This window comes from Acromyrmex echinatior, chromosome 17 (assembly GCF_024713525.1).
Source record: "Acromyrmex echinatior isolate Ae372 chromosome 17, ASM2471352v2, whole genome shotgun sequence".
NCBI classification, from domain to species: domain Eukaryota; kingdom Metazoa; phylum Arthropoda; class Insecta; order Hymenoptera; family Formicidae; genus Acromyrmex; species Acromyrmex echinatior.
The window spans coordinates 2,289,642-3,235,591 of record NC_141868.1 but is presented as its reverse complement, the minus strand read 5'-3'; the positions used below and the strand labels follow the sequence as shown (position 1 = coordinate 3,235,591).

At 32.2% G+C, this 945,950-nt stretch overlaps 26 protein-coding genes, 10 long non-coding RNA genes and 2 pseudogenes across 85 annotated transcripts; 20 read left to right on the top strand and 18 right to left on the bottom strand.

Moving 5' to 3' along the window:
• Positions 1-6,170: 6,170 nt before the first annotated feature.
• On the top strand, positions 6,171-55,532 carry LOC105149236 (uncharacterized). The gene is made up of 10 exons (XM_011061511.2): positions 6,171-6,559; positions 7,633-8,156; positions 9,248-9,472; positions 11,758-11,861; positions 16,187-16,360; positions 16,894-17,076; positions 18,601-18,783; positions 44,581-44,766; positions 48,392-48,476; positions 54,751-55,532. The coding sequence occupies exons 2-10, from the start codon at positions 7,954-7,956 to the stop codon at positions 54,818-54,820; spliced, it is 1,413 nt and encodes a 470-aa protein (XP_011059813.1). The 5' UTR covers positions 6,171-6,559; positions 7,633-7,953; the 3' UTR covers positions 54,821-55,532.
• Positions 25,614-30,866, top strand: LOC147906836 (uncharacterized). 2 transcript variants are annotated; one of them, XR_015548067.1, is made up of 2 exons: positions 25,614-28,448; positions 30,732-30,866. It is a non-coding gene; the product is annotated as an uncharacterized LOC147906836 (long non-coding RNA). The 2 variants fall into 2 exon arrangements; XR_015548068.1 differs by having other exon boundaries at positions 25,614-28,512.
• Positions 55,533-56,152: 620 nt separating the features above from the next.
• LOC147906835 (uncharacterized) lies at positions 56,153-58,513 on the bottom strand. The gene is made up of 2 exons (XR_015548069.1): positions 58,397-58,513; positions 56,153-57,735 (listed from the first exon to the last, which is right to left on the bottom strand). It is a non-coding gene; the product is annotated as an uncharacterized LOC147906835 (long non-coding RNA).
• A 46-nt stretch (positions 58,514-58,559) lies between these two features.
• Positions 58,560-67,171, bottom strand: LOC147906834 (uncharacterized). The gene is made up of 6 exons (XM_087415380.1): positions 62,432-67,171; positions 60,581-61,656; positions 59,971-60,229; positions 59,717-59,785; positions 58,822-58,908; positions 58,560-58,640 (listed from the first exon to the last, which is right to left on the bottom strand). Exons 2-6 carry the CDS (start codon positions 60,697-60,699, stop codon positions 58,575-58,577), a joined length of 600 nt encoding a protein of 199 aa, XP_087271506.1. The 5' UTR covers positions 60,700-61,656; positions 62,432-67,171; the 3' UTR covers positions 58,560-58,574.
• Positions 67,172-67,314: 143 nt separating this feature from the next.
• Positions 67,315-73,638, bottom strand: LOC105149235 (uncharacterized). 2 transcript variants are annotated; one of them, XM_087415379.1, is made up of 5 exons: positions 72,609-73,638; positions 71,771-72,095; positions 70,452-70,598; positions 69,435-69,560; positions 67,315-67,998 (listed from the first exon to the last, which is right to left on the bottom strand). In XM_087415379.1, the coding sequence occupies exons 1-5, from the start codon at positions 73,333-73,335 to the stop codon at positions 67,917-67,919; spliced, it is 1,407 nt and encodes a 468-aa protein (XP_087271505.1). In that variant the 5' UTR covers positions 73,336-73,638; the 3' UTR covers positions 67,315-67,916. The 2 variants fall into 2 exon arrangements, with proteins under 2 accessions (XP_087271505.1, XP_011059812.2); XM_011061510.2 differs by having other exon boundaries at positions 67,315-67,977; positions 72,609-73,637.
• A 2,170-nt stretch (positions 73,639-75,808) lies between these two features.
• l(2)k09022 (HEAT repeat containing 1 homolog l(2)k09022) lies at positions 75,809-85,888 on the bottom strand. 2 transcript variants are annotated; one of them, XM_011061508.2, is made up of 10 exons: positions 85,559-85,888; positions 85,331-85,479; positions 83,988-84,282; positions 83,061-83,424; positions 79,199-82,477; positions 78,360-79,037; positions 77,819-78,136; positions 77,265-77,707; positions 76,438-76,888; positions 75,809-76,058 (listed from the first exon to the last, which is right to left on the bottom strand). In XM_011061508.2, exons 2-10 carry the CDS (start codon positions 85,470-85,472, stop codon positions 75,888-75,890), a joined length of 6,141 nt encoding a protein of 2,046 aa, XP_011059810.1. In that variant the 5' UTR covers positions 85,473-85,479; positions 85,559-85,888; the 3' UTR covers positions 75,809-75,887. The 2 variants fall into 2 exon arrangements, with proteins under 2 accessions (XP_011059810.1, XP_087271504.1); XM_087415378.1 differs by lacking the exons at positions 85,331-85,479; positions 85,559-85,888 and adding an exon at positions 84,651-84,787.
• A 1,377-nt stretch (positions 85,889-87,265) lies between these two features.
• Positions 87,266-88,568, top strand: LOC147906833 (uncharacterized). The gene is made up of 5 exons (XR_015548042.1): positions 87,266-87,382; positions 87,589-87,630; positions 88,004-88,070; positions 88,248-88,318; positions 88,494-88,568. It is a non-coding gene; the product is annotated as an uncharacterized LOC147906833 (long non-coding RNA).
• A 3,275-nt stretch (positions 88,569-91,843) lies between these two features.
• On the top strand, positions 91,844-340,831 carry ush (Zinc finger protein ush). Its single transcript, XM_011061507.2, has 9 exons — positions 91,844-92,318; positions 329,933-330,180; positions 330,806-331,166; positions 331,741-332,272; positions 333,894-334,153; positions 334,505-334,904; positions 335,558-335,816; positions 336,430-336,663; positions 337,498-340,831. The coding sequence occupies exons 1-9, from the start codon at positions 92,279-92,281 to the stop codon at positions 337,942-337,944; spliced, it is 2,781 nt and encodes a 926-aa protein (XP_011059809.2). The 5' UTR covers positions 91,844-92,278; the 3' UTR covers positions 337,945-340,831.
• On the bottom strand, positions 155,136-174,633 carry LOC147906832 (uncharacterized). Its single transcript, XR_015547924.1, has 2 exons — positions 172,620-174,633; positions 155,136-155,522 (listed from the first exon to the last, which is right to left on the bottom strand). It is a non-coding gene; the product is annotated as an uncharacterized LOC147906832 (long non-coding RNA).
• A 453-nt stretch (positions 340,832-341,284) lies between the features above and the next one.
• On the bottom strand, positions 341,285-344,484 carry fs(2)ltoPP43 (female sterile (2) ltoPP43). 2 transcript variants are annotated; one of them, XM_011061504.2, is made up of 3 exons: positions 344,161-344,484; positions 342,790-343,068; positions 341,285-342,139 (listed from the first exon to the last, which is right to left on the bottom strand). In XM_011061504.2, the coding sequence occupies exons 1-3, from the start codon at positions 344,311-344,313 to the stop codon at positions 341,675-341,677; spliced, it is 897 nt and encodes a 298-aa protein (XP_011059806.2). In that variant the 5' UTR covers positions 344,314-344,484; the 3' UTR covers positions 341,285-341,674. The 2 variants fall into 2 exon arrangements, with proteins under 2 accessions (XP_011059806.2, XP_011059807.2); XM_011061505.2 differs by having other exon boundaries at positions 341,285-342,136; positions 344,161-344,482.
• A 2,901-nt stretch (positions 344,485-347,385) lies between these two features.
• Positions 347,386-355,915, bottom strand: LOC147906831 (uncharacterized). Of its 2 annotated transcripts, XM_087415316.1 has the most exons (7): positions 355,824-355,915; positions 353,876-354,037; positions 350,591-350,843; positions 350,366-350,434; positions 348,889-348,975; positions 347,891-347,935; positions 347,386-347,642 (listed from the first exon to the last, which is right to left on the bottom strand). In XM_087415316.1, exons 1-7 carry the CDS (start codon positions 355,910-355,912, stop codon positions 347,595-347,597), a joined length of 753 nt encoding a protein of 250 aa, XP_087271442.1. In that variant the 5' UTR covers positions 355,913-355,915; the 3' UTR covers positions 347,386-347,594. The 2 variants fall into 2 exon arrangements, with proteins under 2 accessions (XP_087271442.1, XP_087271441.1); XM_087415315.1 differs by lacking the exon at positions 347,386-347,642 and having other exon boundaries at positions 347,654-347,935.
• A 5,187-nt stretch (positions 355,916-361,102) lies between these two features.
• LOC105153313 (ATP-binding cassette sub-family C member 4-like) lies at positions 361,103-376,030 on the bottom strand (annotated as a pseudogene). The gene is made up of 18 exons (XR_015548062.1): positions 374,992-376,030; positions 374,819-374,928; positions 373,816-373,926; positions 373,316-373,481; positions 372,666-372,903; positions 369,627-369,752; positions 369,096-369,287; positions 368,653-368,961; positions 368,010-368,549; positions 367,381-367,682; positions 366,830-367,015; positions 365,930-366,419; positions 364,909-365,139; positions 364,498-364,737; positions 364,021-364,283; positions 363,515-363,951; positions 362,652-362,781; positions 361,103-362,225 (listed from the first exon to the last, which is right to left on the bottom strand). The product of XR_015548062.1 is annotated as an ATP-binding cassette sub-family C member 4-like (transcript).
• Positions 376,031-378,174: 2,144 nt separating this feature from the next.
• LOC105153301 (ATP-binding cassette subfamily C member 4) lies at positions 378,175-395,567 on the bottom strand. The gene is made up of 17 exons (XM_087415333.1): positions 394,089-395,567; positions 393,019-393,129; positions 392,257-392,422; positions 391,517-391,747; positions 389,967-390,098; positions 388,401-388,592; positions 386,303-386,611; positions 385,660-386,196; positions 384,981-385,286; positions 383,672-383,860; positions 382,830-383,319; positions 382,022-382,252; positions 381,578-381,817; positions 380,858-381,120; positions 380,348-380,787; positions 379,823-379,952; positions 378,175-379,156 (listed from the first exon to the last, which is right to left on the bottom strand). Exons 1-17 carry the CDS (start codon positions 394,160-394,162, stop codon positions 378,944-378,946), a joined length of 4,254 nt encoding a protein of 1,417 aa, XP_087271459.1. The 5' UTR covers positions 394,163-395,567; the 3' UTR covers positions 378,175-378,943.
• Positions 395,568-395,703: 136 nt separating this feature from the next.
• On the bottom strand, positions 395,704-423,409 carry LOC105153302 (ATP-binding cassette sub-family C member 4). Of its 2 annotated transcripts, XM_087415335.1 has the most exons (18): positions 422,650-423,409; positions 410,921-411,096; positions 409,018-409,596; positions 407,812-407,922; positions 407,529-407,663; positions 406,152-406,356; positions 405,330-405,552; positions 404,302-404,940; positions 403,477-403,979; positions 402,841-403,125; positions 402,373-402,602; positions 401,448-401,971; positions 400,638-400,868; positions 399,692-400,026; positions 399,152-399,245; positions 399,000-399,070; positions 398,460-398,762; positions 395,704-397,956 (listed from the first exon to the last, which is right to left on the bottom strand). In XM_087415335.1, exons 3-18 carry the CDS (start codon positions 409,089-409,091, stop codon positions 397,816-397,818), a joined length of 4,104 nt encoding a protein of 1,367 aa, XP_087271461.1. In that variant the 5' UTR covers positions 409,092-409,596; positions 410,921-411,096; positions 422,650-423,409; the 3' UTR covers positions 395,704-397,815. The 2 variants fall into 2 exon arrangements, with proteins under 2 accessions (XP_087271461.1, XP_087271460.1); XM_087415334.1 differs by having other exon boundaries at positions 399,000-399,245.
• Positions 423,410-423,547: 138 nt separating this feature from the next.
• PNKP (Polynucleotide kinase 3'-phosphatase) lies at positions 423,548-427,807 on the bottom strand. The gene is made up of 8 exons (XM_087415336.1): positions 427,574-427,807; positions 426,170-426,663; positions 425,678-425,923; positions 425,538-425,609; positions 424,995-425,270; positions 424,565-424,846; positions 424,430-424,491; positions 423,548-423,730 (listed from the first exon to the last, which is right to left on the bottom strand). Exons 1-8 carry the CDS (start codon positions 427,713-427,715, stop codon positions 423,607-423,609), a joined length of 1,698 nt encoding a protein of 565 aa, XP_087271462.1. The 5' UTR covers positions 427,716-427,807; the 3' UTR covers positions 423,548-423,606.
• Positions 427,808-427,841: 34 nt separating this feature from the next.
• LOC105153305 (uncharacterized) lies at positions 427,842-435,202 on the top strand (annotated as a pseudogene). The gene is made up of 8 exons (XR_015548061.1): positions 427,842-427,978; positions 430,766-430,966; positions 432,067-432,315; positions 432,434-432,529; positions 432,829-432,909; positions 433,287-433,528; positions 433,644-433,803; positions 434,049-435,202. The product of XR_015548061.1 is annotated as an uncharacterized LOC105153305 (transcript).
• A 292-nt stretch (positions 435,203-435,494) lies between these two features.
• On the bottom strand, positions 435,495-448,601 carry LOC105153303 (uncharacterized). 14 transcript variants are annotated; one of them, XR_015548055.1, is made up of 13 exons: positions 448,446-448,601; positions 446,910-447,019; positions 445,972-446,106; positions 445,437-445,643; positions 444,503-444,691; positions 443,618-443,777; positions 443,251-443,359; positions 442,722-442,850; positions 441,357-441,398; positions 437,978-438,081; positions 436,798-437,841; positions 435,927-436,046; positions 435,495-435,602 (listed from the first exon to the last, which is right to left on the bottom strand). XR_015548055.1 is itself a non-coding variant. In XM_087415337.1 (11 exons), exons 2-10 carry the CDS (start codon positions 447,005-447,007, stop codon positions 437,984-437,986), a joined length of 1,167 nt encoding a protein of 388 aa, XP_087271463.1. In that variant the 5' UTR covers positions 447,008-447,019; positions 448,446-448,601; the 3' UTR covers positions 436,205-437,841; positions 437,978-437,983. The 14 variants fall into 14 exon arrangements, 8 of the variants coding, with proteins under 8 accessions (XP_087271463.1, XP_087271466.1, XP_087271467.1 ...); XR_015548056.1 differs by lacking the exons at positions 435,495-435,602; positions 435,927-436,046 and having other exon boundaries at positions 436,205-436,971; positions 437,200-437,841; XR_015548058.1 differs by lacking the exons at positions 436,798-437,841; positions 437,978-438,081.
• A 2,262-nt stretch (positions 448,602-450,863) lies between these two features.
• polo (Serine/threonine-protein kinase polo) lies at positions 450,864-461,530 on the top strand. Its single transcript, XM_011068064.2, has 7 exons — positions 450,864-451,436; positions 453,315-453,539; positions 453,618-453,835; positions 454,271-454,566; positions 455,483-455,776; positions 456,380-456,780; positions 457,415-461,530. The coding sequence occupies exons 1-7, from the start codon at positions 451,344-451,346 to the stop codon at positions 457,610-457,612; spliced, it is 1,725 nt and encodes a 574-aa protein (XP_011066366.1). The 5' UTR covers positions 450,864-451,343; the 3' UTR covers positions 457,613-461,530.
• A 3,688-nt stretch (positions 461,531-465,218) lies between these two features.
• Positions 465,219-501,853, top strand: LOC105153308 (putative multidrug resistance-associated protein lethal(2)03659). Of its 2 annotated transcripts, none has more exons than XM_011068067.2 (15): positions 465,219-465,360; positions 485,045-485,148; positions 487,405-487,686; positions 488,780-489,210; positions 489,817-489,973; positions 491,677-491,879; positions 492,265-492,692; positions 492,879-493,093; positions 493,637-493,855; positions 494,444-494,630; positions 494,975-495,151; positions 495,645-496,101; positions 496,267-496,642; positions 496,861-497,557; positions 498,125-501,853. In XM_011068067.2, exons 2-15 carry the CDS (start codon positions 485,072-485,074, stop codon positions 498,266-498,268), a joined length of 4,050 nt encoding a protein of 1,349 aa, XP_011066369.2. In that variant the 5' UTR covers positions 465,219-465,360; positions 485,045-485,071; the 3' UTR covers positions 498,269-501,853. The 2 variants fall into 2 exon arrangements, with proteins under 2 accessions (XP_011066369.2, XP_087271500.1); XM_087415374.1 differs by having other exon boundaries at positions 491,614-491,879.
• On the top strand, positions 465,272-478,740 carry LOC105153307 (juvenile hormone acid O-methyltransferase). Of its 2 annotated transcripts, XM_087415377.1 has the most exons (7): positions 465,272-465,360; positions 476,601-476,666; positions 477,141-477,374; positions 477,449-477,617; positions 477,893-478,028; positions 478,107-478,248; positions 478,449-478,740. In XM_087415377.1, the coding sequence occupies exons 3-7, from the start codon at positions 477,188-477,190 to the stop codon at positions 478,634-478,636; spliced, it is 822 nt and encodes a 273-aa protein (XP_087271503.1). In that variant the 5' UTR covers positions 465,272-465,360; positions 476,601-476,666; positions 477,141-477,187; the 3' UTR covers positions 478,637-478,740. The 2 variants fall into 2 exon arrangements, with proteins under 2 accessions (XP_087271503.1, XP_011066368.1); XM_011068066.2 differs by lacking the exon at positions 465,272-465,360 and having other exon boundaries at positions 476,546-476,666.
• A 139-nt stretch (positions 501,854-501,992) lies between the features above and the next one.
• LOC105153316 (putative multidrug resistance-associated protein lethal(2)03659) lies at positions 501,993-517,417 on the top strand. 2 transcript variants are annotated; one of them, XM_087415376.1, is made up of 15 exons: positions 501,993-502,848; positions 503,003-503,106; positions 505,437-505,718; positions 506,447-506,877; positions 508,170-508,326; positions 508,556-508,758; positions 509,175-509,611; positions 509,818-510,032; positions 510,606-510,824; positions 511,366-511,549; positions 512,251-512,427; positions 512,785-513,241; positions 513,400-513,775; positions 514,030-514,726; positions 515,177-517,417. In XM_087415376.1, exons 2-15 carry the CDS (start codon positions 503,030-503,032, stop codon positions 515,318-515,320), a joined length of 4,056 nt encoding a protein of 1,351 aa, XP_087271502.1. In that variant the 5' UTR covers positions 501,993-502,848; positions 503,003-503,029; the 3' UTR covers positions 515,321-517,417. The 2 variants fall into 2 exon arrangements, with proteins under 2 accessions (XP_087271502.1, XP_087271501.1); XM_087415375.1 differs by having other exon boundaries at positions 501,993-503,106.
• A 3,047-nt stretch (positions 517,418-520,464) lies between these two features.
• On the top strand, positions 520,465-536,074 carry LOC105153309 (putative multidrug resistance-associated protein lethal(2)03659). 15 transcript variants are annotated; one of them, XM_087415367.1, is made up of 16 exons: positions 520,465-520,721; positions 521,836-521,979; positions 523,500-523,616; positions 524,130-524,411; positions 524,801-525,231; positions 525,790-525,946; positions 526,255-526,457; positions 527,079-527,527; positions 527,799-528,013; positions 528,234-528,452; positions 528,627-528,813; positions 529,715-529,891; positions 530,463-530,925; positions 531,076-531,442; positions 531,996-532,692; positions 533,527-536,074. In XM_087415367.1, the coding sequence occupies exons 3-16, from the start codon at positions 523,537-523,539 to the stop codon at positions 533,674-533,676; spliced, it is 4,077 nt and encodes a 1,358-aa protein (XP_087271493.1). In that variant the 5' UTR covers positions 520,465-520,721; positions 521,836-521,979; positions 523,500-523,536; the 3' UTR covers positions 533,677-536,074. The 15 variants fall into 15 exon arrangements, with proteins under 15 accessions (XP_087271493.1, XP_087271491.1, XP_087271490.1 ...); XM_087415365.1 differs by having other exon boundaries at positions 520,465-520,824; XM_087415364.1 differs by having other exon boundaries at positions 520,465-520,847.
• A 141-nt stretch (positions 536,075-536,215) lies between these two features.
• Positions 536,216-549,975, top strand: LOC105153310 (putative multidrug resistance-associated protein lethal(2)03659). Its single transcript, XM_011068069.2, has 14 exons — positions 536,216-537,999; positions 538,637-538,918; positions 539,768-540,201; positions 540,785-540,941; positions 541,649-541,851; positions 542,311-542,759; positions 542,915-543,129; positions 543,800-544,018; positions 544,632-544,815; positions 545,637-545,813; positions 546,119-546,575; positions 546,737-547,112; positions 547,847-548,543; positions 549,039-549,975. Exons 1-14 carry the CDS (start codon positions 537,923-537,925, stop codon positions 549,177-549,179), a joined length of 4,068 nt encoding a protein of 1,355 aa, XP_011066371.2. The 5' UTR covers positions 536,216-537,922; the 3' UTR covers positions 549,180-549,975.
• Positions 549,976-554,783: 4,808 nt separating this feature from the next.
• Positions 554,784-557,397, bottom strand: LOC147906830 (uncharacterized). Its single transcript, XR_015547957.1, has 3 exons — positions 557,255-557,397; positions 555,686-556,109; positions 554,784-555,262 (listed from the first exon to the last, which is right to left on the bottom strand). It is a non-coding gene; the product is annotated as an uncharacterized LOC147906830 (long non-coding RNA).
• Positions 557,398-559,239: 1,842 nt separating this feature from the next.
• LOC147906829 (uncharacterized) lies at positions 559,240-561,819 on the top strand. Its single transcript, XR_015547973.1, has 3 exons — positions 559,240-559,382; positions 560,529-560,952; positions 561,376-561,819. It is a non-coding gene; the product is annotated as an uncharacterized LOC147906829 (long non-coding RNA).
• Positions 561,820-572,360: 10,541 nt separating this feature from the next.
• On the top strand, positions 572,361-574,050 carry LOC147906828 (uncharacterized). The gene is made up of 2 exons (XR_015547953.1): positions 572,361-573,724; positions 573,793-574,050. It is a non-coding gene; the product is annotated as an uncharacterized LOC147906828 (long non-coding RNA).
• A 2,613-nt stretch (positions 574,051-576,663) lies between these two features.
• Positions 576,664-818,879, bottom strand: LOC105152046 (interleukin-1 receptor accessory protein-like 1). Its single transcript, XM_011066072.2, has 7 exons — positions 817,592-818,879; positions 670,165-670,346; positions 634,966-635,179; positions 601,144-601,277; positions 598,635-598,799; positions 591,997-592,134; positions 576,664-581,135 (listed from the first exon to the last, which is right to left on the bottom strand). The coding sequence occupies exons 1-7, from the start codon at positions 817,825-817,827 to the stop codon at positions 580,666-580,668; spliced, it is 1,539 nt and encodes a 512-aa protein (XP_011064374.1). The 5' UTR covers positions 817,828-818,879; the 3' UTR covers positions 576,664-580,665.
• Positions 680,371-684,290, top strand: LOC105152045 (uncharacterized). Of its 3 annotated transcripts, XR_015547950.1 has the most exons (3): positions 680,376-682,564; positions 683,320-683,475; positions 684,066-684,290. It is a non-coding gene; the product is annotated as an uncharacterized LOC105152045 (long non-coding RNA). The 3 variants fall into 3 exon arrangements; XR_015547952.1 differs by having other exon boundaries at positions 680,371-682,564; positions 683,310-684,290; XR_015547951.1 differs by having other exon boundaries at positions 680,371-683,475; positions 683,948-684,290.
• A 5,942-nt stretch (positions 818,880-824,821) lies between the features above and the next one.
• LOC105152100 (uncharacterized) lies at positions 824,822-831,331 on the bottom strand. Its single transcript, XM_087415160.1, has 11 exons — positions 831,129-831,331; positions 830,274-830,434; positions 829,593-829,978; positions 829,231-829,387; positions 828,909-829,145; positions 828,476-828,602; positions 827,794-828,175; positions 827,582-827,694; positions 827,265-827,432; positions 826,108-826,242; positions 824,822-825,491 (listed from the first exon to the last, which is right to left on the bottom strand). Exons 1-11 carry the CDS (start codon positions 831,212-831,214, stop codon positions 825,263-825,265), a joined length of 2,181 nt encoding a protein of 726 aa, XP_087271286.1. The 5' UTR covers positions 831,215-831,331; the 3' UTR covers positions 824,822-825,262.
• Positions 831,332-832,035: 704 nt separating this feature from the next.
• Positions 832,036-838,577, bottom strand: LOC105152048 (uncharacterized). Of its 2 annotated transcripts, XM_087415161.1 has the most exons (8): positions 838,473-838,577; positions 837,380-838,290; positions 835,483-835,626; positions 835,084-835,344; positions 834,939-834,989; positions 834,604-834,806; positions 834,288-834,447; positions 832,036-834,204 (listed from the first exon to the last, which is right to left on the bottom strand). In XM_087415161.1, exons 2-8 carry the CDS (start codon positions 838,242-838,244, stop codon positions 834,059-834,061), a joined length of 1,830 nt encoding a protein of 609 aa, XP_087271287.1. In that variant the 5' UTR covers positions 838,245-838,290; positions 838,473-838,577; the 3' UTR covers positions 832,036-834,058. The 2 variants fall into 2 exon arrangements, with proteins under 2 accessions (XP_087271287.1, XP_011064377.2); XM_011066075.2 differs by having other exon boundaries at positions 837,380-838,552.
• Positions 838,578-840,278: 1,701 nt separating this feature from the next.
• Positions 840,279-846,898, top strand: LOC105152049 (uncharacterized). Its single transcript, XM_011066076.2, has 9 exons — positions 840,279-840,514; positions 841,984-842,058; positions 842,492-842,753; positions 842,902-843,250; positions 843,537-843,731; positions 844,033-844,596; positions 845,384-845,653; positions 845,739-845,951; positions 846,167-846,898. Exons 1-9 carry the CDS (start codon positions 840,484-840,486, stop codon positions 846,356-846,358), a joined length of 2,151 nt encoding a protein of 716 aa, XP_011064378.1. The 5' UTR covers positions 840,279-840,483; the 3' UTR covers positions 846,359-846,898.
• Positions 846,899-847,026: 128 nt separating this feature from the next.
• On the top strand, positions 847,027-855,029 carry LOC105152051 (neprilysin-2). The gene is made up of 16 exons (XM_011066080.2): positions 847,027-847,521; positions 847,760-848,740; positions 848,984-849,392; positions 849,660-849,770; positions 849,938-850,043; positions 850,097-850,292; positions 850,616-850,780; positions 850,854-850,946; positions 851,096-851,281; positions 851,672-851,803; positions 851,913-852,095; positions 852,392-852,498; positions 852,764-852,960; positions 853,223-853,389; positions 853,961-854,110; positions 854,350-855,029. The coding sequence occupies exons 1-16, from the start codon at positions 847,324-847,326 to the stop codon at positions 854,563-854,565; spliced, it is 3,597 nt and encodes a 1,198-aa protein (XP_011064382.2). The 5' UTR covers positions 847,027-847,323; the 3' UTR covers positions 854,566-855,029.
• On the bottom strand, positions 853,894-859,607 carry l(3)77CDf (phosphatidylserine synthase 1 homolog l(3)77CDf). The gene is made up of 6 exons (XM_011066078.2): positions 859,191-859,607; positions 857,794-858,348; positions 857,310-857,579; positions 856,756-856,978; positions 856,097-856,163; positions 853,894-855,317 (listed from the first exon to the last, which is right to left on the bottom strand). The coding sequence occupies exons 1-6, from the start codon at positions 859,421-859,423 to the stop codon at positions 855,262-855,264; spliced, it is 1,404 nt and encodes a 467-aa protein (XP_011064380.2). The 5' UTR covers positions 859,424-859,607; the 3' UTR covers positions 853,894-855,261.
• A 174-nt stretch (positions 859,608-859,781) lies between these two features.
• Positions 859,782-888,029, top strand: stai (stathmin). 6 transcript variants are annotated; one of them, XM_011066083.2, is made up of 9 exons: positions 859,782-859,923; positions 860,036-860,403; positions 861,910-861,982; positions 866,681-866,727; positions 877,727-878,082; positions 878,257-878,397; positions 878,740-878,880; positions 879,481-879,627; positions 883,517-888,029. In XM_011066083.2, the coding sequence occupies exons 4-9, from the start codon at positions 866,691-866,693 to the stop codon at positions 883,625-883,627; spliced, it is 933 nt and encodes a 310-aa protein (XP_011064385.1). In that variant the 5' UTR covers positions 859,782-859,923; positions 860,036-860,403; positions 861,910-861,982; positions 866,681-866,690; the 3' UTR covers positions 883,628-888,029. The 6 variants fall into 6 exon arrangements, with proteins under 6 accessions (XP_011064385.1, XP_011064384.1, XP_087271289.1 ...); XM_011066082.2 differs by lacking the exons at positions 859,782-859,923; positions 860,036-860,403; positions 861,910-861,982 and adding an exon at positions 863,839-864,057; XM_011066081.2 differs by lacking the exons at positions 859,782-859,923; positions 860,036-860,403; positions 861,910-861,982; positions 866,681-866,727 and adding exons at positions 872,466-872,751; positions 875,652-875,741.
• A 2,711-nt stretch (positions 888,030-890,740) lies between these two features.
• On the top strand, positions 890,741-905,868 carry LOC147906826 (uncharacterized). 3 transcript variants are annotated; one of them, XR_015547979.1, is made up of 6 exons: positions 890,742-891,055; positions 902,369-902,427; positions 903,650-903,760; positions 903,869-904,013; positions 904,114-905,435; positions 905,582-905,868. It is a non-coding gene; the product is annotated as an uncharacterized LOC147906826 (long non-coding RNA). The 3 variants fall into 3 exon arrangements; XR_015547977.1 differs by having other exon boundaries at positions 904,114-905,868; XR_015547978.1 differs by having other exon boundaries at positions 890,741-891,055; positions 903,869-905,868.
• LOC147906827 (uncharacterized) lies at positions 891,062-897,594 on the top strand. The gene is made up of 2 exons (XR_015547980.1): positions 891,062-891,949; positions 892,023-897,594. It is a non-coding gene; the product is annotated as an uncharacterized LOC147906827 (long non-coding RNA).
• A 5,870-nt stretch (positions 905,869-911,738) lies between the features above and the next one.
• Positions 911,739-936,148, top strand: NFAT (nuclear factor of activated T cells 3). Of its 2 annotated transcripts, XM_011066088.2 has the most exons (10): positions 911,739-912,498; positions 924,275-924,579; positions 925,676-925,979; positions 927,516-928,028; positions 928,384-928,845; positions 929,061-929,639; positions 929,798-930,175; positions 930,380-930,747; positions 930,936-931,310; positions 931,545-936,148. In XM_011066088.2, exons 1-10 carry the CDS (start codon positions 912,363-912,365, stop codon positions 932,145-932,147), a joined length of 4,023 nt encoding a protein of 1,340 aa, XP_011064390.2. In that variant the 5' UTR covers positions 911,739-912,362; the 3' UTR covers positions 932,148-936,148. The 2 variants fall into 2 exon arrangements, with proteins under 2 accessions (XP_011064390.2, XP_011064394.2); XM_011066092.2 differs by lacking the exons at positions 911,739-912,498; positions 924,275-924,579 and adding an exon at positions 924,590-925,175.
• Positions 936,149-936,283: 135 nt separating this feature from the next.
• Positions 936,284-940,147, bottom strand: LOC105152055 (endoribonuclease LACTB2). The gene is made up of 4 exons (XM_011066093.2): positions 940,065-940,147; positions 939,071-939,336; positions 936,995-937,634; positions 936,284-936,906 (listed from the first exon to the last, which is right to left on the bottom strand). Exons 2-4 carry the CDS (start codon positions 939,298-939,300, stop codon positions 936,781-936,783), a joined length of 996 nt encoding a protein of 331 aa, XP_011064395.1. The 5' UTR covers positions 939,301-939,336; positions 940,065-940,147; the 3' UTR covers positions 936,284-936,780.
• Positions 940,148-945,950: the final 5,803 nt, after the last annotated feature.

The following is a 945,950-nucleotide window of genomic DNA, read 5'->3' as shown; positions in this document are numbered from 1 at the left end:
TAATCATTTGTGTAAATAATAAAAGAAATAAGAATAGTAATTATAAATATTTATAAAATTTATAACGTTTCAGAATTTTAATAAAAATAATAAATATTTCACATAATTCATATATATTAGAAAATTAAATAAATAATTCTCTCAATATTTTCAAGATTGCTTATTTTTATGAGATTTGTATTTTCAAAAATTTTGAAATTACTATTGAAATAAATTTTATAATCATAACAATCACAGAAATAATTGTAATAAAAATACTGCTTAAAGATTTAAAAATACTAAAATCCACCACTATTCGTTAATAATTTTAAATACTGTCATTCACAAAACTTTTCCTAAATTTTAATTTTTAAAGCATCTCCGCTCGTAATTGATTTATTCTAATTATTCGAAAATATCTTTTACTTGTCATTTCTGTGGTAAATATTTTGAAACAACTTTATATAAGCTTATTTGCTAGAAATCTTTGGTACTATTCTCTCAATTGCTCAAAGACAGAGACAACAAATAAAAGGAGTTTCTGTTTTACATTAAAATTTTTTACTTTGTAAGTTTAGCGAAGCGAATCCGAAGCGTTTGCTTTATCTTGCAGACAAAAGCTACTAAGCTTGTTTTCGTTTGCGTCATTCGCCCGGCATGGGATTTCGACGTAGCGTTTGACGTAAGAAAGAAGAAATATACGAAAGCCGAAACGTTCTGTGCTATATTTTGAACGCGCTTTTGAAACAGCGACCAGTAAACCATCGATCGTACTAAAATTGTATCAAGAGTCGTTTCGCTCGAATTACTCTGTCGACTTCTTCAACAAGTGGCGATGTCTTGAAGAAGCAAAACATTTATTTTCACTCAGCTTCGCGCTTTTACCTCTGTCAAGACTGTAATAAAGAAGAAGAATGAAATATAAACTGACTAAAATAAAGCAATGATAATGAACAATATAATTGGATCGAAATTATGTGAACCATAAGTTTGTTTATTTTTGTGAGAATAACTTTTCATCATTTAACTGTTCAATTATTTAATAATATTTGATATTCAAATAAAGGTTTAATGGATGGTTCTAAATTTATATTGCTTGTCTGCTACAACTTAAAAAAAGAAAATTTCACAAAATGAGATTGAATTATTAAAATTTTGTAATATGAATTTTAAAATGCAATTTTAACGTAATAACTGATTGTAAAGATATTAAAGTATATCTATCGTTTTTAAACTACGTGTTTTTTCTTTATGTGTTCCCATCCTATTTTTACAATTTAAAAATTATAAGTTTCGAGTTATTATGAAAATCAGAAATATATAGAAATGTGAACACAAAGAAAATATTAGAAATTGATCACAATTAAACTACAAAAATGTAAATCAATTTTATCAAACATTCTAGATAACCAGAAATTCAATTGCGATACAACCAGAATTTTGATTAATATGTATTTTGTTAGAACTTGTTGATATAACTAAAACATTTTCTCAGTAAAGTTGTGTGATAAATGTTTTACATCACAATGATATATTCGTATTTATATCAACAATATATTTCTCGGCTTTAAAGTATATCGTTTAGAAAACGAATATCTGTGAAAAATAGAAATTGGTTTCACTGGAAATGATAAAAGCAGAATGCGCAGTGAAGAATGCGAGTTGGCTTATGAAGCTACACTAAGAATAGAAGTTTATACGAATAAATCTTTCTCTTTGCAGTTTACATGAACACAATACGTAACTCTCAGCTGATCGATCAGGAGGGACAGTCCCCTTAGAAAATGAATTTTCACGTGATGCTTAATTCTGTTAAGGATCGTGCGAGAGTTGTGGATTGTAAGATTTTACGATTCTACAAAAATGCGTTTCAGAAAAATATTTGTTTCAAATGCAAATTGAAACTTTTACACATTTTAAATAAATTTACATCAATTTAAAGATAAAGATAGAATTACGGTCTCTCTCTCTCTCTCTCTCTCTCTCTCTCTCTCTCTCTCTCTCTCTCTCTCTCTCTCTCTCTCTCTCTCTCTCTAAATTAAAATCATGCATAAACAAAACTATAAATTAAGTTAAATTATTTTTATTTTATTTCACAGGTTGCATAAAAAGTTTAAAGTTTTGCAGATAATTTTAAAATTCTGATCGTAACTCTCTTACGAGAATTATTATTATTAATTTGTGTGAAAAATAGAACACCACAATCGCGTTTGATCGATAAAATCCTTCTGGGGCGAACGGATGGAAGTGTCAGCGTTTCCTCAAGCGTGCAGCGAGAAATGCAACGAGGGAATTAGAAATGCAATTTGACTAAGCTTCCATTGAATTTGTGGATTAAACGAGCCGTAACCGGTTGCACATGTCGATCTAATTTTCAACAACACGTGCAAGAGTTTGCCGATCCGAGGGTGGATCAATTCTCATGTTATTTCGCGGTTTGGCATCTATTGAAATAGCTGCAAAAATGTGTCGCATAATTTATTATAAAAATTTATTATAAAGATCACTTTAAACAATCTATAATCCAGATCCTACGTACAATTAGATTTGTAATTTTATGTATATCAAAATAACTCGAAAATAAAAATAATTTAAAGAATATTAGATTATATATATATATATATACGTACAAAATCTCATTTTAATCAATCCAGTCAATTTTCTTCGAAATTATTGATTTGATACAAAAAATGTTTTATTCTGCTCATATATGTATGTGTACATATATATATATATAAAATAACAAAATGTATATATATTAGGTGTTGGAATTAATTCGTAGCGTTTTTAATGAAAGAATGTTATTTATTTCACATGAGCATTAAAAAATACATTAATGAAAGTACTTCCCATCACTTGTAAAACGCTACGAATTAATTCCAACACCTAATATATATATTTTTTTTTATTTATATATTACATTATTGCGTTAAAATTTAAATAAGTCCTTCTATGTAAGTATGATTTTAATTTATTTAGACATTTTTTCATGTCTTTACGATTGCTGAAATAATAGTTTCATTTATAAAATAATAAGTATTCCATATGTAAAATGTTAATTTTTAACTAATGATTTACAGATGATTTATGATAAATTTAAGTTTTTTTTACCTCTCTTAAAAGGATAGCACGTGTTCGCTAGCAGATGTAATTTCTTGCGTATCACGATCCTCGATTCTGTTCCTCGCTGAGAAAAATGATCTCAAGGCACTCCGGAGCGCCTTTCTCGATTCAGGGACAATAGGGATCGATGACAACCGGTGTACATCCGAAACGAGACGGAGCTCGACGATTTTCGTCACGTGGAGATGCAGATGCGCGTTTACGAGCACGCGCGTGCCGATCACAATAGATCGATGATGATCAGAATCTTTGTATCGAATAATAGAATTCGAATTGCAGGACGAAGAAAGACATTAACCAATAGAGAAGAGTGACTAATCTCTTCGAAAATGATCATTTCTTTCGATGATTGTGATTATTTAAGAGTTTGAAAGACGTTTCCCGTAAAATTGCCGCTGACAGTACAATATAGATTTATGAAAGTACAATATAAATTTTCTCTCGCTTTAACTAATCAAACTAGGAACTTTCTATCGTGAGTTAAATTAAATCATATTCAGCTTTCATTGCTTTATACGACACAAACTTAAGAATGTAATATAATTTTAAGCAAATGAGTGCAAGTGACTTTCAAATTATATAATTGAATTAAATTCGGTCACAAAATAAAGTTATACTATATATAAAGTTATACTATATATTAGTGGTATTTCATATTCCCCTCCATAATCGCAATCTTTTCCCTTCTTTAGTTTTTTATATAAATTACGTACACATATGAAAAATTCTACCTATAACATAACTAGTAATATTATTATTACTCTATGGCTAATAGACTTAAACTAAAAGTAGTTACGTCACATGAATATCTATCGAGATTTTAATAAAACAAAATGGAATACCAGGACTTCTTCTCTTCCTTAATTAAGTATTATATCAATATAATCTATATATATTGGATATTACACACTAAATAAAATACATTTGGCAGTTATTTCGCATTTTTTTCAGCGTGTAGCAATATAATATTTTCTTTTAAACTTGAAATAGTGATACAAAATAATAAAATTCTTCAAACAATAATCGACAGAATTAAATGAAATATCATGTGCAATCGCATCATTGTGTCTAGAGAATTATTTCTCAATATTTCTATTCCTCATTGATCTCACGTGGCACCTGCGCGATCCTTACGAAAACCCGAAAATCTTCAGCTGCCGACCTCAGCTGTCTGGGATCAACGTCGATGAAGAAGAAAGGGAACCGGCGTGGCATCGGAAGGCAAAGGGACGAGCGGATCGAACGAGGGGGCAGAGCGCGAAAACCAGCACGGGGGTACGAATCTACGGCATAAGGGTACGAAAGGCCCCCGAGTCCCTGCACGCGTGTAGTAGGGTAGCTTCCCCCCCGAAACTACCACCGACCGCTTCCGTGCTGCTCGCTCGTTCGCAGGCCGACTAGTTGGTAGCCGCTGAATTCACGGCTTAGGCTGCCTATCAATGCCTGTGGAGTAGCAGGCATCATCAGGCCGACTTGGTACGGCACATGCCAACGAATCGCCGACTCGAGCGGGTGTTCGCCGCGATTTACGCCACTCGTGCCGGTGGATATTGAAGCGGAGACCAGCAAAGTCCAGTGCAGTGTTGAAAGGAATACTTTTTCAGTTACGAAATCTAATACACCGAGCAATGCCAGGATAAACCAAGCCCTAATCAAACAAGTGTAACGTGACGATCTTGAAGATTTTTATAGTTTTCGGATTAATTATCAGCTACTAGTATATTTTTGTCGTCTGTTGAAGTGAAATGATTCAAATAGTGTCGTTCGAATGATATTAGAATATTTCTATTTTAAGTGAAACAATATTTTTTGAAGAATAGAGTCCTTCTTGCATTTGCAAGACTAAGTGACCAACAATTAAGTATAGTGTTAAAAAAAATGATATTTTTTCAATATATCAATATAGTATTCTCTGAGAAGGTGCTCGACTGAAAGATCTTTATGAGAACTTCTAAAACTCTTCAGCAAGGAAATTAATCAGAATATTACACATCACAAGCGATGTGATTTTACGAAACATTTCAAACAGTGCCTTCTTATGCTCTTAAAATTTTTGAAAATCGAACTTAAACATCATTTTTTAAAATCATATTTGATCATTTTTGAATATTTTTTAATAGTTATAAATTGCTATTAAAAAAAGAAAAAGATTCATTGACATTGTGTCATGTATATTTCTTGAAACACTTTTCTTTCAAGTTTTTAAATGGATCAATTAAAGTGAAAAATCTCGAACTAATTAAAGCGTAATTATTAATAAAAATGATATCAGGAGAACTGAAACTTGATATTAATGGCGGATGAAGTTTGCCTTCAAAATTCTCAATGTAATATCTATCAGAAATATATTATATATATATATATATATATATATATAATATATATACATATAATGTAATATATAAAATCGATACTAGATATATCTACCTAATTAGAATTCGCACGAATTTCGAGTGATTAACCGGCACGTAACGCGTTTAACCACAGTCAATTAAGTAGCAAACTGATTCGACACCTATTGGCCAGAATTAATCCACCAGAACGTAGCTGTGAATATAATAAACGTTAATTAGAATTAATCGATTGACTCATTTAGTATCTACTGAACAAAATTAATTTATCAGCATCTAATGTTCACGCACAAAGAATACACACAAAAATAACATTCTATTTCTAAAAAAATGATTACTTAATTTTCTTTCTTTCTTTTAAGTAATAATTATCTTTATTAAAAAAATATATATTTTCTTGATAATATATATAATCTTAAAATATATACTTACTACAAATTTTAGAAAAATTTATTATTATATATTCAGAACAAAAACTTTATTTTCTTTTAAGAATATTATAAAATTAATCAAAGAAATGGTATTATATAGTAAATAAATCAAATTTGCTTCAATTCAATAATCTTGATTGAAGTATTAAACTTATTAGGATTTTGAATAAATTTGATGACTTTAATAAATTTGTGAATATATAAACTTTTGAAATACTTGAAACTAATAATTATTACTTGCATATATTATTTTGTGTGTAGAACTGAACATCCATTTAAGTGGAATAGATTTGTGAATGTGCGATTGATCACCAATCATCCGGTGTGTTTGGCAACTCCTTCATGGCGAATTGAGAGCGCGTTTCGTCATCCGCGAGTGCCTAAATACGAAATCGTTTATCCGTACTATTCTAATCCTCGTCCTTGAGGCGCCACAGAAAACGTGTTGCCACTGTTGTCTTCCCGGTGGCTGCGCCTGGAACTTGGCCGTGATCGATTGATCGCGACAGAACCGCTTTTACAACAAACATCGTGGTGGAAGAGTTAAGGAGTCGGCGGCTAAAAATAAGAGAGAGAACGATCGAAAGAATTGTTAGATTGAAAAAGAATATCGTTTACAGAGCGCTCTCGAGACACACGACGTACTAGATCTCTGGCTGTTCTCAAGAATTAAGAGTGAGTTTTGATCAAGATTTGTGTTACTAAAATTCAAGCAAAACTCTGAAATTGAAAATTTTTAAATCAGTTTAAGATTATATTAATGTTAAAATATTAACAAAATTTTAATAATTTGCAGTTAAAAATTATGTTTATATATAAAAAGAATATTTTTATATATCTATTTTTATAAATCTGATTCAAAAAATTTATTATTACTATTGTCTTATTTAATTTGAATTATTATCATTTTAATGGATTTCTAATTCTTGGTACATAATCACGATATTTATAAAAATAATTTATATTTAAAAAATATCTTTATATATTTGTTTTTATATTAAAGATCTGATTCAAAAAGATTGTTATTAGTATCGTCATCTTTAATTTTAGTCATTAATTTTAACACAATTCTAAAAGAATTTTTAATCGTGAATTTAGAAAAATATCATAGTTTATACTTAAAAAGTTCAAAAGAATATATAAATCTGGCAAGGATTGAAAGTGGAATATGGAACGAAAGTACTAGATAACGCGCAGCTAATATTTAAAAATTCCTTCTATTTTTTCAGAACTGCTATGCGAGATAAATATAACTCGCGAGTATAGCAAGCTATTACATTGCAAAGCATATTCAATATTTTTTTTCGTGCTTGTGGCACAGAGTCAAAAGTCCTTATTTCTTTTTATATATATTTTACTGTCGCAATTTTTCTCGGTTCATTTTTCCTGATTTTACCGTCTTCTATTCATCCAGCTTCAATTCTTGACCTCGGTCTACCTCAAAGATTCAACGCACTCATTCAACGGAAAGTCTCGCAAAGTAATCTAGTTCTAATAACGTCGACGAATGCACTTTCTCTTCTTTTCGGTACATATTTTATCTTTCAAACAATCAGAGCCATTTTGCATTTAAACGAGTTTTCACAGGGCTATTCTAGGAATACAATCGCGATTAAATTATTTTCGCTCTTAATTTAGCAAATGAATTTCAATTATCTTGATAAAGAGCGCAATTATCTTTTATCTGCAAGAAAATTTAATATTAAAGTCAAAAGTGATATAAAAAGTATATAACTTTATGATTTCAGATATAAGTATCGAAAATATTCATGGCTATATAAAAGGCATTCGTATTTCCCCTTAAACCCCATTCGCGGTTATTTGGGACCTAAGAGGGTAATACTGAATAAGGGCCGAAGGGTCATTGACCTCCGGACAGCAGAACTGCGATTCGAGTGGCCGTGAGAGAATCTGAAGAGGCAAAAGGAAAGTGCACGTCTACCTTCTGAAGAGAGTGATTCCGTGACTTATCAGAACGCGGTGGTACTCGAGAACTAATTTTAGGAGCTCTTTCTAGAGACGAGGCTCGTGAGGAGACTTCCAGGTCACTGTGATGATCAACCATCATCATGGCTTGGCCGGCAGCGACGACCCTGACGAGTCTCCTGATGTTGCTGCTTATAATGATCACGGACAGTTTCTCGCCCAGGATCATCGCCACCACCCAAGCACCCTTTGGCAGGATCCTGAAGGCTGTGAAACTCCCCGGAGGATATATGGAAGTGGTCCAGGAACAAAGATGCTCCCACGGTCTGCTGAGATTGACATGCAGGTTTGTTAGCATTTTTTATCGCGTTTTGATAAAAATTTCTTAAAATGTACTCACATTTCTGATTCATTACGAAGACATTTTGTCGTAAAGAGATTAAATATGAATTAGTGTTTACAGAACGCGTCGTATTATTTATATAAAATATTTATTAATGCCTGAAAATTTATCAAATAATTGATAAATTAATATTGTGATAAATTATAATTATATTATAATTTATCAAAATATTATAATTCTATAAATTAATAGTCATAAATAATCTTATTTAAATTCTATGTGTATTTATATTTGCATTAAAAATATCGTATCTTTGCTTACTTATTATTGCATTTATTTTTTATTGTATTATTATGTCAAATTTCTGAGAGAAATTAATTAATAGTTTTTATACAAAATTTCTATTAAATGATGACTAAATAATATATTTAACCTTGATGTTATTAGAAAAATGGTAAGTTAAAGATTGCCTTTCCAAAAGAAACGCAAGAGAGAAAATCAAATATACACACAAAGAGCAAGTTTTGCTAAAGTATTTCAGCAAAACTTTATTGAATTTATAGCTCAAGATGTTTGCTAGAACGTTAAAATTGTTTAAAACATTGCTTCATCATGTTTGTCATACTTGCTTCAGCAGTACATAATACTAAAATTAGATTTTTAGTCATTATGCTTGCACTCTACATAATTATTTCGGTAGTCAAACAAAATTATTTTCAGATCTCTATCCAGCTAAATTTTTAGATACTCCAACACAAAATTGTTCTTTCCATATATTTGCTTTCTACTGTGAACTTATTAATAAATGCAATTTGTAATATTAATGCACATCAAAATTCTCAAAACCAATCCAATTAAGAAACTAAAATTTTAATTATTTAACTTCAACTTTTAATTTAACGTTTTAGTAACATCGTATAAAATATTCAGGCACAGGTTTTAACTTGATAGCAAAAGCTTTGATAGCAAAAGCTTTGAGCGATAATTAAAAAAAAATTATTAATTAAATTCTCGTTAACTAAATTTCTTTCTGATTTATTTATTGATTTATTTAGTTATATGCAGAGTTACATGGTTTAGTATCGCGTCCGCAGATCGTTGAGAGCTTTCATCTTTATTCTGGAGGCGGAATATCGCGCGAATCACACGGAATTCTGTCAGAAAGAATCGAAAAGTTTGAAAGAAGAGCTCAAAATGTGGACGAACAAAGGTAGCACGCGGAAACGGACGGACATGCAAGAGCTCAAAGGAAACTACATTCTCGACGATGAGGACATCCAGGCAGACATTGTCGATATCAGATCATCCTTGAATAAAAGGTAGATTCACTTTGCTCACCCAAATATAACAGTAAATTGAAACGTTCTGTGCATTGATCTAACATTTTTTTCTTAATTTTAGACAATTAATCTTAAAAGGTATAAAAATCTATAAAGTTTAACCTCATGTAAACTCGTTATATAAACCCATTTAATTAAAAACAAAAAATATTATCAAATTTTCTTATAAAATTAAATAAAATAATATTTCTATTTCCTATATATAAGTACGTATAGGAAATAGAAATATTATCATTTAATTTAATCTTATATAAAAATCATATTTGAATTTGTAGTTTTTTTTCTCGGATCTTTAAAAAAAATGATTTATATCAACATCGCATCAGAGTCTTCAATTTCAACTTAAGAATAATTTTATTGATGATCCATCAGCTAGAATTTCCCTCGTCGACGATATCGAGCTTTTTTGCTTCTGACAGAACAGAAGTGTTCGATAGCATAAGATAGTGTTTAGTTACGAACGAAGTCTAAGGTAAACCGCAACTCAAGGATGACTCTTATTGCAAACGTTTACTACCGACTACAAACATTGTAATAGACTCTTAGTAAAGCTGTAGCTGTGATAGAGTTCAACAAAGCAAAACTAGAACAAGCGATTAAATTCTCCTACAACTCTCTTTGCTGCCTGAAAATTTCTTGTAAAAATAACATTTTCTATAATAAATAGAATACTATTGAAATGACTAAAATAAATATCTAACAATAAATAATATAATATTAAAATAAAAACAGCACATTAAATGTCAAATTAAATATCTCCATAGGAGACAAAATTTGATGAAATCGAAATGAATATGAAAGTAAGATATAAAAAAATAGTTAAAGAAAACTGCAATATTTTAGAAATATAATCTCTGAAAAGTCATTATTACAAAATGCAGTTAAGTCACTTGATCGGAAAACACTCCCACCGTCTCCAATAACCCGCCATTTTTATCCGCCACTCATTGTGCACTCGAGACCCGTCGAGGGTCGAGAAATCTCGACGTTTGATGTGAAGGGTAAAAGCATTCCTGAAGCAATAATTGCCAACCCTCTCTCTTTTCCCTTGAAACGCACGTTAAATGATCACCGAAGGAGAAACGATCTCCGTTAAATGGTTTCTCCCCACGTTTACACAGCATCACGCTCCGGGAATTCCGCAAATAGGGGTTGGCAATGCGAGGGATGCAAATTTTGCATTACTGAAATTGCTCTTTGCAGAAAAATGGAATATCTCATTCATACTAAAAAATCCCAGAATTTTATCTCGCTCTTTTTCTCTCTCGCACAAAAGGCTAGAATATATGTATCAAAAATTGTTCGAATTATTATCGAATTAAAAACAGTAAGGTAATGAGTAACAAAATTATAATTCAATTATAATTTAATATACTAAAGAAAGAAGAATATAATTATGTTAATATAAAGAATGTATTTCCTTCAAAATTACAGTATAAATTTACATAATAAATTTATGTATTCATATTTCTTTTATAATTATTTTCAGAGCAAAATTAATTTTTGCTCTGTTAATTCTTAATTGCATCGTTTATTCTACATTTTCTTCAGTATTTCTCACAGTATTGCAATTTCCTCTTGGCAATATATAATCTCTATATAAAATTTTGTCGCTAAACAGGATGACTTATCTTTGATAAGTCGAAGATACTAACGAAGAGATACGATCGCGCATAACCACAAGTTTCAATTTAAGAATTCGCGGCTAGCAAGTATAAAAAATTCAAAGAGATTCTTCGCAAGAGCGAGCGTGGGTGAAACATTATTTCCCTTTTATTTCCGCCCAGGGACCGATAAAATCGACAGGAGGAGGTCGACATAGCAGGGTGAAGCATCGAGGCCTCTTAAAAGGGGTGAAAACCCACCCTCGTCCATTATTCACTCCTGCTTTCAAGCACGAGCAACAAAGATCGCACAGCAACAATCCCGGTTCCACCTCTAAATTCCATCCCCCCCGCCCCGAAAAAGCCTGGGGGCTGCTTTTGTCAGCGCGTTTCACAGCCCCTAATGACCAACGCCATTTATTTAATTGGAGGCTGTCGGACAATCGATAGTATCCGAAAGCGAAACCTTGCATAAATTGCAATTTATTACGCGGGAATAAAGGAAAGTATATCAGATGCATTTTTAGCAGTTTAGCATAAAAGATAGTAGAAGATTCAGTGTGAAAGAATTAAATTAATGTTGGTCTAACCGTATCAATATTCTTTTTTCGAATCAATTTACTCTGTTATTTATCGATTTTTAATACCTTTATGATTCAGGTGCTCTGGTCAAAAACACTGTCGCTACAACGTGACTATCGAACATCCAGGAGCACATTCATGGGTTCCAGGTGAAATTTTATTAAAATACGCGTGCATACCTGGTGAGTATATTCTCAATAATAATATGTCAAATATTTTATAATATCAAATATTTTATCATATTAAAATTAATGATTAATTATTGCTCGAGCTTAGTAAAAAAATTAAAATCCCAAAGATACTCTATATTTATCAAAAAGTCAATTATCAAAATACTTTATTAATATTAATTAATTATTTGGCTGAAGTCGAAAAATTTAGCAAAATAACAGATCTAAAAATAATCATGGACTGAATAATTACAACCATCGAACTGAATAATTATATCAGATTCAGTTAATTGTTAGAATATCAAACATATTTTTTGCAGCGTTATCATGATGCTCTCTCAACATAGACTCCAGATCATATAAATTCGGAAACTTTTTAAAAATTAACACCTTTGAGGTTAACTCCAATGTCCATAACAATGTTTTTTTAACAATAATTCTTCAAATTTTCAATAACAATTATTAAAGAATACGTTGTTATGGATATTTGAACAAGTAATCCCAAAATGGCAACCTTCAAAAAGTATTTCTAAACGTTTTGCCTGAAATTAATTATATTTTCAGATCTGTATCTGATTTAATCTTTTATATATTTTAATAAGTTATTGGATTAAAAAATTATTATTTAAAAAACACATTACTCTTTAAATTCTTTGGAATAAAATCTCAGTCTAAAGAAAATTGAGCCGGTCTTGAAAAAAAGTAGTTCAATTTTCAATCTTTAAGATTAAGATTTCACTCTTTAAAATGAAATTCATTTTAAAAGTTTTAAAGAGTATGATGGATATTTGAATAAGTAATCCCAAAAATGTTAATTTTCAAAAATGTTTCGTATTCAGTTAAATTTTTAAATACTAGCGAAACCATTCTTTCCGTGTACCAACATTCTCATGCAAATATAATACTTCGAATAATCTTTCAAGTGCCTCAAATCTCCTCTGAATTTTTTCGTAATTCTTCTCCAAATTAACTTTAATTCTCTGTTAATTGTTGTGAATTCCGAACAATAACATGATGTTCATATAAAACCAACTATATCCGGCTCATATGAGATATTTACGGTATTACGAATCTGTTTTATTTATCGGCGGAATGCTAGCCAGGTCTATTTCTCCGCTGTGTTCGCGATCGACATTCGGGCGTGCGCAATCAATGATCGACGAGCTCGATAAAGCAAACGTCCCGGGCACAGGTCACGCGGGGGCGGAGAAATGCACGGCACGTGACGTAGCGCGTGTCCGACGAAATCGGCTTCAGATTTCTATCTCGTCGTTGGTTGTTGTCCGCCAGCTGTCGGCGATGCATCGATCCTTATTGACCGTGGGATTGCTGGCATATGCGCTGAAATTCTCCCGGCAACAAGAAACGGTGTGTCCGATCGCGTATAATGCATCGCGCTCGAGCGCAACGCGCGGCGATGTCACGCGGAAAGGTCATGTAATCCCGTCATTCTGTAGAATCGCACGTTCTGTGGAAGCTCCCTTGCGAGGGAAGCGTAACGTTTCCTGGGGATTCTTCATTCGTCGATTTAGATTCCCATTTCTCGAAATGAATGAACCTTATGCGTCGTAGAAACGAGAAATCACGTAAGTGCATATTATGTCACAAAATTAATGATATACGAAAAAAACCATCATTGTGTTGAATTAACAAAATATGTTTAATTAAGCAAATTTTAGTGGGAGTAAACAGAGCTCAATTTCAAAGTAAAGAGAAATCAATTTCTGGTTATTATAATCAAATATTTTGATACATAATTAGAACATTTATGTATGATACCGATTAAAGTTTGATTAGTGAATGTATGTAGTTATAATAATCAAGTATTTAGATATTATATTATGATTACTCTGAGAGGGAAATTTTTTATATTTATGATAAACTGTAATTATGGTTATTACTGTACTATAAATGTTAGTAATAATAACTCTACATGTATAGTTCTATATCAACAAATATATAGTTGGCAACCCCAAAATAATTATAGTTATTATAATCATAAAAATAGTTGTAATTATTGTAATTTAACTATAATTTATAGTCTTTTCGGTTGTTCCAAAAATACCTATAAATTATAATTAAATTATAGTAATTGCAACCATTTTTATGATAATGATAACTACAATTATTTTCAGTTAATTATTTGTAGATAAAACTATACATATAGTTATTTTTACTAACATTCTATCAATAATCATCATAATTATGGTAACATAAATATCAAATTTTAATCATAAATATCAAATATTTTTCTCTCAGTGTATATTATAATACATATTAATATTGTATATTAAACTAATAGAATATTTTGTAGTAAAATAACATAATAATAAAGTTATTATTTATTTATTATATAAAATATATAATAATTCTATATACTACACTAATATACTATAAATTATTTAAAATTGTATTAAAATCACGTTTTTATAAACGTACTTATATAAATTTTAAACAGTATTATATTAATCAAGTTAAGAATTTCAAAAAATTGCATTTGTAAAAGTTCTCAGCGATTCAAATTTCCTAATATCGAATAAATTTTCACAACTAAGGTTATCAAATGAAATTGTCCCTTAATGAAACATCGGTATCAGAAATCATTCGTAACATTCAATATCTCGATTGAATGCAAAGCATTTCATTAGACAAGCGCTCGATAGATCGAATGGAAACCGTTCGCTATTCAGCAGGACAAAACATTCCTTGCGAAGGCCGTCACACTTGGCAGAATATCGGGAACGGTGCACATTGAGGGATGGTAGAGGGATAGAAGGGAGGACGGAGGACCAAAATTCCCCTCCATCGCCCTTATTACCGCCACCGGCGTATCTAAGCTCTCCCTCCATCCAGAAATGGCACCCCTATCCTTGAAACTGGGGCAAGGACACCCTCGTCTCCTGGCTTTCTACACGTTATAAGGGATTCGTGCAATCGTATCACATTGCGACAAATAGGCCGCAACAAATGCAGATGTTAATGGCAGCCTTATGGCAACAAAATTCATCCATCCCCTCGAAAATAATTCTTTTCACAACGATAGAATTGTGTCTCTGTCAGTATGATTTATTATTAATAATAAAAAAAATTTAATTAAAGGGCAGACATCAGAATAGCATTAATACGATTTATCAAACGCACGTGACACATCGAAAATTATTCAAATTTAAAACGTCGATACATGTATTATACATCATACATGTATGTAACTTTGGTACAGTCTAAAATATAAAGCATCCCCACAAATTGACGTAAACATTTTATATCTAACAAAAAATAAATTACATATAAAACTTATTATAAACAATTTTATTAAAAAGTAATGTTTATCTTTATAATAATATTTTGTTAATTTGCTTTTGATTTTTATTATCACCTTTTCCAAGAAAATGCAATAAATCAAAGATGCCTTATACTTATGGCTAAGACTGTATGTATGTGTGTTTATTAAACTATAATTTATGATTTTTCGTTAATTTTACAAATACGCATGAAAGATTATTTCATTTTGCGGAAAATACATAAATCTCTGTTTTCCAGATATTCTTCCTAAAACACTGAAACCCAATTTCGTGAAACAAAATTGCACTGTGAGTGCATTTGAGCAAACACTATTAGCGTTATTTGTGTCATACCATTTTTGTTTTATGTTTAATGAACGATAAAGATAAAATGACACAAATAACGCGCTAATAGCGTCTCTCCGAATGCACCTATATTATATAATCCATACAGCATAGATCATTCTAGTAAATATTGCAAGAACATTGTACAGTTTTAGCAATGTCGTAATAACATTGCAAATGTTGTTGCAAACTTCTACGCTACATGGATAAGTGGATTTATGAGCGTAGCCAGGGAGAAGGCAGGGAGGGTCCTAGCCTCTCTAGACCTTAAAGGAGAACAAAAACAATTAAAACGTCTTAACGAACTATACTTAATGAGTATTCATAAGAAATTTTGAGAAAGAAAGAAGTGACAGTTATAGAAACATGTTTCGAGAATCCAAGATGGTGTCATAAATTTAAGTTTTTTTTCAGTTCGAAGAATCAGTTCACAATTTTAATAAAAAAAAAGTAAAGTAAATTATTATTAATAAATTAAATTATGATTTTGTGATTTATCTGTATCTAATATACCAATAATTAATTGAAAATAATTATAAAACAAAAAAAATTCAATAATTCATACAACCCGACTATCTTCCCGACTTCTCTCCCCCTCCTCAAAAATTTCAACTCTAATTTGGCCTTTTCCCTAAATAAAATCCTGGCAATGCCCATAAGTGAATTGTTGTATCACCACATCATATATGAAGGAATAATGTTTCATTGTAGAAGTTGCAGTTAAACGATACTGCAATCAGCAGGTGAAAGTGATTAGTGAAGATGGCGGTTACCTCAACACCCCGGGTTACCCTCTATACTACATTGGAGAAACATGCGGGTGGACTTTCAGGACATTTAATGATCAGAGGATAATTTTAACATTTCACGACTTGAATATCCGTGGTAAGTTCACGTTTTAATCTCTCAACACCGAAATCCATCCGTCAGAGCGCGATCAGTTAAACTGATAAAAATTATATTGCTCACATTGGAACCAAAAACAGATTTAGCTTTATTTGGAAAACGAATCCGACGCGTTCAGTTCTTTCTCACTACGATGAAAATAACTTGTGGTTTAAATAGAGAGAGATTCACGAACTTGAATAAAGTCTTAAAACATGCATACGATGTTTGGGCAACATTCGATATGACATTGTATATTTTATCGAAAAATTTACGATCTTCATTTAAAACGTAGATTTCAACGATCCACTTTAGCTCTTACGAAGCTGCGAAATAAATAACGATTTGCTAACACATAACTAGTTCACTACACACAAACAGTGCATCGCAAGCGTAAATATGACACCAATCAGATTACGGTATCACGTTGATCGCCACGTCGATCGCCACGTCGAAAAAATAAACGTCCCTGTGCGTCTGATTTCACGCGGTTCACAAACAAACTAGAGGTAGAAATCACGAATAAATCGCAGGTCCAGATGCTGATGGAAACTGCATGGACATCGTGAGAGTGCGGGATAGCGGCAGCACTCTCTTCGAGTTCTGCGGCACCGCCGCGGGTGTGCGAGTTGTCTCGTATTCGAACGTGTTGACCCTCGACTTTGTCGCTTCAAAGAGGTTTTACAACGCTCGGGGCTTTTTGCTGCAGTATCAAGGTAAAAAAAAAAGAAAACATGGGAGAGAAATGTCACGAACACATGTATTGTTACGAAACGGTTAACTCGGGAATAATCTCAGCGAAGGTGCATATTTAAAAAACTTGTGTTAAAAGCTCATCCAAATTTTTGTGTTAATTTAAGATAATATTACACATACTTTTTAACAAAATGAAAAATTATGAAAGAATTAGAAACTTTTCTATATTGTATTTAAAACTAATACACAAATTTTGGCGATTTAGAATCTGTTTCAAAAATTGTTTCAATGAGAAATATTCATGTTTTTAAAAAATAATGAACATAAAATAAGAAAACTTTTATTTTCAATTCTAATCTTTTCTTCAGATACCTAATATACATTTTTAATATAAGATTGAATAAGTATATTAAAAAGTAACACAAATATTATGTCAAAAATTAATACAAAAGTATAACACCGATACAATTTATAAGCAAATTATGTGTGAAAGCATACTTTTTCAGTAAAATTAACATTTATAGTACGTTAAATTAAGATATTTTATTCATTTTTCTTAAAATTTACATTTTTTAATATATTTTAATTATTTATTTATTATTTTATATATTTATATTTATATATTTTATATATTTATTTATATATTTATTTATTATTTTAATGTTTTATTTATTCATAGATTCATAGACTGTTTTATTTTAACATTAAGAAAAGTTGAATATCAATTTAACACAAAATGTTCAAATAACACAATCACATTAAATTATCTTAACACATTGTATTAAATTAACACTCAAATATGTTAAAAATTTATTACAATTTTAATGAGAACTTTTTGTTTTAATACAAATACAAAATGTTTTTTACTGTATATTTTACCAATCAGACCCACGCAAAATTAAGACAATCAGATTATCCAGGCTAAATTAGCATTAACATTAATTAATAGTTTCAGCAATTATTGGATAAGTTCTGGAGTTTATAACAAAGTATGTCTAACCTATCGATATTTTCAATCTTTCTAAAAGTAAATTATACGTACTTCTTCTATGTTATTATATAATCAATACTTCAGTATTCTCGATAATATTAAACTTATCTTTCAAGAAGCTTCTTTGCATGATAATGGACTGTTATAAAATATTTATTTTTTCGAAAACGGTAGAATTTATAATCTTATTTCTTTCTGTGTGCGAACATTAATAAATTTCTTCTTCTCTTATCCTCGAGTGCGGACATCTCAAAAAATCAAAGATATTACCGAATGAACATAAAATTCAATTTTAAAATTTTCGCAACCGAGATCACTTTTCAAGTCTTTTACCAATTTAAAAGTTTCTTGAAATGCCATTAGCTACTTTAACTATTTCAGTGTTTCAAACTTTTAATAACTCGCTAACGTTTGTCGTTTAAATGTTCGGAAATTACGTAAAGAACCTAGGAAAATGCTGCAAATTCTGAAAGGCGACGCGATATCGCCCTTTAAAGTGGAGCAACGTGTTAACTACGAAGACAAGGTGGAAATGAACTTATACGTTTTGCAGTGCTCGGCTGTCCGGAGGTCTTGGCGCCGAACGGAAGTTACGTGTCGAACGGTACATTGACTTCACGGACATTCTTGTGCAAGTCGGGCAGCGTGTTTCCCGACAGCAAGGAGAGAAAAAGAACGCTCGAATGTAAGAATGGCAAGTGGAACGAGACCGCTACCAAGTTACCCAATTGCGTAGGTAAGAACTTGCCTATTCAATTCACGACATTACCGCGTTTTGTTCCATCAATATTTCTCCGTTATATTTTGCATATTTTATTTACCGGTATATTTTATGTATCGATCATTCTGTTATACTCGCGAGCACTATATTTTTTTATTATATTTGTTTATATTAAATTGTAGAACTATATACATTCATTACGCACAGTGAGTGAATTTCATTCTCTATCAGAGAATTAATTTAAATTTTTTCATAAAAGCAACGCGTGTAACGAGGAAATAATACACTTTATTGCGTACAATAATATATGCAATAAGTCCGTAGTTATACCGAAATATGTATTTTTTGTCTGCTTATTACGCAGAGAATTATTTATTAATACCATTAAATGTTTAAATACGCTTCATGAATACGAATCATTGAATTTTATCGTAGAAATTATCAAGCATTGCACTCACAATCAAGAAGTACAGGACATGCTATTACGTTATTGTTATTAATATAAATGTTATTACTAATTATACATACACATGCATTCTATTTCGTAATAATCATAACAATCTCACTTTATAATATCTTATATCTACTTTCATGTGCATGACATTAGCAATTATAGCAATGCTAAATCCGCGAATAATGAATATTATTAATTTTGTCTGCATTCATATTTTCACTCCTTCTGTCTGCAATCTGAATCTTTTTTATCCAATCAAAAATTTTTTTACTATTCTAGGTATTCAAAAAATGTAGAAAAATTCAGAATTATTTTTAATAACATCTCTCTTACATTACTAAATATAGCTTTTCAACTGAAATATTAAAACCTTATTTAATAAAAATTGAAAATTGAAAGAAATTAAAAGTGAAATTTTGCTTGTGCCAAAAGCAAGCTGACCCAGATTGCAGACGGAGGGTTAAAAGCAAATTTCAATATGATGGATAACGAAAGTCTGACTCATGCAAGCTCAGCAACGAAGCGTTGATGTAAATCCAAAAATAATTTATCTTCCTCCGTCTTTCGAATTTTTCAAATATTTATCAAATTTTTTTCCCTCTTTTTTCGTGATATATTTGGGAAATTTAAAACTCGTTTTCCTTCTTTTTTTTTTAATTTTTTGAACTTTTATCGAATTTTTATTCCTCCTCTTCCGTGAGATTATCTGCATTCTCTGTAACCGTCAATTAAGAAGCAAAATGCGTCGTTTCCTGTGATTAATTCGAAACTAACATGCGTACGTCAGTCATGCGCATAAATTCACGCAATATTCAGCGTAGGTAACGTGACGAGGTGCGAGAAATAATCGATACGGCCCTTCCGTGTCGGAAATCCCCCAATGGCTAGTGATGACATCGAAACCCTATAAAAATCCACATTATTCAAATTTTTTATCGCCCGATCTGCGGTGCAATATCGCTTAAATTTTCCGCGAAATTTTTTTTATTCAATAAAATGATTATGAATTTTGAATTTCGTGAAAATTTAATATTAATGACTAAAAATGACATTAAAAATTTGAGAATAAAAGGAATTAAGAATAGAACAGAAATATGTATAAAAAGATCTTAATTTGTAATGAGCAATAATAATAAAGGAAAGTCAAGAAAACGAACTGAGAGAGATATAGATATTAAATAATTATAATATGTAATTATTTATAAAAAAATATAAGAAAAAAGTATGTAATAAATTAAATTTCATTAATATGTGTGTAAAAAGTAACATAAATGCAAGTAAATACGTGAGAAGAGATAATGATGCATACAAAAATCTAATCTTATCAACAGCTATTTTAATTATTTTATTATTAAAGATTACTTCGTGTATTTATCGCGCGTTATACGTTTACTTATCTCAAAAAGGTAAAAATAAGTTAGAAATGTGTACATTTACTATTTATTAGGAACGAATAAAATAAATTAAATAACATACATTAAATAAAATAAATTAATAAAATTTTAATGAATTAAAATATAATAAAAAAAAACGAATATAACGTGCGGGAATGAATGCGGGATGAATTACGTCGGTCCAAATTAAAAGTTTGGTCAGAGTTTAGAAATAAAATATATTTCGAGTGTTGTTCATCAGTGTCTGAATAGGTTGAAGTGCCATCACTACCCATGGTTGCTCATCGAAGGGGCTTCATTCCCCTTCGGAGAAAATGGTGGGGGACCCTTTCTTGGGGAAGGGAGAAAGCAAGATACCGCTCTCTCGGTAGGGAAACGAAAGACGAGGATGAACTGAAAGCGAGTTTTAGGGCAAGAGGCGGAGGGGTTCTCAAAGGCAACCATACGTCGTCGTCGTCTTCGTGTCGTGTCGTTGTCGCGCGAAGTCAGTCGCCTAGACGTCACGTGCCTCTTTCGACGCGAAGAGAAAAAATACGTGTTACTTATATAAAGTAGCCTTGAAATTCGCGAAAGTACGTTGAAAATATATAACATATTTCGAGGAATCGCTAGTCAAATTCGAGAACTTGAAGAAATTCCCAACGTCCAACAGGTAATTGGCGATCATGTATTATAAATTTATTCATACCCTTGAAATTTATTTTGTAGATTGAAATTATTTGTAATAGTAGCTCAGTTTGTCGACCCCTCGGAGTTATTTGATCTTTAACATGAGATTCATAATTGTAGTACCGGTTAATATGACAGAACATACCATCGAATTAAGGAATCGAGTTCTGTGTGTAGATACATATTTTACTCCAGACTAAAAGTTTAGAAAAACTTTTTAAAAATTGATATTTTGAGAATTGCTCATTTAAATATCCATAACAATGTTTCTAATAATAATTTCTTACATTCAATAATGTTATTGAATCTGAAAGTTATTATTAAAAATCATTATGATGAATACATTTGAGTAATCCTAAAATTTCAAGAGTTGTTAAAATTTGAATATTTGAGTAAATATGTATATAAACTCCAGCTAAAAAAAACATAATGTCAATGTATAATTTCAAACATAACAATGTAATTTATGTAACATTACGTGTTATATTATATTACATTTATATTGAATGTGAAATTAATATTGATGTTATACACATATTACTATTAATTAGTGTTTATTGAGAATCACAGTAAAAATGTCAATTTTTTAAAAGTATTTCTCCAAACTTTTGACTTGGAATGTACCTGGAGTGTATCTACACACACTCATGTCTTTTTGCCAAATATAAAATAAAATAATGTATTTAGAGTAAACCTCATTCAAAAAAGATATGCGTCGCGAATTACAAGTTCCTGTAAACATAATTATTCCGAAAATAACTAAAGCTTAAAAATTGAATTGCATTTAATTAACAAATAAATTGAATCCAGATTTTCGAAGTAGATCTTGCGATCTATTAAATATTGATGAACTGTTTTTTTCAAAACCGACGATTTAAAAACAAAGCGCTCGATGATTCAAAATAAAGTGCGATTTATATACAAAGTATTTCTTCTAACTGGATTGAAGCAGTCAGTATCGAGCGCGAGGGCAACATAATGATCTTCCTATTGAACTTTCGCACCCGTTGCGATCTCCGAGCAAATTAATCTCGTATTCTGTTTCTCTCTCTTTAGCTAGACTATATAAATCGCTGTGAATGCCCTGATGGGAATTAATTATTAACGAGTCATTAGTCATCAATGAATGTGATTAAATTGTTGATGTAGTTTGAGTAACAACAAACATTTCACTCAATTCTTGAATTGAATATGTTCCTTCTGAAAGCTCTACTTTCTAAAAACGAATCAGTGACTTCAGTGCTACTTACAACTGATCATCGAATATTTATCGTTTTTTAGTATTTATATATATATATATATAATAAATTTTTAGTATGTAATACGCTGATTCATTTTTAAAGATTATGATTTCCTGTAGATCCACTATCGGATTCACTTGTAAAGAATCTTAATCTCTAAAAGTAAATCAGTGTATTATTATTGAAAAACAATTAAATATTCGCTGATTCAGTTATAAGTATGGCACTGAAGTCATTGATTCATTTTAAGAGAGTAATATTCTCAAATTAAATTAATTTAAGAATTTAAGAATTATGTTTAAAGCATAAAATACATCATTATAATATTTGATACAAGATTACTTCGATTAATTTTATATCTAGGAAAATTTCTTGGAATTGTTTTTTTCAAAATTTTTAATAGAGAATTTGATAATTTCTGTAAAAACTGTAAATTGATTAAACTATAAATTTAATCTTATTCAGTTATGTATTTATCTTCAAGTATTTTCTCTCATTGACATTTTAGATAAAAACATTTTCTTGTTTCTATTTTTGCAAGAGATTCTCGTCGAAACTATATTTTTTATCATCCATACTAGAAGTTATTTTCTATATTTGCAGAAGAATATTTGTTTACGGAACTTTTTGTTTATGTTACATTTGTTTATATCACCTATCCGCGCTCCAGTCTAGTCTGTCGTTTCTAAACGCAACTATTCGCACAAATCTCGTTCTCTATATGACATTTTCAAGCACGTTGAAGCATAGGCAATGGAAAAAGATACTTCTGGCAGCTGTGGCCCAAATTAAGGCTTGTAAAATATCATCCTGCAAAGCCTGAAACCGACGGACAAATAAAAGAGAGCAGAAAAACGAGAGGCCGAGAGAGAGAGAGAGAGAGAGAGAGAGAGAAAGAGAGAGAGAGAAAGAGGGAGGGGGCAGGGAAGAGAGAGAAATTGCTTTATACGAGACCATCTATTCTTTTTTTCGTTTTTCCACCGGCGAATTGTGCCTGGTTTCCCAGAAACAATCATTCGATTGCGATAGCTACAGATCCTCCACGAAGAAGGTTAAGGGATGAGTGCTTCTTCTTTGTACGCCTTAAATAAAAAGGCACGAGGTTAAACTTGAACTTGTCAAAGCAGCATTAATCTTGTTATACAGTGAAATAATTTCCAATAATTTAGTGGAAATAATGAAACTAGAAAAATTATCATAGAGATATTACCTTAGAAAAATAAGTATTACGTGTGCCTATTTAATGTATCTACTATTTAAATTTTATACAAATGAAATATTTAGTATAAAAAGAGTCAGAGAAGAAAAAAAAGAGAAAAAAAAACAGCAATATATAAATTAATTACATTTCGCAAAAAATACTTGCGATAAATTATATTAATAAAATATCCACATCCGTTAAAACGATGTGTGATTAAAGTTCGCCGAAACCAGTATTAATCTACTTCACAGTGATGATAAGATATCCTGAATACATTTCTGTTAACAGCAAATTTCAGCTTCATTTTTTTTTAACATTAATATTTGTGAATATTTAGAAACGTTTCCATTAAAAATAAACGATATCTAAATATCTAAATAGCTAACGAACTGAGTTACAAATTCTTTTTCCACGTATGTTTAATATCTTGCTACGCGAGCTTACGTTATTATTTTTTCCCTTTACAAACATCAGGCTAAGTGGAATAAAAAAAAATATAGCTGCGCTCTCCTCCGACGGAAAAAAAATAATAAAAAAACTGAATAATCTTCAATACAGTGCGCTTTTCCATTTCAATCGTTCTCGAAACAAAACCAATTTTGTACGCTCCGAGGAAATCCATTTCGACGCAAAACGATGGACGAACCCCCTCCCCAATTTCCGAATAAATAAAATCGGATTTTCCATTCATCACTTCGGGAAAAGAGCATTTCGGTCCGGCGCAATGCATTTGCCTGTGCAGTTGGGGCAGATGTACATAATTCGGAAATCGCGCAGCTGCAATGTCGTCTGTGCATGCCGTGCAGCGTTAAGGAACGCGAGCGAGCAAGAAAGAGAAAGACAGATTTGGTCCTGAGGGGAGTAAAGGGCGACAGGCGCAGGGTGGGGATATTTCCTGCCCTTTCTCCAAGTTATCCTGTCTGTCTTTCTTTTTCTTTTCAACACTCCCTCCTTCCCCCCTCTCTCTCTCTCTCTCTCTCTCTCTCTCTTTCTCACTCTCTGTCCTTCTCTTTCCTCAGTCTCTCTTCTCTGATAAATTTAGAGTTAGTAGAATAAAACAACAGAGCACACAGCTGCACCGCTCGAACTACTGGCTTCGTGAAAGTGTAGCCTCAATCTGTTGCTGAAAACGAGAACTTTGTTCACTTTGTTTAAATGTCCAGCAAAGTTAGCCGAAGTCAATCGAGCTTGTTAAAGATTACTTGCGATTACTTGTAGAAAATATCTCAATCTCTTTCAGGAAATTGAAGGATCCAGTTGGAATCATATGATATATTAAAAAGATATATTAATTAAAGTTTTTATAGAATAAAAAGTAAAATTATAGAGAGCAAGCGGTAGAAATATCGATTTTATAATCAGCTTATTATTAGTTTTTTATGTATTACAAAATTCTTGTAATTATTATGACTGAAATTATAAGAAAAATAAAATATTTTTTTTGAGTTTCAAATAAGCATTAAAGAAAGCATTAAAGAAAAAGGAAACTCTCTATAGATTTAAATTTTAATATATGATTATGTATCTTTTATTATAAAATTCAATAATAAAAGATATATTAATTAAAGTTTTAATAGAGTAAAAAGTAAATTTATAGAATATATCTTACATTTCTGACATTCAAATCATAATTAATAACGAAAAGCAAGTGGTATATCAAAATTTTATTATTAGTTTATTATTAGTTTCTTACGTATTACAAAATTATAATTATCATGCCTTCAAATAGAAGAAAAATAAAATAACTTTTACAGAAAAAAATTCATACAATATTTGTCTTTATTAAATTACATTCTTCATTATAAAATTTACGGGGCAAATTTATTATTAAATTCCGATGAAAAATTAATCTGCTGCTTTTGGCGCAGAATTATAAAATTTTATTGCTCCCCGTAGTGCAAGAGTGGCCTGCAGGGTCATTATTAATTTCTGACTTTGGAAACTCGTTACGTTTCACCATCAGCATTTTACAGAATTCTCTGTAATGCAGAATTAACGAAGTCCCGCACTCCGCACAGCTGTACGCGGCCGTTCAGCTGTTTGCCCACCACCAAAATCGATTCCATTCCCTGCATGCGTTGCGTTCTCCGCGAAAACGACGCGTTCGTATCTAGTCTAGAGTTCGACCTATCGCCAAGAGAGTGGCCAACTTGTTTTCGACGAGGCGCACCGAGACGTGGCGGAAGAGCGGGGATGGATCACCAACGGCGGTAGAAGGGATACAACGCTTGGCCCTGTTTACCCTTCCCTGCTGGCATACGTTTCCCCTCCCTTCACGCTCTCTCACCGTCGTTGCCCTCACCACCACGGCACTGAGGTCTCCCCTCACACCGGAGGAACAACGTGAATTGCCGATGCCAGCGGAAACCTCCTCCAGTCGCCATCGGCGTTCCTGATATATACCGAGTGGCTCCATCGCGTCTTCCTCATCACCGACCGCACTTTGTTTATCAATGGAGAGCTCGTGTTCAGGTTTACGTACGCACGCTTACCCGCGATCACGCATCACCGCCACGCACGCGCGGGGGTATCGTGAGACCGAAACACGCGACCTCGTAGAGGAGCCCTATCCGCCGCACCTCAGGTCGCCCCGTGAACATATCGCCAAGGTCATCGCGGGAAAGACGAGTCGAAAGATCGTCACCAAGTAGATTAACGAGAGAAAATCAAACCACTTTGTGGTGGAAGAATCCTCGCTCCGCAGAAACGCCGAGGGATCGACGAGTCTCTCGGTAAGATAGAGCTCTTGAGGAAAGAGACTGTTCCGAGGAGCATGTGATGTTACTTCGAAGAGAATGCTCTTAAAGAGTTTAATTCCATGAGAAGCGACTCCTGCGAGAATAGGAATTCTTGAAATAAGGATAGACTCTTTTTGAAAAGGGAGAGAATTGATGCATACAGAAGTGTCAGATTTCCCTTTAAATTCCTTGGTAGGAGTAAGAGTTCTTGAAGAGAATGCTCTCCAAGAGTAGATCCTCTTTTCAAAAAGATAATACTGAAGAAACCGGTGACCTAATCTAATAAGAGATAGTTCAATCATTGAACAAGATTTGCCAACTTTCCTTGGTCTAAAAGATTTGTTCTGAAGGAAAATAGAGTTTTCGAGGAAAAAGGTCGTTCTGAATAACATGTCATGATACTTCGAAGAGAACTCTCTAAGAATTTGATTCTCCAAGAAGTGACTTTTGCAAAAAGAGGAATTCTTGAGTTAAAAAAATGAGGAAAGGCATTTAAAAAGGCAGAGAATTGATACAGAAGGTCAACGATTTTCCTGTAAATTTCTTGGTAGGAATAAGAGTTCTTAAAGAGAATCGCTAGGAGTGTCCTTTAAAAAGATAATTAAAAAAGTATTGAACCATCTGATAAGAGATAGTTCAGTCTTGAACAAGGAGATTTGCCAACTTTCCATGTTCCAAAAGATTTATTCTGAAGAAAAATACAGCTGTCGAGGAAAGAGACCGTTTTGAAGAGCATGTCATGTTACTTCGAAAATAATGCTTTTAAAAGTTTGATTCTACAGGGAACGACTCCTGATAAGAGCTCTTTGAAAGAGGAATTTCTGGTTAAAATAAGGAGACATTTTGAAAAGGCAGAGAATTGACACAAGTTTGCCGAAGTGTCAAAGATTTTCTCCAAATTCCTTAGTAGGAATTCTTGAGAGAATGCTCATTAGAAACATACTTTCGAAAAAAAAAATACTGAAAAAGTCAGCGAGCCATCTCATAAGCGATAATCCAATCTTCAACAAGGAGATTTGCCTACTAGAATTCCATGTTCTGAAAGATTTATTCTGAAGACCGAGAAATCAAACTTTAAAAAAAGAAACTTTTAAACAGACATTTCCAAATATATTGACGTTAAAGATTCGACAATTTCTATCTCGCTACAGTTCAAACGGAATTATAAAACAAACGAAAATCAGACTTCTTGAAGAAATTTTTCTAAGAATTTTTCTGAATCCAATGATTCACAAGAAATATTTTTAGAGATACAAAAATACGAAAGATTATAAAATTCATGCAAAAATATTAATAGGTACTAAATTCTTGACTTTGAACCGAATAAACTCTTCACTTTTTCGTTTTTTGAGCCATTCCATCAGGTGATTTATCAATTTTTATTTTTTAAAAATCTCAAATAAGAAATGTAATATTGGAGTTCAAGTCCTGAAGAACTGTAATCTAGCTATAACAAAAAACTATAGTAAAGATCACGAAATCAAGATCGGAGATCGACTAAGCAGAGTCGGGAAGGTGTTAAGAGAATGCGTCGACTCTAGAAAGATATCTAAGAGAAACGGAACCTACGGACGGGTCCAATCAAGGTTGACAGCGAAATTCGCGATTCGCGGTGAACATGCGTGTGTTGCGTGGCGGGCAAAGTTCAGCCCAGAGAGGCTAAATGGCAATTGAGCCGTTAATTATGCCTTGTGACGAGCTATAACTGTACGGTGCAAAGTCGTAACCAATCGTGAAAGGGGAGGGGAAGAAAACGGATAGATACGTGATCGAGATTAAGGGAAATGCAGCGGTATCGCAAAGGCGCACCGGTTAATTGCGAGAAGGCATTTCTTAGGTAACCATTGGCGAGTCGAGGTGCCAGGAGAATAGCTCGAGAAGAGTAGCGGGGAGTCGCGGCCGCTCGGACGGACTTTGTACCCAGCTGTAATGACTCATCAGTGTGGTTAAGAAAGAAGGAGCGTGACGTTGAGAGAGAGATTGGTACGTGTGACGAAGACGAGGCACGAGGGAATGCGTTTGCGAAGGAGACGTGGGCGGCAACCAGGTATCTCCAACCGAGTGATTTTACGGTGAAAAATCTTACGTAAACGGATAAATAAAAAAACGTGCAATTACACAATGTAAAAAAGTTAGTCAATTTATACCACGCGCTCTGACTTTTTCAGTATTTTTTTTTTTTTGGGAGGACGTTTCTAGCGAGCATTCTCTCGTCGCAATTTATACGTCAGCTCGAAATACGTATTATGTTGTCGAAGTACGAAGTATTGCTTTTAAATACTGGTATAAATGCAGTATTTTTTCGAGTTTTTCAATCAAATATAGATCAAATATCGGTCCTATTTACGTCATGTGTATGGGTTTTATTAAAATTGATTGGTATTTGCAGGTACTTACAATTGCAGCAAGTTTCGTGCAATACGCGTGGCGATGTATAATATCAATGTATATTTCAAATTACAAACATGATACATAAAGAACGTTATTTTTTATAATAATAATAATCCGAATTGCAAAATGTATAACATTGTAACGAAACTAACAAAAGAATTGTGAGTAACAGAATAGTATACACATTTTAGTTATGAGTTTTGTTATTTTCGCTAAAAAATATAAATTTTTAATTTATTTGGAATTATGATTATTGTACAAAGTATATTAATTTTTATTTTTGATTTCGTTTTACAAAGATTTTACTTGACAAGTCTAAAAAGAAGTCGTTAGCAAGATTTATTTCTGATAAAGATTTTTTGATACCTTGCTGGTAAAAAAATTTAAATATTTTTAAATGAAGAGGAAACGAGCATCCTCTCGTCTCTGCAGTTTTATGTCATTAATATGAAATTGAGCTGACGGAAAAGTTTTATAAAGCTCTTTTCAGTCTACGCACTTCATGGAAAGCCACAATTAAGCAAAAAAATGGAGATATACTAGTTCTCGCTCTGCGTTCCTCGCTTCTGTGAAATGGAACAAAGTTTCATTTGTGATTCTTCTCTCTCTTTCTCTCTCTCTCTCTCTCTCTCTCTCTCTCTCTCTCTCGTTTTTTAGGGAGATTATATTTTTCCTTCAGTTTGTCTTTCTCATTTTGCTAAGTTCTGAAAAGACCTTGCCGAAGCACAACATGTTTGTCACACAACAAAATCACGAATCAACATTCCGCCAAGTTTCATTATGACAAACTTCGAATGGATCTAAGCGAGATGTTTCGGTCCAACGAATGCAATCTAAATATCTAAGGAAACAAATATGCTTCCAGATCGCATCATGATTAACAAGAAAGACAAACATCATTGAAATACAAAGATTATTGGAGCTTTCGTATTAAAATATAAAATAGTAAATAATTCGGAATTAAGAAGACTAATATATTCGCAGTCGAAAATTGTTAATAATTCTTCGAAATATATTTTTCGATTTTTTTAAATGCGTTAGTGGAGATGATTAATATATTTATTGACTACACAAAAATTTCTAAGAAATAATTAATACTCAACGAGTATTTTATTTTTTTATGTAATCATCATATTATTATGTATAGTGACAAATCTTAAAGTCATATGTCATCATGTAGTGACAAATCTTAAAATATTTGAAAGATCGAATATTTTAAGATTTTTCACTAATATGACAGCACAAATAAACATCTAATAAGAATTAGATCTTTAATATAAAGATTAAAATACCGAAAAAATATATTCGCAATGAAAAATTGTATAATTCTTTGAAATATTATAAATATTTCAAAAAATTATAATTAAAATACATTTTGAATCTTTAAACGCGTTAATGGAGACAATCAATGGAGAGATTAATGCCCATTTCTATCAATGTATATTAACTTTAATTTCGGTTCAACTTACTTTTTGTCTTTTTCTAATCTTTAGAATTAGAAAAAGACGAAGAGAAAGTTGAACTGAGATTAAAGTTAATTTACGTTGATGGAAATGGATATAATACGTTTATATTATTTAATATAGATACAAAAATGATTTAAGAAACAATTACAAATTCAATTATTTTATTTTATTTTATGTCTCATGAAAAACGTTAAGAACTTGAAGTATTCGGTTTTGTTAAATTTTAATGTGAAGATTATCTCTTCCCACAACTTCAAAAATCTACCAATCGATAACTTACTATAATTCGATAACATATATTATGTCATATCGCAGATTATATGCGCGTATATCAATTAAAAATCTCTTTTTATTTCTATCTTATTTTTCTGAAATATCGATCATTTAATTTAAGCTACGTGTATTCTAGAGTTAATTAACCAGCTTCCTATCCTACGACAGTCAACTCATTAACGTGTTTTAAATCCCCGTGCAAAGGACGTTAATTACAAGGAAGAAATTTCATCGTTCTTATCGCAGATAAGATAACAATAAAAATTGAAAAGAGAGGAGAGAAGAAACGATGCATCCGAAGCAGCTGATAAAAGATAACTTCTTTCGTTTCGTTCCTCCTCGCAGGGTCAAAGGTCGCGTAACACGGTGTCGTTTCATTTCGTTTATGCACTGCCGGCAGACAATAAAGCCGACGAAATAGCGTCGCATTCGTTCAGTCGATGCCACAACGACGTCGCGACGTCGGTGTCAAAGTACAGTTCGGCCGAAGCGAGGGAGGTGGAGAACGCGAGCGCGCGACGGCCGATGACGATGACGCGAGCGGCAGAGCGTTCCTGGCGGTGACAGCGTGCGCGTGTTTCCCTCGCGAAGTGGATCCAATTCCGCGATCAGGAATCAGGATCGAGACTAAAGACGGGATATTTATAGTTTCGAGCACAAGCGAGACCATCAGTGGACTTGTCCCTTGAAACAAGGAGACTTGATTGTCGTCAAGGACGAGAGAAGAAAATTTTGAAGGAAAAAAATCTCTTGGACTTTTCTTTGAGACGGGGACAAGTTAAAGGACTACTTCAAAGGGAAAGTTTCTCGTGCTGAGGAGGACACGAAAGAAATTTCGTTTAGGTGAAGATAAGCGAAAAATATTTCATGGCTTTCTAAGAAAGTTTCCTATGACAGGAAAACCATTCTAAATTGATTTTTTCGCAATTTGCAATTCGAGCTTCCTGCAATATCATTCCTTATGAAAGAGACATATTAGATTTTATACTGTATTCTATGCGAGAAGCATTTGAAGACCGGAGCACCTTCGAACGTTGAAGACGCGGGAGAGAAGTCTTGAGCTCCCAATTTCCTGCTACATCAAGAAAATTACACATTTCAAATATTGGATCCGCGACGTGCAGCGTGACAGACATTAAATTTCATCATCCTGTGATTGCTGGAGGAAGACAAAACTCATAAACAATTTTCGGGTCAGCACAAATTGCAAATTACCTGCGGTTGCATTTTCATCTCATTGCGATTTTTCCAACAAAGTTCTCCGACGATCTGTTTGCAAACTTTTCTCTCGCGAGAGGAATCTCAATCGTTGTTCTTTTTTCTTTTGTGAATGAACCACGCGCCAGTCTCGTACAAATAGAAAGAGAGAGAGAGAGAGAGAGAGAGAAAGGGGGAGGGAGAGATTAAGAAGAGAGGGAGAAAGTGGGAGAGTTCTCAAGAGATTTAACGCGAATCCCTCGGACCTTTAGTAGGATCTAGTGGAAGCAGCACAAGTGCGAGAGACTCGTACTGTTGCAACGTGCAGCAGGGATCGTGTGATGGTGGTGGTGACGCGCAGCAGCAGCTGACAGACAGCCGGGACACGACATAATAGATATTTAGTCGGATCTCGAGGTAGACAGACTCTTCACGATGATTCGAATATTCACCGATACCTTCAGGAACCTGATCAGTGAGTGTCACACACTTTTTACGCGTTTTTTTTCTGTCAGCAACTGAAATATCAGCTGCGATCAGCAGAAAAAGTAATTTTGCAGCTGGTGCGTGCGATTCCTTGATATGATTGATTTAGGCAACTAAACTAAAGGCAAGACCAATCATATTACAGAATTTTACTACAATTGCAAAGCTGCTTCTTCTGCTGAATGCAGCTATTATTTAGTTTAATCTGGACAAATGTGACCAGAGACAGTGTAAATACTAAAGTTTTATGTCCATTTCCACCGATGTAGATTAACCTTAATCTCGGTCCAACTTACATTTTCCACTGTTAAATTCATACTGTCAGATGATACCCAAATGAGCTATTTTTAATCATTCCCTATAGGTCACTACTGTTCTTACTCGATATTTCATCGATTTTATTAAAATTAAAAATACCAACGTTTCTACTATGAAGATAAAGAAAACTGTGAGAAATCAAGTATTCCATCGGTATAAAGAATATAATTATTGTAAAATAAAAAAATGTCAGAGTCTTATTTTTTACACAAGAAACACTATGTTAAAAAAATATAAATAATGATTCGATACTTTTAATGTTAAAACAATGGAATTAAATAGATTAAGTCCAAAAAATGTATTAATTCGATTCTCAAATATAATTTGTATACTCATTGCAAGTGTATTAATGTGCTATTTTCTTTGAAATTAAACAATTCAACACAAAAATGAATTGATTAGATATGATGGTTTTTTTAATTAACATATTAAAAATAACTTGGATGTTAAAAATAACATAATGTTATTTAATTTAAGGAATTGGAATTGGAAACCGATCCTTTTTAATAATTTAATATTTACTTTTTTCTGTTCTGAGAATTAGATCAAGATAAAAAGTAAGTTAAAACGAGATTGAAATTAATCTACATTGATAGTAACAAGGATTAGAAATCGCTCTTTTATTCTATAAATAGTTCTTCAAACATAAAACATCTTCTATACAAACAACTTTGACTCACTGATATAATGCGTTTTCAATGTTCAACTAAAATTGCAACTTTTTCATTTTTAAATGTACGCCAAACTTTCAAAGTCCAAGTTCTCTGACTAATACTTGATCGAATTGCATTAATTGCTTTCGCAAATTATTGAAGAAGAAATTACAATTGTTAATGTTTGAATGGATTATAATAATTTATTTCTAGACAATAAAAATTCATAGATAAAAATTCATGAACATTATTCTAAGATAATTAATGGATATTAGTTTCCAATAAGAAGAGCAAATTGAAATATTAATACAATCAAATGGAAATTGATATTCGTATTTCATATGAAATATTTAATTTTATTGAATTATTTGCAATATTCTGAACGTGATATCTCTTATTTTATCGTCATAAAGTTTTGAATTTTATTGCTATATACTTTACACTTTATAATCTGATACAATCACGTTTATTGAAGATTATACTGTGTATTTTACCCTTTTCAACGTTGTTCTCCATGTAATAATCTAACTTAAGCCCTTTGCATCAAAGGATAATGACAATCATCCCCGATATCAAATTGTTTGTCCTGATAGCGAATCGAATCCTCAACGGAATACGAAATCCTGTTAATTGGAATAAAATCGATTAGAATGCCGTTTCCCCACACTCGGAAAAAGTTGCACAAAGGAAATTAGTTGGTTTGCATGACAGTGGCGGAATTAAATTTCGCCCCGTCGTGAAGATGACGACGTTTGTTTGCATGGCTGACATTAAATTATATGTTGCTTCAGCGAGATATACGCTCCACCACGAAGCAACCAACCGCGCATCACGAAGAACGGCTTTCCGTAAAAAGTCCAGAATTCAAGATTATATTTCTAAGATTAGAACTGACTTTTTAGTCAGTTTCAACTTTAATAAGTATAATACCTAATAAGTTACGTTCGAGCAGTTTCATCTAGAAATTCTCTCTTCACGTCTAAACTTGATAAATGAGAAGATCTAATAACAAGTTTAACAGATTAAATTTACAAAGAATATCCGACGTAACTTCAACTTTTTTTTCGTCAAGGAATATTTCGCATGCAGAGTATTTCTGCACATTGCTAATAATAATCGCTGATGAAATTGATGTATCAAGCTTGTATAATTTTTCATCAAATGTCCATTCATTTTGTCTTTGACCCGTTTAACATATTATTACATCGCTATATATATATATATATATATAATATATAATAATGTAATAGTGTTATATGTGGCTGTAGCATTCAAAAATATTGTTCATAAATTATACTGTTACAAGTCATAACTATAAATACAATTATTTTTCCTAAGTGGATAATTTTCTGATAACCGTAGCCGACCTTGTATTTCGCTTTTTTTGCACGTGGTATACGTGACTGACGTAACGTATGAACGGCCGCATCTCGTACGCTCCGGATTTCTCCCTTCTTTTTCATTAAGCAGACACTTGGTGTAATTCAATAACGCAGCCTGACGTAAACGTGTGTGCGTGTTACGACTACAGTATAATTTTGCCATCCTGTATATAATTATACGAAAACTACACAAAGTGTCTTCTGATTTATCATTTATTCCAAATTGCTACCTTATAAAGAAAAATTACTCATCCTTTATATGCGACATATCGTAAAAACATTTCGTATTTGTGTTAGAAACGGTTCATTCAAGTCCTTCTTAAAATTTTGTGTTGAATTTTTAATATTTGAATGTTAATTTGACGTAAGGTGATTACGTTATTTAAATAGTTTTTGTTAAATTGATATTTTCAACATTCCTTAGTGTCAAAATAATATAATTTATGAGTAAATGAATAATGTATCATAAAATAGAAATTCTAAGATAAAATGTGTGTTAAATTAACATATAAATGTTAATTTTTTCTGAATAAAATACGCATCCACGGTTTGTTTACAATTCTTTTTATGTATTTATTTTGTTAAATAAAATTTGTTATGTTCGAAAAAAAATATTCATCGTATGTTAAATTAAAACATAAATTTGTGTGAACCGTTTGAGACACGTGAAATGTGTTAAATCTAACATAAATTTTCTAACGTAATCTTATAAAAGTATTTATTCTGCTTTTCTTTATTTCAACGGCAACAATGACAAATAGCACTGTTTAGAAAAAAAAATGCCGGAAAAAGACTAGTTATTTTCTGTAGTTTTTTCGACACTGAATATAAATCCGGCTTCCAAATTGTTCCAAATTGTTGTTAACAGTATAATTATGCAAAATTTGCATTTGAGATTTCAAAAAAAGCTATTTTTACATATTTTGTCATATTATAACTACAATATGTACCATGGAGGATATACTTAATTATGAATATCTCATTAACCGTAGCCGAAAAATACTAAAAAATCTTTTCGAGGTCTGAAAGTTGTAACAATATACTTAATTTTAATTGCAAAACTTGCTTAATATGTCATACATAATAGTTGTAATATGATAAAATATTTAAAAATAGTTCTTTTTTTTTACAAATTGAATAAATACTTGAAATTGTAACGTGATGGAAGAATTTTATGAAAACATTCGTATTCAGCATCCAAAAAATTATCAAAAATGACCGATCTTGTCTCAATATAGAAAAAATGTCATTTTTTTGTCGAACATTGTAGTCATTGAAATAATTAAGATCAAATGAGAAAATTTTCATTTATATTATAAAATTGTGTTGCTAAATATTGAAAATCGAACTGTTTCATACAACATTCATTTTTAAACGGAATAAATTTCCAATTCCAGTCACTTTTTGCAAAGACTATAAACTATGACTGGTGCATATTTAACTGCACGACTCTGTTCTTTCAAACGTGCTATTCGAAGAAATAGTTTTGTCCATCCATATTAATCGAATAGATTTCCGTTTATAAAAGTTTGCTTGCTCTAAAATTAATTCTTTCCAAGGAAGGATGACGCAATTCCGAATGGTATTCGCATTGGAATTGCTCAACTTGTCCAATTATACTAAAGCACTTGGACTTTGGACTATCACAGAATTATTGCAATAAACACGAATATATTAACTCACGAATTTATGCTGATTAAAAAAGATGCGAATAACAAATATTTTAATTTAATGTTTTAAATTCATATTATTATATAAATAGAACTTAATTGTATAATTAACCTAATTATATATATATAAATATGCAGACAAATTTAATAATATTAGTATGTGTCGGTTTATTAAATTGAAACATAAATTCATAGCGCTACGAATTTCAAAATTGGCTGTAATTTTGTAATTTTTTTCAAGAATAAAAAAAGACTTTTAAACCGTTAATTCCTTACTTTCGGAAGAAAATATGTCTTTTAATCACTATATGTTTTCTGAGTTTCTGTGAATTTGATAATTTTTACATAAAAAGACTATGAACTGTACAACAAATTTTCTTCTCATTTGTGGGTTTGTCCAAAAAAATTTTTGATTTATTAACTGAAAGCTTAATGTTTTCCATACAAAACCAGTTTTTAAAATGATTCCAAGATCTTTTGTTACTAAGTTATTGCGAATTAAATAACAAGAATATTTTTTTATTGCCCCGTTAAAAGCTATCGTATTGATTTAAAAAAACAGACTATTAAAGTTAAAACTTTGCACTATCGATAATTGTCAAACTTTAAAAAAAAAACATATGGACATAGTACAAATGAAGTAACGCTACAAATTTTGGTTTCAACTCAATACAAATGAACAAAATATATACTCCTTGCTGAATTCGCGAGATATGTATAATGTATTATAAACAATGGAACTTAAACCACCCAAGGCAAATCCATATTGAAAATTTCAGACGCGTAGATTCTCCGTAACCATTTCACGAATTCTGAATCGCGTTAGAGGCAAAGTCCCTAGTCCATCCCAGTTAATTCCCATCTATTCAGGAATTAATTGCATTATAGGGCAATCTAGAATTGGCGACGATTGGCAGGCAAGGAGCCTAACAGTAAAAAGCATCTCAGTTACGTTTCAACTGCAATACGACACGCGTCTTTCCCATGTTAGAGTAAACAGTTTGTGATACTTTTAATAAAAAGAAAGGATTCATTGTTTTGAAAAATTTATCTTCTTTCCATTGATTGAAATAGATTGTTGTTACATTTGTATATAAATTTATAAAATTTGGAACATTAACAAAATCCATTTTGAAAAATATATAAATCAACATAGTACATTTCCGTATCTGTGTGTATAAATTTACTTAAAAGATAAAAATTTATCTAAAAACCGGTCAGAAAATAATATTTACTGTTTTACATTCACATTTTCATCGAGAAAATTTATAGAACGCCACGCGTCCATCAGTTTATTTTCGACGAGAAAATTTTTGCTATACGCAGCTAATTCATTTAAAGATCATACATAATATCCGTTCGTCAGTAATCATCTTAATTTACCGCAATTTATCAGTTCTCATTCAGAATCCGCTATTACTCATCCGGGCAATTCCGTGCTTCATCTCGTGAGAGAGGCACGTCGCCGAAACATAATAAACCGTTTTGATCGTTATTGTGACGAGTCGTTCGCTCTATTCACTTCGCTTCAATTTAATGATACAGCATGATAAGCTCCATTACCTATCGTTCACGTGCTTATCGAACGATCTGAAGAAATCGTTTGTATTAGCATCGTGATCGACGCCTGCACCATACATAGAATGTGTGAAAAAAAAAGGAATGCACCGAGTTCACCGATACCAGATGACCTATGGCGAATCAGTAAGTTCCATCGAAATCTTCCTACATTAAGTCGCGATAACACATCGTACGATGACTCCCTCTCCCGCAAGCTTTCGCTGAACGAGCACTTCTCAGTTATTATTGACATACATGGCCCCTTTAATCTCTTCTTCCTTTTTTTCATTTACGATCATACGACGGAAATTACTCGTAGAAATCATATGATTGTCGCGTGCGCACTTACATCACGTGCTAAGATAACTAAAAACTTCCGAGAGGCAGCTATATATTGATTACATTAATTATTCTGAAAATAATCCACTTGAAGTGACTATCTTCAGTGAAAAAAATAGGAAGAAAACATGAGATTTATCGCGAGATTTTTATCTCCTTATTAGATATACATACATTGCAAATGAACATTTTCGAATACATAGTTAAACATACATGTATTATAATATACGTATATATTTGATATTTGTTGCATTTATGTAAATACATTTCTAATTTATTGGAAATATTGACTTTCATATTTCAAGTATAATGAATAAAATAAAATTTATATGATATATGTTGCAAGCTTCAAATTTATGATTGAATGTAGGTACATTAAAATATATATTTAAATATGTATTCTATATAAATATACCTATTTTTATTTTATTCGAATATTGATTTTCATTTGAAGTGTGATTAAAATTTTATATAGTATAGGTTGCAAATTAATAGTTTCGAATTTATAATTTAACATATGTATATTAAAATATACATTTAAATACGTACTGTATTATGTAAATATACTTTCAATATTTTATTTGAATATTGATTTATATTAAAAGTATAATAATTAAATTTAAATTTAAATTAGATCTTTTGCAAATCATCATATGCGCACTTTATGTTTCAGAAACAATGCAAATGTTTTTAAATAATCACGTAAACTAGACTTTAAGTATCTTTAAAATGAAAGACTTTAAATTCGTTTCAGTTGTTAATGGAGAAGTTTATATATAATCTTTATCGCAAAACATCAATATCTGACGATTGAATAATTTAGTTTCGTTAAAAGTTGAACTCTCTTTTTTTGCTCTGTCACGTTGGACGAACTTGAAATTGCCACAAACTAATTAAAATCGCAGTCACAGAGACGATAAAGTACATCCGTTACAAATTTAATTTAAATATCGATTGCGAAGAGACTCTTTTTTTATTCAAACAAAGATAATTTAAACATAATCCAATCGCAATACTAACTTCAAAATGTTTTTTTGAATTATTGGATATGATTCTGCTTATCTCAACGGGTTTCGTGCTAATTAACAATAATGTAAAAAGCAACTAATTTGTTTGTTCTACAAATGAAATTCATTATCGAGAAAATACAGACAATATTAAATAATATAAGAAACACGAATAATCTATACACGAATAATTACATTTTTTAATTTGTTTATTATCTTGAAAATTACGTAAAATAGGTTATAAGATCTCGACATGAATATCCGATTTCATATATCCGTTTATGATTCTTCATCTAATGAATAATAATTACATAATAATGGAAATAAAATAAAATGTTATTCAAGATGTAGAAATTAAAAAAAAATCGATATTATTTAAGAGTTGTTTTAGATTTCTAAATTTAGTGCATTAAAAAAATATAAAGATGCGATGAAATTTTTGCAAAGTTAAGTAATATTAGTTTTCGCAAATGTTTTGCGCTTCCTCGGAAATTATCTTCTCTTATCGAGGCACACCGGTCGTGTTATAATTACGCCGTAATTCAACATTCATTCGCGTTTGGATAAACACTCTTCGTATGAATGTACATGTCTTCAAACAATCTGTGTGTTAGATAGATTGTTAAGCTGAATTGAAAACAGCTATATCGGGTAAATTAATTTCCGTGTAATTAGAATTGAAAATAAGTAACGTTATTGTTACGCGAAGCTTCGTGATAAAGGATAAAACTTTTTAATTAATGAGAAATAGATTTTACTTAACAGAGAGAGAACTGCGTTTCAAAATTTATAATTATAACGTTATACAGTATTCAAAGTAAGGAAAATCTGATAAATAATGGATCTCTTTTGACATACTTGTCACGGAAAAATTATCCTCAAATTAATTAATTTTATTTCTATATCTAGAACGTTGAAACATTGTATAAGTGGCAGTACATATACTATTTATAGTCATCACGCAGCGTTTGCTCGCAGCTGAAGAAAACGCCGTTTCTTCGTCGAGTGAAAATTAGTTTCAAGGGAGAAGTAAGAGCAAGGTTTCCAACGTCTTCTGGTAAACGCAATCGCGCCTCGGTAAATATTAGCATGATTCGGTAGAATCGTCAGTTCCGCATTAGCAATTTGGACCAGCTGTGTCGGAAAAGTTGTTACGGGAGTTGAAGTTTGGGTGAAAGGAGAATAGTACGCTCCATAAATTTTGCATAGGGAAAATGGAACAAAATAGAATAAAATTGCGAGCTATAGTTTTTATGGAACAAAATAATGGTCAATAATACGAGACGATTAAGAAGAATAATAATAGGTAACAATACATATGTATAATTATCATTTTCAAAGAATTAATAATAAATTAATATGATATGATGACTACACTGTTTACTTTAGCATGAACGACTAAAAAGATAGAAATATCAAGATGAAATCATAAATAGATAAAAATAAAAACTAAAATTAAATTGACAACTTAATGTAGCGACATTCTAAAAAATATCAATATGTTCTCTGAAAGTGAATTAGTGACTTCAGAGCTACAATTATAACTTATGTAATCATCAGCGAATATTTATGGTTTTTCACTAATAATATATCGATTCTTTATCACTTCTAGAAGTTATGATTTTTTATAGATTGAAATGCATTTCAATATGCGAAATATAATCTCTAAAAGCGAATCAGTATATTATTACTGAAAAACAGTAAATTCGCTGATGATTACATCAGTTATAAATGTAGTACTGAAGTCAGTAATAATATACACATTCACTTTTAGAGAATGAATTTAACACTATGTGGTGTTTATATAATTCTCACTATGATTGTTAATATTAATACCAAAATGATTTGGATTTAACATCATGAATTTTAAATCCACACCAATGTTATAAAAATCAAGGGTCAATTTGGAATCCACACCATGTTGGTGTTAATATTAATAAATAACATCAACACGGTGAGAATTATATAAACACTATAGGATGTTAAATTCACAGCGATACTTTTTAGAGTGTCACACAGCAAATGAAATACTTTTTATACAAATTAATTCATGGAGTATGAAAAAAATGGATAACATCAGTTTTGACAGAAAAATAAATATTTCGTTCTAAACAGTCAGATAGTTTGTTGTAATCATTTTTTTCGTAAAGTGTTCTTAGATAAAATTTATATCAATATTAATTCAGTTGTGAATTACGAGATCTCAGAATCGACATAAAATTTGTAAACCTCAAGCAATAACAAATCCACGATAAAAACAAGTTATTTTCGTATACCTGACGAAATTGTTTCTGTTACTGTCAAAAATTGATATTCCTTCAATAATGAACCGTAATAAACTACAAAAGATAAAAGCTCTTTTTATCACTTTTATAGCTTCGTTGCCTTATCGCCCAAGTATGCGTAACGCTTTTAAGATACTTTATCGAAGCGTGGCTTGTGCAAGTGCTTTGTTCGCGATTCCGCTATCTGCCAAAGGAACGAAGCGATTTCATGAGCATTTTTCTTTTTGGCGGTGGCGGCGAGAAGACTAAAATTTCGCGTGTAATTCGCAATTTGCCGGAGAACGAAAAAGGAGGACAATTCAGGCGGAGTATGTTTCACGGTAACGGTAACACGATGTGTTAATATTTGGAAAAAAGCATCTCCCGGAAGTCCTCTTTTTGCGACTCCCAGGGATAACGACAGTCGCGTGTTGTCGTAAACATGTTTTATGGGCGGTTGTTCCGGATGTGGGTCGGCTTCTCTCGCGAGAGCGCGTCCCTCGAGAGATCAACGGAAAAACTAGTGCTCTGAAATCAGGAGACCTAACATTACGTAGGTATTCGCGAGTACGAGTTATCAACACGCTAATTCGCGGATTCCTACAGAATTATCTCGAACCTGCGATCCTGTTTAATTCGCCGGAGTTAAGTCAGGGAAGCCGTCGGGATTTCCGTTTAATAATATTAGGTTTGGCAGATTGCTTTAAGCCTTGGCAAAGTATGTGTCAGATAGAGTATGCGAAACATTGTATGTATTCCGAGAAGAGATACAGAAGGTTTAGACTTTGCATTAAGTGTATCAAGGGGATCTAATGACACAAATGTAGTTGCTTTAATTTAAAGTTGCATTTCCTGATAATTTTATTTAATATTATTCTTAGAATTAGAATCAAATCGGTTTTTTACGTTAAAATAACATGCATTATTTTAAAATAAATATATATTGTTTTAACATATAAAGCATAATATATATAAAAATAGAGAGCATAAATGTGATATTATTTTGGACGATCAATATTAAATATAGAACATATAAATCATATTTTGAGTATATAAAATATCAATATTCGTGTGTCTTCTAATTGATAAACTAAAATGTATATTTTCAGATACTGGAAACAAATGAGAATATGAGACATAAGATGTGTCACATATAATTTTAGAATTAAATTGTAATAGAAAATGTCTACGTATCATTCTTATACAATTTCTGTTTTTTTCTGAATTTATTAAAAGAGACTAAAAATACAAAAAAATTAATCTCTAATAAAGAATTCATATATAATATATTCCAATATCTATGAATCTTATATCGATATCATTTTGTAATTAAGATAAATGTATATCGAATAACGAATACTGGAATATTCAAATTTTAAAATAGTTTAGTAAAAATAAAAAGATCAATTCTTTCGTTATTATATGTGCCATCCATTGTGAAAAAATACTATTGGATTAATGAATAATATTGAAACAAATAGTTCATTTTAAGGATACAATATTCAATTTGAATAGTTTTCAATTTGAATAATTTTCAATAGATTCTTCATAAGTCTGATCGTATTTTTCCATAAAGGATATGATGTATAAATCCGTTTAAATAATAATGATATGCAATGATGCATTATGCATATAACAACATTTAAAATTTTGCATGTATTTTAAATACATATTTCTTAAATATAAATGTTTTAAAACTATAACGCGTCGATATTTAAAGTGCATCATCAGGAAATATTTTACTTGAATAAAAAAGGAAAAAGAAATAGAATAATTTTTAAGAGATAATTTTTTGCTGTTTTTCTGTTTATGATTGTTACACGAATATACGTTTAATAAAAGAAATAAAGAATTAAGTTAAATGTCTTTTATCAGATAAAAGACATTTAACAACTGATACAGCAATTGTTGCAAAGAAATCAAGATGCTCGAATGCGATTCGAGGATGACAATGTTCCACTTCCCCCACAGAAACCGCGACCCTATCGATCCACTAATAAAACACTCCTACGCAGGCCAATCGCTTATTCCTCCCCTTGACCGCAGGGAGAATCGTCAAGATCGATACACGAGGTTACCAAGGCTTTTTGGCGAATTGCCCGATTAACTTTTTTATCGACTATTATTTCGAGATATCGATAGCAGAATTTGTTGCAGCGCAAATTCGGATTACATTGTGCATATATTATCCCCAAAGTTATCAACAACATCGGTCGGGACTGTAGAATTTACATAGCATTGCACTGGGAGATTATTCGATAAAATGTAAAACTTGTTTATTCAACTTTTGCATTCGTTATCTTCTGTTGCAGATATTAAACTACAGTAATCGTATAGCAAACAAAAAGCTACATGCAGAATAATATTTGAAATTACGAAATTAAAAAAGAGATTAAATTCATAAAATTTTAGAAATATTGTGCACTGAAAAGTTTCTGTTTGAAAATGAACGAATCAAAAATTCTGATCATATCGATCAGAATCCTAGCTGATTATCTCAACTGCAATTATAATAGATTCAACTAGAAAATTCTAATTTATCTCTATTTTCAATCAGAATTCCAATTAATGTTAATTCTTGCGAAAAGATAATAGATTATTATTCATTGTTATACGATGTTCTCATTCCAACCTTGAAGATTATTAATTAAATAACCTTGACTAAAAATAATAGGCACTTATATTTTTTTCATCCATCTAAAATTTGTTTACCTGCATTGTTATCTATTGGTTACCGGCATTATAAATTTTTCAAAAGATAATTTACAGCAAAAGCTATAAATTAATTTTTGAGCTGAAACTTTAAATAGCAATTAATAAAATGCTTAATATTTTCAGTCAAGGTTGTAAAACTGGAAATTTCTAACTGCTAGATTTTAATTCAATCTGGATTTGAAATTATGATCAATTTACGTTTCAAATGCCGAAATGAAAATAACGCCAATTTAGATTTTATCATGTTAAAATTTGTGCTCAAAATTTTTATGAAGAATCATTCAACGAAACGTCAAGATACTACATTTTCTAAGCGAAGGAACTTTCGAGGAGTCTTATTTTGTCGATTTCACGATCAATTGCTATATCTCTGAAACTTTTATTCTGTTCACAGCCACGTCAGCGGTGATAGTGAAGTCAGAAAACGAGCACCATCATCTAGCAAGTATCTCCGGGGATAACATCCTTGGAACGGGGGTGAGAATAGGACGTGGCGAGGACGCAGTCGCGAGTGGTAGCGTCAGCCCCGTTATGGATTCGGCGCAATCGGCCATGATGAAGCAAGCGGACTACGTCGTAGGTCAGTGAACTAAATTCTCTCTCTTACGAATATAACGACAATTTCTTCAATTCAGTAATAAAGCATTCGGTTTTAGTCAACAAAGATTGAATATTCCGATAATCACAAATCATTATCGTGTTATCAGTATCTGTGTTGTCAAAGCGACAAGTGTTCCGTGAATTGGTGACGTTCAACTTAGATTCGCACGTGAAAATGGAGGTTTTAGTCTCACACAATATTTGGTGGTGTAATTGCAAGGAAATTTTTCGAAAAGAATATAATTTTCTAAATATTCACTCGTGTTTAAAGAACAGAAACGAAAGATATTAAGAATGTCTGTAGGTTGCACCAAAACATTATCGAAAATATAAATCTTTCATAGATTGGTCTGAATATCTATGTCAAAATTTGAGCACAATTCTCCTATTGATTTAAAAATTATTTAATTTTTGTGTTAATTTTATTTTTTCTTTATATAAAATTGTTTTGTAATAATTATTAGGTGTTGGAATTAATTCGTAGCGTTTTACAAGTGATGGGAAGTACTTTCATTAATGTATTTTTTAATGCTCATGTGAAATAAATAACATTCTTTCATTAAAAAACGCTACGAATTAATTCCAACACCTAATATTTGCAAATGTGATTTGTAGCAGTACAAATTAAATCAAATTTTTTATACATACTAATAAAGGTCTAATAAATATTCATGCGAAAGTTTAGAATCTATTTACATTTAAAAATTGTTTATTTAAAACTGCGGCAAAACATGATCATTTCGTTACATAAAGCCATTAAAAGTCAAATTATTCGTTATTTTGTTTTTTACAGTTTTAGAACATCTTTATGATACAAATTTGTTGGCTAGAATTAGCTGATATCGATTTGTTTACTTGATTGACTAATGTTTTAACTGATATTTTTGATGCAGTCAAAAACATCCTTAAAATCCATAAATTTGAAAGAATGTATAATAATGTAAATACGTGACATTTAAAAAAATGGAATCTTTATGGAAAATTATAATGGAAGATAATTTTAAATAGACTCTTTTCTATTTTGTAATAATAATTTCGTTTAATACGTAAAGAGAATTTTGAAGATTTTTTGCATTGAATCAATATTATGTTCAAAAAGTTCTGGATTTTTATTTTATTTATAATTTTGACTTCAGCCAACCATATTTCACGTGCAAAAGAAGTTAATGACCCGAGTTATCGACAACATCAAAAACATTATCTTACTCGGAAATGATTAAAATCAGTAGATACCACAATAAGATAAGATGTAGCGCAAAGGTTATCTAATTATAAATCATATCTAATCATGATAAATACGAGATTCCTTTTTCAATGCAAAGCGCTTGAATATAAGCTTCTGAAAGCTGTTAATTTAGGGCAATTAATTTTAAGAAGCTCAGTAGCTGATACCAATGACGCGATAAGCGATATGATTTCAAACATGATTACGAAATAATTCATAGTCACCCTCAGTAATGTTTGCACGATTTTCATAAATCATCAATAAAAATATATCATCAAAAAGATATCAATAAAAATTTTTCAGCTATATTTGTAACGAAATATCAGAGTGCGATTGCAATCGATTTAATCTGAAGCTTATGTCATTTATTACATGTGTATCGTGTTTTTGAGAGTAGAATTGAAAAGGTGATAAAAAAATTATTGCAGTTACGAGTTAACTTCTAAGAAAACTAAACTGTTTAATCTATTACTATGATGCACAAATAAGCTATACATATTAATGATTTTTTTGTAAAAATGATTATTTTTTCTTATAACTTTATTCAAATGTGTCAATAAAACTTGCTCAGTAAAACTACATATCTTTTAATTAACATAAAATTCATTTTATTAACATGCATTATATTACATTATTTTAAATTGTTTTAATAATTACTATCTTTACTTAATCATTTGAATAAAAGAATATATATATAAATATCTTATATTAGAATAGAGAACTTGTCCTTGTTTTTGCTTTTGATTTCTGATAATAATTATTCTTATCTGCAAAATTTAAATTTAAATATTATTTATTTATTAAAATATAGATTATATTACACGTAAAGGAATATATAAAATAAAGATATCATACTCTTTTCAAATAAATAAAATTTTATATAATTATTTCTATTTATTAATAATTATTTCTTTTCTTATCACCTTTTCAAAAATTTAACTTCGAAAGTACTTTAAACTATAAATAAAAGAGATAAAATATTTTGTCTATAAATAGAGGAGATAAAATATTGTAATCGTCTTTTCATTTTTTTTCTAAAGTGTTTCAATAAATTCTTAACGATATAATAAAATCGATATATCAAAAATCATTCATAAAATATACATATTAAAAAATCGATATTAAATGAAAATCGATGAGATTAATATAAAAAAAGAGATATTTCCTAAATGCAGCATATTCCAAGATTAATCGAATATTATAATACTATATACAGCACGAAAATATACTCTTTTCAAGAAGTTATTTTTAAATTTTGGAGAAATATACTCCACAATATGCTAAATTTATTTTAAAAATAAGAATATTACTAGGATTTATGGCCGAATTATTTAACATATTTATGAAATTTAAGCACTGTATGGTAATGATAAATATGAAATTATAAATGAATAGACAGAAAGAAAAAAATTTCATATAGAAAGAAATTTGTTGTAAAAAGAAACTTCAGTCACTCGCCGTAGCGGGTTCAATACGCCACAGTTGATGACGTTCAGCGAAAGATGACGTAAGATCGATGCGAATGGGCTCGCACGATCAATCTTGTATGAATTTTTTATGCTCTCGCGATACATATTTTTAAATCATTTCATTATTATATTATCGATCAAATATTAATATTTTAACATAAGATTTATTATTATTTCGAAACGATATATTTTAACGAATATTTTAACGCAACTGACTTGTGTGGATGACGTATGTATATTAAAAATATTATTTTAGTATTGCAAATTATTATTAACAAATAATGTTATATTATAGCAGAATCAATGTTTGCTTGAATAAAGATTTCCCTTTCAATTTTTTTCTGAAACGATAATTTCTCTTGACTGTACATTCAAGATAGTTAATCCCCATATATATTTATATTAAAATATTTTATTATTAAAAATTACTTCAAACATTATATTATGGCAGAATTCATTTTTTTTTATTTCTTTTGAATTTTTTTACAATTTTTATCTAAAATAATATTTGTACGACGGTACAGTTAATATAATCCATCACTTTGATATCAGAATATAAATATATCATATTCGTTATTATGTAAATGCTTCCGAATTTAAAAAAACTTTTCAATTCATTATCAAACTCTCTTTAAAATTAATCATTCATACTGTCAATATAATGATATTTTATTATTAGAACTATAAATATATATGAAAAACAACAAATAAATAGTAACTTTTCATATTGGTGTATTTGCCTGACGACAGTCAGGCAAACAATAATTTTATTAATTCATAAAATACTGACAGCAATTTGCGATGTGAGAGGTTCTGAACGCGAGCGATCAAAGTGTATCGCTAAATTGAATCAACACAATGACACAGCACGTTAGCCAATCAATATTAATAAAATCTGCATTATATTACAGATGTTGTGCTGCCAACGGTCCTAATTGCTTTGCTGTTCGTCGGCAATGCGATCATCGTTTATATCATCTTCCAGTTTAGAAAGAGGTAAGTGAACTCATTCATTGTATGTTGAAGTATTTACTAAATATATATAGAAAATAGTAAATAACGTGAATGATACAACTAAATTTATTCATTTTATACGAAATATTTAATCAGTAATATCTAATTAATATGACAAAATTTCTATCCAGATTTTAAGTAACCTGAATTTTTAGATATCACAAAAATTGTAAAAAAAATCCAAAAAAAATAAAAAAATGGATATTGAATTTAGATATCAAATTTATAAATAATAGACGAAAATTTTGCCTTTGCATTTGTTGTCACAAACGAAAATTTTTATATATATTTAAAATTGTTTCTTTTATATCAAATTAAACGTAATTAATTAAATCAATTTATCTTTTTCAAAAGAAATTGTCTTTCATTTTTAATTTTTCTTTATGTGATTGTTTTTCCATATATTTATAGTACAATATTTTATATACATTTAATTTCCACCAATTTTTTGGACAATAAAATAAAACATGATTTCAAACTCACGGATCTGATGCGCAGCAGCAGAGTTGTAATAATAATCTGTAAAATAAAATACGTTTCAATTATAACACTGCTTCAAATAATTAAATATTTAAAAAATAATTGATTACACTTCAAATTTTTCATTTTCAATTCTTTTAAACAGATATTTTGCCAAAATAATTATACAATTCCACAAAAAGATTTTTTAAGTTTATAAAAGATTTTTTTTAAATTTGACAATCCACAGATAATAACATGTATATTTAAAAGACATCATAAAGATACTACATAAAAAGATGCCTTTTGCGAGTTGTGTGAGAATCTAATTGTGATATAAATAATTAAATATAATTATAAATCTAAAAAATATTCAAAATACAGGCATTTCTAAATATTGAATCTTATTTCTAATATCTTTAATATATCTCAAAATAATCCAACGTATAATTTATGTGCACTATATAAAAAATTGAACTTTATTATTCATAGAAATTGAACAAATAAATAAGAAATAACATCAAGAAACGAACAAAGCATTAAATAAATCAATTAAATTAAAATAAATTAAATATAGATGTTTACCCAACGGTTGCTCTGCCGTTGCCCGATGCCTCCCTGGGCCTCCACCTCCTCTCTCTTTCATTCGTTTTGCACTTCTCCAACAAATCACACACACACACACACACACACACACAGGAACTCAGGAAAATAGGATTCCTCTGATCACACTGTAATATTTAACGATGTTTTATTTCAGTTTAATATACGCGTTTAATATATTATTCTTTCGCAACATTCCAATGATTTGCTACATATAACTTTCGCGTGCACTTTTCGCGATTAGAAACAAAATTGTACACGCTTGTGCTTTATAATTGTGAATACTATTTCGTAATATGATGAAAGGACAAATAAATACGAACAATAAAATTGAGGCTAAACGTCTGCGAAACGAAATACATACCTATATTAAATACTGCAAACGTAGCAATTGCTGTTCTTTGCTAGGCTTCTCTTCTTATAAAAATTTATTGTTAGAAGGTAATGATTAACTTATTTTGAATAACAAAAAATACTTGTTTGGTGCTTTTAATAATTAATTTTCAGTATTGAATTTCTGTAAGGTCAAGTCCCCACTACAAATGCTTTAAAGCATTTGATTCACTCAGAAGAATTTTACGAATTAACCAATTAAAGAATTAATGCAATAATCAAAGCACTCTGATCTCACAAAACACACATCTCAACTTATCGCATTGAAAGTGCACGCCCAGAAACGACGAATTGCTACTCTATTTACAGTTAGACACTAATTAAACGAGACTCGACCGCCAGATCCGTTTCTTACCCGCAGCTCGCAGCGTTCTCTCAGTAACCGAAAAATTCGAATGCGGTGCAACTTCACTCCGATGCCGCGCAACTTCACTCCGATGCCGCGGGAGACGACGCGACTATTGACTTATTTAGGTTAGAAATCAATCGGTACAAAGAATCGATTAAAAGTATGCGATCCAGATTCGGCGTCTTGCGTTACGATACGTGAAAACATGCTTGAAAACACTCGAAATGACCCGTGAAATGCACACGTACTCTCTAAAACTTTCAGAGTGAGTCTCACTCTTAAAGATCGGAAATAGAAGATTTTTCCAAGACTGGGTCACTTTTCGATCTCTTTGCAGTGAGTTTTCATTCCTAAATGTTTAAGAGAGTATTATTTAATGAACAATATCAACGTATATATATATATTTACACATAGCTCGGTGCACCGCATATCCACCACTCCACTCGCGTTACTGGTATTTAGTGGTCAAGTGGTGTCACCACTCCGCACTTTTGGCGCGAAATGATAAGCAAGTCCGAAATCTAGATCCGCCGAAAGATACAAATTAAGCGCGTTTGAAACTGGATAGAGAAAATAATCGACTGCATTCAGCAGAAAAAAACAGTTTTGCAATTGTAAGATTCTTCAATATGGTTTATATATTTCATATTGGTTTATATATTTTTTACATCCAATGAACAATTAATTAAGGGCAACGAATCATTGTTAAAGAATCTTATAACAATTGCAAAACTGCTTTTTCTGCTAAATGCTGAGCGCTCCTTGAAATTTTATCGAATGATTTTTTTGTCTTGTTCATCACTCCTTTTTGTTCTCTTTATTTATCTTTAATCATTTTTAACAATATTTAATATACGTTTTTTCGTATAGAAAGCTTTTCTATGTAAAAGTGTAAGCTTTTCTTTTTAAAATTCTTTTTAAAATTTTTTAACATTTTTCGTGATTCTCGCTTTGAGATTAAAATGTAGCAAGGCGATGATATGCAAAGTCGTGACATTACTTGCTCGAGAGAGTTTCATTGTACGAATGATAACAGTTGAGATTAGGACGCGCTGATAATCGCTCGCAGTATGTTACAAAAAAAGTAAACACTCGCCGCGTACTGATCGACGTCACCCATCATAAACATCACAGCTAACGTAAAAATAATCTTATTCTGTTACCATGAAAAATATTCAATTTAGTTTCTTTCTTTTAAATAACGGTTGTCTTTAATAAAAAAACATTTTCTTGATAATAATTTTAAAATATACTTGTTACAAAGTTTAGAAACACTCAGTATTATATATTTAAAATAAAAATTTGTTTTTCCTTGTAAATAGTAATATAAAATTAAATCAAAGAAACGATTTTATATAATTCTATAAAGCAAATCAAATTTGTTTTAACTTAATAATCTTGATTGAAGTATTAAACTTATTAGGATTTTCAGATTATATTTGGAATAAATTTGATGCTTGTGATAACTTGTGATATAGATTTGCAAATATATAAATCTTTTAAATATATAACATAATATAAAACAAGTAATTATTACTTGCATAAAGTATGTATTTTTGTGTGTAGTTGTAAGTGATTGTATTTGCAGAATTAATCAATTAACCAATTACAGTTCGAATATTGTCTTCATATCAATTCTTACAACTATAATTTATAAGTTACAATTACGCAATTGTAGACTGGGCTTAAAAGCTATAGTCCTCTTTATACTACAAATGCTTTAAAGCATTTTTTGATTGGACGATCAATAAAGTTCTTTTTTCCGATTGATTAATCAAATGCGAAGTATTTATTGTGCCAAGTGGATCGGAAGTTTACATACGGAATATTACGTTCCTTTGAAATTATTTTCATTTTAAATTCAGGCAAATAAATCAATCTAGAGAGAGATTCCTTTATTTCAAATGATCCGTAATTCAAGATTCAAAATGCAATTCTAATTATAATTATACATGCCATGCAATAAATGAAAATGTTTGAAAATGAGGAATCAGAATGATATATATGTATATAAAATAATGTATATGTAAAATGTGTTAAAATATACTTATACAATGACAGGGAAAAGTTTCCGATCAACATATAATTTTACGATAATTTTTGTCAGTCTGTTTCGTATTGTAAATTTATAAAATTCTTGTTACAATCAACTTAAGAATTACAATCAACTTACGATTTTAAATATTAGAATATACAAAATTAGATACTTGTATACTTTATTTATAAAGATTCTTTATATCTGAGCTTTATGCAACAAAATTATTCATGACTAGAAATTTTTGGCAGCTATTATATATTTACATTAGAATATAAAATTATAAATAGAATTCTACTCTAAATTCTTCCATAAATTAGGCAAGGCTGTTCCAGCCTACTGGAATCTCATTATGTAAATGATATAATGACGTTATGTAATAACTTTGTTTTCTAGCTTATAACTGAATTCGTATACACTTTTGGAATTTAAAGTGGAATATAATTTTATCCAATGTTAGTCGCCTTATTATTTAAAGTTTTAGTTCAAAAATTGATTTATGACATTTACTGTAAATTAACCTTTGTTTTAAGAACTCTTTAACTTACGCCGGTAACCAACAGATAAAAGAATTCTAAAAATAAATGAAAAAAATATAAATGCCCAATGGCGAATTTGATTGAATGCACTACACGCATCTAGTGCATATTAAAGTCATTGTACATTTATTCAAAATGTAAAAATAAAAATGTTTTTTAAATTATAAAATATATATTTTAACAACACAATAAAATGTATTAATATAAAGCCCATTTTAGGCGACTTTTTAATCCATTTCTATATTTATATTAAACACATATCTTCACAGCAATTTGTGTAAGTTTTAATATGCACCAGTGAGCCTCTCTTGAGTGCCTAATCAGATTTATATAATATTTTTACAGCCAAGCAAAAGCTGTATGTTTAATTTTTGACGAGAAAGCAAGAAAGTTACAGTACAGTGTCGAGCGCAGGATTAAAAAGAACGGATGCCTCTAAAATTAGAATCGTTCATAGCTGATAATAAGCATGCCGTACACTGCAAAAAATAAATACACACGCCGCGTGCCAGGCACCTCATCGCGTCGCGCTATGTAAACACGCTCGGCATACCGCAGAATTAACGAACGTACACCGATAACAGTCTCGGCAATACATTCGTATGAATATGTACATTTGGAATTAATTTCGACGAACGAATGATGTCCCGCGTTCTCAGCGTCGCATTAATTCGTATTAACGTTCATGCATTTTGAGAGCTTGAGAGAACTTTGCCCGAACGCTAATTCGACGTTGCGATTTGATTTATGTGAACATGGGCAGATTATATTAAAGTATTATGTGCTTTATTGATTGCACGAATATAGAAGCAATGCAACGCATGCAAATCTTCACCGATGCGTAAAAATAGAAGAAAGGAGGAAGTTATAATCGGAATATGTTATTTCGAATTTCTGTTGAGAATTATACGAAATTTCTTTAGATGTGTATCAGATAATGGCGACTAATTATGAATTCTTAACAACATTATATGTTACATTTAACTGTTAAAAAGTTTACTGAAAGAAAAGATTGACTGAATATGGCATAACGTTTTTAATTGGTTGCAGCAATTAATTTTTAGTTGCGTAGTTTAGTCTATTAAAATCACATTGATATTACGAATAAATTAATGCAACAAAAAATTGGCTGCTACAGCCAATTAAAAATACTATGCCATATTTTATCATCTAATTTGCTACAGCAAATTTTTCTTTCAGTGTAGCAATTAATATTTCTATGTATAAATAATGGATAGTGATATTTATGTGATTATTTATTTAATTGATCGCTTAAAGCCACAAACTTTAAATGACTCGATGACTTATAGTAATTATACTACACAAAAAAATGTGAAAGTAAAAAATAGGAAGATGCGGAAATTAATTGAAATTGATATTATTTAATTCCTTAAGTTTAATTTAAAAAAAATTAATATTGAATAATAATAAAATTTAATTTCTTAATAGAAATTCGATAGAATAAAAATTACACATTTAAAATCTTCTATAATAAGTATAAAATTTAGTAATTAGCTATTTTTATTGTACATCGTTTTTTACATTTATTTCTTTTATTTATGTATAACTTCCATATATATAACATATACGAATATATATAAGGCACGTAAATAAAAAGAAATAATATTAAATAAAATAATAGAAGTAAACTTACATTAAAAAACAAAACATTTTTTTACTATTAACTGTAAAAGTGTTAAAAATTTTACAAAAACCTGAAGAATTCATAAAATATTTAATACGTAAAGTTATTAAAAAAGATTTTAACAATTCCTTTATTATTTTTAATATTCTTATATTATTTTACCTTTAATTTGAACGAAATACAGCGGCATGAAAGACAACGCGTATAATAAGTCTTTTGTTTTCTGTTTCAGGAAACTCTCAGCCACTAATCAGGGCGAAGAGATGGCCCTTCGGGGTCCACCCGACGTACCCAATGTGTGATTCTAAGGATCCAGATTAATCATGCACGTGGTGAGCGGTACCGACAAGAAGTCACCGATGTCCACGTAGAGATTGGGAGCCATCATGAAAATCGCTGCAGGATTGATCCCCCGATTCTCGAAGGAAGACTTCGAAGTTCTCGCGATGATCCTTTGCAATTAATTGAAAAGCTGCGCCCAAAAAGGCGAAGAGATATGCGTCTATTCGCAACATTCGAAGTCGTGTGCGTGCATTCTGCCGTGCAAAACGTGGCTGCTCGAATTCCGAGATCCTTCGCTCATATCATCCGCATTAATTTGAAAAAATAATGTTTGGACGACGTTACGCTGGACACTAAAAATGCGTGAAGAATGTAGATTCAAAACTATAAATATTATATATTTTTTCTCGCACGTTTACTGCTAAGCGTATCCGATTGATTGCCATTTCACGTTGATAGCGAATCGTTGAACACATTGCATTTGCTAGAATTGATTTAAAAAAATCATATTCGAAAGTTGTTGCGTTTAGAGCAAATTAAGGCCCAGTGTCTCATAAAAGCATTTTAAATATAAACGGACTATACATTCATTGGTTCGACGCCATATTATTCGCCTATTATGTCTTACATACGTATATTTGCGTTACCCTGTATTATAATGTAAGGAAATAATATATTCTATATTTCGTCCAAGATTGTAGATAAGTTAAAAATAAATCAACGTTTTCGTAATAGCGTTGTCAAAATTTTTGTTTTAATCCTTGTTTCCAATGGATCAATTTTTAAGAAATGTGCTAATCATTCTTAAACAGTCATTCATAAATCTTTAAAGGACTTGAAAAAAGAAAAATTTCTCTATCAGATTATTATTCTGATTTTGTTTTAATATCGAAGTTTTCTATTCAATAATTATTTCCTTATTCCCCATATAAGAGTTATACAAATTTTACGTCATATAAAAATTAAAGTAAAATTAAAAATTTTAAGTATTATATTTCTTTAAAGTATCCCTTTTTTGTTGGAATACTTCGCACATTATTTATAAAAAAAGGTGCTATTAAAAAAGTGTCGTTAAATATAAATATATAACGAATAAATAAATTTAAATATTGATAAATATATTATTATTATTATTTATTATTTAAATATAAATATATAATTATCATAGTCTAGGCTTCGAAACTAATTTTATATTGTTTATACTTATAAAACGTATTCGCTGCCCATTTATATAGAGCTTATTGCACGCATGAATACAATCTATGGAGTTTATCGTACAGTGTAAATGTTATTTAGCACAACTTCAATAATAATGCCAATATTTTATTGATACTTTCGACTATGATAATATCTTATTAATGTAATCTGTGCATCTGTGAGTTGTTACTCATATTCTTTTACGAAATTAAAGAATTTATGGAAGGAGAAATTTTTCTATGAGATTGTCGATTTCTTTTAGTTCTATTAGAGTTACACAATAAAAAAAATCGGTTACACGCTCATCAATGGACACACTTTTTTCAGAGTTGGTAAAAATCATGTTTTAAACATGTTTTATATTTATATACATACTGAAAAAAGAAAATGAAGTAAGGAAGAAGCAAGTAAAGATATATTGTAGATAGATAAGATAAGAGTAACAAGGAAATATACATGTTTAAACCAGTACGTTAGATTTACAAAAAAATAGTCAACATAAAGAATGAATAGATCTGTGAAGATATGATAAAAAAGAACACGAGCCAAGCACATTTTTTAACTTATAAAGTTGAAGGTAATCTAGATTCTTCTTCTAACATATTTATTAATTAGCAATTATGATACTTACATTACTACAAAGACTTTTTAATTTAATTGAACCTTTTAATTATTTGGAAGTATACATACGCAGAATTTCAATTAGGAGAGGGACAAAATTATATTCACACAAGATTTATTAAAATATATTTATATTAAAGCCTGTCTTTGAGATTCTTGAGCGAACTTTCTTAATACTTCTTCCTCCATTATCTTTCTTCGCAAGTACTATTTTTTTGTGTACAATTAACAAAGTCCATTGAGACGATTTTTCTGACATTGTTAACCGCAATCAAATTTTTACTCTTCGCAACGTACTAAACGATCTTTCAATTGTGTACGGTTGAGCTGAAGAAATATGCAAGACATATTTTGTTACTGGGAAGAAAGTCTCAGCTTATTTTAATACCATATTAATTCTTTGAGTTTTTCTTTTTTAATTTTTTATTTCTCCTGAGAATGTACGAAAGTTCTTCTTCTTTGTTAAAATTATTCAAATTGTAATAATCAGAAAGACTATGTACTTATTTTTTTAAAACTTCTAATGTTATAGTCAATATAATAAAAGAATGTAGGACTAATAATGACCATCCAAGAACTATAATCAAAAAGAACAGATCTTATTATTCAAGACCGCAGAGCTGGACAAAATACATCATCAAAATATTTCAAATATAAAATACAAAATATTGACAATCTCGGTATTTGAATTATAAAATACAAAATACTTCTAATCTTTCAATTTTAAAATACAAAGTACGAAATACATTAAAAATTTATTTCAAATACAAAATAGCTTTTTTTAAATACAAAATATAAATTATTTCAAAATTTGTATTTCAAACATCAAAATATTCTTTTTTTGAATACAAAATACAAAATATTTTCAAATTTTTTTATTTTAAATATAAAATATTTTTTAAAATCGTCGATTTTCATTTTTTGACTCGAAAAATATTCGATAACAGTCGTATCAATCAAAACGCTTTCCTTCTAATTTCTTCTACCTGAATACATGCTCAGACAGCCAATATAATTCCTTTGGTAGATCGCCAAATGTAAACCGTTTTATCATTACATCGTACATTGAATGTTACAGCACCACATTGGGCTCTAAGCAGGATTCTATCAAATCCAACTGAAAAATATTTAAAAAAAACTTTATAATATGATGTAATATGATGTAATATAACATAATCTATACAATATAGTTGGGGGTGGGCAAAATACTCAAAAAATTATATTTAAATACAAAATATAAAATACTCTCAAAAAAGTATTCCAAAACGAAATACAAAATACTCTCAATAAAATAAAAATATGTTTAAATACGTATTTTAAGTACATATTGTATTTCAATTACCCATCCCTAGCTGATACACAACGCTAGAGATGTCCGTTTTATTCCGCATTATGTGCATGATGATCATTTATCTTTACCAAATGTAAGGATAAATAATACCTCATGCATGAAGTGGAACATATTTTAGGTCGAGTTAACAATGGCGATTTTGACTTTCATCACAAAAATATTTACATAATTTAAATGTATTTAGTACTTACAAATTTAAAATACAAAAATATGTACTAAAATAAAAGTATTTAAATGCAAAATACAAAATATTCTCAAAAAAGGTATTCAAATACGAAATACAAAATACAAAAATGTATTTAAATGTATGTAATTCAGAATATAGTAGAGTACCAAACATTGTAGTTGTAAAATCCTGAAATTGTTATAACAACTTGAAATTTTATTTAATTGAAATGTATTTAATCCATGTCAGGGCATTATGAACCTTGGGTTGAGTTCCATTTGTTTGACATTCGGCAAACGACAAGGATAAAATGCTATATCATGTGCATTATGCATGAAACGGAACGCAGCCTTGGACAGAAGAATAAAACGACACACTTTGAGATTGATCGGCGATGGACTCAAAAACCCATCTTATTAACTCTTCTCCTTTTTATGACTCATGATGCCCCGGTCTCTCTTACCTGTATTAAAGTAATAAGGAAAGCCAAAACTGTACTGTACATCTGAAAAAATATAATTTCATCACACTTAATAAAAATATTTGTGTTAAATTATTTATAAAATTAAAAAAAAATTTTTGTACATAAAACAACCATGAAAGGTAAACAAATGCAGTTAATTGAGAAGTGAATCCAATAAAATGTTACTACTTAGATATTTATTATTAATTTGCAGGATTTTTACCTGACAAATGAAATTATATCCATAGCTAAAATGTCCCACACCAAATTTTATCTTCTTAAGTCTTATTTGCAATATAAATTGTAAAATCTAATTGAAATTAAATAATTTAATGAAATGTTAGATATATATACTACCTTTCATAAAAGTTCAGATACATGCATAAACTCTATTAAACGACAATGTAAAAAATTGAGACACTGTTATAAAATATCAAATGTGCTACATTGATAGGTTGCTTAAAGAAACAACCTATCTCTTAAGTTAAAGAATATTTTCTTATTTTTACTTCAATATTATTCTCTTGAATTAAATCATTTAACTCTATTATTTTAGATAAGTTAACGGCATATTAAAAAAAATAAGTGGCGATGTATAGAAATGATTGAAAATATCTCAAATTGGATACAATTCAGCATTATGAATTTAATAGAAGATATATTCTTTTATATATTTTAGACTACTTGTATGCATAACGCTAATTGCAAAAGTTTCATAAAATGTTTTCAATTTTATGCGCTAAAATGCACTGTTTATTTCGTAGGACATTGATAGCATAATTATTAAATTACAAATATTCGCTTTTGTGTATAAAATAAAAAATTTTATAAAACTTCTAGCTTACCCTACCAATAGTGTTAATATGTACAAATAAATATCCTATCTTAACATGACGCTTAGATAACACAGTTGATATTTTAATTATCATGAACAAAAATGGACGCCTGACAAATCACATAACAAAAATGAATAATATAATTGCTGTTTTATAATGTCCCAACTTTTTTATATAATCATTCCATGAAATTTATGCATATGTCCGAACTTCTATGAGCGATAGTAAAATTATCCATAAAACAGTTAAAATTCTACATAAAATTTTGTTGTCATTATTTACCAGTTCACGTAACTCATCATCGAGGTTATAATTAAACAATTTGTGAAGAATTGCTTCTCTTTCATTTATCTGAAATTGTTTTTATACGATATAAAAATTTGTATATTATATAAAATTGAAAATTTTGCATCCAAAAGGTCACATCATTGGAAAGAAAACTTTGATATGTGTAATTTTAATGTTGCAAAATTGTTGCTCGTGCTTATATATATAATTCTAGTTAAATAATTAATTATGATTTAATTTTACTATACCTTATAGTAAATAGTTTGACATACATAGTTTAATATGAGAAATAAGATGCTGTCTCGAGTGAAAGTGGAATAATTATATAAAACATCACAAGTATATGTAATTGTCCATATTTCTTTATTTCTATCTGTAAGTATCAGATATGCATTGCCATAGATACTTAAACTTTTTATGAAATACCAAATCATTTGAATTAAAATTGATATTTTGAATATTTTGTTTAGTTTGCAAGATATAAGATATTGTTGTAGGTGGACATGCCTATAAAAAAATCGTAATTGTTATAATTAACCATAAAGACACGTAAAAGAAGTACTCACAATAATAAAATTATTATTATTATTATCATAAAATTGATTTAAAGGACAATATAATTGTAATTTGCGATTGGTTCAAAATGTGTGATTATTTTACAATTGATGCTAATCATTCTTTTGTATATGTGTGTGTGTGTTATGTGACTTCATGAATTTCAACATATGATATCTCGCATGAGTGCAACATGCGCGTGGAACGTTTCTGAGCTTTACGACTCTGAAACGTAGAGTTACTGTGCCATACAAATACTAATACATAGATGCGTGCGCATGTGTAATATTAAAAAAAAATTACATTATAATCCATATATATTGTTTGCGAGCCTCAGCCACTGTTATCCATTGACATAATAAAATGGATCTGATTTGTCTTCTATAGTCTGCATTATTTTCGAAAAGATCAGAATAGAACATATGTAAACGAACATTGACTTGATGAAAACTAAAGCTTACATATCTGAATTGAATAAAAGAAATTTAGTTATTTTTTTATTTAAAATTAAAATATATATATTATATATGTATATTATTATTATGTTAATAAATAATTAAAGTCAGGACTAAATTAAGACTTTGTTATTTGTTTATTATGTTTTATTACATTTTATATTTACTATATATCATAAAATAAACTTTTATCATTTTCTCGTTTAGGTTATTTTACATACATTCTTTATAATTTCAAAGTAAATACTGACAAAATGTATAAAATTATATTAGGTGTTGGAATTAATTCGTAGCGTTTTTAATGAAAGAATGTTATTTATTTCACATGAGCATTAAAAAATACATTAATGAAAGTACTTCCCATCACTTGTAAAACGCTACGAATTAATTCCAACACCTAATAGTAATTAAATAGTTTAAAAAATCTTTAAATGATTCACATAGATTGTAAACATTTTAACACACACTGTCAATAAAAAAATAGAGCATATGTAAACGAACATTGACTTGATGAAAACTAAAGCTTACGTATCTGAATTGAATAAAAGAAATTTAGTTATCTTTTTATACAAAATTAATATAATAATATATACATTATATACGTATATTATCATTATGTTAATAAATAAATGTTCACATATATACTAACCCAAGGATAATTCCGCAAATTAGTGCACTTGAGACATGAACAAATTCCGGATAAATACGCGCAAATATTATAGATATAAGATGGAAATTTATGTTGTGTTTATAAAAAAACTTCAATATCAAAGAAAATACTGCAAATTGATAAAACGCAAATACAATATATCCGATTATTATTCCAATTATCTATTTACGCAGGCGTTGATATTTCTTTGGCGAACCAATTACTTCCATTGTGTTATCCACTAAGGAAAGTCCATGCAAGCACATTTTCAATTCCTTTAAAAAATTATATTAATTATTGATTATGCGAAGTTATATTTGAAAAGAAAGTTATATTTGGAAAAAAATTGTTATTGCAATATGTATAGAAAATGTGATAGAAAAGTTATAAGAAAGATTAGTATTCGAAACATAAAATTTAAAAATGTTACATTGAAAGCTAATTTGCGGGAATAAACACAATATTAATTTTACTAAATAGTTTTTGATTACAGTAATTAATGATATAAACATAAAAATTAAATTATCCAAAAATTTTTCATAAAAAACTCCGCACTAATCTTATCTTATGAAAAACGGATTTCGGTCAAATTACTTTAAATTTTAATATTTAATTTATAGCTCACTTTAAGCAAATTAAAATTTGTCATGGGCACAAATCTTCAAATGTACTACATTGCTACAATGTTACTGAAATGTTCCAAAATGTTTCTTGCTTATTAGTATTCATAACTAATGTAATAAAAGATTTATTTTGACTATTTTTCCGTATAAGATGTGATGATCTTCCGAAGTTCTTGGAGCAAAATCTGAGGCATTTTGAGATTTTTACCTATGAGGACTTTTCGCAGCTTGACATAAGCTAAAAAATATTAAAATTTGAAGCAATTTGACCGAAATCTATTTTCCTTAATATTTGTATGGAGTTCTTTATATTTGCTCATAATTGTGAGATCAAAATGCCTTTAACACTCTTAATGGAAAAAAAAATTAGAAAAAACTTAAGAAATTTTAATAAAGTATTAGAGATGAGTACATACAAAACATTTACCTTGAAATAAAAGAAGTTAACAAGTATCGATGCAATTGCGGTCAATAATATTAAGAAAGGTATAAACCTTCCTTTAATTGATGGCTTATTGGAAAGGCAAAAGGAGTAGATAGGATAATAGATAGAGTACGATAGCTCCATATGGCCAAAACATACAAGCAAAAAAGATATGGCCTAGAATGTTCAAGAGGATATTCGAAACAACCCACACCGAAAAACGAAACAAAAATCAATAATGGTGCCAGTGCAGCCTGTAGCGTCTTCGTCATACTTTCCAGATCGTCGGCAAGTAGTTTAAATTAATTCTTGCTGCACGAGACAAATGTGTGTTAAGGGGAGATACTACCTTTGAGACTTAAAAATAATACTTAAATTTGGCAATTGTTTGCAGTAAATTAATAAAAGTGTATAAACGGTGTGCATGAAATTTTGTACGCCATTGGATCTGGATCTGCAACAAAAATCCAAAGAATTTTATTTTTTACATACTTAAAGCTATAGAAATATGAAGGATTTTTCCAAAACATTGATTTTTGTAAAATGATAAATATTTGAAAAAAATTTACGATTTTCGACCAAAAATTTCCATCTTTAAATATTAATAATAAAACAATTTTTCAATATATCGCAAAAATCCTACTTTTATAGCTTTAAATATGTAGAAAATAAATTTCTTTGGATTTTTATTCCAGATCCAATGGTGTACAAAATTTCGTGCACACCGTTTATATAATCACTGAAAAAGGAGGCTCAATGGTTCTACTATAACGCCGCCAGCTTGTGAAATAAAAATAAAAGAAATTTTTTTGTACTCTCAAAACTTTATATATTAAAGCCCTTCAAAACCATTTTTGATTGACTTTATTACTTTACTGCAAAAAATTGCCAACTTTAAGTATTATTTTTAAGCTTCAAAGGTGGTATCATATCTTAATACTTTTTATAAGAATTTCAGAAATAATTTTGCAAATCTTTTAGAAACTTTGTGAGAATTACTGTGTAAAATGCTTATATCGAAGAATGAAGTATTTACACATCAACTAACAAGTACTGAGTGACGGAATAAATACACAGATGCTCTAGCTTAGCTTGCTTACTTCTCGCAGAATTTTTTCTATTGTATTATTATAGATTATAAATGACGATAAACGTAACTATCCTCGCAATATTATATTTTTATACTAGGATCCAAGATATTTATTGATTTTATCTATATTCTTAACGACGTGTCATCTTAAGAGTTGAAGCTAATAATTTCGATAAAGTGCTTTATAAATAGTATGTAGAAATTAATGCGCACAATATATTTTTTGTAAATTGAAGCTACGTAAATTTATTTTTGTAATAATAAAATTTAATTTATTAAGAATTATTCATAATTAAGAATAATAGCTATTCAATCTCGAAACGCAAACTCTATTAAACTATTGTAGTAATATCACGAGTTAAATTAACTAGCAATATGACAATTTGCTTTTTTCGCAATTTAAAACAATCTTAATAGTGTTGAGTGACATAATAAAATCTGTAAGTAATTAATTCTTATTGCCTTAGTTAGAAGTCGAACCCGGATCTCTTAGGAGAGATGCAAGAGATGCGGGTTTGACTTATGACCGAGATAATATTTTTTGCAATAAAAATTAATTATTTACAGATTTTAATATGCCACGCAGCATTATTAAGATCATTCTAATATGAAAAAAAAAGCATCAATTTGTTAAATTGCTAGTCAATTTAAATCATCGTGATATTACGGCGTGATAGTTTGATAGATTTTGCATTTGAAGATCGAAAAATCATTTCGGCGCATATTTTAACAGACTATGTATATATAGTATATGAATACTTACGTAGTATATAAATACATAGTATATAAATTCACAGACTCACACAAACATTTAAGATTCAGTTAGACCATTTAAGGTATTGATTTATATAGATTGTGTTTCTTACGTATATATATGGTCCTATAAGATATAAATAATTATTTATTTATTAAGAATCTATTTATCAGAATTTGGTTTGCTTTCTGTCTTGTGACTCATTGTTAAAAGCATTCAATATATTGAATGAAAAACAAGAATGGCACAGGTACTGACTTACAGATTTAGAAACGAAAAGCATATGTATAATATAATATTACTATTCTAATGGGAGATCAAAATTGGTTGTCATTCGAAATTGGCTAACAAAAAGTTAATAATTCAATTATCATATGACAGAGCATTTATTTTTTTTTATTCTATATTTTATTGGATATAATATTAACTTAATACACAATAACAAAATTGTTGTTGTGTAATATTGTTTGCAATAAAAGCGTCGCGAATATTATTTACAATAATTTTTAAAAAATTAAAGATGATTAAATTTGTCTTCCCTTTCTTGCGTTTTTAGATTTTGGTATTAATCGCGATTTAACTATAATCGTGGGAAATATTATCCCTTAGATAATTTTTAGAATAGATAGTTAATTAATCATTATAATAAAATAAAGTTAATCATTATATAAAATTTGTAGTTGATCGAATAATCGTCAATCTAGTCGATCAAATTATTGAATATGTAATCAATTTTGGACAAAAACCGGCAGGAGTTTACTACCTAATTACATGTATATGTCACTTTTCCATTAAATCAGAATTTCATATTGAGATCAAATAAATATAGAATGGTCAATGGAATCAAGTTGAAACTAAAAAATGGTTATTACTTTGCAACATGTGGGCCGGATAAAATAAATCAAATACCAAATTTGAAGAGAAAATTTGTTATCGCCGATTTTATTATTATATATATATATATATAAACATGAACGATATGTAATTATTTAACAATAGAAACATTACAAAATAAAGGGCAAAATATATGCTTGCGTATGATATGACTCATGTCCTCCTTTTCCGCCAGGAAAAATTTCTGTTGACGTGTACGTTCACGGTCGTGGTTCACGCCTTGTAAGTATCCAGCATTATACTTATACTTACAGTTCCATTATTAACGTTCCTATTGTTAATAAGAGAGAAAGTTATTTCTGTTTACTTGAATAATGAATATGCGATCCGTATCGTCGGCCACTTGATCACGAGGCGCGCCCGAACGTGACGCTATTAACTCATATGCGTATTTTTGCCTCTCTTTTTGTAATGTTTCAATTGTCAAATAATTATACATTTTTTTTCCATATATGTGGTAATAATAAAATTGATAATTTTCTGCTCAAAGTCACGTTTAATTTATTTTGTTCGACTTACGTGTTGCGGAGTAATAATATAGCTTCAATTCATTCTCATTGGTCACTATGTACATCTGCAGAATTATCGAATAATGTTTTCTTCTTAATTATGGGTGCTTTCCGTTTAATGCATTTGTTATCATTGTTATTCATAAAATAAATAAATAAATATAAATAAATATAAATAAATATAAATGAAACATCATGCACGTCATGCGTGAAACAGAATGCGTCATCATTTATGTATATGTGCTATCAGATACTTATTACAAAGCAATATAACGTACAAAAATTCAAATATAACGTACAGAAATCCATTGTAATAACTTTTATACACTACTCAAAACTACGCAAAAATATTAAAGAATCACCTAGTCCTCAAGAATATTAAAGAATCATCCATCCTCAAAAATAGATAAATATTCAAAAGAATGTAACTTCGTAAAAAATGATCATAACGAGATTTACAAAAAAATTTTAAAGTTTGAAATCTTTACTTTCGAAATCGATAATTGATATTTCGATATGACTGACTTTTACGGAGCTGTACAAACAGAAATGGATATCTGTAAAAAATCTGAAAATTTTGTACAAAAGAGGGAGTATAAAATTGGCCAAAATTGGTCTTGAATGGACACCTTTGCAGTTGTCATTTTGGAAATCCGTGCATGAAAAAATACTTAATTATTCAGGAAAGCTTGAGAAACCTTCCAAAAATAATAAAATAGTTCATTTAAACGCTCTGCAAAGAAACTCATTTTATTTCTAATGAATGATAAATTTAAAAATTAATATACATCTAACACAAATAAATCGAACAGCTTGAATATTTCGCTTATTTTTGATGATACAAAAAAATGTTTCAAATGAAAGTGGACGGATTTCGAGGGGGATGTATTTTGATCATGTTGGTTTTTTTTTAGGTAGAAGTGCCAAAAAGATATGAAAGTTACCTCCACTTTTTTGAATGGAATTTATTTTATATGATTTTTTTTACACAATGATTTTTATGACTTTTTCGTGTATCAAATCTCATAGAGTAATGTCCACGTTTTTGTGATTCTTTTCCATACTATTACATGAATTAGACAAAGACGAATAATCAACTTTGATTGTATAAGTGGTAAAAAAAATAAGGTATGATAAATTTATGATTAATGTTACAATTAGACGATGTTAATAATGTAAAATTAAAAAACACAGAATATACAAAAATTAAACATTCGTGAAGTGCACTACAGATTTTCAGTATTTGCAATAAATAGCAAAACCCGCAGTAATAAAAATTTTTAAAGTCGTTTTCAGCCTCTTTGACGCTATTCTTTTAAAAATTGTGACGATAGTTAAATTTGGTCAACGAATTCATGTTCAGTACACAAAAATATATATTTATGTCTTTTACAATTAATGTACAAATCACGAAATAATTTTTGTCCATGAATAAAATATTTAGCATGGTATTTAGCATGGATTTATTTGGTATACATACACGTTTTATGAATAATGCGAGTTATATTAATATTTAAATTGATTTAAAAAAACGAATTTAATAAAAAAAATGCTTAATATTTAATATAATCATAGATACGTCAATAATTTTTATAAGCATTTTTATATGTACTTAATAAATAATGTAACTAATAAGAAATTATTTAATATATCTGTTTATTTGAAACATACTAATATTACAACAAACATTACAATAATTTATTTGAACTTAGTATAATTATTTGGTAATCAATTCATATATATTTATTTAATGTACGTAATTGAACTGTTTTTACTTATTTTTTACATAACGACCTTACATTTATAAATTTTAATTGATTTTAAAGAGAACTTATACATTGATTTTAAAGAGCAAAATATACTTAATGCATTTCGTTTTATAATTTTAAATTTTCTTAAATTATTATTCACTTGTATATATCTACTTGCAAATAAATGATAAAGTATTATCTAACTTAATGAATCAGTCTTTATAAAGTATTTCTGAAAATACAAGAGAAGCCGTAATAACATCTTAATATTACATAGTTAAATAAGATTTATAAAACTAAAAAAAAGTTTAAATCTCGCGTATGTCCAGCTAATTTAGAAATTACCAATGTGATAATTAATATACAAAATATAATAATAATTGTATATAACACAATTATTTTCGACTACGGACGTCAGGGTTTACTCTGTAAGATTCAAAGAAATCATAAACTTTAGATTTCTGCCACATCTGTATGAGTATTAGAACCATTAGGTGGAGTAGTCCATTTTGTCCATTTGTTCCAATGATCTTGAAGTGCTTGGCGGGGATCTATGTTCATATAAAATGTGACTTTAAAAAATAGAAAAAGTGATAGAGTTATTAGTATTTAATGTTACAATTATACCGGATTAATAAGCAAAACATGTAATTTTTTAATGAATTTAAATGATTAGTAAAATTTTGTCAATATTTAATATTTAAATTTTATATTTGTAGTTTATTAATGTATTGCATATGTAAAATCGTATTTATAGTTATTAATTGTATTTATAGTTGGGAAACTATTATGCTATGTCAGATAAATCGAATAACATTTAGCTTTAATTCAATTGTAAATATATAAATGTAAAAAACTTATTTTGTATATATATATATATATATATATATATATATATATATTAGGTGTTGGAATTAATTCGTAGCGTTTTACAAGTGATGGGAAGTACTTTCATTAATGTATTTTTTAATGCTCATGTGAAATAAATAACATTCTTTCATTAAAAACGCTACGAATTAATTCCAACACCTAATATATTAAAAGTGAAAAAAAGAAAAAAGCGTACATAGTAGAATATTCAATTTAATGCGCTTTTGTCATATGTAATATACAATGCACTTGATGATCAATTAGTGTAAAAGAAACACATAGTTTAAAAAAAAATACGTGTGCAAAATGGATAATTTTTTAAATAAGCAGTTATGTATTTTCTTTACACCGATCGATTTACCTTATTATTCTGTTCCTAAAAATAGAAGACTGTACTTTGACAATATTGTTTTTGCAAGTGAAGATCACCAAGGTCGCTTTCATTTTTTTCATAGAATTAACTTTTTTGTGAATAAGACCTCCACTTTTTTTTTATAAAATTATATAATTTTTACATAATATGATTCTTCTAATTATTCTGCACATAAAAGCACCAAAGGATATCGAAAAATCAATAGTTTACTAAATGTTTTGTATTTTATTCTGACAAATTTGACAAAAAAAATCTAGAATATATTTATTTTTTATAATTGTATCTTAATATTTGTATGTATAAAATAATAAGATAAATCAATTGATGTAAAGAAAATACATTGCTTTTTAAGTAAAAATATATATTGCATAATTTATTTTCTAAATCTATATATTTTTTCTTTACATTAGTTGATAGCTCATGCTAACACTTATGAAATTAATGAGTCTCAAATACTTGACCTTAATCAGAAAAATGATTGTTAAAGAGCAGGAAAAATATAACAATTTAATGTTTCAATCCTAATGATTACTCTGTAAGTTACTCTCTAAATTTTTTGGAACAGAATCTCACTCTAAAGAATGAAAAATGAATCAGTTTTCAAAAAAATGTGATTCAATTTTCAATCCTTTAATAGCGAGATTTTGTTCTTCAAAGTAATATTCATTCTAAAAGTTTTAGAGAATATATTTGAAAAAATAGAGATGTTTAATTCATAAGATTTATTTTCAGTTATTGTATGATAAATGTAAAGTGAATAATTACTCCTTAAAAACTCTTGTTTCTTCTGTGTTTTCAGATGAAGCTGTAGAGTCTTCTTCAGGTTTCATTCTAATTATAATTATGTTCTTGTTCGTATCGCTCATGTCCGTTTGCTTTGTAATGATTTTCCTATATTTATATATGAAAAGATATGAAGATCATCTCCACTATTTTAAATAGAATAGACTTACATAAATTTTTACATAAACTTTTTTAAAAAATATTTAAAATATCAAAAAATCAATAGTTTATGAGATATTTTATATAAAATATAAAACTTATTTTAGATAAATTTATATAAAATATAAAACATCTAGAATAAACTATTCATTTTTTAATAATTGTATTAATATTTTTACAGATAGGATAATAAAATGAATCAAATAAATAAAGAAAACACATTATTGCTTTTCAAAACAAAATGTGTAAATTGCATAACTTTTTTAAAATCAATTGTATATTTTCTTTGCATCGATTGATGATTAATGCTTACAATTCATGTTAACACTCAATTGACAAGTCTCAAATATCCGACTCTAATTGGAAAAATGATCATCAAAATGGAGAAAAAATATAATTTATTTTCAACACAATCCTAATGATTATCCTGTAGATTATACGAGGGCTATTCAGAAAGTAAATCTTGTTTTTAAATTTCGCCGCCGCGATGGTGCGCATGGACAAATTCGTTGGTAAAGGGTTGACGCAATTTTCAATTATTGGTTTAGTGCATACGCCTAGTATGTGTTTTAATGTTTAAACAAATAGGAAAAGACATAATACCCGGTGTCCCGATATAATAAGTGCATCATCAACAATGGCGATAACTATGTAGAAAAATAGTATAAGGTATGTGCTTTAAAAAGAAATAAAAATTTTCTGTAAGTATACATATATACTTGTTTTCTTTTAAGCCATCGGAACTTACTTTCTGGATAACCCTCGTATGAATTGAAAAAGGCAATGTTTACTTCATAAGACTCATTTATATGTATTGATAAATGCAAAACAAATAATTACTTGCTAAGAGAACATTCTGTTTCTTCCGTGTTTCCGTTCAAATTATTAGATGAAGCTGCTAAGTCTTCTTGAGATTCTATTTTTTTTGTAGTCGTATCCTTGTTTGTATCGTTGCTCATATCATCCGCAAACTTTGCAGCGATTTCCCTATATTTATGGAAGGATTAAAGAAATGCGACGGAGAAATGTAAATTAATTTTAATCATGTATACTATTCTGTTATAAGACAAAAATTATCGTTCTTATACGAAAAACTATTTATACAATTTAGACGGCTAAATTTTTAAAACCATTTTAAAAAATTTCTTTCAAAATAAAAACACTCAGAATATTTTATATATGTGTCTTTGTATTTATTATTTAAAAAAAAATAATTTATTATGTCTTAGGAATATAATAAAAAATATATTATTTATTAAATACAAGATTTTAGAAGAAAATCTTTTAGTTGTATCCCAAGATTTAATTTGCGCAAGTTATTAATTTGAAACAATCCAAAATTTAATTTCATGTTCATAGATGTAAATTATATATAATATATATATATATATGATTGTGAAGTTCGAAACAGATCAGAAATGAGACAAAAATTAATTATAAATAGAATATTGAAAACGTGAGTCATATCATTTGTAATTTCTAAATTAATTACGCTAGTAAACTAATTAATTTCATGTAAAATTTAGTTGAAATAAAAGTTAAAATAAAATTTTATATTTTTACTTAACAGTGCTCTTGTATAACGGAATAATTTCAATAATTAAAAAAAAAAACCTTTCAGATAAAATTTATATGGTTTAAAGAAGGACATAAGATGGTGTCATTGGAAATTTCAGAATATTTCAGAATTCACTTGTATGAAAAATTCTGAAAGCTGTAAACTTTCCGAATATTTCTGAGCATTTCTAAAAAATGTTCTAATTTATATAAAAATTATGAGAAAAATTTTCACCGGGGAAGGCTTGAAAGTTACACTATGGCCGACATTAGCATTACTTACAAAAAAAATTTAATAAAATTTTAATCGTTATCAGGTGTTAAATAAGATTTCGTTACTCACATCTTGTATTAATACCTGCTAATGATTAAAATTTTATCAGGCTTTTTTTTTTAAATTAAAGTATAAAATGTCACTGACCGGAAACTTTTGCACGCCATTATATGTGTCTTTTTATATCATATTTGCGAAAATCAATTTAATGCTTATGTTAAGTGCATTGTTAAACACATACATTTTCCTTAGCTATTGTTCTGTTACTATCAATTTTACATTCTTCAGTATTTTATTCAATTTTTGAATATACTGTATGAGAACTTACCTATGAACGCGTTTTAAGTGTAAATTTAAACACCTGGTTGTTGATACTATATTATATGTTTTATTACAAATGTTGCATATAGCAGTCATATTGTTTCCTGGTGTAAAGTAATCCCATATCCAACTGATTTTACGATCTTCCTTTTCCTTTTCTGTTAATTTGTCTGGATGGACCAACCTCAAGTGGCAAGGTAATTCAGGTACATATTTATAACTAAATACTTCAGAACAATGATTGCATTTTGCTTTATTTGTAGTTAATTTTGTATAATTTTTACGTATCCAACGTCGAACTGGAATCCGTTCGTCATCTTCTTCTTCCTCCTCTGTAATCATAAAAAAATGTTTTGTATTACAAAATATTAATTATTAACTTATAAAAGGTACATATAGATGTAATAAAATGATTGCGAGAGAGAATGCTGTTCACAAAAAGTCATGAACGAAAGTATGATTATTATTCAGAATAAATATAAATAATTGATATATTGTTTAAAACTATCTAATTAGCAAATAACTCAACTGTATTACTTACTAATTAATTATATTAAATTTATATAGTACGCAATGCTTACATATGAGAATTAGAAAACGAAAGTCAACTATGCATGTATTATAGCAAAAATTAATATCACTTTATAATTACTAACTTAAATTTAAAAAAAATGATTGTTATACTAACGTAAAATAATAAATTATATTAAATTTATCTTTTTCTTTTCAGAGCAAAATTATTAACGTTTGATTATAAGATTATGGATAATAGATTATACATATTTATGTATATTTTTATATAATTTTATATATTTAAATATTGTAATACGTAAAAAATTTTTTACCGGGTAAATAATTTAGTTTATTGCACTCCTGTTTTTTCCCTAAGTATTTGTTTGGGCCATGTTTTGTGTTACATACACTGCAGTCGGATTTTTGTGTCGCCTTCTTGTCTCTGACTCTATTGGATTTCTGTGTTATCTTCTTTCTTAGACTATATTTCTTTAGTTTGCCTTGTAGGTTTCTTTCTCTAGTCTCAGCTGCTCTACAGTAATTAATTGCCTTTTGCAAATTAAGATCTTTCATTTTTAGAAATTTATCCTGTAATGCTTTGTCTCTTATTCCAAACACAATTTTGTCTCGAATCATTCTGTTGGTCATTATATCAAATTCACACATTTGACTCAGCTTTTTTATATCTGTTAAAAAGCTGTCAAATGTTTCATCTTCTTGTTGTATTCTGTTAAAAAACTTGAATGTTTCATGTACAACATTTTTCTTAGGATTGCAATGCTCTTCAAAACATTGCAACACTTTTGCCAAGTCTTTCTTCTCTGCTTCTTGGAGATTAAATTTATTGTATAATTCAATACCATCTTTGCCGACAATATTTAATAATATAGCAATTTTAACTTCATCTGATTTTATAATATTGTTTGTCATTTTTAAAAATATGTCGAAACTTTGCCTAACCTCGTGCCAGTTCTCATTAAGATTTCCATTTGCACCTAATCCTTTTGGTAGCTTACAAAGTAGTTTCATTTTACATTCAATACCGTTTGTATTTTCCATGACTAATCCCTCTCAATAATTAAGGAACTTATATCTTTTCTTCCTTTTATTATTACAACCTACTGCAATATGACTTTTAATATATACTTAACAACACTTCAAGACTGTACTATATTATATATACAATACTTATCGGAATACAATTATTTGTACACATTGATACGCTAGTAACAATATATATTGTAATATCCTTGAAAGAATCATTTGTCTGCTCGTTAATCTTGGTTAGTTTTCGAGTGCGTTGGTTCTGCGTCTTATTTCACCAACGAGCGTGGGGGAATCATTTTATCCTTGTTGTTCACCGACATTAAAGAAGGATAAAATAATATACATGCGCATTAAACCGGTTCTACATCAGTTGCAAGACGATGGCAAGTTTGTTGCGACAGCCAATATGAAACGTTGATTTCAAAATGCAAGCTCAGATTGGCTGTCGCAACAAACTTGAGATCAGCTCGCAATTAATGTAGAACCGGCTTTATGTGTGAAACAGAATGTGCCCTTCAATCTGAATTCATGAATGTGTTCCTGCATGTGTTTTCAATACATATTAGTGGAGTTTCTTCTGATACTCGTAATCGCAATCCATTATTCAAATTCACTACAAAAATCTGTAATACCAATGGAAAGTTACTTTTTAAAAGTAACAAGTTACAGTTACTCGTTACCGAGTAAAAAAAATAACAAGTTATTGTTACTAGTTATCGATTTTTAAAAGTAACTCGTTAGTAACAGTTACTGTTACTTGAAACTTTTCGTTACTTTTTTAAAATCGACCAATCATAGCGGAAGGGCCTTAAAGGCTTTTTAGTCTCAACCGCTATGCATTATCAGAGAGAAACCTTTTAATAGCAATATACGAAAAATTATTTTGTTATATTATGTAATATTATTAAAATTTGGATAATTACAGAAAATATTCAAAATATCCTGTTGTTTACGTAATTTTCATATAAAATAAGATATAATATATTTACCATACACAATAAAAGCAAATTTACATTTTTTTTGTGGAATTATATAATTTCCGTAAAATTTTGGATGATTTTTTTTATATTTATAGACCTAATTAAGTAATTAATGTTTTTATATCTATATTATATGTATAAATTTATGAAATTTTTTTCTCACACTCACAGTGTGAATGGCTTGTGTCGTATCATGTCTAATCGTGTGTAAAGTAACGATAAAATTCGTTATCGTTACCAAAAAAAATGTAACTTCGTTATCGTTACAGTTACTAAAGAAAAAAATAACGCAGTTACCAGTAAAGTTACCAAAAAACTTGTAACTTAAACTTCGTACAAGTAACGAGTTACTTCCATTCCCTTGAATACAATTCCCTGTACATAAAATTATTGCCTTACTGAAAAAAGGTCATAAAATTACATAATGAAATCATATATAATTAAGCCAAGTAAATTAGGTAATGGATTGTTTCTAAATGAGTACGTAATTTTTTAAAATCACATAATTTGAAAAGTCACATAATATAATAATGTGTTTTTTCTTCTATTTCGTTTAATTCCTTAAAATTTGATAACTATAAGAAACTTGAATAAATTATTAACGTGCACTTTTTTTTTACAAATATCAATATTAAATAATCGATAAAGATGCTTAAAATAAATTTAAATTTTTATTTTTATTTACGTAAAATTGTTATGACAGTTGTGTACGAAATAACAAAATAATTATAAATAGAAAATACCATGAAAAATATCAAAATTAAGAAATATAAGAATAAACCTAAAAGGTACTGACAATAATAAAGAAATTTTCTTTGTTTTTAATCCTTTAAAGATTCATAAACGTTTGAGAGAGAAATAATTATAGAAAGAGAAATAATTTTTTTTTAAATTGAGGTATTGAAAGTCAGGTTTGAAAGGCTCGAGAGCTTTGACTATACTACTATAAATGCTGCTATAAAAATATTGATCTATTTTTAACTTCTATAATCTTGATCACAGAACATATTATTTTTTTACATTATAGTATACGGAATAATGAAAATATGCTTATGACGTAAGAAACGTAATAAGCTCAAGAATTATATGATCAATATTGTAGATATACATACTTGACCCAAAATATAAAAATTATTCTCAAAGATTTTTGATATTTAAAATAATATCCATGTAGTATAATAACTAACTGAGAGCACAATACAATTTTTTGTTAGCATATGTAATATATTATATAATACTTTGTGTTACATATAATTCTTCTTGAATTCAAATATACGAATGTTTCAGCTTAATTCAGGCCATCTTCAGTGAATTACTAAATTAAATGAAATTGATGACGAACTCGTGATAAATATTAGGTACAACTTAATATAAGATTGTAGATAAATTAAAAATAAAATGACGTAAAAGCGTTGCTGTTTTTGTTTCAAATCTTTCCAATAGATCAATTTCTAAACAAACTTATTAATCAAACATTTACGAATCTTTTAAAAGACTAAAAAAACTTTGTCAAATTGTGATTTATTCAGATTTACTCTGTACACATTTACATATTTACAGGCTAAAACATATTCACATTGGAGTTTAAAAATATTTCTGTAAAGGTTCTCCTAAAATTTCTTCTAAAGTTCGAACAGCATTTTGCGCACACTTCTCTGTAGCTTCGTCTTCGTCTTCCAACATCTCCGCCAGGAATGGTACAGTTTCTGGCAATAGTGGCATAAAATCCTCGCCGAGTTTTCTCGCGATTTCCACCTAGATCGCAATAGCAAGTAATTATTAAAAGATAAATAAAGATAATTTAAATAAGAAATATAATAAAAAAACAACAGTGGAACAGTTTAATTTCTGTGTAAATCATATGTACATATAAGCGGTATAAACAGTTTTTAATAAAAAAATAATTACCTTACTAAATTTTATTTGAATATATTGAATTTTTTATTATTTTATAACAATTTATTATCTAAATTCTTTATGAATTAGCGTAATTTATTTTAAATGGAATTTTAAAAAAAGATTCTAAACAAATAGATCTTACTAAATTTTAAAGCAATAAAAATAGGAACTTCACTGCGTAATAACTTTTATATTATACATATAAATTAAACTTATTCACTACATTTGATCTTACCAATGCATTCAAAGCTGTGCTTCTGACATAAGGCTTTGCATGCCTCGTCTTCAGTAACGTTTGATAGACCAGTTGTTTGTGCAATGAATCATCGGAAATGGCGCTAGCGAAAGAAGCTATACAAGGTACAATGAGCTGACTAGCTCGAATCTCATATTCTTCTCTCGTTCCCATTGTATTTTCCACTTGATCCACTATCGGTTGCATGAGAATCTCATATCGGTCCTCAACGACAACATTATGCACATCATAACTGAATACCCGATAAAGTGTCAACAGAATTGCCTCTACTAGCTCAATTCTGCTGGATTCATCGGGAAGCGTCAATTCCTGCGGAGTATCCGTTACGAACATGTTGTTGCTGCTCAGTAACGATGCCGCATGCTTCAAAAAAAGTCCAGCGAATAGAACGAATAGAGACTTCAAGCATTCTGCTATATTTGCTGATAATCTAAACAGAGAAATTAAAAGTCGCAAAGTTAGTAAGAATTAATGGATATAAGATGTACTATTTTTCGTTAATCTACTGCGTTAAACAAATTAAAATAAATTTCCAAATTCGTATTAAAGAAAAATCGTACATATTTTAAAGCATTTCCAGCTACTTGTAATTGATCTATAAAATTAAATTCATATTTATTTCAATTACGTAAAATCCATTTAATCTATTGATTAAAAGATAATATACAATAATAAGCGATATAAGTATTGATTAATTAAATGTTTAATGTCACGCGATTAGTATATTAATGTATAATTGCTTTAAAAAAGATCTACAATTATAATTTAATACGATTTAATTTTTATTGATTTTATATTGTTGATACCTATAGAATGTTATATTCCGTTGTTTATGCTGTGTATCATTCGCTGCCCATCCATAAAGTTTATCATAGAATGGTCTAAACGTTACTTCGCTCAATTTCAAGAGCAATGCTACCAATACTTTACTAGCGCTTTCTTCAACCGCGACGATGTCTTTTAATGTAATTTGTTGGTCGTTTTCCATATTATTTTCGATTCTTTCACGGAATTGAAGAACTTGGAGGAAGAAATTGGCGAGATTGTCGACTTCCACCTTCAATTCTGTTGGAGACACATTGTCAAAGGACTCTGCTAGCACACTCATCAAGGATGGTATACATATATAAGATTTTTTGTCTAATAGCAATTGGTAAGTTCCATTAACAGCTGGTAGCAGCACTCGCAGAGGTATGCAACTGGATAATTTCTGCGTTGTTGCCTTCAGACGCGAAATAACGATACCAGCCTGTCAAAACATTAATAAAAAAACAATTAAGTTTCAAAAAAACCAACGAAATTTCTGCAATAGATATCAAAATCTTGGTAGGCAAAACATTAAACATTTAACAATTAATACCTTAGGATGATCCGTGTTGGTATACTGAGAATTGAGCATTGTCAATTCGTACAAGAGTTGATCTAAGTAGAGCGACAGGAAATTTCCTAAAGATTCCACTATTTTTTGTAATGCACTCACGATGCTGATGACTATAACATCCGGCACATTTTGATAGCAATGAGTTTTTAGCAACTTCAAAATTGCAGGCACAAACTTATTCAGCGAATACAGAGCATGGGTTCGCATTGAACTGCATAATTCTGCTACACACAATGCTGCATTGGCTAATACTGGTCCATTTTTGGATTCCAACAATTCCGTCGTTATATCCAAAATCTATGAATAATCATTAGTATATATAATGTTAAATAATAATTATATAATTACATAATTATAATTATTATATTATGATATATATATATATATATATATAGCATTATAATAATTATACTAAACTTAATAATATTAATTTTTCTGAAGATTATTTTAATAATCAAATATTTTCTTAGAAATATTATGTAAAATATTAAATAAAAATTTATTATTCAAATATGCGTACTGGTCTAAAAACAGTAGGACGGTCAATGGCCAATAATTTCGTCAGCAATTTCAAAGATATCAATACAGTCTGTTGTACAATCTCTTGTTCCTGGTTTTCAATCTTTACTTCAACTTTGAAGAAGTCTGTCAAAGGTTTAACCAAACTCAGAAGTTCTTCGTGAGCATCCTCACCAAATTTCTTCTGAAGCAGTCTTGCATTTAACAATTCTAAAGCTTTCTTCTTTACTAGTAGGATTTCATGTTTTAGGAGGTTCTTGATACTCTGAAGGAACAGAGTATTTGGCAATAGATTGTTCACTAAATCCAACACATCATACAAATGATGTAATAATACTTTCCAATACTTAGCGCTTGGTCTGTTCTGATGTTGATCAGCTATCTTCGAGATGATCTGAATCAACATAATCAACTCGATCGCCAGATGATCGCAGTGCTTGTTTATATTATCTATCTCATCCTGGTTTAACACAGCTACACGATTGATAAAATCTTCGGACGACAAGAGATTACTGAGAAATTGCACGGCCGTTATCTTATAGTGCCGAAGGCTTTTTGGCGTGGACTTAGTCACGTCATAAATATTTTTGTATTGAAATTTCATTGCTTCCCTTCTGCCTTGTTCTTCTTCAATATCAGTTGGCAAAAGCTTGATGAATTGAACCACCTTTGTGCAAATCTGAAACGAAAATCAGGAAAGTTTTTGTTATATCTCTGGATAATAAAAAAACAGAATTATCTTTTTGAAAAAAAATCACATCACTAAAACAGTATTAAAACTTTATATAAAAAATTCTCATATGGCTAAATCCTAAATTGAAATGATTATCGAAAACTGACCTGAAGTAATCGATACGGTGGAAATTCTTGAGACACCTGAAGAGCAAAATCTAACCACTGTGTGGGATGTTCGACCTTCTGGCTTGCTATCTTCATAACGTAGCTCTCAAAAGTCAGCAGATAATACAAATGCAGATGATTGTCGAGAAGCTGCAACAACTTGACAAAGAGTGGCATCCGCCTATGCTCGGGAATGTGAGGCAACGAGACAATAAAGGTCCTCAGTAATTCGCAAGCATGTGTCGCATTGTCGGTTGCATTTATGATTGGTACTACTGTTTCCAGAGTCTTGGAGATGATTTGTATGGAATAAGCATCATCCTGACGCACCATCGTGCTGCCCATAAATGTGAAAATTGGCATGAGATTAAAAAGAGCATGATGGACATTCATATTCCTCAAAAATTCGACCAGCACCAACAATGCATGATGATGCGTCTGTGGATTGCGCGACGTTCTGATGCACTTGACAATAAGCGAAATCTGCAAGTCAGCGTCACGCACTGGCAGTTTCTTTTTCATCATCCAAAAGATTGTTGAGAGAAGCAGCTGATTCGTATATTCGATTGGGCTCTGCTCCTCCAGACTCAGACAAACGTTTAGCAAATCAAACAATACACTATAAAGCAGTTCCTCATTTTTAATATTGTCGGCATGCTCTACAAACTCCAACAGGATGACACCGCGCTTCCATGCCCGACTGTGAATCATCGCCGAATGCGCCAACTGAGTTTGACTCTGTCGTTTTTTCCGTTTTTTTTCGCTTGACTTTATCTCCGAACTCGCCTCCTTTTGAATTTGGTTGCTCATCATGGCCTTTAATTCTGAAATTAAGATCGTCGCATCCACGTGCAACCGGCGAAGTGTCTTTCCCGCGACAGAAACTACATTGTTAATCTCACAATCAATCATTACGTCCAGGATTTTGGACAGGATGCTCACCTTGACATCATGAGACATTGCATCGAAGAGTATATCAATTCGTTTTAGCACCATGATGCTCGGCGAAGTTCGATTATCATTTTCTAAAATTGCACAGGATTCGTGTATCTGAATGCATGTTGTGAAGAGTAACCAAACTTTGTCGTCCTTCAGGGCATCAATTGTGTTTATGGTAAAACGGTCCAATATATTTCGTAAAGCACTACCAGCCGATCGATTTTTTGGATCTTCCACTAGCTTTTGTACAAACTGAAGACCTATCGGAGCCAGTTGCTGGAGGATTTCGGTACTATTAACATTCACCAAAATATCAAGGAGTTGCGATCTTTGAGTTAGAGAAATTTTTGATTCTTCATTCTGCTGTGTCACCATGTCAAATAATAATTTCTGAGTCTGTTGCAACTTCTTATGTTCTTTTATTTGATGAGAAACATGTGGATCTGGAGAGAGGAAGAAATAGAAATTGAATGCAAGTTCATCAGGATCACTGCAGATTTCTGCACTTTTTGTTGCTAATTTCTGCAACAACACGAAGAATGGTTCCGTATTGAGACTAAAAGTCTGTGTTATCTTTTTTAAAATATCTATCGCCACTCTTCTGCATTCGTTGTTACGTCTTGCCAACGAAAGTAGCAAATTGGTAACAAAGTCTTGATCCTCAAATGCCCAGTGGACGGATTTACACTGATTTAATAGTAATAAGGAAATCTGTAAACAGTGATAGGATGTTTTTGTTTTTATGGGTTCTGCATAGAACTGCGCAAGAAAGCAGATAAGATCCCTCATTGTGGCAAAATGAAGCTGGAAGAAGATTTGTAAACATCTAGAATAGTGCTTTCGCCAACTTTTATTGTCCATGCCCTCAATGAACATCTCTAGAAGTCGCAGAATCAGATTGCTTCGTTCCGTGTTGTTGTCGAAATCAAGTTTTGATTCGGATTTAATATTTAACCGTCTATGCACCATTTCGAGAACGTAAGTGCCTGCTTGAAGCGGCAAAATTCCCTCAGATGTGAGCTTTAAAGCCATTTGAATGTTGTTGCCGGTAATATTGTTACAATTGCGAAGTAGTTTAACGTGTGAATATGTCTTAATCATCTCCGTGGCTATTTCAATCACGTCCCGTGCAGTTTTAGCCGGCATTGAGCCCACGGGTACTCTGCAGACTGATCCTAATAGTATCATATTGAAGAATAAAGATGCCGCATCGCCGTGCGATATTTGTTGCCGCATGGAATTCAATATATTCTCCGTAGGCGGTAGCAACGCATGGTTTAATATGTTGTGAAAAGCAGCAGAAGATATCGCTTCGGCATTCAAATTAGATTTATTAATGTCTTGCATCACGCTTTGCATATACATATTATTCTTAGCAAAGTTTGAATTGAGAACTTCCATAGCAATTTCTACATCTACATCCGTAGCTGGAAATAAATATGGTAAAGCTGTGATAAAAACGCTAGTATCGTCACTTTCATCGCAAAGTTCTAACAGCGTCTTCAGAGCTGACTTAGCTAAAACTTTCCTCGATGCTGTGTGACACGTTGATAACAAAACCAGTAACTCATCCATCAGAGTATCTGTGGGTAACAAACTAATCAATTTCTTCGTAGAAAAAGACAACAGAGTCTTTACAACGTTAATGTCGTCATCATAAAATCTAGCTTGAAGAGTACTCGTCATCATGTTGCGAAAATTCTCGGACACATTGATATTATTCTTAGCGAGAATTTCAAGAGCAATCACTCGTTGCGCAGCGCTGATGTGCGTCAGTTTGTTCAGAATCTCGACGGACTCGTGTGTATCCTTAGTACCAAAAGACCATGAAGTAAGGAAATGTAACGCCTGTTTAGATTTTTCATCAGATTCGCTCTGCTTCATTAACTTTTTTAGATATCTATCAAAATTCTCTGGGTAGCTGCGCTCAAAATTCTGGTAAAATCTCACTAGAAAACTTTTTATTTCGCTACTTAAAACTTTATCTTTAAAATCGCATGTTAATGTAGCTAAAATAGCGTCCGCTGTCTCATCATCGAGTTTAATGTGCTCTAGCATATTGCTGAGCATGTTTTGCACACTACTCTCGGAGATAAGTTGGCAAGCGGCTCGAAGAAAATGTAGAATAAATCTTGAAACATTAGTACCCAATTGAATTGTTGCAACAATTGTCGTAACAAACCAAGGTAGCTCAGATAATTGAAGAATCAAACTTTGCGGTATAACAATTAATTGAGATTGATAAAGATGGAGTAGAAAAATAGTAGCTTCCTGTTTCATATATGTATTCTTGAACGTCGTCAACAACAACTTCTCTATTGTATCATCATTCAATTTCGCCTATAAATTTAATATCAAAATATCAATACATAATTAAAACTTCAAATTTATATATTATTAATTTTAATTTACGAATATAAAATTGATTTATAATATATTAGGTGTTGGAATTAATTCGTAGCGTTTTTAAATAAAAGAATGTTATTTATTTCACATGAGCATTAAAAAATACATTAATGAAAGTACTTCCCATCACTTGTAAAACGCTACGAATTAATTCCAACACCTAATAGTATAGAAAAATATATTAAAAATTGTATTTTTATAATGTATTACAAAATTGAAATATTCATTTAATAAAAGGTAAAAAAGTTTGCATGCTTATTATCAATAAACATACAAAAGACTCAAAGCAAAATCAAAAACGTATGTACATAATTTACGTATACTTGTACACTTATATGTAATTATTTGTTATATTCACACTGTTAATTATGTTGCCTCTTACAGACCATCTTTCTACCTTTTATTTTATATCTCTCTTAGATTCTTATTTTAATACTGAATTTACTCATTTAAGTTTTATTTAAGATATAAATATTTGAAAAACAATAAAATATAATTAAAACAGAACAAACTTAACCTTTGTTATCAGTTTTGCAATAATCATATAGCTGCTGGCAGCAAAATCAAGAATGGGACTTCTCAAACCTTGAAGGAGAGTCGGTAATAAATAGTTTACTTCAACCTCAGTGATAGTTATTAGTTCAATCATTCCTAACACTGCCGTAGTGTAAAAGGAATACAAAGTGGTCAGACAAGATGCTTTGTCGGAATAAGTCTTCGTGGCAAATGTCACATGAGTACATAGCGTCTTTAGGAATCCTTTATCCGAGATCAAACGATTGACGAGAATTGCGGAAGATAGAGGTATACCGCGTTTTTGCATAGGCACTAACCAATGCCACTTATCGCTCTCATTTGACAGATCTATCAGTTGCAGGGCTCTTAAAGAACAGAATAATAAATTTTTAATCAATTTCTTAAAGATAGATATGCGTTAATGGAAATGCACATAAGAAAATATTATAAATATAATAAGTTAAAAAAATTATTCCATTTAAATTTATTGTTTCTAACATTTTAACTATAGCGAATTATTGTTCATATGTATACTAATTTTGTTATAAAAATTTGATTGGAGATTATAAAGGAATACAAAATTAAATTATAACTTGCATCGATAACCCATATTTCATATGAAAATAATTTTACAATATAATAATAAAAATTTGATAATCATATTCTTAAATTTACATATATAATAAATTATATTCTCCCCCCCCCCCCCCACACACATACACATAAATAAAATATTGATGTTTAAGTCAATTTTAAATATAAGAAATGTGGTGTTTTAACAAGTTCATTTTTTTTAACAGCTGAATTATGTAGTATACACTTTTCACATTTAAAGTGAAATAGATATATATTTGAAATTTCAAAAAAGTTAGATGAAAAGTTGTAGTGTAGTACAGTGTAGCAAAAGAACAAACTATCTAATACATACCTAACAAATATACGAGTTTCATGGTATGGTAGGATCAAAAGAATAAATTGCTCTTTATTATAATGATGAATGTGATATCTGAATACAAGCCACTCCAGAGCTTTGTGACAGGCATTCAGTAAGAAGTATGGAGTCGATAATAACAGAAATTTTGCAATTTCTGCATCAAGTTGCTTATTTAATGTAACATTCTGAACAGCTCTCTCGAAATTTACAGAACTTTGTGCAAATAGTGTGCCTTGAAATTCATCAAATACTGATGAAAGTTTCTGTAATTCCTCCAAACCACTCTGGCCTAAGAACAGATAAGAAAGTATGATCAGAAATAATACATTTTTTTTTACAAATATATACAGCCTTGGCAAAAAAATATTAAGATATTTATATTTGTTTTCATTGAATTTAAATTGTTTTACTTGCATTGTTACCTATTGGTTTTATTGGTATTATATATATATAAATTTAAAAAGTTCTTAAAACAAAGCATAATTTACAACTAATACCATCAATTTTTGCGTTAACACTTTAAATAGTTAATAAAAAACCTAATATGTTTAGCTAAATTGTATACCTTTCTTATAATTTAGAAACACATTTCTCTTAAACTTAGTAAGAAAGTTATAAAGACAAAAGATAGATAATAAAAGAAGAATAAGTTCTTACACACTGTTTCAATCAGCCTATTAAAAGAGATTCTTATGGTAAAAATACTTTCCATGATTTGATATATAATCCTATTTTTTTGACCAGGTTTGAATCTGGATCTTCAGCATAGAGACTCACATTTCTCTGCATCATGATCTTGATATTTGTTAAATCTTGAAATATGTTAAATATTTTTATTGAATTCTTAATATTTTTAACAAATTAATTGACATCCGACATAAAATTTCCCATCGCAAAAGTCTAAACTTTGTCGTAAATTTTCTCAAAAATTATCCAATAAAAAAATCTAAGTATATAAAGATTTGTATATTAACACACTGCTCGTAGATGACATTTTTTTGGATTTTAAGCAATTTTTAAAATTTATCATTCACTTTACAATATTGATTAAACTGATTCTTCTAAATCTGAAGATTTCGAAATAAATTGAAACTAAAGCACAAAGCTCATGTTCATTATAATACATAAATACATAATTGAATAACATAAAACGGAGTTATTGAAAAGATAGATTATTAAATAAAAATGAATACTACAAAGTAAAATAATATACAATACATATATAAGTTACAAATTTTACTAGAATAATATAAAATTTAATTTAGATACTTAATATTACTTAACATAAGTATGAGAAAGGAAGTTAACACAGATACAAAAGAAAGGAAAAAACTAACCTATACTCAGCACAGTGTCCCTATCCAAATTCGCAGCCTCCTTTGGGTCAAACAGCAAGCTAGGACGTTTTTTATCCTGTAGCAGTAAATTTGTCTGCGGAGTTCTCAATTTTTTAAGTTGTGCTGCTAATGACGTTGCCATTGTTAATCTATAAACAAGCCGCAAGTATAGACAATTTCTAACCTAACTTCTAAAAGAATTGTTTCCAATGATTTCTTTTGACTTACGAAGTTTATTTTTCTTCTCTGTCACAACAAAATTTATAAAAAATTAATATCAATTCAATACATAAAATTTTAAAAATAAAGTTGATACAAATTTATAAGATATATCGCATCCATAACCACGTGTTTCTTGATCTTCCTTGTTTGATCATCGGACTACTCTGGCGGGAGTTGTGCTCCGGGCCAACCGGTAACTGCCGCCAACATGTGTTGTCCATAGGTCTGTTCGCGTTGCATGAAATCCCCAAATATTTTGGACTTAAAATGAGATGGGTATATAAGATCTGTTTTTTATTGCTGCACTCTAAACCGGCTAAAGTAAAACAAATCTATATATGTTTCACTTCAACTTATTCATTCACTGGGTGTACTAGTTCAGAAAGTGCAGCAATAAAAAACAGACTTGTATTTGGCTTTAAAAAGAAGCGAATGTGTTGAGTGCAAAAAGTGCGAGCAACGCGAACAGATCTCATGCCGTTCATGATGCTTCTATGCTTCCATAAGTTATCTTTCTTTCTCTTCTTTCCTTTTGGAGAGAAAAGAAAAAAAGATAAATTGGTACAAAAGTTTAAATAAGAAGACTTCATGGTGCGTCTCTTATGGCAAGACTAGCAGGTGGAGCGGCCTTAGAAACAAATCTTTAGAATGAGCCTATTTTTGATTGGCTTGTTAAAAAAATAGCGGAACCAATCATATGATAATTGATACACTTGAGTTCATGCTAAATTACTTGTTAAATTGCTTTAAAAAGTATAAATATAAATTATAATTTGTGGATTATTTAAACATTTTGTAAATAAAAAATATACATATTAAAGTTCTACAACAAAATTTTTTTAATTAAGATATTAAGAGCAATATAACTTCGCTAAATTCTATTTATTGTTATAGATGTATCATAATAATAATTAAATGTATCATAATAAGCATTACGCTGATTCATTAATTTGCAAGATGCCGATATAATTTTATTCATTTTTCAACACCGCATATATATACAAAAAGATCTAGTTTTCTATTTCATTTACACATATATAAGCGTAATGATTATTATAATAATATGCTTTAGTATCTACTAAATAGAATAATAAATAGAACTTAGTGAAGTTGTCTGCTATATTAATATTTTAGTTCAAAAAATTGTGTTATGGAAGTTTAATAATAACAAGAATATCATTCGTCGTCAATATTTCTGTATTAGCGCGATGTATTTAAATGATCTACAATTTATAATTTATATTATATTTTTTATTCTTTTTGTCTTTCTAAAATCCCAATCGAAATAGAAAATCTATAAGCCAGATTTTTCGATTCGTTATCTATTATAAATAACGATTATTGATCATTTCGATGAACATATAAGTAGTTTTTTTTTATCAATTTATAATTTTCTTATAAATTTTTTATAAGATTGATAACATATTTATAAGTTCAATCTTTTATACAATTTTTCGATTTTTTGTGTGTTTTCCTAAAGATTGTATATCTAAAAAATAATTTAAATATTTAAATATAACTACGTTCTAAATCAATGTTACACCTCAAAATGTGATAACATTAATTCTGAATTTCCATAATATGAATTAACATGAGCGCAGCATAATGTAGATTCAGCATTAGAATACGATAATAATTCGTTCAAATTCGTATTTCGTAATACTCGGCCGAAAATTAAGACCAATTGCGTCGCGTCGCTTTTGACGCGTGAAGTTAATCGCGCACTGAAAGTTAAGTGCGCGATTAACTTCACGCGCCAAAAGTGACGCCAACGGCGAACAAAGAACGGACGACTCCGCGAGATGAGCGGCAACGCGATTCGATCAAATGGTAATATTATCTGTATTTATCGCTTACTGCAATACGAAAATTGCGTAATTATAGATTCGCTATTGCCAAGAGTAGGACACGCTATTTTGCCAAGAGTAGGACACGCATTATCGCCGCATCGACGTATTACTCTTGGCGCGTGAAGTTGACCGCGCGAAAGATGAGTTATTTCGCCATCTTAATTCCATTTTGCGTTTCATTTTCAGAATGCAGTTGCGAGATGAGTGGCAGCGCGATTTGATCAAATGGTAAATGGAATCTTTAAATTTGTATTTATCAAGCATTTTAATACTTAACTATCGCTTATATATAGATTCAACGTTCGCATTCTAGTATTGCATATTCGCATAACTTAATTGTTCGGTCGAAAGTGTATCGCGAATAGTCGACAATTGTGTACTTTCGGATTTTCATCTTGTGAATTGCATATATAATTTGCATTATAATACGGAATAACAATCGCCACAGAAAAGGCGGACATATATTATTTCTTGCTCGAAATGAAAATTCAGTAACGCGATGTCAAAAGCGATCGAGACGTGAATGTCTCTTTTGAATGTGTAAAGTTGATTCCACTAGAAACAAAAGGTTCTTCATCATCTTAATTATATTCACTTGCAGAGTTACAGAGATCGTGGTGGACACGGGATAGAGCAGCTCCGAGTGACAGCGAGTCTCACTTCAAATGGTAATTAAAACATTGTAAAATTTAACAATTGTGTAATAAATTCGATTTTAACGATGCCAAAAGCGGGACATACGGCTGTGTCGTCGTGTCGCTACATTGTTCTTGGCGTGCGAAGTTAACTGCGTATAGGAGACAAAGATCTTTGTTATCTTAATTATAATCAGGTTTTATTTGTAGATCGTTGCAAACATAGGACAGATTCAACAGATCGGCTCCGAAATGAAGGGCGTCACATTTACTTTAATTTGGTAAGCAAAACTTCTCCCTTTTTATTGTCATAACTTAAGTTAGCATTGCATGTGATTAATATCAAATAATAAAGTATAATAAACTACGATAAAGTATAATAAACTACGTGATTACTTTATTCTAATAATTAATTTTAAGCGCCCTTAATTTTAACAAATAATTTATTTGTTCTAGCAAAATTGTTATGTGAATGCCACAAAAGAACTAATAAGAGGAAAAGAAAGAAGGTAGCTAAAAATGACGATGGACATTGAGGTGAGCACTTTGTAATCTATAATTTTATTTTTTGTTACTAAAGTAATTATCGATATTTGTTTACGCAATAATACATTATTTTAAATCTCAGTATAATAAAATAATGTAATATACTGCACATTAATACATGGTATATATATATATAATAAAAACTTTTTTTTAAACAATAAAAACTTTTTACTATATATATATATATATATAGTAAGTAAAAAGTTTTTATTGTAATTAAATTTAAAACTTCAAAAATATATAATTAAATTTATTAAGTTTTATAACATAAACAGATATACATAAAACATTTCAAAATATTAAAAATTTATATTAGTTTAAATTATATAAAGATTAAATAGATCTTTTAATATCAGGGATGCACCGAATCGTAAAATTATCGGATATCCAGTAGGGCAATTATTCGATCGGATATCGGATATTTTTCCTATCAGATTTCTGGAAAATGGCTTTCAAAAAAAGCACAAGAGAAAAAGAGCGATAATAATTTTATTTATTTTTCCAACATGAAAAGAAAAAGAGCAAAGATGAACTATGCAAGAAATTTATTTTTTGAAAAGAATAAAACTCTACATGACGTAAAATCAATATAAAATTTGATTCGGATATATATTACCGAATGCTAATGATATTCGGCCGGATAATCAAAGGATTGCCGGATACCAAATATTTCTCGAGTATCCGGTGCATCTCTATTTATTATAATATATTTATTTTATTATTTAATTTTAATATTAATATATTTATACATTATCTTTATTCGGATATATTTGTATGTATTACAGATTAGTGTTACGTTTATTACAAGACTACAACTCTTCTGCACATTATAACGCAAATACAACCTAGAAATAATTTGGACTTATGAAAAACTGGACGAGAAGATGACAATTTGAGAGGAGGAGGAGGAGGCCTTAGGAGAAGTATCAGGCATCGACGGAGCAACCTTGGGGTGAGTATTATTTATCTGTATAAAATTAATACTCATTTCTCTCATTTATTTAGACTTTTATTTATCTGGATAAGTTAATAATTAGAAAAAGAAAAACTATCTACTAAAATTTTATAAAATATAACTAAAATTTTATAAAATTTTTATTTTTGTTTTTAAGATTTTTTTCTGTAAATATATTCTGTAAATATAGAATAGAATAATTATATTTTACACTCATGTCTCAATTTATGCGATACTTTTTCTATGCGGTGTTTTACACATATAAAATTTAATTGTGCAACTAATCTATTTGTTTAAGTGATATTTTTTCTAAACGAAAATAAAAAAACAAGAAGTTAAATAACGTTATAATATAAAGTAACAATTTTTGAAAAGTTTTTATTTGGATCTTTTTGTGAAGAATTTTATTTTTTTATTTTTCATAAACAAAAAACAAAAAAAAAGAGATATTGTGTAGATTATTAAAAAACAAAACAATTATAGATATGAAAAATTTACGAATTAGATATATTTCACTTATCCATTCTATTTATTATTTTCCACATACTTATTCAAGATTGAATATTACGTAATAATCGATGCAAGGAAGCAATATATATTCAGATAGTTTTTCAGTACGCATAATACAAGCATGAGTAAGAAATATTTAAAGAAATTTTATAGAAAACATACTAATTGTTATTATAATTTCTAATATTTTTTTTAACAAAGCGATTTAATTTTACTTTAAGTGATTTAATCAATTTTGATTATTTGTCCTTATCTGACTCACGTAATAACATATAAGAATATCACAAAAATGTGGACATTACTTTACGAGGTTTAGTACATAAAATAAACTGGGATGATCACTCAGGTTTCTCTTTGCTTGCAGCTAGTGTCACTCAGTATATGTAACAGCAAAAAAAAAATAGTCTGCTTCATTTTCCAGAATAAATATCTTTCTTGGAACATGAAATACTGCACTATTTTTTTCAGAAAGTGATATCTGTACAGTATAACATCGACGAGATATTATTAAAGACGGCCGATCTTAACAAAGTGACTGTTCGCGTGACTGTTAATAAAATTTAAGTGATTATAAGGAGCTTATTCTGTAATTCTTAACGACTGTAACTGAAGCGTTTAAGAGTTACAAAATAAATTTCTTAAAATAAGAACTGATAATATAGTACTAATTTTCTGATCTATCAGTTTCGTAAATATAATGTACATATATTTAAAATTTAATAATACTTGTTAAATTTTCTTAAATTAAAAATTGTGATTTTAATATTATCCAAATTTGATTATCAATAAAAGTGATAAAACTATAGAGAAAGAAAAGATAATTTTGCGACAATATGTAAGATATATTATAACATTACAAGTATGCTTATTTATGCAACATTTATGTAATAAGAAATCATAAATAATGCATCCAAGAATTTATTTAAAATAATCACAAATTTAAATCAATTGTTTAAATAATATAATTCTTCTTCAATTATCTCCGAACCCTCGGGTCTCATTATAATAATCACGAAAATTTACCTAGCCGTTTTTAATAATTTTAATCTCGTCGGTGAGTATAGCCATTAATCTTTATTTAAAAAATTAAAAACAAAAAAATCATGATTTTTAAAATAAAAAATCTATTTTTTTATTTTTACTGTCATGATTTTTTAATATACTAAAATCAAAATTTTCCATAAAGCCACATTCTCTATTCTACAATATTTAAAGTATATTCAGTAATTTTCTTTATTTCGCAAAATAAAAACAGTCAATAGTAATCTCGCTGTTTGACATCGGTGTGATTATTAGAAAGATGTGACCGCGAAGGATTAACTAATTACACGTGACATAATAAAACAACTTTAAAAACGTATTCACATTCGGTGTAAAAAAAAACAGATAAAATAACTAATCGTTCCGGTGTTTAACAAAGAGTCATTCTTGTCAAGCGAGCTTCGTGCAATCGTATCGTACTATTGCGTGCGCTTGAATAAATTATCAAACGAATTTCGTGCGATCGTATTTGCGCGCGTAGATAAGTTATCGTTCGTTTTTGTATAATCGATTTAACCTTCCTCCGCTACGTTCCACGAGATGGCGATAGCGTTCGATTTCTCGTCGCCGCGCGACTCGCACAGGCGCGGCGGCGTCGTTCGCAATCGCTCATGCGCGCATGTGCGCGCGACATTCAAACTTCGCCGCGCCGGTCGTCCGTTTCACCCAGCCTCCCCACCAGCGCGCTCACGCGGTCACGCCGCAGCGGCGCGAGTGAAGAGTGGGGGGAGTGTTTGGCGGCGCGTTTGTTTAGTTGCGCGCTGACAGCGGTCGCGTTCGAACGTGATTGGCGTGCGTGTCTGTGTTATCTGGAAACGCCGCATTGCCGGCATCGTCGGTCCGGTCAGTTGTCATCTCGTTGTACATCGTCGTTGTCGTCGTCGTCGTCGACGATTTCGCCATTACGCACCGCGAGATCATACATCACGCTAACGAACGAAAATCCCTCGTGTCGCCGGGAAGTGCGTTCCACGCTCCGTCGTGCTGTCTCGTCCCGCGCTGATCGTCAGCTTCTCGCTGCTCTTCTTTTTTGTCGCCACTCCTTCACCCTTCTTCCCTTCTGCTAACGCACGTGTATTGTGTCCGCGAGATTTGTTGACCGTCCGTCGTACCTGTGATCTTCGCCACCACGCTATACTTACGCAACGCAACATGTCCACGCTGAGCGGGTGATGGCAGAGCGCAGAGGATGTCACGTCGCAAGCAGAGCAACCCCAAACCGCTGAAACGTGAGTCCCGATTATGTGCTTTTCACTGGGCCGGCTTAGTCTCGCGTGCTTCTTTCGAACTAGAAATCCTTTAATCGAGTCTGTCACGAGTGATTTCGTCAAAACAATCCAAACAACACGCATTGTCTGGACAGCCTCTCTGTGACGTTTTTAAATCTCTTATAGCCGTTTCTATCAATGTAATTTAATTATATTATAATCTCGGTTTAACTAATTCGTCATCTTTTTCTAGTTCTAAGAACTATAGAAGATGAAGAGTAAGTTGAAAACTGAGATTAAAATTAATCTACGTTGATATATATATCAAATAAGCGAGCATTAGATATGTATGTCCCAAAAGACATCTTTGTGATATCTCTATGACGTCTTTTAGACATGCTGCGTGTTGTCTGGAAAGAGCGAGAAAGAAAGATATATATACACACACTGTTATTTTTTTATGCAATCTCACTCTAATTTGTAGCCATCTTACTCATTTTAACTTATTGACTAAAAACGGGTTAATCAAAAGCCATCTCGTGGCCAGACTCCGTTATAAGGTATCTGGTGTGCGAACACGTGCGATGTAGTGTCTGCCATGCCTACGTGCGTGCGTGCGTGCGTGCGTGCGTGTGCTTTTGACAGCCGCGCTTCCTTTCGTGCGAAAGATTCTTGTCGCCGCTATGCTTGTCATTCTAGATTTGAATCCGTTTGTCACGTGCGAGTTTCTCAGACTAGTCCAAGGCGGATATCCCGCAGCTTCGCTAAATTCAATCGCACACTGATTCGGATTTCGTTCGCTCGAATTCATAGAGAGGATCACGAGGTTCGTTCGCGTCGCTTGCACTTTTTGCTGCACTTAGAATCTTCGCTCTCTTTCTCTTTTCAATGAACACATACAGTTACATACTCTTGACTAGATTAGGCTTATTAACTATTATTTAAAGTTCTGACTGAAAAATTGGTTTATGGCATTTGCTGTAAACTATCTTTAGTTCAAGAACTCTTTAATTTATATATAGAGCATCTTAATTTCCTGAGCTAAATGTTTTGTTATTTTTAATTTCTGTGTGCGCCAAAATGTATATTAATCCATTTCTACAGTTGAATTGCTTAGTTTTAAAATAAAGAATTCATATTAATGTTTGCATTTATATAAATAATAAACTAAATTCGAGATAAGTTTTTAATACATTTTTTTAGTTAAATTGTTTTAGTCAAATTAACGGCATATTTAATATTAGTAGCGGCTTACAGAAATTATTAAAATAACTCAAATTGGATAGAATTTGGAATTATGAATTTAACAGTATAATTTAACTAATTAATAGGAGATAACAATGTAGGTAGAAGAATTGCCAGATGAATAAAAAAATATAAATACCTAATATATTTAGCTAAGGTAGATCTGTTTTTTGTTGCTAAATTATTGTATACACTCTTTGTATTTAAAGCGATATTTACAATGAGATTCTAAGTAAAACTAGATTCTAGAGATTCTAAGCTTTAAGCCTGCTATAAAAAATTGATTAATCACGGTCGAATGTAAAGAGAATAATTATTGGTCAGATTATGATTGGTCAATTTTTTACGGTTTAAGAATTGAAGCTTAGGTAACAGCTTATTGTAGAAAGCCTATTAGTTTGGATCTAGGTGTTTTAAGCTTTAAGTCATAAGAAATTGACCAATTACAGTCGAATGCGAGGAGAATAATTGATTATAATTCGTCCATTTCTTATGGTTTAAGGCTTAAAAACCTGTCATAGACCTGGACTTAGGCTTAGTCACAACCTTGCTTTAAGAAGCTGTAAGTCAGAAGAAATTGATCAGTCACAATCGATTATTTTTCCCATATCATTGTGATTGACCAATTTCTTACGGCTTTGTGACTTACGGTCCTTTAAAGCAAGATTGTAGACTTTGACTTAGGGATTTCAAACAACACGATAAACGTGCGGTTTGTATCGGACGACGGTTTAAATGTTCAGAGTATCGTACATTGGCGCGAGATTTCGAAGGGAGCACGTTGAAATTATTGAATTTGAAAACGTCGAGGAGCGATTGTAATATTAATTTGATAATTGCGAATTATGACTGCAAATAACATTTAAATTATGACTTTTAGTTGTATATATTATACGCATTTATAAACATTAAAATATAATATTTCAATTAGAAGATCGATTGTCTAACAAACTTTATCTTTTTTGCAAATTAAATTTTGGAAAAATTGGAAAAAATCGACAGAATTATTGACTCTCTATTATTCCTGATTTGATATAAATATTACGATGATATAATTATCAAAACTTTTAATGTACAAATAGCATGGTTAAAGAACTATTTGCAAAGTTTGTATTTTTTAAAAATATTTTCGGGTTCAATGGAAAATTTGCGAAGTTTGAGATACTGTTATTGATATCGAAGAAACACGCTTAGAAATTCGTTGCAATCTAAAAGTATCGTTATTTCTCTTTCTTTCTTTTTTCCTCTCCCTCTTTCTCTTTTTTTGCCAATGGAAGCAATAAATTCCTGCGAGAATAAATCAACGACCGAATAAATTAATTCGCGACGCCGAAGGAGAACGGGTTTCTCGTGACAAAACGGTTCATTCAACGTCTGTCTCTTTTGGAGTTGAAGAGTAAAAGATTAGGTAAAGGACATAATTCGGGACATAATTGTTTCGAAGATGGACCGAAAGTTTAATTAATTTTTGTATTATACATACATACTATATGGAACATTTATTGTTATTTATTAATTTTTTTCCCGACGTCAGTATCTTATTAATTAAGTTCATATAAATCTCACACTTGAAATGAATTTTTTGTTCCAATCTTGGAAAATTCGATAAAATTGATGATAAAATAAGAAAAAAATCTTTGTTAAGAAAATTATGTCGCTTACGTATTTATAAGATATTTCATTGGAATTATAAATTAATTCTTCAGTAAATGATAAATTAATAAAAAGATTTTATTTTGAAAAAGAGAGATTTGGATTGCTTATTTGTTTATATATTATATTTAATATTGAAGAATTAATTTATTAGAAAATAGATATCGATATACTTTAATATGATATCTTAATACATTATGGAACTATTTTATCTAATATGTGATACCTAAATAAATATAGCAGATGAGCAATCGATAAACAAATATTGGTAATCAAATGTCAAAACACAAAATGAATAAATATCATACTTGTTACATTATACTTATTATATTAATATGTAAAATAATATATTGATATTATAATTCAATTATTAATATTGTTGTAGTAATTATCTATACTGTATTCATACTACAATTAGAAATGTCATGATTTCTTATAGTCATTGTTATAAATTTTAATTGGCTGCCATAGAATTTTTAATATTAAATTCTCAAATTAATTTTACTATTAGAATACACCTATATTAATGTTCTTGTACGAAATATTTGCTGGCCTATAAATATGACACAGAAGAATTTATTAAATTGCCAAGAAAGTTCGTGCTATTTTATAAGAATGCAAAACAAATAACGAATGAAAACGAAGAAAACAGGAAAGTCGCACACATCCGAGAAATGTGAACGTTGAATTCAGTCGATTCGATCGCACTAATTCCGATAGTATCTTTTGCCGTCGAGAGCAGTACGAATTTTTTGCTTACCTGATAACGCGACGCGTCCAGTTGCCGCATCCTGTCAGCTGACCTTTCGATTCTAACGGATCTCGTAGTATGAGCACTCACGCACTCGATAGTTGACATGATAGATGTGACCATCGCGATTACGCGGATTTCGCGCGTTTGTATAATTAGCCCTTGGCAGTTGATTCTCGTCCTTTAACAGGATGTCCGATTTTTGTTGTCCCATCGCAGCTCGCAGATCGTACAAATATTTATCTATTCTATACAGGAATCTGAGATTTCTTAAAAATGTTGCACCTGATTTATCAAAGTATTATTTTATTAAATTTAATAATAAATAATTATTCAATTATCGATTAACTAATAATTATTTAATAATTAATAATCATTTATTTAATAAATGTATTAATTTATTTAATTTATGTGCTTAATAATTCTGCCACACGCACGTGAAGTTTTAATTAAAATACATTGGTCCAATTTGATAATTATCGCGATATTCAATTCCCATTTAACCGCGATTTAAAGAAACGATGCGCACAAATAAAATACTCTTTATAGAAAAGATTTCTAGATCTAATTAGTAAAAAATTCGATCTATCATAAAATCGATATAGGGGCAATCATCAACAGAGGAATACTTTACTCTTAAATAGAACATTTATAAATCTTGGACATCAGTTTTGTGCTAAATATTATAACATTAGCATTATGAGTTATAAACTTCAAATAAAGATTTCTAAACGTAAGAAAACTTAAATTTATATACGTTATCTTATTTTAAAATAATAAATCAATCTTCATACATCATAAAAACGTGGTTTATAATTCAAAACGTGAAAAGAAGAGCATAAAAAACCACTGCATAAGTTATAGTTTGTGATATTTAATTATCATTACATTAATAAAAACATTAGACGTTTCGGCCACAATCTGGCCATCCTCAGTAAATTCACAATATTCTTAAAACGCAGAGTTACACATAGCTGACATTAAATTCAACCGTATGATATAATTATATATAAACGTGTTCTTTCATATGTGAAGGTGCCTCGTACAATAATGTTACCGCCAATTGACATATCACGAAAAGTGTAGAACGAGAATTTCCAGATTCTAATTTAACAAATTTGCGTATCATTAATATCTTCTAATCGAAATGTGTGAGAATAGAATCGTTACCTGTTTTACAGCAAAAAAATGATGAATCTCAAGTACATCCTTTGCACAGATGGAAATTTGTCGTGATATTGTTTGTGTGTTATTATTTGTTATATCATATATGTTACCACTATTTATAAATCAAAAGTTTAGAAAGTTCTAGAATTATTTATTAAGTGTAAGAGAGATCTTTCTTAAGAAGAGACAGATAAACATCAGGCAAACCTTCAGTATCACTTTGCTTATTGATACACTTATTTGGCTTTTAATGTATATCATTTCAGAAATTCTGTCTCGGCCAGATTGTGGCCGAAACGTCTAATGTTTTCATTAATATAATGATAATTAAATATCACAAACTAGAACTTGTGCGGTGGTTTTTTTATGCTCTTCTTTTCATATGTTTTAAATCAATCTTATTTAATTCCAGGAAGGAATATCAATATAATATAGTGTATTATTTAATATTAATATTATTTTATGTTCATACTGCGTATTAAGTTACGATAAGATTAGTACCTGTTTCATTGTAGTTCAATTTTAATCTCGGTTCGACTAATTTTCATCTTTTTCTAGATCTAAGAATCAGACGAAAATTAAGTTGAACCGAGATTGTTAAAGTTAATCTACATTGAAAGAAACAGGCACGAATACGTTCAAAATCTTTTTTGTCTCTTTCTCAGAAAACCTTTCTGAGAACGAAATACAGGAAAAAAAACGTGAATGAAAAGTCGATCGATGCTCTCGGCTCGCGGTGTAATTTCTCCTCGGTTTTCCGCGAATCATCTCTCGCGTCCGTTCTTTTCTCGCGATCGCAAAACGATCGAGGCCAGACGAGATCCCGGGTCCAGATCCAGTGTGTCTGGATCTTTTTCGTCGCCCCCTTCGCCCTTGTCGCGGCGGGCATGCGATCTCGCGATCACGTGGCTCGATCACGAAAGTTGGAACCCACTTTCACGTGGCGGCGACTCGTCGGACCGGGTACCTCTTTTTCTCCTGCTGTCCCTCCTCTCTCCGGTACCCTGTTTCACGACGTTTCTTGCTTCGCGAATCTATTGATTTCGTTTTGAGGAAATCGCTCATTCTCTTGTGAGAATAATTCCACAGCAATCCCAAGAACAACAAGTCGCGAGAACGTCAAAGTGACATTAAAATGAATCTGAAAGGATTGAAAAATGACTTTCAATGATCATTTTCATTTGATAATGACTTGTTCTACTTGGGATGTTCTCTATTTTTTTTCTTTGCACTCGTTGAAAATATTTTCGGGAAAGAGAGATGATTTTTGGTCGAAAGTAAGATTGGTAGAAGATATTTTACATTGAAAAAATTTGATCGATTTCGTCTTGAAAAAATCATTTGCATTGAGAAAAATATCTGAGTGAAAATGGAACCAAAAGATTCTGATTATATTAGTCAGAATTCTGGTTTCAACTATAATTTTAGTACATTTAACTAGAAGGACTGGATTTGACAAATTCCTTGGGAGGGCTGAAGCAGCCAATTTGGTTCCAAGCACATTTTTTCGTAAATATTTAATGTTTTAACAATAATCCAATTTTAAGACATTTTTGCAAGACATGTTATGTGCCGATTTTTGTCGTATCATCTGAGAATTGTCTAGAGCTTTTAATATTATATTTAGAAAACAGTTAATGCAACTTTGTGAAAAAGCTGCTAATCTTTTAACTCGATTTTGCCTTGTCAATAGAAAACTCGGGAGAATTTATATTGTACGGTATTAAATATTGCCAAATAAAATCCAAAATCCGCAAATGAGAGTCAGCATGGTAATTAGTACGTAAAATGTAATTTTAAATCTTCATTCATAAATCATAGTACATTTCGGCACACTTTGGTGCCATCCTCAGCAATTACAAAAATTAAAATTTAATTCCTTGCATGTCTAAGGAAAATCCCTCAGATTTACAGATTTGATGTTGTACAATTTATCAAAAGATTAATGTATTTGGGTGGTACAGCAAACCTGTAACTTACTGCGCGAATTCAACATCTATAACTAAAAGAAGATTCGATGATTTAACAAACCGCTAATGTTATTCAGCTATCAACTTTGCTACTTTAACATAAAAAATTGACTGTCTATATATTACGTCTATATTTGACTATAGATTTGCTGAATCAGTAAAGTTTTCAGCTGTATTTTTTTTCTATGCAAGTCAAACAAATCAAGTTAAAAAACTGACTCTTATTTGCCCGGATTTTTGGATTCTATTTGGTTTTGAATTTGGGAGAGTCCGTAAGAAGATTACATTATTACTATTAAAATTGCTGCGTTAACGTTTGACGTTAGTGAGAAAATGGCGCGGATTTCTAGCATTCCTGAAAAATCCCTAGGATTTTTTCTGGAGGCCCCACATAGTGGGACAGGAAAATCATGCGTTTGCGACGTGCATTGGGGTCCTCTCGTGGGACACCGACGTTAATGGCCGAGTAATTATTGCGAAGCCGGCTCGTGCGCGTGACTGCTAATTGGGAGCGACCGTAATTGAGTTAATAACGCCATGTTAAAATAGCGGGCTCGTCCCCTCTTCCACCCGCTAATACGTCTTTCCTCCCCCTTTCACTTCGTCGCCATAGCTTTACCTTTCGCGTATCTCCGTTGCCTTTATTCGCGATTAAAATAAATCCGCAATATTATCGCATTTCATATAATCACCCTACTTATATCAATGTTATTATAATTTCCATTTTTTATTAATTTCATCTTATCTCTACTTCCTTATATACATTTTTTTATTTGAACAAGGATAATCAATATTAATTATTCCATATCGAATTAACATCCCTGATTGTAAAATAATTCTCTTTTTCTACTTTTTAATTAATTTTTTCAAAATAATACATTACACCTGGCCTTATAAGTAATTTTTGCACAAATTGTGACTTTTTTTTAACAAGGAAAACTTTCTTTTCGAAATTCGGTATCTCGCAAATTAATCCTCGGACTAAAATACTCTCAAGGTAAAGTTGCCTGGAGACTAATTAAAAATTAATTAAAAATTCAAGTTTCGCCGTTCATTCGCGAGCATTGCAATCTTTATTTGCCCCATCTTTATTTGAAAATTTTTACGGTTAATTCTTCACTGGAATTTCCAGCGGAGATCATCAATGTTACGGAGATTTTAGGAACGCCGAGAACTCGTTGAACATTCTTTTCTTTTCGTATTGTGACCCTCCCACCGCGCCGCGTTTCATCGAACCGCTTCTTTGACTAACCTCTGCCACGTAGGAACGATTCCGCAAGAATCGGCGGCACTTTTATAGCTCGCCGATACTTTTCATCGTGCATTGCACATGTGACGGCGATAACGATCGAAATCCGTGACTCTCGGAGAGCGCGGCACGACCGCCTTTACTTCCCTTCGTCTCTCTTTCTTCAGCTCTCGATGTTTCTGCCTTTTACGGCGAATTCCGATGGCGCATTCGTACGACTCGGAAATCGACGGACGAGGTTTCGTCGGAAAAAAAAAAAAAAAAAACGTGGAGCATTTCGGCCGCGCTAACCGATAAGGTCCCTCTGACGTTGTCGATATTTCGTAGTCACCCGGTGCTCCCTTATCTCATATCACTCGACGGCCAGTTGCAGCAACCTCCTCTTCTCGGTCACGTACATCTCCACCAGATATATTTTATAAATATAGCGATTAGTCGGTTTGGTCATCCTTGTTCGATTAAAATTTGTGCGCATTAATCGTCGTACAATTAATCATTATAAAATGATAACATTTAAAAAATATCAGTGTAGATTTAGGTTGTGATGTCTATAGGTGCTTTCCATTTGATGACGCAAGTCGATATAAGCGTCGTTTTATTCATTGAATGTCAAGAAAGATAGAATGAAGTTTATGTCGACTTGTGTCTCCAAATGGAAAGCATCCTGTCATCCTATATAATTTTTACTATGTTGATGTTAATATTAGCGCCATCTATAGGACTATAGATAACCTGAGATCGCTGATAATCGCAATGGCCAACCATGAGATTGATTCTTTGATATTACAAATGACTGCTGAATAAATGATGGATGGATTTCAATCCTTCTGCAAACAATGCTATTTTTAATACTTTTTCTAATATTTTTTGCGATATTGATATAAACCGTTCGCGTCTTTCTCTGATAATCTAAGACTCTTAACAACAATATAATTGTAAAACTTAACACCAGGTTTTAAATCCACACCACGATATAAACAGGAGTTAAAAATCACCATATTGATGTCAACAATATTAACTAAAAATCGTCTGAGATTAAACACAGAGAGAGTAAAAAAATGCCTTATTCGTCAAGGTTTTTTTTTTAGTCTAATAATATTTCTTGTGAATTTATGCAATTTTTAGTTCAAGCAAACTGTGCGCCAATTATTTGTCTTGAAACATAGTCCTAAACTGGAGAGTAATAATATCACAAATTAAATTGACAAACAATTTAATATTATTAATGCAATTAAGTGTCTTAGAAAGTTATTAATATTTTGTTATTTATTATTAATAATCTTAGAAAGTTGTTAATAATTTGATGCCAATAAGCGTCTTAAAAACTATGAATAATTTATTACGAAGAATATTATCTCACTCGATATTTATAAGTAAATTATTAGATACAGGAAATAAATATAAAGAAATGTCTTGACAGAATATGGCATTTTACACTCATAATGTGATTAATATTAATATCAACACGATGAGAATTATATAAACATCACATAATGTTAAATCCACTTCTTTTTTTAAAGTGAAGAGTTTTGATCGTTTCTTGTAATCCTTTTTCTACTAACTTTCTTTCCAACGAAAAATTAATTTTCTTTTCACTTTACATTAGACACGACTCTCGTATTTTATATACATCTTTGATATAAAGCGTAGACCGATAATAAAATAAGAAAGGAGATTTTCCCGTTTTTTGAAGATCTTACATTTGACAAAGAATTTTTCTTGAGTGTTTCACATGATGTGTAGATTTATCTGCCGGTCTCTCTGTAAATATTAATTTAATTTAGTCTCAAGTAATCTGAATTAAAATAGCGCGTGAGAGACGAGAAAGCGTGACGTCATCGTGACATACCTTTTCGCGGAAATTATTAGAAGATGAATTAAATTGCACATTGAGTTCACGCGACGCGATTCAATTTACGATTATAATGTAATTTGATCTTCGAGCGGTCGAGATATAAATATAGAAAAATTTTATGTGCCGGGTATCGGCTGATACGATAGGAGAGAATCTATTAATATCTATTTTCTATTACAAAGGCTCGTTCTCATTCCTTATATCACAAGGATCATCGGCCTTTCTGCGGCGATTTCCTCGATAAATTTCTTTTACTTTAAAAAAACTTTTATGTATTTTAAACATTTTGGTTTAAAATTTAGATCTTCCTTTGATTTCCGATCTTTCGTAATTTTTAAAGTTATGAAAGATCGAGATTCTGGGTATAAAAAATTCTAAATATTCAAATAACAAGAAACTTTAAGTTATAAGTACGACACTGATTGTGAGAGAAAAATGTTTGGTATTTGTAACTATATAATTGCATAAAATAAATTTAAATAAAATATAGTAAATAATTATGGTTACGAGCTTTATTTTTATTATTATTACTGTTAATAATAATAACCTTATATATATATATAATTTTTATATATTATATAATTTTCTGAAAAAATTGTATTATAAATTATAAATTATAACTTTAAATTATAGTGAATATAAATATTTTCTTAAATTGACTTACTATTCATGTGGTCATCATATAACTAATCAATAACTAAAAAATATGTTAAGAAGAAATTTAGATTGATACAGATCTGAAAATAATTTTGTTAGACTATCAAAATAATTATTAGAACAATCTAATTGCTAAAGTGTTAAAGTATTTTGCAGCACTACTCATAATACTTAAACGTCCTAAATAAAATTATTGCCTGCGTTCAACAGAAAGAGCAGTTTTGCAACTGTTATAAAATTCTTGACTATTGATTTATACATTTAGATCCAGTGAGGAACTAAGGATAAGACCAGTCATATTAAAGAATTTTACTATAGTTGCAAAACTGCTTTTTCTGCTGAACGTAGCCATTTTGATAGTTCAACAAAATTATTTTCAGATTTGTATCTAGCTAAATCTTCAGATAATTCATCAAAATCTTTTTTTTTCATAATAGTATCCAATTGCACCCACTCGAATGCGCTCTTCGTGCCTATAAATAATATAATAAATTCCTGCTCACGTAATGTTGTCACAATTTCAAAACGAGGCGCCCGGATTCCATCGCACGGCACCTGAGGGTGCCCAGTGTTACGTAGGGCCCGTGGGAGGGCCCGCATGTCTCTCTCTCCTTCGGGGCCCAACCAAGTATCTCGTCGGCGATCGACGATGCAGAACAGGATAAAGAAGGAGGCGCCCCGCGGGGGTCTCAACGGCGCCCCCCCGGCGAGCGCGAGCGTCAAATTAATAAGCGATGATTTTATAGAATGCTTTATTGAATCGTGTTCGCCGTATAAAAGAATATCTCCCATCGCCTCGCCGCCATCGATCGCGCAAAGTGACGGTTCTCATCGGCGAATCTCCCTTCCCCACCCCCCCTCCCCTTCACAGGCACATTTATGAAAAGTGGAAAATTAAGACATTGAAAAAAAAGTCTAGTTGTATTAATTAAAATTCTGGTTGAAAATGAACAAATCAGAATTTTCTACTTGCTTTCCTAAATTCTAGCCGATATCCAAAGTCCTGTTTGATGTAATCAGAATGTTCTGGTTCATTTATTTTCAACCAGAAATTTTTTTCAGTATAAATTTCGAGATTTAATAACTTTTAATTGTGTATGCGATTATACTTGCGTTGAATACACATTTCAATTAATAACGAACGTAAGAGAGATTAGAAAGGGAACACTAAGAGAAAAATGTTTGGTATTTATGCTATAATTGCATAGTAAAATAATTATGGCTAGGAACTACATTTTATAGCTTATTATCGCTATAATTTAGTAATAATAATTATATTTATAGTTTAGAAAACCATAAATGGTGGAAACATAAAACCGAAAATGATTGTAAATTATAGTTAAATTATAGTAATTTCAAATGCATATTAGACATTGAACGACGAACACACTTCTTAGTGCTTTCCATCTACATACATAATTAACATTACAACAGATGATTTTCTTTTTTGTCAACATGTTCCTCGTGCAGAATGACAATTTCTGTCACTATCTATAGTTAAACATTTTTCACTTTGGATCATGCAATCCAGCAGTGACTAACCGTTTAACTGTTTAGAAGACATAATTTATTTAGAAGATCACATGTCGCTGATGATAAGTGAGTCGAAACGTTTGAATTTGATGTATTACCGAACATTTAATTTATATATTAATTTCACGTTTGTCAAATTTATTACGCCATACTTTCTTAGTTTCTTCAGTTTTGTCAATTTCGAGAGTCTGTTAATTTATTTGTTAATTTAATAATACAATTACTTTTTTCTCTCAATGAAGGAGGATAAAATGGTTCCAGTGGACCCAGGATCGTCTGAGAGACACTGTCCGAGGGAGGTGCGTCTCCCCTTTCTTCTGTGCCGTTATTGTTGCTGTTGTTGCCGGTATATCGTTGTTAATATGACGAGCTGGCCGCGCCTCCCCTGAGATGTGATTCCCCTAGTAAGTTCTCGCGTATCATCGCACGGAGAGATCGCTCGATAACGACACCTCCGGAGTCTTTTGGTCCGCTTAATCGAACACACTCTCTTCGATTCAATGATCGAACGATCTCTCCGTCTTCTTCTCTCCCCGAGAGATGTAACGCGAGCCTCGTGTCGCTGATAGACACGATGCCGAACACATTGATGCATATACACTCGCCGTGTCGGATACTGGCGTCTTGTATGGTTAGCTGGTTGTATTGTGGCGGTATTGAGGTTCACACACACATGCACACACATATACACACGTGAGATGTATTTCGTGTCTGTTGGGCGAAGATACGACTTTAACGTTGTAGCTGATTGTTTTATCTTGTAAATTTGTCGGCGAGAACCACGGTTAACCCTGATAATCAATTTGACGACACATTTTGATAATAATTTGCTTTACTTAAAAAAAAATATACTCTTTTAAATATATTTAAGGAAATAATAAAATGATTTATTCCGATATTTTTTATGTTAGGTTAAATTTGATTAAGTATTTTTGTTTTAATTGATTTCCTCAAAGTATACCATGCGATTTTTTTTTCATATAGAGAAAAATTTATTATTTTATCATTTAATATAAACTCTAAATTTCTTGCAAATCTTTATTCCAGGAAAATGAAAATACAACCACCCATCACTTCTTAAAAAAGAATGACAATTTTCACTCTTATTAGAATGAATTTTCATTCTTTTTTAAGAAGTGAAATATTTTCACTTTTTTTTAAAGATTATATTTTCATTCTCTTGGAGTGAGATTTCACCGCAAGAAATTTAGTGTAAATCTTTTATTACAGATTTTTTTTATATTGCAATATACTCTGTGTTACTGAAATAACATGATATGAACTGTACATTTTTAATACATATTGAAACGTAATTTTTAATGCATGTTTACGATATTGGTTTCGTCATTTCAAATTTTGAACACAAAGGATTTAATTTTTCATGAAGGAGTAATTTTTTACATTAAGGAATTCAAACTCAGTTTAGGTTTATATGAGGTGTCCCGTAAATAAACTGCAAGATATAAATTGTTTATTTTCTTTTTAGAACTCTAACAAATTTTTTAGAATTATCAATTTTTTAGTACTGCATTTTCTTATTTTTACCATTATGAGAAAATATGGTATTAAAAAATTCTGAAAAAATTCTGAAAAAATTCTCAGAATTTTATAAGAAGAAAATAAACAATTTAAATTATTAAAAATTTAAACTAAAAAATTATTGAGAACCAATATTTAGCGATTTTTAGTAATTAATATCTCGTTATAACCATTGCGAAAATGGTAGAGGACTTTTCGAGTTAGTTTAGTCCGCTCTATTTACACAAAAGTGATTGGCCAAAACTTACGAAACATCTTGGTTTAGTTGCAAATTATAAAAAATTCATGACATTCGACATTTTCAAATATTCAAATATTATACATTGACACTCCAACGAATTAACTTTAAGATCAAAAGTCTCGAGTTTCTAGTGTCCAATTGCAGCCATTCGAATTCACTTTCGCATGTAGGAGAATCGCGACGTCTCCCACTTCGATAATATTCCAAAAGGCTTAAAAGAGATCCCGTCTGTTTCACTTGCAGCGGAACAGGCGGGTTATCGGTGTAAAGGCGCGTTTACACGCATGTAGGGAGCCCCTCCCGTCCTCGGCCCTTAGTCGACCAACACCACAAAGAGAGCGCAGAGAGAGAGGGGGCGAGCGAGGGGCAGAGGGGGGGGCGGCACGAAGGAAGGAGAGGAGAAACCGCGCGCGCGGACACCATTCCGGCGAGATGCCGGGGCCGTGTCGTAACAGGCCAGAGTGACACCACAATGCGGTGTAGCAATTTGTAGGCTCGCCCTTCCCTCTCCCTCTCTTACCCCCTCCTGTTTTACCCCGTTCCTTGTCGCCCTCTTCAGCTTCGGCTCCTCGGCTGTATTTATGAGGCGAGTTCTGATATCGGTTCCGCGCTCGCTGAAGAAAGGTGCACCAGCGAGAGGTACTGTACAGATGAGGGCACGAAGGACAAGGACGAGAGGGAGGAAGGGTGATGCGCGGGAGAGGATCGAGGGAAGAAAGGCTAACTAGGCGAGATCAGTGGCGCGATAGTTGTCTCTGGCGTTTCTCCGCGAAGACAGGAAGGGCCTTCCAGAAAGAGACAGAGAAAGGGGGGGGGATCGAAAGGGGGGATCGCGGGAGACATCCGCGGCGACGGTGGAATAAGGAACTCGGACGAAGGGAAGATAAGGACCGCTGATGGACTTTCCTCTTTTTTCCTTAACGTTTTATGCTGTATTCTGAATCACTCTGTATAGCTTCAAAAATGTGGATTTTGATCGACAATATTAGATTCTCGCAAACATTTTTAAAGATAAAGTTTTTGACAATAAAGGATTGTTGTAGCAAATTATGATTATACTTCAGTTATTTTGCATTAAAAACGGTTTTTTCTTATCAAATCTTTATGTATGTGACATTTATTTCTGTTTTACATTCTTAATAAATTTCGATTAATTATCTGAATTTTTTTAATTATCATATTTACAATTTTTTCTTACAAATATCTTTTTCACCAATAAATGTAGGAAGTCGAATTGAGTTTTGGTGCTTAATAATATTGTTGCGAATCTTACAATTTTCAGTTCGAGTAAACTGCCGATTATTTATTTTGAAACAGTTCTAAACTGAATCTGAAATATGTAATATTAAAATTAATCACTTAATATCACAATGAATTGACAATCAATTTAATGATACATCTGCTAACGAGCATCCTTAAAACTTTGTGAAGAATTTATTATAAAAAATATCATTTCAATTAGGACTCGAACTTTATAGAAAAATTGGAAAATTTATATTTTGCTGGTTACTTAATACACTTGTACTCCTAAATGATCTACTCAAATTTTTGTGTTAATTTAATACAAAGAATTAATACAAAAAAGATAATAGGTATATAATTTGTAAGCAAATTGTGAAAGTGTAATTTTCAGTAAACATTTATAACATGTATTTTATTTATTTAGTTTAAAATTTACATTTTAAAACATATTATTTTTATGTTATTTTTTTATGTTTTGTTTTACTCATAAATTGTATTATTTTGAAGTATTAAATTATAAAATCTAATAAATTTAACACATAATATTTAAATAACATACATTATGTGAAATATTACACTCGAATATATTCGAAATTCGAAATTTTAAAAAGAACTTGAGTGGAGACACAAATATAAAAGAAGAATCTTCCCTATTCTCTCTAACGCCTAATATCATTTCATCGATCATCGAGTGTCATAATATTTATAATTTATTAATCGGTATAGATATGCTGATGAATGTCTTTTTGATGACGTAAATAGGAATTAAATCTTGGAATTTCGTTTATTTTGTACTCATAAATCGCTTTCGAATTTCGTCATTATTAAGCGATAAAACCTCGATACGCTCCAATTGATACCGGCAACATCTGAACGCTCGCAGCCGCGAATCGCTCGTTTCCGCTAATCGGCACGATACTGTTCAATCTAATCCCGATTAGTGAATCTATCGCTCTTTACGAGCCGAGATTATCCACGCGCCGTAGTCACTCACGCGCGTCAGAGATCGCTCGATCGGCGTTCGATGTCGCGATGTACGTGACGTTCGCGGCAGACTAAAATCTGCGGTATCGTCAGCTATCAGCTCATTACGCTAATATTCGGCTCACGGCATGTCGCGGTATCGCGATACCGCGGTATATATCGCGATCGTGCCTTTTTGCACGGCTGCGTCTGTGTGTTCTCGCGTACACGTCGCGCATCGCCGTTTTTGGTCGTACGCCTCCTCTTCCCGTCGCCACCGTCGCCGATCGATCGCTGATCTTCGGTGTGTAGTGGAGAGAATCGCAAGAGAAATTCTCTGTTTCGAGTTACGAAGTCGCGGCCGAGATCCGGGATTCCGTTCGCGTATTCGCCGCGCGATTCAGTTCGATGAGAAAGCTTCGGGTTTCTGATTTCGTCATATTTGGAAAACGTGTCGACAATTATAGAACGAAATCTTCTTTATGATTATTAAACTTGTTAATTTTCTTTTATATTCTTTCCTTTTTCATACAGTAAAACATTTCGTATTTATGTTAATTGGAAATAGTCCACTCCAAGTCCTTATTAAAATTATGTGTTGAATTTTTTAACATATTTGAATGTTAATTTAACATAATGTGATTATGTTATTTAAATAGTTTATGTTAAATTGGTATTTAACATTTTTTAGTCTCAAAATAACATAAGTGATCAAATAATGTACAAATAATGTGTTTCAAAACATGAATTCTAAGATAAGTAAATAAAATACGTGTTAATTTAACATATTATGAATGTTAATTTTATTGAAAAAAATACTTGTCTCACAAAATTGTGTCAGTATTCTCTTGTTTATTTTCTTAAATGATATTTGTGTTACCTTTTTTATCATAAGTTATCTTAACACATGTTAAATTAACACATAAATTTGAGTGGATCGTTTGAGATACGTGAAATGTGTTAAATTTAACACAAATTTTCTGACAGTATGAGAAAAGAATTTGATTAGATTCATTGGAATTTTGATCGAAAATGGAATTAGAATTTTCTGATTAAATATATTATAATTCTAGTTGAGAATTCTGATTAACATGATCTGCAGAATCTTTTGGTTCGTTCATTTTCAACCAGAAATTTTTTTTAGTGCATCTTACAGAAATGTAATACCGGGAAATTTATAAATATTGAAAGACAGTACAATTAATTATTTATTTTAAATACTATTGTTCAGTGCTTTAATACTCTACGTAAGTAATTATTATATTTTAGTAATTAAGTATTAAAATAAAGGCTATGAGAGTTTAGCACAGTAATTATTGTATAAATTTAGACGTTGGGTTTACATAAATAAGTTACATTTAAGATGATGTACATCAGGAGAGTGAGGAGAATTTTTTTCTGTGTTCTTGATTTCTGAGGATGACTACAAATGCGGCCGAAACTTTTGAATTGTTTTCATTATTTGTATTAAGATAGAATACAGATAGAAAAATCAGAATAAGATTAAGATTTATCACGAGATTTTTTTTGTATGCAAACAGGAAAATGTGGAATAAGAATGAAGAAATACAAGTAGAAAATAGATTAAAGATTCCTGATTAAAGACTCCATAAATTTTTATCAACGAGAGATACACATTTTAGATATATATCTTTTTTTTCTTCCTATGTAGATATCATTTAGGAATTATATCTACTTTATCTGCTACGTAAACATAATTTTCTGATAATAAATGCTTTTGGAATCGTATATCCTTTTCGTTCTCTTTTTCTTTCTCAGTAAAATGAAAGCAGAAGATTATCAGCCAAAATTGTTATCAGGTAGAGATATAATATCACTTTAGATTTATCTTTTTTTTCTTATTTAGGTATCTTTTACTATCTTTTATTTTATTTTTTCATTGTATGAGATTTCTGAGAGATTGAGTATCTCTTACGCCACACATGTTCTTCCTTTCCTTCTTTTTCTGCTCTCCGTTCTATTAACGGTTGGTTTTAGGGATACGATATCATGTAGATTACCACGAAGCGTCTGCCTTTTCTCAAGTCCCGAGATAAGGCAATCGGGGCGGGGTGGTTACCTGATTCTCTTGCACTCTTTCGATTTCGACCGCATGATATGCGCGCCCACGTGTCCTGATCTTTCTCTTCGGTCGATCGTAAACGATTCGAGATTAATAACGCGCTTAATAACACGCTTACATTTTCATAGAATCGATGCTGTACACTGAAAATGCCGGAGCGTTACGAAGCAAATGTTACTTGAGATGTTTTCTTCGATATTTATATTATAATATTATAGTTAAAAACTGAAAAAATTGGATTGTGATGATGATACATTTTTGTGATACATATTTTACAATTGTAAAAAGAAAAATAAAGTATATGCCTTATACTTGCTAGGAATAAAATTTTTTATTTACATAAAGATTTATTTAAATGAAATAAACATATTTCTCACAGATAAATTTTTAAGTACCTTTTTCTCAGTGTAGGAATGGAAACACTACATCTCGTTGCGTTTTTGAAAGTTTTCGATCATATCATTTCTTTATTACTTGTATTTATTGTGTTTGCTTATAAGCAGTATAACTTATAATCATATTTGTATCTTGAATCGTGATGTAACTATCGCGAATTATAGTGAGAAATCTATATCTTTCCTTTTCTTTAAATGAATCATTTCGTAATCCGTATATGAGTGAATCAACTAATATGAATGCATTACAAACGAGTTTTTTTATTTAACCTTATCTCAACTGCAGTGATTAATTGACACAATCCAACACATCTATCATTCTGAAAAAACACATAATCTAAGATAATTTAAGATATCCAAACGAGTATGTAAAACTCCTTGTTTATTTATAATGTGCTTATTTATGGAGAAAATCTTGCGTACAATTTTAATCATAAAGGAAATGATAAAAGTGATGTCTAAAAGTAAAAATGCTATTATATTATTAAATCAATTATTAATTCTTTGATAAATAATTAGAATGAATTGCAATATGCTTAATCATTTAGACAATAATTTCACGTGATTTGTTTTCGATTGATTATAAATTCAGAATAGGATCAAAGAGCTCTTTAAAGATTGAAAAGATGACAAGCTAAAACTCGATGAATAGATATTTATCATGTATGCATCAGTTTTACAAAGCGCAAAGCGGGTGTTAATGCAAATTTTACCTCTGTTACACAGTCACTGCGAGTTATGTAAAGTTATTCGCGTTGATTGTCGCACACTGATAAATAAATGGATTTAAGCAATTGCAAATACAAACGGAAATGGCAAAAATGTAAGTTGTCCATTCCGCCATTGTATGGAGTATCTTAAGAAAATATAAAAAATAAGAATGTTAACAAGTGTTAAATCTGTCATATTAATTAAATTTCCTATTTTTTGTTGCTCTTTTTTACTTAAAAAAATATACAATTCAAAAATTAAGTTTATTTATTTTTTAACTTGAAATAGCAATGGAAAATTATTGACTATATACAAATATTGTAATATGGCAAAAAAAATATTCTTAGCATGCTCAAATGTTATTTTTATTAATTTTGTTTCATAATTCTTAAAAAATTATCCTTTTTGAATTATGATGATTTTTTTTAATCTTTTTGAGTTGTAACGATTTTTTTATGAAATTAGTTTTCACTTTACGTCTGTCTAGCTGCCTTTCCTGTCCCACTTTTGACCAAATTTTAATGAATAAATTATATAATAATAATGCGCTCTCAAAATCCGCAAAACAAAACATTGTTAATACGTTACTTTTTCCGCATATATAAAAAAGTATTTGAACATAAAGGCACATAAAATTAAAAATAAAACAAAATATCCATCCATCGATGACATATAAGATTAAAGTGCACCTCTTTACATTTTTTTCGGGATTATTGTTCCAACAATCCTTTCTTCGAGCAGCCCATCAAGACCGTTGAAGAAGCGAAGCGCATTTCACGGCATAACTCGTCTCGAAATTTAAGATGCTCGTAGTAACATCCTCATCCAAGATCACCGGACGATTTTCAGGTGCCTGCCATTTCACGGTATCGGCACAGAGATCGTCGTGCGTGTACCCCGATCGGGATGCTGCGTCCGATCCTCCCCCTCGTCCACCTCTTCTCGCCTCTTCTCTCGTCTCTTCTCCCGCGAGCAGCGCCAGTATGTATCTGAGTGCCCCTTTTCTCCTCAATCATCGGGCTTATCCGAGCCTCTTCAGATAAGCGTGGCGCCTCGGTCATTTCATAGCCGGGATACCACCAACTGCCGATCGCGATAGCGTCGAAATTAAGCACGACCTCTCGGTGGCAATTAAAGCTTCCCACGTTGAAATGTGTCTCGAGAAGAGTGCATCGCTCGCTCGAATGATTTTTTTAAATTGGCTGCTAAAACCGCGTTGACGATCGATTCGCCCGTTCACAATCGGATATTATACATCTGGAACGATTGTTATGGTGGTTTTTAGCACTTCCATTTGGCACTTGTAAATAAATTATTCTATTTAGTGGACATTTAATATTAATATTGGCAATCATGTATATTATTATTAATATATACAACGCAAAATTACAAAAAACTTTTTGGAGAGAAACAAACCAGAATAGGTGTTTATAGATTTAGGGTTGCTGAATTTAAGCTGTCATCATGTCAAAGTTTTTTTAATCAAACGGATAATGGAAAATTTATGAAAATTCAAATATTTGAAGAAAATGCAAAAATAAATATGATATTAAAATATGATCGCAGAACTATTTTAAATACATTTTGATAAGTTAAACAAAGAGTAAAAAACAAAAAAATTTTGCTTCACTAATGTTAGGTATTATAATTATAATTGTAGTATTTATAAATTAAAAAGTAAGATGTTAAAGGAGGATTTTTTTATAGTACAAAGAATTGATCGACTATCTAATTCTATTATGATGCTTTTTAATTACATTTTTATCACATTTGTACATGTGACAAAATCTATTATAAGTATTTCGTAGAAATTTTATGCACAAAAATTATTATTTAATATTTATCGTTTCGATTTTAGATATTATTTACGGAAGTAATCGATAATATTTGTAACATTTTAAATATCGTTATCTCATTAAATATTAGATTTTGCAATGTTCCATACAATTATACTTTCCTTTTAAAATCCTTTTTAAAAAAAGAAAAAATATACCAATACATAACAAAGTATTGAATACTATGGGATTCTTTCTAAATTAAAAAATGTTTATTTTTTAATAAACGATTTAAATATATAAGTTATTAAAAAATGAACTGTACCTATAATTGTATTGTTAACTGTGGCTTCATGCAATTGCAAAATTATCAGTATCTGTTACTACGGCAGAGCCAACGATATCTGAGTACTCGAATATGCGAGGAATAAGAGAAGCTGCACGAGACTCAAAGACGTCTGTTTCGTTATCGGGCCGCTGTCGAGGGAGACGGGGGGGGGGGGGTTTATACACTGCAGAAGGTGTTTATCGAGCAAATACGAGCGAGCAATTAGGTGTCTTCGGCTGCGCGCGCGTGCCGTTGTTTGTCTGGCTAAACAAGATATTATTGTACGAATAAACCGCGCGCTCACGAGAAAAGGGAACGAATGAGGAGAAGAAAAGGAAGGCTAGAGCGATTCTCGCTATCTTTCTATACATATACAAGGTTTACCGAAACCATTAAGTCATTTTTAAGCAGCTCCTATATATACGATCAATATTATTTTATAATTACTGTATTACACTGTTAATAATTATAATATTAAATCAACAATTTGAATTATTTTTTATTATTTCTATAAGTTGCCGCTGCTCCTGTTCAATTTTTCATTAATTTAATTAAAACAATGCATTTAAATAAATATATTAAATGTTTTAATATTTAACAGTACACTGAGAAAAAAATGCATGTAATTTTACATGGAAGTTACATATATAAGACCTGAAATATGATTGGAAATTTTCTGGAAAAGATGTATCAAGAATTTGATATAATTATTTATTTGTATAACTCTCAAATTATCCAATAATTTTCTTATTTTTTTAATTATGAATTGAACTTGATTTGACTTTGTTGTTACCTAATTGTTATTACTCATATAGGATTTTACAATTGGTTTAGTGTTAGGCCATTACTGATTGCCACGGTTCAGATACTGACGCAGTATTATTTAATCTAAATATTGGATAATAATTTGGACTCAATAGTAGACAATACAGGCTCAAGTTATTTTAGTCAGTGATTTATTAATGATAGCCTAGTAACTGGATAACAGAACTTTGGCCGTTAGTAAGTAGTTGATAATCATAGCGTTAGCTAAGCGTTGATAAAAATTTTTTTAGGGAAAGTTAATCTAATCCGAGCTAACAGATTTGGTGTGAAAATTCCAAATATTTCTTTAATATTTCTTAGATAGCACTTCCTGAGTGGAACAGCTACTGTTCTATGTGAGATAACAAACGAGAAGGGCGTACTTTTTTAGAGCTTAGTTTTTTAGAAGATATAGGTCATCAAATTCATCCTTTTTTTTGGATCAAAAATGATTATTCAAGTTTTATCTAGTGTTACTATTTAGTGTTTATTTTTATAATGTGGATCTAAGTATAAGAAACTAATAATACTTTCCTTTTCTCGTTCGTTATCACATATAAAATAGTAGTTGCTCTACTTAGGAAATGCTCTCTAAATTTAAAAAATGTATGGAATCTTTACCTCTGTTTGCTTGGTGATTAGATGCCAACTATAACACATTATGATGATTAAATTTTTAGAAGAGAGGTCCATGACAAGTCAAAATATGGACATGTGAAATATGTCTAAATGAAATATGAAGCTGAATGGTGAAACTTGAGTATTATCTTCGATTACGTAATTATTTAAGTTTTTCCTTTCAGTGTCCATTTATGATGGTATGGTTTATTGATAAAAATGAGAGCTGACTATCATAAATGAGCATCTTACTATGCAATGGTACTCACAGATAAACCAGTATTTCTGACTGTCGACATCACAAGACCTTTACGTTGAATCGCGAGAAAACGCTTACATCAAATCTGACAATCTGATAAGCGATGCTCTCTTAGTGACGCAATGTATATGACTTCGGTTTTACTTTATCTAATTTGGCATTTAGATAAAGAAGAACGAACTAAATTGTCGGAAATCATCAACTTGCGTTATTCAATTCCGATTTATATTTTATATTGATAAGGAATTCCGAATTGAAGGGTCGAAACGTATATTTTATTTGTTTTGTTACATTCACACGACAAGAATTTTCTGTGCATCCGAACAGCTGATATAGACTTTGATGGGTTTTTTTACATTTTTCACTGATAGTTTCTTTCGAGTCTCATTTTATATATTTGTTTATAAACCAGTATCTTATAAATTATACGATGTATTTCAAAAAATGTTTAATTGATTCAATATGCGCAATATTATCTCAATATTATCTCTAAGCAAGCAATAACATTATGAAATATTAAATATTATTCAATAATATTGATCGTTTAAGGATAGTTTTAAAAGAACTCTCAAAAGCCTTCTCAGATCCAATTGTTCATAGACACTCTGTATATCTCGCGTGACGAAAAATACACAATAGTAGTTTTTCTCAATGTCGCGCCCGAAAGCGTAAGTCATGATAAGAATCATTTGCAAAGCAAATCCAACTTACTTTGCACTTTAGACAAGAATTAGAAATCCACGACGTTTTTCTCATATAACAAATATTTGCTTCAATAATTATATCACGAGAAATCTTCAGTCTGTCTTTAATCATTGTCTTCTGTAATTCTGACATATATCGTTTTAGAAAATACATACATTATTTTGTTAAATCGAACAATCTGATCTATTGCAAAAATTTTCTATGAATTTTTACGAAGATTCTTTGAATAATTTACTTCTAATAATTTATTTCTGCTACTTACATGTTATATTACATTATTGAGTGTGAAATTATAACATTGATGTTATTTCTAGTTGGTATTTATTGAGATAGTATTTCAGATAAAGATAAAGATAAAGAAAGTTATTTGTTTATAAATATTGTATAATATCTTATTGTACAATATCTTATTTTTATAAATAATTTTTTTGAATACGAGCAAAGAAATATTTCTTTGAAATTAAGATCTTTTTTTTCAGTATATTAATAGTATGTATATAATTATACATGCAATATTGTATTTCTCAATAAGCACTAATTAAAACTATCTAACATAGCATCAATGTTACAATTTCACATCTAACAATGTAAATGTATAATGCATACATTTTTATAATATATACAATTATATATATATATATATATATATATATATGTATATATATATATATATATATAATTATATATACTTATAATTGTAATATAATAATAATAATTTAATGATTACACGAAATATGAAGCTTCTATTTGAATCTAGAAATATTCGTATCTCCAGAAATGTGGACTTTTATAAACAAGACATTTTCGGAGACTCACATGACATGGGCAACTGGGAATCTATTATTGTCATAAGTTTTACAAAATGTATGTCGAGCAACGTACGATCGATCGACAGTTTATCTCGCTGTAATCATCGCGGCGACATCGCGGAGCACTTTTCTGAGGACATGCTGATAAGCGTGGGAGGACCGGTTTCGCGGATAAGACCTTGAGACGGTTCTCTCTCTTTCTCTCTCTCCCCCCTCCCTCCCTCCTCCCCCTCTCTCTCTCTCTACACACACAACGCGAGGAAATACGGCGGATAAAATCGCCGGAGAGGGGCGGGGAAAGGGGCAGTAGGCGAGGCATGAGATTATCGCGAAAAGTCAGAAACAGTCGGGCGAGCGCTTTGCAGACGTTATCATTCGTAGTTTTATCAGCCCCTGCATCGTCTGGGGTTAGTTCCTCCCGCTACGCCTCCCGCTCTGTACTCTCCTCACCTCCCTCGGGAGGGGACCGCGCACCCCCTCACAGACTGACTGCCGCAACCCCTCCGAGGCGAGGGCAACCCGGGTTCTCCACATGGAGAAAAGTGTGCGCGCGCGTGTTTAGCGTGTTTAGCGTGTATATGTGCACGTGCATTTTATCAGGGACGGACGTGATCTTTGACCCCGTCATGGCGTCGGTTTGAAAAATTTATGGCGCCTGAATTAAAAAGAATAACTACGTACAACAGAGTTCTCTACTTTACCTCTTTACTGGATCCTTATCCTGTTTGTCTCTATTCCGTTAGCATTTTATCTTTCCCTGCTTTTTCATTATTCTTCGTAAATCTATTTTTGCCAAGGAGAAGGAAAAATTTCACTTCTTTAGTGAGAAGGATAAAATTATACATCCTATAATTTTTTATTTTTGTTAAACCTTGAACCTTTTTTTAATCTAAATAAGTAAATAGAAGCTCAATAAGTAAGCAAGAAATCTATTAACAGAAAGTCAGAAATATAATAGAAATAAAAAAGTTGATAAATGTTGCATAAATAGTACTAAATAATCTACTGCGATATTTTCGCGTTTGATATTTTTAGCGATTGTAATACTCACAATATGCGTACATACACATAAATACAATCATACGCCATTGCAGTTTTTATTTAAAATGTAAAGATATTAAGGACGTTTCGGTTATACGATATCAATTAAAAGTATCAGCAAAAAAAATCATCTAAAAACCAATATCGGTCAATATTAGCCAAAAAATTTTATTGTAAATACACTCTGAAATCGACTGCAAAAAAAAAACAAAATAACAAACTATTTGGTATTTAATTGAGCATTTAATGTAAAGCAATTACCATATATTTTCCTGCAGTTTTAGGTAAATAACTTTTAAATAAATCCAACTTTTGAATAAATCCAAATAAACTTTTGCACGAATATTTATCGGAGTTTTATTAGTATACATATATAAAAAATTTGATTTAATTCCTAATGCTGCTTTCTCATCAAATTTATAAATAAATATTACAAAACGCGATTTTGCATAAGTAAGAGAATCAAGGCATACTAAAAAATTAAATAATTTTTAAGTCAATAAGAGAATCGCTCAAATTTTACTCAAATACAACAATAAAACAATTTATGAAATTCGTATGTTTTTAGTAATATTTTGAGTTGAAACACATACATCCTTGGACAAAATCTCTCTTTTCGTTTGTCTCCATCTCTCTCATCTTTCTATTCATACAAAACGTTGATAAATAAATCTGAATAAATAAATCAGTCACTAAATTAATTTCTTTTTGCTTCTGCTATAATTGAAAATACTTGTCACTGTCCTCTTCGATTTTCGTCAAATAAGACCTTTTTCTATTTATGAAAGAGAAGAGAGGTACCTGATAAAAAACTTAACATCTTAAAATCTAGAGTCAATAACAGGTGACTCAGAAAAAAAAGAAGAGATGAGAGAAAGAAAAAACCTACGACCTACGCATCGAATCCGTTCCCGCTCACTTTCTTCTGCGCGTTTTATTTTATGCGGCTCGCGAACCGCCGCGTGTGCGTGCTCGTGGGAGTGTCAGAAAGAGTCCCATGTGGCTTGGTGTGCGCGGTGGAATCCTATCTGCTTAAAAATCGTCTGCGTGCCGCTCACTTGGTATCATTCACGAGGAGAGGACGACGTCCGGCTTAATGCATTCTGCGTGAGATGGAAGCGACGACGACGACGACGACGATGAGGACGGGAGCGATCAATCGATCGATCGATCTGACGAATGTTACCGTCCGTCCTCGTCCTCGTCGATTCTCACACGGTTCAACCCGATCCTTATCACCGAATGCGGGATACAAAGGCACGCAGGTGTGCTGCGTGATAAGCTCCCCTGCTGGAGGCAGCGCGTTCTCTCGCGAAATTTCGAGTTTTTGTAAAATAATCTATGGAAAGGACGGTTTTGCTGAAGTATTTAAAAATGTAACTGAATACAGATCTGAAAATTAATAATTTTGTTGGGTCATCAAAGTAATTATGTAAGTACATCTAATTAATTTTTTGCTTTTTTAATAAGTAAAGTCTTTTTAATAAGTAAAGTCTTTTTAGATTTTTTAAAAATCTTTTCTCTTGATTGACCAATTGATTGATAACTTTCGAGTTCTTTAAATTTTCATGGATTGAACACGGAAAGAATTATGATGCTAAAGTATCTAAAAATTTAGCTGAATACAGATTTGAAGATAATTGTGTTGGGTCATCAGAATAATTATGTAAGGATTCTCAAGCATGATGATTATATCAATGATCCAACAAAAATATTTTCAGATCTGTAGCTAAATTTTTAGATACTTTATAATCATTCTTTCCGTGTTTGATCCGTGAAAATTTAAAGAACTCGAGAGTCATCGATTAGCTGCTCGACCAAGAGAGAAGATTTAAAAAATAACTTAATTAAAAGGACTTGAAAGAAAGCAGAAAATTAATTGGGCGTTGCTTCTTTTAATGATGATTCGATTTCTAATACTTCGGTACTTAGGTTAAGAAGGTAATATGAAGTAATAAGTTATGAAACGAAGATTTAGATATTGTGAAAAACAATGTTCTAAAGAAATTGTAGAAAGAGAGAGCCAAGGAATTAAAGAGGAGCAAGGAGAATAGAGGACTTAAGTGTAGTTAAGTATAAAAAAATTATTAAGCGAGGATATGAAAATAAGAAGCAAAGCTAGACTTTGCGTGAAACTGATACAATAACAGAGTAAGTGCGATAAATAAGTATAAAGAGCGGATTAAAAAAATTAAATTAAAAATAGTTTCGTAGTTTTAAAACTAAAACAGATATAAATAAATCGCCTATAGGAGCCTTTTTGTTTATTAATGCGTAAATAATAATTATAAGGCGATAAGATAATAATTCGCAAATCGTTGGAAAGTATTTATTAATTCTGTAAATAAAAAAGAATATGGTATATATTGTAGTATAAGAAAGATATGGAAGATTAGGTTTAGAAAACAGTAACTGATATTTTTGCTAGAGGTTTTTAATTAATCATAAATAATATAAAAAGATTAGGATATGTGAATATATGTTAAGAGAGTGAAAGTGTAAACCAAATGACTTCTTCTAAGTTGGAGAATAAAATTTCTTCTAATTTGATAACTAAAATATAAAAATATAAATACTGTATAAAAGAGAAATTTTCTGCGTAAAATTTGAACACAATTCTTTTATCGGTTTAAAAGTTTTTACATTTTTTGTCAACTTTGATTCCTATGTAAAATTACATTTTGTAGTACTTATTTGCAAATTTAATAAGATCGTAGCATTACGAATGAAATCAAATTTTTTATATATACTAATGAAACTGAAATAAATATTCGTGCAAAAATTTATTTGGATTCATTCACTCGTTAAAAGTTATTTGCCTAAAATGCAGCAAAACACGATCATTTCGCTGCATAAAATTATTATAGCTAAATTATTTGTTTTATTTTTCGCAGTTTATTTTAGGATAATATAATATTTTAGGATAATAATTATAAAAAATTTTTGACTGACATCAGCTGATATTCGCTCTTTTACTGATTTATTCTTCAACACTTTTATCTAATATTGTACAGCCAAAAAAAAAAAAACATTCTTATAAGCTTCTGCCATTAGTGCTCCGGAGGAAACAATTCGAGAAACCTTCATTGCTTAATTTTTGTCGTCATAATTCTAAAATCACATCGTGTCACCGTACATTCGATGTGACAAGATAAAATTTACTCCAGATTAATCGAAGGTCCATCCCTGAACTGTCCATATATCCCATGCGATGCATCCAATGTGTACGCGAGTGTACGTACGTAGAAATCCGTGGACAGATCCGACGGTGCGGTACGTCGTCCTTATGCCGGTACGTCGCGTCCGGTACTGGCACGATGCAATATGCACGCGATCCGAGGCTCGATAATAAAGGGAGCCTTATGCCGGCGAATGTGTGTTTATGCGGGGCGCGAGAGGTTGAGTGAGGGCAAGACAGAGAGAGAAAGAGAGAGACTGAGAGGGGGTGGGAGAACGTTATCGGTATGCGCAACGCTGAAGAAGAAAAAGAAAAAGAAGAAGAAGAAGGAGAAGAAGAAGAGTGGCCTGGCGAGAGGAATGCTCACAATGCTGTAATTTCAGTGTTTGATCTTCCCATCTCTCTATGGGGATATTATGTGGGTACTCTCTCTTTCTCCTTCGACGTACGCGCGCGCACTTACGTGTGTGGGTGCGGGGAGGCTGGTTTGGTTTTATTTCACCCGCATTATTATTCCGTTGGAAGATCGCGCGCCGATTCCCTCCTCTCGCCGAGTCGAGTCGGAGCCGAGGCGAATCTCCGCGAGTCGCCGCTTATTTATGGATGGATTCTCTTTTAACTTTCGGCAGGGTATCTCGTTCGTCGTCCTTACCGGCCTTCACCAGATCCTTCCTCCCGACGAAGAGGTGTCCTTACGCGCCGACGGTACAAGCTGTGTGCTTTACCGTTTGACTGTTTAAAAAAGCATGAAGGGAAACAAGGGCTACTTTATCTGGTCTATCTGGCACTTCAAAAGCGTGATGCTTTTTTAACGGCTACTGGCGCGCCAGTATCTCACTTCTCTAATCGGGAAGTATCACATATTTTTAGAAATGCAGATAAAATGTTTCAGCAGTAAAGAGTAAGACGCTAGTAAATTGAGATAGTTCGAGTGCCACTGTTTTATAGCTGAGAATTTTTTCTTCTTTGAAACTTGTTTTTTGGAGCGAGATATCGCTTCCCTATTTTAAAAGTGACACAACTAAAAAAATGTAAATCTCGAGTTATCATCATGAATTGAGTGTGCACATCATTAATCATCAAAAGTGAACTAATTTATTACCTTAAAAAATCGTCACGACTCTTATTACTTTAAAAAAATTGTAAAAAGAGAGGCTTTTAAGAGCCGTGAAACGGAAATGACAAAAATGACATTTGGTCATATTAAGATTCTTTACCTTGATATTATTTGATTAGACAATAATTTTTTGTTAAATTGAGAAGTAATTAAAAATTTGATTCTTTTCTGAAAAACTTATTGTTAGTTTTTTGAGTTGTGTCACTTTTTGAAGTAAGGAAGCAATTCGAAGTATATGTATTTAAGTCAAACATATTATATTTGACTTACATTTTTACATTCTCCAAAGAAAGATGTAATTATAGTTTAGTTTTTAAAGGAATAAATTTTTTCTCAGTGTAGTAAATCCAAATACTTAATTAATACTTAAATATGTATAATATCTGGATCATTAAAACGGTTTAATGTAAACAATAATCTAAAGTGATTTTTATATCCCAATTAAAGTCACTTATTAATTACATATTTTACAATATTATTTTTTATTAAAAATCATTTTGTTGTTTATATATTAACTTAATATTTTCTAAAAAAACATAAGAAAGAATTAAAAAAAAATAGAAGTAAATTTTCAATTAATAAAGGAAATTATTATAAGAAATTGAGTTTTATTTTTTTGTTATTGGATATAAGAATCGACCCAGATGAATATTTCCGGTTAAAAAAAACTTGATATTGGCATTATTAATTTATTTTTATGGATTATTTTGATAAATTTCCATATTGATACACAATTAAAAATAACAAAATGTTATTTAACTCAAGGGATTAGGTTATTATTCTTTTGATATTTAACAGGGTAAGATAATTATGTATAGGACGCTCAAATTAGTTGCTAAAATTTTTCCAAATTTTTTGCAGCATTACGAAATTATTTTCAAATGCTTATCTAGCTAAATTTTAAGATACTTCGGCAAACTCGTTCTTTTCCTGCGAAGTTCGTCCGACATACAACATGATGACGGGCATTTGGAATTCCTAGAAGTCCAAGTATCAGGCAACTATCTCAGAACGCGTAATCAGTCCATCATCCGGTTGCCCTCTTGTCATCCTTCCTTCCCCTTCTTTTTCTTTCTCTTTCTTCTTCCCATTTCTCCTTAGCTCGGGGGAAGCCCCTTTTAATGGTTATTCGCTCGATGGAAACTTTCCTCCCATTGCACCCATTACTGCTATCTCTGTCTGGCTGACCATCATCATCAGCTATCTTATCGACGGTCCTCAGCGATACGCGATTTCTTCTTTTTGTTCCTTCTTAAAAAGCAACGAACGTCATTCATCTCTCTCGGCTGCTGTCGCTCCGCGTCTTAATTGTGTCGACCGCGACGATGAATAATCGTTGAACCCGTTGAGACAATCGCGAGGAATAATGGAGACTTTGGACGTATTAACGATAAACGCGCGATAAACGTGCGGGCCGTGCATTTTTATCCGTGATAGCGTGAGAGAGAGATGTGATTTAATATTTATAATTTAATTCGATTGGAATTAATTTACTGTGTGATTTAAAGAGCCACAGGCAAAAGGCGCAAATAGTGATATAATTGATAACTTGAATCGTGTATCAACGCGAAATGAGGCGACCACGTTTATTAACGTTGACCTTGAAGAGCGTAAGAGTGAATGACTAAACGTTTGCAATAAGAAACGTGTTGCACACACCTGAGATAATAAGGCTGCAACTTAAACGATGCGCACACAGAACGAATTAATCATGTTCTACAGTAGCGATAACGATCGTCCTTGAAGCTTCATTCGCGACAGAGTGACTCATTTTTCAACGTCTATTGTCTAAAACGTGTAATTTGGAGTTTTTGCTAAGAAAGAATCGACTTCAAGTCGCACGAGAAGGCGAAGTTTGCCAAGGTATCGAATTATTCAATTAGATTTCTATTGTGTTTTCTGGAAAACGAAATAATCCCGATCGAAATCCACTTGTTCCATAATAGGGGTTCAGGTGAACCTTTTGCAAGATTTCGGGGATTTTTTTGTACGGCGATAAGCGACTTTTGATGAGGTGGCTGGATCCTGTCGATGGATAATATTAGGAATGAGTTTCGCTGCTTCGCCATTATGTCGGTGGTTCGAGTATCAGCGGCGAATAAGTGCGCGTGAGCAGTTTGAAGAAACATATTATCGCTCAGATAACGATTATGAATCATGGAAATTACCTATTTACCTCGAGGTCAGTCGCGTTGCTTCACGCGTCTCTGGCGCGATGCACCACTAAAAGTTCCTTATCGCTCTCGAATCGCCGCGTGATCCCTCCTTATCGAAGCACGAGACTGGGGACCGCGTATACAATTTATGTCCCACCGTTAATTTGCATTTATTTGGATAAACGTTGAGGCTCCTCCTTGTCCGCAAGTCGTGCCGCAAGACATTTTTCTCAATAAATTCTTTAATTTTTTTAAGACCTCATTAGCATCTGTATTAAATTGCTCGTCAATTTAAATTTGTGATATTACGTATCCAGCTCTAATATAGGACTGTGCTTCGAGATCGACTAATAATCGGTTTCGGCACGTAGTTCGTTGGAATTGGAAATATTGTAAGATTCAGGCAAAAATAATGTTAGGCTTCAAGATCCGCTTTAACTGAATATAGCTTGTTTCGCTTAATTATGTGTTGATATAATTTTGTGCTCCTTACGTTTTTTACTTTTTATCATATTTATATTTTGTTAATTAACGGAAGCGTATATTGTTGGAATTACATTATCATTCATTCGCTAGATAATTGTTGGAATATTTGTGGAAGTGTAGCAGATAATATGATTGTTAGTATGAGTGTTGCTCAAGAAAAATGTATTTTAATATTCCTTTCAATTTATATTTTTTATCATATTTATATCTTATTAATTAATGAAACGATATACCTATAGAATTATACCATATTATATTGTTAAATTTATTATATGATATTGTTATAAATATTTTTAATTCATAATGTCAAATTATATCTATAATTTGAGTTATTTTTAATCCTTTTTATAGATCGCCACTACTTCTATTCAATATTATCGTTAATTAATTTAATTACACAATGGAGTTGAAAATTAAGAAATGTATAGATAATCAATATTATTGTATATTGTTCTGCTAAATTATAATATCAAATTATAACAATTTGAGTTATTTTTAATTACTTCTTTAGGTTGCCAATGCTCCTGTTCAATTTTTCGTTAATTTAACTAAAACTTGTTGAATTAAACAATTTAAGAAAATGTATTAAATTCGACTCAAATTTAGTTTATTATTTACTAAATGCGTACATTAATATTAACGTCGTTTACTTTAAAACTAATCCCAGAAATGGATTGATTTACATTTTAACACACATAAAAGTTAAAAATAATAAAATGTTATTTACAATTCAAGGAATTATTTTCAACTCAATGTGTATTGAATGAATGTATAGAATTATATATTGCGTTTATGCGCTAAATATCAGTGACGGTAATATATACGCTAATAAAATGACGTTCTAATAATGGTGTAATAATAATAATGCATTAATTAAGTAATACGTCATTCAAGCGATACCTATTAATTCCCATTAATGCGTTGCGGTATGTAAGCCAAAATTTCACGGCAGTTCACCGCTGGGCTAAAATCGATACACACCGTTTATACGCACGCCTCATTGAAATTCATAATGTTGCAAAACTGGGCTTACACCGCTTTCGGAACGGTAAGCAGCTCGCGTGCTGTAACAAAGGCGTATCTGTAACGTACACTGTAGATTGAACGTGTGATACGTCAGCTTTATAAAAATGACGGCGCAGTAAATATAAATATATAAAGGATGTCTTAAAATAATTTACGCCGCGCGATGAAATGCTTGATAAACGTACAATATCGGTGAATCGGATGTGATATGGATAAAAAAAAAAAGACTGATGAAAAAGAGAACATAGAAGGAACAATTTTGTTGACAGATCTAGAAATAATTGGGAACTCAAAAATTGGTTGCTAGGATATCAAATTTATTTTGCAGTGTATTTTTTTTGTAATTGTTTCTAATACAAATTATTTTGATGTCCAACAAAATTCTTTTTAGATCTGTATCCAGCTAAATTTTAGATACTATCTATAATACTTTGTTAGACGTCAAATTAAAGGAGCAAGAATAACTCAATTCTTCCAATTAGAAATACTTTGCTATTTTTAACAACTACAAAGTTGCTTTTTCTGCCTGACGCTAAGATTTGACACGTTCCGCGAGAGGGCGAGTGTCAACAACGCGTATTGTTCTGCCCCGATCTCGGCCGTCCTTATCCCGCGGAAAAGTCATCTCTCCTTCGCTCCATATCGGTTCTGCCGATATCGCCACGGGCTAAGGCCGATACCCTCGCGGTGATCTCTGGGACAAGACAACAATGCAATCTGCAAGTGCATACAGCGGCGAGAGCGATTGTTGGAAAACAGCGACCGCTTATCGTCGGTCCCGCCGATGAGAGAACGAACGAAAATCATGCGGCGGCAACGCAATCCAGAAAAAAAAAAAGCTACGTCCTGCAACGTGCGTCCCGATGCATCTACCTAAGCGAGATGCATTCGGTCGTTGACGTTTAAATGACGCGTTTCCGACAGCCGGGTGTCATGACGTTCGTCGTTGACGCTCCGATATTCTCGGAAAAATCGTGCCGCGATTCGAAATGCGACATTCGCGGTTCTCTTCAATGAGCGGAAGAACCTATTTGGCGATCTAGGGATATCGAGTCGCGCGAGTGCAATGCTATGATGCACACAATTTATCTGCAGCGATGCAGCGAGAGAAGCAGCGTGAAAACATCCATGAACGCTGATTCCTGCTGAAAAACATGTTATCGCCGTATTCACGATGCAATGTCTCTTTCACCTCTCTCTCTCTCTCTCTCTCTCCCCGAAACTGATAAAAAATTTGCAAACAATGCTCGGAAAAATGCATTCTTAATAAACATCGAGGCTTCTTACATGAAACTTTATAAATTTATGATTTTATTATGATATGGCTATCCAGAAATTTTATTAATAATAATTATCTCCAAAGTAAATGATTTATAATTAAATGGTATCTTCATGATAAAACTTTTTATTATTTACAATTATCATTTCTAAAATAAGTTATCCAAAATTATATTGTATTACATTATGATAAAAAGTTTTCAAGTAATAATATCCTGAGAAAAAAATGTTCTTGATTCCGAGGTTTTTATATGAAACTTTTTTTTACAAAATAATTTTATTGTAATATTATTATATCCAAGAACTTTTTATTTATAATAATCATCTCTATATATAATAAATTAAATAAATTGTATTACGTTATGATAACAAATTTGCATGCTTATGCAAAAAAATACCTTCTTAATAAACTGAGATAACTTCTTATATGAAATTTTATAAATTTATATAATAGCTTTATTGTAATACAATATTATTATCTATTAAAGAAACTTTTCATTTTCAAGAATCATGTTTAATAAATTACTTATCTAAAATTAAATCTTTTTTAAACATTGCAAAGTTAACCTAAAATAGTTACGTATCGCCATGAAGTTATTTATTTTTACAGGTATTATTAATATAAATTATTTGAGAAGTGTGCGTCCAAGAAAAGTAATAAAAATACTATTTCTTAATCTTTCAACTTTTCCACAAAAATAAAGAATTAAATTACGATCATCAGATTAAAAAAAAAAGGGGATTAAAAAATAATCTCTTCTTTTTGTATTATATTAAATCAAATATGGCCTAGAGAAATATTATTCCCTCAGTTTTCAAATCTTTAAAAGGATTAGGTATTCGAGCTTGTTCTGTCGCGAACGACGCGATAGTCGCTTCGATGGGATGGGCATAACGGGCAGTGTCGAGGATCATGAGGATGACGAGGACGATCGACGTGTCAGGTCCCAGGACGTGCCAGGTTGTGTCGGTGGCATCCGCGAGCGCCCACCTGTTGACATCGGGGGTGGAATCCGGAGGGGGTAGGTGGCGGCGGTCGTGGGAACGTGCGGCGCGGGCGGCACAGGGTAGGTAGGAAGTGTAACGGTTGTGGTGGTGCCCGGGCGCAAGGGTGCTCGTTCATTATCTGCCGCTCTCTGAAAGCCAACGGCTGAAAAGCCCGAACCGCCATATTCCGCCGCGCGCTGCGAAAAAGCAGCGTGACGTTTTTGCGCGCCTTCCTTTCACGAATAATTAGCACACCGCGCGGAATTATGTGGATAACGGTGTGATTTTTTTTTTTAATAAATAAATTATTATAACGGGATATTATATTTGTGAGAGTGTTTCCCTTTTCTGCGAACTATTTATTATTTATAATTTTTAATAATTTGTACTTTTTCGTATTTATCAATTTATGATGATTATCCGTTAATTTAATTATTGTTTGCGAATATTATAATTAGTTACTTATAAAAGTAAATTAGATTCATATTATTATGAGAGAGAGAGAGAGAGAGAGAGAGATTTCAAAAAATTTAATTCTCTAAACTTGCAACATTAATTTCTATAAGAATATTTCTTTGCTCTTTCTCTCCTTTTATTTATTTTTATTTTATATATTTCTCCATTTTATTCTCCATTATATTCCAAAGAAAGGAGAATTAAATTGATATATTTTTGAAAATGTTTCACTGCATTCTTCAGTTGTTTCATTCATTCTACATTGTCGGAAAAAATGTAATTCTATTATATAATGATATTCATTATTCTTTATGTCAATTTAGTATTGTTCCTTTTATTTAACTTGCACATATTGTTTTCGTATAATGCTACACGTTTATGTGCCATTACATTTTACATCACCACATTATTATTCGCTTACTCGTCGCAATCTGGTTTCCGCGTAAATCTGGTTTCTTGAATTCGAGTCGGGCTTATCGGGCGTCGCGACGCGCCGCGTATCGACGAGGTTTTGCGGCTCTCGGGCTCTCGCGCCCGTGGACGCGGCCGCATAATGGCGTCGCTCTATTGACAGCTTCGCTGTAAAGATCCGAAATCGCGATAGTGGCCGCGAACGTGACCGAGGCGCGTTTTCACGACGAACGCTTACGTTACCGTATCCCCGAAGAAACCCGACGGGCGAGATATCGCCCAGGTCTCGCACTGGCTGCTGATAACGACGACGTTAAAAGCTCCATCGCGAGCGAGTATATCGCGATGTCGATATATCGCCCTTCCACGGACCTCGCACATTAATCGAGGCTCGACAATAATTGTAGTCGCAATACACAGCTTAATAACATGAAATGATAATAATAATATAATATAAAACGATAGTTTTTTGTGATAATTAGACATGAAATGATGGAACGGTTATGTTATACAAGAATGTACACGTACGCTGTTAGCTGTGACAACAGAAATTAAAATTGCAGTAATGGATAAAACGCAAACATCCCAGCAAACATAGATATAACTATCAACAATAAAAGTTAAATATGGATATCAAATTCAACACAAATAGATATGACTGCTATATAACGTATGTATGTAAATATATTTTACATTCCTGTTATATTCGGTGCTTGCTGGGAATATTGAATCGAAATATGAAGGAGATGAATGTAAATCATGTTAGAATTCGAAAATGGACTTTTAATAAAAAATTAATACATTGTTAAATTCATAATTTCAAATTATGAATTTAACTGAATTTGAGTTATTTTTAATAGTTTCTATAGGTTTCTACTGCTCTCATTCAATATATCAAATTTAACTAAAACAATAGAGTTAAACAATATAAGAAAATTAAAGTATTAAATTTAACTCAAATTTAGTTTACTATAATATTAGGTGTTGGAATTAATTCGTAGCGTTTTACAAGTGATGGGAAGTACTTTCATTAATGTATTTTTTAATGCTCATGTGAAATAAATAACATTCTTTCATTAAAAAACGCTACGAATTAATTCCAACACCTAATAATTTATATTATAATTACTATAACATTTGTTATAATTACTATACATACGTTAATAGTTGTTTACTGTTGTTGTGAAATTATCTCAGAAATGAATTGATTTACGTTTTGACACATGAAAGTTAAAAATAATAAAACGTTATTTAACTTAAGAATTATTGTTTCTTTAATATCTAATAGTGTAGTACACACAATTGAATCATTTGTATTTTGCGCTTTTTTTTTAATATTAGGAGCATCAAATAAATTAGTTATATTTATATATAATTTTTATATTTTTGTTATAACATCTTTTATAATAGTTATAACATATTTAATTATATATATAAAGGTCTGTATACAATTTTTTTATTACACAATCTTACAAAAATATTTTCTAAAGATATTAAATATGCAAGTATCGCTTAATAATTTTTGTATACTTGTAAAAACGATGTAAATTGATCCATCATGTAGTGAGGGGGAGTTAACAACATTTTATTATTTTATTCTTTCATGTGTCAAAATGTAAATAAATCTATTTTTCTATAGTTAGTTTTAGCAACGTCTGTATTAACGTATATTATAATTACTAATTATTAATAAATAATAAACTAAATTAAATCAAATTTAACATTTTCTTGAGTTAAATTATTTAACTCAATGTTTCAATTAAATTAACAACATATAGTAATAGCGACTTATAGAAAAGATTAAAAATAATTCAAATTAGATATAATTTAACATTATGAATTTAACGTGTATATATCATCAATAATTTGCTATATAAATATCACGTGTCTTTCTGGTGTTACAATTTTAGGAGCCAGCCGTGTAATAAAAAATACGATCGTACAAACTGTAGCTGATTACATTCTGTAATTACACAAGGTAGTTCGTTAAATTTTGTTAGTTAAATTCCGTCAAAAATATATAAGATATCCCAAAAATCCGCTATAGACTTCACCTCCGAAAAATCTTCTTACATGGCTCTTTTCGAAAACGCTGGAATCTTTTTAGTGCAATAATAATTCTTACGTATAATTCTATGAGAGCTTAACAGCGCTCGGATTCACGGATTTACGGATGAATTTAAAGATACTTACAGTTTATTGAATTCTTTCTCGGGTGCGTACATTGAGCGTTGTAAATAACGCGATTAATCGGCAAACGTAATTATCCTGGGCGATACGGGCGCGTCATTTCTGCCGAACATGCACGTCTTATCATAACGCTGCCGCAGTTTAAATGCGCGCGAGTCCGATCGTGGAGTAATTTTCATCATTGCTCGGCGCACGAACGTGCCTAAATTGCGGAATATACGCGGCAAGCGTCCGTCGTGGAATAAATTTGTTGACAATCTGTTATCGCTTCGTCTTCGCATTCCTTGCCAGAATCCTTATCTGCCGCAACGAGAGATATCGGTAATTTCTTTTTCCTTCATCATTCCCGTTTTACGCGTGTTGCAATGAGCGTTTGTACAAAGAGCGTTCGCACGTTCAATTCCATCGCCAACGTTTATACGGGAAAAAATAATGTTGTATTTATAGCTTTAGCCAATGGCAGTCTAATTGAAAATAATTTCATTAATGGCAGTGTTAATGAAACAAATATTTTATCAAAACAAGAGCATTATATGGCATTAGTTATTTCATTGGCTGTATTTACGCGGCACCCTTAATCGGGTTTAATAACATCCGTAGTTATATGAAACTGATGGTCAGGCTGTTCTTCTGAAGAATGACTGTGATCGTCCAGTTTCATAACTGCGGATGTTATTTAATCCGATTAAGGATGCCGTATAAACATAGTAATTAATACATTGAATTAATGTTACTTTTAATTAGACTGTTGATTAATGCTGTTAATAATGTTTTTAATATAACATCTTTTTTCGTGTATATTGTTAAACATCAAGGAACAATGATAATTCAATGTCTTAAATTAAAAATAACTTTTTAATTTTAACTTTCATTAGTCAAAACGTAAATCAATTCACTTCTAGGGTTGCTTTCAAAGTAAATAACGTCCATAATAAACTAAATTTCAGTCAAATTTAATATATTTTCTTGAGTTAAATTGTTTATTATTGAAAAGAACAATAAAAATTGAGATATTACGTTGCAGTGTCAGAAATTCCTTACGCGATTACGTAAAAAAGTTACGCGAGTAAATAAATTATTACATTTATAGCGCAAATTGTTTTACAATAAAAAATTTTTTTGCATCTCAGAGATTGTATAGAATATTATCAACCTTACTTAATTGTATTATAAAACATCAGAGAGAACAATGAAAATTGAAATAATGAGATGTCGAAAACACGCGAGTAATTATTATAAAAAATTTTTTTTGCATTTGTATCTTTATCTAAAGATCGTGTAGAATATTTTTTATCAATTTTTTTTAATTGCAACTTATCAAACAGAATAATGAAAACTGAGATAATATGAGAAGCAATCCCACGCAAGTATACATATATATATATATATATATATAAATATAATTGTATTAAAAAACCCACACAAGTAAAGTTAATTTGTAGAATTTTAGATACATTGATGGTACTTTTTTCAACTTATCATCTTTTTATCTTCCTTTTCTGAAAATGCATCTCTTGCATCGTGACGCCCGTGCATCGTCATTGTCGTCGAGATCTGTAGCTCTCTTTCTCTCTCACGATGGCACGTCAATGGCGCGCGAACGGTGAAGGAGATGGAGGAGGAGAAGGAAACAGATGATGAAACGTCGTTCGAAACCGGCGATCTCCCGCGTCCGTCTCGACGGTCGTTCAAAGGATGAGCGTTATCGAACTGATAACTCGTGTGCGCGCGCGCGCGCGCGCGCCTCTTGTCGTTGCAGCTTCCGAGCGAATCTTCTTCTATCTCGTCCGAACATTTTACGAGAAGAGGAGGAGAAAGTAGAACTGCCTATAACACTCCTAAACGCGTAGTATCAAAAAATAACAAATAATCCAAATAATAAATTCATTAAATCGAGATTTAATTATTTAGAAAATTATATTAAAAATCAAATCTAAAAAATCAATTTAAAAACTAAAGAAAAAGGTTCTCATCAGACTCTCGACTTAATAAATTTATTATTGGTATTTAATATGTAAGGCACAATGTTTTAAAATTCTTCACTTCTGTGATATTTAAATTAAAATTAAACAATTTCTATAGATAATTTATATGTTTTATTGTTAACATAACTCTCCGAGGATTCATAATTCTAAGGTATATTGTTTCACCGAGCAGATGAACTCGGATGTCATGGACAGTCTAGTTGTTACACATCACCTCGATCGAGCGTCCGATAGGACGCGCTGCTGATCGTACATTCACGCTCGTAGGGGTCATGTGCGTTTTGCAGTTTGCGTAAAACATATACTCCGGAGATGTATTAGAACTGACAGAAACGAGGAACGTGGAGGTAACCACCTGCCGCATCAGTCATTGTTGTTATCGAAAAATCGATTCAGCGAAAACACTTGACGAGGTGGAAGATCAGGGCTGTTGGAACTGGAACTATGTTCTTATTGCATAAATGAGTGTACCCTTTAATTTCAAAATACCGATAAATGTGTAAAATATGTTATAGAAAGTAATCGAAGTACTATATTGTGTATTCTGATTTTTTGTCGTTCTGACGTTCCACAATTATAAATGTAAAGATTTATAATATTAACGTAAGAAAAGTGTTATTTTTATTCGTTGTAATTTGACGAATTTACACAATTGCGTTATATTATATATCGATCATTTGTTATAATAACGACACAACTAAAAAAACAGAGTTCCCAAAAAATGAGTTTGAACGTTTTGAATCAAAAAATCTTGTAATATTAATTTCGAAATGCAATTTCGAAAAAGACCTAAAATAATAAAGTTAAAATGATTTGGTTCACTAAAATGTAATAAATTCGATTCAAATTTAGTTTATTTACTAATTACAAGTACACACACATACGTTAATATAAATGTTGTTCGCTTCAAAAATAACTACAAAAAATGGATTAATTTTCATTTCAATAAACATGGAAGTTAAAAATTACAAAATATTACTTAATTAAAAAAAATTAGATTACCATTGCTTCTTTCAATCATAACAATGCACGAATGTTTTGACTTATATGGGCTTTTCTTTAATTTATAATTTAATTAAAAAAATTATACGTATAATAAATACTATTCACAATTAAAACGCATAACGTGAGATGTGCCGAAAAAATCTCGTTGGTTTTTCCTTGATATGCACCTGGTACCTCTTCGTAACGCATTTTGGACCCGGATAACCGGTTAATCGCGCCGTAACTCTCCAGTCGCATCATTCGCATCCCGATCCACGTGCGTGGGTCGTCGCATCGTGTCGTGTCGTGTCGCGTCGCATTGCGATGACTTTCTCCGACGCCGTCAAAAACGACGAGGCGAGCGACGCGCAACGCGGCGTCGCTTATCAGTGGTGCGCGCTATCGCATACGGGTCGCGCTAATGTCTCCTTATCAGAGAGGTGGTACCTACCTATTCGCCGGCTCGCTCTTTCTCTGCCCACACGAGCGGGCCGGATTTCCAGAGAGCCACCAGCACGCTCTCTAACCGTTTTCTCTTTCCCTTTCTTTCTCCCTCTCATTCTCTCTCTTTCACCTACACTAACCCGCTTGACCTAACTCTACGTGGCACCCAGACCTCGTACTATCACCGTATCATCGTCGTCGCCGTCGTCGTCGTCGCCGTCGTCGTCGTCGTCGTCGTCGTCATCGCTGCCCGTCGTCGTGGGACACACGACGAGGACTTTCCAGTTCCTCGTTTCTGTTTCCGCACGTTTCATGATAGCGGCCCGCAAAGCGATATAGTTAAAAGCGACGGTGCTGTGCGCCCAGCACCTGCCCTTTCTTTGCTATTGCTGCGTTGCGTTATCAGCCTTTAGTCGCTCGGCCGGCGATATCGCTTCCGTCGCGCGGAACGTCGCGCCGCGATTAACCGCTTCCCGCATTTGGAAGCGTGTCGAATAGATGCGATTATGTTTGAGTAACCGAGTAATTATTGGCGATCTACCGGAGTGTCTGATGGATCTGTTTTTATATACAGATAACTTTAGCATAAATTTTGTGGTAGTTATATATAACGACAAATTCTCGTTGCGTATTCCTCGTGAATTATGAAAAACGATTCTGAAAATTAGATATCAGAATTTGTAAAATTTTAATTATCATTTTTAATTAAATATTTCTTTTTCTTCAGGTTATACAAGCAAAAATTTGTTTTAATAAAATGGATTGATTTTATCTTTTTTTTTTTATAACGTATTGCATTTTATTATTAGAAACAATATTTTATCAATTTCAAATTTTTGTCTTAATTTAACAAAAAGACAAATATGTTATAGAAAGTAACATAAATATTACGTAAAAATCAATACAAAAAACAGAGACTGTAACAGAGATTGTAACAGAGACTTGTAAGCAAATTAGAAACATATTTTTTTTAGTTGACATTTGCAATGTGTTGAATTGATACGTTTCAATAAATTTATGATATGTTTCATTTGTTTATTTTGAAATACATTTCTTAATATCTTATTTCTTCATTTACTGATAAATTGTGTTATGTTAACGCTAAGAAAAACTGAATATCAATTTAACACATAATAAATTGATATTCATTTTTTATGAAATATTAATTTAACGTAATCACATTATGTTAAATTAATATTCGGATATTAATTAGTTAACAACATAAAATATTTTTTATTATACAATAATAATATAACGAAGACTTGCCTAATATTACGAAAACTTAGTTTCTTTAGATGAAGCGAAGGATAGACTGAGTTCAAAATCAAGTGACTTTCGTTTGCGAAAAATTAGTTTTGCTGACGAATTTTTGAGAAGCCCGACATTCGCTCGCGATGGCGTAAATTTCTATCGTTGCGATAGTTGATAAGAGGCCACGTTATCGTGCTGTTATCGGGTCTTATCGTAGCACAACGGCAAATCAGAGCCCGTTGACCGCTGATAACACATTTAATCAACGTAACATACGCCTATTTCGCGCGAGCAGGTCGCGATTGGTCGCTTTGTCGTGCGATCTCCGGCGAATCGAGAGCCCGCAAGTTCTTATCAGTGGCGCGATATCGTTGATATCACGTCCATGTTATATTTGTGCCTCGGAAATAAATCGACGTCGAGAATGCATCGTACTGATAACTCGCTCATTATCGAGTCCCAGATCGAGTGAGCACTTGTAAATTAATGAAGTCGCAATTTGAGTGACTCGAGTGGATTCGAGTACATTCAACTTCTATAAATCACCTCTCCGATTAGATATGACAAAGATTGTGTTAAAATCGCTTCCCTTCTGAAATCCCTTTCAATTTAGTCTTAAATTGTCTCAATTATGCTTTATAGTAACTGCTGTAATTATAAATCATTAGCATTGCATTTAAGAATGGTGCAAGTTGTTCAAACATTATATTTTACTCGCTTTTTCGAAGCGTATCTTTCTTTTTCCTCGATTTCTTGTCTTGATCTGTATTCAACTGATCAATTTTTAATCAATTTACATTTAGTGTGGATCATCTAAAATTTTAAATAATTATATTATATTGTGGACGTTTAATTTGATTGCTACAACGTCAAAACTTTTTACAGCATTATCACATTGAAAGAAAAGATTCTGATATTTGTGACTGTAATTATATATCATCATAATTATAGTTATTACTGCTGTAATGTTAGTATAATAATAACTATATGATTCTATCAACAATTATATATAATTATATATAATCGAAAATAACTATAAAATTAGTTATTATTACTACACACAATAAAAATGATTGCAATTACTACAATTTAACTATAAGTTTTAGTCATTTTCAGTGCTAATTATATATATTTGTTGATAAAACCATAGTTATTATTATCAACATTATAGCATAATAATCGTAATTATGATAACACATGATAAAATTATATAGTTATTATTACTAACATTATAGCAGTAATAATCATAATTATGATAACATGTGATGATTATAGGCACAAAAACTTTTTTCTCAGTGTATTTGGAAAAGCAGAGAAGAGAATAAAAAAATAATTCTTAAAAAACTTGCACCTTAAATGCAATACTAACGATTTAATTGCAATAATTATTAAAGAGCAATTGAAACAATTCAAAGACTGAATTTGGAAAAAAACTTAAAAAATCTATCAAGCGATTAATATTCTTCGAACGTGTCGCAATTCCACATCATCGTCTTTCATGTCTTCTGCAAGATTAAAAAATTATTAGAACACGGAGAGAAAAATATTTGTTTGAATTGACTGGAATTCTAATGGAAAATGAACGATTCAGAATTTTAGTTAAGAATTATTTAGATTCTAGATTTCTAGTTCAATTTACTAGAATTTATAAGGAAATTCTGAGTGTTGGTTATCTCAACTAAAATTCTAAATTTAACAAGATTTCTGGATTATTCATTTTCTACCAGAATGCCAGTTAATTTAAATATTTCAATTAATATCAAACATTTTTTTTGTAAACGTATATTATAAATTAGTAGAGAATTGTTGTGAATTACATTCCGTTATCGATATTTTTCCTATTTTTAAGTTTTATCCTTGTTCTTTTCTCTCATTTCTGCGCGAGCGATCGGTCTTGGCGGGTTGACGGAGAAGCAACACCTTCCTAGTTCCTTCTAACGGGGTTGAAGTGCTATCTGATGCTGTGGTGGAGGTGTTAATTCACGTTCTACTCCCCCACGCTCGCCTCTTCCGCCTTGCTTGCAGTTGCATCCCCTCCACGTGTTCTTCCCATCGTTCTCTCTCCTGCATACTTTGCAACCTCATCTTTTGCCCCCACCCTCTATGCCACGTTATGTCGCCCTTCTTCCTCGTGCATGACACGCACACGCATGTGGCACGCAGCGATAGCGACCACGTTTGGTATGAATTTAGAGAATGTATTTATTATTTGTCGTCACTTCGAGGTGGGATTTAGAGAATGCATTTATTATTTGTCGTCACTTTGGGGTGGAATTTAGAGAATGTGTTCATTTACTTGTCGTCATGCGTTATTTAATGAATAATTCTATATATTTCTGTTTATATTATGACAGAAAATGTATATGTGTTTGCTCATACATTTTTGATAACATTATTTTTTAGCAAATCATAGAAATAAAAATGCTAATCAACACTAAATATTATATTTTTTAATTCTTTTATTGTATTACATATATCTCTCAAAAATTGTTAAAACATTTCGACTTCACGCTTGTTATTATTTTTGTATAATTAGGAAAAATATAGCGAGAAATGTTTAAAGAATCATTTTATATCAAAGAGCATCTTCTTTTATTTTGTACAAAATATCATAAATAGCCATTTTATTTTTATCTTTTAAATCATGTATAAAAGATATCCTTTCTGTTTCCAATATTATTATAATTAGAATTTACATAATACAGTTAATTAAAGCAGTTTACAATTGTTTCTAAAAATTATAAAATACATATATATATTATACTATTTTATATTTTATGTTGTGTAAGTATAAAGAGAATATTATAATATACTTCAATAACAAATCTTGATTCTCTCTAATTATGAATTAAAAGCAAAATATCTATCTTTATTTTAACAAAATTTAATTAAAACGTTAATAGAAGAACGAGTCTGACTCAGTTAGTGTTGCGCAAATTCTTCAGAGTAAAATTATCTTTAATTAACATTCATAACAATACCAATAATGTAATAATTAAATATTTCGGCTCTGTTTTGAGCGTAGTATTATAAATTTTTTTTTTACAATAATAGAAAAGCGGTTAACTTTTCACGTTTTTAGGAAAGTTAGTCTCTTCAAATCATACTTTTAGATTTAATTCGATTATTTTTAATATTAACAATTAATATTAAAAATTAGATCATATCATTGTATGTTGCAAATGATGAAGAATTATCTAATATTTATTAATTAAATTCATTAACAGATACAATTTACAAGTCGTACAAGAAATTACTTATATGTATATATATATATATATATATATATATATATATATATAAAATAATAATAATATTCGCAAATCAAAGAACATACCTATTACTTTTGTAACACATGCAACAAAGCGACCGTGCACGTGCTCGCGCCGCGTCGAACCAATTTTCCCAGCTTCAAAAAAAAAGGACATCACACGTCACCACCGGGAAAAATCCCCCATCTCTTTACGAGGTGGTGGTATTCTTTTGCGCGAAGAGAGAACGTCGCGAGAAGAGCGTGGAAGCCATTTATCCCTCTCGGTGGGCACGCGTGCGTGGACCCACACACACAAAGACGCAAACACACACATACACACACGTACAAAGAAGATGAGACGGCAAGGGAGGCAGAGAGACAGTGAGAGGAAGAAAGAGAGAGAAAGAGAGAGAGAGAGAGAGTGGCAGTCCTCGTTGTCATGCAGGATGCGCGAAGGGGGATGAAGGCAGTGTGCCCGCCCCCTTCGTCGGAGCCATCCAGCCCATCCGACCGCCGGTACCCCGCTCCACCCCCGCGGATCCCTTTTCCCAGCTACCCAGATGGCAAGCCGGCGGGCGCACTTCATTTCCGCGTCTTACAGCCGGCCGGCATGGCGAAGGAAATGAAAACAATGAGATACAGCGGTCATCCGTTACCGTATGCTCGTCGCGTCTCTTAACTCGCATTTGTATTACTTAAGCGCCTCTAAAAGCGCTCGAGCGAGCTCTCGCACAACTCGTGCGAGCAGTTCTCTCCTCCTCCTTCTCCTCCTCTTCCTCTTCCTCCCCCTTCAACCCCCGCGGTATCGTGACGCCCTGCGCCCCCGTGCGTTACCGGGTGCATATAAAGAAGTGGCGTCTCTTCCGGTACAGAAGGAATGCGTCAAGAGACAATGCAGCTAGTGGTTATCTCTCTTAATGAGAATTTCTTCAGCCGAGAATGTTTTCTCACGAAATTTTTTAACTCGTAAAGTTGAGAGATGCTTCTTACGTTGGAAATTATTTGTTACTGTTTATCATCAACTGTATAATAAAATGTATTAATAAAATGTGTAGTAAAATTTTTAATGTTCAGGAAACGAAAAAATGTCAATTACATATATAGGGGAAAAATAATGCGTTAATCTCTAATTAGAAATAATCTTATTAATTCAACGTCATCCTTTCGCTTCAATAAAATAAATTTATTTTATTAATTTTATTATTGAATTGACAAGACTACTTTCAATTAGATCTAACGTTGTTAATACAATATTATTATTATTTTTTTATAGTTCATAAAGTATGATTTTATGATTGCTGATTCCTTTATTCTACAATTTTGCGGATAGTGAGAATTTATATTAATAAATAAAATGTAAAATTGACATAAATGAACAACTTATTTTTGATGGAATTAAGAGATGAGGAAATGTTAATATATTTTGAGGGTAAAATAATATGTTTTATTAATATTTTTATTGGTTAACAACAGTTCATAGATTGCTGATACTTCTTTTTGGATATTTAAAATTATGCACAGATAGAAAATTTATATTGATAAATAAATATACAAAATTGGTATTATATAACCGAAGAATTTCTCTTAGATAGAAATCTAATTTCTGTTAATGTGTGAGAATAAAATTTTTCAAAAAGGAGGAGGAATTCATGAAATTTTAAAATAAAAAAGAGATCTTCTAAAATTAATATTGAGAGATTCGTTATTATAGGTATGAAATTTCCGTTGAAATGATGAAGTGTTCCATACAATTTCGAAAAATTATTTAACGTTAATACCTAGACGAGGTCGAATGAGGTCATCTTGGCATTGTTTGGCAAAATCCTTATACAACAGATATATACAACCCCGCTTAATTCATTAGCCTTCTCGGGAGGCCTCGAGGTAACAACTTTCAGAGAAGATGATTCCGTGCGCCCGTCCAGAGAACTCCCGTTTTGCATTTTATCTGTGAGAAGTGTGGAATCACATAGGAAGCGAAGTCACGAAGAAGGACGATCGAGTTTCCTCCGTCGCGGATTCAGAGCTCCTTGCTGGCGAACTTGGTCCGTCTTCTTACGCAAGAGGCTGAGGATGAGAATGGGGGGGGGGGGCGGGAGAGGATGATTCTCGTTCTCGTTTATCCCGCGCCGGAATGCGTGGTATCCTCGTCGAATGTCGCCCCCCTTGCCAACACCCTTCCACCCTCTCGCCCGCATTAAATCCCTCTTCCGCGCGCGGGCGCGCTTTCGTCGGATGGCGCACGTTCCGCCGCACGGAAATTATGAAATCAGAGACACAGGGCACGTACTCTCGGTCTCCCTTTCTCTCTCCCCTCGCCGCCTCCTCCCTCCCCCCCAGTATGCAGGATCACCTTCGTCCTGCCGTCGTCGGAGCCCCGGGTGTCCTCGAGCGAGGAGATTGGCAAAAGTCCGGATGATGTATCGCGCCGCGACGATAATAGCGTCTCCCGCTGCTCTTTCTCTCTCAGAGAAACCTCTTCTCGATTGTCTTCTATCATTTTTAACGCTGATAAATACCACTCCCCGAAATTACTCCGAGACAACGCTGAATATCGTCGCAGAACATTCCGAACATTTCCTCGAGACAACTTGACGATTTGTAACTTGGAAATCGGATAGAGTAGTGTTTTTCTTTTTTTTTTTTCATAATTTTCCTTGACAGTTAATTTTTTAGCTCATCACACACAAAATGACGTAAGCTGTATAACACATTTTTTTAGTCGGTAAATGCGGTGTTTTTTCAAATCTTTTTTACATTTAAAACTCTCTTGCTACAGTATTTTGGAACATCCTGTACATTAAATATGCATATTTAATTATAAGTATATAAATGCAGAATTAAAAGAAATATTTATTAGATATGGAAAACTTTTTAATAAGCACAATATTGACAAACAGAAAAGAACGCTGTTATTTCAATTTATAAAAAGATTTCATTTTACTATAATATTTATCAATTAGAGAGTCTCATCAAATTAATTTTGTTCAATATATTAAAACAAAAATTAATGGATGCACAATTACATATATTCTTAAATTTATGTGTGATCCTAATGATTTAATATTGAACGAGAATCGATTTCCCTTTTTTGAAAGTTTGCCAAGCGAGATTTGCTTTGCCAGGGAAGATTTGCTTTTTATCGATAATGCCAAATATATCAAGCGAATATCATCTGTGACCGCATTTGTTCCCAAAAAAAAATTATCCAATATCTGTCTGCCTATCTACAGGCCTAAATATCTACGTGTTATTTTAGGAGAAGAATTGGCGCGAGGTTTCTATCGATTGTTCCAAGTGGCGAAACGTTTCGCGCGAATGAGCGGGATATCGCGCGAAATAGTTTTCCATCGCCGCTTTCGGACGTCGTAAAATCGACAGGTAAATCACGCGGCGGCACTTTTACCTCGTAATTACGGCATCTAATTGCGAGCGCTAACTGGTTCGATGCCAAGACGGGATGTCGAACGATGGGGCGAGGGGGTGGAAGGGAGGCCAGCGGGGGTGAGAGTTGTGGAACGTTATCGGAGAGGGTGCTTTCCTGTTATTTGTACGATAGGGGTTGGCAGGGAGGGACGGGGAGGGAGAGGAAAGAGTCGATCAGATAAAAGCCTCAAAAGCAGCGCCGTTTCTGTGGGGGAGGGAGAGGGGAAAAAAGAAGGAGACACGTGATTATATACGCCAACCTAGCCAGGGGCGCAGCTATTACGCTATTATTTTACACTCTTTATTGAATCTCGCGTTCTGAATGCTCCTTTAGTTCTGTCCCTATTTTTCTGATTCGTTGACACCAGATTTTCCGCGGTGTCCTTGATTAAAATAAACAAAGAAGATGAAGCAAAAGTTGAAATGGAGACCGACATGAAACTTGAAATTGGAAAAATAACATTCAATGTGACTCTGGAAAGTCAGTTCTAATTGAATAATTAATGATAAATTCTTGCATAATCCAGAGAAAAGACCCTTAACAAATTTTTAATTTTATTACATTTTGAAGGAAAAAGATTCAAGAAAGGAATAAAGATATAATTATTTTATTTAATAAATCAGAATTTCTAAATTCAATTGATAATTTTTGAATTACTTATTTAGGAATGTTTATTTAAATAGAACTGAATATTTTAATATACATGTATAAATAATTATATGTACAGAGACTACCAAAAGTTTCCGGCCAACACATAATACGATAATTTTACGGTAATTTTTGTCAATTTGTTTTTCAGCTTATTATAAATCAATAAATTGTATTCTTGTTGTAATTACAACTTAAGAGAATACGATATTTTAAATACTAGAATATATTTATAAATAATATTATTTATAAATAAAAATTTCTTATGTGAGTCAATATGATAAAATTATTCACTGGAAACTTTCGGCAGCCACTGTATAATTAATTAATATATATATATAACATGTAATATTAAACGCAACGTTTAGTTGTATATATTAATTTCATGATTATCACATTATTATGTAACTCTGAAAATTCAAATATCTGGTAATCATATATATGTGTGTGTGATTACCAGATATTTAAATTTTCAGAGTTACATAATAATGTGATAATCATGAAATTAATATATACAATTAAACGTTGTGTTATATCGCAATTAATAGTCACATGTATCTTTGTCCTTCTCTAACGAGGAAATTTCACATCATGGCAGGGTTAACAAAGTACCGCGAAAGGGAAAAAAATTCGCGCGCTCGCGAGATTCGCGGTGAATATCTGCAGCGGGTGAGATGCGGTTTCCGTCAGCTAACCGACGGAAACCGCGCTTTTTCAATCGGCGGCTTTGTCGCTTTTATTCTGGTGCGAAGGCACAAGCTTGCGTCGCGACGCGCTCGCGACGCTCCATTGTCTCTCTTTGCGCGAGAGCGTCGCTACTTTCAACCGGCACAGCGTCGCGACGCTCGCCGACGTTGCGGTGCCAACGGCCCTTTATCTGCACTTTTCACCGACGTCCATCGGGGACGATTCCGTTAATTTCCAGGTTAACGTCGTCGCCGGTATTTTTGTTGAAATTTAAATTAGACTCATGCTTGTTTATTAATTCTCTTAATTTACACCAATTAATAATATATAATAATACATATTATCTACATCACAAATATATTTTTCATTTGCTATAATAACAACGCAAAAGAACAATTATAAGAAAATAAGTTTGAATATTTGAATCATTGAAATTTGTATTAACTTTAAATTGTAATATTATAATAACTGATTATAGAAGAATAAATGTATCTTTCTTTTTTTCTTTATATATTTACTCTTTTTTTTACAAGCAAAAAGAGTAACAATTTATGTTGTAGCAAACAAGCGATATGAATTATTTCTATGTAATAATTAATACGCAACGTCAGTTCATAAATTAATTATCCTAAATATTTTTATATCTTATGTATATTAATCATTAAGTTGACTATATTCATCTACCGCCATGAATATTTATATTGCGATATTTATGATTGAAAATTAGAGAAGATAGAGAATAGCAGATAGAGAAGAGTAACTCGGGCTTGTGGAAGGGATGATTAATAAGGACGAAATAAGTGAGATAAGGAAAGTGTTTTATAGAGATCGAATATCCAGGAGTGAAACAGAGATGTTGGTCACGATCTCTGTTGTTCTGCTTATCCCGGAATAAGGGCGGGTTATCCTGTCGCTGAGAAGGATACGCTCCTCGCCAAACCGTAAAACAATTGGCGCGACTACGGTCTCGCGATACTTCCGATACCGACGACGATAAAGCACCCTGTAGATGGCAGGCGTGAAGGGAGGAGAGGAGGGGGAGGAAGGGATGGGGGACAGGGCGCTCTTGCTTGCCGATATTTACGGGCTGCAGCAACCCTTATCAGGGGCTGCTGTTAGAATAGGTGCGGGCTATAGGTGCATCGCTTGCGCGCAACGCTTGCACCTCGAATGCCACCCCTTTTCAGTCTGAGGGAGGAGGAACGCCCGTATTTAGGATATTGATACTTTTACCTTAGCGTCAAGAGGTAAAACGAATGGCTTTCTTGAAAATTGAAGTTACCTCTTGTTTTGTTTCCTACTTTTATATATTATTACAAGCCGACTATTTTGTTATAACTTATATTTCTATGTGAAAAAGGATCTTGCACTAATCGTACGGGAAAAGTTGCTTTGATCAAATTGACTGAAACTGTGATATTTTGTAGATTATGAGATGCTGTTCAAAAGTCTCTATAAATACGATCATAAGTGAACAGATTTGATTGTAGCATCATTTAAAAGTCGTTAAAAGTTTTGAGTCTAATCAGGCCGAAAAGTATATCTTTATCTACTAAACTATTCATATTTTGTACTTGAATACTTTTATATATACAGAATAATAAGATGAATCAACTGATGTAAAGAGAAAATATAAGTTGTTTTTCAAAAAAGATATTTATATTTACATTTGTACATAAATGCATAATTTTTCCCAATTTGGTAGACGTACATAAAATATGCACAGAAAATATATAATGTAAATAAATAAATTAAAAAATTAAATTAATAAATTAGTTAAGTAAATTAATAAATTAACATATATATATTAATGTAAATCAAATATATTATAATCTCATGTAGATTACAATCAGAATCTGATTCACACATAATTCATATTTGTATAATTTATATATATATATATATAACTTTTCATAAATGAGATTATAATATTGTTTGATTACAATTTTATTGTTTTTGTTCATTCAATTATTAAAAGGCTATCATTAACAGGTAGATATAACCCGCTCTTCATGGCTGATTTTCTACATTGTAGAAATATGATTTCGGTAATTAACTGGCATTAAAACTTGCTTCTCGCCGTTTGTTTCGCGCGGCAGAAATCATCCGGCGCGGCGATACGAAATCGCCCGCGATATCGAACGAATAGAAAGAGAGGGAGGGGTTCGCAGTCGGAAAAGCGTACACTTTCCCGCCGCTATCTGGAGAACTATTTCTCCGGTGTCTGGAAAAGCATTGCCGGCGGCGATAACGACCACCGTGAGGGTGGCCGGCGCGGAGAAAGGGCGAATTTATCGGATCGCCGATGCCCACATTCGCACGCTCTCTTTCTCCCTCTTTCCTTCTCGTTTTCGACTGCATTTTTCTCTTTTCCCTTGTTTATTTATCCGACCGATACCCTGACAGCGAGCAGAAACGCGAGAGGAAGGAGAAACGACTGCGGGAATAATTAATCTTGTTCGCCAACACATCCCTCGGTTCTCTGTCATTATCGAATAATATTAGGTGACTTATTTATATTGGAAACTGAGATACAACTTTTAAACTGAGGCGTAAATCAAGATGAGCGAATAATAAAATTTTATAAATTTATGAAGCGAATTTTGCGTAAATCGAAACTTTAATCAAAACTTGATTTCGGAAATATTATTTTGCGGTTAGTATCTAATCGTACGTAACACGAATGTTGCTGTTGAAGGAAAGTAAAAGAATTCATGAAAATATTTAAACAATTAAAATATTAAATGTATTTAATATTTTCAAATATATTTTATCGCGAGTTAATTAAAGATATCGATAGAAATTTCTATAATCTTTTTTGGTGATATTTTTTTAGTTTCACTTTTCTAAAATTTCCTTCATATATTATCAGATATTTTATATAATTAATTTAAATCATTTATGTAATTAAATCGAAAAATTCATGATCTAATTTAATTTAGGAGGATTATTATTATTTCAGTTGAATTGTATTGCAAGTTATCGGCTCACAGTCATATATCTGAAATAAATTTATTTAAATATCTTGTCTTACTTAGTTGATGTTTTATCTAATTAATTGTATACAATATTATAAGTATCTATTACACACACACACACACACACACACACACACACATGGTATATATATAGAGAAGGTAGATGCTTATAATATACTATATATGCGTATATTTCTCATTGTTCCTGTCGATTTTTACTCTCTACGTGTACGACTTGTGTTCGAGGCATTTGTAGCGTCATTTGTACCTGATCCCGGTTAAGCTCGGCCATGAGTGACGTCATTAATCATCCCGTGCTCGTCGTCGTCTCGACGAGCGAGAGGGCGGACAGGTGCCTTGCGCGGCTTTTGTGCGTGCGTGCGTGCGTGCGTATGCGTGCGTGCATGAAGAATGGAGGAAAGGGGGGGGAGGGAGTGCGTCGAGGGAGGCCGCCACGCCGCGCGGTGGAGATACCGATCTCGATAATTGAATCGCAGTCGATCGCGCGGACACCCCGCGGTGCAAAACACGTACCCCGATTGCGGGCACCCGGTTTTTTTTTTCCACCGCCTTTCGGGGCTTATTATCGCTTGTACTCGCGGCGTGGATGCGAGGAATCTTGATCCTACGGCGCGATACACGCGCGCGTGTTACCGGTATATTTGATCTCGGGATGCGATAATTGTGAGGCGAAGGAATCAAGGAATCGGAATAATTGTGTTTTTAATTGTAGAATCGTGTGTTCAATACGCGATAATTCCAGTTAATTAGCTATATGCATAGAATTATATAAAACAGAATATATGATTACACAGCAATAAAATGTTAAATAATAACTTATCGAATAAAAGTAAATAAATAAATAAATTTTAAATAGAGAGTTGATAAAGATAATAATAATAACTTCGTTGAAATATGAAAGAGTACACACATCTTTATGTACTTACGTTTTCTTTTATTCATATTGTATATGAATAAAAGAAAACCTGAATAAGTACATAAAGATGTGTGTGTGTGTGTGAAAATGTTCCTTCGCTAAGACAAAAAGAAGAAGTCATTCTAATCTAGTAGTTTTCGTTTAATTTCTTTAACAAAATTAAATCATTAAATATTCATCAATCAATAAAAATTGTGTAGATTTATATTTTATGCCAATAAACTCAATTTACTAGAAAAATTTTCCCACAAAAAGAAAACGTTTAAAAAAATTATGTATAAATTCAAAGTTTTGTAATTTATTTCCTAAAGATCTTGCGAAAAGAGAACGTTTAAAAAATTTTCTTAATGACTATGCCAATTTTAAATTATATGTTTAGTTACCTTTTAAAGTAAATAGCTTTTACTTTATAATTTAATTTAATTTAGTTTAGTTTATTGCAAAGCTATAATATATGAAAAAGACTACATGTTAACAGAGTAATAGACATAAAGTATGATACAATAGACAATAGTAGCTTGCAAATGATTAGGCGAATGAATAATTTCAAACTTGTATCTGCGAAAAGAAGATTGTTGAGGTAGAAAAGATCGATCTTTTTTTTTTTAACTTCCATTATACATTAAGCGAATAGCGTGCGATTAATTGACGTAGGTACTCGCTATTTCAATTTACAGTAGCGTCGTATTTCGCGTCTCGTATTGAGAGTCTCGTCACGAAGAATCTTGCGTGCGTGCGTGCGTGCGTTCGTTCGACCGCGAGAGTACCGTGCAAATCGTTCACGCGGTGACTTTTCCGACCTCGGTAATGGACGAGCCGTGTCTGCCCTTTTCCTCTGTCCTCGGCAATTGCCGTCGATCGCGGCTGTCGATACTCTCTTCGACACGCCTTCGCGTCTTCGCGAAATCGATGGTGATCGTCTCGCCGTAATGACGGCGTCAACGCTAATAGTCAACGTTAATAGTCGGGAGAGGAATTCTCGGAATATTTTATTGAATTGGACAAATAAATTGGATGATTCTTAAATATATATTTTTGGTCAAAAATATTAGGCATCTTATTAATTATTATTTAAATTTTAGCTCAAAAATTGATTTATGACATTCACTAAAAATTATCCTCTGTTTCAAGAACCCTTTAAATTTATAGATAAAATTATTTATAGGGAAAAATGCAAGTAAAAGAATTACAAGTAAAATGAAGAAAATATAAATGTCTGATATTTATAAATAAGTATGTTAACGATAAATTATTGTGGAAATTACGTACATATAATTTAATAAAAATTGAATTATAATAAATTTGAGTTATCTAAGAATTAATTTAAACCGGATGAATTGGACAGTCTGATGAAAGATTTATAAGAACGAAATTCTTTTGACCAAAAATCTGTACGTTCTTATAAACATTTATAAAACATTTTTTGTTATCTCTACTAATATAAGAATATTAATCACTCTCTGAATTCTTTGGAATGGAATCTTATTCTAAAGAATGAAAATTGAGTCAGTTTTGAAAAAAGTTGCTCAATTTTCAGTCTTTAAGAGTAAGATTTTACTATTTACGGTGACAATTTATTTCAAAAGCTTTAGAAAACAACATTAAAATATTTAATATTAATACTTTCATTTTCTATCCTTTTAAACCTCCCACACTATATGTTTTGTCACAAATGCAACACACTGCATTGTGTAAAAATATTACATAAAAATATACATATTATACTCTCTAAATTATTGAGAATGAAATCTTACTCTAAAGAGTGAAATCTTATTTTTAAAAAAGTAACAGAATGGAGTAGCAGAAATTTTCAATTTTTAAGAATAAGAGTTTACTCTTTAGAGTGAGATTTCTTCAAAGAACGTAAAGAAACAAACGTAATAGATATAACAACTTTTCTTTCAACACGCCAAAGAAATAACGTTCGCTTCTGTTACTAATAATTGATTGGTGTAGCTAGCAGCAATCACAACAACAAAATTTGTTGTCACATATTTACCAGTTAAAGGTCATATTCATCGGTTAAAGGTACTGGTGGCTTGTTAAATTAATAAAATCCTTTCTCTCAGTGTCGATTCATTACTCGTCCGCGACAAAAGAAAAGGTCCGCGCGCGAGAGAAAGCAACCTGCGACCATGCGAGAAGACCGCGACGAAAATGGCGGCCGAGTGCCTTGGGTTTCCTCCCTGTGGAACGGACGGCGAGCCCGTTATTGGCAAGAAGCATGCGATAGTCGCGAAACATGCATAAATGCATAGCCGTCTCCCAGATGCAGGCGGATACCGGCGCGCAGATCCCTCGGCCCGACAACACTAGCCACCCCTTTTTGCCACCCCCGTGCAACATTTTCTGCCTTCCCTGCTCTCTCTCTCTCTCTCTTCTTGCCTACCTGCCGTTCTCTCTGTATGTCTGTGTATTCCGTTTCCTGTAACACCCGGAACCGATCGGCGAAGAAGTGAAAAGGTTCGAAGGGACTCCTCGAGAAGTCGCGCGTTTACCTGATGACGCCTCGAAGTGCAGATGTCGTCATTTCGAGGGGGTGACTATTTTCAGAGGAGAATAATGGATCAAGATATATCGGAATTAATTTTACAGTCCGTGCTGTAATGTATCGGAATAAGCAGATGGATCGAATTCTTTGAAAGAAATTGGATTCGCTATTAATCGAAGTAAATATCTTTCTGTACGTTGAAAGAACTTTTTACTGAAGTATTTTACTAAAAATTTTGGTTTGATACAAATCTAAAAATAATTTTGTTTGGACCATCAAAATAATTGTGCAAGATGTTCAGATTGGTTGCTAGAATATTAAGATATCTCATACAACATAAAAGTTTGTATAGTAATCTTGTTACATTGTTTCGACATTGCATGTTACTGTGCAATGTTGCAGAGACATTGTAAACAAAATAAATATTTTTGCAATGTTACTTGACCATTATTGTAGCAACGTTTCAAAAATATTGCCATATTAGTTGGCTATGACAAAGTTCTACTTCTCATAATTAGAATATAAGTTTCATTTATATTCTAATAATGTGATTCCTTGAAAGGGCAAGTTTTCAAAATTGGATGAGAGTCTTTAGACAGTATTAGGTGTTGGAATTAATTCGTAGCGTTTTTAATGAAAGAATGTTATTTATTTCACATGAGCATTAAAAAATACATTAATGAAAGTACTTTCCATCACTTGTAAAACGCTACGAATTAATTCCAACACCTAATACAATTTTCGGTTTTTCCGCTCTTCTATTTATGCCGTTGTCACACTACGGAGACTGAGAATTGCGAGTTGAAAATTAGAATTCGACCAATCAGATAATTGTAGCTTTAATCCGTTTCGTTCTGACTGAATTCTAATCCTCAATTCGCAATCTCCAATGCGTAGCGTGACATGGGAATTACGCTCGTAAATAGGTGCGAAAAGAGACGCGAATTTAATTCGATTCGCCGTTTAATCGCGGAGGTTCCACGGTGAAACGGGCGGCAAAGGAGAAATCTCGCGCCTGGCGCGGCGAGAGGCATAATGAATTACCGCAAGAGGGGTGGAAGGGGCTGGGGTACGCAGGCAGATTAATCGCAGAGACGAAGAGAAGGAGAATTGGCAAGGCAATTAGCACACACTTGCCATGCCGACCGCGAGCCGATCGCGGTATTCCTGGCGCCTCGCTTGATTGGCAGCGAACGCGGCTCTTACGGGCGCGTCGCTTTTCTCAAGGCGGCCTCCGTCAAACGACCTCCTGAACTATTCTCGCGAGGTCGTCGTTGCGAACGAACTGTCTTCCACGTGAGGATACTCGCGATCGAGGCGGCGCGGCAGCGATGCCCCGAAGAGGACACTGCACGAGCAAAATAAAGAGAGAGGTTTAACTCGCGTATCTAATTATAACAGATCGCCGGCGCCGTGCGACGATCTGTTATATTGCGGCAATCGCCACTTGCAGGTGTAGCGAATTTACGATCGGATATGTAGGCATCTTAAATATTTGCTTATCTTTCTTGTATTCTCTGCCGGTTTTGTGTATTTGTTTTTTGTCTTGAGAACAATTTTAACGACGGATTTTATGATTTTGAACGACGACTCTCGCTTGAGAAAGATTTAACGAGACCTTATGATTCTTCAGAGAAAATTTCTGATATTTGTGAGTTAAAAATTGTATATAAAGTTTGTTATTTAAAATGTATTTCTCTTTCTTTTTCATTGTTTTAAATTTTAACGATAGATTTTTAATATTTTCATAATGTAAAAAAGTTATGAAAATCAAGAAAAATTGTGGACGTTTAATTGTGCAAGTAATTAGAGAGTTAGAGATTAGAGTCAATTTAAAATTCGTTTCTCAATTAATTGTAACAAGACTTTATTTATTTATTAAATCAATGAATTTTTGACGATTCCGTTTTATTTCAAAAGTGACAACACAAAAAAACATGTAATTTTTATTATCATGTACTGAAAGAAAAGTTTTTGATTCTTGTGGCTATAATTTATAATCATTTTTTGGCTCAATCATATTTTGTAAGATTACTAAAAGAGTGATTAAATTATAATTAAACACCAAAAACTTTTCTCTCACAATCAATGTGAATGAATTAGATTATTAGATGAACAATTCTATCAATTAAAAAAATGAACTAATTTAACTTCATAAAAAATCATTAAAATAAAAGAATGATTTTTAAAAAATCGTCAAAGTTACAACTAAAAAAGGATAGTTTTTTTAAAGTTATAAAATTAAAGTGACAAATCATGTTAAGAATGTTTTACTAAACGTAGAATATATTTTACGTAGAATATATTACTTAAATTAGTCTATAATTTGCTGTCAAGTTGAAAACTGGCTTTTTTCTTTTTGTGGAAAACTCAATTTTTAAAAATTGTGTCATTTTTGAAGTAAAAGAGCGATACATACAAAAGTACAACACAAAAGGATATCTACCATTCAAGAAGTGAATCTCATCAAGAATAATTTTAAGTAATAATTAATTAACGATCTTGCTTTTTGCTACTCTCTAAATCTGAATCAGTGGATAATCACTGATATCAGTTCCAACTGATACTGGTAATCAATGAATAAAATGTGAGATCCCTAAGCTAGCTGATCTTTATTATGATCTAACTAACCTTTTAATGCATAAATGAATATGGTATTGGAAAATTGAAATTAACATGCAAATATCAGTATTTTAGTTATCTAATGCTCAAACATTCTTCCTTTTTTAGTTGAACTTCTCTGATTAGCAATATCAAGTATGCCACTGTGTAATTAGTGATGACTATCCACTGATTCAGATTTAGAGAGTATAATTCCTCAGGATCTTTGTTTGTTCAAGATCAATTTCTCTTTCATTCCACGCGAAAACATACCTTCAATGTCGACGTATCTTCATTTCTCGGAAACCATCCGGGTTTTCTCGTCTTTCGATAGAGTTCTTCGAACTCTCGTCGAGGTTCCATCTTCTCGCAATCGTGCATTTTCCAATGACGTGGGACACCAGTACATGCAGTGTTACGCACTTCGTGGCATGACACGCATACGTACGCGCGTTACACGTAAATACGTGGCGCAGCCATAAGTGGGCCCGGCACGTTAATGGGTCGTGCTATGCGAGATAAAGGATTATTGATCGTAAATAATTTTGTAATGCACACGGCGATAACGTTGCAATCGCCGCCGCGGGCCGCTTATCGTCCTCCCGGCATTCCGTCGATCGTGCCGAAACTCGACGCTGGTCTCTCCTCGACGGCGGAAGCGAGAAGACGTTACAATTTCGCGGATTTGACTACGCATATATGGGGCATCGTGTCTCGCAAATACAACCATACAACCATTCCACGTTTTCATATTACATCCTCGGTTTCGCTCGAAGTTGCGTATCGCCGGAGATAGAATTCAGTATGGATCTTAATTTCGTTAAAATTCTGTTCATTCTATTTTTCCATATATTCAGCATACTTTCAAATGTTATACTATTATATTATTATAGATAATTTAATTTTGATTAAAAATTCTGTTTAGTACGTAGATTTTAATCTCAGTTTGATTTCATTTTAACTATGTTATTTTTCAAATAATAAAATCAATAACAGGCTACGAGCCAAGTTGAATATTTGACGCTAAACTGTATGTAACCACAATAAGTGTATCTAGATATAACGAAATATGCTATATTTTCTTTTTATTTGTCACATATCTGTATTTTTTTTTTTTTTACTTTGTGTTTGGACGATGCGATTCGCTATTTTCTACTTCAGCTAAGTATGGCGTGATGTTTCATTTGAATGTAGAATAGGGATGGGACGGAAACGCGTAGTGCATTTGGATGTGCGTGAAGGGGAGGGGCTACCTTTTAGTAGCTGTCAGGTTATTTTTCGTGGGTATTAACGCTTATCGGATCTATCCGGTGGCTATGCGGTGCCTGCATGTCGACACGCGAGTGCGAGTCGCTCGCTCACACTATATCGTAATTTTATGCACTTCGGGCCCGATGAATATGGATTCGTTGCCGTTGCACCTCGCCGGGTCGTCGTCGATTTATGCGGGCGCTTCGTCTCGCCGATCGACCGAGCCGTTCACCCGAGAATCGCGGAAAAATGCCTTATGACGCAGGGAGAAAGAAGGGATAAAGGCGAAGAGATTGGTATCTCTGGAAATCTGATTCGCCAGCGAGGCATTCTGCTACTGACAGGTATTTTGAAAAGGTACGATGCTTCGGAGTTTGTAAATCTAAGTAACTAAAAAAATATTATTAATATTGTATGTATACAAAAATGTTAAGTATTTAATGTTGGAACTTTAAATGAATATCATGTATTAAAAATGTTAGAGAAATGTGATAAAAGTAGAAATAGAAAAATATTTGTTCTCTAGGCATCAAAATGAATAAATAGCTGATATAAAAACCTAAATGGATATTCGATATAATATATTATAGGACCGTATATGTGATAACACAAACTATAGCAATCGAAGCCTTAAACGGCCTAGCTGGATCTTAAATGCTTCGTATGATGAGTTAAAATTGACTAGCAATTTTTGATGCCTAAATAGATATCTGATCTAATAAATATCTAAATAAATAGGCTCGATTCTCGAACTTCAGGAACAATCCTCGAAAATATTAAAATACTAAATAAAAGAAATTTGGAAAAAATATGGGAATAAAAAATACCTACTAAATAAATCAATATCCAATTTAATAAATAGCTACCGACTCTTGAGCGTTTCAGGAGAGCAAAATCCTCGAAAATTTCTAGATCGCTCGGAGGAAGGACAGAGGAAGACGCGAATCCTGACGCGAATTCGCCGACGTGTTACGCACACATATATACACTTATTTACACACACACACACACACACACACACACACACACACACACACACACACACACACACGTGTTATGTACCTACATCTATACATAAGTGCACAAATAACGTCCTACGAGCGGCGCAGAATCGTTTGATATCCATACAATGCTAAACGCACCGAACACTAACGCTCTCGCGAAGCAGATTCGCGACGATAAGACCTTGGCGTGTGTAACCGCACGCACGCACGCACGCATACACGCATACACGGGCACGATGCACGGGCCGAGCGCGGCAGCGGAGATAAGGCATGGCACACGTTGCTAGATATGTAGCAGATATCAAACGACGGGACCGGGCTCGCTATACCGAGTGTGCACGGGCGACGTACAAGTAAAGTCGGTTACTACCTGCCTAACCACCTACCTATCTACCTATCTACCTACCTACCGGCGGGGGTTGCTACACGTGTGTAGCTACAGGGAGTGCTACAAGCGATCGAGACGTCCTCCACGTGAGCGAAGCGACCCGCGGAATTCCGCGTCGCTTTCCAGTAGACGCGATAAACAGCACGATAGTGCGTAAAACGCTTGTTTTTATCGAGTATAATTGATTCCGCAGAATGTACAGGGTTGGCCATATTCGACGGAAAGATGTTTTTTTTTCAATCATGGGGAAAAAAACACATTTTTTGCTGTTCATTTAAAAAAAAAAGTGTTGCCAGATCTTTCCGTCGAATATGGCCAATCCTGTATTCTTCTGTGGAGGTTACAGCTGTAATTAGTCCTTATTGCCTTTGAGCGGATTTCGCGAGAACGATTTTGATTAACGACTAATTGCGTAGTTTGCGATGCCATATTTTGTTTTGATTATTTTACATAAATGAGGTTTTGGTGTGAAGTATATTTTGTTTGGTTTTTAACGCTTGGATAATCAAGCTGATTTTGAGGCTGCGACTCTGGAAGTTCGGAAAAACATATTGGCACGCGATATGTAGAATTAAAATATGAAGTCATATAAGAAATATGTGTTTAAGCACCAAGATCCGCTTCGATTGAGAATATAAGGATCTTGATTTATTCATATCGCTTTAAGTCGCTTTATATCGCTTAATATAATATTTTGAGAGTTATATTTATTTCACTCATAACTTTCATTGCGCACAAATATTTCACTAAACTTCCTTGAATTGTCATATCGTGCAATTCCTTTTAAAAAGTCTTTAACAAAAAAAAATTAACCATATATCTTATCTTTCAGTTATCATTTTTTAAACTGCGAATAACGGCTTAGAATTAGCCATTTTTATCGTCTGTGCAAAAAAAAGAGGAATTTTTTATTGGCTCTTTTTATTGAAGAGTGATAATTATTTCTATCGTCCTTGCGTTCGTTTGCCGTACGTTTAATTAATAGACGGACGGCACGTACTCTCGTTATCGGGAAACGATTATTCTGGAATATTTCGAATAACCGCCATCACCGTCGACGCCGTGATATCGCACGCCAGAAAGATGTCGATTCGCTATCCCGGACTCGATTAAAAAAAAACCTGTCCGATTTCCGGTCACGCGATCTGGGATCTGATCGTGATGATAACGATGTAAGATGATAATCATGAAGTGAACATAACGTAAAAGACGTAATAAAGTGATGTGAGAAAAATCTTGAGAAAAGAAATCGTCAAGGTGACGTCCTTCACTTTTTTACACGGAAAAAAGTGATTTTGCTGACATATCTAAAAATTTTGATTGATACAAAGCTGAAAATAATTTTGTTGGGCTATCCAAATAATATAGGACGCTTAAATTATTTGCTAGATTATTAAATTTTTTTGATAGATTTTTATTTGTTAGCAATACTAATTATTTTATTCCTTTTTTATTTCTATAACAATCATTTCTCTCAGTGTGAAAGGAAAATATTTTAAATGTTAATAAACATTTATTTGAATAGTGTCAGTTGAATTTTCTAAATGTAAACATATATTTATTTGGCACAAGAATCATTAATTTGATTTAACTATTATATTTTTTTATTATAAGCAAATATTTATTTATTTTAAATAAATGTTGTATTAGTATTATTCAAACAATTATTTATTAAAATAAGTACATTTCTCTTTCAATGTACACAAACATTTTGATGGTTCAATGAAATTATCAGACTCATCTGAATTTTTAAATTCTAAAAAATATCCATGTAGATTTAATGGTGCCTATACAATACTCACCGTGTTGGCATTAACAACATGACATGGATTTCATATTATATATTTTAAATTCATAGCTACTATGATGATGCTTACATAAACACTAAGAGTTTTAAATCCACATCATCTATGTTGGTGTTAATATTAAGTTACTAGTTAAACAAATTTTCAACAGTTTAATTCAAGGGCACTTTAATAAGTAATTCATAAAAAATTAATTACTTTAGTTTTGAACATTTTTCAATATACACATTTTACGTACATCTGATTTCAGATGTTGTCAACAAAATTAAATAAATCTCAGTTGATAATGTCTTTAAATTCGTTGTACATTGCAATGTAAGCAAGGTCTGAAGAGGTTAAATTTCGTCATCGTTATATTTATTTAGAATACAGATATTTCAACCAAGATATCGTTCTTCTCGCGTATTCGAATAAAAAAAAAAATTGATGAAGTAAGTCCCGCGAGTGGCTTATAAGTCTCGGCCGATTGGAGTGTAAAATGGCGTCGGGCTGAATTAAGATTTTTAGCGCAGAGGGGAAACTTCGGATAATGTACCCGCGGCGCGATGTGTGCCCGGTTGAGAATTATCTGCCGGGAAATCAGCTTAATATCCATACAATGTCACGCACTTCTCGCACACACGACACGCTGTTAGCGTCTGTCGTTTCGCTCGGCGCCGAAGTACCGCGTCGATTCCGCGGAAACCGTGCGATCTAAGATCCGCAAATTCCTACGTACGCGTTTATGAATCACGATATCTGCATCGCGCTGGTAGAAGCAATTTTATAAACACGAGCGTTTCCAAGTGATCCGATCGATCATACGGAATGGCGACCATATTAAATCGACCCTAAACCGCGAAATATATATTTTCACGCGAAAGCGAATGGAAGTATTGTATATATATTTTGATATAGAAGTTAAGAAGCAGAAGTCACGACATTTATATTCGTATGAATGATTGAATATTTCTGAAGGTGATGAATATGATAAAATTACGTTGAATTTAAAAAATAAATAAATAAGTCAGGAAGTGTATTAATATATGTTTTTTAAAATCGATTTTATCTGATGTAATTAAGATTGATGTTTTGTCGTAAATGTATTTAAATATATTGTATAATTCGTTTAATTCTAGATAGATACTTTGAAAAAGGAATTTCATTCATTTTTAAATTAATTTTTATTTGGCTAAATTTAATTGTCTTTATTTCTTTTGTTAAAGAATGTATGTATTTAATCAAATAATATGTTAGACTTAAATATACATACATCCTTCATGGAAAAAAGTAAAGACGGTCTAAATGTAATTAAATAAACTTTTTTTTTTAGTATAGTGAAGTAAAAAAAACTTATAAGTTATATTTTTAATAATTTTAATTGAAAAAATTATTAAAAACATAACTTATAAACTTTTTAAATTCTAGATGATATATAGCGAAAGAATTTGAATAAATAAGTATATTAATAAAAAAACACAGAAATATATTTTTTGAAATGAATTTTAACTCTGATTTGATTAAGATTGATATTTCAATAATTGAATTAAGAATATTAACTTGTAAGTCTTTCAATTCTAGATGATAAAGAACAAATTTGAATATTAAGAAATAAATAAAACCTTAATAAGAAAACATATATAAATATATTGTTTGAAATTAATTGTAGCTCTGATTAAGATTGACATTTCAATAACTGAATTAAAAATATTAATTCATAAGCTCTTCAATATTCTAGACGATAGTGCGAGGGAAAAGTGAATTTTTCTCTTCGTTCTACATTCGGCTCACATGCACGCGAAACGACGGGGGTTAACGGAGTGCCAATGCGAGAAGAAGGGCGAGGCTCAGAGGGGGCGGGCGACGATGTGTGTGCTAATGAACGCCATTAAAAGCAGCGTTAATTAGATCGCGCTAATCAGATCGCCGCGCGTCCCAACCGCGTATCTGGAACCCTTTTTTTTCGTACATGGCTGCTAACATTCGTACGCGATGGGGAGGAATGCGAGTAGACTCGCACGAAACACCCTTCCTCCCCCTACCCTTCCACGCCGTGGACGATTATTCAACTTTTTTTTTTCAACAGAACCGCCCTTCGACGTTCTGCCTCCCCGTCTTCTCTCTGACCTCCTCCTGCTTCGCACTTATTCAGACCTGTTCGGGCGGAACCGCGGCGAAAGGATTGAAGTGATCATTTATTAATCGTCGAGAGATTAGAATTAATTATATTATTACTATCTTAATATATTCCGTCCTGTAATAACGATATTACAACCTCAATATTTCATACTTACCTTTTTAAATTCATATTTATCGCGATTACCTAGTTGAAATCTTACGCTCCATAAATTCGAGATACGAATCTTTCACTCCTCGATAAGCGTTTTCTTCGATCGATTATCACCGCTTCCGTTCTGATTTCGCGCTCGAAGAGAACGCGCGAGATCATGCGAGGAAGAGGAAGAGGAGGAGGAGGAGGAGGAGGAGGAGGAGGAGGAACGCATCTCCTGGGTGAGATCGGCAAAATTGGCCGCGAGACGGACTGGCGTCGCCGATACATCATCGGATCGAACCGAATCTTCGTCTTCCACGATAGATAGATTCTCGTTTCGAGCGGGCGGAATTAAACGGACTATGATCCATAGATCACAGATAGGATAGCGGGGTTCCGGTGAACGAGCCAGGGGGTGGAACAGGGGGGGGGGTGGGGCGGGAAACGGGGGGGAGGCGATGAGACGGGCTCCCGCGACCGGAACGATCCTGGCCAGATCCTGCTGCTGCTGCAGTGTCTGGGGTAATGATGTGCGAACAGATATCGGATCCCTTGCCTCTCCTCACCGTCGTGTCCTCGGGGACGTCGGGGTGGGTGGGGGAGGGGGGTGGAAGGAGAGCGGGGGTGGGCTTACACCTATCTCTCCTGCTTAACGCGCTTCGCACGCATGGTTTCACGCACACGTACGACGATCACGCGGAGAGGTTCGCCGCAGAATATAAGAGGCGAATGGATAAACTCGAATGAGTCGCTGGCCGTTCCACGAAATCCCTTTTCAATTTTCGTCAAGGCGTAATCTCTAACGGCGAGGGCGGGCGAATAGTGAGCCCTGAGTTAAAGTCGACGATGTATCTGGTCGGAATATCAAGTTAAAGCATATGAAAGCATTTAATTAGAACGTATAAAGCGTTACGTTGACGTACATCAGTTAAGAAGTACAAGTTTTTGAATCGAGTTAAGATTAAGATTGAAGTTATATTCGAGCCATAATAATTATTACTAGATACTTACTTGGTAATAATAGATACTTATTACTTACTGTTATGTATTAAATATTACTAGATACTTATTACTATGTAATATTCCTTATTGCTGTTAGATACTTCTAGATACTATTTGCTAATAAATGCTTGCTACTTATTAAATATTAGATACTTACTAGATACTTATTGGATATATAATACTTTTTACTATTAGATACTTTGTTATGATTTTGTTGTTAGATGCTTCTAGATATTTACTACTTATCTACTTTTGAAGTAATAGATACTTATTACGTCTACAATTCGAATATTATTAATTTCAGGCTGAAAAACGTTATCTTAAGTTTGAATTTGAACATCGAGATAATTTAAAAGTCTACTCGATTTTGCTGAAATATCTAAAAGTTTAGCTAGATACGGATTTGAAACTAATTTCGTTGGCGTATTAAAATAAATATACAGAACGCTCGAGCATGACGAAAAACAGTGCAGAAAGTTTCGACATTCTAGCTTGAGTATCCTACATAATTATTTTGGTAGTTTGATACGAAATTATCTTCAAATCTACAATACGTATAGTTAAAGTTTTTGATGTATCAACAAAATTATTCTTGCCACGTCGGAGGTTAAAATCTGTAACATTAATATGTAAAAAAGAGAAGGTCATTTATTTTGGATGTTATTTCTTTTATGTTCATTGCATAAGATATAACTTAATTTTGTGTTTAATTAATGATTCGATTCGATTCTTCTATTTATTCTCTGATATCTTAAAAAACATCTACTATCAAATTAAACTTCTCCCCCTCTCCCATTAATTAAGAATTACTCTTGGGCGACCTGCGAGAGCATCTTCGGACCCAGTTCTCCGGGCCCAACGAAGACAAAGCCGGACGAAAGCGATAAGAGATAGAGGCTGAGGAAGGTCGGCATGAGGGGGGGAGGGGAGCGATTTAACGAGAAAAAATTGGCGAGACGGAGATAAATAGGGAGAGAGGTGGAGGCAGAATTTCGCGATGATCGTGCCGATGTCTGCTCGAGCAGCGAGACCTGGGCGACCATAATCGTCCCTCGTATCGGCCATGCACGGCCGTTATCGCGCTTATCACCGCGTCCGGTCTCTATCGGCCATCTATGCAAATCGCGGCTAATTATATTTAATTAGATTCGACCGCGGCGCTGCCGGCGATCGGCGCGATGCGATGCGATGCCTTCTAACTCCGGCTAGAGACCCGTGCTAATAATTACAGCTATGGTCTTTGCTATTACACACCAGTACGCAGTATACGCTTTTCGCGAATTGCTGCAGCGCACCTGAAATCTACTGATAGCTCCCTGTTACCTTCATTTGCACGTGTCGACATTTCTTTCGTGTCTAAATTAATAAATCATTTTTGACACATATTATCTTGAAATTATTTAACTTCATAAAACTTATAAATCTCAGAATTGTGATATATTCTAAAACATCTTTGTATTATTGAACTACCTTTCATTTCTTTTTTTTTTTATGAAAAGAATTTTAAGTTATTTAAATTTTTTTATTTCTTTTTTTCAAAAGTTTCGAAATTTTTTAGAATGTCTCTCATAATTGTTGGGTTTATGACATTCAATAAAAAGAAAAAATTTAAAATTAACTTACATAATTGTATATCAATCTTTGATACGTATTACATAAAATGATTTCAAGACTTATAAACTTAAGAGTTGTAAACAAAATTCTGAAAGAAATAAGAAATTTCCAGAAATTTTAAAATTTGAAGGAAAGAAAGAAATAAAAAATTTAATCACTCAAAATTCTCTTGAAAGAAAGAAAGAAAGAAAGAATTTCGGTATCATTTCAAAATAATCTGAATACAACAAGAAATAAACTGAGCATAGATTAGATTACAAGAAGAGAACAAAAATCACATTAATTAAATATTTAAAATTTAAATGTTATATTTGAAAAATTGAAAACTTTAATATTACATAAAAATAATTGATATTATATGACGATATTTATCTATCCTTTTCAATTCGATATCGGTCAGTTTTTCGTTCGTTTCCCCGAATTTTTTCTCCCCGAAATTCTTTCTTTTGATGACTACATAATTATATGGCGAGTCAGAAACGCGAAAGCTTAGAGTAAACTGTACACCGATGGTGTTCCTCGTAAAGATAAGTGCACCTGGACCCCCGCCAAAGGTTGTACCCCGTTTCACGTATCCGTGCCCCTCTTCTCCCTACTCTTGGGTTCCACTATCAGACCATTATATCGTACGCACACAAACTATTGTACATATACGACTCCGTTTCCAATTAAAATTAGGTCGGACATGGTTTAGAGCTCGTCGTCATGAAACGCTCATTGTTCGTGATTCGCGTTTTTGTTTCGCTCGCTTTGCTTTAATTATTAACTGTTTAATCAATTAAATGACCGATTAAGAGAAGGAGGGGGCAGATAACACGGCGTTTCAACTCGGAATCGCGGTTCTCCGTTTTTTTCTCTATCAAAACTTGTATATAAATATTGATGTTTGTATACAATTACTTTGTATAAGATATCGTAACTTAATCCTGCGTTTAATTATTTTAGAATCGATTCCTTCTGCCTTTTTATTCCTTCATATCTTAGAAAAGAACTTGTGTTACCAAATTAAACTTGTCTTCCTCCTTTATTAATTTGTAAAAGAATATTTTTTTTATAAAAAGATTGAGTAAATTGTGCAAAATAAGTAAGTAGATAAGATTTGCATAAAATAGAGAAAAATTGATTTTTTTAAAATAAAAAGTATGTAAATACGAGTAAATTGCTAAACAACTAAATAAATAAGTCTTGTATAAAGTAATCAACAAACGTGTGTAAATTATGTTAATGAGTTAACAATGTTAAGTTACAAATTAAAATGTAATTTAGACTAATTATAAGTGAAGGAAAAGTTCGAGGTTAAAGATTTCTAATGTAAACAACACACAGAAATGTAAGAGTGATTTTTGAGAAATCGAAAATCTTTTACAAAATTTTGATTTTTTAACAGAAATTAATTTTAAGTAAATTTATTTAAAAAGATAACACTGAAGATAATTAAATATTTCATTTAGAAAACGAAAGAAAAGTTTTAGGAAAAAATTTAAAGAATAATGGATTGAAATTCAGTAAAGAATTAATTTTATTACAATTAGAATTGAGATTTTTGGAATATATTTGCATGTGTCTTTCTTTTTTCGAGTGTAAAAGAATTGAGGAGCTGATTAATGCGGTGGAAATTAAATTCTATATAATCCGTATATAACAATAATATTTCTAATCATCGAGCCTGCTATCATAAAAAAATAACTCTCTTGTTGCGACGGAGTTTCTACCTACGAGCTGTCGCTGATTTTGCGATAGGACATTGTCTGGGTTTTAATTCCCGAAAATTTGACTAGTTAAATCTCTGACACACGGACAGCTATAGACACTCCAGAAATTTAATAGAAATTATTATGGACATCTCCATGATTTTGTCCCAGTTTCTTTCTAACGTTCTTGATTAAGTAAATATCTGATAATCGAATCTTGTATTAAGATTTAGTTAAAAAGATCTTCAAATTAAAAATTTAGGAAGACAAGATTTCATCAGGTTGCAACTTTGTAAAGTTTTTATTGCAATTTGGAATCGTTTGCAAAATAATAATGCACTGAAAGAAAAGTTTTTGGTGTTTGTGACTTTAATTATCATAATTATGGTTATTACTACTATAATATTGGTAATAATTATATGTATACATATACAGTTCTATCGACGAATATATAGTTGACACTAAAAATGACTATAAATTAGTCATAATTATGATAACATTTAATTATAGTTATAAATACATAAAATTTTTCCTGAATATATAATTAATATAGATAATAATAATAATAATAGCAATAATAATAAAGCATAATGATAATAATAAAAAATGAATCTATAATTTTAAAACACTACTAAATCTTTATAAATTATTTAGTAGTCGCTAATACGATTTCAGTAATAATAAAAATATCAATTATGCAGACAAATTACAAGCAATGTTAAATAGTACATTTTTATACGAAGAAAAAAACCATTATTTTTTGAACAATAGTAACAACCATTGATGTCTCCAGTCATTGAGTTGACCGCTGCGCTTCTTGATTCCCAGTACCTGCGGCTGAAAGGGACACCCTGTGTGAGAGTTGCATTAGTTATCTTTGCATTGCGGAGGTTGGGGGGGAGGATGATAGGGGAGGAATGCAACCGTTGCTTTATCGACGAAGCGTGGGTTTCGAAGTGCTGTCTTCTGCCCGAGAATGCAGGTGCTTTATCTGCTGCGGGCCCCGCGCGCAAAGAAAAAGGGCGAACGATATCGAAGACCTTAATATCGGGGACCGCTGGATCTGAGGAGGGAGGAGCAGAAAGGAAGAACCGATTACTCCAAATAAACTCGTGTCGAGATTCGTTTCAGTCGCATTTAACACTGATAAGGAAATCGAATGAATTTTATAACGTTCCTTGTCCACTTCGGCTCAAATAATTATCGGTTCCATCGAATCTTTGTCTCTGGAATGTCTACGGACTTTACTAGCAAGTAGGGAAGGATTCTCTAAGTTCTAAGTCATTTCTGTAGATTACTGAGATTACAATAGAGGAAGAAGTGAATGTCTATCTTTCTTGTAAAAAGAACGAAACAATCGTAAAAATATTTTGTGTAATATCTGTGATGCATTCCTATTTCAATTTATATAAACAAAAGTTATGAAAAAAATTATATTATATTATACTTTTAATAATATTATGAGTTATTTTATATAAAAAATTCTTTGTTTAAATGTAATTATATCTACACATAAACAATTAATTTATAATGGTTGTATATTAATTGATGAAAGAGATTGTCAATTGTCCATGATTTTTAAAAACTTTTCTATTTGTTTATGTTTTTTAATTATTTTCGATTTAATTATTGTCGATTTATTTATTATCGACAGTTTGGTGTTTCGGACAAGAAAATCTCTAGAAGGAAGGAAAGGTGAGAAGAAAGGAAATTTAACGAGCTGACGTTCAGTCAATGGCACTAATGACGCTATAATTAATTGCACAAAAGACTGGCTATTATGTCCGTTTCACACGCGAAACCTCGAGGAAGCTTCGTCGGTTGCATGCGTGACACGCAATTTATTAACTTGGTCAAATTACAGGACGCGTAATATCGGCAAGTTACAACGATAAGATTGAAATCGAATTGGAGGAAAATTTTAAAATCTATTATATTATGTATATTTATATCGCTCTTTTACTTCAAAAGGGACACAACTCAGAAACTATAATTTTCGAATTATTACCATAATTAATATTATTCCATTAATTATTAAAAATAAAGTAACTTGATCTTATTAAACAATCATCAAAATCATCATAAAAAAGAATGAATTTTTTAAAGATTATGAAATGCAAATGAAACAAATTGGTATTTGATCACTTTAAGGATGCATTATTTTTGCCGATGTTATTTGATTAGTTGATAATTTTCTGACAAGAAAAACAGTTGAAAAACAGTTTTTCCCATTTTTTGAAAAATTTAATTTTTTTAGTTGGGTCACTTTTTCAAGTAAAGGAATATACAGTAAAAAAAATTTCATATTTGTATTGGAAACGGTTTACTCAAATCTTTATTAAAATTTTGTGTTGAATTTTTTTAACTTATTAAGTGTTAATTTAACATAATGTGATTATGTTATTTAAATAGTTTATGTTAAATTAAAATGTAATATTTTTTTGTGTCAAAATAACATAATTTATGAATATTTATAAAAATAACATAAAAATAATGTGTTTTAAAAAATAAATGAAATAAGAAGATGAAATAAGTGAAATATACAATATGTTAATTTAACATATCATATAAACATTGTATTAAAAAAATATTTTCACAGTTTATAAACTATGCCAGTCTTATCTTTTTTATATTTATTTTTTTATTATTTGTCTTATCTAATTCTAATATATTCATCTTGTGTTAAATTAACACAAATTTTTCAACAGTGTATGTTCACTGAGAAAAAAATTATTTATCTGATTAAATTAATTTAATTATCTTTATTTCTTTTGTCCAGGGAATGATATTTAAGTCAAATGTAATATATTTAACTTAAATACATACATTCTTCATTGGGAGAAATAAAAACGAATTAAATTCATTTAATTAAATGAGAAAAATTTTGTTCTCAGTATTATAATTCAATAATTTATGACAAAATTGTTACATTAAAATAACTCACATTCAAATAGTTCACAACAAAATCGCAAAATAAAATTAGAAAACCAAAAATCTCAGGCACACAGATTAGAGGAACATCTCAGGTTTTAATAGAAAGAGATATCTTGTCAGTTATTGCGACGTTCGTGCAGAATCTACCGATACCAAGGAAGAACCCGGGTCACCTTCGACTTGATTTTTAAGCGACTCGCGCACGTTTGCAGGCTTTACATGCGCGGTATGAGGCACAAAAGCCAATGCGTCGTCACGTCCGAATAATTCTTCCACGAAGAGACCCATTCGGCAAAGTGAAATCGACGAAGAGAGAAATATTTCTACGGAATGGAATTTATTGCCGTACACTAAACTACGAAAGGTCTTTAATTGCAGAGGTTCCTAGAGAACCTATCGCATTTTTGCTAGAGGAGAAGCCATGAGAGCCAAGAATGATCTACCTACGCTCTTCTGTCTATCTCTCTTTTCCTCGCCTGGTCTGCTTATCATCTCGTGGCTGGTATTGGCTCGATATCGAATGAATGCCTGGCTTTATGATCCGATCGCGCGACCGATAACGGACCATGTATGCACACTCGTTGATTATGTATTCGCGGTGTATGCGCATCGCGGAACGTAAAAAGCGTTACCGGTTCCATTGTTGGATAATCGAAATCTCACTCCGTTCCTTAAATGACAAAAAACTTTAAAGGCACTTAAACTTGAAAGTTTAATTGAGATTGTTTAGTCAAGATTATTGCTAGAATTAAAATTGAAAATAAAATTGATATTCATTCCTTAAAATAATTGAAATAAAAATGTTGATTTAAGGGTTACACGTATTTTTAAATAAAATGAAAAAAATTACATGAAATGATATTACACATTTTTTAACAAAATCAAAAAATTACAGATTTTTATATTATATCTGAAACCATATCTACAAAAAGTTTAGCAGAGATTTAGAACCTGAATAAAAAAAAAAGTTCACATGTTTTTAAAAAATAATTAAAATAAAATGAGGAAAGTTTTATTTAAAACGTAAAATTTTATTATTAAATATACAATATTGAATTTCCTATATAACATTCATTTTTAATAACGAAAAGTATACATTTTCAATTCCAGTCCTTTTGCAAAGACTATACACTTGATTCTTAATAAAAATCTGGGAGAAAAATTTTCGAGAAGTTTTTCGAAATAAAGAAAAACTTTAAGAAATATTTCTTCACACACAGAAAACAATATTGAATATTCAAGGCGTGTTAAAATCATTGCTTTTAACTCTTTATCATCTCTTTTAATCTCATTATCATTGCTTTAACTATGACATATTATCTTTTAATTATATTTTTCTGTTTAATATTCCTTACATCTCTGAAGGGATATATTGTAATGAGATACCTTTCATGCAAGAATGCAATTTCGCTTAAGTGAATCTTCGATGCAGAAGAATGTGAGAAAAGGAAGGAGATCGGAGTGAAGTGGGCCTCAAGGCCCAACTGTAGGATTTGATATCGACGAATTATCGCGAAGGACGCCTCATACGCCGTGCGTGACTTTGTTCTTGATAAAATTATCCTCGCGCCTGGTAACGAAGTGATTCGCGCGTTAACAACTTGCTGGCTGATTGCGAATTATGAGCTTGAATCGTCCTCGCCATTTTTACCTTCTTATACACATTGCAACGTGTTTATCGTTAGATTTTTTTTTAGATAAACCTCAATGCTCGCAACAATCCTAATGAGAGCTTTACGCGACGTTATATAAGTATTAATTTAATTATAAACATCAGATTATTCCTTGACTCCATGACGTTTAACTGCATCAATAATAATGAATTCGTGATACATCGTCAAATTTATATAAAGCAAATTCAATTTACAGCTTTAATTAAATTTTTTATGTAGCATTTAATTTTATTTAACGTTTCTCGTTTGATTTTTATTTATTGCTTATTTGATTTTATAATGATTTTTTTATTTACGCAAGCGAGACAATACGGTTTCGATTCTACTGTAAAGTAGAGGCAGTTTTTGAGTAGATTTCATGAAAAAAGACAACTCTGATTCGAGTTCACATATCTTCACTCTTGAACAATTTCTTTCGTTGCCACTTCCCATTTATCGCTCTCGACTCGATTCTGCTCAGCTCGTTTCAGCTTTACTCCATCCCGCTTTCCTCGGGAAATCATCCGTGTATCTCTTCCGCGTCAGTTAGGATAACGCGCGACGTCCTAGAAGTCGATAGATGTTGGATAAGGAGCTGGTCCACGTCAGCGCGCAGCGCCCGCGACACGAAATTAATATTCGCAATTCAACTTGAAGATCTTCTCGCGAATCGAAATCATAACAGTACAAACAGACGCACGTACAAGAAAACTTCATTTAATCCTTCATTTAATTGAATTTCATCGAAACGAATCTTGTTGAATATTTAACTAGCAAAACATTTCATTGTGAAAAAATTGGTGATAATTTCAAAAGATTAGCAATTAAAGGATTATTTTAGAGAAAATTTTTTAGATTATTTTAAGTTTTGTAGCCGTTTCTTGTAGGATATTCCACTAATAAGAATTTTTTCACGTCTGAGTTCACAGAATGTTAATTAACTGCAATATGGAAACTTTAAAAACATCAATATTTTTGATTGTGAATTCTAGTAGAGACAAATTTAAATGAATAAAATACAATCCGACTTCTATATGATGGTGAAAACTTATTAAAGCTTTGTATATCAGAATTTTTTTTAATGTTTACATAATCTGGTGCAATAAAAAATTTGCTGCATTTTTTTAAGACTCCTATTGTTGACGAAAGAATTAAAACGTTTTAAATTAATGTTGTCGATGGATGCTTATTTATCAATGTAGATTAATTTTAATCTCAGTTCATCTTACTGTTCATCTCACTTCATCTTCTTTTTCTAATTTTTAGAATTAGGAAAAAATAAAAACTAAGTTAACTCCTTAATTGTAAGTTGAACATTATTTCAAAAAGATTTCAGAACGTTTAATATTACATGATTTATATTTTTGTTTACAGTTACAAATTGTATTTTATTCACGCATCTCTCAAATAACAATACTTTATTTATGTTTATGATTTTCCTCTTAATGTTTTAATACGAGTCATATATACATAAATATATAATTTATCAAGAAATATTTTTATCTCGCGATTAGATGCAAGAGAATATTGCTCTTTAATATAATATTTACCTCGTACATTTATTCCTCAAACTAAGCGACGTCACAGCAGTCGATGTCCAACAGATAAGGACGAGACAGTCCGGAGAGATCAGCGCGCAGCATCCGCGCGCCAAACTGAATATCCCGCCGTCCATTTTTCCGCGCGTGTCGCGTCACATTCTCTCTTTCTCCTCCTAGCACGACGACGGCGAAGAAAGAGGTGAAGCAAACCCGCGAGGGTCGACGAGAAGAGGACAGGGGAGTAGAAGGAGGGCGGGGGTGAGGGGCACAGGCGGTGGCTATCGGAAACCCCACGGCCCCACGACCAATGCCACGGCGCCTTTATCGTTTTACAACAGAAAGGCGCACATCAGTCAACCGGTATCTCCTCACGCTTGATTTCCCGTAGCCACCCCCTCGTACTCACCCGCCGCCCCTCCCTCTTTCCACCTCGCAACCGCAATCCCTATGGCGGCCCTTCTTTCACTCCCTTGCCGCATCTCTTTCTCTCGCATCCTGGCTCCGAGGTTCCGCGTCCTCCGCTTTCCTTCTTCCGACCTTCCACCCCTCCTCAGCGACCATCGCCACCCTTCTTCGTTGCGGTCGGTCGGCAAAGGGGGTGCGGGCGGCAGATAGCGGGACGACGTAGCGCGCGGTAGTTATGAAAACATATGAAATATATTCAATCTGGGCCGACGCGATAACACCGCTGGTCGACCGCGGCGGACAACCCCCCGACCAACCCCCGCGGATACACGGACAGGTGTATGTACGCGCGTATGCGTGTGTACATGTGTGTCTGTACGAGGTGTGGCACGTCGTCGTCCTGAAGATTGCGCGCTCGCTCTTTCGACGGATGCTGCTGCCGAGGGGGTTATCAAGATGGCGGAGGGTCCGGGGGATGAATGCGTCGCTCGAATCTGGCGGACAGCGTCCCTGGAATTTCACTTGGACGCTTGCTGGGTGGTACCATGAATTCTGTTAATTATTACACTGGAAAGAGTCTGATTGAATTAATTGAAATTAATAATTCTGATTGGAAATGAATAAATCACAGAATTTTTTAATTGAATTTATTATAATTTTAGTTGAGATAATTGAATTTTGAATATGTTTTTTTTGAGTCGTTCATTTTCAATTAGTCGTTCATTTAAATTTTTCTTCGTGTAGGATTATGAAGACAGAAACACTGAAAATGATTCGAAAGAAAAAATTTTTTGAAGGATTGTTTAATACTTTCTGCTTGAGCGAGTGAAAAACCTTAATAGGAAATAAAATAGTAACTTTTTTCTTGTTTCTCGAGGTAGAGATATTCTTCATTCTTCGAATTTTCATTATTATTGATGTCTGACAATTATTTGTCTGATCTACTTCCTTGTTTTGCTTTAGATTTAGATGATTCATCTGAATGAATCACTAGCCGCGTGAATTGCTAATAAACATGCACTCGTCATTTTTCTGCGTAAGATTGCGATAAAATAAACTAAATTTAATTTTAACCTTTCCGAGCTAACGTCATATTCTGTAACACAGTTGATGATGCTAGATCTATGAAACCTATTCAATATTAGCTAAAAAAACATTAATTAATTTTTATTAATCAAAAACTTAAAGAGGATATTTTATAAAGACTTTTAGATTCCTAAATTCGATTGTATCTTAAAATTCTAAAATTCTTATTTTAAAAAAGCAATTGGATTGAAACTTGATTTTAAAATTTTTGACTGAATTTGAATGTAGTGTAGCCTAAAAATCGAATTTCAGAAGATAGTAATCTTTGATAAAAGATATCTAGTATTACATAACAAGACTCATAGTCAAAGTTTGGAAATCAGTAATAATTATTTGCACAACACCGATGAACTTTAAATAAAGCGAAACTACAAACTTGATGTTAAACATTTCCTAAAATTAAATTTTATGTATGATAATCAAATATTTTTTTTTAAATTTTGTCCGCTATATTGAACCCACTATTTTTAACCTTTGTTTGAATCTCAACTCTAGAATAATAATAGATTTAATAAAAATTCAGATTTATCTATTTTCAACCAGAATTCCAATTAATGCAACTAGACTTTTTTTCGCATGTATTATATATTCACTTAAAGGTTACATAAAGATCGAGATAAATATTGAGATAAACAGTCAGCTCAGTAAATCACAAGCTATCGAAAGCGGTTAGAAAGCTCTGTACATACGCTCTGTCTCCTCAATCTCTCCACTCTCCTTCTTCGCCCTCGTTTCATTCATCTCAGCCAATCACGAAAACTATCGCGAATTCGAGACTTCGGCTACGAATTCGCTGTCGCCTTCGAGTCGGCGAAAACGGCGACGAAGCCGGCAAACAACGAGTTACCTCTCGCCCTCTCGGCACGTACAAATACAAACACATATACCCACACCCACACACACACCTATACACACACACACACACACACACACACACACACACACACACATACACTGAAACACCACACGGAGAACACGCTCCGTGCAACGGGGTGGGTCGCGGCAGCGACGGCGGGGGAGAAAGGGGAGAGGGAGTTTGTTATCGTTATCGCGCGACGTGGCCGCGCGGCGATCGCGATAACGCCTCGCCGCCGCTCTTATCAGCGCGCCGGTTTGCTTGCTTCGACCCCGTACCTACCTACCTACCTACCTACCTACCTACCTACCTACCTACCTACCTACCTACCTACCTACCTATCTACCTACCTACCTACCTACCTACCTACCTACCTACCTACCTACCTACCTACCTACCTACCTACCTACCTACCTAGCTACCTACCTACCTAGCTACCTACCTACCTAGCTACCTACCTACCTAGCTACCTACCTACCTACCTACCAACCTATCTATGTAACCCACGTTCGTATTCGCCGACGCCACCGATGCCGCGTCCGTCCATTCCGGCACGCTCTCCACCTCGCCCGACCGGCTCGTATTTTTTCGCCACTTCGCGACACTCGCTCTGTCTCTGGCGAAATCGAAAAACTGTATGCGGAAGGAGATAAGCGTAAGCGACAGATTACGTGATAACGGTGCGACTAATAGTAACGTAATAGTATATGTTAATTACAATAATGCGGCCTACTGAGAGCTATCGGAATATTTTTGTATATTTTTCTTTTGCGATAACATAAACACTGAGAAAACTGTTCTGATTAAACCAGCAAAAAGTTCAGAATGCCATTTTAGTGAGGCCAGAATTTCTAGTTATGAACTGTATATTACGCTGTTAAATCTAGAGTCAAATTTAATCTAATGCTAGTTGCCACTGCTAAATATATCGTTATTTTTTACCAAAACGATAATTAAATTTGACTATATCGTGATACTATATTGTCAAGTTGACACTATATAGTGTCAAATATAACCATTGTTTTAGTATAAAATGAGATAAGATTGAGTAGGAGCAATGGCGACTCACGTTAAGTTAAATTTACTTCTATAGATTTAACAGTGTAAAATATATGGGTGGCCTTTTGTTTTTTAAATAGTAATAATTTGGTATAATATTATGTTTTATGGAATTATTTTTCATAATTTTGAACTTGAAAAATTAAAAAAAATAAAACTAATAAACAAGCTTTAATGGATTCTCAGACATGTTTGGTCTCACAAAATGTTTTTCTTTTCTTGGGCCTTTTTGTTTAATCAAAATATTTTTCTTAATATTTTCTTTAAGAGAGGACTAATAATGATCGACATAATGATAATAAGAATAAAACTTCATTCTTCGATTGACTTATCAAGCAAAATGAATAAATATCGTTCTGATTGAAGAAAGTTTTGTTTTCAGTATAATTCTGCGAGTTTAATTTTCTCTTGAAAACTGTTCTTTAAAGCAATATTTTGGAGTTGTACACAGATAAAAATATTTTGTTTGTATCAACAAGAAGTATAAACAAAAATACATTCTGATCATATCTAATCAAAATTCTGGTTATCGTAATTAAATTTTTGATTATCTAGACTAGAATTTGTTGACAGATTTAGTTATAATACGTGTTTGCTAAATAAACTTGAAAAACTTAGAATTTTTGAAATTTTTTAACCTTTGAAAATCGGAAGATCTTTATGGAATTTTATTTTCAAATTGAATTTCTGTCTTTATCTGAAAACAATATTTCTTTCATCAGTTTCCCTTAATAATACAAAATGTCGACAATCAATTAATAATAATACCAATTAATATGCATACATATTCATTTGCAATCTGCATTCGTATGTCCTGCGAGTTTTTGTAAAAAAAATCAAAATGTGACAGTAGAAGATAATTCAAAACACAACAAAACAAAATAACTCATTGATACTATAGTGAACCTTTTTCTATATTTTTTTCTATCCTATAAATTTTGCAGCTGTAATTATAGAAAATGATAGATATAATTTTGTGGAATCCCTTTCTTCTACTAATTAATAATACATAATTTGCGTTATTTGCATTCCTCAATTTTCTCATAGTTGCATTTAAAAATTCTTTAATTTTACTTGAAATTTTAAATAAAAATATCAGAAAAATCTGAATATTTTGCACGAATTTCTGCGGGAATTTTTTTACAAGGTTTCATAAACATTCTTAAGTATCTAATTTGTACCTTTCATGCATTTGTACAATTTATGCAACTAAATTTTTTTCCCATGTAGTGCTACAAATGCTTATAATATAACAAATGCTGATAATATAGGAACAGAAATAATGTGTATAATAGAACACTAAATACACATGCGAAACGAATATCACACATGCATATTACAAATTATTTATTCAGTAATTCAATCTACATAGTTGAATTGTACAGGATATAATATTGAATGTATAATTAAAGTGCTGTATTACTGTTACTGATAAGTGGTAATTTTATATTCATGATAATTTAATCATAAATATGCGATCAATCCTGAATTTGCAATTCCGAAAGCAGAAGGCTTGGCGCCAAAAATTCGCTATTTTGCGAATAGCGAACTCGACAGGTGCACGTTGAACAGGGGAGAAGGAGGGTTGATCGACGGGCGGCCCGCTGGCGTAATGGGGTGGTAGAATCCTATAAACCTACGTCCACTGGAAGATGCGGGGCACGCGACTGTCGCTTCATTGACCCGCGTTAGTTTTCCAACCCCTACTTCCGCCGCTCGTTTCGGCATGCCCCTCTAACATCCCCTCTTCGTCCCGACGAGTCGACCCTTCGCCGACGAGTTGGCCGTTCGCCACCGGGTACGAGGAGCCACCGGGATCGCTTTTATATACCTTCCCCTTCTCCCTTCTGTGTGTCTTGGCACGTAACACGCTAGCCTCCACCTGACACTCCGCTGCAGAGGGTGACTGGCAACTTCATTCGACGAAATTAACCCTTCGCGCCCTCGGTAGCGTGAATTGCGACTGTATTACGAAGAGTCCGGACGCGAACCTGCGCGTTTTGCACTTTTCTCTCCTTAAGTATTTCATCAAAGAATTTCGGAGTTTTTTAAAAATTACCTTGTTATTAATTTAATTAATTTTATTAATTGAAATATAAATAATGTATATTTATGAACACATTTATTTTACTTTATTTTCTTTTTATCAAATTCAATTATAGTCCTTGAGCGAGAATAAACATTAAGTATTTTCCTCAAATATGCAGTCTGCTTGATATAATGATTTGACGATTGATATCTATATATAATTATCTTCTATCTTTTCTCAAAACGCAGTTGTGTATATTTTACATAGAATAGAATCACTGAATAATATATTCCATTAGATTATTTTAAAACAGAATTTTTTTTTTATCAGATTCGATTATAATTCTTGATATGAAAAAATATATTGTATCAAGTACCTTCCTCGAATGTGTCTGTGTAACAAAACACTTTTAACTATATAATATAATGACTTGGTATAATGTTAATGTATATCTATTAATATAATTTACAATTATCCTCTGTTTCCTCAAAACACAATTACATATATAAACATATTTTCTATAAAATAGAATCTTTTAAGAAATATATCCCGTTAGATATAATTTTAATTGTAGATTTCAACATTTAGTATCAGCAAATTATCCGAGTAACAAAAAACTTTTACCATTCACACGGTATAATATGATGTTGAAGCAAATGTGTTATTGTCGATTTAATTATGCAATAGGTTTTTTTAATTGAGTGCGATCGCGTAACTTCCTGATTGAGACGCAAAGATCGATAACGATAGCAAAAAAGGAAGAGAGAGAGAGAGAGGGGGGAGGGAGGGAGAGAGAGAGAGAAAGAGACTAGGCACAACATGTCACATCGCATTGCATGCACTTCCGTTCATCGATCGTGGCGATAACAACGACTGCGCGATAACCGGCGTACGCCGTGCAAGATATTGATCTCTGATCGATCACGCGCGATAACGCTTCGCTCGCGGGATAATCGCGCGGAATGTCGCGATAATAAACGCGAGCATCGCGTTACCGTTACCCCTCTGTCATTTTTCTTTCTGCCATTCTCTTTGTTCTTGCATCCTTTTTGTATCCTTTCCTTTTTTTTTCTTTTTTTCTTCGCTCTTTCTCTCTCATGTTTTTGCTTTTATTTATTTCATTTCCTTTTATATGTACTGCCTTCGTTATATGTTTCTCTTAATTTTCTTTTTTTTTTCTTATTTTTCATCTTTACAGTTCTTTCTTGTCTTATGCTATTATCGTTAATTTTATTATTTTAAATTTAATATTAAAAACTTCGAAGGATTTTTAATTTTTTATTTTATTATTATTAGGATATATTATTTTATAATTTATATATTTTTTTTATTTAAATTCGGTTTTATAAGGAACTTTATTTTTGTATCTATTATTTTTCTCATTCTGTTGTTCGCGCTTTCTGTGATCCTCTTTACTTTTTTTCTCTTTTATCTTTCTTTTCCTTTTTCCTTGATCTTTTTTCTCTTATTATTATTGTTAATTTTATTATATCATATTACTACTTTTATTTATGTAATGTAAAAAGTAATCTTGTTTTTAATGTAAATTTAATTATTTTAATTTTGATGTAGATACTAAAATATCGAGGATTTTCATTTCACCCTATTATTATGCTGTATTATTTTATAAAAATTTGTTTTTAATACTATTTTATTTGAAGAAGATCTTACAGTTTATTTTATTGTCATTTGTAAGCTATTATTTATAATTAATTACATTGATTATATCTTTTTAGAAATACAGTAAATATTTTTCTGTATCTTTTCATTTTTTTTTTCTATTCCGCTCGATCGAGATAAAAGAGGAAAGTTCACTCTATACGATAATACGATCTCGGTAGTACGCTTGATCATCGAAGCAGATTAATTGGGAACGATCGCACGCTTCGTCTAAAATGCAATCCGAGTGTGTTTACTAAAAAATAACAATATGAACGAAGTGTAGCGAATAGTTGAATTTCCGGCAATACATAATTCAATTATAGTTGCACTAGAAAAATAGTCGGATTGCATTAATTGGGATCTGATTGAAAATAGACAAATCAGAATATTTTTTGACTGAATAGTTCCTATAATAATTCTAATTGAGATGACCAGAATTCTGATTGATCAGAATCTTTTGATTCGTCCATTTTCAACTAAACATTTTTCTCAATGCAAGATTTCTTTTAAAGGATAATAAATAGTACCTTTGTTTAATCATTTAGCATTTAATCACACACATTAAGTCGCGTATATGGAAAGAACAATTTTGTTGAAGTATCTAAAAATTTAGCTATAGCTACAGATTTGAAAGGATTTGTTGGATCAATATTTGTCTGACAATAGTTATTACCTATTTAGGAATCTCAAGCATGATGAACAATGCTGCAAAAATTGACATTCTAGCAATCAGTTTGAGCATCCCAAAGACGCATGGACTGTGTCATACATGTATAAAATTAATCGACAAAAATGAAAGAGATAGAACGCGAAGGCGACCAGACTCTATCTCTTTCTATCTAATCAATCATGATATCTTAGAAAGAGAGGGAGATTAATCGTCTTCATTGCTCTCTTTCTCTCATTTTTGTTGGCCACATTTGATATATTATTTAGATACGAATAGCGCAGTCCACGCTCTACACTGAGAGAAAAATGTCATATGTGCAGTATTGCGAAGTAAATATTACGACGTTTTCTTCCATTTATTTAATTAATGATTATGCAAAAATTTAATTGTGATGACGAAATATACATTTCTATGAAGTCTATCTAATTAATTGCAAAAAATAAAATAAATAACTTATTTGCTAGGAATAAGATTTTATTTTGTCGTATTCAAATAAAGATTTATTTCAGTAAAATAAATATATTTTTTTACAAATAAATTTTTAAGTATCTCTTTCTCAGTTTATGTCTTTGCAACATTCTACATTCTACATTTTGATGTTCCAACAAAATTATGTTTAGATTTGTATCTAGCTAAATTTTTAGATACTTCAACAAAACCTTTCCATGTACCTTTCCATGTTATCGACTTAGCCTTTTTCTTTACTGATGTCCTGCGTCTCACAGGGAGGGAAGAAATATGTCTTTCTGCCGTCGTCCCATCGGGTGTAAATTACCAGTCATGCGGGCGTGTTCGCACTCGCGAGATCGCGCGTGCGATAGCGATCGCGCGAGATCAGTCGTGCACGCGCATCGCGATCGAGAGATCGCAAAGTCGCCGAGAAACCGGGGATCGAGGGTGGTCGACGAGAGACGAGGAGGAGAAGTGCCTCCACTCGATCCGGGAACTCGATCCTCGTCCTTGGCGTCGCGCCGGTCGCGATCGGGTTTCATCACGATCTCGCGAATGCGATCCAACGAAAATTCTGCGACGATGTCGATGCACTCGGCCTGACGAGATTCTTATAGATATGAAAATATTTCATATATCCGATATACGGTGTGTCTTATACAATTAATTTGTCATGAATTTGTCAAAGAATAATTGATAAGTGAAATTTATGTCATTACAATTAAGATTGCGAGGTATTTATTAGGTCTGAATTTATAATAATTATTATAGTATTTTTCTAGTTATATTATTATGTTATTGTATTTGTACAAATATAGTTTATCATTAATAACGTAATTCTCCATTTTCGGATGTTTAATCTTTGAATATATATATATATATATATATATTCTTTCTCAATCTTTTAAAGACGAGAAGATAAGAATAAATACAGAATGCGTATAAAACAAAAACGAGATCAGGAAAAATAAATGAAGTTATATTATTTGTATTTATAATAAAATTGCAGAAATGTTTTCATTTACAATTTTTTTATTTACGATTAAAGGATATGTTTGATAAGCTCAATTTATCAGAAATAGATGTTGGCAGTTAGAGAAGCAGAAGTTACAGATTTTATAGGGATTCTGAGAATTTGAATACAAATCTCTCCTTTCTCTTTCTCTTAATCTATATTTGTTTTCTTCTTCTTCTTCTATTTTTTTCTCCCGTGACGCAGAAAGTTTATCGCCTCGAAAAACCGAAGTTCACGTAGAGCGATGCCTCGATCGATAGCGGGATATCGAATGATTTTTTTCCTCTTACTCGGTTCCTTATCACGGCGAATGCAACTCCAGTCGGTCCAGAGTCTCGAAAACACGTCGCCGCGATTAAATGCGGAAACGAGACGATAAGCGCTGCACCGAGGTGCATTCGACGAAGATGCGGCTAATCGATAGAAATTATCAATTATTAATTGCAAAGCCCGCCATAATAAAGCAATTAATTCAGAGGACAAATTGAAACCGCACGATTATATAAAATTCAAAAATAAATTAAAGGTAGATAATATCAAAGGGAAAAGAATCCATAACGCGCATGAACAAAATTTTTAAAAAACAATAAAATGAAACGCGAGAAATAAATTTCAATCGGTCGAAGAGCAAGATTCAAAACTGATTGAGAAAGAGAAACTTTTATGGGCCGAAAATTTCATCAGTTTCACAGACGGACGGTGTGATGACTCGAGATAGCGATTTTTGATCACGATAATATTTTTAACGAATGACAGCCGCGTCTCGTAAGAAGAATAAATAATGAATAGCACGTTCTCTGGAGAATGCTGGTCGCAGAGCAGATAAACACTCGAGATGTGGAAGAGGGCCCTGGGTCAGATGAGATTACTGGCGTATCACTCGGCGGCCGCGTCTTATCGCCGTCATGATAACACTTGGACGCCCCCAGATCACTCGATAACCACGTTATCGACATCGGCCTCGTCCATCGGTCATCACAGTCGCGTAGCCTCATCATGGAAAAAGACTGGATGCAGGCCTTCTCCTTCGGTCATTATTCGTACCTCTCACATTTCTCGCCAAATTCCAGATAAAGTCCGTACGAGATTATCAGACAACGAAGGAGATTGCAGGAGATAAATTAGTTGAAATAACGATAATATTAAGGCCGGTAAAATTAAACGAAATTGTAAAAATTTAGACGTGAAAGTTGGTTGTTAGAACAGAAAAGGTTGAAATTAAAGGTAATTAATCACAAAATAAAATCGATTTGAAACCCGTCGTTAGGTTTGAATCACGTGAGGATGGAATTGCCGGTATCGGCGTGGTTTTTCTCTCAATTAAAGATATATGTATCCAGCAATTCCTCGACTTTCGATCGAGAAACGTGCACGAACATTCGCTTTCTCCTGGCGAGCGATCGATCGATCGTTGGTGCCGATTCGCAGGTTTTTCTCTCTCAAAGTAAAGTGAAGGAAGAGGGGGTGCGTGCAGACCGAGATGGCATTATGCATATAGTTAGGAGAAACTAATTTGCACTCTTCTTGGTATGGCCAATCTTTGAAATAACACTTCCTTTTTTGATCTTTTAATTAGAAATCATTATTTGGCGGTTATTATCGATTCAGTTCTTATTTTTCAAATTAACATTATATTTCTCGTGTAAAAGAAAAGATTTTCAAAATTTTAGCTCTTCCAATAATTGTGTTTTAGTTCGGAAAACATAATAGATGTAAGATTCAAGCCGAGAGATAGATAAGATATTGATAGCCAATCATAATCGAAATAAGAATAATAATCTATAATTGGTTATTTTTTTACAGCTTTGAAGATTACTACATCTATTATATTTTGGGACATGTATTAATGAAATATTTCGTTCTTCAGCATTTTTAATATTTTTATAGTAATTCATTGACTTGGTCTTTTTAGTGGGTAATAAACGTTGGCACTTCTAATATTGAATAAAGAAAAAAAGATGAAATATAGGGACGATAATAAGGTATAGATATATGAAGTATCTATATAAAGTATCTAAAAAAAAGTAAGAGCGAGGATAAAGAAGAAATTAAATTTACTTCGAGTTTACGTGCCAAAAGTAATGCAAGAAGAAGAACGAGGGAGAAAAGGGGTGCACAGAGAGTCGGTTTTCTTGGTCGGATCCTCCTGGCAGGAAGAAGATCCGGTCCCGCGCACCGAAAACTGGTTCGTGCGGCATCAGATTGCGAAGATAACCGTACAGTTTTATATGCCGGGCCTGGCGCGGATGGTATCGGATGGTATCGGATGGTCCCATCGGATACCGCCGGATGACTTTCCTGCAGATTCTTTCTTTCCCATGGATTTCCGATACACCCCGTTGCCGCCGCCAGCGCGAGGTTTCAGAATCGCACCGTGTTGTTTTAAGGAAAATGATCGATACATTATTACTTTTGAGCGAATTTGACGGTGCAGTCAGCAATAAATCAGTTGCCGATAAAGATCGGTAACGGCGATGATGAATCGCGAGAAGCGTGATGATCTTAAGCAATTAATTTGGAAAATATGCGGATGTATCAAGATTGATACGTCCAAATTGGAAGGGTGGAAATATCAATATGCCAGATTCGCCGAATAAACATTTTTTGTCGATTTATTTCATGAAATTGTTATGAAATTGCGAATTGTGTCTTTTCAATTTATTTTAAAAAGTAAAGTTTTATTTTTATAAGTAGGTACTAATTAATTTTCAAATTAATCTTCACTGAGAAAAATTTTTAATTAAAAATAAACAGAAAATTTTAATTATTTCAACTAAAACTATAATAGATTCAACTAGAAAATTCTCCATTTTCAATCGGAATTAAAGCAACCAAACTCTTTTTCCAGTGTACTGTTGATTTTATAACATTGACGATAACAAATCTCTGTGGTGATTTACACATCAAGGAATTTGATTTGCGTCATTACTTTACTTGCCATCCACTACATATCTAATTTATTCTAACATTTTATAATCCAACACTGTAAATAATCTAATCAAGATCGAAACGTTTGTCAATACTGTCATTATAATGTTTTTATTAAAATTGTAATCAGTTAAACATATGTAACTTATGATGTCATTATCTCATTGATTTCTAATCCGATCCTCGTTTCAATTTCGTAATTTTTAATTTATAATACTAATTTAATTAACAATTAATAATTTCATTTATATTTAATGTGGACTGAAATTCACATCTTTTCCGATTATTGTCGAAACGCAAAATTGTGTCTGTATCTTCTTTCTCTTCTTCTCAGCATGTTGGAAAGTACAACGTCTTGCATCTCGCTGTGCCGCAAAGGGTGCGAGGGTGCGTGTCCTTCGCGAGGGTGGAAGCGGTTGAGGGAAGGGGCACGAAATTATCGCGGACGAGCGTAAACAAGCGGGCGAAATTAACCTTCCAATTTCTGCGGCTTGTTGCTAAATAATCGATCGCCAAACTCCCCGACCGCCTCGCTCTCTGCAACAGGTGCGACTCGTCCAGTCGCGGTTACACGTTGCGAAAACCCCCCCAGGAGCTTCTCGTCACGCGCTGTTATGTTCAATACGTTTTTCAAATGTGATAATTGGGAAAATATGGGACACTTTACTTTTCGAGCCGAAGAATACGATTCTCCTTCGATGATATTAAAATTTGCTTCTTCGTATTTTTCATTAAATACTGTAAATATCGTTATATATTTTCAGGGTTGCCACTGACCTGGAAAACCGGGAAAACCGAGAAAAGTCAGAGGAAAATGTAAAAAAGTCTATAATTTTGCTCACAATTTCTGTTCTGACTGTTTCTATTCTAGATAATTGTTATAATTTTTTAATATTATATCTAACGTTTATATGAAATACGCATTCAAAACTCGCACTTTGAACGATTTTAAATTTATATTTTATTCAGTATTTTTATTTGATCGCCCCTTTTTAACTGCATTCTTTTTTTCAATACTAATTTATTTTTTGTTGGCTTGAATTTACACCCAAAATTTTAGTCCGCTACTAACTTTTTTTGCGTTGTTTTTAATAATATAGGCTAGCTTTCCTATAATTCTTTTGGATGATTTTAAATGTGTTAAAATTTACATATTTTATATTGGAAAATCTTCCACGTTCATTTAGAAAACCTGGAAAAATCAGGGAATTTTAGAATTTATTTTCTGTGGCAACCCTGATTTTATTTTTTATTACAAAGTTTATTAAATAATGTTGATTTCTGCAGTAATATTATTTACTACCTTTTATGATGTTGATGAAATATTTTTCGTGCTTGTAAAATTGTAAATTAAATGGGGACTTTGGATAATTTGAATTTTACGCAGCGACTTTGTTAAAATTAATGTTAATTTGCCTTGAAGTGATCGTGCCATCGTTTTCAGTGTCGCAACGTGTAACGACGACCGATCGTCGACGGATAAGCCACGCCAACTATTTCGAGTTATAGCCCGGCGAGTGAGTTACGAGTCGGTCGCTTGCGGGATTTATTAACCCTTTCTCCGTTAAAGACGCGTATCTGCACGCCCAGCTGGATTCGAGAATCTCACGACACCATATTTATATAATAAAAATTGTTTCAGTTAAGAACGTCTTGTATTTGTGTTAAAATTGATTCTCAAAATTTTTCGCATACATGTATTGAATTTTTAACATATCCAAGTAATTTATTTATTATAACATGATTGTGTTATTTGAATATTTTGTGTTAAATTAATATTCAAACTTTTCTAGTGTTAAAATAACGCAATTTAAGAGTAAGTTAATAATTGACATAAAAAAATAATGTATTTCAGAATTATCATAAATCCTGAGATAAATCAATAAAAAGTGTTAATTTATTATATTATAAACTTTAATTATTAGTTATGTTACTAATCGTGGCAGCTATAAATGCGATTGGAGAACATTGAATGACGCATACATTTAATCTAACTCTGTCCGAAACCGTACACATTCTGTTCCAATTGAGTCGTACAATGCTACACTTTGTGCACTCGATGTATTTACATTTGAAGATGTTAAGATGTATTAAGCAATTGAAAAAAAAGCATCCATTATCTCGTTAATAAGATAAAATAAGATTCCCTTACGTTGGAACTTCTTTAAAGGGCTAGTAATATGAAAAATATTACGCAGGACGCTTAAGCGAATTACGGTCACCTGGTGACCGCGAATTTCTCGCCTAAATTTCGATCGTATCGAGTACTCGCGAACACCAACGAGATTTCCCAGGAACAGTCTCTAACTCTTCGGGAACATCGTCGTCGGCGGAATCGATAACGATAACGAGAGCGCGGGTGCCCGCATGCCGCGATGCGACTTCCGATCGGCGGAATAAACAGGCGTAACGTAGTTAAAAATAATACTCGCGTAAATGCGTCGCCACCGTCGATGCTTATCGATGCTCGCCGAGTGATAATTAACGATCCTCTGGGTCAGCATGTATATCAGCCGCAGCGGCGGTGCTTTTATCGCTTCAGACTTCGCTTCGTTCCGCGCGCTGTGCTTGATAATCGGTTCCAAAATAATGGTAGAAATTCCAGATGATACGGCGATATTAAACTTTCAATTCGTCTCCTCTCTTTCTCCTCGCGATTCCGTGGAACGCTTTTAGAGCCTCGTGCGTAGTTTGCCTTTTTCTAGAGATTTTCTAGAGCCAGGTTTAACTCGTAACAGAAGCGCATATTTATTGTAACGCTAAAAGAACATATGGATCCTTGAAATCCACATTCAGAGAAAAAGGTTCATTGTTGTGGCAGCTATAAAAAAATCGTAACTACTCTATAAAACTTTTAGAATGAAATCTGAGTAAGTCACTCAGAGGAATGAAAGCTCATTTTTGAAGATTGAAAATGGAACCTCTCTTTTCCAAGACTGGCGCAATTTTCACGATAAGTATTTATATGTAGAATTAATGTACGCAATTGAATAAACTTTTGTAATTATTATTATAAAACAGTTTATTCAATCATAAACACACATTAATTTTACATATAAAACTCGTATAGTGGCTGTCACTTTATTTTTCTCTGAATGCATTATAGTTTGTTATTAATTAAAAAAAATTTTTTAATTTTTTGTCACATGGAAGAAACGATTTTGTTAAAGTATCTAAAACTTTAACTACATAAAGATCTGAAAATAATTTTATTAGACCATTAAAATAATTATACAGGATGCTCTCTGGATGTCGTATATAATTATTTTAATAGTTGCTAGAATGTCAAAACTGTTAATAACATTGCTCATTATGCTTGAGCGTCCTACATAATTATTTTGATAGTTCAACAAAACTATTTTTAGATTTTTATCTCGCTATGTATTTTTAGATTTTCAGCAAAATTGTTTCTTTCGTGTATAAAAAAATTGCAATACTTGAACTTGGCTGTAAATATAGTATGATAATTAACCAACATGAATAAAAAAAAAGCTTGAAACAAAAAATTATTTTGTCATTATACAGTTTAAAAATCTGAAAAATCTCTCAGAATAACCGATGCGCTTCATTTATGGATTACACACAAAAATGTGACTCTATTTCGATGCGATGTTACATATATTTCGTCCAAGAAATTTTATACTTGTATCACTTAAAATAATTATGAAGCGTGTTGTTTTATTATCGACTCATGTTAATTAAATTTGTATTTTTTATGTTACAGGTAAGTTTGAAATTGAAGTAAGACGTAGAGGAACGTAAAGTTTGTCGATAAGGATGGCTTTCGTAATTCGAACTAGTAAGTAGATATTTTTGTCGTTGATTATCAACGGCCAAACTTCATTATTTCACGGCTAGTCGACATCCGCTTTCGATGTCCGATCACCGGAAAGTAATTGCTATTCATTATGCGAGTGGCATAGATAAAAGTGCTAAACAATCGCCTGACGGTGACGGCGACTCTAACGAGCCATCCGTAAACGCGTCGGAAAGGATTAAAGTTATCGCTGAAACGCGAACTTTTAAGGAGAATAGTGGTCTTATCGGAACCTTAAAAAATCAGAGCAAGTAAATACAATAAATAACCTGATTAAATTAGAGACTAGATAAGCATTAAAGTTATAAGATTAATTTACTGAATTTGCGAATTTAGGTCACGTGAAGTACAGGTTTCTTCAATTTTTTAAAAATTATTTTAAGTATAACACAATTATTGTTAGTTTTCTTTTGCTTTAATTAAATAAACCGAAAGATTTATTTCAAATAATTTGGGACACAAGGATATCCAAATACATATATTTTCTAGCATTCTTAATTAAAAAAAACTTGCAATTATATTTTGAGTATACATAATATAACTATTGTTTTAATTAATTATATTTAAAAATAAACATCTATAAGTATATATATATTTTAAATTATATATGCATAATCTTAAGTAATTTTTAGAATTTTCATACCTTCAGGATTAATTGTGTATGACTTTTCCACACTTCTTATATAGTATTGTCTCCCGATTTTTTTCCTTTATTCTTCTTAATCTCTCCCGGTCATATTATCGTGCAGCGCCTTGTATATCGCTTGCATTTTGCTTTTATCTCCGTAATGTGTTTCAACGGGGCTTGCCCCAGAACAATAAACCGATTCCTCCCTTCTCCTCCCCCCCTCTCTCTCTCTTTGTTCCCCTTTTCTCTCTTTTGCATCTCTCTATCAGCGATACCAAGTCGGTATGCAGTGCAGATTACGATTTGTCGTTAGCCTTGCGATAAACTTTATGTCGCCGATGGTGATATCTGTCGATTTGCAATGCATTAAAACATCCGCGCGCGGGCGCTCGCCGATAGCGCGTCGCGAATTTTTGCAGAGTCGCTCGCCGTTGCGATTTTCATACGATAGCATCCGTGTCATTGATAGACACGTTAATGCACTCGCTCGGCGGTGCTCGAATAACAATTTGGCCGTCGCGAGATGTAGATTATTCGGAAAGATGACAGATGCCTTTTTTGACGAAATATTAGTGGAAATGATCATCTTTCCCGGGTAAATAATAATGAAAAAATTATATGCAAAGTGGACGGATGGATCAACCTGCACAAGATTTAAACAAATTGACAATAAACGTTATAAAATATCCATATTTGGATATATTTTTTTTTAGAGTGATATTCTTTAGAGCTGTTTAATACTTCTATTGAAAGAAAAATTTTTGACATTTGTAACCATAATCACATGTTATTATGATTATGATTGTTATAAAATATCGTTCTCTTAAAAAATGACTGTAAAGTGTAATTAAATTAATGTAGTAACCATTTTTATGCAGCCATTTTTATTGTAATAATAACTTTAATTATATTCATGTTTGATTGCCAACATATATCATATATTTGTTGATAGAATATATATATCGTTATTATTATTAATTTTACAGCGCAGTAATACTTAATCATAATAGTAATTATAGTTACAAATATCTACTAAAAATTTTTCTTATTGTAGCTTTTAAAATTTATAAAGTAATAATAAATATTGCATTTTTTGATAAATATAATAAATTATTATTTATTAATTTAATTTATTCTTGATAAATGATATATATTTTTTTCAAATACAAAAATATTAAATAAATATTCTGAGTAAATGGAATTCGAACAATCTAAAATGATAAGATTTTGCATAAAATGATAAGAGTTATAGGGAGAGAAAGGTTGATTTTTAATTTCAAAATCCCATTATAGTAATCAGTTAACAGTAGTTTGTTGTAATTAATATCGATTTACGCATCTTGTAATATCCAATCGTTCGTAGAGATGAAAAAGATTGTAGGCAATTAAATGTGGAATCAGAAGAGCTATCCGGGTCCGTTGTCGCACTTTACGGTACACATATAATATCACAGATACCACGCTCGCGTTCTCATGCAGTTCGCTCGGTTAAGTGGCGGGTCCGTTGTGGCTTCCTCCATTGTGCATACGCCCGATTGTTTCTATTCAGACACCCGTTAACGTCGCGCATCCTGGCGCTGGCTGCTAATTGCACCCCGCGCGTGCAATAATCGCGCGACCCCGAGAAACCACCCTTCGGAGAGACCTCCGTCTTTTCTCTTGATCCTCGAAACTGAAGGAGCCTCCTGCAGATTCCTTATGCAAAGTTAATGATGAGAAACGAATTTGGACAGTTTAGTTCTTGTCATTTGTAAAGAAATAGAAATTTTAAACGCTTTCCGGAAGTAGAATTTTATTATTTGTTTATTATTTGCAACGTTGCGTTTTATTATTTAGAACAGCAAAATTAGATTTATCTACTGTACAAGATAATGATCTGCATTATTTTGTGTGATATTTGAGATTCTTTTTGCTAACGTATGAATTTTCACGGGTATTAAATATTCTGAATATCAATTAAATAGAGCTGTCCAAGGTCGGTGTTTTTTGACTTGAAATATGTCGGTATTCATTGTTTCATCGTCTTCACTTTATTCCTGTTTTGTCATCACGCGGTAACGCTGACGCGAACATTAGATTCCATGTTTCATCTCATTATTTCTCAAGACGCGTCAAAATAAGGTACCAGAGGACAGAGCGATTATCTCTCCCGAATAGTCAATGATTATTGACTATTCCAACGAGATTACACACGCAGCTGTTCGCTAAAACAAATACTCTGTGTAACTTGCAGTATATATGAAAAAAAAAAGATATATTAATAGCATTGGCCAACAGTAATCTGATTAAAAATATAATCATTGTTAACTCAACAATATTAATGAAACAAATATATTATACTCTTGTTTTAATAAAATATTTGTTTCATTAATAGATAGTGTTATTAAATAAACAAGATTATGTATAATTAGACTGCTGTTGAATAAACTTTTGATATATCATTTTTTAATCATCAGGAATTGAAGTGATGGGGAACAGAAATTGTGAATCATATATTGCTTCGCTATATTTTTTAGGTCGAAATCATTTCCTGCATGTATGGAAACAATAGCTTTGCTGAAGTATATCTAAAAATTTAGTTATAGATACAGATCTGAAAATAATCATGTTGGAAGTAATTTTCGTAAATCATTAAATTAATTACGTAGGACATTCAAGCATAATAATAAAAAAAATGATGAAAGCAGTTCTATACATTAAAAAAAATTATTTTGCAGTTCTAATGAAAAATTATCTAGATACGAAAAAATTATCTAAAAATAGTATGGATAAATGACTAGCAAACATTGCGATGCAAACATTGGATATATTTTATATCTAATTAATAGAGACGACAGAATTTATATCTGAGCTATTTGTCAAATTTATAAGAAAGTTTCTCTGTAACGTTCAATTAGATGACTGTGACTGTGATTCATATTTAGCAGTGATTCATATTTGATTACGAGACCTAAAATTTTGTGTATAAATCGTTAAAATACTGTGCTATGAATTCTACGCGTACAATACATAATTTTCTACCAAATACAAAAAAATAGCGATAATTCTAGCTGGAGCAGCAAAATATTTTTTTGCGTGTAGTTTAGGTAAGGATTGGACAAATAGAACGCTGAGGAAAGCATTTTAGTACACGCATGAAAAGAAGATTTTGCTGAAGTATCTAAAAATTTAGATACAGATCGGAAAATAATTATGTTAAACACACAATCAGAATAATTACGTAGGACATTCAAACTGGTTGCTGAAATATCAAAACTTTTCGCAGCTTTGCTCATCGCGCTTGCATGTCTTACATAATGATTTATATAGTTCGACAAAATCATTTTCAGATCAGTATCTATCTAAATATACTTTATGTACTTCAGCAAAATTATTCTTTCCATGTAATTTGATACTCAGATTCGGATTGAGTTTCGCATCGCGTTCTCAACAATCTCAACATCTCGCTGATGTCACTAGTTATTTCCGCGTCGAGAACGCGTAGACCGTCTGTTAATAATTAATTCGATAAGCAAGAACTATTTAAAACAAGACGTGAACTTATTTTGCAGTACGTTAAATATCTTATGTGGCGAATTAATAAATATAATTTGAGCGTGTCGTCATCTTATTGTCTCTTAGAGGGTAATTGTAACAAATACCATGAGATGCCGAATGCGATTATTAGAACAGATAATTGTTAGTTTGCATGATTAACTAACTTCCGTAAATAACGATTCACGAGAGGGGACGGTTATTTACTGAAACATTATCTTTCCGTCGCGAGATCATTTCCGCTGGTACACAATGCTGCATAAGCGACTAGCCTATTGTGTTTACGAAAGATCACGAGAGTCAAGTCTGGGATTCCGGAGTCAGGAACTGACTTACATAAATAACATATGTAAACATTTCATATTATATAGTGATTTTATTATTTCAATATTTTATAGTGGAAATATATAAAATTGTGCTTTTTTTTTACAAAAAATTAATACTTTTATCTTTAATCGTATAAATATATTTTCATATTAGATGGAAAATTACATAACAATATAGTTTATTTTAAAGTTTTCATTATAAAGTATACATTTTTGTAATATTATATAACGTAATAATAATATATCACACATTATATTTGTATTTTTATGTTCGTACACATTAATAACATAATTTTAAAAAATTATAGGTACGCAATTCATCGACAAATTAATAGGTACTTATAAATATTTCTGTAAACTTAATTTTATAAGTAAATTTACTTTAAGATTGCGGAAGTTAATTTGATGATGGTCGCAATTATAATCGCTGCTTATTGATGCAATCTCTTCGCATTGCTCTTCCGTCGCGAAGGAGAATGCATATAATGTGCGTATAAAATGCGGCGCGATCGTCGTACTCTGGTGATTAACTAATGACGCGCATTTGCGATGATAATTAATCGTGCTTTCGCAAGTGTTGTGTTCTACTGTACGTGTATGTGTAATATATGCGACGAAAGAAGGAATCCGAAAGGAGGAGACATCAGGCGACGGCGGAGAACCTTGGGATGAGTATAATTCATTATTTATACATATATCATTCACTTCTCACTGAATTAATCGCTCATAATTTCACACGCGTAAGAATCGTTTCTTCGAATGTTGATTTCATGCGTTACTGTAATTCAGATCTTATTTATTTGTTTTATAGCTTAACGCGGTTGAACGTAGTTCAACTTTATTGTTTGGGATTTAATTTTGGATTGAATTATCTAGCAAGATTTTTGGAGTCGAACGAATCTAAAAATTAGAAAAAACCGAAGTTTGAAAGGAAATTCTCTAGTCTCACTTATACTGAGAAAAATTTCTAGTTGAAAATGAACGAACCAGTAGATAGATTTCGATTATATCAATTTAATTATAATTCTGGTTATCTCAACTAGAATTATAATATATTTAATCAGAAAGTTTTGATTTGTTTATTTTTCCAATTAATGCAACCAGACTCCTTCTCCATAATTATAATATTAATAGGTGTGGAAAGATGATTTCTACCTATCTCAAAATTATTCTAATGATTTTATATTGGAAACGTACACTGTTAAAAATGTTTTTAAAAATGTTTTCATTAACTTTCAAATTACACAATTTGAACTTAATTTCATTACATCACATTAATGTATTTATAACTAAAAAATATATTTGTGTACATGTACATAAAATTTAATGTATTTATGAAAATTTATGAAATTCAATGTACTTTTCATAAAATTTTATTAAAAGTACATCAAATCTCATAAATTTAATGTACACGTTCATTACATTTAAGTAACTTAATTTTTAGTTAAATCATTCATTACTTTTAATTCCGTTCATAACCACGAGCTTCATTTACATGTAAGGGAAGCTCGTGATTACATTTTTAACAGTGTAAGTTAATAGAAAATTTGCAGATGTCTTTCTTGAATCAAAATGTGATAATCGCAAACTCTATGCGATGCTATTGAACTAACTAACTTCGATCGCTTATAACTCAGATTATTGCAACTCTTTTATTTTCGCGTTTCACGACTAACTTAATTTTTTTAATTCAAACTCAATAATTTTTTACTGTAATAATTTTAATTAAATCTCCAAACATTTTTGCTAAATAGAGACTCTTGATCAATCTCCAGAATACGTACGTAGAATATATGTATATTATATATTGATTCTGGAAAAGTTGTTTTTCACATGTATGTTTTCCTTTTGGATTGTTTCATGTTGGATTTAAATGTTAAATCGGTGCTGAAACCGAATAATCTCAAGATCAGAGAGGATCTCGCCGTAGTCCTCCCGCCGGGCGAATTTCACAGTTCGAACTTTCCCCGCGTTCTCTCACGATTCCCGATGCATGATCGGGGCTGCATCGTTGCTGCGCTGCGATGCGCTGCACCGGTGCGGCTCGGTCGACGTTGCCGGTCGACGATGCGCCTCGCTCCGGGCTGTGTGCGTTGCGATCCCGTATCTCTCGTTACACTTATGCAACCCGAGATTTATTGCCGATGATTATGCGCGGATGGAAGTACGCGCTGCAGGAGGATGAGGAGGAGGAGATGGGGCCCTCGCCCACGGCTATCAAACGGCCGCTATCGATTGACGTGACCGCGACGTCGTCCTCGATATATCCCTCCTATCGATGCCGAACACGGTGCTCTACCTGCTCGTTGAAGAGAGGATAAGCTTCGTCATTTTTGTGTCCGTCGATCTCTCTCTCTCTCTCTCTCGCTTTCTCTCCCCCTTCCCCTCTCTCAATCTTACGTACGCATTTAACATACCTATATGAAAAGAATGATTTTGCTGAAAGATGTAAAATCTTCTGAAAATATTTTTGTTGAATCATTAAAAGAATTATATTGAAAGCTAAAAAGATGAGCAATGCTATAAAAAAATTTTGATACTCCAACAATCACTTTGAGTTTCCAACAAAATTATTTTTTTTTTGTATCCAGTAAAATTTTAGATCTTTCAACAAAGTTGTTCTTTTCGTATATAAGTGTACTATTTATTTATCTTTGCTTACTTTGTTATGTTCGAATTTTTTTCAGTATTTTTAGTTTCTGTGTCTTTTTTTCCTATACTTTACACTAATCAGTAAACTAAAAGTAATATCAATGTGATTTTACATTCAACAATATAATTTATACACATGTATTATTATGGAGTGAAATTATACAATAACATCTATGTTATATAAATTAATATTTACTAGGATATTAATTTTTTTAATTTTTAAATAACAGTTCTATATTTATCTTCAATTAGAGACCGCAAACTATATCAAGAAGCAAAGAAAGAGGAGGAATATCCATTCATTTTTAATGAATTTTTTAGTATTTTTAAAATACTTCATAAACATTTATACAAAAAGATATAATTGAAATATATTCTTATGATATTTAGAAAAATATGATTACTGAATAAATAATTTCTACAAGTTTGCATTTCTATGAACAAGTTTGCATTTCGGGAATATAATTGCACACGTAGGAAAGTTAATAACAACGTAACGAGCAATGTTTAATTACTATCGAGTTTCGAAAATCGAAATCATAACGAACGATATCATATCAATCAATCGATCGGTCAGATTAATCGATCACCGTCGAGCCGGTCGATCGGGCAATCGCCTGCGTACGCTAATTACTAATTAACCACTCGCGACTGACTGATTTGAGCGTACCTTGGCTGTCCGTACATGACCAGGGTTAATAAGGCCCCCGAGGGGGATCGAGTTTCGCTTCGTTTCCTCCACGAATCGACCTCCCGTTGCTAATTAATATACAGGCCCGTTAAAATTCCGCTTGATGAATACATTCTAATTTCTACGTCTTAGACGCGCCGGTGCTGAATCTGCCGTAACGATCGGCCGATTTCTCGACCGATAATGCGGTATCGTTAACGAGGATCTCCCTGAGCCCTGCCCCGGGTCCCCTGTCTCCCTGTTCCCCGCTGCCAACCTACTATATTTATCTCCCCCTCATTTCTTCATCCTGCTTCTATCCGCCTTCTTCCTCTTCTTCTCTAGTTCGTACCTCATTGATTGTAAAGTATCGTGTCTTCTACTGTTATCGTTGTTATTATCATTGTCGAGGCTAGCTTATTAATTGGGAGATTATTGATGATCTGACTTGTCTCAGCTGAGATCTGTATCGGCTGCAATCTTGTTAGTGCGTTCTTGTTTTCCTTGAGCTCGTAAAATCTAAATAAATTCTTCGTTTTTTCTTCATGGACGTGCTGTTCTCCCTACTGCACGTCCATTATTGTTCTGTCATTAGCCACGTTATTTTAATTATTAGAATTAATTCTTCGCGTCGGAACTGCAGATCTTCCGTGTTCTTGTTTGACTTTGCAATTTACCGTTAACGTTCCTGGAATTTCGCGAAATCTAAATAAATTTTAATTATTACTCTGCTGTAATGTTTTATGCGCTGTAAACTTATAAGATGACAGCTTAAGGATGTATTACACGTATTTTTTAACAAAATGAAAAATTGTAGATTTCTTAAAATAATGTAAAAAGTTGCAGGTGATTTAGAATCTGATAAGAAATTATTGCTGCAGTAAAAAATTGACATGTTTTTAAAACATAATTAAGATAAAATGAGAAAATGTTTATTTAATATATAAAATTGCTCAAATTTAAATATTAAATGGTTTCATACATTGTATATATAACTATAATGTTCATTTTTATACGAAAGGTATACATTTTTAATTCCAGTTATTTTTTACAAAAAAGATTATAAATCTGATATATTCTTAACGTTACTTATCACTATGTACAGACTTTCTAATTAAAATCTGGCTAAAGTGAATAAAAAATGATAAAAAGAAATAACCAGACATTCTTTTTCTTAAAGCTATTTTTTTTTCTTCTTATTTTTCCGAAAACGTGTACGAATAAAAATATACCGAAATGTAACGAATATAGTCCACTTTGGTCCAGACTTTGATTGGTGGATTAATCGTTACTATTATTTTTTATCAGAACAATAACTGCGTTCAGCAGACTGTGTATTTTGCAACTGTTGGAAGTTTTCTACGGGTTGATTGTATTATATTCTTAAATCCAAAAGTAGAACATTCGTAAAATAAACATCCTGCTGAATGCGGCCATTATTTTTGCAGTGTTTCAGTGTTTCGATACTATTTAATTTAATCAATTTCGGTTTTCACTTTTTACCTTTCATTCTTTTCACCAACTTTTTACCAACTCGTTGTCTGGAATTGTATTTAACTTATCGTGAAACGGAAGACACTTTAGCGCTGAACACAGCGACAATTGTCAGGAACGAGTTGTGCGAATTGGCTTTAACGATCGCTCGGCGCTATCGCATGCTTATTTATGCCTCGATCGCTCACTAATCATATCGTTATGTAAATTCGTCGGGTTCTCGGGAGCGATTCGCGCCGATACGATGCGATACGACGGCGATACCGGTGCAGTTCTGGCTTGCAGCGTCGTCGGTATCGATCGCGTCGCCTTGCCGATTCGATGCATCCGCGTGTTCCCGATATCGCGCTCATAAATTCGAGAAACGCAGAGAGCATCGCAACTCGATCGATTAAAGCATAGAAGATATTACGTTCGGATTGACAGTTTCGATCGTAACAGATATGTATTTTACTGTTTTAATTAAAGTCAAGTTATAGCAGCGCTTAGATCGAATTAAGATTTGAATTAAGGCTATTTTGACGTAAGATTCGAGTAAATAACAATTAATTCAATTAAAATTGAAGCCGAAAGTGATTGTACGAAAGTAACGATTTTGATGAAATTTCTAAAAATTGATAGATGATAGAGATGGAAATAATATTTGTTGAACCTCAAAATAATTATATAAGAAACTTAAGTATGATGAGCAATGTCGCAAGAAGTTTTGACGTTCTAGTAACCAATTTGTCTTCCATAATTATTTTGATAGTTGATAGCAAAGTTATACTGAAAGAAAAATTTTTGGTATTTTTAACTATAATTATTATGGCTGTAATGATAATAATAACTATATGTATGATTGGCAACCGTAAATAGCTATAATTATAGTTACTATTAATGTATAAAAATAGTTAAAATTACTATAATTTATAGTAATTAATTTTATAGTAATAATAACTATAATTATCATCATTTTCGGTTTCCATGTTTATGTATTTATTGATAAAACTAGATTGAAAAAAAAAAGTAAATTTTAACAAATATTTGTTTGAATAATTCTAAGCAAATATTTACTAAATATAAATATATAAATATTTATTTGATACAAAAACCATTAACTTGATTGAACTGTCATTTTTCTATTGAGTAAATATTTATTTACTATAAGTTTAAAGTAAATTTTTTTCAATTATTAACATCGCAGCAATAATAATCATAATTATAGCAACCAGTAATTACAGTTACAAAAAATTTACCAAAAAATTGTTCTCTCAATGTCTCTGAGAATCAAACCAAGTTTTTCGATACTCCAGCAAAACCGTTCTTTCCACGTCGTCAAAATCAAAATTCTGTGCAACATTTTTTTTTTAAATATGAAATAATCGTTCAGGAATTAAACACTTAATGCTCCGCACTTAATGCTAAAGTACGAAGAAAAATTTGTGCCTCCTCCCCTTTTCTTCTTGCTAAATTTTGTGTCGCTCGCGCGAGCGTTGCGCATGCATGCGTGTGCGTACGTGTGTATGTTGAATAATGTAGCCGGGCCTCTATCAGCATAGCCTCGTCGAGAGCAGACTGGGCTGTGCTCGCTCGCAGATACTTGGCTCATTCGCGATAGATCGCCGAAAGATTAGGGATATCCTCGTCCCCGTTCGAGTTTATCGGATCGCCACTCCGCTCGCCCCGCTCGCCATATATGTACTCTCTCCGTCCGTCTCGATTCGTCCGCTCCTCGTATAGGTGTGCGGTCGTCTATTTTCTGGCGATCGGGTGTAATCACCGAACTCGATCCGAGTTGAATTATTACTCATATTTATAGTGGTGTCGTTATGCTAATTAAGACCACGAATACGATTAATTTTATAATTGTCATGGATATAATAAAAGCAACAATAATAATAATAATTTTAATTATGTAGAATATAATACAGAGTATCCTATTTGACTGCTATTTCTAGGTCAGTCTGGATTTACAATTAAAAATAATTAATGCAATAAGTTCCAATAATGTATTTATTTTATTAATTGAAAAATTGTCGAAAAGGTCTATATGAAAAAATTTTATGCTACGTAGGTACTCTTTAGATTCTTTGGAGTGGAATCTCACTTTGAAGAGTGAAAATTAAGTCGGTCTTGAAAAAGAGTAGCTCAGTTTTTTCCATCTTTAAAAGTGAGATTTCGCTCTTCAGTGTGAGATTCATTCTAAAAGTTTTAGAGATTTCACTTTTACATGTTGGTCACAACACCATTTCCAGAACACCCTGTATCATCGTAATACAATAGTTACAATCGTGATATTTGTGATATTATTACAATGAATATTAAATATTTTCTCTTTCGATATTTAACTCCGCGCGCAGACTCGTGCGATAATAAATTACCACATATTTTAATATACGCAATGCAGAACAATTACAGGATATTTCGGAGCATAATGTATCGATTGCGCGGATGAAACGTTTTAGTCTTGTTCCAACGATACGCCGAGCGCAAATAATATGGATCATCGTGCATATTGCGACGTACTGCAACGATGTTTCGAATTTCCACTCTCTATCAGATATTCTCCTGCCGTCTCGTTCGATAATAAAATCTAGATAGAGCTGACAAAGCCGTGAGGGACCGCTGTTGTTGCTGCTCGGGAAGTCGTCCTTTCGATCGACAGGACAGCAGCAGCAACGGCAGCCAGCAACGGCAGCGGCTCCGCGCGGCGATCTTTCCTACTCGCTCATGTAAGTCGCCGGATGGAGACGGACGTGGCAGTCCGGCCCACTCGCCGCGACGCCATTGTAGCGAGATAAAACAGTGATAGGGAGATCAATGAAGGCGATAGGTGAAGTTATTACCGGATAGAGGGAGAGAGAGAGAGAGAGAGAGAGAGACGAAAAGTGCGCGAGGGCGCGATACGAAGAGAGAACGAGCTCCCGAGAACTCGTCGCCAGGAGGGAAGAAGACGGCGGGAGAGGAAGCGGTGAGGAACGCCGGGCGAGCGGGCCCCCGATAAGCAGAAACAGTTATCAAGAAATGGAAATGACTGATAAAGCCGCCGCGCCGCTCGTTTTTAATGTTACATTCAGCCCGCCCTCCGGATTGTACCGGGTGTCCTGCGGGACACGGACGCCCTGAACCTTCGCGATGATGCTCGGCAATGGAAAATGTGCCTCTCGTTTCCGCGTCGCTCGGCACTTTTCGTGGGCACTTCTTCATTCATGATTTTACGTCGCCTCGACGCCTAGGTTTATACCGGGTGTCGATATTCGACGTTGGATCGTTTCAAATTGTCTGCGAGTTTTTTTTTCACTTGTAATCCTCATTTAAATCCTTTTCTAAAGGAAACTTAGTTCCTACGAAATTGCCATAAAAATATTTATTTCAAATTAATTTATTAAAATATTCAGGCATTCAGATCCGCTTTAACTGAATATAACCTTCTCCGCTTATTTGTGTTAAATTAATTTAAAAGGTTAAATGAAATCAAATAATTTCTCAAAATTATTAAAAAGTTTTCTGTTCACGAATCTATAATCAATCGCATATAATATTAATTGTTGTCGTCGATAATTAATGAATGCAATATTAAAATACAGATTTGTTAAAAGAAAACTTTTAAAAAATTTTTTAAACTTTACTTATGTGGCCACAAAGGGTAGTTACATGTAATTTTGCGAAAACGATCGATTAATCGATGTCGAAGTAATCGGCGACTTTTATATTCCTGGGTATATTTCTCGGACATCCTTTGTGTTTGGCGAAGAGTTAATTCAGTAGAGAAGAGGCGGAATTTATATCGAGTCCGTGAGAAAGAAAGAGAAAACGAGATGAGATAGGGTACAAAAGGGTTGAAGGTTTTCAGCTTCGACAGTATGGCGGCAGCTTCGGTATCGACGGCGCGATCGAAACGTCACCGCTGTTTCTGGTTAAGCGCATTCGCGCGTTTATCGCCAGCGCATCGCCAGACATTATGCTAATCGCTTATCGATCGTCAATATTTATGCCTTCTCCTCCCGCCGGTGAGTGGAGGAGGACGCGGGAGGGAAAAGGGAGGAGACGACGAGGCTCGAAATCTCTGGCAACGACTGCGAGAGGAGCGGAAATATATATCGATCGCGTCCTCAAAAGACCCGAATTCGCAATCAGATTTTATCGACGTCGATATTTCGGTCCATACGAATGAATTAAACGCCGGCCTCATTTTTATCCCTTTCGTGTAATTAATCATTATTGTGAAAGAGCTCAAAGAAATAGAATCAGTTGTAATGAATCCATAAATCAAAATTATATATGCCGTCAAGAAATGCTGAAAAAAACTTGGCAAAAAGTTCGATAAGATTGATTCTGTGACTTTTTAAAATCTATTGATTTGCCATTAATTTATAAACTAATTAATAACAAATTTAAATTATCATTAAATTAAAAATGCAAATTGTAGCCTAGAATTGTTTTATTCTTAATCGAAATCCTTGTCAATTTTTCCCATTTTTTTACTTTTTAACCTGACAGTTGTTTTAAAAATTGATAATTTAAGTAAATAAGGTACGATGTTTCTACAACCGCGTAGTTAATAATTATTATTGTATTAATTGCATTTGTAAGAATGAAAAATTCATAAATATCACGTTTTCTTCGATAATCATTATTCTTCATTTTACAGATATATCCGCGTGTCTATAAAACCGCGTTCACAACGCTATCGAGAAACATCGCGAAAAATTGCACGCGACTGTTTACACAACAAGTGTCGACCTGTCATTTTTAATCGGCCGGCACAATTCGTGCACCACTCATGGCTCTCTTGCTCAACCGCCTCTCTCGCGCAGATTACGCCGCGAGATAAAATTATTTCCGAATCGACCTTCGTACCCGCTGACATGCGTCACGCACAACAGTGCTTGTAATCTCGGTGCTTGCAACAGCACACCGAATTTCGCCGAAACGCATCTCGCTCCTCCGTTCGTCCATTGCGCCGGTCGTCGGGATGTACCATTAATTCTTCGACGCATTCAGCCTTCGCGTTATCGGAAATGGGAAGGTGAATGTGCGAAGGGACATTCCCCTCGGAACACGAAAATCCGTGTTAAGGAAAGAGGGATTGACATTGGGAGTTTTTACTATTTTTTACTTTACATTTTTTACTACATGATAAAATATTATTTTATAGACATTACTGCTATGAATGTTAGTAATAATAATTATATTTAGTTGTGTACATCGAAAAGGATACTATATATATATACAAGGTGTCTCGTAAATTTTGGTCAATCACTTTTGTGTAGATAGAGCGAATTAAACTGAGATCGAAAAGTTCTCTACCATTTTGCAATTTTCGCAATAGTTAACAAGATATTAATTACTAAAAATTACCAAATATATTGGTCTTGAATAATTTTTTAAATACTATCAACTTTATAGAAAAAAATTGCAAGAGACAAAAATCATTAATTTTCTTTTCATAAAGTTTTGAGAATTTTTTAATACCGTATTTTCTCATGTTGGTAAAAATAAGAAAATGCAGTACTAAAAAGTTGATAAAAAATTCTGAAAAAATTCTTAGCTCTATGAGAAGAAAATAAACAATTTTTATCTCTTGCAGTTTTTCTATAAAATTTATAATATTTGAATAAAAATTATTGAATATCAATTTTCAGCAATTTTTAGTAATTAATATCTTGTTAACTATTGCGAAAATTGTAAAATGGTAGAGGACTTTTCTTCTCAGTTTAATCCATTCTTCCCCTATGCGAAAGATTTATTATTATTTTCCAAACACCCTATATATTGCTTCTGAAAATTGCTTCTATAAAATCATAGACGTTTCTAGAGACAGCCATATATTTTTTTATTGTACATATAGAACTATAAATATTATATAATTATAAGAAATATAATATATTATGGAGATATTAACATAAAATGGAGCTTTTACACTGAAAGAAAAGTATATGTGATTATAATTATACTGTAATTATAGCCATTATTGTAAATAATGTTAGAAATTAGTAATAATTATTATACATTTCTAATTATATTAGGTGTTGGAATTAATTCGTAGCGTTTTACAAGTGATGGGAAGTACTTTCATTAATGTATTTTTTAATGCTCATGTGAAATAAATAACATTCTTTCATTAAAAAACGCTACGAATTAATTCCAACACCTAATATATATAATAATTATATGTATAGATCTATCAATAAAAACGCAGTTGATATAAAAAATGACTATAAATTTAGTTATTATTAAAATGATTGCAATTATTAGTTATTTTTTATATGGTTATTCTCTAATTATTTTGTGTCTAGTCATCAAAAATAAAAAATTTTTTTCTGAGTGAACATGGATATATTTTAAAATTTAAGAGATTAAATTTAAAATATATATTTTCTCGGTAAAATCTAAATTATATTTCGTTATTTTTCACTATTTTACTATCCATAAGAGTTATTCAAAAATCAAAATTTACATTCTTAACTCAATCACGCAGCATGATTGAAGCCAAGTATCCCGAGAGTACTCTCGAAATGAAATTGAATTAAAATGTTAGCCTTAGAATGCACGTTAAAGTTGGGCGCTCTTATAAATCTCTTCGCGTTAAATTATGTATCCGAGTTTTATTTGCATATCGTTTGTAAGTTATTCAAATTTAATTTGCATTTCTAATCCCATCTGACGCGGCCGCGATTAAAGCCTCGATCCTCGAAGAGCGCCACACTTGAGTTAAGGGGTCTTAATGGTAGGACGGCCCCCAAAGGATGTCACGTGGGTGACGATCTGGTGCACTGTCACGCGGTCGTGCGAGGTGCACCCCCATTTGCGTACGCGCGCGCGTTCTTCTGGCGTCGCGACGGACGCGGAGCGAGTATCTGCTATCTTGTGACATTGAGGAGTCGGTATCTGTGCCAGCGAGTCTCCTCAGCAACCTGCTGCTGCGACCGAGATACGTCTCTGTCCGCCCCCGCCCCTCCCACCCCCTCCCCCCCCCTCTCTCTCTCCATCTTGTCGACCGACACAACTTTGCACCGTTTTGACGGCCGGAAGATAACTAACGTACTCGTCCTTCCCTATCTCTTATTCGCTCCTCCCCCTCTCTCCTTTTCCTGTAGCATGGACCAAAATTGCCTTGCAGGGTGCAAGAAGACAATGCTGTATCGTTTTGCTCCTCACAGCCTCGAAAGGAGATTTTAATTGGGAACTTTGAGTTCTTCCGGGTAACGCGGAAGAGATCGGGTTTTGGAAAAACTTGACGCGGAGTTTATAAAAGTGGCTTAATATTTCCTAGGGTAAAGTGGTACAATTTCGAATATGGTATAATTCAGAACGAAATAAATTTTGTGAAACTGCTTTTCAAGGTTCAAATTTGATTTTTTTCTATTTTTGATGGTACCCTTTAGTACCTTCTGACAATAAGATTAGGATTACCAAACTTGAACTTTGAATTGGAATTAAATCTTATTTTGTTCAAAAATTGTACCACTTTACCCTGTTCTAATTAGTTAGTATAGAGTAAGATAGTACAATTTTGAACATAGTACAATTTGAGTGAGATTTAAATCCAACTTCCAGGTTGAAGTTTGATAATTCTAATACCTAGTAATTCTAATAATAGATAATTATATACTAGCTATAGCTAGTGTAGTATAAGTTAGTACAATTTCGAACATGGTTAAGCAATTTTGATTAAAATAAAATTTAAATTGAATGTCGAAATTTAAGTTCGGTTAACTCTAATCTTATTACGTGGAAAGTACTAAAGGATACACACTCCAAAACAGATGTTTTGATAGCGCACTTCACTTAATTTAATAGCATTTTTTCTTCAACCAAAAGATTTTTTTTATTCCATAAGAATGTAAAAGACGTGTTATTTTTAATCTGATAAGCTCAGGTTATTTGTTTAAATTTACAAAGTATGTATTCCTAAATGGTTATTGATAGCACTCTACATAATCACGATATAAGCACGTCGCGGTATCAAACAAGTTTCTGCAGCGTTTACGAGTTCACTTTCAAAGTTTACGACTGCAAAGTCGAAAGAACGCGCCGATAATCTCCGGACTTGACCTCACCGCCGCGACGAACCGATACGATTGTCTGCGTTGTGATTACGTCCTTCTTCCCCACCACCCCCACGCGGTCTTCTTTCTTTCTTTCTTTCTTTCTTTCCTGTTTAGCGCAGCAAACCCGTCCGGAACTTAGCACGCCGCTGGATAACGCAAAATGGCCGACTGCAAGACGAGACTGCGGCGGCTTCGGCGAGGTTCGGCGACGGCCATGAATAATTCATGACCGGCGTTTCCTCATACAGCTCGAACGTGGCTCTTCTCAGAACGTGGCAGGACACAGGAAAGTGTCGATAACGATCTTCTCGTCTCCTCCGCCTCCTCCTCCTCCTCCTCCTCTTCTCCACCCCCGCGCTCTCTCCCCCTCCCACTCTCTCTCTCTCCTCCGTGTTCGCGCTATCGTCATTCTCTCGCACACTCTCATTCGGCGTGTGACTCACATACTATCTCGCACTGCCGCCGTCGCTGAACGTCATGGCTCGTCATGATGCGTCAGTGCGCCAGATAAAGTCACCTCGCTCCCTCTCCGTCTCGCCGGCTGGTCTCGTATCCTCGTCATCCTCATTGTGTCACTAGCCCGCGCCCGGTGACACCAGAGCGCCGTGTCCCACTTCCGCCGCTGCCTCCGCCCTCCTCTCTCTCTCTCTCTTTGCTCTATGCCGCTCATTGCCGCTCTCGAAAATCGAAAGCATCCACCCCAACCGGAAATTCGCGCCGGGAACCAGGTCGAACCAATTTCAGGCCGATTAAGAACTCATACTGGGCAAGGGAATTCTATGGCAGGCAGTTTTGGGAGCGATTAGAATTTTCAAGGTAATAGTCATGGAAAACAGGCAGGTGCAGAGCCGGCATCCTGATGAAGAAGGAGGTGGGAAATTATTCCGCGATAAGGTGCAATCAATCGGAGCCATAGTGATTTTAGTGATTATAGTCCAACTTGATGTTTCGAGGTGTAAATTTCGTAACGGATTATTTAACGCGAATTGTTACGTCTGAAAAGACGTATGACGTTAGTTTGGTCTTCTATCTGTAAAAAAAATTTGTATCAAATTGATAAAACCGGTTCTGGAGGCGATGAGTATGTTCGCCGTGATGGAAAGCAACGCGGGACCAGGTAGGATCAGTTGGTCTAATTCTAGGGACAATTAGAATTCGGTAGATAGAAATCTGTAATGTATAACTAAACACCGAAACGTATGCACTCGGTCGTCGTGAATTCATATGGTTGTAGGAATATATCTCTTGATGGAAATTAGCGCGGATTAGAATTCAGCGATACGGATCTATAATAGATAGCTCGGCCGCTGATTGTATGCTCGGTCTATGAATTCATATGTCCCTTCAGGAATGAATACCCATAATGGAAATTATAATGCCGAGAGTGGCCGGTTTAATTTTAGGTATAATTTGAATTCAAAGATGTAAATCTACAACCGGTTACTAATTATGTATCTGGTTTACATTAATCGACGATATAAGACGTCTTTACTCTTCGCGAGTCATCTCTCAAACTTATTTCTATGTAAATCGGAGATGTCAATAGCGACGATTATTAAAATGTTGATGTGACATTGTGTTATCGCAAGTACATTTCTTTAAATGCATGTAACACATTTAGAATGTAATAATTATTTTTCTATTTAGGATGTGAAATGTGAAAAATAATTATCAATATGGTACCCTTTGAAGTTAACGTGAATCTGTTGGATCTATTAAATTACTGTCAAAAATGCCAGCTTTTTAATTTTCTTTATGTTAACCTGCAAATTTGGATTATTTTTATTAAAATATCGAGTGATATTCTCAACAAAAAAAAAACTTGAATCCAAGTTTGGTAACCCTCTCTTTATGAAAAGGTATTGAAGGGTACAAAACAGGAAAACAAATTTGAAACTTCGAAAATTGGATTCCAATCCTATTTTATTCAGAATTATTCGAAATTGTATCATCTTACCTTAATTAGCATTCATTTTTTATTATATACGAATTATTATAATTATGTCATTTTGGTTCTGAAATTAATTAGTGCCTTTTAATTAATGTAAATGAGTCTTATGGACCCAGTATCAGTACTATCAGTATCACAGTACCTGTGTCACACATTTTGGCGTCAGCTTCGGAGGATTAAAACACAACATATCTAAATCCCGTATCACACTACGCAGATCGTGGATTGCAAATTAGAGATTAAAATTTGACCAATCAGATAACATTATTTTTAATCCGTTTCATTCTGATTGGCTGAATCCCAATCTCCGATTTACAATCCTCAATTTTCAATGCGTGTGACACGGGCTTAAGGCATTTTATGGCATCGACTGTACGTTTTCTGGCATTGACTAGATATTTAAATCGTGATCGCTTCTTCTGTGTACTAGCGAACGTAATAGCGCGACCACAAATACATGGAGTCTGCAAATATCCTGTTGGAAAGCCAGAGCAATAACCAGCAACCCCGGAAATCATCCCTCCGTATTGCCCCAAGATTAACCAGGCATTATCGCTGCAGGATCGCCGTCTCCTAATCAGAGGCGATATCGATAACGGATTTATCTCGACGACGGGTCTTATCTCTCCACGTTCTCCATTTCCGTTTCTCTTCCGTCCTCCGCGATAATTTTATCCCTTCATCTATCTCTGTGTCTCCCTTTCCCCTTCCTTCTCCCTTTCCTCCTCCGAGGGAGAGAAAGAGAGAGAGAGAGAGAGAGAGAGAGAGAGAGAGAGAGAGAGAGAGAGAGAGAGGGGCAGAGGACAATAACGTTCGCTCGCGAGACGTTCGGCAATTTGTTAGCGCGACAGAGAAGGAGAGAAACGGCGAAACGGAAAGAGTGGTGAACAAAAGGGGCAAGAGCGGAGGGAGGCGAGAGAAGCGAAGGGGGAGAAGGAAAAAGCGAACCGGATGAGTTGTACGCAGTCGAGGTAGCCTTTCTTATCTAACGGCTGCGATCTTATCTCTCGCAGGAATCTAGCATCCTATCCTCTTATCGCCCAGTGAATCTCTGTCTCCCTCCGCCTCGCCCATACCACCATCACCTCTTCCTCCTCCTTCTCCTTCTCCTCCTCCTCTTCTTCTTCTCGTCCCTTCGCGTCATTGTGTCGTATCAGCGAGCAGACGCGACGGTGTCCTAGTTTATACACACACTTCGATATCCTCGCGATAACACATCAAGTAGTGGCCTTTCTCCCCCCTCCTCCCCCTTCTCTCCCTCCCCCGATCACCTCTTCACCATTCTTCTTTATTTCCTTCTTTACGGCTTGCCATGGTGTTACGTCGACGACTTCACGAGCGATTCGATGGTTACTTTTCGAAACTGGTGGACCCACTGTGCTCGTCAGAGGGAGGCGTATCGATCGAAAGTATCGGTCTGATAAGAAATTATCGACAATCACACTGTTGTCACCTGGTACACGTCTCCGTTTATCGGAGTTCTCGTTTCGAAATTTACTTTTGGGGATAATTTCTTGATACGCACTTTCAGGATTGCCACAGATCTGGAAAATCGGGAAAACTGGGAAAAGTCAGGGAAAATATAAAAGAGACTGAAATTTTGAACTTTGCTCACAATTCCCTTAAACTGCTCTTACTTCAAATAATTTTTATACATTTTTTTAACATTATATCTGATATTTATAGTCAAATAGTTCAAAACTCGTACACTTTAAAAAAATTTTTTTTAAATTAAAATTTATATTTTATTCAGTAATTGTATTTAATAATATAATCGCTATTTTTAATATAAGCTTTCTTACAGTCGTTGATTTTAAAAGTGAAAATCTTTTACATTTTTTATTATGTTAAAATTTGTATATGTTTTATATTGGTTAAATTTCCCATTTTTATCTGGAAAACCTGGAAAAGTCAGGGAATTTTAAAATTCATTTTCTGTGGCAATCCTGAGTTTAGATAGTTTTTATATAACTGTTTTTAATATTCGAAAAGTTCATTTTGTGTTTGATTTATATGGATCTTTTTTTGGCACAAATGAAATATTCTCAAATGTCTCCGAAATAAAAAGGAGAGGGATTTGGTTTCACTTTCTAAAATAATGAAGGAAACTATTTAAAGATGTTGAAAAGTAAATAAATAATAAATAATAAATTTTTTCACATTTTTTCGAAAGCTTAGAACAGTAAAAAGATTTTGGATTAGACAAAAAAATATTTAAATTGCAGACGAAGAGTTAATTCGCTTTAAAATTAACACAATGGCTTATTTCGAGCTGTAATTAAATTAACTTAAAATTAATATAATTAACATTTGTTAATTATATTAATTTAATTATAGCTCGAAATAAGCCATGACATTGTGTTAATTTTTAAGAAAATATACGAGCATTTTTTACTCCATTTTTAATTCGCTTTGTTAGGCCAAAATTGGCCTATCACTTGCGCGAAAATGAAGCCACCATGTAAACTCTTATTCCTGCTTTTATTTTACATTGATTTAATTTTATAAATATCAAAAGATACTTCTAAATAATTTCGACGAAATCATTTCATCTTGCCAAAATGAACATAATAATATAATTCGTAGCAATAAATTCCTGATACGTGTTTCGTAGAATTCCTCAACAAAAGCATAGATCGAGCTTTGTTAAAATCGCTCTCATCTTCGATCGAAGTCAAAGATTCACTGCGAAGAACGCAAAGTTGGATTCAAGGCGAACATATAAATCCCACATCATGCGTGGCTCTCCATATTTTTCAAATGATCTTTTTCGAGGCGGAGGGAACGAAGTTAAAGAGCGAAACTGTAGACATAAAAGATCGCAATATCAGAATATCAGAAGGACTAAGCAGGGGGGGGGGAAGGAGGGAGGGAGAGGAAGAAGATAGGATGAGAATCGCGGGGAGATTCCGAGGAGACGAGACCGCGGAATATGTGCGAGAGCCTCGCTGGAGAGCCTTGGGAGTTGCGGCGCCACTGGATAGAGATAAGGGAGCGTTATCGGCCGCGCGCCGCGGCGGCTCTTATCAGCGATCGCGCTCTCGCGCGTCGCCCCCTTCCCCCGCGTCCTCTCCTCTTTCTCTCTCTCGCTCCCTCTTTCTGGCCCCTTCGCACCCTCCGCACTCGCCGTTCGTATATCCTCGCTTCGCGGCTCGCCGATGCTATCGTCTAACTAGCTCCAGCTACTGATTCTATCTCTCGCGTACCCACCCAGCGGGGCCGCGCCAGCCAGCCAGACCCAGGGACGTCGTGTGGAATCCTCAGTGCCCCAACCGGGACGACGTCTTCATCCTTCCACGAGCGGAAACGCGATCGCGAGACTCGAGGATGCCTCGAGGCGCCCCGTAGGTTTATCGCTTCATTCGGCGGCTAGAGCAGATAGATGATTCACGGTGCGCTATGAAACATGCGCTTGTTTAAGAAATACTCTTCCTTTCGCAAGTGGATTAGACATGTCGTCGATATCAGAGTTCGTAGGCATTTCTGTCGTTTCTATGTCTCTTTTTATCTTGATGTCACTTTATACAAAGAGCTCCTTACTTATCTTTGTAGCAAAATAATTTTTACTTTTCCCAGTATTAAGCACTTTGGAGTAACAAGCGAGAAACCTTTCGTTGCTCGCTGAATGTTTCCGGTAAATTATTTAACATATCGCTTGTTTGATAGAAAAGTAGTACAATTAAAAGTTAACACTTTTGAGCAGCAGATCAACTTTAAAGACGTATATTTTTCATTGGAAAAATGATACATTTGTACTTCTATCAATCGCTGGATGGCAGAAGTGTTCGTCTTTTCATTAAGTTTGCAGTGATTATTTATAGAAAAGAAATATTTTTTTAGTTAGATACCATAAAGAAATGTTGTTGATGTCAAAATAGTCATAGAAAAACGTCCTATTTAGAGTCATACCATTTTTCCTTAAAAAATTGTTTAAAACGTTTTTCCATTAAGAATTTTTTAAGTAGTCTTTTAAAAAAAGTCGCTAATTTTGAGATGTGTCACTTTTCAAACACGTATAATACTGTCAACTTGTAGAAATATCTTATTTACAATCGGTAGCTGCATGCAGATGGTCAAGTTGCATTTCTTATGATTTGAAACTTAGATTACGTTATGATCAATCAAAAAGCAATAGGTATGTGTCTGTTTTATCTTTATCGAGAGAACTGATCAGAACTGATTAACATAACTTCAAAACTGAACGATCTAATACGATTTATTCTGAATGCAAGTTTCTAGAGATTTATGACTTATCTTATAATTCTGATTTACTACTAGTGTGATATGAGTTGCGACTAACGGCTTATTGTAGAAACCTCATTAGAAATTGTTACATGTGACAGCTACACCAGGTACTAGCAATTTAATGTCCAGACTGAAGGAATTTCTGTTCCTGTTGCGACTTATTGCGTGTTTTTCATTTTTAATATTTACCTCTTTCGATTGGAAATATAGCAAACAACAAACGCAGGCATAAACATTAATAAACTGTCGACAAAGTTGGCAACTTTTTCAAGAAACATGAAATATCAAAAAGTTTTTTGTTGTTGTTCCAATAGGAATAATTTAAGGATATTGAATTATGTATTTATATTTTAACTCTTTAATTTACCGGGGTGACTTGTGGTTATATATGTTACAATTTAATGGATTATGAATATACCTTTCACTTTGTCCACAATTATTTCGCTTTTGTAAAAAGACTTCATCTTGATTATACCAATTTTATAGATATGAAATTAATAAATTTCGTTTATTTCAAATTCTTCAAAAACAGATATTAGACATCTTTTGTTATTATGATTTCTACATTATATTATATTTTTATTCATTATATTTGTATTATATTATTTTTATTATTATATTATACTTTTATTCATAAATGAGAATATTGGCTATATCTCTTAGGAATAACTACAAAAAAAATTTTTCTTAGTTAAATATTTCTTAATCAGTAATAAACACCGATGAAACTACCTTCTTAAAATATCACTGTAAATATCTTCATACAATTTTACGCACTTGTTTTCAATTCAAAATTAAGTACCTGTTGCGATTCTTTAATCAATATTTTATAAAACTAAAAAAGAACCACTCAAAATCAAAAAAGAATTTTTCCTATCTACATATTCAAGGTATTTATTGTTCGCTCAAATTATTCTCCTCGAACAATTTTAGCGAACAATAAATACGCACGTAAGGAGAGATTTCCCCGAGAAATTATTTTTTCGATCAATCTGTAGAAACGAAATGTATCAGAGACGCACCATGCATGCACCTCGCTTGCCCTGAAGTTGGCAAAGGAAACGACATCACGATAAATCACGAGCGTGCCTGACGATCAATTAAGGCGTTAACGCGTCGCGATTAACGCGCTTGCTGATCAATGCGGTCGCGACAGGCGTGGACGTCCGTTCGAGTCGTTGAAGGATGCACATTCCTCATCGTCCCTTTCCTTCTACGCGCCTTCGCCTGTTTCACGCATTAGCATTTACGCGTGAACACGTCTAAGCTACCCACGCGCGACTCGACGGCCGTCCTGATGAGCGCTTTCGTAATTACTACGAGAACCTCGGGCTTTCTTTTTTTCCACATCGGTCGAATTGAAAATGTCGCACCGCTTCGCCGTAGGAAACGCGATAGAAAACGCGTGCGATCTGGCAGTTATCTAAAACCGATGACGATAAATGTGATTACTTTTACACCTCCGCGAAGATACAGCCTGATACGAGACGTAATTACATCGCGTAATTATGTATTTATGAGGAGGCATAAATATGTAATTATACTTCTGCGTGTATAACTTTATTCCTGCGGGTGTAGTCACGTTCGTGTAAGTATATTGAAATAATTGCGAGTGTATATCGCAAATTGTATAATAAAAGTAATTTCGACACATTTGTGCGAGACGCGGCTTTATCTCCATGTAGAAGCACAATAGTTGCGTTCAGCAGAAAGAGCAGCTTCGCAACTGTTATAAAATTCTTGAATATGATCGGTTTATATTCGCGAGAGAATTTTCTTTTAAAATTAGTAGTTGTGATACAGTACAATAAATTTTAAAGTTTTTTTTTTTTACCATGCACTTCAGTAAAATTTAATCGAACTTATTTTATACTTTATTGTAGTTTTATTAATGAATGAGAGAGATTTACGTTAAAAAAAATTCTTCGAAATCCAACGTGTTGTCCCACGACTATCATATTTTCAGGGTAAACTCTGAGAAAAAATTCTCTCCATGTCAATTCTCTACATTTAGATCCAATGAGAAACTAAGGACACAAGATCAATCATATTAGAGAATTTTACAACAGTTGCAAAGCTACTTTTTCTGCTGAAATTCAGCCAAGTACAACGCAAACGTAATTACGTTTTTCTAAACATCCATTATGCGTTCTTTGTTTATGCGATCGCCGAAACGTAAATGTTAGGTCACCGATCATGTCCCTTATCACTGGATGCACGTCGATCTGTCGATTGATAATTCTCTTCTCATCATACGAACGAGAGTTTGCTAAAAGCGGGCAAGACAGAGAAAGAGAGATAGAAAGAGAGGATGAGTGGGGGAGAGGGAGAGAAACGGAGATCGGTTTTCGGATCGCACACGGATGCCATCCGAAATTGGTTCGCGAGATAAGAGCGTGCATCGCGAAGGCGAGCCGGGCGAGATATCGAGATGCGGAGCGAGATAGCGGATGCTGCATCTCCCGCACCTCCCTTCCCCTCTCTCCCCTGCCCCTCCCCCGCCGCTCGTCCGGGCTGGGTGCATTGTTTCTGCTATCGCAATAATAATACTCGCCGCTGCAGCTCTGGCTGCACCAATGCACATAGAGGGTCACACGTGTGTGCATTCGAGGGAGAGAGAAAGAGAGAGGAGGTGTGCGTGTATGTGTGTGTGCGTGTGAGAGAGAGAGAGAGAGAGAGCGCATCGTAAATATGAGCGAGTAATGCACACGTATGAGTGCGAGCTGCAGTCCGAACGTGCACCAGAAGAGCAGGAAGCGGAGGAGGAGGCGAGGATCGAGATATCTCGCGCGTATACGCGGTGGTAATCGATATCCGGACATCTACATCGTGCGAGAGCGTCGATCGCGGAGGCAGGTTGGTTGCCGCGCCTGCCCTCCGTTTTCCTTCGTACCTGCGAATCTCTCTCCGTCCGAGCGATATTACGTTTTGCCGGCGCGCGCGTTGCAGATTCGCCAAAAGTGCCTTTCGAGATGATTTATGTGCTTGGATTCTTACATAAACCGATTCACTTATGTAGTTCGCTTGAAATAGAAATAACTGATAGATGTCGATATTCAAACTTAAAACGCGATGCGTTGATGACTTTAAAACGAGCAATATTTTAAAATGTAAATCGCAGTAATTGAAAAATGTAAATACAAATATTTAGAAATTAATCTACTGTCGAAAAATATATCAATATTCGCTCGAAAATTTTCTTAACTGATATTTGCGATTTAAATTAATACGTATTTTGCTTAAATTTAATTTATGCTTGCTTGAACTTTTTTTTTCATTTTGAAAATCTGAAGAATGAGATTATGTAACTTAAAATTATGTAAGATTGTGAGAAACATTTGTTATTTTTTCACAACGTCCGAGTCCATTGAAATCACTTGCGAATACTTGTTAATTTAAATTGCATTGATATCAACATTCCATGCTTTGTTTATGAAATCGCTATGAGTATTCTGCTTTTCATAATTACAGGCCCTTTGAAAATTACGCTTTTAATATTTGGTATACTAATTATTGTCAGTTTCATGATATTCAACAACACAATAGCAGAGATTCGCAGCCTTTGCAAAATTAATTAACAAACCCTTCCTTTCCAGGAATCAATTATGAATTAATACTTTTTTTTTTATAAAGTGATGTACAATTAATTAATATCGCTCTTTTTCGCGAATGTATAATAACCAATTTTAATGCATTATATAGGTTTATATTGTAGGTTTATATAATATATTGTAGGTTTATATAATAACGCGACCTCAAATTAATTATTTTATGCAATTAATTAATTAGCGCGTTCCATTAAATAAATAATGAAATGAAATGCAATGGCTGTTAAAATGAAGGAGCGCCGTTTGCGTTCCTGTTGTGTTTCCTAACACAATAGCCCGCAAATATCTTTCTCCCCGCTCACGTTCCCATTCAAAAATACAGAAGATTATGTCCTGGACGACGTCCAAAAAAAAGCGGTCATCGTCGATTGAGACCGAGGCACTTTCTCTCTTCTTTTTCCTCTCGGTAGAAAAGCCACCCTCCTATAAGGATGGCCCGCGAGGAAATAGAGAAGGCAGGAGAATCCTCTCTTCCTCCTTCTCTCTCATTCTCCCTCTCTTTCTCTCTCTTTCTCTCTCTTTCTCTCTCTCTCTCTCTTCCTTTCTCGCCTTCGTAACGCGCGGTCTCGCGCTATCTCCCCGCAGATAGGGGTGGGAAAAACACTCATTTTTATACCGTCAAAATGTGTTATCTCGCCCGCGCGGCTCGAGACTCCGGTCATCCCCCGCTCACCCTCACCCTCTTCACACCCCCTTTCGTCCTCATCCCTTCTCCGTTCTCGTTCCTTCGTCTCTCGCGCGCGCACACATGTACACGCACACGCACACGCACACGCACACGCACACCTAGCGCACCCCCGTGCGCACCCATATACGCACACGGGGGCGGAATTAACTCGCTAGCACAGATATATCCACCCCCCGCCCCCGGTGCCGGCCTTCGTTTCCAAGCGTCCGCTCCGACACTCTCCCGCCCAACATTTATATTGTCTGCCGCTTGTCTAGGGGCGGAAAAAAGAGGGATGGGGACGCGTCACGCCGCGCGAACAATCCTCCTTCCGCGCCAACACCTTCCTTCGCGGAAAGACTCCTCGCTGCCTCCGATCGCGAAAGATTGACGCATAAATGTGAGGTCAGGATCGATACGGCAGCTTCACAAAAATCGGAGAAACGCGGAGGACTGAGATAAGCGGCCGCTTTGTTCGATTGACCATATTTATCTGCCGTGTTATGAGACGCAATATTAAATACAAAGCGTTACGTTTGTATGAGAAAATAAAAGAAAGAGATGCGTAATATCCTACGTATAGCGTATTTCATGCGAAAGATAATATGCTACTGTTTTTAATGAGGCAGCTGAAAATATCGGTAAAATGTGGGAAAAAATTGAGATAAGGGGTTGCCACATTCAATTAGCTATTTTTATTGTGGTTTCTGCATTATAGAATGCGATATAGACTACAAAATGTTACAGGAAGAATATAAAAATGTTAGACAGTTTTATTACTTTAATAAATCAATTGCAGAAGTTTGAAAAATAAGAATGAGAAATTAAAGATTGTTTCGTTTAAAAATATTTACCGTGGTTTTTATATTGACAGAAAGTCAATTCATTTATTTTAAAGATCCACAGATTTCATCTACATATTTTACAATAAAAATGTTAAACTTTATTTTTCTACTTTATTATAAATATTAAATTTAAAACAAAGTTGAAAAATCAGAAATATTTGGGAGAACCAGATAAGAAAGAACATTTTCTTTATTTAAGTTAATTAGATGTATCAAGTTTTCTGTATTTTTTCAGACTAACTTTATCATAATTTCTGAGAGAAAAGTGTTTGATATTTGTGACTATTGTACGATAAAATAATCTAGTTAGGAGCTAATTAGATTTATAGTTATTTTTATGTATATAATTATTATTACAACATTATAGCATAAAAAATGAAATTTCTAACCATGATTATTTTACCATGCAATTGTAATTATAAATATCAAACGCTCTTATTTTAGTATAGAAATTGTGTTTTAACTTAGTCTGATAAAATATAGAAAGCATAATAAATCTAATTATCTTAAATAGAAAAAAATTTTCCATTTTATTCTCTCAAATTTTTTAAATTATATAGTTACTTTATTATACAATTACACATATTTTGTATTAAATATCGCAAAAAACTATTTTTGAAAATATGGGGCTATTGAAACAAGAATTTTAGCAGATTTCTACGTAAACTTTTTCTTTCTTTCTCAAGTCTCCTCGACATGCCACCAGAAAATTTGATTACGTTTTATTTTTTTTTCGAGTATCCTATATATCTCGCCGTATGTTACCACCTTGGAAATAAAGCGCACGGGAACGCAAAAAAAAAAAAAAGAAAAAATTTAAATGATCCATCTCCATTCGAGGCGACACTCGACTCAATTTCCGCGACCGACGCGACTTCCGGCCGCGGTCCGTCGCGTGCCCGCGTCAATGGCGAAAGAAGAACGGCGGCTTTTGTGCCGCGACTTCCGGCCAGGATCTGCCTGGAATTCCGCCGAAACCTTAATCGAGAGCTCGAGGCGGCGCGGCGCGTCGGCGACGTTCATTTCGTTATTATCGCGCCTAATGAATCTCACTTTCCCGCTTCTCGTCGCTCGTAATGGATTTCTGTGCCAAGTTCCGAACATCCTTTCCCTCCCCCTCCCGCCCCGCTTCTCATCCCCTCGGCGTCCCCTTCTTCCCGGCCTGAGTGAAGCACCTTCCGCGAGCGCATTGTGCCGGTTCTCGTGGAAATGGAATATCGTCCCTCCGGTTACTCTCTTGCATCTGATATCCCCGCGAGACATCTGTACTTGGGTTAGAAAGCCGAACGGCTGAACAGAAGCGAGGAGCACAGGAAGATTCTTAAGGAGTATAAATTAATAGAAGCGTAAATTTTCTAGTTGCATCATAGAAAGTTGACTGACATTTTTATCTTGATTTTCGAATAATCTTGAGCAATGTCCCGTGAATTTATTAACATTACAAAATAATAACACAATCTTTGTGCTCACCACACACATCGGTATAAAGATAAAGCACCACCCCACATATTGATATAAATTCTATATTTATAACGAAAAATAAATTAAAAACAATTAAATATGTAAATTTGAAAAATTGTGAAATAATATTTAGTTTTATAACAATTTTAATATTTTATTAGTTCTCCTTTGGCTTTTATTATCGCCTTTTTTAAGAAAATGTAATAAATTGGAACTGCAAAATTAAATTAAAACTAGGCCAATAAGAGTCTGTCGCGGGTGATAGTTATATTGCATAAAATAATAAGTCAGTACATACATAAAAATAAATTATACACTTTGATTCCAATTTGAGCATTTCATCTTAGCAAACAGAGTAGTCATAATTGAACATATGTATTGAATCAGATTTCATTCTACGTTTCCATCATCCATTCATGATGTTCGAGATAGCAATGATAGTTTTGTTCTTTTAAAAATATTTTCTAAAGATTTTTTCACATAATATAAAGATTTAATCAAGTATTGAGAATAAGTGTGTAATTATATGTAGGCATTCCTGAATTTTTTCAGATTTTTTGACCGTATGATTTTCTTTAAATAATTTTCTAAAATACAATACTTTAAATTTTTATGAGGAGGAAGATTTTAAGTAATTTAATTGTAAATAATATATAAGAATTTTAAAGAGTTATATGGATATAAAAGAATGAAGTTTAAAGAACATTTTCGAGTTAAAAACACTTGATTTTCATGTAAGAATATAAATTGCTCAATTCTCTTTATCTCAATTTTCAATTCTGATATATAATATAACATTACTGGTGAAATGTCGTTTCGATCAGAATTATGACAATATCTAAATTAAATTTAAATAATTACTATAAATTTTTCTTCAATATTTTCCACATACATATTCATTTTTATTACAAAGAAAATATTTTTTAATAACAAATTATAGTTTCACTGCTTAAGTCTTATTCATTATTTATTTTTAGAAGCTGGCAATTGCATTTGCATCCTTTATTGCTCTCACATTAAGATAAGAAAAATCATATGACTCTTCTTCACTTTTTTAACTGGATAACCTCCTTAATGGAATTGGCTTTAATGAAATTTAAACGTTTCTCGTTGGTCGGAGGATCTCAATCGAGCGTCGATCGGGGCTCATCGTCGCAGATGAAATTCGCGCGGTTTTTCGTGAATTATTCCCACGACTGCCGTGGGCCCCGACGTGGCATGAAATACCACCCCGTATGAATCACGTCGGCCGAGACATTTGTACGATGCTATCGGCGAAGCTTAATCCCTCCCAATTATAAATCGCGCTGCTCGTCTGTAGGACGATATCTGCCTCTCACTTTCTCTCTTCTTCTTCTTCTCGCCTCGTCCCGTCCGTCTCTGTCCTCATTTCTCGTTGAAGAAGACAATGTTGCTGGCGTTAAGAAGCGTTACGGTGACGAGGGAAGAAGGGACGATTAAGTGGAGGACGTGGCCCGGGGGGGCCGGCGAACTTTTTAAATACTTTCGAAGTCTCTCGGAGGGATGACAAATTGGACGGAACTTTGGTGAGGTATCTCTCCCTCTCCCCCCGCCGCGCCCTTTTTTTACACCGATTAATTCGAGTCGCCCTCTTGTCCGCATTAGCTACTATCGACTCCCTTTTTTTGTTCCTCGATTCGCCCTCGTTGATAAGGATGAAACGAAGCGAATCGTATTCTTAGTTTTCTCAACTCTGTCTTCTTTTGTTGATGCTGAGAGTGGTGCTCGTAGGTAATATGATAAACGATAACACAGTTAAAAAGTAACACACTTATATCTTCTTTTAAGCAAAAATGAAATTACGATAAATAGTGATAGAAATGGTAGTTGAATAAAATTCGGTCAACGATTTGTTTGTAAATTAATAATAACTAAAATTAATGCATACGTTGTATTAATCAGGTCAATTATTTCAAATGATATGAAGTCGATATATTAAGAAAAGGAAGTTCTTCTAATAAGGAAGGCAATAAAGATGAGTAGAAAATTTATAAAAATCTGAAACTTTGTAAAAATAAAATAAATGTAAATCTTAAATTTTTAAATTTAAATTTTATTCATTTTTTATTATATTGTTATAAGCCATAAAAGACTAAATTTTTTTAATTTTTGTGATTAAATTTGCATGTATTTTATTTCTGCAGTTACAGCCTTTTAGAAATTTTCAGATTATCGACTTTCCTTGTAAATAAGCAAGAAAAAAGAACTTTATTGGACGAGGGACAACAATTTGTAATAAAGATGAATTGAAGAAACGTGAAAGATAAACAAAATAAATAAATAAATAATTTTCTCACGAATTGTATTTTTTTAAATAAATAAATTTTGTATAAACATAAAGGAAAAGAACAAGAAGGTCATTTAATTTGTACATTAATTTTTTTCGATATCGTGGCTAACTTAATTTATGTAATTTAACAATATGATATTATTTATTTTATTTAATCATCTATTTATACCTTATTAATAATAAAAAAAACTTTTTACATACAGTTATCTTGTATCAGCTTGTTCAAGAATTTATTTATTTTAGACCTTTTTATCTTACAGTTATTTTATTTATTTCTACATCGAAGATAATTTAATTTATACGTTTCTTTTGTCGATGTCGTGATTCTGAAACGTTCAGTACATCCTCCGGCTCTATCGGCGTTGATAATAAAATTAGCGGCGAGCGATGATGGAGCGAGCGTTCTCGCGCGAGTCATGCGCGAGATCTCGTGATTAGAGTTCGCGTGGGAGGAAGAGGTGGAGGAGGATCGAAAGAAGAAAGGGATGCGCGATTATGATTCACTGTGGCTGTTCTGTCATGGTGATAATGGATGAGGAAGGTGTCGGACCGCGATGCTGGCGAGCGGGAGAGAAAGCTGGCGATCGACCAGCAAGAGACGGATCTCGCGGTTGATCTCGCGAGGCGAGTACTCGAACGACGAGCGGATAAAATCGGTGACTCCTCGTGAAATCGACGTCGCGAGCTGTGAAATTTCCACAGGGCTGACAATAAGAGTCGCGATGACTCGTCGCCGTCCGTTAGGATGAAAGTGTCCTAATCTGACTGTAACTTATATCTACTTGGAAAATTACGCTAAATTGTCCGGTAATTTTGGAAAGTTGGTAAAATATAATTTAGAACAAATTATAGAAATTTTGATATATAGGACATTCAAGAGGAACATTTAGCCTCCAAAATCAGTTTAACTCATATTTTCCATGAAATATTTTGATACGGTATGATACATTTTAGCATATAGTAATTAGAAAACTTGGTACACTATAGTGAGAAGCTTCAAAAATTTTTGAACATGAATAGAAAGGATCCCGCACTAATAATTGAAAAAGTAATTTTAGTCAAATTGACTGAAATTACTTTTTCCATTATAATGAATGCAGGGTCCTTTCGATATATAGTACGTTCAACAAATTTTTCAAGTTTCTCTATAATGTACCCGAAACTATAATATTTTGTAGTTTATGAGATGCTGATAAAAGTCTCTATAAGCACAAAATAGCAACTTCCAAATGATTACATAAAATTACTCATTTTTTTGCCGTTATGGAGACTTTTGATCAGCATCTGATAAACTACAAAAAAAAATATCACAGTTTCAACTAATTTAACTGAAATCACTTTTCCAATATGATTAGTGCGGAATCCTTTAAGAAAAATAATATTAAGCTTTAACACTACGTACTTTTTAAAATGATTAAGTAGAATCCTCATTAAGGACAAGAAACCAGCAAGGTTTCAGTAATAATGAGACTTATTTTAGATGAAGTTGTATATATAGTCGACTTATGAGAATTTTCATTTGATGAGAATATCAGAAGAATGTTGTTTTATCTTATATGCATCAGAATGTTGTTTTATCTTATATGCATTAGTGCGGAAAACATGAATAGTTTATTTGTGCGTAAAACTATTAAAAACAACTAATTTGATTAAAATTACCAATAAATTACCGTCTTAATCGTAGTTTCACCGCAAATAATCGTCATTGAACCTGATAAATATTTTACAGCTCTTATTCTCGCGATCGCCGATCAACGATTCCGAAACATCCCACACTGTGAAAAAGATACGTGAAGTTACACGTCGCGGATACATTAATTTATACATTTCCGCTATGAATCGTGCGATCTTTATTCACAACTTAATCTCACATCACACATGCCTCTCTTACAGCATGCAACCACCAACTTTAGATATCTGATTAGGTGCATCCGTGCATTTATTATACGCGTCTATCTGCATATCTAAACGTTTGATAATGTTTTTAATGAGTCGTTTACCGGTGCACACCGACATCACCGACTCTCGTAACGCATCCTCTCGTAACGCGGAGGATCGAATCGTGTTCAGCCGACGTTTGCATTAAAAGGCTGACTCGCGATATATAAGGAACGAGCACAAAACAACCCCCGCGTGCTCGTCGGGTTCCACCTGTCTCCATAAACGTCGCGGCCGACGCGGAAAAAAGCGCGCTCGCGTGTGCACTTATCCGGAGTTACATCGCGGTCATTATTACCGCCGTAATATGGATACTTACATGCGTGCGTGCAACGTGAGATGCGTACTCGTTCGCGCGCGCGCGCGCGCATTTCCCGTATTTCTTACCGCGTGCATCGGGCGTAGCTGAGATTTTCACGGGGGATATGCGGTTTTTTTTGCACGCCCGCTGTAAAGAGGCAGGAAACTGAGAAAGATTCTTTGAATCGTTCTTTCTTGCTATTGTGCCCTATTTGGCACGAATATCCGCACGACTTTGAAAATCCGTTTGAAGGCTTTGTTGGTGCCAATTATTACCTAGACGGATAGATATTTTAGGAATTTTTATCCTTGTAAATGAGGAATGAAAACCAATTTTAATGGAACGACAATTTGTTTGAAATAAATGAATTGAAAAAGAAAAAGATAACAAGCAAAATAAATAAGTAGTCTTATTTTCTATATGTTATTTTTTTAATTTTTTATTTGCAAAACAGTAAATTAGATTTGTCTAAAGACCTATATTAAAAAATTATGCAATTGTGATTTGATAATAATATTTATTTTATATTTTAATGTCCAAGATAATATAATTTACGTTTTCTTTTTGACATGTGGTATTTGAAAAATTTGTTAAATATCCGGAAACATTAAATATTTGCATATACAAAGCAATGAAGACATCGAATAAAATTCCACAATTTAAATGAGCCCAAATTAGATTACTAAAAATATAATTTTATTTACATTAAAATTAATAAAAAACGCGCAATGTTGCATCAATCAAACTTAATCTAGTCCTCCACAGCTGTGAAAAATTACAATGTTAAATTATAAAAATGATTAAATGTATAACTAAACTCAAACTAACAGTTCATCATAGACTATCAAATGTCTATGATGGATTGTCAAATGTGATTTTTTTTAAATTTAATTATAAACTTATTTGTAATTTAACTTCATATTTTTTTACGACTGATATGAGGAGAATTAAAATAAAATTATTAGTCATCTAATTGGGCTCGTGAAATTTTTTATCTTCGTTCAATCTCTTTATAATATATTTTTTATATTATATTTTTACATTAACAATGCATCATAATATTACAAGTTTAAATTTTTAAATACTTTTAAAATGGCTTAAAATTCGTGATCTTTGTCTTCAGTTTTACAAAGAATAGAGATGTCTTAAAACGAGATTATAAATAAATGATGGATTGAGTTTAAATAAAGAAGTTAATCTTTCAAAGATACAATTAATGAGAAATGGGGAGAGAAGTTAATATATCAACAGCATAAAAATACAATTTGATTTACCAGATCAAAGACCGTTCTCAAAATTCATAGACCTTTCCACCTGCTTCACCGTCAGCGAAAGAAAGAAGACCGATCGCCCGAATGAATATGTACCCAGTGCCAACCGACCGACGACGCGGAAAACCGGCGGTCGTCGCATTCTCCCCCGTCGTATTTGTTCGTGCACCGCCTTCGCGTTTGAGACAAAAGCGTGAGAAATCGCATCGGGGAAAGCGGCGATCCGTTTCGGAGCGTGCTCGTCTTCACACACGCGGTGGCATCCCTATGTATTTACCGTGATCGCACAATCGCGTAGCTCGCACACGAGCGAGGCTCGGCGCGGCTAATCTCGAGCGCCGTTCCTGAAGTAACGGGATGAAAAGGAGGCATGCCGAGTGGATGTATCGGTAATAATCGAGTCGCGCGTTGAGAGAGCGAGAGAGCGAGAGAGAGAGAGAGAAAAGAAGGGGAAGAGGGGGTGAGTGCGGCGCGCCGTATTAAGGGAGTCGTCCCTGAATAGAGGTGGTCGCGCAACGCCACCGAGGGGATGTAGATACGCCATGCTCGGCGCGATTCGACGAACGGGATGCTCCTTTGTCTTTCGCTTCGTTTTCAAGCCCTCCCCCTCTCACCACCTCCGTCCTCCGGGCGCGACGGTGCGAGGGGGGAGGGAGGGCGGCCTCGACAAGCGCCTGATTCAGACAATTATTGTCGATTCGCGGCTGGAAATCCATCCAGCCGACGCCAGCAGCTTTTTCTGTTGAGCCTGTGCAGTCGAGCCGACGACTCGATTTCTCTCTTTTCACCCACCCCTCTCTCTTGGTTCTCCACGAGAACACCCCCCGGCCGTCGTTACCTTTCTCGCGCCGCCTATCGTCGTCGGGCCTCCTCGTCGTCCCGCCATTTTTAGAGTCGGAGAGACTCGATAGTGCTGGACTCGATCGTGCCGTCGCTGTATCCAGAGAATAAGCCGTGGGGGGGATGGAGAGGCTAAGGGTGGCTTTTTACGTGAGGTATAATTGATCCTTGGATGTATCGCGCGGTTCGTTTATAAAAGTAAAAACATTTTTTAATTATATTAAAGAAGAGAAAAGAAAAAAGTAAAGGAGAGCAGGGAGAATGAATATATATATATATATATATATGTAAAATAATGTAAAATAAGAAAAAATAAAAAGAGGAAAATAAGATTTGATACCATATAAATGTGATTTGCAAACTTATTCTATTGTAAATTCAGCGACTCATTTTTTAAGCTTTCAGGTTAATTAAATTATAGTTGTCAATTATATAGTAATTATTTGTAGCATATTTCAAAATTTAAAGACAAACGCAAATGGACTTTTTCCTTCAAAATGGTAAAATTACTTATTCTACTTTCTGAACTTATGTTATGAATATTATTAAACATTATGTTAGTCTTTTTATGTTTTCTCTCTCTCTCTCTCTCGCTCATATAAGTTTATATAAATTATACTTTTTAAAAGAAGGGGAACATTTTCAAATAAAAATAGGAAGGCTTAAGGCTTTCAAAAGCATGTACGAGGCTATTGTCTTCTACTTAAAAGAGTGCCATCTTGAAGAACCCTATCGAATCTCCTCGAGATGTCATCCGAGTTTAATTCTACAAGGGACAGAATGAGAGGAAGTGGTAGTGGGAAGGCAAGACGACGTCCTTAAAGCGATGCGAATTCGAGTCACGCATTCTATCGGAAATTAGAGCCTTACCGGCTACTACACCCCTTGCACGGTTCTAAAGTTACAGGGTGGCGAATGAGTGTTCTCGTTCTTGTCGAGAGTAGCTCCTTTCCTTTACGTTGTTATACGATCTGTTTCGCTGTCTCTTCGATCTTTCTCTCGAAAATGACCTATAGATTCTATAGATATTAATTCAGTAATGTTTAGTTGTAAAATATTAGATTAGAAACACGCATAGTTTTAATTATCATATATTTTGTCTAGAAAATTTTATATTTTTTGTTATGCATTAATCGTATTATTTAATATTAATTATTATATTAATGTAAGTATAACAGTTTGTGAATCAAATTTATGTACAGTTATGTTGTATATACATATGTTTTTACAAAAAAATCTTTATCTAATTCGCGAATTGTGAGAATTTCTCGTTGCTGTAAAACAGTTTATTTGCATTTTAGTAAAATATACATAATTAACCTGAATTGTTTTATATTACAGTTTGTGCTAATCAAATTTATTCTTTTTTTGTTACAGGTAAGTCGAAAACTAACGTCTCGTTAAGGTCGTAATCAAACTGATGCCGTTCTTGTCGCGTGATGTTATGGTAAGATTCTAAAGAGTTACATTAGCGCAAATTGGCTTCCTTTCTTCTCTGGTTACAATAATGTTATCAATATTTCTTGTGGATACTCATTCGACACTCGTGAGTACATTTCTAAAATTTATCAGTTATATATTTTATATATAGAAATTTCTAATTCTGTATTTAATATCTATTGACATTATTACATTTCATATGTTGATTAGCTATGTTAAAAATCACATTTTTCCAATTTTTGTTTAATTTTTTTCTTAATGAAAAAAATTAATTACTTAAATTAAATTACTGAAATGAAAGAAAAAGCACAAAACTGAAAAATGTTAAAATATATATCATTTAAGAGTATAATCTAACATATAAACTATTATTTTATTACATATATATTATGTAATAATTAATTCGTAGTTACATAAATTATTTATGAATATAATATAATGCATAAATGATTACTATAATAATTTATACCAACAATATATATACATAATAATTTATTGATTAATAATCTTCCAAAGAATTTTAAATTATTCACATAAATGTGGAACCTATGATAATTGAATACTATTATTACATTACATATCAATATCGCGATCCAGAAATTTCGTCGTTTTCTCGGGACGACTCATCAGTGCTCTCTCTCTCGCTCTTGTACCTTTTTTTTATCAAGACGAGGCGGGGCTCGTGATAGAGACTGACGGATGAATTTATGGCGTCGGTTCGCCGCCATTCACGCGGTTTCGCGCTTCTTCCCTCGCTCGCGTAACAGATCGCTCGAGCTGTCCGCCGCCTGTTCTCACCGGCGATGATCGAACGCGTCTGCAACGCCGAGATTCCCTGTTCCACGTTGATAAGAACCGGGCGATTTCTTAAGACGGATTCTTCCGCGCCGCGAAACTACGCCCTCCTCCCCTTCTTCACCCACTCCTTTCTATGAGCGACGATATCGCAGATTCCGGCACGTGTGCTGGAGAGATTGAAACACGATATCTGATCTTCCGGAAATAACGTAGTTTTTTACTAGAGATAGATAGAGATCCTTCGAGCATTTGAGATATTGTCAATTTTAATACCCTTTTATTTTATTGGATAAAGTATTTGCTTTTTTACTAATTTTTTTTTTTGCTAACTTTTAAACAATATTAATCTTATTTGCGAAGGATGGAATAACCTCGGAAATATCATCATATGTATTCTTGGTCAAAAATATTAAAGAGGGATGCCACCCCGAACTAGGTGTCTTTTGCTAACAACACCTAGCTCGGCTCGATTAGTTTTTGTTTACTTAATATTGAATTTATATTCATTAGAGCCTTAGAATATAAGAATTTGAATTGTTAAAATTTGTATTTAATACATATTAAAATTTCAGCAAAAATGAGGCTGCAATGAAATTTGAGAATGAAATTTCACTCATGTCAAAAAAGATTTAAATTGCACGGAGGGATTTCTTGCTTCATACATTTTAGATCACACTTTTTTCACGATAGATTAGCAATGTTTGATTTAAAACCTCGATTTTTGTCAGTCAGAAATTGATGTTTGCTGCACACAAAGGGAATTTTGTTATTTAAAAGAATCGAATTGTTCACTGCTGTTGCCTTAATTAGCTATTTGCACCTTTCCCACCAGTATTGTTGTCTTCTGCCACGGACTATCGATGCAATCGGACTTTGGATTCCAGACTGATCTATTTTAATAAGTGGGTTACCCGCTCGCTCGCGTATGCTTCGTATCGCTGCTTTTCAAGCGGAAAGGCAGAACTCGCGCCGCTTTGCGACGAGACGCGGCCGAGTTTCGATCCGGATCGTGTTCTCTCGCGAAAGTGCATTATCTATATAAAGCGCTGGTATATCTCGGCGAATCCATCGCGTACTCGTGATGCATTTCTCATCGCTGCGATCCTGTATTCGTGCAACCGAAGTCGCGCTGATATTTAATCGTTTCTCGAATTCGCTGCCCGAATATATATCAGGATATATATCAGTTGCACTTTTAAATCGTAAAGATATAATAAAGTGTAGATAAATACCTGTGAAAATATTTATGCGCGAAAAAATATATATTCAATCATTTGTAAAAAAAATATTTTAATTATTAAACTAAATTAAAAATACTGAAAAATATATTTTATTGAATACAGAAAAAGGAGATGAAAAAGAGAATCGATGATCAAAATACTGACAGGGAGATAGTTTGAGATTTATGAAGCAGGATTAAAAATCGACATCCTCGAATAAAATTACGAGAAATATTCGATGTGTTCTAAATTCCTAAAATTTCTCTTCGCGCGAAAATTCCGGAGGCGAAGAGCGAAGACGGACGATAAGAACGAGGCATTTGTGGCTTTTATTTCTCGACAGGCTTGGGCATCCTGGTGGGTTCACGATCTTCACCCACCCCCTACCACAATCGCGGTGGGGTTGGTCTCGCATCGCGCGACGACTTCCGGCGGACGAAAAGGCGAGCGGCGCTCACCGATATCACACCTCGTAGACACTTTCATACAAAACGCCCTGATAACGCCAAGTTCTACGCCTCCGGCGACCCCTTGCGTGTCCCCGCACTCCTCACCGTCGCCCCCCTTTCTACCCCGCTCGAGGCGCTCCGGAATCAATGAATTCGAACATGATAATGCGAACTTCTGCCGGCGAGAGCCAGAATCGTCGACGACTAATCGGCTCCTCGACGTGGTGGAAGGGTGGATATACGGAACGTCCCGGGCTACCCATTGATTCTTGGCCCGATTTGGGGATGTTTAAGGTCGGATTATGATTCCCGTTTCTCGCGATAGAGTCACTCTCAGTGAACATTATTCAGTACGACATATAATCAAATATATTAATAAGGATAATGATTTTAAATATTACCAAATATGAAATAAATGTACAAATAATATTAAGTATAGTAAATCAATTATAAAGATAATTGATTTTTTATGATATACGATTGCATTTAAAATTTATCTCTCTAGAGCTTTTTAACATTTCTCTAAAAACGGTTGATTCTGTAGAATTTTATCGAATAGTGGATACAATTTACAGTTGATTCTCGAACCAAAAATATTACCGAATAAAAATCGCTCAGGATTGAAAGCGCAGAGAAATGCAATGAAACTCCAGAAGACGTGTATCCGTCAGTTTTTTTTTCGTATGAAGAGGACAATTTTGCTGAAGTATCTGAAAATTTAACTAGATATAGATCTGAAAATAATTTTGTTAGACGGTCTATTAATTATGTAAGACGTTTAGGTTGATAAAACCTTTCGCAGCATTGCTCATCATGCTTAACTCTCGACTACAGCAACGAGTCATTTAGAAATGAAAATTTTAGATTTACAATTAGTTAATACAATCTATACGATTGATACTATGAGGTTCAAATATTATAGGTAAATTTTGAATTTTTCTTTATCACCATAAAGCGGAGATTCACCTGCATTCTGTGCTTCAAACAGGAGCTTTAGAACTTAGGCGTAGTTTTCACAACAATGAAATATTAAATTATCTAAAAATTACCTAAATAATTGTTCAAAAAAAATTATTTCCAGATTTGTATTAGATTAAATTTCAGATACTTCCGCAAAATCGTTCCTTCCCATATCTTTCTCTTCCTCTCCCACATCTCTTCTCTCCCTGCACTGCGGGCCGAGATAGTGCAGTTTGCGAGATGATGCATCGGTCGCATCGGGAATAGAAACGAGGAAAGACAACAATTGCGAGACTTCGTCCTCCAGATGCACGAATACGATCATTACACGAGGTCCGCGGCGACGGAACGACGGGGGCGGATAGAAGGGTGCAGGAACTGGGGGGAAGGGGGACAACGAAGGCTCCGTGGGGCAGAAAGGGGTGGGGAAGGGGTCGAGGGTGAGTTTGACAGATCTTCATAAAGGCACACACAACTGTGCCGCGGCGATAAGGGAATCGGGAGCAGGCATCTCGCCATCCACCCCTCCCTTCTCGTCGCCGCCACCCCCTCCGTCCCTGTCTCTCCAGGCAGCCCGCTCGTAGTACACCCCCGTCGTCCACCCTCGACCTCCCCCGCCCGCGGAGAGAGGGGATGGGAGCACGGGCACTCAGTCAGTGCGCTGCTATCATTTTTCCACACGAGTGGGCGGCGGTGTCGGTGGTTCCTGGCTTGGTACTACGCGTTGCTCCTGCTGTATTTTCTACCTTTCATCCTCCTGCTCTCCTCCCGTGATCTGTCTATCCGTTGCTCTCCTTCTCTCGCGGCGTTTCTCTGGATATGTTCGAGAGAAAAGGCCACTTTGTTGGACGCGAGTATTTCTCCTTTGATCCGAAGACGATCTTTTCAGGATGATTCCAAGAGGAGATATGTATTCAGTTTAATTGTGTGAGCAGCTATTTGTAATAGTCAAAAATTCACCTTTAATCGGTGTTAAAAAGGGTTCTTTTATTTTTCTGTTGTCTTCAATTTTTTTCGACTCGGAGAAAGTATTTTTTAATGAAATTTTAGGATAAGATAGTTATCTAGTTATACTTATTGTATCTGATTTAATTAGAAAGCTGTTTATATCAAAGATTAATTTTTAATTAAATTCAATCTTGTCTTTATATTATTTAATGTAATTTAAATGTTGGGTACAAAATTCAAATATTTTTACTCAACTTTAACCAACATAAAGGATGTTTTTTTACTTTCCTTTTTTTTCTAAACTTTTTTTTCTTCGATTTGAAGAAAATACTCTTTAATGAGATTTTAAGAGAAGACGGACTTATCTGTTTATATTTTCTACTCATTATATCTAGTTTAGGTTCATTTCTACTAAAATAAATTTATTTTGACTTTGATTCAATTTATTCTTTATTTTTTTCTAGTTCTAAAAATTATAAGTCTTAAAACTAGAAGAAGATAAAAAGTAAGTTAAACCGATTAAAATCATTAAGTTGTTTAATATCAAAGATTAATTCTTAACCAAGTAAAATCTAGTTTCTTCTCATTTAATGTAATTTACAAATATTGTGTAAAATATTCAAGCATTTTAATTCTTACATCATGGTTAATCGGTGTAAAAAGATGTTCTTTTATTTTTCAATTTTCTTCTACCCGAAGAAAATGCTTTTTAGTGAGACTTTATGAGAAGAGTTATCTAGTTATGCTTATCATATCTGATTTAATTATAAAGCCGTTTAATATCCGAGATTAATTCTTGATCAAGTTAAATTTTATTTTTTCTTATTTTATTTGATGTAATTTATAAATATTGCGAAGAAATTCGAGTACTTTTTTATTTAGAGGTGACTTTTCTTTTCTCTTCCTATGAAATATCTAGTTTTATTGTGAAAAACAATATTATCGATTAACCTTCGGAGATGTCGAAATGTGTCTGAGCGTCGATCAGATCTTCCTTTCTTCTACTTTTATCGCCTTATTTCTTCTACTTGAACGTTGTTTATGAGCTCTTATCAAACTTCAAGCTGATAACATTAGCCTTCGCCCGCACTCGTACAATATATTAATAAATTTTATAAATATTCATAATTTTACACGAGGCAACATTACGCGAGAGCATTTGTGTATTTATAAATATTCAGTCAGCTACACTCAGAGAAAAGGTTGCTTCGATTTAAAGAAATGTTTCTTTGTTATACGATTAAAGATAAAATTTCTTCGATTTGTGAAAAAATTTCTTTGATTTAAACATTATTTTTTAAAATCAAATACAATTTATTTGATTTAAAGAAATTATGTTCAAATTTAATTCATCATTTCTTGGATTTGAACATAATTTTTTTAAAGAAATGACGTTCGAAATAATTATGATTTGAACGTCATTTCCTAGATTTCAACATAATTTCTTTAAATAAAATAAATTTTATTTTATTTAAAAAAATAATATCTAAATCACAGAAATTTTTTCTTTAACCAATATACTTCGTATAGCAAAGAAACATTTTTTTAAATCAAAGAAACCTTTTCTCTGAGTGCAGTCAGCTACGGCTTTAAATATTTAACAAATAACGTCGATTAAATTTTGAAAGGTACCGATTGCGAGTGACAGATATCCGCAGTTTCCCCGAGAAAATAAAAAGTTCAGGGAATTTCCGGCGATTTTCCGCGGAGAAGACATCCAAGAGACATTGGCCTCCGAGTCGAACGGAAAGACCAGGCGGACGACCGGGTGGACTAAAAATAACGTCGGCTCTAGGTGGGAATGATTCGGTATCTCCACGACGTCACGGGGCTCTGAAATATGAGAGATACGATGAACCCCGTCTCTCCTACCCCGCTGTCGCTCTTCGGCTCCCGCTTCCCACCGTCATCTCGTTCCCCGATGGTGCATTAGCGCTAATCTCCGCTCTTTAGTCCTCCCTTTATCTTTTCTGCCCGCGTCTCCTCTCGTCTTCCCGTCTCCCTTTCTCTCCCATCCATCCCCTCCAGCCCTGTCTCTCTCGTCTCGAAGGATACCCTCCCGCTCCTCCCCTTTTCTCAGTCCCCCTCGTTTTGGAGGATACTTGGAACGGGAAGGAGGTGTAGCGAGAGGCACGGGGGAGCAAAGTATACCTGAGCCTTTTGGACGACCTTATCGACACGATCTAATCGGGCCGATCCGTTATTCGGTGGCCACGGTGTGTATATATACATGTATACGCGCTCGTGTATTTCTGTGTCCGTGTCGGAGTTTTGACACCCGGTATCTCATTAGGGATCGTGAGGCTCGCCGGTCTAAGACGGATTAACCCTTATCTGGCTGGTATGAGGGGCCGGCCACCAGATGCTTTCGTTCCGATTAAAAAGGAAATGGAAACAAGCGGATCTGGTTTTTGTCTGTCATATCTTTCCTACGTGGCGATATAATTTCGAGGTTATTTCGTTATGCTGTATATTTAGTTGGTGGTAATAATCGTGAAATAACAATATAAATTCGAGTCGCCCTTCCTTTCGCAGAAATAATGAAGGTAATAATGTGAGATGTAAGATGTACAAGATATTTTCTTATTCAGATAGAAAATTTGAGTCAAATTCAACTCATTTCGTGCGTCCTAAATGGGCCACCAAAATGTTTATGTTAACATAAAATGAATATGTTAGGAAATAACAAACATTATGTAAAAAATTAACTCAACAAATATGACACAATTTGTAAACAAATTGTGGAAGCATATTTCTTCAATGAAACAACTCAGATGATTTTTAAATTATTACTATGAGTTAAGTAAATATTACTTTATCAATCGTCAGAATTGAATTAAATTAACTTTAAATAAAAAATCATAAAAACTATTGTATTACAACTCAATAAGGGTAGTGAATCTTTTTAAGGGTTATGAAACAAAAATAATTTCGATCGTATTAAGAACATATTTTTTGCTAATATTATTTAGTAAGTAATTTTTTGAAGTTGAAAAATAGTTTTCCCTTTTTCTGTGAAATTTAATCTTTTAAATTGTGTCACTTTTGAAGCAAGGGAGCGATATTACCTGTAAATACAGGGTGGGCCATCTATTGGTACGTTTTTAAAAATGCGATCAAATGAGCATACATTGATATTTTTTATTAATTTTTTTTTTGTTGTGAAGCTAAAAGTATCCGCGTCAAGAATGAAAAACGATTTCGTTCATGTGGCTCCCTCTACTGGCCTTACAGTATGCCATTCGGTCACCCCAATTATTAATGACATTTTGGACTATTGTTTTTCAAAGCTGGAATTGTCTCACACTTTGCCACAGCCTCAATATTCTCGGGTGTGCGCACTGTCCGAGCTCTGGGACCACTTCTGTCATCCACTAACATCCCTTTCTCACGAACTTTCCTCACCAATTTGCGTATAGCTCCTTCGGTGCTCCATATTTCTTTTCAAAATTCGTACAGTTTCGGCGACACAGCACTGACTTTGAAAATAAGTTTTTAAAATTTCAAAACGCTCTTCAAGAGAAAACATGTTGTTTCGTGCCGCGGACGGTATGACTAATAAACTGTCAAAATTTCGGGTCTGTAGCTCGTTCGGTGTTGCCATACGACGAAATTCAAAAACGTACCAATAGATGGCCCACCCTATAATTTAATAATTACTTTGATTGATGAATAACCAAAATGAGACCTACTTCCATTAATTTTTATAATGAGCGTGACAATTAACGTCATTATTGGCCCGCCGGTTGACATCATCAGGAAAGGATGGAGAGCCCAATTTCGATCTCTTATCGAAACTCGACGACGTATTCACCTGAAACGCGATGAAACAATCGCTATCAACTCCAAACGACTGTCTCTTCCCATTTTTCACGCAGCGGAGATTAATTTGTACACAAAAACACAGCTGTGTGAACGGACAGGCGGGAATATAAATGTGCAGCACGCGGCGTTCGACCGCAAACGCAGGACGAGAGGGAGGGGAAGGACACAGAGAGGTGTTGGTGGACCGGTTACCCCTAGAGAGTGAGAGAGAGAGAGAGAGAGAGAGAGAGGGAGGAAAAGGGGGTGGAAAAGAGAGGGAAATCGGGTAACCAACGTCAGCAGCCAATTCGCGGTGTCGCGATAGCATCGTCGAGCATTTTTTCCAGTGAGCGTCGGCGAACAAATAAAAAAGAAAAAAATAGAAAGCGGCAATCGAAAGGGCGAGAGGGGCACCTCTGCTAAAAGGTCCGCCCCAAACTTTTCGACAATAACCGGAGGGTTATTGAATTTTTATTGGCGACCGACGAGTCAATTTGTGCGATCGCTGCCTCGCCATCTCTCTGATCGGCAGTTCGACAGTTCATTTAAAGGCGATTCTCGTTGATGCCCTGTCGCTGTCAAAGTCCTCGCTTCTGGTTTGCCACCCCTAGACGGAATTTTCTTAGGCGGAGACTAGCGATCGTCACTTCCAACCGAGCTGAAGGTTGGATGCGCGATCGGTTTCGACGATTGTCTCCTTGATAAAGTTTCCGGATGATGGTGAACCTCTCGTAGCGAAATCAAGCGCGTCGAATGCGCGTTTAGTACGAAAATCTATTCTTTTGATTTTTAAGATAGATCTCCTAATCGAATTAAGTTAAATTTTATTCTGATAAAGCATCTATCTAAACAAGATCTCATATCTTTTTATGTAATCTACTTAATATGTTTTTATTCTAGGACAAACAAAATTTCATCCTCATTTTATGTTCAAATTTCAATTTTCATTAAATAAAGATTTCACATTAAATTAAAAAATTATTGATGAAATAGAGATGTCGAAAAGTAATCCTGAACTTTTTTAAGTCTTAAAACATAAAAAAAAATTGGACTGGACGAAAAGAACTTGCAGACGGATTAAATAATATTGTATTATCTTACATAAACAATATAATTTCAATAAAAAATAAGAAATAAAGCATTACATTATATTGGAATGTTATATAAATTAAGGTGTAAAGTGTCATGTGACATTTAGGATATACAAGATACGAAAAGAATGTATGTTTAAGTTTAGATAAAAAGTGAGACATTTATCTAGTAGAGTTAGCATTTAGCTTTTAATAATAAGATATGAATAGATTGTAAAGTTTTAATTATAAGATACGTTGGTGTGAGGTTAAAAGATAACAAACTAAATCTCTTGATTGAATATAAGCTAAAGTGATAAATTTCTATTATCTATTCTATTATCAACATTCTATTCTATTACATTTATATTATTAAAAAAATAATTTTAAATATAAAAACGATTATTAATTATTAACAATTCAAACTTATTTAAAATATCTTTAAAAAAAAAACATAAAAAAACATATATATTTTATTGCGTGCTGTTAAACTGGACATGAAATATAACTTACGGTATATGATTGAACTTAAGATTAATTTTAATTAATAAGCAATTAAACGACGAAGGAAATTCGTGACGATCCCATTTTCATTTCTTTTTTTTTTGTCATCAGTGCTTGCCTGTCTCGGTCGTATTCTTTCAACCGGCTCGGAATCGCCGATCGCTGACGGTATGAATTGGCTTTATAACGCGAAATGTCCTAACGGGAGAAATCTCGACGGCGTCTGTCGATGGCTCGGTGTCTACGTCGCGCGAGACGGTCCTTCAATAAGTCTGAAAAAAATTAGTCGACTGTCAGTCAGGAATGGAAATAGGATTTTATTTCCACGCACCGGCGGCTCCTTCCGCCAATTGGCCGATCGATATCTCGCGGATTGAGTCGACTCGACGAGGCGAGGCTCGCTGCGAGATCGAGCTTACCGGCCCCGTAATTGATCACGAATTTATCAGCGTCTAACTCGAAAGAGAGATGTCTCTCTCTCTCTCTCTCTCTCTCTCTCTCTCTCTCTCTCTCTCTTTCTCTCTCTGTTTTTCTCCCTATCCGTTCGAAAGTCAATCGTTCGATTTTGACGCACAAGCGCCGCACGTGGCGCTCGCACTCGGGATAAAAATAAAAATCCTCGTCCCGATTTATGACGGCTGATATATAATAATGAATGCAGCAAGGGAGTAACTTTGCACAAAGCGCCTTTTTAAATCACGTTAGCACCGATTAAAGACTGCAATTGAGAAGAATGAAAATTGCATGCGTGAAACGCAAACGCCACGAATTATTCATAAAGCGTAACGATAATTACATTAAGTATATATTCACCGCAATAATTACAGGGGCTGAGAAAATTATTCAGTGGTGATTTAATAATTTATGTAGCAAATACTGCATTATGCGTGTGATAGAAGTTTATATTGGATTACAATAATATAATAATAATAAAACTTTCTGCCATCGATAGTAATTTATTCTACTTTTTATTAAATAATTTAATTATTCTTTATTAAGATTCAATTTTTCGACAAAATGAAAAAAATATTTTTTACAACTCTCAAAAAATCTCGCACTATTTACATGGAAAATTGAGTTCCGATAAAATGATTGGTTTTCACATGTAAACCTTGATCAAAATATTAGCACTTATTTATACTTTTTTCATACATTTTTCATATTTCTTCATCTGCATTGTTATCTATTGATTATCAGAATTATTGCATAAGTTTAAAAAGTTCTTGACATAAAAACCGATTTACAGCAAATGCCATAAATAAATTTCTTAGTGAAAATTTTAAATAATTAATAGGATATTTAATATTTTTGCTCAAGACTGGAATTTAACTTCTATAATATCTATTGAACAAAAGATGTCATAGACACAAGACTCAATAATGGATAGTTTTTACATTATGGTACGTGTAAGTTCTACTTTTAATACGACACAAATAAAAACCTATTTATTATTAAACCTTGATAATATCTTCTGTTTTTTTAGGCTATATTATATGTAGAAACTCATTTTACCCACTGGAACCCAATTTTCCGCATAATTAATACACGGAATCCTTTATATGTGTTTAATGAAACTGACAACCTACTGAAAGAAAATATTTATATCTACTCTTGGTACCAACAAGCCTATTTTAACAACACAGAAGTGCACCTCCTATAACATTACAAAGAAGAAGAAGAAGAAGAAGAAGAAGAATACATTTATATTTGTCTCTCAAATCACTAATTATCACAGCAGTGATGCAATAGCAGTGATGCAACATGCTAAAGTAATACATAGTCGAGACCTCGAGAAGATGCTATGCGGTAGTATTTATCAGTAATCAGATCCATGTGCGTGCCCCAGGTCATCTTGAGCAGCGATATCGATGTATCCTTGGTGTCAAGGTGGCCAGCGGATCTTGCGGAACTCTCTTTCAAGGCCCGCCTCTCGTCCACGACCTCAAGACGTCCTGCCACGTGTTCGAGGAGCCGGCCTTCGCTATATCCTTTCGGTGATGAAGAACGGGACCGGAAGGTGCGCACGTGTAACCCCGGATAAATGAGGGTCGCGTTACCTTCAGAGGCAGGCTTCGCACCTGTCGTCATCACCGCCGAACACGTGTCCGCAAGGAGTTCAACCCGCATTTAACACGCGGGATGCACGATCGATTGAACCGGCGTCTTCCGTCGCTCGCCATTGCACTTCCGGTTACTGTCTCAATTTCTCAGCCGAGCCCCCTTAACTTTATGCAATTTCACGAAGCGGGTTTTTTTGGACTGTAATTTCCTAAGAGAAATTAAAAGTGCTATTCTCTACCCTTCGATTATGGTTGAGGTACGCACAACAAAATACTGTACGCAAATTGTAATTACTTGTTTCAGGCATTTCAAAAGTTTACATCCGCAAATCTAGCATAAGTTCATTACAAGCATCAGTTTATTCATAATATATTCTGAGGCCTAGAAAGTTTAATGCTTCACACAGTCAAGATTATTAAATTAAGATAAATTTGATTTACTTACTATATAAAGTCGTTTCTTCTATAAAATTCTATGATACATTTTTTAAAAGAAAATAAATTCTTATTTTGAGTATATAATAACGAATTTCTAAAATGTGTAATAAATATATATTTTAAGATTATTATCAAGAAAATATTCTTTGTTAAAAATAATTGTTATTTAAAAGAAAAACGATAAATTGAGTAATTTAATTTAACTTTTTTTAGCAACAGAATGATATTTTTCTATTTGTAGTTCACAAAATTAGAAATAAAAAAAATATATGCAGCTATTATTAATAGAAGAATTATATTATTAAATAATTTTTTTAATTTATTTTGATTATCGATTTATTAATCTTATTAGAAGAAAAATGTGTTTTGCAAATACTTTCTATTGAAATAATAAGAGAAAAATGAGGGACAAATAACGAGCATAAAAATATTTTATAAATGTAATGTATTCACCCCTAAAAAGGAATGATAATGGTATGTTTCGAGAGACTATACTGAATAAACGTATTATAGGTTATTGTTTTCTTTTAAGAGTAAATGTATTACATTTGTATGCTCGTTATTTGACCCTTATATTCCTTTCTATTGCTTTGTGGGAATCGAACTTTGAATTTATTGAAATTCTATTAACTAATTCTTTTTTATTCTATTTTCTCTACAAATAATAGAACAATAATTCCATTGAATAGTTATGACAATTTAATAATTCATTCTATTTTGATATTCTAATTATTATGTTGCATAATTATTACACATTAATACGATATTATAACAGCAATATTAATGAATTGTATGAAATATCAGACATAATGCGTACATATACATATTGTATAAATATTAATAATGACGTTCAATATTATATTTACATATCAATATCTACCGTTTAAATTGACAAGACTCTCAATTGGGTTTGTTTCGTATACGGAAAGAATGAATAATTTTACTAAAATATCAAACAATTTAGGTCACGCACTGATCTGATCATATAAATTTTGTTAGACTTAATAATGTAGGACACTCAATCATAATGAGCAAAAAATTGATGACTAGCATCCAACATGAATGTGATCCTACATAATAATTTTGATAGTCCAACAAAATTATTTTCAAATCTATATCTAGCTAAATTTCTAGATGTTTCAGCAAAATCGATTTTTCGTGTAGTGATGTTGCTTGTTGCGCATCTATTTCTCGGATTTTTCTTTGTTTTGGTCCAACGCGACTTTTGAAGAAAGCTGTAACCAGGAAACGACCGAGCGGCGCGCGCTTGTCCACGTTAATGGCTTAATGGCGAATCGATGTTCGGGTCAAACCGGTCGTGTCGCGCGTCGCAAATACGCCGATTACACGGGTCTCTCGACTAGCCCCCAAGCTAGTATCGCGGAACAGCAACGATAAGGTAGCCTTATCTTATCACGCGGAAACGTTCCCTTCGCCTCTCTTCTCCTCGTCCATTGTTTTCTTCTTCTTCTTCGTTTCTTCTTCTTCTTCGTCTACGATGGGATCTAGCAAACGGGTGAACACTTGAACAGTGCGACCGTTTATTCGCAAATTCCAAGGCCGAATTATCTATAAGACTGGCGGAAGTAGCGTCAACTCATTTTTGAAATCTCTCCAATAGTTTCTTAATTTTTTTGTAATTTCTACAGTTTCTAATTTACGTAATTTTTTGGGAACTAAAACATCTGTGAGAGATTGATAATAAATTTAGTATCAATTTTTTTTCTATTTTATTATTTGAAAGTAATAAAAATCATTTATTTATTTTACATTTTATTGTATTATTGTTTGAAAATTAAAAATAATAAATATCAAAAAATAATAAAACACATCATATAAAGTACGAAATTTCATAACATAACATTTACACTAAATATAGGAACGTGAAATAAAATAGATTCCAGGATTAAAGGCGATTAAAATAGATAAATTCGAGGATGAGAGAAAGCATGACCGAGATGGAAAGCGATTCATCTAACGGAGATACGCGTTTGATCTTCGTCACTTTGCGGACTGGTCGACTTCGTAGTGCCGGATGCCCGGTTTGACGACGACATGACGGTGGAATCGTTAGATCGGTGAAGGGCGGGAAAAAACTGCGCTTCGAGGGTCTGGAAAGGTAGGAGGGAGAGGGATAGCTCAGTTTTGTCGCAGACCATTGTCCGGCCCGTCAGGGATGAAAAGCTCCGGAGATAGGAAGCACCAGCCCTCAAGGGGTGATCGACGATTTGTCAAAGTCCTCCGCCAAAGCGACGCTACACCATCGTGTCCAAGGACCCTCAGACCCGCAAAAAACCGACATGTCCTTCGCCACGGGTAATAAATACTTCCGGAAATGTTCTTACGAATTATCTAACATGCCGCTTTTTCCCCGATTCTACAGTGAACTCATCCATGGTGTCCAGTAGTCCTTGAATATCCTTGGATCCTGGAATTATAAGTATTGGAATTTTATGTATTCCAAAAAATTCATGGAAAACTTCTGAAATTTCAGGGCTGAAAATTATTTTTTCATTGTAAAAAGTGAGAACGTGAAAAAAAGAAATAATAAAAAGAAAAGTTGTATTTGGGCATGAATATTTTAGGGCACTGCGAGTTCTGCTTCCAGAAAAATTCAATTAAATTGAATTAAGATACATGTCAATTTTAAGATATAGTCATTTTTAAGATATAATAATTTTTTTTGAATAGTTTGAATGCGACAAGTGATAAGCAAAGTGTATGTTTTCGTCAGGATTTGATAATTGAGAAACGTTATCAGAAAAATATTGGAACGAAAATATATTAGACGATTCTCATATTGATAGACTATAATATGTGAAACCGATCTGAAGTCATAAAAATAAATTATTTTCTAATTTTAATCAAACTTCATTACACAGTGTGTCCCAAAATTCGCGACTCGAAATCCTATAAGATACTTGTCGAAGAATTAAATAAAAAAGTTATTTGTAAATTTTTATTTTAAACAGTAGTTTTTAAGGGATAAGAATCTAAATATAGTGATAGACTACTTTCAGACTTGTGAATCACATGCGATATTAGTGACTGTCTAAAAATAGTCTATAATTGGTCATACCCCTAATTGTCTCGAAAGCTACTGTTTAAAATAAAAAATAATTGTTTCATTTAATTTTTCAAGAATTTTCTTGGTATAGTATTTTAAGTCATAAATTTTGGACACTTCGTGTATTTAAAAAATGGCTTTTTTTGTATTTAAAAAATTAAGTCTAATGAAAATATTTTGACAAAATTCGGGCTTAGCCATGAAAATAATTTTGGAGGCAGTCTATGCTCTTACATAATATAAACTAGTATATAATAATAATAATTAAATTTTCCAAGAGAAGCCTAAGAAATGACTATTTGTATTCTACAACAAAACTGCAATATTTATTTAATAAGAATGATTAAAACTCTTTAATAAAAATGCTCATAAATCTTCATTAATAAATGGGCGCGAGATTTGTTCTCGGTAAGCATCCCCCGAAAACAGGTCATCTCGACGTTGAAGAGCCACCCTTGAAGGTCCCGCGGCAATATCACTCCCACGGCCCACAATTACGACCGTTTCCGGGTGGCTTTCGCGCGATGCACTCGCGTTACACTTCGTCGTTGTCCTTTCACGGAAGGGGGAGAAAAGCGGCAACTCGTCCTTCTCGTACCTCACCGGGCGGTGAAAAAGCGGCGGACACTTTTTATCGTCGCTCGCAATTACGATTAGCCCGCCAGGGATGGTTGGTGATGCCGGGGGGGGGGGGAGGGAGGGAGAGAAAGAGAGAGAGAGAGGAAACAATGAGGAGGGGAAGAGGATGGTGCGATTAGGGCGCCTCGTCAAAAACCGCCCCGCGGAACAAATGGTCGCTTATCCTCCCACCTCCGGCTGGTGCACATCCCTCCAAAAAGCGGCGGCTCTCGCGGACGAGAGGAGGCTCAAAAGGGGGAGGGAGTGAGAGGAGAAAGGCAGGAGATGGGCGACGTAGGGCGGGAGGGGGTGGTCAGGAGATAGAGAAAGCTCGGCTCGAGGGGTGGCGCAGATTACACAAATGAGAAATGACCATCAGGCTATCGGTGGAGGACTTCGGTGCCGTCGCTACTCCTGCTCGGGGTTTTGCGGCATCTGCGCGCGACGTGGATATATACACGCCCGCGCGCACACATACGTACATAGAGATACACTATACAATCGCACCGACGCCGGACGTCGACGTCGGAGAGAGCTGCGGGGAAGGTGAGAGAGGGTAAGAGAAAGAGAGGAGAAAGAGAGTCGAGCTTCCGGCGGCGCGCGAGCTTTTTAGATACGACGCCGATTGCGGCGGTATCTCGCTCGCGGTAGCACCACCGCCGCCGCGGTGCGTATAATTTATTTTCCCGATAACGTACACGACCAGGGTGAGCAGCGTCTCGTCGTAAGGTCCGCGTCGAACCTCCCCCGAGATGGCGAAATCCACCGAGCACCGCGGTCTTTCACGCGGCGAGAAGTTGGGAGATTCAAAAGAGAGCACTATGCGTTAAGTCGTAATCACACTAGCAATTGCCGACTGGATTGCGATTGGCGATTGGTGATTACTTTCAACCAATCTGAGCAAAGTAGTATCGGCGACTGCTTTGCTCTGATTGGAAAGTAATCACCAACCACAATTGCAATCCAATTGGTAATCGCTAGTGTGATTATAACTTTACGCGATTTACTGTTAATCCCGAAACACAATAGGTGTAATAAATATAAACTTTAAGCCACGAAAGATATTAGATATTCATAATCGTGAAGAGAATAATCGACTCTGATTGGTTGATTTCTTACGGCTTTAGGCTTACCATTATTTAGGCTAACATTGTTAGATCTAGGATAACAATAAATAATCGGCAATATGAAATTTTGTCAGGTCAAGAGAGTGATGAGTTGACACGGAAATAAGTAGGGATTAATAGGGAAAAATTGGAGTAGGGGAAGGTCAGTTCCTAAAAGAAGATATACAGAGTCTCAGATAAAAGAGAGAAAGAAAGAATCAAGACATAGAATGAAAATCGTAAAAGAGAAAGATAAGTGATATGAAGAGGCGAGATCGGAGGAACTCATTCGGTGGAGGAGTTAAGGCCTTTAAATAAATTTCTAAGAATTCGAATTACGAATTATATATGTATAATAAATGATTTAGTTCTTTGTTAAATAAACTTAGATACTTTGCTATTATTTTATAAAATCGCTCTTTTTATCGTGACATAACTACATAGAAAAGAGTTTGATAATAATTACTAAATGTGTTAAGTGAAATAACGTGAATGAAATGTTTGATTGGTGTAACAAAAAATCTGTAATTTTAATTTCTAAATATTTAATAATCATTATCAAACACTTGATTACATTATTACGTTTGGTACCTAATACTCATTAGACATTTAGAAAAATAAAATTATTCTTATATTAACTTTGATTGAAAATATTGTACCTTTGGTAGCTATTATTAGACCCTTTTTTCAATATAGAGCTTTTACATTTTATAGAATAGACGTAACTGGAGCTTTATAGAAAATGAAATTCAAGGTCAGTCGACTGCGTTTAACGCTAAATATAACGAGTACTGTGGCTGTATCCGCGACTGCCTTCACGCGGGCTACCGCAGCATCCGCTGTGGACCGAGTAATGCGTGCGATCCTAAAAAGTCAGTGCTGGTCACTGCGTAGGGCTTCCGAGTATCAAACCGCGAGTATCCGTCCATCTTCTCAGGCAGACGGAAGAGCAAGGCTGATAAAGGACGGAGGGAGGAAAGGGACGGAGAGAAGGGACCAGGCTATCTCTCGCGTCGTCTAGACTCGAAGAGCCATTCCTGGATTTTCTCCCCCGGGACCCTCACACTCCTAGTAGAGGGAGCGAGAGAGAGAGAGAGAGAGAGAGAGAGAGAGAGAGAGAGAGAGAGAGAGAGAGAGAGAGAGAGAAAGTGAGAGAATGGACGAGACAGTAAGACCACTGTATGTTGGATCTGTTTCCCCTCCCCCACTCTCACTCCCGTTGCCGGAGGATCTTAACGAATAAGATAACACGGCGCCAGGGAGTTTCTCTCTTCGTCTCTCCCTTGTTTCGTACCTCGTTTTCTCTCCTCTTCCTTCTTTCCCTTTATTAGGTACTCGAAGAGGCCAACGGTCACCGACACTACAGTGATGATCCATCGTGGCCGTCCTCTCGACGTCTCTCTTCCCCCCCTCTCTTTCTTTCTCTCTCTCTCTCTCTCTCTCTCTCTCTCTGTCTCTCTTTCTCTTCACGATTACACGAAATCTCACCGTCATCGTTTCCGCCTGCGCGCTTTTTCATGCCCATCCCCATCCTAGAGATCGCACGCGTCCTCCTCTCTGATCGATCTACTGGTTCGACCCCGTTTTATGGAGGAAGTTGGTGCCGTGCGAAATACTATAAAAAAAGTAGGATATTTAAATTAGTCGCCTAATGTTATTCACAGAAAACAAGCAGAACAATCTACAGTCGCGAAGAAGGTTGCTTGATCGAAATGCGATTGAATATTAAACCGTATAACATGTGGGTGACCTTGGGACATTTTCCTAATTTTTAAATAGTGTAATGATTTTAAATATCTTTACAATCTTATTTTTCCATATAATTTTCTATTTATGCAAAGGTCTGGTTATATTAATTGTGAAATTCTGACTGAAAATATAAGACAAGTAAGAATTTTCTGTTTGAATTTATTATATTTCTAGTGGAAATAACTACATAGAGTTCTGATTGATGATATCATCAGAATCTTCTGATTCGTTTATTTTCAACCAGAAATCTCTCACACTGTATAGATTAATTATCGTACTATATTTGTGCTAAGTTCAAGTATTGCAATTTTTGAGCTCCACTCATAATTTATAATAATTAAAAATCCTTTTGAATTTTTTTTTTAATTATATTGGAAGGCTGCAATCATTGTCAATGATCGACATACCTTTTTAAGTTTTAAAATTTACGTAACATAAAGACTAATAAATTTAATTATTAATACATACATTTTTTATTTTTTAAATTTAATTATTAATATTTAAAAATTCATAAATTCATCAATTAGAAGTGACTTATTTTTTCAGATGTGAAATTTACTAGAATTCTAAAATTAAAAAGCTCAAAGGAATCTAACTCAAAGATTTGACAGAGAATGAAATTACAAAGAAGAATTCAAGTCGTGAACTTCTCGCAGCGATTTCCTGGTGCGGCATGTACCCTAATTGAAACCGTTCGCACTTAGGGTTATTGATCCCCCACACATATCAACGGGATCGTTCTCCTCGCCCGGCGTCTCCGGGGGATTCCACGTAATCGACGTCGCGGCGTCGCGTCGGTCGCTCCTCGCCGGATAAACGATTCTGTTTATGATACGCAATTTGTCATTTTTCAAGATTAAATTTGATAGCGTGCTTATTTTTTCTGTCTTTTCAAGTTAATAATTAGGTTATTTATGTTTATATAGGTCTAGTAAATCTTGTTATAAAAAATGTGAAATGTAAAAAATCTTGTTATATCAATCTTGAGTAGCTTATTTCCTCGAACGTATAATTTATGTATGAATAGTAATAGCTCTTACAAAATTATTTCAGATCTATAACTAATATTATATTATATTTAGGTACTTAAATGTAACTATTCTTTTCATTTGATTCTAAACCAAAATCTCTCGCAGAGATAATAACCTTACAATAGATTCCGATATACCACGTGACGTTTATAAACGAGAACATCCGATGACGGTTCACGTGAGAGGAAAAAGAAGAGAAGAGAGTGAAGAAATTTAGTAGAGGAATTTTCCTCGCCTTCCAAGTCTCAATCAAATCTAGATCGAATCGAGTTCTTTTTTTTTTCGCTTTTTTTCACTTGCGATTGCCTTCAATCCAGCCTTTCTACTTAATAAAACGCCATTAATGATGATGATTTAAATGGCGACGTTTTTTTTTTAATACACTCTCAGGGACGACTTAATTCGAATAGCGCTCGTTTCATTCGACATTCGACGAATTAATTATGAATGGTTATGCGACGTAATCGCACTACTTAATTCGAATTGTTTTTATTAATTCGAATGCGGCTTGTCCTCGTGCCGTGATACGCGTCTCTCCTCTCCGCGCTCCGTCCTTTCTCCTCATGGCGGAACGTCGATGAACCGGACTTTCTGGTCGCTTTGCGATATGTCGCACGAAAACTCGTTTGCGCGAATCCCGATGTTAATCTGCGCATATTAATACGCGCCCAGCATCGATATCGTATAACGGTTAGATGGATCTGATAAGTGACTCAGAAAATACAAGTTCGACTGGTTCCCTTTTTTTTTCCCCTCTTTCTCTCTCTCTCTCTCTCTCTCTCTCTCTCTCTCTCTCTCTCTCTCTCTCTATCTATCTATCTATCTATCTATCTAGCTTGCTATCTCTCTGTCTTTTTCGTTGAATATCGCGTAAGTCCAATGCAAATAATTTATTAGCTAGTAATTACCGATCATGATGTCGATAACGGCCAGGCACGTTGTTTCGCAGTGGTTCCTCAGAGACGTGACGCAATTGACAGCCGAATAACATATATACACATATGTGTACATACGATTGTACGTACATACATGCGTCGTCTATAATATACAGAGTAAGGGCGATCACACACAAAATGACATAAGCTACATAATTATAATTGATTCTCTAGTAAATTGAGCCAATTTCGAAAAAAGAATGAGATTTTTCGCTCTTGAACGAGAATGATAGATTTTCACTCTTTTTTGGAGTGAGATTTCACTCCTTTGCAATGAATCTCGCTCCTTTTTATGAAGTATCTTCATTCCTTGGAGTGACTCTCGCTCCAAAAGAGTGAAAATCTGCCATTCTTGTTTAATAGTGAAAATATTTTCACTCTTTTTTCAAAACTGACCCAATTTTCAGTCTTTCGGAGTGAGATTTCACTCCTTCCGTGAAATAAAAGACTTTAGTTGGTCGATTTTCTTATGCTTCATGCATCTATGATCTTAAGCTTGGTGTAAGAATAAGAAAATTAATTAATCACAGTCGAATGTGAAAGAAATAATAAACTGTGATTGATTAATTTCTCACTCTTACTTCTTACACCAAGCTTACTCTGCACATTGTAGACACGCAACATACGCAACGTGAAACGTGCGTGAACCGGCGATAGCCGGCTTGCGAAACCTCACGAAAAATTCACTCGCGGGGATTGATAAAGCCCGTGGCACATATATAATAAAAAACGTAAGATAATAAAACGTAGGCAGTAAGCGAATTAGCCAATTATTACAGAGAAGTAAGATTATTGCCATACGTCCTCTATTATGATTGATCAATTCACTTACTACTCACATCTTACTGTCTTACGTTTTTCTATGTGTTTCAGACTTAAATGCGCGCGCGCAATAAATTGTAATTAATAATATGACTGAGAGAGGAGCATCTAAAATAATGCGAGTGATGTTGGAACGAAGTCCACTGCTGTTCTCAGAGTAATAAAAGCTTTTACGAGTTTGGCGCGGATTCACTGAGATGAATTGCAAACAAGGAAGCGCATTTCGACATGGGAAAAGACCGCGGAAAGTAAACATCTTAGGGATATATAATTAATATGGAATTAGGATGCGCACGTAAAAGCGTACAACCATATTAGTCGATGTTTAATTAACTACCTGAGTTGTTGCACACTAAACCTGCAAAAAAAGATCTGTTATCATCGCAAATTACGGTCGTAGATTATCACCAAGGTTGTACTTAAGATCGCGTATTGAATTAATGTAGAATAAACTACGCGTAGATGCATAATTATAGTTTTATTTTAATTTAGATGTTCGAATATCAGAGAGAATCTAGAAAAGAAAGAAATATATATATATATATATATATACATATATATATATGTTAACAATTATTATTAATTAACCAGCGTCATTATCATTGTTACTGCAGTTAATGTAATTTATATAACTTATATAATTATATTATAATCACATTATAATATTGCGATGAATATGTATATAATGATGTAATATGTTATATTATACAGGGTATTCCAAAGTTCAAAATACTATAGCAATAAAATGCTCGTAAAACTAAATAAAAAGTTACTTTAAATTTTTATTTTAAGTAGCACTTTTTAAAATAATAAGATTTTAAGTATGATTAAATATAGATTATATTTAGACGGTCATCTCTGTAAGTATTAGTGAGCACCAAGAATTGCGCTATAATAGACTTTTAATATTGGCGATGAATTTGTGATATGATTATAGCTCCAACGGTGTTAACTTTTTGTTAACTCTAGACACAGTCCTACATATTACATGGACATTTTTTCAGGTCCAGCAACTAAAAAAAAAAAGTAATTAAAATATATCTATTTTTGCTGGAATTGCAATAATAAATACGGATGGAGCTCACATTTGTTATCATAACTTCGGTAAAAGTGGACATATTTCAATTGATTTTTTTTTTTCAATCGATGAAGAATCGACGAAGGAACAGATCTATAACTTATTTTTAAGTAACAATAATAGTACCACTTCTTTCATTTCTTAATTTGGTACAAGTTCGAGTAACGTACAGCCTATACTTGACACTCTTTTTCTACTTCTTTTAGACAAGATAATTTTGTTATGTATATATACGTTCATGGGATTCCACAGATTTTTATTATTACTTTTCAAAATATTATCAACAAAACTTGTACTTCATCATCTTTCACACTTTATCTGATGCGTTAAAATGCATTTTTCTTATCGGTCTAAGACACTCGTAAACGGCTATTTCCATACCACGTTTCTTAAGACTACAGGTGGCCTACAAGCGGCCGCCTCGTTCCTTTCCCTCGGAAAGAAAAGCTAGAATGGATGCATTAATGTTCGAGTGGATTATACAAATGCACGTGTTACTTTTGCATTCGTAACACACGCAACGTCGCCGGAGTTCAGTAGTTAACGACGTGTGAATATTTATGGCACTGTCAGCACTCGTTTCCGTCACCGTACCTCGATTCGTGCGCGTCGTTGCTGCTTTTATCGAACGAACTGAGCTCTCTCTCTCTCTCTCTCTCTCTTTCTCTCTCTCTCTCTCTCTCTCTCTCTCGTTCCTATCCAGTGCGAATAAAGTCGAGCACGTTGCGTTGTGCATTGCGTTACGTTGCGTTCCGTTGTGTCGGCATCGGCCGTTGCACCTCGCGTATTTTCCGCCGGGAGGAACATAAACAATAATGCGTTATGGAATAATAGGTGGACTTAAAATAACGAGCGCGAGGTGGTAAATCCGATAAAATACGCACGGTACAATTAATCAGCATCCAAAGAAACTCTGCTGCATAGAATAATCATTTTACCGCATTAAGTATCAGGATTCAGATCGCATTACGCGCAATTGTTGATTGAAAACTAATACGAAAAGAATGATTTTGCTGAAGTATATGTAAAAATTTTGTTGGAAATTTTGTTTGGATCATCAAAATAATTATGTAGGACACTCGAAATGGTTGTCAAAAAATTGCTTAAAAATTTTTTTTGCAATAGTGTCATTAATCCGCAAATAAGCACAGATTTTTTTCACGTAAATGTTCGTGGAGGCCAATTTGATCTACATTTTGAGTAATTTGTTTTTTTATGTGTAAACCCAATTTTTTATTTTTATTTAAAAATAATTATAAACTCTGATTCATATTATAAACATAAAATAATAATTTTCAAACGGTAAAAATTAAAATTCTTATTATTAAAAATATTTTTTTATGGAGGTAATATTTCAGTAAATTTATAGTTTACAAGTTATGTAAATATAGACAGTAAAAATAATCGAATAAATTTTAATTGTTATTGAATTTAAACTTAAAGTAAATACATGAAATATATGAATATTACTCGAATAATATGACTATTTAAGCCAGCATTCTAAAACGTAATATTGTCACTTTATTTTCGTACATTGTTTATCTCTTTGCACATTAATTTTTTACAGTAAACTGTCAAAATAAAAGTAAATCAATAAACATTTTTATAAACATTATTAAAAAAATAGCAGATATATCATTATTTATATCAAAAATAACTAAAAATTATTAAGATATTATTTCAAAACTACAAACATATGTATTTGTATTTTAAAAATTAAAGAAGGAAAATTGAAATAGTCCGAACTAAACTTATTTTATACAAATACAAAATTTTTATATAAGACAATATTTACGATTCGATGCCAGAAGTTGATAACAAAAGTATAATTTTCTAATTTTTTTTCTTTTATATGAAATTATACAATTCGGACTATGTTATTGTCTATATTTTAATTGTAGAAAAAAATTTATAATTCTGTGTAATCAATTAAAAAATTACAATGTTAGAAAATAATCGGTGCTTTAGCACCCTCTTAACTATGGATTTTATTTAAAAATCTTAACTATATTATGTGTAAAAGTAACTCATACAACACAAGTAAAATATTAAACAATATTAATGAAATCATAGAAATTTTCGTACATACTCTTGTGAGGATCGAAGTGATCCAAAGAATAAAAGAACTACTACTTATAGTTAAAATTTTGAAGCGATGCTGCTTTGCTACATTCAAACAAATAGCAAGGAAGAAATAGTGAGAGGGGGGGGGGGGAAGATACTGAAAGCGTTAGGGCCATCACACACACAATTACATAAGCTGTATAACCATAACATTAAGTCCAGATCAGACCAATGACTCGCCAATGAGCATCTTATGTAAATCAACATGGCATCTTTCTTTATGTTGGATGCTTATTGTCAGCGACCTTATGGATCTTAATGTTATAAATAAAAATAGAACGCGCGGAGAAATATTCGTTTGTTCATGCATCTGGGTCAATTTGAGTTCTACGTGCGTTTCCCTTATGCGTCGTCTACAACAAGCGAAGTAAGCTTGGCGTAAGAAGTAAGAATAAGAAATTGATCAATCACAGTTGAATGTGAGAAGAATAATCGACTGAGATCAGTCAATTTCTTACTCTTATTTCTTACATTAAACTTATTCAGCATATTGTAGATGACGTATTACGAGTTAGCCGTTCTACATAATTATTTTGATGATCCAGCAAAGTTACTTTCAAATTTGTATCTAGTAAACAAATTCAGAGGATTCTTATTTTCTTTTAAATGAACCATTAAAATATTAATGAGAGTCTAAAAATTTGTTCTTATACTTATATAGTATATGGGAAAAAATTATTGTATTTATATAATGATCGTTTTTATTTATACCAGGAAGATGAGAAATTTATTTTTCCTTTTCACTTTTTTTACAAAGTATTTAATTCCTTTAAAAATTATTCTGAAGCATTATAATTACATGGAAAATTGGATTTCGGTGAAATAAATTAATTTTCACATTAAATGTGTTTATAATGTGAATAATATAAATATCACAAACATAATGCTTCTCTTAATAATGGATAATTTTTTAGCTATAGTGTATTAAAAATGCTCACAGAGCCCATTAAGTTTTACATCTTTGATGCACCATTATTCAAAAATTATTTAATATTGAGCATTATGTCTATGAGATCTTTTGTTCATTATATTATAAGCTACATTGTACATGAAAATTAATCATTTTTTAAAGGAGGACTCAATTTTCTCAATATATTATAGATAAATCAATAAAATATTGAATTAATAATATTTGAATTAATTAACGAATGAACGAATTATGAAGTAATGTTAATTCAAATATGTTTTATTGATTACTAATTTGTGAACTATTTATACGCGTTGTATTGTCATCAGCCCTTTCATAATTCTTAACTTCCTATACAAAAAAAAAATAGTTTTGCGGAAATATAATTACATAAAAAATTCTCATCAGCTCTTATTTATAATTTTTTATTTTTTACTTTTTTCGAAAGCTTCGTACATTTTTATATTTTATAACTTATAGAGTTGCCACTGACCTAGAAAATCGAAAAAAGTCAGGGAAAATATAAAAGAGACTGGAATTTTGGATTTTGCTTACAATTTCCTTAAACTGTTCTTGTTTCAAATAATTTTTATAATTCTTTAAATATTATATCTAACGTTTATAGTCACGTTCAAAACTCGTGCACTTTAAACGATTTAAAAAAAAAAATTCAAGTTTATATTTTATTCACTAATTTTATTTAATTTCTCTTTTTTTCGTCGTAACTGCATTCTTTTTTCCAATATTAATTAATTTTTTGTTGGCTTGGATTTGACCTCAAAATTTTATTACTAGCTTTAAGAAGCTACTTCTTTTGCGTTAATAATCTTTTAATAATATAAGCTTTCTCACAATCGTTGATTTTAAATGTTAAAATTTTTTATATATTTTATTATATTAAAATTTTCACGTATTTTCTATTGATCATGGAAAGTTCCCATTTTTACCTGGAAAAGTCAAGGAATTTTAAAATTCATTTTCTGGGGCAACCCTGAACATAAAAATATCTAACGAAGAAAAAAAATCGAAATAGGACACGAGATAAATACATATCGTTATCGCTGAAGTCCTTTACGAATTCTACGTGTATACACTTCTTATATCTCTCGAACGCGTATCGATAGCTTTCGTAAAAAGACGTTAACGTGTCTCGAGACGGTTCTCCAAGTTCCGAGATCGCAGATGCCTGAGTTAAGCTCGGAAACGGTATCTTGTCGACATGAACGGAGGCAGGAAAGAGAGAGACAGGATAAGCGGGGAAGAAAGAAAGAAAAAGAACGCGGCGCGCGATACCACATCGACGTGCAGAGACAAAGAACACGCTTATTAGATATAAACGGTTCCCTACGTGTCTCACGCCCGGGTCTTATCGTTATCGCTCCGTTACTCACGGAGAGCCGAAGTGCGCGCGCGCGCATTGCCACGAGAGTATCGCGAGCGGCCCGGCGGTATCGTTATTCGTTATCGCCGCGCGTTATCAGCGAAGTTCGAGCCTGGCACCGAGGAGGGGGGAGAGTGCGGCGTGACAGGGGTGCCGCTTCCACCGTCGGAAAACTAATGCGATATCGTGGTCTCGCCAAGGTCCGAGGAACAGTCGAATTTAGCTGAATCAATCTTTCAGAAACGTATATTCACGAAGAAAAGAAAAGGCTTTAATTGAAGGGGAGGGGGGGGGGGGGAGATAGTTATGGTTTTATGTATACACAGTGAGAAACATTTTGTAATTGTATGAAACTAATCCCTGTTAAAATTTTGTGCTGAATTTTTAACATATCCTAGTGTTAATTTATTGTAATACAATGTGATTAGTATTTTTATATGTAAGATTAATTGTTTAATGATTTAATACGGTAATAGTAGGTTTAAGTAACTTGTAAACATTAACTAGAATTGATTTATTTTCCAATTATTATTTTAGATATTTTTGCTCCTAACTCGAAGTGACATCAAGATGAGAATTAATTACAATAATAAGGGAATTGATTATTTTATTCAAAAAGGTACATTTTTATAATTATTTTTATTACATCTATAAAGATTTTAAAGACATAATCACACGGATTTTTATTTTGAGAGGAAAAAATAATTTGTATTATGATATTATTATGGTATTAGGAGAAATAAACTGATAAAATTCTCATTACTTCGCCTTTGAACTCTCGAATAAAGCGATCGTGCGATTCGCGTGAATCGAGAAATAACTTGATATTGATGTCAGCGATTATTCTTGAGAATAATTGATGATTCACCGGGTTTCTCTTTCACGAGAGAGAACCCAACGGTCCCCGGAATTGCCGTCTTCCGGTGTGTACCCGGTGGGTCAACAATGAAGAAGACGAAGTGAAGCGAAGAGGAGAAGATAGGACGAAGGTACGAGAGAGAGAGAGAGAGAGAGAGAGAGAGACTGGAACGACTGTCGAATGTTTACTTGGTACTTATCGTGCGGTAACAGAATGCAAAGGACGGAAAGAAGGATTGGCAGTGACACTGAGCGAGAAAATCGACGTAGAAGGGGAGGAAGGCGAGAAAGGTGAAGAGACTAAGAGAGAAAGGGAGAGAGAAAGAGCGTAGAGGAGGAGGAAGAGAGTGATAACAGGTAGCCATGGGTCCCTGGGTCGCTGGGAAACCAGTGATAGTACTTGCACCGCAAGAGCGAGCATCTCGTCGTGGTTCTCTAAGCGTTTTGAGAAAACCGGCGTAAAAGCCAGGAAATCGCGACGTGAAAAAGGAAACAGAAAAGTTAAAAAAAGATAAAAGTGTGCGGTATGGAAGCCAAAGTTGCGTGAAGATCGAAAAGACTACGTGAAGAGTGTGTTGATTTTTTTTTTATGCTACAATTTTGTTTTATATGTATTTATTATTTATGGTCACATTTCGACAGCGACGATTCGTCATAATACACGGAGTGATATCTAAGAATTGAAAGCGTAAAATTTTATTTGATTGCACTATGGATGGGCAAAGATAATCTTGGGCCAATAAAGGTGATGATTGGAGAAAGAAGTATTTTTATCGGATTTATAATTTTAAAAATAGAACCTACATAAGAAAATGCTATATAAGATATTTTTAAGCGTGATGATTTTGTTTGATTTTATGAGACGATTAAATTTTACAATTGAAAATAATACTATAATATTATTATAAAATATTTAAAATCTAAAGATTTTTAATACATACATTAAATATTATTTCTAATCATTTAATTTTTAATTTAAGATATTAACCTGTTGATAACTAATTAACTATCTTTTTCTATGTAAAAAAGAATATTACTGAATATCTAAATATTTTTATTTAATATATCAAATGTTTTTATATAATATATGAACGTTACATCATATATTATAATAAATAAATTAAATATCTTTATCTTTGCTCGAAAATATTTAATAAGATATTAACGTACATAACGGTAATATTACATTAATAAATAAATAATATAAAATAGATCGATAGTGCTACATACATGTATGATGATGATACATTATTAAGGGCTTACATCACATTTTATTTTGTATTATAACAATGCGCTTTTTACGCTGTTCTACATGTAAGATATCTTTTTTAGAGTGTATCCGAACATACTCGAATTACATCGCGAAATGAGGGACTCGTGAGATAGAGAAGGGAATTCTGAAACGAGATAAGATATTAACAACTCGCGCGTGTGTACGTAAAATCGCATAATTAAGAGCGAAGCCGCACGCGTCAATTAAAACTTGCGCATAGGGGGGTCCTCTTGCACTTATAGGCAGAAGCAAGTTATAATTAATCCAGAACGCTCCCCGTCAAAAACGCATGCACGGCTAAGCCGAGACAACAAAACTGTTCCGCCGTTCCGCGTGAAAAAAGAGACACTGAGTACATTAATCGGAAAGTTTCTGGTTTTCGTTACTTCCATCTTTCAATTTCATGCAAAGTCGGTCGTTTTTAATAATTATATCTCTATCGTGTTTAGATTTGTACATTTACTGTATATTTTTTTTTGTATCTTATTCTCTCACTCTATTATATTTTTTTACGTTTCTGTTATACCTTTGTATTCCTTACTTCAAAGTTGATACAACTCCAAAAATTTAAGTTTCCTAGAGGAAATTATTTTTGTACTTCACAGAAAATTATTGATTAGCGAAATAATATTGGCAGAAAGAACATATTAACACGATCAAATGTCATTTTATTATTTTTATTTTTTCATTCTTAAAAATCAATTTTTTATTTGACGATTTTTTAAAGTTAAATTACTCTACTTTTAACGGTATATGACGATTGATAGGTCAATATTTACCTAACTCATTCATAGTAATAACTCGAAAATCACGTTTTTCGAGTTGTGTTACTTTTAAAGTAAGGAAGCAATATGTTCTGTATTTTTATATTTATAAATTAAAATTATATTTCCAGACTCGTAAAATAAATAAAGGCTGATAAGTCTAGCAGGTTCTTCGTGCAATTAAAATTGTAGATTAAATGTATATTGAAAAATTCATAAACGATGTTCTGTTACAAAGTCATAGACGACATTTCGACTTTAACTAAAGGCATCTTCGGTATGTTAATCTTCAATAAATAAACCAAATAAATTAAACATTATACTTTCGTTTGTTTACTGAAGGACTCCAGTAAAAGCCGAAATGTCTGTGACTTCTTAACAGAACATTAATTTTTCAATGCACATATTTAATCTACAATTTTGTGATTAGCACAAAGAACCTACCAGACTTATCAATACCCCCCCCCCCTTCCCATTATTTATAAAATAATTTTATCAAATTAATTTTTTTGAAAATTTTGTATAAATTTCTAATCTCTGAAAAAAATAATTAATTTTCCAAATCTCATCAATCTCTAATTACTTTCGTCGATTTTTATATTCACGCTTTCATTTATATTCGTTATTTTTTTTGAAAGAGATTACATCCTATATACGTTTCTACAATTTCCTATTTCTACCTCCGTTTGCACTTAAAGAAATTTTTTTTCTCCTCTCAACGTGCATGATTTTTCAATCTGTAGACGCGCGCGCTCCTTCGGGATACATTTCTTAATAGCAGTCGCGTAGAATCGATGCAAGTTCCACGTTTCGTAGACGTGCGTGTGTGCGATCGATAAGATGACGATTGATAAGGGTACGCCGGCGCGGCTTATCGGCCAACGTGCGCGCGATAAGATCTCTGCTCCCTTGTGTACAAAGAGCGAGAAGAGGAAGGAGAGGGGAGGGGGAGGGGAAGGGGGGTAGAGGTATGGATAATCTACAGTATTCTCGCTCGAGCTCGTCCATGACCCGCGATACATAGAATATATGCAATATTTTAATAGAACGGTAAGCTCTATTACGGAGGAGGAGGGCTTCATTGAAGGTCTTCTCGAACTGATTGCATGTTTATATCGCGACCCGCGTTAACGTTCAACGATCGTATATCGACCTGATATTCGTGTCGCGAATGCGCGACCATATCACCGCATTGTTTAATCTGGTGTCAAATTTAACCTAATTTAAGTCGCCAACTCTACTCAACTTACTTCTACTCAATATAATTATTTTATACTAAAACGAAGGTTAAATTTGACGCTGTACGGTTTTAAATTCTGAGAGACGGAATTTCTGACCGGCATATTTGCAGTGAAATCATTTGAAAACTTAGTGAATGATAAATTCGATTTTATGGGCACACTTCTTTTTTTTTTAGCAAGAATTTTATAATTGTAGATAAAATTTTTATCGAAATTCTACATTAAATATTAACGAGTGATTTTGCTATAAAATTATAATTGGGCCAAAATTATAGGAAATAAAGAATAATTTTATATTATAATTATTTCAATGTGGATTATTTTACTCCAGATCTGAATAATATATAAAATCAAACAGTTGATTTCCGATTTATATTGTATTTTTCGAAAATTACGGTCGTAACTTATTATTAAAATTATGAAAAAGCTTAGAAATAAAAACTGACAGTTATTTAAAAAAGCGAAAACTTAAAGCATACGATATGAATTATATATGTGAGTGTCCTGAACATTGTATAAAATACTTTAATGGGTGAATTCGTGTTTGCATTCGTGTTTCTGATTGAATCTGACGTAAAGAAAACTCGCTTCGCCATTTGTGCTCTAACGAGAAGTGATTCGTGGATTATGCTGAGAAACGCGACAAGTGTGGGAACACTAAGTGTTTTCCCAGTTTGACAATTCATTCCCTGCCGTATGCATCATGAGCATATTGTTGTGGCGTCAACGTATAAAGGCGAGTCAGCTGCGAGCCGAAACTCCTGCTCTCTCCTTGCTGAGTAAGTAGCTCGTTTCTTGAAATTCTCTCATTCGTCTCGGACGAAAGTTATTGTACTCTGAAATCTTATTTGATATAATTAAGCTCTGACGTGATTATTATATACAAATGATAGCGCTAATTATATATTGTAACGTTGTTTTGTGAAAAAAAAAGAATTATTTTCCTTATTTTTAATTATAATATCCTAAAATTACATACATTTTACATATTTCATATATAAAATTTATTGCCGTATTTGTGATACAATATAAATTATATGTATATAATTGATATTGTGTATAATTTATCTATTAATATAAATTATATGCATATGTGTGTCGACATAACAAATTCAATTATTAATAAGAAATAATAACGAAATTATTACAGAAATTATATAATAATCATTGTGTGGGACTAATTATATACAATATATACTTTTTTTAAATTCTCGAAAATAGTAGAAAAATATCGATGTTATCGTTCTGAAAATATTGATTTTGTTAAATAAACATTACACACACGTACACATTACGTAATAAAACAGTTCTGTTCTCTAATTCTCTAAAGCGCGAAATAAATTATACGGAAGATATGTATGGAACACAATTATTATTACATTTCTAAAATTTTGTCCTGCATTTCTCCTTCCTCTCTTCTGTCTCCTTTTTTCGTAATTCTTTTCCTTCTTGTCTCTTTGTCCCTCTAGGAGAGAAGCAGTAAAGAAAGAATTCCGATGAGTACGAGTCGCGGCCTCGCAGAGCGCTAATGGGAGGAGTTCATTAAGATCGCGCGATTAGGACGCCTTATCGCGGCTAACCGAGGCTCGTTACTTTCGCGTGACGTCACTTCCTCTCTCTCTCTCTCTCCCCCTCCCCCCTCTCTCTCTCCCGTCCCTCCGGATCGCTCCTCTCCTCTTCTGTCTTCTCTCTCTCTCTCTCTCCGGATTTTTTACCGAGCACCGCACGCTTTGTTCTTCGAATTTCGCTTGTGATCCTTCCAATGAGTCGACTGCCGACGACGAGGAAATTTTCGTATCGTAGGATAAATGCCGGGAGGAATTCTCAGACTTTATCTCGTACAGGATGTCGTTTGTGGCCAGCGCATGTAAGTTCGAATGATGAATTTGAGCAATTTTTTTTCCTTTGAGACTGATTTATAATTTATAAATTAAAACTATCCAACGATGTTCTGCATTAAATATTAAAGAACTTTTCATGTTGTAAAAATAAATGATGCAGACTAAAAAATTTTGTATTAAAATAATAATTTTATATCATTAACGTTTTTTGATATATTGTTAAGTAAGAATCAAATTTGAACTAATTTCTTGAACTTATTTCTTTAAGCGCTTCAAGCGTTTCAAAATGTATTATTTTAATACAAAACATATAACTTAAAAAAAACGATGAATATAATTCATCCATTTCTGCAGTTGAATTACTTAGTTTGAAGTTAAACAGTGTTCAGCTTTATATTAACGTTTGCATTTATTAAACAATAAATTAAATTTGAATCATAATGATAAGATATAATTTACAAACAATTGGAGTATATTTATCAATCAAGTTAACTGTAAACTTTTGATTCTGAATTTGAGTTCTTCTCAGTGCTGAAGTTTCCATTTAGTTCCTATTTGACATTAGCAACCGTGGAGGTTGATATTAACATTTTATTTGCAATATTTTATTTATTTTTGAAGCCACAAAATTGTTTTTATTATTATAATAATTATTTCTATTAAATCGCCGATAATTTTAATATTATGGAATTTTTGAATTATTTCTTTTTTAATTATCTCTTTTTAGTGGTATAATTACTTACTAAACAGCATATTTTTTTCTTGTTACAGCTTCGAATATTGTTAATTGAGTTCTGTTAATTTTTTAATTTTTTTTCACTACCAGGTATTACATTTCTTTCTTTAATTAAATCGCTTCTATTCAAATGCTTAATAAACTATCTTATAATTAGCATCCTACCTTGATATTGAAACTTCACTTGAGTCATCTTTTAAGAGCCCCGCTCTTAATGCAATTGGTCAATTAAGAGGTGAAAATAAGTCCCTTTCGAATTGTACTCGTTCGTGAAAAAGTCACTGTATGATCTATAATAAAAATCTTACAGATTATAATCACGAATAGCAATCTTATCGAATACAGTGATAGCATCTCGAGGACATTTCTGTTGTCATTTGGCCGACCGATAGAGCGCGATAAATCGTTCAGATGACGATTAGCGAGAAGAACAGATATGATCGCAGATCATATCACGATTACACATCAATTGATCGTCGATCGAAAGATCACCGACCGTGATAATCGATACTCTGATCTTCATCTCTCCTTCTCTCTCTCTCTCTCTCTCTCTCTCTCTCTCTCTCTCTCTCTCTCTCTCTCTCTCTCTCATGAACTTTGCTTTTGCTCACGATTATCGATCGCCTGCCAGACAAACTCGACGCGAAAAGATTAATACAGCGGAGAAACGTCTAAACTTCTAACAATGAAGGCATTCTTTATGTTGACGATTAACATTGACATCTTATTGTCGAGTCAAAGGCGGTTTTGTGACATTGAAAAAAATGATGTTACATTAACAAGCATTAATTATGCTGCTTAGAAACAATATTTGTGTGTCATAACAGTTCTAGAAGAGATATAACTTTAATTTTTATTTAAATTATAATTAACAGGATAATCAAATAATGTATTAATATATATATAATAATATATCAGTATATTTATGTCAACATATTTAATATATATAATATTAATAATGATATTGTTGTTAATATTAGATATCACAGCAATATAGATCACAATATCATTTTATAAATGTAAAGCTTCGCCCAAACCGAGAAATATTGTTGTCGACGTTGTAGATAAAAAAAATGTAGGAAACAAATGTGGGTGATAGAATTTGAGTAACTACTATATATTTCCATTTCAAGATTTCTATCCGACATAATATATTCAAGAGTGTCTCTGACAATGATATCGACTATTTTTTTCATATGTATTCATACAATGACACTAATCGCCGACATTCTTTTGATCTCTATCATCTTAAAATCGTAAACATCAAATGTCTAAACAACATTATCGTCAATGTCATTCACAGTTTTAAGTTGTTTTCGATTTTTGTTGACACGTGTGCGACTCATTGAATCCAGTAAAATGTTATCTACTAATGTATCCCATATTTTTTTGGGACAAAGAAAATTAAATTTTGTTGAATAGGTACATTGATGACGACACATTATTTCCGACAGTATTTCGTTCGACGAGATTATTTTACATAGCCAACAAATTATTTTAGAATAGATAAAAGAGACTCTGTGATGTTTCTGTATTGAGATTATCTTTCAAAAACTGTCTCTAGTCTTTCGACTTTTTTTAGACGACATTAAAAGACGACATTAATGGGAAATTTTTGGTATAGCTGTTTGTACCAGCTGTTTACTCTCAACGTTGCTCTTCTCACTGGCAGATTGCTGCCCTTCAGTTACCCTGAGGCAGGTATCGCGAGAGACTGTATATCCTACCTGCGAAATCGCGCGAACGAGAGAAGCTCGCTCTCGCATGATCCCGGACGTCTTAATTAATTCCACAGGGCCGACAGGGATCGCGGGGGCTCTCAATCTCCGTCTATCACGTACCTTCCCTCCGTCGCCTCGCCGCTTCCCGCGATTTCATAAATAAAGATACGAACGAGAGACTGCGAATAAACCCATCGCGAGAGAGCAGAGAGAGAGAGAGAGAGAGAGAGAGAGAGAGAGCCCACGGCGATCTCTCGGTACCTCTCGTCCTCTTCCCCCACTCCCTGTAATCTCGATTGCGACGAGAGAGGTACGAAGAAGAAAGGGTTGTGGCGCAGCATACGAGAGGGGGAGGGGAAGAGGGAGAGGGTGGCATGAGGTGTAGGATACGGTAAAGATCGTCCGGCCGATCGATCCATCGATGGATACGTTCCGTCCATCGGTAACACGCCTCTACCGATCTCACCTTCTCATGAAGCCTCGTAAGGGTTCAAAGGAAGCAGAGAAGGGTAGAGAGGGAGGGAGGAAGAGAGAAGGAGAGCCCCGAGGGGGCCCTCGTTGCACAATTATCTCATTTACCGATCGGACCCTCCCACGTGTTAATTTGCTTGTTGGTTAACCCGCCCGTCCCTTCCCACCCTTCATCCCTTATCGATTATTTCGCTCTCTCGACTTTGGAACCCCTGTGTACTTCTCTCCCTCACTCCCCGTCTTCTTTCTTTCTTTCTTTTTTTTTAACTTTTTTCTCTCCGAAGGTTCGCTCCCTTTTCTCTTCCGTTTTTCTTCCTTCCGTTCCGCTCGGATGGAATCGCCGCCGTCGATCGCTCCAAAATGAATTCGACCGTCGCCGAGCGAACTGGCGATCGATATAATGTAGAGACCAATTATCTCTGGCACGCTGGGAGAAACATGGGCATGAATGTGTGCACGCACGTTTTCATCAAGTCGAACACTTGCTGATTGTATTTGGGTCGCTTATGATCCGATTAAATCTTTCGAAAATTTCTTCACACGTGTATAATATGCTCGCCGATATTAACATATAAAAATTGCTTAATATCACGTTTACCTTTTTAAGATGGTTTTTTATTTATTTATTTATTTTCTAAATTATGTTTAGTAGGTAACGATGCATTAAACATTTGTTTTTGTTTGATAAACTTCAAAACAATTAATTACTTAGAGCACGACGTCCTTTATATTCAAAATGTAAATTTTTCATTTGCTATTTTTTTATTCTTGTAATAGAAATGACTTATTTTTTTTGTCCTATTGGATGATTTGCACCTTTTTCGGTATAAGAAAAAAAGTCTAGCTGTCATGAAGCATCTCAATTTATTATATATTTTTGGAAGAAGCGCTAATAAAATAAAAAAATTTTTTTAATTAAATTTGTTATAAAAATAATTACTTTTTTCAATAAAACTGTTTTTAATTTTTTTTTTTGTTAGATGTAGAACGTTTACGTCAAATTATGCACGTTTTATATTTTTGGCGCCAAGGCTATAATCTAATTATTATATGTAAAAATTATATGTAATTACATATATTATTATATAATTATATATATTATTATATAAGAATTTTTAACATAAAATATGTACATATTTCAAAACAAATTATGAGCAGTAATATTCGTCAATAATAAATAATAACACTTATTCATATTCTTATTTTTCAAGACCGTATTTTCAGTCAAGATAGTAATACAGTTATATACGTATAATTGGTTTATGATATCTTAAGACTGTACTTAAGATAATTTTAAATATAAGACTGGATTATGAACACCAACCGTAGAGATATTTTATTTTGCACGTAATTGATATAAAATATTAAACAATAAAATATACATATAATAATAATATAAAGTAATAATAAAATGAAGATTATAACTATAATATTAAAATACGAATTGAAATTAAAATAAAATTATTTTTATGTAAAAATAAATTTTGAAATTTATACAAAAAAATGAGTGAAAAAATGATGAAATATAACCGTTATCAAGTGATCAGTCCGTCATGTCGATCCTAAAAATCTGGTTTTTTTCTGACACTTGAATTATGACAGCCAGTTATCGAGACTCCTGTTACAACAATCACGACCGTGTTTCGTCAAAGCGAATTATCGAGTATCTTGTTACGCGCGCGCGCATTAATCCGGCAGGAAAAAGAAGTTTCGTCTCTTTGCTTTGCCGACTATGGGAGAAAGAAAGAAGAGATGAAAGAGAAAAGAAGAATCGGGTTCGAGAGAAAAAACAGAGAAAAAAACGCTAGGAGAAGGTTGGGGGAAGGAACCGATAAGAACCAGCCGATAGAACGAATGGGGCCAAACATTTACCGCAGCTCCGCCGTAGATAAGATCCCGTATCTGCCTGAGAAACCGTGCTTTTTATACTCTCGACCAGCTCTCTCTCTTTCTTTCTCCTTCGTTCTCTCGTTCTTCCTTCGTTCTTGTCGTCGTCGACTGTAGTGGACGAGCGAGATGGACTTACGGTCTGCGCGTGCAAGTCCGACGAGGACGATAGATCGGGCCCCGCGCGCCGTTGCGAGCGCATGGGCCCCTCTCGCAGATAGAGATAACTATTTTTAATGAGAATTCCTTCGAGAGCGCTGTGCGCGGTTATCCGATAGCCGAGAGCGCGCGACTATCTACCGGTGGTGAATTTTTAGCATCAGAAACGACCGCGGCAGCGGGGCCCAAGGGGGCCCGGTGGGGGCCCGCCGCAGATAAGTCCCTCTCCGGTCGCGCGAGATACTCTGGCGGATCCATGGCTGCCGCCATGGCTGTCTATCTCCTTTCCATCCATTTTTATCCGTCAGCGCGTTCCTTCCCCTCCGCCTCTCTGACTCCTCTCTCTCTCTTTCTCGCTCTCTTAAGGCCCCTTTCGCGGGTCCCCTTGAATCGCGATCGTGATCTATTCGCGGTTCGTGGATTGCGCCTCGATCTCATATGCCAAAGAATGCTTTGTTGGCGACGAGGAAGATCGAGAAATCGCATGATCCATGAATCGAGGGGAGGATCGAGAAGAGGGAGAAAGGAATCTTGAAAGGGACCACAATCACCTGGTAAAATGAAATAGCATTATAAAATTTTATATTGAGATATTTTGGCGAGATATAAATCGGAAGAGCTATAATTTACTTTAAAAATGGAGAAAGAAAACGTAACTAACAATTAAATATTTATATTTTAATGTTAAATTAATTAGATGTTTATACTTCAAAATGACAAACGATTATTTATGAACTGGAAACGCTTGAATAGGAAATTTTAAAATTTACTCAAAAATATTATTAGCCATCAAAACCGAATGTAGATTTTTTTAGATTAAAAAGCTCTGTTGTTAATATTATGCTGCAATATTGAAATAATTCTTTATATATCTTTCCATGACATCTGAAATTGATTCAATTTTCATTAAACAGTTTTCCTTTAATTATTATTAATCATCTTAAGTTAATGATACTGAAAAACTATTTTTAATTATAAATTTTATCGAGGGATTGAATTCCGAAAAATTGCGGACGAAAAGAAATGTTTGCTTCGATATATACATCTGTAAAGTTAAATACTGTAATTTCTTTTTAGAATTGAACTTCTCAAAGAGAATATCATAAATTTTCGGAAAGATTCACAATCCAACTAACTCTTCAGCAACGAACCACATTACTAATAAATTATTTCTAGTATAGGCTAAATGTGCAATAATATAACGAGTTTATAATCAGATATATTATAAAGAGAGGGAAAGAAAAATTGGCAATATATAGAGATACAGTCGAACCGGAGGGAACGGTTGAAGACTCGCTATGACGTAATTGATATTTCACATTAAATTCCTGCAAGGCAACGATCCTGTCCTGTCGATATTTGCTAGAGAGAGAGAGAGAGAGAAAGAGAGAGGATCTCTCGCGGGCCCATATCAGCGATCTAGAGCCAACAACAATTAGCCGGGGGGTCAGGGTTCGTTGCTGACCCCGGGTACGCCGCATCGCATCGTATGGGCGGGTTCGCGCGCGCATCGCATCGAGGGCGATCCGAGTTAAACAAATCATCGCAGGCCTCCTCGGGAACAGAACGCGCGATCTCCTCTTCTCGCGAGTCCCGCCGGTTACGATCCTCCCGATCGGCCGCGTCGCCGGACAGCCCTGAGATAAGGAGCGGGAGAGAAACCTTTCGTGGATTTTTTTGAGGTCGTGTTATCGAATCGATCCCATCATTCATTTTTGAGGCTGTAATATTAGATTATTATGATTTATTGCTTATTATATGATATTATTGGTTTTATTATATAATACGTATTGTAGTATATTCGCGATATGTGATATTATTATGTATTAGTACATAATTGTATCTATTGTAATGTGTATTGTACTCAAATGCGTGCGTATTTTATCGCCAAAGTTGAATCTTGCACTTAGGACAATCAATTCTTTATATTCAAGTACTGAGAAAAGTTTGAAAAGGGACGAACCAGAAGATTCTGATTATATCAGAATTTTGGTTATCTTATTCAGAATTCTAGTCAATTTAATCAGAAAATTCTTATTTGTCCGTTTTCAATCAGAATTCCAATCAGATATTTTTTTCTCAGTGAGGCTATCAATTTTTTACATTTAAAAAGTAAGATGATACAATTTCAAATATGATACATTTCTAAACAGAATAAAAGATGAATCCAATTTTCAAAGTTTAAGTTTAGTTTTTCCTTGCTTAGTGGTTCCCTTTAATAACTTCCGCATGAGATTAAAGCTGTATAACTTGAACCTCGAATTTGGATTCATTCGTTCCGAAATATACGATATTCGAAATTGTATCACCTCATCCTGAGTGCCTATCATATAACAAGTTAGATTTCGATCGGAAATATTTATTAATTATTCCCTCTTTGAATTTCTGTGTTTTCTAGAGAAAACGGAATAATTCAGATCGGAATCCATTCCGATTTATTCCATGATAGATGGCCCTGTACATTACAAATTATTTATTAAAAATATATATTAAAAATTGACACACTTTTGTAAGATTTTGTAATTTTTATTAGGGGAGTTATGAAGATGCAAACACAATCTTTTACATAAACTAAATTCGAAATGACAGTAATGATAATATTGTAAGATAAAATGAAACGTGCTAAAACGCAAACCAACACTGAAAAAAATAGTTGGATTAAATAGTAATTCTGGTGGAAAATGGACGAAGAACTTTCTGGTTAAATCTACTAGAATTTTAGTTGAGATAACTAGAATTCTGATTGATACAATTTTCTGTGTTTGACAAAAATAAGAATTCTAGTAGATTTTACCAGAAATATTGTATCAACCAGAATTTCGCTTATCTCAACTAGAATTCTAATCAATTTAATCAAAAAATTCTGATTCGTCCATTTACAACTAGAAATTTTTTTCAGTAGAGAAATGAAGTAATACGAAAAAAAACTGCAGGGAGAGCAAAACAAGTTCACTTGTCGGAGTAAAGCGGTATCTCTCGCACGATCCCTTTCAAAAAAATGATGTTTGAAAAGGACGATTGGGCGAAAATGGGGCCTCATTCGGGGGTTGGCGCATTCCAATTTAGCGCTACGATCGGGAGGAAGGCTCGCGGCGAATAAAAGGTCGATAAATCGGTTTCCACGGCGCGCGCGTATCGGATATCCTCTCCGCACTTGCCGCACCAAGCTGGAGGGAGAAAACGGGGGGGAGGAGGGGAGGGGAGGGGGCCCGGCCCCCCGTACGCGGCGCACGTAGGGTGTGGGGCCCGATTAACACGTTGTTTGTATAGGGGAATGTATAATAACAGGTTACGCCGTTGGCATAGGTACCCATTTGTATCTGTAGGAGGGCATCTTGGGTTCCCATCCGCCGCGTATCGACGAAGGGGGCCCGAGAGGGAGTTGGGACCGCGGCAGCGAGAAGGGCGGGAGGGGGTAAAATGGCCGGGGCAAGACGGAGTGGATTGTATGGGAAAGGCGAAGGGATCGAGAGAGATAAACGAGAGAGAGAGAGAGAGAGAGAGAGAGAGAGAGAGAGAGAGAGAGAGAGAGAGAGAGAGAGAGAGAGAGAAAGAGCGCAAACTGTGCGAGGGGGCTTGAAAGGGGACCAGAAGATACAGAGAGGGGATTTACTCGTGTAGATAATGTAACGTATGCCAATACGAAAGAGAAAGACGTCATTATTTAGGAAAAAGGATGCATAAAACGTAAAGATTGTCGGAGCAAACATTTTGTAAATAATAATTGATAATATTCTGCGATATTTCTTTTTTAACTGCGTAAATTTTGAAACGGGATCTTTTATGAATTCAAAATCGATAGTTTGTAGATATTTATAATTGTCAACGTACGATGCTAAGTATTTCGAAGATTAAACTTATCCATGATAATTTATGTATTACAAATAATTCCAATATTTAGATTTAAAATTTCTCAGGTGCTGATTCTCAAAAATAACGAAAAGTGATTCTTTATTAATAAAAATAAAGGATTCTGATTGGTTCTCTAATGAGATTTCTACATTATCTAAACTTTAAGTCTTAAGTCGTAAGAAATTGACCCATCATAGATTATTTTTCTCACATTCGACTGTGATTGGTTGATTTCTTGCAACTTTAGACTTAAAGCTTACGTAATGGCTCACTATAGACAAACACATTTTTGTTTGTTACACTTATCTATCATTTACGAATGCAAAGATTGATTTAAAAAAAATTAATATTTTTAGTGTGGCGTCTATGTTTACTAAGCCGATAATTTTCGACACGACAGACGCATGTCCCAACACATATCGCGACAAGGAGAGAGAAGAGTGAGAGTAGCACGGAGAAGGTAATGGATGGGGGTGTGGAGGGGGGGGGGCGAACTGTGCAGCCTCATATCTGCATTGTATCGCGGCTGACCGTACCGAGCACTCTTCTTCGTGGTCCGGGCCCTCCCGATGCACCTGGTGTACATCGCGTCCCGATCTCGATGCAGCCCCAGGCCGCCCTCTTCTCTTCTCTTTCCTCCCACCCCCTGCGTCGAGCGGGACGAGCTGAAACGCCCTGAAAATTCACTACGAACCGCACGAGATCGATCCAGGACGCGCGATCGCGGGATCATGTATATGTTTGTACGGGGTGTGTCGAGAATTATTGTCGATTTCTCTTCGTTTGGAATTGTTTCTGAGAGGTTCATGAATCCTAGCGGCAACATCCGCTGCGCGTGAGGAATTTAGATAATAGTAATTATTGTGTAATTGGCGAAATTACATCAAATTGTTTTTGTTATATACACAGAAAAATGCATGCATAAGTAATAATTACTTGTTTATTGAGTAACGAAATACTTGGCTAATTGCATTCATTTTCAAAATATATTCTGAATTCTAAGTAAGTTTAATACTTCAATTTAAGATTATTAAATAAAAATATTCCAATTGATTTATTATGAAAAGTCTTTTTAGATCAATTTTATAATATTCTTTAAAAGAAAAAAACTTCTTTTGAGTATCTAATAATGAGTGTTTGTAAACTTTCTAATAAGTATATTTGAAGATTATCTTTGAAAAGAAATATTTCTTGTTGAAGATAAGATAAAGAGATTAAGGAAGACATAAATCGAGTAATCTCTTTTCTTAGCAATGCTATTGTTCTATGTGTAAGTGTAAAACACACATCTTCACAAACTAACAATAAACAAATAAATTTTCTGTCCAGCAGAAAATAAACACTTCTATTAGAAAATAATAATTATTTTTATAATAAGTTTCAATCTTTTCTTCGACTTCCTTTAGGTTTGATAGAAGCGTTTATATCTAAATTAAACACTTGTCTTTTTAATATAAAAACTAAACTGTCTCGATACTTGACGTCAAGAATCTGCCGAGGCTCAGACTCTCCTTATATGCTCGAGCCCGAAAAACAAATTTATCTTATCTTATGCCCGCATCCCGGAAGCCTCGATCGAATTGAATGTATCATCGATTACTTATGTTTCACGGGCATTTCTTATCTTACCTTTCTGTCGAGAGAATTTCACAACAGTCTAGATTGGAAGAAGCGAATTCCGAGACAGCCCGTGCACGGATCTCACGGTGCACATACCACGAGGCTTCGGCCATCGTAACTTTAACTAACTCGCGATGTGTACTGATCATCCGGCAAATACCTGCCCACCGTTGTAACCAGCGCAACCCATGAACCACGAAATCGACGTTCTGTCTTTCGAAAGGCTCGCCGAGTCGAGAAGTTCGTTCGATTACGAGTCTGATTACGAATGCACCCATGATGATTAACATTCTGCTTGTCTATCTTTACGTTCCAATTGATAACGATTTATTATCAGGCGAAGCGATGTAGATTATTTCTAGATGCCATAACAGTGATATTGATCTGGTATCTGATTATTTTTAACTTTAGATGCTTTACATTATACTTCTACAATAAAAATATATATCTATAATATTTATGAATATAACTTAAATATAATAATATTCATATATTTATCTATTTCATTTCAAACTTTTGATAGATATTTATATCAAATTCTTTATTTCAAATTTTATTTGTGTCGTTATATATTACTTATATTATTATAAATTTAGTTTGTTAAATATTATATTCTATATTATTTTGCTTTTATCGTACAAAATTTATATATTTTTCCCCATATTTATTTAAAAGAACTAATCTGATGTGTTAATTAAAGCGAGAATTTAATAAGCAGGAAATATTGTACGAAAGTTCTCCATTACAAGAATGACGAGCGTTTGCCGGAAGCTCAAATTACCCGACACGTTGCAGCAACGGACGGGACAGTCGTCGCGGGGTTACATCAGGGAGGGAAAGAGAAGGGGTGGAGGTGAAATTCATTTCATCCCCCCTCGGCGCTATCGAGGCCGGTGCGATGCTCGGTTCCCACCGGGAAAGAAATCCATCGCGATCAGAAAACTGGCACCGTCGAACGACGATATACATCCTCCTCCCCCGCCGCGTCATATCCTCCTCTTCGTCTCACCCCTCACGAATTCCTCGGAATTCCGCGGCTGGTGACTGGCGGTGGCGACCGCGTGCGCTTCGCGATAAGCCCCACCAACACACACCAGGGTGCACCAGCCAACCCCCACGAATATACCTCGTCATCGTCGAAGCCCAGAAACTTTCGGAGATACGGGCGAAAAGGTGGCAGGGTAGGAGGAGGGTGTATCAAGTGTATCAAGTACGGAAGCAACCCCCTCACGTCCCCTTCGAGCGATGGCTCGTCGAGTATCTAGATACGAGCACGACGTCCGCAAATACTCGAATAATCGAGATCCCGGGTTATCGTTGTAGGGTGAAATCATCCCCGTCGTGAGTTGATGTAATCAACTGACTCTTCGCTATTCTAATCGAGTCGCAGTGATTATGTAAGGGAGGTTGTAATAAAGATATACTGTACTTTGAGACATATTAATTATTTCTTTAACAATAACGAGATTTTTTTTACTCCTGTCTACAGAAATGAGTTATTTGGACCGTAAACGAAAATTTTTTGACGATTTTACAATCTGTACGGTTGATACGATGTAGAGATCTTATGTTAGAGTCTGCCCACAATTTTTTCAAAATTCTTATAGAGAGAGAAAGGTATATATATATATATATATACTTTTTCTCTGTATATGTACTATTTTAACTTACACTGTTATTTTATAGTCTTAATTAAAGTTATAGTATGAGACAGTATAAGTTACAGTGAAATAGTATTATTTAGAAGAGAAGTAATATACATATTTTTCTCTTAGAGAATTTTGACAAAATCAGTGGTGATAAACAAACTCTGTTATATGATTTTTACTATGAGATTCTAAATTCTAAGTAAAAAACTTTAAACCCTCTTCCATTAATTGCCACAAGACAGAGATTCACTTGCATTCTGTTCTTCAAACTTAGAACTTTTAGTTTTTACAGCTGTAGCTGAGAGTTAATGTTGGCTGATCAATTACATTACTTTATAAGAGTAGCCAATGTTAAAATTTTCAGTATTATTAAAAAGCTAATTAGGGGGTTTCTCAAGGTGCACGTCTTTACATAGAAAAAAAACGAATTGCTAAAAGATTTGAAAGGTTCCCATTGTAAAACTACCAGTCTATTAGTAATAATGAATGAAAAGTGAGGTCTAAACCACGAGTTAACCAGAAAATGAAGAATTTATCCTAAAGCGGTCACATGCGGGGCGCGAATAGATGCCACGAACTCGATGCCTGAAGCATCCCCCGGGATCTGAAGCATCCCGGGATGCGCGGAGTGGAGGAACCCAGGAGGAGAGGGACGAAGGGACCGAGGATGTAAAATATACCGGGCTATCTATTCATCTATTCGCCGGGTGCTTCGGAAAAAGATACGGAAGCGGCGATGCCGACGCCGACGCCGACGCCGACGTCGACGTCGACGCGACGTGTCGAAGGTACACACAACGGTGGAGATACCGTTGCCGGGCCATTACCCCTTTACTACGCGGGACGCCGCGCGACGTTGCGCCTCCGCCTCGCGTACTTTGTCAACTTTGCGTATCAATCAAGCGAGAAAGAGAGAAAGAGAAGGGCTGGCGGGGGAGGGGGAGGGGAGGGGAGGAGAGGAGCTTTCGCGTAATGCACGATGCGGGACATGGGATGATAAGGGACATCGATGCATGAAGGCGGAGAAAGCGATGAGCCGGAGTTCGCAGATAAACGCCGCTGCGCGCATCGGCGACGCTCCTCGCTCACGTCGCTTCTCATTTTTTGACACCAGGTACAGAATACGCGGCCTTAATATCGTACGCCACGTGGACCGATAAATCTCGTCCCGGCGCGCTGTGGAAATTGCACGTGGAAGCGCAAATCGAGCAGAGATTCGGATAAAATTCTCTCTCTCTCTCTCGCCACGTAATTTCGACTGCGGATTCGTTCCTGTCTAAGGAGAAAACGATTGTTCTTCTGTGAAGGTGGAAGTCATTTTTGACGATGTCGATAACCGATATTTTTCACTCGTGAATGGCATAACCACTGTACGGTAGAAAAGAAACGGGGAAGATGAAGGAAAGGAAACGCTAGAAACAGACGGCACTTCTTAATTAACAATTGCATCTTTTTTTTTAATTAAGGGAGGATTCAGCGTGTGATGTGGGTGCACATTATTTGGACATAATTTTAAAAATAATTTCCGATGATGTCAATAATCAGGTTTTTCCTCGCTTTCACTTCGCAACCGATAATCGGCACATTCTTTACATGCACGAGACAGCTCTCGTTTTTGTATTAATAACCAGATTTTCGATCGAATAGAACTCCGCTGCATAATTTATTAACACGAAGGAGAGAAACTACGAGTTTTCCAAGTCAAATATGAAGAAATTGTCGATGCGACGCCCCAGTGCATTTCGCGGTGCATTTCCCTTTGAACTGCCCGTAAAAATTTGATGGGAAAGGAATAGGTACGTGTGAAAATAGAAAAAAATCCGGAGTAACGTTTGCGTCCCTGATGAAGCGCGGCACTCGTTTTTATTAATAATCGCGGGACGAGATCGCTCGCGGCCGTCGATCATCCCGCGTAATTTGACGGCTGTCGGACACTTTCGTAACGAAAATTGTTGGAAATGCATTTAGCGTCGCGTCGCGTCGCGTCGCGTCGAGTATCTCGCCGGGTTTGATATTTTCCAGCCTTCCGAGAGGTAGGGGTTGGCTTATCAACCGGCACGGAGTGAAAATCTTTCCCTCAGTGAGCTACCCTCTTTGCGATTGTAGATCAACTGGCAGCAGATAGATCTCACGTTGCCACTCTGATTGCGCTCTTCCTCGATGGCGTATCGTCGTGTTGTCGCCGTCATAGTCAACGAAGAACCCACGCGTTCATGAAACTGTTGCCATCGACCTGTTCCCGAATTAAAAAATATCGGTATGGATTTAACCAAGCAATGTGTATATAATCTCTGTGTTGGTGTAAAAAAGTTTAGATAAAAATTTACAAATAACTTTTTTACTTAATTTTTTTGAAAACTCTTTGAATTTTCTTTTTTTTTTGCCTTCTCTAAAATTTTTACGGCACATTTCGAGACCCTTTGCAACCCTGATTGAAAAACTCTGCAATAAATGATTAAATTCGGTGTATCCCGATTAATGAAAAACCTAAATAATGAAAAACTGTTATTTTTTTTTATATATTTGATGAAAAATGTTTATAATTATTGATAAATATCATTTGTATGATTTTATAAATAAACCGCAATTAAAACTTCACAAAATCTCTCTCTTTGCGTGAATATTCTCATTACGCCCTAATAAGAAAAAAAATATGTTCACAATTTGAATATCAAAGAAAAAGGGATAATATATCGTAAACCTGAGTACGTAAAGTGTCCCGGCAAGTTCTTCTCGAGGAGGATCGTCGAGGAGAAGTTACCTTACAATCGCAATAAGAGAAAGAGAGAGAAAGAAAGAGAGGTTCTCGACTGTAATAAGCGGCGCAGTAGCGGCGACGGCCGTTAAATACGATCTTCGCATTAGAACACGAAGTGGAGGCGATAAGTTGTCGATAACTCGGGAAAGGAATGGCCCGCACGGTTGTCTGCGCGAAAGGAGTCTTGCCCGTTAACTTACGACTCGATGAAAAGCTCGTTGCCAGAGGTGGTAGAACGGTCTTGCCGGCAAAATTTATACCAAATTGCAGGAAAATTGTAAAACTACTCTCGTACCTGCATTTGTAATTGTCGCAGAAAGTGCACGTCGTTCGATCTAACCGATTTTCGACCAAATAATAATACAATTTTTTATGGATAATAGAATTTATTTGCGATGCAAGTATGAAAAAAAGTTTGATGTTATTAATTTTTATTTTTTTATAATTATTAATTTTCATGCTTAAAGGAAATTAACTTTATGCAATGTTCAAATGAATTATTCTGATTATCACCGTCTATTGCTAAATTGAACTTGAACATTTCTTATAGAATTTAAATTTAATAAAATATAAATAAATTAATAAGTTAATTAAGTAATATAAATTTCAGTTTAGTACTCATAAACTCCCCATAATATTTTATACATTATTAATTTTCCTAGTAGTTTACTTAATTAACATAGATTCATTTCAAATTTTTATTTGTTTTCTTATTTAGCGTTAATTTCTACAAATTTTTAGCTAGCTATAAAATCTCTACAAATTGACTTAAACATTATATATTTAAAATAAAAATACACAATTTTATTAAACTATTTTTATAACAATTTTAACACTTTATCCTCGTCGTTTGGCTTTTATTGCCGCCTTTTCCAAGAAAGTGCAATAAATTGAGAATGCTTTATATTTATTGCCAAAACTATAGAATCTTGGCCAAGACTGTATTTAATTTGTATTTTAGTTTATCATTAAACAGATCTCTTTCATTAAATCTGTTTATTCCCCTGAACAAAATACGCAAATCGTTTTTCATTTGCATAAAACATCCCTCAGAAAGAAATACAAAACGTGAGTCGTGAAAATCTGGAATCGAGAGTCGCGGGAATATATCTTAAACCGATTAAAATCGTGGATTGCACTTAAACGCAATTGTACGTCAACGTTAGGCCGACAATGGAAGACAACTCGCGACGATAACTCGTCGATAACTCTCTCCCCTCTTGAGAGGGTAGCAGCCTTTAAGAGGAAGCAGCCTCGTGCGACCGTTAACTAACGACTCGATGAAAAGCTCGTCGTGCTCAAGATAGGGCTAGATATTAGGGATGGAGAGCTCACCCCTACATGTAGGGCTCGCCGCTAAATTCTCCGTCTGATCGCTAAGAAATTACCTGGAAATATACGAGCCGCGAGAGGAGCGAGTTTTCCTCGCCATTATCATTCTCCTGACTACTATTATCGGGGTTGCCAGCATAGAATTCGGAAATATTCCGTATTTTTCCCTCCTCCGCGATTAATGAACTCTTCCTTCCGCGATTTTCGCGAAGTAAGACGTTATATATAATTATGTAGAGGAACGGGAAAAAAATTAATAAATAAGGAATGATAGATTGATGTGAATGAATGTGCGGAAGAATTTTATTTTTTGTTATCCTTTTTTTGTTTTTAACATTAAGTTATCTGATTTCTTTTGACTTAATTTTTATGTTTTTTTTTTTCACTTCAAATCGTAATTGTTATAATTTTTGTAATTTTTTTTTATTCTATTCTAGGCATTTTTTTATATTCTTAGCTAATCCAGCACTTCTTTATTATTATTTTCTTAAAACAAATCAATCTATTCTCTTTACTTTCAATTCTTTTTTAATATCGTCTAATTTATAAAAGTTTATAAAATTGAAAAATTTATTTAAACAATTTTTTAAAATTAATTTTTGTAATTTTTTTCAAATATTAAATGAGAGATTTATTAAATTATTTAATTGGAAATTATATATTCTATTGTAATTATTACAAAATACAATAATTATAATAATTATGATAAATTACAAAACTATAATAATAATGATATATAAGAATATTAAATGGGAAATGTAAAAAGACAAATAATACAAATGGTAATCTTTATTAACATAATTTGTGTAATGAGAATTCATCTATTTGGTAATAATCAGCATTCCAAGTTTGCTCCTCTCAGCTGTATTTCCTACACTTAGCGTGTTCATAAACTTGTTCCATCCTAAACGTAAAAAGACACAGTCACATGCGCGAAAGGAACAGAGCTATCTACCTGCCTCTCGGTGCATCCATCGCATCGACAGGAACGCCTGTTACTCGGCAGTTAGGAAGTCGGAACGGCCCGTCGTCGGCCCATTAGCGGGGGGCGCGAAATAGTGCCGCAGGGGGTGAAACGACGGCGGTAACTTCGCTGGGCCGAGCTGGGCCGGAAAACGATGGACGACGACACGCCGCTCCCGGTAGTTAGATCGATAACACTAAACTCGTTACGTATGTACTACGGACGTTCGCGAACGAGCTCGTTTCATTGGGATTTTCATCAGTCTGATTTTTAGACCGAATTGTTCGTAAACATTTCGAGGTGACTTTCATTTTATAATTACATTTATGATAGGAATCATATTAATGTAGATACTCTCTAAAATCTAATTCTAAAGCCAGTGGCTCAATTGTTAATTTTAAAGAGTGATATTTTATTCTTTAAGTATATACATATCTATTCTCTTTATTGCATCTTTGTAGGTATTAATCAGTAATATGTTTAATAATAATAATAATACATTTATTATTATAATAATAATAACAACTTATGTATTAATGATAATGATAATAATGTTGGAAATTCAATTTCTCATTTTTTTCAAGTCGATTATCTCTCGATTTATTTTTTTTAATTCTTAATCTTTGTGTGTGTCGTTCTTCACTACAATTCTAACAAAAATATTTTAAGTTTGTTACGCGTTTTTTATACTTATTTTTAAATATTATTTTGCTTTTATAATATTACAACGTATGTCTAAATAAAACCAAAGTCTTATTTTAAAATAAATACAAATTTCTTTCCCTTTGAGTTGACAAAAAAATTCAATAATAACGATACTGATAATTATTATTATTTTAATAATTTTTAAAAAGTAAGTAGAAATAATAATAGAATTTTTAAAGAAACTCTAAACTTTAATCTTTTTTTTTTTTCATCAAACTTGAAAAGATCGATTGTATTTAATATAAAAATACGACTAACCTAAAGAAGTTATATTGAGGATAATTAATTATAATTAATATAAATAGTAAACGTGTTAGTCTCAACTTCTAGCATTTTGCGTTCTCTTTCGACCTTTCATTTATTTGCTGTAATTATACGAACGCGCTTCGCGCTATGCCGCGCCGCCGGTTCAACGCGCCTTGCCGAAATTTCTATATGACGACAACCCCCGATAACTCCCGCCACCCCCCATCCACGACGACATTCCCACATAAATCGTGAGGAAACACCGCCGCCGCCGCGCCATTAAGCATCCTTACATTCGCGCCCGTATATACACACATTCGCAGCACCGGGTCGAATATACCGGGTGGAAAAATTGAAGTGAGTAGCTCATTACGGGTAATCAATAACCGATACATTATCGGTGGCGGTTGGGCGGCGGAGGCGCATGGAAAGGATGGCAGGGCGGCGGCGGGGGTTGAAAAGGGACGCCGCCGGGGATGCGAGAGGGCCCCGCAGCTCATCTCCGTCCCGCGGAAAGAGGGTGGAGAAAGAGGCGGCGAGGACGGGGGAGAGAGGAGGGGAACGGTCGCCGGGAAGGGGTGGAAGGGGTTCCGATTTACACAAGTATATTGAATTTATTGAGATGAGCCTAGGGATAGCGGCCAGGAGGATATTAGCTGCCTACCAACCGCCCCGACGTTTCATACCGTCCGCTCTTGCACCCCCGTCCCGCTCTCGCACCCTCACCTCGAGAACGGTCCTCTCTTCTCTCCGTCGCCGCCGCCATCGTCGTCGTCGTCGTCGTCGTCGTCGTCGTTGTCGTCGTCCTCTCTCGCATTTATTAAGATCGCGGGGCTGATTTATGCCGCCCGATAGAGCGACGGAAGGACGGGGGTGGAGGAGAGAGAGAGGCACTGAATGCGAATCCAGGCGAGTCTAATATCGACTCGTGCGCTCGTAGATTATCGTAAGTTAAGGCACACCCGGTATAAATCCTGTCGCGGACAGATGAATTGGCGGCCACGTTCGAAACGGTCATAATAGCGTGCTATGCGCGTTGTTGCGAATTCTCCTTTCAGAAAACGAGATCTGCGGTTCGCTGATTTAGAGATCGAATATAATACCGAAGCTTTCACTTTACAAGAATGATTAAATGATGATTGGAAGGACTTGTGCCTATTCAAATCTTAATAAATCTTTTATAATATAATTGTTCTTTAATTTTTTATATTTAATTTCTACATTATCATTCCAGTTTCCTATATTCAAATTTTATATTCTTATATAAATAATATATACCTATGTATTGAAGATTGAAGAATATAAAATTTAAATATAGAAAATTAAATATAAATAATTATAAATAATAAATAGTTATAAAATTAAATAGATATTCAAATCACACGTGATATTCAACAATTGCAATTAAATAAGGACTTGCAATTAAAAATTTCTATATATTGAAAATTCGCATCACAAAATTAATTCGCGATTTGACATTTAAATTTGACATTTAGATCTATTGACTCCTCTTTTATCTTCATCTCTGCTGAATAAAGATCAATTTCAAGAATTCTGATTGAATTACAATTATTAGATCGCCCTTTTATGATGAAATTCATTTTCTACAACAATAAATTATCATTTTTAGTTGATTGTAAAAAAAGAATTAAAATAGTAAGAAAAGAACACACTGTCATATCCAAATTTAATGTCCAAAATTTAATATCCAAAAATTTTAAGGACTTAAAACATTTATTATCTGGAAAACAGCATTGTTTTCTGAATTATATTATTATAACAAATGAACGATACATAACATCTTTCCCTTTTGCTTGGTGCAATCGATCTTCGAAAAATAACATCACCGAGTGGTGATCTCGCCTTCGTAGGATTAATCGTCCGAGAATCAGCCTTTCGCTCGTTCACTCGCTCGCAGGATCGGCAAGGATCCTTCGTAATCTCTCGTCTCCGTCTCGTTGTAATTTTATCAGTCTGTCTCGCGACGGGAGAGAGAAATCGTGTCCTCGCGCGCGCACTTCCCGAAATCTCCTCCGCGGATCCTCCCCCGGGGGATCCTTCGCGGCTGAAGGGTCCTGCGGATTCTGCGGCTCGACGAGAGGAGAGTGGTCCTTATCTTCGGCGGCCAGCCCCGACGTTCTACAACTTAACCCTTCCAAGGCAGCACGCTCGGTACAGAGATTACCTTTGCCACTCCTGCCTCTTTCCGCCTTGCCACCCTTCAGCTTCCCGGAGGACCCCTCCTTCCTGCGGATTTTAGCGTACGTGCGCCAGTCCTGCGAAACGTCGCGAAAACGTGCTCGCGCGCCGCTTATCTGCGGTAAAATCGTTGTCAAAGGATGAAGCTTTATATTTTGATAAATGTGTATATAATAATAGATGAAATAATAGTTGTATAATAATATAATAGACACAATGATATTTACATTTGCGTGAGTAAGATAGGTAATAATGATATTTTTGTATGAGCTAATACAGGTTTAATATTAATAATTATAATCGTAATAATCTCTGTGATGTTAACTTAATTTGCCAAGATGATTTTAAAATCTAGATATGTTAAAAAGAACAACGTCTTCAATCAAATCATGATATAATCAACGAATATATTTAGATTAAAGAAGTATTTGAGAGATTTCGAATAGTTATTTGTGTAATAGTTTTTTTTATAAAATATTTCAAAGAGGTCTTAAGTTTCCAGATTATTTTTTTATTTTTTTATTACATTATACATTTCCCTTTCTTATTTTTATGACAACTTTAATTATTTAGTATTTTAAATTATTGTAATCCCAGTTGAAAAACTTGTATTAATTTAACACATTTCACATGTTTATTTAAACTTTTGTATTAAATTAACACAAGATAACTATGTTAGGTAGCAATACAAATATTATGTGAGAATTGACATAAAAAATATAACACTGACACAATTCGTAAATAAATTGTGAAATTATATGTCTTTAATAAAATCATCATATTTATAATATGTTAAAACACATTTTGTCATTTATCTCTTATTGTTAGAATTTACGTTTTATAATACTTTATTTTTATATTAATTGTACACTTACATTAATACGCAATACGTATTAATTTAAATACAATACCTATTAATTATAAATGTTAATTTTACTGAGGAAATTATTGCTACAGTTTGCTTACAAATTGTTTCAATGTACATTTTTGTATACATCTACATATGTGTAGATAAATTGACCTTACGTCAGCGATCCTTTCTTTACGATAGTTTTGCCGCCCCGTTGCGTAAGAAGGAGAACGCTTGTAACTCGGACGCGGGGGTGGTATTTAGATATTCTAATGGCCATGCTGATAACGGGACGCGACGCAAGGCGTACGCGACGGCCGCGATAAAGACGACGACGTCCCCTGACGGGAGCGCGACGCTGCGCGTCGCTGATAACGGAACCTCGCTCTCACTCGTTGTTTACGTACACCCCTTCCCCCACTTCCTTCGGGTCGAAGTCTGCTGTGCAAGGTGAACCATCTTACATGCCGTTGTATGTGTGCGATTATTGGCCATCGATAGCGGTACGATTCCCGGGTGGTGCGATACCGGAAAACGATACTCTCTGTCACATTGACGCCCGCTATATTTTCCCGCGTTTCCTCCCTGAGCGGAAATAAAATTTCGATACATAATATATACGCGTGGTGTGCGTCCTACCGATAGTTTTTGCGGGACATCGTTAACAGAGGGATCTAACGAGATTCAGAGATCTAAAGTCTTTCACGTTAAAGCTCCTTGATGTAGCGATTATTTTTAAGCTGCAAAGTATAGGTATAAATTGTAAATATATTAATTAAATATATCTTGGGCCAATATTAATTGATAAATTATAAACTGCCTTGTCAATATAATTTTTAACATACTTAGTTTATAAATTAGAGAAATGAGATAATATAAATTGACTCTATACAGTAAAAATATTTTGTATTTATGTTAGAAATGCCCCCCTTAAATTCATGTTAAAATTTTGTGTTGAATTTTTAACATATTCGAGTGTTAATTTAATATGATTTTTCAACTATATAATTACTATTTGCGAATTCAATGGATAGTATGGATACGGACATTTTTTTTTAATTACACGCTAAAACTCCAGATAGCTTTGTTCATAGCAATGTTTTTCACGATCTTATATAATTTTAAGTTATATAAATTTATTCCTTAATTTTTGACTTTCAAATGGAAAAAGAAATGTTTATTTACGTTAACTTTAGTAAAGATACATTCATTTAAAGTTTTTTTTTTTTTTCGGAAATACTGGATCCTCGGATATCAAATAATGAAATTTCAGAGCAAATATCTAAAGTTAATGCTAAACAATTTATAGCTATTTTATAGTATATCTATCTGTAACTAAAATTATTAACTTACAATTTATAAATTAACGATATTAGTTGAAGACACAGTTAACGTAATTTTATTTGTAAATAGTATAATATGATGTCATGTAAATACTGTAATTATTGCCGCAACAATATAATTCATAAAAAAGCAGACGTTAATAATTTTACCCACTTAATTTCTAGATAAATGGCTGGTTTCATTCTTTTTACATTTTTTTTATAAAGTCCTGGAAAAAGTGCTTATTAAGAAGAGATTCCACGACGTGGAGCGATACAGAACGACGAGAGGATTAAGCTGAGATAATAGCTCGACAGATCGTGGAAAGTAAGGCCGAATGTTACGCATATACCGCGTTTGACAAAAAAGAGAAAATGGAGGTAGATTAGGAAGCACGAAAAGAAAGGCCACACCCGGTGCCGGATAAATGGCTCTCGCCTGATAGCCATTTTAATGGTCCGTTTAGAGTTCAAACGGTTGTTAAGTGTCGCCGTATATACGCCGTACTTATCTTCCCTAGGCGCAGGTAAATTTTCGCTTCGCCCCATTTACTTACGCGAGAATACGAGCTTGCGATGTGTGACGCACGCGAAAGCCCACGATTCGAATGAACAGCTTAATTTTTCCGATTGCAGAGAGGAACGAGATTTTTTAATTTGGTACACAAATTCCTGATATCACAAGTAGATAAATTAATTCAAGTATAAGGTAAAATAATTCAGGCTTTTTTATGCCGACGCTCGACGCTCATTTTCAGCGTCGAAATGTGGTCATTATTTAATGCCAGACAACGAAAAATGCAGTGTCATGAATATAGCGTTCAATTTTGAACCGAGTGATCTGAATAAATTCAACTTCCAGCGTCAAACAGATTCACTTGACGCTATAAGAGCGGCCCTGTTGAAATGGCTAAAATTTTAGCTAGATACAAATCTGAAAATAATTTTGTTTAATCATCAAAATAGTTATATAGGAATCTCAAGCAATGTTGCAAAAAATTTATTTTCAAATTGATTTAAATATCTATCTAAATTTTTATTTGCCTTAGTCATCCTTTCCGTATATAAATGCTTTGATTGATCAATTTAGAAGAAACAAATTTTACTAAGTGTGTCAATCAAAGAATTACACTTCGAAACTTTTTTGTAGCATAAAGTAAACTGTAATCTAAATTGAGATCACGTGGCCATACTAATGTTATTTATCAACGTTTTATGTGAAATAGTTTTGAGGGGAAGGAATATCCCTACTATTTTCTCTGTCTCGTGTGAATATTCGCTGAATAACTCGTCGATACTTTCTTGCGAATTTAGGTTTTCGTCTTTCGGAGAAGATAATCTTTGTACATGCGTGACAGGCTCGATTCTCCCATCGCCTTCGCACAATCGATAATCCTGCGCGAGGCGTTAATCTTAAAAGCGGCACGCGAGTCGGATAAGCGTGTATTCAATGTACGCTTATTATCATATAATCCCACGGAGGGACTCGGATCCTGTCGTGATCGCTAACTTCTTTTCGCCATTCGCGTGCGCCATTAAGGGGTTAATTGAGAACCGCGCACGTGCCGAAGGGATCTCGGACGGCCTCATTAGCATATTGGACGGGGAACGCGCTGATTTATAATTGCAGAGGATACGCGTTGGATTCCGGGCACGCAACAACCATCCGTGTGTCGTTCGCTCGCTTTGAGAGGATCGTTCTGTGCCGATTAACATATCTGCCGCGGTATCCGCGGTCGCTCCTCGTTAAACGCGTGCCCCGGTCGTGTTCGGACCCCCGCGTGTGGGTGTGCGTGCCTCTATAGGGGTACCATTGATTCTGCGTGTCCAGCCACTCGGGGCTGTCGCAAGAATGTGGCTGCGTCACCGCGATCGTCGTTGGTAGTATAATGATAAAATCCGCACGTCTCTTCGATGTCGCCGGCCTGCATTCGCATGTATAAAGATGCATGTGAAAGAAAAGATTGGCTGAGTGTGCATGAATATCAAATAAAATTTATTTGATTTTAAAAAAATTATGTTCAAATCCAAGAAATGATATTTAAATCATAATTTGAACGTCATTTCTTGGATTTGAAGGTAACGAATAAATTTTATTTGATTTAAAAAAAATTATGTTTGAATCAAAGAAACGACGTTCATAAATCAAAGAAATATTTTCTTCAATCGTATAGTAAAGAAATGTTTCTTTAAATTGAAGAAATCTTTAATTGGTTGTGGCAGCCAATTTTTGATCGCTTTAGTTTATCGAAAATTCTATACTGAAATTGCGGATTGGCTAATGCAACCAAAAATTGACTGCCACAGTCAATTAAAAATGCTGTGCCATATTTTGCCTCTAATTTGCTACAGCAATCAATCTTTTCTTTCGGTGTATATGTCGATTTCACAGATTAAGTGAAGAGAGACGTCATCGAATTATAGGATGTATTATGAAAATGAAAATAAATTTTTTGATAGTGTATTTTTTTTCTTCCAAACTTCCTTAGGCCAGATATTTTTATCTGACTTTAATTAGAATTCAGGAACTGAAGTTTAGCATTAATTAAAAAACATCTCATTTTAAAAATAATATTTTGAGATTATAGATTATCTTAATGATTTAATTTTAATTAAGATTTTAGCAGAAATTAAATTTTATTTGAAGTTAATTGAAGAACAACAGATCTCATTTTTAAGAGATAACGTTTTAGAGTTCAATGATCTGATTTTAATCAGAAATTTCGCAGGAATTGAAATTTACTTGTACTGATCGGAGATTAAGATTATTTGTGCCTTGAAAAATAATATTTTTAGATCAGGTATTTTAATAACGTTAATTAAAATTTTGGGAGAAATTAAAGTTTACTCGAAGTTACTTGAAAATCAAGATATCTTTCCTCTGATATACATGACGTTCAAATAAAATATTTTAATGATTTGATCTTAATAAGGATTTTGGTGTGAATGAATTAAAATTTGCTTGAAGTTAATTGAAGAACAAGATTTCTTTTGAAAGATAACGTTTAGATCAGGCATTTTAATAATTTGGTCTTAATGAAGATTTTGAAGAGAATCAAAGTTAGAAGTGTAGACTAAAGAACCAAATATCTAACTTTTAGCGAGATAACAAATCACTCATACTTTGATTATCTTGATATTAATCGGAATTTTGAGACAAGAATTGAAGTTTGCTTGAAATTAATTGAAGAACAAATATCTTTTGAAAGATAACATTCAGATCAGGTATTTTAATGATCCGATAAGTCCTCAATCAGAACTTTGACGGGAATGAAAATTTGCCTAAAGTTGATTGAAGAACAAGAGATCTCGCTTCGAGATCGGCAACGCATTTACGATCTTCTATCGAAAGCGTGATTAGCGAGCCATCGTTTTTATCTCATCGGCAGTCAATTTCTTTCATAAATCGAGGATCCACGAGTAGAGCAGTCTTTTAAGGGCTCGCATATCTGCGTGATCGTTGGTAAGCGCGGAAGGGTGGCTCGTGGCGGTTGGGGGCGGATGAGGTGGGCGAGAGAAAGGGGTCTCGAGAGTGCCGGGAGGACAGGAAGAGGAAGATGGTATCGGTGCCATATTAGAGGAAGTTATAAATCGCTGCGAATCTAAAATTGATCTTTTCTGCAGCGGTTCGAGGACGAAGTGTCCTCGTGTGCGCGTGCTCGTCTACATACGATCTCATCCTCCGTTGCCACCTCCCCCCATTGGCGGGGGTAGATATCGCGGGGGAGTTGGGCCGGGGGCACCTATCGAGAGGAGCCTTCGCGAGATATATCGATTGCGACGCGTCTGTGAGTTCGAGATAAGCCCGATCCGCATAGCACCGCCTGTCGCTTGCACCCCTCGCCAACCCCCGGGGTCTCCCCTGTCCCTCTCGCCCGACCCGCGGCAACCCCGCGGAGGAGAGAAGCTTCGAAACCTCCTCCGCATGAGGGAGGAGAAGGGTACGAGAGGGATAGAACGCCGAAGGGGAACCACGGCAATCCAGGCGACGAGTCGGCCGATGATTAAAACCCGCCGGATTACCGCCACCTCGCCGATATCACCTCGCCTTCCTTCCTTCCTTCCTTCCTTCCCCCGTTGATTGTCCTACGAGTCCTGCATCTCGCTCCCCCGTGACTTCTTTGGGTCCTACCTGATACGAGGATTCGATGCATTTCGTAAACGCTTGATAAATTCGTGTAGATTTCTTTGCGGTCGTGTGGTACTCGTAATATATGCATTTCAAGAAGGAATGTATAATTAAGTTAATAACTTGTCAATGTGTATTTAAGAGATAGTGGCGTCATTCTTGACGGAATATTATTGTATATTTTTTACTTCACGAATATATTTTTAATTTGTATAATATATGATTGTATCTTTGGAAGATTGCTTCTGAAGCTTCAATGCTTTTTTATTTAAAGAAATTGTCTCTGAAAAAAGATGATTTTAAGGGATGACTCCTTATATTAATTGTGTGTGTTTGAAGTTATATTAAAATAACCCGAGTGAAAATTTTGCAAAAAAATGAAATGTTTTCCTTCAACTTTAACATTCTATAACTTTGAAACTAAGCGGTTTTGGACATGTGGCTTTATAAAATTTTCGTCTTGAATTCGCCCTTAAACAACTTTTCAGTATGGTTTTAAGGATTAATGCGCAGAATTACTCCATAAAATTTTTTAGAATTAAGGACCACCCCGTATATTTATTTCTTTTTTTAACTTTTTGAATATTTTTATCCCACATAAAAATTAAAATTTTATTTAAAAAATATTTACCGTATAAAATCTTGCTACATACAGTTAAAATTCTGGATTGTAACGTTAAATAAATTATTTATATCTGAAATCTTGATATAAAGAAGCTTCTTCGCTCATAAATTATTTCTCTAAATTATCCATGTGATTTATTCATTATTCGTGAAGGCGCGAAAATCAACAATTAACATATTCATTTGAAATTCGAATGAGATCACGCGGGTTACTTCACGAGCAAGCTACTTAATTGGACCAAACTGGTCCTTTGGGACCTTAAAGGGCTATAATGGATTACCTTCACAACAAGATTTTAGAATTTGATGCTCGTGTTTACATCTCATCTGCGCGAACGAGAATTTTGATTGATCGTTGAACGACACGGTGTGACAGTTCGAGAACGAGTACTCGATTATTCGAAAGTGACCGACATTACTCGGAGACATCAATGCCACGACGGTTTGCCATTTTAATCGGTCGTCTTTAACCCTTTGTAGACTAGCCATCCCGTTTGAGGTTACCTCCTTTTATTTTATAAATTACTCATTCAATTTTTATATAAATTGATCTTTAGGATAATTTTATAGTAGTTTATTTTAATCTGGGGCCGAAAATTAAAAATATTAAAATAGTGAATTCAGTATATAGCAGAATTTTTTTTAAATAATTTGATTACAATAATTCGAAGAGATTTTAGAGAGCTTTTAATTGCGAAGTACATTAAATTTCTAGTTTTTACTTTATCTCTGTTACGTAAACAGTTCTAATTTCTGTGACACTAGATCTTCTTTTATGAAGTTACTTTACTACCTTTTTGAAATTCAATATTTCCAAGCTACATTCGCGAACTCAGAGATACTAAAAAGCCTCTAAAATCGAGTTTCACAATAACTAGATTATTTTTTTTAATTTAAATTTTATCATTCTGATATCAGAATTGAATTCAACGACTTTCAAAAAACAAGATTTTCCGTTTACTTCATAAGAAAACTCCAGTTCTTAAAGGGTTAAGAACATTTGGAAGATAAAAATTAAAAAAAAATTCCTAAATAATAAATTAAACATCTTGGATGATATTTTACACAATAAATTCTTTGTTTTAAGATGTTTAGCTGCATCATTATTAAATTGATGATTAATTTAATTTGTGATACTACTTCCAGCTTTAATTTATGATTGTGTTTTAAATCCGACAATAATTAACGCGCGGTTTATAAAACTGAAAATGTATTTAAAATTTACATAAAAATGTTATTAGTCACCGAGATCCAATCTCGACCATATTTCTCTGTTTACTGTATTATTCCATTATATATTCAAGTAGCAAGCTCTAATAGAACAAAAGTGACAATTGCAAAGTTAATTTTTAGCTTACACGGGAAAAAACAGAAAAGATTTTGCTGAGATATCTAAATATTTAGCTAGCTATAGCTAAATAAAGCTGAAAATAATTTTGTTGGATTATCAAAATAATTAGGACGTCCATTAGTTGCTAGAATATCAAAATTTTTCTCAACAGTGCTTATTTTTTAAGATTTCCACGAAATTATTTTAATGGTTCAACAAAATTATTTTTAGATCTGTATTTAGCTAAGTTTTTAGATACTTCAGCAAAATCTTTTCCACGTGACAATTTCTATCAATACTTTCCCTACAATCATGAAGATTTGAATTTTGAAAATCTTAGATGAAGCACGTTTTTAATCAAGCCATACATTTCCGAGCCTCGTAATTTCGAAGTTATTTCCGTACCTCCTTCGCCATGTTCCATGGAAAAGAGGCGGAAGAAATTCTCGCGAGTTCTCGTCGATGCGTGACGATAATACGATAGCAATCGCCATTATCGATCATTATATTCCACGGATGATGCGACGACTTCCACCTGAGGCTCTGTTACGAGGCTTAGATGATCCTTCACGTTTTCATGTCAATTTCACTGGTCCTACAATCAATATTCCCGTTCCCGGGATGATGTTCACCTCATAGCTGCCGGCAACATTTCGATCATCTTCGCCCAGAATTCGGAAACATTATAATTATTGTCGAGGCTGTAATAAACACCAGGAATTTTTTCTCGGAGAAAAGTTTCTGGAAACTAATTTGACAAACGCGAATAAGGTATATTAAAAGAGGTAAACATAGACGCGTACAGAATTTTATATGCATATCTGAAGTAAAAAAATAAGACATCGTGTATATCAGACATTTTATTTGCGCAAAAAATATATAATATATGTTAATGTAATATTCCGTTAAATCTTTCGGTGAATTTCTGACCCGTAAGAAAAAAATGACCATCCAGAGAAAGTAAAAAGTAAATTAGTTGAAGTAGTGAAGAATAAATATTCCTCGAATTATTGAATTTTTTCTAGTTAATTTTTATAAAAATAAGATACGTTTTGATTTTACAATTATACGACATTGTAATAAATCGATATAACATGCTCCCATGGCGAATCGGCGGAACGCGCGATTATCGAGCGAGATCGAATTTAATTGCTATCTCCTACAATTTGCTCATGCATGCATGCATGACGTGGTTTGCATTTACATCGTCGGCCTTCCGAAATTGATAATTAAATTGCGCTCTCCCACCAAAGTCGTCCTCATATAAATGTCGATTCCTGCAATTAAGAACAAATTCAGCACTACAGTTATTAATTTATTATCAATAAAAGGCGTTGACAAATCGCGTTATCGATTCTGCGAAGAATAACTAAAATAAAAAAAAAAGAAATATCTATTTTTTAAAAATACATATATAAACATATAAAAAATAATTCTAATAAATTGATGAATCTGTCCCTAATAAACTTTTCCTAATAAATCCCTAATAAATCCCTAATAAATTTACCAATGTTAATAGTGAAATATTTGACATTGATAGTAGATGATAAATAAAGATTAACCGATTATTGTTTAATATTTTAAACAAATTGACATCAGTCGTCGATCAGCCGTCCTATCAGGTGACATGGCAACTACTTGGGGATTTCTGAATGCGGCTCGCGTTTTATTGCCGATCACTCCGGTATTATCGCACGCAACGTGTGTCTCGACTACCGGTGTGATCGGTATTCATTACGTTAATATCACGTCATCTGTGGCATATCCTGTAATCGAGTGGCGGCGGCGGCGGTGGCTCCCGCCAAGACTGACTACCCCCTCGGGGCGAGTAGCGCTGTGTTATTAGAAGACCATCGGGTATATAACCGCGGGACCGACACACCGACCAGCCGTGTAATACGGTAGTAGGTCTCATTGAGATTTATGAAAGACGAAAGGCGACCACACCGATCCGCACCTGCTGCGCCGATTCGCTCGAGGCCGCCGCCTTGAGACGGGAAACTCCCTTGAAACTCTTATACCGACGATTAGCTTATTATCACGATCAATTCGGATTTATCGGTGAGAAGTGTAACGATTTAAAGGGGACAGAGTGACGCATATGGAGGAACAAAGAAAATGTTGATGAGGAAGAAATAAAAATTATTTCGCAGATTAAAGGTAAAAATGTTACATAGGATGTTTACTATTAAAAAAAAAAATCTGGAATTTTCAGAGGATTTCTTTTTTATTTTTAAAAACCAGGGACTTTTCATGGAATTTTATCACTCAAAGATATTTTCGGAAAGATATTTTACTTTTAAATTTAAATTCTGCCTCTTTCTGAAAATACTGTTTCTTTAGTCATTTTCATCTCGATAATGCAAAATGCTGATAATCGATTAGCAATAATTTGTCACATACACTTATCAGCTAAAAGGTGCAACATTTTTTAGATAGATTTGGAATGCAGCCTTATCACCGAGTAATTGATGCTTACTGTGAATAACCATTTATGTTCAATGTATGAGCAAAGCTGATTTCCAAAATCCATCGAAAAAATGCAACCTAGTTGATAAGAGTATATTCTCGTTTCTGTGTTTTTTTTTTTGTTTAAATCAGGGTAACAGTAGAAGATAATACTCAACAGAAGAGAATAGTGTAACGATTTAAAGGGGACAGAGTGACGCATATGGAGGAACAAAGAAAATGATGATGAGGAAGAAATAAAAATTATTTCGCAGATTAAAGGTAAAAATGTTACATAGGATGTGTAGAATAGTTCACGGACATTGTATAATAGTTTTTTTATATAAGTATTATCTTATAGGTTTCGCGGCTTTCAGTTATAGAAAATGATAGACGTGGAATCTCTTTTTTACCAATTTAAATGTAGTTTGTTTGCGTGACTTACACTCCAACTTATTTAAAAGTTGCACTAAAAACATTCTCTGATCTTTTACCTGAAATTTTGAATAAAACAGAAAGTCCCTGTTCTTGGAAAGTCTAAGAGTTTCTCAGGGAATTTTTTTACAAGATTTTAGCGAACAACCTGACAGAAATCAAAAAGACTTGCAATTACAAAAACAAAGAATAATTGTAGATGAAAGTATTTTTATGAAATTGGCACTTCATTTTCGAAATTTCCTTATAATTAATCATTCTAATTCTTTCCTAAAGAATTCTTGACACATTTCGAAAAGACTTCTACACTCTACAAAATATCACAATCTCAAAATATCACAAATATAAAGAGAAATAACAATTATCTGAGCAAAGATGAAAAAAATCGGCATTTTATCGATTTACATCATCATTTACCCGACTCGGTCTGACCACCATCAGCTCACACTACTGATACATCCCCTTTTTGTCGATTAACAAAAGGACATAATTCAATAATTCTTATGCAGTAGCTCGTGTACAGAATTACGCTGAAAAATCGCGATCTCGCTACGATCTCGCCATGTATTCTGCTCCGTGCATCCTGTCGAGGAAGATATTCAATTTCCCGAGCCATTCCGATCGTCCGAGAAAAAGAGAGAGAAAGAGAAAGAGAGAGAGAGAGGAATAAGGGTGTGTGAATGAGGGAGGTAAGGACAGTGCGCGTGCTGTAATAACTCGTCGATAAGTAATGGCCGGGGTGGCGAGCAGGGTGAGATCCTGCCGAGGAAGAAGAGAAATGCCAGAGTATCCTTGCCTCTACCTTGCGCTCGAAATCGAAGGAAAACGACGTGGACGGGGCGATCTTCCTCTTCCAAACATGGCGCGAGCCTTCTCTTCTTTTTCTTCTTCTTTGTCTTCTTCTTCTTCTTCTTCTTGATAAACGCGTACCACGTACCGATGCGTGCGTGCATGCGTGCGTGGGTACGTACGCATCGACGCGTACACATCAGGTCGTGTTACATACCATCCCTCTCATAAATAGTCGATCGAGCTGATCGCGCGCGCCGATTGATGGCGGCGGATTGATTTCTGAGAACGAGACGAGGTTTGATTCGTCGATCGAGTTGAATTGCCGATCGAATCGCTTCATCGATCGTCCGTTTTACGTGCACAAAGTACGCCGAGGAGAAACTCTCTAGGAGTTGTTTATTTAATTCTTCTGATATCGGCGAAATAAATCGAGGATCTTGTTGATTTGTCTGGGATGAAATGGTAGGTTTATTATTCTAATATACAGGTTGCAATTTCGATTTGTAAAGAGATCGAAATTTAATAGCGATTAAATTTAGAGAACATACAGTTGCTGTTTCCAGTCAATTTATAATTTTATGATTTTTGTGTTAATCTATTTTTTAAATACTAAAATATATTATAAGTACTTGTACACTAAATTTTTATTTTTTTGTGAAGATTCTAATTTAAGTGTAATACAATTAAATTATTTATTAGCCGAAAACCTTTGACAGCCAAGTTTGAAGATCAGTTAATTTAATTTTGTTTAATTTAATTAATTTCTCCTGTCTTTTAATCTCAAATTCCTCCAGAAATTTTATTAGAATTCATACAAAATAATAGAAAATACATATTTTTATTTACGCCTTTATTCGTCATTCATTATTATATTTTATTTTAATAAAAACACTATTCTTATTATTATTATTATTTAAAAAAATACATATTTTCATTACTTTTATTAAAAATAATTATGTACGAGAGAGGAAGAAAGAAAATTTTACACGAAAATCTTTATACATATTGCTAGCGCATTCAATTTCAATTTGTCCTTATTTGTATAAGAAAATCGGCTCGATCTGATCAACTTTTCCGTCCATCGACCACCTCCTTCCAGGAACACGATCTACCAGTGTGTATTCCGCGGGACCAAAGGTCTCCCCCTTCCTGCGTGAGAAATGCGTGCTGGTTCCAAGTGGCGCGTGGATAATTGGCCGATCGTTTGCGCGGCCGCCATGAACCGTGGCGTTTGCATACGACGTTTCGTGGGAAGGGGGACGACGAGTTCTGGGGGTAGGAGGCGAGAGCAGAGAAAGAGTGTATCGACAAGGATCTCTCGATTCTCTCGCGAGTCAGGCCCGCGAAGGCCCGGGGCCTGATCTATGAATGGGACCAGACCCCAGAGGTGGCCGACAGTACCGATTGGTCGAGTCCAGTTCCACTCTGGTACCCGGTTCGACCAATCGTCGGTTGGTTTCTCCTCCCTCATCCCATCTCTTTCTCTCTTCTTTCTTCTTTCTTCTCCTCGCAAGGCTTCCTATCTCGATACCGCACCACCTCTCTCCCTCCTCCTTCTTCAATTTCTTCCTTTTCGCTTGCTTGTCCTTGTTGCTGAAGACTCTCTGGCCCGCGTTGCTTGTGTTCTACTCGGAATCTACCTCTCGTCAATTATGCGCCGACGATTGTCCTCGGATTATTGCGAGCAAATTGGGCGAGTGTTGTTGTCAGTGTGATTTCTTCTTCTCGATTAAGTATATTGAATCTTGAAGCGTTATTGATTTGCTTTTGAATGACGCTATCTTTATTATAAAACCTCTATAATATATTATTGATTAATTGATAAATAATTTAATCAATACTTCTTATATATTATAAAAATGAAATTAAATTCAAATTAACAGTATATAAAAATACTATTTAAAATTTGCTTAAATTCTTATTAAAATTGGCTATTATAAGATTAAAATTAAATTAAAATTAAAATTGTATACAAAAGTTCAAATTATATATTCGAATTAAGTGGAAACGCTAGGATTGAATCAAAATTAAATTAATCCTGGACTGCCACTTATATATTTTTCCTAAATTAACACTAATCTGGATGAAAATTTATCCATACACTTAAAAATTCTTTTACATTTTTATTTATAGGTTTTGCGTGTAAGATGTTAGAATAACCGAACTAACACTATTTTAATATAAAAAAATAATTGTTAAATACTCTTATTAAATGTTATTTTAAGCTGTCAAAATTACATACTAAAAATATTAAAACTCGAAAAGTGCATGGGTGAAAATTCACTCACAGTAGCATTCATAGGGTTAAAAAATTCGCACACAACTCTGCATTCTTAATCGTTTTATTCTTGTCCACGTTCTCCTCGTATTTTCTTTCTCTTGCCTCGATACGTCGAGCCTCCTGGACGAGTTCTCCTCGCGAAACGCGATCGGTCCATGCGTTCGCTCGCCGCATTGTTTGGAAATCCGCGGCGGTCGCGATCGTCGCCGATATACGCTTCAACCCACCCCGACCCCTTCCCGCTTCTCCCTCGTTCCGATCATTTTTGCTCGTTCCGCGAGGCCTTTCTGGCCTCTACCGATCCTCCGCCTTTTCTTCTGCGTGCCTGTCTGCGTACGCACCACGTGCCATCCCGTTCCTGCCTTGTACGCAATTTGTTCTCTTCGAGCTGGAACGCGACGAGAGTTCCACATACCTTAATATCGTTCATGCTCTCATTCGACTTGCTTGCGCTTCTTCAGCCGTCGATATAAAGAATTGATTACATAGTAATTTTGACTTTACAACGACAAAGAGAAAATTTTCGGAAATTTTACGAATTCTTTTGGAATGCGGAAGTTAAAGATTTCAGGGTTATGAAATTCTGAGCCTTCTTGTAGCTCTTGGGTCTAAATCTTCTGTTTTCGAAGCTTTCAAGGCTGATCTTTTTCAATTTTTAGAGCTATAAAGTATTATAGTCTTATGATTCTTCTATTATTTTATTTGTTATTTAAATTATATTAAGATCTAGACTTAAAAGTAGCACTATTATTAATGCTGATGGTTCTAGTATGTAGATGGTATGTGATTTTCAATTTAAATGAATATTTAGACTTACTGAAGATGATCCAAAATTATGAGCTGAAATATTTAAATTTTATTATCTTTTAATATATGTATATCCAAAAAAAATTTCTGAAAATGGACGAATCGGAATTTTTTGATGAAATTTATTAGAATTCTAGTTAAGATAACCGGAATTCTACTTGATACAATATTTCTGGTAAAATTTACTAGAATTCTTATTTTTACCAGAATAATTATATCAATTAGAATTCTACTAGATTTAACTAGAAAATTCAGATTTGTCTATTTTCCATCAGAATTATTATTTAATCCAACCAGACCATTTTTCTCAATATTTCTAATGAAATTAGAATACAAATATCTATTATAAATTCTTACAGGCATTTACATTGCTGATTATTATTATTATTATTTAATAATACTTTTAAGACTATTATTATCTTGGATTCTCGAAACTTTGGCTGTTTCACATTTTCATTATTTTAAGCTGTGAAGCTTGAGAATCTGAATCTTTTGAATTAAACTTTTTTAGACTTTTCCATTTGTAAATGCTTCGATCTTCGTGGTATAATATCATAAAAGTTTTAAACAAAGACTGAAGAAAAAAAAGTTACAAGAGAGAATTAATGGTTTCAAGTTTTTTTAAACTTCCTTTAACATATATCAAGTGTCTTTCGATTCAAGTGTCTTTCCTGCATTTTTTTAAATTGGGAAGGTCTCTCGCGTGCAAGGCCCGCATCATTTTCTATCTCTTTCTCTGTTCTTACGGATGAAGTCATAAGTGCCTGTCGAATGGAGGTCCTCCTCTATCCTTTACCCTCGCTCGATGGAAGAAAGCGAGCCGACGATAACGACGAAGGTTGTGAGTAAATTTGCTGCCATTAGCCGCGCGAAAATAAAGGACGAGGGAGATATTAAATTAGTGGGGAATCGCCGTCGTCGGCTTCTTCCTCATCCTATGTCGTCAGGACCGCCTTCGGCAACGTTGTTGCCTCGTACAGCAAATTTTACTTCGCTCCTTCCAGCCCTTACGTTCCTCTTAATTAATATAACCAAATTTATGTCGAGGCTAGGGGATCCCGCAACGATTTTTACGTTTATCAGTTTAAAGATTTAATTAAAATAGAGGGTTCTTTAATTTTTTGATCAACGTTATTTCATGAAAAAAATATAACTTGAAAGATTCGAAATTTTGAACCTCTGCGACTTCCTAAAATTAGGAACTTGAATTTTTAGGGTTTCTAGTATTTGCATTGGGAATATTTCGCATCTTTGATTGAACAAACTTTAAAATTTTTCAACAATAAATTAATATTTAAATGGACTCTCAAGATTGAAACAAATATATATCTTTAAACGAGTAAATGAGAAATAATGAAAGAAATAGTATGATAATTAATGCACAATAATGAAGTATCGTAAAAATATGTCTATAATATCTTTAAGAAAATCGAAGTAGTTTACTTTAAGCCATTATCAGCGATAACATGTTTCTTGATTAATAATTTTTTTAATTTAAAACACTACACTGAAAGAAAAATGTGTACTAAATTTTAATAAATATTTGTTTGAATAGCCAGTTGAATATTTATTAAATGTAAATATATATTTATAAACATATATTTATTTGACAAGAACCATTAATTTGTTTTAACTGTTATTATTTTTTATTTAGCAAATATATTTCTTTTCCGTAATTATTACTATTTGATTATTTATTAAAATTTAGTACATTTTTCTCTCTAGTTTTCTTTTAATAAGTAATCTATCTAGTAATATGTAATAATAATAAATAAAAGTAGAAGACAATAAATGAGCAATATCTTAATCAAGATAGTAAAATCTAATTTATTATATAGTAAAAACAATAAAGTAGCTTACTTCAATCAAGTCGAAATTAGTTTCTCGAAATTTTAATGTATTTAATACATTAAATTTAATTACTATTATTATAATATCCTGCATTGTTAGAAATACTTCCTTTATATGAAGCTCGTGGTTGAACAAAATTAAAAGTAATGAATAATTAGTAATGAAAAACTTACAAGTTACAGTTATTTAAATATAATGACGTGTACATTAAATTTCATAAAATTTCATGTACACAAATATACTTTTCAGTTATAAATACATTAAATTTAATTAAACGTAATGTCATGAAATTAAATTCAAATTGTGTAATTTAAAAATACATTAAATTTCATAAAATTTTTAACAGTGTACATTAAATGTTAATGAAATTCAAGAACATTTCTAACAGTGTGTATGAGTCGTTTTTGGTCGTTTTTATTACTAGAATTTATATTGTAGTTTCTTTTTTCTTTTCAATAAAAACTGGCACCAAACTGCTTGATACAAGGTCTGTACGGTGATACTATTTCAGCAGTCCGATCAGGGAGCTGACGGACGCGTCGCAGGACGAAGGATACGCGAGAAGGACGAGGGAGATCCGCGGGTGGCTGGCCTCAAATCGCGCTTGCGATCGCCAAAAGATCTTTCTCTCTCTCTCTCTCTTTCTCTCCCATCGGCCTCGGCGCGCTTCGGGGACTAACGAGACGTTTTCCCTGCGGTGGATTTATCGAGTCCGCACGAGCGGAGTCCGCGTCGTCGATCGAGCGGTCGTCGGGCCGATTCCGCACGCTCGCGAACCCGTTTCCGCGCTAATCGTTCGCTGGTCTCGACACCGATCCTGCGATTGCACTCGGCTCCTTCGAGTCTCGTTGACACAGCCCTGTCACACAAGTCCTTCGCGATCGCGCGGTCCTTGGCATTTCCGTCCTGCTCACCTGCCGTCGAACGCGAAATCCGCTCCGAACGAGAGATCGCCTGATCGACGTTCACTCGCTCGAATGTCAATCGCGAAAAGTATTAACAAACGAAAATTGCATCGTGAACAGGCAATCGTCTGATTTTTTTCCTATAACTGAATTTTATTATAAGTTTATATTACCTTAATTTTCAAAATCTGTCAATCATATTAATTCAACGAATTTACAATTTTCAGGAAAATTAAGGATAATGAAAAGAGTAATAATTAATTAATAATGAGTTACGGTCGAGAGATTTAATAAAGTCATTGAATTACATATATAAGCGTGAAACAAATTAAAACTAACAATTATAGATAGAAATTAAAAATAACATCAATTGTATCAGTTGCACAAAAGAGAAACAAGTTATATAATGAACGCAAATGGAAGTTGCAATATTGTAATTCACACTGAGAAAAATATCTGGTTGAAAACGGACAAAGCAGAAGATTCTGATTATATCGATCAGAATTCCAACTAATCTCAATCAGATATTTTTTTCTCAGTGCACAATCAACGCATTGAAGCTAATATCTCTCGGCTAATTCATAAACATATCCATAGAAGAAAGCTCATAAATACTTAAACCCCATAGAAAAGCGGAGAAAGTGAAACGGAGTGGAATGAAGGGACGAAGGGGGTGAGAGGAAGGAGTGGGAGGGCGCGGAAGGAAACAATGCGGTCTTTGTATGCAACGCACATCGGGCCGCACGGGGGTGGGTGGAGGGCAGTAAAGTGGCCGAGTCAAAGGGATCGTAATCGGGGCCGGCGCGAAAAAGCGACCGCGTTCGCGCGGGCGAGTAAAAAGAATAATAATCTCCTCTTGGAAAGGCGGCTCGCCCGAGTAAAACGGCAGTCGGCCAGCGTGGCGTGATAACCCTTTCGTTATCGGGTCCTGTTGCGGGGCGGCGGGGTTGAATAGAGCGAGGAGGGTGTGGGAGGGGTAGGGGGACTCGCAGCAGCGAACCCAGGCCGATCCCAGACCGTGATAACGGCCCGATGTCGTGATAACTCACACTCTACATTATAATACACAGCGCCTCGAACGAACGTACCCGACGTTGCTGTTGTTACTGATGGCGATGGTAGCGATGGTAGAGAAAGAAAGAGAGAGAAATATCAGAGAGGAAAGGGAGAGGGAAACGTGGACGGGACCCTGTTGTTTGTGTTTGCGTTGGGTACAGGGCGATTAAAAAGTATCCAGGTCGACTTATCTCGTCGATAAATATTTTCTTGCTACGCTCCCACTTTTATTAGCAGGAATCAGTATGGAGTCCCTTCAAGATTTGATACTTCTGTAGAGATTTCTGTAGAGATTTTTTAAAGGGTTGCTGATCGGATGCTTGACAACTTGAACTTTGATTCGTAAAATTTTGTAACTTTTATCAACCTGCGAGTTTGAAGACTTGCGAACTTCGCAAAACTTGGATATCTGGTAGCTTGAACCCAGAATAAAAAACCCAGAATAAAAGGCGCAGCATTTCGAAATCATTTACCGACTCTAAAATTGGTTTGAAGACAAAAGTATAAATGAGATATGAGACTAGTATAATTTTTAGTATTAATTTCTGTATTAATTAATTTAAGAATCTTAATAATTCTTAGAAGTTATATGTGGAAAAATGTAATAATGGCAACTCATTTGTAAAAACGTAAATTTTACAAAGTGTGTCGTACATATTTTACATTAAAGCAATTTGCAATTTGCTTGGTAATTTTTATCATGTTATAAAATGTTTTTTATTTTCAATTTCAAAAATTCCTATCATTACAAACAATATTTAATAAATTTCCAATAATTGTTCCACGTTTATCATTAAACATGATAAAATTTGCGGCGAATTTTTGTGATAAAATGTAACTACAATTAACTACAAACAAATAATATAAATATAATAACTATAAATAAAAATTCTCTCTGTGTGAATTCTCTATCGACGAATTTCAAAGTAGAATTTCACGATGTTTCTGCAAACACGGCTTCGTCCAACATCTTGATGAGCCCCGCTGCAGCCTCGGTTTTCGCTTACAATTAAGTGATTCACACGGAACATTCATGGACTTTCGGGTCGCGACCCCGCAATTATCCCTCGGTTTCCGACAGCGAACGTATTGCCCGCTGCACCCGACTTTGCATCGCGAACCGAGACGAAATGGTGATTCTCTCATCCGTCGCAGATACCCCCGTGCAAACCGGGGGTCGTCGACGCGCGAATGTCGCGGGCGTTTCAACGGGGTGAGACGCGACGGAACGTTTAACCGGTGCCGTCGCCACAGAGAGAGAGCAGCACTTCAGCTTTCCGGAGCGAGGGTTTTGCGGCGAGGCACCGAACGTTGCTGGACCCGCTTGATAACGGCCGGCCGCGTATCTTGGAGCCTGCAGGCTTTATTATAAACCCCCGACTCCAGTGCCGTCCAACCGCACCCTCCTGCCCACCTTTCCACCTTCTTTGGTCCGCGGCAGCGAGACTGTCGCCGTTGCTGCTGCTGCTGCTGCTGCTGGCTCTTTCCTACGAGCGAATCTCACCAGCACGAAATACCAGCTTAATCCCGTTGATAGAAATATACCGCGAGAGTTATGGCCGCTTCCGAAGAATATCTCGCGCGCTCGTGAATGTTAGGAGCTGTCGCGTAGGTCATTTAACGTGAGTAGATTCGAAAACGCCAAAGATAACGCAAACGAAAATTGAGGAGTTGTGTATTTTGAAGATATATATATATATATATATATATATATATATATATATATATATCTAAGAACTTATTCAAATTATAGTCTATTTTTATGACTATATTTTTTCATTGAAACCTAATTTGCATTTATACATTTTTAATCATATATTTTTACCTAAGAATCTATACAAACTATTGTCTAATTTTTATGATTATATGTATATATATTTATTTATACATCTTCAATTATGTATCTTTACTTAAGAAACTATATAAATTGTTTTTATTAAAATTCTTGTTATTAATTTCATGCTGTTACTATATTTATGGTATTTTCCTAGAAAGAACAAAGTTTTCCATTCAATTTTATACTTATTTGGACGAAAATGAATTCACAGTTCGAATTTATCGAGTAATTTGGAATTTTATAGATTTATTACTTGCAGATATTTAAATTATGATGATCGTAAAGTTTCTAACAGTCGAAGACTGTTACAAAAACATTGTGAAGCTTGAAAGAATTTCAAAGTGATCAGTTTTGCTAATTTCAAGTTTAGAATTTTATTGAAATCTTATATTTTTATCATTATTTTATTTAATTATTTAATTAAATATTTTAACATTAATTGACAAATTGAAGAAACATTTATTTTTTTATTTGACAGGAAATCTATGTATCTATTGTATTTAAAAAAGGGAAATTATTTAAAGATATACTTGTAATATTTTCAAGAATATATAATTTCACTAATCACAAAATCAGAAAACTCTGAGATTTCGGAGTCTTGATAGATTTTTATGCCTTGCGTATTTTAAATAATTTTAAAATACACAAGGCATGAAAATCTACCAAGATAAAATTCAGTGGATTCTGTTATCAATCCTTCTCTGACGTAACAATCAAATCAGTCATTAAATTCAATAAAAAATCATCGCGTTGCGGGGAGAAGTTTATAAAGAGGCAGACGAGGAGGAAACCGCGGGACGAGGAAGGTGATCAGATAGAAAGAATCACTCGCAGAGAGAGAGTAGAAGCTCTGAGTGAGGGATGGAGTCGCGGAGGAGCAAGGAGAGCGAGGGAGGTGTCGGGGGAGAGAGAAGAGGGGGTTCTGTGTGCGCCTCTCGCGAGAGAGGGACTGTACGATGGTGGGACCTCTTTATCGTGATCCCCGTCCTGCAGCTCAGCTCCTCATTAGCTCGACCGCTCATCAATCACTCGTCCACGACCCACCGTCTCGCAAAGTCTCCCTTTCTCTCTCGCACCAGGCCCCCATATCGCAGCCGCAACCTGGTCGTACCCCTCGAGGGCTATCTCGAGACCGTCGATGGTCCACGAAGCGAGGAGAGAAGAAAGGGGAAAGCGAACGCGTTTATTTATGCTTTAGGATTCAAGCAATCCTCCAGGAGTAAAGTTGATGAAGACAGAAGAGGCGAGAAAAGGGATTTGATGTGCCGCTGACTTCTGGCGAGTACCACGTGCCAATGAAGTAAAATCGTTTTATTGTATTAAGTATTTGTGTACTTGTTTCAACTACTAGCAATCGAAATTGGAGAATTGGAAAAGGGCACCGTATCGTAAATCAGAGAAAAAAGAGGAGGAAGAGTTGTCTGTATGTGTCGCGCGGCAAACTGGGGTTCTCTTCTTTTCCATCTTGATTAGCCCTTTTTTTTTTCTTTCTGCTTCTTCCTCCTCAGAGGTATCGAAAGGAGAAGCGCGGAGAAAGAGTTCCAATGTCCCAATATTTGGACCGTCGATCGCAGCGACCTGTCCGTACTCTGAGATCCGACCGACAACCGGGACCCACTTTGGGTCTTGGGTCCGGGTCTCTCTGCCCGTTCCCCCCATCAGAAGATCGATCGAGATATCCTCTCGTGAAAGGACTCGCGCATACGGGGTGTTTCGTAAGCGTCAGTAACGTATTCGACGTATTCGGAGCTGTGAATTTATTTTCACCCAAGATGGAACTTCACTTAAGGCATAAGTATAAAAGTTAAGGAATAGGGAACCTTGTTCCTTCTAGAAAAATCATTACTACAAATATGTATAACGAGGCATAATAATGGCACAAAGTTAATCGTGAGATACGAAGATAAATAAAAAATAATAATTTATATAGGTTTTTAGGTGAAGATATATAATTGAAGATATAAATAGAGAGATGTATAATTCTAAAAATAGACAATAATTTGTATAGATTTTAAGGTAAAGATATATAAATGGAGCTAGTCATAAAAATAGAAAAAATAATTTGTATAAACTCTTAGATAAATATATATAATCAAAGATGATGTTTAATTAATAAAGATACATAAATGAAGATAGTAGAAATGTAGTCATCAATTGAAGATGTACGGTCATCAAAATATGAAATTTATGCAAATTCCTAGGTGAAAATAAATAGAAAATATATAAATGAAGATATATATATATATATTGTATATACCATAAAAATATAAAATAAATATCGACGAAACGTATTCAATAAAGAGGCACCTTCGTCGCGATAATGCTTGTGAAATTTAAACGAGCGGTTTTGCAGGCACACACAAAAAGGCGCCTCGCGCTCTCTCAACGATAATGTTGCACGGAAATTATCGCGTCTGGAATTATCATCGGTTTCGCCGTCCCGGGCGAGTCGATGCTCGTGCGATAATGAAGTATCTTCTTGGCGGGAGAGACGCGGTTAATCTTCAGCGACGGCGGCGGCAGCAGCAATGGTGATGGTGGTGGTGGTGCTCATGTAGCTCGATATTGTTTAACTTGCCTCGTTATCGCGAGATGCACTCTATAGCCATCTCTCCAGGGGTGGAAGATAGCGCGCACCTTCGAACCCTGTCCTTTCCCTGCCCGCCACCCCCTTCAACGTTCGCTCTCTCGTTCCAGCGAGTTGCCGAAGAAGGGGTTGGGGCGCTGGAAGGGAGCTGCATCCAGCTGATAACACCTCCTGGACTGATAACGAGCCGGCCAGGCTCTCGTCCTACCGTACAACCCACCCCCGTCCCGCGCCACCCTCCCGCGATTTCGCCGCGCAGTTGCTCTACCTTGGAATCCCCTGTGAGAATTTCTGCGGAAATTAGCGTGACGAATTTGTGATAATAATTGCAATAGCAGTCCTGGGGACTTATTCTGTCTTATCCTGCAGAATTTATTTTTACGCCTTCTTGTTATACTTTTCCTCTATCTATATCTCTTCTTGTTGTTATCATCTCTTCTTGTTTTATTTCTGGCATTGAAATTAAGTATACTAGTATTATATTTGTATTATTCGATTTATCAAACCGCGTTTTTTTTTTTTGAGGGGGAGGGAATCTTAGGATCTTAAACTGCGAAGGTTCACGTTGAAATTTAAGTCTCACAACACGATTCCTTTTTATTACAAATAGACAGATAAAATTATCTTACTATAAATTTTATCATGAATGATAAAATGTAACTCACACGTGCAGAAATCGTTTCAATTCTTCGCAGATCTTTGTAGATCCATCTAATCCTTCAAAGTAGTCGAAGTACATTTAATTATACCTAATTAGCAAACCATAAAATTTTCACATTGGATATCAATTTAAGATTAGATAACAGATAGACATTTACATTTTAATATTGAATTACGTCGGTAAAATCGAACAAATAAGGATGGAAATGCTTAGTACTGATTTATTTGCCTAAGTTTCGAGAATTCTGATTGCGATAGGTTAAATTCGTCGATTTATCATTTCGTCGCGATCCCTTCTCGGGAATGCATCCGGTCGATCCTCCGGAAAGCTTTTTTTTTTCCCTTCGCGCCTAATCGGCCGTCAAGCTTATCGTTGCATTGGAGGTTCCATCCTCTCTTCGAGTGAGAGGGAAAGAGGGAGATCGCTCTCGAGAGTGTCTGGACGCCTGTGAGTTGGCCGTCGCGTCGCCGCCGCCGCCGCCGTCGATAAGAGACGCGCCACGAGAGATATCTGGATCCCCGGCGATGCGTTACAATGCATCCGTTGTGCATCCACCTCGTGAGCGAGTGAGATTTCGAATGAACGAGTCGCGAGATGCGGCCGATACGGAAATGCTTTCCGCGAACGCGTCGGTCGGAACGGGAGGTTCTCCGACCGGGATTCTTCGGACGGCTCTCGTGGTTCCGCGACTCGCCGGAGCCGTTTCTGAAACGTCCATCAGCTCCAAGACTCTGGATGTATTATAACGATATCATATAAAAGGAAAGAGAAAGATTAGATAAATAGATATCGCTATTTATTGAGCGCTCTTATAGGATAGTATCCTCTCAAGCGCCTGAACAAATATATCAATATGTCTGTTCGCGAAAGTCAGAATTTCAGCTTCGAACTCTGGCTGAGATGATAGTTTTTGCACTGTTTTAAGATACGTCTTAACATCGTTATTATAATAAATTGGCAGTCAATGTGATTTGTGATGTTTCTAACTTCAGTTTATGATTACTGCTTCGATTCCGACGAATCGAATTAACGCGGTGTGTAGTTTATAGAACTGAGAAATGTATTTGTAAATGTAGATATGTACTATTATTTGTCAAGATTTTGACTAAAAAGTAGGATTTTTTGCTCTTATTTAATAACGATACATAATAATAATAGTTTTAATAATATTATTGATTAATAACGAATTGTAACAATAATGAATTTGTGAGAATAATACACAAGCGTATGTGTATATGTCTAAGGAAGAGAGAAAGGAAAAACTAAGTTCTACAGATACCGATTTCCGGTATTGAACTAACAATAAGTGCTGAAGCAAACGTTGAAGCAAATGGTGTCTGCATCGTAAGGAGCACAAACTTCGCCAAGTGAAAGCGAACTTCTGAGAATTCCAACTATTGAGAATCGGAAAAAATCAATGCTTTTATTAAAAGGAAAGTAGATCGTCTTAATGAAGACGGAAAATTCAGAATGTTTCTTGAGAGCTCTTACAGGAATGCATTGCCCTTTCGAAAATAATCTACGCGCTGATTTGACGATCATTTCCGCAGATACGCAACTGGCAATGCGATAAAAATCGGTAATGTAAAATTCAGATACGTCCAATAAAAGATTGATTAAATCTATGATGAATGTCTCAACGATTCCGAAGTAATTTTAGCGCTCAAACTCGCACAAATTTAATCCAATTTTACTGATAACGACTATTAACTTGTTCGCTAATTCGATAATCGTTATCAGTGGACAGATGACTCAACCGAAGCTTTAAAATAAATTAATTAAAATAAAATGCTGGTGTGCGCCTCAATTCAAATAAAAAAAAAAAAAAAATCGATAAACAATCGTCGATATCATTATGTAAATATTTTATTCCTTCTAAAATAATTTAAGCCAATAAATTCGATTATGGTTTAATGTGTTGCAATAATATAAGAATGGATAAAAATCTTACCGATATTACTTGCTTTTTTCTCAAGTAACTTTGGTAAATAAATTTGCGCAATTAGCTGCAATATGAATTCGATAATAAACGTTTACTTCAACGTTTCAGAAATTGTAAGAGAAAGTTTGATAATTATCACTATAATTATAGTTATTAGCTTTATTTTTTGTAATTTATTATTGTATTATATACTGCTATAATTCAGTCATTTTCAACTATACAGGTTTATTTTATATAGGATGAGTCTGATAAATTAAAAGATATTTTTATTATTGTATAATAAGTATTTAAAATGTTCACTGTATGAAAAAATTGTATCAAACATATAATTTGACTTCTTTCAGTTTATATTCCGAATAGTTAAACTAAACAAAAAATATTCTAAGATTATTTAGAGCTCATTGAGTAATATCGATAGAATAACTCAAAAATGCCCTTCCCGACATTTAAGACGTTTAAGATTATTCAAGATCATCAATATGTCCTCCCATTTATCCTACAATTTTGACAATAGATCTTTCCTCTATCTCTAATTCTTTTCGAAAAAAACGTAATGAACTTTTTCAAACACTTTTTTCTCAAATTGAAAGATCCTCTTGTCACGTAACTTAGACTTTTTGATGAAAATTTTTTTTAATCCAATACATAATTCAGGGAAAGAAGATTCTTGATCTTCTTCACATTATCGTTGAGAACCGATGGAGGAGCTTCGCTCCGATGAATCATCGCTCGACTATTCCTCGGCCGCGACCGCTCGTGCGCTGTGCATTTTAGATCTCTCGGTCGAGTCGATCAGAATCCTTCTTTTAGCTCCGGCGCTTCGGTGATATGGCCGAGGATATCGGCCGATTTATCGATCTATTTTTATGCCTGCAACGACAGCCTTGGACCATCGCCGTCGCTTTTCCGAGTTACGCTTCGCCACGCCGCGCCGCGCCGTGTCGTGTCGCGTTGCGCCGATACGTCGTGATCGAGTCGCGTATCTGTCTCGCAACCTCGTTTCAACACGAGAATAAATGTGATTGCGCGAGTGCGGGCACGTGGGGAAGAGACGGAAAAGAAAAAGAAAAGCGCCGGACAGCCTTGGTAAAGGCGCGACCGAGATGTATAAACGCCGAGATCCGACACGACACGCCACGTCCACGTTCCGGAGATTCCGATTGCGTGTCGTTAAACGGACGCGGGATACATTCTGAATGGACTTCGTTAAGTTACTCCCGATCCCGTGAAGCCGCGGGAGTAAAGTCAGACTTCGTCGACAAGTCGCGAGAGCTTTTACGTTCCAATATTCAAAGATTTCCACGACACTTACAGTGTGTAACTTGAGTTGATACATAATTCCGAATTCTTGGTTACAAATTAATTGCTTGGTATGTCCTAACTTCGAGAAGTTTTAGATTTTATCTTTAGAAATGCCAGTTTTCGAGAACCGAAACTATCGCATCGCAAAATCTTAAAGATTTGCTACGAACGTTAAAAATTACCTAGGTACACATTTATCTTTGCAGAGAAGAACATAATGACAATTATAAAAGTGACGTCTACAATATACGAGTTTTATATGTGTAGAATTAATGTGTATATAGTTGAATAAATTATTTTATAGTTATTGTAATTATTTTCAACTATATATACATTAATTCTACATATGAAACTCATATAGTTGTCTTTTAAGTAGTTGAATTAACTATTTTAGAATTGCAATAATTATAAAATATAGTTTATTCGACTATTATTCTGTATACTCGTATAAGTTATTGCCTTTATAATTGCCATCACTATATATTTCTCTAAATATGTACATATGTATTTATATACAGAATAAGTGTAAGTGGTTTATTTTATATACCTATTTTATTTAGTTGCAATACTTATAAAAGTTTACTGAATTATGCACGTTAATTCTATCTTGTATACAGTAAACTTATGTAATATAATATGTGTTGTAAGTTGTCATTTTTATAGAGAATTACAATTACTATGTCGTTTCCTCTAAATGTAGAGATAAATTTATAAGAAGAGGATAAGAGACAAGAATTGGATACAACGACGAATAAGAAAGAGAAAGGATAAATAAGACAAAATTATATTACATAAGAAAATAATATGACACAATTTCATAAAAGAGAAAAAGAAAAATAGCATCATTCAATGCAGATTTGCTCATTTTTCACCGTCTTAGATCACTCTTGCTCTTCTTTTGTTTTCAAAGCATTGAAGTCTACTGACGTCACTACGCATCATTATATTCTGCACGCATTGTGATTTCTACATACATCCGTAATTAATCTTTCTGTCTACTTGATCTTTCCTGAATACGTTTTACTTAATTAGATTGATGAATTTATCATTTCGATAGTCTAGCTAATTTCCTCAATTTCTGAAAGATTCTGAAGTTGTTTGATAGTAATTGCAATCTTCGATTGACGTCAACAGGGTATTGACGCGCGTCAGTACGATTCTTACACGGACGAGGATCTTTCCTTGTGTATGAAAAGTTGAACGACACCTCCGTCCAAGGGGTCAGCCCTCAGTCCGCTGCCTTCGGTTCTCCATTAGACTGACGGATGGTCCCCGATTAGGCTTTCACGGATAACGAACGAGCAGCGGCCACGAAGAGCTAAAAAAGCGCCTCGGAGAAAAAGGAGGGGCGATAGAGCAGCGGATATAAAGAGCCATCGAAAGGAAATGTTTATTATAGTCCCGCAAATCGTAAATCGCACCGAATGCATGCCCTTGATATATTCGCAATTTGAATGAAATTTCATGTACTTCGTACTACTAGCTAAAATCACTCGAAATGATTTATCGCGCGATTTTCGAACGTCTTCGAAGTTCGCTTTCACTAAGGATATTAATATTCCACGCTATTAATAGTTGAAGCGGAACTAATAGACGAGAATACCTTGGTTTTTTTCTTGTTTGTTGACATCCTTCTACTTCACGTATAGTCATTCTTATATGGAACGAACAGTTTTGTTGAAGTTTTTGATATGTATAATATTTTAGTTACTATCATCACATAAATATAGTAAATTAATTTAAGAAAATAGTTATATTCACAACTGCAGTCGCATTTACTGAATAAAAGTTTATTTCATTTATTATTTACATCTTGATATTTTACTGTATTAATATTTGAAAATATCATAATTTATAGTACAATTTTTTCATGCTTGAGAAAAAATTGTACCTACAATAATTCCAAATATTGATAAAATTATCATTACTAAACTAATATAGCAATAATAATTATACAAAATGAAGCTCCTAACTAAAAAATACTACATACTATCTAGTTAAATTTTTAGATACATTAGATATTTTAAACGTTCAAATAAAATAAAGGAGACATCATAATACAAACTTCCGAGTATCTTCAATATCTTCAATCCTTAAATTTGCGCTCGCATATCTGCGTTGACTCTCAGTAGCCTTATTTTTATTGTATTGCATTTATTGTATTATTAAATGTTTTAGATTTTGATACTCAAAAATTGTTCTTCCGTGTAAGATTTTCAATCGGTAGCGGTGAGAACAAAGATCCTCTCGAGGATGCAGGACGAAGGACCGCTTCGCGATTATAACGTATAAGGAGTAACGAGCCGGTATCTCTCAAGTATCGGAAATAATTACTTTCGCTGTATCGCTTCGCCGGGAAGAAGACGAAAGATCGGGGAAGGGGAGGAGGGAAGGGGGAGTATAAGTAAGTATAAGTGACTTCGCCACGCGGTCCCCTGATAATGCCCAGGGCCACCTTCCAGGGATCAGTATTTATTGTGACGCGATCGAGATAGCGGTCACGGTACGCCCCTGGGATACCTGAGGCCTGCCTCCACTCGCACGAATTATGGTTTTCAATATGACGACAGTTCCGTATCTCCCGGCGAAACTCGTCGCAACCCTTTCCTTCGTCCCCCTTTTCACCCTGCTTCTCTCCTGAGAGAGATACACCTCGCACGTCTTCGAGACCGTAAAGTCTCTTAAAAGGCTCCGTGATTTTTCGCAGGAGAGAAACCGCGAATTTAAAGTAACGCCGAATGAAAAATTGACGGATTCTCTGAAATACCTTTGTGCAGTAGATACTGAAAAAATATATTTAACAAAATATGATTCTTTTTTTAAGGAGGATGTATGTCTTCAATGACAGAAAACTCCAATATTTTTAATAAACTTTGTATCTTAAATTAATATTCTAAATCAAAACAGTAATAAGTAATACTTATGGAGAATTGAATCTATATTTATGCCTTTCCCTGAAATATATTTGTAAATATAGCCTTTAATTTTATCATAAATTTTCTGTCTTCTTTTAAAAGTCTTAGAAATTTCTAAATCTTAATCTTTAAATATTAATACGTTATATAAAAATAAGATTTAGTCATTTTTCCATATCTATATAGATGTACAAAATCTAAATACTAATTACACATTATAGAAAGTTATTCCAAGAAGTAATAAGTGTACAGAAATGTAAATACTGATCACATTTAGTGATCCCGTTGAAACGGGAAGTTATTCCGGTAACAAGAAATAAACGAGAGATTCATGGGAGTCGGTCGATCGAAAATTTGTCGAATTTCCCGACACTAACGGCGCGGCCGGAAGAGCAACGACGTCGAGCACACAGCAGGGAAATCGTAAACGTAATCGTGCTTTTTCAGGCGCAGCCACTAAACTTCACCTGGCACCTCTTCGGGAGCCGCTTAAAATATTTTTACAGCGCGCTCTCTCTCTATTTCGTGCTTACATAGCCGACGACAATCCTCCACTTGAAATCTATCAAAGCTGACCACATCGTGATATTGAGCTGTAATCTCTTTCTCTGTAATCTCTGAATTGTCTGCGGAGAATCTGAAGACGCGATGAAGCTATCTGTCTTCAACGTTTCTTCCGTTAAGTTCAAGACTTTTAAAACAGATCGAAATATACACAAAAGAAAAAAAATGGAAAAAAAAGACAAAATTTTGTTGCGGAATCTATTTTTTTATTTATTTGTTTCCTCTTTTCGTTCTATTTTAATCTTTCAAATTGTATTACTTTTTAGATCCAAACTAATCATGAAATGATCATCTCCGAATGTTTCTACAATTTTTAAAATTTAGAAACAAAGTCCTAAGTTTCATTGATAATTTTCCATTGCAATTTCACATCTTCATTCGTCAGTTTTTTTTCTCTGCATAATAAATTTCATCTTTACTTAATAATGTTCTAAATTTAATTAATTTTTTTTACACAGTCTCTGCACATCAGTTCTCCACTAATTCTTGAGATGTATTATTTATTTATCCAGAAAATTCAATGTTGGACAAATCTTTCTTCTTTTACTTATTCCTGTAATCTTTTTTACTTTCTATTCTTGTCACATATCCTCTCGCTTCATCTCTTTGTTAAATAAACTGCATCTCCCTCCCCTTCTCTCTCTCTCTCTCTTTTTCTCTCTGTGCACGAAGTTCTTTCTTTCGTGCGATCTTCGTTCCTCCGGGTCGGTTCAAAGTTTCGCGATAAAATCCACGATAACGCGTCAGAGGGCGATAGATGAGCAAAAGGGGAGATAGCCTTTGGTGCAGCAACGAGAGGAAGGAGAGAAGAAGAGAGCGCGAGCTTGCGAGAGGTGCAGATAAGCTCGATTATGATCCCCGGTGGTTAAAGTCGAAGTTTTTACGGTAGATAAGTCCGCACGAATGGGTTGCGCGAGATAAAGATGAGTCGCCCACCTTTCCGTCTCCTCCCCTGCCGACATCTCTCGCTCTTGTGTCACGAAGCGCGCCATTTTTCTTAATAAGGCCCTTCGACCGTCGCTGCGACCCGCGATACGGCTGTGCAAAATCACATCGCTGGAGCCGACTTTATTAAATTAATATTCATGAACATTTTCGAGAGCGTTTCTAGCAAAACAGACAGCGCACTGATCTTTTATGTTATACTGAAAGAAAAGATTGGTTGCTGCAGCAAATTAGATGGTTAAATGGCATAGTATTTTTAATTGGTTCCAACATCCAATTTTTGGTTGCTGCAGCCAATTAAAATGCTACCAATCTTTTCTTTCAGTGTAGAGATTCCGAGTTTGATTCCGGGTGGAACCAAAATATTTTCCATACGTGTTCCTTCTCGAAACGAAGCGAAAACTCACTGAGAGTTTGCTAAGAACACTTCTCTAACAAAATTTCGTCGTTCGGAATCGACGTTAAACTGTAGGTCCCATATGACTGTGTACAACGACAGGTATATGAGAGAAGTCATCACGTTTAGTCACGAGAAAAAGATATAAATACTTAAAAACATAATGGACAAGTAAGAGTAACTTCGCAGGATTTTTAATAGTAATTTTACAAAATATATTTATGTCTTTAAACGTTTAAACAGTTCGGCTCACTTCGAGCCATCATCCCGCGAAGTACAGAACAATGATGATGAGCCGAAACGTTTGAATTGAATGTAAGCAGTTTAATGAAAACATAAATATATTTTGTAAAATTATTTTGATGATTCAACAAAATTATTTCGGATCCGTATCTATAGCTAAATTTTTAATAAACTCGTTCTTTCCGTGAAAATATGATGATTTTACAGAGTCGAAGTATTTTATAGAAAATGGTAACCTATTTTTTTTTTAATTTATTTTGATGAGATATTATTAAAATTTTTATTTTATTGTTTGAATAATATAAACGTAGAAATTGAAATTTTACAGAAAATAAATTCACCGCGAGGAAATGTATGATAAGATCTCATGAAAATATTCGCATTGGGAATTGCACATCAAAATTTTTAATCCAGAAGCGAAAAGGGGTGAAATACTACACTGCTCTAAATATTTCATTTCCTCGAAGATCATCGAATTCATTAAGAATGTGGTGAATAAAATATTTTCGCTTTTCCTCTCGTATTTCTTTGGAATTGAGCGATTTCGCCTTCCTTCGCATCGGAACCAAGAAAAGTAAAGGGGTAGTTGTTGACGGGGGTATTTCTATTCCCTCGCAGTTACGATCGAGGATGCAAACGAACGTACGTGCCGGTTGCCGCAACCGCATACATAATGCAAGGTGCGCTGGAGATATAATTTTTACGACGCGGCAGCTACCCTTTCCTCACCCCCTCTTCGTACCCCCAGAGATGCCAGTGCGATGCGCCCTATAAGCGGCTGTAAATTGAATAACACCCTGACAGGATTTATGTAACGGCCGCTGGAACCGGCAGTGGTGGCTTTCATGCGGGGAGGACGGTGACCTCGCGGAAGGGTGCGGAACCACCCTCTTGGCGAACACCCTCTTGTTAACGCCCGCTCTCTTCCGCGTCTGTGATCTCGGGTGCTTCCTGGTCCGATCGTAAAAAGAAATCTCGGGACGCGAACGGTGGAATGAATGGAGTTCTTCTTGTGTTAACCCCTTTATTAATCTCTCTTTAAATCTTTGAGTAATCTAGGAAGAAGCGTTTGTGGATGACGAAGCATGATTTCTGATTCTTATCCTGATTGTTATCCGCACCCTCCGTTTAATTTACTTTATAACTTTAGGTTAAACGTAATCGATCCAAATTTTTCTATTTTTTTTGGATAGAAGAGGACAGCGTTTAACGTCGAGAAAAGATGAGTATCGGATGGCTGTTTTAATTAACTCGTTAGTGAACTTAAATATTAGAACATGGAAAGGACAGTTTTTCTGAAACATCTCAAAATTTAGCTAGATACTGATCTGAATTTAATTTTTTTGGATAAAATAATCATAAGATTTTCTTGGATTATCAAAATAATTCTAAGAAATTCAATGAGCAAAGCTGCTAAAACTTTTGCAGCTTGAGTGTAGTATATCTACACAATTATTTTGACAGTTTAACAAAATTATTTTAGTTTTACAGATCTTATGTATAGATCAATTTTTATATAATTCAGCAAAAACTATTTTTTGTACGTAGAAGAAATTTCAACAACAATCAACCATTATTGCACGATAAATCGATGTTTATTAATTATTACAAACACTCTGTAATCGTTATTTATAGTCTTCTTATATTTTATATAAGATTCTTATATTTAAAACTGTTTTAAATATAGTCTTAAGATGTCATAAATCAATTTAGAGAGCATATTAACACCTTAAGGAATTACTCTTAAGACGGTTTTAATATAAGGACGGATTGTGAATACTAATCTATGTAACAAATTAGTTCTGTATATTTTTATAATTTTAGATTGTGGATTCTTTTTTATACAGTTTGCTTCTTTTTTTTGTAATCCTAAGAGGAATTAGGACATAAACCATATCATACAAAAACTGTGATATGCAGACATGTTCGAGAGACATAAAATGAGATTTTCGGGGCACTCTGTAAAAATTTGGCAATTTAATAACGTTATATGGCGAATCGCGGACACAAATAAAACGAAAAGACGAAGAAATGGCGATCAGGTTTCGTGTCCATATTCGTGAACGCGCAAGAACAGGACGAAGAAGCGGTTATAAGCCTGTATACACGCGTTCAACCACGTCTTCTCGATATAACATCCCCTTCTTCCCCGCAACTCGCTTGATCTATACGAGAATATGTCATTTTTACCGTGGAAATTCACTAGCGTGAAACAAGCGCTTGATCACACTTAGTTACGCTCACGCAAGTGATCTCTGATAACAAGCGATATTCTCATTTTTTATATAAATATTTTTCTAATTTTTTTATCATCTATATACAATATTTCCATTATGCGATCACTGAGCTTTTTATTCATTTGCTTTTTATTCTACTCTGCTACGAAATTTTATAATTTTCTAATAATATTATCTAAAGCTTTGGCCAAAAATATAAAGCAATCTCATAACTTGACGTAAACGTTTTACATCTAACAAGAAAGTAAATTAAAAATAGTTTTATTGTAAAATAATATTTATTTTTATAATGTTTTTAATATTTGTTAGTTTTCTCTTAGATCCTATTATCACCTTTTCCAGAAAATGCATATATATACCTAATATTTATGTAACATTTACATGCAGCTAATGACTTTTAATTGAATTTTTCATCGTCCTTTACTAACGACAAGGAAATTTCTTTCCCTTGCCTTTACCTATTATTCTTGAAGAATTCCATAATCCTTTTAACGACAGATCTACGCATTTACGTCATATCCTTAACTCTCTATGACAGTAAATTGCTCTTTTTTATGTCCTCTTTTGTGCCTCTCCTCCATCGAGAAGAGTCGCCTCGTCTCTTTCTCTCCCTGCTCTCTCTCTCTCTCTCTCTCTCTCTCTCTTCCCTCCTTCTCTCTTTTCCCCGCCTCTCCTTCATTCCACGTGTCCGGCTGGTTTATGTTCCAGCCAGGTCCGTGCTTCATGTACTTACGACATTGTGATCTCTCCCCGAGGGGTAAGAGGGGGTGGAAGGGTCGCGCGCGTAAATGCGCTCTCGCGAGGCGCCTGGTTACACTGAGATATAACAGCGGCGCTTAACCGCGATCCTAACGTCGGGCCAACAACGGCGACGACGTGCATCGTTGCGACCTGCGCAAGATTGCCGCACGCTGGACACGCTCGTAAATAACGCCCTCCGTCACCCCACCGACCCTCCAGGCCTTTAACACCCCATTACGCCATTCGCGACTGAGAGACGAGGCTCCGAGGAAGGGAACCGGTGTTCTCCTCCTCTCGAAGCATCAATAAGTCTTGAGTCACGGAGGGACAGGAGGGTGTAACGTGCCGACGAATTGTGTTTCAGATGAGCGAACAGGTGCTAAAAGCTATTCTCTTCAGGGATATTTATATTTAAAAAATCCTCCTCTTTAATATGTTTTTACATCAAATTTTATTTTTTAAATATTCCTCAATTAATTTTACTTTCATCTGTTATTTCGTAATATTACTCTTTTATGATTAATTTTTTAATAAATTTTTATTGAACTACGTCTCAAGAGAATGAACAGGTGTTAAAAGTTCGTTCTTCAAGAATATATTTATATTTAAAAAATCTCTCTCATGATTAGATTTTTTTGTCAAATTTTATTTTTAAGATATTCTTCGATTAACTTTACTTTATAATATAATATTATTTTTTAATTAGTTTTCAATAAATTTTATTAAATTTTTTTAAGCTATATAACTAATTTTTCAAAAAGAAAAAGATATGATTGTTTATTTTTCAAAAAGAATTATTATTCTTTTATGCTTTAGTTTCTTCTAATTTTTTATATTTCTTCTTCTAATCCTAAAGGAGTTAAAATGTTCAAAACACATTATTGCTGCTTTAATTATCTTCAGTTTAACTGTGTGTTTCCATGATGTTTACTGCTGTTATTACTTGATACATTAATTTCCCTAATTATCATTTATTCGATTCATGTTCACTGTCACCTTTTTTAAATTTATCTTTAATCAATTCAGCTTTAAATTGATTTCTCCAATTCAGCTTTGTGTACGACACATAATTTCCCTTTTTTTCTCCAGTATGATTAATTAGCCACACAGGGTGATCTTGATCAGGAACACAAGGAAGTTCTCCTTCTCCTTTACCTAAAACGTTCTGTGTACCGGCGGATAATCTCTCACAGTTCATTCGCTGACCGGGAATACGAGATACAAAAGCCATCAGCAGAGATCAACAAGCGTTCCGTTCGGTGTTTGCGCGTCCTGTGAACGTGGCTTAAAAACATTGAGACGTGACCAGTGCTCGTTGCCACGAGGAGGAGGCAATGCCACATCGGGCAATTATCGCTCGGCGGGAGCTCCCGACGTGCATACATTAAGGCCTCCACTTCCTCCCCTCCATCCCCTTCGTTGTCGCTCTTCCTGAGCTGGCGGAGAGTGGACGACAACGAATGGCGAAACGACACCCGAGATTTCGTATCTCTTCGGGACGGGACACTTCTCGCCTGGTCTCTTCTCCGGCCGACGTTTTAAGATCGATATCTGGCCGCGCTGCGCGACTCGCCTGAATGAATAATTATCAATGGATGGCGGGGCCACTGTGCCACACCCTCCCCTTCCCCCCCCCCCGACCATCCCCCTCACTCCTGTAGACACCAGCCATCAGCATTTTCTTCGTCCTATCAGTCCGAGGTTGTTCGCCGTCCGATGGTCGGCTGTTCTCATGTCGATAATCCGCCATTGAAACTCTCGATGCTGTTTTAATTTCCATTGGATTATTCTATCTGCGAGGGATATTAATCGGGCCATCTTTATGAAAATAATTAAATGCGTTACAGATTTGAATCACTGTAATTTAAGGATCTAACAATAAGGATAATTGAATGATAGTACACTTTAGAAAATATCAGCGTAGTGTTTATATAAGCTGAGTTGGTGTTAATATTCATATCAACATGATGGTGTTGATATAAATACTAAGGATTACAAAGTAAATCTGTACTTATCATATATTTCAATAGAATTTACTTTATCGACGAGTATTTTTTGCCTTAGTGCTGACAAAATGTACTTTACTACGCGATAAAAGATACAAGTGTATATAAAATCTTGTTTGTTGCTTACAGTCTTGAAATACTTTGTTGAGTTACAATCATTTGAATGGATTTACTATAATTATAATGTACTTTTTACTTTGAATCTTTGGTATTTTTTTATTTTCAAGCAAGGTAAAGTTTGTCACAAAAATAATCAAAATATTTTTACTTGTAAAACTATTTTTTTCGTATCAGTATGTGAATTTAAAACTCATGGTTGATCATCTACATGTTGGTGTTAATATTAATACCAACAAAGTGAGAATTTTATCGACACATTAGACATCGTTAAATTTGCGCTAATACTTTTTATAGTGTATTATTAACACGCGACAAAGTTTAGGCAAGAGATGTTTGACAAGAGAATGCGATTTATCGGCAGATCTGACTGGCGATGTCAATGCTGCTACTTCTTAATGAATTCCTAACGAATATCTCCAGGTTTAATCATCGACACGCATAAACTATATCCCGCGCCTGCATATTTAACGTGCGTGCACACGTGCGTGAAGTCGTGAATACGCGCTCGTGCGGCGAGCATCGAAAGTCCGATCCAGTCGATTTGCTCGTTTTTGCATGACTTCGCGATTTCCGCCAGACAGCGTTAATAAGTATCCGGAATTAGACTGCTTTGATGTAATATAGTGAGTCTCAAGATAAAGGTAAACAAGTAAACTCAATTAGAACAGCGATCTAATGCAGTTAAAAAAAAATAGAAAATATAAATTATTCTGTAAGATAATCTTTAATTGATTTTACGATAATTAAATTTTATTTCAATTGATATTTAAAAAAACGTCTTTACATCGAAGGATATTTCTACCTTGATCCATTAACAAGAATATGTCATTTTTATCGCAGAACTTTATCAAAAACAAGCTGATCAGAAAATGAAAAAAAATGACGAGAAAAAACAAATTAGGAACATTTTATTTTATTTCAAAAATTAGGAACATTTTTTTCTGTAAATTCTTTTCAATTTTTCATATAGTTTATGAATTCTATAAATTTTGTGCTGTTCGATCTAATTTATTTTAAAAATTAGAAAGCCTATAAGAGTTCAATGCGTAAATTATTGTGTATTTTTACAATAATTAATCGATTTTATCATGTTTCAAATTATTAACGTAGAACAATAACAATAGTATGATGGTTGCAAAGTTAAAATTCATAAAATTTCATCACCGATATAAAAAAAAATCAAATTGTTTAAAAAAAAAAATGAAGTCATTGGAAATATCTGTTACCTAAAAATTCATTAAAATTAATTATAAATTTAAACGATATGTATATGAATTTAGACCGAGACGCAAGAAATAATACAAATTTTGATTAGAAGAAACTAGTAATATAACTGAAATTAGAAAATAGAAATAATGAAATTCAAGTTAATGATTAAAATAGGAAGGTATGAAAAAGTAATTAATTAATTAATTAAGAAACTTACTTGAACAAATAAAAAATTGAATTTCAGACGAGAGATGATGGCTTACTTAAACTTTGAATTCTAGTATTCTACTGTTTCTAGTTTATGGTCTGAAAAGTGTCATTTTAAACATGATAAATTTCGCTCATTTTTAACAGAAATCTCATCCCTTCTTAAAAAGCATCTTGCTTTAATAATCAAAACTGCAACAATCGTTCTCGCAGGCGATATTGCCTCGTCATCACTGAACACGTTAGATCTTCGCGATCTTCGCCCAGTCTCGAGACTCCTTCGCTCTAAATCTCGACGTTAATCTCGGTTCTCCGAATAGACACGTTCCAACGAGACAATTCTATCAGCCACCCACCCACGCGAACCATTAAAGTGTAAGTAATATCTGCACGTGAAGATCAGCATCCTTCAAATTTTCAATTAGTCTTACGAATTATTTGTGCTAAGCAACTTTCTCTCCCCCTTTTCCCTCCCCCGCCTTCTTCTTTCTCTCCCTGACGACTCCTGCATGCCATTCTAATTGCCTATCAAAAAGTACATAACAGTATCATGTGCCTTTTATTCTTTCATAGACAATTAGAATGGCGACCGAGAGGAGAGCGGATCTGAATCGGATCGCTCGGTCCTTCGCCGAATCCACGGACGGGCCGACGCGGGGGAGAGAATAAATCGGTGGAAGATGAGAGGAAGGGGTGAGGGAGAGGGAGGGACGATCAGGACTCGCCTCTCGTCTAGCTTCAGATCTAATCTCGCGTTCCCGCGCGCTGCGTGCCTAATTAAAGATCGATATCTCCCCGATATTATTGCCACCCCCTTCCCACACTTCCCCCTCTCGCGTTCTCCCCCTCTCCCCCGCGCGTCGCGTAGCAGGTTATTAAATTCTCCTATCTCGTGAGATCTGGACCGGCCGGTCCTGCCCGGCCTTATCTGATCCGGTCGATCTCCCGGTCTCGTTACCTTTCGGCCCTACGCCTCGTTCTCTCATTCCCGCTCGACCGGCCGGTCGGTGCGCCGCGTCGATCGCTGGATCGACACTTTCGACATTTCGAGGGATGACGAATGGACACGGGGATGCTCTGCCAAACGGCGGGCGACCGTCGCATCTGATACGCGGAAGCGACGAGTCCGATTGATTTTCCAAAAAAAGCGGAAGAAGAAAAGGAACGTTTATACTGATCGTAAACTGTCAACTTATGTCCGTAACCGGTAAATTCAATAGAATAAAATTTATGCAGATTTATGTGCTGCCACTTATTGTAAAAGTTACACCGAGAAAGAAGTCTCGTTGAACAAAATGAACGAATTAGAATTTTCTAGTTAAATTAGAATTTCGATTGAAATTCCAGTTGAGAGAGAGAAAATCAGAATTCTGATTGATATAATTAGTATCTTCTGGTTCGTTCGTTTTCAACTAGACATTCGTCTCAGTATAAATTTGTGTTAACTTTATGACATATAAGTTACATCTGGTAAGTCATTGTGAATGAAAACATTAAAATTTGTGTTAAACTTTACTGGTTATAACATAAGTTAATAGTTTACAATCAGTATAAACGCTCCAAAAGATTGCCAGGCCTTCGGGCTTCGTTAATCTGGCAACATTCATGCCTATTACATCTCATTAATTCTTAAATAATACAAAATCGCACAGCGATTGTTACAGAGTGACTGAAGCTTCCCTCCCCTGAGGAGATTAAACATTCGATTGTTGGATTCAATTTTTATTCATCGTACTGTAACCTTTTAAACGAGTTGAAAGCCCAGGGGAAAGAAAAAGAAAAAAAAAGTAGTCCAGACGCCTACTTAAGAATTAAGCATCTTGGAAGCGATGTGTCTGATTCGATTTTATTCGTGCGTCTTTTTTTGCGTCTGATTGATAATGTCTATTTCACTTATTTATTCATTTATTTTATTTATTACTGATCCAATTGTCTTCAATACATTGAAACAATGCCTGAATTAATTGAACAATGGTTGAAGTAATTGAAAAATAGATGACAGAATTTTCAAATTAAATCTGCTAAATTCTAATTGAAATACTCGGAATTTTGATATAATCAGAATTTTCTGATTCGCCTATTTTTAATCAGATATTTTTCTCAGCGTGTAATTCAATTATTTTTATTGTTGCCCTAAATTATTCCACCAAATATGCGGATTGATTATTTTATATATTTGTAAATCATTAGTTTCTTACATAAGTTTATTATTTTAGGTACAGAAAAATGAAATTTTCTTAATTCTTGGAAGAGTAAAAAATTACTCCTTAATCCTAATTAATATTTGTAGATCCAATAAACTGGGATATTTTTTTTAATTACATTGTGGAAAATTATTTATAACAAATGTTTCTTACAATCTTACTTATTTTAAGATACATAATCTTATTTTTCGAATATTTTGACTTTTAGAATAATAAAAAATCATTATGTTGACTTTAATCCTCCCAATCTAGAACTTATTTGGTACAAACTTTTTTGTTCTCAAACTCCTTTCTCATTTTTGTTTCAATTTAAATTTTTATTAAACAAAAATTTTAATATTTGAGTTGAACTTTGATAATATAGATAATAGAGATCTCGAAAAATAAGTCTGAATTTTTCTACATTTTTGAAAAAACCTAAAAATCTTGCAAAAAAAAAACTGAGTTGGATAAAAACGACCCTGTAGACGGAAGAAGTAAAAATATGATTAGAAATGAGAAGTTAAACGAAGACATTAATTTAAGGTACACTGAACCCACAAAGTTAAAAAACTTATCAATTACGAAAATTTCGGAGTAAATACCAATTAGGGATAATTTCCTATGACTATTATTTGATTAGGCTGCTAAATTGTCCAAACTTATCCCTTGAGAAAGTACCTTTCAGAAGAACCTTTTTTCGTTCAGGATTATACAAACGCAACAAAAGCGATGGCTTATAAATCGCCGAAGCTTTCTCCGCTACCAATTTGCGAGGTGGCGCGGCGACGTTACTCTTCGCCACCCCTATCGACAATCGGCCGTTCCCTCTGCTTTCTCTCTCTCTCTCTCTCTCTCCTCTCTCTTCCTTCACCTCCTTCGTTACCGGGTTTTAACGTGGAACAGAAAAAAATCGCCGGCCCGCAGCGCAGTGGAGGAAACCGAGACGGTGACAGATGGAGCGCGACGATAACGTCTCTCGAAGGTCCTGTTCGCGGGCGAAACGACCTGCGCGGATCCTGTTCCTGTCGCGAGATAAACGAAACAGCTGCGTCTCGGCGCCGATCAAAGATCTCTACTTCACCCTCCTCCTCCTCCGCCTCCTTTTCCTCCTCTTCCTCGCCGGGCTCTGCCCCAGGGTGCTTTCGACGTCCGGGGCGCGCGAAATAAATGAGGGGAAATGCACAACGTGCGTGATAACGACACGTGAACGCGAACACAGCCTTCTGCGCTCCGACTCCCGATGATCTCATTCGGATAGTGAGCCACGAGGGGATGACTCCATTCATCTAAAATCTTTCAATTAAAATCCGAGGTTCGTTCGAATCTGAATAATTTCGAGGAGAGTTTCTAGATATATTTTAACATTGGGATAATCAATATGGAATATCAATTTGGAATTATAACACGCGTAATGTTCGGAAATTGCGACTTTGTCCATCTAGGACACTTTTTCCAGAACGAACTAAAATGTGACGTTTTTGCACCGTGAGAAAAGTTTTTAGTAGATTATAATTACATTTTATCATAATTTTCTAATGTAGTTATAATTGTGTGTAGATTTCTGTAAACAAATATATATAGTTGGCACCGAAAATAACTATATGTATATTATAGTTATTATATTACTATAAAAATGCAATTACTATAATTTTTTGACTATAATTTATTCTATTTCAGATCTATTACATACAAAATGGGACAATAATTATGATAACCATATAAGATACAATTAATCTAAAAAATGACTGCAAATTAGTGTTTAATAGTTATATTATAAATTTATATTTGCATTATCCTTATAATTATATTAATTATAAGTAAATAATTGGAGGATTCTCGAAAACATAAAATAATAATTTAACTGTAATTTATAATAATATTGCTACCATTTTTATGATAATAATAACTATAATTTATAGTCATTTTTAATTATTATTACTAATATCTACAGTTATTATTGCTAATATTATAGCAGTAATAACCATAATTATAGCGCGTAATATATCATTATAGTCACAATAAAAATTTTTCTCTCAATGGATTTTCTCAGATTTTCTAATCTTTAATTCCGACATTTTTTAAACTTTGATTCCGAAAATTCATTAATCTGAAAATTCCTTAGCTTCGGTTTCTGGAGAATCGAGAAACTCAGGGATGTGACACAATTCGCTATTCAGGAATCAAGGTATTGTAAGTCCAGAAATTTAGACGTTCGAGAATTCATGGACGTGGATGAAACAATCGGTGATGAGTAGACAATTGAAAGGAATTTATACCGAGAATATCGATAAATGGCTTTGCCTTTGAGTGAAATCGCATTCCTGGAGCGGTTTGAGATATGGAAGGCCTCAAAATCAAAGAGAAAGAGAGACAGAGAGGATCCAGGGCTCTAATCCTAGGTGAGTCTAATCGTCTCTCTGCGATCGAATGCCAGGAGATTAGTGTCCATATTACAAGACCGGTAAGGGAAGAGAAAATAAAAAAATCCCGAGAGGAGCATGCAAGGTAAAAGATATCGCTGGATAGTGTTCATGATGGGCAAACAAATTAGAGAGATAGAGATGATGGCAGAAAAAGGGAGGAGTGTTCAATCAACGGACTGGATACATTATAGTGCCGGTATTTCGGATAAAGACAATGTTCACGTATATAGTCACGATATAGTCGTACGATTAGCATCGACAACGCTTCGGAGTCTCCGAAATTGATGACTACAAGATAATTGTTTGTTTTAAAATAGATGAAAGCTCAAAATAAATGAAAGAAATTTAAATATACGTTGTGATTACACAAGTCAAATTATCATGCAAAATTTTTGTTAGCTTAAAACTATATATATATAAGAAAAATAAAAACTGAAAATTCCATGTATTGGAGAATTTCAAACTTGATACATTAATGCTCGTATTGATATTCTTTGTGTTAAAATAAATACATGAAAATGATTTTTAAAAATTATCTTCCCTCTTCTTGAAATTTGAATAGACTTTGGCTTCTATAGTTAAGCAATTTTAATTTGACTAATCACAATTACAGTTTAATTAATCACTGTTGTAGATAATATATTGCGCGAACCGTAGTTATCTCAATATTTTAATTACCTAACGAGAGAAAAGCCATCGCTCCTAATATATATCTTTATTTAATACATGTTTAATACCGATACGACGTATGTGCTTCGCGGATCGCAACAGGCTGATCGTGATTAAGTGATAAAGGTGGAAAGTCGAAACGGCGACGTTATCAGCGGGGGATATCGGACTTATCGTCCTTTAGGATAATTACTATGATCGTTGTCCCTACGACCGAGTAGATGGAGGAAGAAGAGAAGGAGGCGTGAACGCCAAGTATACGAAGGCGGAGGTGGCGACGAAGCAGGCTCGTCCCGCATGAATAATGCGCTCCACGACGTGATCCGAACTTCCCAGAAGAGACGGCTGGCGACCATCGGTGGACGGATATACCTCGGGTACCTCGAGTACCGATTCGAAGTATCGATCGACACAATAAAGCTGTTACGTATCTGACTCGCGAGAAACTGCGAACTCGGGGACTGTTGGTTGAGAGTTTATAGCGTCCGCCTACGGGAAATATTTGTAGATTCCCGCAGCGAATCGTGAAATATAAGAATCTTAATTTGTGTGCACGGTAAGGACAGTTTTACTGAATTATTTCAAAATTTAGTTAGACTCAGATCTGAAAATAATTTTGATGTAAGATGAAAAGAACTGAGCTCAAGCTGGTTGCTAGAATATCAAAATTTTCTGCAGCATTGTATTTGATTGTACTTGAATTTCCCATAATTATCCCGAAATTTCATGTAATTGTTGGATTAGCAATTATTGAACAGTTGTATTAATTCTGTCTTATAATAACTGAAAGGTAAAATTATACTTAGGATCTCAACCTAAACGTAACTCTTTGCCTGCAGACACTGCATACAAAAAATGCGTAAAATTTAAATATATTTAGTGAATAAAAATGTGACAATAAATGGACTATGCAGTTATTATTTTAACTAATAATAATTTATTAATACTACACAGTAATTGGACAAGCGTCTACACAAATTCCACGTATTTTTATGTAGAAAATTTAGCTACTGAATGAAACTTTTCACATTTTTATCCATTTCCTATATGTATGTGTGCAGTATTGTTATATACAATATAATTAGATGGTGTTTAAGAAAATTATATTTCTACCAGGATTGTTTTGATGGTTTAACAAAATTATTTTCAGATCTGTATCGAGCTATATTTTTAGATACTTCAGCAAAATTTCTTTCCATGCAGAGTTAAATGCCAGAATTGTTAGAGTACATATATCAGAATTGTGCAAAAATTATTCCGATTTTCTAAGCACTGAATTATGAAAATCTTACGGAATATCCCAACTATAATAAAATTCAGAATGCAGTTCTGTAGATTTCTACAGAACCACTGAATACAAAAATATTCGAGTACTGTCCAGTTTTGATATTAGGATTATCGCCATTTTTTTAGAATATCGCTCGATTTAATCTCTTACGCGTGTACTTGAAGCTACGGAAAGGAATGGTATGACTTCAAGATAACCGAGGTCTGTTTTTTCTCAAGTCTTCGTTGTTTCTCATTTACGCCGTCCCGTTAAAAATACCTCGCAACGATACACGATCGATTGCCATTCCGCTCGTAATTAAAGTCCGCGACTGCACCGCGTTCGATCCGATATTCCACGAAGGACGGACACGTCGATCGCTTGATCGGCTGCGGAGAAGTGGAGGCCTCCTCCTCGATGCCTCTCCTCCGGAAGCTCAACACGGGGAGCTCCCTCCGCCACCTTTCCTGTAGGTTTGCAAGTTGAGCTCTCACTTAGCGGCCACGGTGTCACGATCGGGGACCGGGTGCATTAGCATATCTCTACGATGCAGCGTGTAAGGGGGTGCGAACGGCGGGGGAGGGTGACAGATGGAGGAAGAGAGACAAAGCGAATGGACGCAGAACGGGCGTTATACGAATGGGAAGCGATCGACCTCGTGGGTCGTGAAAAGGCGCACGATCCGTAATGTGAATCGGTGGGGGGTTCCTCCGGGGGGCAGAAGGTGGAGGAGGAAGAGAAGGTGCAGAGACGAGGAAAGGGCGGAGGGGGCAGAAGACTCACTCAGCCGGGCCCCGTTGCCTGTTACCTGTACGTCGCGTGTTTGCCTACCCGCGTCACGATCAGGATCCTATTTGCATAGCGCCGATGAAGCTGCTACCGTCCTGCGCCGCTTGCGAGTCCTCCTCCTCCTTCTCCTCCTTCTCCTCCTCCTCCCAGAGGACTCGCGTCGGCGGTATACCCGGTGAGTGTACACCGGGTGTCGTGCGAGTCGTGGACTGCCTTCCAGGACTGGATGTGCTGGGGAATTTTTAGGAGCCACGACGAGAATATCCCTGAGTAAAATAGGGTAATTTTGGCCCAAATTTGGGGTAACTTTGACTCAAAGAATCTCTTAAAGAACTAATTACTTTGGAAAATTGGATCTCTATGAAATGAATTAGGTTTTTTATAATGTAGCTTATAATGTGACAAATAAAAGAGATCCGGGTTCAAGTCTTAGCCGAGGTAATATTTTTTGCAATAAATTTATTAACAGTTTCAACATAGTATCAGATTATAGGTAGCATCAAATTATTAAAAGTGCTTGTCAATTTAATTCGTGATTACTAGAGATTTAAAGTTTTTTTACCTATGGTTTAAATCTCACGTACCAATCGTACACTTTTTATGTTCTTCTTTGGGTCCAAATGACCCATTGATATCAATCAAGGGTTAAAGACACTTTAAGACGTCTTATGTCCTAATTTGAATCTTAAAATTAAGGATTATTTTGGATCTCAAAGTCTATTTATCCAGATTGGCCCAAAGTTATTTCATTTTACGATATATTCTTACATGACTCAAAGGAAACGACTACGAGAAGAATCCTTTGTGGAATTGTTACACTGAGAGATCTCATAAAGGGATGAAATTCGACATTGGGATGCACTTAGGATCGATCAGGAAAGTGGCGCCTGGCTACAGTTTCTTGAAATTCCCGTTTATTAACACTCGAACGGGCAACGCCGAGGTCGACGTTGGCCGTGACTGAAGTGAGGAAGGAAGGAAGGAAGGAAGGAAGGGTTTGGAGCGCGGTATAATAAATGCCCCGCATACCTACTTATTACTCTAACGAGCGGACGCTTTTGCATCACGCGGCTTCGCGGCACGCGTGCCTTCGGTCACGGAACACTCGATGATTTATCGACGCATCACGTGCACTCGCGCGACTCCTCAAGAGGCTCAAGAGCTACGTCTAGTCTATGCGTCTTTGATTGTTTTATCGATTTGCTTCGTTAAATTAAATCGCTCGTACCTCGATCCTTAGACATGATTTAATGATTTAATCTCCTCGCTATAAGACGCGAAGAAAATGTCCTATACTTCTGCAAAGTTGAGAGATCCTTTCTTGATTGCTCTAGTTTGTTGGCGAATTATCTCTCTGAGAGAAAGCACCGGCTTTTGCGTAATACATAACGCAATCGTGAGAATCAGTCAATCCTTTATTTTCATCCCCACTTTTAGTGCGTTAAGTGTTATGCAAAATTCTGTGCTGCAGCCTTTATACTGCGACCAACATCCTTCCTATATTGAAGAAGACCTAAATCGAGGGTCAAAATATATGTACTATAATTTGATTTGTTTGTTTGATTAATTATCTCGATCAGACATTGATTTTCATCAACTCTGTCTTTGACTCTAAAAGGAATTTTATTTCTTTCTTGGTCAAAAAATTAATTGTCCTTTTCAAAGATTCGTAGCTCAAAAAATGTTTAATCTTCTACTTCTTAGAAAACAATAGGACATAAGACATAAATCAGTTCAACAATTTTTACTTTCCCATTTGCAGGGAAAATTGCATTAATTTTTCCCAAGGTAGCAAGAAGCTATACCTGTAAAGATATTGCATAAAATTATAAACACTTTAAGTTCTTATAAATCTTAGAAGAATATATTATAAGCCTCACGATTCTACTTAGAATTGACCCATAAGGATCTGAAGTAATAAGATATCTAAGCAACTTATCGTTGCGTGACGCATCAATCGCGTCGAAGCACCGGTAAATCGGCCGGAATTTGAGGCTCATTAACGGGCACAGAGTATATATATCGGAAGGACGTGGTAGAATGGCGGGATCGAAAGTACGAGCTTCCGGCTCCGTTCTTCAGCGCGACGCCGGAGTCGCTGCGATTGCTCGCTTCTTGCATAAAGCGGGGGCCGAAGGTGTACACGGGCGCGGCGGTATCGGTTCCAAGAAAGGCTTATCAGGCCGCGGATATGTTAATGGCGGCCGTGTTGCCTCCCTCCCTCGGTCCCCACCTCGCCACCTCTTCGAGATATATTGCACCCCAACCGTCGCACGACGGAGGTGGTTGGACGCTCGTAAAGGTGGTGGTCGTAAGTGCAGGCAAGCAGCCCTCTTTTCACGATCGGCAACGTATGCATGCACATGCAATTAAGAGTGCTCCGAGTCCATGACGGGAGTCAATGAAGATTAAATTTTCACTTGATCGTCAGGATTAGAAGATTAAAACAGTATACTATATTAGAATTTTAATTTTTTTTTTACATGGAATGGACGGATTTATTAAGATACCTAAAGTTTAGCTGGGTACAGACTTGAAAATAATTTTATCAGACTATCAAAGTAATTATGTAAAACGAAGATAGAAGTTGATAACAATGTTGCAACCTTTCGTTGAATCACATCTCTTTTTTCGATTGCTTTTTGACACACTGGGTGGCTCACACCCAGAGCAATGTTTAAACAATTGACATTCTTATTTAAATAATCCAATCAATATGAAAACAATTGTGGGTCAATTTCAAGGTCTGTAGAATACATTCAAATAATTTTTGATTGAAATTTCATTACAGTTTTTGTGAAAAAAATTCTTGAATTTTTCAATGAATAGAGAAAAAATCTTCGAAAAATTGTACTGTATTTGTAATTGTAACTTTTAAAAAATTCAATATTAAAAGTTAAAAATTTATCGAATTGTTGTTCAGATATGATACTTTGAAAAAATAATTAGTTTGTAAATTAGTTTTGGATAAAGGATATTTATTTTGCACATTGAATGTAGGCTACTTTGGCCATTTGGGAATTAAAAAAATAGAGATTTTTTTATAAACATTGTATTTTTGTTCTACAAAATAAAAGAAAATTGAATTTCAGAAAATAATTATGTGGATGATTCACACTCAGTCAACGATGAGTTAATATTCTAACAATTAGCATCGTGCATTTCTAATTATCCTACACCTAATTATTATCCTATTATATATCAGGTGTACAAGTATGAAATGCGGATTTTTTTCCAAAAAAATCACGTTAAATTCGGAGAATGATAAAAAGTAATTTATTCAAAGTATTTTAACGTGTTTTTTTTTGAAAAAAATCCGCATTTCATACTTGTACATCTGATATTATCCTAATAATATCCTATCCTACACAAAAATCTTAAACAGAATTCCCGAATTGCGAAATGGATCTTCAAATTTTCTTTCCATTTTTCCGCATTAGATTGTATTTTAAGATATTAGATTGTATTTTAAGATATCACTCGAAACGTTGCTTCTAGTTTGTGATCTTTATGATTAAGGATTTTCTTCGAGATCTTAGATCTCAAAATCTTAAACCTCTCTTGCCAGATTCTTTAAAATTTAGCACATTTAGAGTTGTGAATATTTGCGTATTCTCTTCTGAAGGACATAGAAGATTTTTCGAAACCTAAAATTTGGAACCTGTTTCAAAACCTTTTAAATCCTCGATACGACTATTGTATTCTTGAATTTTCAGACATGGTAGGATTATCAAACGCCCAGATCCTTGGATCTCGGAGCCGATCGCGAGTTCAATCCACAGTCGGAGATCATCTCGAAATCTCCCGCTCGATAATAGAACCCCGGGGGAGAGGGGAAGAGAAGGAAAGGAAACCAACCGTGCGAGATAAGAGGACTTATCTGCAACCTCCATCGTGCACACCTCTCGCTTCAATCATATAAGATAGAGAGATCTATCCGCGGCCTTCTCTCTACCGTACACCTCGCCTGTCCAATCGTACATCTAAGATCACGAGGTAGAGTTAGGAGGCAGAAGAAGAATAAGACGAAGGAGAGGATGAGGGTCGCGTATATGAACTCGCAGACGTCGTCGCTGGCGAACGTATGCATAGCTGCGCAATTAAGGCCCGCGATCGCGCTCGTTTCCCGAGAGAGACAGAAATAGATCGCAGGAGAGAAAAAGGAGACTGCCACGTCGTGCCGTGCCACGCCATGGCCGATCCATCGATGACCGCTTATTTACAGAGAAGCAGAGAGGAAGGAACACGACTCGAATGTAGATGCGAGCGCGGGATAGTCCACGAGGAGCGCTCTGCAACCCTTTGCCCAAGGCATCTCCCTAGGCATCTGTCTTTCTCTTTCTCTCTTTGAGTCCTCCCTCACGTCACAGCCTTCCTCCTTTCTCATTCTCGTTGCTCCTTCTCGTTCGAAGAGGCAATTAAAACATCTGGGTAATTCTTCTGATCTCGACGACGATCCACCTGGTAGATCATCCGGTCTGTTCTCGGGGTCTTTGACGATCGATTAAAAAAAGAATCATGAAGTGTTAAAATGTATCGGAAAAGTTTAGTGTTACGAACTTTGACATTGAAGCAGCTGTAACTTTGTAAAAAATGGACGAAATTTAAATTTAAAGAAAAAATTCTAAAGCTTAAAATTTTTTACTAACCGAAGGTCTCTTATATCTTTTGAGTTTCTGTGAGTTTAGTTATTTTTACATATAGAAAATTACGAACTAGACAAAATGAGAAATTTTCTTTTCACTTTGTGAGCCAAGTGTTCAAAACCAATTCTGTGAAAATTTTCGACTTTCTATTGTGAAAGTTTAAAATTTTCCATACAAAATATTGTTTTTAAAAAATAACAATATGACGATAAAAAAAGGCAAATAAGAGTCGATTTTTTTTAAATATAAACTGAGATATATTACATCTTTCGGTTCTTTGATTGAGTCATCTTCAAATATCTTTCTCTTCACACTTAAAATTAATTATCCTCGTTTTTTTTTATTTTTAAAATTAGTAACGTTTCAGTTTTCTATTATGTATATATTTAATTCATATTAATAATTTCTATACGTTTATATTTTAAAGAATCAACCATTATTTGCCTTTTTTATCGTCATATTGTTATTGAACTTTTAAGAGCCCTTGACTGGTTTATTTTTAAAAAATATTCTTAAGATTTTTTGTGACTTTTGAGTTATCCCAAATAGAACTTAAATTTTCTTAGCGTTGATATCAAATTTTTTCAAATATTTCTTTCTAAAAATAATTATATAATTAAGTTCTCTTTTCTTAATATTGATGATTAATTATTCAGATATTATTTCAAACGCATAATTTCTAGTTAAAAATTTTCCAAATCTTCCCCACAATTAGAATTAATTTTCTCAGAGGCTCGTTCGATTATCAATGGTGTTCCTTGACTTCGCCACGCAATCCTCAGAATTAAACTTGCTATCGATATTCTATCACACATGTTTGCCGGGACCAGCCCTTAGACACTGAACTATTCGACATACTGCGCGCGAGCAAGCTGAGTGCGATCCCTAAAGTGGGGGATGAGAGGCGGCGTGCGAAGGGTGCAATTGGTGGTTGTGTCGAACGGGGGTAGACCGAACCGACGAGAGAGTAGGGAACGTGGGGTACGCAAAGGACCGTTGTATACTAAAGCCCATTAGACACCCGGACAGCCGGAGAGCGGTTTCTCTCATCTCGACATCTCGCCCAGCATCTCTCTGGTCCAGCGTCGTTATGGTCGTTTCGCGGGCTACCTCCGACCGGCATCGACGATTTCCGAAGAAATGTACAGTCGCCTCACTGTGTTGTATCGTTTAACTTTGCAAGGCTGAATTTGAATGAAGGGCTTGGGATAATAGTGAGATAAATCTGTCATTTGTAGGATCCGTTTTTGAATTAAACAATCTAACGTCGACAAAACGTTGCAAATTATAGACGTGGTTTATCTCGGCGAGGAACGTCGCGAGTCTTGAATTTTCACAACGTTGCAGTTTCCCAGAAGATACCTCAAATCTTCGGACAATTAAAATTCAATTCGAAACATTTCAAATTATTATTTTATCATAATCTTGGTTTAAGATTTTTTATATTTCTTTGGAAATTCTCCTTGTTCTCTTACATTCTCTTAAAAGACTACAGAAGAATATTTTCATATTCTCTAGAATACAACTCTAATAATTTATTGTTATTTCACAGCGTTTGAAATAATATAGCGAGATAATCGAACTCGTAGAGATGAAAATTCTCATGGTGTGTTTTCTTATTGTTTCTCTGTAGATCGAGAATGTCGACTGATGTGTATCCATTTTTTGGTTTCAGGGGAGGATGAAGAATGGAGCGACTCGGAGAAGACCCCGTCGGTGAGCAGCGGCGTGGACGGCGGCGTCGGCGGATCGGCAGTGTCGAGTCCGGTAGCACCGGCCGTTGAGGAAGACTCGAGCTTACCGCCTCCTCCAAGACTCAACCCCGCGTCATCTTCGATCAGTGAGGAGGATATCAAGCTGCGCCTCAGCGTGCTTTCGGAGAACACGAGACTGCGCCTAGTCAATCTTAACGAGGACATCGAGGTGCGTCGATTTCGTTAACTTTCGAGTAACTCCTCAAACGGAACGATTTCAGGTCGTCTTAACGTCAAAATGAATCGTGACTGATCGAAAAGTGATTTTTAATAATCATTTCGGAATCACTTTGATTCATTTTGATGCAATGAAGATTTTATGTTTCTGCTAGGATTAACTTTGATTAGTTAAAGTTTTATTGAAATCTAATAAGCTTTCATTTATCGTGATTTTTAAAATTTGGAAATTTTAGAAGCGATTTCGATGTTTTTACTAAAAAATAAATATAGAGAATAATATCAATTTTTAATTCGGAATCGCAATGCAAATATAATAAAATTGATAAAAAGGTCAAACGAAGTAAGTAATTAAGTCAAAGGTTAAAACTAGTTTATTGAATCGTTTAAAAGGGATTAAAATTAGTTATTCATTAATATACTGTTCATGGAACGTTTCGATTATAAGTCTTCTTCAGCTAAATAATTACAACAGAAAATAATTAAGAGTTTGACAACAAATTGAATACATGAAATTCTTGATAATTAAAATATTGGAAAGAGTCGATATTAAAATATAAATAAAAATACAGTATAAATAAATATAAATAAACATAAATAAATATTTAAAAACGCAGGCTAGGGCCATAAGAGACCGCCATGCACCGTCCAGGAGCGTGCGGACGCGAGAGTCGAGTCCCAAGGACGTCGACGAGGAACAACATACGACGAAAGAGGATGAGTGCCAACCGAGGCCGTCGTCCACTTCCATCAAGAGGCGGGACTCCGTCTGCCGCAGGGATTCGGAGGACTCAATCGCCGCGGGGGAGACCAAGAGGATACGACTCGACGACGAGGCAACACCAAGACTGAGACTCAATACTAGTCTGGCGACGGATCCCGCTCTGCGACCCGCCACCGTCGCCGCCCTTACCGTGAAGCCCGAGAACACGTCGCCTCCGAATCCAACACCGCCGCTTCCGGCCGGATTGCAGAACGGTGAGTAGAATCTGCGGCATGCACGACGTCTTCGTTTAGGAATGTATAAAATAATGAAATTTTTAAAATTTTTTTGGTTTTATTTTTTTAAATCTTGGGTGAACTTCAAAATAGAACTTTACAAAATACAAAAGGAAAAGTTTTGATACTTATAGAGTCAAATAATGAAAGCTTTGAATCATAAGTAACTATTCAATTATAATATATATATAGTTATAAATACCAAGTATTTTTTCTTTCAGTTGAATAGGAATTTCAAAATCTAGGAGATCAAAGTCTTTAAAGATTTACAAAACCTAAAAATCGCATAGGGTAAAGTACAATTTTAAACATGGTACAATTCTGGAATGAAATAAAATTTAAATCCAATTTTCAAGGTTCAGTTTGATAATCCTCTCATTGTGAGGGATACTAAAGGGTATCAAGCAGGAAAAAATAAAACTTAATTGAATTTCAAAAATTAGATTCAAATCTTTTTGCATTCAGAATTGTACCATGTCGGAAATTGTATCACCTTACCCTATAGGATAAGAAATAATAACTTCAGGAACAATGACTGAATTGATTTCCTCAGCGATCGCATCAGGTCGCTTGTTCGTCCTGCCGACCGACGGCAAGGAGACGATCACGGTGGAGCCAGCTAGGCCTCCACCGACTGCCCTGATCTGCCCGCCGTGCGGTATTCGGTTCAGCTCGGCGAGCACCCTCGAGGCACATCGCACCTTCTACTGCGCCCATCGACCGCGCGTGGACGAAGATGCGGCGAACGACGAGGACGACGACGGCAGCAAGTCCGGCGGCAAGTTCGAGATACGGAAGGCGTACGCGTGTCCTCATTGTTCTTATAGTGCCGATAAGAAGGTGTCTCTAAATCGTCACATGCGGATGCACGCGTCATCGCCGGCACCATCGCCGATACCATCATCGTCAACAGCGGTGGCAGCGGCGGCAGCGGCGGCAGTGGCAGTGGTGACGAACCCGAACTCCTCGACGGGAAATCCGACAACGGCTGGTCAAACCACCGCGGCTAACGGTTCCTTGAACGAGGAAGCCGAGAGATACTGCAGGAACTGCGACATTCGATTCAGTTCCTTGAAGACGTATAGGTGAGTGGATAGAAGAGTAGAATATTGTGATTGTTATAAGCAGAGAATCATCTTCAGATTTTACACAAGAGATAATTTGTGAAATTAAAAAAAATGTATTGATCATAAATTATTATAAATTATATAGTAAGTGTGATTTATGAAAAGCAAATAGATGTCAGATTTTTAAGGTAACATTGAAATTGTCGAGAATTTTTTTAATAATAAGTGGGATCAATAAACAAAGCGATACTGAAGGTTTGCCTGATGTTTATCTTCCTCTTCTAAAGAAAGATCTCTCTCGCAATAAATATAATAATTCTAGAACTTTCTAAACTATTTGACTCATGGATATAAATAGCGGAAAAATATGATCAATAACAACACAATAATGTCACGACAAGTTTCTATCTGTGGAATAATTATACTGGAAATTCGATTTATTTTGTGGTAAACAGGTACTGTTTCTTTTGGTTTTATCCTCTGTTTTAAAAGATATTAATAATAAAATAAATTATTGTAAATTAGAATCTGGAAATTCTCGTTTTACATTTTTCATTATATGACTTCTGACATGCTAACATTATTATACGAAGCAGTGTCGCATTGATGCAAACATGATTTTTTACAATTATAACACACGACGGTTGAATTTTATTCCAACTTGATGTAACTCTGCGTTTTAAGAATATTATTAATTTTAATGAAGATGGCCAGATTGTAGCCGAAACGTTTAATAATTTTATTGTAATTCATAATGCAAGAATAAGTAAATATCACTAACTACATCTTGTGCTGTGGTTCTTTATGCTCTTTCTTTTCATAATTTTTTTAATGTTTAAAATTTTTGAAAGTTGCAATTGAGAGTGTGAAGAATTCGATATAGTATATAGAATTATAAATGAAAAATGTATATGTTTAAAAGAAAAGTCTATCAAATTTTATAAATATATTTACAACTATAGATTAAATTGCAAGAACAATTTATTTTTTAATAAATTAATTTTTTAAATAAGGCTTTTCTGATTTCTAAAACTTTAAGAATATGTGAATTTTTGTTATACATATAACAAAGATGATTCATGAAATGGAATTTTTTAATTCTTTAATATCTTGATATTAAAATTGTAAAGATATTTGAAATTGTTATGATTTATTTGATAAATTACTTAATTACTAAAATTGAGACTATAAAGAATTCTGTAGAATTATAAATACAAAAATGAAATAATTTATACATTTAAAAGAAAAGTCAATCGTATTAAAATATTTAACTATACTACAAAAAATTAACTATAAAAAATTACGAAGATAATTTTTTAAATAAAACGAAAAATTTTTTGATCTAAAAATTTAAAGATATGAATTCTTAAAGATATGAATTCTTAAAATTCTCCAATAAACGGAACTTAGATTTGTAATAATTTAAAATTTTTGAACCCTAAATCTTCAAAGCTGCAGATATTTCAGAAGTAAATATTAATTTGAATTATTTGAAAAATTATTCTAATTCAATGTAAAAAAAAAAGTTATAAATATTATCAAATTTTTTGAAGTGCTATAAAAATTATAATAATTCATTATGTTTGTATTTATAAATATTATACAAATGTCTTTTTAATTGCAATTTAATCTGTCGCAGGGCGCATAAAACGCATTACTGTAGCACGAGGCACGTGGTGAAGGACACGTTATCAACTCCAACGGCGACACCGACATCCTCAATGAAGGCGTCGCCGCCGACTAGTTCGAGTCCTGGTGATTCGCCACCTCCGCAGCCGTGCCTGGCGCTGCCCACTAACCCCATCCTCATCGTGCCGTATTCGTTGTTCCGTGGCGCGAGCGTCCTCGCCGCGCCAGCACTTCCGGCTCCCGATACAGCGTGCTTCCTTCTGCCAAATGGTATCTTGAGGCTTGAAAATTACGTTCATACATTAATAATATACACTAAAGAATTTCTTTTAAAACAATTTCTGGTTAAAATGAATTTACTTAATATTTGCCGATGTAACTTTTTAAAAACATTGTAAATATGTATCATTAGACCTGAAAAAGTTATTTTATTTTTGATATTTAATAAGGTAATATTTACTTGACTTATTCATATAATAAAATTCGAAAATCTTATTTTTTTAATTATGTCATCTTTGAAATAAAAGAGGGATATTTTTGAAATCAAATAAAATATAGATATTAAACGTTAATGAATGACATTATTAAGATATTTTCTGGAATACGATGTTACGTTATCAGGTTCCCTTCAGCCAATGACGAGAGGCCTCGCTTCCACGGCCCAGAACGCCATGGTGGAGCCGCCGGCTGTCCTGAGGGCGGCGAATAAACCCTCGACGCCAGCGTCGGTGGTCGCGGCGGCATCGACGTCGCCGTCCGCCTCGGCGCCCCTCGATCTCAGCGTACGCAGGTCACCGGTTCACCAGGACGAGAAAGAAAACAGGATGTCGCCGGCGCCATCATCCCTGCCGCCTCCGGGTAGTCCCAGATCCAGAGGTAGCGGCAGCCCCAGAACGAGATCCATCGGTCCGAACCAGACTGCCGCCGTCGCGGCACCCCCGCCCACGGAGCTCGCCCTGAGACTCGCTGAACTGCCGCCACCACCTGTTCCTGGGGTGCTCGTCAAGCAGGGCGTCTCTAGGTAAACAGCTGTTGTTTCTACCAATTTGGATTGGAATTGAATTTCTTACTTTTATTCATCTCTTATTAGTCTAGTCTATTTATTGTGTGAATAAAAATATTGTTTTTTTATTTTTTCAACATTTAGTTAATATTATTGATTATTTCTTTTATTAAATTTACATTTCGAACTTGGTTTAATGTTTGGAATTGAATTGAGTCTGTGGAATTCTGAGTCTTCAATTTCAATATCTCTTTGCATATAATTTATTTTTTTATAATTCTTCTTTATTTTGTAATTATAATTACAGCTTGTTAGAATTAATACTGAATTATTATTTGTATCATCTTTTTTTCTCAAATTCTTTATATAGTATATAATAATTATTAAATATAATTTATATTAATTAATTTATTAATTACTCTATAATAAGTGTATTACTATCATGTTAATTATAATATCCATATTAATTGTTACATTCAATAAGGTCATTGTTATTATTATCTTGAAAATATTACTTTAAACTTTAGGATTTAAAAACCTCTATAGGTCTTTAGAATATCTTCTTCTTTTTCCATTTATTCTTGAATAGCGAGAATTTAAAGAATTTCTCTCGATCTTTAAGATTTCATGAGATTAGATTCTTGGAACTGAAGTCGTCTGTTCTTATACAGGTGCAAGGAATGTAATATCGTGTTCTGCCGACACGAGAATTTCGTCGCTCACAAGAAGCACTACTGCCAAGCGAGGGAGACGACGGTGAGCAACAGTTCGCCGCCTCCTGACGCGACCTCACCACCCTTGGTCCAGCTCATCTGCGCCCAGTGTGGCATCAAGTTCGCTTCCATAGACAATCTGGTCGCCCATCAAGCATTCTATTGTCCCAAGAGGCCCGAACCCCAAGAGCACCACACACGGTGTTCTAAGTGCAAGGTAAACTTTAAAGTAAATAATGCAAAAAAATTTTAAGGAACTGAATTTTACAAGATACTTACAAAAAAATATGTGAAAAGTTTTAGGGCACCATGAAGAAGGCTATCGAAATTTATAAAAATTTTTTAATTCTTTTAAATTCATAACATTGAAACTTATTAAACGCTTTTTTAGAAGTGTTGATTTTTCTTTGAAATACACCTCTGGTGAAATTTTTTTTTTAAATTTTTATATGAATTAGAATATTTCAGAAATGAGTAAGTCTATATTTTTTTTAAAAGAATTTTTTATATGTATGAATTCTAAAATATTCTAAAATTTCTAAGATTTGTTCTATAAATTCTAAAAAAAATCTTGAACTTTTTTAGATTGTTTAAGAATTTATCAGAAATTATATATAATTAGAAATATTTCAGAATTCACATAAAGAATTTTAGAAAAAATGTGTAGACTCTTTCTGAAAAGTATCCTAATTTACGGACAATGAGAATTTTTTTAAAAAGTTATAGAATTTAATTCTGAAAAATTTTTTGTCGGGGACATCTCTGAATTTTCGATGATCCTGATTGCCGCTTCTTCGAAGGCTTTAACAAGATATAATGGCTTGTCACAGGCGATAATAGAACCCGGCAGCAGTCATACCTGCGCCAGCGGCACGACTGGCGGCTGGCGGTGTCCGGTTTGCGGCGCCGTCAGTCCCACAGCCGGTGCCGCTCAGCGTCACATGGACGCTCATCAGGGCGTCAAAGCCTTCCGGTGCACGATTTGTCGTTACAAAGGCAACACTCTACGCGGCATGAGGACCCACATTAGAATGCACTTCGAGAAGCGTGGTACAGATCTGCAGGTAGATTTCTTTTTCTTGCCTTTAAGCTTCATGTCGCATTCCTTATTTCTATCCTTATAATTAATTAATTCTTTCTCAGTCTAGGAACGAACTGAACTTTAACAAATTTTGCATTTTTTAATCATTGAACAAATTGGACAAATATATCAAATATGCTCATATTGCACAAAAAGATTGCAGAAACATTTCGTTGTAACATTACAGCAATGGTCCATCTTTAAAATATTATATTGCAACGCAATATTGTAGCAATATTGCAATACGTTGTGGTGTTTCTGATAATATTTTAGATGTTATTATATTAACATATGTTGTCACAACTTCCAAAAATATCATGTAATCAATACAATAAGTATCATACATTTAGTAATTAATTTTTATATAGAACAGAATTTGTATAATCAAAATCTCTTTTCGTCGTTTTTAAACTTTTTTTGAGGACTCGCCCTTTCAAGGAATCATTTTATTAGAACGTAGATGGAAAAACTCATGAAAAACTCATCGCTGCGTTTTTTATTTTATTCTGTGTGATTTTTTTATTTACGAGAAATAGAACTCCGCCCTGTCCACCTTGTGGCGGTGCCGAGTACTCACGACCAAAGCAAGAGAGATTATTTTTCACAATATTTTTGAAATATTTTTACAACACATTACTGAAGTAATTAAAAAAGAATCTATGAAATGTCTCTGCAACATTATATTGCAATGTGCTGCAAACTTCCATGTTGTAATGATCAGTATTTGTAGTAGACCAGATTAAATTTTTTCTTTTAGGAAATATTTTGAAGACGCGTTTTTGACTGAAAGATTCTTACGAAACATTCTTTATCCTAGGAGGAGAATTATATAACATGCGTGCTCGACGACGAGGCGACACTGCCGACGCCGGAACCTGCAGCCGCCACGACGCCAGAGGAGATCCCAGCTGAGATCCAAGTGAACGGCAAAACTGAAATAAGAAAGAGCCCGCAACCGCCACCGCTGCCGCCGCCTCCACCGACATTGCCACCGTCGCTCACCAGCAAGGTAAAACAAGAACGCGAGGATTCGCCGTCACCCGACGAAAGTCTGGACAGCAGCAAGAGTGGGCCACGCTACTGCCGCTCCTGTGACATCAGCTTTAACTACCTGAGCACCTTCATTGCTCACAAGAAGTTCTACTGCTCGAGTCACGCCGGTGAGGCGAGCAACAACAATAATAACAATAATAATAACAATAATAACGCCAGCGGTCACCCGACGACGCCGCCGACCGGCAGGACCGAGGCATCGGTGCTCTAAATCTCCGAAGTTCCAGAGACGTGACGACATGTCTTCCCCGTTCGTCTCTCTTCCCGGAAGATCTCCTATTCTTTTTTAGGACGCTTTGAAATAATATTTTGAAACTCTAATTTCTAAAACTTTCTATTCTTGCTTCAAGAATTAATTTTTGATTAAAAAAGAAGAAACATTATATTTTAAATAATTGTCGCGAATTTTTCGAATAAGTTTTGTTACTTATGTAAAACAATCATATTTTTGTAATCACTATGATCTAATAAATTTAATCCTGGGAAATATTTACAAAATCGATTTAGTGAAATTAGGCCTACTACGTTATATCTACTTCTGTATGTCGTATTTTTTAACAGAGATTCCAGAAAAAGAAAGAGAGATGAAACATGTCGAAAACGCGATGATTAATTAAACGGGGACTGTTTATTGTTGCCAGTTTATACATAATATAATGAGCGACTATCAGACTTCTTCAATTAGTTGAATATTACGTTGTGTGATTTTTGTTGACCCAGGGAATCGTTTGTACTTATAAGCCGAAGGTATCTATGTGTAAATATATATACACTCATATATACATATATGTACAATATATATTTGTTACAATTATATCATTTCGAATTGCACTATAGAATATTACCAAATATTTCAAAGTGTTTTCTGAATGTAATACATATAATTGTAATATCTATAATTGTAATATATATATAAAACATTGTATAATTAGACATCATCTTGCATCTGCAAGAATGGACGAGCTTGCAGGGAAGAGTTGCAAACAGAATCATGATTGGAGTAACACAATTAGACATGTTAATAAATATAATCTACAGTATATCTCAATAATGAAATAACATTTAACGAAACTAATTTGAAGAAGTTTCAATTTCGGTCTTTTGTGATAAGTTAGTATTGTTAATCTATTTCCTAATTACCTAATTTAATCTGTAAAATAATATATTGACATATTTATTTTCTGTTACGTCATTTTCTATTTTTCGTTTCTTATCATTGTCATTTATTGTTTGTTAATATATCAATTAAGAATTCGAAAATTAATCGATTGTTTTATAAATAAAAGCCTTTGACATAAATTAAGTTATATCTAAAAATATATATGTGTTTTATATATGCATGGCTCTGTTTGCAAGCAATTTTTTGAGCGATCGTCGCGTCATTTCGATGTTCTCGGGAGACAATTTTTGAGAGTGCTAAAAGAATCGGTGAGACGCCGCATCGTCCTGTACATATAAAAATTGGTGAAAAGCAAAATGGAGAATGAAAAAAAAAACGACTGGGCTCGACGCCAATATGATCGATCGATCCGGGCGTTGCTGTGCAATCTCATGACTCTCCAATAATCTCGTAGCATTAATAATCGACATTATCTTACGAATGAAATACGATGAGTGTAAAATGTTGTACAGTAGGCGAGTAGAGTAATACGGAACAGTAGTAAGCGATCCTGATGAATGATACCAATCTCAGCTTGTGAATCTGCTAAGTTACGTTGCGCAATGTATGACATTTAATATATATATTATATATAAATAAAAAAATGGTTACGCATGTTCGCGAAAATCGCGCCCACGTTTGCGATAATAACGTGAATGCGTCGATAAATATCCATTGGGAGAATTTAAAGTGCATGTAATAGAATACACCATAAAATATGAATTTACAGCGAGATTTATTCTTGATGAATTACCTTTAATAAAAATTCATTGCTGGCTATTATTTATTTGTCATGGTCTTTGAAGAAAAGGAAAGAGATAGCTGAAAGAGAAAAAGAAAAATTTAATATATTAAATTTAATTTTAGAATTCAAAATAATTAGAATATTTAATAATTACGTTCTATAATACAAAATATAATAAATGTTTTAAAAATATTTTATGGGTTATCAAAGTTTTTACTATAATATAGTTTGATATGTATATAACATGAATTTAAAAAAATCTTTATAGATCAAATTACAAAATTTTATTATAAAATTTTTTAAGTTACTAGGAATCAATCGGAAAAGATCTATTTATTTATCATGACAAATATGTATATATATAATTTTGTAAATTTAATATGCCTATTTAAATAATAATAAAAGAAGGATTGATTCCTCAAGTTTATCGAGAAAGAGACACTTACAATTTCGAGATATTAGAAATATTTTTTAAAAACCTGAGATGTCTTGTATATATATTGCAACAAACGTAATTTGGCGACAAAAAGGCTAACGATCTCCAAACGACTTCTTCGCTTAACGTTATCACCTTGGATTTTTATCGGCGCACTTGGATCCATGCACCCCAAAATCAAAAGCGTCATACGTGCTCGCGAAGCGGAACGAGCCATCCCTTCGTCGCAGGGCGCGTGTAAATGTAATATAAATTAGAATTAAGGCCAGTGTTACGTGTATACGCAATGTACTACTCATATCATACGACGAGCTCGTTAATTAATTAAAAAGGAAAAAAACATAATGAAAAAATACCGATAGTTGTCCGCGCAGCGAATTCCACGGCGCAAGAGAGAGAGAGAGAGAGAGAGAGAGAGAGAGAGAGAGAATGAGTGTGTAAAAGAGAGAGACTTCGAGAAGCGAAATCGTGAAGAGGATTTCTCGCAAGAGACAAATAATCTCGTCACATCGACTGGATTTATTCCCTTCTCCCCCCTCCCTCCCTCGATCATTATAGACTTTGAGATAATTTCCTTCGAGCCACGAAACTTTTTGTTGAACATTATGTTGTTAATCGCGTATCGTATGTGTGTGCGAATGCATGCGTGTGTATGAGAGTGACGAAAACGATTTGTAAATCCACGCAACTGGTACTTCCAACAACTTGTTATAATACGCTATAAATCTGGTGTATATCATTACATGCCATATCCACGACGAAGTACATTCTTTCTTCAAACACAGGCACATCCCCCGCAACATCCTCCCGGGGATCGATCGCTTAAGCTTCTTCTGGAAGCAGATCCTTCTGTGAGACAAAACTAGACAAAACCTCGTAGTTCCTTCTCAACTTTTAATCAATTGCGTTCAATCAATGATTTCTCTATCTTTTGATCCGTATTATAAAATAGATCGTGAAATTAGATTGAATTAAACTTCGACTTAAAACGACGAAAAGTATTTTCTTCATTCATTTTGCGTGATCGATCCCCTTGTCTCTAGGCTTACTTCTTTTTGCTGTTCTTATTTTGATAGACGGATTTTACACGCGAGATATATATCTATAGAGAAAAGTCTGTAATAAATATATATAAACATACAAATAAAACTTTATGCCATTTACAATTCACTTTTTTTTTGCAAAGAAAAACACAAAGGGAAACTAAAATGTAAGCTAAAAGGAATGTTTATTGGGAAATACATATTCAACAAGATATTTGATATATAAATTATCTAGAAATATGCGAAGGTACACGTTAACGATCATTCAACAGAATTCAGTCACATGCATTACATTAAATTAGTGCATATTATAAAAGCTACTATACATGGAATCAGCAAATGTAAAAGCACATAAATTTTTAAACGATTAAACATTTAATAATATTGTTATGTAAAAATATACATGTATTATTTCACTGTATAGATTATATTATACATTTAGATACTTTATATAAAGTAGTCTTTAATATGCATTATCCAATGTAGTGCGACTGACCGAATTCACCATGAATTCACTTCTGTTTTATTCCTAGTTTGAAATATTTTCAGATTACATAACTACATGTCTTCATCATTTATAGACAATGTATGGAATTTCTCTTCCGTTCTTTCGTCATCTGATGTTTCTTCATTACAAGATATTTCGTCTTCTATTTCTTCCTTATCTGACATGCTTTTGTCCAACCAATCGCTGTGTGAACTACTGCTCTCTTCGTTTCTTCTCTTGCGAATATGTCCATAATTATCTATAATTCTTCTAAATTCATCACATTCGTTTTCGTCGCCGGAAATATCGAGATAATCACTGAATGATGATTCAGATGTACGATCAGGATCCGTATCGGGATAATCATTTTTCCAATTTGATTCTGCATTAGAATCCGAAGATTCATCATCTTGTTCAAACTCTGCTGAGTCTGAGTAATCTGGTCGTCGTACCAATATATTATCTTCATCATTTTCAAACCATAGGTCGTTAGAAGTTTGTGCACAATACAAATCGTATACATAATTGTTAAGCTGCTGAAATATATATCTTATATTATATATCTGTTCATACATTTTATATACATATAAATTTTACTTAGTTCAAATAATGATTCTATTCTTAATTTACGTCATACACACATTGTAAAAAATGATTTATATATATATAATTTTTCTGTTTATTTCTATTTCCTATCTACTTTTCTATTTAAAGGACTATTTTATTTTTGTTGTCTCTTATTTATCTGCATTCATTTTTAACATATGAAGTACTTTTCTTTATTACAATATAAAATGGCTGCCAAAGTTAATAAATAATTTTATTGTATTGCTGAAATAAAGAACAAATAAAGATCTAAAGCCGGTTCTTCTTTGAAAAAAATTCTGATGCAATAAGTTGAAATAAAACAAACTACTTATTTCACTCCAATTTATTGTACCAGTGTATACTAATTGCTTCAAGAATAAATAGAAGTACTTAATATATTGTAGTATTTAAAACATTGTATTCTTAAGTTAAATATAATTAAGAATTTTATTAATTTATAACATAATCTGAAAAACACAAATTGATAAAAAACGATAACAAAATTATATTTGCTAGTTTGAAACTTTTAACCATTGCATATCGTAAATACTGTGAGCGAATTTTTTTACACAAAAAAATTTTGATTGTCACGACTTGCCTCTGAAACATTTAAATCCTTCACTTGTTCTTCTATTGTCTGATGATGAACACTAAAGAGGTCTTCCACATCTATGAGTACCATATTCATATCCTTAAACTCTGGATCATTCGACGTATCCAGTGATTGGTAATCGGTAACTTTGTATCTGTCATCTATCCATTTAGGTATTTTTCCAGAAATATTTGCTGGATAATCACTATCAGATACTCTCTTGACACCAGCTTTGAGATTTTCTATGTCCAGAAATTTACCCACATGCTTCGTGACATTTTCGGTCTAAAATATTCAATATATCTTTTAAATTCTTCAATAAACCTGTTTTTTTTCTTTTTCTTCCTTTTTTGCTGATATAAATTTCTTAAGAGTCGACAGACTAGAACTCTAGATTTAAAATAAATTTTTATAATGAGCCTAAATTCAATTTTATATATCTAAAATTTTATGACAGGATAGTATTTTTATAATAATAACAACAACAGTAGTATAATAATAATAATAGTAACAATAGTAATAATAATGTATATATATATAATCATATATACATATATTAATATAATACATTTATTATGTACAATATAATTATGTATTTTTATTATGCTTAAAGTTATAATTATAATAATTATTATAATACGACAAGAGAGACTTTAATGATCTCTGTCAAAGATAAATTTCTTTATGCTGAAATTATAATTAAAGTATATTAAGAAAGTTACTGTAATTACAATATTCATAATCAGGAAAATCATCTAAAAGCGCATTCACAGCATATTTTTTTAAAAGAGAGAAATAAAAATTTATATTCTAATATCTTATTTAATCTGCATTATAGCTGAGTAAATTATTTTATTATGTTTTATTAAAAATTAAAAATTGCAAAACCGATTCTGTACTCGCCTTTGTAGCTTCATAAACAAAGAAACTGAAAAAGGACGCAATGTTATTTCTAGGAAATAAAATAATAATATGAAGACATGTATCAAGATCCTATCATAAGAAACGGATCACTTTATTTATTATAACATTTTTAAAAGCAAAATTACGAAATTTTACTTTTTAATAGGCATCGTAGGTTCGTAAAATATAAGTAAATAAAAGAAGTTTCATGGCAGTGTTTCTTCTATGCGACAACATATGTATCTAGATTGCAAATGAGATGAATCTATGAATCAATTGACTCGTTTCTGCCGACCCTTAAGTAAATTCTAGAACGATCTTTTTAAGATCAATTTCACAATTAACTGCAAATAAATCAACCTAACCTAAAAGTTAATCTATTCTTTGCCAGTGAAGTACATTTTCAGAAGAAAATTTGCAATCAAATTGCAATTAATCGCATTAACAAATATATATAAATCATCAGATTCTCACCGGATCTGTGAGGGTGCCAGCAAACTGAACAACGGTTTCTACAGGTGAGGCGTCTGAAAAGGAGACCTCAGTTTTTGAGCGTTTACACGCAATTACTAATGCGTCCAGTGGAGAATCGGTATTCTTGCGTTTTACACGTAAAATTGCAGCCATTTTCAACGTGAAATGTAACGTCGAGTCACAATAATCCACATTAATCTATGAACAATGCAATTTAAAGTAAAAACTTTCGTAAACGTTCGTAATCTTCTCGGACTTGAGATGGCTTGCTTATGCTTTGCTTTAACCTAACCTAACCTTCGTTATAGTTTAAACACAATAGGCACAGATAATAGGCACTGGGAACAGGGAATAACGAACTGTCCAATCAAAGCTCTGGGATATAATGTCGATCTTAAGGCTTAAACGCAATGCGAAGGAATAGTGATAGCAATAGGAATAACACGATTTCAACTTATCAGAAATCAGATACACTGGAATATACACTTTCTGATAGGTTGAAATCGTGTTATTCCTATTGTTATCGCTATTCCTTCGCATTGTGTTTGAGGCTTTACGCACCAGAGCTCTGATTGGATGGTTTGTTATTCCCTGTTGCCTGTGCCTATTGCGTTTAAGCCTTAAGCCTTGTCGCGTTGCTCGAATCCCCCAAAATTATTACACTTAAAAGGAGATAAATATATGTACGGATATAGGAACAAAAGAAAGCAAAAATACTGAGTGTAAAAAGTACAAATAGAAAGAAACCTGAACCTGCTATGCCAGCTTTTTTCCTGTTACCGTCGAAATCATCTAAAATCACTAGATTTATAAAGTACCTCAATTAATTTTTCAGAAATGTTGCATCAAAATGACAGTAATGTACATGATACACGATATCAAGCAAGGTAGTTAGAAGTTCATCTTTTAAACTTACATGTCCCTTTGTGCACTTTCATGCACTAAACTTCCATAACAAAACTTCTACAACAAATAAATCCATATTAAACTAAAGAATACATAAATTAAGTATTTGTATATATTATTTGTTTATAAGTAAACTAATTACAGTTAAAAAACATCGATTTACATACTTCACGGTTTCATTTTCTCAAATAAAGTACGTATATACGAATGCATAAATTTGAAATGGTCGCATTTTGCGTCAAAATAGATGAGAGTTTGCGATACTTTATAAATCTAGTGACATAAAAATTGCCCGTACACTACCGCCAGTACATTCATTTTTGGTTTGAGAACTACTTGACTACGTACATTTTCAGATCTGTCGATAAAATCGTATCGTCAAAAATGGATGTGGTTCGTGTCTGTAATACATTCACAGAATAATTCATATACATTCATATTTTTTGTTTTTATTCTTAATCAATACAATAAAATTCAGAAAAGGACTAATGAGAGTCAAACACAGATGTAAGAGCGAATATTTAGGAAATGCAGATAATAATCAGATATTACGAAACATTCCACAAAATAAATAGAGATGGTTATTAATATGAGTATCATCTGATTATCTATTAATGTGATTATTATCTGATTATCATTTGCGTTTCCTAAATCTTCGCTCTTTACTCACTTTGTAGTCATTCTCAGCGAATACAGCAGCAAAAAAATCTTCCATTGAGAGCAAGTCACTTACAAATTGGCAGAGATGAAACAATCAATACACTAAATAAATTTAAATCTATCATTATTACATCACTTAGTCAAGACTTAAAACATCAAATAATAAATCGTAAAAAATCATTTTCATCTCTAGTTAATTCATATTAGTTAAAAATGTTTTAATATTTATTTCATCGCTTTCTTATCTTTATTAAATGTTCTCTTATTATAATAATGCAAGCCAATAACAGCACTGTCTTAATGACGATAAAACTTTAATATTATATCATAAAAGCAGAACTCGAATGCATTTTGTCAAAATTTCATTTTTTTAATTAGATACGACATAGTGTTCAAAAATATACGAAAGACTCATAATAGCTACTCCGAAATGTTCAGAAAGCAATTTTTCGTTTATATGCTGAAAAAACATAGACATTTCGAAATATGCGAAAGTATGTTATGTTTTTTAACTTATAGAGACGAACAAAAAGCATTTGTCTAAAATTTTTAGCAATTGTTTAGCAATTATATTCAATATTTCACATCTTACTGGTTGGCATATTGTTATTTTCCATAAAATGCGTCTTTTTCTTGCGGAGTTTCTTTCTTTCTTTCTCATTTTTTGTTTCTTTCTTTCTTTCTCAAAATTATAAAGGACAAAATTTGAAATCCTGCTCCTCAAATATAGATATGCATATATGAGATCGTATTTAATAAATTTTGATTTTTGTCGATTTAAATAATTTTGTCAAAAAAAAAGCTTTATATTCTTTTAACAATGTTATCGCAAATACATGAATTTAATTAAAAATATATGAATATAAAGATTCGAGGTAAGTCAAATAGGTATGTATATGTAGCGGAATTAATGATTAAAATTTCTGAAAAAAACTGAAAAATAGGAAATAGTTAAATTTTTAACATGTTATAAATTATTCAGTATAAAAATAATTCTTTAAAATATCACTATTCTCGGATTTGGATCATCTCGAGCGGTCAGTACCCGAACATTTTTGTACCTATACATATAAAAAATTATGATAATGCATGTATTTTATTATTATTGAAATAAGAAATGATCGTTAAATTTTGTGTATAAAATGAGTTTTCAAAATTCCTTTCTAGTACGATTACGACCTTTATCGGTTTTATCATTTTGTTATTTCAATTAAAAAAAACTTATTTTGTGACACACACGCCGCTGACAACAGTAATGACTGATCGAACTTTTTAGAAAATGCGAGCGCGCTCACTCACATTCGCGGTGCACTGTTATACATATTAAAATATATTTTTTTATACTCGAATTTTAATATTGTATTATATTAAAGATGCGATAAAAATGGTAACTGTAATTAACATCCTGTCAAATAACTATTATAATAAGCGGTCTAGAAGATTTGGAATTCACACCCTTCTGTAAATAAACTATTGGAATTTTACGGATAGTTTAACTTTTCTTGCGGATAGATCTTATGAATTTTACGTGGCATCAGTATTAAGTTCGCTTTCGATTATAAAGATTATTCTTCTTTGTATTGGATGCTAACCAGCGTATCACAAGGTAAATTTGTTTAATTTTATTATGTAAATTTTAATAAATTTCATAATCACAAGTTATCAATTAAAAGTAAATACAATTTATTTATTGTTAATATTTCATTCCGTTTATCGGTATTACAGTAATGATTGGTTTGATAAAATTTGTGTTACCATACATATATTTTCAACGCTTTCATATAATCCCGCATTTTTAATTTTTTGATTATGCTACGTAATAATATCATTTTTATTATATTTTGAACGGCATTTATAATTGTATCTTGTTAAATAGCATCTTGTTTAATTGTCTCATCAATAGTTCTCCAATTAAACTGAAAAATATTAAATAAATCCTTATAATGTAATAAATAATATAATACTTATAATATAGATCTCCTTCTAGTTGTAAAATCTCGAATCTTGTCATAAGAACCGGAAATTCTTTCTGATTGTTATGACGAAATTTTGATTTAAATAAAATGTATTTAATTATATATGCGCGAGCGTCTTGTTCATATCAAACCATAATTAAACAAAATTTTTCATGCATTACTGCGAGAATAGAAGGTCTGTTACATACCACCGTCCTAAGAATTATTGTAACGGACAAAACTGTAGAATACATCTGAAAGAAAGTACACTATCATTATATTTATTGAAAATAGATTTGTTAACCTTTTCGCTCAGAAAGCGGAATATCCATCAGAATATCACCATTGATCGGGACTCCACGCCAAAAATATATACGTGAATAGTCTTGGACGGATTTAAAATTATGTTTTACGCCTGAACAATGTCATCTTAACATTTAAAAAAAAAAAGAACTATTCCCAAAACAAAATGATTATAATTTCTTCGTAAACCGTTTTTTAATTATCCCCTTTATGCCAGTGGCATTATAGACATCAATATACTACCACTACTAATTATATTTAAATATATATTATTTGACAAAATTGGTTACGTTTGGCTGTATATTGTACAAGATGATTTGGCGTAACTCTTATTATAAGGGACATTATAAAATAATTTGTTCGCGAATAGCCAGCATTCGTCTATACGGATCGCTTCGTGGATGTCAGACATAGCTGGCGTTAGGAGCGAAAAGATTAAATTCAAAAGAATTAATTGTTAAGAAAATCTAGAATATGTTTTATTTTATATGTACGTATACATAAAATGGAGCAATTATATGTATATATAAAGTGAAGTAGTAATTCTATTCTTAAAATGTTTTCGCTGTTTTTAGAGATATGAAATGATATACTTATTGAAGTTGTGTAGCATCAAGAGAATATAATATACTACTAACGGTTTATCTATGGATGCAGCCGCTTCGAAGATTTCAAGATCACCTCCATTTCTTAAAATGGAATACAATGCAACTTTAATAAATATATTATTACATATTTAAAAATAGCGGAAATATTCTGAGAGGATAGAGTTACTGTCTCTCTCTATACACATACATATATATATATATATATATATATATATATATATATATACATACATATGTATATATGTATATACGTTTATTAGATATCTTTATATTTTTATTTAAAATAGGACATATACCCAGCAGATAAAACTATATCCAAAGCAGAAATGTCCCAAGCCAAATTTTACCTTTGTCTGTTTTATTTGCAATATAAACTGCAAAACCTAATTGAAATAAATAATTTAATAAGCGTTAAATATATACTACTATTCTTGACAGTTCGGACACGCATAAATTTTATCAAATAGATGAGTAAATTTTAAACATTATTTGAAAACATCAATTATGATACTTTGTCGCAAATATAGCAAACAGCAACCCTTTCCTATTCCTTACATTTATTGATATATTGTTACTTTTAACTTCAATATGTGTCAAAATCAATCCATTTATTAGTTTTAAAGTAAAATGTTCATATTAATGTATGTTCTTTGTAAATAATAAATTAAATTTCAGTCAAAATTTATTATCAAATTTAATACATTTTTAAGAGTTAAGTTATTTAACTCCCTCCGCGCGGGATGTGACCTTGTCGTGATGCGGGGACTCACCCTGGGCTGTCTCCGAGCTTGGGGCCGCCTTAGGCACTTGGCGGAGGGGGGATCGGATGTCGATCTGGAGTGCTGACCTATGCGGGCTCCCCTCGATAATCAGGACAGTGGGCGAAGATTCCATGCATGGTATTCCATAGAGAGAGGAACTTTGTCTCCGTGGACTAGGGAGGAAGGACAGTGGTGGTTAGCTTCTACTTCCCCCCTCCCCCCAATTTTGCGAACAATAGGTATGACGAGGGTTTTCGGGCATTGGAGGCCGACTGCCAGGATAAGCCGGTGTTGGGGGACTTCAATGTCCGAACACCATAACTCGGTGAAAAAAATTATACAGAGATCTATAAAAAAAACAAATTAAAGGTAAAAATTCATTCTTTCGAAAACTGTAAACTCCATTTGTGCGCAATTTTTAATTGGCGCCACGGAATTTCGCAAAGTTCATGAAAATTTTAAGAGTTTATGCATCTTTATTTATGTTTATGTAACTTTATGAAATATTAGTAGTACCATTTTTTAAAGTACCGATCTAAAAAGTAGAGATTTTAAGCTTTAAAATACTTTTTTAAAAATCTCGATACAACGATTTGTCACTGAATTGTTGTTATTCGAAAATATTAAAAATTTGTGAAAAAACTTAGAGAGTGGCCAGGTTTTTTTACGTGTGAGTGTATACAGTCGATAGTAAAATTGATAGTATAATAATAAAAGTATGATATTATAATAATAAAATCGTATTAATGGTACGAAATAACTTTCAAAAATTCGCTTTTGTTGAATATAAAATAAAAAATAATTGTTAAAACTTTTTCTAGCTTATCCTTTGTGGCGTTAGAATGTGTGTACAAGTACTTTAAAATATATATTATAAAAGAATAACACAATTATTATGTCTCAATTTTGTACATAATCATTCGATGAAATTTATGTAGGTGTCCGAATTTTGAGTGCTAGTAAAATTACACATAAAATAGTACTTAAATACAACTTTGTTGTAATTATTTACCTGTTTACGTAAGTCCTCATCGAGATTATAATTGGACAATTTGTAAAGAATTGCGACTGTTTCATTTATCTGAAATTATATTAACGTAAAATGAAAATTTGTAGTAAAACTGTAAACTTTGCATTTATTTCGCCATTTCAAACAAAATTTGGACATAATGTAATTTCATTGTTGCTTGTATTATTATTCTAATTGTAAATAATTATTAATCTACTGTAACTATACCTTATAGTAAACAGTTTGATATATGTAATTTAATGTGCAAAATAAAATGCTTTGCAAAACGAAAGAAAAATATATATTTAAATTCAAAATAATTTTATAAAATGTCCATATAATACGCTGTTCAATCAATTGATATATTGATATATAGAAAAATGAAACGTCACTAAAGTACCATATCATTTGTATTAACATTTGTATTTTGAAAACTATGTTTAATTTGCGTGATATATGGCATAATTGTAAATGGACGTGCCTGTAAATAAATTGTAATTGTTATAATTAATCAAACTGTGGGACATATACGAGAGACATATATATGAGAAGTACCAAGCAAAATATATTTTTAATGTACAATTCGATACAAGCTATAGTGTTACAACTTGCAATTCACAATGTGTGATTATTTCACATAACTGAAATTAATTATTCTTGTATACATATGTATATACATATATAAGGTATCTCGTTTTAACTGCTGCATCAAATTATTTAGAAACAATATGGAAAAATGTATAGATAAAAGTAAAACGATTTCGAGGGGGACATATTTTTTTAAATACTTTTGAACATATTTTTGTTATAATTGCTTTTTTTTAGGTGAAGGGGCAACTAAAAGATGTTAGTGTACAATTTAAGGATGTATTAGATCATAGTTAAATGTACAATTTAATGATGACGCACAATCCTTGCAAACAAAACTAAATTTGAAAGTATGTTTAATATTTCCATTTTCAAATAAAATATATACATATGAAAGTTATATGAATAAGATTATGTTTTTTTTAATAGCACATTTTTGTAGTTTATTTATTTTAACCGTTATTAGTTTTATTGTTAAAAATTAAAATTTTTTTAATGATAAAGGAATTTACATTTTATAAGTACTTTAAATATTCACATAAAATAATTTATGCAAAGTTTCATTGCGATTCACTGATAGTTACTTACTGATAGTTACTTACTAATAAGTTACTGAGTAAAAGTAACTTAGTTACAAAAAGAACAAATAAATATTTTGTTTATGTACTGGACAACTAGTCCATCGTAATGTAACTCTACATACATAATCATAAATACATAATGTACTTATATTAAAAAATTGATTTTTTATCATTCATTCTATATATCTATATCCATCACTTTTGTTGTATTATATTCAAACGTGATTTTTTTTTTTTGGTGGAAGAATATATCACACAAAAAGCTATTAACATGACTAATTCTAACATTTCCTCACCAATTTATTACACTGTATAAATATCATTTATAAATATTAATTATTGTTATTTACTAGAATACATAATCAGCGAAATAATTGTCAATGTAATCTGTATGTTCAAATAATCTGTTCACAAAAATGTATACGTTAGTGGAATTATTCATAATTAATACAAAATACATTTTATTAATAATTGAAAAATAAAATTAATTTTCAACTTCTTTAATGAATCATTGTAATGTATTCATTACATCAAAGTTAATTAGTAATTAATATAATACATTTCAAATAAATTAATATAAAATAATCAATTATTCAATATATAATATATTATAGGAAATGTGACAACACAAACTATAGAACTCATAGCCTTTAAACGGTCCAGCTGGATCTTAATACTTTTATGATTCTTGTGTGAATTTATATACTACGTATGTAGTCCCCAGAAACGCGTCAAAATGATTTTTCGGTCTTGAAGCACTAATTCTACTAAGCTATTGTAGTAATATCACGAGTTATTAGGTGTTGGAATTAATTCGTAGCGTTTTACAAGTGATGGGAAGTACTTTCATTAATGTATTTTTTAATGCTCACGTGAAATAAATAACATTCTTTCATTAAAAAACGCTACGAATTAATTCCAACACCTAATAAATTGACTAACAATTTAACAAATTTAACAATTTTTTATGCTTATTCGCATCTTCGAACCGATTTTAATATATTATTCAACATTATTAAGATCGTTTCGAAGATGCAAATAAGCATAAATAATTTAACTCGTGATATTACTGCGGTAGCTTAGTAGAGTTAGCTTTTATATGAAGCAAATATTATTACGATGTAACAGCTGGAGCATCATATTAGACAAAGAAATGATAAAGAAAATCTCAGTTTCGAAACTTTTTTGTCCTCAACATTGAGACTCTACTTTGCAGATACGTATTAATCCGTATTTTTTAATCCTGGAAAAGGATTTTCCAAAGAGTAAGAGAGAAAAAAGTAATTGTTATACAAAAATTATATGTGTTTCGATAATTTAGACTATAGAATTCACTTCCTTCTTAAGGGACCCACTCTCCCTCTGCTTAAGTGCAAAATATTTTTCTACATTATGAATCATGATCGTGTTTATTTATTTGCAATTTGTTGAATAATTTGTTAAAATTATTTATTTTATTTTTTCTATTTTATCATATTCTAGCTAAGCTTTCTTCTTATATTATTTTTATTTTGAAAGCAGAGCATATGTGTCTTTAAGGTAGAGAATTTTTATTATAAAACAAATAATATATATGTATTTTAAAGGAGAGAATTTGTGATTAAAAGCAGAGAATTTGTCTGCTTTACTCCACTTGGAAAAAAACAAAAATTTAAACATATGTATGTATTATCAAGTTTATTTGATAATAGTTTTTTAAAGAAGGACAAGCGATGATTAAAAAACTTGTAGAAAGTTACTTAGGGTCATGACCTTGATAATACATCAAGGTTATCGAAATTGACAAAAGATCGCCCATTTACTATAAAGTTTTATCAAAAAAATACGTAGGTACAATGAATAATTTTGTTAAACAAACAAATATATGTTTTCTTTACACCTGATTTATCTCATTATTCTATTCATAAAAGTATTAGAATATTACGATTATCAGAAATTAATAGTTTACGAGATATTTAATGTGTCATGTCAATTATATATGCGAGAAAAATGTACCTATAATATATCATAAATTATTAAATTTTTACAATAATTTCTGACTTAAAACTTGTACATGTAGAATGGTTATAGAGAAATCATATTGCGTAAAAAATCATATAATTCTATTTTAAAAAACTCAAATAAACATCTTTTTCATTGCCTTTCTCATAGTACCTCTATCTAGAAAAAAATAACGTGATTACAATAGGCTCCTCTCGAAACAATTGCACTTTTATAAAAAATATTTTTTATACTTTTTAAAATATGTTGATGTGAATGTTAATTTGAGACATTCTGTATACATATATATATATTGGCGTGCACATGTGTGTACATAATAATAATTTTATTAAGTAATTATTACATTATAATCCATATATATTGAATGTGATCTTTAGCTCCTGTTATCCGCTGATGCACAAAGATGGATCTATTGTGTCTTCTGTAATCTGCACTGTTTCCGGACAGGTCAGAACAGAGTACATGTAAGAGATCATTGACTCGATGAAATCTAGAGCTTGTGTATCTAAAATGAGTAAAAAAGACTTAGTGTCTTTCATTAATATTATGACGTATGCATTATGTATAAGCATATTCTAATTGCGTTAATAAATAATAAAAAGTCATACTAAATTAGAATTTTTTAATTTTTTTTTCATGTTTTAATATAATATTTTATATATGGAGTAGACTTTCAAAGTATGTTTTCTCCAAAATTTATAATTTAGTTTCAGTTTTAATTTATAATTTGTTTCCAGAAAATGAAAACAAAAGCCATTAGAAAAATACGCGTTTTACAGAAAATAACAATTTGTCAGTCAGTAAGCTAGGAAATGTTAAACAAAATTGTTAAACAATTGATAAACACATTAAACAAATTTATTCGGTTAAAATGGTCTTTACGTTTTAAGATTTAAAAAAAATCGATTCTTTTTGCTTTCTTTGAATCCTTATATCCCACAAAAACGTTTTTTGGGAGAAACAAAAATTGTCCAGGATATCTAAAGATAAAATGACGTCATGTTTGGGGTCGCTTGGTGAATTGAAATAGACCGTATCAACCAATTGCTAATCATTATTTATGTTCAACCTTTTGAAACCATTCTAGAACATTTCTCTCTAATAGAGCAAAGTTTCATTCATACCTGAGCGTCACTTTCGTTTCTAACGGAAAATGAAAAGGTTTCGTCTACGCGTGGTAGAGATTACTAAAGCCATCTATTGAAAAAATAATGGATTTCTTTTTACTACACCTAATATATAAATTAAATTAACTATGTTTTAATATCTGGACGTATAATATATGTCTGGTCATTGGGACGTTTACTTTAACATTTATTTTTATAGGAAAAGTGTAAATTTCGAATTCCAATCACTTTTTGCAAAAATTATATCTAATATTTCCTCAACCAACAAATGCGCAAAGATCGCTGAAACTCTTTAATAGTGAATTCCAAATATGACATTACGTCATTTTGTCATAATTCAATTTGAAAATTTGAAGTTATATTGTATATGCTTATCCCATCATAAGCGTTAATGCATCAAAAAAGAATCGCGGGGACATTTAGGAAGTTCGTAAAAATTTCACAGTAGAAACGAGTTTTATACAGTTGTGCTTCCGGGACCAAATAATAGCATACGCTCCAATCACAAAGATAAAACTTTTATACGGAACTTTTATAATTTTATTTTTTGAAACGCATTTACGTCTTTTGATGAAGTGCTTTGGATATGGAAGTCTGTTCTATTGCTGAGGCATAGCATCTGATTCAATCGTATCGTAACTACATGTCGACATGTGGTGCAGCTCTCTCTTACTGCCAAGGACGGAAAGTTACTTTTGCCATTAGTTTTATCGTTACTTTTTCATGACGATTTTATCGTTACTTTTTATGTTACAATTTTACTTTTATTGTTACTTTTTTGTGACGACATGTTTATGTCAAAATCAAGTTCATTGAAGATCAAAATTTTGATAGTATGTTTATTACTCAACATTACTTCCTTCACACAATGTTTTTTAAAGACATCTTTTACAAATATTTAATGATGAAAAGTAGTAATTAATTATTTATTTTAAGTAATTGTTGTTTAGTATATTTTTAAGACTCAAAATAAGTATTACATATGCATGTTGTGTACAGACAATACAGACAACATACAATACATATGTCGTCATGGTCAGTGATGGAGATTGCCCTTTTTTATATATTACCAAAAGGTCTTTAAGTGTTTCACATTGTAAACATTTTGACGCACAATGTCAATAAAAATAGCTTACAAAATGTGTACACATGTATAATACTAACCCAAAGAGAGCTGCAGAAATCAAAGCACTTAACATAGTGATGTATACCGGGTAAATATCCAGAAATGTTAACGTCAAATGCCAAATCATAGTTATGTAGTAAGGAAAATAATAAAAAGACAAAATATTAATATATGCTAATTCACAAAAAACGTATACAATCAATCCGATTATTATACGAATTATCCAGTTACGTAGTCTTTGGTATTCCTTTGGTGCTCCGAGAGCTTGCAACGTGTCGTCTACTATAGCAAGTTTACGTAAGCACATTTTCAAATCCTTCAAAAAAAATCATATTAATCGATTATGCGACACAGAATAAAATTATTTTAATTTTATATTTGAGTAAAAATTGTTGTTGCAATGTGTACAGGAAATGTGACAGATAAAGAGTTATATTATAATAATGAAAAGCATTAAAATTGATTATTAAAAAAATTAATTGTTTTAAAAAAAAATTTTTTTTAATTTAATTTAATTCATTACAAAACTCTATGAAAAAGATTACATGTTAACAAAGTAATAAACATAAAATATGATACAATATACTACTATAGTAGCTTGAAAATAGTTAGACATCAGCAAATTTCCTGTTACATAGCAACAAAAACTAGAACTAAGACAATGATGCAATGAGTGGTAAAGCAATAGTTAAAATCATGTACATATGCACGCACACACACAGGCGCAAGCACCTACACATATATACAGTTACAGTCTCTCTTTAATACTGTGAGTGGCGCAATGAAACACGAGACAGCAGAACGAAAGCAGGGAAACAAAGAGGGAGAGGTTTTTTATATAGGAACAGAATTAAAATATTTGACTGAGGAGAAAGCAAAACGAAACATAATGGAATGATAACCTTGGTGATAAGGGGATTAAAAGTAAATAGAATGAAATTCAGAGTTTAACTGAAAAAGGTGTTGAATAATATAGAGAATATAGAGGAGATATAGAGAAGCAAAAAAAAAGAAAAAACGAGAAACAATACAGATGTAGAATAAAATATTGCTACATACTAAAACAGCCAGATCTCTGATAATACACAGATATATGGTCGTATTTACGAACGTATTAAGAGAAGCGGAGGCAAGAATTTTGTATATGCTGTACATGATACAGGAGTTATTGATTAAGAGCCGAAACGTAGACAACATCCCGTAATCGTAAAATAACGAAATAACGAATAATTGAGAAGAGAGAAGTTTTTAAAAGCAGGAAAGAATAAAGGCGAATAAAGAAGATGTGGGATAAAGAAAACGTAGACGGGCGTAAGCAGCCCGACACTTGACAGGCACGTATGACTCGAATATCCATGAAGAATCAACATGGACACCAAGAATCTTTATAAAGGAGGAGCGTGGTCTTGGAACGAAATTAAGAGAAATATCGAAAGATTGAATATGGGATAATAATATTGAGAAACCAACAATTAACAAGGATGATTTAGAGGAATTTAGATGCAGTGAATTATTAGTAAACCATTCGACAATAAATTTTAGATTTTTATTTAAAGTAGAACAGATTGCAAAAGCATCAAATGGGTGAAAGAATTTGTAAAGAATTACGTCGTCTGCATACATGAAGAGCTCAGAGGATAGAGAAACATTAGACAAATCAGATAAAAATATTAAAAAGTAAAATTCCGTGAATGGAATCCTGAGGTACTCCAGAAAAAACGGCACGAGAAGAAGAAAAAAGAAGAAAAGAATTATATTTGAGGACTTTTTTGCTGCGTGCGATTTGTAAGAAATGAGCAGATTAGCGAGAGAGCCGAATGAGAGAGACTGCATAGCTTAAGTTTAAAAGTAGATCATGGTTAATAGTAAAGGCTTTTATAAAAACGTTTTATCATTTGGTATTTGCCTGTAATTGTGAATTAAGACTCTTTTAATGCTCTCAATTAAAAATATTATTAAACAAGAAAAAGTAATACTAAAAGATCAAGTATTATTATATTGAGACCAGGAATACATTTTAAAATTTGTTACCTTAAAACGACTGAAGCAAGTGAGAATTAATGTAATGTTTAACAACGGACAGAAATCGTTCATGTTTATGTAGATTTTTTGTTTCAAATTCAAGATGTATCTTGGATAGTAAAAGAAGTATATAAGAGAGCTCCATTTGGCCAAAGCATATAGGTAAGAAAGATATATCCTAGGATGTCCACAAGGATATTCGATTATGTACAAATCGCAAAACGATCCAATGATCAATAATGGCGCCAGCGCTCTTTCTAGCGTCTCTACCATAGTTTCCGAGTCGTCGACTAGAATTTTAACTGAATTAGTTCTTGCTGCACGAGGCACAATCACGTTTTAATATTTTATACAAGATTTTCAGAAATAGTTTTCGCAGTTCCTCTAAGAACTTTGTGGAACTACACTGTAGATATGTACACTGGGAGGTAACGTACGTAAATGCCGTTTAATCAACAAGTATTGGACAACAGACTATTGGACATACAGATAATCTAGATTAGATTGCTTTTCTTTTCACGGAATTTTTATTTATAGATACGTAGATTGAGGTCACTAGATATGGATCACTCATCTTCACTGAAAGAATAATTCATATTTCATATTTTATATTTTTATAAACGTTACATTATGAATTTTATTTCATTTCGGTGTTTTATACGTTTTAATGTTGATTAAATTACGTAATGACAATTATTCACAATTAGACTCCATGTATTATACTTATTGGGAATTAATTTACCAAATGTTTTATCTTTTTGAGATAATTTTTTCATCTAAACATGATAACACACTTTTTTCATTAAATCTATTGCTACTTACTCCTGTAAAAGCCATAAGGCAATCTTATGATATTACACTTTCTATAAATTTTTTATATATCCTACTTTATATCTCACGTTTTGTTAGTTAACGATATTAATAAAATGTACTATTGCTAATAAATAAAAAAATAATTGACACTTGAAAAAGACAAAGCAAATGCTAAAGAATCTTGTGATATGCATTATTTGATATATAAAAAATACTATAATTATTTAAATATAATGTATGATCTCGAACTAGTGCCTGATCCGCATTTAATGCTTTTACTCTATTATTACAAGGTACGAATAATTCTAACATTTGGTCTTTGTACTAAGTACAAACGTGCTTAATGGATGTTTTTTACTTACATGGCTTCTAACGATACATGGCGACTTAAGTTAAAGCTGACAATTTTAATAAAATATTTAATGTATTGAAGATATGTGAAATTATAATGCTCTTTGTAATGTAAAGATAAGTACAATTATTCTTATAATGATAATATAATTTATTAATGTAAACATTATAAATATGGTATTTATTTTCGTAAAGTAAAAGGTTTAAACTAAATATGCTGCAACTGTGTAAAATTTGATTTCGGTTAATTGTTTTGCCTTCTCTTTTTTATAATTCACTGTAATAATTTAGACATATTATTATAACAAACACGCACATGATATCATAGGAACCGTCTTACATCCTATATCTATACATATGGATGAATTGTCAAATGATAGAAAAGAAGCTAATATATAAAGATATGATGAACTTATTACGAAGATATAATGAACTTATTATGAGATATAATTAAATTACATTTTATGTAATGTAAATTAATGAAAGATGAAATGAATAATATAAATATAAAGGAAAATCGCCGATACTATTATAGGTTTTCTAAAGCGACACCTTCTTATTTCTCAGAAATTAACTACTGCACTCTTTATTTAATATTACTAACCAAAACATGATTTGTTAACCGTTTAATTAATTAAAAAATTGTAAAGGCATAGTTCGTATATTTTTGACTTGTTTTTATACAAAATCAGCTAAAAACGAATTCTATGGATACGAAAATAAAATTCTTACGATTTTCTTTTGCAAATAATGTAAATAATAGTGATTGTATTATTAATAATATTACATCGTTTGAAATTATAATTTCCTAAATTATTTTTATTTATGTTATTTTTTCTCTCTTAGTTTTTTTAATACGATTTAATAAATATAAAATCAGAGTGCAATGTAAACCGGCACATCTGTCTGTTAAACATGAGTTAACTTAATTTTCGTAATGTTGCTTTATAATGCCAAATAACTATTCCGGAACAATGGTACATATAGCATTTAGGAAACTATCGCGATGCATATTTACATCTGGCATAACAGCATAAAGTAATTACACATATAATTTAGCAAAAATGTTTTACATCGAAGTGAAAAGAATCTGGAAAATTTTATATACATTTACATGTAGGTATTTTATACAGATAGTTTCTATTAAAAAAAAGAATAGGAATATGTGGTATATATTATATTACTGTCTACTATATCAGTTTTGGAGATTATTTTATCGAATGCTTATTTTTGCTTATCTTACGAAAAAAATTGATTATTGCAAAATTACAAATAATATTATAAAAACTGCTTATATTATTTGATTGAAAACACTTTTTAGTTTATTTATGTATTTAAAGTTTATTGTTATCTTTTGTTTAATTAAGAAATATTGTCTAAAAACAAAATGGTATGGCGGTATCGACGATCTTTCCCTAAATGTATAAAATAATATTACCATTATATTAGAGGAAATCAAAGTTTTGGAATTTCTGGTTGTCACACGGGTTTAACTCTCAACAAGCTAAGAACTCAGCCAAGTATTCTCTTTTCACTAGATTGCTGATTAAATTGTGAAAAATGTTCTGCACCAAAAACGTATTTGTTACTTACAATGTTATAGTCTGTCCCTTTTTACCGAACATACTTATGGCAATAAAAAAGACGTTACTTTGTAATTCCATTTTTGCAGACGCGTACTTTAACACAAATTTCATTAAATTAACTTATTTGAATGTTTGGTTTCAAATGTCTTGAAATTTAGCAATTTTTATTTCTACATTAGAAGGTACAGAATTAAAGCATTTGTTCAATAATAAACATTGTATTATTGAAACATTTACTAAATGAAAATGTAATGATTCTTATTGTTGAGTCAGAATTCAGATTTTCTTGAATCATATACTAATTTTATGTTATTATTTGTATTTTGTAAGATATTTTTTCTAAACAAAATGTTATAAACATGTATAAGCAATTTATGTATTTTATATTTTATATATTAGGTGTTGGAATTAATTCGTAGCGTTTTTTAATGAAAGAATGTTATTTATTTCACATGAGCATTAAAAAATACATTAATGAAAGTACTTCCCATCACTTGTAAAACGCTACGAATTAATTCCAACACCTAATAAAAGGATTTAATTCTATTTTATGTTGTATTACATTTTATTATATTATTCTTTGTACATTATAATTCTTTTTTTGTATTCTATAATTCGGTATTAAAATACATTGCATAAAAAATAATAAATTGTATGTAAACATGAAAATATTCAAATCCAGCAAGAACTAAATTAAACATAAAGCCAATATGATATTTAAAATTTGAAAATGAAAGTTGATGAGGACAGAACTTTAGCACAATAGTAGGGAACAGAACTTTAGCACAATAGTAGGTCTGTTCGCGTTGCTTGCATTTTATGCGATCAGTATTATATATATATAAGAGATAAGTATTTATCATATTTTATTTTGTGGTACGCTGACAAGAATAATCGAAAAAATAACATATTTAATCCTAATCCGTCTTTACAGTAAATGCGACATATTTGCGTTATAATTATGGGGCAGTAAAGAAAAACTGAAGTTATTAGAAGTTAGCAAATAATACTAAACATAAAGTTATATCTTATCCTCGATTTATGTTTTTTTATGATTCTCTTTCTTGTTTTACTCTTCCTTTTTTTCGTAAATTTGATCATGTACTAATTGGCATAAGAGAACATGTATAAATATACATATATACTATAAAATTACATACAATGACTCATAGGAAAGAAACAAATATAATACATAATATAACTAACTGATTCAAAGAAGGCATAGACGAAAATGACTTTTTAATATTAATAATACATAATCAAACAAATATGATGTTAATTTGCTATAGATATTTTAATTCACGAATTTTTAAAATAAAATTTCTAATAGCACGGGTTGATCAGTTTTATGAATCGTTGTATATATATATATATATATATATATATATATATATAACTTTATATACAATATATAGTATATATATATTTAGTATAAGATTTTTAAAAGTAGAAAATCTATAAAGCGGTCTGTTCTGTAAGCGTGGAGTCGCTCTCACACTCAGTATTTTGCGCCGACAAGTTCAATTCACAATGATCATTATTCTTCTGGCAAGCCTTCTTCGCCTGTTCTAAAAGACTTTGCGCCATCTGATTGCCCGTCTTTTCCACCATTTGTGAAAAGTAACCATTTGGTTTGTCGTGTAACAGCTCATATGGACAACCAAATTCCTATTGACATGACAATTTTAATTATCAAATGCATATAAAAACTGTCCTCCAGGATATTACAAAATTTTCCAAAAAAAGCTTGATTATTCTTTGCATACGTAACATTGAATTTTCAAGAAAAAGTATATTGCTAAATCGATTTTAAACTCTCTGAATAATTTGAAATAAATTTTCTCTCTAAAGAGTAAAAATTAAGTTGGTCTTGAATAAGAACATCCCAATATTCAATCTTAAAGAATGAAATTTTTTAGAATGAGTTTTATTCTAAACATTTCGGAGATTGAACTGATCATGCTATTAATCAAAATTATTATAAGCAACCATTTTAGACAGTTATATAAAAAATTATATTTCTTAATTTTGTCTTACAAAATTAATATTCTTCTTAACCCATTCACACTTTAATTATTAAAACGAAAAACCTACCACGATAGAACCATTCTCCATCACGATGATCCGATTGCTATCTATAATCGTATTCAAACGATGTGCAATCGTGATAACGGTGCATTCTTTAAAACTGCTCCTTATTGTATCCTGAATTAAAGCATCCGTGCTAGAAATAGAATTTTAAATTGAGGGATGCAAATTTATAACATATAAAATTTAGAAATATCTCTCTCTCTCTCTCTCTCTCTCTCTCTCTCTCTCTCTCTCGTACATTGCAAATTATAGATACAAAATATATACGATTTTAATGGATATGTCTACCAATCTGATTTAATTTGAAAAGATTTGCTTTCTATTAATCTCGAATTTATTATAAAACGAATGTTTATCGTACCCGATTGTAACTTGATGTACCCTTGTAACATACTGTGAAAATATTTTATATTATTCGCAATCATTCGCAAAAAGTAGCAACTTAATAATAGAAAGTTGAATTATTTACGTATGGTAATTTATTGCTATACCTCATAACAAATAAAGTCACGTTCATATTATAATAAATTCTCAAAAGTCACATCATAACTTGTGATATTACTATAAAATCATCAAAAGCTACACCACATCATATCTTGATCTGTTTATGTCATAAATAAATAACTGTTAATTAATCTGTATGATATCACACCTACAAAGCGGATATTCGTACAGTACAATGATTTTACTGTCGTATCACACCCGTGACAAGGTAAATATTTGCATATCATCATGACTTTGTTGCGATTACTGTGACTTCATTTGCTGAAGAATTTATTGATATATAATTAATCAATCAAAAATTTATTGTCTTCTCTAAATAATATTTATATTAAATACAATCCTAAAGAATCGTAAAGACTCACTGCGAATCAATATTGGCTGTGGCTTCATCGAGAACGAGCAAGCGATTGTTTCTCAAGATGGCTCTGGCCAGGCATATAAGTTGCCTCTGACCGACGCTGAAGTTATGACCGCCAGAGAAGATATCGTGGTCCAGTGTGACATCACTCAGCTCGACTTGCCGCAACACCTCCCACAGCTTCAAGTCATCGTACTGATTAAACGGATCCAGATTGTAACGTAGACTCTCGGAAAAGAGCACAGGTTCCTGTGGTATAATGGAGTTGCAGCGCAGTTCACTGAGGCCCACCGTGCTTGTGTCCCGACCATCAATTTTGATCTCGCCTTCTAGACCTTCATTGAACAAGCGGAAAAGTGCCGAGATCAAGGAGGACTTGCCGGCGCCAGTTCGTCCAACCACCCCAACTTTCCAGCCAGGCTCGATGGATACGTTTAGATTCTGTAAAGCCCGATTACGTGATAAAACACAAATAATGTTTGTAAGAATGAACAGTCGTTTATTTGATACCTTCAAGACTGGTGGATCATCCATATGATATTTCATGTTGACATCCTTCAAGATCAATTGTCCTTGGGATGGCCATGTAGGTGGTGGTGGATTGTCCGAGGTAATAGGTTCTTCCTTAGGAATGTTCGTGTACTGAAGAATCCTTTCCACGGAGGTCATCAATGATAGTGACTCGCTAAACTGTTTTATGGTGTATTGTAGACAAACGATAAGGATCAATGACTGCGATATTGCTAGACCTGCTTTGCTGCCGGTTACATTGCCTGTAGTATAAAGAACAAAGAGAATTTGCAATAGTCTAATGATTGAGAAAAAGAATCACACGCTGAAATAAGAATTGAAACATAAAGTTTATTTAATTCTACTAATTAATTTTTTTAAGTTGTAGCCTTTTGCATTTTTATGAAATCTTTAGAAAAAAAATTTAACTCTCCTTAATTAAGAACCTATTAATTAATTAGATATAATATAATTTACCAGTCTCATTCATTGGTATTAGAGAAAAGCAAATGAAGGTGAGGAACAGGCACATTATTAAATCCGCAACGACAGCAAAGGTTACAGCGCATGTTAAAAAGAGATACCACGTGCCGCTGTGACGATCTTGCAACTCATCGAATCGTTTTCGCATTAATTTCTCGATTTCAATGCCGCTGCTTCTGATCGTCGGCAAACCATTCAAAGTGGCATTTATGTATGAGAATATGGGACTCTTCACTGAAAACGCAAAAACATATTCAAAAAAACTTCTGAAGAATTTATTAAATTCGGGGAAATGTAAGAACTTAAAAATACGAATTCTTTGGCAGGAGTCCACGAATTTAGACCTCAGGATGTAATATACACCGCACTTTTCTAATAACGTGTTACTTGCTCTAATATACTTACTTACGCCTTCGAGACGTTTGAGGTCTTGACCAATCTTCATATAGGATTTCGCACCGAAGAAAAACAAGACGGCTAGTATGGCTATCAATATCAACATCCACTGATTTATTATCGCTTCCATGATCATTATGCCACATACTACGCAAAACCCTTGGATTGCCTCCAACATCAGTTTGGGCAGCCACTCATCCATGATGCCCATATCCTTCGAAAATCTGTTTAAAATTCTTCCTGGAATACAAAAATCATTAATTGTCTGGAAGAATCGAGAAAAGAAATTACAAGTCTGGGAATCGAAATCGATGTAAGTTCGATAATTTATTAGAATGAAAATGCTCGTAAATTTTCTAAACAAATTAAGAGCCACATCGTGGCTTATTTCAAGCTTATAATTAGAATGGCTTTCAATTAATACAATTGGCATAAGTTACATAAATATATTATAATATTTCAAAATAAAATTAATCAATTTTAATCGATAATTTGTAATCTTTGGTAACATGAATATGTGCAAAAAAAGATTTACATCATCGTTATGCTTTACTTTTTTATGGATAGTGATCATTACAACTTAATAATATCACATTTGACAAAAATATTTGTTTTATGTATCCGGAATGAACGTTTTGAAAACTCTTCAAAAAGATTCTAATAATACTTTAACAATTCTTATATTTTAAATTTCTAAGAATTTCTTTAAAAGAAATATTTTAACTTCTTCATTTTTAAGTTTTTTTTTTGGAATAATAAAATAAGAAATCTTGTAAATTCTATTTCAGAATTTACATCTATCTATAAAGAAATTTAGAAAAGTTACAAACTTTCTCAACACTTCTAAAAAGTCTCAATTCATTTAAAAATTAAAAAAATCTTTCTAAAAAATTTTAAGATTATATAAAAATTATGAAATATTCTAAAAATTACCTGAAAAATATTTTTAAAAATTGTCATATAAAATAATTTTTATGAAGTCTCTATAAAGTAGTTAAGACGACTATCATATTTCGTAACTATTACTCACCGGAAAAATTGTTGTGGAAGAAGGACATACGCGCCTGCAGCAGTTTGAAGAACATGATGTTGTGAAGATTAATACTCGAGTTCATAGAGATCTTCATGTAAAGAAAGCTGCGAAACAGCGTGGTAGCGATGCAGGCGATGATGCAGAATGTGTATACATATATGTCCACAGTGCTCAGCAGGCCGTCCGGGTTCAACGTGAAGATCGATCCAAGAAAACTATCGTTGTACATGTTCGCAAATTGTTTGACATCACTAGTATTTTCAATACGTCTTACATCCTCCAAAGTACTCCAGTATGATAACCAGTAATCATTCCCGGTAGTGGCGACCTGACTGATAATGAAGATCATCAGCAGTACAAATAGGATGAAATTATTACCACCATTATGCAGATATTCTTTGTACACTCTGCCGGCTACTCGACCGTGCGCCGTCATCTCAGCTTCCGGGATGTTCTCCACATAATCCGAATCATCAATGTCTGAGTGCTGCACGATGGCAAAATAATATCTTATTACTTGAATTTATCTCTCATAATAGATGCAATCTGATGAAGTTAATTTAGTTTAAATTATTTAAAAATGAAGAAAATAATGCTAAGAAAATTTGTAAATATTTGAAAACTACTTAACTTTTTTTAATCTTAATTTAAAAACTTCCGCGCTTTATTAATTGATAATAATTAGTGAAGATATATTAGAAATCTTTAATGCGCGAAAATACTGATATTTTTTTAAATTATTTTGTATTATTATTTTTATTTATGTTTTTCTATTTTTATTTTACATTTCTTTTTGTGTTATCTATTTTTATTAAACAAAAATAATGTAAAATATTTTCTTTTTTCAGTTTCTATATTTTTTTATTATATTGTAATAATGAGTGATCATCTTATAGCGATGGAACTTGTAATCAATAATCTTGATATTCGTTTCGTTATTGTGATTCTCTTAGACATTTCCGAAGCTCTTCTCATGTTTTCTTCCTCTTTTCTCTGCGCTTGGTTCAAACTGTCCAACATCTCAATGAAATCTTTATTTGATTGTACTAATTCGTTATAATTTCCTTGCATTTTCACGAAACCCTTAGAAAACAAAATCATATTTAATTTAAAAGATATTTAAATTTCATCTTTTAATTAATTATAAGTAAATTACATATAAATTAAATGTAAAATTTAAAAGTTTCTTTTCATTTTTTATTAAAAAAAATCTTATTGTTTATCAATTTTAATTATAAAATTATCGAATTTTTATGTATTATTAATAAAATAATGTCTATCTTCATAACAATAAGAAAAAATATAAAAATTATTCATTCAGCAATAATTAAATTTGCTTTTGTCATTATTATATCTAAATTCTTTACTTTTAAAACAAATTAAAAAATAAACTTTTAAAATTAAAAATTTTTTAATTTAATAATGATAACTAAAGAATATTCTGTTACTCGATCCAGTACGATGATGTGGTCCGCCCTTTTAAGGAATTGCAGTTGATGTGTGACAAGTATCCTCGTCTTGCCGTGGAGATATTCGGTAATGCACTTCCCATAGAGATGCCTAGCAACACGAGTATCCACCGCGCTCAAGGGATCGTCGAGCAAATAGATATCCGCTTGTCTATAAACCGCCCTCGCGAGATTGATTCGTGCTCTTTGGCCTCCTGACATACACTTCTATCGCCGACCAAGGTCATGTCTCCCTGTGGAAACTGTCGGAAATCCTTCGTCAAGGCGCACACATTTGCTACCTGAAACATTTGCCAATTGATCAAAAAGAAACTTTAAAGAATGTTAAAAATTTCAAAATTAGGAAATATTAGACATTTTTCTTTTATCTGAATGGAATCACATATATAGATTAAAGATTCAGAAAAATTCATAACACTTGCTAAAATATATCTTCTTTTATATTCGGTCACAAAGATGTAATTCATGTTTAATAATTGATGCGTAAGATTCAAAAGATGTAATTATAAGAATTACTAATTACACATAAAAATTCTTGATACTAACGTGCAGGAATATATAAACACTGTACAATATTTTGGACAATTATTTTGGACCATGAAAATTACCTGCATATATCTAGCCTTGTCGTAGGACTGGCCAAACAATATATTGTCCCTTACAGTACCACCGAAAAGCCAGAGTTCTTGACTGGCATAGGAGATACGCAAATTCGGATTGTTCGTGAAGTATCCAGTGGATAAATTGTCCGAAAAATTATACTTCGAGGAGCCCTGAGTAAAGATTATGGAACCTGCGCCGGGATTTAATTTCTTCAATAGTAGATGTAATATAGACGATTTGCCAGAGCCTACTGCACCGACTACAGCACACAATTGACCTGGCTTGATAGTTAAGTTGATATTGCATAAAGTCGGCGGCAATTGGCCACTGATCCAATTGGCGGAAACCCGCTGAAGCTTTATGTATACCGGAAGATCAGATAATCTTTGATGTTCGGACGGAACGATACTCCCACTTCTCGAGATGTCTATTTGATTCTCTAGATTCTCATTAGATTCTTCCTTTGGTTTCTGAGATTTAAACTGCAACTGCGGCGTGATTTCTGAGAAGCGTCTCGTATTCACTTCGTCCATCAGCAAAAAATCCTGTAAAAATTAAGCTTACTTCAATAAGTACATGACAATAAAGATATAAGAATGATTGTAGATTTAAGTTCATCATAAATTAGAAAATAACATGATAATTTACCTCTAATCGATTGAATGACACTATTGATTCACCCAGCAGTATTAGCCCTTGCGGAAAATACGACGCGACGACTAATTAAAGTATGTTAAAGTATGTCGACATTTCATAGGTCACATCGGCAGTCAAATTATTTCCCATTAAGACGAACGTTATCAGGGTGAAATAGACGGTCAATCGTTCAGTGAATACTATGATGGCCAAATATGCGGCGCGCACATACGACGAGAATTTGATTTGCTTGATCTCCAACTTTCTGATTACTGACACAATCTGGCTGAATGGTTTCTCCCAGGCGTACATCTTCACCACCTGAACCGAGAATTATCATTTCATATATTAGTTTCATAAAATTTTTTTATAAATGGTACTTGGATGTTAATATTATATCTTTATTCATCTTCTATATCGTTTAAGAATAAAATAATTCAACTTCTTGAGGATACCTGTATCCCAGCTATAAGTTCGCTCATCAGTTGCATTCTTCGGTCGGTCAGTGGCGCAATCATAGTTCTGAGTTTGAAATTCAAGAAGCTCAAAGTCCCTTGTCCTGAAAGGACAATGATTAACAACGTCCTGATGCTGACAAAACTCGAGATACTGACTTTTTGCCACATTATTGTTCCTATGATCGCGGTCTGCAAATAAAAATAAAACCCGGTCAGCTTGAATAGACAATTATTTAAGAGCAAGTTCGAAACAAATGAAAAGAAAAGATCCTACGTTTTTATAGTTTAAACTAACTCACGAAGTTGTAAAATGTATAGAAATAGCTTATATGTATATATAATCGATAATAGCTTATATGTATATATAATCGATAATTTTCTACGAATTATACTACAAATATTAAAATTTATATTTATCAAGAATCTACAAAAGAGATTAATAAATTTAAGTAACTTTTTTCAAGAATATGATCAAAGTGCTGTTTAATTACCGCGGTATACGAATACTTTCACGAAATAAAGAATTACCATAAAAGGCATGATTCATATGTAATTCAGGTACATTGTTAATTGATCGAAGCGAATGACATCATTGCTGAGAAGATTCATGATCTGTCCCGGTACCGGTTTGGTTCATGGCTGCTGTGTTTAACCATAATAATACAATAGTGTTGAAAATAATAAATTGAGTAATAGATCTTTTCACTTTTTCTTTCGCTCCATCCATATATTCATCAATACATACAAGCAACATGAATTTTTCTTGATTGATTTTTATAAAAAAGATACGCAAAACTCTATGAAAATTAAAAAAAAACTGAATAAAGCAGTTTAATATATATTAGAATCATTCATTTTGTAATCAACCATTTATAACATCTCTGATTGTGAGACACGCGCGCGCGCGCACATTGTCACACGCATATATTATCATATACTTCTTTCATATACTTCTTTTATACTACCTTTTGTAAATTATATATAAATTAATCATGTATAACCGTTTATATATAATTATGTACAAGAATTTTTTTACCGAGCTGCTATATTTTAAAAGAGATAAGATCACTCGAAAGACACGTCATTCCGCGATGAATATTAGCAAACGTGTTATTGATAGTCATTGAAAGTCATGCCTATAATGAGGGAGATATTAGGATAAAGTAATGATACATTTGTCATTTTGAAATTAATATTACAATTACAAATAATATTGCGTATTATAATATAAATAATATAATAATATTACGAAAACAAATGTCTGGAAATTGCTATAGAAATTAAAACTTCAAAAATTTTAGATTGGAACAGTTTGAAGTTTAAAGATGAGAAATTACTTGCGAATAATTGGTTTGTTCACATTTTACCCTGCAATTTACAAAACAAATAAAAAGAACAGTGCTATTATGTATTATAAAAAGTATAATATGAATTTGTAGATCATTAATAATACTTGAGTATAAAAATTAAATATTTAATATATATATGTATGTATGTATATATACATTACAAATTTTGCTCCGAATGCTCTAAGCAATTATAGAAATAAAAAAATTCAAGTTATTTTTATGATGACTTGTTATTTTATATTTAGAATGTGTTAAATTCCACATTATTCTACATGAAATTCTAGAACAATAACTTTGTTCAGCAATACTTTCTGAAATATATTATAATATATATTCCGAAGATCTTTTGCGCTGAACACAATGTTGTTGATAGAATTTGCATAGTTTGTCAAGATTTTGTGTCAATGTGGGGATAAAATGAGCAAAAAATAACATTTTTTTTGTAATTTTAACATTTTTTATAGTAAACAATATTAAGTAAAATGAGCTGATAAGTGTTTTAACACAAACATTTATAAAATAGAAGCAAATTATTTTTAATCAAAGTGAGTCTTGATGTTAAATAATATTCATATATACAAGTGACTATACAAATACAATTATACAAATATAATTTTTTACAATAAAATAAAGAGTTGTTTTGAAATTATGTCTACGGAAACAATTATAACTTAATGAATAAATGATTCGTTCATATCCTAAAATTTATTTGAAAACTCTTGAATTGTACTTTTAGACCCGATAAACTTTATTTATTAGAAACAAGATTTTGTTTTGCTATAAAAGATAAACAGTAAAAAATGTCATATTTTGCCCATTTCATCTCAATTTACCCAAAATTCTAATTACACAAATTTTTGTGGCATTGTGTTCACCAAGAAAAAATTTTCGGGATATACATTGTACTTCAGAGAAAAAGAAAAGTGACTTTTTATCGAACGTGTAATAAGCGTATGCAAACAACTGATAATGATAAACGTGCAAGATAACAAACTCAATGCGATGCACTATTTCTTTAAGCACTAAATAAATTTTTTGCACTAAAGAAAACTTGTCAAATAATTTCTTAATTAATTACAATTAAAATCGAACATTAAAATTGATCACTTCATCAAATAATTTTAAAATTGAATCCGTAATTACACATCGATGTGAGTCCAATGTTATCTTAAATAAATATTGCATATTGATTCAACAATTCCTTTTAAAAGGAGTATACAATTATTACTTAATAAGTTAATACGAAGTAAACTTTTTCCAACTAGAAAGAAACTGTTTTCTCTTTCTAGGAAGGGTTTAATTGAACAAGTGCATGGATTCACAAACAGAGTTGGGAAGTAATACATTACTTGTAACGTTGTTTGTTTACTACGTTTTTGGTAACGATCGTTACTTTTTTCTGTCTGTAACGCTACTAACGGTAAGATTATATTTTTGCAGTAATGATAATGATTTTACTTTTATCGTTACTTTAATTTTTATTGGATGGGTTGGATTGGATTATATTTCGACCGCTGACGCTTAAAGATATTTTGCTTTTATATCTCTAGAAGTTTATATCTCTAGAAGTTTAGAATATTTCTAACCACCCAAGTTGTGTCGTTGTTATAACAATAAATGAAATATTAAAAAATTTTTTTAATGCTGGTAAGTATACAAATATATATTTACAATTTAACATTGTATTATCTATAAAGATTATTAGTTGCAAATACAATTACAAAATGTTCACTTTCTCATTTTTATTTCTTAAAAAATATTTTATATTTTATATTTTAGACTGCATTCTAATAATCACTATCAGTATTGAAAATCTGTAATTCACATTACATATATTATTTTATATATTATTTTTCGGTACTGGAAGTGAATCTTAAAATACATTTTTAATAATTAATGTTTAAGAGCCATATTTAATTTAAATTCGGTAATTAGTGAGTTTAGTTCCTAACGATGTTTGATTGTTTTTGCCAGATTCGGTCGTTGTGTAAAACCTCGTTGAATAAAATTAATTTTATATCGTATGTGAGGGAATTAAATTCAACAATTTCTCGAAAAGTAACTATTCGTTACTTTTTCAAGTAACGTTACTTTTTATAACGAATAACTAGTGATAAAGGTAACAAGTTATTTTTTTTAATAAAAAGTAACTACTGTAACGGTAACGCGTTATTTTTTTAGGGTAACGTTTCCAACTCTGTTCACTAGTTAATTCACATTATTACCTTCCGATAGAGAAGAGAACTGCAAGCGACACGTATCCTCATACCAACATGTAACGATTGCATGATTGTGTGGTGTAACAACATAATGCCGATGGCATTGGTAATGACCAGGAAGATGATGTAGACTATCACTTCGTTCGTTGAGATTTTATGTTCTGCGTTAGGATCACTAATGAAGTACTTGATGATCCAACTTTGCAAGATTGGTACCATTACGCGTACTACGCTACACTAAAAGGGAAAAGTTGAAATTTAATTCTCCCCTCTCCCTCCAAATAAATTTATAAATTTAATAAATCTGAGAAGAGCAAGCAAAAAGGAGAGAGAAAGGGAGAGATAGAGAAATCTCAGATTAATTCAGATCAATTTTTTTCTTCTTCATAAGTATTAACTAATCTAATCTAATTATATATAGGGATGCATCAGAAAAAGATTGCTGGATATCTAATTTCTGGCAATTCTTTCCGAATCTCTGATGCATCTCTAAATCCAACAAAGAATTAATGTCTAACAGAATAAATTTTTCTATTATTATTTCTTTCTCTTAGTGGAAATATCTTACACTTCTTTTCACATAAACACATTTAATCTAAATTTCGTAAATATTAATACCGCATGGTAGGTATCTCTTTTTAAAGTATACTTGGATAAATGAGCAGATTCCGATTATGAAATATGGCAACCAAAAGGTTTTGTAGACCGCCTTGTACAATTTTGGACGAGACTCCTTTTTCAGCGGCACCTTCTGCCCATTTTTTCCCACGACATATTCCAAATTCTTTAGTTTATCCAGCTCGAGATTCCAGTATCTGGACGAAAAAAATGCATTAGGATTTTAGAAAAGCGAGTATTAAATTATTAATTTTACTTTTTAATTTTTCTTTCTTCGTATTTTGCTGCGTTCTCATTTTAAAGGGTTCAAAGAATAGATAATGTAAAATAATGATGACGCAAAATAGAATAAGTATCAAAATTATACGATATATGCACATAATATAAATTGCACTTGTGTTTTTAAAACAATTGTTAAGATTCGTTTATTATTCCATTATAGCGAAAGTGAGAACTTTAATTATTACGAGCGTCACTATAATATGCATTTACTTATGTATGTTTGTTGACATCAACGTGAACAATACTCACTTCTCAAGATGATCGGTCAATTTTTCAGATTCGTCTGCCTTGATTGGTCGATAAATGTCGGATTCCTCCAAATTACGCTTGAAGCTTATCATAAATAGTTCTCGCATCCACCTGTACGCATTAAAAGTAATTTATATAGATTTTACATTGGTATACTTCTTTATATTACGATATAAAGTCTGTCCTGAAGCTATCTTTTTCCTTTTCTTTTTATTAATAATGAGAAATATATAATACTCGCAAACTCGAAGATTGCAGATATATATTTAAATATATATTTTGCATAAATTACATAAATTTTTAGCCGTGAATTGTAAGTACGTTAAAATATCACGAAATAATTATTTCTTCTTTTAGCATCAACATAATTATATATAATTCAAGAAAATCAAAGGCTAAGTAGATACTTTACGAACACCTTATAGATGTATTTTCCATTGTAAATTTATTTTAACAGTGAATGATTAGAAAAACCATGATTGTTTTTGTAGTCTAAGAAAAAATTAATAAATTTCCTCTTATATTTGATAATATACGTGCACGTACATATTAATAATATAAATAATAACTTAATGTGGCTCAGTTATACAAAGACATAGTTAATTTTTTAATTACTGCAAATGGCAACTGATATGTAAAAAAAAAATAGATAAGAGGATGACTCGACGTAAGTTACACGTTGTTTTTGAATAGCAAGAAAATGTGCTTTTTCATTTTCTTAAAGTAAACCGTAAAATGTATTGTACATTGTGATTAAAAATAGCTAACGTAATACAAGTGAAAGTCTTCTTCATTTATCATTTTTGGAGAAATATCATTTTGCTTATAAAAAAAATTTTTTTTAAAGAAATCTCACTTTTTAAGAAAAAAAAATTTCTAATTTTTCGGAATCTCTTCTGTTTTATAAAAATTTAGATTTTTTGTAAGAAACAATGTCTTGCATATTTTGTTCTTTCTTTCTTTTTTTCCTTTCTTTTATTGAATATATTGAATCTTGACGAACCAGAAGAATAGAACACTGAAGACATTTGCGGTCTCTTTGGGGTTTGGCTTCATGTCGCTCGTGTCTTTATCCATATTGTCGCACTATCTCACAGAAACTGATACTTCTAGCTAACAGAAAAAACGAAAACGATCAGCATTCTTATTTTCTTTCCCCTTTCTCTTTTTCTTTACCGTTTGTTCTCCTTCTCTTGCCTGCAATTTCTGGAGACAAGCTTTCCAATAGTTAATTCTTTACTGAAATCATGACTAACTGTACTGCTGCTTTTTATATTGACCTTAAACATTACAGGTAATATATGAGAAACATTAGCGATAACTGTCCCGTATGTTGTTTGTATAAATACAACTGCGTAATGCATTTGTTGTTTTTTTTCTCAAGCACGTGTTACATTTCACGCTATTTTTCCACGTAGTTTATTTCTTTTTTCTCTTCTTTCCTATTTGTATAGTAAAATTTTTTTTAAACTTGTTCTTAAACTTAGCCATTTAATAGCTATAATTAGATAGATAACTTTTTTATTAGTAACATTATTACTTTAAACAATATTTAAAAACACAAACTTGACGACACATAAGAGATAAATAAATTAATTGTATAATAGTTATTAACATCTTATATTGTAGTCAACTAAAAATTTTTTGGGAAGACAGATTAATTCTTTGACGATAATTTAATTTAATTTAATTTAAAAAGATATAATTTTATTAAATTTCATTGCAAACATTAATTTCATTTGTATATCATAATACTTACTAAACATGTATATCTAATGAATTTGCAATGAGTTTACACAAATGTCTATTGCACATATACTTAGAAATTTCATATTATGTAGTTCGAATAACTGTATCTACTACTTGAATTACTACTTGAATCATAAGCATTTTATCCTTTTAGCAGATAAAGTTATAGGGTCACTTAGATGATATAAATATTTAGATAATACGCGAATATCTATAACAGATGTCTTTGACATTTATCTACTTTGTGATATTTACATGGATAACATTCAATAAATATTTAAGTCAATTAGGTATTCGGCAGATTTTTGTCCATATTCATAGTCTTGTACTTAAGCTCATCAATCAATGAAATAATTCGTAGAGCATCTGAAGATAAATTTAAGGAAGCTTTAACGTGTGCGATGAAACTAATGCAGAACTAATAATATTCGAAAGATTATTCCCCAATTTATCCTTAATAGGTATTAATAATTTGTTTAAGTTCAGATTATCTAATATCTTTGATAAACTAAATGAAGAAAGTAAGTAATCTCTTTCTCTCTTTCTTAATGATAATATAATCTCTTAATATGTCTACACATAGTTTTCTTTTTGTTTTAGAAAATATTTAAAAGGAAAAATCTGAGGGATCTAAATTTTGCAAATTTGCAACTATATTTTTTATACTTATAATATTTGAAATGTAATCTGTGACGCATATTTAGTGATGAATCCTAAAATATATAAAAAATAAAGAAGCAAGTTGTGTAATTTATGATAATATTTATGTTGTATTTGTACTATATAAAGTCTCATAATCACCATACAATACTTTCATAGCATATTCTAAAGATAAAGTAAAGTAAAAAAAATCCTAATACAAAAATGTTCTGATTGCAATAATTTTTCAATGATAACTGATCAAAGATAATCAATCGACGTTTAATGCGAGGACGCTTGCTCAGAAAATTCAGGAAACGAAAAATTCAGGTTCGATCCTTGGGCTCCTATTATTGAAAAGAAACGCATACGAAAAACTAAAGTAACTCAAGAAATACTACCCCTATCGAGGGTGTCCGTTTAGCGCTACAAATTAGTGATTTCTTTTTCACGTATATCTAAATACACGTATCTAATTACATGTGTAATTAATATATTCGTGTTTTTTAGTCCGTGTAATTTTAAATACACGGATATTCGGTACTGACATACACGAGTATCGAAATATACAATTTGAAACATATAGCCATGTATTTCTATGGGGTACATGTGAAACGTATTCATATTTTATTTCATGTGATTATTAATGTATAACAAGATATCCGCATTTAAGTACAGCATAAATATGCGAATATTTTGTTATACATTAATAATCACACAAAACAAAATATGAATGTATTACACATGTACCAGTATATTTCAATGCATGTGTAATCGTATACTGAAATACACGAATATACATGCCTTTTAAACCATGTATTTCGATACACATATATTTGTATATTTCAGTATCAGTGTACCTGTGTATTAAAAATTACACCGATGAAATACGAATATATTAAGTACTTATATCTCCAATACACGTTCAAAACTATGATTTCTACTACAAATGCTTTAAAACTTTTGACTGACCAATCGGAAGAAAGAATTTTATTAATTAATCAATCAAAAAATGCTTAAAAGCATTTGTGACATCAAGTGGACCTTGAAAAGATCGCATATGTAAAACTAGGAAAATACTACAGTATATATATTATGTATACTATAGTATTTCCTTATACCCAATAAACATTTTGTTCCCTAATTCACTAAATTCTAATGGAATTAAATACCAAAACCAGAGTCTACTGTATCTACAATAGGCTTGCAATGTAAATCATATCTGAAAAACATATTCTTAGAAGTCAAATTTAAATCAATATCAAAGAGCAGATTTAGTAATAGCAACATAAAACAAATCTATTAGGTGTTGGAATTAATTCGTAGCGTTTTACAAGTGATGGGAAGTACTTTCATTAATGTATTTTTTAATGCTCATGTGAAATAAATAACATTCTTTCATTAAAAAACGCTACGAATTAATTCCAACACCTAATACATCAAACGCAGATCAGATCTATCGTCGAATATGCTTACAGAATGGTGTCAAATATATACAATCTAGATGTAGCTAGATATGCCAACAAAAGGATGCCAAATACATACAATTCAGTTTTACTGCCGAAATATTATTGATTAGCATCACATTCTAAAATACATATGACAAAGTTATAAAATAGTCAAAAAACATTCGGAGGCCCAGAAAACATATGTCGGAAGAGTTTGAGGATCTCCAGTGGACTTGCATATGTTTTCTTATAGAATTTCTGGATACTATCCTCATACAAGAAGCGAGTCTATCTCGTGGCGGGATTGGGTATGAAAATGACAGATCTTGTTTAATTTTTGCAGACAATTTGCTATTAGGTTTTATGTCAGCAAATTATCTTCGGCTTTTGTTGACAATTTATCGTTAAGTCAGATTAGCAAGATTTGCTCGGTTTTTATCATCAAAAGCTGTTAAATTTTCTAATTACTGATTACTTGTAAGCTCCGCTTGGCTTTAGTCGAATATGACACAACTTGGTCTCATGTTATACAATATATTGGTAGATTTTATTCCTTAATTATTTTGCCATCTCAATTTGCTGACAGCTTTGAGTACAACAAAATCTACATCAAATTTAGCGCTTTTATGTCTTCAAAGTTTGTAATAAGATTTTATAAGATTTCGACAGATTTGACTATCTGGATAGTAGACTGCATAGACCGAGCAGGATTTACATTTCCTACTCAATTTCTACTGCCAGTCTATTATCAAATTGCTCCATGCATGCAGATACTGCTCGGTTTCTGTTCTGCCAATCTGCTGGTTATACAAACAGATTCTGTCGAGAACAAAATGTGACCGCAGTTGATATCAATCTGTAATCAAATCTGCCAGTCTACCGACATTCTACATTTTGCTAACTGGATATATATACATATATTATAGATATAATAACAATCAATAGAGAAACTTGACGCTTTTATAATAATAATTTATAATAATAATACTTTCACTGACATTGATGAGGGATCACGTTCTCAAGCACATCCATTCTCTCAATCATGTTTAACTATATACATATATAGACGAAAATTTTAGTAATTATCAGGTTTCTGTAACTGTATATATATTTCTCATTGCTCCATATATGTATAGTTACTTTAAAATGAAAGTTATATATAAACTGTTGAATCCCCCCAGCAGTGAGAATGTGATCCCTATCACCATCGATTGAATACAGTTCTTATAAAAGCGACAGATTTTTCTGCTAGATTCTATACTTTTTATGTAAGATTTTCTTGGTAGAAAAAACTATAAAGCAGACTGCTCTGTGATTGTAGTATCGCTATCATTTATGAAAGTTTGTGCCAATAAGTTTAATTCATGATGATCATTATTCTTCTCGCAAGCCTTCTTCGCCTGTTCCAAAAGACTTTCCGCCATCTGATTGCCCGTCTTCTGTACCATTTGTGAAAAGTAGCCGTTCGGTTTGTCGTGCAACAGCTTGTACGGGCAACCAAATTCCTGTTGGTGTAACAATTCTGATTATCTTTCTAATTTAAATAGTAACTTCTCTCTAATTACAAAATTTTCTTAAAAATTTGTCTATATTTATTTACACACACACATACACACACACACACACACACACACACACACACACAAATAACTAAATTTGTATACATATATATTATATATAAAATATATAAAGAAAAATAAGCCAGTTTAAAAAAAGAGTGATTTAATTTTCAATTTTTAAAAATAAGATTTCACTCTTCAAAGTGAGAAAAGTTTTAGAGAAAAAAAGCCATGTTGTAAATTCTAAAAAAGAATTGTGACTTTGAAAACGTCAAATTGTTTACATGTATTTCATATTACATAAGATTATTGATTTAAATTTTAACTTCTTTAGAATTTTGATTATAAAAATTTGAGCATTTAATGTCCGATTTACGATGGCTATACTCTTCTTTCTTTTTATTCAAATATATATATATATATATATATATATATATATATATATATATATACATACATTTTTCTTTTTTAAAAGTCAAATTTATATTATACTATAATTAATCGGAATTATTATGAATAAATATTTTAAGACAGTTACATATAAAAAATTATATCTTTTCGCTATCAAAATCATTAACATATTTACATTTTTTATAAAAATGGGAAACTTACCACAATAGATCCGTTCTCCATTACGATAATCCGATCGCTGTCTATAATCGTATTCAAACGATGTGCTATTGTAATGACGGTGCATTCTTTAAAATTGCTTCTTATGGTATCCTGAATTAAGGCATCGGTGCTAAAAATAAAGATATTATCGAGCAAATTCGAAATTATGTTAAATTTTATGTTAAATAAGAAATCGTGCATTTATGACATCGTACATCTTACAAACACAAATGTTTGCTAGAAATCTGATCTTATTTAATTTGAAAAGTGTATTGTTCTTAAATTTGTTTTTCCTGAAATCTCAGATTTATTGCAAAAAAAATTTTATTGTACCCTAATGTATTATGGAAATACTTAATTATTCACAAAATTAATAATACAATGAATAATTAACAATTGAATATTTGAATTATTGATACAATAATTTATTACAGTTCATTAATGATCAATTAATCAAAATTGCTTCACAAACCCAAACAATCTTATTCAAACAATCTTACTACTAAAAAAAACGTCGAGACTCACTGCGAATCAATGTTGGCTGTAGCTTCATCAAGAACGAGCAAGCGATTGTTCCTCAGGATAGCCCTAGCCAAGCATATAAGTTGCCTCTGGCCGACGCTGAAGTTATGACCACCAGAGAAGATATCGTGGTCCAGTGCGACATCATTCAACTCGACTTGTCGCAATACCTCCCACAGCTTCATGTCATCGTACCGATTAAACGGATCCAGATTGTAACGTAGACTCTCGGAAAAGAGCACAGGTTCCTGTGGTATAATGGAGATTTTGCAGCGCAGTTCACTGAGGCCCACCGTGCTCGTGTCCCGACCATCGATCTTGATCTCGCCTTCAAGACCTTCATTGAATAAGCGGAAAAGCGCCGAGATCAAAGAAGACTTGCCGGCGCCAGTTCGTCCAACCACCCCAACTTTCCAGCCAGGCTCGATGGATACGTTTAGATTCTGTAAAGCCCGATTACGTGATAGAACACAAATAATGTTTGTAAGAATGAACAGTTGGTTTATTTTATACCTTCAAAACTGGTGGGTCATCCATATGATATTTCATGTTGACATCTTTCAAGATCAATTGTCCTTCGGATGGCCATGTAGATGGCGGTGGATTTTCCGAGGTAATAGGTTCTTCCTTGGGAAGATTTGTATATTGGAAAATCCTTTCCACGGAAGTCATCAGCGACATTGTCTCAGTGGTTTGTTTTATGCTATATTGCAAGCAACCGATCAGAATCAACGATTGCGATATTGCCAGACCTGCTTGGCTGTCAAGTATAGTACCTGTAGAATAAAGAAAACTTGAAATAGTTCGAAGATCTCTCGAGATTATCCAAATATATTTTTCAAAATATTAATCATACTAGAAATAAGGACAAACATACTGAAGCTTAAATATTAAAAGATTGTTTGATTCTATTAATTTGTTGTAATTTATTACATGTTTACGAAATTTAGTAAATTATGAAAAATAATTAAAAATAATCTCAATATATTAAAGAAATATAATATATGCATTGAAGAAATTCGGTATACATATATTAAAGATTTTATACATAATTTATAGCCAGTGATTGGCTATTAAACACAATAGTCAGTATTTTCTAGACAATTTTTGAACAAGTTCTATCTAATTAATTTTAGTCGAAAAAAAACCTATCTAATTTCTGGCTAATAACCAGTTTTTCTTTAGAATTTTTCTACATTTTCATAATTAATCTGTTAATTTAATATAACTTACCATTTTCATTTACCAGTATTAGAGAAAAGCAAAGACAAGCTAGGAACAGGCATATGATTAAATCTGTAAAAACACCAAAGGCCGTTGAGCATGTTAAGAAGAGGTACCACGTGCCACTGTGACGGTCTTGCAACATATCGAACTGTTTTTGCATCATCTTCTCGATTCCGACGCCGCTGCTTCTAATCGTCGGTAATCCATTCAATGTGGCGTTCACATGCGAGAACATCGGACTCTTCGCTGGAAACGCAAATGCAAATTTGAAAACTTCTAGAATTCACAGAATTTAGATTTCGAAAGAAGTAAGAATTTAAGAGTCTGAATTTAATGGTAACATTTAAATGAAGCAGAAATCTAGACGTCAAAGATTTAACATATATATATATATATATATATATATATATTCTTTTTTTCTACTGAAGAGTTACTCGCTCTAATACTTACTTACGCCTTCGAGACGTTTGACACTCTGAATGGTCTTCAAACAGAATTTCGTCATGAAAAAGAATAAGACTATCACTATTGTTATAAATATTAGCATCCATTGAATGAGTATCGCTTCCATGATCATTATACCACACACTACGCAACATCCCTGGAGAGCCTCCAACATCACTTTAGGTAGGAGCTCATCCATGATGCCTATATCCTTCGAAAATCTGTTTAAAATTCTCCCTGGAACATAAAAATCGCTAACTTTCAGTAAGTTCTAAGAAAAAATTAAAAAATTAAAGTCCAGAAATCGAAATCGATATAATTTCAATGATTCATATTTCTAATATTATGAATAACCATGAGAGCGACCATAAATGTCAATCGTCACGCTTTATTTCTTCATGGATAATAAATTTTTACAATTTAATAATATTGAACTCAATAAAAATAAACTCGTTTTCTGTATCTGGATTTAAAATTTTGTAAACTCTTAAAAGAATTTTCATAATAATTTTTAACAATTTTTTTATATCTTAAATTTATAAGAGAAAACAATTTTTTCTTGTTAGAATTGACGTATATAAAGAATTCTTCAAAAAATGTAGACTGTATTCTCAGCACTTCTGAAAAGTGTTTCAATTCATATAAAAAAATTTAAAAGATTTTCTAAAATTATACAGAAATTCTAAAAAAAATCAGACAAATTATATAAGAGTTTTAAAAAAAAATTATTATCAAAGAATTTTTCCAAATTTTCTCAGAGAGTAGTATTCACAACAATTATTGTTACCTATTAGATCTCACAATTTTTGCTCACCAGAAGAATTAGTATGGAAGAAAGACATGCGTGCTTGCAGCAGATTGGAAAACATGGTATTGTGGAGATTGCAACTCGAGTTCATGCAGATCTTCATGAAAAGAAAGCTGCGCAATAGCGTGGTAACGGTGCAAGCAACGATGCAGAATGTGTATACGTATATGGCATCCAAAGTGCCGAGGAGACCATCCGAGTTCAGCGTGAAGATCGATCCAAGGAAACTATTGTTGTACATGTTCGTGAATTGTGTGTCGCTAGTATTTCCAATACGTCTGACATCCTCCAAGGTGGTCCAGTATGAGAGCCAATAATCATTTCCAGTGGTGGCGATCTGACTGATGATGAAGAGCACCAGCAGTATGAATAGCATGAAATAATTGCCGCCATGATGCAGATATTCCTTGTATACTTTGCCCGATATTCGACCCTGTGCCGTCATCTCGGCTTCCGGGCTGATCTCCACATAATCCGAATCATCAATCTCCGAGCACTACACGATAGCACAAAAATAATTTATTTATTTAAATGTCTTTCGTAATAGACGCAATTTAATAAGATTAGTCTCGCTAAGAAGTTAAGAAAATAATATTAAAAAAAATAAGTTATTTAAGAGCCACTTAACTTCTCTCGGAATATTACTTATTTCATATTTGATATCCTTTTTTACTTAGTTTTATTAATTATTAATTAAAACATCTTAAAAAAAATACGAACATATGTCAATCAGATCTTTTTCATTTATTTTTTGTTGTATTGCGAGTCTATATTTTTATTAGATAAAAATAACATGTGAATAATTATTCTTCTACGATTTTTTTATTATAAATGAGCCATTAGCTTACAATAGTGGAACTTGCAATCGATAGTTTCGAGACCCGTCTCGTTATTGTGATTCTCCTAGACATTTCCGAAGCTCTTCTCATTTCATCTTCTTTTTTCTGCGCTTCGTAATTGAAATTGTCCATCATCCCAATGAAGTTTTTATTTGATTTTACTATTTCATTATAGTTTCCTTGCATCTTCACGAAACCCTTAAGTAAAAAAATCAAAATATTTAATCTGAAGGATATTTAACTCCCAAAGATCTTTTATCAATATAATTAACTTGTAATTTTTTGAACTATTGAATTAAAAATTTTATAAATTAAAAAAGTTCTTATAATTTTTCATTAAAAGAACTGTAACATTAATATTCAACTTTATAATTATTCAGTTAAAGAATTATTATAATTGTGAAACAATTATCATTATCTATGCTCAAAATATATTTTTACTTTTCCTAGATAACATCATGTTAAAAATTAAGATAAATATCTTAAAGACATTATTAAGGTATTTTTTATCACATCATCTTAAATTGGATATTTTTTAAATGCCTTTAAAACCTCTTTTGTTCTCATTTTGAATATACTGTTTGGATTGTCTTTTAAAAAGTTATGAAATTATCATAAATTCTCAAATTTGTTATAAAATATAGAAATTTTAGTAAATTACAAAAAATTATTTTAAAAATTTTCAAAATTGTGAATTAATAAGTCTCAATAAATTAAAATTAAAATTATACTATTATAAAATATAATAAATTTTAATTATAATATTACTATTATAATTAAAATTTAAATAAAATAAAAAAAGATACTCTGAGCTAAAATGAGGTTTTCGTAAAATTTAAAATTATATTAATTAAAGTTTATAGAATTGACAAACGATTCCAAAATTGGAACATCTTCAGTATAATTACAAGAAATCACATTAACTTCTTTACAAATATAGTTCAAATACACTGCTGATAAAACGTTATTATTTGAAGATTCCCACGCTTAAATAGCGTTTTACCAACGGCGTAATAATATTGTTTAACAAGTAGTTTAAATACACTATTGATAAAATTTTGTCGCTTATCTTCAAGCGACAGCATTTTATCAGCACTGTATTTGAACCATTTGTTAAACAAGTTAAAGTAAGTTTTTGCGATTACACTGAGGATATCCCATTGTTGAGGTCGAAAGGTTGAGGATGTCAATCTTAAGTTTAATTATGTTAATAATTTTTAATTTTACATGAACACGTCGTTTTGATTCATAGCTCCCTTTCTCTTTACTTAAAAATTTTCAAATTAAAGATGATTAAAGAATATTCTATGTGACTCACTCGATCCAACACGACGATGTGATCTGCCCGTTTGAGAAATTGCAACTGATGAGTGACGAGTATCCTCGTCTTATCGTGAAGATACTCAGTGATGCAGTTCCTGTAGAGATGCCTAGCAACGCGAGTATCCACCGCGCTCAAGGGATCGTCGAACAAATAGAGATCCGCCTGCCTGTAAACCGCCCTCGCGAGATTGATTCGTGCTCTTTGGCCTCCTGACAAAGATACACCTCTATCGCCGACCAATGTCATGTCTCCCTGTGGAAACTGTTGGAAATCCTTCGTCAAAGCGCACACATTTGCTACCTAAAACATTTTCCAATCGATTAAAACATGAAAAACGTTAGCTAATGAAAAGCTAGTAAGTTTGAAATTGGAAAATATTAGATACTTTTCTTTTATCTAAATGTAATCATAAAAAGATTAAAGATTCAGCAAAAAATGTATACACTTGCTAAGAGATATTTTCTTTTGTCCCGGTTACAATTAAAAATATAATTATAATGTTTAATTCGAAAGATAGGTTTGGAAGACTGAAGACACACACACACACACACACACACACACTTAGAGAATTGTTACAAGTTACATCCAAATATTATATTAATACTGTACAATAGCAGGAATACATATACACTGTAAGATATCCGCAACAATTACTTTGGATCACGACAATTACCTGCATGTATCTAGCCTTGTCATAGGGCTGGCCAAACAGTATGTTGTCCCTCACTGTACCCCCAAAAAGCCAGGGTTCCTGACTAGCATAGGAAATGCGCAGATTTGAATTGTTCGTGAAATAACCATTGGACAAATTGCCCTCAAAATTATTCTTCGAAGAGTCCTGGGTGAGGATCACTGAACCCGCTCCGGGATTCAGTTCCTTCAACAGCAGATGTAACACTGACGATTTTCCGGAACCTACGGCGCCAACCATAGCGCATAACTGACCTGGCTTAATGGTTAAGCTGATGTTGCATAAAGTCGGCGGCAACTGGCCATTGATCCAATTGGCGGAAACACGTTGAAGCTTCACGTACACCGGAAGGTCAGGTGATCCTTGAAGTTCGGAAAGACCAATACTCCCATTTCTCGATATGTATCTATCTATTTCATTCTCTGCATTAGTCGCTTCGTTTGATTTCTGAGATTTAAACTGTAACTGCGATGTTTTCTGCGAGCGATCCATGTTCACTTCGTCCATCAGCAGAAAGTCCTGTAAAAATTAAGCTGACTTTAGTTGGCAAGTATGTGACAATAGACATAGATCGGTAAGATCGTGGGTTTAAGAGTTTATCGCAAATTTGAAAATAATCATATACCTCCAATCGATTCAGAGACACCATCGATTCGCCCAACATTATCAGCGCTTGCGGAAAGTACAACGCGGTGGTGAGTTGAAGCATGTTGAAATACGTCGACATTTCGTAAGTCACGTCGGCAGTCAGATCATTTCCCATTAGGACAAACGTTATCAGGGCAAAATAAAGAGTTAATCGTTCGGTGAAGACTATGATGGCCAAATATGCTGCACGCACATACGACGAGAATTTGATCTTTTTAATTTCTAGCTCTCTGGTCACTGAAACAATCTTGCTGAACGGTTTCTCCCAGGCGTACATCTTTACTACCTGAAATAAAAGTTATAATCTCGTAAATTTGTTTCACAAAAATTTTACTGTGAAATTTAATTGACATTTAAATTAGTTTCTCATGCAGATCGTTTAAAAATAAAATGTACAGAAAAAAGAGTTTATGTTATCAAGTGCGGGAACAGTTAATTCAGTTTCTAGTAATGAACTGAATAGTTATTTTTACTAAATGATTCATTATTTCTGTTTTAAAATAAATTTAAACAGTTGTTTAAACAGTTATTACAGCTAAACGATTATTAATAACATGATAGAAAAAGTTTCGATCTTTTTATTTATTTCTCAATTTTGATATTTTTTGCAGGTTTTTTACACTGAAAGAAATTTTTAATTGTTAAAAATTCCGTTTCTTATGTAATAAAGCAAATTTGTAAGATACATTACGTAGATATAAGAAATTTAATATTTTTTAATGCAAAAATAAATTAATTAATCTACAAAAATAAATCTGACAGTATAAATCTTCTTTTATTGTTTATGTAATTTTGAATAATTAAAATAATAAAATTTTATTAAAATAATAAAATTTATTGATAATATTAGAATACCAAAAATTTATTTACACTGATAGGCGAGGTTTTCGTTTCTCAACATGAATAGTGTTTTTATGTATTTTATCCATATAAACACATAATGTAAAACAGTTGGAAATTTATAAAATTTTTTTAAATAAAGATTTTATTTTTTCTGCGTGTCATCATTTAGATGTTGAGAAACACAAACCTTTTAACACAATGCAATTTACCATAATATTGTAATAAAACATCTTAACTAATTATCGATCAGTTCGATTAATTAAACAATTATTATTCTTGTAAATAGTTATTCGGTCTTGAAATAGTGGTTGCATTCAATAAAAAAAGCATTTTTACAGTTATTGAAAAATTATCATCTGCAACTATAAAGTATTCTTTTAGATAGTTCCTATCCTTGATAGTTCAATATTGTAATAAGCCAGTTAGATTCAGAAAAATGTATTAAAAGCAATCAACACATTAAATTTAATAATTGCCGTAATTAGATTTATCAAAGATCTAAAAGTATACTTTCAGCACAGATAATCATAATTGTCTAACAATTATACTGTAACTCTAACAGTCTAAGAAAACAATTATAATTATCCGAGTCAGACATTTTATTTTTGAACAACGCTTGTAGCAAACAAATCAATTTGCAACCGATTAAATAGTTATCGATTAAGTTATTAGGATCTTAAACATTATTGCTCTTACAAAATTATAATTCGAAAAATGAACTAAAAATAAAAATGAACGTCTAGTCCATTATCATTATTCTCCAAATTTGATAATAGTTATTAAAATTATTTCTCTATAACGGTTGCACATTAACAAACACATTAACTAACACTTATTACAATTTATAACTAATGTTTATTTAAAACGTTAAAATAAACATTTCAAATCATCTTAAATAAAAAAAGTAAAAGCTTATGCAAATATTTTTATGTTTTTCACCACACATAACGTGCAATCAATCTTCATTCTGAAATCTCCGGTTGATAAACTAAGTGACATAAAAGTGATTTTTTGAGATTCTCAGAAATACTTTCAGAACAGAAATAGGACAGAATAGGAATTCATTTCGTAAGTCAGGAATTACAAAAGAATTCTTTTCGGACTTCCTGTGCTATCTGGGTGAATATCTGACTCTCATTAGTCCTATTTCCTATGTATTATTTAAATTTACGAATCCTATGTGCTTTTGTTTAAAAATAAATTAACTAATTACATATCCAGTTAATATATACCTGTATCCCAGCTACAAGTTCGCTCATCAACTGTACTCTTCGGTCAGTCAGTGGCGCAATCATGGCTCTGATTCTACGGCTTAGCAAACTGAAGGTTCCTTGTACTAGGAGAGCAATAATCAACAGTGATCCAATACCGACAAGAACCGAAATACCGATCTTTTGCCACATTATTGTTCCCATGATTATGATCTGTTAAAAAACCCAACAAACAGTTTTTGAAAAGCAACATCCAAATAAGGAAAGAGTAAAAGATCCTATATCTTTATTGTGGCAATAAAAAAACATAGATGTTTCAGATAACAAAATGTTATATTAATCTTCTAAAGTTTCATTAGTATATATTTCATACAAGTATAGTTTTGATAGTTTTAAGTCTTAAAATTTTGTTTAAAATCTGTACTTGAAGTAGAAATCTGTATTATTCAGATCACTTGTTATATTTCTGAATGTCCTTAATGTCTTGAAAATATTTATCTTTCATCATCCATGTTTTCGAATTTTGAGAACAGCATGAGTGTAAAAAAGTCAGATCTGGTTAATAACCCAAAGTTTAAAATTGAGACATAATACACATCTTAAAGATATGTTTTAGATATCTTTTTAAAAAAATGTCTGTAAAATGTTATTGAAAATTATTTTGAAAGATAAAATATAACCTTTTATTATTTAAGATGTCTATGTTTTTTATTTCTGCAGTTTGAAAACTTTATTGTCAGACCATGACATAATTTGACGACAGAAATCGAGCAGAATTTGAGTTTAAACAGATTCTGCTGGATTTATATTATCAATCTGTTGAGCCAAATTATGTGCAAATTCGGTTTTTATCGTCAATTTTTTGTTAAAAATCCTACAGTCGTCTTTTCTTGATTGAACGCAATAATTTTTATACTAATTTTTTCATATGTATTTTATAGATTTAAAGATTCTTCTCCAGAAGAATTAAAGTATAGGTATATAAGATAATAATTCCGGGTTGTGAGATTTAATATGAAAAACTAAAAAAAATTAGAAAATTGCTGCGATTTTGTTATCGATTTCTCTTGATTCATAATATAAAAATTTCATACTTTTACATATAAAACAATTAAACTTTAATAGAGGACTAGAAATTACATGAAAGAATAATACTGTGCTTTTAAAAACGAGCCTAAGAGTTTAGTATAATAGAAAATATTGTAGAAAAATTTATATGTAATAATATGTGTGCACATTGATGTGTAATACGTAATGATCGATGTTTTGTAAACTAGATGTGTCATAAATCGTATGCGTATACATAAAAACAGCGACTACGTCGAAATCTTCCATTTAGGATTTTCTTAAATAGCATGTACATAAACAAATTCTGTTATATGTTTTGTAGCATTTTGAAATAATACTACAATACTACAATACTACATCTGATATAACAGATTATATGAAAGCAATCATTCTACTGATAAAATTTATAAATAGACGTATATTTGATGCTTTGCAACTGTTCAAACAGAGTTAATGATCTGTCATCAACTTAAGCGATTTTAATTGAAAAAATAATTAAGATGTTTAATTATTTCCAACCTGAAAAGGCATAATCCATACGTAATTTAAGAATGACGTTAATTGATCGAAGCGATTGACATCATTGCTGAGAAGATTCATGATCTGTCCGGTACCGGTTTGATTCATAGATGCTCTATTCAATCGTAATAACTGCAACAGTTTTAATAAATAATTACAAGACTTACTTTTATATAATTAAAAAAAAACTATATTTGTGGTATATTAAAACAAAACTGTATTCTCTTTTTTTTAAATAAATTCTTCCTGAAAGAATTCCATTTTAAAAAGCTTTAACTTATTTTATATAAAATCATAAAATAATACAAGGAGGCAATTTTAAAAAAATGTATTAGGTGTTGGAATTAATTCGTAGCGTTTTTTAATGAAAGAATGTTATTTATTTCACATGAGCATTAAAAAATACATTAATGAAAGTACTTCCCATCACTTGTAAAACGCTACGAATTAATTCCAATACCTAATATTAAAACAAAAATTTATTTAATATTATAAATTTAGAACAAATTTTAAGACAGAATTTAATAAGAAAGAAATATTTTAAGTTACATGAAACATTCTACATGTTATTGCAACAAGTGAAAACTGTTATTTTCCATTTGACTAGGTTTTATTCTCTATTTACGTGGTAATAGTTTAATATATTTCGACAGAGATAAGTACAGGAAGACATGTGTCATTTTGCGATACATATTCGCGGGGTACCAGCAAACGTACTATCGGTTGGAGTCGAAGGACATGCATAATGAAGAAGATATCTGACTTGTACGATAAATTACCACGTATTCATTTGTCATATTTTTTTATCTATGATAAAATATATATGCGTGTATTATAAAAAAATTTTTTACTATAAAAAATATCTTTCAAAGGCAATATAAAAATTAAAATTAAAAAAATTTTAGATCAAATCATGCCTTCAAAGATCAAAAATAGGAAACTATTATACTAATAAATAACTGATGTATATTTTAACTTGTATTATTACACATTCAGAGAAAAACAGCGTTGTTGTTGCACGTAATCAATTTGATTTTTTCATTGATAGATCGTTCATATATAATAATTAAATGTGTAAAATGTATGTTACAAATTTAGCTCTAAATGCTCTGAATGATTATAGAAATACCTAGAAGAAAATGCATTCATAGTGATCTGTAATTTTAAACGTGTTAAATTTCACATTTTTTCACAAGAAACTCGAGAATAGTAGATAACAAGTGTACGCAAATTACTGACAACGAAAGACAATAAATATGCGAGATAATGAGCTCAATACGACCAGCCACTTCTTTAAAAAAAAAAAACTGATTTAAATTAATTTTTTGACATCAGTAATCAGTTTCCTCGTCAGATAACTCAAAGTTTTCAATATTGACAAATTTTACGTGTTAATCCAATTCAGTAAAAGTATTGCACAATTATTACTTAATTAATTAATTAAATCAAATACAGTACAGTCTTTCCGAATATAGAAAAAGCAGCTCTCTTCTCTTCCTAGGAAAAACTTTGATTAACGCATAGACTCACAAATTAATCCGCAACATTACCTTCCGGTAGAGGAGAGAGCTGCAGCAGACGCGGATCTTCATGCCGATGTGTAGCGATTGCAGTATCGTATGATGCATCATCAGAACGGAGATGAAACTGCAGAGGACCATAAAAACGACGTAGAGCAACACCTCATTTTTCTCTATTTTATACTTCAAGTTGGAATTTTTGGAGAAGTAGTTAACGATCCAACTTTGAATGATCGGTATTGCTACGCGTATTACACTGCACTAAAAATAGAAAAGTTGAAATTTATAACATTTTCTACTAGAAAAACTAGTGATTGCAAATTGATTTATATATTAATAAATCCTTTTAACGTATGAAGTTATTGTGATGACAAAGACTATGTAATTGAAGGGTTAAATTATTTATTAACACTAAAAATATGTTGATTTGCATTCAATTGCACTCAGCGTTGCACTAGTTTTCCCAATGGAAAACGCCATTAATCCCACAAATAAACTTGTAAAGCTAATGGATCTAACAATAAGAAAAGAGAGAAAAAGAGATTTTAGATTTATTTAGATTTATTAGATCAATTTTCTTTCTCATTGTTAACTAATTTGTAAATAGAAGATTGTCATCTAACGCAACAAATCGTTCAATTGTGTCTCTCTCTCTCTCTCTCTTCACGAGAATATTCTTTAATGTTTTTCTTTAATTATAAATACACTTGAATTAATTGTAAGTATCGCAAATAGTAATATGATATCTCTTCATAAATGTGTCAATGTACTTGGATAAATACGCAGATTCCGATTATCATATATGGCAACCAAAAAACTTTGAAGATCGCCTTGTACAATCTTGGACGAACATTCTTTTTTAGTGACACTTTCTGTCCGTCTTTGCCTAAGGTATATTCCAGATTCTTCAGTTTATCCAGCTCGCAATTCCAATACCTAGAAAAATACGCTAGAATTCTATAAAAACGACAAAACTGATTTATTGTTAAATAAATTAACTTTACTTTTTCCATATTTAACTGCATTCTTGCTTTAAAGAGTAGATATTTAATGTAAAATAATGACGCCGCACAATAGAATAATTATCAAAATTATATTATGTATAATGAGTCCAGGAAAATAAAAATGAAATAGTATAACACAGTGAAGTGTATCTTATCAAATGTGTTTTATCTTTGTTTAATATTGGCAAACAATAAGGATGCAATGATTTACTATATTAAACTGAATAATTCTGTGTTTCTTGCTAAAAAGCACTCAATATAAATTTGTATGAAATGTCATACCATTTAATCTCTGCGAAATACAGATAAATTTTTTGCTCAGATAAAAAAATCCAATATACCACAACTATATAATTTTAGTAAGGTAATTAAACGATACAACATTTTTGTGCGCCATTCTATGCAAAATTATTAAAATTCATTTAATTATTATTTCATATACAAAAGTGGAAACTATAATTTTTACAGGCATTATAATGTGCGTTTATTAATGTATATTCATTTGTCACCATCGCAGGTAATACTCACTTTTCAAGATGATCAGTTATTTTTTGGGATTCATCTTCTTTGATTGGTCGATAAATGTCAGATTCCTCTAAATCACGCTTGGAGCCTGTCATAAATAATTCTCGCATCCACCTGTGCGCATCAAACAATCTATATACTTTCGATATATTATTATATTACAGTACGAAGACTGTTTTAAATGTTTCTTTTTCTTCTTTTTATCAATTTGGCTTAGCGCCGAAATACTACGGTATCTCCGAAATGTACAACATCCAAGATCAAAGGCTTTAAATATGTATTCAAGTATATTATGATAAATAATAGCTGATACACACACACACACACACACACACACACACACACACACACACACACTATTAAATATTAAAGAAGCAAAACTAATCAAGCAAATGTTTGAGTTGAACTTTTTTATTTTTATTTTCCACGTATGTTAAAATCAATCTATTTCTGTATGGTTAAATTGCTTAGTTTTATAGCAAACAGCGTCTATATTATCGTACACACTTAGATTTAATAAACTAAATTTAATATAATTTAGTTTTAATAAGTTAAATTGTTTAACTTTGTCATAGCTAAATTAATTACGCAGTAGGAGCAAGTATTTTAAATAACTAAATATAAAAAAACAAACTAAGTTTAATTTAACATTCTAAATTTAACAGTGAAAAAGATAAGAGCTAATAAGTATCTATACCTAAATATAAATTGTACGTCGATCTTTAACAGATAAAATTTGCAGAATGCTTTTTTTTCTCAAAGTAAAATGTAAAATGTAAGATGTAAATGTTATAAGAAGAGTAATTAATGTAATAGAAGCAAAAATATTCTGCATTTTGAGAAGAAAATTTTATCTTAAAAAAATGAAAATTATCTTTCTTGAAAAATACAATTTCGCTTACAAAAAGAAAATTTTTTTTCTTTAAAGAAAACTTTTTTTCAAGAAAGTGAAAGTTTTTCGGTCTTTTTCGAATTGTTTTTTTTTTTGCAGAAATTAAAATTTTCTGCGAGAAGCAGAGATATTTTATTCTTTTTTTTTTTTTTTTGCTAAATTACTGAGAGTCTTGACGAACCAGAAGAATAGAACACTGAAGACATTTGCGTTTTCTTTGGGATTTGGTTTCATGTCGCTCGTGTTCTTATCCATGTTGTTGCACCGTTTCACAAAATCTAACGACACTTCAAACTAACGGGAAAAAATGAAAACGATTATTCTTATTTCCCTCTTTTTCTCTTTTCCCTCTCTCTTTTCTATTCTCCTTCTCTTGCCTGCCGTTTCTCGAGACACACTTTTCGATAGTTAATCCTTTACTGGGACCATCAGTAACTGTGTTGCTGCTTTTCATATCGGCTTTATGTATTACTGATAATGATGAACGAGAAACATTAGTGATAATTGTTCCATGCGTTATACAATCACATACATTTCTTGTTTCTTTTGTTTCTTTTCTCACTTACTACACTTCATGCATCTCAATTAATCCATGTGACGCATGTCTCTTAGCCTCTCACAAACTCAAAACAATTCGTATTGCACACTTTTATATTGTTCATTTAACTCAACTATGTTACCGTCATCTTATTATAAATGTAAATTTTTATTGCTCTGTATTAAAATATATTAAAATTATACAATACAAATCATTTAACATTACAGTTTTCTTTTAACTCATGATTAAGTAGTTTGCCAAATACTAAAAACGTTCGTTGACTTTTATTATACCTCTAGACTTTATATTTATAATGTCATATTGATGTTTGCGCTGTATCCAATATATGCGCAATAATTAATTTGGCAATTTACACTGAAGATAACTTCAATAAAGAACTGGACGTATGTATTTAATCTTGATTAATACATATTATTCTATATAATTTCCATTCAATTGGCTTTCATTTAATGTGATAATTTATTTTTATTATGAAATATTTGTATTTAATAGGATGAATTATTTTTATTTGAAGAATTTATATCTTTACACTTTATTTTTTAATTTTATTAAATTTAAGTAAATCTTAATTTTATTTGTTACTTCGTCACATAAAATTAATAATGTTATTTACTTTATAATTAATAAAAAATGACGTAAATGACTATAAGGAGTCAGCGCGGAAGACAATGGGCAAAAATTTTCTAAGTAAAGTCTCGATTAAGAATTGACGTGAATTGTGGAACTAAGCTTAAGACCTTCCTGCTGCAATGACGCAAGTAAATGTTAACATTCCACGCAGTGGAATGTTAAAATAATGTCTTTGCATTTGCATCCAAATAGTTTCTCGATCATATTACAAATTTTGTTATTTCTTAAAAACTTGATAAATTTTCTGTAATTTAATTTTTAAGAAAATAATTTTATTACATTTAACAGCACATTTTAATTATAATACATTTATTATTTTATAACATAAAATCAACGTTATTATTTTATAATTAACTTTATAATTATTTTATAATTAAATCTTAAGTTTAAAATGCAAAATTAATTAAAAAATAATAATATTATTGATTTTATGTTATAAAATAATAAATGTAATTAAAATTTCCTGTTAAATTTAATAAAAGTATCTTCTTAAATTAAATTACAGAAAATTTATCGTAAAAATGTGACAATATAATAGAATTAATACATAGAAAAAAGATAAAGCAGCAGTGTTACTTAGGAATTTAAAGATTTGATTAAAAAATAATTTATGTTTTATAATTTATTCCTTTTTATATATTTCGTTGTACTTTGGTTAATTGTTTACATATGACATTTCATACGGTGCAATCACGTGTGCGCATACTTTTTCATCTTAAAGTTACTATACATAATTTTTACAGTTTACTGTACAATTGTATCGTAAATGTTTTATAATACAGAGCAAGAATGTATATAATTGACCACAAAATGGTAGCGAAGATTCTAAGCATGAAGTTTGTAAAGATAATTCCAAAACTAATTCTATCGAAAATTCTATGTAAAAGTTATCGTTTACAAAAATATATATTCATAAATATTCACAAATATTCATGAAGCTTATCTCAAATATAATTCTATAGTTTCTATAGTTAGATATAATATATTGAGGTATATATGTATACCTATTCTAACATTATTCTATTAGATAATTAATATATAATGTATTTTACTGTTATATTATATAATGATAAAAATACCAATAATAATAAAATTAATTATTAGCAAGAAACGTGCTATATTATTAGGTGTTGGAATTAATTCGTAGCGTTTTTAATGAAAGAATGTTATTTATTTCACATGAGCATTAAAAAATACATTAATGAAAGTACTTCCCATCACTTGTAAAACGCTACGAATTAATTCCAACACCTAATACTTACATAATATATTTTATTATATGATAGTATATACTATACGTACACTATATATCACGTACTATATTTACGTACTATTCATAATACCTACTATGAGATATATATTTCTTATTTGCTACATATAGGGACACAACTAAAAAAAATGTTTCAATGTTTTAAATCATTGAAATTTTGAAATGCAATTTTGATAATTTTATTGTAGAGTAAGAGTATATATTTTTTAATAAATTTCTTTTTTTATATTTTCGTTTTTTTTCTGTAAGCAACTTCAAAATAACATTTTTTAAGTTATGTTGATGTAGCAAAATGGTGAGCGATATATATTCTATATACTTTCATCTTAACAAATATACATAGTTGCATCGATAAATGCAGTAGACAAAAGTATTGAATTCGTTTCTGCATTTACGCTAAACCTGCATTATACAAGAATCAAGTATAAGTAAAACTCAAATAATCATTTAAGTATTTGAGCTGAATTGGAGTATTTGTTCGAATATTGTCCATCATAATACAAATCTTAGAGCCATTATGAGATCTTCATTAAAAAAAGTTGAGAATAATTGTAATTGAAAACAATGTAATTCTGAAATCAGATCATTTAAAAATATACATATAAAATACTTAAGATAAACTGAAGAAGTTTATATATATAATACTTATAATTATATATATATATATATATATAATTAATAAATATATATATTATATATATAATTAATTAATATGTATATATATAATTTATATATTATAAATAAAAAATATAAATTGACGTTATATATATATATATATACTATACCTCTCTCAGATTCATATATAATTTTAATTTATTTTTTATAAAATTTACTCAATAAAGATTGTATTGCAATTCTAATTCTCCAAGATCGTCTATGATTCTTATAAGATCTTTTGCGGCTCAAAGCATATATGATGAATATTAGTAGAGATCACAGCAAGTTACTGTGTGTGCGTGAATATTATCTTATATACAATTTCATGTTTGTGCTAAATTACGGTTCATCTCACTGGCTCAGTTCATTCTTAATTGATGAAGTACGTGTTCGCTTTATCACAAGAATTAAGTATATTTGTAATTTCTGTAGCAGTAGGGTAGAAAAATATAACAATGTTACGAGACTTAACTCGTGGCAGAAACTTGCACTAGATATTACGGCAAGGGAATGCTTTCCCTGTAATCTTATTAAAAACGATATAAAAATATAATTTTGTAGACGCATGCCACGCTTTACATCACAACGTTATGATACTTAACAAAAGTATCGCAAAGAAAGATGTACAATATGCCCTTTGATCTTATAGAAATATACATTTGTATACATGCGCCATTCTATATGCTCTATATATCGCCTACATCATAAGTATATTGGGCACGTTAAGTAATTCGCTTTCATCTTGGAGAATTTAGCTAACAAAAGAATATATCAGAATTCATCAACACTTCGTCACGTTTCTCCATACTTGTCTACATAGGCCTGCTTCGCCACCTTGACCAGTTGATCGTACATACCTGGGCCAGTCTCCTTTACTAACGAAGTAAACTGATTATAAATGTTTTTCAGTAATATGTGAGGATGATCGTATTCCTGCAAAACAATAGAATTATAATTTGATAATTAAATTATTAAGATTTTTTTTAATATTCTTAAACTATTTTATATTTTATAAGTTTTCTTTGAAAATTATAGAATATTGTTAGACTATTTTAGAAATTTATACATATAAAGAATTTTAAAAAAGAGATGAGTATTTTTTTAATATATTTTTCTCGTAAAACTATTCTAATTCGTATAAAAAAAATCTAATTTTGTAAAAAATTATAATATTTATACAGCAAATTATATTAAAAATTTTTTAATCGTTTACTGGGATCAATAGATTTGTTCATTTTCTGAAATAAAATATTTTCAAGTTGTTAACAGAAAATAAAAAGAAAATAATATAAAGATTTTTTAAATGAAGGTTTCTTTAAATTCCAAAATATTATTCTCAAATGCTCAAATCTTAAAATTTGAAGATTTTAATACTTTGAGGATCCAAGCAAGCTTCCAAATTATCGTAAAAATTGGAGAAACAAAGCTGTACTTACAGCCATACGACCCTTATCCATCACCAAAACCTTATCGCTGTCCATTATAGTGTTCAGTCGATGTGCCACTGTGAGCATCGTACATGTTGCGAATTTTTTCCTAATAGTCCGTTGAATCAACGCGTCGGTATGTGGGTCTACGTTCGCAGTCGCCTCGTCCAGCATCAATATACGATTGTTTCTCAAGATAGCTCTCGCTAAGCATACCAACTGTCTCTGACCAACGCTATAATTGCTTCCTCTGTCAAACACGCGACTTTCCAAGCCGTTTCCGATACTAACAACCGCTTCTTTTAGCTCAACCTGAAATACATTACAAACGGAATTATAAGATAGTATAAAAAGTTTATAATTATTTAATAATTATAGAACCATGTGACTTAAAGTTTGATGATAGTTCGTCATTTTGGCACTCCCAGAATTTTCCAATCTTTGGAATTTAGGATTTCAAGATAGTCTTTGGAGTTAAAATGTCGAAACCTTTGAACGTTACGTTTCCGATTAAGCACAGGTCTATTTTTAAATTAGGATCATTCGAACCTCTTCAAGTGCCTCCCATAAATCCGTGTCGGGAAATTCGTCGAAAGGATCTAAATTACGCCTCAGAGTACCTGAGAACAAAACGGGATCCTGAGGGATGATGGATATTTTGCGGCGCAAGTCCTCCAAGGCTATCGAACCCGTGTCTATACCGTCAATTTCGATGATTCCTTCCACTTTTGCCAATCGGAACAATGCTGATATCAGTGACGATTTTCCGGCGCCTGTTCTTCCCACGATACCAATCTGTGTATAACAATTTTATTATTTTTAAAATATTTAAATTATTTTTCACAAACATCTTTATATTAACGTGTGTAATTTTCCAGCTTAGATCGTTGTACTTTAGTTACTCAGTTATGTATTCATATGTGTAGTCTTAAGACACTCTATTTATATATAATTTTTTTTCTTTACATCATTCTGTGATAAAACTACTCCAAATAAATTAAAATAAAATTTATTATTAATTTATTATTATTAAAGTGCTTTATTTTCTATTAATCTTTTTTTATACTTGTATAATTTTTTAATGTTTAATAAAATTTATCTTAAAAAAATCACAGCAACTTTTTCAAATATCTTCAGAGAGTCCTGTAAAATTTAAGATTCTTCTATCTTTTAAAATAAAGTTTTCCACTCTCTTTCTTCTTATTTATTTCTATAAAATTTTTTGCGTATAATTTCCATACCTTCTCTCCAGGATAAATTATTATATTCAGGCCCTTAAGGACAGGTGGGTCTTCGTCAGAGTAGCGCATATAGACATTCTTGAACTTGATGCAACCCTGATCGGGCCAGGTTTTGGGGACACTGGACGGCAACGCTAGATACTTATCCTTTTTCTTCACATACGCTCCCCGGTCTCTTAGATTCGGTTCTGCCGAAAGTTGAATGTACTCGAGTACGCGTTCTACTGCCATCATCTGATTTGCTACCTCTGCGCTCTGTCGCATCCCCCATTGAATCATTCCGGTCATTGCCATTACCTGTGTGATGGCCAAACCGACTTCGCCACCGGAAAATGCTGAAAGATATATATAACATCCAATATATATAACATCTCATTTAATTTCATTGATTCATTTTTTATATTATTAAAATATATATCTAAATTTATAATCTAAATATTTTTTCATTAATTAACTTTTTTTTTAATAAATTCTTATTTTACAAAATAAATGTTTTTACAAAAGAAATAATTTTTATAATAAATAAATTTTCCTCTAAAATCTTGTAAGATGCTAAATTATTTAATAATATAAATATTAATTTATTAAGTTTTTAGAAAGAATAATAATGTTTGTGTGTCAAGTAAAATTCTTTCTAAATTTTCTTAATAAATTAGTACATTTTTTATACATTATTTTTTTTATACGATTTATATTTTTTAATTTTTAAATAATTAAATTATTTAGTAATTTTAGTATTAATTTAGAAAATTTTTTAAAACTAATAATAATTCTGTTTTAAATGAAACTTTTATGTTGCAATTATTTATATACTATACGATTCTTAATAAATTAATATACTTTTCATAAAAAATACATTAAAAAATATTTTGTATTATTGTTTATATTTATATTTAAAATTACTCGAAAAAAATTGGGAGAAGTTCCTGAGAGAACTGATGCTTACATTGATCGAATAATAAGAAGCTAAAAGTGACGAGTGAAGTGAAAAAAAAACAGAACACGTCCAGAGAGAATCCAAATGCTGTGCTAGTCACGATATACATGTAAACGGTAGATGTGTGTATATCTTGCAACTTGTCGAATTCATGTTTCAGTATGTCCTGAGCGCAATATGCTCTGATGGTCGTCAAACCATTCAACGTGGCGTTCAAATGAGTGAATACCGGCGAGCGTGCTGAAACACAAAAGAATCATGTCTTCAAGAAATATCTTTATGTGAAATAAAAGCACCATACATTTGCTAATAAAAATAATAAAAAAACGACTCAAATGGCTCAAATCAAATAAGAAGAAATATTGTTATTTAATTTTTCATTTAATTAAGAAAGTCATCAATGGAAGGAAATAAAAATATAACTGAGAAAATAAAATTTAAAAATAAATAAGCAAGAGAAAATATACGAAAATAAAATGGATTTTTCATTTTAATAACATGTATATACATACAGGCATCTGAAGGTTTTCTCACAAAAAAGGTAATAAGTTCAAAAATTATATTGATGTCAAGCTTATATTAGCATGGGCACTTTGAAATACAAACTTAAAATGTAAAAATTGTTTTTTACATACTTTATATTTTTGCTATAACTTTTTAATAAAGCATTTTAGAATTTATATTTATATAACTTTTTTTCTTATTTTAACTCACAGAACATATCGTTAAAGTTTGTTCGAAAAATTCGGTGACATCCTGTATATAACTAACAGTTTGATAATGTTGAGGATTAAAATAAAATAAGAAAGGCAGACATACTTATTCCCTCTAATCGCTTAACGTTCTTGCTGGTCTTGAGATAAACTTTACGGATCCAATAAAATATCCCGCCGATAATAACGACAGGCACTACGAAGATAGGATTGACCACGCAGGTCATTATCAGCGATCCGAACATCAACATGTTCATCTGACCAGCATCCAGGATCGCTTTAGGTAATAATTCATCGATCGCGCCCATGTCTTTGGAGAATCGATTGAGAATCCTACCGCTTGGATTAGTATCAAAAAACCGCATTCCTGTACGGATTAATGCACTAAACATCATATCGTGTAGGCGCTGGCTGCACGTCATGCACGTCTTGTAAAAGACTAGCGATCTGGTGATCCCGAGAAAGAAGATAGTTAGCACAATGCCAGTGTAGATGTAGACATAATTAATCACTGTTTCATCCTCGATAGCATTGAGTTCATGTATGTTCGTCGTGTTTACGAAAATGTCTTCCGTTTGGTTCAAGATAAAGTGCTTGACTTCGTAGTTTCGCGTTTCCATAAAATTGGCTCTAAAGAAGTTAATCAAGAAGAAAAATTATATTATTGAACAAAATAAAGTGGCAAAAAATATGATTTATATGTCTTCGTTTCATATATTAAATATGCGAATATTTTTAGTTCTATATCTTTGAGCTTTTAGTTCTACATAAAAATTAATTCCAAAACCTGATAATTTCTGGAAGAAAGAAATTATTTTTCAAGTAAAGTATTCAAAAATTAAAATATTCTTAAGAAGTTTTACATTAAGTATTATTGAATACATTTGCATGCAAATCTTTTAAAAATATTTTCGTAAATTGTTTTTAAATACTTCAATCTACCTAAAAAATATATATATTATATATAATTGTTTATACAGTAAACAATTCCTTAATCAATTAAACAATTTTTCGATAATACAAATACTCACAAGAAAGGCACAAAATAGTCGTTGAGACTGACAATAAATTGCGTAACGATGAACAGAAGCAGAACGGTAAAAGCAATGTACAAATTGGCACCAGTTTGGAAGAACTTGATAAATATAGGACCCTTAACCAGGCCACGTGATGTTCCCTCAAGACCATCGTTCAATTTTTCAGGATCTTCGTCTTCCTCTTCGTCATCAGTGCCGCCGCTACTGGCTTCCGGAGTTCGACTCTATTTAAGAAATTTTATCTTCAGTAATATTAATGTACATTTCTTTTTGTTATCCAGATATTATTTATTACTATGAAGAATCAGTTTATCAATTCCAAATCTTTAAAAACAATATAAAAACAATATTAAAAAAATAAAAATTATATTTTGTCAAATCTCTCTCTCTCTCTCTCTCTCTCCCTCTCTCTCTCTTTTTCTCTCTCTTCTTCATAATTTTGTACATATTTGCAGCACTTACTCTATTACTCGAAGAAGAAAACTGTCGTCGTATGTTTATACTTTTTTCTAAAGATGAATCGTCAATCGCTTCATTTTCTGCTGCCAGGAGAACTCCATATTCGGGTCGATACTCTAATAAATCCTGATAATGCGAAAAGTACTTCATTTTTCCCTGCTCGAGCAATATAATGGCGTCCACTCCCTTTATATATTGCAATTGATGCGTCGCCAAGATTCTTGTTTTTCCAGCAAGATATCTCTGAATGCATTCTTGAAATAGATGCTTGCTAACATGTGCGTCAACCTGGAATTTCAAACAAAGTCTTTCATCAGAATTCATAATTAAAATCCTGCATCATTCTTAAACTCACATAATATTCCTAGAAAGTAGTATAAATATTATTTATCTTTTATAATATTCATATAACATTATAATATTCATATAACATTCTAGGAACATTATGCCTTATAAAAGAATCATTGTTCATTAAAAAAAAGAAAGATCCCGCACTAATTATACAGAAAATATAAAATTATTTGATTCTAGTAAAGTGTGTTGTTTTTCACGTACAGTGAAGCTTATAATGTAGTGAAGAATGATACAATACATTACGCCTGAAAGAGTAAATTATTAATTCGTTTGATAATCACTCACTGCACTCAAAGGATCATCCAGTAAGTAAATGTCCGACTGTCTGTACAGAGCTCTAGCCAAATTGATCCTAGCTTTTTGACCACCGGACAGCGAGGTGCCTCGTTCACCAACAACGGTCTGATCGCCCTGCAGAAACTGTTTGAAGTCGCGTACCAAGGCACAAGCCTTGATCACCTTCTGGTACCGTTGGCGCTCGTAGGACTGTCCGAAGAGTATGTTCTGTCGAACGGTAGCACCGAAAACCCAGGCCTCCTGACTGGCGTAGCTAACGCCGCCGTTGACCTTCACTTGACCTTCCGTCAGACTGATCTCTCCGAGAATCGCGGACAGGAAAGAGCTCTTGCCGCTACCCACCATGCCGATCACCGCGTACAGCTTGCCCTTTTCTATTTCCAGATTCAGATTCTCTAGAGTGCTCTCTGATTGTTTCTCCTCCCACTTGGCAGTAACGTTGATCATGTTGATGGCCCACTTGTTCATATTGTATATGGATTGTTTGTTTTCTAAATAGTAATAGTTTTATTTCAAGTTAGATTGTTTAAGAATATGTTAAAAGAGTGCTGGAAATATTCAAGCAATATAATATGTCTCATAAGATTTTTAAAAAATTTTAAATACATATCTCCAGAAAGACCTTCAAAAGATTGTCGTAAAAATTTGTAACTTTATTTAATATCTTAAAAATATTATTTTATTAAAATAAATAATTCCATTTTTTTAGCTTCTAAAAGATTTGAAATATTCTTTGAATATTTTTATATAATATCATTTATATATGTTATATTTATATAAAGTATAAATTATATGTTTTCTGAAATTCTTTACCTTCAACAAAATTAACAGTATTTTTCAACAAGTCGCTGGCAACAATCAATAGACCATTTTGCTTTCTGCGATCGTTGTTCTCGTTCAGATACTCTCCACGTGAATCCACATCATCGTCAATGTAGGGCAGATCCGGTTTGGAGAACCGCTTGAAATCTGAATTGGCGTGGCTGACAGATGCCTTGGAGACAACAATGTTGCTGCCCTGGAACTCGTCGAACATAAGGAAACTCTGGAGCCTACGTATAGCCACCATACACTCAGCCAATTCAGCGAAACCGCGCACGAACATGCCGGTCATAGTGTGTGCAAGAATATTGAAATAGGACGAAATGACGAAGACTTTATCGGCAGTCAGATTGTCGCCGAACATCAGCATGGCGATGAGGGTGCAGTAGAGTGCCATACGAGTTGTGAAGAGATTAAAGGTCATATAAATGCCGCGGATGTATGAGCTCTTGGTGACTACTCGAAGTTCGAGCTTACGCGCCAGCTCCACCATAGCGCAGAATGGCTTCTCCCACGCGTACATTTTGATCACCTGCACCCCGGAAATGATTTCGTCCATCAATCGGACCCGCTCGTCTGTCTTGATGGCAGTCTGGAGACGAAACTTTGACGACAGCTTGCCAGTATAAGCTAAAATCCCAAGAGTAAAAATTGGTGAACACCTGCGACAAAATAGCTTGCAAAATGACACAAAAAGTCTACCCGGATTTATAATGCAATATTTTACATTTATTTTCCATAAATTAAAAAAAAATAGAGTTTAAAAGGTTCTTTTAAAGGTTTCTCAAATCGATTATCGTATTTAATTTATGGGATTATTATTATTCAGTTTGATTGTGTTTTCAGTCCGAAAATAATCGGCAGTCATCTGAAGTAAAATGTATTTTAAATAAAATTACGTATAGAATTATTGTTCCTTCTTTCAACTTTGATTATAATTGCTTCTTCTTACTTACAATTAATGATGATTTAAAAATAGAGCTTTTATATAAATTTATTGATGGTGACGCGAAACTCACATTGGATTGGTACGACTACAAAGATTGCAGCGATGCCGATGAGGCCAGCATAGCCGACCTGCTGATAGAGAATATAAGCCACGATCAAGGCGGAGAGAGGTGCCGACCACATATGATGAATAAAGATGGAGACGAGATCGAATCGATTGACATCATTGGCTACTAGATTAACTACTTTTCCGGGTGCTGTCTCGCCTAATGCAGTTTTGCTCAGACGCAGAGCCTGCGAAACAAAAAAAGAATATCCGTTACATAATCTGGAAATCAATATGCTGATAAATTATATTGTAGAAGAAATTTAATATATTCGACATATTCAAATATTTATATCGATAAGAAATATTCATAAATATTTTGTACTGTAATATTTATAAAATATTTTCAAAGTATTTTATAAAAGAAAAATTAAAATATTTTAAAATAATTGACGAAAATGTTTTTAGAATGTTTCTATGTCCACCAAATAATGTTTTTTTTTTTCTTATAAATATACTGATTTGATAACACAGAACTTTATGATTAAATTTTTTTGTACGTAATGATTAAAATTTGTCATAATGTTCTTTTAATAGATTCAAAGAATTTTTTATTAGGAAATTTAAAGAATTTAAAAAACTGATTTATATAATCTTTTGTTGTATAGTTATTTCATTTCTTCTCCTCTTTCTTATGTGATGAAGAACCGTTTACTTTGAAGAGCTGGACGAAAACGTTCAAAGTAAGATTTACAGAGTTCTTTTTACATAACTTTTGCATTCACTTTTTGTTTCCTTTCACTTTACACATTACACTTTTTCAATTATATTGTTCTGAGTGACCAACCTTTCTATACACCACGGAACATACGGCCACGCGAACTTTGGCACCCACGTGGAAAGCGCCAAAGATCGTTTGATTGCCGCTTATCACATTCATGCCTGTTGCTATACAGATACCAGCTCCAAACCATAAGGCATTTTCATAAGGTTCAACTGAATCCTTCCGGAAGTAGCGCAAAAGACCACCCAGCAACAATGGCGTACCTAATCTAGGGAACGAGTTTCGCATGTTAATATTTATGTGTACATTCAATATTGGGCATAATCTTAAATTCCATATCTTGAATAATAATTATAATATCCAATAATTATATTATTATACATGAGTGTAGCCAGGAAAATAGACCGTGCCCCTCCTCCTTCTTACCAAATCTTAAAGAAGGAAAAAGGACAATGATATAAAAAAATTATACATACGAGGACTACATTTAAGTATTTATAAGAAATTAATTTTGAAAGAAAGAATTAGAGATCAATGTTATAGAAAGATTTTTTGATAATCCAAGACAACTAATGTTATTATAAATTTAAATTCTTTAGTTTAAAGAATCAGTTATTTAAAATTTAAAAAAATTAAGTAAGTAAATTAAATATTTATTGATGGTGACGCCAAATGTATATAATTCATTTGCTAGTAAATAATTAAAATAATTAAAATAATAATATAAAACAAAACAAGTCCAACAGTTTATAATCTATATCATTTGCCTACTCTCCCTTGTTTCCCAGGATTTAAAAGTCCTAACTTTAATTTTCTTCTTCTTTAAATACATTCCTGGTCACATCCGTGTTGTATTATTATATTAGCTATATTTTTATACTATTATATTAGCCTACTGTTATATTATTGCTATATTGTTATTTCTAATTTTATTATTATCTATTATTTATTATATATACAACATATTTATAATATGTTTATAGTATATTATTATTACATGCTTATGCAAGAACAACAAGATATAGTTATTCTTAATGTTTTAGATGTTTAACGTTAGGTCCTTCCTTTAAATATGTTTCCATTTTGTTTGAAATGTTATCGCTCCACGTAATATGTTTGCAAATGATAATACATTGAAAACAACGTATCCTACGTTTTTAGTCAAACTCAAATGTAAAAAATATTAAGAATTTTTTTGGATTATTTTCAATACAAAATTATTTCTTACATAAAAAAATTAAAGTTTAAAACATTGTGCTTGTATTCAATTTATCTTGAAAAATAGCTTCAATTACAAATTAAAAATCAATATTTTACTGCAATAATAAATTCGTATTACTGCAATAAAGTCAACGTTATTATATAAAAACTTCCTACGAATAAAAATGAAGTACGAAAGATTTATAAAAATGAGCAATAGCGGTCAGTGTTTAATCTTACCTTATCACGAATTCGTTGAGAATTTGTATTATTCCCAGCATAGTGTACTCCCACAAAAATGTGCGGAAAATAGTTTTTAACAAACTCGGACTGCGTTTCCATTTTTTCGAATTTTCCAGTTCGATATTCCATCGTCTGTAAGTACACCGATGCATTAATAATAATAATTCCTATATGCTTTTATAAGAGAGCAACGCAAAAGAAAGAGAATTAACTCTGAACATTTTCTTTCTTTCTTCTTCTTTTTCTCATTTTTTTTCTTATACATAATTTCTGTACTTACTTTTCTAATCGATCTCCGAGGAGAGTCGATCTGTCGACTTTCAGAGGATCAAATAAATCTTCTATTTCTAAAGCTTTCTTATATCCTGTCTTGAATAAACTAATGGTCCACCTAATTCATAGCAATTTATGTAAATTAGATATCAGTAGCTACTACTATCAGTACCTCTAGATTATAGAGTGACATAACGATAAAAATATGACAGAGTCGAAACGAAATTAAGGGATTAAAAATAATATCGTACACATAATTATTTTATAGTATGACAGCGTACTTTTATGTTAGTTTCACAAGATGCAATGTCACGTTAAAGACAAAGTAAATTTGCATGAAGACGAGGTAAATTTGCGTGAAGATAAGAAGTAATTTGAGATAAAAAATCAACCTTGAAGCATACATCATCCGTTATTTCAAGTGTTTTGTATTTAAATAATTATTAATAATTGTGATCCAGACATTGAATATGAATTGAAAAGTTGAAATAATATGTTAAATATAAAAATTTCAAATACGAGAATATTTAGATGCCCCTAAATATTTATTTAAATCACTAAACTTTTAAATATAGTATATTGTATAACTTCGAATGCATGCGAAAGATTGAAGTAAGATAATACAGAATGACAGGAGTAATTGTGATCAATTGCGAGCCTGCGCTTTAGTTAACTGATTTGATGTTTAATGTCCACGATACATATAAAAACAAGGCAATAAGACGTAAGCAGTAAGCGAATCAGCCAATCACAGTAGAGAACGTAAGGTTATTGCGTTTTTTATGTGTTTCTGACTTAATCCATGTAGAATGATTTTGTTGAAGTTATCTAAAAATTTAGCTAAAAACAATTCTGAAAATAATGTTGTTCAACATAAAAATAATCACATAGAAATCTTAAGCATGATGAGCAACGCTGCAAAAAATTTTGACATTCTAACAACCAGTTTGAATGTACTGCATAATTATTTTGATAAAAACAAAATTATTTTCAGATTTATATCTGCTCAATTTTTAAATGACTTTATCAAAAGTCAAAATGATAATTTTTTACAAAATTTGACTGTTTATTGATTGACTTAAGCATCAAAATAAATTGACATTTTGACATTTTATTGATTATTATGTGTTCTTTGGTCTCCTCCATATTCCACGGAAGAAAAAGAAGAATCTTAAAAGAAAACATGATGACTCAGAAAAATTGTACAACTTACCACCAAAGTAACACCGACACGATGTTTGCCTTCTCCCTCGGATTCGGCTTCGATTTGATTTTTGTTGAATCCATCGGTTCTTACACGTGGCATTAACTTGCCGCAAGTTGCCACTTCCACGGTTGAAAACGATCGATTTTGTTCAAATTAGATCAACGATTACCAACACTTCAAGGCTTTCGTTTGCTACTGAATAATGATTCTTTTTTTCACAAACAAACGAAAGAATTTCTTCACTAGTTTAATAATCTTCTCTTTGATTATATCATAAGATTATCGACAATATGAAGATTTTTCCCTTCTTAATCCTCATAGATTGTCATACATTTAGTATAATTAACAATTTCTTCACGCGATCGTAATTAGACTGAAATGAACACTTCACATATCTTGTTGTATCAGCTATTTATAAATATCACTATTTTCCACGATTAATCAATAGACTTAAATCTTATCACAAATTCTCAATAAAGTCTTTTTATTTAGGCAGAAAAGATATCAGTCATTGATACTCGTGTGAACATTTTTCACTTCTTGAGATCTATTTTCAAGTGCCTCCTTGAAATTTTCCAGATGAATCTAGAAATTGTTATAAATAATTATTATTATCTGTTAAAGACATCAGTTACATAATTGTAATTAGAAATATTAAAATCATTACTGTATGTACAGAGAAAAGTACCATATCAATTGACATAAGTCTCTTAAAAAAACACTTCCTTATTTTTTGGGAATTAACTATTGCGTTTTATTAATAATAAAAACATGATTGGATGTTTAGATAACTAAAGAGAGTAAAAACTCATAATTCATGCATCTTGACTTGTTATTATTTCTATACAGAAACAGCTAAAAGTAAATTTTACAAATGTGAAAATAAAATTTGTACGATTTTCTTTTACAAATCGTATAATTTAAATAATAGTGATTATATTATTGATAATATTACATCTATATTAATAATAGTGGCTATATTATTAATAATATTATAGTTTTATATGTTTGCAGTTTCATAAATCAATTTTATTTATATTCTTTCTTTTTTATGTTTTATGATACGATTTGGAATAAAAAAGTGCGGCATAAACCGGCACAACTGGTTTTTTTCTATAGAACAGACGCTTAATCTTTATAGTATTACGTAATATTTTGGAGCTGAAAAAAGGCACTCATATATTATATATGTAAAAATTCTCAAAAAAGAAACTCTTGCGTCTTACATCTTCCAAAATAACAAAGTAGATATGCATTATTTTAAACCAACAAAAAACATTTTGTCGAAGTGAACAGTTTTTAAGAAATCATATATACATTTACCTGTAATTATTTTGTATAGATTCCTATAAAAAAAAAGAATGGGAATATGTGACATTGTTATCTATTGCGTCACAGTTTTAGAACATGTTGATAGATACTCGTTTTTACTTATCTTATAAAAAAAGTTAATTATTGCACAACATTGTAAAAACTGTTATATTATCTAATTGAAAACATTTCTTAATTATTATCTTATTTATATTATTTAAGAAATATTATCCAAACAATATTGATATTGATAACCACTCTCTATTTAATGTTACAATTAATCATTATTATTATTGCATAACATTATACAATATTATTAACAATAATAGTTTATTAACAATAATTATTAACAATATTATTAACAATATTATTAACAATATTATTAACAATAATTAGTTTTATTATTTATAATAATAAAATAAATCTTAATAATAATTAATAATCATTATTTTTTATTAATAATAATTATTTTTATCATTGAATAATAATTATTTTGCATGTAAATAATAATGCTCAGGTAACAATTTGTTTCCATTGATTTTTTATTATTATACTTTGAAGATAAGTTTTTACAACTTTGAAAATAATTACGACTTACTGACTCTTTTTCTTCCTTTACCAGTGAAAAATGGTCTTGCAGTTCCGTCTGTTGCAGTTCCGTAGGAGGTAAAAAAACGTGTGCACATTGATAATTGACAAGGTTCGCTTTAATGAAACGAGAACGATTAACTTATCGATCCAGGATCCATGACTCTTCGGATACGTGTTTGGTATCTGCATTTGAAAAGAGAGTCTGTATCATTTGTGCCTCCACCGTCCCAGCCTTATCTGGCTACACGCAATTTATTTGCCTGCTGTGTCACTTTCTCAATAACACAGAAGGTCGTACAATTTCAACGTTATGCTGTAATTATCTAACATAATAACGAAGTTGATACTAGGCATTAATTAGCCACCAATGTCTTTTTTGTTTGTAAATTACACATAAAATTGAAGAAACTAAAATTAAGTTACTAAAAATTCAAAAATAGAAGAGAATCAAAATTAGAATAAAAAATAAGAATTTGGATATTGGCAACAGAAAATATTGAAGTAAAAAGTTCTTTGGAGAGAGAAGGGAAGAAAGAAAAAGAGAGAAACAAATATTGGGAAATTTCAATATCAAAGTCAATATCCTATTCAATATCATTCCACAATTCAAAATTCGAACAATATTTGAAAGGTTGATTAAATTATTAGAAAATTAAATTTAAGAAATAATATAGCATCTATAAAAAATGATATTCTCTCTCTCTCTCTCTCTCTCTCTCTCTCTCTCTCTCTCTCTCTCTCCCCCCTTTCTCTTTTACATATATATGTTATTTAAAACATGATACAGCAGACAAATAATATTTTACTATCAAAGTTATTAACGTGCTATTAAAGTTCAACTAGTTCATTAGTTAATTTTTTATATTAATTGACATTCAATATGACACGAAAATTATAATCTTTAATCATTGAAGATTGTAATTTTTCTATCATATTGCTTTTTAATTTAGTACCATTCGATTATATTATGCAAGTACGGAAGTACTTATCTTTTATCGTAATACAGTGTAAGAATAAAACGTTTTTTCCTTGTATTGCATTTTAAAACTAGAAATTAATGCTTTCGCGCGGCATTAACAAAATTAAGAAAAAAATTAATGTTGATATAAAACATCATACACTCTCAAAATCGAGATTTCTCAAAATTGTGTTGTCCAAATTTCGACGGATTTGTATTCAGCAGGCAAAAATACATTGGAAATGAATATTCGCAAAAAAAGTGAAAATTTATCAGACAGTGTAATTATTCAACTACTTCAATGAAGGCAATTTATTTAGTAGCACTGCACAAAAGCGTCATTATCAAAGTTCTTTCAGATATCTTGCTTCGTGCGGGAAAATCGACATTTTACTGACAAATCTCGCTCAGAGGAAAAACCATTTAACACTTTGACGCGTAAGGAAAATACAGAGTTTATCGGTCATTAACCGGACAATCTATGCTTCATCTATGCACGTAAGGAATAATAGCATTAATAAAATACGTATAATAGATAAAGATATAATAATGTGTGAAGTTCGTTATCTTTATGTTTAATTAAAATATTGTTGTTTAATTATCATAAATTAAACTAATCTTTTGAGAATTACGTTTCTGTTATGGTTTGAAAATATATTTAAAGCTGTATTATATATCACACGAAACTGTTTCGAAGTGCTTTTTTTTACGCGTAATTAAATGATTTAATTTGCATTTACGTAATACAATTTAATCCTTTTATGCTCGTTTCTATCAATATAAATTAACTTTAATTTCGGTTCATAAAAATGAATTTATTATCTCTGTCTAATTCTAAATATTCTAATTCTATAAATCAGAAAAAGCTAAAAAAATATTAAAGTTAATCTACATTAAACAAAGTGTCATAAGACTGCAAATGTACATTCGCAACCAAGTAACGAAAGTCTTAATGATCTGGATCTTAATGCTTAAATAATATTTTCAGTGATAATATTTAATGTGAATTTATACACATACGCAGTTCTGTAATCTATATTATAAAAAAACAAGCAATAATATTTTTACAGGAAAAAGATTAAAAGAGACAATTTTATTTCCTTCAAGACTAAGCTGTAGCGCAAATTCTTGCTCCTCTGAATTTATAATGAGTTTGTGTTATATAATATATAGCGAAGCGTTCAAGAATTCTAATCATCATTTTGGATTATATTAAACCTGAATTTACTGGATCTATTTTAAAATACTTGTGTATGAATATGTAAAATAAATCATGATACTTTCTTAAGAATTTCAGCGTCTAAAGCTACATCAACTTACAATTCTGCACAGACTTGCTGTGTAAATTCGCAGGTCTGAACTGAAAGGAAAGGCGAAGTAACGGTTGTTTCACCGAAGCGTCGGCAATCGCGAAAATATTTAATAATTAAAAAGCAAAATATTTATATATAAAATATATGCACGTACCTATATAAAAAAAAAGTACAATATGGTACCAATTGTAAAAATGCTGTATTTGGTACTGTGAGAATCTTGATGATCCAATTTACCAAATGATTTATTAGAATATTTCTAATATTTTTGCACAGTTCAGAAATGATTCTACTGATCAAAGGATTGAAGGAAGTAACTGATAAAAAATCTCTCGTTCACTGCCAAGAGTATCATAACGTGTGAAGCATGTTATCCTAAGGCATTTTCCAGAATGATATACATAGCGTGATAACGGAATGATAAGACTATTCGCATGACTGAAGATCATCGTAAAGAGTAATTAGATTCAATAATTAAAATTCCAATATAGGAAAGTGCAAAGTCGAAACATCGGTTTGCCGATCTATAGTTTGCGTCGGAATTTTGAAATAAAATTCTATTCTAATTTGAAACTTCTCATATTCTTCTTCCCTTGTATATATGTGCATGTATATACGTATATATTTCAGTATATATTCTATATATTGTACATTACTTATATATACATACATACGTACATTATTTAATATAACTTTAATTTACTTATATATGCTTATTTTTATATATTTGTATACATAATATAAATTTGATGTTCGAATCTAATTTTATGCATATTTATAACTAAAATAAAAATTAAATAAAAGTTTATTTTATATTTTGATTGTCCAAATACATTTTATATTATATATATATAGTTGCAAAATGATAAATAAAATTCTACGCGGAAAAATCAGTTTTTTAAAGTGTCTAAAAAATTAGCCAGCACAAAAATACAGTTTTAAAAATAAATTTTGGACTATCTGAAAACTATAAGTAGTAGTTCAAACTTGTTGCTAAAATGTTACAATTTTTTTTCAGTATTGCTTATTATGCTTGATTTTCGTACATTAATTATTTTAATGGTCTAATAAAATTTTCAGCTCTGTAAAGATCTTTTCTGTCTAAAAATAAATCCTCGAGTCTCTTATATTGTAATTATTTTTATCACAGACTTTGAGGCTTAGTTCACTTAAAGCAAACATTAATTACATTTGTAATTATTGCGATAAATGTTTCCTTCAACATGCAAATGATAATCAAAAATTCCTTCGTCACAAGCTATGTAATGAAGTATTTCACATTAAAAATTCTCCGCAAGGACAATAAAACAGGTGCAAGGCTGAACCATAGACTTTGTACGCTTTACATCGACACGATTACTTTGAATGACTTATGTCACAACATTTATCACACGTTATTATGAAATCATTGTTCGTGATGACACACCAAATAAACGTTTCGTCGATAAGAATTTACTTCAATATATTGACAAATCGGTTTGTATCAATGAGTTACAGTAAACTATGTATTGATAAAAAGTAATGAAGAGATAAAATAAAAGAAAGAAACTGTTAATTTTTAATCAACATATGAAGGAATATTGACAAATAATTGCGATTACAAAGAGACCATTGTCATTTTCTTAAACGCGTGAAATATTGCAACTTGTCATAAGAAACAATACGCTTTATGCAAATCCGATTAACGCGTGTGTCAAGGCGAAATGGTAAAAAGTTTCCTCGAGACATTTAATGGAGTCGCGTCGCGACTCTACTTACTGATAAGCGTTTGTGTCAATCGTGAGTAACGCAAAGCGTGAGCGGCATTTCCAACAAATTTTTAAGAGTGAGATCTAGATAGTAGGAATCATGCTGCTCATCATATCATGTAAATAGTGACATCAATGCACGGCGAGAATGTCTTTGAAAATAATATATACAGTGTAAGTGCAAAAAACATTTATATAGATTTTTTTTATAAGAAAACCTTGTTTATAGAAAATAAACATTAATTCGAAATTTTATATGATGAATATATTCTGATATAAACAAACAAACTTTGCTGTATTCCTGACTTTAGAAGCTAAATTTCTTGTACGAATACTTTTTGAGCATCCAAACAAATATAATTTTTAATTTTTGCTTATTTTTAAAATATGATGCATTTTCAATAATTAATAGACTTTTTTTGTATGGATATCATTTTGAGAAACATACAGCACTTTATTCTTTATGAACAAATTGTTAATTTCTCAGCAAGAAATAATCGTTAATTAAACATTGAACCGACGTTGAATTGGTGTCGAAATCATCGTATCGATATCGATTCGACATCAATTCAATGAATGGTGTCTCACTAGATAATATTTACTCTTCAAAAATATGGTATTTTTTAAATATTTTCTTTGTATAAATACTTTTTGCATCATAATAATTACATAATAATGTACATATATTTAAATGCATGTTACTAAAAAGATAGAATGTGCAATTTGAAATTTAATAATCTATAAACAATTCAGTAAAGATGAAAAAAATTCTCATATATTATCTCATATTTTTAAGAATTATTCATACTTTAAATTTATGAAAATTTTTGCAAAATACCTTAAATTTTTTCAGATTTTTTACAAGTTTCTCTTTACAAAATTATAAAATAAGAAATCTTAAAAATCTCAAATTATTTTAAAACTAACGTAAGTATGAAAAAATTTTATTAAAAATGCAATCTTTCATTTCTGAAAAATGTTTTAATTTTTATAAAAGATCTGAGAAATTTTTTGAAAATTATACAGAAAAAAGTTTTGAAAAATTATAATTTATATAACAATTCTAAAATCTAGAATATTTCAGAATTCACTTATATGAAATTTTTTTTAATGTAGATAGCAATTTTTATAAAAAAAAATTTCTAAAAATTATACAAAAATTCTAAGAAATTTTGAAATCTATATAAAAGTTATATAAAAAAATTAAAAAACAACTTAAGGGATCGAAATTATAAGAACACATAATTTCTATTTCTTTATTTCTTCATTGAAGGTTATTGAACGATACGGCTTATTTAGAGATTAATAAGATCATTATTATCTCAATCATTTTATCTACGTATGTGAAACATAGCTTTCATGGATTAATCCAGAAGCAAGTGCATTAACGTAATTGAGTCCGAATAAACTCCGCGGAAGAACAACAGCGAGAAAACGGCATGTCGAGCTTTGTTATGTGTTAGATCATTGGTTAAAGAAAGAGTAATTGGCGGGGTCGTGGACGAGGAGTTATATAATGTGACCGTTTCTTTAATAGAACCACGGCATGCAGAATCGTTCACACGGCATGTCGCAGAATTGTTCACCAGACAGAGCCATAATCAAGACTGTCGCGCCCCGGGAATCCCCGCAAATTCAGTAGTAATTAAACATTTCGCAAGTCGCGGCAATTATCATGATCTGAAATATAACTAAAAATAGGTATTTAGAATGTTCTTAAGATAAGAGATGCACCTAGCAAACATGCAATGTGTGCACAACACGCGAATTTAAGAATTTATTGAATTACACTTTAGTGAATTTTTTTCAGAATTTTTCTATATAATTTCTTAGAATTTTTATAAATATTTATAAATTTCAGAATTTATAAATAATTTTATAACTTTTTAAAAAAATTCTCCAGATTTTTTATATGTTTTATTATATTGGAACACTTTTAAAAAAGTCGAGAAAGTCTCACACATCTTTTCTAAAATTTTGCATATATGTATGTAAATTAATTCTAGAATTTTTAAGATTTCTCATCTTATAATTTATGAAATCTTATAAAATCTGAAAAAGTTAAAATATTTTTCAGAAATAGATAGAATAAGAAATTATAAAAATTTTAGAATATTTCAGATAAATCATATTAGGTGTTGGAATTAATTCGTAGCGTTTTACAAGTGATGGGAAGTACTTTCATTAATGTATTTTTTAATGCTCATGTGAAATAAATAACATTCTTTCATTAAAAAACGCTACGAATTAATTCCAACACCTAATATATATTAGAAATTCTAAGAAAACATGTAGACTTTCTTAGTAATTATTCTTGAAATACTTTTGAAAAGTATTTCAATTCGTATAAAAATTCTAAGGAAAATTTTTACCAGCATACCATAAATGTAACGAAATCGCAGCTTCCCGAATCTTAATAACGTTTTCATTAAAATTATTTCTTTTACTTTTTAATTTCAACATAGATTAACTGTAATTTTTTATGTTTCTATCAATGTAGATTAAATTTAATCTGTTTATACAATAATAAACAAGCTAAATTGAGATTAAAGTTCGTTATTGATGAGAAACAAATGATAGAAGAAGATAATTTTGGTAGAAATAGAAATAAATGTTATAGATTAATTTACTCTTTCTTTTTTCGATTCTAAGAATTAAAATTAAGAGCAAATGAAATATTATTCATATTTAGCTTGATTCCTTTTTGTCCTCTTTTTTGATTCTTTTTCTAAAATTCTTACGTACAAATGACTATAATATGTGTACGTATTTCTGAAATAGCAAAATTATTTTTGCACGCCTCTATTCCTGAATAGATTAAAATTTACAATCCTTTTCTCTCTCGAATCATGAATCAGTAATTCAAGAGAGGATCAATGAGATTCGCTAGTAAAACATCTCGAACAAAAAGGCTGTCGTATAAAGACAAGTCAAGAATGTGCATTTTTTTTTGACATTACAATAACATCAAAAACTGTATGTAAGAATAATATGGCAGAACGGTATCGGAAGTTGTTGACAAAATTGATTCAATATCCGAACATTGTTCAATCCGAACGAACCATTTATAATTTTGATTGTAATTTGAATAAGAATAATGAATAAAATAATATATTATTATAAATAAATAATGTAAACAAGAAACTCAATATCATTAGGAACAGAATAATTGATAAATTATTTAATTATGTAAATAAGAAGACTAAATATCTTTTTTTTTTAAATATAGAAAAAGGGGGGAGGCCTGCTATATGAAATAATATGAATAAAAATATTTGATTAAGATTAACATTAGTGTCAATTAACATTATTGTAATAGATGAATTTATAAATATTTTTAAACCGTTTATAAACCTAACCTAACCGTTTATAAACGTATAGATTTGACACTACTAAAACGGAATGTAAATAAACATGAGAAATGTCTTGAATACGTTGATGTTTTTCAGATTTAAAATACATCTTTCAATACTTAATATTTATCATCGGATATCATATCAAGCTAAATATTGTAAATTTAATTTCTGCTTCTTTCACAGAAACACGCTTTATACAATTTATACTTATATTTATATAAATAATTTAGGTTTATATTGTAAATCTAAAGTGTTAAAGAAACAAAAAATAAATTTGCAATTTCTAATTTATCGATATCCAGTTATCAATTTAATATTAAATATTAAAATGAAAATTTGTTTATTACAACAATAACCAAATTATTTTTACCCAAAAAAAATCGAATAAAATAATTTAAAAAAGATTTATTCGCGAATGCGTAAATCTTCCGAAAATCTAAATCCATTTCAATGCTTCATGCCTTTGTATTCATTTATAGGAATTGCATGAAACACGTATTTTCTATGTCTTTCGATCCAAAAATAAATTCAATTTTTAAAAATAAATACTGCTCAATTCAAAATTCTGGATAGGAAATGTAGTTTTTAAATTTGGATGGATTAAAAATATCAATCCATTTTAATCCATTCTCGTTTACTGAGAATATTTTTATATTTGTCAACTTCATCATTGTCGATTATTTTGAATTATTTCATTAATTTATTTGTAAACGTCTCAAAATCGCTTAAATATCACATTTCAGTATTACAGCAAAGATGATCTCTCGATTAACGTATCATTATCAGAATACGCTTCGAGTAAGCCAGCGTCGTTAAAAAGACAATAAAGAGAAAATTAAATACATCAAGACAAAGGCGTGTTGTGTGTTAATAACTCTCTATTGAAGTTTAACTCGTGAGACGTTGAGGTCAATTGTTCAGCGACGCACGATACGTAATCTTTACTGAAACACACAGAGTCCGATCATGACTCATTGTGTTTCATGCGAAACGAACGAGCTTCTACAGCAGCAAAAATATACATTCGCGATTTTTCTTGATATTTACAGAGAACAGTCTTCCCTTTTAGAAATTTTTTTCTCTTCTATATTTGAATATCCAACCAGTATTGAAATGCTGTTTATTAAACAAAAATAAATTATTAATTATTAATTCCAGAGTAAATAAAATTTCAAAGTAATAAAAAAAAATCTTAAAAAACTGCAAAATGTAACAAGAGCGATTTTACCAAGAAGAAGAATCGAGAAATATGAAAGTAAAAATATGAAGCTCTTGGAAGAATCAAGGATTTCAAAAATTTTTGTAATCTTATTCGCAATCGAGTTCTCACGACAGTTGTTCATGAATCAAGATAATTGTTCTCCTGAATGACTTTCCGCATCTAAAGAATTGCGAGGGAATCCAGGAAAGAGAACTAAAATCATAAAAGCATGGAAAAAAATTATAGCTGAATAACAAATGGATAGGCAACTCAGACGGGCGCGATATGCATAGCAAACAACTCTATATCAGCTTATCGACATTTAGAAGCGATCACATGCGATTCTAATGTGTGAAGGCCAATGGCGTTATAGTGGCTCATAGAATCGTTTCGAATATACATAGATTGTCACCTAAATCTGCGAATTGAAATAATAAAGTGAATTGAAATAATAAGATTGAACAATAAAGTGCTATAAAAGAAAAAAATTTTTCTAGGTAACGTCAAGACGATAGACTTTCGATTCCAAATTTAAAATTCTTAGAAACTTTAAAATAATTTAAGATTTCCATTGTACGAGAAGATTTTGCTGAGATATTTAAAAATTTAGCTAGATACAAATTTGTGAAAATAATTTTCTTGCACTATTAAAATAATTTTATAGGACGCTCAAGTAATAATCAATGCTAATTTAAGCGCACTACATAATTATTTTGATTTATAGTCTAAGAAAATTATTTTCAAATCTGTAGCTAGTTGAATTTTTAGATATTTTGTCCAAACCATTTTTTTTTTCGTGTACATATATACAATAATTTTGTTTCCAATCAAAACAAGTTTCTAAGCGCTTGGAATTTTTTGAACATTCCGAAAGTCTTGAGAGTTTTAAGACTATCTTAAAAATTTTTTTCCTTTCTACACTTCATTATTTCAATTTGCAGATTGACAAATTTTAAGAATTTTAAACTTATATATAACACCATCTTTCTTCCTTAATATCTTCTTTTATAAAAAAATAAAGATATAGAATAGAGGTGAATTAGAAAAAAATAAATATCTTTTCCTCGAGCTTTTTCTCGATTATATAACTTTCATAACTGTCAAATGGAAAATTGCAAAGAAAGCTTCGAATGTCGCGATCGTTTTTTTGCGAAGTATATTCATGGAAATTTTCGTGCAATTAGAAATATTTATCATAGATATAATAATCTGCAAAGCACATAATTTTGTTGAATAATTTTGTTAGATCTTTAAAATAATATAGCACATGCAAATTAGAACTGTTCATTATACTTGCGTCCTATATAATTATTTTAATAATTCAACAAAATTATTTTCCTTTTTTTAATCTAATTAAATTTTTAGATATATCACATATTTCAGCAAACTTTGTTTTTCTTTTCATGCTACATAATTTTCTAAATAATTTTTTCAGAAGCAGGACGCAGAAAAATTGTTATGCGTCAAAGATATTAAAACGTGCCAAAAATATTAAAATTTCATTAACGATTATTATTTTTAATTATTATTATGAAAACAAACTTACTTTATTTTTCGTGAGAGTTATTGATTGAAATATATATTTGAATTAATAGAATTATATCTTCAAGTATGTATACAAGTGTATTTCTTCAACTTAATTTATTCATTTCTAATTTATTTAATCATCTTTTTAATTTATTTAATCATCACGTCGAAGCCTTTTGCGATTCAGAAATGGTATATGAATTTAAATTAAAAAATTAAAAAATTAAAATAAAAATATCCAAGTGTTTTCATAATGTTAAGCATTTTAACATTAATGCCAAAGAAGCTCGATACCAATAAAATGTGAGCATTCCTCCTTCTGGTGTTGGCATGCATCATGCAGGATATTTTGAGACACTCGGTGGACGATGATGCGTTCAAGATACATCGTGACGAGCATGAACATCATTTGCAAAGTGACTTGACTCGTGACGTAATCTTGTCATGACGTAAAATACACGAGGAAAGGAAGATACCAAGCAGAAACGAGCTACGCTTGAACAATAACTATGCGTACGAGCGTAATATACTGGGTGTTCCAAACCAAGTGTTCCACATTTTCCAATCAATATAATAGCAATAACAATTAGTAACAATAACAATAGTAACAATAGTAGTAACGTTATACAACAAATCAGAAATAAAAGTAAATATAAGTCCTAAACGGTCAAATTAGATCTTTAAACAATTCCATAATTTGCATATAATTTCTGTACAATTTTAATAGTAATAGTAATAAGAGCAATAGTAAAATGATAATAATAGTAATATTAATTAATAATAAAAGAAATTATTGTAGTAATGCTAATCATTCTGACAATAATAATTGGTTACTTTATTTTTTGTAAAAAAAGAAGATAATTTTTTTAATATTTCTGTTAACTATAGATATTATTTATTATGTTGAAGATCAACAAATACAGATAGATAATATGTACTAAGCGCTTCCTTTCTTAAGAATACCATATAATTTCCTAAAAAAATTTGGAGTCAATTTCTCCAGAACTCTCCAAGTATAAAAAGTAAAGAAACAAGATGTTTTAAATTATCGATTCTATCCTCCCTTATTTATTTTTGCATCGTAATTAAAAGCGCATTGAGATTTAAGAGTACCGAAGAAGAAAGAAAAATTATTTATTTAGAAAAGAAAGATCGTCATATAATCTAACAGCGTCGTGAAACACTAACAAATTACAAACTCGGATCTTCTGGTGAATAAATATTTGTTTCTTATTAAAATTCGCTTTTAAAGTTTGATAATTTCATCTATAGACATAGATATAAATATGTTAAACTGCAGATTATAAAAATCAATAATAATTAAATTTATACACATTTTATGAAATTAAGATTTATAGTGCAATGGTTTAGAATGGTTTATATATTTTATTAAATTTATATCACGATTGGATATAATATACCGTGTATAATATAAACTACGCTCCGAACCATTACTCCGCGATTCATAGAAGAGAAATGTGCCATAGTAGTACGGCAAGAAATGATAGAACTATTTTTAGAAGACTCCACGAAAATTGAGAATTGATAGGGACTAATCCATCCCATCATTCTCAAGCACCGCAGATGTTGCTCGACCGGTTGAATTCCCCGTTTAAGCTTGTGTTGTACTCACTTTATTCTTCCTCGTCACACACGTGACTGGATTTTTCACCTTGCTCCTGCTCACAAATTCATCACGCACGAGATACGCACGCATACACACGTATAGGCAACGGAACAGCGAGGAAGACGACTCGTCGCGACGACGTCTGCGCGGGCACTGACTGAATCCGCATTGAGCGTCGCACTATTCTCGCTACATCACGTGGCGCAATCAACCGTTCTATCGAAAAACTAGGGGATGCCTAACAATTGTGATTGAAAAATAGGAGGGGAAAACCCTCTATTGGGGTCGCGGATTTAGCCCCGGTTCGAAGAAAGTCCTGTTGTTCACAGATAAAAAACAGTGACCTTCATCGAATATAAAATTTAAAATTGCTCCTTTCTCTTCTCTCTTCCTATAGTATTCTTATCAACAGCTTGTAACAACTTTTGACACTCCCTATGTTAGTTGATATTTTAAAAATTGCGAAGGTCATAGCCAGCAGCAGATATATTATGATAATTAAGCATCTGCTATATATCTGAGTTGATATCGAACGCAGTTGTATCAAATAAAAAGAAGTGTAATCATCAATAAATTAATATTTATACAGAAAAGTAAATTTAAACAAGATGTCTCAAACCTGATGAAAATAAAAAAAAATATGTTTTCCTTTAAAAATTATTCCTTTAAAATTTAAAAATTAATTATTTTTTCGCGAGCCATTAAAAATAAAGACTTATATACTATAAAGTTGTAGAGTCGTATAAAATAATAATTCATTTTCTGTGAATCTGTAGGTATTCTATATTAAATAAATAAATAATCAAATAAATAATTGATTAGATAGTTGAGATAAACTGCAATGAATAATGTAATAAATATTTTTATTGCTAGCGTTACTATATTAATTAAGAATAGATGCGGATTTCAATTTATATCATGCAAGATTTATTTGTTTAAGTACTTTTAAGTAATCTATAGGATTTAATTTTCGAGTAAATACATTTCATAGAGTCTTCGATCTTGCTCATTACGGAAATTAGGAACAAAATTGATTTCCACTATTTCCTTAAAACCTTCTTCCAAAGTTGGCGGCTCATAATTTTTCCTGCACACAGAATATGAAAGTTTTGATATTTTATCTAATAATTAGGCTCCTGACTAGCCGCAGCTATGTTGAATCGTGATATCATAAATGAGAAATAACACATTGAAGTTTCCTAACATCATTTATATAGACAGAGAATTTAGACAAAATAAAATAATAAGTTTGTTTTAAAACTTGCACAAATGGATCGAAACGATCCTTATCCCTTCCCTTCTGAAAATCAGAAAATAATCGTCAAAGTTTATTTATGCATATTTTTACTTCATGTACTTTTTATGATTATTTACCGATTGTCGAAAGGAGGAAGACAAGGATAATTTCGGTCCATGTTTGTTATAAGTGTTTTAAAGCAATTTTATTATTTTATTTTATCCAAATTCTCTCTTTTAGTTATAAATAGCATGTAAGAATGTCGTGATATCATTTCTCGCTTATGACATCATGATCCAATATGGCGCATTAACTGATTAAGAGCCCTAAACATGGTTATCAAGTGACAAATTTTTTCTTTATCAAAATCAAACTAGCTTATCCATGGATTACTTTTTTTATGTTCCCAATTAAGTTCTAATAGTTTGGTATAAATAGAAATAAATAGAAATAACTCTGCGTTCTGATAAAAGAAAACTCAAAACTATGATTATAATATAGAATTTTAGGAAAATGCATGAAAGTATTATATATCTAAATTTTACTTACATATAAGAGTGTATAATAATGTCGTTGATTGGAGTGTGGCTTGGATCAGTTAATTCGCGAAACTGCAATGCAATAATTCGACTAAAGCTTTCCGAATATTTCTTCGTATGATGATAATTGATTTCCAATTATTACCTTATTATTATGTTTAGCATGTTCTAGACTTGTCGTCATGACAAAACATCTGATCGGAACGTTGCACTTCTTGGCTACTTCCATATATCTCTCTCTCGAAGCTTTATCAGGATTAGTATTGTCTACAACTACACTGTTTCTCTCATTCAAGTATTGCTGGACCGCAGCAATACATTTCTGCCAGCTGCCTAAAGTATCTCTGTTGACGTATCCATATTCCTTTAGATGATTCTTTGTAAAATGTGATTTTCCGGAGCCCGGGCTGCCGACCATAAGTATCATCTGTTATTGAAAGAATAAAATATGTATAAAAAGAAATTTTATTGCGAATCAAATAATTTTAATTAAATAGTCTCCTTTTAAATCTCTCAATATTTAATCTTTAAAAAAATTTTAAATGTAAAAATTAACATCAAAAATGTATTATTACCTCTTGCTGTTTGAGTGTTAATTCCGCGTCCGCAGGATTGCATATGTCGGTTTGCGATAGATTTTTTGGATTGAACTTAGGTAACTCATAAGGCGGCGCTTTACGTTTTAAAAAGTGTTCTTCAGGCGTCTCGAATTTGACATCAACATTCAACGCCATTAATCGATCCACACTTGAGTGATCTTTCTTTTTCCCTGGGGCCCAGTTCTTCGGCCGACCAGCGGCATCACCGACGTAAAATGATTTAGCCTTATCAATTGTGATACCTCCATTTTTCTAGAGTTACATAAATGTGGAATTATTGTAAATAGAAATTAGATAATTAAGAAATGAAATAAAATATTTATAATTAACTAATAATAATAAAGAACTTATAGACTTAGAATTAGTTTTATCTTAATAATGTAAGAAATAAATTGACAATAAAAAAAAGAAAAAATTCCTTAAGAGACTTTTATATTTTAATTTTCTTCGTAAACATTCTAAAATATTCATATAATATTTAATATTATTTTATATATTTAAAATATTTATTTTATGTACCTCTTTTTCTAGAAATTCCCACATACCAATTGTTGGCTTTCTATAAATGCTCTTTCCCACAGCAATAAAAACCTACAAAGTATGATGCATAAGTGAAAACTATAATTTATGTGAAAATTATAATTATGATTATATCATACTTGAATGGGAACGCCGATTTTTTGTACGACTTTCTCGATCTTGCCTTTGAAATCACTGATTTTGAATTTTCCGGTGCTAAGACCTGCTTGGTTTGTAAAGATCACTATTTTGTATCTAGTCATATGAAGCTGCTTCAATTTTCCAGATACATCATGATAGAGCAACTGCCAATCGTTACAGTCCTTTGGAAACACCAAACCAGATTTAGTTCTTATTAAAGTACCATCCATATCATATGCAGCCACCTAAAAGCAAAATTCATTTTTAACATTAGTATTTATAAAAAATCTTATTAAAATATATATACATGTATATATATATATATATATATATATATATATATATATATATATATTAGGTGCGCAACTAAGTTCTCGCTGTTATTTTGATGCAAATGCCTATGTATATGTAACAAATTTAAAATTCACTGTATTTTTTAATTGATTATACTATTCAAGAATGTATTAAATTAATCTTGTAATTAAAATTACTTTTGGTCGGTTTTGAACAGATGATGCTGTATAAATTAATAATTTTCCATTATCCACACTATCCCACTTCGCAGATGTATTTGAGCTTTCAGTGCTCTGCTCAGAGGATGTGCTAGAACCAGAGGATGTGCTGAATGTTTTTTGATTAATATGTATACCATTCGAAGATGATCTCTGTTCCTCTTCTCTGTCATTCTCAGATTCTTCGGAGTAATTATCGGAGCAATTATCTGATTTCAACATTTTCGTTTTGCCCTCAGTTTCTTCTATTTCTGATTCATATAATCTCTTCCTCGATGTAAAATTATTCACACTTGGAGGTGGATTAAACTCTATTTCGAAAGCATGCTTGCCATAGAGCAATTCCAAGCGATCATTGTGTTTGGCTACAAATTTCACATCCTTCTGAGTTTTAAAGCCATTAAAACCACAGGCATGGGGGCCAATTTGTTGAACTGTGACGATAGTCTCCGTATAATTTGCACATAGTCGAACTGTTAAAAGCAGCTTAATGTAATTCATTTATGCTAACAACTTGCAAAATAAAGGGATAAAATTGCATTAAGCAATCTTCAAATTTCTTTAAATCCTTCTTTACTCTAACATCTTTTCATTTAAAACAAAATAAATTAAAGGTGTACAAGCCAAAGTTAAATATTTAATATTAAAATTAATAAACATTTTAAACAATAAAACTCATATATAATAATAAATGTTTCAACCTATATCGGGTTATTGCCAATATTAAATAAAGTGATAATTATTGCAATATAATATAAAAGTTAAACGACAGTTAAAGATGTGAAATTTAAAACAGTACTAAAACCTTCTTATCGATTCTAAACATCATGAAATAAGGTAAACGTCAGTTTAAAATTTTTCATTTTAAATCTTAATTAATAATTCATTTAAAAGCCTCTCATATAAAAATACTTATTTAAATTCTTTATGATATTAATTAAGGCAAGGCTTAAGCAAAATTATTTGCCATGTAAAAAAAATAATTATATTATTAATACTTTATCTACTTTATCACTATTTAATCAGTTGTTATAATTTTTATTTTTGTGTTAATTTAAAGACAAACTTCTTGATTTTATCCTGCAAGACAATGTGTTACAATATTCATATTTTGAATTGCTTTATTGAATATAAAAATTGAAACTTTGAAAAAATTGAACTTAACCTCTCTCTGCAGACTTATTGAACTCTTTTAAAAAATCAATCTAGCATCAAGAACAAGTCATTCAAAATTCTTGTACTATATTCATATTCTGTCAATAAAATTTTTACATAAACGAAAATAATTACATAAATTCAAACGTAAAGTCACGTGGAGCGAACTCTTATCTTTAATTTGTAAATAACGATGCGAATAAAAAGGGACTCAGAAAATTATGCGACCTTGTTGTCGCGAGCATTTCACATCTGTGATGCCGGTTTCTGGCGAACGTCCTACGAAAATTGGTGTATTGTCCGGCAGATAAACATTCGTCGGAGTTCCTTCCAAGGTACGTAAATAACAACTCTTAACAGGAGCGCTCATCGCGACACATCGCGAAATGAGAATGATCGCGAATTCACGAGAGCAACGATGACTGTCACCAACCGCTAGAGGGAGACTCGGTAGTCAATTGGCGCGAATTTGTACGCATGCGCGATTTTATCCCTATGAAAATACAATACAATACTTAGAATATAGAAATGAACATTATGTAAACTAATGCCATCTAGATACGTAATTCTAATTCCGATCCATGAGTTTATTCAGTGCAGTTACGAGAAAAACGCAACGTGATTTTGTCAAAGGTATTCTTTCTTTTTTACTTACATTCGATACTATATTATCTAAAAATATCGGAAATATTTGTATAAATAAATTATTTCATATTTGTTAAATATATTTATAAAACTTTATCGTATACAAATTTGAGGTTATAAAAATAATTTCTTCTTAAGAGGATGCCTAACTCTTTAACTAATATGAATAAAATAAGCTCGATGTATTTAACTTGCGGAATTTTTTTCTTCTTTTTCTTCTGAATTTTTTTGAATGGCTTCCAGTCCCTCAACCAGAAACCAAATTCAGCCAAACAGTATTCAGCAGTAGAACCGCTTGAAGTTCATCTAACACTTTTACAAAATCTAATATGAAATAGTAGGATAGGGACAGTTTTTTGAATTTAAAATTGAGAATGTGTATTTATGTGTGCTTGTCATGTAACTATGTGCAACTGTATGCTGCAGTGTGTTGAGCTCTGCACGTTTCTCTCTGATTATATTATACTCGAGATCAATTCTATTTGCAGGTAAATTTATATAGTAAATATAAGGTGTTAAATTCGGAAAATATTCCGAATTGTACAATTTACAAGAAATTGTAACTCTATTATTATTCTTTTTATATAATAATATAAGAGTTAAATTTTTCAGGCTATTAAACTTTTTAAATTTATTTTGCATCTTCCATCATGAAGAATAACTTCGAAATTGTAGATATAAATATAATATATAATTTTTATATAATAATATAAAAGGTGTTTTATTTAAGTGATACAATTAATTATCTTCAAAAAAAGCGTTTTCGAAAAAAAAGTATGGTCTAAAAAGGGATAAATATAAATGATAAAATTAATTTTCGAAAATCAATTTTTCAAGATAACATGATCATTTACATAATATTACATTATATCATTTTTTTAAAAATGAATTTTAATTATTTTTTTTTTACATAATTCTACGGAAATGTATTTTGTACCTTTTCTTCCATACAAAAAAGAATTAAATTTTATATAGATAATACTAACAGAACTGTTAACAAAAAAGTTAAGGAGAAGTTTTTCACAATCGTTTACGTAAAATCCATATCTGAGAAATTTTCTCCAATTATTAATATGTTCAACTGTAAATTAGCCTATTCTATTCCGAATTTGCTCAAAAATTTCATTAAAAAAGGAAAGGATGATTTGGATCCATTATGCAATCAAAACGTAGTCTCTTGTGATAATTTCGATGCTAGTTACATAGCCCAGCAAACGAGAATGGATTGAAATAGATTAAAATGTATTCAGATTTTCAGAAATACGAATTCATGAATGTTAAAATGAATCCTTTTCAATCCTGAATGCATTTTTATTCATTTATAGGAATGGCGTGGAGTATATTTCTATATATTTCTTTTCAATCTAAAAATAATATTATAATATTTTATGTGTGCATTGTGAATACTACTTAATTTAAAATTCTGAATAGTAAATGCAGTTTTTCAATCCAGTTAAATCTAGAAATAATATCAGTCATTTCTGTGCATGATGAATACTGCTAAATTTAAAATTTTGTTAAATGTTACATTTTAATAAATGTTATAAATTCCTTATTTTTAATTAATAAATTAATCGCTTATGGATTGGAAATTTTCAATCCATCCGAATCCATATTTTAAATTCATAAAAATGAATTGGATTCCATATAAAAAATTTTTATACATGTAAAAGTTTAAATAAATTAAAGTAGTAATTACATAAAATTCTATAATTATTATTTTAAAACTTTTATAATATTACAAAAAATATACGCTAGCTATATAATAAAGGAAACATTAAAATATACATAAAAGCGATTAATTTATTGATTAAAAATAAAAAATTTATATATGTAACATTTATTGTACATATTTACGTAGTTCTTTTTATGTTTCTTTTAACTATTAAATAAAATAGAATTCATGATAATTTTTACTTTTTTTAACTCAGTTGAATTAAAACGAAAAATCCTTCTTATTTATAATTCTAATAAAGTAGCATTCATGATGCATTTTTAAATGAAACAATGGATTTTCCACACACAATTTTGAATTGAATAGCATTCATGGTCCATTTTAAAAGAAAAACTTTTTTTTTATTCAATAGGATTAAAAAACTTTTCCTATTCAATTGGATTAAAAAACTTTTCCTATTCAGAATTTTGAATTGCGCAGTATTCACGACGTAGAAATGGCTGATATTATTTTTAGATTGAAAAGAAATATACTCTATGCCATTTTTTATTTATTTTTTATTTATTTCAATTGAGCCATTCAATTAATTTATATTATATTTTTTACATAATATAATTCTTCTAGTTTTGCATATAAAAGTATTAAATTATCAAAAAATCTATAATATAATTCACAAGATACATACGTTTACATTTTTATGTCTTATTGTGACACATTTTGAAATAAAAGTAATTATCGCATGGTTATAAATTCTTGGAAGAAAAAATCTATCCAGCGTTCTTTATCCATCTTCTTGAAATTTATATCATTTAAAATTCATAATTTTTACTTGTGTTACATGACGATGGTACATTTTCAGGGGGTATCAATCATATAATTTTTCCTTTAGAATGAAATAAGAAAAATAAAAAATTTCTCCATTAACTTCATTGATAAAAATGTTCACTTTTCACATTTCTGCCTCAGGGAAAAATCACATGGATCTGAAATCATAGTTATTAAAAAATGTTATTAGGAAATATTTCAAATTGCCATGTGACTGATATGCAATAATGTTTTCCAAAAATATCAAAATATAATTTATATATTTATTCAAACAGAATGACCGATGGAAAATTTTACGCAATCGTTGAATTTGAAGATGGTCTTCAAATGATTCCAAACAATTGGTTAAATTTAAGTGTAATGAAAGCCGTTTGGCCAAATTTTACAAATTACAAGCGATATGACAAAGCGGTGAAGTTAATGGAAGAGCCAGAATCTACCTGGACATCCCATTCGAAAAATATATGGAATATATAGTAAGTAATGTCACATTATATTCTCCTCTGAGATACTTTATCGTTACTTTTCGGTATACATATAATATCAAGTTATTAGATAAAATAGTTATTTTTAATAATTAAAATTTTCCGAATTTATTAGCTTTTTTTATATAATACAAGTATATAAGTAAGTACACTCATTATATGAGTGATTTATAAAGTATACGCCTTACACGTAATAGATTCACACATGCATAATCTTATTTTTATTACAGTATTTAAATCATTAAAAATCGCTGTTTCTTTGACGTGAAAAGTAAGAAAATGCGGATGATATTGTTGCGGATAATAAATTCAAACTTAGTCAGTGCGACCGGAAAAATATAAAGCATAAATTCTTTTGGGGAAGGTCTTGTAAATGATCAAACTATCAGATGTTGGTTCGAAAAGTTTCGATCTGGTGATATAAACTTCGACAATTTGCCTCGTGGCTTTAGGCCATCAGTAGTTGATGATAATGTTTTGAAAGATATGATTGAAACAGACACATTTATCAGTTCAAGATATTGCACGCAGCATCAATATTCACTATTTAACTGCTTTCCGACAAAGTAAATGAGGAAGGTGAACAAGCTTCATGCGACATGTTATTATTCCATGATAATGCTAGACATCTTCAAAACTGTAAAAAGAAATTGTTAGAATACAAACGCGAAGTTCCCCTCACCTTCTTTACTCTTCTTCAACACATTGTCACTTGTTTAAGCATCTGAATAGCTTTTTATGTGAAAAAATATTTCAATAGAAAGTCAACGTTTTGCTCTTTTAATATAAATTGCTTTAATATAAATTTGCTCTTTTAATATAAATTTCTACATAAAAGACATTTATTCACTTGTATTACATTCGAGAAAGAGTATTAGATGGAGATTATTTCAATTAACAAGATGTATATAAAGTATGTCGAATGAAAATTTAAATTTAAATTCAAAATTAAAAATAAATGGCCATTTCGTCTGCAACATTAACTTAATATATTTAATATATTTAATATATTTAATATATTAATATATTTGTATATTCTTTAATAATATATGAAAATAATACATGTTTTTATCGGGATTATATTGTTGTAGCTGATTATACAGTGGCACAGCAAAAATTAAAAGAAGCTGAAAAACTATTAAATTTGAGTTCCAATACGGAAAAAGAAGATTATCTTAAAAAACCAAGAAAAATTAGAGCTATTAAACTCTTGGACAGTGATAGTGATGAAGAACTGTCAGACAATTCTATTAAAAGCCTAAGCCCTTCTATAAAAAAACGTTGTTCCATGTATCTCTCTGTTGCAAAAAAACAAAAAATCACAAAAAATGCACAAGAAGGTAATAGTACAAAAACATTAATAGAAATAAAAAATAGAAAAGAGTATTAATTATAGAAATAATAAACTAAGAAAGGATAGAATGTTTTAATAATGAAGTATCATTTTATGCATTATAGATTTGAATCGCATTCATGATACAGAATGTCTAAGCACAGAGAATATTACAACGTTAAATGGTTGCAACATAAAAAAAGAAAAAGAAGATGAATTAGGTATGTATAATTTTTGTTGAAATAAATTTCAGTATTAAGACTAATTTGTATTATACATATACTTGAGGACAATGATTTATCCTCTCCTACATATTATAAGTAAAACAAGATAAAAGATGTGTCTATTTATTTCTATCTATAAGAGTCAAATACAATATGTCTGTATCATATGTAATTCTATATTTTTATTAAAAAGAGAAAGACAAATTATTATTCATTATACATATTTTATATGCTTTATATCATAAATACATACATAACATCCTTTTAGCTCTACAAAATATTTTTTGTCGATATAGAAGACATCCATTCTGGAAGTAATGATGATGACAATAACAAGGACCCACTCTCAAATTCAAACTTGAAATTTAAAAAACAAGGTTAATATGCAATCAATTTTTATTTTACCTTTCATTTTACGATTAACAATGAATTTATTTCTTGTACAATCATAATATTATTTATTCTAAAATAATTTTGCATTGTTTTTTTTACTATTTTTATTCATGTATAAAAGAATAGCTAAATATTAAATATAAAGGTGAAATAATTCATTACTTTAGACATACTCAGTCAGTGAATATATATATATATATATATATATATATATATATATATATATATATATTCACTGTATTATTTTTATTTAATTTTGCATAATATTTTTCTTAATCTATCAAAGATTATTTCAAGATTTAATATTTTGGATAAAAGTAAATATCAAATTTACGAATAAAATGTTTTTAATGTCTTACAGAATTGGACAATTTTCAATGTTTTGTCGTACAGAAACTAATAAATATAGACAAAATTTTAAAAATATTAGTAAATGATATGAACATATTTCAAATGACTGTTTTCCAAAAGCTTGCAATTTCGAAAAATGTGAAAAACGAAGAAAATATTGATGTTTTTGCTGATTTACCATTGAAAGACGAAAATGATTTAAAAATAATGGAGAGAAAATTAAAAGATGATCCAGAATATCGAAATCAGATGGTAGGTCTAATATTTATACTTCAATATTACAAAGTATCTTCGAAAAAATGAAGGATAACAATTTGTGATCTACTCAATAAATTAAAAAAATAATCTTAATTTTTAATAATTGTAGATTAAACAATTGAATCGTATAACATCTGAACATGTTAGATTATCTTGCATGCGATTGATAAAAGTCATATTATCAAACGAATTGGCAGTAGAATATAGTTGGTATGGAGCGAAAAAGAAACTAGTTTTCTCAACACTGGAGATATGCAAAGTAATGATGAGTAAGTAAAATTTTAAAAACAAAATTTATATTTATTAAATAATATTATTTCTTTACAAATTAAGATATTCGTAAATATCTAGTGTTTATTTCAATAAACGTTTATAATTATAAATATTTTTTAATTAACTCTCATATATATGTATTGCAAATAAAGTACACAATCACTTCTTAAAAATGACATAGAGATATTTCTTCTAATTTGTTAAGAAATAATGAATCTAATAAAAAAAATATTTTTTTCAGGTGTGTTACGAAATTCACATCCAAATGCAACAGACGACGAACTCACAAACCCTATTAAAATATGATTAGCCCATGCAAAAGAACGCTTAAAAAGAGTAAAAGAATTGCAAAAAGAACTAGATGATACTCATTGATATATGTATATTTATTTTTCTTTCTTTTTACAAGCAGAATGAGTGCTATTTTTTGCACTTCTATTCAAATTCTATATTATTTCCCGTAGAGCCTTTTGAGCGAAGAATAATTAAGTGCCTTCGATCTCCTTTACAAATATAATACACATATACAACATATATGTATATTATGGATGCTTTCCAATTGCAATATCCGTAAACATTTTCGTGCACACAGCGACACTGGTTGTATTCCAATTGTCTATTATCGTCTACACAATACTACACACATCTGTACTCAGCCGAGGGTTGTGTAAGCTTGTGTTTTCTAGTGACAATTACATGTTACTAACCGCGGCGTTGAGTGGCCAGCACTTTTATTTTTTTTTATTTAATACAAGCAGAAAAAGCTACATTTAATCTATCCGAAACGGATCTCAGTTATGTACAGCGAACACATTCTGTTCCAATTGAATCGTACACAATGCTACACTTTGTGCATTTCTATGTTGTGTTAAGATGTGTTAAGCAATTGGAAAGCACCTTATGCATATAAAATTCATTGTTTGACTGAACAATTGTTGTCTTTAATCTTTTCATCTCTGTACGTGTTAAATAATAAAATTATAATTTTAAGAATTCTATTTAAAAATAGTATAGTATTATATATATATATATATATTTTTATATAATATTATTATGTTAATCGAAGTTTAATTAAAGACCCTAAAACACATTTTAAATATCTTTTGATCAATAAAATACCTAATATTAATGTTTCTAAATTTTTATCAGAATACGTATTGGATATTTTATCGATCGAAATGCATATGTCACATACTTTTTTACACTTTAAACAGTATATAAAACGGTCTTTATAACAATGAATAATAAAATATTATGTTTATTTCTATCGACTATAAAAATAAACCTGAAAAAGGTTTATTTTTATTATGTAACTCGTTCTTGGTATTAAAATATTTAAAACCATGTGTAGTGTAACGATATAAAATAAACAGCTTTTATTTTTGCAAATATAAATGTTAACATTTTCATTCACAATTTAATATTAAGAACATATAAATTTATTTACAAAGTTAACGGATTAAAGTTAGGATCTATATATAAAAGATAAAAATTGGAAATTCAAATTTCTTTTTTTGAAAAAAGAAATAAAAAGAATGGTTACCCTTTAAATTTAAAGTTCTACGTAATAATAATTTTAAGAAAAAATATAAACTAGAAAATATAAACTAGAACCAGAATCGTTAAAATAATCGACAGCAAGATAAGACAAATGGGGAGGAATCATTCAAGAAGAAAAAGAGCAAAATTTCTCAGACAAATATAATTCGTATACCATTCTAAAATGCGATTCCTATTCGCCTGTACACGAAGCACATGATGTATGGAGTATATTATACCTGCGAGGTGTGCAACACTAGAATGGCAATAAGTATGTATAAGAAATATATATTAGTATATACTATAAATATATATATTATTGGTATATGGTACTATAAGTATATTATTCGTACATACACTCCAAATTTCTTGGAATGAAATTTCACTCAAAAAGAGTGAAATATTTTCATTCTTTAAAAGTGGCTGTATGTTCACTCTCTCTCTTTCTCTCTCTCTCTCTCTCTCTCTCGGAGTGAGATTTCACTCCAAGAAAAATTAGAGTGTACTGCTACAAATAGTAGAAATATACTATTAGTGTATATACGCAGCATTAATATATTCATAATTAATTCTAGCTCACCAGATTCGTGATTTTTCTGATTCTCATGATTGCGATACCGGTCATGCGGCGATTATAATCGATGATTCCATGTAGATGACGATCTCGTTGGACGTCACAGTTGTTGCCATTGTGATCAACCTAGAGAAAGCAACATCGATAAATCAGACAGGAGCCGAGTGGTCAAATTGTGAAATCAATTTCGCACTCATCTGAGATTTAAACTAATTGTCTATATCTTTACGAAGTGTCGTTTGCAACATTGCTCGTTTACTCAAAATCGTGCCTACTTGATTATCGAGTGAATCAGTTTCATTTCCTTTGGCGCCTTCCTAACTTTAGCGCTTTAAGTTATTATCTCTCGATTTAACATCCGCCGTGCGCGTTAAAACGGCAAGATAATTCATCTATAGGAGAGAATATTGTAACGGTAACGGTTGTTAACTGCGAATATACTTGTGAAAGGTGTGAATTTACGAATCTTTTCCACTCGTCTTTTTGATGTATCTTTATTCGGTCGTAGTGATTTTATCTCACTCCCTGTGCTACGTCTTTATAAGAGACATAAAAATAAAGAAACGCAATTGGGCTTGTTACAATCGAATGAAATCTACTTTTCAAGCAATTCGATCGCCTGTGATACATTAGGACGCCTTTCAAAGATTCGCTGTTATATTGCAATTAATTGTCACTACGTTTGTTATTTCGCTAAATTCACTTTTACACTCGATAAATGCAGTAGTTCGAAGTTCCGTCTAACTAATTAATTCGATTACTCTCTTATAAATTCTGATAAATATATATATGTATATATATATATAAATATATGTCCTCTTCGCAAATAGATAGCTGTTCACAAAGAATGGATAGATATTTATTTGTATTTACTCACCTGAGCTTTTGGGTTGAGGTATACTCGAGCATTTGACTTTCATTTCTAATATTTAGTGTTTCGCATTGCACGCGTTAATTTCATTACTTTTCTGGTTTGTTCTCTTTTCCATTCTCATTTTCTCATGTACGTCACATTAATATTTATCATTGATTGATAATCGTCTTTGATTGACTGTTATTTGATTCCAAGTGATACGCAATTTAAAAAAAAATGGTGTGCATAAAAAAATACTTTTTATAGCAAGTTGCTCTTTCTTTACTTATTTTCCATATAAAAATTGTACATTTTGCATATATATGATTAACAAGATGAATCTTAAGTAATTATAAACTCAAGGACTTTAGCTAATTTCTACTGCTTTCAAGTATATGTATAATTAACGAAAATAATTTTACTCACTTTGAATGCCGGTCTAGTTAGCGCAATTGGATTTCGATAGTACGACTCTTCTAATTTTATTTTAATTATTTTTAAACTATTTTGAATAGCGCTAACTGGACTGCACCCACTATTTACTCGATTTGTCTTTTCTTTTTTAAGTGAGGGTGGATGACTTAACAAATTTGACATGTTTCTTGCTGGAAGAACGATACTTTCTGTCTCTCACCCTCTGACTTTCATTGTTTCTTAAGTATCTCAGCTTGTTGCTACGCCTGTGAAATAAACTTGATTTTCATCAAACTTGGTGATTATTAGTACTTTTAAGTACCTTCCGCTTCTTAAACTCCATATGCTCTACAATGCACTCATGATATTACTCTGTAATTGTACTCAAATGATATTGCTATATAATTGAACTCATATGACTCTATAATAAACTCATTATATTACTCTATAATTGCATTCATATCATATTGTACTCATATTGCTCTATAAATATATTTATATTATATTTCTTAAGTAATAATATTCAAATATCATAATATTGTGTACTAATCATAATTGAACTTTTAGAAACTATAAGAGATGTCGGGCCTTATATCTGGGCTTGTCAATTATTTCCAACGCTACGTTTACGTATGACTCAGGGGTGAGATATTCCTGAAATAGTAACGTTATTTTGAAATTAATAGATATGTGAAATTTGTTTATGCTTTAGAATAAAATCTTTAAACTTACATACACTTTCACAAACTCACATAATTTTCTTCAAATGTTATCTAATTTTTACTTTTACCTTTTTCTAATTAAATATCTCTAACTGGACGTTATGATTTCTTAAATGAGTCTTCATCTTTCGTCCATGTATTTTTTTACCAGTTCGGAGTCGATTTTTCCTTACTGAAAACGTCGAAGAGATCATTATCGTAGTTTCACAATCTTTATATTATTCATTGAATATATCTCTAATTAATCTTCAACTCTTACAAAATAATTAAAATTTCGCTATCTATTCTTGCCATGTTCTCAAGCCTTACTCTTCCTAAGAAATGTTTTATTCTAGACTGCTTACAATCTAACAATGCTTTTGATACCTTTGTTAAAGAAAAAATCGACTGCAAACGATCGAAAAATTCATAGACGAAAGAATGGCTCGGTCGGAAATGGCATTTAATCTACCAATGTTTCCCAAAAATGTTCATATATATATATACCTACTTTTTGTTACTATATTACCGAGATAATCTTTCGTCTAATTATCATACTTATTCGCCCATATTCAGTCTTTTTGATTAGCTTGTCTTCCTAGGGCAGTTGCTGGTTTTTTGCGTGTTTCTCGTCCACTTTTTCTCTGTTTCTCGTGCTATAAGGTAAGGTGACAATAAGGGTAAGGGTATAAGTCTTTGATGTATTGATGTTCTCGATCTTCATTTTTTTTCAATGTTTCTTTCATTTTCATCGAGCGATCGTTTACAATAGATCGGGACATAACAACATGATGCGCTATATAGAATTATTCATAAAAGATGTATCATATACAATAAACGGTACAAATTATTTCAAGCGAGTTTCGTTAATTAATATAAAATAATGCACGACAGAGGATTAGACATTATATAACTGCATTGTTAAATTCGTTATACTATTCGACTCCTGGTCGGATTCTCTGTCGAGAAAAGAAATCTCATTCAAACAACCGAGACTCACATTTTTTTTCTGCAATCATAGCTAATCGTTAAAGAAGACAACAAAATTGCCAACTTCGTTAAATCTTATGAAAAATTAACTATTTCATAAGAATTTAATTAATTTAATTTTCAATTGATGATTATCTCCAGTATAACATTGATGCTGATGACTGATCATCGACAGTCGTGACGGTTATTTTGCCAAGTTATAGATTGCAGAATTATTTATGTAATTATAAATTATAAAATGGATGAATCTAATATTAACAAAAAATTACAATAAACAATAAAATTTTGGCAAACAATTATTACAATAAGTTATAAAACATTTTCAAGTAGTTTCAAAATAATCCTCGATATTTTCAATTAAATTTAATTGAACAGATATAAATTTAGATATCAGTTAATCAAAATGAATAAATATTAAGACATATTGAGAAGTGCTTATATCAGTGTTTAACGTTATTCTCCTTCTAAGCCTTCAGGGATAGAGTACACAGTTCCATATATCGCGTGCTTTGCCATCATTTTTCCTCTCCACAAAAAAAGGGTTTATTTATGATTTCTATTTACAAAACAGCCGACTTTACAGTGTCGTCGTTATCGCTTTTGTTATTGTTGGTTTCTCTTTAGTTATTACTCTGTTGTGATAAATTACGCTACGCAAATAGTGAAGAAAACGGTCGAGAAAATTAATCGCTCGACCGGGACTTAATTCTAGATTGTCGTACAGGCGACGTAGTGAAATAATGTGTGTATTAATTGCTAATTGTCAAGTATAAAATATGTATTCCCTATATCGTCAAGCAATATATATCGATCAAGTTCATTCAACGCGCACGAGACGAAGACAAAGCAAGCGGAAGTGAAAAAAATCTTGGGAGCAAAGTGACGCGGAGCCTTAAAAAAGCTGGGAGTCAATGAGATTAAATTTTTGAAAATTGTTTAAAGTAAAACAATTCTTCAAATATATACGTCAATTGAAAAAGTGCATTCAGCAAAAGACAAAGATATATTCATATACAAAATAATTATGACATATGTTATATGTCTAACAGTATTAATTTCCAACTTTTTCAACGTGTGTAATCAAGTCAGCTTTTACGAAAAGTGAGATAAATCCCTTGATATATAAGTGCATCCCGATTTTACATTTTTACGTCACCTTGCTTCAAGATTCCTCGATTGTCATCGTTCTTCTATCAACAAATATATTTCGCAGTTTTAAAAGGAGAAAGTTTATTCTCTTTAACGTGCGACGGAAGATGGATACGATCTGTTCTGTGTTTTTTTTTCTTTTCGCCTGGGAGAATTGTTGTCTACTTAGATACAAAATTAATGAGCGGATATTGATTAAGTGACGGATATCTTTAATAACGTCGCTGAGACTGGGCGTTTTGGTAACCAGCACTGCCACCTGGAAACAACCATAGCTCCTCCGTTCCATTACTCGAGAAATATAATTAGTGTTCTTGCTTCTCTACATATACATAAAACTGAACGACCTACTTATAGATCCTTGCACGATATCGCTACCAATTCTTTACCTGCCTATTATTTTTCGACGTTTTCGGCGTGTATATGTGTACGTGTACAATGAATATATATCATAATTTCATTTGCCTTTGATTCTTAAATACTTAAAAAAATGGACTTCTTGTAGATTAGCTCTGTGATGTAAATATCTTTGTGGACAGTCTTTTAATTTTGTTAACGCTCGAATATTGCAAAAATCTCATGTATGTTTAAGTGGATTAAGAATCTTTCTTTGCTATTATGTTCTTGTGATATCGCAAATGCTCTTGTAATAATATAAACGCTTTTTGTAGAACTGCAAATACTTTTAGTACTGCGAGTATTCTCATAAGACATTGCAATAAACATTTCGATGTATTAATAATAGCTATTGATAATGTCGATAAATATCTCTCGTAATATTACACTCGTACCTAACGCATAACTATTTAAATTAATATCGTTTATAATAGTCCTACAGGTTGTACATATATTTTTTGCGTTACAAGTCGTTACATTGTGTTCAGTACTGACTGTAATTTTCACTTGATTTTTAAATGACATGGTTTAATTAAATTTGACCTTATAATTTGGGAATCGCAATTCTCAAATTCATAAATCTCTCAGAATCATCTTTAATAATGTCTTTGATTATTGTTTTGTATATAATGAAATTTCACCGACTAATTATCTAAAAGTTTCCTAAATTTTATAGAATGTCCTACACTTTCATCGTTAAAAGTACGAAAATGTTCATATAAATCTTGCATATAAAATAATACATTAACATGTGTCGTTTATGATATATTTTTTTGTACCTTCCGGATGTTTCTTTGTATGTTCTATATTATTACTTATTTAGTATATTTCACGTATAGATTCTACATAAACACAATTTCCTTTCCCAATCGACTTAGCTAAATTTGTTTTCCTCTGATCAATGAACTTTTCTGAACTGCGAGTTGTACTTACCATAGTCCTGTTTCCCATAAACACCGTCCTGACTCGGATAATCTGCAATTACAAGAAAAACACATATTTATCAAACAACGCTTCATGAAAAATGCTGAAAATTTAGAAGCGAATGACTCAGACGAGAAATATTTGAAACGAGTCGAATGAAATAATGAAAAAAAAAGCTTTATTAATATAACGTAATATAACGAAATGACAAAGTAGTTATGGCAAAATACAAAAAAGGAGGAAGTGATAGTTAATCAATTAATATCGCTTAATTTCTTCAAACAATTTAAAACATTTACATTTCCTTACAAATTAAATAAATCTACGGAGAAATCTTTATAATAATATTGACTTATAGATTAAGAAATCCAAAATATATATTATAAATAAAATCAGATGATAGAGGATATATTGAAAAAGAATAATAAAAGGCTTAATGTGATAATTTATACACTTATATATATTTTTTGTTTTAGGTGAGAAAGAAATTGCACATATCACGGACCTTGTAATCCTGGAGTGAAAGATGGCAGGAGGCAGTGCTGCAGTGCTAGTGTCTCGATGAAAGGATCCGTATCCAATTTTTATGTGATTTCTTATTACGTTCAAAATGGGATTTGTGTAACTCTGCGCAACTCATTCGCATCGCTCGCGAATAGAATACAATTCAGAGAAAAAAAAACTGTTTAAAATTCTAGACAGAGATATCTAGCAATATAAAAATCCAAATATTCGAGAAGGAACGAGAATGTAAGAAAATTTCAAGAATTTAAAAAAAATTCCAATTCTAATTGCATTCGAGAAATTCAAGTATTTGAGTTTCCAGAAAATAAATCGATGATCTGACATATTGATTGCGCGTTTGCTCTCTTTTCTATCGTCTAAATCAGAACGTTTCTCGTCTGAATCGAATTGTGTTTTACGCTTTTATTGCGGAATCGTGTTAACTCGGATGTAACCCGGAAAACAAAAACATTAGGTAGCGATCTTCAAGAACTCACTTATCATCGGGATATAAAATTATTATTTGCCAGAAAAGAGTATCGCATCATATACAATATCTTAAATTCAATATTTTGCTAGAAATTTTATGTGGAGAACATAATAAACTATTTATTGTCATAATAATCTGATACTTTATTAACTTTTCTCGAGGAACATTTATAATTAACATTTCATCAAGATTACTAATTAAATTCCCTACCATGATTTTGTGACACAATTTAATATCGTGACACTTCTTTGCTGGAAATCTCTTCGAGCAAATAATTCAGTATTCCATCTCTACGATAAATGAGTCCTTAAGGATCGCTCCAACGGCCGTAGTTAATGAATTGTATAATGTGAACGATGACAGCGAACGAAACAACTAACCATAAGGTTGCGTCGAATAACCCCGGTTGATTATGTTGGCATTAGATCGGTCGTCATATGGGTTAGCTGAGACATAACCGGCCCCGCCCCCCGGTCCCGCGGATGACACTGCCTCCTGCTGGTAATCGGCTAGACATGCATTATGTAATATTAATAACTGTATATGGTGTCCCGCCGACCTATCAATTCAACGCTCGAGTACTCGATTAGTAGATTATCGCACGTTTTGAGTACTCACAATCAGTACTTGATTGTCGTAATAAATACTGTCAACGTTATAAAAATACGTTAAGCTTAATCAATCCTTCACAATCTGAATTTTTATTTCAAATTATTATTATAGGAAGGTCATGTTTGGAATTAAAATTTTAAAGATCTGGAAGTTTTTTGGAAAAAAAAAATAACTTCAAATTATTAGATCATGAGGAATTGATCAAAATTAATTAGCGAGAGACAAAGATACACAAATTATAATAGAAAAGTAACGACGCACGTCGCATACAACACTTCTTTAGTGTCTACAACTCACCTGACGGCGGAGCTTTGCCGTAACTGTACGGATCGTTAGCGCCGAATCCTGCAGCTGGAACCGATGACGCCCCGCCATATCTGCTATCTGCTGCGGACGGTGGATAACCCTAGAATCAAAGGAGACAAAATAATTATGGATTCTGATTGAAAACACAATTAACAATTTTTTAATTAACATCAATAGAAAATTCTATTAATTTCGAGAGATTAGAATTGTGTAATTATTTAAATTTATTTGGAATAATTTAATTAAATTTAATGCTCAAAAATCTAGAAATGTATTTTAACATTCAAATTATTAAAAATAATTCGTGGATTGTTTTCGGAATTGTCTCGGATATATGTATTGTATCAATTTCATTTACCGTTTGTCCGTAATCCTGAGGCTGCTGATAACTCTCATAGCCCTGATAAGACTGCGTGTAGCCTTGTTGTGAGCCATAGCCACCGCTACCGTATCCTACGGACTGTTGTTGCTGCGGTTGTTGGCTGCTGTAAGCGTTACTTGAACCTCCGTAACCTTGGCTATTATCATTCAAAAACAAAATGAGTTGTTAATACATTCATTTTCTTTATCTTATTAATATATACTTCATTGATTATTTTTGGATTTTTATATGTAAAATATAAATTGTAACTATTTATTAATTGTATATTGTATTATTATATCTTCAATATTTTTTAATTTGTTATTTGTTATAATGTCTATGTTGTTATAAATCTTATCGAACATTTTTTTATTATTTTCGTAAATTTATTATTCTAAAGAAGGTATGTTTTGAAAACAGAGATACATATGAGTTTTAGAAAATGCTTAACTTAAACAGTTTAAATTGTATCTTTTATAGTATGTCATAAAAAGTATATATAATAAATTAATTTATTCTTGACAAAAGATTAAACATATATAATAGTAGGTATCTTCAACATCAAGCTATAATTTCCAATATTAATTGAAAATTAGTACCAAAAGTGTGAGAAATATAAAATATCTTAAGTAATATAATTTTGATAATTTTCTTTTATATATATATAGCTCATTAAATATCCTAATAAACGCACTAATACATTTAAATAATTAAATATTATAAATATATAAAACTGGCATAAAAAATTAATTTCGATTAATGTTCGATATTTGGTAAGCATGACTGAAAAACACACATCAATTTAATTTTCAATCTTTAGTTTTCAAGAAAAAAAAATGCCTTTAAACGTTACGATAAAAAGAAAGTTCCTGTAACACTTACCTAGGAGGTTGAGTGGCGTAACCATTAGATGGTTGGGAAGACGGCTGATCAAAACGCGGCCTTTTGGAAGGTCCACTCGAGCTAGGTGGACCTCCTCCTCGTTTCGTAGGACCGCCACGTCCACCACCAGTCCCCCGACCACCACGATCAAAGCCACCACGGCTGGGTCCACCTCTGCTTGATCCTCCTCTGAAACAATAAATTGCATTTGAATAAAAATATAATTCTATCACATTAATAAAATTCTCGTTACAGGATGGGAACATTACAGTGTATTTTTCATATGGATTCCGTTTACACGGCTCGATTTCACGACCAATTTCATAACATCAATGTTACTTCGGCGTAAATCAAGTGAGTACGTGTAAACGTAGTTATTATAATTTCTATGCTTGCTCTTGTCATTTGCTTGTTTTACCTACTCCTAGTACTAAAATTAACTGTTAAGTAACTACCAATGACACTACGTATATTCGCAAATAAAAATTTGCGCCTCATCTTTATATACTAATAAACTTCATTGCTTCACCGCTTCTGTCTTAGTATATAATATAAATGTATGTAATATAAATGTCTTCTTCGATTCTCTTTATATATATTTTTTTATCACGATTTCTTGATGTTAAAAAATATCTTAGTTTAACAAAAATTTATTTTTCCGATTGTCAAGCCATCATATTAGATGTACTACTTTAAATTTTGAATTTCCGATATCAAATTTAAATTTAGCAAATTCAAAAATTTCTTACAAATATTTATTAAGTTATCGTAAATCATTCAATAAATTGCTAGAACTTAAGAATAAATTTGCGATATATTCACATGTATAAAAGATTTTTTTCAAGAAATTTTCAAAAGAGCAGTAACCATCATTACATAAATAATTTTACTCAGGCTCAAATAAATTATTTTGGAGCTAAGAATCAATTCTTACCTAGATCCTCCTCTACCTCTATCCATGCCGCGACCTCGGAAGTTGTTGCTACCTCCGCGGCTATCTCCCCTGCCGAAGTCGCCTCTGCCTCTGCTACGGAAGCTATTACTACCACCACCCCTACCGCCACCTCCTCGTGGAGGACCACCCATTCCTAAGGGTGGCGGACCACCTCCAGGTCCACTAGACATTCCTGCTTCTGGTGGTCTATGTGAATGATCAATAAAAAATTATATTAGCTTATAATACAAACTTCTAAACTTTATTATTAAAAATATATAAAAGAGATTTATAAGATCTTGTAATTCAGCAATTCTAAAAAGTCACATTTCGTGATAAATCTATCAACAGGCATTAGTAGAAAGTACAAAGTAATAATGTATTATTAATAATGTATATTTATTAAATATATTAATATTTTTCATAATATTGGAAAAAAATTAATACAATTTATAAATTAATGACAAATTTAAATATTTTGCAAAATATGAATAATTTTATTAGAATATAAAATATATAATAATAAAATGCTTACCCTGGAGGAAAATGTCCACCTCGTCCACCTCTGCCAGGAGGACCACCTCGGCCTCTCATTGGAGGACCTCCTCTCCCGCCAGGCCCGTTACCTCGTCCACCACGCATCATGCTACCACCTCGAGGAGGACCACCTCTGTTGCGAAATAAATATATCAGTTATTTCTTTCATACTTATATTACGTACAGCATCTCTATTTGTACAATTTGATTAAATTCTTTCTTTCATTATGCCATATTTTTAATTAAAAGAATGGAAACTAATTATAAAAGCAACGTAGTATTTAAGAATTTCTTTCTGAAACAAATTGTTTCTTGAGAATATTAAAGGTGTATGAGAATGTTAAAGGCAAGTGTGTCGAGCTAATTAATCTGCATTCATGATACAGATACGTATTTGTATTCCATTTTATCTTATGGACGAAATATTTTGCTTACAAACATTTTTATTTCTTTTTTACGAATCTACAAAGATTTTTACAAAGACAGCTTTTGTAATTTGGCTTTGAGTAACTATAATAAATGCATCTATTCATACATATATCTATTCATTATTCTTAATACAGATATATGTTTGTACAGCTTACAAACCTTTTATCTCCTGAAAATAATATTGTAATGAAACTTTTTCAATTTTTTTTTATAAAACTAATATCAAATTTGGTTCTTAAAACATTATAATAAATAAAATTATCTGCACTTCATTGAATTATAGTGCAGATCAAATGAAATATCAAAATTTTACCTCATCAAAAAATTGCTTTAAAACAACCCTAGGCGACTTTCTTGATTACAAATATCTCAATTATTTATTGCTATTTTATCAGTATTTTAGTCAAAAGAAATATTCGTATCCGATAAAGATCTCCATAGTATCTCCTGCTAACCCATAACGTAAAGTTCTTTTTTATGGCAAATTTGTTTCAATAAGTTCTTTACCTTCCTCTCTCTCCAAAACCGCCGCGTCCCCTCATTACTCCACCCGGGCCTCCACGGCCTCGAAAACTACCTCTACCACCTCCTGGTGCTCCCTCCATTATTCAAACTTCCTGAAGAAACATATTTTGATTCATATCAAATCTAGAAGTATAAAGCTAAAAAGCTATACGATATATTACAATAACATAAATATTTATAATAATCCTGAAATTTTTTTTATTTTCAACTTTATAGATCAATTAACTGTTCAAGATTTATAATTGTAGGCATTTGCTTGATATATAACAATAGACGTTTTCCAGCAATGACACAGTAGGCTTGTTTTTTTTAGTTGAACTTCTTGTAGAGTTCATCTTTTCTTCTTTTTTCTTTTCAAAAAACAAACTTAGTTTTATCAATGTAGATCAACTTTAATCTCAGTTTAATTTATTGTTTACATTTTTCTCATTTTTAGAATTAGAAAAAGATGAAAAGTTAGTTGAACCAAGATTAAGATTAATCTATATTGATACAAATGGACATTAGTGTAATACAGTGAAATATTATATTCTTCTTTGTCAATGTTAAACAAGGATAAAATATTTCACTGCGTTCTTGCTGATAAACGTCCAGTATCTATGACTTTCCATTTAGTAACACAAGTTGGCACATAGCGTTTTTGACTGTAGCAGGCTTTAAACTGACCTGAGTTGGATGATGCTTTGCTATTGATTGACGCTACATGTTCTATCAATAATGGAACTTGCAGTGTCATTAATCCAATAGGATTGGTTCAAAACTTACTATAATCTAAAACATTAACATCATTCTATTTTCTTTTTGCGATTTCAGTGAATAACAAAGATAAAACGACTTGTACTGATTTGTGTCACCAAATGGGAAGAACCTGATGAGGCTATTGCTTTCTTTTTTTCTTGATGAAGAGATAAAAAAAGAAGAGCAATAAATGCTGACACATGTCAAGTCAATACCTAGAATTACAAATCTTGAACAGCACTGATCTATAAAAGTTAAAACTAGAGGCAATGAAAAATTTCAGAATAAATCTTAAGAATTAAAAGATCAAGGAATCTTGAATTCAGAAATTTCTAAAACACATTAGATTCGCACAGTACCATGGATTGTAACGCATTTGTCTAATCTGAAAGCAATTCAGTGACATTTTCCACCAAATTCTTTCAACAAAAGATGCACGTTAGTTATCAGTGCCTTTGCAAATACAGAGAATATAAAAAATAATCTAAACCCTCTCTCCCTCACTCTTCCTCTCTACGCTGAAATACCGAACTGTGGCGTGCGTAATCTCTTTATTTGTTGCTCTTTTATTCAAGTCTCGGCGAGTTTTAACAAAATGCGGCAAGCGTCTCACCACAGCGTATCACCGACGCTACCTCAGAAAGTTCTATGAAAAATGTCCTCGCGGGAACGCGTTTCAGAGACACGACGTCAGATTTAATTGAAGCAAACTCTCGAGCAAAAATCCGAAATCCCGGATTCACGAAACAACACGATTTATAGAGACTAATATTTACTTACGATGAGCAGGCTATAAAGGTAGCTCATAAATCAGGGACGCTCGCACCAACAAACGAGCAAAATGGACGTCAGTGTATCGGCTACCGTAGCGGAAATAGTGTTGTGAAATTGCGAATTGGAAGGACAACTCGGCGCATGCGCGGTGAGGCGACGCTAGCAGACGCTGTTACTCATTTCAGGTGCGTACACATTTCGCAGGAACGGTGAGTATCATTAGGTCCCCTCGCGGGAACTAAACTTGAATGACACTTTTAGCCGTACAATTTATTGGCACACCCTGGTAGAAATTTTTTTAATACTTTTTCATATAATTCATCAAAAATTTTTATGTAATTTCAGAATTTTTCAAAATTTTTTCAGTTTCAAATTTTAGCAATTTATTACAATTTTTATGTTAATTCCAGAAATTTTCAGAACTTTTAAATACTCTCTTAAATACTCTCTCTTACTTTTTCGAAAATTTCTCTGATATTTTATACAAATTAAATTTAAATTTTTCAAAAGCGTCTAGAGATTCAAGTCTAATTTTTTTCTAAAATTTTTCATGTATGTAAATTCTGATCTATGATTTCTAAGATTTTTTATTCTATAATTTCTGGTGTAAAATTTTATAAAATCTGAAATAATTTAGATATTTTTTATTTATCATCAGTTAATAATAACATTTATATCTGTGAAGAACATGAGATGAAAACTATTAAATTTGTAATAATAACATTAAGATAAAATTTATTCTTTAATTTACCCGATTAATAAATTTCTTTACATATAATACACACACGTTGATTAAATTGAATAATTAACACATATAACACTTAATTATTGACATAAAAAATAACGTTAATAGTACGTGAATTATTGATGTAAACAGTATTAATAATTTATAGATATAGAGCGAGAGAAAGACATTCCACGTAACGTTAGTACGAGCCTGAGACTGATCACGTGTTCAATGACGTATCACGCACGCGCATGATAATCCGGAGCGATTTGTCCATCCAATTCGCAGCATTAAACGGAAAAAGAAGAATTGATTTGCAAGGACTGCATGAGTCAACTCACATCATTTACTCGCATCCGCTGCCAACCGCGGGCTCCAATCACCAGCAGCATTCTATATTTATTTATAGTAATTTATTTACTGAAGGCCCAGGGTATATATATGTATACATACGACACATCGAAAAATGTATAGCAAATTATAGTAAATCATCATGTTATTGTATCGTAATCTTTAATGGTGAAATTTATATAAGTCCATTGTATAATAAATTTTGTATTACGTACACGTATTATTATTATATACAATCAATCAATTTATTATTATATTATATTATCAATTTATTATAATAATAATGTCGAAGATACAATATTTTTGATGTAGGAAGGCTCATTTCTCGAGCCCGTTCTTTTTAATTAATGCCAGTATTAAGGTACTATGTATTATGCAAACTCAGTATTATGCAAACATCAAGTAACAGAAGCAGCAACTAATCAACGAGGCGATTTTTATAGTGGCGTAAAAAATATTGTTATGCAAGTTTGTATGGATATATCCTAATGCCTATTGCACACTGGACGCGATGAACGATGAGCGATGAGCAATGTCCAATGAGTGCTTTGCTTTGCATCATCGTTTCGCACCAATCAATTGGACAATCAAAATAATTAATGTAGAAATCTGAAGTACAATAAGCAATACTGCAAGAATTTTGATATTCTATAAGTAACTAGCTTAATTTAAGCATTTTATACATAATTATTTTGATAGTTCAACAAAATTAAAAATTAAGATCACTTTTAATTCTTGAGAAAGGAGCATGATGACATTGGCTACGTTCAGTTCCAGATCTAAAATGCTGATTGGATGATTTAAAAGAACCAATAGTAGCGCTCACTCAATTGTCCACTGTTGAGTCCACTGACCTAATTTCCATCGAAGGTTTGAACTGGATCAGAAAAATTTACGAATACCAAGCATCAATTTTGATCACGTGACCTGTTTTGCCGCTCGAATCGAGCGTCGAGTGTCAGCATGAAAATGCAGCCTAAGAATCACCCAACTACAGTCGAATTCCCCTGTTACAGTCGAACGACAGAGGAATGCTCAACTGTAATTGGTTCTTACATTCTGATCCATTTAAACTCTCGATGGAAATTAGGCCATTTCCATGTTCATTACACGTAAATTTTGATTTTGCTGCTAGCAGTCCAGATTTCTACAGTCAAAGTTTGAAAACCGAGAATGTCTGACGCGCTGCGCGCTAGTCTTTTTAACGCAGGCAGCTAAGCACAAAAATAAAGAAAAAACCCTAGCCTGCCTTCTCTGGGGAAAGATGGCTGGTAATGCTCCGCATCGCCGAGCCACGTGACTCAGCAGGCGCGCGCGGCGATTGGTCGGTTATGCGTCATTTAAACCGGCGAGCCGTTGGCGTTGCACGTCTTTCGTGACCGTGAGTGCTAGGCGGTTTGAATTGAACAGAAGTACGGTGAGCAGCGAATTCAGTGGGTGTTCCTACGGTACGGTAGCGTGTCGCGCTCACGGCTGTTCACTCTTCTTTTGCTCCTTCCCGTCACATCCTCACCGCGGTTCTTTTTCTCACGGACACGGAAGATCGAGAATAGAATTGAGAACCGATCGGGCATAACGTAAAGCAGTGCGCATCGGTCATTGAAGTATACGATAAACGCGCGAATCTCTGCCGGCCGGTATTGCCGATAACGTGATTTTGGGGGGACAAAAGCGCAGGTTGGGACCGACGACACGACAGCGGCCACGGCGTAGCAGCGACAAAACGTGTCTGTCTGATAACCACACACGGCATCATCGAATAATATCATCACGTTCGACGGTGATACGACAGCGGGTTTGTTCACCACTGTGATTACATCGGTTGCATGATGTCGAATGAGGAGGAGAACACTATACCGAACGTGATATATGACAAGAACACCGGCAAGAGTTACATTAAGGGCCGGTTCTTTGGGAAGGTAATGAACGATCGTTGCGTCCTTGAGCTGCCTTCGCCTTGACCTTTCTCAGTCATGATAGCATTACATTTGTGCGTTTTTGTTGTACGACTTCAAACCCGTTGATTGGCTGTAAGATGGAGATTGGAGGACCTCTCTGTCTTGCAGTTAACAGACTTTAAAAAATTTCTATTATAAAAAATGCACAAATGTTATCTTATCCATCGCGCTATCGCATTCCTCGCGATTTTCGCAATGCGTGTGTATATATATATGTATATATATATATATGTGTGTATATACACACACCATACACACATGCACACATATATGTATGTGTAAACACGATCCTCCGGCGTTCGACACTTGTTGCACTGATGCCGAGGATGCGAGACTTGAGATGATTCGTAATTGCAAGAGAAGCCATAACATTTGGGAAAGATTATTTCAGCTTCCCTTTAGGAACTCTATATTTGTATTGAAAGTGATACTCTAACTTGAGTTCATTTCTACCAATTCAGGTTACTTTTTAGAGGAGACATAGCTGACACAAACGTCGTTCTGTCTTTTTTGGCATTCAATAAATAACATAGATAAGATATATTTGTTTCCTAAAAGGAAAGCAGCTTCATGTTAGTCACTTTAATTTATCTATTTTTTTTTATCTCTTTCTAGTATTAGAAAAGAAATGAAGAGTATAAGTCTAGCTTTTAAACTAAGATTAATTATTATCTTTGTAGAGATTGACATCACAAAATTGAAGAAGTTCTATGGAAGAAGATTACTTAATTATATTTTTTTATCATGTGTACTTAAATATTTTCTATTTCTACCAATTTAGATTAATTTTAATCTTTTAGTTTAACTTATCTCTTTGTAATTCTTAGCAGGGAATGGAAAGTTATTTTTTAAAAATAACAAATTACAGTTATTTCCATTCCCTAATTCCTAGAACAGTAAAAAGTTAAACCCAAATTAAAATTAATTTACATTGATAAAAATGAATATTAGAGAACTGAGGAAATTTTATGAAGGATTACTTAAACACTTTTCTTATTAAAAATGTTATATATATATACATATATATATATATATATATTAGGTGTTGGAATTAATTCGTAGCGTTTTACAAGTGATGGGAAGTACTTTCATTAATGTATTTTTTAATGCTCATGTGAAATAAATAACATTCTTTCATTAAAAACGCTACGAATTAATTCCAACACCTAATATATATATATAATTTTATATATTGTACAAAATAAGATTAATGTCTGAAAGATAAAAAAATTAAAATGGGACTAGATTGTTATATATAGAGTAGATATAATGTTATAATTTATACATATTTATACATATATAGGGTATTTGAAAATTAGTGATAAGTCTTTCGCACAAGAGCAGAATGAACTAAACTTAGAAGAAAAGTCCTCTATTTTACAATTATTGCAATGATTAACGAGTTATTAACTCAAGAGTCGCAATCTCTTGTGTAATTTCTTTTTTTGATTTCATATTAGATATAGAATATACATATATATATATATATATATATGTTAAATTATACATGTATATTAAAATATGTGGCATAAGTGAATAAAATGTTATCTTATGAATTTCTTTGAGTTATAAATTTTTAAAAATAAACATTAAATATACATATATATGGATTACTCAGATCATTAAAATACAATTACGTGCAGAAAATTATTTTTATTAAAATATTAGTTAAATATTAAAATATTAGTTTAATTAAAATATTAGTTTTTTCTTTTAAAAAAGAAATTTGCTTTTTCCTTTTTTTATAATTTTTATAATTTTTTCTTTTTATTTTTCTTTCTTTTTGTAATTTTTATAATTTTTTTTTCTTTGTTTGATTTTATGTCTATTACTTTATAGGGTGGATTTGCAAAATGTTACGAAATCACAGAGTCAAAGTCTCACCAGGTATTCGCGGGGAAAATCGTGCCAATGTCACTGATGGCGAAACACAATCAAAGAGAGAAAATGACACAAGAGATTGCGATTCACCAGAGCTTGAATCACAGGCACATCGTTGGCTTTCACGGCTTCTTCGACGATAACAAAAATATTTACATCATCCTGGAACTCTGTCGCAAGAGGGTAATCATTTATAACAATATCTACTTTGCGAATATCAAGTGCCGATTATGACAGTCTTATAATTGTTTAATATTATAGTCGATGATGGAACTGCACAAGCGCAGGAAAGCGCTGTCGGAATGCGAAACACGATACTTTATGAAGCAAATTTTAGATGGAGTTTTTTATCTGCATCAGAACAAAATAATTCACAGGGATTTAAAATTAGGCAATTTGTTTTTGAATGACGATTTGCAAGTCAAGATTGGTGATTTCGGATTGGCGGCCAAATTAGTGCACGACGGTGAACGGAAAAAGTAATTATTATTTAAATACATCAGTTATGATAAATGTGTCATTTTCTCTATTCATCGCTATAAACAATTTTATTAATGCTAAATTTGAAGAAATTAAATTATATTTTATTTGTAAGTTTTATTTTATTATTTTTTATATGTTTAAATTCAATTATTTTGTTAATTAAATGAATATTAGTAAATTACTAATATTCTTACACTCAAACAGGTGTAGTAAAAAGAAATCCATTATTTTTCCAATAGATGACTTTAGTAATCTGTATCACGCGTAGACGAGATACAGATTACTAAAGTCTATTCTATTGGAAAAATAATGGATTTCTTTTTACTACACCTAATATTTTGATGAGATTTTTACTTTGCTAAAAATAAATTAATTTCGTCATAATTACACAAAATTTTATTATATGATTTGATTGGTGAATCTTTTAACAGAACTGTCTGTGGTACTCCGAATTACATTGCTCCAGAAGTGCTCACGAAAATTGGGCATTCTTACGAAGCTGACATATGGAGTATTGGTTGCATAATGTATACTCTACTTGTGGGCAAGCCACCTTTCGAGACGTCAAGCCTAAAGGAGACGTATTCAAGAATTAAACAAGTGCAGTACAAGACACCGCAACACATTAGTAAACCTGCCATGAATATGGTGGCGAACATGTTACAACTGAATCCTTCAAAACGTCCATCCGTCGCTAGACTAATGAGAGACACATTCTTTACTTCTGGTAAGACATCAGTGTTTCAATTAAAATATAATTATTTAATGTGTTTTTGTAATGTAATTTTGTCAATTATGTAACAGGCCTTAATGATGTGTTTGTGTGATAACATAAATTATATTATTTTTTATTGTAACGCTAATTTTCTGTAATTTAAGTTGTTAGTAATAATTAGACAGGAGCCATAAAAGCCAACGTAAAATATTTTTTACGTACATAACTTTACAATTTCATATTTTATAATAATAACATAGACTTAAGTATTTAAAAAAAGTCATCAATATTTAAAATTAAAATTTAAAAAAATACTTTATTTAAATATTGTTATTTCTGTTTGGTGTTTGTATTATTTCTGTTTTATTACTTGCTGACAAAGTAAATTTGAAGAATTTTTGATAATCATGATTATAATATATACAGGACTTATTTTGTGTTTCCTAAAAACATCATGGTTATCAATTTAAAAGAATTTCCGTTATTTGCGATTACAATATGGCTGACATTCAAATGAGATTTGATACGTATGTGATAGGAGTGCAATAATGACAAAAATTGAGATAATAATGATATGTGAAGATTTGTAATAGTCAATTTCTAAAGAATTAAATTGACAAGGATGTAAGCACATGTGTTAATATAGGATACAAAATTGTAAAATTGATTATGCAAAAAATATCTTTGTTGATTTTTTTATGCTCTAATTATTATTGATTTAATTATAAAGCTTTTGTCATTTCTATTAAGTCATTACTTTAAATTGATTTAAATTAGATTGGAGAAATTTAAGTTGATTTCTGTCAAATTTCTTTTAATTTCTCTCTTGTTAGAGCAAATTGCAATATTGAATAATTTTTTAATTTTCTTTCTTATTATTTGCCAATGAAAATAAAATAAAATAAATTTTCTTATTTAAAAATTGCAGGATACATGCCAACGAGTTTGCCGCTTTCATGCCTAACAATGGCACCACGTTTGGATATGCTCGAGTCACACTGCAATCGTAGACCACTTGGTGAGATGAACCTCAACGGTTACACGGAGCAAGAGATCCTTTCTTGCCGAGTGCCAAACAGTCCATCACGAAAAGCTAAGCTTAATGAAATCACTGAGCCACAGAGAGTCAATCTTGATATCAGGACGATGCTTCAGACGTTGAAAGAACAGATAGGCATCGTGTTGAAAAGTAAACCTGCTAGGGAGACAATTTCTTCAGCAGGTATGTTAAAAAATTTTATAGCTTGTTATATTATAGCTTAATATAATAATTTTTGACAAAATAGAAATAATAAATAATAAATAATAAATAAATTATTTTAAAATAATAAATATCTGTAATAATATTCAACGTGCATACTTTTCTCAACGTTTTTAATGGGAAAAATCATAAAAAATTTATATCTAAAAATCTTGTATATTTCGTAATTTTAACTATAGTTCGAAATTATTATAAAAAAGTAATTATTTTAATATTGTATTATTACATTTTGTCTATTTTGCTTTAACAATGTCTCATCTCAGTTGTTATTGAGCATTTCTAATGAAAAGACTTAATATACTTTTATTCCTGTACGATCAATTATTATGATTATGGATAAATTTATATTTAAAAATAATATTACAACGCACACTTTAATGATAGAAAATATTCAAACTTATTATATGCACAAATTACGGATATACATAAATATCTATAAACTTATTTTACATTTTTTAATGGAATATTACAATGCAAATAATGACTGAAATTGAATATAGTTCTCATATTCAGTTATTGTATTTAAAATATAAAATTATTATAAAAATCTTTGAAAATTTGCAGACGAATTGACTGATCCGGCAGCGCAACCTGTGATTTGGATCAGCAAGTGGGTGGACTACTCGGATAAGTATGGTTTCGGATATCAATTGTCTGATGATAGCGTCGGCGTGATGTACAACGACGGCACGCGGTTGATTATGATGGCGAATGGTTACAATATTCATTATATCAATCGCGAGGGCGATGAGTTGTACTACACGGTTAAGGATTGTCCCATCAATCTCGAAAAGAAAATGAAACTGATGAATTTCTTTATGAAATACATGAATGAGCACCTGATGAAGGCGGGTGGCTCTATCGCAGTGAAACAGAGTGACTCTCTCTCTAGAATACCTTATATACATCAGTGGTTTAGAACTCAGACAGCCGTGGTAATGCAACTGACTAATGGCACAGTGCAAGTAAGTGTTAATTAATCGATTATCTTTAAATATCTACATGTGTATGTATACATATACATGCAGATATTTAAAGATAATCGATTAAAAAAATAAAAAGATAAAATAAAAATAATTATCAAATTATGAACGCATCAGATAACAACTATTGAGAGGATGATGACTATGTATGTATATATGTTTATTGTTCTCGAAATGAATTATAATCTCAACACTTTTACTCTAAACCTTTACTTTTTTTAATTTTTTCTAAAGCATGTTAGAGACGAGGATCAAACTCAAAACTTTGCAGATTAATCTTAACATGGAGTCACTCTCTATATATAGTTATTATTATTATCTGATGCACTTATTAAAAGTAATATAATGTGATAATTTATTTTTATCTTATTTTTATGTTTTCTAAATTTTTCATAATTTTCATTTTTGTTTTAAAATAAAATGCATTATATTTTTCTTTATACAATTTAAAATAATTTATATATTTTTATCTATTTTAATATACTTTAAAATAAGAATGCTATTAAATGTAAATTATGTCTTCTTACCGAGAAGACTTGTTATTATTACCTTATAAATATTGTTATATGTATGTTGCTCTTGCTCCGAGATAAATAAAACTTCATTTACTTCTTAGATCAACTTCCTGGATCATGCAAAGATCATTATGTGTCCGTTGATGACGGCAGTTACCTATATCGATCACGACAAGAACTTCAAGACTTACAGATTCCAGACCATTCAGGAAAATGGTTGCTGTAAAGGATTGGCTGATAATCTATTGTACGCGTATGAGAAGATCAAATTGATGCTGCAGAATTCTCATGCCCGATAAAAATGATGATAAAAATCATCTATGCCACGGAAAAACGAGAAAGAAAGAAGAGAAATAGCAAGTGCCTTTCTTAGCACTATAAATTAAAGGAACGCGACATATATGTATTTATTTTCTGATAGCGCTGTTTTATAGCAAAAGAGAGAAAGAGACATTGATAAATAGAGAGAGAGAGAGAGAGAGAGAGAGAGAGAGAGAGAGAGAGAGAGAGAGAGAGAGAAACGGGCGAATGGAAGTCATGATCATGCATGATTTTTTGCCCAATTTTTATACAGACGTATAGAATTTTGCTAGGCGATCTTTTTTCTTTCTTTTTTTAATCATTTACGAAAGAGAGAGGACCAATCGCGCAACCAAGGCTAAACATTTCGCGAGAAGACATCCGACATCCTACCGTTTTATTAGGTATGTCGCACATATTACTTAAAGTCGATTGATTGGATGTCTTTAATCTTCTGTCTATTTTCAACGACTGAAATCGCGATTTCTAAAATCTTAGTTAACTTCTACTAATATTTAGGATTCCAAATTGAAACTCTCTTATTCATATATCCATCCGTATAGTAGAGTGCGGCCTATTGCCTTCAATTCATTAGGAATCTTTCGAGAGACTCATCGTTGATTCGCAACGACTGCCTAAAAAAATATTCTGCTCTGACTTTGCAAGTGAATTAAATTCAATCCAGAGATTTAGCACCGTATTTATCACAAAAGAAAGAAAAAAAAAAGGAACTGTGCGGTGCATGTAGGAATCGTGATTCAACTGTGAGTGGTGCAATCTAACGTCTGATTTCATTGTAATTGAGATGAGAGACCTGCAAAGGCTAGTCCTATGATTGATGCGGTGTTTATTCTTTACTTCCGAAGATTTGCTAAGAGCTTACATGCAGATTCGTTCGAAGCAGTGCGACTTGGATCATCGAGTAATTGATAATTTCTAAACAATAGTTAAATAATATATAAACGACGGTAAATTTAGGCGCGTTTATCAAAGATGTTCAAGATGAGACTTCCAAACGAATTTTGACTTGTTTATGGCTTTCAATGTTTCAGTTGTGATGTATCAATAATCGAAAGTATGTTAATCATTTCAAGGAATTTAGGAATGAATAACAAATGACAATTGAATAAATTACATCGTGATTATTTCCTTTTCATTATTTCATTTACAGACACTTCACATATTCAGTAAAATAATACATCGGTCAGTTTAGATCTATAAAAATATAGTTTTTATTACATATATAGAGAGATAATCGTTATTATTCATGCTCAATTCTCGCACGCAGTCGTATAAAGATAATTCCTATAAAATGAGTTTCGAAAATACTTTTTATGGAACATCTTCGATTCTTAATTTAAACTGCGTTGTTGCCAAAAAGGTAGAAATGCAATATTGTAATTTCTCAATATCTCTAAGCTGTTTTTTTTTCATATTTACTTTTCTTTTATTACAAAAAACAGAGATTCTGGGAAATTCTAACATTGTACCACTACCTTTTCGGCAACAACGCGTAGCTTAAATTAACAATTGAAGATGATCTATAAATAATTTTCGAAACTCATTTTGTAGGAATTACCTTTATACGAGTGTGTGCAAGAACATGAATAATAGATTATCTCTGTGTTTGTTAAAATTCGCTAAGATCAGATAACGTACTATAAATAGTGATTAATTCGTTTAGAAGTTTCGTAGAAGCGAAAAAGAAATGTGAAAAAAAAATGGATTAATTTACTATTTCTGTCAAAAAATTCATCGAGTGATTTGTGATTTTCCGCATTGCTTCGATCGGTTAGAGAACGTTTGGAAGAGTCAATTATATCGAGCCACTTTGTATATGAAGATTATTCTGTCTGATAAAAATAATTATACGAAGACTATATCTTTTTATAGACTTAAACTGACCAATGTATTAATTATCGTATATAAATCGATGCGCGCATAAATGCGATGTACTGTAAGATTTTCACTTGTAATATTAAGTTGTTATAGATGATAATTCCGTTTTTATAAGATTATTGTAACATTGAGTCAGCGCACGCGCGTTACGAGAGTTTCTGTATCTTTCTCAGCATTGCGCGATCTTGAATTTGATCTAAAATTAATTAATATAATTGAATGACAGGTTTAACGATTATAAAAGGTCTATATGAACGAGACTCCAAGGCGATTGAGGAATTAAAAAAAAATCCAGTTCCGAATATTTGCGGATCTTAAGGCATAAAGTGTTGATCGGAGTAGCCGGGATTTAAGGGTTTCCTAGATAATAAGTTGATAATTTAATGGCCAAGATTCAGTTTCACAATTCACCGTTAACTATTAACCAAATTCTAGAATTCGAAAGAGATGAGGAATAAAATTGTGAAACTGGACCTAAGGACGGAATCAATAGACGTTGCTCAAGCTTCGAGAGTTGGCTAGTGATCTCATGCTTAAGATGTTATCAGACAATCAGATAGTCGTATTAGCCTTCTAGACATTACTTGAGACGGTTTTGAAATTAAGAACGAACTGTGCGTGCCGGCCTAAGAGGTCAAAAGATCATTGAACGTGAGATCGTAGTCTATTTCGTATCAAGAAAGCGACAGAAACTTTCGTGAGAATTTCCAATTCTTAAAAAGGGACTGAACGAGAAGAGAGGAATACAGTTATCTTCGTGTAACGAAATTAATCCAAGTATAATAACGAAAACAACAATAATAATCATTAAGTGCCACTTGGAAAAAACAATGTTAACTTAGCAAATGACATTACGTTATGTTAAGTTCAGGTATACAAAAATGCGTCTTGGGCGAGGGACAATTATAGAGATAATTAAATAATACATTAACAAATTAAGATAAGTAGATGTACATAAAAAAGAGTCGATAGATAGCGTGGTGAATGATGTGCTCATGAGCACGAATCAGTTTACGTTTAGACAAAAATTGTTAGAATAATATTTTTACGATGCATTAATATACATATATAACGCTGTTTTGGAAAGAATACGGTATAGAAATAAAACTATTTTTTCTTTTTTAAATGCAAGTCATCTTTTATGTGTGATGCTCTTGCGGCTGTCATGTTTGGTTCGTCAATTGAATGAAATTTAACGATTTCTGAATATTTCGTATTGAAATATTTAAAAATGACCGGAATTATCTCATTCGTCTGATATAATGATATACTAATCGTCGATAATAGGAGTTCTCCAATTAATCATTATTTATGAAAAGTTAAAAAGGAATTATTAAATTTTTTGAAAAAGTTCATACAAATAGACAACAAATTTTTTTTTCTGAAAATTTTACAATTTTGAAAAAAATCATCTTGTAAAAATGAGTTTTTACATAAGAAATTCGATGTCATTGTAAAAAAAGTCTTCACATCAATTTAAAAAACATTTTTAATCTTAGAAGATCTAAGAAAGTCTCTTAGAAAGTTTTTCAAATACTCTTTCGTTAATTTTTGTTCAATGATATTTTATCAAACTAGCTATACAGCGCTATAAAATAAAACAAAAATATTAACAAAATATAAATTTTCAATTTTAAGTAAGGAAACGTAGGAAAGAATATTGTATAAAAATAAAATTTTTCATGAAATAAGCGAGATGAGAGTACCAAGTGGAAACGCGGAAAAGAGGTAACAATACTCTCTAAATTTCGTGAAGTGAAAAAAAGTGAAAATTTGCCACTCTTGAACAAGAATGATAGTATTTTCACTCCTTTTTCAAGATTGACTCAATTATCAGTCTCTTCAAGTGAGATTTCACTCCACGAGGTTTAAAGAGTAAATTTGATACTTTCAAGTTTTTAAGTGTCAGGTGATTTAAACCTGTAATCCTAGGAGACGCATTCAAATTTCCACCCAAGCGTTTCCAAGGTATCATGTTATCCTTGTTTAACATTTGTGAATAAAAAAATAAAATAATACCGGATGCCTTTCGTTTCATGCAGTACTCATTATATGTTGTGTCGTTCATGATGCATCTTTTATCCTTGTTCTCCGAATGTTAAACGAAGATAAATCATACGTTATATGTAACAGAATATACTTCTAGATCGCGCGATTTTTTTAACGAACGCATGTTCTTCACCTTCTTTTACGCATGTGTAGATGTCCACTAGTCATATGACTTCTTAAACAGATTCGCATTTAAACAAAATGTAAAATATATTATGATTTTGTTTTTATTTTTATCTGTCTGATAATGAAAATTTTTTTAAGTTGTAATGAATAATATAACGAAATATTACTAAATTACATAATGAAATTTGTATCAGAGTTAACTCATTTTTAGCATTTTATTTTATTAAGATTTCATTATGATCTTAATAATTCAATATGATACGTTTTAAGATTATAAAGAATTTAGTAAAATAAAAATCAATGAACGCAACTATGAATTTAATATTGAGTTATTCATATTGCAGGGACTATTTTTTTATTATAATCCAGAGACTATTTAGGGCAATCCCATGGATTATTAAATAAACGCCTCATTATGTCTTACATACCTCTATTGAAATCAAATACATCTATTCAAATCCGTAATGTTTGGAACAGTTCTATTATTTTGCAAGATTGAAGTATTTCACAAAATATTATATTTATTAGCTTCGTCCGTACAAAAAAAAATCTCTTATTAAACAACATGCAAAAATTCATGCATAATCATTTACAAATATAAAAATATGACATGCCTACTCGGCTGATGGTCTGAACTTTCCAGTAAATGAGAATAGATTGAAATGGATTGAAATGGATTCAGATTTTCAGAAATACGCATTCGCGAACGTTAAAATAAATCCTTTACAATTCGAATGTATTTTTATTCATTTATAGGAATTACATTTCTATGCCTTTTTCAATTCAAAATTCTGAGTAGGAAACGTAAAAATTTTTCAAACCGATTTAATCCAGTTGGATTGAAAAAATTGCATTGCTTATTCAGAATTTTTAATTCAATTAAATCCAATTGAATCTTTTTTAATCCATTCTCATTTACTGGATTGAACAGAACACGATGTATGCTTCTACGGTTATCACACTCCTGGTTTGAAAGAAGTGTAACGATAAGTTTTATATAGAAATATTAAAAATGACTGGGATTATCTCTTTTGTTTGACGCGATAATTTATCAACGTCGACAATGGAAGTGTTCCAGTAGGAGACATCGATATAGAAATTATTCTGTTTCCATTCGTTTTCACTGAAAGAGTTAAGAATATCTTTAGTATCGATATATATGCTTTTGCCGCAAAGCTCTTTATGCAAGGTCAAATCTATTCTAGAACGAATTTTCGTCATGCTTCGCAAATCGAAGCCATAGAGTTCCTCAAGATAAGAGTTTGGATACGATTAGACTCTTGCTGCATATGTTTCAAGCAATCTATAAAGGAATTTATTATATCTTTCATCGATTTATTTATTTTCGGTAAAAAATTTTTCATGCATGAATATATATAAATATACATAAACATGCACAAATATTCATAAACATATATAATTATATATGAAATACATGTTCATACTTATTTCTCTTTCTTTTGTAAAATTACTTTTTAGTAATAGAAATAATAATAGTAATGTGAAAACAAAAAATAATTAAAGGGATAATTTTTGCATAGTTTATTTTAGAAAAAAAATAAGTTTGGAAAAATGTAAAAAAAATTGCTCGTACATAATTATGCATAATTTTATATAGAATTGTACGTAAATAATTTTTTTACAGTTCTTCAAACTTAACTTTTTCTAAAATAAATAGTAACTTGATTTTTTCTAAAACAAATGTGAAAATTACTTTTTTAATTATTTTTTAATGTTTTCACATTACTATTATTATTTCTATTACACAAAAAAGTAATTTTACAAAAAAAAGGATATACGAACATGTATGGACATATTTCATATATAATCATACATGTTTATGAATATTTGTGTTATATATGTTTATACATATTTATACATATTCATGATAAATTTTTTACCGCTATAATAATTTATTTATACGTATTACTAATAAATTATATGGATATTATGCTATTTCTTTTAATTAATATAAACCTTTCGGGCAAAAATCGATCTATTTCATTCTTTATTTTTAGACTACGCAAATTATTACGATGAAATTTATTTTCAAGTATTAGGTCATTTAAAAAGTATCCGCGGTTTTTTGTTCAATTTTTTAATGAAAAAACCGCGGATACTTTTTAAATGACCCAATATTATCGCTATCTGAGCTTAATTAGTTAACTAGTTGCGCTAGTTTAAATAATTATATAAATAATATAAACAAGTTTTAAGAAATTAATTTTTTTTATGAACATATTGAGACGTATCAACTATATATATGTTGCATAAATCTTGCATAGGTCTTTTAGACATCTTTTAGATATAAAACATCTAAAAGACGTCTTTTAGATACCTTATGCAACATAAATGTCTGAATAATTACGTTAGAATCGCAATATGAGGATAACTTTTGAACAGACCTGGCAATATTGTTTGAATCGAGTTTTAGTATCTAGAAGATTATTAAGAATGTACATCTAAAAGCAATACAAAAATATAAAAATTTCATCGATTATTTTATTATATTATTACAACTGAATATTGCGTAAAATTTGAGCAGGATTTTCTTATTGGTTTAAAAATTAATTTTTTTTTGTTTTGTTTTTTTATATAAGATGTTTAATACTTAATTGCATGAATTAACGAGGAAATAATATTATAAAAAAAGAATTAAATAAAATTTTATACATATATTAATAAAGCAATAATAAATGTTTGTGCAAAAGTTTATTTGGATTCATGCACTTATACTCGTTTAAAAATTGTTGATCTAAAACTACAGCAAAAATATTGTTATTTTGTTGCATAAAACTATTACAATGTATAAGTCGAATTATTTTCTTTTTTTTGCAGTTGATATCAAGATGTATTCACAACGAATTAATATATTATTAAAATTTTTTAAATTTATTAGCTTGTTTTGACTGATTCTTTTAACGATATCGTATAGCCAAAAATATCCTTAAACTCGATTTAATTTATTCTTTATCTTTTTTTAGTTCTTGGAATTAAAAGAAAATAAAAGTAAATTAAACTAAAATTAATTTGCATTGATAGAATTAGGCCTATAAGAATTCGATCGCCATCGATCAATAAAACGTTCGAATGAAAGATTACTAAAAAAATTTTCATGAATATGTATAAATACGTATAAACATACATACACGCATAAATATGTTTATACATATGTTATACATATGTATATTTATACATATTCATGCATGAAAAATTTTTTACCGGAAATCTTCAAATTTAGAAGAAAATCCCCAATCTGGCGATAGTGGACTCGAAGGTTTTTGAAAAGCGCACCGTTATTATCTAGAAAATGGCGGATGGTGGTGTCCAAACTAACAAAGGACTCTACGAGGCCGACGGATGAAAACTGCAGGGGATCGTGTCAAGTTACGTGTCGCGTCGGGGACGTCGGGGTTAACCAATGAGAATAATAAGCATGCACAGTGCATTCCGACTTGTTCGACACTTGCGACTTTGTTCAGCACTACTGAATTACTCAGGTAGTCGATGAACGGCCTTTGGTTGGAGTGCATGTTATTTTATTCCGGGTTTGTTTTCGGGTCGTCGTTGTCGAATAGTCACGCGTGTTTAACGGACCGGGATACGTTATGGGATCCTGATAGTACACGTGAATACTCTCGTCCGAAGACAGCAAGTGGTTCTTAACTGCAAGGTAAGTTCTCTTGCGAATATGAGAAATCAGGTCTACTGTATCTCCATCGCGCGGCTCGAATTCCGGATTATGTAAAGGCGGGCGCGTGCACATCTTTCGATAATATATCTTTTTCGTAAAAGAAGAGACCGAAATGAAGGAGAAACCGGAATGCTAAAAAGTCGCATGAATGACGTATCGAATGATAATCCTTTGACCTTTTCGTGAGATGCAATACGTCAACTGATAATATTATCTCTTTGCTTCCTTGTTAGTATTAAATTCAGAAATATCTCTTCATTTTTATTTCGCATACATATAATAAATTTTATTTGTGTAAATGTGTACATCCAATATACGTATACTGTATATATATGATAGTCTGATTTAATATGCAAATATATCGATATTATTCATATGTGTATTTCATATTTGTATATACAAAGTGTTCAGTAAGTTTTGACAAAGTGCTTGTGTGTAAATAGAACGGACTAAATTGAATCGAAAAGTCCTCTATCACACTTTTTACAATTTTCGCAACAGTTAACAATTAAGATATTAATTTATTAATTACTAAAAATTGCTGAATATTAATTTTCAATAATTTTTTATTCAAATTTTTTACTATTAACTTTACCGAAGAATAACGAGAGACAAAAATTGTTTATCTTTTTCTCTTAAAATTCTGAGAATTTTTTCAGAATTTTTTAATATCATATTTTCTCATGTCATTAATAAAAATGGTTGCCAATATAAGAAAATGCAGTATTAAAAAGTTGAAAAAATTCTGAAAAAACTCTTGGAGTTCTATGAGAAGAAAATAAACAATTTTTGTCTCTTGCAGTTTTTCTGTAAAGTTAATAATATTTGAGAAAAAAAATTATTGAAGATCAATATTCGGCAATTTTTAATAATTAATATCTTATTAATTATTGCGAAAATTGTAAAATGGTAGAGAACTTTTCGACTCAGTTTAATCCGCTCTATCTACATAAAAGCGTTTGGCAAAAAATTTCGGAACCTTATATATGTATATGTACATATATGAATAATACGAGTATGAATAATATTATGTATAAATATTATACACATAAATATGAGAACAATATATTAGTAATATATTATATACATATTATATATATAATATTAGATATATATTGATATATATATTGTGTTACATTATATTACCCAGCAACACACAAAGAGAGTTAAAAAAAAATTTAAATAACATTGAGTCGTATTCTCGTTTGACCTTGATCGGTCTGGTCTAATGACTTAGGACGCTCGTATGGAACACAAAAGATTCGAATTCAAGTCCCGGCCAAGGTAATATTTTTCGCAATAAATTTATTTAAGTTATTAAAGTTTATATAAATTTATTAAAGTTTTTCAGCACATTAACATCCTTCTAATATGATACCAGATTGAACATCAAAATTTGCTTGTCAATTTAATTTAATTTGTGATATTATTCCTTGTTAGTATTAAATTCAGAAATATCTCTTCATTTTTATTTCGCATAAATATTAGGTGTTGGAATTAATTCGTAGCGTTTTTTAATGAAAGAATGTTATTTATTTCACATGAGCATTAAAAAATACATTAATGAAAGTACTTTCCATCACTTGTAAAACGCTACGAATTAATTCCAACGCCTAATATAATAAATTTTATTTGTGTAAATGTGTACATATATTTGTGATAGTAATTTAATTGCGTTTGTAAGTCCGTAAAAAATTCGGTGCACAATTTGAATAGCTACAAAATATGGTACATATGTATGTATGTATATAGTATACGTATAATTTACTTTTGAATTATTTAAGCATGAAGAGATCTAGCTTCGATCGTTATATTTGAATATGCTTAGTATTTAATTCAGTCGTATGTCATTATTTCTGAGTTCATTTTCAGATGCAAAAGAATTTTTCTGTAAAGTTCTAAAAACAATTCTTTTTGCAGCTGAAAAAGACCTAAAATTGATGACATACGACTGAATTAATTTTTTTGAAATTCTCTTTTAACTTTGTACTATCATACATGTTGTATAAATATATTTAATATTAATAAGTCACAAAAAAGTACGAAAAAATTAATTTTCAAGATGATACATTAAGAATAAAAGCACGATTTAAATTTACAAGACAACAGGTGAATCGTTTGAATTTATATATTGTGACCTTTTATAAAGTCTTGATGCTTCCATGTTGTATTTATTAATTTGATATGTACAAATATATTTATCTGTTCGATGATTTCTTAATATCTCTTAGTCTTTATTCTATTCTGCGCTTTACTTTGTCTTTTTATTGTTATTTTATTAACAATGTAAGTTTTTAATTAATTTTATATTTGACTATGACAGTTTCATAGCGAAATTCATATCTCAGTTTAATATTCGATTTATGATTTATGTATTTTTCCGAAATACGCTAAAGACTTTTGATGACATTGCGTCTGGACATTAGACTTACATTGTTTTCTATGTTACACAACGTTCTGTATGTATTCATTTTAACAATTCTACTAACCTTATTGTAAGTTTAAGTAAGCGGAGTAATTGTTTTGTTAATTTATCAATGAAAAGTTAACGGAAAAGGACCCAAATTAAATCCAAGCATCCTTCTGTATTTTTATTTTATTAATATATTTTATTTTATTTCATTAATAATTTTATACACGATTATTGTCGGCTTGCACAGGCTTTCGCAGGTGCGAATTTTGAAACACCCTGTATATATATGCATATACTGTGTATTCGATGTAGAATTGATCGAGAGACAATAGAAATCTCATATAAATATATTCGCACTTAATTAATATAAAAACAATTATATGATTAAACATTACAAAAATATCATATGCGATATGCGACTATTCATTAATATATCGACGTCGATTCGATCAATAGAGAATATATATGTTAATTTTTTATAATTAATTATAATATTATATTTTTTAATTATTATATTATATTAATATATATGTGTTAGAATTATCAATGTATATTCATTAATATTCAATAGTTATTTATCATTATAAAAATTTTACGAATGCAAGAGTGAAAAAATAACAGAGAGAATAAATATTTTTCCTTGAAAGTGAAATCTGTAAATAGTATAAATGATTCAATTTTTTCCTCGATTTGATTTGCGTAAGAATATTCATCCGGTTTAAGAAGCTGCGAAATTTGCAAGACACATTTACTTACTTTCAGGATTTTTAACTGCTATGGAGCTCACTTTTGCCGAATATCGCAAAATTAAATCGAATCGCCGAATTTTTAAGTCTGCACGATTTGGCACGTGTTCTAAAACAAGGAATTCTCGAAGATGTTGCTCGAAAAGAGACATATCCTTGAAGATAAAGATCGTCCCATCTCGATGCTTTTCATTGTGTTTTTCCATGACGATGGATTGTACTTTTATTACTGTTCTACAATAGGATCGCAAACTATAACCGTAAGAAATTAATCAATGGTTGCGTTCAACAGAGAAAGCAGCTCTACAACTGATGTCAAATTCTTCAATTGACCCTTGCTTTTAATTCCTTACATAGATTTAAATGTATAAACCAATTATATTGAAGAATTTTATAACAGTTAGATATCTATTGTCTCTGCTGAACGCAGCCAATCATAGTCGATTATTTTTTTTGTATTCAACTGTGGTTGGTCAATTTTTTACGGCTTACGACTTGCGATCTTATTGTAGAACAGGCAATAGGACAGACAAAATTTGTCGCAAACAAAATTTCTGTGACAATAACCGTAAGATGTATCACAAGAATCAACCAATCAGAGAAAAGAATTTTTGACAATTCTAGACTGTGATTGGCTAATTTTTAGGATACATCTCGAGATTACTGTTACAGAGAGTGTGTGCAGCTCTTATCAGTGACTACATTCCGCAGTATCACGTGTATGATATATCTCGTGTTACCGCATGAATCGCGAGAATCTCAGTGAGTCAGCGACTTTGTCATTAGCAACGTCCCGGTTAGTCACGGACTTGAACGAAGTTACAATGCCGAATGATAGAGCCGTTTCATCGTTAAAGCGAAAAAAGAATACGCGCATATATGTGCGTAGCAACAAAGTCCCGAAATTATTTGCTTTTCAAAGATACAAGCGAGCAATTTGGTTCCATTACGATGACACTTTATACATATACATATATCGAGATAGTGTAAGGTATTGAATTGGAGACAACTAAATTAAAATTTAACTTTAAATGCAAAATGCCACTATGGACTGAAGATGTTGAACTATTATATATTAGGTGTTGGAATTAATTCGTAGCGTTTTACAAGTGATGGGAAGTACTTTCATTAATGTATTTTTTAATGCTCATGTGAAATAAATAACATTCTTTCATTAAAAAACGCTACGAATTAATTCCAACACCTAATATATTCATATAAATGAATTATTTTCAGAAATGATAATTGCGTGCCGATATAGTCGTACAGAGGTATAAACGATTCTTTTTCGAATGCTGTTGGTCCCATTTCGATATCTTTTAAAATGGTCGACTTCCCCTCTTGGCGCATTTCCGAAGTTTTGTATCCCAAATCGCTGTATCTCCAAACTCTTTGAGGTACAAACGAAAGTAAGAGAGGTACAAACGAGTATAAACGATTCTCTTTCGAATGGCATAAATGAAATTAAAAAATCTTAAAGTTGCGCGCTGGTCATTTTTTATTTTTTACTTTTTGTTTAACTGTTTGAGATACAAACGAAATAATAATCGGTATAAACAAGTAAAGGATGTTTTTTTAAGAACTTGAAATTGTAAAAAATAAAACAAAAAATTAAATTAAACAGCCGCGGTGGCCATATGCCCGAAATCATTTTCAAATGTTAATGCCATGCATTGGTCTTTCGACTAAAAAAAATTTTTTGATTATAATTTAATTTTTGTGTTAGTTTTTACAATTTTAAGTTCTATCGGGCTTAAAAAAATCTATCGGGCTTAAAAAAACACCCTGTACAAACGAAGTACAAACACCCTATTAATTTTTATTTTTGATAAAGTTGGGCATCAGATTCACATTGGTAAAATGAGGATCAATTATTTTATCATTTCGACTCAGACGTTTATAAACCAAGGTCTCTGTCCACTTCTCTCATCCAATGTGGGTTTTCTACTGACCAATAGTGCATGTTGCGAAGATCTACTTGTCCATTATTTGTAAATGTAGCTTCGCCAGTAAATAAGATTTTAGCGACAAATATATCGTCTTCTTGTAGTCTTTGTAGTGGCCATTCACAGAATTGTACACGATTTTAAAAATCATTGCCATGTAACTCTTGAAGTGAGATATGGAAGGGATGAAATTTATTGGAATGGAGAATTCGCAGAACACTTCGTCGACTAATACCACTTTCACGTTCAAGCTGTCTCTATTGATATATGGATTTAATGCTACAGCGCATAAAATATTCGTTGAATTTCCGTCATATTTTCTTGATTCGTTTGCGTTTTTTATTATCCATACTTCTTGTTTCTTGAAAAGTTTGTACTATGTTTGAAAAAACAGAACGAGAAATGGATACGATTGGGAAATCTTTCAGCATACAAACGTACTGCTTCTTTCATAATTTGGCGATTCACCATAGCCGAAAATTATATCGACTTTTTTTCAAAGAGTGCCTTATAAATAATTTAATTTTATTATAAAAGAATGGATTTAGAATAATATTATTTTTAATTTTTATTGGTAGAAGAAATTAATAGATCAATTCTAAGCAGAATCGTAAGACTCGTAACTTGTTCTCGTAAAACTCGTAAGATCTTATATCAATATTCTCTAATTTTATCATAAGACGTAAGATTATTCGTAAATATTTACGATTTCTTGTAAATCTTATAGTTAGTGTAAAGCTTTGTAAAAATATCGTATAAAGGTATAAACACTTCAAAATTCTTATAAATCTTAAAATTTAAATACACATATATAATAAAGTATATAGAAAATTATAACTAAATTTTACAATACTTAAGACATCTTTTCAAGTTTTCATATATTTTACTGTTCCGATGACAATTACTTACATATAAGCATGGATTATAAGGGAAGCATTAATAATTAATTTTCCAAAAAGATATGTTGTAATATAACTTTATTACACATGGTTGAATTCGTAAATAAATAATCTTTAATTTGGAAAAAAAAATTTGAAAATTTTAGAAAATTATGGATGCTGGTGGTATTTTGTTAAACAAAAAATAAATAAATTTTTTTTATCTATAAACTTTAAAGTATTTTTTTGAAACCGTATAACTTTTGAAAAAATTTTTTTCTTTTATACTTCCGATATTCGTTGAAAGAAAAATAGCGTTTCATCCCTTAAACATGAGTTAGCGCACGTATAAAAAAACACGTCTCTTAGATTTTCAACAACATATCTCATGGAGAATCAAATCGATTCCGGACAGTTGTGAACCTTCTCTTGTTAGAAAATTTTCAACGATAGAGCTCAAATGTTGCCCGTTGGTCCAATCACTTTGTCATACTAACTTTGTCTAATATTAGGTCATTTAAAAAGTATCCGCGATTTTTTCATTCAAAAATTGAACAAAAAACCGTGGATACTTTTTAAATGACCCAATACTTTTCGATAAGGCTCATCGAGAACTACACAGAATTCTAATCAGAACTACTCTTAAAAAATTTTTCGGCATCGGACTTATTATTGTTCTCAATTGCTCGTCTATTTATTTTGTTAAATTCTTGATTGGTTTTATTATTATTTATAAGTACTATCGAGTACAATTTTACATTCTTACAAAAAGGAATAAATATATTATGTAATTTTTAAAAATCACAAATATACCCATTTTTAAAGATGTAAATTAATTTTAGTGTCGGTTATGCTAAATGAACATGCTTAATAGAAATTTTTGTTATATTTAAATGACCGGTCAAGTTTTTCAGTTGGTTTTGCCGCCGAAGTTTGCGTGCTTTGTCAAGTGGCACCTAACGAGAGACTTTCAGGTAGAGTCCTTACACCAGAATCTGGCCACTCAAACAGCTTTGTAATAATATGACGTCTCATACATGTATGAAGATGCGTACAGGGAAACGCTTTAGCATTATTTGTGTCATTCTATTTTTTTTATGTTTAAAGAACGTTGTAAATAAAATGACAGAAGCAGCGCTAACAGTGTCTCCGCAAACGCACCCTCATCTTAATGATAGTAATAGCAGATAATAAATTAGTACTTTCGTTAACTCTTATCGGTTTCGCCATGTTATTACAAAATAATTGATTAGCTTGAAGACAAATAAGCGATAAGTGGCCAGAGTAAACAAGGAAAATTTACGCAATATTATAGAATTCGCAGAAATCGGGCTACGCAGATCCTTCGCGAAACGAATCAAGAGCGTCAATCTTGAGAGATCACTTGGTTGGACGAGTTTACGTAGTATTTAGTTCAGATATTACATTACCTTTGTATATTTTTGGAAAAGCGTCATTGACATTTTATATTTTCGAAAAAGTCTTCGATTGATTATAAGCTTGCAATTCGTTAAACAAGGATTATTTTATTTTTATGGACGGTTGATTTGGTTTTGAAATGTAAATACAGTATTATTGTACTACATACGATCTCTTGAAAAGTATCAGGTGACAAAGCGATTGGACCAATAATTTTCAAGATACGCGAGATATAAAAAATGATCAAAAAATTTTTTTAAGAGTTCCAGTAGTTCTAATTAGAGTTCTATGTAGTTCTCAATGAGCCCTATTGAAAAGTTATTAGGTGACAAAGCGATTGGACCAACGGTTTTCAAGATACGTGATATTTGAGCTCAATAATTAAAAATTTTCCAAGTCCGACGTCGAAAAATTTTTTAAGAGTGCCAGTAGTTCTGATTAGAGTTCTGTGTAGTTCTCGATGAGTTCTGTCGAAAAGTATTATGCGATTGGTTGACTACATAAAGATATTTCTGCAACCGATTTTTTAAATTTCGTTTTAAGTATACATCTCTTTTATTTTTGAATCTGTGTTGGTTTTATTTGCTGAGGACTCTTTTTTTGAAATTGTTAGAATGATAATTAACGTATCACAGAATTATTTTATAGAAAAATTTTTTCAAAAAAAAATTTTTTTTTTATAAATTTTCTTGTGTGTCAAAATTGTTTTTTATGTATCAGAAACTCTAGATATTCACAAAATAGAACTATTAAGCTGCTTAGAATTACTCGATCTCTTTCGCTGAGAAGTTAGCATCCCATTTTTCTTAAATTATTTAAAAATTGTTATTAAACGAATCTCGTATTAAGAAATACAACGAACTTTCGTTAAAAAGAAATAGGAATTCTAATCAGACCTATTCTGAAAATTGATTTTTTAAAAAATTTTTAATTTTTTTTTATTTTTCAAAATTTTGCATCAGGAACTCTAGGTATTCACGAAATAAAGCTATTGAGCCGTTCAGAATTCAATTTCGAATTTCGATAAGAAGTTAGCACCCCATTTTTTAAAAATTATTTTAAAATATTTATTAAGCGAAACTCTGGTTATTAATTATAGAGAACTTTTTGTCTCGACAAAAGGAAACGGGAATTCTAATCAAAACTGTGGAATTTCAATATTGGGATGCTAATTTCACAGACGCAAAAAAAGATTGGCTGCTGCAGCAAATTGGATGGTAAAATATGACATACAAGTAGCATTTTTAACTGGCTGCTGCAAACAATTAAAAATGCTATGCCATATTCAACCAGCTTTTTTTTCAGTATGCTCTTATGCGAGAATTTTATCGTTAATTATCACCCTGTATATTTGTATAGATTAATAAGATTAATTTTAATAAGATTAATATCTTGCCGCCATATTGACTGCGGTATTGACAGTGCCAGTGCATTGCAACCGCATGTGACAGCTCTATAAAGTTGACCAAATAAGCAGAATCAAATCGGACCGACCGGAATTTTTAGTACTCATTTTGTATTAAATTGTACCATCAATAATAATTTTGTACTACGTGCCATTTCGAAGAAAATCGTAACGCTGCTAGCTTAATATTAAGCTGGCAGGATCAATTAAAAAAATAAATAAATAAATAAAAATAATATCAGAAATCAATAGGATTGAATTTGTATTATTTTGTACCATCAAAAAAAATTGTATATGTGTCATGTACATGTGTCATTACCAAGAAAACAGCGCTTTTCAATTTTTGCGCACAAGCCCATGTAACCAACTTACGAGAGAAAGTTCACAACTGTCCGGAACCGATTTGATTCTCCACGAGATATGTTGTTAAACACGAAAATCTAAGTAAGTATTTTTTTATATGTGCGCTAACTTATGTTTAAGGGGTGAAACACCCCTTTAAAACGGTATTTTTCTTTCAAGACGAATATTCATCGGAAGTAAAAGATAGAAAACAATTTTTTAAACAAAAAATACGGTTTAAGAGTACTTTAAAGTTATAGATAAAAAAAATTTTGTTTATTTTTTTGTTTAACAAAAAAAATACTCTTACCACCCATAACTTTCTTAAATTTTCAAATTTTTTTTAACCAAATTAAAGATTATTTTTTTACAAATTCAACCATGTGTAATAAAATTATATTACAACATATCATTTTCGAGAATTAATTATTAATGTTTGTATGTATTTAGATTTTATAAATATATATTTTTAAGATATATATATATATATATATATATATATATATATATATATATATACATAATAACTGCTATTATTTCTTTGACATTTATGCTTAATTCTAAAATTGTAAGATATTCGTAACATATTCTCGTAAGATTTATAAAAATTTTGAAGTGTTTATACGATATTTTTACAAACAGCTTCTTACTATCCAAAAAAATATCGACACATATAAAATTAAAATACTGGTTATAAGTTCTTACGAATTTTATGAGAACAAGTTACGAGTTTAAATATTAAAATAATTTTATTCCAAATCCATTCTTTTATAATAAAATTATTGTATAAGATTGAATCTTTAAAAAATAAATTTTTAAAAAATTGTTGCATTTAAAAATACACTGAATTGTTAGAAAATATATATTTAATAACTATATTTAATATAATATATATATATATATATATTATATATATCAATATATATGTATATATATATATATAAAGTATATTTAAATTGTTAGAAAATCTCGCGTCTGAATCGTCAAAATCGTGAAAAGCACTCCGAACCCTTCGAGGTACAAACGAAAATAAAAGTGATACAAATAGGTACAGATTATTTTCTTTTAAATATCGTTGGTCTCATTTCGATATCTTTTAAATTGACTAAATTAATTACATGGGGATTGCGCAAAAATTGAAAAGCGCTGTTTTCTTGGAAATGACACATGATATACAATTTTTTTTTTGGCGATACAAAATAGTACAAATTCATCTTATTGATTTCTGATATTATTTTTATTTATTTATTTACAATTTAGTACAAAATGGATACTAAAAATTCCGGTAGGTCCGATTTGATTCTGCTTATTTGGTCCTGCCAACTTTATAGAGCTGCATGCAGCGGCAAGATGCTAATCCAGCTAGCAAGAGGAAAAATATCATGTGACGCAACTCTTTACTCTTTTTTTAGAATTCAAAAAAAAATAAAAAGTAAATAAGATTAAAATTAATCTATATTGGTAAAAACAAGCATTAAGGTTTGTTTCACCAATATTTTCGGCGATTAACTCGCAGCAGTATCAATCAGTTTACATCTTTTCCTCTTTCTTCCTCTTCTAAGACAACTTTATATTATCGCGAGTTAAATTCATTTAAGGAATTCAAAAAAATAATAAAGAGTAAATTCAATCGAGATTGAAACTTATCTTATCTTATTTACTATTTACTATTTGTGTGTGGAACTGAACTAGTTTAGGAACCAAAAAACAGGAAATAGACATGATTACTGCACTTACTTATGCACTTAAGAAACACTGCCGCAGATTGCATAAAGTAGCACAATTTATTTTTGCAGCAGAACTTCTTGCGCGATTCCTCTTTCCCCTTTGTACTTTTCCTTTTTATGTCGAAAAAAAAGAAAACATAAATATACATAGAATTTATTACAAACAGATTTTTTTATTATTGCATCGCACATTATCTAATCATTGAAGTTCCTGTAAGTGATTAGATAATGTGCGATGCAATAATAAAAAAATCTGTCAGAGAGAGGGAATATCTCCTGATTCTTCATGAATATATAATACTGAGTGATAGGCTATTGGTCCATTACGCATGTATTTTTACAGAAAAATCTTTTGGTTTGTTCCGTGCAAATTTAATTAATAGAAGATAATTGCAGAGTTGATTGACAGGTATTTAAAACGAACTTTGTGATACTATAAAAATATAATATTAATGAAAATAATTATTAGTCTTTATTTCTATTAGACATACAATTTAGAAATTCATCAGATATAATTAAACTGAGAAACGTTATTTTGCAACACATGAGTGTGAATATTCATTTCCGACATATTTTTATGTATTGAATATGAATTCATTGACAAAAGTTGACTTCTACGTCATAATTTTGAGAAAAATAATGTCATAAAATGTGATTCCTTTTTTGCGCCATTTTTTTACAAAATTTTATACCTTACCTTATAGCTAACTTTTGCCAACGGATTCGTGTTCAGCAGGATCTATTCACACTCGTGTAGCCAAAAATAGATCAAATTTTCTTCCAATGTTATTTATATAATAAAAATGATAAACATATTAAATCCTTACTTTAATCAGAGTGTAGTAACTATTTATATAATACATTATTATTCATATTAATAAAGGCGCAGTGTAATAGTAGTATAGTACAGACAGTTAGTAGACAGTAAACATGGTGAATCCAGCAGAGTATACTTATTTTAATGAAGTACAAAAACGCAGCGTATCAATAGCAATAAAAGAGTTTACCAAATACTTAAAAAATATGTCTGGAATATGTATGGATATCGGTTGTGGTCCCGGAGACATAACAAATAATTTGCTTTTACCATCTCTGGATTCAAATGCTGTAATAATTGGTAAGACGCAAATTATATAAATATAACAATGTAATGCGGTGTAAAAATTATTCTTTAATTCAATGATCTTGTAGGTACGGATATTAACGTGAACATGATTAAATATGCGACGGAAACGTATTACAATACACGTCTCAAATTCGAAGTATTGGATATTCAAACTAAAAACTTGCCAGAAAAATTTATTTTTAAGTTTAATCATATATTTTCATTTCATACTTTGCACTGGTGCAATGATATCAGGTAAACAAATTTTTAAATGGGTGTAAATTTATCTCTTTTAAAATTATAATTTTATAAAAAAAGAATTAAAACATAATTTATATTATATATACACACATTTATATATAATATAAATAAAAGTCCAAATTAATTGGAAAAGAAGAACTGTCAGATGAGTAAAAAATGGCACAACTACGATTGTAATGTGTTAATAAAATATCAAACTTATTAATTTCACGAAAATATTATAATAAACATTTCATAAATTAATAATATTTCTCTTCGTTACATAACAGAAAAGCATTTGAGAATATTTACCGCATGCTTCAATCTGGTGGAACTATCTTCATATTTTTTCCAGCATCTCATAATACGATATTTGAAGTGTTTAAGAATATTGCGCAAGATTCTCGTTTTGCGTCTTATTTACAGGTCAATATTTACTGGTCATATTTATTTGTATTTGTTTATAATTTTTTAATTAAAATATTATTTATTATTTTTTCACAGAATCCAAATAAATTACCGTTTTATAATTCAGTCGCATCTGATGAAGAGCTAAAAGATTTACTTGAAAGTGTCGGCTTTAACATTCAACATTGCAGTATTCAGGAGACAGATTGTTCCGAGATAAATGAGGATAGTTTTCTATGTTAGTTTACTTAAGTAATGTGTAAAAATTTTATTTTTATTTTTTATTTGTAAGATCATATTACAATTTTTTGTAAATTTTGTTATTTACACATTTTATTTATTTTAATTTATTACTTTATAATATTTTATAATAATATTTATTACAGTCTATTATTTACAATAATGTATTAATACACATTTATGTTAATTTTCCGATAGCTTCGATTATGTCCATTTCTAACTTTTTGGACATGATGTCTCCTAAAGAAAAAGAAGAATTCATAGTTGAATTTCGACATGAATACAAGAATTGCAAATTGTACGGCAATAATAAACATGATGATAAGAAAGCATCAATATTAGACACACACAAATTTTTGGTAGCTTATGCACAAAAAGGTGAATAATAATTAACAGTATATTACATTTTATATCACATTTCATATTACATTTATAAATATTTGTAATTTACAAAAATTAAATAAAAAATCTTTCATTGAAATCTTAAAAATGAGAAGACTTATTTGAGCCAGAACGCTGAATATTATATGCAAGTATAAACGCAGTAGGAGAATAATAATAATCAGGGGGAGAAAGAAATCCGGGACTGGGAGATATGTATTAGATAGATATTCTATAATGCCTTGCTTATTGAGACCAATGTTCTGTTTTTTAATATATATCATCTCAAACATCGCTTTCCTGGGAAGGAGATCATTGTGTTTTGATATGAAGGAGAGCCACATTTTTTATTAATATTTTTCCTACTGAAAGAGAAGATTGGCTGAATATAGCATGATATTTTTAATTGGTCGCAGCAAATTTTTTGTTACGTTTATAGCCTATTGAAATCCTATACTGATATTAGGGATGTATAAAAATTGGCTGGTACAATCAAAAATTGCTGCTGCAGTTGATTAAAAATGCTATGCCATATTTTACCATCTAATTTGCTGCAATAGTCAAACTTTTCTTTCAGTATACTGCGTTTATACTTGGTATGTAATCAATACTTGTTTTGATTTTTATTATTGTATTGACTTTTAAGGAGAAAGGTTAATAGATTTTAATAGTTTAATATTTAATTTTGGTATTTCAATTTGCTGATTGGAATCTGCGAAAATTGATTTATTGTTATGTTGAGTGTGTTGGACGTGAGAATGCAGGAGAAGCACATGTCTTGATTATTACTTACATCAATGAGAAGTTCAATTTTGTATAACTTTTTCCATTTCTTTTCCCTTATTACATTTTTAAATATTAGGTGTTGGAATTAATTCGTAGCGTTTTACAAGAGATGGCACAAGCAGTACACTATTTCGTTGTTACCTATAGTTCTGTATACATTGTAAACATCTATCATAGGACGTCATTTGCCGTACATAACCTTTCTTGAAATCATAAATAACAATACTGTATAATTCATTGAATATGTCAAAATTTGTGCCAGATAAAGTGTTTTTGCGGGGAGTTTTGCTTCATTACTTTAATATGAACAAAAGTGCAGCTGAAGCTCATCGTATTTTAGTGGATGTGTATAGTGAACATGCTCTGGCTGAGCAAACGTGTAGGAAGTGGTTTGCACGTTTTAAAGCTGGTGATTTCGACTTGGATGACAAGGAGCGACCTGGTCAGCCGAAAAAATTTGAAGATAACGATTTGCAGGCACTGCTCAATGAAAACTCATGTCAAACACTTAAAGAATTATCTACGTCATTGGAAGTTGACTTCTCAACAATAGGAAAACGTCTTAAAAGTTTGGGCATGATCCAGAAGGAAGGACATTGGGTCCCATATGAATTGAAACCAAGGGATATTGAGAGACGTTTTCTCACGTGCGAACTGCTGCTTCAACGGCAGAAAAGAAAAGGTTTTTTGCATCGGATTGTTACCGGTGACGAAAAGTGGATCCATTATGACAATCCAAAGCGCAGAAAGTCATGGGTTAAGCCCGGCGACATCAGTGGCATCAACATCAGTGGCAAAGCCCAATATCCATGGCTCAAAGCTCCTGCTCTGTATTTGGTGGGATCAGAAGGGTGTCATATACTACGAACTGCTAAAACCGCATGAAACCGTTACTGGAGATCTCTACCGACGGCAACTGATGCGCTTGAGCCGTGCATTGAAGCAAAAACGGTCGGAATACTTCGAAAGACACGATAAAGTCATCTTGCTGCACGACAATGCTCGCCCACACGTTGCAAAACCGGTAAAAACATACCTGGAAACACTTAAATGGGAAGTGCTACCGCACCCGCCGTATTCTCCTGATATTGCACCTAGCGACTACCACTTGTTTCGATCATTAGCTCATAGCTTGTGCGAGCAGAAGTTCACATCTTACGAAGATTGTACAAAATGGTTCGATTCCTGGATTTCATCTAAAGATGAACAGTTCTTCCGACGCGGTATTCATTCACTGCCCGAAAGATGGTCAAAAGTAGTAGAAAGTGATGGGAAGTACTTTCATTAATGTATTTTTTAATGCTCATGTGAAATAAATAACATTCTTTCATTAAAAAAACGCTACGAATTAATTCCAACACCTAATACGTATTTTGAAATATTGTTGAACAGTACATGACTTTGCTCCCATAGAGTTCTCACGTCAGCATATTTAGTTACATATTTACACAGCTGTGTACGACGATTAATAGAATCGAATTTTTCTTTCGTAACGAATTATTGAAGCTATGATAGATATAGTTTTAGCTTATATTTTTTAATATTATTTACGAAGTTATCAAAACATTTTACTTCCATTTCTATTTATATTTTCTATTATATTTTACTATGTAATATATAATATTATTATAGTAAGTTGTTTATCATTTATTTAGAAAATGGATAAAGATGTTTTATATTTTGTTGGTTAAGTTAAGTCTGTCCTCGCATCATAAATGGTATTATAAATGATTATTTCATGGTATTATATCGTTTTGCATTTTGTACACTTAGAATGAAATCTTTTGTCATATCACATGTTTATATACATGCATTCAAATTTTTGTACACACGTGAAATCTTTTATTTGATCGTTAAATTTGTTTGAAGCACTCAATCGGCGATGTGTGCGATCTCTTATCACAGAATTTGTCACTTGAATAATTATCTACGAAATCTATTGCGTATTTCTTGATGCAAATCCAATATTAAACTATTCACAGTTCGTAATTCGTTATTCGCAAATTATGATTTGTTAATAATTTATCGTGGTAATTCGAAGATAATTTATTTCTTAACTACTTTTAGTTTATTTATTTTTAGTTTATTTCTATTTGTTGGAGATTCTTTGTAATCTTTGTTTCTTATGATTTTATGATTATCAATTTATTTAGATTCCATTTTGAAAAATTGTAAAGTTAAAATGATAAATGATAAATTAAAAATTATAAAGATCAATTAGAAGTAAAGTGTCGAGTAATTAATCTAATTAATTTTCCAATTGAATTACTATAAGCTTTCATGTATATGAGGATTGCGAGTCTTTAACGCGTGTTATACTTATAAATCAACACGAATCTGCTGCCTTTTGATTTCTTGTAAATATCGATTTATTGGACAAACGATACGCTTGATAAATAATGAATGCGATAATTTTGCGAAATTGCTCATTGATATTATTTTGGAATGACGTATTGCAATTAGCAAATTACCATCGCTCGTAAAAAATATTTACTAATGTCCATTAAGGACATTAAACCGATCCTAGTGATCGGACATGTACCTTTATATGTATATTTGAAATGTAAATAGCTCAACTCTGGCTATATGTACATATGACTTAAGGAGTCTCATCTGTTGAGTATGATCGAGAAATATGATCCACATCGTGAAAAAGAAGTGAGACTTGTGTTCTCCCTGCAAGTGATACTCATAGGATCTTTGGATCTCTATAAATTCAAGATCCTATGACTTGCCCATGTAAATCTATAGCCTTGGAGAGAAGAAAAAGAAGAAGAAGAAGGGTATGATCCTTAAAATGTTTGTAGGACTCGCAAGTTTTAGTCCTACAATCTTAAATAAAAAAGAGATCATAAACGAGTAGTGAAATTGGATAAAATAAATGACAGGATTAAGTTTTATATAAGACTGTCTAAACAAAATGTAATCGAAAATAAATGAACAATAGAAAACTTTTATGTTAGAAACATGTTATGGCAAATGTGTCGCGGCACGTAACAATGATTTCTTTCTGATGTAAAACTGCCGACCTCTTTCAGACAGACAAAAAGCTTATTTTTTTAAACCTCATTTGTCTTGGAAACCTGAAATTTTGCGGAAATTGTTTAGCTTGCGGCATCATTTTCAGTATTCAAAAACCTATAAAAGGCTTAATTTGTGGTTTAAGGTAAAATTTTTTATTGTAATATAGTATAATCGATTGCATAAGTAATCATGTCTTATGTATACTACATTCAGTTATATTTCTCGCATTAATTATATATATAATTTTCATAATACATCCCGAGGTGCTCAAACCTTGCGATAAAGATTGAGAATTAGACATTATAAATCTTGAAATTTTTTTCACGCTTCGGTATCTGAATGAAAATATATATCACTCTAATCTTATTTATGATAAACGTATATTATTTCTATTATTCGTGGAATATGTTCGTATTATTTGTAATTGGTTAAAGATCAGATAATATCTTTTTAATCGATTACTTAATACTTGATTACGAAAGCGCAATTGATTCATTATCGCTCAAGAGCAGATCAAAACACTGTTGATGATTCCCCGTCAAAAATTTCTATCTTGTGTAGATTAAATTTTTCATGGATATGCTTTGATTTCTTATCTCTATAAATATATGTACATATTCAGATTAGGATATATGTAAATAAAAAAAAATTTTGTATGTATCTGTGTTGACAAAATGCATATAAAATTTGTAAATGTTGGGAAAGAGACGTGTACAAATAAATTTCTTTGAAGAAATTTTTTTTATCTTGGCTTGCAAATTTATGATCATTATAATGAAGCCATTTAATTTATTATGAAAATTCTCATTTAACGAGAAACTTTTAATTAGATTTTTTAGAAAATTTATATTTTTTTTGTTAGCAAGCCGAAATCGTGATTATTGAATTATGATTGTTATAGCAATCTTAATGATTACTATGGATTAAGTAATTAATAGAAAGATAAGATGTGAGATGTCAAATAATTTAAAAATTACTATAGAGCCAGAATTTTTTGAAAATTATTTTATGCTCGCTTTTGAATATTTTTTCAGTGTTTGGTATATTTTTATCATGTATCATTGAATAATTTAGGAGACCTTGTTTCTTTGTAATTTCTTTAAATGATAATTTCATATGAAAAAGAGAAAATAAAAGAGAAAAAATCTTTAGTGCATTAATTGCTTGTAAATAGATAAATCACTTCAATTACAAAACCGAGTACAAATTATAAAGACTAGTATCTTATCTACTGACAGATACATACTAAGTAAATAACCGCAGATTCATATAGCTGTAAAGCATGATCACTTTGTTATTATTGTACATAAACTTTATAGCTAATAAATTAAAGAACTGAAAGTTGCGATTAAATTAGATTTTAAATTTGAGTTATAATTGCCTTGGAGAAAGTTGAAATTTATAATTGAATCGCCGTAGGTTAAACTAGAATTTCAATGCTTTATGGCCGCATACCAGAACGATACATGCGACAAATATCTTATAAGATATGTATTGCTTGGAGCGGTATGAGATACATTGTTTATTTTAAATACCCGCACTAGCCCGACTACATTTTTCTTACGATATTTATTGTAATATAAACATGTCTCATGTGATTAATATTGCATCGATAGCAAGATATAAGGAAGTAGTTAGAATTTAAACAGATGCGCCAATAAAGTCATGTATTTATAATTCTCTCTATAATTGGCTGAAGTAATTGTTGCTCAGAGTCACATGATTTGTTGGTGCCATATACTGCTTTATGAGTTCTTTGGCCATATGATTCACATTATGAAAGGTGTAGGAATGTATCCAATATCTTCTCTTTTTTTTTTCTTTTCTCAAAAACCAGGCAGAATATTCATATTAAATATTAAAGAAGCAATGGTATATCTTATTTCCTTAAGTAAAAATAACATTCTGTCAACTTTAACTTTTATGTGTGTCAAAATGTAAACAAATCAATTTCTATTATTCTATATTAGTTTCAATTAGTTTTAAAATGTACTTATTAGATAATAAATGAAATTTGAGTTATTTTCGACATTTAGTACGTTTTCTTGGATTAAATTGTTTAACTATTGTTTTAATTAAGTCACCGATATGTAGGAGCAGTGGCGATCTATAGAAATGATTAAAAATAACCCAAATTGGGGGTATAATTTCATATTATTATATGAATTTAACAGTTGTTTTTACTTTTCGAGTTCTATTAACAAATCGTGTAACAACGCGCAATAATGTAATACTCGAGTATCGAGTAGCAAAAAAGCTTTTTCAGGATCAATTTGGATCTTGGAAGCTCATAATCCGTAAACATAAGCATGTGCTGATAAGGTGATGTTAAAGATCAATCAACGTTATTCGATTCGTCATGCATAATATATAGATAAGATTTTAGATTTGATTAAATCGTAATTCCTCTCAGTAAAGGAAGGAAAGACAACGTGTTAGGATCGTGTGGCAGTTGCTTCACAATTGGTACACAGTGTAATTACTGCCGAGGTCTCTTCGTATTCTTTTTCTCTTTCGCTGCAAATAACGCTGGAATGTAATTGCGGCATATATGTGAGATTTATGTGTTACGTATCTATTGAAGGTTCATTGTACCTTTACAGAAGAGACTTCTGTGAGACGACTCCGTCATGGATGGAAAAGCGTACAACGAGAAAGTAAAGAATCCCAGAGCGGGCGCCAACATCTTCAGCATCTTGACGTTCTCGTGAGTATGAAAAGCAACAGTTATTTACGATATAAGTAGATTCAGTTAAGAAAGGATAAAATTGAGGAGGATAAAAGAAGGAGTACGATCCAGAAAGGAATCCACAGAATGCAATGACTTAATACGTATAGTAAAATTAAAACGTTTCTGATTGAAATCATTGGAATTTAATTTAAAATTTTACTTCTTTTTTCTCGAACATCTTAATTATTTTACTGGTATTCATTTGTTTGTGATGCTTATACTTAAATTTGTTAATTTAATTTGTGGTATGTTAATTATGCTTTATGAAACTGCGTAAATTTCCAATTCAAAAAGGATGATAAAACAAAACAATACTTTTATTTGTTATAATACAATTATCGTTTTATTTTTCAATATATTATATTTTTTTAGAATAATGAATTAATTAAAAGTCCAGATTATATTAAAATATAAAAATATTTGTTTTATATCATTTTTTTTTTACATTTGAACTGAAAGAAGGCCTTACTATATGTTATCAACATATCAAATCAAATTAACAAATCTCGATTAGACAAGAATGTAATCTTTTTTAAAGATAGAACGTAGTCTAGTAAATGGATATTTGAAAATTAATTAAAACTTAATTAACTAAAAATTAATTAATTAAAATTAATTAATCTTTAGAGAAGTGGAATCTAGAATCAAATTCCGATGAATTCAATTTGAATTAATCTGATCACATTTTTGTCGTTCTATTTGATTTTATACTTCGATAAGCTTTCGTATTTTTTGATTCATTAACCATCAAATTTTTTACTCTGTAAGTGTACAAAATGATCGGTTAAAGTGTGAAGGATCAATTAATGTTATTTTGCACTTCGATTACAATGCACTTTTCTAGAGTAATTATCTTCTGGAAAAATTACAATAGATAGACAGATATGGAATAAATGCATATTCAGTTGTGTCAGATATTAGATCAGATTATTCTTGGATGATAAATGGATTTTGTGGATGTGATTTATCGAAAGTCGCAGTTATGAGTCTATAAATAATGTCAGGATCTAAAGCTCGGATCGCTTTATAGATAAATAAATAATTCCTTAGTAATTATTTTGTAGATAAATAATTTCTCAATTTTATCTTCGAACACTTGACCTTTATTGCCCGATTTGCATATCGCTTGTTTTCTACAACATTTGTAAAAAATAAAATATAAAAAAAGAAACACAATCAATACTAGAAATTTAAAATACTAATCAAAGCTGGATCTTCATTGCTTTAAATAATTCAATCTTGAATTACTAATATATGTATTTGTATATTGTAGTCTTTTCAAATTGCACGCCGAATTGTTTTTCTGGACTTATAAACGCAATTAAAACTATTCTAATAATCGCGAAATAAATTGACAAACAATTTTAATAATTTGATTTGCTATCACCAAGCATCATATTATAAAGATATTAATATGTTGAATCTGTTAATAAATTAAAAAAAAAGAAAACATGCTTTGAAAATAATTTCCTCTCTATAATCAGTTATTATTTCAAAATTACATTTTAAATCAATATTATTAAATTTTATTGATATTATTAAAATTAAAATTTATTTTCTTTGTTTTTTGAATCATGTTGTTATAACGAATTATGTTAATATTTTATTTATATAACTGACATTAATATAACTGGCGGAAATCACACACGATTGAAATGATTTGCAAATTTTTTGCATTTTTATTCTCGGAAGAATGAATCATGATTTAAATCTGAATATTTTCGCTAGTTGCATTTTTTTGGTCAAACTAAACTGTAAAAGATTATTTTACAAAATTTAACAACTCCACATTTGCTCCACATTGCCACAACGTCACTATATATAAATTCAATACATATTAAGAGATATTTTGACATTAATTACAATTGTCTAACATTATCTGTCTAAATTAGTTACATTTAATGTCGTAACATTTTTTTATTTTAAACGTTGTCCGATAATCTGAAATTTTGTAAGCGAATTTTTATCTTGACGAGTTTTGCGAGAAGAAAAATATTTTCGAGTGTTAGCTTGGATTTTATTTGATTGCGTTAAATGTCGGCATCGCGTAGTTTTTATCTATTTGAAATTAGAAAGAGGGATGCAGATAAATTTTACGAAATAATACATAAAGCGATGTCTTGAAAAATAAAAGAAGAGAATAGTATCTCAATGAAAGAAGCGTAATTTCAAGAACTAGATGAATTGCGCATAGTTCTTGCGTAAAACGTGTTTTGCTTTTCTTCTTCGCAGTTGGATTCTACGCATTTTCTGGGTGGGTTATCGCCGAGATCTTGAAGTAACTGATTTGTACACACCGCTTAAAGAACATACAAGTGGTATTCTTGGTGTTAAAATAGCGAAGGCCTGGGAGGAAGAATGCGAGGCCTATCAGCGTCGACTGGAGCAGGTCGCGAAGAGCGGGTCACAGAAGAAAGTCAAGGAGCCCAGCTTGATGAGAGTCCTCATCAGGTGTTTTGGTTTGACGACTCTACTGTATGGCCTTTTTATGGCCGTTATGGAGATCTTGCTCAGGTACAATCTCCCTCACTTCTCACCTAGAAATCTTCTTGTAAAAGCTCATCCTAATTTTTTATATTCCCTACATTGGTGATGTCTTGACAAGTACAAAAAGCGATAGATAGCGATACACAAGTCATTGGAAACACTTTGAAGATTCCTGTGGAATTAAATCCTTCACAGATCAGTCTTTATCAACGAGTCTTTTCCATAATATTTTTTGAATTGACCAAGTAAGGATTATAATTATTTAATCGATTAAAAATGTTTGTAGAATTGTAAGTTCAGAATTTCACGAAGGGATGCAATTATGCATTTAAAAGCGAATTAGAATTTACAAATTTTTAATTTCCATTGAGATTTATATTTCAGCATCTAAATTATTAAACAAATTCTATTTTACGAATTTTTTAAATTATCTAATTTAACTTCATTATTTGCTTGAATGTTCAAATTAAATTAAATTAAATATTTAACAGAAATTATAATTATAACAAGTTCTTCCTTCTACAGAAACTTTTTTTTATGGTATCATTTATAAATTAAAATTCTTGATTTCATAAAAAATCAACTTGGAATTTATTAGGAATTATCAGAACACAAATTTCTCTTTTAGATGCTACATGTACGTAGAGTAATGTTGTGTTTATCGATCCGTTGATTCATTACTACTGTTGTCCTTGAAACTGTTGTCCACTAAAATCCCCTTATCATTGCGTAAAAATGGTGCTATTTATCTATGATAACTTTAACATAGAAAAGAGAAAAATATCGATAGAGATAAATATATATATATAATAAATATTTATTATTAAATTCCCGATTTAATAATTTATTTTTATTTTCTTGTTTATCTCTAATTAAGGACATTAATATGTCCTTAATCTAATTTCAAAAATACGAGTAATTGATCATTTGATCTAGTTTCCTATACAATCCCTTTCATAAAGTCTCCTCTAATTAATTATATTGAGTAATTCACATTATCTATAACATAATATGAATCAATTTCATAATAAATTTATTAATATCAATTTCTAAATAAGTGACAATCTCATTCAAATCTCTTGCATGAATCTAATTTGACGAATTTTCTTTTGCGATGCAGAGTGATGCAACCGTTGTTGGTGGGCCAAATGCTGCTCTACTTTAACACCATGGACATCGACAAGTCCTATGCGTATGGATGCGCCGTCGGTGTCATTTTATGCTCCGCTCTCAATGTGTTTGTCATACATCCGTACATGATGGGTATTTTACATATGGGCATGAAGGTCCGCGTGGCCTGCTGCTCATTGATTTACCGTAAGACATTAAAAATGACTAGAACCGCACTGGGTGAGACGACAATCGGCCAGGCAGTAAATTTGTTGTCCAATGACGTCAATAGATTTGACGTCAGTATTATATTTCTCCATTATCTATGGCTCGGGCCTTTGGAAACCATCATCATCACGTACGTCATGTACCATGTTCTCGATGTAGGAGTGTCGTCTATTATCGGTGTTGCTTCTCTGCTGATGTTCATCCCTTTACAAGGTAAGAAAGTAATTATTCTAATTATTTCTAATAATAGAAGTAATTGAGTGATCGAGTTGAAAGTAACTTGATATGTATATGTATGCCGTATTGAGGAACGTTTAATTTAGAAATAATTTTTCTAATGAAAATTGCGCGTCTTTTTACTTTAATTAAATTGCTAACGTTTGGAATCTTAATTTTCTTTTGTTTCTTTTAGAATTTTTAAAAAATTAATTTTGATAAATAATAATAATAATAATCAACCAATAATTCATTTTAAATAGTAATTAGTAAATAATTTTTAATGACTGATAATTAATAATTTTAATGAACAATATATAACAAATAATTCGTTTCAATAAACTTTAATCTGAAATCTTGAAATTCTGTTATTTCTGAATTGTCATTTAAAAAATTTTTTTTCCATAAATATCCAAATAGAAAAATTCTATTTTCAAATTTTTTAAATTTTATTACATTTCCAAATTTCTATATTTATTATTAAATTCCTAATTATCCTGAATCTTTTTTCTGTTCAATTAACAAATCTCGTTAGCGTATCATCGAAAATTAACCATGTTTTCTCCTAACTGCGTTTCACGTCTTGTTCCCGAAATTCCTCAGCATGGCTGGGCAAGAAGTCGTCGGAACTGAGATTAAGGACCGCCATTAGGACTGACGAGAGAGTGCGATTAACAAATGAAATTATCAGCGGAATCCAAGCAATCAAGATGTACACTTGGGAAAAACCATTCAGCGCGCTCATAGAAAAAGCAAGGAAGTAAGTACCGTCACTTACAGTGATTACGCAAACAACTTGTTGTTAATTGTACGTTGAGCAACATGACCGTTAAAGAAAAACATTAGTTGTGAAACGTATTTGTCAGCGCTTTTATAAATGAAAACAGACAGTAAATATTTTTTATGCTTATTGTTGACAAAATTATATCTCTTATTTAATTTCTGAAAGAATGATAAAAATTTCAATGTTAAAAAGTAAATAGTCATGTAACAAGACAATTAATGGTATTATGCGATATTTTTTTAAACGAATGACTTTATAGCTGTATAAACTCTCTAGAACATCCTGCGGATGTATTCTTTCGCCTTCGATTTATCACATTCGATATCGAGTTGAATCATTGTAGACAACGTATAGACGCAAATCAGCGTTACTTTGTTTGTATTTCAATTGTAGTCGCTGTTGAAACGATTAGATGAAATGATAATAGTCGACAGCGGTTTTATCGTACTTTATCGTTTGTATATATGTATTTCTCTGTATTATTTTTAAGTTGAGACGTAGTTTTTTAATAGAAAATTTTACGGTCAAGATATCTGTGAAAGATTTTCTTTTTTTAAATATCTTATATTTTTAAATATATATTAATTTGAATTATATCAAATATGTACGTATATGGTCTGTTCTGAAAATAATTTGAGATTGATTTTTTAAAATTTATGTTGAAAAAACTGGGTACGAAAATTAAATAACTAATTAATTTTAAGTACTTTTAAACAGTGAGATTATGTGTATTTTTGTTTATTAGTTGTGTAAGAAATAATTGCAAAATTAATAACAGTGTGCTTTGCATTACGAAAATGGGATAGAAACATATTGAACAATGTTATGCCATCAAATTTTGTGTCAAATTTAATGAAACTGCTATATAAATATTTGAAAATTAAAAAAGAAACTTCTAAAGTCTTTTCTTTCGTGCACAAGTTTTTTATTCTTCTGTACTTATTCCATAAACAGAAAATTTGTACACGAGATAGGTTTAATTTCCAAGATTAAATATTTGTACAACATTTTCGTTGGATTTAACGTAAAATTTGATAATGTATTGTTTAATAGTTTTCTTCATTTTCATTATAAACTTTTAAAATAAAATTGTTACTAGTTTTGCAATTAATTCTTTCATAACTAATAAACAAAAACATACAAAATCTTAATGTATTTGAGACAAAATCAAGCTTAAAAATAATCAATTATTTTTGTATCCAGTACTTTTCCAACATAAGTTTTAAAAAATCAGTATTATTTTTTAAACAATATATTTATTTTTGGGAATATGCTTAATTTATATATAATTTTTAATATTTTTATCATGATTAATCTGGAATAGAATAAAATTAATGATATATGTACTCAGAACGTCACAAATATCGATTCGTGTGTTATCACATTTATGTTGTTAATAAATATTTTATGACTATGAAGTATTACATTGAGGTATTCTATTGAGCTATTTCAATTAAATTTGAATGATCTAAAAAAACAATATATTATTTATTTGTAAAGTATATTATTTATTTTTAAAATTTGAAAGATTCTCTTTTATATATTCTCGATGTTAAATTACGAATTCAATAAACTATGAATTCAATAAATTATGTGTATTTGTGTTTTCGATTCAGAAAATATGAACACAGTTCGGAAAAAAAGAAAAACAGATTAACAAATACGGAATTCGTGTATAGGAAGGAAGTTAATGTCATCCGATGGGCATCGTATATCAGAGGTGTGACTTTATCGTTTATCATCTTTTCAACGAGGATGTCACTGTTCATCACAGTGCTGGCTTACGTGTTGTTCGGCTACAAAGTAACGGCCGAAAAGGTGTTCGTGATAACCGCCTATTACAATAGCTTACGTACAACCATGACTGTTTTCTTTCCGCAAGGTATATAATTGTGTTGTTGATATATATATGTATATATTAAGTTGATATGTATATATGAATGATAAATATCGACAGCGTGATGCTTGCAGCGTTCTTTGCTAATTTCTTTATTTTTCCTTTAGTTTTTATCTCTTTACATTTCTTATCTTTTTTTCTTTTTATTTCTTTCCATTTTTTCCTCTTTTTATCTTTATTTCTTTTTCTTTTTTCCTTTTAATCTTCTCTTCGTATTTTCTTGATTACAATGATTTTATACTAAAGTATTTTATCATCTTTATACCATAAATTAGAATTCTATTTAATAATTACATTCGTTAACTATGAGATTTATCCTGTCTTTATTCCTTTTTATTTATCTATTTTGTCTTTACGGTATAACACTCAGGGATAACACAAGTAGCGGAAGCGATGGTATCCATAAGACGTCTGCAAAAGTTCTTAATGTATGACGAATTAACACCTTCTAAAATTGAAACAAAGAAGAGCAACACGGAGAATAATGAAAAAGATGTAAAAGAGAATAACAAAACTGCGATGGAGAATAATCAAAACGACACGAAGGAAAATCTGATTGAGCAGAAGGAGGACGACGACACGATCGTACACCAGCCGAACTACGTCGAGCACAGCATCTGCATTGAGAACGGCACTGCCAAGTGGCTGGATTATGACAGAGAAGACACCCTACAAGGTATCAACATTAAGGTGCGTCCCGGCGAACTGATTGCTGTCGTCGGCCAGGTCGGCACGGGCAAGAGCAGTTTATTGAACGTCATCCTGAAAGAACTGCGTTTGCAAAAAGGTTCCATTCAAGTATGTTGGCAATTCCTCTTTAAGAAATTTAAATAGATAAATACGGAATAAACAATTTTATCTATAAAAATAAATTATTTTATCAATTTATTAAAACATTCATACATATGTATTTTTAATTAATCAAAATATTTAATTAATAAATATTTTAAACATATAATTATTCTTTTAAATATTTTTTTACAGGTTAATGGAAAGATTGCTTATGCGAGTCAAGAACCGTGGCTTTTCGCAGGATCGGTGAGACAAAATATTTTATTCGGAAGAAAGATGGATCAGCTTCGATATGATCGCGTGACTAAAGTGTGTCAGTTAAAGAAGGATTTCAGCCTGCTGCCTTATGGTGATAAGACGATTGTAGGCGAGAGGGGTATCAGTCTTTCCGGTGGTCAGCGTGCAAGGTTGGTTTTAGAGAACATCCTGATAAGATAAAATATGCAGAATATATTCATATTTTGAATTTTGATTCAATCTCAGAGATTCTTTTTTAATTTTTTTAATAATATTTTTTACATGATTTTTATTGGTTTTTTTTATTGATAAGTAACATTTAACTTGTTAATTTAATTAATTTTTTATTATAATTATTATCTTGTGATTATTTTAGTAAATATTTTTTGCGTATATAATCTCTAAAGTAAGTTTTCATATCATCTCAATAAATATTAAAAAATTTATGTTTTTTTCCATTTGATATATACGGAATAAGAATTTTGATATGTGTGTGTATCATTTTATAATTTTATTTTATATAATATTATTTTATATATTTAATATAATTAATACAATTTTTAATTTAAATTAAATTGATATACTTAATTTCATTAATTTTCGTTCAAATAAAATTAATTTTATGAAGTATTTTTTTTTAAGATTTTGCGTTGGATATATAGTTATGAAAGACATATTAGTTATATTGATGAAATACTTAAAATAATTGACAGAATAAATTTAGCGAGAGCCGTTTACGCTGATGCCGACATATATCTCATGGATGATCCTTTGAGCGCCGTAGACGCCCATGTGGGCAAACACATGTTTGATGAATGTGTCAATAAATACTTACGAGGCAAGACTCGGATTCTCGTCACTCATCAATTGCAATATCTTCGCGACGTCGGTAGAATTATCGTTCTCAAAGACGGAACTATTCAGGCTGAAGGGTATGAATGATTTTATTGCACTTTCTATCTTTTAAATGTGTGTCTTATTGTAATCTCATTACAATTTCTTTGTTGAAATAAGATTACAATGATATTGAAAATATAATAGATAAATATTTTATTTATTTATAAATAAGTTCTTATTTATTTATAAATAAGTTCTTAACTTCGTGATTGTATCTTTGGCTTTTTGAAGTGAAAACGAGAATGGGATTAAGAATATAATTAGTAGACTGGAAGAGAAAAATTATCTTAAGAGTTTTTTTTATCATTACATCACAACATGTATGACTCGATTATACTTTCGAGAACAATAGATTTGATTACTTTGGCTTATCTTCCTGATTATACGCAGCAAAATGATTCTATTTAAATCCTTACTTTAACTCCTCTTTTCTCCATCAACGTATCAAGAATCATTATCTTTCAACAATACAAATATCAATATTGACACGAAACGTTCAATGCCCTGTGGTCGAGTCAACACAAATCTTCCATTATTTTCAGACAATTTGCTCGCAAGTTCAAGCTAATATTTAAACTCACTTCCCTACTTGTTTTATATGAATTTTATTTCCTGTTTCTCAGCACTTATGATGAGCTGGGATCTATGGGAGTGGACTTCGGTCGATTGTTGGAAAATCAAACAAAAACGGATGAGAAATCTTCTCACCCCCCCTCGGCTCCCGTTAGTCGTAGTAATTCGCGCAATGCCAGCATCTCGTCATTGAGTTCTTTTATGACGAATGATACTTCGAAACAGGAACCTGATGAAGTAATTAGGACATATTTTTTAACTTATTTTTTGAAGTAATAATATGAATCTTATTAAACTAATATTGTAATTTAGGATAGTTGCAAAAGCATGTTTTAAGTTACAGCAAAATATTAGTTCAGATATTCTGTCTTTCCTTTAAGCTAGATTTTAACATATTAGAAAACATATCACTATTAATAATTAACAATTAAATAACGAGTTTCATGTCATTTTTATTTATAAGTATATATAGTACGCATGTATCTAAAAAAACCCAAGCATCTTACATTTTTATTATTAAAATAATTTTAGATTTTAACGCTAAATTAATTATTAATTAGTAACATAATCGTTAATTTTAGGTGGCTGAGATGCGAACTGTAGGCACTGTTTCTGGCGAAGTATATACGAGTTACTTACGCGCTGGCGGGAATTGGTGCGTTATATCCATAGTGACTATGCTTTGTATATTGACACAATTAGCGGCTAGCGGCGGTGACTTTTTTCTCGCGCAATGGGTTAATATAGAGGAACATTATGTAAGTGCTTCACTATGCTAAAATAATCTTTTAATTGAGATGTAATCATTTTGCTAAAAAACTCGAGAAATCTAAAAGTATATTTTAATATTTTTATTTTAAGTTCAAAATTAGTACATTTTTTATGTATACATATATGAAGCAAATACATTACTGTTATAATAGAAATATACTTATTATGTAATTATTACATCTCTCAATCCCAATTTTACTCAAAATTGATCTTAAAAAATGTGTCTTGACTTAAATAAAAAATTTAAATAAGTAATGATTATTGTTTAAAATATATTCAAATATTTTCTAGAATTTAATTTCAGAATGAAAGCAGAAGTTTGATGCTTTAAAATGAGAGATCTCATGAAAGTGATCTCCATAGAAGAATTAAATAGAAATATGAATTTTATATCAAACTTAAAATCGGAAAGAAAATTACATTTCTAATTACAATCATATCTTCAATTAATTATGTTTTATTTATTGTATAACATTATAGATGAACCAAACGGATGACGGTATTGTGGAAGATCCGAGAAGTCCCCTCACTCGCATGCAGTGTATCTACATTTTCAGCGGCCTAACTGTGCTCACAATTTGTATTACTCTGATTCGCTCATGGGCTTTCTTCTGGACGTGTATGCGGGCCTCAATGCGTTTGCACGATCGTATGTTCCGCAGCATCAGTCGCGCTACTATGCGATTCTTTAACACCAATACATCGGGACGTGTGCTTAATCGTTTTTCGAAGGATGTGGGAGCTGTTGACGAGATGCTTCCAACTGCGCTTATCGATTGTCTTCAGATCGGATTAACGCTTTTGGGCATCATTATCGTAGTAGCTATCGCGAACGTGTGGTTGTTAATACCCACAACGATAGTCGGTATTGTCTTTTATTACCTGAGAATCTTCTACCTGGCCACCAGTCGCAGTGTGAAGCGTCTCGAAGGCATCAGTGAGTATCTTAGACTTGTTTTTCGGTGGAATAATACAATTTCCTCGATAGAATAAGATTGCAGATTGAATTTAATCAATTATTAATCTCATTGAATTGATGATAGATTTAAATTCTTCGGTAAACTGAATAGTAAATAATATAAAAATTTCTAATTTTTCTCAGCCCGCTCGCCGGTTTTCGCTCATCTGAGCGCGACTCTTCAAGGGTTACCGACGATCCGCGCGTTTGAAGCAGAAGCGATCCTCACGAAGGAGTTTGATAATCACCAAGACCTCCATTCGTCCGCGTGGTACATCTTCATCGCGTCTTCGCGTGCTTTCGGTTTCTGGCTGGATGTTTTCTGTGTGTTATATATTATGTTAGTCACACTGAGCTTTCTCGTGTTAGACAACTACAGTCGAGGTTCAATGGATGGCGGATTTGTAGGCCTGGCGATTACACAGAGTATCGGTCTCACCGGCATGTTCCAATGGGGCATGCGCCAAAGTGCTGAGTTGGAAAACCAGATGACCTCGGTGGAGCGCATCCTTGAATATAGGTATTTGCTTATGGATATCTTATATCTCTGCTATAGTATTTGTATTACTTAGCATTATCTTAATTAATTGTTTTACCTTATTGAAATATCAATTATCTTTATTTCATATATTAGATTAAGATTCAGGAAAAATTAGGAATATAGAATTTTTCTAAATATTTTACTCTTCGATTGTTAAATAATCATCGTTAATATTTCTTGCTTTAATTCTCTTCCAGCAAAGTGGACAGTGAGCCTCCTCTCGAGAGTGTCCCTGATAAAAAGCCTAAATCCGAGTGGCCGCAGAAAGCCAAGATCGAGTTCAAGAATGTATTCCTGCGCTACGCGCCGCTGGAACCGCCAGTGCTCAGAAACCTCTGCTTTGTCGTTCTTCCTCGGGAAAAAATCGGCATCGTCGGTAGGACTGGCGCAGGCAAGTCGTCCCTGATCCAGGCACTCTTCCGCCTGGCTGACGTGGATGGTTTGATTGAGATCGACGCAATCGACACGAGTCAAATCGGTTTACATGATCTCCGTTGCAAGATCAGCATTATCCCGCAGGAACCATTCCTATTCTCCGGCAGTCTGAGACGGAATCTCGATCCGTTCGATTTGTATCCAGATGAACCCCTGTGGCGAGCCCTTGAGGAGGTCGAGTTGAAGGAAATAGGCTTGGAGGCCCACATCAATGAGGGCGGCTCCAATCTCAGCGTTGGCCAGCGGCAGTTGGTCTGTCTGGCGCGCGCAATTGTGAGGAATAATCCGATACTCGTGTTGGACGAAGCGACCGCGAATGTGGACCCGCGAACAGACGAACTCATTCAAACAACTATCAGGAAGAAATTCGAGAAATGTACGGTATTAACGATTGCCCATCGACTCAACACTGTTATGGACAGCGATCGCATACTAGTGATGGACGCTGGCAACGCTGTGGTGAGTTTTTTTTTAATGATCTTGCCTTTTCGTATATTTTTTGATTGAAATAGATCACCGAATGAATTTAAGTCGTAAAATCTTTCCTTGTTTTTGTGATTGTGGTGAATTATTGCAATTATGAATTTATTGGTCATTTTTGATTGGTACATTTTATACTACTTTTTTCTGATTAAAAAATTTATTTATGATCTTTGAGATCTTTTAAAATAATATAAATTATATATAAATGTTTGACTATTTTATTTTTTGACTTTTATGGTAAATTAATTTTTTTAATCATTTTTGTAGCGTTTTATTAAAATAAATTTGTTTGAATAAATCGCTTATCTTCTAAAATTATAACAAAATACTATAACTAGATAGTAATGATTATCTTTTTCAAAGTGCTCATAGCATCTACATTTGTGCGAGATAAACCATCGATAAGAGTGATAATTTTATAATCTCTGATACATGTTGCGTAAATATTTTATATTTGACATGAATCAAACTTATAGCTTTGTAACGAGAGCAGATCGTAAATTGCAAGCTTTCTCTTCAAATGCATACTTTTATGGTGTGCAGGAATTCGATCATCCCCATGTGCTGCTGCAGAAGGAGTCGGGCTACCTGAAAAGCATGGTACAGGAAACCGGCACGGCGATGGCGGAGGCTCTGGCCGGCGTCGCCCGCAACTGCTATCAGAGTCGCGAATTTACGGCGCTTTGATTCACGGTGTTAAGTAATTTCTCGTAATTGTGTCTAACGGACACCGTAATGGGCCTTTTACAATAAGCCATTAATCATAAATCAGAAGAATGGCAACTGTAATTGATCAATTTTTAGCTTTTAACTTCTGATTTATGACTAATGGCTTATTGTAGAAGGTCCACAATAGGTCGCTACGAAGGTTCCGTTTTTTGCAGGCAGTTCTTAGGCAAAATTCTTGGAATTTAAAAAATAAGAAGAGTGGAACGTAGATGAAATTCAATCCTAGAATTTAGAATTTACAGTCATCGATGTTTACTCTCTTATATTATCTCCGTCTTCTACATTCTGTTCGCATTTCATTCTTCCAATGTATCACAGTTTTCTAGATTCTTCAATTAGAATTATTAGCATCCCTGAATGGAAATGTAAAGAATTATAAATGATAATCTAAAGCAAGATATGAAGATATTATAGAGATAAGAAAAAATTTGGGATGTTAAGGATTTAGATTACCATAAAATGTAAATGCAATTTAAAATTAATTAAGTGTTAATTAAGAAATGTAAAAATCTAGGAATGTGTGTAGTCAAAATCGAATTTAAAATTGCAGGGAGCTAATTAGAAGAATTCGGAGATTTAAGGGAACCGAGAACTCGGGGAATGCCGAAAGAATACGCAGAAGTGGCAAAACTTTTGTCGGCGAAATAATTAATTAATAATATGTTGCAAGCTGCATAGTTCCGTCTAGCTGGTCTTTTCATTTTAATAATCGCAAATTTTCTGCCACCTTGATGTAATGATGCGCGATGTACAGGCCATTGCAGCGAGCAATTAGAAAATCAGTATAGTTCGTGGATCGCGACACAACCTTAGTTACCATAGTATTATTACGTAATTTTGTATGAGCCCGACTTAGATATTTCATCAGGATGAAGCTTAACCCGTTTGCTCACCGATATCTCTTATCATCAGCAAACTGCCATAAACGCTTTAGGAAAGAATTTTTTGTATATACATTTGTATATATATATATTTTTTAGAAGTAAATTTGTTACAGAAATACTATATACGAATGAAATATTAACGCATAGATGAAAGAGATAATAACAAAAATACGTGTGGGAAAAAATAGAATGTGAATGTGAAGAGAATAAATTGTTAGTATCATGCTTTTTCTCGAAGTACAAGGTTCTAAGAAATAAAAACTAAAGTTCTAGAAGAAATAAAAAACCGGATTATCTCCGATTCATAGCAATTTAAAGACTGCAAATTTTGATATCGCTTTGGTCTTGAGGCTCTAGACTTGATTCGAAAAAATTTGAGATGTGATTTAGTTAATTTAATTCGATCTTGAAGAAATTATTCTCAAGGATGTAACAGCTACAGGATCAGTCGGTGAATTAACGGGTCAAGAGATTTGTACTTAGCATATAGATAGAAGACTTTTTATACTTATAATATATTTTGATCAATACGTATAAAAAGTATTTGGAAAAAAAACCAATCACTACAGGTCCATAAGTCGTATATTTGTATATTTGTCTCACTTTATCGAGGCAGTTTGTATTTGCAAGAATTTTACAATGTTCCTCCTATCGTACTGGTGCTATAAGTACAAGGAAGACCAAAAAGTAAAAGGTGCCTTTAGAATTTAAAGCTGAAATACTTAAATGCGAAGCGTGCAACGACATTATTTTCTATTATTGTTCTCTTATTATTGTATCATGAATAAAATAAAGCGCAGTGTACTCAATTTTTGCGTAAATAATGCAGGATTATAAAGCAGTAAAATTAAAATATTTAACGCCTTTTTAAATGATCCTGTTATATATTCGAAAAATTTTGCCAGGCCTAAAAAGTAACAAGCGAGTGTCCCCGATCGATCGATTCCGTTACGAAAATATTTTCGGAACAAGAAATTATATTTTCAACTCTCCGCGAACCAAGTGGAAAATCAACATGGATCATCAACATGGCTCTTTAATTTTTAGCACTGATGCTTAAATATTAAGTAATTTCAACTTTCTAAGTTAATCTTTTATTTGGAGTCTTTTATTCATATATAATAATATATTATATTTTTAATCTTTAAATTATTTTTTTTATATCTTTATATTTTTTAATCCCTTAATGAATAAAAATCGCTGTTTGGAAATCTGAATTTGATGGGGAACCTTTTGTTTCTCCAAAAATAATATTACATTAATTATATCGAATCATTATATAATTTGTATATTATATCAAATAAGTGAAGGTAACTGGGTCGATCTGAGACACTCCATGTAGATCAAAATTGCCTCGTGCCCAGATTTTAATCTATTTTCTATTATTTGCAGTCACTTCAATAACTTTAAGTAATCATTTCAACTGTAGCATAATTTTTAAAAGTGCATATGATGTTTAAACTCATTCCCTTGATGGAAAAATTTTTTTGAAATTATTCCATGTTTTAGAACATTTTTTTAAGCAAAATTTCAGCAAAAATTTCAGCTAGTTTTCAGCAATTTCGCTGAAATGTCCAAAACGTGGAATAATTTCAGCAAAATTTTTTTCAACAGAATCATTGATGTACTACAATACACATATATATTGTACAATGCAGTATGATTATACGTATGTGTATTTATGAATTACACGACAGGGTACAAATATGTATTATTACTATGATATTATATATAATAAATTGTATACAATAAGTGTGATTACATATATTATTGTACTATATGCAGTGTATTTAAATTAAATGTATGGACTTAAATAATAGATAGTTTAAATAATAGATTTATTTAAGAATTTTTTCGATTAAAAATTATTTTGTTTAAGAAAATTTCATATTTAATTTTTTTATTTGAACAAAAATTTTAAATTATAAAAAAATATCTAGTTTTTTTTTGTAAAATATACTTTTTTAAAAATACTTTTTTATATAGAGTTTTTTCATTTTTTATAATTGAAATAATATATCTATTTTATACGGTTTTATGTGATGATAATCGAAAATTATACTTTATTATATATTATTTAATTAGTCATAAAGAATCTTATAAAATAATAAAATAAATATATTATTCCATTAAAAGAATAAACCTCATTAAAAAGAAGAAAAATAAATTTCATTGAAAAAATAATTTAAAACGTTTGTTTAAGTCATCATGAAATCTTTTTAAAGAAAAATAACTTAATCAAAAAAATTTTTTGTGACTATTATTCTAAAAATATCAAGTATACAATTGAATCTCACTATATATTGTGCTTCAATATTATTTCATTAGATATTAAAATATATTGTGCTTCAATATTTCATAGATATCAAAGATATTAAAATTTTTTTATGTGAAACTGATAATATATTAATAGTAGAAAAAAGATTAAAGAGGCACGAGCGCGATTTATGATGAACTCCAAGATACACATTTTGTATATTAACACGAAACGCAATCGTGTTGTAATCGTCATTGTCAATATTTATTATGTATGTAGATATGTAGGTATGTTGTACTTATAGATAAAAAAAACAAATTACAGTACCTTATATACAAGTGCCTATATTATGTAATGTAATCATTGTAAACAAATTGTAGATACAAATGATTATTTATATAATTACTACTCGTTATATATATATATTTTCCCTCTACTTTTCTTTTTTAAGACTCCTGTCTCCTGAGTACTCACTTCAGCCATATTGAATCGTAACATCATGCACGAGAAATGACACGTTGATTTTTCTTGCATGCTATTTGTAAATAAAGATAATTTGGATAAAACAGTATAATGAAAATAATCGAATAATAATTCGTGAAGTGAATAAATTAAGCATTGAGTAAAAATTAGTAAACGCACTTTACGTGTCTTTTATGATTATTTGTTATAATGATTATAATGTCGCAACACGTGTTCCATTATAAACAATTAAGATGTTTGCACATGTCATTATTATTCGCACCATCAAGTAATCGATACTGTCAATCAGACACGCATAATATATAAATATTTATCCCAGTTTTTAATGAAATTACTGATAAAAATATTTCAAAAACGAATATTAAAGTTCAACGGAACGTCAATATTTTATCAAAATTTCATTGAAATTACATTACAATTTTTTCACTAGGAATTTTTTTTTTAACTAATTGTACTATACGTCGATCACATGATCAATGTGTAATACACTGTATGTGCACGATACTACGATAATATACGAAAGAAAGAGACAAGCGTCGTAAGCCACAGTAAATTATCGCAGTCCAACCATTTTTTAAAATAGAGGGAATAGATTATTCCGGTATTTTCCAGTACGTATGAGTTCAATTGTGTTTTTCATCTTGCAGTTGTTTCTATTTTTTGTAACATAATAACAACGCTTAATAATGTATAACTTGTGTGTTGAGCAGGAAAATAGATTTTTTAGATTTGATCACAATTACCATCGGGCTACGTAGAAACATGGGTGCATTGATAAATGATATTAATGATTCGTTGCTTTATTCATCATACGTAACATAGATAAGATATTGCAATTTTATCATATCTAATCTTTCTCTACGAGGGAAGGAGAGACGAGAGCGAGAATTATGCGGCGGTCGGCTTTACGATTGGTACGCAATATTATAATAGTTCTCGCTGAGATCTCTTCGCTGTATCCTTAATTCTTTTTATCTCCGTAAAAAACGTCGTCGAATGTAATTGCGGCGTGTGTGCACGTATACGTGAGGTATATGTGTAAATTGAAGGTCTATTGTAACTTTGCAGAAAAGATTCCTGTGAAACAACACTGTCATGGATGGAAAAGTGTACACCGAAAAAGTCAAAAATCCCAGAGCGAAGGCAAACATCTTCAGCATCTTGACGTTCTCGTAAGTATTTTCAAAGCAAACAGTGAGTATCACTCGCGATAGAACCGATTAAAAGAGATAAAATTGAGAGAGAAGTGACTCATAAAAGAGTCCAATAAATAATATATAATGAATCCGGATTACAATGACTTGATATGTACTATGTAAAGTAAGATTTAATTTTTTTTCGATCTACGTATAAAAAGGACGATAAAATAAAACTATTCTTATTTTTTAAATAAAAATTCTTTATTTTAATATATTTAAAAAAAAGAAGATTAACGGAGATTAATTCTTCACCATTGATCGATTTTTTTCAATCGAACTTCAATTTTGAAAAGATATCTTCTATCGAACTTCAATTTTGAAAACAAAAATATATAACTAGAAGCCAAGTCGGTGATTAAATAAAAATAAGAACTTAAAATATTTTTAATGATATAAATATAAAAAATTAATTCATCTTTCTAAAAAATGCATTTGAAAATGTATTTCTTGGGATAGATTGATAATAGAAGTTAGAAATTAGAACTTCTTCAACGTGAAGAGTTAAATATACTTGCACACTGTCCAAAATATTTGCTACAACAATGAAGCAGAAGCATTTGCTTCTACTTGGCCTTGGCAAACAATTTTTCATAAATATTTATACATGTTTATGTATTCATGCATAACAAATTTTTTATCTGGGAATTGAGCTCAGGCTGTGAAGATAATTCGCAAAACTCGCTAATAATATATATATATATACACGTTTGATTTGATTTGAGTATATATTATAGAATTATTCTTTCTTGCTTAGAAAATACAATAAAAATCTAGGAGATAATAATTCCGATCGAAATTCATTCTCTCTAAACTTATAGAGTGAAATATCTCATTTTTATAGATTAAAAATTCAGCCATTTTTTTCAAGATTGGTTAAATTTCATTCTTTAGAATGAGATTCTACATTCGAATTTCCTACGGAATGCTTGATTATTCAAGTATGAAGGGATTATTTTGAGCTTTGATTACAATGCATTTTCCGGAAAAAACGGTAATAGACGACAAACAAACAGATAAGAAATAAATATATGCGTTCTATTTGTATTGTCTCATATATCACTTATATTAGTAAAGCAGATTAATTTTGGATAATGATAAACGAACAATGTCGATTTATTGGAAATCACTGATATGAGTCGATAAATAATGTCAATTATCTTGTATATCGCTTTATAAGTAGTATCTTAAGTTTCTTTTCACACTTGACGTTATTCTAATATTTACATGTCGTTTATTATAAAAATAATAGATACAATTAAAAACCTAAAAAAAAAGAACGAGAATATAAAAGAAAAAAAAATTTACTTTAAATTAAACGAAATACTTTTATTTCTCTTAATAAATTACCGAAATTGCATTTCAAAATTAATATTACAAAATTTTACTTGTTTAAAACATTGAAAGTTTGAACAACAATAATAATAGTAATAATAATAATAATATTAGGTGTTGGAATTAATTCGTAGCGTTTTACAAGTGATGGGAAGTACTTTCATTAATGTATTTTTTAATGCTCATGTGAAATAAATAACATTCTTTCATTAAAAACGCTACGAATTAATTCCAACACCTAATAGTTTTCCAGAAAAAGAGTTCAAACTTCGAATTCTTTTTCTGGAAAACTATTTTTTTTAAATTGTGTTGTAGCAAGTAAACGATATGTTTTATCTTTCTAATTTTATTTGGTATAGATATATAATTAACGTTGAAATCAAATATAGCTAATTGAAACGATTTTCATTAAGTTCTCCACGTCTTTTTATTCCCGAAGGAAAATTGTGATTTAAATTTATAGATGTTTTCGTTAGTCGCATCTCTTTCGTCAAATCACTTAGGATTATTTTTATGAAATCTAACAACTCAACGTTTTTATTATAGAATTTAATAAATATTAAGAAACATTTTCATATATTAATTGTATAATTGTATAATGTTATTTTGCATTCCTTATTAATCAATTATATTTAATAACGTACAATTTTTTGTGTATTGCCCGATTTTAATTTTTTAAATTTGTAGAAATTTATCTTCGTCGTTGAGTTTCCCAGAAAAAAATTCTTCTCGGTTATATTACCTTAAAATCTAATTGATTGTATTAATTTTAAACGTAATCGTGGTTTTTATAGATTTAGAAATAGAAAGAAGGATATAGATCAATTTTGCATAATAATATGTGATATAGTATCTTGAAAAATAGCGGAAAAAATTAAGTATTCCAGCGAAAGAAATTCAGAAATTAGAGAAATTGCGGAATAATTAATTCATATGAGTAAAACGTGTACACTTGTTTTTCTTCTTCGCAGTTGGGTCCTACGCATTTTCTGGGTGGGTTACCGTCGAGATCTTGAAGTAACTGATTTGTACACACCGCTTAAAGAACATACAAGTGGTATTCTTGGTGTTAAAATAGCGAAAGCCTGGGAGGAAGAATGCGAGGCATACCAGTGTCGGCTGGAGCAAGTCGCAAAGAGCGGATTGCAAAAAAAGGTCAAAGAGCCCAGCTTGTTGAAAGTCCTCATCAGGTGTTTTGGTTTGACGACTCTACTGTATGGCCTTTTTATGGCCGTTATGGATATCTTGCTTAGGTATAATCAAGCTTTGATACATTTTTTATGTCTTTAATGTTAAAATGACAGCTTGTTTGCTGGGAATCTCTCTCACCCAGAAATTCTCCTGAAGAATCTCTTTTCAGAGTTTTCAAATTTTTACATTTCTTGTATTGATAGTGTCTTGACTAGTATAAAAAGCTGGCAATTTAATCTGCGGAACTGAATTTACCACCAAACGACTTTTATCTATCAACATGATGTCTATCAACATGATTTTCATAGTATTTTTTTAATTGTGTGTGAATAAATATTTAACTAAAATAAAGATCTAACTAAATGAATGATATGTATTTATGGAATTAAAAGAAAATAAAAATTCATGTAAATTATAATTACAATTAGTAATTATGAGATTATTAAATTAAAAGCAAATTAAAATTCATTAATAAAATTCATTTTTAATTTCCATTGTGGTTTCTTCTTTATATAAATTTTTAAATCTTCTTCTATTTTACGTATTCTAAAGTTAAACGTTTCTAAAGTTATTCACAATCAATTTAACTTTCATTTATTATTTGTTCAGCTTAAATATATTTAATAAAAGTGGAGGTTCCCATTTTTGTAGTATTTGCCTGATGCATTTACATCAATCGAGAGAAAGAAACAACAGCTTGATCTCATCTATAAAAAAATCTTCAAAGTCTAATTATATTAAATAATTATCTAAATAAGTAATAATATTTCTGAAATCTCTTATATGACAGGGTGCTGCAACCATTACTGTTGGGTCAGATGTTACTTTACTTTAACTCCATGGACGTCGACAAATCCTACGCATACGGATATGCTGTTGGAGTCATTCTGTGCTCCGCTCTTAACGTGTTCGTTATCCATCCGTACACGATAAGTATGTTGCACATGGGCATGAAAGTCCGCGTAGCCTGCTGTTCACTAATCTATCGCAAGACGTTGAAGCTGAGCAAAACTGCGCTGGGCGAGACGACAATCGGCCAGGCAGTCAATTTGCTGTCTAATGATGTTAACAGATTCGATATCAGTATCATATTTCTCCATTATCTGTGGCTCGGGCCTTTGGAGACCATCATCATGACGTACGTAATGTACGACGTGATCGACGTCGGAGTATCGTCTGTCATCGGTGTCGCTTTTCTGCTGATGTTCATCCCTTTACAAGGTGGGAAAGTCTCTGCTCTAATTGTTTCTGATGATAAAAGTAATCAAACGATTGAGTTAAACGTGATATGTATGTGTGTTTTTTGTCGACAAAGTTCAGAAATGTTAGAAGTAATTTTAATTTAAGTTAGAAGTAATTTTAATTTAAGTTAGAAGTAATTTTGCTAACGAAAATTATCTTTTCGCTTTAGTCAAAAATTAAAAAAAAATTTATTTGAAAATAATTACTTTTAAAATATTGTTAATGTGAATAGAAATAATTCTATTGGCTGCAGATTTGAAAATAATTTATTAGACTATCAAAATAATTTTGTTGGAAATTCAAATTGATTGCTAAAATATCAACGTTTTTTGCAGGATTACTTATCACTTTTTAGTTTAATAACATTTAGTTTAGTAACATAATTATTTTAATGATCCAATAAAATTATTTTCAGATTTGTCTCCAGAAAAATTTTAAATTCTTCAGCAAATTGTTTCCGTGTGCTTACTGAAAATATTGTGACACTGCAATGCATTAAAAAAAAATTATTTTAATTTACGAAAATGACTATTTTTTAATTATTTAATATATTATAATATTATTGAACTTTCTAACTATGAAAAAAATAACAAATTAATCGATTTTTAAAAAATAAGTATATTTTTTTAAAAGCAATGAATTCTTATTAAATAAGACTTATTTATGTTATTATTGTTATAGCCATTGTTATTTATTTGTTATACATGGAACTAACGACAGAGAATAATAATTTTCAATGTTGCTTTTAGGAATCTAAAATTAAATCTAAAATTGATTTCAAATTGTTAGAAATTTCTATAGATTAAACGATTAATTACAGATAAAATTAAATATTATTATGATGTTTAAGTGTAAAGTAAATTTTTAATCTTGTAAAGGGGATTTCCTTTTTATGATTAATAATCATTTTAAAACTAATTTAGAAAGATAATGTTTAGTTTCTTTATCATTTTTAATTTATTCTTTATTTGAGCTTTTATTATATTCACAAAAATTCCAAAAATTTTTCCCGTCTTCAGTAGACTCTCTCTTACAAATACATATTAATACTTATTACTTTAATTCTGGAAAAAAATTTTCCAATCTGTATATAAAAAGAAGAAATTACTACATAAAAATTATTGCATTTAATCGGTAAAATAGACGATCATAGAATCTTCTTTTAGATCTTAGAATTTTTTTGTTCACTGAATCACAGTGAACACTTTTTATTCAGTAAATCACCAATAATATCTAACTGCATTTCATGTCTCGTTCCTGGAATTTTTTAGGATGGTTGGGCAAAAAATCATCAGAATTGAGATTAAAAACTGCCATCAGGACCGACGCAAGGGTGCGATTAACGAATGAGATCATAAGCGGAATTCAAGCTATCAAAATGTATACCTGGGAGAATCCGTTCAGCGCGCTCATACAAAAAGCAAGAAAGTAAGCACCGTTGTCTACATTAGTAATTTTACGTTGAACAACGTGATTTTTAAAACATTGCATTACTTTATTTATAATTCTAAAATTTCAATGAAAATTTTAATTGTCGATATTAAATTATAGATTTAATACAAATCTGGCCATATACGCGTTTCTTAGTCAGAAAAAATAAATACAATTCGGTAGGAAAAAGAAAAAATTGATTGATGCTACAGAATTTGTTTTCCAGGAAGGAAGTTAATGTCATCCGATGGGTTTCGTACATTAGAGGTGTCACCATGTCGTTCATCATGTTCACCACGAGGATGTCGCTGTTCATCACAGTGCTGGCTTACGTGTTGTTCGACTACAAGGTAACGGCCGAGAAAGTGTTCGTAGTAACTGCCTATTACAACAGCTTACGCACAACCATGACTGTTCTCTTTCCGCAAGGTATGGGCTAATTAGTGCTGTTGATACACAATAAGTATACGAATAATATCGTCAAAGTTGATGACGCTCGTAAATCTTTTTATCTCTTAATTTTTTAATTTCCTTTATTTTTCATTTCTTCAAACTTTTTTTTCTACTTTTTTCCTTTCCTTCTTTACGTTTCCTTTTTCTTCTTTTTTCTTCGTTTAATTTCATTTGTTTTTTTTTATCTTTTAATGTTCTATTTATTGCATTTTTTTTATTATGCTTTACGACTTTATACTTCATACACTTTTATTAGCCTTACAAATTCGAATCTCAATAATTGATGGTATAATATATATACCGTTAATAATTACATATACCCTTATTTTGGTGAACTACTCTACATTTTTATTTTCTTTTATTTATCAATTCTGTTCTTTTTGATAATTCAGGAATAACACAGGTAGCGGAAGCGAGAGTGTCCATAAAAAGATTGCAAAAGTTCTTGATGTATGACGAAATGACAACTTCTAAGATCGAAGCGAAGAAGTACAACAAAGAAAATAATAAGGAGGACACAAAAGATGACAAGAATGCAAAAGAGTCTAATCAACAGGACGTGAAAGAGAATAATATGGAAAATTTGAAGAAAAATTTCGCGCAGAAAAAAAATGATATGCACCTGCCAAACAATGTTGAGTATAGCATCTCCATCGAAAATGGAAACACTAAGTGGCTGGATTATGAACGAGAAGACACCTTGCAAAACATTAACATGAAAGTGCGTTCTGGTGAACTGATCGCTGTCGTCGGTCAAGTCGGCGCGGGCAAGAGCAGTTTATTGAACGTCATCCTGAAAGAATTACGTTTGCAAGAAGGTTCCATTAAAGTACGTTGACAATTCCTCTTTAGTTAATGTGAAATATTTAAGAAATTTCAATAGATATAAAATATCGAATAAATTATTTTGTCCATAAAAATAAATTATTTAATCAATTTATTTCAAAATTTATATATATTTCTAATTAATTAAAATATTTATAAATTAATTAAATTTTATAGATATTATTATTTTTTTAAATACTATTTTCTTAGATTAACGGCAAGATTGCTTATGCCAGTCAAGAACCGTGGCTTTTCGCAGGTTCGGTGAGACAAAATATTCTGTTCGGAAGAAAGATGGATCAAATCCGATACGATCGTGTAACTAAAGTGTGTCAGTTAAAGACAGACTTCAACCTGCTACCTTATGGTGATAAGACGATTGTAGGCGAGAGGGGTATTAGTCTTTCTGGTGGCCAACGTGCTAGGTCGGTTTATATTTATCCTAATTAAATATATTATATATATAAAGAATGCAAATTTATACAATTTCTATAATATTTAGATCTGTAATCTCAGATGATTCTCTTTTAATTTTTATAAAATTTTCTTTAATATATTAATTTTAATTAGTTTTCTCTTTTTGTTGTTAACGTTTTACCTGTTGTTAATTTAATTATGTAATTAATTTTTTTATTAATATAGTTAATTTTCCATTATAATTTAAATATTTTTTTGCGTATATATTTAATTCTTCAGAAAAATGAATTTTCATTTCTACTAAACAACTATTTAAAAATTTATGTTTAAATTTTTTACACTTGATACACGGAAGAGTTTTGATTTTTAACACTGAAGAATTAATTTATACATGCGTGTAATGTTTTAATTAAATTTCAATATATAATTGATATATGCAATTTAATAGTTTAACTTTGTCCAAATAAAATTAATTTTATGAAAAAATTGTACAAACTCCATTTAACTTTTTTGAAAAGTTTTGTATTGCATAGTTATAAAAAGTATATCAGTCATATTGATAAAGCGCTGATATTTTACAGAATAAATTTGGCGAGAGCAGTTTACGCTGATGCCGACATATATCTCATGGATGATCCTTTGAGCGCCGTGGACGCTCATGTGGGCAAACACATGTTTGAAGAATGCATTGACAAATATTTACGAGGAAAGACTCGGATTCTCGTCACTCATCAATTGCAATATCTTCGCGACGTCGGTAGAATTATCGTTCTAAAGGATGGAGCCATCCAGGCTGAAGGGTATGAATGATTTTACTACACTTTCTTTCTACCTTTTAATTAATATCTTATTGTAATCTCGTTACAATTTCATAACATGTTCAACAAAGATTCGTTTATTTGTGTATTTATTTTATTACTTTGTAGAATGTTATTATTAATTTCACGATTGGATCTTTGGATCCTTGAATTAAAAAAAAAAAGAACGTAGAGATGAATATAATTTATATATTGAATGAAAATAAAATGATATTTATTAAGAATTTATTAGTATACCACAATATATACAAACAATAATTTTTACGTGACAACTTTAACTTATCTACCCAATGATATGGCAAAATAATTTTATTTTAAGTTCTTTTAACACATCAAGAATTATTGCTTTTTTTAATAGAAAAAAACTAAATATCAATATTGAGACGAAATGTTCGAATGTCCGAGCCATACAAAATAAGTTTTAGAATTTTTAGAATATTTGGAAATTTTTAGAACATTTGCAAGTTTATGGAAATATTTAGAACGTCATCACTTCTATTGCTTCGTATTTTTTGTTTATCAGCACTTATGACGAGCTGGGATCTATGGGTGTGGATTTCGGTCGGTTGTTGGAAAATCAAGCAAAAACGGATGAAAAATCCTCTCGACCTCCCTCGACTACTGTTAGTCGCAGTAATTCTCGTACCAGCATCTCATCGTTGAGTACTGTTATGACGAATGATACATCGAAACAGGAGCCTCATGAGGTAATTCGGACTTATTTTGTGACGTTTTACTATTGTATTTTATTTAACTAGGATTTAGGATAATTATAAGGAAATGTGTTAAGTTATAGCCACACACAATAAATATTAGTTCAGATCCCTGTGAAAAAGTTTCGCTGAAATTATTCCACGTTTTGGAATATTTTAACGAAATTAATTAACTGAAAATTTGCTGAAATTTTATTGAAAGTGAATTTTTCAGCTAACGTATGAAAAATCGCTGAAATTGAATTGAAATTTCTCAAAAATTTTTGCTAACATATCAGAAATTTTTGCTGAAATTTCTCTGAAATTTTGCTGAAAATGAATTTTTCAGCTAAAAGTCACTGAAATGAAACTGAAATTTTTCTGTATTATTGAAATTTTGTTGAAAAGTATTCCAAAACATGGAATAATTTCAACGAATTTTTCCACTAGAAATATTTTATCCTTTTCTATAAATTAAATTTTAGTATATTAAAAAAATATTCTTATTGATAATTAATAATAAAGTAATGAATTTCTTGCGATTTTTTATTATGCATGTATAGAAACGATGAGCGTGCTTTTTTTTTATTATTGGAATAATTTTACAATGATGATGCAAAATATATACATAGAGTAATTTATATTGTAGAATAATATATGGAATAATTTTATATTTTGATGCCAAATTATCATAACATATTAATTGTTAATTTCAGGTGGCTGAAATGCGAACGGTAGGCAATGTTTCCGGTAAAGTATACACGGATTACTTTCGTGCTGGCGGCAATTGGTGCATTATATTCATAGTGGCTATGCTTTGTATAATAGCACAATTTGCGGCTAGCGGCAGCGACTTCTTTCTCGCTCAATGGATTAATATAGAGGAAAATTATGTAAGTGCTTCACTATGTGTACAATAAATAATATATTTATTATTTAGTTATTACATCACTTTCAATTCTAATTTTGCTCAAAATTATTTCTAAAAATTGTGTCAGTTTTAACTATAATATTATATATAAAGAATTTGAATGAGCAATTATTATTGCCGTGGAAAAAGTTCAAATTTGTAATTTAATTCTCATAAGTAAAAGCAAGAACTTTTCCTTAAAATTAAAATAAAAAAACGAAATTTTTAAGAAGTTTTATTTTTAAAAACGTGAATAAACAAAACAAAATTACCAAAAAAGTCTCTATAGATTCTTCTACATATTGATTATATAGGAATTATTAATTATATAATTTTATAGATGAACCAAACGGACGACGGTGTTGTAGAAAACCCGAATAGTCCTCTCACCCGCATGCAGTGCATCTACATCTACAGCGCGCTGATTGTGCTAACAATCATCATCACCCTTATCCGCTCATGGACATTTTTTTGGACATGCATGAGGGCTTCAATGCGCTTGCACGATCGCATGTTTCGCAGCATCAGTCGCGCCACTATGCGATTCTTCAATACTAATACATCGGGACGTGTACTCAATCGCTTTTCCAAAGACATGGGAGCGGTTGATGAGATGTTGCCCGCTGCGTTTATTGACTGTCTTCAGATCGGTATAGCGCTGCTGGGCATTATCATTGTGGTAGCCACCGCGAATGTGTGGCTGCTGATACCCACGGTGCTAATTGGTATTGTCTTTTATTACATGAGAATCTTCTATCTGGCTACCAGTCGTAGCGTCAAGCGTCTTGAAGGCATCAGTGAGTATCGCAAACTCATCTTTTGATAGAATAGACAGTGTCTTCGATAGAATAAGATAAATTCCATCACAGATAGAAACCAAATCATTAATCTTATGGAATTTACGATAAATTTTAATTCTTTGAGTAAACTGAATGGAATTTCTAATTTTTCTTAGCACGTTCGCCGGTCTTTGCTCATCTGAGCGCGACACTTCAAGGGTTATCGACGATTCGCGCGTTTGGGGCGGAAGAGATTCTCACGAAGGAGTTTGATAATTACCAGGATATTCATTCGTCCGCATGGTATATCTTTATCTCGACCTCGCGCGCTTTCGGTTTTTGGCTGGATGTTTTCTGCGTGGTGTACATCACGTTGGTCACGCTGAGCTTTCTCGTGCTAGACAACTACAGTCAAGGTTCAATGGATGGCGGATTTGTAGGACTGGCGATCACGCAGAGTATCGGTCTTACCGGCATGTTCCAGTGGGGCATGCGTCAGAGCGCAGAATTGGAGAATCAAATGACTTCGGTAGAACGCATCCTTGAGTACAAGTACTTAACTCATTTTTTAATATCTTTAATATTTATTACTCCATGCTGCGTACATATCTCTATACACTCGGATCGAATTACCACGAATATTTTGAAAAACATTAAATTCTAGATCATACATTAATTTAAACTTATTTTATGAAAGATAATACAAAATAATAGTGTGGTGTATGAGACTGAGTAAACATCTGTGCAGCAATCAAAATGTAAAATAACACCCAGTTAATATATTTTCTGTTTCAATCTTTTTCCAGCAAAGTGGACAGCGAGCCTCCTCTCGAAAGTGCTCCTGGTAAAAAGCCCAAGTCCGAATGGCCGCAGGAAGGCAAGATCGAGTTCAAGAACGTGTTTTTGCGCTACGCACCGCTGGAGCCGCCGGTACTTAAGAATCTCAACTTCGTTATCTTTTCGCGGGAGAAAATTGGTATCGTTGGTAGGACCGGCGCTGGCAAGTCATCCTTAATCCAGGCGCTCTTCCGCCTGTCCGACATGGACGGTCTGATTGAGATCGATAAAGTTGACACAAGCCAGATTGGTTTGCATGATTTACGCTCCAAGATCAGTATTATCCCTCAAGAACCGTTTTTGTTCTCTGGCAGCCTGAGACGGAATCTCGATCCGTTTGACTCATATATGGACGAATCACTATGGCGGGCTCTTGAGGAGGTCGAGTTGAAGGAGATGGGCTTGGAAGCCCATATCAATGAGGGCGGCTCCAATCTCAGCGTCGGCCAACGGCAATTGGTCTGCTTGGCGCGAGCTATTGTGAGGAATAATCCGATACTCGTGTTGGACGAAGCGACCGCGAATGTGGACCCGCGAACAGACGAACTCATTCAAACAACTATCAGGAAGAAATTCGAGAAATGTACGGTATTAACGATTGCCCATCGACTCAACACCGTTATGGATAGCGATCGTATCTTGGTGATGGACGCCGGTAACGTGGTGGTGAGTCAATTTTTCTTTATTTTGTCTTTTTATGAATTTTATGATTAGAGCGACTCATTGAATGAATTTAAACAGCACAAAAGCTTTCCTTCTTTCTGTGTTTGTGGAAAATCAATGTAATGAATTATCGATCATTTTTGTGACACATTTTATACTTATATTTCTCGTTTCAGATTATGAAATTTATTTACAATCTCTATAAGCAACATAAATTATACGTGGATTTATATAAATACTTTCTTGTATGAATCCTATAAATTTACCCTTCGATCATTTTTGTACTTTCGTTAGAGTTTTTGTTGAGTAAGCCACTTATTAGTTGATACAGAATTACAAAATCTTTGACTATATAGCTAATACTGATTACATTAAGAAAATGCTTCATTTCTTATTTATTTATAATAATCTCGATATAAACTATCTCTTAAACTGTGAATATATCGTACACAGGAATTCGATCATCCTCACGTGCTGTTACAAAAAGACACAGGCTACCTGAAGAGCATGGTGCAGGAGACTGGCAAAGCGATGGCAGAAGTTCTAGCTTCCATCGCCCATGACTGCTATCAGAATCGTGGATTTACAGCGTTTTGATGTATCCACGGAGTTAACTTTTTGCAATTGCATCTGAACACCATGATTAGGTCATAAAGATTCCGATAGTTTTTGCAATCATTAGGTCAAATTTTGTGATTTTAAAAACAAGAGGAAAAGTGGAACGCGCAGTCTGAGAATTTAAAATTCATAATCGTCTACTCTCTTACATGTTTATTGTATTCTACATTCTATTCGCATTGAAATTTTATTTTATTCTATAAAATTTTTTTCTATAAAATTTATTTTATTCTGTAAGATTATAGGACGTCACGGTTTAGGATATTATAATGCAAATGAAATTTAAAATTGTGTTAATTAAGCTAGATATGTATAGTAGATCTAGGAATGGTCAGAATTCAGAAAATCCGAAGCAAATTTGAAGATAAAAAAAAACATGTAAGTAAATAAGAAGGATAAAGATTATCAGATTCACGATCTCGAGAATGTCAATAGAATATTAGAGTATTCAGAAAATGCATTGGCGGCACATTAAATTAATAATCGTTCTACTGCAAGCTATACAGTACTATCTGTTTCATTTTAATAACCACGAATTCTCTGCTACTTTGATGCGCGATTATCGCCAGTTCAGCAAGCAATCAGTAAATTTATAAAATTCGCATGGATCACGGTGCAACTGTTGTTACAGTATTATTATATTGCATTATTTTTATATCAGTCTAGATATTTCAGACCTAGATATTTCATTAAAAAGTGTGAAACTTAGCCTGTTGGATTATTTACCTCATATCGTGAGTAAATTCCCATAAACGCGTTTAAGGAAAAATTTTTTTGATATACATATAGATACTTATAATATATGTGTATATATTATTACGCTTGCACGTTTCACATGGAGAACACATTAATCGCACTAAAATAAATATGCACAACAGTATACAACGGGAATGAGAAATGACAGAAGTGTTAAAAGCTCATAACTGTTGGATGTATTATAGAATTATTCAGAATGAATTTCGATCGGAATTAATTATTTCCTTTTTTAAATACAATAGAAATCTAGGGAATTATTGAATAACTCTATTGCATTTATAAAACACAATAGAAATCTAGGGAAAAAACGGAATAATTCCGATTCAAAATTCATTCTGATTTGTTCTATATGATAGGTGCCCTGAACACAAAACTACTATGTTGTAGATCCTCTTTTGTGATCTGATTTCTTGATGATCGATAACAGGTGGTACGGGAGAGACTTCAGCGCAATATATATACATATATTTTTTTTAGAGATAAGTTTGTCATAGAAATATGCGAGTTAAACATAAATGATTAGAGTGTAGATGAATGAAATATAATAATAAAAAAAGCGCAGAAGAGGAAAAATGGAGAATGTAAATGTGGAGAGAAAGCAGGCCTGATGTTTGTCGCTGAACTTTAAAATTTTCTGTCTTACTGTCTTCAAATTTTAAATATCTATTTTATTTTAAGTATGTATAATGTATTAGTTTAGCAACAAAAAAAAAACTTAAATTGTCGAATTCTTATGATCTTTTTTGAAGTTTAATTTCTGAGAACTTAAATTCTAAGAGATCTAAAAAACCGAATTTTTTTCTATTTATAGTAAATTTAAGAAAATTTTGATATCGCTATACATTTAGAATCTTGAAACTCTATACTTGAATTTAAAAAATTAACTAAATAATACCTCTCGAATTAAAAAAAATTACGATTTAGTTAATTTAATTTGATTTTGAAGAGATTATTCTCAAGGATATATGGATAATCGTTATAGATAGAATTAACGGGTCGAGAGAATTATATTTAGCATATAGTATAAAAGATAGATTTTTATACTCATTGTAAATATTCTGTTAAATACGTGTAAAAAGTGTAGAGGAAAGAACGAATCACTTCAACATTCATAATTATATATTCCATTTATATAGTCCATAATAATAATCGTACATTCTCCACAGTGCATATCCGTGGATTTGTATGTGCATAAAATGTAATATTTCATCAGCAACATCGAATCATTGTCGATAAATTATTTTTTAATAATTTATCCTTAAATTAAAATTATTCAAAATGTATACTTATAATTCATTAAAAATGTCTATAAATCCGTAAGTTTATTTCCTATAACACATACAACCTTACACATATATCTTAAAATTGTTCTTTTATTATGAAAGAAAGTTTGTTGGATATGTTGCCATATTTGTCAAAATATGCAATAAAAAACAAAATATGTAGATGCCTTGGTAGTTGCAAGAAGAAAAACATTTTGTATTATTCTATCTTTGCAATGGGAATTGAACACGGAAGTTCACCTCATTCTTATTAAATGTGTTATTATTATAGATTACGTTATAAATGTGTAAATGATATTTATTTGATAAGACCAATAATTCACTGTTTCTAATCTTTCATTCCTATAATTTCTAATTTTGGATCATATTCAATGAACTCCTTAAAACCAATAAATCATTTATACGATAATAAAAATGTAATGCTGAGCGTTATTGTTTACAATAATTGTAGAGTCATAAATAATTAGTAAAGTAATCCGGTATACAAAGAATAATTATATTCGGATTACTTTGTTTTTTGGAATTAATTAATTAAAACTTTATTTTCATGAAGTTTACAAAAATAATAATAGCTATCAGCTGTCAAAAGATCATTAAAAAAAATTTCTGTTTAAAAGCTGTCAAAAGATTGTTTTAAAAAAAATTTTTTTCTATCCGAATTTTAAATAGCGAATACTTTTTTTGGATTCAATTGGATTCAATTAGATTCAATTGGATGCAATTGGATTGAAAAACTGCATTTCAATTCAAAATTTTGAATTGAACAGTCACAATGTGTTTGTGTGTTGTTTGTGTTGCACAGAAAAAGCTAATATTATTTTTAGATTGAAAGGCGTAGAGATATGCTCCATGCAATTCCTATAAATGAATAAAAACCCATTTTTTCAGATGCTCATTTTTGCTTATCTTTACAAAAAAGTTAATTATTGCAAAATTTTAAACAATATTACACAAACTGTTATATCATCCTGTAAAAGACACTTTCTAGTTTGTATTTATATTTAAAAAATTTTATTTTTACTTTTTAGAAATATAATTTAAGAACAAAGTAATATATGATGATATCGATGACTTTCTTTTAAATTTTATTCCATTATGTATATTCGGAAATTAAAATAATATAGTAAATTGAAGCACCACAGTTCTGAAAATGTTCTAAAAGAAATATATACCACTAGTCGTTCTGAGCAATTTTTGACATACATAACTTTAAAACTAGCTAATTATAGATTACGGTTAAACGATTATCTGTCCGTGAGTCGCACGTCGATAATGTTAGTGATCGTGCACTTCACAGGCTTACAGACCTTAAACAAAAGATTGTATGGATAACGTTCACATAACATACTGTATGGTGCATATAACATTCGTTGTGAATTAATTGATATTGTTAATAAACGAACATAAAAAAAGGTAAATTTATATTTTATTGGAATTTTATCGCTATTATGTTATTAATTTATATATGATAATATCAATAGAATTAGATATGAATAAAATTTGAATAGTTATAATCAAGTGACATATATATGTGAGTTATTATAATAAAATTCTAATTTTTTAAATTTTGTTAATTAACTTTTATTTTTTAATTTTTAATTAAAAATTTATTGCTTACTTCTTTTGTATCATTTGCTCATTTATTTTTTTCAAGAATGTATCGATTATAATATTAATTGCATTGATATATTATTACGTATCTACTGCTTATATTACGAGTATAGTTATGTAAATACTGATTTATGACTATGCGCATTTTAAAATGAAATAATTCCATTTGTTATTACAATAACTTGCATTACAATAAATTATTTTTTTTATTAAAGACTAAACTTCGCGCAGTTACAATCTAAAAGTTTAATTCTTCACTCGCCTCTGCGTAACGTAACCAATCTTTTTTTCTAATATTGGTGTTTCTATAATTTTTAAAGTTAGTTATTATATTACGATGGATTAGAAAAAAACCGTTAATATTTGCTCTATTTGTGATGCAAAGTACATTTAAAATACTTTTATTTGAAAAATAAGAAAAAAAAATCTTAAATTTTAATAAATATTTAAATAATACTAACTAAATATTTATTAAATATAAAAATATATTTATTGGGTACAAAAAACATTAATTTGATTTGAACAATCACTTTTAAGTAAATTAAATAAATATTTATTTATTGTAAGTCAATGTTTAGTTGGCAGTATTCAAATAAATATTTATTAAAATTTAGGCTAATTTTTTTTTCAGTGTAAGACAATTGTTTTATATTTCAGCGGAATATACAAAAATATTTTGTATTTTGTATTTTGTATTTCAGCGGAGCGCATAAAAAATTTTGTATTCGTGTTTCAAATACTAAGATTGACAATTCATCTTATTATTTGAATTATAAAATACAAAAAATTTTCTATTTTTTAAATGCAAAATACGTAATACTTTTATGTACTTCGCTGAAATGCAAAACACACTTATATTGCAACAAAATATACTTACATTGCAAATACTATATATTTTAAATGAAAGTATTTTAAATTATGCTCTTCCTAGTTCTATGAAGATTAAAAAAGTATCGTGAATATCGTACCAAAGGTAATATTTATGTAATATTTTCGTCTATGTGATCTACATAAGAAATAATAAATTTTGTCTTATTGTAAGAATATTTTTACATACATATTTTTTGTTTTATCAAGTTCAACTCGCATAAAAACGAGGCATAAAATATAGAGCTCATAAATATTGAACACTTGACATTGCGCTCGTATTGTCCGATTACAATTTACTCATAACTCGCGCTATATCGATTACGCAATGCACACTTACGCGTGCCAATGACAGTAATGTTTCTGCACTCATGCAAACTCGTGCTGTCGTCGACTGACAATAGCATATGAGTTCAAAAGAGTCAATTGGCACGTGACAACAATTATCCTCTTTACAATATGCCCTTTAAATAAAGAGTGAAACAAATTTAATAACATCGTTGGCAGCTGTTGTGTTTCTGGATCATTCCTTTCATGACTGAACTTCTGCAAATCAAAGCTGTAAGAGCATCGAGAACAATCCAGAAATACAACGGTATAAAAGAGACGCACAGAAGTGACTCAACACAGTACACGAATTCGCTGTCGAGTCGAAACGCGAACAATCATTGAGAAGTCACTATTGCTTATTTTAAAGAAAAGAGATCCTCGCGGTCGCGAAAATCTTTACTACGGCTTGCAACACGTACGGAAAGTAAAATCGTTTCTATCATTTATAGTGCAAGGTCATGAATGATCGTAACACTCGCGATTGTGTATCTTAATATATGGAATCGCTTATTTCTAAAAACGAAATCGCAATTGTAAGACACTCATTGTAAATCGTATGCATAGTTGTAAAAAATTCAGTTTGAACAAATACATTTCACAGTTATTATCAAAGTGATTTTGTGAATTTGCATGTGTGTGCGTAATAGTCTTAATCCCAGGTTAAACTGCGATCCAAACAGAGTATATTTAACTTGAGTAAATATACAGTGCTTGTCAAAAATTCTAGAACGGCTAATTATCTAAGAAAATATGACTCTTATTGGAAAAATATTAGGTGTTGGAATTAATTCGTAACGTTTTACAAGTGATGGGAAGTACTTTCATTAATGTATTTTTTAATGCTCATGTGAAATAAATAACATTCTTTCATTAAAAAACGCTACGAATTAATTCCAACACCTAATATTTTTAATAAAAATTCTAGGGCTTAAAAGATCTATTAAGAGGTGATATTTATTTCAACTTTGGATAACCTTGGAAAGTCAATAAAAAAAGAGAAGTTAGTAAGGGTTTCCATTTAAGATTTTTTTTGTTGACCTTGACCGCGCTTTTCAAGATCATCTAAATGATCTTTAAATAAATACTACACCGCTTAATAGACTTTCTTAAGTCATGAAATTTTTATCTAAAACATTTTTCTCATAAACCAATGCTTTATGAGATAATTGGCTATTCCGGAACTTGGAACACGCAATACCAATATTAATTTTTTTTAATAGAAAGTATATATTTGTACAGATATAGAGATTAGAAATAAAATTAATAAAATCAAAAATAAAAATTGATATGTAAATCATTTTTTTATTAAACTAGTTAAATATAAAATGTTTTGAACATTTATTACAATTATTATTATCAGTCATACAATTATTTTTATTGATCAACAATTTACAAAAATAAAAATAAATAACATTTACGATAAAATAATTATATAATACGAGATGTTAACTGACAAAGATTAAAATGGTCTACACATTTAGAATTTAGAATATTTAATTGTTTAAATAGTATAGAATTGTTTGCATAATAACTTTGGTATATTGATATAAAATAAGTAAAAGAGTTTTTTAATTTTAAAAAATATATAAATTTAAAAAGATTAGAATTATTGTAATAAAATAATGACTTGTTCCTATGTCACTTAAGTTGACAAACTTCGGAAGAAACAAAAAATACGATGAAATGGTCAAAAATACGATGAACATAAGATCAAAAGCAGAAAACAGGAAGCAAAAAACACATGTAGATTAGGCTTTAATCATACATGACTCAACTAGCAAACTCTAGTTGGTAAGTTGCTTTTTACGAGTAAGAAACTGATGCTGATACGTTATTTTAAAATTAGAATTCACGTAAGTTCATTGTAATAGACTGTCTCAAAGTCAAAATTAGTTTTGATTGCAACTTTTTTTTCTTCTCTGTTGCAATTATCATAATTTATCTATAATTTATAGTCATTTTTTTAAATAACTATGTATTTATTGTTATAATCATGCAAATATATTAGGTGTTGGAATTAATTCGTAGCGTTTTTAATGAAAGAATGTTATTTATTTCACATGAGCATTAAAAAATACATTAATGAAAGTACTTCCCATCACTTGTAAAACGCTACGAATTAATTCCAACACCTAATAATAATTGTGTTATTAATAATATAATAGTTTCACACACACTGCTTAAAAATCCTTAGTTTTTAAATACATTTTTTATTGTTATAACGTAAATAGTAAATATTTTCTTACCATTATTTATTTTATTTTATTTATACTTTGATATTTTATTATATTAATTGAAATTAATTTGAAATTATAATAAGTAACAAATTTTTCGTGTTATATAAATAAGCAATCATGTTGTTTTTTTAATAATGTGTTCTATTTCAATTAGAAAATGCACAGGAAATATACATATATAACAACATATGCAACTGTTGTAGCCAACAATTATTAGGTGTTGGAATTAATTCGTAGCGTTTTTAATGAAAGAATGTTATTTATTTCACATGAGCATTAAAAAATACATTAATGAAAGTACTTCCCATCACTTGTAAAACGCTACGAATTAATTCCAACACCTAATACAATAAAATAATATATGGATATATGTTTATATACAAAAAAATATGTTTATATATATATATATATATATATATATATTAGTTTATATATATTAGCATTTTGAAATTATTGAAGAATATAGTAACAGCCTAGTAATTGCAGATTAACAATCTGAAGATTGGTTTCGAATAGTTAATAACCTGACAATTGCGAAAATGTTTCGGAGTTATTTTCTTCCGGAAGATTGCGAAAATGCAATGTTGCAGAAGTCAAATAAAAGTAAAACGTTTCACTAGTTGCAAAAACGCGAATGAATTGCAAAGGCTACGCTGAAATCAAGAAATTTATAAAATACGATCGGTCACCATCTGCATTTGATTGTATAGTACTCGATGTAGACTGACTAATTAATTTGACTGATTAATTAAAGTTCTTGTCAAAAAATCAGTAAAAGATCGATATAATATCCATACAGATATATAAAGATAATATACGAAATCCAGACATTTTTCTCTATATATGTGTGTGTCAATTGGATAACATATCCTTAAAAGTCTCAAGTCTTAACTGAAATATACATTATAAAATATGCAGATTAACACGCGAGTTTAATGATATTGAAGAAATTGTTTGACCAATTGTTACCTCTGTGCCCAGACATATCATGAGTACAACACAATGCATTAGTTTGTATATGTTACATCACGCTTGGTTATCTGAATATATGTAAAGTGTATGTGTGTATTGAAGATCTGTTTATAGAAAAGACTCATATGAGACAATCATCATGCATAGGAAAGCATATACCGAGAAAGTGAAGAATAATCCCAGAGCGGATGCCAACATTTTCAGCATCTTGACGTTTTCGTAAGTATAAATAGTAAACTACAAATACCATTCGTGATAGAGCCGATTAAGAGAAATAAAACTGAGAGTGAAAGTAATGCGATCCAGAGAAAAATTAAGAATGTAATAACTTGATATAAAAGATTCAAAAGTTTCCAGTCTAAGAATAAAAATATAAAATGGAATTTTATACATCGCATAGTGCTCTGGAAGATAGAATTTTATGCCAAAGGATTCTCTAATTGGACAGTTAATCGAGATATAAACAATTGATGTCAAGTTTTACGAGACGAAAATTATCCTGATTATTTTGCGCCATATTTGATTCTTAATGACGCAGTTTCTATTTTTTTAAAAGTGGAAAGAAGAATACAGATCACTTTTGCAAGATAAGTGAAATATAAGCGATAGTATCTTGAAAATTAGAAGACAAAAATTAGTATTCCAACGAGAAAAATAAAATTTAGGAGCCTCGACGAATTACGGATAGTTTATTCGAGTAAAACGTGTTTGATTTGCTTTTCTTCTTCGCAGTTGGATTCTACGCACTTTTTGGGTGGGTTATCGTCGAGATCTTGAAGTAACTGATTTGTACACACCGCTTAAAGAGCATACAAGTGACATTCTTGGTATTAAAATAGCGAAAGCCTGGGAGAAGGAATGGAAGGCGTATCAGTGTCGGCTGGAGCAGATAGCGAAATGCGGATCACAGAAGAAGGTCAAGGAACCCAGCCTGATGAGAGTCCTCATAAGGTGTTTCGGTTTCAAGACCCTACTGTGCGGAACTTTCATGGCCATTATAGAAACCTTGCTCAGGTACAACTTCCCTCTTTCATCTCTTATCTTATAGAAAATTTGTTATCTTAATATTTTACATTTCTTGCATTGGCGATAAAAAATAATAAAATTGCACGAATTTAATCCTGTGGAATTAAATCTTTCATTAAGCAGTTTTTATTAATGAAATTTCGGTATTTTTTGAATTAAGAATAAAGATCTAATTAAATGAATATATTTATGATAATTAAATGAATAATACAATTGTATGTTCCGAATTTTTATGAAAGAATACGATAATTATTATAATTTTGAAATTAAAACCAAATTAAAATTCACAGATTTTCAAGATTTAAAATATAAATTTTTTAACTAGTTTTTAATTTGTAAATTTCTCACATTCTGACGAATTTTCTCTTTTGATGCAGAATAGTGCAACCGTTATTGTTGGGTCAGATGTTGCTCTATTTTAACACCACAGACATCGACAAGTTCTACGCGTACAAATGCGCCATTGGCATTATTTTGTGCTCCGCTGTTAACGTGTTCGTAGTCCATCCTTACATGATGGATATGACTCATTTGGGTATGAAGATTCGCGTAGCTTGCTGTTCGCTGATTTACCGCAAGACGTTGAAACTGACTAGAACCGCGTTGGGCGAAACGACAATCGGCCAGGCAGTCAATCTGCTATCTAACGACGTCAACAGATTCGACGTCAGTATCATATTCCTCCATTATTTGTGGCTCGGACCTTTGGAAACCATCATCATCACATACATTACATTCCATTTGATCGACATCGGAATATCATCTATTTTCGGTATCGCATTTCTTCTGATGTTCATCCCTTTTCAAGGTGAGGCAGTCAATGCTTTGATCGTTTGTAACAAACATTTCTAAACTTTATAAAAGTCACACATACACACATATATATCAAGTCAATTTCAATTTAATCGGCTGAAATTAAATTGAAAATAACTTGATATGTATGTGTACATTTGCCTTTTCCAAAGTTTAAATATTTTTAATTATAAGTAACTTCGCTAATGAAAATCGTCTTTTTGTTTCGATTAAACTGTCTACTGGTAGAATCTTGACTTACGATTAGTTTTGATAAATAATAAATAACAAATAATAGATTTTTTATAAACGATAATTAATTTAAATTAACTTTAATTTGAAATCTTTCCATTGTAAATTGTTGCTTTTCAACTATGCCTTTTAAATTTTTTTAAATACGAAAAAGAAATTCTGTTTCCAAATTTTACATTTTCATTGCTATGTCTCCAAATTGTTGAGTTTCTTACTAAATTTTCCTAATTACTGAGCCATTTTTCTTCTCAATTAATAAATATCGCTTGCTAAATCACTAACAAGTGCTTCTAATCGTAATAATATTTCTAAAATTCTTCAGTGTGGCTAGGCAAGAAGTCATCAGAGCTGAGATTAAGAACCGCTATCAGGACAGACGAGAGGGTGCGATTAATGAACGAGATTATTAGTGGAATCCAAGCCATCAAGATGTATACCTGGGAGAATTTTTTCAGCTCGCTCATAGAAAAAGCAAGAAAGTAAATACTGCCACATAAACTGATTACGTAAAAAATATTTATCACGATTGTACAATACATTGCAACAAGGAAGATGATTTTTGCAACACCTGTTTGTGATAACGCTTTCGTAGTCCAAAAAATGAAAGCAGAGAGTATTTCTGTTTTTTAATGCTTGCATTGACAAAAATTAGAAATAAAATTCCAATATTAGAAATAGTCATATCCTGGGACGATTAATATTGTACGATATTTTTTATTTGAAACAAAAAAGAAAAAATATATAGATATTGTATAATATATGTAAACGCTACAAAATTTAATTTTAGGAAAGAAATTAATATCATCCAATGGGCGTCATGTGTCAGAGGTATCGTCAAGTCTTTCATCGTCTTTATGACAAGAATATCGTTGTTCATTACAATATTGTCCTATATTCTGTTTGGCTACAAGATAACAGCCGAGAAGGTGTACGTGATAACTGCCTATTATAACAGTTTAAGCTTAATCATGACTGCCTATTTTCCGCAAGGTATGTGATAATTAGTGTGATAATGTATACGATAATTACATATATATAAACATCGATCACAATACTGACGCTTGCAATGCTCCTTTTTTATTTCTTCGTTTTTACTTTTTCAAGTATTTTTTTTATCTGTCCTTCCTTCCTTTGCTGATTGAAGACATAATAGCTACAATCGGCAAATTATTATACATAATTAGTCGGTTACTCGAAACTATTAATTAAATCATCTATTGATAATTATAGAAGATAATTGCTTATTTATCTACGAAATGTTAAGTATATCACGACTATGATTCTCTGATGTATTTTGATTTACTAACAGAATAGACAAACTGATGTAATCAAATCAGACAGACTGTCTGCACGATTTATTAGTGCTATCCATTGAATTCACCATATAATTTCTCATAAACAAGCAGTAGGTCGTATACTATATAAGGAGTGGTTACTTTATTTCTTTTCAATTATTATATTTTGTACTTTATGCACTTTATTATCTTAATATCATAATAAATTAAAGTTTCGTTTAAGAATCATATCTAACGTTAAATATAAAGTAAATTATTTTATTCTACATTTTTATTTTTTTTTTATTTTTTGTTTTTTGTTTTTATGATAACCCAGGAATAACACAAGTAGCGGAAACGATTGTCTCCATAAAACGGCTGCAAAAGTTCCTCATGTATGACGAACTGACTCTTTCCGAGATTGAAGCAAAGAAGTACAATAAGGAGAACAATAAGGACACAAAAGAGAATAACAAGAATACGAAGGAGAATAACCAACAGGATGTGAAGGAGAATAATACGAAAAATTCGAAGGAAAATTTAATCGAGCAGAAGAAGAACGATAACGCAATCGTAGATCAGCTAAACAATGTCGAATATAGCATCTCCATCAAGAACGGAAATGCTAAGTGGTTGGATTATGAACAAGAAGACACCTTACTGAATATCAACATGAAGGTGCGTCCTGGTGAATTGATCGCTGTTGTCGGGCAGGTCGGAGCAGGAAAGAGTAGTCTGTTGAACGTCATCCTGAAAGAATTGCGTTTGCAAGAAGGCTCCATTCAAGTATGTTGACGATTCCTTTTTAGTTAATGTTAAATATTAAAAAATTTAAATATTTATACATATATCAAATTAAAATTTATGAATAATATTTGAATTGTTTATTTATATATCAAATAAACTATTTTGCCCATAAAAATAAATTATTTATCAATTTATTTTAAAAATATAGATGCAAGTATTTCTAATTAATTTAAATATTTACATAATTTACATAATTAATTTACATAGCTAATTAACATATATTATTGTTCTTTTAAATATTTTTTCATAGGTTAACGGCAGAATTGCCTACGCTAGTCAAGAATCGTGGCTTTTCGCTGATTCGGTGAGACAAAATATTCTATTCGGAAGAACAATGGATCAGATTCGATACGATCGCGTGACTAAAGTGTGTCAGTTAAAGAGAGATTTCAGCCTGCTGCCTTACGGTGATAAGACAATTGTAGGGGAGAGGGGTGTCAGTCTTTCCGGTGGCCAGCGTGCAAGGTTGGTTTCACAAAACATGTTAAATTTATTGAAATTTTCAATCTTTATTTATAATCTCAGAGACTCTCTTTTAATTCTTTTTATCTATATGATAAGATTGTTAAGAATCATAAAAAATTATATTTAATTTACTTAAAAATTTTTACATTATATATGTATGTATATATATATATATATATATATATATATATATATATATATATGTATATAATTGAAACAGAATAAACTTAGCGAGAGCCGTTTATGCCGATGCCGACATATATCTCATGGACGATCCTTTAAGTGCTGTGGACGCCCACGTGGGCAAGCATATATTTGAAAAATGCATCGATAAATATTTACGAGGAAAGACTCGGATTCTCGTCACTCATCAGTTGCAATATCTACGCAACGTCGGTAGAATTATCGTTTTGAAGGACGGAGCTATCCAAGCTGAAGGGTGATTCTACTGCACTTTCTATCTTTTCAATTCACCTTGTTATTTGCGTATGTTAATTACCTATTAACATGATAATATCATTGTCTTTTTGTAGAAAAAAATATACAAATATCAATGTTGATTCGTTTGTAAGCGCCACTTCTATTACTTTATATGAAATTATATGTTCATCAGCACTTACGACGAGCTGGGCTCTAAGGGAGTGGATTTTGGTCGACTGTTAAAAAATCAAATGGAGGCGGATGAGAAATCGTCTGTTCTCTCCTCGCCTCCCGTTAGCCGTAAAAATTCGCTTATCGCCAGTATTACATCGCTGAGTTCCTTAATGACGAATAATACTTCGAAACAGGATCCTGATGAGGTAAAAAATTTAGGGATTTATAAATTATTTTTTAACTGTTAATATGTATCTTGTTTAATTAATATTATTATTTAGAACAATTAAATTGATGAGTATAAAAGAAGGACGAGTCTAATTTAATTTAAAAATAATTTTTTTTTTATTAATCTTGAAATAGATATATAGATAGCCTTTTTTAGTATAAATAGAACTTTCCAGACTTTTAAGGGCCTCAGTATACTCATCTCCTTTGAAAAAACTGGAATTATCCTAGAATATCGAAGAATATTTTTTAATGAGGTTTTTGAATCAACAATTAAGTTTGAAAAACAATAGAAGAAATATTTTAATAGTCAGTGTTTTTAAAGTATTTTTTGTAAATTATCACGCAATTATTTAACATAAAGAGAAGTAATAGTTTAAGATAAACTAACGTATTTCAATAATATATTATCGAATTTTTTGTTTCCTTATTATCAACGTTGAGTGCAAAAAAAGTATATTAGTTAATTTGAAAGTCAAGTTTTTTTATCTAATGGATAAGATTTAAGAAATCAGCAATGTTTAAAAAGTATTATTAAATGTCATATAAATTCCCAATAGTAATTCTGTTAGTTTTTCCAGTAAAATTAAATAATTTTTTATTAAAATTGAAAAATTTGATAAATATGATTTATTTCCTTTCCGCATACACTGATTCAATTAGAAATATCTTAAATTATGGAAATATATTAGTTCTTAAAAATATTAGAAATTTTAAAATTATTAGATAATTTATATAAAATTAAATAACGAGTTTTATATAATTTTTTTTTAAAACGCGTGTCTTGAGACCGTCATATTTTTTTTTATCTTGGAATAATTTTAGATTTTAACAATAAATTATAATTAATAATTAATTTATGTTAATCATTAATTTTAGGTGACTGAGATGCAAACGGTAGGCAATGTTTCTGGCAAAGTATTCACTGGTTATCTCCGTGCTGGTGGCAATTGGTGCATTATATTCATAGTAGCCATGCTTAGCATAGCGACACAATTAACGGCTAGCGGCAGCGATTTCTTTCTTGCGAATTGGGTTAATAAAGAAAGACACCATGTAAGTGTATCGCTAGACACTAAGTTGTTAAAGTAATCGGCGAATTGAGGGTGTAATCGCTTTTGCAAAAGATTCGAGAAGTCTGGAATTTTACAACAGAGAGTACTTTAGTAATATTTTTTACGTTAGGTTTTCAAATACTTTTTAGTAGATGAAGCAAATAATATACTTATTAATATCAATTATTATATTAAAATAATAATATAGTTAACATTTAGTTTATTGCGTCATTTTTAATCCCACCTTTTCTCAACATTTTTTAATTTTGATTTAAATAAAGAGAATTATTGTTATTGTTATAAAGAATAAAGTTAATAATTTTAATAACTTAGTTCCATTAAATTAACTTATTACTAAATCAAAATTTCGATGCTTTAAAATTGAAACACGAAACGAAATCGAAGATAATTTTGTTCTTATAAGAAAGAACGTATGAGAAGAAAGATGTTCCCGATGTAAAAAGATTGCGGAACAACATGAATTTCATGTCGAATTAAAATTGAAAATAAGCTTGCAACTACAATTATTTTTCTTTCTACATTAAAAATATATCATTAATTACAATTCCTAGATGAATCAAACGGAAGATGGCATTGTGGGAGATATTCCCCCAAGAAGTTCCCTTACTCGCATGGAGTACATTTATATCTACAGTGGCCTAATCGTACTGACAATCGGCATCACCCTTATCCGCTCATGGGCTTTCTTCTGGATGTGCTTGCGGGCCTCAATGTGCTTGCACGATCGCATGTTTCGCAGCATTAGTCGCGCCACTATGCGATTCTTCAATGCCAACACGTCGGGACGTATACTCAATCGCTTCTCCAAGGATATAGGCGCGATAGACGAGATGCTGCCTATCGCGTTTATTGATTCTATCCAGATCGGTATGTCGCTGGTAACCGCCATCATCGTGATCACTATCGCAAACGTGTGGCTGCTGATACCTACGGTGATTGTCAGCATTGTCTTTTATTACCTGAGAATCTTTTATCTGGCCACTAGTTATAGCGTTAAGCGTCTCGAAAGCATCAGTAAGTATTTTCAGCTTGTCTTTCTAGAATAGAGACAGCTTTCTCGATAGATTAAGATAGATTCGATCGCAGATTGAAATCAAGTCTCTTGAATTGACGATGGATGTCAATTCTTCGATTAAAATGAGTGGAATTTCTAACTTTCTTTAGCCCGTTCGCCGATCTTCGCTCACCTGAGCGCGACTCTTCGAGGACTACCGACGATCCGTGCGTTTGGAATGGAAGCGACTCTTACGAAGGAGTTTGATAATTATCAGGATATCCATTCGTCCGCGTGGTACATCTTCATCGCATCCTCCCGCGCCTTTGCCTTCTGGGTGGACGCTTTTTGCATGCTATATATCACGCTGGTCACGCTGAGTTTCCTTGTGATGGACAATGGCTTTATGTATGGCGGATACGTAGGCCTAGCAATCACGCAGAGTATCAATCTTACTGGGAGATTGCACTGGTGCATGCGTCAGAGCACCGAGGTGGAAAACCAGATGGCCTCGGTGGAGCGTATCCTTGAATACAAGTACTCGCTTATCCTTTGTATATCTTCATATTGTGTTTGTATTAATTATGTATCAATTATCTTTATTAATTGTTTTACTTTTTATTGAAACATGAGTTATCACTTATTTTATACTATTTCAATTACAATTTTCAATGTTGTATTAAAATTTTTTTTAAGTAAACTCAGGATAAGATTAATAATTAATAATAATTTAATTATTTACCGATTTAGTAATCTACTTACATTATGAATCTTATATTCAAATATTATTCCATTACTGATTGCATATTACAAATTCTTAAATTTCTAAATTTCGTAAATTTCTTCAAATCTTGAAATCTTAGATCTTATAGCGTTGAATTTGTAAATTTTCTAATTCTTAATTTAATTTTTTTGAATATTTTAACTATCCGAGTTTCATAAATGTTTTATTATTAATATTTTTTCGTCTATCTAGATGAAACATTTGTAAGTTTTATTGCAAAATTGCAGATATTTCTAAAGCAATCTAATTTCTTTAGATTATTAAAATAACGATTAATTTATATTTTCTGCTTTGATCTTTTTCCAGCAAAGTGGACAGCGAGCCTCCTCTCGAAAGTATCCCCGATAAAAAGCCCAAATCCGATTGGCCACAAGAAGGTAAAATCAAGTTCAAGAACGTGTCTCTGCGTTATGCGTCTTTAGAGCCGGCAGTGCTCAAGAATCTCAGCTTCGTCATCTTTCCACGGGAAAAAATCGGCATTGTCGGCAGAACCGGTGCCGGAAAGTCATCCCTGATTCAGGCGCTCTTCCGCCTGGCCGATGTGAATGGTCTGATCGAGATCGATGAAGTCGACACAAGCCAGATAGGCCTGCACGATCTGCGCTCCAAGATCAGCATTATTCCGCAGGAACCGTTTCTGTTTTCTGGCAACCTAAGGCGAAATCTCGATCCATTCGACTTGTACGCGGATGAACCGCTGTGGCGGGCGCTAGAGGAGGTCGAGCTGAAGGAGATAGGTCTGGAGGCCCATATCAATGAAGGCGGCTCCAATCTTAGCGTCGGCCAGAGGCAATTGGTCTGCTTGGCGCGAGCCATTGTGAAAAATAATCCGATACTTGTGCTAGACGAGGCGACCGCGAATGTGGACCCTCGAATGGACGAGCTCATTCAGACGACGATTAGGAGGAAGTTCGAGAAGTGTACGGTGCTGACGATCGCTCATCGACTCAACACTGTCATGGACAGCGATCGCATTTTAGTGATGGACGCTGGTAACGCGGTGGTGAGTCAATTCTTTTTTGTAATCTTATTTTTTCGTGTATTTTTAATAATAACGTAAACTACCGTAAACCATTCAATCTAAGTAAGTTGAATTTGAATAGATTACGAAATTTTTCTTTTATTTATGATTATGGGAAGTCAATGCAACCATGATCGTAATTTATCGATCATTTTTGTTATACATTTTTAAATTTCTTTTTCTAATTATTATATTTATTTTTAATTTTTAAAAGCATATAAATATGTTTATTTTATGAGTTCTTCAAATTTTTCCTTAATCATTTTCGTGCTCTTTCTTGAAGTGAAATATCCTACTTCAAAAAAGAGTTCAAATACCTCGACTATTGAAAAAGAGTAAAAAATTTGCACTTTCGAATAAGATGGTAGATTTTCACTCTTTTGAAGTGAGATTCACTCCAAAGGAAAGAGTGGAAATCTGCCACTTTTATTCAATAGTGTGATTTTTTTACTCTTTTTTGAATAGTGGCTGTATTTTAATTCTTTTGGAGTGAGATTTTACTTAAAAAATTTAGAGAATGGTATTTTATTGAAATAAATTTGTTTAAATACATTATTTAACTGTTGGAAGATTGCAAAATAGTATATTTACAATGTTCAATAATGCTAATTTTGAATATGAAAATGCTGATAGTACCCATTTTATTGTTCTGCGATGTGATCCATCAGTAGAAATGATTATTTTCATTATTATGTTACGTAAGTGTTTATACGTTCCAGGTATCAAGTAAAAGATATATGTAGATAGTTTTTGTACACGAGAATGCATCGTAAATTGCGAGCTTTCTTTTCAAAATTGGACTTTTATCGTGTGCAGGAATTCGATCATCCCCACGTGCTGCTGCAGAAGGAGTCGGGCTATTTGAAGAGCATGGTGCAGGAAACCGGCACGGTGATGGCAGAGGCTCTGGCCAGTGTTGCCCGCAATTGCTACCAGAATCGAGTTTTGCTGCATCCGCTGTGTTAATCTTTCGCAATTGCATATGACAAACATCAGATCATTCCGTCGATTTTTTACGAATAATTCTTAGATAAATTGTTGAAATTTGAAAAATAAGAGGAAAAGTGCAATGTAGATGAAATTCAGTCCGAGAATAGATTAATTGTTTTGCTACGAGTTCTATCTGGATGTTCCTTTTATTTTAGTAATAAACGAATTCTTTGTCACTTCAACGTAAAACGCGATTATCGCCAATGTATTTCAATTAAGCCGTATATATACCTAGCGAACGACTGATTGAACAACAAATGCAAAGTATTTGTATTGTTATTTATTACATAAAAGTCGCATAAGTTTAATTGTTGTGCAACGAATATAAAATTTGATCGAATGCTAGTATTTGGTGAAATCAAGAAAAAGAATAAATTGCTCACAAATACGAATGTCTAAACATTCGCGTTCGGTGTTCGTTTTCTAAGTGTACACGCGGCTTTATGCAGCAAGCAATCAGTATAAAGATCGCGTAGATTGCAATCCAACTGTAATCACAGTATTACTATGTCATTTCAGTATCAGCTCGAAATATTTCATCAGAAAGAATAAAATTGAAACTGTTGGGTCAGTGATAGATCTTATCGTGATCTTATCTATAAATGGTATAAACATTTCTAGGAAGCAATTTCTTGTATATATTGTATTTACATCGCCATGGATAAAAATGTGACGCAAGTCAGAAATTATTATACTATTAAAATTACAGTGTTTGAATTTTAAAAACGTGACATTGTTTTAAAAAAGACATAATTGCATATCTAGTATAAATATGAAAAAAGAATTATGCATTAAGAAACATTTTGGAACATTTCAATAATATTGCAACAACGTTACAATGTTGCCGAAATGTTTCCAAATGTTTCTTACTTACTGGATATTCACTACTGTAATTAAAACATTGTCTCAATTAAAAATTTTAAAAGCTTTATTAAAGATTACTAGTTTTGAGATATCACTTTTTTTAACACAATAATATATATTATATATTTTCTGTTATTAAAACACAAATAAAAATTAAAATTTCGTGTAATATTTGTGATTATAAAATTTGATAAACATAACGTATATATTTATAACATGAAGAAAAAAAAAATATTTTAAAAACACACAAATATGCCTTCTTATACGAGTATCAATAAATGAATCGGCAATTGTCGGATGAGTTTATTAGTCCCTCCATCGCTACAGCGCACTATTCTTGATTTTAAACATTTACGTTTTAATATTCATTTTGAATAAATGATATAAAGTAAACGTTTACGTTTTAATATTCACTTTGAATAAATGATATAAAATACACACGAATAACCAGTATTAGCTCAATTGGCATTTTAATTTTTAATTTATAAATTTTTCTTTAGAGTCTATTGATTATCTTGTTTTTAATAAAATAAACTTGAAAAAATTTTTTTTTCAATCAAAAGTTATGTGATATTTGTGGTACTTGTGTATCGATAATAAATTAGAAATTATATTAGGTGTTGGAATTAATTCGTAGCGTTTTACAAGTGATGGGAAGTACTTTCATTAATGTATTTTTTAATGCTCATGTGAAATAAATAACATTCTTTCATTAAAAAACGCTACGAATTAATTCCAACACCTAATATGATTTTATAGAAAATTTGTTATATTAAAAAAATTATATTTAAATTTTTATATAACACAGTCGAAAAGTGAAATATTTTAAAAAATGTACTTTATAGAGGATGGGTTCATGATTATAATTAATTTAATTCTGATTAAAATTTCAAGATATCTTTAATATTCTTTACAAAAAAAATGTCAAATATTGCAAAAAAGTAAAAACGGACAAATGCAAGCACACGTGTGACTGACGAATCAGAAAATTTTGAAAAGTGATGGATTCAATTTCGAGATATCGCTAATAATAGTATCAATTTTTTCGAATTAGTTGCAATCGAAAGTTTGTATCGGCATTAAGTAAGAAAGTTAGATAAGGTAGAAAGTTAGATTTTTTTATTGCGGTTTAAATTTCTGAACAATTTCAATCGAATTTGTTGCCACAAAAATTTATTAACAAAAATTCCGGATAAAGCTATTGATAATGCTGTAAACTTGGTAGGGCACAAATGATAGTCAAATGACGGTCCATTTTGTTTCTATTGTATGTTTCATTTTATGTTCTTGTATCGTAATGTTATCGCACCGCTTGATAGGTTTAAAACTAGCTAAATATAGATTACGGTTAAGCGACACTTAAACGTGCACTTAACGCTTTTAGACATTAAATTGTATGTATAATGTCTGCATAATACTATGTGCATGTTGCATGCAATATTTGGTGTGAATTAGTTGATGCTGTTAATAAACAAACGTAATGAATAAAGCTTATTTTTGCTGAATTGTATATGACAATATTAATAGAAATTTCTCTCCTTCCTCCTCCTACGCAATAAAATCCAGACTGCGCCGTGCATCGATGGATATAAATTATTAATTGATTATAATAATAATTATAGTCTCTTTCAAATTTTATATATCTATATTTTTATTATCTTTTAATTTTAATTAAATAAAAAATTTATTAATCATTTTTTTATTATTTTTTGCATTTCATTATTTATTTTTTTATTTTTTCAAAAATGCACTAATCATATAATTTATGTAGTATTACTACTTTTTACTTACTATGTAAATGCACTTATATGCATACCGATTATGCGTATTTTAAGGTTAAATAATTTTATTTATTAAATAATATTGATTTATTTTAGAATTATTTGAACTTGAACAAATTTCGCGCAATTATGAACTAAAAGTTGAATCCTTCGCCGTATCTCTATAGACATGATATATCCGATACTTTTTCCAAGATAAGGTTCATATCATTAACTATAATTTTATTGTTATCTATAATTTTAAAAGTTTACTATTGGCAGGAAAAAAAAATACAAAAAAGTACCATTAAGGCTGATATTAGGAAGGATAATCATCGTCTTCGACCATTTTTACAAATGTAAACCATTTTTACAAATGTTTTAAAACGATCTCATCATTTCATTTTATCCAAATTGTTTTTTGTTTACACATAGCACGTAACAAAAATTAACATGTTATTTCTCGCCTTTGACGTCACGATTCAACATGACTGTAGTGGCTACTCAAGAGTCTTAAGGTTTGCTCTACTTGTGGCATAAAGTACGACGTCAGTCATACAAAGACTTCGAAATAGGAAGAGTTTAAAAAGTACAGATATCGCAGATATATATATCGCTCTACATTCTAAAGTGAATATCGTTCTATACTCTAAAATGTGTTAAAAAAATTTACATAATATTTCCATTACTGATTAACATAAGTATAACAATAATAAATTTTTTTTCTTCTTACTTATATTATAATATTGTGAGAGTAGTTTTATATCCATATATTTATTAGATGAGTAAATATGGTTTAACTTCTTTAAAGAAAATATTTATTTGTAGACATAAATAGAGATTAAAAACAAAGCAAAACGATCAAAAATAGAAACTAATATGTAAATAATTTTTTATTAAACTAATTAACTATAAAACATTTTAAGCACTTGTTATAGTTATTATTAGTCAATGCATTTATTCTTAATTGATAATTTACAAAAATAAAAACAAACGATAAAAATTTATATATGTACGATATCATACAGCTGATAAAGACTAAAATAAATGATTTCAACATCTATAATATTTAATTGTTTAAATAAAAGAACTGTTTACGTAATAACATCAATATATTGACATAAAATAATTTTTTTAAAAGAAGGCTAGCTTTTATTTTTTCAATGACCGTTTAAGATTATTATTTTATTTCTACTTTTTTTGTCTTTTTCTTCATGAAAACCAAAAATTATCATAATAATGACGCTACACTCAAAAATTGATTGAAATGAAGTATAAAATCCTTATTCACATTGTTAAGAAATTATTGTCAGTTATGCGTCAATCATTTCAAAATTAAAACTCAAAAAGAAAGAATTATCAATCATGTAATAGATGTATTATACTTAAGTGTGTTTGTACTTATTACCTCGCGAAATCTACACACTTCGCAATTTTATACGCCAAGAACACCTAGAAGTATATATAAATGTCTTCTGTCTATCTAGATACAGATTTTCTCCGATGATGCGTTGTTAAATGTAATCGCAGCGTGTGTACGTAAGTATTAAAGTTTAATTATACCTTTGCAGACAAGATTTCTGTGAGACAACGCCGTCATGGATGGAAAAGTGTACACTGAGAAAATGAAGAATCCCAGAGCGGATGCTAACATTTTCAGCGTCTTGACGTTCTCGTAAGTACGAACATTTTACATTTTTGTCGATCTATCCGATTTTATACTTTGAATAGTGTATTTCTTATTCGATAATATTAAATCTTTATATCGTGGATGTATAAAATGTTCAATTAAAGTGTAAAGGGATCAGTTATTTTGCGTTTCGCTTACAATACACTTTTATAGAGTTTAGATTTTTATAGAGAATTATTTTTCATAACAATCGTCATAATAAGTAGACAAATAGCAGATAAAAAAGAAATAGATACAGTTTGATTGTATTATATATATTAGTAGATCAAATCTCGGATGATGAGCGAGCTAGTCGAGCCCGAATTATGAATTATCAGATATGAATCTATAAATAATATAAATTAATTGATAGTAGCTTTTAACAAATAACATTACAGCAAATAATTTATCTTAATATAGATTTTAATGAATAACAATTTAGAAATAATTGATTTCAAATTAACTTTGATTGACAGAATTATCTTGGATCGATTCAGATCGAGGAATGCAAATCATTTATGCGAAATCCTACTTAAAGTATATCTTGGAAAATTAATATCTCAGCGAAACAAGCACAAATTAAGAATTGGATGAATTGTAAATGGTTCGTGCGAGTAAAATGTTTTGTTTTTCTTTTCTGCAGTTGGATCTTACGTACTTTCTGGGTGGGTTACCACCGAGATCTTGAAGTAACTGATTTGTACACACCTCTTAAGGAGCATACAAGTGATATTCTTGGTGATAAATTAGCAAAGGCCTGGCAGAAGGAATGCGAGGCATATCAGTGTCGACTGAAGCAGGTCGTGAAGAGCGGATCACAGAAGAAGATCAAGGAACCCAGTCTGATGAAAGTTCTTATGAAATGTTTCGGCCTCAAGATTATACTGTATGGGATTTGTGCGACCTTTGCAGAGATCGTGATCAGGTAAACTCTCATTTCTTATCTATAAATTTTCAGGCTTAGCAGTAACGCATTATTTGTAACGCCATTATTTTATTGATCGTTATCTTATAAGTAACGCGTTACAAATTAATAAAAAAAGAAATTTTCAATAACGAATGACTTTTTTAACTCGTTACAAGTAACAATTGATTTTTCTGACTCTGATTATCGTCATAAAAAATTCACAATATCAAATCGTTATTATAACAAGGTAACAATCAACAAAGTAACGTTATGCATTACTCGATACTTATTACTTTTTTTAATAAGTAACGCGTTTAATAAGTAACTGATGACAAATTACTTTTTAAAGTGACTTTTCTACCCTTAGCAACTTTCAACCTTAGCGTTTAGTTACCGTCATAAAAAATTGCAACATCGTCAAATTGTTTACTAGAAAGTAACGACAAAGTAACCGAAAAGTAACGTTTGCCAACACTGTAAATTCCCTTGTGGATTTTTATCCCAATTTTTGTCATTTTCTACATTGGATGGTGTCACTGACTTATAATGAGCTATAAAACACAAATTATTTTAGCAATATTATAGCAACATTGCACGCTCCTGCTATATATTGCAAACGTTGCGGCAATATTGCTTCTGTGCTATATGGGTTTTTGTGAAGTGTTTAGGAAACATTAATAGAAATAATTTTATTGAGAGAAGTGTAGATAACAGAAATGTTCCATGCATATTTTACGGAGTGTTCAGGGAGCGTATATGGATATTCGAAATTGGAATGAGTCAATAGAAATCAATGAAATTTCTAAGAAATATTAAATCTCTTTGTTTGCACTTTTTGGCTCTTCCAGAAATTTTTAATTTTTACAGGGGGGTGTTGCAGCCGTTATTGGTAGGCCAAATGTTGCACTACTTTAACTCTATGGACGTCGACAAGTTGCACGCGTATAGCTGTGCCGTCGGCATCATTCTCTGCTCCGCTTTTAATGTGTTCGTTACTCATTTGACTTTGATGGGTATTACACACATGAGCTTGAAGATTCGCGTCGCCTGCTATTCACTGATTTACCGCAAAACATTGAAGATGACCAGGACCGCACTGAGCGAGACGACAATCGGCCAGATAGTCAATTTGCTATCTAATGACATCAACAGATTCGAGGTCTATCTCATATTTCTCCATTCTCTGTGGTTCGGACCTTTGGAGACCATTATCCTCACGTACGTAATGTACTACGTAATCGACATCGGAGTATCGTCTATCATCGGTGTCGCTGCTCTGCTAATGTTCATCCCTTTACAAGGTAGAGAAAGTTACTGCTATGATCGTTTGTAGTAATGAAAGTAATCGGGGAACCAAGGTAAAAATAACTTGTCATATATGTATATATGTGTGCAAAGGTAAAAACATTTAAGTAAGAAGTAATTCTGACAATCATCATTTTGCTTCATTTCAGTTGTCAATTTTGAAATTTTGATTTTCAATTAACTTTGATAAATATAAATTAATTGATAATAAATTTTAATAAATAACATCTTGCAGCAAATAATTTATTTTAATTCATAATAATACAGATTAATGAATAATAATTTAGAGGTAATTGATTTCAAATTAACTTTGATCTGGAATATATTAAGACTTTATTATTTCTAAATTGTAAATTAAGTTTCTAAATTTAAACTCATCAAAGTTTAAAAATTCCGTTTTCAATTTTCTAAATTTTCATTACATGCTCAAATTTTTAAATTTATTGTTAAATTTATAATTAATAAATCTTTTTCCTCTAGTCAACAAATTGTGTACACTGTTTAATTAATATCCTATTTGGAGAACGATTGAAAATTTCTTCTAATCCTATTTCATGTTTCGTTTTCGAAATTCCTCAGTGTGGTTAGGCAAAAAATCATCAGAGTTAAGATCAAGGATCGCTATCAAAACTGATGAGAGAGTACGATTCACGAACGAGATCGTCAGTGGAATTCAAGCCATCAAGATGTATACCTGGGAAAATCCATTCAGCGCCCTTATAGAAAAAGCAAGGAAGTTAGTACCGCTGCATACACTGATTACGCATGCAATTCTCATATTATTGTATATTGAGTAATCATTAAGAAAAATCATCTAGATTAGGACAAAGTAATATTTTGAATTTAAAGTTTTTTATAACATAAATTAAAGTACAATATTTATCTTAATAGGATTTACCTTTAATTGTAAAATATTTTTAATTACAAAAATTTTCTTTGGTTCAATTTTGTAATAATTAAGAAAAAAATTATTAATTAAAAACTCTCTCTATGAATAAGAATTCTGCCGCGTCCCAAACGCTGAGATAATAATAACAGTAAAAGGGAATATTTATGAATAAAATAATAATTTTTATTAGATTTTATCAATAAAAATTTATAATAATATGTATTTATCATATATATCATAAATATTTAAAATAACGATAATAAAGTTTACAAATACAAATACAAATAAGAAAAGAATGCATTTTCGATTAAAATGAGTCTTAATGTTTAATAATCTTGATACATGATATTTGAGTTTATAACTACTTGATAGTTAAAATCTAATTTGTTTATAAAAAGTTATTTATTTTTTAATTTTGAAATTTAAGTAGCCAAAACTTATTAATTCTCAATATTGAGACACGAATTCAATAAACTCTGTTTATACGTTTTAGATCAGAAAAGATAAATACAATTTTGCAGAAAAAAAGTTAATACTATGGAATTCATTTGCAGAATGGAAATTAATATTATCCGGTGGGCGTCGTATATAAAGGGTATTAGCACATCTTTCATCATTTTCACCACAAGAATATCATTGTTCGTCACAGTGCTGGCTTACACACTATTCGGCTATGAAATAACAGCTGAGAAGGTGTTTATGATATCCGCATGTTACAACTGTTTATGCTTATCCATGGCTATGTTTCTTCCGCAAGGTATGTGATAATTTCAGAAAAAGATGATAATGTGTGATTCTTTTGTTTTATTTTTTTCTTATGTAATGTTTTACTTTATAGAATTAGTGATATTGTTATAATTGTTTAGATTGATCTAAGTTATTAAACACACGAGAAATGATTTTTTTTAAGCTAACACTTTTCGCCACAAAAAATAACACCATAATTAAATATATGCTCCAGTCCTAATATTTCTGTACTCGAAAAGATTTAGCAGAATAATGTAATTGAAAATGGAGATACTGGCTTAAACTTAAGTTAGCATTCTCTTCATTAAATTATATATAAAATTTAAAAGTTAGTACAGTAAAACTGAGTACTTTTTATGCCACATCCAGAAGGGTTTTTAAGGGTCAATAATCATGTCTGTCGTTAAATATGAGACAAAATTATTCTATATTCTTATTTTTATTTATTTATCTATTTTGTCCAACTTAGGGATAAGAGGAGCAGCGGAAATGATTGTAACCGTAAAACGGCTAAAGAAGTTCTTGATGTGTGACGAATTGATATCTTCTAAGATCGAAATGAAGAAGAACAAAGAGAACAACAAAAATACGAAGAAAAATAACAAGGAGAGCATAAAACAGAATAATAAAAAAAACGCAAAGCATCAGAAGCAGGAAAATGTAAAGGAAGATTTAACCGAACAAAATAAAAAGGACTACATCATCGTAGACCAGCCGAAGTGTTTCGAATACAGCATTTCAATCAAGAATGGCAGCGCCAAGTGGCAGGATTATGAAAAGGAAAACACCTTGCATAATATAAACATAGATGTGCGTCCTAATGAACTAATTGCTGTCGTCGGCCAGGTCGGTGCGGGCAAGAGCAGCCTGATAAACGTTATCTTGAAAGAACTTCGTTTGTACAAAGGTTTTATTCAAGTATGTTGATAATTCACCTTTAATAATTATACTCGATTTTCCATTTTCTGATTAACTTGTGATTAAGAGAGCTTTCCGATTTACATTATTCCGCAATTTTTTTTACCTCGACAGAAGCCCAAGTGATGATTATTTTATATACTTTTTTTTCACAGATTAACGGCAAAATTGCCTATGCCAGTCAAGAACCGTGGCTGTTCGCCGGATCGGTGAGACAGAATATTTTATTTGGACGAAAAATGGATCAGATTCGATACAATCATGTGATTGAAGTGTGTCAGTTAAAGAGAGATTTCAGTCTGCTGCCTTATGGTGATAAAACAATCATAGGCGAGAGAGGTATCAGTCTTTCCGGTGGCCAGCGGGCAAGGTTCGTTTTAAAGTCATCTTAATAAGACAAAACTTGCAAAATTTGTAAAATTTTTTAATCTGTATAATTGACAGAGATCTTTTAGAATTAATAAGTAATTAAAAATATCATTTTTAATCAGTATAGATAGATAGCTCAAACACGAGCATATATCTATACTAATTATTATTGTTATTGCAATTCCGAACTGTTAACAATTACATATGATTTTTATTTACTTTCTTCTTAACTTTCTATCGTAACATTTAAGTTAACATTATATTTTAATTTGTTAATTATTAATTTATTTAATTTTTTATTTCTTCTGATTATTATAAAAATATTTTCTTTGCTTATCTATTTAATCTTTGAAATAAGCTTTTCTCAATGAGATGAATATTTAAAAATGTATGTTTTATTAATGTTTACATTTAATGTACGTAATGTAAGAATTTTCATTTTTGACACTGAGAAAAATAAATTTATATGCTTTAATTAAATTAATATATACAATTAATGCAATTTAATTTTCCGTCTTAATAAAATTAATTTTGTTAAGAAAGCACAAATTTCAATTAATTTTTTTGAAAGTTTTCGTATTGCATATAAAATATAAATAGTTAGAAAAGACACATTGGTTATAATATTGTATATATTATAGTAATAATGATGAAATATTGATAAATGACAGAGTAAACTTAGCGAGAGCCGTTTATGCCGACGCTGACATATATCTCATGGACGATCCTTTAAGCGCCGTAGATGCCCATGTGGGCAAGTATATGTTTGAAAAATGCATCAGCAAATATCTAGGAAACAAGACTCGGATTCTTGTGACTCATCAATTGCAATACTTACACAACGTCGATAGAATTATTGTATTGAAAAACGGAACTATTCAGGCTGAAGGGTACGATTCTATTGCACTTTCTTTCTATTTCTCTTAATTTGTATCTTACATATTATAATCTTGCTACAATTTCTATAATGAAGTAAAACATTACTGACATCCATATATTTTACGTTTTTATTCATACATTTATTTTATTGCTTTGTTTTATCTTTACGATTAAAGCCTTAATTCTTTATCACAAAGAGAGGAATGAAGGACGAATGAGAATATTATTTGTAAACCAAAACGAAAAAGAACTTACTTTTATTAAAGTTCTTTATCAGTAGATAGTATCTATGACTCAGGTACATGTGCGAGAACATTTTAATGGCCTTTAACGGAACTAATTACTTTGGGCTTATCTATCTGGTGATAAAGCAAAACATTCTATTTTAAGTCTTTATATCAATAGTTTCTTAAACATCAGGAATCATTGTCTCTTTACAGAAAAAATACAAATAGCAATATTGACATGGAATATTTAAATGCACGTGTGCCTGTCTTGTAACGCCGTGTAACAAATCTTTTATTATTTTCAAAAAATTTGTTTGGAAAGTTGAAACGAATATTTATATTAATTTATATTAATCACTTCTATTGCTTTATAGTATAAAATTTTTTTGTTCATCAGGACTTATGACGAACTGAGCTCTATGAGATTGGATTTCGGTCAGTTATTGGAAAATCAATGGGAAGTGAATGAGAAATCCTCTCCGTCCCTTTTGGCTTCTATCAGCCGTAGAAATTCGCACACTAGTATCAAATCCTTGAATTCTTTTATGATTGATGACACTTCGAAACAAGGGCCTGCTGAAGTAATTTGGACTTATTTTCTAATTATTTATTTTCTGAAGTAACTACTATGTATCGTATTTAACTAACATTATGATATTGTGATTTAGAATAATCGTATCTTAAATATAGCGAAACATTAGTTCAAGTATTCTATCTTTCTTAAGTTTGATTTTAACATATTAAAAAAAATATTATCATTAACGTTTAATAAGTAGGCAGGAGTAACGAGCCAATTAACTCATATCTATATAATATTCTACTATTTATTCTACCATATTTTGTCTGATAGAAGAAATATGTAGCCATGAGACCATTTTGATTTTTTGTTTTACAAAGATATGAAACTTAAAAAAATGTCTTCGTCTGACATAATCAGATTTTGTGCAATTTGATTTTTTTATAATTATAATAAACGGAACCATGTTTTTTCGTGGTAAATATATATCTGCTCAATCATCATATTTTACTTCGTAGAAGTAACATTCAAATCGTCATGAGAGCTTATAGACCCCCTTTTTTAAAATAAAGTTTCGAAGGTCCGTATAAAATCAAATTTTGCAACTTTGTTCTTAAAACACTGTGATAAATAAAATTATCTGTATGTCGGCTATACTTTAGTGCAGATTGAGTGACATATCAGATTGAATTTTTATTTGTCTTTCTTCAGAAAAATTGTAGGGACTTGTTGATCCTTAATAATTAAACAATATTTGTGTGAGTTTACTTTTATTTAGAAGTACGCATATTAATTTCGAATCCGCGAATGTTCTTTTACCTATCATTGAAATAATTTTATATTTTAACACTAAATTATAAGTTAAATTTTAATCGTTAATTTCAGGTGGCTGAGATGCGAACAGTAGGCAATGTTTCCGGCAGAGTTTATACGAATTATTTACGCGCTGGCGGAAACTGGTGCGTGATATCTATAGTGGCTATGCTTTTTATATTAACACAACTAGCAGCCGGCAGCAGCGACTTCTTTCTTGCCCAATGGATTGAAATAGAAGAACATTTTGTAAGTGTCTATGTACAAGTTGCTAAAATAATTCGCGAATTGAGGCATAATCGCTTTTCCAGAAAATTATAACAGTTATCCCTTCTTGCTCAGTCGGATTGGCTCGTTGGAAATTAAAGAAGAGAGAAATACCAATTTGGAAAAAAACAATAATCCCTTATCTATTAGCTAATAAGAGTTAGTCTCGCTTGGCACATTTTAAAAAGTGTAATTTTTTTTAAACGTAAGCAGAAAGAAGTTTTTGTAGAAAGATCGTAGATCTCATTTTACATTAATCATATTTTGTTAATTGTATAATTTTATAGATGAATCAAACGGAAAACGGCGTCATAGAGGACCTGAGGAGTCCCCTCACCCGCATGCAGTGCGTCTACATCTACAGCGGGTTAATCGTGCTGACGATCTGCATCACCTTAATTCGTTCGTTGATCTTCTTCTGGACGTGCATGCGGTCCTCAGTGCGCTTGCACGATCACATGTTCCGTAGCATCAGCCGCGCCACTATGCGATTCTTCAACACCAACACGTCGGGACGTATACTCAATCGCTTCTCCAAAGATATGGGCGGAGTAGATGAGATGCTGCCCACTTTGTTTATGGACAGTGTCCAGATCAGTCTATGGATGCTGAGCATCACCGTTCTGGTCGCCATCTCGAACGTGTGGCTGCTGATACCCACAGCTTTTGTCGGTATTGTCTTTTATTACCTGAGAACCTTCTACCTGGCCACTAGTCGTAGTGTTAAGCGTCTCGAAGGCACCAGTGAGTATCTTAGGCTCATCTTTTACTAGAATAGACATAACTAATCTCCCAATAAAATAAAAGAAGTTTCGATCGCAGATTGAAGCATTATGAATCTCATTGAATTGACGATGGATTTCAACTCTTCGAATAAAGTGAGTAGAGTTTTCAACTTTCCTCAGCTCGCTCACCGGTCTTCGCTCATCTCAACGCGACTCTTCAAGGATTACCGACGATCCGTGCTTTTGGGGCGGAAACGATTCTTATGAAGGAGTTTGATAATCACCAAGATCTTCATTCGTCCGCGACATACATTTTTATCGCATCTACGCGCGCCTTCGGCCTTTGGCTGGATATTGTCTGTATTCTGTACATTGCACTGGTCACGCTAAGCTTCCTTATGTTGGACAACTATGGCCGCGGTTCGAGGAACGGCGAATATGTAGGTTTGGCGATCACACAGAGTATCAATATCACCGGCATGTTCCAATGGGGTATGCGTCAAAGTGCTGAGCTGGAGAACCAAATGACCTCTGTGGAGCGTATCCTTGAGTACAGGTACTCTATACTTTGGACGTTGTATGTATTAAGTGCACATTATCTCTATGAATTATTTTATCTTATTAAAATATAAATTTGTTTATCTCACATCCCTGTATTTACAATTTTTAACTCTCTGATAAATCATTATTAAAATCAAAGTGACGCAGAATTTAGTCGACGATTTAATCTATTGATTATAAATATTTATTGAGATCGTTCATCATTCCATTATTGATTATATATTAGATTTTTAAATTCGTAATTTCTTCTAAATCTGCGTGCTAGAAATCTTAAAATTTAAAGCGTTAAAGTATTTCAAATCCTTAATTTAGATCCTTTTTGCTATCAAAAATTGATGACTTTTTTTTATTAACGATACATCCTTTTTTTCGTCTATTTAGATACTTTTTTTTATAATGTTATGTAAATATAAAACTTTCTAAATTATTCCAATCTATTTAAATTACTAACTTTCCGGTGCCAGTTTGTATTATTGCATGATATATCATATTGTATTGCAAACGATAGAAAAATTAACATTTTGTAACAAATTTCTATTTTAATTGAAACGCCAGACATCAAGGAATAGTAACAAGTAAATATGTTATACTTTGAGTAATGAAAAGGTTATATGATATAGCAAAAGAAATCTCAGATATGCCACACTAGAAGTACCACTAGAAAGATTTTATATATATATATATATATATATCTTTATGTTAATATTCCCTACTTTAATTCTCTTCCAGTAAAGTGGACAGCGAGCCTCCTCTCGAAAGTATCCCTGATAAAAAACCCAAATCAGAGTGGCCGCAGGAAGGCAAAATCGAATTTAAAAACGTGTTTCTTCGCTATGCGCCATTGGAACCGCCGGTGCTTAAAGACCTCACTTTTGTTATCTTTCCTCGGGAGAAAATTGGCATTGTCGGCAGGACCGGCGCCGGCAAGTCATCCTTGATCCAAGCTCTCTTTCGCTTAGCCAACGTGGATGGTCTGATCGAGATCGATAAAGTAAACACGAATCAAATCGGCTTGCACGATCTGCGTTCCAAGATCAGCATTATTCCGCAGGAACCATATCTGTTTTCTGGTACCCTGAGGCGAAATCTTGATCCATTCAATTTATATATGGATGAACTGCTGTGGCAAGCCCTCAAAGAGGTCGAGCTGAAGGAATTAGACTTGGAGACTCATATCAACGAAGGCGGCTCCAATCTCAGCGTCGGCCAGCGGCAGCTGGTTTGCCTGGCGCGCGCGATAGTCAGAAACAACCAGATACTCGTGTTGGATGAGGCGACCGCGAATGTAGATTCGCAAACGGACGAATTGATCCAAATAACAATCAAAAAGAAGTTTGAGAATTGTACGGTGCTGACGATCGCTCATCGGCTCAACACCGTCATGGATAGCGATCGTATCCTGGTGATGGATGCTGGCAGCATTGTGGTGAATCAATTTCTTTATGACTATCTTTTTGTGTATTTTTTAGCGTGGATCATCGAATTTAAATAAGTCACGAAATCTTTCCTTCTCTCTTCGATTATAGAGAATCAAATTAAAAATTTATCTTTGATTATCTTTGTAATATATCTTTTACTTAATTTTCTTTTCAGATTATAAAATTTACTTTTGAGCTTTATAATGTTTTAAAGCAACATAATTATGCGTGAATTTTTCGTATAAATATTTCATAAATCTTGAGAATTTTTTTCTTCTTCCTTGTGCGTTTTATTGAAGTAAATTTATTTGAATAAATCATTTATTAGCTGTTAGAGTCAACTGTGCTAATTATACCTATAGCAGAAATGATTTTTATTTTTCATTTTTTGTAGTACACGTTGCGTAAATATTTTATATGCGGCACGTATGAATCAAAGTATGACGCTCTCCAATAGTGCGTAACAAGAACAGATGTTAAATGAGGATTTTTATCCTGCGTAGGAATTTGATCATCCCCATATACTACTGCAGAAGGAGACGGGGTACCTGAAGACTATGGTGCAGGAGACTGGCAAACAGATGGAGAAGATTCTAGCCGACTTTGCCAGCGATTGTTACCAGAATCGCGCCACAATGCTTTGATGTATCCCGACATTAACTTTTAGCAATTCTTTCCGACAGGCATCGTGATTGATCACCGCAAACGTTCCGTCGGTTTTTACAAACAATTCTTAAATTTTTGGGATTTGAAAAATAAAAGGATATCAGATGAAATTCAGTCCGAGAAATTAGAATTTATAATTGTTGCAGTTTTATTTCTTACATAATTGCTCGCATTTTATTTTATTTTATTTTTCTAATGAATCAGTTTTCCAGATTTTTTATTTATAGCGTTTTCGATAGCAATGAGCTTGTAATCTGAGTTGAGTTAATGACATTGTAAAAGGTAGAGTATGCAATGTCAACCAAATAGTAAAGTATGTAATGTCATTAATCCAACCTAAATTAGTTCAAACTCATGGCAATCAAAAATGTTTTAGAATTATTAGCATCCCTGTATGGGGAAGAGAAGATAATGGGAGAAAGAGAGAGAGAGAGTTTAGAAAATTGAAAATAAAATTTAGTATGCCAGAATTATTTAAAGATAGAAAAAGTAAGGAACGTTTTAGATTTAGGATGTCAAAATGCAAATGAAATGTAAAATTAATAAATTAAGTAAGTCGAAATAACCTATACATAACTTATACATAATTTATTTTAATAGTTATATTGTAACTGCAAATTTGTTTAAATTTTGCAAAAAAATTAACAGATATCTGATTTCAATCAAAATAAAATTTAAATTTTTTAATATTAGATATATAAAAAATTCGATATAATTTTTAATAGAGATTGTTGTATCTAACACAGTACAATGTACAGGACACATATTGATAATATTTCTTAAAATAACCTTTTTAAAAGAGAAAAATATATACATAAAAAATATATATATATATATATATATATATATATATACATAAAAAAATCGAATGTTACATCCTTTCTAAAATAAAAAAATATTAATTTTCTTAATAAATAGTTTTAATTATTCAAAAATTATTCAAACTTTAAAAAAACAAATATCAAATGAATGTAATTAGCCAAGTATCTCATTATTCCAAAAATTCGGAAAAATGATTTTGTAAAAAAGTTGGTAGTTTTAAGATACATAATACGAACTAAAAATGAATAAAGTGATTAACCTAAACAAAGTTAGCCCCCCTCCCCACTTTTGAAAGTAACTTATTTCAAAAATGTATATCAAATTATGTAATGTTTAGGTTATATTATGCCCAAATATTAAAATTATAATACAAAAATCACGTTAAAAAGTAAAAAAAAAACGATATTTCTTTAGATTCTCTGATGAAAAAATTTCGCTTCGAAATTATTATGTTCTTTTGTTCTTCTTTAAGTATAATAAATGAAATATGAAAAATGAAATGTAATACTGTAGAGTTAAGCAAGCTCGCAAAACACAGTTTAAATAATTTATAAAAATGAAACAAAATCGTAGGATAAACGCAAAGATAATCGAAATTAAGTTTTTTGAAACATAAAGAAATATTCCATACATGTTTTTTAGAACATTCGCGAATCGTGTATGGATGTTTGAAATTGCAAAGAGTTAAGAATAAATCAATGGAGGTTTCTAAGAAGTTAAAACTCTTTGTTTTTTTTTGACGCTTTGAGAATCTTTTAATTTTCACTAAAGTACGTGTGTATTGAAGATCCATTATACTTTTACAGAAAAAATTCCTATGAGACAAAGCTGTCATCATGGATGGAAAAGTATATACCAAGAAAATAAAGAATCCGAGAGCGAACGCCAACATTTTCAGCATATTGACATTCTTGTAAGTATGAAAAGTAAACGGAGGATACAGATCCTGTTAAAAGAGATAAAACTGAGGAAGAAATGACCTGGTCCAGGAAAGAAATCTAGGAAATGCAATGACTTGACAGAACCCTCCATAAGTTTGGAAATAACGTTTTAGATTTGTAAATAATTATTTAATTAAAAAAAGACAAAATAAAACTACATACATACGTACGTTATTTATAATTAGGCTTTTACAATAACTCTTGTAGTAATATTTATAAATGTATGCGCGTAAAATTGTGTGTAAGAATAATTTATAAATTAATTGTAATGATGTCGATTTAGATAAAGATTATTTATTGTTGATTATAATAAAGCTTGTTGTAAAAATTAATTTAATCCAAAGATTGTTCATTATTAATTATAATAAAGTTGTTTGAATATAGAAATTGTTCTTGAATTATTGTAACAACATAATATATATATATATATGTTGTTATGTGAATATAATACATTAATGGCTATGTTTCCACAGAAAAAGCAGCTTTACAAATATTGTATAATTCTTCAACACGATTGGTTCTTGCTTTAGGTTTTTTATGAATTTATATCAACTAATAATATTTAAAAAAAATACAATAATAAAATTACAAAAATTGGGAAACTGCTTTCTTTGCTGAATGCAGCAGCTAATGCCTAACCATGTCCTATCGTGTACTAATAAATTCAGATTACATAATTGCGATCGCATTAAATAAATGAACAATAAATAATAATAATTAAAATAGATTTCTAATTTTTTAAATACAAAAAATTAACAAATAGCAGAGCTAATATCAAATGCAACTAGAATTTGTAGATAAAAAACCTACAAAACTTGCGCTTCATTATCTGCACTGGCTCTCATTAGCCCTGTTATTTGTTAGTTATTGTATTTTAAATCAACAATATAAGAACTCGCAATTTGCGAGTAAGTTGCCCTCCCGAATATTCAGAATTTATCTTTATATATATATACATATCTTTCAAAAAATTAGATTGGTGTTACACACCAACATCCACTTCGTTCAGATCCTCGTCTTTTTTCTGGCCAATATTCTGGCTTAACATGCCAGAGATCGACAGCAAGGAGAAATATTCCTTTTTGCTGCCGACTAAAAGCGTAAAATTTTACGCCTTTGTATGATGCGCGAAACACGAACGCGTCGCGAAGGGGCCACCATATTAATCAAATTGATTAAATATTAATTATCAATAATAATAATTTTATTAATACACGTGTAAATAAATTTATTCGCGTCTATTCGAAACTAAAAATATAAGTATTTGACTAAAAATAAATCTAAATTTAAAAAAATCTCTATGAGGGATGTTTTCAATATTTTGATTTTATAAATCTCAAATATTATGAAATTAGATCAAATTTCTTAATATAAATTTTACACAATATAAACAACAAAACTTCAAATTAAACATAAACCGCAAATTACTAAATCAATTACTATCCCAAAATTTAAGGCCCATGTACGTATTCTTAACGATTCGAACGATTCGTTGCTGAATCTTATCTCAAAACATGTAGAGAGATAAGAAATTCAGATAAATGATGTAAGATCTAAAAGGGAGATAATTTTCCCTTACATTAATAAATATCGTATATCATTTATGTTTTAAATTATTACAATCATTTTCTGTATAATTTATTATTTCAAAATTAAGTATTTTAAAAGATACAAAATTCCGAACGCGATTTTTTAAAATAATTCAAGATAAAATTCTTTTATTTCTTGACACAATAAATTATTGGATATATTGGATCTATATTGGATCTTACATCATGTTGTCACACAATTTTGACTAGTATAAAATTCAGTTACTACATATGGATAAGTTATAAAAGTTTAGGCTAAAGTAGGTGCATTTAGTGCAATTTAGGTAAATTATAGTAACAATTAATAATTATAAAATATATTTTATAAAAAAGCGAGATTAATAAATTATACGACAAATGCGCTACATTAAAATATCTGTTATTTCACTAGTAACAAGTATACAAATAATAAGTGTGAAGCAATACAAAGAATATCTTTGAAAACAGTATGCATTATATACATATATGTGTACGTATATCGCTTTTTTCTGCACCAACTTAAATAAAATTTAATCCTGAATGAATATTTGAAAATAGATAGAAAGAATAATAAAACAATACTTATTGTACTGTAACAAACACTGTACTATATTATAATATCTATAGACAAAAAAAAACAATTTCATTTACTCTAATTACATTTTATATATATATATATATATGTTCTTTATATTTTTTAATTTACTGTATTTTATTTATTCAAAAAATACGAATACTTTATTAATTCTTGTTTTTATTTCCAAGTGCATTAAGACGTAATATACAAGGTGTTTGATAATTCTGTTGACAACGCTCGTAGGTATTGTGGACTAAACTGAGTCGAAAAGTCTTGATCATTTTGCAATAATTAACAAGATATTAATAATCACTCAATATTGATTTTCAATAATTTTTTATTCAAATATCATTAACTTTACAGAAAAACAAGAGACAAAAATTGTTAATTTTCTCCTTATAAAGTTCTAAAATTTTTTTCAGAATTTTTTAATATCGTATTTTCTCACATGTTGGTAAGAATACTTGCCAATGAAAAAATGTAATACTAAAAAGTTGATTAAAAATTCTGAAAAAAAATCTTAGAGCTCTTTGAGAAGAAAACAAACAATTTTTGCTGTTTTTCTGTAAAATTGATAATATGATCAATAGATCATCGCAATCGTAACAAGATATTAATTATTAAATAGTGGCGAATATTGATCTTCAATTTCACTATTTAATAATTAATATCTTGTTACTATTGCGAAAATTGCAAAATGGCAAAGGACTTTTCGAGTCAGTTTAGTCCGCTCTACCTGCCCACGAGCGTTATCTGTACAACTATCAAACATCCTGTATATATTTTAATGTAAAACATATTTAAAAAATCGATTACATAGAATCAACTTTTATCATATTTTTATGATTGAATTAAATTACATACAACTGAGATTAAATTACTCATTGTATATATATATATATATATATATATAAGGGTGTCTGGAAATAATCGCCAAATATTTCATGGATGGCATGTAGAGAGGATTAAACTGAGTCGAAAGATCCTCTATTTTTTGCAATTTCCGCAATAGTTAACAAAATATTAATTACTGAAAATTGTTAAATATTAGTCTTGAATAATTTTTTACTCAAATACTCAATCAACTTTACAAAAAAGCTGGAAGAGACAAAAATCATTTATTTTCTTCTCATAAAGTTCTGAGAATTTTTTCAGAATTTTTATAGAATTTTTTAATACCGTATTTTCTCATATTGGAAAAAAAAGAAAATGCAGTACTAAAAAGTTGATAAAAAATTCTGAAAAAATTCTTAGAACTTTATGAGAAGAAAATAAATGATTTTTGTCTCTTGCAGCTTTTCTATAAAGTTGATAGTATTTGAGTAAAAAATTATTCGAGACCAATATTTGGCAATTTTTAATATCTTGTTAACTATTGCGAAAATTGCTAAATATTAGAGGACCTTTCGACTCAGTTTAGTCCTCTCTACATGCCACCCATTAAATATTTGGCGATTATATTAGGTGTTGGAATTAATTCGTAGCGTTTTTTAATGAAAGAATGTTATTTATTTCACATGAGCATTAAAAAATACATTAATGAAAGTACTTCCCATCACTTGTAAAACGCTACGAATTAATTCCAACACCTAATATTTAGACACCCTTTTTATGTGTATACACACACATATATATATATATATATATATATATATATATATATACATATGTATATATACATATATAAAAATATATTCGCGTTAACATATGAATTTAAAAACAACATTTGAGCCTTTAACATTGTAGTTTTCTTAAATGAAATAGTTCTACTTTATTGTTACAGTTAAATTAATGAGAGATTGGATAAGAGTAATGACGACTTTTACGAAAGATAAAAAATAACTTAAACTGAGTTAATATGATATTATAAATTTTACAGTGCATGTACAATAAAATAAGAAGAAGCATCGAGGATTAAATTTATCCTAATCTGTTCTAACTTATCCACTTTAAGGTAATGGATGCATGGAATGCTACATATACATTTATAAAATTTATACAGGTATATTTTTATTAAATTGATGCATATATGCATCTGTAGATATATTAATAAAATCACCACGCATCCGTTACCTCAACAAAAATATCAATTCATCACTCACCAATTTGATGCGCAACAGCGGAGTTTCATCTGCATCGTCGCTATGATGATTCTGTAATAAAAAGAATATAAAATCTAAATTAAAACAAAGCAAAAAAAATCAATTAATATTTAAAAAAATATTTAGTAAACGTAATTCTCTTGAAAATAATCACATAATTTTCAAAATATTTTTAGCATCGAATTTTTTAATTTACCATTCACTTACATATTTATAAAAATAATTATATACTCGAAAAAGTATTATATAATAAATATTACATATATAATTATATATAAACATTTTTTTATATATGAAACATTTTTTCCCGAGCATTTTCTTAAAAAATCTTAAAAATACATAGATATTTATAAAATTTCAAAATAACTTTAAGATAATTCTTTTTTTTTAATTATTAATTTTAAATCAGTGTAAAATAAAGCGAATAAATAGAAAAAAGATATTGATTTTACAATAGCAAAAAAAGATATTTACCGCAAGGTTGCTCCGCCGGAGCCCGATGCCTCTCCCAGACCTCCTCCTCCTCTCAGAGTTGGGATTGACACATCCTCTCGCACTGGACACTCGCGAAAAACACTCGCGAATAATGGACTATAATCGCGCGCGGACTATAACTTGAGTCCGATTACTTGAACGGCACTCCCGAACAAATGCGCGACACGACGAACCGGCTGCGGTTCGTTCATTTTCAAATAAATCGGCGACGAGAGTACGTTAGCTTCCCCGTTGGATTTTTACACGAAGAGAACGATTTCAATCAATATCTAAAAATTTATCTAGATATATCATTCAGATCAGAAAATTTTTAGATTTGAGAAAAACCGTTCTTTTCGTATAAATATCCTCTGGGTACTGAGCCCTCCCATCACGTCAAGGTACCCGTGAGAGGGAAGATAATCTGAAAAATATAATATATAACTATTATATAGATAAAAGGGTTGAATCTTTTATTTATAGATGATGTCTGTAAAATATGAATAGAGTCAATGAAATGGCTAATTAATAAAAAAGAGAAATGTTTCTTTTATCGATAATAATAGTTTATCGATAATAATAGTTTCAAAGAATTACGTTCAATTTTTAAACGGATCGTATAACGGAAGGTGCACGAAAACAAAAAAAGAATTAAATTATTAAACTATATTAATTCTGAAAGCAGGAACTGCGTTATTTGCATGAAAGTATTATTCAGTTATTATTAACGTTGCTTTTTTTATGACTCGTGTGATACCGTTCGTACAGACAAATGCGGCCGTGTCGCGTGCCGCTCTTCTTCACATTTCTTTTTGAAACATGTAATAATCGCAAAAAATGCTAGATACATAATAAGAAATGTTGTATTTTAAATTAAATATTCACGTAATACGATTACTAGAATGATTAATTATTCATAAAATACAACGTTTCGTATTATATTTAGCATTCTTCGCGATAAGATTTTAAAAAATAATGTGAAATAACCGCACGCGACACGATTATCTATTTCTCAGAATCTCAGTAAGGGACCGCGCAGTAACTACGCGTAAACGTAAACATGACGCGCCGTTCCGTGCCACCCCGTACCATCCTCAACACAAGGTCGCGCCAACCGTCTAACTGCCGAAATAAAACGAATATTACGAATAAGTAAAATAATATATTCTTCCCATTTTTAATGTTCTTCGATTAATAAAACGATTATTTCTAGTTTTAACGGCGCGAATCGTTTAATGCGATATCATAATTATATTGCGATATACCGAGGAACATATTTGACGATTATTTTCGACAATTTTTCGTATCAATTACAATGTAATGCTGACAAAAGGCAAGAAGTAAAAAGAGATTCTTATTAGCGTGGTCTTCCTTACATAATTGCTCACGTGAAATAATTTTAACATCCCAATATATCTCAATTTTAGAATAATAGCATGCATCTAACAATAAGAATCTCATTTTTATTGTTAGTATCGTGCATCCGCGACGCACGAAATATTTAAAATATTCATGAACTGCGTATGTGAGTAATGAATCTTAGAAATAAAGGGAAAAAGTGCATACAACCTATAATCCTTTTCAATCCTTAATACATTCCTTAGTTTTAGGCAGCCTTAATGTAATTCGCGTTCGTAGATATTGCTGTTAATTAATGCGACACGCGGAGCGACTCGAAAACACGTGCGTCTCCCACCGAGATCGCCTAGCGAATGCCGAAGTGACGATCGACCACCGCACCTTGCCCCCCTACGCCTTCGCTCCGCGTCTCACCGCTTTTCGTCGCCAGTGACCCCCTTCCCCTACCGAGCTTTTCGCCAGATGTTTTTAGATTACACTCAACTATCGCGTATGAAAAATATTCAACGATTTATTCAATTATATTTTTCATATTTTACATGATTTTGACAAACGGATATCGCCGTACATTTCGCGTTTTGATTTGTGGCATCTCGGGCACAATCCTATATTATTTGCATGATTCTCTTAAACGAATTAGTAATTATTCGCGTGAAATATTTTTGATATTTTCTATAATTCTCAATTTTCATAATTCTTTTTAATGATCCATACTTCAATAAAGATTGATAAAATATTCTATATATGTTCTTTATATAAAGATAAACGCAAAAAATCTTAATAAAATGAAACAATTTGTGCTAAATACAGGTTTGGTTAAAAGTACTAAATATCTTGTTAATCGTTATTTAATTTTTCAGTTAATAAATTAATTTAAGACACTCTACTTTTACTGAAAATTATTTTGTGTTTCAGAAATTCTTTAAACGTATAATAAAATATAAAATAGATTCCGGAAATTTATTTAAAATATTAAATGAGTCAGAAATGTAGTTATTTAAAATAATAAATACTAAATTTCTCTTTTAATTTTTTAATTTAAAATATAACTTTAATTTTTATCGTTTTACAAGTATGTAAAGATTATTAAACGATTTTTACGTATATTTGGGCAACTTTAAAAAGAATTTGTAAAGTTGTATATTTACAACAAATACTTCTGCATTGTTGTAACTAAATGAAGTTAAAAATTAATGCGTTTAAAATTATTAGGTGTTGGAATTAATTCGTAGCGTTTTTAATGAAAGAATGTTATTTATTTCACATGAGCATTAAAAAATACATTAATGAAAGTACTTCCCATCACTTGTAAAACGCTACGAATTAATTCCAACACCTAATAATTTTAAACGCATTAATTTTTAACTTCATTTAGTTACAACAATGCAGAAGTATTTGTTGTAAATATACAACTTTACAAATTCTTTTTAAAGTTGCCCAAATATACGTAAAAATCGTTTAATAATCTTTACATACTTGTAAAACGATAAAAATTAAAGTTATATTTTAAATTAAAAAATTAAAAGAGAAATTTAGTATTTATTATTTTAAATAACTACATTTCTGACTCATTTAATATTTTAAATAAATTTCCGGAATCTATTTTATATTTTATTATACGTTTAAAGAATTTCTGAAACACAAAATAATTTTCAGTAAAAGTAGAGTGTCTTAAATTAATTTATTAACTGAAAAATTAAATAACGATTAACAAGATATTTAGTACTTTTAACCAAACCTGTATTTAGCACAAATTGTTTCATTTTATTAAGATTTTTTGCGTTTATCTTTATATAAAGAACATATATAGAATATTTTATCAATCTTTATTGAAGTATGGATCATTAAAAAGAATTATGAAAATTGAGAATTATAGAAAATATCAAAAATATTTCACGCGAATAATTACTAATTCGTTTAAGAGAATCATGCAAATAATATAGGATTGTGCCCGAGATGCCACAAATCAAAACGCGAAATGTACGGCGATATCCGTTTGTCAAAATCATGTAAAATATGAAAAATATAATTGAATAAATCGTTGAATATTTTTCATACGCGATAGTTGAGTGTAATCTAAAAACATCTGGCGAAAAGCTCGGTAGGGGAAGGGGGTCACTGGCGACGAAAAGCGGTGAGACGCGGAGCGAAGGCGTAGGGGGGCAAGGTGCGGTGGTCGATCGTCACTTCGGCATTCGCTAGGCGATCTCGGTGGGAGACGCACGTGTTTTCGAGTCGCTCCGCGTGTCGCATTAATTAACAGCAATATCTACGAACGCGAATTACATTAAGGCTGCCTAAAACTAAGGAATGTATTAAGGATTGAAAAGGATTATAGGTTGTATGCACTTTTTCCCTTTATTTCTAAGATTCATTACTCACATACGCAGTTCATGAATATTTTAAATATTTCGTGCGTCGCGGATGCACGATAACTAACAATAAAAATGAGATTCTTATTGTTAGATGCATGCTATTATTCTAAAATTGAGATATATTGGGATGTTAAAATTATTTCACGTGAGCAATTATGTAAGGAAGACCACGCTAATAAGAATCTCTTTTTACTTCTTGCCTTTTGTCAGCATTACATTGTAATTGATACGAAAAATTGTCGAAAATAATCGTCAAATATGTTCCTCGGTATATCGCAATATAATTATGATATCGCATTAAACGATTCGCGCCGTTAAAACTAGAAATAATCGTTTTATTAATCGAAGAACATTAAAAATGGGAAGAATATATTATTTTACTTATTCGTAATATTCGTTTTATTTCGGCAGTTAGACGGTTGGCGCGACCTTGTGTTGAGGATGGTACGGGGTGGCACGGAACGGCGCGTCATGTTTACGTTTACGCGTAGTTACTGCGCGGTCCCTTACTGAGATTCTGAGAAATAGATAATCGTGTCGCGTGCGGTTATTTCACATTATTTTTTAAAATCTTATCGCGAAGAATGCTAAATATAATACGAAACGTTGTATTTTATGAATAATTAATCATTCTAGTAATCGTATTACGTGAATATTTAATTTAAAATACAACATTTCTTATTATGTATCTAGCATTTTTTGCGATTATTACATGTTTCAAAAAGAAATGTGAAGAAGAGCGGCACGCGACACGGCCGCATTTGTCTGTACGAACGGTATCACACGAGTCATAAAAAAAGCAACGTTAATAATAACTGAATAATACTTTCATGCAAATAACGCAGTTCCTGCTTTCAGAATTAATATAGTTTAATAATTTAATTCTTTTTTTGTTTTCGTGCACCTTCCGTTATACGATCCGTTTAAAAATTGAACGTAATTCTTTGAAACTATTATTATCGATAAACTATTATTATCGATAAAAGAAACATTTCTCTTTTTTATTAATTAGCCATTTCATTGACTCTATTCATATTTTACAGACATCATCTATAAATAAAAGATTCAACCCTTTTATCTATATAATAGTTATATATTATATTTTTCAGATTATCTTCCCTCTCACGGGTACCTTGACGTGATGGGAGGGCTCAGTACCCAGAGGATATTTATACGAAAAGAACGGTTTTTCTCAAATCTAAAAATTTTCTGATCTGAATGATATATCTAGATAAATTTTTAGATATTGATTGAAATCGTTCTCTTCGTGTAAAAATCCAACGGGGAAGCTAACGTACTCTCGTCGCCGATTTATTTGAAAATGAACGAACCGCAGCCGGTTCGTCGTGTCGCGCATTTGTTCGGGAGTGCCGTTCAAGTAATCGGACTCAAGTTATAGTCCGCGCGCGATTATAGTCCATTATTCGCGAGTGTTTTTCGCGAGTGTCCAGTGCGAGAGGATGTGTCAATCCCAACTCTGAGAGGAGGAGGAGGTCTGGGAGAGGCATCGGGCTCCGGCGGAGCAACCTTGCGGTAAATATCTTTTTTTGCTATTGTAAAATCAATATCTTTTTTCTATTTATTCGCTTTATTTTACACTGATTTAAAATTAATAATTAAAAAAAAAGAATTATCTTAAAGTTATTTTGAAATTTTATAAATATCTATGTATTTTTAAGATTTTTTAAGAAAATGCTCGGGAAAAAATGTTTCATATATAAAAAAATGTTTATATATAATTATATATGTAATATTTATTATATAATACTTTTTCGAGTATATAATTATTTTTATAAATATGTAAGTGAATGGTAAATTAAAAAATTCGATGCTAAAAATATTTTGAAAATTATGTGATTATTTTCAAGAGAATTACGTTTACTAAATATTTTTTTAAATATTAATTGATTTTTTTTGCTTTGTTTTAATTTAGATTTTATATTCTTTTTATTACAGAATCATCATAGCGACGATGCAGATGAAACTCCGCTGTTGCGCATCAAATTGGTGAGTGATGAATTGATATTTTTGTTGAGGTAACGGATGCGTGGTGATTTTATTAATATATCTACAGATGCATATATGCATCAATTTAATAAAAATATACCTGTATAAATTTTATAAATGTATATGTAGCATTCCATGCATCCATTACCTTAAAGTGGATAAGTTAGAACAGATTAGGATAAATTTAATCCTCGATGCTTCTTCTTATTTTATTGTACATGCACTGTAAAATTTATAATATCATATTAACTCAGTTTAAGTTATTTTTTATCTTTCGTAAAAGTCGTCATTACTCTTATCCAATCTCTCATTAATTTAACTGTAACAATAAAGTAGAACTATTTCATTTAAGAAAACTACAATGTTAAAGGCTCAAATGTTGTTTTTAAATTCATATGTTAACGCGAATATATTTTTATATATGTATATATACATATGTTATATATATATACATATGTATATATATATATATGTGTGTGTATACACATAAAAAGGGTGTCTAAATATTAGGTGTTGGAATTAATTCGTAGCGTTTTACAAGTGATGGGAAGTACTTTCATTAATGTATTTTTTAATGCTCATGTGAAATAAATAACATTCTTTCATTAAAAAACGCTACGAATTAATTCCAACACCTAATATAATCGCCAAATATTTAATGGGTGGCATGTAGAGAGGACTAAACTGAGTCGAAAGGTCCTCTAATATTTAGCAATTTTCGCAATAGTTAACAAGATATTAAAAATTGCCAAATATTGGTCTCGAATAATTTTTTACTCAAATACTATCAACTTTATAGAAAAGCTGCAAGAGACAAAAATCATTTATTTTCTTCTCATAAAGTTCTAAGAATTTTTTCAGAATTTTTTATCAACTTTTTAGTACTGCATTTTCTTTTTTTTCCAATATGAGAAAATACGGTATTAAAAAATTCTATAAAAATTCTGAAAAAATTCTCAGAACTTTATGAGAAGAAAATAAATGATTTTTGTCTCTTCCAGCTTTTTTGTAAAGTTGATTGAGTATTTGAGTAAAAAATTATTCAAGACTAATATTTAACAATTTTCAGTAATTAATATTTTGTTAACTATTGCGGAAATTGCAAAAAATAGAGGATCTTTCGACTCAGTTTAATCCTCTCTACATGCCATCCATGAAATATTTGGCGATTATTTCCAGACACCCTTATATATATATATATATATATATATACAATGAGTAATTTAATCTCAGTTGTATGTAATTTAATTCAATCATAAAAATATGATAAAAGTTGATTCTATGTAATCGATTTTTTAAATATGTTTTACATTAAAATATATACAGGATGTTTGATAGTTGTACAGATAACGCTCGTGGGCAGGTAGAGCGGACTAAACTGACTCGAAAAGTCCTTTGCCATTTTGCAATTTTCGCAATAGTAACAAGATATTAATTATTAAATAGTGAAATTGAAGATCAATATTCGCCACTATTTAATAATTAATATCTTGTTACGATTGCGATGATCTATTGATCATATTATCAATTTTACAGAAAAACAGCAAAAATTGTTTGTTTTCTTCTCAAAGAGCTCTAAGATTTTTTTTCAGAATTTTTAATCAACTTTTTAGTATTACATTTTTTCATTGGCAAGTATTCTTACCAACATGTGAGAAAATACGATATTAAAAAATTCTGAAAAAAATTTTAGAACTTTATAAGGAGAAAATTAACAATTTTTGTCTCTTGTTTTTCTGTAAAGTTAATGATATTTGAATAAAAAATTATTGAAAATCAATATTGAGTGATTATTAATATCTTGTTAATTATTGCAAAATGATCAAGACTTTTCGACTCAGTTTAGTCCACAATACCTACGAGCGTTGTCAACAGAATTATCAAACACCTTGTATATTACGTCTTAATGCACTTGGAAATAAAAACAAGAATTAATAAAGTATTCGTATTTTTTGAATAAATAAAATACAGTAAATTAAAAAATATAAAGAACATATATATATATATATAAAATGTAATTAGAGTAAATGAAATTGTTTTTTTTTGTCTATAGATATTATAATATAGTACAGTGTTTGTTACAGTACAATAAGTATTGTTTTATTATTCTTTCTATCTATTTTCAAATATTCATTCAGGATTAAATTTTATTTAAGTTGGTGCAGAAAAAAGCGATATACGTACACATATATGTATATAATGCATACTGTTTTCAAAGATATTCTTTGTATTGCTTCACACTTATTATTTGTATACTTGTTACTAGTGAAATAACAGATATTTTAATGTAGCGCATTTGTCGTATAATTTATTAATCTCGCTTTTTTATAAAATATATTTTATAATTATTAATTGTTACTATAATTTACCTAAATTGCACTAAATGCACCTACTTTAGCCTAAACTTTTATAACTTATCCATATGTAGTAACTGAATTTTATACTAGTCAAAATTGTGTGACAACATGATGTAAGATCCAATATAGATCCAATATATCCAATAATTTATTGTGTCAAGAAATAAAAGAATTTTATCTTGAATTATTTTAAAAAATCGCGTTCGGAATTTTGTATCTTTTAAAATACTTAATTTTGAAATAATAAATTATACAGAAAATGATTGTAATAATTTAAAACATAAATGATATACGATATTTATTAATGTAAGGGAAAATTATCTCCCTTTTAGATCTTACATCATTTATCTGAATTTCTTATCTCTCTACATGTTTTGAGATAAGATTCAGCAACGAATCGTTCGAATCGTTAAGAATACGTACATGGGCCTTAAATTTTGGGATAGTAATTGATTTAGTAATTTGCGGTTTATGTTTAATTTGAAGTTTTGTTGTTTATATTGTGTAAAATTTATATTAAGAAATTTGATCTAATTTCATAATATTTGAGATTTATAAAATCAAAATATTGAAAACATCCCTCATAGAGATTTTTTTAAATTTAGATTTATTTTTAGTCAAATACTTATATTTTTAGTTTCGAATAGACGCGAATAAATTTATTTACACACGTGTATTAATAAAATTATTATTATTGATAATTAATATTTAATCAATTTGATTAATATGGTGGCCCCTTCGCGACGCGTTCGTGTTTCGCGCATCATACAAAGGCGTAAAATTTTACGCTTTTAGTCGGCAGCAAAAAGGAATATTTCTCCTTGCTGTCGATCTCTGGCATGTTAAGCCAGAATATTGGCCAGAAAAAAGACGAGGATCTGAACGAAGTGGGTGTTGGTGTGTAACACCAATCTAATTTTTTGAAAGATATGTATATATATATAAAGATAAATTCTGAATATTCGGGAGGGCAACTTACTCGCAAATTGCGAGTTCTTATATTGTTGATTTAAAATACAATAACTAACAAATAACAGGGCTAATGAGAGCCAGTGCAGATAATGAAGCGCAAGTTTTGTAAGTTTTTTAATCTACAAATTCTAGTTGCACTTCATTATCCGCAATGGCTCTCATTAGTTCTATTATTTATTAATTTTTTGTATTTTAAAAATTAAAAGTCTATTTTAATTATTTTCATTTATTGCTCATTTATTTAATGCGATCGCAATTAGGTAATCTCTCTGAATTTATCAGTACACGATAGGACATGGCTGCTGATTAGGCATTAGCTGCTATAGTCAGCAATGAAAGCAGTTTTGCAATTATTGTAAAATTTAATTTAATATCATTAGTTCATTTGAATTCATAAAGAACCTAAAGCAAGATCCAATCGTGTTGAAGAATTTTACAACATTTGCAAAGCTGCTTTCTCTGCTGAACACAGTCATTAACGTACATATTCGCGATGTTACACGTTAATGAAGTAATGTAGGAAGTAGAAATATACGAACAAAGATAGGATACGCGAATAGGCACGAATAAATGAAAATACGGATAAGTAGGACAAGTATAGATGGATAGGTAGGGACTGTATAGTAAAGACAATAAATATAGATAAATTGAAAAATTAAATTATTATAAATAAAATGACACTTAAATAGATTTCGCGATTGGGTAATTAAATTTGTTTTAAATTTTGTTTTAAAAAATAAATATAATTAAACTAAAAAACTATTATATAATAAATCTAACTAATAAATTATATAATATGTAGATAAGGTTACATAGACATCATGTGTACGTACTTGATATTTGAATTGCAAAGAAAAGATTAAAAATTAAATAAAATTTCAAATTAATCTTAAATTTTATTTAATTATCAACAACCCAATTGTCAAATATGATTATATATTATATATAGTTTTAATTTTATGATTATATATTATATATAATTTTAAATTTCATTGAATTTTCAGCTCCCCTGAAATTAAACTTAATATCTTATAAAATTCTATACATATACAAAGTATGTATACGCATTAATATTGTAATTAATTTTATTATAAATAAATGTATGTATAATAATATTACATACGTAATATAAAATTTATGTGAACTTTGTCCAGGTGCCATCATGTTTATTTTTGTAATTTCCGCAATAATTACTAATTTAAATTATACATTTATTGGAATGTTTATATATTCATATTAAATATATCTATTCCATACAGATAGCATTTATCTTGTCGTAGTAAATCAAATTTATTGTTGCTTTATTGATGTAAATTACACGAAATCGACAAACCATATGATAACAAAAATTGTTTATTAATTTAACGAATTTAATAGATGTTCAGTTAAAAAAATTTTTTTTAATTTGGATTTTATTGTAAATATGAAAAAGTTATTAATAATTTTAAGTGACTTTTAATTAAAAATTTGATGTTTAAAATAATGATCAATTTTTCGTCTATTTAATTTATTAAATAAGTCAGTAAAGATTCGAGCTTTGACTGAGGTAATATAGGTTAAATATTAACTTCTTATTTGTTTTTTACATTTATATTTTTAAAAATGACAAATATTAATGATTAATTTATTATGTACGAAAGCCTCATTGCTGTCCCTTGCGTCAAATGGATGCTATGTTGATGTAGTGAATGTGTGATTTGTACCGATAGAAAGTAGAAATTATTTTTACAATATCATATGAAGACTTATTCCTCGCTTTCTGTAAAGTCCATTCGCAAAGTCTAGTTTGGTATCTTGTTGGAAATTCTTGTACAGGATCGGAATTAATTCCGAGTTTTCTCGTCTTGCACTGGAAGTAATAATTTTGTCAATGAGTCAGACAATTATATGCTATATATTTTAAAATCAAGTTACGAAATTAATTTAGTAGTATACTTTAACATACAATTTTCGTCGCTTTTTTTGTTTTATTAAATGTTCTCCCACTAAGTAATAATAATGTTAGTAATAGTACTATATCTTAATAACAATACGAATTTAATATTATATAATTAATGTATGGATATACATATAATGATTATTTTTTTAAATCTAAATTGTTAAGTAAATAAATTTAAGCTTTATGCAAATAATTTGCTTATTTTTCGATGATTGCTCTAACAAAACAATATGATTACGAATGTATATATTTAATTTTTTAACTGTTATTTTAAAATCATTTTTAGGTATTGGAGACATCCCGCCATTCCAGAATATTGTTAATTATTAATTTATATTTATATTATATACTTTTCTATGATAAAATACATGCAGATATATTACGAGATTATATTTAACATATTTTGATTTTAGATAATTTTTTTATCAAAATACCTTATGTTTTTTTATAAATGATATCGTGATTACATGAATTTAATTAAAAATGTGTGAATACAAAAAATTTGAGATAAGTCGAATAGATACCTTTATATTAGCGAGGTATTAATAATTAAAATTTTGGGAAAATGCAGAAAAAAAAAGATTGTTAAATTTTATATATAATAACAAATTTTTCAGAAAACATACTTAGTTCTTTAAAATCTCGTTATTATCAAGGTCGATTTATCTCGAACAATTGGTACCCAAGATACTTTTGTATTTATACATATAAAAAATTACAATAATGTATGTATTTTATTACTATTAAATATATTCCTTCGTAATCACTATTCCATAAGAAAATCATTTTATCTTTTTATTTTTAATAAGAGATGATTTGTAGTAATGTGTGGCAGAACATATAATTTCCTCGCAAATTTTGATATTATATTAAAAATGCAATAAAAATGTAATTAAAATGCTACCAAAATTATTTCTATCTAAGTGGTCTGAAAGATTTGGAATTCACATCCTTCTGTAATAAGACCGCTGGTGTTTGACAGATTACTTAACTTTTTTTGCGAATGGATCTTATGACTTTGACGTAGAATCAGAATACAAGTTCGCTTTTCTATGAAGATTTTTTTCTTCTTTGTATCGGATACTAACCTTATCACAACGGACCTTGATGTGATCAAATTATCGGGATAATTATCTTAAATGCGATGAAAGTCTTGTCGTAAATGTATTAATGACTTTTTATTACGATATTAATAAGTTTTATAATATAATCGCAAGTTAATAATTAATAGTAAGTACGATCTAATTGTTGTTATTTTCATTCCACATTTATCAATATTTCATTAAACATTGGTTTAGAAAATTTGTGTTATCATATGTATTTTCGACATTTTCGTATAATACCTCATTACTAAATTTTGTTAATTGTACTCCTATAATATATAATAATTCTTATTATATTTCGAACAACATTTTTTATTATACATTGTATTGTAAATAATTATTATTGTATTATTAAAGGATTACAATAAAAGATAATATTAAAAAGCTACACAATGTAATTATTTTATTGTATTTCGCTAATCATAATGCAATATGATTTTAGCGAAATATAATAAAATAATTAAAGAAAAATAGAGAGATATAAAATTAAAAAATAAATTTAAAACATACTTACCTGCAGAAACGGACTAAATTTATTAGTAACTCGTTTTTTTACAAGGGAATATACTTACAAAGAAAAGAGGACCGCCATTGAAAATTGGCGGGAGTGGTGGAGGGCCTCTAAGGTTGATTCATTTTTATTCATATAAATTTTCTTCAACAATTTTAAATTAGATGTAGTTTGCTCATACAATTAGAAGAGTTCCAACTTTATTCAAATTGCAAATTGTAAATATAATTATATATAATTATATAAGAATAAGAATGGGGTAGAGAGCCTACAATCATAATGACGCCATACGGGTATCACTTGTGATTGGTCCGCCATGTTTTAGCCATTCCCTCTAGTTTTTTCATTATTTTCTAAATTTTGAATTTATCAAAAATTGTGACAAATTAAAAAATGATAATAAATAAATATTGTTTATAAAATAATAAAACTTTTACATATATTATTTATTATAAAATTTCATTTATTTTGTACTATTGTAATATTGTACATTTTGTAATATTGCACATTACTTTATACAAAACGTTATTTATTGCACATTATTTGCGCTATTAAATTCGCTAGTTCATTATCCATTCTCTGTTCCTACATAGAAGCAAAATGCATCTATGCATATATGTGTAATAATATAAAAGAAATCAAAAATTATATATATGAAAAATATTATATATGTATATACCATTTTATAAAATATTATATATTAAATATCATAATTATCATATTATTTGATTTAGATTCACAATGCAATGATATATTGTATAATTGAAAAGATTACGACAAAAAGAGAAAGAATTAAATTCGTAACCAATGTAATGACTATTCATATACTTAGTGCCAAGACACTACACCGTGTCTTCAGATATTATAATTAATCTGTGTATATTTTATGTTACATTTTTATTTTAATATTTTAATATTTTAAATACATTATTTATAAAGAATAAATTACTTTACCTCACATACAGATGAATTTTTTGACGGTGTCCAATTTTTATATTTGCCATTTATACTCTTTAATCAATTCTTTCTGTTTTTTCGGAATTATTTTCATAATATATCCTTTTTTTAATGAATTGTTACAAAACGGTATTGTACATCTAATCATATTTCTAAAATAATTTCGATAATTTTATTTTTATCAATGTACCTTTACGTATCTATGTCGTTCAATGCTGTTGCACTTAATCCTAAAACTGATAGTCTGTTGGATAGACTGAGACCGTATATCTCTTTCTCTCTCGCAGAATTTCGCTAAAATATGACGTCATCTCTCATATGGCGCCACTCTGATTATAGGCTCTCTAGATTAGATGACTGCAAAAGCAGTACTCTATTGTCAGTTAGTACTAGTCAGTTAGTACTAGTCAGTTATAATTCTGTTATCAGTAGAGATGATTATATTTTTATTATCACGTTGCGTAAGTATACGCGGCATATATTAAGTTGTGAAGGATAGTTCTCATAAAAAGAGTGGATCGTAAATCGCGAGTTCTCTCTTCAAAGATCGCAACTGCCATCAAAATCACGTATTTACGGCGCTTTGATCCACAACAATTTTTCGCAATCAGACAGACGCGATAAATTATTATAGGAAAAGGTGCATGGATTACTGATGATGGACTCCAGGATGTATATTTACATTACACTCAATGAAACTCAATCATATTATAATCATCATTATCAATGTTTATTATGTATGTAGACAGGTGTATTGTACTTTTAGGTGAAAACAAATTACAATACCTTACATACAAGTGCCTACATTATGCAACGTAATCATTGTAAACGAAATATAGATACAAATGATTATTTATGTAATTATACTCCACCGTTGTATATATATATTTCTTTTCCTCTACTTTCCTTTTTTAATTACATTGTTCTTTAATTACCTTAATGATAGCATACAGTCAACATATTACATCGTCGATCTCTAAAAACGAGGATCAATTATATGTATACATTACGGCGATGATAAGTCGATACATTCAGAGTCTATCGTCGATACAAAACGCGCTGTTTACTTACAAAGTAATGTTTCTTTTTTTTTTACAAGGAGAGATGTGTAGACTTACATTACACATCGATCATAGGTCTCTCAAAGTCTTTATTTTTCACCCAGAAAAAGATACATAGCTTATACTAGAAACGCGGAATAAATAATAGTTACAAAACAAGAATCAAACATATATGAATAGATTGAGTAAAACAAATTGAAGACAGGAAAAAAAATACGACGTTCTAATTAAATATGTAAGTACACGCTACTGGATGCGGCTCGATATTTAGTTATTCAAATGCAAAATTACTCATTTCAAAAGTATCGACGGAGAAATAAAACGGAGAGAATCAATAAATAGAATTGCGCGATTAATCGTCAGAATCAATTGATCTCGACGATGAGAATCATTTATCGAAATTGCCCTGGTGAAAATTTTTCTTGGAATTCTTCATAAATATAATTTTTCAGAATTTCTATACAAATTTCAGAATTTTTCAGAATTTCTATAAATTTTTAGAAAATTTCTCGGATTCTTTTTACACGAATTGAAATACTTTCTAGAAATGCTAAGAGACTCTATGTTTAATTCTGAAATATTTTAAGATTTCTAAAATTTCTCATTCTGTAATTTTCGAAGGAAATTTGTGAAATCTCATAAAGTTTAAAATATTTTTTTAGAAATTTTCACAAATTTAAAAATTCTGGAAAATTCTTAAAAATATTTTATGCAAAATTTTTAAAAATATTATGAAATACAGAATCTTTTTCATCGGGGCAAGAGAAACATATCGGAGCGTTCGTTAAACCTAGCACGAAGGGAACAAGTACAATAAACAAGATGTGGTAAACTAGAGTTATTCTTTAAAAGCCGCTTACAGCTATCTGGTCGTCCTATAGAGGACCTTGCACAGCATATACAAGGAATTATCCTTAACGCCGCAACACGCTGCTCCGCTATAAAGTTAGAATGTCTTACACGTGCCATTACTCGCACCATCAAGCAATCGACGCAGTCAGTCAGACACGCACAGTACATAAAAACATTTATCTAGAGTTATACGACCCCCAACTTCGTCGTCTTGTCGAGTAAGCTATCTATAGTTAAAAGAAGAACGTTACGCAAGTCCTGCGCTATTTCTAGGACCCTAGAAAGAGACTTTATTGTCAAAATACAAAGACTAATCGAGTAAGAAAATCATTCGCTAATTCGCCTTACCGATAGCGAGAAACAATGCACATCGATAAGGCCGGTAAGAAAAGTTACAAAATAAAAAGAGAAACAAACGGCTTGCTTGCAAAAAGGTCTTGTTTTTGTGACAGATCGTATTAAACTATTCAATGTATTAAATTCGCTTCATTCATTGTTATATTCAATGGAAGTTTAACATAAAATTGAAACGTCATAAAAAATCTTTGAAATTTCTCGAAATCGGAATGGAAAATTAAATTATAAATAAATAAGAAATTCGACTAGAAATTTTAATTAAGTGTTTATTAATATTTCTGTAGTTAATATTTACCAAATCTACTGAATATTTCTGCGACTAAAAATTTTCTCTTGGATCTGATTCTAATAAACGATTTGATGTCTCGTGGTCAAAGCTCTCTTGGTTTCTCTCAGGATACCCTATAGATATTCGAGAGAACAATATACGTCCTACCTTCGGGAAATCAATTCGGAACTCCTTTCTTCCCCCTTCCCTCTTCGCGAAACAGGCCGTTCAAATATAGCTCTACATCTATATACTCTGCTTACTCGGCTCGCAGATTATCCTTTGCAATGATCCTTGCTGGTATCCCAGCGAGACGAGTACACTAGTGTGTCGTAATACTGACAGTAAAGAGAATAATCGCTATCAACGTTAAAAATTAAGCTCACCCCCTGCTCTTCCCCCTCCCTCTCTCCCTCCTCTAGCACAGCTCGGTCTAAGTTATAATCACGATAATAACTACAGATAACACTTATCCTCTACCCTATCGTTATTGTTGTCGTCACTCTCGTGTGCGGTACCATCTATGCGAAACATTCCTTCGGATTTTGTGGTCATAAAACTAATCCCAAGGTAACCGAGGATAAATAAATTATGGTACTGCATTGTCCCTTGGAGGACAGAAATCTCCAAATGGAGATAACGAGCTTCATCTTTCCTCTTCACAAAACGTACTTACATATTATGGATAAACAAATAGTTACAAATTCTAGCCATATTATTAGACGCATCATATTTTTTATTCTTCTGAGTATCAAATATATATTATATCGTCGATGATATTATCTTAGCCGCTCCTTCTGAAAGTATTTATGATATTTTGGATGTTTTCAATTCATTACATACTAGATTACAGTTCACCATGGAGATAGGTGATGGAAGAATAAGTTATTTAGATACGATGATAATTATCGATGAACGGAATCTCATTTTTGATATTTACCGTAGAGCAACCTTTTCCGGCAGATTTCTTAATTTCCATTCACACCACCCGCTCTGTCATAAAAGAGGTGTGATTTATGGGGCCGTGGATAAGATATTTTGTTTGTGTCATCCGAAATTCCAACAAAATAATTTGATTGACGCTATTAAGATTTTTTTACAGAATGGATATCCATTAAGTTTTATTTTTTCGACTATTCATAATAGAATAAAATATCACATTAACAAGTTTAACAATTTTAATAAGAATAAGGATGACAGTGGGGGAAGGTTCTTTACGATTCCATATGTTAATACGATATCCGAAAGATTTATACCTGTTGTTAATATGCTTAATTGTAAATTGGCTTTTACTATTCCTAACACATTGAGAAGTTTCATAAGGAGAGGAAAGGATGATTTGGAACACGTTCAGAGTCAAAATGTGGTTTATAGAATATCCTGTGATGATTGTGATGCCAGTTATGTTGGCCAAACTAAAAGACAATTAAAGACCAGATTGCATGAACATGTTTCTGATATCAATATAAGTTCAAAATCTCCATCAGTGATTTCCAACCATCGCATGGTGGAGAATCACAACTTTAAATGGGATAAAGTAGAAATATTGGATATAGAGCCTTCATACAACAAAAGGTTGATATCAGAAATGGTTCATATTAAAAAACAGAAGCATGGGATTAATAGACAAAATGACACGGAGTCTTTGCCGGAATTGTATTCTGACATTATACATTCACTTTCTCCTTTCTAACATCTTCTGTCCTTTTCCTCCTGTTTTTCCTTTTTCCGTTTATTGATAATGTTTTTCTGTTTGACATTTCGTTGTGTGACATCGTTTAAGTCAGATGCTCGTTACTTTTGCGAATTTGCTTTAATAACCTATTAAATTAAAAAGACTATTTTACTGTACCACAAAATGGACCACATTTCACTTTTTTTTCTTGTTGTGTATTATGGGACTTTTAACAGATTTACTAAGGTATATCATCATATTTTTAATTTTTATATGATTAATATTAATTATTTTTGTATACGGTTACTTTCCAGAACTTTCTTATGACTTTGTTAATTCTTGATAAAAATGACTCACAGCGTATTACACCGAAAGAGGAAAGAATTATTTGTTAATTTTAAGAATATTGTAAGATTATGTATTAATTTTCAATTTAGAACGACATTTATATTATTGTATGATGGCATTGAAAATGACTCAATTGGAGTTGAAACGTTTGTTTCATTTTATTGTATTTTAAATGTTTTTGTATTAAGTTTTCTTAGCTGAATTATAATTTTTTATTTGCGTCATTGGCTCGTTGCCCTTCTTTTATACTACCTTTGTATATTATATCTATTTTGTATTATGTGTTGTGCGATGAGTTGAAATTGTAAAGAAAATAGTTGTCTATAAAATGATTGTTATTTGTTTTAATTCACTCATCACAATATCCATAAAAAAGCACAAACTTGTTAGAAGCGACAACAAGAAAAGTATATGTGTTTTCTATTTCTATTATTTCTATTATATTATATTTTATTTGTTTATTCAAAGTATAGTTTAATTAAAATTATTATTAGAATCAAAATATTAAGAGACACCAATGGTAGCTTAACAGAATATTTGAAAACATATAGGTATCTCTTTTCATTTGATGAATATTATTAAAATTGTTTCTATTAATTAAGAATATATAAACAAGAGAGAAAATCTTACCATAGATATATAAAGAATTGTCATTTTTCGTCAGTTGAGATGAATCTACTAAAAAATCTCTGCGTCTAATAATATGGCCAGGAACTATAAATTACATTAGATGAGAACTCTGGTAAACGCGATGCGATATGAGGAATAGACAGAACAAATCGATCAAATTCACGAGCTCGCGTTTGTAAGCAAACTCGAAATTCCGATAATTAAACTCAAGCTTATAAATTTAGAATCTCGACTCACAAATCCGCATCGGTTTTATGAAGAAGCCTCCGATCTTACAATTTTATATAAATAGGATCCGAGAAACATGGAGTTTCCGGAGGAAATTCATCGTCCCCGTCTCGCTGCCAGGAGATGAATTGCGACAAGCAACGATTACTGACACGATTGTGCGCCCGAGGAGGTCCGGGACAATCTCGAGGAGTGTCCGTCATATATATAAAATAGTATAAAACGCTACATTAACGTACCGAGACGGCCGATTGTATTCTGCTTGTGCCGAGCGTTAACGGAGGATCGCCGTTACCGCCTGGAACAAGACCGAATTTCAGAAAGACATCAACACTATTCCGCAATTGCGTAACCCTTTAACCGGTATTTTGCTTTCTCGAGATATAAATTATATATTATAAAATATATAAATAAATGAAACAATATAATGCTCTGCATATGTCTCAATAATTAGACTTTGAGATTTGTAGATGAATATTAATTTAGCACGTTGTCTGCCCAGCGAATTTTTTATCATATGCAATATATGTAGAAATATGATAATAATAGAAACACAAAAAATTGTTAAAAATATTGTATAAAATTTATAAAATACAATAAAATACTCATTATATGATATGATTAAATAAAACTTCATTGTAATGGATAGTATAATTTTGTATACTTTTTATGTTATTATCTAATTTATATCATTCATAAGTTTAATTTGAATAATATTTATTTTTTACAAGTGTTTTAAAAAATTTCATTTTACTAACCAAGGTGCCATTAAAAATTTAGGCGCTGGATGACTATTGTGTCAGTAAACGTACTAAGACAACATGTGCGTTTTGAATTCTTTTAGATCCTCGAATTTCTTCGAATTAAATCCTTCAGAATTTTAGAAGCCATTTTACCGGTTAAAAGATTGCCTTATTAAAAACTTGCGCAAAGGTACATATATAATATAAATAACGTAACTAGCTAAATAAATATAAATTTCCAATGTATGTACAAAGAGCGGCGAACGTTAAGCACGTTAAAAAAGGAAAGGACCGCCAGTGATAACGCAAACGCCGGTAATGAAGCCTATTATCACGCTCGCGAGAAGGAAGACTGCGCAATTCCATCTCTCTGCTCTTTACCGTCCTTTGGAACGGTAGGAATGCTGGGATAACGAAATCGATCGTCGATTGTGAAAAGCAAATAGGTTCCCTGCCGAAAGTATTTAACTGTTTGTACAGAAGAAATTTTCATGATACGTACATAGCGATATATTTTTTTTAATTTGGTCTCCTCATCCAGTTAATTAAATGGCGAGGAATTTAATTAAATCTATCCTATTGTTTATTGTGCAATATCGCACTTTCGCTCTGGTTCAGAAGTTCACAAAAATTTTATATACGAAAAATTATTAAAATGGTATCCTAAAATTCTTCTAGACATTTGGAATTTTTAAATTTTTAAATTGTTTTTAATTTTTTACATATAATAGCTTTTACATATTATTATACAAATATCGGAGATTCTCCGGTTTTTTTAATATTAATTTCGATGCTAATTATTGAAACTTTTCTATAACAGACTACATAATGAAAATATATAGGGGAGACCGGGGCACTATGAGTCACAAAAATTCAAACTCTTAAAAGTATACTTAAATATAAAAATTTTTGTATCATTTTTTGTAATAATTAAGGTATAGTGCATACTTTAAAATTTAATAAGTATACATTTAGTAAATATTTATTAGTTTTTAAGAAAAAAATAAAAATATTTTTTAACAATATAAAGACTAGAATGTAAGGGGAAGAAGGAGTTAGCACGATACTCGGTACGCAAGTATTGGGTGGATCCATATATTCGTTCAGTTTTTGAAGGTAAAATGAAACAAGTTTTTTTCATACAAAGAATGAATTTTAATCAATGATATGATTCTCCGTTTTTGCACTACTAAGAAAAACCGAACGAATATATGGATCCACCCAATATAATAATGGAAATGTTTATGTGTCCATTTTATATTTTTTAAGAAATGACTCAAGCTGCCCCATACCCGGGGTACCATGAGTCACACACAAAATAATAGGCTTATGCAAGAAATAACAGTGACAAAGGTTGAAAAATATTTTCAATTAACTTACACATTCTTAGCATAGTCTGATACACTGATACAATAAAATATAATTGCAACTAATAATTATTAAATAATACAATAGAAAATTATGGAAAAACAAATAAAAAATAATCATTAAATAAAATAAAATAAAAGATTACGATAAAATAAAATTAATTGCTAGATAATAGAAGTATAAACTGCCCTTTTAGTATACATATATATTTTCTGTATTGTCCCATTTCATCATGAATATTTAATGTATGACTTATGGTACCCCAATTATATATTTAATTATACATTTAATCAAAAATAAATTAGATTATTACGTGTAACGTAGTAAGATGAGAAAAGATGCGCAAACCTTGCACCTTCATACATGTATCTTTTACTACAAAAATATTAAAACATTTTTATGCGGTTAAAATGTTACTATTGCATCATGAAAATCATTAATGACCGATGCTTTTCAATACAATGGAATTTAATCACTGACATCTAAATAAGAATTATGGGCAATGAAGTGACAGTCATATAGTACCAGTAGTGTCAATTTAAACATTCTAAATTATGTTAAACAATCGATGACCCAAGATACTCCATGATCCATGGTGCCCCGGTTTCCCCTAGATTTTACACCAAATATGTATATGTGTATCTCTACCAAGTACTATAAGAATTTACAATAAGAAATTATTGAAAACAGAAAATAAAAACAAGAATAAAAATGTAAAAATAGGATAAAGTATTACTAAAGGAAAATAGAGTTAAAACGGCTTTTGCGAGATAGTTATGTCTCACCTGCATTATTTATAACAAACAATTAAAATTTTGTATGAAGACAAACTTTATGATATTTATTACAAAATTTTAATTTTCAAAAATTTATCTAAATTTAAGTTTTATTAAACTTTTTCGCAAAACTTAATTTTTATTTAACTTAATGTTTAATTTTTTAAATGAGTTATCTCTAAATTCAAAGATTCAAGATAAGTGTAAGAATTTAAAGAATCCAGAAATTCAAGATCTCTCCGATCGCTACACGTATTCTTCATACAGTTAATTCAATAAACAAATAAGTTATAGGGTTGTGCAAAGATTCTCGTCTTTTTGATTTTTTTTAAAAACCTTAACATATTTATTTATAATTTCACGGAGGCGTGCTGATAATGTCTCACTTCTCGCTCAAGAAAAATAAGAATTTCTAACTCAAAGAATTCAATGGAATATAAAATTCTCTCTAAGAGACTTATGTCCGTTTCTACCAACTTAACTTAACTTTAATCGGGAACTTACTCTTCATCTTTTTCTAATTCTTAAAGTTAGAAAAAAATAAAGAATTAGTCGAATCAAGATTAAACTACATAAAAACGAGCATTAAAGATTTAAAGTTCGAGTTCAAGATTTTAAGATACAAAAAATCCGAATATACAAAGATTTAAAAAATCTTTTATTACATATCCTTTCAGTCGTTTTTTTATATTCTTAAACATCCTTTCACGCAATGCATCAACCAATGAAAGGAAATCATTCTTTTTATTTTAAAATAAATATTACAAATATTAATATTATAAAACTAAAACTTTAAATCATTACGTAGAAATGCATTTGCGTTCACAAAGAATCGAATTCATTTCGCCGATCAGCATATTCACTAAAAGATCCTTCGTCTCTTCTGCCTCTGTACCGCTTCTGTCACCGGAATATATTTTCCATTTCTTACATCTTAAAAATTCACCACTTCGATGATAAAAAAAGTTATACAAAGGTCCCTACGCCTTTAACGTTTCCATCGAACTTATCACGAGCCGCGAACTTATCACGAGCAGCAATTCACGTTTCGCGCCGCTGATTCGCACTGTCACGTTGATGCAGTTGAAAGCAGTTGCACCTTGCAATCCCCGTTTAGACGGTCCCCCTTACGTAATTGCATTCCATATAGTCTGCCGACTACAGAATGTTCGAGAGGCAGTCGAACAGACTTGTCGCGAAAAATCGCGTATTTCGATAAAAGAGATTCTCGCGATTTTAACAAAATTCTTTTTCCTAATTCAAGATCGAGTTTCTTCAACCGACAATCGAATTGAAGAGTTCATAATTTCGAGCTGAAAATTCGGAGAGAATCAAGCTTCGGAGGGAGGATCTAGAAAGATCTCGGGACTTTGATTCCATTTTGCGGTGCTGCGCGCCACAGCTTCTTTCCCCGTGTCGCGATGTTAAATCGAATTTGCTTTCCAATCTCGATGCGATTCGCGAGAAAATCGATTGCAACGTGATAACGTCACAAAGTCGCGACGCGCCTCCTTCGTGTTTTATAATTGGAATTTTCCCAAATCGAAGAAAACCGACTACGCTTTTAAGGAAAAGACGTTTTGCTGGAGTATCTAGAAATTGAACTAAAAATACAAATCTGAAAAACATACTGACTAAAATGTTAAGACTTTTTGCGGTATTGCTTGAGATTTCTACGTTTAATAATTAAGTATTCTGATAGCCCAGTAAATTTATTTTTAGATATGTATTTATAACTAAAAAATCCTGCATAAATCATATGGAAAAAGTGACTTTAAATTGATTAAAACTGTGATATTTCATGGATTATGAAAAGCTGATTAAGTGTTTCTTCAGACAAAACCATAAAAAATGGACAGATCAGGACTGTGATCAGCACTATCTAAAAGTCTCTTTTAAGTTTAATTGGACTAAAAAATATCTTTATCTGCTAAATTATTCACTTTTTGATAATTTAATGGTTTTATGCACAGAATAACAAGATGAATGTAAAGAAAACACAGTTACTTTTCAAAAAATTATATAATTTACATACTTTTTTGTAAAATTTTTTAAAAACAACTGTTTTCTTTACATTAATTGATTCATAAAGTAATAAAAGTATTAAGATACAGACCAAAAAATAAATAATATTAGATAAAAGATATTAAGTCAAAACGGATCGATGAGATTAAACACACGTAAGTGAAAAACATCATATTCGATCGAGTCGGTTCTGCCTAATAATTTATTTACAATTTTCAATTTAAGTTAATTATACCCCGTTAATTAAATTTGTCGATTTTGAAACACAGTCCTGAACCAAAACTGGAGCAGCAACACATCACAGTAGATAAAAATACCTTTCAATCCGATTAGATCCAAAATAGCAACTTTCAAATGGTGCCGCATGATAAATCTGGTCATTTTTTATGATTTTGCCTAAGAAAACTTTTATCAGCATTTCATAATTTATAAAATATCAGCATTTCATAATCTATAAAATATCATCATAGTTCCAGCTAATTCGATCGAAATCACTTTTTCTGTGCGGGATCGTTTTTAGATACTTCAGCAAAATTATTCTATGTTCTAATCTTGAGTTCCGCTTCGAACTTCGTGATCGAAACGCTCGAAAAAGAGCCGTGATTTTTCCCTCTTATCAAAGACGATGATCGTATTTCTCGTAGCGAAATTCTCGATTCGCAAGAGTAAACAGAGGCCTCGAGGCCTCCGCCTCTGAAATTAGAACCATCAGGATTGACGTTGCCTCGCGGCAACCTCTTCGAAAATCGATATCACGAATGAAAGATTCCTCTCGCAAGATTCTCGAGACGGAAGGGAGATCCTGAGACTTTTGAGGCTTCGCCGAAGTTCCAGTCGCCAAAATCGAAATCGCCTCGCAATTCTTCCGCCGGGTCGATATCAAATCAAAAGCGAAAGCTTTCTCTCACGGGATCCTCGGAGTCAGGAACGCGCGGACGCGATTACGGGACCTCGAGACGGGACCCTCGCCTCGGGATTCGAAGATTGGCAATTGAATTGGTGTAAAAATCGGTCGAGACACTGCTCTCACGGGAACCTCCGGGTCGAGGATGAGCACATGACGGTGCCCTTAGACGAGGACTTCCAGACTCTCGCGCGAACGTGCCTTTTGCTGTCCGCACTTGCCGTTAGCCTGCACTATCATTGCTACCGATTGGCAGCCGGTCTCGGACGCCACCGGTCGCATCGCCGGCATCGCGAGCCTTAGTTTGTACCAGAATTTGCGGCCACCACTGCCGAAGGCGGTACCATTGCCGCCACTGCCACCGCCGCCGCCGTCCTGCCAAGACAGGATCGTCAGCCGATCGAAAGAGGTATTGTCGGCGTCGCGACGATCCCGCCGCGATCGCTTCGCGATTGTCGCTGTTGTACTCGGCAGTCTCTTCAATGTGACGACGATCACCCGGGTTGGAAGCGACGACAGCTGCTTCAACACCGCGCCGACGCTCGCGTCCGTCCAAATATTATCCAGGGAAGCGGGGCTGAGCACAATGACGATTCGTCGGGCCGTGTTGGCGTGAGGACTGATTTCCAGGCTCCCTGCGAAACGTCGAGAAGATATTAGAATTTACGATCAAAGAAATTTAAATAAACACTAACAAATACAATTTAAATAAATTTAGTTTTTAACTTAGATAAATATGAGATTCGGCTTCAGTAATCTTGGCCTTGTTATATACTGCCATAGAAATTCACCCGCATAAAATCTATCAAATGATGATATAAAAAATTAAGATATTATAAAATAGTAATTTTATTATTCTTTTATGTAGTATATTTTAAGGTATTATATACATATTAACACTAATTGCAAAAGATTTCTAAATTATTTTTAATTTCATATGCCAAAATGTATTCCGTAGAATGTAAAACATTAATAGTATAATCAACAAATTTCAAGAATTCGCTCAGAGAACACAGATATTGATTTATGGCGTTTGCTATACCTATAAGTGTATGTTGCCAGCCTATCTCCATAGATAGAGATAGGCTGACAAAGGCTTTACAAATAATTTTTAATTTTATATGCCAAAAGCAAATTTTTGGAATTTATCGATTACACTATCAATGTTCTATGAAATAAAGACGATATATTTTGACATATAAAATTAAAAATAATTTATAAAACTTTTGCAATTAGCGTTAGTATGTTTCCAAGTATCTTAAAATATATAAAAGAATAACATAACTGCTGTTTTATAATGTTCCAATTTTTTACACGACCATACAATAAAATTTACGCTGATGTAAGAACTTTCATGAACGGTGTATTATATTGTGATTAATGTTATCATCCTGAATAACCAAAAACTCTTATTTATCACTCGTTGTTTATAAAAAAAGTCACTAATAGGTGCAATAAATCATACGAAATGTGTTTAATGTTACAAATTGGACTTTACTTACAATTAACATAAATATTATATTTACATATTATTTACATATTTGCATATTTAAATGCTTGGACAAGAAAGAGACTTTACCTTTCCTCCTACATCCTATAGTGAGAGAAAAATTTGGTATTTTTATATAACTATAATTACATATTACTATAATTATGATTATTACTACTATAATATCAATAAAAATAAATATACGTATAGCTTTATGAACAAATAGTTGACAATCGAAAACAAATGGTTGTTTCAAAAAATAACTTTAAATTATAACAACTATTTTTATGATAAAAACTATAAATATAGTCATTTTCGGTTGCAAACTTTATATATATAATTTTTATATACATGTGTGTGTGTGTGTGTGTGTGTGTGTGTGTGTGTGTGTGTGTATTTGTTGATAGAACTATACATATAGTTACTATTTCTAATGTTGTAGCAGTAATAATCATAATTATATTAACATGTACTTTATATAGTCACAATTGTTACAGATATTTTTCTCTCAGTATAAACAATTTATAACTTAACAATTATAACTTAATCCAAATCTGATTTTAGTTCCAAATTAGAAATAGATTTATGTTAGATTAGGTTTTCTAGAAATGCAGCGGAAATTAAGGCAAATAAATTCTTATGAAAATAAGAAAATGATGAAAAATCAAATATTTTATCATTGTAAGGATAATTTATGAAAAATCAAAAAACTTTTTAAATCTATCTTTTATATAAAAAATCTAATATTAATCTGAAAAATAGAAACGATCAGTAATAATCGTTTGATACTTCTATAATAAGAACTCAAGAGAAATCGTGTTGAAAGATTCAAACTAGGATTTAAGAACAAAAATTTTTTAATTCGCGACTTTCTATGGAAAATTCTAGTCTTACGTTTTTACACAATTAAGTCTTTCTCAAGGACTGAAGAAAAATTGCGTTGCATTGAAAGATTTAAACTAAGATTTAAGAATAAAAATTTTAATTCATGAGCTTCAGAAGAAGTCAAAAGACCAAATTAGTATTAATGATTAAGATAATCTTCATTTTCTAGACTCTAATTCTAAATGTTTAATCTTGCGTTTCTCTTTATATAATTAAATTCTCTTTAAGAAATGAAAAGAGATCGCGTCGCATTAAAAGATTCAAACTATTTAAGAACAAACATTTTAATTTGCTAGCTTCAGAAGAATGCAAAGAAGAAAATTCAATTTTCAATCTTTTAAAAAATCCTTTAATAAATAAGAAAACCATCTCAAATCCTTTAGAATCGTTCTTTGTCTGGACAACTCAATTATATTTCTCCAAGTTAAGAGATTGCCTGATGATTTTTTAATAATGAGACGTTTGAGAATCACGCGTTATCGTACTGTTACTATCGAAAACGCGCGGATAAATCTCAATTTTCGCTAGAAACGTCGGTGTCGCGATATTTTTTTATCCCCCATGGAACATTCGCGGTGTCCGATTACAGAGTCAACTCGGGCGGGGCGTCGCGCTGAATTTTGCACGTATACACTCTTTCCCAGAGGTATTCTGGAGTCTGGAAATATTGTTCGCCGGCAGAGCGGACGGCTGGATTTCATGGACGATAAAGTGAAAGCAAACCAGCGCGGTGGCATGGCGCGAGCAATAAAAAGCCGGGGGTTCCCTCTGCCATCCGGGATAATGTATGAGTTACCGCGCGCCACCGTGTATATCCGGCCTTGATGCACAGGCGAGTGTGAGCTTAGCAAAAACTGATCGACCGAATAGATGCCGGCGTTACGGCCTGTTGTTTCCAGGGAAACTTCGTTAACTCCGAATGAAACGGAGCCGAGGTGTGTGCGTTGTGTGTACGCACGAGTTTGTAGCTATATGTGTGCGAATGCGCAGAGTTCGATTAAAATCAGTCAGAAACTGTTGAGAAAATGGATGATCTCTGACAGACAGCTGTCGAGAAGATGAAATTTTGCTCCTACTTCGACTCTAGAGATTTATAATAGGTTCTATATCCTGAGTCGAAATTTTGCTTCTATTTTGAATCATAGTTTTAGGACGTATATAGATTCTAAAGATTTATAATTAGGACGTATGTAGACTTTAGAGATTTATCACAGGTTCTAATCTAATGAATTGAACTCCTACGTTGAGCCTGTAAATGACAATTATTGCAAGATTTCTTATTTTTAGGTTCAAAAGAAGTTTTCTAAATAGAAGCTGTAGATTAAGTAATATTAAAAGAGATCCTATTTAATTGTACAAATATCAAAACAGGTTTATAAGATTTAATTGAGGTTTAAAGTAGGACTAAAATTTCAACTCGGGGCGTTCCATTCAATTGTAAGTTCAACTAAAGAGAGATTCTTGAAAGAGAACAGCATAATTCGGTTTTTGCACAAGCAATTTTTTTACACGGAAATGAAGTTGTCGTGAATGAAAAGTGAAGGTGAATTGAAAGATTCAAATTAAAATTTAAGAATATAATTTTTATTTCGCGAGCTTCAAGAAAATTCAGGAAAGAAAATTTTAATTTTCAGAGCTTTTTAAAAATTTTTTTATGAAGATGAAAAAGTCGTTTCGAATCCTTTAGAATTTTGTTGAAGTATCTACATTCAGAGAAAAAGACATAGTAATGGCAAGTAATAAAAGTGATAGGGATATTCGAATCAATTTGTAAATTATGGTTTTCGTAAAGCCGCGGAACAAGTTAACGTAAACTGACAATAATCCCCATTGCAGGAATTCGCAAAGGGAGTTACTCGATCGTGAACGAGATTCCAATCGGGTAGTTGCGTGCGCGTTCCGAGTTTCATCAAAATTCTAATTTCCGAGGTCAACAAAGATCCTATAAGTAAGTGTTGAGATTAATCGAACTGCGGATGAAGGGTCCAGGACTTTGAAGGTTGATTGGCTCATCATCGTCACTCGTGGACAATGTGGAGGCAAAACTTACCAAGGTCTGCCTCTCTTCATGACGCGTACCAGGAGAAAATCACGAGTTCCCTGCGGATATGCGAAATCCCGGTCGCTTTGATAGTGGAACTTTGTTCATTGACTATCAAACGTCGGGCCGACCGACTAGTCAGACCGCCGCTCTGCCAAAGTTCACGTGTTAAACCCCGGGGTACCTCTTTTACTACCCCGAAGCAACTCGATGGCGGCCATCATGCGCAGGCCGGACGTAAATTCATAAGCCGTGTAATCGGGATATCGTAATTAGTAGAGTACACACAGTGTGTATACGATATACAAGATGGGGGATGCGGAACCAGCGTTTGACCCGCGTATGTTATACGTTACCTGATCGCGTACCTCATTGGAGAACGATAGAACGCACTCCATGCTCTCCGTGCAATCGGCTTAAAGCAGTAAGGTAACGAGCGTGTCGGATAATCGGACGATTGTAATCAGCCTGCTAATGTTGTCTGAGAGCGAAGTGCGCAATCTGAGAGAGCTACGAGCTGGTTGAATCGTTCGCAGCATATTCGACGTGTATACAGAATGCATATATACTCTAGCTGTATAGAACGATTGACTTAGGCTGAAGCAACGTGTTAAGTAATTAAGAAAAATTACCGGCTATATAATATTTATTACTTGATGTCTTAGATGTCTTGTAAGACTTTTCTTTCGCTTTACGGTGATATTCTATAATTCCAGATTTTTTAAATGGTTTAAATTGCGATCATATATCGAATTGTAAGTTTTTTCATTTAATAAAATATCTCTTCTAATTTAAAATATAATATAGCCTTGCTGCTTTGTAAGTAAATTCAACAATTAAATCCAGAGATACAAGGTGATCTATTTTAATCAACCCACTAGAATATTTCAAAATTCTTAAGTTTAAGACAAAAATGTTTCTAACAAAAGTTACTAGAAACGAAAAATGGTGAACTGGCTGATCTTAAGATGTCCTTACAAAATTAGATCAAGGTCTTAAAATTTCTTAAATACAAACCTTCATTTTTATTGCATATTCTTGTAGTATATTGATATCGAGATGTTTTTTAAAACATTGGTTATAAATCTTTTTTCGATAAGAATTGTTTATGAGTCCTCAAAGTTTAAATATAGTCGACATTAGCAACCCTGTATCTCTAGATTGATCATTAGTTTGTTTTATTCCACCAGATTTTAACTCACCAAATTTAATCCGGTTGTTAAATTATATCGATAATAAGATTCTTAAGATTCTTGCCTACTCATTGCATTTTAGATTGTGACGAATAAGAAAGCGAGTCAGAAGTGAGAAAATATAAAAGGAAATTTTTGCAAATTATATTATAATAAAATGTAAATACTTTTAATAAAATAATATTTGCAATCGATAGAATAGATTTATAAGATATACCGAAAACTTTTCTTGCGGTCTGGTAATCAATCTCAATAAGTACTTAGTATAGGTATTTGGAATCGAATTATGTCTAAGTAACAAGCTAGGATAAATCAAGGTGAATCGGATCATTTTTTTCGTAGGTAAAAAATAATAATAAACTAATTCTGTTATTAAATTTTACTATAAATTTATAATCTCTACACCTTTGACTTCAGTTTTATATAATAAAATAACATATAAACATATTTTTTATTGCACAATGCAAAAATCAAAAATAAGCAATTATCCGATTCGCCAAAATTGAGGGACGAAACGGATCATCAGTTTACATGTAAAAAAACATAAAAATAAATAAATAAATTCTTTGAAATCTTTGAATTCTTTAAATTCTTCTAAACAAAGTCTGAAATAAACTTGTTATATAAAATAAAAATATAATAGTTTACTTAACACAAATTACAAGTAAATGATCCTTTTCTCTTAGCACAGCTTTCGCATCATTCTTCACATTTGTTGTATTGAATCCAGTTCTTGACAGGTGGATGGACAAATTATTCAGTGTAATCAATGCAATACCAATTCTTATATAAATTGGATTTACTCTTAATTTCATGATCCAAATCACCCCGAAAGAAGTTATCTGATTAATTCCATATATTCAACTTCATAAACTACATTAATTTTCTCAAAACCATCTTAATGATATTATTAAACTATTTACTGATTTAGAAAACTATACACTGCAAAAATCATTATAATTTACACACATTTCAATATACCTTTTCTTATTTTACAAGAATTTTCATTATATAAAGTGTAGGGTAAATTTTAAAGCGATGAGAAGTAAAAACAAACACACAATCATATTTTTAACTTTTTTATTATAAAAAATAATTAAAAAAAATTTCTTGCAAAAAATTATCAGACACATCATTATTTATTATATCAGTATTTTTAGTGGCATGATGAATATCGAGCCGGTATTTCATTTTACATCAAGAATTGCAGCTTGTCGTTAGTTGTGGCGACTAAAATTTGATAGCATAAGACATTCATGTTTAATATTAGGTGCGCAACTAAGTTCTCGCTGTTATTTTGATGAAAATGCCATCAAAATAACAGCGAGAACTTAGTTGCGCACCTAATACTTTGGTGGAAAATTGTGTCTATAATATGTTCCCAGAAGAAGAAATCCAAGGGATTCTTAATATTAATATTAAAACCTAAATTTAATATTAAAATCCCTGAGATTCTTCATGTAAATCCTGTATGTTTTCTCGCTTCTGACGTCATCAATCTAAATGTTCGTGATGAATAGTCAGGAACTTTAAGAGGGGAGAGATTTGTACGGTCAACTTAAAGAAAATCGCGAATTTATTTCAGATAAAGAATTAAGTAGACAATTCTCCGTTTAGGTGTTATTTCCCATTATATTTGAAATGTGTAAAGTTAATTTGCGATATAAAATTTATTAAAAATATACGTGTTTTACCATGTCTTTAAAAACTTTGTCTTTAAAATTTTTTTGCCTAATTTTTTTTTGTCTGATACACTCTACAGATCAAACATAAAATTAATATTAAGAAAATATTATTACAAAATGATAATATTAATATAAAATCTAATTTTTGTGTATAAAAATTGATGCCGATTTATGTTATTACATTTTATAAATAGATCTAATTAGATCTTAGATAGATGTAATTAGATTTTCATCTTAGATAATTTGAAAAAACATAATTATCTAGATAATTTAGAAAAAAAATAATACTTTTTAATCTAAGATAACACAAAAGAAGATAATACATATTCTAGTAAAGCCATTTCATCTACATAATTTTAATTATTTAGATAATTTCATCTAGATATCAGCAAATACTGCTTAAAGATTAAAGGTTACCAAGAGATTCATCAATGAAATTTATTCACGAATTTCTTGATAAAGAAAATAATTTTTATTTTTAGGTAACTATATTATGGAAACGGGCCGTAATGATTTTTTTTGCGTTACACTTCTTTCTGTGCACGGAACCTCTCGATAGAATCTACGTTTATCCCTCACCAACTTCGCAATTCGAAAATATATATCGTAGTCGTACACATGGGATCTTCGCGTGCCTAATTCGATATTGCAATTGCCGCCATGGAGACAAACGAGACACTGCACGGCCGAGAGTGCGGCGAACTTTCTAATTCAATTTGCCAAGTTGCCGTGATTCCCACGATTCACCATAGGGTTCCCATCACTTTCGATTATACTACAAGGATCACCCTCTCCTTTTCGCGCGTTCCTTATGAGGATAACGATCCCATGACCGTGGCGGGCGATTCTTCCGTGATCAGGCTGCCGGGTTGCAAATCTTCTTTATGCTGAAATAAATTGCCCCAACAAATGCCCGTGCACTACCACGTGGTAGCAAAATCGTCGAGCCATCGCGTGAGAAGCAAAAAAAAAGAGACTAAGGGAAGTAGAGAAAGAGAGATTGCCCTACATTGTTATCCACGTGGTTTCGATGCTACAATTGAACTAGCAGTGGCAGAACAAAAGGAGAGAGAACGAGCTGTATTTTGCTAGCTTCCCTGTTCCAACGCGAAATTCAATCCAATTGCGTGCCTTTGCGGTTTAAGGATCTACGCACGCGTAATTGGGTATTTTCATGTAATTCTAGAAATTTCAAGAAATAGAGATTTCGCGCAAGAATATTGCGACTTCTTTCAAAGCTCTTGAAAGCTGATATTAAAATAATATAAGAGATAAAATGCCTTTAATTAAACAAAAAGTATTAAAATAATCAATATCGGTTTTATACTCTTAAAATTTTCATATTAAAATAGATTTTGACATTTAACATTTCCGATGTAGTAACTAACGTTCTGCGATTCTAAATTTTGAATTTAAATTAAATTCCTTTTACGTTGTTTGCATCTCGAAATTCGATAATGTTTCATAATCTATTATATTTTAATTCAATTTCATTTTAGTGGGGCATATTTGCCAAATTAAATTTGTAAAGAAATTTTCCAGTAATTGAGAGAAATATTTTAACTGTACTTTAAATATATAATTATATATTGCGTTTGTAAAAATGGATAATTATTCCTAAATTATATAATAATTAGAAGTATTACAACATTAAGTATTATACATAGTAGGGCTAAATTAAAAATTTTTAAGTCAAAGTTTTTGGGATGCATGTAAATTGATTTTTCGGTAATGTTCGTTGAGCATTTAAGAATAATCGCACTTGTCCTGATTTGATTCTTCAATATGCTGTCAGTGACATTCATTATATTCTTGAAAGAAACTAAATTAAAAAAATATTTACATCTCAAATTGGATTTATCTAATATTTGACAAATATAATTTTGAAATATTTTTTTGAAAAAATTATTATTATAGCACATCATATGAATACAATTATTGTAAAATCATCAGTTTCTAATGACATTTATGCAATGTTTTCCCTATTTGCCTATCGGGACTATAAATAATGACAACTGCAACTCCACAATGCTTTTAAATTAAAAAAATAATTATATTGAAATAATTATTGTACTTTGCGATTCAATAATATTACAATCTAATTTAATTCGATTTTATATAAATAACGATGATTTCCTTTTCGCATAACATCCCTCCTCTCATGATATATCATATTCGATTTTTGGCTTAATTTGCATATCCAAATTTTTAATTAAATCGCCCACAAAATGTGCGCCTCTCGAACTCCGCTTCATCTCTCGACGAAACCGCGATCGATAATACCCTTGGCTGTATTATCCCGGAAGGCTAATCCGATTTCCACCTCGTGATCCAAGCGAGAAGGGCTGCTTTTATTTAGCTCTAATTCATAAGCTGTGCGTCCACGTAAAGTTACATTTCGAACCGCAATTCATGGTCTACATTCGCTGTCGTTGAATATATATCCACCCCCTCAGCCTGTCATATATATATATATATATCTGTATCCCTTGCTTACGCTTATATTCGCGGCATGTAGGCTGCATCGCCGCGGGATGCGCTGCAAAGTAAACCCCGTAGAGAATCCCATCGCACGATGTTCCTGTTTTTCTCCTTCTACCTTTTTTCTCCCTTTCCTTTCTTTCTGTCTCTTCGTTCTTTGTTTTTAAAAGAGTCCTCATTCCTTATGTAACACGATAAGGATCTTTTTCGTGTCGTTGCTACTGAATTATACATACTCGGTGTCGCGAATGAAACGCATCCGACATACACTCCATTCTTTCTTACCCGAGTCGAAATTTTAGTCCTACTGTGAATCTCTTTCAACCTCAATTGAGGGGATGAACGGAATAAAGACCTAATTACAACATATTTATATTAATAAAACTTAAAATAACTTGCTACTTTTTTTATTATAAATACAATATTAAATGAATTTATGTAATGTCTTTAAGAAGTTACATATTATAAATCTTCTCTATTATGATCAATATTACATGAAAAAGTTAATTGCCGGAAAAAGGGCCTAAGTGGAATTATGCCTTTATTCCGCCCGTCCCCTCAATTAAACCTTATAAACCTGTTTTGATACTGTCTTGAACAGTCAAATAGGACCGCTTTTATATTACTTAATCCACAATTTCTATTTAGAAAACTTCTTTTGAACTTAAAAATAGAAAATTTTCCCATAACTGCCATTTACAGGTTCAACGTAGGAGCTTAATTTATTAAATTAGAACCTATTTTAAATTTCTAGAGTCTACATACGTCCTAACTATAAATCTTCAGTCTACATACATCCTAAAATTAAGGTTCAAAATAGAAACAAAATTTCGATTTCAAAATTTGGGTTTCTTCCTTTTTTCCTCTATCTTTATCTTTTTTTTTCTTCTTGTAACGTTTGCGGAGAAAATTCGAAAGAGATTCGGACCACCTTTGCGTGAACGATTTTTTACTGCGGTTCTAGAAGTGAGATGACTTTTTGGAAAAATATAAAATAATTTAAAGAAACAATGAAAGAATTTACTGAAGTATTTACGAGTTTACTAAAATTTAGCTAAATACAGATCTAAAAATTAATTTGTTATATCATCAAAATATTGATTAAATATCTAAAAAATTAGATACAGATCTGAGAGCTAAATACAGATCTGAAAATAAATTTGTTGGATCATGAAAATAATTATACAGGAATCTCAAGCAATAAGTTACTACAAAAAGTTTCGACGTTCTAACCATAAGTTTGAGTATCCTGGATAATTACGATGATGGTCAAACAAAATTATTTTCAGATTTGTATTTACCTAAATTTTTAGAAATTAAAATAAATTACAATAATAAACAAATATAAAGTATTTACATCTGTTTATTATTTTAATGCAACCTTAAGATCTTGCTTTGGCTCGTAACTCTTTATTTTTTTTATCTTTGTTATTTTAATTTTTAAATGAATTGAATCTTTTATTAGTTGATTTTTAAATACATCAGAAAAACCGTCCTTTCCGTAAAACTTTTTTCTAATATCCTTGAAGATGTCACGAATATAGTTGAGGAAAAAAATTGAGAAATAACTCGAGGGATTGAGGGGAAAGGAGGTACCTTTCCGAAGTGGTACTCTCGTATTCCGCGGGTATACCGTAGCTGTCGCTGTGACTACGTAATTATCCAGCGAGAGACAGGGGTCGTCGTTGCTAATTAACGCTAGTACTGGCCGTGAGTACTTACAATTGTGATTCAGCTGAGACAACTCCAGCGCCGCGCACTTGTACCGATGCCTAGACTCCAGCGTGGGTATCACAATACCGATCACTAGACTCGAGTCCTTCTCGTGGTAGCACACCAGGGCGTCGCATTCCTTCCCGTCTGCAATGCATAGTGGTTTCGTGATTACTCGTGCTTCTTCGCTCTGTCAACTGGGCCAAGCTGAATCAAACGGACCAACCAAACGAGAAGCAAACAGGGTTGTAACAGTTAATTCAGTTCTTGGACAGATGAAAGAATGATTTGCAGTACCTCTCAGTTTACCTTTTCTTTAATTCTTCTACATAATTATTATAGAATCTCAAAGGAAGAGGACAGAAGGTTGTATGATTAAACTGAAAGTAAAATCTGCGAATTTATTTCAGGAAATGGACACATTTTTTCGTTTCAAATATTATTTACTATATTTAGCAGAAAATTAACTTGTAACACAAAACTTATTAGAAATGTAGATATATAGATATATAAGACACAATATTTTTAGAATGTTATATAAATATTAAAAAGAGTAAATAATATTCATAACATTCTGGGAATACTTCGTAGGTTTATAGGATAAATTTGAAAATTTAATTTATAGCTACTAAATATTGAGTGAAGTAGTTCCAACTAAATGTTGAGGTAATAAAACTAAACTTTACCTTTACAAATATTTAGTATCATCAAACCTGGGTGCTTTCCAGCAAGAGACACAGAGGACATAGTGTAACACAGTGAATTGTTACATCCTCATTGTTTGCTAATGTTAAACAAAGATGATCACCGTGTCACACTGTGTCGCTTGTTGGAAAGCACCAGTAATATTTAATTACCTTATATTGAGTCATGAGATAATATTTATGTTATCTTAACATTTAGTTAAAAAATTAGAAACTAACTATTTCACTTAATATTTGGTAACTATAACTAGATTTCTTTTTCAATTTCATAAGAAGATAATTCATAAGAATTCTCTGCTGTTCGAGTTCTTTCACAGGTTTGAGGATTGAGTTAACAAACCTCTCGGAAAAACACAAGATATGTGCAACAAATATTGAAATCTTTAGATCGATGTTTGATCCTCGATCGATCATCGGAATCTTCCAAATCCGATGGGACAATTTCAGAAAGACAGATCCACCGATGGGTTTTAGCGCAGATCGGACAAACTTCGGGGCAGATTAAATAGCTTTTCGATAAGGGGACGCGAACTGAACTTCCCGAGGGGGGGGAAGATTTGCGTCTCTTATGAATATAAAACAGAAATTTGGCGCACCTCCGCGAGCCGTGCGATCCGAGAACGAGTTTAAGTAGAACAGGATGATGAGGCGAGAGATAGGGGGTTGAAGGAGGGTGTAATAATTCGCGCATTATCGCTTCCGTTTACTCGAAATTTATTCCCGCGTAGTCTGGAACAGCGCGTAACCGTTCACTCGAGAAATAGATTAAATCGTTATTATCGCCCGTGTGCCATTATGCGCACAAAATGTCCCATAGAGGTAAATAATGTGTGCCATAATGGCGACGTCGCTTATATGATGGCCGCGAGAGGAGAGCGACGGCGGTTAAGGAAATCGGTTATGACATCGCCTTTTAGTTTTACCGTAATTTTAACGTTTATTTATCGGATCGCACATTCGCGGAATATAGAGGTCTTGAAATAGCGGACGCTATTATAAAAGCCACGACGACAATTGTAAGACCGAAATCGTTTAAATAATTGCTAAATGTCGCACTAATAAAATTTGGTTAAGTTAAGAAAAATTAACGTAACGTTAATTTTCGTAATTAATGATGGAAGAATTTGCACGTTTAAGAAATTAGCGGGACTCTTTTTGATATTCAACAATAATACGATTATACGATATTTCATCACGAGATAATCAAGTTTTTCGAGTAATTCAGAAGTGCAGCTTAAAAATCTAAATTTAAAACGCAACAAATATTTAACAGTTAAATTTCGTCCTCAAATATTCATCCCGCTAGCGGGATCATACAGTTTTTTTCGTCACCATAAATAATTCGATACGGATATTCATATTGATTATGGTGTATCTTTTTACAAATTATTTTCAAAGTCACTTTTAGCTTTTTTTTTCCTTCATATAGAATTGTATCGTCTCTTTTTTACTTATTTTTTTAATATAATATTAAAATGGATCGAGACAATTCGAGACAATTTATCACAAGGAGACATTTATAATTATTATTTTACTAGTTGCTTTTCTGAATTAAATTATTCAAGGCATTTGTAAAAATCGACAATTAAATAAATTTTATGGAAACATACACAGAAAAATATTGCTGAAGTATCTAAAAATTTCGTTGGATACAAATCTGAAAATAACTTATTGAAAATAACTCAAAATAATTATGTAGGAAGTTCAAGTATAATGAGCAAAAAGTTTTGACATTCTAACCAGTTTGAGTGTCCTACATAATTATTTCGATAGTCTAATAAAATTATTTTCAGCAAACCCGTTCTTTTTATGTATATCTAACATTTCCGTTCTAAATCGTGTGATTTTTGCATTTGTCCATATAATTGTACATACTTTTCTTACAGTCGGTACCAATCGAATCAAAGAGGCCCCTCCCTTCCTCTCTGCGTGAAAGTATCCCAGCCGACGGAAACGTCGCGTTGTTGTGCTCGATTTCTCACGAACGAACAAATGTCCCACGACATCGCCGCCTTATACGGGGACGCGGAGAGAGAAAATTACAACGATTACCGGCGGATTCTCAGAACGCGCAGCGCGCGAGACGTCGCCCGTCGCCATTAGCGCGATCCGCGACGGCGTGCTCGTTTTCTCCGGGTTGGCCGGCGAGATCCTCGGCACGACGGTATCATCTATGTCGGACCGACCGCGGAGCAGCCGGCCGGCTAATGATATCTCGTTGCATGGCTAATGCCGCAAATTGCCGGCCTGGCCGTAATTGGGCCCGACGCGACGCTACAGCTCGGCGACGACGCTGCTCTCTTCGTCGGCGCGTGAGGATAAACGACGTCGAGCGGGAGAAACTGTCTCGAAGATTTAGGTCGGAACGCGTTTTTCAGTTGCCTCTATTCTGTGACGTTTATTTGAAATTCTAGAGAGTGGAAACCGAAGAAAATCCGGGCAGAATGAGAACTTTGTAGGAAAAAAGCTCAACAAATTTGTAAATTTAATTTGTAAAATGAAAAAAACAAACGAGAATTTTCGTGAAACTTTGATTTTTCTAAAGATATAGTTGGAGATTCTAAAAACTATAAAATTTTTTCCACGAATTTACAGCAATGTGTAGCGATGTAATTAATATTTCATCATAATGGAATTTTATCAGAATTTTATAAGAATATCTAAAACATGCTTTAAATGTCTATTCCTCTGTGAATAAATATACTTTTACGTATTTATTTTTGTTTATTAACTAAAAGGACAAAGTCTCAATATTTTTTATCTCATTTTTAATTGTGAAGCATCATTAGGCGTCAATAATAATTCTATCATAATCGAACTAATATCAAAGGAGGGAAATCCTTGCAAGACTCGATTTTTTCAGCCCAGAGTTCTAAAAACTGTGAAAAATATTTTCCATAAATTTCAAATGATATAAGAACAAATGATTAATAAAACATTTTATTATAACTGACAGAATTTGACGCACTATATATTCTCTCCGTGATTAAATACGTTTCCATGCATTTCTTCCTACTATTTTCACGTTGAAAAAACAGAGATTGAATCTCTTCTACCTCATTATTTTTAATTAAAACATGATTAAATGTCAGTAATAATCCTATTGCAATTGTTAAACTAATATGCAAAGACAAAAGTCTTCTCTTGGGAGACTTCTCGATTTTTCCACAAGTAATTTCCTCGGAATTCTGAAAACTGTATTAAAAATTTGTTTCTAGAAATTTAAAATAATAAATGCCATTTTATCATAACTGGTGCAGAATTTGGACGCATTATAGACATTCTCTCTACGAATAAATACGTTTCTGCATGGAAAGAACTATTTTGCAAAAGTATCGAAAAATTTAGATGAATATAACAGATCTGAAAATAATTTTATTGAACCATCAAATTAATTATGTAAAAAAACTCAAGCATAACGTTGAATAACGTTGCAAAAAATTTTAATATTTTAGCAATCGAATATTACCGTCGAATATTAATTATTTTAATAATTCGATGAAATTATTTTCAGATTCTGTATCTAACTAAATTTTTAGATACTTCAGCCAAACTGTCCTTCTTGTATTATGCACATTTATCCTTATTGCTTTTATTCTGGAACGACAAGAAGTAAATCTCATCTATCTCATTATTTTTAAAGCATGATTAAAGTCAGTAACAATCCTATCATAATTGTTAAACTAATATACAAAGAAAGAAGTCCCTTGTGACATTCAATTTCGCCATTGAAATTCTGAAAATTGTTAAACATTTTTTTCCCCATAAATTTTGAATGATATATACGTGGTAATGTAACATTTTATCATAACTGCAGAATTTAAACGAGCTTTATTATATATTTCTTCAGTGAATAAATACGTTTTTACGTGTTTATTCCTACTGTTTTCAATCTTAAAGGACAGGAACTAATTCTCCACCTCCATCATTTTTAATCGTGAGGCACGGTTAAACGCTAGTAATAATCCCACCATAATTGTTAAACGTAATATGCAAAGAGAGAACCTCGGTGTAACGAGTTACATCGTTTTACCGTTCATATTACAGCGTGTCTGAAATATTGAAGTGCCCTGGTAACGGCGGCACGAGAGAGAGAGAGAGAGAGAGAGAGAGAGAGAGAGAGAGAGAGAGAGAAGAGACCGCGTAAAATCCTTTGAAAGTTCCTGCCCCCGGCGGAATTAGCGTTACTTAAGTAAATTGCGAAAGGGCGGGAAGAATTAAAGTGCGATCGGTTAGGTGAGCAAAAAGGAGAAGGAAGGCACGGAAAAAAAAGGAGAAAAAAACGAGAGGACGCAGCTCATTAAGCCTCAACTAGATCGAGGCTCCTATTTACGCGAGCTTTTCTGCTGGAGAATGTCCTTACAGGAATAAAACGACATCGCCATCGTCTTGTGTGCCTGTGAAAATTTTCCTTTTCCTCCCATCTTCTCCTGTTCCCTTCCTTGCTTTTAAAAGGATTAGAATTCGGCGGAATTTTCTACTTTCGAAAGATTTTTCTTGGAAAATCCTCGATCCCGGATTTCTTGTCTCGTGGAATTCTCATTGCTTTGAAAAAAAATCAGAATGCTTCGGAATCACGACTTCGTAACTCCATGAAATCTAAAATTCTACGACCTTAAGATTACCAACGAGAAAAATCAACAGCTGTAATTCGATTTTCCAGAATTAGGATTTTCAATTCTCTCCTACTTTTGTCTTTAGACGAATTTTTACTATTATGAATTCGTTATTATGATTTCATTTCTTATTCTCATTCTGTTGATGTATGTGAATGTGTGCCAGAGACGGCACGCTGAAATTATATAGCTGCGAAACAAAGGCCATTGCGTTTTCTCACCTACAAGATTATCCTCCCGGGTCTCGTGCACTTTTAAGATAAGCAATTCCATAAAAAACTCACCTCTTTCAATTTGCAATACATAAGACCCCGAGACGATGCAATTGGGGAAACAAAGGGATGAAACCTGGAGGGATATCTTGAAGTGCGAACGTCTAGGAGTGGATTCCCACGGGGCTCGCGCCGCTATCAGCATATTATTTAAACAAATTGAGGTAACAACGAGACGGTAATGAGAACGAGAAGAAAAGAAAGCCGGAAGGATTAAGATGGCGATCGGCGTGCGAAGGGGAGGTAGAAAATACAGAAAAAAAGAGATCAAGGAACAGCCACTTTAATTTCCTTGCCGGTGCCTGGCGGTACTTTTCACGGTAATTAAGAGTCGCAATTAAGTGGACGAAAAAGCGTCGCTGATAATTACCTAGACAGCACCTTCTCTCTTCCCTTCTCCCTCCATGCCATGGCGAATTTGTAGTCGCAAAAAAAAAGGCGAAACAGCGGAGGAAAGGATAAAGAGGATGGAGTGAGGATCTTTGGCCCATCAGGATCCCCTTAGTCTTGGGATTAGGGAAAAATCCTTGCGATCCATGCGACTTCGAATTTTATGTCAAGCCGTATCTTTGTCTTTAGACAACGAGATTTCGTTTTAAGGACCTCTAAATTATAGGGAAGCCTGGGAACGTAAGTCTATGGTACGTAAAATCTTAGATGGAGAAAATTAAATTCTGGTCCTTTGCGTTTCCTAGAAGATTTTCGGGAATTTCGAGTCAGTGAATTTCTCTGTTCCGTGAAAATGTATTTTTATTTTTAAATCGTAAGGCTCTCGCGTTTTAGAATACTCACGAGGATAAAATGAGAATTCTCGCGAGGCTAAGAAAGGATCAAGCTCGAGTTTGAGAAGTTGAACGCCAACGTCCTTGACTTTATGGAATCTTTAAACTCTTGGAAAGTACGAGTGGAGTTTTGGGATTTACAAATCTTCAAGCTTCGATCTTCAAATTTCCACGGAAATCTAAGATATCCTCAGCTCGAGGGTAATTTCTTACTGCAATCGCTGAGTGGCGGAGAATCGCGGCGGGGAAGTTATTTATGATTTGTGAACTCACCGCTTTCCTCGAGGCGACCGAACTTGTCTCTGCAAAACAGTGCAAGTGGCAGCCAGCAACGCGCGTAAAATGCGCCAGCTGATAGTAACAGCACGAGGACGAGGACTGCCAGTAGAAGAGACTTCCGCCAAGACCCATTCGGAAGGCTCAATACGAACTGTGGTTCTGTGAATCAAAAAAAGAAATCTCGAGATGTTGTATAAAAAACAAAATAATAAAAATACATACGACTGTGTGTAAATATAAAAAGAAGATGACGTGATTCGAAAGAGATAATTTGGAGTTTTTATGTTTAAATAAAAAACAAAATTTATGAATTTATTTTAGGAAAAGAAATAGGTAAATGAATATAGTTCTCCATTTAGTTACTCATTATCACTATATCTATATATAAAATTAATTTGTAATGCAAAATTTATTAAAAATGTAAGGCAGATCCGCAAATTTCGAGTTTTATCACAATTTCATGACTTTCAAGAAAACAATCTATTAGTTCTCCATTTAGTATTCTCTCTCTCTCTCTCTTTGAATACTTCGCTCTGTAGATTAAACCTAAAATGTACCATTAGAAAAACTTTATTACAAAATGGTAACAACATAAATATAAAACTCTAATCTTTACATAAAATTGACGTCATTTATGTGTCATCAATAAAGTGTATGCATGGACGCAGTGGGTTCCGTTCTCCTTCACGAGAGGAGGCTGCATTACCAATTTACTAGATACATAGGTGTGAGTTGAACCTCATTTCGCGTGGAAAATTGTAAACCCACACGAAGTGAGGTTCCACATGGATTTCCAACTTTCCACTCGAGGCGAGGTTCAACCTAAACCTATGTGTTTAGGGTTTTGGTAGCGAAGCTACCGTCCCCGAAGGAAAGGTGGGATCCACTGCGTCCACGCATACACTTTACAACGCGAAGTAAAGTTCATATAAATTTACAACTTACTGTGTTTACTTTTTAAATGTAATGAAATTTATTGTATTAATTTGAAACATTTGAATAAATAACATTTGAATTTGACTAAACTAAAATAGTCTAAAAGTCAATCATTGCAAATGATAACCTTAATGACACGTATTAAGATCGAGATCGGAGTTTGTCCTCTAAGCTGATGATTTACTATTAAAATTATATATTAAATATCTCAGAAATGATAACAAAATTGTTACGAAGCTAGAAATCGGGGAAATCAGAGAAATATTAGGGAAATTGAAAATAGTCATGGAAATCAGGAGAAAGTCAGAGAATTTTGTAAAATTTTCTGAAAAATTAAAATTTTTTTAGCTTTAAAGAAGTTCAATATATGTAGGTTATACACGCATTCTACACAGTTTTGAAATACTATCAATACAATTTAACAATTAAATATGCAAACAGTATCAGCATTAATGGTAATTTACATTGCTAAGTTAAATTGCTCTCTTAATAAAATATAAGTATGACAGCTTTCAAATCACAAAAATTCAAGAAATTTCAAAATATTATTGAAAGCTTGAGGGAAAATTATGAAATTTTATCTGAAAATCAGGGAAAAGTTATGGAATTTGAAGAATTTAATAATCCTGTATAAGAGATCAAGATCTAGTTGTAGACAAAGTTACTCAGTATTATGATCTTGACAACATATATTAAAATTATCGGAAGTAGTTTCATAATCTGTATAATTATCAATAAATTTTGATATAAAAGGACAATTTAAAATTAATAAAAAAATAAATATATGTATATTCAAATTAAAATAAATTAAAATTATTTTTGAACATCGGAAACATTTGGTTAAATAAATCCTAATAAAGGGGTTTAATCCTAAAATGTTTTAACTTTGATAAAAAAAAATACAAATAAACTATCGCACAAAGATAAAAGAGATATTGCTTTCTTTTTAAAATAATATCAGATAGCAATAATAGAGTATAAATTTATGCGATATTAAATTTTATGATAAATTAAATTTGACAACGAGTCCAATTTAAAAACAAGATTTTATCGTGGTGTTGTAACAATTTGTCCACGAAACTAATTTGTTGTGTAATAATTAAAACCGATAAAGTGAATCGCCGGCACGCGTGGTTTGCTAGTTGGCCGATATGTTTTCCGGACATTTCCACTAATTATTAAAATGAATCCGACGCAAACCTGTTTTTATACGCAAACAATAAAGCATTCAGACTGATTGAATGCGTTTTGCGTCAAGCCATAATTAACAATGCCGGTAAATAACAAGCTGAATTATTTAATCCGATGTATTTCAAATCTGATTCGTATGAAAAGCTTTCAGGATTTCGATATAGAATTAAATTCGAAAATAAAATAGTGACTGCTGGATTAAAAACTTCGAAAATTAACATTCAATGATATGTAACACAAAAAATAAAATATTGAATTAATGTTGAGATGAAACAAATCAATGTAAAAATATTCTAGGTATTCTGTTTTCATTCAAAATCATAGTTTTACGATGATAAGGATGAGCTGACGAGAGATTTCGGATGGTTTTTCGGACCTTGCCGGTACACGTGAGCAGCCAATGTGATCTCCTCGTCGACGCCATTGCTGACTTCGCATTTGTACTCGCCGTAATCCTCGAGAGTGACGTCCTCGATTTCCAAGTAGGAACCGATTATTTGATCGTTCTCCCTGCAAACAGAAACGCGAATAAATACAATTAATAATGGAATTTAATAACAAGTCCTGCATGGAAAGAAAACTTGGAAGAAAACAGGATATTACCTCTAAAAGAGAATTTCTTTAAGAAAAATAATTTTTAAGTCATTAAAACCAAAAAAAGTAAAAATTTTATAAGAAAAAATAATAAAGATATCTGCAATATATGAGAAATTTGAAAGGAAATTTTGATACGTTTATTTCGTATTCCATTAATCTTAATGTTGGTCAATTGTTTAAAAACTTCGAGTCTCTTCGGACTCAGAAAACTTTAAAAACTTTAATACCGAGAGTCTGGAGTGTTATTTTTGTTCAAAACTTTAAACTGAAAATTTTCGCACTAAAAGAAATCGTTACATCCAGCCCTCGATTTTCAATTAATCTTAATCAAACTCAAAAATTTCTTGTAGAATTTAATTATCAAGATATTTAACAATAAGAATAAAACCGTCACGAGGGATTAAACTTTAACAAAAAGAGAATCTCCAAATCTCCGAGGATTCTAATGGTCTAACGATTCTTCCAAGAGTCCAGGGATCTCCTTGGCAATCTATCAGTGTACATGAAAAGAAAAACAGAGCATGTGGGTCGTTTCTCAATTTATTTAAAAAAAAAAATAAAACAAAATTCGACATAGACGTTTAAATGTTTGCACGACGTAAATTGAGCATACCGATGTTGATCACAACCTGAATTTTTCAAATCTTCGGTTACATCTCGCATGAATATCACAGTGCGAAAAAAGGCGCGACATTATTGCGCTTTTTCCCCCATTCGCGTTTCGCAATCCGGAATGCATTCAAGCGCGTGTGTTCCGTGTCGCGTGGAACTCTTTCTTTTTTTTTCGACCGGTTGTCGCACGGATGGACAACCCCCTCCCTGTAGAGCAGAATAAAAAAAAACAAAGGTTCGCGTTTCATTCGATGGTTCGCGGTGTGCAACGAAAGCCGTGAAAGAGTGCGAGGTTCACCGCCGTCCACCCGCCAGCCGTGCCGGTTACACAATCGTTTAACGCACGAAACATTTCGCCGTGCTAATTTAATTACGAGCACGGTCGGCCCGGCAATGACTTACCCGCACAATTAATTCTCACCGCGTAATTTCATTCATTCAGCCCGTCGCGTCCGCCAGTCTCGCCTGCGGCGCAACAAAGACGAAACATGGATGCGGCAAACAAATAATTCGGCGTTTCGGAATGAACGGGTGGACAAAGCGAGAAGCACGGTGCCTGATGGAAATGGCGTGTTTCGTGAGAGAGAGAGAGAGAGAGAAATAAAGAGTTTATTAGTGCCCTTATAAGGCAAGTTTTTAAAAACAGATAAAGTTGTAAAAACGAGCTAAGAATTGCAGAATACAAATTATAACGATAAAAATGAAAAGACAAGAAAAATATGAACAAAATATATGTAAAATAAGAAGAAAAAGCGCAAATTGAAGATATCGGAAAAACAAACATGAATAAAATAAAATAAATATAAGAAGAAAAGCTATACAAAAGGATGTAAATGAACAAAATAAAGATATAAATGTATGTATAGATGTATTAAGAATGAGATAAAGAAAGAGAGAAAAAGAAATTGATATTTATTAGAGCACTTCTTAAGCACTAAAAACAAATATAATTAACAATTAAAAATATATAGAATATTAAGAACCTAATTCAGAAAAAAATAATAAAGATAATAAAAATAAAAATAGAAAGATATTACAGATGAGAACGACAGCAAAAGACTTAAACATAACATAATATAAATTAAAAAGAGAGAGAGAGAGAGAGAGAGAATTAATTAGATTTGTCGGACAATTAACAGATAATCCTGGATACTGTTACGTGCAAGTATGAGGTTTCATTTTCACGGAACGTTCGCGTATAATAAAAGAAACACAGATTGTTCAAACTTTCACAAAATACTCCAGTTTTCACGAGATACCCTACGATTTTTCGGAGCTGCCACGAATTCGTGAAAACGCGAAAAGTTGGGAAACATCTCCCAAATATCGTTCCACAACTCACGAGGCCATACGGCGTTACGGTGCAAAAATTCGACGTTCAAAAAATCTCACGCCGAGAGAGAGAGAGAGAGAGAGAGAGAGAGAGAGAGAGAGAGAGAGAGAGAGAGAGTTCAGCGTGTAGATAAATCTTCCGCATTTTTTTTCGACAGACCTCTGTATGTAACGATAGCTACGAGATACGTATGCAGTCCATCGATATTCAAAAATATTAACTTTCACTGCTCATCGCCATCATTTTCTCGCAGAACAACGAGTCCGGCATCATTTTTTTCTCCTGAATTTTGGTCTGAAAGCAGATTCCAGCGCGTACGTGCATAGTTTATTAATTAAAACTCGATTTCCGCTCAATTTGTGCAATTGTGCCGATCTGTTCATTCTGCAAAAGGTGAGTCGACCGAAAACTCGGCGGCCTTTCATCCTTTAACTGCTTCGTTTCGCATCACCTTCCCTTCACAACCGATATTCAGCGGAAACGGGACACGCTCATGTCCGATGTTTACGCGCTCGCGGTGACATTTATGAGGATCGTGCACATCGACCGGTATTGCTTTCTCCGCAATTTGCTAGATGCGCTTTACCGAATAAATCGCGTGTCCGCAATATCCACGGAGCGGTACAATCGATAGCGTTAAAGTGAGGCGAGTCGCATTCTGTGGATCGCCGAATCGAACCCGTTGAATCCGGGATACGTGGCGAACGCATCCTGTATAATTACGCGTCACTGAGTCACATAGTAAAGTCCAGAAGAATTTCCGGTCTATTATTTAGATGATAAAAGGTGATAAAATGAAACAACAATTTTAATTCTTCAAAATAATGACCAATATAATTATTTTTTATTTCAATAATTTTTTTAGAATAATAAATTAATTTATACTAAAAAATATTTTGAATTTTTTTATCTTAATATGATTTAACGTTAAAACCATTTCTTCATCATAATACATTTTTTCCACGCAAATAAAACTTCAATTTTGAGAAAATTTATTAGAGGGAAGTCGGGATTGTACATGGAAAAAATGGTTTTGTTGAAATATCTAAAAGATTACATATTAATTTGAAAATAATTTTGCTAAAATAATTATGTAGTACGGTCAAGCTAATTGCTAAAATATTAAAATATCTTGCAGTCATCGCTCATTCTATACATAATTATTTTGATCTAACAAAATTATTTTCACAGATCTCCACCAGCTAAATTGTTAAATATTTCAAGCAAAATCGTTCTTTTATGTAGCAAATGATTAAAGTTTGAAGACAAAAATTCAAAATACTCTTTAATGGTATAGAAAACTAATTGATCGTGTGCGTTTTAAAAATATATTGCAATAAAGGACAATTGTATCAAAAAATAAAAATGGTAGTTTTATTTTATTACCATTTTTAGATCTGTATACTAGAAAAAAAATTTAATTGCATTAATTAGAATTTTGATAGATTCAAATTTGTGTCACAAAGATATAAATCAGACACTTATAATTCAATCTATTAAACATTCTAGTCGAGATAACCAGAAATTCAATTACGATAATTAAACTTTTGATTAATATGCTCAGAATACATTTTGTTCGTATCCTTTATTGTGGTACAACAAGAATATTTTTCTCAGTTTCAAAAAAATATCATTCTATTGATTACTTAATTTACTTTTTTTTTTTTAATAACGATTTTTAATAAAGAATATTTTCTTGATAATAATCTTAAAATATACTTTTTAATTATTACAAATTTTAGAGAAACTCATTAATATGCATTAAAAATAATTTTTTATTTTCTTTTAAAAAATATTATAAAATTGATCGAAGAAGCGACTTTATATGTTATTATATAATAAACAAATTGAATTTATTTCCATCTAATAATCTTGAAATATTGAACTTGCTAAGATTCAAAATACGTTTTGAATATACTTAACGTTTATGATGAACTTATAATAAATTTGCGATATACGATCTTTTTGAAACTTACTTATGTAAATTCCTCAGAGCTTCGAAAATAAAGAAGAAAGAAAAAATCGCGAAACTTTTGAAATTTTTGCGAAGCCGAGTGAACGATCTCGATCGTCGACACGTGGATGATTCAGAATCGTAATTTAGAGCAATCGAGACAAAGGGGCGGTAAAGACTCCATCGGTTATCCGTTCTAGGTATTGCGGTAGCTTTTTATTCGATTAAAGTGCCGCGGCTAACGCAAGTGACCCGTTTCTGCGAACGCTCTATAAATTCCAGCCCGTTAAGTTGATTAAAACTATTCCAATTGATGGGATCATACGTCGAACCACTGGCCTTTCCCGCGAACTCTCGATGCTAATCGACCAATCGAATCGAATTTCGCTGCAACCGAAAATACGTGAATATGAAAATATATAAGGTTATTAGGTCAGATAAGATTTTTAAATATAAGATTTAAAAGGTAATTTATTAAATAATTAATTAAATGTTCTTATTAGAGCATTTACATAATTTATTAAATATTTACTTGAAATTTTATATTAGGCATATTCCAAGGGATCCAATGAACTAAAAAATAAACTACTTGAAAAATTTTTTTAATGATTACGAAAACATGTTAGCGAACTTATTGTACAATATTGAAGATTATTCATTTGTATAAATATTAAAATCGTTATAAGACGAAAGATAGATAAGTATATCGTTATGTGTAAAGGCAAATTTTATTTCATATAATATTTAAAAATGTGGATATCTTTTATGGATTAAAAGTTCGTGACGGATTTCGAAATCATTTTTAATCCGTTTCTTGTTATCAAGAAATTAAACGACACACTCTACGTAAGTATTCATAAGTGGTTTATTTCACATTTCAGATTTTTAATTGAAATAAAAGCTACGATGTTAAAAATTATTTTTTACGAAAACAATGGAACCATTAAACAGAATAAAGTAACAATGTATGCATAAAGAATAAAGCCAATTGCGCGTTTTTTTTTTGTATAAACTTTCTCTGTAGCAGCAGAACGGTTTTATAATAATATAATTGTATATAAATGTGTATAACTATTATATATACACAATGTAATTACTTATGTTATCTTGCATCAATACTACACATTATTTGATATGTGTGTGTGTGTGTGTGTGTGTGTGTGTAACGTTGCAAATAATTACACGATGAATCACTCATATAATAAATACCATTATAATAATTATTAATGATGATAGTTATCGTAATAGTCTTTTTCCCAACTTCCCTTACTCCGTAATGCACGTGCTCATCGTGTAATAACGTCGCACGTGCAGTTTCCCCATTAGAGATCAGGTCGCCCGCAATTAACAGACAATTGTCGATGCAATTGTCACAATGATTGTTCGATGCAAGTGCATTAGGAACGATATTTTTACTTGATAGAAAATTCATTCTTGAATAGTGTTCTCGATTCGTACTTGATTTCAGCACGTTTGCCTTGACGTACAGTCTTCGCAATAAAAACGTGACTTAACCGACGTAACTTTTAAAATATTTATTGTAAAAAAGAAAATGAAAAAAATTGAATATTTACTACACGATCTCTCATTATTATAACGTTTTTGTATCCAGACAATATGCATGTAATGTAATGTAATGTCATAAGGACGTCCTTTTGGGACGTAGAGGAAGCTCAGGCAAAATGGACGCTCTAGGTAAAGCGAATATCTTTTGTTTTCGCTTATCTATCTAAGATTGTGCTATGAGTCTCTAGTAGTTGAAGGAATGATCGACGCTATGAAAGTACGAAACGACATATCTGAGATTACGTTCGTTTGTGTTTAATAGAGACATGTAGAAATGATTGAGTGTTTTCTTGCGATTTTTCCTTAGGTACGTAGCTTAATTATTATCTGTAATTATTCCTTAACCAGAGTGAATGATTTTTTATAAGAATTCTGTTTTCAACATTTTAATGTCATAAGGACGTCCTTTTGGGACATACCTACATGTCTAAAGGATATCTCGAAGACATCAGAAGAGATCTTTTACACAATGCGTGTCTGAGTATTAATAAGTCGTCTAATTATTATCGTTATCAATTATTATCATCAATTATTATCATCTCTGAGACATATTTCCTACCAATTTTACAGCAGAGACTGTCTAATAAGAGTGTGACTGGATATACTTCTATTTGGGAATCGTTACACATTAAAAATTTTGATTTTGATTGAACAGATGGAAAACAATCTTTCATTTTCTCCCCCCCCCCCTCCCCCTCTCTTTTTCTTGATCGCATGGATCGAGAACCCTTTTGCATAAATGTAGTCCGAACGTAATCAGATGCAGTCGCGGCAGTAATTAAGGGTTGCTCCATCTTCGGTTTATGATAATTTATTTAATGGCTAAACAAAAGAATAAAAGAGCATAAAAAGTATAAGAGAGTAAGAGAGCAAGTTGAATTTTATCGAAAGGGGTGGGACAACCCAGTCTTAATTGAATAGCGCGACTTCTCAGAATACGGTAACGGAATACCGTGCCATGAGGTACTCCGCCCACTTTAAGAAGCGTAAATAAAAAATAAGCGACGCGTCAGGTCCACCGGGGAATCGTCACGTGAAACTGAAAAGCACGCGCGATTTGTGCGGCGGTGGTAGGTGCGAAAGTAAATTGATCGCGTCGCGCCACGTTGCGTGACGAATTAACGTGTCCGCGGGGGCGATTATTCACGCGGATACGCGGCACGCGACGATATTTCTACGATTAACGATTCCCTCGCTTGAATCCCCATAAGCCCTCGCACCTAAGGGGAGGTAAATGCGAGCCGATAAACGCCGCCGTTAATTTAATTCGCGCGATTGTAAACCGATCGATCGTTACGGGCCGGAATAGCTAAACGTTCGGCGGATTAACACTATGAGATTCGCAAGCATTTGGTTGTTAAAATTCGACGGATCATAAGGAGAAAATTAGCGATGTAAGAATTTATTTTTCCTTAACCCTTCGTAGTCTTATGTCGAATTTATTTGTTTATTTGGGCATCGAGAGAAAAAGTAAATAATGATGACTATATAATGTGATGATGTTACTATAATTTTGTGTTCTAAATGGATATTCAACGTTTCTTAATATCAAAATAACACAATTTATAAATAGATGAACAAATAATATAAAAATAATATGTTTCTAAAATATAGATTCTAACGATGAATGAACGAAATATGTGTTAATTTAATATATCGTAAATGTTAATTCTATTACAAAAGTTTACTTCCAAATTGTATTAGTATTATCACCCAGAAAAAAGTTTCTTCGATTCAAAGAAATGTTTCTTTGCTATAAAAGAAAAAATTTTTTTTATTTGTACATTATTTATTTGATTTAAACACCATTTTTTTAAATTAAATCAATTTTTTTATTTGATTTCAAAAAATGTTCAAATTAATGAAATTTTTCCTTTAACTGTATAGCAAACAAACATTCCTTTGAGTCGAAGAAATTTTTCTCTGAGGGTTCATCTTGTATTAAATTAGCACATAAATTTGGATTGGATCGTATGAGACACGTGCTAAATTTAGGACAAATTTTCAATGCAATAGATATTACCAAACACACATATCCAAAATAATATAATCAATCATTTGGTAATAATTACTATAAATTTGAAAAGTAATATTAATTTTTTGATTATACTAGCCAAATATTTTATTCAAATTATTTCACTCAACATTTACTAGCTATTATACCAGATTCTTTTCTCAGTGTAACAAATACATTATTACGTAATTCCATCGTTTTATTGAAAGGAAAAAAAAGTCAAGTTGAGCTTGACATAATGCATTGGGATGTAACCTGTTGCATAATTCTTTAAACATTCGAATCTATTCGCGATTATAATCGTAGTAAATTCTATTTTTGAGATCTTTTTACGTATTTCTTCGGGAATTTAATGAAAATTCTTTGAAAATTCTTGATTCATCAGCCAGTTAGATCAAATAAAATTGAGAACGAAATACTTGATTTTCGTTCATTTGTTAGAAATAGTTTGAATTAAAGGAATCAATATCGATTGCGGGCGAATAAGAAGTTAAGCGACGTTCAATCGCGAGATTATTCGCCGGAGTTTAAATGAACATTGATAAAACAATGCCGAAAAGACAATCAGACCGACGAGATATTTAGTTCCTATTTTAATTCGTTGATTTCATCACATTTTATACGCTTTCTTATTTTCTCGCGTCTATTTCCAATTTCTTCATCGATCCGACGTAGCTAATCTTTAACGTAACTTCTGGTTAACATTATTTAATTAAGCCGAGAGACTCAATGCAATGAATTTACTGGATTAAGCTTTTTCCCTTTTTCCCTGAAGTAATCAAATCATTGGGATTCGCCGTGATTCTTTCTATCCTCGATCGTTCGGTCGACTTTTTCGTCGCGTGTCCAGAAATCGCCGCTGTGATTGTGCTGTTTTTCCCGAAATAACGAATCACAGGTTAATGCCTCTCCCGTTTTTCGTCGCTCTCGCGTTTTGTCTCTTCCCTTCGCTCTTTTCTGACCCTATTCCAGCCATTAACGCGTCGAATTTCGCGCTGCTTGCGAGCTTTTTTCCTCCCCCCTCGGGGCGGATTACGCAGCGCTTTCGCTGCGAGCAATCGATAATCTCGTCCTATTGAAGAGAAAAATAGTTTCGTTCGACGAGCGTAATCTACGAACAGCGGCGGGATGGAGAAGAATTGACAAAGAGAGGGGGATAGCGACAATACGAAACGAATAACGAATTCCAACCGCGAAATCGCAAGACACAGAAAAGATATTAATACAGAAAAGATATTAATAATTTGTATCTCCTATCTATCCTATCTAAAGACAAATTCGAGATTTGCATGAGAAAATCCGAAATTAAATTTCGGAAGTTCTCTGTTTTTGTCAGGTCTTTACACTTTGAAAATTAATATACACGAAAAGAATGATTTTGCAGAAGTATTTAAAAATTTAGCAAAAAATCGTTCTTTCTGTTTATGGATTTTTAATCAATTAGACAGAATATAATTTTCATTTAGACAATAAATGTAATTTAAAACAACATTTGAATAATTTTTTAAATTTTAATAAAGAGACGTTGTAATACGATAAAAATACTTTTTTAAATTGTATGCATTTATTATTATCTAAATGAAAATTCGACTCTAAATTTCTTTTATTTATTTTTAAATTAAATTATTTTATACAATAATAACTATTAATGTAAATTATCTTTGCTTGATTTAATTTTAATGCAATATAATACAATGCAATGCAGTGTAATACAATGTATTGTAATATGTATATTCAAAAATAAATTTATAAAATTAAAAAATCGTATTATTTTTTGTGAGAACACAAATACATATGTATTGAATATTTACTCGTTAGTGATTGTTTATTTTCTGATTTGCCTGAGCCGCCTATCTCAATCCCATCGCTACTCGAGCTGCCGTTTCGTCGCACGTGCTTTACTTCACTTGCCTACGTTTTCCTCTTTTTTATTTGACCGGGACTCGGCATTAAGCCCATTGTCGAGTTCGATGTACGCTGGCAGAGTTTTAATTAAACTCTCGAACAACCGGCGCGTGTTCCCTTCCTCTCACGGGACCGGTGTTCGACGTCTTGATTAATTAAATACCCTCGCTCACATGCGTCGCCGAATGTCTTATCATCGGGATATGGTCAATGTCGATGTAAAACTGCAGATCGAACATCGAACGAAGCGTAAACGAAAGCTAAAGAATAAACTACGAATCTGATGATTCAGCGATAAATAGTGCTCAATTTAATGATTAATCACATTGAAAGAACAACATTCCTTAACGGTTTCCCCACATTTATTTATCGTCGAAGATGGTTCGAAGTTGAACCGAAACACACAAATAATATATCGTGTAATATAGAAAAGGAAAATATATTTGCAATGAAAGAGCAATTTTGCTGAAGAATCTAAACATTTAGCTAGATCGAAAAAATAATTTTGCTGGACTATCAAAACAATTAGGTAGGGCAATAAAATTGGTTGCTAGAATATCAAACATTTTGCTCATGATCAAGATTCCTGCAAAATTATTTTCAAGGTCTGAATGGTACTGATATTTTGGTCTCTTATTTTATCTTTGATTTTTGACTCAGATTTTACGATATTCTTAACCTGCGGATGTACATTTCATATTTTAATGTAATAACCTGCACTTTTTTAAATCATAAAATCCGCAGATTAAAAACAAACAAATGCTGTAATATAAAATTAGAAACATCGGTCAAGAAAATCACAAAAACATATCTGAGTCAATCGGAAGAATACAAAGGTGTTAAAATAAAAAAAAAGCTATAGAGATATGGAGGCATAAAAACTCTACCATTCTTATATTCAGTTATTATTGAGAATATCGCCGATATATCCCTCTACAAATTTTATCCTTATAATTTTATTATGCGTTGTATTACAGTATTACATATTACCATTGTTCTTTGTCTATTATATCCCAGTTTTATCAAGTACGAATCGGAAAAACCTATTTCCGCAAATAAGTCGTCTTAGATCCAGCATTTAATAAAAAAGATGTAGATTATACGCGTTACACAAAGCTCTCCCGCAGCGCTTTATAACGCGTAATCTCCATTTTCATGGTGGAAAAATAAGCTCGCTCGGAAAAATAAGCTCTCCATTTTTCGCAATAATCTCCGCCCGTTTGTACTCAGCTCCTCTTATATCGTCTGTCGCGCTGCGTGTTCCGGTCGGGCTATCGATTCCGGAATAAATAAACTTATTCCATCAATCTACCTAAAAAGGGTCTCGCTTTCCTTCTCTCCCATCTCTTTACTCTTTCGCAAAGCTCAAGAGACGACGACGGGGTCCAGTGATAGACCGAATTACCGACTGCCGTGAGTAGATATGGCCGAATCGACGGCCACTCGCTCCCATAAATCTTGTCTTATCCTGGACCGCAGATAGAGATGAATTACTCGACCCCGGTGGCGCGACGCGGCTCTATTAACGCAGATTGCATTCGAATGCAAATCGGAATGCAATGCGGATTACTTCCTCGCTGACGTGACGCGACGCGAACCGGACGAATTGTTCGCGATTACATCGCGCGAATTGTATTCTTCATGCAACGATATTCTCGTGTGAGATTCTGTGCGAAATCTCTCTCTCTCTCTCTCTCTCTCAAAATTAAATTTTCTCTTCTTCAAAATTATTTTACAACATCATCTTGAAGAAAAACTTTCTTTTATATCCCTCTTAGTAAGTTTTAAGATTACCTTAAACATTACCTTAAAAGTTGAAATTGTCCAAATTTACGTTACAAAATGTTACAATTCAAGTTGTAAAATAAACATAAATCAAGCGGATCATTTCTTGTTCCTGGGACGTTGCAAAAAAAAAACATTTGTGGAACATTACTAAAGTAATGTTTCTGTAACATTCCTAACATTGTTGGCAAGTTTTACAAATGTCGCAAAAACGTTGCAAATATGACGTTGCATATATAAGGTAACCGACTTAGGACATTTCTGATTTCTGGGATGTTACAAAACATTTATGCAAAACGCAAAACGTCGCATGATTATAACGCAACGGTACAAAAATGTTGATGCAACATAATTTTTGTTAATTTTGTTTAGTAGGTAGACAATGAGTTTTGTACTCAATGTAATAGTTTAAACAATATTCAACAACAAGCAAGAATTAAATTCTAGATTTTTCTCTCTCTCTCACATGGGCGCTTGCGTTAATGTAACATTTGATAAAACCTCATGTTATGTTGCGATAAAATAGGTAAAAGAATGCACGAGTAGAATATAATAGCGATGTGACGACATTCTACAGAGTGTTCCCGAATTAAACCATCAAACTTAAAATATGAATTTAAGATCTCAATGCAAACAAAATTTTTCTCTGGAAGTTTGCTCGAAAACATTTCGTTTAAGAGATATTGACTTCTTAACTTACAGAAATTACAAGAATGAATAATATCGATTCCCTTTATTGCTTTACAATGACCAAATTTTAATTATTAAATATTTTGTTCAAAATGATGACCACAGTCCTGAGACAATTAAGCATTGCATCTATCGATGAGAGAATATGTGGGTTATTAATATTGTGCATCTGTCCAAATGAAAGGAGCTTTACAATGCAAATGGAAACCTATAAATAATCTTCAATCTTCAAAACAAATCTAGAGATATTTCGACATAATTTATTCTTACAATGCTGTTAAATCAATAATGTCAAATTATACCCATAATTTGAGTTATTTAATTATTTCTATAAATCGTCACCGCTCCTATTCAATATGTAGTTAATTTAACTAAAACAAAGTGAAATTAAACAATTTAAGAGAATGTATTAAATGTGACTCAAACTTAGTTTATTATTTAAGCGTATATATTAATATAGACGTTGTTTACTTTAAAACTAACTACGAAAATGGATTGATTTACATTTTGACACACATGGAGATTAAAAACAACAAAATGTTATTTAACTCAAGGAATTGGGTTACCGAGATTCCTTTGATATTTAATAGTGATATAATTCTGTAATTTATTTTAAGTCAATAGGTTTGTTCTCTTTTAAATGAAATATTTGTAGGCAAATTTCTAGAGCAAATTTTGTTTGTTTTAAAGTCCTAAATTCATATTTTAAGTTTGATTTAATCCGGAAATATCCTGCATTTTCTAAAACTGTAGTGTATAGCATAACAATTAGATAGAGGAGAGTTGCTGAACACAGGTCGGTCGCCTAAAATATATCTCATTGATATTTTATATTTTTATTTAATATAAACAATATTTAATAACAAAAATATGTAAAATAAATGAGCAATGCAGATAAAAATTTAATTGGTTGTTCGTTACGTACATTAACGACACTTTAAAAAATTTGGAACGGATGTTAATGTTCGATCAATTGAATTGATAATAATGTAATCATGCAATTTTATTTTGAATTTTTACATTTTCATAAAAGAAAGTTTATTGTAAAATTTATTTTACATTGTATATACATACATAGTATAGATATGTGTTTGCAGTTGACACAGATTAAATTGATATTTTTATAAAATCTATCACAAATTCCTAAATCCCCTCCCCCCACAAATTTTACTGTAATAAATTATATTAATAATACCAATAATTAATAATAATAAAATAATAATAATTGCTATAAATAAAAATATATCAGTTACAAAAATTAATTCAAGACAGATTTATTTCTTTATCTTTAATTATTATTATTTATTAATTATTAAATATTTAATTCTTTCAATAAATTATTAATAAAATAAGTTACAGTTAATAATTTCTTTTATCAATCTTATATTTTTAATTATTTCAACTCATAAATTCATTACTTTTAAAGGTGATACGATTTAGAAAATCTACAGGTACGACCAGTTGCCTAAATTATTCCTTTTGCAGCACATTGCAAGAAAGCTTATAATAAATTAATTTGTTGTTGGCAAAACACATTAAACATGTAATAATAATTTATAGATATCTAAAGCATGAAGCTACAATTTCCTATGTTCGTTTATGTACAAATCAATACCAATTACGAAAAGAAAAAAACTTAAGTGATTCATTGGCAATCTTCGCATAAAATATCTAATTTTATCGATAAATATATAGCAGCGCGTAAATTTATAAACTCTAACATTACGTATTTTTCTTAAATCCGCCTAAATCATCCGTTCCATCAGTTTACGAAGCATGCAATCCTTCGTTCGACGATTTGATATTAAAATTTAAGTACCTCGTAATTTCGTTTCAAATTGGGTCAATACGATCCTCCCCCGGAATGACCTTGAAAAGATTAAACCTGCGCACGCGCTGCTAATTGTTCCTGGCGATTATTCCACTCTCGTTATCAAACGGTGGTGACCAATCGACCGGTGATTATAGACATCATCGCGTGTCACGTTTGCCGGCAATAATTCGCTGTCGCATTATTATTCATGTCTTTCCTGCGGGATCACGGGCCATTTAACGTATCAGTCTCATGCCTGGGATGTCGCGGAAAATATATGTGATTATAATAATAAGGATCGATTTCTCTAGCACCTCTTTACACTGTCAAAACATGTAACGATTCAAAATTAGCTTACATTTAATTTCTCCTTTTGGAGATGTAAGAGGATGATTTTTACGATTTAATGGATCTTGAAATCCGGTTTCTAAAATAATTCATGACAGAAACACAACGAGAACATGCGATAATAATCCATTATTAACATACGGGTTGTTATATTATTACGCAGATTTTCTGTATACATTGAGAAAAAGATTTATTTGTGGAGTATTTATTTTACTGAAATAAATCCTTATTTAAATACAGCGAAATAAAATTTTATTTATAGCAAATAAACTATATTTTATTTTTTTTACAATTAATAAGATATATTTTAATTTCACAGAGATATAAGTCGTTTTATCACACAGAAAATTTTTTTGCGATCAATAAATATCGAGGAAAACAAGTAATATTTGCTTCTAAATATTTAGAATTTTTCTCAGTATAAACTAATAGAAAAAATGTACTAAATTTTAATAAATATTTATTTAAACAGCTAAATATTTACTAAATTGTAAGTATATATTTATATTTGATACAGAAAGATAAGAACTATTTGATTAAACTATCATTTTTTATTTATTTACTGTAAGTAAATGTTATGATTTATGTTATCATTCGCGATAAAATTATTTTTATTTTCAATCACTCACTAAATTTATCTAGAGAGATCTATCATCTAATTGTAAGCTTGGGTCAGTTCTTTCAATTATGTTCCTGTTGAAAACAAATTTAACTCTTTTCTATTTTCTAATGTAATTTTACTCATTTTAAATGTGATATTTATTAAACTATTATTAGTATATTATTATCACATTATTATCATCGTTTCATATGTTATTATATATTAAATGCCGCTGCTTTTTAATTTATCAATTTTTTTTATAGATTGTAATATCATTATACACAATTTTTATACATACATAGTTTGAGGTAAAATTATTTCTCTTCAATCATTGAACAATATCTAGATATTTTATTGCAAGTTTGTATTAATTATATTCCAATTATTAAATTTCAATTAAATATTCCTATTCGATTCAAATTGAACATCTTTTTTCCTTTTAATTTAGTCTTTTTATAAACGCGCTACTTATTGAAATATTATTACTCTGTATTCATTATTTATTAAATTACTCTTAATTTTTGCAAATTTATTCTTTCCCCTCGTCAGAATTCAATCAGAGTTCGGTCAATTTACGACCGTCGCCGATCGAATCTTCCTCCTCGTCGAGCAACTCGATCGAGACCTTCTCCTTGATAAATAAGGATCATCCCGGCGGTTTGCGTGATGAAGTAGACAGGACAAGTTTGGCAGCAGCTACAAATTTCTGGTGCTCAGCCCATAGCGGTATCTCGGGTGCGAGGCCCATAAACTCGTGTCATTAATCATTTTCCTTGGGGTGGAGTGCATATTACTACCGAGGGGTTCTTAACCGATCGGTCGGTGATGAGTTATCGATATTACGTGCGACTCCTACCAACAACCGGCACGGGGTTAGTAGACGAGCGGAGCTTTATGACCGAAATTTGTAACGGGGTGTCCCGAGAAGACGAACGGTACTTTATCCCTGGGCAAAGAGCTCGCGAGTACTTTGACGAGAGTAACTGCGCGAGGATGCACGACTGTTGACGCTAGTACGAGCGCGAGATGAAAACCAAATAATTACTTTCTCTCGTATAAGCGCAAGATCGTACTATGTATAAGGGGAGACGTAAAGGAGATAGAACTGCCTGATAAAAATGTAAGAGGAAAATCTGAAATTTCCATCTCTAAAGACGTCTCTTCTTTAATTCGCGAAAAATGAGAAACACTTCACGTCGACTCATCATTTTGTTTTGAGAATTTTGGATTTTACAGCAGCAACTGTATTGTATTTCGCAAATGCGAAATTTATTTAGACAATTCGTAATGGTATTAGATAAAAATTGAATGAGCTGGATTATTTTTTGTTACATTATTTAGATTAGATTTATAAGCGTTAATTAAGTTAATTTCTACTTTTTTATTTGCTATCAGGATACATTTCAGTCATCTGTGTTTTCGTATTTCTAGGTTTCCTTAAAAGTTCTCGTTCCTGCAACGTTATCCTCTTATTGGGAAAAGGATTGTAAATCACATTAATTAGACAAATTAGTCTCTTCCTCGAGTTACGCCAAGACTCTTAAACTGTCTTTGACTGATCTTAAATTACGTACAAATTGCAAGTGGCTGTAAAACGATTTTAGTCACGTCTTTCCAAAAACTTGATATAACTGCAATTCGAACTGTCGTTCCTTTCTCGATTATTCTCGATTCGTCTCGCAGGGATAACTCGGAGTTTGTGGCGAGTTCCACAATTTCTTCGAGGCCGTTTCTAAGAGAAGTTTATCGTTATCGACGAGAAAACGGCATTGCCTGTGTTGCTTGCCGAGCCGCGAAAAGGCCGGGCCGTCCAGCCATGAAACGCGATTTCGTCGCTCCGACTCACAGTGCATTCTCCCCTCGATGAAATTTTGACAAAAAATACTTATCGGTTTCCTATCGAGTTCTCGTCCGTATTATGATTCGCGGAGAAACGTATAGTAAAAATAAACTTTACAAATATCCAGTTTCCCAAATATCGAGATCTGAATTTAAAGCGTGAAATAAAATTTCGTGAGATAGTAACTCGCCAATCTCTGCTATTGCAATAAAGTATTTAAAATGGAAGGTCTCTGGTGTTTGTATTTCTGAAAAAGAAAAATAAGAATCGAGCGCAACTTCGCTAAACAATTAGTTTATAATATAATTACTTTTCTCGTATACGCGCAACATCGTACTACATAGGTATAAGGGAAGGCATAAAGGAGATAGAACTTGATAAAAATAAAAGAGGAATAATCTGAAATTTTTCTGTTTTAAAATTAATTTATAACATAAAAATAAATGTAATCAACAGTGAAAGTCATTTATGTTTCGACTTCATTCGAGTCTTCTTCAAAATATATGTGAAATGATTTAATTCTCTACTATCTACCTTTATAATTTCAACCGTATAAACGATTTTTACTTATAATTATATTTATATTTATAGTATAAATTAAAAAATTATTTGGAGCATAAAATACCATATTCGACTCTTATGTGCTTTTCTTTTTTCAGTTATGTTGTTCTCACAATCAATTATTAAGAACATTAATATTTATTTTTTATATTTCTATAATCTAATAGTAAATATATAAAATGTAGTACATATGCCAATAGCATACAGAAAGAATGATTTTGTTGAAGTATCTAAAAATTTAACTAGATACAGATTTGAAAATAATTATAGGACACTCAAATTGGTAACTAGAATTTCAAGATTTTTTGCGGTATTGCTCATTATGCTTCAAATTTCACACCGTTAAATTTATAATGTCAAATTATTTTTGATAATTTGAGTTATTCTTAATTATATCTATAGGTCGTCACTACTCCTAATCAATATATGTCATTAATTAAACTAAAACGACGAAATTAAACAATTTAATTCAACCTATATTAAATTGGAATTAAATTAAATTAATTATTTACTAAGAGCATACATTAATATGAGTGCTGTTTATTTTGAAACCACAGAAATAGATTGATATTGATTTTAGTACACTGAAAGTCAAAAATAATAAAATGTTATTTAATTCAAGATTGGCTTATCTTATTTCTTTGATATTTAACAATGTATTATTTAGATAGTCCAACAAAATTATTTTTAAATCTATGTCTAGCTAAAGTTTTAGATATTTCAGTAAAATCGTTCTTTCCTTGTAAATACAGATCTGAAAATAATTATATATTGATAACGCTTTTTAATAATAATTTTAATAAACATAATAATTTTATTGGAATATAAAAATAATTATGTAGAAATTGTAGAACATGTATAAGTAGTTATGTTATAAAAAGTTTTAACATTCCAGTTAATCAGGACGTCCTATATAAAATTATTTGATGGTCTAACAAAATTATTTTCAAATCTATGTCTAACTAATTTTTAGATATTTTATCGTTTAAAATCGTTTTATCGGTGTATAAAAATTCAATCGCACACATTTTGTCATAAAATACTTTGAAATAAAAAAACAAGATTAAATTACTAACGAGAAGAACAACTTCTTTAAACTGTTTTATAATAAATCTGCTATCGAATGTTCATATTTTAACGCTTAAAAATCATTTAGTATTTGTCAATTTCTTTTCTTCCATAAATTTACTAAGCATTGAAATTAAGATAATTCCACGTATCGAGAAAGTCGCCAAAAAATTCCCGCGGGGACGTAAATTTCTAGCGAGAAGACACATAAATTTTCTCGGTGACAGCGATTAGTTCAATAAATTACACAATGGCGATTTAACAATAAATTTAATCATCAATGACATCGCGTAAACGCCACATCTTATTATCGGAATACTATCAATAATTCGATGACGATTGATTGGCCAACAGCCCGCGAAGCGATTAATATCAATTTATACGGATCGAGCGTATCGTGTTTGCCGATCCAATGTGAAAGAGAACATTTCTCGACGATTATCCTGATTTATTTCAGCTTTCCCAAAAATGCGATATTTAAATCGGGAATATTACTGTTAAAAATATTTGCCAAAAGAAATCAGAAAAAGATATTTCTGCTTAACTTAACAATAGTGTCCCTGCGAAATAAAAATATGTATTTCACAACTACTATCATATATATAATCGCATTTCTCTAAAACACGCTACATATACATTTACTATGTATAAAATCAAAAATTGTCGGCAAATAAAAGCAAACTACCTACATATTCAAGGAAGGAGGACATGAGTCTCGATTTTTCACGCTTTTGATCGAAATTTCTCCGAGTAGTCAGCTTGTCGAATTTTTCGATTCTTTTCTGCGAGCTTGAATGGGTGAATATCTCAATGAAGGTATACATATAGAGGATGATTCAAAAATTGTTCGTTCTCTCGAATATAGAAATTTTAGAAATCAAATCGTGAAACAAGTAAAATTTGTAAATATGAAGAAAATTTATTTTCGTATTAAATTTGAATGAATTTAATTTCTACTTTATCTTCATATAAAATAAAATTATCTCTTAAGCATTTTAAATTAAATTTTATTTAAATTTTAATCTTTGATAATATTATTATGGCTTATTACACTTAAACTTATTATTACGAAACTGTTTTTCTTAGTAAAGTTTAAGGATGCTTTGGCTGTACAATATCAGCTAAAAATATTAATCAAACAAAGACATACAGTATGGATTCAGTAAAATAATCTAAATAGCATCTAATATGGTTAACATTGGTCGAAAAATAAAAGAGAGAAAGCGTGAAAACGATTTCTCTCTCTCTCTCCTCTCTCCCTCTTTTTAACAACATTAAAGTAATAGTAGAATAGAAAAAGATAGATAATAACCGTTCAGTTTCATTTCGCATTCTATCTCTCATTTTTATCGACCAATTGTACACACGGATTGCACAGTCCATGCTCTATATCTTGTTTGGCTAAAAAAGCTAACGTTAGCTAAATATTATCTGATTTTAGCTAATAAGTTAAAAAATTTTTGCCATAAACACGTTCCGAAATCAACTACGAAAAACAAAACAATAAATAATTTAGCTTATAATGACTTTATGCAGCGGTATGACCATATTTTGCTGCAGTTTTGGGTAAATAACTTTGAAATGAGTAAGTATTATTCATAAATAAACTTTTACACGAATATTTATTATACTTTTATTAGTATATATAAAAGAATTAGATTTAATTCATAATTCTATGACCAAATTTGCAAATAATTATTACAAAACGCAATTTTTTGTAAGAAAACTAATCAAAAATTAACTAACTTTTAAACTAATAAAAAAACTGTTTGAATTTTTCACAGATACTGAAACATAATACAATAGAATAATAGAAAAACTTATAAAATTTTTATATATTCGGCAATGTTTCAAGACGTGACCCATACATCCTTATAATTCTAGCTGCGTTTGGTATTGCAAATCGGAGGCATCCGCAATTATTCTATCCTTGTTTACTTAATTCAGTGAACACAGGATAGATTGATTATGGATGCGATTTGCAAAACCAAACGTAACGTCCTAATGATATCTCAGATATCGAAAATAAGGAAAATCATTTTGAGTCTCTATTGTCTCAGAAAAATTGGACTCTAAATTCAAGCTGCGATCCACGTGGATGTCCAAGACACCCCATATATCCATTCGGTGTCCCTCCGCGACGATTCGGCAAATTTTTCAGACTTCACATCTCGCGAATGCAGACGGCATTTACGCTCATAAGGTTTCATTATGTGACACTTTCGCCGACGCGAACACACGACTGCGTTTTTCCGACCTTTCGAGAGATCGATGTCGCGCCAGACGACATTTCTCGGACTTTTCACCGCGTCTCACGCCTCTCTCTTTCTCGATCTTTCTCACTTTCTCTCCTTCTCTCCCTCTCGCACTTTGAAAGCATAAGGAACAGCGTCGAAAGTGCGTCAGCAGTTTTCTTCCCACCGTCGAAGAATTGCGTGATCGAAGCGAAGTGAGTTGGAAAACCATTCAGACTCGTTTCCTGTGATTTCGCGAAAAAAAAATGCAAAAAGTCGCAAAAAATTGTCACGTAAAAATAACGTACTAGATGTCTATTTTAAAGGACGGAAAAAGACTTTTGAAAGCTTAAAGAGAAAGATCTTCAAATGTATATTCCATTTTTCTAATTTATTTTTTGAACTTGTCTTCATATATCTCAAAATAGATAATAGATATATACATGTAATTTTTACTTGCTGAAATGACTTATCTTTTATCAAATTTATTCAATTTTTCTATTTAAAAATTTCAATATTATCTTATCAATATCTTAAATTCGCGGAAAAAAATAGATTGTATGATTCAGGAAAAATATAACTTATACTTGCTGCGCGAATTCAATATTTATAACTAAAAAGATGGTTTAACAAAGAAATTTTATTCAACTCTGCTATTTTAATAGAAAACTGGCTGTCCTGTGGAATATATATTACGATTGTAGATTTGCTGATTCAATAAAAGTGGAAAGGAGAATCGACGCAGAAGTCAATGGGCAACTTTCACTTTTTCACTTTTCATATTTCAAACAAGCAATTCAGTTATTCCTTTCGATTCTCCTCAAGATTCCAGAAAAGTCTCGGAATGCAAAGTTTCCAGAATAAAACGGATTTTATTTATTTTTACATTCATTTTTAAAATAAATCTACTCTTATTCGCTTAAAAAAAAAACTGCGTATCTTTTTATCAAATTTAATTTGAATTTAGCTTAACCCATTAATATCGCGTGCAAACTTGAAATATCCCTTATCCGTTCTCCAGATGCAAATGGGTAATTGAGCGCCATCACGATTTACGACGTGTAAGTAAGTAAAATCTTCTTTGATCTCGAAAAGGATCGCTGATTGTCGAAAGACTCGCGCTGCATCATCTTGACGGTTTCATTTAATGAGCCGACTGCATTATCCCTTCGGCATTATCCCTTCGTCGCATCGCATCTCGGGGAGTTCTCTCTTTCCCTCCCCTCCCTTTCTCCTTTCTCGCAAGATCGTGGAGTCGTTCGCAAACATGCCGATCGCTATTACCTGGTAACCCTTGCGCTGGTAAAGCAACCCAGCCGACCACTTAAAAATGGCGGCGCGCCATCCGGCGCGGCCCACGAAAAAGGAGCGATCAAAAGGAAGGGCGGGAGGGAACGCGAGGGAAGAGACACGAGGGTATCATTAGAGTAATGACGGACCTCGAGGAGAGACCGCAGAAACAGACGAGAAGATACCCGTGGAGTTTCTTGCCTCGCGCGGAGCTCCATTCCCTTCGTCGCCCTCGTCGTCGTTGTCGTCGTCGTCATCGTCGTCATCGTCGTCGTCGTCATCGGTGCAGGAATGGATCGCTCGGGGGAATGTCAGAAACGGCCCGGAGAAAGATACTTATGGTACTTGTTGACATTATTATGCATGCGTCAACAGAAACCGTGGCATTATAATTGAATTACGCCGTGGCTTGGGATTAACTTGCGATCGTTTCCGCAAAACCATGAACCGGGAATTCCCCCGAGTTTTCGATGCGCGAATATATTTTTCCCGAGAGAATCGATTATAATTGGAACAATAAAGAGAATATACATTCGATATCGAGCATAGAGGTGCCTAAGGAACACATAAAAGGAACAAAAAACAAAATGATTTTATTTTGATTCTTAACGTCAATAAACAGTCAAATTTTGTAACCAAAAATCATCATTTTGTTTTTCTTTTGATTTTCTCTTCAAAAGGAGTAAAATCTCACTTCAGAAAAAGTGAGATTTCACTCTTTTGAAGTGAAAGTTCACTCTAAAAAGAATGAAAATTGTCACTTTTTTCCAAGAAGTGAAGGCGATTACATTTTCACTTCTTTGGAGTGAGATTTCACTGCAAGAGATTTAGAGTGTATAAATTAAATTAAAAAAAAAATTTTTGTAACACGATTCTATTTAATAAAATCAGGTCTGAAGAGATAACGAGAAGTTTCGCTAGACATGAGAACTCGAGAATTGGGAAGTCACAAAGACGAACTGTAATCCGAGCCTGATGCCCTCGGTGGAGACTCGCGAGAGCTCGTGCTCGTCCCCCCGCGACGCGAAATAATCCGTCTCGCCGTTTCTCTTTTCCTCTCTTTTCCTCTTTTCGCTTCTCCGTCTTTCTCTTTCTCAATCGGGGCCTCACCTGACCGCGAGTTTGTCCCGCTGTTATTACGTGTATAATGCGCGACGCGGTGAGACTCCGCAAAAAAGGCTAATCGACGGGCCCCGGAGGCGTGGCGCAGCCGAGGGCTCCCTGCCGCATCATCGTCGTCGGCGGGGCCCGGCGGGGTCCCGACGGGGCCCAACGGGGCCCAACGGCGGGGCGAAAACGCTTTCGCAGAATAGACTGGCGGGATGTCAATTGAAACGACGGGAACTCGGCGATTTACTTTCTTTCGTCCTTTTTTGTTAGCTTGGCTCTCCTACCTTGTCACCGAGCGTTTGCTCGAAGGAAACTGGGCCTCCCTTTCAACACGCGCGTCCGCTCATCAAATTCTTCGGTCCCGACATCAGTCGTACGAAGAAAACTTTCCAATTGTGGGATGCGTTTATGAGTATCTTTGAGTCCATTAAATTTTCGAGTTATTAAATTTTATTTCTATTACACTCTTTGCAAAGAGAATTATTAGAATTTTCTGAATTCTTAGATCTTCGAATTACTTTTTTAATAACATTAATTTACAAAGCTTTTTCTCAACACTTGAATAATAATTCTTTTACATATATTTTTAGTTGTTAGAAAACATTTTATTTAAAAAAATATTTATATTTTTATGTATCATCACATTTATTTTCATATTTTGTAAAAAATATTTAAATTCTTTAGTTATATACTATATGATGAATTTTCTTATATAAAAAATTCAAAACTGAATTTGTAACAATTAAAGAATAATGGAATTTGTTAAAATCATTTAAAAAAATATTTTTGTTAAAAAATCCTACAAAAAAACATCTATTACTTGTTCAGAAACAAAATGTTGATCAAAATTTATTGTTCAGTATAATCAACAGTTTTTAATGGCCGACATTTAAAGACATTCATAGATGTACATATCGAATATGCAGTTTTTCAATTCTACATTATTTAGACAGGCCTTTACATCTGATAATTGTCAAATCATTTATTCACGACGTTCATCAATTGTTGCACTTTTTCAGGACTGATTCGAGTCATCATCAAGACTTTAAAATATTCATCACTCAATATTCCTGCAATTTTAATATTCTCTACAAATTTCTCGATTTTTACATACTTTTGTTTACATACTTTTGTTTGAATTATTAAATAATAATTAAAAGCGTTTAAAACTTATATTATAATAAATAATATCATATTTTTAAATAAGATTTACATTGCAAAAATATTATGCAATTTGTAGACGCAAGAATCCCAAAGTATTTAAAATCCATTCGCACAAAACGGTCTGCTGTCTCAATCCGCTTTTAATTCGGGATGTAGGGTGGAGAGAGGACTTTAATAGTGAAACGATTTCATCAACCGAAGAACTGCGATTCATTATCTCACGCGAATAATCCTTTTTGCACGGGCGGATCGCTGTGACGTCACATCCGCCGTAATCGCCGGAGGAAAATGTAAATACTTGCCTTTCTCGCCTCGCTAACTGACGACGCGATTAAATCGGGGGACAAATTAGCAATCAGCCTAACTCTCGGGAGAATTTTCCTCTGTTCCGATTGAAGAAGATGAACGAGTAGTAAGACAGCCGTGAGATAAGCCGGAATACGATTTTTTTTTATTATTATCTACAATCGTATAAAACTAATCTTCGAATATTTCTTTTCCGAAAAAGTTCAATAAAATTTCGTTCATTCTTATCGCTGCTTATTATTATCCAATTATTTTTTTTTATAATTCTTTTCTCATTAAAATTTCCCTCTTCGATATCCTTTTACATTCCTTTCGCTTCTATCAGAAAAAAAAAAGATTGATTCAGCAAAGCTATGTATATAGTTATATAGAGTTTAATGTCTAAAAAGATTTAATGGTTTAAGAAAGAAATTATGTCTGTAAGCAATTATCAGTATGCTAATTTATTCAATTTTTTGCTACAATAAAAATGCTAATGTAATAAGTTTTCTTCATTATAGTAGTCATCTTAGCTAGCATGTTTTACTAAAAATGTTAATTTATATATCGGATTAATTTTCGTAAAAAGTTATTGTATTGCTAAATATTTTTCTTCGTGTGACTGACCAAAATTTTCTTACTTTTTGTTTAAAAATTGTATTGTTCTAATCAAAATTTGATTATTCTAAATTTTGATTTTTGTGTGTTCGATACAATTTTTAGATGAAAAAATAAGAAAGATTTTATTACATATCAACAAAATAAATGATTACTAAGCTATTACGCACCAAAACATTTCTCTGTAGAAAACTGGCCGTCCATATATTACAGCTATAGATTTGCTGAATCAGTGAAGTTTTATTACCGTTTTAACAAATTTTTTGTTCCGCCTAGTGCATTTAGTTCCTTTCGAATTTCTTTCCGTTCTCACTCGGTCGGTTTTATTATATGTTAATTTCCTTTCGTTTGTGTGCTCGCTGATGTAAATAGGGAAAGCTCGCGTTTAAAGACACAGGATTGCTTGCGTTTCGCAAACAGGCCGGTCGACGCTGCAAGCCCGGTCGTTTCGGTTGCAACTAACTGCGTCCTGTCGAATACAGGAGGCTGCAGTTTGCACATCGCGTGACTGTTTAATCATGCTACATTGTCTCCATATGGCGCAGTCATGCAACATGCATATGCGTGTCGCTCCATTCGGCTGTCATAAACGTTGTAATGTTGCCTCCGGCCAGTCTCCAGTTACATCTACCTGCGTTGCACCTCGACGTAACGACACCGGTGACGAGAGAGAGAAAGATAGAGAGAGAGAGAGAGAGAGGGAGAGAAGGACAATCCGGGATACCGGACGTGGCTACTAATTGGAGAACTGGCTTGGGAGACAATTCCGAAATTTCCTTGTGAGATATATACGCCTGCTCGTCTTCATGAGAAACGCGATACCTATCTGTGTCAAACGCGCGATTAAGTCCCGAAACACAATAAGTATCAGCTTTAAGACCGATATTCACAGTTGAATCCTAAGATCATAAAGTCCTTAAGTCTTAAGATGTCATGAACTAATCAGAAAGCCATATTAGGCCGGTTCTTTTTATTTCAAGACCTTTCTTAAGTAATGTCTTAAGTAATGTCTTAAGATGCTGATACAACTTTCTGGTTGATGACATCTTGAGATTGTACTTAAGACAGTCTTACATATAAGAAACTATTATGAATATGGATCTTAAAATTTCATACTTTAGATGGTTCTTAAAATAAACGAATGAATACACTGCTCTAAATTGCTGTAAGATATTGATCAATCACAGTCGAATATGAGGAGAATAATCGTTTATGATTGGTTGATGTCTTATGGCTTAAGGCTTACTACATCTGTTGTGTTTCGAAACTTAGGACCACCTAGGTATATAGTATATACTTTCCATAATCGTAATATAGTGAGTTTTCTACAATAAGCCATTACTAAGCTTCAAGGGACCTATTCTGTAATTCCTAACAATAACTGTAGCATTACAGAGTCGTTGTGCAGGTTTTGTACATAATAAAAAAGTTGCGCAACGACATTGTAACGTTATAGTTACAGTCGTTAAGAGTTACAGCCTCTAAGTCTTAAGTCGTAAAAAGTTGACCAATCGTAGTCGATTATTCTTCTCACATTCGATTGTAATTGGTCAATTTCTTACGACTTAAGACTTGAAGCTTAAATAATGGCTTATTGTAGAAAGTCCATAAAACGTGAGAAATAATTAGTTAGGCGAAATTCATGTGTGTTCTTCTCTTGTAAGATCTCTAAACTGTAAACAATGTAAATAACACTAATAAACAATAAAAAATTTACGTAAACATAAATTAAATAAGGTGGTAACTTAACTTTTTTCATCCACCTGAATATAAAAATATCAATAAAAAACCTGTAACTCGCGTACAACCTTCTTGAAATATTTATCAGGTTTTCATTTTTAATACAAATATCTGTTTCATTTTTCATATCTGCTTTATTTTCCACTTTTTTGTTATTCAAATATTTATCAGAACGTCATTTTTTAATATCTGGTTTATTTTCCATAAAATAACGTAAATAGCACACGTGAAGAGCCCAACTTTTATTCTGATTTCCAGCTTGAAAATCAAAATAAAAGGCATAAACTTCCCTCAAAGTTTTTTGAGCAATTTATTTCATAATAAAACAATCACACACATAACATAATTTATTTAATGCATTTATAGAGAAGACATCTACGAAAAGAACTCACCATATTTAGATTTTCAAAAGCAAGTCCTTTTGAAACTACACAAAAACTAATTCGTATTTTCCCATCGAGGAATTATCTTTACGAAAATAATGGCGAATTCTGTTCACTTCCGTTCTAAAGCTATCGATCGTTTTATTCGTCCGATGAAGGATACAAGTATTTATTACGAAAAAAAAAGTTGTTAACAACGTACTTATCGCCAATATTCTTATCATATTCTCCAACGCGGCTTTGTTTCAACGTTTACGTCATCGAGAGAACGCCGTTTCACGGATGTTAATTAAATTTAATAATCCGACCTCTTGTGCGCACGAATCCTCGAAATTCTCGAACCCTTCTTGTACTTCGTCAGTCGCCCCGTCACTCCCGAACACACCCTCGTTTCCACTTTCCGGACGTGTGCTCACTCTCCTTGTAAGTTAATTCGAGTCCTTATCTCAAGACAATGGACGTCATCAATTCCGTCAAGTTTCTCAAGAACGCGGAATTTCGATTCGCTCTTGCGCAACGAGCAAAATTAATCCTGGAACGTGTCGCGTCGCTCGATTCTATACGATTTCTATAGAAATAAATAGATAAAATGCTTTCGATTTGGCTCATAATGTAAAACCGAGAAATATAAGAGATGTGTGTGCAAAAATAAGTACTCGGGAAAACGGAAAATAGAGTAAATTATAAATCTCATATAAATATAAATAAAAACTTTAATCTTTCATTTCATTTATAAATTTCCGTCCTGCTTTTAACACTCATTTTCCATTTTTCATTCCTCGTTTTTGTGTGGAACGAGTAAAAACGGCATATCTACGAAAATTGTATGTCCCTCTGTTAACTACATTTTTTATACTAAATTCAATTTTAGTCGTCGTATATATTTTCTTTCTTATATACAATTGATAAGACATTTTAATTAGAATTTGACTGAAATAATCTTTTTTAATTTCGAGCGAAATCGAAAACAAATATTCGGTTATATGTCAATTTCGATTGAAATCGAAACTTTTAATAAATGTTTCTTTAAATATTTGTAAGTATAAACATTTACTGAATGTTAACATATATTTATTTGATTAACAACCATTAATTTGATTTAAATATCATTTTTTTTATCTAGTACATATTTATTTATTATAAATAAAAATTTACTTACAAATATTTAAAAAAATATTTATTAAGGTATAGTAAATTTTTTTCAGTATATATAATATAAAGAGGAAAATAAATATTTTTCACATTAAATAAATTTTAAATGATTATCACAATTTGATTAATATCAGCTACATTAAACTTTATTCCAATTTCAGCCGAAACTGAAATCTAACCGAAACTTTGATTTTTAATCCAATCTGAAACCAAATTTAGCGTTGAAACCGAATTTAGAATCGGATTCTAATTTTAATACTGCAATATTACAATTCACTGAAAACTGTTATACATAATTCTTTAATTTTTCATTACTTACAACGCATTTCGAATACATATATGTATATATATATATATATATATAAAACAGTTAAAAAAAGATACAATTTCCGTGTTTCGTTAATTTTTATACAGCATGAACCACATAAACTGTTAAATAAACATCTCGAGAACTATTGTAAGATAAATGTACTCGTTTCTTGCAAGTATTAGAAAAAAATGAAGAGTAATCAAGTTTAGAGTTAATTCATATCGAAATAAACATTAATGGACAATTAATAAACATCTATTATTAGACAAAATAACAAAAAATTTAAATATTATTCTTTTAATGATATGTACGAATCTATAAATAAATTCATTGTTCATAAAAATGTAGTAACAAATTTAAATCGTACATATCATTAAAAGCTTAATATTTATAATTTAATAATTTGTCATTTCTAATAATTATTTCATGTCTGCTAACTGATACATTTACCTTACGCGATTAATTTTCCTCGTCTCAAATTCTTTAGATTTCAAAGATCTTTAAATTAATGTTAAGAGACTTCCTCCATCTTCCTTAAAAGAATAAAGTGAGAGTAACTTTGAAATGAATATCTATAAAAACAATCTCTTTTTATTAATTTATCGTTAAAAGACAAGTAATTTTATCTCAAACATTTGTTCTTATACCTTTTCCTTTAAGCGTTTAAAGTTAAAAGAGAGACGACTTGATTAAATCAAGGTGAATTGAAAATAAAAGTAAAACACAAAATAATATAACTTTATTTATTAATTATCTAAACTTAATCATTTATTTGTAAACATTTGTTTTAAGAATAAAATCTAAACACATAATATTTTGATGATTACTGTGGTATATATCACAGTAAAATATTAATAATAACAATATTAAATAAAAAAATTAATAAATTTAAATTAAAAAATATTAATAACAATAAGTTATTAAAAAGTCAAATTGTACCTACTTGATATAAATATTATTGTTTGAGAGAACATATATGCAGTTTAAAATAAATTGCTAAAAATGGACTTGCATCATATTCAGTAAAAACATTTATACAATTTTAACACAACCAAACTTCTATTAATTAATTCATAAAAATATCAAACGATATACAGTCTTGGCCAAAAGTAAAATCACTCCCACAAATTGACGTTAACCATAACGAAAAATAAATTAACAAGCAGTTGTGTTGAAAAATATTTATTTTTTTAACAATTTTATTATTTTGTTAGTTTTTCTTTTAATTTTATTATCACTTTTTCCAACAAAATGCATAAAAATTGAGGATGCTTTATACTTACGACCAAGACTGTACTTGAAAAATAAGGAAAATGAAAAAAAAAAGATAAAAATCTGTGAAAGAAACTTTAACTCATGTTTTTCAAAACTGGGCTTTCAAAAAAAGAACAACTCGCGTAACGTTCATTATTCTCGGGATAATAAACTCCGGAGTTCCGTTTCGCGTTCACCGCTTTCCACACCTTTCGCATTTATTTTTAGAAGACGCCCGCACGACGACGACGACGCCGCCTGAAGGGTTATTGTTAAGATAAATCTCACTCTGTCCCTTTTCCCAGGCTACCTTCGACCCTTCCGGCTTAACTCAATTTCCCCCGTGCCGCGGCGTGGACCACCGGCTCGCCGTTGATGTAAAGTCTAGTTTACACGAACAACGGGCGCGCAAGGGCGAGATGTACAGAGAGCGAATCCGACCACTAATTAAGAGACGCGCCGCGGTTCGTTCGCGCTCGGGGAATTCGGGGTAGTATCTCTCTTCCTCGCTCGTCTTGAGAAACGAATGCCCTCGTTTCGCGAACACGTATACTTCGGGGATTCCATTACGTTACCCGACACACACCGCCGCGGGATGTTACGACAAATTCTTATTGTGTCTTGCGGATTCCAAAAACAAGACATGTCCCCTGCCTGGTCTTATATTTTTCGCGATACCGTATGTGCCAGAGAAGCAATTATTATAAATCAGTCTCGTCCTATTTGTTTATTATATTTAACGCATCGAGGCTAAATAGAAGTTTTATTTAAGAAAAAGATCCTCTTCAAAAAATTTGCAATGTTGGACGATCTAAACTTTATGTATCATTAGTATTATTTTTTTCATTTATTCATTTCCCAATCTCTAGCTTTGGACTATATATACATACTTTTTCATGATAAAAAAAATAATATAACATAATATATAATATTAACGTAAAATGCAATTCTTAATCATAAATCATTTTCTGTTCTATTTTGTCCTTTCTTTCTTTTTCTTTCTCTCTATCTCTCTCTCCCTTAAAGTATCCTTTGTCGTTACAATGTCCGAATATTATCAGAAATTATCATAAAAAATATTATCAGAATATTATATTTAAATAAATATTTAAATAAATTAATATCACACGTTAATATGCATTATTCTCACTTTATTTGTTTAGTGTTTAAATAAAAAAAAAGATTTTTCTCAAAAGTTTTATAAAAAAAAAATAGGATACTCTAATATCTTACTCATTAGAGATCAGCCGTATATCATTTATTAAGTATTTATTACATCAAACACATCAAAGATAAATATAAACGATGTTTTATTGTATTTTAAAAAGAAAAATTGTTCTCAAAATATTCTAATCTTCCGTCCGTTTGATTTTTGTCTCAAAACTTTATCCTAACTATCTCTAAACATCATTCGAAAGTATCTAGATCCATTTACGCTTCCCAGATGCGTGCAAGATTTCGTCAAAATAACGAAGTCAATGCGCACAAAACACAATTAAAGTCGGAGTCTCCGAATTGGCGAGGTTTCCTCGCAACGATCTCGGCTCCGGCGAATCGCGCGAGGAAACCAGGGAACGCCGAGATGATGGGATAGTCGTGGATCGTGCGAAGGGAGGCCGAGAACCGAAGACGACGCCTTGGAGTCTGCGGCCCCGAGGATCCAATTATCCAGCGGAATAAAATTGCGCTCGAGGGCGAAATCGTCCGCTCTCGCACGCGTCGCTCGCGTATCCCGAACTACGGCGAGTACGAACTACGAGGGAGTAATTTCGCTGTAATGTCAGTGCCGCGGTGCGGCGGGGCGGGCCTCATCGGCGTCGTGTGTTGTTGAGTCGGTGGTTTCGCCGTGTTTACCGTGGCGATGCGCCGTGACGGTCGCATCGCTGAGAAAATTGAGTTACGGAAAGAGAAGAGATGGAGCAACTTCCGGGCGCAAGACGATAGACACAATGCAGCGGCCGACACAGCTTGGCAAGAATAGGAATATGTGATCTCCGGATCGATTCGATGAAAATCGATTTTTGCGAAAGAATCACTTAGAAAATCGTTCTATTAAAAAAAGAAGATTCTTTACGAAAAAGATCGGGTGAAAATAGTCCCTTTTAGTTAGAAAAATCAACCCATATAGAGACGTCGGCAGTTACGACGAAAGCAACGCTATGATTGTCAACTGACGGCTCAAAATTCTGTCAGCCAGTACTGGGCCATCACTGGCAAATGACTGGCTAAAATGAATGGGCTAGTATCTGTCAGTATTGGGCCCAAATTGTTATCTAGTATATTTAGCCAGTAGCTGAATTGTGGCGACCAATACCGGCCCAGTACTGAGTTGATTGTAAAACTCTACATGAGAAATTTTCACAAAATGGATCAGTTTAAAATCGCTGTTGTTGTTTGAGAAGATGAATCTTTCTGAAGATCCGACTCGTCCCTAGGGAAGAGAAAGAAACGTTACAGCCATCAGAATGTTCGCGCGCTGCTTCGCACAAGCATTTTATCATTGCCTTTAGTATTTTGTATATTCTAAATCGAGACATCGACATGTTTCCGACTTCTATACTGCAAATCCAAGTGTGTAAAAAATAACTTCAACATGTGTATTATTTTTACATGGTTTTTATAACTCTTTAAACAGAGTCTCTATTATTTTAGTTTATTATAAATCTTTCTTTCAATTTTAATATTTTTAAGAATTATTTTAGTATGTTTAATATATTTAATAAAATATTTTAATAACTAAATCGAGAGAGGGAAAGAGAAACATCAATATACATCTATAATTCACAAATCCGCTTTTTACTGAAAATCTCTAAAGTCTAACAGTTTTATCTTTGTATTATCTATAGTTTCTCATTCTATACTCTTTAGTTTTAGAGGACGAGGGTGATGAAATACTATTTTTTTACTCAAATATTCATGTGATATAACTACTTTTGATACAAGTTTGTTAGTCATAGATTGATATCACTTGTGCTATAAGTTCTTTAGGTATACAGAATATAATTTATAAGAAACTGAAGAGGGAAAAAAGATTGCGGTTATGGAACAAATGGGGAGATATGGAATATCACAAATCAGTAGGTATATGTATAGTAGGTGTAACTTTACACATTGAATACATGCACATATTTGGTTACCAAATTTAGTTCAATATCATATCATTTTTTAAAGCCGCATTCAAGGCCTTCAAGCTAAACTGAAATTCACCATATAACATACTTTCCAAAATTACATAAAAGTGCAGAAAAATATAAACTGTATGCGAGTAATAATTACTTCAAATATCTATTTCAAAGATTCGCATATTTGCATATCATAAGTTCATCAAATTTATTCAAAATATATTCTGAATCTTAGTGAGTGTAATGCTTCGAGACTATTAAATTAAAATAAATTCGATTTTTTCTAACTAAAGTTTCTTCTTCGAGCAATTTTATAATATTCAAAAGAAAATAAATTCTTGTTGAGTACATAATAATGAATTTTTCTAAAATTTATAATAAATATATCTTAAGATTATTAGAAAATATTTTATTGAAGATAACCATCACTTGTAAAAACAAAGTAAATTAATCATTTTTTTTTAAGAATGATGTAAAATATTATACAATCTGTAAAACTGTCTGCTACTTGCAAAAACTAAAATGCACCTTTCACAACAACGCAGTACAAAATAATAATCCACCAGTGATCATATTATATAATAACATCTAAATAAGATTATAAAGAAATAATTTTAATGATTACTCCAAATACAACTATAAGAAATATCGCGATATTTCGTAACTCCACACCTATTTCATAATCTCATCCTTTCCTCTAACTTATTGAACAGTTTTTTTCCCATTTTAATACATTATAAATGTTGTATCTATTTTTTTAATTTTAGAATTTTTACAAATTATTTAAATATGTTCAATATCTTTATTGGATAAAAATGTATTTTCTCGACATAATTATTCTTGACTTACCGGGACACCCTGTGCTGTGCTATCCTACCGTGACTAGGCAGAGTCACGTTGCTGTCGCTTTTCGACCAGGTGACGGAATTCTTGGCGTCGGGCAAGTCGACCTTGCCCAGGTAAGCTTCGCAGAAGAGTCTCGCTGTACCTCCCAGGGGCACCAACTGCGACGTCGGTCTGTAAGTGGGCAAAGGTTTTCCCGTGTAGACCCCGGACTCCTCATCTGAAATTCAGATTACGTCTACAGTGAATTTAAATTATAACATTTATATACGTATAAAAATCGGCATATAAGTCATACGTATAATATACTAGCGCGCACTAATCCGTACGTTTTTCAGAAATTCAACCGGTCGTCTTATCTTCGGTGGCATTTAATAGCACTCGATGATTAACGACACTTCTTAACATGGCGGACATAATGAATCTTACGAAAAATGAAAATCACTTTAACATCGCCTCGCATTACCGCGATCTCCATGCCGCGCCATTGCTATGAATTACGAGTGGCCCGCATTATCATGATATACTCCCCAGCCATTTATTGTGCCATGCTTCATCCCCTGCGTGTTCATATTTAATACGAAAACACTTTTCAACAGTGTCTTTCCATCTTACTCCAAGGAGGTCGTAAAAATCATCTATCTGATACGAATCTTTATGGATCCACCAAAGAATTAACTCAAAAAAAAATTATGACTGAAAAATAATTCCTTTCATGCAACGTAAAAGGTTTGTCAACCTTTCTAATCTCTATATTCAATATCAAAAAATTTAATTTCTTATGATTTTTGTTATTTTATTTATTAATTATTATATAGTCTTTGCGATCGTAGAATTTCTAAAAATATTTCTAATAAATTTCTTTTGAAATGAAGGAAATGATCTCGGTCGAAATTTTACGTATCTCATAATTTTCGAAATTGTGTTAAACTGTTGTTTCAGTTTCATTTTTAACTTTGAAAAAAGAAAATAATCGCAGAGGAAGCTATATAAAGTGAATACGTTGGATGATCAAACACTTAGACACCTTTTAAAGCTGTCTTCACTTTTTATTTTTCTCAGTAAGTAAAAAACGTACTTTCATGTTTGATGTCACAAATAAATAATACAACACAAAGAAATGTAACTCGATAGAGTTAGAAATAAAATTTTAGAAAATAATTTCATACTATATTTTATAGCTTTTACTTATTTAGCCTGTAGCAAAAAGTTCAGCAATTATTGCGACAAAAACCGTATATTACCTAATAAAATGAAATTTAAAATCTTAACTCTTAAGCGGATATTTCAATGGCGAAGTTATTATTTCTCGCATTCCCTTAAATTCTTTGATATCAAATAGTAATGAAATATTTCGCTTTAAATTTTAATTAGTAGTAATAAACTCCCTGAAACGCTTTAAAAGTACCGTGATTTTCATTACTTTCACCAGAGATGGTGATAGACACTCGATTAATTAATTTAATTAGCTCGATGCATTGGGTGGCCTTTGAAACGCGCTGTAGAGCGCGGCATCGAAGTGCACGAGAGTATGTAGACATCGAGGGCATCGAATGAAAGAAGCCGGCGGATAGTGGATGGTGGATGGCGGAAGGTCACAGGTCGTTGAGTTGGAACGACGAGAGAGAGAGAGAGAGAGAGAGAGAGAGAGAGAGAGAGAGAGAGAGAGAGAGAGAGAGAGAGAGAGAGAGAGAGAGAGAGAGAGAGAGAGGAAGTAGAGACAGCGCGTTCAGGACGCCCGGATGGGTAATTCAATCAGCATTGATGCGCGAAAAACGCGGAATTAAACAACCGTTTATTAATCGAAAATGTGCGCGCATCTGAAAAGGGCGCGTGTTACGCTTATCGATTACCGTTGATTAAAATTGATGGATGGCGATGTTGAATGGTCAACACTCGATGTCATTTGAATTATTGCTATTTTGTTGAATGTTTTGCGTTTATTAACCGTTCGGTATGATATCAGAGTAACGCAAATGTGAAGGCTCTATATTATGGAATATTTTGAAATTCACAGTGAATTTCGCGTAAAATCAATACACAGTGCTCATAAATTCGCATTTCGCGTTATTCAGAGATCCAAAGGAGGAGTTTGCTCGCAAATCAACTTGGAAAATGTATTTTTTAATTATGCTTACTTATTTCCGAGATAAATGGTCTCCGAGCTGCAGCGGAGTCTTAATTTCGGTAATATCCTCCTCGCGTATTCTCGCAACAATATAAAGACACATTTTTTAAACTTCTCAACTTGACGCTCTCTCTTCACGATTTTCTTTTTCGATGCATTAACTATACTCACAACTAAGTAGAATTGATATATTTTCATAAGATTAATTTTTTAAATAAAATAGATACATGACTTGTGCTACACTAAGAAAAATATTAAATTTTAATAAATATGAAAAATATTAAATATTTAAATAAATTCTAAGTAAATATTTACTAAATGTAAATATGTACTTATTTTTTATCCAAGAACTATCAATTTGATTTAACTATTATTTTCTTATCGAGTAAATATTTATTACTGTAAGTAAACGTTTATTTAATACTATAAAAAAATATACAGTAAATTTAGTAAATTTTTTCAATGTAACTTGTAACAAAATAGAATTGGTACAATTTCCTTAAATTAATTTTTTAAATACAATAGATATGTGAAATTCTTATTCCTAACAAAGGAAAGGCGCCAATAGGAAGGATCTATTTATTCCGTGATCAATATACGTCACAAATTTGAAGTACAATATTCAAACCTTTATTGATTCATTTAATGTCCTCGATTTTATCTTGATATTCTGTTCTTCGCTACTATCGTTACTTGAGAATCCCGGACACGAACAAAGTTTCAACCTCATTTCGAAAAAGCGCGGCGGATCGAACGTTTCGCGGCCAGGCTGTTACCAGGCTATGCGTCTCCGCATCCGGCGATGCGGCATCCGGCCAGCCGGATATCGCATCGGATTCGAGTACAAACAAACTGCTAACTGTCGGAATTATGATACATAGGCCGCGCATTCATTGCCTGCCGCCATCGCTGTAAACGCGAACATCCGCCAGTGATATGGGCTAGATTAGGTTAGGATTAGGTTAGAGTTAGGTTCGGGTTAATGGTATGATTACATGGTAATCAGTTATCAGTTTACTTCTTCCGATTTATGAACGAACATATCTACACTATATAGAACAATCTAAAAATGACCCTTCTCGTAAAGAAGAAAGTATTCGAAAGAAAAAAACAGATATAATTTCAGATACAAAAATAATAAAAAAAATTCCGTCTCTCACCACATTTCTCTCTTTCCGATCTCAAATATATATACTATAAAATAAGATGTAGATAAAATAAGATGTAGATTGAGAGAAGTTTCATGATTGCGTCACCTAACTTAACTTATAAGCGTGAACGCGAAATGAACGAGTTAATGTTTTCCTCAAAGAGTGGAAGACAAGTTCCATTAGTCGGGAAGTAAAGGGTGCTTGAATATGTTCGCCTAGGTTCGCAATTAATATCGTATAATCGAATCACGACAAGGTCTTGAGCGCTAAATTCGGCGAATTGCCGTGAGCGCCTTCAAAGCGGTCGCCATTTTCCAGAGTTGATCCTCGCGGCGAGGCTGGCTGTAACGATTTAATTATACCTTGCGGTAGGATAGGTAATTTCGTGAGAAACCAGGTTACACTCAGTTAGGTTCGCCAAACGAAGGGGGAGGTTGCGAGAATATTGTAACACAGCTAACTATATATTCGCGATGGCGATTTTCCAAGATGGCGACGACTCGTTGGCTCGTCATGGCGGCCGGGCAAGACTATTAATCTCGTAAAGCTCTTGCAGCTTTACGCTCACGTCGATATTTATCGGAAACCGGCCAATTTGTGCTCACCTAACGGCCTCGTCGTCGTTCGCGTAAGCCTCCCTTGGTTCCATTAGGTTATCTAGATAAAATATTGACGGAACCTAACCTAACTTGATCGATACACAAATCTTAGAGACATGATAAATTGGCAATCGTTAAATAACACGATTGATAGTCACAGAGTTACTCAAAATAGCGAATTTAACGATGTATATACATGATAAAAGTTTTTTTTTATAAATATCTCAAAGAATTTTAAAACAATTGATAATTTATGTACCGTAAGAGATACAATATGTACATCTTTTAAAAATTAAGCATCTTTCAAAAATCAGTCTATTCTTAACGAAAATTTGTTCGAGTTGGAGTGATAATGAGCTGCGTGAAGCTTCAATAAAATCTATCGCAGTTGTTACACACCAGTATCAAAAAAATAATCGTATGACTTCAGATGAATAAAATATGCTAGATTTCTTTAGAACTAAACTTGAGAGTAACTAAAATATTATTGAATATTATTATGTAATCAAGATGTGTTTAATTAAGTAACATCTCCGAAATAATATAACTTAAAAGATTAAAGCAGACGATTTTTGTTTAATGACCTAAAATCTAAAGAAATTACATTACTTTTAATGTGTGTGTGTGTGTGTGTGTGTGTGTGTGTGTGTGTGTGTGTGTGTGTGTGTGTGTGTGTTTCACACTAGATAAAGTATGAAGTTCAGAGAAACATACTTGATATATTTCAATTACTTAATATATTATTAACATAAAGGAAATTTCAAATAGTAATAATGTAATCTTCTTACAGACTCTTCCAAATTCAACAACAAAAAATTAAAAAAAATCAGGGCGAATGAGATCATATTTCATTCGAGCTGCGATCAACATGCAGTTTTTAACTTGATAGTAATAATAAATTCTTTAGTAATAATAAATTTTAATTGGTTTTGATCCAATGTCGAGAAATTCCTTCTATGTCTTGGGATTACAACATCAAATCTGTTAATCTGATGGTGATTTTTTCTTGGACACAAAGGGATTGATATTTTGAAATTATATTACTGAGGATGGTTCCAAAGTGAATTGAAACGTACGATTTTTTGGAATAAAGATTCTCTTTTCTGGAATAAAGATTTAAGATTGCGTATTAACTACTACGCTGACTCTCATTCGTCCTGATTTTCTTAGATTTTTTGTTATTGATAAAGGAAATTGATTCCAAAGATGTTAATAATTAATTGAAGTAATTTTTAATTCCCTCTACAATAATATAATATAATTAAGTAGATGTACGTATTTCTCCACTTATTTTTTCTAGAGTGACATAATTACAAAGTATTAAAACGTTAAATATTATAACATACGCTCGTACAATTGCAAAGCAATAAAAAAATCACAATTTTAGAGGTCAACAAAATTTAAATGATTTACATAATTACGTTTACCATTTTTTTCTGCGGCTTCAGCTATCCAAAACTTCCCTCCGAACACGTTCGCATTTTGAGTTTCTACCACTTCCTCAAACGCTATATCTGTTGCTGCTACGTGAGCATGTCTTAAACATGAACGAGCCCGGCGGACCAGACCGAGTGCACGAACACGAAATTAACGCAAGACGAACCGCGTTCTGCACGGAGAAACGACGTAACGATCCACGTAACTGCGGACCGATAATCGAATGCAGACGGCTTGATTAAATCACTCTCTCCACATCCCTACAGCCGCACGAAACTAACCCACCCCATCTCTCATCTCTTGGCGTCTTCCTTCCTTCCTTCCTTCCTTCCTCCTATTAGCTATTTCAGCCTCTCGGTTTCTTCTTCGTGTACATTTACGTAGTGTACATAGATATCGCGTGTACGTAACACACGTCTCGCAAAAGCAGATTATGCCCTTTCATCTTAGTGACTATAGACTATCGGGAATTAAGCGAGCGAAATGATACACGAACCGAGATTATCGAAAATTAAGGATCGCGGAGGATTAATAATGCAAAAGAAAGATAGAAAATAATTCAGCAACTGTAACGCGGTTTCTCTCGAAATAAAAAGCTGGGAGGAATAAAACCAGATAGCGACTATGAAATTGTTAAAAAAAAGAACACGGTTGAATTTTTTAAATTGTGGTGAGCATTCTAGAAAATTCGATTCCGCTGTCCAATAAATTATATTCAAAGCTACAAAAGTAGATATTACGTTACTAAATTTGGACCAGAAATGATACATAAAATTTTGAGAAATTTAGGAAAAAATCTCGAAGAACTCATTAAAATTATAAAGAGAATTGGCTTGAAAAAAAAAATGTACAATCTATATCAAAAGAATTTAATATTTAATATCCTGCAATTACGTAATATAGGATATTTCTCAATTTAGTTCGTTTAAAATAACATAATTATAAATATATGAAAAGCAGCTCACATAATTACGTTACTGAATTATTTCCAATATTTCCGTCATATACCAGAAACGATGCATAAAATTTTGAAAAATTTTGAAAAATCTCGAGGAACTCGTTAAAATTATAGGGAGAATTGGTTCGAATCTATATTGAAATAATTTTCAATATCCTGTAAGGATGGATATTCCTCGATTTAGTTCGTTTAAAATAACACAATTAAAAATACACGAAGCAGTTCAAATATTTACCAGCTACAAGGAGACCGCTGTCCGCGGTTAGCTAACTTTATCTCGGGCAATTTTGAATACATATACATGTAATTTTAAACAGTACGTATCCGAATGCCATTTGAAGTGGCGCCTATGGCGTATGGGAGTTACGTTACAAGTTCTGGCCCAGTTTCGCGGTCTGGTTACAGCTTCGGGGATTGCGCTGAAAGCGGCGCGTCACCGCGGAAAGTGGCGAGTCAAAAAGCGCTCGGCCTCGGACGTTCTATCTATTCCCGGATGTGTCCATTCCATACAATGTCCGGCTGGAATCTCGCGGTTGTGGCTGGGACAGGCTCGTAATTTAGCGTGAAATACGTTTTCCAACTGCCCGCTGCGCTGCGCTACGCTGCGCTCAACTCCAGCATGCACCGGCTGTGCTGTACATCGCACCACGAGCGAACAACCGACTCGACTCGACTCGACTCGACTCGGAGCATATTCTCGAGCACTCAGCAATATGCGTAGCACGTTCTATAATCTGCGACGAGATAATACGGAAAGCACCGCCATCAAAGACGGACGACGCTCTACTCTCTTGTTTGATGTTACCAAAGAGTACGGCGACAAATTTAGACGACCGTGTACTGAAGTGACCTATATATTTCCGCTTTGATAAAGATTGAACTTCATTTAACTTGAATTCATAATATTAAAAGCGAGACACGTACACTGATGTATGCAGAGGCTTGTGATCCTTGATAGCGGGAGATTTCAGGCTCTCTTGGCAGGGAGCAGGATCGAATATATTTGAAAAATTAAGTTAAATTTTCCAAGCAGCATATCATATTAAATTTATTCAAATTTCTCGAAAGTACAGGTAATTCAACTAGTAGAAGCGAAGGCAAGGTGTAGCAAGCATAGACGGCATAATCCCTCTTAATATCTCTGCTATTAGCTGGCAAATTTTAATGATTTCTTATGGAATTATTTGTTCAGTAACTTGCTGTTTACATCGCGACGTTAATATGCCTATACACAAAAGCATTTATTAAATTAATACATTGTATTAACGCATTGTTATTTTCAAGCATTGCGAAACATTTTTAAAGTATATTTTAGTATTTAATTATACATACTTCCTCATTTTTCTTAAATTCGACTACATTATCACACAAATATATGTATATTTGAATATTATTTAACATTTTAATTGGCTTTATACATTTCGAATTATGCAAAATAAAACATTTTGCTAATGTGATTCCTTTAAGCATGCTGATTGCCTCTTTTTCGAGGTTTTCATATAAAAATAATTATTCCATAAATCGATTGTAGCTCTACTGTTAATATAGAGTTTATACGTATTATATTTTTAACAGTGAGCAGTTTATTATTATGCGGAAGAAGTTATGTGTACACACACACACACACACACACACACACACACACACACACACACACACACACACACACGCACGCACGCACGCACGCACGCACGCACACACACACACACACACACACACGCACGCACGCACGCACACGCACACACACACACACACACATATTTGCATACATTCTGTAATATTTTAATAACTTTTTTGTTATTAATTTAATTTTGAAATTAATAATGTAGTTATTGCTTTTTTAAACAAAACTAATTTTTTAAATCTATTTTTATAAAAAGCTATATTATCATCCTTGTTTCTCTTCATCCTATTATGCAGTATAGACACGTTATATAAATAGTATTTTAAGAAAAAATGTTTCGTAATTTTGAGTTTAGAATTCGATTGAACAACACTTTGATAAATATAATTGTTAAATTTTTAATTTAAAATATTGATTATGGGTTTATTATATTCCTTATTATAAAACAAATAATTTCGAATAATACACTTAAATAATTATTTAAAAAAATAAATTTTTATTGTATTTATCTTTACATCCTTACATTCCCGCCGTCTCTCGTCTGTTAGTTTAATAAAGTTGTCCTATTTTACTTTCTAAAAATAAAGCAACTTCAATATTACACTTGTAATTAATGTAATCATCAGCAAATATTTATTGTTATTCAGAAATAATGATTCACTTTTAGAGATTAAATCTGCAGAAATCATAATTTCTAAAAGTAAATCAGTCTATTATTACTGAAAAACAGGAAATATCGTTGACGATTACATAAGTTATAAGTGTAGCACTAAAGTAATAATACATGCAGTAATAATATATGCACTGATTTACTTTTAGAGAGTAGATCCCAAAATACTTGATCACAATTATAAGATAAATTCAAATACTTCCTAAAGAAAAATGACACAAATCACAATATAGATAATTTTTAGTAATAGCAATAACAATAATATAATAATAATTTTTATAACATAACATTAAACAAAAATTAATAACTGTATTACTTCTCGAAAATTTGAAACAAGTCATTTGTGATCAGCTCTAAATTAACTTACATTTAATACTGCAGTAATAAATAATTAATTTTAAAATATAAAATTTTCTCTTCTCTCTCCTGAATTTCATATCTTTTATATATGTCACTTTTTTGCGAGAATGCGACATATTAATCATATCAGACATATTAATCATAGGATCTAATATGTTTCAATATGTTATGAAGAGAAGAAGCATAACTTATAAGCTCAATTCTCTACTAGAACCTCTTTAAAAAGATACTCAAAGAATTCTTGAAGGATTCAAGAATTAAATTAAATCCACTGACAATGAGAAACTCTTACAAAGTTTCCCACTGAAGTAAAAGTTAAATTCAAATAAATAAATTAAAAAAAAAACAGATTGTTCAGATACTTTGTAAGACTAAGTTTCTGTCGAGCGGTTCAACATTGATTCATTTGCCAGTTCGTTAAAAATTCGTAGGATATAGAGCTAGGTGCCTTCGCAAGTACCTCCCATCAGCTGACTGTGCACACCAATCAATCGCGAAGTCCCACTGGGCCCTTGCCGATTTATCGATCGCGATGCTACCACGCTTCGCGATTTATTTTCACCGCTTAATATCGCAGTGATGCGAATCGATACGGATAGCCCCGTCCGTCCGTCCGGCCGGTGCAATTTATTGATCAGAGCAACATTGCGCCTGCTTGGCAACGTAAATGGACAGAAGCCCTTTTACGTCATGATGCATGTGGGAGAGTGTCACGTGCCGGCCAATTCGCCAATACTTTGTTGCGAAACACGCGGCCCTCCTTCGGGAGGCGAGTAGGATGTAACCACGAAAAAAAAAAAAAAGAAAAGAGGAGAAAGAGAGAAAAAAAAGGAGAAATCGCCGGCACGAAACGTCAGCCGTCATTGCTATATACCCTTTCGCAACCGTGCAATTTCTACGTTAAAATGCTGGAAAATACGATACGTATTTTCCTCGATGAACGTCGACTCGACTTTTCCTCAGCGGGAATTTAACAGGTGCCTCAGTTTCTTTACTCCGAGGAGATGTAATTTTATTTTTCTAGACCTTTGGATTTTTATTTTTTTAGGAAGACCCGAATAAAGTATATTAAATCAGTTTATTATAGTAAGAAGAAGTAGAAATAAAACATAGGAAGTGTTAATTTTTTTTTTATTATAGTCATAATCGACTAGACAACGTCATTAAAATATAATTGCTTTCCGCTTTTTTTTTTTATTAAAATATAATTGTAACAAAACTATATATGTATTTTTCCATCGAAAATTGTTATAATCTTCCAATAATGATTTTCTATCCAATAAAAATATACATAGAAATTTATCACACAAACCAATCAAAATTGCTAATAAAAGCCACAGTAGTAATTAATGCTGAATTATTAACAAATTACATAATGTTTGCAAAGATTCTCATCTCATTGAAGAGGACTCGAACTAGGAATCGAAATATCTGCATGTTTAAATTGCTTGTAACATCTTGTCAACATTATGAAGTTTATTAATAATTTGTTAATGTTTTGGTATTAATAACTTATTAGTAATTTTAATTAATTTCTGATTCTTGGAACCTTCTTGGAGAAGAAAAAATATATAGTACTGCATTGTTAAATTTAATAGTATTATATTGAATATATTGAACTCAATTTGAGTTACTTTTAATTGTTTCAGATCGCCACTGCTTCTAATAAATATAATCGTTAATTAAAACGTTAACTTAAAAAATAGAAACTTAAACGTTAACTTAAATAATATAACTAAAAAAATGTATTAAATTTGATTCAAATTTAGTTCATTATTTATTACAAGTGCATATATTAATATGGGTATTATTTATTTTTTAATTAACCACAGAAATGGATTATTTATGTTTGTACATGAAAATTAAAAATAACAAAATGTTTAACTCATGGAGCTGAGTTATCATTGCTCTTTTTGATATTTAAAACAATAATAATTAATAAAGATTAATTTAAATAATAAATATTAGTAATGTATATCTTATTACTAATCAACTTATTAATAATATTATATTATAATATATAATTATATTATAAAAAATAAAATAAAATTGGACACAAATAATATACTAAACATCTTGAATTGTATGTAAATAATAAATACCTCTTTATTAAATAATTTAATTGCATCACTAAAAGGCTACAATGTATTTAGTTTAAATAAAAATTTATGTTGTATTACTGTGATTCGTATAAAATTTGTTAAGAGTTAAAAGATAGTATACTGCAAAAAATAAAATGTCAATTTTAACTTAAAGACATTTAGTGGATTTTCTGAGACATGCAAAAATGTTAAAATTAACATTTTTGTTTGTGTTAATTTTAAATTAACATTTTATTTTTTACAGTGTATTATTTCGTGAAAGAACTCTATGAATAAAGTATGCATTCCGTAATCCATCCAAATTCGCAAAAGATTACACCGACTTTGAGTGCCTAATTCTTACGTGAATGGCGCATCTTGAGCAACAACGATAGAGTCTTAATGCCATTCGAGAAGTTGTTAACCCACTCGAGTCCGCGCACGGTAGCAGACACGGAATTTCGATCGCGTCCTTTCCACCCCTAGCATACCCTCTCACCCCTTCTTAGGTCGGAGAAGTGCCGACCGGCAGACAATGCAAACCGAAGTGACTTTAAAGCCGTCGGGTTGGGAAAGTCTCTCCGCGCAGTTGATCCAAAAGTTTCTCCAGGCCGCCGCCGCGCCGCAAACTATCGACGGGGAAAAACAGACGGTCGAACAAGCGAAGTTTCCGCCAATAAAACTGTCGGCGCTCGGGAAATCCGGGCGAGCTTCCGTCGTATCGGTTGTGTTTCTCACGCGAGAGGCAGTAGGGTAAGGTGGGTGGACGGGAATGCTTTGTAGGAAGGAGGGTCTGAACAATGGGTTTAACCTGTGTGTAAGTTACTGAAAAGTATACTCTTATCTTTCGCTCGTTACGTGCCTCCATATTGCACACTTAAATTATTTTCTCATCATTCTTATGCCGCATTCAAAAACCATTCTATTTTTACATTCTCTAGTCGATGATACATGGAAAAAGATTTGTTAAAACAAATAAAAATTTCATTAATTCAGCAATCTACAGCTGTAATAAAGATCAAGTCATTTCTCTATTAAATATTTTCTTTTAAATGAAATTAATTATGTTAAATAAAATTAATAAAATTGTACAACTGAATAAAATTAGCGGTTATAAATAATCATATTTGTTGCAATGACGCAACAAATTTATTGATATGACAAAGATGATTTTCTATGAAAATCAATCCAGTGTATACATTAAAATTTTTAACAAAACATTGTTAGCTGAAATGGCGCACACTTTTGCTACTGTAATGAAGAAAACTTGTTACATTAGCAATTTTCATTGTAGCAAAAAATTAGTTGAATAAACATACTCATAATTGTTTACAGATATAATTTCTTTGTTAAACCATCAATCTTTTTAGTTATAGACGTTGAACTCGCGCAGCAAGCTGTAGTTTTGCTGAATCACCCAATTTATTTTTTTTTCCGAAAGATTAACTTTAAATCGGTGTTCTTCAAAAAAGGGAAACAATAATAGTTTCAAAAAATAGTTGGCAATTCTTGTTTGCAATGTCCTGTTCATATATTCCTTACTTTCAAATGACGTAATTCAAAAAGTAAAGTTTCGATAAGTTACAAAAAGAATAAAACTTATTTTCAATTTGACAGAAAATTATTGACTAATCAAATAATATTTGCAGAAAGAATATATTTCGTTTCACAATCCTTAAAAACCATTCTTTGTGACGATTCTTTATAAAATTAAGTTAGTTTACTTTTGATTGACAGGCTAAAAAATCAAATTTTTTGAGTATCACTTTCGAAGTGTTACGATGATATTTAAAAGTTATATCATTTTAATTTCGAACAAACAAACAATGTAATAATAATAAGCAAGCAAGTAGATAAACAAGCTATTTACAAATGCATAATGCAAATTATTAATCACGATTGTTTTTCAAGAAAAAGGAATTCTTTTGAAAAATACATTTATTATATATACAGAAATAATGTGATTAAATCTTCAGAAAGAGTTTTTTAAAGTATACTATAAAATAGTATTTACTTCACCATTGACATTTGAATGACTTTTAAATGATGTATAATTATATTATCCGGGAAGGAAAATCGGAGACCACATTAATGCTGTTTCGCATGCAAGAAAGAACAATAAAAGCCATTTACATACGGAACTATAAAAGGGAAATTTCAAGTAGAGGATCTCTACGGTTGCAAGGATGTGAAGAAGTACACAAGGATACACCGGGAACCGATTCTCTGAGGAGCTTACGGCTTGTGGACACAAGATACCGCGAGTCATGCATGTTATTCATAAGTTTCTACAGGCCATCTCAGAAATTGCACCTCCTATAACTCTTCCTGACTGCGGATTCCTCAGCGAGACGAGGATAATCTCTTTCAGCAACAATCGAATAATCGCTCCGTCGTTTGACGTAATTTATAAGTACACGGTATGAAGATGGTGGCTTCGAATACTACATGGAAAGTACGACTTTGCTACAAAGTGTCTAAAAATGTAAATCTGAAAATAATTTTGTTAGACCATTAAGATAATTATGTAGGACGCTCGAGCTGATTGCTAGAATATCAAAACTTTTTACAGCATAGCTCATTATGCTTGAGCGCCCTATATAATTATTTTGATGGTCCAACAAAATTATTCTTAGGTCTGTATTTAGCGAAAAATATTTAGATACTTCAGTAAAATGAATAATCCTATAGTGACTTTCGCTCTTCTTTCATCTGTTTCCTCTTTCAAAACAGCTGCTTTTCTCTATGTTGTTTCACGTTTTTAAACTTGATATGCCACGCATTTATCATTCTTTTTCTCTTTGTCACTTTCTCAGTATTATGCGTTTACTACATATGTAATCGTATACCCTAATACCTTCATACTGATGCACTGTTGACTGCTATTTCCATGCATTTATCACTTGCAATGTTTATTCATTGCGTCTTTTTCTATATTTGAGTAGTCGAAATGCAAAATTTTATTATTCAAAAATTATATCGAAAAATTTAAAAAAACAAGATACCGAAATCTTTGAATTTCTTAGCATCATTTTTTAGTTACAAATTCAACATTTTAAACTGTATTAAATCAATTGCAAATCCTATAAAATTAAGGAAGAAAAGTGTGTGGAAAATTACAAAAAAAAAATTAAACTATTCTAACTAATCTAGATTTACTAATGTCTTTATTTTGATTTTTAAAAAATTGCGTTTAGCCAAATTTTTCTCTGTTAATTATTTTCATTTGAATTTGACGTGAACGTAAAATGAAAAAATATTTTATTTCTTCAATAAATACCTAAATGTAGAATTTTATAATATAGTAAATAAAATTTTTTTATTAATGGAGTAATAAAAATGCTTTTAAACCATAAAAATTATATTTAATAACTCTAAAATTTAACTATTTTTGCATCAACATTCAGTTCTTCCTCCAGCTGCAAAATCATTCAAGTGCAGTCATTGTATTTTAATAAATAGAAATTGTATTTCTCATATCGTACATGTTTTTCTAACTAAAACAATAATTCCTTAAATTTTCAAAAAAAGATCCTGTTGATAATTTGAATGAGAAAAATTTTACAAGTTTTTTCACTCTCATCAAAAAATATTTCAAAACTATAATTTTTGCAAATAAGCTCATTTGCATCTTGTATATTAATTATATTGTATTAAAGCTTATTATGTCTATTAACAGCAGTATTGTTAATGCCTCGTCTCTTGAGAAATATATACATTTGTAAAAATTAACCTAATATACCTCTTCGTATCTCAAAATAAAGCTACTATATTATTATTGTATTAAAAATTGTTTTATTATTATTATTAAATTCTTTTCGTATAATTTCGCATCAAACTAACCGTGTCATGATATCGTCTAGGAGAGAATAATTTTATTTTTCTGCGCGTTCTAAACTCGGCGCGCGAAAGCAAAGATTAATATCGTTGGATAAATAAGTTTAGACAAGAATAAATGGATAAATAAAAATTTCAGAGCTGAAGCGCGCCGTCCAATCCTTTTACATTAGAATTTCTCTCACAAACCTTTTCTGCAACGCGCGTAAATTTTTACGCAAAGCGATCTCCTAAAATTTTAATCAATTGCGAGACTAACACGCAGAGTCAAACTTTATTCCTGCATTTCCACGCAATCAGTAGGTAGAATATCTTTGTTTAGGCAAATTTGGCTCTCTACGAAATTGCCGCAATGAGATTCGTCCCCGAAAGGGCGATCGGGAGATCCGAGTCGAGTTTCAGTCTGATCACGTCTTCGTATACCGGGATCAAGGAACGATGTACGGGGGGGCAGGCGCGGTTTCTCGAGGATTACAATCCGACCTGGACACACGACACCTGAGCGAACGAGCGAGCTGGTTGCATTGTGCGAGGTGTGCACGGTGCAGGGTGACAGCCAATATAACGTGAGAACGTATTCCTTGAAAATTCGCGTCTGACTTTAGCGGCATAGGATTTTCTCTCGCCGAAATCCATTTCGGCATGCCATTTATAATTTGACACGTTCTCGATTTATAACGTACGGGCGTCAAAAAAGGGAAAGGATTGAATTAAACGTACGTTATTGTTATTCTTTTATCATATCATTTTATTATTAGGTGTTGGAATTAATTCGTAGCGTTTTACAAGTGATGGGAAGTACTTTCATTAATGTATTTTTTAATGCTCATGTGAAATAAATAACATTCTTTCATTAAAAAACGCTACGAATTAATTCCAACACCTAATACCATTTGATCTATTATATTTTGTGAAATGTCGTTTCGAAATAAACTGTTGAATTATTTTAACTAATGAAATCTTAACGCAGATTTCAATGGACAAAAGTGGACTATTAATCAGAAATATTTTCGTGGATTTTATACTATTTTGCAGATGAAATAAAATGGATCTTTTCGCGATAGGGGTGATTTTTTGGGGATAATTATATATTTACGATTGTTTTAATGTAAAAATAATCAAATATACTATTAGTGACAGTCACATATATACTGTGCTTCAAAATCTTTGCTTTAGTTTTTTCTTATCACATTTTTTTACTTGTTATTGTACTACATATAAATAGTAAGTAAATTTAAGAAAATAATTCTCTATAATTGAAATTTACTGAATAAAAATGTGTTTATTTTTATCAGAATTAATATTAAATTTTTATATTATTTCCTTTACCATTTATATCTTGAAATTTTTATTAATATTTAAAACTATACCATAATTTATAATACAGTTTTTTTCAAATTTGAGACAACCACAAAAATGGAACTCCCAATCATAATTATTTCACTCTATAATTACAGTCACAATACAGACAAAACTAAAACCATATATCAAACTGAAAATATCATTTTCTCTCAATATAGCACTTCACTTAGCCACCGGAGTTCGTCGACTTCAGGATGAATTTGTCATATTAGGTTTTGAGTAAGATCGGTGCGAGAAGTTGATAATTCGCGGTGTCGAGCGTGCGGAGCTGTGTCCGAAGTGGACCCTCGACGAATTATGAAGTTCATTTATAACGACTCGTGGTCGCACTATCGTGGCCATCTCGCCACGTTGGCGTCGTCTCCGTGGCAGCGTAGGAGTTTTATTAGATGTATCGAGGCGCCACGAGGGTCCTCGCTGGAGCCGGGGTTAACGGCCAATGGCCTCACGGGGACGTTAATCAATTAACCGCAGCGGCGCGATGTAACAAGGAAAGACGAGCGTCTGACCCCTCGTCCCGTCCAGCATCCCCAGCATCCCACCCGGGTATCTCTCGGCATAGTATCCTTTGGTAACCCCGGTAACCCAGTGCATCTCTCGGCAGGAACCTTGCTTCGGAATTTCCAACGTGCTTTCTCGACGATGCAAAATACATCACGAGCTCATTCGACCGATCGTCATTCGTGCCGTATTGTTTCCGGGATTAAATGAGATTTTGCGATAGCATAATGACATTACGATCGCAATTACGCACTGACAGTTGTAACAACGATTAGAGGGAGAAAGAGGGAAAAAGAGAAAGGGAAACGACAGTCGTAATCAATTCCAGCAATGTTATAATATTTAATTAAATAAAATGACGCTTTTCATATTCAATTAAATACGCATTGAGAGTCTGACGGTACGACGACCGGCTTGATATGGCGATCGAGGATCAAAATTTTGCTCGTTCGTTTATACACGTCGAGTCCGCGGATTTGCAAAATATTTTTGTCCGCGCGACGTATGTATTTTCGTGCTACTCTCCAATTTTAGCATTTCACGTTCGCGCCGTTTAATTTTGAGTACGTCCTTTTTGAATGGAATTTTTCATCGCGATCTTTCGAGAGAAACTCTTTTTACCAGTATTTTCGCAATCCCCGCCCGTCTCTATTTTTTCCCCTCTCTTTTCTGCACTCTGTTTTCCAATAACATTATCCAGTTCAATTTTTAGTTTCGCTTTTTTCACATATGTTCGACGATTATCGCTCGAAATAAGATCTCTTACATATTTACACTACATTTTATCGCGAATTCAATGATATTGATGCATATATCTCGAATTATCTCTCGGATTATTATCGAGAGATCTGTTTGGAGTAGCGCAAATTATTCCTTCTCCCCGTTTGTTGGTAATAATAATAACAATAATAATAGTAATAATAATAATAATAATAATAACACTAAGGAACACACGATTTTGCAATACGAGTGTGAATATCATTTCCGATTTCCGTATGTATTTTAGCATGCTAAACACAAATCCGTTGGCAAAAGTTTTGACTGTCGCTTTTGAGAAAAATCATCATCATATCAAAACATGACTTTGATGCCTTTTTTTTAATTTTGACGTAATAATTAACTTTTGCGGATTCGTCTCAAGCAGGTAAAAATACGTCGAAAATGACTGCTTAACCGTGATGAAAGAAAAAGTTAAATTTTATACTACTACATGAGAAAAGAACTATCTATTTTATAATTACTGTAGATCGGAAACAAAAAAAAACCATAAATATCAAAATGTACCGAAATGCATTTTAAAGCTAAAAGTTGATACTTTGATGTGATATTAATAAAATTGAGCAAAAAAAAACTTGCTATCGATGTCATCTTGAAAATTTTCAAAACCGTACATTTGGACCTCTTTGATCGGCCTCATTTTTCTCAAAATAACTGTAATGTGACAACCAACAAATTCATGTTTAGCAGGCAAAAATACATCAGAAATGACTACAGCAAGAACTCTACATTCGTACAGCAAGAAGATCAAATTTTGTTTCACAATTCAATTTTGTTGAATACAAAGTGTGTGACAATATTAAATATAATTTCATAAATTAATATACAAAAAATAGTGAATATATTATACTTAATAGGTGAGGCTGCAACCGAGCAGTTAATGTAATGCCTTACCTAGTTATTAGTGATTAGTAGATATTGCAGGGTATTAACTGATATAATAGTATATACACATAATATATCATAGTTACAATGCAAACATGAATGATTATCAATATGAGCAATTCCGAGGTTGTTGGTGCGAAATTAATGTATTTATAGAGCGATAAAATATAATTCGCAAACAATTGAAATTTATTTATCAATGAAGTTAATTATTACAGTTTTTGCAGGTTTTAATTGTCTTATAAATATATTATTTACCAACAACTGCGAAGACTCATCTTGGTACTTTAGTTTACTCATATTTGATTTATTCTTGGAACAACAAATCTATTTTTATTTTTACATTAATAAATGATTATATGATATGGAAAGTATAATTATATCAGACATGATGTTAAAGAAATTATAATAGATATAACAAAACGATGCCCTACTTGATAGAAGGCTATGTAATTCAAATGCAAATAGATTAGAGAATATGATTAGATTATACATATAATTAATCTCAAATTGACAGACAAATGCCAGTTTCCACAAATGTATGTCAGAACAAGAGTTCACTATGAACTTCATAATTCAAGCAACTGTAGATAACTTCGTTAAAAAAATTAACAAAATTTAAATTAAAGAAATAAAAAGGATTTGAGGCTTAGAATCTTTGCTTTCGGAAAGTCCCTATGTTTTTTGAGTTTCTTGAAGTTCGGTATGTTTTATAAGTATATAGAAACCTACGAGCTGGACAAAATGGAAAATTTGTGGGCCTAAAAAAACTTGCGAAATCTTTCTAATGCGAGAGCTTAAAGTTTTCCTTACTAAATTTCAGTTTTATGAATTAAAAAAAAAATAAAGAGTACGTTGAACCGAGATTAAAGTTAATTTACATCGATAAACACAGACATAGGTGGCATCTAATTTAGTTTCAGCTTGATTGCACAATCACAAACAACTAAATTAATTGGTAAATTAATTGAAGACCTCGACCTCTCCCTGCAAAAATTTCCCCCACCGCGACAAGGCGAGTCCGCGTCGAAACGGCGGGTCGACTAGCTTATCAGCGCTTATCAACGCTTCCTGCGAGAAGCGGGCGGATTAACTGAACGATGGAACGGGGGGTAGGAAACGGAGGAAGGAGGGCCTTTATTGTCGCGCGGCGCCGTCAAAGTTTATCGCGTCACGCGCGACAATACCACGCTATCGCGAGCCATTCCGCGTAGCTGAGTGCAACTGACTCTCTCGAGTGGGAGGGACTCCCAAATGCACCAGCGCGATGCATCGTGCATGTGCACGGGTACATATGGTGCGACGTATCCCGGATACAGAAGCGACGTGGGCGGCCCGTGGCTCGCGATAAGAGTACGGCGCTTCTCCGTAAAGATTATGGTTAGGAGAGCTGGTGCCGGATGCACTTTCTGCGCTCAGTTTCTTTCGTCCGCGAATGCACGGCTATTTCGTTTGAGTTGGAGAAAGTGGAAGTATAGCTGCAGGACCGGGGATTAGAAAGAAATCGCGGTAGAAAATGCATCTCAGAAATGTACTCGAAAGAAAATACGCGTCTTTAGAATGATGTTATTATAATAAATATCTCGTGAGAGAATTATCTTATTGAGAATTAAAATGTTGTATCTACATAATACGCTGACAAGAAAAATTTTTGGTATTCGCAACAATGACTACATGTTACTATAATTATGATTATTTTATCTATAATGTTTAGTGATAATTATTATATATATAGTTCCATCCAATAAATATACATCTATAGTTGACAATTGAAAATGATTTTAATAAATAATTATTATTATAAATAGTTGCAATCACTGTAATTTGATTATAATTTGTTGTCATATGGTTGGTCTAAAAATGACTATACCTATAAGTTATAATTAAATTATAGTGATTGCAACCATTTTTACGTAGTGATAATTATTATATAATTGCAATAATTTTCGAGAGTTTTAATTATATACATTTGATAATATAGAATTACACATATAATTATTATTATTATAGCAATAATAGTCGTAATTATAGTAACACATGTAATTAAAAATACTAAAAATCTCAATGTATTATGCAAAAATTATTCAATTCCTCAAATTAGTTAAAAAAAAGAAATAAAAAGAAATAAATTTAAATATTGTAATATAAAAGAATTACAATATATATTAAATAAAAATATATTTAAAAAAATAAATTGCAGGAGGATTATGTATGAAATATAAAAAATTATTTTCCTAACTTATCTGACATTTTATAATTTCCCAAGGGTCCAATAAAAATACTCTCATAAAACTCATAGCGACTGCAATTTCATTTTAAATTACTTCCCAAGAAACACTCTGAAAGAATTAAATAAATATTTAGTCCTTTCAGTTATGTATACGTTCTCGGCAATTTCTTAATCTTCTTACGATTTCTATTCCTTCTCCTTTTACCCGAAGAAGCCGACGCTTAAATATAAATTTAATTTATTTCAATGACAGAAGGAAAAGGGTGATTTATGTAAAATGGGGAATTTTAAATGAATTGTTGCTATGAAAGAAATATCGATACGTGATCTCTGCGGTTCTTGCAATCGTCGCGAATAAATCCATCACGATGAAAACGGATGCACCTGAAAAGTATCGCGCGTGTAAAAAGTGCGGATACACGATGGAGTATGAAAGGATGCCAGGTGCCAGAAACTAATCATTAGCTGATATTTAATTCAGCGTCTCGTCGAAGTAACACCTTGCATTTCGCGACGAGAGATGAAAATTGTGGTAAAAAAAAAAAACGAATTTAGAGACGTTATCCCACGAGCTGATCTTCCCGTATTTGTGGACGCCATTCGCAAATTAAAACCATGAGTCTACAGGGTGTACTCGAAACTATATTCGAAAGTATCGAAAATACCTCGGAAATAAATAGGAAAAAGAAACTTCTTGCAGATAATTCAGAATCTATTTCTCCTTGACGACAAATTTTATATATGGTGAATTCGGTCACTTGGATTTATACATATTTAAAAAGTTGCCTTATATAAAGTAGCTTTATTTAAATAGCGGTAGTGGGAATACAATCAACTTTAATAATGAAATAATACATGTATATTCTGTTAAAAATAATTTGGCATTATCATTATTAAGTACTTAATTGTTTCAAATATTTATATGCTTTTACATTTAATTTTGCTAATTTCACGTAGCTTTTAATATGCACTAATCTAATATAATGCAAGTGACCGAATTCGCCAAGTCATTTTTGCTATCTAACTTTGGCTCTTGATATTTATCATCTATATAATGCGTCATCAATATATTAAATTAAATATTAATTCTCATAAAAATTAAAATGACTTATAAATTTATAAAAGTATAATTTAATAATGTATAAAAATATTTAAAAAATTTATATTTTTTGATAACTAATAATTAACTTTAATAATTACTTTATATCAAATTTATTTCCCAACATTTGAGTTGATTAAAATAAAGTGCTTGGTAAATCAATATTTATTTCTTATAATTGAGATATCTTTATCTCTGATAAAATCATCACACTCTGTAAATATCTGTACTAAGAATTCAGTCAGGAGCCATTTAATATGGCCGTATAATTTCAATTCCTAACATATATATATATATTATAAATTGACTAGTTTACTTTATAATAATAACAACCATATCATTACTTTTCAAAATCGATAATTTGTAAAGATAACTTCTCTTCTCAAAAAAATTACCTTTTAATAGGAAAAAAAAAACTGTAACTGGTTACTTTTACAAGTAATGTTCTCAATATAACTTTCCTACGTGAAAATAATTGGACAATATTATACAGTACTGTCTGCTGATTTACGATGCGTCTCTAATAAGAATATTGTACGAGTAGATACACACAATTTCACAGTAGATTATACTTCAATATCTCGAATTCGTATCTACGATTCGACGCTGCAATTAACTCTACTGACGTCTGCGATATTCGCAGTATTGCATCTGAATGCAGTCGTAACGCGCGTTTGCCGCGAGTTTTCCGCGTAATCGATCCCATCCGCGATCAACATCCCTCGCGTACCCGAGCTCCTTCCTGCGCGAGGAAACTCCCGGCGGCGTGGTACTCAAGTTTCGCCACGTGCAGAAATAGCTCGAGACGATACAGGGTGCTCGAAGCACACAGAGCTCGCTGCGCCACTAATTGCATCGCTCGCAGCATCATCATCGCCATCGTCGTCCTCCGCGGCGGGGCGAAGCGACACGATGCTCATGTCCGATGCTCGCAGCATCGGCCGTTGCAATTAGGCTTGAGATATTGCCTCCGGTAGTCACGACTAGTCTCCTCCCCCTCGCCACGATCTAAATCGATGTATAGGTATCAAGGCATTAATTCGAGTTATTAGCGATAAACCGTGGGATTACATCCTGAGACGTCGCGTGAGCTCAAAAGATAGAAATACATGTATCTCGCGTATTTTTAGACCGAGGTAGAAGAGGCACTTCTGATTCTTGTATTCCGAGACTTCCCAGGATTCGATATCTTTGGAAAGAGAAATCCAATAAGCGTAATTTCGGGATTCGATTTTTTTTTTACATTTCTCTATCTGTTTGTACAGATTCTCGTTTCTCTAATTATTCTCTGATTTTTTTCTCAATACTTTTTAAGTACAAAGAGAGGTAATTTCTTAACATTAATTCGAGATGAAAACTTTATACGATCATATATTCAACGCGGTTTGGTTGCAAAGATTCAGGATGTCGAGATTGAAGGAAAAATTTAATTTCTTTCCAATAATTTAAAAAACCCAGTCATTTTTTTAAACATACAAAGTTTCATCAAAATAACCCGAGTGGTTTTCAACATTTTTGGAAAAAAACGAAACTTTCATTTCAACTTTGTTACCCTGTATTTTTGAATACATCGTTTCAGACATTTTAAATCCGCTTGTGTTTTTGACGTCCTTACGTATCTATTTACTGATGCGACAATAATCCGCCGAGAGTAGACGTTTTGGCATAGCAGAATTTACGAGGATTCGGGACTTTACGATAAGAGAGATCGTAAGGATAAACAGGATTCGCCTATCTCTTAAAGCTTGCGCGTAAGATCGAGTACCCAAAAGGTCGGTGGCGATAAAACGGACGGCGTCGCCGAGTTGTAAAGCTCTGAAGAAGGGTGCAAATGATGGTTGCAAATGGGATACGAAGAGGTGAAAGAATCGACGGATGACATGGTGGTTCAGTACTCGTGGAAACGAGAAAAAAATTAGGAGACTGATGCGCGCGAAGTGATCACATAAAAATTTATCGAGGATAATATATCGGCGGTATGTCAACAGAAGTGTTTGACTCTCCCTTGAGAGGAACTGCTTGCACTCGGAAATCTCTTCCTTCCCACAAAATTCTTTGATATCTTCAACCTGCGAGATGAATTTTTTTTTCTGTATTTTTATTTCCTTTCAGCAATATTAAATTCCTTCAATAATTTTTTTGTAACACAATTTTTATCAGTAATATTACAATTTTTATTAGCGATTTTTCTTTCAGTAATTTTTTTCTATGAGAAAAGTTACTGATAAAAATTATACTCGTGTAAAGATGAAATTATATTTCCGCAAAGATTTTCTAATTTCACCTAAAAATTATGTTATTACTTTAAAGAGGAAGCGCCATTACGGTCTGAATGTTAAGATGTTGAAAAAATTGCGTTTTTAAGATTAATTTGGGAAATTTAGGGGGATTATTAATATTTCAGATTGATTGCGTTGAAAGTCCGACAACCATATCGGCACTCAATTATCATTTCTGAAATTAATTCATTCATATGAATATATATATAATAATTCAACATCTTAACATTCAGTAGTGGTGCTTCCTATTTAAAGTAATGTATTTAACATAAACGATCTTGGTTCCAATCTTATTGTTTAAATATAATATAATTCGTACTATTTTTCTGAAATGTCGTATAAGTAAAACAATAGCCGTTCAAAAATATTATCTGCTTTTTTCATTTTACTATTATAAAATTTTTTAAAAAACATTTGTATTTATATGTAATATATTAAAAAAAGATGCGTGTGTTTGATAATACAATAAAAACACAATATCTTTTATTTTCTATTATATACATGTGATTTATATGCGATTTTCATCCTTTTATTATAAAAGCTTTTAAAAACATTCGTATTTACATGCAGTATATTAAAAAAGATGCGTATATTTGATAATACAATAAAAACAATATTGTTTATTTTTTATGTGTGATTTTGAAAGTTGATAATTATATTCAACAATAAGTTCATTGTTATACACACACAAACATATATATATATATATATATATATATATATTATATATTACTTAACACATGTTAGGGGGTTGCCACAAATTTCTCATTCTAGAATTCCATAATTTTTCCTTGATCTTCAGGTAGTTTCATGATTTTCCCCAATGAAAAATTTCAATAATTTTTCGAAATCTTTTGTAGTTTCGTCCTGATCTGAAAACTATCCAATATTTTGTTAAGAGATAAATTTAACGTAGCAATATAAATTACTATTAATGTTGCTGACACTGCTTGAATTTATAATTATTAAGTTGATAATATTATATTTATTAATTTATCAATATTATATTTCAAAATTGCGCAGGTATAGTGCATGTATTTAAAATTTTTTTAAGGCCACGAATTTTAATTTTTCAAAAAATTTTGCAAAATACCTTTCTTAATTTCCTTGACAGTTTTCAATTTACCTGATATTTTCATGATTTCTGGTTTTGTGGCAAACCTACCAGGGTGGTTTTTACCTAAAATCTCTAAAAATGAAGTATGTAAAAAGCTGTAGGTAGATTTTAAATTTTGTTAAAAATTTTGTTGTCAAGATATAAAATTCATATTTTTTAATCTTTCAATAAAATATAAATATATATAGGGTGTAACATATACGGCGTTAACGTTTAAAGTGTGTGAAAGAGAAATTCGAGTGGTCGGTAGCTGTTCTCTCCATCTCGCCGGATGCATCGGTGCGCCCGGATAATAAGTGCCGTCGCCGACCACGCGGCATTTATAACACGCGGCGCGCTTCCACGAAGGGAATTGATCGCGGATTCACGGAACATCATCTATCTACCTACCTACGCGCACCTCACACGCAAAACGCGGGATTAAATCGACCCAATTCCCCAACGCTGCAATTTACCGCGCGTGGCTTGTGCGTTGTGCGCCCGTAATTCATGAATCCATCTCTCGCGAGTCGCGCGGACCCTGCAATTGCGAGCACCACCCACCAGATTGCTACACGCACCACACTCCTTCCTGCAGAGTCGATTCTCTCTCCGTAATATTTTCAAATGAAAAAAAAAAAGTAGAAGTCGAAAAGGTTTCGGTGTAGCAGAAGAATTAAGGCTGATGGGAATATTTCGCGCCGCACGAAGCCTCCGGTTATGAAACTGGCGATCTAAAACGCCTAAATCGCGTTGTGCTCTCGTTTCTAAACATTTCTGTGTAAAACGAGACCTTTCCGGATTCGTATAATAATAATAAAATTCAATTTTGATAATTCCAATAAAAATACTATAAGAGGAAAAAATAGTAAAAAAAAGTAGCATTATGCTTCTCTTATTTATACAATAACTTATTAGGTGTTGGAATTAATTCGTAGCGTTTTTAATGAAAGAATGTTATTTATTTCACATGAGCATTAAAAAATACATTAATGAAAGTACTTCCCATCACTTGTAAAACGCTACGAATTAATTCCAACACCTAATAATTAATAATCAATATTTCAATTTAAAACTTATCGATTCATCAAAATGTCGATCAATCGATTTTAGACTCAAACATTTATTACGAAACATTTATTACTTAGAACATTAATTATAAAAATATAGCGACTGCATAACTTAAAGATAAACATAATGTGGTTTCACACAAAAATAGACCTTAAAAAATCGATTTTGTTTAAAAAAAGTGTTTGGTTATAAAATTAATAAAAAAAAAAAAATTTTGCAGAATATATATGCAAATATGTGCACATAACTTTTTTCGCATATAAACTGCTCAGTAAAAATCTATAGTATATATACATATTATATATAATATAAATTAAGATATTATACATATATTACAAAATTAAATTAAGATATAAGATGAATGAAAACATAAGATTAACAGTACAACTACAATTGATTCATGGAATAATTATTTTAATGTGAAAACTTCGAAAAAGAAGCTATCAGCAATCAACACGTTTTCGGGGTCACATTAACACGCGACAAATACTATTATTAAATACTATTATTAAATTTTGAATGACTCGAAAGGTATGCAGCCAAGTAGAATTAGATAGATTAAATAACAAACAACACACTCAAATATACATATATTCGTGTGGCAATACTGGTTTAAGAAGAATGAGAAAATATATGAATAAATGCTAAAATGTAAATATTTTATATTTCAAAATGTTTTAAAGTAACAATGCGTTATAATAATTCCATAAATAATTACTAGAACTCGCTACTTAATATCAGAGATATCAAGAAAAGCCATTATACTTATAATGGATATTTAATATTATCTTTTTCTCTATTAACATCAAAGTATACCGTTTAAAAAACGTATATTCATGGAAACTACAATTTCGCTGAAGTATATAAAAAATTAGATGGATACAGATCTGAAAATAATTCTGTTGAAACATCAAAATAATTATGTAGGAAACTCAAGCATGATGAGCAAATATGTTGCAAAAAGTTTTGACATTCTAGCAACCCAGTTTAAGTGTTCTACGTAATTATTTATAGTTCAACAATATTATTTTTAGATTTGTATCTAGTTCTAAAAAAAATTTAAAATATTTCAGAATTTAAATTATTTCATTTAAAAAAATTTTTTAATATTTCAGAGAAAAGTTCTTTCCGTATTATAATAATATTAAAATATTACTTTTGTTGTAACATGTCGTCCTACAGCCTTAGTATAAATTAACCCCCAAATTAAATTGACGTAAACTATAATTAACGAAAAATAAATTAAAATACAGTTTTATTAAAAAATGTGATAAATTGAGAATGTTTTATACTTCTAGATAAGGCTGAACTCTAAAAAAAAAAAAAATTAAAATTGCATAGGAAAAATTGCGCATTGCACAATTTTTCATCATCCATTCCGTCGCGAACGGCAGAATTTTGCGGCACAGCAGAAGCTCTTGTGGATGCTGCGCGCGTCTGGGCCACCTTTGTAACGACGGGAATCGATCTCGACGGCGACAAAGAGAGCTAGCCGATTGACAACAACGTTTCGCCCCTCAGCGGATTGCAATTTGGCGAAAATCGAATTCATCGTCGTCAGGACGATCGCAGGGCCGGCGATCGGGTTTCTGTTTCGCCGAATAATAACTGCCAACGTGGGCGCGTGGGCGCGTTGCAGACGTGAATTTATACACGGAGTCGGAATGCACCCCGTAAATACTTGGGGCGAAAAATTGCAGCGTCGATCTCTGTCGACGTTGTTTTGCATTTGTTACGTGAAGCTTGGCCGAGCAAAAACTGTCCGCGCCTCTGAAATTGCGACAATTTGATTCGCCGTTACGCTCGCGTTGATCAATGGAAACGTCCCGGCGAAAATTAGTCGTCGCGTTCGCGATAATGCACGGCGATAAAAGCGAACCCCCGACAGCTTTTCGCGACAATTATTCGACAGTCACCGCCAAATACCGTTGAGCTCGAGCTTAATTTTATAAGCGTATTTAATCAAACAGATACGAATTGCAAATAATCGCACCGTTTGGACAGAAATCAGCCAAAGTTTCGCACTTTTATGGATAATTTTCTATATGCATATGTATGTACAGTTTCGGCCAAATATAACGCATCCCCGCAGATTCATGTATACCTAAACGTTCTGTATCCAACAAAAAATAAAATTAAAAACAATTTGATTGAAAAAAACATTTGTTCGTTATAATAATATTTATTTTAATTATAATGATACTTTTTATAATAATTTTAATATTTTGTTTTGTTTTTCCTTTGAATATTATTTCGCAAGAAAACAATGCAATAAATTAAAGCCTGCACAGATGCAAAATTAATGGAATGACGACAAATTTAATAAATTAAAATTTTTAATCACGTATATATGAATAACAATAAAAAAAGCTAAGTCGTGCTTAAAGAATTATGACAAACTGAAAAATAACAATGAAAATATATATTGTGTTGAGCATTTCTGAAGAGATTTAATACTTTAAATATTTTATCAAATTTATAATTTGTAGCTGTTAAATTGTTAAACTATTTTATTTCGTAATCGAGGTATCTAATACTGCAATAAAAAATTCTATAAAAATTGTCTTGCGGGATTAAAAGAGCTTAAATATTTTAAGTGTCTGCAAATTGGGAATTTAAAGGTTTGTAGACAGCGGAATCCCGAATGGAAAATTGATGAAAAACGCTTTCAAGTGCGATCGTAATTGCGTTCGCAATGAGGGACAGCGCAAACGGAGCGACGATAATCCGTTGCACTTACGGCCGCTGATATGGTTGGGCATGGATGTCAAGCGCGCGCGTTGCTTGCCTTTGTTTCGAAGAACCCCGATTAAAGTTTCCGCGAACGCGTTCCCGTAATTTAACGGCGCCTTTAACGGCACCCACCTCGAAAAATAGGCCAGACAAAATAGCCGTTACAATGATAACTCTGATACGCTTCACTTGCCGTCCCAAGAATCAGCTGATAAGCCAACGAGGCGCGATTGAGACAATTGTTAACGTTTCTGTCAACACCTCGCTGACGAATGATTCATCAATTGGTAATCGTAAGAAACGAGCGCAATCAATTCTAAATAAAGAAATCACGTTACAAAAGTGAACATAAATATTTTATTATTATACTTTCCAACTTCAACGCAAATTGACGTTTTTTATATTTAATAAAGAATAAATTGAAGAATAGTTTTGAAAAGTAATATTTATTTTTATAACAGTATAACGAAAAAAGGAGAATTAATTTTGTAACCATTTTAATTTTATTACGACGCTATTCATAGTCCAGTCTTTTGAGATCGTCTTGAGTAATGTCTTAAGATAATACAGCTGTCCGATTGATTTATGACTTCTTAAAATTGTACTTAAGAGGCTTTCTACAATAAGCTATTACCTAAGCTTTCAATCATAGGTTATAAAAAATCAACCAATCGCAGTCAAACGTGAGAAGAATAACCGACTGTAGTTGGTTAATTTCTTACAGCTTACGACTTAAAACTTAGGTAATGGCTTATTGTAAAAAGCCTATAAAAAGCCTATAAGACAGCCTTGAATATAAGAATCGACTATACTAGCCCTAATCCTCCTTTGGCTTTCATTACCATCTTTTTCAAGAAAATGCAATAAAGTTGAGGGTGCTTTATTACTTATAGCCAAGGCTGTGTAATAAAAAATGAGAAATACGAACAGTGAACTTTTCAAATCATGTCTTCTTAGAACACATTCACAGTTCTCAAATATTTAGTGTCAAGAACTCTTCGTAATGAAAAAAAAAACTACTCTTCAATCTCTTAAGATAATGCAAAGATTGAAGACAGAGAATACACGATTTCTTCTCTCAATTGTAGACTTCTGCGAGGATAATTCCAAAGTCAAACTGCGGTGCATCATCGGTGAACAGATGCATGCCACGTCTTCCACGAAGCGGATTCGATTGGTCGTTCGTAGAATCTTCTACCTACGCACCTCGCTCGAACGCGTAATGCATCAAGAGAGAGAGAGCGAGAGAGAGAGAGAGAGAGAGAGAGAGAGAGAGAGAGAGAGAGATCGGGTCGTACCAATTTTCCTGACTGGCAATTTTCCGCGAAGCAATTGCTTTCTTAGCTCGTGTAAGGAATTTATTCATTAATCTACTCCCAAGGCACGCGAAGAAAAGCGTCCACTCTCGATTATAATCCCTGTTGTTCACGTTAATTATCTTTCCCTTCATCTTGCGCAAAGTACCTTTAATAAAAATATATGAGACCAATATAAATATACCGCTCCATTTGTTATAATAACAGCACACAATTTTGAAAACAAAGTTGTCTAGAAAATAAGTTTGAATGTTTTAAATCATTAACATTGTTTGCAATATATTAATTTGAAAATGTAATTTTGGAGTAACAACTGATGTTAGCGAAATAAAAATATATATTCTTTTCTGTAAGCAACTTCAAAATGGCAATTTTTTAATTATGTCGTTGTAGTAAATGAGCGATACAGAAAAACGTTTTTAATGCGTGAATTCCTTTAATTTACTAAAGCTATACAACCTTGGCCATGAATATAAAGCACCCTTAATTTATCGCGTTTTCTTGGAAAAGACGATAATAAAATTCAACAACATGATATTAAAATACAAGATACAAGAAAACAACAAGATATTAAAACTGTTATAAAATAAATATTGTTTTTCAATAAAATTATTTGATAATTCATTTTTCGTTAGACATAAAATGTTTGACGTCAATTTGCGAGGATTATTTATACTTTTGGCTTTTGGCCAAGAGTGTATAATTCATTGAATTACTTGATAAAAATACAACATAAATATGCGGATCGAATTGTCTTACATTGTTTCAATTTCCAATTCTTTAGTGAATTCAGCATCAATTTTTAATAAATAAATTTACGAATGAAATACAAATACGATGAATCATCGCGATCAGAAAATATTTCAATGTTATATTCTTCAAGCCTTCAAATATTTCTTGGATCCGTAATTTTTAACAACGTAGATAAATTGATAGCTGATTGTGAGAATTATTTGACGGCGGATGAAGTGAAGAGGCGAAGAATTGAACAGCGAAATTTAATATGTGCTCAAAGAATTAAACGTCGCCGGCTCGAAATTCTCTCGGACGACTTCCGGCAAATTGCTGGGGCGAAGCTGGAAGTTGGTTATATCGACGGGCAGGACACTAAGGAAGAATGGCGGTGCACGAATGCGTGCTAAATCGAGGGGTTTAGAAGTCGTAGACGACCGGAAGCGCGGTCGCTCCTCCGATGAATATTAATTCGGCAATTCGCCCTCGTCGCCCGCGAAAAGGCGAAATTTTCCAAAACGACGTTTTCCAACTGAATTCTAATACGACGCTACGACGATTCTCCGCGATTACATTATCCGACCGAATTTAACTTTATCTTGTAGAAGTGATGAAGTGGGTGATCCTGAATTTCTTATTTCACTCTCCTCTTTATATATGTTTACATGTCTCGTTTTTTATAGTTGTAACAAAATTAAAGATTTACTTGAAGAATACGTGAATATGAAAATTAAAAATTTTCCGTAAAAATGTATACATATATTTATATATCATATTTTATATTTTTACATGAACATGTATATATATATATTAGGTGTTGGAATTAATTCGTAGCGTTTTACAAGAGATGGGAAGTGATGGGAAGTACTTTCATTAATGTATTTTTTAATGCTCATGTGAAATAAATAACATTCTTTCATTAAAAAAATGCTACGAATTAATTCCAACACCTAATATATGTAATAATAAATTAATAAATTAACGTAAAAATTTTTTCGCATGTTCTAAATTTTATGGCGCATGCGAATATTTAAAAGGTCCATGAATATCATAAATATCAAGGATAATTATAATAAAAATAAATATTTCCTTTGAAACATATACAGGCATATTTAAATCTCATATTTAATAATAAATAATAAATGCGAGTACATTAAATTAATGATTAATAAAATTTATTGCGCGTATTTAAAAAATTCACGAATATTGCGAATGTTCAGGACAATTAAGAAACAAATTAATGGACATTAAAATTAATTGATACAAATTTGTAATATTAATAATCACACTGTTAGAAATATTCTTAAATTTCATTGACTTTTAAGTTACACAATTTGAACTTAATTTCAAGACACGACATTAAATTTAATGTATTTATAACAAAAAATTATATATACAGTACACGTACATAAAATTTAATATATATTTCATAAAAATTTATTTCAGTCAAATCATTCATTATTTTTAACTACGAGCTTCATTTACATGTAAAGGAAGTTCGTGGTTATATTTCTAACAGTGCATGTAATTATTTTAATAAATATATATACCGCCATTCTTTCGCTTTCCTGACTTTTCTGTTAAAACCCAAAAATTTGATGACTGCCCCTGAAATACGATTCAAGTCTCTGGTTGGAAAACGATGTTACGATGTCATAAAAATCGATGTGGCTGAACAATACAACACTTTTAGAGGTTTTCTCCTGCCATGCACGCCGGTACTGAAAACATGCGCCGGAAAAGCGAACTGACTGCCCGGAACTGATCAGATCCGACAGACAGAGAGATTTAATTGAAATTCCGGGTCGATACATTCGTGGGAGTTCGATATATCCACCGTGTTATGTTATCTCGTGGGAACAAACGCGAAGATGAATTTCAGGAAGAATGATTATCGATCCATAGATAAGAAGAGCAACAAAATCTTTACTTGAAAAGAGAAGCATATTTTTTATCATTTATTTCTCGATACTTTGCTTTATCTAGTTTTATCTTTTATTATCTTCAATCCATCGCTCACAGTGCTCTGAATAACCAATACGTTTTATATATAATACAATATAATTGGAAAAGAGGAAAAAGTTGAGAATAAAACCGATTAAATATTATTTACAAAATAAACCTACAACATTCGTTCTCTATTTAGATCTCAAAACCTTTATCCCCGAATTTGTATCGTCCGGGGAAAAAAACATTTGATTAAACGGTAGGAAAGATTTGTCCGTAATAACAAAGGTTCCGGACGCAGAAAAAGATCCGAAAAGAATCGCAGAGGGGTCTTCTCTCTCTACGAGCCAACATTGTGTCCCACGGGATTTCTACATGACAGTATCATGATGACGAGGCTCTTTGACGCGGACATCGAAAACGAGTATCGTTTTGTCGACGATAGCGATTGACGTTTTGCAACGCTTTTTGCGACAATCGTCCCCGCGTCCTCTGCCCCTCTTTTATTTTGAATGGAAGCGTCAAAGGCGCATCTTCGTGTGATCATCCGAATTTTGCGCTCTTTTTTTTTTTTAATCGCAACGACAGCGTTTCAAATCGAACGCGTGCACTTTTCCGATTGATGCCTCCCTTTTTTAGCTGTTGTTATTACGAACGTTTGAAATTAAAAAAAAATCCGATTATTGCTTTAGATATAAATCCATAAATCGTGGGTCATCTCTTGAAACTCGATAAAACAAAAAGCGATTTTAGAAAGATTGAATCAGCTGTCCCTATCTAATTTGTACATTTTTTAGATAATATATAAAAATTACTCTTTCAAATATCATATGAAGTGTTCAGCGTGAAAGTGACCCTATACGGTCAATAAAACTGATCGGTAATATTTAATAAATAATACTGACAGTACGCATCAATATTTTTAGTATTTTTATAACCTTACCACGGCCATATTATCGGCAATATATTTCACTTTAGTTTTATGTGCCATATCTATCGCACTATGACATACTGTGACATGTATTTATTAGCATCGCTTTATTAAAAGCGATGCTGATACTCCAGAATCAAAATCCAGATCACCGTCAGTATTCTACGTCAATCCAATATTAACACACACGATCAATAATATATCGTCCATATAATTTATTAACACTCATAGTATTATTGACTGTGTAGAGTCACCTTAACAGTCCGCATGATTTCTGGAACGCTTCCGAGTTAAAAAAAGATTGAAAGATTAAATATTCATCTTACTACTTTATGCAAGCTATTTAAAATAAAAAATGAAAATTTTTTTTTAAATCAAAGTCACGTTGAATTTATTTAAATAACACTAATTTTTTTCATAATATCGTGTAAGGGTCGAATTCAATTTTTTAGACGAATTCAACGGGAGTGTTACTTTTATTGTTTTTCATCTTATTGATATTTAACATTAAAAATTTCTATCATTATTTTAAACAGTAATACTTATATGCCCTAAGAAATGGAAACATAAAAAGCTGTCTAAAAATTATTTTGGCATTGCAAACACATAATATCCATCAATAAGGAAAAATTGTAACTCACGTAATAGTATATAATAGCTGTAATTTGTTAAAAAGAGCAGAGCTTTGTATTCCAAGAAGATAAGCAATTTAAATATTTGCTTGCATAACTTGCAATTTTTCTTTATTAATTAATATTTTTATGATAAATATATATATATATATATATATATATATATATATATATATATAAAATACAAATTATATATGTGTATGTGTCTGTTTATTTTAACTTAGACGTATAATGGACTTTCTGAGACATGCAAAAATATAAAAATTAACATTTTTTTATGTCTCAGAAAGTCTACTATAATAAGTTTGTATGTATTACATTATTTAATATTTTAAATAATATAAAAGGAAAAATTGTTTTTTTTTCTCAAGTCAGAGAAAAATTTATGCTATAACAAAAATTATATAAATTCAATTTTAATAAATTCACTTCGACTAGATTACTCTAGAATTCATAATTCGGAAAACATAAATATATCGATACTGAATTAAGGTGTTTGGTCGTTGCAATTACATATGCACCGTGCAAATTATGGGGCGAGAGAAGAAATCTTTTGCATGTTATAATATTTCAATCACTCTCCGTGAATAGCCTCTTTGATCTCAATCTTATCATTACTATTCATCATTATCTTGCTCTCGTTCTACGTAACGTATTTCTATTACATAAATGTCGAATGGAGGTATAGTAAGGATCTCCTTTGAGCTTCTAATATAGGCTGATGAATGAATCCCATCAGGTTTAGCCTGGTTTAGGATATCCTACTTACCGAGTACAGAGAGAGTGATGTCACCCTCCAAAGTGGTTGTGTCGTTACGTGCCTGGCAAGAATACCGTCCCGCATCCGAGGCTCTCATCTCCTGCGTGTAGATCGTTTGATTCGCGCTCTCGGGATACAGGATAAAGTGGCTCTCCCCGCCTGGCCAAGGGTAAGCCCTGTTATCCTTGTACCTGAAATAAAAGTAACGTAATTATGGTTACGAACAAATAATCTCCATCACATGTTTGTCCGAGGTAAACGTAAAAAATAAATACAAAGATCGATTTTAAGAGACCGTCGTATAGAGTGTTTCTTAAACATTGGATAATATTTTAGGAGCTAATTTTATGAAGAAAAGTTTTTATGAACATGTAATCTCAAAGGCCTTGTTTGAAAGATAGAGTAAAAATTCTATAAAATTATCATTTTTTTATTCACTCCTGAAAAGGTTTTTAAAAAATTAATTTTTTTGTCCTTTTTTTTAGGGATATAATTATAATAACAAAATTACAATGAACGTAATAAAAATCTGTAAAAATTTGATTCCGTCCATTAACATAGTATAAGTAACAGGGACAGTAATGTATTAACTAAATCATATTTCTGTGCCATCACTTTTTAGAAAACTTCATTATAGATGAATGAAGATAATATCTTATCTAATGAGTTAAAAAAAATTTCTTTCTTGAAAAAAAAATTCATATTTCTCTTCATAAAATAATCTCATAGATAGACTCCTAAAATATTGAACAGTACTTGAGAAATAACCAGTATATGGAAAAAATATTTTTTGAATCTATCTCCGATAATAAAAAAAATTATTATAGAGAGCATTTCTGGAGATAAACAAATTTTATCTTTTATTTTAAACAATATTAAGTAAATTAAGTAAATATGTTGAAGAAATGAAGATCTTTTATTTTACTTCTTCCATTTGTTCCGTCAGTTCAGGAAAAATGACATTTTATCAAGTTAAATTCATTTATTAAAACCTTTTTCTTCGCTATATGTAGGAAACAGTATTTCGTGATTTGTTTTCAGATGAGCGATGAAGGGGTGCGTTTATCGAGCGAGAATTTTGAAAATCGACGGAGAAAAGGGCGGGACGGGCGGATATTTTTCAGGAAACAATAATTTATCGCGGGGAAGGGGTCGGTCGATCGTCTTGAAACACGTCGTACTGAAGAACAAGCCCGATATTTCCGGGACGGGAATATCGATGGCTGTTCTTGAGAGCATTCGTTCCGCCGTAAAGATAAAAGTCGAGGGAAACGAGCGCTCCTCGACAAACACTCGAAGTAGGGAAGCATCAAGAGCATTGAACCGTACGCGAAAATAAATCGTCCTGACTACTTCCATCAGCCCCGTCGCAATGACTTCGTTAATTTGTCGTTACTATTGCATTGCCTTCCTCTCATTGTTTGCTACCGTCAATAATGTCGTTAATAGTTAATAGCTGCATAAAACAGTCATTATCAAAGAATAGCTTAATAACGGCAAAAATAAATGCAACGTAGCGAAAAAATATAATGACGATTGTAAATGTTACACAATAATGCTAGAGTACATAGTAATAACAGCATAATTACGACAATAATAGAGCTGTTACGATAATCGTTATTATACTCTTATCTTTTACGCCAATTATCTTATAAAAATAGCAATTTGTTTTACAATTATTCTTGTAACTACTCTGTCAACGAGTATGAATAATCTCCAATTTTTTTCTTCCGCAAGAATTGTATTTTTATCATAACTTCTAATTCCGCATTTACATTTCCAGTTGAACAATCCCGGTCACGAAGCCTCTTTTCGTCTTTGAGGTAAGGATTCGATGATGTTCCCATGAGAGGCAAAGAAAGTCTCTCCATGTAATTCAATTTCTACTACGTAAATCTATTTTCCTTCCTTTTGCTGGCGGATCAAAAAGGCGCGCGTAGATGCGAATTTGGGTTGTCCAGAAATTTATGTCTTTTTCAGGTAATTTAATTACGAACGGAATTGTTTATTCCTTGATTCCTTTCGATTTCTTAACCAATCATTTTATTCTCTGCACAGCGACCATTATTCATTTCCTGTGTAAGAAAAATACTTCCATATATCTTACATTTTTGCTCCCTACTTGAACAATCGTATATGTTCTTGATTCTTATTGCCAGCCCTATATCTGAGATCCTCAACTATAAATCCCAGAAAATAAATTTTGAGAATTAAAAGCGCAGGTTTTGGATTCTTTTTAATCTTTGAGCTTTAAACTCCTTAAATTTTGGATTATTAAATTCCCATATATTGAGGGGAGACACCGAGTTCAGTTATTATACTTTTTGATTGTCGAAAAGCTAATAACTGTATAATAGAACATTTTCTTCTTTTTATTTATCTCTTATTCTTTTTATTATACTTTTCTTCTTTTTATTTTATATTGCTAATATAATATTAAATTGTTATGTAAAATAATTTGCATCAAAAGCATCGCGCGTGTAGATTATTTACAACAATTTGGTCTTCTCTACATTTCTCTACATTCTATTTCGAATTTGTGAACTTTAAATTGTTATTAGATTCTCGAATCAAACTCTTAAATTTTTGTGTCTCGAATCCTGAATATCATGTCTTAGAGCTATTTTTATTTTGTATAAGGTCTCAGTTTTCTTCTTGATTCCTTAAGTATTTATATAATCGTTTTTGCAGTTCATATTTCTTTTTTACAATCATCAAGTAGCAGAACTATCCTCAACAAAAGTATCTCTTCAACAATAAATTCTCACGCGAGGGAATCCACAATCCCTATTATATTCATGAAATTTTCATAGATGGCAATTTCTCCATCATCACGATGTCGTAAATAAAAGATTTTTAATAAACTGAACGACTCATCGTCATTCCCGAAGGAGCGTCAGGACGATCGGCAATTTCACCATTAAGGATTCCTTTATTAAAGCTCTCTTCCTGCATCGACAGGATTTCTTTTACGAGCCACTGTTACGGGCGTACTTTGAATAAGAATTTTTAATAAAGAGCACTTCCCTCCCCTCCACGACGGCCGCCCTTGCCTTTTTGCTAAGATAATTTCGAACTGGTTCGGATTCTAACAAGGATTCCGGTGCTGCGTAGTGGAACTTCCGAAGACTAATAAAAGACACCAAAACATTTGAGGATCCGAAGACACAAAATTCAGAACTTGCGGTAACGCTAAGATCAGAACAGAGAGAGACAAGAGAGAGAGAGAGAGAGAGAGAGAGAGAATTCGACTTTTTGAATAAATCTCTGGAAAAAAGAATTTTCCGGCTAATTATTTTAAGACTGGTATTCATAGTCGGTTCTTATTTTAAGATCGTATCTTAAGTAATGTCTTAAGACACTAACGTGATTCTCTGGTCGGTATTTATAGTCGATTCTTATATTTAAGACCGCCTTAACTATAATCTTAAGATGTCACGAACCAATCAGAGGGTCGTATTAGCATGTTAAGACAATTATTTAAAACAATCTTAAAATAAAAACCGATTTTGAATATCGGCCTCTGATTGGTTCACCTCAAGATTGAACTTAAGACAGTCTTGAATATAAGATTATGAATACTGGTTAACATTTTTTTTTTTATAGTAAAGTGTATAAAAACGGTAGGTCAAATTTATAAATTCTTAAACAATTGGAACTAAAACTTCGGATCTTCGATCTTTATATTTATTTATTAAAAATTTTTCGACTCTAATTTATTTTTAACTTTGAATCTAGTATTGTAACTTAAAATTGTCTGCAGCTTAAGACGTCAGATTAATTTCCATTAGGCTCTCCCTAATCAAAGCAAAACGGAAAGAAATCTAATACAAGAGAAATACAAGAGTTACAAAAATATGAGAACCGCTGAAGTGTTCGGTTATTTGCAGCGAGAGATTTGCAAAAATGACTGTTTAATTATTATTGTACTCGAACGTGTGGCGTGCTGTTATCGGATCGCGAATTATACTCGGTCGTTAAACTCCATTTCCAATATGGAGCGTGCATTCTGAAAATGTTCAGGGATCACTGGCTATCCTTAATAACCTGCAACATGGTCAACTCGCGTAATTAACGCCAATTTTATTTCGATGAATTTGTCTGGCATATTTGTTGAATAATTGCTGGCTCCTCTCCCGTATTTTACATCCATTTTGACGAATTAATTAATAATACATTATCGGTAATAAATAGGCATTGTGACACAAAATTTAATTAAGATAATAATGAGTAAAGAACGTTAATGAAACTTAAATAAATAGCAGTTAAAAGTAGACAATAATAAAATCAAATAACAGTAGGGCTGAGAGTTACATAAATACAATCGAATTGAAGAAATTAATAAACATAAATCTAAGTAAATGACGTAAATTTCGATGTGTCAATAATTATCTTTCCAATTTTCACCAAAAGCATTGTTTTGAGAAGTGAAACAACAAGAGACTGCAAGTATCAATAAATAAACTCAATTTGTTCTTGTTATAAATTCAAATGACATTCATGTATTTGCATTTGTTCTCAAAAGAGAGAGAGAGAGAGATTGTGAATAAAATTATAATTAATAATACAAATATTAGTCATTCCATTTCTACATACAAATATTACACGCATTTATATTTCGTCTTATTGTTAGCTCCAACAGTAACACTTTACGTAAATCTGCTATATCAATATCCCCAAATTTTTAATTGCCAAAATAACAGAAATACGATTTACGGTCGTATTTTAACATAATAAAAGTTTCTATTAGAAATTTGTATTTGGGGATTACGACGTGCGCCCTTCGCTAAATAATTGCTCGTTATTCTCGTCGCGCAAAAATCGCGTCGGCGAAATGGCCTCCATCCGTTTGATAGTACTCGCGAAATGGGATACCTGTCTTTTTCGCTGGCTGGCTCATTGTTACAATAATTGGCTGTTATCCTTTGTCCTTTTGGAAAAAAAAAAACAGCCAACCAAAGTTTGTCGTCGCGCTCAATTATTTATTTACATCGAGAGAGAAGTCCATGTTTTTGTTTTTCGTTAAAAACATAAAACAGACCTTATTTCGTTTATATGTCGCGATTTGTAATTATTACGCGAAGAACAGTAAAGATTCGCCAGATAAACCGTGAATTTGTTTTTTATTTTGGCACTGAACTGTAATAGAATTGTTTTCTCACTTTAGCCAAGAGTATCAAACGAAAACCAACCGACAGAAAAATATATACTGTACGCAAATAATAATTACTTGTTTCAAGTATTTCGAAAGTTCCGGAAATCTATAAATTTGTCACAAACATCGAATTTATTCAAAGTATATTTCGAATCCTAATAAGTTTAATACTTTAATCAAAATTATTAAATTAAAACAAATTGAATTTTATTATTAGATATATAAAGTCACTTCTTGGCTCAATTTTCTAACATTCTTCAAAAAAAATTCTTGTTATGAGACACATTAATAAAGTTTCTCTAAAATTTGTTGTATCTACATTTTAAGATTATTATCGAGAAAATTTCCTTGTTACAAATAATCGTTACTTAAAAGAAGGAAAGTAAATTGAGTAATCTTTTCTTAGGAACGGAATGACTTTTTCTGTATATTTCACTTAAGTTCCAAAAATATACACTAATTCAATATAAAAAAACAAATCTCGAGTTAACGTGCCAGTCGATTGTACTTAGATAGATACCAATCGAATATACTTTTCGGAAATTTGCTTTCAACTTTTATCGACCAATTTTAATAAATTCAAGTATCAAAACAAAATTCAAAATCCGCAAAATGATGAAATCGTTTGAACGAGAATCAAGGAGATTTTGCGCAGCGAATATAATTCATAGATCCTCGTCGTCGCGATAAATGGCGTAAAAGTGACTCATTAATCTGGCCGAACGTGTTTTGGCGATGCAGCGAAACGCAAAATCGCAAATTGTGGATTACATAAATTAATCATCGGGCCTGTCGGATGCCGCGCCAAAATCAAACGGCATCCCAAAGCGAGCCATTCGACAGCTATTCGCGATGCGCAAACGGTTCAAGTTGAGTCTCGAGAGCGAGTCGCCGATCGTGAATAATTTTCAGAATCATCCCCTCCGCCTCGTGAATGGGAGATAATTGACGAGTTAATTGAATCAGTCACGGGTCACGAGTCGAATAATCCGAAAGGAAAGATGGGGTGGATTGACTCTTTCTAAGAATAAAGAAAAATGCGATTCTTTGAAACACCGGCAGCTTTAAATTGGCCAATTAATTGAATCGGTCGTGGCTCTGAAGAGGAAGTAACCCGGAAAGAAATATCTTTATTATTAAGTATTTTCTCCGGCTATTAATATCGGAAAATGTCCGGAATGTGTAAACGTAATTGAAAGCTTAATTAAATTCTGTCCATCATTAATTCTAAAAAGGAAATAATCTGTAAAGAAATATCTTTATCATTAATCGATTATTAAACATGTTAATGCCAGGAAATGTCAAAAGTGAAGTTCAGAATTAATTAAATCGTTCACTGAATTCCCACCGATCAATTTTGAAAGAAAAATCTCTCTCGATGATTTTTGTTATATTTTTGTTATTAATTGAGTATATCCTATCGATTATGGAAATAAATGTCAAAAATGATAAATATAAAACGCGAGAAAAAAAAAGTTAAATTATTCACTGCTATTCACTGCGTATAAATTAATTATGACAAGAAGATATCTCCAGAAAAAAATATTTGCAGCTGAAATTTTCAAAGTATTTTTTAATAAGAGATTAAAGAACAAAAGTGATATGTCGGATAGCAATATCAGATACAAGGGAAATATGTAATTGTGGAAGATTAATAAAATAAATTTTATCTAAAAAAAAATTATAGGTACCAGGAAGAGAAAATGGAAGAAAGCTTTAGAGAAATGTCACTCGAGATTACTTTTCATAGAAGCAAAGAACATACGATTCGAAGAGAAAATAATAACATCGGAGAAATATCACTCGAAAAAGTCACATTGAGTATGAACGGTATAATTTGATCAAATATATCTCAGATCTAAGCTGTCAAATAATCCTGTCAATAGCGATTTGTTCCACACAGAAAATATCTTAGCGAAAGATATTCTCTATTTCGAAGGCGAACGTCTATATTAAGATTGTATGTGTCATATCATGAAAATATTATCAAAAATGTAAAATTTCATAAATTGTGCCATTGTTACGTCTAAAAATCTGTGTAAAATTTTAAAACAATTCTTTTATTATTATTTAATTTTTTGTTAGCCTTGATTCTTATGTGAAAATTAAAATTCTGTAATTATTTGCAAATTTGATGAGGTCGTTACGAATTAAATTATGTTTTTAAATATACACTGAGAAAAAAATTAATCAATTTTAATAAATATTTAGTTAAATACTGCAAATATATTTATTTGATGCAAGAACCATTAATTTGATTTAGTAATCATTATTTTTATTGAATAAATATTTATTTATTAAAGTAAATGTTTGGTTGGTATTGAACTTAAATATTTATTAAAATTGACTGTATTTTTTCTCAGCCTACTAAAACTCTAATATAAATATTTAGATAAAAATTTATTTTGACCTATTTACACCTAAAACACTACAGTAAAATGTGATCGTTTCGCTGTATAAAGCCATTATAAGCCAAATTACTTGTTGTTTTATTTTTTGTACTTGATCCCAGAACGTATTTAAGACAAAACTTTATTGGCAATTAGCTGATATTGGCTTTTTTAGCTAATTTTTTGGCTGTTATCTTTAGCTAATGTTGTATAAAACATCCTTAAGTTTCGAGCGTAACTTTCACAAATAACTTTGAGAATCGATCGAGGATTTATCGGTTTCTTTTATTTTCAGAGGTGCATAACATGGCTTAACAAGTTATGTTGGAACAAAAAAGACGGAATTACCGGAAGAGATAATTGGGAGACTAATTAAACGGCTAAAGATTAATTCCGCGAGAGAGAACCATCTTCGGAGAATTAAATGTTACGTAATATTAGAAGCTCGCGTAGTCTCGCCGATCGATTCACCGTTAAACTCGCGAATAGATCGTTCGCCCGAAGTTTCATGGCGTTTCAGATTTACTTTCATTAGGGAAAACGAGAACGACGTCAGGAAACAGCGTGCCGTCGAGGCATGAATTTCGCGTCCCGCCTCGCGAATTTCGGCGGATTTGCACGCTAATTAAGGCACGCTCGCTTCCATATTTAACGCCCACGCATCAACTAAATGTCTCCGAATTCTCTTCATCCTGGTTACGAGTTTACATGGCGAAACATAAATCTTTCTAACGCAAAGCATTTAGGAAATATTAGCCTCTTTGCCAGTCATATATTATATAATATACCGGAACCGACGAGGTTTATTAGGTCAAGGAAAAACGCGGCAAGGACGAACGCGATCCTATTCCCGTGAAATGCAAAAGATTCCAAAGATTAAAGCTCTTTCGTAGTTTGTACTTGACTTCCGCACTGAAAAGGACTCGAATCCGGAGTCAAACGTTTACTTTAACTTCGTTTGATAAGTAGGTACATCCTAATTGGTTGCAAATTATATCGCGTATAAATATATAATTTATACACTAACATTCGCAGAGGCTCATAATATATAATAATACCAAAACGACGAGATTAAGATCGAACGCGATCCTATTCCTGAAATGCAAGAGATTCCAAAGATTAAAGCTATTTTCTAGTTTGTACTTGACTGTCGCACTGAGAAAGACTCAAATTCAGAGTCAAACGTTTACTTTAACTTCGTTTGGTAATCCCAATTAGTTGCAAATTGTATCTACCGTGTTACGAATGTATAACTTACGCATCAATATCCGCAGAGAATAGGTATTTTACTTGCATTAAATTTGTTTAATGCAAATAAGCGATTTAATAAAAGAGCTGTAATGAAGAAAACTCTTAAAGAGCGGAGGAAGGTCAGGAGATTTAAGAATAGATATTTAACGACGTACCGATCATCGTGGAGAGAATTAAAAAATTAATGAGGAATGTAAAAAACGAAACGAAAGAGAAACGGAAAGTTAACAAAATGAATAAGGATTATTAACGGACATAATTATTCGAATAATTAGACACAGATGGATTTTAATTGGGAAGAATTAAAGACCCGACGTTCATGTTTTTTCCTTCCTTTTCCCGCCTCGGCAATTTGTCACGTAAAATTCCCGCACTAATGAGCAAAAGTACGCGATCGAATGGCCGGCGATCCATAAAGGGACTTATCCCGCCGGTCGCGAACACCCGCAGGCACCGCGAATTAATCTCGCCTAATCGCGGAAATAAAAGAGGAGCTTCGCGGTGGAAGATTGAACGTCCAGGTCGTGAGATGGATCTCCTGGAGCTCGACGAACGCTGGACGAGCGCCTCGCCCCGGAGGTCGAATGGGTCCTTCGTCCTTGCCAAAGGGAGGCGACCACCATTTGTCCGTCTCGTTTGCAGCAGATCGGCGGCGAATGAGAAATTGGCGTAGGAATTGTGAAAAGGAAGCGAGCTGACGCGAGGGTGGCTATGGATTTGTAGGAACGGACCAAGAGGACGGTCTCCTGATTTCGGATTCTCCCGCTGCGTTAGAACGATTTCACTGAAAAGAATCGTCCCTCCTCCTCCTCCTCCTCCTCCTCCTCCTTCTGCACCCTGCCACCCCGTCGTAACCTTTCCTCAAATCGGTCATGACAACGGAATTGAATTTATAAAATTTAGATCTATCGGGATGTTGGACTTGGTAACAGAAGGTGTCAATCGTTGAATGTGGAAATGTGCACAAATTTTTTTGCGTAACTATAGAACCTTAAATTTTGATTTAAAAAATAAAGCTTTTGTATAATATATAAATAAGAGTTCTCTTTTTAAAAGGTTAAATATGTTAAGCAAAGATTTTCTACTTATTGATGAAAAAAAAATAATAGACTATGAGGAAAGTAAGGATTTTACATTTTTCATGCTTTTGTTTTTTTTTTTTCATGTAATCTCTTTCGCTATATAATAAATTTATATTTTATGCAGCGACACCTACGTGTGCTTCTGCATTTATTATTTTTTGTTATTCTTCTGTATTGTTTTTTTCCTCTTTACGTTCCTTGATAAAATCAAGTCTTTCTAGTTAATATCTTAACCGTTACTTTTTTTTGCTTTCATTATACTTCGTTGCATTCATTCTACTAAATCTAACTAAGTTAATTTGTCATGCACAATTAAGTGCCGTTGTTATGTGTATGTCTGAGTGCATGTAGATGTACGGATGTGTCTTCATTATATCTCTCTGTTTCTTTCTTTTATATGCTTTGTAATTGGTGAGTCTCAGCAGTCTTGTTGATACCTTATCTTTTGCTTGTGTAATCTGTTTCTGTAGCATTTAATTCGTCAGCCTTTAATACTTTGTATCTTATCAGTGCCGTATAATAGCAATAAATAAAGATTATTCTTATTATTATTATCAGAGTTGAGTAAGTTATTTTTTTTTAACTTTTTTTTAACTAAGTTAAGTTAAAGTTAACAGCCTTGAAAATTTAACTTAATTAAAATACAAGTTAATCCATAATGAAGTTAATTGAATTAAAAGTTAAGTTAATAAAAAAAGTAATAATTGAAAAGTTAAATTTTTGTACGAACGAACAATAAAAAAAAAAGTTTGACCATTTTATATAATTGTATCTGAGGATTGACTTCAAAAAAATCAACTTAAAAGTTAATAGTCACCGATAAAATGTAACTAAATTAAGTTAAAATTAATTAACTTTTTAACTTTTTAACTTAACACTATCCAATCCTGATTATTACAATTAAATAACTATTTTCTATGAAACTTTTAAAAAAATTCACTAGCGTTCCTGTTAATCCAAGAAATTCTACAATATTTCTCGAATTGTCAAATCCTATCGGTAACCCGATGAAAATTATACCGTTAATTTCTCATATTTCTTTTCGATTCCTGCAGGTATCTCTGATAACAAAGTAAAGTATGTATTAATATCATGGATCCTCGGATCCTGCTCCGTTCGGGCGCGGGGAACGGAAACTGATATCGCATATCTCGAACCGAAACGACATTTGCGTATTAAGAATCCCGGGCATATATCGATTTCCCATAAGGACTTCTCTGAACTCGTTGTCGAGCCGGCGGGTGGCATACCTGGAAACGCACGACTCACGTGGCCTCGAGGAATCGATCGCTTTATTACCGAGTAGCGGTGGGTGCTGCGACGCGGACGGGGCACGAATTTATCGCACCCGGGGTCGCTGCTCGCCTCCTCGATTCCGCGAACGCGATTAGGTGATTAGGCCCCGGGAAAACGCCTCGGTGATACGGCGCGGTCAAAGAGAGAAAGTCACGGCGGAGCACGATCGCCTGGAGAAATCGGAAAGTCGCGATATTGAAGCCGTTGTAGCTTTAAAATTATCAATGATTAAATATCGCGTACACGGAACCTTGAATAAAGACCTGAGCTTTTCGACACTGTAAAAAATATGGATTTATCGTATGATATAATTTTCTATATAATTCTCACCATGTTGATGTTAACCTTTCAGATCCTACATTGTAATGTATATCAAATTTAAAGACACTCGTTAAAATTATGAATTCTATCGATATTTTTATTTCAAATCAAATGTACATAATAACGTATATGTTGAAAAAACAGTTAAAATTTTGAAAAAATTAATTGCTTAATTTTGTAGCCTTTAAATTGAATTAAAAAAAAAATGTTTTAACACGGTTCATAAAATCAGGGGTTAATATTAACACCAACAGGAGGTGTGGATTTAAAACTCTTGGAGTTTGTTATACAGCTTTGATGAAAAATATTATACTTATATTTTTTTCATTCATTTGGAATTCTTTTGCATTCTTGAAACAAAAAATAATTTGTTACACTAAATACCACAAGTTTTAAGCTGGAACTTTAAATAATAATGAATAAGGTACCTAATATTATTCAAATTCTGTAGCAACATTATCATGTGAATTTAAATGATAATCATGTTTAGTATTAATACAATATGAACACCAACACAGTGAAAATTATATGGATCGCATATTATATACATCATGTTTTCACACCGATATTTTTTTAAGTGCAAATATTTCCTATTTTTGCCAAGGTTGATCTCCTTCACTGCGGAAGAAAAGATGAATACTCCGATCGGGAATACTAGTTTCGACTATCGCTACGTTAGCGTCAAAGACACGATTGTGAAGAGACCTGTGCAACGCTGCAATGCCACAAAGCAACGTCAAAAGCCACAAAGAGAATCCTTTGAAAATATCAAATACTTTTCGCAGACCACGAGCTATTTCACCAACCAAGTGAAGTTGATAGTTGGAGTAAGAAAGATTTCTTTCCAAGAAAAACAGCTTATTAGATGGGCTTCTCTACGTCAATAAGAGAACATCGCTTCAATAATTGTCAAGGTATATAAAGTTCATAAAAGTTATTAATTAGTTAAAAATAATTTGCTTGCATCAGACAAGGTATATGATAGCAAAGAAAATTTTATACACTTACATCTCAACAATTTTTAAATAATTTTAAATATGGTACATTTTGATGCCAATTTACTTGTAACTTCAGATCATATAAATTAAATCGAAACGAGTCAAATTTAAAACTCCACTTTCTCAGTTCTGAATCACAGATTATGAATTAAAGGGACATGAAGTGTTTCTAAGGTAATCGTACATGTACCCAATATGATCCAAATGTTACTTTTTTATCCTCACTGTACTATAAATACTTGAAGATGTCACATCCATTTTACGTTCAGAAAGTTCTTCTTTTTAATTTGACCATTAATTTTCAATTTTAAACTCTTTCCAAAGAGTTCTTTTTCTGAAAGCAAAGAAATTAGATTAAGCAAAAAACTTTGAAAAAATCCCAAAGCTTAGACGAGCCATATATAGGGTGATTTTATTCTTAATCGCCACAGACCTTTTGCTCTCCACATTAATTTTGTCTTCGATCTCCATTGATCCTCCATTCACTCTCGATTTTCGTTCAGCGACACGCGTGCGTTTTACTCTTCTTACATTCGTCGTTACATCCTTCGTTCGTCCGACGATCGCGCGGACTTTCTGCGCTCACAGCGACGCGGAAACTCACAGCACGAAGCGCGCCATTCGTAGACGAAGTTCCGTAGAAAAGTTCTCTTCCGGACAGAATTTTCCAGGGAAAAGCACGGATTGCCGGCGTCTAGCCGGCCAGTTATCCCACGACGACGTCAGGAAAAACGATGACCGGAAGGCGAGAGAGGTCAGCCGGGGTTCACGCGAGTTCGACGGCCGGTCGATTCCGGAAATCGGAAGGGATGACGCCGTAGATACGAGTAAGTGCCACTGATGCCCAACGCAGCTACCGATATCCCGATACCGAGAGATAACTTTCGATACCTCGTAGATACCGAAATTTATGACCAAGGTCTTCAATTTTTAATCGTCATTGGAATTAGGTGCACTTCATGCCTCCGTATTAAATTTACGAATTTCATAAATTTTTTTTTCCTTTTAAAAATCTCGGCGGCTACAGCTTTGGCTAAAAATATAAAGCACCTCCCACAAATTGATTTAAAAAAATAGGTTAAAGACAGTTTTATCGACTAATAATATTTATTATTTTTTTATAACAGTTGTAATATTTTGTTCGTTTTTCTTTGAATTTTGTTATTGTCTTTTCCAAGAAAATGTAATGAACTGAGAGTGTTTTGTATTTATGGCCAAGGTCGAATTGATTTAATAAATCGTAACTTTAATAAATCGTTTCTCTCTCTTTCTTCTTTTCTCTGTACGATCATCTTAAAGAGATTAATTCCGAATTGATTTAAAAAATTGAGCAATATTGAGCACCCTGTATAAGTCAAGCTTTTTGAATGCCATAACGTGAGCATGTGTATCTGCATTTCTATTTGAATAACTGCAGCTCCTTTATCTTGGAACCAAGTATGACGTGCGGAGTCTTTCTTGGAAAACTTTGCGTTTCGCCTTGACATCCATTCGTTGACTTCGAGGAAATTTCGAGCGGAAAATCGATCACGCGACAAAGCGGTATTGAGCCTTGACCGCGCACGAACCATATTTGGTTTCATGAAAGAATGGCGAATGAAAAAATAAATGGGAATGAAATAAAGAACAAATAGATAATAAATGAATGAAAAAAAAAAACACAAATGGAGAACAAATGAGGAAGAAATGAGGAATAAAAAATAACAAAGGAAAAACAAATAAGGAAGATGGAAAACAAACGAAGAACAAATTAAAAACAAACGAAGAATAAAACGAAGAACAAATAGAAGGTAAAGAAAAAAAAAACGAATGTGAAATAAACATGGGAGAAACACTAAAAAAATCGAGGAAAACTCGTAGAACAAACAAATGGAAAATAAATGAAACATAAATAAAGAACAATTGGGAAACAAGTAGGGAACCGAGTATAAGGTAAGCAATACGAATGGACAATTCATATTACGTGAAATAAATATTTAATCCTCAGATCTCACGCTAGAATCTACTAAGTTACCAAAACTAGCGCTTTAACGTCTATATCTCAATTACGAGGTTTAAACTTTAAATTGGTACGATTTCTCCACTTAACACCATCACCAGTGAGTTATTTTGTTTTCTTGCCAAAGTTGCTCGTCGAAGTTGCTACGCGAATAAGCAAAGCAAGAACGATCTCGGTGTAAGAATGTCGAAGGGTTAATATCCAAAAAAGGTCTTAACCTCTGATCGCGCAGATTGTTAAGGAAAGAAATTTGGTATCTTATGGTCGCGATTTCACGTATCCTTGAACTTGCCTCTTGTTTCGTAGAGCAGCAAGGCGGACCAGTGAATGTCGACATTGTTCGGAAGATTTGACGCAAATTCAATCTCCACGATGAGGCCAATTCGTTTAACCAGCCGTCCCCTTACATCCGACGAAATTACCCATCCCTCGTTCACCTCATAACCTTTCCCATGCCATGATATACTAATTCGACCTGCCTTCCACGCGATTACCCTCGCCCGAGAGTGCCCTTTAAATTTAGGGAAGATTAAAGGGAGTGGAAAAAGACTTCTCATCGTGTCATTATCTCGATTCTCCTAGAGATTTATCCCCCGTCTCTCATCTCTACTCCGTCATCGTAACAGTCTATTTAGTCTGTGAATCTTGTGGGATTATCGTTGATAACGTTGTATTTAGGATTGTTTCGTATCCGTGATTGTTTCGAATAAAATAAAATTTATTTTAATTCCTTTATTAAACCAACTTAAAATAAATTATTTATCATTACTTATTATTTTATCATCTCTAATTTTTGCTTGGCCGTTGTTCTCTGATTATATTGCTTTGTAATTAACGAGACTTACATTTACTGTATTCACACAAGATAATCTCCAATTTTAAAAGCGAGTTGGAAATGCATGCCTGATATTTTGTATTTCGCTGTTAAGTTGATTGTTTCGAAGCTTGGATTGTGTATGGATACGCGCATCAATAATTCGAAATATAAATAATAATAAATAATGGAATGTAATATTGGTATTACTTTAATATTTATGAAATATTTAATTATCGTCATTATTCGTATCGTCATTTCAATATCGCAACAATATTATTATATCGCTTAGCACTCAGTCAACGGTTATTGAATATTACGTTAACGTTTATCGCTGTCACGTTCGTCGATATTACTTCAATACATAATGAAGAATTAATATTAATAATATTAAAACCCTGTGTTTGTTGCATAATGATGAAGCTCAAGAGCTCTTTTATTTTCGAAATAATCATCGTTACAAAATCATCCATTTTGTTATCAGTGATAAAGCCTTTCTTTCCTCTTTTTGCCGTCTCTCTCACGATAACGGTAAACTAATCTGCATATATTATAGTTTTTGTTGCGATTAATGTTAATGATGCAAAAATCAGTGGTTCAGTAAAAGAAATAAAAGCAGTATAATTATAATAAAAGAGGCAAATGCTCGTTTTTACCACAAGTTAATCAACAAATGAAAATCCAGATTTAAGAGTTTCGGGGTTATTGAATTCGATTGAATCTTTAGCTTCAGAATTCTAAAATATATTTTCAGAATTCTATACTTCAACGAAATAATCTGATTATCGTAAAATTCAGCTAAGGGACTTTTTTACTCTACATATTATCTGCACAACGACATCAACGTCGTTAAGAGTTACAGAATCGGGTTCTAAGGAAATTCTTATCTCTGAGTACTTTGAATATAGCTTGAAAATATTGAGAATTTCAAAAGTATTAGGTGTTGGAATTAATTCGTAGCGTTTTTTAATGAAAGAATGTTATTTATTTCACATGAGCATTAAAAAATACATTAATGAAAGTACTTCCCATCACTTGTAAAACGCTACGAATTAATTCCAACACCTAATAGTAACCTCCATGAAGGAGTATTTCACGTGTCACAGCACTCATAATTAGAGTTTGGAAGTTAGTTTGGATCAATACTATAAACTATTTGCACTGATAAGCTTCAAAGTAAAGCAAAAGAAACTTGATGTTACTTGGTAATTAAAAACTCTCTAAAATTAAGTTTCACGATAATCAAATTATTTTTTTTTAATTTCATCCATATTGAATCTATCATTTTGAATTTTTTATTTTTCATCTCATTCGAATAAAGTATCATCAAATTATCCTATAAGCCAAATTTCATAAAAATCGAGCGAGCACAGTTTAAAATAAAATAAGAGGAAATATGATTCTAAAGTGGAATCGCCAATCTATAAAGAATTAAACGACGTCGGGAAAATCGGCGGCGGGAAAATTCGCGACGATCCAAGAAACGTGAAAAAAGTCTGCCAAACGCAAGCTTTGGATTCAACAAAAAGGTGTTTTGCGCGGACGATTCGCTGTTTTGAAATAAAATTTATTAAAATTATTTTAAAACGGGGATTCTCCTCCAAGGATTTTTGGATGGAAAACTCACGGATTAAAAGATCAGCTTGGACAATTCCAAGCTCTCCAAAGGACACCGACCAATCGCCGCCCGCTCTCCGAGCGCTATTTATTGAGACATCAGCCCTACCGGTTGGAGAGGAAGATTAAAATAATATTTCCTTTTTGCGGTGAGAGGAAGAATCGATCGAGCCTCACTGCTCCCATCGAGGTCCGCGGACCGCCGCGTTTGATAAGACCTTTCTTTTATTGTCGCAGAAAGCGCCTTTATTATTGCGAATCGCACGCCGGGATAATTGCTCGCTCCGATCGTGACGGAAAATTGCCAATGTTTCAATTTACTTTCGATCGATCTGCACGCTCGTTTACACACCATCATATTAAAGACACGGAGATTCAATACACCCGGTATTCAATTATTTCACATACTTATATTCAACGTTGAATTTAACATACGTACGAAATTTAAGGAGATCCTGAAGTCGTCTGATTAAATGCAATAATTTTCATAAAATGATATTGCACAATTGCTTTTACAGGTGGAATTTTTTTCATAATTATAGGCATTAATTCTCCCAGGGCTACATATTTAAAATACTTTTATTGAAAGTTTTTTTGTACTTAGTAATTCAACTGATTGTCAATCTTAGTATTTAAAATACAAAATACTTTTATATGCTCACATAAAATACAAAATACAAGATACAATTGTTTTACTATTGATCAAATAAAAGTATTTCAAATAGAACGCTCAGTTCTAATTAATATTAGTCTATAGCATGGAGTTTATGCCGAGAACGACAACAATTTTTGAAATTGAGATTTTTTTTTTTTTTACCATTTCGCAATACAATATAGAGCTGTCAAGTAGCAATATTTGTTTGATAAAAGCTCCGCAATCTGTTTTACGAAATTGGAGACTACGCAGAATAGTAGATTACACGAAGAAACAACGCCGAGTTCTTGTGGAATTAGACTGATGTCCATTTCTACCAACGTAGATTAACTTTAATCTCAGAGCAAACAGTTTAACTTGCCTTCTATCTTTTTCTAGTTCTAGAAATTGAAAAAAGATGAAGAGTTAATTGAACCAAAATTAAAATTAAACCACATCAAGGAAACATGTATTAGTCGTTTAATTCTGCACAATATCGTTCTATGAAATTTATACATTTGTATACGTGTGAATATAAGATACGTAGTTTAATATGTGTGTACGTTCCACTGAAACGATAAAACATCGATCCCGTCGGAATTCGGTCTCCACTTTAAGATCCCCTTAAGACATCTAAAAATATGAATGTAGCATTTAAAAATTTAAAATACGTAAGCGTCAAACCGCTAAAATAAAATATAACTTACATTCTAATGCGAAGAAAAAGTGAAAGTTGATAAAAGTTGCGATAAAAATGTTAATCTAGTATCTGATAAACTCAGATTAAGTTCATTGTTTCGCAGAAATTCGATATGGAACGCGTTCGATATGGAATGCAATCGCAAGTTGTGCGGCTTTCACCAATCTCTCTCTCTCTCTCGCTCACTCTTTCTTTTCAATTTACTACGACCTATTGCGTGTTGTTTTTCGTCGTCGAGAGAGTTAAGGTCGTGATCAACGTCTCGCGGTTCAGCCCGACAATAAATATATACCATAACATGCATGCCCGACAGCTCTATTTGCGGACGACATTTCGGCAAAGCGTAGCTTCAATCGATCGTGTTCACTATTGTCGACAGACTTCCTGGAAACCGGTTGTGCTGCACCGGCTACACAGTTGCGATGCTGCCAAACTATACTCGGGATCAAATTGAGCCTGGACCTCCCAGTGGAGGCAAGTGTTCCAATATCCATTACAATGAACATTTTACACGTATTGTCGAACAATAATATTAAGGAAAATCACTAACTGTGATAATAAAGTAACAGAGCTAGGGCAATGAGAAGTTTTTATTACATCTTCTGTATATTTTAATCATAAAATATCTAATTTGTTAAGTAAATTAATAAAATATTATTATAACAACATTACTAAACGTATAAATAAATTTGTTAAATAAAATAATAAAATAATATTATTAAATCAGAAAAAAATAATAAGTTATCTTTTTTTCAGGTACATTATGTTAATAATATATATATATATCTGAAAAAAAAGATAACTTTTATTATTTCTTTCTTATTTAATAATATTTTATACTATTAACATATATTATATAAATATACATATGTATGTCGCCAAAGTGATTTTTATTCAAAATTATACGCACAAAAGGTCGCCACACGTTTCGCTCTTTGTACTTGTAAGTCTCATAATGTAACGTTATTTTACTTCTCGAGTGGGAAAAATATATCCAAAGATCTACATCAATGAGGAAACGATATCATCATTTTAATTATTTTTATTTTTACCTACTTACATGGATTACATGCGGCGAGTGATAGCAATAATAAAATGCATGTGATAAGAGCGCGGAAATTGTTTAAAAATATTATGACAAAACTCGCGGAGGAAGTTCTCTGAAAGAGTCCAACTCGCACGAGAAAGATCGTGCCACGTAACACGTCACCCCTCGCGATTTTTTTCTCCATTGTGTCGTGGCTTTTTTTTTTCTAATCGATTCCACGAAGAGAAAAGTGGAAGATTGGCCTGCAGCTAGCCGCTTCAAAATCGATCCGCAGTAAGTAACTAGAGACCACTGTCTTCCTCTTGACCCATCCACCCCCGCCATTCCGTTCTTGCCTCTATGAGTTCAAAGGTCCATTTCCCGTTTCTCTTTCGTTCTCACCATCTCGCTTACATCCGCAGGGAATTATAATTTCGGCGAAACTCAATTTCCCGACACGACGCGACGCGACGAGGAGAGGAGAGGAGAAAAATTCTCACACGTCGATTGTCGCGTTTCAACAATCAACGGATAAATATAGGGATGGCGTTAGACTGGGCGTTTCAAAATTGAAGACTCGGGTTAAATTACACCTGCTGCCCTTCCGGGACGCTTCCAATGCGAATGTCCGCAAATTACCTGGATAGATGTAGACCGGTAGATCGACATTTTTCTCATTTGCGACACGTCGATTTCCCAATATCTTTCTGCGAACTACTGTATTCCATCTCGCTCTGCATTAGCTTAATGGGCTGCGAAAGCGAGATGATAAATGTAAACGCGTGTTATGGGAAAACGGATGAAATTTCTTTTCCAATATTTTGTATTTTTTATCGGAATGAAGAAAATGGTATTGGAAAAAAAAGAAGGGAGAGAAAGAGAAAAAGAGGTATGTTGAAATAACGACGCAAGTAGTTCTCTTTAATCTATTTTAATAATTTAATTTCAATGATTAGATCAGGAATTAAATTCTCTTGAAATCAATATGCGTTTTTTTATTTAGAGTTAATTAAATTAATGAATAAATGAAGTTTGCTGTCCAATTTTCTGGCTAAATGATAAAGAATAGTTCTCTATGTCATAAAATATGCACACTGCGTCTCCATATAATGATTATATAAATGAAAAGTCGGAGAATTATGCATCGTCACCGAAATAAAATCAGGACGCTAAATTCTTGAACACTCGAGGAAAGTTTAATTATCCCGATGGACTTATACCCGGATTCGCGAAAGTAAAAGCGACATTGATGACCTGCGTTTCGTGCCGCTGTTGAATTCATTATCACGAGGGAGCGAACAAAAGGGAAAACCTGAAATTCCGAGAAGAGTGTATCATCGGCCTTAATGACGTCCACTAATAATGCATGAACGCTCATTAACTGAATTGAAAAGGTAAAAAGGTAAAATCTCCGATTGCGTGTTCAAATTCACGATTCTGACATTTTGAATAGCTGAATCCAACGATTCGATTTTCATGCAATGGTTTTCTAAATCTGACAAAACGATAATGCAATGGAATAACAAATACACGGAAAGAATAGTTTTGCTAAAGTACTAGTCTAAAAATTTAACTAGATACAAATCAAAATATTGCTGATCATATTTGAGATTCCTACATAATTATTTAGATCATCCAACAAAATTATTTTCAGATCTGTATTTCTAGCTAAATTTATATATACTTCGACCAAACGTTCTAGATTTTTTAGAATTTATAAAATCTATTTGTCAGTAATGGATGTCAGTAATGAACGTGCAAGAGATTTCTTTCTATAGCAACGCATTAACATAACGAAAATAAAATTGGCAAGACTCCCAGTCATTATTACAGCACATTAATTAAAATTTTTATAAGTTTATATATACATACAGGGATAAACAACTTTATCAAAGAATCTAGAAAAGAGAGAGCTGCATTTGAAAATAATTTTATTGGACTATCAAAATTATTATGTAAAACATAACACTCAACGTAATGAGCAAAAAACATTGCAAAAAGCATAGTGCAAAAAGTTTGGACATTCCAGCAACCAGCTTGAGCGCCCTACATAATTATTTTTATGGTCTAACAACATTTTTAGTAACATCTAAAATTTTAAACATCTAAAACTAGAAACAGATCTGAAAAGAAAAAAAAATTTTATTAAACCGTCGAAATTTTTTTATTTTCAGATTTGTTTCTAATTAGTAGAACACTCAAGCGTAATGAGCACTGCTGCACAAAATTTTGATATTCTAGCAGCCGGCATATGCTGGAATATCAAAATTTTTTGCAGCACTGCTCATTATGCTTAAGCGTCCTACTCTCTAAAACTTTTAGAGTAAATTATCACTATAAAGAGCACCCAGAGAAAAGGTTGCTTCGATTTAAAGAAATTTTCCTTGCTATGGTTAAAAAAAATTTCTTTCATTATTTTTTAATATAAAATTTATTTTTTTATGTAAAATTTTTTAAAATAAAATTTATTTGATTTAAAGAAATGTTCAAATCCAAGAAATCGTGAACGTTATTCTTTGAATTTGACCATAATTTCTTTAAATCAATTTCATTTGATTTTAAAACTAACGTTTAAATTAAAGAAATTTTTTTACAAACCGAAGAAATTTTTTCTTTAACCATACAACAAAGAAAATTTCTTTAAATCGAAGCAACCTTTTCTCTGGACAAACAAAACCTCACCCAAGATTTAAATGGATCATCAATCCACTTTTTTTAAAGACTGCCTCAATTTTCACTCTTTAGAGTGAGATTCCACTTCGAAGAGTTTATAGAATGGATAATAATTTTGATAGTCTGACAAAAATTATTTTCAGAATCTGTATTATATAATATATTCAGTGTTTAGAACAAAATCGTGTGCATCCGTTCGCGAACCACCTTCCTTCCTCCGGCCTTTTCCCTTTCCCTTTCTTTCTTCCTCCCTTACATTCTCGTCTCTCTCCCCCGAATCGTCGAACCGCGACACGCAATTTTCCCGGCTTCACGCCCGTGTCGCGGAAACCGCGGTGGAACGGAATTTCCGGTCGCGCAAGAAGCCGCGCGCAAACAACGCCATTAAATTCGCTCCGTGCAAAAACGGAGCTCTCTCTCCCTTCATCTCCCTCCACCCTCTCTCTGCGCCCCCGAAGAGGTTCAACCCCGTCCTACGTTTCCTCCTCCTCGCTCCGTTCGCTTCGTTCGACCGCGAAGCGGATCTACACGCTCGACCGGCCGCGAGATCGCCGAGAGAGAGAGAGAGAGAGAGAGAGAGAGAGAGAGAGAGAGAGAGAGAGAGAGAGAGAGAAGGAAAACAGGTGCGATCCTTTCGCGATGGGAAAACGAGATCGGGTGATCACGCGGCGGTGGTCACGACATGCGGCAAGACGAGGGGTAAAGAGAGATCAAGGGGAGGGGGAAAGAACGGGGTAAATTACGCGGCGCGGACGGAAAAGTGACGTCGTTAATTGGAGCGCAATGCCGGGCCGGTAATTGCGTGCGCGCTTCGCTTTGTTCTCGCGTGAGAAACACGCGGACATCTTGATGGCTTTGCGAAACGGCAGGCGACATACGTCGGAGGAAGGAGGGAATAATATCCACGATAGTACGGATGAACGATTTGAAAATCTGGAGCATTTAAATGGAATTGTACGGATTAAAATTACGGTTGAAAATCATGGAAATGTCGGCATAACGAAGTAAACAAGAATTAAATTAGATCAAATAACAAGTACTAAATATGGATAACTGAAATAAATAGGATTAGTAGGAAGGAAAATTTCGCAGTGAGTTAATAAGTATATAAATAAGCGAACGGTGTAAGGCATTGAATTAAATATCAAAAATAAATATTATGTAGCCCCAGGATTTCATTTTTCAAAAATTTTGTATCATTAATTTTACAACCATGCGAATTATATTTGAAATATGTAAAATGCTGCAATAATTTTATACTAATGCATAATTGCTGCCTAGAATTTTAATACATTTCCATACGTCTAGTTTTATTTGAAAATTATATGCAATTTCCAGCGTTGGGAAAATTATTTTATTAGATATTTTTTAGGTAACCTTATATTTGTTATAAAAATTGAATACAAAAAGTAATACGAAAATTTGAATAAATGATGAAATGAAGTATAAAAAATGAAATACTTAATTTCTACATTAATAAACGGGTATAAAGTAATCTAAAAAGTAACGTATTTAAATAATAAAGTAATTTTGTCAACCATGGAAATTTTTGATATATCCCGAGCGTTTGTACGAGGAAAAAAACCTTTGAGGTTCTACCATCAATCGTTCATATAAGATGTCCTGCGTTTTTTTCACATCCTCTAGTAAAAAGCGGTGATCACAGGCCTCTCTCACGCTTTATCCATTTAACTGGATTGCGCGACGGAAGAGACGGACAAAACCAACCCCTAGTTTATCCGGAAGCTGTCGGAAGCGGCCGACTTGAGTGTTTTAATGAAAAATCTCCATTGTGTGCCCCGCCCCGGAACAACGCGGATGTCGGCTTGTCCTCGTTTACTCTCTCCGTTTTTCTCTTATTTCGCACCGAATAAGAATTTTCGCCGTGGAGGGACAAACGATTATTCCAGACGAGAGGGAAAAAAAAAGTGACAACTCTTCCTTGACGAAGAGAGCGACGAATTCCACGTAGCAAGGATAAACGATCGCTTTTCAGTCCTCGGAGAGAAAAACCGGGGAGAGAAAAACGCCGTTGAAAATCTCGTGGAAATCTGGCGATTGTCCGTTTTCCACTGATGAGAAATAGCGTGGAAAATGTGCCGCGATATATATTGGAACATTAAAATTTTCCGCGATAAAAGATAAAGAAACAAAATAACGAATAAAATTAAATTATTAAATTAAATATTAAATGTAAAGATGATAAAGCAGATATTAAATTAAAAGTCAAAATAGAGTTGCAATATTAAAAAATGTTTCTCGCGATGTAACACAATTTTAGCGGTGTATCGAGAGAAATATATGTATTGGGGGGTTTATCGAAACTTACATGGCGCGTTTTTGAAAAGAGTCGCGAGAGGATTCTTTGAAAATGCAGAAATAAACGTGACGACCGCGACTTCCGATTGAAATCGCCTCGAGATATCCTTCCGTCGACGGATAATCCTGCGAGAGGAGAAGAGAATGTGGGAGATTCCGTCTCGAGTTACGAAGATTTCGCCGTCTGATTTTCAGCCCCGTTTTTCCGTCGGCCTGCCGGGAACCGGAAGCGGATGGGTAAAGCGGAAATCCTTCTATCGGTCGGCTATGGTGAAAGTGAAGAATGGCGTAGTTGGCAACGGAGGAAGCTTTCGAGCTTAAAGCTGCGCCCAACACGACGGACGCGATGAATCCGCCCGTACATGATCGAAGGGCTTAGGATTACCGGAAGGTACGAGAAGGCCGAAAACTCGAATCGTATAAAGTAGCTGAGACCAAATATCCAGACGATCGGAGAATCCGACTTCTCCTCCCCGAAAAGAGAAGATAATTGAGATATCGAGAATTTGCAAACATCTCCGAAGATGCGAGACCGACTCCAAGATCTCCAGCTTGAGCTCAGACTAACATCGAGCTTCGAGAAACTCGAAGTTTTACTTAAATTTTTATTTTTCTAAGGATTTAGAGTACAAAACACCTGGGAAAAAAATTATGATAAATTGTAACCGTTTCTTATTAAAGTTGCTGTTCCAAAGATTTAATGAAAGATTAAGATTTTTGTATAAAAAAAATCATAATCGATTAAACTATAAATTTTAAATGCATTTTACAAATCATATCGTAGTAACAGATATTTGCATATTTCGGGAAAAATTCCAAAATAATCTTAAAATTATCGCATTTTTCTCTCTCTTTTTTTTTTACAATATCAAATAAATTTAAAAAAATTCTATTTAAAAGCTGTCTATCGTTTAATATGACTTTTTTGTCACATACATTTACAACCTCCATACTCAATACATTATCACTTGCTAAATTACTTCTAAAATGGCTCGAAGCAAGAAATGCGGACTGCGTCTTGGTGTTATCACTTAATTATCATTTAATTATTACTTTTTGAGCCGGGAGTCCGTCGAGGGTCCGTTTAGAATCGCCTCGCGCTTTAACTACTTCTTCGGCAAAAAGAAGTCAAACTTCGCCGAGAAGGGCCATTAATCGGCGTCTTGTGGAAAGTCGTGGGCGAAGCGAAAGCCGCCTTCTCGCGTCACGCGAACTCCGCCATCTGATTTTCCCGCGGCGTCCATTTTTCCAGCAGACGGATCGGTGGAACGGCGAAGGGACAGAGGTAAGAGACGGTATGGAGAATGTGAGGCGGGATGGGGTGGAGAGGGGGAGGGGGGGGGAGGAAAACGGAAATCCTTCTTTTAGCTCGGTGTACCAGCGGTGAAGAATGACGGTGAGCTTTAGAGCTTAAAGCCGCGTTCCTCCGGACGCTTCTCTTCCGCCGCCACGTCTCGAAGAACGAAGGCTGAGGACGGAGAGAAGGGAGGCTTTAGGAGGGTTGGAATATCCTTTTGGATCCTTTTAAGGCACTAACCGACACACACGCGCTTATGAGTTTCAGGTGCACGTGAGATGCTGCGAGATACTGCGAGCTCTGAGGGACCGAACTTATTCATCCGCGAGATACCTTTGAAAAATTATATCGAGCATTCTTTCTGCTCTTACCACGTCAACGCTTGGCGGATTCCTCTAACGCGCGGTCAATTTATTCCCGTTGAAAATGTAGGGACACGAGGGACGATTTTTAAGTAATCGGCAAAAATAAACCTCTCGCCGCGCTGCAGAGAAATGAAACGAGATCGTGTTCTTTAACTAGCTTTGGGCGTACCTTGTTTTAACAATGGAGATCGTGTTACCTAGAATTGGTAAATTCGAACGTCAACAAGCTGCGATCGAATGTATTCTTGTTTCATTTAGAGTACTACAGTCTTAGACCGCTTTCGCGAGCAGCATTTGCTGATAGAATTTGCATATCCATTTTGAGCAGTGCAGTTTCTGCTCTCGTTCATTTCTCGTGGTATTAATGTTGACCCAAGATGTTGCCGAATATAATTCGATAACAGTAACATGATCCACGATGTAGCCTCCATTCAGTCGCTTCTCCCTACCATTATTCTTGGGTCAAAATATCATTGGATAATATTTACATTTGTAATCCAACGTCAGCTCGTTGCATGTATTTCAACTGGAATACAAATTCCTGCTCGTTTAGCCTTCTTATTATTAGATCTGACTTTATGAATTTGTATCAACGCGTTACATTAACATTAATTTGCATTAATAGCAATTTGAAGCTTTCTTCCGTGAAATATTGTTACCCACGATTATCACTGAATAAAAATGTAATTTTATACCTCTAAAATGCTGTCTGCAACTTTTGTCCACAATAAGAAGCTTAAAGAATTTAAAGAACTTTTAAATTTCTGCGACGTTCAAGATACTCGAGATCCTAAAAAAGAGAACCTCTTGAAGTGTACAATCCTGATTTTAATGAAACTTTTTATACATATAGGTTACATAAATAGATGAATTTAGAAAATATCTTCAGTTAGTGCGCAAAAAATGATTTCAAGTTGAAATGCCCCTAGATAAAGTTTTTAGCCTTTTTATATATAATAATATCTCAGAAATTATTCAAGATATCAAAAAACGTGTCTAATACGAAAGTTTTATAATAAAATTACTCGTTTTTATCTATGACTAATAATCTTAAAAAACAATTTTTTTCAAATTTAAATTTCTAAAAATCTTTTAAAAATATTATTGACTTAAATAAATAGAGATAATAATTTTATTATTATATAAAATTTTTTCATTAAGCATTTTTTGATATCTCGAATATTTTCTGAAATATTACGAAAAAACTAAATCCGCTTTATTTATAAGGGATTTGATTTTTTTACCTCTTAAAATCATTTTTCCACAATTGATATTTTTTAAATTCATTTATTTATGTAACTTATATATATATAAAATATACACTTCGAGAGGTTCCTTTATAAAACTCCAAAATCCTAAGCTTCAAAAATCAGTACGTCCTAGAATTAAAAAATAGAAAAATTCACAGATTTTTAAAATTCAATATTTTAAATCGAATAAATTTAACGGTAAAAAAATCCTAAATTCTAAAGCCCGGATTTTTTTCAACCCTTGAGCCAATCAATAATGTTAAAATTAAAAAAAAATTCAAAACCAAGATTGGAAATCTGAATTAAAAGCACCAAGGGAAAGAGATATGGGAGATAGATACGAGACTCTTTCAATCTCAACACATTTCTGGAAATTGGAAGACTCTTCGAAAGAAACCCCCGAGATTAAAACGTGTCCCAGCATCCCTGAATATTCCGAGCATCTGCTAGCGCCTCGAGATATCCTGCAAAACTTCACGTCTGATCTACAAAGGGATCATAACACCGCGGGAAACTCCGTTGCTAAACACAGAACAATGTTACTGATCGCGCGGACGGAACTTCGTCGTGCAACTCTAATTCGCGAATTTAGCGCACTCTCCCTTCCATCCGCCCTTTGCTAAAACAAGAGGGATTCATAACCCGGACCGCGTAAACCCGCATAAATGCGTTTCCTAGATTCCGCCATATTTCCCCCGCAAAGTAAGGCCGATTAAATCATTGCGGTCGTGTTGGGCAACGCATTAAACGCGCGCCGACCCGCCTCCGGGGGTGCGGCGAAGCGCACCCTCCGGGAGAGCGGCGAAAAAGTTTTTCCCCAATTCCGCACGTATGCAGGTACACATGGACGAAGGGGTGGGCGAGGGGCGGAGGGGAAGGATAATCCGTTTTTGCTTTGGAAAGGAACACCACGCGGCGAGCGTAAATGAATTACCACTTCCGCGTCGCGTCGCGATAAACTCTCCGCCACGAAATCCAGTTTTTTTTTTTCCTATTTCCGCCGAAGTTATCCGACTTGATTAAACGTCGAGCGATATAGTTTCGAGTTTCGCGCATTCGGTGCGCCACTCGCAAAATATAACAGAAAAGATAAACGAGGGAAGGAAAAAGAGGAAAATGAATTCTCGATAGTAAATAGTTAAAAAAAAAAAAATAGAACGATGTTTGAAATTTTTACGCGGATTCTCGGCTTTCTCCGGTGTGAAGGCTCTTCACGTATTCATGTAAAAAGTCGACAGCAGCACAATGAAATCAACACTGCAACGCTTAACCAACACTACGACCGTGAATTGACGGTCAAGATTCTATCAACCAGTACTGGAGCCATCACTGACAAATGACTGGCTGTCAACTGACGGTGAAGGTTCTGTCAGGCCATCACTGACGAATGACTGGCTAAAATGACTGAGCCAGGATCATCTGCCAATACTGGGTCCGAGTTATCATCCTATACTTAGCCAGTACCTGAATTATGGCAACTACTGGCCCAGTACTGGGTCGATTGTAAAACTCTATATGGGATGTACGATAAATGCGATGTTGACGATTCGTAAAGTCACGATAACGACGTGACACCCTGTATAACAATCGACGACTTTTAACGACCAGCTTTTTCCGCCGTTAAGGACCGCATTCCTCGATCGGATGTATATGGGAAACGAAGAAGTGCCTAATGATCCGAGATCCATCCGGATGGATCTACTGATGTTATCGCGCGGCGTTTGCTAATTGCGTGGCCGGAATACAAGCGGCGGGACATCCAAAAGGACCACGAGGCTCGTGGATCCGACAGTGAAAGGATAAATCGCCGAGAGGGTGTACAAATCGCGTTTGTCTGATAGCAGATCCGGTTCTCCTCGAAGAGACCACCTAATTGTTACGGTTACTGTTTGCAAATTGTTTCTTAGACAGGTCGCCTGTGTTTCAGCACGTAATCCGCTTTTTCGTTTTGTAACGCGGCGCGATTGCTAAATCTCGCAACAAAGAAGTTTAATGGGAGCCACTTTTACAGAGAGATATTGGTTCTGCAATCTTCAGACAATCTCTGGAGGACTATTCGCAAATAAATATAAAAGTACATTAAATGTGTATTAATAAAGAAACGTATGTACTTAATTTTTTTTAACTGCCTTGTGAGACAATTGAATGCAATTAGTAGATAAATAGAGATGAAGTAAATTAATTTAATTAAAAAAAAATTGGACATTTAATCGAATTTTCGTTAAATATTATATTCACGAAAAATTTATAATAAAATTGTAACACATTTAGATTTCTATTTCTGCTTTCTTGAATTAACGTTCAATTGTGCGCAATAATTTCTCATTTAAATCGGAACTGTTTCTCTATAATATCTCGAATCGTACTGTAACGTAAAATTAAACTCCTCGAGAGATTAAAGTCCAATTAAAATAGTTCTGAAAATTAAATTAAACTTGAAATAGCTCTCTAACTTTCATTTGAGCGACTACCAACACGCCATTAATAGGCAGCTTTTCGCGCGACACTCGTTATATAGAATTTCCCGTCGCTAATCGGGCGGCTCGTTCCTCAAGAGTAATGACCATTCTGTTTTAATATCGCTGAAACGAACGGGAAACGCATCATGACAATCGCGTAAATATTGAATCATGGACGCGCCATTTGTCATCAATGCGCCATATTATTTTCGCGTATGCACATACGCACATCGTTCACATCATAAATCACGAGCAATGTTGCTAAATGATATTCGCGTGCTATTGTTTACCTGTCCAAACGACGGGCCCGTCGAAATGTAACATTGGCTTGCATAAATATGGAAATACTATAATATCGCGCCCGCCCTCTACACACGTTGTTCTTTATAATGTATTCTGCATCACGTTACGCTGAACGATCCGCCACGTTTACATTACTGCATCAATAATTTATCAGTAATTTGTCATCAGAGAGGCAATAGATTCCAGATATTTTTCTTTCATATTTTTCCGGGGCCGATATTATAATAATGCTCTCTGAGATAATGCAATTTCGTGACAAATGTTTACAGACTGCATCTCTAAAAGTCATCGATTATTCAGCGTATCGTTGCGCATAAGAATTTTGTAACTTTGAGATTTTTGAATAAACAGTAAATGAATATTCATTAAAGATATTCAGAAAGAATAAGAATTAAAAAATCCTAAAAGATAATTTGTGCATTAAAATTATAAATAAAATAATTGATAAAATAAATTGTATTTATTAATCTTTCTTACATCATTTAACAAAACGTTAAATTTTTTCTTCTTAAGGTTTTTTAGAACCTTGAAAATCTGAACTTTCAAATTTGGACTTTGTAACTTTGGAACTTCGAAATCTCAAACTATTCTGGATCTTTGAGACTCGAAAGTTGAATGTTTGGAACTTTAAAACTTAAACTTTTGAGATATCTCAAATTGTTCTGGAATTTTTTTAAATGTCGAAACTTTTTGAACTTGAGACCTTCAGAACGTTTGAACAAAATTTAAAAACTTTCCAGAATGCTCAGCAATTTCCAGCAAATTTATTCACCTTGTTAAAATTTAGTGATACCAATTATCATAATAATTATTGTAATTCGCAATAATAATTATCATAATATCACAATAATAATTATCATAGTCGATGTCAGTATTAATTGATGTAAATATTAATAAGGGCGATACAAAAAGACACATGTAATCAAATTAATATCCCTGCGTCATATTTATTCATGTTTCCATTGTTAAACAGCATAAAGGAGCGAAAAGAGGAGACGTAGAACGAGAGGGAAGATTGATCATCGTGTATCAAGATGCTCTTCTCCAAAAGGAAAGCCTCGAGAGCACAAAATCCTTTCCTCGCTAAGTCCGAAGAGTTCGTTTCGTCTTTTTACCCTCGTCCTTCCGTCGTACAGACTTTGTCGTCCTTTTGCCTGTGTTCTGATCCCAACACGGGTTGGGAGGATATTAAAAGGAAAGGAAAAGGATAACGCATCTACCCTCGCTGCCCTTTCCTTCTGCGATACTTTTCGAAGGAACGATCGAAACACTTGTGCGCGACAGAGCTTATTTCGATGTTTCAGAAAAGCCAAGCTTCTTGATCTTTGCAATAAGTCGGTGCACAAAACAGAGAGCTTTTACATCAATGAACTCCATTTTTGAAGAGTATTTGTTGGAGGTATCAATGTTTGATTAATAGAGATACAGTTAATTATACATTCGAATAACTTGAATTCACATTCGACACATTTTCCATCCCAAAAAGAGAAAACTGTCGACAGACATAACAAGTAATTAACAAATAATTCCGCGATAAAATATTACGGAATTATTTAGAGAATTTTAGAAGATCGACAATCTTTTATATCGTGATGTTTCCGATATACAATTTCGCACAGTATGATAACGAATTTTCGTGACATTTTTTTAAATATTAAATTTATTTCGCGTCAAAAAAAATATCAAACAAATACATTTCGCAAATATACGTTACTTCACATTTTTCACCATCCATTGCTAATTTTTAATTGCTGCCTCTCATCAAGATATTATATTCCACATTTTTTATTACTTATTGCTTATTTAAATCCATTCCCCTGATATTATATGTTAATAACTGTGCGAAGTTTGACGAGTATCTTGTCTATCCTGTTAAACTTCAAAACTCTTCACGTAACGTCAGAATGAACTTCTGCCACACTCTACACAATAAAGCCTTTACGGAACGTAATCCGGGATGCTTCACATGTCCTCAAAATGTTTCCAGGTCAATTACGATGAAAAGTAAGCGAGTCAACAACGAAAACCGTCGAGGTGGATTGATCCCATCTATGTGAGCCGAAAAGCGTTTACGGTCAGAGTGAAGTTTCGGCCCCGATTTCTCACTCAATTATCGGCCATCGACGGTGACAGAAGTGACGCGACATAATCGCATTCCGCAATTTCGATCTTGCCTCGAGAACTCCCAATAACTCGTCTCTCGACGCTCCGCGAGACGTTCAACTTTCGACCCGAATAAAGCGAGTTTCCAGAAGCGCGCAACGTGAGGTCCGACGCTCTTTCGACGCCACGCCGAGGCGTCTTCTGAAGAGAAAACTGCACTTCGTTCTCGTCGACATGCTCGGCCGTCGATCATTGATATCGAGAACGCGAGAAAGCCAAGGATGAAGTTTAAAAACTCTTCACGCTGCTACTATATCATTATTATTTTCACTGATACTGTTGCTGATGTTATCACTGCGATTACTATTATTATCACGGCTATTATCATTTTATAATGATAATAGAAGTGATAATAATAGCACTGCGTTCGTTATTAAGTAGTGCAACATATCAAACTACTTTGTAATTTCATAGTTGATTTAATAATCCATCTGAGAGAGAGAGAGAGAGAGAGATGCCATTTGAAGAACTTCTAAAAAAACGGCTTAACTTTTTCAAAATCTGTTTTCAATAATACGTTGAGAAAAAAAATTGAAATATTCACAAGCAAATATTTTATGTGACTTTTTTTTATATTTATTAGTTATAAAAAAAATTGACTGATTTGTAAAAAAATAAAAGTTTATTTGCTTCGGATAAAATTTTATTTAGTTGTATTTAAATAAGGATTTATTTCAGTGAAATATATCTCACGAATAAATTTTTTAAAATCTATCTATGTAGACATTCCCCCTATTGAGAAAAAAAATTGTTTATTTTAAATTAATTGTTTATTTTATTAAATTAACTTAGTTGTCTTTATCTCTTTTGTTGAAGAATGTATGTATGTATTTCAATTATTAAATACGTACCTTAATTATTCATCGAAAAAAATAAAGACAAACTAAATTAATTTAGTCAAAAAAACAACTTTTTTCATGTAAAGAACTTAACTCCATACGGAAAAAAAATGTCATAGCATTGTGTGAAACAAATGTTATCTACGATGTTTTCTTCGATATTTATTAGTTACGGAAAAATTTGATTGTGATGACAAAATATACATTTCTATGAAATATATCTTATTAATTGTAAAAAAATAAAATAGATGATTTATTTGATGATTTATTTTATGAATAAAATTTTATTTTGCCGCATTTAAATACAAATTGATTTTAGTGATATAAATATACTTCTCACAAAGAATTTTTTTTTTCCAGTACACCAAGTGTATAAGTCAAATCAATTGACCGTAAAAGATCAAAGATCAAAGTCAATAAAATTTTCAGTATAATATATAGGATAAATCAAATGGAGTTTATGCTAATTTTAAGAAATCGTAATGCATCATATTTCGACATTTTTAATAAAGTTCTTCCAATAATTACAGATTTTTCGCTAGAATTTACAATTATAGTTACATACATTACAAAGGATTAATTTATTATTATCGTTGCTCTGTCTTTCCTCGCTAAACAATTTTAAAAGAATTCATCAGTTATCTTGTTTTATATGCCCATCCTGGGTGACAGTCGTCTTCCTCGAAGGCACCGCGCGTTATTTCGCGGGCGCAGATAGTTTTATCCTTACAAGGAATCTCCTGTAACCGTCCGTGTGGCCGCCATTTTGACGGCGGCTGACTAGTTTCGCTCGTTTCGGAAGTTCTTCGCTTGAGTTATTGCGAGTTCTCGAAGCGTTCGCGTTCCGCGGGACACCGGAATGCAATTATGTTGCATCACCAACCTCCGCGTGCCTGCTCGTTAGTCGATAATTGCATGGGAAATCCTGGAAAAGCTCCTTAGAAGAATCTCGTACCAGCACGCGCGTCCGCGACCGAGTCTATTTTCAGTGTCGCGACACTTAGTCAGATTCTAAGTAATAATTAGCAATGCTCGACGTAACGCACCTCGATTTTCTCGGAAAACGAAGATTTAGTCGATAATATAATAGTGACGATAAAGAGAAGGAAAAAAGAGCAATGATTTCTGAGAACGTTCAGAGCCTCCTCTAAAAAAAAAAGTCTAATAATACACCTAGAGAAAAGGTTGCCTCGATTTCATTAAGAAATGTTTCTTTGTTATATATAATTAAAGAAAAAGTTTCTTTAATTTGTGAAAAAATTTCTTTGATTTAAACATTATTTGTTTTAAATCAAATAAAATTATGTTTAAATCAAAGAAATTTTTTCTTTAACTGTATAGCAAAGAAACATTTCTCTGGGTGTATATAATAAAATCTAGATAATAGTTACTAAAATTTTGATGAAATAAATTCTTCAATCAAATATTCGAATCACTGAAAAAAATTTGGTTGAAAATGGACGAATCAGAATTTTCTGGTTAAAATTAAAATTCTAGTTGAGATAATTGGAATTTTGATTGATACAATATTTTTTGGTAAAATCTATTGGAATTCTTATTTTTATCAAAATAATTATGTCAATCAGAATTTTAATAGATTTGTCGAAAAAATTCTGAATCGTCCATTTTCCACTAAAATTATCTACTTTAATCCAATCATTTTTCATGTTGATATAACTAAAAATACACTGAGAAAAAAATGCTGTTGATTCAATATAAATTCTATATTACAGGCTGTCACTAACATAAATGATTAATTCATTATATTTTTATTGACATAAAGGCTTTGATTATTGAAATAATAATTTATGCCTTTATGTCAATAAAAATATACATGAATTAATCACTTATATTAGTGACAGTTCGTAATATAGACTTTAATTGAATCAACAGCACTTTTTTTCTCAATGTAATTAAATGATAATTTTACTCTTCTAAATCTCGTATTATCTTGTTTTTCTAATTATTACCAAATGGTTACTATTACGTTTGGTAATATTTACTAAATATTACACTAATATATTTTAAACAAAATATTTACATAAAGTACATAGCTATTACCAAACTTCTTTTCAGTATCATCTTTGTCGCGACGATTAATTTGCATCTGAATAAAATAACTTTTGACCGCAACTGGAATGTATGAGTTCTGATGATCCTTACAGATAATGAATAATTTAAAAATAATGTCTTCCAAGAAAATTTTTTAATGCGTATTTATATTTAAAAGAATTTAGAAATAATAAATTCTATTCAATAATGCTTTATTTATGTTTATTAAATAACCTTATAAATATATGATTGTATGTGTGTGTGTGTGTGTGTGTGAACTTAAAAAATTCTTTAAAAAAAATAATTAATAGAAATAATTCGATCAATAATATTTTGTATTTTTTAAACAACGTTATCATAGATTAAGAATATATAATTAAAATATAAACATTAAAAAAAGTAAAACTGTCTAATAAAAAATTTTAATAAGTTTAATAATTTCAATATGTTTCTTTAACGTCACAAAAAACGTGTTCCCAATACGGATTAAATATCACAATCGAACAATTCTCGCGTGAATAGAAATGCTTCTCATAATTTCTCGCACAATTAATTAACTATCATTTCTTTTTTGTCATTTTTTACCTCTTCATTGTTTGCCCATCAAGCTGAAATACTCCACGGTTTTCTCTTAGTATTAAATTTTCCTCAGCGAGGGGTAAACGGGGAAAACTTATATCCGTCAAAGAATAGACTCCTCCGTATACTCAAAAGCGGAATACCCGCGCCAAAATTATGTCGCACGCGCGCCAGGTTGCATTTTAATTGGATAACCCCGTACATATATCGGGCGCGACATACGACCTCCTTAAATCCGAGGACGCCGACGTCCCGAAATTTCCTGAAAATTACGTTAGCCCAGAGGGAAATAAGGGTGTCCCGCCCCTTTCGCGCACTTTTCTCTCTTTCACGCTTCGTCTCCCTCACCGGAGGAGTGCTTTCTCCAAATGTACGGCCCATAGATTAAAGGGACCGTCTACAATGGAGTAATATAGTCCAGTAAGTTGTAAGCCGTGTAAAATCGACCAATCACAGTCAAAGACGGGGAGGATATTCAACTGGGATTGGTCAGTTTTTTATAGTTTATGACTTACTATACAATATTACTCCCATTTTAGGGCCTTAGCGCAAGATGACCGTAACTGAAGCGTTAAGTTATTTTTTATTAGATAGTTTTAATGTTTATATTTTAATTATATATTCCTCTAATCTATGATAACGTTGCTTAAAAAATACAAAATATTATTGATCGAATTATTTTTATTTATTTTTTTTAAAGAATTTTTTAAGTTCACACACACACATATAATCATACATTTATAAGGTTATTTAATAAAGCATTATTAAATAGAATTTATTATTTCTAAATAATAAGTCAATACATAATATTTTCGTCAACCTACAATTTATGTTTCATAATTTAGTTACGGCCATCTTTGTGTTTAGGCCCTTAGACAATCAATTAGATTACGCACTTTCACTGGAGAGCAACATTAGAAAGAGAGAGAGAGAGAGAGAGAGAGAGAGAGAGAGAGAGAGAGAGAGAGAGAGAGAGAGAGAGAGAGAGCAACGGTCAGGTGATCTCTCCGAAAATTATCAGCCATACTCTTTTAAAAGTACATGTATCCTTTTTGAGATTAATAAAGCTTCATTAATTAAAATTTGTATCTGTTTATAAAATTATATTGTAGAAATTTTATTTTATTAAATATCTTCCTGATAGAAATTTCATACATTTTTTAAATTAAACAGTTACACTAACTTTTGTCTGGTAACTGAGAAGAAGAACTACTTAGGATCCTAATCAGGATATAACGCTTTGTTTGCAGTTACTGCATACAAAAACTTGCGTAAAATCTGAATCCATTTACTGAATAGAAACGCAACAAATAATAGATATATTAAATTGATTAATAAGCAAGCCAACTGCTCATGAAATGAATAGAATAAAATTCTATCAAGTTCTTGTCCATTTCTTACTCAGTATTGGCACAACTAATGAGAATACAGTAATATTAGGTAATAACTGAATAAGTGTTTAGAAAAACTGCATATATTTCTATTAAAGCTATATTTAATACATACAAAAATTGTACTTCCCTTCTTCCATCCCCAAATCATCATTTTATTTAAAAAGTACACATATGTACTCTTTTCCTTGTGATTCTGATAGTAACACTACTTTCTCCGTCGCACATCGCACAATTTAACAAGAAAAACATCTGACCAACTATTATCCTATTTTACTAACGTTGTCCTCAAGCCTCTAATGGAAGCGGACAGTTTATTATATAAGTCTATGGTAGTTTTGCAGAAAGTGCGGCTAACGAAACAGCACTTTTCACATTTGGCGCTCCGAGTAAATATAGCCGGTTCTTTGTCACGCGATATAATTCAATTTTTTTTTTACTTTCTACGCTCTACATCCCACCGTACTCGAGAAACGCGTCTTCGTCTATGGCAGGGTAAAGGAAAGTACGGCTGAAACGAACAATTCTTTTTACATTTGGCAAGCCAACTAGCTGAAGAACTGTTTTTTTGCCTGGCAGACGTAGTTTTCCTCGTCTTACACCGTCAGCGTTTCTTATCGTCCTTCTTTTCTCCGAGAGAAGCAACAAAATATCCTTGCAAAACGCATTTACTATTTTAATTACGGAAAAGGAAAGAAAAGCGCTAAGAGGGTCAATCTCTTTTACGTTCGGTCTTGCTCGTCTCATAGTACTTTTATGTCTTCGCATTTTCATCTCGTACTCTTCATCCTTTCATACTCACAAGTCTTCGCATTTTTATCTTTACGTTTTTATGTTTTTTCATTTTTTTTTTTTTTTTTTTTTTTTTTTTCATTACACCTTTCATCAGAAATTCGCGTTTTTATAGCCTTACATTTTCACGTATGCTGACATTCCTTCATCATCAAGAATTTTTTTAAAAAGGGATAATGCATTATTAAACAATAATGAAACATTAAACCGCTATATGAATAAATTAAATAAAAATCGCCAAATATGTAAGTTGAGGCTGGATTTTAGTGCCTATAATATTGTTATTTTTATGTAAATTTTAAATGCATCTTTCAGTTATATGAATTGTACGCCAAAATTGTTGGAAATTTGAAACGCAATCGTAAATTGAAGCTGAAATAGTAGTATCACAAATTAAATTGGTTGTCAATTAATACATATTAATCCGATAACCATCGTCAATGTTATTTATATTTCCCTTCCATTCAAATGCGCAACTAGGATGGTTTAGTTTGATCCAGATTGTCCAGGTTTTCAGAAGTCTTATCCGGTGTCCGGTTGACAAATTAAACCAGACACATTATATGTCCGGTTTTCAAATACATATTCGATTAATAAAATTTACATTATAGAAGAAAATTTATAAATCGACTTCGCGATTTTCAGACATTTTCCTATTTTAAGGAACTATAATCCGCTAAAATATCTTTATTATTTATAACATAACGATATCTTATATTTCTTCAAAAATGTACATTCATTTGGTAATAACAATTAACTATACATAGTTATTATTATTACTATTAAAGCAGTTGTTCATAATTAATCTAAAAAAATATAATGCTAACAAATATATATATATATATATAATTTAAAGTCAAAAATAACTATAATAGTATTATACATTATAACAATATAATTATATTATTATGACAAAAATGTTGCAATTGCTATAATTTAACTACACCTTATGATCATTTTTTGATCATATAGTTGATTACAACATTATTTTTCAAACATTATAATAGTAACAATCATAATTGTAATAAACTGTACAGTAGTAAAAATACCAACAATTTTTCTCCCAATGTTTAATCTACATGTCGGAAAACGGAAGCACATGCTCCGATCTCTTTCACGATCACCTCTCGTTTATCAAAAAGACACGATCGATATGTACTTCGACAAACACCAATAAATATCGTGAAGATTAAAACCCCGCTGGGTACAACGCCAACGAGCGTTGCGGCGATTCATTCGTTTCCGCTGCGGCGGTTTCGTGATTAACGCGAATTGCTCGTTAACATACCGAACCGGATGGTCGGTGCGAGCGGGAATCGCCGTACATCGAAATAAATCGAAACCGAAACGGCTCAGCGGAAGCGGCGGCGCGGTGTGACGGCCGCGAAATCCGCGCTCGTAACTTCCGTCACGATCCTCGGCGCGTAAATATTCGTCGGCGTTTACCGGACGTTTCAGTACGTCGATGCGTATTTATCGCGACGGGACGAGCTGACAGAAATCGCACGGATAGGCTATGATTTAACGGGGAATTCATAGATCCGGCACGAAGTCGCGAAGAACCTCGCGACGTTTCAACTGTACGAGTCCCTCGAGTGAGAATCTGCATGGCCAACTTTGGCGTTGTAGTAGGTCTATTTTTTATAAATAAACTAATTATACAATACTTTATGTACTTGCAATGGTATACGTATATATGTTAAAAATTTGACGAGAGCGAGAAGGAAAGATTCAGCACAGTTTACAGTGCAATAATAAAAAAACAAACTTAATGTCAGGCAATGAAAATATGGTGGCGATGGACATACAAAGTGTGCAATAAAAGAGTGTTAAAATTTATTTTTATAGATTTAGTATATTTTACGATCAAAGGTGTGTAAATTTTATAAGCTATATACACGGAGAGAATTTTTCCTTAGAGTTTATCTTGAAAATATGATAATCGTGGGACAACATTGTATTTCGAAGGATTTCAATATAAATTTCTCTCATTCATTAATAAAACTACAATAAAGTGTAAAAGTTTGATTAATTTTACTGAAGTGCATGGTAAAAATCTTTAAAATATTGTATTGTGCCACAACTATCATATTTTCAGGGTAAATTTAAAGAAAAATTTTCTCCGTATATATAATTATGTAATTTTGTAATTCTTATTGTTTAATTTTTGTTTACATTACTCATTTAATTTAATTTCCGCGCTATTAAATGAGGGAGTTCCAAAGTTGTTTTCGTCATCGTTAATCATAAACTCAAATAAACCAATCATTGAGAGAAAAATGTTATTAATGACTATAATTGTGTGGTAAAATATTTATGATTAGGAGCTCCATTTTTATGGTTATTATTACTGCTAAAGTATATAATTTTGTAAAAAATGAAAAAAATTGTACTAACTATAAATTATAATATTATAATATTAATAGGAATAGTAAATAAATATCAAAATATGTCAAATAAAATAATTAGTAACTTATTTAGTAAATGCAATCGCAATTATATATAGTGAAAATAAATATTTCCTTAAATTCATTACTATTAATATTGTAATAATAATTAAAAAATATGTTAAAAAAGATACTTTTTCAAGCAGAATGTATATGCGATTATTATTAATAATACAATCGATCTGATATTTACACAGTTAAAACAACTATAAATTACATAATACAATAATAAAAAGAACGACTATAAATTAATAGTTAAATTATAGTCTTTACTTCTCTCAACCATTTACTTCTCTTTCAGTGTATAACAAGTAATAATACATGGACTCCTATTTGAGATAATCTAGTTCGCACCTTCTGCATTTGAGAAAGTTCGCGATTATAATACAAAATAAATCGAATCGCGACGTCCAATAAAAAACGAGCCCTCATCTACCGGTGGTCGCAAAGGGTGTAAAAAGGATCGTTCGAACGGAATGAAAAATCCGAGGATAATCTCTCCTCGCTTTATCGCATTGAGATCGTTATCGCCTCATTTTTATTCCTATTTCACGTGCGTTCCAGCTCACCCTGAAAGTTATTACGTCGACGAGTCTCTCCCTTATGTTCCGCAAATCTGGCTACCTCTCACCACATAGCGACACGTGCTCTCTCGCCGTGAAGAGGGAGGGGGTGTGCGAGAGAAATATTTTTCCCGCCGAATAAAACCGAATGTATTTCCCGAAATTCGAAGCGGGATCTCCGCTCGACCGGACTCCGCCCTTTTTATCGGCGCCCTAAATTGTCGCCGCAGGGAAGGTAAAAAAGAGACCGCAGAACGGCCGGAAATCCCGAAAAATTCGCCCGGGAAATCCGAGGTCCGCCCCTCGCTCATACGTCACTTCCCTCTCCTCCATCCTATACGTGACGATTGCCCGTTTATTTTCGACGAGGGCTGTTTAATTCAAACCGTCGCTCGGCACGCTCGGTTAAATCCATTTTGGCGAAAAAAAGGGTGATAACAATCGTCCACTTTAATCCCCTCCTCCTTCCTTCCCTTCCATCGCTCCGCTGATCAAGCCGAACGTTCTCGTCACTCGACATCACGGACATGTTGATCGAAGAGCGTCGATCAAGCGGAAGAAGGACAAACCGGACGAAAAATCGGATTTTCGCGGAATTCCGAAAACTAACAAACGCACGAATTCGAGTAGAAATTTATGGGCGAATATTGGATTGGACAGTCGGCGTAACAACCGTCGAGCTTAATCAGTTTAACATTAATTTTGTATTATTATCTCAGCTTCATCGAGAGCATTTCGGTGTAATGCAATTCTATACAACGTTGTTCAAAATGAAGTTCCACCTCACGTCCACGCCACCCTCGCGAAGAAGCAATTCTTTCGCACTTTCCTTCTCTACGATTTTATAAATGTTACTTTTTAATTTTTATTTTTTATTTCCATCTTTATAGCTTATCTTCATTCTTATCTGTATATTTTTTAATTTTTATTTTGTAAACCGTCTTTTCTTTTCATTTTCTTTTTACTTTTACATTCTTACCTACGTTGAGATCTTTGATCTTTTCTCTATTTATCCGATCTAATTTCTCGCAGGAACTTGATTCATATTTCGCGGTAGAATGGATCTCCTTATCGAGAGACGGAGGGAGGATAAAAAATTCGACGTATCTCGCGCGCGTATATCAGAAATGATACCGAGAAATCTCCAAAGGAAAATTGGCTACGTCCGAGAAACGGACTACAATACGGATCCCCTGCTCTTCCGAATTATAAAAATATTTTCGGGTCGAAGCGAACGTTTCGAGAAGGAAAGTCTTTGCCATTCTGTATGCGCGCCCGGCGGAATGCGGTTTGCGGCAGTCAAGGGGATGAAGGGGGTGAAAGGGGTGCAGGAATACTTATTGCACATACGCTCGTATTCCGATTCTCCCGCGGGGACTTCGTCCTTCCTCCCTTTTTTTTTCCCCTCTCTTTTACATCTCTCCTTATCATTCGGGATCCTCTCGCTCTTCCGCTCCCTCGGTTCACCCCCGACTTACCCCCGTAAATAAGTTACGCTCACGTACGTATCTCCGTCTTTCCTCCGCCATTGTTTACACGGCGTGCAGCTGCACGTACGCCGCACGAGGATGCAGCGGATGCTTCTTTCCCCGAGATGGACCGCCGAACTTCTCTCGCGTATCTGGAACGGTCCCGAAAGGCTCGCGGGAAAAGTTCGCCGCCACGTATTTTCGCTATTACGGTCGAGAACCGTAATCAATTCATCAGTTTCCCAATTCGAGAAGCGTAAAATATGTACGTGGTATCCAAAAGGATATTTGTAAAAATGAACAATTCCTGCGAATATTTCGGCGAATCATTCTTGAAATGTTTTCACGAATAAAAAACAATATATTATGTATTCTGAGCAAATTGAAATTTTTGTAGGTTTAATTTTTAAAAATGTCTTTAAGACGTAGGTTTTTAAAGGGATGCTGGAATGATCAAATTATCGACATTGCAGTATAAAAATCTCCAAACTGACTGAAGGGAATAAAAAATCCTTTATACAGGATTAAAGTAGACGCAAAAGTAGGAGATGGTCCAATGGATTTTATATACTAAAATCGAAAAAATTAAGTAAGTTTTTAACTATCTTTCGATTTTAATACAAAATCCACTGCACCTCGTAATTTTAAAAAGGATTTTTAAACTCATTCAGTCAATTCAGAGATTTTTTATACTGATGAGATTTTTTGAATGTCGATAATTTGGACACTCCAGCATTCCCTTAAGACTGAACATGCATGTTGTCTAGAAATATTCATATTACCGTGAAAAAATTGTAAGCCTCTCCGTTCTTTAAGATAGATAATTTTTTTAGTAATTACTGTACTCACAATAGAGTTTCAAACCAATCAATTTGACATCATTTGTTAAATCCATCTCCTTTTATAGGTGTCAATGCAGTGTTACGAATGCTTTAAAGCGTTTTTTGATTTGGTCAATTTGCATGTAAAATTCTTTCTTCTGATTGGTCAATCAAACGCTTAACGATAACGAGGAATTGTAGCGAGACTTTGACAACCTAAGTCTGCGAGAAAAAGGATCAAAACATCCTGTACACAGAATGTTTTATAATATATATGGAATCCACTTCAGCAATAGTTGGAGACACCAAAAACAATGCGTAAAGTTCATATAAACATGTGTCCTGTTTCACATTGTTTCAGAGTTACGTCATTTTTGTGCTCCAGTAACGTGCAGCTGCTTATCTTCAGAGAAGATGTTCAAAATGGCTATCTTCAGTCTGTATGTGTTTGTGAGACTCGATGTCTTCTGGATATTTTTCATTTTTGTTGATTCACATATTTCGTACGTCGAGCTTATTCATTTCAGTTCATATATACCAAAAAAAATTATGCATTTCAACTACGAGTTTTTATTACATCAATTGATACTTCAATATTTCGTGCATTAAAGTATTAAAATTATAAAAGAATTAATAGTTTACGAGATATTTAATATTTTATATCAATATATGCCAGAATAAAATATAAAATAATTCGAAAATTATTAATTTTTCGATATCTCTACCTCAATATTTTTATACATATACAGAATAATTAGAGGACTCATGTTACGTAAAAGAAATTATATACTTTCATTTAAAAAATGGCGATAAATCTTCGTATAACCTTAAAAAATTAATTTTTTGCTTCGAAAAATAATTCTACTATTATTTACGTCCCATATAACTTTCGTCTAAAACATTTTTTCGTGTCTTTCATGTTTTTCAAGATATTTGTCTCACGTTTGAATTTTTTCATCCTATAAACATACTATTGTTTCAAAATGAAGGATGAAAAACCCATAAAAATTTCAGAAAGCGGACAAAGAAAACGGAATATACGAGAAAACGACACTAACGATCGTAATCTTAATCAAACAAAATACAAGCTCGTAATTATCACTTACGCAACTCAGGATTCGAGAGGGTTGATGCCGATTCACCGGTATAACTTTTATTCAAACCTTGCGTCTCGAAACGGGCGGGTTTACGCCGTGTAAACTTACGTCGGTAAATTGACGGGACCGTAATTAAAAGTTACACGGGTGTTTACAAGGAGAGGGAGAGAGAGAGAGAGAGAAGGAGAAACAGCTATCGATCCGCTTTCGCGCACGCACAAGCATCACCAACCCGCCTCTCTTTTACGCTTCGCTCTCGACTCGGCTCGCGCCATGCAAACGACGACCGGTCGACATTAATTAAAGTCGATAACCAATTAATGCGTAACAAGAACTTGGCTTGGATATTCCGCCGGCGTTTATTCGCCTGTAACACGCGATTCGCATGTTCGCGCCTTCCACTTTTCCCTTACGAGTTTAACGTGCGTTTAAGCGTGCGGACCATCGTGCGCCCCGAAATGACTCCGATGGGAGAACCGGTCCAGAGATGAATATTAAAACGTAAATCCGCTCCTGTTTGCTTATTTTTCGAAACGTTTATCGTCGAAGTCTGCAGAGGGAAAATAGCGGCAAGTTTACAATTTATATTAGAATAAAGCTCCGGAGAGACCGGCAGCTTTGAATTTTTTCTCTTCAGAAATTATTTTGATATTTACCGACACCTTCAGTGTTTGAATTCAAATTCAAAGGTGTAGCTTGAAGCTTCGTGGTTTGAAATTTTAACACCCGAAGTATATTGCCAAAATCCCACGATTCATTACGATAAAGCTCCAAAGATATCGCCGGCTTTGAATTTTTCCTTTTCAACAATTACTTCGAGATTAACTGAATTCAAAAGTTTAAGATAAAACTTTATTCAAAATTCTTCGACTTTGAATTTCAACATCCAGAAAATATCGTCAAAATCCCATAATATAATTTACTGGAATTAATCTCCAGAGATATATCATTTGCTTAGAACTTTTCATTTTCGACAATATTTACCGACTTTTTCAGTAGAACTCGAAAGAATTAGTCTTAAGACTTCACTCGAAGCTTCGTGACTTTAAATATTGACACCGGCATTATAAAGTTATACCGCCAAGATTTCTATTTCCGACATCAATTACTTTATTTTAACTTGAACCCATTTAGGATCCAAAAATCCTCGTCGACGTCCTGAGAATCACCGGAAGTTATGACCGGGTCGGTTTCTCGACGCGAGCGAATCTTGTAATGTCCATTGCGGAACCGCTCGTCGTAAAATCGCCGTACGTGAAGACTTTTTCCTCTGTAAGGGGATGGTCGGTTTCCTGAACGACGAGACTTTACGATCGAACTTACACGCGCTGTAAGGCGTGCGCGGCATCAAACCGAAACGAACTTCTTCCGTGGTGTCCATTCTCGTGCTCTTGGACATTTTCCCCATTCCATCGAGGAAGAAAGAGAGAGGAGGAATGGAGAGAGAGAGAGAGAGAACGGAAAACCGGATACAATAAAAGTACAATAAAGTTCGTCGTGCATCTGCACCCGCAAACATTGTGTCGTGTTGCTGTGCGAACTGTTTGTCCGATGTTCACCAATCGGCGCGAACGGTAAACAAAATAATCGATGCGCTTTTTCACGTGGTGTTCGACATGTTTCAATTCTAGATTTAATCGACTAGAAGCTGCACAGTTTTTTTTTCGGTGTTATATATTATATTTATTTAATTCAGCATGATTAACAATTTTTTATACGCGGAGAGGACAATATTGCTAAAGTATTAAAAATTTGTCCACCGCTTGAATTTTAAAAGTGATTTTTTTATTGTGGATTTTGTTAAATAAATTTAAATCTGCAGGATAAAACATAATCCAACTTCTATGATAGTAAAAACTAATTGTTAAAGTTTTCACAGATGTGTAAGAATTTTTTTCAGATTTTTTTACAGTCCGGAACGATATAAAAATTTGCCTGAAGTCAGACTCAGGTTGTAAACGAAAGCTGAAAATTTCACATTGCCGACGGAGAGTTAATTAGATCTAAAAATAATTTTAATGGACAATGCTACAAAAAATTTCAACATTTTAGCAACCAGATGAGCATCCGACGTAATTTTTGATGGTTCAAACAAAATTATTTTCAGATCTATATCTGTAGCTAAAATTTTTAATATTTTAATAAAACCGTTTTTTTTTTAAATATGTTGCTAAATAAATACGAAAAATTTTAGATAATTAGTGAGGTTTTTTTATCAAGAGATTAAGTTTTTCTTTAAAAAAATAAAAATTAAGTTCTTATTTTTTTTTTATATTATAAGTGTCAAGCATCAAAAAATCTTCACAAAAGACGAATTTTAAACGACGAATTTTAAACTGAAAATTTTAACTGAAATATTGTATTTACTAACATATTATTATACATTATTATTTATTTTTATCGCACTAAAGGTATGATTGATCGAAGCAACTGTTTGCACGGCGAAAATTATTTGTAATTTCTTATTTAGTTATTGCAATCAATTTCTAAGTAATGTTTGTTCGTTATTAATTTTTAGTACGATTACGTAGCTCGGCTCATTATCCCTTCTTTACATATTTTGATTCAATAAGTATCCTTTTTACTAATGGAAAATGTCCACTAAATTTTATTTTTCTAACTTGTTCACAACATTTGAAATAAAAACTTAATTTTTACCTCCTTATTTGGAGGAGCGTCACTCTTTGGAGACAGATAGGAATATTGTTTACATAAAAATCCTTTGTTAAAATTTTCGACAGTTTATTTTCTAAAATTTTTCACATTTATTTAAAAACATCATCAATATATTCAATTTTTGTAATAGCAAAAATATTGATTACAGAAATAAATCTAAGTTAATAAAATTCTAAAAATGAATTTTCTGCATTGTAAAAAATTTCATAGAATTCAGTATCAGGAAAGGGAGTAATAAAAATTTAATAAAATAGGAGATTCGATTAAAACAGAAGGATAATTAAATCATTTTTACGCACGGTAAAAAATTCCTTTATCGCATAAAAGCGATTCCGAACTGACAAGATTAATTGACACGGGAAATGACTAGTCGCATTGTAAGCTTGATAGCGAGTTCTTAAATTGAGGAAGGAAAAAATGACTTGCGTCTCGATAATTAAGTTCGCTGAAGAAATTAGCAGCGAGCCTTCCCTAACGAAAATTACGTAAAAGTTTTAACGCGAAAAAGATGGAGGCGTACGTCCGTAGATCCGATTAGGGCGTTTCTATCGGGTGTAATCATTCACAAACTGCGACGTAAATTGAGGCAAAACTGAAGCGAGTAACTCGCGTGTAACTCGCTCGGTGAAACTATCGAGCCACGAAAAATACAACACACTGCTAGGCGTGTAGAAAAATTAGATTAAAAGTATAACATCGAAAAGTTGGAAAAATCAAAAAAAGCTCTCGTTTGAACATTATTCGTCAAATGCGATCGATCAGAAAATATGCAAGTGCAGTGAGCTTATAATGCGATTTCATGTAAATACAAATTAAAAAATTAAATGCAATAAATATGTCATTTAATTGCCATTGAATATAAATATCTCACAAATGCCATCTGATATTTAAATAATGTAATATTATGAAGATCACGTGCGCGCATTTTCGAATCCTCAAAAATAAAGATTTTCTGTTATATGAAACTCTCTTTAATTGAACTAAATATCAGACGAGACGTCTACAACACAATAATACAAGCACGTTCCGATTCGGCATGGACATATTTTAAAAATTAATTTATAGAATTGAGAATCAAAAAATATCGAGATCATAGTTACAAACAATCAAAGTTGGCCACGAAGAATTCGCATATCGATTGTTTTAAACAATATAAAAGTTAAGTATACATACAAGTAGAGAAATAGGCTGAAAAATTATAATGAAATGGCGCGCTTTAGTAATAAGTACAATCAATAATCAACATACACAATCGCGTGTTTTTATTCAATAAATTAATAAGTAGCATGTTTTAAATAATGTAGAGCTACTATATATGAAATATTTTCTATCCTCGTTTCATTCATGCTTATGCGATTTACTGAAATAATATCAGAATGTCTCCTTTCTTTGGTAACAATTTCTATAATATTTCTATAATGTATATAATTTCTATAATTTCTATAATTTCTATAATTTTTTCAGTCCAAAAAAAAAGAAAGTATATTATAGACAGAAAAACAAACAAAACATTGTATTACAAAGATTTTTACGAAAGAGATAAAATAATAATGAAAGAGAGAAAATAAACACAATTTTAAATATTTTAATCTAAATTTCCTAATTAATTATAAGCAATACTAAATTGTTATTTATTTCATTTAAATATATGCATACGGAACATAATACGTGTCCTAATTCTTATCATGCATAAAATTTGAATATAATGAAGGAAATTAAATTAAACTTAAAAGCTTCCTATTCTATATAAATGATAATTGTTATAATTATATCACATTTTTATCTTTCTATTTCTCTTAATTCTTTGCTATTTAATTAAAAAAATACAATTATGCATTTTATAATAAATTTTACTAAAATAACATTATTATATCTTCACAATGTATTATATTCTCACATAAAGTATTCTCAATTGTGCAAGTTTCCTAAAAATCGGATATGTACTTAAAGTATAGCGATACTTTGTTAAAAACACAAAAATATCTTTACTGAAGGTAATGTTTTTTTGTAAAAATTATACTATCGCTGTTCATCGCTTTTTACCGAGCGCACTTTACGTGTAAAATATTTTCTATCACTTCGATTATTACACCTGCGAGATTGCTCCATAAATTTTGAACGACTGATCTCGCTATCGTATAATATAGTGTGCCAAAATGCGCCAATAATTAATAAATGCACCGATCAAAAACAAGTCTGTTTTGTGAGCTTTGTCGAAATCTTACGTGCACGTTAAATCGATAAATAATTTTAGATACTTCAGGATTAAATATTATATAATATTGTATAATCTTTTTTATGTACCCTATTATTCATTTTGTTACAGCAATAAATCCATGATATTTGTTTGTCATCGGATGTTTTTAATGCAACGATTTTTGTAAATTCGCGTTTACATTTTTCATAAATGTCTGACACAATTTTTGCAGAGGTCTATTACCTTAGCTTAAAAATTAACCTGCCATTCACCGATAGAATACGCAACAGCGGAGTTAAAACTCAAATTGCATTAAACTACAATAATAAAATATAAGTATACACTTTAAATTCTTTAGAGTGAAAACCTCAATCTAGAGAGTGAAATTAATTAAGTAAATAAAAAGTGGCTAAATTTTCAATTTTTAGAAGTGAGCTTTCATCTCTTCAGAGTGACACATTCACTCTAAATATTTTAAACAGTATTCAAAATAAAACAAAATATTCGCGAGATAACATTTTATTCATATATTTATATTTTATTCTTTTCCATAAAAGTTTAAGATAATAATTATATTTTAAAAAAAGAAAATCTTTCTTAACTGCAAATTATCACAAAGTAAGCAATATATATAAGTCTAATACTTGAATAAATAATAATCTAATTACAAATCTCATGCACGTTCAAATAATATTTGAAATTCAATAAGTGTGACTCACACAGCAATCAATTTTCTCCAACATATTTTCTCTGTGTGTATATTATATTTCTTGTATTCACTGTAAAAATATTGAATATTATTATTTTATTAACTATTTTAAAACCCACTTCAAACAATTCGTGTCAGAAAACAAATTCGAACACTTAATTGTATACTTTTAAATTCATAATGTGATCAAATTATGCTTAATTTGAGTTATTTTTAATTAATTTTTAATTTCTATAGAGCGTCACTATTTCGAGTCAATATGTTATTAATTTAACTAAAACAATGAAGTTGAATAATTTAATATAAGAAAATGTAAAAATTTTTACTCAAATTTAGTTAGATTTTACTTTAGTTTAACTTTTACTCAAATTTAGTTTATCATCTACTAAGTGCATGCGTTAATATAGACGTTGTTTACTTTGAAACTAACAGAAATGGATTAATTTCTATTTTGATATGGAAGTTAAATTTAATAAATGTAATTCTAACTGAAAGGATTGGATCATCATTGCTTATTTGATATTTAACTATGTACTTATCATTTTATACAATAAACATTCGAAAGTTATAAATAAATGCTGTTCGGAATTCTGACGTGAATTATGGACTGTCTGAACTTCGATAACTTTGAAAACTAGTTTACGTGCTATGTCATGATTACATTACATCACGATGCAAAGTGATACGCGGAATGCGACACAGAGATAAGATTAATTCTGTACGTAATTAATAAATGAATAACAGATTACTCATCTCAAGATCGCTCACTTAGGTCACTTCCTCCTCCTCTCAAGACTCCGGATTGCAACACTCGCGAAGACAACGAGAAATCGAAATACGGCGTTTGTACGGCACTTTGCAGAGCACTTTGTACAACACTCTCGACAACATTTTGTCACGCACCTCGCAACACCGTGGAAGAACATCGAACAGTAGCTGCTACCTGTAGCTCGATCTCGTCTCGAATGATAGCGCGCGATGACTTTGCATAAAACGCATCACATCAAGATGCACCTTGAATACTTCTTGTATCGACCAATTCGTAGAAATTTGAACAAAGTATGTCATGTATAATATTATACCAGGGATCAGCAAACTTTTTTTGTAGAGCCGGATAGAAAATGTTTTAGACTCTTTGTAGGCTAAAAGAATATTATATAAATACAGATAAAATAAAATCTTTTTTTATCATCGTCACAAATTAAATATTATATAATGATAATAATAATAATAATAATCACATGGATCAGTTTTTTGCCGATCCCTGTTTTATAAATATATCCACAAACAATTCATAGACTTCAGTATCGAATTAAAGCGAGCAACACATATTTTTCTGGTACTTTACTCTTGTACTCGCCTGCATGCTGAGAGATTTATCGTTGTTATTTACACTTATTTTGCAAGCAACAAATTCAAACAATACTTCAGTACCAAATTTAAGCGAGCGATAAATTCTTCCAGGTAGTTTACTCTTGTAACCATCTGCACGCTGAATTTTTCATTGTTATTTACCTTTATTTCACAAGTAACAGATTTAAAATTTGGATATTTCGACAACGATCTTGAATCGATCTTCTGACAAATTAATTTTTTTGCATCCGAGATATCTTTTATTTGGCTTACGAACATCATTTATCTTTGTTTGATAAACAATAAGAATGAAACGATTCCAAAAGCGTTGCGAGCAAATCAAATGGAACACATCTATGATTGCCGTCCATTCTATTCTCCCCGTTCTCTTTTTTTAGGACGTCCAGAACGTCCGGAAGGATCTTCTAAAGGAGTTCGGGATAATTATGATGAGCGCCCGGCGTTTCAGAGAAGCTTCTAAATATTTTGCTTTGACCTCCAACGCTATTCTGTAGTAGACCTTGATTTACAACAGTAATCCTTATAGGCTTCCTACAATAAACCATTACCTAAGCTTTAAGTCTTAAGCCGTAAGAAATTGACCAATTATAGTCGAATGTGAGTTGAATAATTGATTACGATTGGTCAATTTCTTACATCTTAAGACTTAAAGCTTAGGTAATGACTTATTGTAGAAAACCCATCAAGCTGTAAGAAACTACCAATAATAATCAAATGTGAGAAGAATAATCGATTATGATTGGGCAATTTCTTATATCAGATTAGGATCACCAATGAATAATTAAACGTGAAATAATTATTTTCATTGACTGTTCTGACCAATTTTACTAAACTATCAATTTTAATAATTACTTACTTTTATACACGTCCGGGATTGCAAGCAAAATGTCCGGGATTTTTGTGAAATTTAACTTTGAAAATTTTGATATGGCAAATGAACCACAAGTACAAAAGAATCTATTCTGAAGAAAATCGATTTCAAAAAATCGCCTATTCCTCTGATTATTGAGTATGTTAGACGGGCCGGATCCGCCAGTTGCGTATCTGCTGTAGACATCAAATCGAAGAGATATCGCTTCGGGCTGCGTTCCGTTATTCACTGTGAATACTAAAAATCTATACGTAACGTGAACTATAGATTTTCAGTATTCGCAATGAATAACGGAGCGCAGGCTTGATAAATGACGTCGTTAATCACGGTAGTTAATTCGTCTGCAGTGCTACTGCAATGCGCACAGTTATAATAATCGTAAGGAATGATCGTGATGCCTGTTAGATCGCGTACCGAAGAATGTTCTCCCCAAAGAATACATAATACTATTATTTTAAAGGAGATATGTCGCGATGACGCAGATCGCCACGTGCTTGCTCGAGACTTGTCGCGTGAACGACAGCGCGACGACATAACATATAATATACCGTGTATATCTCTTCGTTTAATATTTTAAGTATTAAATGATAAATATTGTCCCGTTCCCCTAACACAACAAAAAGCAAGAAATAAGTTGTCGAGTCACTTTATATCTAACGTCTAGTGTTATATATAGTAAGATTTCCCTTCATTTTTCAACCGACAATATACATTATGCAAATTATGTTGTTTATTTGTAAGCTTGTGTGTTATTATGATCTTCTTTAAATTTTTGTATCTTGAAAAATTATATGGGAGATTTTACAAAACAAGAAATAAATTACTGCAAAAATATAAAGATTTTTTAATTTATTAAAAAATTATGATTAAATTCTTTAATTTAATTTATTAAATGTACGATTTAATTCCTTCTTTGGAATGTAAAAATCTCAAGAAAATTAAAGATAAATTAGTTTTTTGTATTTTGTGAACAAAGATGAGCTTTATTCATAAAATTCATATTTAAAATTATATTTAATAATCTAAATAAAACAATCAACAAAATATGGAAATTTGTATTAAAAACAAGATTGTATATATGACAATTAAAAATTGCTATTAATTTCAAGAGTTTGATGATAATTTTGTCAATTATTATTTGTCAATATTTGTTGATTATAATGTATGTAATATTTATATAAAACATCAAAGACAAAAGCAATAAAATTAACATCATCTGTACTTCAAAATAAATTATGATGATAAATCAATGTTTCATCTTCGCGTAATATTATTGGCCAATTTTGATCGTTTGTGACTAAAAAACTATTGTAATCTCAATATTTTCATATTACTTTTGTAATCTTTAATGCTATTAAACTATTAAACTATTACTTAAACGCTATTAAAATTATTATACGACAATTATATTAAAACCTGTATATATATTTTACGTATACATATGTTCCATTATGTCATATTACATATGTTATTATAATACTCTCTTGTAGAACTCTTATATTTTATACAATATTATATACAATAAAGAATATATTCCAAAATGTTAAATGTTGAGATTCTCTGAAAAAAGTGTTTTAATAAAAGCAATTTTTTAATTAATCAACAGCCGTGGATTATCTTTTAACATCTGATATATTAAAAGAAATTTCTATTTTTAAGTTCTTTTTTAAAAGGACACCTTGTAATGAGTGCTGCAACTCCACGATATGGCGAAGAGGATAGTTGCGTTAACAAAATTAAAAATATAATCCCCACCGCGGGGCGAGACAAAAATAACTCACCGTATATACGAAGCTTATAAACGCGGAAGAATCATGCGAGTTTTCTTAAAAGCAAAATGCTGCATAGCCGCAGGAGTCAAAACACTCACCTGCAACATAATAAGAAAAGAATCCTTTAGTTCCAGAGAAATACATTCCAGTAAAAAAAATATGAAGAAATGGTGCGAAAGATGAGAGATAAGACAAGGAAAATATGATTATTAATGGCATCGAATAAAATGTCTCACGTCGTTTGAGAAATTACAGAGATCTAAATCTGAATTATATATAATTCAAATGGTAAAAATATAAAAATACAAACAGCTGAGAAATGACAATATAAAATTTCAATAAGAATATAAAAATATAAAAAAAACTAAAGCGTGACAGTCGCAAAGAAAATATAAAATATATTTGTAATTTCAAATTCCTGACATTATAAATTAGCTTAGTCTGGAACTATAAATACGGGATTATTGAATTCTTAATATAATATAATATAAGATAATATAATACATGATAATATTATATTATGTCTATGTAAGATAAAAAACCGTAATGTTTTACATTTATTCAAGATAATGTACTTAAATCCAAGAATTCTAATCTAATTTAACTCAAGAGTTCTAAAGATACCGAATTTTTTGTTAGAAGTTGATAAATTTAACGACAAAATTAAAATACATGGAATAAAAAGAATCAAAAAGTCTAAAATTTAGGAATCCCAAAATCTGGAAATTCAAGACACACACACACACACACACACACACACATACACACTTTACTAATCCTAAAATAGAATAAAAAAATAAACGATTATTTCTTCAATTGTCTTCACCTAACGGATAATCTTTTCACTTGTACTTTGTTTCAAATTATAACAAATTTTATTCTCATTTTAATTATAATATGACGAAATGTTCTTCTATTTGACAGACAACCGACATACATTTTTTACATCTCGTACGATCGAGCTACATTTTTAGTTGCGATTTTTTGCGTTTGGTCCCAACAATTTATTTATACATTATTCAATTATAAGTTATTTTATCTACTGAGGATAATTTAATTAATTTAAACTGAAAAATATTGTAATTTAATACATTTTTAAAAAAGCACTAACTCCATATCTGCCTCGTCGCTTTTTGATTTTGTTTTGAATTCTAAAACAAAACATGAATCGAAATAAAACAAGTATCAAAAATCAATTCTCAATTCTATCAACTCTCAATTTCAAAGTATTAAATTCTAAAAACTGCTGAACTGAATCTAAAATCTTGGCGCTTCCAACGTGTGTAATTCGCTCAAGAACTTCAAAGAAGCATATATTAACAAATCGTACTCATATCTTCCCTCGTTGCATCTTGCCGTTTCTTAAACCGGAAATTGTTCAAATACTCCCGACTTCGCGAGATTTCATCTCGTCCTTCCTGTTATCGTCATTATCTCCTGCTTGTCAATTTTGGATCTCTATTCTGTAACTCTTAATCCTTTCTACGTACATTGTAATCAAATTTGAAGACATTATCCGTAAATTTTTTAATTCTATCGACATCCGAGATCTGTACCTAATAATATATCTTGAAAAAATAATCAAAATTAAAAAAAAAACCAAGTATTTAATATGAATTATTTATTAAAATCCAAACGAATTGAACTTTTAAAAAAATTTTTTTAAACATTGGTTCCAATGAAATTAGGTCTGAAGGGACTAATATATATAGTCAATTTTTATATTTAAAACTGTCTTGAGTACAGTCTTAGATGTCACAAATCAGAAAACCGCATTAGTATCTTAAGACATTACTTAAGACAGTTTTAAAATAAGAATCGATTATGAATACCTTAATAACAGTGTCATTATATAGCGTAGCTTTTTTGCCATATATAAAACCTGCGCAACAACAAAATATCATTACCGTCGTTACAAGCTCATTATCGTCATGGCATGGTCGCTTTACCCCTTAAATAACCACGATACTTTTACAATCGATAACCGGCCGAACGATCTCCGCCGAGAGCTTTCTCGCTCGAGTTCACGCTCGAGCTTTCGAGTAATTTCCGCCTTTCAGACACGAAATTTCAGACACGGCTGGCAGAGCAGAGGTATTGCGAAAACGATATTCTCGTGCGCTGTATTCGCGAGTATCGAGAGCTGTCAAGCTCGACGCGTTCATTGGCTGCCGAGGCAACCTTGCGTGACCGATTGGCGGCATGCTGGATGCTGGGACTGTCGATAAACGGAATGGAAGCGAACGCTCTTGATATTTCTGGAAGAGTGAGTGTATACATGTATACAGGGTGTCCCAAAATAATCGTCAAATATTTCATGGGCAGGTAGAGCGGACTAAACTGAGTCGAAAAGTTCTCCACCATTTTGCAATTTTCAGCAATTTTGAGTAATTAATATCTTGTTAACTATTGCGAAAATTGCAAAATGGTAGAGGACTTTTCGACTCAGTTTAGTCCGCTCTACCTGCTCACGAAATATTTGACGATTATTTTGGGACACTTTAGAACACCCTGTATATGTATATAGTATATACATATAATACTCGAGTAGATACTTCCAAGGTGTACAATACTGGGAGAGAAAAAAAAGGAAAGAAAAAAATTGAGAATGTATCCCTGAATGAACAACTCTGTGCGATCCCACGCCCGATTAACTTTGGTCTGCAACACAGTCGAGGAACAAATAATGCAATCTTTTTACGAATATCTCGTATCTAGTATGGCGCAATTAATAATACAGGTTTAACAAAATCGATACAATAAACGTCCTAATAACTAAATTAATAAGGTATGATCATTATTAGTTCAATCATTTATTATTAATACTATAATAATCATATAATGATTACTATTCAATAATATGATGATTATTGATTAATAGTTAGTGACATTACAAAAGGACTTAATATTCACATGAAACTTTATTTTGTCGGCAACCGAAAAATATATACTATATCATATAAATCTAAAAAAAAAGTGCACTTAAGTTAATTAATTATTATATTGTACTGATTATATCAGTAACTAAATTTCTAATAAAGTAAATTTTTTTAAATTTAATTTTCACTTTCTTACCATCATCATAAAAATCATAAAAACTACAGTAGATTGAGGTACACAATAGAATACTTTTAAAAATTCAAAAAGATAGATACTATTGTCTTTACTCAAAATGTTAAGAAGATGAATAAGAGTGAAAATAAGATTATCTCTACAAAATTAGAAATTTTTTTTGTAATAATTTGCAATCAAAATATATATTTTTATTACGTATTTTGATACAAGTTATTTAACTTCTTTTTACTTTCCTATTTTCTAGCTGTTATTAACGAATAACTTCATAATCACAAATATATTGTTAGTATTTTAATCACTAAGCATTTAATTATTGGAACATTCACTTTAATTAGCTATGTAAAAATAATAACAATGTAAAAGAAAACGTGAATAATATTATAATGAAGGGATTAAAGAAAGAGAATACTTTAACAATAAGAAAGAATAACCCGGGGGCGATAAATTAAGGAGCAAGATGACTGAAAGATGAGAGAAAATGAAAATCCATCACTTTGGAGAGACTCGTAATTATCTCTAATGACCGCGAAAAGCAGGAGATCATAAATTTCTCCTAAGTGAAAAAATAACTCGTCCCAATCCCGATCGATTATGGGTGCTGTAAAACGAGCTCTTAGTCGAGTTGGATTAACTCAGGTTGCGCCGCCACTAAAACAAGCTCGTAAAACATCCGCGACCTGTTCCTCGGCTACCAGGTGTCGCAAACGCATAGCCACCTCAACCAACCGATCCTTTTCCGGGCCGAATGCCTTCCGGAAACGAAAACGATCCGATTCCTGTCACGCGACGGTAACTGCCATTTCCTTGCGCGGACGCGCGGCGTCGGGATGGCCGGCTCGCGACGATTTCGCGCGTATTGAAGCTTTCCGTTCTGCTCGACGTAAAGAGCCGCCTCTTCATCCTCGTCGTCGTCGTCGTCGGCAGGAAATTTGATCACGTGTGCCGGCTGTCGCAACGACACCGTCGCGCGCACCACTGTCTGCATACAAAACCATCGCGTTTCATCCCGGGCAGGATGGAAGGGAGGGATGGGATGAGGGAGGTTCCTCTCACCTAAGGGTGCCATTATTACCTGTCCTTTGAAAACAAACTGCCACAGCACACTCTTTTACCACCCTCTTTTACCACCCCGGCCGGTTCGTGAACTCACCCGACCCATATGTCTAAGCTAATCCTCTCCGAACCTTCCACTTCCCTTCGCTTATCGTCAAGTCTTCTCCAAGAAATATTTCAGTTGATACATTATGGGTGATCTATAGGCGTTCGTTCGATCGAAGGTCCCTCGGGCAGTTTGGGTCCTACGTTGTATACAACCCAATCGTTGTATCTCCGGGCCCCTTTAGTCGCCTGTCGCACCCTACTTTAACAGATCAGGTCAACCAATCATTTCAAGGCAAACATCGTAGAAAACACTGGACTGATCGTGATTTCTGTAAGCGTTACGATGGAACGATATTTTAATCCTTTTAAGCGACAGAATTTCGACGAGATAACGTTGTGAAGTTTATGATATCTACTTACTGATAATGTCAAAAATAAATAGGAAATAACTGGAATTTTGCATAATTAAGACACAACTGCATTAAGCTAAGGTGTTCTCCATGCATCTCAATTATCTAGAAACAATATCACGTAAATTTGTCAAAATCCAACACCTTTATTTTTTGCCGAAATAGAAATAACGACAGTAATTAATAATAAAGTAACTTGTAATTAATATAAAGTAATTAATCACGTTTTCAATCCAATCAGCTTTACTTTTCATTATATACTCTTTTCATTACTTAATATAAAATAATTATTATTTTTTATTATTAGGTGCAATGATTGACAATATTAATTTTACATAAATCAATATAATCAATTTTAAAAATGAGTAAATATGCAAGTGAAGATCGAATACCAAAGCATATAAAATAACTAAGATTATAACTAAACAGATGACATGATGTTTCATATATCATATAATTATACATGAAATACATCTCATAATATGAACGAATGATAGAAATTTTCCTTTGATTTCGACAACGGGAAATTCTGTAATTTTCGGGAACCGCATGATATCGGAGGAAAAACGGAGGACGTCGCGACGCGCGGCGTCTCGTTGACGAGAGAGGTTGAGGCGAATTACAGCTTCCTCGAAAACAAACTATCGAGTAGCGACGGAGGAGGCTTTCAGTTGCTGATTCTGTTAGTCAGCAAATAAAGGGAGAGGATGGAACGGGAAATAGGAGACGATCGAGACAGGAGGAAGGATGATGATGGTGATGACGAGCTCGCTCGTCCTTCTACGCGACGAGACGACAATTTACAGCAATAATTCCGGTGGTATCGGGAGGAAGGAAAAGAATAACGACAAAAGGAAAATCAGGATGATCATAATCTCTCCGCCAACGGCCGGATGGGAAATAAAAACGGCGGATTTTATTACGGACGAACGAGCGATGTATCGATATAGGAGCTCTTCGCTCGACCAAGGATGATGCTACAGGGTTCCGTTTATCGGAATAAACTAGAGCGAGTTTATGTTAGGGGGATTTATAGCGGATTTATACGGGATCTAGTGCGGATTTGTCTTATTTTCTTTTATCAAAGATGCACTGGCTAGGCAATAATGGAATAATTATGCGCGATGGAAGGATTATTTTTATTGAATACTCAACAGATCCGTGGCGCACGTACTGAAAAAATATGAAATATAAAATAAACTAACGTAGAATATGTACAGGATATTCCGTAAAGGCTGCAATAACGCAGCCTTAAGGATGCAAGTTTTTAGATCATTTTAAAACGAAAATTCTAATATCAAAGCTATATAAGGATATAAGTTTTAAATTATAAGCATTCGAATTATAAGCAAGTAGCGAATCATATAACTACCCATCTAAATTTGCGCATTCAGGTGTGGTAAAAACGTAAAGTGTTAAAAGCAAAAGTTAATTGTCACTTCTTATTAATATCGAAAGCTTACGTAAAGAAATTATTGTATTTCTAATTACTTGTATTTATTAAAAAATTATTGTAGCCTCGACGTTTTTAGAATTTTCGTCTCAAAATGATCTCAGGAATATCTCCTTAAGCGATCTTTACGAGATATCCTGTACGTAAATATATGTATATATGTATAAACTCATAAAAAAATTATTTAAAAAATAAAAAGACAAAAAAAGAAGAGGAAAATGAAAGATGAAAAAAATGTATATAGAAAATTTAAAGAAAATGTTATAAGCAGCTAAAAATATTATTAATTAGAAATTAAAAAATTAATGTTGTAGTAATTCATTGTGATTCTCTACTGCCTGAATTTATTGTTATTCGTATTATTGTTATCTTAATTCGTTCCTAAGTATTAGAAAATTGATGTCAATGTACGAAAAAATCTTGGACTTTTAATCATACAGCTGTTGTAACAATTAATTTTTCATTATTTACTAATAACTTATAATACTAATATTTTCATAATTTACTATTTCCTAAATTTATTGATTATTTATTCATTCCTAAATCGCTGAAATTATTGGATTTTGAATCAAGATTATAACCTAATCTCAATAAATATATGATGCAAGCTGCAAGAAATCTTATTCTAAACTTATCTCTTTTGACTGGTATTAGTTTGATACATCTTGTTGCATCATCTCTATTTATAAGGAAAATTGACGATAAAGTCTCGACAAGAAAAATAATAGTTATTCCACAGAGTTTCTTTCGACATAAGTATGTAATTCCAATGAGGCTAATAATCGAATGCGGTTAAACGAAAAACTGACCGAGTCGCCTTTATCAAATTCTTGGAAACATTAACAATTATAAGAATTATAAGATAGAAATTAAAATACGATGTGTGCATTTCAAATGATAAGAGAGATTATAATATTTTATTGAGTATTTTATTGAATAACGGAATCCTTATCGGTCTGGATCTTATAGGATCTTAACTAATAATATATCAAATTCTGCAATCTAATTTAAATATAAAAACACATAAATATATAAACTAAAATCCTCATTTCATAAATATCTTGTTATTTTAAATTGTCAGACAAATAAAAGGATTGCAATCCTATATTATAAAAATGACTATAAAATGAGTTTATTTTACGGAAATTAAATTATCATCGACCAGTTCAAAAAGCCCTTGTGTTTTACAACTTGATTAATCTAGACAACCTAGTAGGACCCTAGTAACAAGACTATAATTGTCTGGGAATTCCTCAAGTATCACATCTTCATCTCGAGACAAGGATCGGTTCACAACTTTCACCGTCGATCGAGATATAACAAAGGAGTAGAACGAGCTCAAAAAAAAAAAGATCAAACGAAAAGGACAAACGACGTCTGTTGTACAAATCTACGGAATCTGCCGGAACATCAGCTACCTGAAGAAGAAGTAGAAGAAGAAGAAGGTGTCTACGGGTCTAGAAGAGTTCTGGGACGAGAAACAAAAGGAAGTGGTAAGACGGTGGGTAGGCGGATCTTGGTCTCGGGCCGTTGAAATTCCACCATGTACCGGGTGCTCGAAACCAGCCATTACATCGCCCGCGCAAATTAGAACACGTCCCGTACTCCTTTCACCTCCCACGGCTATGCCAGATAATATTTCAAGGCGGCTCCTCCGAACGAATCGTCGGGAAGAAATTCAGGATCCGTCCCTTCTGCTCTCGCGGGATCATAAAACCGGATGCAACGTCTGTCGTTATCCCCGTATAAAATTATCTGGATAATTATCTAAATAATATACAGTGATTTCATCTTATCTTTAGCTAAATTATATTATTAAAATATATATTATCTCTATCTTTAAATTTTAAATAAAAGAAATGTTGTCTTTTTCAAATTATCTTAATAAGTAATGAGTTTAGCACTCTCCACAGTACAGAATTCCGGTTATCTGAACTAGAATTTTAGTAGCTTTAACCAGAAAATTCTAGTCAAGCTAATCGAAATTCTGATTAATATAATCAGAATTTTTTGGTTTGTTCACTTTCAATCAAACATTTTTTTCAGCGATAAGATAATTTTTAATTAATTAAACGCAATACTGATACCGGATGAAGATACTCCGATCGCGAAGTACTTGTAAAACTTGGAAGTTCCCGAAATACGAATCACGAAACTTTCGCTTTATTATCGTCACTTCGTTATCACTTATCTAAATTAATTTATCATTATAAATTAAAATGAAACGTGAGAAATTGTGTGGAATATTTAGAAGAAAAATCGAAAGAAATCTGTAAGGAACTCCGACATTCAAGAATTCTAAACTTAGAATTTTTCAGATCACGTAATTTGATAATCGTGAAAGAATCTGGAATTTCGAGAAACGCCACGAAAGTTATACGAATAATTATATAATTATTACTCCAAATATGTGTTTGTTATTCATTTAATATTATATATATTTAATATATCACAAATTTTAACATTCTCAAAATTATGATGTAGAATTTCAAGAATTTGCAAATCCTAGATGTAAAATAGGATTTGTTCGCCACGCTGACTAATAAACACGTCAGTTGTAATTAATTAACGAAAATATATACACAGACTACATCGAGTTGCAGAGGATAATCTTATTCAGATTTGTACATCATTCAGAACAATACTAGGATTTCGCAATAGTGAAGGTAATTGGAGACCACTATATGTGATTTCGAGTAATTACTAAATTAAATGAGAAAACTTAAATTTAAATATTATATTTATATATACTTGTTCAGTATTTTTAATATATAAATAAGTCTTTACTCGCCATATATATACTAATTATTTTGTTTATTAGTTTTAATAAAAACAATTTTTTATAAATTATCACGTATAGTAATTAATTAATTTATTTTATTAATTTTAACAACAATCATTTTCAATTACTTTTGTATTTATAGATGTACAATAATAATAAAGGAATTTAAATTATCAATTTAAAAAAATAATTTCTTTAATTATCTCATTATTATTTACAATTTATTTGCCATAAAATCTTGATTCCACCTGTTTTTAATAAACAAGAAATTTACCAAGAACGATAATATCACGACACAAGCTCGCGAAGTATTAATGGGTTAAGAGAATTCTCGTATTATTATTTCGCTGACCGCATTCTCGCTTTTCCGTGGAATGGCAAGAAAAGAGGCACGAGCCTCGTAATAACAGGCGAGATTTTCCACGAAACGCGAGCGTGATGGCTACAATTTTCCCGCCAGTGGCGGCTGTATACCTATGCTTTTTTTTAAGCCAGGCTCGATGCTCGAAAGCAGAAACAGGAAAAATTTGGCCGCCGTCACCGAGAGAAAACCGACAAAGCAACGCTTTGTTCTAATAAATGGTAGCAAATAACGAAGGAAAACCAAATGGGTACATAGAGAAATGCGCGAAGAAAAAGATGGCTTTGCTAAAAATATGAAAATTAAATATTGAGATATATTAAAGAAATAAAGAAAAGTAAAGATTAGAATAATCCCTGACTATCATAACTAAAAATAAAGATAAATAAAAAAAAATATTAATAAAATTATATAACAAGTAATAATTGAAGAAAGAAAGAAATATAAGTATACTAATAAGACATTAACCATGTTTTGAATTCAAATTTTCAAAATATTGACCATTAAAAGAAATTCACAAATGTACGCAGTTTAAAATTATTCATTTATGAACACGATCGTTTATGTGTACTTGCTGAAAGCCATACGAAACGTTAGATTTAAGTGGACAAAAGCACAATAATGAAAGAAAGCGAGAGCTTTCGCGGTTGCTGAAAATCCGACGTTGATATTCCAGGAAGAATATTGCCGCGATTGCGACGATAACCCGAAATTGTACGAGTACAACGAGCGCGGCTATACGAGATATAGTTATCGCGGCTGTGCGCGATAGTTACGGCTAATATGTGCGCAATTATGCAAATTCGTCGAGCAAACGTCGTCCCGCGTATGTATCCAGCGTTTGTGTGGCAGATGAAAAAGCCACATATATGCTCAGTACAGTTATGCGTGTGGAGAAATCCCTATCCCCTATAGATATGTAGACTGCAAGCCGTGTGTTTCGGGATATCCCCTTAGCGAAGGTTTTTCAACGGGGAGACCCGGGGGTGGGTCTCGTTCCCCGAAAAGAAAGCTTCAATTAAATGTTATTACCTTAATTAAACCAACGTGCGGATAAACTTTGGTATTTAAAGCGCAATCGTACTCTCTAAATTCTTTGGAGTAAAAGCTCGCTCCAAACGGTGAAAATTGAGCCCTGGAAAAGTGTGATTTTCAATTTTCAGTCTTTAAGAGTGAGATTTTTCTCTCTAAAAGTTTTAGTGTGCGAATTATAAAAAGAATGGAAATGTATAGATACATATAATTCAGTTTTATCATATTTATATCGCTCCCTTACTTTTCAGAAGTAATACAAGTTAAAAAATTGAGTTTCCTCGAAAAGGAGGAAAAATAATTTTTTGATAAGATTTTCTAATAGAAAATTATTGAGTAATCTAATGATATCGGCAGAAAAATATATTCTTACGTAACCAAAAGTCATTTTTGTCACTTCGCAATTTCATTTTACAGCCCTTTAAAAAATTAATCTTTTTGAGCGACGATATTAACAATTTTTTGTAAAATTAAACCAGTTCACTTTTAAATCCCCGACTGATTGCCAAAATAGCTGTATTCTTCTTTCCAAGAACATATTCCGGAAAAAATGGAAATTGTACTCCTTTTTCGTGCGTATACAAATGACTTAAATAAAAATGAACCACTGAGAGCGACAGGATACGAATGGAGTTGTCGATAAAATTTAAAAAGGGACAAAACAACGTCTACGAATCGTATCTATTGATCTAAAAATACAGCAACTCAGCACATATTTCCTGGCGTGCAAGCTATTCATTCAAACAAAAGGCAGGATCGTCGATAAACCGCGAAAGGCATTTCGACGAATGTGGTCAAGTTCATCGCTCACAGAACGTGACACGAAGCTCCTGTCTCGCTTACATATATCGCGTTCCATAAATAGCGAAAGGTAATCGACGGTGAATCGATGAGCGTTTGACGATTCGCGAGCGAGTCGCGTCACATCCGACATGTACATACATAATACGCGTTTGAGTGGTGAATCGTTGTTCGAACGTGACACTATATCGATGAATCGTCGATTGGAGAGAAAACTCGCGGAAAACTAATAATTCGAATGGGAAACGCCGCTGGAGTGATAAAAAAAAAAGCAATTAACGGTAATGAGAAGATAATTAAAGTTATAGACGATAATAGAAAGTTTATTGAAATGATTCTCCAGTCTTTTTCTCCTCTCCTTTTCTCTTTTTTCTTTCTGTCTTTTGCTCTTTTTATTATCGTTTCATAATATCTCTGATTGACAATAATTAATTGGATAGACATAATATAAGGAAAATGTCCGAAGAAATTTGTGCTTTGAAGAAATTTCTCGATGGAAGCTTCTTTATGCTGTTATAATACCGTTGTTTCATAATTGTTACATGATTTTCTTTTGATTACCTACCAATTATAAATATTGTTTAAAATATTATGTAATTACATTATGCATTAATAAAAAATTCTTTCAAATGCATCAAATTGTTTCAAACATTAGAAAAATTCACAATGAATGACTCAAAAAATTAGTCAGTAAAGTTTCCAACTAGCCTCTTATTATTATTCAAAATATAATTATTATCACGAGTGTAGATGTAACTTTCCTTAATTTTAATAAGACAATAATATTTAGAGGAAAAATCCTATACTCAGTCGAAGCGAATCTTTATGCTTAAGATGATGAAATCATCAATTATTACACACTGAAAAAAATTTCTAGAGTTGAAAATAGATGAATTAAAATTCTAATTGAAATAGCCGGAATTCTGGTTGACATAATATTTCTGGGAAAATCTATTAGAATTCTTATTTTTACCAGAATAATTATATCAATCAGAATTTTAGTTACTTCAACTACAATTCTAATAGATTTAACCAAAAAATTCCGGTTCGTCCACTTTCCGCTACGATTACTGTTTAATCCAACCAGACTATTTTTCTGCAGTGCAGATTAAAAGTAGTGCTTCGAACTGATTTTATAGAATTGAAAGTCCTTTTACATGTTTAAGATACACACACAAAACAAACTCTGGAGAACTCGACCCTAAAAACAGAAAAAAGATTATACATATTTATATATATAATTTTTTAACTTTTTTTTTTTTTTCATTTTTAAGACTGAGTTTTCCGAGAATTATCTATATACGTGTATGTACTTTAAACACGTAAAAGAATTTTCAATTCCGTGAACACTGCAAATTCTATTTTAATGCTAAAATGCCGTTTCACAGAATTTAATTCAAATTCCATTTTAATAATAAAACGCCATTTTACGAACTCTATTTCATCTTTCCGTTACGACGCCGTTAAGACTAATACGACTGCGTTTTTCAATTTACAAATAGCATACATATAACACTGCTCCAGTTTTATTGCCATCGAAGCAAAGGGGGAGCGTCGTAACGTTCTAGAAGCGCCCTTGAGTTATGGTAATTAATAAATAAATATAATGAAACGGGACGACAAGAGCTTAATCAAGTAATACCGCTTAATCACGATTAAGGGACGAGCGATAAATCAGCAAGGCGACGGAAAAGTGCGGCCGTAAATACGGCGCCGCACGGCGCGGTCGGCTTTAAATAACAGTAACCACCGGGTGTGCAACTTTTTAACAACGTCGTCTCGCGAAAACCTGTTCCCGCTCGCTCGCGTAACGAAGCGAATCCCATACGCATAAGCGCGAATCGTAAATCGTTTATGACGCTGAGTCATCTTTCTCTCTCCCTCTCTCTTTCTCTGCTCTCTCTGTTTCTCCTAAAGACCAGGATCCTCTAACGCAGGGTAGTGAATCCAACTTCCGTTTAATCTCCACAGGAAGTTCCGCTGAAACTTTCCCGCTGCCAATCGGCTCGAACTGCCTCGCCGCGGGCTATCTCGATTTTATTGATTACGTGAAATTTATATTATTAGGTGCGCAACTAAGTTCTCGCTGTTATTTTGTTAGCATTTTTATCAAAATAACAGCGAGAACTTAGTTGCGCGCCTAATACATTTTATCGGAATAAAATTCCTTGAAGATCGATACCATTCGAAATAATTGTAAACAATTACTTCGCCATCGCTTTGTATCACTAAGAAAATTAAAGTGAGTTTGAAAAAACTGCGAGTATCTATTTCAGAGCGAGTTGCTCCTCAAAAAGTATTCCGCAGGGGTTTCAATAAGTCGGTGTCTCTGCAGGAAAAACATCCATTCGCTGACTCGGCACGAACGAATTCGTCCTCTTTCTAAAGGCAAACGAGGAGACGAGAGAAGGAGGAGAAAAAGGATACTACGGAAGTCCTGCGGCTGTTTATCAAGCGCTTATCCGGTGGCGAGAAGGATGCTCTGTTCTGGTTCTTTTTTTTTTTTTTTCTACTTCGCCCAGCAAGCCGTGACCCGCAAATGCAAATTCCAGATCGCATTTATTCGGCCTGCCGGAAATGCGCCACGACGGAAGGATGCGACGATGGAAATCGTGAGCCTTTGAGCTTTAGGAACTTTCTTGCGGGGGGGATTCTCGTTCTCGTGAATCGCGGCTAGTTGGAAAAAATTTCGTCCGCAGCAATTTCACAAAATTCTAAGTTGCGAAATATAAATTATAGCAGTTTATATTTTCTTAAAACTCGGAGAGCCTTTTATCTCTATTATTTCTATTCAATTTTATCCACTCTACTTATTTTATTTCTTTCTTAATAATTTCATAAAATTAAAGTTATATTGAATTATTTAAATTTGAAATAAATTGAAATAGTAATATTAGTGACTTCAAGGATAAATCTAATACAAGTAAAATGCCTATGTGAGCCTCTGCGGAGATGTTGGGGCATAAATTAAATATTCATAACACGATAGATACAATTCCCAACCAATTGGGATGTACTACAAATGAAGTTAAAGTACAGTAGTTTGTACTTGACGTCCACACTGAAGAGGACTCAAATCCAGAGTCGAAACGTTTGCGTTTACTTTAACTTCGTTTGGTGAGTATATCCCAATTGCGAATTGTATCTATCACGTTATGAATATTTCATTTAAGCATCCACAAAGACTCACATATTTTTAATAAAAAAATAGAGATACTTTTATCACACTTATCTTCATCATTTTCATTTAATTTTGTGTATTTTACTATTTCATTCGATATTTAACTTGTACATTTACTTATTTTTATTAGTTCTCTATTCTCTCGTCGTTATGTAACCCGAGTCGAAATTTTGCTCCTTTGAAATTTTGAAACTTTGAACCTTCGGAAAAATTCCTATTCTCAAGTTCAAAAGAAGTTTTTTCTAAATAGAAACTGTAGATTAAGTAATATTAAAAGAGACCCTATTTGATCGTTCAAGTATCAAAATAGGTTTATAAGATTTAATTGAACAGTAAGACTAAAATTTTGAATCGAGTTAAAACAATTGTCCGAATATCACGGAACATTGATGAAGAATACAAACGACGCGCATTTGCGATTTTCAATGAGAAAAGACGACTGGAGAACGTTCTCTTCCGCTTCTCCGACAATCCAGACGGACGTGCCGATCTCGATCTCGATTCGCGTGCACGGAAAGATCGACGAGACGAGCTGCGGCGTAATCCCGATCAATTGCAGGATCGCCGCAGATCTTTTTCCCGCGAGACGAGGAGATGGGAAACGTCGCTCCTCTTTGTTCGAGAGATCACGACTCGGCGATCTGCGGCCGCCCCCCCGTGGATCCCGGAAGTCGCTTTGACTTCCAGACGGAGAAGTTGCAGTTCGGCTCGCGAGATATTTTGAATTAAGATAAGGGAATCCCCTTCTTCCTTTCGCCTCTCACTTCGCTTCTCCTACGCTGCTATCTCTCCCCCTTCGGACATCCTCAATCTACAGCTCGCTGAACGTGCGGGTAGTTCCTTAATCCTTTGACAACGAACATTACGGGATGTGGCGGAATTAATTCCCTTTGAACGTCGGTTCTTTCTGCGCATTAAAAGATCTTCTTTTCTTCTTGTGTTAGAAAAGAGTAATCCTTTTCAATTAATATTTCATTGCAGAGACATTTAATCGGGAATGGATATTATTCAATGTGTATTCGAAGTACATTGATTTTTTTTTTTTTTTTTCAGGAGCGAAGACTCGATTACGCGTTTAAATCAGAAATTGATGGATTTTTAACGAACAAAAGTCATTAAAAATTTTTTAACTCACTTTGGAATTTTTTTTAACGGATATATCGGGGATACATCTCTGTTAAATGAGAGCGTAAAAAAAAAAAAAACAATTTATTAGAGATTTTTGGCACGATCTGCTTGTTGAATTGACGCATTTTCGAATGAAACAGTTCGCCCTCTCTTCTTTTTTTTCTTGTTTTCACAGTAAATAGAAAGAGTAATTTCCCGATGAGCTTCAAGCGTGGAAACGCGTTCTCTGATTACTTAATATTAATAGAACTTACATTCAAGTCGTGATTACCGAGGTATTTAAATATAGAAGTTACATCCAAGGTTTGATTACCGAGAACTTGGATATAATGACTTCTAAAAAGCTTCAGCGGAAAGTCTACATTAAAAGTTCGTCGGAGGATCGTCAGGCAGATGCAGAAGAGAAGTACAACTCATTCAGAAAATTCACCGAACTGAGAAAACGGATCGCACAAAACAGTGTTTATACCCAAATCGATTTCTGACGTCACGAGAGCACAGATAAAACAGATGAGGCGCAAACAGAAAACACGTAAGGAAGAGAAAACGCGTCTTCATTTTCATCACTAACTTTTATCTCTCTAGAATGAAACTCTAGAGTTTTAGAAAACCAGAGATTCGTCATCGAAGAGTACAATCTGATTGGGACTCTCAAGAGTCTAAAAAACTTAAAGAGTCTAAGAAACCTAATAATCTGATTGGCTGCCATATAGCAAAGAAACAAAATAGCACAGTAATCATGTGATTTAAATAGCCAATCAGTAGCTATATTGGGAAAAAAAATGGCAAACTAACTTAACCGAGTGATGCCTGCGATTTTTACTTTCTCGTTAACTTGTGAATAGATTCAATCCAAATAACACCGAGCGTTTCTCGGTAGAATCATGCAAATCTGTGTTTGCTCATAATACTGGTAACTTGCCGTATATTTGTCTTCAACGATTTCGAATGTACCGACATTGTAGCAACACACAGGCAATAATGTATATATGTACCGTCAGCAGTTTAATAAGAGCAATTTGATGCTAGATAGCAGCATCAGAGCTACCGATGTTAAGAATATGACTGCATTGTGTGATACTATAAATGAATATGGCAATATAATTAATATAACAGCAGCATGAATTTGGATGATAACGATTTTAAAACCGTAAGTTGCTGGAAAATCAACGACTCGTTATCCCAAAGCTGTCATATCGTAAAGCTATCAATTCATCAACAAGTGCAGATCTAGTTGGTGCAATTTTGATAGCAACACATTTATTTACGAGCAGCATGCCCAACAAGGTAGACATGTCGCCATTTGGAAATCCGATGAATTATATTTTTGCTATGGTTAGTCGCTAACTCGATTTTGCAGTGAGTAATTTTTATGCTCGTTTCCACCAACGTAGATGGACTTAATCTCAGTTCAATTTGCTTTTCATCTTTTTCTAATCTTTAGAACCAGAAAAACGTGAAGGGCAAGTTAAACTGAGATTAAAGTTATTCGGTATTGGAAAATGGGCATTAAAGTTACCGCTACAAAACCATAGTTTTATTTTCTGGTGAACTTGTGATTAGATCTTATCTGATAAAAAAATTATATTTTTTTAGTGATGGTTAATATATCGCTAAACTAATGATTTTATAGTGAGTAACTTTTAAACTAGTTTAAGTTCGACTATAATTGATCTAATCACAAAACCACCACGCAACAGTTTAGCGATTAATCATAGCTACAGAAAAGCACAATTTTTACATTATCACCATGTCAAGTCCAAAGCAATCGCAAATTAATCAGAAAATGAAAAAGAAGCGCAGGATCTCAATGTCGTAACTTTGATTTTCTAGAACTCCAGCGAGAGACTCATTCACTTTACAAAGGCGAGAATTCTGCTCGACGTCAGAATCACAGTCCGTTTCGGTCTCCCGATCGGAACCGGAGAACATTACCGTCTTAGCAGTTATACCTTCTCGCGCAAAAAGCGAAGAATCGCGTGGAGAATTCAATTATGCCTGAGACGAAACGCGAATTGAAACGCGCTCGGCAATTTCGCGAGAAGTACGTGCAATAGTCAAGTTAACAGAGGAAGACGACGACGAGAAGATAGGTGGCGGACGGAGGGCAGGAGGAGGAAATGATAGATGCGAACTATGTGAAGAGGAAGGATAGGGGGAAAGGGGGGGAGGGGGAGGGGGGGAGGGGGAGAGAGGAGACGAGCGCGGGACTCTTCGGCAAACTTCATTTCCCGACTTTATGCTATTGAGAGATCGAAACAATGCGTCGAGAAGATTTAAAGCCATTGTGCGGAGCACGTTGTAATTAGTATTTCGCGTCGGCTCCGTCTGTTCACCTCTCTCTCTCTCTCTCTCTCTTTCTCTCTTTCTGTCTCTACCTCTGCCTCTCCGCCTCCGCAGAATCTCCATCCGCGTCCTGACCCCCTTTCTTCTTACTCGAGCTGCACCTCCCCACCGCGGAAGTATTTTCTCGTCGACGTTTCCCTTTGCTCGACAAATAGTCTGCAGCGTCTCCATGGCGGTTCTTCTGTACGCGCGAGGAGACCGTAAAACAAGGCGATGTGACAGGGGAAACGGTAGCGTCGATACGATACGGGACACGGTTGAAGTAAAGCGAACGAGCAAATCGAATCATGCGACGCTGCTGGACGATGGCACGGGACGGAGGTCCAGAATAGACGAGATGCAGCAGCAGCAGCAGCAGCAGCACTGCAGAGAGACGACGGAGAGAGACGAATAACTCGTCGCCCTTTTTGTATGCGTTAGACGACATTCGCCATGCTTCTACCCGTCATACATTTTTCCCATGTAATTTTAACACTTTGCCCGTCGAGCTGATTTTTCAGCATTGAGCTCTGGGAGGCTCAAAATCAATCCGCAGCTGTTTGTAAAAAATACAGGTACAAAGAATGAATTGTATTAAAAAATAAATAAGTATAGAAAATAGAAATATGTAGTAAAATGTGATAAATAGACGACAAAATATTATATATATTTAATTATTAACGATACAACCTCAATATGTCAATTTATTTATTATTCAATTTCATAATTAATTTATTTAAATTAATTATTTATGTTATTAAAGCGCGACTAATTTTAACTATGTGTGTGTATTAAGTCTTCTTCAATTGTATTTGTGTAATTAAAAAATCCGAGTCAATTGTAAATTAGCAATCTTACTGAATATGATATACGTAAAATCAGAATCGATATTATCCATACTTAATACAATCGAAAGTAATCTTGTCTTTGTGAATTTTGATTGACATAATATTAAAGTTGTATTATTATTAATTAAACATCCAATATTTCGTTTGTCTTTGATCCATTTCATTTTATTACATTGTTTTGTAACGAGTAGGACATTAATTTTAGTTTGGAAAAATCATATATATCGTATATTATTACATATTATTATTATTTATATTTAACAATCTCGCTTATGTGAATATACATATATGTGATATAAATAGAACGGAAATCAGTATTAGCCACACTTTATACAATCCAAACTAGTCTTGCTTTAGTGAATTTTAATCAACATATTAAAGTTGCATTATTATTAATTAAACATCCATTTCGTTTGTCTGCGTCCATTCATCATTTTATTATTTCATTTTACAACGAGTTGGACATAATGTAATTTTAATTTAAAAAATACGAGTATATACCACATATTTTATTTTCGATTATTACATATATTTAACAATATAATTTCATATTAAGATTAAATAAAAATTCACTCACAAACCGAAATAATATACCTTTTTACGATGAAAACGGATACAAACGGAACAATAAAAAGTGAATAATTGTATTTTTAATAAATTCAATGTATTATTTTAATGTACTTAATCATTTTTTTAATATTGTAACATCATTCTTAATCTCGCGGTTATTAAAAAGCATCGAAAAATTTGGAACGTCGGACGCATTAAAAAGCTGAATTTCAAAGAGAGCGAATACTCTGGGGCAGGCATGATGCTTGCACGAGGAAATATTCGCTTGTCTGTGAACTTTTCGTTGGCGCGGCTGCTGCTCGGCTTCTCCCTTAAGCGCTATTAATTGGTCCACGAGGAAGCATAAGCCGGCCGTTTGCCCGAAAATATAGATAATGTTACAGAAACACCCGATGGGCATAACTTGCTAACAAGGTAAAACAGAGATCGATAAACGTCCGGTAACTCTTAACAGGTTGCTGCGAGTATTAACTTCTATTCAGTTCATATATAGCTTACATCATTTGTTTACGTATCATTCGATTTTATATAAAATCATTTAATCGAGATAATAACACCTTTCCAAACGTAGAAGTTTAATAAACTCTAATATACTTATAATTGTATATATAGGCTGAAATTATAATATTAAATCCGCTTTATACAGAATGTGTTAATTTAACACAAACTGAGTATGTTAGAAAAAATTCAAAAGAGAACCTTATAACAAAGATGTGAGTGGACTCTTTCTAACACAAATGTAAAACGTTTTTCACTGTGTAGATAATTTATGATTCATGCTAGACTACACAGAATAGAATTCTAATAAAATTCTATCTATAATTTATACATTTTAATACACATGTGTATTTCATTATACAATATATTTGTTATATAAGAGCATATTCTAATTTTTTCGGATATTTTCTCGTGTTATCCATATAGCTGAAAAATTTGTGTTAATTTATCGCAACATGTATATAACAAAAAGCATCATAAAAAATTATGATGAGAAAAATCAATATAAAAACACTTTAACATAATTCAGAAACAAACTGCTATTTGTGAAAATATACTACTTCAATAAAATTAACATTTATAACATGTCAAATTAACACGTATATTCATCTTTTATTTATTTATAATTTGTTTTAAATATATATATCTTTATGTTATTTATTCAGATACTCATAAATTGTTGTTTTAATTTTACTGATTGTGAGACATATTGGATTATCTATTTAACTATTACAAATTTTAATCGAGATCAGTTTTAACATACAAAATGTTTTTTACTCTACGTAATACATAAAATATTGATAAAATTCTACCCCAAATTCTAACGTAGATGGTATAAAGAATGAGTTCCGACTCATTGTCAGTTAAATTCGTCTTGCTTACTCTCTAAATCTGAATCAGTGGGTAATCACTAATATCAGTATCAAGTATACCACTCCTAATCAGTGAATGAAATGTGAGATCCCTAACTTAACTAATCTTTATTATATGATCTAACTAACCTTGTTTTAGTGCATAAATTCAGTGAATGTAATATTAGAAGATTGAAATTAACATGCATCAGTATTTTAATTATATAATGCCCCAACATTCTTTCTTTTTTAGTTGAACTTCATTGATTATCCAGTGCTCAGCATATCACTGGATAATTAGTGACTATCCACTGATTCAGATTTAGAGAGTATATTACTAATATCGTTAGAACAATACTTTTTTGCAAGCCTGAACTTTTCAATCAGAACTTCCTATTCCCACTACCGGGAATCGAACCTGGACTACCCTGCGTAAAACGCCATCGATGCCGAAGAGCGCAACTCCTGCTCATTGATCATCAAAGGAACATCGGAAGAGCACTTTTCACTCTATCCGTCCGCGTTATCGACAGCAAAGTTTCCCAAAGTTAGACGAAGGGCTCAGCGCCATTCAACGGCCGCCTTTGTTCGAGTTCGCTCGCCGCGGGGCATCGTTTCGCATCCCGAAGAGAGAAAGACAACTCCGTCTCGCGAAAGCGCAATCCGGACTTTTTGCTCTCGCGCATCCTTTGAGACAAAGAAAAGTGCGAGAAAGAATCTAAGGACTCTCGCGAGACCATCGGACTTTACGGTTCATAGATCTACGGATGGCAAGTCGACGGGACTTTTTCACTGTACTGAGTGTCTTTGACAGAGGACGGATTCTTTCTCGGCTGCACGACAGGACGGAGGAAATCTGCGGGATTTCCCGCCGAGAGATCGTACTATCCTGACGTACTTATGACGTAACGTGCGATGCACGAGAAATATTTTTGAGACATTTTCGTACTGAAGAAAATCTGCGGGGTCTCGTCAAGATGTCTCACCGCAAAATAGTAATATTCCCCCGAGAGATAAAATAATAAGGTTCTCCTATAAGAGACGAATAAAGTTTGTATTAGAGATTTGTATTTAAGATTAAGATTGCATGAAAAAAATCTCACCCTAATTCATTGATTGATCAATCACTCTACACTGATTTATTATGTAGAAAATAATTATGTAGAAAATTAGGTGAAATGAGATAATGTTTACATATAATGTAGTTTAGGAGGTAAACGAAAGATAAATCGTAAGCATATATAAGATATCATAAACATTCAATAATGGATGGTTTTATAATTATCGGATCAAAAAGGTGTAAAATGCATAGAACATCTTTTTATACATCGTAACTCAAAAACTCTATCCATTATTAAGCCTTGTTTCTAATACGTCTGTGATATCTTTTATTCGCCACATTATAAGCTACACTATATAAAAAAAAATTGTCACTCATTTCATCAAAATCTAATTTTAGGTGTAATTAAAGCATGAGGTCTTTTATGGTAAATTGGGTCCCAATGAAAGGAGTTAGTTTCACATGTAATATAGCTTATTATGTAATGAACAAAAATCATAGACGCAATAGATACAAAATTCAATAAAAGATCATTTTTAAGTTATGGAATATCAAAGATGTGAAATCTGCACTCACAAAGCACCTTTGATACATCAAAGTTATCCATTATTGAGTCTTCTCATATAACACAGTTTAAAATTGCGACATAAATCTTTAAATCGTCTTTTAGATGCAAAAAAACATCTTATGACCCGATTTTAAACACTTTTTGTTGTCTGGGTTGTGTCTGTGACTTGTTTTATTCATCACTTTATAAGCTATATATATATATATATATATACAAGTATATGAAAACTAACCGAGACCCAATTTTCCATAAAATTAGTGCGTCGTTTAATCAATCATAACGGAAAAAAAAATGGCTTTTTATCCTGATCTCTACTTGAATTTCACATGGCGATTTAAATCATCAATACATAATCCAATACGTCTAATACGGGAGTAGACAGACTTATTACTTCAGACATTTCAGGACGTTTTTTCTTGTTCTCCAATACCTTTTATCGCAGCAGCGTTTCTTCGAAATGACGTCGTCGCTGTTATTACTTAACGGTTATAATTCACAGATATATTTGGTCGCCAAGCTAGTCTCGTGTCCTACTTACGAATGGAGGTATTCATGGCTGCACGATATGTATGAGTCTATGAATATCGCGAGACAAAATAAGATGGCGGCTCGATTTATGCGTTCGAGACTCGCGGTCGCGACGAGTCGCGTTATGGCAGGTCGAGCGACAAATTCGTCGTCTTCGATTAAAATATCTCCAGCAAATATACTAGGTCATACGGAGCCATTGCGCAAAACACAATCATAATATAATTTTAACCAAATGACCCGTAGATCATTTACTTAAAAGCATAACGCTCGGATAAGCGTAGCAAATAAAATACAAAAACAAATTGAACAAAATAGAAGCGTCTTAAGTGAAAAATGCCATGAAACTGGCAGTCCGATCTGGAAATGTATAATAGAAAAACGATATTTTTGACTTACAGTAAAAAAACTAGTTTTTTACTGTAAAAAACGGTATTTATAATCAAATTACATAAAATTCGCGTAAAAACATATAACATTATTTATGTTAAATATGTAGAAGAAGAAATAGAATTCATTTCTCTTGCTATTTGGACACTTTTTAATACTTGTCTTTATAATTTTATATCGGAGCACAAAATAGGTATGATTGACTGTTGCAATTCTTGAATTGATAATAAGTTAATAGGTCTATTTGCGTTACTCGCACTCTTTGCATTCAGCATCTGTGCTTTCACTTTTTTCAACGCTCGAATCTATTTTTCTAATCATATCACTTTAAGTGCCCGAAAAATTTTGGGGGTTTCAAGCAATGCGAACAAACATAAATGACCTAAAAAAAATATCTGAGTAAAAAAAACTGTCAAAGCCGAAGGAAAGAAAAATTATCATTGATTTTCGAGTTTTTTTATCCTAAAACTCTAGTATTTTTCCGTCATTTACATCTCTAGTCCGATCGCCGAGCGTCACAGTATCATTGTGCTTATTATTATCGCAGATAATAATATCTGTGTAATCGTTGTTGTTCAGGACATTCCGTAGGAAATTACGTCTCTGACATGTATTACATGGAATGCTGCTGTTTCAATTCCGTATTCGATTGAAGGAAAACCAGACACGTAAGATGCACAAAGCCACATACAAATATAACGCTAATAATATCAAATTGCACTGGTCGACGAAATTTTACTTTTCTTACATTAAATTGATCTCTGATATAACTGACTAACATTTTCAGAATAAACATTAAAAATAAGAATCAGCTAAAATTGCTCATTTAAAATCATTGTAATCAGCAAACCATGTTTACTCTCTAAATCTGAATCGGTGGATAATCACTGATATCAGTACCAAGTACGTCACTGATAATACAATAAATTAAATGTAAGATCCCTAGCCTATCTTTATTACGTGATCTAACCTTGTTTTACTGCTTAAACTCAATGAATATGGAAATCGAAAAATTGAAATTAACATGCAGATCAATATTTTAGTTATATATTAAGTGCGCAACTAAGTTCTCGCTGTTATTTTGATGGCATTTTCATCAAAATAACAGCGAGAACTTAGTTGCGCACCTAATAATATCATTCTTCCTTTTTTCAGTACCAAGTATATACCATTGGGTAGTCAGTGACTGTCCACTGATTCAGATTTAGAGAGATTTCCACTGTATCAGTGGAAATTACAGCCTACAAAGGTGTCGAATGAGAAAAAATGGGTAGGAAAAAAAGTGACACGGTGCTTATGGTACGCGATCTATTTTCGTTACATCTTCTATGGACACGAAAATCCTCTCAGCGTCTCGTCAGGGGTGACTGATTGACGATCGGACGGTATGTACTGGCACGTAGTTACCGTTGTAGCGTCTTTGTAGCTCGAAATTACGCGCTGCGGCGCACCAAGGTTTCGTGAAACCCTCTGTATGTCGCGCGCGTTCCCGTATTAACTACGGCCGCACGTCATGAATATCGATGCAAAATACGTCCACCCCGCTGCATTGTCGATCCCGACGAACCCCCAGTGCACCCGTCGATCTCTCCTATCGATGGCCCGACCTCACGAGGACTCCTACATCCTATTCGTAGCCCCCGCGGCAAAATTTGCGAACAAAGCCGACGTTTACTCGATATCTCGCCCGGCGCAAAATGGTCGGAGTATGCGGGAGAAAATGTATACAATATGTAATTATACGTACGTAACGTGGTACAAAAATACGTACGTGTAGGAGAAATGAATAGTACAAATCGACAGCGTTTGTCCTCGTTTTCTTTGTCCTCGAACAATTAAATTTCTAAGTCGCATTCTTTTCGCGAGAGAAACAAAGTTCCAAATTCTTCAATTTAATCGCGATTAAAATAATAAAAAGTGATTGAAATAAATAATCGCACTTTCGACAAGATCGATACTTTGGACGACAAGGAATTATCTCTGGCAGTAAAGAATTTTCTAAATAGTTACTTATCTGTTCAAAAAGTTGAACGCTTCTGTTCTGTGGACAAGGTTTGTAAAAAATTTTCGCACTAATTGCAACAATTTACAAAGGATGACTTGTCACCGAACAGCACATAGCTCGTAATTATTTTCGATCTTCAAACGTTACGTAACAGCATCTGCAACAATGTATACGCATTACATCACGAAGGTGATGCAGCTAATAATCTCCTCGATCTTTGATCGAAGTAATACCTGTTGAATTGTCGAATTGCTATACTCGGTCGATTAATACTCGGTTGATTAGCCGCGAAATTCGCGGAATTTTTATGGCTGCGATGTCCAGCGACGAGGGCGAACAAAGGGCGATTATAACGCAGAAACCCTTCCGTGCTATATGAAATTCCGACGTAACTCGAAATGCAACGCGAATATATCGATGCTGTGAGGTAAGGCGCGCGCATTTCGATCAGCCATTGCCGAGAACGCAGTTTATGGGTTTCGAGGAATGCGAGCAGTTCACAGAGATAGAAATAGAAGGGGGGGGGGAGAGAGAGAGAGAGAGAGAGAGAGAGAGAGAGAGAGAGAGAGAGAGAGAGAATGATTATACAGAAAGCAATTAGAGACACACTACGTGCTGAATCCTTCAAAATGCCCTTTGCCTGATACGATCTGGAAAGAGGAAAAGTAGAAATGATATTTCGTGTTTGCGATATATTGCTTACAAGCGACTGAATTATGTGAAAAGAGCATATATCTCTGTTGAATTTATAAATCTGTGTCAGATATAAGATTCTAGAATGATAACTCTAATAATGTCGTAAAAAGAATTAATCGTGTAATGCAATCAAAAATCATTATAAATTACTGCGGTATAATTATCTAAAAAGATTATCTCCTCGATAATCCACGCGATAACTCTTGAGTAGCAATTTCCTATGATAATTCCGGGCTATAACTCTCAATGATATAAGTTTTAGGAAGATAATTATCAATTATTCTGCCGATAATGAGACGATAATCGCAGGTTCTTGGAATCTTTCTATACGTCTTCCGGTTCCAATAAGGATGATATCTAAGATCGTTAATTTCTTCCCCAGAAAAAATATTTCTACACTGAAAAAAGTCTGAAAAATGACTATAAATGCTATTTAAAATAATTGTGCAATATTTAGTAAATATAATCAAATATAATAATGACTAATCGTTTTTGTAATAATTAAATGTATTTAAAAAAATAAAATTAATGTTTAACTAATTTCGATTGTATATTAACCGAACATTTAATTAAAATTATTTTATCAAGCTTTAGTAATTATCATCTAATTTCATTATTATTATTAAAACTAATTAATGTACATTAAAAAAAGTCTGATAATAACCACCAAATGTTGAGTGAAATAATTTCATGTTAAATGTTCGTTTAATGTAATCAAAAATAATTTTACTTTTCTATATATTTAATAAATATTATTAAATATTTATAGAAAAATAAAATTATATTTCTGATTATATCAAATAAATATTTAATTGGAATTATTTCATTCAACATTTGGTAGGTATTATCAGATTTTTTTTTTTAACTATATACAGTTTGTGGTGCAAGAAACCTGAAATTCAAACGAACGAGACTTCGAAGATCTTCGGACCAGAGTGTTTCTGTATCAATTTCTATCAAGAAGGAGGGGGAGGTCGATCCAATTATCTTTTATCTCCCGCAGAGTTTACTTTACGCGAAGCGACCTTACGCGGCATAAATCGAAAACAATTACAGCTCATCAGCAAAATCATGCATAGACGCAAACCAACCCCCGATTCCTCCGCCACGTCGCGATCACCTCCCCTTTTTCCAACCCGCTTCTTGCGCCGCTTTTTCGTGTTCACTTAGAACACGTTTGTCTCCTTTTTCCCGACGTCTCTGTGTCTCTCTCGCGGGAAATACGAGTGGCACAACACTTCTCTGCCCCGACTCTATGCCAACCCTTTTCTCCACCTTCACCCTCGGGATTAGATTCCGCGATAGAGTTACAAAAGAGAATACCAGCTGCGGCTGCAAGAGACAGCGATGGGTACAACACGCTCATGTTCCATGATCAATTACATTCTAGAGGGTGCAGGAGACTTCACGGTAAACTAAATTATCCCGGATCTTTTCGCGCGGAAATTAATATGTCACTTGCGAAGTAAATTGAAACATATATACATAATTAAAAATTCGATTTCTCTCTTTCGACGCTGGGTAAAGCAAAAAGATTTTTTTTAAGAAATCGAAGATCCTCTTTCATTCAAAAAAACAACCTACGATACATCAAAGTGAATTTTCTCCGCAATCTTAATTTGAAGTAAAATAATTTTAACTAAGTAAAAGAGAAGCATCACTTACAGTCGAAGTCAGATGTTGGAATAATTAGAATTATTATATTAATATTTCAGATGGATCGTGTTGAAAATCCGAAAGTAATCAAGCACGCAGTCATATTTCTGAGAGAAATTTATTTAAAATACGTTAACATCTAACTTTGATCATAAATGCCGCTTCTCGTATTTAGTTGATGTATTCATACAACGATTCTTGTTTCTAATCTCATTACTAAGATAATAATTTTCCTAAATTAAATTAGATCGTCGATTTGACGCTACTAGCATCTTAGAAGCTGTAAAGAGAGCTTATTGCGGAAAATATTACCTCGGCAGGGATAAAATATTTTCTTTCAAGATTTTAAATTAGATTTTTTTAAAAGTTTCTAGTTTGCAATGAAACAAAATAGCGATATTGCGATCAGATAGAGAGTTAAATTCGGGATCGTTTCCTGTACTTGAGAAAGTTGTGACAAAACACACTCATTCTTAAGACGGTTGTCTCGCCGCCGCTATCAATTAAGGCACTTTTGATAGCGTCGGCTCCGACTCGGTTGCTCATTAACACGCGTCGCGACGCCCCCGACAGCTCTAATTCGCAAACTTCGCCCCTTAATTCTATCTGTACTCTCATATTCCCGAGAGGCAGCTCGGTTCTTAAAAGGGCCACAAAGACTAGTGTGATGTTTGTCGGATGATTTTAACAGGTAATAAATAACAGGTAATAAATAACTTCAACAGATTCTGTATCTCTGAACATTTAATTAATACGTTTAAATTAAGGGAATTTTAATGGAAAAATTAAATAAATATTATGAGCGGAATTCTCATTGAAAGATGGGAAAGTAGAGACTTGAAATTAGTAAGAAAAGCTAATAAAAAATTAATCCGAGAAAAAATTACATTAAATCTCCCCGAATATATAAAATGTCTAAAAACAAAATTGTGTAAGTATATTATTGCATAATATTGCATAAGCATTAAATTAAATAAATAAAAAATAAAAATGGACAGTTTAAATAAGAAAAGTTTACACTCTCTCTTTCTCTCGTTACATAACGTTATGATTTTTTAATTAAATAATATTTCCATAGCTATTTCAAAATTAAATATTAATATTCCTTAGTTGTCTTAATATATAAAGTTAATATCCAAGAGAATATTACATTCGGAAAACTTGCTAAAAATACTTAAAAACTAATTAAGCTCCAATTAAAATTTATCGATACTTCCCGAGGAGTGTTTTTGCATTGAATTCCTAATAAACTAAATTCTACCGCGAATAAATTTCTCGTTAATTTCGTGCTCGCGAATTCATGGCGTAGTATCGTCGGAAATGTTTATTACGGGCAGCTGCAGCCACGTCGGATATTTACATATTTCAATTACCTCGCAGAGCGGACTCGCGATTTATCAGCGGATTTTTCCTCGCCGCAAGTTCGGTCGCCGATCCGCCTGGCGAACTTCCGAACTCCGATTGGCCGTGAGCTTGCGAGCTTTATACGCGACACGGAATGATAACGTAAGCTTTGCGCGAATCGATCGCCGAAAGGAGTTCCAATCTCACAAATTTGTAGCCGCTCGCGATAAGTTCACGAAATCCGCCCCGCAAAGTCTTGCGACGTTTGCCATCCGTTTGCAGAAGATACTTCACGCGGCTTTCCTATTATTTTTGTTCCTTATAAAACGACTAAAATTATATCGTATTCAAAATGATATAATTATTACGCGATAATATGCGATTCTTGTTTCATGGGAAGAACGATTTTGTTGTAAGTATACTATCGATATAATTACATATACGAAACTCAAACAGAATGAGTAATGCTGTAAATGTTTTGACATTCTACCAACTGGCAAATGTTTAACCAGTTCGAGCGTCCTACATAATTATTTTGATAGTCCAATAAAATTATTTTGAAATCTGTACCTATAATTTAGACACTTTAGCAAAGTCATTTTTTTCCGTGTTGAATATTTGTTGAATATTTTAATTTGCCGAAGATGATTTGCTAAAAATTGTGGGGGGCGGACCGTTTTATCTCTTAATAGAATTTATAAAGCAGCGTAGACTTTTACAGACATTTGCATTATTGTAATTTATATTCTTTAGAACCTCATATTATATATCTTTTTGAAAAAAATTCATCTGGAACTGACTTTGAGGTTTCAAATACCGCGAGATGAAATCAATATTAACCCAGAAGAAAGTTTGTTCAATTCCGTCCAAATATTTTTGAATCCTCCCGATTCAAGAATCAAATCGTGGTCTGCAAATATTTCAAGTCTTTCCGCTGTAAATGAAGCGGGAGACTCAAAATCACGTAAATTCAATTCTTGATTCCGTTCTAGGTTCGTTTGTCAGAGCGAATAAACTGCTCCACCTCCTCCTTTCCACGTGGAAGAATATTCCACGTTCTGAAATATTCCTCCTAAAAATTACTTTTATTCCGAAAAGAAAAGGAAAATGTGTGTGAGAAGAGTACACCGATTCCCGAGAGCCGCAAATTGGCTGAAACTTTCCGGGGTGCGGTCATTAATGTTGCGCGAAAATTTGCACAGAGAGCAACCCGGGCACTGCGGTCTCAAACCGGCGCACCTGTAGCGAAGAAGGGTGAAGGGAGGACAGGAGGGGCGGTAGAGATGACAAGGGGGCGGGGGGGGGGGGAGGAGGTCCGACAAAGGTGTTTAACGCACTTAATTAGTTGGCGGCACCGGCCGGGATTAAGAAGTTTGCGAGATTATTAAGGATTAACGAGTTTGTAGTTGGGGCCGGCCGCGCTCAATTATACGCGAAATTAACGAGCACGATGGGAAAGGCGGAGGGAGAAAGGGAGAGAGAGAGGGAGAAAGGGGGGAGGGAGACGCTTTACGCGAAATTTCGCGAACGCTCGATTTTAACGCGACCGCCGTTCGAATTAATTTTAATAGCACAGCCCCGAGCGGTTATTGCAAGTTAATATGAAGCGTCGCCACTCAAAAGGCATTAACGCTTCTACGTAAACCCTTCGCGAATCTCCTGAAGCGGAATTAGCGATAATCGGAATTGATAAAATCAAAATAAAATTCTCTTCCCTATTAAAAGTACCTTTTATTTACTTGAAACTTCCTCATCTTACTTCGATCGCGGCCATCATAAACATTGATATAACGTATTTGTCCGTTAAATGGAATTATTTGTTTAATTTCGATTTATTATTATCTATCAATTTATGAAAAATTTCTGATTGTCTTCTCTTCATTAATAAGATAAATGCAAAGTTACGAATATTGTTAAGCACCGCTTCAATCGAAAATATTGAAGGTTGTTTTTCTTATTTGTCATTCATTCTTATCAGTCTAATTTCCACTTACAATTATTTATATATATATATACACATATTTCCTTGAAAAATGACGTTTCTCTCACTAACAATAAGTGCTAATTATTGCGGCAAATATCTCGATACATCTCGAAATTCCAGAATCAAACCCTGAGATAAAATTTTTCGCAATGAATTCTTTGCAGTATTTCAAGATGTCAATTAGCAACATCATTAAATTGACTATCGATGTAATTTGTGTTATTTCCAGCTTTCGTTTATAATTGCGTTATAAATCCGACAAACCGAATCGCGCAATTTACAGACCTGAAATGTATTATCATGTACTTGTCTGATTTTTTGAAAAATGTATTTGTAAATTTGCTTACAAATGCTGTTATATTTAGCATCAATACTTTGAGCTTCGAGCGAAAATAGAATTCTTTCTCTTGTTTTATTTACTGTTACGTATAAGTCTAAATTCCACCAATAATGATCAATCAATCAATTTCGTTTTTGATATCACCGAAAATATTTGAGATAACGATCTCACATACTTAAAATTTGAATTTAATTAATTCGTTTATATTAATAAATTTCATTATTTGATATACATGCTAAACATATTTAGAGAACATATTTAGAGAATAATTTAGCATATTTGATATCGAATATGTCAAAATTGCAACGAATGTTTGCGCGGCATTCACAACTTTCCGAGCGGATATCGGTTTTGAGCTCGAGAACCGAGAAGTCTATCATTAAAACTCGATGCGGTGTAATGATAAAACGGCCCAGATAATGGCTTTCTTACTCTCTCCGTTTTTCTATTTTCTTCTACCCGTCTTGAGATAAATCTGAAAAATTGAATAAGTTTGACGAAACTATCGACTAGCGCGCGAAGCGGCGCAACGCGCTGTGTAACACGCGGCACGTTTTCAGTGTAAACTTGTAATAGGATTTGCTGTTTAATCCGTTCCGGACGGACGTGCGGGCGGCGGGCGTAATGCCGTGTTACACGCTAATATCCGATTATGCACGAGTTTCGTGACGATGCCATTTATGAAAGTGAATCGCGAAAGTCGAATTTCATGTTTCTCGATTAGCATTATTAACTCTCACCAGGCACCGTTTCAATTTTTGCTAAAGAAGCGTTTTACATTGCGATGTACATTGTAATTGACAGAGATGTATAAAAGACGAATGAAATAATTTATCTATATGGAAAGAACGGTTTTGTTAAATAAATATCTAAAATTTTGCTAAATACGGATTTTGCCAGAATTAATTAAATGATGGCACAACTAAAATTCTAAATATTCATATAATAGATATATTATAAATATGTAATAATATAATATGATACCATGTTATATTATAATATATTGGATACTCAAAATACAAATCTGTTTACAGTCATTATCACACTAAGGAGATTTTTAATACTTGTAATTATTATACATATAATTATACATACTATTTATAATTATAATTATTGCTGCTATAATATTAATAATTAATTTATAATCTTATCAAAGGATATATAATTAATATAAAAAATAATTGTAAATTGTGATTATTATTATCATAAAAATGATTGTAATTACCATTTATAGTCATAACGTACGTATTTTTTATAGAATTATAAATATAATTATTATCCCTAACATGTTTAATAATGCAACATAATTTCTGTGTATCAATTTTCTGATTTTGATAAACTTCCTTAAAGCTACAACCGAGGGATAATTCAATTCTAAGTTTCTAACAACTTCGTATTAGAACATCATTTTTGGTGCAATTTTAAATATTAGTGTGATTATTTATATTTATACTATTATAATTAATTACAACAATGCTCGCGTTCGGCAACCGCATAATCTTATCGCAGATCGAAAAAGAAGTAGATTATAGAGAGAAAAAAGGAGAAGCAAAACTCTAGAAATTACATTAAAATTACATCAAAATTCCGAAAATCCGCCGTGGCAATCTCGGAATGACGGAATCTGAGGAATGACGGAGCGTCACGCCGAGATCAGTCATGTCTCTTCAGGAGAGTCGTTTACATCGATATCCACCCGCAGACAACAGCACACACGACGGTGCACCATAAATTTCTCGTCCGTTACAACGCGACGCGCACACGCTCGCTCGCGTGTGAGAGAACGCGAGATGGAACGGACGGGACGGGACGGGACGGGACGGGACACCACTGGCAGGAAAGTGCAAACAGGAACTGACGTAACCCGGGTTCGATCCGTACTCGTTCCCGTTAAATTACACCTTCTCTCCCGTCTGGTTACACGAGTGGCATACACATGTGGCTCGCGTCCAGGACATACGATTGCGACTTCCTACTCCTATTTTCAATGATTTAAAGCGAAACAGGCATTTCGTGAAGGAGAAATGAGTCCAAAAAACTGTAACGTCACGCAACAAATTGCACATCTTGTTATTAGTACTGGAACTAACGACAATTAGTTTCTATTATTTAAGTACACACACATATTTATATTGTTATTTATTATAGACTCCAAGAATCTTCTGAAAAATTCTTCGAAAGCATACAATACTATTTATAAAAAAACTGTTTAACCAAAAGTGATACTATAAGTATAATAATAATAAAAAAAAGAAATTAAAAAAGTAAAATTAAATAAAAAAGGAATAAGAAAAACAGTAGCTAGTAATGAAAGGGAAATTATTAATCAATTTAAGGAAATATAATTTAACCAATATAATATTAAATAAATACTAAACGTGTATCAGTCAATCAGCCAAAAAAGTTAATATCAGCCTACATCATTCAAAAAATTTTGATAACATCGATATACATTCGTAAATACGCCCTAAAACCAATTGTAAAAAATAAAAATTATTAAAATGACAAATAAGTTCGTCTGCAGTGATTTTATATGCACCAGATATATTAGCATTATGTTTTATTATGCCTATGACAATCGAATAAGAATTTCATCAAACTCGAGTTATGGACAAATTCATCAGAAAAAAAGTATTTAATTTAGTATTTTTTTATTTCGATATTTATATTAAGTTACATATATCAATTTATTTTTATATATTATATATATATATGAGACTTTATAATATATGAATACAGAACAATTAATATAATATATAAAATAAAAATGTGTTATTTATCATCAAATAACACCTGATATAAGACACGATAAAAAACAATGCAATTACATGTACATTTAATTATATATATATATATATATAATGTAACATAATAAAGTATTATTTACATCGTCTAATATGAATATAAATATAGCTCTCACTCTCGCTCCATTAATTTCACATCACGTAAAATCTGTGGGCCTCACAAAAAAACGCATAACATCATCTTTCAATATAAATATTTTCCCCATGCACTTTCCGAGCAGAAATTTTTTGCTCGTTACCAATAATACCGCGCGATTGCCGCAGGGTTCTCCGGGATCGTAAGGCCAACCCTATCCCGAGAAGGATCGCCCTACACGTAATGTTGTCCGTCGGCCGGGCACAGATATATCTAAATATGTACGTATCTTAGATACCGTAAGATGGCTCGAGATTGCAGCGGCGGGTTAGGGCTAACGTTGCACCGCGAGAAGAGCTCTCGGGAGATACGATGCTCAGGACCAATCACGACTTGACTTCTTACGGCGCCCTTCGAAAGAACCTATCCGTAAGGGATCCATTTACATCCCTCCTTGTTATAAATGGCATTGGTCCTTATCGACGTTCTTATCGACAGCTAATCGCGGTCGACTCCGCGACGTTCTCCGCAGCATCCGTCACGGGATCTCCCGTGTTTCTTCGTGAGAGAGCCAGGACTACCAGGAGATCCACGTGAGAGGATCCCCGCAAGAGGAAAAGAAGAGGATCCGCGGGAGGAGGAACGGGGGAGAAGAGAGGATTGGAAACGAGAGAAGAGAGTGGATCGGCGAGTTGGAACAAAGGAAGCTCATAACTCGCCCCGTTGCTCTCTCGTGGCTTGATTATCTCGTGACCGGGGAGAGAGGAGAACGCCTTAGCGATTGGTCCAGCCAAGAGAGATCATTCGCCGACGCAATATTCGATTTTGCACGACCCAACGGCCCCGAGAAATTCAACCTAACCGGATGTTTAATAGAGCAAAGGCGGGAATGAATTACGCTCCGAAAGACATTTTATCTTACGTACAAGGTAAATGTTCCGACAACTGAATGTGTTCAGTGATTGAAAGAATCAATCATATATTTGTAATCATTAAGATATGATATGATATATTAATAAAATTTCGCTGAAATGTTCTTTTTTGGATTTATGAGATAGTATTTTTGGATCACCGACGAGATCAAATTTTGTATGAATATTAATTTTGTTTCTAATTATGTAATAATAGAATTGATTACATCTTATTAAGACATTTCACTTATTATTAAGTTAATGAAACCGTTATTATCATATATATATTATATCATACTTCAATTAAAATCCTAATCCAGCAACGAAAATGACACATTTAACATTATTACGATCTCTACACTCTATATAGATAATTCTTAGTTCCTCGCTTTTCAAAGTTCGATTTAACTTGAGGTCTATTTTCCGTGGCTGAATTAATGTTAACTTTGTCAAACGCGAAGAAGAGAGATTTAGTATAATTTAATGCAGGAATAAAAAAAACACCTTTAAGGCGATCACGAAGTCGTCTGTTTAATAACTAAATATAATAATTAATTTTTTCTTTCTTTACAAATTAAAAAATTTTTTTCCAGAATCAAAGTGTATATGTATTAATAAATATGTGAGGTGGAGTTTGTAATGAGAACAAATTTTTGAAATTGAGATCTCCTTTATCATTTCTTAATCCAATATGACGTCTAGAGTTATCAACATTGTGACAATATTTGCTCGATGAGCTTTGTAATCTGTACTTACGAAATTGTAGTCCACAGACTAGTAGTTTATATGAACAAACAACGTCGAGTTTCTCAGAATTACACTCAGGCGTCTAATTAAAACGCTATTGTTCTACGAAAATTTATGTGCGTGTGCATGCGACATACATCGATGTGCAGCTATTTTATCGGTAGAACAGCGATCTCGTTAGAGTCCGGGTTGCATTTTGGGATCCCCCCCCGTATAATTTCTTTCACATACGTATATTTTACGTATCATATACGTACTCGCGCGAATTCCAAGTCCACATCGATCGATTCCTGGATCGTTTTCGCATTAACGTCAGGTCACCGCGCGGTAACGACCGCCCATCGAAATTTACGCTTGTTTCCGCATTATGTGCGCCATTATGCAACGTTTATATACCGGGCGGACGCGAAACGCGTTTACGAGCTACGCAACGCGGTTTGCGGAGCTCGCGCTCTAATTACCACGCCGAGTCACGGCTGCATGACTAATACTTTCGGAAATTCGATTACTCCGAAAGGGCATCGCGCGATCTAATTAGCGCGAGCTGTATAGCAGTAGAGTAAGCGAGCGACTGTTCGCATTGCGCCACGAGCGGTTTTTGGACGTAGCTTATGGACGGGCAACACGCCGCGAGATTCGCGGCAAATTGCGAGACGATAATGAGCACGCCGTAATGAGGAGATAAAACGTCGCTATTTTGGATTGTGCTTCGCGCCGCCTCGGTTGGTCGGCTGGTCAAGATAAGCTTAACAAACGACTCGGAAAATTAGCGATTGTCAGAAATCGCAGAGAGATTTGAGAGATACTCTGACTACTCTGAAACATCAGTGTGGATTCAACAACATGAGGTGTCTCTATAATTCTTACTGTGTTGATGCTGAATTAACATCAACGTGGTGTAGATTTATAATCGTGCATGTATCAACATCATTATGTTGTGGATTTCAAACAGATAGTGTTAAATCCACATCATTAATATTAATAGGTACCAACACAGCGAGAATTATATAGACACTGCATGATGTTTTAAATCAACATATTAATGTTTTTTAGAATGAAGAATCAAAGATTAGAAAAATCTCAATGTTTCTTCCCTTCTCCGGATCTCTAATCTCTTGAAACACGTCAGCATTTATCGAATACTCGCACAGCAAAAAAAACATTTGACATTTGTATTGCAACCAGTCTCTCAAAATTTTGGTGTTGAACCTTTAATATAACGAATTTTAACGATTATGTTATTCAAATATTTTGTGTTAAACTGATATTCAACTTCTTTGTCTGAAAATAACACAATTTATGATGAGTAAGATAGACGAATAACATTACTTAAGAAATATGCTTCCACAATTTGCTTGCAAATTGTATCAGTGTTACATTTTTTTGTGTTAACTCTTCATGTAATATCTGTGTTACTTCTAACGTGTGCATTTTGTATTAAAATGACACAAAAATTTGGACTGTTCGAGACGTAAAATGTGTTACAAACACAAATTTTTTACTACGTATATGTATGGGAATCTAAAAACGGCATGGAGGAAGCACAAAGTTCACGAGCTCACGTAGCTCTTTTAAATGGCCGAGGCTTCGAAGAACCTGGTACCACGATCACGCACGGGAATCGAAAGGGAAAGGGTATAGCCACCTGTCTATAAAAAGAGTCACCGGATGTTCATGATGGAGTACGCCGTTTCCGGTGGGCGGCGACTGTAGGTGGTGAACATCGATGTCTACCTATACATGTTCACGTGTTTGCACGCGTTACGCACGTCTGCGTCTTCGTGTCTCTCCCGACTTCTCTCTCCTTCTCGTTTTTCAATTAAATCGAGGCGCGTGTCCAATAGAAACAGCCACGAGTTGATATGCTATGTATATCCGATAACATACGAACGCACGAGACAATAAATTCACATCTCACAACTGTATACAACTGTGTATACTCGATATTTAATATCCAATCAATTATCATTGTAGTTGCACAGTTTGTATTTGATACAGAGAGAATTCAATCAATTAAAGTCACTCTTTCTCTCGTTCTTTCTTGTAAGGCGATACAGTTGCCTAATTAATTATAATGCCGTAAATTATAGTTAACCTAATTAATTGTAATGCATAACTGAATCTTTATTGCTGAAATTATTCAATTCGATAACGCTATATTCTTCCTACTCACGCGAACACGCTTGAGCGAGCGGGCTTGTATGTATTTGCATACACGCACTTATCATCCATACACACACAAACGCAAAATACTTCTTTTTTCATGTACACTTTGTGGCAATCGTTATCTTGTATCAACAATACACTTTGTGGCAATCGTTATCTTGTATCAACAATATCAATCTTGAATAATAAACTTCAAAGAAATAAATCAATTTCAGCAAAAAATGCAAACCGATAATGCTCTGTTAGATCTATGGTGTCAAATTTAACCTAATTTAAATAGCCACTACTGCTGCTCAATGTATCGTTATTTTATACTAAAATATTGGATAAATTTGACACTACATAGTTTTAAATTTGTCCATTGTTTTAATCTAATAATGATATATTGAGTAGAAGCAACGATGACTTAAATTAAGTTATGTTTGACACTACAGATTTAACAGTATAGATGTGTAAAATTATGCGTATTATTAAAAATAATTGACAATTGCATTACAGACGTTTCGACCACAATTTAAGTCATCCTCACTGCAACAAATAAGTAGTAACATATTTAAAGATTGATTACATTAAATTTCGATATAATATAGAGGTGCTTTGTAAAAGAATATAATCGCAAGTATAAGTTAGAAATAATTGTTCTTGGATAAAATCTTCATCTATCTATAACGTAATTGCCAATTATTGTTAATAATACACACAAATTACATGCTATTAGTGTCGGCTTACATTCACGCGCTTGCATTTTTAACTAAATTGATTTATTTTATACTATATATTATATATTGTTCATTATTAGATATCAAAAGAATAATGGTAACCGAATCTCTTGATTAAAAATAATAATTATTTTTAACTTCCATGAGTATCAAACTGTACATCAATCCATTTTTGTGATTAATTTTAACGTAAATAATATTCGTAATAACGTCCATACACTTATTATTAATAAATAATGAATTAAATGAGACATGCAATTTCTTGAATTAAATTGTTTAATTCCATCGTTTTAATTAAATTAATACATTGATAACAGCAGCAAGCTATATAAAAATGATTAAAAATAACTCAAATTAAATATATTTTGACATTATTAATTTAACAGTGCTGTATATCGATTCGTTTTACGAGAAGATGTTTCAGAACGCCTAAAAAGTAGTGATTCTCTTTCTCTTTCTCTTTTTTTAGAGAATCAGAGGTCCTTAATATCGTTTAAATACACACTCTTCTATCATTTGCAGCGAAACGCTTTGCATTAATCTCGCTATTCTCAGCTGCACGTCTAATCGATAATACTTAGTACGTCTATTTATATCTTCATTTCGTAAATCGCTCTTCCTCTTATTTTTATTTTATCCATTTTTGTTTTTTTCAATGTCTATTTTGCAAGTCACATTTCCTCTTATTATTATTTTATGTATATCTTGTTCAATTCTTTCCGTTTTTCCATTTTTACATAATTTATGTATTCTTAGCTCGTTTTTATAACTTTATTGTTTCTTCTTAGAGAACTTCAAAACACTAATAAACTCATTCTATCTTACTCTTAAATACTGATTCATACTTTTCTTTTACGTATTATAAATGACAATCTCTAAGATTTATTGTACCTAATTATGAAAGCTTCATTTAATATTAATCTAAATGAACCTTCTCGAATCTCTTACTTGTCATATCTGGAAGTCTGAAATTAGTAGGAAATCAAATAGTATTAAAGAAAGATTGCGTTCCCCCATAAATTTTCAACGTTTCAAATTTCCTCTCTCAAATTGTATCTCTCTTGGCGTTTCTTAAAGCTTTCACGACACTTATAATTTCTGCAGAGAGAGAGAGAGAGAGAGAGAGAGAGAGAGAACTGCACTTCTAAAAGGAATAGAAATCGAAATGTTAATCGAATTCAACTAGTGTTACGGATACCATATAGACTTCAAATAAATTAAATGTCGCGTGTGACTTCATTTGAAGAGCCAACGTATTAATTCGCGCGCGTCCGACCGTAGATACTTTGTTAACGAAAAGCAAAATAAAATTTCAATCGAAAGCAAAAGTACAGGCAAATTTTGCATGAGCTCTTCGTGAAAACTCACTGGAAAATCATAAATTCCATGATGATATTTATAAATTCTCTCTATGTTGCGCGTTTCATTTTTGCGCTCGCGATGCTTCGTTACACGTTATTAATTATACGGCCACGTTTTATCGGTAATTCAAACATTTCCCCTAGCGGCTCTTTTTAATTCTGCGCGACGTCAAAAGTAAAATGTCGGGCAGAAGCAGCTAATTAATTACCTCGTGGTTACGTGGGAATTCAAATTTATAAAACTCGGAACATTATTAAGAGTTGCAGGTGAATTTCGTATTTCGCTGCCACTCGATGACTCGATATTTTATGTATATACGTGAATATTTATCGACAAAATACTCGCCGCGCGTTTATGCGTGGTTCATTTTACCCACGCAAACCTGTCGTTTCTCATTAATTTTCTTGTCTTGTACAACTAATAATGTCTCGTAACATAATTAAATTCGTTTTCATCGATCGAGTTACGCGCGCCGAGATTTCTCCCGTTAACCAATATAATTATACCACTAAACTAAATTAATATATATTATATATGTATAGCGTGGAGTAATCAGTCTTGGTATGTAATTAATTATTAATTTAAAGACTCAAAAGATTTTAGAAATTTAATCGCAAATCGTTAAAAATACTCGAGCACGATTCATGCATTTATAATGTATAACGTTAACATTATCAACATTCTTTATTCAAAGGAAATAATTATTGTAAACATTAAAAAGAAAGTGACGAAAAAATATTTTATGAATATAAAGAACATAATTATTGGAAAGTCAAGAAATTTCAGAACTCTATCTTTTACATAAGCAGGGCTGGGCATGTATTTGAAATACTTTTATATTTCAACGGAGCACATGAAAATATTACGTATTTTATATTTAAAATCAGAAGATTAAAAGTTTTTTATTTTGTAATTCGAATAATGAGATTTTATGTAGTATTTAAAATACAAAATACTTTTATCACATCTTCAATTTATTTTCTCTCTTGGAAAATAAGATAATAAAATTCAAAGGTAAATGATAAAATATTAAATTTGTTATAAATATTAAAAATAAATATTATTTTTCAATAAAACTGTCTTTTCATTTATATTTCGTCAGATATAAAACATTTTATGTTTTTGTCCAAGACTATATTAATCTTAAAAAAAAAAAAAAAACAAGCACAGTTATTAATAACTGCTCAGAATTTCTAGTGTTTACAATTCCTATTTAATTTAGTACCGTTTCTTTTAGCATCATCTAATTAACGTGGTGCATTAGTACTCGTAAGAAGCAGATAAAATCTTTTCCAACAGAAAAGCCATCTCCGCGTGTCGTCGCGTTGCAGAAACACGGATCCTATTAGCGACGCGTACATCTGTCTTCAGGAAAAAAACGGTGACACGCCGTCGACAGAAATTAAAACTATAATCCACGCCAGGACGAAATGGGAAAACTCACCGTACATGCGGAGTTCGAAGACCTTCTCTTCAAAAAACTGTGATAACTTAGCACAGCTACAGCATGCAAAATACTCACCTGCAACATAATGAGAGAAATTCTTTAATTTACGGCGAACAGAAACGCATTCTCTAATTAGCAAAATAATACTGATAAGCAGTGTGGATAAACGATACAATAAATCATGTAGACACTGAGACACGATGTAATAAATCATGTAATAACATTATGCAATAAATGCTACGATAAGATGATAATTTGAATCATGAAATAAAATTATGTAGCACATAAAAAGTAAAATGATAAATTAAGAATGTATTTTTATTATTATTAATTGCAATAAGAGAATCCCTTGTGTGGATTAGAAGAAAAAGGTCTTTTAGATTTTAATAAAGGAATTTTTAATACAGATTGTTAATGTTAAATCTTTCGATTACAACAAATGCGATAAGATAATTTAAATTATGTAATAACTATCATACAGAGTGAAATGAGTAAATTAATATTATATGTTTTTATTATTATTAATCCTAAAAATGGAATGAAATCCTTCCTTGGATTTAGAAATTAAAAGAAAATCCTTCAGATTTTAATAAAAGTATTTTTAATACAGATTTTTATGTCAACTCTTCTCCATTTAAAAAGGAACTGAAATCCCGCCGCTCTCTTTTGACAACGTTTGAATTATTCTGATGTACTATACGGGCGGCGTCATAATCGAAATTTCTGAAAGCTTTACTGCACACAACGTGGCTTCATTTATATTTTACAAGATCCACTTTTTCAGACAGTTTCGCGCATTCGGAATAGAAAAGCGAATAAAGATAAGTGTAGAGTGTAGTTACAAAAAAAAAAAGCAGAATTGCTAGAAAGTAAATAAAGTGAAACACCGACTCCGGCATCACGAGATCACTCGTCCAGAGGACGAGCTCGGTGACACAGGATCCTGAAATTGCAGCGTCGCCACTTTCAAGTGCTCGCTTTACGTTACTCGGCACTATTTTTATTTCGTCTCCTTCGCGGAAAGGAGTTTAAAGAGCTCGGAGTGATTAAGGGCGTAGAACGCGCTGGGATATTCCGGGGAGCCGAAAAAAAGAGGGACGAAGGACTAAACTCCTTCGGGTTAATTGCCGCGTCACTTAGTCCTTGTATTTCACCCATTATCAATTCAGCGTCGTCAGCGGAGCTCATTTATTCAAGAGATAGAAAAACACTTCAACTTTTCGTTGAATTGATATATATCGGTAATCTTCTCCTCTACAAATTAAGAATCAAACGAAAGAAAAAGTCTGAAGAGAGACTCATTGAAACGCGTATCAAACATTTATCTTTTATGCATTCTTTGAAAGAAAAACGTAAGTTTCTTAATGTAATAAAAATTCTTACATCTCAAAATATTGAGTCGAAAAATGCGCAGTCCTATGTTTGTTTTCAGAAAAAAATTTGGTAATTATACCGTTCAATACGAGCACAATTTCAGCTTTAATAATTTGTTTTTTTTTTTAATTTGTGGTACAATAATTTTAACAGAGTTACGAGCACTCAAAATCAAAACGATCTTTTTATTTAATCTGTGAGAACGTAATAAAAATCTTAGGAACTTTCTTTTATGATTTTATTAAGAAAAGCTTTCACATAATAAAATTTTTACAAATTTTTTTCCAGCTCGTAATTTTATTTAAAAAATTACCAAGAAATTTACAGAAACTCAAAAGACATTGAAAATAGAAATTTTAAATTTTTTAAATTTTTATTTTGTTCATTTTTAACGAAGTTTCAACTGCTTAAATTTTGAAACTCGCTACGAATTTTTGTTCCAATCCAATATTCATAAAAAAAAATAGTCATTTTTAATTTAACAAAATTTATAAAAAAAAAACTGCCTTGAACTTTTTCAGATTTTATAAGTTTTCCTCAGAAATTATAAAATGGAAGATCAAAAAGTCTTAGAATATTTCAGAATTCACATGTGTGAAGAATTTCAGAAAAGCTTACTTTCCGATTATTTATCAATTCATATAAAAATTTTCATCAATCTTCTACAATAATTATAACATTATTATAACACAGAAATTCTGGAAAATTATATAAAGACTGTTAAAAAAAATTTTCACCAGAATAATATATATGTAAAAAATTAATTATGCCTAAAAACAGTTTATGTATATAAATACAAGTTAATGAAATCTAATAATGATCGGTAAATTATTATTCTTTTGGACGAGAGATTTATTTGTCTCTACATGCAGCTGCATCTGAATGTTTCATTATTACCTGATCTCGCTTTTAGCAGATCGAGCAACAGAATCGTTCGAATAAAAGACAACTTTCGCACAAATTTTCACTAAAATCCCAAAGTCTTTTTATCTTGCTTTAACGGGCACGTTTCCCTTTTTTGCGCACCCTTTACTTATCTACGAAGCGTGCAGCTGCATCTGCACGATTATACTTTTAGCGAGTCGCCGTACGAGGCGGACTTTTTAACAAACCGTAACAGCAATTTAGATAATAGTTCGCCCTCGTATCTTAATGGCCGCTCCTCGTCGGGGCCACGTCAGAGGATCGCATTTTATAAGGCATCCTCCGTGAAATGAGAATTTCTCATATCTATCTGGCGAGCGAGCGAACGAGTGTATGGGTGCTTTTAAATTAGAAATAAATTATTATCTCCATCCCTCGAGGCCAACCCCGGGTGAACGCCAACCGGGCTTCATCCTACGACTCGAATTTGCAGTAATATTTGATTATAGGACATCTTATGTTCAACTGGCATGCATTATGCAAGTGTCTCGCGCTTTCAAGTTAGCTGCAAGAACGACAATCTATTTTTCTACTTAATCATACCGTAAAATAGTGCAAATGTTCCGAGACAGAAGAAAGGTAGAATTTGAAACACGTTTAAAAAGGGAAAAACCTTTAAGCTCTTAAAAATATTTTAGCTGTACGATATCAGCTAAAAGTAACAATCAGCTAAAAAAGCCAATATCAGCTAATATCTTTTCAGCCAATTTTTGTTCGTAAATACATTCTGAAACTGACTGCAAAACAATTGAGCTTATAATGGGCTTTATACAGCGAATGACCATATTTTGCCGTAGTTTTAGATTCAAATAGGCTTTTGTATATTTATTAGAGTTTCATATTAGGATATACAAAAACTTGATTTAATTCGTAATTTTCGCTATGATTATCAAATAATTATTACAAAACACAATAGTTACATATAAAAATCAAGAATAATGGAACAATCCATGAAATTTTTATATTTTTAATAATATTTTCAGATGCGACACACATCCTTAAAATTTGTTACAGGATTGTCAAAGAACATCGCTATGTCATTCATTTTATTGTAATTATTAAAAGTTTTAATAACTAATAATTGAGAGACAGAAAAATGTAAAAAATTTTGATTGAAAAAAAGATACGTATTTTTTGCGATACACTTTATAATATTTTTTAAAATAATTATTATATATAACATAGTATAAATATCTCTGTTCTGCAGTGTGAATATAAACTATTCTGTAATTTAATTTCGCAGCTGGGATTGTTGGAAAAAACTCACATAATTCTTTTTGTAAATTTTTCGATTATTCCAGCATCAATTGTCTACAAAATTTCATGCATATTTCGAATGTTTCCATATCGATTATCTATAGAAGGCAATTTCGAAATGTCGCACGTGTATACATCGATAGCCATTCGTATTCCCGTAACATTTGCACCCTCGGCTTTCCAGCCATCGATACCGCCTCTCGAAACAAATACTTATGCAGGAAAGAGGCGAAATAGCTGTTTCTTTTGGAGCAGGGTTAGCGTGCGGTCCGTAGGAGTAGAATTCGAAGACGAGCGCGACGAGGAAAGAAAGGAAATAAGCACCTTCGAGCCCTGAAGGCCCGAATTATCTTTCGGGATTTCTCGAAGATGAGACGTCGCGGTTCCAGAGGAAGGCAGTCCTCTACGAGAGGATCACCCTGCATCATCCTTATATCCACTGCCTCTGTTCTGCATTTTCTTGTCCGTCTTCGCTCTTTGTTGTTTCTTCGCGCTGGCCAATTTCGATGACTTTTCGAGATAATCGAGCGTGATCGTTATATTACAAAGTTCTGACTCTTGGTTCGTTTCTTTCATCGACCCGAGGATCAATTGAGGATCGAACGATACTCGTGGTTAGGCAATTATTGAAATAAGAAACTCTGGGTTTAAAAACAACCATGGATTTTTAGCGAATTTCTTTTAATTTATTTGATTTCTTTTTGCAATCGATTGAAAACTTAATGCTAATTTATTATTACACAAATTTTGTGTAAAAAACAATTGGGTAGGTATTTGTGTTGGAAACGGTCCACTCAAGTTTTGTGGTAACAGTTTATGTTGAATTTTTTAATATAATCAAGTGTTAATTTAACATAATACGATTATGTTATTTAAAAACTTTGTGTTAAATTGATATTCAATGTTTCTTATCAAAATAACACCGTTTATGAGTAAGTGAACAAATAACATAAAAATAAAGTTTTAAAATATAAATTCTAAGACAGAGAGAGTAAAATATGGGTTAATTTAACATACATGTTAATTTTACTAAAAAGAAAATATGGTTCCACGGTTTGTTTACTTTTTGCATTTATTCTTTTACGTAATATTTGTATAACCTTCTAACATATTCATACCTTGTATTAAATTAACCCAAAGAATTTGTGGACCGTTCGGGACACGCGATTTATATTAAATTCGACACATTTTTTTCAACAGTGTAATAAACAAATTAAATAACTTTTAAATCAATAAGAGAATTGTGTTTCAAATTTTGCACGGATATTCAGACGTAATAACAGAATAATCAATGAAATTTTCATAATTAGTTTTGATACTATTTTGAGATGCGACACACACATCCTTACGATCCTACGAATGACTCGATCCAAAATGTTCTCCTGCTCTCGCGCTCGCCTCTTTTGGATTCTTCGAGACGGCCTTGGAGGAACGGAGGTTAAAATCGTGACGGATGCTGCGCACGACGTTGCTGGACCACCTTGTGCGTCGCCACGTTAACCTTTGACCAGCGGCCAAAGTAGTCCGATGGGAATACGTACCGACAACTTCTCGAACTTAAGCATACGTATAGTATGGTACTGGGAGGTTTTACGAAACAAAGGATGTACACAGAGATCACAAATACTTACTGTTGGACTGGATTTTACTTTGCGATGACTTTGCACTGTAAAAGATCAACGGACCGAGTCCAAAAAAATAAGTTCTTAACTTCGATGCGATACAGCGAACAGAATAAAATTACAATAAAATTACAATTTAGGATACGTACAACAATAATTATCTCGTAATTTAATTTTAATTAAAACAACTTTATTTTATATTTATTTTACTTTATTTTTCTGATATTTATTCAGTGCGATGACTGATTTAATTGTAATTTAATATTTTGTCTGTATTGTAATTTTAGTGTCTTATTTCAATGCATCATTGCTCGATAATTATATTTTTCTCGAAGATTAAACAGTTTACTTTATTAATAGCAGAAATCGGATTTGTCAAAAACTTCAATTTTTAGTTCTCTCGTTCTTTCATCTCCAAGAAATTCCGAAAGATAATTCTGGTTCGAGAAGCCAAGGTACTTATTTCCTCACGTCGTCTCCACTTCCTCTCCTTCTAGCCGCAAGTAAATCTACCTTCGGAATATATAGGGTGCACAAATTCAAGGATCCTAGAAACTTAATAATCGTAAAATACAACGAACCCGGGAGAAGTGCGGTTAAAACTCCATTCTGAGATACAATACAGAGCGAATTGCAGCGTACTGTAAGATTCAAAGTTTCTAAAGCCTAAAGCTATTTAACACTCCCCCAGTATTCAGAGATTCTGAAATCCAAATATACACCGTGGCGTTCTAATGTCGAGTCCTAAATTAAAAACATGCCACTGCAGTAAATTCAACAATGCTGCGGTATAAAGTAGGACGGCAATTTAACGTTTCATGAGTGGGAAAGTCTACTTAACGTTCTCTAAGGAAGTGAATGTATGATCATAATAACAAGCGCGGCAAAGTGCTCTCCAGATAAAAGCGGGGTCTAAAAGCCAAAGGCGGATAAATTAAGAGGTCCTTTCGGGACTACCGGTTTTATCGAGTCACCCCGTGTATACGCTTGTGGCTCCCCGTGAGAACGGAGTCGCAGCGAGACCGGCGATGCATTGAAAAATTATGAACGCCACTCTCTCGTGGCTTAGTTTATTGTTCTACGAAGTGTATCCCATTTTTTTCGCGACTCAGACTGTGTTAAAAGAGCCATACAAAGGAAACCTCGTGCTTGCTTTAACATCGCCGCATAAGAATCGCCGGAGAAAGGATTGTCCAGTGCCCATCGTTCAACTTAATTTCACGCGCTTATGAAAATAAATGGAAAGAAAAATGTGAAGACTTTTGTTTCTTAAGTTTAATGAAAATTAATTTCAATTATTTGAATCTGAATAAAACAGTTTAAAGTGCTTTCGTGAAAAGAATGATTATGCTGAAATGTCTACACAAAGAGTATCTAAAAATTTGGCTAAATATAAATTTAAAAATAATTTTATTGAATTATCAGAATATTATAATTATGTATGTAGGACGCTTAAGCTTGTTGCTAGAATATCAAAATTTTTTTTATAATATAACTCATTATATTTGAGTTTCCTATGTAATTATTTTGATCCAATAAAATTATTTTCAAATCTGTATCTGGTTAAACCATTAGATATTTTAAATCGTTCTTTCCGTGTAAGAATTTAATTAGATACAGATATAAGAATAATTTTGTTGGATTTGTTTTTAACTAAAATCTTAGCTTAACTAAAATCGTTCTTTCCGTGAAAGTTAACTTTAAATTATATTTTACAGATAATTGAAATTCATCAAAATAATTATGTAGAAAGTGCAAAAATAATGAGCAATGCTGCAAAAAATTTTTATATTCTCACTTGAGCGTCCCACAGAATTATTTTGGCAGTTTAACAAGATTATTTTCAGATATATCTCTGACTAAATTTTAGATACTTTAGCAAAACTTTTTTCTCGATATATGCGGTGGAAAATTATATTAACATATTTTGCTGATCTAATATTTTATTATGTTATAACATTTTGTTATAAAACATGACATTTAATTAATATTTATTAAGTTGTAATAAATACAACGTATTGGTACCGCTATATCATTATTTTCTATCAACGAAATGCAATATTTTTTCAGCAATCAATCATTTAGTGCAGCACGACAAACTTTTACTATTTACAATAATAATAAATTATTTAAAAGTTCCAATATTACATATTTAACAAATAAATTAAGAAGTAACCAATGCGAGCCAACACAAAATGTTTTGAAAATAATTATATAATAAAAAAATTATTTTTCTTAATTATTTCTCCTTAATTTATTTGACTATTTAAATCGCGAGTATTGTAAAAGTATCCGCAACAGTATCAAACGTTACATCACTTTCAATTTCACTTCCAAGATCGCCACACAATGCAACCCGATGGTCCAGTAACTGGAACCGTAGTCTCGTGGGAGAAGAGAGGTGATTAAAAAGAAGAGAAGAAGCAAAAGAGGAGAGGCAAGGCTCGACGGGTCCAAAGAGTCTGCCCGCCACGCCGCCGGTTCGCTTCCATTTCTTTTGCAAGGCCTCCCGTGACTGCGAGGATCGTGAGAATCACCCACCATTCTCGAGTCAAGCTTCACCGAATGTTTCGACTGAGCCATTGCCCAGCTTCTTCCTCGTATTATCTACTCGTATATATTTTGGAATCCTAATCTCCCGCACACTTCTACACATCGAGGATTTAAGACCCGATTCGCCGAAAGTAGATACTTCAAAATACCGTCATTTCCAGATTCCCAGGTGCTTTCCAACGTTTGCAACCCTTCTTGCCCCTCTCATATCCTGAAATTTTCACTCGAATCTAAGTATTCTCTCTTTAAAATCTTACGAACTCTGAAATTTCATTCCTTTTTCGATCCTTTATATCCTAGGATTCTTTTATAGTTTCATATTCCTACATATATAATTCCCTTTTCCTTTGATATCTTTGAGCTTTGAGCTTAGAAATTCGTCAAAAACGACAACCTCTCTCTCAGACGCAAATTATTTCGAGCGTCACTTTGGCAAAGTGAGATTTACATATAAATTGAGCATTATCTTTGGAGTGGGTGAGGAGTCATTGGAAATGGCTTTGGACGCACAAATGGAGATCATTGATCCCCAATCATTCTCATGCGAGGTTGGAGGGGGGGAAGGGAGAGGGAGGAGAGAGGTTCTCGGAATGGCGTGCGTAGGAGAGAGGCTATGCACCTGTCACGCGCTCACCCACGCCGCTCGTAGAATCGTAAATTCGCGCGAGGCATTGTCTTCCCGTACAAGGAACGCGTTCTTCATTCGGCGAAATCGTCAAAGCGGCCCGATACGCGGCGTCTTCGATTACCGGGGAAGACAACGCGCGGTACGTGACACCGTCATACATACCTTCGAGTCGCGCCGAAGCATTCGTAAGCGTAATGGGAAATGTTGACGGCAAACTCGCTGCGAAATGTATTTCGCGAACGAGACTTTTGTAAACACCACCATTGCTTGAGCGACGCGAACGGCGAGGGAACTCCGGGAACTAATACGTCGCGCGTCATTTTCGCATTAAATGTACGTACGTGCTGCGGTAATGTAATATTGAATTACCAGGATTTTAACTTCCACTTTATGATACATTATTACAATTATATTAATATTAATGTTAATAGTATCAGCATCAATTAATGTGATAAATTATACACAATTATATAAAATTCGATATAATTTTAATTGTATCATATTAATAGCATCTTGTTATTTCTATGTATTGTTATTATTATTAATTTATCATTATCATATTAATGTAACAGTTGTAATTATGTTAATATATCGCCTATGTTGCTGCAACAATCAAGGAGTAATTAAAAAATTGTCACTTGCTTGCGTAAAAGGACCAGACGTTAAAAGAAAAGAAAAAATATATAGACTTTTTATTCCTTTATACAGTTGGAAGATTTATGTTAAGTTTAACACATTTCGCTTGTTTTAAATAATTCAAATTTCTGTGTTAATTTAACTGCAGATGGATATGTAAATTTTTACAAATTAACACAAAAACGTTACGCAATTTGGAAACAATAATATTTCTTTAATAAAATTTATTTAAATTAACACGTTACGTTCTCACCTTTTATTAATTTATTTACTTCAGAATACACGTTTTAAAACTACATTATTTTTACGTTATTTATTTATTTACAAATTGTGTTGTTTTAACACTAACAAATGTTAAACATCAATTTAACACAAAATATCCAACTAATATAATCATATTACGTTAAATTAACACTTAGATATGTTAAAAATTCAACACAAAAATTTTAACATATCGCTTTGTACAGTCAGTTATTATATCGTAAAATTGCATTTCATAATTAATATTACACAGTACATATTATGTTATTTAAATATTTTGTGTTCAGATGAGATTCAGCATTTTTTAGTGTCAAAATAACACATAAAGTAAACAAATAAAAGTATTGTTTTAAAACATAAATTCTATAAATAACTAAAATATGTGTTAATTTAAAATATCATAAATATTAATTTTACTAAAAAATATACAAATTATATCAGTATTAAATATTTTTTTACATAATATTTGTGTTACTTCCTAATTAAATACTTCCAATTTAAGTGTCAAATTAACACAAAAATTTAATTAGATCATTAGGACACGTGAAATATGTTAAATTTAACAAATTTCGCAACTGTGTACAAACTTTTAACAATTCAAAAAATTCAAACTCATTTTCCGGAAAACTTCGTTTGTGTCGTGTCATTATGTAGTAAAAGAGCAATACAATAAGGCATCTACGGAAGTTCTGCAATTTACATTTTGTAAGAGCCGCATTTCCCAACTTCGACGTCCCGACCGCTCGTGACCGGCCTATCAATCTGGGCTAACGATATATTTACGCAACGCCAACAGCGCACGTCGTCGAGAGGAGCTTTTATTAACCGGGGCCACGGCACACACGCGACCCAGTCACGAAACGCGCGTATCGCGCGTGCCACGCTTCACGTGGCTCGCGCAAGCCGGCGCGAATTCGCGGGTGGTACACCATACACCCGCGCGAGAACAGCGCCGCCTTCCGGCGATAAAATCAAGATATCATCGAACGCGCGCGGCGCCGTTATCAGACAGGCGAGTGGCGGGCGATGCGCTCGGCAAAGAGACAACCGATGATTCCTCCGGAAAAGTTCCGGCGTCCCGGACGAGGGTGGAGTGCGAACGAAGATCGCCGCGGCGCCGTGTAATCAAACTTTAGACGTTGCGGATAATACGACGGCGGCGTGACGTACGGAGTGCCGAAGGAACGAAGCCTTCGCGCACTCCAAGATAACGATAATAGGAGGATAGTTCACGTTTTATCTTTTTTTCTCCCGACAGAATTTTTCTAAGCAAATTCTGAGAAACGTTTATACGAAATAAACAAAAAGAGATTGATTAGGTTAATGGGAATCTGCGCGGTATGCCATGTCTAAATTGTTTGTAAAAATTTTTTTTTTTTCATTCAATATTAATAAATATTTTTTTAAATTGTTAACAAAATGATTGAAAAAAAACATAAATGATATTATATTATATTTGTAAATGATTAATACGAGATCATATTTCATTTTTTTATAAAATTGTACTTTTTTATTAGATGTATCTTATGAATAATATCTGGGTTTTTAAATAAAAAAATCATAAAATTCTTCACATATTAAAAATTAAATTTCACATATTGTTAATTAATTAAAAATTATATTTCATATTTATTTTCACTTATTATTTCATATTTATTATTTTTACACTTAAAAAAGAGACAATTGTTGATAATCATGTCCTTAATTTGGGACGCGTTAGTGGGACAGGATTAAAATTTGGGACGGTTGACCATTAAGTATTACAGTAAACAAAAGGCTAAACTTTTATAGCGTAATTACTGAAATCTTGAAAAAAATCCCCTGAAAATTCAAGATTTTTTAACAGGCACTTTTTTATTCAAAATTCCAAGATTAGAAAATTTTTTAACGTAATTTTGAAATAAATTATTGTTATAATTTTACATATAATTTAAAAAAAAAACAATATTTTTAGAAACAGACAGAATTTAAATTTAAAAATAAAAAATTCCAATTTCCCACAGTCCCGTTAAAATTCCACATAAAAATCGATTCCGTGATTTTCAGAAAAGTAAAAATAAAATCTAAAAATTCCAAGTTTTCCAGGATTTTCTATGCAGTAAACGCTCTATTTTAATCATTATCAGCAAAGAATATATCTTTCAAACGAGTGATAATGTCAAACGGTATTCTTCCAAGAAAAAAATTCTCCGAAACGGTTCCATGGCCGGATAATAATGAATGCGTGCATCCCAAAACCGCAGCAGGAACACAAACCGCAAGTAAATACTAAATAATTTGTGAGATCCAGATTTACATAGAAATAAAATACGAGATAATTACACAGTGACAGTAATTACACTCTATACTCCAAATGCGCGACGTAATATCATAATATAGCGGGAAAAAAAAGATCTCTCGCGTATAAGTGACGATTATGAACTTCCGTCTCGCCCGACCTTCCACACTCACGCATATATATAATGATTTTCAAGAATCATTCGCGATAGATGCGCTTGCGTAAGTAACCTTCGCGACGACCGTGCAATTTTTCTTCGTGACTTCATTACGCGAGAATTCCAGGCCTCACTCAGGAATAAAATATGATGCTGGCCGCATCTCATCGGCTCTCCGACGATGGCTTTTTTCATCAACTATCTTATCCAACCTGTAGCACCTCATAAGTTCAGTCCATATTATCCATCTCATATCGTGGAAAATAACCGTCTTTGTTCTCCTCGCGTGTAAGATACTCTCGGTGTAACTATATTACGAGGTGAGTCATGATATTTCGAATAATGGGTCATATCTCTTTTTACGACGGGCAATGGGAAAAAAAACTTGGACGACTTAATGATGCGTAACTTCGTACAACGTTACTTCCTCCGCAGGTGCGACAAATGGCGACAACGTATCTATGCAAAGCGTAATTTTTTGTGCATTTATTTCTCCTTTTTTTTCCTCTTAATGATAAGTGTATTCGCTTTTACACAAAATCTATGTATATGTATTTTTAGAGCTCAAAATAGGCGAGATATGCTTTAGGCGAGCGAATGCTTTGCAAAATATAAAAAATTTTATAACCCGTTTCTAAAATAAAAATTTTTGTAATATAAATAATTTTCCTTCAAACTTTTCTGCATTTAATTAACAATTGATCTCGTCATCTATTTTAATTGTCACATACTTTGAGTTATTCCAGAAAGAAATCAAAATAATCACAGTTCTATTAAATTTCTTTTCGTAGCACTTTTTTAATTGTAACATTTCATTCATCCCTGAATTAAATATTATTCTTTTAATATTTATCCAACTACACGATAAATCTATATATCACAATCATCCTCATAGATTATCAATTAACAAAATTATTTTTACACTCTAATCCTAAAGAGATGACAAAAATAGACAGCTAAAGTAGAGCTCACCTCTAATTGAGTATTAATTAAATAGATACTTTTTACACGTTTGAATTTCAGATTTAACGAGGCACGGATCCCCTTTTTTTTACAACGCCTCCCAAATTTAAATTTCATGTCAACGTATTATTCAAACCGAATAATCTCCCAACGCAAGTGGAAAAACGCAAAATATTCGCTCGCGGGCGGACAGAATATTTTTACATCCGCAGTTTAAGCAAATTTTGCGGTGTGCGACGAAGCGTTCGAATATGTGTGCGTCAGGGCCTTCTCTTACCTCTCTCCTCTCTCCATCTCGTTCCCTCTCTATCTCACTGCCGCTTACATTCGGAAATCTTCAAGTCCTTGGATGTCCGGGTCCGTTCACCTCAGTCGTGTCACGCGAGATTAAAGCGAGACCACCGCGACTCGGCTCGGCTCGGCTCGACTCAGCTTGGCTTGGCCTGGCGAATCCAGGCGAGGCGAGGCGAACCGCGGACAGCGTTTTAAACCGCGAGAGGGATCGTTTCGCCTTTATTGTTGCGCTCACTCGCACTTTTATACGGCTGTAAGAACGTCGCTTCCTCGAGGATCTCGACCACCGACAATGTTGGACGCGGCAACCCTTTTTTTCGACCCGCTCGAACAATAGCGAGAGCGGTCCAAGTGTTCGAAGACGATGGGCGAGGCTTAATAAGAAGAATAGGTATCTCGTGTACGCATAATTATTAAGTAATATTTAAATTCCTTTGAATAATGAGATAAAGAGATAAGAGATAAATGATAAGAAATATACATAAGAAAGAGATAAGTGATAAGAGAATGATAAGGTTGCGTAACATTTAAGATGTATATTAAAGTGAATAATTATAACAATAAATGAATGATTTATTGATTTCTCGATTTTTCTTCGAACCTCCCGATAAAAAACATAATTAGATGATATATTACCTTTTATTAATATTAATATATTAGATAATATATTAATTATAATTTAGGTAATACTAAAATCTAAATGTTTCATCCAAATCTAAAGACCGTTTTGTAAATATAACAGCTTGTTGTAAATAAATAATAAAGTATAAATTTATACAACGGTAAATGAAACTCGACCGAGATATAAATTAATAAAATAAAGCACGATATATATTTTCGTGCAATTTATTTCAACAGTCTTAATAAGATTAATGTCATCAATATAATGAACCTGTTAATCTTACACGAAATGAATTTTGCATTAAATCCTATCTTGCAAATTTGAATCTTCATTATTTAAATTAATTCCAAACATTGAATAGGTAGATAGATCAATCGGCGACGAGCGAATGTGTATCGGGATAATTTCCGAATGAACGTTAATGGGAACTTCGCCTTTGCATTACTTAAATCGTATAAATTCACGTCGACGACGTTCACGTTTTGCTGTCGTGATAAAATCTCGCGAGCGAAAAACGTTGCGCAAGAGGGGGAGGAAACGCAAAGCGCCGTCATATTTCAACGCACACCGGCGGTGCCTCTCCTCCCCCCTCAACTTCCGTTATTTATTTCTGGGAATCTGCGGAATGATTAATCGAGCGCGCGGCAACAAACAGACCGATGTAACGAACTAACTCGCTCGCTCGCTAGCGATTTACAACTCTCGATATTACCATTTCCCAGCGAGCTCCTCGTCGAGAGTCGTTATTGCGTTTTTCTCTCCTCCCCCTTCTTTCCTCACCTGCCATGCCGCGGCGACTTTCTCCATTTCTCTCTCTCTCTCTCTCTCTCTCTCCCCTCCCCCCTCTCTTTCTCATTCTCATTTTCTGAGCACCTCCCGAACTTCAATAAGTACGACGCATAAACACGACGTCCGTACCTCTTCGGCTGCCGAAGTTGCGACTGGAAATTTATGAACTGGCTTGCATATACATTTTCAAGAACAAAGAACGTCACGGGACTGACAAATAATAACTTTGAATTTTTTGTCAGACTCACGTATTTTTTTTTTTTTTAATCTGACGACGGATCAATTTAACAATTTATGATGACAATAAAAAATGGAAGCTTCGATGATTTTGAGCACTTTACGATTATATTGTAATTTGCGCTGAAAAGGATTCGAATCGGGATTGAAATGTATTTAAATAATTTCTTGAATGTTATCAATTATTGTTAAATATACACTATAATTTATTAACTGCGTTGACTTCATCCAGGCTATCTTTTTTTTTTAGATTTCTTGCTTTATTTAAGTTTTAATCGCTTGTCCACATTAATCCTGCCTTTTCCTATTTACGTTTAATCACGACAGTTTCCAGTCGGTTGCTTTTACACGGTAAATTAGTAACTCGGAGGTCAAGTATAACGAACAACACTCCGTCATGTTTAAGCTATAAGGACAGTTTTCGCTGCACCGACCTGCACTGAGTAACTTCAAGGTTCATCACTTCGATAACTTCAGGCTGTAACATGATTAAGTGCGTAAAAGTATGTCGTACTGTTACTGTTATTCATAAAAGTGATTCTTCCAATGTTCCATTGATTACAACATTCTATTTTTACTACAGTTTACTTTTCACGGTTTTTTTCCGCGCCTTACATTTGTCGCAACATAATATATTACTGAGAAGTTAAATTGAACGAGTAATTAAACAACTGAATATACTATTACATTAAGAGTACAATCTACTCAATGTTACAAATGCTTCGAAATATTTAACTGACCAATCAGAAACACAGAATTTTATTAATTAATTAATCAAAGAACGTTTTAAAGCAATCAAGTGAAAATTCGTCGAGTCGTAGAGTCTTAGATAATGAGAGATTTTTCATAGAAGATTATAATCCGATTGGCTATCATGAGGCCTAGTCTTTTTGGCTGAATTTTTGCACCAGTTCATCTTTCTTTCTTTTCTCTCCAGGAAGAAAGGAGAGGAAAAAAGATGAACTGGTGCAAAAGTTCAGCCAAAAAGAACAGGCCTCTAGTAAAGAACTAAAATAGTGCTGTGATCACGTGATTTAGTCAGCTAATCGGTACCCATATTGGGTACTCGTAAGAAACTAAAATGGCGGCAAAATAACCTAACTTACGCTCGTTTCCGATGTAGAACTTTAATCTCAGTTCAACTTCATGTTTTTCTAAGAATTTCTTAGAACTAGAAAAAGATGAAGAGTCGAACGAAGATTAAAGTTTAATTCCATTGGTAAAAATACATTTAGAGAGTAAGAGCTTGAACACTCCGTAATCTTTTCACGAGACAAATATGGCGGCATTGCAGAGAGTGCATAGAGTGGACCATGTAAAGCTCACGAAAGCCTGTATACTCTGCAATAAAAAGTAAAATATTACCACCATATTTATCTGAATACCCAAACTCTTGTTTTCTCCGAGGCTTTTATCTCCAACCTAATTAACTCCGTGTTGAAGCCTTGTTTATCTACGACTTTAATTGCCAAAGTTCAATGATATAAATAACTAAGTAAAGAATAAAAATACAATATGAGACGATACAAATAAATCAATAAATAATATAAAATGTAATACGAAAATATAAATAATCAAAATTTCCTATCTTAAATAAATAAATGGAAGAGGAGAAAGAAAATATGCTGCTTGATACAATCATATACTTGTTGCAAATTTTACTACGGTTCACATGTCTAACGTAATAAAGGGTTACTACTGAAGAGCAAGTTAAATTACACGCAAGAGATCGAAAACGTGCATCTCGTGCAACTTCGACGGAGAACCCAAGCAAAACTGCCACTCGCGGTGTAATAACAGATTACCGATAACGAGTCCGCGCGAACATGATGGACTTTCTCCTCCCGGATCTCCGGGATGAAGGGTGGAGGGGGTGGAAGGGAGAAGGGACGTGAATGAGGAATTGCGCCGAGGATTCCGCAGAATTCGTGTATTTACCGCCGCTTTCCCGTACCAAGCTGCAGAATTATGCATCCGCGCTTGACAACTTCGAGAAAGCGTGGGATTCCATGCCGCATAAACGCGGGGCTCTCGTCCTAATCTGCGGACGAGATGCGCGCAGCTAAAATGCACATACATACCGGGTGGCCCCGTGGAAGATTTTCGCTGGACCACATCTCTCGTGGAATTTATTCAGAACGCTAACATGGAATTGCGGTGTGTTGTGTACCGCAGCTTGACAAATGCAGCTCGTAAAATACTGCATATATCAAATAATGTAGGTACAAATGCGGGTGTACATAGTACTACGATTCGCAAGAAGGTTGCAACCGTTGCGACACTTTTTTTCGATGCGTTTCAGAACTCAGTCTTGTTCAGAGCGGTGAACGTAAATGATTAGATCCGTCATAAGAATCAATCGCTCCGGTGAGCAGACTGCATTCTGAAATCCATCGAAAAAAAAAAGTGTTGCAACGCCTTTCTGTGACCCACTGAACAAGTTAATTTGCAAAGTAATGTGTTTTGTGTGATTAAAAACAAATAAAAAAGAAATAAAAGACGAACTGATATCTTTAACTCTCCGCCGACAACATGAAATTTTAAGTGTTGCTTCTGTTAGTAATTAGAAATCTTCGAGAAACAGAGTAAACTTTTTTATTGTTCCGGATCACATAAAAATCTAAAATAACACACTTTTCAAGGTTTTGACAACGAGTTCTTATCATAGAAGCCAAATTGTATTTTACTTATTTTTTGCAGATTTAAATTCATCTTCCAGAATTCACAATCAAAATATCGATGATGCATTTAAAGACTCCATGTTGTCGGTGAAGTGTTAATAAAAAAAAATCTGTTATTATTTATTCACACTGAAAAAAAGTTTGGTAATAATAATCGAGTCTAGTTAAAGATAATAATTTCAAAATTAAACGTCCGGTTAATATAATATCAACTAAAAGCTAATTTTACTTTTTTAATAATATTATGTTATACTTTTATGAATTGAAAAAATAATTTACTGAATTTTATTAAATATTTGTTTAAACAGTACCAACAAAATATTTATTTACAGAAATAAATATTTATTCAAAATAAAAAAATTATATTTAAATTAAAATAATATATACTTACATTTAGTAAATATTTCGTTAGTACTATTCGAACAAATATTTAACAAAATTCAGTAATATTTTTCAGTATAATTATAAAATAATTATATAGAGTATTGTTATGTTTTTGGTAATATTTATTAAATATTGCATCTTGATAACTATTAACAAACCATTTTTTAGTCATCGTTAATAAATTAATAAATTAAAAAATAATTTACTAAATAAAAAGAGATAAATAATAAGAGTCGATAAATGCATTCGTATATAAGTTGCATGTGATACTTTTAGATTTTTTCCGTTTCTTCTCAATTTCTTTTCAGAACGTTGCCGACGAGTTCGGGAGATTTCTATTGGAGCGCCATGTATAAGGTAAATGCGCGAGTGCGCTAATGTCCACCGGCTCGTGTGTTGGGCGACGCGATTGTAGTACGGATGTTCATAAAGCCGCGAGCTATTAACCGTAACACAATGGGGCGTGCGATGCAAGCAAGTTGAACACCGAAATTTCTTCGTTACGCGCCGCGAACTCGAATAACGCGAGAAAATCTGCTCTCGCAAGCGCAATTGAAAGGCCATTATTAGACCGGTCGTCATTTGGGACGAACACGACCGATTCTCGGACTGCAAAACGCCGAAACGACGCCCACAGAATTTCGGTCGAATCCAATTTCAATCGATGCCTATTGGAAATCGTGCATGTCAAACGTGTAACTTCAAACACAGACACTCTATACAGTCATACATTTTATTAATTTTTCCATATTTGCGTTGCATTTGTATCATTACATTTTTTTATACTGTACCTATATTTTGCGTCGAATTATATATTTAGAAATTTTTTATTATTCTGTTATATTTTAACTATTTTACATATATATATTTTATAAATGTTTTATAAAAAGTGAATAAAAGCAATACTTTATAAAAGTCACGAAAATAATACTAGATTAGTTTTTTTTTATTTTTTTATTTTTTTTAAAGGAATATCATCTTTCTTTCACTGTACACTAAATTTACAATGTCAAATTATGCGCAATTAAAGTTATTTTTAACCATTTTTATAGATCAACATCGTTCACTCAATATGACGTTAATTAAAACTAGACTTAAACAATTTAACTCAAAATGTATTAAATTTGACTGAAAGTTTATTATTTATTAAATGAATACATTAATATGGACATTGTTTACTGTGAAACTAACCACAGAAACGGATTAATTTACATTTTAATACATACAATAATAGTAATGATAAAAACGATAAAAAATAATAACAATATGGAAAATAATTAAAAATAATAAATATTATTTTTTTATGATTCGAAGGATTGTATCATCATTGCTTCTTGAATCTAAACAGTGTATTTATATTTATTTTTATTTCACATATTTTATATTTGATTACATATTTTTCATTCCTCCTGAGTTATTCAGTTTATAAGTTCTGTATTTTTTTTTTGCTCCTCTAACTCGAAGTTGATAATAGACAATTTCGTCAAATTTCGCTGGAGAACGAACTCGTTTAGTTTTCTTTTTACAGTCCAGAACAACGAGTAGCCTGCAGTAAACCCCATTGCATCCCCGCTTCCACGTGGACTCGCCACAGTTTCTTGCTCGCGCTGACGATTGGCCGACAATGGGAAAAGTTAAGGCCGGTAACAGCATAGTCGAAACTCCGAAACGACGACGATTTCCGAACTTTCCAAACGTAATTCGAACTACGCCCCCGCAATACCGTGCGCGCGTTCGCGAACGATCGCGTTCTTATGAAACTGTTACAACAGTGCCGTTAAGGACGAGGACAGCAATTCTCCGACTGGATTAACCCTTTCGATACCCCCGTATCGTATATTCAATTCAAGTTTCACGAATTTCACGTGGCAGTATTGACAGTCGATTAACCACTGAACGCGTGAATTTTCAATATAAATAACTTAAACAATTCACATGCGGGGATTATTATAATATTAATTTATACATCACTGTTAAATTCATAATGCTAAATTATATACAATTTGAATTATTTTTAATCACTTCCGTAGATCGCCGTTGCTATTCAATAAAATAACTCCGCCGTATATTTGCCGTACCTATAAAAACTTAATTTATTAAGCATTATTTATTATGTTTATAGTAAACGAACTATATCAGTAGAAACTTTGTACTGTCTACTATTATAAAAAAAATATTAGAGATTCGAAATATTTATTTTTCATATTAAAAAATAAACTTTTTGAAACCCTTGCATTTTTGCCGCATATCCATAGTGCACAAATAATGCATATAAATAAATGATGACACAATAACTTATAAAATGTGTTTATAAAATTTTAAGTTATTAAGGAATAAAAATAGTAAATATATATATATATATATAAAGTAATAAATAATAATTACAATCTTCCTACATATATTACAAGTGTGATGACATGAGGTATATATTTCATATAATGTGTTTATTACATTTAGTGAATTCAATCTGACTGCACTTTGTATGCTTTGGACATAAATCCCTTGCTAAAAATGCCATATATTCCAAACAGATGAGATATACAAGACAACAAAGTAAACAAAGTAAACAAAGAGTACGAAAGCAAAGCACTTGTATTTTGCTACAGAACAATTTACTATTCCATTACACGTATGTATCACGAAATAACCAAGTCTTTTACACGTCCTACAGTAATCATTTTATGTAGATTATAATTTATGATGTTACTTATTACAGTGACAAATCGATTCAACTCACAATAATTTTATTGATATTAAATATTGATAAGAAGCTGAAATCCACAATATTAATATAACATAAAATTATCCCCACTCCGTTTATTTTTTCTGACTTGCGTAAAATCGCGGCGTAAATCCCAACACGGCGTATATTTGCTGGAGTTACCTTATGTTATAAATTTTACTAAAGCAAATGAAGCTAAATAATTTAATTTTAAAAAATGTATTGAATTTGACCCAAATTTAGTTTATTATTTACTAGTTAAGTACATATGTTATTACATTTTTTTCAAAATTAACTATAATAAAAAATAACAAAATGTTATTTTAACGATATAATAAATATTAACATGTAAAAAGATTAACGTGAGTCTAGAGAAATTTAAAAAATTCCTTCAAAAGATCTTTGTAAAAATCATTTTAAACAATCAAAAGACACATTTTTATATTTATGTACATATTACATAAATATTTATAATTATTTTGATGACATAACTTGATCTTTTTTAGCTATGTAGAAAGAACGATTTTATTAAAATAATTAAAAATTTAACTAGACATAAATCTGAAAATAAGTAAACATAGATCATCAAAATAATTATGTAGGACACTTAAGTTGGTTACTAGAATGTCAAAACTATTCCTAGCATTATTCGTGTTACTAATGTCCTACATAATAATTTTAATAATACCACAAAATTATTTTCAAATCTCAAACTAAATTTCGAAAAATCAATAAAATCTTTCTTTCAGTATAAAATAACAAATATATCTGTCACGATTTGATATACTACTTCAAAAACTTATATTTTTTTCTAATCAAAAAATTTCCCAGGATCACAATAGTGGATCTACTATTAATTATAATTCTCAATACAATATCCTTCGCAGTGTCTGGAGAGAAATATCATTAAACATATTTGAAAAATTAATTAACGAAATATCTAAAATATGAAGCGCTGTAATAAAAATAAAGAGGGAAATTTTTATGAGAAAAAAATTTTAATTTTCCAAGCAATATATCAACCTGTGACATATTTTTGTTATTTTATTTATAATTAAAAAGATCAAATTATTGTAGTTACGTTATCAAATAAAAAAAATTACGCGCAATGTGTTTTATTTATTTATTTATTTATTTTTAAGAATGTCCGAAAACTTATAAACGGTAATAATAAGTATTCATTAATAAATAAAAAATATAAACTCTCAATAGCAAACACAAATGTAAACCCCCAAGTCATTTTATATGTTAGCAAGAAAAATCAAAAGATGCAGCACTCGGCGAAATCTCGATTTTCCGCGGAAGATTTTCGAGGCGCGGATAACGAGCTTAAAGCCGTTTTCGCATTATTCAGCAGCTTCGGACACCAATTTCCCGCGGAACATATTGGGGAGTACAAGAGAAGACACGAGGCCGTTACGTTTATGTCTACATTAAAAGTTCACGGAGACAGCTTTACGAGGCGACACCCTGTAATTACCAGCGGGCCAGTAATGACCGCCTACACCCCCCCACTTCCCGGTAAAAGTCAACCCATTTTTCAGAGCGCTTTACACACCAAAGGCGAGTTTCCTCGTCATTCATTAAGTTCCCCCCTTTCCCCCTCCGGAGATATCGACTCGACATTTCCGCGCCACTTCCATAAAGATCTTTTTCCCCGACACCTAACGCGATCATTAATTACCTTAATAAAGGTTCTCTGTTTTGATTTTTACTTCATAACCTCGCATTAATGCTGTTTTTTATTTCCGAAAAAAAATTCTATTTGACCTGTAAGTGACTTTAATATATCGCGAATATAATTTTTATTCGATTAAAACTAACAGTTTAAAAGATAATAAATGTCTCGCACGCTTTCTCAATTCTTTACCCTCCTAAAAAGGAACGCGAAGAGTCCGGAAGATTAATAATACCTCTATTCGGAATTTTATCCGCACTAGATAATGGACTCCTGGGGATTGCATAACGTTTAATATAAGACACACTCTCTTTGCACAGAAAAAAAAAAGGTTTAGTATGTTCCGGAAGAGACATACAAAAAGACACATTCAAGAGGATTTTATTGTTCGAAGGAACAAAGCGAGGGCGAAGCCAGGATGAAAGGAATCGCGCATATGGTTTTACGCGCTCCAGAAATAAGAGATACGTAGAAGACAGAATATTTTACATACAAATGCAAATCGCGACAAATCATGAATTATAGATAGGATTCGAGGAATATTACGTAAATATAAAAATCTGTTTTTGCACATGCGTTCGAAGAACTCGACAACACGTCTGCATCCATTGAAAATATATTATTCTAGAGACCGAGGAAAAATAAGCACAAAGTTTAGAAACTTCTTGACGCTTACAATAGTTAACAACTGCGTTAAAGAAAACGCATTTTCGTACATATTATACCTGCGAATAGGATTGCCATATTTGAATCACAAAAAAAGAATACGCACACTTTTTAAAAAAAAATTATGATATATCCAGGGGAAGGAGGGAGTATAATTTTTTTATGCGTTAAATGTAGATATTTAATAAAATGAAACTTTTAGAACATAATTTCCATTGACAATTTTTATTAATATAATTTCTAAACGTGAAACTTTAATAATTAACTAAACTTTAATAATTAGAAGATTTACGACCTTAAAAAAAGCACTCTAGGAGAAAGCACTCTGGGGCATTATAGGTTAATCCAAAGTGTTTACAGTAATATAACAGGTATTATACGATTGTTACTTTGTTACCCACACTTCGCATCTAGGTGATGATAATTAAACTCCGTTGTCTCGGAACGCATATACCGTTAATGGTTTTTGTGATGTAAAAGTAATTTTTAATCATTTAGAAATGCTTTAATATTATCTTTGTAATGAAAGATATATGTTTAATATTAAAGGTCAGATGCATTTTCTGTATATCTTTTCTCATTTTGTTACGTTACAAATAATCACTTATTTTCTTTATATATATATATATATATATAAAACGTGTGTTCACCATAGATCACACACTAAATACTCGTGAAAAAACAAGGCAATACAAATACATGCACTAGAATAATAATAACTTATCTAATTATCTTAACTTATTTTAACTACATAAGTCTATACAATTAATTTTGTTTTACCTTCATAAGTTTTGTGTTTTATCTATATTCACACTGATCAGTATAAGTTTATTTATTGATTTTTTTTCTATTAATTATTAGTTGTAATTATATTTTATTATATTCGATAACTATGCTAAAATTGTGTAAGTTAACTGAAATTTCTTTTCAATTTTTATCATTATTTCTTAAATAAATCTACTTTTTGTATCCGTCATTCATACCATCGGACAAAATAAAAATACATTTTTATACAGTATACATTTGATAAATATATTGATTTTTGAGTGAAAAATAAAAATGTATTTTTATTTTTATCCGATGGTACGAATGATGAATACAAAAAAAGTAGATTTATTCAAGAAATAATGATAAAAATTGAAAAAAAATTTTAGAATATATTTTTCTAAATATACATAGTTCTTTAAATACATCAAAAAAATGATACATAAAATCTTATATTTAAAAGTACTTTTGAGAATTTAAATTTTGTGCCTGGGTCTTCCTAGAAGTCTTCTTCGAAAGAAATGCCAGTCGACGCAACATAAATGTTACGTTACTTATAGTTTGTGTCAACTGAGTGGCTGGTAACCCTATCTGCGAGGATCTCTTTCTATAACAGATTACGCGAAGTCGAACTCGAAGATCCGGATATTAAGGCAACGTGTGCCAAAGCTTGTTGAGAAATCGAGGAGAAAGGGGCACAACCAAGCTCATTATGGAGCTCCTCCAAGTTATACAGTAAAGCGATCTGAGAGAGGATTATGTTCGCGAAGTAGTTCGGCCGAGAGTACAGATCGAGCGAGAAGAGACGGAAATTAATATTCGATCAAGCGTGATAGAAGATGATTTCTCGCCTCATTCGAGTGTTTTAACAATGAAAGGCAAAAAGAGAGAGGAAGAACATGTTCTATTACACCGCGTGAAATAAATCAATGGACGTATAATAGAAATAGATCACGTCGTCATATAATATAATGATAATAATGGTAATTTCAAAGAGTGAAAGAGTAAATTAACGTAACAATAAATATAAAAAGAGTGAATACGTATGATACCTTCGAAAAGAAAGTGACATAAATAAAAAACATAAAATTGTTCAGGAAAGAGAAAAGAAAATTAGATATTTTAAAATTAATTATTTATTACGGCAGTATTAAATATAAGTTAACTTAGAGATAATCACATTGCTTGTTTCAAATTTGATTTGAATCATATTTCTTGGAAAAGTATAATTTGAATTCAACTCATATATCATTTTTCCTATAATAATTAAAAATCAATGCATTTAAAATACAATCCGCTCATAATATTACAAAATTCGAAAATTTTCAATCTAGGTATATCACTTCTCTTGCGGGAGTACAATGTAACAAAAATATATTTAAAAAATTGTTATAATTAATAAAAATATCTGTATAAATCAAGTTCAACAGCTCGATAGAAAAAATTATATTTTCTTCTCTCTAAATATTTATTTAATATTTACGCGTGTATAAATATTAGCTGTTAAACCTCTTTTTGTGTGTTTCACACACAAAGCGGTGATTCAAATCGTTCGGACTATTTAAAGGCAGAAAAAATGGATTGTTCGGAAAAATGGCGGTTTATCGACTGCGACAAATCAGTGAATTGCATACATATTTTTACGAGATTGGTTTTGATGGGATTTCTATACCAGATACACATCCCGCGCACTTAGCGAATAAAATTAATCTTTGATAATACCGATTGACGTTTCAACGACAAACACGACGGCTTTTAACGATGGAATATTGAAACCCCCGGTATATATATATTCGTTCGTTCGATCTTCATTCGTCGGTTCATCATTGGCGGATTTGTCACTCGTGTCAACTCTTCGCTCACGAGTTTCGGTCCGAGCGATTTTTGTTCAACAGAAGTTCAATCCGGACATGCTGAAATCCCCGGATTTCCAGATTTTAGCCTAAAAGTGTTCGCATAAATTCAATTAGTTTTAATACGCGCGTCTCGATTATTCCGATTAAAAAGTATATGGAATGTATGAGGTATGCGTAATTAATTAACTGCAGCCACAAGAGGACAATTAACAATAGTGCTCCATTTTTACGTTATTCTCTGAATGACGTCATCTGGAAGTATACATACCTTTTATCGTATTATCAATAAGCAAAACGCACACGGGAAACGATCGTATAACAAAACACAGCTATTGCGAGAAAATTGATATTATTCGACGCATGCTGTAGTATTTGGAAAACAACCTGTAGTGACTGTTCTATTGTAGCACGCGAACTAAGATGATAATTTATGTATACTTTGCGTATATTGAAAGAGCTTCGAGTTTGTAGAGCCCACTATCAAGAATCTATTGTCTTTCAATATAAAATTATTTTAAAGACCCTATACGGGGGATAGTATTAATAATACTATCAGTATTAACAAATAGTATTAACATCAGTACTAATATATTATATTGATTGCGATGATAATATTGATGGATTGACGTAAAATACTGACGGTCATCTGGATTTTGATTCTCGAGCATCAGTATCAGTTTATTAGAATCCATGTCACAGTGCAATAGATAATATATATGTAAAACTAAAGTAAAGTAATATTGTCGTAATACTGACCGTGTAAGGTTGTAAGAATATTGATACATAGTCAGTATTGCTAATTCAATATTACTGATCAGTATTATTGTCCGTATAGAGTCACCTTAACTTAGCACGCAAGTCTTTTCGCAGTATTTTATATTGTACTATTATTCTGGAAGGAGTGTCTGTCCCCCAGGGAATATTTCTGGTCATTTATATCTTTTACTAGTCCGACCCTACAAACAATAGATCTGAATATACGGATATGCATTTCAATGCAATGTGACCATTTCATGCAACCTTTCATGTGTACGCGGAAAAACGTACATTCGAAGAACTTATATATATATATATATATATATATATATATATAGGAGAAGAGATTTAAAAAAGATTAAAGAAAATACCCACCGAGTTTTAAGTGGAACTCCGACTACATTCCAATTTGAAAGAGATTTCGGATTTCAGACCTTCAGGTCAAAACGAATGGATATTTCGGGATCGAATATTTTCAAAATAAAATTTCCTATATATATATATATAAATAGTTCAATAACTCTTGACATAAAAACTTATTTCCCTTCTCTTTAATTATTTTCAATATCTACGCTGTACAAGTATTATCTATTAATATTCATAAATATATATATATATATATATATATATATATATATATATTTATATATTTATATTTCACTCTAACGTTGACTCTGATTGACTAGTTCTAGTTAAGGATATTAACACATGAATTGTCTGGAAAAATTGTGGTTTGTCGACTGCGACAAACCACCAGACCGAATACGTAGCGGAAAAAGTTCTTTTAATCTTCTACAATGTGGGATTTTTAAAGTACAGTCCTTTTTGTGAATTTTATGAAAACGAATAAATAGGACTTCAGTATCGCCTTCTTAAAAAAATTTGATAATGTTGAGATTACGTGTACACAAAGACGACAGTATCCAATTGTTTGTTTCGTTGCAAGAACAAATAAAAATCGTCCCTCAGCAACTCATATTGCAGATTTCTCTCGTGTTTTATATCCTTTTGATGCTAATTTTAATAAGTATACAAAGATTTTGCTTTTAAAACAGATTTTCAGTGCTTTATATCATTTCTTCACTGATATTGCAATATTTACGAAGATACATCAGACATACATAATTCATGAAACACTCGAAATTGAAAAAAAAACTCCTCCAGAAAAACTTGGTAAATTAGAGAAACGCAAAAGATATTCATTTTATCATTGACCAAATAATAGAAAACTACGTAGTGTACCTTATACGGAAAATCGATAAGAAAAAGCATCGACTGTACGAACTATGAACATTTTTATTTTGGAATCTTTGTATTCATTTTGATTGAAATAAAAGAAATTTAATAATTAATTCGCTAAAAGTGATTTTATTACTTTTTTTTCTAATAAAAGCTTCATTTTATTACTCATAAAAATTTTCATTTCCTAGTGCTCAAATATTTCAATTTGTTAAAGTCAACATCATTATACTACTTTTTTTTTTAAGTACATTGTATACTCTAAATATGTAATCTAAAAGGATTTTTATTCATTCACTCCTTTAAAAGTTATGAATTTTTAACTTTTAATATATTACGTTTTTTCAAAACTCTTACATTTAAATTTGTAAACAAAAAAAAATAAATAAAATACAATCCCCGGCTTCCATTATGATAAAAATTGATTATCAAACATTTCACAAGAAGAATTTTTTCAGACTTTTATAAAGTCCAGAATAATAGAAAAATCTACTACAAACTTTAATACCTCAGATAATTGCAGACTGTGATCGAAAATTTCACATTGTTAGCGGAAGGTTACTTGAAAGATCCACCGAGTTCTAAATGGAACTTCGACCACATTTCAATTTAAGAGGCTTTCAAGCCACAAACCGGGCCAAACGAATCTTTGGGCGCTTCAGGATCGAATGTTTCCGAAATAAAATTTCGCGCGACAAGATAAGCGCGATCTACTCCTCCGCGACGTAAATTTATCGCATATACATAAGGGAACAGAGCTTCGACCAGGGCTCTCTCGCGCATCCTCTTACACCCCCGCCGCTCCATCCACCTCGTCGGGTGCACCTGCGTTTCTGCATACACGTTGCATTTCCCGGTAAGCGGTAACGTTTCCCAGAACGAGCGACATTTCGCACATATACGCCTCGTATCGTATCTTCTTTGCTCCTCCCGTCCTCCAACCTTCAGCGCCTCCAGCGCCGAACTCCTTCTTCCCATTAACCGTGCCAGCTGATCATAATCACTCATCGAGATCTTTTGCAAATTTCTCGCTGAATTAAAACGAGGCGATTCACTTTAACTCATTAATATTTAACTCGAGCATTATGCTAATGCGTTAACTTTGTCATTGCCATACCGCGCCGTACCGGGTGCCATTGAAGTCGCGTGAGGGTGTTCAAAGGGGTAGCGTGCGGATGCACAACGACAAAGGCGTGACACCTGTGTGCACGTTAATTATTTAATCGCCTATACCTTCCCTTTGCGACGTCGCAAATTGACCTCGTCGAGATTATATCGTCGTTTCAATGGTTAATGCCGCCGACTGCGGCAGCAATCGAAACACCCGGTGCACGCAGACCGAGGGACCGACGCAGGTGGCGGTAAGAGGAAGTAGGAACGCATTATCAGCTTCTCGGAAGGCAGTTTTACCTGAGCGTTACGCCATTCGCTCGCGTGCGCGGTTACATGCCGGTCACGGTTGCCAGAATTCGCACAATAGAGCGCGGCGAGTAAAGAGCGTCGTTAAAACATTTGGGACAAGAAAACGTAAGGCGTCGATACGGTTAGATAGAAAGCGTGCGGCTTAGGTAGGTCGCAACTTCTCGGAAAGTTGAATTATCCTGAAAATAAATTAACTTGAAGAATAGTACTGTGTTTTAACCCAGAATACAAATAGCCGTTTGAGGAGAGGAGGAGGAGGAGGAGGAGGAGGAGGGGAAAGAAGAAAGAGGACTCGTCTGTGTTGTCTATCTACACAAGCAAAAAATTAATAATGAAAACATTTGCGTGACACGCAAAACAAGTATCTGTATTGAGATCTTTTATATAATAAAAAAAAGATCTGCAAGAATTCATTTTTTCACGAAATAACTCTATTCAAGTTTTGAATTTGTGTTTTAATTATACAAAATAATTTTAATTTTAATCTTTACATAATTCCAACTACGTTTTAATTTTTCGTATAATTTAATAATCTCTCTTCTGCTTAAAAACAAAGTTCTCTGTAATGTTACCTTCTTGTTTTAATTTCTTCAACGTCTATAATAGAAAACGATCATTCTGAAGCTACGTCTTCGATTTAGGTCTACTTATTTATTGAGAGAAAATTACAGTCAGGGTTGCTTTAAGTTAAAGATGTATTTGCATGACGTACAGTCCCTATCAAAAATTCAAAGTTAAAAATGTTATGCGAAATAGTTGTGCAAATAACACCATATTTTTAATCAACATGTTTTTGTACAATAGTTTATTCACTGTGTATTTGTTATTATTTTGTGTTCTTAATTTAAAAAATAATAACAATATCTCAATTTTTTAGAAAAAATTTTTTAAGCACTTGAAATGATTTATGCAAAGTCCATTGCAATTCAATGATTAGGTATTCCGTAAATAAACAAAAATAAGTAAATTTTTTCGTATTAGTTTATTTACAGACTAATTAATCAAAGAATTGCAATGAAGCTTTGCATGAATTATCTTGAATACTTAAAAAATTTTTCTCAAAAAAATCAAGATTTTTGTCATCCTTTAAAATGTTAGAACAATAAAGAATGATAACAAATACGAATAAATAAAAATACGATGTTACTCATACAACCGTTTTGTATCTAATTTATACAAAAAGTATAAATATTAATACATTTATAACTTGAAAGTTTTAGGAGCGACTGTACGTCCGATACATCTTTAAAGCTCGAAATCGATTAGATTGTTAAATTCTTAAATTCGTAAATTCAAGAAAAGCGTTCGGCTCGCGAATTCTGTGATTTCAGGAGAGCGTCCGCTGCAAAAACGCTCTTAACGTCATAAATCTTCACGCGGAAATTAAATTGCGTTCTTTCAAACGATAAAAGCATGCCGCGCTACCCGCGGATGCGCCATTAATTTTCCGATCAATAATACGGTGCATATGCACGCAAGTACGCGCGTCTACGTGCATGCGAAAGTTGCACGCGCTTTCACACAGCCGCATCTCTACAGACGCACACGGCGGCGCGTTTGAAATTGGCAGGATTTGCGTATGCGGTGCAGCGGCGAGAAAAGAAACAGTTGCATTGTACGATTCCTAGAATGCGATTTCACCCGCGAGACAACTGAAAGTTTCGCGGCAACTCGATAAAGTTACCGCGCAAAGTTGAGCGGAACTCGCGCGACGTGAAAAGGGATAATTTCCTTCGTCTTTTCGACGTTGAAGACACGATTTAAGGGGCAAAGGCACCCGAATATCACCCTCCCTTTTTCGTGGAAGCCACACGCGTGGAATACTGATAAAAGAAAATGCCCCCGAGTAATTTTCTATCGAGGAGAACCTACCTCCTTTCACTCCATTAAAAGGAAACTCTTTCTCTTTCGTGGAATTAACCTGAAATCAAGTTGAGAATAACTTCCTTAAAATTGAAATTCTTCTTACGTAAGTTGATTATTGCCTTATCACGATTTTAAAAATAATCGCTTTAAAAATCCTGTTATTCCATTTCGTGGAGAAATTCTTTGAGAGAAATTTTTCTTCTTCCATCTAAAAGAAAAGTTGCGAGAGAGATATATATATATATATATACAATAATTTTAATTTGTAATATGAAGTACTTTAATAATTCAATTTCCGTTCCGCCGATGGAAAAGTCGCCTCGGAATCCATATCTATCATTATATATATATAAGTTTCCCGGAAGTCACCCTATAATCAGAACGTTTGCAGTCTCACCATTAGGTCATCGCCCACGACTACATCAATTATTGACAATAACGAGCGAGGTATAAGACGACTATATAAATGATACTCGGAAAATGACCGTGCAAACACGGGCATTGGACGTACAACAAACGAGAACAAAGCCACGCACACAACCGGAACAACGAGGAGTTATACGATTCCGGAAAACGTTTTTGCGCTATCCCTAATACACGTATCACACCAGCGATTGGAAATTGCGTTTACTTTCGAATTTGCTTCTCTTCGCCAATCAGAAAATAACTCTGCTGTTGCCAGATTGGCGGGCTTCCCTCTAGATTGTTTTTCTTTCCGCCAAAGGATTTTTTTTGAAGGTGTACAAAAAGTTTTGGAGACTTTTTGGGGAACTGTTTTTTGCGGAGAAAAATATAAAAAAATATCCAAATTACTGCTAAAATATTTAGAAATTAATCGTATAGTGCTATTTCTAATAAAAAAACTGATGCTTGATTTATGCTTTGGTTTTAACCCTCAAATTCTAAAATTCAGCCAATAGGGCTGTCAGTCTTAATTAGTCCTAAATGAAATCTGTCTTCCATTGGCTGAATTTTAGGATTTTAATTAAGATCGAAGCATAAACTAGGCATTAATCGAAAAGTCTTCCACTATTTTGCAATTTTTGCAAAATTTTTTTTTAGTTACCTTAAAATGTCTAAAATCGACGTACAAGACAACTTTAAAATATCTTTAAGAAACATCTTCAAAATATTTCACAAAGGACACTGAAACATCTTAAAATTGTCTTTTATCCGTTTATTCAGCAATCTTTAGAAATTAATATCTCGTTAACTATTGCGAAAATTGCAAAACGGTACAAGACTTTTCAACTTAATTTTTTATTAGGAATAGCACTGTATGATTAGTGGGCGTTATTTCAGATACACCCTGTATACGCATTGAAAGAAAAACTTGCTGCAGCAAATTAGATGATAAAATACGGCATAGCATTTTTAATTGGCTGCAGCAGTCAATTTTTGGCTGCGTTAGTCTACACAATGTCAGTATAAAATTTCGATAAGCTGACACAATCAAAAATTGGCTGCTGCGATCAATTTAAAAACACTATGCCACATTCAGCCAACCTTTTCTTTCAGTGTGAGAATAACTTTCAAACAGACCTGGCAACACTGACTAGTAGTTCCTTTCTGTTCAAGAGATGCAAACGCGAATGCAATCTCCAATCACCAGTGTGATGCGGGCATAAATGCGGGCATAATGTCGATTAGCGAATGATATCTACGTCGTGCACCTGCAACTTTCGCGACGAACACAATGAAAACGTGACGGTCCATCACGCGCGTTAAAAGAATTACCTATCGTGCAAAAGAGAAAGTTAAACAGAGTTCCGCCTTAGAGAGACGAAACGAAGGTCTCCCCTCCAGAAAATAACGAAAGCAAAAGCGTCAAGGATTTATTTATGCAACGCGATTCGCTTCTGCAATTCGCGAGATTTAATGGCGAAAGATCGCTGCACACTTAAGAAAGAGTCCGGTAATAATTATCAAAATATTGAGTAAAACAATTCCAATCAAACATTCGGTTAATCTGAACAAAAATAATTTTACTTTTATAAATAAACTCAATAAATATTATCAAACACAATAATTGCAATCAATCAATATAGTAATAACAAAATATTTAGAAAAATAAAATTATTTTTTCGGTTATATTAAAATCGAATATTTGATTGGAATTATTTCACGTGCGAGAAATCACTGTTTGACAGCTCGGTCTCTCTTTGATTCAAACAGGAAAAAAATTAATTGCGCCGCAAGAGATTATTATATTTATTATATTACCGTCGGAGATATATTTACTTTGATTTCCAGCGAAAGAAAATCTCATCTGCGTCGTAAAAGTTATTACTGGCACAAGTCGTTTTTATTACAAGACACCTTTTAATTATGGACATAATAATTAAGCAAAAGAACCGGATGAAAGAAATGACGTTCGTCGTGGAAAATAAGAATCCAACAGTCGTAAAATTAGTAAAAGTGAAGTATCCGAGGCAACGATCTACGACATAAATTACAGAGCTCGTAAATCCTCCTTCGCTTGAATCCGCGTCTCGTTTACATGACTCGCGATGAACTCGATGTCATCTCTAACAGAAATAGAAATGAGTGAACGAATACGCCTCCGGCGTGTACATGCCGCCGTTTCTTTATACATGTTCCATTGCTAATTAGTAAGCCATGACACATTCTTTTCAAGTTTCCTCGCATCTTCGCGTAACGGTGAATCCGGCATCATCGACCGCGAAACGTGGAAACAACGACGACATCGATTATTTTGCACCTCCGCGTATTCTCTTCACTGAAAACAGTCTGATAATACCAAACGTTGAGTGAAATAATTTCAATCAAACGTTCGGTTAGTATAATAACGAAAAATAATTTTACTTTTCTAAATATTTCATAGGTATTACAAAAATAATAATATAACCAACCGTTTGGTAATAATTATTAAATATTTCAAAAAGTAAAATTATTTTTAGTTTATTAATCGAACGTTTGATTGAAATTATTTCATTCAATATTTGATAGCTATTACCAGACTCATTTTAGAGTAAAATTTGTATATCATTCAGCTGCTTTTTTCCCCAAATCTAACCATCACTGAAAAAAAAAAATTGGTAACAGAGTGTTTACTGTAAAATCTTGTCAAAAAATTCTCAAAAAATTCTTGTATTTTATTCAGACATTTTTGTTCAAAATTCCAGATAAGATTAAACTTTTTTAATGCTACTTTGAACTGAAGGACTAAAATTGGAGTGCAAAATGCAAGCGACACAAATAAAGTATATATTGAAAATTAATAGAAGATGAGAATTAATTACAATAGATATAGTTTTGAGTGCAGTATTTATCATTTTCTACAATCGAAGCCGCGAAACTTATAAAATAATATAGAGAATCAGAACTACTCTACTTTGCTGAATCTTCTACTGTCTTTCTATTGTAATTTTTTAATAAAAACTGGCGAGATATACGAAAATGTACGTGAAAACACGAGGATGTGTATGTCATACTTACTACCAACTGATTGTCAATATTTTGCATTATCGAAAAAAAAAATCCAAGAAAAAATGTTTTCAAAAGAAGACAGAATTTAAAATAAAAAAAGTAAAATTCCCACAATTTCCCTGAGTCCCGATAATAAAATTCTATCCCTGATTTTTAAGGAAAGAAATTCTCCGAAAATTCCGGATCTTCCAGGTTTTTCTAAATAGTAAACACCACTAAATAATCTAGATTATAATTACTTTAGTTAATTAATTTCAATCAAACATTTGGTTAATACTAATGAATTAATTAATTAATTAATTACATTCGGTTAATATAACCAAAACTAATTAAACGTTAACTTTACTTTCCTAAATATTATCTTACTTTCTAATTATTGCCAAGCGATTGATTACTATTGTGATATATATTTGATAATATTTACTAGGTAAATGCTGCAGCAAAATACGTACGTTAAACAAAATACATTTTACAGCTGTTACGACTTTTTTTTCAGTATGTATTGTAGTTTCTCTTCCGCATTTCCGAAAAGCAGTAACTCTACCGCAGTGGAACATTTGCGGCCAGGATTTACAAGAATAGCGCTGCTAGATCATCGAAGCGATATGTATCTACATCTCGGAAACGCAATTTCCGACCTCGCGGCAAAATATACTTTACATACTGCTTATTCGCGCCGCGGTCCTTTTTTCAAATCTCTGACCTACCTATAAAAGTTTTACGATAGCCGTTCATCGAAACATATCTCTTTCTCTTTCCATCTCTCTTTCTCTCGGATATGCGGTTTCCATTGGCGGATGATATCGCGATATGATAACGAGTCCGCTTACGCGAGAGATTCGAAACGTCCATCCGCCGGAAACATCGAGATCGATAGGATCCGGTTTTAGCGACGGTGAGAACGGACGATACACTGTTTCATATTCGTATTGCTGGTGCCCACGTTATTTTCCATCGAAACTCGATCGCGGATAATCACGACGGTGTCCCGTGATTCTACCGCACGGGATCATTAATTCACAATGTCGAGTCAGCCTGCTAATTCAACCAAAATCATCATTTTACCGTAAAGAAGAATTATCGGATTACAAATTTCAACGTATACATTTCTATTTATTGACCAAGAGTACACTGTTAGAAAAGAGTACACTGTTCTTAAATTTCATTAACTTTTAAGTCACACAATTTGAACTTAATTTCATGACGTTACATTGAATTTTATGTATTTATAATTAAAAAGTATATATATTTGTGTACATGTAAAATTTAATGTATTTTTCGTGAAAATTTATGAAATTTAATGTACACGTTCGTTACATTTAAGTAACTACTGTAACTTAATTTTTAGTTAAATTCATTCATTACTTTTAATTTCGTTCTAGTGTACAAAGCTTCTTCACAAAGTAACGTGAACTTTCTATATACTTACAAAAAAATATGGATGTGAATTTAAAACACTATGCGATGTCTATATAATTCTCACTGTATCAGTGTTAATGTTCTTGTAGATTTAGATCCCTTGGTCTTTATATCAATACCATCAAGTGTGGATTTAAAACCATAATGTTTAATCCACACGATGAGAATTATACATATAGATATCGTATAGTTAACATCACCCATATTTTTTGGAACGCGTCTAATGAAAGATAAATTGAAATACAGTTTTATTGAAAACTAATACAATTTTAATATTCTATTAATTTTCCTTTAGATTTGATGACCACAATTTCCCCCAAAAATTCAATAAATTAAAGATGCTTATAGTCAAGGCTCTATTATTACATTTTGAATTTACGCTGAGAGAAAAGTGTTTGGTATTTGTGACCATAATTGGTAAAATAATTGTGATTAGAAATTCCATTTTATAGTTATTGTTGCTATAATGTTAACCAGTTCTCTTAAACGTAAAAAATTGTGCTATAAATTATTATAAATTTAAATATTAATATAGTAAAACATCAAACTATAACTGGTGAATAAAGTAGACATTTTTATTCAGTAAATCGCAATTATAATAAATATAACTATTTTTTATTAAATTTATTTTTATTATTTATATAGTAATAATAACTAAAAAGTATATTTTAAAAAAAAGATTTTTAAGCAATGTGTATGATTATTATTAATAGCACAATTAACTATATTTGGATGATTAAATCAACTATAAATACAAAGTGTAAAAAAATGACTATAAATCATAGTTAAATTATGATAATAGCAACCATCTTTTTCCTCTCAGTATACCTCCTACATTTTAAAACGAAGAAATTTGAAACGATGATAAATTACAAACCCTCAAAAAAGGAAAAACAACTCAACGGCACATAAAAATTCTGACAATTTAAAGTCCAAAAATCCTATCATTCAAATTGAGTTTTAATTTCGCGGAAGATCGCGTGTCGCTTTTAGCTGCGCTTTTCGCATTTTCGCGGTGTAGAAACGACTAGAAATCCAGCAGTTTGCAGAAAATACTTCATTTTCCCATTTGATGCATCCGTGATCTCTCTTAGGAAGACGAGAGGAGGAACGGGAAAAGCAAGGAACACGTTGACAGACGTCGTTGGCCGCGCGAGCTCAACGCACACATCTCTCGTCGGGATTCTCGTCGAAATGTCAAAAGATTCTCTTGCGGCTTTCGCCACTCCACAAACCCCATCCTTCGTAACCCCTCTGTCATCCTGTCCTTCATTTCCTCCTTGTTCCCCGCATTTCCCAATTTTGAACATTCACTCCTCCCTCACCCTCTTGTCACATACAGAGTGTCCTATTTGTCTCAGCGACTGAATTTCGTTGAATTAAAGACGGGGAAAATGGCGATTAAATTACTATTCAATCTGATTGCCGATCGAAAAATTAGTTTATCTCATCAAACGGAGCAAATCTATACAGTTGGAAAATTTGCGTTAAATCTAACACACTTCACGTGTCCCAACGACCCACTCGAATTTTTGTTATTTAAACAACAAAATAAATATTAGTTAGAAAATAACATAAATGTTATAAAAGAATTATTTTGGCACAACGAAAACAAATTGTGAAGGTGTATTTTTTCAGTAAAATTAAAACATATAATATATTAACGCATACATTCATGGTTTATTTATTTTTTTATTTAGAATTTATTTTTTAAAACTACATTATTTTTATGTATTATTTGTTCTTACTTAATCGTAAAACTGTGTCATTTTATTATTAACTGGGAAATATTAAATATCAATTTAATACAAAGTATTCAAATAATATGAAATCGCATTATGTTAAATTAACGTCTTTACTGCGTAACAATTTGAAATTATTTTATTTTCCAGAAAATTATCTTCCTAAACCGCACTTTCCGTAATCCTTCCCCGTTTCCCGCAAATGCTGAATACGTACTGATTTAATTTTGAACGCGGAGAGCAACATGAAGCAAATGTAAGTGGATACAACTGAAAAGTACAGCTCTTCCACATTATTGGCAAACATCTCTCGAAAGTTCCAATCGCTCATCGACACAAAGTTGCGACACGAACACGCTGACCGAGAACGAAACTGCTAAGCCACTGCTCTTCCCTGTCGGTTCGGCGAATAGGACTTTGACGCACTTTTCTCCGTAACGAAATCGCGATTACGCTCTCTCAAGCTCGAAGATAAAACAGCCTTCTGCGAAAGCTTCGTTCTTCGAAGGTAATACAAAACCATATTTTTCGTAAACTGTTTATACGCCGCGCTAAAGTATATAAAAGCCTTCAAACACAAAACGCCAAACATAAATTATTATATATTACCTAATTGCTAATATAATTGAATCAAAAATTTTAGTATGAGGAGGATTTCTTTAAGAAATCGGAAGAATAATTTAGAGAAATAGATTTTTGAATTCTATAGTAAATATTTATAATACAGAATCAAAATAAATTAAAATAAATTTTTTGTTTGTTTCCAACCGAACTATAAAATTAATACACTGACTGAATGAGTCTTCCATTTTAATCCTGATTAATATAGAGTAATTGCCCCAATTATTGTGCCTGTCCCTATTAGTGTGCTTTTGTATTTCGATAAGTCATAAAGAAAACTAGTACAAATAAATAAGAAAAAGTATTTTTTTTTTATTGAGTTAAATTATTAATGCATACGATACCGAAGATAATATTTTATTTTTTGATTAAAGTATTTTAAATATTTTTCGAAAGATATGAATTTATGTGAATCCAGTAATATGTACCGCTAGATTTTAAGCTTATCCTTATTAATGTGCCCTGTATTGGAACTGAGAACTTGTACCGTGTACTTTGAAATAAATATAATTGAAATAATGATTTATGTAATACTAACATAAACAATTAGCTTAAATTTATTACCTGTTTTAGTAACTGTATGTTAAAATGAGTCAAATGTGGATAGGCATACAAATTGGGGCACATTAATAGGGTCAAAATAGAGGACTCACTAATAGGGACAAAAACATGTTTCCTATTTTTGTCAAAAGCATTATAAAGTATTAACATTTTTTAGATTAAAGAAATATTATAAGAAAAAGTAGTTGAAAAACCGATATTGATTGCAAGCACATGAAATTAAAGCTTCAATATTTAATAATTAATTCAGTAATTAATTAATAAGCAAATCGACTAAAAGGCACATTAATAGGGACAGTTACCCTATACAAAGAATTATTAAATTCTCTCCGACATTCCCTATAAAACATAAATTCATAATTAATGCGACCTGCAATAACTGCGCCGTATTAAATTCTTCATCCTTTATTTCACGGCGAAACTCGCTGCGAAATAACGTCAGTTTGAGAACTGCTGCTCTCGTAAGAGATGCGCCGTGTACATGCACACGCAACACACACAAGTACATATACACATATTGGAAAAGAGGCGTCTCTGAAAAGTGGGAAACGACTTTCCGCGAAGCGATTACCGGCTTCCGTTATTTCAAAATAGCGTCCTCGGCTGATCCTTACTCGACACGTCAGGATCATTATCCCTAATAATGCGAGTGTGTCATTCGTACATGGAGGAACGGGAGTAACGTTCGCGTTTCACGATTGCAAGATCATTCCGCGGAAGACTGACACTTTAACACTTTCAGCCCTGACGCGGATAAATGGACGCGTCGCGTCGCGTCGCGTCGCGTCGGCCACAAATTACAATCGAAAGCGACGGTACGGTTGCGATGGAAACGCAGCGTCCTTATCTCGCGGTACGATTTGCGTTGTTCAAGATAAAGAAGCGTGGAGGACCGTAAGCTGCCACTTTAATTTGTTTTTGTACGTATCGTTGAGGCGACTCAATCTTCATTTACTGCGTCCACGGTGTAAGAATATAGGTGTTCCCACTCGATTGTATTTCATTGTGGTCTTCAAAATGAGAAAGTCCAAATATTTTAATGTGGACGTTGTATTGAGCATCATATTTACATAAAAAAACAAAGCTTTCTGTGTGAGGCACAAGCTTTTTTTTATTTACTAGGGAGACACGCGAGTTGTGGTGTTTAGAGATCTATATTTATGAGAATAGCACAAATGACCGCCATGTTTAATCTAATAGCTATATTAAAGAATTACTAAGCGCTTATTGGACGATACACCAATTAGGTAAAAAGTGGAAATTAGTCAATAGAAAAATACGATTGGTAGATAAAAGCCGACTCCAGATAAAAGCAATGCGCTACTCTTGCCTTGTGTCCACAATGCTAGAAAGCTGCCACTGAGAAAAATGATTTGGTAAGATTAAATGGTAATTCTAGTAGAAAATGGACAAATCAGTTTCTGGTTATATACTTTCTGCTAGAATTCTAGTTAAAGTAATTAGAGGTCTGACTGATATAATTATTCTGATAAAAATAAGAAAGTAGATTTCTAGTAGATTTCTAGTAGATTTTATCAGAAATATTGTATCAACCAGAATTCCGGTTATCTCAATTGAATTCTAATAAGTTTAACCAAAAAATTTTGATTCGTCCATTTTCAACCAGAAATTTTTTTCCTATGTGTGTGAGAAAGAAATTAATCAATCACATTTATCATCAATATCAAACTGTTCAAATGTGATTTGTTAATTCTTTCTCTGTCCAAGATCAATTTCTAGCATCGTGGACACAAAACTTTATAAATATAGAGATCTAATGATGTTTAGAGATCCTCAAGTAAGAGTACATTAGATACTATACATTTGATCTGCCATATTTTTCAGGGCCTGCTTAAGATAGAATGAGATAACCACGCATCTTATTCTATTTTATGCTTCGATCTTATCTTATGTTAAGGAGTCCTGAAAAATATGGAAAACAATCAGAAGTTATCTAAGGGAGTAAAGAATAAGAATTTCAACCATGTACTGTGGAATACATAGTTTCTGATAAGTTAAAATTCTTATCCTGTTCTCCGTTCCCTATTACTTTAATTGTGCGCAGCTCTTTAAATAATTTCTGATTAATCGCCATATTTTTCAAGACTGCTTACATAAAATAAAATCAATGTGCGAGTCCCTAATCGGTGTCCAATTTTTCGAATCAACTCTACACGATCAATAATACTGTCAATATTGATCGCAAGTAGTTAATGTTGATGGATTGACGTAAAATACTGACGGTGATCTGGAGTTTGAGTCTCGAGTATCATCAGTATCGCTTCATTAGGATCCACATAGGTATTGTACGTACAACTAAAGTGAAATAGAAAATATGTAATATCTAATTGAACTCTCTAATATCAATATAACAATTGAAACTCGTAATACAGGCAAATAAGAGTGAATTATAACATTAAAGTGAAATATATCGTCAGTAATATCTATTGATCAGTAATATCTATGATAGGATGCCTCATATTTTTAGTATATTTACAATCTTTATATAATCAGTATTATTGACCGTGTAGGGTCACCTTTACTTGAGAATCTTTAGTGACGTTACAACGACGTATAAATCACCATCCAGTGTTTAACTGCAAAATGTTCTAACAAAAAATCAAGTAATTTTATAGAGTGGAAACACCCATATTCTTACACCATGACTGCACCAAATTTGTTTTATGCAAACGTCGATCAACGTCGTTGATAATCAGAGTGGATTACGATTGCTGCAATATTAAAGCGTGGTTTAATTACGCCCGACTGGCGATGACTGTTTAAAAAGATTATTGCACTGCACTTTGATCTGACACGAACGAATATGCACGTCACGCAATTTGTAAATTGCAGAAACACAGCACGTTTAGTTTGCGAGCGTGATTCAATTTGTATTCTTCAAGTAAATATACCGGAAGTTACGCGCTTTTCATAAATTGGGTAAAAGGGGTGGGTGGTAAAAGGTAACCAAAGAGAAATAATGACTCCATGTCGTATCGTATTAATGATTGAACCTGTTATCCAGTGCGGAATGCATTTTTCATTAAGAAAATTTGAATTTAAAATAGAATTTCGAATTGTTTTAAATAAATCACAATTCCGATCGCTCTCTAGAAAATAAAAAACAGGTGAAAACTTTCTAAACTCCTATCGCACACAAAGATAATTTTATATACATATAATTCGTCGCCAGTCGCTTCGGCTTCAAACTCCCAAATCTCGACTTCCATTTCTCGACTTTTGAGCTAAATCAAAAATCCATAGACATCAGCGGGCCAGCAAACAGAATAGAAAATTATTCTATAGAGGTGAAAATTCAACGGATCGTTCCCTAAAAACTAATATCCGAAGCACGATGAATCATGTATGACCGCGAAGCTCCTTCGCGTCTCGTGTCAATTCGAAAAAAAAAAAAAAAAGAGCGGCTCGCGAAAAAATCGGAGAAATAAAGGAACAGTAGAGGGCGAGGAGAGGAATGGACCAGAGTTACTTCCGGCGGGCGATTGTTCTGCGGAATTTTATGCGCGCACGTACAACTCGCCAGCATCGGTCGGCGAACGAGCGAAATTCATATCGCATAAAAGCATCTATTTGTACCCTTTTGTTCCGTAGCGGCGTTTCGCGCGCAATTAACGAGCTTACGCGAAAGCCGCCTCACGTGTTTCGCGACCATAATTCAACCCTTTCGAATCCATTTCTCCTTCCACCCCTACCTCTGCCCAATGAAAACTAAAAATGGGATATACTAGAATTAGAAGATATTTATGGACCCCTGATCCCCCAAGCAAAAAGATTTGGGATTATCTTCGTAGGTCGCATTTTCTGAAAATCCTATGTGTTGAGTAAAACTCTCTGTACTTATATTTTGCATGTTTCTGCATATATTGTTGATTGGAACAAAAGTTCGTAGCGCTGCTTAAAAATTCAAGCAATTAGCTTCGTTAAAAATAAACAGAATTTAAATTTATAATATAGAGAGGATTTTAAAGATTAAAATCTTTACTTTTAAAGGATGTCTTCTGAATTTTTATGAATTTGTTCATTTTTATATATGTATAGAAAATCCTATGGGAATGGAAAATTTTCCTCTTATTTTGTGGACTTATCATCTGCCTAAAAAAAAACTTGTGAAAATTTTTTAACGTGAACTTTCTAACGTGAAAGCTTCAAATTTTCCCTACAAAATTGTTTTTTAAAAATTCCTAAAACTTTTTGTAAGTTATCGCGGATTAAATAAAAAGAGTATTTTAACTTTGCTTATAACTCAATTAAAAATCAATGACTGCGTTCTGCAGAGAAAGCCGCTTTACAACTGTTCTAAAATTCTTCAATATTCAGATTGGTTCTTACCGTTGGTTTTTTTATGGATCCAAATGTATAAACCAATCATATTGAAGAATTTTATAACAGTAGCAAATACTTTCTCTGCTAGACGCAGCTACTGTATCACAATTTAAAAAACATTCTTAAAACTGAAGCTTTTTGGTCTATCAATTGCCAAAATAATTGCCAAATTTTGTTTAAATACATGGAGATAAATGAGACAACTATACACTATTCAAAAAATTTTAAATAACTTTTACCTAAAATAAATATTTATTATGTAATAATAATTTTATATATTTAATATATTATAACACTAATTTTATAATAATATTAGATATAATATATATTAATATACATATATTAATGCTAACTGTTATATAATAATATTAATAAGCATTATTAAATCAAATATTAATTCAATATTGTTTGATAATTGAATACATTAAAATTTTAGCATGTAAATTTTTTAGATTTTTTTCAGATTTAAGGTAAACTAAAATTAACTGATGTAATTAATTGAGAAAGATATTTTTACTTAATTTCTAAAAGTAATACTTCATTTACTTGAATTTTTTCACAATTTATTTCTAGATATTTCATTTTTGCTTCTAAAATAGATGAAATAATGGATAAATAATGAATGAATTCTGCCTTTCGAAATAAGATCGCGATAATAAATCATATTTACTTCCTTATGCTTAATCATATCACAATTATATTTCTGGAATCGAAATTTCAACTTCCGATCTACTTTCGCGCTGTCATCTTGGCCCTTCCATCGGCCCTCGGGATTTCGTCCGCCATTAAATTATCACAAGGAAGGCAAAAAGGGGAAAAGAAATCCGCGGTCGACGAAAGAAGTTCGGCGAATCGCGGCTGCATTTTTTTCCGTGAAATTTAATCAAGGCTATCCGTCCGAAAGCGATCGAACGCGCCTAAGCATAATTTCGTGCGTGTTCATCGTCGACCTGCAGATGAACACGGCCGATAAAGATGTATCAGGTGGGACGAGAAAAAGACGAAAGAGCTTAGAGAAGAAGAAAAGGAAGACTCTCTTGAACGGCCGAGAGGGTTTCAAATTATATACTTCAAAAAACTTAAAGACATCGTAAATTCGGAGAGCTTCAGAGTTTAAGGAATTAATATTACAATATAATAATAATGACTACAATATAATAATAGAAATATTTGCATGAAAGCAAATATAATAAAAACCATCACCTCAAAAGAGAAGGTGTCAATAATATTGCTTACAAGCAAAAAATAATACATAATAAAATAGTACATGTATTGTATATAATACTAAATATTTTTTAATACATAATTAATATATATATAACAAAATAATAATAATAACAACAAATGATATAATTATACTCTATAATATAAAATTTTAAGACTTTGCTGATATTTAAATATATTTAAATAATTTCAATAATTTTCTAATATAATTTTAAATAATGTTATATCGATCTCTCGAAGATGCTTATGCTACAATTTTCCGTTCTACTAAATAAAATTAAGTTCTATTATGGGAATTTTTTAATTATTGGAATTATTTAAATATATTTAAATATCAGCAAATTTTCTTAGAATTTTATGTTCTAAAGTATAATTATAATATATTATTTGTTATTATTATTATTTCATTATACATTAATTTATCTATTAAACATTTAATACCATGTATTATTTTACTTTATTATGTATTATTTACTGCTTACAGGGTTGCCACAGAAAATAAATTTGAAAATTTCTTGATTTTCCCAAGTTTTCCAGATAAAAATGAAAAAATTTCCAATATAAAATATATAAATTTTAACACATTTAAAATCAAGAATTATTGGAAAGCTAGCCTATATTATTAAAAATAACGCAAAAAAAGTTAGTAGCACACTAAAATTTTAGGTGCAAATTCAAGCCAACAAAAAATAAATTTGTATTGAAAAAAAGAATGCAGTTACGAAAAAGAGCGATCAAATAGAAATATTGAATAAAACATAAATTTTAATTATTTTATTGAAATCATTTAAAATATACGAGTTTTGAGTGCGTACTTCACTATAAATTCGTACATTTTAAACGATTTCAATAAAATAATTAAAATTTATGTTTAATTTAATTTATGTCAGGTATAATATTAAAAAATTATAACAATTATCTAGAGCAGTTTAAGGAAATTTCAAAATTCTATTTTTTTACATTTTCCCCTGACTTCCCGATTTTCCATAATCAATTTCAATTTCCCTGACTTTTCCCAGGTTTTCCAGGTCAATGTCAACCCTGTGTTTATAAGCATGCTTATCACTGCTGATTCCTCTCCTTTTAAGATAACGATTTTTATTACATTTGCGTAAATATTTCACATAAGTTATTATAATATTACAACATGCCTTTTCTTTTCATTTCGACATCTTTCACCGCAGGGCTTCTCACTTCCTTTAATCTAATAACTATTTGATATTCCAAGTAAAATACTCAAAGCCAACCGGCGCGGCACAGCGTCTTGTGAATACCTACTCTCTCGATCCCTCTCTGTGACGTGAATACGCAGAACAAATATACCGTTTGACACCTGGAAGACCGTGCCTCTCTTGGCACAATGGCCTCGTAAAGTCCCACTTTGTCCCCGGGGATAATAAAGTTCCCTAGCGCGCGCGAATACGAAGGATCCTCCAGGAAAGTCCTCGGGTGATATTCCTTTGTTCCATGCTTTGTGGTTACTCGACGGACGAGGCGGCCAAAGCTTGTCAACCGTTCACCTCCGACCCACCGAGATCCCATTCTCTGAACACCCCCGGCACCGGCCCTTCTATCCCTTCGCGGCTTCCCGTTATTCCGCTTTGCGAAACGCTCCTCGATTTATCGTGAAATAAACAAGCGTTCCCAACCCCAACGCGATTTACGCCTTGTAATTCGCGTTTAAACCGGGACTGTCGCGACCCACGAGATAGCGCGCTGTAATTCGCAGGAAAATAGAGCCGACAAAGCTCGAGGTGGATCCTTAAACCCTGCGCCACACGTAATCGTGGTCTCCTGTTCTCCAAATTTACGGAATCCTAAATTTCTTTTCGCTCCTATGTTAAACTGTGTTTAGAGTGTGGATTTTGCCATAAGAAACGGATGAGGCTGAAGAGAAGCGTTTATATACTGCGATGTAAATTTCGAAAATCATGGGACACCAAATGAAGATAAGGGCAATCGAATTATCTGATCAACGAATTTTATGTCTTATCGCTATGGTAGAAATATCCTATTGTAATAAGCTTATAATGTATAAAATATATTTATAGTTTAATAAATATCGCTTAAATAAGATTGTATCTACTGACTATCCCAGCAAAGTTGGTATTATTTGTCTGGAATGTTATTTTGAATGGAATATTCAATAATATACTGTTTGTTTTATATTATTATCTAACTATTAATGTTTAAAAATTTATATTAAATATTCTTTATTTATTCTTTGCAAGCGATTTAAAAAACGCCTAGTGACTACTAAAACATCACTGAGAAGTCGGATACTAATCATAATATAGACGAATCACTTTTTAATGAGAGATAAACCAATTTTTTTAATTGAATGTTTTATTCTTGTTCTTTATAGAAACACAGGAAGGTTTTTTTCTACAATTATACGACTGTTTTACAAACAGGCTTACTTTTTAAGTTAAGAAATTCAGTGAGACAAGATTTAATTTTTAAACTTTCTGCACAGCCTATTCATTTTTCTATTCATTTTTTATTTTAAAATAATTAATGTAAATTTTTTTCTATATCATTCAAAAATATATTCTGAAACGCTTTGCATTGTATTATTAAGAATGTAAAGTTTTCTGAGATAAAAATTAACTTTTTTTTAAGATATTACATTTTGCAAAATAAAATTAATTATATCGCTTCCTTACTTCAAAAGTAACACAACTCAAAAAAGGTGATTCTAATACCATGAATGAGTTAAGTAAACATTTGAAAAATTAACTAACTTAATTTCCTAAAAAGTCCATAACTTAAAACAGTTTTAAAAAATCATTAAAATCTTCACAAAGGACAGGTTTTTGAAACTTATGAATCAAAAGTGATGTTTAATTATGTTAAGAATATTCCTTTTACCGATACTATTCGATTAGTATCATTAACTTTTTGTCAAGTTGAAAAATAGCTTTTTTCCTTTTCTGACAAATTAATTATTAATAATTTTTTGAGCTGGTCACACTTTTAAAATAAGAGATCGTTATATATCTATTCTTGAATTACATTACAAGTTATATTTATTTTTAAGTTCGAAATCTCAACTCTCTTCGTGTCCCAAATTTGAATAAAGTTGCTATTCAATTCCTAACTGATATTATTGCTCTGAAACTTTTGTACATTTTCGTAAAACCTTTTATCTCTTTCCATCTGTTTTAAAACGACGAGAACAAATATTTCTCCCCCATAAAAAAAGATATACGAGATAAATTACAAATTTTTCGAAGAAAAACTTGATTCTCTGTTTCTCCTCCTCCTGCCCTCTCCTCCCCTCCCCTCCCCTCCCCCAGCGTTATTCCGTAATATATCTCGTGACGGAATACGCGTCTTATTTTCACGTTAGACGAGCTCTTAATGTAAAAACACAGCGAAAAGGGATTCTGGCGACGCGAGCGCGAAATAAAGATTTCGCGCGGGAGAACGAACGAACGAAACGTTGGAATGCGGATCCGCGAAACTTTCCGTGAGGAAGAAAGAAGAAGACAGAGAGAGAGAGAGAGAGAGAGAGAGAGAGAGAGAGAGAGAGAAGTTTCCGCATTTCTGTCTGAGCTCGCGGAGATTTACAAGTCACGTACCGGGCGTCGTAAGCTTATAAATCTTTAATGCGCCGTCTTTCAGCGCGCGCCTCCGGGAAATATTGCGCGAGCGATGAGAAAAATGTGGGTCAGACACGAAGAATGGCGCTGGTAGGATCCTCGAGATATAAGTAGTCGCGGGCACAAAGATCCGACTGTAACGGAAACGTCTTAAGGGCGGTGAAAAGGGTGACGCTGAGGTTTTCAAAAGAGAGAGAGAAAAAAAAAGGTCGAGTAGTCGAGTAGTTAAAGAGGAATTCCGAATTGATTCCGAATCTCGATACGTCGAAGAGCGTAATTAATAGAAACGTCAAAAAATAGTTGAAGCCTGAAATGCACCACTAACGTGAAATCCGATAGTTAAATCGGGCGTTTCGTAAAAAAAAAAAACATTTCTGCTTTATAATAGATCGATAGCTTTTAATCAACGAAAGCAACTCACAGTATTATCTAGATAGAAAGAAATTGTCTAGATAATCGAAATAAAATGGCTCCATCTCATTGTATTTTAGAATATATATTATCTTTATCTGTATCTTAGATAAAAAAAAAGATTTTTTCAAATTATCTAGATAATTATCTTTTTCAAATTATCTAAGATCACCAATTAGATTAATAACTAGGTAATTTGGAAAGAATATTTTTTATCTAAAATACATATGAATGAATGATAGTATATATTCTAGTAAAGATAAGATGCCATTTTAGCTCCATTAGCAGACTCGACTGGAAATATCGAGAGATAACAAATAAAAAGATCGTCCACGAGAGAGAAGAAAGTGCTCGCTGCTCAAAGAGTCATAGATTCTCTGGGACTCATTTTAGAATCGGGTCTATACAACGTTTCGGTAGCATGAAAGGGTTATCGATAAGGGTGTCGCTCGCGATCTGTTAGCAGGTGCTTCAGGTATGAGGCAAGGTATGAATACCTGGCGCTAAAAGGAAAATGTCATTCGCATAATGCGAACGCTCTCCGTGCGGCAGCTTTTGTGCCGAAAGCAGTCCTCGATTCGTTTTCATTCGCATTTATCACCCATCGGATCGTGTGCGAATAAAGGGGAGGTAAAATGCTCTTGGGAAGGTGGAGAACGAGCAGAAGCATTTCCTTCGCGAAAGAAACGCGAGGAAGGATATTACGCAGTGTGACAGGGATTCTCAAACCGCGCAGAAACGTATTCTTCTCTTCGCGTTTTCAAATTGTCAAGCACGATTTTTATTCTCAAGTAAAAATTGAAAATATAAATATTAAAACACAATGGAAGGAACGTAACGCTGGAGTTGCCGAGTTGGATTAGAGAGTCGCTTAAAAAAAATTGAATAAAAGATAATCTGCACACACAGAAATAGAACATCAACTATATTATTCTCTATTCAATATTTTATCCGAGAATTAATATATTATTAAATCAAGTAATAAGAATTAAATACAGTCGAGACTTAATCTTTACGTTAAGATCTTGATGCTTAATACTTTATATTTCTAATAAATTTTTTAATACATTCTCCAAGTTCTTCAAACTGAATGCCGAATACAACAGATCTTTAAAAACGCACTCCTGAACTAAATTAGAATAGTAAGTTGTAGAATAGTAGTCACAAAATAAATCGTTAATTTAATAATAACGATGCTAATGAATATCTTGAAATTTATTGCGAAAAATATCATTATTAATAATAAAATATTATTTTAAGTATATGTATATAGCTTTTATTTTTCTTTATTAATCATAAATTATTCAGTAAAAAATCAAGATTCAATTCAGTTTCTAAATTATATATATTAAGCAATATATATAATTTTTAAATAAATTGGAAATATTAAAGAATAAATGATATAAGACTGAAATTAGATTAAAGAATAAAAAAAATTAAATAAAGGATAATCACAGGCATAAAACTTTAATCTTCTATTCGAGAATTAATATTATTATTTTAAATATAGCTTTCTTATTAACAAATTATTCAGCACAAATTCAGTTAATTATTCGGCAGTATATATATATATAATCGTTAAATAAATTGACAGAATTAGAGAATAATTGAGAAATATAAAATTGGAGTTACATGAGAGAGTCGTTAAAAAAAGTTTAAATAAAGGATAATTAGAGACTTATAAACATATTCTTATATTCAAATTTCTATCCGAGAGCTAATTATGCATCTATTATTACTTTAAGCTTTTTTCTGTCTTATTAATACATTATTTGCATGTATTAATGTTTTTCGCTTTTTACAATTATCAGAGAAAAGAAGAGAGTTATATATGGAATACCAGTAGATATTCATGCGACATAACTACTTTTAGTACAAGTTTGCTAGATGCAGAATGTTAAATAACAAATATGCAAATATGCTATAGACAAAAATTCTTGGGTAGAACAAACGCAATTTACAAAAAACTGAAAAGTAAAAAAGAATGCGATTATGGAATAGAAGAAGGGAATACTATTATTAATATATGTATGTAGTATATAACTTTACACGTCGGATACATGCACGCACACATTATTTTCATTAACAAAAGAGAGTAAATTTTCACTTTTTCGCGATCATTTGGGGATCGTTTTGTTTCTCATATACATCTTTATATACGTATATTTTTCTTCGTAGAAATCGAAAGTTATCATTATTATGTTTATAAGAAAAATTGGTTCGTTGATGCAAGGAATAAAATTCTTATTCCTTATACGTCGTTTTAAAATATATTTAAACGATACAATTATAACGAACTTTATAATTGTCAATATTCAAGAAAAAATTGTATGTACGTTGAAATAAAGTCTAAATACTCATATTGTTACAAAATCATTATCAATTATCCTTTAATCATTTAAAAACTAATTCAGAGAGTTGGATCAACAATTCTGAATTAGTTTTTAAATAATTAAAACATAACTGATAGCGATTTCGTAACAACGTGATTGTGGATTTTAGACTTTATTTCAATGTACATACAATTTTTCTCGAATATAGACAATTAAAAAATTTGTAACATATTTCAAAGTCTCAAACGTTCACTCAACTTTGTGTTAACACAAAATATGTTAGAAAGTAACACAAGTATTAAGTAAAAAAATTAATATAAGAAAGTAATATGACACAATTTATAAGCAAATTGTAGAAACATTATTTTTTAATAATAAAATTAACATTTATGATATTTAATCGACAAGTATTTTATTAATTTATCTCAGAATTTACGTTTTAAAACGCATTACTTTTATTATTTATCCATTTATTCATAAATTTTGTTAATTGACTCTAAGAAATGTTAATTTAACACAAAATATTTAAATAACATCAAAATATTTAAATCACATATTAAATTAGCACTCAAATATGTTAAAAATTCAATACAGAATTTTAACAAAGACTTGAATGATCACAAATACAAAATATTTTTACTATGCAGCGTCAGTATTGATCATTTTTGGTTTCCGAAGAATGAAGAAAAAAAACCATAAGAAATAAAACAATTCCCAACAAAACAAACGATCGCGAAAAAAGTTGTATTCTCCTTCAATACGATTATATTATTTCAAAGAGCACATTCAAGATCCCAAGCTATAGAATAAAGTTACAAAATCCATACCAATATACTTCCCAAAACGAGGTAAACAATACCACCTGTAAAACTGTCTGCAGCTGTGCCTAATCTACAAAATTAAAATGCAGCTTTTATGATAACACGATAAACACTAATTAATGGCCACAACACATAACATCTAAGTAACTATATAGAAGTAATTTTGACAATTACTTTCAGAATGCAACGCAAACTATACAAGAGATATCGTGATATATTCCACAATTTCCTACCTATTCTATAACCGCCTTCTTTCCTCTATATTTTACGTACTTCAATTTCCGTCACTGTTCTTTTATTACTTTCAGAGTGCTCTAGTTTTTGTCACAATGCAATTCTTAAATCCATTCTACAATTGCTTAAACGTAGTTGTAAAAGATTGTAGTTATAAGAATTGACCAATCATAATCGAATATTTTCCTCATATCCGACTGTAACTGGTCAAAGATTATTCAACTGTAATTGATCAATTCTTATAATTTTCCTACAATTACCTAAGCTTAAGTTTTAAGTCATAAGAAATTGACCAATCATAGTCGATTATGCTTCTCACATTCGATTGTGATTGGTCAATTTCTTACAACTTAAGACTTAAAACTTAAGTTTATTGTAGAATGCACTTAGGCTCGATTGCGCCAATGTTACTTTAACTTTGAGCGAGGCTTAAAACTCTCTTCATCTCTGCCTTTCTCTTTCTCAGCTTTGAAAAAAAGAGAAAGAGAGTTTTAAAATCAAAGTAACATTGGTGCACACACAATTGGGACTTATTGTAAAAAGCCCATTACAATCACTTACAACTTTAACTTTAATCTGTTCCATTCTGATTGGCTGAATTCTAATCTTCAATTCAATTCGCGAGCCTCAATCTCCAATTTGTGATGTAACACGAGCATTAAACGTTGAGACATCTCAAAAAAAAGTATTCATAGTCAGTTCTTATTTCAAAACCGTCTTAACTACACGACATCTCAAAACAGAACTTAAGATGATCTTAAACATAAGAATTAACTATGAGCAATACTCATATTCATAGTCGGATCTTATATTTAAAATCGTCTTAAGTACAGTCTTAAGATGTCACGAATCAATCAGACAGCCGCATTAGTATCTTAAAACATTACTTAAGAGGGTCTTAAAATAAGAACCGACTATGAATACCAGCCAGAATCCGTTCTTATTTCGTGACTTCTTAAGACGATTTTGAATATAAGATCCAACTAGGAAACATCAAGCCAATGAATACTGGCTAGAGTTTTGTTTCGCGATGTACGTGAAAAGACAATGTGAGACTCACCATTCGATGCTCCTGTATCCCCTGAGGCAGCAATGAAGAGCCTTGAACGCACCCACGTTCGCGTACTCCATGGTAACGACCTCCTTCGTGAAACTCAGGCCGCCCGGCAAATTGTCGTACTTGTGTATCGAGCAGTAATCCTTAATCTCATTGCCGAGACTGATGGTCGACAGTATCGCGAGCGCGATAACGGCCTGCAACTCGCTCGTCGACATTCTCATTTTCGCGTTCGTCATATGTTGCACCACTTTTTCTCGATACGCTTAAACGATCCACACTTTCGACACACTCGCGAGTATTCCGCCCGATATTCAGATGTCGAAACAACGACGTTCGAGAGTATCGGGAATTCCGTCGATCGCGCGAAACTCACCTCTCGTGCGTAACTTCACACAGTTCGCGATTCACCTCGTTACGTTCTCACAATTCGCGCACCATCGCGCCATCGAGGCTCGCGACGAGTTCACAACAATGCAACATACCGTCGATGACCCGCAAGTCCGCGTCATGCGTTTCCTCCGCGTTTACCGAAAGACACACAACACTCTATTCACGAATCCGCGAATACGCGTTCACGTCGCGTCGCGAACCACCTGAACTCCGCCGCGCAATCGCGCGAAGTTGGCGACGAGTTGAAATTCGAATTCACGCCGAACGTCGCGCCAACGGATTTTCTATCGCGTCTCACGCGACGCGATTCGAAATTCGCGGAAGCCCGAACGCCGTATCACCGCGGCAGTAAACAATATCTCTCTCTCTCTCTCTCTCTCTCTCTCTCTCTCTCTCTCTCTCTCTCTCTTCTCTTTCTTTCTTTCCCGTATCACTCTCGGAATTCTCCCGACCGAAGACAAGCGTATGTCCGCCGTTGTGTTTGCCGTCAAACACGGAGCGTTTTGCGAAGCACGTTTACCTGGGAACGTCAAACACTCGAAACGTCAGCGAGAGCTTCCTTCCTTTCTTTCTCTCATTCGCGGTCGTCCAACTACAGTCCGCCGCTATCTTCTCTCCGTCTCGAGAGGCACGGCTAATATTTGCGCGTGGCGGCTTACAACGGCTTTGTCCGAGCGCCGCGATGTATATTACAGCCTTTCGTTCGTTTTCGAGATTCCGGAATATCTCGCGTGCGCGCGCGCGCACGCGTGCAAGTACACGGGACACTGCGCGACGTGAAGACAGCAACGGAACTTCCACACCGAAGTGAACGATGCTCGCGCCGCGAACTCCGACGACTCACTGACGCGCGCGATTCGACCGACTCTCCCCACCTGCCATTTCAAACGAGCCGCCTGTTGCCTCACGCCGCTTCGGCCGACCTCGGCCGAGCTCGGCCGTCTTCGGCCGGCCGGCCGGCCGGCGCGCGACGCGACTCAACTCACTCGACGCGACGCGGCGCGTGTTTATACATAAGTGGCGACAAGCGGGCCCGCGAGAACGAAAGTTTGTCTTATAAATAGGCAAACGAACGTGATTGTTCGAAATGAAAAACGCGCCGGTCGAATTAAAGCTGTAGATACCAAAGTACATTCCTTTTATCTGGGGATCGATTCTGTATCTTGAAATAAGATGAAAATTATGAAAGTAAGCGAATTTACTAGAATACTGATTATTTCATTGTTCAACATCTAAATTTGTTCGCTTTTGTAATTTTCATCTTGTTTGAAGATACAGAATCGACTTTCTGAACCGAAATGCCGACAGCCTTCTTATTAGTTATTTCGATCGCCATTTCGCTTTAATTGTTTGTAGTCCAATAAGCGCTTAGTATTATTGATATAGGGTGTGGTTAGTAAGTCTAAAATGGAGGACCTATGTGCTACTTTAATATTTAGAACTAGGTCGAATTGCCGCGATGTCGCGAGACGATCGATTCGGCGATTTTGGGAGGATATATTATGTGCAAACGCAAAATGTACTCTTTCAATATTTTCCACTGTATTTCAAATTTTTTTCCGATATTCCGCAATGAATTTTTAAGGAACGAAAATTTGTAAAATAAAAACTCCAATGATAAATTATGTGTTGTGTATATAATTGAGGTATTATTAAATATCCGTTATTATTATAATGTACTTTATGAATTTGTAATTAGCTGCAAGCTATATTTATTTGAGATTTCACGTTAAAAAATATGTTTCATTCAAAACCATTACAAAAATCTATTTACTTATTTTAAATATCAAAAACGTTCAAGTAACAATTAAGTATGAACATTTGAACTATCGGAAAATTTGTAATAATAGACGATTTCCTTTGGATAGTATAACTCAAAAATATTGTAATACTAAAAAAATTTCAATAAACAACCCTTGTTCCTTAATTGTAACCAATTGTAACCATATTTTGATGAATCTATTTGAACAACGTAATGTTAAATTTTGTCATTTATAAAATCTGTAATCTTTAGTTGGAAAGAACAATACAATTATGATGATGATAATTCTATTACGCGTATAATATATTCTTTTTATATTCCTTTACAAATGTTTTCTTAGACATAATGTTAATAGAAGAATTAGATGTAACAAGAACGTGCGAATAATTTTATGTAACTTAAAAAAAAAAGAGTTTGAAGTCTGAATATTATTTCTCTGTCGGTTGTTTTTTTAAATTATTGTTTACTCTATGCATATAATGCAGAGTGAGAGATGAATGCGAAACTGAAAATATTTGTAATCATGTTTACAAAAATATTTATTAATCGAAGTAATTTATTTCTCCAAAAAGTATTCATACTCGCATTATATTCATCATTTATTTATTTAGTCGAATATTAGATGTATTCATTAGACACACTAATTAATCTAATTATTATTATTGTCTATATTTCTGCAATGTGTACTTTAGAATAAAATCAAAATCGATTTATTATTATATATGTATATAAATTTCGAATCGATTTTCCGTGTAATACTTTCATTAACGGAATTTTGAAAAACATATCATTTATTACTAGCTTTTATAATTTTGCAGGTTTTAATACTGTATATTTTCCAATTTCCAAATTTAAACCTCAAAATGTAATTTAACGATAAAATCGATTTGTTATTCATTAAAAAATTATTTTATACATACACATATGAAGAGAAAGAAATAGGAGGAAATCCGAAATTGCAAAAAATCTGGGCAATAATAATTATACAAAAATAAATCTGAATATACAAAATGAAATTATTTTATTACTTCATTTTCGAGGACTTCCGTATTTAGAAACTCTGTATTTTATAAAAAACTGTTATAAATTTTTCAAACGACTAATACAATTTTTCTTATCAGATAAATATAAAGAAAAATACAATACAAATGTGTGACGTGACTGGACGCATCAAATAAAGTTAGCTTGAAATAAAGTTGCATTAATTTCGACACACTTTGCGACGCACATTGCGTTTAAATACTCTTACATCATGATCGATGGTTAAAAAATAGAAAATTTTTCCTCGATTGATTCAATATCGTGCGTGAGCAGTTATTTATATCTAATCTTGCGCGTTAATCTCTCATACGTACGAAAATACGCGGATGCTAAAACTGTCAGATGAAATTCTGAATTACGACGCGCTAATATCGTACATACATATTTCCAATGCCAAAAATTAACACGCTTACCTCATTTGTAACATTTGCACTTATCTATTTGTACACGCTCCTACACATTTGACGTACGTAGTAAAAAGATATTTTATATTTATGTTGGAAACCTGTCCTCGTGCAAAAATCTTTGTGTTGAATTTTTAACATATCCGAATGTTAATTTGCTATAATGCTACTGTTATTTGAATATTTCATGTTATACTGACATTTCTTACTGTTAAAATAACATAACACATTTTATGCGTTATGAAAAAAATGAAATGAAAAAAGACATAGAAACAATGTATTTTAAAATAACTTTTTGAATATAAATCAACAAGACTTAATTAAATATATTATAAATATTACTGAAAGAATATATCTTTATATACACAATTTACTTAAAAATTGTGTCAATTACATTTCATGTTGATTTTTTACATAATATTTGTGTTGCACTTCCTGACATATCATCTTATATTAAATTAATACACAAATTTTAATTTTAAGACAAAAATTTCGACTGTTTGGAACACGTGAAATGTATTCAATTTAACATAAAATTTCCAACTATGAATATACATAAATTAAAACCTTGCAGCATTGGTTGAACAAGAGACACCCGGTATAGGAAGATGTAATACTGTATGAGTGAAAAATAGAGACAGAAAGACGGACAGATAAAGAGAAAGAGAGTTATATGTGGGGGAGGAGGCGAGGAAGAGAGAGAGAGAGAAAGAGAGAGAAAGGGAGAGAGAGAGAGAGAGACGCGCGTCATCACGGTTGAAGGAGCACGGATTCTGGCCTCTCTGTTCGTCGAAATCTCCTTCGCGCTCTCTCGACGCGATTAGACAGTCTGGTGCACTCGTTGCGCATTTGCAACGTGCGCGCGTGTGTGGGTCTTGCATTCCAGGAAACATCGCGGTCACTTCGCTCTGTAACGAAAAGCGCGCGCCGCGACAACGACGCGTCAGCAGCACAGCCAGCACGGGTCGCTCGCACTCGTGGAGTTGCGTCAGTTCTCGAATCCGAATGGAGAAACACGGTCTCGTATTTCGCTCACCGGCCTCCATCCAACTTCCACAACTGCTGGCTCAAATAAAACCTTCGCTGAAGATGCAGTAAGCCGCGGGATGGCAAAGTTAAAAATTAAAAGATAATAATAATAATTGAAGGAGCTTAATTAAAATCAAAGCGAAGTCGATGGAAACTTCGAATGGAAATTTTGAATACAACTTTGTTCTCCATCGATAGATTCGAGATTGTTTCTGTTAATTTTATTTTTATAATTCCAATTCGATTTTTTTCTTAAGACCTTTTTAAGAACTCCTTTCACTGATTCTGTCCTAATTAGTTAAGTATATTTTATGTTACCATTTACTTCTCTCATATTTTTTTTACGATTTCTTTGAAGTGTAGTTTATCAAGATACAAATACAAGTGAATCACATATTTGAGAATCAAAGTCATTTTTATCGAAATTGATATTACATTGATATTTTAGATATCAAAGGATGATAATGCAATATATATATATATTATAAAAAATATTTGTTATTTTTTTAATTTCCATGTATGAAAATGTAAATCATCCATTTCTCTGTGGTTTCAAAGCAAACAATACGTCTATATTAATGTGTGCAATTAGTAAATAACACATTAAATTTTAGTCAAATTTAATACATTTTCTTGAGTTTTTAAAAATAATGATTTATAAAAATGATTTTAAAAAAATTCAAATTAGATATAATTTTACTTATAAATTTAACGATATAAAGTCCGATTCAGAATCAGGGGAGACAATTTCTCTCTGTCTCTCTCTCTCTCTTTCAAAAATTATATTAATTAAACATTCCTAGATACTATTATAGATTATGAAACCGTCGTTTACATAAAAAATATTTTCCTTATACTATAAAAATACACTCTATATGAATCACTTTACAGAAATTTAACTTATCACTTTGCTATTCCTTTTGAAACGTGTACATTTTTTAGCAATAAAATTAAATAAATATCTTCTTTAACTTATTTTATAACATCTTTAGAGAAATCTATCATTACAGAATTCTTGATAAAAAAATCTATGTATACAAAAATATTCATTTATTTAAAAAATATACACCGTAAGTTATATTTTCAAAGTTAGCTATTTTTCACTTTTCTTAAAATAAATTTTGAAAATGATATGTACCATTATCACTTAATGTATAACATGATAAGATAATTTAAACATATTTTTAATTATTTTTAATAATATAATTGCAAAAACTAGACCGTTTTTTTCCAATTCTTCAAAGATTAGATTTTTTTGTATTTCTGAAATAACTGAAATTTAAATGTTCGGATATGCAATGCAAAAACACGTTTAGGTTCCCATTACAAACAATCGCGACGAGGGAATTTGATCGTTCTGTAAAGAATTGACATAGTAAATAAATGCGCTCACTATAAATAAGCATGATTAACGAGCTCATAAATAAATTTTGCACGTGCGACGCCTGATAATGATGCAGCGAGGCATTTAGTATTCATGCGGAGAAGGTGACTCATAATCCTATCTACCTACCGCGCCGGGTAATATAACGGGTGTAAATAAGATCTCGAGTCGAACGACGACGATGACAAGCAAGCGCGATAAAAACGTGCATGCCCGGCGGAAAAACCCGGCTTGTCCGTGGCTGTTAATTAAGTAATTAATCTCAGAACGAGAACGAAAACCAGATCCTGTCTGGATATCGTTAACATCCATCGGGTGTAGCTAGTACTTCGACACGAAGGATGCTTAAAGACTGATTATTATTTTAATGATTTATAGTGCAATAACAGTAGTGTAATATCTCATTAATATGCACTGTCAATCTTTTGTTGTTCGATGCATACATAAAAGAAGATATTTTGAAAAAATTACAATTGGAAATCTTGCAACAATTAGCAATTCTCTGAGATAACTGCCAATTAAGTCAATTAGAATTTAATCAGATAGTCTTTTCACGGAGACAATCTATGTATATCTGTAAAATAATAATTATGCTAGTCTAATAATTACTAATAATTAGCAAAGTGTAAAACGTTTTCCAGGAATTATTAATATAATACACATATTATTCAAGGAGATTGCAACTTTCTGTTCCAAAAGAAACAGATAGCTTTCCAGGAAATAGATATGTCTTGTTATCGAGTGCCACATATCGCATTATTTTAATTACCTTACAAGAACCTTTGCTTGACTCGATTTTTTTTCCATTTAATGCTTATTTTCTGTAAAAGATAAATTTATTATTTCATATTAGTTTAAGTTGGTGATCTATACAGATTACAATAAATTAAGTAAATAAAGTATTATTCTGAATATTAATTCAGATATTAGAGATTCGCGATGCATCATCTTTGACTGGTCAAATGAACTAATCAGAACAAAAATTATCGATACATGATAAAATAGTATTGCTTCATCCGTCAATAAAAAATATTACATTTCAGATAATAAAATCAAACAACCAAGATTCAAGAATGCAATGTTAAATTTAACAGAATTTACACATTTATAATTTTTTCTTGGAAAAATATTAACAATTTGTCTTATGTACATGCGTTTAGGACGGAAGAGAGGTAAGAAAGTATTTTAGTATAAAAAAGGCACAGTATAAAAAATAGAAGTTTGTTTATATAATACACTAAATATTTTTTTATTCAAATTATTTAACCTCCGTACATCACTTTAACACGTTCGTTACCACCCACAGCCCAAGCTTTTCTTACGATACTTTTACACAACAACGTTCAAAACAAACCTTATTTCTTTACATAATCATAAAACTTAACGATGTCACATATATATGACGCCAAACTCTCGAAACAAATTAGCGTGTCACACATATGTGACGCGTGGTAGCGAAAGTGTTAATTTAAACGGAAAATTCGTAGGTTTTTAGTACTTTACAAATGATAATTTATTGCATTATATGATCACTTCACAATAGAATTAATTCCTGGATCTATATTATGTATGATCCAAGTAACAGTACCCGTTACTGTGCAGAATTAATAATTATGTTTGCGTACTCTTAAAGAGTATTGCTATATCTAACCATATTCGCATCACTTAATTTCCTTCGTCTTTGTTAACCCAAGATTGTCTAATAATGCTTGCGGGCTCGGATCTCTTCCCCTAAATTGCCTGAATACTTCGGCGGCAGGATAACTACCGCCCAAAGATAAAAACGTGTTACGGAACCTCATGCCTAACTCCTTCTGCTGTGATTCATCGAATTTGATCTCTTGAAAAGCTGTATATAAATCGGCAGCTATCATCTCGGACCAAATTTTGCTGCAATTTAACGATTAAACAGATCAACGCTTTTACATTGTAAACAACTACTAACAATTACATAAATAAATAACTGTGCTTTATTACTTCATTAATAGAAAAATTTCGCATACATATAGAGTATCCTAAATTTTTTGGCACCGCTTGTGGACAAGTAAACCGGATTAAACTGAATCGAAAAGTGTTTTCGCAATTTTCGCAATAATTAACGACAGATTAATTTCTAAAGACTGCCGAATAAGCGAGTAAAATTGGCGTGTAAAATATCTTTCAAAGTTCATTATAAAATAAAATTTATTCCTTTTTTTCTTTATTTATCTTTCAGAGATCTTTATGAATTATATTTAAAGGATATTTTTTGAAGAACTCTTAAAGAACCTTAAAGTTTTATGCTTCAATTTCAGACATTCTGCTCATCAGGTAATTAAAAAAATTGCAAAAATTGCAAAAATGATAGAAGACCTCGACTCATTGTCAGTTTAGTTCACTCTACAAGCGATGTATCAAAAAGTTTGAAATATCCTGTATAATTTGAGATAACAATTATATATAACTATCTTAAATTAAAATCAATTTGCAAAAATTCTCTAATTCGTATAAAATTGATAGATGATACCTGAAATACGCGGCTGCCCAATTGCCACTCCATATAACATCGAAATTGCAAACATGAACGTCTCTTTTTTCGAGTGGCAATATGAAATATTTCGGCCATAGGCGTTTCATCATAGTCACCCAAAATGTTTTTTCACTACAATTTTTTCAAAAATAAAATAAAGTGACGTAAAGATCAATATTGTTTCAGAATCGTCGAATTATTATTAGGTGTTGGAATTAATTCGTAGCGTTTTTTAATGAAAGAATGTTATTTATTTCACATGAGCATTAAAAAATACATTAATGAAAGTACTTCCCATCACTTGTAAAACGCTACGAATTAATTCCAACACCTAATATAATACATTGAGAGAACGACAAGTGTTTTGTTTATTTTGTAAGCATTGATGTAATAAGATATAAATATATACATGGTGTTTAAGACCATCTGTACACTTTTAAGATAAAGCAAAGTGATTTTTATCAAAAATCTCTAAAATTTAGCAATATTAAGTACACCTTCATCAAATGTTTTCAACTTCGGGTTCCAATAACAAATAGGATCTATTGATCTTGAAAATAAATGAAAAATAAAGGATTTTAAAAAGGAGCTGATTTCTGCCAAAAAGGTGTAAGTAAAAAAAATTTTTTTTTAGATTTGGCCTCTTGGATACGATGATACAATTATTAAGAAATTCGTAGCGTTTAAAAAATACTTCAAAAATTGAGCACAAACAAAGAAACTTATCTAAATTTCGATATTCTTGCTTAATTTTCGAGGTGTTCTCTAAACGCAATGATATTTAATAATTTTATCGTATCCAGAAGATCAAAATTTACAATGAAAAAAATACTATTCCTTTTATTTACACCTTTTTGAATAGAAATTGACTCCTTTTTAAACTCCTTTATTTTTCATTTATTTTCAAGATTACTTCAAGATCAATGGAAGCATTTAAAAAAAGTTTAAAACAAGTTTCTTTTTACATATAATCTACACTAGAAAATAACATGTTACGTTAAAAAAATTCATCCAGTAGAGTAACCCATTTTCAGTTGAAACTATAAGTTGAAAATATTACTATTCGATAAAGCATAATTATATTTCTCTTAAATAATTTAAGAAAAAAATTCAAGATTTAGTTCAATAAAGATTTTATGCAAATCGAAGTTCACCTGGAATGCAGCTCCAGATCCAAATGTGACAAGTAAAGTTCTTTACAAAGCTTATAGCCAGCCAAATGCGACCTCGTCTTTTTAATACTGTTGATAGCCTGCGCAGGTAATGGTTCCTTCGTTTCGTAATGTTCAGAGATTTTTTGCAACATAAATGGTTCGTACAACCTATATCCATCAAATATATACACAAAATTGAATTACATATTAGACATTAACTTATTAATTAATTAATTGCAATATTAACACAAGCATATCAAAAATATAAGGAAAGTAGATAAATGAATAGAATAAATAAAAATAACTTTATTTTATACCAGTTCTCCATGAAGAAATCACAAATGAATACCGCGTCCCATTCCACAAATGATAATCCAGCAATGTCAGAGTACTCGATCGTAGTCAGCAAATGTTGTAAAGCGTGTCCAAACTGTAATGTGCAACAAATAAAAGATTAATGTTTTAACAAATTAAAGATGTATATATCTATTATAATTTTACAAATAGTATAATATATGTAGCCTATTACCTTTTGGAAAAGAATCTGTACGTCCCTGAAGGAAAGAAGAGAAGGTTTATCGCCTATCGGTGGCGGAAAATTGAAGATCATAGCGATCAATGGAGTGCTATTGCCGACTTTGCTCTTGCTTTTGATCGTGGACACCCATCCCGATGCCTGTTCTTTACGGAATTTCTCCGTTCCTCTGGCGTAAGGATCTAGGTAGAAATTTGCGATGGGCGCTGCATTGGATTCGTTCAAATCGAATATGTCGAAGAACCGGACATCTTTATGCCAAATGTCCGCTTTCTTGCTTTCGACGATTTTCACATTAAAGAGCGTCTCGATGTGTTTGAAGAGGCCCGTCAACACAGTCGGCAACGGAAAATACTCTCTCCACTTGTTTTCGTCACTGAATAAACACGGAATTAAACAAAGTATTTAAAGATATATTATTGTACAATATTTTATTCGACATTATAAACTTTTAGCAAATATCAATAAGTATTTTAAATGATATTTGAATTCTACAATGCAGGATATTTTACATTTTCTTTCAAATAATTATATTCTCTTTAAAATGCAATCGCGCGAGCGCAACATAATTCTTTAATATATAATACAAATACATATATTATACTAAAAAAAAAAAACTTTTCAATATAGTATTAAAAAAATATATGTAGGATATTTTTTATGCCAATTTACTTACATATACATGCTATGACGTTGTTTTCTATCCCAAAATGCAATATCCCATACCCTTATAATATCATTGAAATCTCTCGCCTTTGCAAATTCGGTTAAATTTGCAATTTCCTTTTCTTGAATCGCTAATGCTTAAAAAAAACAGATAATTATTCATCAATTTCATGTAATTATTAATTAATCAAGTAATATTATCAAAAATATTATTGTCTATTATTTATAATATTCTATATTCATAATTTTAAATAATTATTATTAAAATAATATATTAATAAAAATATATTTTTTTCTAACAAATCTAATTAATAATAAATCATTATTGTTCTTTCATAATTTCAACAAGTTGTCAACAAATTAATTTTAAAAAACATAAATGCTCTAATAAATTTTCGATTATTTCTCTGTATTATATTTTTCATTCATAATAAATTAATTACCAGTACTCCGAAGAACTTCTAGCGTGTTATACAGATTCTCCAGACTGCCGGCCATCTTTGTCTCCATGCTCATCTCTGCGTAATTCTTAAATCCCAAGCGCTTCGCCTGTTCAATTCTTCTTGATCGGAGTTCCTCCAATGTCACACTGGCCTGAACGGATCTTTCCTGATAATTAGAGCACCGGATGACATCAGCATCCCAGATCGCCTTCCTCAGTTCACGATCAGGACAATATTCTAATTGAGAAAATATAAATCGATAAAAATTTAAGTCTTAAAAATTTCAAGTTTTTTTTTAAATAAAAATACGAAGGATGCATACCCATAAACGGTTGCAGGATATATGGCTTTAAAGTGATTTTCCAAGGACCCATGTAAGGTTGCCTAGGGTCAATCGCTATGGATTTGAGATAGTCTTCCGGAAAATCTTCCACGACACGTTTGTTATGTATTACCATACTATATACAGCTGTAGAACTCTAAAAAAATGAAGTTAAATTTCAGTTCGTTGCTATGCTTTTTTCGAGACAAATGTTCACTATAATAAAAATATACTATAATAACAAAAATAAAATCCTAATACGGTGCTTTTTTAAATATAATTAGTCTTAAATATAATTAGCCTTCTTTAATTTTGCTATGTTATAATTATTATAAATCTATTACAAGTTATGTGATAGAGACCTCATATTTCGCTTTATATTCCTTGATTTTCGACAGAATGAAACTCAAGTCAGCTGAATACTTCTCGAATTCTTTATCTTGCAGATTCAGGCCATTTAAAGTTCCTTCCAGCACATACTTGGTAAGCACTCTCCTCTGCGAATGTGTTAATTTGATGTCCTTATTCTCTAATGCTTCCTTGCATGCTCTAAAGAGTGGCGTACTGCCAAATTTGCTAGCTATGGCTCTCGTAGCGCGTTCGTGAATACCCATATAGCATTTTGTCGGCATCAAACTTTGATTGCCAAAATACAAAGTCTTTGCTATGCCCCAAGTCGTCTCAAGAGGAAGATATGCATCCTCGATTGGATGTAACCACTCATTAAATACATCTAAATCTTTTGTTGCTGTAAAAGATTATAAAAATTAAAAATCGTAATTATACATATTAGGACATATTTCTTTTTATTCAAGATTTGTATTATATTAATTTTATTATTACTGATTATAAGAAAATCTCTTAATATTATTTATTCTCTTTCTATTCATATCATATTCAAAATTTGCTTATACAATGTATTTAAATATTAATTATACAGCATTCAAATAAAATTAATACTTAAATATATTTAATTAATGTTTTCAATATAGAATATCTTTTAATAATTAAGTAATATTTCTTTGATTGTACTTAATACTTACGGACTATTTTTTCCAGACTTTTCAACTTTTCTTCAAAATCTACAGTTTGTTTTCCAATAGCTGCTATACATTTTTCGATTGTAATTGTGTTAAACTCTGGTAAATTGTCATCCTTCAGTAAAGGATTTTTCTCTGATGATTCTTCACCTATTTCTGGAAGTCTTGACATAAAGGAAAAAAAGTATAAAATTGTATGAGGTGCATAAATGTACAAAACAAATGCAAATATACAAAATAAACTCAATTTATATATCTAATAAATATAATCAAACAAAACATAAATATAAAAAAACGGATCTAAAATAATTTTGTACTTTATAATTTAATTATATATATTAATTATATTTAGAATACATTTTTATAAAATATGCATTAAATAACAATGTAGATATTTAAAAACATAAATTAAATAACATTACAAAAAGTTTATTTATATTACATAATACATAAATTATACAATATGTAAACATAATTATGTATAAATTATATGTAACATGCAATAAATATATAATCAAATAGATGAGAAATATTAAACAAATAATAAAAATAACTCATAAAGATACAATAAATATATAAATAAATTAAATAATCAAAGAAAATTAAGTGAATAACAAAGAATACAAATTTAAAATACATGAATGAAAATATAGACAAGATGAATCTCTAAACACCAAAAGTATAGTTAAAATGTAACTAATTATTAAAGATAAAAAAAGAATCCAGTACTAAATATATGCACAAATATATAAAGAAAACACAATAAAATGATATAAAACGCAGTAATCGTTAAAAGAATACGCGAGAATCAGTGAAACCTAACCTCTATGATAATAAAATAAAGGAAAATAAACTTACAAAACTATATATCCATTTCGTTTCGGAATTTTCAAGAAATTCCGTTGCGTTAAAGCGATTCTTTTACCCAAAAAGGACACCGCCATTTTATGCGATAAGATAACTTCTTTTCAAATAACGTGAAAAACTCATCGCACAAACTAATTAATATAGGTTATCCAACCTAAAAGCCGCTAAGGCTCCATTGACATATTAGAATCGCACGTACGATTTATCGATATCAAACGATACCGCCGCGCGATTAGAATCTGATCAAACAAATTTGCATAGCAAATGCATATTTATTTATTAACAGGGTTGGTATTTTTACATTTAAAATTCCATTTCAAATGTAATTCTATTTAAAATGCTAAATATAAAATACTTAAAAAATGTATTATACATTAAAATGTACGTAGGAAAAATCATTCTGTATTTGAAAACTATTTAAAATATCTATTTAACTATTTTACATATAAAGTGGATTCGAAAAAACATTTTGCATTTTAAATATTTTACATTTGCCATTTTAAAATTTTTGATTTATTTATAATTTTTTTAGAAGGTGAACAAAAAATTATTTTTTATGCACTAATATGGATAAATTGCGGTCACTCGAATGCGATATAGATTTTGTCAAAATTAGCATTTAGGGGTAACGACTTGCACATGTATCAACAGTTGTCAAATAGGCACGCAATTTTATTACCAGCTAAGAAAACGGATATTAAAATAAATAATATTAACTGCATTTTACTTTATAACTTAAAAAAATTTGATTTAAAATTCTTGATAACAATAAATGTAAAAAAAAAATCAAGTACATTAAAATAATCACATGAAAACAATCTGCCTTTCGACGTGCGGATCAATTGATTGGATGTCTGGATCTAAAAAGTGTTCGGAAAGGAGAAATACACTCGCGAAACACATTTCAAATATTTATTTAGAAATTAGCAATATAATGGGTTGGAACAAAAATTCGTAGCGTTATTACTCATTAGTATCACATGCTGCTATATGTTTTTAAAAAATTTGGTAATTATATTTGTCAAAGTTTTAACATTAATCTGTTTTTCGAATTGCGATACAATGAGTGTTAATGAAGTTATAACCGATCAAAATGCTCCTTTTATTTAATCTGTCATAAATTAATAAAAAAAAATGTTAAGAACATTTTTAAAAACTGATTTTGTAGAAAAAATTTTAAGTTTTCACGTTTGAAAATTAAAAATTTTTTTGGATATGTAATAGGTTCACAAAGTAACATGTTCACAAAGTAAAAAGAATTTCTTCTTTCAATCATAATTTTCTTTTTCTTTCTTTTACATTAGGCTTCTAATGCGTACGCTGATTATTCACTTGCCACAAATATACGGGACCTACAGTTTTATGCCGGTTCCGAACCGCGGATTTTTCGAGAGGTGTTTCATATTTTTCTATATATAAAAATTACCAAACTCACTCAGAAATTACAAAATATAATAACCTTTCAGAAATTGAGCTTTAAAACCTTTTTTTTTTATTTAAATTTCATTCATATTTAACGAATATGATTATAGCTGCTTGAATTGATTCGAAACGTTACGAATTCTTTTTCTAGAATTTTCAATACGTAGAAAGAAAGAAATATTATCATCATATAATACAACAATGCGCATGATGATGAATAGACGATGCAATACGCACATATTTACAACGATCGTGAATATTATAATGCGATCACAGATGATCGAGAATGATTGTAAAGACAAGTATAATTCTATTACAGTGAATCGGTACAAATCGGCCGGGATTGCAATCGCGACGTGCATAAGTGATAATTAAACGCTCCCAAACAATAGCCACGATTAACAGGCGGACTTGAGCATTATACTGAAGAGTTTACATTATAGATATTCATAATTACATACTCCATGATTTTTATAATCCACATTTTGGTCGTACTGTCCTCATAAGAGCAGAGAAAACCATATGGAATTTGGCAAATATTGCAGCAGTGTAACGTTTCTTCTGTATGCTATCGAGAAGATTCTAGCTAGTATTGTCCTTTGTTCGAGGAAATATACCATTAAATTAAAAAAAAATCGGATGTTGCTATTTTTCGACGTCGATACTTGCTTAATTAGCGCGATTGAATACGTAAAAATACTGAAAGTTTTTCTTTTTAGAAAAAAAAGCGATTTATGTATAATAAAAAAATTGTATAAAAATTACATTTTTATAAAAATAATAATCCTTATATACAAAAAAAGAGAAAAAGAAAAAAAAACTATGTTTAACATAGCAAATATATAAATTTATTCAATACTTTTCGATTTTTAAATACTTTTGAATCTAATTCGATCCAATCCTATAAATTTAGATCAAATTTAAAAAAAAAAGTCAAATTTTCAAAATTAAAAATGACGTATCCATTATGGCATATCTCGCACAATCTCTTAGCACAAATATTAACATTAATTTAATATTAAATTTAGTAAAACAATTACTGATATAAAAAATTTGCTTGTCAATATTGAATCCATTTCATTTGAAATTCTAAAATTGGACTTTAGTCTCGTAATCAGCGATCCAAGAATATATATATATAAAAAATATAATATATAAATACAAATATTAATAAAAATCATGTATCGAAAAAATGTGTTCTACAAATGTACTCTATAAGGATTAATTCGAAATTTTTGAATGGATTTTGTCAATTTCATTGATATCCCCACACCACTCAAGTGTTCAATCAAAATCGTTTTCTTAGCGAGCACACACTCGACGCATCACACTCACTGTGGCCTACGAAGCCTTGCAATTAACGTTCACGATTTGAAAAATTAAAAAAGTCCGTAAGCGATTTAAAAAATTAAAAAGAAGTGCGGATGATCAACTGGACATATGACAAGTGTGCCACTGAGAAACGATTCATCTTCGAGATATCGTTACAATATAATAGATTATGTCTCCTTTTCCTGTGTATCACAATCGTCAGTAGGCAATACCTTTTTATTTTCGCGATCATATCGCAGCTTGCTAAGGCGGAACCATTCGCTTGCTATAGTTTCAAATTCGCATTCGTTGATACCCCTGGCTCTTAACACAACTAACAAAACATTCAATAGTACAGTTAATATTACAACTAAAATCCTTATGAATTTTGATAAAGAATAAAAATATGCAACTTACTTTTTAGAACTTGGATACATTTTAAATCGCACATGCGATAATTATTCCCGCGACCACACCAAGAACAACTAATGCCGAATTCATTTGTAAATAAACGGCTCATACACCGTTGTATCATATTTTTGTTGCCTTTGCCTCCAATTCTTTTTATAAATTCCATCTTAAAAACATACAACTTAATTAGATCACATAAACATATTCATAAGCAATTAGATAAATAATAAATGAAATGTAATTTAACATACTACTATAATAAATAATTATAATAAATAATATTTATAATAAATAATATTTATACTTTTAAAAATTAACTTACAAATTTCGTTTTTATTTCAGCTGTTTCTATGCTTTCCTCAAATCGTTTAAGATTTTGTATAGAATTGATCGGAAGTAGGTCATCGAATACATTCATTCCTTCAGGCTCTTCCTCATTAATAACGCCTTTTTCCAAAACTCTCAGCCTCCTATCGATGCTTTTTACATACCTTAATGTTTCTTCACAAATCGGAATCAACTTTTCTGAAATAAAATTAATTACAACGTATAAATTTTCTTTTATCATATTGCTTCTAATCAAAACACACTGAGTTAGTATTATATGCTTATAACGTATATAATAATTTAAGAAAAATAAATATAAAATATTCTTACCAATGTCACTAACCGTAACTGACGGGGCAGTAGTTGAAATAAATTCAAGATCTAAAAGAAGTTATTGTATCAATTGTGGACATTTTATCATATATATAGATATTACATATCAACTTAAAAAAATTAAATAATTTTGAATTTTTACTTTGTACATTCATTTCTTGCGGTCCAAATTCAGACGACTCATCCATTTGTACTATTTGTAGTGGATCAACTATCTGCGTTTGTGATTTATCATACAATGAATGTTTTGATGTAGATAAGGTGGCAATTTGTGAAATTTTATTACAAGAGAATTGCTTTTTATGCAACAATTGTTTGTCATGCAAAGATTTCTTTCCAGACGACTCCCAATTTTCATTTATTTTTATCTTCTTGTATGAAGTCTGTAATTGCGAAGCTGAATCTGATAAAAAATATAATAAAAATTAGTTAAGTGTGAACAGTTTATTTTTTAAAATGAATTTAAAAATTACAATTATTGAAAAAAACTTTGATTTCTGAAACAATAGAAACAAAATATAATTTGATAAAATTAAATTACCACAATCTTCATCTATACTGTCATCATAAGTATCATATGTATCGTCAAATTGTTTTTCGTGTATGACTCTTTTTTCATGCCTTCTGTTTTCATCACAAGTTGCGTAATTAGGATCTGCTTTTTTCCGTGTCTCTTCTAAAGAATCTGTAAATATGAAATTTTGTATTGATTATCCTTAGAAACTTACATAAAGCATCTACTCTCTGACAGCTTAATTTTATTACGTTACTGATAATTACAATAGTCTTGCAAGAGCCATCAATTTGAATACTTATACAAAAGATTAACTTAAGTTTGGCTTACATCAAGCTTAAGGCTAGCTTACACTCATTACTTAAATATCATTTCTCTTTTCCTTTATAAACTTCCTGGAAGATTTCATAATCCTATCATAATTTAAGAAGGTAGGGTATAAACATGGTTCAATAAACAGGTGTTCTAAGTTATCATCTGCTAAGGATGTCGTTCCAACAAACTCTTCCTCTCTATCAGATATAATTACTACTTTAGGATTAAAATTAAAAAATTATTATTAATAACATTTCAAGTTGGTGATATTTCAACATCTGGTACAGTGTAGAACTTTTTCTATATTTACACAACCCTATTGGAGATACAGGAGATATCATTTGTATGTTTCAATAAATTACTCATTTTGTATGTACTTCATTGTATAAATTAAAAGTTTGAGAATTTTAGCAATTTTTTTTTAGCCATAATTTTGTCTAATAATTCTCAATTTATAATATAAATAAGATTTCCTATGGAACATTTTTATTTTTTTTTTTTTTACTGATAAAATCGATATTTATTTACATTCGACAAAAATGTAATTAAAACAAATGTTATTCTAAGCCAAAAATGCAGTCTGCTAATGATACACCAGTTGATGATTAGTATTTTTAAAGATGTAATTCTATATATAAATCGAAAATGTAATAAACAATTATTTATTTTCAAATCATTTATTATTTCTTTCCTTCAATCAACAAATAAACTTCTGTTTAGACATTTTTTGACAATTTGTATTTTCCCTTGCCACTATATCAATCTATTTAATTGTGAGTGTATAGTGGAAATTTGATAAAAGATAAATACAAATAACCAGCTCATTTTTTAAATTGATAATAAATATAATAATATTTAGAAAGGTCAAAAGAAATAAAAACAAGGCATTATAAAATATTTTTAAAAATTTAATATGTTCAATACATGAAAATTAGCGAAAATAATTTCAACTTTAAAGTCTTCTTCAGTCGCATAAATTATAATTGAACTTCAATTAATAATTAAACTTCAATTAAACTTAACAAGTTATGGTATAAAAATTAAAAAATTAGAATGTTAAAAGATGTGTAAAAATGATAGAAGTCGCAAATAGTCGTAAAAGAATTGACCAAAAGGAAATATTAAATTTATAGATAATCAAATTTCTATATTTATAAATAATCTATATTTTTGTTTTTATTTATATTAATTAGACGATTAATTTGTAAAAAAAATTATAAGAGTAGTCAATTTTTCATTTAGACATTTTTTATCTAAAAAACTATTGATTAAGAAAAAAGTTTAAAAGATAAAAAATATTCATTTTGATCCAATTAAGCTTATATAATTTTTTCGGAATTTTAATTTAAAGTTTAGGTTTTTTAAACAAAAAATTATTTATAATTATTCATAACGATCATGTTAAAAAATAAAGTGTATATAGATGTTTTTTCACAGAATATAGAGGAATCAAATTAAATAATTTTCAGCCACTATGTTACTTGGAAGATCAATGAATTGAAAAAAATGGGAATTATTCGTCTATCAATATCAGCAACTTTCTTCTATTAGAATACTAATTATTTTTCAATATACATTTCAACCTTCAAATTGCTGTTTTCAAACTCACCAATTGTATCAATATCTATAAACTTTAATTCAAGAATATGATTATTCTCTTCCTCATTTTGTTTATCTTCTTGATTTTCTATATTACAAGCTCTATTTCTAGATGTAAATTTAGATGATGTATGGTCCATTTGATTACATGAAACACATTTTGAATTCATAGCACTATAATCTTTATTGACTTTGGTATATCGTTTACACATTTGTCTTATAGGCATTGTTTTACTATTTGACTCTTGATTTGCTTGAGTCAAATACTCATTTGATTTATTCTGACTGCTTTCTTCATTCAGCTTGTCATCACTCTTATCGTTATCCAATTGATTAACAATATTCTCTTCATCATTTCTAGATATGATAAGTATTTGGTTTTCAGTAAATTCCATTTTTGTAGCTATTTCACATGCCTTTTCAAATGTTAAATCATCTTCCGTCAATAATCTCTGTTTAATTTGTTCCGAAAATAAACCGAAGACGAATTTGTCTCTCAAAGCTTCATCCAAGAATCCTTCAAATTTACAATATTTTGACAGATTCTTCAATTTAGTTTGGTACGATTTAATATCTTCACTACTATCTTGATTTGCACTGTAGAATTTGTATCGTTCTGCTATTACAAGCCTTTTTAAATTATAATGATTTATTAACGTCTCTTTTAAAGCAGCATACGTCTTTTGACTAGGTAATTGTGGGGACAAAAGATCTTTTAAAACATTATAAGCTTCTCCCCCTAACAAAGTCAAGAAAAGTGGCACTTTTTTTTCATTGACATCATTACAAATAAATAATTGCTCTATTCTTTCAATATAAGTCGTTATGTCAGCTTGATCTGGATTAAATGGTTCAATATTTCCGATTAGAGACATTGTGCTGATTTTGTATATATCTTATAATTCTATAATACGTAGTAACCTTGAATGGAATATTATAAATTTAGAGCATATTCAAGGTTATAAATAACGCACGGATTTTCCAGAGTCATCACCATATAATATGATCAGTTTCCGTACGGAAACTTACATAATGCATATCTTTTCTAATAATTACATTTGTCTTAACTTTATTTACTATTGATATAATTATAATAATCTTACGAGTATCAAAGAACACCGCCAATCTGGATACTTTAGACGCCGGTATAAAAAAAAAAAGATAGATCCATGCATGACGGAATAGACATTGTATAGAGAGACACCTGAGAATGAATATTATAGTCTTTTTCTTGTATCAAACCAGGGTAATATCCACGTTTTTGTGGTTCTTTTCCATGCTATTATGTGGGTTTCCTTGCTGAAAATTTTTTTCAGAATTTTTCATATAATTTTTCAGAATTTTTATATAATTTTATAATTTTCTCATATTTTTTTATACGAATTAGAGCACTTTTCAGAAAATCTACGTCTTTTCTCAAAATTTTTCATATATGAATTGATTATGAAATATTCATAAGATTTCTAAGATTTTTTATAAGTATAATTTCTGATGAAATGTTATAAAATCTAAAAAATTTAAAAATATATTTTTTTTTAATTATGGGATGAGAAATCTCAGAATATTTCAGAATATGAAAAATTCTGAGAGATGTGAACCATTCGAATATTTCTGAAAAATGTTTCAATTTCTATAAAAATTATTTTAAAAATGTTCACCAGGAAAATGTTGACAAGGACGAACAATCAACTTTGTTTATTCATCCTTGTCGATAAGATATTATTTAAAGACCGACATCACCGACGAGATACTATTAAAGACCGTCAACCCTGAATAGATTTTCGGCTGTATAAAAAGGGTCCCAAGGACCTGGAGATAATTGAAGAACTCTGACATTATCGACAATTGATATAAATTTACTATTATTAACATAAATATTTGATTCATACATTATTAAATTCATGATTTTTTATTACACAAATATTCCATAAATAAGTATGCATACTTATAAAGCTATAATATTTTATATATTGCAGAAAAATTACAATGTTTTTTCTGCAGTTATCATCGCTGTTGATAATCAAACTTTGACGATAACACTGAAATCACAATTTTAAAGAAAAATCGAGTTCTAAATGTATAAATATGTCCATTAATCTAATAAATCATAAAATAAGTACAATATTCAGTATTATCGTCAAAATTTGATTATCAACAGAGATGATAACTGCTAAGAGAAAAAATTGTAATTTTTCTTCAATATATAGGATATTATAGTATCCTTTACATGTATGCATATTTATTTATGGAACATTTATTTAATAAAAAATTATGAATTTAATAATGCTTGAGCCAAATATTTATGTTAATAATAGCAAATTAAATGCAAACTTTCATTGGCTGTCGCAACAAACTTGCGATCATTTTGCGACTAATATAGTACCGGCTTAATGGGCCTTCTACAATAAACCACAAATCAGAAGTCTTAAGTCTTAATCAATCTTAACCATTACACACATTCTACAATAAGCCATTAATCATAAATCAGAAATTAGAAGCTGGAAATTGACCAATCACAGTCGTCAATTTCCAACCATTGTAAAAGGGCCATAACTCACGTAATATTGGGTCATCTAAAAAGTATCCGCGGTTTTTTGTCACTAGATGTGTGTTGATGGTCATATATCTAGTGACAAAGTACCGCGGATACTTTTTAGATGACCCAATAGTAACTAATACCTTTTCAACTTTTAGTAATTTTTTATCGAATTATCTTAATTTCGGCGATGCGTATAAACATAAATACATGATATGAGTATTTAATTAATCATTCTGATGTACATTCTGATGTACCAATTTAGTGCATCGTTCTTTAAATACGTTGAAATTAAGATAATTTAATAGAAAGTTACTAGTTAGACGTAAACGGGGTCACGCATGTTGGAACCATTTCGAACACCTGGCGTCTGTAAAATGGCATCCCTGATCGCTCCGCGATACGATGTTTCGTTTTGAGGTTAAGTATCGATCAGTGCGCTGGCGCCGTCTCGGCAGCGACGGGGACGCGAGAGTGATGCTCGTCATGTTTCCATCTCGGCGGATCTCGCCGATCCGCGCGAGTTAGGAGTCGGTGCCTCCGCTACGATGACAGTGTGCTGATCGCTACAGCGAAACATGGCGCAGTCTATCCTCGATGTTTTGACAGGTAAGGCGAGCGTCGATCGAAATAGGCGGGGTTGACCGATCCCGGAAACGTCAACAATCCACCTCGAGCCTTCGTTCCTCGGGCATGGAGTAGACTGTCGTTTTCTTTCTGCATCGCATCTCCACGAGCTCGTCTTGCGACGACGATTTCAAGTACGCTAGGTAGTACGAGAGACTGAGAGTGCGCAGATTTTTAGGGTTTGAAGGATATGGAAAATGGGGGTCATCGACTTAACCTGCCTCGATGCATCTTATAAATTTGTAGCGATTTACGCTTTGCGTACTTCCAAAACCGTACTCTTCTAGTTCTTGTTTAATTATTTGAATATTAAAGTGAGTAAGACTCTGGAATAATAATTCAAAGGCTAGAAAGGAGTCTACAACACAGTTATTCGTGTATGAATTGTTATGTGTATTTACCAGGGAATGGAAGTACAGTAACCCCGTTCCTTTTACCGTTATTTTTTTATAATAATGATTTGATAATGACGTTGGAATTTTTTATGACTAACAATAACTAAGGTTGTACCAAGATTGAAGAAGTCACTTTGAAAAGTAACTTGTCACCACTATGCGTTTTACTGAAAAAAGTAATTTGTAATGCAGTACACATTACTTTATTCATTACAAGTAATATAATAGTAAAAGTAACTTATTGCAACAAGTAACTTTTCCAATCCATTACAATTAATGACTTCTTCTGGTTACCATTACCATCATAAAAAATTTACAATGTCATAACCAAATCATTATCATAATAAAGTAACGATAAAAATAACACACACTTCTATTTTGTGGTACGTATTTATAATAATTAGTATTGAACAATGTAATAATTGATCTTGTTTAATTGTACATTTGAAAATTTAAGTAAGTAAGGCTCTGGAATAATAATTTAAAAACTAGAAGGAAAGCTTGTAACATAGTTATTCATGTGTGAATTATTTGCAATAATTGATATGCAATGAATAATGTAGTTGTTTTTATTTAATTATATATTTGAAAATTAAAGTAAGGTTCTGGAATAATAATTCAAAGGCTAAAAGGAAAGCCTATAAAAGTGAATACAGTTATTTGTGCATAAATTATTGTATGTATTGACAATAATTAATATATATTGAACATATTGCAAATTATTTCGGATTTGATCCTCTTCAGTGCATATTATACATATATAAGAAAATGATTACTAAGTTAGGATTCATAAATTCTCTAGTCAAAAGAGTCAAATTGTTAAAAAATTGAAGTCATCAATGGAAATATGATAGGTCTGATTGCTGAGATTCGTTATAGTTCATTATAAAATTTAAAATAGAAAAATTAATACGTATATTTATATAAATTAAAAAATGAAATTGAATTTGAGTCAATGATTAAAATAAGAAGAATGAACGATTTATTTAATTAATTAAGAAACTAATTATATAAATAAGTGAACAATTGTATCTCATATCTTAATTATTTTAACAGATGTCTCGCTGGATGGCTCCTCTGTGCAATCCTTGCTGGAGTCTCAAAACCTGATAGCTGAAGTCGAACAGTCAGGTATAATACTTGAGAAGATGAATCTGATGAATCTCTAAAAAATAAAAAAAAATGTATTATTTAGACTCCTTTTTTTGAGTTATAATAAATTAAGAAACTTATTAAATAAGTGTTTGTCTTTCACGGTAAAACATAATTAACAAATTTAAATTTTAATGATAGAATTTTAATATTAATAGCGCGAAAATTTGAAATGTATTTAATTATGTTATATTTCTCCTAGAAATATATTCTCTGAAAAAATATCTCTAACATTTTTTTCATGATATGGAAAGATATGTATTTCAATTCTAGTTAATCTACTAATTAATTGTTTTGAAAAGAGACAAATTTTTATGAATACAAATATTCTAAAAATAATATAATTATGTATATGTTAATATTTTCTCATGTACATATCGTTTATTACATAATATCAACATATCTTCACCAGCAATTGATCAGGATGAGGAAGACATATTTCAATGTGGCAAATGTAAAAGTCAGTTTACGTCACTTCAACTGTTCATACTCCACAAGAGAACGCACCAGAAAACGCAGCAGCAAACAGTAGACTTGACTCAATTTCTAACAAACGATGAGAGTCAGGTAATGCACGTGGAAGATGTCATTCAAGATGAGTCGCAGTACAATTCGCAGGAAACCTTTCAGCTTGGAGAACCTATTATTCTCGAAGAAGCAGACATGTTATTTAGGTATGTTGTCATTGATAATTATAATTATAATTCGATAAATTTGAATTAAATATTTTCGTGCCACCTTGAATATATAAATTATTCCTTGCTTTTGTAAAATTTATTCTTTAATGTGTATTATCTTTTTTTTTTAATCTGATTGTTACAGTGTGGATCAGGAGGCTGCTAATTATTTCATGACAGACTCCACGTTCAGCGTGCCGATCATTTTGAGTACAGAGAACTTGGATACTTTCGATAATGCTGCCATCGAGGCGACGAGGGAAGATTCAAGCGAAGTGCCGACGATACTGCAAAATGACATCAGTTCACAGGAGGACGCCTCGAGTCAATCCGAACATCCTAGCGCCTCGTTGACGGACAACGAACCGTCTCTGGCAGACAACGAGCCGCCTTTAGAGGACAACGAATCCTCTCTTGAGAACAACGAGACATCCCTCCAGGATAATTCACTCAATGTATCAGAAAATGGCATCAATCGAATGCAGAACTTAAGGGTATCATTATATTGATGACTTTCTGTTTCCAAAACAAAAAGTAAAATTTATAAAACTTGGTTCTATAGTTTTAAATTAAATTGTAATTAATGTTTTCATATTATTTAATTATAAAATTTAATTCAATTTAATTAAAGTTTAATGTGAGATTTTCATAACAAATATAATGTAAATCTGTTTTCAAACAATTTTTTTAAAATGCGAATTTATTTAAATTATTAAATAAATTACAGAGGTTAATGCGAATTTTTTATTAAGATACATATATTCGATTACGTTATTACAGTATAAGTGCAGTTATTGCAACAAGCAGTTTGCAAAAAAATTCTATTGGCAACAGCACGAACGTTCTCATACTGGAGAAAAGCCTTATCAATGTGTAGTATGTGGTCGTGCATTTGCGCAAAAATCAAATGTGAAGAAGCATATGTCCTCACACAAAGTATGGCCTGGCACCGCCATTCACTCATTACCACCAGAGGTACAAAATTTTTAATTAAACTAATTACTAAGATTTATTTTTCTTTTCGAATTTTTACGAAGAGAAAATTTATGAATATTTTTTTTTATAAAAATGTCCTTGCAAGAATAAGAACATCTCTAAGAAAAAATTATTTCAAATATTATGTTGGTTTTAAAGCACTAAGAGTTTAAGCACAGATATTAAACACAATTTAATTGTAATTATATATAATTTTTTACTCATTAATATTTATATTGTTTATTTTTACCTATTATTTTCTTATATATCGTTTTAATCATCTTTTTCTGAATACTTTTAGGCGCCTCCGGACGGAAGTATCGACCGCACGTACCATTGTCAATTCTGCAAAGAAACATTTGATTCGTACAAAGCTCTGAAAGGCCATCTAATTGTCTCGCATCTGGCACTGAAAGTATACAAATGCGTGCAGAGCAGCTGCAGCATGATGTTTTCGGATTTGGAGGAGTTCCTCGAGCACACGCGCAACCATAAGTGCTCGGAATATCGATGTCACGTGTGCGGCGAAGTGTTCAGTACCCTGTCGGATCTTGGTGGCCATCAGTACGTCCACTCCGTCCAGAAGCAGAAGACCACGGAGAAGTATTACTGTTGCTCGACTTGCAAATCGTCATTCTCGAATCTGGAGGCATTGCAGCATCATAAGGAAACCACCACACACAACTATGCATGCTTGCATTGTGGCAAAAGCTTTCTCATCGAGAGATTTCTGCGCCGTCACCTCAAAACTCACTCGGCATCGGCGAGATTTGTCTGTGAAGATTGCGGCAAAGCTTTTAAAACCGAGCAGTATTTGGCTAATCATAAGCTTATACATAGCGAAGAGACGCCTTTTACATGTCCGGTAAGTAAGAATAATTGCAATGAATATAAAAAATTAGGATTTTGCGTTTAATATTCAACCTATACTTCAAAAGGATATATTTTGTGGAAGTAAACTATTACTCGACTCGCCACCAGAAGTTCAACGAGATTCGCATGAGCACCGCAGCCATATAAATTCTCTTTAAATAGAACATCAATCTAAATTCATTCCAGGTATCTCGATATAGGATAAGACAGGTCCCACACTACATCGCCTTACTGATAAGTCTAGTAGTGTGGGACCGAGACGAAACGCCGCGGCCGATCAAAAAGCTTCGAGTCAGGCCTCCTTAGTGAATATGAACATCATTCGTACAGATATCCACACTACATTTAAAATGTTAGGCAATTTCTACAATTAAACAAGTACATTAGATTAATATTATAATTATTATTTATAGATATAGATATTTTTTTTAATAACATATAAAAATAAATTCTTTGCAATGGATATAACCAAGTAGTGCAGTAAAAAAAATCTGTAAACATTAAGAAAAAAATTGATCTTCGATTCCTTTATGACCAACTGACTTGACTCATTCATATTTTGCCTCCATTCTTTGTACTAAATCCTTGAATATTTATTATCGGAAACAGAATTTGAAAAAGCTATTTCTGAAAAAATCTTACAGATGAGAAAACAAACGAATGGACGGAGGGACCAACACTGAAAATGAAATATAAACTTTACTATACTGGCATTTAATAAACTGAAATATAGTTGCATATTGTTTATTGATGTTTGTACTTTATATTTTAAATCATAGCATTGTCCAGCGAGATTTAAACGAAAAGATCGACTGGGCCGGCATATGCTGATCCATGATTTGACGAAGAGACTTAAGTGCCCGTTTCGCAATTACTTGGGCTGCATGAGTGAGTTTTCGCGACCAGACAAGCTCAAACGGCATCTGCTGACGCACAGCAATGTCAAACGATTCAGTTGCAGCCACTGCAATCGCAACTTCCACCGAGCGCAAGCTCTCAAACACCATGAAATGAATAAGCACAGTCTTAAATGTGACATTTGCTCCCATGTGAGTCCTATTTCTTAATTCATGTAAACACAAAAAACTCCAATCATATAATTCTTCTATGAAGTTGATTATTAACATTACGCAGGCCTTTAAGACTAAGGAGCAATTGGTTACTCATAATTGCGAACAATCGAATGAGACCAAGAAGCACACGAGCTCTCAATTACCGAAAAAAGCATCCGGATCATTTAAGCCGAGGAAACCCACCCCAAAGAGACAAACATTATCAAAGACTGCAATCCCGCTTGCCGACAAAGAGAAATTAGAAAAGCTTAAGACTGATGAGATGGAAAGAAAGGTAATTTGTATTTTACAATTAGACTGATCTTTCCGTTTTCATTTTTTTATTGCATTTCTATCTCCTATTCCTGCTTTATACTCTTCTCATTTAAAGATTAATATAATTATTTCGCTTAATTTTTTCCCTTAAATCTTATGTCTTAAAAATATCTATATCTATTATCTTTTTTTTTTCTGTGTCTTTCAATCATATCACATCCCTCTCAATTGTAGATTGCCTCCGAAACATTCATATCTGATGATATCGACAATGAAGCCAACAAGAAAATGGAAAATATTCCTCCCGTCTTAAAAACAGAATCAACTGGCGGTGAATTAAACGAGCGATCCGACTCGCCAGTTACGGACTTCGAGAACGATTTCAAACGCAACATAGAATTCTACTCGCCCCACGCGAGCGAGTAAAATTTTGCAATATACATATATATATATATATATATATATACATACACGCATATATATTTTTTTGATTCGTATTTAAATTGTACATCAATTAGAATGTAGACGAATTGTCGTAGTATGTGCAATGGGATCATCGGCGAAGGCGCAAGTTGCATTTTATATTCGCGCGTACGGTATTTTGTAGTTTACATATCTGTGATAATTGTATTATAATGCTCTATCGATATAAGTAACTTATATACATTTACGCGCATACCGAATGTTCGGTGTCGCTGATTTCGATTCTTCTATGAGAAACTCGTCGTATAGGCACAGCTATAGTTATAACTGATACTTCTGAAGTATCTTTTCGAATATTTCGTTCGTTAAATTTTTTTACGATTACAAGGTCATACGTATGATATCAGAATTGTAACGAAATGTTTGACAGCGCGACATCTTTTTAATTTATTTGTTATAAAATAATAAATCTAGACGGGAAGTCACAAATGCGAAGGTGTAAAATAACTTTTAAGAAAATATCAATTTTATGAAATAGTCAAAGTTTGTATTTAATTTTAGAGATAACCGAAGTATAATTGTCCTTGAAAATTCCTTTAAATTCGATTCCTGATTAATTAGTGTTCCTTCAATTATAACATTTAAACTAATAATCTCATCAAATTCAAACTAATTTATTAGTTTCTTAAATTAATATTTACATAGTATTTAAGTAATTTTTTTTTATATTGCATGATAAAAGGTTAAATTTACCAGCTCCAAATCAATCCACTTTGTTGTGTAAGCTATTATCTTGTGATAATTCTTATGATATTTGGAAGGAAGCGGTTAGTGAAACCGCAATCTTTGAAAGATTAGGAGCAAGAGTATGTCGCATATGCTTTATTATAAAAATCGAGACTTTTTAGTTGCACAAATGTAGTGTTCAAATTAACGTATAGTTGCTAGTTAATCGAGTTGAAGGAATCATGCCGTTTCGTAAAACATATCAGATTAACAATCGGGAGCAGGGCAAGGCTGCTCAACGGGATCAGTCATATAGAAGCTGTCTCATCGCCCTGCTCATTTTCTTCTTCATGTGCCTTATCCTTATCCTTGCCTGCAAACCCTGGAAAGTGCAGAATCAAAGAGAAGACAGGGAGTCATATATTAAACATGACTCACAGGTATGATATTGAATAGAATATCTTTAGAGAGACAAATGTAGATCTATAAGAAAATGATATAAAAAAATAAAAGAAATTTATTTACAAGTAATTTCAGAAGCCGTTACAAACTTTATACAATCTTTTCTTATTCATGTTCTTTATTCATGTTTGTTTCAATTATATAATTAGCACTTTTTTTTAACAAAAAATTTTAATTTAATTTTGAGTGAATAATTTTATTGAGTATTTTAAACAGCATTATTCTCAAGAACGCACAAACGAAACAACAATCACGACAATTTCATTAACAACGTCAACAACAACATCAACAATTCAAAAAACTCCGACAGAAGAGACAGTTTTAGCAAGAACTTGGATTATCCCAGTGGATACATCTACTGCAGAAAATAGACCAACAGAAGAAGCCAATGTCATTACTGAAGACTATTCGAAGAAGAATGTTAAAGGATCTCATTTTGAGCGTTACTTTGAAAATACGACGAGTATCGATGAAATAACATTGTCTGCTCCTGTATCTCAAAAAAGTATTGAAGACTATACTTCGAACGAAATCTTAGAAAATGTAGAAACTACGAAAGAAAGCATCGGCTTGACTACGTTGTCACATGATATTACAATTGATAATGTCATCAATAATGCAACTTCAATATCGTCAAGTGGACCAATTGGCGTCACTATGAAATACACTTCAACTGTTGATATTATAAAAAATACGTCATCAACTACTAAGGAATTTATAAGTAATTCTACTGACGGATATTACAATTCGAATAAATCAGAAGTTGACATTGTGACTAATAACATTATAACTTCAACATTGCTGACACAGTCAAACGATACCGAAGAGAATGTTTCTGAGAATTCTACTAAAAAATATGAGAAATTAAGAATTGGTATTGATAATATTACATTTTCAACAACGCCGAGTCTTCTAACTGATCTTGAAGAAAGTACAAGTGCTAAACATTCTTCCATTAAGAACAATTATTCTGAGATTTTGCAATCTGAAACAACGAGTAATATTTTAACTCGATCAGATTCTCAAGAAAATGAAGATACTAGAAATTCTACAACGAAAGATTTAAATTATGAAGAATCTGCAGTCACGGAGTACAATGCGATGTTAATTAATGAGAATGAAACGAGAGAGAACTCTCCTTCCGCAATAAATTATACTTCACTTATGGATGAGAAGTTTTCCACAAAAGTTAAAAGTGTAATTAAATTTTAATACTAAAATTTAATATTGAAATTGATTTGCATTTGATATTCAATATATTAATTTCTTATGTAGATATTTTTTAATTTATAAAATTAATATATGATCTAGATCTATAAAAATCATATATTAAATATATTTTATAGAAGAAATCATATATTAAATCATATATTTTATAGATCTATTCTCAAATCTGTGGAAGTCATATTAATGTTTATAATAATATTTAATTTTATGTAGGAAGCTGAAGATCTGATGAACAAAACGATTACTAGTATAAACAGTTACACTACCGAGAAATTCAATGTGACTTCTAATGGAATGGAGAAAAACGAATCATCCATATCCAATTATATTAATACATCCAGTACCATTTTTTACAACCATACAACTAGAACAGCCATCCCAATAAGTTACAATGAGACGGATCTTATCACCACAGGATGGACTACGCTTTCTAACGAAGACACGAACATTTGTGAGACAGGACACTGCAAACAGATTGCCAGCAGAATGTTGTCCTACATGAATCATTCAGCCGATCCTTGCGACGATTTCTATGAGTACGCTTGCGGTAGTTTTGAAGCAAATCCGCAGCTGATAGACGGAGATCTAATTCGAAGATCTAGAAATTACCAACGAATCGCCAGTAAATTTATTAATTACTAATGATATATAATTAATTTATTGTTAATAAGTCTTAAAAAGATTATTGCATAATTATAAGAATCAATTATTAAATTAGTAATTATTAATTATTTTTTTAGCTAGGAATAACTTTTTATTACATAAATATATATAATTACATCAGGAATCCAGGAAACATTAATTTCTTTTTAGAAGAAAAAGTTGACTAGCTATTGAAAGTAGTTATTGAATATTTACACATTTATTACTCTGTTTTAAATAATTTTAGATCAAATGTTAAAAGAGAAACGCGAGAACGTGCGTTCAACTTTCGCAACGTACTACGACAGTTGCGTGCAATATGAAAGAAATATGAACTTCAGTGAAAGAATTATAATGGGTAAATTGATGCTATTAAGTATTTAATGGATAGTCAATAATTGAATAAAGATTTATATGAAGTAAATTTAATATAATAAAATGAAATCTTAATTATATATATAATATTATAATTGTAATGCAAGAATAATTAATTGTCAGCTGTAGATAGATGTAATTTTGTTACAGCAAATGACGCGTTAAGAAAAATAGGAAAGTTCTATGTATCTGATACGTGGTCTGATAATTACGCGGGTTTCACCAATTTATTCGCCCAATTAATGTTACATCATAGGTAAGTTCTCAGAAAGATTTATTAACATATTGTAAATTAGAATTATTTTGCAGCGCTCTTTTATTTGATGTCGTGCCAGAATTGGATGAATATCGTCGAAACAATTTCACATTGAAAATAGGTCCTACAACGTATGAAAGTCCTTTCAAAGCGATGTACGTAGAGGATCCCTGTTTCGAGAATACGTTCGAGGCGGAAGGACAGTACGTGGATCTCGAAATTTTATATCATAATTATGAAAAATGCAAGGTACAAAACATTACGTACGTTAAATTATTGCAAATTGTTTAACGAGAAAGTTAAAGGATTTTATTAGTATTGAAGGAAGAAAAAGCAATTTTATTTTTGTTTTTATAAAGCTTTTTTTCCTTTCTTTATAAAATATCCTTTCTCAATTTTTTTAATTCAATCAATGATCTTTTTTTGGTAAGTTTCTTTTGAGATTCATATATTATAGAAGAACAAGTAGATAATTATAAAGTATAAATTAAAAAGTTAATAAAATGGATTAATATAAGGAAAGAGCATATATATAGAAGAGTTAAGTGAGAATAATTATTCTTTTTTCATAGAATGATACGAGCGAATTTATGAGAGAGAGATCCATTAGGAAAACGCTGACAGAGCTTAATGTTTTTAAGGGCTTAAATGACAGTGATTTAGAATGGAGTATACAATCTGAAAACATAGAAAATACTATTCATGTGATTGAGTCTGTAATGCAAGAATATTTTTCGGTAATTAAATATATATTATAGCTTTTTGTAACATTAATAATATTATTTATCGATAAAACTATTAACTCTACAGAATTTTCCGTCTAAGAGTGAAGTACGAGAGGCGTACTTGATGAACGATTACAGTAAAGTCAGTTTAGAGGATTTACAGAGAAGTAGTACATTCGTAAGTAAAAACACATAAGAATTTTAATTTCTCTGAAAAGTAAAAACGAAAAAAATGTGAAATTAAGTATTTAACTCTAATCTCTTAGATTAAAGTGTTTATTAAATTTTTAACAATCTCTTATCCTTTACTTCAATTTTCTCTTGCAGGTAAATTGGGCGCAATTAATTCATTTGTTAACAGGAGTACACGTGGAAAGTAATGAAATTATTCAAGTGTATTTCCATGCCGCATTAACTAAAGGTTTACGCAAATTAGAAAAATATGCTAAAAAAAATTCTATGAATCTTAACAACGCGATAATGGCATTATACGCGAATAAGCTTTATCATGAGGTAACTTACATGTTAAGATCGTCTTTAAATATGATAAAATAAAAATATATTAGGTGTTGGAATTAATTCGTAGCGTTTTTAATGAAAGAATGTTATTTATTTCACATGAGCATTAAAAAATACATTAATGAAAGTACTTCCCATCACTTGTAAAACGCTACGAATTAATTCCAACACCTAATATAATAAAAATATATAAAATAAAAATAAAATAATCATATATAAATTTAAATAAAATGTAAAAAATATAAAATAAAAGTATATAAATATAAATATTATATTACAAATAGTTTAATAAATGATGGAATTGTTTTCTAATAGTTTCATATTTTGTATTAATAAAAATTATTCTTTATTTTTATTGATATAATGAAATGAAATTCTTTGCAGCTGGTCTTGCCAAAGCGTGATAATGTAAAGGATTATTGTCTGCATGTTGCTACCTACCTTCTACGGTTGGAAGCGTCCAGTTTATACGTATCATCCTTTACTGATTACGAAATAACGCAAATGAATGAAATAGTAAGTGAATTAAAATATAACTAAAATATAATAAATATAAATAAGTGCTCAATTTTTCGAATTTATAAATTATTGTTTTTCATTTTTTGACTATTGTTTCATTCAACAGATAAAAAAGACATTCAACAACTTGAAGCAAACGTTATCAGACAAAATGCAAGAAGCACAATGGGCAAAAGAGGAAGGACGAAAAGAATTGCTAAACAAGATCAATAGTCTGAAACTCGCATTACCTGTTGTTTCCTATTTCAAGAACAGAAACTCACTATATAATGAATATAACGTATCAGAGGTAAAAAATATATATATGTCATACATTAATTCTTCTTCACTATTACTTTATTAAAATAATTATTGATATTAAATTATTAAATTATTAAAAACAGAACATATCTAGAAAATCTGCAATAAAAACAAACATCATTATATGAATGTATAAGGCATTTTTTAAACATTTTAACAGATTTATATAACATATTTTTTTATTTTGAATGCTAAATTGTTTTTTTTATGTTGGTATTTAATTAAAAATCATTCTGTATGTTTCAATTAGTTTGAATTACGTTCTAATTGACAATCAACTTTCAGGTAATTTTAAACGACAATTACTTTAACAACTCAATGATATTACTAAAAAGATACAGAACTTTAATGTACACCGAATTAAGAAGAGAAGTTGGTGGTCCAAAGCAAATGTAAATAGAATACAAATTAATTCACGATCAATGAATTAATTCAATTTAAATAAATTCATAAAATCCTAGATGTTTAACTCTGTAAATTTATATTTCTTTCAAATTTCTTTAGATTATTTTATTTATGTATACTCATACACTCATGTCTCTAATAAGTTCAAAATTTTTATATTATTTAATTTTGAAAGCTTTCATTTTCAATTTCTTAAATTTTTTTAATTTGGAAAATCTCTTGGATTCTAAGTTTTTGTAAATTATGTTATAGTTGGACATATTATGCTACGCCATTCCAATCGAAAGCCCAAGTGATTTATGCTCTAAATCTCATCGTGATTCCTTACGGTATTATCGATTGGTCTTTAATGAGTGACTTAATAAACGGCGGTGAATTATCCTATTTTCTGCTAGCAACCCTTGGGAATTTAATAGCTCATCAGATTGCCCATCATTTCGACACAAATGGTAAATGACTGCAATAATGTAATTATATAAATACATAAAAATCTCATCAGTTATTAACAACTGTTGATATTCTTCATACATTTTTTTTATAGTATTCTTAGACCTCATGTATGGTTTATGTTATAATTTTTTAAAATAGAACATTATTGTATGTAATATTGATTTTAATTGACTACATTTATACAATATATAAATCATAAGAATCATTTTTTTTATTTTTAGTTGATTACCTGAATTTTTACAATCGTTTTCTTTGCAACAGGTATACACTATTGGAATCAAATTAGGAATGCTCAAGATTCCCTGATGTTTGAAAACGAGTTTACAAACACTCACTTCGATGATTACATTAACTGTCAAAAGGAGAATCTGTACCAAGAATCTATAAACATGACGTTACCCTTCATTGATCAAATCGTGTCCTTTAGAGTAAGTTGAGTTGTTCAATCCTTAATATACACAACTGGGTGCATTTCTTTTCTTTGAAATACTAGGAGCACCAAATAATTAGTTATAATATCTATACACAATTTCTTTTAATACACACAACTTTATAAATATTTTCTAAAAATGTTATGTATATAAAAATCATTTAAAAATTTTTGTTACTTATAAAAGCGATGAAAATTAATGTGAGAAATGAACGTGTATAGTAAAGGATCGAAAAATCATTATGGAATGTCAAACTAATAGATGAATTCTATAATGCAATTTTCCTGATTGTACTCTCTAAAATCTTTAGAGTAGAATCTCACTCTAAACAATGAGAATTGAACCAGTCTTTCAAAGAGTGACTCAATTTTCAATCTCATTTCTTCAAAGAAGTGAGATTCACTGTAAAAGTTCGAGAAAATAAGGTACAATAAATAACAAAATTGGAGAAGGGATTGTTAGAAACACTTTGTGTAGTAAAATTTAACACAATAAGTGTACTTTTTTTGCGTAATGCTTGATTTATTGAATCGCAGACGCAAAATGTCGACATTTGTAAATATTCTAGATTCCGCGGTTGACCTTGAACGAGCGGTTGTCTGAAATTATAGGACTCAGACTAGCCTATGATACTTTGGCTCTTACGATGTCGAATGCGAAGAGACTACCATGGATACAACTCCGCATCGACCAATTATTCTATCTCGCCTACGCTCAGGTACTGTTCTCACAGTTCGTTTTACATTAACAGCAGTTTTATTTTATGGGGGTCCCTCGTGATATTCTGGAGAATCCTGTGATCCTCGGATCTTCAGAAATATTGGATGGCAATTCAATAATAAAATCCAAAGATTTGCGAGGATCATGGTTGATTCTGTTCCCTCGAAACTTTCACCGTTATCGAGTCGTTCCAGATAATTAACACTTATTAATGCTTTTGTATCTCTATCGTTGCAGATGTATTGCACGAAGACATCACTCACATCGTCGTATGTCTCCTTGCATGAGAGCGAGAACCTACCTAGTCGAATCCGCGTGTTCGTCTCCGCATCAAATGACAAGTTCCTTGCCAAGGCGTGGAATTGCCCGCTCGGCTCGCAGATTGCACCCAACGACGTTTGCAACGTGTTCCCATACATAGAGATTAAAGAGACCTCGATGATTCCGGAGTGAGAATCGTTCGCGGAAAAGAATACCCGCGGACATTACGCTATAGCAAATGAGTCAATTGGCATACGATTAGTCGAAAAACATGCTAATCGATGGGCACAGAAACAAAACTCGAATTCATCAATCCTGCGAAATTCGCGTATGAACATTTTTAAGATTTGATTATTAATTATATTTTGAATTAAAAGCATCAGTTTCATGCGGTTGATACGTAAACCTGTTTCTATAATTTTAAAAAAGATATTGGAGAACATGTGTTTTGTTTCTGTATCCTTTAATACATAAAAGAGATTCTCATTTACGTATAATAAAAACGTGTATCTTAAGTTTAAAAGCAATGCTTTGATGAACACGTTGCCGCAAACGCATTGTTTGCGAGGTAACGTTATAATTAACGTTGGAGAGAAAAAAATAAGCGAACAACGTAATCGCTGAATGAATATGAATCAATAAACATTTTTACGCGATGTTCACATTGAATTTGATCGAACGCTAAATTGAAGCGTCCATGGATCAATAATAACAATAATATTCTTCATTCATTCTGAGGAACAAAAGTAACACTGGAGACCACTCATATCACAAAGAATTGGACATATTAATCATTCATTCTACTCTTGCGCGCGATTGTCCTATTCGACTAGAAAATGTAATTAGTGTCCTCAGTTCACCATCAAGCAGTTCTTTTCTCTCTTCCTTTCACAATTTCTTCTTATCCAATTCCTCCACGGATTTCGTACGACGAGCCATATTGCCTGAAATAAACACATTTGTAAATGACACATAAAAATTACCGCTCCAATGTCAACTGAGTTGTGGCATTTGATTAAGAATTCTTTTTTAAAAATCTGATTGAGACTGATTTCTTTAATCTGAATAATAAAAATTTTTTTATTATTAATGTTTTATTATATTTATTATATTTATTATATTTATTAATTTAAAGAAAAGATCTAAAAATTTAATAAGATGAAGTTTTAGAAACTTTAGCTATAAAAATTACAGTATTTATGATCAGTATTCAAAAAGTCTACGTTTTTTAAAATGCAAGAATCTGAGACTCAGGAATCTAATATTCAAAGATTTGAAATTTTAAAAGTAAAATTTAAAATAAAAGCATCCAGTCCCCATAAAAAATAATCCTGATTTCCAAATGATTAATTATATTTTCATTATTTTAAGTTGTCAAAAATAAAATATTCGAGTTAGGATATTACATGAACAAATCACGAACAAATTTCGGGATGATTGACAGTAACAGTGGCCTATTTTCCACCGAAGATTTAATCCGGATTAGAATGTAAGAACCAACTAACTATAGTCGAGCATTCCCCTGTCGTTCGTCTGTAACAGGAGAATACTTTACTGTAATTGGTTGGTTCTTACATTTTAATCCGGATTAAACCCTCGGTGGAAACTAGATCTGTGACAAGAATGGCAGTAGCAATGAACGATTAATCAAATGTCGCAAACTCAGATTGTTGCAAACTATCAAGCGATTACACATCGCATGATGTAATCAATCAACTCATACCGCTCACATCCGTGTCAAACTTGCTTAGATGGGAGACTGATCGTCTTATAGTGGCTTTCTTTCCCGTCTGCAGTGATCAGCACCATGCATTTAAAAGGAGCAACAAGAGTTAGTTACCAAAATTAATCAGCTATTGACGAACAATACTTATTTAAGTGACACAAAATTGCTACGTAAGTTTGCTCTAAAAAAAAAGGATCTCGTACTAATTATATAAAAAATTATTGCTATCATCCCGATGAAGTGAGTTAGTTTTTACATATAATGTAACTTACAATATGGAACAAAAGATTGTCTAAACACAAGACTTAATAATTTTTTTAGCTATGATATCAAAAATGCTCCATGAGTCGTTGAGCAGAAGTTTTACATTTTTGATGTACCATAGCTCAAAACTGTTCATTATTAAGCCTTGTGTTTATGAGATCTTATATTCATCACATTACAACTACATTAAATGTGAAAATTAAGTCATTCCATTACAACCCAATTTTCCATATAATACAGAATTCTTTATATATGATACTTACTTCCGTTCTAAATTATTATGCAATCATTATTCTTTTTCTCCGAGAGTAAAAATACTGTAGCAATATTTTTCTTAAATCCTATTTCTGGAAGTTTACGGAGACATTAAATCTGAACATGTTAGTATTTACCTCAAAGTACTGATGCCACAAAACACAGCCATAGACGCAGAGAACAGAGACTAGAGACTGGCAAAGCAGCCAAAGGAGGATATTGAGAGCTTGAGTGCGTTCAAACAGGGCTGCACCATGGCGTATACACAGTAAAGCTTCTGTCACCATAATTGCTCCATAGACCCAACACTGAGTTCCCACTCGACTACATGTCGGATCAGTTACGAACATATAATACTGCCTGCAATTACAACGCACTTATAACAAATATTATCTCAACCGCACACTCAATCGTATATTCAAATTTTTTTTAATTTATTAGATTAATTTGTTAATATGTATGATAATATTAGATTAGAAAATTTAAAGTACCAATTATACCTATTTTTATATTAGTATAATTTAATTCACAAAATTATATATAATACTTAATAAGATTGAAATATTACAATTCTGAAATTTCAATATTCATTATTCATATGTATATATGATACAAATGTAAAATTTTAAAGTAGTCAAATTTTAAAATTTGAAAAACTAATCTTATTTATATTGTTAAAATTTGTGCTTACCTAACGGATGGTGCGACTATAACGCCGACCAATACTAATCTGGCGACAACAAATGGATGGGATGGAGGAAACTCATAAACGTGCTTCAAGAAGAACGTATTCAGCTCAGAAACTTGCCAGAATATCACTAGCTGGCATAAAGCAACCAGTCGCATATGTGTGCAAGTTGGATCCAGCCATCTAACAGATGTCCAACTGCCAGGAGTAAACTGCAACATTGCTCTCTTCAGCTTCCCAGTAGTGCTCTCAATATCACGAATACTGACCCACCTATATTTAAGAAAGTATTTAAATTAAAAGATTTACTATTCAATAGTCTTTATTGAGAAAAAAAAATTTCTTTCTCTATGAAATAAAGATAAAATTTTTCTATAAAAAAAGAATTCTGAATAGAAAGAATATACTTTGAGCAATAAAATAAATTCTTTATTATAATAAATGATGAAAATTTGAAAAACGTGAACCTCAAGATTTAAACTCTTACTTGTATTCCCTCATCTCCAATATGGAGCAAATTTTCAGGCCGACCCAGATACCCAATCCATTGCACACTAAAACGTCGAGAATCAAGGCATCCCACCAGCACTCGATAAAGTTTGGCAATAAATGTGCAAAGGCAATTTCTGTCACTTCCCACATGACGCTGATGGCCCAAAGGATACCAAGATGACGAATTAAGATAGCCTTGAAGGCCCAGCCAAGAAAATGTGCTAGCGCAAATACATCCAGATGATTCCAGATCCTTTCCACTGTGACATCCGAGCAGTTGACACCATACTCCTTGTCCATATCGATGTGGAAGGAAGCTAAACCTGGATCCACCCATACCAGGATCCTCCTGACTGTCTCATAGTTTTGGAACAACAAGAACAGCAGACCCATCAAATAGAGTACACTGCAGCCGAAAACTATCCGCCATACCACAGGATGAGGCCTAGTGAATGGGCCGTTGGGGAATGTCAAGACAGATATGATGAGGAAGAAGAAAATGACACACAATATACCCGCCCACATATTGTCCTCCACATTGGTGGTATTCCTGAAAGAAATGTTTTTAGATGTAACAATATTCTGCATATTCCAATGATACGACAAAATTTTATGTGACCTTCGAATTCCATTTACATAAATTTTCTTGCAAACTGAATTATAAATAGTGACTAAAATCGGAGTAATCCAAGTTCCAAATTTATTTGCATTTATCAGTCATAATAAACACATAACAACATGATACATATTTTTCTATATCTGCTATATAAAATATTATAATTAATAATACAAACTAAATTAAACTAAAAAAAAATCTCTAATAACAATCATAACTGTTGTCTATACAAGAACATAAAAATATTTAACAGAAATATAATGCAAAAAAAACCAAGTTACATAATACACAATACAGTTAAGCTAAATAGAAGAATAATCATGAATGGCTTATAATAGATAAGCCAAGGACAAATTCAAATCATAATATATAAAATTGTAATATATAGAATTACTTGCACACATATTTCTATAGAAAAAATTTTAATGAAACCTTTTTTATCGGTATTTCATTGCACATAAAAAATTAAAATTCTCATGTATATGCTAACATATGAGTTGCATTATTCAAGCACAACATTCAGTCATTGTCAAGGTATTTCAGGTGATTATCTTATCAAAATTAGATATTGATTTTCACATACCGGATATAAATCTAATTAACATTCAAACATGAAATTTCTTCAGTCACTTGCATCATGTAGGTTTTTTAATCGAAATACATTTTATATCGCTAAGGAAAACAAGAGGAAAGAGAAAAGAAATTAAGGAAATATAATCCACAAGAATTCCAAAGGATCAAAGAGCCATGTGAGGCAAAGTGAGGCCTTTGTCTACCTGGTGAACGCAGAGTATATAACGGCGCCAATGGAGATGAGTAACAGGGTGATTGTGTGCGGTTTATAGAAGAATTCGAGGGAGATGTCATCGACCGGCCTCTCGTTGATACTCGGAAAACTGTCGGTCCCGGTGCGGAGTCTGTACTCCTCGGCATGATCGGCGACGGTGTTAGCGACGGTGTTGGCGATGGTGGTCGCCTTGAAATCGCCTTCTTGCATTGTTGTCGCCATCCTTCCACGATACTCTCTGTCTCAGTCTTGTTCGACCACCATCGGCAAAAAAAAGACACGTGTAATTCTCACGCCGTATCCGTTCTATACGTGAACGCGAACACGCCTGCGATCCACGATCGAGTTGGATTGACTCGCGTGAACTTGGGTGCGCGCGCGGCGCATCAACACTCGCTCGGCAGCGATCGCGCGCAACTTCACACCGGTGGGCGCGCGCGATTGGTGGCGAACGAGGCGACATGACACGGCGGCAATGGCGACATACGGAGATGAGAGTCGAAAGCGTGAGACTCGCGCATTATAGTGTGGGTGGGAAACGGCGGGAAGAGGCTTTAGAGATACTCAATAGGACGATTAGATATATCGTTCTTGTGGACACTTTTATACCTCCCGATTGTTATTTACGATGTCATATTAGCTTGCATTAGCTATGTCAATTAGGCAACAATTACCCATTGACCGATAGAAGAGACATTTTACTGCGTTACAATTGAACAGAAGTAAGTATAACGATTAGAAAATTACTTAATTGTAACGTCATCACTTATATATATATATATATATATATATATATATATAATAATGAATATAATGATTTTACATTTTTTTCAGTAACGATAATGTCAGGAGTGAAAAAATCTTTTGAAAAAAGATAAATACTTTTGAAAAAAGTAATTCATAATTACTATATGGGTTATTTATTTAAAAAAGTAATAGCTTTTGTGCGTTTTTTATAAATGAATTCTTTTATATCTAAGATGATATGATGAAGATAATAGATATTCTAATAATTTAGATAAAAATAAGATGTAGCAACTTCTTCAAGATGATTATTTAAAACAAGCTGTTACTTTTTCTAATGAATAATGCATATTATAACAAATCTTTTTTCAAATTATTGTTGCCGATATGAAAAAATTTAAAGTCTAAATCATTATTATAAAAAAGTAAGAGGCACACAAAAAAACTTATAGTAAAACGTAAGTAATAAAAATTCCAATATATTGATTTATTTATTCACTTATGGAAAAATGTGTTCAAAATTGTCCGAAATGTAATTAAAATGTGTCCGAATTCATCCTAAATTTTTCTGAAAATTGTTCAAATGTATAAATTCGAACGGTTACAGATAAAATGAAATACTTTCAAATTTTGACAATACTGTCTTTGTTAGAAATTGTTATTTTTTATATTTTTCGGACAAATTCTGACAAATTTTTTTCCATCATGGAATTGTTTATATATCTTACTGCAGCTTAAGTTTTTCCATGACCCTAATAATAATATGATAATGGCATATTATAAATAAAGAATTATTTCCCTATAGTTGAAGTATACATACATATAGTATAACACGCGAGGTTATTAATGTCTTCTTTACAAAAAATTTTTCATGCATATGTATAAATATGTATAAATGTACATAAATATTCATACACATGTATAATCATATGTGGAATATGTCCACACGTATTCTTATATTCATACATCCCTCCTTTTTTTGTAAAATTACTTTTTAATGTAATATAAATAATAATTATAGTAATATAAATAATAATTATAGTAATGTGAAAACATTAAAAATAATTAAAAGAATAATTTTCACACTATTTGTTTTAAAAAAAATCAAGTTTGAAGAAATATAAGAAAAATTACTTATGTATAATTATATATTAAATTCAAGTTAAGATATTAAAAAAATTACCGTGATAAATTTGTATTATCACATAATATGTATTATATGTATATGGTATAGTTAATGAATATATTAAATATACACGCGTAATAAATTGAAGTATAATTAATATCCCAAGCAGTTTAAAATCTACATTTAAAAAACGTTAATTGAAATGTTTTTATGTTGTATAAAAATGTTAAATTATTTTTAACGTTAATATTAATGTTAAATACACGTTTATTAACTCGTAATAGAAAAACATATTTTTTGTGATATTAAAAAAACACAAATCTTTGGTACACACTATATAATAGTTTTTTGTTATTTTAGTTTTAAAATTTTCAATTATATATGAGAAATTGCATACTTGAACTTAACATAAATATACAATAATTAGCTTACGTAAATAAAAAATAAGATTGTAAAATTATTCTAAATAATTACAGTATTTAAAAATTAGAAAAAAGTTCTAAGATCATCAGGATCTATATGTTTCAATTTTTCAAGATTGAATGATACCCTTTTTTAACATTTATTAAATAGTTTAATAAACATATTAAATTTTAAACGTTTATTTTACAGTTTATATCTATTAAACATATTTTGAAAATGCTGCGTTACTTGGGATACTGTGTATATACACACACACACACACATACACACACACACACACACACACACACACACGCAATTTATAATGCAAAATAATGGGAAGCATAAAGATTTTTGTGCATGTAAATTTACATAAATGAATAAAAACATATATCTTGATCAGTGAGTCAGCTTAAAACATCATTATCTCTTGCAGAGATCGAACTAAATATTTTATCGAGACGCTCATATCCTGGACTCATCACTTACGTTTTTATATGCAACCATAGGTAAGTTGTTTATATCATGTATATATATATATATACATATATATATATATATATATATATATATATATCTGTATTATAATGTAGATGTTAATATAGGCATATGATGTCAATGTGTACGATTTTTGGAAGCTTCGCATCTGATCATATTGAATTCTTATATATGATTCTGTTTTTTATAGTTAAACTTTCTGCATTTTCAACTTTTTCTTCTCTTCAACGTTTAATTGTACTATTGTCTTTTTTATTTTAAGTACGAAAATTTACGCAGCATAAATGAGAAGCTACAATTTGTATTGAATCAAAAATACGAAAGTTATTTTAGTTCAATCTGAATGTAAAATTTCACACTTTAATGTAATGTAATCCAACAGCTGTAAAAAATTCAAATCTTATAAAAAAAAAACTTATTTGCGTGTTTCCAATAATAATAAATTCTATTCGATTTCTGTAATTAATCTGCCATCATATTTTGCTACTACATTTTATTATAATTCTATTATAATTCTAGTCTATTGACTCGATCTTGTCATTATTTTTTTTTATAATAACTCATGGTTTATTTATAATTTAAAAAAAGACTAATCGAATACTCTTTTATTTTTACAATAATCTAATCTTACAAAATTAAAAAAACACAATCTTATCTCATACATGCGGAAATCCGGATAGCAGATCTAAGTGCGCAATAACAAGGCTACGTATAAAAACAAGGATCAGTTGCGCAGCCCGTTGTATACAAGATAAAAATTCATCGAAGACCACGGAAGGAGTAAATCGTAGCAAATCTCGCCACTTTTGTCGTAGGCGCACCCCACCCGGAGTGAAAAGACGACAGTGTCGGATTCCTGGTGGAACCAGTCGCGAACGTTCCGTCCATATTTGGGATACACTTTTTTTACGCGACAAAGCACGTCGCGACCGCGCAACGGTCGCGACGTCCCACACACTCCTTGAAGAATGCAGTCATATGATTCATCCGGAATTGTTTTTTTTTTTTTAAGACGGTTCTAACGGTTTGCTATTCGAATATAATCGCGATCCATTGATGCGCACCGGCGAATCATTCCAGTGTCGTAAAAAAAGAATGAAATTTGCATAGCATATATATAATATATTTAAAGATTATTTAAATCGGTAACAAATTATGCGTAAAATCGTCCATCATAAGCCGAGCAATTTCATTTTTATTGAAATTTTCGGGAAAGACATTGGAAGAATTAATATCTCCCGGGAAAAACTTTATATATAATTTTATATATAATTATATATGTAATTATATATAATTAAGTATGTAAAATTATATATAATTACATATATAGGATTTTTCCGAGGCAATAAATTCGTAAATCGCAGAGACTAAATAAGAACAAAATTCCAGAATATTATAAAGTTAATAACTAAAAAGATGTGTAAAAATATAGATCTCAAAATTATTATTGTCATTTAATTGACACTCGTTACAATGACAAATTTTAATCGATATTTAAATTCAGGTGCGGCATTTAAAAAATCAACGATAAATGTATCAGCAGCACTTTTCGCAATTATAGTTATATTATAAAACAAAGAAAGAATTTTTAAAGAATAAAAATAGAAAATACAAAAAAAAATGAGACAAATGGACCAACATGTGTCGCGGGAGCAGCCGCCGAGTTAATCGAGAACAGTTTGGCGAATGCATATGGCGGTACAGTGTCGACAACGTTCAACGGTTCAAACGGGCCAATCAGCGCGAGGCGGCGCCGCCGGCGAGCCAATGAGATGCTCGCGCCGGCGACGGCTCGTTCGACTTCGGCAACGTTCGGTCGTCCTCGGCGACTCGAATACTGCACAAAGACACCGCGCGATAAAAGCAGCGTACGAAGCGACCGGTTTGGTATACATACACGACGACTCGGTTCGTTCTGTCCCGTCGCGTCGGCGTCGTATTTGGTGCATCTGGTTTTATTCGCGTGCGAACGAGTTTACGTCCGTGATTCGTGAATCGACAGGCCCGTCATCGAATCGGACTTGGAGAGTCGAGAGAGCTGCAGCGTTTCTTATTTCGCGAGAGAAGGATAAAGAGAAGGAAGCAGGTAAATATTTTCCCTTCGCCCTTTTTCCGACGCAAACAAAGAGACGCCTCCGACCTTCGCGCCACGATTTATTGAAGCGACGCAATGCGTCGGCACGTCTTTCTGGAGAGTTGATCTGTGAGCATAATTAGGATATTGTTTCTCGTCTATCGCTTTTTCATATTTGAGACGGTGAGGTTTTGTGATGCAGTTACTGCTTCTTTTCGGATTATGTAAACAACAAACGGCGGTTATTAATGGCTTTTGAGCGATGATGACAGGAAATCATGGCGGAACGTTTGTAAATAAAAAGTGTTAGGCCTTTGTTTATTTTTATCGAGGTAGGAATTGGAATATACCAGGCTGATGTAAAATTCATTGATTTGTTTGTAAGGTATCTTTAATTTTTAGCGTATAGACTTGTGTTTTACATTATTATTGTAGTTATTGTAGTTATTTATTTAGTAAATTCGTTATGGACAAAGGAATTTATAGGGTGTTTCAAATATCGTTTGCCTTTTCATTTAACCAATTCATTATTAGTTGATTTAAATAATGATAAATTGACGGTATAATTGACTTAATTCTAAGTGATTTGACATTTTTTTCCACTGCTTTCTTGGTCTATAACTGGGTGATTATTATATTTTTCAAAGTGTTTTTTGGTGCTTTAAAAAATCTGAAAAAATTCGGTACACTTTCAACATTCAATATATGCATAATTTTACAATTATATGAAACGTTTTCACTTTTTTTGTATGTGTCTGAGTTTGAGATAGAATAATTCAAAATTGAAAATTCGGGATCTTTAAAGCTTCAGTTGGACCAAGAAAGAGTCAATTAATTAAATAATTGAAGCCAAATATTTAAACAATTACAATTTGAAATAGGACTTATGAGAGAATAACTTTAATTAAGTTTGAAGAATTCCTATTTTCAATCCAAGTAGATCTTAAAATATTTAATATTTATATATTGACTGTTATGATTAATTAAACTGTTTGGTCTACATGTAAGAAATTAATTTTTTTTTTAAGGTTAAGATATATATAAGTATATATATTTTTTCTCAATTCTTGTTTAGGTGCTTTTCAACAAAAGACATAGATGATGCAGTTTAACATGGTGAATCATTTCATTCTTATTGCCTTTCAATGTTAAACAAAGATTAAATGACTGTGTTGCATTGTATCTCTTTTGCTGGAAATATAGTTTTAAGATTTTGGAAAAAACTGTTTTTTTTTCCAAAATTTTCTATGGATTATCTCGGTCCTTCTTTTGTTAAGGATAGCAAAATTCATTGGAAAAATTTATATGTTCGTAAAATATTTGCCATATTTGCTTCTTTCTGAAAAGAAAATAATTTTAGTTTTTTTTCTATAATTTGAAAAAAGCGATTTTTTTAGAATTATCGCTGAAAACCATTAATTTTAAAAAGATATTTTTAATGCGAAGGAGCATGTTCAAGTAAATAATGATAGTCACTATATATAGATGTCGCTATATAATCTATCTTGACCGTCTTATAAGACCTGTTCCTTTTCTATACCACATAGCTGAACTTCTCTTTCTCTTGCACAGTTCACCTTTCTCCTTTTTCTTTTCACATTGGAGAGAAGGAGACAAAAGATGGACTGTGCAAGAAGTTCAGTGCTGAAGTATGGAAAGAAGACACATACCTTAACGTCCTTAATAATTATCTTATATACCATGTTATATACACTGAACTGTCCAAGCAGAACAAGTCACGATAACATCGTTAGTCATAATGACATTAAAATAAATCAGAAATGAAAAATGACTTTTAATAATCATTTTGAAGTTATTTTTTCACATCATTTTGATATCATAATGACTCGTTCTGCTTGAGTACATTCTGCATCGCATAAAATAATAAAAATAATAAAAAAGGATGCTTCTATCATTTTGAATCACAAAATATAAATAAAAAAGCGATACTCCAGTTTAGTTTAGATTCATATCAATGTGAGACTATATTTGATTGAGATGAAAAAGAAAACATATTTGTGTAATAACATTTGTAATAATATTTCTTTTTATTGCTCTACGAGTGTAGTTATAGTTTTAATTACATTAAAATAATAAAGATCATTATGTGTAAGTCGCATGAAGATTTTATACTAATAATAACAAAATGCTAAAATTTGTACATATTATTCAGCATTAAACAGATTTACTGTAAGTAATAATATCTTGCATTATTAAAAAAAATTTTTTAATTAATACGTACAAGTTTAACGTAAAGCAAATCGATGATATCACGGCTGCAAATCTTCTTTTCCTGTTTAAGATTCAGAAGAACTAATCAATAATACATAATAGGTCTTTCTTTTTATAAGCTGCGCTTTCTGCAGTTCCATTTATAAATTTCCTCTTTCTCTTTATTTCTCCGAAAATTCTCGGGACGCTTATTTTTGAACTGAGAAAGTGTAATATAATCTAAAAGAATAGTAGATATTCCAATGATGCCAGGAGTCATATTTGTAATTGAAAAGCATAAAGTCTTATCCTAGGAATATAGAACAGATTCGTGTTTGTTCTATATACTTACTTTCCCTCGTACATCCAATGTTCTCATTTCCGGTTCATTTGAATATATATTTATCTAATATTTTTGTTGCAGAGATAACGCTATGGCCACCGTAACGGAGTCGCCCGTTTCCAATGAATGTGAGTAACAATCTTTTTCTTGCGCACAAATCTGGATAATAGTGTCTGATCGATTTCTATTTATGGAAATTTCTCAAAATTTCAAAAGTAATTATATTATACATTTTATTTTTTCCAAAATAAAGTACATTTGTTCTAGAAACTTGAAAGTATGTTTATGAATTTTTAGAGATTTTTTAAACCACTTCAAATACATGAAAAAGTGATCGAACGCGAATTATTCAGGTTTATACGGATAAGAGACTAATTTTCATTGTACTGAAGGGTTAAAGATATGTAAAATAATATTAAGCGATCGATAGACGTATGATAGTACATATATTATCCTATATATTCAACAAATATTGATTAATGAAGTCACAAATATACTCAAAAACTTGAATCGTACATTATTGTCAAAAAACGTACATTATTTTTGGAAAATTCGTTTATTCACTAGAATTGATTTATGATTTATTACTAATAATTAAATCGTGTACAAGGTATCCCATTTTAATTGCTGCAGGCAATGGAAAGATAAATATGGAAGGTAAATGGAAAACCATGTTAAACAAAAGTTGTTTGGTCTAAAGAAGGATAAATAATGGCAAAATGAAATTTTCAAAAAAAAAAGATTTTATGATCATATGATAGTTATGATTGTTTTTTTTAAATGGCATTACAAAATCATTAACGCACGTGCGTCCCGAAACAAGGAGTTTTTTAATCTCTGTCACATACATACGAGGACAACAAAGTAACAATTGTATAGTACCAGAGAGTTATACAATGTTATCTAACACTCTGGTTTATCTTAAACGGTCAATAACCCATGATACCCCTTGACTCGTAATGGACGGATCTCTCATATACACATAATGAGATAAAGTTAATACTCGTTAGTTTATGTCGATTCTTAATCCTTTGGTGCGTCCCTTGTTTTTTGAATGATACGCTCGACATGCATATGAGTGCGTGTCCCTTGGACAATATATCAGGACAAAGTTCGACAATTAGAGAGGAGAACCAAGGCGCCCGGACGATTCGGCGCCGTGCCGGAGAACACACCCTAAACGCTGCAGAGACCGGCGAGACCGGCAGGCGGCATACGGACAAGAGGTCAGAGCCCCCGGACCCCGATGGCCGCGTCCTCGTGGTTAGCGAGTAAGAATGAGCGCTGTGGAGGAAGAAGTTGCTGTGAGCCTGCATCAGACGGCTGACAACGGCAGTGGTGCACGTCGGGGACCCATCGCCTCCGTGGCTCTCAACTTGGAGTCGCTAATCGTGGAGTGCGAAAGAAACGCAACCTGAAAGGAGGTTTGAAGGGACTCGATCCTTTCGCAGCTATTCCCTTTATGTGAAAGATTGACATGAGTTTATTGTACAAGTTGAATTGAACAACATAAAATAAACATGAAAGTGATTATGTTTCTGAAGTTTCAATTTTTGAAGTAATAATAATAATATAAAGAAAGTAAAGAGCATATAAGAATCAGTTTCAAAAATATATGAAAAACAAAATAATTTATTAAATTACAGTATAATTATAAGTAAGCTATAAACTCGGTAACATTATATGTTTCAGCTTCTTCGAGTCATCTTCAGATATTCGAATAAATGCAGTAGTGAAATAAGAAATGAACAAAAAAACGCAGAAGTAGAGAAGTGTCATAAAGCAGAGTTAGATATAACACAATGAAAAATTTATAGACACAAATTGCTCGATTGAAAGACGGATTATTGGAAATTTTCTGATATCCGAAATGGCCATACACTTATCCTTTGATAAGATGCTCGTCACAATGACATAATAGTCAGCGTAATTATATTGTAAATGTAACTTTAAAAAACTGAGCTGTCAAAAGAAATAAAAAGTATCAAATGGTCGGTCAAGAATTAAAAATTGAAGTGTATAACTGTTACGGCAGACAAAAACACTGTCTTAAATTAGGAAGTAATAATAATAATAATAATAATAACAACAATAATAATAATAATCTTTATTGCTAGTTAATAAAAGAGAAGAGAAAAAATGAGAGAAATATTTCTTCAATATTATTGTTATACTTACTCTTGAATCAAACACTTTCCGATTAATCTAACGAAGAAAGCCATGAAAGGGAGAGATTATTGAATGGGATTCACAGTGAGAGAGAGAATTTCGTCCTTGACACGAGTTTTTATTGGGAAGAAACCAATGAGAGGGATAACTCGCGACGATAAAACTGATTTTTTCTTCAATTCTTTTGCTTGTTTTTTCTCGTTATTGCCATTTGGATGTTATTAAACTGTAACCATCGAATCCAATTTATTACACGGAGCTTATTGGATTAAGATTACTCCGACGTTCATAACAAATACATCTTTTTTGTGATTGCAGTACTTAAAACTTTAGTGTAATTTTTTGTTGCCAAAGTAAGTCACGAAAATTATCTTCAAGCGTATATGACTATTATTATCTTTGTTTTGAATTATGAAAATGTGAAGATAAAGGACAAAAGATGTTGTGAAAGAATTCTAAAGAAGAATAAAGTTTTGAGGAAGAAAGAATCTTGAGAGCTTCTCAAAGCTTTGATTCCCAAATCTTATAATTGAATCAACGCGTAGAGAAAGAGGACGAGACTAATCCTTTTCGAAAATAAGTTTTTCTTCTCATTGATCTTGAAATGGTTGGATTTTCAGTGCAAATAGAGCACTTATCCTAGGCTCTTCTAAGACTTAAAGAAGACTTTGAAAATGAATAAGGACATTAGTTCAAAACTCGCAAAATTCAAGATTGAAAAAAATGAAATGCTGCATCCTTCAGAATGTAGAAGCTTTTTTCATGAAATTTTCGAATGGTTAATGGACTAAACTTGAAAAGCTTATTAAAATATCTAGAAGAGATATTTTAATAGTCAGTGTTTTAGCTCGCTGCTTTCGAAATTGTTTAGTATAAATTACATTTTGTTTAACATAATGAGAGAGCATTTAAGATAAATAAAGTAAATAGTAGAGCGCACTATAAAATTTTTTTTATTTTAAGTGAAGAAAAGGTATAAATCTAAATGAAAAAAATTTTAATTTTTCATTTAATAGGTAAACGAATCAGGAATCAGGGATTATTAAATATCATATTTAAATTCTCTTAAAAATAATTTTGTCAGTTTTTTCATTGAAACTAAAACTAAACAATTTTTTATTAATACTGAAAAATTAGATAATTATCATTCATCCCCTTTTCTGCACTCATCGATTTAATTAATCTTGAATCTCCAGATATAATATGAAAATTAAGCTACATTATTAGATTAACATAAACTAATAATTATGTTATAATAATTATATATTATAATTAATATTTTTATTGTGTATAATTATTGTACATATATGTATATACATAGAATCGATATAATTATATATTATATTAATAATATTAAAACTTAATTTATTATACGTATAAAAATATTTTATATTAGAATATATATTTTTTCCAATTTCTTGTTTTATTAAATCTGCATTAAAAATTTAATTTAATACATAGTCAGAAGTTCGTTAAATAAACACATTATTTTTGGGCATATCATTATTTTTTTATTGTATGTTTTTGTAACTAGGATCAGATTATTTAAACTCCATATCACAATAGGATTGATTCAATGCAGATTTTATCTTTAATAAGAGCATTGAAAAAACTTGGGCAATTTTTTTCGATAATCAATCTTATCGAAGATAAAACTTGCATTGAATCAATTCTATTGTGATATGGAGTTTAAATAATTTAATCCTAGTTATCTCGAGCGATAAACTTCTACTAGGAACCTATTAGAACATTGACAGTTATTAACTTTTGCCTTCATCTTCACCGACTCGATTTCTAAATCGAGCCATTTGACAATAAAGATGCGTTAAGTCAATGAAATTATCGCCTTTTGTGCAAAACAATTAATTGGAGGATTCAGCAGTTAACTGAAGGATAAGAACCGTAATACGTAAAAAAAGATTTTTCTTTGTTTATCGCTCTAATATAAATCTGACCATGACTTCGGTCGTCATTCATCATGAAAATTTCATTCTTCATTGATTTCCACGGGTAATCGACTCGCTGGTGTTTTCTCGACTGCATCACAACGTGCGAGTTCCAACAAAGCAGTGCCTTCGATCGTCTATCCAGTGGAAAATTTTACACAAAGCGCGATCATTACATGGCCCATATTTTCTAGTCGCTCTGTCGCGACATTCTGTCCTATCTTAAGGATGTGAATAACGATTCCAATTTTATTCTCGCAAATCTGAGTTCAAAAAAAGGAATTTAAAGAAAGAAACATATCTGGTAGTTTCAAAATTAAATCAAGAACTCCACACAGATTTCCAGAGTCTTAGGTTGGTGTTCTGTTTTGAATATAAGTTCTTATATTCAAGACAGTTTCAAGACAGGTTTCAGATATCATAGTCATAAATTAATCATAGAGACATATTAGCATTTTAAGACGATCTTGTAATAAGAACGGACTATGAATAGCGGTTTTAGAATTTGCAGATCTAATAGATTCAAAGATTCAAGAATTTCAAGATGTCGAAATACTCAACAATCTAATACGAGCTAGTCACTAGAAATATCAAACAGTCATTATTGATCGTTTCTATCTTTTAGATTAATATTATGTTTTTGTATAAAAAATATAAGATTTTAAATTATTTTGATTTTTTAATAATTATATTCTTTATATATTATAAATATTTGAATTTCATCATTTTCTTTTTTTTTTTTTTTTTTGCATAATTTATTCTCTTACAAATCCTTTTAGTAAGACATGTTGGTACTACTATAGTTAATTGAAGATACGAAGATGGGAGGAAAACGTGAGAGAGCAAAATCAATTCGAATCCACCGTGGTACTTTGCGAAGTTCCGTGCTACTCATGTGGACTTTATTCAAGCGGATTTTTTCTTCAATCGTTTTGAAAATTGAAGCCAGTTCTTCGTTAGAATGGCGACGGTAGATCGGAGGATTCTAGAGAATGGTACATCTCCAATGAGTCGGGATGATTCGGAAAGAGGGGAAAAGAATGGGAAATAGACAGATGGTATTTTACGCTTGCACATAGGCTTTCGCATGCGTGCCTAGCGACTGGCTCCAAGCTATACCGAGTGTCCAGAAAAAAAAAATAGCAGGATCTTTAAGTCGAATCTTTCACGAACGTAGAATTTCCGAAGAACAAATACATCTTAACATCCTGGAATCTTGAGAATCCGAAATTCTCAATATCCAAGCACATTGGATTTTTGAGACATACAAAAGTCATTCAAAAATCTCAACTTCCAAGTATCTCAGACTCCTGAAAAAGTTTCTTTAGGTACAATTGCATAAAAGATATCTACGTAACGAGCCTCGAAAGAAGAATCTCAACGTCCAAAAGCTCACAAAATATCTAAACTCCAAAGTACCCTCAATTAAGTTACCCATTTTAATTCCACGACTTCGACCATCCCTCTGTTTGACGTTTTTTCCCCTCTTGCGCATCCATTAAGTCCTCTCTCACGTCTAACGCGGTCTTCTTGCGGAACACCCCGTATAGCCAATAACATCCCTCTGTCGGCTGTTCTAGTAGTAGTGGCGATAGCAGGTTGAAGTTGGTTAGTTGGAAGGGTAGCTTGTCGTCGGGTAGGCTGCTGGTTGCATGATGCGGGGAAAAGCGAGGAAAAGAGGAGGAGAAGGAAAAGGAGGAGGAGGAGAGTGGTCGAATATTGAGCGACGCCGGGCGTCGCGGCGCAGTGTGCGGGCCAGTCGCCCTCCAGCCACCGCCCCAGTTACGACTTGAGCGACATTTCCGGCGTGCCTAACTCTTCTCTTTTCTGGTCTAGTCCTCTTCATCTCGTCCTTCCAGCCACCCGCGACTCAGTCTCGCGCGCTCGATCCCATCGTCGAGATCACCTGTCCCGAGACACCCTTCGCGAAACAACCCCCTCGTACGAATCGAAACGACAATATGCTGATCGGTCTCGTGCGCGACTCGGTGCTCCAGTGCTTCTGTCACAGCTGCAAGGCCCCGTTGGGCGTCGTAGGTGAGTGAGTCCCTGTCGCATGAGGCCCACTACTCCTATCTACCACTGCCTTCTATCACTGCCTTCCTTCCGGTTCTCCAAGATTCATAAAGATTGGCTACCAAAACGCTTTTAATACTCAATCCTGAAGTATTTGAAAATCAATCTGCTGATTTTTTATGATTTTTTATTACCTTGGGTGATCATAATTCTCAATGACCTTAATAATGTCTTCGAACAGTGGGAGAAATATAGACTTTGTTTTTTTTAATTCTAAGGCTCTAGCTTAAAGAAATGAAAAATATTATAATTTGTGGTAGAGATTTCGGCACTGGTTTGTCACAAAGCTTTCTCAGGGTGGAGCTCTACAAAAGTAGTCCTTCATAAGACATCTGTAGTTGTAATCTGTCCTTTGCAAAAGATTTTAAAATTGTTTTAAAGTTTCATGAATATATTATATATTTTCTTATTTCTGAATAATTCTTCGAAAAGCGGTTTTATGATGGTCTTCTCGGCAAAGCCAATCTTTATGCTGCAATTTATTTTTTTTTGTATAAGATTAAGTCGTGGATTCGTCGGTTTTTTAGGAAGTTTATCTACTAGAGTATGGATAATGGTTCTTCACAGAACAATCATGAATTAATTTATTGAGCCAAACTTGCTCAGATAACTTTTATTGATATTATTTATAGAATAAAGTACTGAGTACAGTTCGTTGCTTTTCAGAGACAGCTTTCATCTTTGTTAAAACTTTTTATAAATAAATTTCGAAGTTAAACACTATTATAAACTTTATTTATGGTCTTAAAGCGCATTCCTTTTTCCTTAGATTTAAATGATATTGCTTTCTTCACGAATTTTCGTAGGATTTTCTTGATGGATTTTGTATTTTTTTTTTATACATTGCCTCTTCTTAAATTCTTTAGAACAAAAACTTAATACTAAATATCTTTTACAATTACTTTAAATTTTGGATGATTAAAGAGTATAAAATTTAGGAGTCGGAAACCGGAAGGAAGTAAATGTGATCTTTAAACGCCAACTACTGGACATATTCTCAGAAAAAATTCCTAACACATACACACAAATTATTCTATTTTATCTTACCTTATCCTTAGAGAACAAATTTACCAAATGAGAGTCAAATGGAAATACATGCGACCGTTTTTTATCGAAAGGAAATATTCGCGGAAAAATATACTTTGATCTCTCGGATTTATTAAATTGCGAATCAAAATTAGTATTATTTTTATTATACATTCTATAAATATTTTGTTTAATTAATACAATTTAATTGTATGCTATATTTATTTATTTTTAGTTATACTTACTTTTTATATCATTTTTCGCTTCATTAATGTTTTATATGTATTATTGATTTTTTCAAAGTTCTCTTGTTTATTTAATATTCTTACTAATCATTCTGAGATTATTTTATGTAGTTCATTTTATTATTCAATTTTGCTTTGCTATGTGTATAATTATTCTTGATTTCGATACAGAGAAGGAATTTATTCAACTTCGTTGAATTTACATCAATTTTTTCGAAGAAGAAATTATGCTTTTTCGTGCCCTCTGCACGCGAAGAGCACTGTCCTTACCGCAGTGCACGACGGTCGACATCACGGTGGTATCGTGACATTATCCTGGGGCACCTGCAGTTCGATCAATTTCTCAGACCGTCCGAATCGATACTTACGGTCTACCATTTTTCTCTACGGGGTGTCGCGAAACATCACCGGTCCTTTATAAAAATCAAGATATGTAATTATTTGTTGATATGACTTTTAAGATAATAAAATGATTTCTCTGAAAAAAAAGTCGACTTCATAGGCATGAAAAAAAAAACTTTAGAAATAGATATTTTACATACTTGAAATAAATTATGAAACAAGTTATTTTCAGTGACGTAAAGTATTTTGTAAATAGCTAGTTATTTAAAAAATTTTTTTGGCTTTCAATTTTATCGAATTTATTACACTTGCTTGATTCGACAAATTAATATAAGACGTTCTTATCTTACAGATACCACAAGAAAAATAGCATTTATAAATATTATTATTTTATAAATAAATTAATGTTGCATTTTTATAATATTTTTCAATATATTTATATCAATAGGCAATATAGCTACCGCCTGGATTACTTATTTGTTATTAATAACGTTGACACTAACATTAAGAAATAAACGATCTTTTTTTTATAATTTTTTTTTTATTTTTGAAGAATTATTGATGAATTACCTTCGATGCAGCGATATATGGAACGCCAATGCGGCAACTGTTGATTAACTGATTTTTTTGTTAACCACTTTAATTAAATATCCCGGATTTTTCCATGCTGATACGCACGTGCTCGGTTCGCCGAAACGATCAGGGTGCGGTCCAACATGGCTACGCGAAACGGTCGCATCGATTTCCCGATAATTAACCCATTGGGACACCAATCGATCTCTCAGCCGAGCAATGACATGCACGGTGCTAATTTCGTCCTCTTTATAGCTCCTTTGTTTCTAAAATACTTATGCTTTGATTGAAATACGAGTGAAATTTTTATGCCATGCGAAACACGATCCATAGACGTTTCCTTTCCTTTCGTTTTATGATTAATGCGTCATAAAACCTTCATAAATTTTACACAATCAACATTTGCATTGAAAATAAGAGATAAAGAGGCGAGTAAAATCGATATTTGTCATATTTGTGGTATGTCGAATTACCGTAAAAATGGATTACGACTTTTAAAAGTCTATAATTGCGGCGTTTTGCTCAAATAGTATCTTATACGATAATAATTGCATGAACGAGTGAGATGGTCTCTCAGTGGGTCAAAGCGCAATTCCGGCTCTATTCCTTCCTTCTTTCTCATTAATCTCTCTCGAAAACTCTTCGAGTTCTTTGACCGTGTCTGAATTTCCGAAGCGGGACAGAGGAGGAATAATGCGCCGTTTAAGAAGCCGAGCGGCAAGGGTAAGCCGCGGACCAAGCAGCCGAAAAAGGTGAAGTTCATCAGTGAGTATCTGGATAATTGAGCGAGTTTTGGATGACGTCAAAGAAACGCATCTATATATCCGATTCCGATCGAATCGCATCGATTTCCTTAGAGAATCCTAGGACCTTTTTCGCTAAACATTCCAGAGAAAAATTCCAAGATCGATTTGAAAAAAATTGTATGTGTTATCGATTATTATTATTATTATTATTATTGAAGATATATATACATTTTTTTATTACGAGAAATTAACTTTCTAAATCTGCAAAAAGGTTTCTCTGGGATGTTTTATTTACGAGAAATTTTATTTCCGTTTTTAATTACATAGCTGTGTTGATGAAGATTTGATTGATGATACAAAAAGGGAAATGCATTAGGGAACGTCTTATTTTCTTCTTTTTTTTTTGGTCAAGTTCCTTCCTTGTACTTTAATTTTATCTACGTGATCTACGTGATCGCGTTATGCACCTGCGCCGTGTAGTTTATTCGCGTAATATATGAAAATTCCTACGTCTGAGAATTAAAAGGGAGCACCTTTGCTGTGTTAAAGATCGGTGCAATGCCCTCGGCAAGAATGGTCGCGTCAATGTGTCGCCGTTGAATTATAAATCGAACGCGGGGAACATTTGCAAACTTATATTGTGCAGTACTACCTGGAGATGTACGGTGATATCGACAACTTATAGTAATGACACAGCAATTCTATCTAATACGCTATCCCGATCTACCAAGTAAAGAAAAATATATATTGGGAACGCGAAGTCAAAACTTCATTCAATTATAAAATAATATTATGATATTAAAATATGATAAAATAATCATAAACGACGTCAATCAAACATTCGTTTGAATGTCAATAATTTATACTTTACCCATACTTGAGACACATGGCGAAAAGATGGAGCAAAGAAAAGAGGCAATATAACGAATTACGATTCACTTTTCATAATTGAATAATTACTGGAATTCTTAAAAATTGCCATGGCAAGGAAATTAATGCAACACGCTATGATATACCGTAATTACGGTACCGTTGGCAACGGCAAGGTGAACGATGCGAGATGAGGAGGGAGGTAGAGGAGGTGCGTGCGACGACGCTAGACGTCGCGGCGCCTACGGACGATCGTTCCCTCTGATCGATCTCTCTTTGTCGCGCCGCTCTTCTGAGTCATGCTTCCGCAACCAGCCGGCGCCGGAAATCATGAAATTGCGAATCTCGAGCCAATGAGACTGTTGCACCGAGACGTGGCGTCGATACCAATCATTTGAAGATTTGAGTATCATATCTGAAAGTCCTAACATACAAAAAGTGCTTTTCAGCATTCAAGGAACAAAGTGTAATACAGTGAACTTTTATATATCCTTGTTGTTTGCCAATGTTAACAAGTAAATGAAATGATTCACTATGTTACACCGTAGCATCTGTGTCTTTTGCTCAAAAGCATCTAAAATTAGAAAATATCGATCTTACGAGCATCTAAGTATGTTCGGATATTTTTATCACCATGACAGAGAAATTCTATTTTAAGATAAACCAAACATTATTATATTTCTATTACTTGTAATTATAGTGTTATTATTAATAACTATATAATTGTATGTACACTGTGTTATCTGTCTTTTGTTGAAAAATTTATTATGTTATCTGTCTTTTGCTTAATTGTCCATTAGATCATTAAATTGAATTACATTGAACTTACACTGAAGAAGATTCAAGATTGAAACGTTTGAAAAATTATATTGATGCATGGACGATTATATTTAAATAAAATCAAACTCATCAACACCAAGTGTCGGCTCTTATTGACACTTCCCATTTATTGATTTTGTTAGAGCCTATAATCTCTCAACCATTAATAATTATATAATAATAATTAATGGTATTAATTATTAAATGGCATGCCTTACTGAAAATATATAATAATATTACCTTTTATCTTTCGATATATAAGATTATTATGTTATACTGAATACTCGTTACATTGCACCGATGGAAATTTTACAGCGACCGAGATTCGATGCCAGGAAAAATCCAAGGGTGGGCTGTGCTATGAAGTGATCCTGGCAGAGCCGACGGTGCCTAAGAGAGCGCCCTCGCCGCCGCAGCCGAGTCCGACGCAGCAGACCGCGATTGAGGACAAGTTGAAGGCCGCCGAGGAGCGAAGACTATCCATCGAGGCGCACAAGCTCGCCGCCCTTGCTGCCAAGCTCAGCAAGATTGAGGAGGCATCCCGCAAGAAGGATGAACTCAGTGCGGCTTTTATCGCTGCCACTCGCGAGTCATTGGACGCGAAAATGAATAACACGGAGGAGAAGCGGGAGGCCCACATCGCTGAGCTGAAGAACAAGTTGAAGGATCATGTGAGTAGAGTCGCATGAGATCTTTTTTATTTGTCTTTTTAATTGATTATTTTTTATATAGTTGTCGATAATTAATTGTCGTTTATTAAACTTCGCTTGATTGCGTAGATAATTAAACTATTCAACAAGCTTTCAGATGACTGTTGTAATATTTAATTTGATTTTCCGTTGCAGTTGGAGAGTGTTGAGAAGACTCGCTTAAGTCTCGAACAACAAACTGAGGAAGTGCGATGCGCCGTCGAGGAGAAACTGAAGACTGCCGCGGCTCAGCGTGATGAAAATATTAAGAGGATGTTGGATCGTCTCAAAGAACATGTTAGTATCTGAAATGAACAATATTATAAACGTGAGGATTAGATAAATAAATTATAAGATGCAGAGTCCAGGGTTTTATTATATGAAGAATTTAATTTTTTTTATTCATAATTATTTAATACACAATATTTTTTATTTACATAAGATTCGTTATATTTGAAGTGATTGAAGCAACAATGAAACGCTTCTAAATTTGTATTTGCAACTACCATGGTTTTTTTCTTTTCTACAAGGCTGCTATTTTGTTTTGCATATTTTACAATAATAGGCAAAAGGCCATATAGGTAGATAATAGACTCGACAAGAATAGAATAAGTTATTGATTCAGCGCCCTGTTTGTAGGAAGAGCAAGTCGCTCGCGTACGTCAAGGTATGTCAGAGCGCGTGCAGCAGTTGGAGTCCCAAATCCAGGGCAAGTTGGAGCAGGCACGCGAACGTCGTGAGACTATCGAGCGCGAGCAGAAAGAGAAGCTGCGCAATCATGTAAGTTTCCGGCCGAATGTAGCTCTCGAAGTTGATGTGGTAGCTTTAGGCAGTACGTTTCTATCAGGTTGTTACGAAACATCGTCGGTTTCCAGATCGATATGAAAAAATTAAATTAGTTTGTGGTTATATAAAGTTGTACGAAACTTTATGTATTTCAATTTTTTTCATTTAGTTGATATTTTTTAAATTTAAGACTTTCGAAAAAATTGAATAGATCGAAGATTCAAATCACCAAAATTTCAAAATTAAATAAAATGTATTTTAAAAATTCATGAATTAAAGAAATATAAAATCAGTAAAATTACATGCAAAATATAATCTTAAAACTTAAATAATTTTAAATAATTTCTAAATTCCTGAAATGTCGATGTATTTAATATAAATGAAAGTTTTCCGACAAATGATGGAATGATTGCAAAAAAAAGCGACGAAGAATTGCGTAACAACCTAAAATTTTTAAAGCATTGTATTCCCGAGCTTTTGAAAAATAGAAAGAAAATAACAAAAAAGCGAATCGGATTACCTCGGATTGCCCCGAGGTTTTTCTGCGTAAGAAAGCACTGATCGAACGTAGGCGTTTGTGCGATGGTGGTTTAGAACACGGTGAAGATAGCGAAAATGCGTCAGATGGCGGCGCGCGAGCTCCTGATGAAAAAGTGCGAGTTCGACAAGAGGGTGTCGACCGCGGAGATGAATCGGCAGCGAGAGATCCAGCGTCGCGTGCAGGCGATTCGCCGCCACCATGTAATTTCGTTCCCACACGCATTTTTAACCGCAATCGCACCCCTGCAGACAATTTGTCGTACGATCTATATAAATCGATGCTTGCGATAAGAAAGATTGCTAGAACGATTTCTAAGAATGATTTCGCTGATTTCCTAATTTTGGTTTCTTATTTAATTATATTTATTAATTTATTAGTAATATATTGATTTATCATTTAACCATGTTATTATTATTATTATTATTAACTTTATTGAGTGCACTGTTAACATAATACATTAGATAGAATTACAGTATTATTATATACAAATAGATATACAATATTATTTGGTATCACGTATCAGTTACACTACAATAGACTGGGCGACAGCTGAGCAGCTAATTTGAAACCGTACCTATATATTAAAATAAGTGAATTATAAAAATTAAATTCAAAATTAATATTACAATTACATAAATACGCAAATTACCGAAGAACACTAAAGAAAGAAAACGTTATAACAATTAATAAAAACAATGAATATTATAATTACAATGAATATTATAATTACATAAATACACAAATTACTGTAAGAATATTGAGGTAGAAAGAAACGTTATAACATAACATACTCGTAGAGAACAACTAGAAGAATTGCATGGAACAGTTGATCTGACATTAAAATTTTGACACAATGTGTTGAATAATTTCAGAATGAAATACAGGAAGCCGCGGTAGAGAGCGTAAAGCACATGGTATATTATTATAAAATTTCACTGCGTATAGGAGAAGGCGCTCTGAAATTTAGATTTGTGATGAATAGGACATGAGAGTTGATATTGCTGACGAGTATCAGGCAGAGCATCTGAATGAGAGTCAATATTAAAACGGATTAGCTCACGAAGATATCTAGGAGTATTGGTGCGAAGAACATTATAAATCAAGCAACATAAATGAACTGTGAAACATTGAAAAATATTCAGCCAACCAGTTGAAAACAAGGAGTAATATAATTGTACTTTCTAACATCATAAGAAAAACGAAGACAGGAATTTTGGATTAATTATATTTTATTAATTGTATTAGAAGAAGAAAGAAGTAACATGCGTCCAGAGAAATCATAAGGTCCAGAGGAAGTAAGTCTTATATTAGGTGTTGGAATTAATTCGTAGCGTTTTACAAGTGATGGGAAGTACTTTCATTAATGTATTTTTTAATGCTCATGTGAAATAAATAACATTCTTTCATTAAAAACGCTACGAATTAATTCCAACACCTAATAGTTTTAAGTATATTATATACACTAAAAAAAATATATGTAATTTTATATGGAAATTACATGTTTATGGCTGAAAAATTACTTAAATTACATAAATATAATTGGAAATTTACTGTAAATTGTATAATAAATTTCCAATCATATTTCGGTAATTTTCTGATCATAGTCATGTAATTTCCATGTAAAATTACATGCATTTTTTTCAGTGTAGGTCGATCATATTAATTAGAGAAAAATGAAATTTATTCGAAGTGACAGATTGAGTATGAAAAAAGTGATTAATGACAGAACTGGAACATGAGGAAGAGGGAAAGGATTATAAGAAATAATTATTTAAACTGTTAGGATTAAGGAGATGTTGATCTCAGTCACACTGTGAAAACTCAAAACTTCGTATGCGAGACTACAGGCTATCAACAGTCGATGACGAAAAAGGCAGATTGATTGCTTTAGTGAAGTCTTCAAGGGCGACACAACAGTTTTCAAAACCAACGATCTTCTCCATCAATGAAATTCTACAGGCTCCGACCTCTTGCTTTCCACACGATAGCCGAGTCTATAGCCGAGCTCACATCATTAGATGAGACAACAGCATCCTCGAGACCACGTAATCTTGAAGAGAGAGCCTCCAGTCTATTGTCAAGATCCACCATCGAATTGAATCTAACCTCTATAGATTCAAGTCTAGTTTCCAGCAAGTCAAGCTCAAGTGCCAGGTCAGCCAGATCAGCGAGCGCATGCACAACATTGATAATGCTTGTAGAACATCCATCAGCAGCATTCTTAACACTCATAGAACCACGGTTAGTGAAAGGAGGAGTATTACGCAAAAAACACCACAAAAAGAACATAAACAGCTGCGTGATAAAGATCGCTTAGAACTTGGAACAAACAGTTCGATCCGAAACTCCAAGCTTGCTTTGTTGTGAGAGAACATCATAGCAAAATAAAGTGATAGGATTAAGATGAAGGATAATAAAATTTACACGTCGTTTAAAAATTAAGAAAAGAATAATAATACAACCGTTAATTAACTTGAAATGTATAGGTAAAGACAAAGAAATAAAGCAAAGCAATTTTATGTATCTTATGTATTATAGTTAATTTGAATAAAATTAACTTTATCAATAAATCGTAATGCAACCACTGCCGAATGCGGCTTAAAATGCGTCGAATAGTGCCGCCAAAGCTGCCCCCCCCCCCCAGAGAACAGATGCAGTCTTAAATAGTCATGACAAAACAGCCACAGAGCAGCAGGCCAAATGATTATCCAATGACAAAGAATGTAGTAAAGCAATCAAACAGATGCAGAAGCAAACTTGAAAAGCTGGATGCAGGCAGATGGATGAAATCGCCACTAGACTAGACACTAAGACATTTCTCCAAAGAAATTTCCAATATAATGTTGCCAGAAAATCAGATGGAAGAAGAGAGCAAATAGTAAATACGTGCGAGGACGTCTGAATACGTCTGAATAGGACGATAGCTCGCAAGCGACTCCCCTATATTAAATAATATGGTAAAAGCATAAAAATATTTAGTAAATTAAAATTTTTATATAATTGTCATAAAAGCTTCAGAAATTGAAACTTTTATTAAATATCATAATGATAATAGCTTTCCTAGTGAAATTAAAATCAGATATTATATATAAATTATAATGATTGAATATATTTAATTCGCAGATATTATTTTAGAAATATTGTTTTAGAGATATTATTTTAAAGGTATTATTTCAATCGTTATTTGTTCAGTCGTTAAAATTTAAGTCGGAAATTAAATTGTAAATATTGATCATATTTAATCTATATTATTTTAAAGTTTATTAAATAATATTTATTTCTTTATTAAATAATATTTATTTTTATTGAGATATTTTCCAATAAATATGAACGAATGAAAATATAAAAAATAACTTGTTTTGCATTTGTATTTATATATTTGATTTCATATATTATATATTTTCATATTTTATTTTTGAATTTGTATACATGCTATATACATAAACAGAGATTTTAGAATTGTGGTTAATTAAAATTAATATGACAAAGTCAAATAGTACGACAAATTGTAATGCGTGGGTTGCATTGAATTACGTATCAATTATTTCCCCAGTTTTGTATACCTTCTTCCCTTCCACCGTCGCGACAAATAGCTTGTTATATTTTATATAGGATCACGAAGCCATCGATAGTTGCGTTTGTAAAAGGAATGTTGTTGTCGTGCTTTCGCTGTATTATGTTGCAACCTTCGTTTCATATCAGTTATCTTTCTTTCAGCATGTAATCGTGCTCATTTATAACTCATACTTAATCGTTTTATGTACAGGATGTGCCGCAGAAAGCTAAAATTTTGGTGCTAAAATTTTTTTATCCGTCATGTAATTTATACGAAGGTTTAATTAATTACAATTAAATTCATTATCTGCAATAAATTCAGTATCAATTAGTTTAAAATTAACGATCATGTAATATCAAAATGACTAGACGTTCAGAGAAATTCCAAAAACTTCTTCGACCCATCCTGTGTAAACCACTCGTGACTCGTCAGCTTGTTAGAAAGCATGGCGTACTTTTTGACCTCTGTCTTTAATAGGATCGCATCAGAGAATATTATTTTAATTCTGTAAATCTTTTTCTTTCTTTTCGCAGGAGAGGCGCGCCGAGATCGTTAGACAGAATAAGAAGGAGCGCCAGGATAATCTGACGGACGTAGCGAATCCGATCTTACCGGTAGAGAACGAGACCGCCAGTTCCGGCTAAGTATCCGGAAATTTTCTTTAAGGCCGCTCGAATGCCCCGCAAAGCTCCGTTTCGCTTTGTGCCATTATTTTCTGACTCGAAGTAAAACGGGAGGTCGATCGCCGCGTATCAGACGTGTTTCGCATTTCGAGCGAGAGAGGTAGGCGGAACCGAATCGTCTCCTTACGGTTCCTGGATGTCGCATGGACAATACTGCCTTCATCACGTTCTCATTTCGGCAACGATCGGCATAGAAACAACGCACGGTTTCTTGAATTTTTGGAGGGAAAGAGCGAGGGTAGTTGACAATTCCGAGGTTGCTGCGAAAGTTTAATTTTGACTGGGCTTTATATATGACAGAGTTGTAGACATTAAGATATGTGGGGCACAAAGACTTGAAGATGAAGTTCTATGAATCGAAAAAAGTATAAGAATTTTTAAAAGAATTATTACAAGATTGAGATATTCAAAGATTTAGAAGAGTTCAAAGTTTTCAAAATCTAAGAACTTTCTTCTATTTTTTTATTCATTAAAATTGTAAAAATCACAGCTATTATAATATCGATATATTTCAATATTAGAATATCGAGAAACTAGTTTAGGAACTAGAAATTTTTTTACAAGAGCTTATGAAAAATATCAAGTACTTTCGCAGCAACCTGAAAATATATATTCCAAAGAAATATGCATTTTTTACATAAAAAAATAATTCAAATTGAAGTTAAAATGACGTTTTGAAACATATTTGAGACATTCAATTTTAATTTTTATTATTTAGTTTTTATTAATTTATGAGATACAATGTCCTAAAAATATATTTTTCCTTGATTAATTGACGAAAAGTCCACAGACTCCGAAGAAAATTAAAAAGAAACCAAAAATACAAAAATGATCTTTTTAGTCGTTTATAATTTTTTATATGTATTGTGAATAATTAAATTCATCTCGTTTTTTAAATATTTTTTTATTATACTTACGTATGATTGTCTACAATCTTATTCTTAATGAAAAAAGTATAAAGTCTGGGAAAAGATCTCTACGATGGCTAACGATCGATTAACCGTGATTACCGGCTGGTCCTTTTAAATCGCAACATAATGCATCGTTTCCTGAGAAAGAAAGAGAATTTGGTTTGATAGAGATTAACTGATTATTATAAAATCACTATCGCTACAACTTAGGTACTAAGTGGTGCGACTGCAGCTTTGTGTGCGTGTGCACACACAAGATGATAATGTGTGTACGCGATGTGTGCCGGCGTGTTAAGCACACATTTATGATTACATATAAATATAATATACATATAATTATAATGATATATTAATAACAATAATGATAATAGTGCTTTATACTAGGCTTGAAAAACTTGAGAAAACATTTTGTACTCATTGTAATATTACTGCGCTAACCAAAATGAGAATAACACTCCCACTGAGAAATGTAGTCTAACGAAATATGATAATGTGACGCTTCTGTGATGACTTTAATTATTTGTCAAAATGTGTAATGTTTAACTATGAGCGAAAGAGAGTGATAGAGAAGGAATGAAAGAAAGACTGAATGAATGAGAGAGTGCGGAAAATATAGAAAGAGAATGAAAGACATTTTGTTTTTTCAAGTTAGCACGGTTGTCGTGACCAGGAGAAGTCTGCATGGAAGATTTGAAACACGTATGGCATATAATATAATCTTATTGGGAGCCAATCTTGACCCACACGAAGTAGCGTCTGTTACAATTGCTGGTTTATATGCTTGCAGGGAAAAAATAAAACAAATAAAAAAGGCAAGAACAGAGACGTTACAATATTTTTCCGACGACACGATTTTCCGGTGGCATCTGAAGCAAAGTGGCTTTGAAGCTTAAGTAACTTCTAAGTAATCTTCAGAACGTTTTGAGATCAATAGAAATAGAGTGTAATGAAATTTGGTATAACCTCTGCTTGTACAAGAAATTAGGATTTAATAAGAGTCAAAGCTTTGGGAAAAAAAAGCAAGCTTTGAAATTCTAGAAGTCTACACAGTGAAAACCTGGAGGTTTTCCAAAATATCTAAAATACTCTGAATATAAAAAAAAAAGAAAAAAATAAGAAAGAACTTGGAAAACTTAAGCCTTAGTCACAGTGCCGCTACAGTTCCAAGGAGTAGGACACAACAGATCGCAATTATAATCATGATATTTATTAGCTTTCATCTCATAATCCGGATCAGTAGTTCCCAAGCTACTCTTTAAGATCCCATAAAAGCTTTTAAATTACTGCGGTATCTTTAAAATCTAGGAGACGAAGATTCTTAGGTCCAAGATTCTGCAAGGAATAATTGATTTCGTAATGAATAATTAAATTAACTTATTTTTTAATCATAATGTGTATGTTGTGCACTTTCATTAGTTTTTGTAATAATTCATATTATGAATAGCAGATCTTGTTATCCTTTTCCTTTTATTATATTCTTGGGAACGTCTGATCGTTTGCGTTATTGACGCGCATTTAGCCCTTCTGCACTTCTAGATGTTCAAAAATTTAAACGAAAATTTGAAAAATAGCTTTGGAAAATAATTTTTATAAATGCTTGTTAAATTCTGTAAGTATCTTTTACTAATTGAATGAATCGATTCACACATTTCCCCTTTTTTTTAATAGATTAGATTACAATATAGAGTGAAGCTTTGCATTTATTTATACATATATAGGATGTTTCATAACATACAGTCATAACTTCGGAAATAAATTTAGAATATAAAAATGTATACAAGATGTATACAAGATGTTTCAAACTTTTTGACGCTGCTTGTGAGCCAGGTAAATTTTTAACTGGTTTAAATTGAGTCAAAAAATTCTCTACTATTTTGCAATTTTCGCAATAGTTAATGAGATATTCATTTCTAAAAATTATCAATATGCAGGTAAAAATTACCAATATATACATAAGACAATTTAAAATACCTTTTAGAATTTTTTAATGAAGTATCGAGATGTTTCTTAAAGAATTCTTAAAGATACCTTGAAGTTATTTTTTGCGTCGATTCTAGACATTCTATCTTATATTGAATAATTAAAAAAAAATGTGAAAATTCGAAAATGAGAGGACTTTTCGATTCAGTTTAGTTCGATCTACCTGCCTACATGGTGTGTCAGAAAAGTTTTTAAGATACCCTCTATATACGTTTATTCTTTCCGGCCTTGTTTCCGAGAGTTACAGACAAATGTTTTCGTATTTATTAATTCTCGTTACAAACTAAGCTAACATAGCGTCTTCACACATTTCTGTCTTCAAAGAAGTCAAGACGCGAAGACGCTATGAGAAGATGTTATGCTAGCTAAGTTTGGAACGAATTGATAAAAACGTTTGCGACTCAGAAACAAGGTCAGATAAAATAATTATTTATATACACTTTTTGTGTTATTTTCGTATTTTTAATTCATTTCTCAGAAATTTTATATTTACTATTCTATTTGTCTTATAATATTTTGTACTTATTTTTTTTTATATTAATAATGATTAAAAAAGATAAAAAAAGAAATATATAAAATACAAAGTAATATTTTTTTCACTTTTTACTTACAAAATTGTTTACAAAATTTTATTTATAAAATTGCTCTTAACAAAAACTATTTTGCAAATGTTAAACTCTTATATTTCCCTTTTATATTTCTTTTATGTTCGATTCTTGTCGGAACAAAAATATTTATGATATGACACTGATAGAGAATGATTTGGTGCCATAATTCAGATTTCAAAACTTGGCTTATTTAATTTTTGAGAGAAACCCTTTACATATATATGTAGCCTTTAATTAATTGTATCTTATTCTACGTAAACTGAAATTAATTTAATATTCGCTCTAATATTCATTATTTAATGACTACGATTACACGTGAATGTAATTGATTAAGTTTATGACTTAAATAAGTGGGCTAAACGCGCATTTTTTTCCAAGATGTAAGTAAACCTCACTGAGAACGCCTAATTGCATAAATACTAATTAAGCATGGAAATGATGAGTGAAAGGGAGAGAGAGAAAAGACGGTGAAAGGGTGAGCGACGAGAAATTTCCGGCGTACTTTCAAAGAAGAGTCGAGGAGAAATTTATCTTGCCGTGTCACGACAAGTGGTGGATAACGTCTATATTTTTGCATCTCGTTGTTGTAATTCTTTGGAAATTGTATTCTCGTGTAATAATTATATGCTACGTGACGTATGTCTCTTGACTTGCGTTACAATATATACCGGGTGACCTACAAAAAGAAAAGTAGATAACAGCGCCAGGAATTCGTTTCCGATCGAATCGTATCTTTTTTAAGGACATCCTGTATAAATATAATTGCGCGACGACCCGTATAGTGTGGGCCAACAGTTGTCATCTCGGAAATTAAAGCTTCAAGCTTCTTTATTATTAAAAAAGATAATAAATTACGAAAAACTATTTGAGTCGTGATTCCTCTTTAGTACCAATTATATCATCGCAAGCAATTTTATTACATGTACAAATTATTTTAGATACGTGATTTTTTTTATTATTTTCGGTATATAAATTAATAAAAGTGTGTTTCTGTATATATCGTTGTTACAAATCAATCCTTTTTTTTTTAATGGCTTTTGGTCCACATTCGATATATCGTATATTTCATGAGCTTATCATCTCGTGATGAGGATATACATTATAATATATATACATAATATATATAGAGTGCTCACAAAAAAGCATTTATATAATAAATAGTACACAATATGGAGTAAAAAGTTTTAATATCCGTAGGTTGAAAATTGAACCGTTTCTAAGATTATAAACAATTTTATATATTAGTGTCATAATTGACTTATTAGTTTCCATGTGTCGCATGCGACGTGATTTGCCTGAATTTACAAATCGCGTTCTGAATGCTCCCAATTATGGTAAAATTTGCATTGTGGATTTCAATCAGGGGAATAGAAGGCCAACTGATCTAACATATCCAATTCGTCTTTAATCGAATACCTTATTTAAATACTCCCTTACATTGCGCATAAAAGAATTCGAGTCCATGCATGTATATAATCATATATATAATTATATATATAATCATGTATATAATTACACATGGATATTTCTGCTGGAGGCATAAACTCTATAAGAACTGAAGTAATTTCTGGGTGAATATGTTACGAGCAAAGTCCACAGTGGGCTGTGTCGGCATTGCCGACCTAGATAACATTTATGTTGCATAATCTAAAAGATGTCTTTTAGACATAAGATATCTAAAAAACGTCTTTCAGATATCTCATGCAACATAAATGTTATCTGGGGAGTTGTACAATGTCAGTATATTGCCCAATTGATTAGCAATATTGATACGACTCGGGCAATGCAGGTACTGCCCACTATATGGACTTTGTCCGTAACATATTCACCAGAAATTATCTCAGTTTTAGAGTCAGTCTCCAGCTGAAAAATTTATCTAGTATATTTATGTAGTATATGCATGATGGGCTCTCTTTATACGTAATGTAAGGAAATACTTAAACATTGTTCGGTCAAAAGTAGATTGGATCAGTTGGCTTCCTGATGCCCTGATTTAAATTCCTTAAATTTTTTTCATTTTATAAGCATATATTCATATATTCTTTGCCAATGATTCAAAAAATTATATGACCGAATCCAGCATGCTTATCAAATAATCCTAAAAATCTAAAATTTTTGAATTCACGATTCTGTAAAATGCTAAATAAGTATGGAAATGAAAGGGAGACATATACGGAGTAAACATTGTTTACTTCTATAAATGTTGAAGCAATAAGATTTGAGGAAATCTCTTTTCACGTCGCATACGACATGTAGGAAATCAATTAGTTAATAATGATATTAATTTACAAAATTATTTATATTTCTCAAAAACAGTTCAGTTTTCGATCTATGTTTATTAAAGCTTTACTGCCTATCATCCCGAGTAGCACAATTCATTGGCTGAATTTTGGCATATATTGCAGAAGATATATTGGACCAATGTTGTGCCGATGAATTGTACACGAAGAGAATTATCTTTTAAAATTTAGAAAATATAGTAGTTGTAGTCCAATATAATATTTTAAAGATGTTTACCATACATTTCAAAAAAATTAATCGAGCTTATTTTATACTTTATTGTAGTTTTATTAATGAATGAGAGAAGTTTACATTAAAATTCCTCGAAATACAATATTGTTCCACAACTATCATATTTTCAGGGTAAATTCTAAAAAAAAATTCTCTCCGTATAGAGATATAAATGCTGAATGGTTTTTTGAACACCCTATATAAATAAACATTTTTTTTATATATATAAATATATATATATATATATATTCATATATATAATTATGTATATAAATGTAGTGCATGGGGACGAGATTGTCGTACTGCGATACGTGTTTTGCACTGACTGCCTTCGATATAATCTTTTATTTTCTGTTCGAGATAGTGTGTGTCAAATAAGAACCCCATTGTGTGAAGTAAAAAGCCATACACGCAGGATTGTTTTTAATTGTTATTCCGTCATTATCTGTGAACTCATTCTTCTCCTTTACAAATTTCAAAAAATTTACTAATCGATATCGGTTTTTCCCAAGAATAAATTTCACACTATAATAAGATGCATTGTTACTATTTATGATTCATTTAATTTTATTCATTAATCAATATTTTCTTTTATTTTATTCAATAATCATTTTAGTAGATTCATCTTATTTTATTCAATAATCAATATTTTTCAGAAATTTTTAAAAATATCTTCCAATAACTTTCCACGTTTAACGTCGAAAAGAGGAGATACAAAAAAAAATTTAAATAACATCACGCAATCTATTTGAATACAATTTCTTTTACCTAAGAAAAAATTTTTAATAATTTTAAATAAAATAAATCTCTTTTGTAAGAACTGATTGTAAGAGAATTCTGAAGCACCAGCGAGAAAAGACATTGATAGAGCGAGAACAATCAAGAACATCGAAAAGATTTTAAATAAAATAAATCTCTTTTGTAAGAACTGGTAAGAGAATTCTGGAGCACCAGGGAAGGAACATTGACAGATCGAGAACAATCGAGAACGTCATGACGGGCGCGCGCACGATGCGCGACGGTCCTGACACGTGGCGAGTGCAGCAACTTGCCGCATGACGTCAGTGGCGCGCAGCGACGAACGGACGAGTGACGGCATGGCCGCGAGCCAAAGGCCGAGCCGAGCGAGTGGCCGAGCTGAGCCGAGGCGAACTACGAGCGGCGTGACCGCGGTGGCGGTGCTGCGGGGCTTCACCAGTCGAACGGCGGAGAGCAAGCAAATATGGCTGCCGCACAGCCACATAATAATGCGTAGCGAATTCGCCGCCGTTGGAAGCGATCGCGTGCGAGTGCGTATATGATGTTACTGAAGGGCCGGACTGCGACGGCGAAGAAGTATCGCAGGCATCATGGAAGAAACTGTGCCAGATCCGCGGCCGGTAAGTGCCAATCGAGCGATCGCTACGCACAAAACCCGCGAGATCGCCGCACGATTCTCACTCACTCCACCAGTCTCCGTTTCACTCCTCCTCCCCCCTCACTCTCTCTCTCTCTCTCATTTCGACCTCCCGCTCACCCCCTTCATGCATTCAGGTTCCCCCCCGCAGCCGCTCGTCTATGTCGTGAGGGCCTCCTGTTACCCGCGATATCGACCATGTATATAAACACACTGAAACACACCAGCTGGAACGATGCACGACAGTGAGCCGCGTCCCAGCAAATGAGAATGGATTGAAATGGATTAAAATGGATTCAGATTTTCAAAAATACGGATAAATGTTAAAATGAATCTTTTTCAATTCTGAATGCATTTTTATTCATTTATAGGAATTGCGTAGAGCATATTTCTATGCCTTTCAATTTAAAAATAATATTAGCATTTTCTGTGCATCGTGAATACTATTCAATTCAGAATTGTGAATAGGAAGTACAATTTTTTTTAATTTAGTTAATTTCAAAAATAATATCAGCAATATTTGTGCAACGTGAATGCTGCTCAATTCAATATTCTGATTATAAAATGTAGTTTTTCAATCTAATTGAATAAAAAAAGTTTTTGTTTAAAAATGGATCATAAATGCTACTTAAATAATTCAAAATTATAAGTAGAAAATTTTTCGTTTTAATCCAACTAAGTTCAAAAAAGTTGTAACGTAAAAATAATTAAGCTGTGTTCTTTTGTTTCTCTTTGATTAAAAGTACAATGAATGATCAATGTGAACACTCGCAAACCAAGTCGAATACAGCCCGAATATTAGGCTAATCATTGCGTGCGACATCGGCCAAGCGAGATTAGTTTATTCGACACTTATCCAATATTGTCTCATAGCAATGTAAATTGTTTATATTTTATTACATTTATCAAATGATGATATTTTTATTATATCTATATAATTTTGTTAATAGTTTAGCTGGTTGTAATTGAAGTAAAGAATGAATAACACATTTACCAATTGAAGAAGTGGTGTAGTGGATAACGTAGAAGATTCACACACATAATCCAGAGGTCCCAGGTTCGAATCCCCACTAAGGTGCGTTTTTTAATCAATTTGAAGTAGTTAATTTTAGGTATAATTATTATAAATGCTTAGGAATAAAATTTGTAATCCTTAAAATATGAATGTATTTTTTTTTTTAATATTAAACTAGTGTCAGCTCGAATCTAATCCATTCAATTTTCATGGATTTAAAGTACGCATTAAAAAAATTTTAATCCATTTTAATCCATTCTCGTTTGCTGAGGTGATAAATCGCGGATCTGTCTTAGACGCAAGCCCAAGATTCAAACTTGCGACGAGCATTATCGCATCTCACGAATCTCGCGATATTTTTTTTCCAAATCACCATTCGACTCCATATTTTTATCGTTCAAACGAAGATACGAGTGTCGACGAGACATCGTATTACGTTTCGTTTGTTCGTCGTATAGGATGGATAGTCGTACTCCACGAATATCGTAAAATCGGTCATTCTTAAGCGTGGTTTATGTACAAACACACACGCGTGCGTGCGTGCAAGGTATGTAGATATGTACAGTACGTACGCGCGATATGGCGGCGAGAGAACGATTCGGATCGCTCTTCCCGGATTCGTTTCTCTTCGATCAATCGGCGAGCCTTGAACGCACGCGATATCAGTCGTTTCGGCCGGAGTCGGATCGCCTCGCAACTTTATTTATTATGGAGCGTGATTAAGACAAAACGCAACGGTCCAAGTGCATTTTCGACACGCAGAAAGATACGCAAGTAATTACTCTATGCAAGTAATAATTACTTATTTCAAAAGTCTTTAAAAGTTCATATATCCGCAAATCTTTCGTAAGTTCATCAAAAGAATTGAATTTATTCAAAATATATTCTGTGTAAATCCTAGTAAATTTAATACTTCAATTGAGTTTATTAAATTAATACAAATTCGATTTGCTTAAAAAATTCGTTTCTTCGATCAATTTAATTTATAATATTTTTCAAAAGAAAATAAATTCTTGTTTTGAGTAACATAATAACGAATTTTTCTAAAATAAATATATTTTAAGATTATTATCAAGAAAATATTTTTTCTTTAAGACTGTTATTTAACTGTTATTTAAAAGAAAGAAAATAAATTGAGTAATCACTTTTCTTAGCAGTAGATTGATATTTTTCTAAACGCTGACACAACTAGGGTCACCGTATCACAACATTTTTTAAATTAGAACTTACAAGCTAAAAATACTCAGCATTTCGCTTGCAATACAAACGCATACAAAAATGCGTGTAAATTAGTAAAATTAGTCAGTGAATAATTATTTCATAATTAATTGCTCATTAGGAATATACTAATTTAACGTGGAAAATTGACCAATCATAGTCAATTATTTTCCTTACATTCAATTGTTATTAATTCATTTCTTATTGTTTAAAGTCATAATCACACTAGTGATTAACGATTACTTTTCAAATAATTAATGCAAAGCAAAATGACTGATCTGATTGGTTGAAAAGTAATTGCCAATCACAATCGTGCAACAGTTTCGATTACAGTTATGAGCTTTTTATAATATAAGCTAATTACCTAAGTTTTAAGTCTTAAATCATCAGATATTAACTAATCACAATTGAATGTGAGAAGAATAATCGATCATGATTGGTCAATTTATTATCTTAATAGGCTTTCTACAATAAATCATTACTTAATGAAATTAACAAATCGATTTTTCTCCTCACATTCGATTGATTAATATCTTATGATTTAAGACTTAAAACTTAAATAATAACTTATTGGAAGCTCATAAAATTTAAAGGTTAAGTAATGACTTAGAAAGCCTATTGGATAAAAGAGGCTACCACGGGACGAGTCAAAGCAAAACATTTAGAAGATTCCTTGAAACTTCGGACACTTATAATTATGTCGAACGCCTTTCGAAAATCTCCGGGCATTCTAAAAAAGAAAACAATATCCCGGGAAAAAAGACGGTTAGCAACCCTACATTCAACACACTTTAAGAGATGTCCTGAGAACATTTTTAGGACATTCAAACAACATAAGAACATCCTCTGGATGTTCCTTAAAGATCTGTAATGTGCGGGCAATGAAAATTTTACCCTCGAGATTTACTGCGAATTGATCTCTTGAAACTTTTGCTGTTAGCTTTTCGTGATCCAAATGAAGATTTGAAGACCCATATGAATTTTCAATTATTCTGTCTCAAATTCAGCTCGTATAAAAAAAGTGAAAAACGTTTCGTCATATTGTATCGCATTTTTGAATGTTATAAAATTGTACACAGAATTTTTCAGATATTTCAGAGCTCAAAAATCCTTTGAAAAATATAATGAGGTTAATGATTGAACTAAAAAGTAAAAAAAACGTTGGATCGCGAAAAATTAAGCCCTTATCAGATTACGCAATGAATAATTGGGAATTAAAGATTAGAATGCATATAGATCTACTATATGGTAGATCACTACCATATAATTTTAATCCGTTTCATTTGGAATTATTATAGTTGAATCCTAATCTCAAATTCACAATCCTCAATATTGAATTCATATAGTTCAATATGAACTTCAAGGCGAACTATTCGAAAATTTGATTAGAAAAATAAAAAAAAAACGATTGTGATATGTACTCAAGCTTCAGTTTAGCATTGTATTTCAAGACCGATAATCGGTAAATAGTTTGCTTGTAATGAAAATTGAGATTCACGAAAAAATATTATCGAGCACCAAGATCTACTTTATAGCCTTCTTCACTTATTTGTATGAAAAAAGAAAAGGTATAAGGCAGTGCAACGGTATCATGCAGACTTTTCTCGCATCCGGCTGCAACGGAACCGTTTCGGCGCGACGATTCAATTCGTTAATAAGAGTCCGTTAAAAATATCTCCGGAGATGTTTCGGCGGAGCTCGCGGCTTACGAGTGTCACCCGAAGATACGTCGCCGCGAAAATGCATTCTTGGCGCGCCGCGATAAGAATAGAGCGATGGGCGGCGAGAGGGGAAGTAAGGACGATTCGTAATGTGATAACGAATACAGGAGAATACATAGAGAATCACGTGTGCGTAATTAAGTCGCTCATTGTGGATCGTCATAACAGATAATACAGTTACACCATTTCCATACACTTTTCCTATGTATTTTATTATACAGTTATTTATGTAAATATTTTCCGTGAACGATCGATGGTACTTAACGATAAAAGTTTTAGAACGTCAGAATAGACTACACTGTTAAAGATAAAATGTTAATTTTAATTTGAACACTTAGTAGACAAAAAAAATGTTAATTTCTGCATGTTTAAGAAAGTTCGCTATACGTCTTTAGCTTAAAATTGATATTTTTAATAAGATACATCGTTTGTCAATATTTGACATTGTTGACTGTTCGTATTTTTCCTACTTTTAAAAATATAAAGAAGTAAAATAATATAAAAAATATTAAGGTATAAAAATGATACAACGTTTAATAAGTATTTTTAAACTATTCATGAAACGAATAGCATTAATATATCGTTTGTGGCATATTCATGAGTTGGTCATTATCAGAAATAGCTGCATGCTCTAACATGTATGTTAGTCTGTTATTTGCGGCCGCAATATGTTACACTTTCTACGTTTAATAAAATGAGATATATAATTTTAAAAAAACTCGAAAAGCTAAGAATTCCGATAATCTAAAGCCGATAATCTAAAGATGTTACGCTCCACGAAACTATCGTTTAGATATTTCATTATTCCAAGATGCGAAAATAGAAATTTATACACGGACAGCAATAGATTTTACCGATTAAATTCAACCTTAACGATTTTACAAGACCGAGATTGAAGTCTGTTTTAAATGCTCTACAATTCGCTTTTTTAGAATTCTGTTATAATTTTATTTGTGTGTACATATTTGTACATGTTTTAAGTAATCAAAGATGTAGAGCATAGATTGCGTAATCCATGTGTACAGTTGGTCGACAAAAATTAGAGAGATAGGGCACGAAGACGACCAGTTACTGTCTCTTTCTATTCGACGGTAATGTTATTAGAGAGAAAAAAAGAGAGAGAGAGAGATTGTCCATCTTTACGCTTCCTCTCTCTTATTTTTATTGACCACATTAGATATACTATTTAGATATGGATAGCGCGATCCATAGCTCTATGTCTTTAATATTAATGTACATTTTATGTTGTACTTCTGATTTTTCGAATGTTTCTTGTATTAAACGATACATATCAAAATAGACATAGATCTTCTATCTAGAGTTCTAATTAAATAAATTACTTATTTAATATTACAAGGTGCGTCCCAAAATTTTCCAAACTTTTTCAATAGGGATAGGTCGGGTGGCGCCATCCGTGTGTTCGATTGCGCGTTTGAAAGGTACATCCCTAGCTGATTTCCAGTAAAAATTTCATGACATTTGGTTCAGTGGAAACGAAGTTATGGCGTCTCAAGTGTCAGTATGTTGTATACATCGGTACGAGAATGAACTTCGAACAAAGAGCCAATATTAAGTTTTGTTTTAAACTTGGTAAAACATTTACCGAAACCCATAATTTGATGAAACAAGTTTATGGTGATAATTGTGTAGCCCGTGCCAGTGTTTATGAGTGGTATACGCGATTCAAGAACGGTCGTGAGGACATAAATGACGACGCACATACAGGTCGCCCAAAATCGACAATTAACGAAAATTCCATCGAAGTTTTTATGATTCCAAGGGTATTGTGCACAAAGAATTCGTTCCAGCAGGCCAAACAGTTAATGCTGTATTCTATGTAAGCGTTTTGAAGCGTTTGGTACACCGCATTCGTCGTATTCGGCCAGAATATCGCGAAGGAGGAAGTTGGCGCTTGTTACACTATAATGCGCCATCTCACCGTTCGACACTTGTCACTGATTTTTTGACTAAAAATCACATTTTAACAATCAACCATTCCCCGTATTCGCCTGATATGGCACCTTGTGACTTCTACCTATTCGGCAAAATGCATTTGTCCATGAAAGGAAAGCGGTATGTGGACGTAGAAGACATCCAAAGGGCTTGTACCACTATTCTGAAGGACGTGCCTTTGAACGACATAAAACACTCATTTGAAATGCTTTTAGATCGTGCCAAACGTTGTATTGAGTCCGACGGGGACTACTTTGAATAAACAATTTGAATTTGAAAAAAAAAGTAAACCGTTGTTGTTTTATTTCAAAAGTTGGGAAAATTTTGGGACGCACCTTGTAGTACTAGCCAATTAATAACTTATTTTAAATATTAAAAGTATTGTTAACAGTACTTCTAAAATTAAAAATAAATAATTAATTGGCCTGTAATTAAATGAATTACAGACCCAAAGCAGAGCTCTGAAGTGGGCGTAATATTGATAAAAATCTTTTAAACATTCCTCATAGAAATTTAATATTAGTATTAGCCAATCAATCGCTTATTTTATTAAGTATTGAAAATATTGTTTACTTTTAATATTAAAAATAAATGATTAATTGATCGGTAATTAAATTTTTGTAAGAGATACCTTTATGCCAATTCTTTATGACACGTGAAAAGTTAGCCCACTTTCGGTATCAGCGGTGGTCACGTGATTTTCTCGGCGATCACGTGAACGTGTTAGCTAATACTGGGTGTGCGGCACGATGTATCAAATAAATTTGCGCGTTCATTATCGTCGGTGAATACTTAGGCGTCAAGTAACGATTTTAAGTGCCCGAATTAAGTACTTCGCGTTATCGAAATGATGTGCCCGACGTTGTCAGTATTGTCGTAAATGTAAACGAGTATCACTTAACGGGCGATCATAAATCATTACACAGTCTGCTTAAACTTGGAATTAAAATCGAGCAAAGTTAAAAATACCTTTAGTTTCCTTGTTTTTTTTAAATGTTTATTAAAATATTAAAATATTTTTTTAATATATAAAATATTTTTTAAAATATTTTTTTGTTTAAATAATTGTAAATTAAAGTCAGCTAATAAGTAAAGATAAAAGTTATTTAAATATTGAATATTTAAATATAAAAGTATTGTGTGATAAAGAATTAAAAATAATGCACTTTATTAAACGTCGACCTTTGTTTAAATTATATATGTTAAAGATATTTTTAAATATATAAAGATAAATATAAGAATTAAATATATATAAAGATAAAAATCTGTATGTAAAGAAGTTGTTAGATTTAACGCCCGCAAAGAGTCTAATCGAATGGCGAGAGAAGCTTTTTGCAGATCACACAAACGGCGCGATGCCAGCGCGTTAAACGCCTTCAAGGCCTTTGCAATGTAGACTCAATCACTACCAATCTGCAGGGTCTTAGCAATTTGTTTCTTCGAACAATTTCAAGCGGCATCTGCGAATCGCAAAGTATCGCAGATGCCGAATAAAAGGACGCCTGATTCAGTTACTTTCGCTTACATCATTGATACTTGGAAGAATCTCAAGTATTGATGCGTTGAATATTTTTACCAAAAATATCAGTGTATACATTGAATTTGTTACCGAATTTTACCACACACCAATACTCATACGGATTTTATTTGTTGGGTCTTTCTATTAATAATATCAATATTTTGAAAATAATGCAGAGATGAATGTCTAATGATATCAGAGTTGATGGAAATGTTCTTTCTTGAAAGGAATTCAATGGTTTGCAATAACAAAAGATTATGCTGTTAACCGTAATGGTTTATTATAAAAATATAGAATTCCGTATTTTTTTATATCACACACACAATAGATATTATTCTTCAAAAGAAAATGACTATTATGTATTTTATAATTGTATTACCTAAAATAAATATATGAAGTATTTCACATTAAACCGGGCATTTTTGAAATATTATAATTTTTAATTTTTTTTTTTTTTTGAATTTATTCATATATTCTACAGATAAAAATATAAGACACGTGTTTCGTGAAAAAAATTTGAGATTTTTTGTGAAATTATTCTTGTATAGTATTATAAATTGCAGAAAAACTGCTCAGGCGAACACTCAAATTATTCATTATACTTATTTATACTTATTATTCAAATTATTATATCAACCATTAGTCGTATAAAAAATACAATAGACTATTTTTAAATTGTTCTGGATGGATTATTTTTAATTTATCATTTTCATATAAATAAATTATTTTCCATTTGTTTCAATTTTTATTAACATTTTTCATTCTCAACTCACTAATTAAAAATTTTGTAAAAATTATCATCATATTTTTACTTCAATTATGAAGTAACTCTGAAAATAACAAAATGGAACTCGAATGAAATGTATAGTTAAAAAATGTTAAAAAATTCTATTGTATATTATGACAGCACAATTTCGTACATGTATTGCATTTTTTTTGTATGACTAATAGTTTCGACGATAATTACATAAGCGATAATTACATAAGTTTTTTATGAATTTCTACAACTTGCGTAAATAATTACACAAAAAAATTTCAAATTTTTTTTGCAAAACACGTGTCTCTATTTTTATCTATAGAATGTAGAATCTATAAAATATGTCAGAAAGTTAAAAAATAATTTAAAATGACTATAAAAAATCTTATTTTAGACTGTACATATGAGAATACAATCAATACGAACTAGAAATTAACTATAATGGTCGAAGCTGGATTTTTAATGCTTAAATAATTCAATGTGAATTATATGAATATTATATAAACATAATGATGTTCAAAGGTGCCCGGTTTGACGTGGAATGCCTCATATGTAGATAAATATGAAGATAAATATCTGTAAAAAGTGTTGTAGTTTCAAGAATTATTGTCATGATCAATAAGATTAATGATTTCTTGAAACTAATTTTTGTTCACCGAATTAAAAAATAATATTAGGTGTTGGAATTAATTCGTAGCGTTTTACAAGTGATGGGAAGTACTTTCATTAATGTATTTTTTAATGCTCATGTGAAATAAATAACATTCTTTCATTAAAAACGCTACGAATTAATTCCAACACCTAATAGTTTAATCTTTTTCTAATCGATTACTTGATTGGACTGTTGAATTCTCGTTTTTGAGAACATCCTTTTAACTGGGACTAATGTAGCCGTAAGGGATTTCATTACTATGTATATTGTATTTGAAGCTCTTCGATTTCTCTAAAGGATTGTTTTTCAAATAAGCTAATGGATTAGTCAGGTACGAAGACAGCTCGTCCTTCGAAGTTATGGCTCGTCCTTTATCTTCTTCCATGGATACATCAAAATACTGCGATGATGAGCCGAAGATCGTATTTGGTTCCTTGCTGTTCAGATTTGCTAGAGTTAGACTATTTATCATGTCGCGCAACAAGTATTTGGCATCAGTCAGAGCCTGCGCGTTCTATAAGTAAAGGGTCTTAAAGCAGGCATCCAAGTATTGTAACGATAGAAGTTGAATGGATGAATTCTATGTGATCGAACCACAATTCTGTCTTCAATTTTGGTAGGATGTTTTCTTTTAATTTCATAATTCCAAGTCTGTATGCCTTCATAATGCACCACATGAATGTATTATCTTCGATATTGCAATATAATTCTTGGCCAAGTATTCTTGAGCAATAAATTTTAGTGGTTTCAGCAGATTCAATATCTTCTTTAACGTGACGAACTCAAAACGTCTGCAGTCGTATGTTTTGCAAATAGAACTTTGTTGATCACGTTCCATAATTCGACGAATCATTTTATCATGTACTTTCCACTTTATTTTAACATCCAGAATGCGTTTCTTTATTTCATCTTCAAATGTACCTGAGTTTATTTGACATTGATATAACTCGTTTATTAGGTGTTGCTTGTCATAAATTTTACAAATGATCTAACTTTATTAACGAGATTATTAAGGCCTTTGCAATTCTTCATAATTCTCTTGTCATCAAATTGGTAGTATGAACAAAACAAATTATGTGTCTATTCTGAATAAATATCGAGGTGACGGCATTAACCACTAGTCTCATATTATTAGTCACACTGCTACTACTTTATCAATATTAATGTATCATTTTCTCAGATTGATTCCAGGATTGTATGAGCAATATATAATCTATAATGTATTTAAATAACAGGATTGTCACAGACTTAGAAAACCGGGAAAACCGGGAAGTCAGGGAAATTGAAATTGGTCATGGAAAATCGAGAAAAGTCAGGGGAAAATGTAAAAAAGTCTGGAATTTTATAAGAAATTTGCTCACAATTTCCTTAAACTGCTCCTATTCCAAATAATTCTTATAATTTTTTAAATATTATATTTATCTAATATTTATAGTCAAATATGTTCAAAACTCGCGCACTTTACATGATTTCAATAAAATAATTAAAATTTATATTTTATTCAGTATTTTTATTTGAACGTTCTTTTTCATCAGAACTGCATTCTTTTTTCAATACTAATTTATTTTTTGTTGACTTGAATTTGTACCCCAAATTTCATTATATTACTTTTTTGCATTATTTTTTATAATATAGGCTAATTTTCTTACAATTCTTGATTCTAAATGTTAAAATTTACTTATTTTATATTGGCCATGGAAAATTTTCCATTTTCATTTGGAAAAAATCAAAAAATTTTAAAATTTATTTTCTTTGGCAACCCTTTATAACTCGATAACTTCATATTTTCTGATTTTATCTTCTATTTGCTATGAAATGCAAATAGAAATGCACCCAAGTGATTCCCAAGAAATTTTCTGCTAATGCGACTTCGGAAACCAAGTATCTATAGTGATGGTCATATAATCAATTTCATTCAGTTTTTGCTTAAAAATTTGGGTCAATGTATCATATTTCTCATCAAACTATTTCTTGATTACATCTATTTTTTTATTACATCTTCAGTATATAAGAAATTTTATAAAGAATTTTATAAAAGTCAGATTTTTGAATCATGTCCCCTCATGTTCATTAATATAAACGATCAATGATCAATACAGATAAAATAGAGATGACATCTAATAGGTATTTTGGCTTGATAGTTATTTAAAAGACAATTTATATAAAATTTACAAGAAATTAAACATTTTAATTCTTTTTATCATTGACATATGTATATTGATTATATTCTTAGTTGTGCCTTTTTATAGTTATCCAGTTATCATTGTGTAAGAATACAATCTCACTATACTAGATATCTTCTTAAAAGTTGCAACTACAAGTAATGTACTTTATTTGTACAGAAAGTTGTTTTTCCTATAAACATGAGCCAGAATAAAATAAAATTCAAACGTATTCACAAATGTAAAACTGATTGATTAATGACAAAGTATCTCAACTTCAGTTTTATAACTTGTTCTAGCTCCAGCGTGTGAAGTCGCAGTGTTATCAGCGTTATTTCTCTTCAGCCAATAACTGCAAGTAAAAGAGGATTTTATAAAATCCGTTTATAAATATATATAGCAAAAAGAAAAAATGCATTATTATTATTAATATTATTTTATGTGTGATCAATGGACCTTTTCTTCCTCTTCAATTTCGATTCCTTATACTGAGAGAAAAAAGTATCAGCAATTAGAAATTTGAAGACAAATTGTGTCTCAATTATGTGTTATAAAGTTCTATTAACAAGAACAATAAATGAATTATAAACCAAGAAAATATAGTAATATTAACCAATTACAAATTATTAATATTATTGTATTTTCTTAGTTCATTTTATTTATTGTTCTTATTGAAACTTTATAATGTAGTTGCACAAATTTTTATATATATAACTTCTACAAACTTTAAGGTTATTAAATTTTGGTACAGAACCAAAAATTATCGCGATACATCTCTCATTTACTTTTGTCTTCAAAGTTCGAACCCAATGCTGCGCTTTTTATTGTCTGCTGAGAGGTTTTTTTCTTAAGCGAAACTGATTTCCGCTGCGTCCCTCTGGTGACAATGCCGCGTACTGCTCGTAGCTAAGTGACTTTAGTGAAAAGGTTTTGAATATATTTTTAAAGTTATCTCAACAATAATTAATTAGTTATTATGATATAATGTGCTTTATTTTAAAAAAGTCTAAATTGGAAAAAGATAATTGTTATATCTTATTTTTTAAGTTTAAGTAACTGTTTAATGTAGTTAAGGTGCTATTATATTTCATTATCAATTAATAGTATACGAATATTGTTGCCATAACCATACTTTTTACAATGTTAAATGCTACATTAGTAGCTGTTATTCTATAAAACTAGTTATAGATACTACAATATAGTATTGCTAGTATTTCCAAATTTATAATCATTACAACTATCTCGTTTTCTCTCAGTGTGGAATTGTTGTCCTTTCTGTCCATGGTCCTTTCCTATCCTGTAAAATCCAAGTGCTTCATCATATTCGTTGTGTTGTCACAGAACTCGATACGTTTTATTCCACATAAATTACATTCTACTGTGTTCATATTTATTTCCTTGAAATAATGCCACACCTTGCGCTCTTATGCATTTTTAAAACAATTGATATGATAATAAATCAAGGTTGGAGTTACTGACAACTTAAGAAAAAAAAAATAAGTATTTAGTTTGCATCTATTTTAATATTTTAATATTTCGTACCTTATGATTATGAACTTCCGGTTTGAACCCATACATAGCCGCCACAGCGCGATGGTGTTCAGATTCTTATTATATATGGACTCTATTATAAGCCAGAGAGAATCAAGGGAAAGTGGAGCAAATTCATCGGAAGTCTGCTATTTTTATAGGTATCAAACGATATTTAAACTTCAAATACATTGATTACATTTAAATTGTGTTTTGATATACAACTATACAGCATTGAACATCTATAGTTTACATTATGTATATTACAGATTTTTAATATTGGCAATATATATCGGAAGTATCTTAACACAGTTAAATTCACTGAGCAAAGAGGGTCCAGGAAACGAGAATGAATTAAAATAAATTGAAAAATGGATTTAGATTTTCAGAAGTACTCATTCATGTGTCGTTCATGTACGTTGAAATGAATCTTTTCCAATCTCAATACATTTTTATTCATTTATAGGAATTGCATGAGGCGCATTTTCATGCCTTTTAATTTAAAAAATTTCAGTTTTGATCTTCGAAGTTAATATGTCGAAATCACTTATCATGTGCGAGCTGAACTTCATCAATTTACATGATTTTTTTGTTGCTCAAAAGCCGATTGCGTAATTGTTTGATATGAAGGCTGATCGATGTTCGAAATAACCGTTTTATAGGCTAATGAACAGAACTCTGTTTATAATCAGTGATGCTCAGCTGAGCGAGCAGCTGAGCGAATCCAATGAATAATATGAGAAATGTACAACGACGCACGTGTTCACGAAACGTGATAGTTTGAACGCAGCAGTGATGCTCAAATAAATATTTTTATCGAAGATAGTCAAGGATCCTTTAATAGCTTCAAAGATTCTTAGATCACTCAAAGATTCTCTGCAGAAGACTTCCAGAATTCTGGAATAGATAATAGCATTCTTAAAATTTCTTGTATATAATATATTCAAATTTTTAAATGTCTTTGAAATTTTTCAGGACTCTTCAATGAATTTTAATCATTTTAACGTTTCTCAACTCTCTTCGGAACTCCTCAAAGACTAAAATCTTCAAGAGTTTTTCAAATTAAATATATATTTTGAGAAATTCCCAATAAGATTTTGCAGCATTAAAAATTTCTGCAGGATTCATCAAAATAGTATTATTTGTTTATTAACAAGATTTTTAATTGTTTCAAGAATTTCTCTGTAGTGAAAACATGAAAGATACTTAGAATTTTTTTCTTTAAATATTCTGAATACATGCAGCGGATGGTAAAGGACTTTCTGGATCTCTGTTCACGTTTGTATCGCGTGCGTTATCATTCTATGAGAACCACCAACGATAGCAGGCCGTCCACCTAGAGATAAAGTCCCAAGTCCAGTCTACAAAAATGTGTCTATTTAGTATTCATTTTACTCTCATGGTCGTCGCGAAATAGACCCCTACTCTCCCCTTTTTCAAACTGCGTGTTTTCTTCGTTTAATCGAATGGTTCACAGATACATGGTTTCGATATATGTATATTAGTTTCGCAATCTTATATAATGAAGTGGAGATGTTGTAATAATTAAGTGAAACAAGTAAAATAGCATTTCTTTCAAATTCAATCTATCACATTGAAACGTTCTCTATTGTCTCAAATCATAGCAAAATTTGTTTCAAAGTTTGTTTGCAGGATTTTTGGGATTGGAAGACTTGCAAAGAATACAATTAATTAGAATTGCATTCAATTGCAATTAAATGTAATTAATTAAATGTATTTATAACTTTCTTCAAATTAAATCGATTATATATTAAAAACCTTGACATATCAAATTATAGCAAAATGTATCTACAGAACTTTCTACATTTCGCTAGAGTACGTTATTAATGTATTAATTCACAATTAATTAAATTATATGTAATATATATATAATTAATTAAATTATGATAATATGTATATATATGTTTATCAATGTAATTTAATTTTAATCTTGGTTCAATAATCTCTTTACCTTTTTTTAGTTCTAAGAATTAGAAAAAGATGAAAAAAAATGTAAGTTGAAATTAATTAAAGTTAATCTACATTAGTAAAAACGGACTGTAACCGTTTACTTAAGTTTGCTACTTGAGGCTGTGTAATTAATTTGAAATAATTTGGCATCAGATTGTAGATAATTATATCGCAATTAAGCGTTACAATAATTCATCCGAATGAAAAACTTAAGGTTTAGATTATTTTTTTTTTACATGCAGTAAAATGTACACATGAAAATAACATATGTGAATAAATAAACTCACAATGAAAACAATTTGCATAATAAATATCTACCATCCAGATCGTATCGATCGATCGATGTTATAGCCAGCGACGCGTGCTCGCGTACTTATATGTGTATGCGTGCATGACGAACGACTCGTAGTGCAAACACCGAATAACAATTAAGCCGTAAAAGCGCGACGATAAATAAGCAAGACGGGTCATCGTCCAGTGGTAGACGAGATTCACGTTCAACGAGCCGTGCTAGAATCGCCGTCGTTCATGCACACGCGGACGCCATGATGCCGACGTTATTTCTATAGCATCAAAGTATCAATATCATCGAACATTGATATTTATTAGATTTAATTTCTAAGAATTAATAACGATTGTTGAATATTTCAAATGTCGTCACGTCGACGTGTTATTAATGTAGTATTCTCAATAACTCGTTAAAGTTTAATCTTCTTTGTTTTTTGATACGTTCGAGATAATGAGGATGTTATCCGATATATTATATATTGTTATATATATGTGATATCATAAAAATATTCTGTATCTCTGAATTAAGAATAAACTTTATGTAAGTTGTTCGATGCATGACGTGTACCTAATAATCAACATCTGGGGAAACACGCTCGTCCGCGATCGATTTTTCGCAAAAACTCGCCAGGTTTTCCATGTGACCCATCAACATCGTCGAAGCGACTGGTAATCGTTTAGCGTGACTAATGGGAGTAGTGAGCTTACAGACGTTTACCGCGCTATCAGCGAGCATACAGAAGTTCCTCCTTCGTAGGTGAACGTACACGTGCATATACGCGTGTGTATGCGTAAGCGCATAATTGAACGGTAGGCGCGTGTAAAGAGCGAGAGGAAGAGGTGGCGGCGGAGGAGGAGAAGAGCAAGCAACAAACATGTCGTTGAGCGCGATTGTCTTGCGCACATTGGACTTTATTGCATTCGTTGCCTTTCCGCGAGAGCGACGGAATGACGATCGGAGGAACGATCGCAGGGAGATGATGGGAGAGGGATAAACTCGAATTATTCATATCTTTAGGAGAGATTATGAGGCAGTTGAATGAGGTGTTTATATCTGTAAGGTTCAACTTACAAGGAAATTTGAATAGTACATATTTGCATATATAGTGCATTTAAATATGACTTGGCATTTGTGATGGTTCAGGTAGGAGAGAATTTGTACTCATTTATATACGCGAATGTGCGCACATATAAGTAATATCTATATATGTAAATCTATGTGTGACATTGGATTGGCACAAAAGTTTATGGCGCTATTTTATTTTTATCATATCTATACGTTTTAAAAAAATTTTGTCAATTATACATTTGATAGAGCAAAGTTTTGGTTTTAAGAATTTGTTTTTTTAATTGCTGATGACGATTTTCAATAGAATTATGAGCAAAAAAGTCAGCATACTCCTTTTATTTAATCCACGATGAATTCAGTAACAAAAAGTTTTAGAAATATTTTTTTTAAATGATTTTTTTGTAGGGAAAACTTCAAAGCTTTCGTGTTAAAAAGTCGAAAATTTTCGCAAGTTTTTTTTTAGGCCCTGATAGGCCACAAAATGAGAAAATTTCCTATTTAGTCCAGCTCGTAGTTTTCTATTATATAAAAATTACCAAACTCACGCAACTTAAGACATGTATTGGATCAGTGCAAAAGTTCGTGCTCGATTTATTATTCAAACTTCAAACAGCTGCTATTTTTTGTTAAAAATAAAATAAAATCTAAATCTTACTATATCTGTAAGAGAATTTAAGAATCTATTTTTTTTTAATTGTGATGGTTTGCTAGAATTATAAGCAATCAAAGTCAAAATATTCATTTTATTTAATTTGCAGCAACTCAATAACAAAAAATCGTAGGAATATTTTTAAATAACGATTTTGTAGGGAAAGCTTCAAACTTTTACGATATAGAATCCAACATTTTCTCAAATTTCTTTTGGGTACGTACAAAGTAAAAAGAAAATTTCTCATTTTTTTCGTAGTTTTCCATATGTAAAAATTACAAAACTTACATAATTCAAAAAATATAGTAACCATTCGAAAGTAGAGATTTCAAGCTTTAAAACTCTTTGTTTAAATTTAAATTTCGTTTATTTTTAATAAAATTGCAGCTATTTGAACTTTGAATAATAAATCTGGCACGAACTTTTGCACTGATCCAATATTTCTTCGAAAGTAGAAATTTTAAGTTTTAAAATCTTTTTTAAAATTTAAATTTTATTTTTCTCGAAATTATAGTTATTTAAATTTTAAAGTTTGTAGTATTACGAACATTTCGATCTAATATATATAATTATGTATATAGAATTTAGTTTTTTAATGGAGATTAAGGTAAATGTAATCTATAATTGCGTCAAATTGCATTTACAATTTACTTAATCTGTATTAACTATATTAATAAAGTTATACAGTCACATTAGTAATTTGTTTGAGTAACCCTGAAGTTTTAATAACGTTAGTAGTTTAATCTAAATTTATGCCAGTAAATTTAATTAGGGTTTGCTCTTTTTTTGGAAAAATGTTTTCAACTGGTGTACGCTGATGCTGTGAATTGGAGTGAAACAAATATGGTTAATTTCATTCTAACTTATTATATCTGTGTACACAAGTTTAGAATATTTCTCTGAAAGAGAACACAGCTTATATGATGATATATAACTGATATGGAACTAACGCTAGACAATAACAAGCAGAATTTGCATATAAATATCCGAAATAAATATAGAAAAGAAGATTTAAAGGAAAGATAGTATTTTTTTATTTAAATATTCTTTTTTCTCATTTTTCTTTCTACATTTTTGCCACGTCAATTACTTCGTAATTATTTAATTTCCCATCTCTGAATGAAGAGGCAGACAATAAAACCAGAATTAAAAATAACAAAGTCTAGATACACGTTGTAGAATTTAAGTCTCTCGAAGGGAAAAGAGAAGATTGCGACTCTCTCTCTATAGACATGTTAATGAAGCAAGTAGTGTTAACAACAATTGCTGTAAACAATTCTCAGTCGTCGCATTTCTACATTTTTTAGATCGATGTCTCGAGTTTCCGTGACGACCGAGATAACAATAACGATAAATAATAATAAGCATACCTACACGCTTGGCATGTGGCGCACCAGTGTCCATGCGAGTCTTCGCGCTGTGCAGATTGTGAATATTCGCGCCGCGGTGTTTCTTGACGAGCGAATTTCGATCGCGAGAGTCCGGCAAACCGATCATTATGTAAAAATAAAAAAGCGGAAGAAAAACTGCTATTTAAATGGCGTCGTGAAACCGGAACATAAACAGACCGCAAAGACGCACGGATTTACGAATGAACGTCAAACCAAAATTGAGTCGACAAATGTGATGTTGTGAACGCAGATTATTGTATGTGTGTGTGTGTGTGTGTGTGTGTATGTGTATGGGGAGGGGGGGGAGGGAATCCTCTTTCCCTCCGACTGATTTTTGTGTCTAATGGCGATCCCGCGGAAATCAAAACTGCCCACCATACGTGATTTTTCTCTTGTTATGTAATACCTCGGAGACGTCGATTTACTGGAATCATTATTTTATTGTGTAACCATCTCGCTAAATTATACATACAGAGTGTGCGTTTTATTTTAGATGTAGCGACTATCTCGCTTTTTGCATTGAAGAAAAGTTTTCAACTTTTTTGTTGGCAGAATGGTCGCTTTTTTTCCAATGGATTTTGGAACTCAGTCGTAGATCGGTTTAATGTAAATGGTGATCCATAAGTGAAAATCAATCACTCGGTGAGCAAGTTGCATTCCGAAATCCACCGAAAAAAAAGTATCGCATTCTGTTCACCATTATACACTCACTTTCGCGAGTGATGTTATTCAAGGCAGGGAAAAAAAGAACTTTTTCAGTCCGACATTTACAGAGAATATCCTTTCTCTTTAAAACTTCGATGTTATCTCGAGAAACGCGTTTTTTTTCCTGCGCCTTGCACATTAGTGTATTGTGACGATCCCATGAGTAAAGGGAAAGGTAAGAGGGACATAGGCGATGAAATCTACTGAAACTGTAGAATTATGGTTTCATGTAATAAATAATAATTATGATAGATTATCCAACAGATTGATAACCGCACGCTATTGCGATGCATCTTGCATTAAGTCACTACGCGGTCATAAATGAGCCGTATTATAAACTTATAATCGACCTTTGACGTCACACGATCGACGCCACTATGATCATGACGTGTTGACACGTTCCGGAACGAGTGAGCGTGCGCGCGTGCGCGCACGTGCATTAATCGATCACGCTCTGTCTCGATTATCTAATTGTCGTGCGCCGCGATGGAACGAAATTCTCTCACGAGCCCGCGAAGATTCGCAGGCGATTATATATACAGCCGAACTCGTACGCGAGTCGCGCGAAGTAGACGCCTTCTAATCGGAATCCAAATACAAGATGCGTTTTGTATGCAAGTTTCTAGTTTTAGCAAAATCACGCGAGAGAGAAGGACATATTTCTTCCTCTTTTTCTGTTTCATATTTTCTATTTATGTTAGTCTATTATTATCATTTCTTTTTCTTAACTTCTGAGCGGCATATTTTTGATCGACTTTTTTATTTTAAGAGCTAGAACTTTATTGTTAATGTCATAGGGTTGAGTGGCGGCCATATCGAATCCCTCCGGGACCTCCGATCCTCCAAATGTTAATTTTTATATAATATTTTTTTTATTTCATGTTTCATGGCTTTGTAGCGTTTCTGCGTTTAAAAAAAAGTTATACCTCAGGGCCCAAAATAAATAATGATTCATTTAGTCGTTTATTTTTTTTTATCTAATTTTCTTTCAATTTTTTGTTTTTTCTTTTATTGTATTACTTATAGTATTTTACTTCAGTTTAGTTGTTCATGTAAATATATATTATATAATAAACACACATAATCTTATATGTTTAATTTTGGCGCTTTAGAGTACAGAGAAAAGGTTTCTTTAAATTAAAAATTTTTATGCATTTGAATAATTCAATCAAATGGACGTATTTAAATTAAGAATGTGATTGTTTGCATTAAAACCAAAATTTTGTTGATTAAATAAAATGTGTGTTACTTAAAATTAAATCTGTTTCAATATGAAACAAATGTAAATAGAACTCTCGAGTCCAAAATCTTATTCTCTGTGAGGATAATCCTGGAGCTCATAATAAATTCAATAAAGCAATATCTATCTATTTCTTAGGTGTTAAAACATAGCAGGTCTCCATCAAAAGTGTCTTTAATTCTGATTAAATAGTTTCTATAATACAAAAATGCGGCGCATTCGTGTTGAATCGAGGTACCTGTCGTCCAATGAAGAAAACGCCATCCGAGTTGTGCAATTTGAATTTCGAACGCGTGGATTCCGCGAAAGCATTTTGTCCCCCTCAGATTTCTCCCGATTCGGTGATTATAAATTTACGTTTATTTTATGTAACTTTTTTTACGTAATAACTATTTACAACGCCTGAAATTATAGCGCGTGGAATCATGCACGCGGCAACGTTCTCCGTTTATTACGTTTTGAATATTGTAACTAACAATTATGGAAAAATTTCTGGAGCCAATCGTTATCATGTTGGAGCCATTTGTGTGTGATACGTCCACGTACCTTATTAAAATTGGACCTTATCGTTCGTCCTTCTCGCAAGGATCCGCCAGAGGGAGAAGAGGGAGGAGAAGGTATCGATGCTCAATTGAATGCGAGCATTGCGAGCGGTCACCGCCAATAGGCCGGGGTAATTAGCGCCTGTTGATTGGTCACCTTCGCCGGCGCGCCATCACTACGCCGCCGTTGACGTACGTCGCGATGCGGGGGTGGGGGGGCTTATTTACTCGCGCGTCCAGGTTGCGTCGATCTCGGGCGAACGGCGTGGCGTTAGTCCGCGCATGATGCGCGTCGTGCTTTTTCCTCTGGTGATTCATTCCTCTCCGCTTCCGCGTTCACACTTGCTTCTCCTTTTTTTTTTCTCGTACCTGTTCGCCGTTTCCGCGCCATTCGGACGATGACGCGACTCATCCTCGTAGAAATTCGAACGATGATATCAAGTACGTCAATCGATGTGGGATCAATATCTCGCAGTGAAATCTCGCGGACTGTGGGACTTGGCGCGTAATAATTCAAAGGAAGGACGACTTGTTGATATAAACATTTCAAAATATCCTATTAGTTGCGCTAGATCGCTAAGTGACATGTGACTGTATCGAACGATTTGTATGTGGAGTTGAATAAGAAGTGGAAAGAATCTTATGGATTAGCATAGACTCTAGGACGATTTTAAGAGGCGATAATTTGTGAGAGTCAAACGTGAATGGATTATCGAACGATTCATCAGATTCGTTACTGCAAAGAGAAACGATTCGGGGATTCTTAGGACGATTTTGAATGTGAATGAACAGAAAGAAATTTTAGTCGAGATCGTCCAGTGATTTGTGAGCAATTTGTTCTTTTTTTTTTTTTTTTTTTTTTTTTGACAAGAGGACGACGTAGTTGCGAAAATATTCTTGAAAGTCTGATGGCACCTGATCTCGAGAAAAGACGCCAGGAATTAAGGAGGGGCAGCAGCGGGACCTTGGAACATGTTAATGATCAATCGGGCATGCTTTTACAGTTGAGGTGTGCAGACGGCACGACGGATCTTCATCGTCATGGTAATTAGAGATTATGACCACGTTTTGGATCGTCCACGTGTTAACGGCGTTTGTTTATCTAGCTCTCGTTCAGAAACTCCGAATTTAATCGTCCATTTTTAATAGAAATGTCAATTTTCCATTTATCTTTTTGGAATCATGACACAAAAAAATTAAGCAATAAAATGTAAGCATTAAGCGAATTATCCAATCACAGTAGAGACCATAAAGGACTCCGCATACACATAAATACATACACCAAAAGACATACCATAAGAATTAACCAATCAGTACAGAGAGTTTTTTCTAGACAGTCATAATAGACAGGATAATGTCTGGTTTATGTTTTGGTCTTAATTAATCTTAGTCTTAGAATCAAGTCTTAACTTAATCTTAAGAACTAAGATTAAAAGATAGGAACTTTCTTGAAACTAAGATTAAGAATACGGTTAAGACACTAAGGAAGCATAAACGATCTTATGGCATTCTTTATTGCCAACTTTTAAGACTAAGATTAAGACCGAAGCATAAACCAGATATAATTTTTATGGTACGTCTTAAGGGTATTGTTACGCAAAATGTGTGTGGCAGCTCTAAGGCCATAATATAAGTAATAATAAATTCAAAGCTGATTCAAGTTGTAAGTTATGAGAATTGAACCAATCGTAGTTGATTATTCTCCTCACATTCCACTGTGATCGATCGATTTTTATGGCTGTAGAATCGGCTCAACATGTTGATTTTCTTAAGTGGCGTCTACAATGAAATTTTGAGGCATAAAACTCAAGCTTTAAACTCTAAGCCGTAAGAAATTGATTAATCACAATCAAATGTGAGAAGAAATGTGAAAACTCAATTATAATCGGTAAATTTCTTACGATTTAATGCTTAAAGTCTAAGTTTTACGCCTTAAAATCTCATTGTAGACATCGCTTTACTGCTTACGTCTTATTGTTCAAGTTTCTTTTGTCTGCCCTTAGTTTTCCTTTTTTCCTCTACATTCATTGTTTGTATAGCTTAGAATCGCCATTCATCGCAAGGACTGAGCAAAGTCTGAGCTCAGATCTCTTTGAAATATGATTTTTAATGAACTAAACCAGTTTCATCAAGTAAATCGATTATCGGTCGATTTCTCATATTTTCTTCGATTTTATCTTTATATGATTTGATTCATGAAGAATTAAAGAGTCTTTTTGTAGAATTATTTACTTTAAAGACAATATTTAAGATTCATTGGTCTTATAATTTTCAAGGTTTCTTCGAACTATTAAGTGTGAGCCAAAAACAAATTATCAATCACATTGCGCAACAATATTTATTACTGTTATACGTTTGCAGCTGTCGTTTACATTTGCGGAACGAAATATTTATCCGATGTTCATATCGCAGTGCGTTATTAAAGATGATTAGGCAGTGATAAATATTTTTCTCTCCCTGCAAGTCACCTACGTGCGAATTTTCATCTCGAACTCTTTTAGAGGTTAAGTTTTCCTTCGATTTTCTTTTCATATTCATGAGAATTGCAGCGCGTGCGCGTTTTCAAATTATTAACTGCGTATCAGAAACTAGTCATCAATTTGTGATTGCCGATTTGTTTTTAATTTTTTTCATGTATCACAACCTTTTCAATATGATATACCTGGCTTTTTCTCCAATACTTTTTTCATTGCTTATAACTTTTTTTTTAAATAAATACTTCTATTTACAAATATATAAATTTATTTATAAATACATTTTTAGTCGGTACTGTTATGTTCCTTGATATCTGTTTTGATTGAAAAAAATGTATATATTCATTTTTATGAAAATTATAAATTATAAGCAATTAAATTATGCCATACGTCATAGCCATGTTCTTATAATAAAGCATTTAAAGGTTAAAGATGCATTTATTACACTTATTTTTTAACATGAAAAATTACAGATTTTTTTACATTGTATTTGAAAATAATACGAGAAGTTTGGTGATGAAGTTTAGAATTTGGGTCAAACATTATTTCAATAAGAAGAAAATATGTTTTTAAAAAATAATTAATATGAAATGAAAAATGTTATTGAAACTATAAAATTATATTGTTAAATATAAATATGGATCTTATTAATCTGTGTCATAAGTATATAACATTCATTTTAAAAAAGTGAAAAGTACAAATTTTTAATTCCAGTTACTTCTTGCAGCGAAAACTATCATTACATATACATCTGATACATCCTTAAGAGACGCTTTCATTCTTATCACGCTTTATCTTTCGTTTTATTTTTCACATTTTGAAATTTTTGCAGAGTAGTCTACTTTTCTTTTTATTCACATCTTCTCTTTTATTTATAAGTATCTGTTTATAAGTTTTTGTTTGTTTTCTTATTACTCCTCATTTTATCAAGTAAAAACAAAATAGAATCTCTAACTTTATAAATTCAGTATGACAATCACTCGAGAAAAAACAAGTCAAGTACAAATATTTTCATTCTTATAATAAGATTGGATAACTATCTATCATAAAAAGCAGAACAGAAATAAAGCACACTGGAAAAGAAATCTGATTGCATTCATTGGAAATCTAATAGATTTAAATGATATGTCTAATTAAAAATGAAGGAATCAGAATTCTTATTGAAATAAAATTTATTATTAAGAGTATGATTAATTCCTTCCTGTTAATTACATACCAGAATTTCTTGATGCTCGATTCTTGACATCAATAATATTAATATTCACTTAATTTTATTTTGGGAAACATCAATTTTTGTATTTCTAATAATATTTTAGATTGTATTAATGTCTTGTGTGACATATATACTTTCAGAAATTATCACACGCGCACATACAGAGATTCTTGAATTAATTTTTGTACAAAATTAAAAACTGTACTATTAAAGTACGTCTCTCATTTACTTTTGTTTTTTATTTTAGGGTTACATTCAAGATTTTATTAAAATATCGATGAAAAATCTTATAATGCTGCGCCTTTTATTCTATCCTGATATCTAGACCCTATAGTTGCTTACTTACGCGAAACAGAACTCCACTGTGTCCATCTGGCGGCGGTGCCTCATACCTACAGCTCGCGAGGAAAGAACGTTTAATGAATATAACATAAATAATTGAGGTTATCAAATATTCTAATTATAAAATATCAAGTCCTATTAAGATAATCAGAAATTCTGCTTAGTTTTACCAAAATACATTTTTATTATACACGTCTAAGATTGCCAACCGGTAATGAACCGGCCTAACCGTATTTTCACTCTCCGATCGATTGCCGGTGTATGTATTTTACCGGCTCCGGTTCATAAAATGACGTAAATTAAATTTGTTTGATGAAGAAAGTTTTTTATAAAAACAATTTAATTTTAAGTTTCATATACGCATTTTTTCGCATAAAAAATTATTTTTATGTAGGCTGATAATTCTGATGGTGCTGTAGCATCTTTCTCTTCTTTTCTGATTGGTTAGATATTGAAACGTAGAATATATTGCACGTCTATGCTTATTTTATTCTATGGTCGTTTTTAGCCGAATTTTTAACTTTTTGTTTCAGATAGTATATTACATTATATAAGAACGTATAAGTTATCATATCTAACCTTTCTTATAGTTTTAAAAGAGCTATTTTTTTTTAAACTGCAGAAACAACTAAAATTATTTTCTTTTCGGAAAGAAGTAAATGTGATAGATCTTATACATAAATTTTTCTAATGAATTTTTCTATCCCTGGGAAAGGAATTGAGAAAATCAGCCAAAAAACTGAAAAAAAAACGGTTTTTCGAAATTTTAAAACTATATTTTTTATGCTTTAAATATATTTTAGATAATCTATAATTTACATTAATTAAGATAAAATCTATTTATAATTATATAATATGTCATGTGTATATATAATATAAAAATGAAATAATCAGAACAACATGTACGGCAAATGGTTACTGTAAAAATTACAAATGGGATTTTATTCCGTGTGAAATCTGCCACAAACTATAAATTATCTAAAATGGTCTTTATGAAACAAAGCTTGCGTGCGTATTCTCTTTTGCGAGGTTAATGGACTTTTGATGAATGTTTTTCCGCACTATCTCCCGCCGGCAGTATTATTGTTGAAAATACTTGGCGCTAGTATCGCAACCGGATAGCGGGGAAAATGGCTGTTATATGTGCGCGGTTCTACAAGATAACCTTCGCGGTTTCCGATATGAGTCTAAGGGTCGAGATGCAATGAAATATGAGAACGAGATATAAGGAACAAGGAATAGAGATGCGGGAGGAGCAAACACAATTAATGCAGATATTAGAAGCAAATTGATCGATGCAAAAATGGTACTCGATTAATCGCTAATAGAAAAAAAGAAAATTCAGAAAATTAATAAATTTGCTCACATTATTATTAAAATTCCAAAAAGGGCAATTTCTGAAATTTGAAAGTTAAATAAGCTATTAGGCCGTAATCGCTATAGGTTGTCGATTCTATTTTAGCCAATCATGATGCAGCGAGTGCAGGTTAACTGCAACATGATTGGTGAAAACAGAATCGACAACCAGCAACCGTAACCGGTAGTGTGATTGCACTCTTTAAAAATGTACACATCTTTTGAACTTCGAAAAGTTTGAAGATATAATAAACTGAGAATTTAAAATTAACTATTAAGTATTGATGACTGAAAAAAATTACAATTTGCAAATTGTAAATTAAAAAATAAAAAGTTAATATCTTAGATATATCTTTGCAAGGCGAATATTAATTAATTAATGCAGTTATATTCTTGTCATTGTTTACGAACGTGTTCGTAAATGACGACACTGATATCAGCAATTGCATTCGATTGGAATCAAATCGATCATACATTGAATGAGAAAATAAGAGGATTGATAACAAAAAAAAGCGATAAATTATTTATGCACTCTATTAGCGTCACTACAAGTCTCAATTAATTAAGTAAATTTGTGAACGAAGGTAAAAACTCAATATTAAAAACGGAATATACTTATGCAAGATAATATGAGTAAGAACGTCGTGTACTTTCGGATTTCTTCTACATTAATTAAATTTATTTACTCAAAAAATTTGAATGATCAACCGTTTCTTTTCTCAACACAGCCTGTGAAAATTTGAAACTCAGAGATTCGAATATGTATATTAATAATATAGTGAGTATTTTCTTTTTTGGTCCCAAAAGGAACAAAATCCATGAGATAAAAGAAGAAAAAAAGATAGAATGAGAAAGAGAGAGGGAGAGAGAGAGAGAGAGAGAGAGAGAGAGAGAGAGAGAAAGAGAAAGGGAGAGAGAAGGAAGAATCTGAAGCCTGTGATTTTGAAAATCACTAAAGTTTCAAGGTTTCGACTGCTCGAAAATGTTATGTAAATGTCTGAGGTGATATTAGCTCAGTCTGAAAAGTTCATTAACTTTAATTGTATTATCATAAACATGTATGCTTGTTACCAAACAGTTTTGACGATCTACTTGCGATCGTCACCTCCAATTGACACGAACGGAGGCTTGTACTCAATGATCGCTAAAATTGTATGTAAACACGAACGCGGTGCGGTTCATTAACGGTGCGCTGTATGCATAGTTGAATAACACTTATAATTTGTTGAATAACGGAGCCGTGTACATACAAACATACACGACAGTTGACTCAATTGGCGGTGGATTGATAAATTTGATTAGACGAAACTGGTTTTTCGAGACGATTATAGTTAGGGCGATCGACAATAACACTTTGGGATGCTTCTTTTGAGTTAAGTATTTACGAGATTATGTTAATTGTCAACATGCAACTTCTCTTAGCGAATTACAGAATTTTGTGACCAGCAGAAATTTGTCGTGTTGCAATTTAATGGAAAATACAATTATTGTAACTATTAAAATTAAGTATATCAGGGATATAATTATAAGAAAATAGATTAGATTGAATTTTTTCGAGATATATAAAATATATAATTATGTCTTTAAAAAAGATGTGTTTTAAGTATACAGAAATATGTGTTTTTAAAAACATGTCTATTTGGATATAATAAGATTTTATTCAAAAATTTTATTTAAGAAATTATTTATGTTAACTTTTCATTTATTTCATTTATTTTCATTTATTTTATAATAGCAGAACAGAACAGAACAGTTTGTCTAAAATTTTTAATGGAGCATTTTATATGTTAACATCGGTGATTTTATTTTGCTGGAATTGCTTTCATATTCAACAACATGAATCAATACAGACTGTGATAATATTTACATTGATACAGTTGGTTAATATAATCATTTTCTTAGTCAATTAGTTGCTCTCTTTAAGACAAAAATACAATTTAATATTGACATTCGTTTCTCGCTTTTTATAATTTTAAGTAATCATTTTAATGGTGTTTTTAAGACTATTTTAATAAATTCTTTCTAAACTTTACTTTTTTATTTTTAAAAAAACAAGATACAAAAAGAGCATAAAGAACCACACCACAGGTAATTTGTGATATTTACTTATTATTATATTAATTAAAACATTAAACGTTTCGGCCACAATCTGGCCATCTTCAGTAATACAATAGTCTTCATAAACCGCAAAAATACATTTAGTTGAAATTAAATTCAACAGTCCATTGTTGTAATAAAAATAACATGTTCTTTTTAGTGTGAAGATGCTTCGTACAAAATGTTATAACGCCCATAGTCATATCGAGAAGTGTAGAACAAGAATTTCCAGATTTTGATTAAATTAAAATTATATGACATTAATTTCTCCTAGTCGAATATAAAGAATTTTTATTTTTGTCATTTTATGTTTAATTATAAAGTCTCCAAAGATAAGTGGCATTTAACAAAAACTGATAACTGGAGAGATTGATAATTAATAATCTTTCTAATTTAAATGACATGACGTTTTAATTTATCATTATTTGATTATTATTGGTAAAATCTTCGTTCTTAGTAAAGAGAAGATGCGTGTTTGGGACAAGTTTACAAATTATGCATATTTTCTTCTTCTGTGAATTTCTAATTCTCAAGGTCGCAATACAATGTATGTATACATGTCACTGACATCGCGATAAAATCAGATAAAATTGACGACACTGTCATTATTGAAAAATCACAAAAATTCACGCAGTGTCGTAAAAGTCTAGTTTGGAGAATCCCTTTTTCGTCACAAATGTGTGCCTGCAATCATTGAACTCATTATCTCCTTATCGAGACCCTTTCGAATAGATATATAATATAATGTTCTTATCGCTAAGTCATTCTTGTGCTTCTAATCAGCTATAAATAATCAATAACATTGATATTCCGCTTTTTTTTATTTTTTTCCTAACTTTCTCTCTGTTTTATTCTCATTTACATGTTGAATTATCTTAACCTAATTTAATCGATCTGGAAGCGATCTGGATATTGTTAATATCGTCGCAAGACATTAGACGCGCTTCTTAAACTCTGTTACTTTCGAAATTGTCGAAATTGCATGGGCAGTAAGAAGTACTGCGTTTCTATCAATTTGCATTATTTCTTTCAGTACTGGTGCCAAGCAGTGCCGAGCTCCTGGAGACTCTTCAGCTCCTTATCTCGACTACTTAAGTAGGCTATCAGAGATGCCATTAAGTGTACACAAACCGCTACGCGAGTTTGCATTGTCACAACGAATTATTCCGTTCCAAGGAGGTCCCAAAGTATTTGCGCGCGAAAGAAAGGGACAGAGAGAAAAGGGATAAATGTCTCGCTGAAGTACTGTTCGGCAGAAGAAGTTATACAAGTAGTTATAGATCCGTATAATAATCGTTAATTTAATAATGGTGAATTTAAGTGGATATTGCAGCGATATTTTTTCATCGAATCTATATGGCTCGGTGATTCTATACTTTCTGAAAGAAAAATTAAATGCCCAGATGGCATGAACTGGAAATTGTAAAATCTACGTAAAAGAAATATTATCAGACATCAAAATCCGCTTTGACCACCAGTTTTCTTCGTCATCTATTTGTAGCTATTCAGACATTTCTAATTTATAATATCGAACTCTAGTAATACAACATGATTTATCATTAAAACCAATGATTTTATTTGACTATTACAAACTTCCATTTAATCATCTTCATAAAATTTTATTATCTATTGTATTTATGACTCAATATACTTTTTAAATGTCTGCACGAGTATCTAACTTTAGAAATATGATATCTGTGGCTCAATTCGTTACTTATCAGAGTTTCGAGAGTTTTGTTATAGAACGTTAATCATCCATATTATTTGTAAAATTCTATTATCCGTTATCTGTTGTCTATGGAATAACAGACTATAATAGAACTGCAATGTTCGTTTTTTTGCCCTTTACACGTTACGTTCTCCGCGAGTTTTCGATCATGGATACATGCAAAATGAATACTGCACTGAGAAAAAAAATTGTTAACTTGATTAAATACGTTTAGTTCGTAATGATTATTTAGTTCAAATATTTATATATTTAGATTAACAAAATCTTATAATTTAAAATGTGTTGTTTGTTTGAATTAACAAATATTTGCTTGACAGTCCGTGATCGCTACATTTAGTTGAATCAACTAATATTTTTTTGAAACAGCAACTTTTTTTTCTCAGTGTGAGAATCGGAGCAATCGGTTTGTTTCGTGCTTTCAGGACATTATCGGACAGTGGCCGTCCAATAATGCCATGACAATCGATCGGGCATTCGTTCATCCGTCTGTTCCATTCGTCCTTCCGTCCGTTCGTCCTCGTAACGATATATCCTTGAGACTCGAGAGGAGAGGCGCCGTAGTTAGCGCGCTCGTGCTCTGTTTGTCGTGTAATAGTAACGATGTTTATCGATCCTGTTATCGAGGGTACATTCTCTTTCTCTCTTTCTCTATTCCTTTCTGCCTCCGTCGAGCTCGAGGACGCTAGAGAGACGCAAATATACCGGTGGGAGCCCTAATTCGTCTTGGTGGTACCCTTCCATGCGCTCGCGCTCGCGTCCTGCGGTACGATAAAGAGATACATTCACCTCTGCTCGCAGGTGTACAGAGACGTTCTGCTGCGTTTATCTGTCGGCTGGCGAGATTGCCAGGGTAATTAAAGCCATCGGAGCGTCGCCACCCGCGAGACCTTCGCGATTATTATCTTTATGACATTGCCGCTTGATTATGCAGCTATCGGTTATTTGCGAGACATCCGAAGGAGGGACAAGGAGTGGCTACGTTCTTCTTGCAGGAAAATGCGGGCGAAGCTCGGAATTTGTAACGTTTGTCTTTGGAATAAAATTGACATTCGTTACAGAATTAGGATACTTTTTCAGACTTTTTTGCGATATTGCTTGCATGCATGTCATGTTTACATTCTCGGTAAAATTGGAAGATTCGTGCAAACATTGATTTAAATGAATACTGAAATTGAAACTAATCGGTTTTGGAATGGATCTTCAACAAGTCATAGACCTGTTGATCACATAACTGATGGTGTTAAGTGTCTAAAGTTGATTTTCTTCAGTTTAAGTAGATAAGAACGTATAGAATTGAATTAAAGCCAGCATTTACTTATCTTAGATAGGACTTTAAAGAATCTCTTTAGCAGTTCCAAGTATTAGTCATAGACAAATTTTATTTGCTTCGAATTCTTCATGAAATGAAGAAAAAAAGAACTTTCTGCTTATACAGCACAGATTTTCAAAAGACAGAGGACTACGTCTACCTCTATTGAGTTAGCTGGACCAAATCAACAAGATAAAAAATCGAACCTGTTGAGATATTCAGTACTTTTCTTGTACTAATTTGTATCATTAAAGATAATTTTATACTATGTGTTATTTCCTAAGGTGCACCTTAGGAAGGAACTTAAAGCAACACTTGTTTCTTTTGCCTGTTTTCATAAATAAAGTTCTAGTATATCTTTCGATATTATATATTCCAGTATGTTCCTTATTGCCGTCACAATACGTTGCCTGTTTCTGTATAGAAGCAACAAGTATAGGCTACAATTGGCAATGTTCTGTTTTCTATGTTACTTCATTGATGTATCATGCGCATTATATGCTTTACAAAACGTAGTCTTTGTTGATCTGGTGGATACATTAAGTTGCGGAAACAAATTGTTGTCTTAATAACTGAAACAAAACTAAAATGTTCCTCCGAATTGAATTCACTTAGTAGAGAAATTGTTTGTACCAGCTGTTAAAAACCGCTTGTTTTCAGTACATAGGTAATAACAGGCAGTAATAAATTGCTCCAACAAAAAGTTCTTCAATGTTCCTTTGGTAGACACCTTAATATATATCTTGAGCGGCGTGCACAATGAGATTTTAAAACTTAAGCTTTAAGTCTTAAATCCGTTAATTCTTAACCGAGGTTCAACTTCATTGTCTCTTTCCAATTCTAGAATAAGCCATAAGAAATATAGTCTTCACGTTTAATTTTGATTGATCAATTTCTTATATCTTAGGACTTAAGATTTACGCCTTAAAATTTCATGTAAATGTCATTTTAAGGATGTTAATCCCAAAACGTTCCTCAAGTAAAGTGTGCTGTATAAGTTTTCACGAATCATAAATTTTGATGCAGCGACGCGAATAAAAACGACGAGTAATACCGGAATAAAGTGGAAGACCACATAGAGTTGATCTAGATCTTGAATAATCGAACGGAGGAAAGAGCGTAGGAAGAAACGTATGGAGGAAAGAGTATATTTGTTGCAACGTGACATAATGATCGGCAACAGCGGCGGCATCGGCATCAGAAAAGGAACGAGGGGAAAGGGAGAAAGCGAGAGAAACGAGATTGGAAACCAACAGTCAGGTCGTTGACATCGTTCCGTGATTTTCCTCGATGTTCACACAGATGCATCTCTTATGCACGTATGTGCACGCGTCGATTACGTGCCCACCCCTTGCAACCGATGGTGGGAGATGAGGTCGAGAAGGGGGGGAGGGAGAAGAATCGAACCCCGTCGCCACTAGTTGCGTCCGCGATTGCAACTTCACCCCCACGCAATTATCTCGTCCTAGTAGTCTATAGGTGGTCTATAGATAGACCGTCCGACATTGCTTTGCTTCTCTTCCCCCGCGTATTCCTGCACTCTCATTTCTCTTTTTTATCCCTCTTTCGCCCCTGTTCTCGGTATGTTTCATATCCTTTTTTTTCCCTCCGAGTTTATCTCTCTCTTTCGTTCCTCGACGATGCATAACGACGCCAACTTTTCGCGTCTGATGCGTAAATCGAGACTCGGTTTGTCAATGTTGCGTCGAGCGGTTTCTCGTAAATTTAGCGAGGGATGGTTTTTAATCTCATCGGCGAGCGGACCGATAGTTTGAGGACCGCAATGATTCTACTGATCGGTAGTATACTTTCTGCAATTTTAGTGTTTTGATTGAGCTACTTTCAAAAAGTAATGGGGAATTCGCTAAAATCTTGAAATTCAAGCAAATACGATTTTAGAAATGGTCTAAAAATTAATTCTTCTCTATGAAACTTGATGATTGAAAGATGAAACTTGAGATTTGAAAGATTTGTGGTTTTGATGACTTTGAGGATTTATATAGTTTGACATTTTTGAGGACTTGAAGATTTGTGACTTTGAAGTTTTGAGGATTTGAGGATTTGTGGATTTGTGGTTTTATGGGCAATTTTAAGGATTCTTTCTGAGGATTTATGACAATCAGAATAATAGAATTTATGATAATTTTATATTTTACAAGATCTATCTTTACACCCTTACATCTGTGTGTTTCATTTATGTGTTTGTCTATTCACCTGTTCAAGTGCTGAAATTGTCTTCATCTCACTTGAAAATTGTAATAGTGAAAGGTGATACTGGAATAACGAGATCTAATTTGCAGGTAGCAATGCAGGCGGTGCGTCGTCAACGGTGACAACATCGTCCGTCTCGAGAAGCACCGTAGGTAATCGTGCTCATTCCGCGACCAGGAGGACGGTTCCTAATCAGCAGTCACAGCAGCAAACCCTACAACAACAACAACAGCAACAACAACCAAAACAATCAAGATTTTTATTATCCTCCTTCGGTATAACTGCGAGGAGTTCTGATGAACACGGATCTAGGACCGGTACAACGCAAGACGACAATTCGAACGACTCCGGTCTTGGTTCTGAGGAACGTCAGCAGCACTTCAACAACATCACTGTTAGTACCTCTTAATGATAAATAAAATTCTACAAACTAAATAATTTCAATTAATCCTGTTTGTTTAGAATATGTATATAGTAATTATCTAAGTATTTATTATAACAGTTCAGTATATATCTATTGTAAAAATTCTAACATCTGTACTATAAAATTCTATTATCTTATGTAGAAGTTCTTAGAAGATTTCAGGGGCCCGTAAACTTGTTTTCGAATTTTATGTCGATTTATAGGAAATCTTAAGAATATAATGGAAGCTACCTGAAAGAGCAACTTGAGTAACTTATCCGTTTGAAAATATTGATAAAATTTTCAAGATTCCGCAAGTTACTAATCGAATCTAATGCTTTTCGCTTCCGATATATTTCTCGTTTTGTTTTCTTTTTCTCTTTGCTGAAAGATGGAAAAGTGAAGAAGAAGAAGGAGGAAGAGTTGACGGGCCCCTCTTGTGGTCCGTGCGCTTTCCTCACTCTTACTACGATTACGGCACTGAGTCACCCTGTCGTTAGAAGCCAGATGAAGTTATTTAATGTGTTCACGAGGGTACGCGTGATCGTCATCAATATCGTCATCGGAGATCGCCGACCGCTCGAACGGTAGTTGAACCCAGCCGAGTTCTGATTCGTTAAATTAAGCACACAGACGCTCACGCACATACGGGGTGTTCCCGTTATACTGATCGTTCAGCTCTTTCCCATAGTATTGAGCGAAAAATGTGATGCTATATTTTAATATTTCACGTTGAGAACTCTTTATAATAATTCGATTTAACTTAATATGCATAAAAAATAATTTAATTCAAAATAAATGAAATTAATAAGAAAAATAATTTAGTTCGATTTTAATTCAACTTAATAATCTTGATATTTTTATTGATTAAAAATTTACTAAAAAAAAAATAAAATAATGGAGTTATCAATACTAGTATATTAACCACTGCTAAATTTTGTGTGATACAATATTTCAGGTTTTAGCACTATCTTTCATCTGCTGATTATTTAATTGTTAAATTAATTCGAAATTTTTCTTAGTGAATATTTATCATAAAATGTCCAGTATATACATAGAATGATTAATTCTGTGATTATTTTATCAGCTCTGGAACAACGTTGGCGAGGAGGATTCGAAGAGAAGGAAAATGGATATTAAATTAGAGTCCGAAGACGCAAACTTTGCGTTTCCGGAAGTAGCCCCCGGAACCAGCCCCGACAATAAATCACCGACAGTCAGAACCACCGTCAATGGAATCGGTTTGGGAGGAATATCCGGCAATAGATCCGGAAACGCTAATTCCATAGGTAGAGTTGTGGGAGTAACTAGACCCCGACCTGCCATGGGTGTGTTATCCAAAAAGACACCGATCACTCATCAGGGACCTGTTACTCTTATTTCACAACTATGTACGTCTTTTAGATAAATGAATTAAGAATAAGTGAATTAAGCATGAATTATATGTTGTGGTAGAAACAAATTCAACTCCAACTCTAAAACAGACTGTAGATACTGAATCATTTCTAGCGATTGTTTTAATTTTTTCAAGTCGTGAACTCTTGACTCTATAAACCTTTGGTCTTTAGATTACTTGGGTTTGTATCTTCAGATTCTTGAATTTTTTCCAGACAACTTGCATTCTAAAAGACTTCATTCTTCATATAATACTTTGTGAAATCTTTATAACGTTTTTCAGACATGCGTATTATCTGGATTAAAATGTCTGCGGATTCTCAGACATTTTGTCTTTTATCAAGAATAATTCCAATTTTTATTTCTCTTTTTAAATGAGATATTTGGATATAATTTCATATTTTCAAGTGTATTGTGTGTGCTGCTGGTTGATACAATTGTACAAAAATAATGCATCTTCTGCAACTTGTTTATCAATATTAATAAACAAAGTTGCAAAAGATATGGTTTATGTTCAGTATTAACTGAAGTAATATCAACAAAAGTCTCGTGGACTTTATTGCATCTCATAAAGTCGCTTCTCTTTAAAAGCTTTCGTTTGTCTTGCCAGGTAAACAATTCATTACTTTGATCGCAGAAGTCGCATTGACACCTTCAATGTTTTACAATAAGAGCAAACTCAGTGATGGATTTATTTCCGGCAAAATTGTTTATTTTATCGCTTTCACCACCGATAAGTTATCTTCTTCGGTTCGAGAGCTGACACTTTCTTTTTCTCTTTCTCTTACAGCGATAAGAAAAAAGGACAACATACGCGAAATTCGATACTTCTCTTTTTGATACCAAATATAGGTCAAACAAGTATATTTCATGCAGTAGTTATAAATCCACAAATGTTGGAATAATGTGTTTTATCATAGATAATTGCGCAAAAATGATAATAAAAATGTTTCTTGCGCGTTATTTTAAAAAAGTCAAATTGATTAATGGTGAATTCGTTGTTATTGATATAAGTTATTGCAAACTGATTTATCTTACAAAGTTAAAATTTTGAAATTTCGAATTTTTGTGATTTCTGTGTTCTTAAATTAAGAAATAAGAATTATTGGAACTTGAAATACTTGGAACTTTCAAAGTTTTTGTAAAAGATTTCTTTTAAATTCCTGCGAATTTTTTTAAAGTTTGAATATTTTAAATTTAAAATAATTTATTTTTTTTATAGATAGAGTCTTTATCTATCTTCTGGATGTCTTTCAAATCTGAAATAGTCAAGAATCTGTTAATTTATTATGCGTCTAGTTTATTCTTGGATTATTTCCAATGTTATAATATATCTATTTTCCTTTGGCATTCTTTCAACAGTTCAACAGTAAACATTTCGCTATCCAAAGATCCCAGCAATCTAGCACTCTGTATTTGCTCACACCTGCATTTAATGCCTTTCGTAAATTATTCCTGACCTGTCTTACTCCCCAGATAAACCCACGCAGTATCTCGATCTAATATTGTTTATGGTATTTTTTGATCTTCAGCCAACGTTTCTGCCGACGGTAAAACTCAACTGCAGATCGTTTGTCAACCCGAGCAACAGCATCGAGCTCGCTATCAAACGGAAGGTTCGCGAGGCGCAGTGAAAGACCGTAGCGGAAATGGCTTTCCCATCGTTCGACTGATCGGTTACGACAAATCGACGAGTCTACAAGTGTTTATCGGCACTGATCTTGGCCGAGTGGCACCCCACATGTTCTACCAGGCCTGTCGAGTAAGCGGCAAAAACTCGACACCCTGTGTCGAACGGAAGATCGATGGCACTATTGTAATAGAGATTGATATGGATCCAGCAAAAGATGTTACCTGTGACTGCGTTGGCATTCTTAAAGAGCGTAATGTTGACGTCGAGCATAGGTTTCCTCAAGAAGCCGGGCTGTTACAAGGAAGAAGCAAGAAAAAATCTACGCGGTGCCGCATGGTCTTCCGCACGACTATTAAGCACGCCGACGGAACTACAGAGACCCTGCAAATCTGTTCCCAGCCGATAGTCTGCAGTAAGTTGACTGATACAATGGATATTTTATTCAGACATTTAGAAAAGCAGATAAGAGAATTGATTAACACTTTGTGATCCGCGTATATATTATATAGTTAGTTATATCACTTAACTGTAAACTACGGCTATAATAAAAATCGAGCCACATATTTTTATCGTAAACTTGTGTCATTTAATTATGCTATTTAATCCTTTGAAAAGCTACTTTCTAACAAAGTAACTTGTAGAAGATTGTTTTCTAAAAATTTTTTGAATCGTTGAATTTAAATTAAAAAGTTGAACATGGAGATTCGAATTCGATAAAGAACATTCACGATTTGTTCAGTTTTCTTATAAAGTTTTGTATGTCGCAGCCCAACCACCTGGTATTCCGGAGATTTGCAAAAAGTCTCTGACGTCCTGTCCGTGCACGGGCGGTTTAGAACTCATCATACTCGGTAAGAACTTCCTGAAAGACACTCGAATAGTCTTTCAGTTGGACAATGACGATCTATCGAGTAGCTTGGAATCGCATTGGGAGTGCACTGTGCTACCGGACAAGGAGCACTTGCACCCAGTACACTTGGTATGCGTGATACCGCCTTATCGTAGGCAGGATCTAACGCCTACAGAAACAGTCAGCGTCAAATTGTTCACGGTGTCGTCCGGAAAGACCAGCGAACCGCATACCTTTCTTTATACGGCTGCTTCTACTCCCCCACAGCCGTCCATAGGTAAAGTCGAGTCTATCTCACCTCCGCTAACAAACGGTGACACTAATCACTTGGCCACATCCTCCTCCGCAGTAGCGTTAGCTACGGGTGTCGCATCCAGCAGTAAGTTTGATTATTAGATCCTAGATTTCTATATTTGTAGATCTAGATTAATTTTAGACTCTTATACATGTTTAAATATTATATCTTTTCATATCTTGAATTCTTCCATTTTTTTGCATTCTAAAATTTTTATTCTAACTTTAGGTTTTTTAAATTTCTAGAAGATTTTAATATTTTGAGAGCTAACTGAACGTGATGTATTTTATATTTATCAGGTCTGTTAACGCCAACAGCTGCGGGAGCTGCAAATTTCTTGTCGAATGCACCGGCTCAGGCGCAACAAAACACCTCTTCGGAGACTTTAAAGAGCGACCCCAGCCCACCACCAGCGGGAACATCTCAAGTGACTCCCGTGATGTTATGGGCCTCACAATCCTCAAATTCACCTTCCGATGTCATGATGCCACCCCCAGTGCTCGTAGCAAATCCTCTAATGAACCGACGATCCTCGTCTAATCTTCAGCTGATCCTGCCGGATAACTTAAAAACAGAAGTGCTGGATGAAAACAGTCAAAATAGTATGCTAAGTGAAAATAGCATGCAAAGCATTCCGACTCCGACAACGGCCACAAACGGACCGACATCGGTCACCTCTCCTCTTCAACAGTTGGTTAACGAGAACTCTAGAGAAGCTGCAACTTCGCAAACTGATATTATCCGGACTGTTGCCGTTGCGACGGCTAATAACAGCCCTGTGCAAGAGACTGTAAATGGCCTTCTCGGAGTAGTGGATCTGATACGTACTCAGCATCCTCTGTCAATGGTGACTGCACATCATCCAACTTCGTTTGGAGGTGTGTAACAAGTCTTTGATTTGACTGAATAAAACTAAATCGAATATTCAGTAAATTCAATCACTACAATCTTAATTACTGTTATTTTCAAATTTTTAATTAAATTTTAAATAATTTTAGTTCTCTTAAAATAGACATTCCTTAATTGTCGATTGTAGGCATGCATGAATCAAATCAAGTTCAAGTTCTTAGTCCTCATTGCCTTAAGGACACAAATGGTGTCTTATCAACGGACAATAGCTCCAATGGAGCTGCCCTTCAAGGTGCCGGTGTAGTCGATCTTCGGATGAAACATCACCATCATCCCGAATTCGGCACATTATCGAGTTTTCCTGGTGCTTCCGGGACGCAGCCATTGTCGGCAGCAAACAGTCATGTAGTGGAGAAGTACCTGAATCATATGGAATCCTCAGTTGGCACCACCGAGGAATCAGATAATCCAGAAAATAAGTTCGCTATGCAACAGCAGCGAGCTTCCATCATTTCGGGAAGCAGCCAACAGTCGACGGCTCCCCCGGGAATTTTAGCCAATACAGGTACATTGCATAGAAAATGATAGATATAACATATAATTAAAAGCTTTATTTATATAGGCATAATCTCTTTTTACTTTATTATAATGAGTTTAAAGTTTTTCATTTTTTTACTGAAAATTTTGCAATTATGTATAATTTAAAAAATACAAGTTTATTTTGTGTAATATATATAAAAATAGAACATTGTGACGGTATTCTCTTCAGGACAAACATCTGTAAAGTTGGATGCTTTAGTAAACTCTGCGGCTGAACAGATGGTCTCTCCATTGCATCCGGTAAATTCCAATCCCACTGCAATGTTGAGCCATGTGACAGCAGAACACGAAACAATGGGTAGCGGCCAACAGACTAGAAATAGTCCACCGATTCCGGTGAAGACAATGTTGCTGGAAGCGCTGATTCCGTCGCAGACGGTACAGCCATTAACAGAAATTGCGGGTACAACATCAGTAGCACCTGCGACGACAGTAGAACAATCAGGAGATAATCTCATGACTACTATCAACGCTGCATTATTACCGCCATTACCAGAAACACAAGTCACCGCAGCAACTGCCACACCAAATTCTACGGTATTTCTTATCCAAAAATAATACAGATATAAGTAGTTGAACAAAAAAGTTTGTAGCAAAAACAAAATTTGGAATTTAAAATTAAAGCTTAGAAAATAATCTAAAATTTTAGAACAAAATTTTCGAGTTAGGATAAAATTCCTTTTAATGTAAATAAATATAACATATTCTTTCTTTTTTTTTTCCAGGTTTCTGGTAATGCGATACCAGCAGTCGCGGCAGAGCGTATGCAACAGCAGATTCAAGTACTCACGCAACAAGAGGTAGCTGTGATGCAGCAACAGGTACAACAAGTAGAGCAAGTAGTAGCGCAAGCGCAGCAGCAAGTTGAGCAAGTTGTTGCGCAAGCGCAGCAACAGGCGGTCCAAGTAGTGCACCAGGCTCAGCAACAGGTAGTTCAGCAAGTGGTGCAGCATGCTCAAGTAGTGCAGCAAGCGGTACAACAAGTACAAGCTGTGCAGCAAGTTCAAGCGGCTCAGGTGGTGCAACAAGCAGTGCAGCAGGCGACTGAAGAAGTTGTGCAACAAGCAGTGCAGCAAGCAACGCAAGAAGTGGTGCAGCAGGTTGGTAATTTTATCATATATTTAATTTATAATAAATAGAAATATAGAAATAAATGCAAACTTTTAAATATATGTATATATTTTTTCTTTCAAAATCAAAATACAAAATTTTTATAATTCTAGACTTAAAAAAAAAGTTATTCCTTTTCTTTCTCTTTATCATTATTAGTTATTAAAAATTATGATTCCAAATTAGACAAATTAGCAATTAATGTCAAATAAAAAATTGTTTAGGTGCAAGCAGTGCAGCAAGCTGTCCAACAGGCTCAAGCAGCCCAAGCCATGCAGCAGGCTGTTCAGCAAGACATCGGTTCCATGTTGAATCAGCCCGCGGGTTTTGTGGCCGAAGCTAGTTCCGCTTTAGCTAGTGGAGCTGCTCAGGAACCCTCTCAACAGCGTTTGACCAATGCAGCGGAACAAGCTATCAACAGTGTCATCACCAACGCCACAAAGGATATTATCAACAATCGGCCGATCTCGACAACTACCGCTCACGCAATCATCGCCACAAAGAAAATTCTGAACAGCGTGGCGACTCAAAGCGCGCAATTGATGAATAATGCGATGGAGGGAATCCTACCGAAATCTCCCTCCGCACAAAACAACATCATCGAACAAGTCGCCAGCAAATCACCGCCAGTCGCACTCCCAGTCACTTCAAATCGCCAAACTGTAAACGCTCCGATTCCCAACTCTGCTCCGAGTACCTCAACTAGTAGGAAAACGGAGGATGGAATGCTGCCTCAAGAACTCACCTCCATGTCGGAACATGATCTTCTAAGCTACATCAATCCCAATTGTTTCGAGCAGCTTCCGCAAAGTGGATTCCTCTTGTAGTACTATTGCGTTTCGAAACAAAGACAAAGAGGATGATTTTCTTCAACGAATTTATTTCCGAATGAAAGTTTAAAGAACTGCCTTCCGTGTCCTGCATTTGATGCTAAACATAGACGGTTGGTTTTAAATTTCACTTGCCTTATATTGAAGAGTGTTTCAAATATTACATGGAGCTAGACTAAGTTCCAGACTTAGCCGTAATTAGCTAAATGTGGGATACAAAAATTCAAGAACAATTAAAACGTCTTATAGGTGAATATAAGACGGACGTTCAAATTTAAATTATTATTTAAATTGCACGTTCAAATAATAATGCATGCGATAATGCTCTGAAATATGTACTTTCTTGAAAAAATTGATAGATCTGCTAATGCGAAGTTCAGTAGAAGTGAATATAAGATCGTTTTAAAAGTTGCTTAAAATCCCTTTAAAAAACGGAGATAATTATACACTGTCGAAAATATCATGAAATTTAATGTACTTTTAAGTTACATAAATTAAATTCAATTTTATGACACTAAATTAAATTTAATGTATCTGCAACTGAAAAGTATATTTGTGTACATGTACATGAAATTTAATGTACTTTTCATAAAATTTTACGAAGTACAGTACATTTTTCATTAAATTTTACGTAGATATGCATGATTTAATGTAAGTAAACGTTAAATTTAAATTATTTATAGCTTCATTTTCATTGACAACATTAATTATTTTGAATGTATCTGTTTGAAATTTACTTCCATTACATGTAACAGAAGTAAATTTCTGTTTTTTTTTAATAATGTACATATATTCGAGTGTTAAAGAGAAAGAAAATGAAGATACTGAGAAAATATAAGTAATGTGAACAGCCTATGAGCGAAGAAGTTTATCCAAGTGTGGAATTATAATAACTAAATTTTTTTTTACCAAGGAAGGAATAAAATCCATATGAAATATATACAATGACAAAAGCACAGTATGGTGCGGAAATGTTGGATATAAATATTTATAAATGGAATAAAGAATTAAAGAAGGACAACAACGCTTCGAGAACAAACCGCATTCTCGCTGTTTAAAAACATCAATAATAATACATACGTAGATGAATTTTTTCGTTCATATTTGCCGCTTTTACTGAACTTTGCGTAGGTTTATCGATTTTTTTAAGAAAGTACTTACACATTTCAAAGGATCATGTGATGCGAATTGCACTCCCGCCTCGTTATTTGGCCGCGTAATTTAAATTAAAATTTAGATTTGAGCGCCCTTCGTATGTCTTTTCCTTGTGTTGTCTTGACTTGTTATTGTGCAGGATTAATCTCGACTCGGATTGCAAGGTCGTTACTTTGTTCCGATATTGACAATTCTGTGCCACATTTGTGATGCGAAGTCTTTTATAAAAAGGGAAAGTAGAAGTGCACTAAGTGAACTTTGGGTCTCAGCATATTTATCTTCAGTTGAGCATATTATCATCTTCGGAATTATCTTAATTTTGAGATTTTAAAAGTCTCAATTTCCGACATTCTAATCTTAATCCTTTCGATATGACAGGTGAACAGCGTTTCGAAACGAGTGTTTAGCATATAATAGCATATAGCTACTACATGCATATAGTTACTATGCACTCTAGAGAATTTCGTGCATTTTTGAAGACATAAAAATGTTTTCATATACTTTTCAGAATTCATTATCCTTCCCAAAAAGTTAATAATTGATTTTGTACTACAATAAAACTACTATGTTTATGAGACATTTCGCTATTTAAAGCATTATAATAAATTTCTCAATGACCCAAAGTTTTCAGAGATACTTCCTGATCGTTCTGTGATTCACGGTGAGGAAATGCCGTAAGTCCACAGTAGTAGATCGTCTTAGATCGAGAACTATTAATATTTAAGTATAAGACGGGCGCACGAGAAAGCGCGACAAATTCAGATGTTCTTCTCTTTCACACGTCTTTTCTTTCTTTGTATGTTTTTTTTTCTATGAATTGTCAATCTTTCTTGGCGATTCGTTATTTATCTTCAATGATATACGCGACTAAGTACATTGCATATTATCTTGTGCTTTATTTTGGTCTAATTAAATTCTTTTTATTTGCAGGAATCGAATGAATAATGCAAACGTAGAGAAATATGTTGTAAATGTTCGAATAATTAATTGATCCTTGAATGTCGCGTTTTAAAACTACCCAATTCTATGTAAATCCCACGTAAAATTGGGAGATCCAACAGCATGGTTTTAGAGTTAATTAATGTTAATTGTTTAATATTGACAAAAGAAATTAAGAAATTAATCGAAGGATAATGAAGAAGAAAAATCCGGCCAAGTTTCCAGTTTTCATTTCTCGAATCTTGGAATCTTTTCTTGCATTTTGTAAAGTTAAAAAAATGCCGGAAACATAAACGCGTAATTATATGAATCATTATTATTTACGCTGTTGTGATTATTATTGACTTGATTTCATTGCGAAAGAATGGATCATCTCGTCGCTGTGGCCTTCACATGTCTCAAGTATATATTTCATATATTTAGAATATGTATATTGTTTGATAATTGAAGTTATTTTGTTTTCTTCTCTTTTTTGTTATCTAGTATATTGATAATGATAATAGAGTTATGTGAATGCGTTAATGTTATCATTATTTTCATAGAGGAATAGAAAACGGGGAATGAAAGAGAGAGTGAGAGATTATGTTGCATGTTGAAGTAGTATATATACATATATATATATAAATATAAATATATATATAAATATATATATATATATTTTTTATGTTTATCCAAAGAGAGAGTAGAGAACGGGCTAAATATTACAAAGTGAGCTTATTAAGGACATATACGTCCATATAATTATATATATTGGATGTAACTAAAGTGCGTTAAATTGTGAAGCTCTTTAATTTAACAATGATTATACTTTTCTTTCTATTTTAGATTCCCTATATAAATCATCAGGATACCAATCATAATCAGTAATTTTTAATTCTTCGCTCATTTTGATTCTACATGAACTTTTTCACGAATCACGAAACAATTACACGTATCGATTAAAATTTTAAAATGTCAAAATAAAGAATAACATAATTAAACATCGAGTTCATATGAAACTTTTTTGGGTCTCTAAAGGAAAATTACATGATCGTGTCTGATTTCTTAATTTTCCAGATTTAAGATCAATGATGATCATCAAATAATCTATAAATTAGATTTCTAGAAGTCCTCGAATTGTTGAATTTTCGAAGTCTTATAGAACATGTCTTATTTTTAATGTTCCTAATTTTAATATTTTTATTTTTAATTTGTAATTTTAATTTTCGTTTTCTCAGGATTATAGACCCTCCAAAAAATCCTAGGAATACTGTATTATTATTGAATTTCATGTATTATATTGAATTTCATGTATTGTACTGAATTTCTGATTACATATTGTTGATCTCCCGTATTCCTAGATGTTAAAAAAAAAACATTGACCTGAGCTTTCATATTTCGCACTTTAGCGATGTCTCTTGTACGTATATCGCCACATCGAATTTTTCGGGGTAGTTCCCCACATGTTCAAGACGAGGGGTGCTAATATTCGCCAAGATTATGTAGCTAGTAGAAGAAAGAGAGATAGAGAGAAAGAGAGATTTTATAATGAAAAATGTAACGAAACATTTATTGTCGCGACAGCAACATGTCTTTTTAACCAAGTATACACGCATATATATATATATATATATATATTATATATATATATATATATATATATATATATATATACACATATATATATATTTTATATTGACCGTTGTAATGTGTCCGTAGCTGCACGCGATGATTAATGATTCGCCTCAATTGGGAAGAAAACTGTGTATCACTTGCGGTATGTATCTCGTGAAATTGTCGTAAACGTGTGCTCTTCTCGTTATACGCACGTCATTGATAACAAATACCAGCCTAACTTCGACAGAAATTCGTAACAATGTATCATTATTTACTCCTGTAAGTTGAATAAATGTTTCACAACGGTATTCTCGCGCATTCCATAAAATTTCTTTGTCTTGAATGAGGTTCTTATAATTTCAATAAAAACTTAATTTAAATTTATATATATATATATATACATATATATTATATAATCGTAATTAAATCTACATTAAAATATATTTTATTAATATAATATATTTGAATTATATTTATATATTTATACATAAAATACAATTAGAGATTTCTTTCCAGGATTAACATTTTATACAATAAGTTTTCAATAAAAATTTTATTTCGGCTCCTTAAGGGGATCCTAAAGTGAAGCTCGAACTCCGACGATGTCACTAGAGATTGCTGTTTTTCAAGAGCATCTAAAGTTCTAGATATCAAAGTAGCGCATTCCTCTGAGCCGAAATGCCGACAGCCTTCCTATTGGTTATTTCAATCGCCATTTCGCTTTAATTGTTTATAGTCCAATGACTTGAGACGCCATGTTACATTAAGAAATGGTAAAAAATATATCAATTTCGAAATTTTTGGTCGGTCTCGATCAAAAACTTCACTTTACAAACACATATTGATGCATATACTTTAATCCTGGAAAAGAATTTTCGAATCTATGAAAGAGAAAAAAGTATTTATTATACAAAAATTTGGCTTCATATAGCACATCTATCTATATTTTGCCTCTAATTCTCCGCCAGCCACCTTCTTCTTGCAACACTTTCCCCTCTTTCTCTAACTTGCGAAGATGATGTCCCACAGTAAATGCTGCAGCTAGCCACAATTTCTCTGGAGTATCCTGTGCAAATATTTTTTAATTTCAATTAATTCCTTTAGAAAAACAAATTAATTACATGCACAAGTAATTAATTTATTGTATCATTTACCTTATATATCAGTTTAACAACATCCATCTCCGTCATCGATTTATCATTTCCCTGTTGTTGCAAGATCTGTAAAATGTCCTTCTCTCTTTGCTGCCTGTGGTTAATGTAATACTGTATATGTGGCAGAGGATCATTAAGAACTGGCCCATGACCCGGATAAATTATCTTGGGCTGCAACTCCAGGATTTTATTTAGCGACAACATATAATCGTGGAGATCTTCAAAGATTGTCGTGCTTTCCCCGAGGATGCAATCCCCACTGAACAAAATATTCTCGTTCTGCAACAGCAAACATGCATGATCGCTGGTGTGCCCTGGCATGTATTTTATTTGAAGTTTTGCTCCTTCGACCTCCACAATTTGATCGTTCTTCAGAGATTTCCATTGAATTGATTTCTCATCATCCGAGCTATTTGTATCATTCGGCGCTCGTGGGAATTTCCACACGATTGGCTGTTTTTCCATGGGAAACAATCTCTTTAGTAAGTTTTTCACGGGCTCCACTCCTCCAATGTGATCGTGATGCCAATGTGTGACCACCAAATGCTCAATAGTCGCATTTTCTTCGTTTAACACACTGTCCAAGAGTTTTATGTAATCATTGGCTGTCTTTGCTTCTCCAGAATCAACCAACACACGTCTGTAATAACAAATCGTTATGCAATAATAAAAACAATTATTTGCATCATTCAGAAAATAGCGCATTCAATTTTTAAAATTATCTCAAATGATTTTAAATTATATATTATATACATTATAATAACTTATTGTAAATTATTATAATGTATATAATATAGTGTATATAATTTAAAATAAAGATAATTTAAAATTTATAACAATTTGTAATACAATTTATAATACAATTTGCAAATAAATTATTACAAATACTAGGTAGTTTTAATTGCGTTTATAGTCTGTGTGGAAAAACAATTCGGCGCGCAGTTTTAAAAGACTACAATATGATATATGCAAGTACATATGTAGTATATATTAGTAATTCAAGTTTAAATTATTTAAAGCAATCCAGCTTCGACCGTAATAGGTATTTTAAATTTCTATTATATACTTATTATAAATATGTACTTCATTTATTGCTTTTCCATGCGATTTTTATAAGATTAAAAAATTAGAAGAGATATAACAATAGCTTAATAGAGCGATTATTCTAATAATATAAGGACATTATTTGCTAAAAAAAAATGCAGTTTGTGTAATGTCTGTTATTTTTTAATATCAATAATTTACTTATTGTTTTATTTTTATTATTACACCAGTTTTTCAAAAGTATAGCTTATTATAATCATTAGTAATAATATGATTGAAAATTATTGTAACTCCTTCCTTGATATTTTTTAACTTTATTAACATTCAAAACTAAATTAAGGACAATGAGACATCATTCAAATAAAAAAAAAGTGCACAAGAACGAAGGTAATCGATTCTTGTAGTTTTTAAAACGATAAAACAATTTAATAAATGGAGAGTGTATTTTTAGCGACTAAAAAATTACGAAAAACAATTAACCTTGTTCTCAAGAAAGTTTGTTGTATAGTATAATCGAGAAAAATGTTTTCATTCTTTTTTTTGAGATTGAATAAAACAAAATATGTTATTTTACTCTTAAGATTTTAAAATTGGCGCGCTATTTATTAGCGCATGCGCATATAATGCGTAAAACCTAACCTAAGAAAAAAATGCCTGTTTATTTATTTTTTTAAATTCCTCTGATCTTTGAACATAGCAGCAGCAATTTGAATCACGATACTTGCCCTTACATAACATTATTTTTCAATTTAATTTTTAAAGTTTCACGTAAATTTCAAATTTGTTCATTCGATGTTAGATTGATATATTTTTTTAACCTAAAATGTCTTTATATTAAACATTTCTCTCGATCTTCATTTAATGTTCTCTAAAAATATTGCAATTTCGATATTGTTAAAGAAAACGACAATTTCTAATTAATTCGATATTCAATTTCTATTTAATTCGATATTTTCTCCGTGTTGTCAAACAGTAAATTACTTTCAAACGCACTTCAATGTCTTTCAAACGCATAAAAATAGAATTTATCACCTGCGTCCAGTGCCTACGAGATAAGTGTTTGTGCCCTGCAACGTCATCGGACCAGGATTGCATCCCAAGATTCGAATCACTTTGCTGGAAAGCCTTGCGATTGGCGGCAGATTCGTTAAGGACATCATAATTACTTTGTTTGACTCGTTTACACGTGCGATGTACGTCAGGAAAAACAAAAAGAGCAAGCGCACTTTGGAACTTCGTTCATGTTCTCGAGTATTGCACATTCATTATTATCTTTTCTTAGTATGGGGCGGTGCGAGCTGCGAAAGATTATTCTCTACACTTTTTGCATTTATATCAATTTAAGTCCCGGATATAATGCGAAGGAATAGCGATAGCGATAAAAATAACGATTTCAATCTATCAAAAATTGTATATTCTAATAGTATATTTAATTTTTAATAGGTTGAAATTGTGTGCTATCGAAATTGTGTCTGGGGCTTTACATTCTCTTTTGGTATAATCTTATAGACACAGAATATTTATGATAAATGTAAATAAATATTTCTGTTAAGTATTTCTTATTTGAATTATATGTAATGTCTTATTACAAATATTTCCATAACATTTATTACAAAATTTACAATAAATATTTCATAATATTTATAATAAATATTTATGTTCTATTATGCAATCTAAGACATAAAAATATTTACAAAATATTTAAAATAAGCTTTATAAATATTTTGTAAATATTTTATAAATAAAAATTTTATGTGTTGTCTAGGACACACACACACACACACACACACACACACACACACACACACATATATAACTATTATGAATATAAATGAAAATTAGAAAAAATGTTATATATAATGATAATAATTGAGTGGGATTATTCAACTTTTTTTTACTATGTAACAATATTCAGATTATTTTCAATTATCAAAGTGTAATTATATTCGAATACATAAAATATTTCAAATAAAAACAGATTTAAATTAATTAAAATTTAAAAAATTTTTAAATAAACTACACTTACCTTTTTCAAGTGATCTCGCCAACAATCCGTAACGGAATGTTAGTCATTGCTAGATGCAAGATTAATATCCATAATCTTCTTAATCCAATGTAAGATTGTTTGAGACTCCAAGAGATGGCGCTTTGTGGTCTATCGAATTCGAACAATTGCCGCACGTGCGATTCGAAAAGTATTCACATGCTGGCAAGTAATGGTTCAATGCGCAGAAGCTAACAAAAGCTACAAAGTCTCGATTAAACTTGGACTATACACGTGTTTCGCTTTGTGAACTTTACGATTCGCGAATTGTGGAAATCATAAAAAAATTGCAAATAAAATTCCATATTCGTCTCCTTAAAAAAAAAAAAAAAAACATCTTTTCCAAAAATATGTAAATCCAAAAACATGCACGTATTTTAGAAGTGGCAAAGAAACTGAAAAATATCAATATTTGTTTAAATATTAGTTTACATCATTCTAAAAGGCAGCCCGTTTCGATAACGGTATTCGCGGCATTCACGAAACAATGAATGCTATAATGATATTTGTAAAGTATCCTGCACGCATGCTCTGCTCCGTGAATGATTTTGATGTGAAATTCTTTGTCGCGATTGCACTGGATTCCACGCGCTTTACCTTGCCGCGGAAAAACAAACACGGCATATCGCAACGCAATGTGGGGCCGTTAATATATATCCTTACACGTGAATTAAACGCTTATTGAGCTTATAATACATAGAAAATGTATATGCGCGCTTTGATAAACACAACTTCATGCTCTCTACATTTTTTAAAATGACATCTCACTCCAAAAGAGTTAAAATACTGCTATTATTAAAAAAAAGTGAAAAGTTTGCACTCCTGAATAAGAATGGCAGATTTTTACTCTTTTTTTTAAGTTAGATTTCATACTTTTGGGTTGAAACTTTTTATACAAAAATGCAAAACTCTGAAACAGAAAATGTAATGTATTTAAAGAAAAAATATGTTTTAATATCTTAAAATTGACATTCCAAACTACAAAAGAAAAAAATAGTTTAAGTGTTGGTTATTTAAAAAGTTTAGTTTTGAGTAACCTGACATTTTTTTTAATGCATAAATAGAGCGTTTATTACATTATCATTTTAAATTTAATGTATTTTATCATTGATATTGCATTGGAAAAAGTTACAATTAATTCGAAAAAAATATTTTTGAATTTTTATTTGAGTACTTTTTATTTTTATATTTATTACATTCTTTAAATATAATTATTTGTAATATTTTACACAAAAAATTATTTTATTTTCAATTTTTTAATAATTTATGAAATTTTTGCAATATAAATGGGAATCAATTAAAGATTTTAAAAAATACAAATTTTTCAGCTGCAAAAAATTACATTCTATATAATAAATCTTTCATGACCTAAGTGAATTTTTAAAACATTCTCGTCGAAGGATATGTGAGAAGCCGACAACGCACAAAACTTGTTTTTTAAATGCCAAGTTTTTTTACGAAAAGAATATAAATCAGTTTAGTCAGCTGTTTAAATATTTTAAGAAAGAAAAATTCTAAGAAAAAAACGATGGAGATACGAATAATGCAATAGTATATATTTAGGATTGATAAGGATATTATTAATTATAATTAAATATTTGGTTATAATTAAATGCTATTTGTTCAATTATTAAGCAATTTTATTTGTCTAATTATTATTAAACAAAATGATATTTTAAAGTAAAAGTATGTTTTGTTTTATTACTATAATTGAATTTAGATAATTTTCAATTAATCTGTTATTAGTTAATACTATTAATACAACATAATTTTTTTATGTGCAAAGAGATCTATCTATAACGTTACCATTTATAGTTTTGCTTTATGCAATCCCCTCGTGTGTCAAGAAAAATTTCACAAGAAGTTATTGTGACGTTTGTCTGATAAGCTGACCTATGCATATGTATACGTATCCAATCGGAATTAATTCTTAATTATTTAATGACTAAGAATAAATAAAGCGTTAAAAATACAAATAAAATCAGTAACGTGACAGTAGTTTGGAGTAAAATAAATTTAAAATTATTGTGGTGAAGAAAATAAGCATATATGTGACTAATGATGAAGTAACAGTGAAAATCCTTGTACGCTAAAAAACAAATCGCAAATAAATATTACGTGAAAATAATATTATGTGACGTTTTCCAATTTCTTCGATATTTATTGGTTATGAAAACGATATTTATTGGTTATTTGAACGTAATGATTTAAAATATACATTTCTGTCTAGAGATATCTTATTAATTGTAAAAAATAAAATAAATAATATAAATTTAATACTGAATTGAATAAAATAAATGATTTATTTACTAGGAATAAAATTTCATTTTGTTATTATATATTTAAATAAAAATTCATTTTAATAAAATAAACATTGTATCACAGATAATTTTTTGTATATCTTTTTCTCAATCAATAATATATAGCTTATTTGATATATAATATAATTATTTTTTCTCAATGATTGGTTGAAATTTTTCTAAAACTGAAATGTATACATCGCACACCTATAACTTCAAGATTATTTTTTATTTTAGACATCATAGCTAATATCTCTTCTAAAGAAAGATACTTCTTCTAAAAAAAGACTGCTTTAAACATGGAAGTGGGACAAAGTTCAACAAACAAATGAATCATTTACATTATTAAGATATTTATATTATTAAAATTAATTAAAGCATCAATGTGAACTTTCAAGTTAAGGTTCGATTTTCATTCCTACATCATCGTAACATGATTTCGATTTTATGTGTCAAGTACGTACGTAAGTTTCGCTACTGACCTACTAACATATTTATCTATGGACCAGCCATCGATTTTTCCTCTCCCTCATCTCTCCTTCCAATCACAACGACCCTAAAAATCATCCTGACGCACACAGTCCACCTTCGGCCTGTTAAATAGTGATCGTTTGCGTCTCGCAAGTCGCGAACAAACGTCGCATCTAAAGAGCGTTAATCGTCTCGTAAATTATTTATTGCGACACCATGTCAACGGAAACGCGCGTGACTGCACGGGTGCGCCTCAATGAAACGCACAGGATTTTCAGCGCTCAAAGTTGAATTTCCATCTGTTGTCGATAAGTGCAACAAAAATAGGAAAAAAAAATAGAAAACCATAGGTATATTGAACGCATCCAAAAATGTATGTACGACAAAAATGTTGCGCAGTCCAAAACGCACGCAATGAGTAATCCTCAATAATCAGAAAATTGAAAAAGGAGCATTCATTTTTCGCGCGCCATTTTATTTCGCATTTCGAATCTCGATATCATACTCGCGCAACAAGACTTTTTATCTACTTATTAGTTATCTCTCTATTTATACGATTTCTCGCAAACTAGATCGATTAAGAATTGAATTGACTGAAAATTGAATTCAAGAGTCAGTATTCTATGTGTAATGTTTAATTTACTTCATTATTATACTTAACTTTTATGAAATGAAGCCTCATTTTTTGCGATTTTAAATTTAGGTATGATAGATTTATATGCAAAATAGAATATATCCTATGTCATAGGAATTGAATGTACACGACTCAATAAAAAAATTACCAATAATTCTTATAAAGATGTAAAATGATATAATAATTTATAAAATGTATTCGCAAAATTTTATTAAGGAATAATAAAAATGATAAATATATATATGAATGAATAGATAATAATTCTAATCTTTTGCATATATTACAATTAAGTGTTATAATATAAGGCATTCATATAACGTATTGTATTCATATAATCTATTGCACTGAATCCAATCTGCGCACTTTGTGTACTTATCGTGGGCATAAATCCTGTATGCTAAAAAAAATATTATATATCTCAAATAGATGGACAAGTTGGACATGTATTTGAAATATTTTTATTTAAAACATAGTATTGTCAATACAAGTGTATTTTGTATTCAGCGGAGCAGTACGTATTTACTTAGATTTGTATTTAAGCATAAAAGTATTATGTACTTTGTATTTAAAATCGAAAGGTTGAAAGTTTTTGTATTTTTTAATGCAGATAATGAGATTGATTGTTATAATATTTGAAATATAAAATACAAAATATTTTTATATGCTCCAATTAAATACAAAATACAAAATTTAATTGTCTTACAAATGTTTTTCAAGTAAAAGTATTTCGAATACATGCCCAGTCTTGCATACAAGACATTAAATTAAAATATATAATATATTGGGTCGGGAAAAAATTTTTTCGTATTTAAAAAATTTTTTTTGCAAAAGTTTTTCATTTGTTGCGAAATTTTCGTTACAATTATATCATTCGCTAGAACAAAGTTTCAGTTTTAAGAATCTGTTTTTTATATAAGTTACAATATGATGATTTTTATCGGAGTTATGAGCAATCAAAGTCAAAATGCTTTTTTACTTAACTCGTGAATAATTCAGAAATCAAAAATCATAAAAACATTTTAAAAAATGATTTTGTAGGGAAAATTTCAAGCTTTCATGATAATCAAAAATTTTCGTAAATTTTTTTTGGATACGTGAAAGCCTCCAAAGTGGAAAAAAAAATTTTTATCTTTTTCAGCTCGTAGTTTTTTAAATATAAAAGTTACCAAACTCACAGAAACTTAAAAACTAAAAGGGTAACCTTTCGAAAGTAGAGATTTGAAGCTTTAAAACTCTTTTTTTTTTTAATTTAAATTTCGTTCATTTTTGATGAAGATATTCTATATACAATTTTGAATTAAAAAATACGAAGAAACTTTTTCCCCGACCCAATATAATATAGGCTCAAGTAATGAAATTAAATAAGAGTATGTTAAGAAGGTCCACGAGCCAAAATAACAAATTTACATACTGATATAACGTAATAATAATTTGTAATAATACAAATAAATAGATTATTCTTTCATTTATATATATTTATTTTTTGTAACTTTTTTCTTTTATTATTTGTATATATTTTTTTATATTTTTATTGATATAAATGTTTTTAGCTTGAGAGAATTTTATCCTAGATCGCGTAATAAATAAAGCTATCTATCTATTTGTTTAATCCACTTTCTTTATCTACTTGCGACAACAATAACTATATTATTGTAACAAATAATATTGACATAGAATTCTTTCGCATATCAACTTTATCGAGACACGATCTTCGTGCCCTGTGAAAATCTCAAAAAAAATTCGTCTATTATAGGACTTTGCAGAAGTTTCGACAATCATGAGGATCGATCGCGTTTTTGCGTTGCTCGATACCCTTATTATTCGCAACAAGATCAACGACACTTTTGCGCGCCAGCGAGTTGTTTAACTCGCAGATAGCCGTTGAGGCCTCCACCACGCGATCGGCGATCACGAGCACGACGGCTGATTCGTGGTCATCGCGCAGAAACGTAATAATGATAAATAGTAACGAGATACATTTTGAAATAGAAATAAACGAACGATTTAATTTGGGATGAGGCGTGAGTCTGTATCGGTTTTTCTGTCAAATACCATCATTTTAAGGGAAATTAACTTCGATAAAAATACCAGTTGTAATGCACTCGACATTATTTGTATGACGATTGTTTGCACAGTCTAAAAAATATGATATGAATTTAACACCATAAGATGTCAATATAATTCTCAACGTGTTGGTTAATATTAACATCAGGAATTTTAAATCCACACCATGTTAGTGTTAATATTCTCACCAATATGGTGAGAATTATATGGATATTACATGGTGTTAAATCCGCACTCACATTTTTTGTATAGCAGTTTGCTAATCTTATTCGAAATAATAGACGATTGTGATTTTTGCTGAAACATGTATGTGACAAGTTTCTGTAAAATGTTAGAAATAATGAAAAGTCATTACATTAAGTAACTATACTGATGTCATGTAACTAACATAGACATGCA

Excerpts from the sequence above, each read along its gene's own strand:
- LOC105153302 (XM_087415334.1), bottom strand. The coding sequence starts at position 409,091 with ATGGATTCAACAAAAATCAAATCGAAGCCGAATCCGAGGGAGAAGGCA. Across the intron at positions 402,603-402,840 it reads TTTCTTCTTCGAGTAATAGA|AGTCGAACTCCGGAAGCCAG; the intron begins GTAAGTGCTGCA and ends TTTCTTAAATAG. Across the intron at positions 400,027-400,637 it reads CTTCTTATTATTCGATCAAT|CATTTTCCGGTGGCGAAGTC; the intron begins GTAAGCATCAGT and ends TATATCTTTCAG.
- LOC105153316 (XM_087415376.1), top strand. The coding sequence starts at position 503,030 with ATGGATGGAAAAGTGTACACCGAAAAAGTCAAAAATCCCAGAGCGAAG. Across the intron at positions 510,825-511,365 it reads GGAGCCATCCAGGCTGAAGG|CACTTATGACGAGCTGGGAT; the intron begins GTATGAATGATT and ends TTTGTTTATCAG. Across the intron at positions 512,428-512,784 it reads TTAATATAGAGGAAAATTAT|ATGAACCAAACGGACGACGG; the intron begins GTAAGTGCTTCA and ends ATAATTTTATAG.
- LOC105152046 (XM_011066072.2), bottom strand. The coding sequence starts at position 817,827 with ATGACGAACGCGAAAATGAGAATGTCGACGAGCGAGTTGCAGGCCGTT. Across the intron at positions 635,180-670,164 it reads CATCACTCTCTCTGTACTCG|ATGAGGAGTCCGGGGTCTAC; the intron begins GTAAGTAGGATA and ends TCTGAATTTCAG. Across the intron at positions 601,278-634,965 it reads GCACAGCACAGGGTGTCCCG|GGAGAACGATCAAATAATCG; the intron begins GTAAGTCAAGAA and ends TTCTGTTTGCAG.
- LOC105153301 (XM_087415333.1), bottom strand. The coding sequence starts at position 394,162 with ATGGATAAGAACACGAGCGACATGAAACCAAATCCCAAAGAAAACGCA. Across the intron at positions 392,423-393,018 it reads ATAACTGATCATCTTGAAAA|GTATTGGAATTGCGAGCTGG; the intron begins GTGAGTATTACC and ends GTATTTTTCTAG. Across the intron at positions 386,612-388,400 it reads AACTTGTAGCTGGGATACAG|GTAGTAAAGATGTACGCCTG; the intron begins GTATATATTAAC and ends CTTTTATTTCAG.
- LOC105152100 (XM_087415160.1), bottom strand. The coding sequence starts at position 831,214 with ATGGCGGTGTCCTTTTTGGGTAAAAGAATCGCTTTAACGCAACGGAAT. Across the intron at positions 829,979-830,273 it reads AAGTCTGGAAAAAATAGTCC|CAACAAAAGATTTAGATGTA; the intron begins GTAAGTATTAAG and ends AATCTTTTACAG. Across the intron at positions 827,433-827,581 it reads GATTTCTTCATGGAGAACTG|GTTGTACGAACCATTTATGT; the intron begins GTATAAAATAAA and ends TGATGGATATAG.
- LOC105152055 (XM_011066093.2), bottom strand. The coding sequence starts at position 939,300 with ATGTGCAATACTCGAGAACATGAACGAAGTTCCAAAGTGCGCTTGCTC. Across the intron at positions 937,635-939,070 it reads CTCGTAGGCACTGGACGCAG|ACGTGTGTTGGTTGATTCTG; the intron begins GTGATAAATTCT and ends TTGTTATTACAG. Across the intron at positions 936,907-936,994 it reads TTGTTAAACTGATATATAAG|GATACTCCAGAGAAATTGTG; the intron begins GTAAATGATACA and ends ATATTTGCACAG.
- stai (XM_011066081.2), top strand. The coding sequence starts at position 872,676 with ATGCTGATCGGTCTCGTGCGCGACTCGGTGCTCCAGTGCTTCTGTCAC. Across the intron at positions 878,398-878,739 it reads TGGATCGTCTCAAAGAACAT|GAAGAGCAAGTCGCTCGCGT; the intron begins GTTAGTATCTGA and ends CCCTGTTTGTAG. Across the intron at positions 878,881-879,480 it reads AAGAGAAGCTGCGCAATCAT|AACACGGTGAAGATAGCGAA; the intron begins GTAAGTTTCCGG and ends ATGGTGGTTTAG.
- LOC105153309 (XM_087415358.1), top strand. The coding sequence starts at position 520,651 with ATGATCGTAACACTCGCGATTGTGTATCTTAATATATGGAATCGCTTA. Across the intron at positions 527,528-527,798 it reads TGCAAGAAGGCTCCATTCAA|GTTAACGGCAGAATTGCCTA; the intron begins GTATGTTGACGA and ends ATTTTTTCATAG. Across the intron at positions 532,693-533,526 it reads TGGACGCTGGTAACGCGGTG|GAATTCGATCATCCCCACGT; the intron begins GTGAGTCAATTC and ends TATCGTGTGCAG.
- PNKP (XM_087415336.1), bottom strand. The coding sequence starts at position 427,715 with ATGAGCGCTCCTGTTAAGAGTTGTTATTTACGTACCTTGGAAGGAACT. Across the intron at positions 425,610-425,677 it reads AAATCGGCGTTCCCATTCAA|GTTTTTATTGCTGTGGGAAA; the intron begins GTATGATATAAT and ends CATACTTTGTAG. Across the intron at positions 423,731-424,429 it reads ATTATTATACACTCTTATAT|GAAAAATTATGAGCCGCCAA; the intron begins GTAAGTAAAATT and ends TTCTGTGTGCAG.
- LOC147906834 (XM_087415380.1), bottom strand. The coding sequence starts at position 60,699 with ATGTTCTATTCTGATCTTTTCGAAAATAATGCAGACTATAGAAGACAA. Across the intron at positions 60,230-60,580 it reads CAATATATATGGATTATAAT|GCATGTCCACCTACAACAAT; the intron begins GTAATTTTTTTT and ends ATTTTTTTATAG. Across the intron at positions 58,909-59,716 it reads ATGATGAGTTACGTGAACTG|ATTTTACAATTTATATTGCA; the intron begins GTAAATAATGAC and ends AATTTCAATTAG.
- LOC105153308 (XM_087415374.1), top strand. The coding sequence starts at position 485,072 with ATGGATGGAAAAGCGTACAACGAGAAAGTAAAGAATCCCAGAGCGGGC. Across the intron at positions 493,856-494,443 it reads GGAACTATTCAGGCTGAAGG|CACTTATGATGAGCTGGGAT; the intron begins GTATGAATGATT and ends CCTGTTTCTCAG. Across the intron at positions 495,152-495,644 it reads TTAATATAGAGGAACATTAT|ATGAACCAAACGGATGACGG; the intron begins GTAAGTGCTTCA and ends ATAACATTATAG.
- LOC105152051 (XM_011066080.2), top strand. The coding sequence starts at position 847,324 with ATGCCGTTTCGTAAAACATATCAGATTAACAATCGGGAGCAGGGCAAG. Across the intron at positions 849,393-849,659 it reads AAATTACCAACGAATCGCCA|ATCAAATGTTAAAAGAGAAA; the intron begins GTAAATTTATTA and ends AAATAATTTTAG. Across the intron at positions 850,044-850,096 it reads CAATTAATGTTACATCATAG|CGCTCTTTTATTTGATGTCG; the intron begins GTAAGTTCTCAG and ends ATTATTTTGCAG.
- LOC105149236 (XM_011061511.2), top strand. The coding sequence starts at position 7,954 with ATGGCTTGGCCGGCAGCGACGACCCTGACGAGTCTCCTGATGTTGCTG. Across the intron at positions 9,473-11,757 it reads AGATCATCCTTGAATAAAAG|GTGCTCTGGTCAAAAACACT; the intron begins GTAGATTCACTT and ends TTTATGATTCAG. Across the intron at positions 44,767-48,391 it reads GCAAGCGGACTACGTCGTAG|ATGTTGTGCTGCCAACGGTC; the intron begins GTCAGTGAACTA and ends ATTATATTACAG.
- LOC105153303 (XM_087415337.1), bottom strand. The coding sequence starts at position 447,007 with ATGGAGGGAGCACCAGGAGGTGGTAGAGGTAGTTTTCGAGGCCGTGGA. Across the intron at positions 443,778-444,502 it reads TACGCCACTCAACCTCCTAG|CCAAGGTTACGGAGGTTCAA; the intron begins GTAAGTGTTACA and ends GAATGATAATAG. Across the intron at positions 441,399-442,721 it reads TTATTCGACGCAACCTTATG|ATTATCCGAGTCAGGACGGT; the intron begins GTTAGTTGTTTC and ends TTGTAATTGCAG.
- LOC105152049 (XM_011066076.2), top strand. The coding sequence starts at position 840,484 with ATGGCGCAGTCTATCCTCGATGTTTTGACAG. Across the intron at positions 840,515-841,983 it reads TATCCTCGATGTTTTGACAG|ATGTCTCGCTGGATGGCTCC; the intron begins GTAAGGCGAGCG and ends TTATTTTAACAG. Across the intron at positions 843,732-844,032 it reads TTCACTCATTACCACCAGAG|GCGCCTCCGGACGGAAGTAT; the intron begins GTACAAAATTTT and ends GAATACTTTTAG.
- polo (XM_011068064.2), top strand. The coding sequence starts at position 451,344 with ATGATGTCGAATGAGGAGGAGAACACTATACCGAACGTGATATATGAC. Across the intron at positions 453,540-453,617 it reads TGGAACTCTGTCGCAAGAGG|TCGATGATGGAACTGCACAA; the intron begins GTAATCATTTAT and ends TTAATATTATAG. Across the intron at positions 453,836-454,270 it reads CACGACGGTGAACGGAAAAA|AACTGTCTGTGGTACTCCGA; the intron begins GTAATTATTATT and ends ATCTTTTAACAG.
- LOC105152048 (XM_087415161.1), bottom strand. The coding sequence starts at position 838,244 with ATGTCTCTAATCGGAAATATTGAACCATTTAATCCAGATCAAGCTGAC. Across the intron at positions 835,345-835,482 it reads CAGTATAGATGAAGATTGTG|ATTCAGCTTCGCAATTACAG; the intron begins GTAATTTAATTT and ends ATTTTTTATCAG. Across the intron at positions 834,807-834,938 it reads AGTTACGGTTAGTGACATTG|AAAAGTTGATTCCGATTTGT; the intron begins GTAAGAATATTT and ends ATTTTATTTCAG.
- LOC147906831 (XM_087415315.1), bottom strand. The coding sequence starts at position 355,912 with ATGATTTGGCATTTGACGTTAACATTTCTGGATATTTACCCGGTATAC. Across the intron at positions 350,435-350,590 it reads ATCAAACTGTTTACTATAAG|ATAAATGAAACAGTCGCAAT; the intron begins GTATAGTTACAG and ends ATATAATTTCAG. Across the intron at positions 348,976-350,365 it reads ATGAGGACTTACGTAAACAG|GTTTTGCAGTTTATATTGCA; the intron begins GTAAATAATTAC and ends TATTTCAATTAG.
- NFAT (XM_011066088.2), top strand. The coding sequence starts at position 912,363 with ATGGCACCTGATCTCGAGAAAAGACGCCAGGAATTAAGGAGGGGCAGC. Across the intron at positions 912,499-924,274 it reads GACGGATCTTCATCGTCATG|GTAGCAATGCAGGCGGTGCG; the intron begins GTAATTAGAGAT and ends TCTAATTTGCAG. Across the intron at positions 928,846-929,060 it reads TACGGGTGTCGCATCCAGCA|GTCTGTTAACGCCAACAGCT; the intron begins GTAAGTTTGATT and ends TATATTTATCAG.
- LOC105153310 (XM_011068069.2), top strand. The coding sequence starts at position 537,923 with ATGGATGGAAAAGTGTACACTGAGAAAATGAAGAATCCCAGAGCGGAT. Across the intron at positions 540,202-540,784 it reads AATGTTCATCCCTTTACAAG|TGTGGTTAGGCAAAAAATCA; the intron begins GTAGAGAAAGTT and ends GAAATTCCTCAG. Across the intron at positions 543,130-543,799 it reads TCCGGTGGCCAGCGGGCAAG|AGTAAACTTAGCGAGAGCCG; the intron begins GTTCGTTTTAAA and ends GATAAATGACAG.
- LOC105153307 (XM_087415377.1), top strand. The coding sequence starts at position 477,188 with ATGGTGAATCCAGCAGAGTATACTTATTTTAATGAAGTACAAAAACGC. Across the intron at positions 477,375-477,448 it reads TTCAAATGCTGTAATAATTG|GTACGGATATTAACGTGAAC; the intron begins GTAAGACGCAAA and ends ATGATCTTGTAG. Across the intron at positions 478,249-478,448 it reads AAATGAGGATAGTTTTCTAT|CTTCGATTATGTCCATTTCT; the intron begins GTTAGTTTACTT and ends ATTTTCCGATAG.
- ush (XM_011061507.2), top strand. The coding sequence starts at position 92,279 with ATGTCACGTCGCAAGCAGAGCAACCCCAAACCGCTGAAAC. Across the intron at positions 92,319-329,932 it reads CAACCCCAAACCGCTGAAAC|GGGAGGATGAAGAATGGAGC; the intron begins GTGAGTCCCGAT and ends TTTTGGTTTCAG. Across the intron at positions 336,664-337,497 it reads AGCGTGGTACAGATCTGCAG|GAGGAGAATTATATAACATG; the intron begins GTAGATTTCTTT and ends TCTTTATCCTAG.
- LOC105149235 (XM_087415379.1), bottom strand. The coding sequence starts at position 73,335 with ATGGAAAATACAAACGGTATTGAATGTAAAATGAAACTACTTTGTAAG. Across the intron at positions 69,561-70,451 it reads ACAGAATGTTCTCTTAGCAA|GAAAATCATTACAAAGCAAA; the intron begins GTAATTATTTGT and ends ATATAAATATAG. Across the intron at positions 67,999-69,434 it reads GAAACAAGAGTTTTTAAGGA|TCACATTTTATATGAACATA; the intron begins GTAATTATTCAC and ends TATTTTTTAAAG.